Consider the following 833,543-nt stretch of genomic DNA (forward strand, 5'->3'; position numbering starts at 1 on the left):
TCGATATACTTCGTTCCAGTTACGTATTGCTAAATTATTATTAAATAAGATTACGAACTTCCACTATAAGTAGGTACCTAAAATCATATAACAATGTGTTGTGGCAATGAGACACAGAGATGTCATCCATAACTCGATTCATTACATTAAATGGTTTCTAATGACATCAACGGATGGTTTTGGTCTATAAACGAAAACCTTAATTTCCATTTTTGTAAGATGTGCACTTAATGCATTGCTTCCAGTTACCAAGTCCTGCTTCATATTAAAGTCAAACAGTGGGTGGCCAACAAATTTCTAAAACTGTAGAGAAATATTCATCAGGAGCGGGGTAGGCAAAATATTTCTGTTTTTTTCTCAATTTTAAGGATCCGTTTTATGCCGGAAACACGGCAACCTGTAATGCTTATTATGTTTGTCCACTTTCTATATCTGGACCCAGTCTCCTATCTCTGTATCCGGCACCATTTTAAGAGGTAGTTTCTTCGGATCTTGCCTTGTTTTCTGAAATAGATGGTGAGGTTTGCGATCTACGCAGTTCCAGAATCGTTATTGCAGTCTGCAACATAGATTTCCTTGATAGAGGTTGTTCCTTGTTCAGGCAACACTTGACAAATATATTTCTGCTGAGCATTAGTGGTTCCTGTGTAGTTATATGTCATTAGATAAAGGCTCTACTATGTCTGTGTCTGATTTTCCAGTGGACGGTCTCATTACCCTTGATCCAAAGAGAGAAATTTCTCACTCGCCAAAATTTATAATATATCGAATTCGAGAACGGAGGAAAACTTTATTGCATGTGTCTACTAGCAGAAGACATTGCAAGCTCTACAGATATTTTTACAGCTGATGGAATTTATAGACAAAATCATCTGCAAATTGTATCTGTCAGAAGCAGAAACCATACCAGAGACACTTTATTTTGACTTCTGCTATCTTTTTAAATTTTGATATCAAATAATGTATTATCTATATAAAAAATTAAATAATTATGATTTGATGTTTCTGAAGTTTTTACTTATATATGTCGCACCCACTTATTTCAATTGTCCGTTTCATGAAATGGCACTTCGCGAATGGCTCTTCGCGAACTGAAACCAACCAGTTCGCAAAACTAACCTAACCTGACCCAACCAGTTCTAAGTGGATATCCATTTCATGAAACGAACAATTACACTAATTGGATGCGACATATACACTAGAGCTTCGATAGTTCGGAGACATATCGGAACAATCACCGCCGAATTAATGAAGTATCCGGATTACTGGAGGAATATTTTTATAATGTTATTGTTTCATACTTTTATTGTTTCCAACCTAAACTTAAAATTTAAACACACATTTTTTATATAAGTCCACATGCAAAATACTTTGTAAATCATATTGAAACTCCTTTTTCTTTTTACACATTGTGCTTATTGCACCTACATGTACCTGTATGCACCACTGCACCCGTAAAATAACTCTGTTACTACTTACTACAATATCATATCAAGTAACTACGCACTTTAATACACATTAAATACTTACATAAAAAATATCAACAAATGTGAAATTAATATTTAATTTGAATTGAATTGATTAATTTATTAATTGGTTTTTAAAAAAATTAATCGATTTTTATCTGCATACGTACTTATCGATTTTGCTGCCTCAACAGCCTTCTCTTTTACTCCTTTCAGAAGCAAAATATCTTATGTAAAACATCGTTTTTTTCTACCCAGTAAATACTTTTGATAAAGATTTTACAGCAATGCTGAGTTTCATTTTCAACACAATATTGTTATCTTCTCTTTCACTTAAGTCGTTATTTGTTTCCTTTGTTTCCAACTTTTCACTTCAATTTGTCTCTGCCTTCAGTAAAACAGGGTTTGATTTTTTAATTTGCTCTTGGTAGATATTATTTTTTCTTCTTGGTATTTCTCATTTTTTTATATCTAGCATAAATAGAATGTTACATATCGAACAAAAATGTTCCGTATCTTTCCTTCCTTGTCAATGCAATCCAATCTCACACTTCCTCAGCAACAGTCGTTTAGCTGGCTCTATTTTTTAGCAATATACTATACTCCTGACTCCTGTACTAGCAAGAAAAGACTACATACTGCATCTAACCGTCCACCCTCCAAGAAAATGACGACTTTCATTCATTTTCTTTTGAATTTTGTTGGCGTTCGAAATAAACAGGCAAAAATATCAAAATTGTCCGGTTGATAAGAGACGCCGAACTACTAGAGTGTCCGATTTGACGCCATGTCCGAATTAGAGAAGTTCTACTGTATTTAGATTAGAATTTTGAGGTGGTTATTGGCCTGTTTCACTGCGATCTTTTCAAATCTATTGTGGTCCTCTTCTCATCTCTATGATACATTCTCCAGACTTATCTTTTCAAAAGTCTAACAATCTGGAGAGCGACTATATAATACTTTCTAATGTAAAGGACCGCACTAATGGCATATTTAGATATTTGCTTCTTTTATATTAAATATTTAGGTATATTTAAAGCATACAAAGCTTTAAATAATTTATTATACTAATAACCAGGCAATGAAATAATATTTGCTAATAGGTATTTTGTAAATAAATAAATAGGACAAGGGTGTTGACCAATTTTCTAAACACCATCATTTTTAAAAATCCCCACATTTTACTATTTATTTTTGTATTATATCCATATGAATATTGCATGTATTGAAAAGGTGTAATTTAGGCGGCTAATTTCACGGTTTGCACTCTACTATTGCATAACTACAAAGTTGGACTAATTGCATTAAGAATAATATTACATTACTTATTAAATGTGTAATGAAAATCATTTATATTATATACTTTTTTACTTTCTAGTAATTTTTACTCGTTAGTCACTGCAAATACTGTAATTCTGTAATAAAAAGCTAAAAAACGGGTATATGAATTAAAAATATCAGTTAATGAGATGCATGGTTAGGTTAGTAAATTACTGCACCGTGACAAGAAAAGGTCACTATTTTATTCATATATGTAATAAATAAATCAAAAGGTATTAGAACATCCGCAAGTACATGGCACAGGAAATAAAGAGCAATTCATATTATGTACAGAGTGTCCCAAATTGGAGCTTTATCATTAATGGGATCTCGGAAACTAGAAGAGATACGAGATCGGATTAAATGAAGGCAAAGCAAAGTTGCGAATCTGACTCTGGTTAAAATTTAAAATGCCACTTAAGTTTAAAAATTCCGAATACATTAGAAGATTTTTGAAAAAACACCGAATATTGGAGATTTATTTCTTATAACCATATTTGAATAGGTCTCACAAAATAAATTTGACATTCTCATTGCTACTATTTTTATTCTAAAAAATGTTATTATCAGATTTTCACACCGAAGTTTCATTTCTGAGCTGCCATTATCAACATTCTTTTTTTTTAATATGGCACTGGGTTTTTTATTAAGAATTTTTATAAGCTTCTAAAGTTCCAAAACTAATGATATACCGGGTCAGTCTCAAAAGTGGCTCACCCCTATAACTTTTTTTATTTTTTTAGTTAAAAAAACGAGATTTGTTATGTTAGTCTATGACATAAATTAGGATTGATTGATGGTATTCAATTCTTTTCGGTCACTTCCGGTTTCACCGGAAATTACTACAACTTTTGATTTTTAAAAGACACCCCCGTTATTTTTTTACTTTATTCGATAGAAAATGTCACTCTGAATAGAATGACATATCATATGTCAACTTTATAGTAAAATAAAATATACTTTATTTTATTTTTTTTTGTGGTTCGTAATGAAAATTTGACTCGAAATACCAAGTGTGTGGTATCAAACTTTCGTAAAAAAATGCTTTTTCCAAATATGCTAATGAGCCACCCTCGTTCCATTTGAAAAAATTGAGATATGATATGACGCTTTCAGCATTTTCTAACTGGCCAGGACAAGACACTAAAAACTTTAGACGATCAAATCTATTTTTTCAAGGCTCCTTGATGAACAATTAGTGTTTTTAATATAGCCATGGCACTCTGGATTGAATTTTAAAATACAATTTTTTATCAAGCGAGAATGTCAAAAATTAGAATGACATATGATATGTTATTCTATTCAGAATGTCATTTTCTATCGAATAAAGTAAAAAAATACTGAGGGTGCTATTTAAAAATCAAAAGTTGTAGTCATTTCCGGTGAAACAGGAAGTTACCAAAAACAATTGAATACACCAATCAATCCTAATTTATATCATATTTTTTATCTGAAAAAATAAAAAAGTTATAGGGGGTGAGCTACTTTTGAGACCCACCCGGTATATATGTAGAGAGTCCGGCAGTAGTGCGTCGGGCATCTGTAGCTCATAGAATAAAAAACTTGGGAATTATGTTTAAGTGCAAACCTAAAGTATGTACTCGGATGTATTTCAGGAAAATATTTTAACTTCTATAGAATGGCTCAAAAAGTGTGACTGGAACGGAATGCTTTTTTTTAAATGGAACACCCTGTATATCATTGCATTTTTGGCTTCCTTTCAGATCACTTTACATAATCCTTAAGATATGAGTAACTCTATTTCTATAATTTCAGATAAATAAAAAAAATATAAAATAAATTATTTACTTTAGATGGTCTAGTACATTCTTTGCTATAAATATTATAATCTTAAATCATACAGGGTCTCTAAAATATAAAATAATTTTTCTGTTTTTTTTAATGGAACATCCTGTATATTATTTTTTATTAAATGGAATTTTATTAAAAAATTAACAACTTTTGTATTTAAAGTATTTAAATTTTTTTAATGGTTTCGCAGATACACGTAGTATTATTCCATATGGCTCCTTCAACGGTAAAATACGATACTTTGATAAAAATTTACTGTGGAAAATGCCATATGAAATATAAAATCGCGAATGTCTGCGAGACCGTTAAAAATTTTACAGCAGCGATTTTTGCTAAGAGACCTTTTTCACGTAGAAAACGTCGTAAATGTATATTTTTTTGCTCAGTACTTTTATACAGGTACGGACGAAAAGTTCTTACTCTTCAAACCAGTTAAAAAATATGTAGGTGGCGCCCTCTACTAGTAGGAGTCATATAGACATCAAAATCAAATTTCTCATGTCAAAAAACTTCCGGACACCAATTTTCATCCAAATATTGACATTACTTCAGAAATTATTTGCAAAAAATCGAAATAAAAATGAAACTTCTACACCCTGTATCTCCGAAACTAAACATTTTAGGACATACATTTATAGGAAGTTTTTTACTTATTTTTATCTGCAGAATATGCTGCCGAAGTTACCGGAATACAATTCGGACCACCCTGTATATAGGGTGTAAAAAAATAATATATCTAACTTCGGTGAGTGATTCCACAGTTAAAATAACACAAAAAGTTCCTATAAACAAATGCCCTAAAATGTTTTTTTTTTGTGTTTAAAAAAATTATAGCATATAAAAATAATTTATTTTGTTCATTTTAAAAGACATTGTAGCATTTTCTTAAAATTTGGTGATACTCTGACATACATTTAATGCCAAAGCAAATGGCGATAGTGTAAAATTCAAACAGTTCTGAAAGAATTTACTCAATAGAGTAGAAGTGCTACTGGTGGTACTTCTTTTTATCCTTATAGATAGAGTATTTTAATAAATTACATAAAAATACTTTTTTTACATAAAAAAGATTACTTTTCGTTTAGTTCAAAATGGTGAACGATTTTCAAGATATTTGCATTTAAAGTTACGATGCATCGATATTAAACAAAAATCCTTAAAATTAATTTGGCTATAATTAGCACGTTTTATCATTTAATTTTGTTAGGTACCTCCTAGATTGCCTCCTATATTTTCTATTAACTATAAACATTCTATTTACTGGTATAAAATAACAATAAATTATCATTAACATTGCTTTCTTTAACGAGTATAAATAATCTTCTTCTTCCTTTACTTATTGCTTTTACGCATCTGCTGCCTCAACCTTAAACAATAAATCAATTCTTTTATTCCTCTATCTGGAACTTTGATCTACATATTTTCGTGCCGTGTCGTATCTTGTTTAAAGTCGCTTAATAACATGACTATTTTCTGATCGTATCTTAATTTTTATGGCTGTGGACTTGTAGAAGAAGCTGTAGATCGTATTTCATCTCCAATTCATAGAATATTAATTACTCGTAAGTGAATGTGTTGTAATATAATGAATGATTAGATTGTAAGTTGAAAGTACGAAGTCCAATTTTCTGTTAAGTTCACAGAAAATCGTAAAAAATACTGTGTTTAACACTTTCGTTTTAACACTTGTAAATCAACTATCATTTGATCAGTAACTATACTAAACATATACTTTGGGTTAGGTTCTTGGATGTGCCTTGGATGTGGCTATCGATGATTTTCAAAATTATTTATATCACAGTTCCCGTAGAATGTCAACGTTAAATAAAACGGAACACATCGAAATTCATTAATTCATATTGTTTAAGTGATATTTTCAAAAGTCAATAATTCGGAAACGGTTGGTTTGAAGTACATTGTGTTTATTTCGATTTTTGCTTAGAATTGAAGGAAGAATTGAAATATGTTATAATATACAGAAGTAGAGGTGGGAATTCTAGTTCCTTGGGAGGAACTAGTTCCTTAGTTCTAGTTCCTCCAGAGGAATAGTTTCTTGAACTAGGTCTTTAGTTCACAATAGTTCCCGACTAACATTGACATCTTTGCTTGCTAATGCGTTTCATTGTCAGTCAGAACGCTATTCATAGTATGATCTGTATAATTATTATAATGTACGGAGATATAACGAGACGTGTAATTGTGTATGTTAAAAACATATAGGTAAGTTTTATTGCAGATAAAAAGAGTAAAAAAAACTCAAATCGGATTTAAAAACTATGTCACAAATCAATTTGAGCAAATATTTACAAAAATTTACGAAAAATTGCGTTTTTCTCACTTCAAGCTTTTGTTTTTGTCTAAAAATTCAGAATATCTACTTCGTTTATAGATATTTCTTAATTTTGGGACCTAAAGTGAAACATTCCCATAAAATATTTAAAAACAAACTAAAAATCAAAAAACAGTATCACATTTTCTGTGGTAATTACGCCGCGCCGTCTGTGACAATAGACAAGGCCGAATCCATCGTCGTCGCCTTGTATTATATCTCGGATCTGCCGACTGAATATATTCCCGTGAACTAGTCTTTTTAATAGTTCCTCTATGTCCAGATCCGATAACATACGGCTGGCACTCCCCACGCCTGTCCTAGCATCAATCGCGCTGGCTGATCCATACGTAAGCTAGTCTTTTATTTAGTTCCTTTAGGTCGGGATCCGATAACATACGGCATACGGCTGGCACTCCCCGCTCCTGCCTAGCATCGATCCCGCTGGCCCGATCCGTTCTTACGTAAACTAGTCTTTTTATTTAGTTTGGCTTCACTCTGGGTCCGGATCCGATAACATTACTGGCTTCGCCTCCCTACTTTCTGCCCTACCATTGGGCTACGCGCGCTAGCCTATCCGTCGCCGTCGCATATTATTCTATATCGGTATCGGTCACAGTCTCGATCCCGGAACAGGTCCTGAGGAACTAGTTCTTTGAGAAACCAGGAACTACCTAGTTCCTTTCATTCCGGTGTCGGAATAGTTCATTGGAACTAGTTCGTTCACGAACTACACACCTCTATACAGAGGGTTCTATTTAAAAAAAATACTTTGATGTGCCACGACTTTATGACCAACCCTATATACTTAAATTTATTACTCGTTAATAGACATTTAAAAACCTTATAATTTTTATATTTAACTTTTTGCTGTATATTTTACCTAATAATCGACCGTTTTCATACATATCAGCGAACCTACTGTTTGACCAGCGGATCTGAAGCTACGGAAGGAATGCGAGAAAAAAAAATCGATATTGCCACGTTTATCTATAAAATTGCAAAATTGCCAGACGCCTTTATAAATTTAATATATTTTTATTATATATATAATGTGTTTAGCATATATTCTGACGTATATTATTAAGGGTACCCAACATTGTTCATATTATTTCGATATATTTTATTTAATAACTTATTTCTTTCATTCTGTATAATCTGCTTATTGTGAAAGTTGAAGATTTTTCTACGATATCATTGGCAAACCGGCATCGCCGCGCATGGCCGCCTATTCATTGAACATCATTGGCCAGAGTACGTCACAGGATTTGTTACCCCGCGGTTGCCATGGCTTTTACGCCTTTCCTATTCGTTTGCTTTATTCCTAACTTCACGGTCTCTTCTGAAAAGTGTAGGAATATTGAATACTAATGAAATATCCAGTGGCGGTGTAATTTTTTGATCATTACTTTGTTTCATTATTTTATACCGGTTATCCTAAACTTTATTCTATATTTTTCGTATATTTGATAGTTAAGTTGTGTTTTATTGTTTGTTATATTGTTATAATGTTTTTCGTTCGTAGTTTTTAATTATTAATATCAAGTTTTTGATCGGCCTATTTGTGGTAAAATGAATAAATTTGTTAAGGGTAAGACGCTACATAGTCAGACAAAAGAAATAATAGCTAATTTATATAGGTATGTTAATAATAACGTGGATGAAATCTCATTTGGTTTATTCCCTTGTGTTCATAATAGGGTTTTGCGATGAAGAAGCTACAGAGAGTTCGCTTTAGTTGCCGCTTAAACGTAAACTTGAGGGGATATCTCTTTATACCGGAGCGTATCGGCTATAAAAAGATTCACACAGAAGATAAAAAAAGGCTGAAAACTAACCCCGATAAAATGATATCCAGCTCTGGAAAGAAACGAGAGACTGCTGTCGAAAAGCTCGACGACTCTTTCGAAGTGGTCAGGAATTAGAAAACTTTGCAAAAATTGCAGGAAGAATCGAATTTTCCTTTGCAGGGAAACGCTTAGGGGGTTATTAAATCAAATGAATTTTTTGGCGTAAATGTCAAAATAACAGATAAATATTAATGGGGCGGCCCATTATATTGCAAAGAGAGATATAAATATATACGCAAAAATTCGAAAAATATAGCCAAGTATTATCTATTTGGATGAAACATGGGTAGACAATGACCTAACCTTTAAAACTGCTGGCGGAGCGATACCATATCTGGTGTAATAGGCAATATTGAATCTACTGGTGATAAAATTATGTTTTGTTTGCGCTTCCAAAAGTTAACTATTTTCAAGATTTTATTTTTGCTGGAAATAGTTATATCTAAAGAAATCATGTAATTATAAGAAAAAAATATAGTTAGTACGAAGATATATAAATAAGAAATATTTTTTAATTTGATTTATAAGATAAGTCTTGATCATCTGCTTATGGCAGACATGGTTAGCCAAAACACCCATCTGCGTCGAGTGTAAAATTAAAAGTGTTTTGGTGTATTGGCCACTTAGTTAGTGTTTTTATTTTGCTTTCATGTAACACCAAAGGTTCAACACCCAACTGTAATTATTTCTTCTATTATATTAACAACACAATAATAAATGATTCAAAATATTTAAGGAGCTTTAATAAAGCTTTTAGTGTTTATCTGCTAACTCAACAGTAACGATTCAAACAGCATAAAGTTTTTTGAAACTTAATCTGAGTATTATATCTATGATACATTATTTTTCATGTATAACACCGTACGCCCATGCCTATTTTATGAATGAAATTGGGCGTGTTTTGTTTACAACTGCGTTCCCCTGCCGATACCCCGTAGCTACAGATCCGTTGGTCACACTATATATATGTTCGCGTACGTTCTCTTCGCCTAGCTTGGACGCGGCTTTATATAATATAGTGATCAAAACATATTACCACTCTCTAATAGACTTGTATTCGATGACGTCTAATAAATGTAATGGATTTTATTGTATAATTTTATAAAAACCATATTTTTGTATTTGTAGTTATTCTGAAAATCAACCGTTTTATTTTATGTGATTTTAGTCTCATTTGTACCTACAATAAGAGTACCTACTAGGTAATAAGGAAATCGGCAATCGGTAATACAAGAAAATCTATATTAACATTACAAAATAGATAGTTAAATTGAATTTTGATACTCGGACTGGACTATTTTATTCTAAGTCTATGGACTGGACGGTAAATTATTTTGATTGAAGCCATTTTGGCAGACTTAACTCGCGGATCATCATGATTTAAATTAAAAATATAGACTTCTCAGTCATTAAAAATTACATTATATTGATTTAAGTCTTTACAAAAATTACTTCACTTGAAAGAAAATTATTTAGTCAAAAATTTCGTTATAACTATAATCATTTTTGATTTTCGAAATGATTTAGAACGTAAGTCTTCTTAAATCTGAATTATTGCAGCCCTGCTATCGGTTTATTTTATTGCAACCATTTCAAATGTATTATGGCCTTTTTATCTTTTGATTACATATACACATTACTGTACGGCAATATTGTCAAAGACAGGACTGTAGACGGCGATATTGTCAAAATAGTTTAAATATCTATAATTTATATTAGCATGAAGTGTCTCCAATTAGATATTATTTTACGCCGTTTTTTTATAGATCATATTGTAGTTACCTCATAATACAATATGACAGCTTAAACACTCAGCGATGGGTATGAATCAACTTTATATGATATGTAAAATTCACAATCTTTCTCTTTGCGGGCATCCACTGCAAAATAAACCTAACATGAAATTTCTGGGCATATATTTTGACTATTGGTTATCAGTTGCATCAATTATTTAAAATCTTCATTTCCGCTTGGTATAATTCCTCCTACCAAACTACTTCATCTCTATAGATCTATTTCAGGCCCAAACTAGATTATGGATGTGTTGCTTATTCGTCTTCTTGCATATCCCGTCTTAACAAACTGAATGTTATCCAGAACTCTGCAATTAGACTGGCTTTAGGCGCTTATCGTACTAGTCCAGCTAACAGCATGCATTGTTTGGGAGAGATTGCCTCCTTGTAATACCGACGTCTTGAATCTTTGTTGGTATATGCTACCTGCTACCTTAAAATGTCGTCCTTTCATTCCAGTATATAAGCATTTTTATCGCCCTAATGGCAACGTAATTGTCAACAATGACAAGAACAAGGGATATGGTAATAGATTTGTTCGGACCTTGACATATACGAAATTTGTTCTTCCGCCATGTGTAGCTCGAAATCCTCCAAATAATCCGCATTGGATTATTCCTCCTCCCGTAGTATGTAAATCTTTGTTAGTACATGACAAACGCTCTGTACCTGGCTCATTTATGAGAATCAAATTTGCTGAAATATCATCCAAATACAATCCTGAAAATATAATTTATAATGATGGTTCAGTAACAAGTATTCACACTGGTTATGCTTTTGTCCACAGTTGATACATAGTCAATTCCGACTACATCCTTACAAAGATATATTGAATGCAGAACTTCTAGCCATTAAGGCTCTAATATACATTGTTTCTTAACCTCGGGCTTCTTGGCTGATATACTCTGATTCATTATCTGCTCTACTATATGTAGAAAAACTTTACCCCCAACATCCTTTGGAAGCACATATAATGGATTTGCGACATGGGGCAACTAGCCTAGGCTCCAATATATCTGTATTGTGGATCCTTAGCCATGTGGGCATTACCTCTGTAATGAAAGCGCTGATCATTACGCGAAAATGCACGTCTAAACGGTACAAATAGGTTTATTCCACGGGTTGTCTGCTCACAAAAATCGCCCGACTGTGCAAATCCCTGGTTCAATTGGAGTGGGATCTTCTGGAGGCTCCTAACAAATTCTGGAATGTCAAAAGGACATTCTTCTGTGGTTTCTCCACGCATCGAGTTATGATCGTCGCAAAAAAAGCTGTAGTAATTAACAGACTCATGTTAGGGCATTGTAGGTTGTAAATTTTTGCTTAAGGGCCGACCACCGCCTCTATGTGATAAATGTAGTAATCCTTTAACTGTCAAGCGTATCCTTAAGGAATGTAGTCAGCTAATTAACCTTAAAGTCCTAGATATATAAAGTACCGCGATTGGTTTGTTCAATGTTATTCGCGCGATTTTTGGGGTATTTCTGGGAAAACTGTAGTGGTAGGACTGTTTAAATGTCACATTTGTCTGAACTTGTCACCATGTCCAAATATTGGCTATCAATTTCAGAATAAAAAGATTTATCCACATGTTTTTAAAATAATTATAAAGCCACTGAGAAAGCCACTAAATGCTACAAATTTATTAGTTAATAATGTATAGGCGTCGATATCTTTAGTGAAGAAATGTGTATTACAAGAAAAGGCTGCCATTTGATGTGTTTTCTAACATCGTCGATATTCAATACAGGTAATTAGTTGAATTTATTTATCACTCAGTGAGATTTTTTTAAAAATCTTATTTGTAGTATAACCTATTGCTACATAAAACTTCATTGTAGAACAAGACAAGACCACAATAGACCTGGGAAGGTCGCAGTGGGTCAGGCTGAGATCCACCTCTAGAAATCTAATCTAGAACAAGACAAAGACCTTACTTGCAAACTACCATACATATCTTTTTAAAAGGATGCTAAGTGTAGTGTAAGTGAAATCTTTACATGTCATTTCCTAAAATGTTTAGTGTAGTTTAGTTTCCAACATTTTGCAGTAAGAAGTTTAGATAAATCTACAATAAATTATCATCAGACCAAAGGCAGATAATTATTTAAAGAAAGAAGTTATGTTATGATACATATATATATATTTTATATATTTTATTTATTCAACTAATATAAAATATAGATTTGGATGACATCACTTCAGGTGGTTTTACCAGTCAGGACTAACAAGGATATTAATCAAAACAATGAAAAAAGCTCAAATAAATTTGATCCTAATAACAAGAATGTTGTTTATGCATATGCTAACTATATCGTTATTTTCATGGACTAAAATAGATTCGATTTTTATGTATTTATTGATAGTAATTAATATTTTTTTGGTTCATATTGTAATTACTAATAAAAAGTAAACATTATAATGTAAGCATGTAAAGTTATATTTAAAATTTGGTCTTATACTGTCAGATATAAATAAAAGTGTGTGATTTAAATTTGATTTTTTATACATGACATAAAATTGTTAAGATTTATTTGAAGATTTACATATTGTCGAGGTAAAATTATGCCTACTTGAATTTATGTATAACAATAACTACAGTTATTTCAATGTTAAATTTATAGCAGTATAACTTTTTATAATAATGATGCCAAACATTATGACACTTGTTGTTTTAAAAATATAACATTAAAATGCAGAGCAAAATATATTTTAATTGGTATGTGGTATTAACTTGCTTTTATTCAACTAATAATGATTTGTTGTTGTATAAAAATGACTCCATAACATACAAACCTTAATTATACAGCACACATAAAGAGCTCCTATGCGTTTCAAGCTTCTTTCTAAAGTTATTTTAAATTAAGTGCACAATTACATACCTAAAATGCCGAAACTACCTGATGTAATACTAATTGAAACAATCTTTCTATCAATATATTAATATATTTCTAAAAATATATTTTTTATTTATTAATTTATCATATCAATTTAATTATTACATTTATTTATTTTCAACCATGGTTCAAAATTTTCTCGTATAAAAGCCGGCCTTCAAATTTAAGTTTGTAGCGTATTCCTAGATTCATAGTTCCAAAGACTTTCGTTAAATCATGCTTATTTGTCAAAACTAACTACAGCATAACCGGTATAATAGGGAAAGTTTACTTATGGTATAGGTAGCCCGTTCTCATCAACAAACAAAGTTTTACCAATTGTTTCGACTGTAAGTACTAAAATGCTAAATGTTATTCTAACTTTATTTCTTCTTACCTATTAACTTACTTCTGTTGGCGTACTTTGCGCTAAAAGGTAACATAAAATAAATGCTAATACAACTGAAAAACACTTGTACGGAAACCATTCGTTTATACATAAATAGGCCTAAAAAATTAAATTTATGAAGTGAATATTAATATACAACCTGATATTACGTTAAAATAGGGTAAATTGGCAGATAATAAAGGCCAATTCTATTACAATTAATAAATATTTTATTTTACGGCTTGCCTGTCAATGTTGGTCGGCCATATTGGCGCCGGACCGACCAGCTGTTAAAAAGCCGAAACAGCGAAATGTTAGCCTCCTTTTTAAATTTTCCGCTATTTTTGGCGCCAATATGGCGATAATTGCGGTACTTTTTATATCTAGGGACTTTAATTAACCTAAGAGAGGCCTGCAATCTTTCGTCAAACATGTCAGTTATTTTTTTCTAAATTGAAAATAAAAAAAAACTTTTTGATTATCTGGAAAGATCGGGATATATATCTAAAATATACGTATCTAAAAAGCTACATTTTGGTTTAAAGCAACCAATTACTAATTCAACTGTATATATTTTTACGTTTTATTGATTTGACTATGTTGTCTGAACCATTTACTTTTTTATTTGTGCGAAATCAATGTCTGTACTCTTAACATATACAATCTGTCTATAAACGTGTTGTTTAGTAAAATGTCAAATATTGTACCATATTAAAATAGCACGTAATACGCCGCTAAATAGCCTTTGATGCTGATGCGGCTTCAACCTACATTTCTTCTTCTTCTTCTATATATGTAAAATACCAAATTATATGAAATTTCATTTCGAAACCAACTGGATGCCGTTCTTTTTCGAGCAAACAGTATATTACTCATTTTTGAAAATCCTTTATGAATAATTGATCTAAGGCTACTGTGACAGCTGCTATAGGACGAACTCTAAAATCGATTCACAAACCGTTCCAACAGCATTTTAATTTTGATATCATAACAGAACTGTCAAAGTCGATACATGCGCACAAATTCAATCACTGCGATACCAATAACCGTTCTAGAACGGTCTTAATTTACGCGTTGGAACAAAGCTAATATTATCACACGTTTTTATAATTCTTCAAAATAGCGACGGAAAGGCTTTGACTTCATTATTTTAATATTATTAAAAAAAAAAAAAAAAAAAAAAAAAAAAAAAAATTAAATAAAAAGAGAAGCGGTACATATTTCTTCAGTCATGTGAGTTTTATTAGAGATTACAGTTCATTTCTGTTTTACTAATGTTTTCCTGGTCCGTCCATAACGATATAAGATTGTTCAACTCGGGTGCGGTTACTAGGAAAATCCTACGGTTTTGGAATTAAATTAATGTGTAGATGCAACTAGATATTCATTACATAACACAATGTAATTTAATAAATTCGTTACTTAACGATCTGGTTTGTGTTTAGATTAATTAAAATTGCAGACGAGAAGTATTAAAATTCCAAATACGTTATTTTCTGCAAAAGAAAATCAAATTTTGATAAACAACTTGTTGGCACCGTAATCAATGATTGCATCAACATCCATTTGATCACAATTTAACTAATAGATTTGGGTTTAAAATATAGGTAGCTTATCAAAACTGTTAAGGATGCTTTTTATATGGCTAAAATATATTTTATATAACTATTTGTACAGAGTGTCCAATTTTCGTGTATTTTACAGTTTTTTTTTGCTTATGAGTAGAGGTACCAGATGCGGTTTCCACATCACTGTCTTTACTGTTTTCTAGCTCCCTTAGTTCCTGAAATATGGGCTAATTTGAAATTGTTGCATTTTGACTTCCCTCGTATCTCGATTTTATTATGATATATCGAAAAGGTGAAAACTGAATCCTATAGTCATTCCCCCACTGTCATTCTTGTAATATGACCCAAACATATGTTTTAAATAGATACCGTGTACATTATTACTTTATTTCATTTTTTTTTTTTTGTTATAATTATTTTAAATCTAAAAAATCTAATTAAACTATACTTATTTTAATAAGTAAGGTACAAAAATGCATTATTTAAGTTTTTAACATATACAGGCTTCCGGTTTTTAAATTACGTAATCGAAACAATCATTTTAATTCGACATCAAATTTTGGTTATTGGCTATTTCAGGCTAGTTTCTAAATGAGAAATTATTGCACAAGTGCATCAAAATATGAATAATTCTGATTGAGAGAACGTTCGAATCGATCGATAATAATAGATGAAATCACCAAGATATTTCTTAATTATGGGTCTATTGGAACCAAACTCGGCACGTGGATAGAGTACCCGAATGGAGTCCTCAGATGAACAGACGGACAGACAGATAGACGGAGGTAAGAAGAAGTTTCACTCAAATATGCACACACAGTGAACATTTTTAAAATTTAATTTGTTAAATAATTTTTTGTAAAAAAAAAAAAAAAACTTTGAAATACATGTTTCATTAAGTAACAAATTCTAATTAAATAACTTCGATTAAAATAATAATACATTCTATAAATTTTCTTAAAAAATATTGCAATAACTGACTGCAACCTCTGAACAAATGGGACAAAAAATAAACATCTCAACAACCCAAGTAGCTCGGTCAATTTAGACATTCGAAAGTACATAAATTTACAACAAGCTGAAAATACGTGTAATTGTTTAAAACATAATTAAAATAATATTTTAAAATTCCGAATCATTCCGGTGCCTAGAAAAAAATTTATGCGAGGTCAAAAATCTAAAAAAAAAATGTTTTTGCGCGATTTTCAGCAAAACGGTAAGTTTCATAAATATACCTCAATTAAAATTATAGATAATAAAATTCTCTATAAAAATAAATCATTACTTTTTATACTTAGATTCACTGTTTCTGAGATATAACGAGTCGAGTTGTAATCGTCATAATATGCACGTTTCCACGCCACCTATGAGGTAGTGTATTTAGCGCGTTTCTTTTAACGTGGTTTTCCCAGTAGGCCTATTCCACACGTCTATTGTGATTTTGTTTAATTGAAAACCTGAAAAGCTGAAAATTATTGCAGAACCAAAGATATTAGTAAGGATTGGAAATTAAAAAAGCGATGGGAATAAAAAAAATAGAAATTTACTAGTCTAATTCTTAACCTTCAAATACATGTTCTTGTTGTACTTCTTGTCGTTCTTCGTGATCTTCTTCTTCTTCTTCTTGATCTTCGTCTTGTTCGTTTTCTTTATCCTGGATAGTAAATTGCGTCAATAGCGATGTATCGCATGTTTCTTCGCTGGTATCAAACGAATCCGCTACTATTGGTGATTCAATATTAGAACATGACGGGCTTTAACAATTTATACATGCCAGAGAACAAAACAGTTCAACTTTTTTACAACCACATTTAGCACTGCATTTCTTTTTACAGTTGCAAAAAATTGTGTTTAGCAGTTTTTCCGGCGCAGGTGGGAGTAAAGTTTGAATTGGTTCTAATGTATTGTAGACCAACTTCCACCCCAGTCTTTTAGATCTAGCTGATAACCAAGCCACACATGAACTTGGTAATATACCCGGAAAAAATTTTGATGAGCAGCAACTCTTAGCAGGTGTTTTTTTTTCTCAGCTGCGTACATAGAAAGAATAAAACGAATCCCGTAGGTGATAATATCTTGTTGACTTCAATTACTTTTTTCGAAAACTTCAGCACATTAAACTAAGTCTTGTTTTTCAAACATTTTAAAGGCTGTTGTTTTACGCCTCCTGTAAAATGCAGACGTCGCGCGTCGGCGTCGTATCACAGCCAGTTATTGCGTGTAAAAATAGTACATGATTTTGACTCTTTGCAAAACTGCTTGGACTGTTTTATTCTCTGGCATGTACAAATTGTCAAGGCCCGTCATGTTCTAATGTTGAATCACCAATAGCAGAGGATTCGTTTGATACCAACGAAGAAACATGCGATACATCACTATTGACGCAATTTACTTACATCCAGGATGAAGAAAACGAACAAGATGAAGATCAAGAAGAAGATCAAGAAGAGCAAAATGAAGCATTTGAAAGTTATGAATCGGATTAGAAAATTTCAATTTTTTTTTATTTCCTTCGATTTTATAATTTCCAGTCCTAACTAATATCTTTTATTCTGCAATAGTTTTCAATTAAATAGAATCACAATAGACATGTGGAATAGGCCGACTATAGACGAATTTTTATAAAACTTTTTGCATTTTTTGCAAAACTTTGCAAGACAAAGTTTACCCATTTAAATTCGTTGCTTTCACTTTAGTATTTAAATAAGCACACACATATACAAATGCATACATACAAGATGGCTCCGTTTTCCGGAAAAGCTCTGTATCACGATTCCTATTTGAGATTTTCACTGCAAACCTTTTACAAAATATAGATTTAATGGTAGTTCACATTTCAAAAATATTTTATAGATATACAGGGTGAGTCAAATATATATCATTTATTTATTCGAGTTTAGTGAATTTGCTATAAAATCCTGGTTCCAAAAATACCTTAATACCATAGAGTATATTAAATGGTCTTTGAATTATGACCACGTCCATGAGGACGTCAATATAGACGTCCAGGAACCTTCGTATGAGAACTTCTAATCGAGACTATCGACTTATTGCAAGTTTATCGCTAAGAAACCGCCTTTGTCAGCTTTTCAAATTGATAATGAATTGCACTTAAGAACCGTACATATTAACTAACGGACTACAAGAAGAAGATTAAATGAAGCAAATCGTATGTCAAGAGATGCTTCGGAACCAGAACTTATTAGATGTGTTGACTAGGCCCAAAAGCAAAGGCATGGTCTTAATATAAAAATTACGAAAAATGTTAGTATATAATATATAAACGGGATTTGGTTTAAGTATTTAATACTCATTTCCAACTACAGCCTATTGCTGCCTTCCCGTTACCCTACGCCACACATCTCGATTTAGAGCGTCATCAGCTTCTAGGTTACGAGCTTCCATTGCTTCCGTAACCGTTCCGTTTCAGGATTTTCTAGGTCTACCTCTCTTTCTTCTGCCCTGGGAGCCCATTGAAAAACTCTTTTTTGGCCACCTGTTCTCCGGCATACGCAGAACATGTCCAAACCATTTTAAGCTGGATTTTTCGATTCGATCCAGTACTGTCTCCTACGATGCATTCATGATACGCCTGACCTCGATGTTTGTCTTTTTTTCCATCCTAGATATACCTGCACTTCTTCTAAGGTAGTCCATTTCAACAACTTGGATTTTGCGCTTCGCGTCTGCACTCTCAAGAGTCCACAGCTCTGAACCATAGCAAAGAACTGACTCCACCAATGTTCTTCCAAGTCTCTTTTTAGTTGTTGCAGATAAGTTTCCGTCCCACCAGAGGCTGTTAAGACATCCAATAACTTGTTTGCTCTTCTGAATTCGGGTTTGTATTTCTTCTTTGCCCAAACCCTCGTTGTTGTTAGTAGCACCCAGGTATTTAAATTTGTTTACTTGTTGAATCTGGACGTTACCATTAATGAAGACTTCAAAACAAGCGTTGGAATTGACAGCTAAGTATTCGGTCTTTTTTAGACTAACCTGAAGTCCCCATTTGTTGTATTCTTGATAAAGCCTCTTAGTCATGAACTCTAGATCGTATGAGTCCTGCGCAATCACGACCTGATCGTCTGCAAAGCTCAGGGTAAATAGTGTGTTGTCCCCAATGGGTATTCCCATACCTTGATATTTCGTCTTCCATTCCCTAAGGGCTAATTCGACGTAAGCGTTGAAGATCAGAGGAGATAAGCTGCATCCTTGTCGCAACCCTTTTGTGGTGTTAATTGGATTAGATAGCCTGTGTCCTATCTTAACGTACGATTCATTTTCTTTATATAGCTATTTTATTATCTTAAGCAAAGGTCTATCTACTTCTAAGATATTCAATACTTCCCATATCTTGCTGCGGGGAATAGAGTCGTACGCTTTCTCCAAATCAATAAATGCTAGATGGACTTCTTGATCTACTGCTATCTTTTTTTCCATCACCTGCTGCAGGACAAAAAGGTTATCTGTGAAAGATTTCCCCGGTGTGAATCCGCTTTGGTCTTCCGAGATTTGTCACCAATACTGTCCCTGAGCCTACCCTGTAGCACCTTTCCAAAAAGTCTGCTGACCGAACTGTTAATGCTCTATAACAAGTGGGGTCGTTACGATTTCCCTTTTTAAAGATGGACACTATGGAGCCACTCGCCATTCTCGGGGTATTTTACTTTGCAGGCAGCACTGGTTAAATAGCTCTGCCAGAGCCAGCGCAGTCTTTGGGTTCCACACTTTAACAATTCGGCTACAATATTACCAGGACCTGGTGACCGTCCATTTTTCATTCTTTTGAGACTTTGATGTACTTCTCTTTCGCTTATCATTAAAGTGCCTGCAAGGTTGTTCTCATCTTCTACTGCTTGGAATTCTGGTTGGTTTTCTGTCAGTAATTCTGCATAGTAGTTGCGCCATTTTTCTATATCCATTGTATTCAAGAGCTTGTCCGTTTGATTGGTTTTCATTTGTCGGATTGTTCTCCATACCTCAGTACTCCGTGCGCCCCCTATTAGGCTTTCCACTTGCTGGCACCTTCTTTCCTAAATATCTGTTTTTCCTACCTTAATGGCGGCTCGTACCTCTCTATTTTTTTGCTTGTAATGACTCCAGTTAGTATCTGTTCGGTCTGAGAGCCATCTTTGATAGAATTTTTGTTTGTCATTGATTAAGGCCTTTATGCTGTCAGTTATCCAAGCTGGTTCATCTTTTTTTTTCTGCATGTTCTGTTCACCTAAAACTTCAAAAGCTACTTTTTTAATTAGGGTTTTTAGGTTGGTATACTCTAGTTCTGCATCGTTACAGGCATTCACTTCCTCTAGGGCTACATCTAATCTCCTCTGGTACAACCATTTAATACTGGCATCGTGTAGTAAATGAAGCTTGTACTTAATACGCTCAGATTCTTCAATTTCCAGTTCTTGTGATGTTGTGTATTCTATACTTTTGGTTCTGCTCTGGAAAGGTACTACTAATTCTGCAACGACCAGACGGTGGTCGGATCCACAATTTGCTCCTCTCTTAACTCTGCAGTCTTTGAATTTGAGTTTCGATATTTGTTTAGCAATGATATAATCAATTATAGATTTTTGTTGCAGAGAGGGCCTTTCTCGGGTATATCGATGAATTAATTTGTGTGGGAAGAAGTCGTTAAGTATACGTAGACCATTCAGTTCACAAAAGTCAATTAACCTCTCTCCAGAATCATTAATGACGTCCTCACCGTGTTTTCCAACCACTTTACTATCTTCTTTCTTACCAATTCTTGCGTTAAGGTCTCCCATGATTAAGACTTCCTGGCTCGGTTTTATTTCTGTGAGGACTTTTGAGAGTGCAGCATAATAAGAGTCTTTTTCCGCTTGGTTTGAATCATCTGTGGGCGCATAAGTACCTATTATTACGGTTTCCAATCCGAAAATGGTCAAGGTGACAGTTACTATTCTTTCGTTGACAGCGTTGTAATTCTTGTAAAATTTAGATAATTTTTTCGCAATCAGTACCGATACTCCAGCTTGAGCTCGTTTTGCCTTATCTATCCCAGACCAGAAGTGAAGGAAGTTGTCGAGATGTTCACTTCCTCTCCCTTTCTTCTTCGTTTCAGAAAGAACAACTATATCTAGGTTGAACCTAGCCATCTCTGATGTAACTTCCGAGGTCTTGTTGACAAAGCTGTTGACATTCCAAGTTCCTATTCGCATAGTCCGTTTCGTAGCCAGTTGTCGTCGTAAAGAATATCTGTCCGAATTCCGAGGCGTGTTTAGGGTTCTTTGAGCAATTAAGTTTTTTTCCGAGTAACAGGTCGCTAGCCCGTTGCCTCAACCCCCAACCTGGAGGACCAGGGGCCTTTCTGTAGGGATGCCCATCCTTAGCCGAGAGAACCGGTTTTGAGGCGCGAATCTCGCCTTCGCCCTATTCCTGTTAGCTGCATAACACCCATCCATTGGATGCCCTACATTACCAGTGGTCACGCGGCTCTCATGAGCCTTCGAGGACGTAGGAAATAGGACTTGCTGGCAGAGCTTATGAAACAGTGGACATTTCTCAGTTTTTGATGAAATACTCCTACTCGACATTGGAGTATCTCCTTGAGATCCGTTACCAGCCTTCGACCCCGAAAAAATGTTAGTGCCTTAATTAAAGCCGAATATTTCCAACAAAAATAAAGCTAATGAGATGAACCAAAAAACAAACCATCGAGAAAGGATGTATCTAGATGATAAAATAATTTTTAAATTTCTTGCTGTTTTAACATATTTCACAGGGTGTTTCAAACTTTCATAAAAAATATCAACATTTTGTTTTCCCTCGTATAATTAACAGATGGGGAGTTTCATTTTTAATTTAGAAAAAGATACTAAGAAGTCAAATAATTTGGCAACACACTGCTTAAAAATCATCAAAATCGGCCAATTAAAATAAAATATATCAACCTTTAAAATACATCAAAGTTTTGAGGTGCCCATTTTTCGTGCCGGTGAATGTATTTCAAAAACTATACATTTTAGTGATATAATTTTCTAATGAAACAACCTTTATTTTTTACTAGAATCCAAAAATCAATTACTATATAGGGTGTGGATATATTGTATAGGGGCCATTACAAAAACATAACTTTGATGTGTAACTTTTTTGGGGACACCCTGTAGAACTCTACATAATTTTAGAAAATACTTTAAATTGATTTACATAAGCTCAGAATATTTCACTTCAATATAAACATTTGTTCTCCTTGCAAAAACCGCGTCGCATATGTCGCGCCACCCTGTATATTTCCAACAAAAATAAAGCTAATGAGATGAACCAAAAAACAAACCATCGAGAAAGGATGTATCTAGATGATAAAATATTTCAAATATTTTTGCTTAGAAAAAGAATTACATATTTCACAGGGTGTTTCAAACTTTCATAAAAATATCAACATTTTTGTTTTCCCTCGTATAATTAACAGATGGGGAGTTTCATTTTTAATTTAGAAAAAGATACTAAGAAGTCAAATAATTTGGCAACACACTGCTTAAAAATCATCAAAATCGGCCAATTAAAATAAAATATATCAACCTTTAAAATACATCAAAGTTTTGAGGTGCCCATTTTCGTGCCGGTGAATGTATTTCAAAAACTATACATTTTAGTGATATAATTTTCTAATGAAACAAACCTTTATTTTTTACTAGAATCAAAAATCAATTACTATATAGGGTGTGGATATATTACTATATAGGGGCCATTACAAAAAACATAACTTTGATGTGTAACTTTTTTGGGGACACCCTGTAGAACTCTACATAATTTTAGAAAATACTTTAAATTGATTTACATAAGCTCAGAATATTTCACTTCAATATAAACATTTGTTCTCCTTGCAAAAACCGCGTCGCATATGTCGCGCCACCCTGTATAATTCGATTTCAATCAAAATTTCAATGATTAGAATATAAGCAGAATAGGTGCATAATATGCATTAGATTTATTTATTTCAATAAATTTACTTAGAAAAAGAATTAAAAAAATCAAAATATTAAGAAGGAAATAATTAAGAATTTACTAAAATTACTAAAATAAAAAATTAAAAGCAACGAAAAAAATGGGTAAACATTTTAGTATTTTATCTATAAAACACAATACAGATTTCACGTTAATACATTCACAGTAATAAAAAAAATTTTTTTTTCAGATTTTTGACCTTTAACCTCGCATAATTTTTTTCCAGGCACCGGAATGATTCGGAATTCAAATGCTACTTTTAATTATGTTTTAAACATATACTCTTATTTTTTGGTCTAATTTGACCGGACTAAAGTCATGACAAAACTATGTGATTTGCGGTGAAATATTTATAAACCAATGTCAAATTGAAGAAACAATTGCTTATAAGTATAGTCTGTCCAACGAGAAGATCCTTGACAGTGATAGATGTGTCTGTCATTTTAATTTCAAAGTAGTTTATTTTATTTTACAAAGAAATAAGTTGGTACAACTGGAACGCATAGCAGGAAATATTTAAAATTTGACTGACAAGTGATTACTTCAAAATATTGTGAAAAAAACTGTATAAAACTGAAAAAATGTAATCGAGTTATTTTATTTAATAAAAACGGTATGTGTTAATACAAAACAAACAAGAACAAGACACTACATACCAAAAAATATGAAAAAGAACTATTATTTACTTTCAAGCTTTATGAAACTACCCGAATTTATGATTATATTTATCAATATAACTTATGTACAAATACAAATTTGTAATATTCCACAGGAATAAATAAAACAACATAGGTAAATGAAGCAAACTATTTTATTAATAATATCATCTACCAAATTTTATACCTTAAAGGTTGATTAATTAACTTTAATCTTAATTTTTTTAAACCAGTACCTTTTGACATTATTTTTCTGCAGTACTAAAATCCATTATTTACCTATCGTGTGATGTCGATATTTTACAGCTACTCCAGTTTTTAGTATGTGTTTAGTTTGATCCTTTACCATATACAAGATGCACTTATCTACGACGAAATGGTATACAAACTTTATCGATAGCAACTTCATTGGTGTATAAGACTTTCTGCCCTGGCAGCGAGTATTAACCATAAACTGTGCTCTGGGTCTACAGTTAATTTTCACTCGATTTTTCCTCCACTTGACTTCAAAAGACACAAAACACACGTAATAATACGAATCAAAATGCATCATATTCCAAAACGCAGGGTATTTAACAAAAGTTGACACAAAATTATAACCTATAATTTGGCAAGACTTTGACAAGCGTTAAAAATGACAAAAATCTAAAGGCGAGTTCATACGCATGGAAGTCCGTTTGTCGTTCATCGTTCCGTCAAACCAATAAAATTGAAATACGATCTGTCATTTTTTAAATAAACCAATAAAACTGGTTAAAAACAACAAGAGACGACGCATGACGGATTTATATTTAAACCCATCCATAGATAACTTAAAAATGATTAGAAACTTTTTTTAGTAAAATAAATAGATTGGTATGGGACGTCATCTGCTTTTCTTCTGTCATTGTCTGTCGAAATCTTACCTGAGAAAAAAAACAGACTATACTTGGACCATGAAATACGTATGTATAAGCCGCGATAACCAAATTTGCGAGCTCAATAGACGAATAGGACTGATATAGGTCGCCTTTCAACTGAACTACATTTTCAAAGGAGCACTTCCGATATGTTTAAAGAGGACGGTACTAGATACTAAGCTACTGTTGAACAAAATATGTACTACCTGTTCAGACTTATGGTGCGGAGACCCTAACATTAATCAAACAGCAAACATTAAATAGCAAACAAAATCCGAATAACGCAAAGAGCAATGGAAAGATCAATGTTGGGACTATCTTTGAGAGACAAGTTCAAAGTACCGAATACATAAGTATAGGACAGAACAAAAGTTACGGATGCCATAAAAAAATAACGCGTTTAAAATGGAATTGGGCAATGGGGACGAACAAGAAAGGTAGTAAGGAGTAACCTGTAGAATCTAATGTTGCATATGCATTTTAAAATTTAATGAACCTCGTAACGTTAAATCTATAATTTAAATGTATTATTTAGTTCTTGAAAGGCATAAAAATGTTTCTTGTATTAGGAGTAATAAATCTTAATTTTATGAGCATCCGTAAACAACGAATGATGTAAAGTAATAACCATATTAGAAAGAACGACCAATTCGTTAAGCAAGATTAGGAGTTTATCAAAGATGCAAACTGAAAGGGTGTTACTATTGCCTTTTTAACTTTCACCTGGGAAATAGTGAACATCAAGGAAGCACTCTGGTCGGTCAAAATCACAAATTATATCTGGTCTTATAAGTAACAGTACTGTGCCATTGGGTGAATGTAAAGTAATAACCGAAACAAAATATGGTATAACGCTCTATAGGTCTGAATTATGTAATTAGGATACGACTAGGTTATACGTATAACGACGTTGGTTATGCATATTATTTATCTTTGCTTATTATTTTATGCTAAGGTCGTCAATTTCTTGAAAAGTATGAACTTTCAAAAAATGTATATTTACTTTTTATTTTTTTTTCAAACGTCACAAAAGTATTAATTTTAAAAGTCGTTTTAAAGCCTAGGCATAAAAGTAAATAACTTTTACGCCTAAGCATAAAAATACGAAAATATATTATTAAACTGACATAAAGTGTCAAATTTAATGGCATAATCATAGTTTCTCGATATATACAAGGTATTACTTTTAAATATTTTTATGTTATTTGGAACGTTTAAATTTATTACAGTTGGGGATTGGAACCTTTGTTGTTACACAGCAAAATAAACTAAATCACCACAACAAAACACTTTTACTTTTACACTGGACGCGCGTTTCGCTAACCATGTTAGCATCATCAGCAGATGATTAAAAACTCGAGTTTGTGTTTTGGTGTATTGTGGTGATTTAGTGTTTTATTTTGACGTTTAAATATGTTTAAAAAAAATGTTGTGACGCTTGAAAAAAAATAGCTATGTTCTATTTGAAGTAAGAATGACTTACAAAGTTACTGTACAACTATACAGGTTGGCGCACCTCGTTCTCCTTGGTTGATTATACGAAAACGAAAAGATGTAGAAACAAAATATTTTATGGGTATATGTGGGGAGGCAATGTGTACAATTTAAAATTGTTTTGAAATATACAGGGTGTTTTAGAACTAAGATCCATATCAAAGTTATATTGTTACTTATGGAATACCCGGTATTTTATTTCATTTTTGGATTCTTGGGCCCAAAAAAGGCATTTATTATAAGTGTTTAATAAATCTATATTTTTTCACGTTGGATGATTCCTCCAAAAGTGACAAATGTGAGCCTTAAGTAAAAAATAAAAGAGGCATTTCTAATCTCGTTTCTAATTCAATGAAATGACAGATGACAACGAAATCGTTGCATCCGTTTTTGTTTCTAAATTTTCTCTAAATTTTAGAAAAAAAATTATTTACTACTAATATTGTATTATCTTACACCAGGACAATCTTAGCTTGTAAATGAAAGATCAAAGGAGCACTAAAAATTAACTGCCATTATGCCAATCTTTATTATATCCTATTATTTATTTATTGTTTTTAGAATAATACGAATCTTTTCCAATATTTTTTAATTCTCAATTATATAATTTTCCTATTATTATCCTATTGCTTAACTTTTTTATAAATACAGGAAACTATTTTCTATTCGTTTGCAGATTTAATTGTCTTTAAATGACTTACAGACATAGATATTATATATTTTCATATATTAATTTCTTTTGTGCAGATTTTTTTTTGAGTTTATTTTATGATTTTTTTTACTTAATTTATATCTAATTAGTTTTATATAAAGTGTGTAAATTTGGAAAGACTTGAATTAAAGGAATAAGATTATCGAGAATTTTGAAAAGGATGCTTAAGACAGTTATTTGTGCAGTGTGTACAGGAAAAAAACAGATTTTCATTAATAAAAGAAATATAGCAACACATGTTAGTAGTGAACCAGTCAGTTAGTTATAAAATTCATTGAGAATTAAGTTGAATTAACTAATGTTTATATTCATCTATCTACTTTTAAAATTAATTATAGGATTTATTAATTTTACCTAACTTGTTAAAGTAAATAATGTGTGTAATGCGCGTGTAATTTTTTTTAAAGTAAAGTAAAGCAAAGATTTCAGTTAACATCTCCTTTTTGCTGCCAGGGCTAATCTGGACGGGGCGGGGCCTACTTTGTTTACGCGGAATCCGAACCGCGGTCCTCGGCCATATCATGGTCAAACGCCTACCCACTTAGGAAGTGTCTAAATCAACTCTTACTTACAAGATATCCGATATCATCCGGCCTCGAACCGGCTTGAATGAGCAGTGTGTATCAATAGATTTTACACTTTTCCCTTGAACAACAGCAGGATACAGAGTTTCGAACCGGTCACCCGTCCATCCACCAGTATCGCCTTACGCCGCTTAACTTTGGTGTTCTAATGGGAACCGATGTTTCAACGTAGCTAGGCCGTTCCTTTTTTTTAATTTTTAATAAATTAAAAAAAATATTACTGAAAGTAAAACAAAACCAGAAAATTATTGAGTTACAGATATATGTATATGTACTTTATATTTTAACACGTTTTAAATATAATTAGAACTCCACTGATAAACTGCCATACTAAAGCTCCATCGCCATCATATTTTTATACCGGGTGTTTCTCAAAATTGGCTCACCCCTATAACTTTTTTATTTTTTTTCAGATAATAAGACGAAATTTGGTATGCTAGTATATGACATGAATCGGGATTGGTTGACGTATTCAACTACTTTCGGTCGCTTCCTTTCTCACCAGAAATTACTACAACTTTTGATTTTTAAATAGTACCCCGGTATCTACTTACTTTATATAATAGAATGACGTATCATTGTCAACTTTTCACATTTTCAATTAAAAAAATAGAATTTGTCACTCCAGAGTGCCTGTGACTGAATTAAAACCATTCATCCTCCAGAGCTTTGGGAAAATACATTTGATCCTCCAATGTTTTTCGTATTATGTTCTGGCCGGGTAAAAGATGCCCTAATCGTATTTTTAATCACAACTTATTTTTATTAAATAAATGAGACTATTTATTAAATTTATTATATACCTCATTAATAAATGAGGTATTTCTAATCAAATTGTCGTTACATTTATAGCCATTGCAATCTAGAATGAAATTTAAATTATTATTTTTTTTAATTGCAAATGTCAAAAGTTGTAATGCTCTATAAAATAAAGTATACTATTTTATCTGATATCTAATATTAGTCCTTTTAAAGAAATTAACACTCTATATGTTTTAAAATAACCACGTTCAAAATAAAATGGCATTGCCTTATTATTTTTGAAATGTATTGCTTGTCTATTTATTCCAATAAGACCTCCCATGATTAATACTCTCGAATAGAATATAGAATGTCATGAATTCGAGGTGGACATCAAAAGGCATAGGGTGGTCGTAACCTAGGTCGTGTTCTATTAGCATTATTTTTAATAGTGCAATGGTACCGTATGATCGAATAAAAACGGCGTCAACGATGGCTATGAAATGAAGATCGCTGTCATTTTATATGTAAAATTATATGGGAAATGTCATCGATCGTCATTTCCAAGCCAACTGGACGCCGTTTTTTTCGATCATACGGTATTTATATGTGACAGTTGATAGTGACAAAAAAGAGAACTGTATTAATTCAGTAGCATTAGGGCAGAACCAAACATTTTCTTTAAAAGTGATGAAAATAACGCCGGGGCCGAAGGCATTGTGGTTTTAAATTTGACGCTGAAAGAATTCTACAATTCAAATTTGCAGAGTAATATTTCGCTAGATGGTGAGAATTCAGTAGAGGAAGACAGTAGAAGAAGTCAAGCTAGCAAAAATGTTAAAAAAGTGGAACTTACTACAGCTCGTACCAATATAAAAGGTAATATATAATAATAGCTCCCGTATATAGCATTTAACGCCTTGGGAGTAGTAAGGTACAGCTTGCTATATATACTAGAGCCGTTCGGTATACAAGGAAGGTAATGGGGCTAGCACTACGCTTCAACCGCCTATTATTACCTGAGGATTGTGATTCCCAACTACTCATTTAAGGCTGAGTCGACCTAGGTACCCAAACTATCTTTATTTTAAATAAAAATAGTCGGCTGATGAAATGCCGGGTGTGGAATTCGAACCCACTACCTTGAGATTGGCAGACGAGAGCCTGTACCTCTACACCACCGGGCACCTAACAAATAAAAATAAATAATAATATAAAAGGTAAAAACAATATATTGATTAACATTACAGAATGTACAGAACAGAAATTTGTGTAGAAAGTTTAATTTATTACGCAACTACATTATTTTTTCGCTTAAGAATGTTACGAATTATTTAATCCACTCTTTTATATGTTTCTATTTTTTTTTTAATTTTTTAAATTTTTAATTAAAAAGTTAGAATTTGTCAGTCTAGAGTGCTGTGGCTGTATTAAAATCATTAATTTTTAATCAAGGAGCTTTGGAAAAATATATTTGGATGTCTAATGTTTTTCGTATTATGTCCTGGTCGGTTAAAAGATGTCCTAATATAATTTTTTAATCATAACTCAATTTTATTAAATGAGACGAGGCGCGAGAGTGGCTCATTAGCATGTTTGGAAAAAAACATCTTTACGAATAATTTGGTACCACATACCTGGTATTTCTAGTCAAATTGTCGTTACATTTATGGCCATGGCAATCTAGATTGAAGTTTAAATTGTTATTTTTTTTTAATTGAAATTATCAAAAATTGTCATGTTCTATAAAATAAAGTAAAAAAAATACCGAGGGTACCATTTAAAAGTTGTAGTTTGGTTTGGTTAGGTAGTAAAAGTTGTAGCCATTTCCAGTGATATAGGAAGTGAACAAAAGTAACTGAAATACGCCAATCAATTAGCCAGTCAATGTTTTACAAAAATTAGTTCGTTAATTTTTAATTCTCTGTTTAAGTGACAAAATACCCATCCGTGTTCCAGAAATTAAAAAAACCTGAACCTACTACTTTTGCATTCCTTGATTTTTTTTAAATACAGGAAGTAATTTAAAACATATATAGTACGTTAGCAGATTTAATTATCTTTTTACTATTACGCATATCTATTTTATTATTATTACTTTTTATAGTCTGTCTATTGAACTTTTGAACAAAATCTACTTTTTGTGTGAAAGTCCTATCTGTTTCGACCTATCTACTTAACACAGATTTGCCATTGGGTTTTCTGCGACTGTTCTCTCACTATCCGCAATTACGTTTATTGTTCCAACTACAATACAATGAAAATTGATCCACAATTATCCCTCGAAACGTGGTATTATATAAGAACGAGAGCGATTTTTCGTTGTTTTACAAATAATGGTATACTTTTTTATTGAAGAAGTCCATTACGGTGAAAGTACATAGTCATGCAAAACCAAATGTATTGAGCAAGAAATTATATATCATCTATTTACGTGTCTTTATTTGAATGAAATATTTCTCGTATGTATAAGAATGTTGTGTGTTACAAATCATTTTGAATGCTCTATAAACTAAATAAGAAGATTAAAGGTTTTGGTTTGATAAATGTATCTAAGATATGTATGTATCTATCGTAAAGTAAATTGTTTCTGTATGTTTGAAGGTAATTGATTCAAACATATAGAGGGTTATTAGTAGTAGTAATAATAGATAGAAGCACTATCTATTATTCAGTGTTTGAATTAGTGGTAATTAATATTCTTTAGGGGATCGTTTTAGAAGATTGGTTGTTTTTATATCTGGAGATGTAGTGTATCGATAATAGTGTGACTTTCAGATTAGTTGATTACAAGTATGAAATAAATAATCAGGAAATTCATGAAACATATTTCGATTTTTTATACTTTCATGGAATAGTGAAAGTTAAGGCCTGGTTAACACGGGGGGTCAAAATGTACTTGGATCAAATACACTTAGACGCTGCGCCTGTCTCGGTTGGACGCCGCGGCCGTTTGGATTGTATACCAGCTGATTTAACCATGTTAACCAGCTGATTTAACCTAATTATTTTTTAGTTTGATCAAATTGACCTCAAAAACATATAAACTAGCACAAAGGGAGCATATCTTCTCTTAAAAATCAATAACATTTTTCAAAAAGTTAATAAATAAGGGAGTGAAGGGGGGCGGTGGTCGATTTTCCAACCAGAGACTGTTAAAGCAAATAGATAATATGTAATGATCTAATGTATAAACTGTATGTATCATCCAATGTAAGAAAAAAGAGTAAGTTCATTTGATTATCTCTGCTAGCTCTCTACTCAAAAACATGCCCATATCAAGTGAATCAAATTTTGTTTTTCGAGAAACTCGCATCCTATGAGAAATGATCGAAAATATACAAGATATATTAACGATTTTAGAAAATATCTTCCGAGCCGTAAATTTGGTGCACTAAATAAAAGAAATGTAGGTCACAGATACATTTCTTTCTATATTTTTAAATTTTTATCGTATGAAATTTGCATAGAAAATGCTTAGACGAAAATTATTACCTATATGATAAAAGCTAACTCAGTGTCACCCTTGATTAGGGTGTCACCAATGCGTACAATACGTAAGCATAGCAAACAAACTGGGCGATAATACACTTCCACGTGACCGGTTAGTTAAATTAAAGTGGTCGATTTAGCGACCATTAACCTACATGAGTATATATATATACCTATAAGTGGAGACCTATAAACAAAGAATAATAATACACCTAATACACCTAGCTTTTAACTGAGATTAAACGTCAAAATCGAAATTTTCAGCAGAACAAAATTTATTCGCTTAATTAACCGGTCATATTGACATGTAACCTCTTTCCAATTGGTTGACGAGGCACATGTCAGTGTTTCAATTTAAATCCTGATAGAACTGTCCCTTATTACATTTAAACCAGATTTTCCATACTAAATATCTTATAGATAATGTCGATATTTGCAAGAAAATATTATGAAATTTGAAAGCTCTTTGGATAACGAATAAAATGGTAGAACTCAATTTTCAAAAATGTGTGACTTCTCGGGTTTTGCATTTAGACGCCTAAAATATGGCCATAACTTGTCTTTTTGTTGGTCATGTCCACACAATAGGAATTGACCTCAAATACAAGGAGGCGATAGAGAAAGATTAATATTTCCTATTATAGATTCGGGATACCACCGGCACCGGTATCAGGTCTAAGGAGAGACGAAGTTAAAGAGGTGGAAAAAATGGAGACCGTAAATGCTCTCAGAGGAGGATCGGAAATATTCCCCCTGCAACATGTATGATGGGTTATAGATTGTATGATGAATTATAAATCAAGGAAGGGGGGACACAAGAGATCTTTAAGGTAGCAGTGATTAGCCCGTCCCCCTCCCACTCATTTTAAATTCTACAGTTTTTTTGTTCAAAGGTTAGTGCGAGCGCGCACATGCAACTTTTAGTCGATCGATTATTTAGTTGAAGAATTGAAAGCAATATATTTTTATGGAACTGTGTGCATAAATATGCAATCAATACTATTTTTACTTTTGCAACTAAATAGTTAGCCGACTAAAAATTGCATGCCAGTGCGCGCGCTTAGAATTGGTTTATTGAAACTCCTATTGAAATCTTTACATCATTTTTTTAGAAGAAACATGACTAGTGTTTACATATATTTTACTACCTAAATTTTATTTTAGCATAGTACCACTGTATAAATAATGCAGTATGTTTTTCTGAATTGCTTAGTTTCGCAAAAAAATATTATTACCTAATAAAATAGTTTATTTAGGCGAGAGAAAATTATGAGAAAAATGAAATAAGGAGAAAATTTCTGAAAACAATACAACAATATATAATCCAATAATCTTCGATATTTTTTAATTTTAATTATGTAATTATTAAAAATTACTTTGAATTATGATATCTTTTGTAGTTCCTAGATTAAAGCCTAATATTTTCATTTCCCATCTTGATTTTTTATATATTTTCACAATTATCGTGATTAGTTAGTTTATGTATACTAATATATAAAATCCTTAAATGACTGACATACTGATTAATCACGATCCTGCTCAGGGACGCGCCAAGTATTTTCGGCTCCGTCGTGCGAAATAAGGGTAGGCCCTTTTCTCCAATATTATAATATTAAGCCAAAATTTCCAATGACCATCGGCGCGGCGCTCGACATTGTTGGATAATATATTTTCACCACTAGTGTTCATAGATAAAAGTATTACTTAAATTTGATGTTAATTTGTTGATAAGTTCTAAAAAATGGTTTTATTATTTTTTAAATTCAGTGACCGCAGGCGCCTTTAGGGCTTTGGCGCCGTCGGCGTCGTGCGCCGCACGACCTTGCCCATATGGACGGCTATGTCCCTGATCCTGCTCAAACCACTCAACGTAAGAAGCTCAATTTTGGCATACAGGTTGATTCTAGGGTGTAGAGGTTCGATAAGAAGGGATTTTTCGAAATTCCAGTTCCAAGAGGGTGAAACCACCCCTCAAATATTACAATATTTTTTATTAAAAAAACGGTCAAGTTTCCGAAAAAACGCTTAAACACAGATTTTATTTTGTTTTTTTTACATATTTTAAGATTTTTTAAAAATGTATATAGAGTGTTTCGTAAAATCTGGTCATTAATTAATCACGATCCTGTTTAAAGCGCTTGACGTAAAAAGCTGATTTTTGGAAAACAGATTGACTTTAGGGTGTAGAGGTTCGATAAGAAGGGATTTTTCGAAACTCGAATTCTAAGGGGGGAAACTATCCCTCAAATATTAAAATATTTTTTATTTAAAAACCAGTGAGTTTTTCGGAAAAACTCTTAAACACGTATATTTTATTTTGTTTTTTTATATATTTTAAGATTTCTTATATATTTATACAGGGTGTTTCATAAAATATGACCATTGATTAATCACGATTCTGCTTAAATTGCTTGACGTTTAAAGCTGATTTTTGGCAAACGGATTGACTGTGGGGTGTACTGTTTGACCAGCGGATCTGAAGCTAGGGAAGGAATGCGAGAAAAAAAAAATCGATATTGCCACGTTTATCTATAAAATTGCAAAATTGCCAGACGTGAACTATAAATTTAATATATTTTTATTATATATATTGTGTTTAGCATATATTCTGACGTATATTACTAAGGAATTTTAACGTAGTTCATATTGTTCGATATGTTTTATTTAATAACTTATTTCTTTCATTCTGTATAATCTGCTTATTATGAAAGTTGAAGATTTTTCAGCGATATCATTGGCAAACCGGCATCGCCGCGCATGGCCGCCTATTCATAGAACATGATTGGCGAGAGTACGTCACAGGATTTGTTACCACGCGGTTGCCATGGCTTTTACGCCTTTCCTATTCGCTTGCTTTATCCCCAACTTCACGGTCTCTTCTGAAAAGAGTAGGAATATTGAATACTATTGAAATATCCAGTGGCGGTGTCATTTTTTTGATCATTATTACTTTATTTCATTATTTTATACCGGTTATCCTAAACTTTATTCCTATATTTTTAGTATATTTGATAGTTAAGTTGTGTTTTATTGTTTTGTTATCTTGTTATAATGTTTTTCGTTCGTAGTTTTTAATTATTAATATCAAGTTTGATCGTATATTTGTGTTTTAAAACGAATAAATTTGTTAAGGGTAAGACGCTACATAGTCAGACAAGAGAAATAATAGCTAATTTATATAGGTAAGTTAATAATAACGTGGATGAAATCTCATTTGGTGTATTTCCTTGTGTTCATAATAGGGTTTGCGATGAAGAAGCTACAGAGAGTTCGCTTGAGTTGCCGCTTAAACGTAAACTTGAGCGGATATTTCTTTATACCGGAGTTAGCGTATCGGCTATAAAAAAATTCACACAGAAGATAAAAAAAAGGCTGAAAACTAACCCCGATAAAATGATATCCTCTCTGGAAAGAAACGACCACGTGAGACTGCTGTCGAAAAGCTCAACGACTTTTTCGAAGTGGTCAGGAATTTGATAAATAGATTTTATCTCGAATTCAAACTCGTCCCCACAATTAGAAAGCTTTTGCAAAAATTGCAGGAAGAATCGAATTTTCCTTTGCAGGGAAACGCTTAGGGGTTATTAAAAGAAGATTGGTTGTTTTTATATCTGGAGATGTAGTGTATCGATAATAGTGTGACTTTCAGATTAGTTGATTACAAGTATGAAATAAATAATCAGGAAATTCATGAAACATATTTCGATTTTTTATACTTTCATGGAATAGTGAAAGTTAAAGCCTGGTTGACACGTGGGGTCAAAATGTACTTGGATCAAATAATACACTTAGACGCTGCGCCTGTCTCGGTTGGACGCCACTGGTTCCGGCCGTTTGGATTGCTCTCGGTTCCGGCCGTTTGGATTGTATACCAGCTGATTTAATCCTTTATAGGGCAGTACTAATTATTTTTTAGTTTGATCAAATTGACCTCAAAAACATATAAACTAGCACAAAGGGAGCATATCTTCTCTTAAAAATCAATAACATTTTTCAAAATGTTAATAAATAAGGGAGTGAAGGGGGGCGGTGGTCGATTTTCCAACCAGAGACTGTTAAAGCAAATAGATAATATGTAATGATCTAATGTATAAACTGTATGTATCATCCAATGTAAGAAAAAAGAGTAAGTTCATTTTGATTATCCCTGCTAGCTCTCTACTCAAAAACATGCCCATATCAAGTGAATTAAATTTTGTTTTTCCTATCCTATGAGAAATGATCGAAAATATACAAGATATATTAACGATTTTAGAAAATATCTTCCGAGCCATAAATTTGGTGCACTAAATAAAAGAAATGTAGGTCACAGATACATTTCTTTCTATATTTTTAAATTTTTATCGTATGAAATTTGCATAGAAAATGCTTAGACGAAAATTATTACCTATATAATAAAAGCTAACTCAGTGTCACCCTTGATTAGGGTGTCACCAATGCGTACAATACGTAAGCATAGCAAACAAACTGGGCGATAATACACTTCCACGTGACCGGTTAGTTAAATTAAAGTGGTCGATTTAGCGACCATTAACCTACATGAGTATATATTATATACCTATAAGTGGAGACCTATAAACAAAGAATAATAATACACCTAATACACCTAGCTTTTAACTAAGATTAAACGTTAAAATCGAAATTTTCAGCAGAACAAAATTTATTCGCTTAATTAACCGGTCATATTGACATGTGACCTCTTTCCAATTGGTTGACGAGGCACATGTCAGTGTTTCAATTTAAATCCTGATAGAACTGTCGCTTATTACATTTAAACCAGATTTTCCATACTAAATATCTTATAGATAATGTCGATATTTGCAAAAAGAAATTTGAAAGCTCTTTGGATAACGAATAAAATGGTAGAACTCAATTTTCAAAAATGTGTGACTTCTCGGGTTTTGCATTTAGACGCCTAAAATATGGCCATAACTTGTCTTTTTGTTGGTCATGTCCACACAATAGGAATTGACCTCAAATACAAGGAGGCAATAGAAAAAGATTAATATTTCCTATTATAGATTCGGGATACCACCGGCACCGGTATCAGGTCTAAGGAGAGACGAAGTTAAAGGGTGGAAAAAATGAGACCGTAAATGTTGTCAGAGGAGGATCGGAAATATTCCCCCTGCAACATGTATGATGGGTTATAGATTGTATGATGAATTATAAATCAAGGAAGGGGGGACACAAGAGATCTTTAAGGTAGCAGTGATTAGCCCGTCCCCCTCCCACTCATTTTAAATTCTACAGTTTTTTGTTCAAAGGTTAGTGCGAGCGCGCACATGCAACTTTTAGTCGATCGATTATTTAGTTGAAGAATTGAAACCAATATACTTTTATGGAACTGTGTGCATAAATATGCAATCAATACTGTTTTTACTTTTGCAACTAAATAGTTGGCCTTCTAAAAATTGCATGCCAGTGCGCGCGCTTAGAATTGCTTTATTGAAACTCCTATTGAAACCTTTATATCATTTTTTTAGCAGAAACATGACTAGTGTTAACATATATTTTACTATCTAAAGCTTATTTTAGCATAGTACCACTGTATAAATAATGCAGTATGTTTTTCTGAATTGCTTAGTTTCGCAAAAAAAATATTATTACCTAATAAAATAGTTTATTTAGGTGAGAGAAAATTATGAGAAAAATTAAATAATGAGAAAATTTCTGAAAACAATACAACAATATATAATCCAATACTCTTCGATATTTTTTTATTAATTATGTAATTATTAAAAATTACTTTGAATTATGATATCTTTTGTAGTTCCTAGATTAAAAGCTAATTTTTCATTTCCCATCTTGCTAATAATTTTATATATATATAAAGCTAATTTTTCATTTCACCGCTTGCATTCATAAAACCTCTTCATCATTACAGAGTACAAAACATGTAATTGCCTGTAAAAATTATATAGTAATAAGTATATTTTCCACAAAGTACGTAATACCAGTGAAAATAAATCAAGAATTTTCACAGAAAACGTGAAATCTGTAATTTTACAACACACCACTTTAAACTGCTACATTTCTTAGAAAAATCCATTTTAAGAGAAAGCTGATCATTTCAGTTGTGTACTACAAGCTGGACACAAGTTAGCACTTAAAGTGTTTTATGTGTTCAGATAAACAATCGTTTTTTATATAACAAGTACCATATAAGGCTGAAAAAAAGAAAACAAACAAAACTCCTATAGCTTCATTGTAGTACAAAAATCCGCGTAAGATGACACACTTTTTCGAACATGAATGAAGAAATTATAATTTTAAATTGTTAGTTGGTTTGTGGAATAAATGGTATGTCATAGGAAATTATTGGTTATTAAAAAAGATATTGGATTAAAAATGTGCTTATTGGTCTGTAGGTTTGTTGCTAACAATTAGCAGTTAAATGAGCTTTCAGTTTTACATAAATCACTATTTTTCCATATACCATTTTCTTATTTTCTAATTAATGTATACTGAGTGACACAGTGACACCTATGTATGTTCATAAAATTTTAATAATTCTTGGTGTACATGATGGTACTTTCAGACTTAAGCTCAATCAGATAACTTAATGGAAAATCCGGGTTAATAGTATGTTCATGACCACCGATTTCTGACACACTCATTGATACGCCTGTGTATAGAGCTGATAAGATGGTCGATATCCTTTTGGTATGTTCCATTCGAGACTGCTTCAACTTCATACATAAGAACTGCTCAAGTCTGCGGAGGGTGTTCTAAAATCGATCCCTTTCAAAGTCACTCTGCTGTGATGTCTTCTGTCTGTCTTGTTGTGTCTACTTCAGAAAAAAAAAACTTTGCAACAAACCTTACTACTCTACGGTTAAAATTTGACGGTATATTAGCCCGGACTCAGTACACCAATATTTGCGTATTTGGCAAGTACACCATCTTTGTAAACGTTTTTTTTATTTGTAATCAACAAGCTTGGTTCTCACGCGACTCGACAAGTCGTCGGTGAAATGTGATAAACTGCTAACTCCATTATTCCTAATTTTACAGGAGAGCAAAAAAACGGTACAAAAATATATGTGCACATGTAGGAAGTATTTTCATGCGTTAATATATGATAAAGTGATAAGAATTTTATTTGCTGGGGAACAATAAAACTCAATATTTCGTGTTACATCATTTTTTTCAGACACAATAGGGAGATAGCAGATACTCGTCTTGCAGAAATAAGAAATAAAAATATACTTCTGGAGATAGCAACCTTTATTGTTTGAAATTTTGAAAATGGAATCGAATATTACCCAAACAGATTTAGAAATAATCAATTAAATTTAAAAAAATATGATATTCATAACCATATACTTATAATATCGTCGGTCTAGAAGCAAAACATACAAGTCCAAAAACGAATAATTTTTTAATGCATTTTTAAAGAACTGAAGTAGCAGCATTTTGGATTTAATGAATATGAAACTAATTTAAAAATTAAACTTATAATTCTTAGAAGATATGGTAGAATTCTTCCATGCTTATCCTAATTTTTATACAACGGTAGTAGACCGAGCTTGGAAAACAGTGTGTGATTTTATTAAATTTTTATTACTTTTCTCCTTATTTTTTTAATTTTTATAAAAATTATGTATCATTTAGTGGAAAAACGTTGAAAAAAATAAAACTGATTAGGTATTATGGAAATTCTTTTACAAGTAAGGGTAATGTTATTTAAACTATTTATAGCACGGCTATGAATTGCTCGTATATAGAGAATTTCGTTTTTCCATTTACCCTTTACGGATACCCCGTATTTACAGAACGGAGCGACGCAGGGTCGGACTGACCATATTATATATAATATATTACTATTAGGGGGGCCCCAGCCTCCGCGGGCCCACTCTATAGTTCATTATTATTTATTCTTAACAATATTTGAATTTGCATTGCATTGGTTTACCTTGCATTAGGGTAGTTCCCTGATTTCTATACAGAGTGAGTCTTAAATAAGTGCAAATATTTTCAGGGCTGGTAAATATCGATAAAAGAAACATAAGATTTTCTCTTTACCGTTTTTTCCGCTTTATCTAGAATCGAACGGTAGTGTGTCAGGTAGGGGAAGCCCGGGCAAAGTGAACACCTCGGGCAAAGCGAATATCCCCCACTATTCTCAAACTATTCGTTTGGCATCAATCACGTGACATAGCAACGCTCGTCTGTCTTTGCTCAATACGCGGCAAACACCTAAGTGGGAGAGCAGGCCATGCGGCGTCCGCAGAACGGCAAACTGTGTTTTCGAAAAAAATAATTTCTAATATTTCGAGGTAAGTATTTTGATGATATTTCTATATTATTTGTTTATTACTATTGGGCGTATTACAGTTCTATTACGTGTCAAAGAGCTTTATTATAATATGTCGAACGGAGAATTGAAATCAATAGTTTTCTTATGAATTGACTTAACCTTAAAAATGGTTGTGCTGGGCAAAGTGAATAGGGCAAAGCGGATATGGTATCCACTTTGCCCGGTTTTTACGATTATTTAGTTTCGGTATTACAAAGCTCATATTTTGTTGCAGATGGTGCATAAATATAAAAAAAAGACTAATCAAGGCTCTTGGGATAAAGATGTTATGCGGACGGCTATAAATTTATGCAAAGCCGGAGAATCGGTGAAGGGCACAGCTAAGAAATATGGTATGGCTTATGCGACTTTGTACAGACACGTCAAAAGTGGTAACGTTACTCCAAAACTCGGCAGATTCCGCCCAGTTTTCAGCGAAGATCAGGAAATAGAGTTAAGGACCTATCTCAAAGACATGGATTCCGTGTTTTTTGGATTAACTCGAGATGAGTTTAAGAATTTAACATATACCTACGCCAAAAAAAATAATTTGAATTATCCAAAAAGTTGGGACAAGTATGAAAAAGCCGGAGATGATTGGCTACAATCATTTTTGTCACGTCACAATGCCATTACTCTCAGGACTCCGGAGGCAACATCGGTTGCAAGAGCGAAAGGATTCAACAGACATGAAGTCGGACGTTTCTATGATAATCTTGAATCTTTGATTGACAAATACAATATTGACGCATCTAGATTTTATAATATGGACGAAACCGGTATTTCGACGACAACTAACAAACCCCCTAAAGTACTATCAATAAAAGGAAAGAAACAGGTAGGCATAATTGCAAGTGCGGAGCGTGGCCAATTAACGACAATGATCGGTTGTTGCAATGCCATTGGTTCATTTTTACCGCCCTTCCTTATTTTCGCCAGAAAGAAGATGCAGTCTAGGCTACTCGACGGTGCTCCTCCCGGGACTCAAGGTACTTGTACACCAAATGGTTGGACTTCAGGTGAGGTATTTCTTGCTTGGTTGCATTTCTTTGTAGAATATACACGACCTAACGCCGACAAAAAGGTACTTTTACTTTTGGACAACCATGAGAGCCACAAATACTATCCTGCATTGGAATATGCAAGTAAGAATAATGTCATAATTTTATCCCTGGCCCCGCATACTACTCATAAAATGCAGCCTATGGATGTGGCCGTTTACGGCCCACTAAAAACCTACTTTGAAAGAGAGGTTAATATGTTCCAAAAGGCTCATCCTGGGCGCATTATAAATCAATACGACGTAGCCAGACTGTTATCACCAGCCTTTCTGAAAAGTTCAGTAGCCATAAATGCAGTTCATGGATTTGAACGGCCTGGCATTTGGCCAGTAAACAAACACGTTTTTGGTGAAGAACACTTTGAACCAGCGGATGTGATTGCAGGCAGATCAGATATGAATATTAGCCGAGTAAGCATACATTCCTTACAAACAATAGAAATTCCTGATACCGCTGCAGAAGCCTCATCAACTCCTTTGCCCTCACATTTACAAGAAAAGATTTTAACAGTTGATCCTCCAGGAGAAATGATTCCGCTTTCAGACAAACCCACAAAGAGCGACTCATCTAAGCCTCAACTTCAAGAAAGGACCCCAGAAAAAAATAATGTTCAGAGTGACATTGCCATTACACTAGAACCAGGAACAGAGTCACTTAAAGTTTCTTCTACTTTGGAACCGAATGCGACAAGTATTCCTGTTGTACATTCTCTAAAAGGTGATGCAATGGTACCAGAGACTTCAAAAAATATTCGCAGAAATAACGACCGTGACGACCCTCCACCGAATCCGGAACCTGGATGTTCAAACTTGCACCAGAGTCCCATATCATTAAGACCAATACCAAATCCTTATAAACCACTGACAACTCGTAAACGCAAATTTCAAAAATCAGAAGTTTTAACTAGTACTCCTATCAAATAAGAGCAAAAGCAAAAATTTGAAAAAAATATAGTAAAGAATATTACTAAAAAACTAAATGTAGAATTAAACAAATTTCATAGAAAGACTGCTAAAAACCCTGTTAAAAAAGGTAAACAACCAAAGAAAATTAGGAAATTTGAAGATATTGTATGTTTTTTTTTGCGGTGAAATATATATTGAAGAAGATGATTTTCCAATTGAAGATTGGATTCGCTGTGGTCGGTATTTCCAATGGTGTTACGAAGAATGTTCCGCTTCGAAGGCATAGGAGATTATATTTGTGATAACTGTCAGTCTTAATTTTTAAGATATTTCATTTAAATGCGAATTTAAGATTTTGTTCAGTTTATTGATTTTGTTTTATTAATTTTTTCTGTAATTAGATGAAGGTATTCACTTGGCCCGAACACCTTATCCACTTTACCCGGGGGTCCGGGCAAAGTGAATATTATCACACTTTTTTTAATTCTGTTTATGTTTACTAAATACTTTACTTATAAAGTTAAATAATTATAATATATATAAAAGCAATTAATAAAGAATTATTTCAGATATTTGTTTTGTTTCTATCTCTTACACCTTTTCTGATAAAAGAGTGAACATCTTAAGCTATTCACTTTGCCCGGACTTCCCCTAATATGTAGGTAATGAAATATTCAAAAGACAAGTCTAACATTTTAATTACATTTTATTCAAGGAAAGATAAACCTGCCAGCAAAAAGTATAGAAATTAACATATATAGGTGATGTCCTTTTATTGGCAATCTAGGACAGTATTCTTTTAGGTTTATACTTTAGGGTAGTTACATTTATTACAGTTGAGGGTTGGAACCTTTGGTGTTACACAGCAAAATAAAAACACTAAATCACCACAATACACCAAAACACTTTTACTTTTACACTGGACGCGCGTTTCGCTAACCATGTTAGCATCATCAGCAGATGATTATAAACTGTTACATTTATTGCTAAATTTAAGTAAATAGAGTTTTTAGTATGCAGCTATCCAACTTCTGTTTTTTTCTTGTATTTGAGAGTGACCACGCATTACTTATCGATTCTTTATACTTTTACATATTATCCGAGTTGTCAAAAATCACATCGATACAACAAAATGAGGATATTATATTTTGATATTTCGAACATAAACTAAATGTCCATTTTCTGAAGACAAGTAATGTATATGAATATTCTCATAAATTATTATCAAAATAACATATTATTAATTGAAATCTATTTTGAACCCAAGTTGCCTATTAATTTACTCGATTAAAATCAATAAAACAGCGATCTTGTGTGCAAAAAAATTGGTCTTCGCTCTAACAACTATTTTACTTGTATTTTAAAGGAATGTCATGTACTCACACTTAGTAACGTTATGCTAGACTACATCCATGTTCTGATTGTTCCTTATAATTTGTTTGATTCTTCAGACATTTGAGACTTGTACCGTTTGATCAACAACCGGAATCAAAATAGAGTAAATAATGTTTCCGTACGGACATTCACTTTCTATTGCTATTGTATTACTATTTATCGAACTTCTCACAAAGGTCTTTAACATGCTAATTATAAATGCAAGGATTGATTTGTAAATATAGTACAATAGGATATTGATAAAGCGTCAGAAATTTCTCTTGTCATATCAATAAAATATCATATCATATCAGACAAATAACATAAATAGACAAATCTTAGTGCACAAAAAGATATACACATCACTTAATACCACCACTTAATACACGTAAATATGTGTAGATATATAACTATTTATTTTTGTATTAATATGAGATGGAGGATTCCCATTCCAGGTTACGGATGGAGTGTTCCAGTTTCTTGAGTTCCGCTTTAAGTTGATTTCCACTTGGAAAAAAGGAACGGTTCTGGTCCAGGTTCATTACCTTCTATCCCTATATGCCCCCTATAATATCACAATCTTAAAAATGTAATGCATCTCTGCATCTCTGCCAAACTCCTCAGGTGGTGGGATTTTATGACTTATTTTTAAGCATATACTTTCTTGTCCAGATGGCAACACAGGGCGTCGAATGATCCGGATAATTGGATGCAGTTGGCGACATCTGCCGGCGGTTCTCAAAATGTTGCTATTTTTTTAAGTTTTCAAAGTTAAATAACTCGGTTATTTTCAATTTATTTTAAAAATGGCAAAGGGAAAATATGTTTCTTTTGGCCAGATCTACCACCCCTTAAAATACTTGCACTTATTTCTGGGACACCCTGTATATATCCCTATTCCGATAGCCTGCCTATCGGAACCCAGGATAGAGGGAGTTCTGCTTTACTGTTCCAGTTGGTTCCAGCTTTAGTTTTGGAAGCATTAGTATACTACGTGATGATATGGAATTTTATCATAAAGTTATATTATCACGAAAACTCAATGTGTGTGTTTTATAATAATCAGTTAGTAGCAAAATTAGTTGAAAAATAGTTTGAAAATTTTTCAAATTTAAAAGGTTACAGTTATTTTTTTAAAGCATTTTCGCAAATACAAGAAATAATTTCATAGCATATTTATGTCTGTTAGTTAGAAACATATAAAATTAAAATAGAATTATTTATCCTAGTCTTATAACCTACTTGTATAAAATTAAATAAAAAAAAAACAGATTGGAATACTTTCATTCAAATTATACGCACTTTTGGAGGGAAACCACGAATCCTCGAACAATGCCATTTATTATTTAAATTAATTTATGTTGATTTATTCATCGAAACAAAACTGTTAATTCCTCTTTCACAAAAAATAATAATGCACAAAATAATGGTTTTAATTTGAATGTTGACCCAGTTGTAGTAATAATTGTGGCCGACTGACTTTGCAGTTTGTATACCAGCTGTGTATTAAGACTAATTTGCAATAAAATTTAAAATATTGTTGGTTGTGCTGTGTTAAACTTTCGAAATTTATAAGATAGCATAAACACGATTTTACTTTAGCTGTAGGCTGACTAATGGTAAATCTGCAGGTTTTTTAGAGAATTCCATACTGTGTATCACAGAGAGGATTTTCTATTAAATATATTTCAAAATCCGCCGATTATGTCTCTATTATGGACGAAAAAATCATTGTACTTCAGCTACTAAAATAATACTTAGGTCATTGCAACAAATTTGATATCTTAAAAAAGGACATTTGACATATATTATAAATGTGTAAATTTTATATACAGGATGGTCCGACCTGTATTCCGGAAACTTCGGCAGCATATTTTGCAGATAAAAGTAAGTAAAGAAGTTTGTATAAATGTATGTCCTAAAATGCTTAGTTTCGGAGATACAGGGTGTAGAAGTTTCATTTTTATTTCGATTTTTTTCGAATAATTTCTGAAGTAACGTCAATATTTGGATGAAAATTGGTGTCTGAGAGTTTTTTGACATGAGAAATTTGATATTGATGTCAATATGACTCCTACTTGTAGAGAGCGCCACCTACATGTGTTTAACTGTTTTGGGAGTAATAACTTTTCGTCCGTACCTGTATAAAACTACTCAATAAAAAAATATATATTTCCGTGACTTTTTACGTAAAAAATGTCTCTTTGAAAAAATCTCTACGAGCAACCGTTCTCGAGATATTTAGAATGGAAATAGTCAATACATGTCATTATTGACAAAAAATAAACACGTTGAGTAGATAGTTGGGTATTTGACTGAAATAATAAATTTGGAAATTTTTATTTTTTTAAATTAATCATAATTTTTTCGCAGAAAAAATTATCATAAAACAGTTTCTGTTAAACTTTTGACACAAAAACATTTCAAATTTATAATTCCAGTCTAATAACTATTTAGTCAACATGTTTAATTTCTGTCAATGATAACAGGTATTGATAATTTTCCATTCAAAATATCTCGAAAACCATTACTCGTAGGCATTTTTACCAAGAGACCGTTATTACGTAGAAAGCGTCGTAAGCGTATATTTTTTTTTCAGTAGTTTTATACAGGTACAGACGAAAAGTTATTACTCTTCAAACCAGTTAAAAATATGTAAGTGGCGCCCTCTACTAGTAGGAGTCATATTGACAACAAAATCGAAGTTTTCAAGTCAAAACACCCAGACACCAATTTTCATTCAAATATTGATGTTACTGCAGAAATTATCTGGAAAAAATCGAAATAAAAATGAAACTTCTACACCCTGTATCTCCGAAACCAAGAATTTTAGGACATACATTTGTACGAACTTTCTTACTATTTTTTTCTGCAAAATATGCTGCCGAAGTTTCCAGAATACAGTTTGGACCATCCTGTATATTACAATAGATATTATTTCGATAATATATGGGAAAGTAAAAATAATCTGTATTATAAATTGGTCCAGTTTTACTAGTACTGAACTAGTATTGAACTTGTTTTACTATAACTATTTTGGTTATGTACAAAAAAAATTGTGTGTGCACTATGTGCGCATATTTGAAGTGAAACTTCTTCTTCCTTCCGTCTATCTGTCTGAGAACTCCATTCGGGTACCTCTATCTACGTGCCGAATTTGGTTCCAATCGACCCATATTTAAGAAAAATCCTGATGATTTCGTCCATTTAGAGGCATCGCGCATCGAGGGCGTCATCCTGTTGCCTGTCCCCAATTATGCCGAAATCATATATCTATATATATATCAAATCATTAAGCGGCCCATACATTATCAAACAAATTCCTCAACACAGGCTGTTGCCAATGTATGGTAACCTTTGATGCGTTGCGCAGTTGTTAGATAAGTTGCAAGAATGTTTGAATTCTTCTGTGCAACAGGCGTTTACGCAGCGCGTTGTGTAGTGTATGTGTGTGTTGCACTTCGTTGTGCAAGATTTTAGTTCTTTTAGTTCTTTCATCCAAATTCTTTGTTTTCTTTTTCGTTTTTTGGTATCATTGACATCATCTAGGGTATATATACGATAATAATTGACGCAATGGCAATTCAGGACATGATTGTTTCTCAGACAATGCACAACTTTTAATAAAAAGTTTTATGATCAAAATTTTGCTAAGTGCATGGGTAAGTGTAACGTTGCGCATCGCTTTGTTGCGCAACTTGTTTGATAATGTATAGACCGCTTTAGTCCCACCCTGATTAAGATGTAAACGAAATGTCGCGTCATATTTAACTTTGCAGGGTGGGAGCGTGTGCACCGTCGCTAATGTATATAGCCTACCCCCCAAATTTGGTCGCGATCAGACGACATCAACTTCTGATGTTTCTTGCATCAAAACTAACTGTCATACTGACACGTGTCGTACGCGTTCAAGCTGGCCTTGGCCCAATCTATCAACATACCAAATTTTATTTAAATCGGACAATTTTATGATTTGAAAAATACTTTTTGAAAATCTTTTGAAGAATTAAATGTGAAAAATATTGTTAGTTTTTGTTTATTTATGAAAATTCTTACATCGCAAATGTTGCTTCAATATTTCTTCATACATTTCTATAGCTTGCCATCAAAAATGTATTTATATTATATAAATGTACTAGCGTGTACCAGCGACTTCGTTCGCTTCGAATTAATCATTTGTAATGGTGATGATAAAGCAAAGCAAAATTTCCATTAACATACAAACTGGATAAATTTTTCACATTTATGTCAGCATGAGAAAAACAATATGGCGATATTATTATATAACTTGGTAATATTTGAGAGGTAGTTTCATCTTGTTGGAATTTGACGTTCGAAAAATCCGTTTGCCAAAAATAAGCTTTTTACGTCAAGCAGTTTAAGCAGAATCGTGGTTAAGAAATTACCCAACTTTTGGAACACCCTGTATGATTTTTTAAAATTTTCAAAATATGTAAAAAACCAAATAACTTATGCTTGTCCAAGCGTTTTCCCTGAAAGACTAACAGTTTTTTAAATAAAAAATATTGTAATATTTGAGGGTGGTTTCACCCTCTTGGAATTTGAGATTCGAGGAACCCCTCCTTATCGAACCTCTACACCCCACAGTCAATCCGTTTGCCAAAAATCAGCTTTAAACGTCAAGCAATTTAAGCAGAATCGTGATTAATCAATGGTCATATTTTATGAAACACCCTGTATAAAATATATAAGAAATCTTAAAATATATAAAAAAAACAAAATAAAATATACGTGTTTAAGAGTTTTTCCGAAAAACTCACTGGTTTTTAAATAAAAATATTTTAATATTTGAGGGATAGTTTCCCCCTTAGAATTCGAGTTTCGAAAAATCCCTTCTTATCGAACCTCTACACCCTAAAGTCAATCTGTTTTCCAAAAATCAGCTTTTTACGTCAAGCGCTTTAAACAGGATCGTGATTAATCAATGACCAGATTTTACGAAACACCCTGTATACATTTTTTAAAAAATCTTATAATATGTAAAAAACAAAATAAAATATACGTGTTTAAGCGTTTTTTTTTTCAGAAACTTGACCGTTTTTTAAATAAAAAATATTGTAATATTTGAGAGGTGGTTTCACCCTCTTGGAACTGGAATTTCGAAAATGCCTTCTTATCCAACCTCTACACCCTAGAATCAACCTGTATGCCAAAATTGAGCTTCTTATGTTGAGTGGTTTGAGCAGGATCGTGATTAATCAGTATGTCAGTCACTTAGGGATTTTATATATTAGTATAGATTATAGATTTATTATATATTTATATTTATTAAAGAACTATCATACTGACTGTTAGCTCAATAGTCAATAATTTACAGGGGAATTGTCTCTCTCTGCTGTTGGACAGACTATATTTATTTAGTAATATCTACAGTTAGAGTTGCAAAGACTTTTTGTGATAAACCAAATTTAATTTTGAAAATTATTTGAGAAAACACATATTTTTTCTTGTGGGATTACTAACCACAGACGTTAGATATATCCTTGTACAAATATTTCCTACTTATTTAAATTATAAAACAATGGATTTTAATATGCAACAATAGAAAAGAAGTGAAAAGTTCAATATGAATACTATAGAAATTGCTATGCTGTAATGTATATAATATCCAAATTGATTTATTTTTGGAACTAGAGGGAAATATATTACCAGTAAATAAGACAATGGACATTAAAATATTAAAACACATCTACTGGCTTTGTTTTTAGAAAGGAATAATGTTTCATCTTTGAAGTGGTTTATTATAATTGAGACTATAGGCAGCTTTGCTGCGATTACTTTAAAGATATATTATAGCTATCCTACTTATGTTCACCATTTCTAGACTTCCCGACCGCTTATAGATGTCAGATAAGACATGTTGAATTGGGTGTATAGTGTTACGGTAAAAGCAGTTTGCAATTTTATAATTTCGTAAAAGTAACACAGCGATTGTTATTTTTTAGACATTTTCACACTTGTACCTTGTGCTTTCTTCGTGATAAGTTAACGGTTTGTAATAATGGCACTTTAATAATTTTTTCAAACGATCTGTGGGATAGTGAACTGTCATTACCGTTTGTTTGAAAATAGAAGGTAAAGATGATTTATTAATAAAAGATTGAATTGGGATTTATTTTTCTGTAGAGGGTTATACACTTCATTCGACACGGAGTATTGAAGCCAAATGATTGAATGAGTGAATGATGGGATCGTTGGATGACTATTAAAGCTACAATTTAAAATTACTTTCAAAAGATAGAGAGTGTCCCAAATAAAGAAAAAATATCAAAGTTTTATTTTTTTAAATGGAACACCCTGTATATTATTACCTTTTTAGTTTCTACGGTTAAAATAAAGGTAAATTTAATTAAGGTTTACCGCACTTTAATCTCAACGTTTTGGAAATATTTAATTTACGATTTTTTAAAAACCAAATATTGTAATGAAGTTTTTTCTATATACTAAATTTTGTGTTACTATAGTAAAAATAATGCTACCTTATACAGAGTGTCTGAAATTTATATTAAATAGTTATTAGGTTTAAACGGCAATAACTTGTTTAATTTAAGTGGAACACCCTGTATATTTTACGTGAATTAGATACACAATTTAATTGTATATCAAATTGTATTATACTATTTTTTACCTTCAAAAGTTCAAAAGTTTTCGTATAAAATGTATTTTCTTATAATTTAGACCCTCGTGCATTTATCAATATATCCATGGAATCTTGACATTTTACATATTTTTTTAAAACAACGAATTTACGAAATGTACAAGTGCTAAAGCCGATAACAATAGTAGCCCATTTGTTTACAAAAATAAAATTATTTAAATCTTTGTAAATGAGTATACCAATTAAATATAGCACCGTTATTTCCGCCCAAATATTAATTAAATACATACTTAATTGTAATTGTGTTAGTTACTAAATGATTCTAAATAAATGTGGATTTAAATCAGAAATCAATATAATAATAAGTTATGAATGTGAAAGTCTCTGTTGTTATAAATAAGTATTTGTCAAAAAATAAAATACAATTTATAAGGTGTTACTTTTTACCACACTGTCTAATACACATACAAAATTCAGTTTTTTTAGTATTTGGAGCAATTATTAATCAACGGAAACAGTTAATTAATATACTTCGAATTTCGAATACTGGGATCATTTTAATTTGTTCTCTTTCATAAATATTTAAACATCTTTTTTTATTTTTTAATGAAATAAGCGAACTATATCGACAATATTAGTATCTGATACTCTGAAAATGTCTTCAAAAATAATCTAAAATGTCCAGATCAATATCCCAGAGTATATATTGATTATACAGGGTGAGTCTTAAATAAGTGCAAATATTTTCAGGGCTGGTATAGATCTCGATAAAGGAAACATATTTTCTCCTTACGATTTTTCAGATAAGTCCAAAATTACCGAGTTATTTAACATCATTGTCCGTAACATATTACATTATTTAGCATATATAAAAGTATAGATAGTTTCAAAATTAGATCAAAAAATTATTAATTTAGATGCAGCGTTCATTGCTAACTCCTTTGTCTTTCTCTGTCATATTATCAGTGTAAAGTAGTATAAGTAAAAAGTCCAACGCTATCTGTATACTATATTTATGCATTAGAGAAGAAATTGACGTTATGAGACGGCTGTTTTTTTATAATTTTGCTTCGCGTTTCACATCATTCACATGACACATTTGAATTTTTGCGGATTTGTTGGTTATAATAAATTTAATAGCAAGTTAAAGTTCTTTTTGTGGTGCTTTTGTTTAAAAAAAAAACTCAGTTTTACGACGGTGAAGCTTTATTGACACATTGACAATATACTCTTGGAACGTACCAACAAAGACTTACGGTGCGCCCAAGCAATGGAGAATTTATAAGTTTTAACTGCTGACACTTCAGAGTGTATTTTAGAAATGTCAAGATTACGAGGATACATTTGTTAAGAGGGCATAACCATATTATTAAGTGGATATAACAAGCATTGTATTTAAGAAACAACCAAAAACCAGCATTTTTTTAAATAGTTAATGGTATTTCGTATTTTAACACTTTTTAAATAATACGGTTCATGTTATTACTTAACCCTTATTCTAATATTCAAAAATATTTTTTTTCTATAGACATTCTCTTAACATTGTGGGTCGGGTAATAAAAAATAGTAAATAAAAATATGACATAACACAAAATAAACCTAATATTTACGTAATGATGATTAAAGAAGAAAAAGGCTATTAAAAACATAGAAAATGTGGTCATAAACTTGAACTTCGTTACTTAAGATGGTTCTTAACAATTAAAAACGCGAATATCTCCGTTTCTTTCATGCTCCAGTTAACTTTGCTCCAGTAGCAAAATATTTATTAGACAATAGTATTATTTGTAGTTAATACGGTTATATTTTATAAAATGTTTTACTACATTTTTTACTTAGATTTGACCTAGATTAGATTAAAAAAATATTTTATTAAATAATATCATACGAACGAAAAAAAAACGGCGTCAAAGACGGCTGGGGAATGAGTCCAAGCCCTAGACGTTATTTACTTGGCCCGTACCAAACCGTACTCTTCTTCTAGTTAGCCTTAAGAAGGTTGTTATTTATTTTTATATTGATTAAAAATGATTTTTAAATGGTGTAGTTCAAAGGTGTAGTTTAATATACGAGAAAAATATTTTTTTGGAAATAGATATGTGTGTCTGGAAACTTTCCGTCCCTTTTTAGTCTTTCTATCAATTTTAATAATAAATTAATTATTTCTAATTAGTGTTCATTTTTGGCAAGTTTTACGTCAATTTTTAGTAAATGAGTCGTCTTTGATACTGTTTTTTTTCGATCACACGGTAATAGCATATATGATACTAGTGTGTACCAGCGACTTCGTTCGCGTCGAATTAATCATTTGTAATTTTGATGATAAAGCAAAGCAAGAATTTCCATTATCATACAAACTGGATAAAATTTTCTCACATTTATGTCAGCATGAGAAAAAACAATATGGCGATATTGTTATATAACTTGGTAATATTTGAGGGGTAGTTTCATCTCGTTGGAATTTGACTTTCGAAAAATCCGTTTGCCAAAAATAACCTTTTTACGTCAAGCAGTTTAAGCAGAATCGTGGTTAAGAAATTACTTAACTTTTTGGAACACCCTGTATGATTTTTTAAAAAATTTTAAAATATGTAAAAAAATCAAATAAATTATGCTTGTCCAAGCGTTTTCCCGAAAGACTAACCGTTTTTTGCATAACAAATATTTTAATATTTGAGGGGCGTTTTCACCCTCTTGGATTTTGAGATTCGAGAAACCCCTCCTTATCGAACCTCTGCACCCCACAGTCTATTCGTTTTCCAAAAATTAGCTTTTTACGTCAAGCGCTTTAAACAGGATCGTCATTAATCAATGACCAGATTTTTCGAAATACCCTGTATACATTTTTTAAAAATCTTAAAATATGTAAAAAACAAAATAAAATATCTGTACGTGTTTAAGCGTTTTTTCGGAAACTTGACCGTTTTTTAAATAAAAAATATTGTAATATTTGAGGGGTGGTTTCACCCTCTTGGAACTGAAATTTCGAAAAATCCCTTCTTATCGAACCTCTACACCCTAGAATCAACCTGTATGCCAAAATTGAGCTTCTTACGTAGAGTGGTTTGAGCAGGATCGTAATTAATCAATATGTCAGTCACTTAAGGATTTTATATATTAGTATAGATTATACATATAATTTAATATAAAATTAAAATACCAAGGATATCGTGAGATAGACAGTTTTATTGATTATCAGTGTTATTCAAAATATAATTTTTTAGCTAGTAAGTGTGTAACATAAACATATTTTCCATCTGCTTATAAATAAATGAAAACTTTCAAATTTAGAATCAAATTTATTAGTTTACTCAAAACCTAAATTTACTTTTTAAATCATTTAAATACCGCTCCCACTCATTCTTTTATATTTTCATTGACCTCTCGCCCTTGATTATAGCCGTAGATAAATTTATTGATCTATGATTTTTGATAAATACATTGCTATAAACAATAAATATTTATTTATTACTTATGAACGAGACTCATTATTTTATTTTTTTCACAAAAAGAAAGGCCGGGATCAAGACCAAGAGTGGCATTTGATCTGCAAGATCAAGACCAAGACCATGCATGCAAGACTCTTGGGATCTTGCGGTCTGGCTATTTTTTTTTCACCGTTTATCTGATATAAGAAATTACTTCTTCATTCAAAATTATTGTTTTAGTTTATTACAAATAGTGTTTAACCGATTATTGCATAAAATGTTAAACAAAGAAATACTGATTCAATATAATATATTGAAAGATCTTCTTCGTCTGACAAATATGCTTATAATTTCTTTCTTTAAAGTTTTATTTGCATTAAATTACAAAAAATACTATATATTTATTTAAGTTTCTATGTAGAAAGCGCCTTTAGTAAAAATCTATTAAGGAAAATAAATTCAAGACTTGTAACTTATTAACTGCAGAGACCAAGGAAGTCTTGGTCTTGGTTTTGCTTTTGCTCATCACTATTTTTTATTATAATAAAATCACAACTGGGTATAACACAAAGCTAAAGTTTCTGTACTTTTGAGGACTTTGACTAGATATGCGTTAAGCCCCATAAGTACTATACGCTGATGCGTGGATTTGATGCATCCATGCGTCCATGCACGCATATAGTTAGTATGATGCGGTTCGTCGATAAGATGCGTTGATGCGGTTTGTCGATTTGATTCATTAATTCGTTTGAAAATTTGTCCATTGTGTTCCTGATATTTATTTTGAGGATTCGCCTAAAAATCGAAATTTCGCCGAACCGCCGCACAACCCATCGCATCGTTTCATTGGTGCATGAAATGGACGCATCGAAGAACCGTATCAGCACATAGTTGGTATGGAGCTTTACTAGTGATAGTTAAAAAAACTAAATATTTAAATAACTGTGTAACAAAATATACCGAGTGCGTCTCGAAAGTGGCTGACCCCAATAACTTTTTTATTTTTCTTTAGATAAAAAAAGAACGAGATTTGGTGTTTTGGTCACTTCCGGTTTCACCGGAAATGACTACAACTTTTGATTTTTAAATGGCACCCTCGGTATATATATATTTCTACTTTATATATATTTCTACTTTATTCGATAGAAAATGACACTCTCTGAATAGAATGACATATCATATATCAAGTTTTGACATTTTCGCTTGAAAAAAATTGTATTTTAAATTTCAATCTAGAGTGCTGGGGCTGTGTTAAAAACACTAATTTTTAATCAAGGAGCCTTGGAAAAGTAGTTTTGATTGTCTAATGTTTTTCGTGTCTTGTCCTGGCCGGTTAAAATATGCCCAAATCGTATTTTTAATCACATCTCAGTTTTTTCAAATGGAACAAGGGTAGCTTATTAGCATTTAGCATACTTGGACAAAACATTTTTTTATGAATAATTTCGAGTGAAATTAACCGCATGTTACATTTTCAAATAAACCATATGCGAAAGATTATTCAAGTGTCATTTTCTATCGAATAAAGTAGAAATATACCGAGGATGCAATTTAAAATTCCAAAAATTATAGTCATTTCCGGTGAAAAAGGAAGTAGCCAGAAACAATTTGAATACGTCAATCAATCCTAATTTATGTCATCTACTAACATATCAAATCTCGTTTATTTTACCTGAAAAATAAAAAAAATTATAGGGTTGAGCCTTTTTTAAGAGCCACCCAGTATAATCTCTGATTTTTGATAAATAAAACGCCTAAAATTAGGTGCTTAATAATAAAATATACCGGGTGGTGCATCCTCGTTGGAAAGATAGGAAATCCCATGCAAATTTTGAACTGTCGAAATATTGGCTCCCCTATTAATTCTACAGCAAAGTCGTAAATTAGTTTTTTAAAGATCTGCGTATACTAAATACACATGACAACTTTGAACAATTTTGGACAAGACGATTTTAAGTTATTTAAGAAAGATTGTATCTATTTTTATATTAAAACCGAACAAGTAACAACCAAACCACTCAAAAACCGACATACCTTATGTTTACAAACTATGATTTTGCCATTCTCTAAAGTAATTTAATTTTAGTGTTCAGGGAAAATTAACCGAAACACGTCAGATACACTGTCTCAGCTATTTCCTTCGTAGTACCATTTTATCATGCTCACTTTTTCTTTAAGTGTATAACACGAAATTATTACTAGCACTGAATATTAAAATTTTTATTCAAATTGATTTACGTTTGAAAATTACGTTGACAACTTATCGTATGTCAGTTTTTCAGTTTTAATTTAAAAATAGATGAAGTTTTACTCAAATTATTCCAAATCGGCTTGTCTAAAATTGTTCAAATTTGGCATAGTTTTTTTGGTGTGTTTACTAAACGTAGACCTTTAAAAAACGTATTTACGACTTTACTATAAAATCAATAGGGGAGACAATATTTGGAGATTTCAATATCTCTATGGGATTTCCTATGTTTCCAACGACGCGACGATGCATCCACCCGGTATATACAGGGTGTCAAAAAAATAGTGTATCTAGCTTTGGTGGGTGATTTTACAGATAAAAATAAAACAAAAAGTTTCTATGAACGTATTCCCTAAAATGCTTCCCGGAGAAGTTACAGCCCTGGAAAGTTTAATAAAAATAATATATTTTGGCTATTTTTAAGAACATTGGTAAACCGTTTTTCCTGAAATTTGGTACTCTTCCTCCTCCTAGGTGTTGTGGTTGGCGATTAATATGGCGTATGTTGGTCAAATTCGTCGGTGTTGGTCAAATCTCTTACGTTACGTAGCCATGATTTATTTTTCCTTCCTATGCTACGTTTTCCTTCGATTTTTTCTTCTATTATGAGCTGTATTTCTTCATATTCTGAGTGCCGCATTATATGTCCAAGGTAGGAAGTTTTTTTGATTTTAATTGTGCCTGTTAGGTGTGGACGAGTTTTCATTCTGTCTAAAACTTCACAATTTGTTGTTCTGGAGGTCCAACTTATCCTCAGCATCCGACGATACATCCACATTTCAAAGGCATTAAGGCGTTTGATGTCTTCTTGTTTTAGCGTCCATGTTTCGCATCCATATTGAAGTAGGGGCCATATATAACATTTTAATGTTCTTAGCCTCGTTGGTCTAGCTATTCTGGGATGGCATAAGAACTTCCGCATGTTGAGGAAACCAGCCCTAGCTATTTCTATTTTTCTTCTGATTTCTTTAGAGTTGTCTAGCTGACTGTTTAATTCCCTGCCCAAGTAAATATAACTCTGCGTGGTTTCGAGATGAACGCCGTTTACCATTATGTCGGTATTTTCATTGTCTTGCGGATGTCTGTCGAAAATCATAGTTTTTGTCTTGGCGGTGTTAATCTCTAGACTCCTGATACTTTCTTCTGTCAGTTTGTTCATTAGGGTTTGCAGCTGGTCTTCGGATTCTGCTAATACCACGGTGTCGTCTGCATATCTTATATTGTTTATAATTTTTCCATTTAGTAGCCCCTTCTGGACAATTTTGAAGAGATTTTCGGATTATATATTCGGCATAAAAGTTAAACAATAATGGTGACAATATGCATCCCTGTCTAACACCTCTTTGTATGTCTACGTATCTTGTATTTCCTTTTTCTGTTCTGATACAACCTTTGTGATTCCAGTATGTGTTCCTTATAATGATAATATCTCTCTCATCCAAGCCTACTTCAGTGAGAACTTCTAGTAATTTTTCGTGCTGTATTAGATCGAAAGCTTTTTTGTAGTCAACGTAACATACGTACAGCATATTGTTCTGTGGTCTTCGCATTTCTTCGCTTTATTCTTTTTGGGTAAGGCTATGAAGGTAGATGTTACCCAGTCTTCGGGGATTGTTTTGGTTTCATATACTTTATTGTAAAATTAGGTCAGTATTTTGATGGCATTATCGCTTATGTATTTGAAGTGCTCTGCTGTTATTTGATCTTCGCCCGGTGCTTTATTGCTTTTCGTTTCTCTGATTGCTTTGATGACCTCATCTTTCAATATGGGTAGATGGTCTCCTTTCGCTATTTTTGGATATTCCTGTTTTCTTCTCGCATCTTCGAACAATTCTTTCAAATAGTTCTCCCATATAACCTATTGTTTACTGGGACCCAGTTCTATCACGTTATTTTTGTTTGCGATTGCTGACAGATGCTTGGGTTTCCAAAAGCCGGTGAATTCTTTGATTTTTGTGTGTAGTTCTCTATCTTTGTGTTGGACCTGCAGTTGTTCTACTTCAGCGCATTTGGTTTGGAGCCAGTTCTCTTTTGCACTTGTAATCTGTATCTGGATCTCCTTGTTTAACCTTTTGTACTGGTCTTCACATTTATTTTTAACATTCCGCCTTTCATCCATTGCTTCTATTATTTCCTTTGTCGTCCAGGGCTTTTTCAATTTTCGGTACTCTTACTTTTTGGTACTCTTACACACATTTTAATGCCAAAGCGATTGGCAATTGTGAACATTTTCGTAATAGCTCTGAAAGGGTCCTTTCCATTAGGGTAGGGAGTCCTACTGGTGGTACTTTTCTATCCTTATAGATAAAGTAATTTCAACAAATGATATAAAAAGCTAGGACATTTTTACGTAAAAGAGGTGCTCTCCGTTTAGCTCAAAAAGGTAACCGGTATTCAAGATATTTGGGTTGAAAGATTGCGATGCATCGATTTTAGTATTAGTAAAATGATAAAATGTAAAAGATATAAATAAATTAATCTCCTGATTTCGCTAAAGCTAAAATCGATGCAACGGAGTCTTTAAACGCAAATATCTTGAAAACCGTTCACCGTTTCGAACTAAACGAAGAGCAACTTTTTTACATAAAAAAAGTCGTGGCTTTAATCTTCATTTATTGAAATTACGGTATCTATAAGAATAAAAGAACCTACCACCAGTAATACTCTCTACCCTAATGGAAAGTACCCTTTCAAGACTGTTTACGGAACGCTTTTCGAGGGCTGTAACTTCTTGGGGAAGCATTTTAGGGCATATGTTCATAGGAACTTTTTGTTTTATCTCCAGAGTTACCTACCGAAGTTAGATACATATTTTTTTTTTGACACCCTGTATAATAATAATTCTGTAGGAAATATACAACATAAAAAATCTAGTTTTAATTGTTCTAAATGTCTATTAAGATTATAGTGGTACTGTATGTATTAATTAACATGCATTAACATGAATTATTCCAGGTGCATTATTTAAATGCTGTTTACATTTAATTATGCTAATTTGGAGTTAGGTGAATCTATTTGATTTTTTCTTGTATTTAGTAGGTGTGTGTCCTTAGACAGAATATTAACCTCAGCCTACTCCGCTTATAGACAAAAATCTGTTAAAAATAATGTTCACTTAGCATAATATTGAATTAAATATGTTATAAAAATAATCAGTTAATTTGTATATCTATTACATACTTGAATGATGATACGTTTTCCACCTTTATACGCCTTAGGATACCAGATTGCAGACCTATTAAAACATAAAATTACATATAACTAATTGAATTTTAATGCTCATCTAATTAGACATTAAATAATTATTATAATTATTAATGAGTTCAAGCAGAATCGTTAATTTTAAAACAATTTATTTACCTCGTTACTTTAATCGACTTTCTAGGAAGTAAATTGCTTTTTTACGGAAGTACTTAGACCTGATGAACAAAGCGGTTATTTTTTATTTATTTTAACGACATAAAAAATAAACCAAAATTAGACACATACTTATTGTTTTCATACCTAAAATTATATATTATTAAAAAAATGTTTTTTTGTTTGTTAAAAGTCGGTTGATGTTGTTTGATGTAGATATAATTTTTTAGCTACCTATGTGTTTTTTTTTCGCTTGTTGTTCATTATTTGTGTTCATGTTTACTTTTTCATAACTTAATAATTTGATATTATTTTCATTTGAAACTCAATTTTTTATCGGTTTTACTTTTGAGAACCATCCCTTGCTTGCTAATTGACAAACTCCACAATCGTTGAACGAAAATACTTTAGTAGGGTTATGGAAACTCTAATTATTACCTCCAATTAGGGTTCAGATCTTTTTGGCCATCACCAGAACCGGGCCTCGGTAACTATAATAATAAAAAAAAATTGTTACGTGAGAAAGTCCCTTAGTACTTGATTGTGCATGCATACAGGTTGTGCATTTGTAACTTTTGTTAGGACATGCAGCATGGTATTTATTACGCTTCTAATGCAATAACTTGAACTTAATATTGAAAAGTTTGGCACTTCCCTTTGGTATTTCCACTCTTCAATTAAAGTTACAATGCTCTGTTCCTAGACCCACTACACAGACCACTACACTTTGACAGTCTTCCTGTCTTTGCTTGATAAGCTAATGATGGTGTGCCGTAAATGTTGGCGAATGTTCTATTATAAACTTATTGGTCTGACTCTGCCCTGTTTAATTTCTCCATCATTCTCTAGATTTATTGGCCACCTACTGTTTTATGATCATCATAACTGCTTTTGTAGCGCGCCAGAAGAGTTCTGGGCCTATGAATGCCATTGATGAGCCTTGTTTAGTCATTTCATTTACCTTTTCATTACCTTAACTATTTTATTAGTAGATAAAGAAATATAACTCCTAGAATTAAATCATTTCTAATGTATTTTATGGATAACAATCAATAAATCAAGATTACTTTCATATTTCAGAAGCAGTTTTGGTTTTAAATTTTTTATGTAAAAAATTATTGGCAAACCATGTTTCCAACATATTGCTAATATTATAGTATTTACGCTTTTACCGCTATATCTGGACTCATATAATTTGTGTAGCTTTGCGAATTCTTAAATCTAGAACAATATTGCCATAATTAACGCTACATTTATTTAATAACTTTGTAGTAATAAATATTGTGATTTATAGGGCGAGTCCAATAAGAATGTATTCTACAATATATTGTATATATACCGAGTGCCTCTCAAAAGTAGCTCACCATTATAACTTTTTTATTTTTTTAGTTAAAAAAACGAGATTTGGTGTGTTAGTATATGACATAAATTAGGATTGATTGACGTATTCAATTGTTTTCGGTCACTTCCTGCTTCACCGGAACTTAACCATTAAGCATGATATTATCAATAAGGTTGCATTTACACTGGATTAGAAATTTTACGAAAATTTGTTTTTACGACTTGACCTGTGACTTCCTGGATGCTTAGTACCGTTAGTCCGCCAAAGGCTTGGTCTGCCAAAGACTTGATCCTGCCCACAAAGACAAAAATTTCATCTAAAGGCCGGATCCGCAGGTGTAGGGGGCGGGGTATTTACAGTGATACTTGCAGGCTTACCTAATGGAGGTAGCAAATAAATTAAAATTTTGAAATTGTAAGGCTTTTAACTGAACCATCAGAAAATAAAACATATTACGAGTACAAAAGACGATTAGAATGTTAAGAGAATTTTATAATTTAATTTTTTGAATGGAACCCTCTGTATATTTTAATTTTTTTGTTAATGATCTTCTTCCGATTTCAAATATATACGTTTTTCTATATTTGCTTAAACTGTTTATGCATTATTTTGATTTAATCAATTATTTTTTTTAGATACCATATAAATTAATCTATTTTTTGTGATCAATAAATGGTAAATAATAATGCCGGGTCCCCATTAACCAACACGCCACGCCACGCCACGCCTCACCTCGCCCCGCCTCGCCACGCCACGCCACGCCATCCCACGTCATGAAGATTGGTGCGTATGTTTTTCCATTTAATAACATGTATTGTGTACACATTAGGCAACATGCCACCCCACGCCATCCCACGCTATCACACGTGTGTCGTCAGTCCCAGATCTCATGTGTACACTCTTTCACTTGTGTCTAGCCCCAGCAGGCAACTATTAAGCCCGACCAATCACGTTAGAGTGAATGAATTAACACACTCCAAATAACCACGCTAACCAACCTGATTGGTCAAGCTTAATAGTTGCCTGCTGGGGCTAGACATTTCTACTTTTTCCGACGTCGCAACATGTGGGCTCACTTGGGCCCACGTGGAATAGCGTGGCGTCGCGTAGCGTGTGGCCTAATGGGGTCCCGGCTTAATTGTTCTAAACAGAAATATCTCATTTTAAGTTTTAATCAACTTATGATTTTGAAAAAGAATGCACTAATGATAAGTACATATAATTTTTAAAGGTAACATAATCTTTTAAAAATATTATACTTTATTGTTAATTGGATCACACAATTAACACATATTATATAAATTTGTGAAATTGTATCAAATGTGTAAGTTTTAGAATATCATTTAGACTGTATATGATAGAATTTTCTTTATTTAGTATAATCTAATTTTAAAGATTACCAAATTAGACGAACAAAAAAAAATTATATCTTTTGAAGGCTATTAAGTTACATTATTAGTTACATTGTATTTTCAGTAAGTTTTCTCTAATCTAAATTTATCTCTTAATCTATATTTGTTTGCTCCTGTTTGATGAGTGATGAGTGGGACTGGTCTTGGTGTTGATCTTGCACAAAAAGCAAGAGCAAAGTTTCTCAGGACTTACGACCAAGAAAAAACAAAGATTTTTCTTGATTTAAGACAATATTCGGACTGTCACGGGGTTTTTAACAGGACACTGCCTTCTCAATGAACACCTCAGTAGATTGTAGCTAAGAAAAAACGGTGAATGCAGATTCTGTGGGGAGAATGGGGAAACACCAGAACACCTTATCATTGAGTGCGCCGGGACGCATTTATGCAAAATGTACCATTATTTAGTCCATAATGTGATTTTCCCTGCTCTCATTGATCGAGACTAAACGCTGGTGCGTTTTGCCAAACATGACTAAAATGCGGTACATTTTGCGACGTTAGCGTGAGACATTCCAAACGCAGGTACATGTTGCTAAACTTTACTAAAACGGGGTGTATTATGCCTGAGATCGAATGGCATTAACCTTTTCAATAGCCCTGAGAAAAATTCGCCAAAAACACGCCACCGTTATACGCTTTTCTCAAGTAGTTTTCATTAGACAGACGTTGTTTTTGTGTGTTTGAATAAACATTAGCATTTTTAATTGATATCTACCATGACATCTGAAGGTTTGACGTATATTTTACCGGATCAATTTCGATTCAGTGTAAAATTAGTTTTGGTTTAAGGTAGCTTTAGGTTTAAGGTATTATTTATGCTGAACTAAAAACAGAAGAAGATTGCGACGCATGGATTTCAGAATTTTCGCGACTAAATTCGGTTGCCTGGATTGTACGGCGAACTTTTACTTTGTTCTTTCCGTATTGGACAGGCTGTATGGAGGTGGCTTTGGGACAAAAATCACGCAGTTTCCAAAGAAGATCGACCATTATTATACAGGGTGGCGCACCTCATTCGCCTCGGTTGATGTAGAAACAACATTTTTTATGGGTATATGTAGAGAAACAATGTGCATAATTTAAAATTATTTTGAAATGTACAGGGTGTGTTAGAACTAAGATCCATACTATTCATTTTACAGATACAGATCCATACTATTTCATTTTATTTAATTTTTGGATTCTTGGGCTTAAAATAAGGCATTTATTATAAGAGTTTAATATGTTTAGATGCTTTGGTTTTTGAGATATTTAAAGACATTTAAATATGCATGCTCTAATAAAAAACGTTTGTCAACACCCTGTACATTACTTTTCAGAGTTTATTCTTGTGGTGACTTTGAAGCCAGAGAAATTAACTTTACTAAAACAATGTATTGCTTTTTTAAATGTTAACAGGGGTATCAAAAATTGCTCGTCTATTTTAAATATATATTTTACATAAAAACTTCGTTATTTCTATGTATGATGCAATTTTTGATACCCCTGTATACATTTAAGGAAGCAATCAAATTTTTTAGTAAGGTTTATTTCTCGGGCTTGAAAGTCAGCACAAGAATTAATTCTGAAAAGTAATGTACATGGTGTTGACAAACTTTTTTATCATAGCATGCATATTTAAATATCTTTAAATATCTCAAAAACCAAAGCATTTAAACATATTAAACCCTTATAATTAATGCCTTATTTTATGTTCAAAAATCCAAAAATGAAATAAAATACCTGGTGTTCCGTAAGAAAAAATATAACTTTGGTAGGCATCTTTACTTCTGATACACCTTATACATTTCAAAATAATTTTAAATTATGTACATTGACCACATATACCTGTCTGTGTTACAGAGGCGCCACGACAGACGGAAATCAAACAAACAATTTTTCAGAAGTGTCTGAATATTTTTATAAAATAGGCGTTTTTTTAACATTTCACGCTGGTCCTAAAAAGACGATCAAATATTAAATATATATAATAGGATAATTCTGTGGTCAATCCTAAAAATCAAAGATTTTAATAATGGCGTTTATAACATGTTAGTGTAATCTGCATTGTCCTTAAAACATTTGCATGATGCTGGAAAGAATATGGCAGAACGTACCACGTTTTTGTCACGGTTGGCAAAACGCACCAGCGTTTAGTCTCAACCAATGAGAGCAGGGAAAATCATATTATGGACTATATAATGGTACATTTTGCTTAAATGCCGCCGGGACGATAACCATTAGTGCCATAAACTTTGGTAGGACTGATATTCGAAATGGAGAACTACCCTCTGTAAAAGCGTCTCAGATACTGACTTTTGTCAAAGCTCTGGGACTGTATGATGAATCGTATCTCAAGAAAGGGGAGCGCAATAGATCTGTAAAGCCCCGCTGATTAGGCCCCCTCCCACTCATTCTGCATTCTACATGATAGCCGTATTAAAATACCTACTTAAAACAGTTTTTTGTCGAAACATACCGAATATTGCCGTGTTACAGCGCTTTTAGATGGAGCGGACCGTCCGCGCTGCCCTTCCGCGAGTTCGAGCAAGTACCATGAGTTCATATAAACAATTTCACATGGGTCGCGTAGGCTCCGTCCGGATGTTGTTCATATAAACTCGTGGTACTTACTCGAAGTCGGAATCTGAAAGCGCTGTTAAGGTGCTCATGTTTTTTGAACCAATCAAATCAATAAATATGGTATAAAGAATGATTTATTTGTATAATCTAATATTGTTTTCCCGAATTTTGCAAAGAATTTTAAACCAATCAAAGCTGATTCAAAATACTATATCGAAAAATAAAAATTTTTATCATACAAATATATTATTTTTTCTCTAATGTTTCCTTTGCATTAAATTAATTAAAATACTGTTATTTAAATATTTTTTGTGTAGAAAGTCCTGGTAGAAAGTGCTTCTAAAAAATATATATTTAAAAAAGTACCTCGCAAGACAAAGCCCAAGACTACAATTAGAATGCAAGACCAAGAAAAAGACTAAGAGCTTTGTCTTGCAGGTGCTCATCACTACTTATCATTACAACAATCTAGTAAATAAATTACTTGATGTCTCTCTAACAGGTAAACCAACTTTTTTAACATGTAAAATAGTTTTGTTATTAATTAGAAGGTTCTGAAAATTATTTTAAAATGGATATAAAAATGGTTATATAATTAGTTTTAAAATAAAATTACAGTATGAATAAGTTTGAGTTCAAATTTTCAGAAGCTCAGAAAAAAATATTATATCTCCATATCAAGTCAAAAAATAATTATTAATGTCTCTAGTATACGAAAATGGTACGATACAATATTTCTCTCATTTAGGTCATCTATCTAAATTTCCTAGTTTATTGGATCTTCTTTATTGGAGTGAATTACTTACTATCCGACAAAAATAACTGTAAATATATTTTACAGGGTGTTTTTCCATTATCTCGATGAAAAACCGACTTTTTGGGTTAGTGTGTTAGTGTCTGCCGTGTGTGGATTCCTTCTTAAACGAAAGTTTATCAAACCCGGCCGTCTCAATCGGTAAAATGTTTTATATCGTATTTATACGTAGGCAGAGACTGGTAGTTTTAAAGAAGAACTCTCAGAACTGGTTAAAACCGTATTTGGTGATGTCGATCTTCCTTCAATCTACGTACTACTTATTCTGTATCTAGTTAATGACTTTCAAACTAATTTGAGGCTTTTCTACTCATCTCGGTGCAAATCGAAGTGCAAATTAATTTTAAAAATATCAATATTAAAAAGAGTCGCGGTAAACCTTCCAAGTAAAAACAAAAAATCATTATAACCATAAAAAATCATGTTATCCCAAATAACTGCCAAACATTTAAAAGTTTAGTTACATTTTCTATAAATAAATGTTCATTTTCTAATCTAAAAGAAATAATTTATATTTGACCAATTTGACATTACATTGTGAGACCCAAACCAAACACCCCGACAATGAAAACGAATCTAACAACAATAGTAGTTTGTTCTTAGTGGCTAACATCAGATGTAAAGAAGTCAAGAAAGTGTCAAGAATATTTGAAACCGTTTTACGCTTTGGAAATGGTAGTTTAAAAACCACAATTTAGAACAAAACTAATATGATTTATAAAAAAAACAAGAATTAAAATAATATCTTTAGGTAAATTTTAATTCAAAAATAAATCGTCATAAAAATGCCTACACTCCTAATAATTTTAACTACGAAACGAAATATCAGGAGGATTTTTAACACGAAACTGAATATCAGGAGGATTTTTTCATACCTTCTTCAAAACAGAAACTTGGGCGCGTTGAGAACAACCAGCAGGGGTGATATTATTTCAAGAAAATAGTATTTCATTACCGATGATTTAGAACTAAACCAATATGATGTTATATAAAAAAAGGGCAAGTTACTAATAGGTAAATTTAACAATGCATCATTAAAAAAAATTGTAATTGAAAAAGGGGTACGTACCTCTTAGGTAAGGAGAATCTACGATGTCTGAAGACGTAATCCATCTTTAAGATGCTTTCAATGTCTCTGTTATTTCAATTAAAGATCACTCATCACAAAATCATGTCCAGTTTCTGTCATAGAACTTATTTTCATTCATCAAAATCAACTTATCATACGAAGAATTGTCTATAACAAAACGAAACAGAGGATGCTTTCGAATCTCGTACCAAACTGAAACTTGGGGCCGATGGGAAGAACCAGCGGCAGCAGTCAATGCTGAGTCTCCCTCTCGTACTCTACTTCCGCTACGGTTCTGTCTCCTGCTACCACGTTTAGCCTACTCTGATGGTCGATGGTGTTGATGGTCGATGTCTGGGATAGTCGTGGTTCACTGCCGATGACGGCAGGCTAACGGACGTACGTATATGCTGGTACCATGAAACGGACCCATTGCACAAAAGAAGTACCGTACGAACAAGATATTCAATAAATGGAGTAGGCGGTAGGTTCAGATTTTTTGTTTTTGTTAAGACCTACCTTAATAATGTTAACTGCTCGTTATTAGACAGATAATAGTTTTCAGTTATGGAACTTTGGTCATTTGTAATATTCCTAGTATACAGGGTGGCGCCTCTCATACGGCGCGGAGGCTCTAAGGAGAACGACAGTTTGTATTAAAATGAAATTTTGTGAGCATATATGTAAATTAATTCAGAGCACTTTTTAAAATTATAGAGAGTTCTAAAGGGTGTCCCCCAAAAAAATACATATCAAAGTTGTGTTTTTTGTAATGGAACAGCCTATATATTAATTGATTTTCGGATTCTGGGAGAAAAATAAAGGTGAGTTTTATAAAAGAAGTATATGACTAAAATGTAAGGTTTTTGACATATTTAACATTTTCTAGAAATAAAGAACAATTTTTAAATTACAATAAAACTACCTAAATTGGTAAATTTCAGTTAACCTGACGGTATAGTCTAATATATAGTTAAATTAACTATTTTACTTTAAATCAAATTAAAACTTGATCCAAAAAGTTATACAGGGTGAGACAAAATTAATATTGACCATTTATTTTAAATAGAACACCCAGTATATTATTCCGATATTCAATGGAGAATTCATGTCTCTTCAAAATAATATTAAGGTTGCCTACCCCTCAAACAAAGATTTTCCTAGATACTTTCATTTACATGATTTGATCTGAGCAGATTTTTATTATTTGATAAAATCTAGGTGGCTGTGATATGACTGACGTTACTTCAACATAGCTGTCTAATTAGTCCAAATTTAACAACTAGTTATCATCTTGTATCAGTTAAAACAAAAAAAAATTGTCAGAAATTTGCCGAAAATGCAAACTTATCCTACATCAGAGAGAATTGATATGATTCTATTAGTTGGTCAATGCAGTGTGCATTCACCTATTAAAAGAATACTTAAATGCACCTAATTTTGTCTAGTCTGTTTTTTTACGGAAATATGTTGAAGACAGTGTTTAAAAAACTCGACCAACTATTTTCGACAACATGAGAGAAATTATTGTAGCTGCTTTTCGAGGTAGAACTCCACATAATGCCTTTTAAAAGGAAAAGATCCCTTTGAAAAGACAATCACTTTGTGTAGTTAACAGGAAAGAATAGGGAAAGGAAAAATAACTATTTTATTTTGTAGATTTTTCTTGCAGCGCAGTGGCGAAATACCCATAAAGGATTTTTTTTGGAGAAATGAATCCGCCCCATAGGTATAGACATTTTGTTTTGTTTATGCTTATTTTGAAACCATGACTCTGACTAATATTGTTAACGCTGTCCACCATTGGTATTGTAATTCTTTCAATCTAGCTATAGGAGCACCGTTTCGTCAGGATGTTATTAATAATAGGTTTATCATTCACCTTTATTTCTACCGTATGATCGAAAAAAAACGGCGTCCAGTTGGCTGGGAAATGAACATCAATGACATTTCCCATATAAATTTACATATAAAATGACAGCGATCGTCATTCCATAGCCATCGCTGACGCCGTTTTTTCTCGATCATACGGTACTTCTAAATCTTCCAACGTCTCCTGGAATATTCATTCAGAGTATAAATTAAATAGAAGACAATATCATTTCTGTCTGACGCCTTTAAGAATGTTTATATCTGATGTTGACGTATTTCCGATTTTTACATGAGCTGACGAGCTGACTGATTCCAATATAAGTTTCAAATAATTCTTATTTCTTTTCCATCTAACACGATCTGTTTGAGTAAATGTATTAGCTTGTTGTGTCTCATGTTATCAAATACCCTCTCATAATCAATGAAACAGGCGAAGGCACTTGTATACGGGTCGAGGCATTTTTGGACTAAAACCTATATTGAGAACAAGGCATCTCTGGTTGAGTCTGAACAAAGCCGAATTGAGTTTCAGTTATATTTTTATCGATCTTTCTTTATAGTCTCTATAGTGCAAGACACACAGAAACACTTTTAACATATGACACACAAAGGTGCGTTTAGTACACATTCGTTCGCGCTCACGGCTCCGTTTAAATTTAAAAAAATATTTTTCGACGAATGAAGTGATCCACTTGTGCACGAACAGCAGAGTTGTATTGGTGAACATACGCACGCACGGACACAAAATAAATTGCCGGTGCAAACTAAACGTTAGCACACACATAAAAGACCGACAGCTTTTCCATTTTTAGATTCTGTCAAGGCTTTAACTAATTCCTCTTTTAGTATTTCTGGCCCGTCTAAGTAATTGTCCCATTGATCTGTTGACTCTCGATAATCATTAAAACATTTCGTTATGTAGGCTCCAGATATCCAATTAATCCTGTTTATCTATCACTAGTTTGTTTTTATCATCTTAAGTTTGTCCGGTATTGTATGTTTATATTTCATATCAATTAAACTTTTAGTTGCGCAATCGAGGGCGCGATTTTTAAATTCATTGTTGCCAACCATGGATATATTCGCCGCCGGCTGACAAACTGGAATTTAAATATCCCGCTGGAGATTCAGGTTCTCTCTCTTCAGAGATTCATTTCTTTATTTATTTCTTCACATTGTCATTCGTTTTGACACTTTAGTTTTCTATTACGAGTTCTTGGTTTAAATTATTAAAACTTAAAAATAATTACTAGCAGACCTTACAGTCGAACATTGTTTTTAGAATTTCTTTAGTGCGAAGTGTGCAAGATAGCTTAATAATCGTAAAAAACTCATCGCAACTTTATTAGAATATTTTGAACGGGAAAGCGGTAGTAATGGCCCTTTATGTCCTTTAAGCGCTATTAAGACGGTGAGTTTTGTTGATGTAAATAATAACTGTTTATATATTTATAATTAATTTATTTTTGTTTCCTGAAATATTTTGATTAAAAGAAAATATTGTAAAAGTGGGCAATACTTTGCCCGTCAAACTTAATCACGTGACTAAAGGTTTATACGAAAGTTGGTATGAACTTGGTTGGTGAAAGATGTTTTTAATTAACCTACATATGTAGGCTGCCAAAAATTTCATTTTGATATAAATTACCATTCTCCTTGGAGCCCTCTGTATTTTTACTTTTGTTAGTCTATAGCATAGTATCTTATCTATGGTCTATAGCAAAGGTCTATAGTATAAAACATAAAACGTCAAATATTTTTTGTAATTACTAAAACATATAACAACATTTTAAATGACTAGGCAATAAATTTAATGTCAACGTTTATTTAATCATAAATTATTAATTTTGATATAAACATAACGACTAACTAGTGGCATTTTTCAAGTAAGCAATAAGATCTTTTCGTTCCTGTTCCTTTTTCAATCCGGGAAAAACCATTTTGGTTCCAGGAATATATTTCTTTGGATTCTCCAGATACGTATTCAACGTATCGTCGTTCCAAGTTACTCCCCTCTTCTTATTCGCATCCGTAAACATGAAACCAGAAACCGTTCCAGATTTTCTTCCAAACAATCCATTTAAATTTGGTCCTACTTTATGTTTTCCGCCTCTTTCCACCGTGTGACACTGTGCGCACGATCTCTGAAAAATGGACTTGCCTTTGTCCGCATCGCCCATGATAGATGTGATGAATAATTATTACTCGAAATTTTGACAAATGGAAATGACAAATTAGTGTAACGTCATTGTTTGTCAGTCAGAGGTGACTTTCAATTGATGTAGGTAGAGGGAGTATACCTGGGTATATTAAATATGTGCACTTTAATTTGTTTATTTTATATGGTTTTAGGATATTTTTTGCATACAATATATTAACAAAGTTTAAACAGCAAAATAATCACACCACAATCAAAATCTGCTGATGTTTCTAAGGCTAAGAACATAGTGGAGCGACGAGGACAGCGGCGAGCAAGCAGCGCGACATCGCGTCCAAAACAAACCAGTGCAGTAAAGACAAGTACGTGCGAACATAGTAAAGCGATCCGCAACTTTGCGTATACGCATCACGTTTATTGTTATATGGCTTTTTCGGAGATGCGAGCGATATTTGAAGATGCGAGTGGTCAAGAATAGTACGTGCGAACATAGTAAAGCGATCTACTATATAGTCGAGCGGTTAGATCGAGCGGCGAGATCGATTCAAATAATTTTGTTTTCGTCGCTCTGTCGCGCTGTAGAAAATTATTGATTCCCAAAAATTAATAGATTAACTATTTGTAAGAGAGCTTTTATGGGATTAGAAAGATAGTAATCACCATAACCGGTACATTTTAGATAAGTTATGAGATGAAGTGGCAACAAATTTTCGTAAAGGTTATAAAACCTGCCATACTTTCTCGGGTTTTTGAAAACTTCATCTAACCAAATGTTTGCGACATTATTGCCCAGAATTTTAGCCACTGTTAACATTTTAAATTATCAATAAGCAAATGAAAATAATAAATTTGCACAAGTAGGTATCTCGCTATTCCTAGCCGCTCTACTATGTTTCAGCCACCTCGAGGCTTGTTCGACGCGGTATCGCGCTGCTTGCTCGCCGCTATCCTCGTCGGTCCACTATGTTCTTAAAGTGGCTACACACACCACTGCAAGCTTGACAAGCATGCATGAAAAACTTTTTTGTACAAGCCATGCATAATTTACCTTCGCCGCCACACGGTATATGCATGCTTGAACAAGCTTCAGTTTATGCCGCGAAAAAGAAAGAGGAAGTCCGAACAAAAAGAAGAAGGAATCCTGAAGGCATTTATCTTTTTAATAACGGCATCCTTATCGGCTTGGCTGTCAATTAATCTATACTTATTAAGCAAAATTTTGTATGCTGCATCCTTCTTCACCCTATCATGATATTCTGGTGATTTAATTCACCAAAGACACGGCTGATTTTCGTATGCGCGAATAAAATCTTCCGATAATCATCGATTGCTCCTTTTCAGATCGCTAGACATGATGGCGACGCGACGTACAGGTCATTTACGATCACGGACTGAACTAATTGTTTATACAAGCTGAATACATGTGGTACACACGTACCGTTTCGCTTGCGCAAGCATGGCTTGTCCAAGCTGGCATGACTCAAATTCAATCAATCATCAAGTGGCTTGCAGAATTAAAATGCTTGCGCAAATTTTCCCTACAGACGCTACAATTTGCTTGTACAAAGAAATTGTCCATGCATGCTTGTCAAGCTTGCAGTAGTGTGTGTAGCCACCTTTAGCCTAACACGGTTAGCGAAACGCGCGTTCAGTTTTAAAAATAAAGTGTTTTGGTGTATTATACCGTATGATAATAGATAATAAGATATAATATATATATATATATATATATATATATATATATATATATATATATATATATATATATATATATATATATATATATATATATATATATATATATATATATATATATATATATATATATATATATATATATATATATATATATATATATATATATATATATATATGAGATAATATGAAAAAACATGTCAACGATGGTTATGAAATGAAGATCGCTGTCATTTTATATGTAAAATTATATGGAGAAATGTCATCGATATATGAAAAAAACGGCGTCAACGATGGTTATGAAACGAACATAAAAAAGTACATATACATGGTGTTTCATTTTCGTGTGTTTTACAGTTTTTTTTGAATAGAGATACAAAGATGTCGCTTCCATATCTCTCTGCTACTTTTTTATGAAATTAGAGAAGCTGCAAGTTCCTGAAATACAGGGCTAATTTGAAAATGTTGCAGTTTTCGGCCACCTTCCTATCTCGGTTATCTTTTATGCGGAATCTAGTGGCGTAACTAACTTTTCACGGAAAACTGTGATTTTCGAAATATAAATCATAATTATTTTTTTAAAATGGGAGACCCGAAACAAGAAACCTTATCATCAAAATCATTAAAGCACACAAACAGAAACAGACACCCTATACATAACAGTTATTGAACACATGTCTTAAGAATAATTATATACCGACTGTTTTTTATCCCGTAATCATTTTCAAATGAAACTATTTTAATATTATTTAAATAATTATTTTCTACAGAAAATCTTCTTTTCGTGTGGTGTTTTTCATAACGTGACCAATTTAGCCAAATAAATTATTATGCTCTATTTCTGAAGTGTAAAGCTTCAAACTTATTACAAATTATCCTCACATTATCGAGATATGATTACAATTATCGTGACATGCAAACAATTTGTACAGACAAGATACGGAAACAACCTATTCACACCATTCATTCTGTTGTTTTCTTTTTAAATGCTGTAATTATAAATAGTAAAATAATACTTTTAGCAAGGTTAAAAAAAATATTCATTTTCTGGGTGTACGAGATGACATGCATTCTTAAGAGGTATTTCTTGTTAACCATAGGTTAAAAATATCCTCACTCGAAATAATTACTTTCTTTAGAGTCGTCTCGAACTTGGATCGAATCTCCCTGCACACCACACTCCACACTATTTTCTACTAGAGATGGGTAGTTCCGGATGAAATGCATCCACGGACCTCTCTCCGGTACCGGTAGTGATGGATACATATCCTACTTAATATCGACCCCTATCCGCTGAACCCCATTACTGACAGCCAGGGTTCGGAAAACTACATGTTATTTTAAAAATTACATAAACTACATTACATGTAGTTAATGCAGAGGGTGTAGCTTATGTAACTTATGTATGTAACTTTCAAATATCAAAGGTTTGAGGTGAGGTTTTAATGAGCTGAAGCTTAAAAAACACATAATGTATTTAAGAAAACAGAAGAAATATGGTTTTAAATATAATATTTACATCATATTATCTCTATTACATCTCATACAAAGGAAAATTATTCATAATATCAACACATAGTTTATTAACGTAGTTTTCATGTAGTTAATAAAGGGAAAAACTACACGTAGTTAATCAGGTAAATTACGTCTTAATTAACTACTTTCGAACCCTGCTGACAGCCAACCTTTGAGCCAACCGGCCACGTCGTCGGCAACGCAAACATAACGATGCAGCGAAATAAATCAGTATTGGAGAGTATTGGAATAAAGAAGGAATTGTAATTGCTGCTGAGTTGTGTTTACTGTTTTTTAAGTTTACTTTCGCGGAATCGTAACCATATCTTGGAGGGAAAAGAGGAGAAAAAAATGACTAAACGAGGTCCACCAAATCGTGGCGATATACCAGTGTTTACCATTTTAGTATGTTGTTATACTAGGTACTTATATTTTTAATACATTTTGATACAAATTCTGTTCTTTTACAGTGTTTTCTTAGTTCTGGTTTCTGCAGTGTAAATAATAATTATTATTGTGTTATTTGCGCTATTGCGTTTCATGATATAAAGAACGTAACACACAAGCGTAATTAAACGTAATACACAAACACTGTGTATCCTACGGCACACTGTGTATCCCTTACTTTGTGTATACGTAAATGCTATACTGTGGCTACATTATGAGGCGGACGTTTAACCTTTGTGCATACGTGTTGAACTACAGTGTGTAAACGTAGCATATTTACATCGGGGGAATTGTGTCACCCTGTGTCTACATCTAATAATGTAAACACATCGTAAATGTGATTTGATGTGCTGTATGGGTCTGCATGTTTATCCCCTTTAAGTTTTCGTGGAAAATATCTTTGTACCTTTTGAGTTGTCCACCTGGTTGTCTCTTACCTTCTACAAGCTCAACGTAAAGCAGAGATTTTGGTAGGCAATTTTCTTGCATTCTGCATACCTGCCCAGCCCATCTTAAGCGGGATTTTCTAATCATGACTTCAACGCTCTTGCAGTTAGCTTTTTCAAGGACCGATACGTTTAAGATATGGTGGAACCATTTGATTCTAAAGAGTTGTCTAAGGTGCCTCTGTTGCAACTTGTTTAATGCGTTCATGTGTCGGCGGTACAGTACCCAGGTTTCACTTCCCTATAACATGGTGGGAATTATTATTGCTCGGTACACTGCCGGTGGTCTTAAAAATATTACCTGTTAAATGACGATCAATGAAATCCCTATACGGCGACAACAAGCGGTCTCAACTATCTTTTATTATTTATACTATGTAAAATTCGTAATGCATTTCCTCATAGTCATAAATTTGAAACTTAAGGTATCTCTACTAAATAAATAGAACAGCTAAATCATGTGATAAGGATTTGTCAAAACGCAAACATCAGATTTCCCTAACGGACTACAAAATATTTAAACGCGGATTGCTTCATGCAGAACCAAATTTGGATAAATTAAAATTAAAGGTTAGAATGATATAGATCCGGCGGAACTGGAACCTGGATGCAGGTCCATGAAGCTTGATGTAGCTCCGGATCTGACTCTTTTAAAAGACCGGATCAACCCATCTCTACTTCCTACGTAAATTAATAGAAGGCCCACGAACGGATGGTTTGGCGGTAGGGTTGCCACAAGAAAATTTTTGATTGTGCAGAACTTTACCATAAAAAAGTGTAGCATTGTGTGTTAAGTTTTGACTTCACGAAGGACGAGGGACGAACACGAAATGAAACGAGGACTTGGTCTGAGTAGCAACTGGTTTATTGCAGGTTTATTGTGAGTATGCGATTTGCTTAAATACGCGCGATGACATGTTGAGATACAATGGCAATGTTGCCATACTTAACATCTCCCTTTGTCTAAAAACATTTCGCAATTAAGGGAAACATAATAATACAAAATAAATACACAAGGCTAATTTAAATTAATATCACAGACAATAAATTATGAGGCAGCAGTGTTAGTTTGTTACAGATAGACATTTCGTTTGTATGAGTTTGTACACGATAAATGACTATGGTTAGCCAAGCACATATTATTGAACGAGTCAACTTTATGCAAAGCGTTTTGAATCAATAACTAAGCACAGTAATCCAGCGTTAATAATTTGTAGTATTAACAAAAGAACCTAAGCAATAAAAGACATGTTGCATTTTTGTAACAATTTCAGACTATACGTTGAATACACTATTATTGTAATTACTAAGTTCGACATACACTAAACATCAGTTTTTCAATTATATAATACAGTGTGTACTATAGTACACACAGTATAGTACACACAGAAAGCAGATATACTTAAACTAAGTCAGTCAATATCAACATGATAGTCTCTAAATCTCACTGGTCGCGTTATCATTCTACCAGATGTACTGGTACGAGTGTAATTCAAAACATTATGTACAATATCCCTATCCTGTTCGTCAGGAATAGTAGTCAAGTTAGATGGTGAAGTTGTTGAACTAAAAGAAGCTTGACCACTATTATTTGAGTGATCTAAATTTTTTTGAGAATTTCAAACTCGTCAGATACATAACTATCACTACTGCTGTTTTCAACACGTTTTTCTTTAAAATCAGACCCAATACTGACACAGTCATCTAGGTTGCTGCTAGATGCCTCTCTATTGCTCTCCATAAATTGTTGTTCAGCCCTTTTCTCTTCAAAGAAATATTATCTACTAATGATAATTACCACAGACTGGTATATAACTTAGTTGTTGAAAGTTTTCACAAGATACAAATTATTTAATTTATCTGAATCAGAAAAGGCTGGGTCACCCCTCAGCTGATTATTTATTTCTCTAATAAACCTTCTATTTCTTCTTAACATTTTACCAGTTCCAGTTTCTAGTAAGTATGATCTAATGCCAACTTTTTTAATGACCTTTGCTAAAGCTCATTTAGATTTAACTTGAATGAGAACTGAACAGTTTTTTGGTAAATTTCATAAATTGCTAGAATTATGTTTGCCATTGCTCTCCATATTAACATTGTGTAGCGTGGTGTAGCCATCCATGACCAATAACTGTAAACTATCCAATAAGACGTACGTTCGTCAAATTTTAAAGCATGATTACGAGTCTCACGTCCACTTGTTTGTATACGTCAATATATTCATTTTCCGTATCATTTGCTCTCATGCCAGCAAGGATTGCAGTGACGTCAACATTGATGCCTGTTTAAAAACTGTAAACCATTCAGGACTGTTTAATCGGCCAAATTTGTCCATAGAAACTGCAGTCCTTGCTGACATGGGAGGAAGTAAAATAGGAATTGAATAATATACACGTATGGAAGTGAGACTGTAATCTACAGTGACGTAATTGAGCAGTGAAATTTGGCCAAGGTGCGTATTATGTATTATTTAAGGGATTAAGCAATCCTGTCTATTTGCCGTTTTTGGTTATTGTCTATTGGCTTATGACTTGACTCATGACCCAGTTCGTACTTTGGCATTTTATTGAACACCTGAACACTGAGGATGGAAAATTATATTTGTCAGTTCAAAATTTAAAGTCAACTTGCGGCCTCTTTTGATGCACTAACTTAGTTAACGTAAAAGCAAAAAAAATCAGCTTTTGTTAGCTGATTTACTGTTCTGCTATTATTTTTATACGAAATATGTAAATTCTAAAAATGTCTAGCTCAGGCGATTGTGGTGTAGCTGTGCAATCATTGAAACAAATGTGTTGCAAAGTACACAATTGTTTAGCTTGTGGCAACCCTGTTCGTTGGTCGACGCGGAGTCGAAGTGATTGATACTATTTACCTACGAAGTAAAGTGGAGGGAGTTTTGTTATGATTAAAAAAAATTGGCCCCGGGAGGTACGTATAGCCGCCCATACTAAAATATGTTAATAAAAAGTTGGTAGGCAGTTCTTTTAGTTTCAAAGTAAAGGAATTTTTCCATTTTTTTTTATCTCAAACACTGCAACTTTGACTGATTTTGATGTTATTACAAATTTTGTTGCAAATATTATTCCTAACCTTAAACTGAAAACCGCGTTTCGCTAGCTACTGAAATTTTGGAGTTACGATTTTTTAAACCCTCTCCCATAGCCCCTTACCAACCCCCCACCCCCACCAAAAACTAATGGCCAGATTCTCGGGTGCCACAGTATTTTTGTACCAAATGTGGTTAAAATCAGTTTAGCGGTTTTTGAGTTATCCTGTTACAGACGGACAGATAGACAGACAGACAGACACCTTGAAAATATTTTGTATTTAGGTCATTTACGACCCAAATAACTCATTTTGAGTGAAATTAAAAAAAAAAATTGCCGATCTTAATACCCTACCATACCTATTGGTATGGTCGGCTAAAAACATGTTTCATTATGATTTAGTAAATCCATATGTTTTGACCAATTTCTTAATAATTAGTAATATCTGGTATAAATTGCTTGATATTTTAATAGGTTACACAATTTTTTAATGAAAGTACTAGATCTGAGATATGAACTATTACTATACCCACATTTCCTTCGCTATCTTAATAAAATCTCTTTCACTGCGTATGTATTTAGCGTACTAAGGGTATAATAAAATCGCAATCAATCATCGATTGGATGTACTTCTTTCAATCTTTTTATTCAAAATATGAGTAGAAAGTACGTGGAAATCAGAAATATATAAATTGTACTTGACCTAGAAGGTATTATATCTAAGAATATTATATCTACATATAAAAATGATACTCTCGAGGATACTCTCTTGCTACTTTAATTTGATGGCATATTAACATGTTTTAATTAAAATATTATATAATTTATATGTATAGTATTTTTTTCTTGAAATATAAATTCACTATTCAGTGTTGTTAAGTTAATTTTAAAATTTTTTACTCATTAGTTTTTTACCCTTGTATGATCTGAAAAAATAATTTATATGAAATTAGGGTGTAAATTATTATTTTTTGAATAGTAAATGTAAAAATAATGGGTAAAAATAATTTATATAAGAACTAGCAGACCCGACCACGCGTTGCTGTGGCTAAGGTCAGTGATGGTCAAGTCCCAATTTTATTGAAAATTGGGTATATATCCAAGTTTTTGCACCCGATGTATGCCCAAAGGGTCAATAAATGGTATATTGAATTTGGGTAAATACCATTATACCCGGTATATACAATTTAAAAAAAAATGTTAAATAATAATTATTGAATTACTAATATCGCTGTTAAAAAGTAGGGGTTGATGGTAGAAGGGTGAAAATTTAGAGTTGTATGTATTTTTAAGGCCACATCATAAAAAAATAATAAAAAAAATTGTCAAAAAGTAAAAAAATTGGGGTGAGTCACCCTTATCACTTAGGGGTATAAAAAATAGGTAACAATCTAGTCTCAGACCTACTGAATATACATATAAAATTTCATCAAAATCGGTTAGGTCGTTCCGGAGGATAACAACATAATAACAAAAAATTAAAAAAAAAACAACCCCTATTATAAAATAGGGGTTCATAGTAGAAGGGTGAAACTTTAGGATTATATATATTTTTTAATGCAACCATAAAAAATTTTACGTGTGTTAAGTTAGCACAACCACTTTAAAAAAAATGTATGAAACTATGTGGAATAATTGCCGTAAATTATCCGTGAAAACGAAAAATTTGCCGCTCTTCGCTAAGTATGTTAAATCGATGGTTGTGCTAAGTTAATATTAAGTTAGCACAACCACCATTGGAAATCAGTGAAAGAACATAGTTAGGAATTTTATAGTATAGCAGGAATTTGCCGTTTTTTTGCCGTTCTTAGATACAATTAAAAAAAATCCTCCAATCATTCTCTATCCCCCTGCAACAAAAAATGTAATAGCGTCAAGATCACATATTAAGTTAGCACAACCATTCCAGTAAACGTTAAGTAAAATGCCTAAAATTAGGTGGAACAATTGCCGTAAATTAGACCAAAGAATATTATAGTTAACACAGAATTATCTTTGATTAGACGCAAATACACCGTGCAATCGAAAAAATTGCCGCTTTATTATTTGTTTATAAAATCGATATTTTTTTTAATTAACGTAATCGATAACGTTAAATTAGCGCGATTTTTCTTAAAATTCACTAAATGGTATCAATAATGACTTTATAGTACAACAGGAATATGCCGTAAACAAGCCGTGAAATCAAAAAGTTTAAAAAGGTCGAATTTTGAAGAAGACACTATTATTCAGTACTTCCTGTTAAATTTTTTTTAAATTCTTCGAATTTAGAATTTTCAGAGAACTTTAAATAAGCAATAAATTTAGTTTAAAAACGGTTATATTTCAAAAACCATTAGGTATAATATATGAAATTGGGGTATTTTGAAACAGAAATTTAGTGGCAAATCCACTGAGCTAAAAAAAATATATAGTATCCCATTTAAAAATATACAACTTTGGTTTGAAAATATGTTTGAATCACCCTGTATGCTGACAAAAATATTTTCAAAATGTGCGTTACCATTGCCCCCATATTATATAAAAAAATGAAATGAAATTCCAAACCAAAAACCTAACATAGAGCTTTTTCGGAAGCCTGAATCACCCTGTAGATTTTATAAAGAAATAAAAGAGCGGCAAATTTTTCGATTTCACGGCTTATTTACGGCATATTCCTTTTGTACTAAAAAGTTATTATTGACCCTATTTAGTGAATTTTAAGAAAAATCGCGTTAATTTAACGTTATTGTTTACGTTAATTATCGATTTTGTAAACAAATAATAGAGCGGCAAATTTTTCGTTTGCATGGTGTATTTACGGCTAATTTACGGCAATTGTTCCACCTAATTTCAGACATTTTACTTAACTTTTACTGGAATGGTTGTGCTAACTTAATATGTGACCTTGACGCTATTACATTTTTTGTTGCAGGGGGATAGAGAATGATCCGAGGATATTTTTTTTAATTGTATCTAAGAACGGCAAAAAACGGCAAATTCCTGCTATGCTATAAAATTCATAACTATGTTCTTTCACTGATTTCCAATGGTGGTTGTGTTAACTTAATATTAACTTAGCACAACCATCGCGATTTAACATACTTTGGTAACATAGGCGGTCAGATTGGTTGGGGGGGAGGTTAATGAGGTAGAGCTTTCGGAATGGGCTACTGTGGGGAGGGGCGTGCCGCAGGGTTCTATCCTGGGGCCGCTTCTCTTCATAGTTTTTACATCAGATCTCGTTCAACACATCAAGTTCTGTCAATACCACCTATATGCGGACGATCTTCAAGTTTACCTACCATCACCTCTCTCTCGCCTCTCTGAAGATGTAGACCTGATTAACTTATACCTTAAATCTATTTCAAACTGGGCATCTGCAAATTCTCCTCTCATAAACCCAACCAAAACACAGGCAATTCTTTTTTCACGCAATGATCTGTACCCAACAAATCACAATATCTTTCTAAATAATGTTAAACTTGATTGAACTAATGAGGTCAAAAATCTTGGTCTCATTATGGACACTAAACTGACATTCAATAGGCATGTAAGTTATGTCTGTCAGCGATCATACTGCAAACTAAAATCAATTTATGAATTTAAAAATATTTTATCTTTCGATGCTAAGAGACTCCTTGCTGACAGTTTGGTCCTTTCTGGTCCTTTCTATACCGGGCTACCTAAACATAGTCTATGGTCCGTTCCTAACTCAGTTTAAAGTATCGAATTCAAAAATTGCAAAACTCCTGTGTCAGATTTGTAATGTAAAATCGTTATTTTTGGGGCTTACTCAACCGGGTCTCACAATGCAAATTCACCTCAAATATCCATTTAGTTAGTCATTGACAAGCACTCTCTCATTGTACATGAAAATAACAAAACAAACATTTACTGATCTGGATAAAATTGATAGTTAAATAGTAAGACTCACCCGGGGGTACTCCGCCCCCTAGCCACTGATATATTCTATTCAATATATCCCATTCCATATTTTCCATCTAATTCAAATATCATTCGGTTATATATTGGTTAATAATCTTCAACAACTAGCTAGTGTCACTTGAAATAGTATAGGGGCTTCTCCCGGACGCAACTCTGCCGCTAAACAGATTCGCATCCCAATCGAATAAGCTAATTGGGGTACCTCACTAGTCTCTCTACCCCAACGCCGCATCGTGTCAATCGAGAAGACAAGGAAGACCTCAAACTCTCAAGACCAACCTCGAAGGAAAGACGTCACCAGAGGTTTTCTTCCGGTCACACGACCCGTTGCCTTACAGTACTTGCAACGTTTATAGTCAAAAGACTCTCAACCCCCAAATATCAGCTCTATGACAAAACACAACACAACAGTTGGCTGGCCAGTCTACTACTGAACCGCCGTAGGCAAGCTAAGCCTCCTCTTACATCACAATTTTACCGGATCGTAAATGTTTACATTACTTGCCAATGAATCACACTATTTTCTCTAATCGACTTGAAAATAGAGTGTTTTAGCATTACTAGATAAATAAATAGAGAGTTTTCGAATTATAAAACCATTATTATAACCAACTTATTTTCCAAGTTTTACAGTAAGACGGTTGACAAGGAGAGATCATGTCAGCCAACATATACAGGAGATTTTTCATTGTGTTGCGGACCCGTGTGGACTCGACCTAACCTAACTATATGTCCTGCCCTCAGATGACCTTAACATCGCATTAAAGAATAGACACCGTAATGATTCATTCGTTCGAGAAGAATCGAGTCCCACTGGAATGGAGTAGTACATACGAGAACATTCGAAACCTTCTCTATGCACCTAACGATCTATGGACTATACTAGAAATCATTAGCTGTAGGTATAAAAGCCGGCGGCTGTGGCCTAGAGAGGGCAGTTATAAATAGACGAGTACAGTTGACGCGCTAAAATTCAAAATAAATTCTTAGTTATAAATCGTTTGTAAATAGTTCTATAAGTCTTTTATCGTTATTGTTTTTGTTAATTAGTGTTAAATAAATAGTGTTTAAATAAATTGTGACTTTCTATCCACGGGACCGATGAAAAACGTAACAATTGTAATATGGCACAAAAACGATATGTTCAGATGAGTTGCCTAATACACAAAGTTCTAACTACCCAACATCCTCTGTATCTCTTGGAACTAATTAATATTCGAAGTAACGCTCATCAGGTAAACATACGCTTCAGAGATGCCATAACTATTCCACAGCATAGAACTGAATTTTTTAAATCCTGTTTTCTCTATTTGGCGGCTCATATCTACAATCATTTGCCACGGGATTTCAAAGTTTTAAGCGTGCCTGTATTTAAGCAGAACATTAAAAGATATGTCAAAGACAGAGCTCTAGAGTTATAGGTCATATAAAATTCCTTATAAGAATTTTTTTTTATCTGTTAAATATTATTGTTAAGTGTTAATAATTATCGTTGTTGCTTTTCAAGTAGGTATGTTATTATTTTAAGTAGTTTATTATTTTAGGCATGGTGGTTATTAAAATACGCTTTGCGGTACTCTCCATCTTTATATGTACTCTTTGTTTGAGCATGTAATAAAGATTATTTTATTTTTTTTTTATTTTACTTAGCGAAGAGCGGCAAAATTTTTCGTTTTCACGGCAAATTTACGGCAATTATTCCACATAGTGTCGTACATTTTTTTTAAAGCGGTTGTGCTAACTTAACACACGAAAAATTTTATTAAAAAAATTAAAAAAAAACTAGTGAAAAGTTCCGTTATTATGTGGCATGTTTTTAGTCTGTTAGCGATCGCAGGCTGCAAAAGTAACTATTTTTGAAGCTTCTTTGCAAGACTCACACGAATACGAATCCGAATCCATATCCTGACACAACGTCTTTCCAACTTTGTACACTTTCTCCACAATACTCTGTTCTCCTAGCTTGTTGACGTTGACCAGTTGTTGTAGATCGTGTATATTATCTGCAATCAAGACCCTATCGTCGGCGTAGCGGATGTTATTAATCCACACTCCGTTAACTTTGACTCCCATTTCGGCGTCCTCTAGAGCCTCTTGGAAAATAGCCTCTGAGTACAAATTGAATAGGAGTGGAGACAGCACGCAACCCTGCCACACCCCCCTTCTAACTTGTATGGGATTGGACATGGTATTGGCTAATTTTATTTGTTCTGTTTGGTTCCAGTACAAGTTTTCGATGCATTGTATGTCTTTTTGGTCTATATCAAGCCTTTTGAGCAGCTGCATTAATTTGTGGTGTTGCACGCACAATCGAATGCCTTTTCGTAGTCTATGAAACACAGGCACACATCCTTTCTATGATCGTAGCAGTTCTGGACAAGTACCTGTGTTGCAACTATCGCTTCCCTTATTACCTAACCCTTGCCTGAACCTCATTGAAACCCATAATTTTTATCCAATTTGTTTTCTTGGAAATAAATAATTAAAAGCTGGGAAAAGTGGTGGAAAACTAAACTGCATAAGTGTTAATGATGAAGGTATACTTGAAAACAATTGTGAATCTAATAGCATGCGAAACGTTGTATATATATATTTTTTTAAAGAACGAATGCTATTAAAGTCTAAAGTCAATTTTTATTCTTTGAATGGAGTTCCTGTACCATTTATGGTAGTATATTTTAGATTAATTTTTATATTCTTGATAATATTTTGCCTAAAATAAAAACTAAAATAGAGAAAATAATAAAGACAAGTAAACCAAAATAAAATTTTGTTTATTATTAAAAATACTGTTTTTTACAAAACACCCAAATTGATACTATCACAATTATATTGACCGATTTTTGTTTCAAAAGAAAATCTATTTACACATAACTAAATTAACAACCTTAATGCTAAAAAAGAATTTTATTATCGTTAGCACGTTATAAAGATTGTTTATTTACATACTTTTTAGATAGTTGCTAAAATATAATTATAGATTCTTTTTTTAATCTAGAAGCTCTAAGTACCTTAACTAAATCTACAATAGTAATATATTCATTTTAGTAAATTTGTATACAAAATAGTGATGTATAATTTTATTTAATTACTGATGTTTTATCGTGATTTAGCAAGCACATTCGCAGGCACAGCGTTTCACTCTCTTTTCAGGAACGAGTGGGTTGGCAGACCTGGTTACTCTGGATTTGGGAGCTTCGACTGATACAGATCTGGGTTGGACATCTGAAAATAATTCATATCTCTATTAAAGACAATTTGTCACAAAGCAATATTCTACAATATTCTGGTAGCACACCATTAAAACTATTTTTGGCAATGGGTGGTCCGAACTGTATCCCGGAAACTTTAGCAGCATATTCTGCAGATAAAAATAAGTAAAAAAGTTCTAATGTATGTCTTAAAATGCTTAGTTTCGGAGATACAGGGTGTAGAAATTTCGCAAAGTCAATATCTAGATGAAAATTGGTGTCTAGGAGTTTTTTGACAAGATAAATTGATTTTGATGTCAATATGACTCCTATTTGTAGGGGGCAAAACCTACATGTATTTTAACTCTTTTGAAGAGTAATAACTTTTCGTCCGTACCTGTATGAAACTACTGAGTGAAAAAATATACACTTCCGTGATTTTTTAAGTAGTATTTGTATCTTGGTAACAATCGCTACAAGCAACCGTTAACCGTTCTCAAGATATATAGAATGGAAATTGTCACTATTGACAAAAAATAAACATGTTGCATATTATTTTTAAATAGTTTAGAATTTAGATAGTTATTTGACTGAAATTATAAATTTGGAAACTTTTAATTTTTTAAATTAATAATAAATTTTTCTTCGAAAAATGATGATAAAACGGTTTCTGTTCAACACGTTTAATTTATGTCAATGATGACAGGTATTGATAATTTCGATTCCAAATATATCGAGAACCATTACTTGTAGCGATTTTTACCAAGAGACCTTTTTTACGTAAAAAACATCGTAAATATATATTTTTTACTCAGTAGTTTTATACTGGTACGGACGAAAAATTATTACTCTTCAGACCAGTAAAAATATGTAGGTAGCGCCCTTTAGAAGTAGGAGTCGTATTAACATCAAAATTAAATTTCTCATGTCAAAAAACTCGCAGACCTTTCATCAGAAATTATTTGAAAAAAATTGAAATAAAAATGAAACTTCTACACCACGTATCTCCGAAACTAAATATTTTAGAACATACATTTATACAAAGTTTTTTACTTATTTTTATGTGCAGAATATGCTGCCCAAGTTTCGGGAATACAGTTAACTATATACGGACCACCCTGTACTAGGTGATCACATATTTTTTTCCATTTAAAATTGTGTATTTTTAAACAAAATACTATACGATATTTTTAGCTCAGTGGATTTGTCATTAAATTCCTGCCCCAAAAATACCATAATTTCTAAATATACTAAAATTAGGCCCTTTTTATATATACAGGGCGAGTCACAACAAACTAATGTATTTTTCTCCACTATTTCAATACCCTGGATTTTGTGTCATAAACAAACAGAGATTTGTTTAACCTTTTTTATTCTAGACTTCCAATCTATTCCGTACCGAGGTACCTATAAACATAAACTCGATATTTACAGAGAAAATTCTGTTTTTTATAAAAATATTAAGAGGTCTCATTAGTTCTTTTCATATTAAGCATTTCTCATACTTAGCAAGACTAACACCAGAATAAAAAAACTGAAAACATTTTAATTTACTCAATAAAGGATTTTTTTCTTGGCGATTTAAAAAATACGATATAGTGTATAAACATTGATTTTGAATATAAAATTAATTGAAAAAAATAAAAAAGTTACAGGGGTGAGCCACTTTTAAGACCCATCCGGTATATCATGCAGTATACTGTATTTCCTACCATCTATTTTTAAAAATAAAAAAGCCTAAAGATTTACATAACTAGAAATTTTTTTCTAAAAACATGTAGACATATTATGTCAAAAACATCATAAAGTATAATATTATGGTATTTTTGGAATAGGAATTAAAAGACAAATTATAATAGATACAGTATTCCATTTAATACTAATTTTGGACTTATTGCTCGAAGACCTGCTTACAACATGGAAAGAATTATTATAACTAGTGATATCCAAGAAAAAAGATGAAGAGGCCGATCTCTAACAAGATGCATCGTTCAAAATAGACAAATGAGTACAGTACGCAACTTAACCTAACCCTACACTCTATAGCTATACATCGACTTGAAGCTAGTGTAGCCTGGAAAGACACAACTAGAAAGTATACACGCAGAAGTCATTGCATGACTCGTAGCCATGATTCAAGAGAGAGAGAGAGTAGAGATTCCATTTTAAAAAAAACTTTTAAAATATGCTTTAATCACCCTGAATATCGACAAAAATATTTTAACCCACCTATGCGATAAAAAAAGATTGGAGTGAAAACTTCAGAAATCTTTTTCCGAAGAATACTTACAATGGGGACGGGTCTCTTCAGCAGCAGATCCCTGAGATTCTTGGTCCTGTTCTTGCATCATATTTACAGGAATATTAACTGGCAATCTTCTGATATAAGCTTCTCTGCCGACCATTTCTGGGTCTTGTGGCTTTTGCTCTTGAGTTTGTTGAGGAGCAGTCTCTTGAGAAGCGCTTTGGGATGCACTAGATTCGTCAGAGGAAGAAGATGAATCTTCTTCGGAGGAATCAGGCTCAGATACAGCGACAATGACACGCTCATTGTTGGGCAATCTGTAAAGGAAACATCCGTTTAAATACCAAAATATGGTGTAAGCCATCTAATTTTAACAAAACCATAATTTGATTCGGTTTGGTTTGGTTTTAATGTATCTTTGTGTACTAAATAAAAGAAGGCTACATGAAGGCTTAAATAAAACCTTTATACCTGTCATATATACATTTCATATATACAAATTTTATTTCCTTTTTGAAGGCTACAAGATATTACAATAATCAACTGAATATAATATAATATAAATAATTAATAAAAATATATAAACAAGGATGTTTACACTGACTGATTTCACTACGAGTGAATCACTTTGAATGTACATTTACAGTGTAAATCCCAAGTTATATACGTTTACGTATTCTCAATAGACTCCAAGTACAGTACCTTTTTAGACAAAATATATTTTTTTCATATATTGAATTGTATTTTGTTCAAAAAAGTTTAAATAGTGATATTTCCAGAGCTTTTTTCACAAAACATACCTGTTCAAATGAGATAATACTTCTTCAGGAATTGGAATCATTGGGTGGGGGACTGGCCTTTCAGGTACATTAGGTACATTCATCATTCTTGGTGGCTCAAAGTTGCGCTCTCTTGTTTCTTGAACCTGTTGCTGTTCTTGCTCTTGAGCCTTGCGGATGTCCATGATCTTTTGCGCGATGATTTGTTGAATGATGTGTTGAATCAAAGGATTTGGAGATGTGTCGGAGTCTTGTTGTTGTTGAGGCTGTTGTGGTTGTTGAGGTTCAAAACGGATATGAACCTACACGAACAATTTAATTAATTAATTGTTTATTACTGTTTGATGGTTGTGTTCTAAATGTATCTTATATCAACAATAAGTTATAATGTTAGTATGTATATTTCTATGCATCTTAAATATCATATATATATAATTTATTAAAGTACTTCAAAGTTCAATATATTTTGTTGATTTGTTCCGATTTTCATGATTTTTTAAGCAATGTGTAGATAAATTATTTGACTATTTAAATTAAAAACTGAAGTCCTCATCTGTCGATTGTACGAGAAAAAAACAAAATGCTACAGTTGAAGGTTGGAACTTATGTTGTTACAACAGAAAAATAAAACACTAAATCACCACAATACACCAAAACATTTTTACTTTTGCACTGGACGCGCGTTTCGTTAACAGCAGATAATTAAAACCACAAAGTAAATTTAGGTTAGCCTGTGCTAAAACTGAGTTGTTACGAGGTATCTGTTAATACTTAAGTTTGCTTGAGTTTTAACTGAGTTTTAATCATCTGCTATCAACATGGTTAGAAAAACGCGCGTCCAGTGGTGGTCGCAAAAGTAAAAGTGTTTTGGTCTATTGTGGTGATTTAGTGCTTTATTCAACAAAATGTTTACCTTGGCCAAAGTTTGAAACACCCTGTGGAATAGTTTAACATAGTAAGGAATATAAAAACCACTTTACCATCAAGGTGCGTATTTTGTTAATAGTTTTATGATTAATCTCAATCGCTTTTTTTTGTTGGAGATATGTGCTGTTGAAGAAGGTAGTAACGATTAATCTTAGCATTAAAAGCATTACATTGCTTTTGATTTTTGAGCCTAATCAATAAACCTATAAAATAGTGTTTATTGTTGCTGTCATTGAAAAGTTAGGTTATTATTGTTTGTTGGCAGTTACTCTAGCACAGATGGATTGAAGTCCAGACGTATAGACTATTGTTGCTTTAATTGAACATGGTAGAGAACATCTTCTGGCCTTAAAACCATCTCTGTTAAAGTAACTGTCAACAAACAATTATAATATACCTTTTCAGTGACAGTGACATTAACAAACTGTATTTTATAGGTTTGTTAATGAGAACCTTTGTGGCCGGCCGTAGCGCAAGCAGGAGTGTGTCGATCTGTGGTGCAAAAGGTACTGGGTTCGATCCCCAGCCAGTACGGTCGCTTTATTTATTTAAATAAATAATAATAATAACAGCTCCCGTATATAGCGTTCAACGCCTTGGGAGTAGCAAGGTACAGCTTGCCATGCTAGAGCCGTTCGGTATACAAGGAAGGTAATGTGGCTAGCACTACGCTTCAACCGCCTATTATTACCTCAGGATTGTGAATCCCAAGTACTCATTTAAGGCTGAGTCGATCTAGGTACCCAAACTATTTTTATTTAATTTTTTTTTTATTTTTAATATAAATCTTAATAAAAATAGTCGGCTGATGAAATGCCGGGTGTAGGATTCGAACCCAAAACCTTTAGATTGGTAGACGAGAGCCTGTACCTCTACGCCACCTTATATTTTTAAATAAAAATATTGATTTATCTAAATAGCCAGCGAGCAAAATAGCCAGCGAATAGCCAGCAAGCCAGCGAGCCGCTACCTCAAGGAAGGCAATGGCAAACCACCTTGAGTATACTAGCCGACGCTCTGTATAGAGACGGCACTGTAAGAGTGAGGGGGGACCTTTTGAGAACAAAAAACCAAAAATTTCTGTCATTCGTTACTACCTCCTTAAAAAGCAAATTTCTCCAATAAAAATAAAGCTATAAAGATAAATATATAAATAAACTATGGAGAAAAGATGCACATTGATGATTATATCATTTTTAAATTCTATACTTTGTTAAACCATACTCCGTTAAATGAACTGACAGCTCTTAGAAATAATAAAACAAAGTAAGACATAATACTTTGGTCATATACTCTGTTAAACGAACTGACAGCTCTTAGAAATAATGAAACAAAGAAAGACATGATACTTTGGTCATATACTTCCTAGGTTCTAGGTACACCCTCCTAAAAACAATACTTATGGGAAAGATCGAAAGAAAAAGAGGACCAGGGAGAAAACAACATTCATGGCTTGGCAACATCCCTGAATGGTGCAATGAACATTGCAGATGCTGCCACAACATTCAGAAGAACTGAGGAGGGCACACTTTAAATCGCGCCAAATGAACATATGAACGCCAACACACTACTATAAGCGGACGGCACCAGAAGAAGAAGTTGAACCATTCCATAGAATGTATCAAACTTTCGCTGAATTAAAATTTGGTTTTTCCTCTCTAGGCATATGAGGCTTTTAATTTTTAATTTAAAAAGAGATAAAAAATACCAATAATTTAATCAAAATGGACCAACTTGAACAAAATAAATTAAACTTTTTAATTCGTAAAAATTTAAAGTTAAAGTTCTTTTGTGCCGGCCAATGTATATAGAAACGCACCTGTTGAGGAACAACCATCATTGTTCTTTGTTGTTCGATTTCTTGGGGTGGTCTTTGGTACTCAATGCTATTTCTGACAGGCTCCTCGTTTTGTCTGTAGGCGATGATTTGTTCGAAGGGTTGTCTTTCTTGTTCCATCATGGGTCTGTCCATGGGTGGTCTCATTGGGAATCTAACCATTTCGGGTCTCATTTGTTCCATAGGAGGTCTCATAGGTTGAATGGGTTGTCTCATTGGTGGCATTGGTGGTCTCATTTGTTCCATGGGGTGGAGAGGACGAATTTGAATTTGGGGTTGGCTCTGAGCTTGAGATTGCTATAGTATAATTATTTTTTTAAGTCGAAACAGTATCAATAATGTATTTGTTATGTTATATTTACCATAGAGACAGGCATGGGAGCCATTTGTTGAGGCATGTGTGTTTGGAAGTTAGTTGGTGGAATAGGAATCATAACAGGTTGGATCATGATAGTTTCTTGATCGCTGTCATCATCATCATCGTCTTCATCAGATTGAGCTTTTTCTTGTTGTGGAGGTTGAGCACTAAAAAGTGAAATGTTGTTAAATAATTTTAAAAAGAAGCTTTTATATAATATAATATATTCAAGGTAAAATAAATAATTATTCGAAATTTATGCATAAAATTGCATAAACTTGATACATAAAAACTCAATATATTTCCTCAACTGCCAATAATTATGCAAAAATATTCTAAGAAGAAAGTCTATTTGTTATTCATCGAGGTGTATCTCTTGCATAATTTGTAAACAATATCAGAGCTTCCTTTACATTGTTTCTAAAGTGCATATTCTATCGTAGGCCACAGAAATGTGTTAATGGTGTTGTATAGAAAACGCTGTTTATATAAAAGTACAGACTGGTTAACATTTTGCATATTGATAGGCGTAGGAATACATAATTTTGTACACTAACTATAAATACCGGTTTTATAAAATGGACCACAAAGTTTAATGCTTAAAATTGTTGAAAGAAATATAATAAACTAGCGTGTACCGGCGACTTCGTTCGCGTCGAATTAATCATTTGTAATGGTGATGGTAAAGCAAAGCAAGAATTTTTTTAACATACAAACTGGGTTAAATTTTCTCACATATATGTCAGCATGAGAAAAAACAATATGGCGATATTATTACATAACTTGGTAATATTTGAGAGGTAGTTTCATCTCGTTGGTATTTGACTTTCAAAAAATCCGTTTGCCAAAAATAAGCTTTTTACGTCAAGCAGTTTAAGCAGAATCGTGGTTAAGAAATTACACAACTTTTTGGAACACCCTGTATGATTTTTTAAAAATTTTCAAAATATGTAAAAAAACAAAATAAATTATGCTGGTCCAAGCGTTTTCCCGAAAGACTAACCGTTTTTTAAATAACAAATATTGTAATATTTGAGGGGCGTTTTCACCCTCTTGGAATTTGAGATTCGAGAAACCCCTCCTTACTTGCCAATAAATCTCTAAAATGGTGGAAATATTCACCAAGACAGAGGCAAGCAAAATGGTTCATAGTAGAACACTCGACAAAATGTATAAGCAAAAATAGAAAAACTGTCAAAACTGTAGTTAACTCTACTAACAGAGTATTGAAAGCTCAACAGGCCGATAAAGCTGATTGGAATGATATACGATACTATTAAGCCATTGACAAAGCGTTATATAGAAGATTCAGTCTCCAACTTATTAGACTTTTTAATAACGATAAGGCTAAAGAATATTATTTAGAGATACGATGAAGACCACAGTAGATCTGGAAAGATCGCAGTGAAATTGGCTATAGCCACCCCGATCTAATATTATGTTGCTGTGTCTCTAAAATTTAATTAATCTATTGTTTACTAAATTAGGTACTGTAATATAGCTTTTTATTTTTTTAGAACATATCCTTCCAGCGAACATACACTCCTATGCAATAATCATATATTATAAACAAACTAAAGTATTTATTTACCACAGTGATTAAAAAATATCCCTCATTCAAAAATTTTGTAATGTTTGTTTACCTGTTCATTTAAACTCGGGTGAAACTAGACAGTAAAATTGAAATTTGCAATATCCGCCTTCAAATTAGGCTCGTATATAATTGGTATACTGAAATTTGATCTGAATTGTTTGTAGTATTTTAATTACATGTAAATTAAAACCCAAACCGCAAAACTGGATCATACATTCACATTCACTAATAATAGCGGTGGACATATTTAAATTTTGTTTATTTTTATTCGTTTGACATTTCGTGGAATAAGGATCAGTGCAAATTAGAAAGCTGAAGTAAAGTCGTAATGGAAATTCATACGTTTTTTTTTAAATATTAGGTATTACTTCTATAATAAAAATGAATGAAGGATTTTTATAATAGGTATCTATGGTATTATTAATTATCAAATTACACTAAATACAGATCAAAATATTTTTTTCTGTAAAGACAAGTATGAGATGAATGTTTACCTTTGCATATGGCCACTTTCGCAGATGATGACCATTCTTTCACCAGTAAGCCTTTCGAATCTTGGGTCAGTGGTAAGGTTAACTCCGAAAGGTAATCTTAAAGTCTTGGGTTGGTGGTCAACGACTTCTTCGGCACGTTTCTTCTCAACGATACAGTTCATTTTAGATCTAAAAAACACGACATACAATTACAAGATAGTTCTTAAATATATATCTATTCACAGATTATTTATAACCAGCCTGCCACTTTACGATCAGTTGCATGGAAATCTGCGTATATACTGAATAAGGGTTATGAGACAAATTTCATTAAAGCTTCGTTTAAAATAACGATTAAGACTAGTGCTCTAATTGATGGGATATGTATGAGAATATGGCGCAGTAGGCGACACGCAGATGCTCAAGAACAGTTGCCATCTGGTAATGAATAAGCTGTAATCTACTGTGATATGTATATCTCTAAATAAAGAAAAATGGGAGATAAAATTGACAAACAAGGCTCATCAATGCCATTTGTAGGCCTATAACCCTTCTGCGGTGTTGCAAAAGCATTTACAAAAATGGCTACACAATAGAAAATGTCATCATTTTAATAATAATTTTTCTTTGTTCTTTGTGTTTTTTGCTCCCGACGACGGGAAGAGATATGCTTCCCGAAACGTTAAGCATTTTTTTTATCCGTTAGGCAAATTTCTTCATTAGTATACCAGTGGTAGCAACAACTAGTCTCCGTTGGATTAACGCATATAACGCGTTGGATAAACACAGTGTTTACAAAAAATAAATATCTTATTTTGTAGATTTTTTTTACAGTGACGAAATACCTATAGAACTTTTTTGAAGAACCTGAAAAATGTACCGGTTTTTTGTATTCGGTCAAATTACAACCAAATCATTGACAAATAGCTACATATAGGTATGGAGGGTTCAGTCTCCAAGTTGGTATACTTGTAAAGGTACTAGTAGAGCCACTCCAAAAGAAATATAATCACAAAAAAAATCATATTAATAGGTATATTATATTGTCATACATATACTAAGGGTCGGCATTTTTGGTCTTGGGTGCCGGTTTTCAAGTGTACGAAGAGTACGGTCAACACGCTTAGTAAAATACGATGAACTGAATAAAGACAAAAGGCAAGTATTTTCCCAAGGGCATGGAATCTAGCTTCAGATTAAGTAGTTATATAATAAATACTTCGTATTTTTGCTCACTCTGACTTACTAGATTGCCATAACGACTCACTGTTATACATGTAAATGCCGACCTAAAGGTTCATTTGCCAGCGGGGTATATAGAAAAGTTGCAATTTTTTGTATACCGAATGCGCCTCAAAAGTGGCTCACTTCTATAACTTTTTTATTTTTTTCAGATAAAAACGAAATTTGGTATGTTAGTATATGACATAAATTAGGATTGATTGACGTATTCAATTGTTTTTGGTAATTTCCTGTTTTATCGTAAATGACTACTCGTTTTTTTACTTTATTTGATAGAAAATGACACTCTGAATAAAATGACATATGTCAACTTTTGACATTTTCTTATATGGTTTATTTGAAATTATGGTATGCGGTTCATAACGACAATCTGATTCGAAACACCAAGTCTGTGGTACCAACTTATTCGTAAAAAAATGCTGTTTCCATGCTAATGAGCCACCCTCGTTCCATTTGAAAAAATTGAGATACGATTAAAAATACGATTTGGGCATCTTTTAACCGGCCAGGGCAAGACATAAAAAAACATTAGATGATCAAATCTATTTTTCCAAGGCTCCTTGATTAAAAATTAGTGTTTTTAACACAGCGAGCGGTGGCACTCTAGATTGAAATTTAAAATACAATTTTTTAGAGCGAAAATGTCAAAAGTTGATATATGATATGTCATTCTATTCAGAGTGTCATTTTCTATCGAATAAAGTAAAAAAATAACAAAGGTACCATTTAAAAATCAAAAGTTGTAGTCATTTCCGGTGAAACAAGAAGTGACCAAAAATAATTGAATATATCACCCAACTAACAATTTCTGTTTTAAAAATGTCGTAAGAACGTTTACAGAACTATTTTTATAAAATAACAGTATTGCTATAAACATTTCAACAACGTTTATACAATGCTTATAAACCCAAAAAGGGCGCACTTTTGTGCAGCAATTTAGTTCTTTAATTTGTTTTATTATAGTTTCCATAGCTTTTACCGGACAATTACATAAACATTTACAAAATTATTATAAAATATTTTTTGGAACAAATACAAAACACTTTTATTGAAAACAGTTACAGAGTTAAATAGTTTACCAAAATTATGACAATTATACAACAATTATCGAGCTAGAATAAAACACTTTTATAAAAGTTGTTTTGTTATACCAGCGGTTCCGACTTTGCTTTGACGAACACTACTTTTTTACAACAACACTTGCTTTTACTTCCCACTTTTAATCATAGTTCTGAGAACAAAAAAGCTAAATATCGCGTCTTCTGTCACAATTTTAAAAACATAATATATAGTTATGTCTGAATCTTTGAATAAGAAGACTAAGGAAGGAGCATATCAAAAATCTTAGGAACACCGCGATGGGCCTCAAATATGGCCGACTTAAATTCCGGTTTATCAGTGTCGTTCTAATTTTATTTAAAAAATGTAAAACTATGATGTAGGGTAGACGTGGGGTAGACTCAATAATTTGTTGTTTTATTTTACGTTGTGAATAAATGTTGGTAGTTATTAAAATTGTTATAAAAATATATAATTCTAATAAAAATAGATAAGTTATAATAAGTATTTATTAACACAAACATCCGATACGCTACTGAAGCAAGTAAGTCAAATTAACGTATCTAAATTCTTTGACATCTAATCTTTGACAAGTAATAAATAAAAGCTAAAATGCAAGAAAAATATATAATTTAGTTAATTTAAGTGAATTTCATAAATGATCGGTTTACTACACGTATGTATATAGTCACTTACTAGCGAAAATTTGTTCCATTATTTCACTCAATTTTTGCCTAGATCTACCGCACGCTACACAACCAACTATTTTAGAGTCTTTTTCGATAAATCGCGATAGTGTCACTGTTAATTTAAGTTCTGCCACAATTTCCATCTAGATTTACTACCTTTATACAACTATCAGTAGTAGAATAAATAATAAATAACATAAAATAAGCTCCGTAAAGACTGACAAATCCACAAAATTTTAAATCAAATTCAAATGTGTCAAATGAATCGTCAAACAGAACTGTCAAGGATCCCCACCCTAGAGAGCTTTTATGGTGGCTTTTCCTCCCACCATGCATGAATACATGGATAGCATTATGCTCCTTCCTTAGTCTTCTTATTCAAAGGTCTGAATGTACACCAGCCATATTGCATTTAGCTCTGACCATAAATAGCCAATCTTAGGTAAGAAATTCGGTATGCCATCTGAGGACTGATATTTTACTGCGAGGCAACTTTTTTTGTATAATGTATGGTATTTAAATAGCAAAATTTTCAAGCGCCTTAAATATGTTATCTCTTTTTGAGTTTTAAGAGAAAGAATCAAAAATACTATTTCGTGTTTTTCTTTCATTTGGCCTCTACTGTAATAAAATACCCTAAAGGATCCATCCTAGACCACTATATAAATACTTAGACTAGAGAGTTGTGGCGTTTTATTGTGGGAAAATAATTTTTTGTAATGCGTTTAAAAATGGCCGTCTGAAGGTGAAGCGGAAACAACGAAAACAATGGCTTCCATGTTATAAAATACTTTTATCACCTTCGGTGTTCGTATAAAATGGTTTTAATCTTTAAGAAATTTTTATAAAATATTTAAATTATAAGCAATGTTTTAGTTAAACAGGAGTGTATTTCAGAAAAAAATAACCATATTATATACGTGTAGATAAAAGAGCTTATGTAATATTCGCACTAACTCTATGCATTTGTCAAATTTTGAGTTGAAGTCTTGGCCTTACTGATACTGATAAGATACAAAATGAAGGAATCTGTCATGACATACAGCGTGCCGCCACTTTCAAAATAATATTTCACAAACTTTCTTATTGGGCTTTTGCACTAACATCATTAAACTTTTTTTTTAATGCTTGACATGTGTCAATTTTCGTGTTCCAATATTGGCAGTACTAATAATGATAACGTACTCACAAAATGCAAATAAAAATTTCCTATGTTCCTATGGTAATGCCTATTTTTGTTCTAAATGCCAATAAGTTTTTGATGTAATATCAATGATTGTTTTTCGTAATGTCTACATGTCGTTTTGTCCACAAATTTCGCATATATTTTTGAAATCGCTAATAATTACTTATAAAAATGCGTGCATTTTCTTTACCTTTTAACGTACGAATAAAAAATCGCACAGGTTTCGGTGTGATTTGTTTACAGTAGGTACATAATATACACTGTGTCCGTAAAGTAACGGATAGATAAAAAAAATATATCACGTGGTACTTCAATTTTTTAAATGGAAAGCCCTGTATATTTTGATAAATATCGATAGAGCTCGTTGAGTCGAATTCAATGATATAAGGGTTGATAGGTCTATTTTGAATGGTTGCTAAGAAACAAATCTTGATGTTTGCTAAGAAAAAAACAAAACGTCAGATTGAAAATCTAATAACATCAACTTGTAGAGCAGGAAAAGTAGCAATGGGAATGTGAAATTTGCATTGTCGCATATCTTTTCAAATAAAATGAGAAAAAAATAAGATTGAAATCGGGAAAATTCGGTGTTTCCCAAATATCTTCGGAATTTTAAAAATTTTAAAACATCATATTGCAGGATTCAGCAAGGCGCAACTTTACTCTAATTTAATCATTTTTGTAAATCTTCTGGTTTATGAGATCCCTGTAGTGTACAATGCACACTGTGCATTCTTATATGGGACACCGTGTATATACGTAACTTACTGCATCTTAATATCCTGTGTTTTTGTCTATTTTACATATACATAGTGGTCAAGGGTAAAAGAAATTTGCCTAACTCCGGCTCTGATATCTCAATAGGTTTTTGCTTTCGTTTTCATACGTCCGCGTCCCTCCAGGTGGCGCATAAGCCCAGGAGTAAATAGTCGCCCATATGACGCATATTCAAATTAATTGATTTATATAAAACACTTATAAAACATTAACAGAACGGTTAGTATCTATGTTGATTAATAGCTCCAGTTGGAACCGTTATAAAAATATGTCGTAGATGCGGCAACAACAGAACTAATTTGTGTTTAGTGCAACATATCTGTTTCAGAAACCTAACCTCATTATTATTCTATTTAGGATATTTTAACGGAAAGCTATTTGAAGCTTAAAAGTTCTCGGGTCTTGGGGAAGCATATTAGGAAAGCGATTATTTATTTTTAAATAATTTTTAAATAAAGCCCTTAGCGCCACATGTAGTACATTAAAAGACACAGCCCACGTTTTAATATTGTTTACAAGCTTTGTGTTTTTTTTTGCATTGACTATATCCTCAGAATGTTCCTCATCCTCACGTAATTCATCTAGTACCGAAAGTTAAAAATTATAAAATAAGTGTGCTAGTTGGGCAATCAATCGCAATTTATGTCATATGACCAAACCTCACATACCAAATCTCTTTTTTTTTATCTGGAAAAATAAAAAAAGTTATAGGGGTGAGCCACTTTTGAGACGCACCCGGTATATGGCACTAGTCAGAATAGGCAATATTTTTACAATTACATAGTTTTTTATGAGTTCGTGGAACCAAATTAATATCTATGAAACATAATTTATATTCTATTTCTATCTGAAACACCTACCTCTGGTTTTTGGCAATGAGAGTTCCAGCAAGATCGTCGAAGTCCAATTGAAGGGGTAATTTGAAATGAACTTTTGGTTCTTCCTCTGATTCACTGGACGAGTCATCACTGCTACTGTCTGAGCTGTCGATATTGTTATCTTCAATCTCTTTGGTCTTTGAAGCCTCTTTCTTCAAGGCGTCGACTTGGCGTTTATTGCTAGTTTTAGCCGTTGGTTCTTCCTGTAACAATAAAGAAAATTATACAATGATAACAAAAAACATAAAACAGATTACTGAATAACTTATATTATATATAATGTAATACACAGTTTATATGCTATTACCTTAAGAACGTTTTTACAGAATTTTATTATTCCGCGAAATACAAAAGTTATGGGCAATTTTCCAAACTGTAAAAAATTCAAAAAGACCCCGTATATCAGTTGGCAGTGAAAATATCAGCAGGCGGTTTACGCCATTAAACATGTCTCAGAAATCGAGCCCATGACATCTATGTCGATTTTGCTCTATCTAGTCAGGAAATAGGTTTTCTCTGTTAAAACAACCACCCTGTACATACACGAGATTGTTTTGACACCTACAGCTGATTAAAAGAGAAAGCAGAGTGCGTAAAAAACCATTGTTGGCTGCTATTGTTATGGAATACAACGAATACTCTCGTAACCATGCCATACAAGCCTCTTAAAAGTACCGTAAGTTTATACAGTTCAATTTATGTCTTCAGAAACCTTAAATAGTTTTTGTTAGGCAGTATATGTATATTATAATCAGTAGTGGCATAATTAAACCACATTTGTAGTTCACTACATTTATTTCAAATAATTTCAAAAACAATACTCAAATTTATCAAAAATAAATTTTTAAAAAACCAAAAAGAACTCATTTCATGTCTTCTTGATTTAAATTTATGATTATATTTATATTTATGATTTTATAAAGGCATTAATAGAAAAATAAATTACTAAAAACAGCTACAGATCATCGAATATAACATCTGGCGGTTTTTTACCGACGTTAACTACATAAATATAGAGACTAATATGGAATCTAGAGACTAATATGGAATCTAGAAACTATTATAGAAACTAATATCAGATTACAATTTAAATTGAAAACTTTGACGCTAAAGATGATTAAGTTGTTTTAATCATCTGCCAGTAAACACAGTGTTCGAAGGGATGATATCTATCTGGTTGATTTTTCGCTTTCGGTGCCTTAGTGGAAGGGAATTTTGAATGGTGTGTCTCTATTTTCTTATGACTACGTGCTCTTTTTGAATACAGGGTGAGTTTCCTACGATGTTCTCTATGGGTATCTCGGAAACTACTAGAGATAGAGAGTCGGTTAAAAGGGAAAAGAATTTCAGTTTTGTGGGGTCATAAATATGCGCCTTTCAGATTTTTGAAAAAGTTCATGGCTTACTAGATATTTCGAAAAAAACAAATTTTGGCTATTTTAAAAATTGTCCCTAATTCCATTATAATCTATTTTAGACAAAAACTTTTCAGCCAAAAGTTAACTGTGATATAATCACATCCCTAATGAGTTTGTGTTCTCCAATTTTTTAAAAGCTGTCATTTTTGACATATGACACAAATATATGTTTTTTTTTAAATGGAAACCATAGTTGGCCATGACTTCATAAAAAGCGCCATTTTTTAAGCTTTTTAACGATAAATGTTTTTTTTTCAAAAAATTACTGAGTTATAGAAAATATATGTGTACATATACAAGGGTTATAGCCAATCCTTATCTTTCTTGACTGATTTCACTTAGTTGGCATGGTGTTCTTATTATGTTATGATTTATAACTTACAAAAATACAACATACATTATTAAACTGCTCTTTACAATTTACATTACACAAACTAAAACTTAAAAAAATGATATCACTACATACACTTTAAGTTATTTTAGAAAATGTTGCCGCCATTGTTTTGAGAAAGAAAATCCGCCATTGTTTTGAGTATACATAAATGCATCTTTTTAAAACTGAATTTCTAGCTATTCTTCATAGGGGGGGGGTGTCATAATAAAAGTCATGTTGGAACCACTCTATTAATGCGCGAGTATCTAAATTTAACTTTTCTAACATGTCTTTAAAACTGTCCTCTAAAAAACGTAAGTAACGTTCACCGGTCAACGTATCCTCGAAATGTATGGCCAAGAAAAGTTGAACCAATAATCCTACACACTTTTCTTCATTTGAAAAATTCATATTTACAATTTTTGTTTATTTTAATTTACAAAGTGTGGATGTGACAGTTTCACAATTCTGAAAGCAACGACGATTGTACTTGTTTCCATGACTAACTAAGTGAAATTAGTCAAGAAAGCTAAGAATTGGCTTAAAGTTACTTATTGAGGAATTTATAGAACAAGAAGTAGTTTTCAATAAAGATCAGGAGATAAGGCACAAAATCACAATTATATCTATTTTTACTGACAGTTCGACAAGCAAAACGATCCTTTATGGTAGCTGTTTTCAAAAGCTTAGCGCAAAGGGTAAAGACACTAGGCGCATCAAATGAAATGCGAGCTAAGCGAAAAATTAACTATAGCCATTACGCTGGGCGTCTAAAAGCGCTTAGCGTTTTCTAAGTTACAGAATTCGGGCCCTGAGCCGTTACTTTTCGCTTAGCGCGCGCTACCGGTTTGGTATTCTTAACTACCGATTTGGATATTCTCATCTGACGCGCTTAGCGTCTTTACTGATTGCGCTAAGCGATTCGAGAACGGCTACCTTAAAGGATCGTTTTGCTTGTCGAACTGTCTGTAAAAATAGAAAAAATTCTGATTTTGTGCATTCTCTTGCTTTTTAGTGAAAACTACTTCTATAAATTTCACAATATGTAGGTAATTGCTAATTTACGACTTGGCAGCTATAAATATTGTCCAAAACATCGAAAATGCTGAAAAGCGTCTTCAACATTTCCCTCGTATAATAAGGATAATGACAGATCCAAGAGAGATTCATAAAAAAATAAGTTGACATAACTCATCAATAGGTTATGAAATTCACATAACATTGACATTTTTCATTGTTTTATCCACATTTGACTATTAGATACCTGAGAAATTGCTAATTGCTATATGTGCTCAACGCGTATCCAGAAAACGATTCGCACAGCAACGAGAATACCAGAATCGACTGCTTGGCGTTCCGCTAATCGAATACTTTCGCTTACCGCTTTGAAAGCCTAACTTTTTTATGTCGCAGTTCCAGAATTCGAGCCCAGAGCTCACTCCACACACGGAATTTCTAAAAACTTGTATGGAATCCCTATACCTACGCCAGTGCAGCGATAAAAAGTTTAATGGTGTGTTATTGTTAAAATGTTCGAATTTACGAATCTACTCAAAAACAAATCAAATCCATAAAATAATTATTTGTTGATCTGAACTTCTAACAATAATTTTATGCCTAACCTCTTGATGCTCGACGCCGATATAATAAAATTCAATTGCCCATCTTCGGCGGCGCGTTCGAAGCAAGTTTATCTTTTTTTTGCGCGACTTAATGGCCACATATATCTTACGTTTAGGCCGTAATGGACCTCCTTAGGCCATCAGCTGTTAGCAATATTCAAACGTATTCGTTTGACCCGATTTCCAGCTGCAGAGCAAAGACCTCTCGCTTTCACCTCGGCTCGCCTCTTCAGTCGTGAAAACGGTCGATGCAACGAGTACTCATCAGGTATCATCTGCATGCAAACCGACGTTTTTAATCATAAAAAGGCGCCGCGAAACAATATGGTTGTACTCTAGGTCAACCTATAACCATGCAGCTAGCAAACTAAGTAAAAGGAATGTTATTTTTAATTATATAATTAATTGTTGCATACGTCAAAACTGCACTCTCATAGTCTGATATATTGAACCGTAACTAATATAGAAAACATGAAATATTTATACGAGAAACTAAAATTTACTATGTCTTTTATTTATTTCGAATCTATATATTAGGAAGATTTAGTTAGAAACTCTACACGGAAAAAAATGTTGTGAATAATGCTACAATTGTAAGAACCTTTGTTGCAAACTGTAGTAGTATATGGGTAAAATACAAGCTGTTAGTCCAGTCATCTTAGGGGTTTCACCTCGGAATTCGAGATAACCGGCTGTAAACTCGTATAAATCTTTATTTTAACATCCTAAAACATGTCTCAAAACCTACATATGAGAGCGTGTGCGCGACTTGTAGATAACTGAGATCAAAGGTCAAAAAATCAATTTTTTGCGCATTTTTTGCAAATATCTCGTTCCCTTTCACATTTACGCTATTTGTATTTATTATAAATATTGTAGGGGATAAAATTCTCTATAACTTTTGTTTCAAACGTTTAATAACACTTACCTCTTTGTACAATAATTAGAAAATTATTAACAGAAATACTTTAATTACATTTTAATTATAGCATCGATCATCTTCGTTATACACAATTCATCAAATCAACCAAACTGAATAAACCTGTGCAATTATCAAATCTTCCACCAACAAGTGCAGCAGCTCACTAACCCCAGGACTGGGATTGGATAATACGTAATGGATTCCAGGAACCTACCACTACTATTCTACCTCCAGCTCCAGAAAATTTGCTGAACACAATATTCTGTAACTGCAAGAATGGTTGTGGTTCGCGATGTGGATGCAGGAAGTCAGGGTTGTCGTGCTTTTTAGCTTGTGGCCAGTGTAATGGACAAGCTTGTCTCAATGCTTTACCCTATCAGAGTGATGTCAATGAAGATGGTACATTTGACCCAGAAATCCTAGAAGACTTGGAGATAAATGTCGCTGAAGATGAAAATGAAGAAGAATTTGAAATTCCACGACCAGACGACGATGATGAAGAAGAAGAAAACTAAAAATAAGAACATGGAGTTCTTTTTATTTTTATTCAATTTTTTTAATTTCAATCATGAGAAATGTATGAAATCGTATTTTTTAATAGACATATAAATTAAAAATGTATTTCTTGTCTTTTTATTTACTTAAAACGTAATTAGTATAAATCTAATTATAATTAAAATGTAATTAAAGTATTTCTGTAAATAATTTTCTAATTGTACAAAGAGGTAAGTGTTATTAAATGAAGATATACTTAATTTATGAAAAAAGTTATTATATTCAATATGATCTTTTATGAAAAAATGTAAATTATTTATAATTATATATTTTTCAATAATTAACGGATTTTCTCCGGCGTGTAGACCGAGACTACAGGTTGAACTTGAATGAGACCGTACATAATGAAAGACTGCGCGCTCACCTATCTCAAAAACGGTTTGAGATATAAAAAAAAAATTTGAAACAATAGTTGTAGAGAATTTTATCCTCTATGATATTTATAATAAATATAAATAGCGTAAATGTGAAAGGGAACGAGATATTTGCAAAAAATGCGCAAAAAATCGATTTTTTAACCTTTGACCTCAGTTACCTACAAGTCGCGCACACGCTATAATATGTAGGTTTTGAGACATGTTTTAGGATGCTAAAATAAAGATTTGTACGAGTTTACAGCCGGTTATCTTGAATTCCGAGATTCCTACTCTATTTCGACTAATGATGGACTATGTAGCAATATTTAAATACAGTTCATAGGTTTAGTCACGTGATTAAGCTTGACCGGCACAGCGTTGCCTACTTTTATATATTTTCTTTTAGTCAAAATATTTTAGGAAACAAAAATAAATTAATTATAAATATATAAACAGTTTTATAAAATAACAGCACTTAAGGGACATAACGGACCATTACTACCGCTTTCCCGTTCAAAATATTCTAATAAGGTTGAGATGAGTTTTTTGCAGCGCCTATTAAGCTATCTTGTACATTTCGAACTAAAAGAGGTTCTAAAAAAAGCAGTGGTTGACTGCAAGATCTGCTAGTAAACATTTTTAAGCTTACAGTATCACAGCATTATTTATTTAAGCCAAAAACTCATAATAAAAAACTAAAGTGTCAAAACGAATGACAATGTCAGGAAATAAATTAATAAATGCGGCAACTTGACATTTTTTACAGCAGAGCTACCACCTGAATCCCCAGCGGGAAATTTAAATGCCACTTAGTCAGCACGGCACCGATATGTCCATGGTTAGCAACAATTAATTTAAAAATCGTGCACTCGATTACGGAACTAAAAGTTTATTTGATAGAAACCGTACTATTTTTTTGTAGTTAAAAAGTTTAGGGTTAGGTTAGGTTAGTATCATTCCTCAAAGATTATAGTAAAATGTAATCCAAATGTCGGCAAATTGCTTCGATTTTAAGCAAACCTACAAATTGCAGTGAAATCTAAATTACTTATTTACAAAATTTACGACCGAGAAAAATCAAAGGTTTTCCTTGATTTAAGTAAAAACAATCTTCGGATTGTCACGGGGTTTCTAACAGAACACTGTCTTCTCAACGAACACCTCAGTAGGCTGAAGCTGAGAAACAACGGCTACTGCAGATTCTGTGGGGAAAATGGAGAAACACCAGAACACCTTATCACTGAGTGCGCCAAGACGACGCGACGACTATTCATGCCATGAACTTTGGTACGGCTGATGTCGAGGATGGAGAGCTGGCCTCTGTGGAGCCGTCTCAGATACTGACTTTTGTTAAAGCCTTGAGACTGTATGATGAGTTATAATTCGCTATAACTCAAGAAAGGAACTATAACACACAATAGAGCTGTAAGGTCGCGGTGATTAACTCCCCTCCTAAACATTCTACATTCTACAAATTACTTATCGGCAATTCTTAAATACTTTTGTAGTAGTAATTACTAACAATATGCTCTTAACCAATACGACATATTGCAGAGAAAATTTTCGTATTCTAAATCGATGCGTCGCGGACGACTCCAAATGATAATCTTTCAGATTTCCTCGCTTTGATAGTCCTCAGTTTTCCCTACATTGTTTAGAGTATCACTTATGACTCTTCTTTTTACGAAATTCGACAGCAATTACGTCATACTTCACTTTTCCGAGACCGGAACATTCCCTGTGGACCCAAGCACAATATGTAGCGCATTCAATTGATGTTTTATTTGCTTTTACAGCACGATTACAAATTCCACGCATATACACGTCCTCTCTCCCCTGATGATGACTTTATAAAATTGTCACAACCCGCCCGCCAACGGTTTCAATTACTAGGCCAACCATAAGCAAATTTTACTACAACTTTTTGTAGTACTACTTACTACAACGTTTCCATTCGGTTTTGCAATGATTGTTACAAGAGCTTGTTTACAAATATATAAGACTCATTGCTACAACAAAACCTTAATTTTTTATTAAACTAGGTAACAGCAGATATATTTTAGTTGATATAAATCATTTACCGTGCTACAGTTTTGTAGCAAAATTTAGATACTGCTTGATTTTTTTCCGTGTAGTACCCGTTAATGGTGTGTGCTTTACTGCAATTTTTTTACACTTAATCCAATGATTTGGTTCCCATTATGTTTCAACCAACTATTGCATATTTCTTTGAAATTTGAAAACTTAAGCACACTTTTTTAATCTGCAAGTGCATGTGCAAGTAATGGCCTTAGTCTACTTCTTCTTGATTTCCTTTTAATTTTTTTCACATTATTAGGGGGTCGTTTTATGCCGGAAACACTGCGACCTGTGCTCACAGACTGCGGTCGCAGGTCGCAGGCATATTGTGTTTGTCTCCTTTCTATCTCTGCACTAATAATGAGAATTAATCAATAGATCCAAGGAGGCAATAGAGAAAGAATAGATTCCAATCCGCTCCTCGATTGTGAAGGGCACTGAGGGCAAACTCCAACCGTGGAAGGGTGTATACCATCGTTGGAAGTATTGTTTATACGTTGGAGGTACGTATACCCCTGTTGTCAGAGGAGGATGGGACCCTGTCCCCCCTACAACAGGAAAATTCCCATGTAAGATTAGTTATAACTTAAGAAAGGGAGACACAATAGACCTTTAAGGTTGAGGTAATTACCCCCCTCTGTCACTCATTCTACATCCTTCTACATGTATGCATCTAGTCTCCAGTCCCTGTGTCCTCCAACAACTTGTGTATGTCCTTGATGGGATACCAGCTTTGCTCCTGCGATTCTAGCCTTGCTTTCACAAATAGAAAGTGTCGCTTGTGATCCAGTAACAAACAGTAACATATTATGTGCTCTGCTGTTTCATGATCTATATTACAGAGTCTGCAGAAGACTACACTTAGTCTCCTACCCCTGTTCCCTGCACCAGCTTGTGCATATTCTTGATAGGACGTCTCTCATTTAATTCTAGCCTTGTTTTCCTAAATAGAAAGTGTCGATCAAGAGCCTCCATAAGTACTCTGGGGTGGAACTCTGTAACTAAATAGCGATCGGTAACGATGAAAAATACTGTCGATTGCCGTTTAGTTTCTACGACAGTATTCTTCATCGTTACAGATCGCTATTTAGTTACAGAGTTGTACCACTGGTGTTTCAGGATCTATATAGCAGAGCCTGAATTAAAGACTTCCTTGATTCAGATTGAGCTTGTTCAGGTAGCTATGTCCTGTCTGGAGATCTATTGTAACCCTTACTTTATTTATGCTGAGCATTACCAGTTCCTTTACATTTTTGAATTGGGTCCTTGGATAAAGCCCTTGTTATGTTCCTGCCTGCCTTTCCAGTTGACGGTCTGTTTTTTTTCCTGATCTATAATAGTAGTTCTTTTACTATTAGTATAAGGACTTGAAGCTGGAACACTTTAAGTGACTATAAATGTACTTCAAAAGTTTAGATATTACTTTCAAAATGTATATATTCTTTATATTATACACAGTTCTTAGAAATTATTCTTTATAAAACACTGTGAATAACATTTACTTCCCACGCATACCAAACTTTCATCCTTTTTTAGTAAATACTTTATTTGCACTAATGAAGATACTACACCGTCATTTCCTTAATCCGTGCAATATTTTATTTATACTTTCTCTTAACTGTACTGCAGTTTCTAAAAATAATATCCATTTAAGCAGTAGATAAAGTGCATCATTTTAAGTGCATGATGGAAATGCACAATTTAAAAGTAAATTTTAGACGATAAAGATGTCTTTCGTGCGTTCGGCATTGAACAAATTATGCTCTCAAGTGAATGTAATCTAAACCGCGTCGAGAATGGTGATGAATTTTCTAGGTCATCAGTAAAATTATATTACCAATCGCTGCCACTGGTTTTACGAGATTTATCTATAATTATATTGATTAGTGGTGATGATATCAGATTTAAAGTGATGCCTATCATCCAGATGCATTAAAATGGATTTTTTAACTTCTTTCATTCTAGCGAGTCGTATTATCGACATTTAACTAGATTTTAGCAATTTTTATTGTTGAAGTATAATGGCATTGATATGTCCATGTAATTAATTATCTTTCTTTTTAACAGAGAGAGAATCTTGGAAGCTCGTCTTTTTAACCTTTTAAAAGTCTGGTTGGGTTCGGTTATCATCAGTTGTCTTGCCAGTACATGCTACACCCACATATAGAAAAAATTCTCCCAGAATCGCAAACGGGCTTTCGCCACAATCGCGGAACCGTTGATTCCATGTCCATATAAAGGTTGACTCTTACTATATTTTCCATATCAGCTCCCTTCCGTTTCCCTTCCGTTTACATAAAATCATGTAAATGAATAGGAACACTATCCGTTCCGTTTCCCATCTGTTCTATATCCTTTCCTTCCATACATTTTTTTGGCGGACGGACTGAAGCGTATCGGAAACAGCGTTGTCAAGTTCTTACATTTGTACCAGCTCTGTTAAAATTTTGCTGATATTTATTCGCATTCTTTCGCCTTTTAATTATATCTATTACCTTTTTCAAAAGATACAAATTTTTAAAATAAATCTTTCGTAATGATATAAATTGTACAACAAAAAGTATGGAACTGATACGGAACGGAAGCTTATGTATAGCGTCAATACAATAAAAAATACGGAACGGATATGGAATGGATATGGAATGGAAACGGAAGGTATAGTGAGAATCAACCTTTATCCGTCCACCAACTTCAGCAAAAAGTTAAGGAGCAGCAGAGTAAACTTTATATTGCATTCATCGACCTAACAAACGCCTTCGCATTTGTAAACAGAGATGCACTTTGGACAATTATGTAAAAGTTCGGAGTGCCCAACAAGTTTTTTACAGTGTGGAAACGTCTACATAATAACAACAAGTCTACAGCGTCACATCATATGTATCATTGAGCGATCCCTTCCTAACAAATACAGGAGTTTTGGCAGGGATATGTCTTAGCGCCTCTCATATTCAACATATTCATGGAAGCGCTCTCTAAAAGAGTGGACAGCAAACTACAGGAACGAGGAAGGGGCATTAGATACAGGTCACCGAACTTCAATACGCTGATGACTGCGCTTTAGTTGCAAAAACGTTACAGCAACCTAACCTAACTGAACAACAATAAAACTAAAATCATGTGTACTCCATCGGAAAATCATAACAATGCTGTAAAAATCGGAGAAGAACTATTGAAATATGTAGTGGAATTCAATTACCTCGGCAGTTTGATTTCGGAAAAGGTCAATATCGACTCTGAAATTCAACACAGAACTAACAGCGCCTCAAGAGCATTCTGGAAATTAAAAGACAGGGGTTTCTACAATGACGACATGAGACAAAAACAAAACTTGCAGTGTACCGAGCAATAATAATTCCCACCATGTTATATGAAAGCGAAACCTGGGTGCTCTCCGCCGGCATATGAACGCATTAAACAAGTTGCAACAGAGACACCTTACACAACTGTTAAGAATCAAATGGTATTATCATGTCTCAAACGTATCGGTCCTTGGCAAATCTAGCTGTGAGAGCGCTGAAGTAATGAGTACTAAATCCGGCTTAAGATGGGCTGGTTTGGTATGCAGGATGCAGGATGCAAGAAATAAAATGGGGCTCCATCAGTTATCATGCGATGAGTTTTGGATTAAAATCGTTGTAAAATCTCTATGTTTGATATGGATGCTGTGCCCCACAACTGTAAGCCGTAGGTCCAGATGGATTTTAGTATGCATTTATACAATAAGACTTTATTTTATAAGGATAGTTGTGAAGCCAGTAAAGTTTCCTTAACTGTTGATAAGTGTTTTTCTCTTGTTCCATGTATGCGTTTTCTAAGTCTAGTCGTCTGCCCAGATGCATATCTAAATATTTTACTTTGTTAGACTGTGGTATTTTTATTTGGTTTAATTCTACTTCTGGACAGGTTTCCCGTCTCTGGGTGAAAATAACATGGACTGACATGGTTCTTATCCTCCGATCTTCTAGCCGCCTTAATATATCGGGGTTAAGTTTCTCTGCAAGAAGGAAATGCTAGTAATTTCTTGGTAATTTTTTCAAATTTAAATATCCTGAATTGCCAAAAGTACAAAATTATATTTAATGCAACTACAATAATGCTGGTTTCGTATTTTCATTGGATTAAGATTGAAATAGGTATATGATCATAAATGACGCTATTCGACGCTGAGTATAGCACGTTCTTTTTCTTTATGTTGGTTATAGTGTTAGTTATTGTTTATGAATCAACGAAAAAGAAAGCAATAGGCATTTTCCTAGCTTTGCCAATAAAATATTAATGGTAAATGTATAAAATAGAAAACACTACACCTAAGGCAAAAAAGGGAGACGATTAATAATTTAGGTGAATAAAATCCTGAACATCATCATATAAAAATGAAAATAATCTTTTTATCTAAAAGGGAATATTTTTAACTGTATAAATAAACGAAACAATAACTAGTTATAGCGGAATGCATGTGGTCCCAAATGCAGCTTTCAATCTCGTGCAATATTAACATAACAATCGGATATAAACAAATGTATGTAGAGTTAATCGATTTATAATGCTCCAACGCAAAATATGTACTTTACACCTTCGTGTTTTGTTGTGTTCTCCGCACTGATAGAGATGTCCAAGACTACTAATAAATTGAAATATCGATACTTTCTCTAAAATGTCGATAGAATCAAAGTTAACACATTTATCCAAACCCAGAGTATTTTAACTGTCAATGAAATACGATGTATGGAAATCTGGAATATGGTACATGATTGATATGGAAGGATTTATTGTATCGATATTTTTTATAAGATGAACGTCCCTACGCTTTACGCGGTCCTTTTCGGTCCAGTGATTCTTAAAACTCCCATACCGACCACATTGTTTTCATCCTCCTATAATTAAAAACAGTAATTTCAAGGGTATAAACGTTTTTTCCACTGGCTATAATAATACACGGAAACCTTGAAATAAATCCACGATTTTATTGAAATAATACATAGTTTTTAATATACTTTTTTAATACGTACTTTTTAATATTATTATCTCTTAATAACTAATAGACTTAGTGGTATTCTTTTTGTAGGTTACTACAGGTGACATAGTATGGTATTAAATTGCTTAAATCTTGAACTTGCTTAAATCTTTGATCTTATATTATTTTCAGAAACTGAGCATATATCTGTTTCTTTTATGTTATGACAACTACATTGTTTTATATTTATTTAATTGTATTTATGTTAATAATATAAAATTCTACAGAAATCGGCGTACTAGATTGATTGATAGAAGTCATCGTTCGTTACAAAATAATTGTTAATTGAATAAATAACGAGCGCTTTCTATAAATTTCCGATTGGTGTATCTATATTTATTTTGTTTTGTTATTACAGAACGGGAAACGGAGCTGTTTAGGAGGTCATGCCATTTAAGGCAATCGTTCGGATATTGAAGTTCCTTCTAAATGTTATAAATTATGATAGTTTACTTGCCGAAAGGTCAAAACTGCAAAGGTGCAGGTTGCAAATTTCTTAAGATTTATGCTATTTCCCTGTAATAGTCATTCCACTTGGCAATAAGTTAATAAATATTCATGTTAAGTTAATCAAAACTAACAGAATCATTCTGAGATTAGTTACTGAATAAAAATTAAAATATATTACTATTATAAAAGTAATAACCACCAAAAGAGTAGTGGTGCTTTGGAAATGTTTTCATAAAAATACAAAATTTTCCATAGCAAAAAAGTTACAGCGATTTGTTAAAAATGCATATTTTTGAAAAACACCCCGTAACTCCGAAGCGATAACAGATATCGATATGCGGTTCACCATCATGTTTTTGACAAAAATTGAGCTCCAGACACCGATATTAGTTTTGTCTATCTCCTATAGAAAAGGGTGTTTCCATTTAAAAGCGTCGAATTTGACCTATCCTGTACAGTATTGAGCCTTTAAACTAGTTCTAAGCTCGGGGTCGGCAGATAAAGATCGTGCTCCGCATTCCTAAGTGGATAGTTGTGAGGTGGCCTTTCGGGAATAGCAGATATGTGTTGGGAATAGCAGATATGTTGGTTAAGCAAACGGATTCAAATATGAATAAAGAAGAGTCAGTATTTTGAATTTTTTAAAGAAATTCTGGCAGTGAGCTCTACTGTTCAGTCCCTATTTCTTGTTATATGAAAGCGAAACTGCTTTTCGAACTGCTCTCTTTTGAAGTTTGAAAATACGATCAAATTTTGTCGCACAGCAAGTACCCACTCAAAAAGGGCATAATAGACTATTCTAGAGGTTGATAAGTTATGTTCCTTGTTCCTTAGAAACTAATCTTAGCGCAAAACAGGCAGCGCTTAGTTTCTTTGATAAAGCTTCGATTTGCAAGTCCCATTTTAACGAGTTTGGTTAGGTCTACAAGTCCTAAGAATTTCACAGAATCCACAACGTCAATAGTAGTGGTATTAAGTACAAACTTTAGTTTTTGATAGGTTGAGGCATAGGAGATTAGAATCGCACCAAGATTTAACGGTGCGTAAGTCACTGGATATAGTATTAAATAGTGCCGTAAAATCTGGGCCGCTTCAAGTGAAACTAGTATCATCCGCAAAGAGGCAGATTTTGCCGCTAATGTCTAGATTTGCAATGTAGTTGATAAATACCAGAAACAAAATGGTATTAATATAAAAACTAATATTTTTTAAAAGTCCCAGTATGGCACTTAGTTCTGCTTAATACGTACATAAATGAAAAATTAAATTCTAAACAGTTTTTCTTCTTGACTTTCTTTAGATCTAACCAACCTTTTTGCATTTGCAAAGAGAGATCTTCTGGAAATCCTAATAGAAATATCATAATACCATATGACTCATAAAAAGAAAAAACACTTTTTTTTTATTTGAAAGTAAATATATGTTTTAGATACATATGTAGTTACTAGACTGGTTTAACTTCCTTCTAGAAATCCTTGGAACTGTTTGCAAATAGATGACATTACCATAGCAAACGAAAAAAAGCTTATGAATATCTTAACACTACGAATGCTAAACCAAAAGCGTACGTGCCAGTTATTTAATTATGCTAAAATCGAATATAAACAATCACAGGTTAATTATTATATTATAGAAAGTATAAAGAGTATTTTATGTGTTTGGAAAATGGTTTAAGAGGTGAAAAGTGGAGCATTATAGGTTAAATTTATACACTTATTAATGCTTAGCTGTTATTCTAATAAAACTTAGTTTTGTGCTACACTGTAGTTCTCTTTGTCAGTAGGTAGATTTTTATTGTAAAAAACAGACTTGTCTAACTAACAAAATATGCTTAACATTTCTGGGGGTATATCTCCCACCGTCCTCTCTCAGAATCAAAAAATAAAACATATATTATAGAAATAACTATACACAATTTGTTTAACTATTCACATGTTACCATCATCAACAGATGATTAAAACTGAAGAAAACAGTTTTAATCATCTGCTGATGATGCATGGTCAGCGAAACGCGCGTTCGGTGCAAAAGTAAAAGTGTTTTGGTGTATAATGGTGGATTAGTGTTTGATTTTGCTGTTGTAACCCCACTTTTGCTATTGTTTCAACCGTCAACTTTAATTTCAGATTAATAATTAAAATCTGATGACATAATTTTTCCAATTTATTTAATTATTTACAATTAATTAGTAGGTGACAAAATTTCTGTACTATATGAAATATAGTTTTTTTATTATTAATAAGATTTTATGTCATGTAGTGTTCAAAGGAGCAATAACCAGACATAACTAACATCTACAGATGCCTGAGTAATGCGTTTATTTATATTTGATTGGATTAGAAAAGCCTCTTTTATTTTTATGTTTACAGGCAATCGGTTCATTCATTATAATTTTGGCATTTTGCGGTCCAAGTTTTGTGACCTTCGTAGGTCCAAAACCCATCTGCGCCGTTGTAGCAGCAGCGGCAAGGCTGCAAAACAGTGGATGGCTATAAAGCTAACAAACCTCTATAATAATAAATCCATCAGAGTAGAAAGAAGCAAAAAGTTCATAGTAGAACATTGGCCAAAATTTACAGCAGTTTTGATAAACAAAGACAAAAAGACTGTCAAGGCTATAGTGGTCGACTGATATGGCATTGTAAGCTGATGGGTAAGTAATGATAGACTTGAATGAAAGCTGATGGGATTGATGGACGAAGCCATGCGGAGATTTTGTCATTCTGAAGAAGAAATGACAGAACACATTTTATGACGCTGCGACAACCTAGTAAATGTGCGTATTAGGCAATGACAGACCATTAACAAAAAGCTAAATGGAGGATTCAGTCTCCACGATATTAAAATTTTTGAGAAGGGTACGACTAAGACTGGACCAATTTTTGAAAAGAGTAGCCACTTCAATTTAATTTAATCTAAATATACTGCCTGTGGCCTATGTGCCATGAATGTTAACAAATTTTAAATTTGCAAAAATCACTTTTTTTAAATAATCTGAAATGTTGAAATGAAATGATATATTTTTAAAATTACTAAGTTGCCATACTTGTTATTCCATTAGATGGATTGTATATCTAATATCTCCATGTAGGTGGGGTAAAGGCAGGGTTTCCAATTTTCGAGATCAGGATCCCGTTTTGTAATCCCAGGATTGACTATTAGAATGAGGAAGTTAATCTGACAAAATACTTATTAAAATGCAGCTACATATATCAAAATCAAAATGAGAAGAGGACCTTATTAAAATAGACAACAAAGTAACATTCAACAACAACAAAGTAACATTCATATTTAGTAATTAAAAAAGTTCAAATCTTGTTAAAAAAAAACAATAAAATATAGCAACCTTGCTGCAACCTGCAACCTTCTGCTTAGTATAAATAAAATGTGATTTTTGAAAGACTAAATTGTATGAAAACGAATCATTTTAGATTGGGTATTTACATTTTTTGAGATTTTCAGGATCCCGGGATTTAAAATCGGGATTTCCGTATTAAACATACACCGAGATCCCGGTTTGGAATCCCTAGGTATAAGTCATACAAATTCTTATTATTTTGAATGATTATAGAACTAATCCAAAATTCAGTACTGACAAACAAAACCGGTTATTGCTTCAAATTCAAACTGGTGGTTGCTTCTGCCTTAAAAACAGACATTTACAGTAGCAAAATATTTAAATGATAGACTTTAGGGAAGCCGAACGTGACGAGCGTCGATGCTTGTTGGCTATATAGAAATTTATATCTGTTTTAACAGTTCGATCACCTGGGAAGTATGAGAAATTTCGATAAAAGACGTTGCACAACTCTCTACTTAGCGGTTTGGTTCGTTCGGTGGTTGGAGCCGAAGGTTTCGAAGCTTCGATTTCATCGACGAAATTTATAGTTGTTTTTGTAAGTGAAATCTAATTGATAGACGTTAATTGATAATAAAAACAATTATTACATGCGATGAGTTTTATTACTTCAATTAAAAACTTTCTTTGATTTGTGGTTAGTGGTTAGGCTTAAAAGAATTGAACATTTTTACCTTCTTCGCCCAAACCATTGAAAAAAGACCAGGGAAACGGCACGTTATGGATAATGTTCCTACGTGGCTAGTTATCCAAACCCCATGTTATTTTAGCGAAAAATATATAAAAATACTAGCGTGTACCAGCGACTTCGTTCGCGTCGAATTAATCATTTGTAATGGTGATGATAAAGCAAAGCAAACATTTCCATTAACATACAAACTGGATAAAATTTTCTCACATTTATGTCAGCATGAGAAAAAACAATATGGCGATATTATTATATAACTTGATAATATTTGAGGAGTAGTTTCATCTTGTTGGAACTTGACTTTCGAAAAATGCGTTTGCCAAAAATTAGCTTTTTACGTCAAGCAGTTTAAGCAGAATCGTGGTTAAGAAATTACCTAACTTTTTGGAACACCCTGTATGATTTTTTAAAAAATTTCAAATTTGTAAAAAAACAAAATAAATTATGCTTGTCCAAGCGTTTTCCCGAAAGACTAACCGTTTTTTAAATAACAAATACTGTAATATTTGAGGGGCGTTTTCACCCTCTTAAAGTTTGAGATTCGAGAAACTCCTCCTTATCGAACCTCTACACCCCACACCATCCGTTTGCCAAAAATCAGCTTTAAACGTCAAGCAGTTTAAGCAGAATCGTGATTACTCAACGGTCATATTTTATGAAATACTCTGTATAATTTTTTAAAAAATCTTAAAATATGTAAAACAACAAAATAAAATATAATAATAAACTTGGCCGTTTTTTAAATAAAAAATATTGTAATATTTGAGGGGTGGTTTCACCCTCTTGGAACCGGAATTCGGAAAAATCCCTTCTTATCGAACCTCTACACCCTAGAATCAACCTGTATGCCAAAATTGAGCTTCTTACGTTGAGTGGTTTGAGCAGGATCGTGACTAATCAGTATGTCAGTCACTTAAGGATTTTATATATTAGTATAGATAGTATTTTATTTTACACAAATTCAAGAAGAGGTGGCTGCAGTAACCAGGTAGCTTCATTTTAAGAAATTTTGCTAGCTAAAGTAGGAGCTGCCCCGGTGAACCAAGAACCCCAAAGAACGATCGGACTATATTTTAAAGGTCAATTCAGGTCAATTCAGTAAATATCTTATTTTCGTAAAAAAGTGGAGCTGCCTGGTTATTGCAGCCACCCCTTCAATTACTCAAGACTTTATTCAATAATTGATTGACTAATTATTAGTTTCAAGCATTTACTTCGATTTTAAAAGGAAACGCAATTGCTAAATTCATTAGGGCCATTGTGTCAGAACTTAAATTAACAATCATTTTGGTCAAAAATCGAGATAAACAAGGGTATAATGTAAGTAACCCTATATAATATACGTACGTCTAGAAAACCAATCAAGTATGAAGTATACTTGGAATTAGCTAAATGTTTATATTTTATTGTATTTTCGCTTTTTTTACAATTTGTCAAAAATAATTAGCATGCGTCAATTTGACTTAGATGTTTCAGTAGCCGATAGTATCTGATAATTTGACTCTTAAATAATTAATATACGTATCTATTTTTATTAGAAATATTATTTAACAATTTTAATAACTAATATCATTTATGAATAAATTAAAACAAAACCACCTAGTAGCAATAAGTCGTCTCTATTTCTTGGTTACTTATTAGACACTGTGGTATACTAAAGTCGGTCCTACACGATGCTTCCAACGTTGGTTTGGACGCACCATATGTCATTTGGCATAGGCTTCGACAATATTGCAATTCACAAGTGAGTCTCGTACACGATGTGGCAAATGTTCATGTGTCCAACGTTGGAAGGTGTTTGACACATCGTGTGGGACCGGCTTAATCAATAGAAATTTGATGGACATTGTGTTATATTTTATTATAATAAAAGGAAAAATTAATATCAGTCTTAAATTTTTTTAGAATCAATTAGTATTAGATTTGGCAGATAAGCAACTATCACCCTGTAAAGAAATATTTGCACATCCGTAGAGCGGTAATTATTCTCTTCATACATCAAGTGACATAACGTAAGTAGTAAAATGCATAGAAAGCTGTTTCTTCGCCTCTGTATTTAAGGACTTCCTCGGTAGTGTGCGCACGACGATGTCTGAATTTATAATGAAGTTGTCTTTAGAAATTAATATTTTATAATGTTCTTCTTACCATAAGAAATATATTGTTGATATGGAAAGTAATCAATCAGTTAATAATTTAATATAAGTTCGTTTATTGGTCTGTTCCATTGCGCCCTTTATATAGTTATTATAGTCTATTCCTGATCTCTAGTCTCTAGTTAACATTCACAAGTTCCATTTCTTTTTAAAAAGTCCAATAACTTGAAGACTAAACCCTCTATACAGGGTGTCCCAGAAATAAGTGCAAGTATTTTAACTGGTAGTATACAGTATGTCGCCGGATTGTCTTTACGGAAGAGGATTTTTTTGTTATTAACATTTTTAGAAAAATGCATTCTTCATAAAAAAATTTGCTTGTTCTAAAATCCCGTTTATACTATTCAAAATTTCCATATCGTTTTAGAGAAAACTAAAGAAAACATGAAAATATTGTTGAATTTTTTCTCCAACAATCAGTTCTTTCAATATAACACGACAATATGGCGACGTTAGTAAGAGCTGCCTTGCTCGGGGTTGCAGCAAGAACCGAGCAGCTCTTTTTCGATTTCTCACAAATTTACTAAAATGGACCTGCCTGGTTATTGCAGCCACCCCTTCAATTGCTCCTGCAATGCCACTGAAAGGTTGATTGCTAAAGTACTCGTAATAACAGTTTCATTAATAACTGAAATAATACAGAAATCAGATTGTTTTTTGCATTACAACTAATCTCAGAGTCCCTGTAGGTTCATTTATTTTTCTGTGTAGTTTTCAAATAGCTCTATTGAAGAAGTTTTTTTTCCAAAAAGTTCAAACCAGATATCTTGTAATATTAAACGTCAAAAGAAACTAGCGACCAACAAAAAATAGAAACGCAATCTAGAGGTTCTCAGTCCTTAAATATCAGGTTTTCTTGCAAGAAATATCGTTACGTAATCGTAAATAGCCGACAATAATAAGTTACGTATCGCAACAGTCGGGCACAAAACCAGTTCGTTTCTGAATCTCTAGAATGTTCTTTTAATTATAGACTTTTCTATAGCCGGCATCGCGATCCGGTTTTTAATTCGGCAAAGTCAAAAGGACAAGGTCCTGACTTCCTGGTTCAAAACAATCGTATACTGAGTGAGATACGTTGAAATGGAGCAGATATTTAAGTATATAGGCCTAAATCGGTTTGACGCGAAAATGCCGATCAAAAATTTTTGCTAACATGTCATAGAGACATTATTTAAAGAGACGTACATCATTAATTAATTTTATTACTATTGAAAAAAAACATGCTTAAAGCTTCAGAAAAATAATAAGACAAACCTGACTATACATAACGCCGCACAGTGTTTTGAAGTATAGGGGAAAGTAGACAAAAATGGAAAACTCTATTTTCACCGCCAGAAAATGTATTTACTTACATTACTAATAAAAGATAACATAATATTTTATATTTTAAACTAATTTTTATGATATAAAAATAAACTAAAAATATTTTTGGCAAAAAAAAATTAACTTATATTTTTTATAAATATGGAAAAAATCTCCTGCAGCCCAAAGGGTAATTATTTCTCATTATTAGTAAATAACAAATTAAAAACAAAACGTTCTCCAACCCAGTGTGAGTACATATCAAAATAAAACATCTGACGAGGGGTAGGGGACAAAAAACCCTAATTTTTTTAAATTTAATTTGCTTCAAAAAAAGAAAGGGGGCGACATGTTTCGGGACTTCAAACCCAAGAAAGCTAAAATAATTACAATCAAAATAATAAACAAATTCCAATAGTCATACAGAGGTCGAAAAATATAAAATACAATCACAAAACAAATTAAAAGGTTAAAAAACATTCAAAAAAGGTTAAAAAGTTTTTTCTATTACAATTATCCAATCACAGATACATTATGGCAAGCTCAGTTTGAAAATTAAGACAATTAAATTAAAATCATAAAGGGCAATAATTTAAGTTCAACAAAAAACGAAAAAACTTCAAGAACTACCTGGAAACGACTTTCTTCTTGTAGAAACGAATCAACTTCTTCAGAACAATCTTCTAAATGTAAACATAACTTAATTTTTTCACAAATTTTTGCACACACTCTTTCACTTTTGGCATTATTTTTAACATTGTTCAAAAGTATCTTTTATTTTAAGTACTGGACATTCTACTAAAAAAAATCGAAAACTTAAAATATCGCAGTTTTCCGCAGAAACTAATGGTTTTAAAGTACAATACTTGGGACAACATTTCACAAAAAATCTCGTCTACCATTTTATACCATTTTTTTAAAACCTTAAATAAAATTACACTACCAATTTTCGTTCAGACTCAATTTGACTTTTTATAATGGCCATGTATATAAAAGCAATGATTGAATTTAACAACAACTAATATGGAAAAAGAATGTACTTATTATAGGTGTTTTTCTCCATTTTGTGCAGCTAGGAAATATTCTTTTCGTCTACACAATATTCACCCCAATTTAATTGAAAAATGCGGTCACTTAAACACACTTCCACTATAATAAAAATACTGATATTCAATTTTTGGTATTTGCATTGCTGCTCATGTATCAATTTTTTTCATATATTTTTTGGTGATTATAGGCCTTCCTAAGGGGATAAATAATAATATTTGTATAAATGCGAAACAGGTTTTATCTGGTTTTTGTCCATAGAGCGCCACACTGTGCGCCGCGCCGGTACCCAATATACATCTGGTTTGTATATGTTACGGTTAAAGTCCGATGTCCGGTTAATGTCGACATTAACATGTTAATGTTCGGGTTAGGTTATGTTTTTGGTTGTTTTGTTGTGTGTTATTCTCGAGATTAACCGGGTAATGTCGACATTAACCGGACATCGGACCTTAACCGTAACATATGCAAACCAGATGCAAACAGAAAAATACTAGGTTGCTACTTATACCGGGTGCGTTTCAAAAGTGGCTTAAGCCTATAACTTTTTTATTTTTTCAGAAAAAAACGAGGTTTGGTATGTTAGAATATGACATAAATTAGGATTGATTGACATATTCTGTTTTTGGTCACTTCCTGTTTCACCGGAAATGACTACAACTTTTGATTTTTAAATGGCACCCTCGGTATTTTTTTAATTCATACGATAGAAAATGACACTCTGAATCGAATGACAAATAATATGTCAACTTTTGACATATTCGCTCAAAAACAAATTGTATTTTAAATGCCAATATAGAGTGCCATGGCTGTGTTACAAACACTAATTTTTAATCAAGGAGCCTTGGAAAAATAGATTTGATCATCTAATGTTTTTAATGTCTTGTCCTGGCCGGTTAAAAGATGCCCAAATCCTATTTTTAATAATATCTCAATTTTTTCAAATGGAACGAGGATGGCTCATTAGCATATTTGGAAAAAGCATTTTTTACGAATAATTTCATACCACACACTTGGTATTTCGAGTCAAATTGTTGTTATGAACCGCATGTAACAATTTCAACTAAACCATATGCGAAAATGTCAAAAGTTGACATATTATATGTCATTCTATTCAGAGTTTAATTTTCTATCGAATAAAGTAAAAAAATACCGAGGGTGCCATTTAATAACCAAAAATTGTAGTCATTTCCGGTGAAACCGGAAGTGACCGAAAAGAACTGGATATGTCAATCGATCCTAATTTATGTTATATACTAGCATACCAAATCTCGTTGTTTTATCTGAAAAAATAAAAAATTTACAGGGGTGAGCCACTTTTGAGACGCACCCGGTATATTAAAAAAAATTGGTCAAGTGCGAGTCGAACTCGCGCACGAAGGGTTCCGTACCATTCATTATCTATACAATATTAGACACTACATTATTATAAACTTTTTTTCGGATTTAGCTGAAATTTTGAATGCGCGTATAAGTAATTAAAAAAATGAAGAAACACATTACTAAAAATTGTATTAATCAATAATAAATATGTAAAAAGTAAAAATAAATATGTAAAAATTAAAAAAAAACGATTAAAAAAAAGTCGCCTTGACTAGGATTCGAACCTGCCTTACTACGGCTCCAACGTCATAGCAGCGTAAAGTCTTAACGCTTTAACCGCGCGGCCACCGAAGACCTGAAAGATTCTATGTAAAATTCTTATTTAAAAGATGTTTAAAAATGTTTAGTGAAAGTACTTTTTTATTCATAAACATTTATTTAATTCTGTTTTTAGTATTTGTTCTTATAGCGGCAACATAGATACATAATCTGTAAAAATTTCAACTGTCTAGCTATAACGGTTCATAAGATAGACCTTTGTGACAGACGGACGGACGACAGCGAAGTCTTAGCAATAGGGTTCCCGTTTTTACCCTTTGGGTACGGAACCCTAAAAAATAACGGATATTTCATATGATTATTACATAATGATTATAGTATTCCAAAACTATATTTTTACATATGTAGGTGTACTATTTTTATGATTTTTTCAATGCAGTTTTCAGTTTTTCGGTAAGTTTCTTGCAAAAAGCAAGGGAGATTTTCTTTGTTTGCCAAAATTCGAATGGACAAAATACATCCGGAAAGTCTGCTCCTTAATTGTTATTATCACTGTGTAATTCTTTCTGTTATAGGTGTGGTTATGATCGCTCTGTTTGCCGAATGTTATCATTTAAGATGAGGTCTAGTCTTCACACTCCACATTACCTTCTCAACAAATCCATTTCTACAGCTTCGAGTTTCTTTTTATTTGATTTTCTAATGGCCCATGATTCAGAAGCATATGTGGTTATGGGGTTATCGATAGCTGTATATAGTTTTTCCGTCAATTTCACTCCAGATAAAAATATGAGTCCAGCTTCTGAGAATAGCTGTTTCTTGAAGTTAAATGAAACACTGACCACCTTAAATATGTCAAAGTTCTGCCCTTATTTATAACACTATTTTAATATAAAATTTGTATCTCAAAAGATTCTGCACACTTCTCCTTTCTGTTACAAATAACTAAACCAGCCTGTGTAAACCGTTTACTTAATTACTAAAATAAATACCTGGATTAAAGCTTCTGGTTGAAGTGGTCCCTGATTCTGTCCGTCGAATTTGTCAGCTACCTCGCTCAGCAGCTCGAGGTCTTGCTCCAGCTGCCTACAGGAAGCGTTAGCTGTGACGTAGGCAGAAGCTAGCAGGAAACTACCGAGCACGAAAGACACCAGGACAATAGTTACGGCTACGATTTTGGCCACTTGTACTGCAGAACTCTGTGGTTTATGGTAAGCCTGAAAAAAAATACAACATGTTACTACTAATTTAATTCAATAAACCTGAATTAATCAACCAATCAATCAGTCAATCCGCTTTATGGGAGTACTAGCTGAGACAGTTAATTTCGAACGGCCTAACAGTGAAATGATTTTGTCAATCTTGTGGTACGGATGACCGAACGATCCGGAATGATTGAGAGCAGTCGATTTGATATATTTTTGTTTACCTTCGATTGAAGTATTTTTTATGTACTTATATCAATACCTTTCTTGGTTTAAATACATTATCTGACTATTTTTAGTTTTAGTTTCTATTCTATAACCATTAGTATGTCACTGATTTGCTGTGGGCAACAATATTATTACAAATAAGCTAAACCATGCGTGACGTGAGCTGTCAATCACGGAGGTCCAAACCAAAATTATTTAAAAATTATTTTTTTGTACAATTTTTTTTCTGTTAATTTTCCCGATATTTTAATTGTTACTATACTATCCTATGGGGAGATCATTAAAATGTTCCAGCCGTTCTTGAGTTAGAACTGGTATAACTAACCTGATTTTGTTTTAAATATTAGCATATTTTTTCACATTTTTATTTAAATATTATACCGGTACGGTTAAATATTATACCGGAAGAGGTAGAGGCATAGACATAGAGGTTGACTATCACTATTATTTTTCCGAATTGAATTCAAAAATGGATAGCAACATAAAAAATAAATTTGTATAGCATGGCATAATTAGATTTTTTCACGTATTGTACTTTTTCGTAAACTATGCGTGTTTGAAATTAAAAAAATATAATGTATACAGGGTGCGCGAGCGGATGCATCTTATAAGTGGCTCATTATAACTTTTTTATTTTTTCAGATATAAAAAAAACGAAATTTGGTGTGTTAGTATATGATATAAATAAGGATTGATTGGGCGTATTCAATTGTTTTTGGTCACTTCCTGTTTCACCGGAAATGACTACTACTTTTGATTTTTAAATGGCACCCTGGGTATATTTCTACTTTATTCCATAGAAAATGACACTCTGTCATTTTCTATTTATTTTATTTATTATCTATTTTTTTTATCTCAATACAATGACATGTCAATTACACAGAACTAAATACACACTCTGAATGAAAATATGAAAAGTTGACATATTATATGTCATTATATTCAGAGTGTCTTTTCTATCGCATAAAGTAGAAATATACCAAGAGTGCGATTTAAACAACAAAAATTTCCGGTGAAATAGGAAGTGACCAAAAACAATTGAATACGTCAATCAATCCCAATTTATGTCATATCCTAATATAGCAAATCTCGTTTTTTAGTAAGAGAACTATAAAAATAAAAATATTTTAGGGGTGAGCTACTTTCGGGATGCATCGGTATAATATTTAAATATACATTTTGTTTAAAAACATTCTAAATTTATTGATCAAATTCCTTTCTAAATGCTATATAAATACAAGATTAAAGTACCTAGTTGGTAGAAAACCCTGTCAGATACATGATACGTTAATATAGATGTTATGCAATTTAAAATTGATGTCGAATTTAAATTGCTAAAATTAAAATGTTGAAAATTGGAACTAAGTATTTAAATTCATCATAAACTATTTATTTCTCAGAAGCACTATTAAATTTAATGGACAAATTTTAATTAACAAACAAAATTTAACTTTTTTTTTAATAAAACTAATAATTTGTGTTAATAATTTTATCGGAAAACAACTAAATTGATTTTAGAGAGAGTAGAGGGTATTTATTTCTAGTAAACGTAGCCAAAACCACACATTTTGCTTTTTTTAATTCTTTTTAATATCTTGCCACGCCTCATTCAATTTTACTTTAAAAAATGTCATCAATGGTGTAGAAACTTTCAAATATTATAGAAAGAAAGCAGATCACAATTGATTTTTACAGTTAATTAATGTAGAGTAATACGTTTTCTAATTAAGTAATTATTTGTCTAATTAAATTAATTGGTCCATTAGAAGGTATAATTTTATAAATTACCAGAGGTCAACGACGGATTTAGGTATTAATGAGACTTAGTATAAAATATACGTGTAAATAAAGTTTGATTTAGATATTTAAATGGAAAATAAAAATATTACAGTTAGGGCTGGGATCTTTTGGTACAACAGCAAAAATAAAACACTATTTTACAACAATACATCAAAACACTTTTCTTTTAATATTAGAGACGTGTTTCGCTTTTAAGTTTTATCGGTATAACTAAGTTAAATTAGTATAGTATAAAAGTAGGATAGTATAAAGCTACGCGCACACTGACCAGCGCCGTACTCTCCGCACGAATAGAACTTTTTTTTCTTGTCGCGCACACTGACCCGTACCCTTCCGTACGTACCGAACGCGCCGCATTATTCGCTATTTTGTTTCTTTTTGCCCCTACTACACCCGTATTTGTCAATCGAATTTATCATCAGTCGCTTCCGGAGTCCTGTCTGCGGTAATTCGCGACAATTAAAAAGTGTATAAAAAAACTTTGAGTCTTTTTATACTTCTTTTTAATTTAAACCAGGTCCCTTTGAGAAGAATGGACGCCTTCTTTAAATTTCTCGACAATGAATGACAACGAACAAGAAATAATTATGAGCTCCTTGCTAATAGAAGAAGAAGAAATCACGAGAAAGAATCGAAAGTTATAGGTTCACAATATTTGCAAAAATCCACATTATTTCTATATTTAATTGAGGATGAACTAATTTTTTTTTCAATATTTCAATATGAGCCATGAAAAATTTGCGAACTTTCTTAGCATATTGAATTTCTAATCTCCTCTTCGGCTACTTACGCTACGTAGAGTGGAAGGAATTGCGTGTGACGTCAGCAGCACTAGCCGCATTTACCGAAAATCATTCTGGCCCAACAATGCTGGCCGCATTTTCGTCGATGCGATTCGTGCGGCTCTGGCTAGTGTGCGCACCTTCATTGAAAGTAACACAAACAATATTTTTCTTCGGCCGATGCGGCGCGTGCTGCTCTAGTCAATGTGCGCGTACCTTAACTAAGTTTTAAAAAAAATGTCCAAATACCGATAATTTTAGTAAATAAAAAATATATTCATCCATTTAATCAGCATTATTAATGGATATTAATTATTACACCATTTTTAGTGATTTCTAGGTTATATTAAGCAAAAGCTAACCTGTTCTATTTATAAATTTACATCTACAACATGAAGCTTAACGTGCAATAATTGTAACTCTTTAGAAAACAGATTTATTCATTTAGTTTGAAATATACTATATTTTTGCAATACTACACAACCTGATATATGTATACATATCTTGTAGGTAACGATCGAGAATCACCATCTTGGTAAAAACATATTATATCTTCTGGCCTTCACACAAATACTGTAAAACTAGCGTGGTTTCGCAAAAAGCAGTAAGTCCAATAAGCGCTAAGCAACTTTTCTGGTATTTATTTATATTTGGTCAGGTGAAATAATACAAATAGTTTATTGTGAATGTTTGCGACAAACAAATATTTTGTTTGAACCGCGATTCTTTTAAAAAAAATATTGAATGCAAAAACTTCTTGTATTTTATTTCGATAAATAAAGTCAATAAAACTTAAAAAGCTTCAAAATCAACATTCTTGTCGTTTATAATAAGCATTTTTATTTAGTATCTTTTTAAGGTTTATTGACATTTAGCTGATTTTTTAGGATTGTTTCGTTAAAATATTTGAAAACCATATACTGTGTGGTGCATCGGAACATGGGACATAGAAAATCTCATGTTAATTTTGAAAAGGTCCAATATTATTAATTATTACCCCAGATGATTTTATGCAAAAGTTGTATTAAACTTTTTTGAACATGCGTTAAAGTTGTATTTTTGTGTAGAATTTCGTTTCATTTGGAATAGTCATTTAAAAATATTTTGCAAAAATCTACCTTCAAATTAGTAAAATTCACAATACGGCCCAGAGAAAGCTACAATATCAGGAAAAATGTGATGTGTGTATCATTGTCAAATTCGATGTCACATTTTGTTTAGAAAAATTTGAAGGTACTAAACAGAGTAATTTTATAAAATTATTATGGATTTCGCAACTTTCGTACAAGTTACAATGGTTAAACGGCATTTTGCTGGAAATAATATTCTCGCTGTGTTAGATAAATGTTCGTAGCCCAGTGTCCGGAAAGCCTATACCGAATAAGTCAACAGTTTAAAGAATGAACCAAAGGTTTGAAACTAAAGGCACTAAGGTATTAAGTACGAAGTGTGAAGACAAAAATAATTGAACAGAAAGAAAACAACAATAACTTGAATATTCTTCATGTTGAAGAAAAGAAAAACATTGATTCCCGTCTACTGAGGTTACAGTAGAAAAAAAAAACACAGGATCTTTCGCCGAACTCCATGACTGAATGAGGAAGTCCCTCATACAAAAACCGTCTTTATGGGCATATTAAATACAGACATTTAGATGAACTGAAAACGACATCTCTGCGGAACGCTATTAATTCTCCCCTAATAGCTTTGTATTGAGATTGGGGCGTAAATTTTACAATCATTTGGGGTATTGTTTGGATGTGAACGGGGGATTAGGTAAAAAATTTATTAATTATTAGATATAGTTTAATAAAGTTCCTTTAGTTACAAATATTTCTCTTTTTATTTGTTAAATTATTATGGATGTATGTGGTATGAGCGAGGCCTGCGAGTGATCGACTAATGGACAGCAATCAAGTCATACTCCGCGAATACTATTCTCAACAAACAGTTCAACTAATTCTTTTGTAAATGATCATGCCAATTCAGAAAAAATGATCATCCTTTCCAAACCACATTTTATTTGTAGCTTTCTCTGGAAATTTTTAATAATTTGAAGGTTGATTTTTGCAAATAACTTTTAGATGCCTATTCCAAATAAAACAAAATTCTAGACGAAAGTACAACTTTAATGCCTCTTCAGAAAAGTCTAATACAATTTTTGTTTGGTTTAGTTTGTTTTTTTTACCTTTTCAAAATTTACATGGAATTTCCTATATCCCGTGTTCCGATGCACCACATGGTGTATTTAATATGTTTTCTTGTTTACTAAGATTTATTCCATCCGAGAATTTTACGAACATTTCAAAATATTCTTCAACGTTCTTAAACGTTGGTATTAATACAACGCAGGTTTCCGGTTTACATTTTTCTTCTATTTATAGGTATACCTATTTCTCTGTTAAAGGTATTCTATCTATTTTTACTGATATAAACGAAAGACAAAAGAACCGATTTGTTATGAATTCTGCAAAGCCCACTCGAATGCAATTCTTAATGACATGTTACGTGAATTATTTATTGTCGGATTTTCCCTCTATCGGACAATATGAAAATTAGCTTTTTGTATTCCTCGTAAATAATGGTAACACGTCACAACGTTGAGATCCGATCATGTTCTGAATAATTCATAACGATTTAAGCGCCAAAAATTCCGTTCCGATTCCATTTGAATGTTTTTTTTGAAGTTATTGTCATATCATAAAGATATTTTTATACCTATAAAGTTCTGTTATGCTTATAGTCTAAGAGCTGGCTATATAAAAAACCTTATCATCGTTACATGGTTAATTTTTCTTGTGAAGTCTCCTTATGTGTAGCCATTATGAAATAGTCATGCCTGCCAGCGCGATCCCGGGGCTTAAAGCGGGGGCGGCCAATCGAAAGCGTGAAATTTTGACACTAAAAATATTATAAGGTACACGAGTTATAATTGCGAAAATAGCTTTTATTTATTATTAAGGAACGTGAAAAATTGTTGGCAGACATTTTTCTTGTCGCTAAAATGCCGACAGACAACGCGAAAGGACACAGGCATGAAATTTTGGGAAAAAAAATATGGCTCACATGCTTGCCGATTTGTGGAATGTCATATTTATTCATTTTAAAAGCCTTATGTAAAAGGGCAGACAAAAAGATCGTGGCTAAATCAGCGGCAGACAGTTATCAAAAGCGCGATATTACTCTAGCGCTTTCAGGGAACGCTACACGCCTTGAAAATCGTGCATTTTTTAAAAATGTTCCTTTGTATTTTAGAAAACTTTGTACAACTGCCTGTTCACCGCAAATTTATCCACGGTATAATTTTTTAATTTACCATGCTTACGGCTTTACTCTATGGTTACGACAGTAAAAGAATGGATGCAAATACAGAAAAAAAACAGGTCATAAATCTTTCTAAAAATGCCTTTTTAAATTTTCAAACTTGAACGGTTATTTTGGACTCATTTGAAAAACGGTAAAGAGAACATATATTTCTTTTGTCAAGATACCAGCCCTGAACATATTTGCACTTATCCAAGACTCACCCTGTAGAGTAATATCGCGCTTTTCATAACTGTCTACAGCTGATTGAGCTACGATTTTTTTCATCTTCCTTTTGCATACGGCTTTTTAAGTAAATACTTATGACATTCCACCAATCGGCATGCATGTATGCGATTATTTTTTTTGTTAAAATTTCATGCCTCTTTCGCGTTGTCTGCCGGCATTTTAGCCACGAAAAAAATGTCTGCCAACAATTTTCCACATTTCTTAATAATAAATAAAAGCTCTTTGGCATTTATAACTCGTGTACCTTATATATATTGTCAAAATTTCACCCTTTCGATTGGCGGCCACCGCTTTAAGCCGCGGGATCGCGCTGGCAGACATGACTATTTCATAATGGCTACACATATGGAGACTTCACAAGAAAAATTAACCATGTAACGATGATAAAGTTTTTTATGTAGCCAGCTCTCGGTCTATTAAGAACTGCAAGGTTTAGTGGGCCGATTTTGTTGATTTTTGAGCAATGTGTAGCTATATTATTTGACTTTTTAGCTTTTTTTTATTATATATGAAAATCCTCGCCTGTCTATTATATTAGAAAAAAATAAAATGTTGTTATTTTGGTGATTGTTTAAAACAACTTGCGGAATCGTTTAATAAAATAAGGAATTTAAGAACCACTTTATCATGGTTTTTTACAGATCATACCATACAAACTTTTAGTCACGTGATTAAGCTTGACCGACACAGCGTTGCCCACTTTTATATATTTTGTTTTAATAAAAATATTAATCTTTTAAGATACAAAAATAAATTAATTATGTATATGTTGGAGGCAGATGCCGAATTCGGCCTATGTCCGAAATAATTAGACATATGGCGATTATAATTAAATATACCTACCTATATCCACAAAGTTACGCGGAAGAGTTTTGATTGCATTGGTTTCAACTTTTATGCGGAGGGTGTTAATCTTTTGTTGTTATATTATACCAAAAAAAGATTAACCCCCTCCGCAAAGAAGTTATATAAAGACTATTTATAACCACGAAGTTGCACGCATCTGGCAAGTTTAGTATGGACAAATCGTCATATATCTAATTTTTTCGGACATAGGCCCAATTCGGCATCTACCTCCAACATATATATTAACAAAACAGTTATTATTTACATTAACAAAACTCACCTTCTTAACAGGACTTAAAGGACATAAAGGGCCATTACTATCGCTTTCCCGTTCAAAATATTTTAATATAGTTGCGAGGAGTTTTTTACGGCTATTAAGCTGTCTTGTACACTTCGCACTAAAAGAGGTTCTAAAAAGAACAATGTTCGACTGCAATGTCTGCTGGTGAACATTTTTAAGCTTAAAGTATCGCAACACTATTTATTTAAACCAAAAAGTCATAATACAAAACTAAAGTGTCAAAACGAATGATAATGTCAAGAAATAAATAAATAAATGCGGCAACTTGACATTTTTTACAGCAGAGCTACCACCTGAATCTTCAGCGCGAAATTTAAATTCCAGTTAGTCAGCGCGGCGCCGAATATGTCCATGGTTGGCAACAATGAATTTAAAAATCACGTCCTCGATTACGTAACTAAAAGTTTAATTAATATCAAATATAGGTAGTTCGATTTATATATATTCATCTCAATAGTTTTTATGGAGATATTCGTTTTTAAAGAAGACAGTAAGGATTAATAACTTAGCATTAAAAGAATGCCTTTGCTTTTGTTCTATCAGCACACCTTTGAAATAATGTTTATTGTTTTTGTAATGTCACTGTCATTTCCAATTGAAATTATTATTGTTTAATGGCAGTTACTCTAGCAGAGACGGTTTTAAATAGAAGATATATCGGCTATAGCTTCTATAATTGAACATGGTTAGTGATGAGCAAATACAAGATCAAGACTTACCTGGTCTTGGTCTTAGGTATGCAGTTGATAAGTAGTATTGGTTTTGGTCTTGGTAGACATTACAAGACCCTTGTAAGTAAGTATTAGATTATTTATTAGGCATTTATTTTTTATTTTTCGATGTATCGAATCAGTATTATTTCTTTCTTTAAAAAATTTATGCAATAGTCGGGAAAACACTATTTGAAATAAAATAAAATAGTAATTGTGAACAAATCAGTAATTTCTTAGTCATAGTTCATCTTGGTCTTTGTCTTGGTTGTCTTGCTTGCTTTGTGTGCAAGACCAGGACCAGGAGCAATCTTGCATATCACTTAACATGGCAGAGATCAACTGCTGGACTTTAAAACATCTCTACTAGAGTAACTCTGAACAAACAGTAATAACATGCCTTTTCACTGACAGTGATATTATAAAACAATAACACCACTATTTCAGAGGTGTTTTGATGACAAAGCAAAGGTATGCTTTTAATGCTAAAATAGCAGTAAATCTGTTTTCTTCAAAAGCGAATATTTCCAATAAAAATAGAGGCATTGAAATAAATCAAAAAACTAAGTATTGAGAAAAGATGTTATTTTAACAATAATAATTAATATATTTTCAGGCATTTAGCTGTGTATTTAAGAGTTTTTAACTTCAAAAAGTATCTGACTTATGCTGAGCATTAATACAGTATTACAAATAACAGTTGTATTACACTTAGTGAAACGTGTTTAAACTTGACCTTGAAATGTTATATGGCTTAATTGACCAGTTGATTGCATTATTACAGTAATGATATTGTTTTTTAATACATTAAGATGGTTTAACATGGAAAAAAAATAGGATATTTAGAAAATTATATTTAGGATTCTTAAAAAAACTTCAAATTGCTATGCAATTTGGTATTTATCATAATGTATTATACCGGGTGTTTTTAAATAATAAATTTATTAATAACTTGGCGTGTTCAGTGATTTTCTGTCAATTCCTTTTTGCCAGAAATCTCTATATCTCTTGATTTTTGAACGATATCCTCGATATTTTTTACTTTGCTTTATAGAAAATGATATTCTGAATAAAATGACAATGACAATGAACTGACATATGTCAACTTTTGGCATTTTTAACTATGTAGTGGTATGGCTGTGTCAAAACCACTAATTTGGAGCCTTGGAAATTTGGAGCCCACAAGGAGCCTTGGAAAAAATCTCTAATAATGTTTTTTGCCTAAAAATCTCACGTCTAACGTTTTTTGCCTAAAACTTTTTCTGACCAGTTAAAAGATGACCAAATCGTATCTTTAATTATAACTCAATTTTTTTCAAATGGAACCAGGGTGGCTCATTAGCATATTTGAAAAAAAAAGGATTATCAGATGACAAGGCTCCGACGACCCAACCTTTCGATTCTATTGGATCGTGTATAGTGGACATTACACTTTTTCAGTAAAAAATAAATATAAGAACTTTGTTTGTGTAGTTTTATTAGTTAACAAGCATAACAAACACACAAAAAAAAGCAAGTAAATTATTAAACAAAATACAATTTAGAGTATAAAAATCTATAACAGTAAAAAAATGAACTGTTTCTGTGGACTTTTAAACTACAAACTTTCTACATAGGTAAACTGTTATAAATAAATACAATATTTACTACTGGAAAATCCTAGTTCAAACTTAGTCATTTGCGGCAAATTATGTTATTTCAATAAACAATTTTGTTTTAACGATAATTGTAAATATTTTTTTAAATTTAACTTCAAACTATATTAGGAAGGTCAATGATATTTATACTAGCTCATCAGTATAAAAACACTTATAAAATAAATAACTATTATATTATTCCATAATCTTCATAACTTTAATGGATTAAAATAGGGGTTGCTATTGATATATTTTATCCTAAAAATTAATATTAATCACAATTATAATCCACTTATAAAATATTTATGTAAAATTTTGAATCGGCTCTCATTTTATTATTGCTGTTTCATAGACATTTACACTAAACTGTTTTGGTTTATACATTAGAAAGGTCACGGTTAGATACAATTATGTTGTTATGACAACAATAAATTTTCTTTTTCCTTATTTATAAATCAATCACGTAGAACAAGCTGATAACGAAGAGCAAAACATATTTTTGGTTCTCTGTATACAATTTATTAGCACAAACATATTTTAATAAAGTACAATTACCTTTTTGTAAAGATTTAAATAATTTTAAGTATCAAAACTAAATTTTTTCAGAAATAATTTTCTATGTTACAGCGTTACAGTTTTTTTAATGGTCACCGTCAGCTCTGGATCAGGGAAAAACAGACGGTCCACTAGAGAAACAGGTAGGGCCACATGCATAGCAATCCAAGAACCTATGTGATTCTAGAACCACAAAGAAACTGCTAATGCTCAGCAGGAATAAAGTGAGGAATACAACAGGTCTCTTAAGAAGACATATTATGATTGTGTAGTGCTAACGGAACAAGCTGAAGTAGTATCAAAGAAGTCTTTATTGCAGAAGCTGCAATAAAGATCCTGAAACAGCATAGCACATAATACATACTGCGAGGCTCTGGATCGCAAGCTACACTTTCTTTTCCGAAAAGCAAGGCTAGAACCGGAGGAACTATGCTGTCTTCCTATCAAGGACCTGCACATGAAGGGGCAGGACACAGAGATTGGAGATTAAGAGATAGTGCAGACATAGACAGAGGACAAATATAATATATCTTACAGGTCGCAGTGTTCTGTGTTGAGGAATAGAAAAATAGTCAGCTGAATAAATGTTACAGTGGGTGGTGGAATAAAATACTGTCACGGTAGGCGAGGTCACCTTTAGCTTTACTATGGATATCTCTAAAATTCAGCAACATCTGATGAACTAACCAAATATAAATACATTCCAACAAATTGAAGCAAGCATTTTAAAAGAATAAGTATATTTTTAACGAAATAAAGGATTAGCAATTAATTTTCACGCGTATTTTTATAAATACCATAAATTAACTATATAGAATATTTAAAATTTTCCTCATTTTAACGTCTTGAGGCTGAAACATAATAGAATTTTACCTTCCCAAAGTTCCCATCCTAACAAAAAGCAATTAACCTTGAAGCCAAGAGATTTTAGAATCGCCACGCTACAATCTTCCAAACTGGTTTTTGTCGTAGGTTCTGATGGAACGACTCGAGTACCGTACCAGGTACGTCGTTTCGCAACGTTACTAATTAGTCGCGGTGGTGGTACCATTACTATATTTATTTTGTTTATTATGCAGCCGCAAGCTAAGTTATTTCAATTTTCGTTTACCTTTTTATGGTATTATTAAACTTTAGTATACCGGGTGGTGCATCGGCGTTGAAAACAATCCCCGACATAAACAAACCTTTTGTCTAATTTGAACAAGTTTAAATTACAAAAATGCATATCGGACACAGTAACTGTAGCCACTATAACATAGACGCGTATACTGCCACCACCCCCTCCACTTAAGGCCATTCAACCTTTTCCAATATGGCGGAAATAGAAGTGCTTTATTTGGCGCGTATTTTAAACCCTGTTTTATTTCCAAATAGACATTTTTCACACAAATGTCGGGTTATATTACGTAATATTTCACTAATTTTTTAATATACAGGGAGTCTAAAGTTCTTCACAGAAGTATGGAATTTTTTGTAGTATTACTTTTATGAAAACATCAATTAGTTACTTTTTATAAAAAGGTCTCCTTTCTCAGAAAATAAGTAGTGTTAAAATATTCAAACTTGAGGTAGCATATATGGGATGTTCAAAATCATCGGAAAAAGAAATAACCAGAAATATATGACAGAAAATAGCAATATAAACTAAATATTCAATTGCAAACACTTACCTACCATAATTTAGAATTTACTGAATGTTTGATAAATATATACTATCATGGACAGTATAGGAAGTTACTTGTCTTAGTAAAAGCCTGGGTAAATTCTCTTGGAATTATAAACTACACTGGCTTGGATAAAAAGATATGGAATATTTTTTCTATGTTTTGCAGCATTACACAAATGGGAATAAATTTAAACTATAATATAGGTGAGGATAACTAAAAAATATAAGATGTGTTTCAAGACTTTATATAAAAAAAATTTCCAAAAAAAAATGATTTTTTGCTAAAAGTTTGAGAACCACTGGATCTTTTCTGGATTTTCTTTCTTGTAAATTTTATCTAATACACATGTTGCCATATTATCAAGAAATTATGTTTTTTAACTAAAAACTAAAAAAAATTCCAGAAAATTTTTCAAAAAAATTCGAATCTTCAAATTTCTTTTTTCGCGAAAAGAACTTCATAGGCGGGTTTCTGGGGTTGAACTATAAAAATACTTGCACTTATTTCTGGGACACCCTGTATAAGGATGTTTTGCAAAGAGCCTATCTGTTTTCAGTCGCTTTGCAAAATGCCTAATGAAGACTAGTCAGATTGCACAAAACATTTTACGCGGGATTAGTAAAACTAACCTAAATTTGTCCAACAACATTTTTTGAACTTCTCTTTCAAAATTAGGAAATAATGACAGAAAAAGTGATAATTCTGTTAAATTGGATATGGTTAAGGACGATTATTATAAAGATCTAAATGTTCCAAAAAAAGAAAGCGAAGTTCCACAACCCTGTAACAGGATGAAATAACAGACTATAATAATTAAACGAGATATCAATATTAAGGTTTTAATATATTTTGTATTTAAAATTATGTTACTTATAATAAATATAATTTATGAAATAGGATTCAAGTTGTTTTTGTCAAAACAAAATAAAATTTTGACATAAATTATTGTTTTTGTATATGAAAATATTGCGTATTTATATTAAAGCGTAAATTATTCAATATTCTTATGCTCACAGCTGAGTAAATTTTGATCATTTTTTAATCTGCCTGGCTTCGATTTGGCATTTTGTAAAACGACTGAAAACCGGCAGTCTATTTGTAGAAGTGTACAGAAAATATCGTCATTGTTTAATATTCCTAATTCTGATTAGGTTTTTTGCAAAGTGACTGGAAATAGATAAGCTTTTTGTAAAAATTGCTTCTTTTGTTTAAAAATCCGGCGTTTTATAATATTTCTATAGTCATTTTGCAAAAAGCCGAATTATTCTATGCGCCTGCGACATATAGATATAGTAGTGTAGCCCAAGATGCTAAATGGGGATTTACTAATACGTCTTTAGGACCTATTGGATAGTGAAAATTAAGTGCCAAAAAGAAAAAAAAATGTTATATGATATTTTACTGGTTGGGGGAGCTTATACAAGTAATAGGTAGAATAAAAAGGACTGTTTTCTTAGGAAAAAAGAGTGTGTTTTAACTTATACCTATATAATTCTATAAAAGTTGGTGAACCAAAATCAAAATACTATCTACTTTTTTCAAAAACCGTCGCAATAATGTGATGGTTTATATGTAATTTTTAGATAGGTTTTTATAGGTTATGTTTTTAGGTAGAACAATTTCCCTAGTAGATGAATCCACTTGCTATATTTTACTGTATTCCATGTTTTTTTAATTTTGTATTTTTACCAGAAAACAGTAGATAAAACATATGTTATTTGAGTTATTGTATATAGATATGTAGGTTTGTAAAATAAATCACAAAGACTAATAACTACGTACGTACCTGTAACCCAAATCCCAACTAAAACTATAACCCGTTAAGCTATAATTAAAGCAGCAATAACAGTTTCGATATTTTTCCTCTCAAAAGAAGCACACACAAATAACATAATACCAGTTATTTCCTTCAAAGTGGTCTATTAAATTTGTACAATTTTCTTGCTTTAAAGTATAAAAATTATAAACAACAAAAAATATATTTCTACAAGGCTTATTATTATTGTCCGACCTCGATCTGCAAGGTTTTAATCTCGATTGTTAAATAAATAGTTATATTAAATTGTCGAGAATATGTTCTACAAATAAAACCGACTTTTGATATTTGTCCTGTTCAAGTACATTAATTTTTATTTGCGATGCAAAAAGTGTCCGTAAATATTCATTCTAAATGAAATACTGATTTAATTAATTTTTTATTTGAAGCATTTGAAGTATAATTTGCTGAATTTGCTATCAATCAGTTGAAGTAATAGGACATATTATACATGAAATATGTCTAGAATAATCTGGGTAATCCAAAAATTTGCAAAATTTGTTGAGAATTTATAGTTAACGCAATGAAAATAGTTTGGAAAATCAATCAGTTACTTTTTTCAATTTTATTCTGATTTTTTTTCTTATTATTCTCGAGGAAAATAAGAATTTTAATAACATTTAGAACAAGTAAACCAGTGGGAGAACATATTTTATATTCGCACAGTGACGCTCACTGATGACCAAGTGACGCTCGCTCAGGATTCTTAAGACCTAGAATTTATGTTAAACGGACTACATAAAGAATAACAAAGATGGGGATTATATTTAAGAAAATATGAGTGAAGTGATAAGATAAAATATCCGAATTTTGGCAGTTAAAGCAGAAACCAATTTCGAACTCCTTATGAATGATGCTACTTGACCAAGTTGAACAATTTAAATATTTGGACGTTAATACACTCACCGGTACTAAAAACGGACACCTTAAAATTTTATATAATACATTTTGTGATCCTGGACCAATTTTGATGATTTTTTAAGCAATTTGTATAGCTAAATTATTTGAATTTTTAGTATCAATTTCTGAATTAAAAATGAAGTTCCCATCTGTCAGTTATACGAGGGAAAACAAAATATTGATATTTTGGTGAAAGTTTGAAACATTCTGTGGAATATATTAGGACTAATAACCACGTACGTAATAAGCAAGGAATTTAAAAATTACTTTATCATCTAGGTACTTTTCTCGATAGTTTGTTTTTTGATTCTTCTTAATAGCTTTATTATTATTGGACATATTCGCTTTTGAATAAGACAGTAACGATTTATATCAATTTTAGCATTGAAAGCATATCTTTGCTTTCAGGTCCTCTTAAACACGCTTATAAAATAGTCTTTATTGTTTATGTTCATTGACGATTACTCTAGTAGAGATGGTTTTAACTTCTGAAGTATCGGCTATTACTGCTTTAATTGATCATGGTATAGATCAACTTTTACACTTTAAGCAATTTAGGCTATAAAGACACTGACATTAACATAAATCATGAACACTATTTTATAGGTCTGTTGTACTAAGACCAAAAGCAAAGGCATGGGTTTAATATAAAAATACGAAAAAATGTTAGTGTCTTTTTCAAAAACTAATATCTCCCAAAAAAAATAAAGCTATTGAGATGACCCAAAAAACAAAATATCGAGAAAAGGTACAACTAGATGAAAAAATTATTTTTCAAATCCTTGTTTTGTTAACGTTCTCCACAAAGTGTTTCAAACTTTCATCAAAATATCAACATTTTGTTTTCCCTCGTATAATTGACAGATGGCAACTTTTATTTTTAATTTAGAAAGAGATACTAAAAAGTCAAATAATTTAGCTACAAATTGATGAAAAAATTATCGAAATCGGTCCACTAGAACACAATATATATATGCCGTTTACAAAAGAGGCCTCGGACAACAGGAAGTTAAAATAAGGATTCACAACACCAAAGGAGTAATCGGATGCTTAAACTCAGTTTGGTGGGATAGGCACATATCAAAGAGGAATAAAAAACGACTTGTGGATAGAGCCTAGTTGCATCAGTCTCCTGCTATGAATGTGAGGTATGGACTGTTAGCTCGGACTTGTGCAGAAGACTTTTTGCCTCCGAAATGGACCACCCAAGCGGAGCGCGCGAGAATCTAGAAGAGAATGCGTATGCAATGAAGAGGTAAAAAGAAGAATGGATGCTCAGGACACTGTTGTTGATAGGATAGTTGCAAGATCATTAGAATTCCAGATGATCGATGGCCAAAACGAATTTTTCAATGGGTTCCGCCAATTCTAATCCAATAAATCACTCCAAAATAACCCATAATCAGACCCAGTCAACATCACGGAGTAGGGATGAGAATAATCCTAAGAATAATTTATATGGCAAAACAACGTTTACCGGGGTAGCAAGTTTTTATGTAAAAATGTAATTAGCTTTGAGAAGTTTGTGCGTGCTTTGGGAACTAACATAACATCTTTCCATAATATATACGAGCAAAAAAAATCATATCAAGGTAAAAATTGTTTAAAATATAGAGTTAACTAGATTACCTTCCTAGAACACCAAGGATTCTAATATAGTAGGTAAGTTCTACCTTGCTAATTCTAATGCATTTAAATGCCATTCAAGGAAGAATATAATTATTTCAGTTTAAAATAAATATTTTACGTTTAAGATTTATTCAGTTCTTATACAAAGATCTTTTCATAAGATAAGGAAGTTTTAAAGGACAAATATATTAACATATTTCATATATTTTTGGCACAAATATTTAATTTTCAACTTGATGCAGTTCTTTGTTAATTCTAAACGTTGATAATCTAATTTTTAGTTATTTTTTATACAGGACGATAAAATGGTATTTTATCGTCGACCGAAAAGATTAATTCGAATTAATTAAATTAATTTCGTGAGACGATAATGCAATGTATAAAACACTAATTTTTTCCATAGCGAGTTACGTTTTAAAAAATATTCAGAAATTATTATTTCAAGGAATTTAATACGAGTAGAAAAAGTATTGTGCTGGGTTGGCGTTGGTTTTTATGTAATTTCTCGATTGCTGATTGAATTGGAGCCAGAAATAGCTCAAAACGAAATAAGTAAATTACCAACAGATATTCAGGCTTATCAACAGAGGCGACAAACGCCATATCCAAACTACTTCCATTTAAATCCCAAATAACTTCTGAAAAGGAATACAATTTTTTTTAAAAATGGAAGCAATTAAAAAACGTGCGCGAAGAAATAAAGTTTTTAACCTATCCGCGCTGTTAAAGTATCATTTAATCTACCCTTGCGGTTTAAGTACCATTTTATCTACTATTTTTGATATATATAAGGCAATTTTAACAGTTGCTATGGGAAAAAAAATATAAAAGGTCTGATAAAATCTTTATTGTAGATGATATTAAAGAAAATATGGGTTCAAACTGCATAAATTACTTGTACCCTGCACTGGAAATCTAAGTATATTGCACTAGAAAGGTTTTGTTTTTATTAATCTCAAATTTGAGAACCTAGGAAACAAATATTGATTCCATGCACTGTTTTAAAAACATTTTTGAAAAGCAATATAAGAAAAAACCCCAGTGATAAATACGTTTTCTAAAAAAAATAGAAATTTAATAATTATTAATTATTTAAATTTTTAAAATCACAACACAAAATTCTAATATCTGAATATTTGTTCTAATATCTGAATATCTCTATAATTATTTAAACTAAAATGGATTTTTAATTAACTGGGTTGAAAACATTTCAACGATTATAATTTGAACAGCGCAAAATCAAATATTACCACAAAAAGCTTATTTCTAAATATAATCCAACCTGGCTATTATTGTCTGTTGCGCAACCGATCATCAATGATTGAAAAATCACCATTATTAGCAGTTTTTTAATAACTATTTGTGCGATTTAGTATGTTTTTACGTATTCACGCTAATAATGGTAGAAAACCCGTGAATCCTGTTTTGATGATTCTCTGTAACATTTTCTATTCAGTTTAAATTAGTGTTTAAATTAATAAACCCATTTTTGGGAGCCCGCATGCTAATGATAATAAACAATTCCTTGAAATGAAAGCTTCAGAATTACTTGTACTAATTATGCTATATTTTATAAACTAATACGTTTTTTCTAAAGTTGACGAGAAAATTTACAATTTTTATATATAGTTTGATGTCAGTTTGAAAAATTATGTTTTTATGCGAATTATTTGGTACGAATATGTAAAAAAAACATTTCTTTAGTTGTAATTACATTTTGATAATAATTAGAAAGCTACTTAAATGTTTAATATTTTTGAGTTTCTAATTTCCAAAGAAGTAAGCAAACATTTATGTAAAAATAATTTAGAAAAACAAAGAACTATCAGAATTAGTTAAGGAATGAACTGCTGATAAGTTGGATAATGTCTATTGAGTTTTTTATTATATACAGAGTGATTTAGCCACAATGATATGAAGACTTGTAGCAAGTAATGTTCGAAGTGCCAAAATCATTATTTCGAGATAAACAACATTTTTTGTTATATCACAATATAAGCAATGCATAAGAGTGTCTTTGTTAGGAATTCTTTTTCAATACAATTTAATAGCCGTGGCACTTAGCTCTTCATACGTATACCTACATATGTTGTTGGTTATGGAATTTAAGACATTTTATAAATAAAACATGACAAACCGATTTTTTGGCACTTTCAACATTATTTACTTCGAGAATTCATATTTCCGTTTCTGGCAAATTTTGCAAAACACTTTTTGTTTAAGATATTATATAGATATCTTTGGCAGAGAAAGACCTATTATTGGCTATTTATTTTCTTTGATTAAACTCTCATGGTATATGTTATAATGTTATTACGTCTTTCTAAGTAGGGCATGATTGATAAGAGCAGGTAGCGTAATTAATTATTGAAGATGTGTGTTTTTTTTTCTCAAACTAGAGAATATTTTTTTGCGTTCTAAATGGTTAAACATCACCTTACTTTTAATAAGATCGCCATTTTTTACTTTCAGTGACATTCCCTAAATAGTACCTCTGTATTATGGTTCGATTTCTACCAGTACGATTTAGGAAAGTAGCTTTAATAAAAGATTCATACGGTAGGGCCTTAAGTTTAGCAAATGCTATACAAATTAATACTAGAGTTGTAGCATTTAGTCTGTAGATAGAAGTGCTGACACAAATGCTGACTTGAGGTATAAGATGACCTGAACTCTGAGTACTTAGTAGTCGTAAAAGAAAACTAAAATAATGGTTAGGAAGATGACTTATCAAGTTAAAGTCTGATTCTATTATTCTAATTCACTCTAAAATTATGGTTAAGTATTATATATATATTTCAGGTATATTTCAGATGGTAGGAACGATCTAGCAAACCTAGTGGTACGGCTTCGGCAACCGGTCTCCGGAATAGTACAATTTGGAAGGCTTTTGAAAAATTCATATTTCTGTTAAAATAATGGTAATATAAATCTGAAGAAATATTATAAGATGTGGAAGAAACCAAACTGAGTATTCGCAATAATCACAATCAGCCAGTCCGAAAAATTTGGCGTTTTTTTAACTTTTCTGCAAATCGGTATGGTTTAGGCTACTCCCCTCTAAGCACATGTATGAGAGTCAAATATGTAATTCAACTCATATTTACTATACTTTATATGTATGTTGAAGTGCAAACCCACAACGCAATATAACATTTTTTGTATTACATTATAAAAAATAAGCGTTTGTTACATACTATCAAAAGCGTTGTTACATACTAACAAAAGCTTGTTCAGTTCTGTCAGGGGCGGATACAGGAATTTATTTTAGGGGGGCCCGGGATTTATTTTAGGGAGGGCCCAAATAAAAAGTAATGTAGAAAATGCTTTTTAGAGCGTTTTTAAGCCAAAAGCATAATATTTAACCCAATATTTACATATATTTTAGGGAGGGCCTAGGCCCCATGACCCCCATCTGTATCCGCCACTGAGTTCTGTTAGTACGTAACAATGTAACAATAAATGTATATTATGGTACCTAATACTTATCATATAAAACTCTCTCTGATATATTTTTACTTGCACAATTGCAATAAGACATAAACCGCACAAACGTGTTCTTCTATTCGAATGATCTCGATAAACATAATGATCTCGCAATTTTCAGGTCACCGAGTGGGATCCACCAGGTCACAGTTTCGATGCTCCAACTTTCTACTATATATCTTTTAGCTGAGCTGACAAGATTCATTGTATTTTTAGCAAAATTACCACGACACAATCAAATATGATTTATATCATTTGCATCAGATATATTATTTTCTTTTATTTAGAATAAAGTGTACAAAAGATAGTGAAGTTTATATTTACACAGGGCGATTTTTCAAAACCATTTATATCAAGGTAGGTACTTGTTTTAAATTTTCAGATTATTTTTGACACAATATTCAAGCAATGGTTAAAATAATCGAGTGAAAATTACTTCAGTTTCATAATTTTAATAAAAATATTTAAAAAAAGGAGGTGTATAAATCTACCCACGTATTGACATCAGTAAACTTCATTCAAACCCCCATTATTGACAGTTCTGCTTGGCGTTTCAGTTGACACATTTGAATTTTATTTGAAAATTTGCAGATTTGTTGTGCTTTTCTTAACTTATTTTATGTTATCTATTATTAATTCCATAATTGGTTTGGTTTAGAGGTGGCAAATCTAAAAGGATATTGTGTAGAACTTAAATTAAAGATCCTAAAATAGTTAGTCGTTTAGCTTGCGGTACATCTCGGTCGAAAATGTAGATAAATAAGAGAATAATTTTTACCGGTAGTAAACCTATCAATTATGAAATTTACTTAAAATTAACTAATTATACAGGGTGTACCAGAAATAAGGGCAAATATTTTAAGGGGTGGTAGATCTCGATAAAAGAAACATATTTTCTATTTATCGTTTTTCAAATAAGTCCAAAATAACGGAGTTATTTTACTTTGCAAATTTCCAAAACAAATATTTTTTTGCTAAAATTTTGAGGACCACTGCATCTTTATTGGATTTTCTTTCTTGTAAATTTAATCTACTACCTGTGTTGCCATATTATTAAGAAATTATGTTTTTTAACTAAAAACTAAAAAAAAATCAAAATTTTTTTTCAAAAAATTAAATTTTTCAAAAAATTCAGAATTTTCATTTTTTTTTTCGACAAAAGAACCTCATAGGCGGGTTTCTGGGGTTTAACTATACCGCCAGTTAAAATACTTGCACTTATTTCTGGGACACCCTGTATATTATTTTTGCATTTTTGCTTGTATTTACAATTTGTCAAATATAATTATTAGATACGTCTATTTGACTTTGGTGTTTCAGTAGCGTATCTAGTATTTCTGTTATTATACAGGGTGTCCCAGTATAATTCTCAGTATTTTCTCTCTATCGTTTTTCAAATAAGTCCAAAATAACGGAGGTATTTTACTTTGAAAATTTCCAAAAAAATGATTTTTTGCTAAAATTTTGAGAACCACTGGATCTATTCTGGATTCGTTCTTGTAAATTTAATGTACTACCTATGTTGCCATATTATCAAGAAATTATATTTTTTAACTAAAAACTAAAAAAATTTCCAAAATTTTTAAAAAAAAATCCGAATTTTCAAAAAACAATTTTCGCGAAAACATCCTCATAGACGTGTTTCTGTGGTTGAACTATACTACCAGTTAAAATACTTGCACTTATTTCTGGGACACATTGTATAATTATTATAACTTATCTATTTTAATTATAAATATATATTTTTTAACCATTTTAATAACTAATAATATTTATTGATAACTTAAAACAAAACTAGCAAATTATTGAGTCTATTCTACTTATCTTTTAAAACGGCTTTATTGAACCCGAATCTAAGTCAGCCATATTAATTTGCTCCTTCCCTTAACCTTTTTTATTCAAAGGTTTCATATTTAATTTGGCTAACCACCAAAAATAAAATTACATCCCAAAAAAATTATAGATAAACAAAAAACCTGATGTGGATCATTTTTCGAAAACGGTAGATCATCCTATATACAAAATCATATTTAAACTATTACCTTTAATGATATAAGTCAAGAGGTTTATCCTTGTAAACACATCAAATATTTTCCGATCGTTACATAATGGCTATTGTTATTATTACACACACAATTTCCAGCAATTAAAAATAATTCCAATTGTCAAGGTATAATTGTTTGAGAAAAAATACGAATCGATAGATATGCTAAAATAGAAAGCTCCCGCTGCATTTTTTCGTATCAGTCAGTCACACAGCGACCAGAAAAAGGTCATTACAACTCTCTCATTGTAGAAGAGGAAAACAATGAAACTCATCACCAAGTGAAAGGAAGTCTAGAGCTAGATGCACCTAAATGTTAAAAGTGAAAATAGCAATTCGACAATTTTCTATACTATTTGTTTTTCGGTTTCGGTTATCGGAACTTGTACAGTAGTAAACTGGTAGTTAACTAGTATGTAATATCTTATATTTTCCGATGTTATATTTAGCATATTTTATATGCATAGTAGAGCACGCTTTATTGAGACTTAATTAAGTCTTATATAAGTTTAATACTTAAAACTACACAGCGATCCAAAATTATTGAAATAGTTGGCTATTCTGATTATACTCATTTGGTTGGTATCTAAAAAGGTTTCCGAAACCGGAGCTGTTTTTAGGAACAGATAATTTCGGTATCGCGCTTCTTAGGAACCGGGATTTCCCGTTTTTTTCGGTACTTTCGGTACTGACTAATTTTTGTTCAATGGTGGTGCAGTTCATCAATCAGAAATCAAGGGATGGGTTTTCAAAGTAAAATGGATAAAAAATTGAGATATTTAATGAAGTCATGAAAAAAATAACATGAACACAAGTAAAGAAATAAGTATAGGTAACTTAAATTTCACATCGAACAATATAAACCAACTTAACTGAATTTGAGACAGAAGACAGAAGTCCTAAAATATTGAACAAAATATGCAAAGATCTATTAAAACATAACATAATAAATATTATAGGAACTTCAAAAGTGAAAAGAAGTAAGAACAATAAGAAATAGCATCATTACTTAATTAGAAGAGTTTGATTTCGACCGCTAGAAAGTATCAAAGGACTTTCTCACGCAAAAAAAAATATTTTTTAATTATTATTACCGAGACCCGGTTCTGTGATCGGGCCAAAAAGGTCTGAACTCTAATTGGTAGGTAGTATTAATTAGAGCTTCCGGAACTGTACTAAAATATTTTCGTTCAATGATTGTGGTAACTCAAAAGTAAAACCAATAAAAAATTGAGTTTCAAATGAAAATAATATAAAATTATTCAGTAAAAATGAACGCAAATAATGAACACAAGCGAAAAAAAAAGAAAACACATAAATAAATAGCTTAAAAATTACATCAAACAACAACAACCAACCTCGAAACCAACTAACTAAATTTGAAAAACCTAACTTAATATTATCAATTAAAGATGCAAATGCCTATAAAAAAATAACACAAAAAATATAACTAATAAATTTAGCAATAAGTTCAACTAAAGACGTTCTTCGAAAAGAAGTATTTAGTAAATAATTAAAATCTGCTCATAATTCAATTCTGTACTGATTAAAATTTACAGTAGTAGTTGATTAAAATACTCATTTTCTATCTTGAACACTATAGGTTTATTGAAAAACATAGTAATTTTTTATATTGAAAGATATGTCAATTTCACAGTTGGTAATAAAGTCAAAACTTGTAGGTAAATTTACAAGAAGAAAAGGAAAATTCTTGACTTTATTGAATTGACAATCCTCTAACAAAATTTAGTCAATTATTACGTTACAATTATTAAGTTGTTACTATTTTCTTTTTATATGATTGTGCTATTAAATGACAAATTCGACATTTCGTTCTCGAGATACCATTATCAACTTCATCTCCAAAACGAAACGTCACGTTTGAAATTTAATTACTCCATCTTATAAAGAGAACAATTGATAATCGCAAAACGTCATTTAATTTACAATATCTCTCTATATACACCCAGGAAAAAATAAAAACGATTTTAAAATATTTCGTGTTTTTACGAATATCTTCGGAAGTATTCGGATATTTGAATTTGAAAACAGCATTTTATTGATCAAAAAGTTGCGCAATTTTGCCGTATTTTGACCTCCTTCGTATGTTTTCGAGATCCTAATAGTTACCCCAGAATTTGGGACACCCTGTATAGTGCGCTAATGAGTAGGAACAGACAAAAGCATCAAGTTATTACGTTTACAAAATATGCAATGCTTTTCCTATAAAATATGATTTTTATTGTGATGTTTCCAAAAAAAAAATAAAAGAATCACATTTTCTCTCGGTGAATAAAACTATCTGTTGCAAATTCCGTTCTTTTATAATTATGTAAAATTCTATTCAACGTCAATTTAAAATGTGAACGTAATAGTATTTTCAAAGAAAAACAGTATCGCTACATATTTTGTTAGCAGGATATTTAGTAATACTAAAAGAGAAATCCAAAAATATAAGAACATAAAAATGATTTTTGATATTTCACTGAACCAGAATATCCAATTTATTAATATTTTTAGTTTAACTGTGTTATTTTTCTTTATAAAATAATATGTGCAACATGCACACACACACAGTCAAGAGTTTTTCCAAATTCAACGTTTTCTGTACCTACTAAAAAGAGCATATTACAGTTGAATGAATGCTATTCGTTCCTAATATAATTTTAATATTTATATCAAAAGTTAATTATATAATAATATTAAGTAATGCTTTATGATTTACAACATAACAATCATGAATTACCCATTAATGTAAATCTCTATTACATGCCTGGCTAACTTTTAATATATAAAATTATATTTTAGAATGTAATAGTAATAGAATAGCTTGGATTTAATTCTTGGTACGTATATTTTCCATTAAATATAATTTTATACATTACATGATTTCAAACAAATTCTGATTTGTCTCAATTCAATCATTACTATAAGTAAATTATTATTTGCGAGTCAAAAATTGAATCAAATAGATATATCTAATCGTGAACCATAAATGGATAACGATACACGATTTAAAGATAGAATATGGATGTAAAAAGAACACTAACAAATAATAATCATGTAGATAATCTATTAAATAACAAGACTAAGAAAGTAGCATATCAACAAAATTATCGTGATCGCGATGATGCTGTAATATGGCTGACTTTTATCATCATCATTTTAAGTCTCTTAATTCCTCGTGGATACCATGCTGTAATTTTTGTGGTCTATCTGGTATCGGTTCTTCTTGCCAGGTGTCCTGCCCAATGCCATTTGAAGGATTTGACTCTGTGGATGACATCTACTACCTGGATCTTTTGTCGTATCCATTCTATTCTTTTACGGTCTCTATTGGTTATTCCCAGCATATTTCGTTCCATTGAGCGTTGTGCGACGTGCAGTTTCCTTATGATGCCTGTTTTAAGTATCCAAGTTTCGCATGCATAGGTCTTGACTGGTGGTACACATTGTTTAAATATTTTCTTTGTTAGATAGAGTGACATTCTAGATTTCAATATGACTGAGTTTTTTTCCATAAGTACTCCATGATAACTTGATACTTCTGTTGATTGCTGGTACTAGAGATCCCGAACTCTGTATTAGTTTTAGCAAATATATATATTCTTCTACTATTTCCAGTGTTGTGTTAGTTATTAGAATGTCTTTTCTTTCCACTAGTTCGTTGTACATTATTTTAGTTTTTGCTGAATTCATTTTCAGTTCCCACTTTATTGCTGGCTTTATTTAGTTCATTAATTTGTGCTTGTAGTTCTTCATAACTATTGACAATTAGGACTATGTCATCAGCGAATCTTAATTTGTTAAGATATTCTCCATCTATTTTTAATCCCTTGTTGGTCCAGTCGAGTTGACGGAAGATTTCTTCTTGTGTTGCTGTAAACAACTTTGGGAATATCGCGCCTCCCTGTCGTACTCCTTTGCCTTTCTATATAAGATCTGTCAATACCTTGTTTTGCTAGGGCTTCTATTAACGCCTTAGGATATATCGAGTCTACAGCCTTTTCAAAGTCTAAGAAGGCTATGGCTAATGGAAGTTCGTATTCTTTTCTTCGGCTGATAGTTTTTATGTATGTGATCAATCGTCCTGAAGCCGCTTCTAAAGCTTGCTTGTTCTAGCGGTTGTGCAGCGTCTAGCGTGTTTTGTATTCTGTTGTTTATTATTTTTGTAAATATCTTGTATGTTACTCGTAGTAGGCTTATTGGTCTATAATTTCTGATGTCTTCTTTGCTGCCTTCCTTATGAATTAGAATTACGATGGCGATATATATTCCAGTGTTGCGGTGTATGTTTTCTACTTAGACAGCTGTGTATATATTTGCTAGGATTTTCCAAGTTCTCCTACCAGCCTACTTGAGTATTTCAGCTGTTATTCCGTCGTTCCCTGCTGCTTTTCCATTTTTTATATCTTGAAGCGCCTTTTCTACTTCTTCCAGGAGAACTTCTGGGACGTCGTCTTGTGGTAGGGACAGTCCTTCTTCTTCATATTATATGTTTTCTGGGGCTTTATATAGGTTGCTGTAGAACCTTGTTACCAAGTTTATTATTTCGTTTTTGTCTGTTATTCTGATGTTGTTGTGTGTTAATGCGATTAGCTGCTTCTTTCCGATTATGAAGGATTTCTTAGCTTTCTAATAGCTTTTTCTGTTTTCGATTGTAAGTTTTTCATTGTAGTTTATGATGTCTTCTGCAATGCTCTCTCTTATTTTCTTACATAATTCTGTGTATTCTTTTCTATGCTTACGGTGACTTTAATATCGGTTTATCAGTGGAGTTCTAATTTTATTTTTTATAACGAGTTAAAATATATAAGTTGGGTATAGTGAGAGACTCAATAATTTGCTGGCTTTGATTTGTGTTGAGTCAGTAAATGTTATAGGTAATTAAAATTATTAATAACTATATTTCTAATGAAAACAAATAAGCTAGTATAATTATTTAATAACAAAGAAAATTATAGATACGCTACCAAAACAAATAAGTCAAATTGATGTATTCTAGTTATTTTTGAGAAGTAGTGAGTAAAAGCGAAAATGCAAGAATAAAACATATAATTAGTTTTTTTCTAATTTAATTTAATAATTATGATTAGTTTACTACGCGTTTCATATATTGTTTAATTGCTAGTGAAAATAATATATTCTATTATTTTTCATGATTCTGTTTCTGGGAACGATCAAACGCTGCATAAGTAACAAATTTTAAACATATTTCTAAGATTCAGAACAACCTCACTGTAATTCAAGTCCCGAAACATTGTCTTTCAAAATTTGTACACTTTACATAAAGTCAATTATGAAATAAATAATCAGTAACCATAAAGTAAATCGCATAAACTCAAATCAAATTCAAATGTGTCAAAAGCAAACTTTTCAACAAACGAAAAAATTTAAATATAAGAGTTGTGTAATTAAATCATTCTCTCTATCGACTCTTATTTTAATCAGTATATCTTGTCTTTATTCGAAGGAATTACCAATTTTGACGAATTCTGTTCTGCCATAATGATCAAAGTTTCTGCGCTATGAGAAGAACTGTATAACTGCAATTCGATGATGTACTGTTTTCGGTTAATGTTTTTAAACTAAAATGTTTACTTAAACGCGCCTTTAAGTCCTTAAATACTTCCTAGGTGTAATTATTTACAAGTTCTATACTTAAAGCTGTACAGTTCGAACGCCTGGTACCACTTCCTTCAAAAACTTTCATTGTTTTTATCATAGTAATTATTTTTTACTGCGGGTCGCAGTGCTTAGAAAGCGTAGTTTAATTTTTGCCGCACTTAGTTTCTTTCTGATAATTCTTATAGTTTAGGTAATAATATTAAATGGATGAAAAACTCAGCAGTAAATTGTTAAATAATTTAATTATTGATAGAAAAATAATGTTATAGACTGTCAGACTGTTTCAGCTATTTAATAAACGTTCTCTGGTTTAGGAGTGTTCTTATAAATAGAACTTTGTTGATATTTTTGTAGTTACTTGTTAAACCTTTAGAATGCCAGACAAATCTTTAGAAAATGAAGAACAGTTGCATATATATACTAAAAGTATGCCCTATTTAGAATTTTTAAGGCATTAGAAATTGTTGAGCGTCATAAAAATAATAATGTGATGATTATTATTTGTGACTACCAGAGTGCTTTAGAAATATAATCTGTAACAGAGTGACATATAAAAGCAGTCCTTTTATTGTTAATATCAAAATCATATAGGCATAATTGGTAATGATAGAACGGATTTATTAGTTAATATAGGTAGGAAGAATGGCAACATTATTATTGAAATAAAATGTTGGAATAGTGAGATAACGTAATTTAAAGGTGATTATTATTATCAATGCCAAATATATAATCCGAATATCTCTTCAAAATTGTCTAGAAGGGGCTAAAATAAATGGAAAAACTATAAACAATATAAGATACGCAGACGACACCGTGGTATTAGCAGAATCCGAAGACCAGCTGCAAATCCTAATGGACAAACTGGCAGAAGAAAGTACAGGATGAGTCTAGAGATTAATACCGTCAAGACAAAAACTATGATTTTCAACAGACATCTGCAAGACAATGAAAACACCGACATAATGACAAACGGCGTCCATCTCGAAACCACGCAGATATTTATTTACTTGGGCAGATAATTAAACAGCCAGCTAGACCACTCTAAAGAAATCAGAAGGAGGATTGAAATAGCTAGGGCTGGTTTCCTCAATATGCGGAAGTTCTTATGTTATTCGAGAATAGCTATAGCAACGAGGCTAAGAACATTAAAACGTTATATCTGGCCTCTACTTCAATATGGATGCGAAACATGGACGCTAAAACAAGACATCAAACGCCTTAATGCGTTTGAAATGTGGATGTATTGTCGGATGCTGAGGATAAGTTGGATTTCCAGAACAACAAACTGTGAAGTTTTAAACCGAATGAAAACTCGTGCACACCTAACAGGGACAATTAAAATCAAAAAGACTTCCTACCTTGGGAACATAATGCAGCACTCAGAATATGAAGAAATACAGCTCATAATAGAAGGAAAAATCGATGGAAAACGTAGCATAGGGAGGAAAAAGAAATCGTGGCTACGTAACATAAGAGATTGGACCCACACCGACGGAAACACCCTTATTCACCAAGCTCTGGATAGAGAGTCATATGCCATATTAATCGCCAACCTCAACAGAGAAGGCACCTAGGAGGAGGAGGATTATTATCAATGAAAAGAAAGATGGAAAATAACCTAAAAAAGGAAGATATACTCGAAGATTCGAAAACATTTCCCAATTTTTCTCCGAAGAAAATTAATATATATTCAAGAATCAGAAGTGAACATTGTTTAGTTCATGTCCATTTGAGTAGGACTGGCCTAAACTGGAGCTCTTATTGTGATTGCGGATAAATTGGATCTGTCATATTCTTTTTGAATCTAACAAGTTTTAAAAGTTACTCATTCAACAGTTTGGATATGCTTCTCACAGTTTTACCTCAGCCATGCGTACACATTCCGATTGAATTTGCTTTATTCAAATTTCTTGATACTTGTGGTTTGAAATTATACATTCTTGTGTATTTGTTCATCTGATTAATAGTCTACATTTCAAATTTTATATTTTTTATTGTTAATGATTTCAATTGGAGTATAAGATACATCCAGACTAGCTGAGGGCAATGATTGACTTCGGTCGACTTCTTCGAAACACTCACCCAAGGGTAGAGTATTTCTACAACTAGACCGGATAGTCCTACTAGCTTAGGCCGTGAAACTAAGATATTACAACTACCAAAAAGTCAGGGAACATTTCGACAGACATCCAAAAAATGTCTGAAACTACCTGTGAATGCAAATGACCAAGAACTGCTAGTGCCATGTGTTCTCTTTTTGGACAGACTGGAATATTAAACATGAAAATATAAAGATATACGATATAATATATTAAATTTAATTTCTATTGTAACAAATTATCACTATCTCTGTCTATAGTGTATACTTATTATGATTTTCACTAATAAAGGTTAACCATGTTAAAACTTCTACTATAGTTTGGGTGTTGTTTGATTGTTAGTTATTTTCTTTTTCACATGCCTATTATATCCCAGACAATAAAATGGAAGGTTTTCTCCTATTTTAAATAGACGAGACGTAGAGACGTAGAAATATACTATAATAATGTCGTAACTTGATTACTATAATCAACAAATAAATATAATAACATTAGACTATGAAGCTTCCCAATATAGAAGTGGTTTAAGATATTTTAGAGACCTCCTGCTAACAGTATTCACTTAAATAGCTTTTAAATAAAATTAATACGGATGACATGTCAGATGCCATTGTATAGGCATTCTTCTTTGTTACCGTGCGAAACACGTGCCACAAAAAAAACAACAACGTGTGTCTCATACCATGTTACATTGTGCCTAATGTGCCATGGTACTTATTAATGTGCACTGAATATAAAGCACTACAACATTACAATAGTCTGACAAAAACGTTCTTATTAAAATATAAATAAATAAAGTTACCTCGTTTACTATTAATATATTACCTTGAAAAATTATTAAGTAGGTGCTAATCTACAACAATTATTATATTATGTAGTAAACTTAAACTTCTCTTAAGACCAGTCATCTGAGACATTCATCATCGTGATCTTTCAAATAGATATTAACAAGTGATGTTCTGTAAAAGTATAAATAATACCAGACGTAGAAAACAATAAAGGCCAAAAATAATATTTTTAATTCTTGGTTAATTTTGGAACTATAATATAGACAATTATTTTTTAATATACCGCATGATCGAAAAAACGGCATAGAAAAAGCCTAAACGTTTTAGCGTGTAAAGTGCTTAAAATTTTGCGACTAGAAACAAATAGTACACTGTGCGTTTTTGAGGTTGCCGCAGAATCATAACATTGGTAAATTACGAGGTTTTTACGTGGCAAGAAAATTATGATAAAAGAGATCGGGATAATTTATTTCACGTGGAAGAAAATAATAGAAGAAGAATAAGAAAGAGTAATACCGTATGATCGAAACAAAAACGGCGTTAGCGATGGCTATGAAATGAAGATCGCTGTCATTTTAAATGTAAATTTATATGGGAAATGTCATCGATCGTCATTTCCAAGCCAACTGGACGCCGTTTTTTTTTCGATCATACGGTATAATAAGTAACGGAGAAAATGTAAAACACATCATAGCACAATATTAAGAACTGCAAAGAAACATAAATATCATTCATTTAAATGTTTGTTGTTTAAATATCAAAATCACCAAGGAATGCCAGAAAGAGACGAAGAACGCAATATTAGGAGTAGGTACGCATGAAATAGTAATTTTCTGTACATTACTTATTTCTTATTCCTCACAAAATTTCTTATCATTTTATCATTAAGTAAAATAATTGATTTTCTATTAAATGATACGTTAAAAATATGAAGGTCTTTCTTTAAAAATTATTTGCAAGATTGAATTGGTACGTTATTATCTAACGTACCACTTCAATCTCGAATCACGAGAATAGGTTTACAGGCAATAAAAAGTACACGTATTTCATGTTAAACGTAATTTGTTCTGCTGTCTACGCCACTACGTTATAGTACCTACAGTTAGTGTTCTCAAAATGCATTTTATTTATTTAAAACTTCTTCGAATTAGGCAAAAGCCTAACATTTAGGAAATAGAATTTTAGGTTTAGCATTTTTTTTTTGGTTTAGCATTGTTACCTGTTCAGTTTAAATTTAAAAATAGATGCAATAGATTGTCCAAAGTTGGCATGTGTCTTCAACATACGAAAGCCTCTAGAAACTATTTACGACTTCACTGTAAAATCAGTAGAAGGGCCAGTATTTGGACAGTTCAAAATTTGCATGGGATTTCTTATGTTTCCAACGACGATGTATAATCTATACACATTATACATAGTCGTCTTTTTCATTTAATCAGATAGTAAAGGCGATTTGATGGAAAAATTAGTGAGTAAATTATCACGAACGCGCTATTAATGTTTATAATAACAATTTAGTCAAACAATAGATCCGTTGCTCAAGTAAACAATGTTGCTAAGACGGCGGTAATTATTCTTAAGAGGTGCCCTGAAACTTTCGACCGGAACAAGTGTCCTTGTTCGAACAGAACTGCTCACTGTATCTTTCGAAACGTGAACGCAAACCATTTATTCGCAGTTAGAACGTTTCTGGTAATCGTCCGAACAATTACGCATTGAATCTGAAGAGAGATAAAATTATATACACGCCATTAAGTATCTAGACATTGACAGGGGACGCGAAGATGGCCTAGCAACAGTTGCGGGTTTTCGATAAGTACGCCAACCTCGAAGTTTAGGAAAAAAACCTAATTTAAATTTTGTCATTCTTTCATTAATGCTATTTATTCCAAAATCGATACTTGAAATATACAAAAATTTCGGCAAATTTCTTATCTGGTGTTAAGACTTAAACATATCAATTACTTTCTAAACAAAACTCTCAGTCGCTATATGCTGAATACGCGTAACGTGCTAATTCCACGCATATTTGTCATCAATCTTTCATCGGATTCTACCGCGTCGCATCATCGCTTTGTTCACTGCTCATCGCTCATCGTAATATGAGATCTAATTGCTGAAACCTTTGTGGCGCATACTCTTTGTCCTTCGCGACACCTAAGGGACGTTCGATGTATTCAACTGGCTTCTATGCACATTTAAGCCATGCACTTGCAGTTCACGATTGGAATTACCAGCGTGTATTGAGTCTTTTGATTGCACGAAGTACAAAAATGGCATTATCGTTGAGTATTTAAAGACAATAAATTTTAGTAAGCGAGGTTTTCGTTTTATAATAAATTAAAGCCATAATATAGCCCAAAAAGAGATATTTTTGGGCGTAGTCGAGTGACAATTTATTTTTCTTGGCTAGTTAAGGTTGAGCTAAATCTTGGCTACTTAAGGTTGGGCACCATAACTAGCCAAGATTTTCTCCTGAATGCGACCAAATAAAAGCGAATGATAACGTTTGCCAAATGTAAAGCTTAAGACCCAGACAATCTGTTTTAGAAAAGAGGATGGCAATATGACTTAAGCGTGTCTCCAGGAGATTGGTGATAGTCTCCGTCATAGTAAACTGAACGTCACCCTGAATCACTAATTGACGAGAGGACTGGCCACTCGCATAGCCCATGATAAACCGGCTTATTTTTGTGTTTACATTGATATTACAGTAATAAGATGTTCTGGTGTTTCTCCATTTTCCCACAGAATCTGCACTCGCCTTTTTTTCTCAGCTTCAGCCTGCTGAGGTATTCGTTGAGGAGACGTGGGTTTCTAACAGTGTCCTGTTAGAAACCCCGTGACAATCCGAAGATTGTTTTTACTTAAATCAAGGAAAACCTTTGATGTATCTCGGTCGTAAGTTCTGAGGAACTTTTTCGAGTGTCTTAGACCGTTGGAGGGTTCCCATTCCAGGTTGCGGATTCCAGTTCTTTAGTTCCGCTTTTAGTTGGTTTCCGCTTCGATTCCCTGTAGGACACTGTGTATCATTTATCTTAATTTTGTAAATGTGTCCACTGAGTTTGCATTATGTACCTCGTTAGTGTTCGAGTTGCAGTTTAAAAACTGCTTTTTGATATCGCCAAACTGGAGTGCTGGATTTTTTAAGTTCATTTGCAACTATCTGTTTCATACCAGTAATTCTTGGGGTTTTTTAAGTTCATGACTTTTATTTTATTTGGCATGGCGACCATAGACGGTCTGGTTTGGGCCAACCTAAGGCCAGCCCATATTTAAACTGGCTATCTTATTAACTAATTTGTCAACTAAACATTTAACTTGTCAATAAATATATCTCTCCTTCTCGCCACAGGTAAAAGTATACAGCAAAATAAAACACAAATTTACAAAAGTAAACCAAATTATTTTACTTTTCGCATTGGACGCCCGTTTCACTAACCATGTTAACATCATCAGCAATGATTTACACCTAGTAGAACTACTACTTTAAATCATCTTCTGCTGAGACTAACATGATTAGCAAAACGCGCACCCTGCTTTAAAAGTAAAGTGTTTGGGGCTATTGTCATGAAATAACGTTTTATTTTGTTGTTGTGAAAGCAAAGGTACCAATCCTATATGAATGAATCGCATCCCTAAATCGTAGTGTCTTTAAAACCTCAAAGAAACTGCTAATGCTTAGAAGGAATAAGGTGAGGCTTACAACAGGTCTCTTGACAGGGCATTTATTTTTTCAACTGAACAAACTTAACCTGTATTAAGGAAGTCTTTGCTGTAGACTCTGTGATAAATATCCTGAAAGAGCAGAGCACATAATAAGGTCACTGCGACTGGATCGCAAGCTTAGTTGGGAAAGCAATGCTAGAACCGGAGGAACTATGCCTCTATCCTGGATCTGTAGAAGCTGGTGTTGGGCACAGGGATAGGACTCTGAGTGGAGACATAGAAAAGAGACAAACACAATAGCCCTTACAGGTTGCAGTGTTTGTTCAATCAATCCTTAAATTATTTTTTACAGAAAAGAGTTGTTTTAGTATATATTTCAGTTTCCTATATATTAAGAAAGTATTCATGTAGGAAAATATCTCTCTGATATATTTTATTATTTAAATTGATTACTTTTTGCGTGTAATATAAACCAACTCAGATGACCATGTGGTTGTGAATGAATCCTTCTTAACTTATAACAGCCATTTACAAAGCTACGTTGGTCGTACATTAAAAAAAATACAGTCATTTAGTTTGTTTAATGTGACAGATTTGCAAGCTTCAGGGTCGCTGGGGATTGTAAATGTAAATCAAGAAATAAATAATACTTTGAAACGCTTATACAGGATTCTTCTATAATAGAGAATGTGGAAGCTGAACACATTATTTAGTGTTATTAGTTGTTAGTTAAGATTATGTAAACGATATGAAGTAAATTGTAAATAATTGGATTTGGACTTCTTTTTCTCGGTTTTGCTATTTTAAAGTTATCAGTGTTCTAAACAGATGCACATATCCTTTGTACTTAAACGTGTCTTAAATAATGCTTAAATAATCTTAAATAATGTTAGTAATTGATTTGGTATAGTGTTTATATCTTGTATATTACCTTCAAAGAATACACAACATTCGATTTTTAATTCTAACCGAAACAAATCTACGACTATAGAAAACAAAAAGTAACGAAATGGTATTAAATAGCACAAGTATTTTGATACAAGCAATACTAATAACAAAAAGTATAATAGATAAATTCAAACAAAAATAATAAAAAACATTAAACATATTTTTTTATACAATGCATTTTTTAATAAATTTCGTAATTTAAAATTCACATAGTTATAAATAATATTCAAAATTAGAAATTCCAAAACAGATAAGTGTAATTATACTTCGCAGCCTCGTCTCAGATTATAAACACCCTGTAGTAGCAGCGCGACTATCCTATCTACGACGTTCAAAGAAAAATAACAATTTTTTGCTTCCCTGACTCAGCGCATCGGGCCACGTCGAGCCTCGCTGCTGATAGTTTATTCATTGTATCGTGTCGTATCCTATCGGAGAGTGCGTTCAAAATGCCTAAACGTAAAAGTGATGAGTTTTTGAGGAAAACTTAATAAAAAGCTTAAGGCGTACAACAGTGGTAAGTATATGAGTTATACTAATGCTTCCTTTTGTTTTAGAAAAGGCGATTTGATAATCAGCTTTTTAATACAAATTTTAAACGCATGCTCTCTGTGTTTAAAATCATTAACTTATTGATGTCTTATCTGCATTATTATCTGCCTTATTATATGATGAAGTGGCATGCAATAATAATATGTATTATTTTCTCCCGATTACCAAACTTGATTTTTTCGGTATGACCCTGAGATTAACGCTGAAATACCTATTTCATGCTTATCTAAAAGAGCAAAGGTCAGAGGTGCCGTAAACCTTTACAGCAGGAATAAAATAAAAACATCGTAGTGCAATAATAATAAGTATTATTTCCTCCCGAATACCAATCTTGGTTTTTTCGGTATGACCCTGAGATTAACGCTGAAATACCTATTTCATGCTTATCTCACAGAGGCAAGGGTCAGAGGAGCCGTAAATCTTTACGGCAGGAACAGAATAGAAACATCGTAGTGCAATCATAGTAAGTATTATTTCCTCCCGAATACCAATCTTGGTTTTTTCGGTATGTCCCTGAGATTAACACTGAAATACCTATTTCATGCTTATCTAAAAGAGCAAAGGTCAGAGGTGCCGTAAATCTTTACAGCAGGTATAAAATAAAAACATCGTAGTGCAATAATAATAAGTATTATTTCCTCCCGAATACCAATCTTGGTTTTTTCGGTATGACCCTGAGATTAATGCTGAAATACCTATTTCATGCTTATCTCACAGAGGCAAGGGTCAGAGGAGCCGTAAATCTTTACGGCAGGAACAGAATAAAAACATCGTAGTGCAATAATAGCAAGTATTATTTCCTCCCGCATACCAATCTTGGTTTTTTCGGTATGACCATGAGATTAACGCTGAAAGATTTCATGCTTATCTCGCAGAGGCAAAGATCAGAGGAACCGTAAATCTTTACGGCAGGAACAAAATAAAAACATCGCAGTGTTTTATCTGTAATATGCGATTTCTTTGTGTTAATCTATAGGCAGCCAATCTTGTTTATGCCTATGGATAACGAATATTTAAGAAAAGTAATTTGTGGATATAATTATTTTAACCATTTACTTTTTATACTTTTTATTAATTGTTATATAAGTATACTTATAGATTTTAATCACACACCTGTGTGGTTTAAATTATTAGAATATTACAAAGGAATATTATATGATTATTGTTCTCCCTAATTCCAATATGGGATTTTTCAGCATGGCCTTGAGAATCAAGCTGAAACATTTCATGCTTGTCTCTTGTAAATAAGGGCCAAAGGAGCCATAAATATTTTCGGCAGGCACAAAAAAAAAAAATAAACAAACGCTTATCGCAGTTTGAAATAAAGAATAAATTAAAATATGCAGTTTCTTTAGGTCAGCTCATAGGCGGGCAACATTGTTATTGTCCTATGAGTAAAGGGTTATTTAAATAAAATATTAAAATGTTTTTTTATGGACAGACCCATTGCGAGCCTTCTTTTTTGGGAATGAACTGTCACATTAAATCTGCTCAAGAATTAAAAAAGTCAAGCGGTTCAAATTCAGTCACCGGAAAAAGTCGGAGGTGAGCAGGAGGGACCAGAAGCTCAGGAAGAGTTGGAAGAGAATGGATTTCAGGAAGTAGTTGAGGTAAATAATATTGGTTATCTATAGTTACTTTTATAGTAATTGGCAAAATATTACCAAAAATCCTCTAGTCTTAGAATGGATTAAAGTTACAGACTTCCTATCCGTAAAACACCTTTACAAGGATGGTTTGGGTCGAAATACCATTACTCAATCTTCACATCAAGAATTCAGTAGACTATTGCTGATCTTCTTGATATTGTTGCTATATCTAAGTCTCACCTTGAGACAGATTAATTTATTTCAAGCTTTTTTTTTTATAATTAAAAATTGTTAAAGGTAGTACAACACTACGCCAAGAGCGTATATATATATATATATGTATAAAAACTTTAACAAGATTGCACAGGATATTTGGGAATGGGCGTGATTCGAAATATATAATAGAAATCATAATACAATGGAAGCCCAATCCAAGTCTTAATCCAGAAGTCTTTAAATTAAGACTAAATATGAACTTGATAAATAGGAAAAAAAAAACTGCTATATAAGTATGTCAGTATTTTTAAGCCTCCAGAACTAGATTTATTTGCTTCGAGACTTAATACAAAATGTAATTTATATATTTCATGGAAACTGGACCATTCCATTGCAGTTGGTGCCTTTCTTGTATTATTGGCAGATCGTTAATTTTATGCTTATTACAAAGACATATATACAAAAAAAAAGGAACGCAACTAGCATTATAAAGCAACTGGAATTCTAACAGCCCTAGAGTCAATCCTGGTATCCCTTGTTTCAAAGGCTTTATTTTGTGTCCAACAAAAACTTATGGTTGTCTCCATTCAGAAAACCTCACTCTCTCGACAAACAGCTTATCGGGGTTGCAGGGAGGTTATCAGAACATCTCTTCTCAAGAGATCCGTTCCTGATGTTGGTATAAAAGCCATTCTTGTCTCAATAGATGAAAGTACATACCGACAGTAAGAGTGTATCTTTAGAATATGATGTAGTTACTGTGGTAATAATATATTTGACTGTTTTTCATATAGTCTTCATAATTATTTTTCATATAGTCTTCATAGTTATAAAATTTCTGAAGTGTTCATTTCGGGAATTTTTTAATCTAATATTAATACATAGGAATGATACTTGCCTTCAAGGAAGAAGATCAGCATATCATAAAAATATTTTTAAAAGGAATGTATAATGGTAATCCCCAAAACCTAAATACAATTTTACATGGGATCCACACCCGGTTTTTTTTTTTTTTTTTTTTTTTTTTTTTTTTTTTTTTAATAAAAATGGCAAAATGGTACCCCTTAAACAATTATATTTTAAGGTGGTAGTATTGTTGGCCTTAATATCCGGGCAAAGGTTACAGACCTTGACAAAAATCAATATTAAACATATTAATAAGATTAAAGATAATTTACAAGTTTTTGTAATAGAAAATATTAAAATATCGGGGTGAGACAAACCTCGACCAGTTTTAATGTTACCATTGTTTTTAGGTTTTCAGGAAAATTTCAGGAAAAGCCAGAACTCTGTTTAGCTTCTGTAATTATTGAATATTTAAAAGTAACTATATCGTTACGACCAGATAAAAAATAATAGATCGGTCTCCAGTCAGACGATTGGTTATTGAATTAAGAATATTTTAGGTATCTGTAGAATAGGCACTAGTATTTTCTCTGCCTATTGGTGGAGACATGCATCCACATCTGCGTCTTTTTAAGGGCGGTGCGAATATTGAGTCCATAAGAAAAGCAGCAGGAGGACTGAACGGTCTAAAATGCTTTCTTTTACAATAAACTAATATTGCCAAACATTTCCGACCTTACAAACAGTATGTTAAAAAGTTCAGGGATTATTTACATAATTTTACTAAAAATAGAAAATAAGTGTTTTTTACTACCTAGATATACGTTCATTTGTTATGTTATTATTACAAATGTGTTTACTATCTAGTCATATAGTACGTTCGTTTGTAATATCTTTATTATTATTATTATTATTATTGTTCTGTTATATTCTTATTATACTATCATCAATATTTATGTAGATTATTTGATATCATATTATTAGAAAATACAAAGGATGTAAACTCTCCTTTGAATAAAATAAATATATCTTATTTTCAACATAGGGATTCTCAGTCTAGATTGCCATATTCTTTAAACATCTACAGGGTGTTTATAATCTGAGACGAGGCTGCGAAGTATAATTATGAGATCAATCGACTTACCTGTAAGGAAGAGGGATCCTAATTATACGAGCAGCCTCGTCGAAAGATTATAAACATCCCAGCCCTTATTGACATCACATGTTGAGTTGATTCCTACCCTTGGCAATCTAGACCTTTCTTACAATGAATAAACTATCAGCAGCGAGGCTCGACGTGGCCCGATGCGCAGAGTCAGGGAAGCAAAAAATTGTTATTTTTCTTTGAACGTCGTAGATAGGATAGTCGCGCTGCTACTACAGGGTGTTTATAATCTTTCGACGAGGCTGCTCGTATAATTAGGATCACTCTTCCTTACAGGTAAGTCGATTGATCTCATAATTGTTCTTGCATTTGTTTCAAAAAAAAAATAACAAACAACTTCTTTTAACTAGATGACCTTCCGTTTATGAGACTGCATTGTTATTATTTTAGATTTAATTTACAAAATATTTACATGCCAATGTACGTATTTAGATTGAGGTCGTTGATTTTAAAACAAAAATATTACTGATCTAAAAAGATTGCGGCTTTATGAGACCTTGCAAGAATTAATCCTATAAATTTTTTATTAGCTTGTTAGTCTTTGGGAATAAAATATACATCATGCCAAAGTTGTATATATCTGTGGTTTTTTGGTTAAGTTGTTAACTCGAAATATTATGAAGTAAATACTGTAAATCCAAAAAAATAACAGTAAAAATGTAAAAAAAATCCTCACAATCGATGGAGATGAAGAAAGAGACCAAATTTATCTACATTAGATTTTTGAGGTGGCCATCGGCCTGTTCCACTGCAACCTTCTCAGTGTATTTACTTTATTGTGTCTATATTCCCTAGTCCTGCCCTTTTGTTTGCTTGTTTTTTGCTTCTTCTTGCAGCAGTTTTTGTCAGTTAGGCAAATTTGATTTACTAGTAAAATGCCACTGAGAAGCTAGTTCCGCCATATGTGGATAGGCAATGAGCATCATTTAAAATTATTTTTCAAATATACAGGGTATGTAAGAACTAAGATCCACGCCAAAGTAATATTTTTTCTTATGGAATAGCCGGTATTATATTTCATATTTGGATCCATAGGCACAAAATAAAGAATTAATTATAAGTGTTAAATATGTTTACAAGCTTTAGTTTTTGTGTTATTTAAAGATATTTAAATATGCATGCTATAATAAAAAAAGATTGTCAACACCCTGTACATTGCTTTTCAGAATTAATTCATGTGCTGGCTTTTAAGTCAAAGAAATAATCTTTACTGAAAAATTTGATTGATTCGTAATTAAAATGCTCTTTCAAACTATATTAGGGTTTCCAATACCTATCTAGCTCAGATTTTGAATAAAGAGCAATTTTTCAATAAAATCAAATTTTTCAATACAATAGCAACTAGTGTCGTCATGTCAAGTTTCTAGTGACAGTTAGTAGCTATTTTCAAAATCGAAATTAGTTTATGGACTTTATTTAAATTTATACCAGTTTACTTTTATTTAATTTACCCTTATAATAGTTTAATAAATAATATTTATTAAATATGTATTTATTATTCTATTAAGAAAAACAAATTCTATCAAAGAAGTAGTTCTGTGATTTATTTTACGATGACTTGTAGATATATGGATTTTCTATAAAAGAGCCAATTATTATGACAAATTAATTTTCTTCTCTTCCAACGACAGGTTTTCTTATAAACCACAGTACCAGCTCTCCGAAACAGGACAAGTAGTTTTTCAAAGGAAAGCTTATCAGGAAGATTCCTATTTGGATATCTTTTAATATAAGCCCTTGAGACCAAGAAGCAATTTTTCTTACAAAATAAAATCACTAGTAACAAATTCATTCGTTCCGCTAGCAGATATTGCTTTATTTTTCTTGATAAAATAATGAATACTTACTTATTAAACTGTTATATTAATTTAAGTAAATTATATTAATTTAAGTAAACTGTTACAAATCTAAATAATAATGTCCATAAATTATATCGATTTTCATCAATCGTTATTAGTATCATATCAGATCACTAGAAAATTGCCATGGCGACACCAGCCATCTTGATTGCGATTTTATTAAAAAATCGCTTTTTGTTCAAAATCTGAGCTAGCCTTTTTTGGGCCCAAGAATCCAAAAATGGAATAAAATACCGAGTGTTTCATAAAAAAAATTAACTTTGGTATGGATCTTAGTTCTGAAACACCCTGTATATTTCAAAATAATTTAAAATTGTGTACATTGCCTCCCCACATATACCCATAAAATATTTTGCTTCTACATATTTACGTTTTCGTATAATCAACCGAGGCGAATGAGGTGCGCCACCCTGTATACATTATTTGTATCTGTTGTACCAAAAGTTAAAACACTTATGAAATTATTTTTTACAAATACATATATTTCAGTACAGTTTGACAAATATAGGAAGAGACTTGGGGATAGCACCGGTCGCGCACACGATAGAGAGAGAACGCATTCGGCGGAAGAGAGATGCAGTTACGCTACGACAAATCTGATTAAAGCAAATTTGTGTGCTGTCCACTGCGCATCGAGGGGCGTCTCTTATTTTATATTTCTCACGTCTCTAGCTATACTTGTTAAGTTGTACTGCACACTGTACGTTCATGTTAAGCGTCCTCAGTAAGTACGTTAAAGTTTATTTGTTATAACTTTCATAAAATCCAACAGACACGTTTTTTTCATTCTTCGGTTTACCCAGACTTTGCGAAATAACAACATACATACCACGCGTCATCACTCACGTTCTGTAATTACAGACCATACACAATCGAACTGTACATACACATTCAACAGAAGGTACTCGTATTTATAATATCTCGTATTATTTACAATTATATCGGCCCAATCAATGTTGTGTACATTGACTGGTTTCGACAGACCTAACAGCGACTCAAGCCTTCTGGAAATAATTGACTTTAGTGAGTGAACTAGATAATAATCACCTATAAAAACGCGTATTTCAATAAATACCTTATTAATATGTATATGGAAAGTTACGTGAAAAATATATAAAGAAATATATTACTATATTTTGTAAAATATGTATCTACATTAATTTAAATGCCTTTTAGTAATTTGAATTAAAAGCTGCAATATTTAGTGGTACTGAATTAATAAATGATTTAAGCTATGATTTCAGAAAAAAATATCAAATTTGTTATAATTTTAAAGAACCGTAGAAAGCTTTATACATCTAAGAATATACTTTCCGACAATAAACTATGGGCAAAGTTAATTTTAGTTAGGTCAACTTCATAACTTTTTAAATTGTTGTTTTATGATTTTAGTAAAACCCTTGATTATAGATGTAGACAAGGGTAAAACTTTTTTCAAAGTCTGTCTTTTTGCGTTTTTCTTTAAAAATATTACTTTCATCCCAGTGAGCATTTTATTCCTTTAAGGAAAAAGTCTTCTAGGTGACGTCGTTGTTACGTTACCAGGCCCTTCTTGTACCTTATATGAAACAATAAAACGCAGATACGTATCAGTTCCCTAATGTTCCCTATATGTGACAAAACTTTGCTCACGGGGATATGTGTAGAGATATACGTATGTCTAGAGATATTATCCTAAATTTTACTTCTCAAAATATTGATTGTCTGTTTATTATACAGGTAGAAACCAAAGTACTTTTTTAGCCTCAAAATATAAATGATCTGTAGAAAATTAAGTAGGTCTACTATCTAAGATTTGGCTTCAAGTATGACTTTTTCTTTACACAATATTTTTTGATTCGTATTAATATATACTTTTCCAGAGAAGATCCAACTTATTAAATAAAGTGTTGCATTTTTGATTTTAGTTAACAATCTAGAACATTGCATTATCTAATGAGTAGCTTAAACAAGCATCCAAGAGTTTTAGCGCGTATTGCCTTTTTTACTATGACTACTATCAAAAAAAGTTGCAAAGTTTTAATGCAGTGTTCAAATACGTTTAAGTTTGGTCCATGCGGTGGCCATTTCAAACGCTAAATTTTTACCTCTTCGAGATATTTTAGCCTGCATAACATGATCTGCAAGATTTTCTTTAAAAAGTTGTTATTTTTTTAAAAAGCAGATATTTATGTGAATAATAAAACAATGTGTAAAGAAAATATTGAGACCAAAATGTGATAAATCTAATAAAGCTAATTTTGTACAGGGCGTAAAGATTTTTGGAGTAGAATTAAATTTTGTTTCTATTTATACAATGATCAGATGATCAGCAATAGCATGAGCGAGACTGGTCTTGCTCTTGCGGTCTTGTTCTTGGCTTTCGAGAAAAAGCAAGACCAACACCAATACCAAGACTAGCGTTAGATCTGCAAGACCAAGATCAAGACCGATCAGTACAAGACTTACGCAAGATCAAAACCAAGATCAGGCCCCAACATGCAAGCTTCCTTCACTAGTTTTATGAAGAAATTGCCTCTAGTTATAATCTATCAGAAAAGTACAATACGTGCAAGAATATTGCAGCAAGACCAAGATCAATACCAGATCCTGCAATGCCAAGATCGAGATTACTGTTAGACTGCAAAACCAAAACCTAGACCAAAACCAAGACTATGGAGGTCTTGGTCTTGTTCATTCCTGTTCATCACTTAATCAGGATAATATTCTAAAATTTAAAGAAGGCGTCCATTCTTCTCAAAGAGACCTGCTTTAAATTAGAGAGAAGAAGAAAAAAGACTCAAAGTCTCACAAAATACAATAATTATTAAGCAAATGAAGAAGAAAAAAGACTCAAAGTCTCACAAAATACAATAATTATTGTATTTTGTCTGATGATGCTCGTATGAGCGAAACACGTGTCACTGTTTAGGTTAATATAAACGTTGGGATTGAGACTTGTGTGATGAGTCTTTTTCTTCTTCTCTATAATATTCTAAGAAACATGTATACACGTTCAAAGAATGGAAAGACGATTCTGGAATGGAATAAACCAAGAACATTCTGGTAGAACCATTCCAGTTCAGAATTAGATCACATATGTATGGAATAGAACTACCGAAAGTCATAAAAAATCATTCAAAGTAATAAGTATTGTATTTTTAAACAAACAAATTCTCAATTATTAAAGACTAGAGAATGAATTTGTTGATAATAAATAAATTTAATTCATTGAGTATATCATATCTTCACAAAACCTAGTAGCAAGGTAACAACTCTTGAAACAGACATCACATTGAATTTTCTATAAAATAAGACATTAGTATATGGCGTAGTGTTTATATGCAATACTTTCCTTCCTTTTCAAACCAGTAATAGTTCATGCATTCACTGCAGAAAACGGAAACCTTCTCTTTCTCATGTCTTCATAGAATAGGAAATATACGATGTGTGATACTAATATAACCACAATTAGATATTAATAATCTTTAATAATATATCAATTAGATTTAGCCTATCAATTTGCATCCAACTTGTTTGCATATAATTTTATTCATTCCAGTCATATAATTATTATCTATAGCTCTCTGAATATACATAAATTCTAAATGGAAAGTTACATTTACAGTTCATTTTTAGACCAAGTTACCTTTCTGCAATAAATCATGCTTATCTTTACTGTTAGACATAGTTTATTCTAATGAAAAATATTGCTCTGTTTTACTATACCATTCAATATCAATTTAGAGAAAGTCTCTTCATCGTTTTGTTGCAATAAAAGTTAAAAATCCAATAAATTAATATTGTAATATTATTTTATTTTTCGATATTATTAAAAAATAGATCCAATCAACTGGGACTGATCGGTTTAGCTATGGTGAGATAACGCATTATTGAAAATTAGTTTTAGTTTTTTCTTCAAGTTTCAGATAATTATGAGAAAGTTTAAAATATAATTTGATGATTCAATTGAACAAACGAATCACTTAAGTATAGACCTACGAAATTGTGTTTTACTACTTTGTAATGTCATGAAATTTGTATAATTTTATTTTACTATAGGCAAAATTTTAAAATATACGTCTCAGGCTTAAAGAAAATAATTTGATAAATTGTCATTATTGTGTTGCTTGTGTAAGGTTTGTGGTTTAAAATTGTTAAACAAAAATTATACAGAGTGTATCAAAAAACATGTGCCATCTCTCGTGTGGAGATTCCTCACAAATAAGCTTTATTTTTCATATCAAGATAGGTCCGATTCTACTTTGTTTCGTAGCTACAAGATGTTAAAGTCTTAATATTTTTCCGATATATGATAATTTTCTTCCAAGTACTTTTAACGTTTCGAATGAAATTTTGGGGTAAAAAGTTACTATAAATGCGACATATTTTAAAGCTAAAAAAGTGTCGACATATTCACCAGCGACGTGCATATGGGTTATCAATGGAATAATTTTCTAAAAAAAGCATGTACGCCACTGACTTGTTTTCGCTTGTTAGCGAAAGAATGTAAACAATTTAATGCCGAATTAAAAGTTGTATCTTGATATTTTGTCGATTTCAGCCTCCTTGATGAGATAAACGCAATCTTATTAATTTGCCGTGATCCAAGTCTAATAGCAACCTTTAAAAAAAAATAATATCATTAACTTGCGAAAGTTTTAGATAAGTACTCATCGATTCCTCATCAAAAATATGAAAAAAAGTTTCTATAAACATGAAATGCATAGTTTTAGAGTTACAGGATGTTAAAACTTTTTAAAATTAGGTTTTGTGTAATTATCTTAAATACCATTATTTTTTATTTTAAATTGATCTAGGTTGGACTAATAGTAGTAATAGCTAATGGTAATAATATTTAATAATAAATTAGGTAAAATATATAATTTATTAATTTTATTTTTATTTTAATTTTATTAATTTTGATAAATAAAATTGCGTTTACCTCATCAAGGAGGCAGAATTCGACAATATATCGAGAGATAACTTTTAATTGGCATTAAACGGCCTATATAATTTTGATATCAAAAGAAAAAAGTCAGTGGCGCATATGATTTTTTTTTGAAAAAATATTCCAGTGATATAACCCTGATATGCACGTCCCTGATGAATTTATCAACACTTTTTTAGCATTAAAATATGTAGCACTTACTTATAGTAAATTTTACCAACTTAAAATTTCATTCGAAACGCTAAAAGTACTCGGAAGAAAATTATAATAAATCGAAAAAATATTAAGATTTTGGATCTATGTTGATATGAAAAATAAATGTTATTTTTACGTGAGGAAACCCCCCCCCCCACGAGAAATTGCAATGTTTTTTGAGAAACACCCTGTATATAATAGTTCCAAAAACTACAACTGTGTGTTGTTTATAGAGAATATGTCTGTCATATGTATATCTGTCATATAGACAAAAAAACAATCGAGGGATCGAGGGGTGTCTCACTGTTGGAATTGTACATTTTCTTGGCGGTTACTGGCAGCCGCTTGGCAATAAAATTATATTTTGGCAGTACATTTTTTACCCAAGTGAAACGCCCCCTCGGATACAATAATTTTGCCACATTTTTTAACAAAACATGAACTGAAGTTCAGCGTTTCAATTTAAATATGTTTCAATTTTTAAATGTTGTAAACTCTGTCATGTAAAAAATGTTTATATAATGGTGAAATGTTTGTTGGAATTGCATAAAGATGTCTTATCTTATTTCCTGGTTAAACTGGTTATTGCATAGCAATTAGTTTAACAACAAATTGCTGTTCTTCATTTATAAAAATAATATTTTGGTTCCTGTTGGCCAAGTTAAACAAACGATATAGTCATCATAAAACTACCGATAAAGGTATTAAACATTTTATAAACTGACCCATTTTATCAAATATTTTCTTATTCAAATTAATGAACATATACAGAGTGTCCCTTTTTACGGAGTCTTTTTTATTTTATAATGAAATCAATATTAATAAATTCTTAAACAAGTTACAATAATTACTAATAATTTGCGCTGAAAGATATAACGCATTGTAAATCATAAGGTATGGGTATAGTACCTATAAAATTTTACATATAGAACATGTTTGAGACACCCAGTATTTTGCAAAGTTAATTGCAGAAGCTAATTATTTTTTTTAGGAATGTGCTGTAGAAAAAAGTGTGCTGTATTATTGAAATAAGTTTCAATGTTGACATATTGTTCGAAGGTATAAAAAGGTGTTCCTTCTTTAAGTGTAACATAGTTAATTTTGGCCTTGGTGAACTTGTTAACATGTGATAGTATAATAATATTTCTAAAGCATTTTATTTATTGCTGCCTTCAGGTGCCATTAAACGCAATATTCTGTATTCAGTAAAACAGAAGCAAATGCAGAAACCGGTAGTCCTCTCAAATTTTTTAATAAATAGTCATTTTTTTTTTTCATTTTCAAACTATATTTTAGATTTATTTGAAAAACTGCAAAGAGAAAATATATTTCTTTTATCGAAATCTAGCAACCCCGGAAATATTTTCACTTATTTCTCACTCTGTATAGTAAAAAATGATTAACCCAATTTTTTTGCGAAAGAAATTCAAAGCCGTGTTCCTGGGATCACAATATACCACCCTTAAAAATATGTTCACTTAATTAAGACTCACCCTGTACAGTAAAAAATTATAAACCAAAGAATTCAGTAATTCTCTAGTAGAATTTAAGCAAAACATTTTTTTTTATTTTTAATACAAAATAACTCAATAACGCAATTTAGGAGTAATTTGAAAAACGGTACAGAGAAAATGTTTCTTTTATAAAGATCTATCAACCCAGAAAATATGTGCACTTATTTAAGACTCACCCTGTATTTGAAAAAATACATGAGATGAATGTTACCACCCAACTTTCCCCTAATATACAGGGTCGCTGTTATGTATGGAAACGGTCGATTGTTAGGTAAAATATAGGAGGTACCCCAAAAAGTTAAATACAAAAGGTATAGGGTTTATAAATATCTTTTATTAGCGGGTAATACATTTAAGTATACAAGGTCGGTCATAAAGTCGTGGCACATAAAAGTTTCATTTTTTTAAATGGAATCCCCTGTATATTGTTACATATTTCGGTTCTTTCTTCAATTCTAAGCAAAAATCGAAATACACAATGTACCTCAAACCAACCGTTTCCGAGTTATTGACTTTTGAAAATATCACTTAAACAATTTGATTTAATTAATTTCGATATGTTCAGTTTAATTTAACGATGCCATTCTGCCAAAACTGTGATAATTAATAATATTTGACATTAGTTCTCAAGTTAACATTTATAGATGTATAAAATCCGAGTATATCAAGTCTGGAAATTACAAAATTTCCGTTTATCATTTCAATTCTTCAATTTATGTACATTGTGTATTACGATTATTGCTTAAAATTGAAGGAAGAATTGAAACATGCAATAATATACAGGAAAAAAATAAAGTTTGATGTGACACAACTTTATGACCGACCCCGTATACTTAAATTTACTAGTAGCTAATAGGAATTTAAAAACCCATTACAACAGTACCACAGTTTCGGCAGAATGGCATCATTAAATCAAACCAAATACATCGAAATTAATTAAATCGAATTGTTCAAGTGATATTTTCAAAAGTCAATAACTCGAAAACGGTTGCTTTGAGGTATATTGTGTGTATTTCGATTTTTGCTTAGAATTGAAGGAGCAATTGAAATATGTAATAATATATTGGGGGTCCTATTTAAAAAAAAATGTCAATCTTCAATACTTTATGAACGACCCTGTATACTTAAATTTATTTCTCGCTAATAGATATTTAAAAATCCTATAACTTTTGTATTTAACGTTTTGCGGTACCTCCTATATTTTACCTAATAATCTAACCTAACCATACATAAGAGCGACCCTGTATAAGCGCTACTCTAGTATTCTATGAATGTATTGTCCTGTTTTGCAAATCATAAGAGACAGTTAAAAGGTGCATAATAAAAAAATAGTTAATTAAAAGAACTGTAAAAATGAACAGAGTCACTGGTCTTGAACAATAAACATAAACCGAAATTTTATTACAGGATATGATGGCAAGCAATACGTCTGTCTATAATGTCTATATTGGCAACGAATCGTTTCCGGTACTTTCAAATTTATTAAAACGACATCTAAATATAACTATACAGCTAGAATACTTACCGGTGGTGGTTCAGAAGAGCAGTACTCAGAGGGCGGGTACTCCGGCTTAATGGTGACGGTGGCCATCGATTCGGGAGCCTGCTTCTCCTCCATGATTGTCGTCGTCGCAAATGAGACTAAATGCAAAATCCGTCTCTGTCGTCGATTTCTCTTTTCCTTTGCAAAAGGCGAAAGTTTCTCGCTATAGTGTTGTTATTATTGTTGTTGTTATTGTAATAGTTTGTTGTTGTATCGTTGACCGGCTGCTTAGACCGACTGACGTGACTGGGGACGGGGCAGGAGCCTTGTAAGCGTTGCCCCTACCGCGAGACGTGGACTCGGACCCGCGGCAGGCAGGAATTGCTAATTGGTAAATTGTTGTTGCTAAGAAACTAAGAAGAGGCGAGCGGTTGATATACACCGCCGTTCATTCTAGAAAACACGCAGTGCCGAGGCCGAACTATGATGTTTTGTAAACATCGAATGGGTTTGAAGTGGTTCCGCTCTCGGCGTACTAGTTTATCTTTACGACAAGTTAAAAATTTAGTTCCTGCTGATGAGTATATACAGTGAAAAATCTCTAAGTCGAATCTTCAAGGGGCCGGAATTCAAATTCTTCAAATTATCGGAAATTCGAATTGCAGAAAAATACGTTATTAAAAGCCAGAATGTAGAATGTATGGGAGGGGAGTTAATCACCGCGACCTTACAGATCTATTTTGTCGTCATTTCTTAAGTTATAACTCATCATACAATCTCAGGACTTTGACAAAAGCCAGTATCTGAGACGGTTTTACAGAGGATAGTTCTCCATCTCCGATATAACTAAAGTTCATGGAAGTGTTCTAGCGTTTACCTATTTTCCCCACAGAATCTGCATTTGTCGTTGTTTCTTATTAGCTTTACTGAGGTGTTCGTTGAGGAAACAGTGTCCTGTTAAGAAACCCCTAAGAATTCGAAGATTGTTCTTACTTAAACCAAGGAAAATCTTTGATTTTTCTCGGACGTAAGTTTTGAGACTTTTTTTCAAGTGTCTTAGACCGTTGGAGGATTCCCATTCCAGGTTACGGATAGAGTCTTCCAGGCTCTTGAGTTTCGCTTTAAGTTGGTTTCCAGTTGGGAAGCAGAACGGTACTGGCTCAGTTAGTGGAGTGAGAGAGTGAGAGCTCTTTTTCTAACTACATTGTTTGCTTTTTCGTGGCCTCCTTTTTGGTGGGCCTCCCTCTCTTGGTGGGCTGGCACGAAGAATAAATTGGATGTACTGTGTTGTTTTAATCTTCTATCCTAGACATAAGATGGAAACATTCTCCAATACAAATTGGGGAAAGGAGTTGCAGATGGGTCTTTTGAAGAAATTTTTAAAACGAAATATTTTAGGCCCGATTCACTGTCAGAGTCGTCATCATCACTTTCAGCTTCAAAACTGCTTGAAGAGAGTGACTTTCATATAGACTTAATAAGTTTATTTAAAAAACCTAAATCGCCCATCACTCCCACTCAGAAGGACATGAAATGGCTTGGCATTATGAAATTGACAAATACTTATCCGATTCAAGAGTTGGCGGTTCTGAGAATATTTTAGAGTGGTGACGAAGACACGAAAATGTTTTTCCAAGTTTAGCTACCATAGCCAGGGATTTTTTAGCCACACCAGCGTCGTCAGCTCCTGTTGAAAGACAGTTTTCTAGAGCCGCCCTTACTGTCACAAAAACCCGGAACCGATTAGGCGACAATGATGTTAGAAGCCTTATGTGCCGTAGATCTTGGATGGCGAACGACAATATTAAAGGCCTATTTTAAATGTATTATTATTTATTTTAAATTTAACTTTGCGGAAGAAGCCATACATAGAAAAATCAGTTTTATTAAGTCGTTAAGGATAATCTATATTTACGTTATTATTATTACTATTTACGTTAATAAATAGTTTCTTACTTTATTTGTTTTTCATTGTTGTTTTTTTAATCCGCAATTCTTGTTAACCTTAGAACTTCAGTTTTTTCAATAAAGTTTATTAATGCAGAATTTTGTGGTTGATTAAAAATATCAAATGAAACTTAATACAAAGTGAAGTAATCAAGTAGCTTGACAAAAATCAAGTAGTTGTAAGCAATCGCTTGACTTTTCAAGTACTTAAAATTGTAACTACTTGACTTGATTTCAAGTAAACACATAATAATCGAGTTGGCGAGTAATCAACTCGAGGGAGGAGGGTCATGGTCAGGTCCCATATGTCCCTCTTTCAGAGAAAGAGGGACATATCCTCTATTATAGATACGGGACAACACCGGTATCAGGTCTAAGGAGAGACCAAGTTAAAGAGGTGAAGAAAATGGAGGCAGATCCTCCAGCCTCCACCTCAAGTGTACCTCAGCCGGAGGCAAGCTCCTCGACTGTGAAGGGCACGGAGGGCCAAACTCCAACCGTGGAAGGGTTTGTACCCTCGGAGGAAGAACTGTTGTCAGAGGAGGATGGGAAATATCATGTTCCCTCTAGAACAGGGGTATGATGGGTTATAGACTGTGTGATGACTCAAGGAAGGGGGGCACAATAGATCTTTAAGGTCGCAGTGATTATAACCCCCTCTCTTACTCATTCTACATTCTAGAGAAACTTGTCTCCTCAACGAACACCTCAGTAGATCGAAGAGAAAATTGGGAAACACTAGAACACCTCATCATTGAGTGTACCGAGACGACAAGCGTTCGTGCCATAAAATTTGGTACGGCTGATGTCGGAGATAGCATGTCCATAGCTAGCCTCTATGGAACCGTCTCAGATACTGGCTTTTGTCAAAGCCCTGAGACTCTATGATGAGTTATAATTCTTTATAACCCAAGAAAGGGGAATACATAATAGATCTGTAAGATAACGGTGATTAACCCCGCCTAAACATTCTACATTCTAGAGAAACTTTGAATTACAGAAAAATACGCTAAATTAAAGGTTTAATAGAAAAAAAACGACTACAAACATATAACATAAAATAATATTTAAATATCGCTTTCCCATTTTAATTTTTCTAAAAATCGTCTAATCGTTTCTAAAATATCTCACTACTTTTACTGCAACAGATAAAAATCGCATGAGATGCGTGCAGAGACTAAAGATCCATACCGCATATGCATAATGCGCTGCTGCGGTTTGGTTTGGTTTGGTGGTCGATTTGATGGGTTGTGCGGCTGTTCGTGGTATTGGGCGAATTTCTAAAAGATCTACAAATCGCAGCGGCGAACCGCATCGAAGCAATGCATAAACGGATCGCATCATAATCCTTAATTAATCCGGGTGCGCCTCAAAAGTGGCTCACTCCTATAACTTTTTTAGTTTTTCAGATAAACAAAGCGGATTTGGTATATTAGTATGTGACATAAATTAGGATTGATTGACTTATTCAATTGTTTTTGGTTACTTCCTGTTTCACCGGAAATGACTACAACTTTAGATTTTTAAATAACACCCTCGGTGTATTTCTACTTTGTTCGATAGAAAATGACACTCTGAATAGAATGACATATCATATGTCAACTTTTGACATTTTCGCATATGGTTTATTTGAAGTTGTAACATGCGGTTCATCGCGCGGGTTGATAACGACAAATTCACTCGAAATACCAAGTGTGTGGTACCAAATTATTTGTACAAAAATGCTTTTTTCAAATATGGTAATGATCCACAATATTTATTATTTTTTTATTTCATGCTAGAACCTAACTAAGTACTGTTTTTCATATCTCCTATATTTTACATAATAATCGACCGTTTCCATAAATAAAAGCGACCCTGTAGATATCGATTTGAACCAAACCAAAAACTTAGAGGAAATTGGAACGAAAAATGCTAAATTTTGTGTAAGAGGGAGGCTAGAAAATCAAAACTCTATCTACGGAGATTTTACTCTCGATTTTATCACGAATAATCTTGTATAATTCTAAAAGTTTAGTAATATTATTTAACTATATATTTAACAGTTATTGTATATATTTAATAATACATGAGTATTAAATTTATACCCGTACGAATATTATACGATGAATATCAAGTGAAAGTTATTATTTTTTTATTTCATGCTAGAACCTATGGCAAGTAGGTCTGTGTCTATGCCCTTTGATCTTAAAATTCTTAAACCAGGCGTTTCTAATAATTTCCGTTATATAGTGATGTATACGTATATATAATATCAATTTATTATTAAGAAAGGTGTTCAGGTTTTCTATTGCTAATTTATTTTTAGTTTAAAAAATAACTGATTTATCAGCAATAAAATAGCAATAATAAACTTAAGTACTGTTTTCCATTGTGATAAAATTTCAACCCACCAGCCCTCCCAATTACCAGTGTCAATATGTTAATCCCCCACAAGTTATACTATCAAAAAAAGCTTCACTAAGAAAAAATACTGTAGCAGTTAATATTACAATAAAATTTTTAAAATATTATATTCTTGACAAAATAGCAGAAGAAAATTTATTCATATAAAAATTAAAATATTTAATATTTTAATTTTTATATGAATTAATTTTCTTCCGCCATTTTGTCAAGTATATAATATTTTAAAAATTTTGCTCTCTGAAAATAACTAAATTTCATTTCATACTAACTTCCTAACTTCAAATATCTTAATCCTATATAATTTCATGATAGGTACCTAGAAAATTTATACAGGGTTTTTCAAAAAACGTGCCATCTCTTGTGGGGAGATTGCTCACGTAAAAATAAGATTTATTTTTCATATCAACATATGTCCGATTCTGCTTTGTTTCGTAGAGACATAGCTTAATAGTTAGACATAGCTTTTCGTAGAGACATAGCTTTAAGTTAAAGTCTTAATAATCTTTCAATTTATTATCATTTTCTTCCAAGTACTTTTAGTGATTCGAATGAAATTTTGAGGATAAAAGTTACTATAAATGCTACATATTGTTTCAATGCTAAAAAGTGGATAGACATCAGGGACGTGCACATGGGTTATCACTGGAATATTTTTCAAAAAAAAAACATGTGCGCCACTGACTTTTTTTCTTTTGATATCAAAATTGTGTATCAAAATGCCAATTAAAACTTATCTCTTGATATTTTGTCGAATTCGACCTCCTTGATGAGATAAACGCAAATTTATTAATCACAATTAATAAAAAAATTTAGAATATTAAAATAAAATTAAAAAATTATATATTTTACCTAATATATTATTACTTATTAGCACAACCTTCAGCAACTTCAAATAAAAAATAATGGTATTTAAGATAATTACATAAAAACTAATTTTAAAAGTTTTAAGATTTCATTTTTAATTATGCATTTCCATATCCATATTTATTGGAACTTTTTTTCATATTTTTGATGAGAAATCTATGAGTATTTATTTAAAACTTTCGCAAGTGAATGATATTAAAAATTTTACAGGTTGCTATTTGATTTGGATCAAGACAATAATTAAATTGCGTTTATCTCTTCAAATTGGGCCATAATCGATAAATTATCAAGAGACAATTTTTAATCTTTTAAACTGCTTACAGTATTTCGCTAACAAGGGTAAAAGTCAGTGGCGTACACGCTTTTTAGAAAAATATTCGTGTGATGATTATTCGAAAAGCTAAAAGTACTTGAAAGAAAATTATCATAAATCGAAAAAATATTAATACTTTAACACTCTGTAGCTACAAAACAAAGCAGAACCAGACCTATGTGATATAAAAAATAAATCTAATTTTTACATAAGGAATCTCCCTATTAGAGATGGCACATGTTTTTTGAAACACCCTGTATAAATTACTTTTGAAATAAGAATATATTAATTATTGTTATATTCATTTAATTAAAATTTGAATTTTACAAAGCTCACAGTTACATATTTTATTTATAAAAATGCTATTAAAAAAAGAAAGAAAATTAATAATTTGGTATTAAGATATTACTAGGTAACTTATTCATCAGCTTCTAAATTAATATGGCTGCCAAATTTACCATAAAGATGAGCTTTAAGCTCTGACATTTGATCCTTTATTCCAACAGATTTTGTATTTAATGCTGTAATTTCAGCTGATATCTTTTCCTTGGCTTCTTCTAAACATTTCTAAAAATATTGATTGTAATAAGCATATTTAAAAAAAACCACAAAAATAATTATTGATCAATATTACCTGTGTTGTTTCTAAATCTTGATATATAAAAACCTCTCCAACTAAATATGGAATTTGTTCATCATCGTCGAAAAGAGCAATTTCATCACATGCATCCTCAAGACTTTTCAAATCGTTCTAAAACAAAAACAATGCTTCATATAAGTAATTAAATCACCAACTGTTCTATTTAAATAATTGCGAAGAGGACTGACTATTTTTGCTGTGACTTTTTGCCAAGTCTATGATAAAATTCTGTAAACTATTCTATTACCTCTCTAATTTTAACGTCATCCTTTATGTCCTCCAATTTTGCATTTAATCTTGCAAATATATTAATCTTCTGCTGATCTTCATACGAAATGTGCACATCTGAATCCTTAAAACCATTTTGTTAATATCTTATTACAAATAACTGCTTATTTTTCATACCGGTTGGAAGGTGCCTTTAGAATTACTTGATGCCATATTGTTGTAAATCTATTTACGTAAAATAAGATCAATAATAATACTTTTTCGAATCAAATTACCAAAATTGGTTACTATGAAATTTTTGAAGGAACTCTTAAAATTAAAGGTTAGTTTTTGACTGTAGTTTTTGACAGCGACAGCACCCTAAAATATTCAGGCAACTTATAATACAGTTATGGTGTATGACGAGTTGCCTGAAGTTAAACATTAATTTTCAAATATATTTTATTCCATAAATATACAGGATGGTCTGATTATAATATTATAACTTGTAAATACTATTTTAACAGTGATAAAATTATTATAGACTTTTTTTAATAAAAAGCCAAGAATTCAAAAGGAAAATCGACATATTCCTAAAAAAGTCATTGTAAAATATTTTCTATAATTTTAAAACTATATTATTATACCAAGATTGCGAAGTATAATTTTTGTCATATCATCAATGTTATTAATGAAGGTACACTCTGTATAAAACTTATGCTATGTCAGTGATTGATCTGACACGTTTTAATAATTAAATTATATAACATCTATATTTATAAAAAAATGAATATTTTTTTCTATGAATTCTAGATCAATATTAATTTAATGCTTGACAAGTTAATACATCCTGATAAAATATCTAAATACTCTATATAAAAGGTTTAAATAGGTATTGTTTTTCAGTTAGTTTTTTTTCCCGTTATACAAAATATAGCAAAATGTTTGGATTTAACCCAATACCAATAAGTACGGTTGACATTAATGGAATATACATCAAAGAGTCGTCTGAGAATTTTTTCGAATATTTAAAATCATTTGGTAATGTAGAAAATTTACTTTTAATGTTTTTATACAAAACTAACTGGAATGATATTAAACAAATCTAAAAAATTATATAAAATTTTTTTTAAAATTATATTTATAGGTGTTGAAGATGATATTGCGTTAAGAGTTCTCAATAGCAAACATCCATTGGTTGTCAGTAATGCTGATGATATAAAAGTGACAATTCTTGTCAAGGATAACCCTCGTACATTTATATTTGGAGAAGAACTTCCTTACACACTCTCTACAGGCCAGGATGTTGTGGTAAGTTAAATGACCTTAATGGCAACACTAAAAAAAATCCGTTTAATCGCTACAGTGTGGTGGTTACATAATTTAATCGAAAATGAAATTGAATGAAATGTATCTTTGCATCTCTATATTTTTATGAGTTTACCCCCCCCCCCTCAAGCCATTATGAGGCAGATAAAAATATACAGGGTGGTCCGAACTGTATTCCGGAAACTTTGGCAGCATATTCTGCAGATAGAAATAAGTAAAAAAGTTCGTATAAATGTATGTCCTAAAATGCTTAGTTTCACAGATACAGGGTGTAGAAATTTCATTTTTATTTCGATTTTTTCCAAATAATTTCTGTAGTAACGTCAATATTTGGATGACGATTGGTGTCTGGAAGTTTTTTGACATGAGAAATTTGATTTTGATGTCAGTATGACTCCTACTAATAGAGGGCGCCACCTACCAAACCAAACCAAACCAAACTGTTTTGAAGCGTAATAACTTTTTGTCCGTACCTGTATAAAACTATCCTGGAAAAAAATATACATCTCTGTGATTTTTTACGCAAAAAATATCTCTTTGTAAAAATCGCTACGAGCAACCGTTCTCAAGATATTTAGAATGGAAATAGTCAATACATGTTATTATTGACGAAAAATAAACACGTTGAGTAGATATAGTTATTTCGCTGAAATAATAAATTTGGGAAATTTTTATTTTTTTTAATTAATGATAAATTTTTCGGCAAAAAATGATGATAAAACAGTTTCTATTGAACTTTTGGCACAAAAACATTTCAAATTTATGATTTCAGTCTAATAACTATTTAGTCAACATGTTTAATTTATGTCAATGATGACAGGTATTGATAATTTCGATTCCAAATATCTTGAAAACTTTTACGATTTTACTTTTAGCGATACTTTTAGCGATTTTTACCAAGAGACCTTTTTTACGTAAAAAACGTCGTAAATGTATATTTATTTACTCAGTAGTTTTATACAGGTACGGACGAAAAGATATTATTCTTCAAACCAGTTAAAAAATATGTAGGTGGCGCCCTCTACTAGTAGAAGTCATATTGACATGAAAATCAAATTTTTCATTTCATGTCTTATCTTATGTCACAGTGGTTGTGGTAATTTCTAAATTTGTCGTTTAGGCTACACAAATTTTTTTGACATACAGTTTTTTCGTCCAAAAATTTTAAATATTGTTTTTCTCAAAAACGGTTAATATTAGGTGCAGGGTGTATCAAAATTCATAATTTTTTACAGATAATTTAAATATGCAATAAAAAATTGAAGTATCAGTTTAAAATAATAAAGCTGCTGTCAAGTTTAGCTATTTCTGGAAGTGCCGCCATATTAAAAATATTTTTAAACGATAGATCTCGTTTAGAAACAATGATATGCAAATAATCTCCGTTCTAGATATTGCAATTCTCTAGAAATTTCTAATGCACGCTAAGCCTGGGACACCCTGTATAATATTATATATAATTAGAAAGTTATAGATTTTTATACTCAAAAATAATTTGAATATTAATTAATCTTAACGTAAATCATCTGAAACATTTTTTTCGGAATTCTCAAAACAAACGAGATAATGGATCATAATGAACTGTTAACCCGTCTTGTACATTGCATCCATTTTAAAATTTAGTCTTACCAATGGAGTCTAAACAAAAATTATAAAATATTCTTATTTAGTAGGTACTATATAGGTATTTTGTATAACACCTTAAAAATACACAATGAATTAATGTAAATGTAGATATAGGTATACCTCACGTTTAAAATCATCCCTCATAGACTAAAATAATCATTTAATCTTAGTGTATGTAATATGATTACAGTTGAGGGTTGGAACCTTTGGTGTTACACAGCAAAATAAAAACACTAAATCGCCACAATACACCAAAACACTTTTACTTTTACACTGGACGCGCGTTTCGCTAACCATGTTAGCATCATCAGCAGATGATTATAAACTAAAGTACAATCTACAAGTTGAGCGTTTTACAGGGTGTCCCAGAAATGAGTGCAGATATTTTAACTGGTAGTATAGTTCAACCCCAGAAACACGCCTATGAGGTTTTTTTTTTGCGAAAAAAAATGTTGAAAATTTTATATTTTTCTTGACATTTTCCGGAAAATGTTGAAAAACTTTTGAGTGCCACTGTTCACTCCCCGGGAAATTCGTTTACCGGGCATAGAGAGTGTCGGAGAGAATGCAACGTTGCCACCTCCTAACATACCCACATTCTGCATGTTTATCTATAAATTCAATTATTTTAAGTTGCTACAGAAAAAATACGAAAATTAATTTTATTCATATTAGTGTAGATTGCTCTACTAATTGTAGAGAAACGCGCAATATTTTAAATACTTTTTACAGTGGAGTAAACTGAAAAAATAAATCTTAACAATTAGCTTCATTTTTCGCCATATTAGGAAATATTTTCAATCGTTTCAATAAACAATTATAACCTTTAATGTTTAGTTAGAGCTTACCCTTTTAATGAAAGTGTTTTTTATCCAGCACATACAGGGTGTCCCAGAAATAAGTGCAAATATTTTAACTGGTAGTATAGTTCAACCCCAGAAACACGCCTATAAGGTTTTTTTGCGAAAAAAAAAATGTTGAAAATTTAAAATTTTTCTTGACATTTTCCGGGAAATTTGAAAAAAACTTTTTTAGTGCCTTGCGGTGTTGTAACCTCCTATGTTATCCACATTCTACATAGTTCTACATTTATAAATTCATAGAAAAATTTCTACTCAAAAATTAAGAATGTTAAATTTTTATCAGTGCTCATTATTAATAATTATTATAGAAAAAAAACACATTAATTATTTTTAGTACTTACCCTTTCAATGAAAACTTAACAAAAACCACCGAAAATTAACTAAAACATTACGTTTATGACGTTTACGAAAATGATTCATTATATTATTCACAACCAGGTCACAAAAAAGAAATTCCTAAAATGTTTATCGTAATTTAGAATTCAATATTTGTTTTCTTTCATGTTTCTCTGTTTTATTTGAACCACTGATTTACAAAACACCTTGAAAAGCGCACATTACTTTGAATACCTCTCTTATCGCTACTTTACGAACTACTTTCAATTTAAGACATGTTTCACTCAACAATTTTAAATACGTATTTTGTTTTTTCGCTATTTTTTCGATGTATTTTGACAGCCCGACCGTCGCGCGTTGGCCAAGAGTGCCACGTGTGAACTGGTCCTTTGAGCCGCGCCGTCGTGGCAGGCTTGCGTCAGACGACGATGTTAAGCAACGTTGCCGTAGTTACAACAATTTCAAATTCAAGAGATTCGAAGCAATCAAATTTGTATTAAATTTTAAAAATAAAACAGAGAACATGAAGGAAACAAACAAAACAAAAATGAATTGATTATTCGTCGGGCTGTTTTCGATATATTGAATTCTGAATTACGATAAACAATTTAGAAATTTCTTTTTTGTGACATTATCAATAATCAATTCATTTGTGTTTTGTTTGTTTCCTTTCATGTTTTTCTGTTTTATTTTTAAAATTTAATAAGAATTTGATTGCTTCGAGTGTCTTGAATTTGAAATTGTTGAAACTACGGCAACCTCGCATGACGCAAGCTCGACACGCCGGCGCGACAAAGAAGCACTGGGCAGTGGGCAGTTACCAACCAGTGATGCGTGGCTGTCTTGGCCGACGGATGTTTGGGCTGTTGACGGAATTGTCGAAATACATCGAAAAAATAGCGAAAAAGCAAAATACGTATTTAAAATTGTTGAGTGAAACATGTATTTTCTTAGATTGAAAGTAGTTCGTAAAGTGGCGGTAAGAGACAATAATTCTCAACATTTATTCATTCAGAAAGATATTCAAAGTAATGTGTAATGTGTGCTTTTCAAGGTGTTTTGTAAATCAGTGGTTCAAATTGTGATGAAGCCTATACGAAAATAATGTGTTAAATTAAAAATGGGGACTGTTATTTTAGCAGTTTTTATAATAGCACGTACAAGTAAAAGCAGCACAATGAAGTGTATTTTAGTTAAGTGTGTATCGAAAAGAGAACTGTCGCAGTTACATCGATCTGTCATAAGTATCTTTTTTAATGTTGGGTAAGTTTTTTTAATTTAACTTTTAAACATTTAACTTTTAATTTATTTTATGTAATAATATCACAATCTTAAAAATGTAATGCATCTCTGCAAACTCCTCAGGTGTTGTGATTTTATGACTTACTTGTAAACATATACTTTCTTGTCCATATGGCAACACAGTGCGTCGAATTAACTGAAATCCGGGCTTGATCCGGGTAATTGGATGTAGTTGGCAATATCTGCCGGCGGTTCTCAAAATGTTGCGATTATTTTTTTAAATTTTCAAAGTTAAATAACTCAGTTATTTTCAATTTATTTTAAAAATGGTAAAGAGAAAATATGTTTATTTTGACCAGATCTACCACCTCTTAAAATATCTGCACTCATTTCTGGGACACCCTGTATACTCGCCCAGTGGGCACCGAGTGGGCGTGGCAAAATCTAGCCAACTGAGCGTAACAGTTAGATTTCCGCCACTAGAGTAGTAGGAACAAAGAACTTGAAGGAATTGGGCCGTTGTCTCTGTTCATACTATCTTTACATTTATTAATTCTGATGCTTTCATATGCATCTAATTAATAAAAGCATCAGAATTAATAAATGTAAAGATAGTATGAACAGAGACAACGGTCCAATTCCTTCAAGTTCTTTGTTCCTACTACTCTAGTGGCGGAAATCTAACTGTTACGCTCAGTTGGCTCTGACTCGGTTGGCTAGATTTTGCCACGCCCACTCGGTGCCCGCTGGGCGAGTATATAAATGCTCAACTTGTAGATTGTACTTTAGTTTATAATCATCTGCTGATGATGCTAACATGGTTAGCGAAACGCGCGTCCAGTGTAAAAGTACAAGTGTTTTGGTGTATTGTGGTGATTTAGTGTTTTTATTTTGGTATGTAATATGTTTTAATTTTTTTTACTAATTTCTGTTTTATTTTATTTTAGACAGTGGCATCTCGTGATGGTGGTACGTTGACTTTTAATACCTATCTCGCAGAAAATCCTGAAACGACAGAAGTAAGAGTTTTAGAGTTGATCGATGACGAGCTTGTGTCAGTAAGTATATAGTTTATAATTATTTTTCATTGTATTAATTAAATATTATTAGGAACTTTCAAAATGATTTTATCTTATTTCAGACATCAACTAACCACTTAGGAGTTAAAGCGGTCAATAGATACAAGAAAGTTTCCTAAATTTGATTGTATTTCCGTCTGTGTAATTTAAAAAAATGCAATTTTTTAACTGGAATTGGTATTCAATTTATATAAAGTAGCGTCACTAACGATAAGACTTAATATTAAATAAGGTTTATTTAGATTAAAATTTATAATGGACTCTACCTCATGTGTATATTAACAATGCAATAAATGTTTATCAAATTATTTTTATTTTATACGCGTGTCTCTCTTATGTTGTAAATTATTTTCATTTTTACTCAATAAAGATAAATGGTAGCTTAAAAATTAATCTAATTTTGTTTTATTTTTGTAGCAATTATTATACCATGTGATCGTATGTGAACGGTATAGTAGATGTAGAAATAAAATTATAGTCCTACTCGGAACTCTTACTACGTCTATTGTTGATTATTTTCCTCTAATATACTGTACGATAAAAAACGGCTTCAAGTTAAACTAAAATCACAAAGGGATGGCAAATGCTGAGCAGGGATTACAACAGGTTTCTTGACAGGACACATGGCTGTCAAGTGACCTGACACATGTCAAGTCATCTCAACCTGTATCAAGGAAGTCTTTGCCAGCAGACTTTGCGATTAAGATACTGAAATAGCCGAGCACATAATAGACAGTTAAAGCACGGCTAAAGATGTAAACGTATCGTTTGACATGTACGCTTGCGCAGTGAGAAATTCACTTGCGTTTACGGATACGTGATACGTATCTTTACGTGCGTTTACGTACGTACAAAACGCAAACGTATCGAGCCGAAGGAGTTTCGATTTTCATCCGAATGATGCCGAACGTACAAATTCACAAACAACTCGTTTCCACAAGTGGCTAGTAATTAAGTTATTTCATAAATTTTGGGGCCAGTTAACAGAACTGGGCCTATTTTATTAGAATAAATTAGTATGAAAATATTAAGCATCATAATAAACTCATTTTAGAATCCATTTCATTAAATGCTAGTTCTTAGCCAAAATCCATAATGAGGAACTAAAAGATGGAATCTAATAAATAATCAAAATACTGTGTCTGTTTTACAATATTTTTATTACTAAGAGCATTTTAAGTTGTACGGACTACTTTCTGTAATAAAATAATTTCCATTTATAATTTTCTTCATTTTTCGAACTTTTATAAATTTAATGTGGAATCAATGGAATAATAGATATCCATTTTCAGTTTTAAAATTAAATAAATTGTTTTACAAAATAATTTAGAATTACAAATGTACCATTTGCGTTATGTACGTCAAAATCATTTGCGTTACGTACGTCAAAATACTTGCTTTAACTCTTGTTTACACGACAACGCAACGGCAGACGTAACGTAGGTTTCTGCGATACGTGTCGAGAGATATGTATACGTATTGTGCCTTGCTTTAACTGTCTATTATGTCACTGCGATGAGGCAAGCGACACTTTCTATTTGGGAAAGCAGGGCTAGAACCGGAGGAACTATGCTTACAGCCTATCAAGGACCTGCACAAGCTAGCACAGGGCACTGGGTGCAGACGTCAGACATAAAAAGATGACAAACACAATAGACCGTACAGGTTGCAGTATTTCTAACATAGGATGGGTCTTCTTACTCATTTTGAGAAAAAAAAGTTGGTTTGGTAATAATGATCAATGACAGTGATCTTCTTTTCCAAAGCAACTCTTTTTTCAATCGTATAGTATCACGACATGGTATGATGGTACTCTTTTTAAGTCCTCTTTAAGTCGATGATGCCAGTAGTCCAATATATAGGCACCAATAGACACTACAATATAAAAATTGCAATATTTTTGATAATACCTATTTTTATTTTTATGCTGAAGTTTTAATATTTAAAAATTGCCCTATCAAAGCTGAAAGCTGATAGAAAAATTAAGTCTTTTTTTGTCTTAAATCATTTTAAGTCATTAGATTTTAAGTAATTTCTCAAAAGTTGATTTGAGACAGAAGATTTAAGTAATTTTTAAAATGATTCCTGATATGTGGAATAACATTTAAATCTTATTCCACAACAGAAAAAGAACTTAAATTTTTTTAAATATTTAAGTTATTAAAAAAGACTTAAATCATTTAAAATATTCAAGTCTTTTTCTAAAAGGTTTAATTACATTTTTTCATATATTTTTATGATCAATTTTTAACAGCAGCGTTTCCTTTTGAACTGTCAGGCAGGCATCCAAGCAGCATATCAAAAACACCATCACTGCCGCTCTAGGACTGGAGCTCCTTCGCTTAAATTATGCCCTGGACATATTGCATAGTGATCCCCACATACATAGTGGTGACTGGTGACATATCATCACTTTTAATGCGGGAATACATCTGTATTAAGCTGTTAAGGGATAAGTAAAAAGCGCTTCAAAATCGGTTAAATCTATGGTTAAATCTCATAAAAGTTTTTATGTTCTTCGGCTCATATTTTTAAGTTTTTTTTTGTTTGCAATTATTCTGTAAATACACCGTCTTATTTTAAGTAGTTTTAATCTTATCTGTACCTACAATAAATTAATAATATAGATAAAATAAGAAAATCGGCAATCGGTAATACAAGAAAATTTATATTAATATTAAAAAATGGGTGCTTAAATTGAATTTTGGTTATCTTAACTTGATATTTTGTCGACTTAATGCGGGATGACACGATCAAAGTTACTTGAACCAAGTAGACTTTGATGCGGCCATATAACTGTACGTATAATAATGCTTGGCGCGTCTCACTTCTTGTCCGCTGGGCGCTGCTTGTATAGTATTAACTGTTTTATCAAATCAAAGTTGCATCAAAGTAAGTAGGCATCCAACGCATCCAACTTACATGGATGATACGAAGCCGTCAACTCGGCTTTTTGTGTCGGCTTTGATGATAAAACCCTTATAAACAAGTTGGTACAATACAAACAGCGTAAAAGTGAGACGCGCGAAACATCAATATAGGTATATCAGCAGAACCGGCCACTCGCTGTTGTGGCTAAGGTCAGTGATGGGCAAGTACCCGATGTATTAAAATTTGGGTAAATACCCAAGTTTTTGCACCCGGTGTATACCCAAAAGGTCAATAATTGTTATATTGAACTTGGGTAAATACCATTATACCCGGTAAACAGGGTGGCGCACCTCATCCGCCTCGGTTGATTATACGAAAACGGAAAGATGTAGAAAGAAAATATTCTATGGGTATATGTGGGGACAATGTGCACAATTGAAAATTATTTTGAAATATACAGGGTATTTCCGAACTAATATCCATACCAAAGTTATATTTTTTCTTATGGAACACCCGGTATTTTATTTCATTTTTGGATTCCTGGGCCCAAAAAAAGACATTTATTATAAGGGTAAAATATGTTTATCTTTGGTTTCTGATATATTTAAAGATATTTATATTTGCATGCTACAATAGAATTGATTATTAACACCCTGTATATTACTATTCAGAATTAATTCTTATGCTGAGTTTAAAGGTAAGGAAATAAACTTTAATGAAAAATGGTATTGCTTCCTTAAATTTATACAGGGCTATCAAAAGTTGCTGATCTGTTTTAAGGATATATTTTATATTAAAATTTCGTTATTTCAGACGCAACACCCTGTATTTTTTTAAATAAACGAAGCAGATTCAAATGCTCTTTCAAACTATATTAGGGTTTCCTATACCTATCTAGCTCAGATTTTGCATAAAAAGCGATTTTTAAATAAAATTGCAGTCAAGATGGCTGGTATCGCTATGGCAATTTTATAGTGACAGTTAGTAACTATTTCCAAAGTCGACATTAGTTTATGGACATTATTATTTAAAATTTATAACAGTTTACTTAAATTTACCTACAATAGTTTAATAAATAAGTATTCATTATTTTATCAAGAACGTCCACCAGCAGATACTGCTGGTGAACATATCTATTCACCAGCAGATACTGCTGGTGAATAGATATGTTACTAATGATTTTATTTTGTCGGAAAAATTGCTTCTTGACCTCAAGGGCTTATGCTTAAGGAAATCTAAATAGGAATTCTCCTGATAAGCGTTCCTTTGAAAAACTATTTGTCCTATTTCGCGAAGATTGTAGTTAGTGTGGTTTCTAAAAAACCTATTAGGCAGAAATCTGTCGTTGGAAGTGAAGAAAATGAATTTGCCATAATTGCCTCTTTTATAGAAAATCCATATATCTACAAGTCATCGTAAAATAAATCAAGAACGCTACTTCTTCGTTTATCTTGATAGAATAATAAATACATATTTAATAAATATTATTTATTAAACTATTGTAAGTAAATTAAATAAAAGTAAACTGGTATAAATTTAAATAAGTCCATGAATTAATTTCGATTTTGAAAATAGCTACTAACTACTACTGTCACTAGAAACTTGCCATGACGACACTAGGTTGGCCCTCTTGGTTGCCATTTTATTGAAAAATTGGCAAACTAGAAGATCAATATTAACTAGATTTAAAGAACATTTAGCTCAGATAAGATATGGTAGACCGGATAAATCTTGCGTTGCCGAACATATTGTTGATAAAGAACATTGTATAGATCTTAATAATTTAAAATTAATTAAACAAGTCTCAAATTACAGGCAATTAGATGCATATGAAAGCATCAGAATTAATAAATGTAAAGATAGTATGAACAGAGACAACGGTCCAATTCCTTCAAGTTCTTTGTTCCTACTACTCTAGTGGCGGAAATCTAACTGCTACGCTCAATTGGCTCTGACTCGGTTGGCTAGTTTTTGCCACGCCCACTCGGTGCCCACTGGGCGAGTATATAAACGCTCAACTTGTAGATTGTACTTTAGTTTATAATCATCTGCTGATGATGCTAACATGGTTAGCGAAACGCGCGTCCAGTGTAAAAGTAAAAGTGTTTTGGTGTATTGTGGTGATTTAGTGTTTTTATTTTGCTTTGGTTGAAATAACGAAGTTTTTATGTAAAATATATTCTTAAAATAGATCAGCAATTTTTGATACCCCTGTATAAATTTAAGGAAGCAATCACATTTTTCTGTAAAGTTTATTTTTCTACCTTTCAGCTCAGCATAAGAATTAATTCTAAAAAGTAATGTACAGGGTGTTAATAATCTATTTTCTTGTAGCATACAAATTTAAATATCTCAAAAGCCAAAGATTTTAAAGATATTTAACCCTTATAATAAATGCCTTTTTTTGGACCTAAGAATCCAAAAATGAAATAAAATACAGGGTGTTCCATAAGAAAAAATATAACTTTGGTATGGATCTTAGTTCTGAAACACCCTGTATATTTCAAAATAATTTTAAATTGTGCACATTGCCTCCCCACATATACCCATAAAATATTTTGTTTCTACATCTTTCCGTTTTCGTATAATCAACCGAGGCGAATGAGGTGCGCCACCCTGTATACCCAAGCATACTAACGTTTTTAATTTAAGGTATTCTAACAATTTTTAAAAACAATTTGTTGTTAAATTAAAATTATTGCATTACTAATATCGCTATTAAAAAAACCGGGGTTGATGGTAGAAGGGTTAAAATTTAGGGTTGTAAGTATTTTTTGCCATGATCATGAAGAAATAAAAAATAAAAAAAATTGTCCTAAAAATAAAAAAATAAAAATTTGGGGTGGACCACTCTTATGACTTAAGGGTATAAAAAAGAGATAACAACCTATTCTCAGACCTACTGAATATACATATAAAATTTCGTCAAAATCGGTTAAGCAGTTTCGGGGAGGAGTATGGTAAATAAAACTATTTAGAAAAACACCTCCCATTAAAAAATAGGGGTTAATGGTTAGGTGAAATTTTAGGTTGTATGTATTTTTTAATGCTGCATCATAAAAAAAATAAAAATAAAAATTTTGCCCAAAAAATAAAAAAAAATTGGGTTACCACCCTTATCACTTAGGAGTATAAAAATAGATAACAACCTATTCTCAGACCTACTGAATATACATATAAAATTTCGTCAAAATCGGTTAAGCCGTTTCGGAGGAGTATGGTAAATAAAACTATTTAGAAAAACACCTCCCATTAAAAAATAGGGGTTAATGGTTAGGTGAAATTTTAGGTTGTATGTATTTTTTAATGCCGCATCATAAAAAAAAATAAAAATAAATATTTTGCCCAAAAAATTAAAAAAAAAATGGGGTGACCACCCTTATCACTTAGGAGTATAAAAATAGATAACAACATATTCTCAGACCTACTGAATATACATATAAAATTTCATCAAAATTGGTAAAGCCGTTTCAGAAGAGTATGTTAACTAAAACCCTTCTAAAACTATTAAAAAAAAAACCGGGTTGATGGTAGAAGAGTGAAAATTTATACAGTATAGGGGGTATATGTATATATTCTTTAAACTGTGGTATAGGCGACTTTCCTCTATGTACCTAAATTCAATTTTTAAAAAAAAGTAATAATTTATTTTAGCAAAATAATTTTATCGATAATATAAGCTATATAAATTTATGTAATAACTAGCGTGTACCAGCGACTTCGTTCGCGTCGAATTAATCATTTGTAATGGTGATGATAAATCAAAGCAAGAATTTCCATTGACATACAAACTGGATAAAATTTTCTCACATTTATGTCAGCATGAGAAAAAACAATATGGCGATATTATTATATAACTTGGTAATATCTGAGTGGTAGTTTCATCTTGTTGGAATTTGACTTTCGAAAAATCCGTTTGCCAAAAATAAGATTTTTACGTCAAGCAGTTTAAGCAGAATCGTGGTTAATCAATTACCTAACTTTTTGAAACACCCTGTATGATATTTTAAAAAAATTCAAAATTTGTAAAAAAAACAAATAAATTATGCTTGTCCAAGCGTTTTCCCGAAAGACTAACCGGTTTTTAAATAACAAATATTGTAATATTTGAGGGGCGCTTTCACCCTCTTGGAATTTGAGATTCGAGAAACCCCTCCTTATCGAACCTCTACACCCCACAGTCAATCCGTTTGCCAAAAATCAGCTTTAAACGTCAAGCAGTTTAAGCAGAATCGTGATTACTCATTGGTCATATTTTATGAAACACCCTGTATAAATTTATAAAAAAATTAAAATATGTAAAACAACAAAATAAAATATACGTGTTTAAGAGTTTTTCCGAAAAACTCACCGGTTTTTAAATAAAAAATATTTTAATATTTGAGGGATAGTTCCACGCGATTAGAATTCGAGTTTCGAAAAATCCCTTCTTATCGAACCTCTACACCCTAAAGTCAATCTGTTTTCCAAAAATCAGCTTTTTACGTCAAGCGCTTTAAGCAGGATCGTGATTAATCAATGACCAGATTTTTCGAAACACCTTGTAGACATTTTTAAAAAATCTTAAAATATGTAAAAAAACAAAATAAAATATACGTGTTTAAGCGTTTTTTCGGAAACTTGACCGTTTTTTAAATAAAAAATATTGTAATATTTGATGGGTGGTTTCACCCCCTTGAAACTGGAATTTCGAAAAATCCCTTCTTATCGAACCTCTACACCCTAGAATCAACCTGTATGCCAAAATTGAGCTTCTTACGTTGAGTGGTTTGAGCAGGATCGTGATTAATCAGTATGTCAGTCACTTAAGAATTTTATATATTAGTATAGATAAATAATTGAAGATGGCAACACGTTAGTCATTGGTTAACGATTAAAATCTGCAATCAATGCACCTTGAATCTATACAGATAAAAAAAATCGCTACAAAGGTTAGTCTCCGTTTGATGATAAACATTTCAGAATAAGTATATAAGGACGGACACCTGTCGTTAAGTAGTGATTAAATTCGGTTGGTTACTTTTTGGTCGAAGTACTGTGCTCTAATAACGAAAATAAAAAATGGTTCAGATCAGTGGTTCTTACCAAGCAGTTTCTAACGAGAACTTCTTGGAGTACATAAAATCATTTGGTAAGTTGGAATAGTTGTTTTTAAAAATAATATTTTAAGTAATTTGGGTAATTTAATTTAGAATAAATATCATTTCGAAATACATTAGTAACCTTATACCCTTGTTTATATATCTTATACTGAAAGTAACATAATTATTTTCATCTTCTTGTTTCTACAGTATGTCCCCAGATTGTCTTTACAAGAGGAAACACTTTTTTATTATTGGCATTTTGAGATAAATGCATTCTTCATAAAAAATTTTGCTTGTTCTAAAATGGTTAATTCCGTTTGTACTTCTCCAAATTTCCATACCGTCTTAGAGAATTAAGAAAAAACATGAAAATATTGTTGAAGTCCTAAGAATAAAAAGGCGTTTCTATGCTAATATAATTGGTAATAACCATGTGGTAATAACCTTGTGGTATATTTAGTAGTAATAATTTGGTTATTATTAATTTTGTTTAATGTCAAACAAAAAAAAATATGGCGTTAATTCAAATTCTATCCACAACAATCTATCAAAGAATGAAAACGAAATTATATTACCACGCGTTTTGATAACAATATTTTCATGTTTTTTTCTAATTTTCATGAAAATTTGGAAAAGTATAAACGGGATCAACCATTTTAGAACAAGAAAATTTTTTTGTGAAGAATGTATTTTTCTCAAAATGTCAATAATAAAAAAGTTTTCCCTTTTGTGAAGACAATCCGGGGACATACTGTATAGTTACTACTGATTTATTATCGTTTTTTAACTGTTAAAATAATTTGTGAATACCCTTCAATATCCATTTGGTATATTTCCCTCTATAATTCCTTGTGGCGACATGCAGCGTTGTCTCCTTTTGCGCCTAGTTTTTTATGCACTAAGCTTTCTGTTAATTCTATTGCCAAAATTTTGGCAGTTGTCGCCATTTTTAGTCGATAATTAATCAAAATAGTAGATTATTCTTATTAAAATTATGTAAATTATAATATCTACTAATATTATTATTAATATTAATAAAAATACATTATCCTTAAGTACACTCTTCAGATTTACTTAGTACCTAATCAAAATAGTAGATTATTCTTTAGCGACTTAGAGACCTGTATGTTACCAATATTTGCAGCTATATAAAAGACAACTTTTATAAAAATGCAATAAAATATTGCAAACGTTTTTAGCTGTTGCTGACGAAATTGCTGAAAAAATTGCCAACTCGAAAACTCCAGTTGTCATTGAGGAGGAAGGTGATGATAAAATAACAATAACGTATGGTGGCCAACCTACAACTTACGTCTATGGACAAGCAGTAGATGTAACTCTTCCAACTGGTAGCACTGTCAAAGTAAGCGAAGAATACTAATTTCATAATTTAAATATTTGCTTTTTGTTTTTAAAAGTTAATAGTTTAGTTATAAAACCCAAAACTCAAATAGGCGTTGAAAAATTATGGTAACAGCATACATTATAATTTGTAATAATTTGTATAGGGGAAAACTATACAGGGTGAGTCTTAAATAGATGCAAATATTTTGAGGACTTGTAGATCTCGATAAAAGAAACTCCTTTCAATAAATCCAAAATAACTGAATTATTTTATTTTGAAAATTTAGAAAAAAAATGTTTCTTGCTTAAATGTTGTGAACCACTGGATCTTTTCTGTTTTTTTTTGGGTAAATTTAATCTAATACCTGTTTTGCCATATTATCAACTAAAAACTAAAAAAATTCCAAAAATTTTTTCAAAAAATTCAAGTTTCAATTTTTTTTCGCTAAAAACCTCACAGGCTTTCTGGGGTCGGGGGTGAAAATATACTACCCCTAAACATATTTGCACTTATTTAAGACTCACCCTCTATACAGGGGAAAGTCGATTATACCATACTGGCTCCTGAATGTGCTATTTTTAGTACATGTGTCCCAAGATTCTGTAGGTATAGAACCACTACATATTTTTGAGATTAAAATAAGTTTATTGGACACAATTTACCTCTATACTGGGTGACAATTTGAAAACGGACAGTATTTAATATTGCCTCTACCGATGATAGTATGAAAATTTGGCGAAACATGTCAATTTACATATCAAGGGGGACAATTTTTGAGGCATTTGTTGTCGTGTTACTTTCAACCCCTTGACCCCCAGGGCACCTACCCCTAAAATTTTAAATAGCAACCCCTATTTCTTTTACCATTTTTGTCTTTCTTTTCAAACAAGCTGATGAACTAGATAGGCAAGGATTATCAGTATGGATTATCAAATGTATGGCCCGCAGTGCAGTAAAACTCTGGATCAGGGAGAAGCAAAATGTCCACTGAAGAACCAGACAGAGGTACCGGCATATCAAGGTCTTTATCCAAGGACCTAGCTCTAAAATCAGAAAGGAACTGCTAATGCTTAGCAGGAATAAAGTACGGATTAGAACAGATCTCTTGACAGGACATATGGCAGTCATGTGTTACCTGAGGAAGCTCGACATGTATCAAGAAAGTCTTTGCTGCAGACTTTGTACTAAAGATAAATATATATGTCACTGCGAGGCTCTGGATCGCAAACGACACTTTTAATTTGGGAAAGCAAGACTAGAACCGGAGAAACTATGCTCCCATCTTATCAAGGACTTGCATAAGTTGGAGCGGGGTACAGGGATAGAAGAATGGGTGCAGACATAGAAAGGGGTTTCCTGCAGAGGATGGCTCCTTATTACCGAAAAAAAAGGGCAAAGGATACACCTTTGTATAGAAGTAAATTGTGTGCAATTAACTAATTTTGATTCAAAAATCCGTAGTTGTTCTATGTCCACGCAATATTGGAACTCACGTATATTTTGTAGGTTGTGTGGAAAAAAATTGCTTTCTTAAAAACTATGCGATATGAAGGTTTTTTACAAGAGACAAAATGTCTAAGTAGTAAACACAAGAAGGACCCTTTTAAGAAAAAAAAATCGTCGTAGGTAGAGTTGGGAAATATTTCTACGAAAATTTATGTAGAGGTAGTGGTGGCTTCTATCCTTTTCCTTGTTTTTTGACGTCAAATATTAATGCGCTTAGCAAAACATAGGAGCACCCCAAATCTTATACAAAATATGTTATTATACAAGTGCTATAACATACTGATCTTTCTTGCAGGCTATTGCTACCCGCAATGGAAACACCATTACATTCAATAGTACTTCCATTAAAAACGCTGACGTAAAGGAAACTAAAACTTTCGAGTTTAGTGATTCTGGATTAACTTCGGTAAGATATAGGAATAGCTAAATTATATACAAGATGTAGATACTAATTTTATAATTTACTGCAGACATCAGTTAACCACAAAGGACTCAAAGCTGCTGTGCACTATAAGAGACTGTGATATAATTAGGTACATTATATAATTTTTGTATTAATTTTGATTTAAAAAATAAATAGTAAAGTTATTTCTAATTTTATGATTTTTATTTTATTTTATTTTTTTAATATCATAATTATAAAAAATAGCGTAATAAGTTAAATATGGTAATGAATGAAACATTACAATGAAACTTTTTGTAGTGAATTCTTGAATCAGAAACATGAAGAAATTTCGACACTACATTATAGAAATAAAAGATTTTGCATACTAACATATTTTTTTTATTTTGCTTGAAAATTCAAAAAAAACATAAATATTTTGATATTTTCAGAAGCTCAAACTACTACTAAACTTGTATTATAATTTATTATTCAAGATAACAAAACTTTTTAGATTAGTTCAATTACGGTAGCGAGCATAGCTTTATGCACCGGTTTTGCTTGTAGGAACATAACTGCAACTACTTGGGCTATAACGTTTTTTTAAGGAACATAAATAATTATAATTTTAGAAGATGCTCATAAAAAATGTAAGACTAGTTGATTAAAAAAGTATACCATTAATATTGATCAAATTAAACATTTGAAATTGTCACAACACTATGCCCACTTCGAGTTTTTCACTTAATGTTTACGACCCGAAGCAGCGTTACATCACACATACACAAGTTCGTACTGGAGAAATTTATAGGAATGCTAGCGTGTACCAGCGACTTCGTTCGCGTCGAATTAATAATTTGTAATGGTGATGATAAAGCAATGCAAGGATTTCCATTAACATACAAACTGGATAAAATTTTCTCACATTTATGTCAGCATGAGAAAAAACAATATGGCGATATTATTATATAACTTGGTAATATTTGAGGAGTTCATCTCGTTGGAATTTAACTTTCGAAAAATCCGTTTGCCAAAAATAAGCTTTTTACGTCAAGCAGTTTAAGCAGAATCGTGGTTAAGAAATTACCCAACTTTTTGGAACACCCTGTATGATTTTTTAAAAAATTTCAAAATATGTAAAAAAACCAAATAAATTATGCTTGTCCAAGCGTTTTCCCTAAAGACTAACCGTTTTTTAAATAACAAATATTCGGGAAACCTCTCCTTATCGAACCTCTACACCCCACAGTCAATCCGTTTGCCAAAAATCAGCTTTAAACGTCAAGCAGTTTAAGCAGAATCGTGATTACTCAAGGGTCATATTTTATGAAACACCCTGTATAAATTTATAAAAAATCTTAAAATATGTAAAACAACAAAATAAAATATACGTGTTTAAGAGTTTTTCCGAAAAACTCACCGATTTTTAAATAAAAAATATTTTAATATTTGAGGGATAGTTTCACCCCCTTAGAATTCGAGTTTCGAAAAATCCCTTCTTATCGAACCTCTACACCCTAAAGTCAATCTGTTTCCAAAAATCAGCTTTTTACGTCAAGCACTTTAAGCAGGATCGTGATTAATCAATGACCAGATTTTTCGAAACACCCTGTATACATTTCTCAAAAATCTTAAAATATGTAAAAAAACAAAATAAAATATACGTGTTTAACCGTTTTTTCGGAAACTTGACCGTTTTTTAAATAAAAAATATTTGAGGGGTGGTTTCACCCTGTTGGAACTGGAATTTGGAAAAATCCCTTCTTATCGAACCCCTACACCCTAGAATCAACCTGTATGCCAAAATTGAACTTCTTACGTTGAGTGGTTTGAGCAGGATCGTGATTATCGTGAGTATATCAGTCACTTAAGGATTTTATATATTAGTATAGATACTTTGAAAAAAAAAGCAGGAAAAACTTTGAACCGTGGCAACCCCTATTTGCGGCAAGTTTTTGATAGGCACCCTGTGAAAAATGTATTCTCCTATTCATAAATATACGTAAAAATTAGGTTTTTATTAAAAATACGATGAGCGTAATAATCACGCAGCTGGATCTTACGCCGGTCCAGACCAAGCAGACAAAATAGTGACAAGACACAAACATTCATGTTTTACGACAAAGTTGTGACAAATCCAATACATTTCTGCAACATTTTTGTCTCATTTTTGTTTTGTTTCGTCTCGAGTCGGTAAAGATCAAAGTGTCTATATTTTGTTCGTATATTTTGCGACAAGTTGTCGGCGCAGTGTGGACGGCGTGTGCTGCCAACAGTAGGAGACCGGTGAAATCACACATGGTTAATAAAACTCATGCGCAATAACTAAACTTTTGACTTTTTTTGCACTTTTGTCATTGCGATGTGGACAATTTGTCTCAAGTTTGTCTTATCAGAAGTCTCCATTTTTTGTGACAGGTTTGTCATGTTTTTGTCTCAAAATCGTGTTTATTTTTTGTCACCTTGGTTTGGACCCGGCATTATACTATAATTACTATAACATAGCCATTATTTCAATACGATCAAAATGAACGGTAACTGGGACGGCGTGAAATAAAGTAAGTGGATAGTATTGATTTCTGCCGTACCGAGCGTTGCTGTCGGAATTTTAAAACGTCGGTTGAAATGTACCAAGCCTATACGCCAGTAATACCAACAGTATTGTAGTTTATGGTATTACTATAGCTACCTATAAGGAAATTAAAAATACTAAACTGAGTTTAAAATTTTATTTTTATTACACAATATATTATTAGGTACACAAAAATTTACAATTAACTTGAAATGTTTGACAATATTGTAATTGTGACTAAAGTTCGTTTTCTTCTTTCATTATTTTATTTCTAATAACATGGAAGATTTATTTTTTAATTATTATATTCAATATATGGATTCCAATAGTATCATGCAACATTATCTAATCTTATAATAAGTAGCAAAAATTATATCCAATTTATTTTTGAAAATATTCGAGATATACAAGAGGGCTTTCTTTTTATTGTTATAACAAAAAAAAAACTATTTTTATTTTGCTTTACAAATTTGATAAGCATACAATATTTTTATCTATATAATGCTAGAATATTTTGAGTTTTGAATATAGATACAAATACCTATAGTTTTTTTATACAGAATTGCTTATTTGCATATTATAAATTAGTAAATTGTTTTAATAGTAAGCATACAGTAATTAAAAATGTATTTTAATACGTTATTGTTATAAGTTTTAATTTTTTGTCTTCTTTTCTTAATATAGCATGATATTGCTACGACACGTTTAAAAGTTTGATATGTTGACAACACCAAACACTAAAATCTATTATCAGTGTTTTATTCAAAATGGCAACATTGTAATAATTATGAGAATTTAAAAACGTTTACCTTTCATATATAAAATTCCTTTATGTTTGTTACCATGGGCCACCACTTTGTGAAAATGAACAGATTCTATAACTTAAATAATTTCTGTGTATATAAGGTAAATCTTAGCTAAAATGAAGTTCTAGACGAAAAATGAAGACAGAAAACCTAGTTGCGCATCCCAATTTGTAAAGTTTTCTATGAAAAACTTACGTATTAGATTAAAAAAAATATGTTTAACATTTATACAGGGTATCTCAAAAAACATGTGTCACCTCTCGTAGGAAGATTCCTCACGTAAAAATAAGATTTATTTTTTATATCAACATGGGTCCGATTCTGCTTTGTTTCATAGCTACAGGACGTTAAAGTCTTCAGAGATTTGAATGAAATGTGGAGGGTAAAAGTTGCTATAAGTGCTACATATTTTAAAGCTAAAAAAGTGTCGACAGGTTCACCAGGGACGTGCATATGGGTTTTCATTGGAATATTTTTCTAAAAAAAATGCGCTTCTGACTTTTTTCCTCTTACCAGCAAAACTGTGTAGGCAATTTAATGCCGATTAAAAGCTGTATCTTAATATTATGTCCTCCTCGATGAGATAAACGCAGTGTTACCTACAGCAAATTTCCCCAAAAAATAATGGTAGGTATTTAAGATAATTACAAAGCCTATTTTTTTAAAGTTATAACATCCAGTAACTTTAGAATTATGCATTTCGGCACGCATATTTGTAGGAACTTTTTTTATATTTTTTGATGAGGAATCAATAAATACTTATTTAACATTTTGGCAAGTTAATAACATTAAAATTATTTAAAAATTGCTATTGAATTGCATTAAGGCAAAGTAATTAAATTGCGTTTATTTCATCAAGGAGACTGAAATTGACAAAATATCAAGAGACAACTTTTAATCAGCCTTTAACGGTCCACACAATTTTGCTAACAGAAAAAAATCAGTGAGGCTTATATATATATTTTTTTAGAAAAATATTCTAGTGATAACGCACATTCACGTCCATGGTGAATATGTCGACATTTTTTTAGCATTAAAATATGTCGAACTTATAGTTACTTTTAACCTCAAAATTTCATTCGAATCGCTAAAAACACTTTATTGAAAATTATAATAAATCGAAAAATTATGAAGAATTTAACTCCCTGTCGCTACGAAACAAAGCAGAATAAGATCGATGTTAATACGAAAAAATAAATCTTATTTTTACGAGTCTCCCCACGAGAGATGGCACAAGTTTTTTGAAACACCCCGTATTTTTTAGTAAATTCGTATAATCGTTAACTCATTTTTATTTTTTTACGAATCTTGTTCCGTCATATATGGTTTTTCGCAGAAAACGTCCGAAATTCATCTGAATAAACTTAGACATATACATTTAAATTTTAGTTTTGAGCAACAAGTAACTGTATTATCAATTTTTATTTTTATTCTTATATGCAGAGGTTTTTGCCGACACTGTATGTTTTAGAGTGTTCTAAGCATTTTTGTTTTTTTTTATACGATCCTTTGGATTTGATAGACTCAAAACTATTATTTTCTTGGCGTACCTGCATAAGTTATGTTTTGAACATGACACAAAAATAAAATAATGTATTAATTTTAATATACAGGGTGTCCCAAATTTGGGCCTTATTAATGGGATCGAGGAAACTAGAAGAGATACGAGATTGGTTAAATGTTACTTCCAAAGACTGTTAGGTACTTCCAAAGATTTTTAGAAAAAAGGCGATTATTTCCGATTTTATTTTTCTTTTTTGTGATTCTATTTGAAAAAAATTTTACATTTTCATTGTCACTTTTTTGTTCTATAAGATGGCACTATCAGATTTTCAACTCGACGTTTCGTTTTACAACAGCCATCATCAACTTTCATTTTTTAAATACGGTCGTTGATTGTTGTGAAGTTTTTATTACGGATTTAAGAGCTTCTAATGTCCCAAAATCAATGATATAACGATTTCATGCTAAGATCTTACCAAAAATCTGTATCTATTTTAAAATATGCATTCTTATGGAAAATGACATTAATATACACTTTTCGAACGAGTGCGATACATCATTGGTTTTGGGATCATAGAAGCTCTTAAAATCGGTAATAAAAAATCGAGGAGTCCGTATTTAAAAAAACAAAGTTGATGTTGGCAGTTCAAAGACAAATCGTCCATATGAAAATCTGATAACACCATCTTGTAGAACAATAAAGTAACCATGAAAATATGTAACTTATTTTGTTATATCTATTCAAAATAGAGCCATAACTAAATAAAAATTAAATCGCAAATATTCGATTTTTTTCCCCAAAAATTTTCGATTTCGAATTTTTGATTTTTTAAGGTGGCATTTTAATAAGCATCTAATTGCGCAACTTTGCCTCCCTTTAACCGGCCGAAATACCAATGCTTTGTAAAAAGGTTTGAATTTGGAACACCCTGTTATAGATATATCTGGACTTATTCTCTGACCGAATGTTGCCATTATGAATACTCTCCATCGGTATATTTAATAACATTTAGATTAATTATAGCCTCTAGGAACTAGATTTAAAGTTACACAAATGTATACAATTTACGCAAATTGTAACAGATTATGGAATAACTTGTTAGCAAATTATTTGTAATACTGTACAGTTTCGATATTCATACATTTACAATCACTCAAAAATTAAAAATACAATAAATTAAATTATCTTTCTGAATATATTGCTTAGAAACAAATCCCTTTTATTGATCTTTATTTTTATTGCATTTATACAAAATTATAATAAACAGTCGATATACTTGAAACATAATTTCAGTGATAAGTAGTTTTTTTAACAACTTTTATTGTTTAATAGTTATATGTATGGCACATTCACTCACAAAATCATTCTTTTTCATATATAAGTAACCATTCAAAGAAAAAAAAATAAAATAAATAAATAAATCAAATCACTATTCAGCGCCATTATAAAATATATTTACAAAATATAAAAATTACAATTGTAACTATTTAGCATGTGTTATATAGAGTTATATATATATTTAGATAGATAAATGCATTTGGTACAGTGCATTTCGTGGTAAGTAACAGGGGGCCTCAAATGTTAAAAATTAGTTTTTCAATACTGAATACAAAATATAAAGCTGACTGAACTTACACAAAAGCATTGCAAAGGAAAGCATAGGTAGTGGAAAAGTTACAAATATACATAATTATACAGGGTGGTCCAAACTGTATTACGAAAATCTTTGGCAGCATATTCTGCATATTAAAATAAGTCAAAAAGTTCCTATAAATTATGTTCTAAAATGGCTTAGTTTCGGAGATACTAATAGGCTGTAGAAGTTTCATTTTTATTTCGATTTTTTCGTAAAGTAACGTCAATATTTGGGTGAAAATTGGTGTCTGGGAGTTTTTTGACATGAGAAATTTGATTTTGATGTCAATATGACTCCTACTTGTAGAAGGCGCCACCTACATATCTTTAACTGGTTTAAAAAGTAATAACTTTTCGTCTGCACCTGTATAAAACTATTGAGTAAAAGAATATACATTTACGACGTTTTTTACGTAGAAAAAGTCTCTTGGTAAAAATCGTTACGAGTAATGGTTCTCGAGATATTTGGAATCGAAATTATCAATACCTGTCATCATTGACATAAATTAAACATGTTGACTAAATAGTTATTAGACTGAAATCAAAAGTTCAACAGAAATTGTTTTATCATTATTTTTTCGCAGAAAAATTTATGCTTAGTTTAAAAAAATAAAAATTTCTCAAATTTATTTTTTCAGTCAAATAACTATCTACTCAACGTGTTTATTTTTTATCAAGACATGACATTGACTATTTCCATTCTAAATAACTTAGGAACGGTTGCCCGTAGCGATATTTACTAAAAGACATTTTTTATATAAAAAGTCACGAAGATGTATATTTTTTCACTCAGTAGTTTTATACAGGTACGGACAAAAAGTTATTACTCTTCAAAATAACACATGTAGGTGGCACCCCCTACAAATCGGAGTCATTTTGACATCAAAATAAAATTTTTCATGTCAAAAAACTTCCAAACACCAATTTTCATTCAAATATTAACGTTACTTCAGAAATTATTTGGGAAAAATCAAAATAAAAATGCAACTTCTACACCCTGTATCTCCGAAACCAAGCATTTTTGGACATACATTTATACGAACTTTTTTTACTTATTTTTATCTGCAGAATATGCTGCCGAAGTTTCCTAAATACAGTTCGGACCACCCTGTATATTGTAAAGTAAATTATTTTACATACATATTTATGATATATACTTACACGTTATAAATTATAATTTTAAAAAGTATTTAAACATATTTATGGGAGTGCCTGCAAAGTAGGTAATTCATATATTTTTACCCATTTTGTCATTTCATGTACCCGTATGATTGAAAAATTTTATGATCAAGTAAGTTTTTACAATGACAGATAAAATAATTTTTGTTTAATTTCTCACGAGAGTTGTTTATCTGTCATCATTCAAAACACACCAGACCATAAACTTTCTGATCATGTTGTATTAATTCTTGATCCAAAATAGTTAAAACAATAACCGTATAAAATAAATCTACAAATATAAAATATCAATTTCTTTTAATATTTATTTCTAAATCATTTTCTACAGCCTAAAGATTTTTTACGTAATACACATATATTAATTCAGTAGCGATATTCAGAGAAAACTAAAGGAATAAACCTGTCAAAGGTGTAGTACACTTACTTAAAAGAATACTTTTTTCAGCATTATAATTTGTAAGTTAGTTGGCTAAATCATACCAAGGCAAGCAACGCTTTTGTGTAACTTCAATCAGCAGAACTAAATATAAATTAAATCACAGTAAAACCGTTGGCGGATGACTTCCTCTTGCGCTCCTCGCTTATGCTAACTTATTTGCATTTTCGAGCTCTGCGCCTGAACCTGCGCATCCTCTGATCCCATTCGTCGCGCCACTCGATAGCGATCGACCTCTGAGTCACTCCTAGTTTCCCTGTCACTATGCCACCGGGAATATCGTCCTTTTCTCTGCCCAGGAACAAATAGGCCCTGAAACAAAGATATACTGTTAAAAGAAAGTCGAAACTCAAAAAAAAAACGGAGGCGACAAATCTCGATATGAAGCGATAGAAACTTAAAAGTTCATCATTATTATGTGACCTCGTTGGCCATTTTATGTGAACAATCACAGTTTTAGATTATTTTATTAAATAACATTGAGTGTTATAGGCTATTTTATTATAAAAGGACAATCCGTAAGAATATAATACATTGTAATGTAACATAGTTTTGTTTTGTTATTTTGGTACGTGTTGTAGAATAATGTTTTGAGTAATAAAATTCGTATTGGGCTATCTAAGCGTTCAAGGAGCAGAACGACAGTAGTTCTGTAGAGATACGCTAAGAACATGCAAACTAAAACATCCAAACTCCAAACCAGAGAACTCTTAAAAATTGGGAGAAATGGAGTTGTTCTTTATAGAAATACAGATTTTTGACATCAGTCTAAAAGAAGGAAACTTCCCACACTGGACAGTATCTTTACTATAATTCGAACCACGCAACATCGGTAAATCAGAAACCAATACATGGCAAAAGGTATCTGCAAATCTGAATAATCTTTTTTACAGAAAACCACGAATGTAAGAAATAAGTTGCGGAAGATTGGATATCATACACATGAGACTAAAGTATAATATTAAAATAATTTTGACGGTTATAGAATGCAGAATTAGTGGGAGAGGGGTTAATCACTGCGACCTACATATCTATTGCGTCCCCCTTTCTTGAGTTATAACTCATCATACATTCCCGGGGCTTTGACAAAAGCCAGTATCTGGGATGGTTTTATAGAGGGTAATTCCAATCTCTAATATCAGTTTTACCAAAATTTATAGCACGAATGGTTGTCGTCTCGACGCACTCAGTGATGTGGTGTTCTGGTGTTTCATTGAGGATACTCATTGAGAAGACATTGCCCTGTTAAAAACCCTGTGACAATCCGAAGATTGTTTTCTTAAATCAAGGAAAGTCTTTGATTTTTCTTGGTTGTAAATCCTTAGAAACTTCTTCGAGTGTCTCAGACCGTTACAGGATTCCCATTCCAGGTTACGGATGGAGTAATGCTTTTAGTTGGTTTCTGCTTGGAAAACCGAACGGTTCTGGTCCAGTTAGTAGAGTCATGTTCGCTCCTTTTCTAGCTATATCATTTGCTTTCTCCTATCCCTTGGTGAGGTGGCACCTACAGTAGGAGGATTTTGTTTCCTTTGCCTAATTTATTTAGTTTCTTTATGCATTCTTTGACCAACTTCGTATTGATTGATACTGAGTTATCGCTTTTAACGCTGCTTGACTATCAGATAAAACAGCTATTTCTTGTTTCAGATAGTTCCTATCTAAGATAAGTTGTGCGCATCTTTCCATAGCGTAGATTGCTGCCTGTAGGATGCTAGGGTAGGTGTGCATTGATTCTTAGTATTTTGACGGTTTTAACAACATTGAGGGGTGTTTTCAGCAAAACAAACATTGAAAAACACAGGCCAGTTACAAAATCCCATGTGAGGTTGAAGCAAGTTATATTGATGAAACCCTTACCAATAAGAGTCAAATAACATCAAAAAAGCATATCAACAATAGACACCACCAAATCTCGTATTGCAGACCACGTAGAGATCAATCAGTACGGGATACAGTACTAACTGTATCTCGTAAAAAACACTGGTGAAAAGCCGAAATAATTAATAGGGGGAAGTACAGGTTTAGGTGGAAATTTAAAGAGGCTCCTATAGGCAGAACAATATAAAAAGTTTAATCTGCTCAGTAAAAACATCAAGAACACGTGGAAACCTCTCACCAGCGGCCAGCGGCCTAAGGTATTCCGTCATGCGCGATTTTCTGCCATGTCTAGTGATCCCGACAGAATTTAATAGCGAATATCATTGGTAAATTCAGTTTTGTTCCCGAGCGGAACTACAATTACGTTTAAAAATTGCACTAGTGGCGCACCAGCGGTGCACTGATTTATCTGTAGCATTGGTATTGTAATGGTAAATTCGTTGGTAATGGTACTCGACCAGAAGATAAAAGCTGACGTATACTCTGGTGCTCGGAAATATAAAGAATTTTCAGCTACGTTGAAACACCGATTCCCGATAAATCCTGAAAGTTAAGCGACGTGCGACCATGCAAGTGGATGAACGGGTGACCGTCTGGAAACTCTGTTGATCTGTTTTTGATTTATATTTAATCGATTTAGTCACTCGCCAAGTCGGTAAACCATTGACAGTAATATGGCCGAGGACCGCGGTTCGGATTCCGCTTAAACAAAATAGGCCCCATCCAGAACTTAAAATACTTTTAACTTTACTTTATCGATATTTTTCAAAAACCGATCCTTGTTTACTGACCTAGTTAAAATGGTTCTACAGCACAATACCGCCTAAATAACCAAAAATCATATTCGATATTGAATAAGAAAAAGATCATACCTAAAGAAAATATCTATAAATACAGTATCTGATAACGAAACGATCGAGAAGAGATGATTAAAGCTTATTCTCCAATTTCTTGCGACTTTCGTTCAATTATTTCTTCGTCTTAGTTGAAATATTACTATTCTTATTGCACTCGATTTGCATATCCAATCTGTACACTTTTATCAGCTTACCGTTCGAAGTGTTAATAAATGTGTTATCTTGCTTCGCCGAGAAGATTAATGGTGTTTACGGCTCAGACTTGCAGATTCGCGAGTTGCAGAAATAAATCTTAGTTTTATTAGAATTTAGGAAACGGATGAAACTGAATAATTTCGACGAATATCGTTCCATTAATCAAACTGGCAAAAAATTGAAAGAAGAGATTAGAAAGGTTTATTGGATTTTAGAATAAACGAACACTTGCTACATTCCAATATGCATTACATTTTGTTAAATTAAAAAGGATCGTGAGATCAAAAAATTTCTTAGAAAGCCGGTTGGGATGATTGCAGCTCATAAAAATACTGATATAATTACTCATACGAATTTTCAGAAAACTGCACGCCGTACAACGCTCAATGGAACGAAATATGTTGGGAATAATCAAAAAAGTCCGTAAAAGAATTGAGTGGATATCACAAAAGACCCAGGTAATAGATGTCATCCACAGAATTAAATCCCTCAAGTGACATTGGGCAGGACACCTAGCAAGAAGAACGGACAACAGATGGATCACAAAAATTACATGATACCCACGAGGAATTAAGAGACCTGGAAGAAGACCAAGATGGGTCTAAGACCTAGAAGAAGACCACTGAGATGGGACTATGATATTAGCAAATTAACAGGGATAACTTGGGCCCGCATAGCCAACAATAATAGACAACAAAGCAAATGGGCCCAACTACTAAGAGAGTATCTAAATATGTAAGGGAGGCTACACCATAATTGGAAGTGGTTAAATAAGCTGAAAATGATGATAATGCTGATAAAAAAATTATCTGTCAAAATTCAAAGTTCCCTTGATCGTATCTAATGCTTTAAGATCATACGGTATTTTGATTTTGTTATTTATATATAAAGGGGTGCAAACATCGCAAAAAAAAACATCGATGTGTCCATACAAAGTAAATTATTTTAAGTTAACGTCTCCTTTTTGCTGTAAGGCTATTCTGGACGGAGCCTACTTGGTTTACGCGGAATCTGAACCGCGGTCCTCGCCAATAGCTTTCAGACTTGGCGAGTGTCTAAATTGACATTTACTCACGATATATCCGATCTCATTCGACCTCGAACCTGGAACCGGCAGCATATTCGTATCAAGCGTCTGGTATCGCATGTTCAACTTTCCCGAGTACCGCCGAATGCATCCACGTATCCTACGAGAAGGCAGCGTTCATATTTTTAGGATGGTATCCAGCGACCCAGCGTTCGATATCACAGTATTGCAACAGTATTTGTGTATCGTACTATGAAGAATTTGTATTTACCGCCAGATTTTCCCTACATTAAAACCAATGGCATAGTGAGACTCAAAATTAAGTTAAAATCCGAAGTTGATGTAAGTTTTTTGCCATACGTATAGACGTACTTACTTACTTAACCATTTAATCTTATGCTGTACACAAAACTAAATTGAGGTTAAGTGCTAAAATACTGTGGGGGCTCTAGCCGTTGAACTAAAACTCTCATTTGTTTTTACACCAATTTTATTTGGTTTATTTTTCAGAAAATTTAACTAGGTTTTTTTAAATTTAACTAATACTTAAAATAATAACTCGAAGTAGTTTTGCGTGATTAGCGGGAAATTATTGACACCACAGCTTCGTGTCTCTGTGGTCTCTGTCGTAGGTGCTGTATTTTTGCTCGGTTGCTGACAATTTTCGAGAGAAAAATGATAAAGGTTGGAATTGACCTTCAGAAGTTTGCTGCTGCAGGACACCACCAATAGCGCTGTCGGAGGCGTCCACTGCGATGCTTAATTCCAATGCTGGGTTTGGGTAATTAAGTTCTGCAGCTGTAGCAAGGCTTTCCTTGGCGTTTTGGAAGGAGTCTTCTAAGGCTGTTGTCCATTGAATAGCTTCTTTACCTGATTTTGTACCGACTAGGAGATTCGTCAGTGGTAGCGGTCATGTGGTAGCAGCATCTTTTATCCAGCGTCGGAAGAAGTTTAACATCCCGAGGAATCGACGAAGTTCTTTGGCATTCTTTGGAGGTGGAATTTCCCTGATGACGTTGACTCTTTCAAGTGGTTTATTCCGTTGCTTGTTACAAGAACGCCTAGAAATTTTACGATTTTGACCCCAAAAGTACATTTGGATGGGTTTATTACTATGCCATTTTCACATAGTAACTTAAAAACGGCTTCTAGGTGCTCTAGGTGCTCTTCTTCGTTGGAGGATGCCACCAAAACATCATCAACGTAGACGTAGGCAAAAGAACAGTTGCGGAAAATTTGGTCCAAGTATCTTTGTAGTGTTTGAGCGGCATTCTTGAGTCCGAATGGCATTTTCAGGAACTCGAATAGCCCAAAAGGTGTTGTTACAGCGGTTTTCTGGATATCATTTTGGTCCATGGGTATTTGGTAGAATGCTTTTACCAAATCGATAGTGGAAAATACAGTTTTTCCATGCAGGTTCTGACTGAAGTCTTGTATGTGAGGTATTGGATAGCGATCTGGTTTGGATATGGCGTTGAGCTGTCTGTAGTCGCCCCAGGCTCTCCAGGAGCAGTCCTTCTTCTTGACCAGATGTAGCGGGCTCGCCCAAGACGAAGATGACGGTCGGATGATTCCCAGGTCCAACATGTTCTGGAATTCGGCCTTTGCAGAGGTAAGTTTGTCTGGAGCCAATCGTCTAGGTCTGCTGAACACTGGCGGTCCTGTTGTCTCGATGTGGTGGCAAACGTGCGTGGTGTTGGTCGACATAGGGAGAGAGCGGAATAAATTTGGGCACTTTGCAAGTATTTCATGGTACTTACCGCCTCTTGATGTCGCACGCTCAGACAACCTTGGAGATGCAGGCTGCGGAGATGGTGGTTGTACTGTCAATGAGCTTGCCATTTCTAACGTCGACTTGAATACCAAAATGTGACAGGAAATCAGCTCCCAGGATAGGATGTGTGACTTGTGCAATTATGAATGTCCAGGTGAATTTTCGTCTTAGTCCGATGTTGAGGCTCAACGTTTTTGTTCCATAAGTCTGGATTTGGGACCCACTGGCGGAATACAGTGTTAGGTTGTTGTTTATTGGCCCAGTAAACTTGCTGTTGGGAAGAACGCTGATTTCAGCACCTCTGTCAACGAGGAAGGACACTTTGGACACGTTGTCTTCGACAAATAGGCGACTTGATGTGTGAGGGTTGATTGTCGCCACTATCGCCCCTCGTTCTTGTTTTCCTGGTGGCTTGCTGTACAGGGCGAGACGCATTTTGTTGCAGCGCTACCAAAACGGCGGTGATACCAACATTTTCTAGCGCTGCTGCTATCCCTGGACTCTCTAGCACTGCTTTCTTGCAAAGGACGGCTTCTCGATGTCGATCTTTCTCTGGACAGTCGTTTTACAGCTGTGGTCAGTTCGGAAACTTGTTTTTGTAAAGCTTCGAGGCTGTTTTGCTCTGTTGTACTGGTTTTACTACTGTTGGAGACTGCTTGGACGTGACCGTGGCCTACGGTTTCATGGATTCGGTCAGCAATTGGCCCTAAGAGTGAAAGATCGTTTCCGGATACTAACAATATTGTTTGAATGTGAGTGGTTAGCCTTTCGAGCCACAGTGTTTGTAGGGTTTTATCTGAAACACGCCCCTCATTCAAGTTTTGCATCTTCATTAGCAACTGAGAAGGTTTCTGGTCTCCCAGAGTAAGAGTAGGTACTAAAAAGTTTCTTAGTTTTCTTAACATCGCTGTCTGCGAAACGTGTAATTAGCTTTTCCTTAAGTGAAGGGTACTTATCTGAGCTTGGAGGGTTTCGAATTATCTCTGCAACTTCAGCGAGTACATCACAAGTGAGGCTGGCTACTGTGTGGTCGAATTTGGAATTGTTCGAGGTAATGCCTGCAGTTCGAAATTGGCATTCGATACGGTAGAACCATAGCTCTGGTTCGGATTTCCAGAATTTCGGTGCTTTAAAACTAACGCGATGCACTTCGGGAGTTACTATTGGTAAGTTGGCGTCGTTGCCGGTTTCTGGCGTGGGTTCAGCCATCCTTTTTGTTCTTGGAATTGTGGGGGTTCTAGCCGTTGAACTAAAACTCTCACTTGTTTTTACACCAATTTTATTTGGTTTATTTTTCAGAAAATTTAACAAATACTTAAAATAATAACTCGAAGTAGTTTTGCGTGATTAGCGAGAAATTATTGACACCACAGCTTCGTGTTGCTTGATTCTGATGACACCTGTCTCCTGTCAGTCAGCACAATTGATCTGTGGGGGCTTGTTGCTACAGACCAATGTTGCCAAAGGTAGTTTTCTGGTCGCTGTTGCCAAACCATTTTTATGAACAGCTGAGACGGCGGTGTTGCCACAATACCATTCAATCAGCGTTGCCAGTCGATGTGGAATTCCACAGAATGTAAGGAATTTTCGCTTGCGTGGAATTTGTGTGGAATAGTCAACTGTGGCTGTTTTGTGAGAAATTTTAAATACTTAATGATAATAACTTTTAAAATGAATGAAAACATTCGTAAAAAATTATCGGAAACATTTCAAAGTACCTTTTCGTGTTATTGGGCACCCCTAAAATCGCGTTCATTAAATTTTCTTGTATGAATGGGTTAAGCAATATATGGAAATTACAAAGACCGCTTGGAACATTACTCGCACGATTCGTACTGATTCATCAAAAGCTAAAAAACATGTTTTTAGGAGAATTTATCACTGTAATTTCAATACAAATCAACAGCACCGTTAAAACACATCCCCGCAAAAGATAACACTCTTCTAGAAACCTTAAGTGCCCTGCTCATTTAGAAATTATAATTAAATACATATCAAAACAAAAATCTCGAGCCAAAGAATATGATCCCCTTGCCGTTGAATGGCTCTGTGTGATAAGTTTGTTAATGAACATAATCACACTATTAATATAGCGCAGCTGCACTAACAAAGAGACTTATGAGTACGGAAACAAAGCAAGAAATTATTGAATATTTTATTAATTTAAGAATATTATTAAGGAACGCATAGCTTGTCAATATAATTGCAATACGAAACGCCGGATACTACGCGAAAAGCCGCATCTCGGAAAAGTCGAGCCTGCGAACCGGCGCGGTGTGAATAAGTAGTATGTGTCAATAGTCTCTTGCCATGGGACAACAGCACGTCAGAGTTTCCAGACGGTGTGTCAATACATTAAATAAAAGCACAGATGTATGAAAACATGTTAGAAAATATCGAAACTCTATGTTTTCAATAATTGTAAAAAATAAAATTTAAATTGTTAATCTTTTATATAAATGTTATAAAAAAATAATACGACGTTTTCCAAAACCCGAACAATTTATTTAGTACTGTATCGGTAGTACAGAATTTATACAAATCAGATTATTAAAATAATCAAATTAATAGTGTCATCTGGTATCATAATATATAAATAGAGGAAAGTTACCAAACATGGAATAATATCCCTAAAATGGAATACCGTCCTTTCCTGGAAACGAATACGCCTAATCGCAACAGACAGTGATCTTTAATTTCTTTTCATCATTTAACTCATTTTTTTTTCTTTAATTTAATTTTTTCATATCCTTAATTTATTTTTTTTAGGTTTCGCCTTGTCCGTCAAACAGGCATTGTGGCTACTCTGAGAGAGCCACTTTTTTTTCGGCGTTACGAGAATAGTTTTTAATGTACTCGGAAAGTAAGTATTTCTTGATATGTAATTGCAAATATTATTATGGCCGTGCTTTGATTACATATTCGTTTAAATGTTTTAGAGGTCTTCCATTTCTAAATGTGTTTAGTAAAAAATCTGATATGTTTTATTTAGTTTGAAATTTCCGAATATGGACAATCTATGCAGTCTAAATATGGAATATAAAAAGTCTATTGGATTCAGACGATGAAGAAGAATTACATCTAGATACAAACAGTAAGCCTGGTGCCGAATAGAATAGGAAGCCGGACTCAGAATATGCGGAGTGTATGTTCTGTAAGGCCCTATTTTCTCAAGATACTCGAGGAGAGACATACATCGATCTTGCCTAATTTGCTTCATTTGTTTCATGGTGGTGCGCGATTTTGTGTAGCAAAAGGTGCGCGATTTTGTGTCTTTTGCAATTAACTTAGGTTACTTTTTAAATTTGACCAAAGTTCCTTTAGTATTTCATAAAAATTAATTGTTATTCATAGTTTTATAGTAGTCCCGAGAGTAGAGGTGCTTGTTCACCATGGAATAGAAGGCAATGAAAAAGAAAACGATCTAGCTAGAAAAAGAGCGAGCATTCATCTAACAGGACCAAAACTGTTCTACTTCCCTAGTAGAAACCAACTTAAAGCGAAACTCAGAAACCTGGAAGACTCTATCCGTAACCTGAAATGGGAATCCTCCAGCGGGCTAAAACACTGGAAGAAATTTCTCAAAACATAAGACCGAGAAAAATCAAAGATATTCCTTGATTTAAATAAGAACAATATTCGGATTGTTAAGGTTTTTTTAGCAGAACACTGTCTCCTCAATGAACATCTCAGTATACTGAAGCTAAGAAACAACGGCAAATACAGATTCTGTGGTGAAAATTGGGAAATATCAGAACACCTCATCACTGAATGCGCCGAGACGACAACTTTGATACTTGACGTAAACTTTGATACGACTGATAATGGAGATGGAGAATTACCAGTAAATCTCTCTCAGATACTGGCTTTTGTCAAAGTCCTAAGACTGTATGCAACTCCCATACATTCCACATCCTCTCTCTCTCTATCTCTCTCTCTAGTTTTATTAATGTTGACAAATATTAATCGTAACAAATAATCGAAAAACAAATATAAAAAAATTAGAAAAAGAAAAAAAAATAATATCTTTATTATAGATCCTAGGATAAACATGCAATTAATTTTCAATATGCATTATATTATCTTCTTGTTGTTAAGGAGACTGTATAGAAGTTTTTATTATTCCTATAAAGATAACAATACTTTAGACGCTGCTATAAATTAATTTTTATATTATATATTATTAAAAATATATTTTATTGCCTTGTAACGTTTCCTACAAAAAAGGAGGAGGCTAACAGAGTTTTTTGGAGGCTAAACAGAGTCCAAATTTTTTTTCGAGGACTCTGTACATTTTTATAACGGATGTCTAAATATTGTACTTATTTGTATAATTCTAAAGTACATCTGTCTTTTCAATATAAGTACTCAAGATAATTATAAATTAAATATTTTTTAACTAAAAACACGCGTGGAGATAAGCTGAGGTGACAAATATAATCCAATTACTGAGAATACTAATAAGAACATTTTTAATACAGCAAATTTATTGTAAACAATGATATTGACCTCTGATTCACACTTTAGATATACACATATTGTTTGAACTTTCTCAGCTGAACATAAATTCATACAATTTTTTTTAATTTAAGGCGTATTCTCACCCCAAGCAGCCATACTGATTCAATGTTACTGAAAGACGGAAAACGACGCTACTGATCACAAGTTGTTAGTTTGCTAGTTGAATACAATCAGATTTTCTTGACATCTTTCGTTGATATCGTTAACATAAAATTTCTACAAAATTACTATAAGTTTTTAGAAAAGTGTTTACAATTAGCATATTAGTAGTGATGGGCAAATGCAAGACCAAAACCAAGACTCCTTTGGTTTTGGTCTTGCAGTCTAATAAATAGTCTTGCTCTTGGACATTTTTGTTATAGATTTTTATTAGAGGCACTTTGTACATAGAAAAAAAAAGAAAGTATGAATATACAAATCATTTTCTTCAATGAAAATGTCTTTTTACGTTCATTATTACTTCAGCAACACTGAATCTGTCAAACTGAGTAAACTGCGCAAAATCAGAAGAACTGACAAGTGCGAAGCCGCATATCGAGTGATGAGCAGTGATCATTAGAAGATGATAAAAGAAGGTGGCTTGATGAGGTGTAGAAGATGAAAGATGATAACAAACGTGGAATTGACACACGCGTATATTCAGCATATGGCGATTGAAAGACAGTGATTCACCAGCATATGTTACCGTATGATCGCCGAGAGAGAGAGAGAGAGAATAATAGTTACACCTAAATTACCGCTCAGGAAAGAGTACTCATAGACTTTATAGGCTAGGAAAAAGACAATGAGTACTGTGTAAAGTGGCACAGAACATCGTAGATGGAAATGAGAAGTAAAGTCTGTTCAACTAGTCGGGGACTGACTAGTCAACAGGCGAGGCGACTTCCACAAAGTGACAGAAAATACGATTTACCTGTGCATTATCTTGCCATGTATCTTATCTTTGGGTAGACTTTAGCTAGAGAATCAATGATGAATAGGTATAAGGATAATACCGAAAAGAATGACGAATGTAGTTCCGAGGAATTAACAAAATGATTTAGTATCGAGGTTCAAATTTAGTGGAGATGAGCAGTGAACAATGAAAGAATTGAGACAAGGAGTACAACGCAGTCTTGGATAATAAAATGAGTTCATTCTATCCAACTGAATAAATACAAGAGATTGTGAACATTAATCGGAACGATGAAGCTTAAATATGGTTACATAACATAAGACAGGAGAATATTTAATAGTTCAGATCGCAAATTTCAATATAAAAAACGAAAAGTTGGTCAGATGAAATGGCTGTGATTATTAATAGTCCAGTCAGTGGGGTGTTTTGCCATACAAAAGGTGGTGTAGTAGTAATTTTTTATATGTTGTTAAGGTTTGGGTCTTGACAAAAAATCCAAGTTTTCGACCTTGGGGTGGGACAGCTCGAGCCGCCATCTGGATAGAAGGTACAGTGACGAAAAGTTGAACATATTTTCTTAAAAAATAGAAAAACTCCCCCATTTTGTAATTATTCCGAAATTCTCTCTATTTTTTACATAGGTATAAACAGCCAGCAGCGGCTGGTGAGGTAGTGCCACGGTGCCACGGAGTGAAAAAAATATGTTATAACCTTCATATGTCTCATTGAGATATAACGCACAACATAAAAAAACCTGAAAAATAAGGTAGTGCCATGGCGATTTATCAGCGTTTTCTTTTCTTTGATGGTCCGGGTCGGTTATTAATAACGTTTTGAGTATTGTCTTCGGTGTCATCGTAATCGGTGCTTATGGGAATATATTGCTTTTCCATTGTTAAGTCTTGGTCATCTTCGTCCTCAGTGTCGATGTGAACCTCCGGGACATTTTCGCATGACTGACCACTGCAGAAGCCACATACAACGGAACACTTCAACCCAGCTTTCCTGCAACCACATGCTGCGCCGCATCCTGTTCTACAAGTGCATGAAATGAATTTCAATAAGTTGTCGGGTTCTGCTTGTTTTGTCATGGTGAGTGGAACAAGCCCATTGCTGCCCAGTTTCCAGCCCCAGTCTTCAGTTTTTTTCTCGATTCCATACCATTTCTGGACTTGATGATATGTCCTGAAAGAATGATACCGCGCAGCATCCTTCGTTGGTGGCAATGAAGATTGGACTTAATTTTTGTGGTTGATCTAGCAAAACGTTGATAGCGGATTTTTTCTAAGATGTCTTCTTCCAAGTTGCCACCATACAAAGCTACGAGAAAACGTGCTCCAGCATCTGCGATCTCCTCTGGTGTTGTATCGTGATGTTTAAAAACGCCAATGGAGTCCTGCTGTTTTCTTGAGAAGCGAACAAAATTTCATTTTTCCTTGGTTGAGGATTGACGATGTCGTGTCACAGCCACTAAAAGCATGAAGAAACAGAATGCTACTCTTTCTTGGTTTGCGGAGGTAGATGTTTCTTTGAGACGGTGCCAATGCTGTCGGCAAAACGAAAAGGTCAACATCTTCGCCAACTACGAAAACAGCATCAACTTTTGGGTACAAGGAAATCGCTGTTCTGACAATCAACACATAAGCATCAACAAAAAGATTTTAGGAAACATTTGCGCGGAAATTTCGTTATCTGTAAAATATTGTTCGCCCTTTTTGCCTCTGCACAAATTATTACTTCACCCAAATTGTTCCGCCCTTTTTACGATGTCCCGTTATACTTGATACATCGAAAAAATATCGATATCTAACTTTTATTCCAACATTTTGATCGTAAGATTAACCGCTGCGGATATATTTTGAAAAATGCAGTTTTTTGTATCTTTCATTCAAGATGGCGGCTCGAGCGGTCGCACCCCAAGGTCGAAAACTTGGATTTTTTATCAAGACCTAAACCTTAACAACATATTAAAAAATTACTACTACACCACCTTTTGTATGGCAGAGGCCTATAGTGGCCCCCCACTGATTGGACTATAAAATGTTGGTGATTAATGTTCTTGGTTTAGTGAAAGCCACACGCTTACAATACTATGATATTAACTACATTATGAGATAAAGGGCACTGCAATTGTATGATTGCAAAATTAAAAGTAATACTACTATATATAGTATTGCCACTACTAGCTGACGAGTATTTGACACGCATCAGAAGATGGTCACCCAAGACATTCGCTTTCATGAGCTTTTCTGTGACTGAAAAGCCCGATACGTGATGTTATCTGTCTACCGCACTCCGGACGTTCAAAAATCTCATTGCATTGTTGCCTCTTTACTTTTTGGTTGTCGCTGTTAACTGAGTTTACAATTCTTCTTTATTGAATTCTATTGTGATCTGCTTCTTCCCACTCATTCTGCCTGTTAATCCCCTTTAAGTTTTCATAATAAATATAATTGTACCTTTTGAGTTGTCCACCCGGCTTCTTCTTGCCGTCTACAAGCTCACTGTAAAGCAGAGATTTTGGTATGCGGTTTTCTTGCATTCTGCATATGTGACCAGCCCATCTTAAGCGGGATTTTGTAATCATGACTTCAATACTCTCGCAGTTAGCTTTTTGAAGGACCAATACGTTTGAGACATGGATATGTCTTCTAAGGTGTCTTTATTGCAACTTGTTTAATGCGTTCATATGTCGGCCGTACGGCACCCAGGTTTCGCTTCCATATAACATGGTTGGGATTATTATTGCTCGGTACACTGCAAGTTTCGTTTTTGTGCTCAAGTCATGATTAGCAGTAGCAACCCTGTCTTTAAATTCCAGAATATTCTTGAGGCGCTGCTAATCCTTTGCTGAATTTCAGAGTGGAAATTGGCCTTTTCTGAAATCAAACTCCTGAGGTAATTGAATTCCGCTACATATTCCGAAAATTTCTCTCCGATTTTTATAGCATTGTTGTGATCTTCCGGGAGAGTGCACATGATTTTAGTTTTGTTGATGTTCAGCTTAAGGCCCAAAGCCTCGTATGCCCAGCTATATGTGTTCAACATTTTTTGTAATTGCTGTAAAGTTTTTGCATACTGTAATGGTTTAATGGTTTTTGCAACTAGGGCGCAGTCATCAGCGTATTGAAGTTCTGTGATAAATTTTGTACGTGTTTTTGCCCTGAATCTTTTTATGTTGAACAGACCGACGCGCCGTCTATCTGTGACACTCATACTATCAAGGAACACTCACATACAGCAAAAATATAATGGGTAATCAAGTAGCCACCCAACACACAACTCATTTACCGGTAAAACAGCTTTTGGGTATCCATAAATAGGTTTGTTTCCCAACAAAAAAATAACCAGACCTGACTTATAAATACATTTATCAAACTTCTTTCCTTTTTTAAAAAGAGACAACATTAAATGAACTACATTTTCCATTATATAAAATTCAATTACCTACTTTTTGCTTTTTTCAAATTTAAATCCCAATTAATTCCTGTTCACTATTCAAACAAGAAATTGGTAAATCGGTGAAATATTCTAACGGGATTGGGAGGATTTAATTCCGTTATAAATGGAAACTAATTTTCTCTCTTACACAAATTTCTCTAATCTGCGAATTTAATTCGATCAAAACCGTTTTCTGTTCGGCGGCTGTCGACGGTGGGTGTAACTGAAATGGACAAATCGCCTAGCATTTGATTCAAATCTCTTTTGATTTTGATCGATAGAGTCGAATTTGTATTTTTAAAGAGAGTAAGCGGCGGTTGAAATAGAGAACTTCATTTGGTAAGAGAACATTTTTTCAGTGGTGTCGTAGAGTGTTGATTAGAGCTCATTTTTTCAGTGGTGTAGAAATATTTACCTAGGGTAGGTTATTTCAAAAAGTTGGTATGTTTGACGTTTGAAATTTGAAAGTTGAAAGTAATAAATAAAAATAATAGTAAATTATTTTTATCTAATTTATTGCAAGTAGTGTTTTGTCGACATTTGTATAAAATTTTAAAGGAAGCAATGCTGATTTAATGTATTGAAAAGGAAAAACTCTCATGAGACATTGCTTCTTCACAGACATTGCTTCTTTCTTTTAATGTGTTACTTACTTTAATGTGTCAAATTAGTTAAAATAGTATTTATTTAAATATTTTCTATGTAGAAAGTGCTTCTATTAAAAACATATGAGTCTTGCAGTAAGACCAAATCCAAGACCAAGACATTGGCCCCTGCAAGACCAAGATCATAGGGGTTTTGGTCTTGCATTCCTTATCACTGTAACGTTTTTAGTTCGTTACATGGTTTTTTTGTATATGATGTATATGATATATGATGTCTGGCGTATCGTCACCCGATTCCGTATCGTTCAGGCCTGATAATTTGTTTGAGGCGCTTAGCGTCGTTCTAACGTTTTCAACTCGACAATCCTGCGCTGCTCTGTGGGCATTTATTTTCAAGGTTTCGCTGTCCGCAAGGTAACGTCACTTTTGGTTTGGCCGTTTGGCCGGTCGGTTGCCATCAACCCGACTTTTAGAAATGGTTATTATTTAAATCTTGCTGTATAATTTGAATCGGCTGCTATTTCAAAGCTACAGGCAAAGATGAGATATTATCTTTATTAGATTCGATATTATTACTGCGTATTTTTAGGGTAGAGTTTTGGATTGGTCCAAGTCAACTCGTATTTGGTGTTTGCTGGCACGTTGATTTTCTTTTGTCCTCCAAAATGTTACATGGAAGAAAGGACAGTTTCTTTGTTTATTATTGAGCCCTCGGAAGTGTTTCCAGGGTCCAAGGTACGTCCAAGATACGGACATTTTCCAAGGTTTGGACAGTATCCAAGGTACGTCCAAGGTACAAGCATTATCCAAGGTCCTAGTTGTGTTCCGAGGTACGGACATTATCTTATGTAAGGATGTCCTATGGACGAGTGTCCACTGTGTGCATGGTTTGGCTTATGTACAGATTGTCCCAGTATAAATGTAGCGTAAACTCCATGCTACTTTGTTCTTATTTTCAAGCCTAGCTGATAGTTACGGCTATTTTGGTTCATAGTGCCCTCAATCTGACCCCTTTCCAAGCCCCTCAATCAAGCCCACCTCACGCTGTACTGTTTAAAGCAGGATTGCCTGAAGAACGAACAGCTATGTGTAGATTTAAGTTCTAGTTTTTATGTTTTAGATTTTCTACATTTTCAGTCTTGAATAATTAATATCGTACTAGTGGTTAAATTACTTATGTCCGATTAGTATTTAAAATATGATTTAGATCTTAGATTCTTTGCGAACATTACGTTTTGTAATAGTATTACTTTTTGTATATATTATTGCGTCATTTTGACAAATGAATAACCGATTCTAGAATCAACGGCTTGCAAGTTCTTGCAACATCTCAAATTTAATATCGTATAAAATACACATTAATACAAATTAATTAAAGTAATGCTACCTTTTATATATTTTCTATAGCCTTATCTACATATATTGTATTTTGCTATATTCTTTTTCATTAAACATATTTAGTACTATTTTTAACATAACTTTCTTTGACAAATAACCACTATAAAGCTTCGCGCACACTGAATAGGTATCGGCGAGAGCGAGCGGTGCGAGCGGTGCGAGAGGCGCGAGCGGCACGACCGGTCGGACAGTCGATTGTAGCCGCGCACTGGAGTCGCACGATCGGCGGTCGAGAGTACGTCACCAGCATAAATTTGAGCATAGACGAGGAGAAGTTTATTCAAATTTAGTCAAATTCATTCGGCATTTCAAAAAATTATAAAGTATTATTACTATTTATATTTTTATGCAACTTTTTATATTTTATGCTTTATGATGGAAATTTATATTATTTAGATCTTAACCAAACACACATTAATATATTTAGATCTTAACAAACCACATAAAATTATAAGATTAAACGAACTTACCTTGGGAAGTGAAGTTCAATCTTAATTATATGAAGCCTCGTCGAAGTAATTAAGATAACATGTAGTACTCCCTCAGACGTACGTCCACACGCTGCGCGGCTCCAAAAATCCAGAAACCACCCCTGGAACTACCTGCTGTTCGCCCTATATCCTCATTCTTTTTAAAGCCTAATATACGTAATTGATGCACTTTTAGGGTTTTGGGAACCTAGACTTAGATTTGGGTGGGACCTTAATTACTTCGACGAGGCTTCATATAATTAAGATTGAACTTCACTTCCCAAGGTAAGTTCGTTTAATCTTATAATTATATTACGCCTCGTCTCCTAATTAAGATAACATGTAGATGTTTAAAGAAAATGCAGCAATTCTGTATATTGATTTTATTTCTACAATAAGACAAAAGCAAAATTATTCACCTTATTGGATGCGAGAAAAAATAATCCACATAGATTAAGAGTGACGGCAAGGCACCTCTATAATTAATTTTAATACTAACTAGATTAGGTATCTTGTAACACTTATAATTTCTCTCTCTCTCTCTATATATATATATATATATATATATATATATATATATATATATATATATATATATATATACATACACACACACACACACACACATTTTTTTTTTTTTTTGGCTATTATGCCCTTCTCTATTTAACTCTATTACTAACTAAATTACTAAATCAGGTACTCTATTCCCTCTCATAAAATTCTTATACGCAGGTAATATGATATCACCTAAAACTCCTATTCCTTAATTTATTTATTATTATTATTATTATTTCTACTTTTATAGGAATATACCTATATAGAACCTAAACTAATACAATCTAAACTTCAATTACTTAATTAACTGTGAGATATTACACTTTATTTTCCTATTGTTATTGCCCCTACTACTGTAAAAATATATTGTCTTACTTTACTATCATGTCCCCAAAAAGGGAATATTATCTAATATTATGTATTTAATGTAGCCTGGGCAAAGTTAAATTTTTTAATCAATGGCCTTTGATAAAATTTTGCAAAGGTCTTAGAATTTTCACTCCAGCCTGCTGCTAGTCTGATTACATCCATACTTACGCCGCTCCTTGCAGCCGCGGAAGTTGACGCATGTCTCGTGCTGTGGGCAGTAAATATAGATGTATCCAGTCCACTATTAGCAAGAACAACTTTAATCCATCTGCTAAGTGAATTCGTCCTAGCGTTTCTGTAAGGCTTTTTAAAGGTGACGAATAAATGGTTGCATTCATTGTTCCTTAAGTTTTTAGTTTTGTCCAAATATTCTATCAGGCACCTAGCACCACATACCTCTGGGTCTGCGTTAAAAAAGGGTAATATTAAAGTAGGTTGAATTTTATTTAACCCGGATGTTTTTATTCTTTTAGTTATTTTGACTTGTATATCTTCATTACTCTGGACAATGTTACATATTTCAATATTTGCTAGGGTCTGAACTCTCTGTCCCGTAGCCAAAGCCAGTAGAACAGCTAATTTGTGAGTAATCTCTTTTAAGGATAAAATATTTGGAAGCGACTTAACGTAATTTAGAACAATGCTTGGGTCCCATGTGGTACTATATTTGGGTCTACTAGGGCGTAGATTAGATACTCCTTTAAAAAACCTTCTTATACTATAATCATTACCTATATCTATATTACTGATCTGAGCAATCGCAGATCTGAATGAATTAAGAGTGCCGTAAGATACCCCCCTTTCAAAATGCAAAGTTAAAAAGTTTAAAATCCTTTTTATCGGGCCAGAAAATACGTCTATTTTGTTTATTTTGCAATATTCCCACCAATTCTTCAGCCCTGAATTATATTGAATGATGGTGGAATCGGAAATGGAAGCTAGGCATATTTCAATGGAGGCACTTGGGACTCCGCGAATCTCTAGCGCTTGGCGGATAAGACTCCTGCTAAATGCTACTGCGGATAAGGCTCCTACTAAATGTGCCTCCACGCTGGGTGTGGCTTCCTATCGAATGAAAGAAGCAGAGATGAATTAGGTTTAAAAATTAGAGGTTCGTTAATGAGTAAGGAATTAAATACCGGAAACCATGGCTGAGATGTCCAATATGGGACTATAAATATGCCCTCTGCTCTATCTTCCTTAATTTTATGTAAGCATTGTAGGATTAAGGAAAAAGGAGGGAAGGCATAGAAATATATATCCCCCCAGTAAAGGGTAAACGCATCTACAGCCAGGCTCTCTGGGTCTCTTAACCAAGAAACGAACTTTTTGCATTTTTTGTTAATTCTAGAGGCGAAAAGGTCAATGTCAGGTCTATTAAATTTTTCTACAACCTTTGAAAAGGCATCGTCATTTAATTCCCACTCCGTTTCAATTTCTAATTTTCTAGACTCTCTGTCTGCCTCGATATTATTTTTTGACTTTATGTAAGATGCATAAATAAAGATATTTTTAGCTTCGCACCATTGCCAAATCTCCTTTGATAAGGAATGTAGCTTGGGATATCTTACGGAGCCCATACGATTAATACATGCGATTGCTGTGGTATTATCTAACCTGCACAGAATGTTACAGTTGTAAAGTGTATGGGCAAAACATTTAATAGCAAAAAAGGCAGCCAGAAGCTCCAGATAGTTTATATGATGTTTTGTCTCGGCATTTTTCCATAACCCATGCGATCTTTTTCCCTCACAATACATTCCCCAGCCGGTCTTTGATGCATCTGAAAATATTTCTATTTGATATTTCTTGGAAGGTAAGTCATTAAACGATTTATTAATATTTTTAATCCACCAGTTAAAATCACCTGACAACTTAGAGGGAATATCTATGACTGCATTGAAATTTCCTGACTTCTGTAGGCCGTAATTTTTTGTCCTTTCAAAACTCTTTGTGTATAACCAGCCGTATTTAACAGCTGGGCAAGCTGCTATCAGTAAACCGATTAACCGTGAAAGGTCTCTAATTTTTAATGTTTTTTGTTTTGAGAATTTTGTTATTAGAGACAGAATTTTTTCTTTTTTCGTTTTTGGTAAGCTAATGGTCATCTTTACAGAGTCGTAAATAAACCCAAGGTAAGTGCATGTGTTATGAGGAAAAAGACGCTTTTCGAATAATTTATCATAAATCCCAAACTCTCTAAACACTTAATAGTATTTACTATATTCATTTTACATTCTAAAGCTGTATTTCCGAACAAAAGAAAATCGTCTAAATATAGCACCGAAGTGAAACCCCTATTTCTTAAGTGCTTAAGTACTGGTTTCATTAATTTAGTAAAAATGTAAGGCGCACAACTGAGTCCAAAAGGCATGCAGTTAAATTCATAAATCTTTCCCTGAAACTTAAAACGTAGATATTTTCTAAATACTTTATGAACCGACACCAAAAAATAGGCGTCCTTTAAATCCAAAGAGGCCATAAAACATTTTGGTGATATTAGTCGGGTGACTGTTTTATGATCTTCGATTTTGAAGTGGCAGTTCAATATGTTTTCATTTAGGATTTTAAGATTTAAGATAAATCTATGCGACCCGTCTGGTTTTTGTGTTAAAAATATGGGCGAGAGAAATTGGTTTTTACAGGGCTGTACTAGATTTATAGCTCCTAGATCTAAAAGTTGGTTAATACAAATTTGAATATCATTTAATTCTGATATAGACCAATCTCTTTCCTTAGGAATCCTATATTGAACCGGTTTCCTTAAAAATGGAATTTTAACACCTTTTATCCAAGATAAAACTTGTTTATCCTGGGTTATTGAGGACCATTCGGCAAAAAAGTTTTGAAGCCTGCCGGCAGATTGGCATACCTGGCTATTTAATGGTGATGTCGGGGCCTTTGTCCTGCTTGCTTGTGGGCTACGGCTCTGTTGTGGGTCCCCTTGTTCTGGTAGCGCTGTTTTTGATGGCGAATCTTTGGCTGCTGATAGTATTGTCCGTCCCTGCGCGGCCTCTGGTATTTGTCTCGGGACAGACGCCTGGAGTTTTTTGACTGCGGTGCAGTACGGCTCAGGAAGCCTGAATTCTTCAATTCTCTGAGATCCAAACTTGACCGGGATATCGATCGATGATTTTCGATCCGATCCTGTAGATCCGTGCCAAAAAGCCATTGGTCAGCAGGTGCTTTTAGCACCTCTTCTTTTGAATCGTCTCTGATATTAAAGGCTGCTAATTCTCTCCGAATGCCTGATTGTTGATAAAATAGGTCTGATAACAAGCGCCCAGCCTCACCTAGCGTTTTTAAGGCAGTGAAGTTCTGCTCCCCCCCGCGTTCATTTAGAACAGCGGATATGGCGTTGCCAATAGCGGTTATACCCGCGCCGAGTTGGCCTTGAAAGGCAGTGAGCTTTACATCACGCCTGATAGCTGAATTTGGTAAGGTCCTTTCAATTACTGGATTCAACTTTGGGGGTGTCAAAAGAGAGCAGTTCTCAGGAACTGGAAAGTTTCTCGTTAGGTCCTTTCGTTCGTTTTCGTCTATACCTCTTTGTAAAATTCCGGACCAGATTTCGGCCAGAGTAGTCTGCAGAGCTCTACCCACATTGGGTTTCTCTACCACGTTCTTCCCAAATAGGGAAAACGCTGCCTTATTGGGGTCGAACTTGTCGACCCCGGGATTACTTGATCCCTCAGGTGAGGCTTCGGAGGCCGAATAGGCCACACCCTGTTCGGGTGTAGACAGGTCATCAAGATCTGATGACTGTCGTAGTTCAGCGTCGGAAGAATCGTCCTCATCGGACGTCCTCCTACTGGGCAATTGAATTCGGCGGTATTTTCGTGGCTCATCCTCCTGATCGGACGAACTGCTGTCCGAAGAAATTATTCTCCGTTTTCGAGCTTGGAGAGACGATTGTGTTGAATTGGAAAAACTCCGCGAAGCACTTCTCTGCTTCCCACTGTCGATATTCCGCTCTACCGGGCTACGAGCACTACGCGAAATAGTTTTTAACGTTTTCTGTAAACCCTTAATTTGTTTACGGATCTCCGAGATATATTTAGGCATTTTAACGCACACGAAACACGCACTAGCAACCCGAAAAACGGAAAATGACGTAGCGGACGCGGCACAAGCGTATGGTACGACACGCTGCGAAAGAATGAGGATATAGGGCGAACAGCAGGTAGTTCCAGGGGTGGTTTCTGGATTTTTGGAGCCGCGCAGCGTGTGGACGTACGTCTGAGGGAGTACTACATGTTATCTTAATTAGGAGACGAGGCGTAATATAATTAGTGAAATAGAGTGGAAGATGGGGATAAAATATACTACATGACTCTTAGCTTAACCGATTTTAACAAATTTGGTATAACTCAAAAGGGTTTAATTTGTTCTTTAAAAACAAAACTAGATATGAAAAATAGTCAAATAAAACTTCTATTTTTAGTTTTTTAATCTAAATAAGTGTCATTACAAACATTTATATATAGCTTTTATTTTAAGTTTTTAAAATATTTGTTTTAAGTCAGTAGTAAATAAAACGAAACTTGTGTTTACATTTTGTTTAATGATTGACGTTCCGATCAATTTTAATTCGGTCTTCTTCAGAAACTATAATATACGTATAAATAATTTTCTACGTTTGTGGTAAGAAAAAATTATATATTAAACACATTGTTAGTGATAAAATTGTATTGTATATTATAGATTCTAAAGAAGTCCGAATTAAAATTAGTCGAAACGTCAATCATTAAACAAAAAGTAAACACAAGTTTCGTTTTATTCACTACTGACCTAAAACCAAGATTTTAAAAACTTAAAATATGTATAATAAAAAAGTCAAAGAAAATTGAAAAAAGAAAAAATATAAATAGTTTTTATAGTACTGTATTATCGAAAAGGAACGGCATCAGCGATGACCATGAAATGAAGGTCGGTGCCATTTTATATGTAAATTTATATAGGAAATGTAATCTATCGTCATTTCCCATCCAACTGGACGCCGTTTTTTTCTATCATACGGTAGATATATGTACAAATATTTTATTCAAACATAAATATTATTTTCTCTATTTGTACCTTTTACGGAGCGATCAACATAGTAATATAGGATGACTATTTATCAGCTGTTATTACTAACGTCAAAACAAACCAAAAATTAAATAATATGATAAGTTTTTTGACGATATTTAAATTCGATTTTCAAAATAATGTGAGATAATCAACACGAGATGAGAAATAAATGGGTTTAATCGGAAGGTTTTCTAATTCAGTTGTTGAATAAGTGTAGTAAACAATATAGGTTACGTGCTTGTAAGAAATTTTTATAAAAAAACGCATATTAAGTATGATATGGTCTCGTACACTTTCGATTAATAATTCATTGGACATCTTTAATGTAAAACCGCTCCACTAAAAACAGTCGCTCGGCATAGACTATTCGCCCCCTCCCATGTATTCTCTGATTTCGCCTGATGGCGCGAGTACCGCCGATAGCTCGAAGCGCACCGAGCGCACTGAGCGTACCGAGCGCACCGATCTAATGCGGTGCGCGGGCTTACATTTATTTCAACGTAAACTGAAAATTACGTGTCGCTCGCTCTCGCCGATACCTATTCAGTGCGCGCGGAGCTTAATAATTATTAAAATTGTACAATGCTATTTACCATCAGAATTCATCATGAATAAATATAGTCATTAGTTTTAAGTAATATACAACTGTGTTTTCTTTCTCTGTTCATGCCTGGCGCCCAATATTCATATTTTTGATTTTTTTATGTTAATTAGTTTTTCCCCAGTGAAATACCTTATCCACGACTGCTCTCCGATGAAAAGCTGCCGTTCGCAGTGGTAGGTGTTTAAAAAATGCTATATCACTGATTAAAAAGGATTAACAAAGAAAGAATAGTGGAGGAGTTCCATTGTAATTACTTACTTTAGAAAAGTAGTGTAAGGGCAGTACGAACAACTGAAATTAGAAACAATCCTTACCAGGGGTAAAATATTAAGTCTTTGCTAACATTAACTGATTCTCTTAAAATCTTCGGTTGCAGAAAAGACAGAAAGTTGCACTTTGCGTTTGGAAACTTGGTGCTCTATTTGATTATGCAAAAAGGAACACTTAGCATACCATTGAAAATGTTTATGTAAACGCGCATTAACTATTATGATGTGAAACACAGTCCTCTAGATACCACGGTATATTCTGTTGAGACAAAGTTTATATTGCAAATTATTAAGAAAGAAAAGTTCTTTTAACCTAGCGTCAGTTTGTTTTATGCCGTTAAGTCAAACCAGAGTTATCCTTATTTATATAAAATCAAGTTTTACATTCCCCCCACTAGAGAGCGATGCAGGGGCGGCTCGTAGTACTGGAAGATGGTGAGGCACATTAGAAGAGAATTTTTATTAGTATGTATATAGGGTGGCCATTAGTACGAGGAAGTTCTATATAAAAAAAGTACATATCCTAAAAAAATATTTTCTTTAAAATTGCATTCGCATTACCATTTTTCTGTACAGAATTGGGTTCAGCATAAAATTCAGCATACATCACACTATTGATTTATTTGAAGCACTATATACCTATGCGGGATTTCCATGATAATTCATATTTGAAAAATTTCATCTTTTAAAAAGTGGTAAAAACTCCATGGAACTGGAGTGAATTTAACTTATTATTATTGCTTAAGTACGTATAATATAGCTACATACCTCGCTATCGGATAAAAGAAGAAATCCGAGAAAAATTCACATTCACAGGGATTTTTTTATGGCGCGGCCAACATTGCAATATTATAATACTATATCTCAGTTTTTTTTTAAATGCAATACACACTGTATATTATTTTTAGTATTTTAGATACCTACAGACTTAAAAAGCGCACATTTTTGTATTTAAAATATTTCTAAATTTTTAGCAGTTGCGGAAATAGCCTTATGTAATATAATTCGCAGTATTATACTGTATGATCGAAAAAAAAAACGGCGTCCAGTTGGCTGGGAAATGACGATCGATGACATTTCCCATACAAATTTACATATAAAATGACAGCGAACTTCATTTTATAGCCAACGCTGACGCCGTTTTTTCTCGATCATACGGTACCTATTACATAGGGCTATTGCAACAGTAAATTTTTATCAAAGCGACCTCAGGATATTTTCTCTTATATTTTACTCTGTATGGTAAAATTTTGTTTTTCTATCCATCCTATAAAAATAAAACCAAACGAAATCTGTAACAGGTCGCTTTACTTTTTGACTATACACAATTTATCTATAAATGATTCGAAAAACTTTACCTGGGGAAGTCCTCTGATGATGCATGGTCCCTCTAAATCATAATACCAATCAACAATAAGTCACTGCCCACTTAGGTATTTACTTTATATGTACAATAATCAGTAAAAAGAGTAATTAAACATGCAATTCACATTAAAAAACGTAGACAAAACAGTGTAATAACCTGCAGAATTAATTAAAACTCTGATTCAAACTAAGCCAAATTCCCAAATAATGCAATTCTGCATTTTCAGCCTGTCGCCTAAAATCTCTCGGGCTGATCAGGAACTGATCGGGAAGTGATACATATTTTTAACGAACGGCTTTTAAGGTTCAAATTTACATTTGAGGCCCGCCTCAATACGGTCTTTTTACGCGCTACTACTCCATACATTTTATCTCTCTTCAACTAAAGGTTTTGCCTATGCTTTTTCTGTTCATTCTACAGAGTTAAGATTCCAGTGTACGCTGTCGCTCCGTCAGTGCGATATACCACAATACGCTAGACAAGGAAAGGCGAGAGGCAAACCTCTGCACATATACCTCTTAAAGAACAAATGAGATGGATATACATCGTCGAGTTTGTCGCATATGGGATAGGAAGCGCGTTTAAAGGAATACCATCGACGTAATTTATTGTAGAATGACGGTTAAAAAATACAATTATTATTGATGCAAATAGGGAAAAAAATATAAAATTGTGATTAAAGATGTATCGATTAATAAGTGTAATTTTTCAAATGTATTGGTGAGGCACTGCCTCATCTGCCTCATAGGACAAGCCGCCCCTGGAGCGATGGTTTGACATCATAACAGATATTGCGCTTTTGCATAAAAAAATTAAATAGCATGCTACGTTTCTTTTTGCACTGTTAAATAGAGCACAAAATTTCCAAAATTTCAGCGCAAACCGCAACTTTCTAACTTCTCTCTAACGGTATTTTAACAGATATTAAGAGAACTATTTTTTGATTGGCCCATCACAGATGCGCCCCTATCGGACATTTTTCAAACTTGAAAATAATTTCCAGCGATTTCTTTTGGTCGATTTATTTATTACAATAAGAAGTTTCTGAGATACAGCCGGCGTCAATTCTTAGTTGGCCACCCAGTACATATTTTTGAGAAATATCCCGTTTTCTGATAGGCCGTAACAGATGGGTATCCCTAGCGGATATTTTCCTAACTAAAAAATAAATTCCCTTGGCTGATTTACTTATAAGGTTTTTTTTGTAGAAGTTATCGTTTCTGAGATAACAGCCGGAGTTCATTTTTAGTTGGCCACTCGGTACAGAAACTAATGAGGAATAAAGAACATGATACAACATTGTAGTAGGTAGTTGTAAGTGAATAATTTTAATAGCTACATAACAATTGTATCTCCATACTCACCTGTTGGATTTAATTTTGGGACATTTGCAGTTCAAGTCGGCCATAGGCACCAACATCTGCATGGTGCCCTTTCTAATTCTGGAATCTCGTGCCTTTTTGTAGATGGTCTCGACGTTGATCATGAACCTGGCCCATCCTTTGGTGTATTCGTCTTCGCTGTTTTCGATTTCGGATAGGACTCTTGCCATTATGGCTAAAACAACAAAGAAAATATATTATTATCAATAAAATAAAGTTATTTAAACTAAATAATAGTTATTTATTATATCAGTGTGTTATAGAGCAATTTATATACGCAAGTATGTTTAAACGCGAGAACGTAATTCAATCTTTTAATTTTCTTAATTCTGTAATTTTGTCTTACATCGGTGTAAACTTTAGGAGTAGAATGTAAGATATGATTTTATAGTTGCTTGTTTTTATAGTATTCTGTAACTTGCGTTGTACGGCCCATATACCGGATGCGTCTCAAAAGTGGCTCACCCCTATAACTTTTTTATTATTTCCGTTAAAAAAACGAGATTTGGTATGTTAGTATATGACATAAATTAGAATTGATTGACGTATTCAATTGTTTTCGGTCACTTCCTGTTTCACCGGAAATTACTACAACTTTTGATTTTTAAATGGCACCCTTGGTATTTTTTTACTTTATTCGATAGAAAATGACATTCTGAATAGAATGACATATCATATGTCAACTTTTGACATTTTCGCATATGGTTAATTTGAAATAATAACATGCGGTTCATAACGAAAATTTGACTCGAAATACCAAGTGTGTGGTATCAAATTATTCGTAAAAAAATGCTTTTTTCAAATATCCTAATGCCACCCTCGTTCCATTAGAAAAAAATGAGATATGATTAAAAATACGATTTGGGCATCTTTTAACCGGCCAAAGAAAAAGAGGAAAAGACGATCAAATCTATTTTTTCAAGGCTCCTTGATTAAAAATTAGCGTTTTTAACATAGCCGTGGCACTCTAGATTGAAATTTAAAATACAATTTTTGATTAGGCAAAAACGTCAAAAGTTGACATATGATATGTCATTCTATTCGAATATGATATGAATATCATTTTCTATTGAATAAAGTAAAACAATACCAAGAGTGCCATTTAAAAATCAAAAGTTGTACTTATTTCTGGTAAAACAGGAAGTGACCAGAAACAATAAAACACGTCAATCAATCCTAATTTATGTCATATACTAACATACCAAATCTCGTTTTTTATCTGCAAAAATAAAAAAGTTGTAGGGGTGAGCCACTTTTGAGACGCACCCGGTATACATACATCATATCATCCTTATATAAGGTGATCTTAAATAAGTTCAAATATTTTCTGGACCGGTAGATCTCGATAAAAGAAACACAACACATTTATTATATATATATATATATATATATATATATATATATATATATATATATATATATATATATATATATATATATATATATATATATATATATTTATTTTTCTCTTTACCGTTTTTCAAATAAGTCCAAAATAACAGAGGTATTTTACTGAAAATTTAAAAACAAATTGATTTTTCGCTTACATTTTGAGAAAACCCAGAAATGATCGGGCGGTTGATCTTTTCTGGGTTTTCTTTCTTGTAAATATAATCTACTACCTATATTGTTATATTATGAAGATATTACGTTTTTTAAATAAAAATTAAAATAAATTCCAAAAATTTCTGGCGAAAAACCCTCCTAGACGTGTTTCTAGGGTCCAAAGATACCACCCCTAAAATATTTACATTTATTTAAGACTCACTCTGTATTTATACAGCAGCTAACCTCAGAGACTGTTTTATTATCAAAAAAAAATATTTGTTTTAAAGAAAGAGTTTATAAATTCGATTTTGTGCAAGTTTATAGGAGTTTTATAGAAGCATTAACATTAACACAACAAATATAAAACTGGGGTTTCTATACAAGTTTAACCAATTTGGGAAAACAACTTCTGAAATCTAGACAAAATCCGGAAATATGCACGAAGATGATGACGGTATTTCTGTGGAAAATTTTGCGTAAGTTCAAAACGCAACTACCCAGCCTGCAAAGTGAGGAGAACATTACGAAGTCTTGCCGAATTTAACGAGTGGTGAGAAAAACGGAGGGTAATATCTATAAATGAAAACGTTATGTTGTCATAATTTTTTAAACGCGAAAAAAAAGTATGCAATTTCATCCATGTGTTCAAAGTATTCGATGTTAAAAGTGCTTTAGAAGTTTATACAGGGTGTCAAAAATAGTGTATCTATTACGCTCAATAGTCGAATTCGATACGCAAATCTAGTTTTGCTCAGCTCCACTAAAAACAGTCGCTCGGCGTAGACTATTCGCCCCCTCCCATGCATTATCTGATTTCGCCTGATGGCGCGTGTACCGCCGATAGCTCAAAGCGCACCGAGCGCACCGAGCGCACCGACCTAATGCGGTGCGCGGGCTTACATTTATTTCAACGTAAACTGAAAATTACGTGTCGCTCGCTCTCGCCGATACCTATTCAGTGCGCGCGGAGCTTAAAGTTCCGCGCGCACTGAATATGTGTCAGCGAGAGCGAGCGGCGCGACCGACACGACCGGTCCAAAAGTCGATTGTAGCCGCGCACTGGAGTCGCACGATCGGCGGTCGAGTACGTCACCAGCATAAATTTGAGCATAGACTAGGAGAAGTTTATTCAAATTTACTCAAATTCATTCGGCATTTCAAAAAATTATAAAGTATTATTACTATTTATATTTTTATGCAACTTTTTATATTTTATGCTTTATGATGGAAATTGATATTATTTAGATCTTAACCAAACACACATTAATAAATTTAGATCTTAACAAACCACATAAAATTAGTGAAATAGAGTGGAAGATGGGAATACTACATGACTCTTAGCTTGACCGATTTTAACAAATTTGGTATCATTCAAAAGGGTTTAATTTGTTCTTTAAAAACAAAGCTAGATATGAAAAATAGTCAAATAAAACTTTTATTTTTAGTTTTTTTAATCTAAATAAGTGTCATTAAAAACATTTATATATAGGTTTTATTTTAAGTTTTTAAAATCTTTGTTTTAAGTCAGTAGTAAATAAAACCAAACTTGTATTTACATTTTGTTTAATGATTGACGTTTCGACCAATTTTAATTCGGTCTTCTTCAGAATCTATAATATACGTATAAATAATTTTCTACGTTTGTGGTAAGAAAAAATTATATATTAAACACATTGTTAGTGATAAAATTGTATTGTATATTATAGATTCTAAAGAAGACCGAACTAAAATTAGTCGAAACGTCAATCATTAAACAAAATGTAAACACAAGTTTCGTTTTATTCACTACTGACTTAAAACCAAGATTTTGAAAACTTAAAATATAATAAAAAAGTCAAAGAAAATTGAAAAAAGAAAAAATATAAATAGTTTTTATAGTACCGTATTATCGAAAAGGAACGGCATCAGCGATGACCATGAAATGAAGGTCGGTGCCATTTTATATGTAAATTTATATTGGAAATGTCATCAATCGTCATTTCCCATCCAACCGGACGCCGTTTTTTTCTATCATACGGTAGATATATGTACAAATATTTTATTCAAACATAAATATTATTTTCTCTATTTGTACCTTTTACGGAGCGATCAACATAGTAACATAGGATGACTATTTATCAGCTGTTATTACTAATGTCAAAACAAACCAAAAATTAAATAATATGATAAGTTTTTTGACGATATTTAAATTCGATTTTCAAAATAATGTGAGATAATCAAAACGAGATCAGAAATAAATGGGTTTAATCGGAAGGTTTTCTAATTCAGTTATTGAATAAGTGTAGTAAACAATATAGATTACGTGCTTGTAAGAAATTTTTATCAGAAACCGCATATTAAGTATGATATGGTCTCGTACACTTTCGATTAATAATTCATCGGATATGTTTAATGTAAAACAGCTCCACTAAAAACAGTCGCTCGGCGTAGACTATTCGCCCCCTCCCATGCATTCTCTGATTTCGCCTGATGGCGCGAGTAACGCCGATAGCTCGAAGCGCACCGAGCGCACCGATCTGATGCGGTGCGCGGGCTTACATTTATTTCAACGTAAACTGAAAATTACGTGCCGCTCGCTCTCGCCGATACCTATTCAGTGCGCGCGGAGCTTAATATGGCAATACATCCAAAAAAAAACCAGAAAAGATCCAGTGGTTCTCAAAATTTTAGTAAAAAATATTTTTTTTTTAAATTTTCAAAGTAAAATAAGTCTGTTATTTTGGCTTTTTTTGAAAAACGGTAAAGATAATATTTAATACTAAACTATTTTTAATTTCAGTATTTCACAAATGGCATAAAAAATTTACCCCACACACACTAGTGGATAAAATATAATTTTAAACGCTTCATTTGCGTGAGTAAACTCCTATTATTGTATGAGTGTGCGTAAAATATATTTTTTAATACATGTACAGTAATTTTTGCGTCAATTTTAATCCCTAAAATGCAAATCGTCCGTTTAAAAAAATTAAAAAGGTTATGACACAATCCATAAACTACGTAAATGAAATTTGCATATCACGGAATATTTTATCTTGCAAATTCAATAATATCGGTTATTAAACGATGAAAAATATCACGCACAACTTCAAAAAATGTTCTCTTTTATGTTGGCTATAAATTCAAAAACGGGAGCCGTATATCCGTAGCGATTTTACACTAAATTAATTTTATTAAATTAATGAAACAAGTTTTTCCATTTTCGCCAAATTTAAAATAATTTAAAAGCGGAATTTAATATAAATCTGTTATAACTCAGAACAACGCGATTATTACAATATGGATTATTTAACGTTTCCGGACTAATGGTTGTTATATTTGTTCAGCTTTGTTGATATTGTATACAATATAGGTATATATAGGCTTAAAATTAATTAATTATAATATGTCAGCGGATGTAATTTTATTGTTAAAACATTAAAGCTTTTAGCTATAGATATATACTATCATCTATAATAGCCAACTAGGCATTCTCATTTTTTTTAAATTAATTAATTACACTGATTTTAAGAAACGCAGTATAGTAATAACAATGTGTTTCAAGGTATGGAGTGGCATGTAAAAGAAGTATGAATGATAAATGGTTGCTAAACAAAAATCGACCGTGAATAAATAAGCCAGTATGCTACAAATTTGCAGAAGACTGGTGGAAAAAAGATGGGGCTGCGCCCCTAACATTTTGCGCTGAATGTATACCGTAATAGTATTAAGACCCATGATTACTTATGGAGCAGTTGTTTGATACACAAAACTAGAACCACGTACGGCACGGCTAAACCTGTGAAAGTCCAGAAACTGGCATGACTTTGCATCACAAGAGTCATGAGAATCAAACAGCAGTATTGAACATATCAGTAGATATGCCAATGCGACAGTGATTAGAATGGCCACTAACGATATCAGTACTGGGAGAATTGTCAGCTCAGAAGCCTAGTAAATCCTGAAAAAGAAAATACCTCTCCTCCAACTTCAACCATGAATCTACAGGGTGTCCGATTTTGGTTGGAATCATAAGGTATCTCCGTTATTAGTGAAGATAGTGCGATTTGTGTACAAACCTGTCCCATTTTTTTGTCAAACGGAAGATGCCGTATACAAAATTTTCATAGCCCCCTTCGTTTCTGAGCTACAGGGTCTTTTTGAACGTCACTGGTCTTTTTGCAATTTGGGACACCCCTTGTATCTCTTTTACTGTTGAGAAGGTATGATCGAGAAGGTGAAAACTGTTTATTAATGATCTTTTTTATTCGTAGAATACAGTGACGTAGTCTGTTATTCTACGAAAATAATATTTTTAAAGAATAACAGTGTAATAAGAATGTGTGAAGAATATAATTATCTCGATGTTATATTATTTGATCAAACGGGTACGGATAACAAAAATATCAGAACTAGAGTCAATCAAGCTATAAAGATGGTTGGGTGTCTCAACGGTGTATTGTGGAGTAAAGAAATAGGAAAGAAGCGAAAATATATTATATATGACACAATAATTAAGAGTGGGCTACTGTATAGTTCAGAAGTGTAGCGAATAACAGAGGAGAATAAAAGGAGAATAGAAGCAGTTGAAATAGACGTAATGGACTATAAATGGTTTGTACTGGGTGAAAACATCTTGGTATGGAAGTTTGAACCATCAGAGTTTAACAAAATCGTAACGATCGATAAAAAATTCGTACTTCAGGTAAATTTATGCTTATAATAAAAGTATATATAAATATATATATATATATATATATATATATATATATATATATATATATATATATATATATATATATATATATATATATATATATATATATATATATATATATATATATATATATATATATATATATATATATATATATATATATATATATATTTAAAGCGGGGGTCCTACAGCTTCTGCCGCATCCCGCATTTCGACCTCCATATTGTTCGATTTTGCCATTCTTCCTGGCTAATAGCTCTATCTCTCATGCACTGGTCTACTCCATCTAACCACGTAGTTGTAGGTCTTCCTCTTTTCCTTCTGCTTTGGGGCGATACTCCATTGCCGTTTTTGGCCATCTTTTCCCTCCCATTCTTTTTAGGTGCCCATACCATAGTAGCTGGCTCGATTCGATGTTGTCGGTGCTGGTATATATTCGCCTTATTCTTTGCCTGACCTCCTCATTTCTAATGTGCTCAATTCTTGATATTCGACATGCTCTTCTGAGAAAGTCCATCTCCACTGACTCGACCATTTCTTTTGATATAAATTGCCAGCATTCGGCACCGTATGTTAAAATTGGCTCTACGACTGCTTTGTAAATCCTTAGCTTTGTTTGAATGGATGTTTTATTTGACCACAGGAGAGGGTTTAAAAGACCGATTACTTTCTTACCTTGAACTCTGCTATGCATATCTTTCTTGGAGTTCCCTTCTTCAGATATAATACTTCCTAAATATTTATATTCGCTACACCTTTAAATTTCATGTATGTGTAGTTCAGAATCTTCAGTTTGTTCTTCTCCTACTGTCAGGTTTTTGTGAGGTTGATATTGAGTCCCCATCTATCGTATTCTTTCTCAAGTTTCCTGAACATAATAGTCGGCATCGTCCTCATAACCTGCAATGATAACTTGGTCGTCTGCAAAAAACAAGGTCGATAGACAATGGTTGTCAATCTCTATTCCCATAGCTCTACTCTTCCTTCTCCAGTTTTTCAATGCCTCCTGGATATATATTTTAAATAAGGTAGGTGATAAACTGCACCCCTGTCTGAGTCCTTTTGATGTCAGGAAGGATTCCGATAGGAACTTCCCCTGTCTGGGTCATCATACTTTTTGGATTTTTGTACATATTCCAGATTGCATTGATATATGTTTTACTCACATTTGCCTCAGCCAATACTTCAAATAATTTCTTCAAAGGCACCGTGTCATAGGCTTTCTCTAAATCTATAAATACCAGATGCGTGTCCAAATTCCTTTAGAGCTGTCCTTTTTTCAATTATTTGTTGTGACATAAATATGTTGTCTGTACAAGAACGCCCAGCGCGGAAACCACCTTGTTCTTCTATTTCTTCAAAGCTTTCTTCTCCTCTCTCTTTGAATATCCTGCCATACAACTTTCCGATTGAGCTTGTCAAACTAATGCCTCTGTAGTTGCTACATCTTTTTTTGTCTCCTTTCTTAAAAATAGAACTGATGTACGCCAGATTCCAGTCTTCAGGAATATTGTCGTTTTTTATCAGGCATCTGTTGAAGATATCAGCTAGTATTTCCAATAATATATCGGGTCCCTGCATTATCAGCTCAATGAAAATGGGGAAATATTTTCATTCAATATTCAATATTAGAAGTGTAAATATTAAATTTACTAGAAATCGCCGTTGAAAATATTTCCATTGTTCTTCTGTTGTTTACGTTCAATAAAACATCATAAATCGAAAATGGAACGAGAACTAAACAACAAACGACATTGTAAAGTAAAAAAGTTAACGAGAATAAACCGCAAACAATGGGCAGTGTATATACTCTCTCGACACTCAGCTCTGCAAGAACGAATAAAAGCGGAAATAAAAAACGAAGAACGCGGCGGGCAGCTTATTACGTCCCATAACGAATTATCAGCGATTTGTCACGGTCCGCCCTTCGCGCAGCCATCCTCCTAATTTGAATTTATGCGTTTATCACTGACGGTATAACTTTATAGGAGTCGAGGTATTTATTTTAAAAAGTTTTTATCTCGGCCGCAATTTGTTACTCCGTCGACCCGGCCGGCCGGCGAGCTTTACGTTTACGACGAAACGTAATAAACCAGCACTAAAGACGGGGATGGAATGCTGCAGCGACAAAAATTATACGGTCTCGTACTGTTTGAAATATTTAGAAGAGGGACGGTTTTATTTTTGCAAAAATGATTTAATATTTACTGTTGCTCGAGACTTTCAAGTTAATGTTAGCTACGTTCAGTTTAAAAAAATTAGACAAAAGCATTATTGTTTCAGAATTTGGGCACAAAGTGCATATTTATTATCATGAAATGTCTTGTACGTTCTACTGCTGGACATTAGTCTTTTCTGTGCAGAGTGTACGCGATCCATCATAGTTCAATTTGACGTGACGTGTTATCCTAACCGCCAAGTTGAGCACATCCGTACCATCCTTTTCTCGAAGGTATTAGCGGCATTTTTGACCACCCTGTAACTTCGTTGTGGATAGAGCAAGAATATTAATTTCCACTACACATGAAGATGGACTATACACACTATAGATGGTTAGGTTACCAAAATATCTAGTAATGATACGTCATACTTATGAATTATCGCTTGTCAAATTTCTTTAATGTCGACATTGACTAACTGACAGATCATCAAAATTCTAAGGTACTTCTAAATGTGTCACAAAGTTCAAATTTCGAATTTTAGGTAGCTTTAAGCTTATAATGGAAAGAAATAATAAAATTTCTCGAAATATTTTTATGGAATTTTTTTTAAATTTTAGCTGTCTAGCCGTTACCGGTAACTGATTTTCCAGTCGACAAAGAGGTAGAAAACTAGAATTAATCGAAGCGGTCTCTTCTGATTTTATTTGTATATCAATGTACTAAAACTAATTCAAGGATTATAAATGTTTTTCTAGTCAAACTTCTTTAAGTTCGCCAGTGACTCACTCGCCGTCATCAAAATTCTAAGGTACTCCTAGATGTGTCACTAACTTCAAATTTCGAATTTTAGGTAGCTTTAAGTTTATAATGGAAGGAAAAAATGACATTTCTCGAAATATCCTTATGAATCAAAAGTTAGCTGTCTAGCCGCTACCTGTAACCGACTTTCCGGCTATGGTAATAGGAGGACCGGTGATTGTTTTTAAAATTTGGATTTTTATATAAAGGCACCTGCTCCATCTATCTAGAATATTATCAGCGTTACAGTGTTGTTCGATCATTAAAAAAAAAATTGAAAAAAGTGGTAGCATCTTTGTAATTTTAAATGGAACAACCAGTATATCATTACATTTTTGAAAACTACTCTCATATCTCGTAATTTTTTATTATACTGACCTATACATATCTCTTATAGTTTTGGAGCTAAAAAATAAAATATTTGTAAAATTGACAAAAACATTATTTTGAATAAGCAATGGTAAAATGATGAATTGAACATTTTTAAAGTTGATATTTAGGTTATAACGAAAGTCTGAAACACAATTCGCTAGAAAACTAGAATTAATCCATTTGATATTATCTGATTTCATACGATAATTCAAAGTTTATTAATTATTGCTAGTCAAACTTCTTTAATATTATTTTGAATGATAATATATTACCCGCGAAAAAAATAGGAGGATAACCTACAAAATGAAATGAGATCCCATCAAAAACATAGAATGTAAAAAAATGCCAAATCTCGCAACACAATTACTTTATTTAGTATGTCTTTAAGCACATATTCAATAATTTTGTGATAAATTGTTAGTATCAATATTACTTCCCCTAGGAGATGCAAGACCTTGTCGTTAGTGGGGAAGCTCATTGTCAGGGGCTGGGGGGAATCCCCTCTAGCACTTGGCTTGGTCTAAGAAGCATCTCACTCATCGTCTTGTCCCTGACTGTAGTGTCGTGGCCAGGGAATTGCACCAAGACAACGATACCGGGCGGGGCTACGGACAGTCTCAACCTTGGGGCACCGGGGGGGCACCCCATTGTATTTTACCCCTTACTTCTACATGCGGGGCTCTGTAGAAGTGGACCGACTGTCCCTAGCGACTCATAGGAACACTATGAGATCTGGTAATAATAGTAATAAAAACATCACCGGTGAAGCTGTGGGGAAACCCCCTAGCGACACTGGGAACAGTAACAATGAAAGTTCCAAGGGGCCAAACCCAAAGAGAACTACAGGAGAGGTGGCTGACACTTGCGTGAGACCATCCTCCGCAAGTGGCATGCAAGCTACCACCTCCTCCAAGGGTCGGGAGCCTACCTCCTACCTCTAAACCCAACAGGCGACACAAGCTACCGTTTCGTCTACCCGGCCTGGGTCGTAGCTCCTCGACTGTAAGGGACACGGATCTCCGTAGGAAGTCCTGGGACTGTATGATGAGTTATAACTCAAGAAAGGGGGACACAATAGATCTCTAAGGTCGCAGAGATTAACCCCCCTCCCACTTATTCTAATTCTAGTATCAATATTAGTCATCTTTATTTCTGTAATAATTACAATGACTTGGTAATTGCACGAATATTCTATTCTAATTCAAAAACTTAGTAATCGAGATGGTAGATTATTCTTTTATAATTATGGTGGTAACTCTTCGGACTGTGGAGTGATTCTTATTGTTGAGGAGTTATTGAATGACCTGAACTGCTGTCTGAACAGTTAGTTAATATTCTCCAAATATGGTCCAGAGAAACGGGACTTTTAATACAGATAATTCCCGTCAGTAGTAACACAAAAAAAATACTAGTGTATTTATATATGAGCAAATAGCCAAATAGTACGCTTTAATTCTAGTATAACAGACCTGTTCACACACGTAAAGCCCTGTTTTGCCTGAGAATAAGTGTTTGTTACAAAAGCGCTGCGAATTTCGCAAGAACATCTATGTGTGCTTTATCGACTTTGAAAAAGCATTTGATCGAGTCAAACAGACAGAGCTCTTTTGGCATCTGAAATCGCATAACGTGAACAACTACAAAAAGCGCGTTTTGGTAAACTGCAATACTATAATCAAACTGCTTCCTTAGAATCTTTTCGCAGAAAGCATGGCAGACTTGCAAATGCTGCTAAGACAAAGTACATTGAAAATAGCGTATTAATAGATATAAATTTCAAGAAAACGAAATGGATGTTTGTGGGTAAAATACAAATTAATCCAATCTCGATAAAAAAATAGCGGCCACGATACTGAACAAGTATCACATTTTAGATATTTAGGAAGCTAGCTAAATAGTGAAAATACATGTGATGAAGAGGTAAAGACAAGAATTGAAATGGCACGTAAAACATTCAAAAAATGTAATACCACGCTCACTAATAGAAACCTGTCGGTGCAAACCCGATTGCGGACACTATGTTTTTATATATGGTACACTCTTCTTTACGAATGCGAGACATAGACGCTAAAAGTCGAAAATATAAATACAATAGAAGCCTTTGAAATGTGGCGCTACCGGAGAATCGTCGATTCCTTGGGTTGGAGTAACTAAGAAGTTCTTGGACAGCTCAACAAAGATCGGGAACTCTTAACCACCATCAAAGCCAGAAACGTTAGCTACTTTGGACACATAATGCGCGGCACCAAATATTATGTTCATCGTCCGATCATTCAAGGAAAAGTCGAAGGTAGAAGATGGGTAAGTCGAAAAAAAACTGTCATGGCTCAGAAACATACGGAACTGGTCCGGTCTGGGAGTGGAGAGACTGTTTCATACAGCAAAAGATAGAGAACTCTTCAACGAAATAGAGAACGCTAGCGCCTGAAGGGAGGCACGGCACTGCAAGAAAAAAAAGTATAATAGATCTTTTACAAGTCTACTTCTGCGAAATTGGAGCACAGTCTGGTAATGTTATTTCAATTTCGAGTGGATTGCGAGTTGCCAGTTTTTTTTATTTTACGCATTTTTTCTGCCTACTTATCACTTTCTGGCTCACTGGATACTGGGCTCCACACAATATTCTGTTCATTAGTGACGAAAACCTCCACTATCATGTGTCAACTGTGGAAGATAGTTCGGGTGATGATTAAACCGACATAATGTTAATACTATCCCAAGAGAAGAAGAATGATTAGAAGGTTTTGGGGAGGTTACTCCCTTATCTTAATAAAAAATAGCATAGTTTTTACTTTTAGGGTTATTTGATATTACAGTGTAGCTTAAGGAGATAGAAAAGTCAGAAAACAATAATAACAAAGACTATTTTTACGCTGGTATCCCACCAGAACTTAAAGAAGCCAAAGAAAGAGCAGAAACAAGAGGATACGAAGAAGAATGAGAGTAAGTAGTGAAGGAAACGGGTGATGGAAATGGAAGAGGGAAGTAGAGGAAGATAATGTAACACTATCAAAATTTTAAAAAGTTAGCAATGTCATTATTACCTATTATGTGACTGACAAATAACGCAGTTTTGTTCACACGATGGAATTTAGAATGGAACAGAACAGAACAGAACAGAACAGAACAGAACAGAACAGAACAGAACAGAACAGAACAGAACAGAACAGAACAGAACAGAACAGAACAGAACAGAACAGAACAGAACAGAACAGAACAGAACAGAACAGAACAGAACAGAACAGAACAGAACAGAACAGAACAGAACAGAACAGAACAGAACAGAACAGAACAGAACAGAACAGAATACTTTATTAAATCCCTAAGACATGTTTTACATGTATAGATCAAGTCTACAAAAAACGATATTAAAAATACAAAATAAAAAAAACGACATTAAAAATAAAAAAATAAAAAAAATTGTTACGCTAAGTTTCTCTACTATGAGTATGGTATTCCTCCAGACTATAGAAAACTTCGTCAACCAAAAAATTGCACAGTTTGCTTTTAAATGACTTTGGCTCAGATATTTCCCTAATTGTAAGAGGTAAGCTATTCTACAATTTCATACCTACATAATACACATTACTTTCCACTGCTGTTAAAGAATAAAGAATGTATCGGATATTATATCAGGTCACTGCGCGGCGTCGAGTTGAATTATCATGAAACTGCTTATTTTGAGAAAATTTTGCAACATTTTTTCTGACAAACATCAACACTTCAAACACATATAAAGACGGCACAGTCAACATAAGTTTTTTTTAAAAAACATATCGACAGGTAGGCGCTCTACTCACACCAGCAATTGTCCTGACTATTCGTTTTTGAACCCTAAACACTCGCAGTATGTGCGATGAATTTCCCCAAAAAACTAATCCATATTTCACACGACTTGGGCATAATCATATGAACTAATAATTTCCATAACTTCCACCTGTTTTAATATATAGCATAGGAAACTGATGTTATTTTTTACACAGCTCATTTATGTAAACATCCCAAGAAAGGTTATTGTCCAAGTGTACACCCAAAAATTTAACATGCAGTTCTTGTTTTATTGATTTGCCGTTTACTTTAATTAAATGTGATTCATTTATGGTACAAGTAGAGGGTGTAACAATAACAAAGCTAGTTTTATTATGTATATATATATTATAAGCATATGTTGTTAATTTAATTTAATAGTTATTTTATCAATTTATCCGAACCAATTTTCTAAAAATATAAATTTCTAAAACTTCAGTAATGTTTTCATGAAACTGTTTGTGCAAACGTATTCGAATCAGATACAAAGGATTGAAAATTGATACGCTTGCTATCCATTAGTCCAATTATAATACATTGGTTATTCAATTTCCAAGTGATTTGTCACTATAATTATTTCGAATGTATGGAAGTATTTTAATTTGCAATGCCTGAGAACTGAGTAATGTTATTTATAAAACTTTTAAGTTTGTTTTATATTTTTTAACCGATAGCTCGCTATTTAAATTACTTGGTCATTTTAACCATGACATATTAATAGTTTTTAATAATTCAAAATATAAAATAATCAATTGGTACTTACCGTAATCCCTTTTGCAATACTTGTTCAGATTTAATCTTTTTGTTGCTGCTTTGCACTTTCCGCAGTGATCTGAAAAAATAATTTTATTAATCTTAATAAGTGTAAACAAAATTAAATAACTATCTAATAGACTCTCAAGACATCAAATATCAAAGTTGTTGAAGTCTGTACATGGAAGATACTTCAAAAAAATATGACGGAGTCGACTATTGATGATATATAGATAAAAATCAATGATCAAAAGCATGGCTTATTTGTTTGTATGTCAGAGCATTTATCAAAAACTAATGATGAGATTTTGATGCGATTTTCACCATTTTAACGCCACAGAATACATTATTTATTGTAAGCTTAATATGGCGGTTAGAATTTCAAGAATGAAGTCGCAAACAACGTCTTGGTGATTAAATTGGAGAATCATATTTTTATTGTTCCTTTTTAGTGCTATTTGCTTTTCCTTGTGGGGTGGTACTCCCAAACTAAAATAAACTTTTTCCCAATTTCGCAACTTTAAACAATCTAAATCTCGATAACTTCACTGCTGCCTGCCCAATCGGCCGGAAAACTCTCGACGTTCATGGAAAAAGTCCCTTCCCAGCTCTGCCAGATTGGAAAACTTATTGAAATTAGGGAGCGTTGCGGCTCGTTGATCCCGGGATACGTTCCCGTTCGCCCTTAGGGCTCTACCGAACGTCTTTAATATAATTAACCGGTGCATTTGTTGGTGGAATAGTGAGGGTGGATCGGATATGAAACGAGGAACCGGCTGGCTGTGTTTAGAAAAAGCAGAAAGAAATCGACTTATTATTATTTCTAACGGAATAGTAGCGCCATAAATTGACATTTTTGGTGATTATTTATTATTACCAATACGAACTAGGGTGTTGATGACCACCGGTGTTTCAGTCGGTGTACCGGTGTCAACACCGACACCGGTGTTTATCTCAACACCGGTGTTCATTTCAGCACCCGTGTTTATCTCGACACCGGTGTTCATCTACAACACCGGTGTTCATCGCGATACCGGTGTTGAGATAATCATCGGTGTCGAGATCAACACCGGTTTCGCTGTCGATGGTGCCGTTTGTTTGTTTTTAGTTATGTAATATTTTTTAGATCATTTCACAGTTACGAATTTTTGTTTCTTTATGTTTTGTTTTGTTATCATTTGTTTTTGATTAAACAATCTTTTAACTTATAGTTGTTTATCTGTCGCTTCCACTTTATTTTAGTGATTAGTCTTACAAAATCGGTGTCAGAGTCAAAACCTATTGTATTTTATTTGAAATTGTAACATTGTTCATAACGACACTGTTCATAACGACAATTTGACTCGAAATACCAAGTGTGTGGTATCCAATTATTTGTAAAAAAATACTTTTTCAAAATATGCTAATGAGCCACCCTCGTTCCATTTGAAAAATTTCAGATATGATTATAATACGATTTATTTACGATTATATTTAATACGATTTGAACATGGTCAGGACAAGATACGAAAAACATTAGACGATCAAATCTATTTTTCCAAGGCTCCTTGATTAAAAGTTATTGTTTTTAACACAAGCCATTGCACTCTAGATTGAAATTTAAAATACAATATTTATTTAAGCCAAAATTCCAAAAGTTGACATATAATATGTCATTCTATTCAGAGTATTATTTTCTATGGAATAAAGTAAAAATAAACCGAGGGTGCCATTTAAAAATCAAAAGTTGTAGTCATTTCTGGTGAAACAGGAAGTGACCAAAAACAATTGAATACGCCATTCATTCCTAATTTATGTCATATACTAACATACCAAATCTCGTTTTCTTATCTGAAAAAATAAAAAAGTTATATTGGCGAGCCACTTTTTCCCTGATGATTTTATCGACACTTTTTTAGCATTAAAATATGTAGCACTTATAGTAACTATTACCCTCAAAATTTCATTCGAATCACTAAAAGTACTTAAAAGAAAATTATAACCAATCGAAAGATTATTAAGACTTTTCACACCCTGTAGCTACGGAACAAAGCAGAATCGGACTTATGTTGATATGAAAAATAAATCATATTTTTACGTGAGGAATCTTTCCACGAGAGATGGCACATTTTTTTTGAAACACCCTGTATATTGTAATAAAAATGGTATTTGTGCTGATCTAATTACCAAATGATACTGCTATGTTTTACTTCTAGGCAGTGTAGCTTTTTGTTAGAAGAGAGTAAGTTAATTAAATATTGGGAAGATCTGGGCATACGAGAAGGTGCCTCATTGTATGTTCTTCTTCACTTCAGTATCTTTGCGGATGCCGTGCTGCGATCAAGTGACTGGACGGCAGAATGGAAGCTTTTTCTGGTCTTTGGTCTAGCGGTGTTTCGTCCGAAAAGGGGGTGCCTGAAAGAGAGGAAACTAAGCTTGTTTCCTCTCTTTCAGGCTGGATACTTGTATCCTTATGTGGAGTGGAGCTATTCCACTGAGTAGGTGTAACTGTTAGGCCGATGTATGTTTAAGGCATTTGATTAGAGGGCATGATTGATTCAACATCGGGTCTATCTTTTAGGCATGGCAGAAGCGTTCTCAAACTGGTACGCCATATTCAGCAACAGAATAGTACAGTGCAACCACAGTAGCTCTTAGTGTGCGTGGATTGGTCCCCCAGGTGGAACTTGTCAGCTTTCCCAAAAGGTTTTTTCTTGTAGAGGGTGTGTCTAGTAGTTGTAGTCTTGCAGAGAGTGTGCCCTAGTGTGTAGAGAGTGTGTCTTGTCAACAAGTGGTTTAAATGACAGGGTCCGATCTAATGTGACACCTAAATAAGTTGGCCTTGGGCAAAGTCTGAGTTACTTGCCGTTCTAACTGACATTTATTGCTCTGTTAGCTTCCCTGTTATTTAGATGGAACAAGCTAGTGACAGTCTTAAGGCTACTCGGTAATATTGAGCAAGCGCCGTCAGGTGTAATGTTAGATTATCTTCAGTTGTTCAGAAATCGTTGTCGTAGCTAACTAATGATAAATCGTCTGCGTAAATAGAGCTTCAGATGTGTTGATTTAGTGGCTGGACATTTGTTCCAATTGACATTTATTATTCTAACGCTTCCCTGTTGTTTAGATGGAACAAGCTAGTAACAGTCTTCAAAGCTTTTAGTTTAAGGCTATTATCTCTGTTATATTGAGTTAGCGCAGTCAGGTGTAGTGCTAGATTATCTTCAATTGTATAGAAATCGTTATCCTGGCTAACTAATGCTAAATTATTTGCGTAAATAGAGCTTCTGATTGGTTGATTTAGCGGTTGGTCATTTGTATAGATAGATGTTAAGGACGTGTTATAGGAGTATTGGTTGATTGGTTGAAGTGGCGAGCGCGACCGCTTGTCGAACACCAATTAGCAAAATTGGGAACCCTATCTCTACGGATGGAAAAGTTGGACTGTTAACTGTTTATATCCATTCGGTGGTATTTATAGAAGTAATGCTTTTATGAGTTATATACAGACAACAACTCTCGAAACCTGGCTGAACATACAGTTAAAGAAATTAGGAAAAATTGTTGATGCTATAATGATCAACAGATAATTAATAAAATTAACTGGGAAAAAATTAATATTTTAGAAAAAATCTATTTGTAAATATTAATGAACAGTTCGGTTTTCGTAAATGTCCCATTGCGCTCATTGTTTACGCACTCAGGTAATCCCCCGGTTCCGTTAATAATTAACGCACATATTAAGGGTGCGCGTTGCCAGTTCCGTCTCTAACTATCAGGGGTGGCAGCCCTTTGTCTTTGTTCCAGCGATGCTCCGACGGATGCGAGAGCTTTTATTTTCGAACCTGCTGCTCGTTTGCGGCAAAAGGATATTATAACTTTCCGCGATTTCGTATTGTTTGTTTGTATTTATGTGGGGGAGGGAGTAGGGGTCTGTTTCTACGTCGCAAAAGATACGGGGATTTTGTCTGATTTCCATAACATGAAAAGGTTTATTTATGTACACATACGGAAAAGAAAAATATAAATATATGTCCAATATGTCCAAAAAAATGTCCGTCGTTTTAGTTATTGTTTTATTTTATACCTTCAGTTTAAATTTATCCTATCAAAAATCATAAAATATAAGTTTTAAAAAAGTATCAACACAGTTCCTCCACTACAAATTAACGCAGTTCTTCCACTACAAAAAGTACCAACACAGTTAAGTTAGTGTCTATGGAAGCACCTACTCAACAACACTTTGTTATACATTTTTTATCTAATCTCTTACCTATTAATACTTATAGTGACCATGTCAATATTAGACATCTTCATTTTTATAATACTTAATTATAATGACTTGGCAATTGCCCGGTAGCATTATTCTACTTACTAAAATACTCTTAACTGTACTGTTTAGATTTACTTAGTCTACAATAATTATAATCCGAGTAGTCTCTTTTACCTAGTCTTCCATAGGTATGGTGTCGTGCGAGCACCAACTCATTATAATTAAATATTGTAATGTCTTATATTCATGTCACTATAAATCTTGATAGAAAATTCACTAGAAAGCAATTTATAGGAAAGTTGTTGAATGTAAATAAATTGTTGTTTTCATAGACACTAACTAAAATAACTGTCTAGGTTTTACAACTTTCTATAGTGAATAATTTCACAACTTTTTATAGTGAAAGGACTAAGTGTAATGGACTATTTATATTTTATAATTTTGATAGAATTTCATTTCTTTTGTAGGGCTTCCTCTTTTTTTTCTGGGGTATATGTAACTGTTTCAACTATTATAAAGTCAATAATAGCAATCCAAATTATAAAACAGTCAAATTCGTATTAAAATTAAAAAAAAACGTTTGTAAACATAAAGAAAAATAAAATTTATAATAAAATACAAAAAATGCAGTTTATAGAGTTTTTAAATATTGAAGTAGATAAAATCTTAATAATTCACTATCCATTAAGAACGACTTTCAACATGCCGACCTACCTACGTTATTAATAATAAATTCTCATTACCTTAAAATTATACAAATTTCAGTTAAGTAAAATTCATTTTCCCATTCTAATTTCAGTTTTTATTTGTGGTGTAAAAATTATTTCTATTTTTAAGATGTGTATTTTAAACTATCTTAAACTGTTAATTTCGCAATTAAATTATTTTTTTAAGTTTACTCGCAATAATCAAACTTGTAAATCATCAACATTGTGAAATGTAAAAGAAAACACTAAATCACCACAATACACCAAAACACTTTTACTTTTACACTGGATGCGCGTTTTGCTAACCATGTTAGCATCATCAGCCTATGTTTAAATGTAACTATTGTTATTAAACTATTAGTTTTAATCATCTACTAATGCTGCTTAATGATGGTTAAAACTAACTATTATTATTAAACTATTAGTATTTATCTGCTGATTAACTGTTTTTAATATTGTCTCCACAATGAACATCTCAGTAGATTGAAGCTAAGAAACAACGGCAGAATGCAGATTCTGTATGGGTGAAATGGGGAAACACCAGAACACATCATCATTGGATGAAACTATTCAGAGGATACCCATTGGTTTGGAGTATTTAGTTCTCGGCTGAAATACTGCCATCCCTGTTCTTGCTTTGGTTTTGGATGCTATATACCACGTTACGGTATGGTCTTTTACCTGCTGAACAAAATTTTTTCTTTTAAAGTATTTTTTTATTGCTAAATACTTACAAATTGCTAAATACTTACAAATACTTCACAAAGTTATAAATTCTTGGTCAGTTGGGACACTGGGAGTTGGAAAAGTGGAATTTTCCTTTTGAGGGCGTTTCAAGCCTTTCAGATATAATATAATTAAACGTAAAGCTTACAATTCTTTTATCTAATAAAAACTTACATATTATAATTTAATGTAATATCTTACATATTATAATTTCTCATAACTCCAAAAGAACTCTAACTTTATGCCAGGAAGAGGAAGGGACATATTAAAATTCTTTTTCCTCTAAGGAAAACGATTGTTGGAATAATTCCGATAAACTTTTTTCCGTTTCGATGTAATGCATTATACATGATCGATTAATTCGATTTAATCAAAAGAATTCTGCCAGTCCCGAACTTTTTCGAAGCCCAATAAATCTGTCAAAGTTACAGAAAAGTTATAATTGAATTAGCGCTGTTGGTTTTGAATATAGCGATAACAAAGGAAATCAAATGACTAATTAAAATAATTAAGATGTATATATTACAGTAAAGACAGAAAATCAGTGAGTATTAAGAATAATATTATAGTAAGAGCTCATACTCACTGATTTGCTAACACTACGCCAGTAAAAGTTCACCAAATAATTTTGTATTCACTGGACTTTTTCTGGTTAATGCTAGCATTTAAATTCGTTTTACTTTATGACTATCTATCTAGAAATGATATCATCTCGATATACAGGGTGTCCCAATATTACGTGGACATAGAACTACTATGTATTTTTGGAATCAAAATAAGCTCATTGACACAATTTACCTCTATACAAAAGTGCTTCGTTTGTCCGTTGCTAGAGGAAATCAAACTTTAATATAATAAACACATTTTTTCAGATATTTTAAGAACGTTATTCCGATTTGAATGTGATTTTAGGTGTCTATATTTTGCTGAGTGCTTTGACATTTGACTTTCAAAAAAATCAAAAAAAAGTACGGTAAAGGTGAAAACTACCCCCACCCTTACATAAATAATTATAATATAAATATTTAATTCCACTGGCGACAGATTTTCATTTCGTAAAATGGTTCCTATAGTATTTAATACATTTTTCTCTTCTAAGAAAATCCCACATCGCATAGTTTTTGAGAAAAAGTTTTTGAAGAATTTATTTTTCCAAAGCAGACCTACAAAATATACAGGGAGTTCTAATATTCCGAGGACATAGAGCAACTACAAATTTTTTGAATCAAAATAAGTTAATTGCACATACAAAAGTGTTTCGTTTCTTCGTTAGTGGGCATTAATCAAAAATAAACCCAAACGTTAATTAATTTAAAATTTATTATTTTTTTAAAGTTTTTTCTGAAACTTATTGTAAACTATAATTTGTGATACTACCATGAAATTCCACTTTTTTCCCAAGTAGATTATTAGAGCATAATAGATTTTATGCGGCTCCATAGCTTCATGTGGCAAAAAACATTTTTTGGAAGTCAGCTTAGGAAAAATAATGTCTTTCCTCAAAAAGTATGCGCGGTAGCGTTTTATACAAGAGACAAAAAATATAGTAAATACTAGAAGGACCATTTTACGAAAAAAAATCGGGTGTCGGTTGAGTTGGAAAATATTTATACTAAAATGTATGTAGGGGTGGGGGTCGTTTTCACCCTTTCCGTACTTTTTCTTGTTTTGTGAAAGTCAAATGTTAAAGTACTTACCAAAACTTAGTTAAAGCACTTAGCAAAACACCCGAAATCTCATTAAAATCGGAATAACGGTTCTTAAAATATCTGAAAAAATGTTTATTTTTTTAAAGTTTCATGCCCTCTAACGGACAAACGCAGCACTTAAGTTTAGGGTAACATTGGAACAATTAAGAGATATTCAATTAAACATTAAAAATTATGGGTATATTCAAAACAATGAATTAAATATATGAGTACTAGATAAATATGGGAAGAACAAACGGGTTCCTAATCGTTAGTTTAGCTTCAATCACGAGAATTGGCTGCTATTGGTTAAAAATGAGGAAAAAAATATTTCATTTAGATGATTAAGAACTGGTATAATTATGTAAAATTACAAAAAAAAATCTAATAATGTCTTTCGAAATTTGGAGAGAAAACCTGTTTTTTGCCCATGTATTATTTTAAATGTCAAATTTGACAGATACCGGCCCGAGGGCAACAGAGTAAATTTTCTTGTATCATTATTTATCTAACTCAAAGCAGAAACTATCGCCCAAATTTCACACAAGTTAATAAATAAAAAAGTTCCATATGATGCCGACTTTTTCTGTGACACTGTATAAAAATAACTTTAACTTTTTTTAGTTATTTGGTATTAACTGAAAGTTGTTGTCATTATTCAATTATTATTTTTGACGTGTGTGATAACTTTATAGCTTTGTTAAATTCTTAAGTTCAGTTAATTTCAATAAGCTTTTCAAAGAGAACAAATAATGCTAATAAACCTTTTTAAAGGGTAACTTAAAAAACGCCCATCCCTAACAGCTGCACTAATAGATTTATCTGCAGGCAAATTAAGCTACCCCTCGCATTTAATCGGTTAATTAAATAACACACAGCCAGCACACTGCCTTCCTTCGATTATCTTATTAGTCGGATCTGAGATCGCGCAGGATTTCTGCTGCTTATTAAAGAGAATGGCAATGGTTACGGCCAAATCCAGATTAACAAACTGCTCTACGGCGAGGTTAGAGACTGTAACAGTCTCAGTATGCTCCTAATATGATCATTAGTGCTCGGAATTAAGCTAAATAGTGTGTTTTGGACTTAATTTGGTTACGAGTTCGGCTTTAATTATCACACTGTTGAATCGAGTAGTAGATAATATAGAGGAGACAGTTATACATAGTTAAGTTAAATATATTTTGACAATATATGTTTCAGATATTTATTATTCGCATTAGTAATATGCGCGTTAGTCACGGGTATCTGTCAAGTTTGACATTTGAAGTATTAAATTATTAAAAATTGGGTTTATTGGTTGAATTTTGAAAAATTTTATTTTTATAATTAAAGTGCTATTGGTTAAAGGAACGATAACATTATTTCATCTAGATGGATGACAATTAGTATACTATAAACTAAAAGAACAAGAAAAAAACATAAGAATCATTAGAAACTTATATTGGAATCAGTCGTAATCAGCCGAAAAACGAAATCGTCACAAAATTAACAGAAGTACCTATTGGTATCTCCGAACTTCTTATGACCCTAAGGTACCCCATATCAGACAAAACTTACGTCAACATCATTAGTGCCTACACTCCCACCCTAGCCGCTAAAATTTTATCAAGCTCAAAGGATAAATTTTATCAAGCTCTACAAAATGTTCTCCAACGAATTCACTTGCACGAACGAATCATCTTGCTAGGTGACTGTAATGACCATGTCCATATCAAAATCTCTGCTTTATGGAGAGCTTGTAGCTTGTAGACTGTAAGAGAAGGCCGGGTGGACAACTCAAAAGGTTAGGTTAATTTAGGTTAGGTTACACAAGGATACGAAAAGGTACGAAAATTTAAAAGGGACTAACATGCAGAGTGACTGGGAAGAAGCAGCTCACAATAGAACGCAATGGAGAAGAATTGTAAACTCAGTTAACAGCGACAACCAAAAAATTAAGAGGCAAGGTAAGCAACGAGATTTTTGTATATCCGGAATGCAGTAGACAGATAACATCACGTATCGGGCTCTTCAGTCACAGAAAAGCTCATGAAAGAAAACGCCTTGCGTGACCATCTTCTGATGCGTGTCAAATACTCGTCAGCAAGTAATGGCAGTATGTATATATGTAGCTAACAATGGGAAAAAATTGCGGTGCCTGGTGGACAGATTTAGCAATATTAGTCAGAGTCACAGTCTCAAAGTGGGGAAAATGGGGAAACGCCAGAACACCTTACCACTGAGTGCACCAAGACGACAAACGCTCGTGCCATAATGAACTTTGGTACGGATAATGCCGAGGATGGAGAACCTCTGCGGAGCCGTCTCAGATACTGGCTTTTGTTGAAGCCATGAAACTGTATGATGAGTTATAACTCGTTATAACTCGAGAAAGGAGAACTCATAATAGATCTCTTAGGCCGCGGTGATTAACTCTCCTCCTAAACATTCAATATTGTACAATCTCAAAATAAACATAAACAAAACAAAATTTATGATCATCAGCAAACTAAATATTGAAAATATCAGGATACAAGTAGAAGATGAAAATATGGAAAGGGTAAGAAGATTTAAATACTTGGGGTGCTAGCTGAATTATAAACGGGATCCCGATGAAGACGTACACTGTAAAAAAAATGAGTGAAATTTCACTCAGATTTCACTCAATACTTTCTCAATTTCTGTCCACACCCGATTGAGTGAAATTTTCACTCTACAGAACCGAGTGAATCTTCAATTCTCAGAGTGAAAAGCACTGAGTGTTTTCACTCAATCGAGATTAGACGAAAGACTCCTTTTTTACTCATTATTGTTTACCTTGAGTAGGATTTTATCGATTTTGATAATTTATTCACTTTAAAATGAGTGAACTCACTAAGTGTTGAGTTCAAGACACCTTTTATTGAGTGACTTTTACTCAAATTTGTGTTACACTTAACTCGATTAGTACTCATATCTGAGTATTAATTTCACTCAGTATTGAGAAATATATTCTAAATTATTTTTTTAAAAGCTATATGTAAGCTAACTTGTTATTTTATAACAGGTGGGCAGGTGCCTTTCAAAGGTAAGTTTCAGTTTAGGACATGGTCTCGAACATGTCCATTTCCTAAAATTCACTTTTGGGAGGCATCTGGTCACTTGTAATAAAATAACAAGTTAGCTTACATAGCTTTTAAAAAAATCATTTAGAATATTTCGTTTTTTTTAACAAACCAAATAAAAAACTGTAGAACCTTCAAAAATATTTTTATTTGTCATTTTTATTTGACAAAAAAACAAATAAAACCAAATATAACACTATTATTATAATATCAAAAACATTTTAAAAAGTTTTCAACTCTTTTTGGAAAAAATACAGGAACTTTTTAAGCTAGATGTCTAGAAAAGTTGCATCACATCGCAAAAATCCGCTTTATTAAGAGCATTCGTCAGCTCGGCTACCAACATTCTCGAATATTTCTAATTTCTAAACTAACTTTTAATAACGAAAATCCTCCGGAAAATCCAGATACTTTTCCTCCTGAAAATTAAAAAAAAATGTTATTCTGCCAAATGTTCCAGTTCCCAGTTCCAGATTGAGGGAAAGTACCTAGATTTTCGCTACGCTAATTAGTCCAGGAAACATCCGAGCATTGCGGCAATCAGTAGACGCAGTCGAATTTGAATATATGTTAGGCGGATTTCTGCGATGTGAAAAAAAATGTTCTTAACATAAAACATATTTAGGAGTTATGAGTTCGTATTCGCTTCACCACGCCACGCGGCCACTGTCACACTTTACATCACACACACATACACTATGGACTTGTAACCTGGGCACCTTCGAAGGAACAAGACAACCTACGACTCGAACAGATAATTAAAAACTGAGGAACAGGGAAATAGCTTATTCGGTATCGAAGAAGCGCGTATGACGTATGATTAGTAATGAGCGAAAATACTCTAAACTGGGTGATTTCACTCAAATTTTTATTGTGTAAAACTATAACATGAGTTTTTAAGTGAATTTTTCTATTCCATTACTCAAAGATAGGGGTTATAACTCGAACATGAACTTATTCAATAGCTATTGATTAAATAGAGATCATATTTGAGTAAAATGATGAATTTACTCTATTTTAGATAAAAATGTACTCAATTATTTCACTCAAAAAATTCACTCCCTGAGAAATATGTGTTCACTCAGGCTGATTTTTTACAGTGTAGAATTGACATAGTCAGAAACACGTTTTTCAAAATAAAAATCTTGCTCTGCAACCGAGATTTGAACCTGAGTACTCGATGGCGGGCTACCAAAGATGTCACCCTTAGATTAATTTGAGATGTGGTTATACTGACGAATATTAAAAATATAATGGCCCGAACGAGTAACAAATTTTAGAGTATTAGAGAGAACGAATAAGGACCAACAACTGACGACGGAAGGCAGCATATTTTGGTCATATTTTTAGGAATAACAAATATAGTTTCCTACAGCTGATCGTTGAGGGAAAGATTGAAGCACAAGGCATTGGGCGTAAACGGTTCCCCTGGTCGCGTCAGTGGTTTAATATAGGAAAGGCCAGTGCAATTTTATTATCCGTTTGGCCCAAGACAGGGAGGAATTCCAGTTAATAGTCGCCAACCTCCGATGAGGAGAAAACACATGAAGAAGACGATAAACTAAAAGTAACTTTTTGTAGAACTAAAAAATAAACAAATGGGGAAGGTATTCATACTGTGCACCAATTAAGTCTTATTTTTATAACTAAATTATATTTTAACCTTGAAAAAAGATTCATGGATTTAAAAGTTAGATAAATATTGTTACTATGACTATTCTAATGGAGTACTGATTTTTCCTACTAACTCGAGGTCCTCGAGAATCGGCTACCATCGGTGAAAAATTATGATTTTTTACTGAATAATACATAAAAAAAGAGTAAAGCACAATTTACAAATCAAACTGTTTGGAATAATGTGGAATACATGTATGCTTACAGAAATATTTACAATATATTATTATTGATTAAAAGTAATAAGTTTTCAAATTCCTAAAACACTTACTTACCTCCCGATGATGTCGCATCTGGATCTTCTTCATTGTAACCATCGTCGTCTTCTTCAGTTGCCATCATTTGTACAATTGGTATTTCTAAAAAAACATAAAGAAAGATATTATAGAAATATGTAACGGCAGTTTTAAGAAAGATGTTAAAAAGTATTAAATATTATTAAATATTGTGACACTCAATAATGTGTTAAGTTTACTTCAAGACAATTCAATCCTTCTATTCTCTAATCATTGAATACTGTAAAGCAATTAACATAAAGATACACGACAAAGAATAAGAAATCATATATTACAAAGATGTTTACTGTTTCTTACTATTACTTACTTATACATGGAGCAACTCGTGATCTGCTCTGTTGATAACCCTTGGCACATCTGTTGCACGTGAGGCCAACGACGCCATCTTTGCACGGACACTGACCGGTGGCTTGAGTGCATGTCTTTCCTGAAGCTCCAATTGGATGACAATCGCATGCTGAAACAACAAAAAGATCTTTAATTCATCTAAAGGTGTTTAAAATTTATAAAATACAAATTTGGACTAATCACTTAAAATTTGTCATTGAAAAATAAATACTTGACTTTAAGAAATAAATACTTCTATTTACTTCACTGATTTAAATATCAATGGAATCCGATTTAGAATTGATAAATGTAGCATATTATATAGCATATAAGTATATGTTGCCCATAACATTTTATAGAGATAAAGTAAAGAAGGTTATAAATACACGATTTTTTTTAAATCCTGAGAACACCTATTCGGTATTCAGACTTTCATAAATTTTCAAACTTCTTTATATGTTCTTTTAGCTCTATTAATAATACCCTTCTCATAGCGACATCCTGTATAACTTTTATCATTAGGAGAAATGAAATTATTCAAAATAATCAAATAATATTGATGCAATTCAATATAGGTATTTCTTTGGTTACAGTATAAATTAACATAATAAACTCTCTATAGAAATAGCTAAGACTTGAAACTAAAACATAAACCTCTAAATATTTATCAAGATGTTATATCATGAACAAGTCGAAAATGTCTGAGAAAGGTTGATCCATTAGAATACAAAGCGGACGGATCCTCTGAAGTATCAAAAACATAAAGTATCCGGTTATCTTTACACGAGGGGCTCATTATCACTTCCTATTCTACTTTGCCAAACATAAAGGAGGAAAGCCTTGTATACCGTAATCCTTATCTATGATACTTTATACTATGGACTATGGCTGAAAGATAGAGGGAGTAGAAGTTTTAAATCGTAATTTGCATAATTCAAGTCAACGAAAGGTTACAAAGTCAAGGTATAGCAAAAAAAGGTAAAAATGTTTGACAAACATGCTTTCGTTTCAGCCTTTTTACTAATTAGCATTGAATTCGTGACTTAAGACTAAAAAACAACTGAAAGTAAAGACGAAAGTGACTAAAAGTTTCTAAAAACTGAAGGTCCTCTTATACCACAATTGACAGAAAGCCTAATAATTAGCAAATTATAACAATAAACATTTAATTTCTAACCACAATTTCTCAAAGAGTGGTTAGACGTGACAAGCCAAGATGGCATTACTCGCGAATTTTGAAGTATAATTAGCGGTAACAGTTAAAAGTTTGTTAACTTTTTCTACTAATTGAAAATTACTACCACTAATTTTGACGTTCTGAATGCTTAAATTGAAATTAGAAGAAGAAACTTCTGCGTTGATTGAAACCACTAATTTATTCCACTAATTTAGTGGTTCTCAATGAAGCTTAATACCAGATCTAAAATTAGATAAAATTTTTGTTCGTATACAGGGTTGTTTACCACATACGACGCGGAGTATTGAAGCTCAACAATTAGATTTTTACAAATTATAAGTTTTAGGTTTGTTGAAGGACTATTAGAGCTACAATTTAAAAATATTTTCACAAGATACAGATCGAGTGTCCCAAATAAATAAAAAATATCAAAGTTCTATTTTTTAAATGGAACATCCTGTATATCATTACATTTTTAGTTTTTACGATTAAAATAAAGATAAATTTGATTACGGTTTATCACACTTAAACCTTACCGTTTTTGAAATATTTTCAATTTTTTGAAATTGCAGTAAAACATTTATGGCTTCTTTTCTCCAAGGTTATCAAAGTTTTTAATACTAAATATTTACTGAAGTTTATTTATTGATCAGTTAATGTGTTGCAATAATAAAAATAATACTACCTCATACAAAGTGTCTAACAATTTATTTTAAATAATTTTTAGCTTTAAACGGCAATAACTTGTTTAATTTAAATGGAACATCCTATATATTTTAGGAGAATCAGATGCACAATTTAATTGTCTATTAAATTATATCATACCATTTTTTACATATCTCTTCAAATTTTCGTAGAAAATGCACTATTCTTATAATTTAGACCTCATTTATCAATATACCCATGGAATATTGACATTTTAGATTATTTTAAAGATGTAATAAATTTTTAAAGAGTACAGCTACTAATATTGTGGATTTAGTTCGTTTATTTCATTAAAAAATTAAAAAAAACTGTTTAAATATTTGCTAAAGAGGAAAAATTAATATGATTCTAGTATTCAAACTTTTGATGAATGCTTATTTATAACAACAGAGACCTTTATTTTCATAACTTATTATTATATCGATTTCTGATTCAAATCCAGATTTACTTAGAATAATTTATTAACTAACACAATTAAGTATGTAATGATTTAATATTTGGCCGGAAACAATGGTGGTATATTTAATTAATGATATACTCTTTTATAAAGATTTAAATAATGTTGTTTTTGTATACAACCTAACTATTATCGTTTTTAGCACCTGTTCATTTGTTGCTTTAAAAACACTCTAAAATATCAATATTCCAGGGGTATATTGATAAATGAGGTCTATTAAACTCAGTTTCATCTGCTGATGATGCTAACATGATTAGCGAAACGCGCGTTCAGTGTAAAAGTATCGGTAAAAATGCGGTAAACCTTAATCAAATTTACCTTTATTTTAATCGTAGAGACTAAAAATGTAATAATATACAAAGTGTTCCATTAAAAAAAATACAACTTTGATATTTTATATTTATTTGGGACACTGCATATTGTAAAAATATTTTTAAATTGTAGCTCTAATAGTCCTTCGACGGACCCAAAACTTACAATTTGCAAAAATCTAATCGTTTAGCTACAATACTCTGTGTCGTATATGGTGAACAACCCTGTATATTTCAAGTTTTTGACGAATAATTTATGGAATAAATAGACTTATTGAAAGGGGTAAAATCCAAAGCTAAATGCTTAAAAACAAACGAAAATATTTATCAAAACTGAGAAAAATGTCAGAAATGAGAAATATATTAATACTGGATTTCGAGATTTTAAAACCATAGGGTGAAATATATACCAACTTTGCAGGAGATAAAGAAAATCATTCCAAATGATTTTACACAGCGAAGTGGGCTGGTATCATCTATGATGTACAATAAAATGATTATTATTATTAGAATCAAAATACGATTTTATCGTCTTGTGTAAAAAATAACTATTAATCTATCATCTCCTTTTTTATGGCAATATTCCTACCAGACATATTACTAAAATCCATTCTTGTTCGATACATTATTCATTCAATTTTTATTTAAAGTAATAAACATTTCAAAACAATGGATTTTCTTTCGTAAAATAAAAGTCAAACCGTCGTCGTCAATGCGTTTCGAAAGTTCCTCTCTAAACATACGCAGGTCTTCAAGACAATGAGCTCACTGAAAATTTCTTCCATTTACAGCCCACCTAGCGAGATTTTTTCAACTGCCTATTTGGGACGCCATCGTAAGACTCTAAAGTTTAAACGTTATTTTAGGTTCGCCACCTACATGTTCCGGATATTCGTGCCCGTATCAAGATTTAATTTAAGAGGATATTTTCATTAAGGAAATCTTTAATTTTATGGTTGGCTTAATGATACGCTTGTGTAATGGGTTCCCATATTTTTAAGGTTGCCCGTTTATTTACTGACATAATAAGCTGATAATTGGGCCGACTCGAAAAAGTTTTACTGTAATTTGAGCGAAAGAAATTAACAATGGAGGGGTAATTTGTTTAGGAGATAATGTAATGGCGATGGGAAACCTCGAATGTGGTACTTTAAGCTGATGTATAGATAGTATAAATTTCAGATAACAGCAAAATACAAGTCATGTAATTAAATGGATAAACGTATCTCCCGTATTCTTAGATATCTCTTTAAGTTATTATAAACATTTATGAAAAAGTCATATTATTGGTCTTTTACTTGTTTTATAATTTTTGGTTTTGATGTGCTAACCTTAATAAAAACTGGACAAGTGCGAGTCGGATTTGCCTACCGAAGATTCCGTACAAATTTGTAGGTACTTATTATAAATAGTTCCGGAATCGAGTCGAGCATTTCTCGAAATTAAATTTCCAAAACCTAAAGTGGAGAATGAAAAAAGAATAAATAGTAGTATCGCATTGTAGTAGCAGCAGTACGGAGATACCTCCGACTGCTCCACGAAGGATTTGCTCCGGAGGAAGCAAAAGTAAAAACACTCCTCGAAAAAGGGAAGAGAAAAGAAACCAAAAAACAGCTTAGTGCATCTCCACCAAAGGACAAGAGAAGGAGCGAAAACCTCTCATCTCTGCTCCGGCAAGGTGAGAAAAAAACCAGCATGGAAAGCTGTCCAATACCGGGAGGCAAGCAGGAATGTATCACCCGCTTTGCCGCTATTGCTGGACAAGTAAAAAGGGTGGTGTTGTCAAAGAGTTACCCAGAGGTTGCTCTGACCACCGACCCGTAAACGGCTCTAGAAGAGGCACTACTAGACAAAGTAGTAGCAAGCGGATTGCAATGCAACGGTCCACAACATGCGGGTCAGCTGCTTTTTGCGGGGATACACTTTCGGGTGGGCATGCTCTTCATAGATTGTGTATCTCAAGAATCAGCGGATTGGTTGGTGGAAACAGCACCTACGCTTAAGAATTCCTGCCAATTCTGTCTACCAATTCTAGCGGGACTGCCTCCAGAAAAGGAAAAAAACATTCCAAAAGGGGCGACCATCTAAGTCTTTCTGCCAAGGAGCAAGGTAAAAGACACCACCTACCTGCTGAGCCTTATATAGAAGCTCAAAACTCCAATACAGAGACATCGAGTTGTCGGCAATAGAGAAAGAGAGATATCCTCTATTATAGATTCGTGAAAACATGGTATTAGGTCTAGAGAGAGACCAAGTTAAATAGGTGAAGAAAATGGAGACATATCCTCCAGCCTCCACCTCACGGGTACCTCAGTTGGGGACAAGCTCCTCGACTGTGAAGGGCACGTAGGAACAAACTCCAACTGTGGAAGGGTCTATACCTTCAGAGGAGGAACATCTGTTGTCAAAGGAGGATGGAAAATATCATGTCCCCCTACAACATGTATAATGGGTTATAGACTGTATGATAGACTCAAGGGAGGGGGACACAATAGATCTTTAAGGTCGCAGTGATTAACCCCCCGTCCCATTCATTCTACATTCTACTGTCTCGATAATTAAATTAATCTCTCGAAAATAATGAAACACTTTACTAATAGGTACGTCATATAACAAAACGGACCAAATCATAAAATGGACGACCATTTCCACCATCTATGCAAAGAAAAAAAAACTCACCTCAATTTAGCACAAAAGTGTTTCGTTTACGTCTTAATATACCCTCTTAAACATCACGATCCCCATCTTTAAATAAACACTGAACCTCTGAAAAACACACAACCAACCTATAATTACAAGCGATTAAAATTCACTATTTGATCATGGCTGAAAGGAAGTGGGGTGGACTCGCCCAAATTTACGGTCAGATCTTAATGAACGGTTGGCTTAATTAAGAAATCACCTGGGTGCAAAATTAATCATGGGTTAGCTGCCGGCGCTGCACAAATGCTGCAACCCGATGAGCGTGGTTCGAATCTGTGAATAATTCCCGGTTGAAATATCACTCCTACGGCATTTCATAAGATGTTGTTTATTCAGCATTAAACTTGTTTAATAATTTTACTGATGTTTTACACCAAATACCTAAATAGTTTTGTAATAAAAGTTGATGTTAGAGGACTTTTGAAATATAGCGTACGTAAGCACCAAAACATAACTATTTTATTTTGTAGATTTTTTTCTAATGGCGAAATAATCAGTAGGTAGTCTACTTTAGAGATAGCGTATGTAGTTAAGAGCAAAATAAAAAACTAATTAGTCACAATCAGAGCTCCAAGCTCACAGAAAACTTCAGGTTTTTTTGATTTAAATCAATTTAATGATTTAAGTTTGACTTAAGTCATTGGATTTTAAGTCATCTTTTGAAAGCTGACTTAAAACTTAAAATTTAAGTTTTTTTGAAAATGATTTGTGATTTAAATCTTCATTCCGATATAGAAAAAGATTTTTAGAAAAGGCTTAAGTCATTAAAAAGATTTAAGTCTTTTTATAAAAGGTTTAAGAGAGATTTTTATATATTTTTATGATAAACAACAGCATTTCTTTTCAACTGTTAAGCGGCGGCCAAGCAGCAGAATAAAAACAATGCTCAAAAACACTAGTAAATAAAATGTTTTTCGGAACCGGTTTTGATTATTTGTCGTGCGTGCGTAGTGAGTCTGTTGTCTCTGTTTCAAGTGAATCCGACTCCGTTATGTAGCCCGAAAGACGAACGAGAAATTTATCTGGAATATATTGAAGAGTACTTTAAAATTCTCCAGCCCTTAACTTACACCATTGATATGATTATATTGATATTACGCCATAGTGATCAACACTTTTTCACACAAATCACCACTTTTTAATAGCCATGTATTCGATGATATCTATCTGTGATGGATACATATAAAGTACTACAAAATCGGTTAAATTTTATAAAAAAAAGCATAGTTTTGTGTTTATAGTTGTTCTGAACAATTAAACGTTTTATTTTATGTGGTTTTAGTCTCATCTGTATCTACAATAAATTAATAATAATTAATATTAACATTTAAAAAAAGTAGTTAAATTGAATTCTGGTTTCTTGAATTGAGCGTAATTAAATTGATTTAATTCATTTTACTGACAAACTTGCAGATCATGATTTAAGTCAAAAATATAGATTTAAGTCAGAAAAATGACTTAAATAATGTTATATTGATTTAAATCTTTACAAAAATGACTTGACTTGAAGTAAAATGACTTGTCAAAGACTTACGATTAAAAATCATTTTGAATTTGACTTAAGACTTAAATCATTATGATTTTAGAGATGACTTAAGACTTAAAACTTAAGTCTTTTTAAAACCGACTTGTTGCAGCTCTGGCCACAGTGCACTTTAATTTTGCACTGAGTGCAATGAATCCATTGCAATTAACCAATTCAAATGAAAACCTAACGCCAAAAACAACATTCCCAAAAATCAATATATAATATGATGCGGACTTTATCTGAGTGATACCACAAATGTATATTTTAATGCTTTGAGGTATTTTATAGCACTGAGCCTCTGTACAGTTTCGGGCGGTTTTATTGACGGTTAATTGACATGTTACACTACACTAAATACCTTCCATCTTCATGATTGAACTATTAATCTTTAGCTACTACGAGAATGGACGTGGCAGAACAATAATACCGGTGTTTCTGCAGTAATAAGCTAAACAGGAGTATTAGTCCTGCTAGTTTATGTTTATAGCCAGAAGCACACTTTATAAGCCATGTTGATTCGTAAATTTTCATGCCAATTTCAAACTGTGATTATCATTCCGATTGTGCTTGCTTTTGTTACGATGTTAAAGCACCATTTAATATACCTTTAATCAGTAAGTTAATATAATATAAATAAATATCCCGAATAAGTCAACAGTTTAACGAATTAACCGGTATTAAGCACATGGAAGTGTGAAGACAAAAATAATTGAACAGAAAGAAAATAACAATGACTTAAATATTCTTCATGTTGAAGAAAAGGAAAACATTGACTACCGTTAATTGGGCATACAGTTGAAAAAGACCATAGGATCTTTCGCCGAACGATTTCTTCCTGTGGAGCACACTTAAAAACCGTTTTTATGGCCATATTGAATACAGAAATTTAAATGGACTGATAACGACACCCCTGTGGAATGCTAAAGATTCTTCCCTTAACAATTTTTTATATTGTGAGGAGTGAATTTCACAATCATTTGGGGGTATTGTTTGGCTGTGCATGGGGAATTATGTAAACATGTTGTTAATTAGTATAATTGGTAATTGTTGCATATACGGTTTTCGGCTATTTTTGGATTATATAAGAAAATGTTTATATACTCACATTCTATCGAGGGGTGTCTCACTATTGGAATTACATGTACATTTTCTTGGCAGTCGCTGGAAGTCATTGGCAGTCTTATGGCAGTCGCCTATAATAATTACATGGCAGTCATAGGCAGTCTTCTTCGTAGTTATTGGCAGTCGCTTGACAGTGAAATATTATTTTGGCAGTACGTGTACATTTTTTACCCGAGTGAGACACCCCTCGCATTCTATTATCCTTAGAGATTGCAAAAATTTTAAAGAAAATTCAGTGGGACTGGTAACATATGGCTTTCCCTTGTGTCGGTGTCATGTCAAGTCAAGTGTTGAAATTCTCATAACGTCAAATATGTGTCAAATATTAAATTAAAATATTTTGAAATTCCGTGCATAATCTATATTTTCTCAATTTTTCTAAAATGGAAATGCGATTATTCTATATTTGTATGTCATGTTTTACCAGTTTGTACGCTTTTACCCCGCCGCGGCCGTATAAAAAAACCGTATATGCAACTGTTACCGTATAATTTAATAAAGTTCCTTTGGTTACAATTATTATTTCTTTCATTTGTTAAATTATTGTGGCAGTATGTGGTATGAGCGAGGCCTGCAATCGAGTAATGAACAGCAAACAAGTCATACACCGGGAATACTATTCTCAGTTCAACTAATTCTTTTGTGGATAATCATTCTAATTCAGAAAAAAAAATAACCACCTTTTTCAAACCACAGAAATTCTTGTTAACAAAAAAAAATGCGACTTCGAATTTGACAATGAAAAAATCACATTTTTGCTCTTATTTTAATTGTAGCTTTCTCTGGGCCGTATTATACATTTTTAGTAATTTGAAAGTAGATTTTTGCAAATAACTTCTAGATACCTATTCCAAATGAAACGAAATTATAGACGACAGTACAACTTTAACGCCTCTTCAAAAAAGTCTAAAACAATTTTTTGCATAAAATCATCAAAATTTACATGTGATTTCGTATGTCCCGAGTTCCGATGTACCACACGGTATATATATTTTTCTAGATTTGAGTATGCTACTTTGCCACTATTTTAAAAATTTAATAAAAAAATGACATTTCTACTAAATAGGGGAACATATTAAAGTCGGCACACACAGGCACATCTATCTTAAGTTTATGTAACTATTATTCATAAATTAATAATTAGTTAATAATAAGTGAGAATAGATCTAAATTAAGATCATTAATAACAAAACAAAATATATGAAATTGTACACAGTTATTTAAATTAAGAAATAAAATGAACAAAATCTTCAAAGTTACATATTATTTAGAGGCTTATTCATTCCAAGAGTTTTGCTGAGTGCTAGTCGCATCATTCGACTTAGAAACCATTTATCATCTCGAAGAATAATGGCGTACATACAGCGAAGTACCAATTTGCTCGGAATATACGTATTTGTTGCGACGACGACGTCATCAGATTAGTTCGCATGAAAATGTCCATATAAACTTGAAAAATACGGCTAACGGGGTGCTTGCGAGATGCTTGACCGATAAGGCTTGTACAAATACTGGCGTATACTTTGCGCCACAATATTAGAGAATTTGCGCACATCGGGGTAAACGCAAACGTAAAAGTTTTAACTAATAGGAAGAGTTTTTACTTTTTAGTAAGAAAAAGAAATTAAACGATGCTCTGTGTATTAGAGGTGGGCAAAGATTGAACGAGTATTAAAAATGAATCGTGTGATACGATTCACTGCCTAGAATACGGTTCGTTCATTTGAATCGTAGCCAGCACGGATCCATAAGACTCGTGAGAATTGATTCGTTGCTTGTAATACCGTTATTTCAACTGAATCATGGCCGGCACGAATCCATAAGATTTGAACGATGAGCCGTAAAAAAGAATCGTGATGAATCGGATCACAATGCGGTCGTTTGTTCAAAGAGTCGTGAGAATTGATTCATTGCTTACAATACGGTTCGTTCAAATGAATCGTGGCCAGCACGGATCCAGAAGATTTGAACGATGAGCTGTAAAAAAGGATCGTGAGAATGGAATCGGATCACAATGTTCAATCGGATTGTTTGTTCAAAGAGTCGTGAGAATTGATTCATTGCTTACAATACGGTTCGTTCAATTGAATAGTGGCCAGCACGGATCTATGAGACTTGGACGATATGCCGTAAAAAAGAATCGTGAGAATTGAATCGGATCAAAATGCGATCGTTCGTTTCTACGGCGCGGCGGTGATATAAGCATAGAGTCAGGCACTAATATTTAGACTTGAACAAAAGCCCTAAACAAACATCATTGGCATAAAATACAAACGATAAGAATGTTATTTACAAGGAAAAAACTTATTTAGACTGTGTTTAGTACAGGAGTGTCTGTAAGGTATTTAATTTTTACGTTAATATTTTTGTTAAAATAATATTACCGACTATAAACCATTAAATATCGGACTAAAAGACGAAATCGTGTTTTTATGCAACTCCAAGTAAATATTGTTGGCCTCTGCTCAATATGATAAAAAAACGGCGTCAGCGATGGTTATAAAATGAATATCGCTGTCATTTTATATGTAAAATTATATGGGCAATGTCATCGACTATAAACCATTAAATATCGGACTAAAAGACGAAATCGTGTTTTTATGCAACTCCAAGTAAATATTGTTGGCCTCTGCTCAATATGATAAAAAAACGGCGTCAGCGATGGTTATAAAATGAATATCGCTGTCATTTTATATGTAAAATTATATGGGCAATGTCATCGATGTTCATTTGCAAGCCAACTGGATGCCATTTTTTTCGGTCATGCGGTATTATATACTATTTATCAGGGTTGGAAAAAATCATGATTTTTTTAAAAAAATCAGATTTATTTGATATAAATCAGGTTTTTTTGATTTTAATTGAAAACAATATTTAAATCGGATTTTCAATTGACTAGGACTTATTTCCCATTAAAGTCCTATCCTAAATGGCTAAATCTTTATAACTCTGTCCGATATCGATAACATTAATAATTCTAGAGTGCCTTTATCATTTTTCCACATCGGTCACCAATATATATCGCAAAAAAGTCGCTCGCTTCAGATCAAAAGGATTTTTTTTCAAACGTATCAAAAGTATTAATTTTTGTCATTTTAAGCCCTAGGTATAAAAAGTAAAGCACGGTTACGCCTAAGCACAAAAATACAAAAATATATTATTAAACTGATATTAAGTGTCAAATTCAACGAGTGTACAAATTGTTGCTCGATTACTGTTGGTGATTAAAAAATGATTTGGAATGTTTTAAAAAATAGTATATATGTTCTAGTAAGAAGTCTAGGAGTAAAAATGCACTTTTTGTGCTTTCTTGTAACGTCGGAATAGCTTTACGATATGGTCCTTCAAAGGTACAGCATCATCAAAAAAAGTATAATTTTTACTCCTAATAGGTAAAACAATACAGTATTGTTCGGAAATAGTCTTAACTCGAGAATGAAATTAGTATTATCTAATGTCAAGTGTAAAATACTTTCTGCAAATTAAAATGTCGGTAAGAATTTGGAAAAATACAACCATTTCAAAAAAAAATATAAAACAACATATTTCCTGACAACGATTATTATAGATTCTTGGGAATGAAGATATAGTCTCTATATCAGAAGAACCTAGTTCTGCACTAGACTGCGAATGATATGTATTCGAACAGCGAATTTTTGTCATTTATACATAAATTTTAAAATAAATCCCTGCGTTTAGCGGTCTAATGGATTCATATAAAATTACTTCAAAAAAAGGTCCAACATTTAAATTGATGAATAGATATTTTTATATAGTTTTATAACATTTACAATTACTTTTCGATTTATTATCTGTTATATCTTTTATAGAAATATTTTTTATAGTTTTCTAGGACACATTTGTATTACTTTTACAGTTATTTTTTCATTTATAATAAAGTTTTAATAAAATTATTTTTTTTTTATATAAATCACATGATTAAAATTAAAAAAATCACTTGATTTAAATCACGATTTAAATCATGCCAACCCTGCTATTTATTATATGATTATTAAATCGGAATTAAAATATGCCTCTAAAAATATTAAATTCCTATTAAGAAGTCTTTAATAAATAGTATAATATATGAATTGGATTGATAATTTAACAGTATTTGTAAAATAATCAATCCTATTACGCTAGTGTCATAAAGTGTGTATATTTCTTTTTCTGATACCTTAAATAATTGTCCGGCCAAATTATCGCCGGTGGTGCCAGTTACGATTTCTGTTTTTATGAAACGTAAATTGTGCATTGTCAAACCAAACCAAACGTAGGAGTCAATTCAGAATGAGAAATTGAATCGTGTCATTCGATTCACTAAAAAGAATCGTAATGCCCATCACTACTGTGTATGAGTTATTTTAATTTGAAATAAAACTTGCCGTCTGCGTCTCACAGATAAAATCCATAACAAATTAGATTTTTTTATTAAATGAGTAAGGTAAATTTTGACTCTGGCTAGTTTTTTTGTTTTTGTTTTGAATTTAATTAAAAATGTCAATAAAACTTAACCTATTGCTCTCGGGTAACCTTCAAATTTGACATTTAAGTAACAAATTACTAAAAAATAGGTTTATTAGAGTTCACATATCAAAAAAACTATTAGTCGCGTGATTAAGCTTTTTCACCGGCACAGCGTTTCCCACTTTTACATATTTTCTTTTAATCAAATGATGATTTAGGAAACAAAAATAAATTAATTATAAATATATAAACAGTTATTCCCACTCAAATTATTCTAATAAAGTTGCGAAGAGTTTTTACGGTTATTAAGCTATCTTGTACAATTCGCACTAAAAGAGGTTCTAAAAAGAACAATGTTCGACTGCAAGCTCTGCTAGTAAACATTTTTAAGCTTAAAGGTATCACAAAACACTATTTATTTAAACTAAAAACTCATAATACAAAATTAAAGTGTCAAAACGAATGACAATGACAGGAAATAAATAAATAAATGTAGCCAAATTCCAGTTAGTCAGTCCGGCGCCAAACATGTCTATCACATATATCTTATAAAAAAAATCCAAAACGCATATCTGCCAATCTCTATTTCCTGCAAAAACCTTCTTAAATATTACTAGATAACGAGAAAATGGAGAATACAAAAATATGTAGGTATATTTCAATTTACAATTGGTATAAAATGAAAGCAAATCCTACACAAAATCCAAAAACGCATATCTGCAATGCTTACTACGACCGTTTCATGTCTCGAAATAAAAGCTCCAAGGAATTACCTAAAATGTCTCGGAGAGCTGAAGGTCTCTATTACTGAAAATGGCGAAATTATTCTAAAGATTGCAACGGCGACGCGACGACAGTCGAAAACAAAGACTCTCGGCCCGCTTTGTTTTGGCGAAAATTATGTGCGACCTCAGATCGGAGATGCGCCCAAGTCATAAGAATACAGCTATGTCGACGTATCTCGAGCTGTAATCATCGCACATAAAGAAGTAGCGCTTACAAGTTTGAAATTTCTCCAATCTATATAAAAGTAAAATAGCATTTTCCGAGCAACGGAGCAACAGATTTCTATACGACGTTATTCATTTGAAATTTGGTAGTTAGTACCTTCAAAAGAACCGTTGCATCCCCGATCTGAACATAGGAAATCCCATGTAAATTTTAAAAACGATGAATAAGTTTTTCCCATTTTATTTTACAGATAAATTTATTTAAAACTTTTTAAATACCTTCTTAAAATCAAGCAAATTGTTCATTTTAAATGGTTTATACGAATTCGTTAAGTTATGGGAAATACAAAAATGCCAAATTAGTCGAAAATTTAAGATAATGCAGTCCTGATCAAACAAACACAACAATTACAAGTTATGTCCCAATATGAAAAATCTATTATGATTTTCTCCTACAGAGTAATATTTTCAGTTACTACTACAGAGAAATATTTTCAGTTATATCTGGTTATATTCCCTATGAAAAGTTACAAAAAGTACACTGTAAACCAGCGGCGGATACAGCAATTTATTTTAGGGGAGGCCCTTATAAAAAAAATGTAATGTCTAATATGCTTTTCAGGGCGCCATTTTTAACCCAAAAGCTTAATATTTAACCCAAGTTACAGATTCTAGGAGGGGGGGGGGGGCAGGCCTCATGTGCCCCTTCTGTATCCGCCACTGCTGTAAACATACGAGAATCTTTTAAAAATCAAATATATTTCGTAGATAAGTAAACACACTGCTTCAAAAGAACATTTATTTATTAAACACTAAAAAATTCATAAAACAACAAAGGTCTTGTTAATAATTAAAAAATGCATAAAATTTGCCCTACGTTATTCATCCCCGTCCAATAATTCTTTGTGTTCGGAATATTTAAAGGACTTAAATTTTTTTGCTTCTTTAAATATGCCAAGCAATTGAGTAAAGAACAACCGTAAACAAGAACAGAAATAATTTTCTCTTGTCAAAGTCAGAATCTTCAAAAATTATAAAATCTCGCAAAATTTAAACTGCCCTCAATCAAAAAAATACCGAAAACTGTTTAAAGCGTCCATTTTCAATGTAATTATAGCTATCTTATGACTTTAATTTAAATTTTATTTACTCAAACGCATGATAATTGTGAAAAAGTGGCATTAAAAACTTAAAAAGCTATGTGAACTGTAAAAACATCGTGGATCGTGGCATAACGCCGGTTTCCAATATTTCATAGGTATTCCGTACATGTCCTTATATGAAATAAAGTTTCTTATATGCAACTGTATTTTATTTAAAAATTAAAAAAAAAATAATAAATTTGAAGTGAGATTGTGTGCGTATGAGCTCTAAACATATTGGGTAGCAAAGTTTGCGCTGCCACAAGAATGGCCACAAAACAGTATGTGGCCAAAAAATCTCTAGAATGGTGCAGAAATTCACAAGGGCAGAGACAGGCGAAAAAGTTCAGAGCAGAACATTTTCTAAAATTTACAGCAGCAAAAATTTAAGTAAATACAGAAAGGCTGTCTAAGCTGTAATGGGTCTACTAAAAGGGCGTTGTAAGCTTGCATATAAAGCTGATGGGATTGACGGACAAAGTCATGTGCAGATTTTGTCTATCTGAGGAAGAAATGACAGAACATATTTTATGACAGCCTGGTAAACGTGCGGTTCTTTGTATTAGACAATAATAAATATTGATAAAAAAAACTAAGTATCCAGAAGGTTCAGTCTCCCAGTTGGTTAGACTTCATGAAAATGCTGGAGATTGTATGCTCTAGAAATGAGAAGAGGATCAAAATAGATCTGAACAGATCGCAGTGGAACAGAGAGTATATTATTATTCTGTTCTGATCACTTAATTATTAATGAAATCCAAAAAACTGTAGTATTTAGAGCTCATTAACTAGACCACTTGAGCATCCTAACTCGTGATAAAAACGATGTCTCTAAATGACAGGGTAACATTCGCATAGTCTTAGTTACATAGCCTACAGAGTGGTGCCTCACTTCATTTTGCGAAGATGTCCATGAGGTTGCCAATATCCGGCTAATATTCCAGTTTGCAGTTCGAAAACTACATCTCCGAAAATGTCATTGTTGCTTAAATATTTCTGAACTTGATGTCTTGTATTTCATATAACATCGCCTCAATAAGCAAAAAGCTACAGGGCTTAAGTTCAGAAATATTTAAACCTTCTTAGCCAATAGATCAGCTTTCAGATGCCGCTTTATTCTACGTGTCCTTAAACAGTTTATAACTTAATATTGTTACTAGAAAGGTCTACCTAGAAAGGCGTAGATGTTTGACGACATTCCCGTGCAGACCCTGAAATTATATTAAATTTTCTTAGGGTAATAATTGATTGCTTACTATCTACCAAAATTCTGCTTATTTTTTTGGTTAGTTTCCTATGAGATATTTATCTGATTGCTTTGGCAATGCCTGCCAGTTAGTTACACCAAAATTTGCTTCCTTATCCATTAATGTACAATTCTAAAACTATGTCGGACCTCCAAAGTATTGAATCACGCACCAATACTGCATTGAATGAATATATTATTTTCAAAAAGTTTCTTAAATACCTAGGTACATCAATAAAAAAACATATAAAAAATATGAAGCAACTCTTAAGAAGTCGATGTATAAGTGTTGTTTATGTAAAGACATAATAAGAAAATGACAGAGTGCTGTTCAATAATCTGGTAAAGTTATTTTCTCCGGTAGAATTAATTGGATATTACGAGATACAAGCCATTTAAGATTTTTCTCTTTTTTCAAAAATTCTTTCAGGGATTTATTAATAGCCTGAGGATCCGAAACTAGACGTCGGGATGTAAAGATGGTTTACAGAGATAAACGTGTCCTAAGGTAGGTGTTAAAACGATGAGCGGTAAGCTACGGCTGTGGTGATGCCATGGGCATTTCACGCTGCACGACAGACGGAATTCTTGCATTGTTAGTAGGAAGTTATGTCATCCTCTTTTAGGAATAATTGTCCTTATGCATTGGACTCGACCAGCTGTAAATAAATGTCATTTTACGCATAATAATGGTTTGATATTCAGAGTGATCTATGAATCGAATTTAAATAATTCGGAAGTTTTAAAAAGTTGTTATTTATTAGATTTCATATATGAAAAAATATACGCAATAATAATTAATTAATAATAATTTTTTATCTCTTTTTAGAAATCACATTTAGTCTTTGCCACAGTAGTGTATGTAATGACGTAGTATCAACTGATCGAAAGCTCTTTTTTATGGCATGGCATCCTAGACTAAAAAGTGACGAAATTCCTTTAGAATGCTCTCCATATCAATATATTTCTTCGTTTAATTTTTGAAAGTAGCGAAGAAAAGTAATTGTACAAAGTAAAATACTAATTTACCAAGTTAAATTAGCATGGAGTACTTATTGTGGAAGAAACTCAATCATATTCAAATCTAGAATGCCACTTTATCTAAAGAAGATGGAACGAAACATGCTAGGGAAGAACCAAGGAAGACCGTAAAAGAACAGAGTGGAAACGACAAAAGACCCAGGTAATAGATGTCATCAGCAATAGAATCAAATCCCTCAAGTGGCAATGGGCAGGACACCTGGCATGGTACTCCGAGGAATTAAGAGACTAGAAGAAGACCATGAGAAAGAGACCATGCTATTCGGAAATTAGCAAAGATAACTTGGGCCCGCATAGCCAATAATAGGCAACAATGGACTCAATTACGGTATTATATTAATTATACTGACAATTATTACGGTATATATATATATATATATATATATATATATATATATATATATATATATATATATATATATATATATATATATATATATATATATACCGTATGATCGAAAAAAAACGGAGTCCAGTTGGCTTGGAAATGAACATCAATGACATTCCCCATTTAATTTTACATACAAAATAACAGCGATCTTCATTTCATAGCCATCGCTGACGCCGTTTTTATTCGATCATACGGTATATATATATATATATATATATATATATATATATATATATATATATATATATATATATATATATATATATATATATCTAAATAATATGTGAGGGAGGCTACACCATAATTGGAAATGGTTGAATAAGCTGAAAATGATGATGATGACTGTCACGTCTTCCGCTGCCACATAGAGGTAAAATAAAATTGTGATCAATAATTCTTTTCACTATTTTGCAGGTGCACGATTGCAGGTGCACGGATTACGTGTGCACACAAGCCAGCTGATTTTGTATTTTTGATATTTTTGCATAAGTAATGTTATTTAAAATATTTATAGCACGCCCATGAATTACTCGCTAACAGAAATCTTGTTTCTACCCTTACGGATGCCCCGTAGCTACAGAACAGATCGATGTACTGTACATGTCTTTCCAGGATTGGTAAAAAAATCATCAAGGGTTTTAGGGTTTTGGGCAATAAAAACTTTTTTGAGAATCTTTGTATAAATCTATTAAGTTTCAAGCGCATCCCACGAGGAAACGCACTATATATGTGGGTTAATAGCATTCTGGGTAACGACATAAAAATTCTCAAATCCCCTCGGGACACATATCCTCCCGTCCGACTTTATATAAATGCGGAAAATATAATAAATTGAAATCTTCCTCCCTATTTCGCTTTACCATATTCGGAACGAGGCAGTTTGTTTCTCCCAGCATAACCAGAGAGGGGCGCGGGCGGAAGCAGGCAAGCAATTGGAGAAACAATCCGAAAATAATATAGCCGACGGCCAGCAAATAAGGCCTCTCTGGCCCGTCCGTCGTCTTATGCGATTTATAAACAGTCACGACTCTAAACGATATAAAACTCGCCGAGCCGTCCATGAAAATATGAATTTAGATTGGCCGAGGGCCACGGAAACGCTACCCGTCTCCGTACCGCCTTATGCGTTCGCAAAGAGGGTCCTTTTATATCTAGAACGATCGTAGAAATGGGGGTCTTGACCCGGTCAAATGTCTTGTTCCGATTTATCAACTAATATCGTTTTAGTTGAGTTTATATGTCGTAGTCTCATAGTGTATTCCGTCTTTTCATGAAGATCCTAGTCACTTCATGAAATGTCGGCATATTATGTAAAAACTTATATAGTATATTTAACAAAACTTTGGTTGCACATCATAATACGACCACATGATTCATATCATTGATGACGTGCAACAAAATTTTGTTAAATATACTATATCTACATAATCTGCCGGGGCTTTTCATGAAGAGACGACGTTCCTCCGGCATGTAGTGAATTACATTATCCAACTAAACTGAGAGATTGGCACTTCATGAAGTATCAAATTCTATGGTCGTCACCTTGTGTTCGATTTGTTTATCAAAGCCATGAGCCTACGACATATACAGGGTGATCCGAACTGTATTCCGGAAACTTCGGCAGCATATTCTGCAGATAAAAATAAGTAAAAAAGTTCGTATAAATGTATGTTCTAAAATGCTTAGTTTCTGAGATAGAGGGTGTAGAAGTTTCATTTTTATTTCGATTTTTTCCAAATAATTTCTGAAGTAACGTCAATATTTGGAGGAAAATTGGTGTCTGGGAGTTTTTTGACATGAGAAATTTGATTTTGATGTTAATATGACTTCAACTTGTAGAGGGCGCCACCTACATATTTTTTAACTGGTTTGAAGTGTAATAACTTTTCGTCCGTACTTGTATAAAACTACCGATTAAAAGAAATATAAATTTACCACATCTTTTACGTAAAAAAGTCTCTTAGTAAAAATCGCTACGATTAATGGTTCTCGAGATATTTAGAACCGAAATTATCAATACCTGTCATCTTTGACATAAATTAAACATGTTGACTAAATAGTTATTAGACTGAAAGCATAAATTTGAAATGTTTTTGTGCCAAAAGTTCAACAAAAATTGTCTTATCATCATTTTTTCTAAGGGAAATAAAAAGTTGCCAAATTTACTTCTTCAGTCAAATAACTATCTACACAACATGCTTATTTTAGTCAATAATGGCATGTATTGACTATTTGCATTCTAAATATCTTTAGAATGGTTGATCACAGCGATTTGTATCAAGAGACATTTTTTACGTGGCCCTGGATGGCAAGCAATACTTCCTATTTGGGAAAGCCAGGTTAGAACCGGAGAAACTATGCTCCCCTCCTATCAAGGACCTACACAAATTGGGACAGGGCAAAGAGAGTGGGTATAGAAAGTGGGTATAGAAAGGGAATAAACATCCAATATACCTTACAGGTCGCAGTGTTTCCGGCATAAAAAAACTCTCCTAAAGCAAAAAATTAAATGATGCGCACTTTATCCATCATACCGTATACATTTTTAAGATAATAAATATTAATCCGTTTATTCAAGTATACAAATTATGATTATATATTAATATTAGAACAATTAAACTTACTATGATTTAAACTGCAAAGTCGACAAGTCAAACTGAACCCTAAACCTTAAGCAAACACTATCACTCCAAAGCAGGCCAATTATTACCGAACTTCCTCAGCCCTCGCGCTTGTCCTATTCCTAGGGCAACACCTGGGCTAAGACACTAATCCTCGAGTCTCGTGCGTTTTCACGGCCCATCATCAGTCATACTGTTCCTTAGTTCCGGTGGAGCACTCTGCCGCTATATCGGTTTACATTGGAGCTGAGAGAGAAAGATATGAGGAAGAGAAGTTAGATAGAAAGCGATATGACACAGTTGAGTATATTCAAAAATGTCACTGTTGTTTGTCGTAAGTCGCAGAGGAGATGCAACGGCATATATTTGGATATTGTTGTTTGATTATTAGTTTAGGGCCAATTGGTAGTTAAAAAAGGGGTCAATTTTAAACTTTATCTTAAATATAGTTAGGAGGTATTATTAAAATTATTTATGTTAAACTTTGTTTTATATATAAAAAAATATAGAGAACAAAAAATAACAGCAACTCTTAAATCGATTGATCTCTATCATTCGAAATCATTCGGTCAATCAGTCATTCGTACCAGAAGATTGACAAAAAATCTCTCATTTCACTTCATTCACTGTTAAGCTGTCCAAAGCCAGATCAGCTAAAGCCTAAATAAAATACACCGCTAGATGGGAACTATTTAGCGAATCTTATTCTGGATTTAATAGAGATTTTGAGTAGTTAACTGACAATGAGTTAAAGGAGATCCACTCCTATCACGGTCTTTCTGCCGAGGAGCCAGGGGAAAGACACCACCTACCTGCTGAGTCTTTTATCCAGGCTCAGAACTCCAATGTAAGGACATCGAGTTGGCAAGTAATCAACTCAAGGGAGGAGGGTCATGGTCAGGTCCTCACAATAGGAATTGACCTCAAATACAAGGAAACAATAGAGAAAGAGGGACATAATATCCTCTATATTTTTTTAATTAACTTTTCTTTGACCAAACTAATATATTTTTTATTTAAAGGGTTCTTGGCTTTTGGTCAATATTAAACTTTTTCTGGGTATAGGAAGTGTTTATTACATAACTAACGTTTCGGTTCAATTATAACCTTTTTCAAAGCCACAAAACGTACATTTTCTTCGTCAAACTTGTATTAAAATATGGGTGCATAAAATAACAGGTGATAACACATAACATTTAACTTAAAAATATACTCATACAATATCACCCACATGACACAATAATTAACATATACATTTAAAAATTTAGTAAATTGTGATGGCCAGCTCAATGTACAGAAAGAACAGAAGTACAGAAAATACATTGAGCCGGCCATCACAATTTATTAAATTTTTAAACTGTATATGTTAATTATTGTGTCATGTGGGTGATATTGTATGAGTATATTTTTAAGTTAAATGTTAGGTGTTATCACCTGTTATTTTATGCACCCATATTTTAATACAAGTTTGACGAAGGAAATGTACGTTTTGTGGCTTTGAAAAAGGTTAAAACTGAACCGAAACGTTAGTTATGCAATAAACACTTCCTAAACCCAGAAAAAGTTTAATATTGACCAAAAGCCAAGAACCCTTTAAATAAAAAATATCTATTATAGATACGGGACAACACAGGTATCAAGTCTAAGGAGAGACCATATTAAAGAGGTGGAGAAAATGGAGACAGATCCTCCAGCTTCCACGTCACGGGTACCTCAGCCGGAGGCAAGCTCCGCGACTGTGAAGGGCGCAGAGGGCCAAACTCCAACCATGGAAGGGTGTGTACCCTCGGAGGAAGAACATCTGTTGTCCGAGGAGGATGAGAAATACCATGTCCCAACTCAAGGAAGGAGGGCGCAATAGATCTTTAAGGTCGCAGTGATTAACCCCCCCTCTCCCTCATTCTAAATTCTACACATTATCACTTATGATTACAACCCGAAAAAAAACTGTTGAATAAGAGAAAAGTAATATTATCGATGCCAGTGATAATCGGGATTTGTGACATGTAGCATTTTAATTTTAACTTCATTTACTTATTCGCGGAATACTCGCAAAATCGCAAAAATATTCGCAAATAAAATACTTTTTTAAACTCATTTAATATGTATTTTTTATTTTCATAAAACGCATGGTACTACTATTAACTTTACCTAGAAGATAGGTGGCAAACAATAATTATTACAAATATTTTCAATTTATCATTTTCCCGTAATATTTCATTCCACATACATTCTTAGCCATAAGATGAAGCCGACAAAACAGGTTCCGTTCAGATACATCATCCATTTTTTATTAGCTTTTTCTTACCTCTATGTTAAAATCCCATATTAATAATGCATTTAAGAATGAGACCCCAGTACGTGGATAAAATATGAAACCGAAACCGTTCGCAAAAGGTATAGCATCAATTTCGACGTTTCTTCATGTGACACGTGACAAATAGTCGTCAGATATGGTCTCGCATTTTAAAAAGAAATTATAATGCTTCATGTGAATATAAAATCGTACGGTATATATAATCAAGTTCATTTTTTGAGGCATACAAAAAACTTTTGGTAGATTCATTTCAATAGAATCAAATACTGCTCGTATCATTCCATCATAATTCCTCAACATTTGAAAAGTGAAAACTACTCAATACGGAGTCCTCACTTTAAAGTAATGTATCAGTTATCAGATTTATTAGTAAATCTATGCATATTTAGGTTTTAGAGTTGCCGAATACCTAAAAATGCATGAGCAATCTACGATGCATGAGCAATACATTTATTTTTATTAGATTGAATTAAAAAAGCCTCTTTTATTTTTCTTTTAGAGACTATCGCTTCTTTCATTATAATTTTGGCGTTGTTAAAATGTATTCTGTGCCCTGTGTGTCCCTGAATGCTAACAAATCTTAGATTTGTGAAAATATCCCTTTCTTAAATAATCTTTATGTTCTTTAATTCTAATATTTAAGGGTCTAGATGTTTCACCAATGTAAAATTTATCGCATTCACAGGGTATTTGGTATATTACATTTTTTGTTTGTTGTTCTGTATTCATTGGTTTAGTACATTATATTACATATTGGTTTTTATTACTTGCCAATGATTTCAATTTAAATAATGTTTGTGCTGGCGTACTTGTTGAAATGGACACGTCGCCGTCGTGTGAGCGCCACACTTGCCAGTGTTTACAAAGTGGGGATGTAGAATGTAGAATGTTTAGGAGGGGAGTTAATCACCGCGACCTTACTATTGTGTGTTCCCCTTTCTTGAGTTATAAAAAGAGTTATACAGTCAACTCATCATACAGTCTCAGGGCTTTAACAAAAGCCAGTATCTGAGAGAGCTCCACAGACCACAGAGGCCAGCTCTCCATCCTCGACATCAGCCGTACAAAAGTTCATGGCACGAATGGTCGTCGCATTCAGTGATAAGGTGTTCTGGTGTTTCCCCATTTTCCCCACAGAATCTGCATTCGCCGTTGTTTTTCTCTCTCATTTTCAGCCTAGTGAGGTGTTCGTTGAGGAGACAGTGTCCTGTTAGAATCCCCGTGACAATCCGAAGATTGTATTTACTTAAATCAAGGAAAACTTTAGATTTTTCTCGGTCGTAAGTTGTGAGGAACATTTTCGAGTGTCTTAGACCCTTGGAGGACACCCATTCCAAGTTACGGATGGAGTCTTCCAGATTCTTCAGTTCCGCTTTCAGTTGGTGAGGATACTAAGTAGACGAATCGTGAGAGTCCGCTTGATCTTTTGAGATATGACGAGTAATTTATTCATTAATTATTAATACAAAAAGAGTTAAATGCTTTTTTAGACTATTGTATGTAAAGTGTTGTAGAAAAGTGCTCTGAAGTGCATGATTTTCTAAAATATATTTTAATAACAGACATTTCATGTTTTTAAATATATATTATAAAATATTTGATCGTATATGATCAACATAATTTTTTTCGGTATATTGAGTTTTGGCCAAATTTTTATAAGGCAGGGGACTAAAAAATAAGGGAACTACTTACTGTGCGTCGTTGCAGCCATTCTAAGAGTTAAAAAAATTACAATATCAAACTTAAACTACCCAAATTATCACAACATTTTTTTCTAGGCTAAAACAAGGGGTAATTTCGTTCAGCATCGGTTTAAATGACCGTTTTTTATGCCGATATGACCGGCCATATAATGCACCCATAAATCGAGACGAAGGGACTTAACCGGCGCGCTTTAAAACATACAATTTGTTTTGTGTAATTGGCACCCGGGGCTATTAATTCAGGCGCTGGCTGGCTGGACGCTGGATATAAATTTGTGAGAGCGGGGAGATTGTTATCTGGCGGTTAAGTATGGTCAAAGAAAAAAAGAGAAAAAATGATCGAGGACTTCTGTGTAGCAAGGTGTCGGATAGGAGAAAAAATATTATATATCTAACCGAAATGCTTTATTATGGGCTATATATCAAAATAATAATTGTATTTAATTGAGATAGTAAAATGACTGCAATTATACTTCAACAACACGAAGGTCTGTCGAAAGTAGCATGTTCTGAATTAAAAATTTGTATACCGGGTGCGTCTCAAAAGTGACTCACCCCTATAACTTTTTTTTTCAGATAAAAAAAAACAAGTTTTGGTATGTTAGTATATGACATAAGGAACTACAAATTGAGACACGGCAGGTTACCAAATTAAATCAACCAATCCTCCGATATTTTGGCCATATTGCCAGGAGTGGCACTTCAATTGAGAGACTGATGGTGGCGAGGAAGGTAGAGGGAAGACGATCAAGTGGAAGGTCACCTAAGAGGTGGGCAGACCAAGTTAAAACCCTAGTGGGCCACAACCTCCCCGAAGCTTCACATATGGCGCAGTGTCGAACAACTTGGTCTTGTTTCACCGGAAATACAACTACATATACTACAACTTTTGATTTTTAAATAGCATCCTCGTTTTTTGTTTACCTCATTCGATGAAGAAAATAACACTCTGAATAAAATGACATATCATATGTCAACTTTTGATATTTTCTCATATGGTTTATTTGAAATTGTAACATGCTGTTCATAACGACAATTTGACTCGAAATACCAAGTATGTGATACCAAATTATTCGTAAAAAAATGCTTTTTCCAAATATATGAGCACGTTCCAAATATGCTAATGAGCACTCGTTCCATTTGAAAAAAATTGAGATATGATTAAAAATACGATTTGGGCATCTTTAAACCGACCAGGACAAGACACGAAAAGCATTAAATGCTCAAATCTATTTTTTCAAGTCTCGTTGATTAAACATAGCTATGGGACTCTATATTGAAATTTAAAATACGATTTTTTTAAGCGAATATGTCAAAATTTGACATATGATATGTTATTCTATTCAGAATGTCTATCGAATAAGGTAAAGAAATACCGAGGGTGCCATTTAAAAATCAAAGGTTGTAGTTATTTCCGGTGAAACAGGAAGTGGCCGAAAAGAATTGAATACGCCAATCAATCCTAATTTATGTCATATACTAACATACCAATAATAAAAAAAAAAGTTATAGGGGTGAGCCACTTTCGAGATGCACCCGGTAAGTTATGTTTAGTGAATTAACTACACACCGAATGTCTCAGTTACCTATGTTCTAATGGAAACCTCATTTTAGTGGTAGACAACTTTAACATCTGTAGTATAGCAAAATAAAACAGCAAAAGAAAATACTAATTCACCACAATATACCAAAACACTTTACTTCTAAGACTGGACGCGCGTTTCGCTAACTATGTTAGCATCGTTAACAGATGATTAAAATTATTTTATGTTTTACATTTATCTTAATTTAATCTTAATCATGTGCTGATGATGCGAACATGGTTTAGAAGTAAAGTGTTTTGGTGTATGGTAGTAAATTAGTGTATTATTTTGTGTGTAACACCAAAGGTTTTGCTGTTATAAAACATAACCTATAACTGTAAAACATAACCTGTAACTGTAATCTTTAATATAGCAAAGCTTGCTTAAAATTAGGCAGTACCAGTCTGTAGCTATGTCTTTGTACTTTTTTATTTTTATTCAAATTGGAAATCAACATATTGTTTTTACCGAGATTTTACCATCCAGGCTTTCTCCAGTCTTCCTCCTACTACTGCGATAGGGTACCTATTTCATCACATTCTTAGAAATTCTTCTATCTATTATGCATTATTATAACATTTAGTGTTGCTCTGGGCCGAATACGATATGTCAGATTTTTGTTTTTGTAATTTTTGTTTCATGCGGATATTCCCAGCTGTATCCAAAAAGTGGTTAAAAATAATTATATGAACTAAACATATTGACTAGAAGAGTTTTTCCAACAAAAAAGAAAAGGATTACAAAGTTTATATAAAAATGACATAAAACATTTTATCACTCCTGGCATTGTTAACTTAATCTGTCTGTCTTCATCTGTTATCGAAAATAAATTCTTATATAAACTTAATTGTATTATTTTTTGTTTTCTTCCCTCAACCTCTTCCCGGCGATTCCTCTAACAAGCTTTCTGTTTTATTGGTCACTTGAGAGTAGATACCATCAAGAATAACAATTAGGTTAAGTTTCGGGTTTCAGACAGATAATAATACGATCCTCACAATGGCGAGTGAGTGTAATTTTGAGAAGAACAATAAAGTGTATCGTTCGTAATTTGGTGTAAAGAAAAAGCCATTATTTGCTAGTTGTTAGTAGCAAGATATCTGATTTAATCCACTGTAAAGATGTGCAACCTAAACCTTAAACTTTTAAAAATAATACTTACCATTTATATTTTATGTTTTCATAACAACCAGAGATTATACGTGTTTTATTAAAAATATTTTGTAGGTTTTATAAGAATCGATTATTTCTCAAAAAAGAAGGTTTTGACTGTACGATTCAAACCTAGAAGAAATGCTTTGACAAAGAAGGACTGCGTAAAATTTGTGTATTTTTTTCGCTTTATTAAGTATGCGCATAAGTTATGCGAATTTGTTTTAAAACAGCCTATGTAAGAAATAAAATCTCTCAATTTTTGCAGAATATTTTTTTTAGAATATAAGAAATAAAATGACGCAGCTATGAGGTATTAAGAGCAAAAATCATTCAAGATAAAAATCTAACAGAAGAAATTAAAGTACGGATACAAAGTGGGAACAAATGTCTATATGCATTAAAATCAGTACCTACTAGCATCAAAAAGTCATCTTGCAAAAAAAAAAATTACAAATATTATAATATATAAAACAGTTTCTGTAAAAAAATCCACATTGAGAATTCTCTGAAATAAATAATTACTCAGCAGGTTTATTAATATACACCTAAAGATGATGATGGGATTGAAGTCATATTGATTGTGCTAATTATGTGGAGCTGGAGAATGTAACATAGAGATCTGAAGAGAACCACAATATATCTGAAAATGGAACATTAGACACTTGGAAGAAATCTAATCCAATATATCCTCATAGCACAGCGACAAAAGTAATACTCAGTACCTTAAGTTTTAAGTTGGTTAAAAAGTTGTGTTCAAGTAAAAAGATTTGAGTGAATGTTGAGTCAAAACCTCAAAACCAGTCAAAACCATTAAGAAACAACTGAAAAGTCTGTGGTTACTTTTATAGAAAACGTATAGTACGTATTTATAATTTGGTTTCAGCTCAAAGAATCGAATACTATATCGATATTTATTTCAGTATATCGTCAAGAATAACAATTTGTTTCTTTTTCAGATCGTGTCGAACATAAATCCACCTAACAAACTATATTTCCCCAGACACTATAAACACTTCAGCGGAATAAATAGAGATAAAGGCATATTTTTCCGCGTGAAATTTTGAAAAACAACTCGACTCGGAAACGACCAAGAAAGAGAAATATTAAAGGTTCCAATTTGGCTGAATAAATTGAATTAGGAGGATTATCTGTTATACGGTGTCTATGAGCTGGAATTAATCGAGCGGTTTATCTTTGGGAAAATCGGGAAAATTCTCGGCACGTTTCGCCCACCCGAGGAAATTTGATCCGAATGGAAACAGTTTCGGATGATTTTCTGCGTGAATCGGCGGTGACTTGATTAAGAAACGTGCCAACGGACAAATAGAAAAATTAACTGAAACTGGAACAACAAATTGGATTAACGAAAATCTTTTCTGATGGTAGAGTAACAACTCTTTTCTAAACTTAGTGATTGATAGAAAAACAAGGGTTCCTAAACGTGGTGTAATTTTCTGGTAGTAACTGGAGTAGAAGACGAAAAAAAAAATGAGTAAAATTAAAGTATGTTGTGTAAGTAATGAAAAATTAATTGTGTTGACTAATGAGTGTAATAAAAATAAAGCAAAGTTGAGGTAAAAGTGAAGTAGGTAAACTAAAGTCTGCTCAACGAGAGGATACATCGATGTCTGTTGTTTTATTCACAATTATATTGTATTTTCTGTTATTTTTTTGGTCTCGACTGTCAAAATCTTCCCTGACTTGTTCGTTGGATAGACTTTATGTGAATTGATTGGTGATATAAATATGGAATCAACGTTACCGTTGATTCCATATTCTCCGTCCGCCAACTACAGGAAAATGTAAAGGAGTAGCAGACTAAACTTTATGTTGCAGTCATCGACCTAACAGAATTCTTCGACTCTGTAAACAGAGATGCACTTTGGGCAATTATGCGAAAGTTCGAAGTACCCAACAAATTTCTTATATACAGTGTATAAAAGCCTCTATAACAACAAGTCTACTGAGCGATCCCTTCCTAACAAATGGTGGATATAGGAGGCAGGTAAGGATATGTCTTAGCCCTCTCCTATTCAACATATTCATGGCAGCGCTCTCTATTATAGTGGACAGCAAACTGCAGGAAAGAAGAATGGACATTAGATACAGATACGACGGCGGTATGTTCAACATAAAAAGACTCAGAGCAAAAACACGTGTAAAATTCATCACAGAACTGAAATACGCTGATGGCTGCGCTCTAGTTGCAAAACCGTTACAGCAATAATTACAAGATATGCTGGGCACATATACCCGGGCATACGAGACTTTGAGCCTAAACCTGAACATCGATAAAACTAAAATCATGTGCACTCTACTGGAATCATGTGCACTCACCAAGAACTATTGGAATGTGTAGCGGAATTCAATTACATTGGCAGTTTCATTTGAGAAAAGGCCAATATCGACTCTGAAATTAGAGTTAGCAGCGCCTCATGAGCATTCTTGAAATTAAAAGACAGGGTTTTCTACAAACATTACTTGAGCACACAAACAAAACTTGCAGTGTACCGAGCAATAATACCGTATAACCACCATGTATATGGAAGTACCACCATGTATATGGTATAGTACCACCATGTATATGGAAGGGAAACATGGGTGCCGTACCGTGCCGGCACATAAATGCATTAAACAAGTTGCAACAGACAACTGACAGACCTTAAACAATTGTTAAGAATTAAATAATGGTACCACCATGTTTCAAACGTATCGGTCCTTGAGAACGCTAACTACGAGAACGCTGAAGTCATGATTACTAAGTCCCGCTTAAGATGGGCTGGTCACATATGTAGGAAGCAAGAAATCTCTTCCTTACGGTGAGCTTGTAGACGGTAAAACGAAAATGGGTTTACAACTCAAAACGTACAAGGATGTTTTCCATGAAAACTTAAAGGGGATAAACATGCAGGATCAGTGAAGAATTGTAAACTCAGTTAACAATGACAACCAAAAAGTAAAGAAGCAAGAAAGTAAAGAGATTTTTGAATGTCCGGACTGCGGAAGAGAGATAACATCACGCATCGGGCTTTGCAGTCGCAGAAAAGCTCATGAAAGAAAACGCCTTGTGTAACCATCTTCTGATGCGTATCAAATACTCGTCAGCGAGTTATGGCAGTAAGTAAGTAATATGGACTCAGGTTAAGGTAAAAGTAGAATAGAAATAAGGTAAAATAAAGATGTATTGATTATCTTATAAAAAATATATATATGGATGGTATAAGGATAGAAATAAAACTAGAGTACCCCCAGTACTAGTAGAGTATAAAATAAAATAAAACAGAGCATATCAGAAAACATATCAATAAACAATAATCGAGCATAAACGAGCAATTTTCGATGAATAGTAAACATATTACATATTTATGTAGTACCTAATACAAATTTACAAAAGTATTACTAATTTTCCCAGTTTGTAACCATACATTAAGAGAAGCATTTGTTGTCAATTATCCTATAACTCTACAACGCAACGGTATATAAATTGAATATATTTTGTGGGTCTTATTTCATTACGTTTTACATTAAAGTGTATAGCCGTACACTTGAATGCAAAACGTTATTTCGTTTTGAAATTACTAAGACTCCATAAAATAGAATTAAATTTGAAGAAATCGTTTCTAATTTCCTAGCAGATCTTTTTCTTGAATTTCTTGTAGAACTAAATCCTCGGGAGAACCGAAACCCTATTTCTATTCTAATTTAAGATAGACTCAGACTTCAAAATTTGCTTCGTGACTATCTTACCGTTGATAATTTTAACCTACTTTAAAGTTAATTAAAATGAAATAAGATTGAGAGATAATAAATTACATGATATTTTGCGTCAAAAAGTAACGACATATTTGAAATGGTATATAGAGGTCGATCCAGTGTTAAAAAATCTATAACAGATTTCCTATTTCAAATTTTCTTAATTAAATTAAATATTTTTAAAAACATTTTCATAAATATACAGGGTGATTTATTTTTATACTGAGATGTAGTTTTTTCAATGGATTGCTGTATACGAGATCGTGGAAGTTAGCCACTCATTGAAAGCAGGAATTATTATAAAATACGATCCTGCTTGGGCTGCTACAATCCCGCTTTATCCTGCTTCAAATCCCTACCCAAGTAACTGTAGCCATACCTACCAATTTTGAGCTCTATATATTATTTTGGTTGCTGACTTCCCAGTTGGCAACACATGAGAAGCAAGATCGCCAAAACTGGTTCCTGGTTGCGTTGCTATACCCCTGTTGCATCCTGCTGCGAATTTCGTCCCAGCAACACTTGCTGTTTTTAAGATATATGATAAGATTTTTGATCCTGCTTCCCATGTGTTGCACCTGGGAAGTCAGCAACCAAAATAGAAGTAACTATACCTCAAAATAGGTAGGTGTTGCTGGGTTGAGATTTGAAGCAGGATAAAGCAGGATTGTAGCAGCCCAAGCAAGACCATATTTTATAATTCCTGCTTTCAACTTCCCTCACCTCTGTATACGTGCTCACCGACGAAAAACGGGCACCTTAAAATTTTGATGTATTTTAAAGTTTTATAGGTATATTTTGTTTTAGTGGGCCGATTTTGATGATTCTTTAAGAAGTTTGTACCTAAGTTATTTGACTTTTTAGTATATCTTTCTAAATTAAAAATGAAAGTCCCTGTCTGTGAAATATAATACGAGGGGAGACAAAATATTGATATTTTGTCTTTAGTGAATGTTTGAAACACCCTGTGGAATATTTCAACAAAACAAGAAATTTAAAAATCTGTCACCTAGGTATGTCTTTTATCGATTGTTTGTTTTTTATTCATCTGAATAGAGAAAATAATATACAGAATTTTGGCTAGAAAATGGGTACTATAAATAATAGCTTCATAATCTTCAGTAAGTTTTGGATTTTTTTTTGTTAGAACCATTTTCCCATATCTGCTAAAATAAAGTGGTGGGGGAAGGTTAGATCTATTTTTATTTAAAGGTTAATAACTCCGGACTGGATGATCAGAATCCAACAAACGAGGGCTCGTTTAAAAGAGCGTTTCTTACTCTATATTATACCATAATAATAATAGTAATAATGTTTTGAAAGTAGACGCTAGGGGGCGCTTTTTGACAATTTAACAAACATAGCGCGTTTTTTCAAAAAAATTAAATACGATAGTATGTGCTATTTTAGCTGGTAGTAAAGAGTAGTAAAAGCTTAAAAAGTCAGCGAAAGCCGCATCTTGATATCTTCTTTCAAACTGAAGATATTAGCAAAATTATAATAAATACCAAAATATAAGCCCTTAATTACCTTATTTTTTAATTAACATTTTGTTTTCCCTTGACGACATAATTGGCAACTTTCGTTTTTAATTTAGAAAGAGATATTAAAAAGTCAAATAATTTAGCTATAAATTGCTTAAAAAATCATCAAAATCGATTGACTAGAACACAATATATAAACATTTAAATTAAATGAAAATTCTAAGGTGCCCGTTTTTAGTGCCGGTGAGTACATTTTTATATTTTTACAAAATGCAAACTCTAAAATATTAATTGATTGAATTGAGTCAACTAAAAATGTATTTTTCTACTACTTTCAGTGTCAGAATAATGTGATTGTAATGTCTTGAATGTTTCAAGATGTCATTAAGATCTCGAAATCGAGATACGAAGTCGGTTATAACTGATTAGTATTAAATGGCGCAACTTCGAACTTTTATTTCTTTATTTATTACTATTTGAATTAATATAACAAAATCACTTTTTATTTGATAGGATACAATTTACTTGTCAATTGTAATGACAGACCACTGTCATGTATCCTCTTGTAGGACGAACTTTATATTACATTTTTAATTTATTTTTCGATATTGGTAGAGTTAATTCTTTGTATTGCAAAAACAAAACCTAAATCAACAAAAACAGCTAACTAAAAAAGTAATATTTTTCATAATGTGTTTAGTTTTTGTATTAAGAAAAATAAAAAAAAACGAACAAGATTATTGTATATTAAAACTAAACTCACAAGTTTATTTGATATTAAAAAGAGCAAGAACACGATAAATACTTTTCAAAAAATACCGTACAAGCATACAAACAAAAAAAGAAAGCTCAAACGGAAGCCTTATGGCCGCTCGGTACGGAAATAATGATATTTTCATTTTTACCCTTCATCTTGTTATGTTTTCCTTTCGTGTTCCAACTTCAATAACAAAAGTTGGTATATGCATATACGTGTATTTTTTACCGTGTTTGCCTAAGGGCTCTCAAGCGAACCGTACATTATTGACAGAAGCTTTCGTTCCTTGTCAATATTTGAGAACTGTTATTATCTCTGACGAAAAAGGAGGAAAAAAACGGCCGTCAGTATATTATTTCGTATTGTAGAAACCACCGTGACTGGGCAGCTTTTCGTACATAGACGTTAGTATTGTTTGACAGTAATGTCATTACTTACTTAAATATGTATCCATTAGCAGGTCCCTGTTAAGACTAGAGACATATTCATTAGTTTTTGTGTTTTATTTTCAATTTTTAACTAAAAACTAAATACGTTTTTAGAAAAAAATGTACATTTTAAGCCATTCATTAATCTATTATGCTGTGGAATTCTGTCACACTAGTATGTTTTTGAAGAACACTTTTCACAGCAAATTTGAAAATCTTCTTCAACAAATTAGATTGAAAGAAATGGCTAAAGATTAATGGAAAACATCTGATTTATATAAGATTTGCTGATGCCATTGTTTTATGCTAAGATAAGTAGAATAGTAAATATAAGTAGGAAAGGATAAGTAAGAAAAAAAACCTAATGATGAACTTGAACAATAAATAAAATATAAAAAATAACAACAAACCATATATCTACGTTAAATCTGTCGAGCACAGCGGTGCCATCCTTTTCTCGAAGGTATTAGCGGCACTTTTGACCACCCTGTAAATTCGTTGTGGATCAAGCAAGAATATTAATTTTCACTACACTTGAAGACATACTATAGCTGGCTAGGTTACTAAAATATCTAGTAATTATCCCTCATAGTTTATGAATTATCGCTTGTCAAATTTCTTTAATTTCGACATTGACTCACTGACAGATCATCAAAATTCTAAGGTACTTCTAGATGTGCCAAAAACTCCAAATTTAGAATTTTAGGTAGCTTTAAGCTTATAACCAAAGAAAAAAATGAAAAATCTTGAAATATCCTTATGGATTAACAGTTAGCTGTCTAGCCGCTACCGGTAACTGGCTTTCCAGTCGAGAAAAAGGTAGAAAACTAGAATTAATCGGAGCGGTCTCTTCTGATTTTATTTATATACTAAGTGACATTGAAAATAGAAAATATATATAAAAACACTAAATATTATTTAATTTTAATGAATGTTTGTAAGCATGTTTATTATTGTATGGATAAGAAATGATTATAATTTAATAGAGACCCGGCTTTCGCACAGTTTGTGACAGAGTAGTTTCTGCTACAGAGTGGTTTCAGGTGTTTTTCTGAGTTTATTATAATGCCTAGAATACGAAGACGTGCCAATTTTAGACAACTCAGTGATTTTGATAGGGGTCGGATTGTAGGTTTGCGGGAGGCAGAATTATCATTTCGAGAGATTGCTGATAGGATCCATAGAAGTATTTGCACTGTTGCCAATTGTTGTAGAGCTTACTTTCAATAACACCGTGGACATCGTGCCAGAGGTACAGGGCGTCTAAGATTAACTACTGAGGGTCAAGATCACCGTTTAAGGCAATTAGCTGTCAGAGACCGTTCGGCCACTTCCCGAACAATTGCTAACCAATGGTTTACGGAACACGGAAGACTCATCACGATGCGAACTGTTTACCGACAAATACGGTCTTTTGTGCTGTTTTCTTTTCGGCCTCATTGGATTTTACCATTGACCCCTGAACATCGACGACAACGTCTAGAGTGGTGCAGAGCCCGGCAAGAATGCGGCGCAGAATGAAATGCTATCTTTTTAGTGATGAGTCGCGATTCTGTTTGGGAATGCACGACGGTCGGGCGCGAGTGAGAAGATACCGTGGAGAAAGGCGAAATCCACAGTTTTTCATGGACAGGCACGTAAACCAAATTGTAGGAGTTATGGTTTGGGGAGAAATCGCATATGGTAGCAGGTCACCTCTAGTATTTGTTCGAGGTAAGATGACAGCCCAACGCTATATTGAGGAAATTGTGGAAGGTCATCTCTTACCATACTTACGAACGCTCCACGATCCTATATTTCAACAAGATAATGCCCGTTCCCACGTTGCTAGATTAACTGTGAACCGCTTACATAATGCCCAAGTTAATCTCTTACCCTGGCCACCAAGATCTCCAGATCTCTCACCAATTGAACATGTATGGGATATCATAGGTAGGAGACTGACAAACTTACCGCATCCTCCTCAGACACTAGAAGCTACTCGGCATGAGATACAGTTAGCATGGGATGAAATACCGCAAGAAGACATAAATCATCTGATTAGTTCCATACCCAGATGGCTCAACGAATATATAGAACATCGAGGTGGTCCAACACATTATTAACAAGGACAAGGTAACGAGCCAATATTTTCATTCCAAATTTTGATCATTTACGCCTTTTGTCAACCTACATTCATGTACAAAAGATTATTAAAATTAAACAATTTTTAGTGGGTGTTCTATTTTCAATGTCACTTAGTATATATCAATGTACCAACACTAATTCAAGGATTATGATTTTTTTTTCTAGTCAGACATTAACTTGTAATGAAGATAGTCCCTATTTATTTTTTTTTTAGTTTAATATGTTAAATGCTCGGCGAACATACATCGAGCAAGGCTTGATAGCGCGGCGCGAAAGTATTCCGCTAGTACACAGGGAGACCCTAGTTCGAGGGTGCCTCGGGGCATAATTTTTTTATTATTTTACTGTCGTTAATATTCTGATTGTAAAATATTAAATACATATCTTAAACAATAATTCAAGGATTATGATTTTTTTCTAGTCAAACTTAACTTCGCCAGTTATTTTGCTATATTTTGGGACTAGTGAAATGGCCTCTTAAGTTAGCTTTTAAGTTTAAAAAGCTACCAACTTTCTTTGTTACTGAACCACCCTGTACATACATTGAAATATATTTCCAAGTGCATGTAGATGTAGAGCGATATAAGGTATCATGTATTTTATTACGAGCATCAATATAAATTTATACACTGTTTTGTCAACTTTTTTTCTCACTTTATGCATTGACCGTTCCGAGTAATTTCAATTTAGCGCTCGATACTGTCTCGTATATTCCAATCAGCGCTTTTACGGCCAATACCAAAACAAATCGGCTTTGCGTAAGGTTATAGGAGCCTTCCTTAACGGGGAATATCTCAAGCATGACCTATCACAATTAACATAACGTCACACACTGGGAGATTTTATTATTAAGTAAATTTGAACGAAACATGATCAAATCTCCATACCTGCAAGGCCAACCGGAGCAAGAAATTTCTGTAATTGTGTCCAATTTCTGATATCAAATTATATTCATAAGAGGGAGTACTATGTCAATATAAGGTTAATGTTAAAGAAGATTAATATAAAAATAATAATTAATAAACTAACTTTAATAATGCTATGAAGCTTTCTTTGCTAATAGAATAAGTATAATTAATCCCATCAACATAGAATGTAAAAAAATGCCAAGTTTCGCTACAATCCTTCCACTATAAAAAGTTGTGAGATCTCTTGTAAAACAAAGTCAATTTACTTTATTTAGTTTCTCTTTAAGCACTTAATCAACATTTTTTTTTATAAATTGTTAGTATAAATATTAGACTTTTTTATTTCTGTATTAATTATAATAACTTGGCAATTACACGACACCATATTTATAAAAGAATAATCTACCATTTCAATTACTAAGTAAATCTAAACAGTGCCCTTAAGAATAAAGTTGTTTAATTAGTAGAGAATAGCATATCGTTCAATTGCTAAGTCATCTTTATTTCTGTAATGATTATAAAGATGTCTAATATTGATATTAACAATGTATAATAAAATCGTCGAATAAGTGCTTAGAGAGAAACTAAATAAAATAAATTAACTTGGTTTTACAAGAGATCTCACAGCTTTTTATAGTGGAAGAATTGGGTAGCGAGTCTTGGCATTTTTTTACATTATAGATTTTTGATGAGATCTCATTTCTATTTGTTAGTTATCCTATTATTCGTCGGGTAATATAGGTACCTATAATTCAAAATAATATTAACGAAGTTTTACTAGCAACAATTCATAACCTATGAATTATTGGATAGTCAGATAATATCAAATGGATTATTTCTAGTTTTCTAACGACTTCTGTTTCCCACTTTCGTTCTAACCCAAAGTTCAACTTTAAAAATGTTCAATTCATGATTTTCCCAATGCTTATTCAAAATCATGTTTTTGTCAATTTTACACTATTTTAATGTTTATCTCAAAAACTATAAGAGATAAGTATAGGTTAGTATAATAGAAGAATTATGATAAAATGATATGAAAGTAGCCTCCAAAAATGTAATAATATACTGGGTATTCCCGCCAGGATTGCCACCTTTTGTATTTAAAAAATCGGGACAGTATTACTGCTGCAACCTTTTTTCTTAAATGTAAAATTTTATGTACCCATCGGATTTTGGAATAATATTTTATGCCTTTTGGCGTTAACTTAAAAAAACTATTCCAAATTTATAAATAATTATGTAAAAATAAAAAATACACTTTATATTACATTTTTAATTTATTTTTCGATATTTGTAGAGTTAATTCTTTGTACTGAAAAACAAAACTAAATCCACAAAAACAGCTAAGTAGAAATGTAATATTTTTTCATAATGTGTTCCTAATGTGTTGTTAAAAAACGAAAAAGATTATTTTATATTAAAGCTAAACTCGCAAGTTTATTTGATATTTCAATAAAAAAGAACAAAACACGATAAATACTTTTCAAAAATATCCTCCTATTATTCGTCGGGTAATATAGGTAAAATTCAAAATAATATTAACGAAGTTTTACTAGCAACAATTCATAACCTATGAATTATTGGATAGTCAGATAATATCAAATGGATAATTTCTAGTCAATTCAAAATCAGTTCCAAAAGTCAGTTCCAAATCAAACCAAATAACCTATGAATTATTGGATAGTCAGATAATATCAAATGGATTATTTCTAGTTTTCTAACGACTTCTGTTTCCCACTTTCGTTCTAACCCAAAGTTCAACTTTAAAAATGTTCAATTCATGATTTTCCCAATGCTTATTCAAAATCATGTTTTTGTGAATTTTACACTATTTTAATGTTTATCTCAAAAACTATAAGAGATAGGTATAGGTTAGTATAATAGAAGAATTATGATAAAATGATATGAAAGTAGTCTCCAAAAATGTAATAATATACTGGGTATTCCCGCCAGGATTGCCACCTTTTGTATTTAAAAAATCGGGACAGTATTACTGCTGCAACCTTTTTTCTTAAATGTAAAATTTTATGTACCCATCGGATTTTGGAATAATATTTTATGCCTTTTGGCGTTAACTTAAAAAAACTATTCCAAATTTATAAATAATTATGTAAAAATAAAAAATACACTTTATATTACATTTTTAATTTATTTTTCGATATTTGTAGAGTTAATTCTTTGTACTGAAAAAACAAAACTAAATCCACAAAAACAGCTAAGTAGAAATGTAATATTTTTTCATAATGTGTTCCTAATGTGTTGTTAAAAAACGAAAAAGATTATTTTATATTAAAGCTAAACTCGCAAGTTTATTTGATATTTCAATAAAAAAGAACAAAAACACGATAAATACTTTTCAAAAAATATCCTCCTATTATTCGTCGGGTAATATAGGTAAAATTCAAAATAATATTAACGAAGTTTTACTAGCAACAATTCATAACCTATGAATTATTGGATAGTCAGATAATATCAAATGGATAATTTCTAGTCAATTCAAAATCAGTTCCAAAAGTCAGTTCCAAATCAAACCAAATAACCTATGAATTATTGGATAGTCAGATAATATCAAATGGATTATTTCTAGTTTTCTAACGACTTCTGTTTCCCACTTTCGTTCTAACCCAAAGTTCAACTTTAAAAATGTTCAATTCATGATTTTCCCAATGCTTATTCAAAATCATGTTTTTGTGAATTTTACACTATTTTAATGTTTATCTCAAAAACTATAAGAGATAGGTATAGGTTAGTATAATAGAAGAATTATGATAAAATGATATGAAAGTAGTCTCCAAAAATGTAATAATATACTGGGTATTCCCGCCAGGATTGCCACCTTTTGTATTTAAAAAATCGGGACAGTATTACTGCTGCAACCTTTTTTCTTAAATGTAAAATTTTATGTACCCATCGGATTTTGGAATAATATTTTATGCCTTTTGGCGTTAACTTAAAAAAACTATTCCAAATTTATAAATAATTATGTAAAAATAAAAAATACACTTTTTATTACATTTTTAATTTATTTTTCGATATTTGTAGAGTTAATTCTTTGTACTGAAAAAACAAAACTAAATCCACAAAAACAGCTAAGTAGAAATGTAATATTTTTTCATAATGTGTTCCTAATGTGTTGTTAAAAACGAAAAAGATTATTTTATATTAAAGCTAAACTCGCAAGTTTATTTGATATTTCAATAAAAAGAACAAAAACACGATAAATACTTTTCAAAAAATATCCTCCTATTATTCGTCGGGTAATATAGGTAAAATTCAAAATAATATTAACGAAGTTTTACTAGCAACAATTCATAACCTATGAATTATTGGATAGTCAGATAATATCAAATGGATAATTTCTAGTCAATTCAAAATCAGTTCCAAAAGTCAGTTCCAAATCAAACCAAATAACCTATGAATTATTGGATAGTCAGATAATATCAAATGGATTATTTCTAGTTTTCTAACGACTTCTGTTTCCCACTTTCGTTCTAACCCAAAGTTCAACTTTAAAAATGTTCAATTCATGATTTTCCCAATGCTTATTCAAAATCATGTTTTTGTGAATTTTACACTATTTTAATGTTTATCTCAAAAACTATAAGAGATAGGTATAGGTTAGTATAATAGAAGAATTATGATAAAATGATATGAAAGTAGCCTCCAAAAATGTAATAATATACTGGGTATTCCCGCCAGGATTGCCACCTTTTGTATTTAAAAAATCGGGACAGTATTACTGCTGCAACCTTTTTTCTTAAATATAAAATTTTATGTACCCATCGGATTTTGGAACAATATTTTATGCCTTTTGGCGTTAACTTAAAAAAACTATTCGAAATGTATAAATAATTATGTAAAAATAAAAAATACAAAGTTGAAAACAAAATTAGTAAACAATCAATTAAATCTAAAACAACTAGAAAAAAAAATAAACAAAATCAAAAGTTTCAGCTGTATAATTGGCTTTATGAGTTTATTTAATTATTTTTAAATGAACATTTTTTGGCAAAGAAACACTTATTCACCACGATACACCAAAACACTTTAAAATATAACATACTTAGTATACACAAGCATAAAAAGGCCTTAAGCCCTACAAGTGCGCCAAACCATTAAAACCTTTCCAGTTAAACTGCTTAGCATCATCAGCAGATAATAGAACCTGATGGTTAGCTTGTGTGTAAGTGTTCTGGTGTATTGCCGTGAATTCGTACTTTATTTTGCTGTCATAACACCAAAGGATCCAACCCGCAAGTGTAATGAATATTTTTTATTTCTTTGTTGAGCCTTGTCATTTTTAATAAAATCCAAAAATTCTTGTATGCGATAAAGTTAAATGAGATTTGAAGTTCCGTTCTAATGAGCTTAACCAAACATCTATTGAAGCGTCTGTCTACTTCAACATCATACGTGAAAATATATAAATAACAACCTTAAACGATGAAGGTATATAATTTACTCTAGTTTTAAAAATACTTTATTTTTTTATCTAAAATGTTTATATCCTTTTTGGCAAATTTCCTTTAAGCAAGTTTTTATTATCGAATATTCATTAAACAGGGTATCAATATCTACTTCTTTTAATTCTAAAATTTCTAAGATTTTAATTAATTCGTGGAAAAGAACTGTTTTTAAATTCAAGAAATTAATAAACATGTATTTTTAATAATAAATTTTACAATTTTATTGTTTAATAAAAACGTGACTATTGAACAAATAAAAATCGGGACAGTAGGGCTTTGCGTGGGGACGCGGGACTTTTGGATTAAAATCGGGACTGTCTCGACAAAATCAGGACGGGTGTAAACCTGGTATTCCGTTTCAAATAACAAGGATGCTACCGCTTTTCCAGCTGGTAATATTTTAGATAGATGGAGCACGTGCCTTTATATAAAAATCCAAATTAAAAGATTGCCTAAAAAAACTCTGTATATATTAATATAACAATTTCTACCTATGTATAAAGCAATATATCAGCTTTGTATACAATTTAAAAACGACTTAAAACATGAGTTAACTTAAAAACTTTTACCAGGCACACACATTGTATGGTAATAACTCCTAATGCGTGAAAATTGCTGGTCGTAAACCAAGAAAATTATCCACTTGGTCATTTTATAACCCACATTTTTCCTACTTACCCGATAGGTTTTCTTATTTCTCAACTTATATAACAATAGAATTACCCGTATAAAAGCTTCTTTGTATCCTTCCGTTTCTAGACTTCGTTTTGTGGCATTTTATTTTATTTTTTTAATTTTGTCTTATTAAAGAAATAACGGTCTAACAAAATAAATAATCCCACAAGAGCCTATTCAAGGAAAGGTATAGTAATATAGAAAGAAAATACACAAATTTATTACTTGAAATTTCTATTAAAATTCTTTTTACCGCATTCGGAGAATTTAAAAATTTATTATACGGACGATCCCCAGAGACGAATACAGATATTAACATTAACTGTAATATCAAGTTTCTGTTAATCTTTTTTAAGTTATTTATATATTAGCTTCAAATGGCTTAAGTGGTCTTATTAGAAGCAGACTAGTTTTTCGTGCGAATGAAATTATAATCGGTAAAAATGTCACATGATATATGTCGGTTTATAGAAGAATATATTTCAATTTTTAGTATCTCTGAGGTGTAAATATGTGATTCCATTACTTATTATAGTTTGTTTTCCTCTTTTTTTTAAGATATTGATCAGACTTTGAAGTTCAACGAGAAAATCTAACTTCGTACGCTCTAATAATGAAGTTAAGAGTCCATTTTACCAGTTCGAAAAAGCAGCAAAATAAGCGTTCGGCATTTAAAGTTTTATGTAAAGCTGGCTAGGTTTTTTTACACAAATGAAGAAGGAAATTAAAGATAAAGGATTATACTCTATCCATATTGTAGTAAATTTTTAGACTTTCTTGAAGAAATCTTTGTTTTTAACATTTTGAAAGTCAAACGTCAACAAAATATTCCTTATGTTTGGACTAAATTTTCTCGAAAATAAAGACATAATCTAAAATTTCGTTACAATACGGAAATAGATTGAAGTTTTGTGATTACAGTGATATATAATTTATATGGTTTTGTAACAAATTGCTCGCTATTTTATAACAAATGCTGAAGCTCTGCAAACCTTAATCAAGTCTTAATCAAAGCGCGTGTGTTTGGAATTTTCAGTGTGGCTTAACACGACAGGATTAGGCTAAGCCTTAGGCAGATTTCTGAAATATAATATAATATATTATATTATATAATATATTATATAATAATATATTATATAATAATATATTATATAATAATATATTATATAATAATATATTATATAATAATATATTATTATATTCTTTATATTTTACATTTTACATTATTATAAAAATATAATATATTATATTTCAGATTATGTATATTTCCTTTGGCCACACACCCGCTTTACCCGACCCCTGAGAGCGACCCGAACAGTACAGCGAATAGACTCTAAGAGAGAGTTTTTTTTGTCAATCTTGTGGTACGGATGACTGACTGACCGAATGATCTGAAATGATTGAGACCAATCGATTTAACAGTTGCCCTTTGCCTATATTTTTGTTTACATTTCGATTGAATTTCTTTTTACATATATCAGTGTTTTTCTGTATCAGAATACTATACTATATTTTACACTGCGCTTTGCTAAACCCTACCAACATTATGGTTTGCAATGTAAAAAATAATAACTGATTTTTTCCGGTTTTGTTTCAATTTTTTTCTTACTCTATTTGAGAAGATATAACATTAAAAATTTCACTTTGCTACTTTTCCTGCTTTACGAATTAATGGTATTAGATTTTCAATTGATGTCTCGTTTCTGTGATACTGTCATCAACATTTTTTTAAATAGACGTAGATTTTGTATTTAATTTTTAAAAGTTCTTGCTCTCCTAAATATAAAGATGTAGCTCACTTGCCAGAAAAATACATTATAAGCATATTTCCATAAGAGACAATGTGCTGGAGCGAGTTGGGTATTAACGCTGATTAAGATGTGTGTAAAAAATAAACAATATATTTGGGTAAGTGTGAAACATCGTTGTATTTGGAAGGTAATACGCTTTTAAAAAAGGCAATAAAAAAATGAAGTCCGGATTTAAAAAATAAAGTTGATGATGCTAAGGAATAAAACTTCAAATTGAAAATCCAATAACGTCAATGTATAAAACAGGAAAAGTAGCAAGGGAAATGTGAAATTTGCCATTTTAATTCGACCCATTCTATACAGAGTGAATCCTAAATAGGTGCAAATATTATTGGCGTGATATATTTCGACCCCAGGAACTACTAGGTTTATTTCGCGAAAAAAATGTTTGTATTTTTAAAAATATTCGGGGTTTTTTAAATTTCCAGTTAAACAACATAGGAACTTGATAATATGTCAACATAGGTAGTAGATTTAGAGAATTTTTTAGAGGAACAAAAAAATTACGGAAACCCCCTAGTGGTTGTCAAAATGTTAGCTAGTTTCAAAATTGCAAAGCAAAATACTGGGCTATTTCGTAAATATTTGAATAAAAAATGACAAAGAGTTGTGAGATCTCTTGTAAAACCAAGTCAATTTATTAGCTCTGGTGCACAATAGATCCCCACGCATTTAACACTTTCTGGGATTTTTTTGCAAGATTATCTTAAAATGAACATTTTTAAGCCAAAAAAATTGTTGGATGAATGTGTTTTATCTTTAAAAAGCCGCAAAAAACGTATTTTAGATAAAGATCATGTTTTTGTCAATTTTACACATATTTCAATTTTTATCTCAAATACTATAAGAAATAAGTAGTATAGGTTAGTATAACAGAAAAATTATGAGATATAAAAGTAGCCTCCAAAAATGTAATAATATACTGGGTATTCCGTTTCAAATAACGAGGTAAGGATGCTACCGCTTTTCAAATGTAACGCTGGTAGTGGTTGTCAAAATGTTAGCTAGTTTCAAAATTTCAAAGCAAAATAACTCTCGCTATTTCGGAATTGTTTGAATAAAAAACGGCAAACTAAATGTAATTCTTTTATTAAAAAAAATGTATTTCTTTTATTAAAAAAAATGTATTTCTTTTATTAAGATCTACAAGCCCTGAAAATATTTGCACCTATTTAAGACCACCGTTCCTGACCCTGTATAATACTTATAAAACAGCAATATTAGTTTCTATTACTTTCTTCACATTATTGTTATAAACATGGCAAGTTCTATAACAATAATAGGACACTTTAAGTTTTCTTAAACCTAATATGAGGAAACGGTAGTCCAGACGTTCAGCATTAATTTCGTTCCTGCTGAGTTTGGAAATGTTATACGAAATCCCCACTTCCATTTGATATTAGAACCGGAAATGGCTTTTTCTGCGTCGAGAATTTGGCTTTATTGGAAATTCGAGAAAGAATATGTAAGAAAATTGGAATTTATTGCTCGTATTAAATACCTGGATTTTTGCTTTAGACTGTCGCATGCGGCCAATAATATCATGTGAAATTACCGTTTGATATAACCAAAAATATAAAAATATAATACCAGACCTCATAAAGTTATTGAGCTCAATTTTATACTTAAATAATAATAATTAAATTTTGAATATTACATTTTAATAATATTTTTAACTAACAAAATAAGACACTGGTTTACCGCAATGTAGACCAAAACACTTTACTTTAAACACTGGAAGAGAAAGGAACAGTGATTTCTGGTGATAATGGTTGGTGAAACACATGTTATGTGTATAAAGTAAGGTTTAGATGTATTGTGGTGAATTAGTTTTTATTTTGCTGTTTTAATGCTAAAGATTCCAACCTCAATTATTGTACTATTCTTAAACTTATTATCAAATCATGTAAGTATAGGTGTAATCAGGGTAAGTGTCCTATTAGACATCCACGAAGAATTTTGGTTGCTTAGGTAAACGAATATGAGCTATCTATATAAAATAATTTTGATCATGCGGTGTTGAGAGATCTACTCACTCACTTAGTCTTTACGTTTACGTAAATCTTTGTAGCCGATTCATAGATTTTCCTGTTTTACATATTGCAGAATCGAAACAAACGGTTTGCATGATTCTATCTTAGATTTTCATAAGCTATCCAATGACCTTTTTTAGTTATCCTATGGGCTTAAGAATTTCTTTTAACTATAACCCCGAGTAAAATAAAAGATAAAGGGTTAAATTTAAAAACAACATCATTCAGGGTGCATCCACACTATCCTAAAAACGGCGTATCGGCGTAACGACGTAACGACCTTGAATAGATTTCCAGTAATTCTATTGGCTGAAAAATTCATCTGTCAGAAATTTTATCTGTCAAAAATTTCAGCCAATAGAATTACTGGAAATCGATTCAAGGTCATTACGCCGTTACGCCGATACGCCGTTTTTAGGATAGTCTGGATGCACCCTCAAGATTGGAACATGCAAGCCATTTTGCTCTATCTCTAGTCAAAGATGTAGAATGTTTAGGAGGGGAGTTAATCAGCGCCACCTTACACATCTATTGTGTGTTCCCCTTTCTTGAGTTATAACGAGTTATAACTCATCATACAGTCTCAGAACTTTAACGAAAGCCAGTATCTGAGACGGCTCCACAGAGGCCAGCTGTCCATCCACGACATCAGCCGTACCAAAGTTCATGGCACGAACGGTCGTCGTCTCGGCGCACTCAGTGATAAGGTGTTCTGGTGTTTCCCCACAGAATCTGCATTCGCCGTTGTTTCTCAGCTTCAGCCTACTGAGGTGTTCGTTGAGGAGACAGTGTCCTGATACCGTGACATTCCGAAGATTGTTTTTGCTTAAATCAAGGAAAATCTTTGATTTTTCTCGGTCGACCGTTGGAGGACACCCATTCCAGGTTACGGATGGAGTCTTCTAGATTCTTCAGTTCTGCTTTCTGTTGGTTCCCGTTTGGAAAACAGAACGGTTCTGGTCCAGTTAGTGGAGTGTTCGCTCCTTTTCTAGCTAGGTCATTTGCTTTTTCATTGCCTTCTATCCCTTGGTGAGCAGGCACCCAGAGTAGGAGAACTTTATTTTCTTCGTCTAATTTGTTGAGCTTCTCTTGGTATTCTTTGACCAACTTCGAATTGATTGTTACTGAGATGAACGCGTTTGTTTGACTATCGTATAAGATGGCTATTTGTATTCTTTCAAATGATAATATAAATACGATCGAAAAAAAAACCGCGTCAACAATGGCTACGAAATGAAGATCGCTGTCAGTTTTTTTTCGATCATACGGTATTATTGTTGTGAATTGCCTTTTTCGGTCCTAATTAAGCCCCCATATTTCACAATAAAATTCCGCAATCGTAATAACGATAAATTCAAGCCAGTCGGTCGAATTTTCGCCAAGGATTATACCGAGGATAAACGAACGCGCGGCGCGTTTCGCCCCTTTAAGTCATTCAGTGGTTGATTTATTCGTGGTCGGGCCCGTCCGACGTGGCGCGTTAAAGTGCGAACACCCACCGATACAAATTATGGCGCGACCATGAATGGAAATGAAGATTTTAAACTTTTGTTGCATGAATGAAATATGTTTCGGCTTTATCTTTCCGCGAAGCCATCTGTACTCGTTTTTATGATGGCCCATCGACCGAAACCGTTGTTTTTTCTTCGTTTCTCACTTAAATTCGCATGGAAAATCATCATTTTTTGTACCCGTAAAAACACCATTAGCTATGTAGGATCATTACAGCTTCATTCCAAATATTTCCTTTTAATTAAAATGACACTTATCAGTTTGCATTCATTGCTATACACTTCTGGATTTCTATAAACTTGGAGAACATTCGATAAACTATATTGCGTTCTACGCGTGGAGCCATAAGCTGTTCCGTAACGACTTTGCTAGTTAGTGGTCATTAGATGGCGTATTTTCGGAAAAACAAGGTTTAATACATTGATTTTAAACTTATTACATAAGCTTTTCTAATATTCTAACAAACTCATTTACCACTTAATATCTTATAGGACCTTTTTCTTTCTTCTAGATAAAATCGCTTATTTTAAATCACATCCGGCGAAACAATAAGGTCCCCAATAAACGGATAAACATTCTCCTTTTGGAATTTAGGGAATTCGGAATTCGGCCGCCTTTATAAGGCATACGAGCTTTTATAAGGCTGACTGCCTGCTACCAAAGTTTACAGAATCTGCTACGGATGCCGCTTATATGTGAGTGTGTGTATGTATGTATAAAGTCGAGACGAAAATAAACAGATCAATGTTCGGAAGTTCGGTATTAAATTAAATTAAAAGTTATTCAACCGATTCCAGAACAACATCACCATCACAGCAGATCACCATTAGCTATGTAGGATCATTAAAGCTTCATTCAGAACCTCGAAATTAGTGGAATGAATTATTGGTTTCAATTACAAGTAGAGTAGAAATTTCTTCTTTTAATTTAAATATAAGCATTCTTAAGCGTAAGAACGATAAAATTAGAGGTAGTAATTTTCAATTAGTGGAAAAATTTAACAAACTTTAGAGTCATTCAGTATAATTAATGAAAAGTTAAAAATTTGTTAACCTTTTTCTACTAATTGAAAATTACAGGATATAATATTTACGTTTTGAATCGTAATGAATGCTTAGATTGAAATTAGAGGAACAGACTTCTACGCTCATTGAAACCACTAATTTCGAGGTTCTGAATGAAGCTTTTTAACTTTTACCACTCATTATACTTCAAAATTGCGAGTAATGTCATTTTGGCTTTTGATTGTCAACCGCCAAGGGAAATTGTGGTTAAGAATGAAAAATTTATTGTTCTATAATCTAATTATTTTAGACTTTCTCTATGGATATAGCTGATTACCACAAGTTATTGGTAAGGTAGCTAGGATATTCTATTAATTTTAATTATATGTTTTAGACATTGCAAATGATCGTAAACTTTTAGGTAAGTATAAAGTGTAAATAAAACCACTAATTTATTAAACTAATTTCAATGAAAAGCTCAAATGAAGCTTTGAATGATCCTACTACAAGCTTCCTTTAATTTCAATGTAAGAATTCAGAACGTCAAAATTAGTGGTCGTAATTTTCAATTAGTGGAAAGAGTTAAAAGTTTGTTCACTTTTTCTAATAATTTAAAATTAATACAACTAAATTTTACGCTCTGAATGGTAACAAAAGCTTACATTGAAATTAAAAAAAAAATCTTTGGCGATGTCCCAGAAGAAGTATTTTTCATTCCATTTTTTAGTTTTTCTCTCCTATTTCAAATTTATCTAGTAAATTTATTCCATGCACAGATATTAGTTTTAAAGGAAATAAATGAATAATCAGCTGCATGTTTACCCTGCAACCGATTTCCATCTACTCGACCTAACTCTTGGCATTATTCGACGCAGATACGAAGCTAGCCACGAAAAATCATTTATCTATTGTAGCAGCAGTATGTGCCAAAGTGTAGTTCGTGTTTCTGTATTTGTAGATGTCGTGTAAACACGGGATAATCGATGTTTATAACGTTTTCATAAGAGCGTGACCGAAATCCAGTCGTGTGTTCGGCTCATGATTATTGCCGTTGATTTGTGAACGCGCCGCACGGTGAATACTAAAATCGACGGCCGTTCCTCGCTCTATCTCTCTAAAATACAAAAAAATATTCTTCGTTGCACAACGTTGATTGTTTGTTTGAGAAGGCATGAAGACAATTGTATGGAATATTCAAACAAGAACTAAGAAAATGTGTATTTTTCTTTGTGTCTTTCAGTTTTTAGATATACTTATTGAATTTTTATAGCGTGCTTATATTGTAACATATTTATTTTTAGTACTCTAAAACATTCAACAGACACAAAAACTGCATTCAGAATAATCTTTAACAAATATTTTAAAACAAATTTGTTGAAAGTTTAAGCATTACATATAAAAACATAAGAGATAATCCATATTTTGGCACTACGAAATTAAATATCTAAAAAAAATGAGCCTATGCTGAATGGTTCTGATTAGATTCTTTTAAGAAATGTATGTTCACAAAAATGTATAGTTTTTTAACTATTACCAGAAAGCAATTTAAAAAAAATACCAGTGCAAGTCCAAAATTCCCAACACAGTGATTTGATTAAGGCTTGATTAAGGTTTGCAGTCTAACCGGGTGCATCTATCAATGCACAATCTCTACCAATGGGTGCATCTCAAAATTGGCTCACCCCCATAACTTTTTTATTTTTTCAGATAAAACAACGAGATTTGGTATGTTAGTATATGACATAAATTAGGATTGATTGACGTATTCAATTTCACCCTCGTTCCATTTGAAAAAAATTGACATATATATGATTAAAAATACGATATGGGCATCTTTTAATAGGCCATGATAAGACACTAAACCATTAGTTGATCAAATCTATTTTTCCAAGGCTCTTTAATTAAAAATTAGTGTTTTTAACACAGCCGTGGCACTCTAGATTGGAATTTGAAATACAATTTGTTTTTGAGCGAATATGTCAAAAGTTGACATATGATATGTCATTCTATTGAGAGTGTCATTTTCTATCGAATAAAGTGGGAAAATACCGTGGGTGCCATTTAAAAATCAAAAGTTGTAGTCTATTCCGGTGTAACAGGAAGTGACCGAAAACAATTGAATACGTCAGTCAATCCTAATTTATGTCATATACTAACATACCAAATCTCGTTTTTTTTTATCTGAAAAAAATAAAAAAAAGTTATAGGGGTGAGCCACTTTTGAGATGCACCCGGTATTTCCGTATTGTAACTTGTAACCGAATTTTAAATTAGGTATGTCTTTATTTTCGAGAAAATGTATACCAAACAAAAGAAATATTTTGACCATCAAAATCTTAAAAATAAAGAAGTTGTCTAAAAATGTGCTACAATACGGATATAGCATAATCCTTTATCTTTAATTTCCTTCTTCATTTGTGTAAAAATAAAAAATACCTAGCCAGTTTTACATGAAACATTAAATTCCGAACGCTAATTTTGCTGCTTTTTCGGACTAGTGAAATGCATTGGCGTAACTACAGGGGAGCCCGGGGGTGCCGGCCCCCCAGGTACTGCTGGGCACCCCCAGAGAAATCCTGAATTATGACTCTTGGCTACGTATTAATTTTTATTTGTTTGTGATGCAGTAAAATGACGTTTTCTAGTTTTGTTTAGTTAATATTTTTTGTTGTGTTCAAAAAATGTGTTAATTTTATTTTTTAGAAGATTTGTAGGTATTTATGTAATCTAACAGGAATACGGTTTGATATCCAAGTCTATGAAATTTATTGATAGAGAAATGCATGTAAACGTTTTATTCAAAAATGTGTTTTTTAAAATTATTTTTTATTTTTAAAAACAAAAGCTCTAGGCCCCACCTGCACTCAAACCCAAGCCCCCCTGGGTAAATTGCTAGTTACGCTATTGGTGAAATGTACTATAAAATTATTAATCATAGATAAATGATTATAACTTTAATATTTAGCATAAATAATACGTGTTTTATGAAAAATGCAATTTGTTGGCTTGTAGACAGCTACTGCGTTATAGTACCTATCTACGATTAGTATATCCTAAATGCATTTTTATAATTTACAACTTATAAAAATGCAATTAGGACTGACTTATTATTATTGGGACAACTTACAACTTGTTCGAATTGGGCAAAAAACTAACGATGGAAAAAACCATTTCATAAAATCATAGGTAGGCAACTTAAGATATCAATTATCTCGTGGTTGGAACGCTTTTTGTCATCTATCAATTATCTCGTGGTTGGAACGCTTTTTGTCATCTGCGCAGAAGCGTTACAGCACCGAGAACGGTTCTCAGCGGTGTTGGAACGAACCTAAAATGACATAAATCAAACTTTTGATAAAAATGTGAATGAATTAGGATTTTACGTATGTATGAATTAGTTCAACATCCCGTCTCTTTAAAACTACGCATATCCGGACACATGCTTATAGGGACATTTTCCATATTTTTTCATGAGTAGTCACCCCCTTAAATTTGGCCGTGTATTTTTCAAACATCCTGTATCGTACTCCATAAATTAACTCAAACTTTCTACTTTCTTACGTTGCTATAAAATCGGCTCCCGAATACAGTTAACGTTTCCATACGACCAACAAGGCGCGACAATAATAATAAAACGAATTTATGTCATTTTGACACACACAAGAGAGAAAAATTTCGTAACCCCAAAAACAGAAATGAAGATACGGCGACACGGAATGTTATTGGCCGCCGAGAAATAGAAATCTCTCTTATCTTGATTTTTATTTTTATATCCACGACAATAAAAATTTACAAGAGGCACAGATACGTTTGCATGCTTATACGTAGATAAGTATCTACATTATATGCATTTTTTCGTGTTCAAGTTTTTTGACAATAAAATTTTTTTAAAATAAGATGCGATCAAATTATAAAAGTTTAGATATGTAAAAATGAGACAGGTGAAAAATTGAAATGGACAAGACATTTAAGAATGATAAAACAAGATCTCAGTATAAAAATGTAAAATAGACCACCGGCTTCATAGCTGAAATGTGCGGGACAGTTTGACGTTAGACGTTAGTGATATAGATATCAATAACAAGTCGTAGAACTACACTTTTCACATGTCAATCTTATGGGATTTATCACATTTTCGATCTTTAATGTATGGAGAATTGCATAATAATAAAATAAACATAAAAATAACCGTAAAAATCGTTATTTTAATGATATAAACATATTATTTCAAAGGTCACTACTACGCCGTTTTTTTTTTCATCAATATAATATTCCACAAAATGCATGACAATCAACAATGTAGAGAGAGCAATAAAATAATTGCATAAAAAAAAAATTGGTGCATAAAAAAAAATCCGGGAGGCACGTATAGCCGCCCATACTAAAATATGTTAATAAAAAGTTGGTTAGGCAGTTCTTTTAGTTCAAAGTAAAGGAATTTTTCCAATTCTTTTTTATCTGAAAAACTGCGACTTTGACTGATTTTGATGTTATTACAAATTTTGTTGCAAATATTATTCCTAATCTTAAATTGAAAACTGCGTTTCGCTAGCTACTGTAATTTTGGAGTTACGATTTTTTAAAATTTTTAATCCCCTCCCATACCCCCTTACCAATCTCCCACCCCCACCAAAAAATAATGGCCAGATTCTCGGGTGCCACAGTATTTTTGTGCCAAATTTGGTTAAAATCAGTTTAGCGGTTTTTGAGTTATCGTGTTACAGACGGACAGACATACAGACAGACACCATGAAAATATTTTGTATTTAGGTCATTTATGACCCAAATAACTCATTTTGAGTGAAATTAAAAAAACTTTTTTTGCCGATCATAATAGCCTACCATACCTGTTAGTATGGTCGGCTAATAACATCACAAAACTTTTTCTGGTACCGCTCAGTAGGCACAGTAAAAATTATCAAAAAAAAATTGTCGACAATATACGATAAAATTATCATAATTTTAAATGATCAAAACCATTAAGATCTCAATTTTTAGTTATAATCCCAATTTCAAAGTTAAATTAATTTTGTAAACTATCAGGATCGGGAAGATACCGGTTCAAAGTGATCGACGCGGGAATCCATCCTTTGTATATCCATAAAACTTTTGCAAATTTCCAAACTCTACCTAAGTTTCCCTGTCGAAAATAGCTCACTTAACGCCAGGCTTTCGCTGCAAAAACCTGAGGTACCTAAGAGGTTTTGCTTTTTTTATACAATGAGAATTTCATCGATTCATCTTCACACTTCACAGAGTTATAATGGAAATCGAAGAACTAACTTTTTGCTTAATAAGTAGTCTAATCGAACTGTATTTTGTGTGAATAGTTTTAAAGAAGTTCTGATTTATATTGTTCTTTATGTTTTTTGGGGCGCTGAATCCGAATCTTGTTTGTTAACAAAATTTGTGACGGAACATTGAAATAAATGCAAAAAATTGCACTTTTCTGCGTTTTTGTGCGAGACAGAGTTTACCAAAAATGTTTTTTTGTTATAGAGAAGAACTACGTGTGTACAAAGTAAATATAGACAAAATTTCATACGAATTCAATTTTTTATATTTTTTTAAAAGGCGGATTTCAAGTCATTATCTTTGTGTAAAACTTTTAGTAATTTTAAATTGCCAAAGTTGTGTCACACTTATTTATTGAATATAAATAAAATAAAAGTATCAGGACATAGTTTAGTCGGCTGTAAAAAAGGTATCATAGTATTTCAGATACCTGTCCTTTGTCTGCTTTTAGAAAGAAGATTTTCTTTGTAACAAAATTACTAAAAGATGAATATTCCCCCTTATTGTAAAGTAATTATTTAATAAAGTCAAGTGTGCTTCTCGCACTAAGGACATCGGCATCCTCCTCAGCTTGATGGGATACAGTTTTTACCTTTCCTGTGAAGCAGTAGGCTCTATGAAATCAGTAATTAATATTGCAGCAGATTGTTTTCTTTCCATACTTGTCTATGCCTCTGGCGCTTCCACAATCTTCTCAGAGTAGCCATCAAAACCACCCATAATGCCTTCTATACTTTTCTCTTTTAACAAGTGATAGTGGATTCTTTCATCTGCAACTATACCTGTACTTATATTTACACATACATTGATTTTATTATTATCGGAGGTGGTATAATTGTTGAAATCACTGTCTATATGACATTTAACTTAAAACTAAAAACGCGTACTACCTACTTGACTAATAATAAATTAACTTTTTTTAACTTTATTAATTTTGGAGTACAAAAAGTAGATATTTGTGGAGACAACCAACTTATAACCAACTATTTTGCCTTTTTTCTCCATGTTCCGTCACAAAATTTTATTAGCAAACCTCAGATTCTAATTCAGTACCATAAAAACCTAGTAAATAAAAGAAATCAGGACTACCCCAAAACTTCCCCCAAGAGGCTATTTTGTCCTATCTATTGTGTCCCCCTTTCTTGAGTTATAATTCATCATACAGTCTCAAGGCTTTGACAAAAGCCAGTATCTGAGATAGTGGCTTTTGTCAAACAGTTAGTTTTCCATCTCCGATATTAGTCGTACCAAAGTTTATGGCACGAATTGTTGTCATCCCGGCACACTCAGTGATGAGTGTATGACCGGCATAACTCACAGAATCTGCATTCGCCGTTATTTCTTAGCTTGAATCTACTGGGGTGTTCGTTGAGTGACAGTGTCCTGTTAAAACCCCGTAACAATATTACTTAAACAAACCCCGTGACATTCTTACTTAAATCCAGGAAAATCTATGATTTTTCTCGATGTAAGTCCTGAGAAATCTCTTCGAGTGTTTTAAACCGTTGCGCTTTGGAGGATTCCCATTCCAGGTTAGGAGTCGTCCAGGTTCTTGAGTTCCGCTTTAAGTTGGTTTCCACTTGGGAAGCAGAACGATTCTGGCCCAGTTAGTGAAGTGTTCACTCGTTTTCTTGTTAGATCATTAGCTTTCTCATTAACTTCTATTGGGCTGGCATCCAGAGTAGGAGGAAGATTTTTTTTCTTTGCCTAATTTTTCAGCTTCTCTAGGCATAATTTGACCAACTCCGGATTGATCGGTACTAATCATCTAGTTGCATAGACATTAGGTTTCCTTTCTTCTTCTGTTGATGGAAATATTGTCGAGAAGTAAAATTGTTGTTTAACAAACTCATTTTCCACTTAATATCTTATAGGGCCTTTTTCTTTCTTATCGATAAAATCGCCAGTTTTAAATCTCATCCAGCGAAACAATAAGGTCCCCAATAAAGGGATAAACATTCTCTTTTTGGCATTTAAGGAATTCGGCCGTCTTTATAAGGCATACGAGCTTTTATAAGGCCGGCTGCCTGCTACGGATGCCGCTTATATGTGAGCCTGTGTATGTGTGTATAAAGTCGAGACGAAAATAAACAGATCAATGTTCGGAAGTTCGGTATTAAATTTATCTGTGTGCGAGAGAGTGTGTGTAGGGACAACGGTTTTGCAAGGGCAGTATTTATTGGGTGGTTGTGGTAGAGACAGGAAAAGTTTAAGGCCGTTACCTGTTTTCCTTTATATTGTATCTTTTTTATCTTTATCGCTTTTTGCTTTTCCTGCAGAAATATATTTATCTTTGATTTTAAACCTCCTGAACAAAACACATCATGTATGTTCAAAAGAAAATTCCTAATTATTTATCTTACTAAAATACAGTGTCACAGACAAAAGTAATAAAGTACGCATCATATTGATTCATTTTTATTAATTGACTAGCTGACTGACCGTCTAAAGGTACATTTAGGCTGAGAGCGTCGAGCGTCGCGTCGCGTTTGCGTTGCGTCCGCCCCATTGAACTCGAACCCTGACGCTCAGCAGACGCGACGCAAATGCGACGCGACGCTCGACGCTCTCAACCTCAATGTACCTTAACTTCGTACCGCTCAACAGTGAAGTGAAGGAAATGCGGTTTTATCAATCTTGGGGTACAGTTGACTGATTGGCCGAATGACCTGGAATAACCAGTCGATTTGTAAAATGCAGAATGGGGGGGGGGGCATATCACCGCGACCTTAAAGATCTATTGTGATCTTTCTTGAGGTCATCATACATGGACATTCTTGTTGTAGGGGGGCAGGGTATTTCTCGTCCTCCTCGACAACAGATATTCATCATCCGAGGAGTGGGCTTCTACTTCCTAAGAGGGTATACATCCTTTCACGATTGTGGCTTAGCCCTCCATGTCCTTCACAGTCATGGAGCTTGTCTCCAGCTGAGGTACCCGTGAGGTGGAGGCTGGAGGACTGTCTCCCTTTTCTCTGCCTCTTTAACTTCTTAGACCTGATACCGGTGTTTTCTTGAATCTATAATAGAAGATATATCCCTCTTTTTCTATTGCCTTCTTGGATTTGAGGTCAATTACACCGCAAGGGTTAGCCGGTTCAATTCTTGAGAACCCCGCCTGTAGAAGTAAGGGAAACGAGAATACAATGGGTTGCCCCCTGGTGCCCCAAGGTTGAGACCAATAGAGGCTAGTCTTCTATCTAGCCACGCATCCGTTTGGTCTGGTGCCGACATCACAGGATTTAGGTTTTTGGTGAGGTTGTCTCCTCTTGGTCCGGGCGATTAAGCTAAGACCCCCCCCCCCTCCAATCGCCCCACACCCTCTGCCTGTGATACATGACAGTAGATACAGTGCCTGGTATGACGAACAGGGTAGTCCCATGCGGCATCGTTATAAGTCTTAGAATGAAGCTTTATGGGAAAAATTGTTTCTTCTTAGTCATTTTCAGTTTCTAGTATCAGCTAACTAAAGTAATTTTCAGCTTCCAGTGAAATATTCTTCTACTGGTCATATATTTAGCTATATGTATTGAGTCATTTATAGTTAAAAAAAATCGTAAAAAATAATTAAATTATGCAAAGTATGAATAACTTCCTCATTTAATGTTTCATAGCCTATAACTTATAAAGTTGTTGGTTTAGGCATTGCCCTTATACACTTCCTGATCAAATCAAAAAGAAAGTATTATAAAAAACTTGTTTCATCTAACCAGATGGTGAAACGAGTGTTATTTCTAAAGAAAATCTAAACGTAAATTGAGTAATATAAGATCCATATAATAATATAAAAATATTTTATCTTTGCCGGTTTTCAAATAAATCCAAAATAGCCGAAACATCACACTTCAAAAATTTAAAAAAATAATCATTTTTGTTAAAATTTTAGAAACCACTGGATTCTTTCTGTGTTCATTCCTCTAATATTATGTTCTTTATATGAAAATTTAAAAAAACGAAAAAATGAAATCAGGAAAAATTCAAAAATCGTGAAAAGAAAACACTTGTTTACCACCAGTTAGAATCGTCTGCTATTTTTTAAAAATTATGAGAAAATTATTTTCATCTAGATAGATAAACTAGGCATGACAATTAGTAAACTTATGTAAAATTAAAAAAGAAACTTTTTCAAATAAAGTTTTTTAAAATTCTGGCAGCAAACATCAAAATTTGACAGATACCCTAGGAAAATAGGTTAATTTTTCTATTAATCAATCTATAACAAAAACAATCGCCAAAGTCAAATTCCAACTAAAGCAATAGGTAAGTAAAAAAATCCCATATGATGAAGACTTTATATTTCTGACACTAGGTATAACCACAGATAACCCTTGTTTATTATATACAAGGGTATAACTAAATAAAAATAAAATAAAAACTATTAACAAGTTTAGTATTGAAATAAACTTAATCTGTTTTCATTATTTCTAAAACTATTAACATTTTCAGTTCCTCATCAAACCAAAAGAATATTCTATAGAAAATTAAGTCGAAAAATACATATTAAAATTCTTATGGTACACTCGACTTCGGATACAGCTCGCTATACGAGAGTTTCAGCCTAAATATAGACAAGTATGCGGTATCTGATTATCAGATAAGCTTATATAGCCGCAACTACTAAGAATATAATGTTTTACATTTATAATTAAGAATTATTACACACAAAATTATGTTCCCATTTGCTTTTTTCTTATTCGTCTTCTTAAGATCGATCTCATAGATAATGTCATCAGCTTTTCTAATTGTGGTTTAACATATGACTGATTTATCAGAAAGAGATTGTTGTATGTTATAAATTTTATGCATAATAACATACGATCGAAAAAACGGTGTCAAAAACGGCTGGGGAATAATAATTTATGATAATAATCATCTCTTAGAAAGTAGAATGTTTAGGAGGGGGGTAATCACCGATAGGATAAGACAAAACTGCCAAAAACAGATTTTTAAAAATATGTTTTTGATAGTTTCTAACCAAGATAAATTGTACGCATCTTTGGATAGCGTAGATTTCTGCCTAAAGGATACTGGGGTAGGTGTCTAATGGTTCGGAGTACTTAGTTTTTGGCCCAAATACTCCTATCCCTATCCCTCGTGTGGTTTTGGAAGCATCAGTATACGTTATGGTATGGTCTTTTATATGCTAAGCAAATGTTTCTCCCTTCCAATCCTTTTTATTGCCTAATACTACAGTGAGGTGTTTCTTAAAGTTATACATTCTTGGTATGCCATCCACTGGGAGTTGAAGTAGTGGAATTTTCTTTTTGAGGGTATTCCAAGCCCCTAACTTGAAAATTCTCCCAATACTGTCTCCGTCAGCCTAAACCTAACCGACGACAATGTGCAGTGAGTTAGATCTAGGATGACCTCCATTGTTGCTGTTGGGCATGTTCTCATGGCACCTGTGATGCAGATGCATGCCAGTCTCTGTATTTGGCACAGGTTTTGCCTTACTACACGTTATTCTAGTTTTGTGTATCAAACAACTGCTCCATAGGTAATCATGGGATCATCTTATAAGAAAGTAATAAATAATGTAAAGCTAAGGAAGGCTTGTAGAACGCAGAGCTAAGACACTTCTAATGTGAAGAGCTACTAAAAACTAATTTCCGCCGGATTCTAAACTGGCTAGTGTTTTACAAAATAATAAATGTGTAGTTAATAGTGTCGTAATATTAACTGATCCATTCCAAGCCAGAAAAAAACTATTAAATAGAATAAAAATGTCGTATTTCTCCCCCTAAATCCCCTATAGATGTCGCCGATGAAAAATGCATGAAAATTCGTAGCAAACTACATTATTTCTTATCGGGGCGACAACATAATCCTTTAATAAAAGTAAAAGCTTTCAATTTGCAGATTTCCGGAATTCTCTAGAGGGCTTATTGTAAAATACGCGCCCCGAGAATCTACTATCCTAAAGAATTGCCTTTTCCTATAGCAATTTAAATGTCTGCCATTCGATGAAAATCGATCCGTTTCTGGCTTAGGTATATAAAAAAGAACACGATTTATTGCGGATCTGCCTTTTCAGGAAAGCACTCTTTAGAACTTGTCAAAAAAGTTAACATTACCACTCTGTTTGAACATCAAAATTGATTCCTTAATCCAGAATATTTTTAATGAAAAAGTTTGATGGCATTGAGAAGCACTCAATGCCATCATATCTCATCAGAGCTGCAACATGTCTATCAGTTCTAAAACAACATAAGTCTTAAGTCCTCTCTAAAATCCAAATGATTTAAATCTTAAGTCAACTCCTACATAAAGTTAAAATAAAAAATTAAGTTCTAAGAATTTAACCTAAATAATTTCCTTCGCTCATGTCATATTTAAAAGGCTTAAGTCAATAAAAAATAATTTCAGTCGCTTTAAAATCGTAGTATTTGTTTCAAAACTTCCAATCACTATATACTGAACGCTCTCTCTAAGTCTTTTAGTTCGAAACGTGGTGTGGGACAAGGTTGTATAGTATCACCAATACTCTTTGGAGAGTACATAATGAGAAGGGTCTTACAGGGCTGGCGAGGTGGAAAAAAGATCACAAACCTTAGATATGCCAGTGCAACCTTATTTCTTGCATGCTCTGAGAAAGAACTTGTTCAAATAATGAGAAGGCTGAGTAAGATCAGTGCGGAACGTGGCCTTATGGTGAACAAAAAGAAAACGCAAGTTATGATACTAAACCGAAATCCTAGCAACATCAGAGAGATTGATGGATTGAAAGATCGAGAAACAGAGTATTAGATCTATTTTTCCCTCAATATTAAGGGGTCATTCTATGCCGGAAACACTGCGACCTGTAAGACGTTTTGTGTTTGTCTCCATTTGTCTGCACCTAGTATTATATCTCTGTACCATGCACTAGCTTGTACAGATCCTTGATAGGATGGCAGCATTGTTCCTCCGGTTCTAGCTTTGCTTTCCCAAATATAGTGTCACTAGCGATCCAGAGCTATAATATATTATGTGAGAGGTGTAGAAGCAAAACCGGCTCTTCACTTTTTGGCAAATGTGACCCCCATTTTTAATTCCTAATTACCTTAAAAATATCAAAAAGATTAGGGATTGTTCATCACACAAGTATAATATAAACATCAGAATAAATAAAAATCATCAAAATTCGTCAGGTACAAGCGATTCATTATTGCATCATTAGAAATTAATTATTTGTCTCTCCTGAAAAAAATAGGGTGAATTGAGATTTTGCTTCTGTACCCCTCCTGCGTGCCCTGCTGTTTCAGGATCTTTATTACAAAGTCTGCAGCAAAGACTTCCCTGATACAGTTTGAGCTTGTTCAGATAGCACATATGTCCTGTCAAGACACCTGTTGTAATCCGCACTTTATTCCTACTGAGCATTAGCAGGCCCTTTGTAGTTTTAGAAACTTTAGAATTAGGAATTAATTTAATTATTTTACTTGTTTGAAGGTCTTCCTATGCCTGTACCCCTGTCTGTTTCTTCAGTAGCAGACAGTCTACTGATTACTTTCCTTGATTCAGAGCTTTACTGCGGCGCTATACGGATCATATACATATATTTGCGTATTCCCAATACTGGCCCTGGCAGAAGACTTTGCCGCCTGTACCTTTTTGTTTTTCGTAGCACTGCAGCGATGTTCGATGTATTAAGCTGACCCGTGGCAAAATTATAGCATTAGCGTGCAATATTTAAAAACAATAAATTTTAGAGGACGGGATTTTATTTTTTTATAAAATAACACCCTGAAATTTGTTGCGATAGATTGATAAATTAGCCCCAAAAGATTTTTTCTAAAGATGTGCGCCCGCACAGTATTAAACCACGTGACGCCACTGTAAGGTATTGCAAAGCATCCATACACCAATTTTAATATCATTGACCTAATTCTTAATCTTTTTATTATGAGATGAAACCAAAATATTAAACAGCTCGTTCTTTCCAAATTGTGTTTATAATAATCTTCCAAATATTCTTCTTTCGGCGGTATCGCTCAATATCGAGGCAGAAACTTCTCAAACGAATGAAAATATACACAGTCTATCCCACGTCGCTAGGCATAATAAGGAAGTTTCTGGCCTTATCCCGTATAAAAAAAACAGGAACTCTTAACAACCTACGGCTACTGGCGCCTTAAGCTAAAGAGTTACAAGGGGAACAGTAGCGTTTCTAGAGAATAGACCGAAAAAAATAAACTGATAACATCTCAAAATATAACTGCCTGTAACTGTAATATAACAAAATATAACTGTATAAATTAATTGTTTTAGTAAAAAGTTAAATTCTGTTGTAAAAATTGGCTTGCGTGATGCAGATATGAATAAATTTTCTATTCCTATAAAATTTTTTCTTATGTTAAGATTTTCTTTAAAACGGTCAACTATAGAGTTAGACAATTTTTATATAATACTTTCTTGTGAATTTATGAATTTAATGAGGAACTTTATGAAGGTAATGCTATATTAACAAACAATTTTATAGTAGGCTATGGAAACTACATCTTGACATTAAGTAATGTGCAAATAAGTTTCCAGGTTATAACAAATGCCAATTTCATGGTGCGATCTCGATAAATATAAAAGTTAGATATTTTGCATGATTAAAGTCAATTTTCTTTACAGTAAAATCTGATTATTCTTTAAAGACTATTAATTAATTAACTAAATTTAAGTAAGTCTTATTAAGAATATGTGATTACTAGAATTTGATCTGCAAATGGACCACTATCAGTTTCGCTTCTACCACGAAAATCGGCTGCTATGGATTAAAAATTTCAATTTTTTTCATCTAGTTGGCTAAAAATGTGCATGTTCATGTAAGATACAGAAAGAAACAACTTTATCAAATAAAGTTTTTCAAAATTCGGCTAATAAACCCATTTTTTAGTCATTTATTTCTTTAAATGTCTAAGGAGAGAGCAGCAGGTGAAATATTATTACGTAATTTTGAATTTATTTCAGAACAAAAAGTAAAAACAAGTTACATCTTATCTTTATCAATTAGGTAAAAAAATTCTCTATAAAATGATGATACTGTAAAGTAATAAATTAGTATCTTTTAAAATAATTTTGATAACGAAAAATATTCATTTTATTAATAGAATTGTGTTCATGAGTATATTTTGATTTTCCTACAAAGTTTTTAAAACGGTGCTCTTTTAAGTTCAGAAGCTTTTTTGGGGATAAAGGTTTTATAAACTTTTTGAACTGATATTTGGCTTGGGGTGTTTTCCGGTTTCCCATTACAGATTTCTCCATTTAAGGTGGTTTGGTTAATAATAATAATAATAAACTTCATTCGGTTTCCAATTAAAGATTTCTCCATTTAAGGTGGTTTGGTTAATAATAATAATAATAAACGTCATTTTTTATGAGAACGAATTATTGAAAAAATAATATAATTTTACTACATTTTTTTTAAATAATATACCTAATTTTACTACACAACGTTTCGGTCAGTAGTATCTCTGACCGTTATGAAATACTTTAAGAAGTGTCCTAACAAAAACAAAACCGAAATCATTAAAATAAGAGAAAGAGTGCATCTACCAGGTACCTTGTGAATGCGGTGAGTCGAGAGATAAAACGTCCTATACATGTACGACTTAAAAAAGCATACGTAAAGAAGTAAAATAATGAAGTCGGGCATTGCAGATCATGTGTGGCACCACAACATAAAATGGTCGGAAGCCCAGGTTGTGCATAAAGAACTCCATTGGAAAAAGCACAAATTTAAAGAAGCCGTATTCATATCTAGCAATAATAAAATATTTAGCAATCCAAGTATGTAAATTTCAACAATACGGCAACCCCTCATAAAACGCACAAATGCGTTTGACTGCACCCAACTTCTTCACGGGTGAATGCTCGGCTCTAGTATATAAGCTCAGTAGAATTTTGATTAGTTCACACTGGATAACGGTCAGTGATACTTCTGACCAAAATATTGTGTAAGCAAAATGGATAAAGACAATGAAAGTCCAAAATTCTTTTAGTTTCAATGTATAATATCACCTATCTACAAAGTCCAACAAGGGGATTTCAAAAACAAAGATTATAACGTTTCAACAAAAAAAAAACATTAATAAATAGTGAGGGTCAGAATTAAAATAGATCAAGTCTAATTTTACTATCTACTCTTTCTCTTATCCTCATTGTCTTATTTTAAGATAATTGTCTTTGTACATTTATAAAATATTGTTTTTTCCAGTAGAGAAATAAATCAAGGTATACTTCACGCATTAAGCAGCTATAGCCTGTTTATGTTTAATTTCTGAATGTTCTGTTGATTCCTTTCGGAAGTGAACTGGATCAAGTCTATAAAATTTAACGCTGTGCGCGATTTTAACACACGTGCTAAAGGTTAGAGCTATATTTTTATCGAATGGATGACAATGAAGCAAAGTCTGAACCATCTGCACCAAGTGAATCAGATTATCACCCATCTGAAAGGTCTGATTCTATCGATTCTGAAAGTGTAGTTTGATTTATCATTATTTTTACTATTACTACAATAAGTTAGGCTGTTTTCTGACAAATGCTTAGATATGTGACATGTTGTTGATCTGAATAAAACTGCACGATGAAGAAAAATCTTATTATTTCATATAGACGTAACGTAACACACACTAAAAGGCGACACATGAAAGATCTTCCCTTTATCCCACCTATATATACCCATAATTTATAAAAAAAATCGAAGAAAACACTATTAATAGACAATGGGAAGTCAACAAATCCCTAAATGACGAAGAAGAATGTACCAATGAACCAATTTATATCTAAAATTTCAATATTTTCAGAGATAAAATGGTTCAAGTCCAAAAAAGTCTAAGCAAACATTCTTTAACAAATTACCACAATTGTATTTTGAGTTAATTTAGTTAGCAATTATACAATTTAAAATATAATAAGGCATTGTGTCAAGTTTTCTTCTCCAGCTTGTTTTATTTTAATGAAGTATAAATAAAAAACTTTAACTCTCATTTTCTCCATAATTATCTTCTAGGACTTGATCCAGTTCATTGCACAACCTCTCAAATATCAACAGCAAAAAATTGTCAAAATGCCTGCGAATTTAATAGAAAAATATCGTATTGTCTACGCCGCTGTTTCTTCAAATCGAACCAATAAGACATAACCAAACATCGCGAGCGCGTACGAGGCCCTGGGGCTTCGGACTGCTGAGTGGTCAGCGATACGGCTCGCCCGTTGATCTGCCGCCCCCTTAGAGTCCCCTCAAAACGGCAATAACGACTCTCGCCCCCGAGAATACCGGATGAGAGGCTGGCAGTCGGTTATTGTCCGGCCGCTTTGGCCCGCAATTATTAGTCGATGGCCAGGAAGTGCAATTAGAAGAAAAGCTGTCAAGAGTCTATTTAACTAGTCCGAAAAGGTAGCAAAATAAGCGTTCGGCATTTAACGTTTTATGTAAAACTGACTAGGTATTTTCATACAAATGAAGAAAGAAATTAAAGATATAGGATCATACTATATCCGTATTGTAGCACATTTTTAGACAACTTCTTTATTTTTAAGATTTTGATCTTGGTCAAACATCAACAAAATAAAATGTTTGGACTAAATTTTCTCGAAAATAAAGACAATTTAAAATTCTGTTACAATACGAAAGTAGATTGAAGTTATGCGATTCCGAACTGTATTCCGGAAACTTCGGCAGCATATTCTGCAGAGAAAAATAAGTAAAAAAGTTCGTATAAATGCATGTCCTAAAATACTTAGTTTTGGAGATACAGGGTGTAGAAGTTTCATTTTTATTTCAATATTTTCCAAATAATTTTTGAAGTAACGTCAATATTTGGATAAAAATTGTTGTCTGGGAGTTTTTTGACATGAGAAATTTGATTTTGATGTCAATATGACTCCTACTTGTAGAGGGCACCACCTACATGTTTTTTAACTGGTTTGAAGAGTAATAACTTTTCGTCCGTACCTGTATAAAACTACTAAGAAAAAAAATGTACATTTATGACGTTTTTTACGTAAAAAAGTCTCTTGGTAAAAATCACTACGAGTAATGGTTCTCGAGATATTTGGAATCAATCTTATCAATACCTGTCGTTATTGACATGTATTAAATATGTTAACTAAATAGATATTAGACCGAAATCATAAATTTGAAATGAGTTTGCGTCAAAAGTTTAAAAGAAACTGTTTTATCATCATTTTTTCGAAGAAAATTAAACTTTTAAATTACTCATAAATCTGATTAATTTAAAAAAAATAAAAATTGACCAAATTTGTCATTTCAGTCCAAATAACTATCCACTCAACATGTTTATTTTTTGTCAATAAAGACATGTATTAACTACTTCCATTCTAAATATCTTGAGACCGGTTACTTGTAGCGATTTTTACCAAGAGACATTTTTTGCGTAAAAAATCACGGAATTGTTTATATTTTTTCACTCAGTAGTTTTATACAGGTACAGACGAAAAGTTATTACTCTTCAAAACAGTTAAAACACATGTAAGTGGCGCCCCCTACATATAGGAGTCATACTAACATCAAAATTAAATTTCTCATGTGGAAGAACTCCCAAACACCAATTTTCATCCCAATATTGACGTTATTTCAGAAATTATTTGGAAAAAATTGAAATAAAAATGAAACTTTTACACCCTGTATCTCCAAAACTAAGCAATTTAGGGCATACATTTATACGAACTTTTTTACTTATTTTTATCTACAGAATATGCTGCCGAAGTTTCCGGAATACAGTTCGCACCACCCTGTATATCAACATAAAACGGGATGTAATAACGAAATATCATCGTAACAACAGCTATTTTAGAAACGTCTAGGTTTACTTATTTCACTGAGATTTAGGGAAAAAAAATCCTTTGCCTCGGGTACAGATAACGGCACGTTTTGGAAATAGCTCAAAAAAAATCCTCACGCCCTCCTTACGAGTAGTTTTCAGGCACTTTTAAGAATCGACAGTAGGTCGAGGCAAACCGAAGTGGGTCAAGACAACTGGGAATAAATCAAAATGCGACCTTGACCGTTTCGAAGAGTTCTCCGCATAGTGTAGAGTCTGTTTTATATTTAGGTGAAGATTTCTATTAACTCCATTTTTTATATCCTGTACTATGTGCTGTCACTGACAGTACATTATTATAGTATTAATAAAGTCCTCACGAACATATTTAAATATTTATTTTTGTATACGACGAGAGATATATTTGAGATTATATTATTTTCAAAAGAGAACTTCCACTATCTCGTCCAATTTTCCGTTAGTTAATGGAAATAAGTCAAATTAAACTTCGGTATTAGTGTTTGCTTTGCAATAGATTAAAAATTGCATAATAAAATTTAACCCAATGTTTTCGAGTATCTACGAAATTTGACTTTTAAGATCCCCTACAGACGCTCAGTTCTTTAACACAGGCGGACTTGTCCATCAGGCCAGTTTGGCCAGTTTCAATGCTAAATTTTTGCGTTTTAAAATCTTTCTTTAGATAATTTCTAAAAGAACTTCTTAAATTATTAATAATTTTAGCAATTGCTTCCCTATTTGCTTCCGACTCGCCATTTTGTTTCCAGTTAAAACAGACTGGAATTTATCTATGGACCAAAAACAAACGACCTGAAAAAAGTGAAAAAAAATGAACGAGTTCAGGCTTCGAAGTTTACGCAGGACAAATTGAAGTAGGGTCTGATTTCGCTCAGGTTAATCCAACGGGAGCCCTGTTCAGTCCTAAAAGGGCATGACTATGACATTTATAGTAAGAAATGGCTATAAAACGGGCTTGGTCGGATTTTTTTACAGGCATCTACAGGATGTTTCAGAAAACATGTGCCATATCTCGTGGGAAGATTCCTCAAATAAAAATAAGATTTATTTTTCATATCAACATAGGTCCGATTTTGCTGTGTTTCGTAGCTACAGGGTGTTAAAATCTTAATATTTTTTCGATTTATTATAATTTTCTTCCAAGTACTTTTAGCGTTCCGAATGAAATGTTTAGGGTAAAAGTTACTATAAATGCGACATTTTTAAAGTTAAAAAAGTGTCGACATATTAACCAGGGACGTGCATATGAGTTATCACTGGAATATTTTTTCCCTTGTCAGCAAACTAGTGGAAGCAGTTTAATGCCAATTAAAAGTTATCCCTCGATATTTTGTCGAATTCGGCCTCCTTGATAAGACAAACGCAATTTTATTAATTTTCCTGGATCTAAGTCAACCTTTAATCTTTAAAACGTTTAAAACAAATTAATACCATTGACCTCTGTCTTTTGTACATGTAATACAATACCTAAAATATATTTTATTATCTAAATATATCATTAATAACTGTTTCACTAATTCCAATAAAAATATACGTACATTATTTCATCGCCTATTTATTTCTACAAGTGTTTCAATAATAAATAACTGTGACTACTATCGCATCGTTAATTAGTTAATGTTATGTAAATTTAATATTCTTGTTGAAATACCGCATATTTTCAATTAAATATCGAACGTATTTATATTTCGACATGTCCTTCTAAGAGGATTAAGCTTGTTAATAAATATTTCGTAGCTATTATAAAGTATTACAAATATATCTAGGTTTTATGTTTTTTTAATAATTCTATATTAATGTAGCTATAGTTATAAATAATATAATATTTACATAAGTTTTTTTTATATTTTTATATAAATAATTTGCCATATGGAAGGCCTATAACTGGCTGAGCGAAGAGACACCTTTAAGGCGGAAAACTGCAATAATCACTGGCATCCAGTGTTGGCACCGAACACATCTACCATATCCTGCAAAATAGCCAAATAAAACATACTTATGACAAGGTAACCTAAGCAGCAAATAGCTAAGACAAAACCTTGCTTTGGATTCCAGGCTACAAGGACAACAAGGAGAACGAACACGTTGATGAACTTGCACCTGATAACCATTTACGTCCACGATCTGTCTATGGTAAATAGTAGATGGAAAACTTTAAGCACCTGCAGAAAAATCAAGAAAACTTGACACAAATACGATCCTAGGAAATTATGAGAGCTCATAATAATAAGTCGTGTAAGAATATCGAGAGGCTCACGGCGGTGTACACAGGACACTTTCAACGAAGTTTGCCGAAGCTGCAAGGAGCTGAAAGATGGGAAGACGTTCGTACATTTGCTATGTCGCTGCCCAGCTTTGTATGAGACCCGGAATCGTTTCCTCGGAGCTCGGAGGTAACAGGTTCGTGGAGATGTCGGAAAAAGCATAACGGAGCTATCCGTTTCCTCAATGGCTCACCACCGAATGGTTATCAACGCTTAACAATTCAATTTTACCATTCCAGGGGAGAAGATCTCAGAATGAATGGTGTCAAAGCATTAAACATTCATCAAAAATAATAAACAAAAAAATTTTGTTTATTATTTTTGCTTCTGACGATGAGAGAAGATATATCTCCTGAACAGTTAAGTATTTTCTGTTGGTTAGGTAAATTTATTTATGAGCAAAAACCCATAATGACATGCTGGTTTTCTTTTGGATTCAAACGCAGTGGCATGTCACAAAAACAAACTTTTGTAAAATCGCTATTTTTGGGGCTTACTCAACCGGGTCTCACAATGCAAATTCACCTCAAATATCCCTTTAGTTGGTCATTGGCAAGCACTCTCTCATTGTACATGAAAATAACAAAACAAACATTTACTGATCTGTATAAAATTGATAATTAAATAGTAAGACTCACCCGGAGGTACTCCGCCCCCTAGCCACTGACATCACTGACATTCTATTCAATACATCCCATTCCATATCTTCCATCTAATTCAAATATTATTCGGATCTATTGGTTAATAATCTTCAACAACTAGCTAGTGTCACCTGAAATAGTATAGGGGCTTCCCCCGGACGCAATTCTGCCGCTAAACAGATTCGCATCCCAATCGAATAAGCTATTTGGGTGGCTCACCATCCCAACGCCGCATCGTCAATCGAGAAGACATTATGGAGACCTCAAAGTCTCAAGACCAACTCGAAGGCAGGACGTCACAGAGGTTTTCTTACCGTGGTCAAACGACCCCGTTGGCTTACAGTCAAACGACTTGCAACTATATTAGTCAAAAGACTCGCAACCTCCATTTGTCAGCTCTGTGACAAAACACAACACTACACAGCCGGCCGGCCTATCAACGACTGACTGACCTGCCGCGCCCGTGCAAGCTAAGCCTCCTCTTAAGCCGCGTATAAATATGCCGAGGCAAGTACGAGACAAACCCGAAACGAGTATGAAACGAGGCTATAGCAAATTCTTTCCAAAAGGCGTACTAATATGCCGAGACGAGGACGAGACGAGTCAACCTCAAGCGGAATTCGTCATATTATAGCCTCGAGCCGAGCGATTTAGCCTCGAGCAGAGTCCCTGCCCAGTCGAACGGCGTTGTCTCGCGGCTATCCATTTTCAGTGGAGCCTTTGGCGAACCCACAAAATTCTTCATAGGGCTGTGCGATACTGAGGCAGTATCGATATTTTGGTATCGGTTGTATTGAATATAAAGTATCGATACTTTAAAATATTGATAAATATATTAAAGTATTATTCGATACCATATTTTAAAAAATTAATTAATAAATTTAAGTATATTGTGTTTTTTAATTGGATTAGGATCGAAAAAAATCAAGTCCTTTGTTTTAAATTTGTCGAGGTTTCGCAAAATTTATTTGCATCTTCAGGACACTACAAAGTTAAGAGAGCAAAATACAATCAAAAAATTTTAAAAATTTAACAAACAACTTAAAACACATATCAGTGGAATTCCATACATACACAATTGGTAAAACTACCCTAATGTTAACAATTAAATAAAATATATGTATATGTTATAAACTTAAGATCGCTTGTAAATAAAAATAATAAGGGATAGGGCCAGAATATAATCAGGATATTTTCTTATTCGCATTTAACGAGAAAAATCGACGATGGTGGCACTGTTTTATACAGAAAACTACCCAGATCAGAACTAAATCAGTCATCAAACGATCTCAAATTACTAAAAGCACTTGGAAGAAAATGATAAAACACTTAACCTAGGGTTGGCAACTTTGAAAATAAAAAATAGGGGCGAGAGGATAAAAACTAACTTTATTATTTTCATATTTGCCATAAATTAAGTTTCTTAGTAGTCTGGAGTTCAAATTTCTGGATTTTTCTATATCGAATCGTTCCTTTCTTTGTCGATTCCCTTTATTTATGAGAGTACCGTAAGGAACTTCTGAGAGCATGGCCACCTTTTTCAACACACTCGATTTGCCTCTCTTATCTTCTATGTATCCTATATGTAAAGAAGCTTGTTTTACATCTTTAATTCCGTTCAGCAGAAATAGCGCATAATTTACGTTTGAGCCGTTAATAACTCGACGAAAAGTTCATTACGTTTATTCATTTTTCATAAAATTTTCATGTTTTTATAAAAGAAATCACTAATAAATCTTTGTATATGAGATTTACCTACTTTGGCTAACTTACCTATACTATTTTAGAGAAGACAAAATTGCATCTTTCTAGTTAGGATGCATTATTAACATTATTACAAATAAAGGAAAGAATATTTATTTTTATATAAAAATGGGATGTGGAACCGAGCCCCTTGAGACTCGAGGCAATTGTTCCGCGGAGCCGCGGTGTATACGCCACTGGTTAAATAGACGCCCCAATCCTTTTGATGGTTCGCCAAAGGCTCCGGAAAAAACGGAGACAACGCCGTCCGGCTGGGCATAGGCTCGGCTCGAAGCTCAGACCCCGTCCCAATATGACGAGTCAACCTCAAATCCGCTTGAGGTTGACTCGTTTCGGGTGCCTCTCGCACTCGTCTCGACATATTTATACGCAGCTTTACATCACAATTTTACCTGATCACAAATATTTACATCGCTTGCCAATGAATCATACTGTTTTCTCTAATCGACTTTCAAATAGAGTGTTTTAGCATTACTAGATAAATAAATAGAGAGTTTCTGAAGGAAAGCATATTCTTTATTAGAATAGTGAATAAATAAAAGCATTATTATAACAAACTTATTTTCCAAGTTTTACACTTTTTATTATTTTTTTAAGCCTCTGTTTCAGGAGTAAAATAAACCTTAACGTTTTCAAGGACCATTTTCATATTTGAAACTTTTACGAATATTTAAAACCACATGTTTAATAAAATAAACATATTAACATATTTTTAACTCACAATAATGAACGTTTGATTTATAATAGAAACGTATACATTTACATATCATATTAAGTTATTTTTCAAAATTCAGCTTCTCAATTTAGATATAACCTTTGGCTACTCAGGTGGTACCCATATATAAAAATGATATCCTGCAGCTAGCCATATTCAAAGTAACCGAATCCAAAAATTTGTCATTGTTAAATTGAACCGATATACGAAAAGTGATATGGCTTTCAGATAAATAATTAAATATAGAAAGCTAACATGTTTATCACGAAAAAAATATGTATAAAATAGAAATTTTAACTAATGATTTTTTACTTGCATTAAATACGGAATATATGAACATTAAATTATCTTACAATGAACGAAAATAAATATACTGCATTAAGCAATGTATAGAGGGTGTCCCTAGCTTAGCGTACATTAAAAGTGTCTAGGAAACTAAAGTCTAGATTTTTTATAATAACGCTACTACCAACGAAGCATGGGCAATAAGACAACATAAAAAAATTGATTCTATATCAGTGAAAAGGTTTTAGATCTTGATATCTTTGATATTACACATTACATGTTCCTATACCTGACATATGCCGTTTAATTTATATACAGGGTATTCCTTAATGACATGTTAATATTTAAATAAGTGATTCTTGAACCTGTTCTAAGAAAAAAACTTTATATTAATATCTCGATTAATATACAGGTTGGTCCGAACTGTATTCAGGAAATTTTGGCAGCATATTTTGCAGATAAAAATAAGTAAAAAAGTTCGTATAAAATGCTTAGTTTCGAAGATATAGAGTGTTGAAGTTTCATTTTTATTTGGATTTTTTCCAAATAATTTCTGAAGAAACGTCAATATTTAGATTAAAATTGATGTCTGGAAGTTTTTTGACATGAAAAATTTGATTTTGATGTCAATATGACTCCTAAGGGGCGCCACCGACATGTGTCTTAACTGTTTTGAACATTAATAACTTTTCGTCCGTACCTGTATAAAACTAATGAGTGAAAAAATATACATTTCCGTGACTTCTTACGTAAAAAATGTCTCTCGGTAAAAATGGCTACGAGCAACGGTTCTCAAGATATTTAGAATGGAAATAGTCAATACATGTCATTATTGACAAAAAATATACACGTTGAGTAGATAGTTATTTGACTGAAATAATAAATTTGGGAAATTTTTATTTTTAAAAAAAAATCATAAATTTTTTCTGCGAAAAAATGATGATAAACCAGTTTCCATTGAACTTTTGGCACAAAAATTTCGATTCCAAATATGTCGAGAACCATTGCGATTTTTAGCAAGAGACATTTTTTGCGTAAAAAAAAACGTCATAAATGTATATTGTTTTACCTAGTAGTTTTATACAGGTATGAAAGAAAAGTTATTACTCTTCAAACCAGTTAAAAATGTGTAGGTGGTGCCCTCTATAAGTAGGAGACACAATGACATCAAAATCGAATTTCTCATGTCAAGAAACTTCCAGATACTAATTTTCATTCAAATATTGATGTTACTTTATAAATTATATAGAAAAATCGAAATTAAAATAAAACTTCTACATCCTGTATCTTCGAAACTAAGCATTTTAGGACATATATTTATACGAACTTTTTTGCTTATTTTTATCTGCAGAATATGCTGCCAAAGTTTCCGGAATACAGTTCGGACCACCTTGTATGTCCTAAACATCTTAACTTTTGAAATACAGCGTGACTAATTGCCAAAAAAAATGTTTTCGTAATAACTCCGATGCTGTTACAAATATCCTTATGAAATTTGTTAAACATCTATGCATCAAAATATCTTTTTTGATGTTCGAACAATTTTACTTATATCAACCAGTGGCGCCCATGCGGGTGTAACGTTGAATATTTTGAAGAAAAAAATGGTACACCACTGACTTCTCTTAAAATATACATTATTTCCAAAAAATATTCATTCATTTCTAAACAATTTTTATCACTTGATTTTTTTCATGCGACGCGGCGCGGACGTATAGTTTTTGCTTTGCATCGGCAGGAAAGAAATTAAGAGATACAATTTTTTTGTACACCAGAAAATCAATTTTGTGCACAAAAGACTTGTGTCAAATTTCTATAATAGTTCTAATAACAACAGAGTTACTATGAAAATACATTTTTTAAGAAAATTTTACCACCCTGTATCTCAAGAGTTAAGATATTTAAGACATTACTATAATACATACGTATAAATAACAGATACATTCATATAATTTTTTAAATATATAGATCCAAGAATCAACCTCAGTCACTAAGGAACACCCTGTATTTTAAAAGGTAATTTTCTGGTTAATATTAACTTCAAAAATCATCTTTGGCCCTGTTCTCAGAAGAATCCCTGACTAGTCAGCGCGTTTCTTATTGGTTTAAATTACCAGACTAACAATCAGGTTTCTACTTGGTTTCTACGCATTTTAACCGTGCTGTGAGAAACGTGCTGACTAGTCAGGGATTCTTCTGAGAACAGACCTTTTATAGTAATATCTGTGAAACCGATTGTCAAAAACATAGACACAATTTATAACTAATTTCTAGAAACACCTGTTTTTCTTTACACACTGTACTAAAAAATTACGTTTTATAGACACTTTTCCTTTAAGAAAATTTCATAATTCCAATAATACAGCTGTATACCTATCAAAGTGATTCATTAACTTGTACATGTATATTTACACAATCGTAAATTTTCTTATTGTTAATATTTATTTATTTGACAGATGACAGTGTGACTGTTAACAGCCTTTGTAATTTACATTAAAATTTATAGTGCGGTGTTGAAAATTTTAATAGGGTATTGATTCTATGATTATTCAATTTTAATTAAGATATATGCGTATACGTATATGTATAAGTAAGCAAATTGCGATACTTATTAAAATTAAACAATATTTATTGGATTAGACTAAATTTTGATCACTTGAAACGACGATCAATGACATTGCCATCTAATTTTATATATAAAATGACAGCGATCTTTCATAGCTATCGCTGACGCCTTTTTTTTGATCTAAAAAAAAGTCTAAATTTTGAAATACTTTAAATACAAAAAATGTTAATTTTTTAATTCTTCATCTAATAAAAAAATAATATACAGGGTGTTCCATTTAAAAAAACGAAGAAAAATTATTTTATATTTTTGAAAGTTTGGCGCAAAATATTGAACATCCTGTATGATTTACGATTACCATATTTATAGCAAAGCAAGAACAGACCATCTAAAGTAAATACCTAATATAGTTTTGATTTCAGAACAGTTCTTGTATTTTTAATATTTTTTTTAAGAATTGTTGAAAAATATACATTTTTGATTTATTTTTTAATATCTCTGAAACTATCGAAATAGATTTATTCATATCTTAGGATTATGAAAAGTGATCTGAAAGGAAGCCAAAAATGCAATAATATACAGGGTGTTCCATTTAAAAAAAATCAACCAGATCCACTCACACTTTTTTAAGCCACCCTATAGAAGTTAAAATATTTTCCGGAAATACATCCTGGTACATACTTTAGGTTTGCATTTATACAAAATTCTCAAGTTTTTTATTCTAGGAGCTGCACATGCCCGACGCACTATTGCCGGACCCTGTATATATTTGTAACATAATAATGTTTTTTTCTTAATGTTTTAAAATAAACATTCCTACCCTTTTTTAGGAAAACCTGATGTGATAGAGAAAATTTGTAGGGATTTCTGTGTTAAAAACATTCAAAATTAGCGATAATTCACACCGAAATGAATGCAAATTTTTGAAAAATTTTGATTTGTCCACCGGTGTAATCATTCTATGTTAAAAAAAGTATCACAATAATCATTTATTTTCAGAAAATGACCGCACTGCGTATATTTTTGACGGTCCACATCGTTAACACCCAAGTAAAGCACACTCTACAAGATAAATAACAATAGTATATTTCCCCTTAATCCTTTTATCTACCACGAACAGCGCCGCATTTAAAACGACACATTAATAAGTATTACCAGCACCTATCTCCCAAAATATCACCCCTCATTCGAAACGATCCTAGAGCCATCGTAGTCCACTCCCCCATTAGATGCCATGACAAAGTATTTTTTCCACTCCTGGCTCGGTTGCTTCCATCTCATACATCTTCGACGGTTCATTGAAGAATCCACTACCAATCAATCACAGCCACAGACCACATATATAGACGTAGTATAATTTATTAATTAAGCTATCTTCCGTGTTAATGCCCCGAAATGGAACCTCGAAGCTGAAGATGGTACAGGAAAGTAGGCGCCTGCCTGGCTGAAAAATGTAGATTCTTGTCTGTTTGACGGGAATCATTTCGAATGTTTTTAGGGTATCGACTATGCAACGGGTAGCTTCCTGAAGAGTAGCTGTAAGAATGTGTAAAATTGATGTTTATTTCGATATATCGATATATTTTCATGAATACCTATAACAAAATGTTTTTTTCATAATACAAGTGGGATGATCCTAATAATAGGGTACACAAAAATACACTTCTTGTTTTACATCGACGAAGTCAAGAATAACAAACACTTTAGAAAAATTCTCGACAAAAGACCCTTGACAATATTATATCAAATTACAAGAAAGACTCATTGGTTTGCCAACTTGAGGAAGATACCCTCTCCTCCTTCGATTCCATGTATAAAAGGCACGTCACACGATATCAGAGGAATAGCAAAATAGTTTCGTATAAAAACTTATTTAACAGGTTAAGTGCAAAAGCGGACACCGGTGTTTGCTTGACTATGTGCCGCCCGGGCCATGGCAGACACCCGTCCGTGTTCGCTACACTATCTAAATTTTATGGTGCCAGCAGCGTCAAGCAGACACGCTTGTAATGAATTTGATATCGGAGGATATCTGCCATGGCCCTGCGCTACTACAGGATGTTATCAGGCTAGTAACAGGTATTTTTATTTGAATAAAAAATTTGATAAAAAAAACATCGTGGCCCCAGAAGAAGTTTCTCTCGAAAACCTCTGGCGCTGTTAAGACTGGAACCTGTTAAGACTGGAACTATGCTTATAAGCGTTTCAACAAACAAACCCGGAATCATCAAAACAAGAGAAAGAGTACATATACCGGGCACCTAAGTGAGTGCGGTGAGTCGCATATTAGCCAGACCAAACGTCCTCTAAATGTATTATGACTAGAAGAATATAAAAACATCCACAAAGGAGGCAAAACAATATCAAAGTCTGACATTGCAGACCATGTGTGGTCCAAACAACATATCATAAGGAGGGTCTGGATTAGAGGTGTGTAGTTTGTGAACGAGAGAGAAATAATTCTAATGAACTCTTCCGATCCCGGAATGAAAGGAACTAGTTCCCGGTCTCTCAAAGAACTAGTTTCGAGATCGAGACTGTGATCGATTAATATGCGACGGAAATGGAACGGCCAGCGCGATCGTAGCCCGATGCTAGGCGGGAGTGGAAAGTGTCAGCCGTATGTTACCTGCCCCGGACCGAAAGGATTGAGAGGAACTAGAGGAACTAATTAAAAGACTAGTTCACGGGAACCTATTCAGTCGGCAGATCCGAGATATAATACAAGGCGACGACGATGGATTCGGCCTTGTCTATTGCCATAGCCGGCGTAATTACCAAGCCACAGAAAATTGTCGTGGATACTCTTTTTGGTTTTTACTTTGTTCTTTGAATATTTTATGGGAATGTTTCACTTTAGCTCCCTAAAATTAAGAAATATCTGAGAAAACGAAGTAGATATTCTGAATTTTTAGACAAAAATAAAAAACTTGAAGTAAGAAGAAATTCAATTTTTCGTAAAATTTTCGTATTATTTGCTCCAATTGATTTGTGATATAGTTTTTTAAACTCGATTTGAGTTTATTTTTTATTTTTTTTATCTGCAGTAAAACTTACCTATATGAATGCAACGCAATTACACGTCTTAACATACGCATTTCTCGTTATATTTCGTACATTATAAGAATTATACAGATCATACTGTGAATAGTTCTGACTGAAAACGAAACTTATTAGCAAGCAACGGGGATGTCAATATTAGTCGGGAACTATTGTGAACTAAAGACCTCTTCAAGGAACTATTCCTCTGGAGGAACTAGTTCCTCCCAACGAACTAGAATTCCTACTTCTAGTCTGGATTGTCTGGATATATACAAGAAACCTTATTGAAAAAAGTATTAATTTAAAGAAGCTCTTTTTATAGCAAACAATAATAAAGTATTTAGCATTACTATTAAGGAAATATCTATGATATGACAACCTGTGGCAACCTATGGTATAATACAAGGTCACTAGTTTTAGGATTTAAGTTAGTTTACGCTTGATAACGATGACTGATACATCTAGTGATAAACAAATGCTATACCAAGATCAAGACTCCCTTGATCTTTCAGTCTATACGTAGTCTTAGTCTTGCAGGCTGCAGTCTTGGTCTTGCTGCAAGACTCTTGCAAGTCCTTTTGGCCCTTTTTTATTAGATTTTACTAGAGGCAGTTACTACATAGAAAAGCTTTAAATAAATAATATTTTAAGTAATTTAACCTTTTTGATTAAGTGATCTTTAGGTGATTCGGACAACGTAGTTACAACGTTGGACAATATAGAGTTTTCCGACGTCAGTTTCAGGACCTATTCCAACATTATGCAAACGTCGTCTGTTTTACTAATTCCAACGTTGTTTAGATTTCCTTATTCTTACGTTGGTAGGACGTCGAGTCACTACCTTTTTGCAACTGTATTGTATTGAACCATAACCTTAAATCTTAAATTTTCACTTCATTGTTCTGTTCAGTCAGACAGTTCAGTGCTGTTTTTGTTTTTATAAAAAAAAACTTAATTAAAATGGGACATAAGAAAAGTACATATAAAACTAAAGTTAAATATACATCGACATATATTACCGATAGTTTATCCGCTCCCTCGTTTATTTAGATTATAGAGGGCGGCACAAGCTAGACTCTAGGATGACTAAATTAGGCAATCTTGCGACTAGTATACTACCTGTTAAGGCCGAACTGCGACTTTATTAGTCCAGTATGCGACCACTCGAACTACTCCATCTTAATCTCTAAAACAACAAAGTGAAAGCCGCCATGTTGTTAAATAAGAAAATGTTTCGTTCCTAAAGTAGCAATTCCTGCTTTTTGAATACATTAACTTGAAATATTTGACCCTAAAAAACACGCGGAAACAATTTTTTCGACTGCGAATAAATTATTCTCATTTTAATAAAAAAAAAATTCAAGGAAATTTATAAAACTTCTTTAATTTTAAGGCCCATTAGTATTTTTCAAAGCAGAAACAATACATTTATCAATAAAGTTGTTTGCGTTTAACTTTTTTGCCTTGGGTAACGAGTTACAGAGTCGGTTAAAGTGTTTCAATAATTATGATCTTCAAACATCCCCCACACTTAAATATTTTTGTTTTGTTTTCCTTCACTGCCATCTGACATATGTCTCTAACTAAATCATAAAAATAATATTTTTACATAATTATCCCAATTTAGGATAAAACGCGACTTAGACGCCATATTAGTTTTGTATTTCTGTGAATTAGGATTTTAAACAACGTTGCAGTTTGTACTAAATTAGGCTTCTAGCCAACGTCGGTATCCAACGTCGTTTCGACGCAAAAATGATTCTCCAAACTAGTGCAGACTAGGGTTGGCACGACGTTGCGCCCCGACGTTTGGTCGCGTGACACAACGTTGTCCCGACGTCCAAATGCTGCTTGGGTTAGTTTACGCTTGATAACGATGACTGATACATCTAGTGATAAACAAATGCTATACCAAGATCAAGACTCCCTTGATCTTTCAGTCTATACGTAGTCTTGGCCTTGCAGGCTGCAGTCTTGGTCTTGCTGCAAGACTCTTGCAAGTCCTTTTGGCCCTTTTTTATTAGATTTTTACTAGAGGCAGTTACTACATAGAAAAGCTTTAAATAAATAATATTTTAAGTAATTTAATTCAAATAAAATTAAAATGTCTTTAAAGAATGAGACAATATTTGTCTGTTATTTTTTTCCAATATATTAAATCGGCATTCATTACTTTAAAATTTAATAATTAGCAATAATAATAAATAAAAATATAACAATAATAAATTTAGCAATTCGGGAAAATAATATTTACAATATACTACAAGAATAATTTTGGATAAATGAAACAACCAAACTTTTTATACAATATATTTATTTATTCGAATGGATATTTGGACAAAAAACTTTTATATACGAATATGGCTTATTGTTAACCGTTTTAAATTGCATATTCGCTAATATAATTTTTCCGACGTCAGTTTCAGGACCTATTCCAACGTTATGCAAACGTCGTCTGTTTTACTAATTCCAACGTTGTTTAGATTTCCTTATTCTTACGTTGGTAGGACGTCGAGTCACTACCTTTTTGCAACTGTATTGAACCATAACCTTAAATCTTAAATTTTCACTTAACCGTTTTAAATTGCATATTCGCTAATATAATACAAGAATAATAGATAATATCGCTATATTTTTTGCTAAATATCGATGTATTTATTTAGATATGGACATCCCTAGACAATTGTGATAAGGACCGTTGTTTCAGGATTTTACCACAGACAAAGTTTAGGGACTAAGCGAGGATCTCTAATGAGATTCTTATGTTTATGAATCAGATTCTTGTCGGTGACGTATGAGATAAAGGTCTTTGTTTTTTTGTCATCGACTAACCTAGTCTCGTATACAAACTAGTAGTGAAGAATATAACGCTTGTTTGCAGCTAAAATTAATAATGTTTTTCATTTCTTTAATTGAATTAGTAGATAAACTAACAGACCACATTAATGACCATTGTTTTACTATTGCAAAAATTATGAGGAATATACCATGTGATCGCAAAAAACAGCGTAAGAGTTGGCTTGGAAATGAGTATGGCTGTCATGTTATTTGTAAAATTATATGGGGATTGCCATGGATCATCATTTCTAAGCCAACTTAAGGCTGTTTTTTTTTCGATTATTTTTTTCTAGATATCCTAAAAAGTATTAACAAATCAGATTTCAACTAGTCCACTGTTTAAGTATCATACCTAATATTTAAAAATTAATTAAATAAATAAAAGTTGTTAGTTATGAAAATAATTGTTACCTATATTAATATTTGTTAATAATAATTTGTAGATGCCATTGGATCGAAAAGACGGCGTCAAAAATGACTGAGGAATGATATTTTTGGAAATAATTTTGCCGAGGTCAAGCTTTAGACGTCATTACTTAGCCCCTACTATTTTTTATCCTTTAATGGCGCTTACTGCCAGTTGGTATTAAGAAGGTTGATATTTATTTTTATATTGAGTGTATATGATTTTTAAATGGTGTAGTTTAAAATTCTAGATAAAAAATATTTTTTGGAAATAGATTTGTGTATCTGGAAACGTTCATTCTTTTTTATCTTTCTATAATTAATGTTAATTTTTAACAAGTTTATGTCAATTTTTTTACAGATTGACATCGCCAAATTTATCATCGATTTCGATTTTCATTTCCCAGGCTTCTTTGACGACGTTTATTTTATCCTCGATTTCATCATACGATATTATATTATAGCGGTACAGTATGATCGAAAAAAAAACGGTTCCAGTTGGCTTGGAAATGACGATCGATGACTTTTTATGTGTAAAATTATATGGGAAATGTCATATTGATCGTCATTTCCAAGCCAACTGAACAAGGTTTTTTTTCGATCATACGTTATATTTCCAATACATAGTATTAATTAAGTCAAATTTACAAATCCAAAAATAAATAGTACAAAAGATTTTCAACAGTTGTATCAAAATGGGAACACTTATGTGTATGAAACAAAATTGGGTCAATAAAATTAGCAATTTAATTGATCGTAGCCCCAATTAATCATCACTGATGTCCGATGACACGAACAATAATTATAAATAACTCACAAATAATATCTGTTGCTACGGCTTTTTAAATCTATATTGGGAAAGTGGCTTCCATTAATCACTTTTTTTTCTGCGGAGTTATTAAGATAAATGACTGCAAATTGACTTTTGTATGGAAATCGTTTCAATAAGTAAATGCAACAACAACCATTCTCAAACATAATGTCATATTTCATTCATTCGATTTTAATTCCTTTCTGCACGTTCAATGGATAAATGTCATTTATTAGTTGTTAATTATGACTAATTATTAGTTTTATACCAGGATGTGTAGGTATTAGTGTTGTAAAATGAGAATGTATCATTAGCGCAAATAAAATAGGTTGGAAAGTCCGTTACTTTTTACAACTTTGTTCTGAATTTTCTCGATTTTTCTTATTATCTCCCTTTTCTTATTTCTCGATAAAAATGAGAATTTTGAAAACAAAAAGAATAAGAAAATTGAAACAAATAGATTTTTATATTTATAAGAAATTTAGAACTTAGATTGGTTTGGTTGGTTGAAAAATAATAGTATACTTTAAAAAATGTAAAAATATACTTCTAATCTGTCTTGAGCACGATGGATAACTAGTAGGTCTCTATGAGTATAGGGACCTCTAGTCTCTATGAGGCTTTGTCCGATTTGATCGATCTCGTAGGGGAACAATCTCTACATCCTTTTTCTTGGACATCATCAGTTATAATGATTCTTTCCATGTTGTCAGCAAGCAGGTCTTCGAGCAATATGTCCAAAGTACTCGAGGATGCGTTTGTTAAGACAGATTGATGAGAGTCGAATGCTTATGTTAAGTTCATTTATTGTTGGCAGATTAGCAACAACGAAGTTATTGCATAAAGCATTAAAAAAATAAATAAATAACAAAAAATACATAATTTTCAAAAAAATGTAATTACTAGCCTAGTAATGTCTTAATAATCTTTAACTATAATTTATATTCACTAATATTAATTAGATTTTTAGTTGGCCCTATCGCGTTTCGTAGGTTATGGTTAATAGTTGTTATTACATGTCGATGGTGCTATTGAATTATAAAGCGGAAACACAATATTAAAGTAAATATATATAAAAATGAACTATTGGTACTATTCGTTTCTTATAAAATGTAAAAACACTAAGAAATCATTGTAGAAAGATATTTATTTCATTAGAAATTGTATAAAAATATATAAAAAAACACAGGTCTTTCAACAAAGTAAATCAACAAATTATCTCTCCATCTCTATAACTCTTCTAAGCCGAGAAACCAAATCCTCAGTCTGCAAAGCTAACAGATTTATAACAATCAACCGCCTCGCCAAATAGAAACTGCTAGTAAACACGAGAGTATACGTTTTATGTTCGATATAAAGCTAAAATAAAACCACTGCCGCATCTCGTACGTACGAAAAAAGACCTTTTTGGTCGGTTACCTACTTACCATTTACCACCCAGCGTGATAAAATATCGACTGGTTTGTGTATGCTCACGTTGAGTGATTTAAGTTTAATATATTATCGCGGTCGCAGTTTTTATGATACCTTAACCGTATATGAGCGAGAGAAGCTGCTCGCGGATTTCTTATCTGCCGATACGCTGACAATAAATTATTTGGGAAAGGTTTAATCTAGATCTGATTAATTTAATAAAACCATTACTTTATGTGATTTTTTTATTGTTACGCACAGCGCAGGTGTTCAAAAAGATATTTTTAACCGATTATAGGATTTAAATTACAAGCTGAAAGATATTCTTTTGACAACTATAACAATATTGGCATAAGAATATTTTTCACCTGATTATGGGATTCAAATTCTTATATTGCCACCAGATTTTATTCAGTATCCAATTGGGCAGAGGTGTGGGGGGTCTTGGTTTGCCTGGACCAAGACGAGAGTTTGCCTGAACCAAGACGAGACAACCTCTAGAGGAGACCCAGAGGAGACAACCAAACTAGGACAAGTAGATGCTGGACTCAACCTTGAGGCACCAGCAGACATGCTATTGTATTTCCCTTTACTTCTATATGCGGGGCTCTGTAGAAGTGGACCGACTAACCCTTGCGATGAAGCTGGAGGGAAACATCCTAGCAACCCTGGGAACATTAACAGTGCAAGTTCCAAGGGACTAACCCCAAAAGGAACTACCGGAGAGGCAGCTCCATGAGCGTCACACAAGCTACCACCTCCTCTAGTGAAGGTCGGGATTCTACCTCTAAGGAGTACAGAGATACCTCCGACTGATCCACGAAGATTGGACAAAAAGGAAACAAAAGCGAAAACACTTCTCGAAAAAGGGGATAGTTAAGGAACCGAGGAACAGCCTGGCACATCTTCACCAAAGGGCAAGGGAGAAAACGGGAACCTCTCACCTCTGCCACGGCAAGGAGAGAAAAAATATATGATGGGAAGCCATCCAACACCGAGAGGCAAGCAGGCACGTATCACCTGCTTTACCAGAACTCCAACGTAAAGTAATAGTTGGCGAGTCATCAACTCGAGGGAGGAGAGCAATGGCCAGGTCCTCCCAATAGAAATTGACCTCAAATCCAAGGAGGCAATAGAGAAAGCGAGATATATCCTCTATTATAGATTCGGGACAACACCAGTATCAGGTCTAAGCATAGATCAAGTTAAAGAGGTGGAGAAAATGTAGACAGATCATCCACCCTCCTCACAACCTCACGAGTACCCCAGCCGAAGACAAGCTCCTCGACTGTGAAGGGCATGAAGGGCCAAACACGATATGTGGAAGGGTGTATAATTGTATACCATCGTAGGAGGTAGATGTCCACTCCTCGAAGGAAGAACAGCTGTTGTCAGTGGAGGATGGAAATACCCTGTCCTCTCTACAACAGGAAAATCCTAATGTACGATGAGTTAGAGATTGTATGATGAGTTATAACTCAAGAAAGGGGAACACAATAGATCCTTAAGGTCGCGGTGATTAACCCCCCTCCGACTCATTCTGCATTCTACATTCTACCCAACTGGACTAGATCTTCGTTTTTTACTATCCATATTTCACCGATAGATTTATAAATGGAACTTCAATGGAGCTCAAAATCCGAATTGTTACATAATAGAAGATAGACAAATATACTAAGTGACATTGGTGACTCTCTATGGAGAGTACTTTATTTTTCACTAAGGCCTACCACTAAGTAGGTATAGTGATTAGACTTTTTAATTCCGAAATGTCTCGTAACAACTGAGATATTCTACCTTAATAATATCAATAATGTGCAGATTTTAAACAAATGCTTTCTATCAAACCACTGCACCGGTTTGATAGAAAGTATTTCTTTAAAATCTGCTAGTAAAAAAACATACAAACCTAACCAAATATTATTTTATTTTTACCAAGAAATGAAAAGAGGTTATCCTAGTTACAGGCACCTACAAGAAACTATAATTAATTTTTAACTATATTTACTCTGATATTGTGTTTCCGCGTTATAATTCAATAGCACCATCGACATGAATCATAACAACTCTTAACCATAACCTACGAAACGCGATAGGGCAACTTGTGTAAAACATAATAAAGCGAGAATAAATCTTGTGATTTATCGTAAGTCGCCATTTGATAATTATATTTCTGCATCTCTCTCGACGAGTGGGAAGACACACGCTGCAGAAATCTAATTAATGGCAGTGAACATAAATTATAATTATCATTATTACGAAATTACTTAGGCTAGTAATTATATTTTTTAAAAAACTGGAAATTATTTAACACGTAATAATGTGTGGTTATTTTGATTTTATTTAAGTATATTAATGATGAGAATTAAACCTTTAAATAAAAACTATATTTAGTGGCATGAAAAACGTCTGAATAACATCTTAAAATTTTCGTTTATTTTAAAGTTCAATATATTTTGTTCCAGCGAGCCGATTTTGATGATTTTTAGCAATTTGTAGCTGAATTATTGGACTTTATATAATTCGCTTTTAAAATGAGAAATTAAAGCTCCTATCTGTCTATTATACAAGGGAAAATAAAATGTTAATTCGGTTAAAGTTTGGTACACCCTCTTTAATAGTTTTCCAAAGTAAGGAATTTAAAAACAACTTTATCCTTAATATGCATCTTTCCTCAATATTTTGTTTTTTGATTCATTTCAATAGTTTTATTTTTCTTGAAGATATTCGTCTTTGAAGAAGACAGGAACGATTAATTTTAGCTTAAAAGCATGTCTTATTGTTTTAGTCCTAATCCACATGCTTATGAAATAATATCTGTTGCTCTTATAATGTCAAATCAATTATTGTTTGTTGGCAGTAACTCTAGCAGAAATGGTTTCCAAAAAAGTCCAGAAGTTGATCTCTACTATGTTCAAATAATGCAACAATAATCGATACAACTACATTAATTTTTAATTTAAAAAGTGGTTAAAAAGTCAAATAATTTAGCTACAAATTGTTTAAAAATCATCTAAACAAAATATATTAAACTTAATAACTTTTAATTAAAAACTTTAAAAAATCTTAATAACTTTAATTCCAATTAATATTGTAAAACCGCATATTATTGGCGCTTTTATAAGCATGTCATCATTTTCGAAGCCATATCGGGTTTCACGTATTTCCTGAATTGGTCCTTAAGTTTTCAGCTGTTAATACTAAAGCTTCATTCAGAACCTCGCAATTAGTGAAATAAATTAGTGGTTTCAATTAGCGTAGAAGTTTGTTCCTTTAATTTCAATATAAGCATTCAAAACGTCAAAATTATGGTAGTCATTTTCAATTAGTAGAAAAAGTTAACAAACTTTTAACTTTTTCACTAATTATAGTGAAATGATTTGATTATCATCTGTCAAGAGAAATTGTGGCTAAGCGGCGTTTACACGATGCAAGTTTTGCTTGCGCAAATGATTGGAAGTACTTGCATTTGATCATTTTTAAGTATTTGCATTTGATCATTTTAAAATTGTATGTTTATTGTATATTTATAGAAAAAAAGAAAAATCGAAAAGCAACAGTGTGGGTAAAACCATGGATAAATCGAAGGCAAAATTTAGGAGCATCAAATGCAGCATCTCTCGCATTTTTATTTTTATAACGTTCACTTGTAACTTTCAACAAACATTGGTGCTTTTCGTAAATTGTTATAAAACTCGTCGGACCACCTGCTTGGCATAATTTTTACGTGCAATTGCTACTGCAAGAACTGGACAACGTGTTTACACGTCAAAATTTTCGCTCTGCGCAAGTCCCAGCATGCAAGAAAAGTAGACCGTCGATCAACTTTACTTGCAAAGTAATTTTTCTTGTACAATCAGTTGAGCAATTACTTGAAACACAGTTTACATTAAGCAAGTTCTTGCGCAAGCAAAACTTGCATCGTGTGTAAACGTAGCTTTAGAAATCAAAAGTTTATTGTTTTGTAAGCTAAATATTAGGCTTTCTCTATGGATACAACTGACTACCGCAAGCTGTTGCTAGGATATTCTATTAATTTTAATTGCGTTTTTTAGACATTGTGAATGATCGTAAACTAAAAAGTATAAAGTGTAATTATCGAAACCACGAATTTATTCCACTAATTGCGAGGTTCTGAATGAAGCTTAAAAACTGTGAACTTAAAAAGTTCAATCAGTATTTTACTACTAAAAAGTTTAGTATTGATCCAAAAGTTTTCAGTTATGCAAAAAACTAACCTCATAGTAGTAGTATTCCCCAAGACCCCATATCGAAGAACCGACATACTCATAATTCTCGTAGGGATAATAATTCATATATCACATTCTAAGGTGGAGTACACGTCTCTTCGTCGTTGGCTTATTAATGAACATCGCGCACCGTCTCTTAGCATGTGCCCTTTCCGAACAGATGGAGCATGTATTTAACGCCATTTTTCAATGACGGCCAATTTATTTCTCGCCGGCGGCCGTTAAAGACCGCGCTGTTTGCTGAAAGCGAGCAATTATCCGACGCAGAGTCTTGTACAAGACATGGAAACGCGTTCAAAAAGAGACCAAGAGGCGCGTTTATTAATAGAAACTAGGCTGACATGGCTGACATGGAGTTTTATTTCTTGCGGTTGTGCGAGAATAGACCGGTGACTGTCAAGTACCTGAGCAGAAGAATGTTTTGTTGTTGGACGTGATATTTTTTTAAAAAGATGGACTTTTAGATAATTAAATTTAATTTCAAAAGGTAAATGGATATAGAAAGAGAAGTGAAAACACTCAATTTAAACCTTCTGGATTTCTAATGAGAATTGTTTAATCTCTAAACCTCCATAGAATTTTATGTGCTTGTTTTTGAATGTCTACGACATATTGAGATGGATTATGGTAATCTATGGTATACATATGCATTAAAATATGTCCAAGTCGAGAACAGCCTTTTTTAAGCATCCTCTTCTCAAAGCAACTCACTGCACTTTTGACTCCCCTATAATATATTTGTAGATAAAGCAAAAGTTTTAATTTTTGTTGATCAAGAGTCTGGATTGTCTTTACAAGTGGAAACATTTTTTTATTATCGACAATTTGGGAAAAATGAATTCTTCATAAAAAAAAATTTTTGTTCTAAAATTGTTAATCCCGTTTAAACTTTTTCAATTTTAGAAAAAATAAAATATGGTTGAATTTATTCCTAAAATTAAGCCCTAAAAATCAAAAGGCGTTTCTATGGAAATATAATTTCGATTTCATTCCTTGGTAGACGGTTATTATTAATTTTTATTAACGTCATATTTTTTGCTGTTGTCAAAGTATCACATTTTCCGATAACTATTACAACTTTTCCGTAACATTGAACGAATGTTATGCTTCTTTAACATTTTAAAAACGAAATTATATTACGCAGAGAAACACGTTTAGATTTTTAGGACTAAAGGCTGTATTGAGAACGTCAAAAATTAGTGGAATACATTAGTGGTTTTAATTAGCGGAGAAGTTAGTTCCTTTAATTTCAATGTAAGCATTCAGAACGTCAGAATTAGTGGCAGTCATTTTCAATTAGTAGAAAAAGTTAACAAACTTTAAACTTTTCCACTAATTATACTTCAAAATTTGCGAGGAATGTCATTCCTAACCACAATTTTTCTTGAGGGATGATAATCAAAGGCCAAAGTTGATTGTTTTATATGCTAAATATTAGGCTTTCTATGGATACAACTGACTACCGCAAGCTGTTGCTAATTCTGTTTTTCTGTTTTTTAGACATTGTGAATAATGGTAAACTAAAAAGTATAACATGCTTGCTTCATCCACGTTACCTTAGATGGAGCTAAGAAGGCTAAAGGTATATATATATATATATATATATATATATATATATATATATATATATATATATATATATATATATATATATATATATATATATATATATATATATATATATATATAATAACATATATATATATATATATATGTGTAATCAATAATATATTGTATATGTAGCAATGCATATATATATAATATATAATATATACACAATATGCTGCATATATAATATACATATATACATACATATATACATATATATATACATATATATATATATATATATATATAGCTTATATATATATATATATATATATATATATATATATATATATATATATATATATATATATATATATATATATATATATATATATCTATATACATATGCTATATATATATATATATATATATATATATATGCTATTATATATATATATATATCTATTATCTATATATATATATATATTGCTGTATTATATATATATATATATATATATATATATATATATATATTATATATATATCTTATATATATATATATATATATATAATTATATATATATATATTAAACCGAAGCTTATACGAGCCCCAAAACCCACGTTGCTTCATTGGGCTCAGACCCGATTTCGACATTTCAGGCCCGGGGTCGGGTCTGAGTACGATTTCAGTGGTTATCATCTAGAACGGTTTCCCCACTTCCCTGACCAAATTTCAGCTGGGCTTGAAAAAAATGGTTTTACGTTTTTTATATACGATTGGGGGTACACCGGTATTGTCACGGGCGGCGCCACCTTCGACATTAGTATAAGTGTATAAGCCGATTTACGTTGAATCGATGTATTCAGACCCAAGAACCGGCAACACGGTAAAGCAAACTATTAAAGGGAAACGAAGATATAGCCGTGTTATATTTGGTAGAAAACAAAATGCTCATACTTTAATTAGAATATTAAGAAATTCAGACAAAAAAAATCCGGTCGTTCGGCTAATAAATATTAGAAACAAAATTATTTCGATCGGCGGGTCAAAAATTGTACGAGTACCTAAAAATTTATTTCGATGCTATGATTTCGTTGTAGAAGTAACTAAATTTTTTTTCATCTAAATCGATCAGCGCGTCGTGTCAAAGAATTGTAGGAGTAACTACAAATTTATTTCGATGCTGTGATTTCGCTGTAGAAGTACCTAAAATTTTTTCGTCTAAATCGATCGTCGTGTCAAAAAATTGTACGATTACCTAGAAATTTATTTCGATACTATGACTTCGTTGTAGAAGTATTTAAAAATTATTTTCATTTAAATCGATCGTCGTATACCGGGTGCGTCTCAAAAGTTGCTTACCCCTACAACTTTTTTATTTTGTCAGATAAAAAAACGAGTTTTGGTATGTTTTTGTTATTAAAATGATAACATAAATTAGGATTGATTGACGTATTCAATTGTTTTTGGTCACTTCCTGTTTCACCGGAAATGACTGCAACTTTTGATTTTTAAATGACACCCCCGGTATGTTTTTACATTATTCGATAGAAAATCACACTCTGAATAGAATGGCATATCATAATATGTCAATTTTTGACATTTTCACATATGATTTATTTGTAACATGCGGTTCATAATGACAATTTGACTCGAGTACCAAATTGTGGTACCAAATTATTCGTAGAAAAATGCTTTTTCCAAATATGCTATCGAGCCACCTTTGTTCCGTTTGAAAAAATTGAGATATGATTAAAAATTCGATTTTGATATCTTATAACGGGCCCGGACAAGACACGAAAATCATTAGACTATCAAATCTATTTTTCCAAGGCTCCTTGATTAAAAATTAGTGTTTTTAACACATCCATGGCACTCTATAATAGATAGAAATTTAAAATAAGATTTTTTAAGCAAAAATGTCAAAAGTTGACATATTATGATATATTATTCTATTCAGAGTGTCATTTTCTATCGAATAATGTAAAAACATACCGGGGGTGTCATTTAATAATCAAAAGTTGTAGTCGTTTCCGGTGAAACTGGAAGTGACCAAAAACAATTGAATACGTCAATCAATTCCAATTTATGTCATATACTAACATACCAAATCTCGTTTTTTTTATCCAAAAAAAATAAATAAAAAAGTTATAGCGGTGGACCACTTTTGAGACGCACCCAGTATAAAATGACAGCAACCTTCATTTCATAGCCATCGCTGACGCTGATTTTTTTTTCGATTATACGGTAGCTAATCAGTACAATAATTAATTTTATTAGATTACTACGTTCACTAAGATCTAAAATAGTAATTTTAGTGTAACAAAAATGTTGATTGCTACAAGTAATAACGTTGTATATTCAGTTTACAGCTGGATGCTATCTACCAACACCATATAAATATGACAAACACGTTCTATGGTTGCATCTCTATAATATGAAAGTTATTATTACTCTAATTTCCAGTAATTCTATGGGCTGAAATTTTTGACAGATGAATTTGACAGATAAAATTTCTGATAGATGAATTTTTCAGCCAATAGAATTACTGGAAATCTATTCAAGGTCGTTACGCCGTTACGCCTATACGCCGTTTGTAGGATAGTGTGGATACCTAAATCTATCGAGGCGACGCGACGCGACGCGAAGGGTCAAAAATTGTACGAGTAAAAAACTTTAGATTCTTCTCTATATGTATAACCATATGCGAAAATGTCAAAAAATTGACATATTATATGTCATTCTATTGAGAATTGCATCCACACTATCCTAAAAACGGCGTATCGGCGTAACGGCGTAACGACCTTGAATCGATTTCCAGTAATTCTATTGGCTGAAATTTTTGACAGATCAATTTGATAGATAAAATTTGTGACAGATGAATTTTTCAGCCAATAGAATTACTGGAAATCTATTCAAGGTCGTTACGCTGTTACGCCGATACGCCGTTTTTAGGATAGTGTGGATGCACCCTCAATAGAATGTATATTTATAATATAATATGTCAATTTTTTGACATTTTCGCATATGGTTATACATATAGAGAAGTACCTAAAGTTTTTTTCATCTAAATCGATCATCGTGTCGAAAAATTGTACGAGTACCTAAAAAATTTATTTCGGTACTATGATTTCATTGTAGTAGTACCTAAATTTTTTTTTCGTCTAAATCTATCGTCGTTTCAAAGAATTGTACGAGTACCTAAAAATTTATTTCGTGCTATGATTACGTTATAGAAGTGCCTAAAGATTTTTTTCATCTAAATCGATCGACGGGTCAAAGAATTGTACGAGTACCTAAAGATTTATTTCGGTGGTATGATTTCATTGTCGAAGTAATTACATCAAAGTAATTACGAACATCGTATATATGATAGTGACTGTATGATAAGGCCGTTTTGTATGATATTTCTCCCCACAGGAAAAAAGTTTACACATAAAAGGGTACCGTATGATCGAAAAAAAGCGGCGTCCAGTTGGTTTGGAAAATGACGATCGATGACATTCCCCCATATAATTTTACATATAAAATGACAGCAATTTTCATTTCATTGCCATCGCTGACGCCGTTTTTTTCGATCATAAATATGATAGTATTCAGTTATTTCACAATAATTAATTTTATTGCATTATTTCGTTCAGTGAGATCTAAAATAGTAATTTCAGTGAAACAAAAATTTTGACGGTTACACGTATTCTTTAAACTGTGGCTACACACTACAGTAATACGTATATTCAGTTTACTTTTAACTTTTTTTCTTTTAAAGTATAAAGATAATATACGGGGTTCCATCATCACTTAGTAAACACTTACAAAATCTACTAAACGAAATTGATAATGCATTGTAACTTGATTATGCTTATTACAAAGAAATTTAATTTTTAAAGACATTTCAGATAAAAACGCTTTCGTACAGATGCATTTATAAGACAGAATATATCTAATACTAACAATAAGTACAATAATATTCACTATAGCAGAAATGCACCGTTTTTACTTCTGCACTGTCATCAATTACCGCGTCAAAAGGTCCGTTCGTCTAATTCTAATATAAATATTTGAGAATTAAAAGCGGCAACGTCGTGGGTCTGGCGAAAACGAATAAACCTCTATTTTTTATATAAATGGGTCAAATTAAACGGTCCAGCATCAGGGCCTGAAGGCATCGCTTGAACATTTTTCGTCCGATATACCCCGGGTCTGACGGCCTATCTTCAACGTACCGAGGTCTGACTCCGTCGATTGACAAAATAAATATATATATATATATATATATATATATATATATATATATATATATATATATCTATATATATATATATATATATATATATATATATATATATATATATATATATCTATATATATATATATATATATATATATATATATATATATATATATATATATATATATATATATATATATATATATATATATATATATATATATATATATATATATATATATATATATATATATATATATATATATATATATATATAAATAAACAAAATGCGAGAAGCGGAAAAAGAGGACCAAAAAACCCTACATATATGCTCATTCTCTGCATTAAGTTCATATAAGTATAAAGTGTAATTGAAAAAAAAAGTATAAAATGCAATTGAAATCATTCATTTATTCCACTAATTGCCAGGTTCTGAATAAAGCTTTAAGCAGAAATAAAGTACCTCGCAATTAGTGAAATAAATTAGTGGTTTCAATTATACTTTATACTTTTTAATTTACGATTATTCACAATGTCTAAAAAACACAATTAAAATTAATAGAATATTCTAGCAAAAGATTGCGGTAGTCAGTTGTATCCATAGAGAGGGCCTAATCTTTAGGTTATAAAACAATAAAATGTTGATTTCTAACCATAATTTCTCTTCACAGATGATAATCAAAGGTCAAAATGACATTCCCCGCAAATTTTGAAGTATAATTAGTGGAAAAGTCAAAAGTTTGTTAACTTTTTCTACTAATTGAAAATCACTACCACTAATTTAAACGGTCTGAATGCTTATATTGAAATTAAAAGAACAAACTTCAGGGCTAATTGAAATCACTAATTGCGAGGTTGTGAATGAAGCATTACGGAGAAAAATTCAACCATATTTTTATGTTTTTTTTATTTTCTCTAAAACGGTATGGACATTTGGAAAAGTATAAAGGCGATTAACAATTCTAGAACAAGCAATTTTTTATGAAGAATGCATTTTTATCAAAATGTCAATAATAAAATGTTTCCTATTGTAAAGGCAGTTCGGGGACATCCTGAACAACTGGCTATATAAAGATATTGGCTATACAGTGATTAAAAGTCTCAAAAATTTCAAATATTTAGTTTTAGTTAGCGTTTACCCTATAAAGGAAAAAAAAATAAAAATCCCCAAATTTCATTAAGTGAAAGATAATGGTTATTAAAAGTCCATCGTCTAGCCGCTACCTTGAAGACGCTGGTTTCAATTTATTCTTAGTGACTCGTTTTTTTTTATTATAACTGCTTGGAATATCGTGATTTTGAAACTGAATGTCTCACGTAAAATTTTCTGTCAGCTATTGTATCGATCGGCTCCGATCGTAATATACGATTTCGATTATCGTTTTTTAATTTCGATTGCTATTATTACTTTAATGATTAAAAGGCTTCTTATTTATTGACTGATATTACTTTGAAATATATATTAAGACATATTATTACAAGAAAAAATGGAAGATGCAAAAAGAAATGAGATCCCATCCCATAAAATGGAATAAAAGTTTCGCCATGCTGTTCTACTAAAAAAAATTCTGGGATTTCATGTAAAACCAAGTCAGTTTTAGTTAGTGACTATGGAAGCACCTATTTCAACAACTTTATTCTAAATTGTTATATAATCAATTACCTATCGATATTGATAGTGACCGTTGGATTAGAAAAAAAAGTATTTTAAGATAACGTCTCCTTTCTTCTACCAAGGCTAATCTGAACGGTGTCTACTTTGTTTATGCGGAATCCGAATCACGATCCTCGGCCATGATACAAATAACAGAGATAAAATATTACGCATGTGGTGGGCGAAGCTTAACAGAAAATTACTACCCTGGTGACGTCATGCGCGCGGAGAACCGATTTGCTACCGCCAAGGATCTTATCTTTCGTTTATTGTATCATGATCTTCGTCCGTATCATTTACTGTCCTCCGTTCACGTAGTTGTGCAGCTCTGAACTGTTCAAGAACGCGATACTCTCACTCCATTCAAATGAGTCATAAAGTTCCAGAACTGTTCCTCGCCATATGGAGGCACTAGGATATCGCGCACAGCTCCTTTCAGAACCGTTCTCGAGTAGCTCCAGGGCGTAAAGCCCGGAACTCGAAATTCGCGAATGGAGGACAGCAATTGTCAATGACCTACCGACTTGGTGAGTGTCTAAATTCTTCTTACTCACGAGATATCCGATCTCATTCGGTCTCAAACCTGCGCGGCGTGATTGAACAGTGTGTGTCAATAGATTTTACACTCTTGCTATGGAGCAACAGAGTTTCCAGATGACAGAGTTTGCATGACATAGTTTCCAGGCGGACATCCGTCCATCCACTCGCATCGTTTAACGTCTCTTAACTTCGGTGGTCTATTGGGAACCGGCGTTTCTACGATAGATTAGAGATCTTTATTTCTATAATAATTATAATGACTTGTCCAATAATAACTATCCATTGTATAACCTACATTATTCTCATAATAACATAATATGTATTATTTAATACAAAGTGAAATATAGTACAAGCCTGTACATCAATTAAAAAAATGAATAAAAATCAGGTGACAATAAACAACGGTGCTGAAAATGCCGTATGTGTCTATTACTCTTATAGAGTAATTTAAAATTGCTTGTACGTTATGTACCGCAAAATAATCTCAAAGTCCATAAAACTTTATGGTTATGTGCGAGTTTTTGTTACATTGGCTACAAAAGAAATCGTTCACTTTAATTTTACACATCGGCTGTAAACATAAAATGTTTTAAGTGCGACAACCTAAGACCAATAAACTCAGAGTTAAATTTCGTCAGTGTTATTGTTCCCCTAAAACGGCATTTTTAGAAAGTTGTAGAAAAGTTAATATTAAAACATAATTACGTAATTAATTTATTCAGAATTAACAGAATTCAACTTATGTTAGATTAGATTATATTCCTTGATATGGCTGTCAGCCTGATACACTCCAACCTTCTCAGACTGTCGTGGTCCTCTTCTGATCCTTAGGTTACATTCTCCAGTCCTATCCTATTCACAAAGTCTAGCAACTTGGAGACTGAACCCTCCATATATCTCCCTGGCAATGGCCTATCATTACCTATTACCGAGAACCGCACATTTGCCAGGCTGTCGCACCGACATAAAACGTGTTCTGTCTTTTCTTTTTCAGATTGGCAGAACCTACACATAGCTTCACCCGTCAATCCCATTAGCTTTAGATGCGTTTTTTTAGCTTATAATGTAACCCTGGTAATAGACCCACTAAAGCTTTGACTGTCTTTCTGTCTTTGCTTATCAGGTCTGCCGTGAATTTTGGCGAATGTTCTACTATGGAATGTTTCGCCTCTCTCTGCCCTAGTGTCCCCTTAGGTTAATTAATATATTAGAGAAATAAGTTAACTTAAAGAAGTCTGAAATATTTCTTCATACAGACTGTTACGTTTGCATGGCGCAAATTTAAATATTTCAAATGCCGCTCTTCTATTCCTTATTGGCCAATAATATGTCAATATATGTGTGAAGACATGATTCTCGTGTGAAGACATGATTCTCGTATTGGAAGGCATTGTCAAAGACAAAATTAAATTAGATTTTGAGGATCTTCTGATCTCTAGGTTCTTCAGTCTCCAGTCCTAAGTTGGAGACTAAATGCTCCATAAAGGTCTTTGTAAATGTGTTAACATACCCTAATAAAAATGAGGTGGAATGTGGAATGTGGAATGATGAGGTGGAATGTGGAATGATGTTTCCCCATTCTTCCCACAGAATCTGCATTCGCCGTTTTTTCTTAGCTTCAATCTACTGAGGTGTTCATTGAGGAGGAAGTATCCTGTTAAAAACCCCGTAACAATCCGAATATTGTTTTAACTTAAATCAAGGAAAATGTAGTGTGTTGAGTGTCTTAGACCGTTGCAGGATTCCTATTCCAGGTTACGGATGGAGTATTCCAAGTTAATTCCAAGTTCCGCTTTTAGTTGGTTTCTACTTGGAAAGCAAAACGGTTCTGGGACCGAATTCTGTAACTTAGAAAACGCTAAGCGCTTTTCGACGCTCAGCGTATATGACGTTAATTTTGGCTTAGAGCGCACGTAACTATCGATTTGGGTATTCTTGACTGCCGCGCTTAGCGTCTTCACTGATTGAGCAAAACGATTTGAAAACGGCTACCTTAAAAGATCGTTTTCCTTGTCGAACTGTCAGTAAAAATAGAAATAATTATGATTTTGTGCATTCTCTAGCTCTTTAGTGAAAACTACTTCTTCTTCTATAAATTCCTCAATAAATAATTAATAATTTACGATTTGATATCTATAATTATTGTTCAAAACATGGCAAATTCTGAGAAGCCTCTTCATCATTTCCCTCGTATATTAAGAATAATGACATATCCATAGAAAAATAGGTTGACATAACTCAACAATAGGTTATAAAATTCACGTAATATTGATATTTTTATTATTTTATCCACATTTGACTATTAGGTACCTGAGAAATTGCGATGCTGGCAATATATGTGTGCTCAATGCATATCCAGAAAACAATTCGCAAGGCAAGGAGTATATACCAAAATCGAGTGTTTGACGTTCCGCTAATCGAATACTTTCGCTTACCACTTGAAAAGTGTAACGTTTTTATGTCGAAGTTTCAGAATTCGGGCCCCGGTCTAATTTGTAGAGTGTTCGCTCCTTTTCTAGTTAGATCATTTGCTTTCTCATTACCTTCTATCCCATGTAAGCTGGCACCCAGAGTAGGACTTTGTTTTTCTGTTCGTTTGTCTGTGCAGTGTAAAGTGTAGTTTACTATTAAATAAAAGAGGTTTATTTTGATTTATTATGTTTCTACGAAACCATAATTAAACTGACCTCTTGGCCGACTATTTACCATTCTGAGCGAATCAACCCAATTCCGCAAAAGTGCGTAAAATCGTTTGGTCGTCCGCCGTTTTCAACGGGAAACGATAAATCCGAACGCGTACGTGTTTCGTCCGATTCGTATCTGAAACGACTGGCATTTTCATGGCCGAATGAACGTTTGAATCGTCCGCGTTCACGATTTCGATAAAGTGCATGGGCACAAAACGCTTTTTCCAAAACAAATTTTATATCCGCCGGTTTTCACATCGACATAATTTCTGTAAAATGTATTTCAACTTTGAAATGTTTTGGATTGTGTCACGCAGGTATGTTAAACATGTGTATCCAACATACGTTAAACATACCACACCGATTTATATTCAATATAACGATTTATAGTGTGACGCATATCATACGATCGAAAAAACTGCATCAGAGATGACTATCGCTATCATATTATATGTAAAATTATATGACGAATGTTATCGTTCGTTTTCCAAGTCACTTTGAAGCCCTTTCCAAGTCACTTTGAAGCCCTTTTTAATTTATACCCTACTTTTTATTCATGTTTCCCTTAATGTTAATTTTTAGTTGGGTCATCAAAGACTGTCGTTTGTTAATTTATTAAATTCTTGTATTTCATTCAGAAAACCTTGAATGATAGTTAACTATAGCTTAAAAATAAGTCCATTGTAACAAAAAAATATAAATAATAATAATAATAGCTCCCGTATATAGCGTTTTGACGCCTTGGGAGTAGCAAGGTACAGCTTGCCATTCTAGAGCTGTTCGGTATACAAGGAAGGTAATGTGGCTAGCACTACGCTTCAACCGCCTATTATTACCTCAGGATTGTGAATCCCAAGTACTCATGTAAGGCTGAGTCGCCTAGGTACCCAAACTATTTTTATTTTAATAAAAATAGTCGGCTGATGAAATGCCGGGTGTGGGATTCGAACCCATTACCTTGAGATTGGTAGACGAGAGCCTGTACCTCTACGCCACCGGGCACCTGTATGTTTTTATGTTAATTGTATATTACTAGAAGTTGGTCCCTAGTGGGATCCTGCACTGCGACCGCAAGGTTCTATTGTGGTGTTCTACAAACTTTAAATTTCACCCTCAAGACCCAACCTTTTTATATAGGTGGTTACATCCGAGGGTGATCACCAAGGTGACGTCACCAAGGTCTGATAAGTCTAGCATAATTTTGCCAAATCACTCAAATCTGGTCCTGCTTCCAGCAGAACAGGTAGACATAAGATGCTTGATAGTTTCGTCACTTTCCATGCAGATCAGCATTCTGCATCTTCCACCATTTATGCCAGTTTTTCAAAGTTTTCCGGTTTGGCATGGATGTACTGGATGACTGTGCCAAGATTATCATTGTATTATCATTCCGGAACTATCGTCTTGAAACGTCATTCCCATAACCCGTTCACAAAAAATGGCCTCGTCAAATTTTTGGAACATTTATTAATTCTGGTTTCACTAATGACATATCTGCACCTGTTTTGTGAAGGGGTTGGCACGTTCGTTTCTTGTGCATGTTCATGTGCATTTCTTGGAGTTTTTGAGTTTCTTCAGTGACTTCAAGCGCTACTTGACTATCCGAAAATATGTTTATTGTTTTCTCGAAGTATTGCCGTTCTACCAGCAAATGCACCCAGGTTTTAGTCGTAAACAACTCAGCTTGGAAAATTGTAGTATTGTAGTATGAGAGAGATTTAGATTGCTAAAGGTATTATTATATATATTAGTTGGTTTAAATCGTTTTTAGTTGTTGTCCGACACCCAATTTCCAGCCTGTTCTATTCGTACAATCATCTGTTGAAAGGTCTCTTTCGCTCATAGATTCTTGACGCATGATTCAGCTGTTTCCTCTCTAATCCTGTGTTGCTGTGCCATCTATACCCATTTGTAGCTTTATTGTATCTTTTCTTATTTGACAGAGGACTGGTTGTTCACAGGAACTGCATTGAAAAAATAAGAAAAAAGAAATTTCAACACATGAATGCCACCTTCAACAGAGACACCTTAAACAACTGTTAAGAATCAAATGGTACCATTATGTCTCAAACGTATCGATCCTTGAACAAGCTAGCTGCGAGAGCTGATTGTTTTATAATTCATGATTAGTAAATCCCGATTAAGATAGGCTGGTCACGTATGAAGAATGCAAGAAAACCGCTTACCAAAATCTCTTCTTTACGGTAAGCTTGTAGACGGTAAGAGGAAACCGGGTGGACAACTCAAAATGTACAAGGATATTTTCCACCAAAAAAGGGGATAAACACGCAGAATTAGTGGGAGGAATCAGCGCACGGTAGAATACAATGGAGAAGAATTATCAACTCAGTTTAAAACGACAACAAAAATGTAAAGAGGCAACAAAGTAATGAGATTTTTGAATGTCCGGAGTGGGAAAGAGATTCACGTATCGGGCTTGTCAGTCACAGAAAAGCTCATGAAAGAAAACGCCTTGCGTAACCATCTTTCGGTCCATCTGATGCGTGTCGACTACTCGTCAGCGAGTAATAGCAGTAAGTAAGTGATTGAAAAAGACTAAATTTAAAGAAGCCTTTTAATTATCACAGTAATATAATCTTTAGCAATCCAAATGAGTAAATTTCCATAATATGAATTCAAGTATAAAATTTCCATAATATTACAACCATTTATAAGACAACAATGCTGAGACCCTTAGTGAAAAACCTCACTCTTGATTGTACCCGGTTACGTCACGTGTGAATGCCTTGCTCTAGTATATAAACTCCGTATTTTTAGATTTTAGATTATTTCACACATGATAACAATCAGTGACACATCTGACCAAACCCTTCGCAAAATTTCAAAATTAGAAAGTACATATATCAATCCAAGAACATTTATTTCTTAATTATATTTATATTACAAACAGTAGAATAAACTTGGTAAAGAAAAAAAACAAGATTTAACTAATTTATTGTTCCCTCATCAGTTAATTATTTTCAAATTACGCGACGGTTAAATTTACTGTAAAACACCCGTAATGCAATTTTAAATAAATTAATTAAAAAAGTTTCAGGGGGATGGTCTCGGAGAGAAGCTGCTGCTTCTGCTGTTACGAGATCGTTAATTTAAAGAAAACTATTTCTTCGTGTTGCATTTCTCGCCTTATTTATGAACTTTCTGGTCGCTATTTCAGACTTTTAATTACTTCTTGTAATTCAATCTGATAAAACGTTAAACGGTGCAATGAAATGCCGTCGTGACGCTTTTGTTGGTGTTTTATAGCATAATTTGGATTTGATCGCGACAATAAAACATGCCGAGACGTTTCAATGAATTTATGTTGGGCGAACGTGTGATATTTAATACTTGCACAATATACCATTAATATTTAATTTAATAGTTTTTACAAAATTATTAATATTTATTATATAAATTTAAAATAAGAGTAGTTCATATTTTTTTAATGTAAGAAATCTGTGGTGTATTTTTCTTTCATTCCTTAACTATAATTTACCGGGTGCGTCTCAAAAGTGCCTCACCCCTATAACTTTTTTATTTTTTAAGATAAAAAACGAGATTTAGCATGTTAGTAATATGACATAAATTAGGATTGACTGATGTATTCAATTAATTTCGGCCACTTCCTGTTTCACCGGAAGTGACTACCTTTGATTTTTAAATGACACCCTCGGTATTTTTTTTTATTTTATTCTATAGAAAATGACATTCTGAATAGTAATATTTTATATATAAATATAAAATGTCAAAAGTTGACATATCATAGGTTTTCAACTTTTTGACATTTTCGTTTAAAACAAAATTGAATTTTAAATTTCAATCTAGAGTGCCATGGCTGTGTTAAAAATACCAATTTTTAATCAAGGAGCCTTGGAAAAATAGATTTGATAGTCTAATGTTTTCTGTGTCTTGTCCTGGCCGGTTAAAAGACGCCCAAATCGTATTTTTAATCATATCTCGATTTTTTCAAATGGAACAAGGGTGGCTCATTGCATATTTGGAAAAATCATTTTTTCGAATAATTTGGTACTACACACTTAGTATTTCGAGTCAAATTGTCATTATGAATCGCATGTTGCAGTTTCAAATAAACCACCTTCGAAAATGCCGAAAGTTGACATACGATATGTCATCCTATTCAGAGTGGCATTTCCTATCGAATAAAGTAATCGAGTAAAGTACCGAAGATGCCATTTAAAAATCAAAATTTGTAGTTAGTTCCGGTGAAAGAGGAAGCGAATGAAAACAATTGAATACGTCATTCATTTCTAATATAATATGTCATATACTAATATACCAAAACTCAATTTTTTATCTGAAAAAATAAAAAGTTATAGGGGTGACTTTTGAGAGCGCCCGGTATGTACCTAGCTGCTCTATTAAAAGATGGGGAAGAAAAAGAAAAATGCAATGGATTTAGAGCCAATTTTCAAGAGTCACAAAAACTATAAAATCTCATGGAAACCTAGTGCGACCATGTGACTCATGTGAGTAAAGAATATTTCAACTATTGCTGTCCTCCATTCGCGAACTTCGAGTTCCGGGCTTTACGCCCTGGGGCTACTCGAGAACGGTTCTGAAAGGAGCTGTGCGCGATAGTCTAGACTCTAGTGCCTCTATATGGCGCGGAACAGTTCTGGAACTTTATGACTCAATTGAATGGAGTGAGAGTATCGCGTTCTTGAACAGTTCAGAGCTGCTCAACTGCGTGAAAGGAGACATCATGATAACATAAATACTTCAAGAACAAGAAATATGAGCTTTCTGTTGTTTCTTGTGCTGTTCACTGCCCCTTCCAATATTTTAAATCAATTAATAATATAATAAAATTAATATTTTTATATTAGTAATTAAAACGCATAATTAATCCGTGCACATGCAGCTCACTATTGAAATTATTAGTGCCTTATTTGGTACTCATTTCACGAACTACATTTTTTTAATTAAATAAAATTCTTTAATTTGTAGTCTTAGATTGATGGATCGTTATAGTCATAGTATGGAGGTAGTAATGTTTTATTGCGTAACCATCTTCTGATGCCTGTCAAATACTCGTCAGCGAGTAATGGCAGTAGTAGTAGTATTCGTTTTTGGGGATCAAAATAAATTCATTGGACACAATATACCTCTGAATGATATTCTATACACCACCGCGCATGCTTTTCGGAAAAAAAAGAACGTTTCCGAAAGTGACTTACAAGAAATATTTATTCGCTCATGAAGCTACGTACGCGAATAAAATCTAGTATGCTCTAATTATCAAATTCGCGAAAATATGGGATGTTATGTTAGTAGTAGTAGTAGTAGCAAAAGATTTAATAAGCAGCAATATATTTTATAAATCGCTAATTAAATAAAAGCGGCAGAGAGTCTATTCATTGGCAACTTGCAAATTTGTCAAATTTGTATTAATGGCGCGTCGTCTAATTTTTTTACGAGAAACAACGATTAAACGGTAGCAGAGAAGCTGGAGAGAATAGAGCAGTCGTTATCGGTAAAACAGTTGCGGGATTTTATTGATTTTTTATTGTTTTTCTTCTTAATATTTTAATTTTTATAAAAATTATATCTTATTTACTTGGAACAACATTGAAAAAATAAAACTGATTGGGTATTTTTTATTTTTTTTGTATAAGTAAGTAATGCTATTTAAAATATTTATGGCAAGGCTCATGAATTACCGGCTAACAGACAATATCGTTTCCCCTCTTACAGATGCCCCGTAGCTACAGAACGGATAGACGTACTGTGAATTGTGTGCAATTAAGTAAGTCATTTTGACTTAAAAAATACGTAGTTGTTCCATGTCGACTATTTTACGAAAAAGAAAACAGTGGTTGGGGAGTTGAAAAATATTTCTACCAAAATTTACGTAGGAGTGGCGGTAATTTTCACCATTCCCATATTTTTCCTTGTTTTTGGGAAAGTCAAATGTTAAAGCACTTAGCAAAACATGTACAGGGTGGGTCAAATCGACGCTTTTAAATGCGACATCAATATCTGTTACGTTTCGGAGTTACGGGGTGTTTTTCAAAAATGTGCATTTTTAACAAATCGCTGTAACATTTTTGCTATGGAAAATTTGGTATCTCTATGAAAACATTTCCAAAGCACTTTTTTAACGTAGAATTTAATGGTTTAAGTATAATTTTTTTGAAATTAATAATTTAAGAGTTATCAACAGAAAAAGTGATTTTTTATTTGAGACACCCTCTAGATTTTTAATTAACAGAAAAAAATTAAAATTACCTTTCCAAAAATATAGCACACTTGATATTTTGTTATAATCCCCTTCGAAATACAGAATTTTTAAAAGTTCGCCACTTTTAACTAGTAGGCTTTGGGCCCTTTATTGATGATATGCCCTTAATGGAACTCGAAAATATATTTTTTCAGCAAGACGACGCACCGCCTCTGAACGTTGAAGTTATCAGTAAATTTTTGCAGCCAATTTCAAAAATAACTGGATAACGGCGGATGCTCACAGCTTGGATTTTTTTTGCATTACAGCCGGTGCCGTTCAAAGCCTACTTATTTAAAGCGGGCGAACTTTTATATACTGTATATCTCGAAGAGGAATCGAGCAAAATATCAAGTGTGTTATATTTTTGGAAAGGCAATTTTAAATTATTTTCAATAAATTAAAAATATACAGGGTGCCCCATATAAAAAATCAAATTTTCTGTTGATAATTCTTAAATTATTAATTGAAAAAAAATTATACTTAAACCATTAAATTCTAAGTAAAAAGGTGCTTTGGAAATGTTTTCATAAAAATACAAAATTTTCCATAGCCAAAAAGTTACAGCGATTTGTTAAAAATACATATTTTTGAAAAACACCTCGTAACTCCGAAACGGTAACAGATATCGATATACGGTTTTCATCATCATGTTTTTGACAAAAATTGAGCTCCAGACACCGATATTAGTTTTTGTCTATATCCTATAGAAAAGGGTGTTTCCATTTAAAAGCGTCGAATTTGACCCACCCTGTACACTCCAAATCTCATTCAAATCGGAATAGTATCTTAAAAAAATTATTTATTTTTTTTAAGTTCGATGCCCTCTAACGGACAATCAAAGTATTTTTGTATAGAGGTAAATTATGTCCATCTTCTTTCATGAAATTATTTTCACTCCAAAAACACGTATAGTTCTACAATGTCCACGGAATATTCGGACAACTTGTATACACTTCTTTAAATAAAATCATCTCGACGAGACAAATAACGAATTCCGATTAAATTTGCGATTAAGCGCCGCGCAGCCTCGCCATTTAGTGTGTCGCGTACTTACGTTTGCACGCCTTGCGGTGAGTGATGGACTTGGTGGAGTCCCTGTAATAACCTTCCTTACAGTAGTGACAGTGTCTGCCGGCGGTGAAGTGGCGGCATTTCATGCACACGCCCCCGGACGTCCTGGCCGACAGCTTGTACAGTTCCATGTTGAAGCGACATCTGCGGGCGTGGTTGTTACATTCGCAGGCTGCAAAAGAGACAAGCGGATTAGTTCATTCGGCTGAGCTGTCTCGAAGGCGCGAAAGCAAAAAACTTAAAACGAGTAATTATCTTTGCACCAAGTTGATTAATTATAAAGATGTTTTAAGAACACGGTGATGTCTCAAAAATTCGTTCCTTAAAGAGGTAAAACATTATATTTTATTAGAAAATGTGTCTTAGAAGAATAAAATTTTGCACAAAGGTAATTTAATTAATGAAAGTGAGTAAAGTAAAGTAAAGATTTGAAGTTAACGTCTCATTTTTGCTGCCAGGGCTAATCTGGGCGGGACCTACTTTGTTTACGCGGAATCCGAACCGCGGTCCTCGGCCATATCATGGTCAATGGCCTACCGACTTGGCAAGTGTCTAAATCGACTCTTACACACGAGATATTCGATCTCATCCGGCCTCGAGCCGGCGTGAATGAGCAGTGTGTGTCAATAGATTTTACACTTTTGCCTTTATTGGACAACAGCACGATACAGAGTTTCGAACCGGTCACCCGTCGATCCACTAGTATCGCCTTACGTCGCTTAACTTCGGTGTTATAATGGGAACCGGTGTTTCGACGTATCTGGGCCGTTGCCCTGAAAGTGAGTATTCAAAAGCGATTTTTGAAACTTCATCCCCATCATAAGAAGGTGTACTCGAAGGTGTAGCATTTCATTTTTTAGTATCTACAGAAAGTTATTTAAATTCATGTTCAATTTATCACACCGAGATGGCATTGTGAGTATTATTTAGCATTTAGACCATTTAGCCCATTTGGTTTAATTTTAATCTGCGCGAGAACTTGAATTCTATCGAACCCCACTTGCAATCAGGACACTTTGTTTCTAGTCGGTAAAAAACATACTTGACTCTTTTACCTACCTCCCTTGCAATGGTGCCCCTGCATCTTCTCAAGAGAAACAGGACTGCCCTTTGTTAAGGGTGAAGTACAAACCAGGGCAAGCAGAGAGATGGAGAAAAAAGCGCTCAGTGCAGCAATAGCAGGCAGAATGGAAAGTATCGGAAAAAAGAAAGAAAAAGGAAGATATAAGCTAATTCCAAATATAAATATGTGGATTAAAATAAAACATGGAGAGGTAAACTTCTACCTTATCACTATATTGAGTGGTGAGAGGAATATTAGGAGTTATCTGTATAAAATTGGAATGAGGGAAGTCGCGGCATGCCAATACTGTGCTGAACCCAATGATACTCCAGAACAAACAATGTTTGCCTGTCCAAGATGGGAACAGAAAAGATGCGAGGCGCGCATGGCAATTTGTGGCGAAACAACTCCGCCAGACGTCTTCTTAAAATTAGTTACAGAAAGAAGGGAAAACTTTGAAGTCATCTCAAAACTGGCCCAAAATAAACTAATTGAACGAAAAGAAACAGTCTGGCGTCTACCTGGGGAGATGCGTCCAGAGCGGACCCAGGTAGACGAGGTAGGAGTCACTGGGTGGTGTTTAGTGAGTATTATCTGGTCCTGTTAGCTTAAGGAGAGATTGAGTCCCACACACCGATCGTAAAAAAAAACCTTCCGCGCCATATTGGCGGCGCAAAAGTCTGATCGAGCGATCAGAACTTGTTGGCTAAAGCCAATCTGTATGAGAAAACCCTCTGAGCAAAGGTAAGCCTTTTTTATTTTTCTAATTACGTTTTCTTTATACATTTTTTGTTTATATAGGGTTTTATTTTCATGTGCAACATTTATTCTCGGTATTTGACATTGCACCTGTCAAGGTTATTCCTTTTTTTACGCAAGGGAACTCAGAAAACTACCGTTCGTTATCTGAACCTTTCAACCCTGTGGTCCTGTGAATTGTGAACCAGTTTCCGACCGTCTAAAACAACTTCTCCAAATCATTTACGGGCTTAACATGTGCTACATCATTACATTTGGAAGCTTCGAAAAAAAGTAATAAGGTCCGTATTTAAAAAAAAATAAGTTGATTATGGTGTCAGAAAAACAAAATACCTTAAGTGATTTTTACGTCACCAAATAACGAAGCTAAAAAAGTTTCTTTGACAATGTATTTGTAGATTAAAAAAACAGAAATTTCAGTTTTTCTACCATATTTCCGAAAATGTAAAATATTTGCTCTTTTGTCATATAAAATATAAAAAAAATGTAAAACAACTCTTAATATGAAATAAGAATTTTACCTCGAAGTAATAAAAGATATTTATATGTTTATGTTACTGTTTATTTAAAAACTATTTTACTTTTTTATTTAAAAAACAACATCTTTCCTAGATTTGTGCCATAACCGTCTATATTACAGAAAAAGTCCCGATTCTCAACAATAAAAAAACTCATATGCTAAAAACATCTCGTCAGAGAAAAAAAAAAGAAAAAAAAAGGAAAATCTCAGTGTGTTTGTATTAATATCCGAAAGAATATACAATTGGTCTGAGTCTCTCTATCTGCCTTTTTCGACCCTCGGGCTCGAGAAATTCCTATCTCCATTAGACGCAATAATACTGTGTTTGCAGAGCATCAGGCCAAGTATATTAAAATCCATTGATTTTTCAGGGTAAACAGGGAACGACTTAGATTTATCGGTCCAGAAATACCGTTTGTGCTGAATGCCTATACGTCTATATTTTTGTCTAGATTTTCATGTCAATTTAAATTATATAAGTATTTTATTGTGTACATAGAATTATTATCATATCCAAAAATAATTTATTATTTTAGGTAATTATTATTTTTCTCTTATATTATTGTCTATCTGTTGTCTATCTTATTTTCAACCGAATAACAGAAACTAGCGTGGAATAGTCTATAACCAAAATTTGACGTCGAATAGATTATTTGATTGTTTTGATTACCTATTTTAAAACCGGCCATCTATGTTAAAAAGTTAAATGATGCATTGTTTACCTTGTTTATATAAAAAAACTCATAACAAGGCAAATCAAATAACAGGGGTATCCCGTTAAAATCATTTCTGAAGTAACGTCAATACTTAGATGAAAATTGGTGACGGGGAGTTTTTTGACATGAGAGATTTAATTTTGATCTCAATATAACTCCTACTTTTATAGATGGCGCCACCTACATATTTTTTAACTATTTTGAAGAGTAATAGCTTTTCGTCCATAACTGTATAAAATTAATGAGTAAAAAAAATATATTTAAGACGTTTTTTTACATAAAAAAACTCTCCTGGTAAAAATGGCTACGAGTAATGGTTCTCAAGATAGTTGGAATAGAAATTATCAATACCTGTCATCATTGACATAAATTAAACATGTTTGACTAAATAGTTATTAGACTGAAATCCTAAATTTGAAATGTTTGTGGCAAAAGTTTAACAGAGACTATTTTATCATCATTTTTTCGATGAAAAATTTATGATTAATTAAAAAAAATTAAAAATTCCTAAATTTATCATTTCAGTCAATAACTATCTACTCAGCAAGTTTATTTTTTGTCAATAATGACATCTATTGACTATTTACATTCTAAATATCTTGAGACCGGTTGCTCGTACCGATTTTTACCAAGAGACATTTTTTACCCAGAAAATCACGGTAATGTATATTTTTTCACTCAGTGGTTTTATAGAGGTATGGACGAAAAGTTATTATACTTCAAAACAGTTAAACCACATGTAGGTGGTGCCCCCTTCAAATAGGAGTCATATTGACATTAAAATCAAATTTATCCTATCAAAAATCTCCCAGACACCGATTTTCATCCTAATATTGACGTTACTTCATAAATTATTTGGAAGAAATAAAAATAAAAATAAAACTTCTACATCCTATATCTCCGAAACGAAGCATTTTAGAACATACATTTATACGAACTTTTTTACTTATTTTTATCTGCGGAAGAAGCTGCCTAAGTCTCCGGAATAGAATTCGGACAACCCTGTATACAGGGTGCTCCAAATTCGAGTACGAGCATTGGTATCTCGGTAACCGTAATAGATACGAAGATGGTTAAATTGGGGCAAAGTTGCGCCTTGGGCTGATGCCATCAAAAAGTTTTAAAAATTTCAAGGATTGCTAAGTTTTTTAGAAAAGACGGATTTTTTGAAAACTAATTTTATTTTTCCTGTCGTTACTTTTAGAAAATCAAAAAAACAATTGCACGTTCTCATAGCCACTTTATTAGGGCTATCTGATAGTATTTTGGATTTTCAAATTAGCTGATAATTTGTGAGATAGAGAGGCCAACTTATTTTTTTTAAACACTCACCTGCATTTTTTATTTCAGATTTTGAAAGAACTCAGTCTCCCGAGTACAATGATATGCACACTTTATACTTTTTTTTGTTTGGGTACCTTAACGCTGTTAAGCCTTAACAGCAACAAAACTATTTAATTATTATTTTAAAAAATCAAGTCCGACTCTGTTTTTTAAATTATTTAATCTGATTATATTCATCGCAACAATATTGATCAGTGCTAATTAACATTGGAGTGGCAACGCAAGCGCAATTAACATGGAGGTGGCAACGCTGGCGCGCAGTGAATAAGTATTAATGTTGTAATCGCGGAGAAATTTTTGAGTTTTTTGTGGTTCCTGCTAGAATAAATTAAATACAGTGTTACAAGTAGTTGACAAAGTAAGTCTTTAGTCTTTAAATAAAGAAGTGCCATAATTAGAACGGCTAATCATCTTTAAAAAGGCAAATTTGTTAGAAAACGCCCCGCCGTGGTCAATAACTTTGGACTTTGAACCATCACATAAATCGATTAACAATAATTATTTGACCTAGTTTTGGACAAGTACAGCGGACGTCGTTGCCAATTGCAATATTTTTTATTTGAGTAACAGATATTATAATATATAATATACACCGTAAGAATGGTAGATACGCTCATATTCAAACAATTTCAAGAAATCAAATCTTTAATACAGAACAGCAAAAAAGAATTAAAAGAAGACATTAAAACGGTGAGAGAGGATTTGTCAATTCAAACGGAAGTTCTAAAGGAGAGTATTACTGTAATACAAAGTAAATTAAACGATATAGAATACAGGGTACAAGCACTAGAAAAATTAGCTAGGAAGAACAATTTGATAATATTTGGGCTACGGGACCACAGAAACCTAAAGGACTTTGAATTAGCTACTTGGGTAACCGAGCAACTAAGAAATCTGTTAGAAGTAGATATAAATATAAGCGATATAAACAATTTATACTACTTAGGAAACGACTCAACGAAACCGCTACGTATAGAACTCAATTCATATTTAAAAAAGGCATTGATTCTTCGAAGCGCCTATAAGCTGAAGGGAAAGAACATTTTTATTAACCACGATCTTTCCAAGAAAGAGAGAGTGGTGAACAAGGTACTCAAACAAAATTTAAAAGAGGCAAAGGAAAAGGGTTTAAGGGCGTACATTAAAAGGGATACTCTTGTAATTGGCAGCGAAACTTATAATTACGAACAATTGGTGGAGAGAGGAAATAAAGGTAACGAATCTGATTGCGAAGTCTTTACCGATATTCCATCTAGACCATCCCTAAGTGCTCCGGGGACACCCGTCAACGAACAACCTGTACAACCTATAGAGCGTCACAAGCAAGAAACTCACTATCCGGATCCAAAAGCTAAGCCGACCAGTACTATTGAATTTACCATTAATCCGGGACATCGACTACGCAAACTCGCAGGGGTTCGGCTGGCCTTATAACCGCATCCCTACCTTCAACTAATAAGGGAAGACCAGCAACAAGAAGTTACTCGAAGCCGGTATAGAAATGAAGATGTCGTCAAGTGTAAAGAGACATTTTTTTTTAAACAAAACGTTAGTGAATTATTTATATACATTGATGGCGCTCGTTTGTGCGCGGCTACAATTTCCTTGTAATTTTAGTCTAATTGGAGATATAAGCATATATCGCGACTTGACTCTGCACTTTTGGGACTTTTAAATAATTAAAATATACTATATGTTTAAATTTAATTTGGTGTTGGGCTAAAAATAAATAGACTATTAATATTTAAATATATAGTAAATACATGGACGTTTATAAACCAATATAGATTATTTGTTTCTTTATTAAAGGTATTTGGAGTATATTGTAAAACAAAAAAATATATATTTTATCTTTTATTCTCTTTTGAAAAATTAGGTGTTTCCGATATGGGTCAGATTGCAAGTTAAATATTTAAAAGCTTAACATATAAGATAACAATGAATTCATATATTAGGGACTTTGAAACAAGGTTGATTGAGGCAGATGTGGTGGATGACATTAATATATGTAAATTTGACATTGAATTATCATCATTTAAACTTTTTCATAATAATATTCGTAGCATAGATCACAATTTTGATGAGCTTCTTGTTCTTTTACGTGGAATAGATTTTGAATTTGATTGTATAGTACTTACTGAAAGTTTTAAAATTTGGAAATTGATTTATATAGGATACCGGGATACAACATTATATATAATGAAGGAATCTAAATAAAAATGATGGAGTAGTAGTGCTTATAAAATGTTCGTTAAATTATTCCTATAAAATACTAGATATAGGAGATAAGACCGCTGTGGAATAACTTGTTTTTTAGCGTGCTTAAGTGTTGGACAATGAAATATATTAATTTGATACATTTAGATATAGTTAAGAATTTAGTATAAAATATTGTAGTTATTGTTGTAGAAATAAAACTCCTCAGACAAGGTTCTACCTTAAGAGGATATTATGTTTATTCACTATATATTTTGTATTCGTAAGTTATGTATATGTCTTGTATATACTTTGTAATTGGATCAGTTTGAATAAACATTATTTATTATTTATTTATTATTATTGAAAAGGGAAAATTGAGCCAATTGAAAGATTCATCAAATAAATAATATCCAGATCAGCAATTTAAAGATATTATTTTTAACTTTTCTTATTGTGAATTTGAAATTCTCAGTGTACGATCTAATAATTTGCATAATATTAATCGTAGTTATTATGAATAAATTAACTTCTACAAACTAGTTTCTAATGCTTAACATAGTCTACATGTTCGAAAGGGTTCCCACTCTCCCTATTGCACAAATTTATTTTTCGTTCAATTTTATTTATAGCTTTTGAATAGATCTTCTTATACTTTCGAATGCATTTTGTACTCTTTATTGTAACTGCCGAGATGTGTTGATTTCACTTTTTTGTAAAATTTGGACCTGTCGAATTACTTGACGTCATCAGACGGTCCAGGTACCTCGCTCGCCATTATACTGCCCTATAATTTCCAATCCATCTTCCGGGTAAATAATTTGATTGATTATATTACATTTTATTTATGTTATTTTTTATTACTTTATTGCATTTGATTTTCCGTATTCCATGTTTTACCTCACGTCATTGTTAAGTTTGAAAGCTTATTAAATATTAAAAAAAAACAGAGCCGGACTTGAAATCAGTTTAAATAAATTGTGTCCAAATTTCCAAAACAAAAAAAATTAAGTGTGGCATATCATAGTACTTAGGAGAGCGAGTTCTTTCAAAATCTGAAATAAAAAATGCAGGTCCGTATTTAAAAAAATTAAGTTGGCCTCTGTATCTCACAAATTATCAGCTGATTTGAAAATCTAAAAATACTATCAGATAGCCCTAATAAAGTGGCTATGAATTTTTTGATTTTCTAAAAAATATCGACAGGAAAAAATAAAATTGATTTTCAAAAATGTCCGTTTTTTCCAAAAAACTCAGCATTCTTGAAATTTTCAAAACTTTTTTGATGGCATCTTGGTGAACATCCCAAAGCGGCAACTTTGCCCCAGTTTAACCATGTTCGTATCTATTATGGTTACCGAGTTACCAATGCTCGTACCTCGAATTTGTAGCACCCTGTATAGGTTATATTAACATCGAAATCTAATTGTTCATGTCATGAAACATTCAGAACATTAAGTCCTAAAAATCAGAACGCATTTCTATAGTAATATCGTTTCGTTTTCATTCTTTGATAGATGGTTCTTATTAATTTTGATTAACGTCATATTTCCTGCTCTTGTTAAAGTATCCCCCATTCCAATAACTAGTATCACCCTTTTCGTAGCATTGAACTAAATAAATTTTGAGCTTCTTGTTAAACCGCAAAAACTATGACGTTAATAGAAAAATCATAATAAAACCAATGATAACCATCTATAAAAACATGAAAAATATATTATATTACCATAGAAACGCGTTTTCATTTTTAGTAGTTAAAAAAAGTTAACCATATTTTTATATTTATACTTCTCTAGAATTGGAAATTTGGTCTCTAGAATTGGAAATTTCTCTAGAATGGAAATTTGGAAAAGTATAAACGGGATTAACAATTTTATAAAGAATGCATTTTTCTCAAAAAGTTAACAATAAAAAATCCTCTTGAAAAGACGATCCGGGTGCATACTTTATAATTCAAAATAATCAAATACTCACATCTCCAAAAAGATTTGATAATAAATTACACTTTACTAAATAATAGTAAACATAATATCTAGTTTTAGTTTATGACGAATTTCAATTTTAGATATATAGTTCATAGCTGGAGGGTAGCTATTAGCGAGATTTAGCAGACGTCTGTAGCAGTAAATGAACGAGAAAAGGCACAAAAAGTAGACTGGGATGTGTTGCCCTAAAGGGCCTACGTGGAAACCTGCTTCTGACGTGGTTCCGCAGACTCGTCAGGCTATGCCTGAATAACTCTAAACTGCACATTACAGAGCATAATGTAATTTATGTAGTTCTTTTTAGATGGAAAAATTAGTATTTATCTTCAAAGAAAATTAGTCTTGTACTCAGGTAAGGTAATAAGATTCTGTTTATTATTTAAGGATTATTTTAACCTTTTTCTATCTGTATTTTTAATCTACTTTTTTAGCACAAATTTTTGTCTTACGCATAAAAAGATTCCTAAAACTTTCAAGCACAGCTTTTTCACAAACACGTAAGATGAAACTTAAAAATGTAAACAAAACAAAAATTCCTAAGACATAAGTTGTAAATAAACAAATGTGGTATGGTTAAATTGAATTTTAAAAGTCGAAAACTGACTTTAGTTACTTTGAAATTCTTTGAGAGTTATGAATTATTGATACCGAAACAAATAAATATACTGCTGTGTGACATAGAAACTGCAACACCGAGTAAATGTGATATATATTTTATTCATATTTGTGGAAGTAATTGGTATAAATATGAATATGTATAATAATCGATGAGAAATTATATAATATATATGTCGCAGGCGTATCAAAATGGAACAATTCGGCATTTTGCAAAAAGTCTAGGCATATTATAAAAGGCCGGCGTTTTTAACAAAAGAATGATATTTTACCAAGATCCTATCTGTTTTCAGTCGCGCTTTTCAGTCGCGTTTTCAGTCGCTAATGAAGACTAGTCAGATTGCACAAAACATTTTACGCGGGATTGGTATAAAGGGTATAACTAAGCTAAATATTTCTTGAACAAACATTTCTTGAACTTCTGTTTCAAAATTTGGAAATAATGGCACAAAAAGTGATAATTCTGTTAAATAGAGTTTGGTTGAAGATGATTATTATAAAGATCTGAATTCGTTTTATTCTAAAAGATAGCAAAGATCCACAAAGAAGCAGCCCTGTATACACAGAATCGAATTACAGAGTATAATAATTAAATGAGATATGAATATTAAGGTTTTAATAAACAAGGTGATTCCTGTAAGTTGGTCATGCTTTCAGGGAATGATGAAGGACGTCGAAATATTAATTTTGATATAGCACACTATGGGTCGGAAATGCCTCTTACGCAAGATACAGGGTGTTTAATTTTGAAAAGTGTTTTTGTGTTAAGTTTTTGAAAAATTAAAGATATTCTTTAATAGTTTTTTAACAGTTAAAGGTATCGTTATAAAATTTTATTATAAGAGTCTACCTAACAAAGACACTTTAAATATAAAAAGAAGAGGTTTTAGTTTCAACCAGTGGCGTAGATGTGATACGCATCAGGTATTTTTTTTCAAAAAATAATAGTACGCCACTGAGAAAAATAAAAATTTCTTAGTTTTTTTATTAATATAATAATAGCTCCCGTATATAGCGTTTAACGCCTTGGGAGTAGCAAGGTACAGCTTGCCATACTAGAGCCGTTCGGTATACAAGGAAGGTAATGTGGACGCTAGCACTACGCTTCAACCGCCTATTATTACCTCAGGATTGTGAATCCCAAGTACTAATTTAAGGCTGAGTCGACCTAGGTACCCGAACTATTTTTGTTTTTAATAAAAATAGTCGGCTGATGCAATGCCGGGAGTGGGATTCGAACCCACTACCTTGAGATTGGTAGACGAGAGCCTGTTGTAGCTCTACGCCACCGGGCACCTTAGTTTTTTTATTTACTTGGTTTATTGCCAAGAAAAAATGTCTCTTGCAACTTTTTCCTATCAAACACCATTTTGCCACAATTTAAAAATAAATATTTTTTTTTTAATGCGGACCTTAAATATGCGAATTATTATAACTACCTTAAAACTAACAATTTTATTATTAACAATAAAACATTTCTAGTTTAAATTTATGATTTTTTAAAAATGTATTTAAGGAGCTAAATCTTGGCCTATTTAAATTGACATAAAGGTGCGTATTCATTATCCGAACGAACGAACGAACGAACGAACGAACGAACGAACGAATGTTCGCTAGTGGTATGGACGGGGACCGTACGATAGAACCGCACGAGAAGACCGGAGGCATTTGTTGGCGAACGCCTTTGATGTACCGACTCGAAACGGATGGTCGAGCGAACGAACGAACGAACGGCCGCATGCGTTCGGTCCCCGTCTAAATATACCGCACTTTCATTCGTTCGTTCGTTCGTTCGTTCGGATAATGAATACGCACCTTTAAGTGATGAAGGGAGCTGACGATGCACATGTGTTTCTGCCCTCTATAATAATTCGCTGTATTTAAGATTCTCATTAAAAAATATATTTATTTTTAAATTGTGACAACATGGTGTTAGATAGGAGAGTCTCAAGAGACATTTTTGCTTGGAAATAAACCGAGTAAATAAAAAAAACGATGTACTTAAACAGCCATTAAACGGTAGCCTACTAAAATGCCGTTAATAGAAATAGAATAAATTACGTCGTTCATGTCGGCGGAAAGTAATACCTGGCCTTAAGCATTTTGCAAGGACACCTGTGGGTCAGTGGCTGAGGCTATCGCTTCGTAAGCGAATGGTCCGTGGTTCAAATCTCACGCCAACCAAGACTTTTTTATATGTTTTTTTGCTTATAGCGTGATCTGATTGCATTGGTTTCACTATTTTTGTTTGGATTGGTTTAGTTATTTGGCGGGTTATTTGGAGGGTGTTAATTCATTGGTTAGTTGGTTATTTGGTGGGGTTGGTTGATTTTTACTAATTTATATATGTTTTTTTTATTTTTATCAGTGTCGAGGTTCGTTGCGTTGGTTAAGTTGGTTATTTGGTGGGGTGGATAGCGTTGGTTAGTCCTTATAAAATTCCTATATTTCATAAAGCCGTCAAGTGCGTCACATCAACGACGTCATACCTATTAACGGCATTTTAGTAAGCTACCGTTTAACGGCAGTTTAAGTACAGCCTAAAAAAAACTCTAAAATTTTTATTTTTATCAGTGGCTACTATTTTTTTGTGAAAAAAATACCTAATGCCTATCACATCTACGCCACTGGTTGAAACTAAAACCTCTTCTTTTACATTTAAAGTGTCTTTCTTAGGTAGACTCTTATAATAACATTTTATAACGATAAAATTTTCATAAACTATAACACCCTGTATCTGGCGTATGAGGCATTTCCGACCCATGGCACAAATTACCTATTACAGATGCGAAAGAAAGCGACTGCATCGGAAACCGCTCGGCAAACCCGACACGCCTATTGAGTGGTGTAAATACACCAGTCGTTTAGTCCGGAAACCTATGCTGTGTCGTATTCGCTTGCTGGAATGACATAGTGCGTGGTTATATGTTTCTTTTTAAAAACGCGTGTAGGATATTTGTTGAACTTTTGAACTGTTATTTCTATGTTCAAGGTATTGTAACTGATATGGGGTCAAATTTTATACAAATTTCAAAATTGTTAAATGTCACTACTGACAATCCAGAATTTAATGTTGGTGATTATAAGCTCACATATTTTTTTGACACTCCTCATCTTATTAAGGCCACAAAAAATAATCTTATGCAAAATGTATTCTGTTTCGACAATAAAAAGACATCTTGGAAGTTTATAGAAACTTTTAATAATCATGATAAAAAGCAACAATATAGATGTGCACCCAAGCTCACGGATGCTCATATCTATCCAAACAACTTTCAAAAAATGAAAGTTAAGCTTGCTACGCAAGTAATTAGCAGAATGGTAGCCATTGGGTTACAGACGCATATGACTCTGGGTGTACTTCCTGCTGAAGCACAAGCCACTCTTGAGGTAGTTGCAAATTTGATAAACTGTTTGATTTACTAAATGCAGTGGATTTTTATCACCCTAATCCATACAAAACTGTCTTTAAAGGCTTCGATTTTCAAAATGAATATTTAAATGAAATGGGTTTATTTTTAGCAAACTTAAAAATGTTTAATAACAATAATATAGATATAACTTTAAAATGCAAGTTTCGTACGTGCTGGATGATCACAATAAAGTCCATTCAAATTCTCTGGCATCGACTTTCTTCTATTGGATTTACATATTTAAAAACAAGAAGAATTAACCAAGATTGCTTAGAAAATTATTTTGGCAGCGTTAGACAACAACAAGGTAATTCTGTAAATCCAACACCTATAGAATTCCAAAGGGCATTTAGGAAACTATTTTGTCAAACTTTTTTGCATTCTTCCTTTATGAATTGTTTCGATGACTTGGGTATTTTATTAACACAATTAAAGTCCGTCAAAAAGTCCAGAATTTTATTAAAAAATGTGGCACCATTAAAAAAACATCAAGCAATAACTTTACCAGATTATGATTATAGGCATGAAAGTATAACAACTCAAAATGCCTTCAATTATGTCTGTGGCTACATCATTAAAAAGGGTCTTCAAATACATCAATGTGATATTTGTCTAAAATTTGCAAAAGAATCCGAATCTCTGGATAACTCGAAATTATTTACCTATTTAAAAGCCTTTAATCATGAAAGTAGCACTTATGGGAGTTTAAAATCGCCAAATGAAAAATTTGTTCATTTTATTTACAGGCTGGAAAAATTATTTACATTAAATTTTGATGAGTTTTGCACTGAAGAAAACATTTCTCAGAGGCTGTTTAATATAAGGAAAACTATAGAATTTGACCACCCATGTGAGAAATTTCCTCTTATTTACATCATTAAATTATTTATTAGATTGAAAATATTTTATGCATTAAAGTTTACAAATAAAGATTTATATAGTCAAAAAAAGTCCGATAGAACCAATAGAAAAGTAACTATTTTGTCACATCTTTAATTAAATTTTGTTAAATAAATTAATGTTTTTATACTATAAATATCTTTTTTCCCTAATTTCCTACGAACTGATATATGACGAGCAATCTATTAAATTACTGTGAGATTATATGCCTCGATATTGGTGCAGATTATTTTAACCCAAACAAATAATAACGCAAACTATACATTGGTGCGGATTGTCTATGAACTCTTTCTGAAGGTCACAGAAACCGAAACGCGGAATTCAGTGTTCTTTCGCATCTGTTATAGTTAATTTGTGCCCATAGTGTGCTATATCAAAATTAATATTTCGACGTCCTCTATCATTCCCCGAAAGCATGACCGACTTACAGGAATCACCCTGTTTATTATATTTTTAAAATCATGTTATTTATAATTAAAATTTAAGAAATAGAATTCAAGTTGTTTTCGTCTAAACATAATAAAATGCTGACCTAAATAATTATTGTTTTTGTATAGGAAAATATGGGGTATTTTTATTATAGCGTAAAATATTCAATATGCTTATGCTCATAGCTGACTAAACTTTGATTATTTTTTAATCTGGCTGGCCTCGTTTCTCCATTTGGCATTTTGTAAAATGACTGAAAACAGACAGCCTTTTTGCAGAAGTGCACAGAAAATATTAGATATCATTATTTAATATGTCTAATTCTGATTAGGCTTTTTGCAAAGTGACTGAAAATATAGGCTTTTTGTAAAAATTCCTTATTTTGTGTAAAAAGCCAGCGTTTTATAATATGCCTAGTATTTTTACAAAAAGCCGAATTACTCTATAGGTACGCCTGCGACATGTAAGTAAGCTTTGACAACCTGTAAATCTTCGTGGCATGCTGCGAATCAGATGATAGGTATCTTCCTATGCAAGGTTCTTCAAGGTCTTACTAACCAAAGGTTACTTCTTGACGTAAATTTTGCACATCCAGTTATTAATAAGTGAAACATTTGTGTCGTTTTAAAATGAGACAAAATGTACTAAATTTAGTAGAAATGTACCACGGGAATTAGTGTTAATGTAATAATTAGGTGTTAATAATCTCGGGCAATTATTGTCCTTTGCTACATAAATGACTATAAAATTGAGGTCATATTGCAAAAAAAAAAGATTATCTCGCATCATACAAATCGATGGGTTTCCTGAAGATTATAAAAATGTTAAAATATATTTACTGCAAACACGCAGAAAGTGCACCTTCTCTACCAACTATGTCAAAATAACACTTTCTGAAAACAAAATGAGTACTAAAAACACTGTTACTGCTTTGTAATAATCGAACTAATACACCTTTTAACTGGTCGTCCTTATTATCAACCTCATTGAAAATACCCTATAAAATATCGGGTCTTCGCCTCACCCATTGTGTGTGAACGTTAACACCTACGCCACACGGCGATAAAATGACAGAACCCTCCCATTACTGTAATTGAAATTTTACTTGACTTTCCAATAATCGTGGATTCTCTATTTTTACTGGCAGACACCAATTTTCCGAGTCATTAAAGTTAAAATTATTATCGAATAAAAACGTTTATTCTACCTTCCTGTCAGGATGATTACCGACAAGGACGGGACCAAGTGAATTATTTAAATTTTCTACACCGAGAAAACAATTTCTATAGTTAGGCCTAACCTACATATGAGTGGAATTATGGATAATATACTTTTATTATTTTCCATCGTTGTCAACCTGTATACAGGGTGGTCCGAACTATATTCCGGGAACTTCGACAGCATATTCTACAGTTAAAGATAAGTAAAAAAGTTCGTATAAATTTATGTCCTAAAATTCTTAGTTTCTAAAATACAGGGTGTAGAAGTTTCATTTTTATTTAGATTTTTTCCAAATAATTTCTGAAGTAACGTCAATATTTGGATGAAAAATGGTGTCTAGGAGTTTTTTGACATGAGAAATACGATTTTGATGTCAATATGACTCCTACTTGTAGAAGGCGTCACCTATACAGTGTGTCCCAGAAATAAGTGCAAGTATTTTAACTGGGAGCATAGTTCAACACTAGAAACACGCCTATGAGGTTTTTTTCGCGAAAAAAGAAATGAAAATTCAGAATTTTTTGAAAAAAATGTTGGAATCTTTTTTTAGTTTTTAGTTAAAAACATAATTTCTTGATAATATGGCAACATAGGTAGTAGACCAAATTTAAAAGAAAGAAAATGCAGGAAAGATGCACTGGTTCTCAAAATTTTAGGAAAAAAAAAATTTTAGGAAATTTTCAAAGTAAAATAACTCGGTTATTTTGGACTTATTTGAAAAACGATAAAGAGAAAATATGTTTCTTTTATCGAGATCTACCACCCCTTGAAATACTTGCACTTATTTCTGAGACACCCTGTATATTTTTAACTGGTTTGAAGAGTAATAACTTTTTGTCCGTACCTATATAAAACTACTGAGTAAAAAATTACATTTATGACGTTTTTTACGTAAAAAAGGTCTCTTGGTAAAATTCGCTACAAGTAGGTAATTGTTCCTCGAAATATTTGGAATCGAAATTATTAATACCTGTCATCATTGACATAAATTAAACATGTTGACTAAATAGTTATTAGACTGAAATCATAAATTTGAAATGTTTTTGTGCCGAAACTTGAACAGAAACTCTTTTTTCGAAGAAAAATTTATGATTAATTTAAAAAATAAAAAGTTCCCAAATTTATCATTTCGGTCAAATAACTATCTATAGTCTGTCCAACGACAAAATCCTTGACAGTGATAGATGTGTCTGTCATTTTAATTTCAAAGTAGTTTATTTCATTTTACAAAGAAATAAGTTGGTACAATTATTGGAACGCATAATTAATATATTTAAATTTTGAGTGACAAGTGATTCTTCTTCTTCTTAAAGTGCCATCTCCATTCAGTGAAGATCGGCAACAACCATGGCAAATTCCTCTCTATTTTTCGCTCTTCTCAGCAAAGTATGTGAGTCCAGGCCTGTCCAATCTCTGATGTTCTTCAGCCAGAAGCATTGCCGTCGTCCGGGTCCGCGCTTTCCCTCAATTTTACCCTCGATGATGAGCTGAAGGAATTCATACTTGCTATGTCTCATGATATGGCCCAAATAGGCTGCTTTCCTCTTTTTTATTATGTCGAGGAGTTCTCGGTCCTTGTTCATTTGGTTTAGAACTCGCTCATTCGACAAGTGATTACTTCAAAAAAAAACTGTATGAAACTGAAAAAATCTAATCTTGGTAAACTTTAATCTAATTTTTTTCTGCAGTACTAAAATGTATTATTTACCTATCGTGTGATGTTATTTTACAGATACTCAGTTACAGTTTTTGGTACCATGTACGAGATGGTATACAACTTTATTTGTGGCTAATATAACTCTATGGCCATAGTCTCTGACAAACTGTGTCTAAGGCGGTCTCTGTGCACCGAATATTAACTGTAAGCTATGGTCTGGGTCAACACTTAATTTTCCCTCGAGTTTTCCTCCACTTAATTTTTGAAAAACACGAAACACAAGTAACAACACAGTCCAAAATGCAAAATATTTATCATTTCTATTTGACATAATTTGACACAAAATTATAACCTGTAATTTGGCAAGAGTTGACAACTCTCAAAAATTTAAGTCGAGTTCATACGCATAAGCGTCCGTTTGTCGCCGTTAACCGTCCGTCATCGTTGCGTCAAACCAATAATATTGAAATATGATCTGTCATTTTTGAAATAAACCAATAAAACTGGTTAAAAACAACAAGAGACGACGCATGACGTATTTATTTGTAAACCCATCCATAGTTAACTTAAAAAATATTAGAAACTTTTTTTAGTGAAATAAATGGATTGGTACGGAAGTCATCTGCTTTTTTTCTGTCATCGTCTGTCGAAATCTTACCTGAGAAACAAAAAGAGTATACTCAACATATGTATGTTCATTTTTTTTGTCAATAATGATATGTATTGACTATTTCCATTCTAAATATCTTGAGAACGGCTGCTCGTAGCGATTTTTATCAAGAGACATTTTTTCGTAAAAAATCACGGAAATGCGTATATTTTCACTCAGTAGTTTTATACAGGTACAGACGAAAAATTATTACTTTTCAAAACAGTTAAAACACATGTAAGTGGTGCCCCCTACAAATAGGAGTCAAATTGACATCAAAATCGAATGTCTCATGTCAAAAAACTCCCAAACACCATTTTCATCCAAATATTGACGTTACTTCAGAAGTTATTTGAAAAAAAACAAATAAAAATGAAACTTCTACACCATGTATCTCCGAAACTAAGCAATTTTACATTTAGAATAGCAGCGATCTTCATTTCATAGTCATTGCTGACGCCGTTATTTCGATCATATTGTACTATACATAATGGCATACAATATAATAATCTGTACGGAGTAGTTTTTAAAATATCATAATTTTCAGAATAATATTTTCATTATCAGACAATTTAAATTAAAACCCTCGTCTTCATAAGTTTCCTTTGTTATTTCCCGGTCCTAAGTCCTCTGCGGATATTTTAAGAAAATATACGCCCTTGAAAAATGAAAAACGATGCCATTTCCTCAGCCGAAACCATTCCGCATTATTAATTTATCGCGCATTTTCTCATGTTTCTAAAGTAATTCGTTGTGGCAACGGCCCCAAATCGAATTTTAAATTTTCACCCCTTTCACTCGTCGCGTCGGTTACTTGTTCCGTCCCGGCCTACACCCGCCGCCCACTACCCTCCACGGGGAAAACGTAATTAACCCCTAGCCATCGTCGAGCAGAAGTGAATCGAACCTAACCTCTTGACTTTTTTCAAGTCGATTTTACTCCAGGCTACCTCCAGGTAGCTGGAGTCTGGATAGGGGAGAGATTTACATTCTAAATCTGGAATTTTCCCCGCAAAGAAATGAGTAATGGGCCAGTAAAGAAAGGGCGGTATTTTACTATTAAAAGTTACTTTAAAAATGATTTAATCGCTTTTTAAAAGCAATTCTCTTTTAAATAATATCTAACAATATCTTTCATTTCTTGAAAGAATTCTCAGTATTTCGCCACTAAATCAAAAATCTAAAATACCATCAATTTTTCAATTATCAATAAAAAAAAATATCAATACTCAATTCAAATTAACAATACTACCTAATGACAGTTACTTAATGAGACAAGAAAAAAAAAGTTTAAATTGTCTATATGAAATATTTTGTTTTATGTTATATTAAGTTACTCATACCTACTTAAGTTACTTATACTTTGGGGGTGATGATTGATGCCCGGATAAATTTTAAGCCGGTATGTATGATTGTATATTTGATATCAATTAAACTTTTAGATACGTAATCGAGGGCGCGATTTTTAAATTTATTGTTGCCAACCATGGATATATTCAGCGACGCGGACGGGCTAATGACTAACTGGAATTCAAATTTCCCGCTGGGGGTTCAGGTGATTTATGTGAGAAGGTGAGTTTTGTTGAGATGTAAATAATAACTGTTTATATGTTTATATTTAATTTATTTTTGTTTCCTAAAATATTTTGATATTTGAAAATATGTAAAAGAGGGTAACGCTGTGCCGGTCTGTTTATGTACCTAAGCGTCAGTAGTGAGAGTTAGCCTATCACGGCCGAATGTTGGAGGACCCAAATAGATTAGGAGGTCACTGCTGTCGTCAGTAGTCACATCAGTACTGACTTATGGAATTCCTATTTGGGCTGACGCTCTCAGAATACAAGGAACTCGGAGAAGACTCTCGGTGTCTGAGAGGATGCGGGGTGCGTTATCGCTGGAATGCTTCCTATTGGAGTGCTAGCTAAAGAACGGCAAGTCCTTTATCGATGAAGACGATCATCAGCACTGAGCCCTGATGCACTCAGAGGAGAAGAGCGGCAACATAGCATACGCCGACAGCAGGTACAGTGGGAGGCCGCAACAAAGGGTAACAGTTGAATGTTTTAAACTTGATGATTCCCCGGAGTGACCCTCCTGTCCAGGAGTTCCTAAAGACCCAGATCACGTGATATTTGTATGCCCACGTTTCACCTCGTAATGCGTAGTCATGTCGTAATGCGTAGTCATGAGATTGTCCTCGAACAGGCAATTCAACCAGAGACACTAATTGATCCGATGCTTTCTTCGAAGACATCCTGGAACACGACCAATACTTCCTCAACAAAAGTGCACCAACACCTGCGTTCTACAGAGAGGAAACGAGCCAGCAATAAGCACGGTTAGAGGAAGAGAAACATTGACTTCAGTTAATGGAAGGAATAGATTCTCTCCCTGCGAAGTAATGCCTAACGGCGATTTCCGCGAGGAGTACAGAGGCCGGAGAAATATAGATACGCAAATGTATTTTCCTACCTCTATAAAAAAAGAATATAAAAACTTAAACTTAACTCTCTTGAACACAATACGAATTGGGTTGTGGGAATTATTCTTCACTATACATTTTGTGGGCAGGTATTTGTGGTTGTAAGTGGCAGATCATAAACTGTTAAAAAAACTAAATAAAAATTCCATATCCGTGTTTAAAAAATAAAACTGATGATGGTGAAAGAAAAATGAATCGATGAAATCGAGAAAATTCGATTTTTTCCAAATATCATGGGAAGTAATCGGATATTTTAAATTTCAAAACTTGACGTTAGTAAGCCAATGGGCAAATTTTCTCTAATTCAATAGATCGCTGAAGTATTCATTTGCTTTACTCTTATAAAATGGTCTAAGAAAATAGGCCTTTACGAAGTTAAATACGAAGTTTTGGTAAAAACTTGAATTTTTGATATGTTACTTTGACGTTAGATTCATAACACAACTAGTGATGTTATGAATGTATAACACAACTAGTTTTTATAATAATGACAATTATAATTAAAACAATGTGACAAATGTCATAGTTAAAGGTGGGCGACTAATAAACAAAAATTAAAATAGCATTTTCTTATTTTTCGGTTGTAGATAAAACGTTGTAAATGACACGTGCGTTTAAACATGATTACAACACTCGTGTGATTAGAGCGACTCGGTCTACGATCTCGTCGTTCTAATCGTTCACACTCGTTGTTGTAATCATGTTCATAAACACGCTTGTACTGTAAATAACTATTATATTCACCTCCTATAACATTTTTATTGAATGATAAAATATATAAATAAAATTATTTTTTCGAAATTTCGGAGAAACGGTAGAAACTAGAAAAAAAATTCACAGTCCTTCACAAAGATGCAACCGGGGGGGCATTGAAAATGATGAATAAAAACGTAAAAATATGATTAGTGTTAATATGAGTGTATTATATACATATGTTTAAATAACGAACTTAACAAAAAACAACAGATTTAAAGATTCACTGAAAAAGTAGTAATGTTAACATTAAATAAAACATTATCAATAATAATTATGCGATCGCACCTATCCGTAAAACAAGCAATCAAAAAAACCTCGAAAAAAACAAAATAACATACAAAACATCAGGTTAACATGATGACAGATCATGATCAATGACAGATAAAGAATTCTTACGGAAAGTTACACTTTACGATATAATTTTTTAACTGTTAAAGGCAAGCCCCATTTAAACACAAAACTTTTTAATACCTACTACTGTATCTAAAAGACTTTTTTTAAATTACTAAATTCTTAGCCACGCTTCTGTTTTTCTTGGCTGTTGTGCGTCACGTCACAGATTAACAGGCCCACCTTTGCACCACAAGGCGATGTTGCAGACCACTAGGTAGACCGGTCGTAGAAATTTATGTTATACAACTTGTAGTCAATCTACACAAATATTATCAAAAACTTTTTTTCTTTTAAAATGTGTTCAGATTTTGTAAAAAGTATAAGTCAAAATAGCAAAACTTAAATTTGATATGAGTTTCTTAGTTTTTAACTAATATAGTAGCGAATTACAAAAATTCCTTTTCAATGAAAATCAGTTAAATAAAATAATTTAATAAATTACTTTTTCCCGCGACTACGTTCGCGTTACACCTTGAATCGTTCATGCATTGATTTAAATGATTTTTTACTTCTTTATAGAGAGCTAGTGAACATAGATGTTTTTTATTTTTCATCTTTTTTTTTATTTATTAAGAGCACTAATACTCTCTTTATAGGTTATTTATTATTCTTTGAAGGATAATTGAGGAAGATATATTTCCTTATGATGTCACTAAATAAACCCTTGTATAAAATTTTATACTGTCTGGTTTATAATGTTATAGTATTGCATTTTCGTACAGCAAACTTTCATTCCCTATTCTACTCCCTAAGTGTATAAATTTCATAAATTCGCTTTATCTTTGTGTCAATTTTTATGTGTATAATCCAGAGGTCACCAAGTTTTATATAAATTTTTACTAACTTTACCCATTTGGTTAATGAATTTCAAAAATTTCTTCTAATTCTTTTTGTAGGATTTCATTCTTCTAGACCAAATAGTAAGAAATTTTCATACAACAAACTGTTCCGACATAATTTTACTCTCTAAGAGGATGAATTTCCTAAAATCGCTTTGTGTAGCTAATTCACTAATGTCGTTTAAACGAACCTTTGTGCTAATATTTATGTATCTAAAGCTGGCGGCATGAACTCACTCTAAAATATCTAAAAACGTAATATATAATCTAACTGACACACCACTGACAATGACAAATAATTTATTTCTGGAGGTATTGTGTGTAGGTGTTTTTCAGGTATGTTTTAGTATTTAGTCGTTTTACACAAAGAAATAGCCATTAAGCACTATAAAAATACTTCATAACAAATCTACACATATATACCTTTCATTTAAAAAAAGAATCATCAAGATTGGTAAAGCGGTTTCGGCGGGATGGATGCAACAAAAAAACCCTTTGAGCTTTTATATATGTATGGATTAATTATTTTTCCAACATATTTTACTTTGCAAATTTTTATAAATATTCAGACTCGCCAATATCGTACTCCACCGTGTCCAGCCTGTTTAGCCAAACGTAGGCCGATTCCTCTTCGGCGGCGTCGTGACCCTGGCCGAAGGAAGAGTCTTGAAGACGCTCATCCGCGCATAGGAATAAGTTGACTGCGTAGCGTATTGCGTATTAATCGATTCTGAAACTTTCTATCTCGTGTATAACATGTTACGCAAGTTTATTATTTTAATCTCGATTTTAATAGATAAATGTGTGAAATGCCACCTGAATATCTTCCGCCATGACATGTTTTTACTTTTTTGTTATGGTAAAGTGATTTGTATAAACTTTATTCAATAACGTATATTTTCCTCCATTTGTGATTTTTTAATTTTAAGCGAAAATTAAGTATAACATTTTAGGAAAAAGAAACACTGTAATATTTAAAAGAATAAGAAGAAATTAGTCTTATTTTGAAAGGAAAATATAGAAAAAACTCTTTCTATAGAAAAAGTCTTTATACTAACCAGAATCCGGTGACATATACGCGGTCTCACCGGAAACATTACTTATTACTTCGCATAACTTGAAGAATATCTACTTTTAATAATGAACACTTCAGAAATACACCAGTAAAAACATTTATTATTTGAGATTAAAACTCGAATTAAATTATAAATATTAGTTACCTATGTTGTTATAGCTTTTATAGGCCTGTTTAACGACTTAATAAGTTACCTAGCGAAAAAATCTGTGCGCGTACCTACCACTATTGTTACAGGTTAATTCGTTAAAGAAATATGTTACACAAGTTAAAAACGCTAAAATTTTAATGGTATTACTTGTGCATTATTGGCCTTATAATGTAATTTGTTGGAATTATATCTTCTTTAAATATAATTAGACTTTTTAACGACTTTTAAGTTACCTAGGAAAAAATCTGTGCACGTACCTACCAGTATTGTTACAGGTTAATTCGTGAAACAAATGTGTTACATATTATTCGTGGTATTAGTGGTATTATATTGGAATCAGCTTGGCATTAGTGGGGCATTATATGAGAAATTTTGGTATTTAATTTGTATTTTTGGCATTACTTTGGCATTAGTATACAGACATTTGTCAGCGGTTTACTCCTTGTAGATAATCAAAAAGTTTTTTGATAAAATTTGCTTTTTATGTCAGATCATTTCTATGAAAAATTACATTAGATTTTTATTAAAGACGCTGGGTAATTAAAACATTGACTAATAAAGCTTGTCCACTTTAAATAAGGGGTCACGAAATATCCTCCTTGGAGTGTTTGGGTTAAGGGGTGTATAATAAATTAATCGTTGTTTTATAATAAAAACCATAAAACATTTATTTGTGAGTAAAATAATGCAATGGTTGGATATCTCTCCTTTATAATTAGGTGACTAAAAATACACTAAAATAATTAGAAAAAAAATCTTGTACTTATTTAGTAATTACGTCAATATTAATTAATTGACTTTCTAGTCTATTTTATTTTATGTACAAATATATTATTAAATTTTAAGCATTAAGTAATAAAACACTTTGTGCCCTCTTATATCGTAAGAGGTTACGAAATATACTCCTGGTTACACCCCTTACAGAAAACAGTGTAAGGGGTGTAAATAAATTGTATAATCACTGTTTTTTATAATAAAAACTATAAAACATTTCTTATTTGTGAGATTAAAAAAACAAAACAATGCATTGGTTAAAATAAGTACATTCAATACATATGTATGTGTTATAACATAATATAGCCATTACTATTATACTATTATTATTAAAATAATATGTGTGTAACATATTTCTTTAACGAATTAACCTGTAACAGACATTTATATGCCCAGTATATTTTTGTTTAACAAACCAATCAGGAAAAATCCAAAACCTACCGTTATAGGAGGTATAAGATGATTAAACTTATATAATGACAACTACTTATCGGATAACAAATTAATTACTACTGTCAGCTACTGTCTAGGTAGAATATACCTAGAGTACCTACACCTATGATGTAGGTAGATTAAAGCTTATTTTGACGTTACTTTACACTTCGGTGTCACAAGCTGAATTTTTCAGGGATGGAAGTACAGTACATGATATGGGGACCCTTATTCCGAAAGTAGTACAAAATTAGACCGGGTAAAAGGGCACTATCATCAAAAATCGATATATTAATACCACCGTATAGAGAAAACAAATACTTATTTTTTGGTCCAGTACACAAAAAAGTCTTCGTAGGGAGTAATTTTTTATAATTATTTACAAAAAAACATTTCCATTAGCGCTTATGACCAAAAAAAAACTTTAAACATGAATAACTCATTTCAATCATGCGAAAATTTGGTTTAAAATAGACTTTTTTTAATATAACTTTCATTTAACGAAAAACGAAGGCCTAAATGAAAAAAAGAAACAATTTAAAAGTTTCGCTTATGTGTTGACTAGGTATCAAAGCAAACCCCATATTTTTTGCTTTTAAACTAATAAAGATATATCAATAAACAATTCGCGATGTAATGGTTTTTGCGCGCGCTGGCCGACTGCCGCCGCTGCGCCGAGATTTCCTATACCCTTGTATATATGACGTCATGGTGTGGCAAATGTAGCATTTTAATTCGATTTGGGCTCCCTTATATAAGATAACAGAAACATTTTCAATGTTAAAAGTTCAATTAAAAGTTTTGGAGCGTCAAAGTCTTTTGCTCAGATCAAAATTAACCGAGATAGGGTGACTAGAAGCTAGGGGATGATAGAAGAAATTTAACTATATAGAATATATATATAAGTTGCTGAAAAAAACACATTTGTAACATTTTTATTCAATTTGTTTGGAAAATTATAAATTACCAATTAAGATTTTTTTTAAATTCACACCGATAAGGGGTGAAAAATATAAGTGATTTTTTCCAAATTTCAGAGAAACAGTAAGGACTTACTGTAGCTTCTAGCCCTAGCCACCCTATCTCGCTTATACATATAAAATTGGACGCTCTACAACTTTTATTTGAACTTTTCTTTCTAGTCCTTACCGTTTCTCCGAAATTTTGAAAAAATAATTTTATTTATTTCACCCCTTCTCGGGGGTGAATTTAAAAGAAATTTTCACAATTCGTTTTTAGATCTTTTAAGTAACTTATAAAGAAATTAAGTTTTTACCAAAACTTCGTAATTGAAGACCTATTTTTCTTGGACTATTAACTGTTCAGTCATAAGCCATAGGTTAGAAACATTATTCCGTTATTTTAAATTTATTACATTGGTAGAGGACTTCCTGAAGATCGCTCTATACATATCCTATCAGAACACTTTTTTCTCATTGTACATTATTTCTCCTATTCTACACTGCTCTAATTAAGCACAAGAAAAAGAAATTTCAACCGAAAGAAGAAATACGCCAAGAAATCTATTATTCGATTCGGTAACACAAGGGCGTTTGATGTACGGCTTTGGACAGCTTGCCTTGTCGATGGCGTATAATTTCGGCCGATTAATGAGCTCATTTCGACAGTACGTAGGTACGTACGTCGGGGCTTTATTGAAATAATACGTCATGCTTAACTGCCGGCCGAACTGTTGCCGATTCAATTAATGGCGGCGCAGCGTCATGCCACCCCAAAAATGCACCGTAACTATCGAATATGGAAAAAGTATTGCGGTTAAATTTATCTCTTTTATGGATAGTTAGTTTAACGATATCATCATTAAAAATAGCGCAGAACTTTTTATAGGAACATTAATCGTTTTTAGACCACAAAATTCTATTATGTCAAAACATTAAATTTCAGTTCATCCTTAATATATGTTACGGTGAAAGAGTCGGAAATTCAATGATTGTTAACATTCACTAGGAAATTCTAACAATTACGCATTGGACCAGTGAATGTGGTATTTTAAATAGATTTTTCGACTTTTCTTAGTAATTTCTAACATTCACTAGTGAAAGTAACATTTACTAAAGGTTGCCAGTAAATGTTATTCTATTGCACAGGTCGAATGTGGTGAGGAAGAATGTTGGTGGAAGTTAGAACAAATAAACCTTTTAAGAATATTGGATCATCTCAATATTCAAGGTGATCCACATATCTTAAAATTACAAGTTACTTATTTAGTACATTTATTAAAAATTATAGAAAATAACGAATAACCTTCTAGCCTTTTCTAGATATTAAAAGGGAAAACATAAAACGACATTCATAAACATTACTTATTGGTACGAGGTTTTTTAATAAAGTTCTTCATCGTGGATAAAATAACGTATGCCCGAATTTTCTTCAACGGGAGTTATTCGTTTTTTTCAAACCCGCTACTTCAAGCATATGTAAACGTTTAATAAATTCATAGTCACTAGATTCCTTAATATATATTTTTCTCTTGTACGCTTAACTTTTGCTATGACTTCATTATATTGCAAAAATAAAAAACAAGCCCTATTACATTCTTGCGAGTGCCTTGTTTAGGTAGCTTAAATGTATTATTATGCCCCTTAATGGCTATTGTAAACTATTTTACTTAACTAGTGTTTTTTTAAACCATTATTCTTAGCTTGACCCTTAGCTTTGATGTTTTGCAATTTTCTTCTTGAGATAGTTGAAAACAAAAATGCCATAATTTAACAACAAATTGTTGATAAAAATTGTTAGAACACCTTAAATAAATAAAAAACGTGAGTATGATTAGGTCTGGGAATGGGTATATACCAGGTAATAATAATAATATTTACCCAAATTCAATATTGTTAAGACTTCAATTTAGACCAACTTGGGTTTATATCAAATTAATGGTTAAGTCTCAGTGAATAAGTCAATTTCATCTGCATGTTTCTGTAAGTATTCAGCAAACTCTAGTCTTGGCATTTCCTAAAATTGTTCTCCATAATATGTATTTTACTGTATATTTACTGTACCCTGTATATACTGTATACAGGGTGTTCTTTAATGAGATGCTAATATTTAAGGAGATGATTCTTGGACTTATTCTAAGAAAAAAACTTCGTTATGAATATAATATGTCCTAAACATCTTAACTTTTCAGCTAATCTTTTTTTCGAAATACTTAGTTTTGATGGTATATTTGATACACCATGCTTAGGCTTATTTTGAGACACAAAACAATTGTTTTATTTCTTAATTTCTTTCCAGCGGATGGAAAAGGATTTTCACACAACAGTCACCGCATCATATTTTTAGCGATTTGACACTGAAACAAAGTGACTTGATTTTTTTGAACTATGCGTCGGACGAAAAAAATCAAGAGATAAAACATGTTTAGAAATGAATAGAGATTTTAAAAATAATTTTTAGTGGGGTCCCATTTTTTTCTCCAAAAATATATTCAATTTAAAACCCGTATGGACGGCACTGGTTGAAATAAGTAAAATTCTTTGTACACCAAAAAAGGTATTATGATGCATAGAATATGTGTATAAAGCTTCATAAAATTCAATAAAATCTGTTATTATTGTCACACCCCATTTTGTGGGTTATGACTAGGGGCATAGCAAATAATAAATACTTCAATTTAACTTAATAATCAATTTAATTAATCTACGAATAATAAAATAATTATAAAACTAAATGTGTACTTACATATTATATTTATGGACGAACATCATCACTGGCTCGGGGGGTAGTGTCAGGGTAGTGTAACGCCAATGCCGGAATCTCGACCGCGACCTTATCGAACTTACTATCGACTATCGACCGTCGACTGTCCCCCAACCGGTGACATTTTGTATTTATTGGTTCGTTACGTCGAATCATCGAATCAGCATTATTGGTCTATCGGTGCGATGACCGCGTTAGTGCTGATTTGATGATTTTACAAATTCGTAGTATTGAAAGGAAATATTTTCGCAATTGCCAATTATGCTTATAACTTTGATTTTTAAAACTTTACTTTTGTTGCGTAAATGAAAATGAACTTTAATTATTTTATACTTCCTTTCAATCGAATTATTAATTTACGAAATATATTAATATTAAATATGTTATTTTATATATCGAATAATTCCATCCTTGACACTTCCCCTGCACCTCTAAAGCTGGACCCCAGCGATAATTCAAGATTTATGAAATTATACTTTTAACAATAATTATTATACATTGCAATAAATTGTGCTTAACGTTTCATAATAAAAAATGTTTTAAGTATACAATATTAAAAAATTAAAAAAAATGTTTTTAAAGAAATTACTAACTAAAAAAAAGTATAAAAAAGCTTCTATAAGTTTAAGGATGGCGATTAGCCGTTTACATATAGACAAAAAAATGTCTTTTAATACTGGCACTAACGTGAACTGCACAATACCTATATAGTTTTTAAGTTTCAATACTTTGCACTGACTTCGTTCATAAACACCCACCCACAAATCTCGTCGGCTGCTCACGGAGGCTGAAAACTGAAGTTTTGATTGTAGATCCACCTTCACATCATAAACCTAACGAATGCACACATGCCTCCCGTTCCCTGCACTTTGAAAAGCTCTTTGTTTTGGTAAGCTGTTTCTCAATTCTTGCGTCCTTAGGGAGTTGTTGGTTGACATCGGTGTAGGCTGATAATGGAAACAAAATTCCAGTATGATTTTGTTTGTCATCTGGATTGGCGTCGAACTCATCTTTCGAAGAAGAGACCAGTTTTTAAAGACAATAAGTCTTCCTGTAGCTGCTTATATCACCAACCCAAATATCGACAGCACGTTCTGAACCCATTTTTGAATTGGACTACTTGCTTCGAACTGCATTACCATAGTGTACTGTTCACAAAGCTTCATAAACAAGGGTAGGCAGTTTGCATAGTATAGGCATGATGGTTGTGGTACTACATTCTTCTTTCTCCTGGGGTTGAGTCTATACGTCGATTCTTCTCAGTGGTGTTCCTTGATTTGTTGCTTGGTATTGGCAGTTTTGACCAGTGATTACATGAAAAAAGAGAACAAAGAGTAAATATGTGCTCTTACTTACAGCTTATTGTATTAAATTATTATGTCTTATAAACTAGTTCTTAAAGTATATCAAACTTAATCCTATTTTAAGTTTGTTTGTTTAATTTCATTTTTCAACTTAGTTCAGATTATCATTTTTATTTGTTCTTGACGGCAAGGGAGAATATAAAAATTTTATATGATTGGGCGTAAAACAAACAATAAACTTATATTTTCGTTGCAAATTTGTAGGATTTATGAACACTCCTACCTAATTTGTATGCCCTCTATCTCCTACCTACATTTGGGTTTATAATAATTTACTTTATTTCTTTTATTTTTTATATTAAGCGCTAAATAATTAACTCTAGTGGTTCAATACTTTTCGTTTCAAATTGATATTTGTCCTAGAGTTTGCGCGCAGTTAGGGTTAAATATCAATTTAAAACCTACACACTAGGGGAGCTCCAATAATACATGTCATTAATAAAGACATCATTAATATTTTATGTTAAGAAAAACATATCTTTTTTCCAATTATTTCAATATTCCATCTTGATTTTATTTTGAAGAAGACTAACTTGGGCATACAGAGTTGCCTTCCCAATACACGTATACACAATACTTATTCTATTTGTATGCATTCAATAGTTGCATTTATTTTATCCCCAGGAGATAGAGATAGGAGGTTCTGATTATCATTTGGCTCTAGATTATAATGAAATGTTCGATTTTCGCTAGATACGCAAGAGAGTTTAATATTTTTATTTTCATTGTTAAAATTACATCTATTTAAATTTTTTAAACGCCTATTATTTTGCCTTTTTAACTTTATAAAGTAATGCCAAATACTATAAATAATTAAACATAAAAGAAAAGAATAAAAAGTGAAACTATCACATAAAGTATGTCATGAGACGTATCGTTATCATGTTTCACAGCTTAACTTTAAATCATTTGAATTACGTTTCCTAGTTTCATCTACTAAATTTAATTTTTGCTATAAATTGTGGTATAACGGTTTTGAATATAAAACTTTACTTCAAACCTGAGATTATACCTATTATAATTACGATTAAAATTACGATTTTTTTAATTATTTATACTTCTGTCACATAAAATTACTGTGTCAGCTAATGGTATATATAGAAATTAGAAATATATCACTCGATTTTACCTATTTTATATATTGAATTAAGAAATCTAAAAAAAATTTTGTGTATGTTCAGACTTTTGACTAGATAATTAGAACGAAAATGTAAACTTAAATTCTACTTTTATCGGTTTTCCTTTTTCGGGTACCTATTCTTCGCATTTTACATTTAATTTTGACTGTAAAATTTGACTATCTACAGCAATTCCAGGGAGGGTGGCTAGGGTGGATAATAATATCCTTTGCCATCATGACGTTTCGCTTCCTAGATATTATCTTTGTCCTATGTCTTCTTCTCGATGTATGCTCTTTCCATGGCATTGTATTATCTGTTTCAGGTTTATATTCTAAAACCTTTCGCTTTCTTGTAAATGGTAGTTCTTCATTTATGTTTTCTGACTCAATTATCGATTGAGGTTCAGGAAACTGTCTTTTTCTTCTTCTTCCAGGAATATTGTCAGAGGAAATAAATCTATTTTTTGCCTTATCTCTACTTAATATAGGCAAACTTGAGGAATTGCATTCTACTTCTAAGAGCTCATTCTGAATATTTTCTATTTTCGTACATTCTATTTTGCTAGGGAGGGTATTATCCCCATCCTCTACCTGCAAATATTCTCCAGCAACAGGGAGGGTATTATAGTCTTCCTCTGCCTGTGCATATTTCAACGCTACAGGGAGGGTATTATCATCTTCCTCTGCCTGCGCATTTTCTAAAGTGAGGAAATCCAACGTTTCCTCTTTATAGTCATTTACAAAATCATCCTCTTTTTTAAAAATATCCTCTTTGACATCATTAAAATATTTTCCTCCTGGTTACTATACATTTCGTATGGGAGAGTATCCTGATTATCACAACATATATTATTTGACGACCTAGTTGATTGTGAAAAATTACTGTACTTAGATTGACCTGCATTGTTTATTCTATCTGAACCATAATTATTATTATTATTATTATTTATAAAACTAGTTCTGCCCTTTAAGTTCGAATCTAAATGATTAGTAAAATATTCGTATTGAAAATCATAGCGCCTCTGACTGATATTTGAATTTACTTGCTGTGATTGTCTTTTATTTATGTTAGAATTTTGAGAATGATAAGAATTTCTGGAATATGCTGATGTTTTGGATTCTAATAATATATCTTTTAAATCGCTTATTTTATAGATTATATTTTTCAAACTCTGGAAATTCATATTTTCAGTAAGCAGAAGATAATAATGATAATCATACGATTCATGTAAACCATATTCGAATTGATCTTTAAATATTTCAAAATTTATTTTACCATAGATTTCATGTGCAATTGATAGTAAATCGTAATAATAAGATTTTATATCTTCATTTTTTCCCTGTTTCCGTGTACGGAATTTAGATTTTAGTTTGCGTAGTGATATTTCACTTCCAAACTCTAAAATAAAATCTTTTTTGATATCGCTCCAGACTTTATTAAAATTATTTTTGTCATTAACATATTCCTTATACCAATAAAAGCAGCGTTTTCTAAGTAACATCTAAATATTTTATCTTAAAAGCATAATTCCAGCCATTCTTACTAGTTATTTTATCATATTCTCGAATAAAAGAAATTGGGCAGTCGATTGTAGGGTCAAAAGTAGGTGGCGGTATAAATTCCGGTAGAACAGGTGCTTTTACAAAAGACATTAAAATATATTTAAAAAAATCAATTTAAATAATAATAAAATAAATAAATTCTAAACTATCATTAAAATAATTATCGCTCAGTATATCATGTAATGAAATACATTTTTCAACACACACAGACGTACAATGCAGTTCTAACTAAGTCAGCAGTATTTGTAACACGAATTAAATAAATATGGTCGCCTCCTTCAGCACTCATATTTCAAAATATTCCTAACAAGAATAATGTTTTCTAGGTCAGTGTCATCCTTGACAGTGTTTTTCAACCAACAGGTTAAAATGCAAGAGGTTTAAAAATTACTGAAATAATAAAATTCATATATAAAAATTGTATTTATTATTATATATCTGTCATGGCAATATTAAAGATAATTTAAAAATATATATCATTGATATACTGGATGTCGATTTATTTGTGTGTCCGTATCATAGAATTACAAACATTCATAAAAATTATTGCCATATGCAGTGACAAAAGGAAAATTAAGCAATAATGATTCGACAGTATTTTTTGTCAAAGTGGTGTAAAAAAAATACTGGACGTTTAATGAAAAAAATATATTGGATATTTGGGCGATTCCATGATTACTAACGGGACAAACTGAACGAAAAATAGAATGTTTTCGAAAAATATTTATATCTTATATCGTTCATATAACAATGACCTAGTAATATTTGTTAGCAATGATTTTAAGTAATAATTTGCCAAAAAAATATTACTTGAATATTTATTAGATTGGCGGAAATATTACAAAAACATGTGTTTACTAACGGGACAAAAAAAACTTCAGACATTTTTTCAAATAATTCAGAGAGACAGACCTGTGAATTTGAACGCCTGACACAAAATGTAAAAATATAGGATGGTAAAGGTCCCATCTAAAAAATAGTTAAGCATATTACTCTCATTTACTTATCAGGTGTATAGGTTCTTGGTGGTAATTTATGTTTACTAACGGGACATTACTAACGGGACAGTTTTTTCCAACAGGTTATATAATTATTTTTAAAACAATAAATTCAAAAATTACCTAATTTAATGCAATCAAATAATATCAACATATAGGAAAAACTGTCAAAGCCTAATCCTTAACCTAAAAGCACTTCAAAATTGTATTTTTTTCTGATCTCGGTATTTTTTAATCAATATATGGTGCTAATCAACGGATTTGAAATAATGTGAGCTTGCTATCAACTAACAGGAAAAGGTTAAATCAATTTCCTTACATTTACTGCATTCGTTCAGCATGCAAAATCCCTGTGTACAATTGCAGGATATTTCAGAAATCAAACTTTTGTGGTCTTTAGGAAAAGTTGTGATGTTTTTCTGAAGAACTTCCAAAATGTAAAAAACGTTTGCATGATATTTGCACACACACCATAGACAAACTAACAAAAGCAAGACTTTTCAAAGGATTGAGGAAGTCGAATTATTGTTTTTGCGCTGGCCAGTTGAGTCAGAAATCATCGCGCAGTCGCACTCGTCAAACCTAACCTAAATAAAACGAAACACGTTTTTGCCTTGAACCATCCTTGAACGAACTGTTGAATTCCTGATTTTGCGTTTTGTTTGGTTATTACTATTATTTTATTAGCGTACAAAACGAAAACAAATAATTTAATACATTTTACATTTATGAAGAACATAATAATTACTGTGATTATACATATTATTGTGGTTACATCGCTAACGTAGACAAAACGAAGGTCCTACAAATTGACTGTAAGTTATAAGAATCTTTATCTTTTTAATCTTTTTATGATTTGAATTTTTGTGCTTTATATTTTATAATAGACTCGAAATGTTAATATTTTTGAAAATTCTTGTGAAAATGTGAAGTTTATGTTTTATATTTGAAAAAGTTGTATATTTTTAAGATGTTTCTTGTTGTTCCTATTATTAATATTATAATATACATAATAATTTTTTTGTACCTTTTGAAGAATAATGCTTTTATTTCGTTTACCATAACTGTTGTTTTTTTATCATCTTTTTTGTTATTTTAATAAGAGGAATACGTTTTCGTTTATTAAACTTTTGTTTTTATATCTGTTATGTCCAGAAATTATTGTTTATTTTACCGATAAATTTATTTGATTTTAATAAACGCTTTTTAATTAAACATCCTTGTCTAAAAGGCTACTACAAAATACACAATCCATAAGTAAACCGTCCTCGTCTAAAAGGCCAGTTGACGCAAGCGCGGTAATAAACTCTTATGAAACTTGTTACCGTTTTGCAGTACAGCGTTGACGCGTCTTGCTTTTGTTAGTTTGTCTATGCACACACACATTATGTGGCATTGCGCTGCTAAGCAGGATGCATATAATATAATGAACATTATATAATATAATGGTCTGGGCTCATAAAATTAACTTAGTTTTATTTTAGTATTTGGATTCTGTTCTGTAAAAATCTGGAAGGCTTCTTTTATAGTAAGATACATGTATGTATCTTTTTGTAACGTATTCGACATGATTGCCTCTTTTTATTTTCACCCGGTCTTTCATTCTAGGAGACACCCTGCTGATATCCTCTCGTAAATAAAAATTTTGAATTTTTTCAATTGTCTCCTGTGATAATTTGCGTTTGTTATCAATTGACGGACTGGTAAACTTGCTAATATTTTGTATTTTTAAACTTGCTTCAATTTTTTCCAGAATTTTTCTTAAAACGGCCACTTTCTTATTTTTATCTAAAGGAAGTGATTTATTTGTCGCTCTTACAGCTTTTCCAAGGCGTTGGGCCGTTTTATAGGGCAATATGCTTTTCATTAATGTTCAGATCCACTTTCAATGCGATATTATTTTTGGCCAAATCTTTTAGTTTTTTCCTGTATTTTATCTGATTTTTAGCATAATTTTTCAAATAATTTTGTTTTAAATTTTCATTTTCATAAATCTTTTTTCTGTAATTCGAAACACAGGCTTTGATTTTTTGTTTGCGTTCGAAACTATTTTTCCCGTCCTAAAATATAATTTTTGTTTACTAACGGGACAAAAATTAATTTTAAAAAACTACAAAGCTAGAACCTTTAAAAAAGAAACAGTTAAAACATTAGAATTTGTTCACACAAAACTTATATTTTTTATCTTATGTAAAAACCTCTTGGCTTGAAGTATCGCTATATATCAATTTATTGTATATTTTGTTTACTAACGGGACATAAAATTTAGATATACTTATAATATTTTATCACAAAATATACTTACTTGGAAAGAGTAACAACACAATAATTCTATCACTCAAACAGAAGCGCAAAGAAAACTGACAGCGTTAGCGCATTGCTCAGCTTTTTTATCCATAGCCACCTTGATAAAACAAAGCGATTTTTTGGAATTTCACTGTGAAAACCAAAACTATTTTGTTCTGACTATTTTCAAGGAGCACTAGATTAGAAAGTTAAGTTATTCTAGTTTTGTTATGTACTATAGGCATTATACTACAAATAAAAGTACAAATATTTCAAAAAATGTCTCATTTTAAAATTAACAAAAAAATGTATTGTTTGTGGAATCGCCCATTTGTTAAAATCTCCAATTATTATTAATACAATAAATTAAAATAAATAAAATAGTCCGTCCTACCAAATAATCAAGCATTTTAAATATATAATTATTTAAGTCAGTAAATGTAAAATAAAAGTACGAGCTTCTTTGTTGCTATCGAAGTATTAAAAAATTATTCATTTCGTATATGTTTTAGATTTATTTACACATATGGAGATGTGTAAGAAATTGTTACTTAATAAAAACCGGCGCCTCCACCACATATGTCCCGGCCCATTTTGTGGGTTATGACTAGGGGCATAGCAAATAATAAATACTTCAATTTAACTTAATAATCAATTTAATTAATCTACGAATAATAAAATAATTATAAAACTAAATGTGTACTTACATATTATATTTATGGACGAACATCATCACTGGCTCGGGGGTAGTGTCAGGGTAGTGTAACGCCAATGCCGGAATCTCGACCGCGACCTTATCGAACTTACTATCGACTATCGACCGTCGACTGTCCCCCCAACCGGTGACATTTTTGTATTTATTGGTTCGTTACGTCGAATCATCGAATCAGCATTATTGGTCTATCGGTGCGATGACCGCGTTAGTGCTGATTTGATGATTTTACAAATTCGTAGTATTGAAAGGAAATATTTTCGCAATTGCCAATTATGCTTATAACTTTGATTTTTAAAACTTTACTTTTGTTGCGTAAATGAAAATGAACTTTAATTATTTTATACTTCCTTTCAATCGAATTATTAATTTACGAAATATATTAATATTAAATATGTTATTTTATATATCGAATAATTCCATCCTTGACATTATAAAAAAAGTTTTTTTTAGAAAAAATTACCACCCTGTATAATCTCAGAAATGATAATGTTTAAGACATACATTCATATGATGTTTTTCCCTTAGAATAGGTCCAAGAATCACCACCTTAATCTTAACATTTACAATAAGAGTACAAAATGCATTCGGAAGTATAAAAAGAAAGTTCAAAGAGCTATAAATAAAATTGAACGAAAAATAAATTTGTGCAATAGGGAGGGTGGTAACCCTTTCGAACATGTAGAACATTAGAAACTAGTTTGTAAAAGTTGATTTATTTATAATAACTACGATTAATATTATGCATATTGTTAGATCGCACACTGAGATTTCAAATTCACAATAAAAAAAAGTTAAAAATAATATCTTTAAATTTCAGACCTGGATATTATTTATTTGAATCTTCCAATTGGCTCGATCTTCCTTATTCAATGTTAATTAGCGCTGATCAATATTGTTGTTAATCAGATTTAATAATTTAAGAAACCAGAGCCGGACTTGAAATTATTTTAAATATAATTAAATAGTTTTGTTGCTGTTAAGGTACCCAAAACAAAAAAAAAGTAAAAAGTTTGGCATATCATTGTATTCAGGAGACAGAGTTCTTTGAAAACTTGAAATAAAATATGGAGGTTCGTATTAAAATAAGTTGGCCTCTGTATCCCACAAATTATCAGCTAATTTGAAAATCTAAAAATATTGTTAGATAGCCCTAATAAAGTGGTTATGAGAATGTGCAATTAGTTTTTTGATTTTCTAAAAAGTAACGACAGAAAAAAATAAATTTGACTTTCAAAAAAATCCGTTTTTTCCAAAAAACTCAGCCATCCTTGAAATTTTTAAAAGTTTTATGATGGCGTCTTGGTGAACATCCCAATACGCAACTTTGCCCCAATTTAACCATGTTCGTATCTATTACGGTTACCGAGATACCAATGCTCGTACCTCGAATTTTTAGCACCCTGTATAGTATAAAAGATATAAACTAAAATTATTTATTATACCGTTCTTTTCCTATTGATACTTCATTTGGATACCTACATATCTTTCCATCTCTATCAAACTTGACGCAAATATATCACCTCTTCCTCTAGATGCGGTCTTAAATTTGATCAGAAGAAGACCACAGTCTAAATTACTTCTTTTTCATGTTCTAATTTGTATCGTTTTTAAACCACAAAATTATACTGTGGAATAACATTAAGATTCAGTTCATATCGTATAAAAGGTATGGACTTAAATTATTATTATACTTTCCTTTTTCTATAGATACTGCATTTGGATACCTACATATCTTTCCGTTTCTATCAAACTTAGAGTAAACACGACGCAAATTTGTCACCTCTCCTTCTAGCTGCGGTCTTAAATTTCATCAGAGGAAGACCGCAGTCTAAATTACTTCTTTCGACTTTGGAAATGTTGCGGTTTTAGCGTGTTTAGAGGCGCACAGGCGGCTGGTCGTAAAGCACGAACGATTAATTGGCCAGCGAGACGCTTTCACTGGCCTGGAAAAGCATCTCGATGGACGACAAGAAGTTGCAGAGAGCGGAGCAAGTTCTAGGCGCCCGCCCGACTAAATTCGTAAACATAAATTCGGGGAATGCTGTTTTGCCGACGCTTTTGGCAAGATGCCTCCCGGCCGGAGCGCTCAACTTCTTTAATTGTAATTCGCGGTTTCCCGTTAAATTAAGTTTTATTTAAGTTTATTTTCACGGATTTTTTCTAATTTTTCTTAGACTGTATTTAGAATACTAATCAACTATTTACTTAGTGATATTTGTTTTATTTATTTTACTTTATTACTGACCCGGCAAACGCTGTACAGTCCAACAGTGAAGTAAAGTGGTGATGAAGATTGTTATTTGTCAATTTTGTTTGGGATGATCGATTGTCCGAATCATCTGGAATGCTTGAAACGAGTCGATTTGACAGTTGGTGTTATTTGTTTGTTTACATTGCGATTAAATATATAACAGACGACATGAAACTCCAAAAAATACACTTTCGCAGCATACCCAGAACTTATACAGGGTGTCCCAGGCTGAGCGTTCATTAGAAGTTTCTACAAAACTACAATATCTAGATCGGAGATTTTTTGCACATTACTGTTTCACAACGAAATCTATCGATTAAAAATATTTTCAATATGGCGGCACTTCCAGAAGTACCGGAAGTTGACAGCAACTGTCTTATTTTAAATGGGTACCCCTATTAATTATTACGTACTTAAATTTTCTGTAAAATTTTATGAATTTTGATATCAAACACTCTATATCTAACATTAACCGTTTTTGAGGAAAAATATATTTAAAATTTTTGGAGAAAAAAAACTCCCTGTCAAAAAATTTTTTATAGTCTATATTTAGATATATTTTTATAAATACTCTTCATAAAGTTTTACCGGCAGTATTTGTAATATACGAAATTCAAATAATTATTTTAGAAGGAAATAAATTATCTGATGGACGTAACGAATTGAAAAGGCTTTTCACTAGTGAAATAAAAAAGGTGGGTTTCCATTTGAAAAAAATGATTTATGATAATTTTTTAATCGTTCAATTCCATGACAGCTGCTGACATTATTATATAACATTCGAACAATTTCATTTTTGAAATAGATAGTCACATGTCTTCTCCTTATGGCACAGAGGCTGTGATAATAATTAAATTTGACGTTTAGGCTATACACATATTTTTGACAGGCAGTTTTTTTTGCCCAAAAAATTTAAATATTTTTTTTCTCAAAAACGGTTAATGTTAGGTATAGAGTGTTTTACATCAAAATTCATCAAATTTTACAGATAATTTAAGTATGTAATAAAAAATGGGGGTATCTATTTAAATAAGAAAGTTGCATATTGAAAATATTTTTAATCGATAGATCTCGTTGTGAAACGATAATGTGCAAAAAATGTCCGATCTAGATATTGTACTTCTCTAGAAACTTCTAATGCACGCTCAGCCTGCGACACCCTGTATACTGACAGGCAGCGGCACTGGAATGTTAAGAGTCTCATATAATATGTGTTATGAATCAAGTGGTATCACAATTTGGAATGGTTGAGACCAATCGATTTGACAGCTTTTGTCATTTGTTCTGAATATTTGTTACATTTGGATTCTATATATTTCATTATGATTCCAGATTTAGGTGCCCGATGACGTAGAGGTACAGGCTCTCTACCAATTTCAAGGTGTGGGTTCGATTCCCACACCCGACATTTCATCAGCCGACTATTTTTATTAAAATAAAAATAGTTTGGGTACCTAGGTCGACTCAGCCTTAAATGAGTACTTGGGATTCACAATCCTGAGGTACTAATAGGCGGTTGAAGCGTAGTGCTAGCCACATTACCTTCCTTGTATACCGAACGGCTCTAGGATAGCAAGCTGTACCTTGCTACTCCCAAGGCGTTAAACGCTATATACGGGAGCTATTATTATTATTATTCCAGATTTCAATATACAATAATTATAGATTTAATATATCTACTATTACAGATTTGAATACACTATTTTCCATTGATTTTCATTCCGAGATATGAATTTCTGTTCTATAATTTATAAATGGTGCAACTAACCCGACTTTGTTTTGAATATTTAGATTTATCTTATAAAGCTTGTAGTACGAATATATTCACCTTTACATCTACTAAAAGATGCACATTATGTAGAACCTACATCTTTGTAATGTAAATGAATTTCATCTACGGTTAGGTAGATGGGGCAAACTTAATAGCATAATTTGTTTGTATATGATTGACACTTTATATCGATTTAATTATTTTATGAGAATTGTAAAAAAGGGTAGGAAAGACGTAGAAAAGATGTAAAAAGAATATGTAATTAACGAATATATTCTTTTACTTTACCATGACACTAAATAGTATTAATTATATTAAATACAAAATAAATATTTATGGATTTATATTTATGTATGTATATTATAAATAAAATTCACAGTCCTTTACAAAGATGCAACCGGGGGGGCATTGAAAATGATGAATAAAAACGTAAAAATATGATTAGTGTTAATATGAGTGTATTACATACATATGTTTAAATAACGAACTTAACAAAAAACAACAGATTTAAAGATTCACTGAAAAAGTAGTAATGTTAACATTAAATAAAACATTATCAATAATAATTATGCGATCGCACCTATCCGTAAAACAAGCAAGCAAAAAAACTCGAAAAAACAAAATACCATACAAAACATCAGGTTAACATGATGACAGATCATGATCAATGACAGATAAAGAATTCTTACGGAAAGTTACACTTTACGATATAATTTTAACTGTTAAAGGCAAACCCCATTTAAACACAAAACTTTTTAATACCTACTACTGTATCTAAAAGACTTTTTTAAATTACTAAATTCTTAGCCACGCTTCTGTTTTTCTTGGCTGTTGTGCGTCACGTCACAGATTAACAGGCCCACGTTTGCACCAAAGGCGATGCTGCAGACTACTAGGTAGACCGGTCGTAGAAATTTATGTTATACAACTTGTAGTCAATCTACACAAATATTATCAAAAACTTTTTTTCTTTTAAAATGTGTTCAGATTTTATAAAAAGTATAAGTCAAAATCGCAAAACTTAAATTTGATATGAGTTTCTTAGTTTTTAACTAATATAGTGGCGAATTACAAAAATTCCTTTTCAATGAAAATTAATGAGTTAAATAAAATAATTTAATAAATTACTAGCTTTTTCTCGCAACTACGTTCGCGTTACACCTCGAATCGTTTATGCATTGATTTAAATGATTTTTTACTTCTTTATAGAGAGCTAGTGAACATATAGATGTTTTTTATTTTTCATCTTTTTTTTATTTATTAAGAGCACTAATACTCTCTTTATAGGTTATTTTTTATTCTTTGAAGGATAATTGAGGAAGATATATTTCCTTATGATGTCACTAAATAAACCCTTGTATAAAATTTTATACTGTCTGGTTTATAATGTTATAGTATTGCATTTTCGTACAGCAAACTTTCATTCCCTATTTTACTCCCTAAGGGTATAAATTTCATAAATTCGCTTTACCTTTGTGCCAATTTTTATGTGTATAATCCAGACGTCACCAAGTTTTATATAAATTTTTACTAACTTTACCCATTTGGTTGATGAATTTCAAAAATTTCTTCTAATTCTTTTTGTAGGATTTCATTCTTCTAGACGAAATAGTAAGGAATTTTCATACAACAAACTGTTCCGAGATAATTTTACTCTCTAAGAGGATGAATTTCCTAAAATCGCTTTGTGTAGCTAATTCACTAATGTCGTTTAAACGAACCTTTGTGCTAATATTTATGTATCTAAAGCTGGCGGCATCAACTCACTCTAAAATATCTAAAAACGTAATATATAATCTAACTGACACACCACTGACAATGACAACTAATTTATTTCTGGAGGTATTGTGTGTAGGTGTTTTCAGGTATGTTTTAGTATTTAGTCGTTTTACACAAAGAAATAGCCATTAAGCACTATAAAAATACTTCATAACAAATCTACACATATATACCTTTCATTTAAAAAAAGAATCATCAAGATTGGTAAAGCGGTTTCGGCGGGATGGATGCAACAAAAAAACCCTTTGAGCTTTTATATATGTATGGATTAATTATTTTTCCAACATATTTTACTTTGCAAATTTTTATAAATATTCAGACTCGCCAATATCGTAGTCCACCGTGTCCAGCCTGTTTAGCCAAACGTAGGCCGATTCCTCTTCGGCGGCGTCGTGACCCTGGCCGATGGAAGAGTCTTGAAGACGCTTATCTGCGCATAGGAATAGTTGACTGCGTAGCGTATTGCGTATTCTTAAAAAAGCCTTTTTTTTCAAAGGAAAATATAGAAAAAACTCTTTCTATAGAAAAAGTCTTTATACTAACCAGAATCCGGTGACATATACGCGGTCTCACCGGAAACATTACTTATTACTTCGCATAACTTGAAGAATATCTACTTTTAATAATGAACACTTCAGAAATACACCAGTAAAAACATTTATTATTTGAGATTAAAACTCGAATTAAATTATAAATATTAGTTACCTATGTTGTTATAGCTTGTATAGGCCTGTTTAACGACTTAATAAGTTACCTAGCGAAAAAATATGTGCGCGTACCTACCACTATTGTTACAGGTTAATTCGTTAAAAAAATATGTTACACAAATTAAAAAGGCTAAAATTTTAATGGTATTACTTGTGCATTATTGGCCTTATAATGTAATGTGTTGAAATTATATCTTCTTTAAATATAATTAGACTTTTTAACGACTTTTTAAGTTACCTAGGAAAAATCTCACGTACACTACCACTATTGTTACAGGTTAATTCGTGAAACAAATGTGTTACATATTATTCGTGGTATTAGCACAAATTAACTATAGTATTAGTGGTATTATATTGGAATCAGCTTGGCATTAGTGGGGCATTATATGAGAAATTTTGGTATTTAATTTGTATTTTTGGCATTACTTTGGCATTAGTATACAGGGATTTGTCAGCGGTTTACTCCTTGTAGATAATCAAAAAGTTTTTTGATAACATTTGCTATTTATGTCAGATCATTTCTATGAAAAATTACATTAGATTTTTATTAGAGACACTGGGTAATTAAAACATTGACTAATAAAGCTTGTCCACTTTAAATAAGGGGTCACAAAATATCCTCCTTGGAGTGTTTGGGTTAAGGGGTGTATAATAAATTAATCCTTGTTTCATAATAAAAACCATAAATAATTTATTTGTGAGTAAAATAATGCAATGGTTGGATATCTCTCCTTTATAATTAGGTGACTAAAAATACACTAAAATAATTAGAAAAAAAATCTTGTACTTATTTAGTAATTACGTCAATATTAATTAATTGACTTTCTAGTCTATTTTATTTTATGTACAAATATATTATTAAATTTTAATCTAAGCATTAAGTAATAAAACACTTTGTGCCCTCTTATATTGTAAGAGGTTACGAAAAATAGTCCTGGTTTGGGGTGTATTCCAGAAAACAGTGTAAGGGGTGTAAATAAATTGTATAATCACTGTTCTTTATAATAAAAACTATAAAACATTTCTTATTTGTGAGATTAAAAAAACAAAACAATGCATTGGTTAAAATAAGTACATTCAATACATATGTATGTGTTATAACATAATATAGCCATTACTATTATACTATTATTATTAAAATAATATGTGTGTAACATATTTCTTTAACGAATTAAACTGTAACAGACATTTATATGCCCAGTATATTTTTGTTTAACAAACCAATCAGGAAAAATCTAAAACCTACCGTTATAGGAGGTATAAGATGATTAAACTTATATAATGACAACTACTTATCGGATAACAAATTAATTACTACTGTCAGCTAGTTCCGCTACTGTTTAGGCAGAATATACCTAGAGTACCTACACTTACCTATGATGTAGGTAGATTAAAGCTTATTTTGACTTTACCTCTCACTTCGGTGTCACAAGCTGAATTTTTCAGGGATGGAAGTACAGTACATGATATGGGGACCCTTATTCCGAAAGTAGTACAAAAAAAGACCGGGTAAAAGGGCACTATCATCAAAAATCGATATATTAATACCATCGTATAGAGAAAACAAATACTTATTTTTTGATCCAGTACACAATAAAGTCTTCGTAGGGAGTAATTTTTTATAATTATTTACAAAAAAACATTTCCATTAGCGCTTATGACCAAAAAAAACTTTAAACATGAATAATCATGTCAATCATGCGAAAATTTGGTTTAAAATAGAATTATTTTGAATATAACTTTCATTTAACGAAAAACGAAAGCCTAAATGAAAAAAAGAAACAATTTAAAAGTTTCGATTATGTCTTGACAAGGTATCAAAGCAAACCCCATATTTTTTGCTTTTAAACTAATAAAGATATATCAATAAACAATTAGCGATGTAATGGTTTTCGCGCGCCGGCCGACTGCCGCCGCTGCGCCGAGATTTCCTATACCCTTGTATATATGACGTCATGGTGTGGCAAATGTAGCATTTTAATTCGATTTGGGCTCCCTTATATAGGATAACAGAAACATTTTCAATGTTAAAATTTAACGTAAATTCAAATTACCAAATAACTAAAATATAAATTCTCCGCTTTAATTATTCATCATCTTATATTTCTACTATGGAATACAAAAGGCGCAGTATTTCTTAATGCTTTTGTTATGATAAGTTATCGATTATATGACATTTCCAATAATTTTCATGTTCTAATTTTCTCCATCCGTAAATACGAAATAAAGCTTCAAAGTGAATGTTTTGTATTATTATGTTCAAAAGAAAAATATTATACTATAGCAGGTTGTTTTCTGTTACGTTTTATTAGTTGTATATCACAAAACGTTTTATAGAACTTTATGATATTTTAATTCCTGAATGGCTGTATTAAAAAATATGTTTAATTAGAAAAATAACAGAGAGTTTGAAATAAAAATTTAATTATTTAATTTATAACATATTATCTGTTTGTCTATAAAATATTAAAATCGTCATGTCATAAGTGAAATTAATTGTGTAAGCATAGTGGCTCTGATTGAAGAAGGTCATTCTCAAAGATTCGTGACTCATAGAGTTGGTGTTTGGCAAAGGAATATGTGTCGAATATGAAATTGCTATTTCCAGACCACTTACTTACTGCCATTACTCGCTGACGAGTATTTGACACGCATCAGAAGATGGTTACGCAAGGCGTTTTCTTTCATGAACTTTTCTGTGACTGAAAAGCCCAATACGTGATATTATCTCTCTTCCGCACTCCGAACATTCAAAAATCTCATTACTTTGTTGCCTCTTTACTTTTTGGTTGTCGTTGTTAACTGGGTTTACAATTCTCCTCGATTGCGTTCTATTGTGCGCTGCTTCCTCACACTGATGCTCCATACTTATCCCCTTTTTTCAAATCCCCAAGTTTTCATGGATAATATCTTTGTATCTTTTGAGTTGTTCACCCGGTTTCCTCTTACTTTCTACAAGCTCACCGTAAAGAAGATAGGTAGATTTCGGTAGGCGGTTTTCTTGCATCCTGCCAGGATGTGACCAGCCGATGGGCCGCTTAAGATGTAAGCGGGATTTAGATTAGATTCTTAGAGGTGGCTTTCGGCCTGATCCACTGCGACCTTCTCAGATCTATTTTGGTCCTCTTCTGATCCTTAGATTACATTCTCCACTCCTATCCTTTTCTCAAAGTTTAGCAACTTGGAGCTTGAACCCTGCATGTAGCTCCCTGGCAATGGCCTATCATTGCCTATTACCGGGAACCGCACATTTGCCAGGCTGTCACACCGACATAAAATGGCAGAACCTACACATAGGTTCGTCTGTCAGTCCCATCAGCTTTAGATGCCTATTTAGCATACAATGCCCTGTTAGTAGACCTACTACAGCTTTGACTGTCTTTCTGTCCTTGCTTATCAAATCTACCGTGAATTTTGGCGAATGTTCTACAATGAACCTTTTCGCCTGTCTCTGCCCTGGTGAGTTTCTCCATCATTCTAGAGATTTGTTGGCCACCCATCATTCCGTGGCCATTCTCGTGACCGCCTTTGCAACGCCGCAGAAGGGTTCTGGGCCTATGAATGGCATTGATGAGCCTTGCTTGGCCCTTTCATCTGCCTTTTCGTCACCCTTGTGACCCTCCTGCCCCGGCACCCAGGCCAAAGTAACAGTGCTACGTTCGCCCAAAGTATGCAGAGCACGCACACAGTCCCACACTAGTCTAGAATTGACCTCCGCGGAGCCGAGTGCCTTTAGCGCCGCTTGGCTGTCTGTGATAAGCGGGATTTAGTAACCATGACTTCAGCGCTCTCGCAGCTTGCTCTTCCAAGGACTGATACGTTTGCGACATGATGGTACCATTTGATTCTTAACAGTTGTCTAAGGTGTCTCTGTTACAATTTGTTTAATGCGCTCGTGTGTCGGCGGTACGGCATCCAGGTTTCGCTTCCATTTAACATGGTGGGGATTATTATTGCTCGGTACACTGCAAGTTTCGTTTTTGTGTTCAAGTCATGATTGTAGAAGTTCTTCTCCGATTTTTATAGCACTGTTATGATTTCCGGGGGAGTGTACATGACTTTAGTTTTATCGATGTTCAGTTTAAGGCCCAAAGTTTTATATGCCCAGGTATATGTGTTCAGCATTTCCTGTAATTGCTGTAATGTTTTTGCAACTAGAGGGCATTTATCAGCGTATTGAAGTTCTATGATAAATTTTATACGTGTTTTTGCCCTGAGTCTTTTTATGTTTGAACAGACCGCCATCGCCATCGCACCTATATCTGATCATCCAAAGAGATGTGAGTCATGTTTTGGAACTTCAAGTATCGGTCTTTATGTTGAAAAGGCAACTACTTACGGCAGACTTAGTATGTCGTCGACCAATAACAATACTCAGATTTCATCCAGACTATAGAATTCGCGGGCTACAATGGGGTTAAAGACAGATATATCAGAGACATACTTCTTTACGAAAGGCAATGGCGAACAGTGTTGAAGATGTTTTTGTTTTTATGGACGACAGCGTCCAAACTCATCGCACTAGATCTGTAAACAGCAACATGAACCTGCAAACATAAACTCTATAGAAGAACATACCCGGTACATGCCTGGTAGGTCAGTTTCAGCATGTAGAAGTCCATCCAAGATTCTATAAAGACTTGTACATGATGGTTACGAAGAATGGCGGAATGTACGTCAACAGCATGTTATCAATCTATGAAACGGCATGGTTAGGCGTGTCCAAACTGGCATTACTTCACGTTGTGAAAATACGCTTTATCAGTGATTTACAGTCTACTTTTTAAAGAGAATTACTTGTAACTTTGCTTTACTTTTTATAAGAATAAACAATGTTTGAAAGAAATGATATTATTATTTATAATAATTCAAGTATTTTCAATAAAAATGATCAATTAATTAGTCTCTCGTCTAGCCTTGACCAAAGGAACTTTATATTCGAAAATGTAGACTAATACAGAACTTTTGAATCCAGACGTTTCTAAACTCGCTTTTTATTTTTATTTTTGACTATTCTCTTACTACGTATGCGGCTATTCCACGGAATCGATCGCAGATATGCAAAGCCGCTGCTTTTAAATCCACGTGGGTGTAATATATGTGTATGTGTGTCGTGAAAAGGGAAAAGATGGATGGTCGAAAAATAGCCGTTTTGTCTCGGCTGCCCGTGTTATCGTGGAAGTCGACGCTGCGGGACAAATGGCCCGACTAATGATGGAAAACCGAGTAGGTGAGCGATAAGTTTTTCAGCTCGAAGTTAGTGTTCTTCATTTAAAACAGCTCGATTAGGAAATAATGCAATGCTTAGAATAGTAAATTCATTCAAATATAAATGAAAATGTAAACTAGTTTATTAAAAATTTAGACGCAAATTTGAATGGAGTTACCAATTAATAGAATCAAATCAATTCTCTCTGATTAGCACAAGTTTTCATTTTTTTTCATTTTCGGCAAATTTTTGAGTTTTTTTTTTGCTTTAACTGACACAAAATAATAACTAGGTACAAAAAAAAGTCCTATGGATATTTCGCCACTGTAAGTAAATCTACAAAATAAAATAGTTATTTTTTGTAAACACTGCTACGTTAATCCAACGGAGACTAATTGTCAGCAGTGGAACTTCTCACACTTGCATCATTGGATATATAAAAGCGGTCAATAAAATGTTTAAATTAAAAAACTCAAAAAACAAGCGTCGTTACACAATGGAAATAAAATTATGACATATGATTATGACAATATGATGACAATGAAAAGATGATTTCCATAACAATGTATAATTTGTACTTTCTAAACCGTATAAAATTGTGATTATTTTGGAAATACGTGCAACTTTTAATGCGCACGCGCAAAGTAAGGTCCTCGAGAAAGACAAACCTATTGAACGTTTCATAAGAAGCAATAAAGAAGGTTTGAAAATAGCATGTCGTGATGTTTGTTGAGACATATTTTTAATGCTAAACTTATGGCGTTGATTTATCCACGTAAGTATACAGGGTGGTCTGAACTGTATTCCGGAAACTTCGGCAGCATATTCTGCAGATAAAAATAAGTAAAAAAGTTCGTATAGATGTATGTCCTAAAATGCTTAGTTTCGGAGATACAGGGTGTAGAAATTTCATTTTTATTTCGATTTTTTCCAAATCATTTGTGAAGTAATGTCAATATTTGGATGAAAATTGGTGTCTGGGAGTTTTTTGATATGAGAAATTTGATTTTGATGTCAATATGACTCCTAATAGTAGGGGGCACTACCTACATGTGTTTTAACTGTTTTGAAGAGTAATAACTTTTCGTCCGTACCTGTATAAAACTGCCGAATGAAAAAATGTACATTTCCGAGACTTTTTACGTAAAAAATATCTCTTGGTAAAAATCGTTACGAGCAACCGTTCTCAAGATAATAAGAATGGAAATAGTCAATACATTAGTGATGGGCAAAACTGTTATTTTTAGATAACAGTTGAAACTGTTATAGTTATTTATAAAAAACAGCTTAAAATAACAGCCTAAAAATAACAGGTTTCTTTATTTTACTGCTAAATATCTGAAAGAGTATGAGGCGGTCATCGCCAGGCGTATTAACGCAGTTGCAAGTTGCAATAATGATGTGCTCGGTGGTAGTATCTCCAGGGTGTCAAAACATTTCTAAATATCGATTGTTATCTAAAATACCTATCTAAAAACGGTGGTTGTTTACAAATAAGCGCTGTTTACAAATTGCGATAGAAAAAAGCCAAAATTCCGCCACTCGTCTATACCTATACATTCCGACCTACCTACGCCCTGACCCGGCGTAGATCCAGAATTGCGTAGCAGTGTACAGGGTGCATCTCACTCAGCGGGCGAGAAGCTCTTAGTTATGATTTTACCATTTGCGGTCAAAAAATAGCAATATAAGAAAATGTGTAGTATATTACCCGCGACTTCGTTCGCGTCGAATTAAATATTTCTAATGGTGATGATAAAGCAAATTTCCATTAACATACAAACTGGATAAAATTTTCTCACATTTGCCAAAAATAAAGTTTAAACGTCGAGCAGTTTAAGCAGAATCGTAGTTAATCAATTACTCAACTTTTTGAAACACCCTGTATGATTTTTTAAAAAATTTCAAAATATGTAAAAAAACAAAATAAATTATGCGTGTCCAAGCGTTTTCCCGAAAGACTAACCGTTTTTTAAATAACAAATATTGTAATATTTGAGAGGCGTTTTCACCCTGTTGGAATTTGAGATTCGAGAAACCTCTCCTTATCGAACCTCAACCCCACAGTCAATCCGTTTGCCAAAAATCAGCTTTAAACGTCAAGCAGTTTAAGCAGAATAGTGATTACTCAATGGTCATATTTTATGAAACACCCTGTATATATTTTTAAAAAGTCTTAAAATATGTAAATGTAAATATTTGAGGGTAGTTTCACCCCCTTAGAATTCGAGTTTCGAAAAATCCCTTCTTATCGAACCTCTACACCCTAAAGTCAATCCGTTTTCCAAAAATCAGCTTTTTACGTCAAGGGCTTTAAGCAGGATCGTGATTAATCAATGACCAGATTTTTCAAAACACTCTGTATACATTTTTAAAAAATCTTAAAATATTATTCTGAAAATTTTTCAGAATAAATAAATACCTAAATATTGAAACTTAATAAGTAAGTACTGAAACATACAGCGCCATAATATCTCGACCTCCGCCCGTTATGCTCGTAACAGGTTGAAAAACAATTCTTAAAAAAAGTATCTAAAACAACTGATGCGTTATTCTCCAACCTGTTTCGAACCTCCATCGACAATCGACCGATGCAGCAGCGTTCCTTTCCCACTCCTGTTATCTCGACCGCCAGGCGTTATGCCCGCAACTGTTTCAAAAAACCTGCTTCTTTTATATCCTGATTTTTAAGCTGTTGCAAACGCAATACGACCATCGACGGCTCCGTTGTCTCGCCGCCTGTATCGATGGTTGACGAAATAACATGTTTTCCATCCATACTAGTTGTTTTTTGGAATCGCTTCGAGCAGCATAGAATTTCGTAGCAGTGCATAGCTCCGACTTCGTTTTTCGTTTCACGAGCGGCAAGAGCGTTACGAGCAATCATGAGCGTTATTTTATATCTGTTATTTTTTAGAAGTAGTAACGGTTGCGTTATGTTATTTATAAATAATTGTTATAAAATAACAGATAGTTAAATAACAACCCATCACTACAATACATGTCATTATTGACAAAAAATAAACATGTTTGGGAAAATTTTATTTTATTTAAATTAATCATAAATTTTCTGCGAAAAAATGATGATAAAACAGTTTCTGTTGAACTTTTGACTCAAAAACATTTCAAATTTACGATTTCAGTCCAATAACTATTTAGTCAACATGTTTAATTTATAAAAAATATCTATACCTAATAAATTAATTTATGTCCATGATGACACGTACTTATAATTTCGATTCCAAATATCTCGAGAACCATTACACGTAGCGATTTTTACCAAGAGATCATTTTTACGTAGAAAACGTCGTAAATGTATATTTTTTTACACAGTAGTTTTATACAGGTATGGACAAAAAGTTATTACTCTTCAAACCAGTTAAAAAGTATGCAGATGGCGCCCTCTACAAGTAGGAGACATATTGACATCAAAATCAAATTTCTCATGTCAAAAAACTCCCATACCCCAATTTTCATTCAAATATTGACATTACTTCAGAAATTATTTAGAAACAATCGAAATAAAAATGCAGCTTCTACACCCTGTATCTTCTAAACAAAGCATTTTAGGACATACATTTATACGAATTTTTTACTTATTTTTATCTGCAGAATATGCTGCGGAGTTTCCGGAATACAGTTCGCACCACCCTGTATATGATCCATAGACTATAATATGATCTAGGCACACTTTAGTTTTTTTTTAAACAGATATGTCTATAGAAACCGTTGACATTCTGTTAAAATGACATTATATCAAAAGTTAAACTTCAAAATTAACAATTACTACCCGAAAGCAATTACTTAATATGGTAAAACCAAAAAGCTTCATAGTTTCTGCAAGGTTATTTTTCAATTTATTTTTAATTTTTACTTGTTATGTTTATTTATGTTATGTTCTTTAAAATCAAAGAAGCGATTGCCATACATTACTAACCTATACAGATACATGAACAATACATTTATTTTTATTAGATTATATCAAAAAAGCCTCTTTTATTTTGCTTTTAGAAGCTATCGCCTTTCATTATAATTTTTGTGTTGTTAAAATCTACTCTGTGCCCTGTGTCCAATGAATGCTGACAAATCTTAGATTTGTGAAAAAGAAATGAATCCGCCACAGAGGTATTTAGACATTTATTAAAAGGATCACTAGTTGTTAAAGTTGAACTAATTGGAATTGGACAGATATGTTGAAGATATGTCAGGCATATCACAGCCACATAGATTTGATCAAATAATTAATATCTATACTGACACTAAATCATGAAAATATCAAAAATGAAAATATTTAGTATTATCCTTGTTTGGGGGGTAGACAACGTTAATGGTATTTTGAAAACACATGAATTCCCGATTGAATATTGAAATAATATAGTAACGTTCAATATTAATTTTTGAGCAAGTTTTAATTTGATTTAAAGTTCAATATTTATATTAACTACATATTAGGCTATACGGGATAAATTTCAATTTAGGTAGCTTTTAGTGAATTTTAAAATTTGTTCTTCATTTTTAGAAAATGTTATATATGTCAAGAACCTTGCATTTTAGTTATATGCTCATCTAATGAAACTCACTTTTATTAGTCTCGTAGAATCCAAAAATCAATTAAGATATGGAGCCGTTCCATTACAAAAAACACAACTTTGACTTGTAACTTTAGTTGGGGACACCTTGTAGAACTCGCTATAATTTTAAAGAATGCTCTAAATTAACCTACATAATATGCCCTCAAAATTTCATTTCAATACAAACTGTCGTTTTCCTTGGAACCTCTTTGTCATATGAGAAGCGTCACCCTGTATAATAATAAAAATCAAATAAATATTGGTATTTAATTAAATAAACCGACCGTACATATATTTGGGACATTTAATATACAGCTCGGGATCTCTACTACCAGAAATCAAACGAAGAATTGAGTTAGCATGGAAGAAACTCAACCATATCAAATCTAGAATTCCACTGTATCTAAAGGAGACAACGTTCGACCAATGTGTACTACCAGTCATGACCAATGCATGCAAAACCTGAACTCTTAAAACGGACATTATAAGGAAAGTGAAGGTCGTACAACGCTCAATGGAACGAAATATACTGGGACTAACCAAGGTAGACCGTAAAAGAACTCTAGATACTACTGGATGTCATCCACAGAATCAAATCCCTCAAGTAGCAATGGGCAGGACAACTGGCAAGAAGAACAGATAACAGATGGACCATAAAAATTACAGCATGGTATCAACGAGGAATTAAGAGACCTAGAGGAAGACCAGACCTGAGATGGGACTATGATATTAAGAAATTTGCAGGGATAATTTGGATCCGCATAGCCAACAATAGACAACAATGAGCCCAACTAGAAAGAGAGTATCTAAATATGTCAGGGAGGCTACACCAAAATTGGAAATGGTTGAATAAGCTGAGAATGATGATGATGATGATGAAGCAAAGCGACCGTATAGGCTGTAGCCTAGATAGCATACAGTCGAAAAAAACTGTCTCAGAGTTGATTTGGAAATGATAATTGCGGTCATTTTATGTGTAATTATGTGGTGAATGGTGAATATCATTGATCGTATTTTCAAAGTCAACTTGAAGCAATTTTGCGATTTTTTATGTATTTTAAAGTGCGTAAAAGTATGTAGTAGAATTTGAAAATATACAAATCCTATAAATTTTCGCAATAACCAAAATTATATGTCTGTTCCTTTATTCGAGTTTATTTCGCCATTCCTTACAATTCGGCAAAGAAGAAAAAAATCGAATTTTCCAAATTGCGTTTTTCATTAGTATCACTTTGCCCCGTTAATGACGCACTTAATTACGAGAAAAATGAATTCAGCAAAAGATTAATGTTAATGCGTATTAAATGAAGCCAGATTCTCCGGGGATTTGTGTTAATGAAGTTGCTCTTGACATGGCTTTATGCAAGATTAAAATTAATTATAGCACCTAGCGTTTCACGAAACGACGGCAAAGATAGGAAAAATGTGGAAAATTAATCATAACAAAAAAAGGCGCAGTTAACGTCTGCGCGTAACATTGCGTTCTGGGAATAGTTGGAGAGCAACGATATTTTTTTGCAACCGTGATAAGGTTAATGGTGCAGATAATGTAGTTAATTACTACTACTTAAATATTAATAGTGCGAAGAATATGGAAGATAACAAGTGCTGCTTGGTCTTAAAAACTCCTTATTTATTTTGCAAAAATAAAAGAGTTTTAAGCTAACGTCTCCTTTTTGCTTCCAGGACTCATCTGGATGGGGTTTGCGTCATTAACGCGAATTTCGAACCTCGAGTTGTACTCAAGAGATATCCGACATCAACTATGGTTTTTCACTTTTACCTTTTAATAACAGTGCGATTTCAGACGGACATCCGTCCATTTCGAGGACATTTCCACATCTAATGTCGTTTGACGGTTGAGAGGGAACCGACATGACCACATAGATCAGAAATTGCTCATTTTTTGTGTTACTAGACTAAACAAATAAAGAATAAAACACTAAAGATATATTTCTTTATCTTTAATTATAACCTTTATTAGTTCGATCGTATAGCACTAGTATTCCGTTACTAGAGAGGAATCCAAAAAATAAAAGTTATTTTTTGTTAAAACACCACTGCATAGAATTCAAACGTAAACTAAGCTTGTTATTGGCTTTTTACTCGTAAAACAAATTTGCCTAACACACAAACAATGGTTTACATTCGAGGAAGTATATCTCCTACCGGCATGCGGCATCGGCATCGTAAGAAGCCGTCACGGCCGTCTTGCGGCCGTCATTCAAGGGCGTGTGTCGTGGCCTTCAATTTTAACTCCCAACGCGCGTAAAAAAGTTTCACTTCAAAAATAGCATAATCTTCATCCATTAAATTTCACACCTTGATAATCACAAAAATTTCTAAATAATGATTCGAATGGTAATCCTTTCTTGTGTTCTGTTTGTCACGGTCTTGAAAAAGCATTCTATGAGAAAACGTTTGACTACCCATTTGAATTGTCACGGAATTTTTGAAGTGAAACTTCTTTACTAGGCCAGGACACATGAGACGCGAGACGCGAAGGGAAAAGTTGTAACGTCGACTTTTGATCTTTCTCTTCTCTATCTTTGGTAATCGTCGACTCTTTGAGCATCGTAACTCGGGCCTTATGTGAGCCAGGAGGCTGAAACTAGGTGTGTAGATGTGATTCTTCGAGCCTAATTTTTTCATGACATTTTGACGACGTTTCGTGCTCTACGAAACCCCATCATCAATTCACAAAATCGTCCGATTTAAATAAAATTTGGTATGTCGATAAATTCGACCCAGGCCAACTTTACCATGTAAGACACTATGAAACGTCAAAACTTTATGTCGTCAAATCGCTACCAAATTTAGTGGGTAGGCATGTAAGCGACGGTGCACAGGGTCCCACCCTGCAAAGTTGGATACGACGTTTCATTTACATCTTCATCAGGGTGGGACTAAGAATTTGATATATTGAACAAAATGTGGGTCGATTTCGACATAATTGGAGACGGGCTACAGGTTGACGCCCTCGACGTTTCGAACCGATGCCTCTAAATGGACAAAATCATTAGGATTTTTCTTAATTATGGGTCGATTGGAACCAAACTCGGCATCTGGGCAGCGGTACCCGAATGGAATTCTCAGACGGGCAGACGGACAGACAGAGGGAAGTAAGAAGTTTCACTTCAAATATGCGCACATAGTGTACCCACCATTTCAATAACATACATAGTAATTGAAATATTTTTTGTATAAAGTTTGGTGATTTTTTGCTAGTTACATCTGAATTCAAACTACAGATAAAAAGAAACAAATATTTTACAAAAGAAAATTATATTCCAGCACAAGGAAATTAAACAATTTCCCTCCGGAACCGTTATCCTTCGACTATCCCGTAGCCCTCGGCTATAAATCAAAGAGCCTCCGCGTTTTTTCGCCCACGATGGTGTCGAAGCGGAATGAAGTGGCTACCGAGATGGCTATCGATGACCAGGCGATATCCGAAGCCGTCCACCCTTCAGGGTTACGCACGTCGACTCCATTTTAAACGATGTTTCGTTATCTTTGAGTTATAACTTTGAGAAAGGTTTGGATGGGGTAATATGAGCTGGTCGTATTTAAATGCTTGACTACTATTTATGAATATCAACATTTCAACAGTTTTACGAAATTTATACACATAGACGTTAGCTATATTTTCTGTGACTGAAATCATAAATTTGAAAGGTTTTTGTGTCAAAAATTCAACAAAAACTGTTTTATCATCAATTTCTTGTTAATTTAGAAAAAAAGTTCCCAAATTTATAATTTCAGTCAAAAAACTATCTACTCAAGATGTTTTTTTTTGTCAATAAAGACATGTACTGACTATTTTCATTCTGAATATCTTGAGAATGGTTGCTCGTAGCGATTTTTAGCAAAAGACATTTTTTATGTAAAAAATCACGGAAATGTACGGAAATGTATATTATATATAAAACAGTTAAAACACATATAAAACAGTTAAAACACATATAGGTGGCGCCTCCTACAAATAGGAGTTATATTGACATCAAAATCAGATGTCTCTTGTTAAAAAACTAAGAGACACCAATTTTCATCCAAATATTGACTTTACTTCAGAAATTAGTTGGAAAAAATCGAAATCAAAATGAAAGTTCTACACCCTGTATCTCCGAAACTAAGCATTTTAGGAGATACATTTATACGATTTTTTTTACTTATTTGTATCTGCAGAATATGCTGCCGAAATTTCCGGAATACAGTTCGGACCACCCTGTATATTGTCATAATGGAAACAGATATGGGGGAATGCTGAAAACAAATGTTAATTGAACTAAATAATGTATCACAACAAATAGGATTAAAATGAATCTATCTACCACTCACACTTTTTTAAGCCACCCTTTAAAAGTTAAAATATTTTCTTGAATTACATCCTACTATATATTTTAGGTTTAAACTTAAACAAAATTCCCAAGTTTTTTATTTTAGGAGCTACAGATTCCCGGCGCCGGATCGCCAGACCCTGTATAATTAATTTTAAACAAAAAAATTATAAATATTTAAAATAAAACAGTTTAATGCAAATAACTTACATCCTGGACAAAATATCAAAACCATTTATAGAGGTAACATATAGAGAACGAAGGTCCACAAAAATACTCTATGAAATTTTCCCATAAAGTTCATAATCCAAATTTAACCTTGAATAACTTTGGAACCAATAAATACATCAAAAAAATTATGAGAGCCCTTTTTTGTAGAGCGCTCAATTCTCTACAAGAATATTTTTTGATTCAACCAGTCCGAAAACTCGTTAAAGAAAAAATTGTTAAAGTTGGAAAAAATCCCATCGTTAATGGAATAAAACATGGAAATTTCCAACATTCACAGTATTCTTTTTTCGCCATTTCCAACCACATTTGCTATATAATTAAGAAAAAAAATAATAAAACACAATAAAAAAATATGCACAATAAAAATGGCATCATACAGATTAAACAGGAGAGGAAAAATGTGGAAGTGTTTGTATATCTGGGACAAAAGATAGTACCTACTCGGAAAGGAAAAACAGATTGTATAGCTTCAATGAAGAATAAGACAGCCACGGACAGCATTTGGCAAACTTAACATCTTGAAAAATAAAATAAAATCATCGCAATGCCTCACATAATAAAGATATTTGACATGTGTATACTACCGGTGATGTGTTATGGCGCAGAAAATTGGACAATGACTCATAGAAATTTGAACAAGTTGAGAATAACGTAACGAACTATGGAGAGATATAATATGTTGGAAATATCTTTGAGGACGCCACAAAACCAACGAATGGATTAGACTCACAACTAAACTGGCAGACGTAATAGAGAAGGCACTCAAGACTGAAATGGACATACGCAGAACATGTTGCAAGAGATACGGTGGCAAAGAATACTTCAGAGTGAAGGCTCAATGATCGGTCAGCCCTTTTGCTGCTAATTTTTTTAAATGCTAATTCTAAAGTACATTATACAGTAATTATACAGAGAATTAAACATTATAATTAGAATCAGTCGGGAAAAAAAGGAATAGAAATTACTGCTACATGGTTTTATCATACAGAAAAAAAACATATATTATTCACTCCGTCGTATCAATATTCAGACAGTATCTCGCCAACTGACATAAAATATACGTAACAAGGGGTGCATAAATACAACCCCTACGTTTAATCCACTAAGGGTTAATTTATTTTGGATTTTGTTTGCAAAAGCAAAACCTTCATTTCATAGAATTTCTTTACGGACGGGACTTGCTTGTTTCATATTAGGTTTGGACCCCTTGTTTAATTAACTGCTTAGTGTTTTATTGGCATAGAAAAAACTAGGTCCGCAGATTTTTAATTAAATTGAAAATTTAATCAGTTAAAATGACAGTACTTCTATTTAATAAGACGGCCTATAATGAAGAAGTTGATTTAATTGTAAACTAATATTAAGTTTTATAGTATTGTACAGGGAAAAATTATCAATTTGGGTATTAGAACTAAAAAAGGAATAGTATTGACAATTGTATATCAATCAATTTGATAAATTTAGTGTTAATATAGTAATAAAAATTAAGCCTCATTCAGAACCTCGCAATTGTTGGTTTCAACTACACTTTATATTTTTTTAGTTTACGATCATTCACAATGTTTAAAAAACACAATTGAAGTTAATAGAATATACTAGCAACAGCTTGCGTTAGTTAGTTGTATCCATAGAGAAAGTCTAATATTTAGCTTATTAAACAATTTAATAAACTTTTGATTTTGAAGCACAATTTCTCTTTATGGAAGATAATTAAAGGCCAAAATGACATTTCTCGCAAATTAGCAGAAAGTATAATTAACAGAAAAGTTAAAAGTTTGATAACTTTTTATACTTATTGGAAATGTCTACTACTAATTTTGATGTTCTGAATGCTTACATTGAAATTAAAGGAACAAACTTCTACGCTAATTGAAACCACTAATTTGTTCCACTAATTGCGAGGTTCTCAATGAAGCTTTACTCTACTTAATTTTCAAGCATCTGCATACAATATGATAAAAAACGGCGTCAGCGATGGCTATGAAATGAAGATTGCTATAATTTTATATCTAAAATTATACGGGAATGTCATCGATCGTCGTTTCTAAGCCAACTGGAAACTATTACTATATTTTAGTAATTTATATTCATTCTCACAGAGAACAAAATCTTTTAAAATCTTCCAAAAAGGTGATTACAACCTAAGTTATAGCTTTTGAAAATTTCTGCATATTTTTGAAAATTAATACCTGTACAGGGTGAGTCAACGATAGAGTAAAGTCCATTATCTCATTTGTTTCGAGGTTTACAAAAAAATATTAAATATAAAAGTTATAAAGATGGTTAAGATACACAATTTAAAATTATTATACAGTATACAGGGTGCTTCAAAAAAGTGTGGCGAATAAAACATATGTTTTTTTAAACGTAACACCCTATTTTTTATTTTATTTTTAGAATCTGCGTAAAATTCCATAACTTTTTTATATATAATAAAATTATATAAGGATTCTTGCCACTTAACTGCTAATATAGAAATTTAATTCTACGCTGTGTTTGTCATAATGCGGATCAACCTGCTCTCACTACCGGTTTCGGAGCCCTACTCCATCATCAGGTGAGCTTGGGAGATCCACAAAATGACAACCACAGCGCAGAGATAGTTAATTCCGACTTGTCGGAAAGTATCGGTTAGATATTAAGTCCCGAACGGGAGATAGCAGCTTGCGTGCAATGGTAGTACTTTCGTACCACCGAGGCGCAACTATCGATAGTAAAAGGATGGTAAAAGGCTTTTTTTCAGGCAAGCCAAATTATAAAATAGAAAACAAATTTCTTGCAGTAGATGTATATAATAAAATTATATAAGGATTCTTGCCACTTAACTATTAATATAGAAATTTAATTCTACGCTGTGTTTGTCATAATGCGGATCAACATGCTCTCACTACCGGTTTCGGATCCGCTGTCATAATGCGGTTGATCCGCAACCGCATTATAGCAGTTAAGTGGCAAGTATCCTTATATAATTTTATTATATACCTCTACTGCAAGAAATTTGTTTTCTATTTTATATATAATGTTGTATACCTAAAATTAATAGTTTTTGTTATATTTAAATTTGTTTAAACAAATGTTAGATTGCAGTGGGTTAAAAAATTGTCAATGATGCCATTGATTCTGAAGTTGGACAACTAAAATTTGGTAGGAGAATTTTATAGAGATATAGAAAAAGACCTATGTAAAGATATTTTAGTTAGATGTTACAGGGTGTTCAAAATATATTTACGAATTTCAACTACTTAAAATTAAGGAATTTCAATTTTTTTAAATGGTACACCCTATATATTATCATTTTTTCTAAAAGATTTTACCAAACTTTTCAACTTTTATTAAGAATTTCATATACCTATTTTTATTAGTTTGCGATTTATTCCAATTTTTTCTATTTTTACCCATATTTTAATACAATTGCGCTATAACATCATAGTTGCCTTGACAAAAGTAATAATTATCACAATTTCATATCTGCTAAGCAAGTTAAGAACAAAATTTGAATTTTAGTTTAATTTGTTGTAATAAGTATAAATGGTAGAGATAATAGTTACAGATTTTCTTGAAATGAATTAGTCAATGTGATTGATATACACGGAACACGGACAAGCTTAGAAAACCACATTTTTTGATTCAGTACTATATATTATATAGTACTTTGCTAACTACTATAAGGATAGATGTATATTAGCTAGAAAACATCTTCAGTGTGTAATGGGACGGTTTCGCGGCAGTAGTAATATTGGCTTTACCAAATGAATTATAAACCAGAATTACTACGAGAAAAAACTTTACTGTATGTCGAAGAAAATTCATTCATCAGATCAGTAGTCTTCAGCAATTAGGTAATCTAGTATTACCCTGATCTGTGGCTATTGGCCCCGACGAAAAATCCCAAGTGTCATCTTTCATAATATAGAAATACACCAAGAAATTCACTACTGCGATTTAGTTTATTTGAGTAAAGTTAATTAATTTTAACTAATACCAGCAATTGTAACTAATTATGATGCTACTTGTTAAAGGTAAGTAATAAATAGTTTTGTTTTGTCATGGCAACTATGATTTTATAGGGTAATTGTATTAAAAATATAGGTAAAAATAGAAAAAATGGGAATAAATCGCAAACTATTAAAAATAGGGATATGACATACTTAATAAAAGTTGAAGAGTTTTGTCAAATCTATCAGAAAAAATGATAATATATAGGGTGTCCCGTTTAAAAAACTTGAGATTTTTTAATTTTAAATTCATAAATATATTTTGAACACCCTGTATCATTTAACTAAAATATCTTTACATATATCTTTTTTTTCGTCTCTATAAAACTCTCCTACCAAATTTTGATACTCCAACTTCAGAACCAATGGCACCACTAACAATTTTTTCCCACACTGCAATTTAACATTTGTTTAAATAATTTGAAATATTACAAAAACTATTAATTTTAGGTATATAACATTATATATAAAAAAGTTATGGAATTTTTCACAGAATCTATAAATAAAATAAAAAATAGGGTGTTGTATTTAAAAAAAAACATTATGTTATAGCCGCCACACTTTTTGAAGCACCTTGTATATTCTATAATAATGTTAAAATGTGTATCTTAACCATCCCTATAACTTTTATATTAAACATTTTTTTGTAAACATTGAAACAAATGAGATAATGGACTTTACTCTATCGTTGACTCACCCTGAATAGATACAAAATACATTTAATTTATCAAAAGTCTGCCTTAAAAAGAATATTTCAACCGATGACATCTAAAAATTGACAGATAATACAATTTCCTGAGAATTAAAATGACAGACACAACTGTTACTCTCATGTATCCTCTCAATTACAGTCGGATGAGATTCTGGGAATGGTCTCAGATCTGACACCACCGGCCCAACTTTTAACACGCATCTACAACGTCGTTTCCGAATAGCGATAAATGGGGTAAGCCCAGAAACAGTTTATAACATGCGGAAATGTGTTGGTCCACGGACGAACCCAAGAACGAAAAAGGATCTGGCGCAGGAATTTACTACCGCAGTCCAAAGACTGAGATCTACCACAGTCTTGGAAAACACACCGCGTTGAAAGTTAGCCGCGTTGAAAGCACGTAATGCAAAGTAATCTAATCTTCCGATGAGCAGTGATCAAAGCGATCAGGCGACACGGTATAATAAATCTGATGCAAGATGGACAAGATGCGCGGAATTGGCCCAATACCATTAATATTAATAAAATTATACAGGTATTATATTCTCATAGTATACAGGGTGAGTTTCCTATGATGTTCTCTATGGGTATCTGGAAACTACTGGAGATAGAGAGTCGGTTAAATGGGGAAAGAATTGCAGTTTTATGGGGTCAATAATATGCGCCTTTCAGATGTTTGAAAAAGTTCATGACTGACTAGATATTTCGAAAAAAAAATTGGTTATTTTAAAAATTGTCCCATAATCCATTATAATCTATTTTAGACAAAAAGTTTTCATATGAAACTTGTAGATGATCACATCCCTAATCACAAACTCGTTAGGGATGTGATTTGTTTGGGTACCAGTTTGGGTACGTTTTCACTTATTTTTTACTTCTCGAAACATCATTACATCACTCAAATTTCGTACCTGGGAAGTAGAGGGAGATGGCCGATACTGCGCCAGGAGGAGGAGGAGCAAGGAGCAGGAAGTGACGTCATCAGCTAGGAACAGTTAAAATACGCTAATAAACAAGAATAAAAAAGCTTGAACCGCTTTGAACCGCTTTAAAACAGAAATAAACGGGTTTGAACAAAAAATGAACAGATCTGTTGTTTTAAGCTAAAAAGCCGTTCAAAGCAGTTCAAAAGCTGTTGTTTCTTGTTCAAACCTGTTTATTCTTGTTTATTACCGTATTTTAACTGATCCTAGCTGATGACGTCACTTCTTGCTCCTTGCTCCTCCTCCTCCTGGCGCAGAATCGGCCATCTCCCTCTACTACTCGTTTTATAGTTCCAGTAACTGCACTAGTAAACACAATGCAATCAACATGAACGGTAACCGGGATTTCTGCTATACAGAGCGCTGCTGTTAAAATTTTAAAAATAAACTGAAAAGCACCAATCCTAGAGCAAGAGTTGTTTAAAAAGTAATAAATTGAAGCCTTAACGCCAGATAAGAAACAAGCGATTCAAAGCGATGACGACGCCTTTTTGGGAATAAATAGAATGCTAAAATTTAAATTAGATTTTCCTCAAGTAACACTAAATTTGAAGGCTTACATGCACATGTGCAGTTTTTGAGAAACCGTCACTGGTTATATTTTATTCCAGTCTATCTGTTAGAGATTTATGTATTTGTATTCTTTAGGTTTAAGTTGGTGACAATGGTAAATTTAGTACTTAGTGATTTTGACTTTAGGTTGGTACTAAATAAAAACCAAGAAAAAGCTCTCTGTTAAAAAAATAAAAAGTTAGCGGGTTTATATTTTATGTTGATGTATTTTAAAGTTAATTTAAAAACAAATAAATAAATATTAAACTAAACCAGTTTCCGGTTTTCTTTGGACCACGGCAATAATACCCACAAGACTATCGATACAACTCCTAACTTTTCCCTGCTTCTCTACAGCATTCAAACCGCTGGCAACTGTTGCAATGGCAACGTGTTTAAGTCGAAGGCTTAAACCTCGATTAAACAGATGCCCCGGGACTTCTCAAACGTCCGAACTGTCTTGTCGTCCATCAATCTAATGGGCTTCCGTCTCACCGCAACGCTCCATTAATCGTGTGTCCGTGGTGTAATTTTGGCCGTGGCGGGAAAAGCCCGATCAACCGCTGAAATGCCGCCGCCATATATTTAACCACGAATTATTAGTGTCCACTTTTTTAAAAGAGATGACAACGGGATTACTGCTGGTCCAGGTATTAAATAAAAAGAGAACGTGTGTTTTGACTTAATACCATTTTGTTTTCGAAAAAGTTTATTCTTTATTCTTTTTTTAAATAGTTTATTTTTTTGTTTTTGATGACGAGAATAAATATAACTCTCTGAAACTTTAAGTATTATTTGTTGGTTGGAAGGATTTTCATTTGGATTCCATAGCAGTATTTAGTACTTTAAAACATTAATAAAAGCAGTACTTTAAAACATTAAATTTGTATTCTATAGATTTATATTTAATTTAAATTTATTAATAGGTAGTTCGGAATTAACCCTCCGATAAGGTACACACTGTTTATAATAACGGTATTTGTGCCGTATGGTTTTCTATAACTATACAGGGTGAGTCTTTATTTTCAGGGTTAATAGATCTCGATAAAAGAAATATTTCTTTATTATTTTGTAAAGTCCAAAATAACCGAGCTATTTTATTTTGAAATTAGTGATGAGCAATGGCCGCCTTGGTCTTGGTCTTCCTGCAAGACTCTTGCAGCAAGTCTTGGTATATTTCAACTGAAGGTAATTTCTAATTAGAAAATAGATTTTCAAGTTATTACTCTTCAAACCAGTTAAAAAATAGCAGTCATCAAAATCAAATTTCTCATGTGAAATGACTCCCAGACACCAATTTTCAACCAAATATTGACGTTAATTCAGAAATTATTTGAAAAAAATCTAAAAAAATATAAAAATCCACACCCTGTTTCTCCGAAACGAAGCATTTCAGGACATAAATTTATACGATTTTTTTACTCATTTTTATCTGCAGAATATGCTGCTCGAGTTTCCCGAATACAACTCGGACCACCCTGTATTTTTTACAATTTAAATTTATATATTTAACTTTAAAAAAATGCGTACATATAAAAAGCAAGCATAATGTTTTAAAAGTACATATATAAATAACATACGATCGAAAAAAAAATGTATCACAGTTGTTTTGGAAATGAAGATCGCTATCTGCTGTCATTCCATATGTAAAATTATATGGTATCATCGATCGTCATTTTCAAGCAAAACAGTTGGCGTTTTTTTTTTCGATCGTACAACATAGAGTTGTCCCTGGATCGTCTTTAAAATAGGAAAAACCTTTTTATTATTATCATTTTGAGACAAATAGATACTTAAAAATTGCTCCTTCTAAAATGGTTAATCTGCGAGTAGATAAAAAATACATAGAAAAACGCAAGACCGCAAGAGTCCTGCATGCCTGGTTTTGGTCTTGGTCTTGCAGATCTAACGCTGGTCTTGGTCTTGATTTTGGTCTTGCAAAAATGCATGACCAAGACCAAAACCAAGTCCAAGACCGCTAGACCAACACCAATCTCGCTCATCGCTATTTCAAATATAAAAAATATTTTATGCTTAAATTTTAGGAACCACTGGATTGTTTTTTGTGTTTTCGTTAGATCTACTGCTTATGTTACCATGTTATGAAGATATTATTTTAACTAAAAATTAAAAAAAAATATGCAAACATTTTTTCGAAAAATTTTTCGCAAGAAACAGAGTGTTTTATAGTATCGAAATATACCACCCCTAAGAATATTTGCACTTAATTAAAACTCACCCCGTATATAATTTTCCTTAGTACTTCTTTATAGTTAGTTAAAAATATTATTTATTCGTATACAATCATTCATGAAATGAAGATTGCTGTCATTTTATATGTAAAATTATATGGAGAATGTCATTAACGTTCATTTCCAAGCCAAATGGATGCTGTTTTTATTCGATCATACGGTATATAATAATACTCCATTTGTCAATGTACAGTCAGTGCTAATATAACAATTTTCACAAGCACTTACTTTACAAATCAATACCTATAATTTGTTTCTGTAAATTTTTTGACTTGACTTCAACAGGTCCTTGTGGCCGCAGGGTAGCAGTCTCCAAAACAGACTAACTACTAATCAAATCCAAAATCACATTATATATTTTTAGTGTTTTAATGATGTTAAAATTATACCATTACGCACACCTCCACATATTTAATTTTAGTCCACATTTATATGTGTAGATATCTAAAAAATTGCTGATTCCTAAAAACTTATTCCTCGGAAAATCTAAATTTATAAATTTCAAACTCGATTTTAGTATCCAACAAATTTCAGTAAAAAGTAAATAGATTAAGCTGACATAAATAATACAAGCGGTTCGGTACTTATACGTCAGTCATTTACACAAACTTTAAGCGAGAAGCTTAAAATCGTCACGTTGCCAGAAACTCCGAATTTCTTACGACACGAGAAAAAACACAAGTGTCAACCAGGACATGACAACCCTAAAAGTGATGCTTAGTAAGCAATGTTAAAGTTAGATAATTAAGCAATAAAAGCTTTAAAATTTAACTAATTTCTATAATATTGTAGCTTTAATTTGTATCTTCATATATCTGAGATAAAAAAAATGTTGTTTAATAGTTTTAAAGATACCTTTAATAATATTTAATATACACATTACATAACAACCCTCAATTCTAAATATAGTTCATATCAAATAAAATTTATGATTAAGCTTGACTGGCACAACGTTGCCCACTTTTACATATTTTCTTTTAATCAACATATTTTGGGAAACAAAAATAAATTAATTATGAATATATAAACAGTTATTATTTACATCAACAAAACTCACCTTCTTAACAGCATTTAAGGGACATAAAGGGTCATTACTACCGCTTTCCCGTGCAAAATATTCTAATAAAGCGATAATTTTTAAGGCTATTAAGCTTTCTTTTTCACTTCGCACTAAAAGAGATTCTAAAAAGACCAATGTTCGACTGCAAGGTCTGCTAGTAAAAAGTGTCAAAACGAATGACAATGTCTATTGTCAGCAGAGCTACCACCTGAACCCTCAGCGCGAAGATTAAATTCCAGTTAGTCAGCCCGGCGCCGAATATTTTCATGGTTGGCAACATGAATTTAAAAATCGCACCTTCGATTACGTAACTAAAAATTTAACTGAAAGCGGAACTGAAGAATCTGGAAGACTCCATCCGTAACTTGGAATGGGTGTCCTCCAACGGTCTAAGACACTCGAAAAAGTTCCTCAGAACTTACGACCGAGAAAAATCAACGGTTTTCCTTGATTTAAGTAAAAACAATCTTCGGATTGTCACGGGGTTTCTAACAGGACCCTGCCTCCTCAACGAACACCTCAGTAGGCTGAAGCTGAGAAACAACGACGAATGCAGATTCTGTGGGGAAAATGGGGAAACACCAGAACACCTTATCACTGAGTGCGCCGAGACGGCGACCATTCGTGCCATGAACTTTGGTACATCTGATGTCGAGAATGGAGAGCTGATGGCCTCTGTGAAGCCGTCTCAGATACTGGCTTTTGTCAAAGCACTGAGACTGTTTGATGAGTTACAACTCGTTATAACTCAAGAAAGGGGAACACACAATAAATCTATAAGATCGCGGTGATTAACTCCCCTCCTAAACATTCTACATTCTACATTCTACAGCTAACAGTTTAATTGATATCAAATATATGTACTGCTTTGTGAATATAATTCAGTAATTATGATATATTTTCACTATACTTACGACATGCATAATAATCCTCCTTATTTATAAATTTAGTTATCAAACAAATTTGGTGCATACCATATACAGATGTACAAAAGACACCCAATTATTTTATATTCATTTGCATAAAAAGAACCGTTTCAATCATTCAAATATGCACTCAGCAAAGATTTCTTTAATGGTACTTGGTCTCAAAAACATCAATGTCAAAACTAGTACCCGAATATCGAAGAGACTTGATAGTTACAAAAATGCGTGAGATTGACACAGATTTAAGATTCTCAACTCATATTGGAAACTTTAAATGAAGCTTACACCAACGCATAAGTTTTATTATTACAGTATTGCAGCAGATAAATAGTTGCAATATTATTTATGTTTTATATGGAATATAAATGAAAACTATGAGGTAATAGGGTATAAAGTATGTCCGACAAGAAAATACGCGATAAAGACTGTTAGGGTCTGTCATTTTAGTTTAGAGGTAAATTGTATTTACTGTCATATTTCGATGTCACCTGTCGAAATTGTCCTGGAATCGTTGGAAAGACTTTAATTATTAAAATTGAACATAAAACTCATGTTTTCAAATCACAATACATTTAATTATACAATAATGATTTAAGTAGTTGATTATTCTGATTTTGCTCATTTGGATGACAATAAATTTAAGAAACCAAAAATTAAATAATGTGATTAATTCATTTTCCATAATAATGTGAGATGCGAAAAAAAAAACAGATATTAATCAGCTGCTACGAACAATCAATAAAAAAGAACATTTATTTATAGACATCAACTATAGGTTTTCCTAGACACAATATTATGCTAACACCTGTCACATTATAACTATAAAAAACATGATTAATGGTAATAAAGCCCGCAATTATAGAGAAAGTATAATTGTATTTATGAGGTGTGAACAATAATTTAGAATTAATCCTTTGATCATAGACATACTTTTCAATGTGTAATAACTTTCCTCATTATTTATTCTATTAAAATTTAGTGGTGACAACAATCTATTTTAGAAATCTGGAATTGAATCGCTTGTTTTATTGTGGCAAATAAGTAAATAATAGTTTAAAAAATCTAAAAAAGGGTTTTATAGCAGATCGAAATTAAAAGTGAGAAATCATGATAATTATGATAATTATTAAGATGTTATCCAACAGCAATAGAAAGTCAACTAACTCGATAAAACTAAATATTTTTAGAGAGTTTCAAATAATAAGAATTCGTTATAGATATGTATTTTATATTCCTACAGAAAATCTGGTGTACTTTGTTCTAGATACGAAGTGATACTAATGATGATTAAAAATTTGGCAATACTGTGTTAGAGGATTTTGGTACTAATCGATGTGTGGATCGGTGGTTGGTACTAATGCTATAAAAACTTAGCAGTCCAAAAATTTTAGCAAATTAGATCAAATTACTGAGGTATTTTTCTTTATCTCCTTGCAAATTTCCACTTTTTGAATTTGTTATTTGTGCAATCGACATATTTTGCAATGTAAAAAAAGTAAAAAATTACTATTTTTTTATTAAAACCATAGTGTTCAACAGGAAGTGGAAACCAGGTACCTAGTAAGTAACAAACGAAGATGGAACAATATGATATGCCAATATAAAAGTACAATTTGCCTATTCAATTTTTAAAAATATATAGAACCTCTTACTACTATCAAGTTTTATTTTATTGCATATTGAATATCTTCTAACCAACATTTTTTTTGAATAAAACTATTTGTGATTTTTAACTTTTGGTTTGTCTATGTATTAGTGATAACAGCCGATAAATTTTGAAATAATCATTCTCATTATTTCAAAATCTTTAATCATACCTTTGTCTCAAACTAATTAGTTATAAAAGATGCAATAACATTTCTATAAAAGAATTAATTTATAGATTTTCCTACTAAGAATTCTTAATACGAAAATCAATAAATGAATTCTTCAAAAATCTTTTCGACTGCTTTTTTCAATGTCTATATGACAGACACATATCAACGATAGATGACTTTTCAGCGAGTAAACTGAATTATTTTTCAACCACTGAAGTCCCTATGGAACCATATATAAATACGATTAACGGAATACGAACCGGAAATACGATTTTGTAGCATGTGGTGACCAACAAAAATTTGACAGCAATAAACGTCAGCTTGCTATGAAACATCAACACGAAATCTACTCTTATTTCTTCACACACAATTTTTGTATAAATTGTGGCTAGGATCAATTAAAACAATTTTTTTTTGTTTATACCACGACCAGGGGCATATACAGAAGTTTTTAGGGGGGGGAGCGAATAAAACATAACGTAGCTTTTTAGAGCGCTATTTTTAACCCAAAAGCTTAATATTTAACCCAATTTATAGATTTTAGGAGGGGCCTTGGCCCCGTGGGCCCCCTCTGTATCCGCCACTGGTCACGACGTTCCCAATTGAATATAATGACCGAATGATCTGAGATGATGTTGTTGTCTATATTTTTATTTACATTTCGATTCAAGTATAATAGACAACATGAAACAAAAGAAATTTATACTTTAGCGATTACTTACTTACAGCTTATAATATACTGTCAAGCAGGGAGTCATCCGTACCACAATCTAGAATAAATGAGATTAGTCGATTTACCATTTGTTATTCTTTGTTCTCTATATTTTTTGCATTTCGATTTTATACAGGGTGAGTATTAAATAAGTGCAAAAGCTTTTAGGGGTGGTATATTTAGATCCAATATTAGATATTATAATTCGAGTGTCCAAGGTACGGACTGTGTCCAAGGTACGGACTATTTCCAAGGTACGGACTGTGGCCAAGGTACGGACTGTGTCCAAGGTACGGACTATTTCCAAGGTACGGGTAGTGCCTTATGTACAGACATTATCTTATGTACAGATGTCCTGTGGACGAGTGTCCCCAGTAAGAACGATTTTTTCTTACATCTAAGTGCCACAGCGTGGATGTAGCTTGAGTCCCATTCTGCTTCACTCCCATTTCTAAGCTAGTCAGTAGCTACGGCTGTAAGGATTCATTGTGTCCTCAATCTGGCCCCTTTTGTTGTTTTGACCAACAGGATCGCCGACAGACAGTACAGAGATGCTAGACCACCTCACGCTGCTACTGTTTGAAGCAAGGTTACATAAAAGAACAGCTAAGTGTATATTTAAGTTCTAGTTTTACATTTAACATCTAAAACATTTTCAGTCTAAAACAATAACGTACATCTTAAGTAATATCGTACAGACTATGTTCAGTGGTTAGATTGTTAAGAACATTCCTGTCGATATAATCTTTAAAATATAATTTAGATCTTAGGTTTCATTGCATTACGTCTTGTAATGGTATTACTTTCATAGATATTATTGCACTATTTTAATAGATGGATAATCAAACATAGATTCTAGAATCTACAGGTTGTAACATCTTCGATTTAGCATCATATGGAATATATCAAATTAATTAAAGTAATGCTACATTTCATATTTTCTCTTAAACTTTACATGTCCTGTATTTTATCGTAGTTGTTTTCATTGATATTTAGTACGACTCTTACCACCACTTTCTTTGACATATAACCACTATATATTTACTAGAACTCTACAATGTCATGTATCAGCAAAGAACGTCATGAATAAATATAGTCATTAGTTTTAAGTATTATACAACTGTGTTTTCTTTCTCTGTACATGCCTGGCGCCCAATATCTATATATCTTTTGTTAATTATTACTGATTAATTTTCTCTCTAGTGAAATACCTTATCCACGACTACTCTCCGATGAAAAGCTGCCGTTCGCAGTGGTAGTGGTTTAAAAAAACGCTACACATAATTTGGCGCCCAACGTGGGGCTTTGAGAAATTTTTACTCGTAACATTTCACTGGAGTCTGACAATTTTCCTGAGTAATTTTCTTACATTAATTTTGGTAGTTTAATCTTTTTTGGCATGATACAGAGGAGGAAACAGTTGTTGTTTTCTTGGTACGATTTAAGACTGAAGTTTTTATTCTCTTTCTTATTTTTGATATTTCTATTTATTATTATTTGGGTCTATGGAATTTGGACAATTTCATATAACGGAGATGTGTTAGCTGTGTGTTTTGATATATTTTTGAACCTGGTATACAGGGCGGTCAAGATTTAATGCTTGGACCTGAATTTTTTTTTGAGTTAAAAGTTTTAATAGTTTAAATTTTTTTCTTGGTAGATAAACTTGAAAGTTTATCTATTGTTGGGACTTCCTTATACAGGGTGGTCAATACTTTTTTGTGACTTTGAAATTTTTTAAATTTCAAGGTGTTTGACATTTGATAAAGTTTGAAACTTTATATATACAGACATTTTGGTTTGTATTTTCCCTATACAGGGTGGACAAGCATTAAATTTTCGACTGTGATTTTTTTTATATCTCTAGGTGTTTGAAATTTCGTATAAATTTTGAATGTTATACTTAGTTGAGGTTATTTTGATAATTTTACTATACAGGGTGGTCACAATTTGACCATTTTGATTTTGTTTTTGTTGATTAATTGATTGCCAATTAATTTTACAAGTTTTTGTGATTATCGATAACTTTTATTGCGAGCTGCTAAACTTACATTTAGGGTTATTTTTCTGTACGTTAAGAGTTAATCTCATCTCGTTTATTGTTTAGCTTACCTTCAGGTTTCTATGCCAATGTTTTTTATGCCAATATTTTTATTTAGTATCGCATTCACTATGTTTCACCATCTGAACCTTCAGTGTTGTCAGTTACTATCGACAGTTGTTAGACTGTCCTGTTTGGTACTTTAGGTACATTTTGAGTTTTTTTGTGATGACAGTTATACTAGGACTGTTATGTTGATACAGGAAGTGTATCCTTTGAGTTTTTTTGAGTGTATGACGAGGGTGACTTGTCATATTTCATACGTGAGGTATCGTTTTGTTTTCTTTTGACAACGTGTCAAAGGAATGTTTGGTACTTGTTCTGTTATGATTGTTGCCGAATAACTTTTCATACAGACATTTACCGTGTTGTTATTTAATGTCAGGAGGACATTAAATTTTTTTGCAGTGTTGCAGACGACATGCGGGAGCATTTGTCGTATTTATGGTTTACAGTTAGCAGGAGGCTACTGTGAACATTTTGGTTGTTAATGATTTTTTTGGAGACGTCCAAGATCATTAACGTGTTGTCATCATTTGATATGATGAGTTTTTGAGTTATTTGAGCGATTTAGCGCTTGTGACTCAAGTTTATGGAGGATTGACGTTTGACATCTCTGTTTTCGGATTCTGTTGCCTGGTTTTAATAGTTTTTACTAGATCTGATAGCCAATGCAATGTTTCCGAAGAACTATATCTGTGTCAAAACGAGTCAATAGTTTGAGTTTAGTTGGAGTTCTAGTTTTCTCTGTTTATTTGAAGAGATATTTTTTGATGACACTTGTGTCAGGTTTAGATCTTTTTGTATTGTGAGATATTTTTGTCTGGGGACATCTATATCAAGTTTAGTTTTTTTAGTGAATTTTGGCAGTGTCTGTATGGAATGTGCAGATGCATTGAGTTTTTTTAGCGGCGTGCATAGCGAGATAATGATTGCTCTGTTTTATTAGTTTTTCTGGTTTTTTAGTCTAGGTGTCTTAGAATAACTGTCAGTGAGATAGGTGTTAGTTTGTTTTTGCCTGATGAGTTGTCATAGAGACAATTTCATCATTTTAGTCCCTTATGTATAGTTTAGTTTAGCTCGTTAGTTTTATTTAGCCCTACAGTTTACTTGCGTTTAGCAATTGTGTGTGTTTTTTTTAGAATAGTGAGATATAGTCGACGAATAAAGGCTGATTCATGGTACACCGGGCCGTACCCGAGCCGGGCACGTTCCGTAAAGTAGACACGGTAGTAGAAGCTCGGCCCGTGCTCGGCTTAGCATGAATGCATAGGTATAAATACCATTTGACAATGTTTGGCCGTGCCTTCACCGTCGCACGGCCCCGGCCCGTCACGGTGTACCATGAATACTCTGAATCAATATTCCAGGAGGCGTTGGAAAATTTAACAGTGGGAATAAAGGTAAATGGTAAACCTAATAATAACAAAACGATACATATGCTGACGACACGGTGCTCCTATGCTAGCAATGATATACAGATTTACAATACTTGCTGGACAGAGTTAACAATATTATTCAAAGTCATGGTCTCAATAAGCATAAACAAAATAAACTTTATGATCATCAGCAAACTAAATATTGGAAATATCAGGATACAATTAGAAGATCAAACATAGAAAGCAGTGGTGCTTGGCTAAACGATAAATGAGATCCTGATGAAGAAATTGAACATAGAATTGAAATAGCCAGAAACATTTTTTTCAAAATGAAAACCCTACTCTGCAACCGAGACCTGAAACATACTAGTCAATGGCGGGCTACCAAATGTTTAAATTCACGGAGCATGTCACGCTTAGAACAATTTGAGATGTGGTTATACCGACGAATATTAAAGATATCATGGACCGAACGAGTAACAAATCTTAGGGTACTAGAAAGAATGAATAAGGACGAAGAATTATTAACTACAATTAAACGACGGAAAGCAGTATATTTTGGTCAAATTTTTAGGAATAACAAATAAAATTTCCTACACCTGATCGTTGAGGTAAAGATTGAAGAACAATGAGGCATCGGACGTGAACGGTTCTCCTGGTTACGGAATTTGAGTCAGTGGTTTAATATAGGATAGGCCAGTACAATTATCCGTTTGGTCCAAGACACATACAATAAAACGACGAAAAGCAGCATATGTTGGTCATATTTTTAGGAATAACAAATAAAGTTTCCTAGACCTGATCGTTGAGGTAAAGAATGAAGGACGATGAGGCATCGGGCGTGAACGGTTCTCCTGGTTATGGAATTTGAGTCAGTGGTTTAATATAGGAGACGCCAGTAGAATTATCCGATTGGTCCAAATTAGAGAGGAATTCCAGTTGATGGTCGCCAATCTCCGAAGAGGAGAAAGCACTGGAGGAAGAAGAAGTGGACGATTTAAATACTATAACCATGTTTAACCAGAAAATAATTAATTAACTCTTAACCCTGCAAAAATAAACTACATAGGTAATAAATTGCTAAGTCTACCGATAGAAAACTCTCAAGAAAAAAGAGCCACCGCTTCACCAGAGCGGAACAAAATTCTGATTGTATTTTAATTGTAATCAAATCGACTGAAGAAATGACGTCTCCATTCGAGTCGAATGCAATCGAACCGATTGGCAAAGCTGCACAAATTACCGGCTGGACTAAGAAAATAAAATGAGCGCTGCCATTTCGACGGGTTTGATAGAAGTAAATCCGATAAAGCAAATTATATGTTTAAAATAAATTGAACTGTAAAAGACGGTGCCGGAAGATGAAGAATTTAGATAGCTAATGTATTGTTTGGTCGACGAAGTGAGAAGGTATTTCTCGTTAGACGGGCGAGATAGTGTCGTTGTGGTATTGTGGTTGGAAAATGAAGAAAAAATAGCGACACGTTACTAATACCTGTAGATGTCTGCGCAATACATTTAACTATACTTGAGTAAATTTAAAATATTTCTTTAGTACTTCGTTTTACAGTTATTGATTCAATGATTAAATTGTCAGTATTACTCAAATCTGTCTTGTTAAAATTAGTATGGCTGATCATACCTGGACATAAGAATACTATTGAAAATCTTGTTTTTTTATAAACATCAATTTTGGCTTAACCCTATATCGCAAAATAAAAAAAAACGTAAAAATTACATTTCCATATTTTGTTTTGATTTCTTCAGCAATAATTTCATTATTCCTATTGAAGTTAATCCTTCTTTAAACCCTGCTTAATTATTGTGTGCTTTTATCGAGTCATTATCGAGAATACAAAAATTATATTTGTCTTAAAGGATTTTTAAATATTCTACTAAAGAGAATATTGAAGGATCCGATGACTTTTGATCATCGAATCATAATGAGGAAATAATTAAGTTTAAGTTGGATTTATGACTTTTGATGTACATCCAAAGTGAATCTATCAGAATAAAATCATCCAGCGTAATCATCCTTGCAAAAATATTATGTTAACCCAATTCGCTCATTCCGCATTGTCACTGGTCCGTATTTCGTGTCTGTAACAAGGTGCAAGGACAGCCATACGGACAAAAATTGACATAAAGGTTCATTTTTCAAGATTAATATCGCGGTGGTAATGCTTCGTTCGAGAAGAACTACTTCGCTGGGTGATTTTCAATACTTTGCAAGATTTCTCAGTATTCTCATTTTGAATAGAAAAATATAAGTAGACCAATATTTTTGATTTTCAAATGACAGTCTATTTCGAAAAGGTGTGTAACCAGTTTGCGAATAATGTGGCTCAAGTTTGAAGTCAATTATTAAGTCTCGTTTATCTCTTTTTTAAAAACTATTGCAAATATACCTGAAAAAAACTAATATAGTCTAATGTACTACAATTAATTGAACAAAGGGGAATAATAACCACCACTTGTAACATTCACAGTATAACTTAAGTCAAACTAAATAACCAAAAATATCCGGAGAAATGAATAAAAATGGATCAATCAGGAAATTAGCCATTCCTTTCTTCTAATGAAAAACCTAACTTGAAACCTGCTCCTGTGAAATACTGGACATTGTCGACATTAATTTACTCCATAGTGGACGTATTGTTGGTCGGGGGTCAAATTATTTCATCCTTCATCTTTAGTGTACTACACTTTGAATGATTCCTCCAAACTAATTATTAAGTGACAAATGTAATACTTATTGTGTGATTCAATATAGATATTAGTATTTTTTACAACAAAGATGTGGCGCATGCCTTAAATGTTTTACTTAGATGAAAGAACTATATGGAAGTTTCAGTCTCCAAGTTACTGAACTTTTTCAAAAGAATACGATTAGAAAATATAATCTAGAGATGAGAAAAGAACTGCAATAGATCTGTATATTTCGCAAAGGGTGGAAGAACATCTGTTATCAGAGAAGAATGGGGAATCCTTTTCCCCCTACAACAGGAAAATCACCACATATACCCTAGAAACCTAATGCATGGGATATCCCAAATAAGCCTGCCAAATTGGTATTCTGATCGAAGAGACTCTTTGAGAAAAATCAACAAGGAATGGTACTAGTCAAGGAACTCTGAGTGTATCAGAGACAAATTAATGGCTTGTCTGGAAAATATTCAAAGGTAATATTAGGTAACAGGCAGAAATTTCCCCGAGCCTGTATTCTTATATGAAACAACATTAACTACACATATTTTTCAGAATTTACAACCCAAGATCTTGTTCTAATCATGGTTCAACTTAATATCGAGGATTGCAGCAAAAATATCGTGATTGTCTCTGCATACTTTTCGGGTGATTGGCAGAGACCGCCTCCGGAAGTACAGGAGCTCGCGTGATTCTGCAGCCAATGGCGAAAACTTCTGCTATTAGGATGTGATTCCAATACGCACAATGAGATATGAGGAAGCACTAATAGTAACACTATAGGTGAGTGTTTACTTAAATTCCTCTTAACATAGAATCTTAAAGTTTGTATGTTATCAATGTAGGGAATACGCTCACGTTCGTGGCAAAAACGCGGGCTGAAGTATTAAATTTAACAATGAAGAGTGCTAGTATAATAAGTTACATGGAAGATTGGAGGGTTAGGCTATAACCAAACTCAACTGATCATTCCCTTTCATATCACAGAAGGAATCGATTTCGAATTAGGAGGAATCATACCCCAAACAGGGGGCGCACGGTGGAATATTAGCATGAAAAAGGTGATCAAAATTCGAAAAAGCAAATGCGTTTAAGATTTCCCAAAAAAAAATAAATGATAAGTTAAATCATGTCTGTCATGAATGGCGTTGCTATGGGTGTGTTTAGTTGCATTCATTTGTTTCAACGAAACGTCAAAGTTGTTACTTCTCAGAGATAAGAGGTAAATGGCTAAATTTTATGTTTAAAATTATAAATTATTGTTGTTCTTGTGCTCCTTTTACGTTTATATTATTGTTTTGATTGAAAATGGCTCAGCAAGCTGCAGGTATGTATTCTACAAAAACATATTATTTATTTTGATATTCTCTATACTAACGATTTTTTTTTGCAACTAAAAGTTAGGCGTTCAGAAAATTTGATTAAATTTGTGACATTTTATTATACTTAGAGATTTAGTTGCGCATTTCGAAGAATTTAGCATATTGTTTATATACGTTTTACTTAGTAAACATTGGGCTTTCATACAGTAAAATAAAATACTGCGACTTTTTACGACTTTGCTGATAAAATGAGAAAAACATTCTCGGTTTCCTCTAATTTGCAAATCAGTGATATACTAATGTGAGGTGTAAAACGCGATGGCATTGATGTGTACAAAGAGATCGCATTAGTGCCATTAGCAGTATAGCACAATTTGGCATTAGTAGCGGCTTTAGTGGTATGGGAATTGGTCGCGGATCAGTCGTAGCATTAGTAGTATTAGTTGCGATATTACTACTGGCATATTACTAGTGGCATTGACCGTGGAAACACTGGAACAGTGATTTTTCTTTCTTTTTTTTAGAATCGCGAATTATCCTTTATTTTGTTCATATTATTTCCTCTTTAATTGAAAATAGCAATAATTTACATAAGGTCTACATAAAAAAAATGTCGATCAACTATCGGTGTCAAATACCCCACTGTGGGGCGTTAGACAACATACCTCACAAGACGGTCAAGCGATCTCTAGAAAAAAGGGGAGTGAACAGAACGATGATTCGCTAGTTTTAGGAAATGCACTCAACATGGACAACAGAGGTTCAGATGCTTACCAAAACTGTAGCTGTTAAAACAACGCAAGAAACTCTCTCCACAAGGTGGCGTAACCTCCCCCACACAATAGATCGGTCAGGTCACGGTGATTAACCCCCTTTTAAACAACATGTCGCAAAGAAATATGCCAATAGCCACCTCATAAAATTATATAGTGATAGTTAAAACTAACAGTTTAAAATATTTGTTTTTCTTTTTTCTTTCTACTTTCCACTTCTGAAAATAGAGGAAATCATCACCGCAGCAATAAGTATTTTTATTGGTCACACAAACCTGTTTACGGGTAAAAAGCCACTAAACAATTTATAACCACGACTTCTAATACAGTGGCATTTAAAGAAAAATATTTCAATCAGTTATAGATTTCAAACTGCAATGTTTCCTCCTCTCCAATTATTCTCATTGACCAAGAATAATGTTCGTGCAAAAACATATTGCCATTATTCTATGCGCACAAACCAAACGATCCTCTAATAATATATTATAAGCCGTGTCATAGGGCACTTAGCTTTTCTATAATTTACTACTTTATACATCCTACTGATCGATCAGCGGCAATTCATTTTACTAAACATGAATATGTATGTATGTACGAACGAGCGAGCAAGCGAGATGGCTATCTGCAGCCGCTGAAACGAAATAAATAAACAATATGATATCATGGTAACCCACGGTGTACGTACGTATATAGGGTGGTATCTTCAATTGTTTGAAGCAAATCTTACGTTAAGGTCCCTATTAACTGGGCGATTTTGTAGCAACCAAGTTGAGCGATAAAATTGCTTCTAAATTTCTTGAAAATTTGGTTGCTTGGAACGGACCATTTAGGCCCCTATTCACTGGGCGATTTTGTAGCAACCAAGTTGAGCAATAAGATTGCTTCGAAATTTCTTGGAAATTTGGTTGCTTGCAACGCACCATTTATAAGGCGACATTCAAGCAATTTGGTTGTCAATCAATTTTTCCGGGAGAGATGACCAACGGCTAAAATTCAAACAACGCGTCTTTCGATGGATCTGCGTGACATCAACGACAAAGAACGTTATTGTATAAGCACATCCAATGTGGTTATAGCTTATATAAATATGATTATAAAAGCACCCAAAAAATAAAAACATATTCACTTCCTTATAAAATTATACAAGAGATTTGACTTACTTTCTACTGTAAACGTATGTGAATTTACTATATAACCTAGTGAATTTACTATATTTAACCTAGTGAATTTACTATATTTTTCAACTTATTTGATAAGTACAATGTTTATTAAATAATCTTAACCATCAGAAACAAAAACATGCAGCTAGTTCTGTTTTTCCCGTAGTCCATCTCATCCTAGCGTTTTGGGAGAGATGGCCATAAATTGTTTACTTGATGATGAGGAGGATATAGAGGTCCAATACGAGGAAGATAGCGATACCCTTTCTGAAGCGGATGAACCAAACGTGTAGGTTGTGGAGAAAGCCGCAACACCCGAAAAAGAAAGATTGGTTGCAGTGTATAATATGTAAGGAGTTGTTCTACGAAAATTGCTCTTCCTATCTAAAGTCTTGCCAAAATTGTGAAAAAAATGCGTATTAAGTACTTTTTTGTATTTCGTTCTCAAAAAAAGTTTATTGTTTTCAAGTTTTTCTATTTTACTTTGCTTTATATTATATGGCAAACTCTCCCATATTGCATTGGCCAACTAACCCAGCCGTACGGGGACAGATAGCCACATGCAGCTTATTTTTATATAAACAATAATAATTAAATGATAAGTATTTGGATTGGAATTTGTTTCCTATCAGTTGGGATGATAATTCTCCTATGTTAAAATGATAAGTTATAAAACCTAACCTTCATAAAAAATGCAGGCGCCTCCAATACAAAATAGTGGTCATCTCACCCGACTTTACCTCTGTGGCAGATTCATCGTCCTATGGGTATTTCACCACTTGCACTGTAATAAAATCGATAAAATAAAATAGGGACCAACTTATCACTAATAAACACATTTGCCTAAAGGATAAAAAATGCTAAACGTTTCAGGATCCCTCAACGTCTCAGGTTCCTATCCGTATTCCATATTTATGTTCAATTTAGTTTTGAGAAAATTTTATACTTAAAACAGAAAACAATTATTAAGTTATGTGCAAATGTATGACTAATAATATCAAAGAATAAAAAATTTTGATTTACAATACCTTTTTTTATATCAATCAAAAACTAAATCGTATTCGATATTTGGTTACTTTCCTCTACTGGTGTGAAATTTTCGATATAAGAAATGGGAGAATAAAAAATGCTGAAGTCTTATCGACAGAAATTTTACTAGTCTTTTGAGTCACGCAAATCGAAACACCCTGTACAGAGGAAATGTTTAATTCGTGGTTTGTAAAGGCTCACGATTAGGATCGGAGAGCACGTCTCGATTTTTATGGAAAAGCGAATTTACGGTAGCGATGTACGCAGTTTTGCTTAACGGGACAGGCGAAGAATAATCACGGCATATGGTTCATCAGATAAAACGGCAACGGAAAGAAGGTCACAGAATGAAAACAATGCAAAATCTCTTCGAAGGTTACAATTCATTTTAGTCATGATTTGCCCCGCCATTGTTTTAGTCAGCTTTCAGTGCCTATATCTTTTGATCAACGGCGTGAGCATTTGAAGATGAGTACTGTTTTACCACATATTAGGTATTACAGATGTGGCACTTATTTCATCTTGCTGATAAACATCGCCTTGACCTCGGACCTTTAGTAGGGCTATGGCATTGTTTTTTTTTTCTAAAATGCATTGTTGCCTTTTTTTGAATTTAAATAATACTTAATCTATGGCACAGCCTGTTGGTAGCGACAGGTAGCGATTCATCATGAATCCTTTTTTTACCGAATGAATCCTTTTTTTTTAATTATGTTTCTCCGTTTTAAATAAATAAATAAATAAATAGTCGTTTATATTATAGTTAAGGAAATAAACTGTCTATTAATAGACAGTTTAATTTCCGACAGGCCGAAGCCCACTTACAGGAAATTCGAAGCAATAATATATCTTAAAATAGTACAAACAAGAATAAAAAACACATAATTATAACAGGTATTAAATACCTACACTAAAATACAAAAATAAAATATAAAAATTAATTGACTAACACAGACTTAACGGGATGGCCAGTAATATCACAGAATGTTTTGAGAATAGTGGGGAGACTGTCATGAAATACATCTACTGCAGTGGAAATTCGATAAAGATTCTGACACATTCTGTAAATCGGACTCTGCAGCAATAACCTAAACAACCCCTAAACGAGGTACAAGAAATGGCAGTTGCTCGAGCAGAGATGGAGAATCAATTTTAATATTTGCCAGCTTGTACAGAAAAGACATCGACTGCAGGTCACGACGTGTACTCAACGGCAATTCACGAAATCTATCCAATATATGCGCATGATCTATACCCCGTTGAGGATAGATTCCGTCTTCTCTAAACATAGCGTATTTTAGAAATCGCCGTTGAACCGACTCAACAGATTGCACATGACAATTACAAATAGGGGACCAGATAATTGAGCTATAATCAAGCTTCGACCTCACATAAGAGAAATACAGTATTTTGATGGTTGATAAATTGGAAAAATGTTTACTGTTACGTAATACAAAGCCGAGTGTTCTAGAGGCGTGAACCACCATGTGATCGATGTGAGGAATAAAGGAGAATCTTTCGTCGAAAATAACTCCTAGATCCTTTATAACCGAGAGTCTGTTCAATGTTGCTTCGTTTATAGCGTAATTGAATTTAACTGGGCTTTTAGTTCGAGAGTAAGAAACAACATTACATTTAGAGATGTTAAGATTCAATCTGTTGGTCAAATACCACTCACTAAGCAAGTCAACGCTTTCCTGGAGAGACACACAATCTCTGACAGTATCTATACGGTTAATGCCCACTTGCACCGTTTGTATAAACTTTGTTTAAAGGCTAAACAGTGATTAACTATATGATATTTTATTATAGTTAATCACTGTTTAGCCTTTAAACAACGTTTATACAAACGGTGCAAGTGGGCATAAATAATTTAAGATCATCAGCATATGCAAGTCTATGATAGTAGGGCATAGAAACAAGGTTGTTAATAAATATATTGAAAAGAAGCGGCCCCAAATTAAAACCTTGTGGAACGCCTGACGTAGGTATAAAAAGGTTAGATTTGAACCCTTCAAGCTCGACATACTGACTGCGACCGAGAAGGTATGATTGCGATTTTTTATTTATTAATAATTATTTAACAAAGATAAAAGCTCGATCGAGAATCCAAATTGGTCAGACAACTTTTGGAGTAGTATAAGGTGGTCAATCTGGTGAAATGCCTTGCTAAAATCAGTGTAGATGACATCCACTTGGCTCCTTATATTAATGGCATCACAGAAAAAGGAGGAAAAAGAACAGAGATTCGTTATACAAGATCTTTGAGAGTAAAAGCCATGTTGATAAATAGAAAGCTTGCTTTTGATTTTAAAATATAGAAATTTATGTAGAATAATCTCAAATACTTTGGAAAAGTTACATAATATAGAAATACCTCTATAGTTTTCAATAAGAGATGGGTCATCTTTTTTAAAAACAGGATATACCTTGGCAACCTTCCAGATCTCAGGAAAAACACCATGTTTCAATGATAGATTGAAAATATGGCAGAGGGGAGCACACAGGACAGTTGAACAGTCCTTTACCAAAAAACTGGGAATGCCATCAGAGCCAGATGTGGCTTTATTCTTTACCATCTTACATGCTGAAATGACATCCTCAGAGGTAATTGAGGGAATACCGATTGACTTATACTGGTGTAAAGTATTAACAAACCCCCGCTGTCCCGAGACCCTGTAGACACTTTTAAAGAATTCAGCAAAAGCCAACACGATGTTATGGGGCCCATTGATTTGTTGATTAGCATAATTCATCGTAGCTGGTATGCGTGCCCTGAGCCCTCTTACTTCGGATTAACACTGATAAACCCGTGTTAATCTGTGGTTTACCTAATAGTCTCTAAATTTCCGCATTCCTCTAAATTTCTTTCAAAGGAATTTAACTTTTTTTTAACAAATATCTGAAAAAGACTGCAGGTTTAGTCGTATCTATAAAAAAAGCGAAATGGACATATATCCTATACCCTGAATTCTGATCAAAAGTGGGATATTATGTACCAAATTATAATAATTACTAGTATAGGATATGTGAACCTGTACGTCGATATCTAGTCTTACATGTAATTCAAAGGGTATTAATCATCCCAAAAATGTGTGGTCTATAATAAATAATTATCCTGGTTTCGTTTTGTTGCATTATCTACCTCTGTTCTTTAAAGATGAACAAATGCAATATTAAAACCAAGACGTCCATGGTCTTGGTCTTCATCTTCTACCTAGTATAACAGTAGTCTTGGTCTTAGTCTTCGAGGTCCCAGTCAAAAAGAAGTTTTTATACGAGCATGACTTATAGATCACAAAAGACATGACATTTTGTCATAGGATACTCACTGAGAAGAGATATGTCCGATTTTCGCTTTTTAAATTATTAGTGTAGAGCACACACACACACAAAGGCAAGACCAAGACCAAGACCTCTTTGATTTTCGTATTGGTATTACAATCTAATAAGTAGTCTTGATTTTGGTCTTGCGGGATTCATGCAGCCTTGGTCATGTTGCTTCGTTTATAGCGTAATTGAATTTAACTGGGCTTTTAGTTCGAGAGTAAGAAACAACATTACATTTAGAGATGTTAAAATTCAATCTGTTGGTCAAATACCACTCACTAAGCAAGTCAACGCTTTCCTGGAGAGACACACAATCTCTGACAGTATCTATACGGTTAATGCCCACTTGCACCGTTTGTATAAACTTTGTTTAAAGGCTAAACAGTGATTAACTATATGATATTTTATTATAGTTAATCACTGTTTAGTATAACAGTAGTCTTGGTCTTAGTCTTCGAGGTCCCAGTCAAAAAGAAGTTTTTATACGAGCATGACTTATAGATCACAAAAGACATGACATTTTGTCATAGGATACTCACTGAGAAGAGATATGTCCGATTTTCGCTTTTTAAATTATTAGTGTAGAGCACACACACACACACACACAAAGGCAAGACCAAGACCAAGACCTCTTTGATTTTGGTATTGGTATTACAATCTAATAAGTAGTCTTGATTTTGGTCTTGCGGGATTCATGCAGCCTTGGTCTTGGTCCTGCTGCAAGACACCTACAAGTCTTGAACTTTTTTAATATATTTTTACTAGACATTTTCAATATATAAAATCTTTAACATTTTTTATTCTTCTGTATTAAAAAATAAATCTAGGTAACGAATCACTTCAAGTTCACTTAAAGTTTCACTTCACGTGAAATTGACACAAACTGTGTCCCATATATGAATGCATACTTAGAGATTTCGTAAACTAGGAGATATACAAAAATTATCCAATTAAAGAATAGTTGCGTCTACTGAACCCTAAAGATATAAAAAAATTATTCAACTAAAGAATAGTTGCACCTTAGAGATCTTTACAACGTAATGTTTCGAAATCTAAAAAAAAACTATTCTGAAAATGCATAGTTGGATAAACACGAATTTTCCCTATTTCTTTTTTATTTTTCGAACTGATTGAAAATATATGACAACACAGACTCCACATTGACATTGCTACTATTCCTGCTCTGCAAATTTATGTGTCTAGACTTTCAATCTGATGATTCGTTTCTTAGCAAATATTATAAACTTTTTTAAATAACCAAAAATACTGCTTGATGTCTAAAAGTATGACTTTAATTCTAAATCCAACGATATATCTGTTCACACATTTATTCGAAGTTTTGGGAGAAATCGTCAATTATATTTGATGATGATTACAAATGAACGAAACTTTAAAAAAAAATGAAAATTTTTATTTTCATCTATCTTTTTTATTAAAATCAGAAAAAAAATAATTGCAAAAATATTAGAAATTTTAGCGAAAAAAGTTCTGTTATTTCTCTCAAACTCTGAATAAAACATATACCATAATAAAAAAGCATGTAGGAATGCACAAGCATAATCGTAGTCTATTCGATCGTCGCAAAAAAATGCAGTGGGGGAACGAATAGATAGACAGTAACCTAAGCTCGGGGCTCGATCGTTTTGACAGTTAGTGGAGCATCACTTCAATAGGCAATTTCTCTATAGAGTGCACACAAACTTATTAAGAAGGGTCGATCCTCCCCATAGACACGCACCGACCTACGGACGACGGCCCCTCATAAAATTAATCTTGTCTTTGGCGAGTGTAGTCTTTCAATGTGCTTTTAGTTTATCCCCACGTTTTGGTGTACAGGTGATTTGTCATGGAGGAGAATTATTTTTTGTTGCATTGCACCCCTCGATGCTATATTTTGTCGAGTGTTAATTAAGCTTATATTTGTTATTGAAAGTATTGAAACTATTCCTTGATACTTGCACTGGTAGTACCTAAATTAAATTAGAGTAAAAAATATTCTGTGTGTTATTTTCATTATTCTTATTTTGTATTTATAAACACAAGAAAGATTGTTATGGTGCACGCATAACGTTGTTATGCTGTACAATAAATTTAACCCAGATTTTCATTATACACTTAATACAATTAAAAGAACTTATGAAACATTGATTTTACAATAGCAAATACAATAATACAATTACAGTTAGTTATAGACTGAAAATATTTATAATTATTACAATAATTTTGTTTTGTTCCTTTTTTGTTTTTCTTTTGTGAAAAATATTTTGTTAAAGCTATTACCCTTATTGTAAAGTGAAAGGGATAGGGGTAGATTTTATGCATTCTTATTCATTGGAAAATTTATAATTGGTCGATTTACTTATTACAATTTTTTCCTCAAATTCATACGATAAGTAGTCTGATACAGCCGGCGTCCATTCTTAGTTGGCTACCCGGTAACATGTAATTGAGACACCCCACGCTTAGTATACAGAGTGGTCCGAACTGTATTCCGGAAATTTCGGCAGCATATTCTGCAGATAAAAATATGTAAAAAAGTTCGTATAAATGTATGTCCTAAAATGCTTAGTTTCGAAGATACAGGATGTAGGTGTTTCATTTTTATTTCGATTTTTTCCAAATAATTTCTGAATTAGCAACAATATTTGGATGAAAATTGGTGTCTGGGAGTTTTTTGAAATAATAAATTTGGATTTTGATGTCAATATGAGTTCTACTTGTAGAGAGCGCCACCTACATATTTTTTAACACGTTTGAAGAGTAATAACTTTTTGTCCATACCTGTATAAAACTACCGAGTAAAAAATATACATTTAGGAAGTTTTTTACGTAAAAAAGGTCTCTTGGTAAAAATCGCTACGAGTAATGGTTCTCGAGATATTTGGAATCGAAATTATCAATACATGTCACCATTGACATAAATTAAACATGTTGACTAGATAGTTATTAGACTGAGATCATAAATTTGAAATGTTTTTGTGTCAAAAGTTCAACACAAACTCTTTTATCGTCAGTCGTCTTTTTAGTGAAATAACTATCTACTCAACGTGTTTATTTTGTATCAATAATGACGTGTATTGACTATTTTGAGAAATATTTCGAGAACGGTTGCTCGTAGCAATTTTTACCAAGACGTTTTTTTCGTAAAAAATAACGGAAATGTATATTTTTTCACTCATTAGTTTACGGTTCACTCAAGTACGGACGAAAAGTTATTACTCTTTAAAACAGTTAAAACACATGTAGGTGGCGCCCCCTACAAATACGAATCATAGTGACATCAAAATCAAAATTCTCGTGTCAAAAAACGCCCAGACACCAATTTTTATCCAAATATGGACGTTACTTCAAAAATTATTTGGAAAAAATCGAAATGAAAATGAAACTTATCTGCAGAATATGCTGTCGAAGTTTCCGGAAAACAGTTCGGACCACCCTATACAATAATTATTTAGCTTCTGCAGCATTGAATAATTAGATTTGTTTGCCGTTTCATTTGCCACATATGAACTTGATTTGAAAATTTGCTCGTTTGTTGTGCATTTCTAATAAATTTTCTGAGTTTGTGTTGTTTCTTTAGATTATTAATAAAACATATCTGATTACTAACATCAGAAGTGAGATATCACCCCATAATAAGTGTCATTAATTTGTTGTGCCGATTATTGGCACTGTTATTCTTGTGACTTTATTGTGACTTTATTGTGACTTTATTGTGACATATTTTGTGATAAATTGAGGCTTCTTGACAAAATCAGACTTGACGAAGTCTGAAATGAAGATAGTGATCAAAGGCAGGTGAGGGTTTATAGTTGGAGAAATACTTGTAGGCCGCCATTTAGGCTTGTCTAGGTTAGGTTAGTATGCAACTGCTTTCTCTCGTATACAACTGGCCGCTTCCTTTACGGCGTAAACCTCTGTTTGTAGAACATTACAGCCATCCGATAGCCTTAAAGATCGTCGGATGTCTAGTTCCTGTGAGAAGATGCCTCTCTCTGTAATCTCTTTAGTGTTCATTATGGACTTGGATGCTTTTCCATTATTCTCTTGTCGGGATGCAAATCCTTATCTTTTTTTCAAATTCATGTTTGGTGAGCATATAGTCCGTTTTCTGGACTAGCAGATGTGGACTCGTGTTCACCATGATCTTCCCTATCACTGGCAATATCGGCGAGTGGTCGTAGTTGGTCTGGTTCCACAGATTGGATTCCCTTAATCTTAAGGCACCCTTCACGAGCCAGTGTCCAGAATTACTTCTAGCGCAGCTTGCGCTGTGTAGTTCCTTGCTCCAGTTGTACCTAGAGTTGCTAATCTCTGAACTTCTGTGCGGCTTTTTCTATTAGTCTCAAGTACCTCTTCCCACCATACTAGTGCTCCATAGGTGATGATTGGTTTAACTATAGCAGTGTACATCCAGTGTATAATGTACGGTTGCAGACCCCATCTTCTTCCAAACAGTTTCTTACATGCATAGAATGCATTTATTCCCTTTATCATCCTTTCCTCTGCGTTCCTTTTCCAGGAAAGCTTCGAGGCCAGAATGATTCCTAAATATTTTGTTTCTTAGCAAGTACAAGTGTCTTCCCTTCCAGCTTTGGTAGCGTGAAGTTAGGCTTGTCCTATACATATAACACATTTCAGAGATATGGCCCCATTCATAAACGTACCGCTACAGGCTACAGCGATTTTTTTTATTTTTGTTTCAGTGGCGAAGTGCCCAGGCATCCTTCAAGAGAGATATAAAGTGTTTATAATAATTCCCAGCGATTACAATTTGCTTTTGCAACCGGACATACGTAGTAACTTCTTAATCGAATCGGGTACGATTGAAATGCGCAAAACTATTCGCGCTGAACAAGTCGGATTTAATATTCCGATGCACGCGTCCCCTCTCTCGGTGCAATTAAGAATTAATAATGAATTAATGGGATTACTGTCCGTTCCGATTTTGTCCGACAATTAGCGAAATTATATTACGGAACGCGGATCGCTAGAGCGCTACTTTTTCCATATGAACTGCGCCACACGAACCTGGCTACGTTATTTTTTTAGTAAGAGAATATAACATTTTTTTATTTAATATATACGGAAATTTTTACATTTTAAGCTTTAAAAGCTGGATATTTTTTAAGTTGGAATGATCATCTACAAACAAATTGAGTTGAGAATAGTATTGTGGCCTGACTCATACCATATACATCAACAATAATTCAAGAAATAATCGAAATATTTGTAACTCAAGAAACTTTATTAAACAACTATACATTATCAAAATCTCCAAATACTCGTGATCGCCTATTCACAACCAATCAGAGACCGGGAAGGCCAGTTAATGGTGTGATATAGTCCAATTACGTTTCCTTTGGATGCATCCTGCAAATATTCTATAATTATCTGCAGGACAACCATCCATTGGAATCCAGATCTCCTGATATTCATGGGCCATTTCTTTTAAACTCCGACCAATTTCTTCTTGTAATAGCTAATAATAGGAAATGTCCGAAGAATAGTGCTATGGTCTTAGAAGAAGGGTCCGAAGAATGATGCATGGAAGCCAATGTTTTTATTTTCTTCAACATGATGAAGAATATTCAAATCATTGTTATCATCATGTTCATTATTTTTATCTTCACACTTACATTTGCTTAATGCCGTGGCCCTTGTTTCAAATCTCTGGATTATTCTTTGAACTGTCGATTTATTCGGTATAAGTCTGTTAGGGGATACTGAGCTACGAACATATTCGACACAGCGCATATTTGCAAAATCATAATTACTATTGAAAATCATAATTACTATTTTATACAAAATTACTCTATTTGCACAAAACATCCCCCTTTAGAACTTGGCCATAAGCTAGAACTCAGAAAATTTATTAGAACATGGCCATAAGCGAGAGTAAAAGACCAACTGCCCGAACAAATACTAGAGGCGCCACCGGTCATCAAATGGTGATCTAATTTTGACACAAGGGGTCGCGCTTAACTTTTTAATTTTTATCTTAATTATAATTAAATATTCATTGTTTTCAAACTCCATTATTAGACTTTGCTGTATTTTGTGAATGTATAAATTTTTTCTTAGTATAAAGTTGCATTATATTAATTTAAGTTATATTACATACATATTTAAAATTTAAATATTATGACATATATGTCAGTTGCCGTCTAAAATGTCATCTTGAAAACAAAAAGTTAGTTATTATCAGAAAGAGTTAAAATTTAAAATCATGTTAAAATATTAAAATTCACAAGTTATAATTAGATATTTAATATTATTTCAAAAACAAAGACATAATGGTACCGCGTAATGTTGATATGCAGGTCCAAAACAAAATGTGCCGTTATATTTTTGAGTTTTCGTTGTCAGCCGCGGAAGTTTCAGTGATTTTAGTGTTGTCGGATATTTTTATTTGTAAAATAGAAATAATTGCATTTGGATTGCAAACCTAAAGTGATTACTTTACAATTAAATAAATCTAAATTTAAAAAATATATACAGGCAATAATTGAAATTTTTAGTGTGCGAACAAACACGAGAGGCGCTTTATTATTTACTTTAATTTCTTAACATGACAGACGAAGTTCTATAAAGGGGGATCCTCTATTTGGTATTTGGTACCTTGAAATTCATGTAAACAAAATGTGACATCGAATTTGACAATGACACAATCATATATTTGCTGGTATTTTAATTGTAGCTTCTCTGGGTCGTATTATAAATTTTCCTAACTTAAAGACAGATTTTTGCGTGCGTCCAGTATTAAAAGCCCTTTGGTGTATTGTGGTGAATTAGTGTTTTAGTTCGCTACTGTAACACTGAATTTAGCAACTAAAAACTATTTTTTAAAAAAATTAAGTAAGAATTTATCAAAATAAATTATAACCTATATCCTGAGCATCATATTAAGCTTTCAATAGTGAAAACCCCATAAAAATCCGTTTATATATTTTTCAGTAATGTTCAGGATTATAAACTTGTGTATAATGCTAATAATAAATTACAATTATTAGGTAACCCTAAGAATAAAACACCTCCACTGGAAAGGTCGGGTATTTATGATATTTCATGTAAAGATTGTAATCAGAAATATGTTGGGCAAACTAGAAGATCAATATTAACTAGATTAGAGAACATATAGCTCAGATAAGATATGGTAGACCCGGATAAATCTTGCGTTGCTGAACATATTGCTGATAAAGAACATTGCGTAGATATTAATAATTTAATGTTAATTAAACAAGTCTCAAATTACAGGCAATTAGATGTATATGAGAGCTTTAAAATTAATAAATGTAAAGATTTTCATACGAACAAAGAATTCAAACGAACAAAGACAATGGCCCAATTCCTTCCAGTTCTCTGTTCCTACTGCTGATAGTTTCTGTAATTAATTATTCCGCTCGGTTGGTTTTCATATGCTTGGTTAGTTTTTGCCACGCCTACTCAGAGCCAACTGAGCGAACCCTAAATTCATATACATTAATTTAGTTTTAATCATCTGCTGATGATGCTAACATGGTTAGCGAAACGCGCGTCCAGTGCAAAAGTAACAGTGTTTTGGTGTATTGTGGTGAATTAGTATTTTATTTTATTTTGCTTACGTAATCTACGTAAAATATATTATTTTATCACTTTCTGTTTTATTTCTATTCACATTAAGTTAAAATAAAACCCTAGTTCTGTTCAGACGTTGATAAACTTATCTCCACCTCGTTCGGGTCCTAATGTTTTACTTAAATCTCGCACAGCTCCAGATAATTTTCCACTTAAGCGACATTCAAATTAATACGTTTCTACCTGTACAAACTAAGTGGAATTACACTTAGATAGTTAACTATTATAGTTAACTTTTATTAATGTCGAATCATTTATAATATAGTTTCATTGGAGATTGTTAACGGCTGGTTGTGGCGGAGTAATTTTTCAGGAATGTCCGTAAGAAGTGGCGATATTTTATGTTTTCCATAGTTGGGAAAATATAATTAAACACACATTAAGCTGGTAATTTTTAATAGAACCTGGTTTATTAAAGGCATAGACAAATTCTATTTTACTTCGTAATATTTAATTAGTAGGTACATTTGTTAATGTGTTAATATTAATTATCTTGTTATACAAACGCCAGGGAAAAAAACAACTTTAATTATTTTCAACCTTGAGATCAAATTTATGTATTAGCTGGGGAATGACAATCAATGCTAATTTTAGCGAGGTCAAGCCCTATAGCTGTCACTACTTGGCCCGTACTCTTCTTTATTTCTTAATGGCGCTACTGCCAGTTGGCCTTAAGAAAAAAAGTTATAATAAATTATTTTTATATTTAGTAAAAACGACTTTTAAATTGTGTAGTTTAAAATTCGAGAAAAAATCATTTTCTTAAAATAGATTTGCGTGTCTGGAAACGTTATATCCTTTTCTAATCTTTCTATAATTAGTGTTAACTTTGACAAGGTTTACAGCGGAGCAACATTCGTACCTTTTCAAAAATGTAAAAACGCTCATTTGAAACGCACTTGAATAATTTAACTCAATGCTCGAGCAGTGCCAATAGGGTTGGTGCATTCTCCGCCGGTGCTGCCACCATCGAAGAATATCGTAAACAACTAGTATATACAAATACACGGGTTTAAATCGCGCGTATACGAAAAATGTGTTATATAGTTATTCTAAAAGTGTTAGAAAGTATAATTTGTGAAAATTCTAAAAATAAAAATAAAAAAGTAAATATTTTAATATATTCTAATATTTTAATATATTCTAATTTAATAAGGTCTAACTTAACTAACTTAACTATTATAATTTATTATTCTAGCTATATATATATATATATATATATATATATATATATATATATATATATATATATATATATATATATATATATATATATATATATATATATATATATATATATATATATATATATATATATATATATATATATTATATATATATATATATATATATATATATATATATATATATATATATATATATATATATATACATACATAATACATAATTATAATTTTAGAAGATGTTCATAAAACATTTAATCACTGGTTGATTAAAAAAGTATACCATTAAATAGCAAATTATATTTTATCCTCTCACAGTATATGTCTATTTAATTCTTTGATTATTGTTTTGTTTACTCACTTGTTTCGTCGAACTGCTTAAATTTATTTTTGCTTTTGATCAAATCGGTGTGAGAAACTATGAAGCTACGAGTATAAAATATTGTTTCGGAAGAGTTAAATATCCGGGAAAGTTGAGTTATTGAATGTTGTTGCACCCAACAACGCCCTAATTACGCTCTCCTTTACGCGTTAACATTTTTATGGCAATTTGATTAACATTTGAAATTGTCACAACAAAACACGACGCCTAGTTCGAATTCTTTTTCACTTATTTTTTACTACCCGAACCAGCGTTATATCACACAAACCTCATACCTGAGTGTATAATCTCAATAAATGCACTAAATACTTATGATAAAACCACGATTTCAATATTATTTTAATGCGATCAACAAGACGACGCGCGACAGCTACTGATAATATCAGATTTTTGCCGTTAAAGCGCTGCGGTCGGAATTTGTTGAAATCAACTGAAATGCACCAAGCCTATATGAACACGCACTTAGTTTTGCTCTTGCAATTGTTCATCACTAGAATTGAGTAGCTGAATTTACCCAAGAATAATCAAATGCATTTTGTATACTTTATAATTTCTTTTGAAACTTTAAATGGGTGTTTTATTTAAATTTTATTTAATATTTAAAATTACAACAAAACCATAAATTATTTTTTTTCCATAGCAACTGTTAAAATTGCCTGATATCTATCAAAAATAGTAGATAAAATAGTACTTTAACCGCAAAGGTAGATTAAAATTAAATGATACTTTAACAGCGAGGATAGGTTAAAAACTTTATTTCTTCTCGGACGATTTTTAATTGCTTCCAAAATTGCTTATGAAAATTTTTGTATTCCTTTTCCATAGATAAATGAAACAAGTTTAGATTGGAAAGTGCCCATAAGGACAATGTAAACACTATTTGGCGCTATTCTTGCAACGGTCGCGACCCAAAACTTTTGAAAATTTCGGAGCGGTTCGGCTTTTTCCGGAATTATATCGCCAAATATTGTTTATTCAAATTTATTATTATTTTCGTTTAATTTTATAAATAAAATACAGTGTGTTGCATACAAGAAACTTTATTTTATATAAGGACGCATGTATGAAATACCTATGAAACACTGGAAACCGACGTTATGCCATGATCCACGATGGTTTTTGCAGTTCACAGTTCACAGTTCACAGCACAGCTTTTTAAGTTTTTAATGCCACTTTTTCACAATTATCACCGGTTGGAGTAAATAAAACTTGAATTGAACTCACAAGATAGCAATAATTACTTTGAAAATGGACGCTATAAACGCTTTTCGGAATTTCTTTAATGAGAGCGGTTTAGATTTTGAAAGATTATTATGATTTTTGAAGATTCTGACTTTGACAAGAGAAAATTATTTCTGTTTTTGTTTGCCGTTGTTCTTAGCGACCGCTATAGCAGCGCCAGATCGCGTATAACGGTCGCGACCCAAAATAATTTCGCAACCTAAAATTTTTACGGGCTTTCCAATCTAAACTTATTGCATTTATCTATGTCCTTTTCATAACTATGGCCATTTCTGGCTTCAATTCAATCAGCAATCGACACCATGGCTGGGAAACTTAAATGGAAATGACGGTTCATTAAAAATAGTTTTTCCTCCAAGATGCAGAGGCGCAAAATATCAAAACTGTCAATATTAACAATGCAAATGTCAATATCTGACAATAATAAAATTTGATTTTTAACTGTCACTCAGAGACGCTTTTGTTATAATTTTACGGTTTGATTTGTCGAATTATTGTAAAATTAAATTCCTTCAGAGTTTTTGCCAGTATTCTGTTTTAGACAATGTTTTTTAAAAATGGTGGGACAATTTGTGTTTTGTATAGACTCTTTATTATTTTTATCATGGAGTTTAATTGTTGTACACTTGGTTTCCGAAGGATACAATGGTAAGTAAATTAAACATATCTACTTACAGTTATAGATTTTTTAAATTAGTACTGCTAATAAATGCTACTTGCTAAGCAGTTATTTAATTTTTTTACGGTGCATGTAAGGAATTAAGGACGCGCGTTGTGTTATAGTAGCATGATCAGCAGATTATTACATCTAATTTAATTTGTTTTTATTATTTCAGGTCTCAAACGGAAACAAACTGGGAATTTTGCCTACACCAAAATTATATAGCCGTTTCCAATTCACTTCAAAGGGATTAACAAAGGGAGGAAAATGATGTAAAACTGCCTGCTATTTGCTGAAAACCGTCAAAGATTAAATTATAACTGTAACAACTTAATATATATACTATTTCTAGTCTTTTTAATATATTTTTTAATTAATATCCGACATATAAGAACACTTTGTATGCTTTTAATTAAGTTGATTTATCGTTTATAATATGTTCGACCTAATTAAAAGCACACAAAGTGTTCATACATGTATGTCTAAATTTATTTTAAATTAACTAAAACAACCCCCCCCCTCCCCGCACCCCTCTCTTCCGTTAGTATTTCTTCCTCCGACTACCAGAGGCGCCCTTGTATAATAAAATTAAAATGTATTATAAGTTGCCTATCTATTTAATAGTATAAGTCTTTTATCTATGATCGACACGAAAGAGAATTAAAAAATATTGTCTCAAAACTGACAACTAAAGAGTCAGCTTTATTTATTTGTCAAATTACATAGAAACCAACGCCAACCCAGCACAATATTTTTTCTACTCGTAATAAATTCCGTAAAATAATAATTTCTGAATATTTTTTAAAACGTAACTCGCTATGGAAAAAAATATTGTTTTATACACGACGATAAAATTGTATTATCGTATCCCGAAATTAATTCATCTTTTCGGTCGACGATAAAATACAATTTTATCATCTTGTATATAAAATAACTATTAGTATATTACTCGGATATCTCCCAAATTTGGTAGTTATAATGGGAGTAGAAGTTTAAAAAGAAGAATAGACTTACTATGAGCTACCTCGAAATTATACCATACTGAATTTGGAGTAAAATCCTTCAACGTCGCAAAGAAGAAAATTTTATACTCCTTCCTTCAAAACTCGTTCACTTTATGTTGGTTTTAATTTCACCCATTAAACGCTTATTAAAGATTTAATTCCTGTCGGCCGAACGCCATATTATGCAGTGTATGCGATCCTTTAGTACCTGAAATTTATATCGACAAATCGCGAATGTGACAACAACATATAAGACTAACACTTGCAAGGTTATTAAGTGAGATTTAAGGTAATGAGTTAATTGCTATCAATCGACTTAATAAACTGGTTCGGCCGGGAGTTACGATCGACTGTAAGAGTCTGGTTGTGTTGAAAAAAACACGTAGCTATTCCTTTTTCATTCTTGTGGAACGGATGAATTATTCATAGGGGCATGATTTTACTTAATATAATTGTGGGTTTAACAAATTAGCTTTCTTTGCTCGCATCACACCATTAAGTTTTATGTAAATTGAACGGGATCTTGGTTTATTCGGAGATAATTCGGTGATTATTACTATTTTTCTTTACACATATGTACCTTGTAGGGTTTGCGTAAACAATGACAATAATCCTATATTTTATATCCAATTAAACTTTTAGTTACGTAATCGAGGGCGCGATTTTTAAATTCATTGTTGCCACCCATGGACATATTCGGCGCCACACATACGGTTATTTATATCCCGTAGGACGACAAAAATCAAATTTCTAATGATCCCAAAAAAGGATTCGGTTTATAGATAAGTATTTTTCATTAGTCAGTACATCCGAATTTGAAAACATTATAATTTTATTTGTGATAGTGCTGTTTTGAAGACTTTTCTGCAATATTATTTTAAACATATTAAAATTGTGATTGAAATGTTATCACACAGAATCGGTGTGTTGTTATTTTGTGATGGTATTGTTAAAAACGCTTTATAATGGATTTTGCAGCTTCAGGTATGTAGATCTCAAAAACATTATTGCAATAAGTTGGCTACAAGTTCGAAAAATCTGGGTTTTGGTAAATGTGTTTAATTTTTTTTTTATAAACATCATGAATTTAAGAAGAGGTACAAAAAGTTCCGCCGAGTACCGTATAATACCACATTTTAGGTTTAAAATTTTACTTAGTTCTTAAAATTTCATTATACAAAAAATTAGCTATCCCAATTGAGCCTTTTTCCAGAAAAGCCCTTTTATTTCCAGGTAGTCCTGACGATCCTGGCCTGACATCTGCAAATAGGGAGAAATTATTTCTGGTGTTGCAGGGAGAAAGATTCTTTAAATTATCTTCTTCAAAGTGCGAATCTAAAACTATGTAAAAGACAAATTTAGAGGTCGAATTGACCTACCTTTGAACTTCGAAAAGCAATTGAAAGGTGCGGTGAAGGTTTTTATGTCCAAATTGCTTTATAGATGGAACGCATGTAGAAAGTTTCCAACTAGATTTTTGAAAAGGAATGCTCAGTGGCTGAAAGGGATTTTCAAGCTGCCTCAAATTACTCATACTGATCGATTTCATACTCATACTGAATAAACTAAATTCATACTTATACTGAACAAACAGGATTGGCAACGTCAAAAGGGGGCAGACCAAAAAAGCCATTTGCTGAAAGTTCTTTAAGAACAAAACAGAGAGACGTCAAACAGCTTGTTTCCGAAGTACCTTTAGAAAAATTATATTACGCTACTGAATCAAGTTTGATTAAAGCTGGATAAAGAACTGCCTCGGACCCCATAATATATTTTTACAGAAAAAACGACTAAGTCTAAATCAACTCTTACTCACGAGATATCCGATCTCATCCGGCCTCGAACCGGCGCGGCGTGAATGAGCAGTGTGTATCAATAGATTTTACACTTTTCCCTTGAACATCAGCACGATACAGAGTTTCGAACCGGTCACCCGTCCATCCACCAGTATCGCCTTACGTCGCTTAACTTCGGTGTTCTAATGGGAACCGGTGTTTCAACGTAGCTATAGGCCGTTGCTCAAATAAATAGTGTTGTGATACTTTAAGCTTAAAAATGCTTACTAGCAAACCTTGGAGTCGAACATTGATCTTTTTACAACCTCTTTTAGGGCGTGTATAAGATAGCTCAATAACCGTAAAAAACTCATCGCGACTTTTTAGAATATTTTGAACAGGAAAGCGGTAGTAATGGCCCTTTATGTTCCTTAAGTTCTGTCAAAAAGGTGAGTTTTGTTGATGTAAATAATAACTGTTTTTATATTTATAATTAATTTATTCTTGTTTCCTAAAATATTTTGATTAAAAGAAAATATATAAAATTGGGCAACGCTGCCGGTCAAGCTTAATCACGTAACTAAAAGTTTATTTGAAGAACTTTTAAATAAATTAATCTCCTGATTTCGCTAATACCAAAATATATGCATTTTTTAACCTTTCAACGCAAATATCTTGAAAACCGTTCACTGTTTCGAACTTGACGAAGAGCACCTTTTTTACATAAAAAAAAGTCCTAATAGCTTTAATTCTCATTTGTTGAAAAAAATTTTAAAAAATCGTAACTCCAAAATTACAGTAGCTAGCGAAACGCGGTTTTCAATTTAAGATTAGGAATAATATTTGCAACAAAATTTGTAATAACATCAAAATTTCATCATCATTTCAAATTTCAGTCAAAGTCGCAGTTTTTGAGATATTCCGTGTTTCCGTAGTCCGTTTTTGAGAAAACCCGTGTGGAGAAAGGCGTTTTTTTAGAAAATTTGAATTTTTACATAAAGGCACTTCCCTATCCATCTAAATTATTTTCAGCATTGTAGTTACCGTTGCATTTAAAACATTATAAAAAAATAAAGTAAAATTTTCCAATAATGAAATAGTACAATAGGCATTCAATTTAAAATGACAAAGCTGCTATTACTTTTCAATTGCAGCGGCAAAACTGTGGAGCTGAAATTTTCGATTAAGTCCTATCTCCTATTCTCCATAAACGTCTAACCTAACATCGCCATGAATCACTCTGTATAGTAAAATATATGTAAAAAGCCATCCGGGAAGCCATCAAAGAATCACTTCCACCGATAACTTCTCAGTCTTGGAAGCTGAACAAGGCTGGACACAACTAAGGGATGCGATTCATAAAACCAGCGAAGCAGTACTGGGAAGGTCGAACAAAAAGAAACAACCAGACTGGTTTAACAAAAATCAACCGCATATACAGGCTTTATTGGAACAAAAGCATAGAGCACATCAAGCAGTCATTGCAAATCCACATAATCCAAGACTGGTAGACAACTTTAAAGCAGCCAAAAACACGCTTCGAAGAAAACAAAAGAATAACTGCGAAAAAAAACTGCGGATAAAAAAGCGAATCGGATTCAAAAGTACGCCACGCATCACGATTATCGTAAATTCTTCGAGACTATAAAAGAAGTATACGGCCCAACCAAGAAGCTAAGCTGCCCAATCATGGCACAAAATGGCGAACTTCTAAAAGAGGAAGAACAAATCAAAAATTGCTGGAAAGGACATTACAGCCATATCCTTAACCAAGAAAACAACCCCAATATGGAACACTAAACACAATACCTCAGTATAACAGCCTCGATGTATTAGACATCCCAATAACAGAACAGGAAATAAAGACCTCCATAAAACAGCTTAAAAACAACAAATCAGCTGGCTGTGACGCGAATCCGGCGGAAATCTATAAGAGAGCATTTGGAACTTATTGGTCATATTAAGGCTCTCTTCGATGTCGTATGGGAAAGTGGAGAGGTACCTCAGGACTTTCGCAACGCGAATATAGTGACTATATTTAAGGACAAAGGAAATGCATCAGACTGCAGAAATTACCGGAGAATTTCACCAAACCGTCTTCCAGAATCGCAAACGGGTTTTCGTACCAACTGCGGCACCGTCAATTCCATATTTTCCATCCGCCAACCACAGGAAAAAGTAAAAGAGCAGCAGTCTAAACTTTATGTTGCATTCATCGATCTAACATTCGACTCTGTGAACAGAGATGCGCTTTGGGCAATTATGGAAAAGTTCGGAGTACCCAACAAATTTCTTACAGTGTGTAAAAACCTCCATAACAACAAGCCAAGAGTGTCACATCATGGGTCACTGAGTGACCCATTCCTAACAAATACAGGAGTTAGGCAGGGATGTGTCTTAGCGTCTCTCCTATTCAGCATATTCATGGCAGCGCTCTCCATTATAGTGTACAGCAAACTGCAGGAGAGGATTGAGCATTAGATACAGATACGACGGCGACGGCGCGGCGCGGGCGGTCTGTTCAACATAAAAAGACTAAGGGCAAACACACGTACAAAATTCATCACAGAACTTCAATACGCTGATGACTACGCTATAGTTGCAAACACAATACAACAATTACAAGAAATGATGAACACATAATATGCCTGGACATACGAGGCTTTGGGCCTTAAGCTAAACATTGACAAAACTAAAATCATGGTCACTCCCCCGGAAGATTACAACAATGCTATAAAAATCGGAGAACTATTGGAATATGTGGCGGAATTCAACGACAGGGTTTTCTACAATCCTGAGTTGTGTACAAAAACGAAACTTGCAGTGTACCGAGCAATTATAATCCATGTTATATGGGAGTGAAACCTGGGTGCCGCGCCGTACCGCCGACACATGAACGCATTAAATACGTTGCAACAGAGACACCTTAGACAACTCTTAAGAATCCGGTGGTTCCATCATGTCTCAAATGTATCCTTGAAAAAGCTAACTGCGGGAGTATTGAAATCATGGTTACAAAATCCAGCTTAAGATGGGCTGGTCACGTATGCAGAATACATGAAAACCGCATACCAAAAGCTCTGCTTTACGGTGAGCTTGAAGACGGTAAGAGGAGGCCGGGTGGACAACTGAAAAGGTACAAGGACATTTTCCACGAAAACTTAAAGAGGATTAACATGCAGAATGAGTGGGAAGAAACAGCTTACAATAGAACTCAATGGAGAAGAGTTGTAAACTCAGTTAACGACGTTAAACTCAGTTAACGTTAACGACAACCAAAAAGTAAAGAGGCAACAAAGCAATGAGATTTTTGAGTGTCCGGAGTGCAATAGGCAGATAATATTCCGTATCGGGCTTTTCAGTCAGAGAAAAGCTCATAAAAGAAAACGCCTTGCGTGATCATCTTCTGTTGTGTGTCGAATACTCGTCACCGAGTAATGGCTGTGTGTATGTATGTATTTAAAAAACTAATTTGTAATTTGGTAGAGGTCTTCATCAACTACACATCTCAAATTAATTTTAAAATCAATATCGTTGCTTCATACATTCAACTACTGAAATAGATCATATAGGAGAATAACTCTACAGAAATTTAGCGTGACAAATTCATAATTCAGATTCTCCATCCATTTGAAGACTAATTACGTAAGTTCTCGGAATGCAACTGTATACGAAACAAGTTAAAGAGGACGGCTTATTGGAGCACATAGTGGCGTTTTAATGAAAACGGCGATACGGCGAAAATTAAAAGGGCGTGTTAAAAATGCGCACAACCGAAAGAGAATTAATCAAATATCGATGAGCGAAACAAATCAAACAAGATGGTATCGCAGCGGCAAATCTGACCGAATTAGCTTATGAAATTTGCACATCAAAGGGACTCTTTTAGCGAAGATTGAAATGGAGATAGTGCATGGGGTAAATGTAGCGTTGCGGAAAATGGAACAGGTCTAAAAAAGATCGCGACTTTGAGAAGTATTGAATTTTTCTAGTTTTCTTAAAAGAAATAAGTTCAAAGAAAGGAAAGTCATATACAGGTCTATGATTACAATTACGTTACAAGATAAAACCAAAAAGCTTAAATTTTCTGTATATGATTTTTTTAATTTCTATTAAGATTTATATATGCGCTGTTCCAGAAAACAATTCAAAGTAACCGTTACATGAGCATTACATTTATTTATACTAGACTGAAGTAAAAAAGCATTTAGATACACTAGAGGTTCCCAAATTTGGTTTCTCATAGACCACTTTCAAAATTTTAACCATAGTCCCAAAACTCTTGTATATAACAAATTTCGTTTGTTGTTCCGTGTTTATTGGCTTAACGTGGGTCAATAAGGATCCAAGTATACTTTGTGTATATTCGTGTGTTTAATTGTTTTTCTATCCTACACAAACCAATGAATTATACGAACGATCGAAAATGTAAATACGTATGATCGAAAAAAAAACGTCGTCAGCGATGGCTATGAAATGAAGATCGCTATTATTTTATATATAAAATTATACGGGGAATGCCATCGATCATCATCTCCAAGCCAACTGGACGCTGATTTTTTTGGATCATACGATATAATGTATGTATAATATTTGAACAAATGTGGAATTTTATTACCTAGTTTACTTAGTAATTAAAGCTACATTATATCGTATGATCCAAAAAAATCAGCGTCCAGTTGGCTTGGAAATGATGATCGATGGCATTCCCCGTATAATTTTATATATGACACAATATATATATATATATATATATATATATATATAACATAACTATATATATATATATATATATATATATATATATATATATATATATATATATATATATATATATATATACTGCTGCTATATATATATATATGACCCCTAAACAGATAAACCTTCATTTTTAATTTACAAAGAGATACTAAAAATTCCAATAATTTAGCTCCAAATTGCTTAAAAATCATCAAAATCAGCCCACCAGAACAAAATATATTAAACGTTTTTCGTGCCTGCCGATGAGTGTATATGTGTACAATCAATGACGCGGCGCGACGGTCGGTGATACATATAACCACAAACTAATTTAAAGAGTTGTCTCTGATATAACCGAAAAGTTGTGTAAGTTACTAAAAAAGATAAGTTCGATTAGATAATATTAATTCTTTTGGTACATCACATTCAAAAAAACATTTGTATGCCTTAGTCCAATATTTTGTTTAGTGTAATATTTATATTTATTGAATGAAAGTTTTATAGTTGCCACAAAATGCTATTTATAAATTTAAAGTACATAATTACAGCCGATAAAGTTTAGGTACTGCTATATACTCGTACATGTACGTTCTTTGCCTGAGACGTTAATGTGCAAGGAAAGGCTGAAGCTCAGGCAAGGCGTAAGGAATACTACTATTGATTTTCCTAAGAATTTATTGGCATAGTATGACATAAAGTACACTAACATTACTACTTAGCATAAATGTCGAATAGTTCAAACAACTTTAATGACTGTCCTTATAGAGATGCAGTGCGTTCATTATTACTTTAAAACGTCATATTTCACCTACTAATTATTATCTAGGTCTCCATTCGAAAATCTAATATTATACAAAATACAAAATACAAACATCATGACAAATCATTTTTTATGACAAATCATTATTATGACAAATCAGTTTTTATAAAGTTTTTTAAGGCATCTTGTATATAAAATGAGTTTTATTTAATATATAATGACTTTTCATTTATTATAATGAACTATCTTCAAATATTTTCTCTCTTCCGAGTTTTATAAAATAAATCGATAATGTAGGATAAAAAAAAAGTCATTAAAGAAATTATTAGGATCCAGAAAAAATATATATAAACTTTAAAAAATGATGCTCGTTAAAGAAAATCCCTGTTAGTGAATAGGGCGGAAAGATGTCGCTCTGATAAAACAATTTGTCCGGATATCAAGCCCTACGAAACTTCTCCTTATCTGAGTTGGAAAAGAGGCAGATCAGTGAAGGGGACAAATTGGGGTAATTCAATTTTAAAGGAAAATTTCAGGATTTTAAGCATATCCCTTTTTATATGCGCCGTATAAACTTTTATTTCTTATTTTACTTACGAGTTAGATGTGCCTTTTGATGGCGAATATATTCTTCGAACAGTAATGGCTTACCTAAAACAATAAAAAATATATTGGTATATATCCAGTAAAAAAATACAAAATGTGTTTTATGTTTAAAATAACTTAAAAATTATGTTAATTTTAAATAAATGTATTATTCAAGGATGGATGGATTCTAATCGTATTTATAAATTCATTTATTAGGGAAAGAATCGACGCCATCGAATGGTTTTAAATATATAAGTTTTTTCCAATGAGGTTTCCTGTGAATAACTCGGTCTTTTGACCACTTCATGTTATACTGTATTAGGATTTCTGGGACCGGATCTGTTTTTCGGAACCGGGAATTTCGGTACCGCGCCTTCGGAACTGAGATCTCCCGTTTTTATCAATACTTTCGGTACTAACTAATTTTTGTTCAATGGTGGTGCAGTTTATCAGTCAGAAAGCAAGGGATGGTTTTTCAAAGTAAAATGGTTAAAAAATTGAAAGTTTTAATGAAAATAATATCGAATTATTAAGTAATTAAAAAATTAACATGAACACAAGTAAAGAAAAAAGTATAGGTAACTTAAATTTCTCATTAAACAACATAAACCAACTTAACTGAGACAAAAGCCCTAAAATATTGAATTAAAAATGCAAATATATTTTAAAACATAACATAATAAATATTATACTCGTAGGAACTTAAAAAGGGAAAAGAAGCAAGAACAATAAGCAATAGCATCATTAATTATTTTTTAGAAGAGTTTGTTTTCGACCGCTAGAAAGTATCAAAAGGCCTTTCTCACGTAACAATTTTTTTTTATTATTGTTACCGAGGCCCGGTTCTGTGATTGCCAAAAAAATCTGAACCCTAACTGATAGTATTAATTAGAGTTTCCAGAACGGTACTAAAATATTTTCGTTCAACAATTGTGGAGTTCTTCAATTAGCAAGCATGCAAGGGATGGTTTTTAAAAGTAAAACCGATAAAATATTGAGTTTCAAATGAAAATAATATCAAATTATTAAGTCATGAAAAAGTAAACTTGAACACAAGCGAAAAAAAAAGAAAGCACATAGGTAAATTACATCAAACAATATCAACCAACTTAATAATATTATAAATTAGAAAAAAAAACAGTTTCAATCAAGGTTCTTTGGTGTCTCAAAAGAACCGGGAATTCCCGGTTCTGAACCCTATATTGTGTGGACCACATATGGTCTGCAATACCTTGACTTCATTTTTACACCTTTTTGTACATGGCGTTTGTGCTCGTGAAGTCGTACATTTAAAGGACAATTTTTATCTCCAATACACTATTCACAAGGTACCTGGTAAATGCATTCTATCTCTTGTTTTCATACTTCCAGCCCTAGGGGCGGGATACAGGAATTTATTTTAGAGGGGGCCCAAATAAAAAGTAATGTAGAATATGCTTTTTGGGGCGCCATTTTTAACCCAAAAGCCTAATATTTAAACGAATCTATAGATTTTAGGGGAGGCCCGGGCCCCATGGGCCCCCCCTCTGTATCCGCCACTGTCCAGCCCTATTTTTGTTAAGGCGCTTCGTATAGAGTCGTTCCAGGTTTGAAAACAATTTTAATATTATATTGTATGGCTATTCGCCAGATCTTTTCTGTTGTATTGTGCATATGGAATAGACAAGAAAGAAAAAAAGAGATCCTCTTCTTCAGGCTGCTGCAGCAATGGATAAGTTTTGCGATTCGATATATTGTCCATGAATTTTGCAGAGTAACCATTGTGAAGCGTTTTTAAATTTATTAAATCCGTTTTTATTTATTCAATCCGTTTTAATATTATTTAATTCAGCAAGAGAGGTGTCTCACTATATTTTCTTGGTAGTCTTCTTCGCAGTCATTGGCAGTCGCTTGGCAGTAAAATGATATTTTGGCAGTACATGTACATTTTTTACCCAAGTGAGACACCCTTCGATTCGCATCAAGTGATGCTTGGTTACTCCATATATGGTATTTGTTCGTGACATAAAGTTTTAACTATTCAACAAAAGTTTCAGATTATTAGTTATCGTGCCTTTTATTCCCTTATTTGAGGATAACTACTTCTTAAATCAGGGGGCACGGCAGTCGAACACAGCCGTACTATCCTTTTCTCGAAGGTATTAGCGGCACTTTTGACCACCCTGTAATTTCGTTGTGGATAAAGCAAGAATATTAATTTTCACTACACATGAAGACATACTATAGCTGGCTAGGTTACCGAAATATCTAGTAATTATGCCTCATAGTTTATGAATTATCGCTTGTCAAATATCTTTAATTTCGACATTGACTCACTGACAGATCATCCAAATTCTAAGGTACTTCTAGATGTGTCACAAACTTCAAATTTCGAATTTTAGGTGGCTTTTAATAGAAGGAAAAAATGAAAAATCTGAAAATATCCTTATGGATTTAAAGTTAGCTGTCTAGCCGCAACCGGTAACTAACTTTTCAGTCGAGAAAAAGGTAGAAAACTAGAATTAATCAAAGCGATTTCATCAGATTTTATTTTATATCAATGTACCAACAATAATTCAAGGATTAAGAATTTTTTCTAGTCAAATTTCTTTAACTTCACCAGTGTCTCACTAGCCGTCATCTGAATTCTAATATATTTCAAGATGTGTGTGTCACAAACTTCAAATTTCGAATTTTACTTAGCGAATCGTACGATATGATATTCTATTCTAATTAAAAAACTTTATTTTTAAGGGCACTATTTAGATTTACTTAGTAATCGAGATAGAAGATTATTCTTTTATAATTATAATTATGGTGCTATGCAATTGCCAAGTCATTATAATTATTACAGAAATAAAGATGATTAAATATTGATACTAACAATTAACAAAATTATTGAATAAGTGCATAAAGAGAAACTAAATAAAATAAACTGACTTGGTTTTACATGAGATCTCACAACTTTTTATAGCGGAAGAATTGTGTTGCGAGACTTGGCAGTTTTTACATTCTATGTTTGATGGGATATTCCTTTCTTGGTTGTTTCACAATAGTTAAAAAAACTTAAATCCAGGGTGTTCCTTAATGACATGCTAATATTTAGGGGGGTGATTCCTGGACCTATTCTAAGAAAAAAACTTCATATCACTGTGTGTCCTAAACGTCTTAACTTTTGAGACACAGAGTGGTAAAATTTTCTAAAAAAAAGTATTTTTCATAACTCCGATGTTATTATACGTCTTTTATGCATCAAAGGCCTATTTTGTTCTACAAGCAATTTTATTTATTTCAACCAGTGGCGTCCATACGGGTTTTGCATTGAATATTTTTAGAGGAAAAAATGGTACACGACTGACTTCTCTTAGAATAAAAATTATTTTCAAAATATCCATTCATTTCTAAACAACTTTCTGCTTTCGATATTTTTCGTCCGACGCATCGTTTTTGCTTAAAAAAATAAATGTAATTTTACTTCAAGGTCAAATCGTTACAAATGTGATGCGCCGGTTAGTGTTGTGTGGAAATCGTTTCTGCATCGGCTGGATGGAAATAAAGAGATACAACACAATTTTTGTACACCAAAAAAATAATTTTTAAGCACAGAACACGTGTATGAGTTTTTATTAAGATAACTACAATAACATCAGAGTTATTATGAAGAAAAAACTATTTTTTTAGAAAATTTTACCACCCTGTTTCTCAAAAATTGATTTAAAGATATTTAGGATATACATTCATATGAAGTTTTTTTTCTGAAAATTAGTTCAAGAATCACCCCCTTAAATATTAGCATGTTATTAAGAAACGCCCTGTATACATATATGAACTTAAGTATACTGTAACGTTTTTAGTTCGTTACATGTCTTTGATTATGATATATGATGTCTGGCGTATCATGACCGGATTCTCTATCGTTCCGGCCGGATAATTTATTTGACGAATTTTTACGTTCTCTAGTCCACAACCCTGTTATCGTTTGACACAACCCTGTTATCGCTCTGTGGAGGCGCTGTCAACATCGCTTCTGTCAACTCTCTGTGCTGTCGACTGACTTTTGCTTTTAGCGCTCTGTAGCCTAACCTAACCATCCCGGCTTTTAGAAATGGTGATTATTTAAATCTTGCTGTGTATAATCTGAATCTGCTGCTATTTCAAAGCAACAGGTAAAGATGAAATATTATCCTTTTAGATTCGATATTATTACTGCATATTTTTAGGGTAGAGTTTTGGATGTCCCAACCTAACTTATATTTGTATTTTGCTGGCACGTTGGCGTCCCTTTTCTTTTGTCCTCCAGAATGTCACATGGAAGAAAGGACATGTTCTTTATTATTTAGTGAGCCCTCGGAAGTAATTCGAGGTAGGTTCATTTTGTTTATTAGACCTTGTTTGATTTTAAACAAGAGTTTCGTATTTTTACGGTCCAAGGTACGGACTATTTACAAGGTACGGACTATTTACAAGGTACGGGCATTATCCAAGGTTCTAGGAGTATCGAAGGTACGGGTAGTGTTCCCCTGTACCGTTGTCTTATGGGCGGACTATGTCCAAGGTTATGGTTCAAGTTACGGACAATATCCAAGGTCCTAGTAGTGTTCCAAGATACGGACTATTTACAAGGTACGGGCGTTATCCAAGGTCCTAGTAGTATCCAAGGTACGGATAGTGTTCCCCTGTACCGTTGTCTTATGGGCGGGCTGTGTCCAAGGTTATGGTTCAAGTTACGGACAATATCCAAGGTCCTAGTAGTGTTCCAAGGTACGGGTAGTGTCCCCATATTGCTACAGTATGGATACAGCGTAAGCCCCATGCTGCTTCGTTCCCATTTCTCAGTCTAGTTAGTCAGTAGTTACGGCTGTATCAATTCATGGTGTCCTCACTCTGGCCCCCTTTTGTTGTATTAGATGGCCGAGTACAGAGATGCGAGACCACCTCACGCTGCTACTGTTTGAAGCAAGGTTACATAAAGAACAGCTAAGTGTAGATTTAGCTAAGGTCTAGTTTTACATTTAACATCTAAAACATTTTCAGTCTTAAACAATAATGTACATCTTAAGTAATATCGTACAGACTATGTTTAGTGGTTAGATTGTTAAGAACATTCATGTCGATTTAATATTTAAAATATGATTTAGATCTTAGGTTTCATTACATTACGTCTTGTAATGGTATTATTTTCATAGATATTTAGTACAACTCTTAACACTACTTTCGTTGACATATAACCACTATAATAATTATTAAAATTGTACAATGCTATTTACCATCACATTCCATCTTGAATAAATATAGTCATTAGTTTTAAGTAATATACAACTGTGTTTTCTTTCTCTGTACATGCCTGGCGCCCAATATCTGTATTTTTTTGTTTATTGTTATTGATTAGTTTTCTCTCTAGTGAAATACCTTACCCACGACTGCTCTCCGATGAAAAGCTGCCGTTCGCAGTGGTAGTTGTTTAAAAAACGCTACAATACATACATATAAATATTATATTGTTTTTTTAAGTAAGTCAACTTCTCTATTTATAAATAAACTTTGTAATGAAAGCAGACAAATTATTAATAAGACCCGCCCTTCCTCTAAATTAGTAAACTTTTGAACCCGTAAATTATTAATAATTTTATTAGAGGTAGGGCGAAAGCTGCAGCTAAATATTAACAGCAAACTTCAGAACAGCTTTTAAAAGCTTAAATATAATAAAGTTTATCAACAAAGACGATTTACGAATTTCGTTAATTAATCTTAAACCAAACTCTCCTTGCAGACGAAGTTCATAAAAGTATTAAAAATTATTAAAGGGCAACCTCATAAATCAAAACAGCTCATCCGAAAACTTTACTTGGATTGATATTAGACAATGAGATTAACAAATGTAAGTTAATAAAACTGCAAAAATATATTTTTATATTTATATGAAATAACGATGTTTGTAATAGATAAGGGAAAGTCGCCTATACCGTCCTTGCTCCTAAATCTTGCCTCTGGCATCTGCACTCCTAAATTATCTGGGTTGTAATTGCATAAGCCCAATAGTCTTTTACAAGTAGCACGAGCTTAAAACAAACACGTCAAAGATTCTTTGTATCTTGTAATATTTCTATTTTGTAAGGCTTGTGGGAATGTAATTGATGATGTGTATTTTTTCTCAAACCATTTCTCAATGGTGTTGCCAAACAGTACTTCTGTATGGTTGCTCTGTTTTTACCACAGTTTAATTTAGGAAAAGATCAGGTTCAATAGAGAAATCTTACAGTAGAGCTGCAAGTATAGCAAATGGTACAAAATGAATTTTGGTGGTGTAGCTATTCGTCTGTAGACAGAAATATTTACGCAGATGCTAAATTGAGGTACAAGATGACCTGTAAATTGAACAGATAATAGTAGTCGTCAAAGCAGATAAATATAATGGTTCGGACGATGAGTTTGTTCATATATGTTAATGATGATGTTTATTAACAAGTTAAAGCGTAATGATATTTTTTAAACCACTCCAGAGGCGCATATGCGGGAGGGGTAATGGGGGTAATTACCCCTCCCTGGAAGAAATTTATAAATAAGAAAATCTGGAATAAAATAAAATTGTCACAAAATAAATTAATAATGTCAACCAAAACAGAATTCCAAAACAATCTTAGGTTTATTTTTTTTTTCATTAGCGAAGTTTTGCCAATTATCACTGTTTCACAGACATTTAAATCGAAGATATATTATGTTCAATGTCACCTAACAATTGTGTTATAAATACATATTTTTTATTTTGATTAATTGACTAACTTGACTCAATATATTTGAGCAAAAATTTAATTCAAATCTATTATTTTATTTAAATATTGCCACTACCCCCCCCCCCCAGACCCAATCTCTGGATGCGCCACTGAACCACTAACATTATATGCTTAAGTATGAATATGTAGATATGTTTCAGACATACTTCAGATGGTAGATACGATATAGGACTATAGGAAGATTAGTGGTACGACTTCGCCAACCGCCGGTTTCTTCAGTAATACCATTTGCAAAGCTTTAAAAAATAGTATTTCTGTTGAAATATGGTTATCAGTAACTATATATTCTGAACAAAATTTTAAAAATCTCGCAAATCTTCTACATTAAAACAAAACACTTAATTTTTAACCTCTGGATGTACAGGGTGGGTCAAATTCGACGCTTTTAAATGGAAACGCCCTTTTCTGTAGGAGATAGACAAAAACTAATATCGGTGTCTGGAGCTCAATTTTTGTCAAAAACATGATGGCGAAAACCGCATATCGATATCTGTTACCGTTTCGGAGTTACGGGGTGTTTTTCAAAAATATGCATTTTTAACAAATCGCTGTAACTCTTTTGCTATTGAAAATTTTGTATTTTTATGAAAACATTTCCAAAGCACCTTTTTACGTAGAATTTAATGGTTTAAGTATAATTTTTCTAAAATTAATATTTTAAGAATTATCAACAAAAAATTTAATTTTTTATATGGGACACCCTGTATATTTTTAATTTATTGGAAATAATTTAAAATTACTTTTCCAAAAATATAAAAATTATAATTATATATAATTATATTCTACGTAAAAAGGTGCTTTGGAAATGTTTTCATAGAAATACAAAATTTTCCATAGCAAAAAAGTTACAGCGATTTGTTAAAAATGCACATTTTTGAAAAACACCCCGTAACTCCGAAACGGTAACAAATATTGATGTGCGGTTTTCACCATCATGTTTTTGATGAAAATTGAGCTCCAGACACCGATATTAGTTTTCGTCTATCTCCTATAGAAAAGGGTGTTTCCATTTTAAAGCGTCGAATTTGACCCACCCTGTACAGGGTGGGTCTGGGGCTCAATTTTCATCAAAAACATGATGGTGAAAACCGCACATCAATATCTGTTACCGTTTCGGAGTTACAGGGTGTTTTTCAAAACTGTGCATTTTTAACAAATCGCTGTAACTTTTTTGCTATGGAAAATTTTGTATTTCTATGAAGACATTTCCAAAGCACCTTTTTACATAGAATTTAATGGTTTAAGTATAATTTTTTTTAAATTAATAATTTAAGAGTTATTAACAGAAAAATTTATTTTTTATTTGGGACACCCTATATATTTTTAATTAACTGAAGAGAATTTAAAATTACCTGTCCAAAAATATAGCACACTTAATATTTTGTTATAATCCCCTTCGAAATATAGAATTTTCAAAAGTTCGCGCTTTTAACTAGTAGGCTTTGGACCCCTTATTGATGATATGCCCTTAATGGAACTAGAAAACATATTTTTCCAGCAAGACGACGCACCGCCTCTGAATGCTGAAGTTATCAGCAAATTTTTGGAGCCAATTTCAAGAATAATTGAATAGCTAACCAAGATCCCAGCCGTTGGCCGTCGAGGCCGCCTGACTTAGTGCCCATGGATCTAATCCTATGGATATACTTGCGGAAGAATAAAGGTTCCTTATTCTTCCGTGTAATCTAGACAATAATAATTAGAAATACCTTAGCAGTTATGAGAGGGTATCATTCACCCCCACTGTGTTAATGAATTCCGCGAGAAATGTCCAAAAACTGCCCCGTCTGTCCATAACAGAAGATGGTCGATATGTCGAACACTTGTTACTCACAGTTGATGCTCACAGCTAGAATCTTTTTGCATTATAGCCGGTGCCGTTCAAAGCCTACTTATTTAAAGCGTGCGAATTTTTATATACTCTATATCTCGAAGAGGAATCGAGCAAAAAATATCAAGTGTGTTATATTTTTGGAAAGGTAATTTTAAATTCTTTACAATAAAGTAAAAATATACAGGGTGTCCCATAAAAAAATCAAATTTTCTGTTGATAATTCTTAAATTATTAATTTTAAAAAAATTATACTTAAACCATTAAATTCTACGTAAAAAGGTGCTTTGGAAATGTTTTCATAAAAATACAAAATTTTCCATAGCAAAAAAGTTACAGCGATTTGTTAAAAATGCATATTTTTGAAAAACACCCCGTAACTCCGAAACGGTAACAGATATCGATATGCGGTTTTCACCATCTTGTTTTTGACAAAAATTGAGCTCCAGACACCGATGTTAGTTTTTGTCTATCTCCTACAGAAAAGAGTGTTTCCATTTAAAAGCGTCGAATTTGACCCACCCTGTACATTTCGCCAATAACGTCATAAGCAGATTAGTTCAAGTGATGATCACCGTATACTTTCTCACTTTCTATATTGTTCATGATCTTCGCCGATCAGTGTTTAGAGAAACTGCCGCGTGGTGCTATTTAACAGTATTTCACAAAATTCCGCCGTGCTAATTCAACAACATCAAAACGACTATATTTTTCTCGGTAATTTGATCCTTGACATATGGCACTTCAACACAATATATAAGAGAAAAAAATACGTCGCCGTATAACGGCAGAGAGTCGAGTCGTAAAATATTATGTTCCTTCAGTTGTCCATCTCAACACCGATCTTCGCATATTCTTCGTCGTGTTGTCGATGACATCAAAAATTAATATTCAACGCTTATCGTCAAATTTATCCTTCCGTAATGCGTTAAATGTGCCAGTTACGCGTCATTTTTATTACTTTTTTTATACGATCAATTAACTTGTTCGAAAATTAAAATATGAGATAGTGAGTATTTCATTCATCATGGAATTTCATTGATAGAGATTGAAAACAAGGATTGAAGAAAAGGGAAATTAAAAAGAAGGAATTAAGTTATAACAACTATTACTTGTCATTTGTTACATTGATTAAAGAAAACTGTAAATTATATCACACATTTCAGAAAGACCAACTACTTAACTACATAAAGACACTGATTTCCGCTCAATAAGTTAAGCGATGTTAGAAGAGCTGAACATTTTGATGGGTAATCGTTTGACAACTTTGCCGCACTGACGGTACAAGTGTGAAATCTATGGAGAAGCATTTCGTATTCAAGTCGAGGTAGTGGTCGTATAAGTTTATATACAGGATCGACAAGAAAGGGTCTTGGGTCAGTATTTACATATCTGGGAGATGAATCATTAAGGATATTGGTTCGCAAATTGTTTTAATAGACGTTTCTGTGCAAAAAACTAAAGTTTTTTCGAAATAGTTAGATTAAGACATTTTACATAGTTAGAATTTTCAGACAGTGGCGTATATACCAGAGGGTAATAGGAGTAATTACTAATAACCCTTCCCGGGAAGAGATATAAAATAAAACTGTCTCAAAAGAAGTTAATACCAATACCAATCAAAATAGAAAATCCAAATCAATCAAAGTATATTTCTTTCCACAATCACAATACCTTTCAGCAAAAATTTAACTTAAATTTAGTACTTTCTTTAAATATTGTCATTACTCCTCCCAGACACAATCGCTAGATGCGCCACTGACGGGGCGATATACCTCCTTCTTTTTTAGGTTTCTGTTTTAGTGGCAAAGTACTTATCCTGTTTACCAAAATACATTTACCAGGCCAGTATAAAAATTACTTATTTACAAAATATTTTAAAACGCTTTAAAAATAGATAGCTTTAAATAATTCCTTACGCACCTATATTATGTAATGTCATTAGAGAAATTGATCTTGTCATTAATAAATGTTATCTAACAACAGTTATCTTCATGAGGTAAATTAGCTTCGAGTGAAGGATAGGACATAGATAGCACGTACTGTTGTTTAAAAACTTATATTGCTTATATATTATATATTTAAATAAAGAAACGATAGCCATATATTGTAACGTCTACAGATGGGTTTTTTTTCTTAAATAGGGGTAATTTAAGTACATTCCGCGTCCTACTTACTGTACGTGATTTAATATTAAAACATAAACATCCATAACCTACGTATTATACAGTAAGGTAAATATAGAAGATATATCAAGTATCATTGAGTCAGAATTATACATTCATGAAACATCTGAACCTTTAAAATCTTAATTATTAATAATGAGTTTATAAATACTCCAAATATCAGTTCATAATTTCGTTAGTTCAAGCTCTATGTCATTTATACTTTATACTCTATACAATAAGCAAAAAAAGAAAGCTAAAAGATTATTTCAAAAAATAGAACTTTATTTCCATTAAATAACTTTTAGAGATGGTAAAAACGATAATTTTTCAGTAAAGCGTTCCTGTTCTGTTTCCGGAACAGTTCCAAATGTCTGATCCATGTTCAATATATTCCTTCCATTTCATACATTGAACGCGTCAAAAATAAAAATAAAAATCTTCCAAAAAATAAAAGAATGTATTTTGTAATTCTATAAATAACAATATTTAAGACTTAATTTTTAGCCTAAATAAAATGCAACAGAAAACCTAATCGGAACAGCAATTTTCGACTGTGCCACAATTGGAACTGTTCCAAAATCACAGTATTTTAGTATTTGATATCAGCTCTAATAATTTACTGTAGTTTTACTGAATAGATCCGGTCAGCAAAGCCTGTCGTTCTGTGTGCACATGTGTACACCCTGTGTATTATTGCATTTTTGGCTTGATTTTGGCTTCCTTTCAGATCACTTTACATATAATCCTAAGGAATTATTAAATATGTCTTGATAGTTTCAGAGATATTAATAAATAAATAAAAAATATATATTTTTCAACCTTCCTTAAAAAAAAAATTACAAATACAAGAATCTGTCCTGAATCCAAAATTATATTAGGTATTTAATATAATTGAACTGTACTTAGTACTTACTTTGCTATAAATATCGTAATCTTAAATCATACAGGATGTTCAAAATTTTACGCCGAACTCTCTAAAATATAAAATAATTTTCCTTTGTTTTTTTTTTAAATGAAACACCTAATATGTTATTATTTTATTAGATGGAGAATTAAAAATTGGATATTTTTTGTATTTAAAATATTTCAAAATTTGTAATGGTTTTACAGATACACGCAGTATTTTTTCAAATGGCTCTTTCAACAGCAAAATACTGGAGAAAAATCATTGGGTGGCTTGAATTAGAATTTACTGTGGAAAATGCCATATGAACTATAAAACTGCGAATATCTGCGAAACTGTTTAAAATGTTGGAATACTCTAAATACAAAAAAAATATATTTCTTAATTATCCATCTATTGAAAAAACAATATACATATCTGATTCTGATTTAAAAAAAAAGAAGAAAAATTAATTTATATTTTAGAAAGTTTGGCGTAGAATCTTGAACACCCTGTATGATTTACGATTACCATATTTACAGTAAAGTAAGTACAGGCTATTGAAAGTAAATACCTAATATAGTTTTGATTTAAGGACAGATTCTTGTATTTTTAATATTTTTTTTAAGAAAAGCAGAGAAATATATATTTTTTATCTATTTACTGATATCTCTGAAACTATCGAAATATATTTACTCATATAAAATGGCAACGTCGCAAGTCAAGTGTTAATGTCATAGATTTAGGAAGAACAGATATCACATTTTGCATTTTAACCCGATCAAACAATCGGAGGTTGACTACGTACTGTAAAAATCAACTGAGATAGAGAAGGCGACATTGCCACATCTCAAATTTGCGCCTATCTACTTAGTTTGATATTAACCAGAGGATATATGCGTTACTATTAAAGGACATGTTTACTGTTTAATGTGCTGAAACGTCTAGAACTATTAGCAACGTCGCTGCTAGTCTTCCAGAATGAAATGAGCCGTCCGTCCCACCACCCCTCGCGACGGCCCTTGGCCGTTATAGCGTACTACGTTTAGCTTACGGTGTGCTTGAAGTCGGAAATAAGTCCGAAGTGAACTTTTCAGTGTTTTTCAGTAGTTTTTGCTTTTGTTTAACGTACTTTTGAATCTGCGAATTGTCAATATGGTACGACAGTGTCAAATGTGTAGAAAAATAAGCTCAAATTACCCGAATTTGTCTTTTCACAGGTAGGTATTGTTTCCATCGCGCCGTAATCGCCGTACATAGGCGTCCCACAAGGGACCCTCTCACAATTAAAATAATTTCTAATTATACAGGGTGTCCCAGAAATGAGTGCAGATATTTTAAGGGGTGGTAGATCTGGCCAAAAGAAACATATTTTCTCTTTACCATTTTTAAAATAGATTGAAAATAACCGAGTTATTTAACTTTGGAAGTTTAAAAAAAAAAATTGCGACATTTTGAGAGCCGCCGGGGAATCTCGCGGATCCCCCGGCGCGGGGGAGAGATCTCGCGGATCTCAGCTTGTTCGCCGCCCGCTGTTGCCACATCGACTAGAAAGACTTAAAAAGTACTTGCAAAATCCCACACCATCCAAGAGGTTCTGCAGAGGTGCGTTACCCGCCCTTTTTACATTTTATTGCATTATTATATTCCCTTCGGCCTCGTTTAAACAATTTTTTACCACTGTACAAATACCTCTTCCTAGAGTTATTTGTACGGTGTGTTTACCTTTTTTTTAGAATGGGACGAACTGTAAATAATTTAGGCTATTAGTTTTATACATACCTATATACAAAGTGATCCAGGCCTCCAAAAAAGCTTTTTACCTATTACGTTTTAGGTTTATAATTTTTATTTCAATTTTTTACATAAGACGCACATTTTCAAAATATTTTTGTCAACATACAGGGTGATTCTCGGGGTGATTCAAACCGCAATACATATGCTTAATACAGTTCATGAAGATTGGGACATTTAACCAAAATTTAATTGTCTGATGAAGCTACCTTTAAAAGTAATAGGTTTGTAAATAAACGTAATATTCATTATTATGCGACAGAAATCCGATACTGTAGCACACAGATTTGATACTTTTAATGATAAATGCCTTCTATTGAGAGACTAAAAGGTAATTGCCTCGAATCAGAGCCATCATAATACAAGAAGAAGACCGAAAGTCAAATCTTGTCTTATATTTTCAAAAAAACACAATTTTCTCATTAAATATTGATTTTAGGTATAGGAAAAGATATTAATAATACAAGATTAAACAACTATTACATAGTACTTTACAGGAAGCTGATTGCGAACTAACTAAATCGTTACTAATTACTAATTTTAAAAAGTTCTTTTTAAGATCAAAAAAGGTAAAACTAAAACCTAAATTATCATTTGAGATTAATCGGGAAGTTCTAAATAATGTTGCCTATTCTAAACAAGAAAAATGTATTTATAAGTTTTATAACATCTCTAATTAAATTTGGACGAAAATAATATTTCTGTTTGCTGTAGGTAATTTTCTCAGGGAAAATACGTAAATAAAAATGACTTTTTAAGTAAAAAAAAGTCAAAAGGACAAGTTATTCCAAAAAAGGACTGTCCTTTTCAAAAAAGGACAGGTGGCAACCCTAGGTATTTCTGGAATGGAAATTTAATGGCAAATCTACAACTTTAGTTTGAAAATATGTTCCGGCCCCCTATGTTTACAAAAATGTCTAAAATGTGCTTTACCATTGCCTCCATATTCTGAAAAAAAATTGAAAGAAAAGTCACCAACCGCAAACCTAATATTGAACTGTTTCGGAAGCCTGAGTCACCCTGTAAATATTCAAAAGTAACTGAAAGTTTATATAGAATTAACTAAAAGTTTAAATTGAAAATCGACGTTGGAGCGATTTTCGAAAACTACCTACTAACGTTTCAACATAAGTATATGTGGGATATTAATTATATTATTATATTAGACCTTATAACAAAACTCATCTGACGAAAAAGTGTTAATGTAGTATATTAATATGGAGTAAACATTTTACTAATTACTTTACTTTTACTTTACTAATTAAATTCGTTCCAAAAAACGATACGCCACTGGCCATTAGAACAATCCAAATGCGCCAAGTTGCCGGGATCGGAAATTTTAGACTTCTCTGTCTCTTCTGTCCTTGTTTGACACATTGGAATGTTTGATGCACTACCAACGAGTATTTATGAATGAGATGTTCGGTCTATATTTATAATGTCTTTGGTTAATGTGAATTAGAATTTTATCCGTTAAATATATTCAAAAAGTGGAGTTATCTATGAAATAAATTAGAAAATTCAAATTACAAGTTATAAAGTATATTAAGATAGAACGGGGTGAGTGAAAATCAGTTGATTCAGACTTCACAAGAAGTAGTTTTTGAATATCTCTAAAATACTATCACATAGAAGAATTTAAAGAATTTGCAATATTTAGCAAGCAATCTTACAAGCCATCCCAACGGTGTTGTCAAGTGTCTCAAAATTTACTGCTGTTTATCGATAAAATGACCCAAGAAATTAAATTAGGGGATTTATACACGCTCTTGAATAATATTAACGAAAATGTTTGCAATAAGATTGATAACATCAAGACAGACCTAGATAATCTCAGCTCTAAAGTTGATAAGCAGCTTTTTTTCCTTCAAAGTAAAATTGAAGTATTAGAAACAGAAAATAAGGAATTAAAACATCAAGTATATCTTACACAAAAACTTTTAAAGAAAAACAATTTGATAATATATGGAATGCCAGAGAGAAATAGTGAACATCTTGTGGAATCCATAATAGATCTTGTAAAAGAAAAACTCGATATAAATTTGAAGATAGAAGATTTATCGGAGTGTTTCAGACTTGGAAAAAATATAACCAAAGATCGACCTATCCTTATAAGCTTAGTGTCTTGTTTAAAAAGGACGGAACTCCTTAAAAATAAGGGAAAACTCAGAGGAACAAATATATTTATAGACGAAGATTTAGTAGCAGAAGACAGAGTGAACAAAAAGGTTTTAGTCGAAAAATTGAAAGAAGCAAAAGCTCAAAACAGAAACGCTAAGCTAAAAGGAAATACGTTAGTAATTGATGGTATTAATTATACTAGTGGCGATTTTAAAGAAAAGTATCATCAAGAAGCATCCGGATCCAGAACGTTGTCATTTCTCCAAGAAATGAATCCATACAATTATCCACAATCGCAGATTGAGGTAGAAAAACTGCAAACTCAAAAAACTGGAAAATTACTAAATCATAATAATATTGGAAATAGCGAAGATCTACCAAGAGAAGATATACCGGGTTCCGAAAAAAAACGTAAGGTGCAAGACATATCTATTCTATTTCCTGAAACGAACGTGAAACGAGCACCTCTGTATCGGACGCGAGCGAATTCCAACAAATCTTAATAAATTATTTTTTTGTGAAACCGTTGTAAAAAGGTTAGGATATTTTTAACTATAGATTAAGATTAATATGTTTTTATTTTTATATTTTTTTTTGTTGATAATTTTCTGTGAATTATTTTTTTTTGAGTATTATAGAAATGTTAATAAAGATAGCAATAGCAAGTTATAGAAAAATAAGAAAAAATAAGTAGTGGTCAGAATTATATTATGGAAACGATTAACATATTGTATTTTAGTTATATTTTTAGGGTGTATGTATGAATGTAATCTGAATTTGTATTTGTTGATCGCATAGAAAACCTCGCACAAAAAACTTTTAGTTTTTTCAGAGGTAAATTTATGTTTATTGTATATTTATTGATACATTGATTGAGTATATAAAATAAATAAACATCATATTATTATATTATACCTTACGATTATGTAAAGTGACCTGAAAGAAGCCAAAAATGCAATAATATACAGGGTGTTCCATTTAAAAAATCATCTCGATCCACTCAAACTTTTTTGAACAACCCTGTAGAAGTTATAATATTTTCCTAAAATACATCCTAGTACATACTGTATGTTTGCATTTAAACAAAATTTTCAAGTTTTTTATTCTATGAGCTACAGATGCCCGGCACCCTATTGTATAAAAAGCTGTATCGTAATAAAAACATTATCCAATCTATTTGAAATTTTATCAAAAGATGAAGGGTACAAATAGGGCCCTTTCAACACATTTTCGTTTTAATAAAATTTCCATAAACAAATCGGAAAATTCCAAACAGAAAAAAATCAGGGAAAACGAAAGTTAATACATCATATTTCTGGCAATTTCCTCTGCCAAATTCTTGTCCCTTTCCATATTTTCGTCTGATTTATGAGGGAATTGAATACAAAACGCAGATAAAATCGAGGATGAAATTGGCTTTGTAAAAGAGAAATTTTCCTGGTTTATCCCAGTTAAGCAGTGTCTTGTATTGGAAAATATATCTACGATGTATCTCATCTATCATGTCTACCTAATAAGAAAAAACATTGATTTTGGTATTTAATAGATACTTTTCTATACAATATGACAATTTTTGTGTAATAAAATATGATTTTTATTGCAGTTTTAATTATTTTATTTGAATTTTTGTGTTTATGTAATAATTAATCTGAATCTAATTTTATCTATTGCAGTCATCATCATCATTTTCAGTTTATTCAACCATTTCCAATTATGGTGTAGCCTCCTTCACATATTTAGATACTCTCTTTGTAGTTGGGCCCATTGTTGTCTATTGTTAGCTATGCAGGCCCAAGTTATCCCTGCTAATTTCCTAATATCATGGTCCCATCTCAGGTTTGGTCTTCCTATAGGTATCTTAATTCCTCGTGGGTACCATGCTGCAATTTTTGTGGTCTATCTGTTGTCCGTCCTTCTTGCCAGGTGTCCTGCCCATTGCCGCTTGAGGGATTTGATTCTGAATAGTCTTGAAGTCTTTTTTCAAACGTCACAAATAATTTTTTAAATGATTTTAAACGTTCACAGTAGTATAAGAATATTTAAAAGTAATACCTAGTAAGTAATCATGGTACAAAAAATACAAGGTATAATCGATAGCGGCTCCAATTTCGTTCAGTTCGCACATACCACCTGTGACGTCACTAGGAAAATAATGAATAAATAAAAAATAAAGAAAGTTGACAGGAGATCTGATTTTTGTATTTTTTAGGGTTATGGTTAAGAATTGTTTATTATTTCTGACTTTTTAGTTCGTTTAATTTAATAATTACTAAAACCAGCAGTTCCAAAAATATATTTAAAAATAAAAGACAAAAATCCAAAATATTAATTACCTATTAACATGGATTTGGACGATAATAGGTAAGAATACTAAATTTATTTCTATATTCGGTATAAAATTGTTTATTAGGATTTAGTTTGCGATGTTTATGGGGACAGAGATGAGGATATCTATGGAAAAGTAACCACAAGAGGAACTGATACATCATTTAAAAAATGCTGGGAAGTTGATTGTTTCCTATCGAAAAGTAGAAAATGCCAATGCAGATGAATGTATTGTAATTGTAATAGTAAAATTCCAAGGGTGAAATGTATTATAATTAGTGGAAGTAATTCCAATGGTGAAGTTTATTATAATTAGTGACCTGTGCTTCTTTTTATATGTAGATGTTTCAGGTTTTGAGAATAAATCGGTTGAACGAAACCCAAAATTTAGAGGAAGTACTTGCATACCCAGAATATGCCCATCAAGGATTATAGCTCAAATTTCCTTTAATGGTAGGCAATTATTCAATACAAATTAACTTTTTAAGTGACTGAAATATTAATTAGTTTACAATATGGTATATCACTGTAAAAATATTTTACTTTTAGGTGGCCCGATACATTTCAAAAAGTAGAATATTATTTCATATTAAATGAGGTATTGTACCAACAATCAATTTATATTAATACCGGAGATTAAAAAATAACAGAATAAATAGTTCCCTTTTTTATACTACTAAAATAAACTATAGAATACAACAGTATTTAAAAAATTAAATAAAAAAGTTATGCCCCGGCCGAGATTCGAACTCCGGTCTCTCGCTTTCTAGCCTGACTCTTCACTCACTGCTCCACAGTAACTTGCTTAGCGATAGTTCAATGACGGTATATAAACAAAAAAACAGGTTCATTACAATATCTTGACGATTTGAATTGGCGCGCGGAGCGTGCTGACCAATAGCGCCTGTTATCACCTGTGACGTAGCGACCAACCTGCGCCATATCACACATTGTTTTCTTTGTACCATGGTAAGTAATCATATATACTAGCATACCATATAGAGAAACTATGGTTACACTCGTTGAATTTGACATTTTATGTCAGCCATGTCAGCTTCATAATATATTTTATTACTTTCATGCTAGGCGTTAAAATTACTTTTTTATATTGTCAATTAATGCAGAAATTAATACTTTTGTTACGTTTGAAAAAAAGGCATTTTTATTCCGAATAGAACAAGCTATTTTTTCAAACGTCACCAATAAAGAAAGTTTTTTAATACCACATGGATGAAATTATATTATCATCTCCGCTAATATTATCTATACTGGTTAAATCTGCCAAATTTCCTAATTTTCTCTAGATTTCGCAAGCAGTAAATGGGTATTTGTTTCTTGAGCTTCAGCAAAAATTCCTGTACGAATACCATCATCATCTTATTACAGCATTTTTACTGTGGTTTTTAAAACACCTACAGAAATTCTTATTAAACGTTGTATTACAGTCGTGTCTTAGTTGCATTTTATCCACCAGAAAATTAAACGCTTAATCTACATTCTAGTTGTTAAATATTTTTGCGGGGATAAAATGCTCCCTAAAAACATATAGTCAATAACTATTTATTTATGAGTGTATTGAAGTCATGGTTACGAAATCCCGCTTAACATGGGCTGGTCACGTATGCAGAATGCAAGAAAACCGCATACCAAAATCTGTGCTTTACGGTGAGCTTGTAGACGGTAAAAGGAGGCCGGGTGGACAACTCAAAAGGTACAAGGACATTTTCCACGAAAACTTAAAGGGGATTAACATGCAGAATCATTGGGATGAAGCAGTTCACAATAGAACTCAATGGAGAAGAATTGTAAACTCAGTTAACAGCGACAACCAAAAAAAGAGGCAACAAAGCAATGAGATTTTTGAATGTCCGGAGTGCGGTAGGCAAATAACATCACGTATCGGGCTTTTCAGTCACAGAAAAGCTCATCAAAGAAAACGCCTTGCGTGATCTTTTGATGCGTGTCGAATACTCGTCAGCGAGTAATGACAGTATGTATGCATATGTATTATTTTATGCCGTCCTCTATATTGTTTCTTATATTACCAATTTGCGACCATATCTAAATTCATCATCATTATCATTTTCAGCTTATTCAACCATTTCCAATTAGGGTGTAGCCTTAGCAATTCAGCACCCTTCACATATTTAGATGCTCTCTTTGTAGTTGAGCCCATGGTTGTCTATTGTTGGCTATGCGGGCCCAAGTTATCCCTGCTAATTTTCTAATATCATGGTCCCATCTCAGGTTCGGTCTTCTTCTAGGTCTCTTAATTCCTCGTGGGTACCATGCTGTAATTTTTGTGGTCCATCTTTTGTCCTTCATTCTTGCCAGGTGTCCTGCCCATTGCCATTTTAGGGATTTGACTCTGTGGATGACATCTATCTTTTGTCGCATCCACTCTATTCTTTTACGGTCTCTCTTGGATATTCCATTATTCCCAGCATATTTCCTTCCATTGAGCGTTGTGCAACCTGCAATTTCCTTATGATGTCCGTTTTAAGTGTCCAGGCCATAGGTCATGACTGGTAGTACACATATTGGTCGAATATTTTCTTCTTTAGATAAAGTGGTATTCTAGATTCGAATATGTTTGAGTTTCTTCCAGAAGTCCTCCATGCTAACTTAATTATTCAGTTGATTTCTGGTAGTAGAGATCCCAAGCTGTGTATTAGTTGTCCCAAATATATGTATACTTCTACTATTTCCAGTGTTGTGTTATTTATTAGAATGCCTTTTCTATGAAAAAAGACATATCAAAATTATAAAATTTATTCTAATATTTTCTAATAAAAGTGACATACTCAACAAAAAAAAATCTCAGATCAAAAAACGAATATTTTTAATCGGAAGGAAACGAAATATTTTTACCGCTACATTGGACCACTAATCTATATTTCATAGGAAACTAATGCCCCACGAGTGCCTAAACGAACGACGTCCATCCGCGCGCTCCGTTCTAGCTAGTCGAATTTCCTTGTCAACACACGCACAAACAGATGTTGAGTTATGCCGTAGACTAATTGGGGTCTCTTCATAAATAACGTCCAACTATTCGGACCTGACGTATTAAAGCCACATTAAAACGGTCGTTAGTTTTTTATGCACTTTTATTCCACGAAGATTTCCCAGCGTGGCATCAGTTTTACGAGGGAAACCTGATTAGTAAATTACCTTAGAATTTAAGTTTTTTTTGTTTGTCAAATATTATGCAAAAGATACATTAGAAGAGAGATTATGGGAGCACAGTAAGTAAGAGAAATAAGAGAGATTATCTCTCACAGAGTAAGAGAGATTATGGGAGCAGAACACACAATTGTGGACGACATAAGAACAAAACAACTCATATGGTTTGGTCATGTGCAACGAATGCCCGACCACAGAATACCAAAACAAATTTTACTGTGGACACCGCGAGGCAGAAATAAAAGAGGGAGGCCACGACTAAGCTGGTGGGAGGGTGTGGATAAAGAACTGGAAAATAGAGAAACACCTGATGATCTCTGGCTAAATAGAGAAGAGTGGAGGTTAGGTGTTGGAAAACGTCGTAGAACGGTCTGAACCGACTTATGGATGTTTATTAACAGTTTTTAAGTTAAATCTAAATCAATAAAACAAAGTGGAGTTAGTTTACACCATTACACCAAAAACTTAAGAACGACTGGACCGACTTTAATGATCTTTGATTTGTTGGATTCATCTCCGTCCCGGAATCAGAATAACTATTAAAGCATCGGAGAAAATCAGAGAAGAAAATTATATTTAATATTAATTTTTAAATAAATTAAGTTTCGGACTCCGCCGTCTTCAGCAATTGACAGCTCGCATCACAACCTTATTGGTAATAATTGATGGCCACTGCGAATCAGTTACATATGAGACATTATAGAACAGATATGGAACATTAAAAAAAGTAAAATTATTATTCAAATCTGGGAAGGTATTCAAATATATAGAAAATACTTGAATCGAAAAATAAACAAGAGAAAACAAATGACAACTGTCAAATAGATTCGTCAATCATTCCGGATCATTCTATCAATCAGTCATCCGTACGTAGAGAAAACAAATGACAACTGTCAAATAGATTCGTCAATCATTCCGGATCATTCTATCAATCAGTCATCCGTACCACAAGAATAACAAACAAACGTTCACTTCACTGTTAGGCTGTACGAAGTAAGCCGGGTTAGCTAATTTTATATAAATTTAAAAATATGCAGCAGTTTTGAATTAAAAAAATCCCTCGTATCTGAACATTTTTCCGTTTGGTAGTAAAGCCTTAAATTGAAATAAATTGGTGTTATTTATTCTCGTAGGAGCGGACATCTAATCGGCCGATTCCTACATTTGCATACCCGGCGTAAATATTCTACAGAATACTTTAAAAATATGATATAAATATTTCGTTGTTGGTCGTCGAATATCCATTGAAATATCACGTCGATAAAGCCATAATTGAATTAGTATATTATATGGATGTACCTAAATTTAAATATTTTTAAATGAAAAACCAATATGAGTATTAGAATAGTGTAATTTATTGTAAAAATTATTTTTGAGAGATGTTTGAATAACTAAAATGTTTGAATTTTCTTCATATTTTTTATGAATTTTGTTGTTAATATTAAAAATTCCAGAGAATATTTAATTATTTTCTATTCCAATGAAAAAAAAAATCTAATAACATTTGATAGATTATTGTTAATAATGTATATCTATTTTTAATAATTGTCTATCTATATAACGAGTGTGCAGAGGCCCAGCTACATCGATACACCGGTTCCCGATATATCACCGAAGTTAAGCGACGATAGACGATACGAGTGGATGGAGGGGTGACCGTCTGAAACTCTGTCGTGCTGTTGTTCCATGGCAATGACAAGAGTGTAAAATCTATTGACACACACTGCCCATTCACTCCGCGCCGGTTCGGGGCCAAATTAGATCGTAAGAATCGATTTAGATACTCGTCAAGTCGGTCAGTCATTGACAATGATATGCCGAGAACCGCTGTACGGATTCAGCGTAAACAAAGTAGGCCTCGTCCAGATTAGCCTTATAGCATGAAGAGTATTTCAAGAGAGCAAGCTTAGAGTATTTCAGCAGTAAAACAGAAATCAAAAAAGTAAGTAAGTGCCAAGAACGGTAAACTAGCTAGTTTAACTGTTCTTACATAAATTTATATTTAATAAAAAGAAGAAGAAAGTCTCGGTCTCAACGTTATTTTTTTCAAATGTGGAGACCGAGACTTTGAGTCTTTTTTCTTCTTCTTTTTAATTTCAACCAGGTCTCTTTGAGAAGAATCGACGCCTTCTTTAAATTTAATAAAAAGTCGTTTTTTGTAAAAATGCCACTGAGTAGAATCCATCTTGTCAGTGACTCAACTAACAATTTGTCAACAAACTTGTGCCTCTGGTTGGATGCAAAAAAAAACAAAAATAACATAGAAAAACTATTTAAAATATCTTAGCAGACACGTCTATTAAATCCATTGACGTTCTGATCACAGCTTATTTACTACCAGCTGGACATCTTCATGTCAGAGCACCAGTCTCAATATTTTAAATGCAGATTGAATGGATGTTCGGTTTGGTTGGAATCCGACTTCTAGCATAACACAAAATATAAACATGTTAATATCTAGGTAAGTACGCAGAGTATCATGGAAATGATCTTAAAGCCCCATACTCATTATGCGCTAATAATATGGTTCATCGAGGCGGTTCAATGCACCGATTTGATAGGCCACTGAGTCGATGCAATGGGTTATGCAGAGGTTCGGCACAATGTCCATTTTTGGGCGGACCATAAAAATAAATATCACGAACCAGCGGCGGATAGAGAGGGGGCGGCATGGAGCTCCGCACCCCCCTAAAATTTGTAAATTGGGCTAAATATTAGGCTTTTGGGTTACAAATAGCACCCTAAAAAGCAAATTCTATATTACTTTTGATTTCAGCCCTCCCTAAAATAAATTCCTGTATACATATGCCTGTCACGAACGCAATGGACGAATTTCCAAACGAACTAACAAATGGCATCGAGAATCCGCATCATACTCACTATCCGGGCATGGACACATCAAATCGTCGCATCAGCGCATAGTGACGTACTCTCATACCACAGATTAGGTATAGTATATGTATATAGATAAAAATCTTATCCCTAATTAGTGGTTTGTTAAAATTGTTTTTTTTATGACGATGAGCAAAGGAGTAAAATTTCCTGTGCGCAAAAATAAACTCGAGTTTAAATAGCGTAATAACTGGGCCGATCAGGCGCTGTGCACAATTTTAGAGGCCATAAGTGGGCATGCTATGTGCGCAAACTAGTCACCTAACTAGTGCGCAATTCCGAAAATTGGAACCACGAAAAACAATGCTTTTGACGATAAGTTTATAATCTGTATAATCTGTGCTAATATATTACACTAACTAATTAAACTAACATTACACTAACATTACATAAAATCAAACTTCGAATTTCCATTTACTAGTTAGGTACTTCATGAGGTATTACTAATAAAAAGCTTAAAATGTCTGTATACCTATAGAGATTCTTGTTATCGTCAGCAGAATATATAAGACGGTTTTTAAGATATTCTCTGTTGTTTAGTATTCCATAAAAATCCATAAAAATCATGGTTAGACTACTAGAAATATTTCAAAATAAAAACTGACCAAGTCAGTCTATCCATACACAAGTAATCACGAACCAAGCAAGCACCATTTATTTTTATGTGCATTGCTATAGAAATTACGTTGACTTTACAGTTATACCTCGCTTATAAAATTCTAGTTTACCGTAGATCACAAAATAATCTTTCACAAGAAATTATAAAATGATTTACGCTCCGGTCTGTGTATATAAACATTCATAAATATATCTGGCAAACCATTTTAAAATTCCTCCTCGGCCGGTATGGAGGAACTGATGGAATTCAACCGAACGCCATGATTTACAATTTTATCAGATAATAGTTGGTTCATATACGCTGTAAATCGGCAATCAAAACAAATATGGATACGAATATAACGGTAGAGGAAGCTTTTCCTATAGGGACGTTCCGAAAATGTCGATATATCAAAATATCGCTATGAAACTGTCCATATTTTTCAAATTAGTCTAAACCACTTTAAAGAAGGGCAACGGCCCAGCTTTAACACCGAAGTTAAACGACGTTAACCTAAACACCGAAGTTAAACGACGTAAGGCGATACTAGTGGATGGACGGGTGAGCGGTTCGAAACTCTGTATCGTACTGTTGTCCAATAAAGGCAAAAGTGTAAAATCTATTGACACACACTGCTCATTCACGCCGGTTCGAGACCGGATGAGATCGTATATCTCGTGAGTAAGAGTTGATTTAGACACTCGCCAAGTCGGTAGGCCATTGACCATGATATGGCCGAGGACCGCGGTTCGGATTCCGCGTAAACAAAGTAGGCCCCGTCCAGATGCCCTGGCAGCAAAAAGGAGACGTTAACTGATATCTTTACTTTACTTTTACTTTGAAGAATTTAGGTCCTTACATCTGGCTCCTTGACTTGTGGATATTCAGAGGCTCCGTAATATACTTTGACTGCTGCTGATGTAGCTAAGGGTAACAGGTTTGTTCCTTCATTAGTTGATAAAATAATTAGAATAAGTAGGTAAATATACGTTTACGTTTTCTGCCAACTCGACCTTTCGAGTGGACAAAGATTATTAATAAAAGTAGATAAAGATTAAAATATGATCGAGAAAAAACGGCGTCCAGTTAGCTGTGAAATGACGATCGATGACATCTCCCATATAAATTTACACATAAAATGACAGCGATCTTTATTTCATAACCATCGCTGACGCAGTTTTTTTTTCGATCATACGACAGTTAACCTGTGACGTTAAAAGAATCTTTAAGAACGTCAAATATCTTGTATATAGCGGTATACAATTGTATATTTGTCTAAGAATAAAACACTTCCACTGAAAAGATCGGTATTTATGGAGTCTCATGTAAGAATTATTGTAATCAGAAATATGTTGGGCAAACTAAAAGATCAACAAACTCTGATCAATAATAACTAGATTTAAAGAGCTTATGGCTCTTTAAGATGTTGCAGAACAGATAAATTTTATGTTGCTCAACATATTTTTTGATAAAGATCATTGTATAGATGTTACTAATTTAAGATTAATCAAACATGGTTCTCTCAAATGAAAAGCAACTAAATATTTGGAAGAATTTGAAAGAAAAGGGTTGGTTGTTTTGGAGATTCAACATTTGTTCATGACGGTCTAACTTAACATACAGGCGGGTCAAAGGCCACTGACGGAATAGGAACTGAAGTATTCGGGAGAAGACCATTGGCAAGTTTTTTCTTTGGAAAAATATTGAACCGTACTGCAGGCAGAAATATTTACCATTCTACAAGGCGCGAAAGAAAAAAATAAAAGAACTTACTCAAGAAAAAGAAGAGCAGGCGAACCAGCAAGGCAAAGATCTTAGGAATTCTATCTTTAACCAGAGCCAGTACTGGGAATAACCTAAATGTATTATCCGCAGTGCAGTCAAAACTCTGGATCAGAGAAGGGCACAGACACAATCGACAATAATAAAACTACAAAGGAACTGCTAATGAGGCAGGAGAGTCAAGAATCACCTGAACAAGCTCAACCTGTATCAAGAAAGTATTTGCTGCACAAAGACTCCTGGAATAGTAAGGAACAGAATATGCTACTGCAAGGCTCTGGATCGCAAGCGACATTTTCTTTTGGGGGAAGCAAGTCGAGAACAGGAGGAACTATACTTCCATCTTATCAATGATATAGACCTTACAGATCATAGTGCTTCCGGCATAGGACGACCCCTTAAAAAAAAGGAAAAAAAAACGTTGAGGTACAATTTTACTTCAATCAATTAATAAAAAATTACATATAATGCGGACTATACACGATTATATATCGATATATTTTCTTAAGATAGACCTCCCTATTTTCGCATCGACCTATTGGCACTCGTAATATTTACAGCAAACCGGGAAATAAAACAGATATAGGCGCCGGCAGACCACACTTATGCGATTATTTTACAAACAAATATTTGAACTTTTTTCTCGTTATAGGAAATTTTGTGTATTTTTGTTAGCGCTTGAAATAACACGAGTAATTTTTAGTTACTAAAAATAGCCGAAACATGGTTTTCGCAAGGTATTAAAAAGTCAAATAAATAAAGTGCCTTTTGCTATGGCAAAGAACACATAAAATAGTTTAAGTAACGTATAAACTAGGGTTTCTGGAACCGGAGCTGTTTTTCGGAACCGGGAATTTCGGTACCGCGCCTCTTAGTAAAAAGGATTTCCCGGTTTTCTCGGTTCTTTCGGTGCTAGCTAATTTTTCTTCAATGATGGTGCGGTTCGTCAATCAGAAAGCAAGAGATATAAGTTTAAGTAAACTGAGGCAAGTATAAGTAAAATCGATTAAAAATTGGAGTTTTTAACAAAAATAATATAAAATTATTAAGTAATCAGTCATAAAAAAAACATAGGTATCTTAAAATTCACATCAAATAACCAACTTAACTAAATTTGAAAAAAAAGGTCCTTACAATTTTGAATTAAAAATACAAATGTATGTAAATCATATTTATCCTAAAATATAACCAAAGTGTATTTGATACTATACATATTAACTAACACATTGAGCAGCATTATACTAAATAATAAACTAACATATTTAAACTTAATTATTGCTAATAAACATTATAGGGTATTCAAAAGAGAAAAGAAGTAAGACCGATAAGACATAGCATCACTACTTGTTTAGAAGAGTTTTATTTCGCCGCTATAAAGTAATCAAAGGACTTTTACACGTAACAAAAAATTATTTTCTAATTATTGTTTCGACTTCCGGTTCTAAACCATAGTATATACCATAAGATAAAAAAAAGGGATTAAAGAAGTCATAGAACTGAAGATCGCTGTCATCGTTACGTTTCAAATAAAGTATTTTCTATATATTTCCATATCTTTCTAGATTTGAATATGCTATTTTCCACTATTTTCCATTGAATTTCTTTGCTATATGAAATTTAGTATCCAACTGATTTGTAGTGGCCAATAATTATTACAAATAAGCTACAAGCATTCGTGATGTGAACTGTCAACTGCAGAAGATGACGGAGTTCCAAAACTTGATATGCTCAATTGTATATTCTCAAGGGTCCAGGGGAAAAATTTAATATAAGCGCCAATTTCTTAATTTTAGGATTTTACAATATTATAGTAGGTCTTACTGGTCCCTACAAAATATATAAATTCTGCAGGGCAATAAGTTGTTAAATCCTACTCGATATATGCCTTGTAAAAATATAGAATACATATACGGAAAGAACCTAATAACACCAGCCGTCCAGTGCCAGTGCTCTCCTGTAAAATTAGTAAAATGGTGCTTATCATCTTTTTCCCCTGGACCCTTCGCTTGGTTTTTCTCACTCCTCTGATTTTATCACACTTTTCGACAACACCAATTGAGGGCCTATACAGGGTGAGTTTCCTATTATTCCGATGTTCTCTATGGGTATGGGGGGGAGGTTATAATGAAGTCATGTTGGAACCACTCGCGAGTCATGTTGGAACCTGCGCGAGTATCTAAATTTAATGTTTCTAACATGTCTTGAAAACCGTTCTATAAAAAACGTAAGTAACATTCACCGGTCAACGTATCCTCGAAACTGTATAGCCAAGAAAATTTGAACAATCCTACACGCTTTTCTTCATTCGAAAAATTCATATTTACAATTTTTGTTTATTTTAATTTACAAAGTTTGGATGTGACAGTTTCTCATTTCTGAGAGCAACGACGATTGAACTTGTTTCCATGGCTAACTATGTGAAATTAGTCAAGAAATATAAGAATTGGCTATAACTCTGTAATTTTTTGAAAAAAAAACATATTATAGCTTACATCGCTGAAAAGCTTAAAAAATGGCGCTTTTTATGAAGTCATGGTTTCCATTTAGAAAAACATGTTGTTACATATGTGTCCTATATCAAAAATGACCTTAATTATCAAAGATTACAGTTGAGGGTTGGAACCTTTGGTGTTAAACAGCAAAATAAAAACACTAAATCACCACAATACACCAAAACACTTTTACTTTTACACTGGACGCGCGTTTCGCTAACCATGTTAGCATCATCAGCAGATGATTATAAACACATGGTTTATAATCATCTGGACTTTATTGTACTTTTGTCCTTGCAGTGTGGACAATTTGTATCAAGTTTGTCTTGTCAGAATTCCCCATTTTTTGTCACAAGTTTGTCTTGTTTTTGTCTCAAAATCATGTTTACTTTTTGTCGCCTTGGTCTGGACCCGGCATAAGAAGTGTCCTAACACAAACAAGGCCGGTATCATTGAATCAAGAGAAAGAGTGCATCTACCAGGTACCTTGTGAATGCGGTGAGGCGTATATTGGAGAAACTAAACGCTCTCTAAATATACGACTGAGCGAACAAAAAGGTGAAACATTGAAGTCAGGTATTATGGACCATGTTTGGTCAAAACAGCACTATATAAATGTTCGGAAACTCGGGTTGTCCACAGGAAGCCTCATTGGAAAAAGAGTAAATTTAGAGAAGCCGTTTTTATAGCAAGCAAATTAGCAATCCTAGTGAACGACCCCGCTTGTTATAGAGGCCTAAGCATTAACAGTTCGGTCAGAAGACTTATTGACAGTGACAGGGACAGTATTGGTGACAAAATCTCGGAAGACCAAAGCGGATTCACACCGGGGAAAGCTTGCACAGATAACCTTTTTGTCCTGCAGTAGGTGATGGAAAAAAAGATAGCAGTAGATCAAGAAGTCCATCTAGCGTTTATTGATTTGAAGAAAGCGTACGACTCTATTCTTAGAAGTAGATAGACCCTCGCCTAAGACAATAAAAGAGCTATATAAAGAAAATGAATCGTACGTTAAGATAGGACACATGGAGATGATTATAAACACATGGTTTATAATCATCTGCTGATGATGCTAACATGGTTAGCGAAACGCGCGTCCAGTGTAAAAGTAAAAGTGTTTTGGTGTATTGTGGTGATTTAGTGTTTTTATTTTGCTTAATTATCAAATTAATGACAAAAATGTCAGGCTTTAGAAAAAATCGGAGAACACAAACTCATTAGGGATGTGATTATCTACAACTTTTATCTGAAAACTGTTTGTTTCAAATAGATTATAACGGAATTAGGGACAATTTTTAAAATAGCCAAAATTTGTTTTTCGAAATATCTAGCAAGCCATGGACTTTTTCAAAAATCTGAAAGGCGCATATTTATGACCCCACATTACTGCAATCCTTTCCCCCATTTAACCGTCTCTCTATCTCCAATACTTTCCGAGAAACCCGAAAAGAACATCGTAGGAAACTCACCCTGTATAAACACTCAATTTGCAATTGATGATGCCAACATGATTAGCGAGTAGGGAGGCGCGCGTCCAGTGTTTAAAGTAAAGTTCCATGATGTTTTGTGGTGAATTAGTGTTTTATTTTGCAATCGGTCAATTTAGATGGAATATTGACTTTTCTTAATGCGTAACCCAAATAAATTCAACTTTACGTATTCCGTACTATGAATAAATATTGAACACAGTGGCTCATAAAATCGCCGAGATAAAAGGAAATAAATAAGTAGTTTTTTCCTATACAAACATTGCACAATAAATAAATAACAAACAAAACAATAAAAATTAACTTAAATACTCAAATTAAAAAAAATACTCAAATATACAAAATAGAAATAATGACGTGATATAGAACAAAGTGTACGAACTGTCACTTAACTTCAATCAAACGGTAAGAGATGTTTTGCACGACCTACTGTTAAATCTTAAATATGTATTTTAAAAATGAATGGTTTTGTTTTCATTGTGCACTAAAATAGACTAAAAGTAGGTAGCATTTTATTTATACATAATATTAGAGTACCCATTTATTAACACCTTAGCTCCATACTTATGTAAACAAAATTATAATTTCAAATATGTACTAAAAAGCACTTGAAAATCGTTAATATCAGATTCAAAAAGTCACTTCATCTGTCGTTAAAGCATAACCTTTAATTAATTTATTTAAATCTCTGGCTTAGCAGCTTTTTTCATATTTGATTCTACGACAAGGTATCAGGTCTCATATTACGGCCAATTATTCCGTATTAACTGGGATTATTAGATGAAGTAATCGAAGAACAGAAAAGTGCTTCTTATTTATATCAGAAAATAATACTTTTTTTATCAATATTTCTTACAATTACATTATACAGGGTGAGTCTTAAATAAGTGCAAATATTTTTACGGGTAGTATATTTGCGACCCCAGAAACACGATTATGAGTTTTTTTCGCGAAAAAATTTTTTGGAAAATTTAAAATTTTTAAAAAAAAATTTTTGGAAATTATTTTAGTTTTCGTTAAGAAACATTTAGCTTCATCGACAAAGCATTTAAAAAACAAACAGAAGCACAAATAATATACAAATAATGAAAATATATAATATCATACAAGTCATACAATTCAAAAAAAATGACGTCATTAAAATCACAAATAGAACATACATACATACATTGCGGAATACAAAAAAAACGTATTAATAAAAATTTTATAATTTTAAAATTGTAAATGGTTGTTATAATCACTTAATAGTTATCATAAAATATTAAATACTAGACTTTTAACCAGTGTGCGAGATGATCAAAATTTTAAAATTCACAATTGTTCAAGATTAAACATCAAGAAAAAGGTCGTTTACCGCTTATATAGGGTATACTACTCTCTCCAGTAAGTATGATTTCAGAGCTTTGCGAAATGCAGGAAAGAATGAAGGCAGATGATTGTACATTTTTTTGGCATTGTACAGTATTGAGCCTTTAACTAGTTCTGAGCTCGGGGTTGGCAGATATAGATCGTGCTCCGCATTCCTAAGCGGATACTTGTGAGGTGGCCTTTCGGGAATAGCAGATATGTGCTTGCGGATTAAGCAAACGGATTCAAAAATGAATGAAGAAGGAAGAGTCAGTATTGAAATTCTTAAAAAATATGAAATTTTTAAAGTATTAAACAGTATGAAATTTTTAAAGAAATTCTGGCAGTGAGTTCTACTGTTCAGTCCCAATAAATATCAGACTGCTCTCTTTTGAATTTTGAAAATACGATCAAGTTTTCTCGCGCAGCTAGTACCCCAGAATGGAAAATCATAACGAAGATGCGACTCAAAAAGGCAGCGCTTAGTTTCTTTAATAAAGCTTCGATGTGCAAGTCCCATTTTAACGAGGTCTCTACAAGAAGTCCTAAGAATTTCACAGAGTCCACGACGTCAATAATGGTGTTATTAAGTACAAAAGGTTGTATAGTACTTTTATATGATAAAACTTTAGTTTTTGATAGGTTGAGGCATAGGAGATTAGAATCGCACCAAGATTTAATGGTGCGTAAGTCACTGGATATAGTACTATATAGTGCCGTAACATCTGGGCCGCTCCAAGTGAAACTAGTATCGTCCGCAAAGAGGCAGATTTTACGCTAATGTCTAGATTTGCAATGTCGTTGATAAACACCAGAAACAAAATAGGGCCTAGTACTGAACCCTGGGGGACACCACATTCTATAGGCTTGCAAGAAGACATAGATGTATCAATCCTCACAAGCTGCCTTCTGTTGTCAAGATATGACTTAAGCCATTCGAGCGGCACTCCCCTGAATCTATAGTATTGCAATTTGTTAATTAAGATATTATGATTTACATAGTCAAAAGCTTTAGAGAAATCACAGAAAATTGTAGCTGTAGAGTGATGGTTATTCAGGCTAGAGTATACATTATTAAAAAGATCGAACATAGCATCACTTGTGCAACTATTACTTAGAAATCCAAATTGATGGGTAGTAAGTACTTTATATTTAAGGAGAAAAGATAGAAGCCTTTTTTAACCAATCTTTCAATGATCTTAGATAATGTGGGCAGTAGTGCAATTGAGCGATAGTTCGAAGCTTGATCTTTATCTCCTACTTTATGCAGAGGAATAATTATTGCTGTCTTAAGGCAGTTTGGAAAAACTCCTTTTTGGAATGACTCGTTAATTAAAGTATTAAGATGGATTAATGCGTATTCCGGAAGTTCAAAGAACATTTTGAGAGTAAGCCAACGTTTTGTCAAATATTTTAATATTTTGAGAGTAAACCAAATTTATGTCAACGTTTACACAATAGATCTGTAAGGTCGCGGTGATTAACTCCCCTCCTAAACATTCTACATGGCAACGTTTACTTGTATATGAACAAAAACACTAGAGTTTTGATTAATCAATTTAAAGTTTTTTGTGATGGAGCTAATTTTACCAAGAATATTTTTTTTCATAAACTTCTAATTAAATTATTACTTTAAAATATACATTATACTTTACTAACTAACCCAATTATTTTCGTACCGTCTTATCAAAATGAATTTACGTACGCATTTTTTAGCAGGGCTATAGTTGAGAAAAGTATTTAACACCCGTACACAGAGAATTCGCACATAAAGCAGTTGTACGGCTGTTAATGCTTTTCTCAAAATGAATTTAAAAGAGGCTGTTGCCTTTTGCGATTCTTGTAGTGCGGTTGACTGATTGACCGAAAGATCTGGAATTATTAAGACCAATCGATTTGATAATAATTATTATCATTTGTTCTCTATATTTTCGTTTACAGTTCGATTCAAATATGTTTATACAGATTGTTCCTTACTGATATGCTAATATTGAAGTTTCTTTTTAGAAGATTTTACCACTCTGTATCTCAAAAGTTAGATGTTTAGGGCATACTTTCATATAAAGTTTTCTTCTTAGTATAGACTCAAGAATCACCCCCTTAAATATTATTAACCATCCTGTATTTCAAAAGTTAAGATGTTTAGGACGTACTTTCGTATGATGTTTTCTTCTTAGTATAGGCTCAAGAATCACCCCCTTAACTATTAGTATATTATTAAGGAACATCCTATATATTTCAATATATTTCTAGATTTAAATATGTTATTTTCCCACTATTGTCCATTGAATTTCATTGTATATCACAAAGATTTGCAGTGGATATTACAAATAAATTATAAGCGTGCGTGAAGTGAGCTGTCAATTGCTAAAGATGGCGCTGTTTCAAACTTAATTAATTTTCTGTATATTTCTTTTTCGTGAAATTTTCCAATATTTTAGCTATAGCTATTTCTGACGGAGGCGAATCCATCAAATAAGAGATTTAAAATCGTTCTTCAATAATAAATAGTGTAACAAATCCAACTTTGTTTTATTTGCTTATATTTTCAATATATGTTTAACTATTGTGAACATACTGTATAATGAAGTTTAGACCTTTTCCCTTTAGGTATTACCTGTCTAAATGTTCCAGGAGCATATAGGGCACGGTTAATTGATTCATTCTAACTGACTAACGTGAGCCATCAAGTTTTAATGCACTTAGTAAGTTAATTATTGGCAGCGCTGCATTATTACGTAATTGGCGTTAATTATGCACTTTTTATTAATTAATTGGATATTGAACGATGTTCGTGACACGAATTGTCTCCCAGGAACGAAGATCGCTTCGATTTTAGGTTGTTAGCTTAATTTGTTACCTATTAATTACCATTTAAATTGGTACTTAACATTTTTTACATTATATCTTAAAGAGAAATCTGAGACATCATTAATTGCTTCAATGTAGCAATGTACGGATCAGTTAAATAGAAGTTATCTTCTTCCTGTGCCTTGTGCTTAGCCACACGTTGGCGATTGTCTGTACTCTTCATACAATGTGTAGACTGCCGTTTTCGGCTCTTCGAAATATGGTGGCTGCGTCGCTGATGTTACACCAATCCCGTATGTTTCTTAGCCAGGAATGTTGTTTTCTTCCTGGGCCTCGCCGTCCCTCTATTTTTCCTTGTAGAATCAGCTTAGGAATGTAATATTTGTCTCCGCTAAGGATATGGCCGAGGTATGAGACTTGATGAGACTAATAGAAGTTATAAATGTTATAAAGGCTTGGTTTAGCCAAAATTGTGTAAAACGACATTTTTTTTTGTTTTTTGGTTTCATCTCAATGGTAGCAGACTAGCAGACTTCTCTAAAGGCGCGCTCTGACGACTCGTGTACTTGGTAAATATTTTTTTATTGGCATACAGGGTCTGGCGAGAATGCGGCGTAGCTCCTATAATAAATAACTTAGAAATTCTGTATAGATGCCCAGAGCACCATGTATACCCTGTACACTAATCACAAATGTTTGTTAAGTACACGAGTCGTGTGTGCCAGAAGAAGACTAAAGTAACTTGAAATGAGTGACATTTACGACGTTCTGTATGTCTCTATTCTGGGTTCCATCTCAAGGGTGGATTTTAAAAAATCCGCCGTACCGTACGTATCTACCGTACTCAAAATCCGTAAATCTACGGATTAATCCGTAGTTCTGGAAACACTGTCACCGGCAATCACCCACTCTGTCAACTGAAAGAAGAAGTACTACGGTACAGTATTCTTTATCCGCTGCACTGTAAACGACAATTAGCGTGACGCTGGGCGCTGCACTGTAAACGACAGCGTGCAGCGGCGCAGAGCTAAACTAAATCTCGGACATATTTTGTGCCACGAAATCGCCCATAAGGTTGCGCATCTTCTTTTTCTTCAATCAACGCTATAGTGGAGTACCTTAAGCTCCTTATGGGATACAAACCTCGGAATTCATTTACTGTGAACGAATTTTTATAAAACTTTTTGCATTGTATTGTTAATAAGATATATTACAAAATTTACCTATTTAAATTCTTTGCTTTCACTTTAGTATTTAAATAAACACACATATATAAAAGCATACATACAAGATGGCTCCGTGTTCCGACAAAGCTCTGTATTAGGATTCCTATTTGAGATTTTCACTCCAAACCTTTTACAAAATATGTGTTTGATGGTAGTTCACATTTCAAAAATATTTTTTTAAATATACACGGTGAGTCAAAAAAAATGTTTACACTTAAGTTTTAGTTTTTCAAATCAAATGCTTTATATTTCTGCAGTGAATTCCGGTCCTAAAAATACCTTAATACCGTAGAGTATACAGACTTGTTTTTGAATAATTATGACCACGTCCATGAGGACGTCAATCGAGACGTCCAGGAGCCTTGGTATGAGAACTTCTAATCGAGATGATCGACTTATTTTAAGTTTATCGCTAAGAAACCGCCGTTTGCGAGCTTTTCAAATTTATAATGATTTGCACCTAAAGAACGTACATATGACTATAAGAAGAAGACTAAATGAAGCAAATCTTATGTCAAGAAGGCCTGCTTCGGGACCAGAACTTACTGGATCTGTTGACTAGGACTAAAAGCAAAGGCATGGTTTTAATGTGAAAATTACAAAAAGAAATGTTAGTGTCTTCTTCAAAAGCAAATATCTCCAACAAAAATAAAGATAGTGAGATGAACCGAAAAACAAACTATCGAAAAAGGATGTTCTCTCAATCTAGATGATAAATTGATTTTTAAATTTCTTGCTGTTTTAACATATTCCACAGGGTGTTTCAAACTTTCACCAATATATCAACATTTTGTTTTCCCTCGTATAATTAACAAATAGAAAGTTTCAGTTTTAATTTAGAAAAAGATACTAAAAAGTCAGATAATTTGGCTACATACTGCTTAAAAAATCATCAAAATCGGCCCACTATAACAAAATAAAAAAACTTAAAAATACCTCAAAGTTTTAAGGTGCCCATTTTTCGTGCCGGTGAATGTATTTCAAAAACTATACATTTTAGTCATATACCTACCTACTTTCCTAATGAAACTCGCCTTTATTTTTTTACTAGAATCCGAAAATAAATTAATATATAGGATGTCCCATTACAAAAATCACAACTTTGATGTGTAACTTTTTTTGGGGACACCCTGTAAAACTCTATATAATTTTAGAGAATGCTTTAAATTGACTTACTCCCTTGCCCACAAAATTTCACTTCCGTACAAACTTTTCCTTCTCCTTGCAAAAACCGCGTGGTATATGACGCGCCACCCTGTATAATTCGATTTCAATCAAAATTTCAATGATTAGAATATAAGCAGAATAAGTATAGCTTATACATTAGATTCATTAAATTTACTTCAAAAAACAATTACAAAAATTAAGAAGAAAATAACTTAGAATTTACTAAAATTACTAAAATAGAAAAATAAAAGCAAGGAAAAAAAATGGGTAAACATTTTAGTATTTTATCTATAAAACACAATACAGAAGGTATCATATTAATACATTCACATTAATTGAATTCCGAGGTAAAAGTCTCTGGGCACTCCACTACTAGTACAATGAAGTGCACATTTTTCAAAGTGTACTAGCACTAATATAAAATGTGTCCATCCTACTGTTGGATTTTCTTCTGACTGATGAACTCTGCATATAGTTACAATCAGAAGAAGATCGTCTGAGAATCCCAGCAGTTTTAAATGACCATTCAGCTTGCCATGTCATGCTAGTAGCCCCACTACAGTTTTGATAGTGTTTCTGTCTTTGGAAATCAAGTAATTCCTAAAGCCAATCGAGTGTTCTACTATGAAGTACCGTATGATCGAATAAAAACGGCGTCAGCGATGGCTATGAAATGAAGATCGCTGTCATTTTATATGTAAAATTATATGGGAAATGTCATCGATCGTCATTTCTAAGCCCACTGGACGCCGTTTTTTTTCGATCAGACCTTTTTTACCATCTTTACATTTTACCTGCTTTACATTTCACCATCTTTACATATCACCTGCCTGTCCTGATGAATTTTACACTCACTGTTTCGTGGCCATTTTCGTAATTGCTTTTATAGCATCGAGCAGAATTCAGAGCATATACAAAACAGTGACAAGAGAGGTTCATGTTTTACGACAAAGTTGTGACAAATCCAATACATTTCTGCGACATTTTTGTCTCAAAATTCGGAGACTTTTCAATGTCCGTAAAGATTAAAGTGTCTATGTTTTGTTCGAATATTTTGAGACAAGTTGTCGGCGAGGTGTGGATGGCGTGTGCTGCCAACAGTAGGAGACCAGTGAAATCACACATGGTTAATAAAACTCATTCGCAATAACTAAACTTTTGACTTTTTTGTACTTTTGTCATTGCCGTGTGGACAATTTGTCTCAAGTTTGTCTTTTCAGAAGTCTCCATTTTTTTGTAACAAGTTTGTCTTGTTTTTGTCTCAAAATCGTGTTTATTTTTTGTTACCTTGGTCTGGACCCGGCGTTAGGCCATGTCATCTACCTTTTCATTGCTCTGGTGAAATTCGTGCTCTGGTACACAGGCTAAGCTAATATTGCGAGGTTCTCGTAATATGTTTACAGCACACACTCAATCCCATACTACTTTAAAATTGATCTCTATGGAATCCAATACCTTTAGCGCTAATTGGCTATCTGGCTGTGAAGATGACAACTGACCAATGGGTTCTTTCCTATATCTTATAATTTCCTCCACCATTGAATTGCTGGATACGCCTACAGGGAAGCTACCCCTTTTTTCAGTCCTATTTTCTATATACCAGGTTAAATCTATAATAGACCAATACTGATATTTATTCTTTTTTTTTTCTATTTAGGTATTTGAGATCTAGTCGATCTGTTAGTTTTAAGTTTGCTTCTGTAGGAATTCTTGGGAGATGGACTGTTAACTGTCTTCCCATCTTTTTGGATGTCTCTTACCCACGGGTTTCCTGTTTTCTTCCATGCGTTTTACGTGTGCGAACCATTGTTTTTTTTTTCTTTTTCTGTCCTATCTCACTACGTCCTATATTTCATATTGTTGTCTGATATTTGTGTTTCTAATTCTGTCTCTTCTAGTCATCCCCATTATGGTTCTTAGGTTCTTCATTTCAGCAACCTTTAACATGCTTTTAGTTTTTTTTTGTTTCCTCTCGGATTTCTATGTGTCATTATTGGTCTGAGGCAGGTCTTATAAATTTTAACTTTGCTCTCTGTTCGCATGAAGGGATTTGTCCACACTGTTTGCCTCATGCATCCTGACATGGCCGTCGCTCTGTTTATTTGGCTTCTCAGATCTTTCTTCGATCATGGTAGAATTGATATTTCCTATCAATTTAATGACGTCATGTTGCAAATTAATCACCAACCTTTATTTTTTGCGTACCTACTTATTTCTGTGATGTTTAGAGAATATTTTATTAAAATGCGGTTCTTTTTTAATATGCAAAGATTAATGTCCACAAACATTAACATTTCATTGCGAAACACCCCATGGTAAGGTTTCATATTCATTACCCTCCATTAGGCTTAATTAAACTAAGACGAATACTTTCTAATTATTTTTCTACTCCTTCGGCAATGAATTTTAATTATCCAGAAACCTACAAGTCGGAGCGAATATTAAATCTAGGAGGAGGAAAAAAACGCACGCCTTTATAAAGTCAAAACCAATTAAGCTCCGAACGTGGAAGAAAAAATTAGTTATAATAAATTGACCTGTTACCTACCGCACTCTCAGGTAAATAAATTAGCCATTAATAGAAACAGCTTAGGAAAAAAATGTAATCGATATCTGATCTGCAAATCAGCTTTGTTATCTAAAAAGTAATTTAGATTCGCCTTACTGGGCACTTTCAATTATGTATGATAATTGCAAAACTAATAAAAGCCGTACTGTATATACCTTTAGATAAATATATCTATGGCGTCAAGCATTAACAGAAGTCGTTAATTTACTATTACATTATTATAATCAATTCTTAAGGAATATTAATGCAGATTTCCACAATTTATGTTTCTAATTCTTAAAGAAGGGAAATAATGTTCTGTAGCACACATAATGTATAAAAGAAATACGTAAATGGTTATATTGAAGAAATAATGTTGTCATCTTTGTGACGGATTTATTTCTTTGAAAAAAGTTTTCGTGTTTTTCCACTAAAAATTAGAAACTAATCTTCATCTAGCCTTTTTTTTTAAATGTTCGAATTAGAGAAAATAAATCTAAGCCGTGATTGTCCGCATTAGCAAAGCGCTATAGTCAATTTAACTACCAAAATAACTTTTATAAGCGACCATAATTATATTAACCACTAAAACTCCTATATTATTTTTTAATAAGCTCCAGGGCCATTTCACCGGTCGCATAACAACGCGACCCGGCTTTATATTGTGGTTCCTCGGGGGTCTCCATAAACTTTCCTTGTTAATTGCCCGCTCAGCCTTTTTGTCACTTCTCGGAACATGTAAACACGGAATATAGTCCAAGCGAGCAACGGGAAGGTGTGCATAATGTTTATGTCTTCAATAAAAGTAAGGTGCACAAAGTGCCCCTCGAAACCAAACAGGTTTTCTTTGGATGATCGGCTTAAACTTTGAAGTATGTCACAACAATAAAAACGCGTCGCATTGTACGGCAAGAATGGAATGACCAAGAACAAAACGGCAAACGAGAAAATTTTGAATACTATTTTATATTTTATTTTATACCCGTTTGCTGTTTATAATGCGCTTTTATTACACACTTTATCTGTACTTGTAACGGAATCTTTGAAAGTTATTTTCACTTATTAGGGTCTAATAAAAATACAATAATTCAACTAATTTATTCTAATTTCATAACCAGGATCATCAGGATTACATTAGTTTGATTGGTTCTAGAATCATAACAAGAATGTACACATTATATTATGGTTTAACAACCCTGAGCCGTTCAACAAAGTTTTGATGAGGTAGTATTTTGGCCAACTTTATAACAAACAGTTTAAACGAAATAAAGGAATCTACGTTGTGTTAAAAATATTTTATTTTTATGTTGAACGCACGCCTTCGGCGTAACGAAGGCGCTCCCCAGAAGCATTATTTGGGAAATTTCAGGAGAAGAGGTTATGTAAATCAAACATTAAATTTGTCCACTTTGTCCACACCAATTTGTCACACTCTACCTTAATCACTGTTCCAAAGAATCCTATTATGTCCTTCTATGCTGTTCTCAACTTTAATAAAAGAGAAATAATAATAATACAAATGCTGTCCTCATACCAAAGTTTGAAGTTTAACACACTTAAAACATTCATAACTGAAGAGGTTTTCTTAGTTGGCAGGTCCCCACCTGCAGGTACTGAGGTCCCTGGATTCGGGAGGCTACTCAGCTATAGTTGATATGTTTGGTGCCAATATTTTTTTATACCATTCTTTGGTTTTGACTGCTCACTTGTTTGCCAAGATATTCGCCCAAGCACGGTTGGAAAGTATTAGTAGATACACGCAACAAGACCATTATTGTCACAGTCAGATATATTGAACCAAAAGCATCGGCACGAATGGACAGTAAATGATTGTTTTTGGATTTAATTTTAAACTAGAAATTATTTACAGCATAAATCGAATCCATTGAATAAATACACATACTATACGTATTTTTATATGCTTCTATAGCTTTTTTTACTTTGTCAGATCAAATAAATAAGGAAAAGCTTTAGCACAGAATATTTCAACAGAAAAATATGCTTTAACATTACTTAAATAACGAGGAAATATTCACTTCATCTTTAATAACATTCTTTGTCACAATAACCAAAATTTACAAACCAAAATAGTCTCGACCGGTAGTCTCAAACGTATTACCTAACATCTATCATCTCTGTTTTACATTGGACGCGCGTTTCGCTAACCATGTTAGCACCATCAGCAGATGATTATAAACTCAAAAAAGTGTTTATAATCATCTGCTGATGATGCTAACATGGTTAGCGAAACGCGCGTCCAGTGTAAAAGTAAAAGTGTTTTGGTGTATTGTGGTGATTTAGTGTTTTTATTTTGCTGTGTAACACCAAAGGTTCCAACCCTCGACTGTAATCTCTGTTTGTTGCCTGATTTCCCTCTCCCTAGTTTGCGAATAATATTTTAAAAATCAATAATTTATGTATGCAGAGTGTCTTAAAATTTTAGTCATTTGGATTTAAACAATATAATATTATATAATAATATATTAAAAAATATATTTCTTTTTAAATAGGTGGGTCATCTCAATATATTCTACCAACTGAACAGATCGTGTATTGTCCATGCAGAGATGCTTGCCATTTGGAAGATCTGCAAATGACTAAGCGAGAAGACAACTTACAGGTGAAAAGCTGCAATAATCAGTAACAGCCAAGCAGCCGTGTCAGTGCTAAACTCATCTACCATATCCTTCAAAATAGTCAAAAAACATGCGACAAGTAACGTACGTAATAAGTAGATGAGACATAACTTTGCTTTGGTTTCCAGGTCCCAGAGACAAAGAGGGGAACGAAGACGCTGATAAACTTGTAAGGCAAGGGTTGTGCCTTGGGGTAAATACATCAGAAGAAGTTTTTACTCCCTCAATAAAGACATATACTTACACTTTCTACCTATGGCGAATAGTAGATGGAAAATTTTAAGCACCTGCAGAATAACCAAGAAAACTCATGAGAGGGTTCATAATTAAGTCGCATGAAGATATTGTCAATCTAACGAAGCCGACGGTATAGGTATATGGCCAAAGAGTGAACATTTTCTTTGGCCATGATGCGAACATGTTCATCCCTTTTAATAAAACACGCCGAAGCTACTAGGATCCAAATGAAGGGAAAACGATCCCACATTTCCTATCTTGCTGCTCACTTTTTTGTTGGATCCGCAATCGTTTCATAGGAGGCTACAGTTTCGTAGATCTTGTTGCCATAAGAGGCCATAAGACACTAAACCTAATGTACTATCCCTATTGATCGGGTCACAGAGTTAGTGGTATCAAAACGACAATTCTGCTAGAGTTCGTCAAGCGGCCGTATTCGCCACTATAACCAACCATATTCCACCAGTTATACGACATATACATATTTACATTTTTATATATTAATGTAGGTACATTTTCTCTATCTGTTCCTTTAATTTAAATATCATTGTTAAAAAAAGTTATTAAATTCCTGTATTTTATGATGTCTAACATTTTAGCAACCAGCATATTTTCTTACTACTTTTAAATGTTAAATTTATGACTCAGATTTATGATCTTAGCATATTAAAAATCACATTTTAATGGACGTTTGATTAACATTATATCAAAATTGTATCTATATTACTCCAACTATATTACCCTAGAGCCACACTTTTAACAGTAAATTTCGAGCATCATAACTGTAGATTCTGGGATTTAATGTCTCAGATTACGAAAAGCAGTTATTTATTGTCCACAAAATGTCGTAAAATATATATAACAAAATTTTATTGTACGTTTTGTTTCTTTTACTATTTATTTATGTGACATTTACAGACTAAAGCTTAAAGGCAATCGAAAAAATAACAACTGATAATATATCAGGTTGCTGGAAGTGTTTATAACTTTTGGGTTTTAAGTTAGAAGATCACAAAGATGGAATATGTACAATAAATTCATAAAAATAAAACACAGTACTGTTGTTAATGCCATTATTATTAAATGTTATTTAAAAATAGCTACTATTGAAATTGAACAGACTGGAATTGACTAGAACCACAGCTAGAACAGAGCGCTGTTATGTACTGATATATACATACATTCTGTTATGTACTGAAATGTACGCTGTTTGATACTCGAGATGAATGTTACTTTCAGAGTCGATACGCGAAAATCTCATTGCGAATGCGATGCTCCAGTATTTGTGCAAGTTTCTGTCAGACCTAGAACTTGGGAGTGCTGCGTTTATTCTAATGGGATGTTATTACTGTATGACCGAAAAACAAACGGCGTCCAGTTGGCTTAGAAATGACAGCGATCTTCATTTCATAGCCATCTCTGCCGCCGTTTTTTTTTCGATCATCGGTAGAAGAAGCTAAAGGCTGAAGAAGCGATGTCGGTAAAGAGAGCTCTAAATACAGAAAGCTGTATTGTAACTGCTAATTGTAAACTGCTAAAGTTGAACAGTTTAAACTATAATCATAACAATGAGAGTATAAATTCGTCTTGTATCTCATAAACGAAGAGAAGTACGATTTCAATAACGATATCGTAAGTTTCACGCAAAAGTTGCCAATGTTCGCAAAAATGCCAATACTTTATGTTCAACAAAGTACATTATTAATTTTTCTCACGTACCCTTTTATACTTTCCATTTCTTCATGTTAATTTTTCATATGCCAACATTCCCAGTCTATTTACTTTTATGGGCTACCATGTAAATACTCATAATTTTGCACTCACCTCGGTTACTGTCATTTCAAAGTCAAACGAGCCGCGAGACAAACATTTTTCTACTAATTTTATTGCTAGCAATAAATATAGCACCTCTCCTAAATGGTAGAGCCCGCATTCGTCCATACGCGTCTGTAAATCAACAGCTCTCCGAAGTCACCTTACTGAACAAACATAACGACAAGAAGATATTAGTTCGTCATTACAAAGTAAACATAGAAGAGACTGAAGGATAAACAAGAGTAGCAGAAGAGGTACTACAAAATATATAATTATTTAATTACCAGCTCACCTGACCAACTTGACAGGTCCTGAATTGTGTCTAAAAAAAAATTGTGTCATTTATTATTAAATATCCTTGTTTAACATATACTTATAAGCTTCATTTAATAAAATTCATTTTAAATTAAGTTTTATTAGTCAACAAAAGTTGCAGTTAATATAAAAAAAAATCCTTTCTATTCTCCACGAAAAGAATGTCATATTTACTTTGAATTTTTTTAATTTTAAAATTCTCCATTTGAATATTTTTTTAATCCCAGTCTAAAACAACGTCGAAATCTATTTTCTGTTTTCGAGAAGCTCGCATTAAAAGCTGTTCTATTTGTTTTCTGCATGTTGTTACGCAAATACGCCCTCGTTCTGATACACATATAATCTGGGTAAATAGTAAATTATTTAGGAGACCGGGTTCAAGTTCAATATTTGTGTTTGTACTGGAGCAAAATTTAGCTTATTACGTATCCATAAATAACATGCAGTTGGAAATTTAAGCCGCTTTGTGTACTAAATAACGTAACTACGCTAAATAATTATTACTATGCTTTAAAACTTATTGTTTGATTTTTTCGTCCGCAAAACTGTGTATTTATTGATAATAACATGAAATTTCTCTCTAAAGTATATCTGTGTCGCAAACTACATATATAACACTTTAGAAAATAGATGGAGAATATCTTAACCATCTAAAATTCGCTGATGATATATTCCTAATTGCCAATAGTCCTAAAAAACTACAAGCACACATTAATAAACTAAATACAGTCAGCAATAAAATGGGTCTCAAAATGAATTTAGCAAAAACTAAAGTAATGTACAATGAACTAGTGGAAAGAAAATACATTCTAGTAAATAACACAGCACTGAAAATAGAAAAATATTTGGGACAGCTCAGGATCTCTACTACCAGAAATCAACAGAAGAATTAACTTAGCATGGAGTACTTATGGAAGAAACTCAATCATATTCAAATCTAGAATGCCACTCTATCTAAAGAAGAAAACATTCGACCAATGTGTACTATCTCATGACCTACGCATGCGAAACCTGGACACTTAAAATGGATAGCATAAGGAAACTGCAGATCACAACGCTCAATGGAATGAAATATACTGGAAATATGCAAGAGAGACCGTAAAAGGAAAATAGAGTGGATACGACAAAAGACCCATGTAATATGTCATCCATAGAGTCAAGTCCCTCAAATGGCAATGGGCAGGACACCTGGCAAGAATAACGGACAACAGATGGACCACAAAACTTACAGCATAATACCCACGAGGAATTAAGAGACCTAGAAAAAGACCGAACCTGAGATGGGACCATTATGGACCGTATTAGGAAATTAGCAGGAGCCCGCATAGACAAACAATAGGCAACAATCGACCGAACTACAAAGTGAGTATGTGAGGGAGGCTACACCATAATTGGAAATGGTTGAATAAGCTGAAAATGATGACGATGATGGTGATGACATAACATTTAAGTCGATGTGATTTTCTTACTTCACTAAATCCAAGAGTAGCTTTATATTTGCAAGACCAATGCCAAGTTCGACCACTGCAAGACTTGCGCAAAATCCAACATGCAACATCTTGCGGTCTAGTATTTTTTCACATTTTTTATTTACATCATCTCATTTTTCATAGATAATAATTGAAAAAAAAAACAACGAAATTTTTATTTACTTACCCCTCCTTATTTATAGTTAATTATATAAAAAATAATAATAAAAGGTTTCTCTAAAACTTGCCAGCGAATATGTGATTTATGGTAGCCATGAACAATAAAGCAATTCCGTGTAAAAGCTATTTTTCTCGAAACATACAAAATATTGCCGTATTAGTTTAGCCGCTCATGTTGTTGGATCATTCAAAAAACTAAATATGATATAAAAAGTTACTTATTTTTTGTTCAAAATTATTGTTTTAATTTATGGCAAATAGTGTTTTCCCAACTTTTGCATAAATTTTTAAAGGCAGTATGCCCATTCAACGATTCGAAAAACAGGGTGGTCCGAATTGTATTCGGGCAGCATATTTTGCAGATAAAAATAAGTAAAAAAAGTTCGTAGAAATGACGCTGTTGACAACCGTTGCAGTTGTCCAGATATTTGGAATTAAAATAATCAATAGATTTTATCTTTTTAATTTAATTTTATTATATTTTTTAGAATTTCCGCCAATTTCTACTTAAAAAAATGTTGGTAAAAATCGCTACAAGCAACAGTTCTCTAGATATTTAATACCGAAATAATTCTATACATGACATAATTGACAGAAAATAAACATGTTGATTAGATAAATTTGAAATAATAAAACTAAAATAATAATTTTGGAATTTTTTTTTGTGCCAAAGGTTAAACAGAAACTGTTTTATCATCATTTTCTCTAAAAAAATTCATGATTAAAAAAATAAAATGTTTCCAATTTTATCATTATAGTTAAATAACTATCTAGTCAACATGTTTATTTTTGACAGTGATGACAAGTATTGATTAATTTGATTCCATATATCTTAAGAAAGGTTGCCAGTAGAGGTTTTTACCAAGAGACATTTTTTACGGAAAAAATAGCCGAAAGGTATATATTTTCTCTCAGTGGTGTAATGCAGGTATAGAGAAAATCTTATTTATCTTCGAAACAGTTGTTAAAAAAATGTAGGTAACGTCCCCTACAAGTCGTGTTTCTCATGTCAAAAACACCCGGAAACCATTTTACAAACAAATATTGACGTTGCCTACTTCACAAATTACTTAAAAAAAACGAAATAAAAATGAAACTTCAACACCCTGTGTTTCCGAAAAGAAACATTTTTGGGCCTACCTTTATACGAACTTTTTTATTTATTTTTATCTGCAGAATATATTGCCGAAGTTACATGAATACCATTAGGACCACCCTGTATATTGAAAATTCAATAAAGTATTTAGGATATATTATATTATACATCAATAGTCAGTACGACCCGAAAAGAGAAATATTTTCAAGAATTGAGCAAGCGAGAAAAATCTTCGTGAGAATGAAATCATTTTTTACAAGACGAGACCTCAGTGCGGAACTCAGAACTCGAATGACCAGATGCTACGTCTTCTCTGTGTTACTCTATGGATGTGAGCGCTGGACACTGGATTCACAGATCGAAAAGAGAATAGAAGCCTTGGAAATGTATGTATACATACGGATGCTGCGAATCTCATGGGTGCAAAGGATCACCAACGATGAAGTACTCCAGCGCATGCAGAAACAAAAAGAGATACTGAACACCATCAAGAAAAGAGAAATGCAAGACCTGGGTCATGAGATGAGAGGTGGTAGATACGAAATACTGCTCCTCATAATAGAGGGCAAAGTGCAAGGGAAAAGATCAGTAGGAAGACGCCAGAACTCATGGCAAAAAGATTTGAGGAGATGGTTTGAACGCTCGTCTGCGGAAATCTTCCGGGCTGCAGTTTCCAGAGCCACAATTGCCATTTGGATCGCCTACCTTCGGCAGGAGGAAGTATATTGAAAAATAATTGTTATGACTTGACAAATATTATTTCTTTATTAACTTAATAATTTGGCAAAAAATACTGTTTATTAAAATATGTTCTAAGCATAAAGTGCATCTAGTCAAAATCTAATAAAAAAGTGCAAGACTGGACCCTGCAAGACCAAAACCAAGAAGGTCTTGGTCTTGCATTTGATCATCACTAGTTAGAAATCGACATAGTTTATCTAGTACCAAACATGTCTAGAATTCCAAGTATAAAAGAAAGTTGATATATCTATGAGTAGATCCGGTAATTTATTATTTACCAGTTGATAAACAATATTTTACTAAGTTACCTGTGTAAAATATTGTACAATTAGCAACCAAAATTTCATATTTTTATCATAAGTAATTCTCTATAAAATGTCTAATAAGATTTTTACCGTAAATAACCCTGTATACTTATAGGCAGGGTGCAATGATTTAAATCAACGGATTTTTTATTTTAATCATGGATTTAAATCAAAATAATCAGCTTGTTTAAAAACTTATGGTAAATCGAAAGATAACTGTAAAAATTATAAAAACTTTTCCTATAAAGCTATAAAAAATATTCCTATATTAAATATACCCTATATTAAAAAAATATTCCTATATTAAATATACCCTGCTTACCCTGCTTTAAACTTTCTGCTTAAATATACCCTATATCTATTCATCAAATAAGTATAAAGTTACACTTGCTGTTGTAACGTTTAAATAATGTTTAACCTTTAATAGATCGAAAAATAATTGTAAAAGATATAACATATATTACATATCCCTAATATCTATTCATCTATTAAAATGTTGGACCGATTTTTGAAGTTATTTCGTGTGAACCTATTACACTTCTAAATGACAGAGCTTTATTTTGAAATTGTGAAGTGCCAGAAATCCGGTATTTGAATACATTTCATTCGCTAACTAGCTTCTTCTGATGTCAAGTTATATTTTTATTCCCGAGGGCTAATCAATGCCAAAAGATAAACTAGAGTCAAGGCTGTTTTATACCTTTTTTGAAACAGCTGAATGTTGATCAAGCTAACTTCGGCCTTCCCTAATTTATCTTCTAGTTCATTCCAAATTTCTAGCGACATTTTGTTCTGCTATAAGTACTTTGCACTTTGAACATTAGATGGTACTAATTTTATTCTCGACTTAAGACAGTCATGACTAATTCCAAAAAAAATCCCTTTGATCTATGCGGCGGATTTTTTTGCGGAAATAGGGGCACGGCAGAATTTACAAAATGAAATATATCGGTGACCGATGTGAAAAAACGACAAGCGCCGTAGAAATGTTAATATTGTCAATACCGAACAGAGTGGCAAAGATTTAGCCATTTAGGACATCAGGACTTTAAATAGAAAATTGATTCAAATCAAAAAAATTTGATTAAAATCTAAAAATAACGATTTTTTATTTTTTTTAAGAAATCATGATTTTTTGCAGCCTGATTATACTAATATTTGTATACGAAGTCCATTTACGTTATATTGAATTTTTCATAGCGTCACTCTTGGAAACAAGAAGCATCTTGACAGGCAATTACCTCGGCGCGATTCAACGGTTAGGCAAGCTTACGGGCACCTAGATTACAAGCGCTCGCGGTTCCCTGCCCAGCGGGCGGTTAATTAAAAGCCCACCTAATTAATTAAAAGGATCAATAATTACAAAAATCACATTGTATATCTTCACGTGAAGTCTCACGGGCGGGCGGCCGTATTCATTATTCTACGGTTATTATTTATGATGTCCTTCTGCTCGTCTTCGAGATTTCGATACCACGATTAATAATAACGATACGCGGCGTATCGGATGCGATTAATTATATGGGCCTAAATTGAAAAGTCTCCGGTCGATCGTGTATAAATGAATATGTGTGTCTTCAAACTCGAATGATCAACCTGGTATGAATTTAATTTGTTAGACGCTATTTAACTATGAATGCAAATGATATATCAATGTTCTTGAAACATCGATATTGCAAAAGAACAAACTGTTTACCAGCGATGTATATACTATTGTAAACTATCGATGTTATCCTAGATCATATATACTTACGTGGATAAGTAAATCACTATGGAAACTGTCGCAAACATATTAACGACTTATTTCAACCATTTATCTTTTTTTTTGTTGCACACGCGGTGCTTCTACTCTGTCTATCCTTGTCGAGGACCTATCTTCCACGCGCCAAATTTGAACATTAATTTTAAAAATTTAATTTGTAAAATGCATATATTTGAACAATAAATTGAATGTTTACTGCCACAAAAATTAAATTATATAAAAAATACATTTAGCCACTCCGTACGAATATCAATATTCTTAAGAAATCTAACCAGAAAATACGCGTGTGGTTTAATATAAATAAAAGAACAACTGAATACTTTACTTGCCTATGAAAAGATAATTCGGGGACCTTTATATTAGAACTTCCACACACCAAACACTTTCTAGTCATTTTTACGAGTATTTAGAAAGTCCAACGAAAAAAAAAATAGACATATAATTGCACAAACTTAAAATTAACTTCTCACTGAACACACTTGCATCCTTGGCTATATAAAAGCGGTCGATAAAAGAGTAATTAATACAATTTTTAAAATAAAAAACGCAAAAAACGTAGGAGCGTAGTTACACAATGGTAATAAGATTGTGACATATGATTATGACTATGACAACATTATGACAATATGATGACAATGAAAAGTTGGTTTCCATTTTCCATAACAATGTATAATTTGTACTTTCTAAACCATATAAAATTGTGATCAATTTGGAAATACGTGCAACTTTTAATGCGCATCCGCAAAATAAGGTCCTCGGAAAGGACAAACCTATTGAACGTTTCATAAGTGCAATAAAGAAGGTTTGAAAATGGCATGTCGTGATGTTGAAGACATATTTTTTAATGCTAAACTTGTGGTGTTGATTTATCCACGTAAGTATGTATATATGACCTAGGGATGTTATACATCGTTATTTTCGATAAAACAGAGCCATCTTTTTAAATTATTGGCACTTTGATTGGTATTTATCTGATCAGTGAAATAGTATTATAGAAGGGTTGTCTTTTATATTTTGCATATATATGTAGAAACACAGTAGGCGCCTGTCAACATATATCAAATATCAACATCAACTGTCATCTTTAGTTAACTTAATGTCAAAGTTTTAGACCGCTTCGTTTAAAGCTGTAACTAAACTAAATTTTTGAAGTTGACAAGTCAGTCGAAAAATGGAATTAAACCGAGAAATTTTTCGCGCAATAATTTTTTAGAATTTTCGAAGGCAGTTGTCTTAACAAGAATCCGAGTTGGTTTCTCTTTTCGGCAATGAGGTACCACATCAGTCCACCATTTTTCTTGGTATGGATAATTTAAACGTAGACGGATTAGACTTAGTGAAGATCCAAGAACAGATACACCAATAATGACAGTCACCCAGGGAAATGTCGATGCTGTACGTAAGCTGATCCAAGAAGATGGACCTGTAACATAACTTGAAAGTGAAGCATCATTGGGCATTTCGGAGACCTCAATTCAAAAAAGCATGAAGAATTATATGTAAAAAAATTGTTTCTCGTTGGATGTTGGATACCGCATCTGTTGACGGAAGAATCTATAGAAATCAATTAGAGTCAATTGGTGTCAAAAAAACTCTACACCGGTTTAATGCAGGAAAGTCAAAAAATATATACAGTATTGTCAGTGGTGATGATTCTTGGATTAACTCTTATGAACCCGAAAATAAACGTCAATCGGCTGTTTGGGTGTTCCGAGATGAACCAAAATCGACGAAATTTGTCCGTTCTCGAAGTGTTTCCAAAAAGACGGAGGCGACATTTGTCTCAAAAGCTGGTTCTGTAGTAACAGTTTCTCTGGAAGATCAAAGAACTATTTGCTGGGAGTAATTGCTAAGTTTCGAAAAACCGACTCTCAACGACGAAGGATCCTCCACTAAGACAATGCAAGTTTCCACACAGCTTAAAAAACACTTGAGTTTTTAAAGCAAATTGTTGGACTATCCCCCAAACAGTGCCGACCTAAGATAACTAATATTGTAACTGCTGCTAAGTTGTATTTACTGTTTTATAAGTTTAATTTCGCAGAACCGTAATTCGAATTATTTGAAAATTGTGCCTAGTGTTGTTACTTTATTGGTAAATTCAACAAATTATAGAATATGTTATGATTTTACAGTGTTCGTCAAAGAAATCAGCAGACGAGGACAACGTTCAAATTTAGTTTTATTTTTGTTTTGTAAAAACTATGCCATATTATTGCTTAAAAATATGATCTGTTAAATTCCGATCATATCACTTCTAGCAATTCTAGCACTTCTAGCACAAGAAGCAATCCCTATGTGACCGTTTTAATGGAAAGTTGTATACCGAGTGCGTCTCAAAAGTGTCTCACCCCCTATATTTTTTTTTATTTTTTCATATAAAAAAACGAGATTTGGTATGTTAGTATATGACATAAAATAGGATTGATTGACATATTCAATAAAATTGTTTTCGGTCACTTCCTGTTTCACCGGAAATGAATACAACTTTTGATTTTTAAATGGCACACTTGGTTTTTTTTACATTATTCAATAGAAAATAACACTCTGAATAGAATGTCAACTTTTGACATTTTTGCATATGGTTTATTTCAAATTATAATATGTGGTTTATAACGACAATTTGAATCGAAATATCAAGTGTGTGGTATCAAATTATTCGAAAAAAAAATGCTTTTTCCAAATATGCCAATGAGCAACCCTCGTTCCATTTGAAAAAAATGAGATATGATTTAAAATACGATTTAGGTATCTTTTAACCGGTCAGGACAAGACACTAAAAACATTAGATGATCAAATCTATTTTCCAAGGCTCCTTGATTAACAATTAGTGTTTTTAACATAGCCATGGCATTCTAGATTGAAATTTAAAATATGATTTTTTATGAAGCGAGAATGTCAAAAGTTGTGTGACATGATATGTCATTCTATTCAGAATTTCATTTTCTATCGAATATAGTAAAAAAATACCGTGGGTGCCATTTAAAAATCAAAAGTTATTTCCGGTGAAACAGGAAGTGACCGAAAACAATTGAATCCGTCAATCAATCCTAATTTATGTCATATACTAACAATATTACAGTTGAGAGTTGGAACCATTGGTGTTAAATAGCAAAATAAAACACTAAATCACCGCAATACACCAAAACACTTTTACACTGGACGCTGATAACATGGTTAGCGAAACGCGCGTCCAGTGTAAAAGTAAAAGTGTTTTGGTGTATTGTGGTGATTTAGTGTTTTATTTTGCTACTAACAGTACCAAATCTCGTTTTTTATCTGAAAAAATAAAAAAGTTATAGGGGTGAGCCACTTTTGAGACGCACCCGGTATAGATATTTTACTAGTATCATAATGATAGTCAAAAATTTGAACCTTAAGGTACCTTTACCAAATAAATATGACAGCTAAGATAAAAATTTGGTAAAACGCAAACATAAGACTTTTCTAACAGACAACAAGACTTCCGAATGTGGATTGCTTCATGCAAAACAAAATTTAGTTCAGTTCAATTTTTAACTTTTAATTTAATTTAATTAAATGTTATCATCGTAACCTTTAATGTAATCAAAATTAAAGGTTACGATGATACAGATCCGGCAGAACTGGAATTTGGATATGTAGTGTACGTTATATGTACATAAATAATAAAATACACTACAGGATATAGCGAACCCGGAGAGGTAGGTCATGAGTTGTCCTCTGCTTAAACCCCTATTCTTGGTAAACACTTGTAATGGATATTATATTATTCACTATTTCTATCTTACTGTTCACGTCCTACTATAAATATTTGCATACATTTTGCATGCTTACCCGTCTAAATGTCGAACCAGAACCTTAACAACGTTTTATACGCATACAGACACATGTCGTCGACTCAAAATCATATTCTCCTAATTGTGTATACTATTCATTGAGAGCATTATGTAAATCTCGTCGTCGAATATTGACAGAACTGATTGGAATTGCGAACTGCGTCTTTTCGCTACTGCAACTCAAATATTTCGCTGATGTCATTATTAGCACTCTCTGTATATAGACAATATATCTCGATATGGACAGTACAATGGATGGCATTAAGTTTACGAAGAGCGGATTGGAGGGGCACCGATGGTTATCGATAGATGACCTGTCAGATTTGGTGAAAACGGAGGCAGCAGGCAGCGCATCAATAGAAACTTCAATATTTCAATACACAGGTGGATGAGATATGTACAGGGTACACTAAATTTGAGAATCATCATTGGTATCTCAGAAACGAGAAATATACGAGGTCAGCTAAATAGAGACAAATTTGCGTAATTTGATGCTGATCAAACTACTGCACCTTAAAAGTTAAAAAATTACGAATGCTTCCGAATATGTTTGGAATAAAACGAATAATAGGGATTTAATTTTTACTTTTTATAACCCTATTTGAATAGATACCTATCAATATAAATTTCACATTCTCATACAGCTACTTTTTTGTTTTAAGATGGTGCTATCAGATTTTCAAACTGACGCACAGTGGGGTATTTGACACCGATAGCTCATCGAAATTTTTTTATGTAGACCTTATATAAATTATTGCTATTTTCAATTAAAGAGGAAATAATGTGAACAAAATAAAGGATAATTCCTCGATTCTAAAAAAAAGAAAGAAAAATGTTCCAGTGTTTCCACGGTCAATGCCACTAATGTCAGTAGTAATATCGCAACTAATACTACTAATGCTATGACTGATCCGCGACCAATTCCCATATCACTAATGCCGCTACTAATGCCAAATTGTGCTATACTGCTAATGGCACTAATGCGATCGCCTTGTACACAACAATGCCATCGCGGTTTACACCTCGCATTAGCGGCATTAGTATATCACTGATTTGCAAATTAGAGGAAACCAAGAATGTTTTTCTCATTTTATCAGTAAAGTCGCAAAAAGTCGCAGTATTTTATTTTACTGTATGAAAGCCCAATGTTTACTAAGTAAAACGTATATAGACAATATGCTGAATTCTTCGAAATGCGCAACTAAATCTCTAAGTATAATAAAAATGTCTCAAATTTAATCAAATTTTCTGAACGCCTAACTTTTAGTTGCAAAAAAAATCGTTAGTATAGAGAATATCAAAATAAATAATATGTTTTTGTAGAACCTACCTGCAGCTTGCTGAGCCATATAAACGTAAAAGGACAAGAACAACAATAATTTATAATTTTAAACATAAAATTTAGCCATTTACCTCTTATCTCTGAGAAGTAACAACTTTGACGTTTCGTTGAAACAAATGAATGCAACTAAATACACCCATAGCGACGCCATTCATAACAGACATGATTTAACTTATCATTTATCTTTTTTTGGGAAATCTTAAACACATTTGCTTTTTCGAATTTCGATCACCTTTTTCATGCTAATACTCCAGCGTGTGACGTTTCGTCTTCGAGCTGCCATCATCAACTTTCCAGATATCAGCTCTCAGCTACTATAATATAATACTACTCTGGATTTTCGATTAAAGATTTTACGAGCTTAAAGATTCCACAACTTTCGATTAAAGATTCCATAACCAATAATGTATCGTACATATTTGAAGAATTCATATTAATGGCAAGACCAAGACCGACAGTGCAAGACTTGCAGTATTTTCCATATTTTTCACATATCTACTCGCATATAAACCATTTTAGAACGAGCAAATTATGTTATAAATTATCGATTTGTCTCAAAATGTTAATAATAAAATGTTTTTTTTTCACTTGTATTCATTAGTTATTCGTTACAGTCTTGATTTTCCTGCTGCTCTCCTCCAAAAATCCATCTCTATAGCTTCCAGCATTCGTTTTGTTGTTTCCTTAATTGGCGACACTTCACAGCTGTATGTGATTATACTCTTGACGCTTCTGGTCCCACAGTATCCCATTTAATACCGTGAAAACATTCCTTAAATTTAAATGCTTTTAATATGTAACCTACTACGTGTTGGTCGTAGCATACCTGCTACGGTACGACCTCGTATCTCCTCTAGTTTTAGAAGTCCCAGTGATAAGGATAGTTTAGGACACCCTGTACACATATAAAGGGTTCCTTAACTTCGAGGCTCTGTCATTGAGAATCACAGGCATATCTGGAAACAGACAAATCAGTGATGACTAGTCTCGAGGCCTGAAGATATCTTTGCTGAACACACCACCGCCCCATGTTAGGTTAGGTCAAGGAAGAGGCAACGTCCACCAGCCTATTAAGGGCCAACCGAGGCAAGTTATTGCATGAAATACTCAGGGTGATCCGAGTCTTTCTCAAACCTCTTGGCCTCCTTTTGCATGCTCTCTTTTACTTTCAAAATAGCAGCCGATTCCGTTTGGTCCTGCAAGGAAAGCGACCTTTAGTTGTTAAGGGTCAGTCTACTAAGCACAAGCACCAGCAGCGTTAATTGCATACACCCGACCTTTTCCATTGCAAGAACAAAAGGAGTTTGCAATTAATGTTTTTAATCAATTTTTAAAGGTCTTTAAAAGATTATACACATCTCGCACATTGTCAAAGTGTTCAGCTTTCCTATTCGATTGGCTTGGCAAAATGCCAGACAAAAAGACAAAACACCTCCACTTGTGAGGATTATGGTCAGAAGGTGGGTACGGGGAGCTCGGAAACACTATGAAAAGATATGAAGAGGATCAAATTATGATAAAGTTCCATTATTATCATTATCACTTTTTTCTCTTTATAAGATGGGTGCTATTAAATGTCAAATCCGACGTTTGGTTTCCGAAATAACATTATAGTAGAATGCCAGGTGACTAATACCTCGGAATTCAATTACTTTGAATATAATAATGAAATCTTCTGTATTGTGTTTTATAGACAAAATTCTAAAATTTTTATCCATTTTTTTTTAATTTAGTAAATTATTAATTATTTCCTTTTTAATTGATTTTTTTCGATTTCTTCGTCTAAGTATATTTATTGAAAAATTAATATAATGCATAGGCTACACCTATTTTACCTATTTTCCTAGCAATAGCAATATTATGTATGCATTTGTATATGTGTAATACGAAGTGAAAGCATAAAAAAAGTATCCATATTAAAAAAAAATTGATTTGGAATCTAATGGCACTATCTTATAAAGAAAAACAAATACAACGATGAAGTAGCATTTATTTTAAAAAAATAAACCCGCAGAAAAAATTATAACAATTTTACATAATATGGTCTTTTTTTCGAATATCTTCGAAAGAATTCAGATATATTTAATTTGCAAATCACTTTGTTGACATATTTCCAAATTATTTCTTTTAGATTCCAAAAAGATTTAGAAAGTAACATATAGATAGATACTTGTACAGGATACTGGATATTGGTTATTGATTGAAATTAACGTCGTCGATTGTACAGAAAATGGTTCATAAACTTTTAAATAAGTAATTAGTATTTGTTTATATTGAGACCGTGTTTATATTAGAAAGTTTGTTCATTCTGAACATGTCTGCAGCCGTTGCAGTTTGATTGGTAGATGTAGAGCGAAATCGACTTCCTCTTTAATTGCATGCGAGGGAGTCATAATGTTAATGAAGCTGTGTTTGGGATGTTTGCTGCTGACGGACTATTAATCAGTTGTTGATATTTTAATATGTAACTGTAATTAGATTTCAAAAGAGCTACTACATACATGGTGTGCAATCGAAAGCCAGTGGAATAAAAATAAAATACTGTTTTGAGTGTTTTGCAATGTAGGTTGTGTGCTAATAATATAAAAGGTGTCCCAGGCTGAGCGTACATTAGAAGTTTCTAAAGAACTATAATATCTAGATCGGAGATTTTTTGTACGTCATTGTTTCACAACGAGTTCTATCTATATGTCTATAGTACTAAAGAGCGAAAATACGAAATACAGGGTGGTCCGAACTGTATTCCGGAAACTTCGCCAGCATCAAAGACATTATAAATATAGACCGAACATCTCATTCATAAATACTCGTTGGTAGTGTATCAAACATTCCAATGTGTAAAACAAGGACAGAAGAGACAGAGAAGTCTAAAATTTCCGACCCCGGCAACTAGGCGCATTTGGATTGTTCTAATGGCCAGTGGCGTATCGTTTTTTGGAACGAATTTAATTAGTAAAGTAAAAGTAAAGTAATTAGTAAAACTGTTTACTCCATATTAATATACTACATTAACACTTTTTCGTCAGATGCGTTTTGTTATAAGGTCTAATATAATAATATAATTAATATCCCACATATACTTATGTTGAAACGTTAGTAGGTAGTTTTCGAAAATCGCTCCAACGTCGATTTTAATTTAAACTTTCAGTTAATTCTATATAAACTTTCAGTTACTTTTGAATATTTATAGGGTGACTCAGGCTTCCGAAACAGTTCTATATTAGGTTTGTGGCTGGTGACTTTTCTTTTCAATTTTTTTCAGAATATGGAGGCAATGGTAAAAGCACATTTTAGACATTTTGTAAACATAGGTGGCCGGAACATATTTTTCAAACTAAAGTTGTAGATTTGCCATTAAATTTCCATTCCAGAAATACCTAGGGTTGCCACCTGTCCTTTTTTGAAAAGGACAGTCCTTTTTGGAATAATCTTGTCCTTTTGACTTTTTTTACTTAAAAAGTCATTTTTATTTACGTATTTTCCTGAGAAAAATTATCTACAGCAAACAGAAATGTTATTTTCGTCCAAATTTAATTAGAGATGTTATAAAACTTATAAATAAATTTTTCTTGTTTAGAATAGGCAACATTATTTAGAACTTCCCGTTTAATCTCAAATGATAATTTAGGGTTTTAGTTTACCTTTTTGATCTTAAAAAGAACTTTTAAAATTAGCAATTAGTAACGATTTAGTTAGTTCGCAATCGATAGCTTCCTGTAAAGTACTATGTAATAAGTTGTTTAATCTTGTATTATTAATAACTTCCTATACCTAAAATCAATATTTAATGAGAAATTGTGTTTTTTTTTGAAAATATAAGACAAGATTTGACTCTTTCGGTCTTCTTCTTGTATTATGATGGCTCTGATACGAGGCAATTACCTTTTAGTCTCTCAATAGAAGGCATTTGTTGTTAGAAGGCAATTTATCATGAAAAGTATCAAATCTGTATGCTACAGTATGGGATTTCTGTCGCATAATAATGAATATTACGTTTATTTACAAATCCATTACTTTTAAAGGTAGCTTCATCAGACAATCAAATTTTAGTTAAATGTCCCAATCTTCATGAACTGTATAAAGCATATGTATTGCGGTTTGAATCACCCCGATAATCACCCTGTATGTTGACAAAAATATTTTGAAAATGTGCGTTACAATGGCCCCATCTTATGTAAAAATTGAAATAAAAATTACAAACCTAAAACGTAAAAGGTAAAAAGCTTTTTGGAGGCCTGGGTCACTCTATTATATAGGTATGTATAAACTAGTAGCCTAAGAAGTATTTCCAGTTCGTCCCATTCTAAAAAAAAAAAAGAGGAACACACCGTACAAATAACTCTAGGAAGAGGTATTTGTACGGTGAAAAAATTGTTTAAACGAGGCCGAAGGGGCAGATATAATAATGCAATAAAATGTAAAAAAAGGGCGGGTAAACACCTTTGTTTATATGTTGAGCAAAATTCCTTTAGAATATCGTATATAATGACCAAAATATGATGCAATTTTAAGAAAAAAAAATGTCACTTTCTGGCTTATAATAAAGTTTCAAATGCAACGTTTATATTCAAATTTGTTATGATCTACAACAGTTAAGTAGTAATTGAGACGAATTATAATTCAATTACCGGCTACTCTGTTCTTGTTTTAATAGCTCAAAATTCAACAAATATAATTAGAAATTATTTTAATTGTGAGAGGCTCCCTTGTGGGACGCCTATGTACGGAGATTACGGCGCGGCGGAAACAATACCTACCTGTGAAGAGACAAATTCGGGTAATTTGAGCTTATTTTTCCACACAATCGACACTGTCGTACCATATTGAAAATTCGCAGATTCAAAAGTACGTTAAACAAAAGCAAAAACTACTGAAAAACACTGAAAAGTTCACTTCAGACTTGATTCCGACTTCAAACATACCGTAAGCTAAACGTAGTATGCTATAACGGACCAAGGGCCGTCGCGAGGGGTGGTGGGATGGACGGCTCATTTCATTCTGGAAGACTAGCAGCGACGTTGCCAATAGTTCTAGACGTTTCAGCACATTAAACAGTAGACATGTCCTTTAATAGTAACGCATATATCCTCTGGTTAATAACATATTATTACGCATGCTTCTTTAAAAATAAACTATTAATTTAATTAAGAAATTGAGATTTATTGATATCCGGTAAAGGTTTTAAAGTCACCTTTTCTGCAAATTAAACTAAGTAGATAGGCGCAAATTTGAGATGTGGCAATGTCGCCTTCTCTATCTCAGTTGGTTTTTACAGTACGTAGTCAACCTCCGATTGTTTGATCGGGTTAAAATGTCTAATGTGATATCTGTTCTTACTAAATCTATGGCCAGCATATTAATAAAAATAAGTAAAAAAAAAATCGTATAAATGTATGTCCTAAAATGCTTAGTTTCGGAGATACAGGATGTAGAAGTTCCATTTTTATTTCAATTTTCTCTAAATAATTTATGAAGTAACGTCAATATTTGGATGAAAATTGGTGTCAGGAAGTTTTTTGTCATGAGAAATTTGATTTTGATGTCAATAAGACTCTTACTTCTAGAGGCTGCCACCTACATATTTTTTAACTGGTTTGAAGAGTAATAACTTTTCGTCCGTACCTGTATAAAACTACCGACCTTATACATTTACCACATTTTTACGTAAAAAGGTCTCTTTGGTAAAAATCGTTACGAGTAATGGTTCTCGAGATATTTGGAATTTAAATTATCAATACCTATCATTATTGATACAAATTAAACATGTTGACTAAATAGTTATTAGACTGAAATGATATATTTGAAATGTTTTTGTGCCAAAAGTTCAACGAAAACTGTTTTAACATCACTTTTCGCAGACAAATTTATGATTAATTTAAAAAACAAATAGATTTGGTTTGGTTTAAAAACACATGTAGGTGGCGCCCCTACAAATAGGAGTCATATTGACATCAAAATCAAATTTCTCATGTCAAAAACTCCCAGACACCAATTTTCATTAAATATTCACGTTACTTCAGAAATTATTTGGTTTACTAAACAACCTAACTTCTACATTCGGTATCTCCGAAACTAAGCATTTTAGGTCATACATTTATACGAACTTTTTTACTTATTTTTATTTGCAGAATAAGAGGCCGAAGTTTCCCCCGCAATACAGTTCGACCACCCTGTATATTTGTATAAATATTCTATAAAGTTTTAACCATCCTGCTGGTTAAAAACTTTTATATAATATACAAAATTCAAATAATTAGTTTTCTGACAGAAAATAAATTGTCTGACTGCTACATAAAATCTTAGAAAAAATATTTGTTTTATTAGTTGGTATCCATTTGTATTCAATACAGTGGTGTTTACAAAAAACTAACATTTTATTTTGTGGATTTCTTCCAGTGGCCTAAAACTCTGGAATATTTTCACAATGATGAACCCGCCACAAAGTTAGACTTTATTTATGAATATCTCTATTATGACACGATACCAATATCGAACAATTTGGATAGAGAAGCCGCTAACGAACCAATGGTCATCTCTTGTTGACCTCGGTGGTACTACACAGTACCATAAACCCATCTCATCGCGGTATTTCCACCCACGTGCGCGCACAAACACACAATCACTGAAACAAACTTATAGATCTAGCCACGAGATAAACCACAAAGATAAACAATAAATATGACAGGTGAAAATTTATTTAGCGCTATAATGAAATGATATATCGATTGTTCGGATGGAGGGAATAATTTTAAAATAAATGGTGTTATTGGGTTCCCCCTTAAGCCCGCTCGTAGACGTACTAGATCATGTGGAACGAACGGAATTATTTACACAAGTTATTGATTATGTATGCCAGCCATCGAAAGTACACGCAGAAAAATGGTTGTATTACAAATAAAACCAAGAGAAGACTTGTTATATTTATTATTTTTGGCGTACCCTGATAAATTAATAATAATTATCATAGTAATATAGGGCATAGATCTATCGTATGCTGGCCATCAGGTTTGGGTAGGTAGAAAATTTTATATTTTCTACAAAAACGGGGGAGATAGGGCTGAACCCAGAGGGGGTCCTAAGGATTTTGGTTTTTAAAAAAAAATGAAGAATATCATTAAAAATAAATACATTTTTTGAATAAAACGTTTACATGAATTTCTCTATCAATAAATTTGATAGACTTGGTTATATCAACCCGTGTTCCCGTGAATTACTTAAATATCTACAAACTTTGTAAAAAACAACTAACATACATTTTTTAAACACAGAAAAATAATATTAATTAAATAAAAATGAAAAAAATAATTTTTACTGCATCACAAACAAATAAAGATTAAGATTAGCCAAGTTCAGTCAAAATTCAAGATTTCTCTGGAGGGTGCCCAGCAGTACATGAGGGGGGGGGGCACTCCCGGGCACCCCTGTAGATACACCAATATGCACCTCCATAGCTTGAGGTGACAAAAAAACATTTTTTTGGAAGTCGGCTACGGAAAAATATTTTTTCCTCAAAAAGTATGCGCGGTAGCGTTTTTTTAGAAGTGATAAAAAATGTAGTAAATACTAGAGGGGTCATTTTATGAAAAAAATCGGTTGTCGGTGGAGCTGGAAAATATTTATATTAAAATTTATGTAGGAGTGAGGGTAGTTTTCACCCTTATCGTAGTTTTTCTTGATTTCTGTCAAAGTCAAATGCTAAAGCACTTAGCAAAACATAGACACCTAAATCTCATTCAAATTGGAATAACGGTTCTTGAAATATCTGAAAAAATGTGTTTATTTTTTTACAGTTTGATGTCCTCTAACGGACAAACGAAACACTTCTGTATAGAGGTAAATTGTGTCCAATGAACTTATTTTGATCCCAAAAATACGTAGTAGTTCTATATCTACGGAATATTGGGACACCCTGTATAAAAGTGTGCTATTTATAAATAATAACAAAGACCTTAAATTGTTGAACTGATCAGATAAGGGGTTATCGTTAACCCGGCACCCGGCAGTATACCATAAACAGAGTTGCAAGCTGACAGAAATCTTAGGTCTTTTTTTATTTAAAACATTTTAATATTAGATTTTATGTCATTTTTCAAAGATTTAAGTATTTTATGACTTGTTGCAGCTCTGACCATAAAATCATTTTTCTTCCATTAAATTTACTATATTATTATAGAAAAATATCACTGCACACTAATATATTCCTAATGAATCTTATCATGGTGTTGAACATAACATGACTAGTTTAAATTTCTTAGTTCATAGCCTACTTAGTTCTCCACTTACCAGCGAAAGATATGAAATACAAAGAAATTACATTAGGAATGTAGCTTAGTGGTCATAATGGTTTTCCTCCACCATTAGTTAGTAGATAAAATAATTAGAAAACGTAGGTACAAGTTTACGATTTCTGCAAACTCGGCTTTTCAAAGTGGATAAAGATACGTCAAATTATATGTTTAAATGCTGTTAGAGAGTTAACCCGTGGTTTAAAAAATGTATAAGAATTTCAATTATAAAATTGTGCAAAGCGCTAATAAAAAATTACAGCAACTATTAGGTAATCCTATTAATTGCTTATAGATACTAAAGATAAAACACCTCCACTTCAAAAGTCGGTTATTTATGAAATTTCATGTATGGACTGGAATCAAAAATATGTTGGGCAAGCTAGAAAATTAATAATAACTAGAAGAGATATAGTAGAGAGCCATTTAGAGAGCCATGTGTTTTAGTGTATTGTGGTGAATTAGTGTTTTATTTTGCTGTTGTAAGGTTCCCACCCTCGTTCCCACCCCAAGTGAATTATTATAACGTTAGAATTACTGAAAAGCAGATTTAAGTAGAACTTTTCAATAACAATCGATTGATAACGATGATTAGGGTCTATGTCCCTAAGCTGGATTAAGAAATACCTCAACAATGCTTAAATAAATGACTTAAAAATAAAGTTACTGTTTTGTGTAAAAAACTGTGGATTCCGAATCCGTTTGATAACTACGTCATTACTATACTAGCGATGTTTATATAACAGAGTGGAATAAAGGAGAGTAAAGCAACCAAGAAACAGCCTGGCGCATCCCCACCAAAGAGCAAGAGAAGGAGCGAGAACCTCTCACCTCTGTGCAGCAAGCAGAGAAAAAAAACCGGATAGAAAGCCGTCCAACACCAAAAGGCAAGCAGGGGCATGTCACCAGCTTTGCCAGAATTCCAAGGACATCGAGTTGGCGAGTCATCAACTCTAAGAGGAGAGTCACTGTCAAGTCCTCACAATAGGAATTGACCTCAAACCCAATGAGGCAATAGAGAAAGAGGGATATATCCTCTATTATAGATTCGGGACAACACCGGTATCAGGTTTACCAAGTTAGAGAGGTGGAGAAAATGGAGACAGATCCTTCATCTCACAGGTACCTCAACAGGAGACAAGCTCCTCGACTGTGAAGGGCACGGAGGACAAAACCCCAAACGTGAATGGGCGTATACCCTTGGAGGCGGTAGATGTCCACTCCTCGGAGGAAAAATGTGTTGTCAGAGGAGGATGGGAATACCCCATTCCCCTTACAACAGAAAAATCCCCATGTATGATGAGTTAGAAGACGGAGAAAGGGGGTACAAGAGATCTTTAGGGTAGCGGTGATTATCCCCCCTCCCACTCATTCTACATTTTTCTACAATGTTATAATAATGATGCTAACATTATAACAAGACATGTCTCTAGAACCTAAATAGTACATGTGTTAATTTGTTGTTACTGAAAAATGCCTGTACAAAAATAACGAGTGGAGTAATTTTTCAATAAGTTTATATACATATTTTTTCATTTTGGCGCCTTCAGAAAGTATTTGGAAAAAAAACGAAATAAAAATGAAATTTCTACACCCTGTATTTCCGGAATCAAACATTTTAATAATAAAAAAAGTTTCATATTTACTTATTTTTACTTTTTTTATTATTATACTATTATCTGCAGGATATGTTGCCGAAGTTTCCGGATTACAATTTAGAAAAATATAAAATTCATTTATAGTCTACTTAAACAGTGCAGTGTGGTGGTTACCTATATTCATGCGGATATATTTAATAATAAAATGAACATAAATTAAGTTACTACACTTGACATAAAGTAGTACGTAACGTGGATTGCATATTAGTACTATAATGTAGAATGTCAACAATTAAATAATATCGAATTAAGGCGCGGCAAACACTCGTGTCTTAAATTAAGCAAGAATCTCCATCTGTTTCCACTTTTGCGTAATGAAAATTGCGAACGCGCCAAAGTGCGAGTTCTTGCTCCTCGAACACAAAGAGCTGTTCATTGATGTCCCGTCTTCTCATTAACGAGCGCCTAGTTCTGAACACTAACAAACGCAAGTAACACGGAGGTCTCTATTAATACGTTTTCCGCCAGCGGTAATTGCTTCCGCGTATCGATGGTGTCCGTAATCGCGTACTCTAGTTATCGAGCTGTTAATAAAGCCAGGCACATTTTCGAAATAATCTCATTATTAGCGGTTTTAAAGATGCTCATATTACATCTTCAACAGAGGATTATCCGAGAAGTTATTACAAGCTCTCATTTGGCTAACAATGATCATGACAAACAATTTTGCAACTACTACTAAGCATATTTTTATAAAGCTTTGTGGACACATTTAATTCCCGTTAATTCCCAAGCTGTGTTCGTAAGTATGAAGGGTAGAGGTAAGGAGAAACATCTCTTATGGGACTCAAAAAGTGGTCATCAAAATGGGAAAAATCAGGGTTCACTAATTAGCCACAGTGGAGCTAATAAGCAATAAGGGAAAAGTAACATAACTAAACATTATCAAGTTACGACGGAAAGAGATAAACTTTCCGAAACATTAAGCATTTTTTTGTTCGTTAGGCAAATTTGTATATCTGTAAACCTAACTTCTGACAAGTAGTTTCCGTTTGGGTTAACGCAGAAGTGTTTACAAAAAATAACTATTTTATTTTGTAGATTTTTTTGCAGTGGCGAAATACCTATATAAGATTTTTTGGAGAGGTGAATTCGCCACATAAGCAAGCAAAGCCGATAAATGGTAGACCGCTAGTTAGTCAGTGTTTTATATTTTTTTTTACTATAATATTGTAATTAATAATATTATAGACAATGATTAAAGCTAAATGTCGGAACTAATTTTTATAACACGGGCTTATATTTATCATATATCAATCACATAACTTTACAATTTCTGCTGTTATTACATTACAACTTTTAACATTTTATTGGATAAACTTTTTTTATTTTGGCATTTTAAGAGAGGGTATCTATCTAGACGATATACTGCACAATAAAAAAATGTTTTACCACTTACACATTATGCGGGTACCTAGAACAAACATCACGACATATACCGAACGTTCGTTTTCCCCGTACCAGATCTATCTTTAATCTTTCATTAATTCAAATGAATTAAACAAGACAACCGGTACGTGTATGGCCGATATGAAATTGCATTTTAACCGGAGCTAAATATTTGTTGTATCTATTTCGTGTTCGATGCAAATAGGTTTCGAGTCCTGTGCTGTGTTTAGAACTTATTACAATTTTAAATCCGTATAGGTTTCGTACACGCCTAGAAGAAAGTACGAAGTTTTAGTTCCATCAGTATGTTATAGTTTGAAGTCAGTTATTTTTTGTTGTGATGTGTTAGATGCACTTATTATAGCTTTAAATATCTTTTCTTTTTCTTCTTCAGGTGCCTCGTTTCAAACGAAGATTGGCGATAACTATAGCGAATTATTCTCGTCTATCTGCTGTTCCGACATCCATTCCATTTTCTAATGTTTTTTGATCTACGACACCTGTCTTCTGCCTGGACCTCGCTTCCCTTCAATTTTACCTTTGGATGCCGATTTTCTTCTCGTTTAGAAGCTCTTTCTAGTACATGCAAAGTAATATGGATTCGTTTGATATGTGCTCTGTCCAGGATATCGTCAGTATCCGACGAAATTACAATACTTTAAAGTTTTTTTTTTTAAATTTTCCTCATTGTAGTCACTTTCATATCACCCAAGATTCCATCCTATATAAGAGCACAGAATAAGTGTAGAAACATTTTTAATCTTTATTTTTGCTTTTGGCAACGAGAGAAGATTACCCCATTTATCCTTAAGCATTTTTTATTGGTTGGACAAATATTATTTGTTAGTTTTTGTTTGGACAATTATTATTTGTTAATATTAGTTTAGAAGTAAAAAGCCACTGACAAGATCATTTCCATTTGGACTCTAGCGCAGTAGCATTTTATAAAAAATAATTTTTTGGTTTTAGATTTCTGTTTCGATGGCAAACAGAACTCAGGTTTTTTTCATGAATAGAACCCTCCACAAAGATACACACTTATTGAAGTAATCTTGTTATTATAGTGCATAATCAAATTACGGCGTCCAGTTGGCTTGGAATTGACGATCGACATTCCCCATGTAATTTTGAATAAAAAATTATAGCTATCTTCATTTCCAAAAGACATCTTTGACGTCTTTTTTCTTACGTTATCTATTTCATCTCACGGTATCTATTTCATAAAGAATCCAGTAAATATAGAAGATTTAACTCGTAGTTTCCTTCATACACCAGAATTAACTAAAATGCTGATTTAAAGTAACAGTAGAAGATTTTGCAGAAAGATTTCTCTTATTTAAATATTTTAACCGAAATCGGCTATTAACTGATGTGCGAGATTTATTTTAGTTAAGAAGCAAGTGTAGGAGAATGTAATAAAGCAAAATTTCTTTATTAAAGATGAGTCAGGAAAGAATTTGACACACGACGTTCAAAAAGTTATAGAATACAATCATCCTATGAATAAAAAAGACAGACACAACTGTCTTAGATATAACCTGCCTAATGAGAGGATCCCTAACAGTGATAGTTGTGTCTCTCATTTCAATTGTATTGCCTAGCATTAGTTGGACAGATCTTACGAGTGGTTTGGTTTGGTTTGATCTGCCTTATATTACCCCTGTTACAGAAAATATTTCACCAATCATATGCCCTATTAAGATCGTTTTATTTTGCAAATCTAATAAATTACGGTATTTCTGAATGAATTATACAGCGGATTACGTAATAGCCAGCCGCATCATGTTTGGGCATGAGAAAACATCAGTATGAAATGTAATACCCCGACTAATTAAATCACTTTCGCTGAACTCGTGATGCATAAAGCGTGTAGAATTTATTAATTGCATTATTTACGTGGCATTTGTTCGGATTATAGCAGGCTTAGAAACGGGAGGTTTAATACAAATAAAATTTAATTAAAAAAAGGTACGTGGGAAAAATCACGGTATAATACTTATTTTGTGATAATTCAAAATATACTAAAAAAAGGTAATAAATATGTTTCTTTGAGTGTAGTAGACTATGATTGAGTATTGAAACTAAACGCATTTCGAACTTCCATTGTCTTTAATTTATTTTTCACGCGATACCTTCATAATCTGGAATGGAACCAAAAGACATTTCGATTCATTTCCCAATCATCTCAATTCACAAAGTAGCTCCGTCAGATTTACAATTTAAAAGTTCTGTCCGCAGTTTCTCGATGTTCTTGTAACTAAAAACTATAGATCTATTAGTACCTCTGCATATAGGAAGTCTACATAGACGCCGGGATAACATTTAAATTCTCAGTAGAACCATTCTGAAGCAACCAAAATAAGTATAGTTAAAACATTATGTCATCGAGCAATCAACATCACATTAAAACATAAAAAACAGTTTTAGTTTTTAATCATATAAAATTATTATCAAAAAAAGTGCAAAGTACCGTATGATCGACAAAAACGGCGGCGCGGCGTCCAGTTGAAAAAAAAGTCCCCATATAATTTTACATAAAAAATGATAGCGATATTTTACATTAACATCTCCTTCTTGCTGCTAAGGCTAATCTAAACGGGGCCTACTTTGTTTACGCGGAATCCGAACCGTGGTCGTCCGCCATATCACTGTCAAAGGCCTACCGACTTGGCGAGTGTCTAATTGACCCTTACTCACCAGATATCCAATCTCACCAGGCCTCGAACCGGCGCGGCGCGGTGTGAATGAGCAGTGTGTGTCAATAGATTTTACACTTTCGCCATAGAACAACTGCACAATAGAGTCTCCAAATGATCACAGTCTATCGTCTAACGTTGCTTAACTTCAGTGATCTATCGGGAACCCGGGTTTCGAGGAAGCTGGGCCGTTGTCAATTATTATCAAGTCTGGGACTACTTGAAGAAGTATCTTAACAAAAAAAAACAGAATTATCAAAACAAGAGACAAGATAAAGGTAATTAGTTATTACTATATTGAATTAAAGACGATTAAATTTGATTTCTAACCTTGTTTTGAACGCCGGAATGAACATAAGCCATGATTATATACGTTAGTATTCCTTTTCTATGTTGAAAACTGCAATTGTATTGAAAAAAAGTTGAACTTGTAAATTTAAAAGAAGATAAAGAGAAACGAATAAATTTAATGTCAATAAATTGACATGATTTACTAAAATTGTTCGATCGAGAATTTGTTGTAGCATCAGTACACCATTGCACAATACATCAAAATCACTTTCAGGACACTGGATACGCGCTTTGCTAACCATGTTCCAAGCATCATCAGCACATGATTAAAACTAAACTAATATCTACGAATTGAGCGTTTATATAAGCACTCAAATGGCACTGACCAAGCGTGGCGAAATTAACTAAGCATACCAAAAAAACCGAGCGTAAAAACTAATTACCGAGACTAAGGCAATAGAAACAGAGAACTGGAAAAAACTGAACTATTATTTCTGTCTTTCAAATTATCTCTACCTACATTTATTAATTTTGACGGTCACATAATTGACGATCACGTAATTTGAAACCTGTTCAACTAATTTTAAATTATTAATATCTATACAATGATCTTTATTACCAACATGTTGGGCCGCGGCCGTATGTTCTTTAAATCTGGTTAATATTCATCTTCTAGTTTGCCCAACATATTTCTGATTACAATCTTTAGAAGAAATTTCATAAATACCCGACCTTTCCAGTGGAGGTGTTTTATCTTAACGATTACCTAATCATCATCATCATTTTCAGCTTATTCAACCATTTCCAATTATGGGTTAGCCTCTCTCACATAGTCCCATTTGTAGTAATTGTATTGAAATATGTACCAGAAATCAACAAAAGAATTAAGTTAGCATGGAGTAAAACCTAAGTTAATAATTTAACATGGAAGCAACTCAATCATATTCAATGTCAGAGAATGCCACTCTATGTAAAGAAGAAAACATTCGACCATGTGCACTACCAATCATGACCTATACATGCGAAACCTGGACATTTAAAACGGACAGGTTGCACAACGCTCAATGGAACGCAATATGCTGGGAATAACCAAGAGAGGCCGTAAAAGAATAGAGTGGATACGACAAAAGACCCAGATAATTAATGTCATCCACAAAGTCAAATCCCTCAAACGGCAAAGGGCAAGACACCTGACAGTAAGAACGGACAATAGGTGGACCACAAAAATTACAGCATGCTATCCACGAGGAATTAAGAGACCCAAAAGAAAACCGAACCTGAGATAGGACCATAATATTAGGCAATTGGCAACTAATGAAGCAGAATATATAATATCTAATAATTTCTTAATTTTAATGTTTTGTAATTTTTTGGCCTAATTGTTTTTAACCATCTGCTGATGATGCTTACATGGTTAGCGAAACACGCGTCCAGTTTAAAAGTAAAGTGTTTTAGTTTTAGTGTATTGTGGAGAATTACTGTTTTATTTTATGGTTGTAACATCAAAGGTTCCAACCCCCAACTGTAATAGTCTTTTTGTATATTTTAATACACTACTAATTAGTTATATAAAATATTTTTCTAAACCTACACCTCGTCTATAATAATTATAGAAATACTAGAACTGATTATACATGAGGCTAATTCATAAAGATATATAAGCTGTCGAGTGAGTTTGCAATTTCATGTGATATAGCTTCAAACAGGTCTAATGAAGTTGAGTTAACTAGGCGTCTATAAGTGTTCAGCAGATTAGAATAACATATTTGTGGAACCCATTTCTCTTGTGACAACAAGTAATAATAAGGGCGGGACAGGATACTTGGAGCAAGCATGTTCGCCTGGCAGGCAGTATAAATAAAGACTGTGCAATCCAAGTCTTACTTCTTCTTCTTCTTCTTCTCTATTCAGATCGTTACTAAGACGGACATTTGAAAAACAAAACTATTTATTGTTTCACAAGTTAAGCCTCTTCCTGTTTTAAAATCGAAACAGGAATTGTACATAAAATGAAATTAATATTACCAGTAAATTGCCGATTTTTTCTGTCTTAATATGTTAATACTATGGGAAATAGGAACTTACATATTGAGTGGAATTGTTGAAATATATTTTAACTTTCTGTGTTGCTTAAATATGACAAATATACAGGGTGAGTTTTAAATAAGTGCAAATCTTTTCAGGGCTGGTAGATCTCGATAAAACAAAAATATTTTCTCTTTAAATTTTCAAATAAATCCAAAATAACTGAGATATTTTACTTTGAAAATACCCAAAAAGATTTTTTGCTTAAATAAAAACCAAAAAAAAATCTAATTCTCAAAAATAAAATTTCGCGAAAAAAAATGATAATCGCGTTTCTGGGGTCTGAAATAAAAATTAGATCTCTACACACTGTATCTCCGAACCGAAGCATTTAAGACATAAATTTATATATGAACTTTTTTTTACTTATTTTTACCTACTTTACTTTACCCTGCAGAATATATTGCCGAAGAGTAACGATTGGAACTAGGACCACCCTGTATATTAAAAGATAAAAAATGTTATCTACCAAGACAGACAAAAGGTATTATGACTTTCTTCATAAAGTGTCATTTGCATCAGATTATTTTAAAATCCTATTTATTTAACCCTTAAGTACTAACATATTGAAATAGTCGCGCCTATACTAACAGACCGTCTGAGAGACGCATTAAAAAAATACATATTTTGTTTGTGTCTAACAATTTTTTTGTAAGTGGAGTGAATCATTAGCACTAAAACTACAGGAAAAAAATATCTAATGCTTATATTATGCAAACATGTTTTATATTTTTGAAATAACAGTACTAGTTTTGGATTTTTGACATATTTTTGTTTCTCATCAAGATAGAAAAAAAAATGAAAAACTATATTTATTATTATATTTAGCATATAAAAACCTATCTATTAAGCACAAAAAAAGCAAAAGAAAATATAAAGAATAAAAAAATGCCTAAAGATGGGCTTGTTCCCTACACACTTTTTTGCGCATTCCAAACAAATTGTTCTCTTCATTTTCTTCGATATTAGTCTACTGATCGTTCACATCCATATTTTCGTCATATATAACAAAACATACACAGCTACATACCTTTAGATATTAGTTAAAACCCGTTTTTTACCTTCTAATTCGAATTCAGAATTATGATCGCTGTCTATAGCAAAATTTTATGCTGCCAATCTCTTCAAACCACTTTAGAAGAGTAACCTTGTAATTTTGCTAGCCATACTTCACATGTTTTGGGCTATTAGGTGCTTGATTCATTCCACAAATTAGAAAAAAAAAACTTACGTTAACACTAACACTCCGTCTGTCAGACGGCATCGACAGTTTAAACTAAAATATTTTTAAAACTACACATTTTTGCAAATTGCCCCGCCGGCTTTTAACTTGTTTTGATGCGTATTCAAATTACATAGTTGGATGATAATTAGAAACGGAGAGGAGTGGAGATGTCATATGTCCAGCTAGTCCGTTGCGTCTGTGAGATGGGGTGTTAGTACTTAAGGGTTAAAGATTTTCTCTATAGAAAGTGCCTTTAGTAAAAATCCATTATAGAAGTGCAAGAGCAAGACCAAGACCAATACTGGATCCTGCAAAACCAAACCTACTATTTTGCTGCAAGACCAAAACTAAGCGAGTCTTGGTCTTGCGTTTGCTCATCACTACCTAACTTCGTCCCCCACGGGTGAATAGCTATTAGAATTTAAATTAGTTCACACACCTGATAACAGTCAGCCATAAATGTTACTAAAACAACATATTTTATTGTGAATTTTGAAAATTTCACGTTTCAGTAAGATGCATCACTTCATATTCATCATTGTGAACAGCTTTGAAATCTCAAGCAAAGTGGTATTCTGATACAGTATATTAATAAAATAAATAGAATAATACAGGGTTGTGAATCTTAAATAAGCGCAAATATTTTCAGGGCTCGATAAAAGAAAGATATTTTCTCTTTACCGTTTTTCAAATAAGTCCAAAATAACATTAAGAGTTAATTAACGTTAATAAAGAGTTACTTTACTTTGAAAATTAAAAAAAATGATTTTGTCCATAAATTTTGATAACAATTGTATACCTATGTTGCCATATTATCAATAAATTATGTGTTTTAACTAAAAACTAAAAAATTTCCAAAATTTTTTCAAAGACGTGTTTCTGGTTTCTACTACCCCTAAAAATATTTGCACGTATTTAAGACTCACTCTGTATAAGGCATGCCTGGCTTAGTGATGAAGACTGGCATGCCGACTTAGTGATTTATTAAGACTTATTGACATTGATCTGATTTTTTCAGGATTTGTTGACTATAGTATTTGAAAAACCATAGAAACTTCGTCCGACAAAATAAGTTTCTTCTCAAAACTCTCTCTCCAAAAAACGTCTCAGTATGACGGATCAAAATCCACGATTTCATGACCAAAATAAAAGAAAGAGACCGAAATGTTTTTTTTTTTTTCGAAAAAAACAGAGAAAGTTATGAAAGTATTTCAATAGTTCTGGGGTGTATTATAATCAAATCCAGAATAACAAAAAAACTTGATGTTCAGGTTCAAAAATCATAAATGTTATTAAAATAATAAAACAGAGTGTGTCTGTGTGAGGGAGAGAAAAAAGAGAGTTCAATAAAACTCACCTACTCAGTAAAATTACGCGTAATTGTTTTCTTGTGCGTAAAAAAATAATTATTCAAGCTTTCCAATGATGAATTTGAATTGCATACATTCTCATGTCATATTTCTCGAGAGCAATATCTTTCAGTAAAAAAAGACGCGAGAATTTTATCTCGATCGACCGTTTAACCGTAACAGGACTCGACGCACATTCCACCAGCCTCCTTTTTATTCCAAAAATCCAGTTCACACGAGCGAAGTACTAAATTTAGTACAAACGGGCGACCAGTTTGTCCGCGGCCGGCCGTGGCATTGTTGCCTTATCTCTGCCACTCGTCTCGACCAAATCGGGAATAATTCGTCCGCCTTATATGTGTGAAGAATCTATAAAACGTCCGACATACCCGTCATTTGTCGTCGTTGAGTTTTTGTCGGTCGCCAGCTAGACAGCAGAGTGTTTGGTTTGGTTTGGAAACAGTGGAATCGGACTCGGGACTCGGAGCTGAAGAAGAAGAACCGGACCCATAACAATTTAACGCTCTAATTTTATTGCAAGTAATAATCCAATCACGTCTGTTCATCGGTCGACTCGGGAGACCATCTGGTCACCCAGTGGCGTATCGTAATGGTCAAATGCTTAGAGGCTTATATTCATCTTGCCATGTTTGTTTGTAAGCTGATAATATGACAGCATGAACAAACTAACCAAGGGGGGTGGGGTGGTATTTCATTTTATCGGTTATCTCAGATACGCACTGGCAGCTCTTAGAAATAGTGAAACAAAGGAGAACATCATACTTGGGTCATATACTGCGAGGTCCTAGGTACACCCTCCTAAAAACAATACTTATGGGAGGGATTATGAAGGAAGAAGAAGACTAGGCCGGAAACAGCACTCATAGCTTCGTAGTATTCGTGATTGGTGTAATATTGCGGATGAGCCACGATATCTAGAAGTAGGGTTTCACGAGATTCTCGAAACTCGAGATTTCTTGTTTCGTCTCGTCTCGATTTCGAGACGAGATCGAGACGAGACTGAGAATTTTTTTTCGAGACGAGATCAACGATCGAGAAACTTTTTGGAGATTTCTCGATCTCGAAAAACTTTAGATGCTGCAATAAAACAGCTCATAAAAGGCTAGAAAAATGGAAATAAAAAACTATTTTGGGAAATATTTTCTTGTACAATGCTAATTTACATATCTTTATTTACAATTATTACAAATAATCAAAAGATAACTTCCACAAAACTGTTCGATCAGTCTTTTCAGAATAACGAAATGCCGTAAATATAATATAATATTCTTGTTCTTATGGCACCATTTTTGTATAAATTTCACTATTAACTCCTATTGAGTTAAACGAATTTAAGTAATGTCGAAGAAAAAAAGTTTTTCAATAAAAGACTGTTTCGAGTAAACAAAAATCAGTTTGTTGCACAACGAAATAAAAATTTTAAACTTTCGTAGGTAGCTAGGTAAATTTTAAACCCATATGGGATAAAAGACTAAATTAAAAAATAAAGGAATCGTTTTGATTTTCGCTTTTTAAAACAATATATTTTTACTTTTGGGATTTTGGGCCAGTCTGCGTTTTTTTTGTTACACATGGCTTTTAGTTCATACCATACCTATAATAGCTCGGTATTCTATAACGTAATTTTATAACAGAAAAAAATTACCCTATCTTTTGGTGCAGACTTTATAACTTGATATTTTTAGCCGACCGTACCAATAGGTATGGTAGACTATTAAGATCGGCAAAAAAAAGTTTTTTTAATTTCACTCAAAATGAGTTATTTGGCTCATAAATGACCTAAATACAAAATATTTTCATGGTGTCTGTCTGTCTGTCCGTCTGTAACACGATAACCCAAAAACCGCTAAACCGATTTTAACCAAATTTGGCTCAAAAATACTGTGGCACCCGAGAATCTGGCCATTAGTTTTTGATGGATGTGTGGGGTTGGTAAGGGGGTATGGGAGGGGGATAAAAATTTTAAAAAAATCGTAACTCCAAAATTACAGTAGCTAGCGAAACGCGGTTTTCAATTTAAGATTAGGAATAATATTTGCAACAAAATTTGTAATAACATCAAAATCAATCAAAGTCGCAGTTTTTGAGATAAAAAAAATGAAAAAATTCCTTTACTTTAAAACTAAAAGAACTGCCTATCAACTTTTTATTAACATATTTTAGTATGGGCGGCTATACGTGCCTCCCGGCGCCTATTTTTTAATAATAATAAATCAGTTATTTATTTTCGAGACTCTCGAAATTTCGAGAATCTCGAATCGAGATCGAGAAATTGACTTCGAGAAAAACATCGAGACGAGAGTTTTTTAATATCTCGTCTCGATTATCGAGACGAGACGATAATGGCCTTAAGTTGACTAAAAGTTGCCTTCGAGACGAGATTTCTCGTCTCGATGAAATCCTATCTAGAAGAGCTGAGGAGGGCACACTTTATATCGTAACCTGAGAAGATCGCGCCTAGTGAACATATGAACACCAACACGCTACTGAAGCGGACGGCACCAGAAGAAGAAGATTATCGCAGAAACATCTAACCCAATTTGGAAATAATAACTAAAAATCGCCTCGAATGTATTTTTGAGTCGGTCACTTCAGCACAGAAGAAGAAATAACTTCAGCATGTGTCCTTTCCCATTCAATTTTCTCTTATGCTCAAGTACTGATATACAGGGTGTTCCACATAATTTACTGTCCCATACATAATTTACCTCTATACAAAAGTGCTTCGTTTGTCCGCTAGAGGACATCAAACTTTAAAAAAATAAACAAATTTTTCAGATGTTGAGTGTCTATGTATTGCTGAGTGCCTTAACATTTGGCTTTCAAAAAAATCAAGAAAAAGTACGGGAAGGGTGAAAATTACCCCCTATTAATCTACATAAATTTTAGTATAAATATTTTCCAACTCCACCGCCGACAGATTTTCTTTTCGTAAAATGATGCTTCTAGTATTTACATTTTTTATCTCTTGTAGAAAAACACTTCGCAATATGTTAAATCGTTTGGATTAGGTTGCATTACAATTGAAAGTTGGAGCCTTTGGTTTTGCAACAGAAAAATAATACACTAATTCATCACCATGCATCAAAACCTTTTACTTTCAAACTAACTGAACGCGCGTTTCGCTAACCATGTTAGTATCATAAGCAGATGATTAAAACTCAAGATTAGTTTTAAGGTAGGGTTTTCTTTTGCTTGGATAGCATGCCAAACAAGAAAAATTGTCACCTTTTAAATATCCGCATTTCAAATGCGATTAAGGATGGAAATGTTTTTTAGAATTCAGAAGAGTATCCAAATATAACACTGGTTGTCCATTTCAAAAAAAAATGCCTCACACTATGGCGCTGGTACTTTTCTGAGGTATCATGTTTTAATGAGTAGATTTCTCGGAAATATACCCCAGTTAACAGTTAAGGTCTACGCTTAAATGAAACTCATAACTTCTTTTTTATAGGACATTAATAGAGGCTCGACGCACTGTTACAGGATTCTGTATAATTTATAGTATTTGTTTTCAAAAGTAGAAGCATACTGGTGTCTAATCATAAATGTATGTCAAAAAACAAGCAATATGTAAAATTTTCTCAATGCGGATCTTCTTCCCTGTTGATAGTAATTAGTGATGGGAAAAACCGAGTAATTTCATTAATCGACTCGAGTTTCAAGCGATTGCAATAACAAGCGATTGCTCGAGCGACATATCGCTCGTATTTAAAAATACGGTTTTTCGTCCGTCGCTTGTTGTAAGTACTCGTTAACACCAAGCTCCAAGCAGTAAGTTGCGTGCGTAGGGCTCATATTCTTTCGGTGAATGGCAAGTAGCAAGCGACAAGCGATTCGCTTGATTTAGTTTATTTCAAAGCATTGTCGATGTAGGTCATAAAATTTTGTCCCTCAGATACGTAACGGATAAATATATATATACGGCGTCGTATAAATTTGCTACCTGCAATGTATGTAGAAAATTCGCTCGGCTTTTTATCGAGTATGTCACATTAAAATCGGATTTTAATTTATTTCATTCCGGAATCGCTTGCGTTCGTCGTTCGTAACACGTCACTAGCATCGCTCGTTCATAATGGAGCGATTTCGGTTATTTTAATAATCGAGTACTCGAGCGATTTTTCGCTCGAGTTATCCCATCACTAATAGTAATTGATAGTTTCTACTTGCAACATCAAAAAAAAATTGCACCAGGGGGCTACATATCTCAGGAATGGGCCTGTAGAATGTAGGATGTAGGATGAGTGAGAGGGGGGTTAATCACTGCGATCTTAAAGATCTATTGTGCCCCTCTTCCTTGAGTCATTACACAGTCTATAACCCATCATACCCCTGAGAGGTATAGAGGGGACAGGGTATTTCCCATCCTCCTCTGACAACAGATGTTCTTCCTCCGAGAGTACACACCCTTCCATGGTTGGAGTTTGGCCCTCCGTGCCCTTCTCAGTCGAGGAGCTTGCCTCCGGCTGAGGTACCCGTGAGGTGTAGGCTGGAGGATCTGTCTCCATTTTCTCCACCTCTTTAACTTGATCTCTCCTTAGACCCGATACCGGTGTTGTCCCGTATCTATATAATAGAGGATATGTCCCTCTTTCTCTATTGCCTCCTTGGATTTGAGGTCAATTGCTATTGTGAGTCCCTGGATAAGATTCAGCAGGTATGTGGTATCTTTCCCCTTTCTCCTCGGCAGAAAAACCGTGATGGTGTGAGGAGTGGGCCTGACAATCATTAGATCAAAATAGCAAGCCTGTATATTTCAGTTTTTATTTCAGAACAAAACATAAATATCCGCCACTGGTATCGAATATTCCTTTTTAAATCCCATAACTTCGGACGAGGAAAATTGGGTTCTTTATTGCTCGATTTGTTTAATACGGTGGTTATTGGCACCGCGCACTCTGATTAAAAGCCAATAAAAGTTTTTCTTTTGTCCGGTCGGCCGTTATCAGATCCAATTTGAATTTGTTTTAGCGGGGTAATGGACCTGGCGGGAGTTATAGTCTGGCCGCGGTCCGTAAATTTCGCGCTCTTGGGAAATATTGCAGCGTCAAATTTCGACCGGTTATACGGCTGCATCGTTTGCAATAATTTGAATAAACGAAACAATATCTCATTAAAATAGAGCGCGCGGCAATAATAATAACAGCGCGCATTATATTGCACCGGCAAAAGTTATTTGATCTTAACAGTTGTTGTTTCGCATTTCCCGATTTAGCCGTACTCAGATTAACGTTTTCAGTTTAATGCCATTTTTTTCTCGTTATTACGGTACAGTGTGTCCATATTTTTCCTTAATCATAACTTAATTAGATAAAATTTATCAAATTCAAATTCATTTTTTTTTAATAGACCCAATTAGATTCACAGATTATTACATATTATTATTAATAAATGTGTGCCTAAAGGGATCGCACCGCGATTAAAAAACTGATACAAAGACACAAAGTGTCAAAGTAGTGCGACCCCAAAAACAAAATATAAATAAATTATTAAATTATCAGAATAAATTAAATTATAAAAATAAAACCAAATTAGATTAAAAAAAAGTGAAAACATAATTTTATCAGGGATGAGCGGAGATAAGCAGAGGCAGAACGAAACAGTGTAAACTCTGGAACAGCAACCAATGGCGGGCATATCAGAAGAACAAGAACCTCACAGATCAGTCAAAGAAATTTTAATTTTTGCGAATTTAGTAAATTATTTTGATTTTTTTTATAATCTGTAAAGGACTGAAATTTAATATAATAATAGCTCCCCTATATAGCGTTTAACGCCTTGGGAGTAGCAAGGTACAGCTTGCCATGCTAGTGCCGTTCGGTATACAAGGAAGGTAATGTGGCTAGCACTACGCTTCAACCGCCTATTATTACTTCAGAATTGTGAGAATCCCAAGTTCTCATTTAAGGCTGAGTCGACCTAGGTACCCAAACTATTCTTATTTTAATAAAAATAGTCTGCTGATGAAATGCCGGGTGTAGGATTCGAACCCACTATCTTGAGATTGGTAGACGGAGCCTGTACCTCTACGCCACCGGGCAACTAGAAATTTAAAGTTATTAGAAATACTATTCCACAAATGTGGCGCTATGACAAAAAAAATTTTGGAAGTTAGCTGTTCGGTGTTGAGGAATTTTAAAGTAATGCACTTGCCTAGTCGAATGAGCATGGTCAACATTATCACATCAGATTTTTAAAGTGAAACTTCTTTACGCGCGCTGGGAGAAAAAATTCAAGGCTTGACACGGCGCGCGACAAGACAGGCAAAAGGAAAAGTGGTAAGGAGTAAGGACAGCCTACGCCTTAAAAAAATCGTCCGATTTAAATGGGATTTGGTAATTCGATAGATTGGACCGAGGCTATTTTAACCGTGTACGACAGTTAGTTCTGACGTAAGAAAGTCAAAAGTTGATGTTGACCTAGGTCGCGACCAAATTTGGTTGGTAGGCTATGTGAGCGACGGTGCGCACGGTCCCACCCTGCAAAGTTGGAAACGACGTTTCGTTTACATCTTCATCAGGGTGGGTTAAGGATTTGAATTGATATTGAAGACAAATGTGTGTTGATTTCAGCATAATTGGGGATAGGCTACAGGATGACGCCCCCGACGTTTCGAACCGATGTCTTTAAGTGGACGAAATCATCAGGAATTTTCTTAAGTATGGGTCGATTGGAACCAAACTGGGCACGTTGATAGGGGTACCCGAATGGAAATTATAAGTAATAAACGGTTTATTAGTAGTTATAAGTGTTAAGTATGTGACAGTTTGTGCCCCAGCTGATTCAATGTCGAGTGTCGACGCATCGATAAGTGGTTCACGGAATACGGTCCGTTAGGCCTGGACTATACATATACGAATGACAGCTTTAACTATCTATTACACTTCACAGTTTTGTCCTCGTATTACATAATTTCTTACACATAGAGTATTAGTCTCGTGTAGCGAGATCCGTACGACAAGTTTAAATATTAGAAAAAAAACGCACATCCCTACTCTACTGCCCATCCCTAGTCTCCTGTCATCGTAGCGTCATTCTTAGTTTTGTCGTTGCGAAATACGTACGATCGGGAGACGCAGTGATAAATTAGTGAAATTTAGTGATAATGGGGCGCTCGAAAAACCGCAAAAGGGACAAGAAATCAAAGAAGAGACTGCTGGATAAACTACGGAGAGCACTGGAATCATCTTCAAGCAGTAGTAAGTAGAATTTGAAGAAATATTTCTCGAAGAACAGGGCACAATTCCGAAGTTTTACAACATAATTATGTGTTGTGGGCAAAGTAATTAATAACGCCCAAAAAGTCGAAACTGTTTTCGGCTCTATCGGTTAAGATAAACACAAACACCACCATTCTTCATTTTGTTATATCCCGTATGACTGGTTGTCTATAATAATGGGTTCTACACAGTGGTCAACCAGATGACAAAAGAGGTACATAAACTACATACTGGTCCAGTGATCAAATTAAAAAAAAAAAAATGTAAAATTGAATGTTGTTTTATTATATGCACTCAGATGTCTGAGACTGCATATTAATATTACATATGCACGTAGTGAGGCTCAAAAACTTCGGCCAAAAATGCTATATAGTAATTAAAAGTGAACGTGCTCTATGATATGCACTCAGATGTCTGAGTCTGCATATCAAAATTACATAGGCATCATTTTTAAATTGCCTTTTTGTAGTGTGGCTCCGTAGCCATACACTTCTGTCAAAAATGCTATTTAGCAACAAAAAGTGAATATTGCTGTATAATATGCACTCAGATGTCTGAGTTTGCATACGAATATTTTATATCTCTTTATTTTTAAACTGCTTATTCGTATTGGGGCTCTGTAGCCACACATTTCTGCTAAATATGCAATTTAGCAGTAGAAAGTGATTGTTACTTCATAAGATAAACTCAGATGTCTGAGGCTACATATATTTATGGGCATATTATTTTATGGCATATTAGTGAAGCTCAGTAGCTTCAAACAATCACTGGTTCAAATACAACCCTGACGCAGTTGTCATAGGGTTTATTATAAAAATCTAGTAAACAAAGAGATATAGGCTCGGATACTTCATCGAGTTCGACATCCTCCTCCAGTGAGGAGGCGCCTTTAGACTGTGATATGGAAAAGGGTGAGTTATCCCTTCAGGAAAGGGGGGGAGAGCCCGACATCCAAAATAACCCATTGCCAGTACCAGATAATGACGCCTTAGACCTGTTAGGCTCTAAACGTAAGGCCGATATTTCTTATGCTGAGGATATCCATATAGAGATAGCATCTAGGTGGGAAGACTTTCTAAAATCTGGTATTGAACGGGATGAAAAGAAAAAAATTATGGATATATATCCAATTGTAGGCAATTGCAAATTATTAGCTGCCCCTAGACTCAATGTGGAAATACAGTCCACAATGGAAGAAAGCGTTCTCAGACAAGACGCTTTCTTAGGGCGTACCCAAGACGAGCTAGGAGCGGCAATCTCAGCTCTAGCAATACCTCTAGATAAGCTCTTTTCACAGCCCTCTGAAGAATCCAAGGATCTTCTAAAGCATATTGCCAATGCAGCAAAATTGCTGACAAACGTACACCACAGCTTATCAAGCCACAGACGACACATTATTCTTCCAAAAGTAAACCCTACCATACGTAAATCCATAGAGCAGTTCCCTATTGATGAACTCCTCTTTGGACAAAAATTTGCAGATCAGTTGAAATCTACGAAAGAGTTAAAGAAAACCTCCTTGGAATTAAAGATTGCCAACCCGAAACAGAAATTCCAGTCAAAAAACTACAAGCGCCCTTGGAACAAATCGAAATTCAAACAGAAAGGGAAGTATCAGGACCAGAAGACAATCAGGAAGGATCAGAGAAGCCGCCTTGTGCGTCGGAAACCGGAAACTTACACACCATCCCGATTCCAACCTTAGAGGTAGATATAGCAAGTCAGAAATATGCTGGTAGACTTAAGAGTTTTATAAATGAGTGGAGAACCCTAACAGATAATCCTCTAGTTTTAAGCTGGATACAAGGGTTAAAACTACAATTTTTACAACAACCCTTTCAAAATAGTTGTAAAAATATGTTGAAAAACCCAGGGAAAAACATTTTAGATAGCTTAAAATGTCTTTTAAGTGTTGGGGCGGTAACACCATGCAGGCATACAAAGAACCAATTTATTTCTCCATATTTTTTACGAGAAAAATCAAACGGACAGTTCCGTTTTATACTTAATCTGAAACATCTAAATGAATTTTGTTTCAACCCTCCACACTTTAAACTAGAGGACTATCGCACGGTGTTAAAGTTATTGTACCCTAATTGCCTATTTACTTGTATTGACTTAAAGGATGCGTATTTCCTTATTCCCATACATTCAGAACACAGAAAATTTTTAAGATTTGTATTTGAAAACCAACTCTACCAATTTAATTGTCTCCCATTTGGGCTAAGCATAGCACCCTATATATTCACAAAAATTATGAAACCTATTTTAATGAAATTACGAACCGAAGGCATTATTTGTATATGCTATTTAGATGATATCTTAATAATAAGTTCATCCATAAAACAAGGTGTTGAAGATGTAAACAAAACCGTATCTATATTACAACAATTAGGTTTCATAGTAAACTTTAATAAAAGTCAATTAACACCAAGCACAGAGTGTACATATTTAGGTTTTATTTTTAACTCGGAAAATATGACTGTTTCCCTTCCTCAAAATAAACGTCAAAAGATTATAGAAAATATAAATAAAATGTTATCACAGTCTCGCTGCACAATTAGGGAATTTGCAAAGTTAATAGGTGTTCTTACAGCTGCTTGCCCTGCTGTTAGGTATGGCTGGCTTTACACAAAAATTTTGGAGCGGGAAAAAATTAATTTTCTTAAAACAAAACACAGTTATAATAAATACATGCTGCTTAGTGCAAAAGTGAAAACCGAACTACGTTGGTGGTGTAATAACGTAAAACATTCTTTTAATCCAATTATGAAAGGGACATACGACATTGTAATTTTTTCAGATGCTTCAAAAATTGGGTGGGGAGCTAGCTGCAATGGCGTGAATATTCATGGGTTCTGGAATAGCCAGGAAATACAAATGCATATTAATTATCTAGAATTATTAGCAGCTTACAATGCCTTAAAATCTTTTACAAAACACCAAGTGAACATTAGCATTCTATTCAGAATTGATAACGTTACAGCCATATCTTTTATTAACAAAATGGGGGGAGTTAAATACAAAAAATTGCACAAAGTAACTAAAGACATTTGGCAATTTTGCGAAAAGAAACGGTTTTCGTTGTTTGCATCGTATATCAACACCAAAGATAATATAGAGGCAGATTTAGAATCACGATGCAAAAAGATTGATACTGAATATGAATTGAGTAATATCGCTTTTCAAAAAATTTGTAATAAATTTGGCTATCCTGAAATTGACTTATTTGCCACTGAGCTAAATAAAAAATGCAAAAGATATATCTCTTGGAAGCCAGACCCAGGGTCGGTGGATGTAGACAGTTTTACAATAAGCTGGACAAATTATTTTTTCTATGCGTTTCCACCTTTTTCGATGATCTTAAAAATGCTAAATAAAATTGTAACAGATTGCGCAACGGGAATTGTGGTAGTACCCTTGTGGCCCGCACAACCCTGGTTCCCGTTGTTTCGAAATCTTATGATAGCAAAACCGATTTATTTTAAACCACGAAGGAACCTTATTTTATCTCCTTTCAGAAAACCACATCCATTATGGAGAGACACTACCCTGGTAGCAGCTCATTTATCAGGGTTGCGTTTTCGAAAAGGTCGTTCCCTGAAGAAGCCATTCAAGGAATAGTCTCCTCGGTATCAGAGTCGACTATGAAGCATTATGATGGTTGGTTCAAAAGATGGTGGGTTTTTTGCATAGAGGCACACCATGACCCGTGGGTTTACTCCTTAAGCCACTTCATAAATTTTTTAAATAAACAAGCGCAAAGTGGGAAATCTTTCTCGGCCGTAAACAGCTGCAAAGCAGCTTTGTCTTTCATACTTCCTATTTCTAGCACTGATGAACCCCTCATAAAAAGATACCTGAAAGGAATATATAATCAAAACCCACCAAAACCAAAGTATGATACGACATGGGATCCGTATCCTGTTTTATCATTCTTGGAAAAATTAGTTCCTTTAGACCGTTTAACTTTAGAGCAATTGTCTTATAAATTAGTAACCCTACTAGCACTCATCTCAGCGCACAGGGTTCAAACTCTATCAAAAATAAAAATTCACAACATCATTAGATTTGAGGATAGGCTGGAGATTCTCATTCCAGATAGAATAAAATCCAGTGGTAAGAATCGACAACAACCTGTTCTCAAAATTCCGTTCTTCTTGGACAAGCCAGAATTGTGTTTGGCAACTTGCATACTCTTTTACATCGAAAAAACAAAATCATTTCGGGAAGAAGGGTATGATACACTTATTTTAACACACAAAAGGCCTTTTCATGCAGCAAGTAGCCAGACCATAAGCAGGTGGATAAAACACACCTTAAAAATGAGTGGAATAAGCACAGAGCAATATTCAGGACACAGTGTCAGACATGCTGCTACGTCAGCTGCTAACAGAGGGGGTGTGAGTGTAGAGGAAATTCGGAAGAGAGCTGGATGGACAGAAAAATCAGCAACATTTAACAGGTTTTATAACCGACCTCTAGCTGTCCCTCCAGACCTTTTTGCTAGAGGATTATTGAAAGGGTCTAACGTAAATTCTTGAATGAACTCTTTTTTCAGTATTTCTGAATATTCATTCATATGTTAGGATATATTAATATATATCCTTTATTACTTTTATTTTATTTGGTTGCCATTATTATGTTATTACAATACAAAAATGTTATTATATTCATAAGTTTACCACTTGAATTTAATATTATAGGTTTTAATGTTTTTTTTTTTTTAATTCGAAGAGTTTTTTCGATTTAAAATGGGTTTTTTTTTCTCTATGTAATTTGATATATAAAAATAAATTTGTTCTGCATTACTCTTGATAGCCTTATTTAAGTCTTTAAACAGCTACTCTATGTGTAAGAAATTATGTAATACGAGGACAAAACTGTGAAGTGTAATTAATAGATCAAATGACTTACCTTAAGGAAATTTGATCCTAATTACACGAACAGTTTTGTCCGAAGTATTACATAACCCAATCCCCAAATTTATAAGTACAATTCCCACCCAAAGGCTATCAGAGGTCTTTAAACTGAATGACGCTACGATGACAGGAGACTAGGGATGGGCAGTAGAGTAGGGATGTGCGTTTTTTTTCTAATATTTAAACTTGTCGTACGGATCTCGCTACACGAGACTAATACTCTATGTGTAAGAAATTATGTAATACTTCGGACAAAACTGTTCGTGTAATTAGGATCAAATTTCCTTAAGGTAAGTCATTTGATCTATTAAGTTTTCTTAAGAGCGACCCTGCGAGGCCCCATCTAAACCCTAATGTAGGTAGATCCATCTTGACCGTCGTAGCGTATAGACAGCTTTTTGTAACTCTGTTTTTCGCCTTGTTATTTTCGTTGAAGTTAATAAAGTTAATTAATTCTAACTGGAAGTCGATTTTCATTTATTATAACTAAAGTTATTAACTATAATAATTATGGCAAAACAGCAGAAAGACGAGAATAATTTCCAACCAATATCCTCTATACTGGTTCACCCTGTAGATATTATTATCTATGTTTATCTAAATATTTTTTTCTAAAACATATGGTAATAAATATCGTATGATCAAAAAAAACGGCGTCAGCAATGGCTATGAAATGAAGATCGCTGTCATTTTATCTGTAAAATTATATGAAGAATGTCATCGATGTTCATTTCTAAATCAACCGGACGCCGTTTTTTTCGATCATACGGTATAAAACTGGTTATAATATAACAAATAACTATAATAATATAACAGTATTTGTTATATTATAAATCTCTTATAAACCCCGTTCAATATTATTAACTATTTAATTAAAATTATATAAACTTCGATTTTATCCGATATTGCATAAATTCATTAAGATAAATGTTGTCAAGTGCATATTTTCAAGTTTGCTCTATATGTATACTAATGCTACTATAAAAATATGTTTGCAGCATCTGTCTTAAAAAATGCATCATGTCACTAACACCCCTCTGCTAATGTATTAGTAAATATCCTGCCTGCCAGTATCACTAATATAATGTCAAATGTAGAAAATATAAACATTAATAAAAAATATAGTTATTATACTATTCATTAACTTACGATACTGAGTTAGTCGTCCTGTTTTTCAATTTACCTGAAACAAAAAGAAAAATATTAGATATATTAAGTTAAACTAAAAATTTCAAGAAAAAAAATTATTTCTAAATGAAGAATGCAAATACCTCAAAAATAATGTAAAATAAAAAACAAAGCATATAAATTGTTTGCAAAAATATTAATATTTTCTTAACCAAAAATTTATTTGAGTTATTTATAATAGTAATTTGTATTAAAGCAAAGATCCAATGAGGACTCATGAAATAGCTTCCTGCTTCCCGCAAGCCTATTCCAGAAGAGAAAAATGTCACGATTTTCCAGGCAAAACGCCAATCCATGATTGTGTAGAAGAATCAGGAGAGAATAGACCAGTTTCAGTTTCTATGTTCCCAGATAGCCAAGAATAGCTATATAACAGCACTCGATTTTACAGAGGTGTGTGATTCCACAGACTTACGTGCTTTAACTACATTGGGCTAACATCCAATGTTAGTTTAGCCGTTAGCCTAGGTACTGGAAAACGAGAATCGCTGTAAATTCGAAAAGAAGAGAATCGCTGTAAATTCACTTGACTCTGTGGTTTTAGAGAGAATATAAATTCTCGAAATACGTGCAATTATCTTAAACCATTTCATGTTCCCTAACAAGAACATAAATTTCGACACATGTTATTCGATAAAACAAATAGAAAGTAACAATTATTGTGTCTATTATTCCCCAGCCCGATTGCGATTACTATAAATCTCGTTTAATACTAAGTTTCACACTCCGGTGTCCACAAACATAATTGTTATATCGCCCAGTTTAGATAAACTATCTGGAGAACCTGAAAATAACTAATGACATACGTAGCGGTTTATTGGATAAGACAACAAATTTATTCGTGTAAAATTAGATGGCGAGAGTCTGTGAAACGGTTTTATTTTTAGAGAGTTTCCTCTCTGTTGTTTTCGTCATCGGGATACGTACACAAGGAGAAAATTCTTTTATATCTTCAAAACCACACACACACATGTAAACTCGATTATAACAATGACGAAAACAACAACCGATAGCGGAAATTAAATAATTAGGTCAAGACAAATTTGAAACTAAACTAAAAATACATTTAAATAACTTTATAGGAAAACCTAAATCACATTCAAAACATAAAATGTAAAAAATTCCAAGTCTCGCAACTATGTTCCCCCCCTACAAAAAGGTGTAGATCTTATGTAAAACCACGTCATTTATTTTAGTTAGTGTCTATGGAAGCATCTATTCCACAACTTGGTTAGGCAATTGTTGGCAAACAATATGTTTTTTCATGTAATGCGTATACGCAAACACGACCTCTGAACTATCAGCCATCAAACAGTTGACGATAGAGTTGAGCAAAACTGCGATTTTCCAGTCACATTTAAAACTGCGATTATGATTTATAAATCGCTGTGACTGTAACCTATGATTGCGATTTTAATATTTATAAATTGATACGCTGAGAGATGTAAAGATGATATATAACAAAATATAGTAAATAAAAATGTCTGCAAAAAGTATCAAATATTAACAGAGGTTCCTTACCATAATCTAAAAAACTGTGCTTATAAGTAATTTGTTAATTAAATTCAAATGTCGCTATTATTAGAGATGAGCAACAAATCGCTAACTGCGATTCAACCGCAGCGATTTTAAAATCGCAATCGCAACCTGCGATTCGCTCTCATAGGAAACTGCGATTGCGATTTCTTCTATTTGCAAGTTTCAATTTAAGCAACCAATATTACTATATATAACTGCGATTTGCGATTTCTTCTATTTGCGAGTTTTAATTTAGGCAACGTATATTACTATAGTTGCGAGTTGCGATTTGCGATTTTGCTGCGATTGTGATTTTGTAAACTAGGACTGTGATAGCCTTCTATCTGCGAGTTTGAATTTTTATTAGTTGCGATTTGTGATTTTGTCCATTGAAGCATTTTATAGTAAAGTGCAATTGAACTTTTTCTCTGATTTTATTTATTTATAGAGAAGGTATTATTTTTCTAGAGCCAAGATCATAATATACCGGGTGTTTCTTAAGAGTGGTTCGCCCTAAAACATTTTTATTTTTTCCCATAAAAAAATTAGATTTGGTATGTTAGCTTATGACATAAAGTAGGATTGATTGACGTATTAAATTCGTTTCAATCACTTCCTGTTTCGCCGAAAATGACTACAACTTTTAATTTTTAAATGGCACCCTCGGTATTTTTTACTTTACTCGATAGAAATGACACTCTGACTAGAATGGGGATGCGTTCAGGTATTGCGGACGACAATCTGTTTGGACGTGACGTAACAACCTAGGGACCTAGGGTTATTTATTCTTGTTCCACTATATTAAAATTATATTAAGATGTCTCTCTCTATAAGAATATCCTTTATTTTAGAACGTTGAAGGACGTAAATTTTAGGTCCGGAGTGCATCTACCCTGAATATCTGAACGCAGCCTGGCATATCATATGTCACCTTTTGACATTTACGCTTAATAAATGCTATTTTAAATTTCAATCTAGAGTGCCATGGCTGCGTTAAAAACACTAATTTTTAATCAAGTATCCTTGGAAAAAAATAATTGTCAATTGTTTTGCGTGTGTTGTCCTGGCCGATTAAAAGATTGTATACGTTTATAAATCGTATTTTTAATCATATCTCAATATTTTCAAATGGAACGAACGTGGTTCGTTAGCATATTTAGAAAAAGGTACCACACATTTGGTATTTCGAGTCAAATTATTGATTTTTATTAACTTTTTTAACTGTTAAGCTAGAGGTATAATACACAGACAATTATATCCCTAGTACAATATTTAAATATTAAAATCACAATATAGAAATCGCAATCTGAGTTACATTGCGATTAGATAATCGCAGTTTTGCTCATCTCTAGTTGCTATTAATTCATCTACTCTACAATAGACAAAATACTGTAGATATATTACACTTTATATACAAAATAAATTATAAAAAACTCTAAAAATAATATATTATCATCATAAATTATTAAATATTAGAACCAATCTGACCCTGGAAAAAAGGAATGAGTCTCTGTCAACAATCCTATTATTTAAATCTAAACAAGTTGAATTATACCTAAGAGCAACTATCATTAGTCCTAACCAAAAACAAGAATTTTTTAACATTTTAAATCCATATAATATATTATAAACCTAGACTGCGATTCAGTTGCTAGACCTGCGAATTATAACTGCGACTGTGATTTTGTCGATGCCGCACCAGTGCGATCGAAAACCGCAGTGTTGGGAGCTGCGGTCGCAACTCGCAGTTACGAATTGTAACTGCTAATGTGATTTTGCGGTCGCAGTCTAGATTAGGACTGCGAATTACGCTGGACGCGGTGCGTCGAAAATCGCGGTGTTGGGAGCTGCGATCGCAACTGAAGTAATATTGGATACTTAAATATCGAATGTCGGCAGATAGACGTTTCTATCGCAACCCGCAGTTTACTATAAAAAGCGATCGCAGGGTGCAATTGCGAATATACAATCGCTGCGATATCCTGCATTCTAGTTGACGATGTTGCCACGACGACTGACAGAACGGAAGTGCAGTCAGAAGGGAATCACCCAGAATACAATTGGCGTTAGAACCTTTAGTAAAACAGCACAATAACACAAATTAATGTGTTTTGGTGTATTGTGCTGAATGTTTGTTTATTTTGCTGGAATAGGCCATTTTAAAGTCGTATGGCTTCAAATTGAGATAAAGATTATAAATCATTGCGAAATATTTTCTTCTTGTGTATTAAAGAACAAACGGTTGAGTTACCCAGTCGGTCGTAATTTATATCACAACGTAGAAAACGAGTACGGGTACAGCGCGAAGGAAAGTATGCACGATATTCCGAATAATCTATGGCTATCAAAACACACCTAACGCTTAGAGCACTCTTCTATTTTAATGTTATAAATTCCGCAGATCATAAAGCTCTAATTTATTACCTGTTTTATATCGGCCGTAAATAAAAACATCAAAAATATTCGGATAATTTCCTTTAAAGAGCGCTCTTGCCCTTATGTAATGCCCCCATATGTAATCAGTTTAAAAGGATAGAAAGAAAAAGTCAGGCATATTCACGGCTAATTGGTGTGTGCAGTCAGGAATGTCGAAGATAACCTCCAATAATTTAATACGCTTGTCAAGTTTCATATTTCCGGGACAGATATAATTTCAGTGCTATTTTTTTTCAGATTGTTGATAATATAATCTACAGTGTCCCCGGATCGTCTCTTTACAAGAGGAAAAACTTTCTTATTATTAAGTTTCCGAGAAAAATACTTTCTTCATAAAAATATATGCTTGTTCTGAAAATCGTTAACTGCCCGTTTATATTTTCCCAATTTTCCCAGCCGGTTTAGAGAAAAATGAGTATGTGGTTAAATGTTTTATTAAGATCAAACAATTAAAACGCGTCTGTATTGTAAAATCCATTGATTTCCATTACTACTAAGAAATAGTTTTGGTGTGATGTTTGTTGTAATAATCAACAATTCTATAAGACAGGACTATATACGATTTGTTATACAAAATGATTAAATGTATAATCTATCAAACAACAATAAATAATAATTTAATGGATAATAAAGAAAAACAACAAAAACTGTTTAGATTCATTTTCTCTTCACGTCATCAGTCACCAAAATCTTTTAACAATATCTATTTCGTTTAGCGAGTTTTAATACAGGGAAATTATAATATTTTTCGTTAAATTCATCAAAACCCTACGATAACTAAACACTTCATAAGCGTGTTTCTGGGGTTGAACTATACTACCAGTTAAAATACTTGCATTTATTTCTGGAACACCCTGTATAAACATAGAAGACTTGGTTTTACGTGAGATCTCACACTTTTTTGTAGTGCTAGAACTGCGTTGGGAGACTTTTGGTATTGGAATTTTTTTAACATTTTATGTTTTTGATGGGTTAATACAATATGATTGAAAAAAACGGCGTCAGCGATGGCTGTGAAATAAACATCGCTGTCATTTCGTATGTAAAATTATAGGGAGAACTCATTGGTCGTTATTTCCAAGACACCGTTTTGTTTCGATAATATGGTAGAATTACATCATTTAATGCATAGAGAAGAACAACTTCTGTCTAAGAGATATTCCAACTGCTACTTTTCAAATAGCCACATCGTATACAAAAATCGGTAACAAAAAACTCTATATCCGACTCACTGCGCCAAAATACCGCCATTTCAAAAAATAAATTGTTTATTGTCTGATACTTGGCGAGATTACCTTTAGGTAAAATTTAATACTCGTGTGGAGTCACTAAGAAATAACATTTTATTTTTACTTATGGTTAGGTACGATTTTTTAGATTTTTTTATTTCAGTGGCGATATACCCAAATTGTCTAGTAAAATAAAAGTATCTAATTATAAGAAATCGCCATTATATCAAAATTGTATCTGTCAGTTTGGTGATATGAGTTTTATTAAAATTAGTTTGTAATATATATAATATATATAATGAAACTAGTCAATTAAGAAAAACCATATTTTTGATTATACATTAAAACATATACAGGGTGGCGCACGGTTGATTATACGAAAACGGAAAGATGTAGAACCAAAATATTTTATGGGTACCTATATGTGGGGAGGCAATGTGCACAATTAAAAATTATTTTGAAATGTAACAGGGGTATCAAAAATTGCTGGTCTATTTTAAAAATTAATATTAACTTCGTTATTTCAAATGCAACACTATGTATTTTTTTAAATAAGTCGAAGCAGATTTAAATGCTCTTTCAAACTATATTAGGGTTTCCTATACCTATCTGGCTCAGATTTTGAATAAAAAGCGATTTTTCTATAAAACTGTAATTAAGATGGCTAGTGTTGTCATGGCAAGTTTCTATTAGTGACAGTTGGTAGCTATTTTCAAAATCGAAATTAGTTTATGGACTTATTTAAATTTATACCAGTTTACTTTTATTTAATTTACCTACAATAGTTTAATAAATAATATTTATTAAATATGTGTATATTATTCTATCAAGAAAAACCAAGAAGTAGTTCTTTGAATTATTTTACGACTTGTAGATATATGGATTTTCTATGAAATAGCCAATTACGGCAAATTCATTTTATTCACTTCCAACAGGTTTCTGCCTAATAGGTTTTTTATAGACCACACTACCAGCTCTGCGAAATAGGACAAGAAGTTCTTCAAAGAAACGCTTATCAGGAAGATTCCTATTAGATCATATATATGGATATCTTTGAGCATAAGCCCTTGAGGCCAAGAAGCAATTTTCCTCACAAAATAATATCACTAGTAACATATCTATTCGTTCCGCCAGCAGATACTGCTTTATTTTTCTTGATAAAATAATGAATACTTACTTATTAAACTATTGTAGGTACATTTAAATAAACTGTTATAAATTATAAATAATAATGTCCATAAACTAATGTCGACTCTGAAAATAGTTACTAACTGTCACTAAAAAATTGCCATGGCGACACCAGCCATCTTGATTGCAATTTTATTTAAAAGTCGCTTTTTATTCAAAATCTGAGCTAGATAGGTATAGGAAACTAAAATATAGTTTGAAAGAGCATTTGAATCTGCTTCAATTTATTTAAAAAAATACAGGGTGTTGCATTTGAAATAACGAAGTTTTTATATAAAATATCTCCTTAAAATAGATCAGCAACTTTTGATAGCCCTGTATACATTTAAGGAACCAATACCATTTTTCAGTAAAGTTTATTTCTCTACCTTTAAACTCATAGAGCATAGTATAGGAATTAATTCTGAAAAGTAATGTACAGGGTGTTAATAGTCTATTCAATTGTAGCATGCAAATTTAAATATCTTTAAATATCTCAAAAACTAAAGATTTTAACCATATTTAACCCTTATAATAAATGCCTTTTTTTGGGCCCAAGAATCCAAAAATGAAATAAAATACCGGGTGTTCCATTAGAAAAAATATAACTTTGGTATAGATCTTAGTTCTGAAACATCCTGTATATTTCAAAATAATTTTAAATTGTGCACATTGTCTCCCCACATATACTCATAAAATATTTTGTTTCTACGTCTTTCCGTTTTCGTATAATCAACCAAGGCGAATGAGGTGCGCCACCCTGTATAGATAATACGTATACACTATATTTAATATCATTGTAGCATTGCCATTGTATCGCTTTTTCAACTATAATTCCTTTTGCAAATGTAAAAATGCAACGTGGAAATTAACTACGGATTTACACGATGCAATCGCACACACGTCTTATCGATTTATTTCCACAGGATTATCCTCGCTTTGTTGTCAACATGGTGCAATTGAGGGATAAATACCTCCGAACGAACGTTTTGGTTCACGCACAAACGTATTAACGTACGATTTGCGAACGCATTGGCGTAGTCCGGCGGTTTGCAAAATTTTTTCTTTTTTCCTACCCTAAAAATCGTAATAAATCGCATTGAATCTAATGAGGAATATGTTACATTATGATTTTCAATATCAATTTACTTTTATAACTACATACACATTTGTTTAATACCATTTAGTCATCTCATCATACTTTTCTATAACTTATATACCGAGAGCCTTAAGTGGCTTAGCCCTATATCTTTTTTAAGTTTTCAGATAAGAGAGATGAGATCGATTGGTTGACGAAATCGGATTGGTTGACGTATTCAATTGTTACGGTTACTTCCTGTTTCGCCGGAAATGACTACAACTTTTGATTTTTGAATGAAACCCTCCGTATTTTTTACATTATTCGATAAAAATGACACTGAATAATTTGTGAATTTAATACCAATATTGAGGGTTATTTCTTGCCACAGATTATTGTAGTAAATTTACCATCCGTTCTTTAGTTTTACAACTCGTTTGTAAAATCGCTGTGTGGCTAATTTGTGGTATGTATGTAAATATGTTATAATATATCTTTATACTCACTACTAAGTTAATTAAAAGAATAAATAATATTTAGAGATTTGTTTATACAGGGTGAGTTTCCTACGATGTTCTCTATGAGTATCTCGGAAACTACTGGAGATAGAGAATCGGTTAAATGGGGAAAGAATTGCAGTTTTGTGGGGTCATAAATATGCGCCTTTCAGATTTTTGAAAAAGTTCATGGCTTACTAGATATTTCGAAAAAAAAACAAATTTCGGCTATTTTAAAAATTGTCCCTAATTCCATTATAAGCTATTTTAGACAAAAATTGTAGATAATCACATCCTTAATGAGACTGTTTCCTCCGTTTTTTTCTAAAGTCTGTCATTTTTGACATATGACACAAACATATGTTTTTTTAAATGGAAACCATAGTTGGTCATGACTTCATAAGTGTCATTTTTTAAGCTTTTTAGCGATATAGCTATAATATGTTTTCTTCAAAAAATTACTGAGTTATAGCTAATTCTTATCATTTTTAATCAATTTCACTTAGTTAGCCATGGAAACCGCCGTTGCTCTCTCATTCAATCGCCTTTGGTCTCAAAAATGTGAAGCTGTCACATCCAAACTTTGTAAATTAAAATAAACAGAAATTGTAAATATGAGTTTTTCAAATGAAGAAAAGCGTGTAGATACTCGCGCATCAGTAGAGTGGTTCCAACATGACTTTCATTATGACCTCCCCATAATGAAAGAAATGTTAAACACTATTTATATTATAATTATGCAAACTCAGGGATAGGAAGAGGTGGAATTGCATGGACCTCCTCGATCACCTGACCTATCCATTTTAGATTTTTTATGCGGTATGGTTAATATTAAGGTTTACAAAAGAACTTGAAAGAAGTGGCGATGGCGGTACGAGAGAAGTTTAATTAAGTCGACCGGTCTTTCTGTGAGAATAGGTAGTAATTCAGTTTTAAAAAGATGCGACTCAAAACAATGACGGATTTTTTGAACATTTTCTAAAATAACTTAAAGCGTATGTAGTGATATTATTTGTTTAAGTTTTAGTTTGTATAATGTAAATTGTAAAAAACCGTTTAGTAATATATTCTGACTTTTTATAAGTTATAAATCATAACAGAATAAGAATACCATACCAGAATAGAATACCATCTAAGTGAAATCTAAGTGATCTAATACAATCTAATACAATCTAAGTGAAATTAGTCAAGAAAGATAAGAATTGCCTATAACTAAATTTAACTTTTATAACATGTCTTGAAAACCGTTCTCTAAAAAACGTAACATTCACCGGTCAACGTATTCTCGAAAATGTACATATGGTCAAGAAAAGTTGAACCAATAATCCTACATGCTTTTCTTCATTTGAAAAATTCATATTTACAATTTTTGTTTATTTTAATTTACAAAATTTGGATGTGACAGCTTCACATCGATGAGAGCGAAGACGATTAAGTTGTTTCCATGGCTAACTAAGTGAAATTGTTTAAAAATGATAAGGATTGGCTATAACTTAGTAATTTTTCGAAGAAAAACATATTATAGCTTATATCGCTGAAAAGCTTAAAAAATGGCGCTTTTTATGAAGTCATCGCCAACTATGGTTACCATTAAAAAATACATATATGTTTGTATCATATGTCAAAAATGACAGGCTTTAGAAAAAAACGGAGGAAACAATCTCTCAAATAATTTATGTCATATACTAACATAACAACTCTCGTTTTTTATCTGAAAACATAAAAAAGTCATAAGGGTAAGCAACTTTTGAGAAACACCGGATATAAACAGTTTTTTGATAAATCAATACAAATATTTGACACAATCTTTTGGGTGGAAGCTAGATATATAACATAAATACAATACCATAAAAAAACCGGCGTCAAAGACGGCTAGGAAATAACCGAAAATAATTTTGGCGAAGTCAAGCCCTAGACGTCATTTACTTGGTCTGTACTCTTCTTTATTTTTTAATTATCCTTAAGATGGTTGTTATTTATTTTTATAATGGGTTTATATGTTTAAAATTCGAGAAAAAATATTTTTTGGGCAATAGATTTGTGTTTGGAAACGTTCTATCCTTTTTCAATATCTCTATAATTAGTGTTAATTTTTGATTAAAGTTTTATGTCAATTTTTAGTAAGAGGCGTCTAGAGATTGACCTTGCTAAAATTATCATCGATTGCCATTCCCAGCTATCTTTGGCGCCGTTTTTTTTTTCGATCATACGGTATAATTGGCACGATTTCCAGTTCCATTTCTAACTACTCTTGTGTTATCAACCTGCAAACAGAAATGGAACTTACATTAAAAAAAGTTGCTTTAGCAAACCGGTGCTTTATTGATACTAATAACGAGATCGTTCGACAAATATTTGCATTTCTCTCTCTAAATATATTACAACTTCTATTTACCGATATCTTGTTAACTATGTTATTTAAACTTTGCCTTCCTTTGTACTTCTGATTATACCTCACCTTTCTTGATATTAGAATTATTACAACATAGTGACTCGTTTTATATTTAATATATCCACGGTGGTACCAATATTCCGTGGACATAGAACTATTACGTATTTTTGGAATCAAAGTAAGTTCATTCGACACAATTTACCTCTATAAAAAAGTGCTCTGTCTGCTAGAGGGCATAAAAAAATAACTACATTTTTTCAGATATTTTAAGAACCTATTAACCTAGTTGGCGGAAAAAACTGAACAAATTATATTTGACAATAAGTTTCAGAAAAAAACTTAAAAAAATAATACATTTTAAATTAATTAACGTTTTGGTTTATTTTTGATTGATGCCCTTTAACGGACAAACGAAGCACTTTAGTATAAAAGTAAATTATGTGCAATTAACTTATTTTGATTCAAAAAATTTTTAGTTGTACTTTGTCCACGGAATATTGGAACTCCCTGTATATTTGTAGGTCAGCTTTGGTAAAATAAATTCTCCAAAAAATGTTCCTCAAAAACTATACGATATGGAGTTTTTTAAAAGAGACAAAAAATGTAGCAAATACTAGAGGGACCATTTTACGAAAAGAAAATCTGTCGTCGGTGGAGTTGTTAGGTATGTAGGGTTGGGGATAATTTTCACCCTTCCCCTACTTTTTCTTGATTTTTTTTTGTAAAAATTAAATGTTAAAATACTTGGCAAAACATGGACACCCAAAATTTCATTTATAACGAAATAACGGAATAGATTTTATGCGCCTTCCTGTAACAAAAAACATTTTTTGGAAGTCAGCTTTGGAAAAATGAATTTTTTCCTCAAAAAGTATGCTCGGTTGCGCCTTTTACAAATGACAAAAAATGTAGTAAATACTTGAAGGATCATTTTACCAAAAAAAAATCGGTCGTCGGTTGACTTGGAAAATATTTATATTAAAATGTATGTAGGGTGGGGGTAGTTTCACCTTTTCCGTACTTTTTCTTGATTTTTGTGAAAGTCAAATGTTAAAGCAAACATAGACACCCAAAATCTCATTCAAATCCGTTCCTAAAATATCTGAAAAAGTATGTTTATTTTTTTAAAATTTCCAAAACATAAAAAAAATTACCTCTATACAAAAAGCATTTTTGTGTAGAGGTGTCCAATGAACGTATTTTGATTCCTAAAATACGTAAAAGTTTGATGACCACGGAATTTTGTGACACCCTGTATATTTGTAGAATATTTTTTTTATTATTTGTAGAAATATTAGGCATAGTAATTAGAACTTCAAAAATGTATGAAAAAAATAAATAACGCTTTTTCACTTATATGTCAATCGAACCGTTGATCAATAATTATTGTAGTTCTAATTAAAAGTTATTATATGTAAATTTTAAATAAATAAAGAAATGTCATTTTCAGAAGTGCCAAATTTGGAAATTATAGATCAAGTTTCTATAATGTGGTTCACGAAATAATATGGCTCCTAGGGAAAAGAACGTTTTTGATCTCCTGGAAGTAGCTTCACCACCAAGAATCCAATATTTAGCATGGTCCAAAAATGTTTGGCCAATTTTTTCCACAAAATAGATATACTGTATAAAATTATAAAAACTTTTGTATACGATTCACTTAACTACAAATATTTTTTTTTATTTTGGACATTTTACCCGTCTCCGCCAATGACTGCTAGCCATGTGCTGCAAATCGTGTTTAGTCGGCTCAAATCCCGTAAAAGTGTAATTGCAATTTTCGGTTCAATGATTCTTATTCGTAAGGAACAAGGGTGTTTACAATGAGCAAACATTATTTCGACACCGTTTTAAGAAGATTTCACCGATGGACGGAGCAAACTGAAGGGTGTGAGGGAAACATTTGCGACCCATAAGACAATAAACAATGTACTTTTGTGTTGGCGGTTTTTTGGCGCAGTAGGCCGGATGTAGATTTTGTTTTTGTCTATGTGTCTATTTGAAAAGTAGCAATCGGGATATCTCTTACACAGAACTTGTTCTTCTCTGTCCATTAAATAATGTAATTCTACCGATCAATCGAAAAAATCGGCGTTCAGTTGCCTTGCAAATGACGATCAATAACATTCCCAATATGATTTTACATATTAAATGACAACGATCTTCATTTTTCATAGTCGTCGCTGACGCCGAAGAAAATTTTCCGATCATATTGTATTATTTTATGAAAAACATAAAATGTATAAAAAGGCCAAGTCTCCCAACGCAGTTCTACCAATACAAAAAATTGTGAGATCTTATATAAAACCAATACAGTTATTTTATTTGTATACAATCTAGTTAGTGTCTATTCGAGTTAAGTTATTAAGCATCTATTCGAGTCCTAAATTAGTATAGTACTAAATGTGAATAAAAGTTATGTCTTTTATCAGTACATCTTCAATAATAAGTAAAAGTATAAATTCAAAATAAAATTTAAAAATGGCGCAGTCGGTTGGATGTAGACTTTGTTGGCGTCGATGTGTCTATTTGAAAAGTAGGAATCGGAATATCTCTTAGACAAAACTTGTTTTTCTCTATCCATTAAATGATGTAATTCTACCGTATGATCGAAAAAAACCGCGTTCAGTTGCCTTGCAAATGACGATCAATGACATTCCCCATATGATTTTACATATAAAATGGCAGCGATCTTCATTTCATAGTCAAATGTGGCTGACGCTGAAGAATTTTTTCCGATCATATTGTATTATTTCATCAAAAACATAAAATGTCAAGTCTCCCAACACAGTTCTACGGATACAAAGTTCATATTAAGAGTTCATATTAATTAATGGATATCCTCTAATGAGGAAATAGAGTCAAAAAAACTCAAAATCTTGTATTATTATTTTTTATTTCAAAAAATTAATGAAATAAAAAAAATAAAACAAGATTGTGAGATTTTGTGTCTCTATTCCCTCATAAGAGGATATCTATTAATTAGTAGATTATTCTTCTACAATTTTGGTACCGTGGAGCACCAAGTGAGAATGCATCTTGCATTTTGTACAAAATCTAGACCGACTAGTGGAAGACATACCTATGCAAGACTAAGGCCCTTAGTCTTGCATACTAAGGCCAAGACCAAGCATGCAAGATTAGTGCCTGATAAGAAAAGTGTTTTACTGACTTTTGCATAACATTTTAAAGGAATCATTGCTATTTCAATAAAATACAGGATCTGGTAATAGTGCTTTGCGCATCAGTAACTCCTATTATAGAAAGTATAGGAATTTTGTTTGAGTGTAGACTCAAAGTATGTATTAGAAAGCATTTCAGGAAATATTTTAACTTATACAGCATGGTTCAAAAAAGTGTCAATGTCTATCAAAATGTGTCAAATCACGATTAAATTTTTAAATTGGAATACCCCGTATATTATTGCATTTTTGGCTTCCTTTTGGAAAACCGCGTTTCGCTAGCTACTGTAATTTTGGAGTTAAGATTTTTTTAAATTTTTAACCCCATCCCTTACCCCCTTACCAACCCCCCACCAATTGAGTTATCTTATTACAGACACACGGACACCATGAAAATATTTTGTATTTAGGTCATTTATGACACAAATAACTCATTTTGAGTGAAATTAAAAAAAACTTTTTTTTTCCCAGTATGGTCGGGTAAAAATATATTTTTTTTTTATTTCAAGTATTTCAAAATTTTTAACTTTTTGATTAGATAAAAATTTACAAAAAAAAATTGTTAAAATTGTTGTTTAAAATTGTTAGTTTTAAATAGTTTAATATGTTTCCATAGATACTAAATCAAATAATTGACTCTTGATATTGAAATATGAAATAAGTATCACAACTTTTTGTACCTATAACCTATAAGTAACTTTTGTTGCTCAAAACTTTTTTTACAAACTACTGAACAGTAGGAATGAAAAATATTAAATCGTTCTGCTTTTACTTTAATAAAAATAAAATATCTAAATACTAACTTATAGTTAAATTTTAATTATCGTTATTTGATAAATTATATTTCGCCACGGCCATACTCTGGTATTTAAAAGATTAAGGGCCTAATTCCTAATGGGTAAGATTTAGCAAAGGCCTCTATCGACGCAATACGTTGCCCATTCAAAGGAAAATACAGGAAATCCTCCTTCAAATAATTTATTTTGCCGGGGCTACAGCTTTTGTACTCGCCGAACGGTAAGCCAGCTGCTTTGACAAAATGTAAATATCTACTTAACAAGTTCATTTAAGAGCGTCAGTCCTTTCAAAGGCTGTTTTAAAAACGTTTAGCATTTTCAATATTGGTTTGGAAAAAAAGGAAAACCAGACGACGCTCTTTTTAACGAGATGGCGTGAAAAAAATTTGAATATTAAATAAATATATAAGTCAAGTAGTTAGATTCTCAAGAATTTGAAAATTACAAGAATTTACAGAATTAATGTAATAATTCGGAAGTTTTTATACAAGTTACAATATCATATTTTACATAATTTTGAGATGACATCACCTGACTTTTCCTTCCCCTAGAAGATGCGCGCCCCTGCCTTTGGTGGGAAAGCAGAGATGCCAGTGAGAATCCCCTCTGGCATTGTGGCTTGATCTAAGGAACATCCCGCTGTCTTGTCCCTGGCTGTACTGTCGTGGCTAGGGAATTCCATCAAAGGTTTGTCCCCACAAGCATCCAAACCAGTCAGAAACTTGTCAAATGCAGTTGATCACACCAAGTCTTAGATATATCGTAAACAAAAAACAGATATTACTAATTCGGTTAACTATTTTAGACAGTTTTCTGATGCTGTGGGAATGAACATCAATGCCTATAACGATGCCGGGTGGAACTACTCTGTCCATTATACCAGACAAGCTCTATTGTCTGTGATCGTGTCTCAAGGGCACAAGGTGTGGTGGATCTTAGCCTAACAGCCCCGACCAAGAGGAAAAAACCTTACTTAAAACCTAAATCCTACGATGGGAAGACCAGGTCAAAGGGATGCGGGCTAGATAGAAGACTAGCCTTTTCTGGTCTCTACCTTGGGGCACCAGGGGCCTGTATCTAACCCTTACTTCTACATGCCTGACTCTGTAAAAGTAGACTGACTAACCTCTGCGGTGAAACTGGAGGGAACCCCCGAGCAACACTGGGAACATTAACAATGCAAGTTCCAAGGGACCAACTCCAAAGGGAACTACAAGAAAGACAGCTGAACCTTTCGCGAGACCAGCCTGCACAAGTGGTGGAGGTAGAGAGCATACCTCTAAACCCTACAGGCTATACAAGCTACTGTTTCGTAGTTCGTTACCGTTAGGTGAATCAGGCGAGCTAGATGACTCCGCGCTCAGAAGAGCAGGAGAAGGGAGATACCTTCAACTGCTTCACGAAAAACGGGTAGTAAATGAAACAAAAAACAGCCTGGCGCATCTCCACCAAAGAGCAAGAGAGGGAGGGAGAACCTCTCACTTCTGCTCCGGCAAGCCAAAAAAGCCACGATGGAAAGCATGTCCAACACCGAGAATATCCCAGCTTTGCCAGAACTCCAATGTAAGGATATCGAGTTGGCGAGTCATCAACTCGAGGAAGGAGGGCCATGGTCAGATCCTCACAATAGGAATTGACCTCAAATCCAATGAGGCAATAGAGAAAGAAGGATATATCCTCTGTTATAGATTCGTGATAACACCGGTATCAGCTTTAAAGAGATGGAGAAAATGGAGACAGATCTTCCAGCCTCCACCTTATGTGTACCTCATCAGGAGACAAGCTCCTCGAAGAGCGCGGAGGGCCAAACCCCAAACGTGGAAAAGTGTATATCTTCAGAAGGGGTAGATATCCACTCCTGGGTCCACTCGGGGAAGAACATCTGTTGTAAGAGGAGGTTGGGACAACTGATCCCCCTACAACAGGTAAATCTTCGTGAATGATGAGTTATAGACTGTATAGTGTATAATGAGTTATAACTAAAAAAAATCATCATCACTTAATACAAAGAACCACCCATTTTCCAAGCTTTCTTCTGTCGTTTCTTTTTCTGGTTAACAGGATCTACATATGGCTTCGTCTATTAATCCATTCATTAAATCTATTGAGCTTGCATAATGCCCTGTTAGTAGGTCTACTATAATTTTGACAGATTTCTCCTTTGGCTATTCTGGTCTGTCGTAAATTTTGGCGAGATTTCTACTATAAACTGTTTCGCCTGATGCCTCTGTAAACTTTTCCACCATCCTAGATATTTATTGGCCACCCACTATTTTACGGCCATTACATAAAGTCTCAAAAAACAGTCGCCAATAAAATAAATAGCGTATGTAATAAATTTTAATGGCCCGTTAGACATTTATGAGTATCTAATATAACGACAGTATGGGCAGAGATACTATAGTAGTAATAGTAATCTAATTTCAAGTTCCCATTACCTATGACCCCAATGTTGCATTCTCTCAATATATTAAATTAATTTTAATTAAGTTAGATTTAGTTTTAATCAACTGTTGTTTTATAATCTATAAACAGCTCCGATAAAATATTTATATCCAACAGACAAGCTACTTTAAACTTAAGTCACATATCCTTATAATGAAGCTAATATGGGACTTATAGGACAGACAATCACCAAAGCAACTGGCCAGTCATAATAAAGTGACATGTTAGTATATCATTGGCAATTATCAAATGAAAAAGGAATAAAATCTCTACTTCGACTAATTGAAACCTTTTCATCTCTAAAAGCCATTTAAAAGGATATATCTTGAAAAAAGACCACATGTAGTCCCAATAGAAAAACTTTACAAGCAAAAATCAAATACAAAATTTTACTAAACCTTCAACGCCGAAAGTTAAAAATGATCTGTGTCTGCAAAAATGGCTAAATAAAGAAGTCGGTATTTTGAAAATCCTGTAGAAACAATAGGAGTTTTCCAGCGGCCTAAAACACACGAAGAAGTTTCTCAGGACTTACAACCGAAAAAAATCAATGATTTTTCTTGATCTAAGTAAGAAAAATCTTCGGATTATCACAGGGTTTTTAACAGGTCTATTCCATGAACACCTCAATAGATTGAAGCTAAGAAAATACGGCCAATGCAGATTCTTTAGGGAGAATGGAAAAACACCAGAACACCTCATCACTGAGTATGCCGAAACGACAACCATTCTTGCCATAAACTTTGGTACGACTGATAAGTCGCGGTGATTACTGCGACTCCCACTCATTCTACATTCTATATTAAGCGATGACAAAACTATTAGCAAAAATTTATATATGGAAAATTCAGTCTTAAAGATATCTTTTTGTCCCTAATATTTTTCTTCAGTACCCCAAAAATCAGAGTACCAAAACAGATCTGAAAATATCGCAGGTCAATAGGTCAATATGCATTTTTTAAAATCTAATCTCTGTTAATCATTGGATTAAATTGAATAGTCTCCTTATGATTCATCATCAACGTAAAAATAAATATACACAAAATTATACAAAATAACTTTGGACATCACACAGCAAAACTTCTGGAATTTTTATAATACAAATTACCACAAAGAACCATATTAAACAATATACTATAATGGTCCTTCGATCCGTCAACATTGTCCTCGGTGTTCCATTGAAAACGCGCTGTCGTCAGCATCGTCAGTCAGGTCAAACACTAACTGACCTATCGTACGTCGAATCCATCCTCGTTCATAACGGCATCATTGTTTTAGTTTATTAAACCAAACACCGGCGCACTTGAACTTGTAGCACTCGACTTGTCAGCGCTCTTCCGTAATAAATCTGTCTATTTGTTTTAGTTATTTCTCTCAATGAGCAGTGTGAAGTTTGGTTTTCGTAAAGTAGTGACAGTGGCGTAGTCTAGTAAATTTATGAAATATATTTTTAAAAAAAGTTGTATGATATTGGCAATAACAGTAAAAAAATCGTATAAATATTCCGACTAAAATCGGGGACTTATCTATGCAATAACAATATTAAATAAACAGAAAAGAAAATTAGATTTTTTGATGTGAGTATCGGCAAGTATCGGCCTGTTCCACTGCGATCTTTTCAGATCTATTAATTTCAAGGTTAAGTTTTGGAGTCCTATAACTTTAACAAATTCTAACAACATGGAGCTTGAACACTCCATATAGTTCTTTGTCAATGGCCTATCATTACATGTTACAAAGAATCGTTAATGATAAGCTAGAATTATCTGGTATTGGTCCTGCACAAGATCAAGAGTGACGCATAACCAAGACCAGCATGCCAGACTCTTGCAGTCTTGCATTTTTTTTTAATTTACATTTCATTTTTTTCATTACCTACATCTCATTTTTCATTAATAATAATTTAAAAAAATTACGAAATACATATTTATTTACTTACCCCTCATCCCTATAATTGTTTTAAATATTAAATATTAAAAAAAAATTCTCCGAAACTATAGTCAACGAATATGTCATTTATCGTAGCCGTAGTAGGTATTATTTTTTTTGTCGAAACATACTGTAGTAGCGACTGTAGTACCGAGTATTACCGTATTAATTAAGTCGCTAAAGTTTTTTGAACCACTCAAATAAATAAAAATGATATAAAATGTGACTTAGTGGTTCAAAATTATTATTTTAATTTATTGCAAATAGTCTTTCACGACTTATGCAAAAAAATTTAAAAGTAATGCTAATTCCATATATAGGGTGGTTCGAATTGTAATCATGAAACTTCAGCAACATATTCTGCAGATAAAAATAAGTAAAAATGTTGGTAAAAATGTTTTCATTTTTATTTAGGTAGATTGTTCCAAATATTTTCTGCAAACTAAGGCCGATATTTCGATGAAAATTGGTATTTGGATATTTTTTGCATAAGAAATTCGCTGTCGTTGTTATTTAGACTCCCATTTGTAAGATGTGCCACCTATTTTTTAACTGTTTTGAAAAGTAACAGTTGTTGTCCATGCCTGTGTTACACTAGATACTAAGAGAAAAAATAAAAAAATAAAAAATGTCTGCCATTTTTACGCAAAAATGGTTATAATATTTAACTCTGCAGCGTAATACAGATACAGACAAAAAGTTATTACTCTTCTTCAATACAGTTAAAACCTGTATGTGGCGCCCCTACAAGTAGTAGTCATACTAACATCGAAATGGAATTGTCAAGAAACACTCAGACATCAATTTTCATCCAAATATTGACGTTAGTTCAGAAATTATTTGGAAAAAACCGAAATAAAAATTAAACTTCAATACCCTGTAACTCTGAAACGAGGCATTTTAGGACATAAATTTATACGAATATTTTTACTTATTTTTATCTGCAGAATATATTGCCAAAGCTTCCCGATTACAATTAGGACCTTCCTGTACATTGAAAAATAAAAATTTCCTGCAAGGTCAAGATCAAGACTACTATTACTAACTCCAAGACCAAGACCAAGTGAGTTTTTGCATTTGCTCTTCACTAAGAAGAGCACATTTGCCAGGCTGTCATGCTAAATATGTTCAATCATTTCTTCTCAGATTGACTAGATCTGCATATTAATTCGTCCATCAATCCCATCAGCTTTATCCTCTATATGCTATAAGCTTACAATGCCCTGTTAGTAGACCCACTACAGCTTTGGCAGTCTTTCAGTCTTCGCTGATCTGAGGTCTGCCGTAAATTTTGGTGAATGTTTTACTATAAAATATTTCGCCTACATCTGTCCTGATGAATTTCTTCACTATTCTAGAAATTTGTTGGCCGCCCACTGTTTTGTAGCCATACTTTTGATTGCTCTTGCAGTTCTGAGCCTATGAGTGGCATTAATGAGCCTTGTTTGGCTATTTCATCTGCCTTTTCGCTAACGTAACATTGCTACGCTCATCCAATGTATAAGAGAACGCACACAATCCCACAGCAGTCTATAATTGGCGTCCGTGGAATCCATGGCCTTTAGCGCTTCTTGTCTGTCTATGAAGATAGCAACTGAACAGTTTTATGTTTTCTTTCCTGTCTTCTACACAATAATAGACTGCCGTTTTTACGCCTGGAAAATTGTGACATCATATAGGATAAGTTTACAAGAAAAGGTATTCTTGGTTTTTGATTATGATGTATTACCCGAGAGGCGTATAAAGACCACAGAGATGATCTACACTCACCGGCACGAAAAACGGGCACCTTAAAATTTTGATGTATTTTAAAATTTAATATGTTAAACCTAAATAATGTGATTTTTCAATAATAGTGACATTACATAAATCATAAACACTATTTCATAGATCTGTTGACTGGGACCAACAGCAAAGGTATAGTTTTAATGTAAAAATGACGAAAAAGTGTTAGTGTCTTTCACAAAAGCAAATATCACAAAAAAAATAAAGCTATTGAAATGAACCTAAAAATAAACTCTCAAAAAATGAAGTACCTATATGATAAAATGATTTTCAAATTCCTTGTTTATATAACATATTCCACAGGGTGTTTCAAACATTCACCAAAATAGACATTTTGTGTTATCTCTTATAATTGACAGAGGGGAACTTTCATTTTTAATTCAAAAAAATACTAAAAAGTAAAATAATTTAAAAGATCATAAAAATCGATCCACTAGGACACAATATACATCAATATTTTAAGGTGCCCGTTTTTAGTGCCGCTGAGTACAGTTGGATTACGACATTGAAAAATAAGCAATAAAGAAATGGAACCAAACATCACAACACCAAAACAAATGGGAATAAGTAAAAAAGATAAAAAATATACATATGTTTTCTAGTAGAAGGTGATCAATTATCATTATTTAAGATCAAAATAAGAGTGTTCTATTCTATACCAATTAGTTGCGGCAATTTCAGCACAAAATCCAACCCTTATACCGTAAAATTCAACAGATAAAAGATCGTAATGGAAAGATTACACCGACACAGAACGATAATCGCAGAATTTTTCTTGAACGGCGATCACCGAATACCCGTACCGCGTTTGATAATTAAAAATAAGTTGTTGGCACGTAATTTCAACCGGTAGTCGTTAAGGTGTCTCTCGAATTAATTTTAATTACGTTAATTGCATCTGCGACGACCTTCATTTGCATACCAATGCGAGCTTAATTTTTTTTCTGCATTTCGAATGAGAGGATTCGAGGGATTGAGACCGAACTTGGTCTTCTCCAATTTATAAAGTTTGGGATGATTTCTTTAGGATTTCCACGAAAGTTTGGAGCTATTTTATACTTGTTACTTCGTAATTAGATTTTTGTATTAAAATTTAGATAAATTAGGAAAGAAGTGCTATAACAAAGATGTTGTCTTGCATTTAATTTGAATTATGCTCATATGCTGATCTACAATGAAGGTCTCTATTAAACAGATCCATAAACTAACAAATGACATATTAAATTTTCATTGTCAAACATAATATGGTCGCTACAGTATTTTTTGATATGAAAAAAGCATTCGATACAGTCAATAAAGAAAAAGTCTTAGAGAAACTAATTTCATATGGATTTGAAAATTACATCACCCTAGGAAAGAGTTATTTGAATAACAGACCCCAGAAAACATAATAGTAGCATGGCTCTGTATGGCCTACCACAAGTTGCCACCATAAAATAATAAATACAAGAAGAAGTGTCAAGTCAATGTTAAATTATGGAAACAGCGTGGCTGCCTGGGTAACTAATTTTCAGATATGGCGGCTGGGACATTTGACATGACATAGACATGACAATTTCAATTTTATGAAATTTATTTCCGTTTCCGGTTTTTAATGGCGGACTGTTCAGGAGGTTTAAATGAGGGTTAATATACTTTTACTCTTTCTAGTAGTAAATAATACAACAAAATTACTCAAAAATATTTATTTGGAATTTAGAGCAATGTAAATATGCAAATCAACACAATTAAAGAGCTATAATCCAATAAACTACTGTATCAATATCAAATATTTAAATAATATCAGAGATGCTGTGTTAAAGTGAATTAGTAAAGTAACAGTGCATTGACTTACAGAAACACGAAGATAAATAAATGTTTTCACAGCTTCACGGGCATAAAACTAAATAACTGGAAGCAGGAAAAAGGCAACCGGAACCCACACAAAACCTGGAATCAAAAAAAATATGTAAAAAACATAAATATAGGTACATAAGACTTTTGTGAATTAAATCAAACAGGACTTGAATGAAAATAAAATGAATAAAAAATATAATAAATATACATCTAATACCTCATTTGTATTTTAAAAATAATCTACATACATAGATTTATAGCATTATTGCTATGAAAATACATAATAGGTACCTATGTGATATGTAATTACGCATTTCTGTTCATCTTGTAGAAAATTAATGTAGGCTAATAATAGTTCAATAATCATAATTTACCTTGTATAACTTGCTTTCAATTGCTCAAAATCACCGATCAGTCTTTAAAGTAGAGATACGGAAAATCCTTGGCAAAGAATATCCCAAGATTCTTGGGTTTAAAGTTAAAAAATATAAAAACAGTTAATATATTACCTATTTTTACATATAATATGGCCCATACCTACTACACGCAGAAACGTCGATTTCATCATTTTCTTCATGTAATTAATATCATATATACTTTATTAAAGTGTTAACAAGGAACTTTATACCAAAAAACATCTTTGTACTTATAAATTTCAGCCGAAATATCAGAAACAAACTTCCAATCAAATCTAAACGGCAAAATTAAAATGGCGCCCGACTTTGCCAGAGGCCTCGGGAGCTGACGCTGACACACAGACAAAAGACAAAAGAACAGGACGCCGACGTGCATAAAAATGTTCCGTAGCAGAAATTGACAGAAATCATATAGAAATATTCAGATTTTTGTCTAGGACAGTCTAGAAGGCCATGCTTTCTGCCTGGGTAGGACCGCGCCAGAACTGTTTCCAATTTTCCGGTTTACTGTCACCCCCCTGGTTGCCACCACTACTATACATTGAAATCGTTGACGTTCTGTTAAAATGACATTATATCAAGGCAAGTTTGTTTTATTAGTATGCCGCTGATTTTATTTTGTAGATTTTATTACAGTGCAAGTGGCGAAATATCCAGAGAACGTTTGTAGAGATGACGCTGCCACAGAGGTATTGACATTATTTTATGTCAATGTTTGACCATTTTAGTTTAAATGGTATATTTTTTTTCTTTCGTGATTTATTTCCTAAAACATAATTGTAGTACAATTACCTACAATTGTAAACCCAACATATATAAAGGCTGTCCAAAGAGTCAGGCAAGATTTCGACAGACGACATCCAAGGAATGATTCGAATGAAGTTAAAATACAATTTGTCTGTCATTTACAATGACAGACACAACTGTCACTTCCCCAACAATGAACAGTGGCAGCGGAACATATAAAATAGTTACACTGAACCAAAAGACGACATAAATATAATGAAAAAGTTCATTAATATAATGAATTAAATCATTAATTTTGAACCGATGAACGATTTCATTGGCACAATGAAAAGTAATTCATTAACTCTATGAACATTAAGTTCATTAAATCAATGTACAGTGTTCACTAACTTGAAGAACACATTCACTGATACAATGAATAGATTTCATTAAAATAATGTACCTAAATCCTTATAGTAATGAACCATATCATTAACACAATGAAATAATTTCATAACCTGTTTAGTAATACATTTAAAAGTCGACACTAATAATAAGTCGTAACTCTTATTATATCGTATAATCGATGATGAAGATCGTTGTCATTGATATGAAATGTCATTGATAGACCTACTTAAAATAATTCTACTATAAATAGATTTTCATTTGAACAAGCCCTTAGCTACAAAGGTAACAAAATTACCAATAGTGCCGACTTACTTACGAGCACAGTAAATTTTTCCATTAGGGCAATAAAAAACAAGTGCAATAAACTAATACATAATAATATTTATTCAAACTTGATATAGCATATACAAGTTAAAAATTTAAAAAAATCGAATCGACGAAGAGAATAGTAATGTTATTATTAATTTTAGGGTAAATTATAATAAGAAAATTAATTTACCAGTCGATATCCTGAGGGATTTCTATAAAAAGACCATTTCTTCATTATAATTAGCTGTATTGTTAGACTTGATAACGTCTAGACGAATTTGCAACAGGCCTTCAAGTCGCATCAAGTGAGTCCGATATTAAATTGTCGAATTTGAGGGCTTGAAGGCAGACGGCAGGTCTCAGCATCTTGTTCCGGTTCTAAAAGCGACGTATATCAAAATAATTAATATGCCAAATATTGAAAAAACATTGGAATTTACCATAATCAGTTTCATGCCTCGACTTGTTACTATGTTTTTCTTCTTTTTGTTTTTTATCTTCTGAAACATATTTGGAAACCGCTGTTTTAATGAATATCCGCACCAGAGATCTCACACAGCGGAATTTGATTTGACAACACAACAAATTAACTACAATATGATAGGACTTTTATTTAAAATATTTAAAATATTGAAGAGAACACTTACCGCTCTAATGAAACTAAAGCCTCACTGAATAACACAACCACACAGACGTTATTAAAGTGCCAAAGTAACCGATCAAGATGGCCACCATTTAAGTCCTAATATTTTATTCCTGATATTAATAACCGCGTACATTAATATAATGTAGTGTGTTCCTTGTTCCTTGTTTATATAACATATTCCACAGGGTGTTTGAAATATTCACCAAAATAGACATTTTGTGTTATCTCTTATAATTGACAGAGGGGAACTTTCATTTTTAATTCAAAAAAATACTAAAAAGTAAAATAATTTAAAAGATCATAAAAATCGATCAACTAGGACACAATATACATCAATATTTTAAGGTGCCCGTTTTTAGTGCCGCTGAGTACAGTTGGATTACGACATTGAAAAATAAGCAATAAAGAAATGGAACCAAACATCACAACATGTACAACTCATTAATGTACAACTCATTAATCAACACAGTCACAAATAACATTGTTCATTGTCACAATGTACAACTCATTAATCAATGATTTAGTACATTAATATAATGAATATGTGTTCATTAAAGTTTCAGCATTAAAATAAAGAACGCATTCATTGGGACAATGAACGCGTTCTTTATATTAATGAAAATCTTACATTAATTTAATAACCAGATTTTCATTATATCGATGAAATGAGATTCATACTATTAATAAATCAGGCATCGATCTATGATTAACAAATCATTAATATAATGAAAAAAATCATTGTCCCAATGAAACAACAGTTAATAATCAATGTTCATTAATATTATGAACAATATTTTTTCAGTGTATGTTCATAAATTTTGAACATAATCTTAACTATAAGTGCGTAAAACGAACTAAACATGAATGTTCGATGAATGGACGAAAGTAGTAGGTTTATATTTTCAATTTTTTACATATATAAAATTCCAACAATGAATATATATTCGCCAGGTGGTTACAATGGCTCATTAACATATTATTTACCGCAGAAAATGCACAAAACACAATTAACAATAAGCATTATGAGCTTATCTCGAGAAATAAGAAACAAAAATTAACAAACATCTTGAAACAATAGAATACATGAACAATATTTACTGTTATATCAAAAAATATATGTTTTTTTAAATTAAGTTTATAAATATGATTCCCATTGAATTCCATAATGCATGTAACTGAAAATTATGATTCACACAATCACACTATAATGACATACTAAAATGATTTTTTTTATATATTGGTAAAAACAACCTTTATTTAAAAAAGTCCAGTAAGGTAAAATCAAAAAGCTTCATATTTTCTGTAGAATATTATTATTTTTAGTTAGTTTTTAATTTTTACTTATGTTATAATTATTTTTTATGTTTATTAAATTCTAAAAAGCGATAGCCATACATTAATAACCTCTACAGATGCCTGAGAAATACATTTATTTATATTAGATTGGATTCAAAAACTCTCTTTTATTCTTCTTTTAAAGGCTATATCGGTGCTTTCATCATAATTTTTGCATTGGTAAATCTACTCTGTGCCCTCCGTGTCCCATGAATGCTGAAAAATCTTAGATTTGCGAAAAAAAGTAAAGTTAGATTTGCGAAAAAAATTTAAAGTAATCTTTATGAGTAAACGTTCTCCAACCCAGTGTGAGTACATATCAATGTAAAACCTCTGACGAGGGGCAGGGGACTCAAAAAACTCTCACTACATTTACTCACAATCTTTTGTGATGTTTATTTCAAAATTTAATTTTATTTAAAAATGGGGCGACATGTTTCGGGATTCATTTAATTCCCATCTTCAGGCCCAGAAAGACACAAGTCACATCAGGAAGCAATACCACTCGGAAAAAAATAAAAAGAAATTGGCTTGTTAAAATTCATTTAACAATAATTGTACTCATTGTAATTGCAAAACGTCATAAAAGATTGTGAGTTTTTTGAGTCCCCTGCCCCTCGTCAGAGGTTTTACATTAATCTTTATGATCTATAATCGGAAAATTTAACCGTGTAGATGTTTCACCAAAATAAAACTTATCATATTTACATCGTATTTTGTAAATCACATTTTTAGTTTGTTGTTTGTATTTTTGTGTTCATTGGGATAAAATGGATATGTCTAACGTATTTTGAGAAGGATATATATATGTTATATAAGAACTATACTTCTTATTTTCTCTAAAATGCATCGTATGTATGGAGTTGTAAGTTGTATATATGCGCGTTGTATACATATATGTGCGTATTCTTGGCCTATAATTTGCGGTTTGTATTTCGTTTAATGTTTAATTAAAAGGTGGTGGATAATCGTTTTTATTCATGTGTTATGTGGTGTTTCTTATGTGTCTCTTCAATTCAACTTTTCACCTAAAGTCAAATGTTTCTCCTAAATTCATTAATAAAATAACCATAAGAGTATATGAGATGAGGCGTCTTTATCTATAACACTCTATACTCTAATATAATTACAAAATACGTATTGCTATAAAACTACTACATAATGAAAGTTAAATTTTTTCTTGTCATTAGAAAAACACACCTTAATAATAAGGAACAAAATTAATTTGATAATGAAATAGGGACAACACGCTATACGGTAATACCGAATGCAATTTTTCTTACAATAAAACTCGATACTTTGGCAAAGTAATGTAAATAAAAAACAACACACAGAACAAAGACCGATAACAGGACGCATATAAACAGGAGACCACCCAACAGAGCGGGTGATATTATGACTCTTGAGACTTGAGACCACAAATAGCATTGGATGAAAGGCTGAACACCTGTGAATGCGGTTTTAGTCACTTAAGTCCAGACTTGAAAACAATTTTAAATTTAACTTGAAATTAAAATGTGCGTGAATGAGAAAGAAAACAATATACTTTACATAACTAACTTCTAATAACTATGTAGGTATACATTTTTATTATATCACCTTAGAATTTCATATAATCACAATTAAATGTATTGTTACACATTCCCCGACAAAAAACTCTGCCACCCTAAATGGTCAAATTTTGGTGAAGTTTAGTAAACTTTTGATCAATTTTAATGCTCTATAACTTTTTAATTTTTCATTATTTTTCACCTGTCTTTGAATCGATTTAATTTGTTTTATATTATTCTAATTACTAAATTAATCACCTGTCTTTCAATAGATTATTAATTGTTTTTTTATTATTCTAATAATTATCATCTTTAGTTTAGGCGGTAATCAACATGTTGTTTTTCGTCAAAATTTCAAAAAACACCAATTAAGTTAATTTTTATATAATGTAAACATTTTGTCTTTTGAATCGAACCATTATTTAATTTCTTCTAAAATCTGCAATTATTTAAAAAAGGCAAATTAGCACTAAAAATACTCTATTACAACTTCTGGTATATTTAGTAAGTCCAAATAACACACGTGCTTCTAGAAAAAATACATATGGAAGATTCTTCGTATCTGTGCTCTAATATTTCTATGACTTATGGTAAGTGATTTTATATTGTATTTTTTTTAAAGCAAAGAATATTTCCTTACATCCCACAATGTTAAACATTCTTAGACCTTACTTCTGAAAAGGCCGTTAATTAATAATTTATTTTGTTATTTTTAATGATGTTGCCTAAACAGTACCTCTAATGGTTGCTCAATTTGTACCAGTACGATTTAGGAATATGGCAGGTTTAATAGAGGAATCTTAGAACAGTAAAATCTTAAAACAGTAAAGTTGTAAGTGTTGCAAAGGATTTCGGAGGTGAATACATTTCATACATGGATTTCGGAGGTGTGGCATAGAGGCTGTAAAGAGACATGTTTAACCAATGATGCTGATATACAAGGTATAGGAAGCAGAGTAGTACCACCGTACATAAAACTATGTACGGTGGTAGTACGACTTAATCAACCCGTTTCCAGAATTGTGTCATTTACAAGGGTTTTGAAAAATTGATATTTTTGAAGCAGAAAGCTTGACAGGTCAAGAAAACCACCCATCCATCTACCTGCTTCCGGGTTTAGCCCATCATTGGTATATTTGTTGAAATAATGCTAGTAAAAATCTGACAAAATTACATAAGATATAGAAAAGATCAAACCAAATATTCGTAATAATCTAACTAACTACCCAGTAGGAAAAAAAAGTTTTTTTAAACTTTTATGCAAAGCTGTAGGTACTGTTTAGGCTGCTCTCCCGTATGGCCTAAACAAGAAATGTTAATTATTGAACAACAATTGATAATCAACCAACAAACCATGTGCTACGTTTAAGGACTTTGGACCACCCAGTTGACCTATAACTTAATACTTAAGTAAACCACAATGCCAGCAAGTCATTCTTCACGTAGTAAAATTAAAACACCTGTGAAACTCGAAAGGACGACCATTCTGTTGGTAGGCGTTTTAACGGGCCCTTTAAATGGCCTTAATAACGATTTGTCTAGAAACAGAGGTACTTTAGCCGGCTCGGCTTTCCTCAATTACATCGACAAGGGAAATAAAAGCAAAATGGTATTAAGGCAGTTAGTTGGAAGGCCAGACGTTAACCCTGAAACTTTTGTAAATTATATGGATGAACTTGTTATTTGAAATGTACAAGTGTCAATTAAAGTAACTAAATTAAATTTGATTTGCTATTTTAACAAATTATAACTAAATAAATTAAACAAGAATGCTCCGACTAACAGACAACTATTAAGACATCAGAAAAAATTACGGAAAAATAAATTTAGAGAAAATCTAGCACCATAACCTATTCAGTACTAGTGGTATTATGGTATGCATGGGAACTTATTATTCTACCTAGATATTCGCTTATGTAAGGATTCTGAGTACAGCCTATTCACTACTAGCTGGTCATTTTCCCTTGTATTTGATTCGTTCGATATTTTTATCGATTCAACAAAACAATTGAAATAGTACCATGGGAAAAGGGTTGGTTAGGTTAAGAAGGTTTGAAAAGGTTTGGTTGATTTCTATAACTGAATAATACAATCTATTTGCATTTGCTGCAAACTGTATGTCAGATACTTAAAGTATATGTTACGGTTAAAGTCCGATGTCCGATTAATGTCGACATTAACATGTTAATGTTTGGGTTAGGTTATGTTTTTGGTAGTTTTGTTGTGTGTTATTCTCGAGATTAACCGGGCAATGTCGACATTAACCGGACACCGGACCTTAACCGTAACATATACATTAAAAAAAAGTGAGAAATCCGGGTTTTTATTTTTGTACTAACCTACGCAATTCGTACTCCAATTAGTACAATAGAATGGCAATATCTGCAACAACGCTAAAGCTATCTGAAAACTATTCGATTTAGTGTCCGACAATCTGCCTGAAAACAGGACTTTACCGCCCTTTCCGTGACAAACGAGCGCATGGGCGTGCAATGGTAATGTGATATTTTGCCAAAAAAGAAAATAAATCACCAGGGAAGTATCGTTTCTTAACTAATGACCTCTGGCCTTCTTGTTTGGTCTCTCATTGGTTTTCATTGTGAACTAATTATATTTGTCATATAAAGATTTACTACTGAATAATTTCAGCAAGGTAACTTTTAGACTAGAATAAAAGTGCAGAAAAAAGTAATAATCAAAAGCTAGCTTGGTGTAAAATGTACCTACGATGAAAAAATATTCTAAAATTAATATAATTTTGTTGAATTTATTTTTATAAGAATATTTATATTCAGACATTTAAAACTGATTTTCCAAAGGCATTCGGTATTACAAGCTTCGACGAAAGTTAATACTTCAAAAATATTACAAGTGGGGTGAACTCTAGCATATGTTCATTCATCCAATAGTAAACTAAAGACAGATTTATAGTTTTCCATAAAAGATATTTCAACGCGTCGTAAGAAGATGCTTTCAACTTATATTTCGTGAAAGAGACGTAAGAATAACAACATAAAATCGGTAATATTATATTATATCCCAGACTAAAACGCATAGGGTGTTTAAATAATGAATGTAATTTGATATTTCAGGGAGAAAGTATTTAAATTCTATATTCAAATAAAACCAATGTATAAATATGCGTGTAAACTGTGTTTCAAAATATTCTCTTCTATTAAAAAAATATTATCCAATTCTGATGTCATTTGTAATGTATAGAGTACAAATTTTAGTACTGCTCATAAAGGCTAAAGAGTATACTTAAAATGGTTGTAAAGCTTCATTCAGAACCTCGCAATTAGTGGAAAAAATTAGTGGTTTCGATTAGCGGAGAAGTTTGTTCCTTTAATTTTAATGTAAGCATTCAACCTAACAGAATGTCAAAATTAGTGGTAGACATTTTCAATTAGTAGAAAAAGTTATCAAACTTGTAACTTTTCCACTAATTATACTTCAAAATTTGCGAGAAATGCCATTTTGGCCTTTAATTATCATCCGTCAAGAGAAATTGTTTGGTTATGAGAAATTGTTGCATGGTTAGAAATCAAAAGTTGATTGTTTTATAATCTAAATATAAGGCTTTCTCTATGGATACCACTGACTTCAGCAAGCTGTTGCTAGGATATATTCTATTAATTTTAGTTATGTTTTTTAGACATTGTGAATGATCGTAAACTAAAAAGTATAAAGTGTAATTGAAACCACTAATTTATTCCACTAATTGCGAGGTTCTGAATGAAGCTTAACTGCTTTTAATTTCCCCTTTAAATATAATATGTCTGTCTATCCGAGTCAAGAAAGAATATCGTCAGACGACATCCAAACAATGACAGAAAATGGAATTTATCTGAGAATTAAAATAACAGATAACTCTCTCTGTCAGGTATTTTCTCGTTACATATACATAAATAAATCCATAATTTACTTTTTTTCCGAATATCAAATCTCAATTGTCCGGAATTTTCAGAAACTTGTATGGAAACTCTGCGTATGGTCCATAAAAAATACAGACACTTGCATGCATCTACATCACAGAAGCCATGAGAACCTGCACAACAGCAACAATAGAGGTCATTCTCCACCTAACACCACTGCACATTGTCATCAGTAGATATGCCAATACGACAATGATTATAATGGTCATTGACGGAAACAGTAGTGAGAGAATTGTCAGCTCAGTAGCTTAGAACGTCTTCAAAAAGAAAATTTAACTCCTCCAAGCAGATAACATACCAAGAATGTACAACTTTAAGAAACACCTCATTGCAGTATTGAGCAATAAAAAGGATTAGAAGAGAGCTTTTGCTCGCTAAGTAAAATACCATACCGTAACGTGTTATCCTAATACTCCCAAAACCAAAGCAGGAACAAGGATAAGAGTATTTAGGCCGAAAACTAAATACTTTGAACCGATGTCCGAACCAACCGCTATCGAATGATTTGTATAAATTATCTAAACTCAACTTATTTAAAATATTAATTTAACTTCTTTAAAACTATCAACTCAGTAACCATCAAGACGTACCATTCGAAGTTGGTACGTCTTGTAGTGTGAAGCTCAACAAATTAGACAAAGAAAATAAAGTCCTCCTACTCTGGATGCCAGCCCACCAAGGATAGAAGGCAATGAGAGAGCAAGCAATCTAGCTAGAAAAGAAACAAACACTCCAACTGGACCAGAAGCGTTCTGCTTACCAAGTGGAAACCAACTTAAAGCGGAACTAAAAAACCTGGAAGACTTCATCCGTAATCTGGAATGAGAATACACTCGAAGAAATTTCTCAGAACTTACGAAAAAAAGAAACAAAGATTCTCCTTCATTTAAGCAGGACAAACTTCGGATTGTCACGGCATTTTTAACAGGACACTGTCTCCTCAACGAACACCTCAGTAGATTGAAGCTAAGAAACAACAAAAAATGGAGATTCTGTGGGGAAAATGGCCATAAACTTTGGGTACGAGTTGTATCGGAAATGGAGAACTAGCCTCCGTAAAACCGTCCCAGATACTGGCTTTTGTCAAAGCCCTGAGACTGTATGATGAGTTACAGCTCAAAAAAAGGAAACACCATAGATCTGTAAAGGCGCGGTGATTAACCACCCTCCTATACATTCTACACAGTCCATAAAGATCACAGTGAATTCTACCACCAAATATGGATGTCTAGTCTATCTAGTTATACTTCCTGTAATCATATATTTGCTTTACCCAAGTATATCGTTAAAATAACACATCTAAATCGTTTCGCAGGTCATAAACTGCAAGGCGCCTCCCATTAATCAAATCGAAGCAATTTTCTTCGCTGGCTAATCAAGCTCAGACGCGATTTGGTTTCTCGTTTCGTTTCTTCGACTGCGATGAGCCGCCACCATGTAATCGAGCGGCAAATGTACCGTAACCCTGCCGCGGCGCGCCGTATCATCATTCTTTAACTTGGGCTGGCGTATAATTTCGATAAATCCGACGCTCGAATTCGAATTATATCGGGCCGAAGGTGGAGAAGATGGAGAGAACTCGTTAGGAGGTTTACGTAATGGGCGAGGAGCGGTTGGGGAAACTAGAAATTGAGAAAATCGAATACTAGATGAATATTTGATGTTTTTGTTTATCGCCAATTCATCAACATGAAAAAATAAGTCAAATATGTATCGTTCTTTAAGGAATAGACCAAATTAATACAGTTAATCAATGGAGAAAAAATACGTCCACTGGAAATCGCCATGAAATGGCAACCACTTATAAAATGCACCAATGCAGGCATTCTCAGTGGATAGCCTCACGATTGACTGAACTTTTTCACTTGTTAATGCCTTGCTGGTATACAGGGTGTTTCAAAAAACCATATAATGTACCATCCCTCGTGGGAGGTTCCTCACGTAAAAATAAGATTTATTTTTCATATCAATATAGGTCCAATTTTGCTTGGTTTCGTAGCTACAGGGTGTGAAAGTCTTATTAATCTTTCGATTTATTATAATTTTCTATCTATCAAGTACTTTTAGTGATTCGAATGAAATGTTGAGGGTAAAAGTTACTATAAGTGCTACATACTTTAATGCTAAAAAAGTGTCGATCAATTCATCATGTGCGGAAGAAAAGTAAGGGCCGTCTGACTTTTTATGAAAGTTTTTATGAAACTAAATAAGCTACACATAAGTTTGTCCTAGCCTCCTTAGTTCCTAAAATACAGGGCGAATTTGAGATGCGCAGTAGTGAACAGATGTTGATATATTTAAAAACAAAGGAAGTGCATCAGACTGCGGAAACTACCGAGGAATTTATTGGAGGAAAAAATCTTGCAAAAATTATGTCAAACCGTCTGCACCCACATATAGAAAAAATCCTCCCAGAATCGCAAACGAGTTTTCGCACCAACCGCGGTACCGTCTATTCCATATTCTTCCTCCGCCAACTACAGGAAAAAGTAAAAGAGCAGCAGTCTAAACTTTATGTTGCATTCATCGATCTAACAAAGGCCTTCGACTCTGTGAACAGAGATGCACTTTGGGCAATTATGAAAAAGTTCGGAGTACCCAACAAATTTCTTGCAGTGTGTAAAAGCCTCCATAACAACAACAAATCAAGAGTGTCATATCATGGATCACTGAGCGACCCCTTCCTAACAAACATAGGCGTTAGGCAGAGATTTGTCTTAGCGCCTCTCCTATTCAATATATTCATGGCAGCGCTCTCCATTATAGTGGACAGCAAACTGCAGGAGAGAGGTTTGGGCATTAGATACAGATACGACGGCGCGGCGCGGCGGTCTGTTAAACATAAAAAGACTCAGGGCAAAAACACGTACAAAATTCATCACAGAACTTCAATACGCTGATGACTGTGCTCTAGTTGCAAATACGTTACAGCAATTGCAAGAAATGTTGAACACATATACATGGGCATACGAGGCTTTGGGACTTAAGCTGAACATCGATAAAACTAAAATCATGTGCACTCCCCCGGAAGATCACAACAATGCTATAAAAATCGGAGAAGAACTATTGAAATATGTATCGGAATTCAATTACCTCGGCAGTTTGATTTCAGAAAAGGCCAATCAATTGATCAAGCCAATCAATCAGCCAATCAATCAATCGATCAAATATCGACTCTGAAATTCAACACAGGATTAGTAGCGCCTCAAGAGCATTCTGGAAATGAAAAGACAGGGTTTTCTACAAACATGACTTGAGCACAGAAACGAAACTTGCAGTGTACCGAGCAATAATAATTCCCACCATGTTATATGGAAGCGAAACCTGGCTGCCGTACCACCGACACATGAACGCATTAAACAAGTTGCAACAGAGACATCTTAGACAACTCTTAAGAATCAAATGGTTCCATCATGTCTCAAACGTATCGGTCCTTGAGAAGGCTAACTGCGAGAGTATTGAAGTCATGATTACAAAGTCCCGCTTAAGATGGGCTGGTCACGTATGCAGAATGCAAGAACACCGCATACCAAAATCTCTGCTTTACGGGGAACTTGTAGACGGTAAGAGGAGGCCGGACAACTCAAAAGGTACAAGGATATTTTCCACGAAAACTTAAAGGGGATTAACAAGCAGAATGAGTAGGAAGAAGCAACTCACAATAAAACGGAATGGAGAAGAATTGTAAACTCAGTTAACAGCGGCAACCAAAATGTAAAGAGGCAACAAAGCAATGAGATTTTTGAATGTCCGGAGTGCGGTACACAGATCATGTATCGGGCTTTTCAGTCACAGAAAAGCTCATGAAAGAAAACGTTTTGCGTGACCATCTTCTGATGCGTGTCAAATACTCGTCAGCGAGTAATGGCAGTATGTATATGTATGTAGATGTTGAATACAGATATGATGCGCAATAGTGAACGCAACGTCTACCGGCAGCCAGATGGTTCACACTCTGTTCAGGAGAGTTCTCTCGAAAAGTTTGCTAGCTCTTAGACTATAAGTAAAACAGCGAAATCGTTATGGAAATGAAAATATAAAATGAAACCAATCACAAGCAAATCGTATATCCGATGAACGGAGGCATGAAAATGCAATAAATTTAAAAAATGCGTAATTTTCTAACCAATCGAAGTCTTTAAATTCAACCAATAAAATTAATAACGTATCATCGTATCGTCGGACAACGGATGCATGAAAACCACGCTTAACACGGCTAAGTTAAATAAAAGCTTGCAATTATGGAAAATGTAATCAACTAATGAGTAGAAATGTAAATGAGAAATTATTTACTCCACTTTATATAAAAATGATTGACATCAAGAAAACCACCAAGGCACTTATCGGTGAAAATCTCACGCACGAAAAAAGTCTTAATTTATTTAACATTAATTGACATTTATCCAATTAACTCAAGTAATAAATTTTGTTTCTTCCTGCTCGGTAAATCAATAAATTATTGCTTTAATCATTGGCAGTGACTTTTCGATAAGATTTTAATAACTGCGAACAACTTCATTGAGGCTAATTAAATTGAAAATGCGCCAATAGAATAATTTATTTCTCTACGTTTTGCTTTTCGAAAGCCATCCAATTCACCGAATAAAAAAAACGTTAGCCCATTTTATTGAGCTTTGTAACCAATTACATTAGCTCCGAAACAGAAATTTAAATTGAAGGTAATTTTTCGTTTTAATATAATTTTTATACCTGCGCACACCCGTATGCATTTATTAGCCTCTCATATTTTACTATATATTACCCTGAATACGAGACAAAAATATATATTTCTATTACATTTTATATATCAAAAGTTAATTTTAAAAGTAAATATAATATTTTTTACTTGACAAATGCCTGAGTATTTCACCACTAAAAAAATTATTTTTGTAAGATTCCAAAGGGTTAGAATCGAAACGAAAACTAGCTTATCAGTGGCTATATAGGGTGAGTCTTAAATAAGTGCAAATATTTTTAGGGGCAATATATTTCGACCCTAGAAACACGATTATGAGGTTTTTTTGGCGAGAAAAAAATGTTGAAAATTTGGAATTTTTTGAATAAAATTTTGGATTTTTTTTAGTTTTTAGTTAAAAAACATACTTTGTATATATGGTTATTTTATATTTATGGTTTTATTATGGTTCCAAATGGTTATTTTTGATTTATTTGAAAAACGGTAAGGAGAAAATATGTTTCTTTTATCGAGATCTACCAGCCCTGAAAATATTTGCATTTATTTAAGACTCACCCTGTATATTGTAAATAAATTTGGCTAACCAATAAAAATGCTTAACTTTTCAAAGGGTATATCTCTTCCCATCATCAGTAGCTTAAAATAAAACGGTGTACTTCGAGAACATTTTAGTTTTTCTAATACAGACACACACGTCTATTAAAATCGTTGGCATTGTTATTAATCTGACAGTACATTAAATCAAACTTCAGATTACCAATAAAATTACTAGCTAATGACAGTTAATACCAAAAAGCTTAGAATGTCTGCACATGATTATGTTTGTATATTTTTTACATTTTTACATTTTTTTTGTGCGGGTGCCAGATATCGCAAGCATTGTCATATACAATTATTGTATAAGGCATGTTCCACAGCCCCTAGAGCATCAAAGGGCGTAGGACGTCCCTTGGATGTTGATATTACAAACCAAATCGTGAAGGTAGTCCATTATATCCGGAAAAATGAACAAGAAAGATTTGCAAGATATTGCAGGTAATTTTAAACTTTTATCATTGATTTCCAACTCCTCATTGATGTTTTTTACTTATAATTTATTATGCAATTTTCTTTTGTTATCCCGAAAAAGCGACTCACAAATAGTTGTCTTTTTATGAAAATATGATTAAACAAATACTTCAAGCTTTCTCAGTTGCTCGTGGTTAAAAACAACTGTTAAAAAAATCTTAACAAATAAACTATTAGTGAAAATATGAATAAGTTTGTAAAAATCTGAAAATTTTAGGGTCAAGGAATGTTTGTCCGGTTTTTTTATTAGCATAAAATATGACAAAGTTCAAACAAGTTCTAAAATGATAGCTGTTGATTCTACCTTTTAAATGAACTTTGAATCCTCAAAAAAAAAATTTTAGCCGAGTTATTAAACAATTTGTCCTATCAATCAATGATACGCTTATGAAATCTATCTCCGGGGCGCACAGTGGGGTATTTGACACTGATAGTTGATCGAAATTTTTTTATGTAGACCTTATATAAATTATTGCTATTTTCAATTAAAGAGAAAGTAATATGAACAAAATAAAGGATAATTCGTCGATTCTAAAAAAAGAAAGAAAAATCACTGTTCCAGTGTTTTCACGGTCAGTGCCAGTAGTAATATCGCAACTACTACTACTAATGCTACGACTGATCCGCGAGCAATGCCCATACCACTAAAGTCGCTACTAATGCCAAATTGTGCTATACTGCTAATTGCACTAATGCGATCGCTTTGTACACAACAATGCCATCGCGGTTTACACCTCGCATTAGTATATCACTGAATGGCAAATTAGAGGAAACCAAGAATGTTTTTCTCATTTTATCAGCAAGATCGCAAAAAGTCGCAGAATTTTATTTTACTGTATGAAAGCCCAATGTTTACTAAGTAAAACGTATATAGACAATATGCTGAATCCTTCGAAATGTGCAACTAAATCTCTAAGTAATAATAAAAATGTCACAAATTTAATCAAATTTTTTGAACGCCTAACTTTTAGTTGCAAAAAAAATCGTTAGTATAGAGAATATCAAAATAAATAATACGTTTTTGTAGACTACATACCTGCAGCTTGCTGAGCTATTTTCAATCAAAACGATAATATAAACGTAAAAAGAGCACAAGAACAACAACAATTTATAATTTTAAACATAAAATTTAGCCATTTACCTCTTATCTGTGAGAAGTAACAACTTTGCCGTTTCGTTGAAACAAATGAATGCAACTAAACACACCCATAGCAACGCCATTCATGGCAGAGATGATCTAACTTATCATTTATCTTGTTTTGGGAAATCTTAAACACATTTGCTTTTTCGAATTTCGATCGCCTTTTTCATGCTAATACCCCACCGTGGGGCGTTAAGAAGAGAAAATTCAGGGATCTTCGAGGATCACAGAAAAAGATCGTACGATAACCGACGTTTTGGCCCCTTTTTTACCAAATTTAATCTATCCTTAATAAAAATATAATAGTACAAGAGCTAGCAACATCAGGAAAACGAGAGTTTTACGAAAGCTGGTTCTTTAATATATCTTTTGCTATGCTCTCCTGACCAAAGTGCAGGCCATCTGGCTGCCGGTAGACTACTGCGGTTGACTTCTGCGCATCACATCTGTACAGGGTATCCCATTTTTTTCTGTGTTTTATGGGATTTTGTGACGTTTATGAGTAGAGATGCAATGATGCGATTTGGTACATTACTTTGCTAATTTTTATGAAACTAAATATGCTACACATATGTTTTTCCTAGCCTCTTTAGTTCCTGAAATACAGAGCTGAATACAGATATGATGCGCAGTAGTAAACGCAACGTCTAGCGGCAGCCAGACGGTCCGCACCCTGTTCAGGAGAGTATAGCAAAAGATATATTAAAGAACCAGCTTTCTTAAAACGCACCTTCGAAAACGTTGCTAGCTCTTAGGTATAAGTAAAACAGCAAAACTGTTAAGGAAAGGAAAACATAAAATGACACCAATCACAAGCAAATCGTATATCCGATGAACGGAGACATGAAAATGCAATAAATTTAAAAACTGCGCAATTTTCTAACCAATCGAAATCTTTAAATTCAACCAGTAAAACTAATATCGTATCGTCGGATAACGGATACATGGAAATCAAGCTTAATTCTACGTAAAAATGATAAGGACCATTTTTGTAGGTAATTACTTAAGCCCCAATTTTTAAGAAAAAATTGTAAATTGCATATTTTGGCAAATATTTGCGAAAAACTGATTTTTCGGCCATTTGGGGCCATTTTTTCGCCAAAAGCTGGCCGAGCACGGTGTTACAATTTTTTCCCTAAGGGCCGATTCTACAAAGCAAGTATAAATTCCGAATAGTTTAGAATAGGCCCTAAAACTACATCCCAAAGGGTACATAATCCACACCTTCATTTACTGGACTAAGATGTCTGTGCAATACATTTATTTATATTTGATTCTTGAATTATTTACATTAAAAGTAGTTGATACATTTTTCGTTGACATAATTTTTTTAGGAATTGGAGCATCCTGTATATTATTGCTTTTTTGACTTCCTTTCTCATCACTTTACATAATCCTATATTAAATCCTATATTATTACATTCTCTGTATAACTGTATATTATTCTGTATAACTGACAGGCAAAAGGCAAAGGCAAAGGTATGTGTTACCACCCTGTAAAATAAATAAATTACTAAATTATAATACTTAAGTTATTAAATTTATGAAGAAAATTTAAAATACGATACACTGCTCCCATCTCTATTCATAACAAACTTAAACATGGAAGCGCATAATACATGCATCAAGTTTGAAGTAGTATCCCTCCGCTAAGCAAATCCGAGGAACACTTGTTAAAATAAATAAGAGAATTTCAAGGCGGGTTCGAGATTTTCCCCGTCGACGTCGACGACGTATTCTCTAAATCCTTCTTTAATCTTTACGTTTTGAGGCCAATTTCCCAAACGACATAATAATGACGTAGTCTTTTAGCTTCCGGCAAAACTTTAAAGAAACTACGATTGCGCGTTGCATACGTGGGTATACGTTCGTCTCTGCTTTCTAAATTAAGAGCATTAAAATGTAATTTGAAAATATCTGCGTAAGTTTGAAATTAATGAGATACGAGCAAAGAAAGAGAAAAAGTCTGACCTCACAGAAGTAAGTAAATGTAGAGGTGCTCTAAATATAAACAGTATTACTTTATAGTCAGTTACAACATGACTATTTTAAAGTGAGATGAAAAAAAACTAGTTTAAACTGACTTTTAGAGAGAACCTAAATTACTACTATTTACTACTTACTATACGCATTACGCAACACTCCCTAGAGCTTTATCCATTTTCTAGTAAAATAATATATAAAATATTATAAGAATCGCTTTTAAAACGTCCTTCGATGTTGTGCGATGGTTAGTCGCCGTTGGTTTCGGTCATCCCAGTCTCCATCATACAGATCCCTTGAGCTCATCGCGTTCTTGATATCCTCCATCCAGTTTGTCCTTGGTCTTCCCCGTTTCCTTCTCTTTTGTGGAAGCCAGTTAGTACTTTCTGAGGTAGGCGCATGTTGTCCATTCTTATTACTACATGTTAATACCACTTCAGTTGGACACTCTCTATTTCCTCCACTATAGTCTTCTGTCTACCCATTTTGTCTCTGATTGTCTCGTTTCGTACTCTATTTCCGTCCCAAATAACAGGTTGCTCTTGATTATAACATTATAAATCTTAGTTTTTACCTCCTTCGTTACTCCAAAGTATGTTATTCAGGCATTTTATTGCATTTCTGGCCTTTATTATTCTCGAGCTTATTTCGTCGTCGTCTATCGAATTTATCGAAAGTAACGCCTAAGTATTTGTATTCGTTATATGTTTTTATATAATCATTATCCAGTTGTATTGCTATTTGATCTGATCTATTCCTCTTTAAGTTTACGTGTCATATATTCCAAGTTATCTTTGTCTCCTGCACAAAGCACAAATAACCTGGTCGTCAGCTAATTGCAAAGTGTATAAGCAAGAATCTTCACTTATTGGTATGTCCATGCCCGTATACCTGCTTTTCCACTGTTTTAAAACTTGGTTGACGTATATTTTTAATAGAGTTGGTGACAGGTAATAAAAATAATTTTGATATTATATTTCCGGTTTTTATTGAGGAATAAGAATTTTTGTATATCTTTTGTATTGCTATGCATGTATGTGCAAAATAATACTAATCTAAATAAATAAAACAAAGTCGGTTAAGACACTCCGCCTCGAATAGCAGAATAACTATTAAAATATTTAATTTATTAATTTAAAATAAATTAAGTTCGGAACTCCGTTATCTTCCACAATTATCAGCTCGTCACGCACGTTTATAGCAACAATTCATGTTCACTGCAGTAGACATTATAGAATAAAAATTCAAGGGTAAAGAGTGGAAAATACCATATTCAATTGTAGAAAGATATTGAAATATATAGAAAATACTTAAATCGAAACGTAAGCAGAAATATACAGAACAAATACAGACAACTGAACTGTCAAATCGATTGATCTCAATTTTTCCAGATCATTCGGCCAATCAGTGAAGCCGTACCTCAACCGACTGGCAATAAACCTCTTACTTCACTCCACTATTGGTTAACCTAGAAATATTTAAAAAATGGAGCCAAGAAATACTAATACTAATAATACTAATACTATTTTTGTACTCATCTAGATTTACTTATTTCCCTGGAAGACTAACGTGTAATTTTTTATTATCGATTATATTTTGTAACGTTAATGGTTGTAGCTGTCACAAAAGGAAAGGTTTCTAATAATTCTGTTATCACGCTTATTTCTATTCAGTTAAAAAGTATCTTTTTTTATATTTTTCTTTTGAATCTTAATATTCACAACGTAACAAAATGTAACTAATGATTTAAACATTAAAAACAAATTAATAACTGCTAACTAATGTAAAATGATATTAAATTCACTAAATGCATATAAAATTACAACATGGAGTTTGCTTTCAGCTGGAATATTACAGTTGAGGGTTGGAACCTTTGGTGTTACACAGCAAAATAAAAACACTAAATCACCACAATACACCAAAACACTTTTACTTTTACACTGGACGCGTTTCGCTGATATATAACAGTTTATAATCATCTGCTGATGATGCTAACATGGTTAGCGAAACGCGCGTCCAGTGTAAAAGTAAAAGTGTTTTGGTGTATTGTGGTGATTTAGTGTTTTTATTTAGCTCGAATATCTTAAATACTCCAAAAACCACAGAAGACAATTAATTGTTGCAGAGACAAACAAGTAATTTGTTTGAAATAGTATTATACTTATATACTCAAAAATATACATAGATACAATATTTTAAATTAAAAACGAGTACCAGTACCATTTTTATTCTTTAATATTTTCTAAAAATGAAGCAATTTTCTAAACTGGACCTAAAAATTACAACATATTTTAGCACTATTATTAACTAATCCAATTTGTCACTCGGGTAATGACCCAATTTAATACTTAACAGGTTATTGTAAAGGTTTGCCTATGTTTTTATTCAATATGTCACCAGTCGGTAGAAAATAAATACAGTATTGTGATTAAAAAAAACAAAAATCAAATTGGACCATCAAAGGATTAAAAATAGATGGAGAATATTTTAACCGTCTAAGATTCGCTGATGACATAATCCTAATAGCCAATAGTCCTGAAGAAATACTAACACAAATTAACGAACTAAATTCAGCCAACAATAAAGTAGGTCCCAAAATAAATTTAGCAAAAACTAAAGTAATGTACAACGAACTGGTAGACAGAAAAGAGATAATAAATAACACAAAACTGGAAATAGTAGAAGAATACATACATATATTTGGGACAACAATACACAGCTCAGGATCTCTACTGCCAGAAATCAACCCTAGAATTAAGTTAGCATGGAGTGCTTATAGAACTCAAATCATAATCAAATCTAGAATGCCAGTTTAACACTTAAAACGGACATTATAGGAAACTGTAGGTCGCACAACGCTCAATGGAACGAAATATGCTGGGAATAACCAAGAAAGACCGTAAAAGAATAGACAGAAAAGACCGTAAAAGAATAAGACAAAAGACCCAGGTAATAGATGTCATCCACAGAATCAAATTCCTCAAGTCGCAATCGGCAGGATACTTGGCAAGAAGAACGGACAACAGATGGACCACAAAAATTACAGCATGGTACCCACGAGGAATTAAGAGACCTAGAGGAAGACCAAACCTGAAATGGGACCATGATATTAGGAAATTAGCAGGGATAACTAAAGAGGATATCAGACTTTTTCCTATAGTCTTCAGATTAGACAGAAAAAATATTCTAATAGTATTCAGATCGATTACTGTCTCTTATTTTTAGGAAGTTAACGCCTTAACAGTATATTGTTATTGTTGTTGAATTTACAACATTATACATTTTCTACTTTTTTCTACATCTTCTAATATTTTTCTACATATACGTAGAAAATTAATTTAACGTGTCGTTACCCAACCCTATTTATCAGCAATTTCCAGAGATTCAATATTTATATGAAAAACTTTAAAAAATATATACGAAATTAAGTCATAAAATACGTAAGTTACTTCTTTTAATCAGCACTTCTAAGATTCTTTTTTGCTATACCAATTCCTATAAAAACAGTAATCGTCTTCAGATCGATATCAAGATTACTTTCGAAAACTATCGACGACCACTACTGCCGAACTTAATCAGGCAATTCTATTAAAATTCATGGGAGTCAAGATTACACGGGGATTTTAATAGCTTCTTAGGTAGCTGGGCGATCTCTCCTCACTTCACGCTCCACGAAACAAACCGAAACCCGCCCACAGTGTATTTTTTTTAATTAATTGAGAGTGTTTTGATTTCCTCTTTTTTAATAATGATAAATTATTCGTTTTCTGAATAAGAATTCGTGAAAATATTTCATACTTTAAATGTTCTAAGGTCATCCGAAACAAGATGGAAGAAAGGAATAAATTTAAAAAAATAAAACGTCGGCTAGACCAAAGTCGTTAGACCATTTATAAATCCTGTCCCACACGATGTGACAAACACCTTCCGACGTTGGACACGTGAACATTTGCCACATCGTGTACGAGACACACTTGTCAATTGCAATATTGTCGAAACCTGTGCCAAATGTTGGTTACAACCTACAGCTCTCGTCTACCAATCTCAAGGTTGTGGGTTCGAATCCTACAGCCGGCATTTCGTCAGCCGACTATTTTTAATAAAATAAAAATATTTTGGGTACCTAGGTCGACTCAGCCTTAAATGAGTACTTGGGATTCATAATCCTGAGGTAATAATAGGCGATGAAGCGTAGTGCTAGACACATTACCTTCCTTGTATACCGCACGACTCTAGCATGGCAAGCTGTACCTTGCTACTCCCAAGGCGTTAAACGCTATATACGGGAGCTATTATTATTATATTTATGAGAAATCAATTGAGTACTTATTTAATACGTTGGCCAGTTAATGACTTTAAATTTGTTAAAGTTTGCTGTTAGTTTCGAATTAAGGTAAATTAATAAAACTGTGTTTATCTCATCAAGGGAACTGAAATCAACAAAATATCAAGAGGCAAGTTTTAATCGGCATTAAATGGCTTATACAAATGTACTAAGAAGGGAGAAAATGTCAGTGGCGCAAATGTTTTTTTTTAGGAAAATATTTCAGTGATAAATAATATATCCGTCCCTGGTGAATATGTCTACACTTTTATAGTTGTTCACGCATCTCATTATTTTTTTTTTAGTTTTCTTTAATTGGGTTTAGAATTACAATAATACTTATTAATTATAAGTACAATATAAATGATGTGCAAAAATAAATAGTTTATTTTTTGTTTATTTCTCTTTATTTACAATATTCGATTGTTAATTGGTTCGTTGGGAATCATCGCATAAATCGTTAAATTAAATTCAACTTCTTTTCAAAATTCAAACTCGTACTCAGATGGTTTCTCTATTGCCCAGTGCGCGCGATCTAAGTGCGAGTACAACCAAGAAAAGAACACATTCGGCCGGTGTGTAGCGACGCAAACACTAGTGCAGAACTCCAACACTGATTTTTTTTACTGGTGCTATTTTCTCAAAAACATTCTTCTACTTATCACGCCCTCTCCTGCCGAAGGTTGGCGATCCAAATGGCAATTGTGGCTCTGGAAACTGCAGCTCGGAAGATTTCCGTAGACGAGCGTTCAAACCATCTCCTTAAATCTTTTAGCCATGAGTTCTGGCGTCTTTCTACTGATCTTTTCCCTTGCACTTTGCCCTCTATTAAAAAAGTTACGTGCAATTTAAAAACATTACGTGCATCCGAAGAGTGTGGGCAAAAAGGGGTAAGTCGTTTGAGTGCCCTGGCATATTTATTTTTCATTAGTTTCTTTTTTTCCAATTTTTCTATATTTTCGTTCAATTCGCAACAATAGCATTAAAATATGTCGAACTTATATTAACTTTTACCCTTAAAATTTCATTCGAATCACTAAAGGAACTTGGAAGAAGATTATAATAAATCGAAAAGAGAATTAAGACTTTAACTCCCTGCAGCTAAGAAATAAAGCAGAACCTAAGCTATGTTAATATAAAAAATAAATCTTATTTTACGTGAGGAATCTCCCCACGAGAGATGGCACGTGTTTTTTGAAACTTCCTGTATATCATACATATAATATGGGATTTTTTTTGTTGTAAGTTTCACACATGCAAGTTTTGCAATCCAATTTTTATCTTACTTTAATAAAGAGATTCTCTCTAACTCTCAAAACTCACAACGTCCAAGTACAAAGTCTTCAAAAAAAAAGTAAAATGCAGATGGTATTTCTATCTAATAAAAGTATACCTAAAGCAGCAGAAGCAATAGGAAATATCTATTCTATTTACGAGATATTTGCTAATATACTCCGACATTAGAAAATTTATGTCACCTCTTAATTTTTCTCATCTCTAAAATTGCTAGACAAGACAAAAAGTTTGGAGACCACTGGTGTAAATGTGTAAACGAGTTGCAAAAATTAATTCTACTAGTTCATTGACAAAGATAGTTACTTTGTGCTACAGGTATTTTATAAATCCTATACCTATGCCATATACGTTTGTTATTCTGCGGTTAGGTTTCACATTACACGTTTACCAAACAAAAGGTTAAACCGCGCGGCTGTCGACTTCTGGCACCGGGAATCAATTACAAGACGGTCGTTAGACTATTTAAAGTGTTCTTTTACACGGCAAACTCAGGTAGGTAAATATGTCGGTTTCTCGACGCTATCTGTAACTCAAGAAGCCAAAAGGCGTGTGATTGGGCTTGCTGGGATTAAGTAACAACCTATTAGGCTATCGAAACACATAAATATCGGTATTATTTTTTATTTTTTATTTGCAGAAAAAATGTGGTCGTTTCAATAAATTAATGTTCTAAAAACTATTAAAAAAATAAGTTTTTGTACAGTACGTATCAGTAGAAAGTAGCATTTAGCCGAATCTCACCCATAAATAAAACCAGTAAATATGACTTGACAGCCAGACACACTGAACCAGCAACACTCGAAAAAAAAACAATGATTTTAACGAGCAATAATATTCGATATGTTACAGTGATCTAATAAAATCCGATTTAACACAGTTAAAGTTACATTGTGGTTGTAAAGTAGCCGCGAAGCTTATTGTAATTCCCGCCTTTTAAATTTAAATGATATATACTAGGAGGTATAACAGAAAGGCAATAAATAAAATGGATGTAAAATAAGTTATTGTGAATTATTGTGTCTATGGGTGACTAATACAATTTAAGTAGCGTTTTATTTTGGTCGTACTAAGATATATTAACTTATATATTGTAGTTCTATATTATATTTTTTATACTGATAATGCTGTAGTGGATGTGTTTGGTTTGGTTTAGTTGGTTGGTGAGAATTCAAAATAGTTATTACTATGATACAAATTTGTTTTCTCAATGATCGAGTTATAATATATACAAATACAGCCAAATATCTAGACATAACTTAACGTGTCAAGTTGCAGTGGAGAATTTTTGGGATGAATTGGCTATTGAATTTATAAAAAAAAATATGTTAACTGAAAGGAGAAGTATTTTGATTAATATGTGTAGATTTGTATAATTCAAGTTGCGAACCTTTCGCATTTCAACAGTAAAACATAACACTAGTTCACCGCACACCACAATCCACTAAAACACTTTACTTTGAACACAATGTAGTCTTCTTCTGAGTATGCCTATCCATTCCGGATGTTGATCACAAGCAAAGCGATTCGAACTTTACTGGCTGTTACACTAAATAATCCTCCTGTAGGCAGGGAAAACTATTTTCTGAGGTTTTTCAGCCAGGAGATTCTGCGCCCTCCAAGTACTCTATTACCTAAGACCTTTCCCTAGAGTATCAACTGAAGTAGAGCATATTTCTTTTGGTTCCTCATTATGTGTCCCATTCTGTGTGTGTGATATTCTCATTTTCGTTGTTTGATAATGTCCATTATTTCGTTCTCCCTTTGAAGTATTTCCAAAACGGTCTTGCTGGATACGTGGTCTATTAGAATCTCCCAGGAGATTCTAAGAGTCTATATAGCCAGATCTCAAAGGCTTCAATTTTTTTGGCGACGCTTTTGTCAATGTCCAGGACTCGGCACCATAGAGGAGCACAGTCCAGTCATAACACTTAAATAGTCTTAGTTGTGGCCTCTGTATGTGTATTTTAACGTGATAAGAGTTCTATTAAGATACCAATGAAAGTGCTTTAAGTTGTTTCGAATTTACTAAAAAACGCGAATATTGTATGTGGGTTAGTTTTATTTCTTTTTTTTGGGAGGAAAAAAATCCGCAAACCAGAGACCATATGCGGTACTGTCGGGGTGGTTGAGGTACCTTACCAACTAAAAAACCTCCACAAGCCGCTTTGAAAATCTCTCCGAGGCATTACTTTACTGCGATGATTTAGTTACTTCATCTAGCTTCTTTCTCTTTTATATCTATTAGCGTCTTCATAAAAGTGTGAACACTATTCCAATTTTCTGGGGATCGAATCATCTCTGGAAGTAGATCGGAAATCTTAATTTTATGGACTCTTAGTTTTTTGTATAGAACTCTTCGTTCAGCTGTCCATCGGTTACATTCCAAAAGGGTATGCTCCACCGTATCAGCATCGGAGTCGCCATAGAGACATCTTGGGCTATCAACTAACTTTATTTTATGTAGGTAATACCTGAAACAACCGTGACCAGAAAGAAATTGACTCATGGCATAGCTCAGTTCTCCATATTCTCTATTTATCCAATACTCTAGGTCCTTTATAAATTTTTCACTCCATTTTTTACACCATATTTCCAAAACTCTATTCTACTTTCTTCCGCTGTTCTTCCTGAATGTTCTTGCCTTTCCATGCTTTCTTCAATTACTATCTATTGGGGCCATTGAACTCAGAACTTGTGCAATCTCCGCAGATATTCATCCATCCATTAGCACACCTGCTCCGATACTCTTTCCGCAGTTCTAACGAGGTCTTCGGTACATTTAGCCTTTACCATCAACGCAACATCATCTGCATATGCTATGACTTCTACTTCTGCTGGGTAATCCATACAAAGGAGTCCATCATACAGTACGTTCCATAATAAAGGACATAATATAGATCCCTGAGGTACACCTTTAAATACTTTAACTTCTGCATCTTCTACAATAACGCATATTTCACTTAGATAACCTTTTATATTTTCCACTAAATATAAACTTATTTTACAATGATATGTAAGTTCATTGATTATATTTTCCCAGTTAGCCGAGTTGAAGGCATTTTTCACATCCAAAGTAATCAACATAAGCATATCTCTGTTTGACGAGCTTGATGTGGTTTAGTTACCCACCAAATTTCGTCGCGATCGGACAACTTTTGACGTTTCTTACGTCAAAACTAACAGCACAGTGACACTTATCATAAACAATCAAGTTGGTATCTAACGACGTACCAAATTTCATTTAAATCGGACTCTTTTTTTACGCCGTAGGCTAGGCTGTCTTTATAGTCTAAGAGCTAGCAACGTTTTCGAGAAAGCATTTTAAGAAAGCTGGCTCTTTGGTATATCTTTTACAAGGCTCTCTGGAACAGCATGCAGGCCATCTAGCTGCCGATACCCATTGCGTTCACTACTGCGCATCGGAAGAAGATCCTATATTCAATTGTATAGTATTGAATATAAATCGAACAAGGGCTCCATAGCGTAGCGCGTAGAGTTTGCGACCACGAACCTGTTTTTTTTAATAACCAGAATAATTTAATACTTTACTATCAGAATATAAACGAAAATAAAATAAAAAAGTTTTTACCCCGACCCGGTCTCGAACTCTGACCTCTTGCTTGATAGGCGGAACCTCTACGCGCTGCACTATGGAGACTTGCTCTGTTTATATTCAATACTAGAATTTAAAGGACTAATAAAAATATGGGATCTTCTTTCAATACGTAGTAGGGAACGCAACGTTTACCGGCAGCCAGACGGGCCGCATGCTGTTCCAGAGAGCATAGTAAACGATATATTAAAGAGCCAGCTTTCTTAAAATACTTGTTTTCCCGACGTTGCTAGCTCTGGTACTATTACCACTTTTCCTCTCGTCTGTCGTGTCGCGTGTCATGTAACGGCCTTGAATTTTTACTCCCAGCACGAGTAAAGAAGTTTCACCTCAAAAAGCAAATATACAGTCCAATGTAACCAATCGTAATGCAATAATTACATGCTGCCAAGCTCGAGAGATTATCCCAAAACCCGATACATAAAGTAAGAGTCTCTTCTCCTCTTTCACATTGCACGTCTCGCCCGCTAAATTAGCGCTACCTGAAACGGGCGTTCCTGAATAATTCCAGATCAATATTTTTAATAGAATTTAGATGTTGCAAGAAGCAATTGCAGAAGAAAATTGATGAGCGGCTAGCGAATCGGTTTCGCATTAAGCCGGCTGCCATGTTGTAGCGGCGAGCGCGCTATTAACGCTGCAGCGGGGCGGTGTCGATTCGTTGCGGACGGATGTGTGTGTTTTATTGCTTAATTAACTGAGGGGGTAATTATTGGAAATCCAGGGGCGTAATGGAAGACCACCTTCGATTTTCCCAGGCATCGCGTCGTCTCTCGCTTTTAATTGACCAAACAGTAATAAAACTATACGGGCTAATTAAATGAATATGATCACAAAGTAGGTGAATATTTTATGAAGCAAAAAATTAATGTTTGTATACAAATAATAAACTATAGAATCAAATTTCTAATTGGGGATTACTTGATATATATGTTACGGCTAAAATGGATACTTGGCTAGTTTTCAAACTAGCCAGGTATTTTGCAAACAAATAGCAAAACCAACATCACAAACTGACACCTAACCAACAAAATAACAGCGTTTTTTGCAAAATAGCTAGTTAGTTTGAAAACTAGCCAAGTATCCACTTTAGCCGTAACATATACAACTACAACAATTGGCACTAAAGTAATTTTGGACTTCCATTATCTCTATTTATTTTAAATTACGTTTCAACGAAGTTTACACTTGCTAATGGTCAGTGATAAATCTGACTGAAACGTTGTATAAATAAAAATATACAGTGGCGCATATAGAGGGGGGCCCCAAACCAAACCCCCCCCCCTAAAATATGTAAATTGGGTTAAATATTAGGCTTTTGGGTTTAAATTGACGCCCTAAAAGGCATATTTTGCATTATTTTTTATTTGGCCTCCCCCGTAAAATAAATTTCTGTATCCGCCCCTGAAAATATATATTCTCGATCCGATATCCTTTAAGTAAAAAATGTCTATGTTACGGCTAAAATGGATACTTGGGTAGTTTTCAAAGTAACCAGCTATTTTGCAAACTAACAACACAACCACCACCGCAAACTAACACCTAACTAACAAAATAACAGCCCTTTTTGCAAAATAGCTGGCTAGTTTGAAAACTAGCCAAGTATTCCATTTCAGCCGTAACTTAACCTCTGTGGAAGATTCATCTCTCCAAAAAAGTCCTATGGGTATTTCGCCAGTGTAAGAAAATCTACAAAATAAAATAGTTATTTTTTGAAAACATTACTGCGTTAAACCAACGGAGACTAACTGTCAGCAAAATAAACAAATTTGCCTAACGGACAAAAATGCTTAACGTTTCGGAAAGTTTATCTCTTTCCGTCGTCGAAAGCAAAAAATACAAGGAACAAAGAAAAAAAACTATTTAAAATATTTAAATTCAACTATTCGAGAACACTTTAGTTTTTTTGAAACAGATAGGTCTAAAAGAATCCGTGGGGACGGGCTACGGGATGACGTCCTTGGCGTTTGGAACTGATGCCTCTAAATGGACGAAATCATCAGGATTTCGTCCATTGTTTTTCGTCCATTTTCGTCCAGGAAAAAAATATAAAGAACAAAAACAACTATTTAAAATATCTAAATGCAACTATTACGTCCACAAAAACCGTTGACGTTCTGTTAAAATTACATTATATCAAGTTAAACTTCAAAATTAACAATTACTACCTGATAACAATAATTACTTAATAAGGTAAAACCAAAAAGCTTGAAACTTTCTGTATGATTATTTCTAATTTGTTTTTAATTTTTACGTATGATATGTTTATTTATGTTATGTTCATTAAAATCACAGAAGCGATTGTCATACATTACTAACATCTACATGTATGCTCAATACATTTATTTTTATTAGATCGAATTAAAAAAGCCTCTTTTATTTTTCTTTTAGAGGCTATCACTTCTTTCATTATAATTTTTGCATAGTTAAAATCTACTCTGTGCCCTGTGTCCAGAGTTGTTAAACTACACGTAGTAATTAATAAACGATATTTACTACATGTCACAAGTAGTTTTTAAATGTCGAGTAGTAAATGTGTAGTTTATGTAACTAATGTAGTTTTTTAAAATAACAGTGAAAACATAACCTAAAAACTTTGTTTGTTGATCAATTTAAGAAATAAAAAATCTGTATTTTCTGAGTTTGTTCCTTATTATGTGATATTTTTGATACTTTGTAGTTCAAAATTAGAATTTCTAGTTTATTTTGAGTTTAATGTTACGGTATACTTTGTATTTCATAGAAAATACACTTTTATTGAAAAAAAAAATTGTATTTTTTTTAATGTTGTTTAACTTATACAAATATTATACCGTATGATCGAAAAAAAAACGGCGTCCAGTTGGCTTGGAAATGACGATCGATGACATTTCCCATATAATTTTACATATAAACTGATAGCGATCTTCATTTCATAGCCATCGTTGACGCCCTTTTTATTCGTCATACGGTATAACTTCATACTTCCATGATAAGAATTTGGCTTGATTTTTGTTTAGAATATAAATTGTTTATGTTTTACTATATTTTTGTAGGTAGTTTTTAATGTAGTTTTTATGTAGTTTTTGAAGGTAGTTTTTAAAATTTTAAAATGTAGTTAATATAAAAAACTACGCGTAGTTTTTAGCTTTATAAACTACTTAACAACCCTGCCTGTGTCCCATAAATGTTGACAAATCTTAGATTCATGAAAGTCGCCCTTTCTTAAATAATCTTTATGTTCTTTAATTCGAAAATTTAAGTACTTCTGTGATTTTAAATTACATAACGCAAATAAACATAACATACGTAAAAGTTAAAAACAAATTAGAAATAATCATACAGAAAGTTTCAAGCCTTTTCGTTTTACCTTATTAAGTAATTATTGTTCAGGTAGTAATTGTTAATTTTGAAGTTTAACTTGATATAATGTCATTTTAACAGATCGTCAACGGTTTTTGTAGACGTAATAGTTGCATTTAGATATTTTAAATAGTTTTTTTTGGTCTTTAAATTTTTTTCCTGGACGAAAATGGACGAAAAACAATGGACGAAATCCTGATGATTTCGTCCATTTAGAGGCATCAGTTCCAAACGTCAAGGGCGTCATCCCGTAGCCCGTCCCCAATTATGCCGAAATCAACTCACATTTTTCTTCAATATCAAATCCTTAGTCCCACCCTGATGAAGATGTAAACGAAACGTCGTATCGAACTTATATACAAGGTATTCCTAAGGGAGTTTCAAAAATCACTCGGTACAGTATATGACTCATGGTATTCTTGGAAATGGAAATTTAATAGAAATTTAATAAAAGTTAAAATATATATAGTATTCCATTTGTTGTATATTTTGAACTTTGGTTTAAAAATATGTATGTTGACAAAAATATTTTCAAAATGTGCTTTACCATTGCTCCTATATTATGTAAAAAATTGAAGTGAAAATCGCAAACCAAAAACCTAATACAGAGTAGGATCTTTTAGATAGAGCTTTTTGTAGCAAGTGTTATTTCCACTGCAAATCGCACAAAGTCATCATGTAATGTTAGTATGTCAGACTGTATTTACACAAAATGTTCTTTAGCAAATGAATAATGTGGAGGGTGAACCAATAACAAAGGACGTCGTCTGTAACTGGTCATCATTATGAACCGATTTTAATAATGTAGTGTGAAAAATAATGCCATTTTTTACTCTTCTTGGGATAGGGCTATAAATTGTATCATAACAAATTCTCCAAATAATACTGATATCTAGAAAAACAATAAATAAATTATGACTTTTTAGAGAAACTTATTTTGTCGTTATGAAGGGTATCGAATAGTGAAATAAAAAATTCATGTCCGCATTTAAATTGAAAAAGTCGATGATGAAATCTTGAATCTGAAACGTCGGATTGGAAAAGTAACTAATTGTAGAGGAAAAAAAGTAACAATAGCAAAGTAGAAATTATTTCCTGCTATCATTTCAATTAATCATCAAATTTTAGTAAAACCAATAAACTGGAAAATGTAAAAGAGGATGTATTAAATTAAAAAATCATATGTTACTGGTAGAGATTAATCTGTATAAGAAAATCCATTTAAGTTAATTATATAAAAGGAAACTTGTATGTATGTAATTTATTTTCTCCAAATCATAATAGATAAGACAAATATAGTTTCCAAAGAATAAAATAACCGGTTTTCGAATATCAGGTGCATGGCGCATATAAGACCGATAATAAAAATGTTCCCCTGCGCCATATAATCACTTGATTACTATCTGTACGCACGCTCACGCACACATGCACACATATATACCCCGTTTGACTCTTCAGCTACAGGTTGCCTCATTACGATGTACATCATGCACGGTACGAGGTAGGTATAATCATTTTTTATTGTCCTCCGGTAGATCTTCTACCTATTAAACGCATAAAAATACCTTAACCGAGCCTTTTTGAAATAATTATAGAGTGCACGGCCGGATTGAAGAACTTTCCTTAAAACTGGACTCGCCCACAGAGGCGACGTTGTCAAACATAGCGCAGTTATGAATGATCTTACTAAATCTAACATGATATAGGAATTGGTATAATATATGGTATTAATCTTGCACAAAAAGCAAGACCGAGACTATTGTGATCTTGTTGCCTTGCATTTCTTCGCGTTTTTTTATTTACATCTAATTTTTAATAGGTAATAATTAAAAAAAATACCGAAATTTTTATTTACTTGCACCGCCTATAATTTAAAAATAATAAAAAAAAAGTTTCTACATCTGGGACAACTAATACACAGCTCGGGATCTCTACTGCCAGAAATCCACAGAAGAATTAAGTTAGCATGGAGTACCTACTTGGACGTGGAAGAAACTCAAATCTCGAATGCCACTTTATCTAGAGAAGAAAACATTCGACCAATGTGTACTACCGGTCATGACTTATGCATGGGAAACTTGGACACCTAAAACGGACATTATAAAGAAACTGCAGATTGCATAACGCTCAATGGAACGAAATATGTTTGGAATAGCCTAAAAAGACCGTAAAAGAATAGAGTGGATACGACAAATGGACCCTGGTAATAGAATGCAGAATCAAATCCCTCAAGTGGCAAAGGGCAGGACACCTGGCGAGAAGGACGGACACCAGATGGAACTAAAAAAATACAGGAATAACTTGGGCCCGCATAGTCAACAGTCAACAGTAAACAACAATGGGGCCAGCTACAAAGAGAGTATCTAAATATGTGAGGGAGGGAGTCCCATAAGAATATGAGAGAAATATAGCAGCCGTCAACAATAAGCATACCTATTCATAATAAAGCTTTTTTATGGAAAACATACCGAATATTGCCATATTAGTTAAAGCGTTCATGTTTTTTTGAAGTCAAATAAATAAGAGTTATTTATTTGCTCAAAGTTATTATTTTAATATACTACGAAAAATAAAAGTTTTTATCAGACAAATAGTATTTCTTTCTTTAAACTTTCATTTGCATTAAATTACTTTAAACCAGGGTTGGCATGATTTAAATCAAGGGTTTATTTTAATTTTAATCATGTGATTTAAATACAAAAAATAATTTTATTGAAACTTTATAATAAATCAAAAACTAGAAAAAATATTTCTATAACAGATAATAAATCGAAAAATATATTCCTCAATTTAAATGTTGGACCGATTTTTGAAGTAATTTCGTGTAAATCCATTAGACCGCTAAACGCAGGGATTTTAAAATTTATGTATAAGTGACAAAAATTTGCTGTTCGAATACATATCATTCGCAAAATCTAGTGCAGAACTAGGTTCTTCTGATATAGAGATCTTTATTCCCGCGAATCTATAATCGTTGTCAGAAAAATGTGTTGTTTTATATTTTTTTTGAAACGGTTGTATGTTTCCAAAATCCTACCGACATTTTGATCTGCAGTAAGTACTTTACACTTTTACATTAGATAATACATACTAATTTCATTCTCGACTTAAGACTATTTCCGAACAATAGTGTATTGTTTTATTAGGAGCAAACATTATACTATTTTTGACGATACTATTTTTGACGACCTTTGAAGAACCACCGTAAAGCTATTCCTTCGTTACAGGGAGGCACAAAAAGTACATTTTTACTCCGAATAGAACATACTATTTCTTTTAAAACATTACAAATAATTTTTTAATCAATTTCAAACATTGCAAATAATAGAACAGTAATGGAGCAACAATTTGTACACTCTTTGAATTTGACACTTAATATCAGTTTAATAATATATTTTTGTACTTTTGTGCTTAGGCGTAACAGTGCTTTACTTCTATGCCTAGGCGTTAAAATGACAAAAGTTAATATTTTCTAGGTAGAAAGTGCATCTAGTAAAAATCTATTAAGAGGTGCAATAGTCTTACAGCAAGACCAAGACTACTTACTAGACTGCAACACCAAGACGAAGGCCGAGAGAGACTTGGTCTTGCTGAGATCACTAGAAAAAGCCCAAAAACAACCTGATTTCTGTTTGATTTGGTTTGAATTTTGCAAAAAAACACAACTTTTTTATTTTTTTTTAGATTTCTGTTTCAACAAAATACCGAAGATTTTTATCTATTATATACAGGGTTGTTCACCACATACGACACAGAGTATTGTAGCTAAACGATTAGATTTTTACAATTTATAAGTATTGGGTTCGTTGAAGGACTATTAGAGCTACAATTTAGAAATAATTTTACAAGATACAGAGTGTCCCAAATAAGTAAAAAATGCTATAGTTGTATTTTTTTAAATGGAACACCCTGTATGTTATTCTATTTTTAGATTCTACGATTGAAATAAAGGTATATTTTATTAAGGTTTATCACACTTAAACCTTACCGTTTTTGAAATATTTTCAATTTTGTGAAATTGGAGTAAAAATTTTAAGGCTTCATTTCTCCAAGGGTATCAAAGTTTTTAATACTAAATATTTACTGAAGTTTATTTATTGATCAGTTATTGTGTTGCAATAATAAAAATTATACTACCTTATACAGAGTGTCTAAAATTTTATTTTAAATAATTACTAGCTTTAAACGGCAATAACTTGTTTAATTTAAATGGAACACCCTATATACTTTAGGAGAATCAGATGCATAATTTAATTGTCTATCGAATTGAACTATACCACTTTTACCTATCCCTTCAAGTTTTCGTAGAAAATGCATTTTCTTATAATTTAGACCTCATTTATCAATATACCCATGGAATATTGACATTTTAGATTGTTTTTAAAGCAACAAATGTACAAAATGTACAGGCTAGTAATATTATCGTTTTTAGCAAAATGATAATATTACTAGCCCATTTGTATGCAAAAAGAAAACTATCTAAATCTTTATAAAAGAGTATACCATTAATTAAATATACCACCATTATTTCCGCCCAAATACTAATTAATTACATACTTAATTATGTTCGTTAATAAACTATTCTAAATAAATGTGGATTTGAATCAGAAATCAATATAATAATAAGTTATGAAAATGAATGTCTCTGTTGTTATAAATAAGCATTTGTCAAAAAATGAAATATCATTTTTAAGGTGTTAAAGACATTATAAAGATAGACCGAACATCTCATTCATAAATACTCGTTGGTAGTGTATCAAACATTCCAATGTGTCAAACAAGGACAGAAGAGACAGAGAAGTCTAAAATTTCCGACCCCGGCAACTAGGCGCATTTGGATTGTTCTAATGGCCAGTGGCGTATCGTTTTTTGGAACTAATTTAATTAGTAAAGTAAAAGTAAAGTAATTAGTAAAATTTTTACTCCATATTAATATACTACATTAACACTTTTTCGTTAGATGTGTTTTGTTATAAGGTCTAATATAATAATATAATTAATATCCCACATATACTTATGTTGAAACGTTAGTAGGTAGTTTTCGAAAATCGCTCCAACGTCGATATTCAATTTATACTTTCAGTTACTTCTATATAAACACTCAGTTACTTTTGAATACTTACAGGGTGACTCAGGCTTCCGAAACAGTTCTATATTAGGTTTGTGGTTAGTGACTTTTCTTTCAATTTTTTTTTAGAATATGGAGGCAATGGTAAAGCACGTTTTAGACATTTTTGTAATCATAGGTGGCCGGAACATATTTTCAAACTAAAGTTGTAGATTTGCCATTAAATTTCCATTCCAGAAATACCTCGGGTTGCCACCTGCCCTTTTTTGAAAAGGACAGTCCTTTTTTGGAATAACTTGTCCTTTTGACTTTTTTTACTTAAAAATTCATTTTTATTTACGTATTTTCCCTGAGAGAAGAAGAGAACTTAGAACTTCCCGTTTAATCTCTGAGAAAATTACCTACAGCAAACAGAAATATTCTTTTCGTCCAAATTTAATTGTTGAGATGTTATAAAACTTATAAATAAATTTTGCTTGTTTAGATAGGCAACATTATTTAGAATTTCCCGTTTAATCTCAAATGATAGTTTAGGTTTTAGTTTTACCTTTTATGATCTTAAAAAGAACTTTTCAAAATTAGTAATTAGTAACGATTTAGTTAGTTCGCAATCGATAGCTTCCTGTGAAGTACTGTGTAATAGTTGTTTAATCTTGTATTATTAATAACTTCCTATACCTAAAATCAATATTTATTTTAATCCTTTTAGTCTCTCAATAGAGGGCATTTATCATTAAAAGTATCAAATCTGTGTGCTACAGTACGGGATTTCTGTCGCATAATAATGAATATTACGTTTATTTACAAAACCATTACTTAGGTAGCTTAATCAGACAATCAAATTTTAGTTAAACGTCCCAATCTTCATAAACTGTATTAAGCATATGTATTGCGGTTTGAATCACCCTGTATGTTGACAAAAATATTTTGAAAATGTGCGTTACAATGGCCCCGATCTTATGTAAAGATTGAAATAAAAATCACAAACCAAATACGTAATAGGTAAAAAGCTTTTTTGGAGGCCTGGGTCACTCTGTATATAGGTATGTATAAAACTAGTAGCCTAAGAATTATTTATAGTTCGTCCCATTCTAAAAAAAGCTAAACACACCGTACAAATAACTCTAGGAAAAACTATAACACTAGGTAAAAACTTGCCTAAACAAGACCGAAGGGGCAGATACAAGATATAATTAAGCAATAAAATGTAAAAAAGGTCGGGTAAACACCTTTGTTTACTTGTTGACCAAAATGCTTTTAGAATATCGTATATAATGACCAAAATATGACGCAATTAAAAAAAATGTCACTTTCTGTCATATAATAAAGTTTCAAATGCAACGTTTATATTCAAATTTGTTATGATCTACAACAGTTAGGTAGTAATTGAGACGGATTGTAATTCAATTACCGGCTACTACGTTCTTGTTTTAATAGATCAAAATTCAACAAATATAATTCGAAATTATTTTAATTTTGAGAGGCTCCCTTGTGGGACGCCTATGTACGATTACGGCGAAAACAATACCTACCTGTGAAAAGACAAATTCGGGTAATTTGAGCTTATTTTTCCACACATTTGACACTGTCCTACCATATTGAAAATTCGCAGATTCAAAAGTACGTTAAACAAAAACAAAAACTACTGAAAACCACTGAAAAGTTCACTTCGGCCTTGATTCCGACTTCAAACACACCGTAAGCTAAACGTAGTACGCTATAACGGACCAAGGGCCGTCGCGAGGGGTGGTAGGACGGACGGCTCATTTCATTCTGGAAGACTAGCAGCGACGTTGCCAATAGTTCTAGACGTTTCAGCACATTAAACAGTAAACATGTCCTTTAATAGTAACGCATATATTCTCTGGTTAATAACATATTATTACGCATGCTTCTTTAAAAATAAACTATTAATTTAATTGAGATTTATTGATATCCGGTGAAGGTTTTAAAGTCACCTTTTCTGCAAATCAAACTAAGTAGATAGGCGCAAATTTGAGATGTGGCAATGTCGCCTTCTTTATCTCAGTTGGTTTTTACAGTACGTAGTCAACCTCTGGTTGTTTGATCGGGTTAAAATGCACAATGTGATATCTGTTCTTACTAAATCTATGAAGGTGTTACTTTTTACCACACTATCTAATACACATAAAAAAATCAGTTTTTTAGTTTTTGGAGCAATTATTATTAATCAACGCAAACAGTCAATTAATGTAGTTTGAATACTGGAATCATATTAATTGGTCCTCTTTAACAAATATTTAAACAGTTTTTTTTATTTTTTAATGAAATAAACAAACTATATCGACAATATTAGTATCTGTCCTCTTTAAAAATTTGGTACATCTTTAAGAATAATCTAAAATGTCAGTATTCCATGGGTATATTGATAAATGAATTTAAAATTACATGAAAACGCATTTTCTAGGGAAACTTAGGTAAATATATAGGCTATAGGTAAAAAATGGTATAATATAATTTGATAGACAATTAAATTGTGCATCTGATTCTCATAAAATATACAGGGTGTTCCATTTAAATTTAACAAGTTATTGCCGTTTAAAGCTAGTAATTATGTAATATAAAATTTTAGATACTCTGTATAAGGTAGTATAATTTTTATTTCAAAAACGGTAAGGTTTAAGTGTAATAAACCTTTATCAAATTTACCTTTATTTTAATCGTAGAAACTAAAAATGTAATAATATACAGGGTGTTCCATTTAAAAAAATAAAACTTTGATATTTTTTATTTATTTGGGAAACTCTGTATCTTGTAAAAATATTTTTAAATTGTAGCTCTAATAGTCCTTCAACGAACCCAAAACTATACTCCGTGTCTTATGTGGTGAACAACCCTGTATATGCAATCTTACACCTATACCACCAGATATTTCTTACAACTGACCATGTTCTGCCATAAAAGAAAAAACTACAGAAAATGTATTATAAAAAAAACGTTTTAAATAAATTCCACTAACCGATCAGTCAAGACCAATCCTTCGGGTAATTTGGCAACATCGCAGCTTGCCAAACCCGCCCGTTCGGGAACGAGTTAATCATGGGTTGAAAATTACGGGAGTTTAGGAAGTCGATGGTAATATATACGTCAAAAGTGACGGATGTGGTCCAGAACGTAGAGGAGGGAACGAGCGAGACGAGAGAGTCAAAGGTTGACCGTTTTAAACACCTCGCGATGGCGATAAATAGCTGCTCACGAGTTAGGGAAATGCTTCGACTGGGCTGGGCAATGGGCTGTGTCCTTTTTTTCGTACATCGAATTCCTGAAATTGTATCGCAATTGTAATATCCCTATCTATACCAGGTGCGTCTCAAAAGTGGTTCACCCCTACAACTTTTTTATTTTTCAGAAAAAAAAACGAGATTTGGTGTGTTGGTATACCCCGCTGGCAAGCGAACCTTTAGGTCGGCGTTTCCATGTATAGGAATAAGTCGTTATGGCAATCTAGTAAGTCGGAGTGAGCAAAAATATGAAGTATTTATTACATAACTACTTAATCTGACACTAGATTCCATGCGCCTGGGAAAATACTCGCCTTCTGTCTTCATGAAAACCGGCACCCAAGAAAAGAAATGCCGACCCTTAGTATGACATAAATTAGGATTGATTGACGTATTCAAGTGTTTTTGATCACTTCCTGTTTCACCGGAAATGACTACAACTTTTGATTTTTAAATGACACCCCCGGTATATTCCTACTTTATTCGATAGAAAATGTCACTCCGAAAAGAATGACATATCATATGTCAACTTTTGACATTTTCGCATATGGTTTATTTAAAATTGTAACATACGGTTCATAACGACAACTTGACTCGAAATAACACGTGTGTGTTTCCAAATTATTTGTAAAAAATGCTTTTTCTAAATATCCTAATGAGCCACGCTTGTTCCGTTTGAAAAAATTGAGATATGATTAAAAATACGATTTGGGCATCTTTTAACCGGCTAAGACAAGACTCGAAAAACATTAGACGATCAAAACTGTTTTTTCAAGGCTTCTAGATTAAAAATTAGTGTTTTTAACACAGCCATGGCACTCTAGATTGAAATTTAAATTACGATTTTTTTAAAGCAAAAATGTCAAAAGTTGACATATGATATGTCATTCTACTCAAAGTGTCATTTTCTATCAAATAAAATTAAAATATACAGAGGGTGCCATTTAAAAATCAAAAGCTGTAGTAATTTCCCATGAAACAAGAAGTGATCAAAAACAATTGAATACGTCAATCAATCCAAATTTATGTCATATACTAACATACCAAATCTCGTTTTATCTAAAAAAAAATAAAAAAGTTATAGGGGTGAGCCACTTTCGACACGCACCCGGTATACATGGTATCCCATTGGAATTTCGGAAAAAATAATAAATACGAAGAAGGTCAAATTATGACAAAGTTTACAGACACATTCAAAGGACCCAAAAAAAAGAGGGAAAAAACGATTATCCGCCATCTTTTGACATTGATAAAACATTAAACGAAATGCAAACCACAAACCTTAGGCAGAATACACACAATGTAGATAATATACAACATATACAATTTAGAATTCCATACATACAGGGCGTTTCGGAAAAAATATATATATTAATCGGTTTAAAACGTTCTACGTCTTCCGATGCCATCTCTCCATGCCTGTCTATCTCTCCATGCACCGTCTCCGAGAGATCTTTCCTCCATAAACGTGTCAATCCCTTCCTGCCAACTTCTTCTCGGTTTACCCGGTTTTCTTCTTCCTGCAGGTTTCCAGTTTATAATTTGCTTTGGGATTCTTATTTCTGCCATTTTTTGGACATGCCCGTACCATATGAGTTGACTGTTCTTTATGTCGTCCACTAAATCTACTTTCTGTCGTCCACTAATCTCTCTTATGCGTTCATTAGTTATTCGCTCGAGTCTTGATTTGCCTGCTGATCTTCTCCAAAAATCCATCTCTGTAGCTTCCAGCATTCGTTTTGTTGTTTCCTTAATTGGCCAGACTTCACAGCTGTACGTGGTTATACTTTTTATGATGGTATTGTATATTAGAGTTTTGTTCTTGTTGTTTGTGCTTCTGTCCCACAGTATCCCATTCAATACCGTGATAGCATTCCTTCCAAGTTGGTTTCGTTCTTTAATTGCTGTAGTCCATCATTTGTGATTTGCATACCGGAAAGGAAAATTCGGAAAAAATAAGGCTAGGAAAACAAAAAACTTTGAAACTCAAAATACAGTACAGGCCATTTTAACCCACACTAAACAATTGAACACTTAAACAATGTGATATACAAAATACCATATGAATGTGATAAATATTATAATGGTGAAACATCTAGATCTACACCGTTAAATGTTCAAATTAAAGAACATAGAGATTATTTAAAAAAAGGGCGATTTTTGTAAATCTATGATGATCTTTGATCTAAGATTTGGCATCATTCACGGGGCACAGGATAAAGAGTAAATTTTACCAACAACTAAATTGTGATGAAAAAAACAATAGTCTCTAAAAGAAAAACAAAAGGGGCTTTCTTCCCAATCCAAATCGAATCTAATTTAGATAAATGTATTGCTCAGGCATCTGTATTATTTAAATCAGTAATTAAAAAAGTCATAACCATACACTACTAACCTCTACTTGCCGCTATAGATGACTGACAAAAAAAAATATTTATATTAGATTGGATTAAAAAAGCCTCTTTTATTTTTTCTTTAAAGGCTCTTTCAATCCTTTCATTATAATTTTTGTATTGCTAAAATCTACTTGTCCTGTATCCCATGAATGCTAACAAATCAAAATAATATTTATGTTCTTTAATTCGAACATTTAATGAATAGACCTTTACTCTTGCCAGCAATTAATCAACAAGTACCGTATGATCGAAAAAAAACGGCATCAAAGACGGCTGAGGAATGAACATCGATGATAGTAATAGATAAATAAATAATAATCGATAATGATAAAACTTGTCAAAAATAATATTATCTATCCTTATTAATATAACAAGGATAGAATGTTTCAGGACGCACATCTATTTCCAAAATATTATTTTTTCTGGAATTTTAAACTACACCATTTAAAAATAATTTTTCTCCAATATAAAAATAAATTGCAACCTTTTTAGAGCCGACTCCCAGTACGCGCCATTAAAAAATAAAGGACAGCTAGCCAATATTACCATAGATTGTCGTTCCCCAGCAGTATTCGACGCCGTTTTTTTTTCGATCGTATGGTATAAACTGTATTTAGAATTAAAAATGCTATATTTAGGTACGTTTTTGACTATTATAATTTAAAATATACAAGATCTACGTAAGAATACGTAAACAATAAAAATATTTATGCATTTTTGGCCGTGATTTATGTTTTTCCTTCGTGTCTGAACCGATAAGGCTTGATGGGCGGTCGATGTTTTCGAAATCGTATAAACAAATGAAATCAGTTTTTCTCGAAAATGCCCGTCGTGTATTGTAAGTGTTTTTAATTTGCTAGTGATACGTTACATCTGGTTCCTTGGCGCCAATAAATGATTTTTTTATAGGTTAGTCTGATTATAAATATCCTTTTTGGATTTCCTTTTCGAAATGAAAATAATTTTTACCTAGAATTATAGAGTATGAGAAATTTGAAATTTTCTTTGAAGTTTAAAATTGAACAAATATAATGTAAAAATATTCTAGAAAATTGTAAATATTTCATGATACTTAGTTAAAACTAAAAAAAACATTTAGGGGTGTGTATAATTCTTAGGTAATTTTCCCAACATGGCAGAAAACGTCATTTTTAATAAGCAGCTACAAATAGGAGTACCATTTTGGTTGATATCATATGGTATCTCCATTATTAGTGAAGAGATGAAGATGCGGATTGTACAAACGTTCGTGCTTTTTTGGCAAACGGACAAATTTTCATATCCCTGTTCGTTTCTCAGCTACACGATCTTTTTGAAAATTTTGCAATTTGGGACACCTCCCGTATCTCTGTTATTGTGAATGTTTTAGAGAAGGAAACAGTTTTCTGTTTCTTGTAGAACTTTGTATGTAGAGTACAGTGACGTAGTCTATCTGAAAAGAAGTCTGTCTAAAGAGACACCCTGTTGTTTATAATTGAACTAGCGTGTACCCGCGACTTCGTTAGCGTCGAATTAATCATTTGTAATGGTGATCGCAAAATAAAACACTAAATCACGACAATACACCAAAACACTTTTACTTTTACACTGGACGCGCGTTTCGCTAACTAAGTTAGCATCATCAGCAGATGATTATAAACTTAGTTTATTATAAAATGGTTTATTATAACCCAGTTTATAATCATCTGCTATATCATATCATAGGCATATACATATCTAAATATTAAAGTTAACTAGAAAGCAACTGATAAATGAAAGTTAATAACTGCGACTCAGACGAATTTATTTCTACTTATTTGGAGTATGATAGGTTTGGAAACAGTCCTTCAGGTGGAGTCCCACGGTGCATTTAGAGCAGATAAACTTCGCACATTTTTTACAATACGCGCACTGCCTTTGTGTAACATTAGAGGCAACAAGGTGGTCCATTTTATCAAATCTTATTTCTGTGTATACATTCCGACTGCATTTTAGTTTTGGTCCAACAAGGTGCTCAGGTGACGTCAAAATTGATAAAACTACTCTTCGGGTAAACTCTAATAAACTAGTTTTCGGGTAGTCATGGCGGTAGAGAATCCACATATTTACCAAGGCTCCTTTGATACAGAATCTGACAAATGGCCAATACCATTTTTTTAATCGTATTCTGATACGATAAAGACCCTTTAGTTCGTCAATAAGTCAACTCCACCCATTCCGTGGTTATACAAATTGACAAGACTGGGTTGATCCACTTGGACAAAGGTTCTTTCCTTTTTTGACCAACCACTTTTTTTGCATTCAAGCGTGCTCGTCTTCCAGATGCTCTGCAGACCAAAGTTCGTCGCGAGTCTGACACTAAGCCTATTCCTGTTTCATCAAAAAACATGATGAAATTCCAATTAAGTCCATTTGCTCAGCCCATTGTAGTCGCGTGTGCTGTAAATTCAGCTTCGGAACACGTAGAGGCCTCCTTAAATGTAATCCTCTGTCATGGAGTCTTCTTGCTATGGTCTTTCTTGAAACATTTACTCCTTCAGCGAGCTAACTCATTTTTAATAGCAGTACTAGAAAGCAGGAGATTGCGTCGTGCAATTAGGGATATTTGACGGTCTTGCACAGCAGTAGTAACTCTCTTTCTACCTCTTCCAGGCCGGTCTGTAACCTCGTTTGTCTCCCTGAATTTTTTTAATATTCGCGAAACATCGCTTTGGTTAACTCCTGCAATTTCAGCTATTGCAACTTGCCGGTAGCCCTGTTGAGACAGAATTACTATTCTGACTCTATTAAACTGTAAAATAATATTTCTAGGCGTTTTAAGGCCAAAACAATAGTCAAATTGCTTCTGAAACCCAAGAGACCACAAATCGAAATGTGCAAGAATTTGTAATAATATTGGGTCTGAACGATAAACAGTCTTTACCATATCCATTTTAACAAAAAAATGTTTATTACAGATTATCAAAGCTATGTATAAAAAAAGATTCTTTAAATTCCTTTCCGTATATTTTTAAACGATATATGCAATAATTTTGGCCATGTGTGTATATTAGTTGTAATAATACCACAGATCATACAGATTATAAACTTATCGTCAAAAGCATTGTTTTTCGTGGTTCCAATTTTTGGAGTCGCGCACTAGTTAGGTTACTAGTTTGCGCAGAAGCACGCCCATTTATGGCCTCCAAAATTGTGCACAGCGCCTGACCGGCCGTGTGACCGGCCCAGTTATTACGTTGTTTAAATGAGAGTTTATTTTTGCGCCCAAGAAAATTTACTCGTTTGCTCATCGTCATAAAAACAATTTTCGTACCACGAATTAAGGACAAGATTTTTATCTGTATACTTATAGGATACCTTAATCTGTGATAATACTAAGTGTTTAAAAACAAAAAAGTAATAATTTATACTGAAAACATTTTTAGAATTTCTACGGCATTTCTCGTCAGCATAATGCCAGTCTTACGCGTTATATGAATTATGTAAGACGAATGCGCATCGTAATGTAACGTGGAGATGTCTAACAACGTCTAAAGAGAATTATTGGTGCAATCATTAGTCCATAAAGCGCTTCCCCTCTTACATGGGATGCATTTGCCGCTCTAATGTACGAAAATACAGCGTGCTTCGCTTATATATTAGTGCCCGTCATGATTTGCCAGTTAAGTAGTTTTCTAGATATCAGCATAAACGCAAAGAATTTTCTCGAGTTGTAAGATGAGCAACGCGAATATTTAAGATAAATTTTAATGTAAGTTCCTTCATATTCAGTACATATTTCTCTAACTGAAGATATTAGATATGTTTTGGATCCTCTCCATCCTTTTCTCGAAGCAACTAACGGCACTTTTAACCCCCCTGTAACTTCGTTGTGGATAAAGCAAGAATATTAATTTTTACTCAACATGAGGACATACCAATGGCTATAGGTTTGGTGCATCTCCGCCGGTGCTGCCACCATCGGAGAATATCGTAAACAACTAGTATATACAAATACATGTGTTTTAACAGCGAGTATTCGAAAAATGTATTACATAATTATTCTAAAAGGGTTAGAAAGTATAATTTGTGAAAATCCTATAATAAAAAATAAAAAAGTAAATATTTTGATATCTTCAGAAGGCCTAACTTGAATTATAATTTATTATTCCAGCTAAAAAACTTATTTTAGATGAGTTCAACTACAGTACCGAGCATAGTTTTAATCATCGGTATAGCTAGTGGGGTTATAATTGGGGCTATTTCGGCTATAACGAAATATTTTAAAGGTATAATGTGGGTCAAATTCGACGCTTTTAAATGGAAACACCCTTTTCTATACGAGATAGACGAAAACTAATATCGGTGTCTGGAGCTCAATTTTCATCAAAAACATGATGGTGAAAACCGCACATCAATATCTGTTACCGTTTCTGGAGTTACAGGGGTGTTTTTCAAAATGTGCATTTTTAACAAAGCTCTGTAACTTTTTGCTATGAAAAAAATTTTGTATTTCTATAGAAACATTTCCAAAGCATCTTTTTACGTAGAATTTAATGGTTTAAGTATAATTTTTTTAAAATTAATAATTTAAGAGTTATCAACAGAAAAATTGATTCTTTATTTGAGACACCCTCTATATTTTGACTGATTTTAACTGAAAAGAATTTAAAATTACCACTGGTTTCATCGAACTGCTTGAATCAAATTTTGGTTTTAATCAAATCGGTGTGGGAAACTATGAAGCTAGAAAATATCGTTTCGGGAGAGTTGAATATCCGAGAAAGTTGAGTTATTGAATGTTATTGCACCCAACAAAGCCTTAATTACGCTCTCCTTTACGCATTAACATTTTTTCGGCAATTTTATTAACATTTAAAATTGTCCAACACAAAACGACGGCGACGGCGACGCCTAGTTCAATTTTTTTCACTTATTTTTACTACCTGAAACAGTGTTACATCACACAATCCTCGTACCTGAGTGTTTTATAGTTTCAATAACTGCACTAGCAAAAACTAAAAATACTAAAATATTATTTTAATGCGATAAACATGAACTGTAACCGGAGAGTGTGAAATGCATAGCGAAAATTTCTGATTTCTGCCGTATACAGCGCCGCGGTCGGAATTTTTAAATCAACTGAAATGCAGCAATCTTACAGGGTGAGTCTTAAATAAATGCAAATATTTTCAGGGCTGGTAGATCTCGATAAAAGAAATATATTCTCTCTTTGCCGGTTTTCAAATAAGTCCAAAATAACAGAGTTATTTTACTTTAAAAATTTGCGAAAAAACGATTTTTTGCTTAAATTTTGAGAGCCACTGGATCTTTTCTGGGTTTTCTTTCTTGTAAATTTAATATATTACCTATGTATCAAGAAATTATGTTTTTTTAACTAAAAAAATCCAAATTTTCAAAAAAAATGTTCGCAAAAAAAAACTTATAATCGTGTTTCTGGGGTCGAAATATACTACCCCTTAAAATATTTGCAATAATTTAAGACTCCCCCTGTATAATAATAATATCTAAAAATATTTAAGATAAGGTTAATTTTATATCTAGGCTATTATTCAATATAAATGGTGCTTATATACTATTTAAGTTCAAATACTTCAACGACAATTATACGTATTTCTTATTACTCGTAGTGTGAACGTGTGGATACAATTGAACTGTTATAAATAAGCTCGCTATTTTTATCCAATTCGTTCTTTAAATATACATTGAAAAAATTCCACGACGTTCAATGAAAGTGGCGTCTTGTCAGTCTAGGAAAACTATGGATAGTTTACAGCAAAGTTTACAGTAAGTCGACATTTATTTGTAGAGATGCAATTAATTTATCATTTTGAAAAAGATTTCTTTTAAGTAGTTTAAAATTTGCATATAATTTATTCGATATCCCGTGGATTTGTGTTATTATATGTGAAAGATGAGATACGTAATATATTTTTACAGGAATGGTCGGATAAATATTTAACTGTTTACGTTGGTTTTGTGATAAATTGGTCCATATAGACGACTTTAATATGGATTTAATTGGAGCTTGGTCTATCTTTTTCAATAAATCATCTAAAAAAAGAAATCCTCAAAATATTATAAATTTTTCAATTTTTATTTAGTAAAAGCACAAGTATTATGAAGAATATTTCTATAAGTATTTATGTGAAAATTATATACATAAGTACATGTTACTTTTATAAAAATATGTACCTATATCTGAAGATAAATAAAGGTAAACACATAAATAAATGTATAGTGCCAATGCGCGAAGATCTCTTGTTATCAAGAACTGCTATGTGGTAAGACATTCCTGTAGAGTTTTCAGTTTTCAGTGTTAATTCCTCCTCCAGTGGTGCCAAGATCTTCATCTCTTTTTCAGTTTTATTCTTATGCTCCAATTATTTCAGTTCTTCTTCAGTCAGTTCAATTTGACTGACTTGTTGCCATTTAAGATTTTCAAGTGAGTAGTGGGGCCGCCTTAGGGGTAGATCGGGGTGGTTCAAAAAATACGTCATATGTATTCCCCCTCGATATTATAGAAACGGTATTTTTTATTTTTTTGATATCTTTTTTGGTTTAAAAATTATAGCCATAGTAAGTTTTCAGTGGCCCACCCGTATAAAAAATATCATCTTGAAAAATTAGACATACATGTAGGTAAATGTTTCTACAAGTATTCGTGAAATTCTGAAATAAGAAAGTGTTACTACAGCTTGGAGTACGTTAAATTTCTAAATATACGAATTGTATTAACTACTCGTCCGCAAACTATTACGCATATTTTTGCACCATTCATTATAACAACGCTTTAAAATGAACATTGTGTTAAATTAACAAGTTAATAATAATAACGATAATTAGTTCTTATTATTCAGGCTATAATATTGATCGTTTATGGTAAAATAAATACTTACGCTTAGAAATACCAAGTGTATAAGATGTAGTTTCAGCTGAAGTGGTTCATGATTAGAATTAATTTTATCCAAACATATAACATATATTTTATGCAAGAAATCACCTGGCATCCCTCTTTATATGAAGAAATAATATTAACATAATAATTTTGCATACTGAATGATAAATAATACTCAATTCTTTCAGGAACCTAATTACCCTGTAAAAATTATAATATTGTTTAAACATACCATCCCGGGTGCGTCTCAAAAGTGGCTCACTCCTATAACTTTTTTATTTTTTTAGATAAAAAAAGCGAGATTTAGTGTGTTAGTATATCACATAAATTAGGATTGACTGACGTATCCAATTGTTTTCGGTCACTTCTTGTTTCATGGCAAATTACTACAGCTTTTGATTTTTAAATGGCACCCTCTGTATATTTTAACTTTATTCAATAGAAAATGACACTCTGAATAGAATGACATATTATATACTTTATACACTTTTTATATACTTTCATTTTTATATAATTACTTTTTATATACTTTAAAACTATACATACCCGTGTTTATAGGAAGTTTTTTATATTTTTTGACGAGGAATCAATACAGTCAGTTAATGACGTTAGAAATTTTAAAGATTGCTATTAGCCTTTATATTGCCTTTATCTCATCAAGGAGACTGAAATCGACAAAATATGAATAGTACAGAAAAGTACTTGGAAGAAAACTATAATAAATCGAAAAAAATTAAGACTTAAACAGCCTCTAACTACGAAACAACGCAAAATGGACCTATATTGATGTAAAGAATAAATCTTATTTTTAGGCAACAAATCTCAGCACGATAGATGGCACATGATATTTGAAACGCTCTGTATAACCACAAAAATTCATAAAAGTAGAATGGTTTTAATTTATTAAAAAAAATAATTTGAAATGCAAACTAGGTATATTTCCTCTTTAAATTGTTTTAATTTTTGTTAATTTCCAACATTAACCATTACTAAATTACAATTACCAGCCAAACTATGCAGGTAACCCCGACGATCCGTCAATGCCACCGTCTCACCCCATTTTTCTTCTTCTTCGAATCCCCGCAAATGTATATTTAGTCACGTATTAGTTCGTTTTTATTATTTTCATGTAGGTACAAATTTTTAGAGCCCCGCCGACCGGCTATATTTGACTTTTTTCACATTGTCGGGATTTAATTTTGATTTATGTTATGCGGAGGTAGATTAGGCCTTATGGCCGGGCGGCGGCATGGCAGTGGCTACGGCTACGGCAGACGACAAAAATGTGGTTTGGGGTGTTCACGTGCGCTCAAAAATATAGCGTCTGGCTAAAATAAATAAAAAGTCTAACGAGGAGTTAATTACTCAGGCTAGCACGAGTTTTAGGTTAGGATAGATGTTTGCAGCTGTTGCAAATTTACCTTTTGCACTGTTTGTTCACAGGAGTTTTTTAATTTTATTTTATCTTTTAAATTATTGTCTTTGTACAGTACCGCGCTCTGCACTTAAAGTTTTGCAGAACTCTCCACAATCCATAATCCACACTACATCAACACAAAAGGTTTTTATATTAATATTTTAATAAAACAAGGTTTTAGATGTTTCAAATGGGCACCTAAACCAGCATCCTTAAGGCATTAAGGTACATTCAGGCTGAGAGCGTCAGTGTCGCATCCCGTTTGCGTCGCGTCCGCGTCGCCACGAAATGGAATCAATTCCTTTAACTTAAATTAGACCGTTCAGGCAGACAGCGTCGCGTTTGGCGTTGCGCTAGCGTTCGCTGAGCATCGGGCGTCGAGTTCAATCTGAATTGTTTTTCGGCGAGATTTGTAGCGTTCGATGGCTCGAAATCATCCAAGTCCAGACAAGACATGCTCTTTGGATGCAAAATTGTTACAATATAGAAATGTAAACGTTCGTAATCGGGTATTTAAAGAAATTATATCTATCTCTATTCTAAATTTTTGAAATTTTTATAATATCTTTATTTAAGTGTCTCTTTATTTTTTTAGGTAGGTTTTCCAACTTTTTTGTATATTATTTAACTGCAGAATTATGACATTTTTAATACTAAAATTAAATAAGCTGCTCTCTTTAAAGCCATTGTACAAACTAGAAATTTAAAAAACAGTATCACAAGACGCTGAGCTGACGATTCCAGCCTGAACGACTCGACGCGACGCGGACGCAATGCAGACGCGACGCAACGCGACTTTCGACGCTCTCTGCCTGAATGTGCCTTCATCGAAAGATGCCCGTTGAACTCCGTGACAACCCGAAGGTTGTCACAGGATTTTAACAAGATACTGTCTCCCCAACGAACACCTCAGTAAATTGAGGCTAAGAAACAACGGTGAATGCAAAGTATGTGGGAAAAATGGGGAAACATAAAAACCTCATCACCGAGTATGCCGAAACGACAACCATTCGTGCCATGAACTTTGGTATGACTGATATTGGAGATGGAGAACTAACGTCTGTAAAACCTTCTCAGATACTGGCTTTTGTCAAAGCTCTGACACTGTATGATGAGTTATAACTGAAGAAAGGGGACACAATAGATCTTTAAGTTCGCGGTGATTGACCCCCTCCCATACATTCTACATTCTAGATGTTTCAAGTTTAATGAGTGTAACTTTACCTCTAATAATACATTACTCTCACTAAACTCCATGTTTCACAAAGAGCCAACGTCGAATGCTTTAGTACTATTTATGAGAGTTTCATTTATCAGCTGTTGAGTAGATTCTCACTGAATGGCAGCGTAGAACTCAATACTTTTACACAATACAAAAAAATAAATTGTTATGCCGGGTCCAGACCAAGCTGACAAAACAGTGACAAAACACAAACATTCATTTTTTATGACAAAGTTGTGGCAAATCCAATACATTCCTGCGACATTTTTGTCTCATTTTGGTTTTCTTTCAAAATTCGGAGCATTTTCAATGTCCCGTCTCGAGTCGATAAAAATCAAAGTGTCTATGTTTTGTTCGTATATTTTGCGACAAGTTGTCGACGCAGTGTGGATGGCGTGTGCTGCCAACAGTAGGAGACCAGTGAAATCACACAAGGTTAATAAAACTCATTCGCAACAACTAAACTTTTGACTTTGTTATACTTTTGTCATTGCGGTATGGACAATTTATCTCAAGTTTGTCTTGTCAAAAGTCTCCATTTTCTGTGACAAGTTTGTCTTGTTTTTGTCTCAAAATCGTGTTTACTTTTGTAGCCTTGGTCTGGACCCGGCATTATGTACAAAAATATACCTTCAAATAGAGAAAATATAATGGAAGATTAAAGAGAAAATATACTGTACCATATACAAACCAAAGTGTTTTTCGAAGTAGTTACATTTAGATATTTGAAATAACGTTTCTTTATTTTTTGAAGTAAAACTTCTTTACGGCTGGGAGAAAAAATTCAAAGCCATGACACACGAGCGAGTGGTAACGAAAAGTAGTAACGATCGAAAAAGTGGTGAGCCAGTGAGGAAGTTGAGATGGCTTTTTGGAGCGTCGTAAATCGGACCCTATGTGAGCTAGGAGGATAAAATTCGCAATGTGGATGTGGCTGAAAGAACCCCACCTTTTCATGATATTTTGACGACGTTTCGTGCACTATGAAACCCCATCATCAATGGCAAAAAATCGTCCAATTTAAATAAAATTTGGTACGTCGATAGATTGGAGGCCAACCTGACCGTGATGTACGACACATGTCACTGTGACAGTTAGTTTTGACTTAGGGTAGTTTAGTTACGGTAGTCTATGTGAGCGACGGTGCACACTGCCCCTGCAAAGTTGGACACGATGTTTCGTTTACATCTTCATAAGGGTGGGACTAAGGAAGACTATCTTGAAGAAAAGTTACGACGATTTCGGCATAATTGGGGACGGACTACAGGATGAGGCCCTCAACGTTTCGAACCGATACCTCTAATTGGCCAAAATCATCAGGATTTTTCTTAATTATGGGTCGATTCGAACCAAACTGGGCATGTGGATAAAGATACCCGATGGAGTCCTCAGACGGACAGACGGTCATTTTTATACAAGCTTTGTGAAAGTGAATCAAATTATTTATTAATTTTTAATTTATATACTTTTTCAACATTCAAACTACACTTTTTCAAACATGTCCTTCAAATCCTCCAATTTAATAGCTGCATGTAAGAAGTTTCACCTCAAATATGCGCATATAGTTAACACACATTTTTTTTTGTTCTTTTGACGATGAAACGTTAACTTTCTTGTCGAAGGTGTGTTTTTTGGCTTGGTTAAAGCCACTAACAATGTGGTTTCCATTTGAACTTTAAAGCAATGGCATTTTATGGCAAAATAAGCAGGCTTATTGAAGTAATAAACCCGCCACAAATGTATAGACATATAATTCACATTATATTATAGCTGAATCAATCATCAACAAATAAATTGTAATTTAACAAAAATAATGATTAATCAGCACGTCGCATAATTACTTAACATTACTTATCAATTTATTTGTTCAAAAATAGGACATAACACTATAATTTCCTTTTAAACCGAACAGAAAATTCTTGTGAAAAACAACCGAGTTTGCTTCACAACACACCCTCTAGAACTACCTCTATTTGAAAACGTAAAAGGAAATTAAATACGAAAATATTTGTCTCCGCATTTACGAAAGCTTTCCCAGAAAGCTTGCAGCGACCATAAAAGCGGTTATAAAAACGATTAAAGTTCTTTCTTGATTAACCTACACCGCGACCAAATCAAACACCATCCGACTGCATTATGCATATATCGTATGCGCATTCGTTCGTGTGTGTATTTTTATTCTGTGCTGGATTAGTATCGTTATTTCACACAGTTTGTACAGCTAAACTAACACAAATAGTGTAGATCTGGACAAATGTTTATTTTCTAAATTGTCAGAGTGTCAATTCTTTTATATAAATTTGTCACGCAGGTGGAGAAAGCCTAAGATAAATATATTTTCGTCTGAGAATAAAAGAATACCAAATTCATATTCTAAATTTGACTACTTATATAATTGGTAGAATGCTTATGCAATGTTTAATTTTCATTCACACAATTATTATAATCGAATTTTAGAATATTTTAAATAATTGAATCTTAATGGATCATAACTGTATAAGGAACGAGTTAATAGGTTTCATGATTGATTCTATAAATAAATGACTTATAATATACAAAGTGATTTCATTCTAACTGTGATTTTTTAGATTCTTTAATATTTGCTCTCACTGGTATACATTATCAAATGGAATTTTTATATCAATACAATTCATCAAAAACATAATTCATGGCTTCATGCATCACTTAAGTGTCATTACTGTGTGAATTGATTCAAACTAATAACTTTTAAATCCTATTGTTTACAGGGCAACAATTTGAAAAGTGGAAATGGGGAATATCTCTTAAAGAAAATACTATCCGGAAGACCTCATTCCCTTTCCCTTCCCAAACCAAAATCAGGTACTTTCTAACTCTTTAAACAACCTACATTACACTTTGGATATAGCTACTACAGGAACTTTTTGGCAAATCGTTAAAAAGTTACTTGCCCTGTTCAGATATCCCCTGCATTTACAGCGAAATCGCAAGTGTACTAGTAACACAAACCCAAATGTCAAATCCAATCTATTGGGTACTATAAAAATAATTTATTTATGTTTAATTGAAAATTTCAATTCAAGTACAACTACGAAACACAAAGAAGTAACACGCACTGTATAAATATATAATAAAAGTTGTAAAGGATGTCAAGATTAGCCATGTTTTTCTAACCACCTCAGATTAATTTGATCATTGATATAATTTACAATTTTATAATAGATATATGGGCCCACATAAAAGACATAATTTTTTTTATAAATATATCTAATCATTGTTTTCCGCGTACTTATACTATAACAAGATGTGCTATCATGGATGTGACAAAAGTATACTAATAAAATTGGGAATTAGTAAAAAAGTTGCCTTATTTCATTAATATATTTAGGATGTGTAGCATAAAAATAATAATAATAATAAATAACGCTTTATTGAACAAAAAGCCAAAATAGCTTCATCGACAAAGCATTTAAAAAACAAACAAAAGCACAAAAAATATACAAATAATAAAAAATACAAATTTAACAATACGAATCATACAATTCAAAAAAATTTACGTCATTAAAATTACAAATAGAACATACATGGACATTGCAGAACACAAAAAAAGACATATCAAAAAAAATTTACTATAGGAAACTTGTAAATGGATATAATCATTTAAGAGTTATAAAATATTAAATACTAGACTTTTTAACCTGTTGTGAGATGATCAAAACTTTAAAATTAAAATTGTTCAAGATTAAACATCAACAAACAAGTCGTTTACCGCATATATGGCTCTCTCCAGTAAGTATGATTTCAGAGCTTTGCGAAATGCGGGAAAGAATGAAAGCGACTTGATATCCAAAGGTAGATGATTGTACATTTTTTTTGGCATTGTACAGTATTGAGCCTTTAACTAGTTCTGAGCTCGGGGTTGGCAGATAAAGATCGTGCTCCTCATTCCTAGGTGGATAGTTGTGAGGTGACCTTTCGGAAATTGCAGATATATGCTTGCGGATTAAGCAAACGGGTTCAAAAATGAATAGAGAAGGAAGAGTCAGTATTTTGAAATCAGTAGTTTTGTCAGTAATTTAAAGAAATTCTGGCAGTGAGTTTTACTGTTCAGTCCCAATAAATATCGAACTGCTCTCTTTTGAAGTTTGAAAATACGATCAAATTTTGTCGCGCAGCAAGTACCTCAGAATGGAAGGGCATAACGAAGATGCGACTCAAAAACGACATGATAGACTATTCTAGAGGTTGATAAGTTAAGTTCCTTAGAAACTGATCTTAGCGCAAAACAGGCAGCGCTTAGTTTCTTTGATAGAGCTTCAAGTGTGCAAGTCCCATTTCAACGAGTTGTCTACAGCAAGTCCTAATAATTTCACAGAGTCCATGACGTCAATAGTGGTGCTATTAACTACAAAAGGTTGTATAGTACTTTTATATGACAAAACTTTAGTTTTTGATAGGTTGAGGCATAGGAGATTAGAATCGCACCAAGATTTAATGGTGCGTAAGTCACTGGATAACATCTGGGCCGCTCCAAGTGAAACTAGTATCGTCCGCAAAGAGGCAGATTATGCTCAAGATGATGGTTTATAGGTTCCTCGGTCTCTCCAGTTGAATAAAGTAACGAATTAATACATGATTGGTTTAAGAATCATGCTATTAATATGTTATACATAAAATCTTTCTTCGACTTGTTAACGATATAACCTCTTTCATAATCTGAAATGAACCCGATAGGCAGTTGTATTTCTTCGTCAACCATCTCGATTCTAAAAATAACTCTATCGATTGAAAAAGAGAAAATGATGGTTTATAGGTTCCTCGGTCTCTCCAGTTGAATAATGTAACGAATGAATACATGATTGGTTTAAGAATCATGCTATTAATATGTTATACATAAAATCTTTCTTCGACTTGTTAACGATATAACCTCTTTCATAATCTGAAATGAACCCGATAGGCAGTTGTATTTCTTCGTCAACCATCTCCATTCTAAAATGACTCGATTGAAAAAGAGAAAAACTTGGGTATGCTCTTTGTGTACATATAAACAGTAGATCCATTAGCAGTGTTGCAACTAAGAAAAAATTGAGAGAAAGAGTGTAAATTTATAGTAAAAATGTAATTTTTACTGAAAATATGTGACAATGCTGATAACTTAAGTACCAGTTCTACGCTTTCATACAAATCAGCCACTAAACCATGTGACAGCGTCATGCGTGTAACAAATTAAACTATAATGTTAAAGAAAATAAATCGCCTAACAATTTTAATAGATTCCCCATTGGTCAAAAGAATCCTTGAACTGCTTAACATCAAACTTTTCTTACGAATAATTTTACTATACCTATTGTACGGAACAAACGAGATTTCGTGTTCCTGTATAACGACATACATTTTTCTTTCAGGTGATATTCTTAATGTGTGCATATTATGTATTTCAGAATAACATTTGTTATACATACTTTCTAATATATCTTATCTCGATCGTCATCTTCCAATCAAGAATCTGAACTAACCGTTCGGATAGCCGCGTGTACTTTTAAACATTCCGCGTCAGTTCGAATTAAAAATCGATTCGTATATCGGAAACGATCTCTAATAATCAAATTAACACAACATCGGACCGATAGTTTAATATTAAGGTTAATACAAATACCGAAGCTGGGTTTGAGATGTATGAATATTATTCATGTACACAGAAATAAAAGTAATTAACAGAGAAAAGTATTTGAAAAAATGTTGATTTTCCTGGTAAACAGTATTTTGTAATCCTGCCATTAAACGTTGAATTAATTAAAGGGTGCTGAAAATTGCGATTCTGTACTGATTAAAAGTAATTTGGGAATGGCAATTTTTAAAAGGTATAGGTATACCGTAAACTGGAGTAACTTACGTTAAGTAAGTTACTCCACTGGAGTAAGTACGTTTGTCATTGATATGACCCTTGTTATATGAATGTTTAATCCCAAGCGGTGTCATTTAACATCTTTATTGTAACACAAAAATTAGCCAAAATATGAAATCAAAATTCTAAGCAGTACTTTAGTCATTGCAGTTTAAAGTGGTCCTAAAAGTCTGTCGGGGTAACTTTAGGACATAAATTTTACACGTAAATAACCATAAAGGAGCATTTTGTAAGAAAGGACACACAGCTATACAGGGTGCGTTTCAAAAGTGGCTCACCTCTATAACTTTTTTATTTTTTTCAGATAAAAGAACGAGATTTGATATGTTGGTATATGACATAAGCTTGGATTGATTAACGTATTCAATTGTTTTCGGTCACTTCCTGTTTCACCGGAAATGACTACAACATTTGATTTTTAAATGGCACCCTCGATATTTTTTTACTTTAATTGAGAGAAAATAGCACTCTGAATAGAATGTCATATCATATGTCAAATATGCTGAATCTAGAGTGCCATGTCTGTATTAAAAACACTAATTTTTAATGAAGGAATCTTAGAAAAATAAGTTTGATCGTCTAATGTTTTAGTGTCTTGTCCTGGCTGGTTAAAATATGCCCAAATCGTATTTTTAATCATACATCAATTTTTTCAAATGGAACAAGGGTGGCTCAGCGGCATATTCGGAAAAAGCATTTTTTTACAAATAATTTGATACCATACACTTGCTATTTCGAGTCAAATTGTCTTTATGAACCGCCATGTTACAATTTCAAATAAATCATATGTGAAAATGTCAAAAGTTGAAACATGATATGTCATTTTATTCTGAGTGTCATTTTCTATCAAATAAAATAAAAAAAATACATTTTTTACTTTTAAAAACCATGTCTTGCTTGCTGATTGACGAACTCCACCATCATTGAATAAAAATTAGCTAATAGTATCGAGAAAGTATCGAGAAAACCGGAAAATATCCGTTCATTAAAGGCAAGATGCCGCAATTTCCGGTTCCCAAAAACAGTTGTGGTGTCGGAAATTCTAATCACAGATAACAATGCTATCTATGGTATTATACCACAGACAAATTGACAAACTTCTTTATGTGTACACAAAGTATGAAAGCAGAGTTCGAGATTTGTTAAAATCCGTAATATATTTTACGTTACAGATCTGTCGAAGAAAATTAGAAACGAAACTAAACTATAATATTTATTTAGGTCGTCCTGAACTATCTAGGGCGATTTATCTTTACAACGCGACGTGCAATGAATAAAGTGGATTTATTAAACGGAGGCAGACTGTTTTAAGTGTTTTTGTTATATTAACAACCATAGTTCCTTTGATTTATATTACAATTTTAGTAGTGCATGATAAAATCTACTTTGCTGAAATTTGGCGAATGTCAAAACTAATAAAAAAAACTATAAAATATATACTTAGCGCAGAAAGGCAAAATGTAATATTTAAAAAATAAAATACCATTCAGAATATCGTTAATATACCTGGATATACTTGATATACCTATACCCAGAACGTTCAGGTTATAATTGAATAGGAATATTGTAGATATATACCCGGTATATACTGGTATATTCCTGGTATTATATCGGGTATTTACTAAGCGGTCGTCGGGAAATCTACTTATCAAATTAGGATATTCACCTAACTGCACCGTCGACGTTGTGCTGTCGTTTTTTGACAGAATTTATTGGCTATTGTGCGTGCACTCTTTTTAGATGGTGATGATGACTTTTAGATATTTCTTTAATGTTGAATTTAACAATAAATTGTTAAAATTTAAACGTTTTTAAACGTTTGTTTAACGCATTAAAGAAGTCGCAGCAGAGACACCTTAGACAACTGTTAAAAATCAAATGGTATCACCGTGTCTCAAAGGTATCGGTCCTTGAAAAAAGTAGCTGCGAGATCGCTAAAGTCATGATTACTAAATTCCGCTTAAGATGGGCTGGTCACGTATGCAGGATGCAAGAAAACCGCCTACCGAAATTTCTTTTTTACTGTGAGCTTGTAGACAGTAAGTGGAAACCGGGTGGATCACTCAAGAGATATAAGGATGTTTTCCATGAAAACTTAAAGGGGATAATCATGCAGAATCAGTGGGAAGAATCAGCGCACAACAGAACGCAATAAAGAAGAATAATTGTAAAATCAGTTAACAATGACAACCAAAAAGTAAAGAGACGACAACAAAGTAGTGAGATTTTTGAATGCCCGGAGTGCAGAGAGTTAAGATAATATAATGTATCGGGCTTTTCAGTCACAGTAAAGCTCATGAAAGAAAACGCCTTGCTTAACCATCTGATACGTGTCAAATACTCATCAGCAAGTAATGGCAATGAATGAATAAATACAGATTTAGGTATATACCGGGTATAATTGAATATGTATGCTTTTATTTCGGCCGGAATTTTTTCCGTTCTGCTCCTTTCTTTTCGGTTCGGCTAAGTGCGCGACAAGCTCAAATCAAACACTGGTTATAATTATCAAAACTTTGCTTTTATGTAAAACTGGCTAGGTATTTTTAGACAATTGAAGAAGCAAATTAAAGATAAAGGATTATACTATAACCGTATTGTAGCACATTTTTAGAGAACTTCTTTATTTTTAAGAATTTGATGGTCAAACATCAACAAAATAGTCCTTATGTTTGGACTAAATTTTCTCGAAAATAAAGATATACTTTAAAATTCCGTTACAATACGGAAATAGATTGAAGTTTTGTGATTACAGTGAGATATAATTTATATAGTTTTGTAACATATTGCTCGCAATTTTATGGCAAATTCTGAAGCTCTGCAAACCCTAATCAAGCCTTAATCAAAGCACGTGTCTTTGGAATTTTAGGTGTGGCTTAACACGGCAGGATCTGGCTAAGCCTTAGGCCGATTTCTGAAATATAAAATATATAATTCCTTCGGCCACACACCCGCTTTACCCGACCCCTGAGAGCGATCCGAAAGTACAGCGTAATAGACCCCATAAGCTGGCGCGTATGGAGATATAATCCGTGCACTTGCAGCTCGCGTGGGAGTTTTGAGCATCAGATCGGGACTTTCAACTACAAAAATGATATTAGCGTGCAATATTTTAAGACAATAGATTTTAGTAGAAAATCAGTTTTTTTTAACAAAATGAGTTAGCCCTAAAAGGTTTGTTTTTAATGTTTTGTACCCCTAAATTATGAAACCACGAGCCGCTACTGGTTATACAACACAATATATAATTAAAAACTGATACATTTTATTTAACATCAAATAGCACTTATGTTAATATTTTTGACAAATTTATTGATTTACTGTATTCGATATTGTCAATAAACATAATGGGTAAGTAACATTTTGCTTGAAAACATTATATATTTGACTAACCCATATATGCAAATCAGACGATTATAAATCATTCATAAATAATATATAGTTGAGCCAAATACCAATGCTTAACGTTGTTGGTTCTGATATGCCCCAGACAGTATAATGCGGGTAATTAAATAAATCATACGGTGCAGAAATCAATGTTAACAAATTATAATTCACCACACCGAGTGTTAAATTAAGAAATTTAGGATCGTATATTACAGAAGGTAGTTTTATCTTATTTTATTTATTTAAAATATTTTTGTTTAAAATATTGGGTCAAGATCAAAAAATATTTTGAAAGTACTATCTAAAAAATTAATATTTTTATTAATATATACTAGGTGAATTTCATTGGGTAGTTTCAGGTGATTATTAATGTATTTGATTAGATTACTCATCTAATGAGTAATCTATTCTGGTAGTTAGAACCGAGAATTTTCGGTTCTAAACCCGACTGCTAGTAATCTGATAATTTTGTTGCCACCCGGTATATTATTCTGAGTACCTGTAGTATTACGATGTATTTATCAAATATTCAACATCAAAATTAAAACACTTTCTTGTTTGTTTTTGTTTTATGTATAAATAATCAAGAACATGTTTAAATAAACCATGCAATAGTACTCGCTATAAATTTTGCAAGGAAAGCTGACTCACAAAGTAAATGCAAAATATTTTAGGTTTAAAATGTGTTTATTTGAAAATAAACTCAAATATTTATTTCATTTTCTATTCTAGTTGTTAACGATAAATTTAGTCTGTGAAATGCACTGTTTTTAACATACACAGTTTAATTTCTAGTTTTATCGTACGGGAACTTTAAAATTTAGTCTGATTTCTAAAATTTAAAATTACTTCCAAAACAATTCCACAAACTAACTAGACTAGATTTTAAGTTAGTGTTTGCCTTATTACTTTTACAGGGTGTTTCAAAAAAGATGTGCCATCTCTCGTGGGAAGATTCCTGGCGTAAAAATAAGATTTATTTTTCATATCAACATAGGTCCGATTCTGCTTTGTTTAGTAGCTACAGGGGGTTAAGTCTTTATTTTTTTTTCTTGTGCTTTTAGTGATTAGAATGAAATTTTGAAAGTAAAAGTTACTATAAGTGCTACTTATTTTAATGCTAAAAAAGTGTCGATATATTCATCAGGGACGTGCAGATATGGGTTATCACTGGAACATTTTTCGAAAAAAAACACATGTACGCTGCTGACTTTTCTTCTTTTGATAGCAAAATTGTATAGGAGTTTAATGCCAATTAAAAGTTGTATCTTGATATTTTGTCGATTTCGATCTCCTTGATGAGATAAACGCAATTTTATTAATCACAATTACATAATAAAATTAAATTAAAAATAAAATTAATAAACCATTTATTTTCTCTAATTTATTATTAAATATTATTACTATTAGTTGTAATTAATTACTATTATTAGTCCAACCTACAGCAAATTCAAATAAAAAAATAATGGAATTTAAGATAATTTTACAAAAGACTTAATTTTAAAAAGTTTTAACATCCATATATGCATTTCCATACCCATGTTTATAGGAACTTTTTTTCATATTTTTTTATGAGGAATCAATGAGTACTTATTTAAAACTTTCGCAAGTTAATGATATTAAAATTTTTTAAAGGTTGGTTTAACACTTGGATGCAAGCAAATTAATAAAATTACGTTTATCAATTGACAAAATATCAAGAAACTTTTAATCGTCATTAATCGGCTTACACTATTTATCTAACGAGAGAAAAAAAGTCAGTGGCGTACATGCTTTTTTAAAAAAATATTCCAGTGATAACCCATATGCACGTCCCTAGTGAATATGGCGACACTTTACTAGCATTAAAATGTGACGCATTTATAGTAACTTTTACCCTCAAAATTTCATTGGAATCGCTAAAAGTACTTGGAAGAAAATTATAGTAAATCGAAAAAAAAAGATTTTAGCACCCTGTAGCCATGAAACAAAGCAGAATCGGACCTATGTTGATATAAAAAACAAATCTTATTTTTACGTGAGGAATCTCCCCACGAGAGATGGCACATGTTTTTTGAAACACCCTGTATATTAAGTAAGAGATAATTTTAATATATTTTATTGATTGATAAACAATGGGTAAACATACATACGTTTCATCAAATTAAAATAGTACGACTAGTTAGTAGTAAAACTGTAACGACCAGTTCTTGTTATAACCTGTTATTTTAGAACTGTTACTTGAAAGCAACAAGCTAAAATAGAACTGTTAATTTTAAATATAACAGTTCTTAAAGTTCAAAACAGTTGTTAACGTTTCCATAAATAACGGCTATGAAAATAACATTATAAAATTGGGATCGAAATTTAACATACAGTATATCATATCTGTTCCTCTTTGATTTTTTTACAATTTCAGGGATTAATAAATAGCATAAATTTTTTATTTTTAAATAACAGATCTCGTATTTTTAAATAACAGTAACAGTTCCAACTGCTATTTAGAAGCAACCATTTTTCGTATAATGTGAATACGTGTATAGGTACCCTAATTAAAAAAACTCTCTATTTTCTCAGCCTTTTTCAAGGCAACTTCTTTTTCCCTGCTGCAAAATAGCCCGCCATCAGATAACCCGACACACATCTTAATTGCCCTTGTCCCCATCATGAGGCCCTAATACATTAACATTTCTCCAACCTAATTAACCAATCTCTCCGAGATAACGGCCCACTTAAGCCGTCGTTTGAAAAAGGACTGAACTAGTAGTTCGTGCCATCTCTATCGGCCCACAAACGCTCTCTGAAACTTGTCAGTTCCCACACGGACACGCAGAGCTGTTGTTGTCAAAATGTCGTGCAGTGTTAACAGACCCGGTTGCCTTAATCATTATTATCAATTTTTATGTCTAGCTACCTCTTTTTTCCTGCACCGTGCATTTCATGAATAACGTTTGAGATATTTACGAGGGACGGGCTTAAAGAAAAGTCATAATTTCATGCTTGCATTACTACTTTTTGAAACATATTAAAACGTTGTCCGACGATACGTTGATACGATATTAATTTTATTGGTAGAATTTAAAAACTTTGATTGGTTAGAAAATAAGGCAGTTTTTAAATTTATTGCATTTTCATGCTCCCGTTTATCGGATATACGTTGATGTCATTTTATATTTTTGTTTCCATAACGATTTTGCTATTTTAGTTATATTTTTATTAAGGTTAGATTAAATTTGTGAAAAAAGTGTCAAAACGTCCGTTATCGTATGAACGGGTCCGTTGACGGGCTGAAGTAAAATATTTACGGATGAAAAATGGCGTGAAAGCACTATGACCCACCAGAGCACTGTCGGACCATCGTATCAACGTATAAAGCTTGATTTTCATGCATCCGTTGTCCGACGATACGATGATACGATATTAATTTTATTGGTTGAATTTAAAGGCTTCGATCTCGTTTCTAACCAATCAAAGTCTTTAAATTCAGCCAATAAAATTAATATCGTATCATCGTACCGTCGGATAACGGATGCATGAAAATTAAGCTTAACGGATGCATGAAAATCCAACTTAAGGCTTTATTGAGTCATTCGTCAAAACTTTGACAGCCCCATATTTACCGAAAAATAAAAAAATGCGCGGCATTAAGCACATGAAAGTGTGAAGATAAAAATAATGAACAGGAAGGAAAGAATAATGATTTGAATGTTCTTCATGTTGAAGAAAAGAAAAGCATTAACCGTTTATTGGCATTCCGTCTGTTGGGGTGTACCAGGGCCCGAATTCTGGAACTTCGACATAAAAACGTTACGCTTTCAAAACGGTAAGCGAAAGTATTCGATTAGCGGAACGCCAAGCAGTCGATTTTGGTATTCTCGTTGCCGGGCGAATCGTTTTCTGGATACGCATTGAGCACATATTGGCGGCCTTGCTGGTAGATTCGGATATCGGTCGTTAAACATTCTACATGTTCGTCTGACAATTCGACCATATTCACCATGAGTATAAAATAAATTAAGCAAATCGTTATTTGAATATTCAATATTTTCCATTTTTAGCCGTACAAAATTAATAGAACTTCGAACTTACGTTTCTTAGAGATAAAAATCAACATTGTTTTATTTTCTGTTAAAATCAAGGCTTAATAAATAAAACTGTTAAAGTGACATCGGCTTTTGATAAAAAAAATATATATAGGATAATAACATAGGTAACCGTTGAAAACAGGTATAGGAAAAGTTATAGCAAATCGTGCACTTTTTCAAATGAGACACCCTGTATATGTTTGTATAGTAGGATACAAAATTCAATTCTGCATCGTACTTACTAGGTAGGGACGAGTTATTAAACCGTGTTAACCATGCGTTTACTTAATCTATATGCCCAGACAAAATCCGGAGGTCTGTTTCGCAAGGAGTGCATCGCAGAGCTTTCAATGTTTCAACCAAAATAGCAGTCACTTCGAACAATAATTTTTGTAATTATTGTGTTTACTTTTTTATTATGGTAGAGATACACTAACGTCTAGTGTTAATAATTAATGCCTCACCGTTACTGTTATACTTTGGTTTTGTTAAGTTATGTTTAATTATGTTATATTTTATATGATTTCACTTTTGTTTTGTTTCTGTTTTGTTCGTATGTTCTAATTACATTCAATTTCGTTATACTTTAACATAATTATTTTATTTTAAAAAACACAAACGATATTGTCGATTCTGCCAAAAATTGAATTAAAATAAAAAATAAGGATTAACAAGAAAACCGTTGAAAATGGGTATAGGGAAAGTTATAGCAAATCGATGCAGAATTGAATTCTGCATCCAACTATTGAAAAATATACAGGGTGTCTCATTAGAAAAAATGAACTTTTTTGAGTTTGAAAATAATCTAATCAGTTATCAAATTTTGGACACCCTGTATGCAATAAATTAGTTGTCAATATGGACTTCGAAAGTATTAGTCCTCTGCTTCGGTTTACCGTAGAAGCGTTTATCACCGATTCAAAATGAGTAAAAGACCCACTGTTAAAAATAGGGGTAAATCTGTAAAAATTTTCAAATAAATCAAGATATCTGAGAAACAGTTGAAAATAAGTATAGGGAAACCTAATGAAACTCATCATAAAATTTTCTTAGAAATCCAAAAATAAAATAATATACAAGGTGTTCTATTTAAAATAAGGAAGTTAATGGCGACTTCCGGTGTAACCGGAAGTGGTGTGACCTTGAAAATGTTTTTAAATTAAAGGAAATTTTAAATAACCTTAAGTCTCAAAATTTCAAACTTCTAAGTCTTTCCTAACCTCAAAAACGAACGGCTACGGTGAGAAACCCTGTATACGCTGAGCGCCTAAAAGCGTTTAGCGTTTTCTAAGTTATAGAATTAGGGCCGAGGTCTCCTGACTCCTGAACTTTCTCAGAACGACATCTTCCTGTGAAGCACGCTCAAAAAACATCTTTATGGGCATATTAAATTAAATACAAAAATTTAGATGAATTGAAAACGCCATCTCCGTGGAATGCGAAAGATTCTCCCTTCAACAGCTTTGTATTTTGAACCGTGAATTTTACAATCGTTTTTAGGGTACTGTATGGCTATGAATGGGGATTATATGAATATTATATTTATTAGTATAGTTTAATAAAGTTCCTTTAGTTAGAAATATTACGGTTATTTCTTAAATTATTATGTATGTGGTATGAACGAGGCCACGAGAGTAATAATAGAACAGCAAACAAGTCATACACCGCGAATACTATTATTCTCAGTTCAACTAATTCTTTTGTAGATGATCATTCCAATTCAAAAAAAGATTTACCACCGTTTCCAAAACACACATATTCTTGTAAATAAAATGTTACATCGAATTTGACAATGACAAAATCATATTTTTGCTGGTATTTTAGTTGCAGCTTTTTCTGGGTCGTATTATAAAATTTTAGTAATTTGAAGGTATATTTTTGCAAATAACATTTAAATACATAATTCAAATAAAAAGAAATTCTAGACAAAAGTACCTACAACTTTAAGGCCTCTACAAAAAAGTCTAATACAAATTTTGCATAAAATCATCTAGAGAGATAGTTATGATCGAAAAAAAAACGGCGTCAGCGATGGCTATGAAATGAAGATCGCTGTCATTTTATATGTGAATTTATATGGAAAATGTCATCGATCGTCATTTCCCAGCCAAATGAACGCCATTTTTTTTCGATCATACGGTATTTGACCTTTTCCAAGTTTACATGGAATTTCTATGTCCCGTGTTCCGATGCACCACACGGTTTATATATTTTTTTTCAATAGCCTTAAACATGTTTTTGTTATATACCTACTACAATTTAAACACATATCTTTTATAGACCTGACTATGAATTACACTTCCATATAAATTATTACTTACTGTACTGCAGAACATTTCTTCACAATTATTGCTTCACAATTTCGTGTAGACATAATATACCCACCTGAAAAGAAACAAAACAATTAATACATATCTCGTAAAGATATCGTGTAAGTAGATAATAGCAAAATAACAAATTAGTTTTAAATGACGAGAGTAATAAAGATACTAACAATGGCAATTTGCCACGTCAATATTCCTGATAAATAACTAATAACAAAGACCGATATTATGTGCATTAGATCCGGCACACTTTTCTATTAAATCTAACAATCATCATCATTGTTTAGGAAAAGGTACGGTATATTGCAATATGGTATCAAATTATCCGATACATTGCAAGTAGTACTAGGCGTGAAATAATTAAACTTTAACTGTTCAGAATACATTCCTAGAAAAACTATACAGCATGTCCACGGATCGTCTTTACAAGAGACTTTTTTTGTTATTAACTTTTTGAGAAAAATGAATTTTTCGCAGTTTTTGCTTGTTCTAAAATACATAATCACGTTTATACATACTTTTCCAAATTTCCATACCGTTTTAGAGAAAATACAAAAACATGAAAATATAGTTCTAATTTTTGTATTTTTGTCCCAAAAGGTATGGAAATTTTGAAAAGTATAAACGGTATTAACAATTTTAAAAAAAGCAGAAACTCTTATTTATTAAAACAAAGATTGTATGTGAAACATGGAAAGTAACCAAAACTCTAACATCAAAACTACATTTATAGATACCTGCGACGATTTCGTTGCGTATTTTGGCCAATCACAATCCGAAACGAAGATCTATTACATTTAACTGGCCAAATTGACACATTGATATGCGAAAAAGTGATCATACGAAAGTGGGGTAGGATAAGGCATACTCTAAGACAACCTAGTGACAACATCGCAAGGAATGCCTTTGACTGGGACCCACAGGGAAAACGGAAAAGGGGACGCCCAAAGCAACCATGGCGCAGAACCGTTATGGGAAAGCTAGCAAAGTCAAGAACATCATGGCCAGAAGCTAAGAAAACTGCGTAAAACAGAACAAGATGGAAGGTTTTAACTGAAGCCCTATGCCCCACAAACAATGAAGATGATGAGAAACGTTTATGAAGAATGCATTTTTTTGCAAAAAGTTAATAATGAAAAAGTTTTTTCTCCTATTACGATCCGGGGACATACTGTATAAAATAATATTAAAAAAGAAAAAGAAGTTTGTTAGATTCTAGAACTTTTTGTTACACAGACTATTTTGTGTCAAATATCTCCATTCGTTACACAAAATTCACTACACGCAAGTCAAACGTAATAGCCACGCCACAAAAAGTTACATTTTTACTCCTAATAAAATGTATACTTTTTTCTTTACAAAATGTCTCTTTAAAAAACTGTTGCATCTCCAACCTGGACATAGGAAATCCCTGTAAAAATGTAAATTTTAAAAATAATTAATAATTTTTCACCATTTTATTTTACAGAAAAATGTATATATTTGAAACTTTTTAGAGAACTAATATGGTACTGTCTGTCTGTCTGTCTGTCTGTCTGTCTGTCCGTCCGTCCGTCCGTCCGTCCGTCCGTCCGTCCGTCCGTCCGTCCGTCCGTCCGTCCGTCCGTTGGTAAGGGTGGGGGGTTGGAAGGGGGTATGGGAGGGGGTTAAAAATTAATAAAAATTGTAACTCCAAAATTACAGTAGCTAGCGAAACGCGGTTTTCAATTTAAGATTAGAAATAATATTTGCAACAAAATTTGTAATAACATCAAAATCAGTCAACGTCGTAGTTTTTGAGATAATTGAAACCAAACCACAACCAAACTAAAAGAACTGCCTACCAACTTTTTATTAACATATTTTAGTATAGGCGGCTATACGTGCCTCCCGGCGCCAATTTAATGTCATATGGACTTTACACGTGCTAAATATAATTTGTAAATATGAATAACCCAATTAGGCTGTAAATGATTTATTTTCTGTACCTTTTCCAAATATGCCAAACCACTTATTGAAGACTATAAATGTAAGAGAAGAAAAAATCCAACACGAACAGTTATTAAAGACTGTAAATATAAAAAGCAGATAATATTGATGAGGATCACGGAAAAATAATAAATAAAAATGAATTAAATATCCTGTTACAAGTGGAATATATAAAAACCAAGTCAGTACCAGAATACTTGGAGAAATAGTGGAAAAATATCGTACCACTGCTTGGCGAATTTGAAGAAGCATAATTTTAAGTCATTTAAATATTCCGAACACCAACAATTATTGGACGGGGGGTGAAGAACGTAGGGCAAATTTTATCCATTTTTTAATTATTAACAAGTACTTAATTTTGTGAATTATTTAGTGTTTAATAAATAAATTTTCTTTTGAAGCAGCGTGTTTACTTATCTCCGAAATATATTTGATTTTTAAAAGATGCTCGTATATTTACATTGTACTTTTTGTGACTTTTCATAGAGAATATATCTGAGAATATTTTTGACAAATCTCTCTAGAAGAAATCATAGTATATTTGTCATATTGTGATTGTTATGTTTGTTTGATCAGGACCGCATTATTTTAAATTTTCGCCTAATTTAGTGTTTTTTATCTCTCATAACTCAAGAACGAATGCGTATAAACCATTCAAAATAAACAATTTCATTTTAAGGAGTTCTTTAAAGAGTTTCAAATAAATTGTTCTGTAAAATAAGATGGGGAAAACTTATTCATCATTTTTAAAATTTACATGGGATTTCCTATGTCCAGGTTGGCGATACAACACGCGGTATATCTTCTTCAAGATTACCATTATTCTGAAATAAATAGGTATGAAATAAACCTAAATATATAACTGTCAACAGTAAAACAAAATTTATTTAAATGGTTAACGTTAGCACCTCGTTTATCCACTAAACTCCTAGCTGTTAATTTCCATTTATTTTATGCTTTCTGATTTTATGTCTGTTTGCTATTTTATATGCCATTAAAATGATTTAAATGTCACTTCGATTTAAAAGTTTATTATGTAAGTACTAGTAGTAGTTTAGTAGTAATTAAATTAATCTTATCATTATTACTACAACAAATATTTTAAGAGGGTTGACAAGGCGTCTATAATTTTAGAAATTTGCCATTCAAAAACTATAACTACCATAAAATCTTTTCATTTGATATATGCATCAGAAGAAATGTTTTGAGAAGGAGTAAATTACAATCCTCCCGGTTTATTTTCTTTCTAATCTAATTGCATCGAATTGAAAGATATCTTTTAGTGTAAAATACGTGTAGAGAAGTTCATTTAGTTAATGCGTTTCTTTGAAACAATAAACATAAAATGTTTCTCATTTCTATACTCAGGAATCGGTGAAAGATTTAACGCTCATTCGAAAAGGACGAACAAATACACACGTACACGTGCATAGGGATGATTGAATATGAGTATCTACAAGTAAATTATCGATATTTAGATATTTCACTTGTAGATTATTCTATACCAAATACTTTTGTATTTAGTATATTTATTTCGATATCTATCGAAGAAAATACTATTATAGATTCAATATTTTACTTAAATATTGAAAAATATCTAACCTTTTTGTAGCAGATCTATCTATCTATCGTATGGCTAAACATCACAACAAAACACATAAGACCGGAGTCACCTTAAAAGTAAAAGTAAAAAGACAAATATTTGTGTAAATAATAATCAGATAGAGTTTAAAATGTACAAACAAATACACATATAACAAATATCACAAACAAACATCTATGTACGGATGTATTCGACTGCACTGTCTGTGACTTCCAGGAAATCATCAAAGGAGCCGGAATAGGATCATAATGGGCATGCTCCTACTATGTGCCCAATGGTTTATCTGCTGGTATTGCAGTTCCATTCTGGTGAAACTGTCTTTCCCCATTTAAACATAGAATCAGCACACCTCCCATGATTTGCACTTGTCCTGTTCAACGCAGACCATTTTTTGCGTGGCATGCAAAAGCTTGGTGGGTTCTGAGTTATAGCCGGCATATTCCTGGCATGGTCTGGCATCTCTGATTCCCATTCTCTACTCCATGACTCCGTTAATTTTAAACCGTCCCGATGTAAGCTCATTCCTGTTGTAAATATTGGAGGCACGTAGTGCCGCATAATTTATGGAGAATATTATTCCGAGTATTTAGCTTAGCTGAAGTTTGGGTGAGATGCTTCTTGAAGGACAGGGTCCTATCAAGTGTAATGCCTAAATATTTTGGGGTGTCGTTGTGTGAAAGCCAATTACCTTCAAACCTTATTTTAAACCCTTGGTTTGCTAATTTATTATTTAGATGAAAACAACTTCCATCTTCACCGCGCTCGGCTGTAGTCTCCATCTGCGGAAGTAGTTTCCTAGGGAAGACAAATCCTCCTCAAGAACAACCTCCGTCACCTCGAGGTGTTTATGTCTTATCGCTATCGCCCAATCATACGCATACCTAAATTTTCTAGTTGAAGTAGCAGGCATATCAGCGATATATAAATTAAATAGCAATAGAGCTAACACAGAACCTTGTGGCAAACCGTTATTAAGTTTCATTTTTTGTGTATGGGAAGAAATGCGTTCGTTGCGAGGATTTGAATTTTTATATTTTTTGTAATGCTATTAGGACATCCTCTTTTTTTCTCCAGTGATATATCCTTAAAAAAAATAAGCAAGCCTTTGGCCTCAATTTATAGCACAGATACTATTGTCCGCACATTTTGTATAAAAGATACGATAAATAAAGAAAGAAAATGTATAAAATAAGTAAAAAACTAAAAGAAAAAATCAAAAAGTAGACTTCTTCGAAACACCGGGTTGCCCTATAAAGACCATAAATCACACAATTCTATTTTTTAAGTCAGTGAGTGGCGAGAGCAATCCTTTCGGCTATTTGAGTACTATTTTGTTTTTTTATTCATTTTATTGATTATCTTCTTTACAACAATTACCGCCGCCACTGCTAGCAAATTGTTTCTCGAATCCATCGTTTAACTACGGCGCGGATAAAATGATATAGCCAAAACCCGCGCGGTTTTAGCTGCACGGTTAACCGAGCAAAATAACCGAAGTGTATAGGGCCCTTTATTCAACTCATAAATCATAAACTACATAAGTATCAATATCGATACTTTGCTGGTATCAAATCATCCCTACACGTGCATTTAAATCGTGTATTCTCGTCTCAGTTTGCACCTAATTATTGTCATCTATTTAATTTTAATAAGGCGTTAAAAATACGAAAATGTAAACCAAAGTGTTTCAGTCAAAGTCGAAGGTATTCATCAGGCATTTCACTTAACATTCCCGCTTGTTAATAATAAATTATCGGATTTGTTTGAATAGGGCCTTTGTACAGCTACGGAATATAAATATTTTGAGTACGTAGCGAAACAAAAAATTCTTTCAGTACCTATGGGAGATTGTTTATGCTGCGTGTAGGTGGAGTTTATCAGTGCGGAGCTCTCTAATATTTATGTGGGAAATGTTAAGTTTACGTGAAAGTCCAGATCCTTTAGTAAATTATTTGAAATTATTTGGGCTTTCATCGCTAACAAGCGCTTAAATACAAATTATTTAAGATCAAAGTAACCTTACGTTGTTAAATTTCGAAGAATAAAGATTTCAATTTTTATATAGTAATATCACTTTTACATTTTAATACAACCAAGTGGATTTATAAATACTATCAATTCTTCTCTTATTACTCATAATAGAGATGATCTCTTAAATAAATATAAACTTTTTCAAAATATTATAATATATTCAACGTATTGGTTTTTTTACTATTTTGGTCAAGCCTATATTTAGAATGTCTCTGAAGATCTCACACAAATTAATTGAGCCTTCTTGTAAGGTTAGTCCAATAATAGAGCACACCGGCTGTAACACGGGAACCGTGATTGATAGAGCTTAATGAAAACATATTTATAGACAGTAGCGGCTCGTGAGTTTTGATGAAGGGTGGGCACTGCCTCCCGAAGACGAAAACCTACTATTTTTATCTTGACCGTTGGGAAAGCACGTGCCCCTGTGCCCTTTAGGACCAGTTGCCACTGATTATAGGGCAATCTACCAAGGAAAATCGCTATAAATTATTTTCAAGTTCGAAAATTGCAATTAAATTGTAATTACTAATTAGATGAATTTTAAAAAATTGTAATATACAATTCTTCTAATCGAGATGGGACTGTTGAAAATATAAGCACTGTATTCTTCTTTCAATTACCTGCGCACTTTATGCCTTGACCAGTTTTGTTAATTGTCAAAAGTAAAGTGGTGGGGAAAGGCTAAACAATTTTACATTTAAATGTTGATATTTCTGGTTCGGATGAACCAATTTTAGTCAACTTGGTCTCAAAAAGCGTATAGCTTTCATATCACATTTAATTTTGAAATTATGAATGAAAGGCGTCAAATAGTGAATTAAAAAATGGAGATCTGTATTTAAATTAAAATAAATGATAATGGTATCTCGAATTCGAAACAAGAAATTGAAATTAATCTTACCATTTTGTAGTGGAGGAACAGTGGCAATGGCAAAATAAAAAAGTATTTTCACCTAGCATTTCCATTAAACAAAACCAATAAAGCCAGAAAGTAACTTTTTAACTGTAAGAGTCAGTTATTTTCCAAATAATATTTTAAACAAGAATTAAATAATAATTCATTAAAAATCTAAGAACAGAATAAATTCATTCATTTATGCTGCCTGGTGACCGTTAAGGGTCGTTTACGGCGGGAAATTCCCAGAGCTTTATTGTACCTCGATGACTCTAACTCCTAAAGGAACTGTCCTCTCTCATTTCCAAAACAACCGTTGCCTGTGCTAGTCGAAAGTGTTCTTGTGTTGAAATAAGAAGTCCAATTAATAGGGTGAGTGTTCTCATAGGGTAACCATTTTATATATTTCTTAATACAGTGAGTGTTCTCACAGAGTAACCATTTTATATATTTCTTAATACAGTGAGTTGTCTCACAGAGCATACCATTTTTATCTATTTCTTAATACTATTCTACAACTGTATATTGTTTATTGTCTTGAACTATTTTATTTACCAGAGATATAAGTAAAGCATAAGGTATACGGCACTGTCGCGCGCCATTCCCTTCAGTGTTTCGACCTTTTAGGTCTGTATAGCTAATTATCTTGTAACAGAGACCTCGCGTGCCATTCCCTTGGTCTCATTGCACGTTCCTGGTAATTGGTGCTAACTATTTGTTGACAGAGACCTCGCGCGCCATTCCCTTGGTCTCATTGCACTTTCACGATAGTTAAGGCTAGTGGTAAAAGTATTAGTACGTCGAGCGTCCATCCCTTCGTACCGTGTGCACACATCATTATATATAAACTTAACCCTAGTTATAGTATATCCATTGCCTCTGATTTAGTCTCTGCGTGTATGTATATTTGTATGTGTGTATATTTTTATATGCATATGCATATGTACGTATTACATTGTTGTATTGTTATATTTTCTACTGTCTACGATTTATCTATTCTGGTATGGTTCTTTTGTTTCATTTATCAGAGAATGTTTGGACTAACGAACAAATCTATCTGGAAACTGAGCTAATTAACATGAATAATACCCATTAAATATTATACACTTTATTTATGTAAAATTGGTTGCTCAGGTATTGTTTTCTGCTTGTTTACAGAAGTAGCGTCATCCAGCCACCTCGACATCTAGGTCTCCGACACTTAATTTAGTTTAATTGTTTTTCTATTATTTGTAAGTACTTTCCTTTTATATATGTATATTTTGTTCTTCTAGTTTAATGTTTTTATTTTCTAATTTTCACGCCCTCAAACCAAAATTTGATCTACATAACTTAGTTTTTTTGCTTAGTATGATAATCAGTTAAAGTAGCCATTGTACAATAAATCAAATTTAATATGAAGTTAGTTATTCAGAATAAGAAAAAAATAATATGCAACATTTTGGGATCAGATATTCACTTAATTAAAGTGGGACACCCAATATATTAATTATTTTCTACTTACTTTTTTATGATTTACTGTCAAAATTAATGCTTTTGGAACACTCAGAGTATTCTTCAACTAAGAAAACATATCTTGAAAAATTCCAGGGTATTTCCCCGCCCAATCTAATAAATAAAAAAGGTATTTCTTTGTAAAATGCCACTGCGTAAAATCCAAACAGAAACCAGTTAGTCAGGGGCTGTTTACTCGTAAACAGATCTTGCCTAACCAACAAAAAATACATGCTATTTCAGATGGTAGTATATCTCCCCCCGGAGTTACAAGCAAAAATAATAAAGAAAAAAATTTAATCGTAATATTATTAGGTATGTGAATTACTGTAAAAACTTTTTATAAACATTTAAACAAGAGTTTCAATTCAATGTGTGCAACAGGTGCAAAAAGTACATTTTTTGCACTCAGCATGATGCAAAATTCACGCGTTGTGCAACAAATATGTCATTTCAAAAATAGAAGAATAACGTAGACATGAAAACGTCAAGAACAAGACATTCAAGAATTATAAATTTTGTTGTAATAAATTGACAGAGTTAATTTTTAGACATTGTTAACAGATTCTGGATTGATTGCGGACTGAGTTTACTATCCAAAAAGATAAATGCTTCAGTGCTCAATATTCAATTTAAAAAAAAACACTTAATAATCAAAATGCATATCTGAAAAGATCACAGACACTAAATATTCAAAAATATTACCAAAATTCTGTGTATGGTTCTTCCACGAAAACGCTATATTCCGTTTGAATAACTCTAATTGTATGCAAGTATGTCTGTTATTTTTTCTACGTACAACGAAACAGGTAAAGCCATAACAGTAAAATTTCAAATTAGAAGTGCTTTTGTCGCGGGAAAAATAAAAGAATAAAGAGGAGACATGAAAACGTCAAAAATTCTGAAAAACGTCCATTTTGTCGTAATGAAGCGACAGGCGGGGGAAATGTAGAAGCGAATGATTGAAAGGCGATTACACATTGATGTAGGGCCAGTCAATCGATCAATATGGCTGACAATGCATTTGAATAAAACATAGGTGTTATGGCACTCGCAGCAGCGAAAGTCGGACGGGAGAATTTATGACTTCATTGGAGCAAGAAATAATTTAATTATTTAGTTTAGAAAACATGAAAGTGTATCCTGGACGTGAAGGATTTTTTTCGAAAGTATTTCTACACCGAAAAAACGAAACATTTGACGCAATAATAGATACAGTTTCTAGAAAACAGCTGGATATTTTCCTAGTGAAAGAGAAAACTAAAGAGTATAAATAGGTTTAGTCGCTTGAATAAAAAGACTAAAGGAAGATCCCCATGTATGATAAGTTATGTTATAGTTATGTATATATAGTATGATGAGCTATACCTCAAGGATGCTGCAAGGATGGATGTGCCGGTACTAATGGATGTAGAACAGATGGATGTAGAAGGATTGCCGACAGCCAACCGGCCACAGATAACGAAAACATAACGATGCTCTAACGTCAGATAACGAAAACATAACGATGCAGCGAAATAAATCAGTATTGGAGAGTATTACAATAAAAAGGGAATGTCATTGTTGCTGAGTTTTATTTGCTGTTTTAAGTTTACTTTCGCGGAACCATAACCGTATTCCAAATTATTTTATATTATTTGAAATTTGTGTCTAGTGTTGTTACTTTATTGGTAAATTCAAGGAGTTATGGAATATACAGGGTTTGTCAAAGAAATCAGTCAGCCTCATAGTCATAAATTTGAACCTTAAGGTACCTCTTCTTCTAAATTGATTTAGATGATGGCCAATTTGGTTTTCCAGAAGGAATGGGGACCAGGGAAGCAATGTTTGGCCTATCTATTCTCTTACAGAAATGTAGAAACCAACAAAAAGACGTATACATTTGTTTCATCGACTACGAAAAGGCCTTTGATAAAGTAGAACACACAGTGCTGTTTAACAAAAAAGGTCTAGACAAGAACGATATCCAATTCTTAAAAACACTATATTGGAATCAGACAGCATAAGGTTAGGGCAAGATGAAACAGACGAAATACCAGTACAACGTGGAGTTCGTCAGGGATGTGTACTGTCTCCCTTACTGTTTAATATATACTCGGGATATATATTCGATAAGGCCCTACAAGATAAAGGCATTGGCAAAAAAATAAATGGCGTTCCAATTAACAACCTTAGGTATGAAGACGGCACCACGATTATCGCTGACAACCCTGAGGCTCTTCAAGAACTTTTAGACGACATAGTTCGAGAAGGAGATCCATTGGGCCTTAAAATAAACACGGCAAAAACCAACATACTGGTCATTAGTAGGAGAAATATTCCACCACCCAACATACGAGTATACAGACAATGCGTAGACACGGTAAATAAGTTCAAATACAACCTAACCACTACAGCAAATATCGCACTTCAGCTTCTTGGGATTCCACATAACCTACGATAAAGATAATGACTACATGAAAAAAAAAGTAAATAAATTCCAGTCAGTATGTGGAACTATCGCAAAAACTTTTAAAAACAAAGCACGGCTAGAAACGCAAGTAAGTCTATATAATACATTAGCGGTACCGATAGTATTATACGGAAGTGAACTGGACTACCACAAAAGTTAAAGAAGACTCAGAACAACGGAGATGACGTTCTTACGAAAAATAGAATGAATAAGTAGAGAAGATAGAATAAGAAATGACACAATAAGAAGTGAACTAAATATACAACCATTAGAAGAAAAAGTTAGAGTATATATATAAAAACAAATAGAAGGAACATGTAGAAAGAATGTCAGATGATACAATTCCACAATGCTACGATATCAACCTCCAGGAAGGAGAACTATTGGACGACCAATACAGAAGATGGTGAAGCGGAACAAGTTTTTAAACCTAAACCGAAAAAGGATACGACGACCACGACGACGAACTTAGAATGATATATATCCGGCAGAACTGGAACCTGGATATAAGTCCAAGAAGCTAAATGTAACTCCGGAACCGACCCATCTCTAGTATGCGGTTCTGTTTGACATTTCAATTAATACCTTAAAGTACTACTTACTTGCACATGTAATAAAAAATGAAAAAAAACAATAAACTAACAGAAATTGACATAAACTTTATTATGTTTACATTTATTTAACAGATCAATCCCTCTAACAATTTAATTTAGTACTTTCAGATCAAAATGCTACCATTATTTTAAAATCGAATACTCAACGAGCAATAATTTGTTAAATATTTATAATTTATGCCAAAATAATTCAATTAACGTACGCTCAACTTATTCAAATAATTAATCAAACATATTTTAAAATACAGAACAAAAACATATATATTAATTAGAAATGCCAAATTATTTAGCCCATTTAATTTAAATATTTAAGCGGTATTTTTGAAAATTTAATAAATAATGCAGATTATAATGCAGTCTGTATTTTGCAGTGCCTATTTATTAAACAAATAGTGAAATAAACTTGATGCAAGTATATTTTAATGTAAATTATCTACCGGGTGGTGGTACATCGGCGTTAGAAAAAGGAAATCCCATGCAAATTTTGAACTGTTCAATTATTGGCTCCCCTGGTGATTTTACAGCGAAGTCGTAAATAGTTTCTTTTAAAGATCTGCGATGCTGAATACACATGCCAAATTTGAACAATTTTGGACACGCCGTTTTTAACTAATTTAAGAAGAACTCCATTTATTTTTAAATTAAAACTGAACATGTAACAATGACCAGTCAACTGTCAGTGTCATTGCCTAATGTGATTTGTTGTGCTGCCTACACTACTATGTTCTTTACTATGTTATATACTACGGTTAGTGTCTAACCTAACCGAAATGCATTTTTGTAATTTAAAACTGATTCGAATGAGGCAAAAGCCTAACGTTTAGAAAATACAATTATAGTAAATTCGAATGTTCTTTTAATATTTGGCATTTTAATTATTTCCATATACGTCTTTTAAAAACGGAAGAAGATGTTGAGACCTGCCTTCAAGCCCTCAAATTAGACAATTTAACATCGGACCCACTTGATGCGACTTGGAAAGCCTGTTGCAAATTCGTCTAGACGTTATCAAGTCTAAGGATACAGCTAATATAATGAAGAAATGGTCTTTTTATAGAAATCCCTCAGGCTATCGACTGGTAAATTAATTTTCTTATTATAATTTACCCCAAAAATTAATAATAATATTACGATTCTCTTCGTCGATTCGATTTTTTTAATTTTTAATTTGTATATGCTATATCGAGTTTAATAAATTATTATTAGTTTCTTGCACTTGTTTTTTATTAATAATCCCTAATGGAAAAATTTACTCAAGTCGGCACTATTAGTAATTTTGTTACCTTTGTAGCTAAGGGCTTGTTCAAATGGAAATCTATTTATAGTAGAATTATTTCAGGTAGTTGACTATCAATGACATTTCATATCAATGACAGCGATCTTCATCGTCGATTATACGGTGTAACAAGAGTTACTAATAGTGTCGACTTTTAAATGTATAACTAAATAGGTTATGAAATTATTTCATTGTATTAATGATACGGTTCATTAATATAAGGATTTAGGTACATCATATTAATGAAATCTGTTCATTGTACCAATGAATGTGTTCTTCAAATTAATGAACACTGTTCATTGATTTAATGAACTTAAAGTTCATAGAGTTAATGCATTACTTTTCATTGTGCCAATAAAATCGTTCATCGGCTCAAAATTAATGATTTAATTCATTATAATAATGAACTTTTTCATTATATTTATGTCGACTTTCGGTTCAGTGTAAGAATCAACCTTAAACGTTAGCAGCAGAAGGAGACGTTAACTTAAAATACTTAACTTTTTTCTGATTATTTGGTTTTTAATTTTTATATAGAACATAACATTATATAAAATAAATTGGTTGTTAAAAATTAAGTCTTTAAGATCAGTATTCTAGAAATTTCATTAACGAAATGTAATTAATTTAATTGTGTCAATGTTAAGCCTCGAATAAATATTTACTTAAAGAAGTTAAACAGCTAATAATACCAACTCTTATCCAGGTGTTTATTTTCTGTATATAAATACGACAATCATCTGCCTTAATTCCGAATATCGGATCATTAAATTCTCTCTGTATAGAGATGTTTCGACTTTTATATGTTTACGTTCCCGTTTATTTTACTGGTCTGTTCTGTTCAGCGTTTTTTCTCACCCTTGCTCAGACTGAGAGGTCGCCATGAGGTCGAAAATATTTGTTTTATCAACCCGACACTGGCCGTCATAAATTAATAACGACCCCGACACATTTCGTCTTTTTCGAGTGGAGTTTTGAAAGAAATATTACACGAATTTTCGATTATCTGGAGAACTTAATCACCGTTATGACCCAAGTTTGCACTTTTATGGAAAATGTGTTCTTTAAGTAGAAGAGTAGAATTTATATCTTTGTTTTCGAGAAAAATGTCGATATTAAAAATTATAACTTTATGAAGAGTTTTTAATAGTTATCGCCGTTCACTATCTAAAAGAGTGTTAAATATCATCACCTAATCACCTCTAATTGAATTATTTTATTTAAAATTATTTTTATTTATGGACGTGAACATAGAATTACTACGTGCTTTTGGAATCAAAATAAGTTCCTTGGACACAATTTATCTATATACCTAAGTGCTTCGTTTTTCCGCTAGAGGGCATCAAACTTTAAAAAAATAAACACATTTTTTCAGAGATTTTAAAAACCGTTTAAAAACCGTTATTCTGATTTGAATGACATTTTGGGTGTCTATATTTTGCTAAGAGCTTTAACATTTGGCTTTCACAAAAATAAAGAAAAAGTACGGGAAGGGCGAAAACTACCCCCCCCCCCCTCCCCCCACATATATTTTTTATCCCTTGTAAAAAAACGCCTTGTTCACTTGACACTATCTATTTTTAACCATTCTATAATTAGTGTTAATTTTTGCAAAAATTATCATTGATTGTAATTCCCCAGCCGTACTTGACGCCGTTTTGTTCGATCATATGGTACTTTTTCTGCTCTATAAGTTGACGTTATTAGTTTTTCAATCTGACGTTTCGTTTCTTAACAACCTTTCATAATCAGTCTTTTTTAACTAGTTGAAAAAAATGTTTTATTGCTAAAATGAAAAAAAATCATTCATTCTAAAATCATTCCAACTACATATTCACCCATACCCATACGAGTACATTTATACAATGTTTCGAAAGAAAAAAAATCCATTATCAATGTAATTTGATGATGACTTACTTACTTACTGCCATTACTCTGACGAGTATTTGACACGCATCAGAACATGGTTACGCAAGGCGTTTTCTTTCATGAGCTCTACTATGACTGAAAAGCCCGATACGTGATGTTATCTCTCTTCCGCACTCTGGACATTCAAAAATCTCATTACTTTGTTGCCTCTTTACTTTTTAGTTGTCGTTGTTAACTGAGTTTACAATTGTTCTCCATTACGTTCTATTGTGCACTGCTTCTGATTCTGCACTGGTTCCTCCCACTGATTCTGCATGCTTATCATCTTTAAGTTTTCATGGATCTTTTGAGTTGTCCACCCGGTTTCCTCTTACCCTCTACAAACTCACCGTAAAGAAGAGATTTCGAGGTTTTCTTGCATCCTGCATAATTGGCCAGCCCATCTTAAGTGGGATTTAGTAATCATGACTTCAGCGCTCTCGCAGCTAGCTTTTTCAAGGACTGATACGTTTGAGACATGGTGGTACCATTTGATTCTTTACAGTTGTATAAGGTGTCTCTAATGCAACTTGTTTAATGTCGTGTTCGTGTGCCGGCGCGGCGGTACGCCACACAGGTTTCGCTTCCATATAACATGGTGAGGATTATTATTGCTCGGTACACTACAAATTTCGGTTTTGTGCTCAAGTCATGATTGTAGAAAACCCTGTCTTTTAATTTCCAGAATGCTCTTGATGCGCTGCTAATTCTGTGCTGAATTTCGAGTCGATATTTGCCTTTATGATGATGATGCAACCTAACAAAAATTGGTCAAGTGCGAGTCGGACTCGCGCACGAAGGGTTCCGTACCATTCATTATCTATACAACATTAGACACTATATTATTAGAAACTTTTTTCCGATTTAGCTGAAATTTTGAATGCGCGTATAAGTAATTTTAAAAAAATGAAGAAACACATTACTAAAAATTGTAATCAATAATAAATGTGTAAAAAGTAAAAATAAATATGCAAAAATATGTAAAATTAAAAAAAACGATTAAAAAAAGTCGCCTTGACTAGGATTCGAACCTGCCTTAGGCCTCTTTTATGCACGCGTTCTTTGTAGCTTGTCGCGGCGTTTTATATGACACAAGTTTCCAAGCGTTTCTTGTCGCGTGTCGCTTTCAAATTTGATCAGTTGCAAGTGGACCACACAACGGCAGTAATTAAAAATGAATCCGTGCGTTATTACGTATTTTATATACAAAAATTTCATTGAAAAAAGACGGCAGAGACGTTGGGATATGCATCCAATTAATAGTGCAAGACGTCTTATAGGCGCATATTATACGCTGCATGAAGAATTAAGACTCGACAGAGAGAAATTCTTCAATTACTACCGTGTTTCAAAAGGATCATTTGATGAGCTATATGAAAAGCTAAAAGTACTTTTATTACAAATGTGGTTTTTCTTTTACTGCGTCAATAAAAAATTCAACGTCCAGATTTTCTATCGTACACACATCAACACAACTCTGCAAACTGACTGAGCAAAATAAACACTACAAATATTTGGCGGCAGCGATAATAAACGCACTGCATAAAAGCACCAATTGAAATCAATATACTTTTGAAACGCCTGTCGCGACGCGTTTTGTAATTCCACGCGACCGGATTTCAGTACGCCGCGACACAGGCGGCGAGCGGCTCATTGACGTCGATGCATAAAAGCGCACATTTAACAACGTGCTTTTCGCGTGCGAAGACAATATTCGCGTGCATAAAATGGCCTTTACTACGGCTCCAACGTCATAGCAGCGTAAAGTCCTAAGGCCTCTTTTATGCACGCGATTTTTGTCGCTCGTCGCGGGGCGACAAGAAACGCGACGTTTTCTAAAGGCACGTTGTTAAATGTACGTTTTTATGCATCGATGTCAATGAGCCGCTCGCCGTCTGTGTCGCGGCGTACTGAAATCCTGTCGCGTGGAATTACAAAACGCGTCGCGACAGGCGTTTCAAAAGTACTTTGATTTCAATTGGTGCTGTTATGCAGTGCGTTTATTATCGCTGCCGCCAAATATTTGTAGTGTTTATTTTGCTCAGTCAGTTTGCAGACTTGTGTTGATGTGTGAAGAAGTACGATGGAAAATCTGGACGTTGAATTTTTTATTGACGCAGTAAAAGAAAATCCATGTTTGTGGAATTCATCATCAGAAGATTACAAAAACAGGCAATTGAAAAGAGATGCATGGAAGGAAATTACCGACATCATTATTCCCGAATTCAGTAAAAAAAACTGAAAAAGAAAAGTTGCTCCCTGTCGAGTCTTAATTCTTCATGCAGCGTATAATATGCGCCTCTAGACGTCTTGCACTATTAATTGGATGCACATACCAACGTTCTTGAAATTACAAACATAAATTTTCAGAATTATTTTTTTTTCTGTTTTCAGAATAGATCAAAATAAAATTCGTATTTTGTGCGATATTTAATTGGATTTAGAAATTAGAGATGTTTAGGAGTAAAACAGTTACTTTTTCAAATATTTAAAATACGACGTTTATGGAACGAAACGTCCAGTTGGAAATCTAGCAACATCAACTAGAACAAGAAAAGTAATAAAATGGAAATGTAAAATTTATAGTCCTTTTCGCGAATTTGGGACTCCATATTTTACAGCGAATAACTCTTGGATGCCCACCTATAAAATATATTAATAAATTACTCAACAGTGATTTAAAAATCAACTTAATAATGTTTTAATACAACGGAATGTTTAAAATTACACACACCATTCCTATTTTATAAAACAACTTCTAATGTGCCTTCTGTTTTGTTCAAGTCTATATTTTACAAATGGCTTTTTAAATCGATAAATTTATCTTCATTTTTCCAAAGGACACAGCAACATTACTTAAAGTTTGATTAATCGAAGATGCACGTCGAATCCTTTATTGTGGCGTAACAAACTTATTCAAATTAAAAACCTTAAAAGTTTAATAGTTGACGTTGCGGACGATATCAGGGACGTCTATTGAATATATCCATAGTTAATGTCGCCAAGCATGCAAATACAGTCATTTAAAATAAAAACAACTTGGCCGGTTTCGATGTATAGATAACGAATTTTACGTAGGCTTACTTAAGAGCAACTGAAAGAGGATATAAAAAAGTACCTGATGTTTATACGTATAGAGTGCTACCTAAACAGGAAGGTCTCAAGTCTCAAATACATATCAGGGGATTGGAGAGGAAACATTTGTTTCCGCGATATTTATTTGACACCTTTATGACATTTTTTATCTGAGATAAAGCTAAAATTCCGATATATCAAAAACAAATAGTACCAATTAATATTTTGTTATAAGACTGTAAAGTCAAAATGTACCTCAATCAATTGTTCCTCCTCTAATCCCTTGTATTTCATCATTTTTAAAATGAACATGGGACTTCCTATGTTCAAGTCGACGATATAACACACGGTACGATACTGTGAAAGCCAGAAATCAATGAATGTTAACATTTACTAGAAAAAGCTCACATTCTATGATTTGCTACATTGTGTCAGTAAAAGTTTAACTACTAATTTTGAAACATTTTTTCACTGGTGAATAGTAGCATTCCAATTCGCTTTGCATTTAACTATCATTTATTAGCTGGCCGTAACTTACTATACGGAAATTATAATCAGAGTCGATAGATACAGAAACTGAATTGTTGGCGTAAAACATTCAGTTTTAAAATCAAAACATTCAAAGCAATCAAATTTGTATTAAAATTAAAAAAATAGAGAATCATGAAAAAAAGTTTGAAACCAAAGCAATCAAAACTCATTCGTGCAACTTGTGTCGATTGATAACTTGTGTCGTGCAACTTGTGTCGATTGATAGATGTAGATTGTATGGGGGAAGTTAATCACTGCGACCCGTGCGACCATCTCTATTGTGTCTCCCTTTCTTGAGTTCTAATCGTACAGTGTCAGGTTTTTCACAAAAGCCAGTATCTAAGACGGTTCTTCAGAGAGTAGTTCTCCATGTCCGACATCTGCCGTACCAAAGTTTATGACACGAATGGTCATCGTCTCTGCGCAGTCAGTGATGAGGTGTATAGGTGTACCCCATTTTCCTGACATAATCTGCATTCCCCGTTGTTTTTTAGCTTCAATCTACCGAGGTGTTCGATGAAGAAATATTGTCCTGTTAAAAACCCCGTGACAATCTGAAGATTATTCTGCTTCTTCTTCTTCTAGTGCAAATCCATTAATGGAGGTTGGCGATAACATTTTCCATCGCTTCTCTGTTCCTGGCGTTGTTTATTAACGACTGTACATCGTTTAGGCCTGTTAAACTGATGTCTAACATTCCTCAGCCAAGACATTTTCTTCCTTCCGATACCCCTCCGGTTTTCGATCTTGCCTTCGGCCAACAGATGCAAGAATTGATATTTGGGGTTTCGCATTATGTGCCCCAGGTATGCGTTTTTTTTTTCTTTTTAATCAATTCAAACAATTCGCACTGTTTGTTAGCACGTCTCAGAACTTCTTCGTTTGTTAACCTAGCCGTCCAAGGTATCTTCAGGATTCTGCGATATAGCCACATCTCGAAAGCCCCTAGTTTATTAATGGCAGCTGCTTTCAATGTCCAACCTTCCATACCGTAAAGGAGCACCGACCACACGTAACACTTTACGAATGTTAATCTGAGTCTAAGGTCAAAATCAGAACAGACAAGTACTTTTCGAAACCTCAAGAATGCCAGCCGAGCTTGTGCGATGCGACATTTAAATTCCTTGTCTAATATCCAATCTTCGGAGAGCCAGATGCCCAAATATTTTTAATTTATCTACTCTTTCTATGCGCCTTGTGTTAAATGTTATGATGGAGTTTTTCAATACATCTGGATTTCAGGATATTATCATAAATGTGATTTTCTTAATATTCATGTTTAAACCATTGCTTTGTTCCGTTCTCCTACCTCGTCAACAAGTTGTTGTAGGTCGTGTATATTATCTGCAATCAAAACCATATCGTCGGCGTATGATTAATCCACACTCCGTTAATGTTGACTCCCATTTCCACGTCCTCTGGAGCTCTGGAGCCTCTTGGAAAATAGCTTCTGAGTACAAATTGAATAGAAGTGGAGACAGCACGCAACCCCGTAGCACCCCCTTCTAACTTGTATGGGATTGGACATGGTATTGGTCAATTTAAAGATTGTTCTTAATAAAATCAAGGAAAATCTGTGATTTTTCTCTGACATGAGAAACTTCTTCCAGTGTCTTAGACAGTTGCAGGATTCTTTTTCCAGGTTACAGATGGAATCTTCCAAGTTCTTGTGTGGATTAATAAAATCAGTTACCTGGTTAGACGATGCCTTTAAATTATGACAAATGAAGTTATTCTAAAGGTAAATATTTAAACTTGGGTGTTTCTGTTTTGTTATCGTTTTCTTGTTATTTTCAGATGAGTTTAGAGTTTAGAGTTTTCATATCAAGGCAATTCAATGTTCTTAAAATTTTTATTTGTTCCAACTTTAAACAACAACAAAATTAGTAAATATTAAATAACGTCATTCATTGCATGTCCAATGCATAATTAGTTTTTCCTAGGGACATATCCATTTTCATGTTAACATTTACTGGATTTCCGACTTTCACTGTAACTTGTACAAATCATGTGTCACTGAGAAATATGTCTCCATGAGTGCCTTCAAGTCTGTTGCTTCCACGTAAATTATTTAAAACAATTCTTGTTTGTTTACATTTTGAAACATGGTAGTGAATCAGTTCGATCAGATTCTCTGTTGTTTTATTAACCAGTCGTAAAATTAACATTAACACACACCGCAGTCATAAAAATCATATTTGTTTAAATAATATCTATTTACACAATGAAATGACTGACAGAATAAACGCGTATTTTTATGAGGGGCCATTAAATTTTCGAATGTTGGCATCGGGATCTTTAACCCAAAGAGCGGCAAACAAAAACATTTTCAGACGGCTCTTAAATATGAGGAGAAAGTGATAAAATAGTAATCCTCTATTCGGTTACTGGGCCGTGTATATAAATTAATTTGACATGTTTATAAATCTTATTTCGATAAGAAAAAATATACATAATCCGCTGGTGTAGAGTCGAAAGAATTAGATTTATCTAGGTTAGTTGAGTTGGTTTTCCATTAATCACCAGTAGTCTGACAATTTATCACTTTCCAGTACATAACTTAGTTGGTACTTCGTTAGACGCTACCCAGTTACATTGTTCCGAAATGTATATATTAAAATCTATTCCGGTGTTTCCAAACAACTACGTTTCGAAACATAGATACTATGAAATATAGTTAACAGAAGTATAAACATTAAAATGAAATAAATGGAAACAAACCATATCAGGGATTGTTAGTTAATGTATGAGGTTTCAATAATCTGCATGGAAATCAAGGTACATGCCTAGATATTCGCCTATAAGCTTATTATGTTACAAGTCGGTTTCTGAGCTTTATTGGTTCGAGAAAAAAAATGATTGAGGCAATTGTCTTGCGACCAGCTTTAGTTAACTGACCTGCTGGTAGAGAATAAGTTAGTGTAAAAAGATTTTCGTACAAATGATCGTAAGTCGGCAGGCTGGTTATCCGTAGGGTATGATTTAAATTAAGAAATGATTATTTAATCATCATACACATAATTTTTTAAAATATTACTCCAATTATATAAGACAACACAAACTACCCCTCTAATATCCGCTCCTCCAACTCACAGTGGATGACATAACCGAGACTGTACGACTTTGAGAAACACCTCACTGTAGTATTGGAAATAAAAAGAATTGGAAAAGAAAAACGTTTGTTCAGCAGGTAAAAGACCGTACCATAACGTGGTATACTGATGCTTCCAAAACCAAAGCAGGGACAGGTATAGGCGAGGGTATATTTGGACCGAAAACTAAATAAACTAAATCGACCGAAACTAAAAGACTGAAAACTAAATCCAAACCAATGGGCATCTATCCCAGTATCCTTCAGACAGAAATGTACGCTATCGAAAGATGCGTGCAACTTATCTTAGATAGGAACTATTGGAAATAAGAAAGAGCTACCTTATCCGATATAATGGATAAGGTTCTAAAGCGATCAATTCAGTAACCATCAATTTAAAGTTTGTCAAAGAATGCATAAAGAAGCTGAACAAATTAGGCAAAGATAATAAAGTCCTCCTAATTTATCTGCCAGCACCCCAAGGTATAGAAAGGGCAATGAAAAACAAACGATCTAGCTAGAAAAGGAGCGGACACTCCACTAACTGGACCAGAATCGTTCTGATTCCCAAGTGAAAGCCAACTTAAAGCGAAAGAAAGAACCTGAAAGACTCCATCCGTAAGGAAAAGTAAGAACAACTTCGGACTGTCACGGGTTTTTTAACAGGACACTCAGGTCTCCTCAACGAACACCTCAGTAGATTAAAGCTAAGAAACAACGGCCTATGCAGATTCTCTGGGGAAAATGGGGAAACACCAGAACTAATTTATTTTTAATTCATCTCGCTAGCTTTATTTTGATTGGAAATTGCCTCTGCTTTTGGTTTTCATCAACATACCTACGAACTAGTGGTCACTCACATTAAAAAGGCATATTATTTTAATTTGTTGTCAGTTACTCTAGCGGTATAGTTTTAAGTTTACAATACAAGTTAATATCTACCATGTTCGCTTAGACACAAAAAAAATCAATCACAAAAGTTCAATTTTTAATAATAATAACTCACACACGGTGAGCAAAAGGCTAAACTTTTTAAAGCCCCCCGTTATAAATTCAAACATCTCGTTTAAATCTTAAGTTATGATGTTTGAAACCATGCCAAAAGAAGTGGTTCAAAGCTCAGCAAATGGAAACATATTGTAATACAAACACGATTAAATAAGGATTAGTTGTGTTAAAAAATAGTTATTTCAAGCTTTGAAAATTTACTATTATCCATAAAATACATACAAAAAAATATATATGAATGTTGAATTATGATCAACTCATGATATTTTTATGAGATCAACTGAAATCCCTAGACGCAACAAAAGAGCAAATAATAGAACGCTAAATTTTATTTAGTTAAAACCTTATTGCAAAAAATACATGACCATGGAATCGGATGATATATTTGTATATAAGTTATTTCCACTGAGTTGAAAGTTATTTCAACCCATTTCTTCAAATTTATTATTCCAATTTAACATACGTGGCGAAACAATTCGAATATTTTTTGATACACAATTTTTTTTTATTTTAACTACGAAATGGGTCTTACTTTGAAGATATTTTAATGCGTCTGCAAGGATTAATAAATGAAATTTTGTTTTCCATTTATTACTTAGTACGTTGCTTTCTGGGACTATATTTTTACTCTCAAATGAGTATTTTTTTTTCTTTATTTTCACAATAGATAGCGAAGAGCGACACTGGTCTGAGTCTTGCACAAAAACCAGATCAAGACCAAGAGAGACATTAGATCTGAAAGAAAAAAACAAGACCGACCAGTGCAAGACCAGATTACCCAAGAACAAGACCAAGCATGACTCTTGCGGTCTTGCAATTTTTTTCAGGTTGCTTATTCCATCTATCTAACAGGGTTATCTAAAATAATAAAAAAACAACGTAGATTTTATTTACTTACCCCCTCCCCATTAATTTATTATTAAAAATAATAAAAAAAGGTTTCTACGAAACTATTGCCAGCAAATGTGTAATTTATGGTATCCGTTGCCAAAAAGCCTCATTCGTATAAAAGCTTTTTTGTTAAAACATACTGAATATTGCCGTATAAGTGTCGTTTCAAAATTCTATAGAAAGTGCAACTTACAAAATGCAGCCTTGCAGCAAAACGAAGACCAAGACTAACAGTGGGCTTATTAAACTACAAAGCCAAGACCAAGAGTGACCCTAAAGGAATTTTTGTCTTGATCTTGCACTTGCTCATCACCAGTTTTGGCTCTATCTACTAGATTGGATCTATCTTCCACAGGAACACGACACAGTTAAGGCTCCATGCATGCAGTGAATTATTAAAAATCATGAGGCGCAGTACCACCAGTTTAGGACCAATAACTAAACCTTGGAAACAGCAGATGAACGTATTTGGGCTGCAGCCTGAACAAGGAATGGGATCACTCACGAGAGATCAGATGCCGCATAGAAAAAATCAGAACCGTTTTTAATTGCCTTAGAAAGATCCTATGCAACATACCTAAGGTGCCACGCATTCCCCACGCTCTATATCGAATGGAAGCTTGAACCTTGACAGATGCTACATCTAAACGCTTGGAAGCCTTTAAAATGAGGTGCTATCGCCGCATATGCTCAGGATTTCATACACTTATCATGTCACAAACAACACCGTGATCCGACGGATGCAAAAGAAACTAAAAATTATTCATAGTGTGAAAATGAGAAAAATATCTTGGGCATGTGATGCGTAATGATAAATACCAACTTATCTAACTGATACTACAGGGAAAAACAGATAAGACAAGAGGTCAGGGACGCCGACGAACATCATGGCTGGGATATATTAGACAGTGGACGGGAATGACGACCGTACATTTATTCAAGGCGGCTGTCAACAGGATTATATGGACCAACATGATTGCCAACATCCATAGAGGATAGGCACTAAAAGAAGTAAGATAACTTTCTTTTGTAACGAAAATCTATTATATACAGCTCAAATAATATATCTGCGCGATGATGTTGGATACACAGAAACATTATGAACACCTTGAAATCATAAAACACGAAGAAATGCCAAGGATATCGAGCTAGATATAATTTTCTACCAGATAGAGCCGTTTTTTATCAATTAACGTTAACAAAACGGTTTTCCGAACGACGGCAATTAATTTTACGGAGGTTTAGTACTTTAGGAGCGATAGCGGCCAGTATTTCCACGCCAGAATTTAACTTAATAAATTGCCGGTTATCTTAACTATGTCTCGGCCGCGGCGGACAACGCGCCTGCCTTATCTATCTCTAATAATAAAAGCGATATAAATTTATGGCTACTTTGGCCGGCATCGCGCGTCCCAACGCTGCGGGCCTATAACCCGTTTTGCAAAGACGACAGCCAAACGAAAGAGCGAAAAAAAGGCCAACGACAAGTCTAAGTCTCTAAATTATAACATTTTCTTAATCTCTTGGTGCTATTTAACTATCTTACATCTTAATATTTGTATTAACGGTTTTGCTTGTTATAGATATGACACCAATTTCAAACCTGGTGGGAAAATTCACCAGGGCAGAGACAGGTGAAAAGGTTCATAGCAGAACATTGGTCAAAAATCACAGCAGATTTGATAAGACAAAAAGACTATCAAAGCTGTAGTGGGTCTACGAATAAGGCATTTTAAGCTGAATAGGCATCTAAAACTAATGGGATTGACGGAGGAAGTCATGTGCAGGTTCTGTCAATCTGAAGAAGAAACGACAGAACACATTTTATTGCAGTGAGACAGCCTGGCAAATGTGCGATTCTCGGTAATATGCAATGATAAGCCATTGACAGAGAGCTATATGGAGGATTCAGTCTTCAAGTTGCTAGACTTTTTGAAAAGAATAGGACTGGAGAATATCGCAGTGGATCAGGCTGAAACACTTTTTGGTTTAAATGAATTGTGTTGTGATATTCTAAGCTTAAATATTTTTACTAGCAGACCTTGCAATCGAACACTGTTCTTTTTAGAACCTATTTTATTGCGAAGTGTACAAGGTAGCTTAATAGCCTTAAAAAACTCATCGCAACTTTATTAGAATGTTTTGAACGGGAAAGCAGTAGTAATGGCCCCTTACGTCCGTTAAGTGTTGTTAAGGAGGTGAATTTTGCTCTCTCCAAAGTATTGACCACGCGTCGAGGCTATTAGCTACAAACAAAGCTGTTTTGTAATAATTTGAATCAAATATCATAAATTCATGAAATATGACAGTTTATTATCGGTTTATTATCGTAGCAATCAAATTCATTAATTTATTCCACTCTGTACTACGCACTGTCAAAATATTTTCTTTTTAATTTCCTAAAATTTATATATTATAATACAAATGAAACTCTTCCCAACTTTAAAATAGGTGATTAACGTCAACCAATCGCTTTAAATACTAATAAATTTCTAGAGTTCGTTTTATTTCTAGCTTCTGTCTCTGTCTTTCTGTTCTTGGTACAGGGTGGTCTAGAATAATTTAGTAAAACTTTAACATTCAATTGGAAAAAGTTTTTAACAAAAAAATTGCATCTCATTAACTTCTATAAATAAGTAAAATAAAGTCGCATTAGTACACCATTTATAACTCAAGAACGGCTAGACCGATTTTATTGACCTCTGATTTCTTGGATTCGTCTTCGCCCCGAATAGCAGAGTAAATAATAATTTAATATCAGCAAAATATTCACAGAGCTGATATAAAGGTAAGAACTTGACAACGATGTTTCCTATACGCTTCAGTCCGTCCGCCAAAAAAATGTATGAAAGGAAAGGATATGGAACAGAAGGGAAACGGAACGGATAGTGTGCATTGTCCTATTCATTTATGTGATATAATGTTTGAAGCATTCGGCATTCCCTCGAATAAGGGTTTATGTTGCATCTTTCAGATATTGGAATTTTTGCACAAAATTCTAGACAAGTTCATCCTTTTACAGTAATAAATACCGTGCCTATGAAGGGGTAGTTTCATCGGACCGGGGCCCGTACCTATGAACAACATGCGGCACCATCTTTTCTAGCATGGAATAAGGGTATATGTTGTCACATTTTATTCAATATCGTAAATATGTCGAACGTTCAAGTGACGCCGGCGCCGTCGCGTCACTTTGCAAAACATTAAATAAAGGTCGAAAACGAAAAATAAATGTAACTGAAGGGGGGTGTATTAAAAACAAACGGTTAAGAAATGTACAACTTGTACACAAAAAAAAATTGCAATCTAAATTGGTTGCCTGCAATAAGGGTTTATGTTACATTTCACATAAACCCTTATTCCCGGGACTCCAGAGTTTATTAAATCTATACTAATATATAAAATCCTTAAGTGACTAACATACTGACTAATCACGATCCTGCTCAAACCACTCCACGTAAGAAGCTCAATTTTGGCATAGAGGTTGATTCTAGGGTGTAGAGGTTCGATAAGAAGGGATTTTTCGAAATTCCACCAAACCACCCCTCAAATATTACAATATATTTTATTTTGTTTTTTACATATTTTAAGATTTTTAAAAATGTATACAGGGTGTTTCGAAAAATCTGGTCATTGATTAATCACGATCCTGCTTAAAGCGCTTAATGTAAAAAGCTGATTTTTGGAAAACAGATTGAATTTAAAGTGTAGAGGTTCGATAAGAAGGGATTTTTCGAAACTCGAATTCTAAGGGGGTGAAACTATCCCTCAAATATTAAAATATTTTGTATTCAAAAACCGGTGAGTTTTTCGGAAAAACTCTTAAACACGGATATTTTATTTTGTTGTTTTACATATTTTAAGATTTTTTCAAAATATATACAGGGTGTTTCATAAAATATGACTATTGAGTAATCACGATTCTGCTTAAACTGCTTGACGTTTAAAGCTGATTTTTGACAAACGGATTGAGTGTGGGGTGTAGAGGTTCGATAAGGAGGGGTTTCTCGAATCTGAGATTCCAAGAGGGTGAAAACGCCCCTCAAATATTTCAATATTTGTTATTTAAAAAACGGGTAGTCTTTCGGGAAAACGCTTGGACAAGCATAATTTATTTGGTTTTTTTACCTATTTTGAATTTTTTTAAAAAATCATACAGGGTGTTCCAAAAAGTTGGGTAATTTCTTAACCACGATTCTGCTTAAACTGCTTGACGTAAAAAGCTTATTTTTGGCAAACGAATTTTTCGAAATCCAAATTCCAACGAGATGAAACTACCCCTCAAATATTAGCAAGTTATATAATAATATCGCCATATTGTTTTTTCTCATGCTGACATAAATGTGAGAAAATTTTATCCAGTTTGTATGTTAATCGAAATTCTTGCTTTGCTTTATCATCACCATTACAAATGAGTAATTCGACGAGAACGAAGTCGCTGGTACACGCTAGTATATCTCTAAAACTGATTTATTATTATTTGTGTTGTGCAACTTTTTATATCTGGGGATTAATAAAGTTGATATTAGTACCACTTGAATATGATTTTCAATACGCAAACCGTAGAAAATCGATTTTCTTCATTTACTTAAAACTTACTTTTGTAACATAGCCCCTTATTCGAGGGAAGTCTTCATTTTATGGAAACGGAAGGTAGCTGATGATACGGAACGTATAGTGAGAATCCTTTATAGTCCATATTTTTCCAGAATCGTGAAGACGGTTCTTTGATTAAACCCTAATAAGAAATGATCGAGCTTATAAGAATATTAGTCATTTTTGAACGATTTTAGGTTTTTTGAACTGAGTGTGCGACGCTGTGACGGTGTTACCCACTAACATCTTGAACACCTTTTGTGGAACGAAATAGCCCATAAGTTGCGCATCATTTTTTACTTCAGGCAACGGCAAACTTCAGAAAACCGGTTGCTGACAGATCAACAAAGTTAAGCGACGTTCAACGATGCGAGGGAATGGACGGATGGCCGTCTGGAAACTTTGTCATACTGTTGTTCCATGGTAAGAGTGCTTGCTCATTCACGCCGGTTCATTGGGATCGGATATTTCATGAGAAATAGTCGATTTAGACATTCGCCAAGCCGGTATGGCCATTGAAAATAATATGGCCGAAGACAGCGGTTCGGATCACGCGTAAACAAAGTACCTAGGCCCCGTCCAAATTAGCCTTAGCAGAAAAAAGTATTTTAACGTCCCTTAGAAAAGCCAAGCATACAAAAGCCCAGGCTGTCAAAGCCCTGCTACAAAAATTTATCACCCTGTATATCTCTCAAGATTAAAATTCTCGATGTAATCTATTATTATTATTCTAATTGACTGTATGGAAATGAATCTGAAAAGAGGGGCCCGAAGAATATCGACCCCGATTTTGTCTTTTGTCGAAAGATAATTTGAGAGTAATTTGATTTTGGATGGAGGCTGTATTGTTATTTATTTTTTTTTCTAAAAGGGCGTTTATTGAAAATAAATAGTACGCTAGAGATTCGATGAACCTAGACTAATTTTAAATTTTTATAGTTAAAATCGTTTGAAGATTTTCAATATAATATACATAAATAAATGCTGACGTCAATTTTAAGCCATAAAACAGCAATAACGATATCTTCTTGTAATATATTTTTTTTTTAATTTCTGATCCTATTTATTTTAGTAAAGCTCGTTATCATAAAATGTGTGTAGCGGCACATCATCTTTCATGTATATGCTATTTAACACCCATACAGTAATGGCATATTAACGACTATATTATTTATTATTGAAAGAATAAAGATGAACTAAAATTACAATCTGTGCTATAAAATTGTACAATAAATAACACAATTTGTGGCTAAAATAACATTCACAGAGCAAGTTGCACTTTGCTGAACCGTAACGACATATTTCGAAATCTAAAAAAATCGTTAGTTCGTAGCTTGTAATTAGTTCTGAAGATATTTGGGAAAATCTAAATTTCTTTTATTTCGTTTTATTTTTTAATAAACACATACGTACAACTTTCACTTTCCCATATAGCTATACAGGGTGATTTTTAACATATACGCATAAACTTGGGAAATTATTGCTGATGACAAATAATGACTAACAATGAAAAAAAAAAGTAAATAAAATATTTTTATTTACGGAGATAACAAACTATTTGAAATAAAAACAAAAAACGTAAATTCCATTAAATTGAATGTGCACTAAATATTTTTATTTACGGAGATAACAAACTATTTGAAATAAAAACAAAAAACGTAAATTCCATTAAATTGAATCATTGAATGTGCATTTACTGATAAAGTTGAAAATTTTTGTGAAAAAAAACTCAAATTATTTCAGAATCTAAAAATATTTACTAACTTTTTTTTTCATTATTAGTCATTATTTGTCATCAACAATAATTTCCCAAGTTTATGCGTATAGGTTAAAAATCACCCTGTATAATCCCAATTTTTCCTGCTCTACAGTTTATGTTATTAGATTTTCAATCTGGTGTTGCGTTTCTTAGAAACAATCTTCAACTCTGTTTATTTAAAGTAGTGTTTTATTCCTAAAGAACTCTAATTAGAAATAGAAAAACGTATCGTTTCTTAAATCGATCAGATGATTCCAGTGGCGCCTCTAGAGAATGAATCTGGGAGGGGCAGTATCAGTATTTAAGTAAAGCATTAGGTTTAAATTAAATTTAGGCTGATAGGTATTGTGAACTGTGGAAAAAAAATAAACTGTAGTGCCAGAACTACATTCTCATTTTTTTCTTCTATTTCATGCTTATGCTCTAATTCTTTGAGTTCTTCAGTAAGTTCAACCCGTTCAACAATATTTGATTAAACTAGGTCATCTACCTCTTCCTGATGCCAAATTCTTTCCAGCAAACAACTTTTCTAAATCAGCAATTTCTTTAACTTGATCTCTGATACTAAGCACCTGTGCGTGGGACCATTTCTTTCCATATGTAGCCAATATCTATGGTTCCGTTTCTCATTTTGTGTTACAACTCGACCACTCACGAGTTACATAATATAATACAGGGTGTCCCAGAAATAAGTGCAAGTATTTTAACTGGTAGTATAGTTCGACGCCAAAATAACGCCCATGAGATTTTTTGCGAAAAAAATGTTGAAAATTTTATATTTTTCTTGACATTTTCTGGAAAATTTTGTTTATACCTATGTGGCGGATTCATCTATCCAAAAAAGTCCTATGGGTATTTCGCCACTGGAAGAAAATCTACAGAATAAAATAGTTATTTCCTGTAAGCACTGCTGCGTTAAATAAATCAGGAATAAACCAAATATTTCACGCATGGGTATTTTGTACTGCTGTCAATATCCCGTTTTCCAATGTTAGGTAAGTTTTTTACTTTTAATCTGAATTTTCCATTCTGAAAGTCGTTTTTAACCTTTCTAGTCGATGTATCAACACTGGGTGTCGAACAAGCCGAGATTTAGGTAATTGCTTGGTATATTAATTGTTTTTAATTTTCAAGTTAAATAACTCGGTTATTATCAATTTATTTTAAAAATGGTAAAGAGAAAATGTTTCTTTTGGCCAGATCTACCACCTCTTAATATACTGGCACTTATTTCTGGAAGACCCTGTAATAAATCTTTCCTATCTAATATACAATTAATAAAACCTCGTATGAACCGTAAAATACAATTACTGGCGTCAAAAATACAAAACACGTATAAATATTCCGGATAAAATGAGGGACTCCTGTATTTTACCATTTAAGCCTCGACTAAGGTGCATAAAAAATGCACTTAGCCTGGTGCCTTCAATCTCCCGATAATCAAATCGAATTAATTCATTAAAGTCTGACACACGATCGGCTATCAAGTGAGATTGATAAACGATCGACTCGAATACGAAGATCGAGAACGAGAGCTCCGATTCATTCTTTATTATTATTATTTTTTCCCATGTTCGTACGCCCTGCTTGATGCAAAGAACGTGTATTAAATATCTCGACGATCCATAATACGATATAGAGTAATCTGAATAAGTTTGGGAAGAGCATGCAGCAGTGACCGATCGAGATTTCAATTTCGATAATGAATTATGAGAGTGTCCTGATTTTAATAATAGTGCTGGTTATTTATATGAGATATCATATATACGGGGTGATTCAAATTCGGCTCTTGCCATTAGCAACTGAATAACGGAACGAAAGGATGATGATAATCCTAACTACTCTTTAACACTCCTGGAAATATGACAGAAAAATAATTTTCTAATAATTAATAATACTTTAACAGTTTGAAAAAATCTACAAATAGATTCTCAAAGAAACTCTTTCAATCCCATCTTTTGACAATGTCACTTGTCGATTGACAAAAAATCGTCATTTATTTGAAGTTCTAGTTACATGTTAAAGCTTCTTTCTTTGTACGCAGCCGAGTTATTTCATGAAACAGGGCTACTGGAGTACCCAATTGTCTATAAGTTTACAGATGTATAAGTAATAAATGTTCAAGAATTAATTTGAAAACCACAATTAAAAATTTACAAAAAAATCCCTATAGAATTGTTGAAAAAGCATATATAAAAAGTTATTTATATGAAATGAACAAAATGCTTACAGCTTTAGTGTATATTAATAAATAATATTTTCTTGCCTTTAGCTGTGGATTTTTTCTAATTTCGAAAAATCGATAGTTGAGAAAAAAAAAGTAAAAAGAAAATTGTTTTTCTTGTCGTAAAGGGGGGAACCAAGCTCCACTCCCACAACCGGTTTCTAGGCCTACCCTTCATCAGGTGGGATGTCCGGGGGCTGGTTCTTACCGATACGGCAAGCAAAACTTTTTCAATATTAACAGACGATGTCGTGAAGTGTCGGTTAGATATTGCTTGGTTCCCCCCTTTACCATAAGCAAAACAATTTTCTTTTTACTTTTTTTTCTCAACTATCGATTTTTCGAAATTAGAAAAAATACACAGCTAAAGGCAAGAAAACATTATTTATTAAAAGATGCATCCCTCAAGCCAAAAAATTTTTAATGTAGTTTTTTATGAAGGTCTCTTGTACCACGTTGATGTCCTGAGGAAGGAATAAATAAATTCCGAAAGCTTGACAATTAACAAAGTGTATTAATTCTATTTCAAACCCTTCCGACAGCAACCCCACTAGTTCCTAGATTTTCTAATATAATAAATGTATAAATTCTTTACACAAATATTTTTAATAAATGTGACCACGAATGTAAAAATATAAATTCTTGCTGTTACTACTATTGATTGGAGAGAGTAATTATTTTATTCCAGGACAGCCATATATTATTATTTTCTGAGAAAATTCAGGTCGATATATTTATTCAATCGTTTATTTATACTTTCTAGAAATAAAGTTGTTTGGATTAAAAGATATATAAATAGAAATCTTTGAAGAAATAAAAAAATTGGAATTACTAATTTCCTTTTAGCGTTTTCGAGTTGCACATTTTGTTAATATGTCTTCAATAAAAAAATGTATTAAATTCCAATTTAATGTGAAAAATAAACCAATACTATTTTATATAAAATAAAGGTAAGAATATATATGTTACGGGTAAAATGGATACTTTCCAGTTATAAAACTAGCAGGCAATTTTGTAAACTAACTAAAAACACTGTGTAACGACCTCCCGAGCTGTCCCATGATCCCCAAATACGGTGAACAAGCCGACAACGCCGCCCGAGCAGTCAGTCTGTGAAGGTCTTGACGTGACATTGAACGCCGGGTGATTTTTAATCGTTTTATTATTGTTTACCAAGTTTTTTCGTAATAAAAGTAGTTGTAACTTTCACGCGAGTGTGGATTATTTACCAGCAACCCAAAATCCCCAACCGGAATCTTACAACTGTTATTTTGAAGGAATCCGCGCAAATCTTACTAAACAGAACATAGTATGCAAAATAATTAGAAAATGTGGTTAAAAGTTTCACTTTATGTGAGCTTACTAAAATAACTGCTAAAGTTAAAAAAAATATTTTTTGCTCAAATTTTGAAAACCGGCAAATTTTTGTTCTTACTTGTAAATTCTACTAACTATTTTGCCATATTATCAAAATATAATTATTGTGTATTTTAAGTGAATATTTTCGGATAGATATACCACACCTAAAAATATTTGTACTTATTTAACAGTCATTCTGTATAAAAGTTAAAGGGCAATTATGCTATACAACAGTGATGGCGAACCTATGATACGCGTGTCAGTGCTGACACGCGGTTTTATTGTTGGCGACACGCATGCATCTTCAAAGCTAAAAATTTCATAATTTAAATATGTATATTATAACGGCCAGACTTTGATATTTTTTCTCTACGGTTAAAAAAAATACATTGCAAAACACTAATCCGATGATAGTAATTTTGGTTCTGTCGGTTCTGTTTAGTGCACTATTTTAGCACTGGTTTGCACTATCACAGATTATACAGATTATAAACTTATCGTCAAAAGCATTGTTTTTCGTGGTTCTAATGGATGGAGTCGCGCACTAGTTAGATTACTAGTTTGCGCACATAGCACGCCCACTTATGGCTTATGGTCTCTAAAATTGTGCACAGCGCCTGACCGTCCCAGTTACTTCGCTGTTTAAACGCGAGTTTATTTTTGCGCACAGGAAATTTTACTCGTTTGCTCATCGTCATAAAAAACAATTTTCGTACCACGAATTAGGGACAAGATTTTTATCTGTATACATATAGAATATCTAATCTGTGGCACTATTTAGAACCCTTTTCACTACACTAGTTCGAGTGGTTTTATCCTTTTCAGTCTTCTAACTAAGCCCTCACTATCTAAGAGCTGGTAAGCCTCGATGTTGATGTGCTAATGAAGTCTCCCTTTGTGTCTTAAGGCATACTTCCTAATGACATTCTCGACATCATCCACTTCTAAGTCCTTATGTAGATTGCCATTGCGAATGTAACACGGTGCATCTATAACACCTCGTAGTACCTTGTTTTGAAACCTTTCGATAATATTTGAGAGTTGGTAAAGAGTTGGTTATTAATAATATAATAATATTATTACTTACGTTAATAAAATAATTAATAAATTAATTCTGAAACTAGACGTACCAGACATTCTCTGTGTCGGAGAAATATCTTCTCAGGATGTTTGAATCTTAAGATACCAATAATCAATACAACAACATTGCAGAAAGTTAGGTAATATAAACTTTTATAAAAAACGCCGTGATTTATAGATTTTTTTGTGCACAATAGATCTTTAGGGTCGCAGTGATTAACTCCCCTCTCACTCATAGATTTGCAGCTCTGTGATGGAGAATGAAAAAAATAAAAAACCAAAATTGGCTGATAAAGAAAATTTAGGTAGCAATAGTCATCCATTTCAAGACAAATGGACGGAAATGTACAAGATTGTTGACAGAAACAACATGCGCCACGAAAATTATGTTTTTTTACGATTTCTCAAAATTTTGATACACCGAGCTCATAATGTTCGCCATCACTGCTATAGAAGATAAAATAGATGTTGCGTTTTTTCAATTTGAATTCGTGTATATTTTCTGAAAATTATTTGTGGTCACTGTTAATTTGACGTGTTTTTGTGAGTATATTCCGGTAACGACTATTTTATGTAGCAGTAAGAGGAAATATCTTAATGTCTATATTAAATATAAAGACGATATTTAAAAGAGAGTGGGAAAAAGACAACATTAAGAAGTGACCTCACGGTCATTGGATACACAAGACGGAATAAAGCGCGTGCCGCTGAATAATTTATTTGAAAATGAGAAGCGCTCGTTTTGTTTGAACAACACGGGGGAATACAGAGAGTCTGCAGGAAGTCGACATTTTGCTTTGGAGTAGATAAATAAGTGTCTCTTTGGTATGTCCCTTTAACATTTTTAATATCTTTTAGATAAATATGTCTTCCTGGATATTTGAGGAAATTAGCACCACTGTAGAAAAATATTTAACTTTTCTACTACTTTTTAGTTCTAACACATTTTGGAAGAAATTAAAAATTAGATGCTCTCGCTCAGGGGCGGATACAGGAATTTATTTTAGGGAGGGAACAATTAACTTTTTTTATTCCAAAAACAATTCGTCATATAAACTTAAACTTAGTACACAAAAACCTTCCGAATTACTTTCTAAACAAACCGCCTCAGTTGTTATATGCTGAAAATACGTAACGTGTAACGTGGCAATTCCAAGAGTGTTTGAAATTATTATTGTATTGTCAGACAGATGTAAAGTAAATCCACCAAAACACATATTACAAGGCTCTAGATGCTCGTTTTGTTAACTATCATCACCAGATAATTCAAACACACACATTAGTTTAAAGTTAGCTTAATTTGTTACCTAGTTTGAATGTTATTTTTCTCATCAAAGTAACGTTTTATATACTTTTCTTTGGCTTTTTTTCTTTACCCCACCCCCAAAAAGCTTATTAACGCCCCTCCTCTCCACCACTGGTGTTTCCGAAATAAAACGCGCGCCATAGAGTTCGAAATAACGAGATCAAAGCGCGCGAAAGCTTCTTCCCTCCCATCGAGCTAAGCCGCTCATTACTTAAACGTCACATCACATTATGATGTCAAATTAAAAATCAAGAAATGGGATTTGCTTTGTTTTAGGTTTTAGGGCGCCGAATACCGAAAAGCGGCACCCTTGGCTCGGAAATTTATATTAAATTTTCGACGGAAATGTTATAAAAAAGTGTTTATTTTGGGAATTTATTTCTCGTTTAGGCAATTCGTCCAAGGGAATTCATTGTTATTATAATAAACGACATTATAGTTAGTTAATAGTAAATAAATTGAGGACACTGTAAGTAAGTAACATGATCGTCAAAAAGTGTAATCTAGGTCCTAAAACTACTGAGCTTATATTCTAGAGCATTGCATTTTCCCGTGACTGAGTTGAATGTAGTCAAGCCTGCGGTTGTCTACTGAGGACACAAGCATTGGTACGTTTTATTATATAGGAGTTATAGTTGGAGGTTGGAACTTTTGGTGTTACAACTGAAACATAAAACACTAATTCGCCAAAACGCTTTACTTTTAACACTGGAGGCGCATTTTGCTAACCATGTTAGCATCATCAGCAAAACTTAACATGACTAGCGAAACACACGTCCAGTGTTAAGAGTAAAGTATTATGGTGTATCGTGGTGAATTAGTGTCTATAAGGGGTTGCCATATTGTACGAAATTTACGCTTTTTCAACAAGGTTTCCTGTGGATAGGGTTACCAGACGGATTAATCCGGACATGTCGGGATTTACACTACGTCCGGTTGAGTCGGGGCGGATTTTTCATAAGCGTCCGGATTTAAATGTTCCATTAAGAAAAAATGTCACAATAATGCAAAGTAATATATTAGTTTTAATAAATGTAATTACTTATAAAAAATCGTCGATAAATTCAGCAGTGTAAATTCCTTGTTTTACTTCGTAAGTTTTAAGTTTTGAAAGTTGTAAATGTATTTTTTTCAAACGTCACAGAAGTATTAATTTTTGCGACGTGATTGACAACATAAAAAAGTAATTATAACGTCTAGGCATAAAAGTAAAGCACTTTTACGCCTAAGCACAAAAGTACGAAATATATTAAAACTGACATAGTGTCAAATTCAACGAGCGTAACCATAGTTTCCCGATATACGTATGATTACTTACAAGGTATTACTTTTAAATCTTTTTATATTATTTGGAACGTTTAAATTTGTTTAAAAAATTATTTGTGGCGTTTGAAAAAATAGCATGTTCTATTCGGAGTAAAAATGATTTGTTGTGCCTCGCTTGTATGTCAACCGTCCACTCCATAGCCTCGCAACAAAAGTATAATTTTTACTCCTAATAAAACAATATACTATTTTTCCGCATATATCGGTAAAAATTTATGACGTCCGGATTTTGTCCGGATTTTTGGGAAGGCTTGCCCGGAGTGGAGAAGTTTTCATCTGGTAACCCTACCAGTGGACAATGCGAGTTTCCGATAACTTTATATTACGGTGATTGGACCACACATTTCTCACTTCAATGTTTCACCTTTTTGCGCATATTCTTAATGTTCGTTAGATGGCACAGTTTGAGGACGTCAAGTTTCTCTAAAGTACGATTCGCCACATTCACGAGGTACCTGGTAGATGCGTTTTTATCTTCTTTTAATGTTTCCGGCCTTGTTTTTGTTAAAACGCTTCTTGGAATAGTTCCAGATATGTCCCGATGTTCCTATCAAATATTTTTCGGGATTTTTTTAACGCATCAATTAGTCTGTCTTGTCGATATTCTTGTCGATAGATTTGTCAGAGTAACCTTTTAAAGCAAATTAATATTATTTAGTTCAGCATTAAGAGATGTTTGATTACTCTATAATGATGTTTGCTTGATGAGATAATATTTTCACTATTCCTAGTTTAGTTGCTTGAGAATGGTTTGACTAAGACAAGGGGGCCCCTGTCTTAGCCAAACGTTATTACTGTAACATGTACAGGGTGGGCCAAATTGGACGCTTTTAACGGGAAAACTCTTTCTATAGGAGATAGACGAAAACTAATATCGGTGTCTGGAGCTCAATTTTTATCAAAAACATGATGGTGAAAATCGCACTTCGATATTTATTAGGTACCGTTTCGGAGTTAAGGGGTGTTTTTCAATAAAGTGCATTTTTAACAAATCGCTGTAACTTTTTTACTATGGAAAATTTTGTATTTTTATGAAAATATTTCCAAAGCACTTTTTTACGTAAAATTTAATGGTTTAAGTATAAGTTTTCAAAAATAATAATTTAAGAGTTATCAACAGAAAAATTGATTTTTATTTGAGACACCTTGTATATTTTTAATTAAAAATGACTTAAAATTACCTTTCCAAAAATATAGTGCACTTGATATTTGGTTATACTCCCCTTCGAAATACAGAAATTTTAAAAGTTTGCCACTTTCAACTAGTAGACTTTGGACCCCTTATTGATGATCTGCCCCTCGAAACTCGAAACATATTTTTCCAACAAGATGAGGCACCACCGCAGAACGCTGAAGTTATCAGCAAATTGGTTAAAAATGCCCATTTTTGAAAAAACACCCCGTAACTCCGAAACGGTAACAGATATCGATGTGCGATTTTCACCATCATGTTTTTGACAAAAATTGAGCTCCAGACACCGATATTAGTTTTCGGCTATCTCCTATAGAAAGGGTGTTTCCCTTTAAAAGCGTCCAATTTGACCCACCCCGTATATAATGAAGATAGATAGCGATTATTATTATATCGCCATATCACCATATCGCAAACAAACCAAACCATAGCATAAATGACCCCGCAGATACAGAAATGCCGGTAAAATTCGGTATCTGACCAACTCACAATTTTGATACAACCAAATAGGAAGTTAATGTCCATCATGCAATTACACACAGTATACCCCGACACAATTTATCTTGAATGCTCGCGCACCTAATGTCAAGGCAATATCGTATTTAAAAAAAAAACAAGGAATCATGAAAAAAGGTTGAAACCAAAACATTGAAAACTGATTAGGGCAACTAAAATAGCGGCAAAATCAAAATGTCATGGCAGTGCTGAAAACAAACGGAAGAAGTCAACAGCAACAAAGCAATTAGTTGCACGAATTTTGATTGCTTTGATTTCAACACTTTTTCGTTATTTTTTTAATACGATTTTGCCTCGACGTAAGGTGAGCGATAACCGTCTTCGCCATGTAACCAAAGCGCGATTTAACATGTCTGGATGTGTCCAAATTATGGAGTCAGCAAAATGACGAAGTTTACCACTATTTCCGCATCTCTCATTTATGCTATGCACATATTGCACAAATGGCGATATGTCTAAATAATTCAATTAATTGGAATTTACCATCTGACTCCAACATATACATCTACAGCCCTGATACAAATATATTATTTACGGCAATGTAAATTTTATACAAAGATCCTTTATACACCGTTATACGGAAAGGTAGTTCTAGTCAGAAAGCTGCATTCAGAACGAATTCATTCCTTTACTACCATAATATATAAATCCCTCACCTCGCGCATACATAGTAAACGACGACCAGCCTGTTCTGTCAAGCCCGTGAAGGAAAAAAGAGGGCCCCTTCTGATATATTTATGAATGAATCCGAAACAGGTAGACCTTCGTGACCTGCATTCAGCTATTTCTGATAATTTATGTCTCTTTCACCATGGACAGGCCTAGTTTAAATAAATAATGGAAAGGCCGATAGCCTGCCATTAAGAATTACCTGCGATCGTGACTATCTGTCCCTTCGTAAAAGGACTAGGGAAAACATTTTTGACGTAAACACTTTTGATATGTGTGTTACAGAAAGGTTCTTTTATTGAAATTTCATTTTTTTACAAATAGAATTGCACAAAGGGCATCTTTTAATAAAATGCAGTCTAGGGATGTAAGGTTTTATCGATTTTCCAGAATATAGTTCTTTGAAGACTAGTAATTTTGGCTTCCTCTTAATAAAAAATTATTAACAAATGAAGTAAGTCTTATTGGGCAATATTTTGTTTCAGTGTGGAAAATAATCTGTATTTTATTATTAATAACATTTGATTTATCATTATTTTATCATCGTTCATGTCAACGTAAATTTGTTGTTTTTTAATGGAATTCTATACATATTTTTTGTTTGAGACTACCATTATAAAGGATATGTTACGACTAAAATAGATACTTATCATCATCACTGTAATAGCAGAAAAGTATATTGGCAGTATCTTAAAAAACTGCAAAATACCAGTAAACGTATAGTAAATACCAGTAAGTAAGTATAGTAAATAATTAACCCACTCAGGAAGCGATAATGGTCGTAAGGAAGAGTTTAATAAGTTGATGGCTATGGTTACCAAATTTTAAGAAGTTTGTGTTTAAAGTAGGGTTTCGAATTTTCGGAATCGAGATCCCGTTTTGAAATCCCGGGATTAGAATCTATAACCTAATTATTATCCGATTGACTATCAGAATGAGAAATTTAGTCTAAAGAAATACTTCAAATACATGCAGCTACATACAGGGTGTCCCAATATTCCGTGGACATAGAACTACTACGTATTTTTAGAATCAATATAAGTTTATTCGACACAATTCACCTCTATACAAAAATGCTTCATTTGTCCGCTAGAGGGCATGAAACTTAAAAAAAAATAAACAAATATTTTTAGGTATTTTAAGAACCGTTATTCCGATTTGAATGAGATTTAGTATACCTCTGTTTTGCTAAATGCTTTAAAAAGTACGGGAAGGACAAAAACTACCCCAATCCCTACATAAGTTTTAGTGTAAGTATTTTTCAACTTCGCCGATGGCAGATTTTCTTTTCGTAAAATGGTCCCTCTAGTATTTACTACATTTTTTGTCTCTTGTAAAAAACGCCACATGGCATAGTTTTTGAGAAAACCGTTTTTGGAGAATTTATTTTTCCAAATCAGACCTACAAAATATACAGGGAGTTGCAATATTCCGTGGACAAAGAAGATCTACGTATTTTTTGAATCAAAATAAGTTAATTGCGCATAATTTTCCTTTATACAAAAGTGCTTCGTTTGTTCGTTAGAGGGCACGCACAAAAAATAAACCTGGACGTTAATTAATTTAAATATTATTATTTTTTTAAGCTTTTTATGAAACTTATTGTAAAATATAATTTGTGATGCTAACATAAAATTCCATTTCTTCGCCAACTACATTATTAGCGCATAATAGATTTTATGCGCCTACATAGTTTGATGTAACAAAAAACATTCTTTGGAAATCAGCTTCTGAAAAAAAAATTCTCAAAAAGTATGCGCGGTGGCGTTTTTTACAAGAGACAGAAAATGTAGTAAATACTACAATGACAATTTTACGAAAAGAAAATCTGCCATCGGTAAAGTTGAAAAATATTTACACTAAAATTTATGTAGGGGTGGGGGTAGTTTTCAGCCTTCCTGTACGTTTCCTTAATTTTTGTGAAAGTCAATGTTAAAGCACTTAGCAAGAAAGCAAGACACCCAAAATTTCAGTCAAATCGGCATAACGGTTCTTAAAATATCTGAAAATATGTGTTTATTTTTTTTAAATTTGACGCCCTCTAACGGACAAACGAATACTGAGAGGTAAATTGTGTGTAATAAACTTGATTCGAAAAATACGTAGTAGTTCTATGTCCACGCAATATTGGGGCATCCTGTATATCAAAAAGAAAATGAGAAAAGAGCTTTATTAAGATAGACAAAACAAAGTAACATTCATATTTAGTAAGGAAAAAAAATACAATTAATTCTTGTTGCAAATAAAATAAAATATAGCAAACACGGAAATACAACTTTTAGATATTGGCATACTGGTTAGTATAAATTATAAATAAAATATGATCTTTGAAAGACTAAAGTGTATTAATTCGATTCATTTTAGATTGGGCATTTAAATTTTTCGAGATTATCCGGATACAGGGATGTAGTATCGGAATTTCGGGGATAAACATACACCGGGATCCCGGTTTGGAAACTCTAGTTTAAAATTTATTTAGGCCTGTATTGTATTTGTATTCGCGTCTCTGTCTATCCTAGCAACGCAAACAATGATTAACAACGCAAGCTGTTGCTAGGATATTCTATCTTTTTTTTTCCATAGCAACTGTTTAACCGCAAGGGTAGATTAAATGATATTTTAACAGCGAGGATAGGTTAGAAACTTTATTTTTTCTTGCACGTGTTTTAATTGCTACCATTTTTGAAAATGTTTGTATTCCTTTTCATAAGTTATTCGGTATTTAAATGGAAGTAGTTTGGATATGGCGTTTGTCGCCTCAGCCTGAATATCTGTTGGTAATTTACTTATTTCGTTTTGAGCCATTTCTGGCTCCAATTCAATCAGCAATCGACACGAAAGAGAATTAAAAAATATTGACTCAAAACTGACAACTAAAGAGACAGCTTTATTTATTTGTCAAATTACATATAGAAACCAACGCCAACCCAGCACAATATTTGTTCTACTCGTAATAAATTCCTTGAAATAATAATTTCTGAATATTTTTTTAAAACGTAACTCGCTATGGAAAAAAATATTGTTTTATACACGACGATAAAATTGCATTATCGTCTCCCGAAATTAATTCACTCGCGATTTCATCGCTCGTGAATTAATCTTTTCGGTCGATGATAAAATACCATTTTATGGTCTTGTATAAAAAATAACTTAAAATAACAGGTCACTACCCCAAACAGTGGTTGCGTTCTACTTTTATACCCCTGCCTAAGAAGACCAATGCCAGAAAGTGTAAAGATCACACACTTATCAGCCTGATGAGCCATACCCTAAAAATATTTCTGAAAATAATATACCAGAGAATTTACAGAAAATGTGAAAGGGACATAAGCGATTTGCAAATAGGGTTCAGACAAGGGTTAGGCACCAGGGAAGCGATAGTTGCAACACAGGTGCTTGTCCAGAACTGCTACGATCAGAGAAAGGATGTGTGCCTGTGTTTCATAGACTACGAAAAGGCATTCGATCGCGTACACCACCACAAATTAGTGCAGCTTCTGTAAAGACTTGATATAGATCATAAAGACATCCAAGGCATTGAGAAGTTATACTGGAACCAAACAGCGCAAATAAAATTGTCCAATACCATGTTCAATCCCATACAAGTTAGAAGGGGGGTGCGACAGGGTTGCGTGCTGTCTCCACTCCTATTTAATTTATACTCAGAAGCTATTTTCCAAGAGGCTCTGGAGGACGTGGAAATGGGGATCAAAGTTAATGGAGTGTGGATTAATAATATTCGCTATGCCGACGACACGGTCTTAATTGCAGACAATATACACGACCTACAACAACTGGTCAACAAGGTAGGAGAACAGAGCAAAGCAATGGGATTAAACATCAACATCAAGAAAACCAAATTTATGATTATATCCAGAAACCCAGATGTGTTTATAAACTCCATACTAACATTTAACTCAAGGCCCATAGAAAGAGTAGATAAATTTAAGTACTTGGGCATCTGGCTCTCCGAAGATTGGACATCAGACAAGGAAATTAAATGTCGCATCGCAACAAGCTCGGCAGGCATTCTTGAGATTTCGAAAAGTACTTGTCTGTTCTGATTTTGACCTTAGCCTTAGATTAAGATTCGTAAAGTGTTATGTGTAGTCTGTGCTCCTTTATGGTATGGAAGGTTAGACATTGAAAGCAGCTACCATCAACAAATTGGAGGCTTTTGAGATGTGGCTATATCGCAGAATCCTGAAGATACCTTGGACGGCTAGATTGACAAATGAGGAAGTTCTCTGACGCGTTGACAAAGAGCGTGAATTATTTGAATTGATTAAAAAGAAAAAGACCGCATACCTGGGACACATAATGCGAAACCCCAAATATCAATTCTTGCATTTGTTGATAGAAGGCATGATCGAAGGCCGAAGGGGTATCGGAAGGAAGAAAATGTCTTGGCTGAAGAATATCAGACAGTGGACGGGGCTACTCGATGTTCAGTCGTTAATACACACCGCCCGGAACAAAGAAGCAATGGAAAATGTTATCGCAAACATTCATTAATGGATCTGCACTAGAAGAAGAAGATAAAAAATAACTATAATTATTGTATTTTTTAGAAATTGTGAATGCTCGTAGTCTTTTAAGTATAAAGTATAATTTAAACCACTAATTTATTCCACTAATTTCGAGGTGATAAATGAAGTTTAAAACATACTCCAGTAAATTTACAAATTAAAAGCTTCTCCATTCACCACTAATATATCATTTTATTACTAAAACGCATCAGAGAAGTTCGCCAAGTCTGACCGTCCATGAATATTAATACCTTTCAACCGTCCATTTTTTATTAGCGGCCGTTTATGCTTTATCCGTTTTTGAGCTTCCAATAACTCCATTATTTGCATAACGTAATCTATGAGCAGCGAACAGCAGGTACCCTATCTGCTGCGATCGCGGTTAACAATCTTCGCAGTCGCGGTACTATAAGCTATCGGATCCGCTTTGAAAAAGAATTCTGCAGACAAAAACCTGCCGCCGACCGACCGAAGGCGCATCTTCGTGGTTGCTTTATTTCGAATAGCCGACACTTTTTCTGGCCTCTTTCGCTTGTTTTCTTTTTGTTTTGTTGGTAACCCGCTCGAAAATTCCTCATGTTAATTTAGTCACTTATTTACTCCTTTGTCCTTGCCCTACGTTATGTGTTTTATTTTTATGTGTGTATTCTTGATATTGCATTCGGTTATAGGTTTATTCTTTGCTGAATACAGTCGGGATTGGGGCATTTGGTGTTAAAACAGCAAAATAAAACACTGATTCATCACAAAACACTTCACTCTTTACACTGGAGGCGCGTTTCGCTAACCATGTTAGCATCATCAGCAGATGATTAAAACTGAATTGAGTTTTAATCACAACATGGGTAGCGAAAGGCGCGTCATTAAAATGGTATTTTGATTTATTTTCCTTATTCTTTGCTGTTAGCTTTGAGTAACAGTGGCGGAAGATCTATAAATTGGTTTAAATATTAGGCTTTTGTATTAAAAATGCGCCCTAAAAAGCATATTCTACATTATTTCTTATTTCGGCCCCTCCTAAAATGAATTCCTGTATCCGCCCCTGTTGAGTACTAAAATGATTTGAAGACATCTGAAGACTTTCCACTGCGATCGAAAGGAACAAATCTAATATTATTATGTTGGGAAGAACAAAATTTGATCATACGACATCAACAGAAAAATGAAAGAAAAGAAAGAATTTCATACCCATTACGTTAAACCAAATTAAATATTGTTGCATTACGTTAAACCGAATTTAATGCAAGTTGCTCAAAGTACACTTTAAGCATTCAAATATCTATTGCAATATAATTTTCAACCATCAATCTCAAACACATGTTTCTAGTATTTTTATTTTTTTGTACACAATACACTATTGGTTTGGTTAGGTTAGGTTAGGTTTATTATAGTTAGAAGAAAGTTTTGCAGCAAAAATCAACAATCCTAATCCAACCAATATTTCTCTATTTTTTGCTGGACACCTTTTCTTAGAAACGTTACGTTATTTCTAATGTATTTTCTTCGTCCTGTCCCACGCGTTATATATAAATAATTCTTTCAACAGTAATAACTCATTTTGATATAGACTATTTTTCAAAAGAGTCTTAAGAAAGAAATAGTTTTTTACTGATTCCAAAAAAATGTCTACCTACAGTATTTCCCCGGATTGTCTTTACAAGAGGAAAAACTCTTTTATTATTGACATTTTGAGAAAAATGCATTCTTCATAAAAAAATTTCCTTGTTCTGAAATGGTTAATTTCGTTTATATTTTTTAAAATTTCCATACCGTTTTAGAGGAAATAAAAAAACATGAAAATATAGTTGAAGTTTTAAAAATCAAAACCAGGGGCGGGAAAGTGAAATAGCAAAAGCGGTTCCACCGTTTCCATGGAAATTTGAAATAAAATAGTTCCAGCCTCAGGCGCTAGGTGGTAGTGCAATTGATTTTTTGCAGATTTTTTGGTTAAGAAGTTGCTACTAGTTATTGCCAGATGACGTTAAATCAGAATTTTTTTGTAGTTTCCATAGTTTCCAACGGCCATTGTCATACTATTGTCAAATTCCCAAAAAATATTGTCGTTGTCATAGCGCCCATCATAATATTATCAAATGATTATCAAAAAGTTTTTCAAACCATAATTTGTTATATGTGTTTTAATTAAACAATTCCTTTCGTTTGTGCCCCTAAAAATATAATGTAAGTCTTTTATTTTTGCTATCATTTAAGTACCTATTTATATTTACTTCATTTACAAAACTTTGGGCGTATTACGTTGGTCTTGTTTTATTGGAATAAACGATGTTTAAATATTTGACTTATAAATAAAAATTTTAAATAATAAATAATATTTACACATGTTTGGCTTTAATTTTATTTAATAATTATATAAATTATACTGTTAAATCTTATTTTTTACACATCACAACGATACTTGTTTTTAGTATTGTTGAATTTGTGTAATAATCAAATTTAATTATTTTATAATTAATATTGAACTTAAAATTCAATAAATACGCTCATTTAAAAAGCCCGCGCTTCGATCCATTTGAAACAAGCCCTACTCAATAGATGGCGCCACTTCTGTAGGACCATTTTTCAGTATGGCAGAGTCCATTCTTTTTCTAGCTAGGTATATTCTTTGATCAAAACGCGTTTCTATGGTAATATAGTTTCGATTTCATTCTTTGATAGATTGTTATTGATAGAATTTTAATTAATGTCAAATTTTTTTTTTTTTTCGAGGTTTTTTTTAAAATGCTAAAGAAGCACAAAATTTATCTAGTTTAATGTTATGGAAAGGGCGATAATAGTTATTAGAAAATGTGATACTTTAACAACAGCAAAAATATGACGTTAATCAACATTAATAATAATCATCTATCAAAGAATTAAGTTGAAATTATATTACCATAGAAACGCGTTTTAATTTTTAGGACTGAAAAATGTCAACCATATTTTCATGCTTTTTTTAATTTTCTCTAAAACGGTATGGAAATTTGGAAAAGTATAAAGGGGATGTATTTTTCTCAAAATATCAATAAAAACAGTTTTCCTCTTGTAAAGGCAATCCGGGGACATACTGTATACCTTTGTTGCGGTCTATTACTACAGTGGGTGTTGTACGTTAAGATATATTTTAGATATCAAAGATACTGTTAATCTTTAAAGCAAAAAAGTTAAACAGTTTTCTTTTTTGGTTTCAGAAATAAGCTGCAGCAACCATTTCACCACTAAGCCATATAAGTGCCATAAACATAGACATTAATACGTAATCAAAGTGCAATATTGCCTAAAGTGACTTTTTTCTGTGATATAGACTTGCCATACATATATAAAGAATATAACATGACACGTAGAAGTATCGATAAAAGCTCCTCCACGCACGCATCTCCAATGGGAGAGGAAAACGGCATGATGTCTCCTCCTCCGCCTCAAGCATCTTCAGGCCGAACGGTTTCCCCCCTCCCATGAGACTATCCTCGAATTCACCCACGATGCTTGCTACCATGACACCTGTCAACGTCATGGAGTTAAAGAAGGAGATGGAGGAAGAAAGTGCCATGGGAAGGAACCCAGCTTACGCTCAGGTCAAAACGGAAGTCCTCTACGAAAAGGACGATGGGGAAATATATGCTCAAACCATAACAGATAAAAACGACACACCGATAGATCTGATCTACGAGGACGGGAACAAAACGGTGATATACACGACCACTCCCGATCAGAAAGGGTTGGAAATATACTCGGCTGACAATTCAGGGAAAATAACCATAAACAACATCAGCGCGCATCAGATCCACGCAGGCCAGCAGATAGCGGACGCTCTGATAGACGGGAACGCGGGAACAATGATGACGTCGAACAACGAACCCGTCAACAGCCCACCGGGAACCGTGTCTGTGGTACTGCAAGGGAACGGGCAGGGGTTGCTTCAGTACCCTCAGGCCCAAGTGCCCGGGACGACCGTTTTGGTTCTTTCCAAGAAAGTCAAAGTCCCTTTTAAATAAAATTTAAGTTGACTTTTACAAATATACAGGATGTCTCTGAAATAAGTGCTTGTAAAGTATTTTAAGTTGGGCTATATTACGACCCCAAAAATACGCCCAAAAAAATGTTGAAAATTTTACATGTTTTTGGCATATTTCGGGATATTTAAAAAACTTTTTAGTGCCGCCGGTGTAGGTTGCAGAAAAAGTATTACAATGTTACCACCTCCCACATTAACCACATTCTGCTTATTTGTGTGTTTTAATTACACAGTAATTTTTTAATCTTCTATTTACTAATCTATAAAAAATAATTTGAATAATATTGGTGATAATAATTAATTTCCGTGTGTTTTATGGGATTTCTCGTTTAGGAGTAGAGATAGGTTTTTTCACCTTTTCGGTAAATTATAAGATAACCGAGATACGAAGGGGGTCGAAAAATGCAAGATTTTCAATTTCTCCCTGTATTTCAGGAACTCAGAGGGCTAAGACAAATCTGTGTATAGCATGTAATCTGAAAAGCGCATATTGTGGCTCTACTTATAACCGAAAAATCCTGCAAAACAAAGGCAGGGTACAGGGTGTCCCATTTTCTTGTTTTTTTTTATGGGGTTTCTCGTTTATAAATAGAGATACAAAGATGAGGTTTACACATCACTATGCTACTTTTTTATGAAACTAAAGATGCTACACACCGATTTGTCTTAGCTTTCTTAGTTCCTGAAATACAGGTCGAATTTGAAAATGTTACGGTTTTCGACCCCACTCGTATCTTGCTTATCTTTTAACTTATCGAAAAGGTGAAAACTTAGCATCGTAGAGTTTTTCACGTAGAATCCAGTGGCGGAACTAATATTTTTGCTAAGAGCTGTCATTTTTGAAATATGATCCAAACTTATATTAACTATAACAATCTAGCAACCCCACCTGTAAGTATATAGAGTGTGGAGAAAAACTAACAATAAAATATCCAAAAAGGACACCAGAAGTTACCCTTAAAGAACATTATACCAACTTTACAACATACTTCTTATGGACATTATTTCATACAGAAACTCTAAAGATGTTAAATCAAATACAAATAAAAATAATCTTATATATTTATATGCAGCACTACCCAAGCGGCATTCTTACCTGATAAGTCACCTCAACAAAATTTAAAAGATTTGTACAACACAAATAATGATAAGAGTCTATCTCTGTACATATATTTTAAAGGTTAAATAAAGAACCTGTATTAAAGTTCTTATTTGAAAAGTTGGCGTGTTAACAAAATAAAACAATTTTTTTGAGAACTTAAAAAAGAGTAATTGAGTAATTGTCAAATTATTGTATTAATTATTATTAATTTCTCCTAAATTTAATAAAGCTACAATAAAATGTTGTTATTTTTGCGAAAGTTTGAAACATCCTGTGGAATGGTTTAACAAAGTATGAAATTCAAAAACCATTTTACATCAAGGTCAGAGAGGCGTATTAACACTTGAAACCGCCCAAAGCCCTGGGATATTTTGGCGCCCCTATTTTTATTCCATCTATTTTTTTCATGATTCAAATAACCCAAATATGAAAAAGTAAAAGTGCAAAACATTTTATTCTCAAACAACAAAAAAACATTTTATTTCTTAACGACAAGAAAGAATCGAGTTTAGTATCTAAATCTTTCCAATATTTTATGCTAAAAACAACTCATTATTGCAACTTCGAATCGCATTTACTTCTTAAATTTTTTGCTTCCGAACTTGTCGAAGATTTTTGAAGTTCATCCTCAGCTATTGATAGCAAAACCTCAGACATTTCATGGTATGACGTGTATAACGCTTTACTAGCATCTGCTCGTGCACTCCAGCGGGTGCCTGATAAATTTTTAATAGAAAACTTGGAATTAAGCAAAGACCATCATTGTGTTGATACCGAAAAAAAGTTGTATAATTCCTGTTCCACGCCAAAAAATGATGTCGAAGAAAAATGATGAAAAGTCAACTGAGGACGTACCTACTAGATTCAGTGAATGGGCTGCACATGGAATGTACGTCGCCAATGGATTGATTTATTTAATTTTTGCTTGTAATCCCGTATAGCAGCCAGACATGTTAGCAGCATTGTCGTAACTTTGTCTTCTACAATCCATTACATCAATTTGTAATTCTTTTAATTTTCTATGCCGTTTAAAAAGCCGTTTTTTTCTACCTTCGGTTGAAACTGCTTCTTAGTTTCATTTCCATATCTTTTTCGGTAATCGGTTAATGAGATGCACTTTGTCTTTTGACTGGGATATGTGGCGCCCTTTCAGATTTGACGCTACAAGCCTTGGCTTGGTCGGCTTGTACTATAATCCGCCTCTGATCAAGGTACATCTTTTCTCAATAATTTGTTTTTTGATTCAACTCGTTCCTTGTTGGAGGTATTTTTTAAAAAACTCGACCAATTAATAACAATTTTAGCATTAAAAGCATGCCTTTACTTTTGGTCCTCATCAATACACCTATGAACTAGTGTTTATTAATTGTTTGTGCAATGTCACGGAAGTTACTGTAGTAAAGATGGTTTTAAGTCCAGAAGTTCTATCGGCTATTGTTACTTTAATTTAATTGACTATCGCCAAACTAACATTTTATTTTCCCTTGTATGATAAATACATTTTCATATGTATTGCCCATATACATTTTTAATTAAGAAAGGTAAAGGGTACGATAATTTAGCTACAAATTGCTTAAAAAATCGACCGACTAGAACAAAATACTTCGAACTTTTGTGGTGTGTATGAAATTTTGTACGGTGTATTTTTTTTATTTTTGGACTACATAAAATAAATATTTGTTTAAAGTCAACTCTAACTTAATAAATTTAAATATTTCTCTAAATCATAAATAATTAATACTATATCAGTGTTCCTCTCTCTTTCAAACGAGTGTACGTAATAAAAAGGATAATAGAAAAAGATACGCATACTTTCAAATTTTAATTAGAAAACATTCAAGGTAGAACACGTTTGAATACAATACTTGTTTAACATTTTAAAACAATACGAGATGGATTCTCTTGTAAATGAGAGTAGTTATCAATATATTATTAGTAAAATGGTAGTTTAGTGTGTAATTTATTCTGTATTGTTTGTTTTAAGTTCTAGGAAGACCACAGTGATTTTTAATTTCTAGGTTGGTACTTGTTGATTTAATTTAAAAGAGCTATTATAAGTATATTTCACACGATATGTCAGTAATATATTGACAAGAATCGATTGAATAAATGCAATACTTCCTTATTACTCGTTACGTTTAATATTTTAATCACCTGTCACACCTCCGAATAAAATAGAATGTTTCATTTAATGCATTGTTTTTATTTATAACAAGGAAATCAATGTATAATTGATTTCATTGTCAAGGCCATTGACAAAGTGCTATATGGAGGGTTCAGTCTCCAAGTTGCTTGGCTTTTTGAAAATGATAGGACTGGAGAATATAACCTAGAGATAAGATACTTCAAGAACTTCAACAATAGATATGAACTCAAATGGTTATATTTGAATGGTTGCTATGACGTTGTTTTTTCATTCACATAATAAAAAAAATAAACATATAGATCATACCCTTGGATCATACCAAATATAAACTTTAAATAAACTTTTAGTCACGTGATTAAGCTTGACCGGCACAGCCGTTGAAAACTTTTACATATTTTCTTTTATTATTTACATTAACAAAAGTCACCTCTTTAACAGCACTTAAGGGACATAAAGGGTCATTACTACCGCTTTCCCGTTCAAAATATTCTAATAAGGTTTCGATGAGTATTTTACAACGGCTATTAAGCTATCTTGTACACTTCGCACTAAAAGAGGTTCTAAAAAGGACAATGTTCGACTGCAAGGTCTGCTAGTAAAAATATTTAAGCTTAAGGTATCACAACATAATTCATTTAAACCAAAAACTCATAATACAAAACTAAACTGTCAAAACAAATGGCAATGTCAGGAAATAAATAAATAAATGTGGCAACTTGACATTTTTTTACAGCAGAGCTACCACCTGAATCCCCAGCGGAAAATTTACATTCCAGTTAGTCAGCCCGGTACCGAATATGTCCATGGTTGGCAACAATGAATTTAAAAATCGCGATCCTCGATTACGTAACTAAAATTTTAATTCCCTGATTATACTGATAGACGGGCCAAAAATTAAAAAAAAAAACTATAAACATACTTATTAGAAGAAAATAAAGAGAATACTTGGTGACATTATCAGTTCCTATTTTACAATGGCTCCTTAGTGCATCAGTCTACAGTGTCTCCCCCAGTAACTGCACCACTGGGCGTCATAAAGATTTAAAGCCTCGTTTACAAATTGGATGTAATAATACCCACCGCATATTTCCGTTCACGTTCGGGTGTCGTAGAGGGGTACAGTGAGACCCCCAATTTTAGAGAAACCCCCGCTGTGGGGCTCACGTCCTTTGTCTCGCCTTGACCATACTATCGCCATCCCATAAAAATAAGAAAACCTAGAGGGAATATAAATTCCTTGTTGATACGGTAGCCAATATCAGTTGAGCACATTGCTCAATTGTTCATGCGTTGTAGAAATTTAACGAAATAATTAAAATGTAGGAATAATAATTACAATATTATATTTCGTTTCACTATAATGTAAGATGTACGACAAATAGAAACGCAGCAATCGGAGATGCTAAAATAGAAATCGATAGATTGAACAGAAAAGATCGGAGCAAATAGCTAAACAGTGTAGCATTAAAACTGTTTTTGAATTAGGAAGTACTTTAAGACGCATCTTAACATAAACATGGCCGGTTACATTAAAAACAGAATGAGTGCAGCTACATGATACCTTGAGAATGTGGTAGTCGTATATTGGAGAGAAAAAACGTCCTCTAAATGTACAACTCAACGAACGTAAAAAATATGAAAGATGAAACAATGAAGTCTAAGAGTAGAGCAGATCAACATATTATATACCGTGTTGTCCACAAGGAACTCCATAGAAAAAAGCGTAAATTTAAAGACGTTTTTATATCAAACGGGAATATTTTTAGAAATCCAAGAATGAATTTTTTACAATATAGTACTACTTATAAAGCACAACATACAGCAAATAGCCATCTTATCGGATAGTCAAGCAGCACTAAGCGATCAACTCAGTGACCATCAATTTGAAGTTGGTTAAAAAATGACTAGAGAAACTATACAAATTAAGTAAAGAAAGTCCTCCTACTGGGTGCCTGCTCATCAAAGGATAGAAGCAATTAATAGTAGCAATGCAAAAAGCAAACTATCTAGCTAGAAAAGGAGCGAAAACTCCACTAACTGGACCAGAACCGTTCTGCTTTCCAAGCGGAAACCAACTTAAAGAGGAACCTGAAAGCCTCTGTGGAGTCGTCTCAGATAGTGGCTTTTGTCAAAATCCTGAAACTGTATGGTGAGTTATAACTCGTTGTAACTCAAGAAAGAGGAACACACAATAGACCTGTGAGGTCGCAGTGATTAACTCCTCTCCTAAACATTCTACATTCTATAACCACTTATGATTATGATTAGATTTAGATTAGTTCACACTTGATAACGGTCAGTTATCCTTCCCAACCAGTGTAAAATTTCAAAATTAAAGGCAAAGTCAGTCCAAGAAGATAGTTAGTTTACTTCATAATTTATTACTGATGTCTATTTTCTCCCTGATTATATTAGTATTACAATAAAATGGTAAAAACAATTACGAGTTTTTACCATTTTATTGTAATACTAATATAATCAGGTATGGTAAAAACTCGTAATTGATTTTTAAATTCTCCTTTACAGTCCGTTGCCAGTTAATAGAGTACCAGTGACATAATTGGCTACCAAACCAATGTTATTCTTATATTAGCACCTCTGTGTTTACCTATTTCTCCGAGACCAACACCGATGATTTGACCTGTTGAAGGTTTTTAACGCTGATGGTTACTTTTATTTTCATTTTTATTTGTCTGTTGTTGGTGCAGTTCTGTGCTGGTTAATACAGATTTTTTGTATTTGAATAAATTTGTAAGTAAAAATAAGAATGACAAGGATAAAAATGAATGGGATCTTGAATTAGATAAAGATAAACCAAACTACTTTAGTTTTTATAGTATAAGCACAGATAACACAGTATATACAGGGTGCTACAAATTCGAGGTACGAGCATTGGTACTCGGTAACCGTAATAGATACGAACATGGTTAAATTGGGGCAAAGTTGCGCTTTGGGATGTTCACCAAGATGCAATCAAAAAAGTTTTAAAAATTTCAAGGATTGCTGAGTTTTTTGGAAAAACCGGATATTTTTGAAAATCAATTTTATTTTTTCCTGTCGATATACTTTTTTAGAAAATCAAAAAACTAATTGCACATTTTCATAGCCACTTTATTAGGGCTATCTGATAGTATTTTTAGATTTTCAAATCAGCTGATACATTGTGAGATACAGAAGGCAAAACTTATTTTTTTTAAATACGGACCTGCATTTTTTATTTCGGATTTTGAAAGAACTCGCTCTCCTGAGTACAATGATATGCCACATTTAATATTCTTTTTTTGTTTTGGAAATTTGGACACAATTTATTTAAACTAATTTCAAGTCCGGCTCTGTTTTTTTTAATATTTAATATATTCATCGTTACAATATTGATAAGCTTTCAAACTTAACAGTGACGTGGGTTGAATACGGAAAATCAAATACAATAAAATAATAAAAAATAATATAACTAAAATGTAATATAAACAATCAAATAATTTCCCCGGAAGATGGATTGGAAATGGTAGAGCAGTATAATGGCCAGCGAGATACCTGGACCGTCTGATGACGTCAAGTAATTCGACAGGTCCAAATTTTACAAAAAAGTGAAATCAACACATTTCGGCAGTTCAGTAGTATCAGAAGATCTATTCAAAAGCTATAAATAAAATTGAACGAAAAATAAATTTGTGCAATAGGTAGGATGGTAACCCTTTCGAACATGTAGACTATGTAAAGCATTAGAAACTAGTTTATAGAAGTTCATAATATTCATAATAACTTCGATTAATATTATGCAAATTATTAGATCATACACTGAGAATTTCAAATTCACAATAAGAAAAGTTAAAAATAATATCTTTAAATTGTTGATTTGGATATTATTTATTTGAATCTTTGAATTGGCTCAATTTTCCTTATTCAATGTTAATTAGCACTGATCAATACTGTTGCGATGAATATAATCAGATTAAATAATTTAAAAAACAGAGTCGGACTTAAAATTTTTTAAATAATAATTAAATAGTTTTGTTGCTGTTAAGGTACCCAAAACAAAAAATGTATAAAGTGTGGCATATTATTATACTCAGGAGACTGAGTTCTTTCAAAATCTGAAATAAAAAATGCAGGTCCGTATTTAAAAAAATTAAGTTGGCCTCTGTATCTCACAAATTATCAGCTAATTTGAAAATCTAAAAATACTATCCGATAGCTCTAATAAAGTGGCTATGAGAATGTGTAATTAGTTTTTTGATTTTCTAAAAAGTAACGACAGGAAAAAAACATTTTTTCCAAAAAACTCAGCAATCCTTGAAATTTTTAAAACTTTTTTGATGGCATCTAGGTGAACAGCCCAAGACGCAACTCTGCCCCAATTTAACCATCTTCGTATCTATTACGGTTTCCGAGATACTAATTGCTCGTACCTCGAATTTGTAGCACCCTGTATAGATACTATATTTTCTATGGTATAAGTACATTTTATCATTTTGTATTTACAAGGTTTACGAAATACTAAATAAGATTTTGTTCCAATATTTTAGTAATAAATCCATTAATTCAGTTGACCAAGGATTTGACAAGTAGGTATGTAATATCTGAATTAGGTACTACAGAACTTAATACAAACATGTAAGTTTTCTAAAGTAGATCAAATGACACATCACACCAACACTGCTAAGGTGGTTTACATTTATTATTTTTCCATAAATGCAAGCCTGTCATTAATATTTACATTTTTTTACATGTTGACACCTTTATCTACCAATTACTCAACCATTTGTGTAGCCTGTATCGAAACAAGATATGTCTAGTATACCAACTTCCCTACTTGTCAACTCTAAATCATAATTCTATAGAAAATTAACTATAAATGCAACTGTTTGGGGACTCTGAATATACTGCTTTAGGTACTACTTTGATGCTTTGTCATCAGAAATCAGGAGCGTTACAATAATATTTAAGTTATTATTTTCATATTAACTCAATTGTATCATATTAAATACTAGTTCTTATCAGTGGCGATGCGTGGTTCGATACTTTGGGGACGCATAACCTTAGAAAAACAAATTGTCACGCGACCAAGCCCAAATTTGTCTCTACTTGGGCTATTAAATTGTCAATCTTATGCTGCAAATTAAAAATATAATATTTATGAAAAAATCTAAACTCCGCCAACTAAAATTTTAAATAATGCACATGCACTAATGATATTTTTGTAGTTCGAAAAATCGGAAGTCCCAATACGACGCTGAAAATTCCAACTGCAATCTGCAAGTGCACAGATTAGATGTGCACACGGTCCAGCTTAATGACGTATTAAGTTAAGATCTAAAAAGTCGCCGGACGCCGATGACGCCGTATAATAAAATCTGATGAAAGATGACAACACTCGTTGGAATTAGCAAGTTACGCATCTTCTATATACAGGGTGTCCCAGAAATAAGTGCAAATATTTTAAGGGGTGGTAGATCTCGATAAATGAAACATATTTTCTCTTTATCGTTTTTCAAATAAATCCAAAATAACGAAGTTATTTTACTTTAAAAATTTCCAAAAAAAATTATTTTTTGTTAAAATTTTGAGAACCACTGGATCTTTTTTGGTGTTTCTTTCTTGTAAATTTAATCTAATACCTATGTTGCCTGTAAAATTTTCATAAATTTTTTTTCGCAAAGAAAATCCTCGTAGGTATGTTTCTGGTTTGGTTGAACTATACTACCAGTTAAAATACTTGCACTTATTTCTAGGACGCCCTGTATAATGATTAAGAATTTTGTTTATAAATGAATAGATAGTTTTAAGAAATTCGCTTTTTCGCGAAGTTTTTGTGGACTATTTTCAAGTCTATGACGAATATTTTTTAGCTACAACATAAAACTATTATATTTTAAAATAAAAGAAAATATATTGAAGATACTACGCTACTGTATTTCTGTTATAAAAATTTCTTATAGAGCCAAAGATAAAATTTCATTCATTTCTATAAAACAATGAAGGCATAAGAAAACAAAAACACAAAAAAAATGACAACATATCATATTGCCATTAATAATTCATGAAGAAGACATGCTAAAATATGTTTTGCTGTTGGAAAGTAATATTAAAAAAAATTGAGGGAAGTTCATATATCTTGGAAATTCTGTACCTAACCAGTACTTAAAAAGAGAAAGAAAAAGATGCGATAGAACGAAAAAGATGGATGAAAACATCGCAAATATACGAATATATTGATGTATAAAAATATCGCATAGAAAATATCGATGTATCATCGTAACATCGATATTACATCGAACATGGTAGGTATAAAATAAAATATAAATAGCTTATACTTTAAAACAGAATTTTTAGGAATAGTACCATATCATCACCACCATATTGCTATGGTATCACACACTAGATGGCACTCTCGGTATATTTTTACTTAATTAGATAGAAAATGACACTCTGATTAAAATGACATACATATGTCAACTTTTGACATTTTCGCTTAAAAAACAGAATTGTATTTTAAATTTCAATCTAGAGTTCCATGACTGTGTTAAAAACACTAATTTTTAATCAAGGAGCCGAAAATTGGTTTTGCTCGTCTAATGTTTTTCGTGTCTTGTCCTAGCCGGTTAAAAGATGCCCAAATCGTATTTTTAGTCATATCTCAATTTTTTCAAATGGAACAAGTGTGGCTCGTTGGTATATTTGGAAAAAACGTTTTTTGTGTAGTCAAACTGTAGTTAGGAACCACATGTTACAATTTCAAATAAATCATATGCGAAAATGTCAAAAGTTGACATATGATTGACATGTCATTCTATTCAGAGTGTCATTTTCTATCGAATAAAGTAGAAATATACCGAGGGTGACATTTAAAAAATCAAAAGTTGTAGTCGTTTCCGGTGAAGGAAGTGACCAAAAACAATGAATATGTCAATCAATCCTAATTTATGTCATATACTAACATACCAAATCTTCTTTACTTATGTGAAAAATAAAAAAGTTATAGGGGTCAGCCACTTTTAAGACACTCCGGTATTAAATATGCTCGAAAAACGGTATCAGCCATGGCTATAAAATGAAGATCACTTTCATTTTATATATAAAATTATGGAGAATGTCATCGATGTTCATTTTCAAGCCAACTGGAAGCCATTTTTTTCAATCATATGGAATAACATTTTACTGATCAGATCAATAGTGTCATCTGATGTCATCCATAAATATAGTTTCAAACTTTCCTGATCCTATACGTTCCAAACATCGATGTTTGACAAACATTGATGTATAATTCCCATCCTTAGATAAAACACAATACATACACACGGACATTACCTAAACCATAAAGAGATCTGAACGGTAGCTAATTAAATGTAGGGTGTAATTTTAAGAGCAATAACTAATTACGATTTAATTACAAACGGTACTCCCTTATGTTACTTGACACTATAAATACAGCAGAAATTACGTGCGAATTGAGTTGTTTGAATACTCGTCTAAATTCCAGTTAGCTTTAAACTAAATTATGTTCGTTCTGGGTTTATAATTTCTCCTTATGATGCTTACCATATAATCTTATATAACTGTCTTACTTTTGTTGAGTTTCTTATTTCCTAACTTTTAGAAGAAGACTTAGGAAATGTTGGAAACTCATACATTCGATGAATGATGATAAAATAAAAAGATAATCCAATAATTAAAGCTTATAAAGCTACCAGGAAGCCAATAGAAGTCATCACAAGTTTTACAAGTTATATTTTTTGACGTTTAATTTCAAAATAAACTAAATAATGTAGGTTTCTATTTGAGAAAAAAACAGTTATGTGACAGTCAATGCCATAAGACTTAAAAAGATATTATTATTTTAGCCAAATAGATGCATTAAGGTTTATTCTCACATGTCAACCACGTCTCAGTTCCGTTGTCGTACCGTCTCAGTTTCATTTGGTGCATCTCTACGGCATTCATACATACCTCAAGAATTATTGTTCTCCGATTGGAGTTAGTTGAAGTAGCTTTCAATGAAAATTTACAAAAAAAATACTAATTTTACAGAACACGATTTAGCTGTAGCCCATAATGAGAAAGAAGAGGCGACTGCAATCCGAAAGAAGTAGGAAAATTTAGGGAGAATTCCATATGCTTTTTAATCGATGATGAAACCAAATTCCAACTCAAATTCTATAAGTATTTTAGAAGGTTTTTAAGGAAAAGTTAAGGAGGTTAAGGAAAAGCGTTTTATATACACCTTAATAATATAGAGCCCCTATTAAAAAAATACTCACTAGAGAAATGCTATTTTTGTGTAAAATTTACAAGCTTCTTACAAAAAAATGTCAATCAAACTAATTGAGCAAGAAAGTATCATCGACAACAAATTTAAATTATAGTTAAACAGACTAGATTATTTCAAATAATCTACTTGTGAAAAATACTTTGGATGATGCCTTGCAGGTTCATAGATGAACTCCGTTGCAATTAAATTTTCAGCTTCAGTTAAATTTTCGCCGCGTAGATTTGGTTATAATAGATAGGCAGAAAGATGAGCAGGTCTTAAACATTTACTTGCCTGTTTATTCAGAATTGCACACATTTTCTTGTTTTCCGACCTAGCAACGGATGAATCTGATACTTTGCTACATAATATAGACCTTATTTCAAAAAAGCAGGTAAAAACTTTTGAACGTCAGAAATATCTGGGCTATCATCAACTGCTAAGCTTTTTAATGAGTGTTTAGTTTCCAAAAAGCTTATTAGACAAGAAATACAGCAGCTTCATCTTGTTTTCACCAAAAAAAAAGAGTAGAGCGGGCAATATTTCCAATGTTACTGATCTTGCGGTAATATTACGTAATATTACGAAAATTACCGGTAATATTACCGCGGTAATATTACCCTTTACATTTAATGACAGTGGACAGGGCTACTCGATGTTCAGTCGTTAATACACACCGCCCGGAACAGAGAAGCAATGGAAAATGTTACCGCAAACATCCATTAATAGATCTGCACTAGAAGAAGAAGACATCTAATGCAGTGTCATTTTTTTCAGAAAAAATATAGGTACATTTTGGTTTTTAAAAATCTTTCAGTGGCAAAACCAGATTTTCTATAAATTTTACATTGCCCAAACATTTACACTTTTAAATGTTCAATTAAGCAACAAAATATTGTTTCCCAAAAAAAATGTATTCAAATAATATAATATTGGCAAACGCTCATAAAATACAGAACACAACATCAGTAAGAAAAATTCCAAAATTGCAATGGAAACCTGATAAAATCATTATAGAAATTAAAGAAATTATGTAATTATTGACTCAAATACACAAACTGCATTACACCTGCATCTGTAAACGTTAGCAACATGTTGTTATCGTATCTTTATTTATTTAAAAAGTCAAACACAACTATCGATAAACGGCAGAATATTATGTATTGTACCTAATATAATATAATAATTGTGATAAGGTAGGAATTATTATTTACTAGTATCACCATACAGATTGTACATTCATACAGGGTGATGGCCTATCGAAAACGTTCCGCAAGGCATAACGGCCAGGTTAATTTTTTCTTCAGAAAATTCAAAAACACGTCAATTTTGTTTGTGAGGGGGACAACTTTTGCCCCAAAAATGATTGCAAAATCTTCAACCCTCTAAGCGGGGGTGTCATACCCCAACTTTTTTTAAATGGGAAGGGGGGTCAAGTGGTACCGCAATGAAAAGGGCTTTTTATTCTCTCTACTTTCCCTACTTCGTTTTTGAAAATCGGTCGAGTCATTGAGAAAATATGAAGGATTGAAATTTGAAAAGTTTATTTAAACATTTATCAGAGTAAATGATAAGGATAAATTCCTTCGACCAATTTGCTGTTTTTTCTTATTATTTCTAGATGTTTACGCATTTTTTCACTTGCCACAAGGTTGAACGATCAGGTGCGACAGTTGCTAGATAGCTGTTCTGTGACTTGTGCGTTGAAGTTCTTCTCAATATCGTTAAACTTTTTAACAATTATGGTGTACTCACTTGCAGAAAAAGTGGAAATAATCGAACTTTATTTTAAAAATAATGATTGTAGCAATCGGGTTCCGCAGATATTCAATGAATGCCATCCTGAAAAACACCTTTATGGCAAAATTGTTCGCGAGTTAGTAGCAAAATTTCGCGAAACTGGTTCCGTTATGAATAAAAAGAGGCAGAGGGAAAACCCTGTAGTAAATGAAGCTATGGAGGTATTCGTATTGGGCCAAGTTGCCATGGATACCAAGTTGCCATGGTACGCTGAGTACAAGAAAATTAGCCAATGCAAAATTAGCCGGCGTGAATCGTACCAGTGTCCAAACGATATTAAAAAAACACAAGTTCCACCCGTACAAAATTCAGTTGGTACAAGAACTCAACGAAGACGATTTTGATCGTCGCTTGCAATTTTGTGAAACTGTGAGTGAACGAGTGGCGAATGATAATAATTTCCTATTTAATGTGTGTCTTTCGGATGAGTGTACTTTCTTTTTGAACGGTGTAGTTAATTAGCATAACTGTCGGTACTGGGCTGAGGGGTTTTTCACGAGGTGCACACACAAAACCCTTAGAAATTGAACGTGTGGGCTGGTATTTTTGGAAATTCTATTTTAGGTCAGTTTAACGATATTGAGAAGAACTTCAACGCACAAGTCACAGAACAGCTATCTAGCAACTGCCGCACCTGATCGTTCAACCTTGTGGCAAGTGAAAAAATGCGTAAACATCTAGAAATAATAAGAAAAAAACAGCAAATTGGTCGAAGGAATTTATCCTTATCATTTACTCTGATAAATGTTTAAATAAACTTTTCAAATTTCAATCCTTTATATTTTCTCAATGACTCGACCGATTTTCAAAAATTAAGCCCGAAAGTATAGAGAATAAAAAGCCCTTTTCATTGCGGTACCACTTGACCCCCCTTCCCATTTGAAAAAAGTTGGGGGATGACACCCCCGCTTAGAGGGTTGGAAATTTTGCAATCATTTTTGGGGCAAAAGTTGTCCCCCTCACAAACAAAATTGACGTGTTTTTGGATTTTTTGAAACAAAAAATATCCTGGCCGTTATGCCTTGCGGAACGTTTCCGATGGGCCACCCTGTATTAAGAAATAGTACATTGAAATAAGAAAGACTGAAACGTCATTGAAGCCGCTTTTTATTGATTTTTGTGTTAATTTTTTATTATTTTTTGTCTATTTTATAATTGGTTTTATCAGTTATGCATAGTGTGTGGATCCAGAAAGACATCGTGTCATAACTTGAATTACAGTGATAGTGTGAGATTGTTATGAATCTTGAAAAGAAGTCGGAAAATAGATACTAATGCAGACTGTTGATTGTTGTCATATTAAAAACAGGGACAGTAATAAAAGAAAGCAGCAAAATAATAAAAGAAGTGCAAATATTTTCGGGGCTGTTTGATGTCGATCAAAGAAACATATTTTCTCTTTACCGTTTTTCAAATAGGTCCAAAATAATCCAGTTATTTTACTTTGAAAATTAAAAATTATACACTGAGATACAAAAAAAGCAACAGAAATTTTGGTCAAATTTAAAATGTTATATTTTTGTCATTTTTAGCCCTATTTGGAAGAATTGTTTTAGCAAACTGTATATAATCATATCAACTTTAATTCGTCAACTCAGTTTTTTGTAAACTTTAGTAATTGGCATATTACAGTTGAGGGTTGGAACCTTTGGTGTTACACAGCAAAATAAAAACACTAAATCACCACAATACACCAGAACACTTTTACTTTTACATTGGACGCGCGTTTCGCTAACCATGTTAGCATCATCAGCAGATGATTATAAACTAAAGTACAATCTACAAGTTGAGCGTTTATATACTCGCTCACTGAGCGCGCGTCCAGTGTAAAAGTAAAAGTGTTTTGGTGTATTGTGGTAATTGGCATATTATATTATACAGGGTTAATCGAGGTGTTGTTTTTTTATCCTAACTTTAAAACACCCTGTGCAATAATTTCGTGTGTAAATTTTCCTAAAATATAATTTTACGGTGAGAACCATGTCTCCTAAGCATTTTGTTTTTTGGATCACGTCAATGCATGCTTTGGTTAATTTTTAAGAGCGAAATGAACTGATCACGATCAATTTGCAATTTTTTCAGTTATCATTACTTTTGATGTAATTTTTTAAAAAGACAGATGGTTTTGATGACTATTGTCGTAACGTCATATTACGCTGCATCGGATACTCTATACTAAATTATAAAAAAAAAACATTGAAGACTAACGATACAGTTCTGATTTTAATAAACATTAATAACGATAACAGAAATAACAATATTAAGGAAAACATCTGTAATACTGAAATATACAAACAGAAAAAAACTGTAAAAAATACCCTAATACTTTGTATTGCCTCCCCTGGCTGCTATAACTGTCTGTATACGTTTGTTCATACTGTCATTGAGGCTGAATATCTTATTGCGTTGTTTTCCCATTGTTCTTTAAGAACCAAGCGAAGTTCATTTAGTGAATCTGGTAACGCTGCGCGACCTCTAACTCTCCTGCCAAGCATTTCCCAAACGTCGAACATGATGGGCAGTTCATAGTATCACCAAAAAGCTGCCTTGTCATAATGAAAAAAAAACTTTTTTTTGGAGAAATTGCAAATTGTTGGTGGCAAGTTCATTTCCCTCTTAAAAATTAATCAAGGAATGTATTGACATGATCCAAAAAACAGAATGCTCAGGAGACAAGGTTCTGACCCCAAAATTATATTTCAGGAAAATTTACACACGAAATTATTGCACAGGATGTGTCAAAATTAGGATAAAAAACAACCCCTCGATTAACCCTGTATAATATGCCAAATACTAAAGTTTATAAAAAAAATGAGTTTACAAATTATAGTTGATATAATTATATACAGATTGCTAAAAAAATCATGAAAATAGGGCCAAAAATAACAAAAATATAACAGTTTAAATTTAACCGAAATTTTCTCCGTTGCGTTTTTTTGCACCTGAGTGTACTTAGTACCTGAGTACCTGAGGTACCAAACCAAACCAATTTTTTTTGTATTGGATTTTTTCTGGGTTTGCCTTCTTCTAAATTTACCTGTGTTGCCATATCATCAAGATATTATGTTTCTTATATATTTTTTGGCGAAAAAAACTCATAGGCATGTTAGCAACATGTTGTAAATATACCACCTCTAGAAATATTTCCATTTATTTCAGACTCACGCTGTATAATATATGTAACTGGCTACGACTAGTAAACCGATTAATAATTAAATTATTTTTTAAAGATAACTTTTAGAGAGATAGTTTTTTCGCCACTGAAAAAAAAATCTACAAAATAAAAATATTATTTTTTGTACACCACTGCGTTGATCCAATGGATACCAATTTGTCAGTGGTATTTTACTAATAAAACAAATTTGTCCTAACCGACAAAAAATGCTTAACGTTTCCGGAGGTATATCTCCTCCCGTAGGCACGGCGCGGCGCCGGCGTCGCCGTCGCCAGAAGCAAAAAAACGAAAAGAAAAAATAAAAAACCATGTAAAATATCTAAATACAACTTTTCAAGAACACTTTAGTTTGAAGTTCTGTTAAAATTCCAGTGGCAAAAAACCAGGAAGTATTTTCAAGAAATCAACCCGCCACAAAGATATAAATATTACGTATGTTTTTTTTATTGCCTACCCCCCCCCCCCCATTTTTGCATTTCTTACTTGTTCTACTACCTAAGAGGTATGTACTAATAATTACAAATCAGTGTGGCATTTTTATTTCTTAATTTGTCACAGATTCATAAACAATATAAGTTACTCTGGCAACAATCTCAAACAGATAAATGTATCTTTAATTTATCGTATTGCAACATTCAAGAAAGAACATTCCGCGGTTCTGCTGTAAAAATACTTTCTTTCTGGCTGAGAATTTTCTGAACGCATGTCTTCCATTCTGTGTAAATTTATCATCTCGCAGCAGGTGCCACCTTGTACGATTTTGATATAAATGGTGGACTTTCCTTCGTTTATTTTTATTTATCTTTTGCAATTACGTGTAAAAATAATTTGCATAAATTAATTTTAATGCATTTTAGTGGTATTTCTATATGGTCGACGTTAAAAACATGGAATAAATAAAACATCCGAAGCCTGATTGGGTTTATTTTTAAAAGTTTTAATTAAGCTTTGAATAAATTATAGCCATTTAAAAATATGCTATTTCAGCATTGTTAAAATATTTATAAATTATTTTGTTGTTTATAAAAAGAGAATAGATATACATTCACAGCGTTGCCCACTTTTACATGTTTTCTTTCTCGTTTTATTTTAATCAAAATATTTTGGGGAACAAAAATAAATTAATTATAAATATATAAACAGTAATTATTTACATCATCAAAACTCACCTTCTTAACAGCATTTAAGGAACATAAAGTGTCATTACTACCGCTTTCCCGTTCGAAATATTCTAATAAAGTTGCGATGATTTTTTTACGGCTATTAAGCTCTCTTGTAATGTTCGACTGCAAGATCTGCTAGTAAACATTTTTAAGCCAAAGTATCGCAACACTATTTATTTAAACAAAAAACTTGTAATACAAAACTAAAGTGTCAAAACGAATGACAATGTCAGGAAATAAATAATTAAATGTGGCGGCAACTTGATATTTTTTACAGCAGAGCTACCACCTGAATCCCAATGGCGGATATTCCCTACAGTTAAATTAGAAATATTTCTATGCGTACCATTTTAAATTGAGTTTCAGCAGTAAATTCCTAATTTCGAAGTTTTTATTTTTATATTTCAAAATTTTAGAAAATATCACTTTTAGATAATTCTAAAATTGTATTATATGTAGATGTCGGAATCGGTGTCATTAATTAAAAGTTGGTATTAAAATTTTGAAAAAATAAACTCTAAATAAAATAAAAAGTTCGAAATTGTATACATACTTGTTTCTAAATTCAACATTAATTTTTGACACATATTTGTCAGTTTTAAAAAAAAACACGTGATCCTCCCGTCCACCCTACTAAAATTATCATCGTTTATCATTTTTAAGACCAATGTGAGAAAAAACTGAAATAGTTATAGAAGGACAGAAAAACATATAAAATTTGAACTAAATTTAAATAAATAAAAAAAGTCGAGTTAGGTACACCTAGGGTTTCCAAACCGGGATCCCGTTGTATGTCTATCCCTGAAATCCCGGGATTTCGACATTCTCGAAAAATGTAAATGCCCAATCTAAAATAATTCGACTTTATACACTTTAGTTTTTCCAAGATCATATTTTATTTTTATACTCAGTAAAACGTCAATATCTAGTTATATTTCCGTGTTTGCTATATTTTTTGCATGAAGATATATATATATTATATATTACATAAAAAAAGATTGTAAAATGGTTAGTTCTGCAGCGTGCTCTCGGTCAAAAATCGGGAGAAAAAAGGAAACAACTTTTACAAGACAAATCACCTACCTAACCAACTACAATAATATACATTGCGTGTAGTAAACCAATCAATAATTATGAAATTCAATTAGAATTAACTCACTTTATATTTTTTTTAAATATAAATATAAAGATACGTTATAATTAAGATACGTCAATTTCACTCAGATGTTTGAGTAGCATATCTGGTATTTTTGTTATTAAATAATTATTACAACCTTACAAATACACTTTTTAACAATTTTAATAACTAATAACATTTAGTGATAACGTAAAACAAAACCAACAAATTACTGAGTCTACCAATAAACCAAAATTTCATACATATTAACCGCCATCGCATTTGACAGCCAAGTTTGTTGGTACCACCCTTCCTTAATATTTTTATTCAAAGGTCTTTCTTTAATTATTCAACCCTCTACAACTCCTGGAAAGTAAGTTTAATTTTTATTGATTATCTCGGGTATGATCGATGATATCGATCCTTGAAGGTTGAAAAGTTACATTTCGAAAATATCTATTTACTATCCCTACCAATTATTATCCCTTTTGATCCCTATCAATTAAGTCCATTTTCCAGCTAAATACAAAATACACCCTGTCAATAACACTGACATTTTCCTCCATCTGTACAAAGAAAAAAAACAGACGAAAGAGATTGAAAGACACGAAATTTCACCTCGTTAAACACACGCAAATAATACGTCTCCATAAGAGAACCCCTGCAACCAGACAAGAGACCAGATATTTTTCTCGATATGCCCTTTAGGGCCCGTCAACGCAACTCTTACCTATGCATTCGTTCGCGTCTTTGGCAGTGGCTCTGCCCCAGGGCCTGTCGAAATGGAAGGGTTTACACCGCTCGCAGTCCTTTCCCGCCGTGTTGTGTTTACACTCGCAGGCCAATTGTCCGTCACGACCCGTCACGCACCGACTCGCGTGACCGTTACACTTGCATCGTCCTCCCACAGCGAAATCTGCCACGGCGTATTGGTGCGTCACCTGATGGTATCCGTGGATTCCGTTCGAAGCCATATCCACAGTCATGGTGGTTTTAGGGTTAACCGAAGAAGCGTCGTTGTCCGGAGCTTGCATTTCGTTCACCAGCTGAACTGACGGCTCCCTAGTCAGGTTTTCTTCATCGAAATGCTTGCTGAAGAGTTTCTCGTCGACCAAAAGGTCCAGGTTATCGGAAATGTCCTCTACAGGCATGTGAAGACGGTTGAAGATGACTCTGATGTCCGTGGCTGTTACCCAGTCTTGTAAAACGGGAGAATTGTCAAAATCAAAAGCGCTGGGTCTTCCTTCTAACGTGCTAAAAGCGATTCGAGATGATTGTCCGTAACCTAGGGAATCTCCTCCGGTATATCGATGAGCGTCGGTGCATCTAGCTTCTTGTTCGTTCGCTTTAGTTATGGTAGCCCTATTAGGCCGACCATAAACTCTTTTACATTGACTAGAGTAAAATTGGAAGGCTTGCCATGTTTTCCCGTAGTCCATGCTCTTGTATATCGCGATCGAATCAGGTTTAGGTGTATTAGGACAAAATTGCAAGCTTACATATGTTAGTTCGTATTTCTTCCCAAGACTTAGGGTTAAAGTCACGTTATCCGGAGGAGCGTCAATGGAGGTTACCGGTGGTAAAGGTTCGCTTCTCCAACAAGTCAGATTATTCGGGTTGTTCAAATCGGTTAGATGTGCAGCTGAAAATCTGCTTTTTGGTTGTTTGTCGTCGCAAATGTGGCATTGCGGTGTAGCGCCGGGTTCGGAGGCTTCACAATAATGCACCGGAGCGTGAGTACCGCAAGTCGAAGAAGCCTTCACCGGAACACCGAAGGCAGCGTTCACGAAATCCGGAATACAACGTCGGGGTCGATCTTCGTCGTAGCACGGGTCGGCGGGGGTTTGTTGCCCCTCGAACATCTTCAAGAAGTTTTCGTTGGTGGTAGCGCGAACCGACACGACACAAAACAAGACCGCGACCGCAAGTTTCAGATCCATTTTTGGTTTTTGGATTTTTATTCGAAAAGAAGATCTAAGCTCTCATAACTCGGTAAAGTTGTGGAGTAGACGAAAGTTTCGTCGTAAATTACGGACACACACAGTGTATCACTGTCTGTGTGGTGTGTTGCGTGCTGCGGCGGCCGAATAACTAGCGGACGGCGCGGCGCGAGATGTGGCGGAGCGCTGTCTGAGCGGACCGCTTCGTCTGTGAAGCACCGCCCCTCGAAGGGCGCACACCGTCCTATACGGCCTACAGTTTCCCGAGGAGCCGTATATAAGATGACTCTGGTAATTGATGATTAAGTTAATTATGGCGAATTAGTTGTGCGTCGGACGGTATCAACGTTAAGAAGTATTAAGGGAACACTTCGGAGATGCGGTTGCCAGGTATCGATTGCCGTCGAGTCTGCTCTCCGTATTAGTGGTATTAGCTGTTCTAAGTGGAAGGTCTAAGTTTTTTGATTGACTAATTAAGAAATTCTAAACAGTAACAATCAAGAAGGAAACTGAAATTAATTATTTTATAGAAATTCTTGTTTTAATAAAGTGACCAGATTTTGAGTCAATCAATAACGGACGAAGGAGGGGTGGCTTAAACAAATACATACTGGAAAATATAAAAAATTCATTCGGCCGAAAAACTCATACATACATACTGCATTTTGTAATTACCATTGATTTTAAAGAAGGTTTAGAGATCTATGTCTTTTCTGTACCTGACGTACCTGTCTACAACTCACTGACCACTTTAAATATCCTTTTAAGTATGAGCATTAAGTCCCCAAAGACAATCAAAATTCAATATACTTGGGATGTTAAAGTAGGAAATATCTCCCAAAAAAGATGTTGAAAATTTTCAACCCATTTTATATCTACTCCGTAATATAATATCATTTTTCTTTTACTCGTTAATTTGGTAAGGTAACATAATTTTGAATTGATTTAAATGTTTTTGATAGATTCAAGATTCAATTCACGGATATTTAGACGGATATTGTTGAATGACGGATCTTTTAACTAATGATGAATACCTAGCTTCTCCTATTTTCAGGATCGGGATTCCGTTTTGAAATCCCTACATAAGAACCTATAATCCCGGGATCCTGGAATCAACTCTCAGAATGAGAAATCTAATCTAAAGAAATACTTAATAAAATGCAGCTACATCTATCAAAAAGAAAATGAGAAAAGAGCTTTAATAAAATAAACGAAACCAAGTAACACATTCTTATATTTAGTAAGGAAAAAAAATGTGTGTGCACTATGTGCGCATATTTGAAGTGAAACTTCTTACTAACAGCTATCACCCGGCCGGATAGCCCTGGTAGCTGTAGTCATTAAACCAAAATACTACTACATCTATATCTCTGGCTACTATTAACTCCTACTAACCAACAATTTGTTTTGTATGATCTGTTTTTGTTTAAATGTTTTGTTCATTATTCATGTTGGGGATTTATTTTTAAATTAATGTTAATCGCTAGGCAACCAGTAAACTCATAGAATATGTGTTTCTTTTCCATAATCAAAATTGTCACTCTAAATTTTATACATATAACCAAATTGTCATTCTAAATCGCTGTTTTGTTGGACATATGTCACTTGTCTTGTCATGATTCAATTCATTATTCGAATACTCAGAATGTTGTTAACAAAACTTTCATCTTAAAATAAAATGTTAATCAATCACAATTGTTTATCTCCATCATTTACCGGATTAGTTATACAGAAATTACAGTTCAATTGCAAACAATTTATTATTTATAGTGATTTACAGTAATTTTATTAAATTATACGAATATCCTCGATGATTATGGGTTTGAACCTAACTCTAAATTCTAATTCTGAGCTGGCAAATGCGCTAGATGCTTTACCTAGACCCAGTACCGCTTTATCTATTAGGCAAGATAGGAGCTGCCTAGGCAGCTGCCTAGGGGGCGGCAGGCTGATAGGGGGGCATTTTTTTAATTAACAAATTTTACTTGTACGCCGTTTTACTTACTTATAATTTTTATTAGTTGAAGGGGGCGGCAAAATAAATGGTGCCTAGGGTACCAAATCACTTCAACGCGGCCCTACCAAGACCGATATTCAGAAGCTACAAACCTATCGGAAAATATAATTTTTGCAAAAAAAACAAAATATAGCAAACAAGGAAATATAACTATCAGATATTGACGTTCTGCTTAGTATAAATAAAATATGATCTTAAAAAGACTAAAATATATAAAGTCTAATCATTTTAGATTGGGCTTTTAATTTTTCGAGAGTTTTGCGATCCCGGATTTAATATCGAAATTTCAGCGATAAACATACACCGGGATCTCGGGATGCGGGTTTGGAAACCCTAGTTATGAGCAAATGCAAGTTAAGAAGTAGTCTTGGTTTTGCAGAGTCCAGTCTTGCGCAAGACTCTTGCAAGTCCAGTATTTTTTTAATAGATTTTTACTAGATGTACTTTCTAGATCTTTAAATAGAAAGAAAATCTTTAAATTAATGTTATATTTTTTGTAATTTAACACGCAAATTAAACTACAAGCAAAGAAATTAGAAAATTTGTGTGGCAAATATTTTTATTTTTTAATATACTGCTTTCTTTATTATTCTCTTTGAAGTTCTTTAATAATCAAATTATACCGAAAAAATAATACAAAGTATTATTTATTTGATAATACAGTAGTATTATTTATTCAATATAATATTTCTTTAACAGAACCAATTACATTAACTAAACATAAAAACGTCCATCATTATTTACATCGATTTCTGTTCTTTAATGTGTAAATGAGGAAACTGGCGGTAAATAAATGTTCTTTTATTTATTTTCTTCGTCTATATAACAAACATCGTTTGATGTAATGACATAACTTAAATCTAATTGTAAACATAATAAAATAACTTAAGATGCAATAAACAAGCCTGGAGATAGTAAATAAGACTGAAGCTCGTCGAGTACAACCGTTAAATCTGTTGTTGATCACAGAAAATGTGTTGTTAAAATATAATCGCAAATGATCGGAGTCCTAATTCTAACTCGACTATTAAAATTTCCAATCGATGATCACTACGTCAAAGACGCTGTCATATGTTATTACAATAAATTCTTTATGTTTACCTAAAATCACAAATTAATATTGAATATTCCATATAATTGCCTAATAATTGTAATAACTTATTGGTAATATTCTATAATTTTTGGTAATTGTGCATGATTAGTCGAGGTGTTTTGGAAGTAAGTTCCCTTTGGAAGTGTAGAATAAGTAAATATCAATTATTTGGTTACATTTCCATGGAGATTGGGCCCCAACCTTTATTTTTCCCCAGAATCCGACAATCAATTAATATATAGGGTGTACCAGTACAAAAAACAAAACTTTGATGCGTAACTATTTTTGGGGACACCTTGTATAACTCCATATATTTTTACAAAATGCTTTCAATTAACCTACATATGCTCCCAAAATGTAATTTCGATAAAAACTACGGTTCTCTTTGGAGCCTCCGCGTCGTATGAGAGGCGCCACCCTGTATAATAACAAATAATATTTTCAATCCTTTTTTGGAACTTTTTCAGGACATTAGATCCCCTGGTTAAAGTAAAATAATTAAATATCAATTATTTAATTACATTTCCATGGAGATTGGACCCCATGGCCTCTAATTATTCAGCATGAGGGGTAGAAGTGCGGAAAGGGACCTGTCATGTAACACGCGCTCGGTTCGTCCTATAAAATGTTCGAGCACAGACTAACCCGCTGATGGATTAACCGAATTCTCTACATTTTGCTCGATTCAATCAAATTATTCAAATTGGGGTGATGCCGGATTCAACCGAATCTAAAATGAAACAATGGATTTTTCCTAACAAATTTAGCAATAAAATTTAATAAATATATATACCGGATGTTTTCCAAAAGTGGCTCACCTCTAAAGCTTTTTTTTGTTTTCAAATAATACCTGGTATATATTTTAGATTTTAATGTTTCGGACGTACAGCCCCAACACATAGCCATTATAGAATCACTTTTAAAAACTATACAGGGTACCTATTAAATAGCTGCATTTCTTCTTCCATCAATAACTGCCATAAAATGTTTCTGACTTACTATAAAATGACAATTACACAATAGTTTTTGAACTATGATCATTATTCTTGGGTTAAACTATGTACGGTGTGTCCCATTTTCGTGTGTTTCACACGGTTTCTTGTTTATTCAAATTCAAATTCAAAAGTACTTTATTGTTAAAAAAATATAAAAATTTTTGTTAACAAAGCATAAATATTCCTAAATCTAAACCTAAAATAAAAAAAATTGTGTAAATATTAGAAATACATCCATTTAAACAAACAAACAGTATTTAGAAAAATAGGTGTAAACAAGTAAGTAAAATAACATATACAATATACAGAATAAAGAGAAGATTAGAAATAACGCTAAAAAGAATAAGTCAGACTGACAAGCAATTCTAAACTCTAAACACTAATATCAAGGGAGTCCCGGTAGAATTCGTCAACGCTGTAAAATGCCCTACTTAAAAGTTCCCTTTTCAGTAGCCTCCGGAAGGTTTTTATGGAATTAACCAATCTTAAAGCAACCGGCAGATGATTAAAAAAATTTCGGCCCTCATATATTATAGATCTTTTGACCAATGTGCTATTTGGAAGTGGTAAGGGCAGATTCAGAGTTTGGCGGGTAAAAATATTGGGTATAGGACCCTGTAGTCTGTTACGATTTTTAAAAATAAGGGATGATGTTTTCAGAATAAAAAGACATGGTAGAGTAAGAATTTTTTGAGCTTTGAAGTGTTATCTACAGGATTCGTTATGTGGTACATTTACAATAAATCGTACGGCCTTTTTTTGTAAAATAAAAAGAATGTTTAGTAGACCCTGATTAGCCACACCCCAGGATGGTATTCTATACCGGAGATGAGACTCAAACAAACTAAAATAGACCGTCCTTGCCATTTGTGAACTCAGTTCTTCCCTAATTGCCCTAACAGCAAAGCATCCAGACAACTTGCCACTTAAGGTCAGAATATGGTCTTCAAATGGCAGATTTCCATCAATAATAATTCATAGGAATCTAGTCGCAGGAATTCCTGTAAGCAAACCCCCCTCGAAATGTAGATTTGCGATGTCACACTTAAGCCCAACAACATGCGTCTTGGATAAATTTAAACAAAGATGATTTGAGTTAAACCACTCTTTAATGAAGGATAAGTACATGCTTATGATTCCCTTAAGATGCTCAATGTCCCTGGCCTGCCATAGTATTGAAGTGTCATCTGCAAAGAGTGTGAAATGTCCAGAGATGTGCAGTTCTGTCAAATCGTTAATATACAATAAGAATAACCCGGAACCCAAACTGCCTATCAGTAATAATGTTAAGGGATTGTAGATAGTTACACATCCTATTTTTTACTAACTTTTCAATGACCTTGGACAGAGTGGGAAGTAAAGAAATTGGGCGATGAGTAGAGATATGAAGATGGTGGTGTATGATGGATGGTGTAACAGTATGCTACTTTTTTATGAAACTAAAAAGTACTTTTTATAAAAAACTATTTATAAAATTAAAACAAAATAAAACTTTTTAAAAAAACTAAAGAAGCTACGCACAGATCACAGATTTTTCCTAGCCTTCTTAGTTCCTGAAATAAAGGGAAACTTTTAAATGTTGCATTTTTGACAAATCTATGCCACAAGCGTAGCATCTATCGTTCATATAAAAGTAGCACGGTGATGTGAAAACCGCATTTTATATATCTAATCTGAACTATGAGACACCCTGGACACATTTAAAACACAATAATCAAAATTTTTGTCAGACAAAATCGTTTCTTTTTTTGAGTTCCATGTGCATTAAATTATTGGACGAATTCAATTCAAAATTCTTTATTCATGTGAATTACCATTATGGTTTACAATCGTCAATGTTATCAAGACTGGCAAGATACAAATTATAAAGTAAAAAAGTAAAATGAGGTAAATATGTTATACATATATAATAAATATAGAACATTACAGTTAAGATTTACACATTAACATTCTCAAAGCACAAACACATTAAAAGATATCATAGCTACAGAAACTGAAAGAAAGATACTCGTCTTGCGAGTAGAACGCATTTTCAGTTAAAAATGTCCTCAATTTAATTTTAAAATCCTTGTTTGATAAATTTTTGAAACATACAGGCAGTTTGTTATAAAATTTGATAGACCAATACCCCGGACTATCCTGACACCTTCTTATATGCCCAGAACCCGGAAAGCGGTCCGACAATCCTCTCTGTACTCAAGACCGGCCAGCAGCCTTACGGCCCTTCTCTGTAATATAAAAACCCTATGGGTTTCAGCTGAGTGACCCCATACTTGGATGGCATATGAAATATGACTATGGATAAAGGCGAAGTAAGCGAGCTTCATTGTGTTTTGCGACACATTGTTAGCTAAATTTCGCAGAAGGAACTGTCTGCCCAGTCTCCCGCTGCCCAGTCTCCTACAAACCGCGTCAACACGCCCGCCCCATTGAAGCCTCGGATCCAGACAAACCCCGAGGAATTTTACCTGTTCCCTGGAAACGTGAGTGTTTCTCATAGAGAATATTACTTGCTTGGTTTTTTTAATTACTTTACTACCATACCTGTCGGTATGGTAGTACGGTGTCAGTATGGAAAATACATATCTAATGCAAAAATACCAGGTGTTTGTCAGAAGTGGCTCATTTCGGTATTTTAGTATATTATATGACATAAAAATCAGGATTGATTGACGTATTCAATAATTTTCGCTTACTTCCTGTTTCAAAATTCTGGAAATGACTACTACAACTTTTGATTTTTAAATTGTACCCTCGGTATTTTTTACTTTATTTAATAGAAAATGCATATCATAATATGTCAAATTCTGACATTTTTACAAAACGTAGTGTCAAAACGACAATTTCAAATCTCGAATATACCTCGAAATACCAAATATGTTGTACCAAATTATTCGTAAAAAAATGTTATTCAAATATTCTAATGAGTCACCCTTGTCCCATTTGAGAAAATTAAGTTATGATTAAAAATACGATTTAGACATCTTTTAAACGACCAGGAAATGTCAATAACATTAGGCGGCAAAATCTATTTTTTCAAGAGTCCTTGATTAAAAATTAGTGATTTTTTTCTGTTTTTAGGCTCAAAGTTCAAAAGTTAACGGTTACTGTGGTAATAATAATGTTTTAATCACAAAATTCAAAAGTTCACATATTATGCTACTCTATTCAGATGTCACTTTTGAAAAATATCTGGTATATTTAAGTTGATGAGAGTTACGAGTTAAGAAGGATGAAAAGATTGGAGGGAATTGGAGCATACTGATTCGAAACTTGATACGAGCTTCTTCGGAACACTCAGTCACCCTGTATATATTGTCAAATATAGTATATAGAGTGTTGCAGGGGTATTTTAGGTATGTTTCTCTTTTGATAAAATTGGGGAAACTTATTTGCGGTCAAAGAAATATTTTTAAATTTTTATAAAAAGCACGTTAATTATTATCTCACTGTATTTGAGATAAAGCTGCTAGAACAGCTTGCTTGGATACCTGAATCAAAGGAAATAACGACGACAACGTTTTAGATGCCAAAATACATCTTCAAGCCAGTTTTTCATAAACCAGTATAATGTTAGATCTATGTAATAGGTACGTACGCAGCAATATAAATTTATGGCCTAATTTCCAGTATTTTCCTTTAGGCCATTCAGCGCGCTACATGCATGGTGTTTACCGCCATATTAGGTCGGACCTTTACTTTTACCTCGCTTTTAGCCCAGCAGCAAGGTGAAACATGTCGGAAAATTATAAATGTCTTCTTGAAAAGCGTATAGGCCGGCGAGCATAATACGAAAGTGTTATTTATAAGGCTCATTTATTTGTTTTGCATTGTGCGGTAACGATATTTACGGGTCAAATGTTTTAACAATGCAATAAAATCATTATACAACATGTTAAATTAATTGTTAACATTTGGTTAATGTGTAATAAAATTTATTTTACAATATTTTCCTCGTGTAATGTATCCACTTTCGGATCATGATAATATTAAATTTAAGTTGAAGTTATAGTATTAAAATTTCTAATCTCTGTTACATACAAGATAACCAATATTTGCACAACAACAACTGCTCTATTCTCATAAACATGCCAGTAGTCATAGTATCACTCTCAATCTTTACACATTCTAAAATAATCATATAATTTGGTTTCATTATCGATTAATTCCTCAAAAAGAGTACAACCATTCTCCAATGAGTATATGTTTTCTTTAAGTTAGGTTCTATAATATTAAAGAGTACATAAAAACAATCCTTAGACATTTTAAAATACTCATAGAATCATCGATTAATTCCTTAAAAAATACTAAATTCTTCTCAATTTCCCTTCCGCAAGTCCTCTTTCGGGTTCGAATCGCTTCTTCTTCCACATCAAGAGGTACAGCAATCACGGCTATTTCGTCGTCTATAAAATTACTAATTTCCAAAATTTACAATAAAAAACCACTACATCTAACTCAATCGAAGGACAAATTCTTGACTAATATGCAAAAATAGCCTTCACAGATGTTGACTGAATGAGACGGAAATGGTACGAAAACGGAACTAAGACTTGACTGACATTTGTGAATAGTCCGTTTGTCGGCAAGCTGGTTATAAATAGACTGTGGTTTACAATAAGAATTATTATAAGTATTTTTTTAGGTCTCTGTTTCAGTGACTAGATATGAAGATGTTATTAAGGAAGAATTAATTTAAAAGTAGTCAGTCATTAGTAATGTTATTCAGTACTAGCTAGTCATCTTTACTTGTTTTTGAGTGTCAACACTGAGTGTCAACAACAGTGGCGCATATAGAGATTGAGTCTAGGAAGGGTAGTGGCGAGGGTAGTGGGAATATTTAAAAGAGTACTTAAGTAAAAGTTACAATTAACACAACAGTTAAGTAACAATTTACTTAAGTAAGTAAATTTCTTCCTGGAATGTATTATGACTGTGGAAAAAAAATTACTCGGATTGGTTTGAATTTTCTATTTTGATTGGTATTTCTAATTTTTTGGTAACAATTTTATTTTATACCACATTTTATCCTAGTAATAAATTTCTTCCTGGGAGGGGTAATTAACCCCATTACCCCTCCCGTATATACCCCCCTGGTCAAAAAAACAAACACTGCGCCTAGTCTTGTATACATTCTAGTAGTTAGAAAATCAATATCAGAAGTTTGTTTTTCTAAACCCATCTTCAATTGAGCTTAGAATCAATAGAATCCAACATGTTACAGATATTCCTATATATATATATATATGTCTCAAACTCGACAATATGGTTATTCATACGCTGTCATCATTAGACTTTTTTTGTGGTCATATAAACATAACCATTAATTATTAAATTAAAATATTAGGCATTATTAATATGAAGAATCATGATTACCTATGGAGCTGATGCTTAGTACACAAAACTAGAGTGCTGAATGCAGAGACTGACATTCTTCATTCTTCTGTATCACAGGAGCCATGAGGATCTCACAGGAGCCATGAGCAATGGAGGTCATTCTAGACACCACTACCACTGCCTGTCACACCACTGCACATTGTCAACAAACAACAAACAAACAAACAACGTTTTATTGTACAAAAAGCCAAAACGGCTTCATCGACAAAGCACTCACAAAACAAACAAAAGCACAAAAAAAATACAAACAACAAAAAATACACAATACAAATAATACAATTCAAAAAAATTTAAGTCATTAAAATAACAAAAGGAATATAAATGGACAATTGCAGAACAGTACGCAGTAAATAGATATAATTTTAGAGTTATAAAATATTAAATACTTGACCTTTGACCAGTGTGTGAGATGATCAAAATTGTTCATAATTAAACATCAACAAAAAAGTCGTTTACCGTATATAGATACGTTTTTTTTACCGTATATCGATACGTATATAGATACTCTCCAGTAAGTATGATTTTAGAGCTTTTCGAAATGCGGGAAAGAATGAAAGCAACTTGATATTCAAAGGCAGATGATTGTATATATTTTTGGCAATGTACAGTATTGAACCTTTAACTAGTTCTGTGCTCGGGGTTGGTAGATAAAGTGCGTGCTCCGCATTCCTAAGTGGATAGTTATGAGATGGCCTTTCGGGAATAGCAGATATATGTGCTTGCGGATTAAGCAAACGGATTCAAAAATTAATAAAGAAGGAAGAGTCAGTATTTTGAAATTTTTAAAGAAATTCTGGCAGTGAGTTCTACTGTTCAGTCCCAATAAATATCGAACTGCTCTCTTTTGAAGTCTGTAAATACGATCAAATTTTGTTGCGCAGCAAGTACCCCAGAACGGAAGGGCATAACGAAGATGTAACTCAAAAGGGGCATAATAGGCTATTGTAGAGGTTGAGAAGTTAAGTTCCTTAGAAACTGATCTTAGCGCGAAACAGGCAGCGCTTAGTTTCTTTGATAGAGCTTCGATGTGAAAGTCCCATTTTAACGAGTTGTCTACAAGTCCTAAGAATTTCACAGAGTCCACGATGTAAATAGTGGTGTTATTAAGTACAAAAGGTTGTATAGTACTTTTATATGACAAAACTTTAGTTTTTGATAGGTTGAGGCATAGGAGATTAGAATCGCACCAAGATTTAATGGTGCGTAAGTCACTGGATATAGTATCATATAGTGCTGCAACATCTGGACCGCTCCAAGTGAAACTAGTATCGTCCGCAAAGAGGCAGATTTTACCGCTAATGTCTAGATTTGCAATGTCGTTGATAAACACCAGAAACAAAATAGGGCCAAGTACTGAACCCTGAGGGACACCACATTCTATAGGCTTACAAGAAGACATAGACAAGATCAATCCTCACAAGCTGCCTTCTGTTGCCAAGATATGACTTGAGCCATTCGAGCGGCACTCCCCTGAAACCATAGTATTGCAATTTGTTAATTAAGATATTATGATTTACACAATCGAAAGCCTTAGAGAAATCACAGAAAATTGTAGCTGTTGAGTGATGGTTATTCAGGCTAGAGTATGCATTATTAAAAAGGTCGAACATAGCATCATTTGTGCAACTGTTACTTAGAAATCCAAATTGATGGGTAGTCAGTATTTTATATTTAAGGAGAAAAGATAGAAACCTTTTTTTAACCAATCTGTCAATGATCTTAGATAATGTGGGCAGGAGTGCAATTGGGCGATAGTTCGAAGCTTCATCTTTATCTCCTCCTTTATACAGAGGAATAATTATTGCTGTCTTAAGGCAGTTTGGAAAAACTCCTTTTAGGAATGACTCATTAATTAAAGTAGTAAGATGGTTTAATGTGCATTCAGGAAGTTCAGAGAACATTTTGAGAGTAAGCCCATCAGTCCCAGATGAGGATTTGTTTTTAATACTATTAATTGTACTACGGAGCTCATCTATTGCTACGGGCGTGAAGAAGAAACTGTGTAAATTCTCATTTGCTTTAGGAAGATATGAAAGTGAATCGTGGGAAGGAGTTATGGTGTTTACTAAATTTTTAGCCACATTAACAAAGTAAGTGCTTAAATCTTAAGGTGACATCGGTAGATAGGCCAAAGCGACAACGATTAGAAAGATTATTGACGGTGGCAGTACTAGCAGTACTAGGGAGCTCATGATCTTGGAACAACCTTAAAAAAAATTCCAAACCTCCAACACCCAGTAAGAAACACTTCACTGTAGATAGTATTGAGAAATAAAAAGTTTTGGAATAGAGAAACGTTTGCTCAGCAGGTAAAAGACCATACCATAACGTAGTATACTGATGATTCCAAAACCAAACCTGGGATGAAAACTAAATTCTCCGAACCATTAATTACTATTAATTTCGAACTATTAACCAGGTACCTACCACCTACCTCAGCATCCTAGGCAGAAATCTACGCTATCGAAAGATGCGTATCTTATATTAGATAGGAACTATCGGAAACAAGGAATAGCCATCTTATCCGATAGTCAAGCAGCATTAAAAGCGATCAGCTCAATAAATATCCACTCAAAGTTGGCCAAAAAATGCTGAACAAATTAGGCAAAGTTAATAAAGTCATCTGGGTGCCAGCCCACCAAGGGATAGAAGGCAATGAAAAAGCAAAAGATCTAGCTAGAAAAGGAGCGAATACTCCACTAACTGGACCAGAACCGTTCTGCTTCCCAAGTGGAAACCAACTTAAAGCGGAACTCAAGAACTTGGAAGTCTCCATCCGTAACCTGGAATGAAACCTCCAATGGTCTAAGATACTCGAAAAAATTTCTCAGAACCGAGGAAAATCAAAGATTTTCCTTGATGTAGGTAAGAACTAAGAATAAAAATAAATAACAAAAAAAAATTAACAAAAATGTAATAATATAATAAAAAAACATAAATACAATAATATTTAATAAAATTTAACAAAAAGAAATTAGTTAAATTCTTAAAATTCTTAAATAGATAGGTTTCCTTTAATTAATTGTATCTAAAAATGGAGAAACTGAAGACGTAAGAAACGATTCGTCCAAACGCAGTTAAAACTTTTCGTGACAAACTTTTTAGCGACATCATAAAAACTTTAAATGTATTGTTATAATGATTGGTCGTAAAAAGTTTAGTGTAAAAGTTTATTCAATTAGAAGTAATTGATATAGAGAGTTTTATCTAAGAAATTATTTAATACAACCATAAAAGAAATTTATTTACTCCTTGTAGAAGATAAAGTACCGCAAGAAAATAATAACGTTTAAATTTTGATTTATATAAGGTTTATATCTATTAGGGTAGTTAAATAACGGTTAGAGTTCTGTGACCTGAACAGTTTTTCTAAAAACTTGAATCTGAGTTCTTCTGACATTATTTTTCATTTTTTTCAAATGCACAGCAGCCATATTCTACTTAATAAAATACTTTTAGATTTACTTAATCGAAATAATCAAAATTAGTTTTTTTGTGTGTGAATTTGGGCGTGAAGTCATTATAATAAAATTATTATAGGAATATGAATATAGATATATTGAAACGGTCATTCAGTTTATAATCATCTGCTGATGATGCTAACATGGTTAGCGAAACGCGCGTCCAGTGTAAAAGTAAAAGTGTTTTGGTGTATTGTGGTGATCTAGTGTTTTTATTTTGCTGTTTAACACCAAAGGTTCCAACCCTCAACTGTAACGGTCACTATAAATGTTGATAGGTAATTGATTAGATTACAATTTATAACAAAATTGTTGAATAGGTGCCTCCATAAACACTAACTAAAATAACTGACTTGGTTTTACATAAGATCTCACAAATTTTTTTAGTAGAAAAACTGCGTTGCCAGACATGGCATTTTTTACGTTTTCACTTTTTGACGGGATCTTGTTTCTTTTTGTAGGTGTCATCCTGCCTTTTTTCTCTGGTAACATATCTATCAAAATAATATCAGTAAAAAAATAAGTAAGTAATCGCCAGTGTCTCAATATGAGTTCTATTCATCTCTGCATACACTGAAATTCCCAAGAACTTATCTTGAACTTATGTTGTTTTGTTTTGAGTCTAGCTATTTCGCTTTTAGAGATAAATTTTACTTACAGCTGGGTGGAAGTGCAATGGGTAATCCATTAAGTCCAACAATAGCCTCTTTACTTATGAATGACCTAGTGTCAAATATATTAAGGTCGCTACCATTTTCTGTCCCATTTTTCTTAATATATGTAGACGATTCGATAACAGCAGTACCGGAAGATAAAATCGAAACATTCCGTAGCCTTTTGAACAGCTACCATCCAAAAATTCAGTTTACCTCCGAAGTTGAGACGGACAGCAGAATATCCTTCCTGGACGTTGAAATTTTCAGAAATGATGACGGGACACTCATGACTAATTGGTTCATAAAACCAACCAGTTCAGGTAGAATTCTAAACTTTCATTCAAATAATCCAATTTCGCAGAAAAGAGCAACAATTATAGGCCTATTAAATAGATCTGAAAACTTAGTCACCCATCTTTTTTTAGCAAAAATATTAAGACTATCAAGACCATTTTAAATCAAAACAATTATCCTTCAAGCTTTATAAACCGATGTATTAACAGGAATAAATCTAAAAAACTGAGTACCTCGTTAGTTGAACCTGGAACTAAATATGTCAGATTTCCTTTTATTGATAACCTTTCACATAAAATAAATCGATGCTTTATGAACACTAACACTAAATTAGCATTTTATAATTCAAAAACGACATCGTTCTTGAATACTAAGATCAAAGATCCAACTCCGTTGCTAAAACAATCCAACTTAATTTACAGGATTCCTTGTTCTTGCGGCAGTTGTTACATAGGTCAGACTAAGCAATATTTAGGTAATAGGATTAATCAACATAGAAATGATTGCAATACTCGGACCAAATCTAAAAAGGATAAAACTGCTTTGGCCTCACACCATTTTGACACTGGACATGAATTTAATTTTGATGATGTTATGGTTCTCGAGAGAGAACCAAACTGGTATAAACGCAACATAGGCGAAATGATTCATATTAATTTGAACAAAACAGTCAACATGACGTCTGATACCCAGGGTCTCAGTGTAATATATAGGGTAGTGGAACCTATTTTGGCCATACCTCTAGTTTTGGCCACTTGCATATATTTGTTAAAATATTAAGCCTCCTTCATTAAGCAACATGGCAACAGTGACCATTAAAAAGCGCGCGAAATAGCACCTGTCGGCACTAACCGCCATAACCTATGTCTCAAGTTGTTTACGATCGTGTTAGCACAGTGTAATTATTGAGTGTGACCGGACATCCTTTGTGCGCATTTTATTAGTATATGCGTGGTAAAGAGGGCCTGTAAGTACTAAGATTTTTTTAGCTGTGTATCTAGTAAATGTTGATAAAAACTGTTTTACCTTACTAATCCTGACTTAAACTCAATAACTATACATAAAATATCAATATAAATGTTAGGTTATATTCGATTTTTGCCAATATTCTGTCTGGCCAAAACTGAATTCCGAAAATCATGGATTGGCCACACAACTGGTCAAATCTAAAGGTCTCTAAAATAGTTTTGGCCAGGAGTGGCCAAAACTACTTTCGTAGTTTTCAGTTTCGGTTTCGACCGTTTTTTTGATACCTAGTACTACATTTGTGGTCTTTTTCTGTAGAAAATGGATAAAGGAGATCGAAAATACGACGAAACGCAATTAAAAGATGCCATTAGTGCAGTAAAAGATGGAATGCCTGTAGCAACGGCCAGTAAAACCTTTGGTGTGCCAAGGACAACGCTGAGACATAAATTGGCAGGTCGCGCTCCGGAGAATATATCTAAACGTGGGCCAGATTGCGTTTTAGGAAGCGAATTAGAAAACAAACTGTGTGAATGGTTGATAAATTGTGCAAGGGCGGGTTTTCCTTTAAACAAGGATGGCCTCTTTTTTTCTGTCCAAAAGCTATCGGCAGAAATTTTTAGTCAGCTTGGTGATAAAGGGCCATACGTCGATAAATTACCTGGGAAAACATGGTACACAAATTTTATGAAACGACACCCAGAGCTGTCTTACAAGCAATCTGAATACCTAAATAAAGCGAGAGCATCTGTATCCGAAGATAAAATAAGGCAGTGGTTTAGACATACCTACACTCTCCTAGGAGAAGATGCCGAAGTTCTAAATGATCCTTCCAGAGTTTGGAACATGGATGAATCGGCTTTTTACCTTAATCCTACAGGTGGTTGCGTTTTGGCGGAAAAGGGTAAACCAGTTTATGGGACATCTGCTAACAGCGAAAAGGAAAATATCACTACATTAATTACTGTAAACGCAAATGCAGAATTTGCACCTCCACTGACCTTATATAAATTTGAAAGGATCCCTAAAGCTTACTATGAGGCATTACCTACAGATGACTGGGGAATTGGGAAGTCGAAAAATGGATGGATGACATCGGAAACATTTTTACAATATTTTACAAACGTCTTATATCCATTTTTTGTTAAAGAAAATTACACGTTCCCGTTAATAATCTTCCTTGATGGGCATTCCTCGCACTTGAGCTTAGAATTGACAACCTTTTGTAGAGAAAAAAAGATTATTCTTGTGTGTTTGTACCCAAACTCCACTCACATTCTACAACCTTTGGATGTATCTTTATTTTATCCTTTAAAAGTAAAATGGAAGAAAGAAATTAACCTGTGGAAATTAAAAAACGGAGGAAAAGAAATTAAAAAACCATACGTTCCTGCTCTCCTCCACAGTATTATTACAAGAGAATCATTTGAACTAACAATTAAAAATGGTTTTAGAACCTGTGGCTTGTTTCCATTTAACGAAAACAGCGTTGATTATACAAAATGTATTAAGAATTATGAAGAACTGAGTGGCGAACCAGATAATGTCATATCTATCCAGAATGAAATCCAAAATGAAGCGAAAACCCATTTACAATATCTAGAGACGAAGATAGATTCTCAATTATTAGAACAGTTTCTGAATTGTAGAATAAATAAAGAGAAACCAGAGAATAAGGAAGCTTTAATGTTGTTCGAAGTTTGGAGTATGGTAAAGAGCGATTGTGACGAACAACAATTTTTAGATAACAGTATATTAGAATTTTCATTTCCCGAATTTCAAGAGAACTATAACACTGATATCAGTATTGGGCAGGAATCCTTTTGTTTAACAGGAATAAATTCTTCAACTTCATGCAACGAAATAACGGTAGTAGGAGACGCTGAACTAACCATCATAGCTAATGAAGAAATGGAGGGTCAAGATTACAAGCAACTGGCAGCGAAGGAAGACACTAAAATAACGCACATAACCATGGAAAGAATACCTAATAATAAGAAACATGTCGATGATAAAGAATACAAACAACGGCAGAGCGAAGATATAAGATCAGAAGAGTTTGATAAAGGACGAATCGAGGAACAAAAGGTAGATGAAAACGAGCCTACGCCAAGAGAAAAAGACATTGAAAAAAATGAACTAGAATTAAATGAAAAAAGTAGAGAAGTTTATATAGAGGAAGAAAGAATAGAATCTCTGGAACAATTTGAAAAAGTAGAAGACGTAAATAAAACGACACCAATACTAGAAGAAGGGCAAAATAAAGTAGAAGAAATGGGGTTAAATGATACAAGGAAAGTCCTGAGCCCAAGCCGCAACTGCGGTAATCCTCATGAGATAAAACATGAAGTTTCCAATATTGCACCTTATGATAGAGATCTAAGCGATGAAAAGTCGTCAGCTACTAAGCCGGTAGAGGATAGTGAGGAAATAAAAATTAGTAAGGAACAAATAAAAGGAATTAGGATGGACAAAAAGAAGAAAGTTACAATTCTAAGTGACATTTTAATTGTGCCAAGAGTAACAGAAACATCTGGGAAGACAAAAATTAAGAAAAGGGATCCATATATGTCCGTTCTTACTCATTCGATGTACATTAAGTGTCAGGAGGAAAAGCTACAAAAAGCGTTAGAGATAGAACGGAGAAAAGAAGAACGTAAAAGGAAAAGGGAAGGAAAAAGGAACGAAAATATCGAAAAAAAGGCAAAAAAGTTGAAAAAAGAAAAAACGGCTAAAACTTCGCATATGACTACAGAAATGAATGAAAATAATAGTAAAAATACAACAGAATTTAAAAGAAACTCTGTAGATTGCGTTGAAAAAGGTAAAAATGAAGCATCCGATTGTGAAAAGAAGATAAATAAATCATTCGTGAAATTAAAAAAAACTTCTGTATGTTCCGCAGATAATAAATATGTTATCGTTAAGTATGAAGATTGCTTGTATCCTGGTCATGTTTTGGAAAAGAAAGGAAATTCGCTTCTAGTGTCCACAATGGTGAAAAGTGGAGCAGATTGGAAATGGCCGAATCAGAAAGATATCTTATCTTATGAAAAGGAAGATGTATTAGAGTATATTTCTGAACCAAAACTAAAAAATAACAGGAGAGTATATGTTGTTTCTGAAATGGATAAGTACAAAGATTTTAGTTCATAATTAAGTATATTTAATACTCTGCTGATAATATATAACCACAGTTACCTAACTATTTCCTCTGAAAATACGTTTGTTTTGTTTTTGTTCTTTTTATTTTGTATTAGATTTTGTGTTTTGAATAAAAAAAATATAAATAATTATTGTCAGTTTGAAATTTAGGATTTATTAATAGAAAAATCTTATAATGGCCAAAAAATAAATCTATCTCTAAAAAAATAATATCATGGCCAAAAGTACTGCGAAAATGGCCAAAACCAGCGGAACTCGACAATAGATATAACATTAAGTTGCGCAGACATTACTCTTTACTTCCTTCTCTTTTCAACCCAATAGATTTAATCTAGTAATGTAGGGCCATCTCATTCACTCATAGGCGCACTGAAATATTTTGAGAGGCAAGAAATTAAAACTCAGGTTTTCTCTTGGTTTCCTTAAAGTGGCCAAAACCAGTGATCTTACCCTAGCAACATTTTAAATAAGTACAAAAAAATTAATGAAAGAAGAAAGGTTTAACCATACAGGGTTTTTTTGTTTTTTTTTTGAGTGTGTTGAGGGTGCTTTCGGGTGTGAACATTTTGTGTGTCTTTTTTTAAAGCTCTCTTACTTTTTCCGTCGCGATTGTGTGTTTCTTCCTTGTACAAAGTTATTGTTATGGCAATATTGTCAGTATTGATATTGCCACATTGAAGTTTTGTGGTTGTTTTATCTGTTAATTATTTTGTTTATACAATATACCTACTTGTGTACTCAATGTATTATTTATTTTAGTTTTCATTCGAGTTTAACTAAACGCATTTTTTTGCTTCTTTTATATTATGTTTCTTTAATTTTTAATATTTTTTAGTCTTGTATCTTTTATTTGCTGACAAATAATTTTAAAAAAATAAAAAAAATATATTATTTAATTTTGATTACTATCGGGTCCACATTATGATTCCGTTTGTTTGTTTATGGCGATGCCGACCGACCTGCACATATAGGGAATTGACTAGGGCTCTTAAGAGCAACGAGAGAGAAATTAATGATAAAGGAAACATAAAAAATCAATCCTTTTTTTGGTACCGAAATTAATTTAACTGGTGTCAGTACGACACAAACCGACCATCGGTGTATATCGGGCCAAAGAATACCTGTCAAGTTTCTATTCGATTCGTCTGTATGTGTCTTAGTGTTGGCGGTAGGAGTCACCATGAATGTTTGTAGGAATAATGTGGATTAATATATGTTTTGGGTAAGTGGTCAGTTAATTTTATTTTGATATTTTTAAAAAACTGCTTTTTCTATAGTGCCTGAAGAAGCGACAATAAAGTCGCGAAACGTCGCAAAAACATTGTTTCCTTTCAAGCCTTCCCAAACACCCACGATTTTTTTATCTGCATATTAACTACTGGGAACTAACAATAATCATAATAAAATACAATTTACTTGTTAATAAAAAGGCAGGTACAACTGTCATTCTCCGGGAAACGCACTTAAGCATAAAAAAAGTCAGAAGAATTCACATATCACATACAGAATTCACATATCATATCACGCACGAAAAAGGAAGCAAATTGACCAAATAGAGATTGGTATACTTTTGAACATTGTCGGTTTAATAGATTGCCAGACCAATAATTGTGTGGGACAGCCATTAAATCGCAGGGTATTTATTAAAGTAAAAACACACATCGGACTATTTTTTGTGCGTCTATATCAATTCACACCTTTTTTTCTATTGGATCCGTTTCCACTCCAGGTGAAAACCGTACCGCTCCGAACACGTACACGGTTTATTTTCTTTTGTTGGTCCCATACAAACTCTAATCTGTTGTAAGCATTTCGTAGGCACGTTTCGGCCGACAATGTCCGGACGCTACAGATTTAACTCCGTACCTAAGATTAATTACGGGGATCTTGGTTTTCGTTGTTCGCACCTTTTTTTTACTGCGTTTCTCGTTTTCGGGCCGAAAAGCAATTAAATTGATAAATTTTTTCGGTGTGAACGAAATCGGTCGTGCACTTAGGGAAAATACCGTACGATCGAATGAACGCAACGTTGTCGCAGTATAGGCGTAGAAATAATATTTTAGTTCGGATTTGCTAGTTATTCTACAGTATGTCCTCGGATTGTCTTTACAAGAGGAAAAACTTATGAAGTAAAATTTCTTTACGCACATGGTCAGGTCCTCACAATAGGAATTGATCTCAAATCCAAGGAGGCAATAGAGAAAGAGGGGCATATCCTCTATTATAGATACGGGACAACACCGGTATGTGTGACCAAGTTAGGAGAGACCAAGGTCTAAGGAGAGACCAAGTTAAAGAGGTGGAGAAAATGGAGACCGATCATCCAGCCTACACCTCACGGGTACCTCAGCCGGAGGCAAGCTCCTCGACTGTGAAAGGCACGGAGGGCCAAACTCCAACCGTGAAAGGGTGTGTACCCTCGGAGGAAAAACATATGTTGTCAGAGAAGGATGGGAAATACCCTGTCCCCTCTACAACAGAGGTATGATGGGTTATGGACTGTGTAATGACTCAAGGAAGAGGGGCACAATAGATCTTTAAGGTCGCAGTGATTAACCCCCCTCTCACTCATTCTACATTCTACGCACGTTGGGAGTAAAAAATGGCAAAAATTCAAAGCCGTGACACTCGGCCTTGAATGACGGCCGCGAGACACACGAGAGGATTAGTGATAGCGGCAGTGTTGCCACAGCTCCCCATTCGGGGTAGATCTACCACTTTGTAAAACAATTTAACCCCGCTATCTCCTGATAATCTTCCCCGATGAAAAATATGCTTCTGACAAAACTGGGTGACGATCTGCGTCATACGTGGCTAAGAAAATCACTATAACAGCACTTTCAGATGGGACGGACCGTTCGTTACGTTTTTTCAAGATAGCCGTCGGACGAAATCATCCGACGGAGTATACGCGGCCATGTGAAATTGTTCATATAAACTCATGGTACTTGCTCGAAGTCGCGGACGGTCCGCTCCATCTGCAAGCGCTGTAATAAACTTGATATTGTACCAACCTGGTGTGCTAGAAAGTAAATTTTCATGCATATTTTCATCGATAAGTTTTGTAGGTTCTGAATAACGGTCTAGGTAAAGTATCTAGCTCATTTGCCAGCTCAGAATTAGGATTTAGAGTTAGTAACTCGCATTTTCATTGTAGGAGACTGTAATATTTATTTTAATCCGGTAAATGATGGAGATAAATAATTGTGATTGATTAAAATTTTATTTTCAGATGAAACTTTTGTTAACAACATTCTGAGAATTCGAATAATGAATTGAATAATGACAAGACAAGGGACATCTGCAGAGATACATCTGTCTAAAAAAGACATCGATTTAAAGTGACAAATTGTTTATGTAAAATTTAGAGTGACAATTTTGATTATGCAAAAGAAACACTTGTTGATTAACGATTAAAATTAGTTTAAAAATAAATCCCCAACATGAATAATGAACAAAATATTTAAACAAAAACAGACTACAGACCATGCACACTAAACAAATTGTTTTATTATTAATATTTAAAGGAAAATGCATTTTTCATAAAAAAACTTGCTTGTTCTAAAATAGTTAATCCCGTTTATACTTTTCCAAATTTCCATAACGTTTTAGAGAAAATTACGTTTTAGAGAAAATTAAGTCCTAAAAATCAAAAGGCGTTTCTATGGTAATACAATTTCGATTTCGAGACACACGCAGTGGTGTTTAAAAAAACATTTATAATATAGTGTAGATTTTCTTCTACTGGCGAAAAATCCAGACTTCATTTCAAGAAATGGACCCGCCACAAACGTATAGGCATTAAAGTACATCTACTGAATCTGTGTCTATGAAAGGAATTTGAAGAATGCGGATTATGCGGACACAATATTGGAGTATGATCAATTTACTAAAAAACATATTTAAATAACTCATTTCCAAAAAGTTGATCTCGACATTTGTCTCAAAAGTCTGCATGACCCAGCAACAATTCCTCTGCAAGATCCAAGAACTGTTACTGCTGATTGGTACATATCTATTTGTTTGCCGGGAGTAATTGTTGAGTTACAAATAATAACCAACCCTCTCAACGACGAATGCTCCTCCACCAAGACAGTGCAAGTTAAAGTACAGCTCGAAAAACAATTGAGTTTTTAAAGCAAGAAAACATCGGATTGTCGGACCATACTCCATACAGTCCCGAACGAACTGCGTGGTCAAACATTCCAGTCACCACAAAAGCCTTCAAAAACGTAATTTTGATTTGGTTTGGTTTGGAAAAGTTAGCAGTATATGACATAAATTGGGATTGATTGACGTATTCAATTATTTTCGGTCACTTCCTGTTTCACCGGAAATTAGTACAACTTTTGAATTTTTAATATGTCAACTTTTGACATTTTCAATTAAAAGTGTGTTCATAAAAAAACATGCTTTTTCCAAATATGCTATGAGCCACCCTCGTTCCATTTGAAAAAATTGAGATATACATAATTAAAAATGCGATTTGGGCACCTCTTAACCGGCCAGGACAAGAGACGAAAAACATTAGACGATCAAATCCCTTGGATATCCCCCCCAACAAAGGTCTTGGAAAAATACAAGGCTCCTTGATTAAAAAATTAGTGTTTTTAACACAGCCATGGCACTCTAGAATGAAATTTAAAATACGATTTTTTTTAAGCGAGAATGCCAAAAGTTGACACATGATATGTCATTCTATTCAGAGTGTCATTTTCTATATTCTGCAAAGTAAAAAAATACCGAGGGTGCCATTTAAAAATCAAAAGTTGTAGTTATTTCCGGTGAAACAGGCAGTTTTCGAAAACAATTGAATACGTCGATCAGTCCCAATTTATGTCATATACTAACATACCAAATCTTGTTTTTTTATCTGAAATAATAAAAAATTTATAGGGGGTGAGTCACTTTTGATAAACGCACCCGGTATGCAAAATATAAACGACAACCCTCGTATTTAGTTAAAATTATGTAAATGTTATAGGAAATGGTACATTTTCTAAGAATAAAGTTACTTTTATTCTAATAGGGAATAAAGTATCACTTATCACTTTAACCCTTGCATATACAGGGGGCGCCTCTCATATGCCGCGGAGGCCCCAAGGAGAAAGATAGTTTGTATTGAAACGGAATTTTGTGAGCATATGTAGGTTAGTTGTTAGTTCAGAGCACTTTTTAAAAATATAGAGAGTTCTACAAGGTGTCCTCAAAAAAAGTTACATATCAAAGTTATGTTTTTTGTAATGGAACACCCTATATATTAATTGATTTTCGGATTTTGGGAGAAAAATAAAGGTGAGTTTTATAAGAGAAGTATATGACTAAAATGTAAGGTTTTTGACATATTTAACATTTTCTAGAAATAAAGAACAATTTTTAAATTACAATAAAAGCTACCTAAATTGGAATTTACCCGGTATAGCTTAATATGTAGTTAAATTAACTATTGTACTTTAAATCAAATTAAAACTTGATCGAAAGAGTTATACAGGGTGAGACAAAATTAATATTGAACATTGGTCACCTTTAAGAGCATGTTACTCTCTTACTTTAAATGGAACACCCAGTATATTATTCCGATATTCAATGGAGAATTCATGTCTATTAAAAATACTATTAAGGTTGCCTACCCCTAAAACAAAGATTTTCCTAGATATATTCATTTACATGATTTGATCTGAGTAGATCTTTATTATTTGATAAAATCTAGGTGGCTGTGATATGTCTGACGTTACTTCAACATAGCTGTCTAATTAGTCCAACTTTAATAACTGGTTATCATTTTGTGTCAGTTAAAACAAAAAAGAAAATCAGCAATTTGCCGAAAAAGCAAACTTATCCTACATCAGAGAGAATTAATATGATTAATCATATCAATTCTTTTTAATGAGAATTAATATGATATGAATACTTAAATGCTCCTGATTTTATCGAGTCTGGTTTTTTTATTGCGATATGTTAAAGACAGTGTTTACAAAACTCGACCAACTAATGTCGACAACATGAGAGGAATTATTATTGTAGCTTCGAGGTAGAATTCCACATATGCCTTTTAAAATGAGAAGATCCTGTTGAAAAGACAATCATTTTATGCAGTTAACAGGAAAGGAAGCATTTTGAGCATTTCATTTCATCTAGCTAATTTTTGTCGCATAATGATAGGTTTATATCTAGTTTTATTTCTGTAATAATTAAAATATGTTCTAAAAGTGTATCTTTTTATTACCCTTGAGTATTTTACTCTACAATCTTTAATTTTTGTTAAATTAACAAAAGGTATATCATACAGCCACCTAGATTTTTTCAAATAATAAAGATTTACTGACGCAAAATCATAAAAATTAAAATATCTGGAAAAATCTTTATTGCAACCTTAATAATATTTTGAAGATATATAAATTCTCCATCGAACACCGGAAAAATATACTGGGTGTTCCATTTAAAACAAAAGAGTAACTTGCTTTTAAAAGTGACTAATGTTCCATATTAATTTTGTCTCACCCTATGAGAACTTTTCGGGTCAAATTTCAATTTGGTTTAACATACAATGATTTCTGTAATTAAATATGAGGCTATATAAGGTCAACTAAAATTTAGGTAGTTGTAATCGAAATTAAAAATTTACTCTTCATTTTCACAAAATGTGAAATATAGCAAAATAAAACACTAAATCACCACAATACACCAAAACACTTTTACAATGGACGCGCGTTTCGCTAACCATGTTAGCATCATCAGCAGATGATTATAAACTCTATGATTATAAGACTAGTTTATAATCATCTGCTGATGATGCTAACATGGTTAGCGAAACGCGCGTCCAGTGTAAAAGTAAAAGTGTTTTGGTGTATTGTGGTGATTTAGTGTTTTATTTTGCTGTGTAACACCAAAGGTTCCAACCCTCAACTATAATGTGAAATATATCAAAATCCTTATATTTTAGGTATATGCTTCTTTAATAAAACTCACCTTTATTTTTTTCTAGAATTCGAAAATCAATTAATATATAGGGTGTTCCATTAGAAAAAACTCAACTTTGATGTGTAACTTTTTTTGGGGACACCCTGTATAATTCTATATATTTTTATAAAATGCTTTCAGTTAACCTACATATGCTGCCAAAATTTCATTTCGATATAAACTATCGTTCTCCTTGGAGCTTCCGCGGCGTATGAGAGGCGCCACCCTGTATATGATAAACCCCATATTATTATGTATAATTGTGGATAAAATAATATAATATAGTCTATAAAATTTCATCTAACCATACGCAATTAAATTTGTTGCTTTTTATACCAGAAATGACAACTATGATTCAATCTTAAGTGCGTTTTCTTCTATAAGCTTCAATGTATATGAAAACATATACAGGGTGGGCCACTGAAAACTTACAATGGCTATAATTTTTAAACCAAAAAAGATATCAAAAAAATAAAAAATACCATTTCTATAATATCGAGGGGGAATACATATGACGTATTTTTTGAACCACCCCGACCTACCTCTAAGGCGGCACCACTACTCACTTGAAAATCTTAAATGGCAACACCCCACTTGTGGCGCCTTTTTTGAAAAACGATGATCATAAAGTTTTCAGGGTGAAATTGAAAAACTACCCCTTACACGAAAAATTAGGTGGACATTAATGAGAAAAGTGATTTTTTCAGCATAAGCTACAAATTGGGACCTAGCTAAATGAGTTTTTTTTCAAACTACCCCGACCCACCCCTAGGTGCCACCTCCTCACTTCTCACCTCAAGATAGCGATACCCCACTTGTGACAACTCTTTGGAAAGCGTATAAAAAATGCTGAACGACTGTAATAAAGAAGAACGAAAAAAATAGAGCCTAAAAATAAAACAAAAATGTCAAAACGTGTCAAAATCAATAGAATGAATTATTTTTGTATCCATGAACCATTGCGAGAAAAAAAAGCTGGTACAAAGAAATTTATTATAACTCTTAATGAAGACCTCATACACTTTCAGCAAGATGGAGCCCCTTCGCATTATTCTATTGTCACAAGGCGGTGCTTGGATAAATATTATCCAAGGCGATATATGAAGTATTTTTCAAACCACCCCAACCCACCCCTAGGTGGCACCCCCCCACTTATAATCTCAAGATAGCGATACCCCACTTGTGACACTTCTTAGGAAAAGTTAATTGAAATTGCTAAACGATGGTCATACAGACTTCAAGTTAATTACTGGTTAGTGACAAGAAACGTAGGTGTGCCAATTTGAAAGAAATTTAAAATGATAATTTATTTTAATAATTGCTCAAAATGACAGCCGTTTTGTTCCATACAAAAATACAAACGATTTTCAAATTCTTCTCTCACTTTTTGGAAAGTCCCTCTCGGAATATTTCGACATGCTTCAGTTCTCCTCTGCCGCAATTCGTGCAACGAACCTGGTTTTGTCTTGTAGACTATGGATTTAGTGTAACCCTACAAGGAAAAGTCTAAAGGAGTGAGATCAGGTAACCTTGGCGGCCACTCGATTAGACCCCTTCTGCCAATCCATTGCCTTGGATAATATTTATCCAACCACCGCCTTCTGACAATAGAATATTGCGAAGGGGCTCCATCTTGCTGAAAGTGTAGGAGGTCTTCATTAAGAGTTATAATAAATTTCTTTGTACCAGCTTTTTTTTCTCGCTATGGTTCATGGATACAAAAATAATTCATTGTATTGATTTTGACACGTTTTGACATTTTTGTTTTATTTTTAGGCTCTATTTTTTTCGTTCTTTTTTATTACAGTCATTCAGCATTTTTTATACGCTTTCCAAAGAGGTGTCACAAGTGGGGTATCGCTATCTTGAGGTTAGAAGTGAGGGGGTGGCACCTAGGGGTGGGTCGGGGTAGTTTGAAAAAAAACTCATTTAGCTGGGTCCCAATTTGTAACTTATGCTGAAAAAATCACTTTTCTCATTAATGTCCACCTAATTTTTCGTGTAAGAGGTAGTTTTTCAATTTCACCCTAAAAACTTTATGATCATCGTTTAGCATTTTTCATGAGCTTTCCAAAAAGGTGCCACAAGTGGGGTGTTGCCATTTAAGATTTTCAAGTGAGTAGTGGTGCCGCCTTAAGGGTAGGTCGGAGTGGTTTAAAAAATACGTCATATGTATTCCACCTCGATATTATAGAAACGGTATTTTTTATTTTTTTATATCTTTTTTGGTTTAAAAATTATATATATTAGTTTAAAAATTATATTATATTAGTAAGTTTTCAGTGGCGCACCCTGTATAACAAAATACGAGACAATTGATAGTTCTTTGCGCTCGTAAACTTAACAAGAATGTTAATTAAATCGCTATTAAGATCTTTAACTCTTATAAAACGCGATGCCTATTTTATTTATATCTTCTACCTTTACATTATAACTGTATAACAATCATTTTTATTCGGACGTTTATGAATTTCGAAAATAATACATTCCGCTCATGAATATTTACCGGCCATTAATATTTACGCGCGTACATATTTCTCCGGTTTCTTTATTCAGCAATGGGCACTTTTGCAACATTATTCTGACATCTGTGATTCACCATTAACATTTGTTTAAATCTTAATTTACGCTAGGTGGGATTTAAGTGGAATTCTAGAAATACTCGGACTGGTTATATAGTTTGTATAGTATTTTACTTGGAAGATCTTAAAATGTCGTTAATAACAGGTGTACATACAGAATGGTTGTAAGGCTGAGGGTTATCTCGCTTATTAGTAAAGACAGAACCTTGCGATTTTCGCAAACCTATGCCCCTTCTTGTGAAACTATGTCGCAATTGCATAGGGGAGAGTAGAGTAAACCGTAAAATAAATTATTGAGCGTTTTTTTAGAAGTAAGGTGATGTTTTAACCACCTGTAATGTAAAATATTTTCTACTTTGAGAAAAAATACATATCAATGATTATTATTATTACTTATTATTTAATCCTATATACAGGGTGGCGCCCCTCATACGCCGCGGAGGCACCAAGGAGAACGACAGTTTGTATTGAAATGAAATTTTGTGAGCATATGTAGGTTAATTCAGAGCACTTTTTAAAAATATATACATCAAAGTTGTGTTTTTTCTAATGAATACCCTATATATTAATTGATTTTCGGATTCTAGGAGAGAAATAAAGAAGAGTTTTATAAGAGAAATATATGACTAAAATGTAAGGGTTTTGACATATTTAAAATTTTCTAGAAATAAAGAACAATTTTTTAATTACAATAAAAGAATAAAAGCTACCTAAATTGAAATTTACCCGGTATAGTCTAATACAGTGATTCCCAAAGTGGTCCAGGTGGACCCCCAGGGGTCCACGGGAGACTTGCTGGGGGTCTACGTAGGCGTGAACAAAAAATGGGGGTCCATAAGATGTTAATGGGGGTCCACGAAAATTTATCTGCTTTTGATAGTAAAGAGCAAAAATGTAAGCATAGTTTTTATAAGGGCCTACCTACATTGTTTTAAGTACCTATCTAAGCAGATAATATTTTAATAAGGCAAGCGACTGTTACTTGTCCAAACTTGCGTATTCGATATTACGTACAATTTCGTGTACAGACTTGCAAAGCGCTATCCGCCCGACAATGCTTAATGCTTGTTCAGACATGAACTTGATCACCACTATAAATACTTGATGCCAAAGGCAAACGCATTCATTTGTTTCCGGAATTTCGAAAAAAGGCGGAATTTGGAAAAAAAAAAAAAAGTTGTGAGAAAATTTATATCTGTGTTTGCTAGTGCCGGAGAAAAGTAAGTAACCTACCTTTTTTTGTTATAGTACTTAAGTATTTTTTTACGTGTACTAGTCGGTTGATCACAACGGCCTGTATAGATAGGTAACTTAGTAACTTACAGATATTTTAATTGTCCTCTTTCGATTTGAAGACAAACACAGCACGTTTTATTCAATTGTTTTTTCACGAGAGAAACACTGCCTCTCTAAAAGGCCGAATAAGCAATATTGCAGAGCAATTAATTTTGTAATTTTTCTTGCAAATAACTACTAATTTTATAAAACAGTAATTTCATAATCATTTTAAATTGGTTTTGAAGTAACTATTTTATCAAAACTATTCCTTTTCGGAAAGAGCGAGCGGTGCGCGGGCGACGGGAAAAGGGCGGGGCTTGGACTTCGATGCCAGTTTGTCACGTTTTAACAATGAAGCCGCAGACAAAAAATACGCAAATACACGGAGCGCGTGAACTCATTGATTTAATAAAATGTTAGTTATCGTTTTTATGGACAATTTTGGGATTTCGACTTTTATTTTTTCCTACACAAATATGATCAGTATTCGATACTGAGTACACCAATTTTATTTATACTATTAAAAATTAGTGGTAAATTATGTACTTTAAAATTGATACCGTTTTGTGAAAACGTCTGTATTTGTCTCAGCGGTTTATTAGTTGGTCCCTTTACAAGCCGTAATTCTATTTCCGCGTGCTGACAAAGGCTGCGGTGTGATACCTATATTCAGAAAAAACTTGGTTACTAAAACATTTTTTTTTACAGGTAAGGTAACTGACACGAAACATGGCTACAGCAAAGAAAAAATGTCGACAATATAGTATCGATTATTTGAAATATGGTTTTGTTCCATCAGAGGCAGACAAACAATTGCCCATGTGCCTATTATGCAACAAAGTTTTGAGCAATGACTCTATGAAACCATCAAAGCTCGAAGATCATCTAAAAAGGTGTCATACTGATAAAATAGGTAAAGATTTAAAATATTTTCAAACATTGAAAGAAAAATATGGAAAGAGACCCACCATGCACAGTATGTTCGCTTCAACATCTCAAAGTAACGATGATGGCTTGCGGGCATCTTACAATATCTCATTACTTATAGCAAAATCTGGAAAACCGCACACTATCGGAGAACAATTAATTTTACCCGCTGTTGAAGAGGTTTTAAAAACTGTTTTGCACAAATCTCCATTTGACGTACTAAAAAGAATTCCATTAAGTAACAATACTGTACAAAGACGCATTGATGAAATGAGCTCTGATATCGAAAGCTTTTTGTGCAATCATCTGCAAAAAACTCATTTTTCTATACAACTGGACGAGTCAACGTTACCCAGTAATGAAGCATTACTATTGGCATATGTCCGATTTATTGTTGAGGAAGAAATTCACGAAGAATTGCTATTTGCCAGAACTTTGGAGACTGACACTAAAGGCGAATCAATATTTAATGTCCTGAGTAATTTTTTTACGGAAAAATCGATCCCATTTACAAACATTATTTCAGTGGCAACAGACGGAGCTCCTGCAATGGTCGGGCGATATCGTGGGTTTATAAGTCATCTCAAAAGAATTATACCAGGACTTACAGCTATTCATTGCGTAATCCACCGACAACATCTTGTGGCAAAACATTTAAGTGACAGGTTGAACCAATCTCTTCATTTTGTAATAAAAGCTGTCAACAAAATCAGAAGCAATGCATTGAATACGCGTTTATTTGCTCAATTGTGCGACGAAAATGATGAAGACTTCCAACGACTGCTCTTACATACTGAAGTACGCTGGTTGTCGAAAGGTGCATGCTTAACGAGATTTTACTCTGTTTTCGATTCCATATTAGAGTTCTTAGAAAGTAGAGATCCAGATTTAAAAGAAAACTTGATCAAATTCAAAGCAGACATTGCGTATTTGACAGATTTGTTTAAAAAATTTAATGATATTAACTTGCAGTTACAAGGGGACAGCCTGAATTTAATAAAAACAAAGGGGATAATTTCGGCTTTTCTTGGGAAATTGAAATTTATGAAGCAAAACATTAGTCGGCGCGAATTCTCTCAATTTCCAAACTTGTCGCAGGTAGAATGTATTGATGAGGATATCCATACCTACAGTCAACATTTAAGTGCTCTGCATGATGACTTCAAAACCAGGTTTGAAGATATACTGACGATGGATATACCACCATGGATCATAAATCCATTTGATGAAACGGAAGTGGCCAATGTTGTATTACAAGAGGAGCTGCTCGAGCTAAGCACTAATGAGGAGCTGAAGGTGAAATTTAGAAAAGGCTACCCAACATTTTGGCTGCAAGCAGAAATACCCGAAAAATATCCTGGACTGTGGGAAATCGCAAGGAAATTTTTAATAGCTTTTCCCTCGTCATACCTTGTCGAAAGGAGTTTTAGTGCCGTTACAAACCTCTTAACAAAAAAAAAAGGAGCAAATTAAACATCACAGAGCGGGGGGATTTGCGGTTATTGCTCACAAAAATAAAGCCAAACATTGATCGTTTGCTGACACTCCATCAGATACATCCTTCCCATTAATTAAAATTATGACCTGAACCTATATTACCTTAATATTTTTCTTGTAATTCTATTCTTTTAATAAATAAAGTGATATAAAATGTACCATTTTTCGTTTTTATTTTACATATCGGAATATAGGGACAGAACTCAGAAGTGACACAATTTTTATTTTTTGGCGACTTTAAGAATGTGGTAGAAATGTAGCAGCAGGGGGTCCACCGAAACCAGTAAAATTTTGAAAGTGGTCCACGAGAAAAATAAGTTTGGGAACTACTGGTCTAATACGTAGTAAATTATTGTACTATTGTAACTATAGTACTTTAAATCAAATTAAAACTTGATCCAATAGGTGATACAGGGTGAGACAAAATTAATATTGAACATTATGGTCACCTTAAAAAGCATATGTTACTCTTTTATTTTAAATGGAACACCCAGTATATTATTCCGATATTCCATGGAGAATTCATGTCTCTTCAAAATACTATTAAGGTTGCCTACCCCTCAAACAAAGATTTTCCTAGATATTTTCAATTACATGATTTGATACTGAGTAGATCTTTATTATTTGATAAAATCTGGGGTGGCTGTGATATGTCTGACGTTAGTTCAATATAGCTGTCTAATTAGTCCAACTTTAACAAAACTAGTTACTATTTTGTGTCAGTTAAAACAAAAAAAATTCTCAGAAATTTGTCGAAAATGTCAACTTATCCCACATTAGAGAGAATTGTTATGATTCTATTAGTTGGTGAATGAAGTGTGCATTCACCAATTAATAGAATACTTAAATGCTCCTGATTTTATCTAGTCTGTTTTTTTATGGGGATATGTTTAAGACAGTGTTTACAAAACTCAACCAACTATTGTCGACAACATGAGAGAAATTATGGTAGCTGTTTTCGAGGTGGAACTCCACGTATGCCTTTTGAAATGAAAAGATCCTTTTGAAAAGACAATCATTTTATGCAGTTAACAGGAAAGGAAGCATTTTGAGCACTTGATTTCATCTAGCTAATTTTTGTCTCATAGGTTTATATATAGTTATAATTCTGTAATAATTAAAACATGTTTTATACTTGGATATTTTTATTACCGTTGAGTATATTACTCTACAATCTTTAATTTTTGTTAAATTAACAAAAGCTATATAACACAGCCACCCCCCCTGGATTTTTACAAATAATAAAGATCTACTGACGCAAAATCATAAAAATTAAAATATCTAGGAAAATTTTTCTCTGAGGGGTAGGCAACCTCAAGAAGATTTTGAAGATATATAAATTCCCCATTGAAGACCGGAATAATATACTGGGTGGTCCATTTAAAATATAGGAGTAACTTGCTTTTAAAAGTGACTAATGTTCCATATTAATTTTGTCTCACCCTGTATAACTTTTCGGGTCAAATTTCAATTTGGTTTAACATACAATAGTTACTGTAATTAAATATCAGGCTATACAAGGTCAACTAAAATTTAGGTAGCCTGTTATCGACATTTAAAATTTACTCTTCATTTTCACAAAATGTGAACTTTGTCAAAATCCTTAAATTTTAGGTATATGCTTCTTTAATAAAACTCAACTTTATTTTTTTCCTAGAATGCGAAAATCAATTAATATATAGGGTGTTCCATTAGAAAAAACACAACTTTGCTGTGTAACTTTTTTTGGGGACACCTTGTATAATTCTGCATACGCTGCCTACATAATATGCTGCCAAAATTTCATTTCGATATAAACTACCGTTCTCCTCTCCGTTCTCCTTGGAGTATGAGAGGCGCCACCCTGTACAATAGAAAAAAAACGGCGTTAGAAATAGCTCGGAAATGGAGATCATTATATCGGTGGTTTTAGGGCAAAAGGTCCTATATCAAAATTTTGGCGTTTTTCTTTTTACATATCATGTGGCAATAAGTTCGATGATCCATAAAAATCATATGGTTCCATTTGGCTTAAAATGCCAAATGGGTCCTTTATTTAGCCCAAATGGAACCATATGATTTTTATGGAATTCGAAATTTTGGCCAAAACACGTTTTTCGTGTTACAGTACATTCAGGCTGAGAGCGTCGAGTGTCGCGTCCGCCCCATTGAACTCGAACCCCGACGCTCAGAGGACGCTAGCGCAACGCCAAACGCGACGCTGCGCTGTCTGCCTGAACGGTCTAATTTAAGTGAATTGATTCCATTTCGACACGCGGACGCGACGCTCGACGCTCTCAGCCTGAATCAATAAGATTTCGACATAGGACCTTTTGCCATAAAACCACCGATATGGTGAATATCATCGATCATCATTTCCAAGCCGACTGGACATATAGCAAAATTAGTATTGCATACAAAGTTTATTTATTCCACAGGCAATTAAACATATTTTATTCCTTGGTATTTTTATAGTACCCCTTTCTTTTTAATTACAATGACATTTTTAATAAAAGCTAAAACTCTCAATGGAAATTCAAGAAAAAAATCTCTTTCACTCATATATTTCTACCTATAGGTACTTAACTTTAGACTACCAAAAACGTCCATTTTCATAAAACCGGTACATACACCGTAAATTTGCAAAATAATACAAACTTGTGCATTTATTAAATTAATTTATACCATAGGGCGTTTATTCAATTCCTTTAACTGACATTATTATAGTCATTAGTTTTTAATATTTCTTTTTCTTAACGTATTATTAGCAGCTGGTTATTTATCGTAATTTTACCTTGTTATGTTTTCTTCCATATTTGTGTGTTCTGTTCCCAAATAAACCAATCTCAGCAAGATTCCTATCCAACAATTTGAAAAAAAGTCGATCCGGTTGTCTTTCACAGTAACATTACGTATTTAAACACACTGCCGGTCGATATAATGTTAATAATTTTTCTATCATTTTTGTAATAGAATTTTATCGTATCACGCTTTTTATAATTTGTGGAGTCTATTTTAATTTTTAATAACACAAAACACGAACTGACCGAAAAATTGAGCGTCAAAGTTTTTGTTTAACTAGATATTTGTGACAAATTAGAAAAGTCAACGCATACTATGATATAACGACGTTTATTTTGAAGTGAGATTTTTAGCAGAGATATATATAATATACGAATACGACATGATCGAAAAAAACTTCGGCTTCAACTATGGCTATGAAATGAAGATCGCTCTCATTTTATTTATAAAATTATATAGGGAATGTCATCAGATGTCATCAATCGTCATTTCCTAGCCAACTGAATGTCGTTTTTCTTCGAGCACCAAAATATGATCGAAAAAAAAACGGTGTCAGCGTTGGCTATGAAATGAAGATCGCTGTCATTTTATATGCCAAATTATATGGGGAATGTCATCGATTGTCATTTCCAAGCCAGCTGGACACCGTTTCTATTCTATTATATTATGATAACTTTTAAAATAAACAGAGTAATAAGTCATTAAAATGAAATAAAAGGAGTTAAGTAAAACAAAAATCGGTTTTTTTGATCGGTTTGAGAAAAACTAACAGTAATTTTTGAGATCAACAAAAGATGAAGCTGAAAAAGTATTTTATTCTTAGTATGCTGCCATCCACAACAGATCTTTTCTAAACTGTTAAAATAATTACATGAAAATAAAAACGAAAACTGGAAATTTTAGTTTTACCATCAAATATATTTATAGATAGAAGCTGTGTAATATTAATACATATTTGACTTTCAAAATACCTATATTAAAATTATTTTATCATTTAGTTTATTAAAATTTCGTAAAAAGTTAGAAATATTTTAACGACTATCCGAATTTCGGACGTTTTAATCTGACAGCTAAAGCTGGAGTCTCATGCATCCGAAATCCGATGGTACGACATCCGAAATTTGAAGTTATCCTGTGAAATAAAAAAAGCCTGTCACATACATCCGATAGTTCGTTCCGAAATTTGACAGTTTTGACATTTTTCTGCTGTATTGAATAGAGATTCATGTCATGTTTTATTGGAGAAACACACTCGTACAAAAGTTAAACAAAATTTAACTTTATACGACGTCGGACGATTAGTTAAAAATATCGGATAAAAATTGGTGTCAAAATATTTCGACCAATAGGAGCACCGTCGGATCGTCGTGTCATCGGATTTCGGATGCATGAGACTCCGGCTTAACTATATAAAACGACAGACAACTGTCACTGTCATATATTCTCTCATTAGGTAGATTTTATATCTTATGGCGCATTCTCACGACTCGTGTACTTGACAAACATTTGTAATTGGTATAATTTGTAATTGTGGTAATTTTAAAAAATAAAATAATTTGTAATTGGATACAAAAATACTTGCCAAGTAGACGAGCCGTGAGAACGCGCCATAAGCCTACAGGGTCTGGCGGGAGTACGGCGTAGTTCCTATAATAAATAACTTAGAAATTCTGTATAGATGCCCGACGCACCGTGTATACCCTGTATATCAATTACAAATGTTTGTCAAGTACACGAGTCGTGAGAATGCGCCTTTAGACAAGGAAAGGGAGCTTGTGTAAACTTTATATCCTATAACTAAACTCCGAAAAAAGGCTTCAAGGTGGCTTGGAAATGATCATCAATCGATTTGGAAGCTATCTCTAAGGCCGTTTTTTTCCATCGTACGGTACTATAATAAGATTCTTTTTACGGCAATTAATTTTATTGAAAAATCAATCATAATTCACAAATTTAAAGACAACAATACAATAAATTACGACATTCTTAGAATTATAACTAATACAGATCATAAAATATAGAATATCCACTTGTTTACTCATCAAGTACATTCTAAGATTAATATAAAAGTAAAAAAAAATTCAAGTTTAAGCGGCTTCCAAATTCTTTCTGTATTTTAAATTCCAGCACATACACTAAGAAGAACAAAAAATAATTATTACACTTATATAGAAATTTTTTACTATAAACATTCATCGATCCAAAAAAACTATATTTAACAGTTCTTCACATTACTGATTTATTACAATGGAACTTCTACTATATCATCATCGCTGTCTTCATTCAACTTTCTCCTTTTACTGGAAGATCCTTCTTGAGGATCTTCACTTGTATTAGATTCCATACATACAATATCATCCTCATCACTTTCAGGTTCTTTCTGTTCAGAAGCACCATTTTCTGTAGCTAGAAAAAATAAAAAATATTAAAAAATAATGATGGAAAAAAAATTAATAATAAAATTCTCACCCTTTTTGGACTCCTTTGCTTTCAATTCCTCTGGATTAGCAACAACTTTATACAGAGGATCATCTTTTTCCACTGCTTCATACTGATTAACAAGCACAGTAAGTTCATAATTTTGCAAAAAATCATCACATTTTAAAATACTACCATCCACAATTCCCAGTTCTGATAATATTTTGTCATTATTTGCCTAAACATAAATAATTATTAACAATTTTCTGATTAATGATATACAGTGTCCTGCAACAGAGCATTTGTAGGTTCTATAAAAAAAGAGCTTCGCAATTTTGTTTAAGTGCATACCTGAAGTGTATGTAGGGTCAATTTCAGGAAAATATTTTAAATTCTACAGGGTGGCACAAACCAGTGGGAGTGGATTGGCATGATCTGAATACCCCGTATTATTTAAGATTACGATATTTATAGCAAATAGCAAAATATGTACAGTCCAATTATAGTAAATACGTAAATATATAATCTAAGGTAAATACTTATTATACCGGGTGCATCTCAAAAGTGGCTCACCCCTATAACTTTTTTATTTTTTTTTAGTTTAAAAAACGAGATTTGGTATGTTAGTATATGACATAAATTAGGATTGATTGACGTATTCAATTGTTTCCGGTCACTTGCGGTTTCACCGGAAATTACTACAACTTTTGATTTTTAAATGGCACCCCCGGTATTTTTTTACTTCATTCTTTAGAAAATGTCACTCTGAATAGAATGACATATCATATGTTAACTTTTGACATTTTCGCATATGGTGTATTTGAAATTATAACTTGTGGTTCGTAACGAAAATTTGACTTGAAATACCAAGTGTGTGGTATCAAATTATTCGTAAAAAAATACTTTTTCCAAATATGCTAATGAGCCACCCTCGTTCCATTTGAAAAATTTGAGATATGATTAAAAATACGATTTAAGCATTTTCTAACTGGCCAGGACAAGACACTAAAAACATTAGACGAAGAAAACAAGGCTCCTTGATGAAGAATTAGTGTTTGTAACATAGCCATGGCACTCTAGATTGAATTTTAAAATACAATTTTTTATTAAGCGAGAATGTCAAAAGTTGACATATGATATGTCATACTATTCAGAATGTTATTTTCTATCGAATAAAGTAAAAAAATACCGAGGGTGCCATTTAAAAATCAAAAGTTGTAGTCATTTCCGGTGAGACCGGAAGTGACTAAAAACAAGTGAATACACCAATCAATCCTAAAACACACAATAGATCTTTAAGGTCGCAGTGACTAACTCCCCTCCTAAACATTCCTAAAATCAATCCTAATTTATGTCATATACTAACATACCAAATCTCGTTTATTTATCTGAAAAAATAAAAAAGTTATAGGGATGAGCCACTTTTGAGACGCACCCGGTATAGTTTTTATTTTAGGACATTTCTTGTATTTATAACAATTTTTTTAAGACAGAAAAATATGTTTTTATTTATTGATTAATATAACATCATATTTAATATGTTAGGATTATGTAAAATAATCAGAACGGAAGCCATAAATGCAATAATATATTCAGTGTTCCCTTAAAAAAAAGCATCCCAATTGACTCACACTTTTGCCACACTGTAAAGTTAAAATAATTTCATGAAATACATCCTAGTACATACCTTAGGTTTGCACTTAAGTAAAATTCCTAAGTTTTTTGTTATAGGGGCTTCAGATACCCGACTCATTGTTGCAGAACCCTGTATACAGAGTGTGCCAAAAAATGTGTCCAACAAATGGAATTGTTTACATACTTCTGTTTCTCCTTCTTCAGAAGAAATAACCATAACTCCCTTTCCATCTAAAACCACATCTGGAGCTACCATATTTAAATGTTTCTTTAAGAGCTCAGTCTCGAATTCTTTTACGGTAAGTTTATTAACATTGACAAAAACATTTACAAATGGTTGAGGACTGCAAACGTAACAGTTTGGATTTGCCTAAAAACGTCCAAATTAATTGTAAGAAATTTAAAGTCTTTTTAGAATGGTCACAAGTCACAACTAAGGAAAAGGTCAGGAGTATCATCAATATTTTGCTGGTGACCGCCTACTCAAACTAATAATTCGAAATATTATTTTAGTGTTAGAATAAAAATATTTAAATCCAATCACAGACAAGGAACGGTAGCTATGCAGTCGCGTCATTGATGACGCTCCTGGCCTTTTCTTTAGGATGTGATCATTCTATAAACTCAATTATGCCTAAATATCTCATTGATTAACAAAAAATTTAAATTTAACTGACCTTACTGAGCTGTTTATCTGCAGCTAAAACAAACTTTGAGTGAACTGATTTTGGACGTAAATATATGGAATTGCATTTCTCATAATCCTCAACAAGAAGTCTGAAAGCATACAAAACAACAAGACCGGCAATGATGGCATTGGCAGTAGCAATTGCTGGAATAATGTTACCGGCAATAGCTGCAAAAAGAAAAATTAACGTAAATGTTTAAAAATGTAACAAAAAATTTAATGTAAAGTTTAAAAATTATAGAAATAATCTTATATAATACTAACATTTAATTTGAAACCGAGATTTTTGAGCAATGGAAAATATGTAGGCTCTAACATTTGCACAAGCTGTAACAAAATCCATTGCGGGCTTGTCATCTTTATCCCATACCAAATAGCTTTTTCCTTTCAAATCATGTTGCAGTAAGTTTATACTTTCAGAAAAAACCTAAAATAAAGTAAAATTATTGTATGCTATTAGTGTTGTAATAGAGACAACATTCCCATTCATAACAAGGGAATGACATGAACATTCACAGAAAAAAAAATCAAAAATCAAGTTTATTGGTGACAATAATAAATATACACACACGTCAATAATATAAAAATACAAACAACAAAAAACAAGAATGTACCCTATAAATATTTTTTATATTTTCTTTTAACAGAATATTTTGGAGTGTAAATAGCATAAGCTTTCTACAAAACTAGTATTTTCTCTATAGTATTTATAATACACCATATTAGACATTAGCAAGCAATAATGTGCAAAATAATGCAAAAATTTATCAAAATAGGAGTTAAGAGATTCCCCAATATAATATTATTCCTCCATTATATAGATTTTGCTACTGATTTGGCGTTTCCATTCGCAAATTGCAGTATGGATTACTGATAGATTAGCATTGTAGTATGTATTGCTGATAGTTACTGTGCAATATAAATTTGAACAGAAAGAAGAATAACATGTTCTGAATACCTATTTCTTCTCAATTTTTTTCCTGTTTTTATTCTAAATGTCTTGAAAATGCTCATTTTCCTCCAGAATAATAAAAACAAATGAGAATTAATTTGCAAGTTTCAAAAAAGTAACCAATAATTAATTGATTATTTACTATTTTCTTTGTGCTAATTATAAATGCTCAACATTTGGTTTTATGCTTGTTCATTCTCAGAGAACATTCTCCAAAAATAAATACTCAAGCATTTAACACTATACATTTGCAGTAAAATTTCTAGTACATACCTTGGAGCATTTTGCAATAGACCAAACTTCCATATCAACAGCCCTTACACTACTATCATTATTAGTATTCTCATCTGTAACCAGATCTTGGGCATCTTTCCATGATAAAGGTTTTGGTGGTGTTCGATTTTTCCACAAGTTCTCTATACAATATTTCAGCATTAATATCACAAAAAGTAATTGAAAAATTGACACCTACTTACCCATACTTAATAAGTATTTAATATCTTCATTGAAAAATTTATTAAAAAGTTTTTCAGCATCATAATCCACATCTTGAGCCCACTGTTTCGTAGAAACTCTTTTAATATTACCACTGTCTGTCACACTATTTTTTCCATCCAATTTAGCTTCAGGATCTTCTGCATCTGGAGAGACATCTTGATCTGGATCATCTTCTCCAAAAAGTTGACTAAAAAAATTAAATTACCTAACACATTTACACAACTATACAGATTATGCTCTTACTTAAACAAATGTTTTCCCCACACAATACAATGAACTGGTTCTGAGGGTGTATTTCTTATAGTACAACCTGGAAAAGTTCTTTGTGGTGGTTTTGGAAGACATTCGTAGCATTGAGTTACACCTAAAATAAATTTAAATCAATAAATGAGTAACAAAACCTAGCAAAACTACCTTTTTTAATTAATTCAACCTGGCCTGAATAACCAGAAGTACCAGATTCAATTAAGGGAATATCTGCTGCTAAACACATCCTATTAACATGGTTTCTGGCTGTCCTATTATCCAAAGCATTAAGAACCAGACTAAATTTTTTAAAAAAGTTTACACCATAATCTGAGCTAAAATTTAAATATATTATAAATATTATTCAAACTATTCATAACACTATTTGTTACCTTAGAACACTGTCATGATATGCTTTAATTTTGATATTAGGATTATGAGCTAAAATACTTTCTCGAGCTACAACAGCTTTTGGCTTTCCAACATGCTCCTTTCTGAACAAAAACTGGCGATTGAGGTTACTAACATCGATGGTATCCAAATCAATCTATAAAACACAAAGTTTTTCATTGCAGTTCAAAAATATGAGACCAAACCAAACCAAACCAAACTTACAATTTCGATATCCTCAAAGCCTGATAGAGCCAAATTTTTTAAAACTTCACAACCGATTCCACCGGCTCCCACAACAAGAACTTTAGATTTAGGAATAAGCTCACGAGCACGCGGATCTATTGAATAAGGAACAGAAGACATATTTGCGGATATTTAATATTAATGTTTATTAACAATTTCCAAATTTTATATTAAAAAAGTTAAAAAGTGCTATATCCAAATCACAATCCAAATATAATGAACAAACACGGAACAAATCCAAAAACAACTGAAACACAGAACTGAAAAACTGTTATTTTGACATTGACTTCTAGCAATGTTGCCAATAATTATGTGTCTTTTATTATTGCAAATAATAAAAGACATATAGACTAAAAACAAAATACCAACAGCTAAATCCTTAGATAAGGAAAGAGAGCTAAATCATTTATAATTTTATATATGACTAGTTGAAGCCTGGCGCATCCGCCACATCAGAAAAAAAATACTTTTTATTTTTTTTAATTAAATGAAAAACAAAAAATCCGGCGAGGACAGTTTTTAGAAGAGCAAATTAGCTATCTTTTAGTAAAAAAGCAACTTTCTAGAGCAAGTCGTTACATCAATCTGTGCTTCAGTAGAGACTGTGGTAGAGACGACACAGATAAACAATAGCATTTTATATATGTAGATGTTAGATTTGTGTTAGATTGTGGAAAATTTTAATTTTTAACTCTATGGTGGAAAACAATAACAAAGCAGGAGAAATCTAGTTTGAATTTACCCCAAATTTACCCATAGAATTTACTTATGCATATTTTATTATTATAATAAAATACCATCTTGTATTGCTAAGATAATTTATTTAAATATACGTACAAGCGATGATAACAAACGTAACAGCAAATTATTAACACTTATATGAATTAAAATACTTTTTTATCACAACAATCCGTATTTATTCACCTAATAAGTAGCGGTGTAATTCTCTCAATCAATAGATTACAATTTACTTAACATTAAAACCAAACATTATACAGAAATATTTGCAAAATCAATTAATACTTCATAAATTTAGGAACAAAAACATTTGAGAGTATATATAAGTTATAGGTATAAATTATTTTGTGCCTCCCTTTCCTTTAAAACTTTAATACATTAAAATGGCCGGCCATATCACAAAACTTCTATTTACAGTTCATAAATACCTATACATTTTAAAAAAATTCTCATAAAGATAATACATATATCTCTGAGAATATTTTCTATAAACAAGATTCATACCTATAATAAGAAAGTGCATATGCTTTATCCTGTTAGATTTAAAAAATATTCATTCCACTTTTTCATAAAAAATGTGCATTCATTATTCTTTAAGAATATTTAACAAAATTGTTTGTATTTTTAATACTGAAATTTTTACATTAATAAATATGAAGAAAAATAGAATCCGACATTAAAAATAATAGTTAATTCTGTTAACACTGTTTGTGGGTTGACAATTTGATAAGTGTTTCAGCAGATCGACTTAAGGGTAGTCAGCGAACTATACTGGATATACTTGACCTACCAGTTGTTCCAGTCTCTTCATCTGATTGATCAGGTGATATCCTAATAGCTTGATACCATTGATTGGTAAGATCAGTCATTTGGCTCTTACAATCCTTCAGCTCCTAAAATGAATAGATGGAAATAAAAATGTCAACTGCTAAACCAAATTTACCTAATCATTATAACAAAATTAAATTTGGTAATTTCGCCTTTTCGGTCTATTCTGAAATAAATATGAAAGAACCAGTACCAAATGTGCTAAAAAATTGCCAATAAATGCACCAAAAATATTAGGTAACGGCCAAATTTGATACGGTTTATTCCAATCCAATGGAATTATAATGGAGCCAGCCCAGGCACCAAAACAAGTCAGTTGAATGAGTAACAAAAACTTCTTTTGGAGTTTATCAGTATTAAAAGTTGTAATTGACAAGTAGAGTGGAATTGCACTATCAGGACCAAGGTATATGCAACAAGGTAATGCAGTAAAAACTGTCATTATAAAAGAAAATACAAATGTCTCGGACTGTTTCGAAAAAAATGGGGCACCAAAAAACACAGCTGTGATATAGAAACTTATTAAAACTAGTACCATAACAAATCCAAATTTTAATAGCGAATTAAATCTAAACTTTCGTAATTCCTGTTTTTTTACTTGCTTTGAATTAATATACCAACAGAATCCATGCTTCAAGCATTCTGCTGCGAATAAAAATGTAAGGAAATTAGATTTTCCAATAGACCCAATGTCATAAAGACCTCCCTGAAAATATACACCAAAAAGTAATAACGGAAGATATAGACAGGTAATAAAACTGCTAATTGCTAGACATTTAGCAAATGTCTCAGAATTTATAAGAAAACTCTCCATTGTATTCACCATTTTAATTTAAATTTAAACACATACTATTTTACTGTTCATTAATTTAAGGTTATGTTTAGGCGTCACCGACGTAAGAAAAAAAACATATGATTAATGACGTTTATAAATTTATTAATTTATTTAATAGTCCCTTTAAATATGACATAAAGACGAACTACATTTTTCCAAAAATACGTATATCAGGCAATGCATGCATGATGCATAAGAAATATTTTAAAAATAAAAATATAATGAAAAATTACCTGTTGTGTAAATCTTCTTGTGAAGAATGGTATCAGATATTTAAGATCATATTTAGCAAATCCTTTTATTCTATCTGAAACAAAAGATACTTCCATTTCACCTTCTGTTGTTTCAGAAAGATGTTCAGAATCAAGTGTTTGGCCCCATTCCCTAGTTTTACTTAATGTCACTTCTCTGTCTTTCCTCCTTTTCTTTATCCTCCTTGAAGGATTTTTTGTTGCTTGCATGAACTTTAATAGTGGCATCGTAGAACCTCCAAAGAACAAAGTGGTCACCAGAACAATGATTAGGGTCGTTGTTATGATAACGTGTCTTGTTTCATCACTAAAGTTTAAGTGAAGTGAGAGTGCATAAGAAATGGCGCCTCTTAATCCACTGAACCACATAATAAACATCATTTTTCGAGTAATTTGGTGTTCCCTAAATCTATTGACTAAAATGGCTAGTGGAAATATATTACAGGCTCTTCCAATAAGACAAAGGATGATACTCCATACTACTAAAGCTGGTTCAACCCTATGTTTGAAACTAAACAAGGCTAGTCCTAAATAGGCAAACACACATGTCTCTGCAATAAATGCTAAAGTTCGAAGAGTTTGTTGCATTGTAATTTGAGTGACTGTTGATAAATTAAAATGAGTGTAGTGGGACATAACTATTCCACAAAATAATATGGCCATAATGCCAGAAAGATGAATACCTTCAGCTAATACATACGGAGCATATGTAAAAACTAACATCATTCCAAATTCTAAGGACGGATTTTTCCGCAAATCTACATGCTTCAACAGTAAAGCACTTACTAGAGCAAAAACTACCCCAATCCCAGCAGATGCAAAGAACATCAAACAAAATCTCTGAATGCCTATTACTATAGCTTCTCCAGTGCTCATTAAAGGATTATTTGATTCTAAAGCTGCTGTAGTAAGAACAATTGCAATAGCATCATTCAAGATGCTTTCTCCAAACACTAACATATTTAAAATTGGATCTACATTTAAAGCATGAAATATAGCAACAGTGGCAACTGGATCAACAGCTGATATAAGAGATCCAAAAGCAAAAGACTCCACAAAGCTTAACTTATAAACTACTTGTGCCAGACCTAGAAAGTAAATACCAAATCCTATCACAAAAGCTGATATAGTTGTCCCTAAAATAGCAAATACTAATATTGAACCTATATTTTGAAAGAAATTGCCTTTATGTAAATTATAACCAGACTCAAAAATTATTGGGGGAAGTAAAATCAAGAAAAATGCTGTGGGTGAGAACGCCTCTTCTTTTCTCCAATTACTAATATTTCTTTTGGATAAAGCACTCATAGCAAATCCAATGAGAGCGCCTAAAAATACTATAACAATACTTTCTGGAACATATTGGAAACCAGTTTGCAACATAACGTGGATAAGTAATATTCCTATTGCCAATACACATAAGACAAAAAATATAGCCATGGAGCTATTATGTTCATCTTCAGCTGCACCTTTATCTGGTAAAACTGGATCTACAGATTGTGTCGTGGATGTTACATTAACCGTTCCATTCTTTTTTTCTGAATTGTTTATTGTGCCATTAAAATCAATTGCTTTGAGTTCAATCTTCCGTAACGATATTGTTGGAACAGTGGATGAAACAAATGAGTTATTAGGTTGTTGATTTCCTGGGGCCACACTATCAGTTTTATTCAGTAATGGATTTATAGGTTTTGTCGTTGTAACATTTCCAATTTGAGAAGTATTAATATGAGTTGTTGTCGGCGTTACATTATTACTTGATAATATTGACTTTACATCACTTGCCACACTAGCATTCTGTAGTAATTCTGTTGTAACATTTGTCCATAACGCAAAATAAATTGCAAGAAAAATTTGATATTTCTTCATTTTCAAGATGGATTATTTCAAATATAATTCATTCCCATTTAAGTCACAGATAACAGTCTTGCCTATTAATTTTAGAGCTACAATAACTTGTACATTTAATTAGTTTTGCAATAATATTACGAACTCCTAAAATATTGTTTTCAGAGAATTTTATTAAAATATTAAATTGTCAAATTTTTGAAAATCTAATAAATCATATAAATATACTTCTAAGAATATGATCTACAATTTATATGAATAATTTTTAAATCTGTGGTGTTCATATTTATATATGTGGTCAGTGGTGCCACAAATCTAATCCTAGATTATATATGTTGTATAAATTAGTAGGATCTGTAGATTTAGATTTACATCATATTATTTTTTGATATTGACATTTTGTCTATTGACATCTGTGCCATCTGTGCTATGCTTAGACAAGGAAAGAGGGGGGACAGCTAACACGCATATTCTCCGGTGAAAAATTTTTGAGGGCAAAATTTGATCGGCGGCCATACTTTGGTGACAAGATTTCGAGGTGACACCAAGCGAATTTTTAAGTTTTTTTTAAATACTGTTTTGTTTTAAATTTATAAACTGTGTTGTTTAGTATGGTGAGATGTTCGGCGTATGGCTGCAAAGGCTGAAGCGAGAAAAAAATGACTGGAATTACATTTTACAGGTAAAAATTGATACACAACTTGTGCTATGTAGTCATAAAATGTACATTTTTTTCATTATAGCAGTAAAAATATGTAAAATGCTTTTAATATGTTTTGTACCACATCCAAACCAAACTATTTTTAATAATTCCAAGTAGTATTTTCAATGTCCTGTATTATAATTAATGTTTGAAACCATTTGAAACTATAAATAATGCTACTCAGCATGGATTTCACCAGTGGCGTAGGGAATTATAATCAGAGAAATACAATATCTGCAATAAACATTTTTCTATATATTTTACATGTAAAAAAATGTATAAAGTATTGTTATCAAATATGTAAAATAATAATTGTAAACTTTAAAAAAAACATGAAAAATTTTGGATATAAAAATCTATATGTATAGTTGTTACATAAAACTTAAATTTACCTGCCAAGATTTGCTGGGGGTGGACAAACTTGTGGTGGGGTACTTGTTACAATATTTTTTTAAATATCCTTTCAAAAAATTTGCTAGTTTAGGTGTATAATAATAGTTTCAGTGAGTAATTAATAAAAATTTAAAAATAAATAAATAAAATAACACAAAGCTTCTAGAATTGTTTTTTTTTTGCGGAAAATTTGGATATTCTTATGATTGAAGGTAACAAATATTAAAAATTACATTATTCATTGAATCCGTAGGTAAGTGTGAAGGGGATTGCCTAGATTCATTATTATACCGTATGATCGAAAAAAAAACGGCGTCCAGTTGGCTTGTAAATGACTGTCGATGACATTCCTTATTTTTTTTTTCGATGTCATTTTATATAGTTTTTATGTCATTTTATATGTATGGGGAATGTCATTATCGATCGTCATTTCCAAACAAACAGGATGCCGTTATTTTTCGATCATACGGTATATATGTATATACACGTTTAAAACATATATATTTACATTATTTTTTATTTAATTATACATTATACACACGTTAATAAATAAATAATTGTCTTGATGATCAGTTCACTGTGACTGTTAAATAAATTTTGCATTATCGGCTTAGATATTCTAATATTATAAAGGTGAGACTATAAAATACAAAATTGTATATGCATTACTCAAAAATAAACGATATATTAGTTAACGTTTTAATAAATATTTTTTATCGTCTAGGTACAAGCTAATTTCTTATGCTACGCCATTGGAGAATTTCGCGTGGTGACAACTTGCCTCACTTTCAGCTGCCGTGTTACCTGTCCCCTCTCTTTCCTTGTCTAAGGTGCTATGCATCTGTACTGTGACCTGTGACAGCTGTGACCTGTGGCTGTGACATAATTCTACATGGCCGGCTATTTTTCTAAACCGAGAAATCATAGAGAAACAAGTAGATATCAATATCAAGGGTAGATATAAATAAATATTGCTTTTGAAGAAAATGACAACGAAGAAAATTTTAAATTGGTTTATTTCTGAGAAAGGCCAACATGCATCGTATATACTAGCGGGAACAATAGCAACATTAACACCCGCAGCCTATTTTGTATCTCATACAATATTTCTGGAACAATATAAAAAATTTAAAACTCTTTACAGGTAGCGTATTTTACATTGTTTAAATCTAAAATATCCTGAGTATGAAACCAAAATTTCATTATTGCAGCAAAGGTTTTTCAGTTCCAGTCCCAGAAGAATTACTAAAACGATTCGATGAGACTCTAGAACTATTGAAGGTATAGATAGCAATTATATTTAGTGTAGATAGCGAAACTATTATTTTGAATTTAATATTATATTGCTATTATTTATCACAGGTTCCTTCAATAAGAAGGACTGATTGTCGACCATTTATGACTAGTGGATTTGACATATGCAGTGCAGGAAGTGGATATAGTAGGTTTGGAATTATTGTAGGACTTCCAAATAATTTTATGTATAACGATGTTGATTCACTGGACAAACCTAGAATAAAGGTAAAATAAAATCAAAAAATCATTTGTTAATTTATAATAATTGAGAAATGTAATAATTATAGGTAAATTTGGAATCAGTTAACTGGGAATTACCAGCTAGCAATCAATTATTGGAGTCACTAATTTTTTCAGAAAATGCACAAAAATATGCAATAGCACGTGAATTAAGGTATCGGGAATCGGTAAAACCTCTTATAGATGTCTTTTTAACAACCACCGCCTTATTAATGACCTATGGTCTGAGCAGATTGTTGAATACTAAATTCAATCTGTATGTTAAACACAGAATTGTTAGACTTGGCATGTATGGCTTGGTTAGTTTACTGTCCTTTGGTAATTATTTCTTGTGCAAAGATGCAATAGAGCACTATTATGAGGAAGCAATTGATGAAGAACTGAAAAAAACCAGTCCTATATTTGTAGAAGGCGGGAAAGAATATTATTCCAACATTATAAAAAGAAATATTGCTTTAAGAGAATTAATGGGCAAAGAAGGCAGAAACTTATACTCACCATCGGGAAATGTAAATTATTTGTTCAGACAGAAACATATTCCCTTAGTTGATAGAAAAGGATTTTTTGAAACTGATAGTTCACAAAAAACAAATATTAGTAACCCTTCATAATTGTAAGACTTAAATATAGTGTTGATTTTGTATTTATTAGTGTTTAAATAAATCTGAAAACAAAGTGTGAATCTTTTTATTATATTTAATTTGTGTAGAAAAAACGAGTTATTAAATTAGTTAATTATTAATTTAAATATAAACGTTAAATACGTTTATATTTCTATTATTTTGTCCAAATTTTTAAGATTTCTTTTAAGTTTATTTTGTGGATTATAAACAAACATAGACAACACTCCATTTAGGTATTAACACAATTTGTTTAAATTTTCATAGTAAACTATATAACTCGGTTATTTTGGAGTTATTTGAAAAACGGTGAAGAGAAAAAATGTTTCTTTTGACCAGATCTACCACACCAGCACCCCTTAAAATACTTGCACTTATTTCTGGGACACCCTGTATAGTGCAGAGGCAGTTATTATTATACCCTTAGATTAAGAATATTATACCCATCCTTATCTATAGGGTGTTCGTGGTGTTACCGTGTTACCAAAAAGGTTTTCGGCTGTGCTTTTAGGTCTAGCGCTAGACATGGGCTAGAATACGTAAAATCCCTACTAATAAAGACTACGCCTTTGCCTCTACACTTCATAGCTCCGGTTTTAATGCCGGAATAATAAATAGGTAAAATCGACATAAAGACAAATTATTTATATTCTAAATCAAAATTTGACTAAGAACCAAAGAGCGCAAATCTCATAAAAATAATAAATGTAAAACTACGTGCAAACTACAGTACATCTGTTGGATCTGTGTCTATGAAAGGAATGCGGACAAAAAACATTTAAATAAACAGCAATATATTTTATACGTCGATTTGACGAGTTCATCACCGCAAATCGCTCCGTCCACTCATTTTATTGGCTACTTGCAAATTTGTTGAATTCTTATTGATGGGACGCGTTGTCTATTTTTTTACGAAAAACATCGAGAGAATATCGTTTCCCCTCTCACGGCTACCCCGTAGCTACAGAACGGACAGACGTACTGTATGTGACATGGCAATATTTCAGTTTCACCGTGGTTTCACCCTGTTCTTGAGTTTCACCCAAGTTTCACCCATGTTTCACCACATTCAACTGCGAGCAACTTGGCAACCCTGATCACCACCTAGTAATTTTAATTTTCTAAAGGTAACAACTATGCGTTGACAGTGTGGTAGTCCTAGTGGTGGTGTTTTTGTTTGGTTAAATGCTGTGGTATGGCTGTATTGGCTGTGGTTAAATGGTTAAATTTGATGACAGACCGTATATTTTAATATTTTTTAAACAATTTTAATGTAAATATGATACTGAGTAGAATAAAAATGCGTGCGTGATTTCTGCCTTCAGCGGACATTAGCGGTATTGACCGAAATAAGAGTAATAATGGACTCAAATTCTTCAAATAAAAATGGTAGTGTAGATGCTGAAAATCTGAACCTTACTTTAGATATGGGCGATGATATCAAGATAGACGAAGTAAATTATGAAAGCGATGTTTCTTCAAGTAGCTCCGAAGCATCCAGTGCTCCAAGCATCAGTTCTGTAAGCAGCAACTCGTCAAGTCAGGGCCGTGAACGGCATAAAAGGGCACATTCAGACAACAAAAGTCCATCGCCAGCTTCCAAGCGGGCCCGTTCAAAAGAAACTAAAATTAAGTCTTACGATTATTTAACTAAATTAAATTACTTATTTCGAGACGCTCGTTTCTTCGTCATTAAATCAAATAATGCAGAAAACATTACCCTTTCAAAGGCTAAAGGTGTTTGGTCAACTTTGCCACAAAATGAGGCAAATTTAAACCAAGCATACAGAGAAGCTAGAAATGTTCTTTTAATATTCTCAGTTAAAGAGAGTGGGAAGTTTGCAGGATTTGCTCGGTTACATGGGGAATCTAGGCATGATGTGGCGGCAATCTCTTGGGTTCTGCCTCCAGGTTTATCAGCAAGAGCATTAGGTGGTGTATTTAAAGTTGATTGGATATGTCGCAAGGAATTACCATTCTCTAGTACAATGCATTTGTATAATCCTTGGAACGATGGAAAGCCAGTAAAAATTGGCCGTGATGGTCAAGAGATAGAGCCTAGGGTAGCTGAAGAACTTTGTAGGCTATTTCCTGAGGATGATGGCATTGAAATAACTCCGATTTTGCGACTGGCTAAAGAAGCTTCTAAGAAAATGGGTATAAGAGGTAGAAATATAAAAGCCAGAATGCCATTGGCAGCTAGAGCAACATTTAACTTTAGGGGAGGCAGAGGAGCATCTTTTTCGCGACGGAAACTGTTTTTGTCAGCCTCAGCTCGAAATTTATCAACTTCAACTTACCGTCGTTCTCCTTCACCACGTTCCCGAGATAGGTAAGTATAAGAAATATTAAAATTAGAATTTTAAAAATGAACATTTTCAGTGTGAAATAATTAAATAGTTTTCAGTTCTAATACATTTTTTAATGACTACATGTTGCTTGTACCCTTTAATATGTATTTATAAACGTACACAACATACATGCCTTGTATGTATTTTACTGAAACTTTGTAATAGTTTCAAATTATTGTATAGAATGTCCATAAAATTATTAGAAGAAATAGATTCAAAAATGTATATAAATTTCAAGAAATTCCAATTTTTGTTCTTTTTATTTTATTTACTGTCAAAAATAAAGGTAACTTTGTATAATGTTATCTATCCTCAAATATGATTTTTTCTATTATTAAAATGCTATCACCATTACAAAACACTACATGAATTATTTACAAATAAGTATATATTGAAAATATTATCGCCAAACGCCAAATGGCCCTCATAAACATTAGTTATGTTCCAAATTTTTATCTTTTCTGTATTGTATTTTTTGTTAAACCAAATTTTTGCTTGGAAACACTTTGTGTAGTGTATGTATATACCGGGTGTTGCATCGTCGTTGGGAACATAGGAAATCCCATGCAAAATTTGAACTGTCCAGATATTGGCTCCCCTATGGATTTTATAGCGAAGTCGTTAATAGACTTTTTAAAGGTCTACATTTGGTATGACACACATGCCAAATTTGAACCATTTTGGACAAGTCGATCTTAGGTAATTTGAGAAAAACCAGTCAAAAACTGACATACCTTAGGTTTACTAACTATGATTTTGTCATTGTCAAAAGTAATTTTAATAAAATTTTAATATTTAGGGAAAATTAACCGAAACATGTCAGATACACTGTCTAATCTATTTCCCGCGTATTTTATCATGCTCACTTTTTCTTTGTGTGTATAACAATAAATTATTACTAGTACTGAATATTAAAATTTTATTAAAATTAAGTTACGTTTGAAAATGACGCTGACAACTTAAGGAATATCGGTTTTTGACTGGTGTTTGATTGTTACCTATTCAGTTTTAATTTAAAAATCGATTAAGTTTTTCTCAAATTACCTAAAATCGGCTTGTCCAAAATTGTTCAAATTTGGCATGTGTGTTTACCAAATGTAGACCTTTAAAAAGTCTATTTACGACTTCGCTATGAAATCCATAGGGGAGCCAATATCTGGACAGTTCAAATTTTGCATGGGATTTCCTATGTTCCCAACGACGATGCACCACCCGATAGAGTGTCTTATTTAAAAAATATAGGTACCTAATTTATACAATAACTCTGATATTTGACTGCACATGCCATAAGAATTATATTTACATAAAATTAACTATTTTATTATTATTATCAAGTTTTGATTTCAAATTGTTGGCACTGATTTTGTTATGTTTATTTTAATACAGATATCTTCCATATTATGATAGAGAATCTCCTAGACCATACACAGCAGCTGCCGCTGAAGCTTATGTAGCTGATTATATGCGATCTATGCAACATCAACTACCCCCATTACCATATGTGCCACCCCCAGGATTATATTCTTCATATGAAGGCCTACCACCTACAAGGTATTGTAACAAAAAAGGAATTATAGAATAGATGTTTTAATACCTCTTATCTTATAATTGATAATTATCTTTTTTTTATTTCGCTAAATCTTCTTTTTGTAAAAAAAAAATGTTTAACTTATATTATCAAGCACATCATACCGGATGTAAACGAGATTTGATATGTTATTATATGACATAAATTAGGATTGATTGATGCATTCAATTGTTTTTGGTCACTTCCTCTTTCACTGGCAATGACTACAACTTTTGATTCTTAAATGGCACCCTCTGTATTTTTTTACTTTATTCAATAGAAAATGACACTCTGAGTAGAGTGACATATGTCAACTTTTGACATTTTCGCATATGGTTTATGAAACAGGAAGTGACCAAAAACAATTGAAAACATCAATCAATCCTAATTTATGTCATATACCAAATATCGTTTTCTATCTGAAAAAATAAAAAAGCTATAGGGGTGAGCCACTTTTGAGACGCACCCTGTATAGTATAAAACAAGAAACAAGATATTCATAATTTTTTTAACAACAAATTAATATATGTATTCTTAAAATATTTTTTTTTTCAAAGAAACACACAAGTATTCACAAAACTATTAATTTTTGCGACGTGATTGGCAATATAAAAAAGTCATTTTAATACATAGGCATAAAAATACGATAATATATTATTAAACTGTCATAAAATGTCAAATTCAACGAGTGAAACCATAGATTTTCGATATATAATAATTATATACAGGGTGGCGCACCTCATTCGCCTCGGTTGATTATACGAAATAAATTACTTTGAACATAAACCCGTCAGGCCAAAAGCAATTGTCCTCACAAAATAAAATCACTAGTAACATATCCATTCCTTCCGCTAGCAGATACTGCTTCATTTTTCTTGATAAAATAATAAATACTTATTAATCTTATTGCAGGTAAATTAAATAAAAATAACCTGTTATAAATTTAAATAAAGTCCATAAACTAATGCGATTTTGAAAATAGCTACCAAGTGTCACTAGAAAATTGCTATGGCGACACCAGCCATCTTGATTACAATTTGATTGAAAAATCGCTTTTTATTCAAAATCTGGGACAGATAGGTATAGGAAACTCTAATATAGTTTGAAAGATCATTTACATCTTCTTCGACTTATTTAAAAAAATACATAGTGTTGCATTTGAAATAACGAAGTTTTTATGTAAAATAAATATTTAAAATAGACTAAAATTTAAAAAAAAACGTTTCAAAAAATTGTTTAGTTTCATTATTTTTATGTCGCCACTCTCATGTTTTCTATCTTATTCATATTTTCTATTTTTTGTCAATACATATTTACAATATATTGATCAGTACCTGTTTATTAACTTTTGTGTATTGTGGCAAAAATATTTGACTTAATCTGATATTATACAATACTAATATTTTCCTAGAAACATTTATTTTCGCAAATATTTTTATTACATACCCTTATTTGTTTTGCTTCAGAGACAGATATTCGATCACAAATAAAGTCTATCTAACAAGTTAGGAGTCAAGATTTCGACAGACGACATCCAAAAAATAACAGAAAATTTAATTTATCTGTGAATTAAAATAACATACACAACTGTCACTGTCATGTATCGTCGGACAGACTACATACTCGTTGATGCATTTTATTTGTTTGTATCAGCTGCAGGGTTGGGAACGTTAATACGTTTTGAATTATATGTTTTATACATAGCGTATAATGATGTATATGGTAAATAACCTAACTCAACAATATAAATTTAAAATATTATCTGGTTAGTACCCAATTACAATTGGCTCTGCCTTTGACCATTTGATAACTTTAGACCAAAAATAACATTATAAAATAATAGGATACATGTAGGGGTTAGGTTTTATTTCTGGCTTTTTGTACTTTATTTATAAAACAATGATCATAAGGTTTGTTCCAACCAGCATTTCGGGATCGTTTCGAAATCGTACTCGAATCGGTTTTCTTGCACTTTGTTAGCATGCGCGGACTTCGAATAGTTTCGTGACGGTGTAAAAAGTATCAACCATAGATAACCGAACGAATTTAGATTGGCGACTCTCGCCCTCCCGCCAAAACATGTTTTGCAGCGACGCTTGTGGAGCGGGCGGGTACTAAACTTCATTTGGCGCTATATTCAAATCGGAATAATTTTACAATTTATTTTCAAATACATATCTTGAATAATTCAAAACTACAAAGCAAGTTGCAGCTATTGTTTTGATTACTATTTCATCAAATATAAATAGTTTGCAACTTACTTTATTGTTTTGAATTATTCAAGATAAAACAAAATATATGTTAATAAAAAACAGGTTACTTTTATATTATTTTATTAGAATTAAATAAAAATATAAACAAAATATGAATGAAATTACAATTTTAAACAATTAAAAAAATAGGAAAATTACAATTTTAAACAATTAATGGCTTAAACATGCAAATTTATTTTTTAATATAAATATTTATTTATTGGCAATCCTTCACCATTTTTACAAAATTATGAAAATAGTAAATTTGATATATAATCTATAAACTAAAAATTAAAAGAGAAAATATAGGGCAACAACAATTGCCGGTAAGTTTTACAATTATATATTAACCCAATTTTGCGTTCTTTACACAAATTTCCTCTTGTGACGTAGAACAATTTTAAAGACAAACAAATACGATATATTATTATTATTACACAACAGTTTAAAAATCGTTAAAATACTAAAAATGGACTAGTGTAGACTTAATTTTAAAAATTGTGTATTGTTTGGTTTGGTTTATATATATTTAACAAGGCCTCCAAAATTAAATTTATATTTTTTGTATGTGTCTATGATAAAAATCTACATATATGTTAATTAGATCATGATCTGTGAATAAAAATGGATTGAATGATTTGTCTGCAAAAACTCATACAAATTAACTATACAACAATTTAACAAATACTTTTTATACAATAATTTAATTTATACAATAACATATTAATAATAATTAAATTTATACAATAATTTAACAAATTAACTATACAATAAGCGTACAAATACGATATATTATACGACAGTTTAAATATCGTTAAAAGTACTAAAAATGGACTAGTGTAGACTTAAGTTATTTATTTAATTGTTTCAATTGTAATATTTTTTTATTTTTAATCTTTAAATTTAAATACCTCTGCCACGCTAATTTTTTTAATGCATCATTTTCTTTAAAATTATATTTAACGCGGCCTCTCAAAATTAAATTTATATTTTTTGTGTATGTGTATATATAAAATGTTAAAAATGTATCTATATATATGTTAAACAGATCATGATCTGTACATAGAAATGGATTGTATAGTTTTTTTGTAAACACTCGGCTTAACTTATTTTTTAAATGAGGACCAATGATATATTTAGAAATAATTTTTGTAAATAAAATAGCCATATAAGAAAAAACTCTTCGAAACTGTGTTTTTGGTTTTGTGAGTTTGCTATTCTCATTGTATTTTCTTTCATCTATTAAAGAATGTTCTTCAGAAGACGATGAAGCATTCATCTGATTTAAACATACAGAACAATTGCCTATTTTCTTTTTGATTTGTCTACTGATGTAACCTGCAATGTAGGCATGTGTTGCAACAATTCCAGTATTTTGCGGGACCTCAAATTCTACATTAAATTCTGCTTCATCATCTTCCTCAGAAACCTCCCCTTCAACGTGTGTGACATGTAACAAAACTTTTAGAGAATTTAAAGCTGTGCTATCGTCCTCTTCACAGTTTGAGTTTATAGAATGCGGGGAGGTAAAATTATTGATTATTAATGTTTTGTATGATGATACAAAGGAATAGCATGTAGGATTCACATTCCTGACGCCATGACTTCTTATACACCCAAAAAAGTTCTCCAGTGGGTCTTGGTTAACCCTTCTGGGAGAAAAATACTTGAAGCCAAGTTTATGTAACTGTTTCCACAGGAATATGAATCCTCTTAGAGTTTTTATCCAATTCTGGATTGTAGGTGGAATCTTCTCACCTTTAGGTGTTATAAACCTAACAGAGTTAAATGTTTGTACACTTTTTTCCCAAAATTGTAAATGGTTGGATCTATCTTTGACACAGCACCTTAATTCTTTGCCTTGGTCGGCTTCAAAAGTGGAACCATTGACACTGTCAAATACCTGGTCCATAAATGATAAGAAATTGGCAGTGCCTTCAGCAGCTGGTGGAAGTAGTCCTTGCTGGCCTGTAACAAAATATATTTTTTAATATCTAATTTGAATTATAAAAAAATGAAATACAATACAGGATTAAAGACTAAAATATTTATATCAAAATTAAGCTTACCATATTTAACGGTCCATCTCAATGTTGAGGACACTCTGTGAGAAAAAACTTGGGCTGCATTTTTCACCTTCATTTTTTTCAATTTCTCTTTATAGATATGAGCATCCGTCAATTTGTTGCACATTCTCGTATTAAAATCTCCTTCATCCAATTCATATAGGTGTACAATGTGATCCCAATTGGCCTCTTTAACGACATTGTTGTCAACAAATCTTAATTTATTTGTTATTAAATTGTTTCTGACGCCTTTTAACAAGTGGGGTGGATCGTAAATGGCAACAATTTCATGTTGCCCTATTTGAAATATATCTGCTTGTGCACTCTTTCTTGGCGATTCCATAATCAATTTTTTTATCGCATTAACATTTGCAGAATATTGATCGCAAACTGTGCAGATCACATTTAGCCCTATTTGCTGAAGTGCGAGAATTGTATCTTTAAGTAATACTTTGAGCTGATCGGAATTAATTCCCCCTTGAGTAAAATGGAAGGAAATTGGCTGTTTCCATTTTTTCCTTAACCCTTGTACCATAAACACTAAGGCATGGTCTGCAAATCTTAAACTTCTTTTTTGATCTAAATCAGCAAATCCTACAACTGTATCCCATTTCTTATCATATGTCAATGTTGGCTCTAGGGATATTTCATCAAACATGAGTACACACGTTTTATCTAAACAGTCCAATTTTTGTATTGAAATCTGCAGAGTTTCCATAACTTTTGGTACAACTCCAGTAGTAAAATGAATTTTATTTAACAAATTCATAAGCGTTCTACGTGATGGCAAAGCAAATGTTGCTCTTAATAATTTATAGGCCTTTGGGCTTTGCTTTAGAAGAGAGAGAGCAAACACTTTGTCATCAAATGTAAAGCGGCGCCCCCTAGCATTTTTATGTAACATCCTAATTTGGCAATTGATAAAATTTAAACATCGCTCTGACATCTTGTTCTTTAAAAATTCAGTAGTGTTACTGTATTGTAGAGCTTCAGCAAGACGATCTTTATTACTGGCATTTTGGTCATCTAAGCGCCGTGCAATCTTCTTCAGATCTGTAGCCGCCATATATAATTTTCGGGCTTTAGGTGTTAAACTAGTTACCCTAGTCACACCAACCTCTTTTAAAAGACTTCTTCTAATGGATGAGCCTAAAACAAACAATAGAATAAACTTACTGTGTACTTTTATACAAAATATTATTTCTTACTATCAGTAGTAAGAAACTTATAATTTAAATGATAGAAAATGTCAAACAATATCACTGACAATAAGAAATATGAGAAAAAGATGATTATTTACCTATTCTCTTTGGAGTGCACTTGAATGTGCAGCTTTTAGAAGCAACAGGCGGAGTTACTGGTCTTTCAGGACTTGCACTACTTGTTGAAGCTAAGTTACTCAAAGATGTTTCTAATGGTGGAGCAACTAAAAATAAAAATAGTATTATAAAAATGGCAACAAAAACAAGCAAGTAAAATTATATGGAAAACTTCACTGATCGTCATTTCCAAGCCCACTTGATGCCATATAACAGTTTATTAATAGTTAATAAACTTATAATTTAAGATAGAAAATGTCAAACAATATCATTGACAATAAGAAACATGAGAAAAACATTAGTATTTACCTATTCTCTTTGGAGTGCACTTGAATGTGCAGCTTTGAGAAGCAACAGGCGGGATTACTGGACTTTCAAGACTTTCACTACTTGTTGAAGCTAAGTTACTCAAAGATGTTTCTAATGGTGGAGCAACTAAAAATAAAAATAGTATTATAAATTGCAACAAAAACATACAAATACATATTTTCTCAAATTTTTAATAAATATAACTTAAGTTCCTCAGCAACTTCAACATTTGAGGCTGTACATAATTTCTCAATTGGTGATGGAACATTTAAAATATAAAAGAAATATATAAAATATTTTCATTGATTGTATTAATACTATATTTTTATAAAAACAATAGTTTAAGATCCAGATAGGTTGCCACGGTTCGAAAGTCATTTGTACTACTTTATATGGATCCGGACAGTGTGTCTGGTATCTGTAGCTACTATAATAAAAAACCAGCTTCCTTTTTAATCACATTACATAATCCTAAGATATTATTAAATATGCTTTGATACTTTCAGAAATATTGATAAATAAAAAAAAAATTCAGTCTTTAAAAAAAATATTAAAAATACAAGAAATATCCTGAAACCAAAACTGTACTAGGTATTTACTATATGGTACTTACTATGGTCTGTACTTACTTTGCTATAAATATCAGAATCTTAAACCATACAGGGTGTTCAAAATTCTATGCCAAACTTTCTAAAATATATAAAACAGTTTTTGTTCGTTTTTTTTTAAATGGAACACCCTATATATTATTTATTTGTTAGGTTGAGAAATAAAAAATTATCATTTTTTGTATTTAAAATATTTTAAAATTTTTAGCGGTTCCATTTTAAAAAAAAACGATGAAAAACTATTTTATATTTTAGATTTATTATAAGTGTGGTATAGAATTTTGAACACCCTATATGGTTAAGATTACGATATTTATAGCAACGTAAGTACAGACCAACTATAGTAAATACCTAGTATAGTTTTGATATCAGAACATTTCTTGTATTTTTAATAATTTTTTTGAAAAAGGATTTTTTTAAATTTAAATAAATTTAAAAAAATATCTAAATACGTCTTGCATCAAAAATATGCTAATATTATAAAATAAAGTTTAATATGCAAAATAAATATGAAAATTACAATTTTAAACAATTAATGGCTTAAACATGCAAATTTATTTTTTAATATCAATATTTATTTATTGGAATATCCTTCACCATTTTTACAAAATTCATAAAAAAATAATTAATAATTATTAATATTTCTAAAACTATCAAAATATATTTAATATCTTAGGGGTTATGTAAAGTGATCTGAAAGGAAGCCAAAAATAAAATAATATACAGGGTGTTTGGTCAAAAAAATCATCCCGATACGCTCACACTTGTTTGAACCACCCTGTTAGACGTTAAAATATTTTCCTGAAATAAATTGTAATACATACTTAGGTTTATACTTATAGAAAATTCCTAAGTTTTTCATTGGCACCCAATTTTTTTATTAATTATACATATGTATATTATACTTATTATTTTTTTATGAATTTTGTAAAAATGGTGAAGGATATTCCAATAAATAAATATTGATATTAAAAAATAAATTTGCATGTTTAAGCCATTAATTGTTTAAAATTGTAATTTTCATATTTATTTTGCATATTAAACTTTATTTTATAATATTAGCATATTTTTGATGCAAGACGTATTTAGACATTTATAGTGTTAGATATTTGTATTCAAGTTGAACCTTTTTATGGCAACTATATATTTGTGAACAAGGAGCAAAAATTTTTGAACAAGAACGAAAACCCCTGTTCTATGTTAAAAAAATTGAAAGAAATAAGAAAGCTATATAAAAAAAGAGTTATATATTATCTGTGTTTCCTAAGGGGTAACTGCAGAGGCTTTTGTTTATAGGTATATAACTTTCTTATCTCTTGCAATTGTTCCAGGTGTTTTTTTTTTGAGAAATAAATTGTCTACCTATTATACTATATTTTTTACATTTCTTACTAAACTATATGAAACACTTAATATACCCTAATTTTACTGAAGGTATTATAATATGACCCATAAATTAAAAAATGGTATATAGAGGTCATTTAGGTGCAATTATAATAGAATTCTAAATAAAAACTATTTAGACTTAACTAAACTATATGAAAGTTAAATAAATTTTACTGAAGGTATTTTAATATGGTCAATAAATAAAAAAATACAATAACTGTCATAAAGGCACAGTTATAATTGAATTCTAAATAAAAACCATTCATTATATTTGGTCTATATATCCAATATGATCGAAAAAAAATGGCGTCAACGATGGCTATGAAATGAAGGTCGCTGTCATTTTGTACGTAATATTATTATATGCAGAATGTCATCGATGTTCATTTCCAAGCCAACTAGACGCCGTTTTTTGCATTATACATTAGCTATTTTTTCAAAAATTTAGAAATGTCACAAAAAAAGTTACATTCTATTTCTCAGCAATAGGGAATTTCAATTTCAAAACAATGTTATGATTGCTTCATACAATACTAAAGAATTAGAATGCCCGTTTTAAATTTAACTGAAAATTTCAAAAATAAATCATTTAATGCTTTGTTCTTAAAATAACAAAATTTAATATTTTGCTTCGGGTGGCTGCAACGACGTCCCATAATCCTGCTGTTAAAACATAACAGCTGGTTTTATATATAAAAACGAATTGTTTTGTTTTAACAGGAGGATTACGGGAGGTCGTTGCAGCCACCCTTATTTGATATTCCCTAGCCAGAATTATTATCTTACCTCCTAAGTATAATGTTGGAACAGCAGTATATTTCAAATTTGTTCTGTTTCTAACCATTACAAATTTAGAATCTTCTGAAAAATGAATATCACATATCCTAAAATTATGCCTTTTCCTATCGCTCACATCTACCAAATCAAGCCGATTTACTGCTTGGCACCACATTCTTCTCATCTATAAAAACAATACTTATTATACATATAAAAATAATTAAATAAACAAATACAGATAAACTCTGTTAACAAAAAATAATTAAGTACCTAGTATAAAATAACAGAGTATAGAATATTTACTAAAACAAAATAATGGAAAAACTACAATTTAGTAGAATCTAATATTTTTAAAATGAGATTCTAAGACAAACTTTGGTAACTTTTAATTGAAATGGACTGAATTAAGATATAATAACATAAAAATTAAAGGTAGATTCTTACCTCAGAGTCTTTTGGTAGGCAATGTGTTTTCACATCTTTGTTAGTATTTCTACAGCCAGGAACACAACAACGGAATACCATTTTGGACAAATATATTGGGAAAAATACCGAATCACACCACTACAGTAACGAAACGAACAGCACGGAGAGCAGGATACAAATAACCGACCGCGTATCCCACGTGCGACGCGAAAATTGTGTCCGATCGACAGTTTGGGGAGTGGGGTGACGTCTGAAAGCGACCACAGCACACTCTGCGGTGCGGGCAGGTACTAAAAATAAAGACCTGTCAAATCGCAGGAGTGCCCGCCCCATGGTATCAACGTTGGAACGCTTTGTGGATTCGTGGATTGTTTTTGGGACTGTCAAAAGTGTCAGGCGTGCGTGTATCGATCGGTTTTTTGTTTTTGTTCGAGGAAACAAGAAAATACGATTAAAGCTTATCTAAATATTGTTCATTTTTCACCCTTTCACTAGGCAGCAACTCCAAATTGTCACTATATGAAGTGGAGGTAAAGAAATCATCATCGTCACTCATCATTAATTATTATCTATAGATAATTATGAAAGTGTACAATTTAAAATTTCCGAACTATTTACTCCACACAAACTCACAAGCAACACATCGGTTGGAACACATTTGAATTACTGCGCACGAGCGTGATCGTTCGGTGACGGTTCTGCGGCCGGTTGGAACAGACCTATAGTATACTCACTATGCTCAGAGTTATAATATACTGTATATTTACCCTTAGTTAAAAATCGTGGCGTGATCTGCAAGCAGCGTGACATTATTACGAGTATAAAACCATTTAATACTAGTGGTGATCAGATTACTACTACACGCACACTGGTGCGATCACGGCCGCGATCACGATCACGATCAGGGCAGCGATAACATGAGCGATCATTCTAGCACACCCCAACGCGTTCACGTTCACTGCCGTATCTATATTTAGTGCGCCATCCTGTAGGTATACATAGGTACAAATTAAAAATGTGAGTTATGTATACCGAAAAAAAAAACATTCTTTAATATTCACCTACAAAATTTAAACTTAAACAATAAAAATGTACTATGCAATCCAATTGCAACTCCAATTTTGTCTCAAATTTTCTATTTTTAATTCTATTATTTTTGTAACTTGGATCGGAAAAATCATATAGAATTTTGTGTAGTTTTATAAACTTAATTAGTTGCTCTGTTAACTCCATTTCTAAATTGCAACAAGAAAAAACACACAAAATAACGGAAAATTCCTATCAGTGGGGTCGCGATCACGCGCTCAAATTCGACAAGTTGAATCTAATCGCCACCGCAGAATAGAACGCCACCAAGCCGCTTCGTCTCCAAAACTCGATCGCGCCAATGTGAAACGGCTCATATGGATTCTTCAGCAACTTTTGGCCGCGGCCGCGTGGAGATCGTGATCGCGGCCGTGATCGCACCAGTGTGCGTGTAGCTTCAACTTGTCGAGTTTGATCGCGTGATCGCGACCCAACTGATTTTGAGGAATTTTTCGTTATTTTGTGTGTTTTTTTCTTGTTGCAATTTAGAAATGGAGTTAACAGAGCAGCTAATTAAGGCTGTAAAAGTACACAAAATTCTATATGATTTATCCAATCCAAGTTACAAAAATAATAGAATTAAAAATAAAAAGTTTGTCACTAAATATTTAAGAATGTTTTTTTTTCGGTATACATAATTCACATTTTTAATTTGTACCTGTATATACCTACAGGATGGTGCACTACATATAGGTACGGCGGTGAACGTGAACGCGTTGGTGTGCTACAATGATCACTCATGTTATCGCTGCCCTGATCGTGATCGTGATCGCCACCGTGATCGCACCAGTGAGCGTGTAGCTTAAGCGGAGAATAAATATACGCGATCGCGATCAATTGCGTCCATCGCAAAGAAATAAGCCGCACATACTTGTAACGACCTGTTAGCGATAAGGTTGTGATCCATGAGATGTCCATCTGCAGCGTTCAATCGCGTGGTATTCGGCGTTAGCGGTTAGCGATCAAACACAGCAGGTTGCATTTGATCGCAGATCGTAAGTATTTCTACTGATGGCCGATTTTACAGAAAAATTAATTGAACGTGTGAAAAAACATAATGTGTTTTTGATGATGATATGTCACATCCGGACTACAAAAATGTGCGAAAAAAAAATATTTTTTTTACCTTTGTCTGTTATTATTGCATTTTTCTTCGTCATCTAATAATATTGCAAGGAGCAGTGCCCCTTCTTCCAATAATCGATCCATTGAGACACTTTTTTACGCACTAATCACACCGCGATTCAAAATAAAATGTCGCCTGTGTACGTTCACTTCCTTCTGCGATCGCGATCGTGTATATGTGTTCTCTGCTTTATATATGGAATGTCATCGATCGTCAATTCAAAGCCAACTGGACGTTTTTTTTTCGATCATACGGTACTGTTTAATACAACCTTTTTATTATGGCGTATAATTTGAGAATAATACGTTTTATACGCCAGTATAAAATATGACAAATATAAAACAAATTATACCAAATAATTCCCAACTCTGAACAGCTGTACAAAAAGAAACATGATTTTTGGTGGTATGTCTATGTATAACTGATAGACCAAATGATCTGAACTGATTGATAGCTATGACTAGATTGATGGATTGCCATTTGTTGTCTCTATATTTTTGTTTGCATTTTGATTCAATTATTTTCTATATATTTAAATACCTTTCTAGATTTGATTATGATATTTTCTCACTATTTTTTGTTGAATTTGTATTTTATAATTGATACAAATTCCTCCTTCGGAGTCGTAGTGTTGCCAGGTAACGCATTTCGTGTCAGGTAAAAGTATTATTCGGTAATCCCGGAACATCTTGTGGTATTACATTCGATAATTTAATATTATTGGTAAAATAATCAATCTAATTACGCCAGTGTCATAAAGTGTTGAAAAACAAATGAAAGAATTGTATATTTATTTTTCTGTTCCCTTAAGTAATTGTCTGGCCAAATTATCGCCGGTAGTGCCAGTTATGATTCTTGTTTTTATGGAACGTAAATTGTGCATGTGGTTCGTTCAAATGAACGAATCGTAGGAGTCAATTCAATATGAGAAATTGAATCGTGTGATTCGATTCACTAAAAAGAATCGTAATGCCCATCACTAAATTGTGTATATTTTTTCTAAAGAAATGTTTTGGAAAGAAGTTTATGAAATATTTCCGCAGAGCCTAATTTATTTCAATAGTTGGAAAGTAATATTTTTTTAATATTAAAGGATTTCTTCATATTTTTTGGCATCAATTCTAGTGCATGGTAAGAAAAATTGTTAAATTAATAAAAATAATTATTGATAATAACTGAATTACAGAAAATTGTTTTGACCAAGCTTCTCATTTTAGAATTGTTTTTAGCAAATTTATCATTACTATTTGCTTTCTGCAAACTTATTTTTATACATTTATTTACTTTAAAGTTTTTCTTTCGCAGTAATACTTAGTCATTTTTAAATAAACGAATGAATGTCTAAGCTATTATTTTTTTTTTAAATATTAATGATAATATTATTTTTTTAATTGTTATTAATATAACATACAGATATTCAAAAAATTAAGATAGAGCTTGATTTGTAAATTTTATTTTTTACATTATTATTTATTATTAAGAAGATTTTTATGATTCTACGACAATTTGGACTATGTGTATAATCTTTTAGATGTTTAACAATAAAATCAAACCATGTCCGATCAGAAACCGGTTATTTTAAGCCGTTATAAAAAATAAACGGTAACAGTTTCGACTGTTATTTAAAAATAACCGTTTCGCCCACCGCTAGTCACAATACAATTGCGTCATAGATCACGCGGGGGGTGTGAAACGTGGGGGTTGTTAAAAAGTCTAAAATACCACAGGATTGTAAGCATTTGTTGTGTTTTAGGTATTACGATACAATCTCCCTAGACTATTCCTCAACCAGAGTGGGCTACGCCGACAAGAGATCCTACGAACGATCTGTAGATGAATTTCTTTGGCGAAACAACGAGAGCAGATCGAGAGACAGGGATCGGTCTAGGGAAAGAGAGCGTTCTCGGGACAGAGAACGTTCGAGAGAAAGAGAGAGGGAACGTGATAGAGGGCGCGATAGGGACAGAGAGAGAGAATTACGTCAGAGATACCGGGACAGGCGGTGAATAATACTACGAAAATAGACTTACATAGTATGTACGTATGTATGTATAATGTTCTTATATTTAAGATTAAAATAAGAAAGGATATCTTTAACTATTACATTAATTTTTGTAAAGAAATTAAAGTTATATCGTTAAATACTAATTGTTTTCCTAGAAAATCGCTGACAGTTTAATGTTTTATTGTACTTTGTTTCTTTGAAATCAGTCTTTTTGTCAGTTTTTTCTTGTATGATCTGAAAGGTTATCATTTGATTGGTGATTTCTCAGAAGTTTTGAGTGCTTTGTATCAAGTAACTTGGGAACTTGGCTTCCAAATTTTATAAAAAATAAGTTTTCCATTAAACCTCAGTCAAGTCTCATCTCCGATTTAACCGGAAGTGACATTCGATTTTTAAAGGAAACAACTTTAACGAAGAATTTTAAATGGCACCTGTATATCTTCATATACAGGATCCTACAACAGTGCGTCGGACATTTCTGGGTTCTATAATGAAGGTCTCAGAATAAGAATATTTCTTATTAATTATTCTATGATGTACTAGGACGTAATTCAGTAAAATATTTTCACTTGTATGTACAGAGTGTCTCAAAACAGCGAGAGTGAGTTGGGTGTTTTTTTAAACGAAACATTCTATATATTATTCCAGTTTTGAATTCCTCTTTGATCAGTATACATGATTCTTAAAAGTTATTAATAAATTTCTTTAGATAATTTTAAGGAAAATAAATATAGTATTACATTATGATTATTGTTAGTTCCCAGTAATAATTAGTACGCAAAAAGAAAAAATTCGTGGGTGTTTGGGAAGGCTCGAAAGGAAACAATGTTTTTGCGACGTTTCGCGACTTTATTGTCGCATCTTCAGGCACCAAAACATATATTAATCCATATTATGCGTACAAACATTCATAATATATGTTTTGGTGCCTGAAGAAGCGACAATAAAGTCGCGAAACGTCGCAAAAACAATGTTTCCTTTCGAGCCTTCCCAAACACCCACGATTTTTTTCTTTCTGCGTACTAAATATAGTATATTTTGCAACATTTTTTAAAAATTTAATTAAAAACATAAATCTTGAAATCAATGCATCAGGAAGGAACCCAAAATTGCAATAATATGCAAAGTATTTCATATAACGTAATTACACTCACAATTTTTTGGACAAAGTAAATATGTTTTAATATTTTAAATTCATCTTAAAAAATTAATACATAATATACTGAATTCCAGCGGTGCGATTTTAGTATTTAATTTTTTTATAAATTTTCATAACCTATAAGATTTTGCAGTGATTTTATTAGGAAAATAAATTTAATTATGTGCAACAATATACATATAATTTTAAAAAAGTATTTTTTATACTATAATTACATCATTTATTTTGATTAATTGATCAGAACAAATGTACATTACTACCTATAGTAAAATTTCATTTGCAATAAGGGTAAAATATGTATATAATCTTAATTAAATTTATTTTTGCAATATATAACGACTATTTATTGTTTGGATTTTGTATGATATACGATTATTTCGCTTTATTTTTAACATTGGGACTCCTAATGATTTTAAAACTAAAATATTGACTTTTCTTATTTTCCAAATATTAAAATTTTATAGTCAAAGATTAAAAATATGATTAAGGTGGTATACTTATTATGCTTTTGTATAATGTTGCTACTTTGATCTCATATGAGATAAAAAAATTCTTTTATTTTTCTAAATATTTTATTTTTAGCTGTAATGTATTTTCAACTTTGTTAAACCTTAAAATTGGAGAATAGGAAATATGAACTATTGTAACATTATATGCACAAGTTTTTTTTTATTTATACGAACGAAACAAATACATTAAACATGGGTATCTGAAATGATTTACAATATTTTTGTGTCATATAGTTCTTCTCACGTAGCTTTTTTTCATTGAAATCATGTAAATGTCTGTTTTATTAATAAGAATATTTTGATTTTTAAGATATATTAGTCTTGTAATGTTTTTATTCTCACTACTTTTTAGCACTGATGAACACAGATTTATCAGTAAGATCACTATAAAAAAAATTTGTCACAGATTAGGTATTTCAATTGGGAAAACATTTTTTACAAAAGGCATCAATGCATTCCAAAAAAAAAAAGAAGTTGACAACGCCATAACCCTATTAAAGGTCCGAGGTCACGGCGGCGTTTATCAGCAAGGTGAAATAAGTGCCACATCTGTAAGTTAATCTGTGATTTTAGTATATTCAATTTAGCAGCATTTAAGAGAATATCATGAATATAAACTGTCCAAATAATTAAAATGGTATTTTCTATTAATTAATTTGAATTAAGTCCAACTCTGGATTTACTCATACCAACTTATTTTTATTTAAAAAAAATATTTATTTTGGTTGCTCTGCCTGATTGTAGTCCACACTGGCTAAAGTTACGCTAGAAGAGCTATATATCACGTCTATAATCATGTCTATAATAAATCACGTCACGTCAATCACGTCTATAATAAATAAGTCTGTATCCAACGAGTCAGGGAAGATTTTGACAGTCGTCATCCAAAAAATGACAGAAAATATAAATTACATGTAAATTAAAAGGACATACAACTATCACTGTTTTGTAGATATTGAGACACCTTCAGATATAATCTGTTCAGAAAAAGAATATATGACAGTGACAGGAAAATTCTTATTTACGATTTACCATCTTAATAATGCATTGTTTAATATCATCAAAAAGTTTTATGATCGAGGGTGCTGTGTATGACAGATAAAAAAATCTTATGCAAAATTTTGTTAGAATTAAATGTGAAAGTCAAAGCCCACTTGATTGAATGGTATTTTTTGTCATTTATTGGATGTCGTCTCCGAAAACCATAATATTTTCTCTCAATTGACAGATTAGTTATTTAAGGCCATTTTATCATATGAAAGCACCTACAAATCTCCACTTAGCGACTGAATCTTCATTGTAAATATATGTAATTATCAGGTAATGATGGGGTTATATCATTTCCATAATTTTTATGGGTTAGTGTACATATATATATATATATATAAGATATTGTCTAGTTGGATAATCATTTTATTTACCTAATTTAGTAAAATAAATTTTACTGTACTTGCTGTTGTAATATAGGACATTTCAGCAGCCAAATTACGTTTTCAAACTTAATATTTGTAGGTATTCTGTATTTCCTTCGTTCAGTTTATTAGGATATTATTTTCACGTGATTTTATGTGTACAATCATTGTACAATAGTTTGCTAAAATATTATCGACAACTTTTATTTAAAATTCTGTAAAAATGTGTATATGTGTAAGTAAGTACTGATTTATGAATGCTGATATTTTTTTTAAATAATTAGTAAATATAAAATTAATACTGCCGCATATGCCTGTGTTTAGTTTTATCAAAGTTTTTTGTCTAATTTTCTTTAAAATACAACTGATGTTCACCATTAACAATATTTTTGATCATGCAGTATTATACATTGTGAATCTAGATACAAAAATTTGATATTGTTAAAACAGGTGCTATGGTGAGTATGCACAGTGGCGGATCCACGGGGATGGCTTCGGGGGCTTTAGTCCCCCCCCCCCTTTTGTTCAATCATGTAATACAATATTATTAATTTATTATGTCAGAAAGGAGTCCGGAGTATGTACTTCTAGCCCCTCCCCTTTTCCGAATCCTGGATCCGCCCCTGAGTATGCATACTATTTTGAAAAAGAATGCGCCGCTGATAGAAACTGCAATTTTTTTTTTAAATAAACATCCTAAATAATTAGAACGTCAAATGTAAGAATTTAGGATAATGAGATTAAAAGGAACTGTATTTTATTATTTTAACTATTATTTTCTTATTGTTTATATTCTTACGTTGATGTAGCTCATGGCTCATGTTTAGTTTATATTGTAAAAAGGCTGTAGATAGTAATAAATATTTAAAAATTTGTCTATTTGTGATCACTGTATTACTGATTTAATTTTCTAATACATTTTTTTGAATAAATAGTAAAAATATTAGTTGGTAGTTAATCCGTAAAAATACATTATAAAATAATTGATTTGTAAAATATATTTCGTACATTATATAAATCAATAAATTGTTTTTATTTTTCCTGTTGATGCGAATGATGCGAATATCCCTATAGATTTAAATAAGTTTTAGATAAGTCTTGGATAAGTTTAAATTATAAAATATTGACTGTCAAAAAAATATATTTTTAATAAACATCTGTTAATAATTAATTTTATTTTGTCTCAAATAACGAAATAACTAGAGAGAAAAAAAAGTTTGTCCAGCGAAAGAGTGTATGACGGCGACAGTTGTATTTTAATTCAAAACTATGAGAAATTTCTGAAATGCTTTTCGCTTGTAGAAAACATTAATCCCACTCCATCTCAATATACCGTATACCTATATTGTTGCGTGTCCAACGAATGAAAATTTCGACAGAGAGCATACAAAAAATTAAAGAAAACACAATTCCAAAAAAAATGACTGAAAAAGCAATTTACTTATGAATTAAAATGACAGAATTGTCACTGTTACTGGTATCATACTTGTCCTATTTTCGGTAATTTTACTTGAGGAGAAAATTGTTTTTTCTTTCAAATATTTAATACCTTCTGTAAAAATCGTCCCTTCCTTCCTTGGATAGAGTTTTCCAAAACATAGGTATAGTCTGTCCAACAAATGAGGGAAAATTTTGATAGACGATATCCAAGAAATGACAGAGAATACCATTTACGTATGAATTAAAACGGCAGACACATCTGTCACGGATCCTCTAATTGGACAGACTATATATTAATTGTACTTTTTCTTTAAAAAATCTTTATTGATTGCTCATCAATTAAGTTATCTTCGTTATTTTTATAAAAATAAAATGGACACCAGAAATAAAATTTGAGGTATGTATTAATTTCCTTGCTTAAATTTTATTTTATTTAACCAATAAGCAGCTTTTATCATATTACAAATTATAAAACAGCATGATTGTCTGATTGGCCCTTAAAAATGCCATTAAGTTCGATTTATATTCATGATCCAGTTCTTATTTAAATCTATGCCATTTTCATATTTCCGGATACCAGTTAAATTTCTATTTCGAATCTCCCGCTGCGAAATTTCATACCGATTGGTCGAAAATGTTCCGGGTGTGAGTGTCCTGCGCAAAAAGTCGACTCCGGTTGTTGCTCTCGTACAAGTTCCCGACACTGAAGAAAACCAGTCCAAGACGAATGTTTTCATTCCGATATCGGAATGATGTTAGTAAAATAAAGTGGACCTGCCGCTAAACGACCGAGCTGCTCCGTACACCCGTGTTTTCAGTGAGTTTAACGTAAAACAAGTGCAATATGAAAACCGATTTTGACATGTCTCAGCCTTTTTCCCTATTCGTTTCTTCGTTGTGCTCGTCCTGTCCCTAAGTGCCGGGATAGTCCTCCCTTCCGTAATTTCCTGGAGTGAGTTTACACGGAAGGTGAGTAATTTAATAACCCTATATTTTAAGAAAGTACTTCAAACATAACTGTTCACATAGTGCCCTTGTTTTTATGTTAATTTTTCAATTACGACACTCTCAAATAAATATTCAGTAATAATAGAAAAAAGTGGTCTTGTATCCAATTATGCAGAGATTTATATTGTTCTAACCTACGCCGTGCCGGCATTGAGTTCAATTTGCATATTTTTACTTTTATATATTAAGAAAACAGGGGCGGGCTCTTTTGTAAGGCCGTCTACCTTCTTTTCCCTAAATGTCAATGCTGAGGTCATGTATGTTTATGGATAAGTTTCTCATTGATTTTATACGAGTCAAAGGATTTACATTGTAAACAAATTATTTCTATGTTTATCGTCGTTTGTTTATATTGTGCCCTGTCTCGGGTTAAGTCATTGATCGGCAATCATTAGGTTGTTTATCTTAGCAAATCATCTGGGTTTTATATAAATAAATAAACTGTATATGTAGTTGTTTTTCTTAAGTTAAATTAAGGCCCATTTAGTGTATATTGTGTTAGTTACAAGTTAATCTAACATCTATAAATAAAGTTATTTTTAATACATAATTGTTTATTTATAAAAAAATTAATTCGTACAGTAAATTCTTTCTGCTAGGTACTTAACATTACTCTAGAAAAATATTTACTCGAATAGTTACTAGATTTTGCACATCTGGAAGCTGTCAGATTTCAGCAAAAAAATATTTTTAGATACTTAATTCTTCAATTTTAGTTTATTATAAGAAAAAAAAACTGTTAATGACTATAATACCATATGATCGAAAAAAGCTTCCAGTTGGCTTGGAAATAAAACGTTTGGTGACATTCGCCATGTAATTTTGCATAGAAAATGACAACGATGGTCACTTCCAAGCCGTCTTTGACGCCGTTTTTTTCTCATATAATACCTACTTATAATTAATAAGCAAGAAGAACTTCTAAAACTTACTGTAAATAGTAAGATTTAGATCGCTTATAGATAATTTTATTTCTTGTAATTATACCTAATGATCGAAAAAATAAATGTAGTCCTTAGAGATGACGATCCAAAACCATAATTTTGCACTAAACTACATATAAGGTAACTTGACGCCGTTTTTTTGGGTCTAGCAGTAGTAATTTAATATCAGTTAAAATGAGTGTCAACAACTGTGAGTGGGGTTTCCAATTCTTGGAATCGAGATCCCGTCTTGAATTCCCGGGATAAGAACCTTCAAATTTTGTGCAAAACATAAAAAAAAATTGGGGTGATTCATCCTTATCACTTAGGGATTACAACAAATAGATAACAACCTATTCTCAGACCTACTGAATATAGATATGAAATTTCATCAAAATTGCTCAAGTCGTTTCAGAGGAGTATGGTAACTAAAACTGTGACACAAATTATTGAATTACTAATATCGCTACTAAAAAATTGGGGTTGTACCATCAACCCCGAAGGGTTAAAATTTAGAGTTGTGTGTATTTTTTAATGCTACATCATAAAAAAATAAAAAATAAAAATTTGTTCAAAAAATAAAAAAAAAATTGGGGGTGGACTACTATTCTTAGGCCTACTGAATATTCGGAGGAGTATGGTAACTAAAACTGTGACACAAATTATTGAATTACTAATATCGCTATTAAAAAACTGGGGTTGATGGTTGAAGGGTGAAAATTTAGGGTTGTGTGTATTTTTTAATGCCACATCATAAAAGAATAGAATTAAAAAATTTTGTCCAAAAAAAAATTGGGGTGGACTACTAGTCTTAGACCTACTGAATATTCGGAGGAGTATGGTAACTAAAGCTGTAACACAAATTATTGAATTACTAATATTGCTATTAAAAAATTGGGGTTGATGGTAGAAGGGTGAAAATTTATGGTTGTGTGTATTTTTTAATGCCACATCATAAAAAAATAAAAATAAAAAATTTTGTTCAAAAAATAAAAAAAAATTGGGGTGGAGTACTATTCTTAGGCCTACTGAATATTCGGAAGAGTATGGTAACTAAAACTGTGACACAAATTATTGAATTACTAATATCGCTATTAAAAAATTGGGGTTGATGGTAGAAGGATGAAAATTTATGGTTGTATGAATTCATAAAAAAATAAAAATAAAAAATTTTGTAAAAAAAAAGAAAAAAGAAATTGGGGTGGACTACTATTCTTAGGCCTACTGAATATACCCAGGAATATACGTGTAAAATTTCATCAAAATCGGTTAAACCGTTTCGGAGGAGTATGGTAACTAAAACTGTGACAAGAGAATTTTATATATTAGAGATTAGCTATTTAAGAATGAAATGAATATCATGATGAATCAGTCTTTAAATTTAACTACAAGAAAAAAATAATCATATAAAATAATATGCAAATTGAATATCAGTGACCAATTATTTTAATTGTATGAAATAAAAGTTAAAACATTATTATCATTCATTTCATAGATAATATATTGTGTGCAATATGTAAGTATTCTTTTGCAATAGTATCGTAAATTGCATATAGGGCCATGATTCAAAAATAAAATATTCAGAAAAATGTAGGTACCTACTCCATGAAAAACGCACATATTGTACCAATGTACCATGTCCTGTTCGGTTTTATTGGTATGAAAATGTCGAAAACAATAAGTCGTTTATATTGATAAAATAAAGTATGTGTACAATAAGGTGTTTTATCAGTATGTAGAATTTTTACGAAAGCAGTGCTTGCCAATCATATACGTATATGTTGTCAATGATAAAATAATCAGTTCAGAGTAATAATTCAAGTTAGAGTTCCTATTCTCAGTATTACAGTTTTTCCTGTGTAAAGGGATTTGTTGACATTATTTTATTAATTTGTTGATTTGTTGACACTAATTTGTGGATAGTACAATTTAAATTTAAAGTTTTTGAAAGCCAGTTAATTCTGTTCCTTTTTGCAATCTAACGTTTGATCGAAAAAAAAACGGCGTCCAGTTGGCTTGGAAATGACGACATTGTCCATTTTAAGTGATACAAAATAACAGCAATCTTTCATTTAAATTCCAAGCCATCTCTGACTCTGACGCCCTTTATATTTATATTTTTTTATTAATTTTATTTTGTTAACTTTTTCATTTCTTTCTATAATAAAAAAAACCCTGAAAATCAACATTTTTGATTTTTTTTGCGGTTATTCAAAATTGTGTTATAGTTTTTACATTTTATTGATTTTATACATAAGTTTGTTTCTTAAATACAATGTTAAAATACCATTCTTGAAAATGTTTTAACAAGATTTTTGGAGAAGTCTGTCCAAAGAGTCGCGGAAGATTTGGACAGATGAAAAATGACAGAAAACACAATTCGCCTGCGAATAAAAATGACAGACACCTCTGTTATTGTCCAATTCTTGTTGGACAGAGTTAATCTGACACAACAAACTTCTTTTGAATTTAAAATAACAGACACCTTCGCCATACACGTGTCAGTAATTATATTTTTACTCTGAAAAAGTGATACTTTCAGATACTTCTAATGCACAGTTTTTCAATACTTGACATCAGTTAACAAAAGAATAAGTTCTAAGAGCTAACGTATTATTTCAATTTTTTTACTAGAAAATACTATTTAAGACAATCCGGCGTTGTTAATCCACATTTTTTTGTCCCAATTTCTTACATATTTGAAATACACTGAATACGTAAAACAGCAATAAAATAAAGGGTTATTTATAGATCTCCTTAAAATTTATTTTCTTTTGATGGCAAATCGTTTTTAATCCTCGATCGACCAAGTCAATTTTTATTCTGGTGGTGTTCATAATTTCGTAACGTAAGTACCCGTTAAGCTCCGCGCGCACTGCATCGGATCGGGCCGGCGAGAAACGGCGAAGGCGATGACTCGACTATCGTAGATAGGTAGAGGTAGGAATCTGGCCTCTACAGGCCGAAATGTTTTAGTGGACGCCGGCGCCATCTATATGTACGATGGTCGCAGTCGCTTTTGCTGGTCGGTCCGATCCGATGCAGTGCGCGCGGAGCCTTACTCAAACGCACTTTTTTTTCGATGATATTCTGGATTTTCTACCGTATGATCGAAAAAAAATGTCTCCATTTGGCTTGGAAATGAGCTTCGATGACATTCCCCATATAATTTCACATATAAAATAACAGCAGTCTTCATTTCACAGCCATCGCTGACGCCTTTTTTTTCGATCATATTGTAGTAATAGTAGGGGAACCCAAGCGAAGATTTTAGGATTGATTCAAGTGCGGCAGAGGCAGGGGAGAAACCTTGCACCCTGTTATGTACCCCTAACATACATGAACCTTTTACACAGGGACGTGCGTTGTGTCGAATTTTATATTAAACTTTTTTCAAATGGAACGAGTGTGACTCATTAGCATATTTGGAACAAGCATTTTTTTACGAATAATTTGATACCAATGATACCACATACTTGGTATTTCGAGTCAAACTTTCGTTACGAACCCGTAGTTATAATTTCAAATAATGCGAAAATCTCAAAAGTTGACATATGGTATGTCATTCTATTCTGAGTGTTATTTTCTATCGAATAAAGTAAAAAAATACCGAGGGTGCCATTTAAAAATCAAAAGTGGTAGTCATTTCCGGTGTAACAGGAAGTGACCGAAAACAATTGAATACGTCAATCAATCCTAATTTATGTCATATACTAACATACCATAACTTACCAAATCGTTTTTTTAACTGAAAAAATAAAAAAGTTATAGGCGGTGAGCCACTTTTGAGACGCACCCGGTATAATTGGTTGCACATCATAATACGACCACCAGCAAACTCCATAAGACGACGCATGGTGTCATTGATGACGTGCACCCAAAGTTGTTTTAATTTCCCTTTATGTAGATAACATGCAGAAAAGTGTGCATTTAAATAACCTGACGATTTAAGCCTGATAAAAGGAAATGCGCTATTAATATCTGAAACGCCCAAGCATTCCCTTGTGATTTATATTTATATTTTTGAAAACCTGTACACGTTCTCATAACCAAAAAGAACATACATCATATGAGGCGCATATAATCCTATCAGCGCAAAGACGGCTTAATCCACAAACTCGCAAATTTGCGCTGAATGATATTTATTTTATTAAATTCATTTTGTATCTAAAAATAACAGTTTTAAGCTACAAAATTTGCTTCATTAAACCAGTTCACACGGGTCGTCTCAAACTCGAAGCGGAAACGTCTCAAACTTGGAACGAATTTCCCTCCATTCCACTTACTACGTAAATAATAGTAGCAGAGTACGTATAATAGCCTACTTTACGTTTATACGTAGTATTAGTAGGTCCACGAACGGGTCGTTTAGTGGTTGACGCGGAGTCTAAGTGGTTGATACTATTATTTGCCTACGAATGTAGAGTGGAGGGCGGTACTGCGATACACTCGGAGTTCAAGACGCTTCCCCTTCGAAAACTAGACGACCCGTAGTTTTCGTGCAGTTATTAATATTGGCCTACTAACTTTGTAAATAAATTCATAAAGAAAAACGGTCTAATCCACATTTTTTTAAAAATCAACCTTTTTTTAGACAAAAGTATATGTATAATACTTTTGTCTAAATTTTAGTTCATTAGGTCTTTAGGCAAATATTTGCAGGAAAATATCAAAATATTGTTCGAAAATTAAACTAGTAGTATTATTGTCACTAAACTTTATTCCAAATTTGTGCGTTGGTATAACCTCATACTATAACCGTTGATTGAAGAAATAAGCGCAACCTTATGGGCGATTTCGTAGCACAAAACCTGTTCGAGATGTAGCTGGTGTTATAGTCAGCCTGTCCGAGAATTCCGAGATTTAGTTTAGCTCTGCGCCGCTGTGCGCTGATAGTCGTTTACAGCGCAGCGGATAAAGAATACTGTACCGTAGCAGATCGTAGTTCTGCTTTCAGTCGACAGAATGAGTGGTTGCCATAACTACTGATTAATACGTAGATTTACGGATTATAAGTACAATACACAGTACGTTAATAATTTCTATCATTAAATAATTTCATATAATATTATATGATTAAACAAAGAACGTTTGAAAATGAAGATCGCTATTACTTCATACTTCATATGTAAAATATTATGGTAAATGTCAATAGTTTCGTCATTCCCAAGCCATTTAAAGGACTTTTTTCGATCATACGAAATATTCAGTACCTATAAATGAATTTTTATTTTTCTTGTTTATTCTATGTTTAATACGAATACATTTTCAATACATAAACGCGGATTTTTCATCCAAAGATATTTTTATCAAACGTATTACAGATATTACACATTTTAATATGACAACACTGTCGCTTTCAGTTCCACACAGGGTTGACAAATATCATGATATTTATATAAATATCAAATATCGGATATATATTCGATATATATCTGATATATATCCGATATATATCAAGTTTTGATATTTATTGTTGTTTTTATTTTTTATGTAAAACTGCGTTTAGTATCAAGTAAAATCAAGAGCTCAAGCAAATATTTTTATTTCAACTTAATTATTGTTGCTTTGCACATGACAGGAACAACATTAAAACAAAAATATATAAAAAAATATACAGAAATTCTAAAAAAATAAACAGAACTTCTAAAAAATAAACAGGAATTCTAAAAAATAAACAGAAATTCTAAAAAATAAACAGGAATTCTAAAAAATAAACAGAAATTTTAAAAAATAAACAGGAATTCTAAAAAATAAACAGAAATTCTAAAAAATAAACAGAACTTCTAAAAAATAAACAGGAATTCTAAAAAATAAACAGGAATTCTAAAAAATAAGCAGAGCTTCTAAAAAATAAACAGGAATTCTAAAAAATAAACAGAAATTCAAAAAAATAATCAGGAATTCTAAGAAATAAACTGAAATTCTAAAAAATAAACGGAAATTCAAAAAAATAAACAGATATTCTAAAACTAACAACAAACAAATTTATATTTGATTTATTAATTTGATTAATGGTAAATCATCGTCAGATTCGTCAGAGTCAATTGATACTGTTTCTGCCAAAGTTTTTGGTAGATTTGAATTGTCCTAGATCCAATCAATATTATCTTTTTTGTTTTTTTCTTTCTGATTATTGAGTTTTATTTTTTTATAAATATCATGATTATATATCAGGGTATAAATATCATGATTTATATCAGGGTATAAATATCATGATATATATCATTGATATATATCCGATATATATCATTGATATATATATATATATATATATATCATGCCAACCCTGGTTCCACACCGTCTTCGATATGCCTTCGCTAGCCGAATTAGAGAAGATGAGTGTTTTATGCGTTGGCCGCAGAGGCTCCACCGTATAGTACTTGAGACGTAAGGGGAATTCAAATTAGCCTTGTCGCGAATTCGCCCATTAGGTTGCGTATCTTCCCAATTCTTTCAATCAACGATATAACTTTTTTCTTTCTAACGTCTAATTTTCACAATGCATTTTACAATTTTAGCCATCTTTGTATGATATTTTTTCATGAAACATATATATTTTGATCCATAAGTTTTATGTCGGATACATCCATAGATTGCAGTTAACAAATTTTCACTTTTATGGATGTTGTTTTTTTTTAATTTTCAAAATCAGTGGGTACTTGAAACGATTTCTTAGGCCATTAGGAAACACAATATGAATTATTTTTGCCTATTTTAAAATTATCGGCCGAGAAAACACACGGTATTGCCTTACTTAATATAAAGTTTATTTTTAATCTACTTTAATTATATGGAAAACTGTTTCGCAAGGTTAAGTTGTTTTGTTTTAGTTACAATTCAGTTTAGGTAGAAGTAGTGGTGTAATTATTTTATTGTCGGTAAATTTCGAAGTATCAGTTTATATATAAATTAATTAGTTATGTAATATAACGGGTAGTGTTCCTGAAGTATATTGGTTTATCAAAATTTCGATGTGATATAACTAAATTATATTTATATCGATGAAGTAACAGCTGCTAACCGTACATGGTAATTACTGTATTATTAATAGTGTAGTACCTAGTATAAATATATTATCAATAGAGACCACCTGTTTAGAAATCTTAGTAACAACTAACAACGAATACTCTGACTCGGGATATGCGGATGACTTGGCCATCAAAAATAAGGAATCTTTAATGACACATAGATACTCAGCATATACTATCCCATCAAAAGCATGAAATGTTAAAAAATGTGTGAGATCTCATGTAAAACAAAGTCAGTTATTTTAAGTTGTGTTTTTGGAAGCACCTACTCAACAACTTTGTTATATATTCTTATGTAATCCTAGAGGATACCATATTAGTTAGTTATAATATATATATTAGACATTCCTCTTGCTGCTTTCAATGTCCTGATTTTATAATGGAATGTCTCACCAAGTTCAAAGCTCCAATGTCTCACCAATTTCAGAATGTCTCACCAAGTTCCAAAAAAAAAGTTGAATCTGAAGCAATAAAAACTGATTTTTGCAACTTTTTGTCGACTGGTTAGCCAGTTCAGGGTTGTATTTTATATTTTGCATATATTTATATATATTTATATTTTATATTTTGCATATAGAGGTAGAAAAAAAACAGTAGATAACTTTTAAACACTATTGTTTTTCGAAGTATTCTCCACCAAAAAAGAAATGCATTTTTGCATCCGTTGGAACCAATTCTGAAAGCAGTTATTCCACTCGCTTGTACCTTCAAAATTGCGTTTTTGAAGGTGCTGACTGCATCTCCTAATGACTGGAACCATAGACTTAAAATAAATACCTTTGACCACGCAGTTCATTATTAATTTTTGGAAGGAAAAGTAAAAAGTCGTTAGGACTTAGGTCGGGACTGTATGGAGGATGGTGCAACAATTCGATGTTTTCTTGGTTTAAAAACTCGATTGTTTTTTAAGCTGTGTGGGAACTTGCATTGTTTTGGTGGAGGATCATTCGTGGTTGAGGGTTAGTTTTTCGAAACTCAGCAATTACTTCGGCACACAAATAGATATGTACCAATCAGCAGTAACAGTTCCTTGATCTTGCAGAGGAGTTGTTGCTACATGGCCCGCTTTTGGGACAAATGTCGCTACTATCTTCAAGAACGGATAACTTTCGTAGCTTTGATTCATCTCGGAACACCCAAACAGCCGATTGACGTTAATTTTCGGGTTCATAATTATAAATCCAGGTGAAAATCCAAACCAAACCAGTATAGAGTTTTTTGACACCAATTGTCTTTAATTGCTTTCTGTTCTTCCGTCAACAGATCCAACGAGTAACTAATTTTTTTGCAGATAATTCTTTATGTTTTTTTTTTGAATTAAGGTCTTTGAAATGCCCAATGATGCTTCTTTTTCACGATATGTGCCATGTCGATATTCTTGGTTTGATCAGCTTACACAGCATAAACGTTTTCCTGGGGACTGCCATTCTTGGTGGACTTTCTACGACTGATCCGTCTTCGTTTAAATTCTCCTTACCAACAAAAAGTTGACTACTCGAAAATAGAAACCAACTTGGTATTCACAACAAAGCATTCTTGTTGAGACGACTGTCTTCGAAAATTATAAAAAATTATTGCGCCAACATTTTCTCGGCATAATGTCATTTTTCGACTGACTCGTCAACTTTAAAAATTCAGTTTAGGTACCTACATCTTTAAACGAAGCGGTCTAGAACTTTGGCATTAAGTTAACTAAAGATGACAGTTAGTTTTGACATTTGATATACATATGTTTACAGGCGCCTACTATGTTTCTATATGCAAAATATATATGACAACCCTCGTAATAATTATTTTTCATTTAGAGAACAATAAAATTTCGGGGATACTTAATGTTTTCATTCCTTTATAAGGCTAAACGTTAACTAAAATTCAAAATTTTGCTACTTACTTCTAAAAGTACCTTAGAATTTTGATGATCGGTGAGTGTTTTCGGAAAACAGACTTTGACCAGGTGAGCCAAAAACACCTATTTATGCATTAACCATCCCATTACTGCGACGCCATTCTTGGGGTAAACAGGAACACCAAAGCTCGATTTTCTTAAATAAAATCGTAAAGATTTTTTTCCGGTATTTACGATAAAGCATCGCGGATTCTGTAGTTATCACTTTCCTAAAAAATCTATCTTAGAGTATTTTTTTTTTCAATTCAATAATTCGTATATTTTAAAACTTTGAAAGGTGACAAAAACCAAAATATGCGAAAAAATATCAATAATTTAGTGTATATTGATTAAAAATTTTTATATTTAGCATTGAATTGAAAAAAAATTACTCTCAGTTAGATTTTTTAGGAAATTATGCTCTACAAGAATCCGCGATGTAAATTTTTTTATCGTAAACCGTTTCAAAGTTATGGTACTTTTAATGGAAAAAAAATTACGTGTTATTTAGAAAACTTTGAATGTTCACCGACACCTAAATACCGCTAAAAATCCTGCCTTCTGGGGATATTTTTTTCTCGGTTATTAGGTTCATTTTAACCCATAAATTCCATAGATTATTTTTTTTTGGCTCAACTTAACCAGCAATGACATGAACAGACTATTCATGAATTCAGCCCCTGAGCATTGTGATTTTTAGCTCAATTTTAAAAGGTGTCAGTGAACATTCAAAGTTTTCCATTTAAATAACACGTAAAGATTTTTCCATTAGGTAATATGGTTTACGATGTGGGCGCAGCATCGTGGATTCTTGTCAGTCTTCCTGTGGGCCCATCTTAGAGTATTTTTTTTTCAATTCAATAATTCGTATATTTTAAAACTTTGAAAGGTGACAAAAACCAAAATATGCGAAAAAATATCAATAATTTAGTGTATATTGATTAAAAATTTTTATATTTAGCATTGAATTGAAAAAAATTACTCTCAGTTAGATTTTTTAGGAAATTATGCTCTACAAGAATCCGCGATATAATTTTTTTTTATCGTAAACCGTTTCAAAGTTATGGTACTTTTAATGGAAAAAAAAATTATTAAGCATTAGGAAAAACTTTGAATTATTCCACTGTGATTGACTCCCAACACGCTAAAAATCCTGACTTCCAGGGATATTTTTTCTCGGTTATTAGGTTCATTTTAACCAAAAAATTCCATAGATTTTTTTTTTGGCTCAACTTAACCAACAATGACATGAACAGACTATTCATGAACTAGTCATCCTTTAGAGACAGGATTTTTAGCTCAATTTTAAAAAGTGGGTGTCAGTGAACATTCAAAGCTTCTTCCATTTAAATAACACGTAAAAAGATCTTTCCATTAAAAAGAATTATTAACTTTGAAACGGTTGACGATAAAATGATCGTGGATTCTTGTAGTATTCATCAAGCCTTAAAAATCTATCTCTGTATATTTTTTTCAATTCAATAATTCGTATATTTTAAAACTTGAAAGGTGACAAAAACCAAAATATGCGAAAATATCAATAACGTATATTGATTAAAAATTTTTATATTTAGCATTGAATTGAAAAAAATTACCTACTTCAAAAATCGGTCAAACAATTAAATTGATATAAATAATATAAAATAATTTTTTTATCGTAAACCGTTTCAAAGTTATGGTACTTTTAATGGAAAAAAATTACGTGTTATTTAGAAAACTTTGAATAAGGTTAAAATGAACAACCAAATAACCGAGAACTAAAAAATATCCCCAGAAGGCAGGATTTTTAGGTCAATTTTAGGTGTCGGTGAAACATTCAAAGTTTTCTAAATAACACGTAATTTTTTTTTCCATTAAAATTTTTTTTTTTTTTTTTTTTTTTTTATTTGATAAAAAAATTTATATCGCGGATTCTTGTAGAGCATAATTTCCTAAAAAATCTAACTGAGAGTATTTTTTTCAATTCAATGCTAAAATAAAAATTTTTTAAATCATATAACTAAATATTGATAAATTTTTTTTTTTTTTTTTAATTTAAAAATGTTCTTTCAAAGTTTTAAATAATACGAATTATGAATTGAAAAAAAAAATACTCTAAGAATAGAATTTTTTAGAAATTAGATGGTCTCCAATGAATCCGCGATGTAATTTTTTTTATCTAACCGTTTTCAAAGTTATGGTACTTTTTATGGAAAAAGATTTTTTTTTTTAAATTATTTTCAACAAGACTGCAAACTTTGAATGTTCACTGACACCTTTTAAAATTGAGCTAAAAATCCTGTCTTCTGGGGATATTTTTTAGTTCATGAATAGTCTGTTCATGTCATTGCTGGTTAAGTTGAGCCAAAAAAAAATAACTTTTTTTTTTTTTTTTTTTTTTTTTTTTTTTTTTCTAGAAAAAAAATCAAAGGAAAGCAGGATTTTTAGCTCAATTTTAATAAGGTGTCAGTGAACATTCAAAGTTTGCCAAATTTGAAATAACACGTAAAAAGATCTTTTTCCCATTAAAAGGTAACCATAAACTTTGAACGGTTTAACGATAAAAAAATTTACCATCGCGGATTCTTGTAGACCATCAAATTTCCTAAAAAATCTATCTAGAGTATTTTTTTTTTTCAAATTCAATAATTCGTAATATTGTTACAAACCTTTGAAATGGTGGACAAAACCAAAATATGCGAAAAAATAATCAAATAATTTAGTGTAATTGAATAAATTTTAATTTAGCATTGAATTGAAAAAAAATTACTCTCAGTTAGATTTTTTAGGAAATTATGCTCTACAAGAATCCGCGATATAATTTTTTTTTATCGTAAACCGTTTCAAAGTTATGGTACTTTTAATGGAAAAAAAAATTACGTGTTATTTAGAAAACTTTGAATGTTCACCGACACCTAAATACCGCTAAAAATCCTGCCTTCTGGGGATATTTTTTTCTCGGTTATTAGGTTCATTTTAACCCATAAATTCCATAGATTATTTTTTTTTGGCTCAACTTAACCAGCAATGACATGAACAGACTATTCATGAACTAAAAAATATCCCCAGAAGACAGGATTTTTAGCTCAATTTTAAAAGGTGTCAGTGAACATTCAAAGTTTTCCATTTAAATAACACGTAAAAGATCTTTTTCCATTAAAAGTACCATAACTTTGAAACGGTTTACGATAAAAAAATTTACATCGCGGATTCTTGTAGACCATCAAATTTCCTAAAAAATCTATCTTAGAGTATTTTTTTTTTCAATTCAATAATTCGTATATTAAAACTTTGAAAGTTAAAAAACCAAAATTGCCGAAAAGATATCAATAATTAGTGCTATATTGATTAAAATTTTTATATGTTAACATTGAATTGAAAAAAATTACTCTCAGTTAGATTTTTTAGGACCAATTATGCCTCTACCAAAGAATCCGCGATGTAATTTTTTTTATCGTTTACAACCGTTTTCAAAGTTATGGTACTTTTAATGGAAAAAAATTACGTGTATTGAAAACTTTGAATGTTCACCGACACCTAAATACCTCTCTAAAAATTCCTGCCTTCTGGGGATATTTTTTTCTCTTGTTATTAAGTCATTAACCCATTAAATTCCATAGATATTTTTTTGGCTCAACTTAACCAACAATGACATGAACAGACTTATTCATGAACTAAAAAATATCCCCAGAAGACAGGATTTTTAGCTCAATTTTAAAAGGTGTCAGTGAACATTCAAAGTTTTCCATTTAAATAACACGTAAAAGATCTTTTTCCATTAAAAGTACCATAACTTTGAAACGGTTTACGATAAAAAAATTTACATCGCGGATTCTTGTAGACCATCAAATTTCCTAAAAAATCTATCTTAGAGTATTTTTTTTTCAATTCAATAATTCGTATATTTTAAAACTTTGAAAGGTGACAAAAACCAAAATATGCGAAAAAATATCAATAATTTAGTGTATATTGATTAAAAATTTTTATATTTAGCATTGAATTGAAAAAAATTACTCTCAGTTAGATTTTTTAGGAAATTATGCTCTACAAGAATCCGCGATGTAATTTTTTTTATCGTAAACCGTTTCAAAGTTATGGTACTTTTAATGGAAAAAAAAATTACGTGTTATTTAGAAAACTTTGAATGTTCACCGACACCTAAATACCGCTAAAAATCCTGCCTTCTGGGGATATTTTTTTCTCGGTTATTAGGTTCATTTTAACCCATAAATTCCATAGATTATTTTTTTTTGGCTCAACTTAACCAGCAATGACATGAACAGACTATTCATGAACTAAAAGGTATAATTATTAGATATATTGGCAATGTTGTCGAAAGTCACTGCCGAGTCCCTAGGTTTATAAGTTACTCTAAATTTGGGTAAATAAGGGCATCTTAGATCAGGAGCAATTGAATTCTCTTAATGCTATTGAGCTTAATGGCTTGCCAAAATTTGATAGTATTAGTAAATCATATTCAGATCGATGTAGAGAGAGAAGTTAACCGTACATAGTAATTATTGTTTTTTATTAGTTGTAATAATACTATTAATGCCTGCCACCTGTTCAGAAATCTCAACAACAACGGTTCGGTCATTATATCGCAAAGAATCTTATAATGACACGGAAACTGTTCGTTTTAAGATACTCTAGATTTGTTAAACAGAATTCTTGATTTTGCAGGTTTCATATAATAAGATTACTTTCCATATCATAACAATTTTCAGGAAAAAGGTAATTTAAATATTGGTTTGTTTATTTTGCTGTATAATCTTTAACATGCAATCAAAAAACAGCAATTGTAGCAGTGCTGTAAAATGCCCAATAGATTGATAGAAATGAGGAAAACTTTGTATTGAAGATATTGTAATAATTCCTTTTACAGGAATTGGTAATTTCGTTGACGTTCTTATTTTTATTTATGCAGTTGTCGTGCTAATGTTGGTGCATAATTACCATGCAATTTTACATTTTAAAAATACCTTTTATATTTCAATGTACCTATTGTTAATATAACGTTTAGCTATGGCGGCGTTATCTATATTTGTCGTACAAAATGTCACATGATCTTACTTATTCCGAACAATTTATTGTATTTAACCATTCAGGCAAGTAGATACCTAATGTTTTACGAACTTTAAATACGAAATGTATTTCTTTTTATAAAATAATCGATACTTACAATTAGTCCTATTAATCATTGTTTTATTATTGTTTATATTATGTAATTAATTACTAAATGTTTATAAACCAGTAATCATTTTATCATGAGTTTTAAATGAGCTAAATAATAATTATATAAACAAAAGATTGCTCTAAAAGTTTGACTTGCTCTAAATTTAGGTGTTATTAATATTTTATATAACTTCCGAAAATTCTAATTGTATTAGTATTCCACTTGAACATAAATCCTAAAACTATTTATTCGATTAAGCGGTATTTTGCAAGGATTTTACCTAATCTTGTAGAGTTTATTTTTTTTATCTATTCCGCAACGATTTATTGTTTGATATTTTCAAACACCGTTTACAGATAACTTATCTAATTAGATTAGCTTTAGAGATAATATAATCGCATTTTTCGTTGATTTCCAAGAAGGTCATGATTAACTAATTCTATTTTCGTTTTCCAGATCAGTCCAAAATGGACGACAAGAAGTGCGCGCCGCGATTCGGCGGTTCCAAAGTCTCGGAAATCGCCAACATTTTCCAGAATCGCGCGCCCAATCAGAAGGAGGACGTTTTGTTCGTCCCTCTACGGAAAACAACCAAGCTCAACAACAGCTCGTCGGAGAAGCTAGACGTCGATTCTCCAACGGTTACCGTCATGAGGACCGAATCTCACGTGACCAGGTTCAATAATGCTCGGGCAATGTTCGAAAAATTGGGCTCAGAGGACCAGGCGAAGGTAGTTTCGAGAATAATACCTTTGCAGAGCGTCAAGAGCGCGTCCAACGTCTTGGACAGGTCGAGGAGCAGTTCCGCAAACAGTGAGACTAGGGAAACAAAGTCTCAGAGTTCGCGATCGCCTTCTCCGCCGAAAAACCACGAGAAATTCAGCCGGAGCACGCCCATTTTGAATAACGAGAACGAAAATAAAAAATCTAACGGTTTCTCAGGTGGTGAAGCGATCAGAACCAATGGCAATGACGAACGAAGCAAACCGATGTTGATGAAGAAGCCAGAAAAGCCCGAGAAACCTGAACGCAAGTTTAACAGTAAAGAGCTCATCGAACGCCAAAGGAATTGGACTTCTCACTTCTCGAAAACGCGCGGTTCAAGATACAATAGCGATCCAAATAAATCTGAGGTGAAACTGGCTGTGAACAGCCGAGAACCGTCCAGCGAACCTTCGAACAAATCCGTTTCAGCCGCTGCTACTAGGAGCGCTTCTTTTAACAACGCGCGAATTATAAGTCCTCCTACCTCACCTCCTCCAGACCCTCCCATCCGAACTGAAGCCTCCCGAAGACCTAACGTCACTAGAAAAGAACGTCCAGCTTCGGTCATTCCTACCACCACCTACACCAGCACTCCTAATATTTCCAAAACTAGTCCCACATCTCCCAATAACGAAGTGAGTAACAAAAAAGAGAAGCGTTCTAGTTTAATCCTGACTCCTACGTCATCGGCGCCGAAGTTTGAGTCTTCTGTGGAAAAGAAGGAGTTTGTGCCGAAGTGTCTGTTTCGGGAGGAGAAGAATAATGATAATCTTCACATTCCTGCGCCGAATTACGTTCCGAAATCGCCGTTGGAGGATAATGACGCGAGCAGGGAGAACCTGTCGGGTACTTCGGGGAGTTTGTCGTCGCTGAGTCCGCCGAGCAGTCCGAGCAAGTTGAGATCCGAGCAGGAGAAGCAGGAGGAGGAGAGTAACGAGAAGTCGATATTAGGTAAGTCAGATTATTTAAGTAAAAGTTTTGTATCATTGGAAAAAAACATAATATTCTCTTAAGAATTGCATTTGAATTGAAAATTCGTATTTATAGAGTATAAATGCTAAAAGATCTAGTTAATGCCAGTAAACTTGGCATTAACCAGATCTTTTTTCTTCAATTTTATCTCGGTTGAAAAACTATGTCGATATTATATTGGACGGGTGTAAGTAGGAAATCTCCGTCGTGCTGTTCCAAAGCAAGAATATAAAATCTAATTTCCGCACAAACGCAGTCACTACAATGTGGGCACTGTTACTTGTGAGCCGCATGATAGGCATGATCTTGAGAAACAAGATGAGTGCAAGGAACGCAAACACAAGCACGAACGTCAGACTGAATGTGGAGCTATCTTTAAGAGATCCCATCTCCGTAAAGAGAGGTTAAAAACTTATCTTAAATACTTAACTTTTTTACAATGACAATGACAATTTAAATTTTTACTGCACTTTGGGATAAAGGGGAATTCTTGAGCCAGAATGTTTTTGCCTCTTTTGGTATTTTCTACTCTACGTTCTTCTGTTCGAAATGTGTATTAGTATTTTTCCAGAAATGTTTTAAATAAGGCATCCTATTGTTATGTTTATTAAAATCAAAGAAGCTACAACCAAACATTTTTTGCGTACCAAATAATTTCTGCCTACAGATGCCTGAGTAATACATTTATTTATATTAGTGTGTACCAGCGACTTCGTTCGCGTCGAATTAATCATTTGTAACGGTTATCATAAAGCGAAGCAAGAATTTCCATTAACATACAAACTGGATAAAATTTTCTCACATTTATGTCAGCATGAGAAAAAACAATATGGCGATATTTTTATATAACTTGGTAATATTTGAAGGGTAGTTTCAACTCGTTGGAATTTGACTTTCGAAAAATCCGCTTGCCAAAAATAAGCTTTTTACGTCAAGCAGTTTAATCAGAATCGTGGTTAAGAAATTACCCAACTTTTTGGAACACCCTGTATGATTTTTTAAAAAATTTCAAAATATGTAAAACCAAATAAATTATGCTTGTCCAAGCGTTTTCCCGAAAGACTAACCGTTTTTTAAATATCAAATATTGTAATATTTGAGGGGCGTTTTCACCTTCTTGGAATTTGAGATTCGAGAAACCCCTTCTTATCGAACCTCTACACCCCACAGTCAATCCGTTTGCCAAAAATCAGCTTTAAACGTCAAGCAGTTTAAGCAGAATCGTGATTACTCAATGGTCATATTTTAATATAATAATATAAATCTTAAAATCTGTGTGACAGCTAGGAAGTTGACTTCTATTTTTTCATGATAATGAAGTAAACAAAATAAGTACAAAATGAATCTAACTTACTGATATTTATGATACGATATTTACCATGAATAGAAATAATTAATAAATGTAAAGTATAAAGAAATTATATGACATTTCTAGAGAATTTTATAGAACTAAAGCCCAATTTAAAGGTGCGTTCACACCGGCTGCGCCGTGCAAAACATTTTTTTAACATGTACTTTTGAAGTATATTTTTTTTAGCGCCCACAAAAGTATATGTCAAAAATTAATGATTTGCGTGGAGCGGCGCAGCCGGTGTGAACGCACCTTAAGGGTACAACTTGACAAAATGAAGAATGGATCAGTAGAATTGCTGAAGTTCTCTTTTGAATTTATATTTCTAATATTGGCTTACAAACATCATGCCAAACATTCTGGAAATTATACGGAGTAAATGTTTTCATTCTTCAGTTTGATAATTAAAATTACTATTTCTAAAGTAAAATAATGTTATGATTAGAATTTTAGACAAATATAAAATTCTATCTCATTTACTACAGGTGTTAACATATTGTAATAAATATTTAAAACTCGAGATCTTGCAGGTAATATCTAGTAGTAAAAAATAATCACCTTATTTTCAGTATTTTTAGACGTGTATTTTTTGATGTCTTCGAAAGAAAGATATATAACACTTGGTACTTTATTGCATAGACCGTGAAATATAAGTGTCTAGAACTTGTAAACACGCCGAGTCAAAAATAGGGGGGTTTTACACAGCCTGGTTCATTAAAAAGTATTTTGGGATTTAATTTAGATACAAATCTAAATATTTTAGTATTTTAATAATTTTAATATTATTAATTCGTAAAATTTAATATTGCACCATATATTATATTGATATTTTTAAGCTGTTGCGATTAGTGACCTAGGACACAGTGACGGCTCGTCAGGGTAGGCAAGGTAGGCGGCGCCCCTACCCTAAAATTTTGGCAGAATTTAAGCGGTTTATTAAAATTACATTATTTACTCTATTAATGTTGCCAATACATAAAAATACTCTTAATACACGGAAGTGTGTTTTAATAATCAATATTATTTTCATATTTGTGGTCTTGTATATTAAAATATTCACTATCGCTGGCGTACGCTGACGTTATGTCGCTGCGTTAGAAAAAATAATTTTGACCGTTGCCGTTGGAGTGCCTTTGTTCGGCGATTTCTGAATCGCCTACTATCAGAGTCAATGCACGACGTACGGTAGTCTTCTGTCTCTGCCTAACTTATCGTGCAATAGCGATGCGACGTAAGTCGGAGTTGTATCGTATTAAGGCGGGGCTTAGGCGAAATTTCCGGTCGCCTTCGCATGAAGTCGTGGAGGTTCGGTAGGCTTAGAAGTTAAGGGGATATTCCCGATATTTCATAAGGGAATATAATAATATCACATTTCGTTAAGGGGATATTTCATATGATTCATTATACGTAGCATTTAAAATTTTTATATGAAAATTCAAAAAATTGGCAAATTAGAAACATTTTTTCGGGCTTGTCCGAGATTATTCAAAATGATATAACCGGTTGTATTTCAGAACACGCCACAGAAATAAAAGAATCCGAAATAAAAAATACGCGTTATTTTATTCGGTGCAAGACAACATATATAAGATACAACAGATATTACAGAAAAGTCTCAGTGTGATACTACACTATTTCAATTCGATATGTTAATAAAAGCGGCTAAGTCAAATATCTTTGCGAATTTTATTTTATGAAATATTATATAACATTGTTATACATTTAGAAACAAGGTTTGCAGATAGGTCCTCGTATGTCTCAATTATTTTTATTTATCTCTTGCGGATCCGGCAAATAGACGCAACTAAAATTTAGTCGCCTACCCAGTCACACTGGTCACGATCCGCCACTGCTAGGACAAATCTGTGTGGAGCATCTTTAGATTCATAAAAAAGTACCAGAGTGAGGCGAAAACCACATCTGTGTACTTCTACACATTAACAAGAAACCCTGTAAAACATACGAAAATGGGACACCCTGTACATACATATTAAATTTTTTCTCATTGTAAAATACTATTTTCTATATGCATATGTTTTGAGAGAATGAGCAATTAACAGATCATTACTGGCTACGACGATTAAAGAATTTTTCGATATTTTTCGACACCTATCATGGCTAAATGTGATATCTTAATGTTTTCCTAAATTCCATTTTAGCCATCTCCAATTTTGTGTTCTTGGTTCGAACAACGAATAGCTTGTCACGAAATTTAACTTTTATCTAAAAACCAAACTATCTAATCACGAATTCTTCGCATTCTGCTATTGGCAACAATGACAATTTTTCAAATAGTTTACGCAGAAGCATTTTAAGTGCAAAAGCACGTTTCTGCCGATGAAAACTCGTTCGCATTATTAATTCTCGGTGCAGCTGGAAATTTAATTTGCCGCATTTAAGAAGAAACGCAGCAGCAGGAGCACAGCCAGACATCCATAAGAATAAATATAGTTGCCGGCCGCTAGGGTCATTTGCATCGTAGTTGTTGTTGCGTTAGAATTACGCAGAGTCGTATTATTCTTAATGTCAAGTTCATGTCAGATATTTTATATTACAGGAGTTAAGTATCAGATGTAGTTAGATACCGGTCTTGAGATGGCGCTTAAATGCAATAGTTTAAAAAATATATATATATATATATTTTAAACTACTGCATTTTCACACTACACGTTCAGATTTTATAAAAAGATAATTTCGTCAGTCTACAGTCTAGTACAGTTCCTGCCAAATCTCTGGTCTGTATACAGTTAAAAATATCAGAGATCTCATCTTTTCGATGAGATTTTTATCGAAACCGCCACTACACGTTGAGATTTGGACTGAATCGAAGGATTGCAGGTGGGACAGAATATTTCCCATCGTTCTCTGACAACAGCTGTTCATCCTCCGAGGAGCAGGCATCGATCTCCTACGACGGTATACACCATTCCACGGTTGGGGTTTAGCCCTCCGTGCCTTGCAGTCGAGGATCTTGTCTCCGGTACCTGTTAGGTGGAGGCTGGAGGATCAGTCTTCATTTTCTCCACCTCTTTAACTTGACCTCTCCTTAGACCTGATAGCGGTGTTGTCCCGGATTTATAATAGAGAATATATATCTCTTTTTCTTTTTTTTTTCCTGACCATGGCTCTCCTCCCTTGAGTTGTTGACTCGCCAACTCGATGTCCTTTAATTGGAGTTCTGGCAAAGCTGGTGGATCCTTTAATAATTGGAGTTCCGGCAAATCTAATGATACACCGCAAGGGTTAGTCGGTCTTATCAAAGTCAAAGGTTAGTCACTTATGCATTCCTCCGCATATCCGTATTCATTTGATTTGGTACCGCCATCGTAGGATTTAGGTTTTTGGTGAGGTTCTCCTCTTGGTCCGGGAGATTAAGTTAAGAACCCCCCACACACACGCTCTGCCCGTGATACATTACCACTGACCACAGCTGTCTGGTTGTCTGGTTAGTATCTACTGTTAGAGGGTGCCTGGTATGACGGACAGGGTAGCCCCATCCGGCATCGTTATACGTATACGTCTTGGTGTAATTCCGTGGCCACGATACTACAGCCACAGGAATAAGACAGTGAGATGCTCCTTAGACCCAGACTAAGTGCCAGAGGGGATTCCCTCGAGTACCTGACTAGAAGCTTCCCCACCAACAACAAGGCCTCGCATCTCCTAGAGGAAGTAATAATAATATACAACCCCCGGTGTTTTCAGGTACGGATAGCGCGTTATAATCTGCCAGATATATTTTATTTGACGGATAGCAGAAAAACGCGTATCTTCACCTATAGATAACAGTATCTATTAGATAAATTAACCTTATCTCCCAGATATCCTATCTGGCGCCCGAACTGTCAGGGTGCAGCCACACTATCCTAAAAACGGCGTATCGGCGTAACGGCGTAATGACCTTGAATAGATTTGCAGTAATTCTATTGGCTGAAACATTCATCTGTCAGAAATTTTATCTGTCAAATTCATCTGTCAAAAATTTCAGCCAATAGAATTACTGGAAATCTATTCAAGGTCATTACGCCGTTACGCCGATACGGCGTTTTTAGGATAGTGTGGCTGCACCCTCAAATAGTGCTTTATTTGTCGGATAAAAATTTGACGCATGAGCAAAGGCATGAGGAGATATTGATTTTATTTGATATTTGACAAAATTGCTTAACATAACCAAGACATTGTTATTATTGAAGATTTCGTTTATTCCAATAAATTCGATTTTAGATAATTTGGAAAAGACTTACCTATTCTGAGTATGTAGGCTATAATCATTTTAGAACGTATGGGGTATAAACACCAATAAACACATTGAAATGGTGCAAAAAACTAGTGTTGCTAGTGCCGGACATTATAAGGACTGTTACAAACTAAAGAGAGTCTCTGTTCTGTTAGAGCATCAGAACGAAGAGAATGCATTTAGTTAGGATAATAGTGATAAAACAGTAATTTATAATTATCTTATTTAAATCCTTTCAATTATAAACCATTACTACATATTAAATAAAATGCGAATGTTTATCTGTGTCGTCTCTACTGAAGTAACGACTTGCTCTAGAAAGTTGCTTTTTTTACCAAAAGATAGCTAAATGGCTCTTCTAAAAACTTTCGTCGCAGGATTTTTTGTTTTTCATTTAATTAAAAAAAAATAAAAAGTATTTTTTTTTCCTGATCTCGTGGCGGATGCGCCAGGCTTCAACTAGTTTTTAATAAAGTTCTAAAGTAGGTAAAAAATAAATAAAACTTTTTAAATCAAACTATTTATTTCATTTTTAATTCGCATATCTTAATTCATTAATATTATAACAGGAACCTTATAAAACCTGTTATTCAACTCACATTTGCTTTTATTTCTTTTGTGTTACAATTTTAGTTTAATTTCTTGCACTATGTACCTTATACAGTATGATCGAAAAAAACCGGCGTCCAGTGGGCTGGGAAATGATGATCGATGATATTTCCCATATAAATTTACATATGAAATGACAGCAATCTTTATTTCATAGCCATTGCTGACGCCGTTTTTTTCGATCATACGGTACATCTCTTCTCCATGCTGTTTTTTAAGTAACTCTCTAGCTAAACTTTGCTAAAACACCTGTATTGTGGTCCTTTGAATTGGTTCAACTTTGTTTAGACAAGATTTTTCCTTTATTTTTTCTTTTTTTTTTGAAGTTCCATCATTTTGAGTTCTTAAAAATTAAAGTAATATGACAAAATTGTTTTTATTTAATTTTTTTTTATTAAATAATTTGTACATATAATGTGTAAATGTAATAATTATTATAGGTACTATTCATTTATTATTATTAAGACAAAAGCATAAGTGCATTTATCTATTTTATAAAATAAAAACTCACCTTAATTACTATCATTGATGCTATCCTATCTATTTCTTTACTATGAGAAGCCCTAGAACAACATATTTGTTATTACTAATAGTCTTATGCTATTTTTAATTTTCAATATTATTAACTTACCAGATGGTGGTTTTAGGATTGGTTTATAAATCTCTGCTTGCACTTCACCAGCTTCTTCCATATTTTCTATTATCAATTGTACTAAAATGTTAATATAATAAATATAACAGTAATATCATGTAATTAAACTATACACTACTTACAGATTATTTTTTCTTGTTTTAATTTCTTATAAATCGCATTCCATCAATAGATCTATTGCACCACCACCACTGCTGAAATTGAATTATCTTTCCATTTTTCCATAAAGGTAAATTTAAATAGCCTATACCATAATAGGACTAGCTGGAGTTGAACACAAAATATATTTTAGTTGAATTTTATTGTTTTTATTTTCATTTTGACGATCTTTTGACAACTGAACAATAACCTCACTTTTTAATCTAACGATTTGAAATTCCGAGTTTCTGTCACTGTCTGTTGTATCGACTTTTCATATATAACCATCTTAATTTCAGATATCTTATATTGGCAACACTTTCTCTACGGAGTGTCTACCGGTCCGTAGGCGGCCGTCCTCCAAATTGTTATCTATTGGATTATTTTGTATGAAAATACCCAAATGTTATATCCTATAGATATCAGGCTCTAGATTGTTTATCTTTTAGATGGTTATTTGTTAGATAAAAGTTATTTATTTATAACTGAAGAGACCGCGCCTAAGTAATAAAATATACCGTATGATCGAGAAAAGCGGTGTCCAGTTGGCTTGGAAGTTAACATAGATGACATTCCCTATATGTATAGTTTTACATATAAAATGACAGCGATCTTCATTTCATAGCCATTGCTGACGCCGCGCCATCGCCATTTTTTTCGATCATATTGTACTATACATATATAATATACAAAATATTCGTTATGAATCAAAATGAGCGACCGATATCATTATTATATGCATATGTTGCAGGCGTATAGAATATTCCGGATTTTTGCAAAAAGACTAGACTTATAAGACGCCGGCATTTTAAACAAAACAAGGAATTTCTGCAGGCAAATTAAAAAATTTCAAAGTTTAGTCAGCTATGAGGCATATTGAATAATTTGCACTTTTGCACCTTGATTAAAATACCTTATATTTAACTATAGAAAAACATTATTTTATATCAAAATTTTATTTGGTTTAGACGAAAACAAGTTGAACCGTATATTTATATATTATTATTATAAGTAATATAATTTTAAATACAAAATAATATATTAAATACTTAATAATTATTATTTATTATACTCTTTAATTCGATTTTGTGTCCAGCGCTGCTTACTTGTGGAATTGTACTGCCTTTTAGAATAAAATGCATTTAGTTTTTTATAATAATCGTCCTGGACCAACAGATTCCTCTCATTAACAGATTCATTACTATTTCATTTCTTTAGGATTTTGAAGAATGACTGATAACATTGTTTAATTTGCTTAATTTTGATTAGGCATTCTGCAAAGCAACTAAAAATATATAGGCTCTTTGTAATTGATTCCTTCTTTTGTTTAAAATGCCGGCGTTTTGCAAAATGCCGGATTATTCGATACGCCTGCGACATAATATATATAGTACAATTCTTTTAAAAGTTCCTCAATATGGCCGACCTAGTTAGGAAAATTGGTAATTTTTTTTTAATGAAAAATAAGTTGGCGTTAGCGAATTAAGAAATTGATTTAGTCTTTGGTTAACAATAACATTTTTCAGGATTGTCAAGTTGACGTTAAAGTTAGGTTATTAGGTGGTTGTCAAAATAAAACATAGATTATTGAAATTATTTAATAAGAATAAAGGTATTTTACAGCAGATTCGAAGAGATTTTACTTAAAGGTATTTTATAAACTTTCTCAGTGAGAATATTAACTCCCCTGTTTCTTATATTTCAGTTAAAGGGACGTAAGAACTATAGGAAGTGAATTTTTGTTTTCATATTTTGACGATATCTGAGAGTTCATAGAATTATCAAGATTATTGAATAATTATAGTTGTTTAATAAGTGAAATTAATAGAAGACTTGGAAATAGGATGATGCGTTTCATGTTATAGTTTAGAGATCACATGGTTCATATTAAAAAAAAAACAGTTTATAGATCACCTGATTTCTCTTAATTTGTTTTTATTTCAGTACAGTTAATCACAAATTGAATTGATGTGTGCAAAAACAGATATATATTTTCAAACATCTTATTTAAATAGTTCTTTTATATACTGTTAAACTGTATCAACTACAAAGTCTTTAGCAAAAAGTTATAAGGTAATAAATTTTGTAGATATAATTTATGAAAATTTATATATAAAGATTAGAACACAATCCTCTAAGGAAAAAAGAAATACTCAAAAACTCATTAAATATACTTTATACAATAACAACATACAAAAACATCCATGCAAACTGTAATAATCAGAACATTATCCACATTATACCTTTATTAAATTTGTGTTCATACTCCTGTCAGGAAAGCCAGAAATGTTTGTTTAAATATTAACTTATTTTAAATTGCCAGAAACACATCAGAATATGTCACAACCACAACTATAGGTTTGGAATCAGTACTAAATTTTGTACCTAGTAAGTAATGGTCAACTAACAAGTATAGAATAAAAAAATTATTAATATAGGGTGTACTATACAATGTCCTTCTGCTTATTTATGAAATTACTTTCCTTTCAAATGTGAGGAATACCAGTAAAATAAAACATAATTTTTGGTTTGGTTTGGTGTTTGATATTCTAACTACATCTATTACAAACCTTCTGCTTTTAGTGAGTAACTGTATTTTTTATTATTCTTTGTGTATCCTATAAAGTAAAAAAATATATATTTCAAGAAATATGTAAAAACAATGCAATAGATATCAAACAGATTCATAAAAACTACTTACAATTATTGTACAAATTATATATTTCAAGTGTTATTTGATCTTTGGTCATTACCAACATTACCTTATTTAGGTCTTCTCTACTAACTCAACTTTTAAACCTGTTTTAAACCTTCTTTATATTTTAAAACTGATTTACAACAAACTGTAATGCCCACGCTGTTTCCTGAAATATAAGTTTTAATCTATTTATTATCATATACATATTACAAACCTGAAAATTACTGATACGAGGAAACTTCTCAAAATAATTAGAGACCTTTTTACAAACATCTGTACTAATTTATTTTCACGAATTTGTGGACGAGTCAACATTTTCTAATACGTTTTTAAGCGTTTTACACATTTTGAATATCTTCCAGCCTATTCCTCAGTTCTTGATCGGTGAAAAGATTATTTATAACTATATAATTAGTACTGCAGGTTGCACAACTTTCTGCACAAAGAACAAAATCAAGTAGAATTTGTGAATAAAATCTCAAAAAATAATGAAAATATTTAGAAAAAGGAACAAGGAACCGTAAACGTCAATGTCAGCCAAGTGTCAGAGTTCAATTGGATTTACCACAGATTATCAATTTGAACGATTTGAACTACAGTCGATTCCATTCTAGAGATTTTCGTTTTTTAAGCCTCCCATACTGAAGTCCGCCATATTAGGAAGTTTTAAATGAATACAAGTATACCCTGACAGGATTGGTATAGAGATAGAGATATCCAAAGGAGGGTGAGAGTGGATATATCAATATTGTTGAAGTTAAGCGACGTAAAATGATGCTCATTTTAGGAAGGGTGAAGATCTGGGACGCACTGCTCATTTACATTGGTTATAAGGCCAAATAAGTTCGGATATCTTGTAGCGTTTTTTTTAGAACTACCACTGCGAACGGCGGCTTTTCATCGGAGAGCAGTCGTGGGTAAGGTATTTCACTAGAGAGAAAACTAATCAATAACAATAAACAAAAAAATACAGATATTGGGCGCCAGGCATGTACAGAGAAAGAAAACACAGTTGTATATTACTTAAAACTAATGACTATATTTATTCATGATGTTCGTTGCTGATACATGACATTGTAGAGTTCTAGTGAATATGTAGTGGTTATATGTCAAAGAAAGTGGTGGTAAGAGTTGTACTAAATATCTATGAAAACAACTATGATAAAATACAAGACATGTAAAGTTTAAGAGAATATATGAAATGTAGCATTACTTTAATTAATTTGATATATTTTATATGATGTTAGTGCAATAATAATATCTATAAAAAAGTAATACTATTACAAGACATAATGCAATGAAACCTAAGATCTAAATTATATTTTAACTACTAAATCGACATGAATGTTCTTAACAATCTAACCACTCAACATAGTCTATACGATATTATTTAAGATGTCCGTTATTGTTTAAGACTGTAAATGCTTTGAATGTTAAATGCAAAACTATAACTTAAATCTACACTTAGCTGTTCTTTATGTAATCTTGCTTTAAACAGTAACAGCGTGAGGTGGTCTCGCATCTCTGTACTCAGCCATCCAGCACAACCAAAGGGGCCAGAATGAGGGCACCATGAATTGGTACAGCTGTAACTAACTAGCTTACAGCTGGGAAACGAAGCAGCATGGGACCTGCTACATCCACGCTGTGGCACTTATATGTAAGAAAAAAATCGTTCTTACTGAGGACACTCGTCCACAGGACATCCGCTGTACATAAGATAATGTCCGTACATAAGACACTACCCGTACCTTGGATACAGTCCGTACCTTGACACAGTCCGTACCTTGACACACAGTCCGTGCCTTGACACAGTCCGTACCTTGGACACAGTCCGTACCTTGACACAGTCCGTACCTTGGACCCTAAAATATGAAACTCTTGTTTAAAAACCAAACAAGGTATAATAAACAAATAAACCTACCTCGAAATACTTCCTGAGGGCTCAATAAATAATAAACAACCTGTCCTTTCTTCCATGTGACATTCTGGAGGACAAAAGAAAAGGGACGCCACCGTGCCAGCAAAATACAAATACAAGTTGGGACATCCGTAATTCTACCCTAAAAATATTCAATAATAATATCGGATCTATAAAAGGTAATAACTATCTTTACCTGTAGCCTCGAAATAGCAGCTGATTCAAATTATACAGCAAAATTTAAATAATCACCATTTCTAAAAGCTGGGATACAACCAAAGGACACAACAGAGCGTCAAAACAAAGTGAGGTTAAGCACGGAGAGAGTTGACAGAAGCGATGTTGACAGCGCCTCCTCAGAGCGATAACAGGGTTGTGTCGAACGATAACAGGGTTGGCGACTAGGGAACGTAAAAATTACGCGTCAAATAAACTATCCGGCCTGAACGAGAGGGAATCCGGTGATGATAGGCCAGACATCATATATTATATATAAAAAAGACATGTAACGAACTAAAAACGTTACAATCTCGTGATTAAGAATTCAGTTCATTCAGTTCTAAAGTCGATAAGCGACTGAGAACTTCAGTTCAAAATTCACATAACTAAATCCGCTCAAATTAGTTTTGGCAGCAAAAACATGTTTTGTGCCTTTAAATCATTTTTGGTTCTTGTGTCAAAAAAAATCAATACTAACAGTTTCCTTTTTTTCGACTTATTACTGAACCGATATACAATATCAATAATATATTGGAAATATCGTGCATTCCTACTTTTTTATACGGGTCTAGAGACTACTTTAAATACTACTGGCATTTCAAATATCGCCATTCTCTATGAAGACGGTGATAAAAAGTCAATTTACGCGTACTTTAACCTTCCTACGAGTTTACTTCGTTGGCGAGGAGTCGTACCAGCGTAACCACTGCGTATATGGCTATTTCTCTCCTCTATTTCTCGTAGGCCAAGACGGAGATGCGCGACGATGGCACTTTCTGTCCATTTAATTCAGTCTTTATCATTGATACGTTAACTCGTACAGAGAGGCGACTTATTAATGCCGACAGTCAATTGCCGGCTCCATGTGGGCAGTAGGGTGTAGGTACACTGAGAAAAAATCATAATCTTAGAAGTAAACAATATTCTATTACATACCCAGTAGGAAAGTGTTACGTTACATTACTGTCGAAGGATTAACAAAATATTGGGGCAGTAATGAAAATTTTTCTCTGAGGTTTAAAAGGTATACCTAGTATTTCCAAAGTCCTTCATCACTGAAAAGTGACTTGGACTGGTTTGGTGCTCTCAATTTCGGCACTGCCTTTGATGACGCTATTATCGGCATCGCCTGAGTCCCAAAACAAACCGTGAGTCCCAAACCAGTCTAAGTGACATTGGAAATTCTTTATACAATGTTTTATTTAGAAAATTAAAAAATATCGGAAAAAATGTATAAAAATACCAAAATTTGTCAATTTTGAAACACTTGTTTGTTCTTTCGAATTTGCGTATTGTAGAATGTAGAATGATTGGGGGGGGGGTGTTAATCACCACGACCTTAAAGATCTATTGTGTCCCTCTTTCTTGAGTTATAGCTCATCATACAGTCTATAACTCATCATATATGGTGATCGTCCTGTTGTAGGGGGACATCCTCCTCTGATAACAGATGTTCATACTCCGAGGAGTGGGCATCTACCTCCTACGAGGGTATACGCCCTTCCACGGTTGGAGTTTAGCCCTCCGTGCCCTTCACAGTCGAGGAACTTGTCTCCGGCTGAGGTACATACCTATAAGGTGGAGGACCTGTTTCCATTTTTGATTGTGCAGAACTTGATCATACAAATATGTAGCCATCCATGACCATACCAATAACTATAAAAACTATCCAATAAGACGTACGTTCGTCAAATTTTAAAGCATGATTATACGTCAATATATTCATTTCCTCTCATGCCAGCAAGGATTGCAGTGACGTCAAAATTGATGCCGCGAAACTAACGATTTTATGGACAAATTAGGCGGTTAATTCTGTTTAAAAACTGTAAACTATTCAGGACTGTTAAATCGGTCAAATTTGTCCATAGTCCTTGCTGAGATGCTGACATGGGAGGAAGTGAAATTGGAACTGAATAATATTCACGAATGCAAACGAGTGGAAGTCAGACTGCGATCTACAGTGATGTAATTGAGCGGTGAAATTTGGTCAAAGTACGTATTATGTATTATTTAAGGGATTAAGCAATCCTGTCTATTTACTGTTTTTGGCTATTGTCTATTTCGAGGTCTATTGGTCCATCAACTCATGACCCAGTTCATACTCTGACATTTTACTGAACACCTGAACACTGATGACGGAAAATGATATTTGTCAGTTCAAAATTTAAAGTACACTTGCGGCCTCTTTTGATGTACTAACTTAGATAATTTAAAAGCTAAAAAATCAGGTTTAGTTAGTTGATTTACTGTTATGCTATTATTTTTTATACGAAATATATATGTAAATTTTCGAAATGGGGCGATTGTGGTGTAGCTGTGCGATCATGTGTAGCAAATGTGTAGCAAAGTTCACAATTGTTTATCTTGTGGCAACCCTGATCGAAACTGACAGTTTATAAATGCAAAAATGTTGCACCTCAACTTCCGCGAACATCCAACTGCAACTGAACCTCAGCTGAACGTCAACTCCCGAGTTTATAAATCCAGCTTTAGTTGGTGACAAGACAAATAGAAGTCCGAAATTCTTGACTATCAAAGTGTTGGTTAAGGCAAATTTCTTTACGAGTTTAGAGCTACTAAGAAGGTTATGTCTGGTGAATTTTAAACCTTCTTTTACAAAAAGTCCAGCTCTTCTCTGTTATAAAAATAGAGATTCTAAAACGCCATAATACACACAAATAGGGAGAATTTTCTACTAGAGCACAAACGGAAGCTATGTTTTTATCCCGCTCGGCGAATCTCGTTCTACGCGTGTACAGCGCACTTTGAAAAAGGAGCAAAATATAGGTAGCAAACAAAAATGAACCGCGTACAGACGGATGGAGGAATTTATTTATAGATCGTCCGTGTTTTCAGCTCGCGGCCAGTCCGACTCAACTTAAGCCTTCTTTCTTCTCCCGTTTAGTTTTGTCGTCGGTTTGCCGCGACCCGACGCGCCTTTTCCTGTTTTTTTTTCTTCTATTTAACGACGACAACAACAACATTGCAACGGTGGTGCGTGCCCACAACATGACGGAAAGATCAAACAACGCCACCAGAAACAGTAATAAATGGTGAAACGTGTATCAGTGTGGAGAATGTGTCTGAGAATAAGGCTGCTCTGTATAGACTGTTCAGGTTGGTACCTCTGACAAAGTTTACAGCCTCTGATGCGCCTCTCTCTCTGTGTTTTTGTTGTGGTATAGTGGGTTTAGGATTTGTTTAGTTCGCAGGGATTTAAATCTGGCATGCCGCGTGTCATTACGCCGGCTGGTAAACTTAGAATGCTGTTTCCTGTTTATGTAATTTGGTGTTGTATACACGCGGTTTTCAGGATAAGGGTGGATCAGTGTTGCCAGAAATTTTCGAGCGAATTCTTTCAACGGAGCCTTAAAAAACCTTCATATTCCTTCAACTTCACAAAAAAATCCAGATCTTGTTAAAACTCACCAAATTTCGTGTTTTTGATGTATTTTATAATTAGGAGAAAATTTTTAAAAACTTATTTCTGGTCATTTTTAGACACCGATGCATTTAAATAAACTTTAAAAAAACGATCAAAAATGCTGTGATAGATACTCGACAGCAGTATCTTTTTATGTTTCATAAAATTCATCTTACTATGACTGCTTGAACCCAGAATAATTAATCGTGCAAAACGCACGCCATCATCAGCTGACTTATTAGATATGTATGTTTTCCGTTTACCTATTTATTGCTTTTCAACATCAAGAACTTTAGTTTAGTTATGGTATGTGTGTAATAAGACGTGTTGAAAGATAAAAATGTATCTATTAATTTTTTGTTAAATGTTAACATCTTTCGAATTGTGGACTTGGTTTGACAGCAACATTGCTTTAAATTGAGGCATCTTTAATTATTAATCGTTGTTAAAGTGAAAAAATAGATGTAGGAAAAACAATAAATACTCCTACTACATATTTTAACAATTTTTATAGTACAGAACTGCCAGAAACCTTTATATTGTATTCTTTTTGGATAAAAATCCTTCAGTCCTTCAATTCTGGCAACACTGGGGTAATGGCGTTGTCTCTTTTTTAGTCGACCATACCAATAGGTATGGTAGGCTATTAAGATCGGCAAAAAAAAGTTTTTTTAATTTCACTCAAAATAAGCTATTTGGGTCATAAATGACCTAAATACAAAATGTTTTCATGGTGTCTGTCTGTCTGTCCGTCTGTCCGTCCGTCTGTCTGTCCGTCCTGTCCGTCCTTTGCTAAAAGGACAGCCCCTTGTCATGAAAAAAAAAGTCTGGAACTTCTTAAAGAAGTGCTTTTACAGAAACAAAGCCGGAATAACCATAACAAGAGAAAGAGTGTACAATAATTCCAGATACCTTGTGAGTGCGGTGAGTTGCATATTGGAGAGACAAAACAACAGTTCAATAGAATGCATATTTGTTATTATAACTTCTACATTAATTTGTCAATTTATGTTGTTAGTTTATACCGTATGATCGAAAAAAAAATGGCGTCCTGTTGGCTTGGAAATGAACATCGATGACATTCCCCATATAATTTTACATATAAAAGGACAGCGATCTTCATTTCATAGCTATCGCTGACGCCGTTTTTTTTTTTCGATTATACGGTACTATTGTATTTTTATATCACTCCTTTTCATGTTTTTCATCTCTTATATATATTTTTTGTGGTGTGGAGGGTAAGGATCTGTTTATTTCGCATCTATTTAAATCTGGACGACAGTATAGCGCCAGCTGCTAAACTTGGATCGCTATTTCCTGTTTATGTAGTTTTCTATCGTGTACACGAGATTTTCAGGATGGCGGAGAATATTGCTCTTGTTTCCTTTTAGTTGCGTATTTTTAATTAGTCTATTATTGAATCTTATAATTTAATTTGCATTTCAATTTAGTTTAATATTCCATTAAAGTTTCAGTATTTTTTTAAAAGTTGCATTATATTTTAATAGTTGTAAATATTTTAAATGCGTCAGCAACTGCCTTTAAGGATAAATTATCTTCAATAATGTGAATACATATAAAATCTATTGTAGCACGAATAATCGACCCTATTTGAGGAAATGTGGATTTGTCTTAAAAATAAATTACCAAACCTGAAGTCTTCTATAAAAAGTCAATAAAGGAACTATAAAGACTTGCACGGAAGAGCATAATTAATTTCGAATAGCATGCATTTTTTCTTTTATTTACAATCGTGTTCCTTCAAGAATAATTTTGTTTAAATTCTTGAAATTTGGAACTCCAGTAGTCTATATAGTCCACTAGTGTTTATATTTTATAATGGGTTTTTTGCAGTTGAGAATATAATGTTTTTTTAATGAAGATTGTTCTCACTGAAATTAACGAAAATCTTTGATTTTTTTCTGTCGTAAGTTCTGAGAAACTTTTTCGAGTGATCGTTAGAAGATTCCCATTCCAGGTTACGAATGGAGTCTTCCTGGTTCTTGAGTTCCGCTTATAGTTGGTTTCCGCTTGGAAAGCAGAACGGTTCTGGCTCAGTTAGTGGAGTGTTCGTTCCTTTTCTAGCTAGAACGTTTGCTTTTTCATTGTCTTCTATCCCTTAATGGGCACCCATCAGAGTAGGAGGACTTTATTTTCTTTTACTAATTTGTTCAGTTTCTCTAGACATTCCTTGACCAACTTCTAATTGTTGGTTACTGACATCTTTTAATGCTGCTTGACTATCGGATAAGGTGGCTATTTCCTGTTTTCGATAGTTCCTATCTAAGATACATTTTACGCATCTTTCGATAGCGTAGATTTCTGCCTAGCATCCCCAGCATTGGTCCAGAGTATTTAGTTTTTGGCTCAAATACCTATCTCTGTCCCTGCTTTGGTTTTGGAAGCCTCAGTGTACCACGTTATGGTTTGGTCTTTTACATGAGCAAACTGAATAGGTACGACGCGACATAAGGTAAAACATTATGTGTAGACGCGCCTTAACTCTGCTACTCGTTCGAGTATTATCGGTTTTTTGTTTCAAGTAAATTCCTTGGTAAATTCTGTCATATTTTGGAAAGTAAAATTTACTCCTATTAATATAATTTATTTCTGTTGTTGGACAATGTCACCTCCTACTCTCTTACCAAAATCCATTCGATAATAATCGTGATCAATTTCGAATCAAATCGTGAATTAGTAGACATATTTGTCTTAAGCTTTCTAAGCTTCGAGAGATCATCTTTATAATCGTATAAAATTGATGTCAGTATTGGTGCAGCGAAATTACGTTTAGCAAGAGCAAAGAGAATTTTACAGGTGAATCGCACAATAGAACGAGGGCATTGTTTCAGCCTACAAGATCATATTTTCTGAAGTAATTAAGACTTTAACTTATAGGGGAAAATGGTGGATGAATAGGAAATTCCAAGAAGTTATTTCCGTTCATTGAACTAAAATTGTAAATTCCCAGGCGTGAACCTTAGAGGCCAGGCCATTGCTGCAATTATTCGACATTTTTCGAATAAATTATTTAAATAGTAGGTATGTAACTTTCATAATTAAAACAAATACCTACTATACGATCGAAAAAAACAGCGTCAAAACGGCTGGGGAATGACAATCGAAGATATTTTATATTAAGTAAAAATGATTTGTAAACGGTGTAGTTTAAAATCCGAAAAAAATTTGGTTCTTTTTTCAGTAACATATCACATGTTTTAAGTGATTTTATTCGAAATTCAATATAGTCCAGTAAATGAAGGTTGAAACCACCGCCTAATTCATCGACCGGGACTTTTTAGGCGGATTGTGTACCTTTTGGGGAGTAGTTTTAGGGGAAAAATTGCAACACCGTGCTCGGCCAGCTTTGGCCGAAAAAAAGGACCCTAATGGCGTAAAAATAAGTTTTCGTAAATATCTGCCACAATATGCATTTTACAAAATTTTTCTTGGAGTAAAAAATGAAGCTTAGGTAATTACCTACAAAAATGGTTCGTATCATTTTTTACGTAGTATTAGTAGTTTTTGAGATATTCCGCCTAGAAGATTTTTTTCATGTATAAATGCTCCGAAGATAGATTTCATGAGCGTATCAATGATTGATAGGACAAATTGTTTAATAACTCGACTAAAATTTAATATTTTTTGATGATTCAAAGTTGATTTAAAAGGTAGAATCAGCAGCTATTGCATTTTGGAACTTCTTTGAATTTTGTCTTATTTTATGATAATAAAAAAAGTACGAACAACTTTGCGAAAAAAAAGTGCCAGTACCTTTTTTTAGCTAAGGACCCAATCTTCCATTTGACGATCATGAAAATCATCTACATGCCCAATTTCGGCCAATATTGGCGGAACATCCGTTACCACTACGGTTAAAAATGGCTCTAAAGGGTCAAACTTTAGGGCGGTTTTTAACCGTTTTCCTGTGATTTTACGAAAAAAAGTGCCAGGATCTTTTTTGTAGATAATCACCTAAGTTTCATTTTTTATTCCAACAAAAATTCTGTAAATTGCATATTTTGGCAGATATTTGCGAAAAGCTGATTTTTTGGCGATTTGGAGCCATTTTTTAGGCCAAAGCTGGACGAGCACGGTGTTTTCTTCGATTTACTCCCCAAAAGCTACACAATCCGTCTAAAAAGTCAAGGTCCACAAATTATGTCGAGACTTGGGTCTTTTTGTGTCCTTACAACTGGACTAATATGAAAAACTTATTCGTGGTTTTGAAGTTATCAAAGTTAGCAATCACGTTTGCTCCCAATCCGCTGAAAGAAAAGCGAATATTTTGTAGATTTTTTATTTAGCTACATAAAATTAGCCTCATTAAATAAAAGAATATTTCGTTTTTATTTACATTTTTAAAATCAAACTCTAAATACATTTTTTGTTCGAACTGTAAGCATTTCTGGAAATTATCCACTGGACGAAAATAGATGTTTCTCTTTACTTTGCATTGATTTCTAATTCAAGAGAAAGCAGATTTTATGTACATAAATTGACGTTTATCGATTCTACAGACACAAACTCATAAATCATCTGCCAGTAAGTGAATAACATTTACAATTATTATGTTCAAGACATTGTTTTAAATAGCAACTAAATTGTTATTTTACTACATTTTTGTTATTAGTGTCTCCTTTGAAAAATATTTGGTAGTATCTAAAGTATTGATAAAATAACTATTATTTGTTGATAATCAAAAATGGAAACTGCATCAGAGTTAACTTAGAAGTGACGATCGATGACATTCACTATATAAGTTTACATATAAAATGTCATCTCTAAAGTTGCCATCTCCAAACAAAGTCAAAATATATTATTTACCTAAATTACACCTTTTATTTTACACAATATATAGAATTTAATAAAAGTATATCAATATTTTACCTGTACTAGCTTTCATATCAACTTATTTAATAAAAGAAAGTGAATATATTAATTTTGCTTGCTTCTGGTTTTATTGTACTATAAAGTTATTAAGTAATCCAATTCGTTCTTTACTGTTTTATGATTATTAATAATTGTGTATCGGTGTATGAATAAAAAGTTTTTATTATTCATACACCATTGTTGGTTTATGTATTTTTTATTAACGTAAAACATCAGTGAACAATGTTATTAATGTAACGAGAGTTGTACCTTTGTAACGAGAGAGAGAGTTTATTGTTGGAAAAGCGATAAAAATAACAAAATATTTTTTGTAAAATGCCACTGAATTAAAATCTAAATGAGAATTAGCTTCTCAGTGGATTTTTATTTGTAAACAAACTTGTCTAACTAATAAAAAACCATTTGTGTTAAACTAAAATTGGTTAAATGATTTACAAGTAAAAATCTAAGGAGACAGTAAGCAACAAGTAAGCAACAGACTACAAGTAAAAATCTAAAGAAAAAGTAAGAAAAAGGCTAATTTTAAAACCAGGAAATATTGTTTATGACATTGTTTGTCTTATCGGCTCGTGAAAAGTGTAAAATCTATTGATACACACTACTCATTCACGCCGGTTCAAGGCCGGATGAGATCGGATATCTCGTGAGTAAGAGTTAATTTAGACACTTCCTAAGTCGGTAGGCCATTGACCATGATATGGCCGAGGACCGCGGTTCGGATTCCGCGTAAACAAGTAGGTCCCGTCCAGTTTTTGGAAATTTTCAGAAGTAAAATATCTCCATTATTTTGAATTGAAAACCGGTGAAAGAGAAAATATGTTTCTTTTATCGAGATCTACCAGCCCTGAATTTATTTACTCTTATTTAGGACTCACCCTGTATAATCCTTACAAAAAATACTATTCAGTGTAAATATTTCTGTAACAACTCAAGAAAAAGTAGAAAAAAGGCTAATTTTAAAGCCAGGAAATATTGTTTATGACATTGTTTGTCTTATCGGCTCATCAAAAACACATTTTTACATGAAAAAATATAATCTGGCTAACCGAGTACTACATAATATCTCTAAAATAGTTGCTAAATGTTACCGTTCCAATTAATTTTTTTCGTCGGAATCTAAAATAAAAATAAGCAGCCGTAAACCAGATGACGTTTAATTAAGACTGGATCGTGAAATTTTGTACTTAATTGTAGAAGCCAGTATTTATTATTTTCAGTCTTATTTCATTATATGAACTACAGAAGGATGATAAATAAATGCCCATACCATATTAAAAAGGTCTCTTGAGTTTTATTGCAGAATTTCTTTGGTTCAGTATCACAGTAAACTACTTATTTATTATTAGATTTTTTTTTTTTAATTTTGAATTCACATATGTTTCTTTTCTTGAAAAGAATTCTGCTTTCCCCACTGGAAGAAAATCTACAAAATAAAACAGTTAATTTCCCAACACCACTGCGTTGAATCCAGACGGAAACCAGCTTGTCAGCGGACTTTTACTAGTAGAACAAATTTGGCTAATCGACAAATAATGTTTACGTTTTAAGTATATGTCCTGAAGTTATATCTCCTGTCATCGTCAGAAGCAAAAAAAGACATTTTTAATATAATAATTTAATTTGAATCATAATATCAACCACACACACACACAACGATCATTGTACGAAACATTTCTTTGAAAAGACGCACATAACACATTACACTCTGTACCGTTCTTCCGATTCAGGATTGCCGGTGGATCATCAATAATTGATGATAGGTATATAGTTGATATTATGATTCAAATTAAATTATTTAAAATTTGAGTGAGTTTTTTTTAATTATACGTCAATAATATCACACTAGTCTAAAAAAATATGTTTATTGAATTATCTAAGGGCTCACACAAACGCACTGACGACCAGGTTGCATCGACCAGCCAACGGGCAGGCCATTAAATCAAATGAAAAAAAATCAAGCTGCGACCAGTAACAACATTAAATCAAATGCTGGTCGCTGCGACCTGGTTGTCAGTGCGTTTGAGCTCTAAGTAGTACTTTTTTCATAATAATGGGTATCTAGGAGAACAAGGTATTGCCAAAACTGACATGAGAGCTAAATAGAAAACATTCTTTGATCTTAACTTACAACAAAATCTTTTTAGATTATCCTGAAAATTTTGTATATGGCGTCAAGTCATTCATGTATAATTGGAACAGAAAAAAATGTTAACAGTTTGTTGTCTAATTTGAGTAGGTTGCACCTTGCACCTCTGTGCAACAGACTAGCCTACTACTCTAAAGACTAACTAACTAACCTAAAGACTCTCTTTAGGTTAGATTAGGTTGCTGGGGTTTGGGAACCTGGTTGATCCTCCACTCGGAGGCCTTGGGTCCATTGCGATACCCCTGTATTATTGTACCATTTCTCTCTCTCATTCTTTTTTGTGTTAAAGCATTTCCAGCTCTTTGCAAAGTTCCCGATGTCGTTGATTTGGCTTCTGCTGCTTCCTCTGCTCCCTCTAAAAAATCGTGCCCCAAAGTTTTAAAGCGTCGGTTTTTCAGTTCTGAACAGTGGCACAGCAGGTGATCTATGGTTTCTTCTTCCTCTCCGCATTCTCTGCAGTAATCGTCGTTGGCTCACGAGGTTTACCCTCGTAGGGCAGTTTTCAGTCCAGTGACACCTATAATTATGCGTACTAGGTTCTTTTTGTGCTCTAGTAGTTGTTTTGTCTTTTTGCTATCTACCACTGGCCACAGTTTTCGACCTGCAGTCACAGTCTTTGCGGTCCTCACGGTGTTGCCCCGGCTCTTGTTGCTTGGCCTTGATGGTAGTTCCTACAGCTTTCTTCAGTGTGTTGATCACCACAAGTGGTGAGTCATCTGCCACGACCTCTCCCCTGGCTCCTTCTTTGGCGAATCTGTTCGCTTTTTGGTTGCTCGCCACATTGCTATGACCTGATACTCATCACAGTGTGGCTCCGCCTTGACGCAGTTCATCACAGTTTTCGATCTCACTGATTACATGGTGATGCTTTTTAAAGCGCCCAAGCTCTCAGAATATATCACGATATATATAGTTCTATCAGCGATTTTCCCTCGTATACAACTGGCTGAGTGGCCTGCTCTTTATCTTTAAATCGGAAAATAGTACACACGGCTAGGAAAGGCATTAAAAAACCCAAGTGTAGCAAGGAGGAAAACCAAATTTACTGGAAGAATACGTTTTCAGTCTGGAAGTAAATCGAATATTTCAAGAGAGGCACAGCCAACTGTGCCGGAAAAATTGGAGCTCTCAATTATAAAATATAGCACAATAATGTATGTCTTCGGAAATTTCTTAGTATGTATTTGAAAATTTTTCTTTTTAAAAGTGAAACTAAGTGTAAACAAGTCTAACACACAGTAAAGATTTTGGTTTGATAAAAATTGTTTGGAGTATAAAGGTTGGCCATAATTTAAGAAACAGTGACGCAACAAAATTAAAAAATGGAATATACATTTTTGAAATGGCCAAATTAAAGAGTAATGCGATCATCAAAAATATATTTGCTGCAAACTTAATGGGACCAAAATAACTTAATTCAAGTAATAGTTTCGCGATTCCTAACCTCGGCGTCAACTCCTAACCCTAAAACGGCGTCAGATTTGGCTTGGAAATGAAGATCGTTGTCATTATCGCCATTGCCGAGACATCTTGACCCCGTGTTTTTGATTATACGATGTTAAAGGCCTAAAGCGACAACATAAGCACAGTTATACACATAACATTGAATTTTGCCAATAAAAGGCAATGAAATATTATGTCTATTCTTTTTGTTATCTGATTTAAGGTGGAATTAAGAACTTCTAATCTAGCTGCTGGTAAACGTACACGTACACGAGATTGATATAAAACGATGGAATACAAAGTAGCGAGCCGACTCTAATCGGAATTATTTAATACCTGCCGTGTTTAGATGAGTATTTAAATTGAAGGCTTTTCAAATACCTCGTAAATCGTCACGTTCTTAACGGTAAACATAGTCAGGCGTCTCGCGATATTGCTTTCAGCCTTTCTCCTAATATACTATCCTATTACCTGACGCCTATAAATTCAGATTTGTTTTTTTAATGAATTTTATATTAATTGCTTGTTTTCAAAGATAAGACAATATAATAAATACAATGTATGCTAAAGATGCCACCAATCATCCTAGGTTTTCTTCAATCCATCGTTAGGCCTACCCTAATCTTTTCCTCTTCTCTGTGATCATCCTTCTAGTTTCTGTATGTTTCTTCAGATCGTCCTCATTTGAGGTCTTCATCTATTTCTATTATTTTCTCAGGACCTCCAGTTTATAATGCATTTGTTCCATCGATCGTCCCTTTTTCTGATATTATGACAGGCCAACTTCCATTTCAATTTTGCTACGTCTCTTCTAACCTCTCTCTCTTACTTTTGTTTTATTTATGATCTATTCATTCTTTTTTCTATGCCAGTTTTTGCGATTTTCTTTACATGCGTTTTTCCTTACATTGATTTTTGTGCTTTTGTGTTGCCGCCTTGTCCATGTTTGATTTAAAAAATAAGTACAGGAAGTGTACATTGATTATACAGGGTGCTACAAATTCGAGGTACGAGCATTGGTATCTCGGTAACCGTAATATATACGAATATGGTTAAATTGGGGTAAAGTTGCGTTTTGGGATATTCACCAAGATGCCATCAAAAAAGTTTTAAAAATTTCAAGGATTGCTGAGTTTTTTTTGGAAAAAACGGATTTTTTTGAAAATTAATTTTATTTTTTCCTGACGTTATTTTTAAGAAAATCAAAAAACTAATTACACATTCTTATAGCCACTTTATTAGGGCTATCTGATAGAATTTTTAGATTTTCAGATTAGCTGATAATTTCTGAGATACAGAGGCCAACTTAATTTTTTTAAACACGGATCTGCATTTTTTATTTCCGGCTTAGAAATACTCGGTCTTCTGAGTAGAATGATATGCCACATTTTATACTTTTTTTTATTCTGGTTACCTTAACAAGAACGAAACTATTTAATTATTATTTAAAATAATTACAAGTCCGACTCTGGTTTTTTAAATGATTTAATCTGATTATATGCATCGCACCAATATTGATCAGCGCTAATTAACATTGAATAAGGAAAATCGAGCCAATTGGAACATTCAAATAAATTATATCCAGGTCAGCAATTTAAAGATATTATTTTTAACTTTTTTTATTGTGAATTTGAAATCTCAGTGTGCGATCTAATAATATGCGTAATATTAATCGTAGTTATTATAAATAAATCAACTTCTACAAACTAGTTTCTAACGCTCTACAGGTTACCACCCTCCCTATTGCACAAATTTATTTTTCGTTCAATTTTATTTATAGCTCTTTAAACTATCTTCTTATACTGCCGAATGCGTTTTGTACTCTTTATTGTAAATGTTGAGATGTATTGATTTCACTTTTACAAATGACGTGATTATGTATTAATTTGTATATTATTATTTATTATTTTATTGTATTTGATTTTCCATATTCAATGTTTTACCCCACGTCATTGTTAAGTTTGAAAGCTTATCAATATTGTAAGGATGAATCGATTATATACATATTAAAAAACAGAGCCGGACTTGAAATTGTAAATTAGTAAATAAATTGTGTTCAAATGTCCGAAACAGAAAAAAATATTAAGTGTGGCATATTGTACTCAGGAGACGAGTTTTTCAAAAACTGAAATAAAAAATGCGGGTCCGTATTTAAAAAATTAAGTTGGCCTCTGTATCTCATTAATTATCAGCTAATTTGAAAATCTAAAAATACTATCAGATAGCCCTAATAAAGTGGCTATAAGAATGCGCAATTAGTTTTTTGATTTTCTTACAAGTAACGACAGGAAAAAATAAAATTGGTTTTCAAAAAAATTCGTTTTTTTTTTCAAAAAGCTCAGCAATCCTTGAAATTCTTAAAACTTTTTTGATGGCATCTTGGTAAACATCCCAAAGGCGCAACTTTGCCCCAATTTAACCATGTTTGTATCTTACAGTTACCGAGATACCAATGCTCGTACCTCGAATTTGTAGCACACTGTATACTCTGGTATGAGGTATTGTGGATATTTTTTGTTTTTTAATTTGTAGCTTAATTTGCCGAATGCTACCCAGGTAAATCTTGTCTCTTTATTTTAGTTGTTTGGTTTTCTTTTTCATGTTTAATCTAGCCTAGGTTATATTAGAAATCCTTAATTATTACCTTCAAAATAATTTTGGAATAGTTTAAGTTGCATTTATTTGTAAAAATGGAACTTGTATATGGAACATTACAAAAACGGAAGACCCTCTGTGTGTTTTTTGGACTACCGACGATGATTCGGTGGCTTATATCTTCAACCAATTTTCTTATTTAGGAAACAGACCCAAGTGTCTTGATATTTTAACGACTTTTGAATTTAAATTTTACATCTGTTTTATAGTTTTTAGACCATCTAACCGTTTGATAAAGAAGGTATTTTTAAAAAGATAATTTATACATTTGAAAATTCAGAAAAAGCTTTCTTACCAACCTACTAAATATGCATTTATGTTAAAATATTTTAATCAGATAGCAAGAAATGTATGTTTATTAATAGTTCAGTCCTGTTATTCAGTTCTGCGTATTATTTACGTGTTTCCTATAACATATATCTTGGACAGATTCATTTTATTAACAAACACCTCATTACCTGACGAGTATGATAAATATTATAACTTAATAATGGTAACAGTTCGCTATTCTCTGGTGAAAACTTATTGCAGTTATTGCAACATGGCCCCTATTTTAAATATTTATTTTTTGTTTCTTGCAGTTTCTTGAAAACCAGCAAAAAAAACTTTTTTGATTTTTTTAAATCTCTTTGTAAATTATGTGAATTAGAATTATAGAATATCAAATTCACTCTTTAAAAATCGATTCGTATAGTAAAATCACATTCATTTTTATTATTTTCAGTGGTGTGCAATGTGTGCATATAATGTAGGCCACAATGTCATAATTTTTTTATATGATATTATAACTCATTACTAATTCAAAAGATATTCACATTAAGTATTTTTAGCCGACCATACCAATAGGTATGGTAGGCTATTAAGATCGGCAAAAAAAAGTTTTTTGAATTTCACTCAAAATGAGTTATTGGGTCATAAATGACCAAAATACAAAATATTTTCATGGTGTCTGTCTGCCTGTCTGTCTGTCTGTCTGTCCGTCTGCCGTCTGTAACACGATAACTCAAAAACCGCTGAAACGATTTTAACCAAATTTGGCACAAAAATACTGTGGCACCCGAGAATCTGGCCATTAGTTTTTGGTGGGGGTTTGGTTTGGTTTGGTTTGAAGAGGGTTAAAAATTTTTAAAAATCGTAACTCCAAAATTACAGTAGCTAGCGAAACGCGGTTTTCAAATTAAGATTAGGAATAATATTTGCAACAAAATTTGTAATAACATCAAAATCAGTCAAAGTCGCAGTTTTCGAGATATTAACATATTTTAGTATGGGCGGCTATACGTGCCTCCCGGCGCCGCGATCTTCACTTCATAGCCATCACTGACGCCGTTTTTTTCTCGATTATACGGTATATGGATTTAGAAATAATTAGATTTTAGGTATTTTCGCTCACACGGGAAAAATGTGTGCAACTTTAAGGACTTTAAATTTAAAAGTAGTATTTTTATTACTTGTCGTGAGCCAAGGCTCGCTCGTATCGTCTGGAGAAGCTGACTGACCTCAGGCATTCGACCTCTTTCAGAAACCTACGTTAAAAATGCTTTATGCGTCTGGAGCGGCTTTGGCAAGCCTAAACAGTAGTTTTCACAAAATAAACGAAACAAGTCGTGAGGTATAGACGTACTACAGGGGAGTTATAAATATATTTGCTTTTGAGACGTGAGTTTTTTTACTTTCTTTTCACTTTCTGTAGAATTTAATTTTATATAGGTCGGATTATTTTGGCATTTTTATATTTCAAATTATTGCTTGTTACTCTATAAAGAACTATAAAATCAATTTAGTTATTCAAAATCATTGAATGAAACTATTAAGAAAGGTGAAAGAAAACGGGAAAATAAAACCAACAAATTAAGATCATTTGTTGGTTTTGTTTTCCGTTGTCAAAAAATGTTACTAGGTAATCTACAAAATAAAATAGCTGTTTTTTCAAACGGTTCAAAAGTGGTGTAAAAAATAACTATTTTACTTTGTAGATTTTCTTACAGCGAAAGTGGCTAAATACCCATAGGAGTTTTATGAAGAGTATGTATTATAATTGTTAAAAAATATATTTGTAACAAAAATTAGAACAATTTTAATAATTATTTAATAACAAAAATATCGACACGCTACTGAAACACTTAAGTCTAATTAACGTATCCTAATTATTTTGAACAAGTAGTAAAAAGAGCTAAAATATAAAAAATATATATAATTAGTTAATTCTAAGTGAATTTCATAATTAAATGGAAACTGCACATAACGTGTATTATGCCTATATATTGTATAATTACTTACTCTGTTTTTGACCCAGATCTACTGCATGCTGGACAACTAACTAATTTACGGTCTTTCTGAAATTCGCCATAATGTTATTGTTAATTCAGGTTCTGACACAATACCCTTCTAAATTTACCACTTCTAGACAAAACCAATTACCGAAAAGTAATAAATACCAAACATAAAATAAGCTCATAAAAGCACAACTTATAGTTTCATTCAGAACCTCGTGTGGTTTCCATTAGCGTAGAAGTTTGTTCCTCTAATTTTTATGTAAGCATTCAGAACTTTAAAATTAGTGATAGTAATTTTCACTTAAGCTTCATTCAGAACCCCGAAATTAGTGGTTTTAATTGGGGTAGAAGTTTTTTCCTTTAATTTCAATGTAAGCATTCAGAACGTCAAAATTAGTGGTAGACATTTTCAATTAGTAGAAAAAGTTATCAAACTTTTAAACTTTTCCACTAATTATATAAAATTTGCGAGAAATGTCATTTTGGCATTTGATTATCTTCCGTCAAGAGAAATTGTGGTTAGAAAGAAATCAAAAGTTTATTCTTTAATAAGCTAAATATTAAGCTGTCTCTATGGATACAACTGACTAACGTAAGCTGTTGCTAGGACATTCTATTAATTTTAATTGTTTTTAAACATTGTGGATTCAGAACCTCCCAATTAGTGGAATAAATTAGTGGTTTCAATTTCACTTTATACTTTTTAGTTTACGATCATTCACAATGTCTAAAGAACACAATTAAAATTAATTAAATATCCTAGCAACAGCTTGCAGTAGTCTGTTGTATCCATAGAGAAAGCATAATATTTAGCTTATAAAACAATAAATTTTTGATTTCTAACTTGTTTCTAACCAAAATTTTTCTTGACCGGTGATAATCAAAGGTCAAAATGACATTCCCCGCAAATTTTGAAGTATAATTAGTGCAAAAGTCAAAAGTTTGTTAACTTTTTCCAATAATTGAAAATTACTGCCACTAATTATGACGTTCTAAATGCTTACATTAAAATTAGGTGAACAAACTTCTACGGCTAATTAAAACTATTAATTTATTCCACTGATTTCGAGGTTCTGAAAGAAGCTTTACTTATTATATTTTTTAGATATCGTGAATGATAAAATAAACTCATAAGTGCCGTATGATAAAAAAACGGCATCAAAGACAGCTGGAGAATGACAATCGATGCTATTTTTGACGAGGTCGAACCTTAAACGTCATTTAATAAAAATTGACATAAAACTTGTCAAAATTAATACCTAATATTGAAAAACTAGAAAAAGAATAATAAGTTTCCAGATACACAAATCTATTTCCAAAAACTGTTCTTTCAAATGTTCTGATCGCACCAGTTCTACTCAATATAAAAATCTATATTAAATCATCATTTTTTATGCAGTAAACAAATGCCTTTAAAAATAAAGAAGAGAGAGACTCCAACCCATAAACAACTCCAACCTAACAACTATCCTGTCTGTAACTGTAAAACACTAACTTATAGATTTTTTATATTAATTACAGTTCTAAATTCTAAATATCAGAAAAAATAATTTCTTGAAGATAGATTTCTGTATTCCAAACCAAACATTCTATTTGTCTTCTAGATTTTCTACATTTAGTATTTGGCGGCCTTTAAATTGGCGTTTTTTTTTTAATTTATGTGCTAGGTAAATTATAATGAGATACGATCTGAAGAATCGCCAATCTATAGAAAATGCAAACGACCTGATTACTATTATTTATTATTCGTTGTAGACCAATTATCTAACAATTTTCTAGCCCGTTCGCGATAATGCATTCGTTCTTCGGACTTTTGTTTCACCTAAAGACCCACTAATCGATATACAAAAAGTAGTTGAGCGCGGTTACGATGAAAATGTAGGACACCAATGGATGGTCCGAATTCCTGAACCTACGCAAACACGCATAACTGATGTATGTAGACCGTCGTCCGTTTTTAATAAAGTTTTTCGCCACTTTGTGAAAGAGGAAAATTATAATTTCCTACGGGGGGTTTTCACGACCAAGTTCAAGTGATCAAGTCACAGGAATTTAACTGATTTGAAAGACTTGAATTGATTCAAAATGGCAATAGAATTCACAGAAAGTTTATTAGGTAAAAAACTTGATAGAAAATGGATTAAACGCAGAACTGCTTATGGTGGATCTAATACTTTAATACATAAGCTACACTTTGAAGATTTTGATCACTTCGAAGATCCTGAGAAAATTTTAGGAATGGATGCACTTTCATTTTTATTGGAAAAGTTGTACTCTGAATTAAAAAAACAAGACACATTAATTCGTAACGTTATTTCTACTCGGCTTAAGCTAGAAATTACTTCCCTAACTTTGTATTCCGGATTCTGTAAATTCTAACTCATATTTTTTATAAATATTAATAATATTGTGCCGAAATCAGCCCCGTTCTAATTGCCCTGTCCCCATATGACCTTCTGGAATCGCATCAAAGAAGAGACACCGCAATGATTCAGCCGATCGAATAAATAGGAGGAACACGAATGGCGGCGAATGAACAAGAACAATCGAAAGCGTCCCTCTCTATACACCTAATGGTCTAAGAAAATCTAGACTGTCTGTTTCTCTCAAGTTTCTCTCGTATAAGAACCGACGCCTGGGGCGTGAGGAGGATAGAAACAGTGTAGGTAGTCGTGCTCGCGCCTTTTAAAATAAATTCAAATAAAGCCCTTTTAGATAAATAGTTGTAAATAAGTTTGTAAATAGTTCTTTAAGTGTTTTATCGTTATTGTTTTGTAGGTTAGGTTAGGTTAGGTTGCTAGGGTTTGGGATCATGTTTGATTCCTCACTCACTCGGAGGCGTTGGGCCTATTATGATACCCTGTATTATTGTACCAAACCTTCCTCTCATTCTTACTTTGCGTTAAAGCACTTCCAGCTCTTTGCAATGTTGCTGATTCCCCGATGTTGCTGAATGTCGAATTGCTTTGCTGCTTGTCGAAAGCAATTGCTGATTCCCGAATTCCCGATGTTGCTGATGTTGGCTTCTGCTACTTCCTCTAGTCCCTCCAAAAACCTTGCCCTATAGTTTTAAAGCGTCGGTATTCCAGTGCCGGACAGTGGCACAGCAGGTGCTCTATGGTTTCTTCTTCCTCTCCGCATTCTCTGCAGTAATCGTCGTCGGAAACTTTCCATCTCACTAGGTTTACCCCTGGGGACAGTTTCCAGTGACGACACCTACAATTATGCGTACTAGGTCCTTTTGTGCTCTAGTAGTTGTTTTGTCTTTTGCTATCTACCACTGGCCATAGTCTTCGAGCTGTATCGCAGTCCTCACGGTGTTGCCACGTCTCTTGCTGCTTGGCTTTGATGGCAGTTCCTATAGCTTCCTTCAGTGTGTTGATCGTCACAAGTGGTGGGTCATCTGCCACGGCCGCTCCCCTGCCCTGTCTTTGGCGAGTCTGTCTGCTTCCTGGTTGCCCACCACATTGCTGTGGCCTAGCACCCATTATTGTTTTGTAACTTAGTGTAAAATAAATTGTGTTAAATAAATTAAGACTTTTATCCACACGGAACCGACGAAACCGTAACAGTATTCACAAAATTTTCTTCTGGTCATTGTCTGTTTTAAATCAGGATGTTTTTGTAGAATGTTTAGAGGGGGTTAAAGGTACAAGCGGAAGGAAGTTTTATATCCTCGTGTATAGGAAGGTCAGTATGCGTCATAATTTTCTTGTACTCTCGAATTAGACTCTCTTGCCTTCTTAGTTCTGGTGGTGCTTTATTGCTCAGTGTTGGCAACCAGAAGGAGGGAGTAGTTTTTATACAGCCCGTGTCTCATCACGCATGGTTGAAGTCAGCTGTACATCTAGCTTGTGGGTGTGGTGGCTATTCAGCCAGACTGGTGCGCAGTATTCAGTAGTACTGAATACAAGACCCAGTGCTGCGCATCGGAGGGTGAAGGCAGTAGATCCCCATGTCGATCCGCATAATTTTTGTATGATATTATTCCTGGATCTGACCTTCCCTGACGTCTTCTAGGTGTGGCCGATATGTAAGAGTTCTGGCAAGAGTTCTGTCAAGTGTAACACCTAGGTATTTTGGTGTGGGATTGTGCTTAACAGGGTTTCCATTGAAGTATATGCTAAGTCGGCGAGAACATATGCATTCAGTTTTATTTGGGTTCGAGACAGCCTCCACTTTTTATAGTATTTCCATAATACTTTCAAGTCGTCTGTCAAGACGGCTTCCGTTTCTTCTACGGTCGGGTAGCTTACGGCAAGGGCAAGGTCGTCAGCGTACGCAAATTTTCTACTGGTCGTCGTTGGAATGTCGGACATGTAAAGGTTGAAGAGAGCCGGTGCGAGCACAGATCCCTGAGGCAATCCATTTTTTAATGATCTTTTGTTGCTGTATCTCTGGTCCACTACTACACGAAAGAGCCTATCGCATAACATACTATTTAGGAGAGAACTAAGTGTTCTGCAGGGGATAAGTTTTAGGAATTTATACAGTAGTCCTTCTCTCCATACCGTATCATAGGCAGCTAAAAAAAATTTGATTTAAAATGACATGACAAGATGTCATTGTCAGATTATATTCTATCGTAGACTGTAAAATTACAGATTAAATTATGTTTCCGGAGATGTTTGGACTAAACAAGCATAGAAAAAGTATGTGTATCGTGTGGCTAAGTAAGTTTAAATTGAATTTGTTTATTTTTTTTTCAGGAAACCATGAAAATCACAAAAACGAAAATAAGACTGACGATTCTTTAATAGTGCCAAAAAGAACAAAAGTTTCTAGTATCTCACTCAACATTCCGGCCGCTGGACTAGGTAGTAGGCCTGCCTCTATTGTTACAACCTCCGATGAAGGTATGGTAGTAGTTCTATTTGATTTATTTTTTATTTTTTTAATATATGTTTTGTAAAATCGTAATCTACACAACGTTTTGCCTGTCGGTTTTTTGCCTGTCAGGAAAAACGGAAGTCCGTCTAGAAAATGTACGGCAGTCCTCAGTTGGGGAAACGTTTTCCAAACTTAAAATCTCGAGTATTTTACAACTCTAGCCACCATTATACAGTGTGTTTCAAAAAGCATGTGCCATCTCTCTTGGGGAGATTCCTCACTTAAAAATAAGATTTATTTTACATATCAATATCTGTACCTTATGGTGCGTCCAGACCTGATGAGTCGAGTGCGACACGAGCGCGAGACGAGAGCGAGGCAAGAGCAAGACGAGTGCGAGACGAGAGCAAGACATTTTCTATCCATTTTTTGACGCAAGCCTGCCGCGAGACAAGCGAGTTGGATCCTATGGTTGGATCATAGTGAAAGGTGACCGGTTTGTGTAAATATGTCCGATGAAAAACCTGCAGCAAATAATAACGCATAAGTAATAAATTTTTGTAT

The 833,543-nt window shown here is 32.8% G+C and overlaps 14 protein-coding genes across 17 annotated transcripts in view; 7 read left to right on the top strand and 7 right to left on the bottom strand.

Moving 5' to 3' along the window:
* The window catches only part of LOC115885722 (heparan sulfate 2-O-sulfotransferase pipe-like), a 106,558-nt gene extending 39,760 nt beyond the window's left edge, over positions 1–66,798 (bottom strand). The window contains 1 exon segment of the mRNA XM_030904711.1: positions 66,448–66,798. Coding sequence (XP_030760571.1) covers positions 66,448–66,491 — 44 coding nt within the window. The 5' untranslated portion in view covers positions 66,492–66,798.
* Positions 66,799–70,128: 3,330 nt separating this feature from the next.
* On the bottom strand, positions 70,129–70,568 carry LOC115885753 (cytochrome c-like). Its single transcript, XM_030904762.1, has one exon. The coding sequence runs from the start codon at positions 70,497–70,499 to the stop codon at positions 70,185–70,187; it is 315 nt and encodes a 104-aa protein (XP_030760622.1). The 5' UTR covers positions 70,500–70,568; the 3' UTR covers positions 70,129–70,184.
* A 13,747-nt stretch (positions 70,569–84,315) lies between these two features.
* Positions 84,316–172,887, bottom strand: LOC115885732 (putative mediator of RNA polymerase II transcription subunit 12). The gene is made up of 9 exons (XM_030904727.1): positions 172,420–172,887; positions 122,728–122,952; positions 98,775–98,995; positions 92,983–93,150; positions 90,899–91,061; positions 90,519–90,833; positions 87,794–88,074; positions 87,039–87,310; positions 84,316–84,782 (listed from the first exon to the last, which is right to left on the bottom strand). The coding sequence occupies exons 1-9, from the start codon at positions 172,510–172,512 to the stop codon at positions 84,667–84,669; spliced, it is 1,854 nt and encodes a 617-aa protein (XP_030760587.1). The 5' UTR covers positions 172,513–172,887; the 3' UTR covers positions 84,316–84,666.
* A 5,309-nt stretch (positions 172,888–178,196) lies between these two features.
* LOC115885769 (probable prefoldin subunit 4) lies at positions 178,197–179,212 on the bottom strand. Its single transcript, XM_030904780.1, has 4 exons — positions 178,953–179,212; positions 178,795–178,899; positions 178,542–178,658; positions 178,197–178,474 (listed from the first exon to the last, which is right to left on the bottom strand). The coding sequence occupies exons 1-4, from the start codon at positions 178,986–178,988 to the stop codon at positions 178,325–178,327; spliced, it is 408 nt and encodes a 135-aa protein (XP_030760640.1). The 5' UTR covers positions 178,989–179,212; the 3' UTR covers positions 178,197–178,324.
* A 355-nt stretch (positions 179,213–179,567) lies between these two features.
* On the top strand, positions 179,568–185,622 carry LOC115885768. Its single transcript, XM_030904779.1, has 4 exons — positions 179,568–179,795; positions 179,902–180,065; positions 185,098–185,208; positions 185,292–185,622. Exons 1-4 carry the CDS (start codon positions 179,696–179,698, stop codon positions 185,346–185,348), a joined length of 432 nt encoding a protein of 143 aa, XP_030760639.1. The 5' UTR covers positions 179,568–179,695; the 3' UTR covers positions 185,349–185,622.
* Positions 185,623–193,073: 7,451 nt separating this feature from the next.
* Positions 193,074–196,635, top strand: LOC115885779 (fatty acid-binding protein, liver-type-like). The gene is made up of 4 exons (XM_030904795.1): positions 193,074–193,231; positions 194,384–194,547; positions 196,331–196,441; positions 196,506–196,635. The coding sequence occupies exons 1-4, from the start codon at positions 193,162–193,164 to the stop codon at positions 196,557–196,559; spliced, it is 399 nt and encodes a 132-aa protein (XP_030760655.1). The 5' UTR covers positions 193,074–193,161; the 3' UTR covers positions 196,560–196,635.
* A 7,395-nt stretch (positions 196,636–204,030) lies between these two features.
* Positions 204,031–711,227, bottom strand: LOC115885786 (netrin-1). Of its 2 annotated transcripts, none has more exons than XM_030904808.1 (7): positions 709,847–711,226; positions 362,743–362,931; positions 258,098–258,247; positions 257,770–257,853; positions 245,372–245,440; positions 231,208–231,400; positions 204,031–204,861 (listed from the first exon to the last, which is right to left on the bottom strand). In XM_030904808.1, exons 1-7 carry the CDS (start codon positions 711,054–711,056, stop codon positions 204,705–204,707), a joined length of 2,052 nt encoding a protein of 683 aa, XP_030760668.1. In that variant the 5' UTR covers positions 711,057–711,226; the 3' UTR covers positions 204,031–204,704. The 2 variants fall into 2 exon arrangements, 1 of the variants encoding a protein (XP_030760668.1); XR_004050782.1 differs by having other exon boundaries at positions 204,735–204,861; positions 257,766–257,853; positions 709,847–711,227.
* Positions 547,660–552,519, top strand: LOC115885787. Of its 3 annotated transcripts, none has more exons than XM_030904809.1 (2): positions 547,660–547,866; positions 548,727–552,519. In XM_030904809.1, exon 2 carries the CDS (start codon positions 551,424–551,426, stop codon positions 552,429–552,431), a length of 1,008 nt encoding a protein of 335 aa, XP_030760669.1. In that variant the 5' UTR covers positions 547,660–547,866; positions 548,727–551,423; the 3' UTR covers positions 552,432–552,519. The 3 variants fall into 2 exon arrangements, with proteins under 3 accessions (XP_030760669.1, XP_030760672.1, XP_030760671.1); XM_030904811.1 differs by having other exon boundaries at positions 551,409–552,519.
* Positions 688,452–690,599, top strand: LOC115885789 (protein grainyhead-like). Its single transcript, XM_030904813.1, has 2 exons — positions 688,452–688,534; positions 689,542–690,599. The coding sequence occupies exon 2, from the start codon at positions 689,806–689,808 to the stop codon at positions 690,343–690,345; it is 540 nt and encodes a 179-aa protein (XP_030760673.1). The 5' UTR covers positions 688,452–688,534; positions 689,542–689,805; the 3' UTR covers positions 690,346–690,599.
* A 35,813-nt stretch (positions 711,228–747,040) lies between the features above and the next one.
* On the bottom strand, positions 747,041–752,530 carry LOC115885668 (SUMO-activating enzyme subunit 2). The gene is made up of 11 exons (XM_030904648.1): positions 752,178–752,530; positions 751,955–752,109; positions 751,731–751,897; positions 751,560–751,680; positions 751,295–751,503; positions 751,092–751,234; positions 750,131–750,293; positions 749,856–750,034; positions 749,363–749,548; positions 747,595–747,781; positions 747,041–747,531 (listed from the first exon to the last, which is right to left on the bottom strand). The coding sequence occupies exons 1-11, from the start codon at positions 752,316–752,318 to the stop codon at positions 747,368–747,370; spliced, it is 1,815 nt and encodes a 604-aa protein (XP_030760508.1). The 5' UTR covers positions 752,319–752,530; the 3' UTR covers positions 747,041–747,367.
* Positions 752,531–753,004: 474 nt separating this feature from the next.
* On the bottom strand, positions 753,005–756,893 carry LOC115885667 (sodium/hydrogen exchanger 8). The gene is made up of 2 exons (XM_030904647.1): positions 754,833–756,893; positions 753,005–753,829 (listed from the first exon to the last, which is right to left on the bottom strand). The coding sequence occupies exons 1-2, from the start codon at positions 756,717–756,719 to the stop codon at positions 753,695–753,697; spliced, it is 2,022 nt and encodes a 673-aa protein (XP_030760507.1). The 5' UTR covers positions 756,720–756,893; the 3' UTR covers positions 753,005–753,694.
* A 1,737-nt stretch (positions 756,894–758,630) lies between these two features.
* On the top strand, positions 758,631–760,007 carry LOC115885803 (transmembrane protein 177). The gene is made up of 4 exons (XM_030904825.1): positions 758,631–758,938; positions 759,006–759,075; positions 759,157–759,315; positions 759,378–760,007. Exons 1-4 carry the CDS (start codon positions 758,781–758,783, stop codon positions 759,939–759,941), a joined length of 951 nt encoding a protein of 316 aa, XP_030760685.1. The 5' UTR covers positions 758,631–758,780; the 3' UTR covers positions 759,942–760,007.
* Positions 760,008–761,311: 1,304 nt separating this feature from the next.
* On the top strand, positions 761,312–763,883 carry LOC115885723 (YTH domain-containing protein 1-like). Its single transcript, XM_030904712.1, has 2 exons — positions 761,312–762,282; positions 763,688–763,883. The coding sequence occupies exons 1-2, from the start codon at positions 761,312–761,314 to the stop codon at positions 763,881–763,883; spliced, it is 1,167 nt and encodes a 388-aa protein (XP_030760572.1).
* An 18,357-nt stretch (positions 763,884–782,240) lies between these two features.
* LOC115885724 (proteoglycan 4-like) lies at positions 782,241–833,005 on the top strand (the record flags this gene model as incomplete). Its single annotated transcript, XM_030904713.1, has 3 exons — positions 782,241–782,717; positions 798,207–799,466; positions 832,859–833,005. Coding segments are annotated over exons 2-3 (1,396 nt in total), but the record flags the coding sequence as incomplete, so codon positions are not given.
* Positions 833,006–833,543: the final 538 nt, after the last annotated feature.

This window comes from Sitophilus oryzae, unplaced genomic scaffold, assembly GCF_002938485.1.
Source record: "Sitophilus oryzae breed Bouriz unplaced genomic scaffold, Soryzae_2.0 scaffold_41_pilon_pilon, whole genome shotgun sequence".
In the NCBI taxonomy this organism is placed as follows: domain Eukaryota; kingdom Metazoa; phylum Arthropoda; class Insecta; order Coleoptera; family Curculionidae; genus Sitophilus; species Sitophilus oryzae.

What these genes read in the sequence shown, in the direction of transcription:
- LOC115885779 (XM_030904795.1), top strand. Translation starts at nt 193,162, where the DNA reads ATGGTTCAGATCAGTGGTTCTTACCAAGCAGTTTCTAACGAGAACTTC. An exon ending in CAACTGGTAGCACTGTCAAA is followed by an intron (nt 194,548 to 196,330) that starts GTAAGCGAAGAA and finishes TCTTTCTTGCAG; the next exon opens with GCTATTGCTACCCGCAATGG. An exon ending in GTGATTCTGGATTAACTTCG is followed by an intron (nt 196,442 to 196,505) that starts GTAAGATATAGG and finishes AATTTACTGCAG; the next exon opens with ACATCAGTTAACCACAAAGG.
- LOC115885667 (XM_030904647.1), bottom strand. Translation starts at nt 756,719, where the DNA reads ATGAAGAAATATCAAATTTTTCTTGCAATTTATTTTGCGTTATGGACA. An exon ending in CAAGAAGATTTACACAACAG is followed by an intron (nt 753,830 to 754,832) that starts GTAATTTTTCAT and finishes TATTCATTTTAG; the next exon opens with GAGCTGAAGGATTGTAAGAG.
- LOC115885668 (XM_030904648.1), bottom strand. Translation starts at nt 752,318, where the DNA reads ATGTCTTCTGTTCCTTATTCAATAGATCCGCGTGCTCGTGAGCTTATT. An exon ending in TATCATGACAGTGTTCTAAG is followed by an intron (nt 751,898 to 751,954) that starts GTAACAAATAGT and finishes TTTAAATTTTAG; the next exon opens with CTCAGATTATGGTGTAAACT. An exon ending in GGTTGAATTAATTAAAAAAG is followed by an intron (nt 751,681 to 751,730) that starts GTAGTTTTGCTA and finishes AATTTATTTTAG; the next exon opens with GTGTAACTCAATGCTACGAA.
- LOC115885768 (XM_030904779.1), top strand. Translation starts at nt 179,696, where the DNA reads ATGTTTGGATTTAACCCAATACCAATAAGTACGGTTGACATTAATGGA. An exon ending in CGAATATTTAAAATCATTTG is followed by an intron (nt 179,796 to 179,901) that starts GTAATGTAGAAA and finishes TTATATTTATAG; the next exon opens with GTGTTGAAGATGATATTGCG. An exon ending in CTACAGGCCAGGATGTTGTG is followed by an intron (nt 180,066 to 185,097) that starts GTAAGTTAAATG and finishes ATTTTATTTTAG; the next exon opens with ACAGTGGCATCTCGTGATGG.
- LOC115885786 (XM_030904808.1), bottom strand. Translation starts at nt 711,056, where the DNA reads ATGGATCTGAAACTTGCGGTCGCGGTCTTGTTTTGTGTCGTGTCGGTT. An exon ending in TCACCGCAAGGCGTGCAAAC is followed by an intron (nt 258,248 to 362,742) that starts GTAAGTACGCGA and finishes TTGTTGTTTCAG; the next exon opens with CATGCGATTGTCATCCAATT. An exon ending in AGATGCGACATCATCGGGAG is followed by an intron (nt 245,441 to 257,769) that starts GTAAGTAAGTGT and finishes TTATTTTTTCAG; the next exon opens with ATCACTGCGGAAAGTGCAAA.
- LOC115885723 (XM_030904712.1), top strand. Translation starts at nt 761,312, where the DNA reads ATGGACTCAAATTCTTCAAATAAAAATGGTAGTGTAGATGCTGAAAAT. An exon ending in TCACCACGTTCCCGAGATAG is followed by an intron (nt 762,283 to 763,687) that starts GTAAGTATAAGA and finishes ATTTTAATACAG; the next exon opens with ATATCTTCCATATTATGATA.
- LOC115885753 (XM_030904762.1), bottom strand. Translation starts at nt 70,499, where the DNA reads ATGGGCGATGCGGACAAAGGCAAGTCCATTTTTCAGAGATCGTGCGCA.
- LOC115885803 (XM_030904825.1), top strand. Translation starts at nt 758,781, where the DNA reads ATGACAACGAAGAAAATTTTAAATTGGTTTATTTCTGAGAAAGGCCAA. An exon ending in AGACTCTAGAACTATTGAAG is followed by an intron (nt 759,076 to 759,156) that starts GTATAGATAGCA and finishes TATTTATCACAG; the next exon opens with GTTCCTTCAATAAGAAGGAC. An exon ending in TGGACAAACCTAGAATAAAG is followed by an intron (nt 759,316 to 759,377) that starts GTAAAATAAAAT and finishes TAATAATTATAG; the next exon opens with GTAAATTTGGAATCAGTTAA.
- LOC115885789 (XM_030904813.1), top strand. Translation starts at nt 689,806, where the DNA reads ATGAGACTATCCTCGAATTCACCCACGATGCTTGCTACCATGACACCT.
- LOC115885787 (XM_030904809.1), top strand. Translation starts at nt 551,424, where the DNA reads ATGGAGAGACACTACCCTGGTAGCAGCTCATTTATCAGGGTTGCGTTT.
- LOC115885769 (XM_030904780.1), bottom strand. Translation starts at nt 178,988, where the DNA reads ATGGCATCAAGTAATTCTAAAGGCACCTTCCAACCG. An exon ending in CTAAAGGCACCTTCCAACCG is followed by an intron (nt 178,900 to 178,952) that starts GTATGAAAAATA and finishes AATGGTTTTAAG; the next exon opens with GATTCAGATGTGCACATTTC. An exon ending in AAGATTTAGAAACAACACAG is followed by an intron (nt 178,475 to 178,541) that starts GTAATATTGATC and finishes CAATATTTTTAG; the next exon opens with AAATGTTTAGAAGAAGCCAA.
- LOC115885732 (XM_030904727.1), bottom strand. Translation starts at nt 172,512, where the DNA reads ATGGAGGAGAAGCAGGCTCCCGAATCGATGGCCACCGTCACCATTAAG. An exon ending in CTCATTGCCAAAAACCAGAG is followed by an intron (nt 93,151 to 98,774) that starts GTAGGTGTTTCA and finishes CGTGTTTTTTAG; the next exon opens with ATCTAAAATGAACTGTATCG. An exon ending in TGATGGTTGTTCCTCAACAG is followed by an intron (nt 88,075 to 90,518) that starts GTGCGTTTCTAT and finishes TTGTTCGTGTAG; the next exon opens with GTTCATATCCGTTTTGAACC.